Source organism: Lithobates pipiens, unplaced genomic scaffold (genome assembly GCF_037356315.1).
Source record: "Lithobates pipiens isolate NorthernLeopardFrog02 unplaced genomic scaffold, aLitPip1_a1.2 Scaffold_18, whole genome shotgun sequence".
NCBI lineage: Eukaryota > Metazoa > Chordata > Amphibia > Anura > Ranidae > Lithobates > Lithobates pipiens.
In genome coordinates, this window is record NW_027507758.1 from 392,778,682 (window position 1) to 393,932,114 (window position 1,153,433).

At 43.1% G+C, this 1,153,433-nt stretch overlaps 9 protein-coding genes and 1 pseudogene across 42 annotated transcripts; 5 read left to right on the top strand and 5 right to left on the bottom strand.

Moving 5' to 3' along the window:
- Nucleotides 1-16,205: 16,205 nt before the first annotated feature.
- On the bottom strand, nucleotides 16,206-59,341 carry LOC143989396 (ras-related protein Rab-23). Its single transcript, XM_077489519.1, has 6 exons — nucleotides 59,187-59,341; nucleotides 55,285-55,370; nucleotides 29,179-29,335; nucleotides 23,771-23,853; nucleotides 22,198-22,290; nucleotides 16,206-19,084 (listed from the first exon to the last, which is right to left on the bottom strand). The coding sequence occupies exons 1-6, from the start codon at nucleotides 59,339-59,341 to the stop codon at nucleotides 18,945-18,947; spliced, it is 714 nt and encodes a 237-aa protein (XP_077345645.1). The 3' UTR covers nucleotides 16,206-18,944.
- A 29-nt stretch (nucleotides 59,342-59,370) lies between these two features.
- On the bottom strand, nucleotides 59,371-214,961 carry LOC143989385 (E3 SUMO-protein ligase ZNF451-like). Of its 5 annotated transcripts, none has more exons than XM_077489503.1 (15): nucleotides 214,797-214,961; nucleotides 212,132-212,246; nucleotides 202,923-202,997; nucleotides 201,688-201,804; nucleotides 199,691-199,802; nucleotides 197,261-197,411; nucleotides 195,578-195,704; nucleotides 182,584-182,737; nucleotides 172,628-172,775; nucleotides 168,204-169,807; nucleotides 161,313-161,456; nucleotides 151,583-151,713; nucleotides 149,392-149,578; nucleotides 147,938-147,988; nucleotides 59,371-59,390 (listed from the first exon to the last, which is right to left on the bottom strand). In XM_077489503.1, exons 2-15 carry the CDS (start codon nucleotides 212,204-212,206, stop codon nucleotides 59,386-59,388), a joined length of 3,081 nt encoding a protein of 1,026 aa, XP_077345629.1. In that variant the 5' UTR covers nucleotides 212,207-212,246; nucleotides 214,797-214,961; the 3' UTR covers nucleotides 59,371-59,385. The 5 variants fall into 5 exon arrangements, with proteins under 5 accessions (XP_077345629.1, XP_077345628.1, XP_077345631.1 ...); XM_077489502.1 differs by lacking the exon at nucleotides 59,371-59,390 and adding an exon at nucleotides 128,321-128,448; XM_077489501.1 differs by lacking the exon at nucleotides 59,371-59,390 and adding an exon at nucleotides 132,867-133,249.
- On the top strand, nucleotides 78,190-79,747 carry LOC143989391 (centrosomal protein 43-like). The gene has a single exon (XM_077489510.1). The coding sequence runs from the start codon at nucleotides 78,296-78,298 to the stop codon at nucleotides 79,514-79,516; it is 1,221 nt and encodes a 406-aa protein (XP_077345636.1). The 5' UTR covers nucleotides 78,190-78,295; the 3' UTR covers nucleotides 79,517-79,747.
- A 67,189-nt stretch (nucleotides 214,962-282,150) lies between the features above and the next one.
- On the bottom strand, nucleotides 282,151-359,691 carry LOC143989379 (E3 SUMO-protein ligase ZNF451-like). Of its 13 annotated transcripts, XM_077489481.1 has the most exons (15): nucleotides 359,562-359,664; nucleotides 346,994-347,142; nucleotides 344,357-344,471; nucleotides 334,831-334,950; nucleotides 333,605-333,841; nucleotides 332,132-332,206; nucleotides 330,896-331,012; nucleotides 328,898-329,009; nucleotides 326,470-326,620; nucleotides 323,444-323,570; nucleotides 310,323-310,476; nucleotides 307,202-307,349; nucleotides 295,955-297,558; nucleotides 283,059-283,218; nucleotides 282,151-282,975 (listed from the first exon to the last, which is right to left on the bottom strand). In XM_077489481.1, the coding sequence occupies exons 5-15, from the start codon at nucleotides 333,650-333,652 to the stop codon at nucleotides 282,267-282,269; spliced, it is 3,405 nt and encodes a 1,134-aa protein (XP_077345607.1). In that variant the 5' UTR covers nucleotides 333,653-333,841; nucleotides 334,831-334,950; nucleotides 344,357-344,471; nucleotides 346,994-347,142; nucleotides 359,562-359,664; the 3' UTR covers nucleotides 282,151-282,266. The 13 variants fall into 13 exon arrangements, 11 of the variants coding, with proteins under 11 accessions (XP_077345607.1, XP_077345610.1, XP_077345608.1 ...); XM_077489484.1 differs by lacking the exon at nucleotides 333,605-333,841; XM_077489482.1 differs by lacking the exon at nucleotides 346,994-347,142 and having other exon boundaries at nucleotides 359,562-359,582.
- A 355-nt stretch (nucleotides 359,692-360,046) lies between these two features.
- LOC143989395 (DNA primase large subunit-like) lies at nucleotides 360,047-439,382 on the top strand. 6 transcript variants are annotated; one of them, XM_077489514.1, is made up of 8 exons: nucleotides 360,047-360,141; nucleotides 363,631-363,823; nucleotides 366,805-366,908; nucleotides 381,883-381,974; nucleotides 394,996-395,116; nucleotides 412,080-412,175; nucleotides 421,030-421,158; nucleotides 437,042-439,382. In XM_077489514.1, exons 2-7 carry the CDS (start codon nucleotides 363,664-363,666, stop codon nucleotides 421,132-421,134), a joined length of 678 nt encoding a protein of 225 aa, XP_077345640.1. In that variant the 5' UTR covers nucleotides 360,047-360,141; nucleotides 363,631-363,663; the 3' UTR covers nucleotides 421,135-421,158; nucleotides 437,042-439,382. The 6 variants fall into 6 exon arrangements, with proteins under 6 accessions (XP_077345640.1, XP_077345639.1, XP_077345643.1 ...); XM_077489513.1 differs by lacking the exons at nucleotides 421,030-421,158; nucleotides 437,042-439,382 and adding exons at nucleotides 413,730-414,668; nucleotides 416,059-417,122; XM_077489517.1 differs by lacking the exons at nucleotides 421,030-421,158; nucleotides 437,042-439,382 and adding exons at nucleotides 413,774-414,668; nucleotides 416,059-417,122.
- Nucleotides 369,024-639,021, top strand: LOC143989955 (uncharacterized). Its single transcript, XM_077490209.1, has 3 exons — nucleotides 369,024-371,642; nucleotides 503,865-504,046; nucleotides 637,471-639,021. The coding sequence occupies exon 1, from the start codon at nucleotides 369,024-369,026 to the stop codon at nucleotides 370,632-370,634; it is 1,611 nt and encodes a 536-aa protein (XP_077346335.1). The 3' UTR covers nucleotides 370,635-371,642; nucleotides 503,865-504,046; nucleotides 637,471-639,021.
- On the bottom strand, nucleotides 414,946-491,292 carry LOC143989384 (E3 SUMO-protein ligase ZNF451-like). Its single transcript, XM_077489500.1, is given in 15 exon segments — nucleotides 414,946-415,770; nucleotides 415,854-416,013; nucleotides 428,731-429,417; nucleotides 429,420-430,246; nucleotides 439,881-440,028; nucleotides 442,992-443,145; nucleotides 456,381-456,507; nucleotides 458,056-458,206; nucleotides 460,484-460,595; nucleotides 462,478-462,595; nucleotides 463,715-463,789; nucleotides 465,718-465,837; nucleotides 475,320-475,434; nucleotides 477,988-478,136; nucleotides 491,147-491,292. Coding segments are annotated over 12 exon segments (3,270 nt in total). The 5' UTR covers nucleotides 465,720-465,837; nucleotides 475,320-475,434; nucleotides 477,988-478,136; nucleotides 491,147-491,292; the 3' UTR covers nucleotides 414,946-415,061.
- LOC143989382 (E3 SUMO-protein ligase ZNF451-like) lies at nucleotides 547,386-624,904 on the bottom strand. 13 transcript variants are annotated; one of them, XR_013277025.1, is made up of 14 exons: nucleotides 624,751-624,895; nucleotides 611,444-611,592; nucleotides 608,783-608,897; nucleotides 597,197-597,271; nucleotides 595,962-596,078; nucleotides 593,980-594,091; nucleotides 591,552-591,702; nucleotides 588,439-588,565; nucleotides 575,570-575,723; nucleotides 572,455-572,602; nucleotides 561,210-562,813; nucleotides 555,620-555,777; nucleotides 555,336-555,479; nucleotides 554,915-555,123 (listed from the first exon to the last, which is right to left on the bottom strand). XR_013277025.1 is itself a non-coding variant. In XM_077489489.1 (13 exons), exons 3-13 carry the CDS (start codon nucleotides 608,855-608,857, stop codon nucleotides 547,502-547,504), a joined length of 3,432 nt encoding a protein of 1,143 aa, XP_077345615.1. In that variant the 5' UTR covers nucleotides 608,858-608,897; nucleotides 611,444-611,592; nucleotides 624,751-624,896; the 3' UTR covers nucleotides 547,386-547,501. The 13 variants fall into 13 exon arrangements, 11 of the variants coding, with proteins under 11 accessions (XP_077345615.1, XP_077345617.1, XP_077345621.1 ...); XM_077489489.1 differs by lacking the exons at nucleotides 554,915-555,123; nucleotides 555,336-555,479; nucleotides 555,620-555,777 and adding exons at nucleotides 547,386-548,210; nucleotides 548,294-548,453 and having other exon boundaries at nucleotides 624,751-624,896; XM_077489491.1 differs by lacking the exons at nucleotides 554,915-555,123; nucleotides 555,336-555,479; nucleotides 555,620-555,777 and adding exons at nucleotides 547,386-548,210; nucleotides 548,294-548,453 and having other exon boundaries at nucleotides 611,444-611,583; nucleotides 624,751-624,839.
- PRIM2 (DNA primase subunit 2) lies at nucleotides 625,171-889,628 on the top strand. Its single transcript, XM_077489506.1, has 14 exons — nucleotides 625,171-625,330; nucleotides 628,829-629,021; nucleotides 632,188-632,291; nucleotides 648,050-648,141; nucleotides 654,171-654,291; nucleotides 671,326-671,421; nucleotides 683,790-683,927; nucleotides 753,937-754,004; nucleotides 769,641-769,713; nucleotides 783,134-783,319; nucleotides 836,844-836,970; nucleotides 857,316-857,398; nucleotides 869,522-869,590; nucleotides 889,012-889,628. The coding sequence occupies exons 2-14, from the start codon at nucleotides 628,862-628,864 to the stop codon at nucleotides 889,228-889,230; spliced, it is 1,536 nt and encodes a 511-aa protein (XP_077345632.1). The 5' UTR covers nucleotides 625,171-625,330; nucleotides 628,829-628,861; the 3' UTR covers nucleotides 889,231-889,628.
- Nucleotides 706,766-706,884, top strand: LOC143990827 (5S ribosomal RNA; annotated as a pseudogene).
- Nucleotides 889,629-1,153,433: the final 263,805 nt, after the last annotated feature.

Sequence of the window (1,153,433 nt, forward strand, 5' to 3'; positions counted from 1 at the left end):
GGTCACTAAGGACAACATGATCCACAGCTACCTCCTCCCAGCCACGTACAAGTCCACGGGTTTCTTGGGACTGTAAATCATCCCTACAAGACTGCTGCTGCTGCTGATGCTGAGTGCCAGCCTCCACCTCCATGCTGACACAATCATCCTCCTCCTCCTCCTCATCCTCTTCCTGTGTGATGGGTGGCACAGCAGGAACACTGTCTGGATAAAGGGGGCCTTGAGAGGCAAGGAAGTCCTCCTCTTCCTGCCTCTGTTCTGCCTCAAGTGCCCTGTCCATTATTCCACGCAGCGTATGCTCCAAGAGGTGGACAAGAGGTACAGTGTCACTGATGCATGCACTGTCACTGCTCACCATCCTTGTGGCCTCCTCAAACGGTGACAGGACAGTGCATGCATCCCTGATCATGCCCCACTGGCGTGGTGAGAAAAAACCAAGCTCCCCTGACCCTGTCCTGGTGCCGCACAGGTACTCATTGATGGCCCTCTGCTGCGTGTGCAGCCGCTGCAGCATGGCCAACATTGAGTTCCACCTGGTGGGCATGTCACATATAAGGCGGTTCTTGGGCAGGTTCAACTCCTTTTGGAGCTCAGCCAGCCGAGCACAGGCATTAAATTATCGGCGGAAATGCACACAGACTTTCCTGGCCTGCTTTAGGACATCCTGTAAGCCCGGGTGCCTGCCCAAGAACCGCTGCACCACCAGGTTAAAGACGTGAGCTACACAGCGCACATGGGTCAGTTGTCCCTGTTGGAGGGCGGAGAGGAGGTTGGTGCCATTGTCGCAAACCACCATTCCTGGCTTAAGCTGGCGTGGCGTCAACCACCTCTCGGTCTGCCCCTGCAGAGCTGACAAAACATCCGCCCCAGTGTGGCTCCTGTCCCCCAAACAAACCAGCGCAAGCACGGCATGGCATCGTTTTGCCTGCGTACTTGCGCAGCCCCTGGAACGCCTACGGAGCACCGCTGGTTCTGAGGACAGAGCACTGGAAGAGGCCATGGAGGAAGAAGAAGAGGAGGGGGTGGAGGAGAGAGGTGTGTCACAACCAATAGTAGCATTTTGGAGTCGTGGTGGCGGAACAACCTCCAACACTACTGCACCTTGTCCTGCATCCTTCCCAGCTGCCAGAAGAGTGACCCAATGGGCCGTGAAAGACAGGTAACGTTCCTGTCCATGCCTGCTGGACCATGAGTCAGCGGTAATATGCACCTTACCACTGACCGCCATGTCCAGCGAGGCAAGGACATTGCCTTCCACATGCCGGTAGAGAGCCGGAATCGCCTTCCGTGAGAAAAAGTGGCGTTTGGGGACCTGCCACTGAGGAACCGCACATTGTACAAACTCACGGAAGGGGGCCGAGTCTACCAACTGAAAAGGCAGCAGTTGAAGTGCTAGCAATTTAGCCAAGCTAGCATTCAACCGCTGGGCATGTGGATGGCTGGGAGTGAACTTCTTTCGCCGGTCCAGCAGCTGGGGCAGAGACATTTGCCTGCTATAATCGGACGTGGGTGTACTGCTAGCAGAGTGCCCGGAAGCACTTGGCTGTGACACACCTAATTCTACACCTTCATTCCTCTCAGAGCAGGTTTCAGAGAGGACTGAAGGTCTAGTGGGGTTGGAGATCCCAGCTGATGAGGAGCAAGGAGAGGTCCGCTTTGTTCTTTGGTGTGGGTCTTTGAGGTACGCTTGCCAACGAGCTGCATGGCAGGTCAACATATGTCTGGTCAAGCATGTGGTGCCCAAGCGGCTGATGTTTTGGCCACGCGAGATACGCTTGAGACATATGTTGCAAATAGCAGCGGTTGCGATCTGATGCACTCGTCTCAAAAAAGGCCCACACCAAAGAACTTTTAGAATAACGTGCAGAGGCAGCGCCCTGCACAGGCGGAGCTCTGCGGTGTGATTCAGTCGGTGTGCTGCCCCTAAGCTGGCCCCCGGAGGGCATCCTGCCTCATTGGACATGTGCCTCCTCCTCCTCCTCCTCCTCTCTCCTACCAGGCTCCCACGTGGAGTCAGTGCCCTCATCATCCCCTCCCTCTTCATCGCTGGAGCAAACCTGGCAGTATGCTGCAGCTTGTGGAACATGACTGCCAGATTGCTGTCCTTCTTGAGCATCCCCTCTCTCTGCATTCACGCTACTGCCTTCCTCTAGCTGAGTATCATCATCAGAGCCTACAAAACACTGGGCATCCTCCTGGAGCATGTACCCAACACTGTGCTCAAAGAGTTCAGGAGACTCCTCAGGAGGACGTGGTGGGTCTAGGGAAGGAGTCACTGATGATGACATTGAGAGGAGGGAAGACGATGCGTTGGCAGCTGCTTTGCTAGTACCCTGAGACTGGGTGAGAGAGGATGAGGAGGATGAAGAGGGCTTGGTCATCCACTTTACCAAGTCGTTGGCATGTTGCGGCCCAACATGTCCAGCTGACGAAAAGAAGGACAAGCGTGTCCCATGGCCACGTGCTGATGATGACGATGCACCGCGTCCACGACCAGCACTGTTGTCTCTAGACACAGAGCCTGCTTGCCCTCTTTTATCAGCTCGCGCCTGTCTGCCTCTCCTTGCTGGCCTTCCAGACATGGTAATGGCCTGTAGGGAGTTGGGAAAAACAGCAATTGGGTAGTGTATATTGTGCTGGAGGCACACACAACTTCCACTAACTCCTGCAGATGGCAGATGGCTCAAATAGAGAAGAGCTATGTAGGTGGATATAGCGGTGTATACTGGGTTCAGAGCATGCAGACAGCACGCACAAGCTCCTACCGCTGACTGCAAGCTCTATTTAAAACGAGCAAGATAGTTTGCTATATAGGTGGATATAGCGGTGTATACTGGGTTCAGAGCACGCAGACAGCACGCACAAGCTCCTACCGCTGACTGCAAGCTCTATTTAAAACGAGCAAGATAGTTTGCTATATAGGTGGATATAGCGGTGTATACTGGGTTCAGAGCACGCAGACAGCACGCACAAGCTCCTAACACTGACTGCAAGCTCTATTATAAAAGATAGATATATCGCTAGCTATATAGGTGAATATAGCGGTGTATACTGAGGTCAGGGCACGCAGACAACAACCACTACAGAAGAGCAAGAACGAAAAATCGGCCGATAACGATCGGTGTATACTGTGTTGAAGGTACACAGAACACCCACTAACTGCTTCAGATGCCAACACACTACACAAGGCCGCCGCGCTGGCGGCCTTATATAGTGTGGGGCGTGTACTACACAGCCTGAGCTATGATTGGCCACAGGCATCCTGCCTGTGGCCAATCATGGCTCTCCTCGCTGCCGGCGCTGTGATTGGCCAAGCATGCGGGGTCACAGTGAATGCTTGGCCAATCATGAGTCAGCAATGCACTGCGCCATTGCAGTGCATTGTGGGCCGTGAGCGCCACACGAATTTGGCGCGAACGGCCCATAACGTTCGGAATTCGCCGAACGGGCGAACAGCCGATGTTCGAGTCGAACATATGTTCGACTCGAACACGAAGCTCATCCCTAGTTGTGAGTAGTCCTGGGAGTTGAACCTGTGCTGCTGAGAATAAGTGGTCATTGGAGGTGGTGCTGTAGGGCTGGATGGAGGGGGTGCCGCTGATTGATAATCCACCCAAGCTGTTTTGACCACAGGGTTATCCAGTTTGCGGGCATCTGTGTATTCGTCTGCCAGACGAGCCGCTTCAGGCAAGGTTAAAGATTTTCGGTCCCAGACCCACTTTCTGGCTTCTGGGGACAGCTTGTCAAAGAAGTGCTCCCGCAGGAACAACTGCAGCACCTCTTCCACGGATACTGCTTGCCATCCAGCGACCCAGTGGGATGCCATGCGGTTTAGGCGGCATGCCCACTCGGTATATGAGTCTCCAGTCTGCTTGCTCTTCTCTCGGAACTGCCTCCGATATGCCTCCGGTGTGACGGCATACCTGCCCAAAAGTGCTTCTTTTACCAGCCCATAGCTCATAATCTCCTCGTCTGGGATGGACCTGAAAGCTTCACTGGCCTGGCCGGACAATTTCTCAGATGAAATGGTGACCCATTCCTCTGTGGGTACCCAGTGTAGGGCACATTGCTGTTCAAAATCGGCAAGGTACCCATCAATCTCCCCTTCTGTTTTGGTGAAATTTTTAAAAATGCAGATTTGCACCCAATTTTGCTTTCTCCAGTTCAAGTGAATCAACCTCATTGTTTATAACACTTGTTGCACATGATTAATATACAACCGATGGGATATATCCAATGCTTTGTCATATGTGAGAGCTGAAGATACGATAGGTCATCTGTTGATAAGAGATGTGATTTTGAACCAGGTGCTTCTGGTAAGTGCATAACCCATAGGGATTTGCACAGGAGGTGTAGTGGTGGACTACTGAGATTCTGAATGATCTGCTAGCAACATTTGCTACATTTTATATATATTTTTCTGCTTGCATTCGTTTTGCTGACTACGAATTATTATTGAAACATTGATGGACTTTTTTTTGTTTCTGGCATATGTAACGGACTTTTTTGGTTTCTTGAATTTGTATTGCAACCAAATATATGAATAGACATATGCCTATTTGAGGAATATGTATGCAGAGTGATCCATAGAGGAACGAATTAAGTTTAAATAACATACAGTATTTATGCTTTCTGTTTGAAAGTAACTATATATATATATATATATATATATATATATATATATATATATATATATATTTATTTATTTATTTTTTATATATTATAAGGTTTTTTACTGCGTGTAGGTTGATGTTTACATATACTTAGTTTTGTGTTACATTTCAAATTCATACTTATAGTTTTGTGTTTAAGTTTTTTTTAATAAAAGCACTGCTAGTGCCTTTGTTATGTTCACCGTTGGTGACTTCCTTTGGCACCAGATTTGAGAATTTTTAGTAATATAGCAGCAGCTATTACCGTGAGCGCTGAGGGAGTGGGATTTTAGTTTTCTAATATCTTGCTCATATTTCTAGTCCATTATACCTGAAAATTAGTCCCCTTCATCCTGACGCACCCTCTAGCGTTTGGGTGAAGGCTCCCAGACCAATTACCCCCGAAAAGGAGTCCCATCACCCTGAAGCAGCCTCTAGCCCACTGGTGAAGGCTCCCAGACCATTACTACCGAAAAGAAGTCCCTTCACCCTGACGCAGCCTCTAGCTCATGGGTGGTGGGTCCCAGACTATTACCACCGAAAAGGAGTCCCTTCATCAGGACGCAGTCTCTAGCTCATGGGTGGAGGCTCCCAGACCATTACCACAGAAAATTAGTCATTCACCCTGACACAGCCTCTAGCTTTCGGGTGAAGGCTCCCAGACCATTACCCCTGAAAAAGAGTCCCTTCATCCTGACGCAGCCTCTAGCTCGTGGGTGGATGCTCCCAGACCATTACCACTGAAAAGGAGTCCATTTTCCCTGACAGAGCCTCTAGCTTGTGGGTGGAGACTCCCAGACCATTAACACCGAAAAGGAGTCCTTTCACCCTGATGCAGCCTCTAGTTTTCGGGTGAAGGCTCCCAGACCATTACCACTGAAAAGGAGTCCCTTCACTCTGATACAGCCTCTAGCTCACGGGTGGAGACTCCCACACCATTACCACCAAAAAGGAGTCCCTTCATCCTGACACAGCCTCTAGCTTGTGGGTGGAGGCTCCCAGACCATTACCACTGAAAAGGAGTCCCTTTTCCCTGACGCAGCCTCTAGGTTGTGGATGGAGGCTTCCAGACCATTACCACTGAAAAGGAGTCCCTTCACCCTGATGCAGCCTCTAGCTCACGGGTGGAGGCTCTCAGACCATTACCACCAAAAAGGAGTCCCTTCATCCTGACTAGGGATGAGCTTCGTGTTCGAGTCGAACGTACGTTCGACTCGAACATTGGCTGTTCGTCCGCTCGGCAAAATCCGAACTCTTGGTCCGTTCGCGTCAAAATTCGTGTGGCACGCACGGCCCACAATGCACTGCGATGACGCAGTGCATTGCTGGCTCATGATTGGCTAAGCATGCACTGTGACCCCGCATGCTTGGCCAATCGCAGCGCCAGCAGCGAGGAGAGCCATGATTGGCCACAGGCAGGATGCCTGTGGCCAATCATAGCTCAGGCTGTGTAGTGCACGCCCCACACTATATAAGGCCGCCTTTGAGGCGGCCTCGTGTAGTGTGTTGGCATCTGAAGCAGTGGGTGTTCTGTGTACCTTCAACACAGTTACACACCGATCGTTTTTGGCTGATTTCCTATCTTGCTCTTGTGTAGTGGTTATTGTCTGTGCCCTGACCGCAGTATACACCACTATATTCACCTCACCTATATAGCTAGTGATCTATCTTTAATAATAGAGCTTGCAGTCAGTAGCGTTAGGAGATAGTGCGTGCTGTTTGCGTGCTCTGTACCCAGTACATACCGCTATAATCCACCTACATAGCTGTTCTCTATTTGAGCCCAATTGCCATCTGCAGGAGTTATTGGAAGTTGTGTGTGCCTCGGGCACAGCACAGTATACATCTGTACATACCCCTTTATCTCTGGTGTTCTCTGGTTATTGTCTGCGTGCCCTGACCGCAGTATACACCGTGATATTCACCTCACCTATATAGCTAGTGATCCATCTTTAATAATAGAGCTTGCAGTCAGTAGTGTTAGGAGATAGTGCGTGCTGTTTGCATGCTCTGTACCCAGTACATACCGCTATAATCCACCTACATAGCTGTTCTCTATTTGAGCCCAATTGCCATCTGCAGGAGTTATTGGAAGTTGTGTGTGCCTCCGGCACAGCACAGTATACATCTGTATATACCCCTTTATCTCTGCTGTTCTATAAAAAAGGCATCTGCAGGAGTTTTTTGGTTCTGGGTGATGCCAGCAGCCCAATTTTTCTGCCCCTGTTTAACAGGGGCGTTTAATTACAATTTTTGATGCAATGCTTTGCAGCAGGGCTAATTCCTGCAATAAAACTAGAGTATATGGCAGAGGTTGCAGTGTGGTGGCACCAGCAGCAGTGCCTAAGGCCAAATTTTTCTGCCCCTGTTTAACAGGGACATGTAATTACAATTCTTGATATAATATTTCACAGGAGGGCCCCTTCCTGTGCCCACCCAGAGTAACGGTGAGGACTTATAGTGTTGTGGCACCAGCACCACAACCACCAAAGGTCAATTTTTCTACCACTGTTCAACAATGGCATGTAATTACAATTCTTGATATAATCGTTCACAGCAGGGCGCTCCAGCGCCCACCAAGAGTCACTTTGAGGGCTTACAATGTTGTGGCAAAACCAACACCTTGTTCCGCCATTTCTGCAGAGCATATAGGGCAGGCCCCTACTTTCAAACATCCAACTTACAAACATCAGACAGCAGCAAGTGAGATGAAAAAAGATGGACGACAAAACAAATTATACAGGGGTAATAACCCTTCCCTATGTTTTCCAAAAAGCTTAAAAATAGTTTTTTTGACTGGAGCTACACTTTAAAAATGTACCAGTTGAAAATTACAAACAGATTCAACTTAACACAACAAACCTACACAGTCCCTGTCTTGTTTGCACCGCCTGTATACTGCTGTTCCCCTTAATATGCGTACAAGACCCAAATAGGCTGGTAATGGGCAGGGAGGGCTACCCATGCCATTTTTCTCAATGATTTTCAACCATATTGCAGGAACCAGATATAACATTAAAACCGCAAGCAGTTTTAAATGGTGTTATTTCCGTTAAATGTCATTTTGTGCAGGGACTGTTCTAAACACGGGAAACGCGTGGCACTTCACAGGCATACTACAGACACCCCCCAGGCACCATATTTAAAGGAATATTTCACTTTTTTTTTTCACTTTAATCCTCATTAAAATCAGTGCTCCCGCCAAAACGGCCGTTTTTAAAACTTTTTTTTGCATTGACCCATGTCCCCTGAGGCAGGAGTTAGGTCCCCAAACCCTTTTTAGGACAGTATCTTGCATATTAGCCGTTAAAATTAGCACTTTCCATTTCGAACGTTCGAGTCCCATAGACTTCAATGGGGTTCTAACGTTCGTAACGAACGCGGGGTCCGTTCGAAAGTTCTGGTGCGAACCGAACCGGGGGGTGTTCGGCTCATCCCTAATCCTGACGCAGCCTCTAGCTCATGGGTGGAGGGTCCCACACCATTACCCACGAAAAGGAGTCCCTTCATCCTGACGTAGCCTCCAGCTTGTGGGTGGTGGCTCCCAGACTATTACCACCAAAAAGGAGTCCCTTTTCCCTGACGCAGCCTCTAGCTTTCGGGTGGAGGCTCTGAGCCCATTTCCACGGAAAAGGAGTCCCTTCTTTCCAATGCAGCCTCAAGCTCGTGGGTGGAGGCTCCCAGACCATTGCCAGCGAAAAGGAGTCTCTTCACTCTGACGCAGCCTCCAGCTCACTGGTGGAGGCTCCCAGACCATTACCACTGAAAAGGAGTCCCTTTTCCCTGACGCAGCCTCTAGGTTGTGGATGGAGGCTTCCAGACCATTACCACAGAAAAGGAGTCCCTTCACCCTGATGCAGCCTCTAGCTCACGGGTGGAGGCTCTCAGACCATTACCACCAAAAAGGAGTCCCTTCATCCTGACGCAGCCTCTAGCTCATGGGTGGAGGGTCCCACACCATTACCCACGAAAAGGAGTCCCTTCATCCTGATGTAGCCTCCAGCTTGTGGGTGGTGGCTCCCAGACTATTACCACCAAAAAGGAGTCCCTTTTCCCTGACGCAGCCTCTAGCTTTCGGGTGGAGGCTCCGAGCCCATTTCCACGGAAAAGGAGTCCCTTCTTTCCAATGCAGCCTCAAGCTCGTGGGTGGAGGCTCCCAGACCATTGCCAGCGAAAAGGAGTCCCTTCACTCTGACGCAGCCTCCAGCTCACTGGTGGAGGCACCCAGACCATTACCACCAAAAAGGAGTCCCTTCAACCTGATGTAGCCTCTAGCTTTCGGGTGGAGGCTCTCAGACCATTACCACCGAAAGAAGTCAGTCCCTTCACCCTAGAACAAAAATATTACAGCGCACACATGCAAAACTAACATTTACCTCCAGCAAGGCTTTTTAAAAACACCTAGACATTTTTAAAAAGCATTATCAAAAAAATATGGGGATTTGGTCACACCATATTGCTATATGGTGCTTAAGCCCACTTACTGTGACAAATTTCCCATGATTAGTCGGTCCTACACTATCAATAGATTGGGAGATCCTGCTTCTCTGAACCATGGGAGCTATACTCCTCTATATGGGAGAACATGAGGTCTCCACCATGACACAGGTGGTCACTAATGAGAGGTACTTACTGAGGGAGTGGGGTGCTCCACCCAAAAGGATTTGGTCAGAATCCATACAATAGACAAGATATTTGGGGGGCACACCCTAAAAAAATGCATAAAGATGGTGCTGCCATAAGACCATACAACAGAACAAAAATATTACAGCGCACACATGCAAAACTAACATTTATCTCCAGCAAGGCTTTTTAAAAACACCTAGACATTTTCAAAAAAACATTATCAAAAAAATATGGGGATTTGGTCACACCATATTGCTATATGTTGCTTAAGCTCACTTACTGCAACAAAGTACCTCATGATTAGTGGGTCCTACACTATCCATAGATTGGGAGATCCTGCTTCTCTGAACCATGGGAGCTATACTCCTCTACAGGGCCGCCATCAGGGGGGTACAGCCATCACAAGTGTAAGGGGCCCGAGGAGCCTGAAGGGCCCGCCCAGGCCAGAAGAAGGCAGGACGGGAGCTGTGCTGTTCATTACACAAACGATCTCCCTGTTTCTGCTGTTCTTGTGCCACTGACACTGAGCTCCGACATTAGGCTCTTTACTGCCACCTCTGGCTACTATGTGTATGTTCACTGTTCGTGTGCTCTGTTCTGTGCTTCTCAGCTTTATGAAAACGACCTGGGACTAGGTAGGAAGACCTTATTTACCAGTAGAGGCTTTGAAGGAAAGGGAGGGGGGCTGCTGATATACAGAGAGGGGCCAGAGCCTTTTGTGTGTACAGATATGTGTATGTAGTGGTGTATTTTGATATTGTGCTGCCCCAGGCAAGACTAAAATCAGACGCCTCTCCATCTCAAATTGTCCCACCCCTGCCTTCTGAAATGGCTATTTGGGCTCCCTGGTGGTTGTGCGGGGTCTCTGGTGGTTGTGTGGGGTTCTGGGTGGTCGTGCGGGGTCCCTGGTGGTCGTGTAGGGTCCCTGGTGGCTGTGCGGGGTCCTGGGTGGTTGTGTAGGGTCTCTGGTGGTTGTGTGGCATCCCTGGTGGCTGTGCGGGGTTCCTGGTGGTTGTGCAGGGTCCCTGTGGTTGTGCGGGGTCCCTGGTGGTTGTGTGGGATCGCTGGTGGTTGTGCAGGGTCCCGGGTCCATGGTGGATGTGTGAGGTCCCAGTGGTTGTGCGGGGTCTCTGGTGGTTGTTCGGGGGTCCCGGGTGGTTGTGTGGGGTCCCTGTGCAGGGTCCCTGGTGGTTGTGCAGGGTCCCGGGTCCCTGGTGGTTGTGCGGGCTCCTTGTGCAGAGTTCTGGTGATTGTGCGGGGTCCCTGGTGGTTGTACGAGATCCCGGGTGGTTGTGCAGGGTCCCTGGTGGGTGTGTGATGTCCCTTGTTGGGCCTAGGCAAAAACACAGCACCGTGTGTATGTGAGAGGCTGATATATATAGAGTGTGTGTGTGTGTGTTATACACAGGTTGGGGGGGGGGGCTGAGTGTGTACAGGTGAGGTGGCCAGTGTGCGGATTCGGTAGGATGGCTCATGGTCAGGCTGGGGGGGGGGCCCAAGCCTAAAGCTGTGTAATGCCGCGTACACACGATCAAACAATCGGGTGGAAAAGTCTGGCAAACTCAAGTCCGTCGGACAATCCACCCGCGTGTAGCCTCCGGCATACTTTTTTGACCCGAAAGTACGGCGGACTTAGAAAGTAGTTTTGCACTCCAATCTTCCCGCCGGACTTGCATTTCGGCGGACAATCCGGCCGTGTGTGTGCCAGTCGTACTTTTGAAATGAATGGACTTTTCCCGCCCGGAGAAAAGTCCGCTCATTTCGAGCGGGTCTCCAGGTAGGCGGGGCCCGCGAAGGAGACGTCGCTGGACTCACTACCTGGTATGGACTTAAAGGGGAACCCCAACGCCGAAAAAGATCGGCGTGGGGGTCCCCCCCAGGTCCACATCAGACCCTTGTCCGAGCATGCTACCCGGCCGGCCAGGAAAGGGGGGGGATGAGCGTGCGCCCCCCCCTCCTGAGCCGTACCAGGCCGCGTGCCCTCAACAGGGGGGGTGCCTTGGGGAAGGGGGGGCCGCGCAGGAGGTGCGCTCACTTGTCCCCGCCCTTTCCTGAGTTTTCGGGCTGCATGCTCATATAATTTTAGTAGTAGGAATCTGACCACTTCCTGTGTGTTGATTCATATCAATGCCTGCCCCTGCTCTGTCCTCTTGCTGCTATGTAGGCAGACAGCAGCAGCCTGCATGCCTACTTGTTAGAAGATGCTAGGATTTCAGGCAAGATTAGTGACTAGTTATCTGTGTTTTTATAACAAACGATAGAAGTTGGAGCACTTGTAAACAAATCAGAAGCCGGATTGTAATCTGTGCAGTGGAGAAGATGTCACTTCCCTGCTCGGCTGTGTGGTTTCTGCTATCTGTTTTGAGGCTATACAGTGAGACTATAAAATAAATAACAGGAAAATGCTACATAGCATCATTTGAATGACAGCTTTGAGGATGCCGAATGTGCTATTCAAGTTAGAAGCAGTATTAGGCCTCTTCAATATCATGATATGAATTACAGGGAAATGTATTTCACATAATATGTTAATTTGACATGTAGATGAATGGGGAGATTGCTGCCAACATTAATAATATATTTTTTGCATGAGATTTGCATCCGAGAGCCTGAACTTATTTCTGAAAAAAACCTACCTTGTGCACCGTCCATTGTGGGCCTCTTTTAGCTGCTCACATACTGTCCTGAAGCAGGTACATTTTTTCATCCTTGTATCTGAGGTGCCGCAGTCGCACAATTGTTACTGTAGGAAAACACAGACCTTGTGCCTGAATTTGAGCCTATTCTAAAGGTATTGTCCTTCAGCCAGCATTTCCACAAATGCAGCCAAGATGCTATGCTCTTGTAAAACAAAGCGACAAAAGAGAGAAGCACCACTATATCTGTGTAGTCGTTTTATTAAGTCACAAAACAAAAAAACAAATGCACTCCCATGTAACGAATAGATCAATGGCATATAAAGTTTTGTCCAGCAAGTTGAAATGCTCAGAATTTGCTGGTGAATCAAACCTGGACAGATTCCCTCATCATTCGTTGGAATGTCGCCCAGTGTGTTCACTTGTGGCCAACCTTTAATCGGTTCCCGACCGGCTCATGTAAATATATGGCGGCAGAATGGCACAGCTGGGCAAAGTAACATAACCCGTACGTTACTTTGAATTACCCGTCGCGCACGTGCCTGGCAAGAGCTCCGTGACCGTGGTCACGCGGACTCGATCACCTCGAGGATACCTGCGATCGTGTCACAGAGCTTAAGAACGGGGAGATGCCGATGTAAACAGCATCTCTCCGTTCTGCCGAGTGACGGCACACTGATCGTCTGTTCCCAGTCATCAGGAGCAGCGATCAGTGTGGTGTCACACATAGCCACGCCCCCATACAGATAGAAACACGCCTGCTCCTAGTGGTTAACCCCTTCACTGCCAGTGACATGTAATTTTATAGCATCGATCAAAGTATTAATGCCAATGGTGCCAAAATGTGTCAAAATTGTCCGATGTGTCCACCAAAATGTCACAGTCATGATAAAAAAATCGCTGATCGCCACCATTACTAGTAAAAAAAAAAAAAAAAATGTATTAATAAAAATGCCATAAATCTATCCCCTATTTTGTAGACGCTATAACTTTTGCGCAAACCAATTAAACACTTATTGCAATTTTTTTTTTTACCAAAAATATGTAGAAGAATACGTATCAGCCTAAGCTGAGGGAAAAAAAATAATTTTATATATATTTTTGGGGGATATTTATTATAGGAAAAAGTTAAAAAATAATGCGTTTTTTTCAAAATTTACAATAATTTTTTTGTTTATAGCGCAAAAAAATGAAAAACTGCAGAGGTGATCAAATACCACCAAAAGAAAGCTCTATTTGTGGGAAAAAAAAAAAAAAAAAAAAAAAAAAAAAGATACCAATTTTGTTTGGGAGCCACGGCGCATGACCACGCAATTGTCAGTTAAAGTGACGCAGTGCAGAATCGCAAAATATTATCTGGTCAGGAAGGGGGTAAATCCTTCCAGGGCTGAAGTGGTTAATGTAGTTTTCCATACACCTAAAAAAAAATCCACTTGGACTTTTTTTTTTTTTAAGATGATGAATAATTAAAGTGTATGTAAACCTCACCTTTTAAAAGAACTCAATCAGTTTAAAATAAAAATGAAAGGAAACCAAGTATGTATAGATATAGGGAAAAAAAAAAATAATTAAAAATTAAAATCAAACATTCCCCCTGCCCCCTCTTTTTTTATGAGTGATCACATTCCCTCTGCATAAGAGCTAAGGGAGGAGAAACAGCAGCACACTGAACTTCCCAGTGAATGGCTGTTCTAGGGGGAAAGGGGTCATTGTAGAGCACACGGAGTTTCCAGCACAGCTAGTGAACTGACCGCAGTGCGTTCTCCTGTTTATTGCGGTCAGTTTTGTTTAATAGGATAGCAGAAGGACTGAAATGAATATCAGGGATTTCAAGCAAAAGGAAGCAATACAAAAGAGAACTTTTTCATGCAAGTACATGGTACAGCAAGTGCATTTCAGGAATATAAAATGTTGGGTTTGTATACTCTTAGTATACTGTATGTATTCATGAAAGACATTTTCCTTGCAAAGAGTTTTTACCACTACACATTTTCCTATCATTGCACATTTATGCATTTGCTTATCTCTTTAGTTTGCAAAAAAATATTCTTTATATTATTTGATACTCTATTAATAATAACAATAAAGAATATTCTCCAATGTACTTGTTCACTAAGCAATCATACTATTGGAAAGAAAATTTGGTGTTTTTTTTAGATCCATCAAGTAAGTTTCTAATAGTACTGCCTTGTATGTATTTTTGTTTTATTAAAAAATGGTCACTGTAGGTATGGTGTCTATTTGCGTCTTGAAATTAAAACTGTTGCCACAGATAAGTGCATTTTGTATATTCACGGAAGGTGCAGTCTGTAGCTGATCTCTACCCTCTGGATCAGTGTTTCTCAACTCCAGTCCTCAAGGCGCCCCAACAAGTCATGTTTTCAGGATCTCCCTCAGATGAAATGGCTGTGGTAATTACGAAGGCAGGGAAACTGATCAAATCAGCTGTGCAAAATAATGGTAGGCCTGAAAACTTGACCAGTTGGGGCGCCTTGAGGACTGGAGTTGAGAAACACTGCTCTGGATAGTTATTCCACTCTTTTACAATTGATTTAATTCAATTGTATTCCCTCTCTATACCAACATATCATCATCATCATCATCATCATCATCATCAATATAACTTAGAGGCTGGCAGCAGAAACATAGTAGGAGCAGAGACTCCCAGAAGTGTCAGGTTTAAATTTATTTTCCATAACTTCTAAAAAGTAAAAGAGCAACAAATTAAAAATATCATACAAATTTTGATTTATCTTAATTTTTAATTAATAAAAAGGGTATTTCACACACTGCATGGGCATACATAGAATTACAATACCATGTGTGAGACTTTCACTTTTAGGACCAATTATAAAATACCAGACATTGTATATAGTGTCAAAAATCAACGTGTATCAAAACCAATGTACTGCAATGGTCGCCTCTATAGGAGTGGTCAGGGAATATAGCTTAGTATATTGTCAACTATAGCTATCCCAGTTGCTATAAGCCAAGCAAGCCTAGCCTACTGGTACATGGCTGCCCCCAGGAATGTCATACTCACTGACCAGGAAGTACAGGAGAAAAGAAAGAACCAAAGAGTCCCAGTGTCTAGGACAGCGTTTCTCAACTCCAGTCCTCAAGGCGCCCCAACAGGTCACGTTTTCAGGCTCTCTGTTATTTTGTGCAAGTGATTTGATCAGTAACACCGCTTAGTAATTACCACATCTGAGGGAAATCCTGAACACATGACATGTAGGGGCGCCTTGAGGGCTGGAGTTGAGAAACACTGGTCTAAGAATGCAGTTGTACCCAGGGGAAGACTGGGACCGGTGTCTCACAGGAACATAGTCATTCAGACGTGCAGATGGGTCAGTTCAGGCCACAGGCAGAGACACGGTCAGCAAACAGGCAAAGGATTGGTCCAGGCAACAGGCAGAAATGTGGTCAGTAAACAGAGCAGGGTCAATACAGGCAGAAGCAACATTGCACTGGTTTGGCGGTGATAAGGAACATTGTTGCTGGCTGCACTGGTTTGGTGACACTGGGGACTAGTGTGGCAGCGATCAGGAACATTATTGCTGACTTACACTGGTCAGGTGACAATGGGACTGTGTGGTGACAATCAGGGACATTGCTGTCTCTGATCATCGCCACACTTGGACTTGCGTGGGGATGATCATAGACACTATAACTTGTGTGGCAGTGATTAGGGAGAATATTTCTAGTGTGGTGGTGATCAAGAACAATATGACTGGTGTGGTAGTAATTAGGGACACTAACTGGTTAGCAGTGACTAGGGAAGAATACGATGGCTGTAAAAGTATTAGTAGAAGTATAATTTCTGACAGTTTATGGCTGCATTCCTGATGCCATTGAAAACTGTGATAGTCGAGATTGGTTAAAAGCTTTCACATGGTACAGGGAGGCAGTGCTTGGCTGTATGAATGGCAGCCATGTTATCTCTCTGATTGGTAACAGTGATCACATGGTACTCGGATCGGTGAGCCACAGTGTCCGATGGAAACAACAGTCACAGGATTGTGTCGATACACGCACAAGGCGCAGATCTGAGAGGATGTACAGCTGTTTATATGTAGTGGTCAGGCGTAAATCTCTAGTGACCATTATGTAATGCCTTGACGAAAAATGCCCCAACTGAAATCCATTTATTAAAAACGTCAACTGTCTGTATGTGGTTAAACTGCATTTTTTACCCAAATCTAGCTGGTAGTAGTTGGAGCTCTTAATTACCATGGAGTGCCATTTAAAGATTACGTGTTAAACCTTGACAAAGCTACAGACAAAGATGTCAGTTTTTCAAAGTGGTTTATTTATACAAGATAATAAATATTCCATTGTTAATATACAGATACTCAAACTTGGATTCTGCTTTAAACCATCCTAACAAGTAATTTTACCATGAAATCCTTTAAAAGTTTAACTAAAAGGCAAATTTTTTTTATCCCCCCCCCCGCCCTATTTTAAGCAGAATAAGGGAGGGTTATAACCCCCGTCAGTTTTTTGCCATCTGTGTCTCACTGGGGAAATTTCCCTTCATTTTCTGTCCCATAGCCAAAACAGGAAATCTCTCCAAAGCCAAGGTATCCCGGTATGTCACCAGAAATAGCGTCCCTATTGGAAGATTGCCCTGATGTCAACTCGAAAAATTTTCAATGATAACGGTAAACAAGACAAATAGAGAGGGTGAATCTCCCCAAGGCCGGATTCACACCTATGCATTTTTAGTGCTTTTTGCATTTTGCAGATTTGTACTACAAAATGTGTTCCAAAGGAAACCATGGTAAATGGACTGTAGTGCAAATCTGCAAAATGCAAAAAGCATTAAAAATGCATAGGTAGGAATCCAGCCTAACAGGGGCACAGACAGCAATACAAATGGACAGGTGTTCTAATCCCTCTCCACTCTATCAAAAAAAAAAAAAAAAGGGGAGGATATTAAGTTACACTTTAAACCCCACAACGGACTGTAGTGTGAATAATAATGATTAATGGTCACAACAGCTCTCACACCGATTCTGTACAAGCAGAACATTTCGTGCATATTAAAAAAACTCTGCCCTGCAGATTCCAGACTGATGTGTGGGCTGGTTTGGAAATTTAGTAAGTAAAGTGCACCTGAGCTGAGGTTTGTCTTTGCGTTATCCATTCTGAAGCTTAAGCTGATCCACTGGCAAACGCTGCCAAATATAGTTAACCATGCATCGGTATGGATGTAGTGTAAACAATGAGCATTTGGGAGTGTATTTTCAGAACTAACAGACTTCATATGTGTCTTGAAACATATTATCCAGTAGGTTCTGGTGGGCACTCTATATTTCAGCATGACGGGATATTTACAAAGTTATAGCGTCTGGTCCTGCACTGGTTTTTACTTGTAACTGGCACTGTAAAGATCTGACTTCTACAAGTGGATGGGATTAACAAGCCTATAAAAATAATTTAACAGGAAGGTCTTGGTGGCGCCCCATTTATAAAAAAATATCATCCAATATAATGTGTTATTAAACCAAATCCAGTCTGTTTAATTAGATCTATACATCTTTAGCATAAGTAGCCACCCTCCAATCACTAAAATTTACCATACATTATCACAAAGAGGCTACGATATTCGACATTCCAAACATCTTTTAAAGCAAAATAGAAAGGTGATGATCTGGCCAAAGTATTCCAACTTTAGCATAAACCTCATAATATTTATATGTAACACAAGACAGATCTATAAAGAGGTGATCAGCTGACAATGACCGAGGGTGTGCTAGTTACAACCCAATTCAGAATTCAAACCAGGCTATGCTTTAAACTAATACATTTTTTTAGCATACAAATACTAAAACAAAGCCATGAAAAAAAACTTTAACAGTAAAATAATCAGGCCACTCAAGAGACTACACAAGGCTTCTGTGTGTTTTTTTTTTTTTTTTTTTTTTTATATACAAAACATCTTTAAGACACGGACAGGAAGGAATGTCTGATATGAGGAGTCATCCAAAAATAAACATTGCAGATTTAGATTGTTGTAAATAGTAACCCACAGACATGATATATCCCCTTATGGACTCCAGATAGTTAATCTGAGTTAATAGAGTAATATGCGAGTTACTCGATCAAACCACCAATTGCAGCCATTACTTGGGGAAATACTGATGGATTTTACTTTACATTATGAACAATGTAAGAGAAGGATTGACACTGCACGATGAAAGGTAACCCACTGATTAGGAACACAACAATGTCAGCTTTAGGATAGACAAATCCTTTAAAAGTGTATCCACAGATACAAGTCTTTCATTCAAATTTGTGTAATATTGATAATAGCCACAGAGGAAATAAACAGTGGTTGCTTGGGAGAATTTCTTATACCAGTCTGCAGTATAGGCCAACAGCCTCATACCATTCTGTTATTGCAGTGTGGATAGAATATATTTAATGAACAGTCATTTAAAAAAAACAAAAAAAAACAAACCCAAAACTTATATTAGCAGCACAATGGCAAGGAGTTTGGCACTATGCACATCAGTACATTAATTAAGGTCCCAAAACATTTATATCCGCACATCCTTTTAGAATTGAATTAAAATATGAAAAATATTGGTATCAGATTTAATAAAAATGGCAATTAACATCCTTGATGGGATGATAGACTGTAGGAAATATCTTGCGTGTTAGATTAATATTGCACAGGTACAAGTAGTGTTTACCATGTTATTCCAAGGCATTTGCAACTAGGTCTATAATCTTATTAAATAACAAATTTAGTTTAAATACTAGTTAGTACCAGTTTATGGGTTTGTTCAAGATCACAAAAAATAAAAAATAAATTGGGCAGCAAATTTTTTTCTGTTGAGAAACCTTTTAACAGTTTATAATTGTGATGTCATTGTCAAACACTAGGTGGCATAAGAGTCCACATAACAATTCTTCTGAGGCTTCCCTCTCTGACTTTCCGGATGTGGCTGTATTCCTGTGTTTAATTAATTGCACTGTAGTCCCCGCGTTGCAGTTCACCTGTTATTTGTACAGAACAGTTCTAGAGCAGGCTACAACTGCTGAAAGGACTTTTGTTCTTCTTGGTCCTCTGCTTGTTTGGCCGTAGACTAATTACATTCCCTCCATTCATAGCATCAGCCTTCGGGCCAGAGTGGCTGCCACCCGCTGTATTAAATACCCCTAAAAGATGAAGAGGATACTTGAACGGCACTGGAAAATTTGATTATTGTAAAAAGAACACATGTAAAACAATGCTGTAAATAATGATAAAAAACTATTCATTGCAACTACCTACAAAGTGCTTAAACAGTAAAAAAAAAAAAAAAAAAAAAAAAAAAGTTACATCAATAGGTGTTGTGTCCACACTTTGCCTTTCACTGCCTGGGGCGTTTTCATTACATAGTAGGCAAGGTTGAATAAAGACAAGAGTCCATCCAGTTCAACCTGTGTAGGTGTACGTGTGTCAGTGTCTATAGTTATTTCCCACATCCCTGTATGTTGTGTTATTTAAGATGCACATCCAAGAGTCCTTTAAAAATGTTCATACTCCCCGCTGACACTACCGATTGTGGAAGAACGTTCCACAGTCTTATTGTCCTGACAGTGGAAATAAACCCTGCACAGTTTAAGGCTAAACCGCTTCGCCTCCAATCTCATTGTGTGGCCTCATCTCCTCTTACACTCCCTGAGACTGAATATATTTTTTCCTACGCTGGGATCACCATCAAGGTATTTGTAGATAGCCATCATGTCCCCTCTTAAATGTCTCTTCTCCAGCAAGAGTACGTTTAGTGCTTGCAGTCGTTCCTCGTAATGGAGGTTGTCCAGTCTCCTTATTAGTTTTGTGGCCCTTCTTTGGACTCTCTCCAGTTCCGGCACTTCCCTTCTAAGGACTGGTGACCAGAACTGGATTGCATATTCCAGATGTGGTCTAACCAGAGTTTTTTGCAGGTTACAATGCAAATTTTAGGCTTGATTATTTAAAACCCCTAAATAAATGTTTTCTAAATGCAGAGACCCTGGAGCCTAAAAATGTTGGTAGTTGCAATTTGTTATGTCACAAGATATTAGCACAACTGTCAATCAAACCCACATGTTCAGTAAAATACACTAAAGTTAGTTTTAGGGCACACAAGCACAATATAATTTTTTTGCTAAAATATAAAAAGATGAGGTTGAGGTTGAAATGCGAGGGTACCTAAAATTGTACCAAGGTGACACTTTAGAAGCCTTAACATCTCAACAACTATCGATGATGGCTGTAGAATTTTTGCTCTCACTTCAGCATGTGTGGCGATACCCAACATGTGGCCTAATTGTCATTTTCGGTGTCCATATGCAAGCCGCTGCGATTACGGTACCTGTGGAAGCTGTCAGCCATCCACTGCTTAGAATAGGGTTGCCATCTGCAGCTAATCACCAGGAACCCCCACCAAGTCATTTACAGGGGTAAAATGCCAAGGCCTTTGTCACATATGCTGTGGTAAAAAACAAACAAACACAGGCCTGCTGGAGGCTGCAGGGTTGCCTCCTGAATACCTGATAGAGGCTGCTTAGCAGCACTTTGGCAGGTGGTCTGTGGTGGATTGCTTTTTACAGCACAGGCTAGTGTGAACACAGCCTCCATGTGTACAATGTTCCTGGAAGAACTAATGCCTTTTTAGGCTTGATTCACACCTATGCATTTTTTGTGCTTTTGCAGATTTGCACTACAGAACGTGTTCCATAGGAAACCATGTTAAATGGACTCTAGTGAAAGTCTGCAAAATGCAAAAAGCACTAAAACTGCATAGGTATGAATCCAGCCTTAAAGTCAAAGGGTGAACACAACAAATATTCATTAAGGTTTTTATCGGTTTATGCACTTTGTAGGTCATCTCTATGTTAACAATCAGCTGATTTATATCAACATCTTTAGGGCTGGTTCACAGCAGCGTGCACCACCACACAGCAACTGGTATGCGATGTGAAAGCAGCAGTGGTGAGGTCAGTTTTTTGTTTTTTTATATATAAACTTTAAATGGCACAGTAACATTTCACTCAGTTCCACTGGCTGCAGTGCAATGTAATTTTGTGGATGGTGTTGCACCAACACACTGCATGTCATATTTGTTTCCGTGCACACCACTACAGCCTGCCATGATCAGGAACAAAGCTTTCTGCTTTGTCTATGCATCGGTACTGTATTGGCTAAGGCTGCCCTGTGCAGCCCAACACATCTGGTGTGAACCAGTCCTGAATAAGAGGTCAGGAAGTACAGTTCGTTGACGGAGGCGGAGGACGAGTATAGCATATAAATTGCATTCACTTGTGACCCTGATCCACAGATGTGCTGCTTCAATGTTCCAATTCTGTGCTCCCTCTGTCTGCTGTATAATCTACATACAAAATAGTACAAAAATCAGTGTCTACAGGGACTTGGCTACAAAGATGAACACTGTGGGATTGACGAGATAGGGCGAGTGTATTTAACACTTCACAGTCATCTTTTAACTGATTTCTGTAATCTGTAAATTAATGTTTTTCAGCATAGGTTCCCCTACTAAGAGAAGAGTAATTCATAATCTACTTCAGAACTAGGAGCATGCAGCTGTGTTCACTTCTAGTTCTGAGACTGGCTGTCGCCAACAGCCCTGATGTCACACTAACAATTGGGTAACATACTTATTGGTTCCCAATTTTGGAATCTGCATGACAGGCAATCACAGGCTTGTTTACAAGCAAACCTTGCTCACCCAGCACTGTGCTTCGCACAAAGAGGCATGCGGCTGGTCATGAAAGGGTCAATCATCAATTCACATTTTAATGTACAAATTAAAAGGGGTCGTTTGAAGAAAGGTTTTTTTACTTTACCACATTCTGTGCAGTAAGATAAAAAACCTTCTGCATGCAAGTTTCCCCCACAGTCTCCCAACCCTACCCTCCATAATTACCAGGGCAAAATCTCCATCCAGCAATGTGTAGCTGAGGCTGTCCCGGGTTTCTCGCTTCTCATTGGGTCAGATACAGCAGCAGAAGCCATTGTCTCCCGCGGTTGTCAATCAGAACCAGTGACAAGGGAGCAGGAGCAGAACTGACCCCCCGGTTTGTGTGCCTTATGGACAAAGGGTTCAAAAGCAAGCACCCACATATGCCCCCAGGAGAATTGGGGCTGCTCTGTGCAAAGCCACTAGACAGAGCATAAAAAAAAAAAAAAGGGGAAGAAGAGGACTGTGAAATACACATTAAGCTGAACAACCACAACCATTGATCCGAGTTTGCGCCTTATAAAATACCTTAATGGTGGTTCTTACCTATTTTGTTACCACCTGTGTGTACAACTTCTGTGTCTTCTGCTGTCTGTTGCTTTAGCCTTTGCAAATACTTGTCAGCCAAATATTTAAAAACTGAAAAAGAACATGTGGATTTTTAGATGCACAGCATATATAATCACATTCTACTTACAATCAGTATAATCTGCGAATGCGCTTTTTGTGAACAAGTTGGAGGAAAGCACACCTAAACTCGTTTTGCCTAAGGCAGCAATACCTCCACCCAGAAGACCTAATTGAGCTAAACAGAGATCTGCCAATCAGTGTGTTGAGACAGAAAGGTTGGAAGTGAACAGAAAAGGAGCATACCACACTACAGTTTGTAGTCCTGGGATCCCATTTCCTGCACACAAGCTTCAGAGATGCACATTTTCAATGTGTATCCCATTCTGGAAAGTGTCGCTTGCCAGCATGCCAAGGAAAGCTCATTGACAGATTTTAACCTAGCTTGTAGGGTGTTGATAAAGAAACTAAAACAACTAAAAGTCAGAGGTGGGACAACTTGGTTTATTCCTTAGGTTTCTTCTACTGGTCAAGATGGGTACTGTTGCTGTAGCATCCGAGATAATCTAGAAACAATCCAAAGAGACATGGTGCCTTGAAGGCCATGTAGAACAAAAGCTTCTGATACAAGAAATCCGCAGTGCAGCAACATAACCAAAAGGTTTTGCTGAGCACCACAATAAGCAAACCACAATAAGTAAACCATACATTTTCAGATGTAAGAGTAAAAGCCTCAGACCTAAATGGAGCCGAACAATTCTTCTTTTAGAGAGGGCATAGAGTGCACCTCTATTAACTACTTGAGCGCCGGAAGGTTTTACCCCACTCCAGACCAGGCCATTTTTTGTGATACGCCACTGCGTTGCTTTAACTGACAATTGCACAGTTGTGCGATGCTGTACCTAAATAAAATGTATGTCCTAATGACACAAGTCAGAGGTGGTCAGCTAAACCAGACGATAAAGAGCTCCCTTCACACAAGAGCTAAAAAAAAAGGTGAAGATCCCACTGCTCAGATGTAGTACAAAACCAAAAGGCAATGCTGACTCTGAGGACACTAGACAAAAATTGCAGCATGATGAATGTGGGCAGGATTATGTTGTACTGACCAATGCTTTTTTTTGCCAGTGTCCTTTTCTCCTGAAGGTGGCAGTATAAACTGAGAGTCCAAGTCCACAGTTCCTGTGTCCACCCAATAGACTATAAAGAAAAATGTACTTATGGCATTTATATACTGCAATCAGAATAAGGAGGAGAACATATTTGGTAACTTGTAAAAGTTGTACTTATGGTTTGAAAATGGGTATTTAATATATTCCCTCTACCTTTTTGATTATAATTCAAACACATTATGCCAAGAAAAAGCCTTCTATGTTCTAAAACAATAGATGTGAAAATAGTTTAGGTGGGTAAATCAATTGCAGGATTTATAGATTTATAACATATAGAGAAACTGCAGAGCTGGTCTAGGTATTTAGGCTTAAATAACAACATCAGGCCATTTTCTTACACACTGGGTGATATAAACGATAGTGTGCATGACATCACTCACCTTCAGTAACATTTAGATCTTCCTTAACAGATGTCCTGTAAAATCGCAGTTTTAACCTCTTGGCAAGAGCTTCTGCCTCTTCGCTAAAATAAATGAACAAAAACAATACAAGGTTAAAAAAAAGGGGGGGGGGGGGGAAGAAGTAGATGAAAACGTTTTCCCCATACCATCACCCCCTCATTTTCTCTTCCAATAAACTTAAAATTCTAAAATTACATGGTCACAGCAATGGCATTTATTTTACGGGATATAGGATCACTACTACGTCTTTATTTCTTCTTTTCTTCATAGGTCTATTTTCTTGGACAAAGTTCCAATACATTTTAAAAGAATTACGACCAAAGCTCTTTTGGCCATGCTTCTCCTGTGGCTCACAGCACTGCACCCATTTCTGCGCTACTGTGATCCAGATTCAACCAACAGCATGCTAAAGTCTGCCGATGTCACAGAGCCAGTCCAGGCTCTGCAGGGATCCCGACAAGAATACCCACCCACAGCCCAGCACTCCAGTTAACACTGGAGGGGAAGAGCATAGAGCAGTGACTGACAGTCACACTAGAGAACTGAATGACCAGTGAACTTTAATCCTCAGTGTAGAGCTGGCAGGGTGACAGCTGCAGTTTAGATAGGTGCTGTAGCCAGCTAGGTACGTATAAATGTTTGTTTTCTTTACATCGTCTCCTCTTCCCGCTCTCTAGATCAGGCATTTCCAAAGTCCGATCCGCAGGCCAATTGTGGCCCACGTTCCAGTTTAATACACCTCACCCTGGCAATTTGGGAGATATCTATCTATAATCTATAATATATATATATATATATATATATATATATATATATATATATATATATATATACATATACACACATATACATATACATATACACACACACACACACACACACACACACACACACACACACACACAGTTAGGGCCATAAATATTTGGACAATGACACAAGTTTTGTTATTTTAGCTGTTTACAAAAACATGTTCAGAAATACAATTATATATATAATATGGGCTGAAAGTGCACACTCCCAGCTGCAATATGAGAGTTTCCACATCCAAATCGGAGAAAGGGTTTAGGAATCATAGCTCTGTAATGCATAGCCTCCTCTTTTTCAAGGGACCAAAAGTAATTGGACAATGGACTCTAAGGGCTGCAATTAACTCTGAAGGCGTCTCCCTCATTAACCTGTAATCAATGAAGTAGTTAAAAGGTCTGGGGTTGATTCCAGGTGTGTGGTTTTGCATTTGGAAGCTGTTGCTGTGACCAGACAACATGCGGTCAAAGGAACTCTCAATTGAGGTGAAGCAGAACATCCTGAGGCTGAAAAAAAAAGAAAAAATCCATCAGAGAGATAGCAGACATGCTTGGAGTAGCAAAATCAACAGTCGGGTACATTCTGAGAAAAAAGGAATTGACTGGTGAGCTTGGGAACTCAAAAAGGGCTGGGCATCCACGGAAGACAACAGTGGTGGATGATCGCCGCATACTTTCTTTGGTGAAGAAGAACCCGTTCACAACATCAACTGAAGTCCAGAACACTCTCAGGGAAGTAGGTGTATCTGTCTCTAAGTCAACAGTAAAGAGAAGACTCCATGAAAGTAAATACAAAGGGTTCACATGTAGATGCAAACCATTCATCAATTCCAAAAATAGACAGGCCAGAGTTAAATTTGCCCAAAAACACCTCAAGAAGCCAGCTCAGTTCTGGAAAAGTATTCTATGGACAGATGAGACAAAGATCAACCTGTACCAGAATGATGGGAAGAAAAAAGTTTGGAGAAGAAAGGGAACGGCACATGATCCAAGGCACACCACATCCTCTGTAAAACATGGTGGAGGCAACGTGATGGCATGGGCATGCATGGCTTTCAATGGCACTGGGTCACTTGTGTTTATTGATGACATAACAGCAGACAAGAGTAGCCGGATGAATTCTGAAGTGTACCGGGATATACTTTCAGCCCAGATTCAGCCAAATGGTGCAAAGTTGATCGGACGGCGCTTCATAGTACAGATGGACAATGACCCCAAGCATACAGCCAAAGCTACCCAGGAGTTCATGAGTGCAAAAAAGTGGAACATTCTGCAATGGCCAAGTCAATCACCAGATCTTAACCCAATTGAGCATGCATTTCACTTGCTCAAATCCAGACTTAAGACGGAAAGACCTGAAGGCTGCGGCTGGAAAGGCCTGGCAAAGCATTAAGAAGGAGGAAACCCAGCGTTTGGTGATGTCCATGGGTTCCAGACTTAAGGCAGTGATTGCCTCCAAAGGATTTGCAACAAAATATTGAATAAATAAATATTTTGTTTGGGTTATGTTTATTTGTCCAATTACTTTTGAGCTCCTAAAATGTGGATTGTTTGTAAAGAAATGTGTACAATTCCTACATTTTCTATCAGGTATTTTTGTTCAACCCTTCAAATTAAACGTTACAATCTGCACTTGAATTCTGTTGTAGAGGTTTCATTTCAAATCCAATGGCATGCAGAGCCCAACTTGCGAAAATTGTGTCACTGTCCAAATATTTATGGCCCTAACTGTATTATATATATATTATATATATATTATATATATATATATATATATATATATATATATATATACACACACACACACACACACACACACACACACACACATTCATATTCTTTTGTGGCCCCCCAGAGCCACAAAATATGTATACCATATTTATATGCACTGCCTCGGAGGGGGCGGGACGAGTGCCATCAGATTACATACAGGAGAATCTCCCATTTACTCAGCGGCATCTGTAATAGTAAGTCCCGTCTCCTGGGCTGCCATTCGACGACTGTACTGTCCATCATAGGAGGCGGGACTTTGTATTAAAGAGGACACGGAGTAAACAGGAGATTCTCTTGTATGTAATCTGTCGGCACTCGCCGCATTCATGGCCAATGGTGAGGCCGCATTCATGGCCAATAGTGAGGCCACAGATGGGCACGACACTTATTTTGCTTCACAATTCTTTAATAAAAATGTACGTTTTTTTTCCCTGAAACTTCCATCTTAAAAAGTGAAGGTGCGCGTTATAAGCCGTCAAATACAGTATATACAAATATTATGATCAAGCTCATCTCTTTACCACACACAGCCACAAAGGCAGGAGTATTCTTGTTGGGCAGTGTATTAGTGCTCAGACAAACACACTTAGACCGAATTTCAATGGTTCAAAGAATGTCAGGCAAAATGGTCAGCCCTCCCGCACGTTCCACTTCATCAAATCTGGCCCCGTTTGAAAAAAGGTTGGACACCCCTGCTCTGGATCCTTACCAAATAGCTCATTAGGTCTCCAATTCTTCTATTTCTTAAGGAACAACAAAAACAAATAAGACAGCAAAAATGGTATGCAAGTGCCAAGTACTGAAACCGTCTGTTGCTGAATCCATAATTAATTTTCTCAATTGTACTTACTCATGTAAGTTTCTATACCACGCTTGCCACTTACACAACACTGAGCTTGTTCATATACATAAGGCCTCTTTCACACTAACGTCCCGTTCAGGCCCGCCTGTCAGTTTTTCAGGCGGACCTGAACGGGTGCTCCATAGAGGTCTATGGAGCGTCGGATGTCAGCGGTGACATGTCCGCTGACATCCGACCCGCTCCGATCCGAAAAAGTGTGACGGAGCTATTTTTCCATCCGTCTGCGGATCGGATGACGACGGGCACTGCGGTCCGTCGTCATCCGATCTCCCATAGGGGAGAGCGGCGCTGTGACAGGTCCGTCCCTGCGCAGTGTGCAGAGACAAACCTGTCATCTCCCTGCTCAGCGGGGATCGGCGGAGTGATCCCCGCTGAGCAAACGGACATCCACGGGGCGGATCAGAACTGATCCGCCCCGTGTGAAAGGACCCTAAGTCTTTCATCACTTGAAAGAGTTTTATATACGTTTATATTTGAGAACATCTTATTAATAAAATATTTAAAAATGGAAATGATCTTACTGTAATACTAGTAAATGTGGCTTCCCTAAACCACTCTGAGCAATCAGATTCAAACGTCAGTCTCCAATGGCCATTTTCCTGCATATTTGAATTACACTGGTTATGTTTTTTTTGTTAAATCTATTTTAGAATTCATGTAGATTTCCTCCTACTAGTGGCTATACATGATGTGATGATTAACGGATAACCACAGATTTGGTCATCTCAAGGACTTTTTGCTGAAAAACAGGATTGATCCTCCCTTTTCTATTAAAATCAGGGTTTTGCCTACCAATTATTTCCTGCAGTTGATTTCTAGAAGTTGCATTTCTTTCATCAAAAATAAAAATAAAAAAAAATAAAAAAAATAAAGTTTCAGCTTGTTATTTAGATTCTCTGCCCAGTGCTCAAACATCAAAGAGGATTGGGGGGTGGGCGGCATACTAGACTGAACCAAAGTGTATCTCTGTTCAGTTTAGGCTGGAACAGATTCATAAACACTTTAAACACATATCCTTATAAATAGAACTCTCTGAAGTTAAAAGTATACTAGGTTATAAAAAGCCTGCAAAATAATTCTGCTTCACAAGTTGTCACTTTGTATTTTTTTCAGGTAATTACGCCAGCAAAGCTGAAAACATGCAAAGCGGCCCATCAAAGTTGAGAATTTAAAACATATAAAGTTTGGCTGTCTTTGCAAAAAAAAAAAAAATAGTCAGTCTCATTACCATTTTGATAGACCTTTATCAAATCCTATCCCCAGTTGTACATGGTTAAATCCACTACCATTGTAATCCTTTAGCACAGTGGTTCCCAGCTTCCTGTCTGCTAAAAGCTATTCTTGTCACACCGTATTTGGTGTAGGAAAACAAACCGGCTAACAATACCAGTCTGCAGCCACTAGATGGTGCTTGGCCATACTACTACACTTTAAACTCCATGCACACTGTATGTTGGCCCGGATGCACTGGCCTCTGGCATTGATGTGTGGGTGGAAGACACAGGTGTTTCATCAAGGCCCACTGCTGGAAACATGTGACACTCAGAGTAATGATGAGCTCGGGTGTGTTCCAATTGTACCCGCCAAGAAGCCATCACTAAACACCACCAATCATAGGCAGCATGTGTATGTGCAGCTGCGGCCCAGGAAATGCCTATGACAGGCAGTGTGCAGTGATGGCTTCCTGGCGGGTACGACCTGAACCTGTACCCCTTTGGTACACAAAGGCACAGCCTGCTTTCCACTTTTTATACACACAAAGCAAGACTCCTACTGCCTGGACACCTTAGAAAGGTGAGCAAGGAGAATAGGCAGTCACTGCAGTACTTCCAATTTAACTGGAAACCCCTTTAAGATAATAATAATAATAATAATAATAATAATAATAATAATAATAATAATAGCTCTAGATCAATGCAATGACAAATATCAAGGGAATGCAGACTTACTTCTTAATAACGGTGTCATCAAGCAGGTCAATTTTATTCTGAACAAGAACTGTTGGAATGTCCCCAACTTCAGCCATTACTTTCTCCCTCCAGCTGGGTACCGCTTCAAAAGATTCCCTGTCTGTTGTGGAAAATACCAATACACAAGATTGGGCACCTAGAATAAAAGGAAAGTAATCATAATCCAAAATAAAAGGTTGTGTTGGGGCCAGTTTAAGGCACAGCAGATATTGCGCTACTACATTCTCTGTTAGGGCCCATTCACACATAGAACAGTTGACAGCAATCAACAGCTGTATGCTGTCTGCCAGCTGTCCGTTTCGGCTGCAGTGAGCTGGTTGTAAGAGGCAGCGTGGTGCGTGACAGCTCCCTTTGAAAATAAACTTTATTTGAAGTGCACAAAATTTACACTTTATTCATGGCACAATACAGAAGCATGGTGCATTGCGCTGCTGTACAGTGACATGCAATCCTGTCCTGTGCACTGTGTTAAAATGCCACATGTCTACATTTATTGCAGATCACTGCAGTGTAGATCTGGAGATGCATTTCATTGTGAACAGGACACTGAAAAATAGGATTTTTATAAACAGCTTACCTGTAAAATCCTTTTCTTGGAGTACATCATGGGACACAGAGCCTTAAAGCGGAAGTCCCGTGAGAATAAAAAAAAAAGTCAGCAGCTACAAAAATACTGCAGCTGCTGACTTTTAAAATAAAGACACTTACCTGTCCAGGGCGCCCGCGATGTCGGCACCCGAGGCCAGACCTTCCCTCGGATGCTCTTTGGTTAGGGAATCAGGAAATTAAGCCTTGCGGCATTCACTTCCCGGTTCCCTACTGCACATGCGCGAGTTGCGCAGAGCAATCAGAATGGTCCCTGCTGTATCTGGGACCCGTGTGTGTCCCAGCAGACAGTGCGGTGGGACGAGAAGAGGCGTAGACTCCCACAGAAGTGTATTCCCAGAAGTGGGTGCAAATACCTGTCTTAGGCAGGTATCTGCACCCCTCTCCCCCCTGAAAGGTGCCAAATGTGACACCGGAGGTGGGGAGGGTTCTGAAAAGCAGAGGCTCAATTTTTGTGTGAACCTTCGCTTTAAGTAATTACTTTAAGTAATTACAGGTGATGGACACTGGTATATCCTATCCTGCAAATTTTCTACTCCCGGAATGAAGATAATGGCCCTAGAGACGGTACCCACTGTATTTATCTCCCTATCCTAGAAATTTACCCTATCATTAATATTACACAGGGTCCATTATACCCCCTAAAAAGTTACACTCACGGGAAAGCAACTCACCTTCCTGCCAGAGATGCTCCAGTACCGACAGCTCTTAATTCATATCCTTTGGTGTTGCCTGAAGATTTCAGATACTGGACTAGTATTTATGCTCCATCTCATTATCCAGACCCTAAAGCTGGATACACACTATACAACTTTTGTTGTTAGATTTTCTTTAGATTTACCTTCAACTATGTAGTGCAAGGGCCTGCCCGATTGCATACAAATTGAAAGTGTTTAGGTTTGACCTCATATTATATGGTTTTGGTAAATCTAAAGGAAAAAATAAAAAATAAAATTGTATAGAGTTTATCCAGCTTTAGAGATTTTGAGCATTCTTCCCGAGGATCTTACACCACCAATGTCTAGGTTAAAAAGGTTATCTGCTGCACCAATAGTGGTCTACAAGCATTGTCCAACCTGAGCCACCTAAAAAATTGCCCATCTGTCCATGGCTTGCAGATGGTGCCTGGCCCCTAAAGGATGATCCTCTGCTTCCTTACCATTCTCTTACCTTCCTTCCCGACTCCCCTATATCCCACTCCACTCTTGCTTGTAACTTTACCAATTCTTCCTTTTAGGGATATACACACCTTTTTGACCCTTCTGAGACAATGATGTGCTGGTGTTGTGCTTAGGCCTGAGTTGTCTCCTCAAAGTTAGCTCTAATTTCTCTGCTATTCTTTCATCATGTTTTGTATGGTTATGCAACAAGTTTAGATTATTTTTCCTACCAAGGCAATGTTAAACACTTGACACCAGGCAATTCTAGCTCGCTGTACAGTGCAAATTAACCAGAAATGCTGCCAAAGTTGAGCATCTACAAATCTTTCCTGCCCTCTGTGAAGTGCACAGTTTCTGATAAAACAAAGTTAATTACCTGTGGATGGGTCTACAGACTTTCTTTAAGCATCATACCAATAATGGGAGTCTGGATCCACCCACTTTCCTGTCATCTTGCATGATTGAGGTCAACTCTCTGGAGACATCACACAACTTACAGAGCTCCCTTCTCCTTCCACCCTGTTGCAGGCAGAACAATCTAAGCACACTTTCACTGGCAGTGCTTATATTGTACTATCCTGGTAAAATTATAATACAAATAATAGGATTTTTTGTACTCACCGTAAAATCCTTTTCTTTGTAATTCACTGACCGACACAGTTCCTCTCTTAGCCACTGGGTTGTTATGCCCACCACTAGAATACTAGGCATTACTTGTTATGCAACACTCAGAACTTTCCAGTTCCGCCCAGTTGGTGGTCCCTTGGGTAACAACCCTCCAGCCTGCCATGCAGTCATCAGTACGTCAACAAGCAGTATAACGTAAAAGAGAAAAAGGAGAGGCGGGTGCTGTGTCGGTGCATTACAGAGGCCCAAGACGTTCCGATTGCCCTTGTGGAGTGGGCCGTGACCGGAAAAGGGGGCACCTGTCCCTTCAAGGCGTAGGCTTGCACTACAATCTGTCTGATCTCCTGGAAATGGTGGCCGACGAGACCGCTTTGCCTTTCTTTGGACCAGCCATTGAAACCGCGAGTCTGACTTCCGAAAGGAAGCCGTGGCAGACAAATAGACTTTTAGAGCCCAAACCACGTCCAGACCGTGAAGGGCCACTTCCTTATGGTGTTTTGGCTTAGGACACAGATGGTAACACAATGTCCTCATTGATATGAAAAGCCGAGACCACTTTCGGCAGAAAAGACGGTTGCGGACGCAACACCACCTTATCCTTGTGGATAACCAGATAAGGCAACTTGCATTACAAAGCCGCCAGTTCCGAAACCCTCCTAGCCGATGTGATGGCCACTAGAAAGACCACTTTCTGGGAAAGAGTCAACAGGGGAATCTCCCTGATATTTTCAAACAGCGTTTTTTGAAGCGCCGATAACACCAGGTTCAGATCCCACTGGGGTAGAGGTGGACGCACCAGAGGAACTACATGTCGCACCCCCTAAACAAAAGTACTCAATAATGAGTGAGATGCTAGGGGGGGGGGGGGGGGGGGGGGTCGCTGAAAAAAAAGAAAAAAAAAAAAAAGGAAGGAGAAGGAGAAGGAGAAGGAGAAGGAGAAGGAGAAGGAGAAGAAGGAGAATAGCCAAGGCTGATATTTGCCCTTTAAATGGTGCTTAATGCCAATTTCTGGTCTACCCCTTGCTGAAGAAACAGCAGGATCCTGGATATAGCAAAGGATGGCATCCATGCTCCTTTCTCCTAAAACATGGAGATGTAAGCCTTCCAGGTACGATGATATATCTTCCTAGAAGAAGATTTCCGTGCCTTCAGCATAGTTGGAATCACCGAGTCTGACAGACCCAGGTTCCTCAACACCTGGCTCTCAATAGCCATGCCGTTAAAGCCAGCGATGGTAAAGCAGGATGTAAAAAAATAAATAATAAATCGGACCTTGAGACAAACTCCTCTCGTAACGGCAGTCGCCAGGGGGCCTGCGTACCAAGGTCGCTGAGGCCAATCTGGGGCGACCAGAATCACTGGGATCCCCTCGACTTCCACTCTGCGGAGCAGACGTGGTAACAGTTTCAGTGGAGGAAAGGCGTAGATCAGCTGGTACTGATCCCACGGAGCCACCAGCGCATCCGATGCGTCTGCCCAAGGATCTCTGGTCCTGGACACGAATCTCCGCACCTTCCGGTTGAGACAGGAGGCCAGAAGATCCACGTCTAGTGTGACCCACCGCAGGCACAGTAGCCGGAAAACCTCCAGATGCAACGACCATTCTCCTGGGTCCAGCGCCTGGCGACTCAGATAGTCCGCCTGCCAGTTCTCCACTCCAGAGATGTAAATGGCCGTCAGGGCCGGTACGTGCCACCTTGCCCACCGAAGTATGCGAGCGACCTCCCGTGCAGCGGCTGAGCTTCTTGTTCCTCCTTGAGGATTGACGTATGCCACAGCCATGGCGTTATCCGACTGCATCCTGATCGGACGCCCCTGTAGTCTCATCGACCATTTGGAGAGGCATAGCCTGATCGCTCTCAGCTCAAGCAGATTGATCGGCAACTCGGAATCTTCCGCCGACCAGAGGTCCTGAGCCGACTGAACCCCCATCACTCCACCCCAGCCAGATAAGCTGGCATCCGTTGTGATCACTGTCCATTTCAGAGGTAGGAACGACTTCCCGGACTGAATCACCGGGGACCTCTGCCAGCAGTTCAAGGAATCTGACTGGCTCACCTGGATCTGTCGATCCAGGGACAACTGAGATTTGTCCCACTTTGTCAAAATCTCCTTCTGCAGGACTCTGGTGTGGAACTGGGAATATGGTGATGCCTCGAAGGAGGCTACCATGAGTCCCAGGACTTGCATGCAGAAGCGGAGCGACAACCACTAGCAGTTTTACCACAGATCTGAGAGTCTGCAGCTTGTCTGAAGGGAGAAAAACTCTAGCTTCCCCGGAGTCCAGCAGCAAGCCTAGGTACTCCAACCACTGGGTCGGTACAAATCACCGACTTCTTAAGGTTCAACAGCCACCCAAATTCTTGCAGGGTCTGCATGGTGATCGCCACATCCTCCTCTAATTCTGAGGCGGAAGATGCCCTCAGGAGGAGATAGTCTAGGTATTCTACAATCGCAATCCCACTTTGCCACAGCAATGCCAAAATCGGAGCCAATACCTTGGTAAAGACTCAGGGGGCTGATGCTAGACCAAAAGGAAGATCCACAAAATGGTAGCGGGCTTCCCCAACTGCAAACTACAGAAACTTCTGATGCCGGAGGCATATGGGTATGTGCAGGTATGCATTCTGGATGTCCAAGGATGCCCCTTGATGGAGTGCAGCGACTACTGAGCAAACTGATTCCATTGTGAACCTCTGCACTTTCACAAAGCGATTGAGGGCTTTTAGGTCCAAGATTGTAGTTCCCAAGAAGGAAGGGGTACGTCCAAACAGATTCGAGTATAATCCCTGGAAACGTTCCGATTCCGGTACAACTAACCTGCGACTCAGCAGATCCCTTACTGCCACAAGAGGGCCTCCAGGCGAGCCGGGGATACGGGTATGCTGGAGGGGAAGAATCTGTTTGCCGGCCAAGAGAGAAACTATCTTGTAGCCTGAGGAAATAAGATCGCAGACCCATTGGTTGGATAGTCGAGAGGACAACTGGGCTGCAAACTCCCGAAGGCAAACCTTCATGCGGTAGCACTTTTGTTTGCAGGCTTGTTAGGCCTGCGGTTCTAGGGACGTTTCTGTCCTTCCGTGGTCGTCCTGTCGGGCTGGGGACGTTTGGACGAAGCTCCGTGCGGATGAAAAAGCCGCTTGAGAGCGGAAAATGAGGGCCCTTGCCTACGGCGTGGCTCCTTAGCCTTCCTGGCCTGTTGGAGTAGGGTAAATCTTACCACCGGTGGCATTTTTACTGTCAACATCCAACGAGGCTCTGAAAAGCCGGTCGCCAAGGAAGGGAAGATCCGTCAGGGATTTCTTAGATGCCTGGTCAGCAGACCAGCATTTTAAACAAATCAGGCGCCTCAGCACCACAGCTGACACTGAAGCCCTGGATAACAGAGGAAAGGTATCCAGGGCTACGTCACAAACATACTTAAGGCCTTCACTAGTTGGCCCACTAGTTCCAAGCTGACAGGAGAAGCCTGTTGCTCTCCCAATTCGCGGTGCAACGGTTTTGCCCACTCAATTAGTGTCTGCGACACAAGTGCGGATGCCAGTACTGGTCGCACGGTGGACCCCACCACCGTAAACAAACGCTTTTTTGCACCTTTTTGCCCACACACCGCCTCCATCCTGGCAACGAACTAATTGAGGACAGCCCGGCAGGGTGTCCAGGGGCACTGCGCAGTAAGCAGGCAACCCAGTTGCAATTGCCTGGATTTTGGGGAAGAAACACTAGTTTCTGAAGCCATGCTGACCCTATCCAAGAGAGAAAGCTGCGCTAAAACGTATAAAATACCAAAATCATAATATGACATAATGTATCCTATTTTTTGCAAAAAATTTCAAAGATTGCAAAAATCAATAAAAAATTAATTTTAAAAATATAAACAGTCCAAGAAAGAGGGGAGAAAAACAGGATGATGAATCTCAGTCCATTTCAGTGACTTCATAAAACACCCTTCAAGTATGTAGCAGGTGCACCCAGAGAAAAGAGGTTTATCCACCACCAGATTCAGTGAGGCTTACCAGCTGCCAAGATCTCTTTTTTAAGGAGCTCATACGAGCTTGCAAATAGGACAATCACTACTGGTCCCTTTAATAGGCTCTGCTGGTGTCTCCAACTCCTGTACCCCCTTCTCAGAGAGTCTCCCGTTCCACCACTTCTAGATTATAAGCTCCAACGAGAGAGGTCCTCTAATCCCTCCTGTGTTGAATTGTATTGTAATTGTATTTTCTTCCCCGATGCGGAAACTGTTGGCGCTATATAAATCCTGTTCCCAAGCTGCCAATCACAGCCCACTGTTCTGTCTCCAAGACCGTCCGACCTGTCAGCACATGGTAATGGCTGCCCTTCTTCCTGCCACAACACCAATAGACTAGGAGCAAAAACCCTGTCTACCACCTGAAGGGGACTTAGGACAGTGACAGCCCCACCCTCCTTACTGCTGCTGGCTGAGGGGCTCTTTCCCGCAGGACTCGCCACCCTGAGGGGGTTCTGCGCTATCCAGCAGGTAGTGCCTGTAGTCTCTGTTGGGTCCCAGGGGCAGAAGAAACCATGCTGTGTCGGTGGAAGCAACTGTTAATGTCGCTGAAACCACTCTGAAGTGTGCTCAGGCTCCAAGAAAATGGCCACCCAGCATAAGGACATAAAAAAAAAAAAAAAAAACACACACAGGAGCATGTGCTGCCGCTAGAGAACACTAAAAAACATGTTCAGGCTTCAAGAAAATGCCCGCCAGCGTCCTGTATAGGGACAATCACAAGGAAAATGGCCGGCGAAGCCCAGGAGAGCATGCTTTCCCTTGCCCACACCTACGATGGCTGCCGAATGCAAGAGCTATGAGGGACAGGGAGAAACAATGGCTGCGAGTACAGCGCTGCACGGGACATCAGTATAGCCTCACAGACACCTTCCAGGGACATGAAAAACAGGACCCAGGACTCAGCCAGCCAGCACCGCCACACCCCCCCCAGATGAGAGCCCCTGCACAGACGCGCGCGCGCACACACACACACACACACCACTCAGCAGAATTCCCCAGGGAGGGGGGGGGGGAGGGGAAAGGGGACAAGGAGAGAAGAGAGGGATGTGAGGGACCCCCGAATCGACCTCCCAGGGAATGCCCAGCTGCTCAGCCCCACCGAGGTAGGGAGAGCTGTACTTACCAGTCCTGCAGAGCTGGGAGACATTCCATTGCAGACCCACTCACTGCTCAGTAGAGGGTGGCTGCTGGTCCAGCACACTGACGCAGACATCAGTAGCCCGATCATATGTGTGCCCTGGAGCATAAAAGCTCACTGACCCCCTCTGGAGCTGAGGTTTCATCGTGGCCGGCCTAGCGCGGAGCTGCGACCTGCACATGCTTGATGGCCCGGACTGGGGAAGACTACAAGGATAACGGTATCCAGCCTGTCACACAGCCGGCTGTTGATAGCAGATCACAGGATCTCTCATGTTGTGCAAAAAAGCAAGCTTCTTCAGAAAAACAAAACAAAAAAAACAAAACAAACAAACACACAGACCAATGGGCCTGTCAGGGTTTCTAGGTCCTTCTCCTTCACTGTGCAAAATAAAACTGATGACTGCATGGCAGGCTGGAGGGTGGTTACCCAAGGGACCGCCCCCTGGGCAGAACTGGAAAGTTCTGAGTGTTACATAACAAGTAATGTGAAATAAAAAGGTTATGGCGCTAAACCCTATTAGTGATGAGGTGAGTTAACTTATCAAATCCTAGTGTTTAATTTTTTATATAAAAAGAGAAAGAAAAAGAAAAAAGCTGTTGGTGATACCGTGAAAAAAATATCCTAAAGCAATTTTATCCAAAACAAATTGTGTGTGATTAATGTGGAGTCAGCATTCATGTTCCATTATAATAAAAACAAAAGATGAGTATTAAATTATCATATGCGTATCAGCCTACTAAAAACATGTAAACCTTCATTAAATGTGCAAATTAGTGGAAATAATGTTAATATTCAACAGTATGTTAGTGTAAAACAGATTGTGCAAACATGTGCAAAAAAATGTGCAAAAAAGCAACTAAAGGTCAGAACAACCAAGGATCAGAAATAATTTAACCATAAAATCGCATGAAGTCGCTAAATGTGCGAATAGACAATATTTTCAACCAATAATCGCATGAAGACGCATCTGTGTCCAATATAAGTCCAAAATTAATATTTGGCTTGATAGTGCTGCCTCTTCAGACTATTGTTGTAATTGTTACAAAAAGTCAATGGGGGGTATTTGATTTACTCGTGCAAATAGTGCGGGCTTTCAATTAGAGAACTTCATCCCCGGTGCGCCACTCTGTGCTATAGTATGTGAATGCTCTCACCAGAGTTAATGCCCCTGTGGGGCTGGATGGACCTTCACAATGTAAGCCACTGTGTCGCTCTCTGGCTGCTGCTGGTGCACTGGGTGAAGCTTCGTTGTTCCGTCCGTATGGTATCCAACGTTAATTATATAAGGGAAGACATATCCATAGTGTAATACGTTCTTAACCAAATCGTTCGTTTATTAATATTAAAATCTACTCACATTTTACATTAAAAGCATGTGCATATAGGAAAAACTCCGCCGTTCGTCTCAAACGAGTGCACACAACGTGGCCACGCCCTACGCGTTTCGTCACTACGACGTCCTCTGGAGCGGCCATATTGGTGCACCTTATTGCTTAAATAGGGTGCAGTGCTCCACTACGCCTGCGCTAAAATAACAGCGCCATTTTGGGTGTGGGATGCCCTTACTCTGCTGGGGATGAATGCCATTACTCCCCCTAGTGCCCTTAGGGAAGACTGATATACTTAGCCTTGGAGCACTGCAGCCTACCCATAAACCATACTCAGTTTAGATGACATTCTTTAGTTTTTCCCATTTAACCGGACTTTTATAATTAAGAGAATAAAAATAAAAATAAAAATGACACTAAAAATACAGTAAATAAATGTATGTATAGGAATACATACATAAAATTCACGTATATAAAATTCATACATATATAAAAATTCTTACATAAAAATTCATGCATAAGAAAGGGGGGTATACATTAATACTGAAAAAACGCATACATTTGTAAAGATTATAAAAATTATAAAAATTATTTAAGGGGTTTTTTAATATTATTTAATTATTTAAGGGGTTTTTTAATATTATTTAATTATTTAAGGGGTTTTTTAATATTATTTAATTATTTAAGGGGTTTTTTATGTTTAAAAAAGTTTTTTATGCATACTAATATGTGAATGTAAATGGAGAAATTATTCCAAAGGAAAGTTTTCCAAGAGGAAAGTTTTTTTGGGAAGGAATTAAATAAAATAAAATTCTTAAGAAATAGATATATATGGAGGTACTAAGAAGGTCTGTTTAACATCGTCCTATAGGTGATTGTAATATTTGTGACTGTATGTTTAATTCCTACAGGGGAACTTTTAGATAATTTAGATCAGTCTTGTTGTAATTCCGACACATCTAATGTATTTTGAATGAATAACATTCGACCTGAACCCGAAGGTGTGGGCCATGAGATGTTAATATTGGGGTAGATAGGTTACTTATATATGTGGTTAGGTCTTATCGGGATCCTGTAATGTTATGTATGTGTATGGGTAACATTCGACTACGGAATGTTCGTCCAGCATTATCTAATGCTGAGGCAAACAGTTGACTGTTAAAAGTTAGTTAAGAAGCAATTGACTATTAAAAGTTAGTTAAGAAGCAATTGAGGTCTAATTCTATGTTCATTCCCCTTGGCTGGAGGGTATCTAAATTAAAAATCCATTTCGTTTCGTTCCTGGATATTTTGATCGTTTTGTCTTCCCCTCTCCAGTGGCCTCTTATTTTGTCTATTCCGTAGAAAATCATTTGTCCAGGGTCCCGATTGTGGAAATCCCTAAAGTGTTTGGAAACACTGTGTTTCTGGAAGCCTTTTTTGATATTTGCAATATGTTCCCTTATCCTGACTTTTAACTCCCTGGTGGTCCTTCCCACATATTGCTTATGGCAAGGACATTCAATGACGTAAGTGACGTGGGAGCTGTTACAAGTAATCAATTCTTTGATTTTATATTCTTTTCCATTAGAGGTGGAATTAAAAGTAGTTTTCTTTTTTTCTGTCTTTTTACTATTTCTGCATGGGAGGCAATTTCCGCACTTATAGAATCCTTTTAGGGTTTCGGAAATTTTTATTTGTTTTGGTGGGTCCACCACATTTTTTACTAGTTTGTTTCGGAGTGTTGGAGCCCTCCTGTAGATGAACCGTGGTTTGTTCGGCAACATGGCCTGGAGTGAGCTGTCTGCTTGTAAAATCGGCCAGTGTTTTTTGATGATACGCTCTACATCTTTATGTTGTCTGTTATACCCTGTAAGGAACGCGATGTCATGGAGGTTTTGTTTTGGTTTTGCTTTCTTGCCTTCAATAAATTTTTTCCTATCCATATGTTTTACTTCATTTTTTAATTTACGGAGATTTTCTTCTTTATATCCTTTCTTCCTAAACCTTTCGATGACTATATCCGCCTGCTTATCAAAGTCGTCAATTTTGCTACAGTTCCTGTATAGCCGTAGAAGCTGGCCTTTGGGTATGTTCCCTAGCCACCTAGAATGGTGGCAGCTATTTGTGGGGATGTACCCATTGCGATCCGTGGTCTTGAAGAAGGTGCGGGTGCCAAGATTTCCTTCGTGTTTGTAAATTTGGAGGTCCAGATAATCTACAGTCTGGGTGTTAAACTTTCCTGTGAATTTGATGTGATATATATTGTCATTGATTTCTCCAAAAAAGTCTTGCAGTTGTTCTACCGTGCCTCCCCATACCAATACAATATCGTCTATATATCGACGGTAAAATTTCAAATTTTGCCTATGCACTCCATAAATTTGTTCTTCCTCCCATCGGTTCAAAAACAAGTTTGCCACACTTGGAGCGTACTTTGCCCCCATTGCCACGCCTTTCGTCTGTGTATAGAAAGTTCCATTGTACCAGAAATAGTTCGAAGTCATTGCCATCCTTAGGCCTTCAATGATGTATCTTATTTGTTCCTGTTTTAAATCCGATAGTCGTTGTAATGCCCACTCGACACTACTGATGCCATCCTCTTGTTTTATATTTGTATATAGCGATTCCACGTCTATCGTCACCAATATGTCACTTTCACTAATGGGGATTCCATTCAAGTCCTCTAGTAGTTGCTTACTGTCCCTTAAGTATGACCTTCCTTTTGTTACCAGGGGCTGTAGGAAACCATCCACATATGCCCCCAACCTGGAAAACAAAGAATCGATTCCACTTATTATGGGTCTCCCAGGTGGGTGAGTTTGATTTTTGTGGATCTTAGGGACGTAATAAACAACTGGGGTCTTTGCCGCCTTTGGAAATAGGTATTTCACCTCTTTTTTATTCAAAATGCCTTGGTCTTTGCCTTTTTTGATATATTTCTTAAGTTTAGTTTCATATTCTGATTTCGGGTTTTTCTTCAGCTTCTTGTATGTGTCAGGTATATTCAACAAGTTCTCCATTTCTTTCTCATAGTCTTGTTTATCCAAAATGACAAGGCCGCCTCCCTTGTCTGCGGGTCTGATGATAATCCCCTTTCTCTTTTCAATTGATTTAATGGTGTCCCATATTCCTTTTCCTTTGGTTTTTCTCACCTCTATATTCCTTAGGTCATGTTCGACCATCTTTTTGAAGACCTTAATGTTTTCATCCTGCTGGACTTTGGGATTGAAGGTTGAGTTGTTTCTTAATTGCGAGTGCTGGTAAAATGTGTTAGTATCTTCCTTCGTATGTGGATTCTTGGTTGCAAAGAATTTTTTGATGTTAAGTTTTCTCACAAATCTTTGGAGGTCTATATATGTTTCAAATTTATCTAGTCCCTTATCTGGGGCAAACTTTAAGCCCATGTCCAGCACCCTGAGTTCTTCCTCCGTAAAAACCGCCTTACTTAAATTATAAATGCCCTCCCCTATTGTTCCCTTCTTCTTTTTCTGGAGGCCTCCTCTCTTTCCTCGTATGCGTTTTCTGCTCTTCTGTCTTGTATCCAGTGTGTTTCTTCCCCTCTTTGATTCCGATGATGGCCGTTTCCCCCATAGTTCCTCCTCGTATTGTCTTCTCTGGTCCATCTCGGGTTCCATCCACCATTTCTTCTGGGGGGCCCGTACTGTTGATTCCTTATTGGATATCGAAATGGTCTCCAATCTCTCTGGGGACCATGTCTCGTATCTCTCGGGCCTGGTGGTCTGTGTTCCTGTCCCCTGGGAAAAAAATCTCTTTCAAACCTCCGGTTTCTAAATGGGGTGTATTGGGGGTATTCCCTTAGAGGAGAGTATCTGTTGTGATGTCTCGGAATGTTTGGTGTATAGGGAGTATGATTCCCCCTATATCTGTCTTGCTCATATTCCCCTACTGTCCTCCCTTCGGGTCTCCTATACCCTGGTGTGTGTGGAATGTCATTTCTTACTGTTCCATCTTGTGTGTGTGTGGGTTGGTTCCACTCCTGTTCTGTGTCTTGGGTTGGGTTTTCCCTGGATTCTTCCATTATGGATAGTTCATTGTCTTCCTCGTTATAGTTGCCCTCTATTTGCCATTTGTAAACCTGCTGGTTTTTGTAATCCAGCACATCCCTCTTGAATTTCTTTTGCTTCTTTTGTTGTATTTCCTTATCATACTTTTTTATGTGTTCTTGTAAAATCTTTTCCCTATCTATATATTCTGCTGTTTCTTTAAATGGTATGAGTTGATCCCTGAGTTGTGATATCTCTGTTTCTATGTTTTTCAATTTATGTTGGCGTCTGATCACTATTTTCTGTAGGAGTGCTCTTTCACTCGGATTGAAAAACTGATACCACTCTTCCATAAGGTGCCTATCGCTTATTGCATCATTTGGGGAGACATCCCATCTTAATCTCCTGGGTGTAATTTGTTCCGCTATATACTTTTCAAGAATGGCCACATCCCACCATACCCTCAATTGCTTCTCAAGGCTATGTTTCAGGTGTTTGAATAAACTATCCAAGTCCTGCTTTCTCCAATTTTTATTTTCAATTTATTTCACATATTTCTATCACTTAGGAGATTTGATTTTTCCATAGCGCGACTTTATTTATTTATTCATCTATATATAAGGGACCTATCGGACCCTAATTCAAAGTTGCAGCAATGGATATTTTTAAATATGTTAATAGCAGAATGGTAAACCTTGTGGAGGTATTTAATCAAGAACATGTGGTCATTAAGCAGGACTTGGATAGTTTATTCAAACACCTGAAACATAGCCTTGAGAAGCAATTGAGGGTATGGTGGGATGTGGCCATTCTTGAAAAGTATATAGCGGAACAAATTACACCCAGGAGATTAAGATGGGATGTCTCCCCAAATGATGCAATAAGCGATAGGCACCTTATGGAAGAGTGGTATCAGTTTTTCAATCAGAGTGAAAGAGCACTCCTACAGAAAATAGTGATCAGACGCCAACATAAATTGAAAAACATAGAAACAGAGATATCACAACTCAGGGATCAACTCATACCATTTAAAGAAACAGCAGAATATATAGATAGGGAAAAGATTTTACAAGAACACATAAAAAAGTATGATAAGGAAATACAACAAAAGAAGCAAAAGAAATTCAAGAGGGATGTGCTGGATTACAAAAACCAGCAGGTTTACAAATGGCAAATAGAGGGCAACTATAACGAGGAAGACAATGAACTATCCATAATGGAAGAATCCAGGGAAAACCCAACCCAAGACACAGAACAGGAGTGGAACCAACCCACACACACACACAAGATGGAACAGTAAGAAATGACATTCCACACACACCAGGGTATAGGAGACCCGAAGGGAGGACAGTAGGGGAATATGAGCAAGACAGATATAGGGGGAATCATACTCCCTATACACCAAACATTCCGAGACATCACAACAGATACTCTCCTCTAAGGGAATACCCCCAATACACCCCATTTAGAAACCGGAGGTTTGAAAGAGATTTTTTTCCCAGGGGACAGGAACACAGACCACCAGGCCCGAGAGATACGAGACATGGTCCCCAGAGAGATTGGAGACCATTTCGATATCCAATAAGGAATCAACAGTACGGGCCCCCCAGAAGAAATGGTGGATGGAACCCGAGATGGACCAGAGAAGACAATACGAGGAGGAACTATGGGGGAAACGGCCATCATCGGAATCAAAGAGGGGAAGAAACACACTGGATACAAGACAGAAGAGCAGAAAACGCATACGAGGAAAGAGAGGAGGCCTCCAGAAAAAGAAGAAGGGAACAATAGGGGAGGGCATTTATAATTTAAGTAAGGCGGTTTTTACGGAGGAAGAACTCAGGGTGCTGGACATGGGCTTAAAGTTTGCCCCAGATAAGGGACTAGATAAATTTGAAACATATATAGACCTCCAAAGATTTGTGAGAAAACTTAACATCAAAAAATTCTTTGCAACCAAGAATCCACATACGAAGGAAGATACTAACACATTTTACCAGCACTCGCAATTAAGAAACAACTCAACCTTCAATCCCAAAGTCCAGCAGGATGAAAACATTAAGGTCTTCAAAAAGATGGTCGAACATGACCTAAGGAATATAGAGGTGAGAAAAACCAAAGGAAAAGGAATATGGGACACCATTAAATCAATTGAAAAGAGAAAGGGGATTATCATCAGACCCGCAGACAAGGGAGGCGGCCTTGTCATTTTGGATAAACAAGACTATGAGAAAGAAATGGAGAACTTGTTGAATATACCTGACACATACAAGAAGCTGAAGAAAAACCCGAAATCAGAATATGAAACTAAACTTAAGAAATATATCAAAAAAGGCAAAGACCAAGGCATTTTGAATAAAAAAGAGGTGAAATACCTATTTCCAAAGGCGGCAAAGACCCCAGTTATTTATTACGTCCCTAAGATCCACAAAAATCAAACTCACTCACCTGGGAGACCCATAATAAGTGGAATCGATTCTTTGTTTTCCAGGTTGGGGGCATATGTGGATGGTTTCCTACAGCCCCTGGTAACAAAAGGAAGGTCATACTTAAGGGACAGTAAGCAACTACTAGAGGACTTGAATGGAATCCCCATTAGTGAAAGTGACATATTGGTGACGATAGACGTGGAATCGCTATATACAAATATAAAACAAGAGGATGGCATCAGTAGTGTCGAGTGGGCATTACAACGACTATCGGATTTAAAACAGGAACAAATAAGATACATCATTGAAGGCCTAAGGATGGCAATGACTTCGAACTATTTCTGGTACAATGGAACTTTCTATACACAGACGAAAGGCGTGGCAATGGGGGCAAAGTACGCTCCAAGTGTGGCAAACTTGTTTTTGAACCGATGGGAGGAAGAACAAATTTATGGAGTGCATAGGCAAAATTTGAAATGTTACCGTCGATATATAGACGATATTGTATTGGTATGGGGAGGCACGGTAGAACAACTGCAAGACTTTTTTGGAGAAATCAATGACAATATATATCACATCAAATTCACAGGAAAGTTTAACACCCAGACTGTAGATTATCTGGACCTCCAAATTTACAAACACGAAGGAAATCTTGGCACCCGCACCTTCTTCAAGACCACGGATCGCAATGGGTACATCCCCACAAATAGCTGCCACCATTCTAGGTGGCTAGGGAACATACCCAAAGGCCAGCTTCTACGGCTATACAGGAACTGTAGCAAAATTGACGACTTTGATAAGCAGGCGGATATAGTCATCGAAAGGTTTAGGAAGAAAGGATATAAAGAAGAAAATCTCCGTAAATTAAAAAATGAAGTAAAACATATGGATAGGAAAAAATTAATTGAAGGCAAGAAAGCAAAACCAAAACAAAACCTCCATGACATCGCGTTCCTTACAGGGTATAACAGACAACATAAAGATGTAGAGCGTATCATCAAAAAACACTGGCCGATTTTACAAGCAGACAGCTCACTCCAGGCCATGTTGCCGAACAAACCACGGTTCATCTACAGGAGGGCTCCAACACTCCGAAACAAACTAGTAAAAAATGTGGTGGACCCACCAAAACAAATAAAAATTTCCGAAACCCTAAAAGGATTCTATAAGTGCGGAAATTGCCTCCCATGCAGAAATAGTAAAAAGACAGAAAAAAAGAAAACTACTTTTAATTCCACCTCTAATGGAAAAGAATATAAAATCAAAGAATTGATTACTTGTAACAGCTCCCACGTCACTTACGTCATTGAATGTCCTTGCCATAAGCAATATGTGGGAAGGACCACCAGGGAGTTAAAAGTCAGGATAAGGGAACATATTGCAAATATCAAAAAAGGCTTCCAGAAACACAGTGTTTCCAAACACTTTAGGGATTTCCACAATCGGGACCCTGGACAAATGATTTTCTACGGAATAGACAAAATAAGAGGCCACTGGAGAGGGGAAGACAAAACGATCAAAATATCCAGGAACGAAACGAAATGGATTTTTAATTTAGATACCCTCCAGCCAAGGGGAATGAACATAGAATTAGACCTCAATTGCTTCTTAACTAACTTTTAATAGTCAATTGCTTCTTAACTAACTTTTAACAGTCAACTGTTTGCCTCAGCATTAGATAATGCTGGACGAACATTCCGTAGTCGAATGTTACCCATACACATACATAACATTACAGGATCCCGATAAGACCTAACCACATATATAAGTAACCTATCTACCCCAATATTAACATCTCATGGCCCACACCTTCGGGTTCAGGTCGAATGTTATTCATTCAAAATACATTAGATGTGTCGGAATTACAACAAGACTGATCTAAATTATCTAAAAGTTCCCCTGTAGGAATTAAACATACAGTCACAAATATTACAATCACCTATAGGACGATGTTAAACAGACCTTCTTAGTACCTCCATATATATCTATTTCTTAAGAATTTTATTTTATTTAATTCCTTCCCAAAAAAACTTTCCTCTTGGAAAACTTTCCTTTGGAATAATTTCTCCATTTACATTCACATATTAGTATGCATAAAAAACTTTTTTAAACATAAAAAACCCCTTAAATAATTAAATAATATTAAAAAACCCCTTAAATAATTTTTATAATTTTTATAATCTTTACAAATTTATGCGTTTTTTCAGTATTAATGTATACCCCCCTTTCTTATGCATGAATTTTTATGTAAGAATTTTTATATATGTATGAATTTTATATACGTGAATTTTATGTATGTATTCCTATACATACATTTATTTACTGTATTTTTAGTGTCATTTTTATTTTTATTTTTATTCTCTTAATTATAAAAGTCCGGTTAAATGGGAAAAACTAAAGAATGTCATCTAAACTGAGTATGGTTTATGGGTAGGCTGCAGTGCTCCAAGGCTAAGTATATCAGTCTTCCCTAAGGGCACTAGGGGGAGTAATGGCATTCATCCCCAGCAGAGTAAGGGCATCCCACACCCAAAATGGCGCTGTTATTTTAGCGCAGGCGTAGTGGAGCACTGCACCCTATTTAAGCTATAAGGTGCACCAATATGGCCGCTCCAGAGGACGTCGTAGTGACGAAACGCGTAGGGCGTGGCCACGTTGTGTGCACTCGTTTGAGACGAACGGCGGAGTTTTTCCTATATGCACATGCTTTTAATGTAAAATGTGAGTAGATTTTAATATTAATAAACGAACGATTTGGTTAAGAACGTATTACACTATGGATATGTCTTCCCTTATATAATTAACGTTGGATACCATACGGACGGAACAACGAAGCTTCACCCAGTGCACCAGCAGCAGCCAGAGAGCGACACAGTGGCTTACATTGTGAAGGTCCATCCAGCCCCACAGGGGCATTAACTCTGGTGAGAGCATTCACATACTATAGCACAGAGTGGCGCACCGGGGATGAAGTTCTCTAATTGAAAGCTCGCACTATTTGCACGAGTAAATCAAATACCCCCCATTGACTTTTTGTAACAATTACAACAATAGTCTGAAGAGGCAGCACTATCAAGCCAAATATTAATTTTGGACTTATATTGGACACAGATGCGTCTTCATGCGATTATTGGTTGAAAATATTGTCTATTCGCACATTTAGCGACTTCATGCGATTTTATGGTTAAATTATTTCTGATCCTTGGTTGTTCTGACCTTTAGTTGCTTTTTTGCACATTTTTTTGCACATGTTTGCACAATCTGTTTTACACTAACATACTGTTGAATATTAACATTATTTCCACTAATTTGCACATTTAATGAAGGTTTACATGTTTTTAGTAGGCTGATACGCATATGATAATTTAATACTCATCTTTTGTTTTTATTATAATGGAACATGAATGCTGACTCCACATTAATCACACACAATTTGTTTTGGATAAAATTGCTTTAGGATATTTTTTTCACGGTATCACCAACAGCTTTTTTCTTTTTCTTTCTCTTTTTATATAAAAAATTAAACACTAGGATTTGATAAGTTAACTCACCTCATCACTAATAGGGTTTAGCGCCATAACCTTTTTATTTCACATTTTTATTTCCCTCTCCTCCCCAATAAGGAAGTGAGGGCTTCAGGCACAGGCAGCTCTAACCCAGTATATTTCCTTTCCTTTCTCCAATTTTTATTTCCAATTTATTTCACATATTTCTATCACTTAGGAGATTTGATTTTTCCATAGCGCGACTTTATTTATTTATTCATACATAACAAGTAATGCCTAGTATTCTCCTAGTGGTGGGCATAACAACCCAATGGCTAAGAGAGGAGCTGTGTCGGTCAGTGAATATAAGAGAAATATATTTTTTAAGTAAAATCCAGCACTGGCTTTTGTCAGCATTGCCTACGTGGTGGGGATAGGAATGACATCAGTTGTGGGGATAGAGATGACATTAGTAACAGTGGTGGTGGTGGGGATAGGAATGACATAAGTGGTGAGTATAGGGATGACATCAGTGGCAGTGGAGAGGAAGGGAGTGACATCAGTGGTGATGGGGATAGAGCTGACATCAGTAACAGTGGTGGTGATAGGAATGACATCAGTGGTGAGGATAGGGATGACATCAGTGGCAGTGGTGAGGATATTAATGACATCAGTAACAGTGGTGGGGATAGGAATGATATACCACTGCTACTGATGCGATCCCTTTCACTGATGTCATCCCTATCAACATTGTCAAGATGGATATGGCTGCTAATTGTAAGGTTTTTGGCTACTATCGACTATTTGTTTGTAAAATCTCCTGTAACAGGTATGGCCATAAATAAATATGGAATAAAAAAAAAAAAAAATGCCAATACGCATATTCTTCCTTGCCCATAAACTCGTAGCCTAAAAGCGGTTGTCCCTCGTCCTCCTGCATTTTCTCAATGGCAAAGCACTGTTATTGCCATCTTGGTGAAAGATTGCTGTAACAGCACAGGCTGGACAAAATGCTGAGCATCATCTCAGGGATTGTTTTGATTTTGCCATAACACTGGCATGTTGTTTCTGGAGAGATCCAGTAAGCTGCCGTTACCATCTTAATGCTCTTGTTTTTAAACAATTTATTTTAAAAACACTCCGCTGGTTTTGGAGGCTTGAAGCAAGCCAAGCACATTTGTGAAGCAGACTGTTGTGCGTTATACATGGGTACACAGTAGTATGGCGGAGCCACTGCTTTATAAATGGGCCTCCTAATTTGCTAAACCACTGTATTTAATAAACAAATGCCTTTTTAAAAAAATGCTTGCTTTCACTTTTTTTTCATCCTTTGTTGCACCTCACTGCTGTGCATCTCCTGTAGCCATTTCCCATCTACATTAATGCACTCCAGTGATGGCTGCATGATATTTCTCAGGGTGGGCTTCCTAATGGTGATGCCAGTGTGACATCGAAGTAGCATAGTAAAGAGACAGGGCATAGCAACCTATAGCCAGATATTCCTGCACATAGAGGCAATGGGTGGGTATAACTAGAACTAAAGATGCAGTTTAAAAATATATTATTAAAAAAAAAAAAAAATGACCTGAAATTACATTCTTAAAATCCTGTTCTCCATTCTGTTAAAATCCCCCCTTCCCCTATGACTGCTTACTACAGGCTTTTAAATAGAGATAATCAGCCTGAAAGCAAAATTTCTGCTCCGTTTCTGCTTTGGAAAACCAATAAAGCTCAGCAAGACCTGTATCATAGGAAGACGTACATTTTTTTTTTTTTTTTAAACCAATAAGTACAACATTGCCTCAAAAGGATTGTAGTTAATTTTTCATGCATGAACTCTGAATAAAGTGGCATTAGCTGCATTCATTTTTATCTTTTAGGCTCAATTTCTAGTAACATCACACTATTCAAATCATTCAAAGCACCTGTGTGTGCAGTGGCGTAACTAGAACCTTCAGGGCCCCGATGCAAGCAACCATGAAGGGCCCCCCTGAACCCCAGCCGAGTCCGGCGGTGGAACTCCAGGGCGTGGTCACAGGTATGACCTTTGTGAGTCCTGTAGTTCCACCACTGGTATCAGTTGTTTTTTTTATTATTTTTTTTACATTTTTAGGTGCCCCATTGGGGGACTGTCCCTAGGCAGGATGGGGTCCCCGTCCCCAGAAGAGATGAGGTCCTTTTCTCCAGGGCAGATGAAGTTACTGCTCCCAGGTGAGAAGGGGTCCCTGTCCCCAGGGGAGGTGGGGGTCCCTGTCCCCACGTGAGAATGGGTCCCTGTCCCCAGGGGGAGATGGAGGGGGTATGTAATGGTGTGTGGGGGATGGGGTCCTCTCACTCACCATGACCAAGCTGTAGGCCGCGCACTCATCCATGTTGGCCTGGGCTCCATCCAGTGTGCTGGACGGGTGATCGGCATATCTCGCAGAAAGACCTTTCATCATCTGTGTATGACGGGGGAGGAGGGGGGCTGGCAGACAAGCCTGCAGTGTCCTCCGGGGAGCCGTCCCTCATAGGGCTGCACTGCATCTGTGTGCTTAAAGTTTGTTTACCCAGGAGAAGCATGCATCGCAGTGTGGGCCAGACTCTGGCTGGGGAGAACATACATCGGACTGAGCGGCAATGCATGGAGCAGGAGAAGGGTACTCTGAGGAGCCGGCCGAGGACACAGGTCATGCGGGAATGCACAACTAAAGAGCAGCCAGTGTGACAGTCGAGCATGGAGCTCTGCTAGTCACCCTCCACCTCCAGCCACCTGTGTGCATGGTGCACTGGTACCCCTAGCTGCCTATGCTGCTGCCGGCCATATGTAGAGGGGGCTGCATGGGCCCCCTGCATCACAGGGCCCAGTTGCGGTCGCGACTGCTGCACCCCCTATAGTTACGCCCCTGGGTGTGCGCCTTCTGGTAATTGGAGCGTGCTCCAGCTCTAGGTGGGAGCCGAGCGACGCTGCCTCCAAATAATTTACACAAAAGAGTGCTGGTTGTTTTGGTGCCATGCTGACCACATGCAAATGTGAAATATTTTAGCTATGTTTTATGGCTTGTTTACCAAAAAACACCCTATGCTATAAGAGCTTTTTTGTTGGTCTTTTTGTATCCACTGGTGATATGGTGAAGAGAAAGAGAAACAGGTGGAAAACGAAATACAGATCTGGCATACCTGGGGCAAATGGAGTGGTCTTCATACCAATATAAAGCGCACATTGACCTTAGTTTTTTGAAGGGATACTTATGATCTGGTCAATGAGCATTTTTTTCCCAGCACATTAGGTGTGTGGTCTTATATTGGTGGAGAAGCAGAACACCACACAATTTGGCAAATATTAAGGACTTGCATTGCACCATAACCATTATTTATGTTAATAAAAAATAAAAGAAAGAAGATTTTTCACGTAGTGTCTATTGCAATTGTTAGCATGTAAAGCACAATTTTTCATTTGAATTACAACATAAAAAAAAAGGAAACTGGGTGATGAGGAGTTGATAAAAAATGCACCAGGACAGGCTCCTTCACAGTGCACACCAGCTGCTGCAGTATAAATTCGGCAGCTGGTGTGAAAAAGACTAAAATATTCTAGCATTAAAGTGTCACTAAGCCCCAAAACAAAGCATCAGTGCTTAATCTCACAACCAATGGTACCTGCGTAATGCCCAGAACAATTACTGTGTTCTGTGCATCCCCAGGCAGGCAGTCCTATTCATGTCTTTTGGAACACAGTGGCTGCATGATCACAGCCGCTGCTCGCAATCTGATATCTGTGTGATGCAAGGCTCATAGATTGGAAGCAGCAGCTGTGTCAGTGCAGCTGCTTCGTCCCAATAGACATAAATGGGACTCCTGCACGGGGAAGCACAGAACACCTGTGCATTCTGTGTCTAATAGTACAGCTTGTCACGGTGCTCCTGATCCCCACACCAGTGACAATGTCACCAGGCCAGAGAAGCCAGGAAATGCTCTCCTGATCACCACCAAATTAGTGCAGTGCTGCCTCTGGGCGGTTTATTGACCACAATTTGCCTGAAGTTTGGACTGATCCTTTGCCTGTTTATTGATCAGGTCGCTGTCTGTCGCCTGAACTGACCCCATCTGGACGTCCTGCTATGTTCTTACGAGACCCCAGTCCCAGCTATCCCCTGCGGACCACCACAGGAACATTTATATTTCCTTTCTTTAGCTTCCTGTACTTCATGGAGACTGAACATGGCATTCCTGAGGGCAGCCATGTACCAGTAGGCTAGGCTGATTTGTTGAATAGGAATGGAGCCTGCTATAGGTGACAATACACTAAGCCATCTTCCCTGACCACTTGTACAAAGACAACCATTACAGCACATGGTTTTATTTGCAGTGTTTGCATTTTTATACACAAAATGCAATGTCCAGTACATAATCAAAAGTCCAAACACTGGACATGCGGTAACCACATACTCAGGAGGAGGAGCAGAACATGTTTTGATGTGAAACTCAAAGTATGCGTGTGTGAGAAATATCTTATAAAACTGACAACTTTGTGTAAAAATAAATAAATAATTACACATTTTCAATTTCTTTCTGCATTTTCCAAAAGCTTGTGGCAAAAATATGAAGTTTTCAAAAGACTCACAGTGATTCTTAAACACCTTGGTGTGTTTTACTCTCCAAAATGTGGTCATTTTGTGGGTGTTTCCACTGCCCTAGTGCTTCAGGGCCTCTAAAAATGCATGCGACAGGCAGAAAATTGGATGTGTAGTTAATGCCTCTGAAAAGTCTGCTCCTTGGATTTTGGGCCATTCCATGTGATAAAAAAAAAAAATTCACACATATCCCCATACTCGAGGCAAGTAGCAGAATGTGTTTGGAATATAAATGTAAGTATACCTATGTTTTTTATAATAAATATAAATATAAATATATATATATTTTTTTTTAATTACTAAATGCCTTGGACTGTCTACTTTCCAAAAAGTGGTAATTTAGGGGGATATTTGCACCGTCCTACGATCAACTTGTGAACAACTAGCCTGCTGGATTTTGCATGCGATTATCGCTAGTGTCTGGTATAGCCAGTGGTAATGATCACTGTCTTCTCCCAGTGAGGATGGATTTTCCTGCAGGGAAAATACAATGGCTCAGTGGGAGAGATTCCAATGTCAACACTGCAGGAAAGCTATGTGCCTCGTGTATGGCCTGCCCAATTTTCCTTCAAAGCGTAATAGTGTTGAAAACTGGCATGGCCAGGAAAAGGGTGAAAAAGTCCAGTCTTGAAGTGGTTAAATTACATAGCTAAATGGAAACTAGGTATGGTTTTTCCTCATGCATGAACAACTGTTCAAGAAACTATTATGCTTAATTATTTATCAAAAATAAATAAAAAGCTGTCTGTTTGTCAGAGCTCAGAGGATTAGGTGAATTAGGCGGACTAAAAATGCACGTTCACTAGAGACTTGTTATTTTGCTGTCCTTATTACCTGCAGAAGAAAACCTTTTCCTGTGCAGACAAAACTATACCATAAAGGTCTATATGCAATGCTAAATTGTAAACTTTCATAAACCGCATCATTAAAAAGGAGTTCTAAGGCTTAGTTGGGTTTGTTCTCCTAGGTAAACTATTACTCACGTTGTTTCCACTCGTCTTCCACAATGATTCATGTTTAGTAAGAATTATAATTTCCCTACAGAAAAAAGGGATAGGGTCTCTTGTGATCTGGTTGTATCATTAGGAGTTACTTTGCCTCTGCAATGTCCTCTTAACAAACATGTACCCTTAAAGCCTGCCATGTAGGATCCCAGAAGAATTGGGTTCCAGGCTTGTTCCATTTCACTTGTTCTCCATATTAGTTAATAAAAAAAGAACTACTCCTTTGTCATGATGTTCTGCATAAACAAAAGAACAAACCATATTTAGGGAATGTATGTGAATAAAAGTACAAAGTCTGCCATATTTGAGTTTTTATAGAAAAAAGGAGCTGGTTTATCTAGGGAGTCATGGGCCAAAAATGAGCAGACAGAACAGGAATTCAGACTTCAGTGGCTGTATACTCTAACTCCATCTTTTCCTAAAATAGTAAAATACACCCAGCACTGTTAGGATTCCACCACTCCATCAATTAATGCATCGCTGTCAGGAGAAACCAAAAGGCTTTAATTCAGACTTGTTAATAAAATTAAAAGGGCATGTTTCCAATTGCTTTGCCCATTTAATAAATAGCTCTACTCAACCCTTTACTAAACCCGGTTTAGCAATACAGACAAATCGGTAAACATTTTACAGTATATGAACAATGAACAGGTCATGAAAGGAAGGCAGACAACAAATAAGGTTCCAGCCAGGTCCTCTCCTGTAGTACACCGCTGGGAGTGCTGGCAAGGACAGAGCTCATCTCAGCTTCAATGATGCAGACAAAAAAGATCCTATGCGCCACACATCACTGCAAGACCCTGTGGATAGGTGAAAGGAAAGCTTCAGCCCGCGCTCTAGTCAAGCCACACCTCTAACACATTTCATTCTGCCCCAGATCTTAATCATGATTGGCTTAAGCCCAGGCAGAGGCTGTCACTTCACGTATCCACCAGGGTCTTATAGTGCTGTGCAACACATATGACCTTTTTTGCCTATGGAAAGAAGGAAGCCAGGCAGTTCAAAATAAAAATAAAAAAATGGTGCATGTTTTATGCTAAAAACAGTACTGTATACATTTCGGTTCCATGCACACTAGGCAGAAGATAAAATGCCAGCACTGCTGGCAGAAATAAAAACAGGATAAAAAAAAAAAAGCTCCTATGGAGCATATTGTACATGCGTTTGCATTAATAATTATTTTTCCCCAAAACACTAGAAAAAAAAAAAAAAAAAGGGGGGGGGGGGGTTCTTGAAAAACGCTAGATGCCCCTAAACAGTAGGTTTATGGGCAGGAAGCATTTTTTCTGCCCGAAAGCTCCTCTTAAAAAAAGCACTTGTATGTTTTTTTCAGCCTGGAAATGCTCCTCTACAAATATGCCTGTAAATGCCCAAATGTGCATAGTAACATAGGCCAACATAAACATTGCTTCTACAGGCTGAACAAAAAAAATAAAACTCCAAAACGCTTGTATAAGTGGTAGCTTTTTTTTTTTTTTTTGAAGTGTGCATGAGGCCTTTGAAGGTGAGGATTTGCACAAATCATGCTAGCATGGCCACCATTTGCTCTTGACTAGAGGATATCATAAAAACAGTCCAGCACGAAACAATAAAACCAGGACAAAAAGTTCTGTTTTACATCGTGTAATGGATTTGACTTGATGATGTATACAAGATACAGAGTTTGTTCTTACCTCGGTAGTATGCTTTAGTAATTGCATCAAATTCTTCTTGTCCAGCTGTGTCCCACAGCATAAGCCGAACATCTTCCTCATTTATCCTACAGGATGGGAAATAAATAATAATAAAAAAAAAAAAAAAAAAAAAAAAAAAAACACGCGTTAAACGATTAAAACAAAAAAAATAATTCTCAGTTTCCAAATTTTGTCTTCTCACTATTTTTGTTTAAATATTTCCTGGGTCATTATGATTGATTAAAAACTTTAGTTTACTTGTACAGGCAGTTCCCTAGTTACAAACATCTGACCTACAAACGACTTCTACTTACAAATGGAAGGAGACAACAGGAAGTGAGAGGAAATTTACCCCTAGGAAGGGAAAGTCACTCCTTTAAGAGTTATTGTGGGAAAAAGGTGTCTCCACTGATGCTTTATCACCATGGCTTGCTTCCATAACAACCCAAAATGTTCAAAAAAACTATTGTCATTGGGACAGAAAGTAAGGTGAAATCTTCTGAACAGGGGCACAGACAGCAAAACAAACATTACAGGGGTGATAACCCTTCCCTTCTAAAATGGCTGGAGTTACAATGAAATAAAAACAAACACAGGTTGACTTGCGCTGATACACGCACCGACGTGCGCTGATGCACGTGCAGTGCATTTTGCAGGATTTCCTGTGATTTTCACATCCTGTGGGTCACAAAACAAAAACAGAGCAAAATTTTCTTTAACTGCATTGACCTGCATTTTACATATGTTGACTGTGTTGCGTTAAAATGCAACATGTACGCATGTACAGAAAGCAGGTCAATGCAGCATTGTAGCGTAAACAGGACAAAAACAAAAAACTAAACAAAACACTGCACTAGTTATTTTAGCAGTTATTGGTGACACCGATAGGCATGTTACAAAATGCCGCTTTTCATTTATATAGCACTGAAATATCCTGCTCCATCACATAGTACACAGATCATTCACTCCAGTTTCTGCTCTGGAATATCCTACAGTCAAACATCCCCACCAAGTCATGTTGACAAAAATAATGGCGTACGGTGTCAAAAGGAAAGTTAGCAAACTGTACATTTTTGGGTTGTAAGAGGAAACCGAAGCTATGGAATCCAGACACTGGGGCAATATACACCTCCATGCAGAAAAGGTCCCTGGGTGGAACACTTGACTGCTATAGCGCCAATCACTACAAAGGTTTTGTATTTGTTATCTACAGAATCAACATTCCAACTTAAAATGGATTGCTATGAAACATGCTAGGTTTAGGAAACAAACTAGTTATTCTGACACACAACAAAATGTGCAGTCAAAAGGAAAACGAGCAAACATTACATTTTTGGGAGGAAACCTGAGCTAGAAATTATAGACACAGAGGCAATATACACCACCATGCAAATTGTGGTGGTGGTACAAAATGTCTAAACCGCTGGCAACAAAACATTAGTACACACCAAATTAGCCATTTTCTCTCCCCTGTGTTATATGACTCTTTTGTGTTACAAGGTCTCAGGTGTGAATGGGGAGCAGTTGTGTTAAATTTGGCGTCATCACTCTCACTCTCTCATACTGGTTACTGGAAGTTCAACATGGCACCTCATGGAAAATAATTCTCTGGAGGATCTGAAAAAAAAGAATTGTTGCTCTACATAAAGATGGCCTAGGCCAGTGATGGCAAACCTTGGCACCCCAGATGTTTTGGAACTACATTTCCCATGATGCTCAACTACACTGCAGAGTGCATGAGCATCATGGGAAATGTAGTTCCAAAACATCTGGGGTGCCAAGGTTCACCATCACTGGCCTAGGCTATAAGAAGATTGCAAAGACCCTGAAACTGAGCAGCAGCATGGTGGCCAAGACCATACAGAGGTTTAACAGGACAGGTTCCACTCAGAACAGGCCTTGCCATGGTCCACCAAAGAAGTTGAGTGCACGTGCTCAGCGTCATATCCAGGGGTTGTCTTTGGGAAATAGACACATGAGTGCTGCCAGCATTGCTGCAGAGGTTGAAGGGTGGGGCGTCAGCCGGTCAGTTTTTAGACCATACACTGCATCAAACTGGCCTGCATGGCTGTCATTCCAGAAGGAAGCCTTTTCTAAAGATGATGCACAAGAAAACCCGTAAACAGTTTGCTGAAGACAAGCAGACTAAGGACATGGATTACTGGAACCATGTCCTGTGGTCTGATGAGACCAAGATAAACCTATTTGGTTCAGATGGTTTCAAACGTGTGTGGTGGCAACCAGGTGAGGAGTACAAAGGCAAGTGTGTCTTGCCTACAGTCAAGCATGGTGGTGGGAGTGTTATGGTCTGGGGCTGCATAAGTGCTGGCAGTACTGGGGAGCTACAGTTCACTGAGGGAACCATGAATGCCAACATGTACTGTGATATACTGAAACAGAGCATGATCCCCTCCCTTTGGAGACAGGGCCACAGGGCAGTATTCCAACATAACAACCCCAAACACACCTCCAAGACAACCACTGCCTTGCTACAGAAGCCGAGGGTAAAAGGTGGACTGGCCAAGCATGTCTCCAGACCTAAACCCTTTGAGCATCTGTGGGGCATCCTCATACGGAAGGTGGAGGAGCGCAAGGTCTCCAACATCCACCAGCTCTGTGATGTCATCATGGAGGAGTGGAAGAGGACTCCAGTGGCAACCTGTGCCACTCTGGTGAACTCCATGCCCAAGAGGGTTAAGGCAGTGCTGGAAAATAATGGTGGCCACACAAAATATTGACACTTTGATACCAATTTGGACATTTTCACCTAGGGGTGTACTCCCTTTTTGTTGCCAGTGGTTTAGACATGAATGGCTGTGTGTTGAGTTATTTTGATGGAACAGCAAATTTGCACTGTTATACAAGCTGTAAACTCACTAGCAAAGTGTAATTTCTTCAGTGTTGTCACATGAAAAGATAGAATAAAATATTTACAAAAATGCAAGGGGTGCACTCCCTTTTGTGAGATAATGTACACACACACACACACACACACGGCAGTGCCCTGTCACTGTGAAAAGAGGCAGTTTGAGTCTAGCTGATAGCTTTACAGTCTTGGCTAGCAGGGTTGTGGACAGTGTTTGCGTCACCTAGGTTTCCTCATCTATATGGGGTTAGTGGGTTTGTGCCTGCAAACAAACTTTTTGACTGCTCAGAAAGTTCTTCTGTGGTTCCTGCAGCCCAAAAAGCTTTATAGAGCTTTGGGTGGGATAAAGCTTCCAATCCTAAGTACATGTTTACATGATAATAAGTTCCCGAATTATTGTGCAGCTGTGCACAAGTCCTTTTGTGTAAGGCTTGAGGCACCTCCCCAGGAGACAAACCGCTGCAGGAGAAACCTGTATGAACAGACACTAGGAGAGTGTGTCCACTCTAGCCTCAAGAGGAGCAGATCAGGCTGTTACCTAGGAGAATGTTATTATCTGTTCAAAGACAGACTTAAGAGCCTGAAGCAGACCAAACAAAGCCAGCAGTGTGTGTGTGTGTGTGTGTGTGTGTGTGTGTGTGTGTGTGTGTGTGTGTGTGTTATAGATACGCCACATTGGTTATGTTATCATCTAAAAATGCTAGCTGCATGGTCATGCTGATCCAATAACTTGCATACTTTGAGTGACCTGAATCAATACATTGATTAGTAGTTGCGGTTGTAGATTTAAAGAGAAACTGCCAGGAGAAAAAAAAAAAAACGAAAGCCATACCCGATTTGAACTTTTGTGGCAACAAACTTTAACGGCTATGGAGATTAACCAAAAGTTAAAGAGTTCTAAATTGGCATATTTAACTTAAAGGCAATAAATCAATGCCCTACAGCAACACCCCACCATCCTCTACAATCCTTTAGAATATTTATATGTGCAATAGAAATAGACAGACCAACTATAGATTTGATAAAGTTTACTTACTGAATTTGCCTTTCCAGAAAATCTACGCCAATGGTCTTTTTGTAATCCTTTGTAAATATGCCTTTGCAGTATCTTTGTATCATGCTTGATTTTCCAACAGCACCATTCCCTACTACCACCACTTTAATGGCCACTTCCATATCTTCTTCTAACATCGTGCTTGCCTTGTGTGATCACAGCCGTTTACCGTCTTAAATTTTCAACCTGTAAAATTTATAAAGGATATGTTAAAAGCCACAATCTATAGAAGAAAACGTGTGCCCAGACTACGGACATTCAACTACCGTATTTACATAGTCAAACAAGAAAGAAAATGGTGTCAAAACAAACTATTACAGACTGCAATAGCTGCTTGTAATGTAAATGTTATTCCTTCTCGAAGATCCTCCAAAATTGCAACAAAGACTTTGAAGTTGGGTTTCAGTCAGTTTCCAACATCTCAGAAACATGTGCTGCGCTTTAACCACTTGCCACCCAGGCCAATCCTGACATTTCTCTCCTACATGTAAAAATAATCTTTTTTTGCTAGAAAATTACATAGAACCCCCAAACATTATGTCTTTTTTAGCAAAGACCCTAGAGAATACAGTGGCGTTTGTTGCAACTTTTTATCACACTGTATTTGTGCAGCAATTTTCTCAAACGCGTTTTTTTGGGAAAAAGAGTTTTGTGCTAAAAACAAAAAAAATAAAATAAAAAAAACAGTAAAGTTATCCCAATGTTTTTGCATAATAATAATGTTTTTATTGTTAATTATACTTTTTTTTTTTTTTTTTTTTAAAAAAGCATCAAACTAAAAAAAAAAAAGTGTCATTCAGATATCCCCGTCCAAAGTCAATGACATCAAATGACGGTGGGCAGGCAGGAAGGAGTTAAAGAGCGAGCATCCCTACAAGATCTGCTCTCATAGGGGGTCAATTAACTAACATTTGCCGAATGCGATAACGCAGTCACATAGCTCATTTGCATAAAATTATTGCATGCAGTAAATTAAGTCCAATTCACTTTCATGGATTGCTCAGAATATGTAAATACTTTAGTTTGCATGATCTTGGCACAGGTTAATTTTAAAGAATCTGTGCACTTTCATACATCTGTATGTATGCATGCATTTGTGGGAGGGAGAGGGTGGGATCTATTGGGTCAGGGGATCATAAAGCAAAAGTGCATTTTGTATGAAATTACACGTCTCTTTTCAGATAAGTTAATCGGTCCAGCCAGTCAAGCCAAAACTATTATTTTACTGTTTGGCACATATTGCACAGTTAAACCCTCCAAAGATTTAGTATATCCTTAGGGGATTCCACTGAGGAGCCCTCTGCTTTTAATTTTCCAGGTCCATACACCTGCTGTGGCTGCTAAAAGGGTGTCCTGGACCACTCTTCAGGGAGGCCTGGCTTTCCCTAACCTCCAGTTGTACTATTGGGCGGTTGTACTTGTTACGGTGCGTTGGGGTTTCAACCAGCCTAGTCACAACCCAGCGGTCCAGTTGGAGGCTGCCCTTCTTGGTTCCTATGCTGTGATGACTAATTTAGTTTATCGTGGTCCTATACGTACAAATGATTAGAGTTTGGGTGCAAGCTAGGGGTAATTATGGGAAAGACGCTACCTACTCGCCTCACGTACCTCTCTGGGGTAACCCACAACTAGGACACCTAGGTCAGATTCCAGATCCCCAATTATGGGTGGCTAAGAAGGTTGTGGCTCTGAAGCATGTTGACTTAGATGGGAGAATTTCTTCCTTTGCTGAATTATGGAAGAGGTTTTCCTTGCCTCAGTCTTTTCGTTATTATCAATTGAGACTTCAAGCCCAACTTCAGTAGCCAACTAATCAGGAAACTGACAGTATAGAGCAGGCATGTCCAACGTCCGGCCTGCGGTCCGGTTTTGAATGGGCTGCCTGGCTACCTAAACCAGCCTCTCTCAACCAGTGTGCCGCATGTGAGAAGCTCTGTCAGCTACAAAAGCGAAAGCAAAGTGCAGGGGAGTGTGCTGTGCTCTCCGCTTCCCTCTACAGTGCAGTACCCGGATGAGGAAGCTGGAAAGGTACAGTACTGTGCTAAAAGCTAGATTCCTTTTAAAAGGGCTTTATTAATGCGTCTGTGCATGTGTCTGTGCGTATGCATGCATGTGTCTATGTGTGCATATGTCTGTATGTATGCATGCGTATGTATGCGTGTGTGTCTGTATGTGTATGCATGTGTGTGGGCGCATGGGTCTGTATGTATGTATGTATGTATCTTTTAATCCGGACTCCCCCCATTCCTGTACCATCAGAACTGCATTTGTAGGGCTTGTGTGTGATAGCAGCCAGGAGTGCTGCTCCTCTGAAAAGCAATCCATGCACAGATCGCTTTTCTGAGGCATTTGAAAGGTGGTAAAGAGGCATTATGTTGCCTCCTCACCACCCGTTTTAACCCCGTAAATGCAGCATCACTATACCGCAACTGTGCAATCCACACAGTTGCGGGGTAGTTGAAATGCAGGCCCATTCACCCTGGGTATACCTCCAGCTGCAGCCACAGCATGTGTACATCCTCAGCTGCTCCATCTGCAGCTAAAGGGGAAGAAGTTAGGGGTGGTAAAAACAGCTTAACCATGTGGTTTTACTGCCCCCTCCAACCTGACATGTGAGCAAGCCCTTGGTTCACATCTGTGTGGCTGCATGTAGGGCAGCCCATTCATTTCAATGGGCTTCCCTACCCACAAAAATGCAGGGAAAGAAGTCCAAGCTTTTTTTTATTGCACTGCACCAAAAGCACCCTACGTTTTCCAATGTGTGGGGTACCATTAAGAATTAACGCTACCCCTAAAGAGCAGAGCATTCGCCTGTGTGTCAGGAACAAGTGCAACAAAGGCAAGAGAATTCTTGTTGGGCAGTGTATTAGTGCTCGAAAAAACACAGACCAAATTTTAATGGTTCAAAGAATGTCAGGCAAAATGGTTGGCCCTCAGGCATGTTCATTTCATCAAATATGGCCCTCTTTGAAAAAAGTTTTGGACACCCCTGGTATAAAGCGACTGTTGACATCCAGACTTCTTGATAAACCTCTGTGACAAGAATCACTTTGGGCAGAGGGGGCTTGTGTTGAAAGACTGAAGGGGCCCTTTCACTTGGGACATTAATTTTTCTGAACAATATCCCTCAAGAAATATATGAAGATAAAATCACATTTCACCTTTTTGACTGCTGGAATATTGTATGAGCTTAGTCTCAGACAGTTGTATACTTTTTACCAGATCATTAGAGGTGTGGCTGTATCCACTTGTTCTATTGTTTCTGTTTGTCTACCCATTATGGGATATATATGTGCTTCTAGCATGTAGACTGAGGGCAGGGTGGACTGGGGATTGCTCCAACAGCCCTCCCTGCCGATAAGATGGTCTACTAATGAGAAGTTTGAATGTACCTGTGTGTCTCTTGTTACTGAATGTAGTTTACCCCACCCTGTGTCATTATGCAAAGAAGGGGGGGGTCCCCTGAGCGTAATGACAGCGGATGGTCAGCAAGTGGTTAAGCAAGCTGATCCAGGCAGAAATGAGATCGGACAAGAGCTACTGAGCCCTCCACTGGTATGTAGCCCAAGTGTGCACATGGACAGTGGATAAGAGTCCGATGGAAGGCTTGACTGGAGGCTGATCATGGACCATTGGGGGGCAATCTGGAATGGTGTTTGGAAGAAATCATGGATTACTGAGACTGAATGTCTTGGAAGTACCCTGGGCACAAGAAGATTTGGAGTTTCTGGCCGTTCAGGAATCGGTGCTGGAGATTGCTTACAAACAGCTGCTAGACTATGCTGAGCAGCAGGGCGGGGCTCTCTTTGGCTGGGACTATCCAGAAGGATGAGCTCAGGCGTGTTCACAAACAGTACGTGCAGAGCCCGCCAGAAATTCAGCACTTCGGAGCGCTAATAACAGGCAGTGAGACATTGTCCCGATGCGTGGCTGCAGAGATCAGGAAATGTCTCACCGCCTGTGATTACCGCTATGCAATGCCGACTTCCTGGTGGGCTCTGCACGTGTTGTTTGCGAACATGCCAGAGCTCATCCTTATCCAGAAGTACCAGCCGACAGTCCTGAAGGGTCGGTAATGGGGCAGAGTAACAGTGTGCTTTACTCACCTCGAGCTATGGGTGGCATCTGAACTAATTTTTTTTGTCTTCAAAAAAAGGCCTATAAACCCACAGTAAACGAACCTGTGTACATGTACTCAAAAGATAACATTGAATGAGTTCAGGCAAAAAAAGTGTCCAACTGCCTCTGAACGTCTGTTTAGCAGCAGCAGTCTACATGGGGCCTAAACAAACCTTCACTCCCATCCAGTGATTTAGTCAACAAAAACACTATTTTTGACTAAAGCAATTCAAATGACTAAAATGGCATATTAGGCAAAGCACTATGGACTAGTCATGTGGGCATGAATTACGTATGCATTCGCTTCTGTGCACAAGCACGCGGGACAGGGGGCGCTAAACATTTTTTTGACTTTACACTTTCTCAAAAAAAATAAAAGTTTTCGATCACTTTTATTCCTATTACAAGGAATATAAACATCCCTTGTAAAAGGAATAGTGCATGACTGGTCCTCTTCATGGACATCATAACTTCGCACCCAGGCCTCCAAGGGTCATAGAGATGACTGGGGACCATCTGGTCACCAGAAATCTCTATGCTTAACTTCCAGCAGTGACCGATTCATTCTCTGGCTCGCCAATTGCTATGATTGTTCTTAAGGTGCAGAGAATCGCTGGCCAAAAAAAAGAGGATATCTGAAGAATGGCAGGCATCATTCAAATACTCCCACTCAAAAGTCAATGAGGCCATAAGACATCCTTGAGCTGGAAGTGGTTAAGGTGTTTCCGATGACAGGAGGAAGGACAGGGTTTCTGACCATGTGAACACTGTGATTGGCTGTCACAGCCATAACATGATTGGAAATCTCCAGATCGCAAATAGAGATCGGAAGCTTTCCGTTAGCCGCCCGTAATGGTGTCGGGAGTGCACAGGGCACGCACACTTGGCACAGCTCTGTGTACATTCAGGTACGCATATATGTGCCCTGTTGGCATTTAGGCCCACCCACCGAGAGGCTGCATATATGCACACTACCGGCGCAGAGTGGTTAAAGCTGAATTCCAGGTAGATATAAAAAGACAAATAAATGCAGCAATGCAAGTATCTGAATCTTACGATCCACTAAACAGTGGAGCCCAGACTGGGAGAGGAAGTAGCAGCACAAGGAACCAGTTAGTTGCTGCAGTGTTCATGCGCCAACATGAAACATGCTTATAGAAAAGTGCAGAGTGACAGAGGGCAGAGCTCACCAGTGTCTTATTTCTCCTTTTACTGTTCGGTCACAGGCTGGAGCAGGGACAAGAGCTTTAAACGTTTACTTTATTTCAACATGACTGCGCAACCAGTGCACAAAGCAAGGTCCATAGAGACATGGATGAAGGAACTTGAGTGGCCTGTACGGAGTTCTGACCTCAATCCGATAGAACACCTCTGGGGTGAATTAGAGTGGAGGCTGCAAGCCAGACCTTCTTGTCTGCATCAGTGCCTGACCTCACAAATGCGCTTCTGGAAGAATGGTCAAACATTCCCATAGATATACTCCTAAATCTTGTGGACAGCCTTCCCAGAAGAGTTGAAGTTGTTATAGATGCAAAGGGTGGGACAACTCAATATTCAACCCTATGGACTCAGACTGGGATGCCATAAAAGTTCATGTGTGTCTAAAGACAGGTGTCCCAATAGTTTTGGTAATATAGTGGATATGTTGTATTTAGACACACACAACTATTTTTTATGTGCCATAGTCACACTGCAATGCTGGTGTGAGGTGTGGTACGGTAAAATGCAGCATGTATGCATTTTTCTGTAGAGCACTGGCTGGCATGCATGCCACCACACAGCAGAATGTACTGTGCTGCTGTGCAGTGACAATTCAAATAGAGGCAGTGCTAAACTGAGCATTACATTGCTCCTTGCACAGTACAGCACAGTTATAGACACTGCATGTGGGCTAATGTAAATGTAGCCCATGTGCGATTTTATGCCGGTGCGAATTGCTGTTGTGAGCGGCTAGGTATGGCCACCAAGCTTCTTCACTATAATTATTTGTGGTAATTGCTGGCTGTGCAGACAGCAAACAGTTGTGGTTGCCGGTGACCTGTCATTATAGTGAACAGGGCTGGTGGCCAGACCCAACTGCTAGCAGCAGTAGGAATCCAAAAGATTACTGCTGCATTTCACACCGGCTTAAAATGACAGTGTAAAATGTAGTTTTAAAAGGCTCATTTAACATGAACAGGTTGTCACAGTTGAAATACCTACAGTGTGTTAAAGTGTTACTAAACCCAAAACAGTAAAATCAGCCTGTATATGAAGTAATACATGCTAGTTATACACTGTGGAACCTAAAGAGTTAATACTCTGCATTGTGTAAAAAAAAAAAAAGCTGTTTGATCGTGTCTTCTCTGAGCATCCCTTCTCCTACAGTCCCTGAACCATCTCCTGAAAAAACAGAGCCTTGCGCGCAAACTGCACATGCTCAGTTTTAGTGTTTACTGCTAGAGTGTTTTTGTTTTTTTATTTGGAGAGTTCATGTGATCAGCACAGGGCCAATTAGCACTGTCCAGAGGGTCAGGGGTCCTGCAGACTCATAGGTCAATAAGAGGAGAATGAAAACTCCTACAAGCTTTAACAAGACACTGATAAAAGTCATAAGACTGCTATATAGTGCTTTGAAAAAAAAAAAAAAAAAAAAAAAAAAACTATCTAGCAGTTTATATTTACCAAAATAATTGCATAGTGAACACATGCTCCTGGGTTTAGTAACACTGTTTTACCTGTTAAAGGACCTATCTTTTAGATCAGAAAAGACGCACTGCACAGTCAGGTTTTAAACTCTAGTAGTGCAGTATACTCAAGAACACATTTCCAACCTGCTGAGTGAATATGAAGGAGCAGTGGGGTTGATTCAAAATCTGATGCATCTCTGCTTAGAAACCAGCTTACAGGTTTTTTTTTTTGTTGGTCAAAGCTTAATTGAACAAGCTGAAGGTAAAAACGGATTGGCTACCATGCACAGCTGCTTTTCTGTGTCCTCTCATCATTCTCCCATGTCAGCACATGTCCTCCAACAGAGCCTAGATAACTCCTAATGCTACCCTTTCCAATTTGAGTAGTGCTGTACAGGGGATTACAGGAGGCACACAATAAAACAGTGGATCCAACTGATTTAGCTTACAGTAGCTGTGTCCAACTGATACGCAAACGATAGTGGTTATAACATGCTATCCTGAGAGTTAAAGGGGTGTAATTACAAAATTCATGGAGAAAGACCCACCACAGACTAAACACATTTTCCAGGGAGAGTATTTAGACACAGCACATTCTTGCTGCATGACCCAAGGAAGGAAATAATAAAATACATAGTTCTAGCCCTCCAGACACTTCAACTCTAGAATAAGCTTAAAGTGGAGTTCCAGGCTTTTTATGTTTATTAAAAGTCAGCAGCTACAAAAAGTGTAGTTGCTGACTTTTAATAAACAGACACCTGTTCCACGGTCCAGTGATGCAGCTGAACGGAGCGTCGCTCCTCTCCATTACCACTCTGGGCACCCGGCCGTGACAGCTTTCGGCTTCACGGCCAGGCATGCACGACGCATCTGCGGGTCACACTGCACTCCTGAAGTGGACAGGCGATCTCCTGGGACCCGTCACGTGTCCCAGGAGATTGCTTAGAGGCAATCCGTCTAAGGCAAAAGGAGGAGTCGCCTGGGCAGAAGGAGAAAGTAGGAAAGGAAGTCCCCCCCCCCCCCCCCCCAAAATAAATAAATGTTACATGCCAAATGTGGCATGTAAGGGGACGAGGAGTGCTTAAAGCGGAAGTTCCATTTTTGGGTGGAACTCGCTTTAAGGCCCGTTTCACTCTTGTGCGAATTTGGACATAAGACTCGTATGACAAGTCCTTGTACTACTTTGGTCCGACTTTGATATGAGTTAAGGTCCAGAGACCTCAAGTTTAAACAGACATTCCCTGAAATCGCATCAAAATCACGCAACTTTCAAGTTACAGCAGTGTGAAAGGGGCCTTAAAGAAACCTGGGCTAAAACTCATGGAGTATCATTACTGATTTTTGGTTGTCTTCCTTCCTTGCTCCAAGTCAGTGACTCAGACGGCAATGTACTGATCTCTAGTAAAAGGAAAGGGTAACAATGGCAACTTAAATATTTCTCCCAGTGCAGGTTTTATCTAAAGAACAGCTGACTTTATCATCAAATGTACAATTCCTGCCTAAGAGAATGTTTCACAAGATGTTTGCTACTGCATTTATTAGTCAGACAAACCTCCTATGTGTACCCATCTTATATAGGACGCCACGGACAAAACACACACACACACACACACGACTGTCAGAAAACAGTCTTGACAACCAGAAGCGGAGGAAGACTGCATCTTATTATCCACTTTGCGCCCACGATATAGCCGTAAAGTGTCGGGAGGGTTTATATAGATGTCCTCCTGTTCTGGCGTGCAGTTGGCACACTCTGATCGCGAGTCTTTGGGACTCAGGTGATCACCGATAGAGGTAAAGGGCCAATAACAGCTGATCACAGAAGTAGACAGAAGCCGGTTATCAGCTTTTTTTTCCCCCCCGGCATGCAGTCAGCGTAAAGAAATGAAGAAAGCCGTTAACCAGCTTCTGTTAGAGGGCCATTGGCCCCTGATGGCTTTTACTTCCTGCGATGTCACTGCTGTCCCCTCTTCCACAAAGCGTTCATCTTCCTTCTGGTTATCATGACTCCGGCGCTGTGATTGGCCAGAGCCACGATGACATCACATTGTGTGAGCTGTTGCTAATGGCATGATCACTGTTAGCAACGGCACATGTGCCATAGACAGCGGTGCCTGTCTTTTGCAAATATCTCCTAAACCGTGTAGGTTTAGGAGATATTTCTTGCACCTACCAGGTAAGCCTTAATCTAGGCTTACCTGTAGGTCAAAGTGGTCTGTAAGGGTTTACAACCACTTTAATGCCCATCAGTACTGCTAATCAGTGCCACCTATCAGTTCCCAACAGTGCCGCCTCAGTGAAGGAGAAAATGTACCCGTTTCCACAATTTTATTATGAAAAATGTGTTTTTTTCCAAAATGTTTTTTTTTGTTTGTTTAGCAAAAAAAAAAAAAAAAAAAAAACCCAGTAGCGATAAAATACCACCAAAAGAAAGCTCTGAGATAAAAAAAATAAAATAAACATATGGGTACAGTGTTGCAGGAAGTGATGTATTGCATTCTTTAGTTTCTGAGCATGCATGGTCTTGGTTACACCATTTTTTTTCTTACAAATACTATTACATGAAAATTGTTTGTTCTGTTATCTTGCATGACAAATTTTGTACTTGTCCCTTTGAATACTTTTGCATGAACTGTCGTGATTGGCTCTTGAAAGCTGTGTGCTAACGAATAGATTATCGGAAAACCCCTACAAAAGGTGTTTTTTTCCGTCCGATATTATGATCGCATGTACTAGGCATAACAGAACAGCTTGCACAGTATAATTTACAAATTACTATGGGGTGAATTTACATGATCCGCATTCATGCGTAAAAAGAAGTGCAACCCACTGGCAATTGTTGACCTCCTCAACATACCTGAAAAGGCAAACATTTGCCTTTTCAATCATTTAACAAAAATATAAATGGATATAATGAGGTACTGTGGAAAAAAGTACATACACCCTTGGCCCCAGAAGCTGCTGCTCAAACATTGGTTGGAAAAGGCAATATAAAGCCATAAAATAAAACGAGGAGGCCAATTCAAATGTGTTCTGGATAAGAACTTAACAGTACATTTATGGATGATTCTTGGGATGCTTCACATTCATCAGCAAAATATTTTTGTTGGAAACATATGTTTAGGGCGTTAGCACATAAGACTTCAGGATTTCCAATCTGCTAAAGTAAAGCCGAAATCCAAGTGTGTGCCTTGGAAGAACATGGAACGCAGATCTTCTATGACACATAACGGAACATTTCCCTGCCATTATCTACTTACACAAACTAGAAACACGCAGAAAAGGGAAATATACTCACTGTGCTATGTAGTCAGGAGCAGTAAAGAGGTTGTACAAAAAGCACATCAATGTTCTCCAGGTTACTGTAACATTTGTAAGCAGATATGTATGTGTATAGCTCCAGGGGACGCTAGGTGGAGAAGACAAGGAGGTTGTCATGGAGAGGGCAGTTTATTTACTTTAGGGCTGAACAGGAACTGCGACAGCCAACTGGTCACAGCTTTCTCTTGGTATTCATCAACACAGGTGTGAACATAGTGGGCAAACACATGCCCTGGAGTAATACCAGTCTTCAACCCAGTTCATCAAGTATTATCTAGTCACATTTTTGCTGGGGAGACAATCTGGCCGATTTACTAATTAAATTAAGCCTTTCCACTTGCAATACAATTTTAGTTAGATTAGTGAATTAGCAAAATCATTTCTGACGTGTGTCTTCCAATCATGAGCAAGCAAAATTCAATGTTTAAAAATATTTCAATTTGCACGACTGGATATCGTTTTTAAATTAAACTGCAAAGTGAAGATTTTTTTTTTTTAAATCAGCCACAATCAGAGAAATGCTTAAAGCCCAAGTGCCGGTTTATACTAGTGCGATGCGAGAACCCTGCGAATCAACTACAGGTTCCCAAATCTTTCCCGACACGCACGCCAGTTCACACTGCCATATGCGAACTGCTGGGGAGTGTCATTATATACCTTAACGACACCCCCATTCCAGCTCGCATATTGCACTGCGAACTGACAGTTTGGACATGAATAGGATCGCATGCGTGAACACACATGCAATCCGATTCTGGTCCAAGCGGAAAAAAGGGTCCTGTGCGCGTTTGGACCAAATGCGGTGTGATATCATTATCAGCCATACTATCTGTATGGCTGACATCACACTGCACAGACAGCGCATGTAATTCGCAGCGCCACTGCTGTTCACATTACATGCGATGTCTGGCATCGCACAAGTGTGAAATGGCACTAAATGTACTTTATTTAAAAAACACAAATGGCGTTAATTCCCATTAGTGTGATTTGTTTCTTGTGCTTCTTTTAGTCAAGTAGAAATCATCCATCCTCCAATGCCCCACTCCCTGAATTTTCCAGTGCAGTGAGAGTTAATAGAACGGAGGTGATGACACAGGTTGTCATCAAGCATGCCCGACTATGCCCGCCCTTTCCTCCATTCATAGAAGCCGTACTACAATTTCTATGAATGGATGGGGTGGAGATATCAATCCTCTGAAACGGGATCTCTGAATGGAGGACAAGCAGTCATAGAAGCTGTAGTGTGGCTTCTATGAATGGAGGAGTTGGGCAGAAAAGGTAGGCACAGTCGGCCACTTTTGATGACAGCTCCTCAATTTTATTAATCCCTTCTGCACAGAAGATTTCTACTAGAAGACAGGAGCACAAGGGACACATGAAACTGGGGACCGGCTCACAGTATGTGCAGTCATCTCTTTTTCCTCATGGAGGAATGCAGGCAACACATAGACTTAGAAAACAATAGTTTTCCATGTGTCATGTTCACACAAGAGCGCTGTATTTATCTGCATTCCAGAGATGTGCATAGGAACACACATAAATACGCATGAAGGCCACGCACTCTCGTCCGCAATAATTAGGTCATAGGAAATCTGCCTTTTAAGAAAAGAAGTATGCAGAAAAAACATGTATAAAAATGCATGGAAGTGCGCAAAAAAAAAAAATGCACACAAATGTGCTGGAATATAATTTACTGCAGGTGCCATTTTATGCGTGTTGTCCTGTAAATGGGCCCTGAGCCTAGGTCAACACCGATGCAGTGCAGAATTTGCAGCAGTTCCTGTGCGCTTCCCTCACTGCATCACAATCGTACGCCATTCATGCAAAATGCTGCAGGTGTCAATGATCAGTTAACTGCACCCCAAAAATGGTTTGCAAAATGCTGTGTGAATACCCATTCTGGACCAGCAAAAAATAAAAATAAAAGTGCATGCACCTTTGTTGTGCAGGATCAAGCAGGTTCCTTATTGCAGAAGAGACAGGATATGTCTGCAATAAAACAAAATGACCCACCTGATCACAATCTTCTATGGAATGTATATTGAGCGGCACAGCTTTATGTACATGCTCAGCACTGGTATGAATGAACCCATGTGCACATAAGCATTAGTGAAGTCATTCCCCAGTCAGCCAAAGACCAAGCAACTGGAAGACGCTGGGGAGAAGACATCAGAGCCGGTGATGGAACCTTGTTGCTGCCGCATCATTTGAGTGGAGGTATCTGTGGTGTTTAGTGCTACGTTAAACTTAAGCCCCATACACACTATCAGTATATCTGCTGAGTTTTTCCTTCAGATTTACCAAAACCACATATGAGGACAAACCTTAGGAGTTTCAATGTGTATGCAATCAGGCAGGCCCTTCTACTATATGGTTTTGGTAAATCTGAAGGAAAAACTCAGCAGATAATCTGATAGTGTGTATGGGGCTTTAGTTAGTGAAACTAAGCCCTCCAATCCTTTACAGCCAAGGAAGCTAGCCTTTTAAATTCTGATCTGTAGTTGCCATGGTGCTGCACATGCGATCAGTTATGATATCAGCCACTGATGGCTTGACAGCTCAGCTGAGAGCACAAGCAACTGTGGCATTTGTCATTCATGGCATGCCTTGAACGTGACCGTTTTGGGAAACTTAAATCAATGGGTTTAGTTCTGCTTTAAGTCTGACACTTTGGTTTCAGAGCTTATTCACAAGAAGTGTGGCGAGACTGTGCTGGGCAGCTATTTTCCAGCACAGTCCCACTGCAAGACAAGGCAAAAAGTGCCTCGTCCAAGAAAAAGTGGCTTCCCTGGAATCTGTTCATATATTCAGAGGAAGGAAGATCTCTTTTAGATGACCTCCCACAACTGCCTTAATAATTCCACCCTGCCTAACGAGTTTGCACCTTTACTGTCCTCTCCAATCCATACCCCCCTGTCTCTATCATTTGGGTGGCAGGCCATACTTATTTTTTTACAGAGCAGAGCAGTGCGAGCCAATCCATGGCCTCACACCATGCAGCGGCCAAAGCACTTAAAAATCACTATGATATTTCAATAAGGTTTATAAAAAAAAAAATTTTTTTAAGTAAACAGTGAGACCATGATCAGTGCATCAGTGCTAGTTATACTTTAAAAGAGGTCTGGATTTAAATTAAACAAACATTTATAATCACCTAGGTGCATGGAGAATCAGTCAGATGCTGCATCTGTCCCCTGCTGTCTCTGCAGTGAGAACAACACAGCTGATCATACAGTTCCCCCTCTGCTCTGAGAAGAGGGCTGTGACTGTCAGTCAGTGGCTCTCTGTTCTCCCCCCCCCCCCCCCCCCCCAGCACTCACTGAAGCGCTGGGCTGGCTCAGGATCTCAGCACTGTGAGGTTGAGCAAGGTGCTGGTCCAGGCTTCTGGGTGGATCCTGACAATATAGCTGGGATCTTTCCTGAGCCTAGACTGGATGAGCGACGTCAGCCGACAGTGGACTTTAGCCCTATGTCAGCTGAAAAAAGGTCACAGAAGTGCAGAAAGAACACACTCCAGTAATCCATAGGAGAAGTACACAAAAGACAGGTGTAATGTAGGCCTCATTCACTCAGGGTGATTACAGCCACGCACTGTGTAGGGTCATGTTTTACCAGCACAGGTATGAACAGGTGTTTTGCGGGCATCCCTGTGCCAGCAGTCCCATTGTTGTCTGTGTGGGTGCTCGGCAACACTCCCAGGGTGATATCAGGGTCACGCACCTACATGGATGTTATTAGGACTGCTGTGTCCCAATAGACACAAATGGGGATACCGGTGCAGGGGATGCAAGGAAAACCTGTGCACCCCCATAAGACCCCACCCAGCACGGGGCACGGATGTAATCTCTCCATAAGACCCCACCCAGCACAGGGCAGGGATGTAATCTCTCCATAAGACCCCACCCAGCACAGGGCACGGATGTAATCTCTCCATAAGACCCCACCCAGCACAGGGCACGGATGTAATCTCTCCATAAGACCCCACCCAGCACAGGGCACGGATGTAATCTCTCCATAAGACCCCACCCAGCACAGGGCACGGATGTAATCTATCCACCCTGCACAGGGGACGGATGTAATCTCTCCACCCTGCACAGGGCACGGATGTAATCTCTCCATAAGACCCCACCCAGCACAGGGCACGGATGTAATCTCTCCATAAGACCCCACCCAGCACAGGGCACAGATGTAATCTCTCCATAAGACCCCACCCAGCACAGGGCACGGATGTAATCTCTCCATAAGACCCCACCCAGCACAGGGCACGGATGTAATCTCTCCATAAGACCCCACCCAGCACAGGGCACGGATGTAATCTATCCACCCTGCACAGGGGACGGATGTAATCTCTCCACCCTGCACAGGGCACGGATGTAATCTCTCCATAAGACCCCACCCAGCACAGGGCACGGATGTAATCTCTCCATAAGACCCCACCCAGCACAGGGCACAGATGTAATCTCTCCATAAGACCCCACCCAGCACAGGGCACGGATGTAATCTCTCCATAAGACCCCACCCAGCACAGGGCACGGATGTAATCTCTCCATAAGACCCCACCCAGCACAGGGCACGGATGTAATCTATCCACCCTGCACAGGGGACGGATGTAATCTCTCCACCCTGCACAGGGCACGGATGTAATCTCTCCATAAGACCCCACCCAGCACAGGGCACGGATGTAATCTCTCCATAAGACCCCACCCAGCACAGGGCACGGATGTAATCTCTCCATAAGACCCCACCCAGCACAGGGCACGGATGTAATCTATCCACCCTGCACAGGGGACGGATGTAATCTCTCCACCCTGCACAGGGCACGGATGTAATCTCTCCATAAGACCCCATCCTGCACAGGGCAGGGATGTAATCTCTCCATAAGACACCATCCTGCACAGGGCACAGATGCAATCTCCCCACCCTGCACAGGGCACAGATGCAATCTCCCCACCCTGCACAGGGCACAGATGCAATCTCCCCACCCTGCACAGGGCACGGATGTAATCTCTCCAAAAGGCCCCACCCAGCACAGGGCACGGATGTAATCTCTCCATAAAACCCCACCCTGCACAGGGCACGGATGTAATCTCTCCATAAGACCCCACCCTGCACAGGGCACGGATGTAATCTCTCCACCCTGCACAGGGCATGGATGTAATGTCTTCATAAGACCCCCTCCTGCACAGGGCACAGATGTAATCTCTCCACCCTGCACAGGGCACGGATGTAATCTCTCCATAAGACCCCACCCTGCACAGGGCACGGATGTAATCTCTCCACCCTGCACACAGGGCACGGATGTAATCTCTCCATAAGACCCCACCCTGCACAGGGCACGGATGTAATCGCTCCATAAGACCCCACCCTGCACAGGGCACGGATGTAATCTCTCCATAAGACCCCACCCAGCACAGGGCACGGATGTAATCTCTCCACCCTGCACAGGGCATGGATGTAATCTCTTCATAAAACACCACCCAGCACAGATGTAATCTTTCCATAAAACCCCACCCAACACAGGGCACGGATGAGGTCTCTCCACCCTGCACAGGGCAGGGATGTAATCTCTCCATAAGACACCATCCTGCACAGGGCACAGATGCAATCTCCCCACCCTGCACAGGGCACAGATGCAATATCCCCACCCTGCACAGGGCACAGATGCAATCTCCCCACCCTGCACAGGGCACAGATGCAATCTCCCCACCCTGCACAGGGCACGGATGTAATCTCTCCAAAAGGCCCCACCCAGCACAGGGCACGGATGTAATCTCTCCATAAAACCCCACCCTGCACAGGGCACGGATGTAATCTCTCCATAAGACCCCACCCTGCACAGGGCACGGATGTAATCTCTCCACCCTGCACAGGGCACGGATGTAATCTCTTCATAAGACCCCCTCCTGCACAGGGCACAGATGTAATCTCTCCACCCTGCACAGGGCACGGATGTAATCTCTCCATAAGACCCCACCCTGCACAGGGCACGGATGTAATCTCTCCACCCTGCACACAGGGCACGGATGTAATCTCTCCATAAGACCCCACCCTGCACAGGGCACGGATGTAATCTCTCCATAAGACCCCACCCTGCACAGGGCACGGATGTAATCTCTCCATAAGACCCCACCCAGCACAGGGCACGGATGTAATCTCTCCACCCTGCACAGGGCATGGATGTAATCTCTTCATAAAACACCACCCAGCACAGATGTAATCTTTCCATAAAACCCCACCCAACACAGGGCACGGATGTAGTCTCTCCACCCTGCACAGGGCACGGATGTAATCTCTCCATAAGACCCCATCCTGCACAGGGCAGGGATGTAATCTCTCCATAAGACACCATCCTGCACAGGGCACAGATGCAATCTCTCCATAAGACACCATCCTGCACAGGGCACAGATGCAATCTCTCCATAAGACACCATCCTGCACAGGGCACAGATGCAATCTCTCCATAAGACACCATCCTGCACAGGGCACAGATGCAATCTCCCCACCCTGCACAGGGCACAGATGCAATCTCCCCACCCTGCACAGGGCACAGATGCAATCTCCCCACCCTGCACAGGGCACGGATGTAATCTCTCCAAAAGGCCCCACCCAGCACAGGGCACGGATGTAATCTCTCCATAAAACCCCACCCTGCACAGGGCACGGATGTAATCTCTCCATAAGACCCCACCCTGCACAGGGCACGGATGTAATCTCTCCACCCTGCACAGGGCACGGATGTAATCTCTTCATAAGACCCCCTCCTGCACAGGGCACAGATGTAATCTCTCCACCCTGCACAGGGCACGGATGTAATCTCTCCATAAGACCCCACCCTGCACAGGGCACGGATGTAATCTCTCCACCCTGCACACAGGGCACGGATGTAATCTCTTCATAAAACACCACCCAGCACAGATGTAATCTTTCCATAAAACCCCACCCAACACAGGGCACGGATGTAGTCTCTCCACCCTGCACAGGGCACGGATGTAATCTCTCCATAAGACCCCATCCTGCGCAGGGCAGGGATGTAATCTCTCCATAAGACACCATCCTGCACAGGGCACAGATACAATCTCCCCACCCTGCACAGGGCACAGATGCAATCTCCCCACCCTGCACAGGGCACAGATGTAATCTCTCCAAAAGGCCCCACCCAGCACAGGGCACGGATGTAATCTCTCCATAAAACCCCACCCTGCACAGGGCACGGATGTAATCTCTCCATAAGACCCCACCCTGCACAGGGCACGGATGTAATCTCTCCATAAGACCCCACCCTGCACAGGGCACGGATGTAATCTCTCCACCCTGCACAGGGCACGGATGTAATCTCTCCATAAGACCCCATCCTGCACAGGGCAGGGATGTAATCTCTCCATAAGACACCATCCTGCACAGGGCACAGATGCAATCTCCCCACCCTGCACAGGGCACAGATGCAATCTCCCCACCCTGCACAGGGCACAGATGCAATCTCCCCACCCTGCACAGGGCACGGATGTAATCTCTCCAAAAGGCCCCACCCAGCACAGAGCACGGATGTAATCTCTCCATAAAACCCCACCCTGCACAGGGCACGGATGTAATCTCTCCATAAAACCCCACCCTGCACAGGGCACGGATGTAATCTCTCCATAAAACCCCACCCTGCACAGGGCACGGATGTAATCTCTCCATAAGACCCCACCCTGCACAGGGCACGGATGTAATCTCTCCACCCTGCACAGGGCACGGATGTAATCTCTTCATAAAACCCCCTCCTGCACAGGGCACGGATGTAATCTCTCCACCCTGCACACAGGGCACGGATGTAATCTCTCCATAAGACCCCACCCTGCACAGGGCATGGATGTAATCTCTCCATAAGACCCCACCCTGCACAGGGCACGGATGTAATCTCTCCATAAGACCCCACCCTGCACAGGGCACGGATGTAATCTCTCCATAAGACCCCACCCTGCACAGGGCACGGATGTAATCTCTCCATAAGACCCCACCCTGCACAGGGCACGGATGTAATCTCTCCACCCTGCACAGGGCACGGATGTAATCTCTCCATAAGACCCCACCCTGCACAGGGCACGGATGTAATCTCTCCACCCTGCACAGGGCACGGATGTAATCTCTTCATAAAACCCCCTCCTGCACAGGGCACGGATGTAATCTCTCCACCCTGCACACAGGGCACGGATGTAATCTCTCCATAAGACCCCACCCTGCACAGGGCACGGATGTAATCTCTCCATAAGACCCCACCCAGCACAGGGCACGGATGTAATCTCTCCACCCTGCACGGGGCATGGATGTAATCTCTTCATAAAACACCACCCAGCACAGATGTAATCTTTCCATAAAACCCCACCCAACACAGGGCACGGATGTAGTCTCTCCACCCTGCACAGGGCATGGATGTAAACTCTCCATCTGAAATCGGCCTTGGTGCCAGTAGCTCCTGGTGCTGCATACTGCTAGCCATATATATTAATGGGTGAAGGGGGCTGTTCACTGATATGCTACAGATTGCCCCCACAGAGAGACTGGCCAACCATAGAATGACCCCACAGGCTCAATGCCCAGCCTGCCAGCCACTGGGAAACTGTCTCTACACTGGGCAGCCATAGAGATTGCCCCTATGCCCCCACACATAGACTGACCAGGAGGCACACGAGAAGAGAGGCTGATAGCACAGCACTAGTTACTACCTTGTACGAATTGAAGAAGCGAAGTCAGGTGTGGGCGGTGCCTGGTGAGCGCTGGGTAAGCCGACAGTACAGCAGTGTGTTTATCCCGGAAGACAACTCCCGCGACACCCGGCGTATCGGGCGTGGCTTTCCATCTACATGCCCGATGTGCGCCGTGACGTCAGCACGCAAGCGTGCACCAGGACACACCCCCGGCAGTTTAGCATTCGGCCGTCTCCCAGACGACGGGCGGGCAAACTTCTTCCTGTCACAGACTTGTGTTATTAACCGCCCGAGAATGTCTGCGGCCGACGAGGACACCGAGCTGAGGGATCTGCTGATCCACACGCTGGAGAACAATGGCGTGCTGAACAAGATCAAAGCGGAGCTGCGAGCCTCGGTGTTCATGGCTCTGGAGGAGCAGGAGCGGGCGGACAACAAGCCGGCCCTGGTCAATGAGAGGCTCCGGCAGTTCCTGAACAGCAGAGAGGGCCGCCTGGTAGCCGGCCTAGTCACTGACTTCCTGCAGCACTTCCACCTGGACTTCACCCTGGCCGTGCTCCAGCCTGAAGCCAACCTGCCCAGCACACCTAACGATCGGGCTGAGGTGGCAGGAGAGCTGGGCCTGCCCGAGGCCGAGAAGGGAGGCCCGTTACTTCTAGAGCTGATCAGGAGCTTCCAGGGTAGGCAGAACGGGCTGCCCGAGCAGGAACTGCCCCCCGGACACCTGGCAGAGGTACAGGCCAAGTTTGAGCTGTATGATCGGGACAAGAACGGGGAGATGAGCAGAGAGAAGCTGAGGGAGTTATTCGGGGAGCTCTTCCCTCACTCCAACAGGGACATGCTGGACAGGTACATCAGCGATGAGTATAAAGATCGCATAGAGCTGCACCACTTTCTAGCCATGTACAGGCGCCTATTCAACCGCTGTAGGCCTGTGGAGGTTTCTGAGATCCCATACCCCTCCTCCACCAAACTGCACCCCCATATTAGGACAGACAACTCTCCCTTCATGGACAACCACCTTCTGAAGCCACAACCCACAGCAGATGAGCGCCAGCTACAAGAAAGCGAGGGCCTCAAACTGGATGAAGATGACCTGGAGGGAGATTCCTTCTATGATGACCCCCTTCCTAAACCAGAGAAGACCTATGGCTGGAAAGAGGAGACCAGCAAGCCTCACCAGAGTCTTTCAGCCCTCCTTAATTCGCAGTCTCACAAATCTGAGCCCAGCTCCCGTTCAGAAGCACCCAATACTCCACACAAGGACCTCAGATCGGCTTCTGAGAAAATGGCTTCCCTTGAATTGGGAGCGGGGAATGAGGATGAGTACGCCGATGACTTTAACAGCACTAGTCAACGCTCCGATAAAAGTGAGCTCAGCATTGGTGAGGATCTAGAAGAAGAATTGTCTGTTGATGACCTCACTGGCAGTGACCATAAACTAGAGGACTTCACCTTAGACAATTCTATATCTCATATAAGTGATGTTGCCGATTACCTGGAAGAGGTTTCATGACAAATGTACCATTTTCTGCATTTATCTCAAACTTTTTTTTTTTTTTTTTTAGTGCTGAATAAACCACCATCAGACTGAACATTTAGGAATATGAACAATAATCTGTACATCTGCTATATAGTTTTAAGGTGAATTCAATAGACGTTTTCATAAAGCGCTATGTGAAAGACTAAATGGTTATAAAAATGAATATGAAAACTAAAAATAAATAAAAGGGAAACCTTAACGGTATGGGACTCTCCAATTCTTCATCCGTGTCACCATAAACTGACTGTTTTTTTGCTTATTTTTGTTTATATTATATTTAAAGCTGGCCATACATGGTTCTGTTTTTCTGCTGAAAGGGGAAAAAACAACAGATTCCCCCATCCACACATTCAGCGGCTGTGTCACTGTATTCTGACAGCAGAGAGTCTCCCCCCCACCGTCAGAATACACATATCTGTGCTGATTGAACAAAAAATTTCCAGCAATCCCATTCGTTTAGCCCCATACATACTATCAGATTTTGTGCTGATTTTTGTCTTCAGATTTACCAAAACCATGTAGTATAAGGGCCTGCCCGATTGCTTACATATTGAAAGTCCTAAGGTTTGACCTCATATTATATGGTTTTGGTAAATCTGAAGGAAAAAATCAGCAGAAAATCTGATAGTGTGTATGGGGCTTAAGAAGTTGATTTACTAAAACAGGAGAGTGCAAACTCTGTTGAAGCTGTGCACAATAGCCAATCAGCTTCTAACTTCTGCTTGTTCAGTTAAGCTTTGACAATAAAACCTGGAAGCTGATTGGTTTCTATGCACAGCTGCTTCTGATTTTGCACTCTCCAGTTTTAGTAAATCAAATTTTTATGAACTAGAATGGCCATACGTGGATAGAAATTTGCTGAACCATCCAAATTTTAATCCACGTATGGCCAGCTTTAATATTATACTGTACACCTCATCTACATCAGTCACCAGCAGTTATTAAATAAATTGTCCAGTATCGGCCAAGTCGTTCATATATGTTTGAAGGGTGTAGGTATGCTGGTGATTACAGTGAGGCAAAAAGTATTTGATCCCTTGCTGATTTTGTACCTTTGCCCACTGACAAAGAAATTATCAGTCTATAATTTTAATGGTAGTTTTATTTTAACTGTGAGAGACGGAATAACAAAATCCTGAAACGCATTTCAAAAAAGTTATAAATTGATTTGAATTTTTATGAGTGAAATAAGTATTTGACCCCTTCACAAAACATAACTTGGTACTTGGTGAATCAACCCTTGTTGGCAATCACAGAGGTCAGATGTTTCTTGTAGTTAGTTACCAGGTTTGTACACATCTCAGGAGGAATTTTTGTCCCACTCCTCTTTGCAGATCCTCTCCAAATCATTAAGGTTTAGAGACTGAAGTTTGGTAATTCGAACCTTCAGCTCCCTCCACATATTTTCTATGGGATTAAGGTCTGGAGACTGGCTAGGCCACGCCAGGACCTTAATGTGCTTCTTCTTAAGCCACTCCTTTGTTACCTTGGCTGTGTGTTTTGGGTCATTGTCATGCTGGAATACCCATCCACAACACATTTTCAATGCCCTGGCTGACAGAAGGAGGTTTTCACCCAAGATTTGATGGAACATGGCCCCATGAATCGTCCTTTTGTTGCAGTGAAGTTGTCCTGTCCCCTTAGCAGAAAAACACACCCAAAGCATAATGTTTCCACCTCCATGTTTGATAGTGCCGGTGGTGTTCTAGCGGTCACAGGCAGCATTCCTCTTCCTCCAAACACAGTTGATGCCAAAGTTCAATTTTAGTCTCATCTGGCCACAACACTTTCACTCAGTTCTCCTCTGAACCATTCAGATGTTCATTAGCAAACTTTAGACAGGCCTGTACACATGCTTTCTTGAGCAGGGGGACCTTGGGGGCTCTGCAGGATTTCAGTCCTTCACGGCATAGTGTGTTACCAATTGTTTTCTTGGTGACTATGGTCTCAGCTGCCTTGAGATCATTGACAAGATTCTCCCATGTAGTTCTGGGCCGACTCCACAAGGTGAGATATTCCATGGAGCCCCAGACCGAGGGAGATTGAGTTATTTTGTGTTTCTTACATTTGTAAATAATTTGCCCAATTGTCACCCACTCACCAAGCTGCTTAGGGATGATCTTGTAGCCCATTTCAGCCTTGTGTACATCTATAATCTTGTCCCTGACATCCTTGGACAGCTCTTTGGTCTCGGAATCTGATTGCATCTGTGGACAAGTGTCTTTTAGACAGGTAACAAGCTGAGATGAGGAGCACTCTCTTTAAGAGCGTGATCCTAATCTCAGCTTGTTATCTGTATAGAAGACACCTGGAAGCCAGAACTCTTGCTAATAAATAGGGGATCAAATAGTTATTTCACTCGTTAAAATGCAAATCAATTTATAACTTTTTTTAAATGCTTTTTCTGGATATTTTTGTTCTGTCTCTCACTGTTAAAATAAACATACCATTAAAATTATAGACTGATCTTTTTTTTTGTCAGTGAGCAAACGTACAAAATCAGCAGGAGATCAGATACTTTTTTTTCCCTCACTGCATATTCACAACAGTTGAGTTGCAGGTTTAGGAAAGCAGCCCTATACAAACTGCTTAAAGCTGAATTCCAGACATGGATATTTTTGCATAGTTACAATGGTCCTGCTTGGACCAGTGTAAAGCCTTGTACACACGGTACGATTGTTGGCAGGGGATTGTCTGTTGACTGACTGTTGTCCTAAAATCTTACGGTTTGTACGCTCCTTTTGACAATTGTTGACATCAGATTTTCGTATGGTCAGTACACTAATCCGTCACACAAAAGTCGAAAGTACAAACACGCATGCTTGGAATCAATGCTCACCAAACACAAAATTAGCAGAAGGGGCTCAAGAGCTGAAATTCCTTGCAGTATGTCACTACGTTTGTGTTTGTGGTATGACAATTGTGTAACACTAGTCTGCAAGACAAGATTCCTGGCACACGCCCTTTTGAAAAAAATCAGATGCTCAGTTGGCTAACAATCACCGTGTGTACGAGGCTTAAGGATGCATGAGTCATACTTGGCCAAATTTCTTTGGAAGCTGGAAATACACACTATTAGATTTTCGTCTTCAGATTTACCAAAACCATGTAGTGCAGGGGCCTGCCTGATTGCATACAAATTGAAACTCTTAAAGCGGAGGTCCACCCTAAAGTGGACCTTCCGCTCATTGGAATCCTCCCCCCCCTCCGGCGCCACAGTTGGCACCTTTCAGGGGGTAGGGGGGTGCAGGTACCTGTACAGTACAGGTATCTGCACCCACTTCCGGCATAGCTATCTGCGGAAAGGGGCGTAGATTCTGCAGAATCTACGCCCCTTTCCGAAAGTCCCCCGCTGCCTGCTGGGAAACACACAGATCCCAGAGGCAGCGGGACCATCCTTATTGCGCAGCGCGACTCGCGCATGCGCAGTAGGGAACCGGGAAATGAAGCCGAAAGGCTCCACTTCCTGATTCCCATACCCAAGATGGTGGTGGCAGCACCCGAGAGACGATCGAGAGATCGGCTTCGGGTGCCGACATCGCGGGCGCGCTGGGCGGGTAAGTGTCCTTATTTTAAAAGTCAGCAGCTGCAGTATTTGTAGCTGCTGGCTTTTTAAAAAAAAAACGGCTGAACTCCCAGCGGACTCCCGCTTTAAGGTTTGATTTTATGTTGTATGGTTTTGGTAAATCTGAAGACAAAAATCTTCAGAAAATCGAATAGTGTGTACTGGGTTGTAGTCAACGCTTCTACAATTATTGCCACTAGTTTCCAGATCCTGTGCGGAGCAGCTGCCTTATGCCGCGTACACACGGTCGAACTGTTTGACGTACTTAGTCAGTTGAAACACATTTCAGCGGACAATCCGCTCGTGTGAGGGCTTTAGCGGACTTTTTCAGCGTGCAGTCTGGAGTACTAAGAATTTCGGATTTTCCAAAAATCTGTCCGTCGTACTTTGGTTTCAGCGGACAATACGGTCGTCAGTATGCTAGTTCGACGGACTAAGAATGGCGCATGCCCAGAAAGGATTTACACAGCGGAAGGGTGCTTTGCTGTGTCTTGGACTTCCTATTTCTAGTCCCGTCGTACGTGCTGTACACGTCATCGCGCAAGCTTTCGACAGACTGTTTGTGCATCCGTGTGTGGTCAAGTCCGTTCAGTGGAAAGTACGACGGATTGTCCGTCGGGTTGTATGACGGACTAAGTACGTCAAACAGTTCGACCGTGTGTACGCGGCATTAGTGAACACAGAAGGTCGCTTGCTCAGCATGGGTGTCATTCATAGAACATTGCATTTTCTCATTGAATGCAAAGCATTCCTTGATTGGGCAGGGCAGTGTTGTTGCATTAATAGTGGCTGCACTCATGACTGGAACTTGTCCAGGGTTGATAATGCCACCTCTGTGCTTCACTTATAACATCTGTACTATAGGTTCCCACAATGCAAAGCATTCCACTGTTGAAGGAGGCAGCACTTTTATTCATCCATCCTTCAATCATGGAACATTATGCATTGTGGGAACCTATAGTAGGGGTGCATTGAATGGAACATGGGGGCAGCATAGTCAGCACTTTTGACAAGTGAAAACCAGCCAGTAAAATCCTCAAAGGTCTTTTCCACATGCATTGTTATATATGTATATCTTTTAAGGTCTTGTATTAAGCATCGGTGTGGGAGTCGCTAGTATATGACTACTAACCCTTCTGTGCATATAAAAAAAAATGTATATTGACAACACAAAGTTAATCAAACCTGCGTAAAAGATCTATATAAAATTTTTGACTAATTCAGAGGAGGAAAACAACAATAAAGAGTTAAAATTCTTAACCAAGAAATAAATGAAAACAGTACCAAATGAGCCCCTCATATAGCGTAACATGCTTCATAAATTCCAAGTCTCGCGGCTGGCTTCACACCTATGCGAATTAGATGCGCTTTTCTCTGCATCCAATTCGCATAGCAGGAGAATGTGACTGGCTCCCTATGGAGCCGGTTTATATACCTCCTTGCGGCTGTGAAGCGCACTGCACAGAAATGCTGTGCGTCTTTGGCTCAGTTTCAGGGCAGAATTCAGGCATAGATTCGTCCCTGAAACGGGGAACAGGGATGCACAGCGCTCCTGTGCGATCCGCGGCTGGGTCCAGTGTGAACCCGCCCTCAAACAAAGCTATGATCCACAGAGTTTGTGGTTATGAAGTGCATGATAATCCAAATCCCCTTCCCATGGAAGTGATAAAGTGGTAGTACAGTCACTCAAATCACTTTTGCTTTAACCAGTTGCCGACCGCCGCACGACGATGTACGTCGACAGAATGGCACGGGCAGGCATATGGGCGTACCTGTACGTCCCTGCCTTCCCGCGGGTGGGGGGCCCGATCGGGGCCCCCCCCCCCGGTGCCAGCGGCGGTCGTATACCGCGCAGGAGCGACCCGGGATGAGGGGGCGGCCATTCATTCATGGCCACCCCCTCGCGTTCGCTCCTGACGAATGGAAGTGCAGCATGACATCACTGTAATGTAAACACAGGCAGAGGAAGTGATGTAATCTCTCCTCCGTGTCGGTATTTTTCGTTCCGGCACCGAGGAGAGAGGATCGGTGAGTTGCACCAACACTACACTACACTGCACTACACAGTAGAACATGCCAGGCACACTCTCACCCCCCGATCACCCCCCCAATCACCCCTGCACCCCCAGTCACAGTGACACCAATTGCATTTTTTTTTTTATTATTGCATTGGTGTCATTTGTGACTGTAATAACTGTTAGGGCAGTTAGGGTTAGCCCCCTTTAGTTCTAGGGTACCCCCCTAACCCCCCCAATAAAGGTTTAACCCCGTGATCACCCCCCGTCGCCAGTGTCACTAAGGCTGGGTTCACATTGCAGCGGTTTATGAGAACGGATGTGATTCGCACCGCACTGCAGTGCAAATCACATCCGATCTCTGTGCGATGCGAGTTCAGCCATACAGATAGTATGGCTGAATTCGCATCGCACCCGCCGCAAACTCGCACGGGACCCTTTTTTTGGTCCGCAGCAGAATCGGATCGCATGGGTGTTCACACCATGCGATCCGATTCCTGTCCGAGTTTGCAGATCGCACTGCGATATGCGAACTGATCTGGGGGTGTCATTAACATTTCACTGACACTCCCAGCAGTTCGCATAGGGCAGTGTGAACTGCCGCCGGGAGGCATGCGATGCGGGAACCCGCCGCGGATTTGTGGCGTTCCCGCATCGCTCCAGTGTGAACCCAGCCTAATAAGCGATCGTTTTTCTGATCGCTGTATTAGTGTCACAGGTGACGCTAGTTAGGCAGGTAGGTATTTAGGTTCGCCGCAGCTTTTTATAGCGCCAGGGACCCCCATATACTACCGCATAAAGCCCTCTGATTGCCCCCTAGTTAACCCTTTCACCAGTGATCACCATATAACTGTTACAGGTGACGCTGGTTGGTTAGTTATTTTTTTATAGTTTCAGGGCACCCGCCATTTATTACCTAATAAAGGTTTAACCCCCTGATCACCCGGCGGGTGATATAAGTTTGAGGGTCAGATAAGGTCTGCGTCGCCCCAGGCAGCGTCAGGTTAGTGCCAGTACCGCTAACACCCACGCGCAAAGCATACACCTCCCTTAGTAATATAGTATCTGATCAGATCTATATTAGCGTCGCCAGCAGTTTAGGTTTCCCAAAACGCATTGTTAGCGGGATCAGCCCAGATACCTGCTAGCACCTGCGTTTAGCCCCTCCGCCAAGCCCAGCCCAGCCCACCCAAGTGCAGTATCGATCGATCACTGTCACTTACAAAACACAACACACATAACTGCAGCGTTCGCAGAGTCAGGCCTGATCCCTGCGATCGCTAACAGTTTTTTTTGTAGCGTTTTGATACAGTCGCTGACAGCCTAGGTGCTTTTTTACCTGTGAGTCTCACTAGTGTACCCCTAAATTTAGGGATGTCTACTTTCCAAAATGGGGTCATTTGTGGGGGTTTTGTGCCATCTTGGCATTTTATGGCCTTCAAAACTGCGATAGGTAGTGAGGAGTGAAATCAAAAATTTACACCCTTAGAAATCCTGAAGGCAGTGCTTGGTTTTCGGGGCCCCGTACGCAGCTAGGCTCCCAAAAAATCCCACACATGTGGTATCCCCGTACTCAGGAGAAGCAGCAGAATTTATTTTGGGGTGTCATTTCACATATGCCAATGGCATGTGTGAGCAATATATCATTTAGTGACAACTTTGTGAAAAAAAATAAAAAATAAAATAAAAGTTTGTAATTTTCCCGCAACTTGTGGCAAAATATAAAATATTCCATGGACTCAACATGCCTCTCAGTAAATAGCTTGGGGTGTCTACTTTCTAAAATGGGGTCATTTGGGGGGGGGGGGTTGTGCCATCTTGGCATTTTATGGCCTTCAAAACTGTAATAGGAAGTGAGGAGTGAAATCAAAAATTTACACCCTTAGAAATCCTAAAAGGCGGTGCTTGGTTTTCGGGGCCCCGTACGCGGCTAGGCTCCCAAAAAGTCCCACACGTGGTATCCCCGTACTCAGGAGAAGCAGCAGAATTTATTTTGGGGTGTCATTTCACATATGCCCATGGCATGTGTGAGCAATATATCATTTAGTGACAACTTTGTGAAAAAAAAAAAAAAAAGTTTGTAATATTCCCGCAACTTGTGGCAAAATATAAAATATTTCATGGACTCAACATGCCTCTCAGCAAACAGCTTGGGGTGTCTACTTTCTAAAATGGGGTCATTTGGGGGGGGTTTTGTGCCATCTTAGCATTTTATGGCCTTCAAAACTGTAAGGCCGCGTACACACGCGCGGACTGTTCGCCCAACTTTGTCCGTCCAACAGTTTCGGCAAACAGTCCGCTCAAACTTAGCATGGACGGACATGGCCACACACGACGGACGAACAGTTTGCTGAAACCGTGCGCGATGACGTGAACGGCACGCACGATGGGACGAAAAATACGACGTCCTATACACTGCATTATAGCTTTCGGCGTGAAAATCCTTTCTGAGCATGCGCGCAACTTTGTTTGACGAACAAGCCTACACACGAGCGGACTGTTCGCTGAAACAAGGTTTCAGCGGACAGTTTTACGGAATTTCCGAAAAACCTTGTCCATCCAACTGTCCGCTGAAACTGTCCGCTGAAAGCCCACACACGAGCGGACTGTCCGCCCAAACACTGTTCAGCGGACAAAGTTGGGCGAACAGTCCGCGCGTGTGTACGCGGCCTTATAGGTGGTGAGGAGTGAAATCAAAAATTTACGCCCTTAGAAAGCCTGAAGGCGGTTCTTGGCTTTCGGGGCCCCCGTACACTGCTAGGCTCCTAAAAAATCCCACACATGTGGTATCCCCGTACTCAGGAGAAGCAGCAAAATTTATTTTGGGGTGTCATTTCACATATCCCCTTAGCATGTGTGAGCAATATATCATTTAGTGACAACTTTGTGAAAAAAATTAATAAAAGTTTGTAATTTTCCCGCAACTTGTGGCAAAATATAAAATATTCTATGGACTCAACATGCCTCTCAGCAAATAGCTTGGGGTGTCTACTTTCTAAAATGGGGTCATTTGTGGGGGTTTTGTGCCATCTTGGCATTTTATGGCCTTCAAAACTGTAATAGGTAGTGAGGAGTGAAATCAAAAATTTACGCCCTTAGAAAGCCTGAAGGCGGTGCTTGGTTTTCGGGGCCCCGTACGCGGCTAGGCTCCCAAAAAGTCCCACATATGTGGTATCCCCGTACTCAGGAGAAGCAGCAGAATTTATTTTGGGGTGTCATTTCACATATGCCCATAGCATGTGTGAGCAATATATCATTTAGTGACAACTTTGTGAAAAAAAATAAAATAAATAAATAAAAGTTTGTAATTTTCCCGCAACTTGTGGCAAAATATAAAATATTCCATGGACTCAACATGCCTCTCAGCAAATAGCTTGGGGTGTCTACTTTCTAAAATGGGGTCATTTGTGGGTGTTTTGTGCCATCTTGGCATTTTATGGCCTTCAAAACTGTGATAGGTAGTGAGGAGTGAAATTACAAATGTATGCCCTTAGAAATCCTGAAGGCGGTGCTTGGTTTTCGGGGCCCCGTACGCGGCTAGGCTTCCAAAAAGTCGACCACATATGGTATCCCCGTACTCAGGAGAAGCAGCAGAATGTATTTTGGGGTACAATTCCACATATAACCATGGCATGTGTGAGCAATATATCATTTAGTGACAACTTTGTGTAAAAAAAATAATAAAATTTTTTTTTGTCATTATTCAATCGCTTGAGGCAAAAAAATAAAATATTCAATGGGCTCAACATGCCTCTTATCAATTTCCTTAGGGTGTCTACTTTCCAAAATGGGGTCATTTGGGGGGGGGTTTGTACTGTCGTGCCATTTTAGCACCTCAAGAAATGAGATAGGCAGTCATAAACTAAAAGCTGCGTAAATTCCAGAAAACGTACCTTAGTTTGTAGATGTGACAACTTTTGCGCAAACCAATAAATATACAGTTATTGACTTTTTTTTTACCAAAGACATGTGGCTGAATACATTTTGGCCTAAATGTATGACTAAAATTGAGTTTATTGGATTTTTCTAATAACAAAAAGTAGAAAATATCATTTTTTTTCAAATTTTGCGGTCTTTTATGTTTATATCGCAAAAAATAAAAATCGCAGAGTCAGTCAAATACCTTTAAAAGAAAGCTCTATTTGTGGGAAAAAAAGGACGCAAATTTTGTTTGGGTACAATATTGCATGACTGCGCAATTACCAGTTAAAGCAGCGCAGTGCCAAATTGTAAAAAGACCTCTGGTCATTGACCAGCAAAATGGTCCGGTCTGAAAGTGGTTAAAGGGTATCCGCTGCTGTAAACTTTTAAAACCAAGATGATGCCTGCAGGGGCAGACATCATCTTGGTAAAACCGCTAAAATTCCTCAGTGTCATTTAACATCTACGTGGGAGAAGATTATATGACTATGTCCAATGAGTTTATAAAAAAAAAAGAAAATAGATCAAGATTGTATGATGAGGAAAGGGAAAAAATCCAAAAGGGATGTGATGGATAATAAAGAAAACCAGGTCTTCAACTTGCAAAGTTAAACGGTAAACAGAAATGAATCCTCCCACAACACCACTCCTGAGAAGGATAATATTTTAATGGATGAGAGGAATGATGAACAAAAAAAAAAAAAAAAAACAATATAGAAAAAAAAAAACAGCACACAATGATTTTAAGGGAAATGTGGCAATTATATGTGCTATTAAATGTGACAGTAAAAGAAAATCCCACATTTTCTCTCACTTCCTGTTTTGGCTATGGGACAGGAAGTAAAGGTAAATCTCCCATATGGAACACAGATGGCAAAAAAACTGACAGGGGTTGGAGCATGGTTTGGACATGGCTGAGTAAGGACGCACTCTTTTGAGCTCCCACATCCTCTCAGGCTTTTTAACGCTGATACACAACTCTGCTTACCGGCATGCTCTCAGCGAAGAAGAGGAAGGCAAAGGAAACCCCATAGACCTCGCTGGCATCCAGATCGAAGACAGAGATACATTGTTTCTTCCTGGGGCCTCAACTGCCTAGTCCGAATGCCAGTATGGCAGAGCTGCATAATCTACGTTCTGCATCCCCATCACTTAACGTTTAACCTTACCTAACAAAACTGTGGAACTTGCCACTCTTTTCGGGTGGACTGATCCCCTGCTGTTATATGGATGACTTTTATATGAACTACTTCGGTGGAGGGCATAACCTTTATTAGAGACTTTGCCCAAATGCTCTGCTAGGCTTGCTACCACATGTCGGTATATTCCCCCTCAAATGCTGAAAGAATGAATAGTAGTATCTATGTCAGGTGACGGGGCACCCCATTTGAGTCTCTCTCTCTCTTCTGTTAGAATCCTTGAGATTTACATTCTAATGTAAATATTGAAGCTGTCTCTGCTTTTGCTACCCACCGCTCATGTGGGGGTTATTTACTAAAGGCAAATCCACTTTGCACTACAAGTGTACTTGCTGTAGATATGAGGGGCACATGCAAGCAAAATAAAAACCATGATTTGATGATAGAAATCAGCAGTTTTCCCTCATTTCGATCTTTCCCTCAGATCTACAGTGACTGCACTTCCTAACTGCAAAGTATATTCCCATGGGCAATAAATTTAAAAGGATAAAAATAAAACCTATGTGGCTCATGGCTAAAGTTAATTTGTAAAAAGGAAATCAAGGATGCAAAAATTCAAAACGAATGGCAGATTGCAAAAGATAGTAGGACAAACCCCCAAAAATTCTTCAAATATATTAATAGTAAAAAGGTCAGGTCTGAGCATGTAGGCCCTTTACAAAATAATCTAGAGTGGGTGACTGGGGACAAAGAGAAGGCTAATTTATCAAATACTTTCTTCAGCTCTGTGTATACAAAGGAGCATGGGGGAGCTCATGTCCATAATAGGGATGGTATTGACACAGCCCCAAATTATCCACAATGGCTCAAAAATTATGTGGTCCAGAATTATTTAGACAGAATAAAGGTGGATAAAGCACCTGGCATCCACCCATGGATCCTACAACCCCTTTCACACTGGGACGGTTTTGCGGTGCTTTTGGGCTAAAAATAACGCCTGTAATGTCAATGAAAAATGCTTCCCCTGCAGCCCTAGTGTGAGAGCCCGAGTGCTTTCACACTGGGGTGGTACGCTTGCCGTAAATTAGAAAAAGACCTGCAAGCAGCATCTTTCGGGCGGTGCGGGATCGGTGTATACACCAGTACTCCGCTACTACACAGCCCCTGCTATTGAAATTAATGGGCACTGCTGCCAAAGCTCCTGCAAAGCGCTTAGGCAGTGGTGATTTGAACCCTTTATTTGGCCACTAGCATGGGTTAAAAGCACCCCGCTGATCGAAAAGCGCCACTAAAATTAGTGGCGTTTTACAGCTAATGCCCCCTGAAAGTAGCATTAACCAGTTCCCGACCAGCGCACGCCGATGTACTTCGGCAGAATGGCACGGGCAGGCATATTGGCGTACAGGTACATCCAATCTTCAATGCCGCCCTGCCATCTGGGGGCGCGCTCGCGTGCTGGTCGGGACCCCGTGAGTCCGCTTGTGGGTCCCGCGGACTCGATCGCCGCAGGCATACCCGCGATCGTCTCACGGAGCGGCTGAATGGAGAAATGCCGTTGTAAACAGCATTTCTCCATTCTGCCTAGCAACTAGTGACACTGATCTCTGCTCCATGTGATTGGAGCAGAGATCAGTGTTCACTAAATTAAAGCCCAGCCCCCAACAGTTAGTAACACACCCCTAGGAACACTTAACCCCTACACTGCCACCCACTGGTTAACCCCTTCACTGTCAGTGCCATTTACACAGGAATCACTGCATTTATATAGCAGTGATTGCTGTGTAAATGACAATGGTCCCAAAAATGTGTCAAAAATGTCCAATGTGTTCGCCATAATGTCGCAGTCACAATAAAAAAATCGCTGATCGCCACCATTACTAGTAAGAAAAAAAATTATTAATAAAAATGCCATAAAACTATCCCCGATTTTGTAAACGCTATAACTTTTGCGCAAACCAATCAATAATCGCGTATTGCGATTTTTTTTACCAAAAATATGTAGAAGAATATGTATCGGCCTAAACTGAGGGGAAAAAATATTTTTTTATATTTTTGGGGGATATTTATTATAACAAAAAGTAAAAAATAATGCATTTTTTTCAAAATTGTCGCTCTATTTTTGTTTATAGCGCAAAAAATAAAAACCGCAGGGGTGATCAAATACCACCAAAAGAAAACTCTATTTGTGGGAAAAAAAGGACGTCAATTTTGTTTGGGAGCCACGTCGCACGACCGCATAATTGTCAGTTAAAGCAACGCAGTGTCGAATCACAAAAAGTGGTCTGGTCTTTAACCAGCAAAATGGTCCGGTCTGCAAGTGGTTAAAAAATTTAGCTATGTAATTTCAAAGCCATGGTTTCTAATTTTTAGGGACTCAATAATGACTGGAATGGTACCCACTGGATTGGCATAGGTCCAATGAGGTGCCAATATTTAAAAATGGATCAAAGCCTATATCAAGTAACTATAGACCTGTTAGTTTAACTTTTATAGTCTGGAAGATACTAGAGAGTTTATTAAAACACCACATAGACAAGTTCTTACTGGAAAAAAAAAACAGACAGCATGGATTCATGAAAGACAGATGTTGTCAAACAAACTTAATTTATTTTTATGAAGAGTTAAGTAAAACCTTGTTCAGAGGGGTGGCTGTGGACGTGGTATACTTGAATTTTGCAAAAGCGCATGACAGAGTTCCCCACACACGATTAATAAGGTAAAGCTTATAGGCTTGGAAAGATTCGTTTGTAAATGGATAGAAATCTAATTGGGCAACTAATGTGGTTTAATGTTGATCAATGTAAAGTTATGCACTTGGGGGCTAAGAATATCATACATACGAGGGGAAGTACAACTGGGGGAATCTATAGTGGAGAAGGATCTGGGAGTTTTGCTAGATCAGAAGCTCAAGAAAAGCATGCAATACCAAACTGTGGTTTTCAAAGTGAGCAAAGTCCTTTCTTGTATTGAGAGGTATGGACTCCAGGGAGCTAGATATCATCTTGCCCCTGTACAAATCATTAGTAAGACTTCATCTGGAATATGCAGTTCAGTTTTGGGCACCAGTTCTCAAAAAGGATATCGGGGAACAGGAGAAAGTGCAGAGAAGGTCAACCAAACTGATAAGAGGCATGGAGGAACTCAGCTATGAGGAAAGGTTAGAGGAGCTGAATGTATTATCTTTTGAGAAGAGGAGATTAGGGGGATATGATCAACATGTACAAATACATAAGTGGTCCACATAGTAAACTTGGTGTTAAGTTATGCACTTTAAGGTCACCACAAAGGACAAGGGGGCACTCTTTACGTCTAGAGGAAAAAAAAGATTTAATCTCCAAATTCCGGAAAGGTTTCTTCACAGTAAGTGCTGTGAATATGTGGAATAGACTCCCTTCAGAGGTGGTTCTGGCCAGCTCAGTAGATTGCTTTAAAAAAGGCCTAGATTTTTTCCTGTACATAATATAATATAATATAACTGGGTACTGACATTTATAGGTAAAGTTGATCCCGGGAAAATCCAATTGCCTCTTAGGGGACCAGGAAGGAATCATTTCCCCTGTGTAGCAAATTGGAGCATGCTTTGCTAGGGTTTTTCCCCTTCCTTTGGATTAACTGTGGGTATGGGATTGTGTATATAGGATTGCATTTTTCATTTATTAATTACTGGATGGACTTGTGTCTTTTTTCAACCTGACCAACTATGTAACATAGCGTTCATTCAAGAGACTCACTTTCGAGATGTCAAGCTTCCCCTTCTGAAGAATAGGTTCTATCCCTTTGTTTATCACATGACCAATAAGGTGGCCAAGTCCAAGTGGGTGTCTATTCTGATCTCTAAAAATGTTCTATGGACATGCCAAGGTGTCCTTGCGGTTACTGTTGGGTACTCATTAACAGAGGCTCTGTATTCTAATTACTCCTCCTGGAAACTGAATGAAAGCCTCCTAAGGGACGCTATGGTTCTGGTGGATGTGGTGAGATTGGATCTTACTTTCAAATGAATGAGACCCCAAATTGTGGCCTGGGAGTGGTATGGGAAGCTCACAAGATGGTCATTAGGGGGGTTTTGATTAAACATGGTGCTCGGATTAAGAAAGAATGGGAGGAGTGTCTGTCGGATCTGCTGGCAGATATACATATTATGGAGTCTCGCCACAAATATGATCCATTCTCTACTTTGGAGAGAGATTTGTTACATCTCCATAAACAGATTATGGACCTCTTACGATTCAGGGCTAAGACCGCACTTCAATCCTGTCTCTGGGTTTTTTATTAATCGGATCAAAAATTTGAAAGATTTTTAGCTAGATTACTGCATGACCAATGGCCGGCGAACTGTCCCCCATATTACCTGTTCGGGTAGACTGATAGCTACCCTTCCTAAGCATATCATCCAGGAATTCAGGGAATTTTATTCCACCCTATATGGCTTTCATAATTGAAGGAGTATCTGATAACCTCCAGGATGCTTAGACTTCCCTTACCGATCAGACAGGAATTGGAAGCCCCTATTTCTCTTGAAGAATTACAGCTTGCAGTAAGCTCCATCAAATCAGTCAAACCATTTTATCCTGCAATACTATAATCTTTTGCTTCTTTATCTGGGCCCTCATATGGTCATGTTTAATTCCCTGGGCTACATGACCTCCTTTTGCTAGAAAACTTTAAAAGCCCATATATCACAAGGAAGGTAAAGCCCCTTCAGCGTGTGGCAGTTATAGGCCATTCTCACTCTTAAATATTGATTTGAAGCCGTACACTAAGTTTGTGTTTCTGCAGCTTCAACACCTGTCATATTTAATCCACCTGGATCAGGTGGGGTTTATTTCAACCCGTGAAGCTTGGGACAACACTATTAAGATACTTAACCTGATTCTGGTTGCTTAATCAGACCAATACCCCTTGTGTGTTTCTGAGGACAGATGCAGAGAAGGCCTTAACTGGGTTAAATGGAGGTTTATGTCAGAAGTCCTTTGGCACATTGGTTTGGGGGACAGTATGCTTCACTATATTTCCAGTGTTTACACAGTGCCTACAGCTTTGGTCAAGGTCAGTAGCATTCGGACCTTTTGGCGCTATTTTGAAGCCAAAGGGTAGCCACACCAAATATTGATTTGGTTTAGATTTTTTTCTGTTCTCTCACTTTGCATTTTGTAAATTGATAAACAATTAAAATATATTTTTGAAAGCATTCTTACTTTACAGCATTACTTCATATCTACATAAAACTTTTGCACTGTAATAAATATATCATTTGTACATTTTACAGTATGGTGTATTAATAAACGTATTATTATTAGAAGTATTATTTTGATTTTTGATATATTAGGGATATGATGATTTATATATTATAAATCAGATTCTTAGCCCTTGCAAAGTTGCGCCGAAGAGCTTTGTGAGGTCACAACACCTCTGTTTCTGAGCACTGAGCAGAGCAGTGACAGGTTTCAGGGTGTGTTTTATCTCTGTTGATTTTATTTTTCTTGCAAGTCTTCTGTTTAGCCATATTTTAATAAATGTGTGCTATAGTGTGCAATTTTATGTTACTTTTGACTGATTGATCAGCAGCTATCCAGGATAAAGATGTTTAACTCCTTAAGGGTAAAAAAAAAAAAAAAAAGTGCCATTTGGACTTCAACAATATTGGGTCCTTTGAACAAGGTGAGAGCACAACTGATAGCCTTCTAATGGGGAACCTTTTCATAGTGGAGCACACTAATGAAAATGAGATCAGCTTTTAGTGGGGTGGCACACAAGATTTGTTTGGATGGAAGACATTACATACAGTATCTCACAAAAGTGAGTACATCCCTCACATTTTTGTGAACATTTTATACCTTTTCATGTGACAACACTGAAAAAACAACACTTTGCTACAATGTAAATTAGTGAATGTACAGCTCGTATAACAGCGTAAATTTGCTGTCCCCTCAAAATAACTCAACACAGCCATTAACCACTTGAGATCCGCGCTATAGTCAAATGACGGCTACAGCGCGGATCTCAATTTCCGGGACTACGTCTATTGACGTCGTCCCCTTTAAGAGCTCCCCGCGCGCTCCCGGGAGCGCGCATCGGGAAAATCTGTTTTGGCCATGTCCCCTGGACACAGCCAATCACAGATCGCTGTAAACGGCCAATCACAGCGGCTGTTTACAGCGCGATCGCCGCCTCCAATGGGTGATGATCTCAAATGTAAACAAATGAGATCATCACCCATTGCCGAATCTGTCTCCTCACACAGCGATAGCGTGTGAGGAGAGAGATACTGTGAGTGAACAAAAAAAATGTTTTTTCTGCCATCTGTGCCCATATTTACCCTGCCAGTGCCCAGATCTACCCTGCCAGTGCCCAGATCTACCCCACCTGTGCACCGCCAGTGCCCATCTGTGCACCGCCAGTGCCCGCCAGTGCCAATCGGTGCCCATCTGTACCAATCGGTGCCCATCTGTGCAGTCTCAGCAGTGCCCATCTGTGCCGCCTCAGCAGTGCCCATCTGCTGCCTCATCAGTGCACATCTGCAATAAATCTGCACATCTGTGCAATAAATCAGTGCACATCTGTGCCGACCCATCAGTGCCCATCTGTGCCGACTCAGCAGTGCCCATCTGTGCTGACTCAGCAGTGCCCATCTGCCGCCTCAGCAGTGCCCATCTGCCGCCTCAGCAGTGCACATCCGTGCAATAAATCTGCACATCTGTGCAATAAATCAGTGCACATCTGTGCCGACCCATCAGTGCCCATTTGTGCCACCTCAAAAGCACCCATCTGTGCCACCTCAAAAGCGCCCATCTGTATAATCAGTGCACATCTGTGCCGACTCATCAGTGCACATCTGTGCCGACTCATCAGTGCCCATCTGTGCCACCTCTGTGCTGCTTCAACAGTACACATCTGTGCCACCTCATCAGTGCCCATCAGTGCTACCATGGCTAAACGAGTCTTTTCCGCTGAGGAGGCGTACCAAATTATTTACACGGCCGACGAGAGCAACGGGGAGCTCTCCTCTTCAGATTCTTTTTCAGATTCGGATTCTGAAGCCGACATAAATTATGAGCCAGTCCTCAGTAGCGAAACACTGACTGAATCCGAGGAGGAAGATATCCGGCCCATCAAACGAAGGCGTTCTAGTGAGGCAGTGCCATCCACCAGCACCGAAGTGCCGTCCACCAGCACCACAGTGCCCCGGCAAGAAAGGCCAAGTACCAGTGGGGTGTCATCTCAGCCCTAAAGGGATAGGAGTCATGCCGGCCTTCCCTATGCCCTTCAGAACCCCTTGTGGCTTCCTCCTAATTCAGGAGAGGCCAATGTTCCCCCTTTCACTACCCAGCCAGGAGTCCAGGTGGACACGGAGAATTTTACCCCAATAGATATGTTGTCGTCAATTGTGGCCCAGTGCAACCTGTATGCACAACAATTTATTTTGCAAAATCCGACCTCTTATTATGCCCGTCCCTATGAATGGAGAGACCTAACAGTGGAGGAGTTCAAGGTTTTTTTAGGCCTCACATTTAATATGGGACTCAACAAAAAAAATCAATTGCGTACCTACTGGTCAACCCACCCCCTCCACCACTCACCGCTCTTCTCCGCGGTAATGCTCAGAACCAGGTATCAGATCATCCTGAGGTTCTTACATTTCAGCGACAATTCCCAGTGCCTTCCACTAAATGATCCAAATTATGACCGGCTTTACAAAATTCGACCAATACTTAATTATTTTTCAGAAACATTCCCCAAATTGTTTACCCCGGACCAACACATATGTGTGGATGAGTCCCTTATTAAATTTAGCGGCAGGCTTAGAATGAAGCAATTTATGGCCAGCAAAAGGGCCTGCTATGGGGTGAAGGTCTACAAATTATGCGACCGAGCCACAGGGTACACATATTCATTCATGGTGTACGAAGGGAAGGACACCCAGCTGCAGCCCCCTAATTGTCCGGACTACTTGGGATCCAGCGGAAAAATAGTTTGGGACCTCATATCCCCCCTATTGGATAAAGGCTACCACCTGTATGTAGATAACTTCTACACATCTCTGCCCCTGTTCCACAACCTTCACCGGAAGAAGACGCCAGCATGTGGCACCGTAAAAAGGAATCGGAAGGGCTTTCCTCAAAGTCTTGTGAATAAGAAGCTGCGTAAAGGAGAAACCGCAAGTCTGAGAAACAAGGAGGTTCTGGCAGTGAAGTGGAGGGACAGAAGGGATGTGTATATGTTGTCTTCTATCCACAATGATACCTTCGTGGAAATCCCCAGAAGGAATGGCCCCGTAAAGAAACCCAAATGCATTTCCGAATACAATTTGTTCATGGGGGGAGTCGACTTCAACGACCAAATGATGGAACCATATCTTGTCACAAGACGGACATACCATTGGTACAAAAAAGTAGCAATTAATTTTTTCAATTGGCCATTTACAATTCCTGTCATTTACCGCAACTCCACCCAAAACCCCAAACGTTTCTTTGGCTACCAGGAGGAAGTTTTCACTGCCCTTATTTTCCCAAACGGCCCACCAGAAAATATCCGATCAGACGTTGTTAGTCGACTCTCCGAGCGCCACTTTCCCGATAAAACCCCCCCCAAACCAACAGGCCAAAGACGTCAAAAAAGATGTAAGGTGTGTACCAGAGCAGGAGTCAGAAGAGACACATCTTATTATTGTGCACAATGTCCTTCCCAACCAGGCCTCTGCATAGGCGACTGTTTTCGGCGTTACCATACTTCAATAAATTTTTAGTGAAGTATGGTAAACCTAATCCTCAGTTCCTGCCTTCATACACCTTCACACCCCTTATGCCACTGCCTGCTCTGTAACTGACCCTGGCTTGTTATTTGACCACTCTTATGCCTGCCAATTCTGTACATACCGCTGCCTGATCTGGAACTGACCCTGGACTGTTATTTGACCATGCTTCCGCCTAACGATTCTGTACATACCTCTGCCCGATCTGGAACTGACCCTGGACTGTTATTCGACCATGCTTCTGTCTAACGATTCTGTACATATCTCTGCCTGATCTGGAACTGACCTTGGACTGTTTGACCACGATATTTGCCTGCCTCTTGGACTGATCTTGTATTCTGCAACTGGACTAGTGGGATTCAACACGGGGTCTCACATATGTGAGGGGCTCCAGTATAGTTTTTCTGGAAGAAGAAAACAATTTTCTTTGTTTTCTTATTCCTAGATTAAGGTCTGGAGACTCGGAGGATTCAAAGATATTTGGGAGGGAGAAGCCTCTACCCCTATCCCCATTCTGTCCTGAACGAGGCTCTACTTCTGTCTGCTGCCTGTAGGACTTACTGCCATCATGCCGCACTGACCACACCACAAGGACCTGCCTACTACCAGGACCAATATTTTTGGCACTGCTGACATCTCTGCACTGACCCTGGACTGTAATATGGACAGTATCCCTGCCTGCTGCCTGAAAAACGGTGTTCGCTGTTGCTGACCAAGTCCCTGCCTGCTGCCTGGACCAGTGATATCCTCCTGTGGACAACTGCGCTTCTAAAACCACAGGTAATCTTTTCTTTACCCTTTGCTCAGCATAATGTATTTGGGGGTGTAATTCTTGGTATGTGCAGGCTATATGTCCCTGGAACGCCGACTGTGTTTCTTGCATGTTGCGCCTCTGTATGTGGCCAGGCTGTGTAAACGTCTCACACATGTGGTATTGCCATACTCAGGAGTAGTAAAATGTATTTTGGGGTGTTATTTTTGCTATGTAAATGCTATGCGTTGGAAATATCTTATAAACGGACAACTTTGTGTAAAAAAAAAAAAAAATGTGTTTTCATTTTTTTCCACATTTTCCTAAAACTTCTGGAAAAAAATGAACCATTGAAAAGACTCATTATGCCTCATAGATTATACGTTGGGGTGTTAGCTTTCCAAAATGGGGTCATTTTCTGGACGTTTCCATTGCCCTGGTGTTCCAGGGCCTTCAAAACTGTAATAGGTGGTTGAGAAATGAAATGTGTAATTTATGCTCCTAGAATGCCTGAAGGTGCTACTTCAAAATTAGGCCTCTGTATGTGGTCAGGCTGTGTAAAAGTCTCACACATGTGGTATCGTTATACTCAGGAGGAGTAGGAGTATGTATTTTGGGGTGTTATTTGTGGTATGCACATTCCGTGTGGGAGAAATAAGCTATTACAATGAAAATTTTGTGAAAAAAAACAAAAAAAAAATCGTAATTTTGCTAAGAATTGTGGGAAAAAATGACAACTTAAAATAACTCACCATGCCTCTTACTAAATACATTGGAATGTCTACTTTCCAAAAAGGGGTCATTTGGGGGGCATTTGTACTTTCCTGGCTTGTTAGGGTCTCAAGAATGGAGATAGGCCTTAGTACATCAGATGTGATCTTTTTTTGCAAATATTTATGATTTGCACCATAGCTTGTAGACTCTATAAATTTCACACAGATCATATAATATGCAAAAATTTGGGTTATTTTTACCAAAGATGTGTAGTAGTATAAATTGTGGACAAAATTTATGAAGAAAAATTGCTAATTTGCTAAATTTTGTCACAGAAACGAAGAAAAATTCATTTTTTTTTCAAAATTTTCGGTCTTTTTTCATTTATAGCGCAGAAAATAAAAAACCGAGAAGTGATCAAATACCACCAAAAGAAAGCTCTATTGGTATGAAGAAAAGGACAAAAAAAATCATTTGGTTACAGTGTTGTATGACAGCTGAAAGCTGAAAATTGGTCTGGGACTGAGGGGGGTTTAAGTGCCCAGTAAGCAAGTGGTTAATGTCTAAACTGCTGACAACAAAAGTGAAAATGTGCAAATTGGGCCCGAAGTGTCAATATTTTGTGGGGCCTCCATTATTTTCCAGCATTGCCTTAACCCTCTTCGGTAGGGATGAGCTTCCAGTTCGAGTCGAACTCGTGTTTGACTCGAACATTGCCTGTTCGGCGGACATTGAACAATTTGGGGTGTTCGTGGCAAATTCGAAAAGCCGCAGAACACCCTGTACAAGTCTATGGGAGAAATCTAAAGTGCTAATTTTAAAGGCTAATATGCAAGTTACTGTCCTAAAAAGTATTTGGGGACCTGTATCCTGCCCCAGGGGACATGGATCAATGCAAAATTTTTTTTTTACAAACGGCAGTTTTTTCGGGAGCAGTGATTTTAATAATGATTAAAGTGAAACAATAAAAGTGTAATCTTCCTTTAAATTTCGTACCTGAGGTGTGTGTATAGTATGCTTGTGAAGGGGCGCATGTTTCCTATGCTTAGAACGGTCCCTGCACAAAGTGTAATTTCTGCAGGAAAAAAAGTCATTTAAAAATCACTCGCGGCTATAATGAATTGTCGGCTCCCGTAATACAGAGAACACTCATTGAAAGTCATTGATAAATAAAAATAATAAAAAAAAGCGTGGGGTTCCCCCAAATTCAATTACCAGGCCCTTCAGGTCTGGTATGGATATTAAGGGGAACCCCGCGTCAAATTAAAAAAAAAAATTATATAGGGTTCCCCCTAAATATCCATACCAGACCCTTCAGGTTTCCGTTACATCAGAGGGGGGCGGGATCACCCATACATCATTGGGGAAGTCAGGCTTCCTCACTAGCATCAGAGGGGGGCGGGGTCAGGTGACGTGTGGCCCCACCCTCCTCATATAAGAAATGTCAGGCTGCCGGGATCCCACAGTGTCTCTGCCAGTGGAGACAGAGGAAGGATGGATGGACTGCCCTTGTCAAAGGGGGCTTCCAGATTCTGATAAGCCCCCCACCCGTAGACCCCCACAACCACAGGCCAGGGTTGTGGGGATGAGGCCCTTGTCCTCATCAACATGGGGACATGGTGCTTTGGGGGTTACCCCAAAGCATCCTCCCAATGTTGAGGGCATGTGGCCTGGTACAGTTCAGGAGGGGGGGGCACTCTCTCGTCCCCCCCTCTTTTCCTGCGGCCTGCCAGGTTGCATGCTCGGATAAAGGGTCTGGTATGGATATTTAGGGGGAACCCCACGTCATTTTTTTTTAATTTGACGAGGGGTTCCCCTTAATATCCATACCAGATCTGGTAATTGAATTTGGGGGAACCCCACACTTTTTTTTATTTTTTTATCAATTACTTTCAATGAGCGTGTGTGAGCGGGGTGTTCGTCTCATCCTTACTCTTGGGCATGGAGTTCACCAGAGATTCACAGCTTTCCACTGGAGTCCTCTTCCACTCCTCCATGAGGACATCAGGGAGCTGGTGGATGTTGGAGACCTTGCACTTCTCCATCCTCCTTTTGAGGATGCCCCACATATGCTCAATATAGTATAGATCTGGAGACATGCTTGGCCAGTCCATCACCTTTACCCTCAGCTTCTTTAGCAAGGAAGGGGTCGTATTGGTGTGTTTGGGGTCGTTATCTTGGAATACTGCCTTGTGGCTCAGTCTATGAAGGGAGGGGATCATGCTCTGCTTCAGTATATCACAGTACATGTTGGCATTCATGGTTCCCTCAATGAACTGTAATTCCTTCAGTGCCGGCAGCACTCATACAGCCGCAGACCAGGACACTCCCACCACCATGCTTGACTGTAGGCAAGACACACTTGTCTTTATACTCCTCAACTGGTTGCCACTACACGCTTGACTCCATCTGAACCAAATAAGTTTATCTTGGTCTCATCAGACACAGGACATGGTTCCAGTAATCCATGTCCTTAGTCTGCTTATCTTCAAACTGTTTGCGGGCTTTCCTGTGGATCATCTTTAGAAGAGGCTTCCTTCTGGGATGACAGCCATGCAGACCAATTTGAGGCAGTGTACGGTGTTTGGTCTGAGCACTGACCCACCACCCCTGCAGTAATACTGGCAGCACTCATACATTTCACAAAGACAACCTTTGGATATGACACGAGTACGTGCACTCAACTTCTTTGGTTGACCATGGCAAGGCCTGTTCTGAGTGGAACCTGTCCCGTTAAACCGCTGCATGGTCTTGGCCACCGCGCTGCAGCTCAGTTTCATGGTCTTGGCAATCTTCTTATAGTCTAGGCCAGTGATGGCGAACCTTGGCACCCCAGATGTTTTGGAACTACATTTTCCATGATGCTCAGCTACACTGCAGAGTGCAGGAGCATCATGGGAAATGTAGTTTCAAAACATCTGGGGTGCCAAGGTTCACCATCACTGGTCTAGGCCATCTCTATGTAATTCTTTTTTTTCAGATCCTCAGAGAGTTATTTGCCATGAGGTGCCATGTTGAACTTCCAGTGATCAGTATGAGAGAGGGAGCGATAACACCAAATTTAACACACCATCTCCCCATTCACACCTGAGACCTTGTAACACTAACGAGCAACATGACCCCGGGGAGAGCAATTGGCTAATTGGGCACAATTTGGACATTTTTCACATAGAGGTGTACTCACTTTTGTTGCCAGAGGTTTAGACATTAATGGTTGCGTATTGAGTTATTTTGAGGGGAAAGCACATTTACGCTGTTATACAAGCTGTACACTCATTACCTTACATTGTAGCAAAGCGTAATTTCTTCTGTGTTGTCACATGAAAAGAAATAAAATATTTACAAAAATGTGAGGGGTGTACTCACTTTTGTGAGATACTGTATGAATGATGATGCACAACTAAAGAGAGTTGACTTATATGGAATTTGGACACTTATCACCATAGGAGTGCACAGCCTACTGCATTAGGGTATACACCCCAAAGCTCAAACACACATGCGTGCATGTACATATTACACACACAAACATGGACTGTCAGTAGAGCAGTGGACAATGTCAGTAGTGTTTTTTCTTATGGATTATTTTTTACATTTTTTTTTATTTTTAATTATTTTGTAAAAAAATTTTTAGGAGCCCCGCTCGGGAGCTTTAGTGAAATATCCACAGGGGAATCTGCGCTGTAAGATGATTAAGGTGTGCCCAGGCACACCCCCTTGTACACCTATACTGAGCATGGATTACGGTTTTGAAATGATGTATGCTATATGCATGTTATTGATAAATATAATGTGAGTAGTATGCTATAGAGCAGTGGTCTCCAACCTTTTTTGGCACTGGGGACCGGCTGCGTGGAAGAAAATAGTAAACGATTTTTCCCAAGCATGGCTGGTGTTAGCACTTCAATCATCACGGCACCATGCTTGATATGGTGTCAGGGCGATTTAAGCGCATTATATCTATTATTACATTGCAGTGATAAATTAAATAGTTCAACTCACCATAATGCAGAATCAGTGGGAGCTCTGAACACGTCACTTGCCACGCCACAAGATATGGATTGTCACTTGCCCCGGCACCTGTCTGTCACTAGATGTGGATTGCCACTTGCCATGCCACCTGCCTGTTCCCATATGCCAGTGATGGCAAACCTTGGCACCCCAGATGTTTTGGAACTACATTTCCCATGATGCTCAGCTACACTGCAGAGTGCATGAGCATCATGGGAAATGTAGTTCCAAAACATCTGGGGTGCCAAGGTTCACCATCACTGCCATATGCAGAATGTCACTTGCCACGCTGCCTGCCACCAGTGCATTGGTGGCAGCACTGGTCCATTTAGCACAGGCCTCTGTGCAGTGGTGGGTTCCGAATAAGGCAGGAGAGCGGTGATGTGGGGCAGGCAGTGAGAGAGGTCATCTCTCTGCCCCCTGCCTCACCTCTGACACTGAGGCTAACAAGACACCGGCTGCGAGGGCGGAAGAGTGGTGATGCCGGGGGGGGGGAGGGGGAGGAAAGAGATGAGGTCATCTCTACTTGGCAGCTTGCTTCATCCATCCACCCATCCATTGCTCTCTTATGCTGGCGACCAGCACCTGCAGCCTGGCTGAAGAAAGGCCACAGCCTAGGTGTTGATGACCCCTGCTAAAGAGCACCTCACTAATTTATAATTTTTATTCACATGGGCGTTTTGCTACGCAGAACAGTATGGCAGAGGGCAAAAGCTGTAGTTTGATCCTGGAAGGCAGTATCCTTCCGAATGTTCATTGCCTTAGTCAAGTTAGCTACAGTCTGGCAAACAGCAGTGTCAGCAATAGCCAGCTGCAGAGCTGGGCCTGAGCAGTTATAGAAAGCCTTTAAAAGCAATTACAATTTCTGGCAGCAGAGTCTTTATATGAAGGAACATTTTCTATAGGCCCAGTAGGATGTTTAAGAGGGCAGGATCTACCATCAGAACAGACTACTTTTCAGTGAATAGCGATCAAGCTTGTCATTGATTCTCAGAGTGGAGAAAATCTGTTCAGAGCTAACTCATCATAAACCGATCATTCTATTTGTTCATGAATAGGAGAGGTCTTTTTTTTTTTTTTTTTTAGATTTATCAGGTCCCTTAGTACCCAAGGTGGCATAACAACATCAAGAGTAGAGTGCAAAAAATGTCAAGGGTTTTGCACACAGGAGAAGCAAGCATAACTACATTAGCAAGCATACTGTGTGAAGCCATAACATAAGGTATACAAGAGGCTGGAGTGTGCGAGAAGCCTTCAATTACCTCCTTTAACAGTGCCTCTGGATCCTCTTAAAGGATCACTAAAGAGACTATATATTACATACATATATATATATATATATATATATATATATATATATATATATATATATATATATATATATATATATATATATATATATGTATTTTAAATAAACAAACATGTTATACTTACCTCCACTGTGCAGCTCGTTTTGCACAGTGGCCCCGAACCTGGTCTTCTGGGGTCCCTTGGCAGCTATCTCGGCTCCCCCCCCGCAATGACTCAACACCTTCATGTGAGCTCCCTCGCATGGTGAGAAGTGCTTGCGGGCACGCTCCCATGATACAGCTGGCGACCATAGCCGCTCACTGTATAACTCGGCCCCGCCCCCAACTGAAAGGCACCAACCTCCTCTCCGCCCTCCGACAGCAGCGCGAGCCAATGACTGTGCTGCTTTCAATCCATCCACTGTAACCAATCAACGGCCAGGCTGATCGGCGAAGAGGATGTCAGGGGCGAGCGTGGGACTTGCGAGGGGTCAGGTAAGTAAAACGCGGAGGCTGGTATTGGCGGATGCTTTTTCATCTTAATGCATAGAATGCATCAAGGTGAAAAACCACGTACCTTTACAACTCCTTTAATATCCTTCAGTTTCTGCATCCTATAGAGCAGTGATGGCGAATCTTGGCACCCCAGATGTTATGGAAATACATTTCACAGTGTAGTTGAGCATCATGGAAAATGTTGTTACAAAACATCTGGGGTGCCAAGGTTCACCAACAGAGGAAGCATTTTACTTTCCGACCTCAGCAGAGACAGTGGTGGTGGAGAAGAAGCTTGTTGCTAGTTGTCCAATAATGTCTAACATGGTTACAGAAAAATCTGCCCCAGGCAGAGCGAGCTAGAATCGGATGCAGAGACCATTATTAACACCTTCACACCCGGTCAACAGCAAAATTGACAGCCGAGTGGTGGTTCAGTTATCCTGACTGGGCGTCATATGAGGTCCTGTCAGGATGCACCAAGCTTGGGGACATGCAGCAGCACGATCAGTCACCAGCAGCGTCCACGGGACATGGCCACTGTGCAATCCGAGTACTGACTCGGTGCCAGTACCATGTGAACATCGTGATGCATCACTGCAGGTGAAATGACAGTTGTAAACAATAGATGGCTTTCTTTCATCGCATCCATTGAATACAGCTGTGTTGCTAGCTTTGATTGCTCAGTGTGATCACATGGTACAGACAGGGCCAATCACAGTCCATCTGTACCAAATGATTAACTCTGGCCAATCACAGCTAATCAAAAACAAAAAAGACTGAATTAATCAATCAGTTTCATTCAGTAAAATGCTTGGTTATAGCAATGTAATACATTTCTATATGCAAACACAATGTGTAAAAAAAAAAAATGTAAAATCCTGAACACGTCACCAGAGTAGTAAAATGTTACTATAGTAACATTATGTTTCTCTGGTCACAGTGTTTTAAAACAAAAATGTACTATCACCAGTCAGTGTCCCCACTTACCGCCACACCCATTATATATTGCTGCACTGCACTGGTAAGAATATATATATATATATATATATATATACACATACACAGTCAGGTCCATAAATATTGGGACATTGACACAATTCTAATTTGCTCTATACACCACCACGATGGATTTGAACTGAAACAAACAAGGTGTGCCTTAACTGCAGATGTTCGGCTTTAATTTGAGGGTAGTTACATCCAAATCAGATGAACAGTGTAGGAATTACAACAGTTTGTACATGTGCCTCCCACTTTTTAGGGACCAAAAGTAATGGAAAGATTAACAATCATCCATCAAACTTTCACTTTTTAATACTTGGTTGCAAATCCTTTGCAGTCAATTACAGCCTGAAGTCTGGAGCGCATAGACATCACCAGACGCTGGGTTTCATCCCTGGCGATGCTCTGCCAGGCCTCTACTGCAACTGTCTTCAGTTCCTGCTTGTTCTTGGGGCATTTTCCCTTCAGTTTTGTCTTCAGCAAGTGAAATGCATGCTCAAATTGGATTCAGGTCAGGAGATTGACTTGGCCATTGCATAACATTCCACTTTACCATCAAAAACTCTTTGGTTGCTTTCGCAGTATGCTTTGGGTCATTGTCCATCTGCACTGTGAAGCGTCGTCAAATGAGTTCTGAAGCATTTTGCTGAATACAAGCAGATAATATTGCCCAAAACACTTCAGAATTCATCCTGCTGCTTTTGTCAGTCACATCATCAATAAACACAAGAGAACCAGTTCCATTGGCAGCCATACATACCCACGCCATGACATTACCACCACCATGCTTCACTGATGAGGTGGTATGCTTTGGATCATGAGCAGTTGCTTTGCTTCTCCATACTCTTTCCATCACTCTGGTACAAGTTGATCTTGGTCTCATCTGCCCATAGGATGTTGTTCCAGAAACGTGAAGGCTTTTTTTTTTTAGATGTTTGGCAAACTCTGGCCTTCCTGTTTTTGAGGCTCACTAATGGTTTACATCTTGTGGTGAACCTTCTGTATTCACTCTGGTCACGTCTTCTCTTGATAGTTGACTTTGACACACATACACCTACCTCCTGGAGAGTGTTCTTGATCTGGCCAACTGTTGTGAAGGGTGTTTTCTTCACCAGGGAAAGAATTCTTCGGTCATCCACCACAGTTGTTTTCCGTGGTCTTCTGGGTCTTTTGGTGTTGCTGAGCTCACCAGTGTGTTCTTTCTTTTTAAGGATGTTCCAAATAGTTGAACCACATCTTATGTTTTTGCTATCTTGCTGATGGGTTTGTTTTGTTTTTTCAGCCCAATGATGGCTTGCTGCACTGATAGTGACAGCTCTTTGGATCTCATATTGAGAGTTGACAGCAATAGATTCCAAATGTAAATAGCACACTTGAAATTAACTCTGGACATTTTATCTGCTCCTTGTAGATGGGATGAGGGAATAACACACACCTGGCCATGGAACAGCTGAGCAGCCAATTGTCCCATTACTTTTGGTTCCTTAAAAAGCGAGAGGCACATATACAAACTGTAGTAATTCCTACACCGGTCACCTGATTTGGATGTAAATACCCTCAAATTTAAGCTGAAAGTCTGCAGTTAAAGCACATCGTGCTTGTTTCATTTCAAATCAATTGTGGTGGTGTATATAGCCAAAAAGATTAGAATTGTGTCAATATCACAATATTTATGGACCTGACTATACATACATATAAATATCTATAAAACCTTGAACGGTCTAATTTCCACAAAGGGTCATATGGGGGGGGGGGGGGGGGGGTATTTGTACTGTCCTGGGGTTTGAGGCCTCAGGAAATTAGATAGGCCATCAGTACATCGGGACTGATCAATTTTCAGATATCTCCTATAGGTCATGGACGCAAACCTTCCTTCACACTAAATAACCTAAACTGCTTTGGGTTAGAAAAGAAATAGCAGCCGACTACACTTTGACCTACAATTATCAAGAAAGATTGTTTCTATTATAAAATTTTGAAAATGAAGTAAAGAAAAACAAGTTTTTTAAAAAAAACAAATAAACTCAGTCTTATCGTTTATTTAGCAAAAGGCTAAAAACCCAGTGGTGATTAAATACTGACAAAATAAAGCTCTATTTATGTGAACAAGATGAATCAAAATTTTGTTTTGGGTATAGTGCTGCATGATCACACAATTGTCATTCAAAGTGGGACAGTGCTGAAAGCTGATAATTGGCCTGGGTAGGAAGGGGGTAAAAGTGCCCTGTATTGAAGCTGTTAAAGTAGGGACCTTCTCTGGTGCAAGCGAAAGGTTGTCACAGAGATTAAGCATTTTGCAGGCCCTCAGTAGAGAGAATATTTGCACTTTTGCTATGGTTGCCACGTGTATTTCCGTGTGGGGTACTCGGAGTAGGGTGACGAAATGGGCCAAGCAACCCAGGCATCGACAATCATAGCAAAAGGAGTACCTTATAAAAGGACTAGGCGAAAGTGGTGGTAAGTGTGTAACTTGCAATGTGATGCAACACCTAGTCAAGCACCTGGGACTGAATGGTGGAATTGTTTTACCAGCAAGTTTGATAAGTTTAACACTGCATAAGTAAATTTTCATACACAATTCTTTGTTTCCTAAAGGTTTTAAACGTAGGGCAAATGCTATTCAGGGATCCCATTATAAATAAGGCTACAGCATTGGTCCAGTAGTCAGGGTCCAGACTTTGCCCATCATGTTGGGGATACCCCTGGAGGGGACTTTAGGGTCTGGGTTTCATAGATATGGAACATGGCTCTGGACCTGTATAGCACTTGAAAGCGAACACCACATGTTGGACTAAATGCCAAGGTTAGTACACAAGCAGGATCTAGCATGAAGCAACGTTACTAGTTGACCCCACAGCCCAGGGTGTGGGTACAGCTCCCAAGGTTTTTCAGAGGTGGCATCAATCCAGATGCACTGTTAGGACATTGAGTGCAAAGCAACAGAAGGGGGAGTCTTCCTGAGTCTTGACCTTTCTGCCACCCTCTACAGGGCAGCATCTTGCAGCGAGAGTGCAGGTAAAGAACTGCAGTTTTCAAAGGCTGTGTAGGTGTACACTAGTTTTAATCCTGACGCCTAATCCTGTACAATCAAAAAAACTGCTTTTTTGAAGCTTGTTCATAAAAGTGGCAAGGACTGATGCTCCTCTGAAAAGCAATCCATTCCGTTTAACCTCCAAATGCAGCATCACTATGCACCGCACGCAGTTTCAGGCTGGTTGCAGCGCAGCCCCTATTCACCTTGGGCTATACTTCCTTTCCTAGCCACAGCATGCGTGCGACCCTGGCTGTTGCCTCTGCAGCTACAGGGGGGGGAAGTAAAAATTCAGTTTAACTACAGGTTTTAACTACCCCCCAAACACTTCTGTGAACAAGCCCTTGGTTCACATCTGTGCAGCTGTGTGCTGCATGTAGGGCATACCATTCATTGCAATGGGCCTGGTGTACCCGTAGAAACAGAGAAAAAAGTTCCTGGATCCCTTTTTTTAACATTGCGCCACACCTACACTACATTTGCCAATGCTGGCATTTGGGATTGTTGCTTCGCTAAATGCAGGTCTATTTCCCAGGGTGACAACATGGCTGTGCTGATTTCTGCAGTACATTGCAATAGGAAGACTTGGATTTTGAATACCAGGACCGCTTGGCTGGTGAAAATCAAACAGGGTTTGACCCAAAGCGCAGTGGGACCTGCAGGTCAAAACATTGTGGTGGAAGCAAGTCCATGTGGAGACACTTGGAAAACACTGATTAAAGTTTGGCATGCGTCTAACTGTCCATAGGATCACAAGCACTGTTTCCATTGTTGTTTGATCACAAACAGCACGGTCACTGTGGGACTCTGTGGACTCTGATGTATTTCATTAATATATTCGTCTTGGTCAGGCAATTTTTTTTGGGAGATTCGCATTTAATATTATGGATTATGATTTACGATTTATACACAGTTTGAGTAATATGCAAGCATGGTATTGATCAAGGACACATTTTATCAATATTTGGTTTTACGGTATGGTTTATTTATATAAATACTTGCAAAATATTAAGCTAGTTAAGCATAAAAGATTTTTACGCAAGGGACAAGAGGTCCATTACCAAAGGACACTAGCAAAATACTGAAATCTCAGGAAGTTTGGTAGGGTTAGAGGGGTACATTCAGGGGATGTTTGTAGCAAATCTTTCCAGTGTCTGCTCACCCCAAGGTACCAACCTATACTCAGGGTTTGTGTCCTGTACTGTACGATTAAGACAATGGGATTCCTCTTGTCACACAATGCTGCATGACAAATCGCATAGGTGTGAATGCAGACTAACAGAAAAGGAAGAACAAGTGTCAATTTAAGGATCAGCAAGTGACAAATTTCTAGTGACAGCCACCAGTTTGACACATACAAATGTTATAGAATATTTATTAAGAAACCCAAATACAAGCAAGCATATTACGGTACCTACTTTGTCGCTCAACAGACAAAATTTACATACAGAAATAAACATACAAATATACAATAATGAAAAATGACAAGTCTTAAAAAAAAAAAAGTGAAAGCATTTCAGATGCATGGCAATTGACACCGGGGTTTGGTTTACTAAAACTTGGGCATGCAAAATTTGGTGAAGTTCTGCATAGAAACCAATCAGCTGAAGTTGATTGGCTACCATGCACAGCTGCATCAAATTTTGAGCTCTATAGTGTTAGTAAATCAACCCCAACGTTTTTTAATAATTGTCACCTACTTGCTTGCAGCTTGTCTTAAAAGAAACTTATTGAGAGAAGAATTTTGTCAGTCCTTGATAATTTCCTTCTAAAATGCTGGTTGCTGTGCTACTTCTGTAATTTAAACACAGTCTAAGCCAGAAAAGTAAGAGTTCCAGACAGGAACTTGTTCCAGGTCAGTAACAAAGGGCATCAAAGCATTACGAAAAGAGGAGAGAACAAGAAGTTGGGCCTTTAAATGAGGCAATGAATGGGTGAATTCATCTGCCTCCATCCCTTATGTGTATAAACTGGAAAGAGGGAGGGAGGAGGGACTTTATATGAAGCATTATATTACCATTCAACCCCAGCCGTATGCTACACCATTGCAATCATGTGATTCTAAAATTCAATAACGTAACTTGATCATCAATTTTTACCTCCATTAATATATAATATTATTATCCCTATTATAAATTGGAACTTTTAAATTATTATAAATAAATCTATAACTATCGTGAATTATGTACAATAAACTATTAAGGTGATGATATCGTCTACCACGTTATCTTTAACCACTTTCAGACCGGACCATTTTGCTGGTAAATGACCAGAGGTCTTTTTACACTTTGGCACTGCGCTGCTTTAACTGGTAATTGCGCGGTCATGCAATGTTGTACCCAAACAAAATTTGCGTCCTTTTCTTCCCACAAATAGAGCTTTCTTTTGATGGTATTTGATTGCCTCTGCGATTTTTATTTTTTGCGATATAAACGTAAAAAGACCGCAAATTTTGAAAAAAAATGATATTTTCTACTTTTTGTTATTAGAAAAATCCAATAAACTCAATTTTAGTCATACATTTAGGCCAAAATGTATTCAGCCACATGTCTTTGGTAAAAAAAAAGTCAATAATTGTATATTTATTGGTTTGCGCAAAAGTTGTCACATCTACAAACTAAGGTACGTTTTCTGGAATTTACGCAGCTTTTAGTTTACGACTGCCTATCTCATTTCTTGAGGTGCTAAAATGGCAGGGCAGTACAAAACCCCCCAAATGACCCCATTTTGGAAAGTAGACCCCCTAAGGAAATTGATAAGAGGCATGTTGAGCCCATTGAATATTTTATTTTTTTGCCTCAAGCGATTGAATAATGACAAAAAAAGAAATTTTTTTTTTTTTTTTACACAAAGTTGTCACTAAATGATATATTGCTCACACATGCTATGGGCGTATGTGAAATGACACCCCAAAATAAATTCTGCTGCTTCTCCTGAGTATGGGGATACCACATATGTGGGACTTTTTGGGAGCCTAGCCGCGTACGGGGCCCCGAAAACCAAGCACCGCCTTCAGGCTTTCTAAGGGCGTTACAGTTTTGAAGGCCATAAAATGCCAAGATGGCACAAACCCCCCCCAAATGACCCCATTTTGGAAAGTAGACACCCCTAAATTTAGGGGTACACTAGTGAGACTAGGTAATAAATGGCGGGTGCCCTGAAACTATAAAAAAAATAACTAACCAACCAGCGTCACCTGTAACAGTTATATGGTGATCACTGGTGAAAGGGTTAACTAGGGGGCAATTAGGGGGCTTTATGCGGTAGTATATGGGGGTCCCTGGCGCTATAAAAAGCTGCAGCGAACCTAAATACCTACCTGCCTAACTAGCGTCACCTGTGACACTAATACAGCGATCAGAAAAATGATCGCTTATTAGGCTGGGTTCACACTGGAGCGATGCGGGAACGCCACGAATGCGCGGCGGGTTCCCGCATCGCATGCCTCCCGGCGGCAGTTCACACTGCCCTATGCGAACTGCTGGGAGTGTCAGTGAAATGTTACTGACACCCCCAGATCAGTTCGCATATCGCAGTGCGATCTGCAAACTCGGATCGCATGGTGTGAACACCCATGCGATCCGATTCTGCTGCGGGCCAAAAAAAGGGTCCCGTGCGAATTTGCGGCGGGTGCGGCGAATGGCTGAACTCGAATCGCACAGAGATCGGATGTGATTTGCACTGCAGTGCGGTGCGAATCACATCCGTTCTCATAAACCGCTGCAATGTGAACCCAGCCTTAGTGACACTGGCGACGGGGGGTGATCACGGGGTTAAACCTTTATTGGGGGGGTTAGGGGGGTACCTTAGAACTAAAGGGGGCTAACCCTAACTGCCCTAACAGTTATTAGTCACAAATGACACCCGCCGGGTGATCAGGGGGTTAAACCTTTATTAGGTAATAAATGGCGGGTGCCCTGAAACTATAAAAAAATAACTAACCAACCAGCGTCACCTGTAACAGTTATATGGTGATCACTGGTGAAAGGGTTAACTAGGGGGCAATCAGGGGGCTTTATGCGGTAGTATATGGGGGTCCCTGGCGCTATAAAAAGCTGCGGCGAACCTAAATACCTACCTGCCTAACTAGCGTCACCTGTGACACTAATACGGCGATCAGAAAAATGATCGCTTATTAGGCTGGGTTCACACTGGAGCGATGCGGAAACGCCGCGAATCCGCGGCGGGTTCCCGCATCGCATGCCTCCCGGCGGCAGTTCACACTGCCCTATGCGAACTGCTGGGAGTGTCAGTGAAATGTTACTGACACCCCCGGATCAGTTCGCATATCGCAGTGCGATCTGCAAACTCGGATCGCATGGTGTGAACACCCATGCGATCCGATTCTGCTGCGGGCCAAAAAAAGGGTCCCGTGCGAATTTGCGGCGGGTGCGGCGGATGGCTGAACTCGAATCGCACAGAGATCGGATGTGATTTGCACTGCAGTGCGAATCACATTCGTTCTCATAAACCGCTGCAATGTGAACCCAGCCTTAGTGACACTGGCGACGGGGGGTGATCACGGGGTTAAACCTTTATTGGGGGGGTTAGGGGGGTACATTAGAACTAAAGGGGGCTAACTCTAACTGCCCTAACAGTTATTACAGTCACAAATGACACCAATGCAAAAAAAAAAAAAAAAAAAAAAAAAAAATGACATTGGTGTCACTGTGACTGGGGGGCAGGGGTAATTGGGGGGGTGATCGGGGGGTAAAGGGGGGGTGTGAGTGTGCCTGGCATGTTCTACTGTGTGTGTAGAGTGTTGGTGCAACTTACTGATCCGCTCTCCTCCGTGTCGGAACGAAAAATACCGACACGGAGGAGAGAATACATCACTTCCTCTCCTGTGTTTACATTACAGGAGAGGAAGTGATGTCACCGGGGATTTCTATTCGTCGGGAGCGATCGCGAGGGGGTGGCCATGAATGAATGGCCGTCCCCTCGTCCGGGATCGCTCCCGTACGAATACCGACCGCCGCAGGCACCGGGCGGGGGCCCGATCGGGCCCCCGACCCGCGGGAGGCAAGGGACGTACATGTATGTCCTTATGCCTGCCCGTGCCATTGTACCGACGTACATCGGCGTGCGGCGGTCGGCAACTGGTTAATCATATAATGCATATTCCTGTGGAATTACCACCATGTGATTGCATACCTCAATACCTAGCCACGCTCCATATAAAGTCCCACCCAGCCCCCCCCCCCCCCCTCTTTTCTAGTTTGTACACTGCATCAGCATGACAGCCAAGTACCTTGCATTTTCAGAAACAGATGCCAACAGTAGCACACTACATTTTAAGAGCATGATCCATTTTTAAAAAAAAAAGCCTGCACCAAGAACAAAGCAAAAATACTAAAATTCCGGACTCTCCCAAAAAAAGGTCTATACAAGCACAGCTTTTCTAAAAGTACGTATTTGTACAAGGATAGGGCTTTGCCGATCGGGGCGGAGCGCCATGACGTAGGAGCGGCCGCACGCCGGATCTCCTGAGAGCCTCGCTCCGTCTCCCTCTCCTCGTGCTCTCGATGCTGGGCTGCGTTCAACGCCATTGGCCCACGGAGAGCTCCAGCAGTGCCGCGCTGTTTTAAACTAGGCTCCGGCGGCCCCCGAGATCCTCCCTAGTCAGCTTGCAGGCGCAGTTGAGTCGAACGCTGGGACGAACGCTGATAGCCAGCCGGTTGTTTGGGGCAGTGAATCGGTGGAAGGTCTGACAGATGCCTACCCTGCAGCGAGGGAGACCCCCTAATCAGAAGACAGAGGAGTCTGGAACCTGGTGCTAGAAAAGGTGCTGTGGATCCGTGGTGCTGCGTATGTGCCTGGTGGCGTTCTGCGGCTGATCTATGATGGTGGAATTGCGGTAAGACAAGCGCTCAGACGGGGGTAGGGGCAACCCAAAGCTGGAAGTGGCTAAGGATAGTATACAGGACTGTATACCAGATAAGAAGGTGCATATCTCTCGGTCATAGTTTGGGCTTACCAGTGTCTACCCCCCCCCCCCCCCCCCATTGGGAATAAGAAGGTGGTTCCTGGATAGTTTTGGATGTGCCTGAAATTGCACCCTGAAGGACAGTATCTCTCCCGTATACCCCAACCCGGCTGTAGCCAGGCTATAGGTGGAAGCAGAGAGGAGAAGGGAAAGAGATAAGAAGAGGAAAAGTAACAATTTGGCTGCCGCTGGAACCTGTTCTATCTGCTAATCCCTCCCAGCTTCTTTTTTTTTTCCTGTGGTTTTCAAATATAAAATCCAAGTTGATAGTGTATTTTTATGGTCAAAGGAGGAAGGCTTTGCGGCTGTGAACAATAGGTATCGGAAGCTCCTTGATTTTTGGATTTCTGACGCAAGCGATACCTTGGCAGGAAAAACTTTCTAAAAAAAACTTCTCCCTGGTTGCTTGAATGTTTCGTATGCTACCATTTAATAGTCAAAGGACTGGACATACCTGATTTAAAAAAATTTTTTTTTATTTTTATTTTTTTTTGGTGCCTTTTTTTTTTTTGGTGTCGGAGTGGGATAATTCATCTTCAACATAAAATGAACTCAGTGTCATAGCTGTAATAATATCAATAATTAATAGTCCTGCGCTGTTTATGCTTTTGCACTATAGGTGAACTGTTTGTGATATACGTTATTGTTTGGTTAGTTGATTTACCTGTGGTGCGGAGAGCAGCTGAATTGGGCACCACTCTGCTTTTTTTTTTTTTTTTTTTTTTTCTTCTCCTTAACTGGGCCTTACTGTGAGTGGTTTTAGACCCCTTGAGATCTCTAAGGGTTCGGGTGGGAGGTATATTAGATTGGGGGGGAAGGAGCAAAGAGAAACCCCTAGTGATTGATAGATAAGGAGAGGGGGGTTTTGGTCTCACCAAAATGAGGGGTAAGGCAGGTAAAGTAAATAAGACGATTACCCCGGCTACAAGTCCGGTTGGAATCCAAAAATATCTGGCTGCAAATTCCAGTATTAGAGAGGATGAAGGGTCGGGTAGCCCCAGAACAGAAAAACTAACTCGTGTGGGCCCTAGTAGGCAGAAGGGGGAAGAAGGCAGGGGGGTAAAAAATCCCGCCACAAAGTCAAGTGAGCCTAAAAAAAAAAGCGTAGTAAGCCCGCAGAAAGAAGGAGTAGCTCAGAATAATCCTCGGGGGGAGGTAGAGATGGGTAATAGAGAGGCAGAAGAAGTGGTTTTAGACAGCCATAAAGAGACCCCCCAGTCCCCACAAATCGGGGAGATGCTTTCTGAGATGTTCTCAAGAATGGAGATCTCCTTAAGGGCGGATATAGCAACAATAAGAAGTGATATAGGTTTGGTCTTGGGAAGAGTGGAGGAGATAGAAAATAGAGTGGAAACTCAAGAGTGTAAGATGGAAGGAATATTAGAGCAGATAACAACCCTCCGGAGTTCAAACAGAATAATTAGATATAAGTTGGAGGACCTAGAAAATAGAAGTAGAAGGAAGAATATACGGATAAAAGGTCTCCCTGAGACACATAGTGGGTCCGCCCTTGAGGAGATAGCCCAACAGATTTTTAATCCTCTACTAGATAAAGAAAACTCAGCCCCATTGAAAATTGATAGAATACATAGAATAACCCGACCCCGGGGGATTAGAACAGAAGCACCTCGAGACGTCATAGTGAGATTTCATAATTTTGCAGATAAAATGCAAGTCATGAATAGAGGGAGAACACAGTCTGGGGTGGTCTATGAGGGGACGGAACTGCAGATTTACCCTGATTTAGCGGGTGAGACACTGGGTAGAAGGAGATGCCTAAAACCACTCACTGAATTATTGAGAGCGGCGGACATCCCATATCAATGGGGATTTCCTGCATGCCTCATAGGGAAAAAAGAGGGACGATCTGCGGTTCTACGCTTCCCTGAAGACCTCCCAGAATTTTGCGAGCAGCTAAACATACACCCCGTCCCGAAGATAGAATGGGGAGTTGAGGATGTATTGGGGGGTGAGGGGAATAGTACCCAGGGGAGGAAATGGCAGAGTCAACCAAATAGACGGAGCCGAAAATAGATTATGGGATTTAAGGTGAATTAATCGGCCATGCGGAGAGCGGGGGAGTGTGGGGGAGGGGAGGAGGGAAGGTGTGTGGGGGCTTCGGGCGGATAAGGGTCTGAGCCCCAGGGATACTATGGGGGTGAGGCGAACACAAAGATCGGCCCACCATTGCCATAGGCTTAACGGGAAGGGGGATGTCCTACCCAGTCTTACGAGACGTTCCGTTATAGGACAGGGGGGGAGGGGGAGGGAGGGAGGGAGAGGGCGGGGAAGGGTTTTTGGTTGTTTTCTGGGACTCTCACTCGGTCCCCCCAAGGGGTTAGCGGGGATGGGCACCACTGGATCCACTGGACGCTCAAAAAGGAAAGGTAAACGTGGGGGAAAGGAAGGGAAAAAAAAAAAGGAAAAAAAAAAAAGAAAAGAGAGGGGGGAACTACCCCGGGGTAGAGAGGTATGGTAGCTCTTAATGTTATCACCTATAATGTTAGGGGGTTAAATTCCAAAAGGAAAAGATATAGGATAAATGATGAACTGCAATATATGGATGCAAATGTAGTATGCCTGCAAGAGACGCATATAACATGTACTTCTGGGGTTAGACTGAATTCGATTAGTTTTCCGTTGTGGTTTTATGGGGATTCCCCATCCCCCTTTTCGAGAGGGGTTGCGATAGGCTTTAGTAGAACGATGAAATTTGTTCTAGATGAGCGCCTAGTGGATCCGGAGGGTCGATACCTGTGTTTAAAGGGCACACTGTTTAATCTTAAATGTACATTGCTTGTATCTATGCCCCAAATAAGAATACGGGAAGATTTCTGAAGAAAGTACTGAATAAAATAGAAGATTTTAAAGAAGGGAAACTAATCCTGGCAGGGGATTTCAATTGGAGTATGAACCCTAAAATGGACACTACAGGGGTGGGCCCCAGGATTTCTGAACATAAACAGAGAACGCTTTTAAGGGCGCTGACTGCATATCAGTTATATGATACCTGGAGAACACTGCATTCAAGGGACAGGGATTACACATATTTCTCCTCGGTCCACGGTTCCTTTTCCCGAATAGACTATATTTTTTTGGAACACTCATTTCTAAGGGCGCTCAGGAAGGCGGAAATAAAGATAAGAACAGTGTCAGATCATGCACCTGTGCTGATCCAGCTTGAGATCGGGGGGGACCGTGGACCGATGGGGAATTGGAGACTGAATGAATCTCTAATACAGGATAAAGAGACAGTAGAAAGGATTGAGTATGAGATTGTACAATTTTTTAGTTTGAATGATATCCCGGGAACCTCTAGCCCTGTATTATGGGAAGCGCATAAGGCAGTTGTTAGAGGGGCATTAATAGGGATTGGCGCAGGGAAAAAGAGAGAGAGGGAGAGGAAGAAAACCCTACTGTACGAAGAAATTCAGAGACTGGAACAGATGGGGCGACCAGGGGGGATTCGGGATTCCCAAGATTTAATAACAAAAAGACGAGAGTTAGATGATTGCTTGGAGCAGGATAGGAGAATGGCCTACCATACTTTGGGAAGAGAAAGGTACCAATGGGGGAATAAATCAGGTAAATGGTTGGCTAGGAGGGTGAAGGAAAATAAAAATAAAACTTTCATTCCAAAAGTAAGGAATGCCGAGGGGGACCTACAAAATATGCCAGATGACATTGTGAATACATTTTTTACATATTATCGGGGTCTGTACAATATCGAGCAACAGGATAAGGCAAAGGATCGAGCTAGGGTGGAGATAAAGGATTATTTAAATCAGATAAATATCCCCAGAGCCAAGCAGTTAGAAATGGAAGCACTAGAAGCCCCAATAACAAGGGCGGAGGTTGAGTGGGCGATTAAAAATACAGCTAAGGGAGGCTGCCCGGGGCCCGATGGTTTCCCGATCTCCTACTATAAGCAATTCCAAAAACAGCTAGTCCCAAAATTATGCGACTATTTTAATGCAGTAGGGAGGGGCGAAAAATTTCGCGAAGAAACACTCTTGACACATGTGGTCCTGATCTTGAAAGAGGGAAAGGATCCAACGGCAGTAGAAAGCTATAGGCCAATTTCCTTACTAAATTCAGATATTAAATTGTTTGCAAAAATCATCGCTGAAAGATTAAGACCGCATGTGCCAGAGTGGATACGGCAGGATCAGGTTGGATTTATTGAAGGGAGAGAAGGTCGGGATAACACACTAAAGACCATTATGCTATCCCAAGAAGCTGTTAGAAGGGGGACCCCCACGGTACTCATGTCAATTGATGCTGAAAAGGCATTTGACAGGGTGGGGTGGGGGTTCCTGTTTGAAGTCCTAGAAAGGTATGGACTGAAGGAGCGGATGAGAGGCTGGATAGAAGCCCTATATACCCACCCCAGAGCTAAAATAAGAGTAAATGGGACCCTGTCCTGTCCCCTTGAGTTGTTCAACGGGACAAGACAGGGCTGCCCGTTGTCCCCAATATTATTTATATTATCGCTTGAACCCCTGCTGTTGAACATTAGGTTGAACCGAAACATTCAAGGGATATGGGCTGCTGAGAGGGAGTTCAAGGTGGCAGCATTTGCGGACGACCTCTTGCTTTATATCACCAACCCCGGGTCTTCCATACCAGCAATAATGGAAGAATTATCAAATTATGGGAAGGTCTCTAATTTTAAGGTTAACATATCTAAATCTGAAATCTTGAATTTAAATTTGCCCATAACTGAGCAGAGTATCCTTCAATCCAAACTCCCCTTTAGATGGTGCGGGAGGGAATTGGCATATTTGGGAATAAGATTGACTTCGGAGATGAGTAATCTCTTTGAGGCCAACTATATTCCCATACTAAATAAAATTAAACAACATCTGGAAAGGTGTCAACATAAAGCCCTATCATGGACAGGGAGAATAAACGTAGTCAAAATGTTCATTTTGCCAATTTTCACCTATACATGCCAAATGATCCCAATAGTTTTACCACAGGTTTATCTAAATAAATTAAAAATCTTGATTAATAGATTTATATGGAAAAAAAAAACGGCGAGGGTGGCACGGAATTCCCTGATAAGAAGTAAAGAGAGGGGTGGCCTGGCAATGCCGGATCTCCAAAAATATTATGAGGCTATAGCAATTTCACGAATACCAGATTGGATACATAATAAAAAGGGAAAGGATTGGGTTGAATTAGAAATTAAGTTAAGTAGCAGGGAATTAGGGGAAATAGTATGGATCCCTGCAAAGCACAGAGAATTAGGTCTTAGCACAAACACACTCACAAAAAATTTATTTCAGATATGGGACATACCGTATATACTCGAGTATAGGCCGACCCGAATATAAGCCGAGGCCCCCAATTTACCCCCAAAAAAACTGGCAAACTTATTGACTCGTGTATAAGCCGAGGGTAAGACATGCCTGTCCATCCCTGTGTGTGTGTCCGTCCATCCCTGTGTGTCCGTCCATCCCTGTGTGTCCGTCCATCCCTGTGTGTCCGTCCATCCATCCCTGTGTGTGTGTGTGTCCATCCATCCATCCATCCCTGTGTGTGTGTGTATCCATCCATCCCTGTGTGTGTGTGTCTCCATCCATCCATCCATCCATCCCTGTGTGTGTGTGTCTCCATCCATCCATCCCTGTGTGTGTGTGTCTCCATCCATCCATCCCTGTGTGTGTGTGTATCCATCCGTGTGTGTGTGTGTGTGTGTGTGTGTGTGTGTGTGTGTGTGTGTGTGTGTGTGTGTGTGTGTGTGTGTGTGTGTGTGTGTGTGTGTGTGTGTCCAGCCTACCTGTGTCCTGAGCCTTTGTCCCGAGCCTCCGTCCCGTGCCGAGCCTCCTTGCCTCCGTGCCTCGCCGCCGTGCCTTGCCTTGCCTCCGTCCCGTGCCGTGCCGTGCCTTGCCTTGCCTCCGTCCCGTGCCCTCTTCGTTCGTCGGCGCCTCGGCGGCCATTGTAAAATTCAAAAGCTGCGCCGCCGCCTTCGCCTGTGATAGGCGGAACACTGAATTTCCCAGCAGCCTGTGTTCCGCCTATCACGTACATCGTATCATCCTCGTCCGTAGTACGAGGATGATACGAAGTCCGTGATAGGCGGAACACAGGCTGCTGGGAAATTCAGTGTTCCGCCTATCACAGGCGAAGGCGGAGCCGGAGGCGCGGCTTTTGAACTATAGAATGGCCGCTGTCTGTCTGCTCGACACGCTGATCGAGCGGGCAGACAGCGATGACTCGAGTATAAGCCGAGGGGGGCACTTTCAGCCTCAAAAAAGAGGCTGAAAATCTCGGCTTATACTCGAGTATATACGGTAATAAATAAGCGACATAACTGGGATTACAACTCACCATTAATGCCACTATTAGACACGTAATTTTTTATCCCAGGTCAAGATGAATATTTATATTATAGTAGGTGGGGTAAGAAAGACAATATTAAACTACAGGAGGTGATGGAAGGTAATAGGATGTGCACATATGAGGAAATTATAGGGAAATGGGGTCACAAACCATTAGATAAATGGAGATATTACCAATTATATTATTTTATTCACTCTTTATCACAGCCATTACGGGGTAAGGAACAACTCAGACCATTGGAGAAGCTACTAGTGAACCGTCACTGCCTAGAAAAAAGGATTTCAAAACTTTATAAAATCCTCATAGAAAGAGTAGAGCAAAACTATCCCCCCTATCTAGAAAAATGGGAAAGTGAAATCGGGTCTTTAAGGGATGACTATCATAGAAATAGGATAATAAGACAAACCTATTCAGTGGCCGTAGATGCACAGACTCGAGAGATGTCATATAAACTTTTAACAAGATGGTACATAACCCCACAACAAGGAAATAAAATATGCAGCGCGACCCCTCGGTCATGCTGGAGAGGTTGCTTGGGGGTGGGGTCATTTGCTCATATATGGTGGTTGTGTCCTAAGATACAGACATTTTGGGATAAAGTAATTGAATTTATTTTTGAAATAACAGGGGAAAGGATTAGAAGAGATCCGTGGGCTTGCTTATTTCATGATATAGATAAAGGAGAGAGAGAGTATGGGTACTCCTTGATTCCCTGCTTATTGAATGCTGCCAAATCATTGATACCGCTAAGATGGAAAAGATCTGACCCTCCCTCGATGAGGGAATGGGCAGAAAGACTTGAAAGGATCCGAATTATTGAAGAGTCAATGTATAAACTGGATAATATGGAGGAAAGGTATCAGAATAAATGGCGTCTCTGGGTGTTATTTGTTAAAACTGAAAATTATTTGAAGATGGTGGAGTGCTAGTTGAAAGGATCCCCACGGAGGAGGATCGAGTGAGAGAGGGGTGGGTGGGGGGGGGGGGGGGGGGGGAGGGTGGCTAAAGGGAGATAATTTTTATAAGAAATGATGTTGTATGTAGGATCATGTGAAATGGTCTACATAGGAATTATAGCTGTTTGTAACCTTATGAAAATCTCAAAAATAAAGAAATAATAAAAAAAGGATAGGGCTTTGCCCTATCAACAGCACTGGGTCAAGTGGTAAACACTGCATTTTTTTGGCAGGGGAGAATATACATATGCCAAAGTGAATTTTCTTTTCACCAGGCTGCAGTAGCAGACTGTGGTAGCAAGTAGAACTTCCTAATGTCAGACAAACTTATTGTGCATGTTTATCATTACCTTGATTAAGTTATGCTCAGTGCAGGGTTGATTTCAGCTATACAGGAACTATCCCAGTGAGTTGCACACTTGGTTTGCATGGTCACCGACATGCAAGACAAGTCTGCCCAAAGGATCTTACTAAACAAGTATGTATACATAGATATACTATAGAGAATGGAAGTGCAGAAGCATCCAGCAGTACCACCACCTATTTAACCACTTTCAGACCGGACCATTTTGCTGGTAAATGACCAGAGGTCTTTTTACACTTTGGCACTGCGCTGCTTTAACTGGTAATTGCGCGGTCATGCAATGTTGTACCCAAACAAAATTTGCGTCCTTTTCTTCCCACAAATAGAGCTTTCTTTTGATGGTATTTGATTGCCTCTGCGATTTTTATTTTTTGCGATATAAACGTAAAAAGACCGCAAATTTTGAAAAAAAATGATATTTTCTACTTTTTGTTATTAGAAAAATCCAATAAACTCAATTTTAGTCATACATTTAGGCCAAAATGTATTCAGCCACATGTCTTTGGTAAAAAAAAAGTCAATAATTGTATATTTATTGGTTTGCGCAAAAGTTGTCACATCTACAAACTAAGGTACGTTTTCTGGAATTTACACAGCTTTTAGTTTACGACTGCCTATCTCATTTCTTGAGGTGCTAAAATGGCAGGGCAGTACAAAACCCCCCCAAATGACCCCATTTTGGAAAGTAGACCCCCTAAGGAAATTGATAAGAGGCATGTTGAGCCCATTGAATATTTTATTTTTTTGCCTCAAGCGATTGAATAATGACAAAAAAAAATATTTTTTTTTTTTTTTTTTACACAAAGTTGTCACTAAATGATATATTGCTCACACATGCTATGGGCATATGTGAAATGACACCCCAAAATAAATTCTGCTGCTTCTCCTGAGTACGGGGATACCACATATGTGGGACTTTTTGGGAGCCTAGCCGCGTACGGGGCCCCGAAAACCAAGCACCGCCTTCAGGCTTTCTAAGGGCGTAAATTTTTGAGTTCACTTCTCACTACCTATTACAGTTTTGAAGGCCATAAAATGCCAAGATGGCACAAAACCCCCACAAATGACCCCATTTTAGAAAGTAGACACCCCAAGCTATTTGCTGAGAGGCATGTTGAGTCCATGGAATATTTTATATTTTGCCACAAGTTGCGGGAAAATTACAAACTTTTTTTTTCTTTTCACAAAAGTTGTCACTAAATGATATATTGCTCATGCATGCCATGGGCATATGTGAAATGACACCCCAAAATAAATTCTGCTGCTTCTCCTGAGTACGGGGATACCACATGTGTGGGACTTTTTGGGAGCCTAGCCGCGTACGGGGCCCCGAAAACCAAGCACCGCCTTCAGGCTTTCTAAGGGCGTTACAGTTTTGAAGGCCATAAAATGCCAAGATGGCACAAACCCCCCCCCAAATGACCCCATTTTGGAAAGTAGACACCCCTAAATTTAGGGGTACACTAGTGAGACTAGGTAATAAATGGCGGGTGCCCTGAAACTATAAAAAAATAACTAACCAACCAGCGTCACCTGTAACAGTTATATGGTGATCACTGGTGAAAGGGTTAACTAGGGGGCAATCAGGGGGCTTTATGCGGTAGTATATGGGGGTCCCTGGCGCTATAAAAAGCTGCGGCGAACCTAAATACCTACCTGCCTAACTAGCGTCACCTGTGACACTAATACAGCGATCAGAAAAACGATCGCTTATTAGGCTGGGTTCACACTGGAGCGATGCGGGAACGTCACGAATGCGCGGCGGGTTCCCGCATCGCATGCCTCCCGGCGGCAGTTCACACTGCCCTATGCGAACTGCTGGGAGTGTCAGTGAAATGTTAATGACACCCCCAGATCAGTTCGCATATCGCAGTGCGATCTGAAAACTTGGATCGCATGGTGTGAACACCCATGCGATCCGATTCTGCTGCAGACCAAAAAAAGGGTCCCGTGCGAGTTTGCGGCGGGTGCGGCGGGTGCGACACGAATTCAGCCATACTATCTGTATAGCTGAACTCGAATCGCACAGAGATCGGATGTGATTTGCACTGCAGTGCGGTGCGAATCACATCCGTTCTCATAAACCGCTGCAATGTGAACCCAGCCTTAGTGACACTGGCGACGGGGGGTGATCACGGGGTTAAACCTTTATTGGTGGGGTTAGGGGGGTACCTTAGAACTAAAGGGGGCTAACCCTAACTGCCCTAACAGTTATTAGTCACAAATGACACCCGCCGGGTGATCAGGGGGTTAAACCTTTATTAGGTAATAAATGGCGGGTGCCCTGAAACTATAAAAAAATAACTAACCAACCAGCGTCACCTGTAACAGTTATATGGTGATCACTGGTGAAAGGGTTAACTAGGGGGCAATCAGGGGGCTTTATGCGGTAGTATATGGGGGTCCCTGGCGCTATAAAAAGCTGCGGCGAACCTAAATACCTACCTGCCTAACTAGCGTCACCTGTGACACTAATACGGCGATCAGAAAAATGATCGCTTATTAGGCTGGGTTCACACTGGAGCGATGCGGAAACGCCGCGAATCCGCGGCGGGTTCCCGCATCGCATGCCTCCCGGCGGCAGTTCACACTGCCCTATGCGGACTGCTGGGAGTGTCAGTGAAATGTTACTGACACCCCCAGATCAGTTCGCATATCGCAGTGCGATCTGCAAACTCGGATCGCATGGTGTGAACACCCATGCGATCCGATTCTGCTGCGGGCCAAAAAAAGGGTCCCGTGCGAATTTGCGGCGGGTGCGGCGAATGGCTGAACTCGAATCGCACAGAGATCGGATGTGATTTGCACTGCAGTGCGGTGCGAATCACATTCGTTCTCATAAACCGCTGCAATGTGAACCCAGCCTTAGTGACACTGGCGACGGGGGGTGATCACGGGGTTAAACCTTTATTGGGGGGGTTAGGGGGGTACATTAGAACTAAAGGGGGCTAACCCTAACTGCCCTAACAGTTATTACAGTCACAAATGACACCAATGCAAAAAAAAAAAAAAAAAAAAATTACATTGGTGTCACTGTGACTGGGGGGCAGGGGTAATTGGGGGGGTGTGAGTGTGCCTGGCATGTTCTACTGTGTGTGTAGAGTGTTGGTGCAACTCACCGATCCGCTCTCCGTGTCGGAACGAAAAATACCGACACGGAGGAGAGAATACATCACTTCCTCTCCTGTGTTTACATTACAGGAGAGGAAGTGATGTCACGGGGGATTCCTATTCGTCGGGAGCGATCGCGAGGGGGTGGCCATGAATGAATGGCCGCCCCCTCGTCCCGGATCGCTCCCGGACGAAAACCGACTGCCGTAGGCACCGGGCGGGGGCCCGATCGGGCCCCCGACCCGCGGGAGGCAAGGGACGTACATGTACGCCAATATGCCTGCCCGTGCCATGCTGTCGACGTACATCGTCGTGCAGCAGTCGGCAACTGGTTAATATATCAGCAATACCAATGGGGCAAGGTTTGCTCAGATGATTGTTTTCCCCATCAGTCAGCTGATTTGGCTAGATTAGGAAATGGTTATGTCCAAGCTTAAAGTGGAATTCTGCAATATCACTAATGTTAAAACTGCTCCCACTTCTTTCTTTTACTAACCTGTATATAAGAAATGTATACACTTCATTTTCTGGCTGCTGCTCTCCAGTCATGTGAGTGGCTTCCCTCAGCTATCAGTGAGGCGGGCAGTGCTAACAACAGATGGGCAATAGTAAGCCTATGGCTATGTAGTTCTGGCTCACTCAGTAATTCCAGCCATTGCTGGAGCGCTCTTCACTCTCCCCTGTAGCCGGTGAGGCTGACACAGGAGAGATCATGTGACCGGACCAGAGTATATGCATTCTTCTACAGGTTAATTAGTATAGGTGGGAGCAGTTTTAAGATTAGAGATATTCTGTAATTCTACTTTAAATTAATTCAGTGAAGACAGCTGAAAACACTTTTTTGAAAGTCCTGGCACCAAGTCGCAACATAGAACTTTTCCTGCATAGCTGTTAAGATAAAGCAATTTAAAGCCTTGCACATGGTTTTTCCTTCTCCAAATCTGACAGCTGTATAGCCAACAATTATCAGTTACCAAGTGATCCGAGTGATACCATTTTTTTTTATCTTTCTTAACTATTACTCTTGGTTCTGAAAAGAACCTACTCAGATACTGGCTAATAAGTTGTTACTGTTAGGAGAGATCTCAGAGAATCTGATACACGGTATATTACAGAATGACCAATGTATACCTGAAATTGGATATCAAATTGCCATTCACAAATCCCCCTTCATGGCAATATCCTAAGTTTGCAATCCCACGTTTAATGCAAGATACAGAGTTGGAAATGCCAAGAACGACACCCATTTAAGTCAGGACATGAACATCACTTAAGTATTAAATGGGCTTAGGTTAACAAAAAAGCATGAGTCTAATTTAAGGCATTGAGCTCTTAGCAGCACTGAAAACAAACATTCCTTTTATTTTTATAAGAAACCAGGACCAGTGTTAAAGATCCATTCCAAAAAGAATTACATATCCAGTAGGCTTCTTCTCATTGCTTCCTTAATAGCAGCATCTGTAGGAAAGGAATTATACATATTAAAATCAGCCTGTTCAATTACAGACTTTATGCTCAAGAAAACAATTCTTCATAGTAGATTTTAATCACAAAAAAGTGTCATGATAAAAACCCATTTACACATGTGTTTTTCCATAGGCTTTCTAGGAAGAGGTGTCTTTCTGACTATCTTGACAAGGCATACAAGCAGCCTTTATACAGTGTTTAACATATGGTACACCCTTGTTCTTAAAGCGGTAGTAAACCTGCACTTTTTTTTTTTAAAGCTTGCAAGGCAAAGGCATACTGAACTAGTATGCAGTGCATACTAGCTCATTATGAAATACTCACCTTAGAATGAGGCGCTGGTATCTCACCTGATCCACACCGAGGGAGCTGACATGTTGCCTCGGCGTGTCTTCCGGGTATCGTGGTTCCGTCGCTGTGAGTGGCCGAACCGACGATACGTCACTCCAGCTCATGTGCGAGGGAATCTTTTTCCCGGCAAGGTCTGGCAGTCCTCAACAGTGCATACTACTGTACTGTTGTTCAAAAAGACTATACTACCGCTTTAATTAAAAAAAAAAAGAAAAAAAAAGTTTTTTCATAAAATGCAAGCATACAGTGAGGTAAAAAAGTATTTGATCCCCTGCTGATTTTGTAGGTTTGCCCACTGACAAATGATCAGCCTATAATTTTAATGGTAGGTTTATTTTAGCAGTGAGAGACAGAAAAAAAAAAACAACAAAAATGCCCCCAGAGAAAAACGCATTTCTAAAGTTATAAATTGATCGGCAATGAGTGAAATAAGTAACCCCTTCGCAAAAACACGACTTGGTACTACTTTGTGGCAAAACCCTTGTTGGCAATCACAGAGGTCAGACGTTTCTTGTAGCTGGCCACCAGGTTTGCACACATCTCAGGAGGGATTTTTTTCCCACTGCTCTTTTCAGATCCTCTCCAAGTCATTAAGGTTTCGAGGCTGACATTTGGTAACCAACTTTCAGCTCCCTCCACATATTTTCTATGGGATTAATGTCTGGATATCAGTAGGCCACTCCAGGACCTTAATGCGTTTTTTCTTGAGCCACTCCTTTGTTGCCTTGACTGTGTGTTTTGGGTCATTGTCTGCTGGAAGACCCATCCATGACCCATTTTCAACGTCCGGTCTGTGGGAAAGAGGTTCTCACCCAAGATTTTACAGTACATGGGCCCCGTACATCGTCTCTTTGATGTAGAGAAGTTGTCCTGTCCCCTTAGAAGAAAAACACCCCCAAAAGCAAGTTTTATAGCAACCTCTATTATGGATGGTGTTCTTGGGGTCATAGGCAGCATTTCTCCTCCTCCAAACACGGCAAGTTGATTTGATACCAAAGAGCTCAATTTTGGTCTCATCTGACCAGAACACTTTTCCCCCAGTTCTCCTCTGGATCATTCAGATGTTCATTAGCAAACTTCAGACGGTGTTATAAATGGGCTCTCTTGAGCAGGGGGATCTTGCAGCCACTGCACAATCTCAGTCCTTCAGAGCATAGTGTGTTACCAATTGTTTTCTTGGTGACTATAGTACCAGCTGCCTTGAGATAATTGACAAGATTCTCCTGTGTAGTTCTGGGCCGATTCCTCACCATTCTCATGATCATTGAAACTCTATGAGGAGAGATCTTGCATGGAGGGAGATTGACAGTTATATTGGTGTTCTTCCATTTGCGAATAATTGCACCAACTGTTGTCACCCTCTCACCAAGGTGCTTGGTGATGGTCTTGTAGCCCATTCCAGTCTTGTGTAGGTCTACAATCTTATCTTCGACATCCTTGGACAGCTTTTGGTCTTGGCCATGGTAAAGAGATTGGAATCTGATTGATTGCTTCTGTGGACAGGTGTCTTTTATACAGGTAACATGCTGCGATTAGAAGCCCTCTCTTTAAGAGAGAGATATTAATCTCAGCTCATTACCTGTATAGAAGACACCCGGGAGCCAGAAATCTTGCTGATTGATAGGGGATCAAATACTTATTTCACTTATTAAAATGCAAATCAATTTATAACTTTTTTGAAATGCGTTTGTTATTCTGTCTCACACTGTTAAAATAAAACTACCATTAAAATTATAGACTGATCGTTTTTCAGTGGGTAAACATACAAAATCAGCAGGGGATCAATACTTTTTTCCCCTCGCTGTATGAGCCATGCAATTAATGCAAAAATATTTTTCTTGCTCTTTTGTTACAGAGGTTTGGTACAGTGCACTAAAATACCAAATATTAATGGGCTCCAAGTATGTAAACATGACATGCAAAAAAAAAAAAGAAATAGAAAAAAAAAACACCATTAAAGGGAACCCTTTCTTTGAATACTAAAAAATAGGTTGTTGAGGTGTGAGGATTGGAGTTGCCTCAAAGGTTTAATAAGTACATATTACATGTAGGTAATAAGCCCAGACAAGTACTATAAAGCGATTGTCAGGGGTCGACTGAAAAATGGAGAGAAAAGGTTCTCTTCTGCAGAAAACAAAATCATTTTGTTTTATATGCAAAACTAAGCTACCCCAATTATGAACTCTTGGCTTGAAATAGCTTTTTTTTTTTTTTTTTTTTTTAGAACATGCAATTCTGGAACAACTGGGTTATACTGCCACCTATTGGAATAATTGACACTGAAAAGCAAAAAACTGGAGGCTATCCCAGGGTATAACTCCTACCATGAAAAGCAGGCTTCAGTTTCTTTACAAAGGAGTACCAAGTGCAGAGGCCATAAACACAGATGGCTGGGACCTAGATTGTACAACAGATTGTGAGGGGAAAAAGGATTTCATGGGGAGTACAAAAATCATATTTTCTGGGAAGGAATTGATCGCGTAGGCTTACAAGATTGTCCTTTCCACTGGTACTCTTATCACCAGTGATGTCCATGACTAGCTTGTACAATATGCTGGCCATCTGGTCTAAGCGATCTATCAGCTGTTGGTCCAGTCTTACTTAAAGGGACATAGACCAGTCAAGGAAGGGTTCTTTAGGCTGGGTTCACATACGAGCATGCAGTGGCATTGTTTCAGGTCCGATTTCAGCCCGAATTTCTGCCTAATTTCGGACCCCAAAATGGACCAAAAGACGCACAGGGCTCCTTGTGCAAATCACGCCTGAGCTGCTGCAGGGATATGTGAACCAGTCAGCCTAAGCCTAAAAGAGTGTACCTTCCAATGGAATGGTAGTCACTCTATTCAAACAAGAAAAGGCAGGGTTGAAACACATCTTACCATATTCCTCATTAAGAAGATATAATAATGCAGCGGGGTGGAGGAATACATTTGCTGACCTACAGGGTCTATAGAACGAAGACCAGAGGCAGAGCTGGCGGTAGCAGCAGCCTAGTTATTTAACTTCAGAGTAGTGCTCACTACATCAGAGAGTAGCCAAGCTCTCTTTGTTTGGGGGCATGGCTCAGATGGAAAAGACTAAACAGAGGATCACCAACAGTCTTACAGCAGCTACAGTAGTTGACAAACCAGCCTTCTATACCACTAGAGAAGATATGGTAGTATGTTTTAGGCCCCTGCAATTAGAGTCAGTTATCTGTTGAGTAGTCTTGAAGCTGAAACCCAACATCGTAAGAGAAAAAAAACATTTAAAGAAGATGGTAAATCCACCTTAGAGACTTAAATCAGAGAGGATTCCTGATCTGGTGCTCAGCCCACATGCACACAGCCTACTCACGTTAAAGTGATGGAGACTGGGTCAAGCTACATTAAATCCACACCTATGAACTTGGAAACCACACCAAAGTGACAAAAACAGTTTAGGCTGGGAAGCACACTAAGCAGGTGCCAACACTCAGAAGGTACTTCCAGGCTCATCCTGCAGGAACTAAGCTTGGTAGGGCATGTTGCAATGGATCCAACAAGCATGCTCACATCCAGCAAGGCTGTTCTAAATCCATCAGCAGCTGTAAACTGAAGAATTCACAAATTTTGCAAAGACTAATGCTGGCCATACACTATATGAAAAATTGGCCGAACCCATTTTTGAAAAACGAACATTCCGCCATAAGTGCAAATGATAGTGCCATCATGTAATGACCGATAAATCGTTCAGTGGACATAAATGAAACCATTTTTTTTTTTTTTTTTTTACATATACCTAGTGCAGACAGTTCGGACAGGAAACACATTAACCTTTCAATTTATCGTTCAGCAGAAAATTTTCAAACTTGTCCTTCGTTTTTTTCAGCTCAAAAATGTCCCCAATGATTGTGTGCCTATTAACTGCCCAAAAACTAACAAACTGTCTAAGTGACCGAATTGTGGCCAATTTTTTGTATAGTGTATGGCCAGCATAAGCCAACCCATAGACGAGTCAATTTAATTCAACGAGCAGGTTGAAAAAAAAAAAAAAAAAAAAAAACAAGTAACTTAATAAGCCAATCCACACACAATGTATATAGGGTAATCTTTCTAGCTGAGCTATTTTTATTCTAACAGAGAGACTTCCCTTCAGTCAGAATACACTGATCAATGTTGCAGGCTACGGCCTGCAGTGTTAATCGGGCGGGGAAAATACGTCAGGGCATTTGTGCAGAAGTTGATCGGTAGTCCAAAGTGCTCATACAAGGATAAAGATTCAGCTGGTCCCTGTTAAACTTGGCAAGCTTTGATCCATGTATGGGTGGCTTTAGTGATGAAATCAGGAGAGCTGGATAGAGGTCTATTCTCCTAGGACTGGAAGGGGTTATACCCTGGAGGAGCCTACAGGTTTCATTTGGCAGTATCCGATCTTCCCCTAGGGAGCAATTTAACCCAGTTGTTTCCAGGATCCTGCGATCCTAATTGGAGGAGACAGAAACATTATGAGTCTTGGTAAATAGCAACAACTATGTATTAAAGCCTACAAAAAGTGGATTACAGAACAATAGGAATAGCTTAATAATTGCTCATGAAACTCACCAGAACAAAAAAGACCCAGATTAAAAACAGGATTTTTAAAAACAGTTTACATGTAAAATCCTTTTTTCTTTAAAGTACAAGTAGTAATTACTATGTGGGTTATAGGCCACCTTCAGGTGATGGACACTGGAACACCCTAAGACAAGAAGTGCGCTCCCTATACAACCCCTCCCACTACTGGGAGTACCTCAGTTTTGTAGCCAAGCAATATACGTGTATACCAAAGAAAGGAGGGACCTCTGTGTCCCCTGATGTACTTCAAAGAAAAGGATTTTACAGGTAAGCCGTTTTTAAAAATCCTGTTTTCATACATCAGGGGACACAGAGCCATAGTAGTTACTATGTGAGAAGTCCCATAGCAATGGCAACTGAAGGGAGGGAGACAACAAAAGTTAGGGCATTAAGAGGCTAGAGGACTTTTACTGCAGGCTGCAGTACACTACACCCAAAGGCAATATCCTCATGACCTTTTTACATCAATTTGATAGAATCTGGTAAATGTACGAACTGAATACCAAGTTGCGGCATTGTAGATCTGAGCCATGGAGGCCACGTGATGCACCGCCCAACCAACAGCCCTGGTGGAGTGCGCTTTAACATGAAAAGGAAGAATTTTCTTCTTTAGACCATAAGCTTGAACAATCACTTGAAGAATCCATTTGGAAATAGTAGATTTTGATACTGCCTGTCCTATTTTAGGACCTTCTGGCAGTACAAACAAAACATGTTTTGTGAATCTCAGCGGTCTTCTTTAACCACTTGGGTACCGCGCTATTGCCGAATGACGGCATTAGCGCGGACCTAGATTTCCAGGACTACGTCTATTGACGTCGTCCTGGTTACGAGCGGCCTGCGCGCCCCGCGCTCTGTGATCGGCGAGAACGTGAGACTCGCCTGATCACCGATCCGTGTAAGGGGTCGATCCCGACCCCTTATCACGTGATCAGCTGTCAGCCAATGACAGCTGATCATGTGATAGAACGGAGCCGGTAATCGGCTATTATTCCTCCTCGCGCTGACAGCGCGAGGAGAAAAAAAAAAAGCCGATCACCGGCGGCCGTGATCGGGACATCAGTCCCGATCACGGCCAGCAATGAAAGGCACCACATGCCACCTGCCAGTGCCCACCTGCCTCCCGCAGTGCCATCCTGAAAAATAACAAAGTAAAAGTAAGTGCCCCCCGTCTGTGCCCATAATGCCCACAGTGCCACCCCACAGTGCCACCCCACAGTGCCACCCAATCTGCCTCAAAGGTGCTGCACCCCAGTGCCGCCCATCAGTGCCCAGCAGTGCCGCCCATCAGTGCCCAGCAGTGCCGCCCATCAGTGCCCAGCAGTGCCACCTATCAGAGCCACCTATCAGTGCCACCTATCAGTGCCCATCAGTCCCATCTATCTGTGGTACCTATCAGTGCCCATCCGTGCCACCCATCCGTGCCACCCATCCGTGCCATCTTATCTGTGCCCATCAGTGCCGCCTTATCTGTGCCCATCGGTGCCGCCTTATCTGTGCCTATTAGTGCCGCCTTAACTATGCCTATCAGTGCCCACAAGTGCAGCCTATCAGTGCCCACCAATGCAGCCTATCAGTGCCCACCAATGCAGCCCATCAGTGCCCACCAATGCAGCCCATCAGTGCCCACCAATGCAGCCCATCAGTGCCCACCAATGCAGCCCATCAGTGCCCACCAATGCAGCCTATCAGTGCCCACCAATGCAGCCTATCAGTGCCGCCTTATCAGCGCACTTCAATGAAGGAGAAAAATGACCCGTTTGCAAAATTTTATAACAAACTATTAAAACATGATTTTTTATTTTTTTTTGCATCTTTTTTTGTTTGTTTAGCAAAAAATAAAACTCCGAGCTGTAACTAAATACCACCAAAAGAAAGCTCTATTTGTGGGAAAAAAATGATAGAAATTTCATTTGGGTACAGTGTTGTATGCCCGCGCAATTGTCATTCAAAGTGCATCAGCGCTGAAAGCTGAAAATTGGTCTGGGACTGAGGGGGGTTTAAGTGCCCAGTAAGCAAGTGGTTAAATAGACCTTGACCGCTCTCACTACATCAAGGGAATGTAGTGGCTTCTCTTCCTTAGATCGTGGCTCTGAGAAGAAAGAAGGCAGAACAATATCCTGGTTTAAATGAAAACCCGTCACTACCTTTGGTAGGAATTGAGGATGAGGCCGTAATACCACCTTATCCTTATGCATAATCAAATATGGCTCTTTACAAGACAGAGCTGCCAATTCCGATATCCTTCTGGCAGAGGATATGGCAACCAAAAAGATAATTTTTCTCGTAAAAAGAACCAAGGAAATTCCCCGTATTGGCTCAAAAGGCTGTTTCTGTAAAGCCGACAAGACTAAATTCAAATCCCAAGGATTCAGGGTTGCCCTGACGGGAGGTTTAATCCGTGTTACCCCCTGAATAAAGCTACGTATCAGAGAGTGAGAAGCCGTTGAAAGAATACCGATAAGGCCGAGACCTGGCCCTTGATAGTACTCAAGGCTAGCTTAATTTCCAACCCCATTTGCAGGAATTCAAGGATCCTACCCATGACATACTTCCTGGGGTGCCAACCCTGGATCCACACAAGGAGACATATACCTTCCAGACTCTATAGTATGTGACTCTGGAGGCCGGCTTACTAGCATTAACCAAAGTAGACACTACTGAAGGAGATAACCCACCATCCTTTAGAATGTGGGTTTCGATAGCCAAACCGTTAAATTTAGAGTTTGTAAGGTAGGATGGAATACCGGACCTTGTGCGAGAAGGTCTGGCCACAGCGGCAAGGGTCCAAAGGTCCCCTACTGCCATCTTTATGATCTCGGCAAGCCAAGATCTTCTGGGCCACCAGAATCGCCTCTTTCCGTTCCTGCTTGATCCTGCAGAGAAGGCGCGGAAGCAGCAGAACCGGAGGAAACGTACAGATCAGTGAAAACTGATCCCATGGAAAGACCAAGGTGTCTGTTCTGCACGCTAGCGGATCCCACATCCTTGACACAAAGATGTCGACCATGTTGTTGAATCTGGACACGAACAGATCCACGTCCGGAACACCCCATCTTTGACATATCGACAGAAAGATGTTGGGGTGAAGGGACCGTTCTCCCGGGAAAACAACTGTTGGCGACTCAAGTAGTTCGCCTGCCAATTTTCTATGCCTGGAATGAAAATCGCTGATCGACAAGGAATGTTTCTTTCTGCCCAAGCTAGAACATTATTCACCTCTTTTTGGGCTGCACGAATTCTCGTAGCCCCTTGGTGATTGATGTAGGCCACAGCCTGTGGTGGATATATATATATAATTAGAGCTGAAACGATTAATCGACATCATCGATAATAATCGATAATGAAAATCGTTGTCAACGATTTTCATTATCGATTAGTCGGTCCGCACCGTGCGATCTGCGGAGCGGTCCGTGGCTGCGGCCTTAGGAATGGCCGCGGCTTCGGCATAGCTCCGGAGCTGGAGGCCATCTTGGCACACCCGGCGGTGGTGTTGTATTGTAACCCCGTCACTTCCGGAGCGGCTCCGTTGTAGTGTCATATTTTGCTGCCTATCGCAGAATGCTACGGAAGTGACGTTGCCGCCAGAAATTGCGTACTGCGCATAGCGTTCCAAACACTCGCGCCGTGCGTTCCAACATAGTTTCGGCAATACTGTTCAGCGAAACCATCACATACTGTTACGGAAGTGACGTTACAGACAACACAAACACTGGGCCGTGCGTTACAACACTAATACTTCCCTTGTTACATAGTATCATTATTTCCCAACCATGCTGAGCTACGTGCCGTGTTAGGTTCTGCATTGCTGGGACTTGTAGTGCCTATCCTGAGCTACATGCTTCAATGTTCAGTGTCCTCATCCTTATCCCTGTGCTTCAATGTTCAGTGTCATCCTTATCCCTGTGCTTCAATGTTCAATGTCCTCATCCTTATCCCCGGGCTTCAATGTTCAGTGTCCTCATCCTTATCCCCGGGCTTCAATGTTCAGTGTCCTCATCCTTATCCCCGGGCTTCAATGTTCAGTGTCCTCATCCCTATCCCCAGGCTTCAATGTTCAGTGTCCTCATCCTTATCCCCCTGCTTCAATGTTTAGTGTCCTCATCCCTATCCCCGAGCTTCAATGTTCAGTGTCCTCCTTATCCCTGTGCTTCAATGTTCAGTGTCCTCATCCCTATCCCCGGGCTTCAATGTTCAGTGTCCTCATCCCTATCCCCAGGCTCCAATGTTCAGTGTCCTCATCCCTATCCCCAGGCTTCAATGTTCAGTGTCCTCATCGAAGCAGGGGGATAAGGATGAGGACACTGAACATTGAAGCCCGGGGATAGGGATGAGGACACTGAACATTGAAGCAGGGGGATAAGGATGAGGACACTGCACATTGAAGCCCGGGGATAGGGATGAGGACACTGAACATTGAAGCACAGGGATAAGGATACTGAACATTGAAGCACAGGGATAAGGATGAGGACACTGAACATTGAAGCAGGTAGCTCAGGATAGGCACTACAAGTCCCAGCAATGCAGAACCTAACACGGCACGTAGCTCAGCATGGTTGGGAAATAATGATACTAGGTAACAAGGGAAGTATTAGTGTTGTAACGCACGGCCCAGTGTTTGTGTTGTCTGTAACGTCACTTCCGTAACATTATGTGATGGTTTCGCTGAACCGTATTGCCGAAACTATGTTGGAACGCACGGCGCGAGTGTTTGGAACGCTATGCGCATGCGCAGTACGCAATTTCTGGCGGCAACGTCACTTCCGTAGCATTCTGCGATAGGCAGCAAAATATGACACTATACCGTCACTGAAACAGCTGACGGCGGCCCTTTACCGCGCATGCGCCACTTCAATGCTATTAACAGCGCATGCGCAGGATATTTCTTTAGCGGCAGAGAAAAAGTATGGACTGAAGCGGGCGGAGTTGGACAGATAATAACAGAAAACAGGGGGTTTGCGCTATGGATAAGCTGCAAAAGAACAGTGGATATAAGAGGGCTGCCACTACCCCAGGCTCGCAACAAAAAGTTGGAACAGTATACCAATGTTATAAATACAGGTAGTAAAAGCGCTCTACTCTGATGTTTTATAACCCCAGGAAATGTAAAATGTACAAAAATTAAAATGAAATTAGTGGGTGTGTTTTTGTAAAATCTGTGCAAAGTGCAATGTACAAATCTTGTTAGAGGACTAATATTTGCATGATTGTATCTGCACAATTTAACCACTACAATACAGGGCACTTTCACCCCCTTCCTTCCCAGCCCAATTTTCAGCTTTCATCGCTCTAGCGCTTTCAATGACAATTGCGCGGTCGTGCTACACTGTACCCAAATGAAATGGTTATCATTTTGTTCGCATAAATAGAGCTTTATTTTGGTGTTATTTATTCACGACTCCGTTTTTTAATTTTTGCGATATAAGCGCAAAAAAAGCGGAAATTTGGAAAAAAAACAATATTTTCTTTTTTCTATTTGAAAAGAAATCCAATAAAATCAAATTTTGTCATAAACTTAAGCCAAAATGTATTCTGCTACATGTTTTTGGTAAAAAAAATTCCGTTAAGTGTATAATAATTGGTTTGTGTGATCAGGGACATATGTACGCAAATGATCATGTACATATGTGTGCAGATAATCATTGGGACATGTGATTTTAGTGGGACATATGTGGGGGACATGTTTTTATTATTGGAGACATGTATGTTTTGGGGACATGTGTGGGGACTGTGTTTGTACTGTGTGGTGTGTTGTGTGTTGACACTAGACTGATGATCAGTGAGTAAAAAGCTGTAAAAAACAGCTCATACTCACTGATCATCAGCCGGCTGCAGCATTCTGCTCTCCTCTCCTCAGCGATGACTTCCGTGTGAGGAGAGAAGAGCCGATTGCCTAGCAACCGGCTGTTTGTTTACATCACATGACGTCATGTGATCAGGAGGGCCAATCAGAGCCCTCCTGCCGATCTGAGATGTGCCGTGTCCGGGTGACACGAGCACATCGGGATCGCGCCGCTGCGCGCGCGCGATCCCGCTACTTCTGAAGGACGTTCCTGAACGGCCTATCAGGAGTAGACGGCTCCCACCCGGCCGTATATATGCATTGGCCGGGTGGGAAGTGGTTAAATTCAATTGTGACAAGTGTTCTTTCATATATATATTTTTAATAGTATTGGCTTTTTTATTTAGTCATTGTGCACTCAGATATATATTCATCACGTGGTATAATTTATAGATCAACATTTGATAATTGATTCATTTTTACATTGTGCGTTTATTTTTCATATAGTGCGTTTTTTTAAAAAATATGATTTTAACCAATTAATCGAAAAAATAATCGGCCGATTAATCGATTATGGAAATAATCGTTAGTTGCAGCCCTAATATATATATATATATATATATATATATATATATATATATATATATATATATATATATATATATATTTATTTATATTTATATATTTTACACAGTCAGGTCCATAAATATTGGGACATCAACACAATTCTAATCTTTTTTTGGCTCTATACACCACCACAATTTGAGGGTATTTACATCCAAATCAGGTGAACGGTGTAGGAATTTACAACAGTTTGTATATGTGCCTCCCACTTTTTAAGGGACCAAAAGTAATGGGACAGATTAACAATCATCCATCAAACTTTCACTTTTTAATACTTGGTTGCAAATCCTTTGCAATCCACTACAGCCTGAAGTCTGGAATGCATAGACATCACCAGACGCTGGGTTTCATTCCTGGTGATGCTCTGCCAGGCCTCTTCTGCAACTGTCTTCAGTTCCTGCTTGTTCTTGGGACATTTTCCCTTGAGTTTTGTGTTCAGCAAGTGAAATGCATGCTCAATCGGATTCAGGTCAGGTGATTGACTTGGCCATTGCATAACATTCCACTTCTTTCCCTTAAAAAACTCTTTGGTTGTGCGTATACTTGTATTGACGTATGAATATGTTATTACAGGACTTTATATATTTTGTGATATCATGAGCCCAGCTTACATTTTAAAAATACTTTTTTCCTGGTTCTCAAAAGCTGTTGAATGTTTTAGGCAGGTGATAATTAAGTTACTTTTTTGCTGTCATATCAGACTTGTCACCACTTGGTTAGGGTTAAGGGTCTTCTGACATGCTAATGTCAGAACTGGTAGGGTTGGGGATCAAAGGAGGTTGCTTAACAAATATAGACAGAAAGGCCCCGGAAGTTTTTAGACCTGGGCATGGTAGGCAAAGAGGCTTTAGGTGCAACCAATCAGAATTTGAGGCAACTATGAACCAATGAACATTTAGGAGGCCTCAGGAGATAGCCAATGCTTATGTGAGCAACTCTGGACCAATGAGAAGGTCCCAGGGGGTGGAAACCTGGAGTGGGGGGGGGGGGTATAAAGCAGTCGAGAGGAGCTGCCCTGTGCTCTCTCTCTACCTCATGGTCTCGACCCAATATGGCCACACATAAGAATGTCTGTGTAATGTGTTCTCATATTCGAGTTTACCTTTTCTGTAAATTTTTCTATCATAGGATTTTGCCTTAATATATTATTACTCTTTTGCTAGCATGTGTATGACCATTATAGCAATATTTTGTATCATTGGCAACATCTGTGTTTTTAAGATTGTATAATTTACCTTGTAGTTGCTAATCTTGGATTAAGACAAGTTTCTTTTCTGTACAATAGTAAATTTAAATAAATTAGACTGTTACCCTTTTCACACAGGTATCATTCGTTCTTCCTTTCACAGGGTGAGTCATATAGATAAAAGGTTTTTATGACACTTATGTTATGTATCATTAAGCATATAATTGAGGTAGGTAAAATTAGCCTTGTCAAGCCGTGGCATTGTCGGACTGAATCTTTACAGGACAATTCCGTAGTCTGAGTGCCCAGGCCTCTAGGACCAGACGTACTGCCAGTATTTCTAGAATATTGATGGGCAAGGTCCTTCCTGACTTGGACCACTTTCCCTGGACAGATGCTTCTTCCAGGACTGCTCCCCAGCCTAGAAGGCTGGCAACCGTTGTTACCACTTTCCAGGGTACTGGTAGAAAGGATTTCCTCTGTTGGAGGTTGCTGGATATCAACCACCAATTGATGTTATGACGCACATCGGGGGATAAGCACATTGGAAAGTCCAAAGCCTGGACTTGCTTATTCCAGGCCGAAAGAATGGGGTTTTGTTGCAGTTTTGAATGAAACTGCGCATAAGGAATGGCCTTGGCACAGCCGAATGTAAGGATTTCTTTGTTTTGACAAGTCGAATCAGTTCCTTTATGAAGCCGACTCTTGCCTGGGGTAATACATTCTTTTGAACGGTATCTATGATCAGCCCCAAGTACTGTAATCTCTTTGACTGTTTTAAAGGAGGATTTCTGTAGGTTGAAAATCCAGCCTAGGAATTCCAGGCAGTTTACGGCTGAGATTAAACTGTGGTTTAGACCGGTGACTGATTGATCTACTAAAAGCAGATCGTCTAGATAGGCTAGGATAGTTATACCCTGAGCCCTTAACTTAACCAACTTTTTATCTGCTGGATCCTTCAACATTTGCGCATTGTCTACAGGACAAGTGAGGTTTTAATTTACAGAGGAGATTGCAGCAGAATCGATTGCTGGAACCCCCCCATTTCTTATAGAATTCTTCCTCCATGGGATAAAGTATAGAAAACTTTTTTGGAGGAAAAAAATGCTTATATGGGTGTTCTCATTTAGAATACATCAGCTTTGTTAACCATGAATGGATAGGGAAGGCATCCCCAGATTGGGGAGGCTTTAGTGATCCCAAACCAGAGGTGGGCTCATCAATAGACTGCGCCTACAGGCAGCAAAGAAGTTGAGTGAACCAACTTAGTAAGGGAGCGTACCAACAGTCTTTCTTGTGAGACTGCACCCTCCATATTAGATTCCTCGGAAGAGGAGATATCAGCGTCTTCCTGATCTTTTGGAAGAACTTCCTGATCCCATGCCCCTTGCTCCTCAGTATGAGGGTCCTGAGCACTAGATGGGGATCTGCTATGCTTGGATCCACTATGGAAAGCGACCATAGCATCAATATTCTGTTCCAAACTTAAAATGGTAGAAGAAAAAAAACCTCCTGAGTGATATATATAAAGGGCTTAAGTGTCCAGCGCTGCTGCAACACCAGTCCCCCCTACGGCTCACTCTGACCAGCTGCATAACTCTCAGAGGAGGATGACATTTTCTTGGATATGGATTTAGGTTGTCGCAAAACAATCGATACTTTAGAACCCTTTGAGGTAATCCTTGTCCCCCTTCCACTCATAGCCTGATGCACAAAGCAGAGGCACTATCAGAAGGAATGCATACACTGCTAGGGCTATAGTCCTGCAAAATTACTGCTATTAATGCCCAACCTGAAGCAGTAACAATGTGTCAAAAAGGAAATTAATGCCTGTGTCACCAAACCCGATAATGCCACCTCTTTGCTCTTGTGTCCCTCCACAGCCTGCAGCAGCACACAGTCTGCTTTTAAAAACTCGCCCCCACGTGCACCTGACATCGGAGTCCGCTGACGCAGTTAGCCCTGCCCCCCTGCGTTTCCACCCCCTATTTAAAAAAGGAAGGGAAAACTACAGGTCCTCTCCGACCCAGAGAGAGCATGTCACCCGGGGGGGGGGGTTTGGTCTATTTTACCCCGGGGTGGGGGAGAATTCCAGTATAGGGGGGCAACAGGCGGAGAGACAAACCCCACCTTAGACTTACCAGAGGCTTTGCTGCTCGGCCGGAGGAAGCGTTCGGCTCCTGACACAGCGCTGTTTCCAACATGAGGCGGTGAGTGCTCAATACAGCCCCCAGTGGTGACACATAGGCATGACAACATTATTATTTTTAAAGGAGACATTCATGAGAAAATTCAAACGATTTCTTAGAAAACTCCACTTATCTTTCCCGCCGCAGGGTTTTCTGTGGTAAACCAACAGACCCTTCACGGTGGGTTCCGTTAAAACTTCAGGAGCAGGGGATTCTAGAGGAAACCCACAATCCTTGACCTGCAACAGCACCCTGCCAGTAAAAACTTTATGGCCTCACTGCCAAAAAGTACTGGATCCCAGGGGTCTACCATTCACAAGCAAAACCAAATTTTTTAGGATACGAGACCCGGGGACCATTCAATTTGGCCCAAAATAAGACAATTTGAATAAATCCGGTCAGCATGGCTAGCCCCATCAATGATTGCTCCAGTGGAGCTCAGCATAGCACATCTTTACTCGTGACCAACACCTTAGACACTGGCGGAAAAAGAATATGTTCCTGAATGATGAGGCCTTGTCAATATATACAGACCACCTTTTAGTGTGGTTTAGATATATTGACAACGTCTTCACCATCTGGGACGGTTCTTTGGAGTTACTCAATGTTTGGTATGAATGAATCGCAACAAATTCAATCTTGCCTTTACAATGTCTTCTGATGTGAATACCGTCTCATTCCTCGATGTGTCAGTTTCGAGAGAGGAGGATGGTACACTAGCAGCAGTCTGTACCACAATGCCACTGCAGGCAATAATATCTTAAATGCCTCCAGCTTCCACCCAGAGAGCCTTATCAGGTCTATACCATACAGTACAGGATTTAAGGATAAGCTGCAACTGTACAAATGATGATATCTTCAAAATAGAGGCAGATAAGTTGCGTGACAGGCTCCTGCTGAGGGGATATTCAAAAACATAATTGAAAAAGGCTTTGCAATGGGCTACTACTCAAAATAGACATGATCTTATTTATTCCCAGAGACATCCTAATTTAGATAACCCTTTAAGAATTATAACAAAATACTGAAATCAACATGCAGAAATTCGGAAAATTGTTACCAAGTACTGGCATAATCTTACCATGGATCCCAGCCTTAGTCGCTTGGTCATGGAAGTTCCCCTCTTCACCTTCAGGAAGGCAACATCCATTGCCTCCAGATTGGTGAATGAGTGAATATAGGGATCAGAATGGGTTGGACCATTGCAAATATAAGGGTACCTTCATGTGTGGCTCTTGCACGTTTATGGACACTAGTAGGAACTCTATTGCTTGGCAATTTTGAAATTGCAAAACCATTGGGGTCATTTATCTTCTCAGATGTGACTGCGGCTGCTTTTACATAGGGAAGACCAAGCTCCCATTATGGAAAAGAGCGTATCGACATATCCATAGTATGCAGGTCTGCAATCCCGATTTAACTCTGGGGAGACATACCACCTTAGTTCATCGTGGAGTCTTTCCCTAGATAAAATTCTTGATCTTGGACCGTATCCATCCCAGTCCAAGGTGAGGGGACTGGAACAAATGTCTCCTCCAGCTTGAACTGCGATAGATATACACCCTGAAAGCTACTCGCCCCCCTGGTCTAAACAATGCAGTCTGTTTTAGGCCCTTTTTAGAGGGCTTTAACTCAGGAGGGATGGAGAAATGATTATTATATATTTTTTCCCCTATTTCCAGAGTTTCACATTTTTTGTATGGTATCTGATTTTGTTTTTTACTAGTTATATTTGTTTATACACTGGTAGTTAGTATGTATTGTTTTGTTCCCCAGGCTCTAACATATGTGTTGCCATCTCTAGCTCAATTTTGTGGGGCTCTTGGCTGGGGTCATTTACACATCCCCTCCTTTATATTTATGCATCACTTTTTACATTTAAATTGGCCGTTAGGTTGGGCTTTTTTCTTTTCCAACTTCGGTCCGCTTTGAATTTTCGGATTGGCATCAATCTTAATTTGGGTAACACTTTTTTCAGGTTCATTTCAACACCAGTTTTATGAGCACCTGGCGCAGCCAGAGGACCCCCTCGGGGGCCCCCAATCTGGTATGTGGGTTACGCCTTACCTTTGCGGACTATCCCTTTACCTGGTATCCATGATGACCCTGTAATCATGAGATCACTGGCCGCGCCTTAGGAACACCAGTGCGTCGTGCACTTCTGTGGCGCCTTTGCATGACGTCGGCGCACGTGTGCCCATGGACGTATCGTAATTGCCATGTGTTCCACGCGTCGCGTGTGCGAGCGCCACTCACTGATGTCCCGGGGGCCCGTTCACGGAGATCTGTGGGGAATTCAATATTACCCAGCTGATCAGCCTAATTGCTTATCAGTGGGGTCTGGATTTTATATTTAAGTCATTGATCCACTCCAAGCTAGGTAGGGCCACGGGAAGGATGTTCCTTTAGGTGTTGGTGGAGCAGACAACTGAAACCTGTAGCTACTTGGGTAAATTTACTTTTGGTCTACATTATTGATATGACTACTTAGGTTTTCTTTGATTTCCGGACATACAGGTTTGGCTTTTTGGTTAAATATCCTGTTGGGGTGTTTTTTTCTTGTCTTTTGACAGCACCCTTTCCAGACAGCAGTCTCTCAGTGTCTGGACCCACTAAGCTCGTGGCTGTTTTTCCCCATTGCACCATCAGCCTGTGAGTGTGATCATTTTGGGATGTAGGTAGGTTTTACTAATAGTATGAAGTTTGGAAAAACATCTTTTGGAGGATTAATTTATACCCTTCCCCCAAATCTTTTATTTATATATTTTTTTATATATACAAAGAAAATTTACAAAATGTTTGTTTATGGATAACTACCCTACCCCTACCTTTGTCTTATTTCCTTCTAGATTCTCCAATCTTTTGGGCCCCAGTGCACATAGTAGCCCACTGGCTGGCTGGAATTGCAAGGCTCCAGTTGGACTGGTGGATGCGTATTGAGGGATTTTCATTCCCCCCCCCCCCCCCATTTTTTGCCCTCTTTTGAGGTTACTTTCTTCACATTAGACAACTCATCAGTACTTGGTGGATGGGATCTGTGGATGACTATGCCTTGATGCTCCCTTTCTTATTTTAAACATTTTCTGATGCTTAGATGTACCTCTAAGTAAGTGTGATGCAAGTACAGCCTTGTATGCTCTATGTAAATGATCATGCAATATTACATGCTAGAATTGTTGGCTGACTACTATGTATTTAAATTTTATAGACAGTCCACTCCCTGTGAATAACCCTAGATGAAGGAGAATACAATTCATCTCCGAAACGTCGTTGGGTCCAGGAAACCATTTTACTTCTGTCTGCATATTTCTATGCATCATTTTATGTGTTATATGTATTTATGTATTTTTCTATTTGTATAATATTTTTTCTTCTATATATATTACTTCTTTTATACATTTGATGTGGTAGTGCCTTTAAAGTCCCACTTTTAGGGGGTTTTGTAGTTCTACTGGAGAAAAAACTGAGGTACTCCCAGTAGTGGGAGGTGTTTTATAGGGAGTGCGCTTCTTGTCTTAGGGCATGTCAGTGTCCATCACCTGAAGGTGGCCTATAACCCACATAGTAACTACTATGGCTCTGTGCCCTCTGATGTATGAAAATACATTAGGGTTGTCCCGATACTACTTTTTTTAAAGACCGAGTACAAGTACCGATACTTTTAAGTATTCGCCAACACTGATCATTTTTTTTTTAATGTCATGCAGACTAACGATGGGTTGCACTGACTGATGGTCAGCTTACATAGGGGAGGGCAGAAACTGGCAGGATTAGTCAGGTATTTTAGGTGTTACAGGGGGCCAAATGACACAGGACAAGCACTGTGTCAAATAACATGCTTTAAAAGGAGCAGGATACATTTTTTGGGGGGGGGGGGGGGGGGGGTTAAACGCTTTAAAAAAAAAAAAAAAACAGGTGGTGAGGATATTAAACGCATTTAAAATAATTAATCCAAATAGTAGACCTTTTGAGATGCCTCTTGATTAGGACCAAGTTGGTCGGTGGTTAGAGATTATCACCACCCACATTTATTAGGTAACCTAAATCAATACTCTTTATCAGCAAGGCCTCATACACACTGGACAAATTTACAGCTGCTGTTTTTGGCTTCAGCTGTTTTTTTTCGTCAGCTAGTAAACTCCCCAAACATTTTATCCTATGTGTCCATGCACACATAGGCTTTTATCAGCATTTTTTGGTAGGGGCAATTTCTGCCTGAAAAAAAACAAAAAAACAAAAAAACAAAAAAAAAAAACAGCCAGTGGGTTTGAAGGAGGAGTTTTGCAGCTTTAAAAATGCTCTAACTCTGAAAAAGTGTCTATTCTGCGTTTATGAGCGTTCTTGAGCCATAAGCTTTTGTGAGAGTATAGTTTTGATAAAAAAAACTGCTACTGCAAAAACGTTGCAAAACTCATTCTACAACTACAGCTTTCTACAGCGAACTATACTGGCAATTTTATAATGTCCAGTGTGCATGAGGCCTTAGACATAAGTAGTTGTGCTCTATAGCGGATTTAAAATGCTTACTGTACTCAAGGATGGAAAACAAGGAGTTTGCTAAAAAATTATTTAAAGTCCAAACCGCTAACATCATGAGGGCTATTTTGGAAAGAGGAAGCAGAAAGATCATTCTAAAATAAAAAACGCAGGCTAATTGACAAAAAGAACAAAACGGTTACAAAGAGCACATCAGGCAGACAAACTACCAAACAGGCAGGGTTTAGAAAAAAAAAAATAAAAAAAAAAAAATATTGCTTGCAAAATTAGGACAAACCTTCATCCTCCTGTCCCATGGAGTTTATGTCCATGTCTTCATCATGTGCATCTGTAGAAAATATTCAGCTCAGTTAGCAAAAAAATGGCAATATTACAGTATTAACCCCTTAGTGACTCAGGGTAAAAAAAATGCTAATGCTTGAACACAATTTTGCAACTCTGACACGAGTTAGTAAAATTGTACATACCACCACAACTACTGGGTGTAACCAGGTGGATTATACCTTGCATTTTTAAGGACAAATTGGGCTTTCTTTTGGTGGTAAATGGTAATGCATTTAAAAAAAAAAATTTAATTGAGCTGCATATTTCTTGCTATTACTATAACTTACCATCAAAAAGCAACAACCCAAAATTAATTCTCCTGCTCCTGTCAATTCAACTATAACACGTGTGAATGTTACTTGTTGTCTGTACCTGTAATATGGACCAGAAATGATAGTGTGCATTTTGCTTTTTTTTTTATCCTACCCAAAATAAATTGACACCAAAACTACTTTAAATAAATGCTGCCCCGACCTTTGACCCCAACACTAACCCTGACACTGACACTGACCTTGATCTAGCCATTTTCTTTTTAAAAACACAGTTGTTTGTTTACACCTTTCTCCCATTCAAAGGAGAAAGAAAACACGTGGATGTGCTGCACATTGACTGATTGACTGATTACTGTAACAGTCAGAGAAAATCACAGTGATCAGGTGACTGGGAACTGGGAGTCCCAGGTCCCGATCTGTCCGAGATCCTGAGCTCTCTTTGAGAATCCGGTCTCTGTGCTGGAAGCGCACTGTGCGGCAAACTCCCAGCATAACAAAGACAAGTATGCATATATGCGGCATCACAAATAAAAGACCTACTTCCTTGAGGCCGCATTTATACGGTGTACCATCGGCGGAGGTTTAAATAAAAATAAAGAAAAGTTTAAGAGCGTATATGCAATGTTGGCGACGCTTTGCTTTTCTATGGTCAAGGACACTCAAGTCCCTTTCACACAGTGCGGAATCTGATTTTCTCAGCAGGGGATCTGTCGGCTGAACCCCCGCAAAGCAGAGCATCGAAATACATGTCTGTATCCGCTCAGTTTCTGCAGAGTGGACACGGACAAAGTTCTACGGGCAGCTGGGTATAAAGTTGTCCGTTTATACCCGGCTGCCCTCCGATCCGAATAGGAGGATTGAAATTTATCCCCTTACATTTTTCTTTTTTTTGGAGGACCAGATCAGAGGCTGCCAGTCCATAGAATTACATGAACCATCCGATCAAAAAATAAAAAATAAAATATGACAGGCAGACCCAAATCAGATGGCGTGTGCGAAAGGGGCCTTAGTTGCCCTGAATTAAATGTGTGCTTTTCCTATGCAGACAATATGTGTATCAAATTTTGACAATAGGTGTAAAAACACATAAAATTTCAGTTTAGACTGTGAGCTATATGATGTGATAGAAATATACCTTGTGTGGTTTCTGATATGCTGTTAAGTAAAGCACACATCACATCTCCTCCTACATGGTGAGGGTTTAGGATATGAGCTGAACGTTGAGTTTTCTTGAACTGGTTCTCCAATTCTATGAAACCTTTATCACCAGACAGGACAGAAAAAGGAATTTGCTTGGGAAGCCGCTCATCTAAACGACCAGCCTAAAAAAAAAAAAAAATCATTAATAAAACTTTTTAAAAAGCATGTCCTTTTAGGATGCCTCTACAGGGATACTTTATCAATTTAAAATTGCTGTATTTGTCCCAGTTGATAAAATTCCCCTTTACGTCCAGATGATGCCCAGAACGCTGCTGTCAGCTAAGCTTTTCTTCCCCCCTCTTTTGCAGAACATTTTCCATTTTTCTTTTTGGGGAATCCCACAGGGGTTGGTTACAAGGTGAAACAGGACATTCAGATAAAAGCAATGCCTTGGGTTTCATTGGGATAGGAACTCTCCCCTATGTTGACACAAACAGCAATTAAAACATTACAGAGAATCTAAATTCAGCTTTGACTTTAAGAAGAATCGGAAAAAGGCAAGGCAATGCTGAAAGGTTGATGTAACGTAAAAGGAAGAAAAGACCTGTATGTAATATATACAGTGCATTCATAAAGTATTAAGAACCCCTTCACTTGTTTTCAGTTTTGTTATGTTGCAGCCTAATACTACAGTTGTTTAAGTTCCTTTTTTCTCATTAATCTTCACCAAGTACCCCATAACAAAGTAAAAACAGAATTTTAGAGAAGTCTGTGAATTTATTAAAACAAAACTAAAATATCACATTGCCATAAGTATTCTGACCCTTTACAGCAACACTTGAAATTTAGCTCAAGTGCCTCCCCTTCCTCTATCGTTGCCGAGATGTTTCTATGCCTTGATTGGAGTCCAACTGTGGTAAATTAAATTGATTGGACAGAATTTGTAAAGGCACACTCCTCTCTATAAAAGGCCTCACAGCTGACAATGCATTTTGTACCAGAGCAAACACCATGAGGTAAAAAGGAACTGCCTGCAGGGCTCTGGGGAAGGCTACAAAACATTTCTGCTGCATTGAAGGTTCCCAAGTGCACAGTGACCGCTATAGTTCTCAAATGGAAGAAGTTTGGCACAACCAGGACTTTTCCAAGAGCTAGTCACCCAACCAAACTGAGCAATCAAGGGAGAAGGGCCTTAGAATGAGGTGACCAAGAATCCGATGGTCACTCTAACCGAGCTCCAGAGATCCTGTGTGGAGATGGGACAAAGTACCAGAACAGCCTTTACCACAGCCCTCTACCGATCTGGAAAGCCAGATCGGAGTTGCAAAAAGGCACCTGAAGACTCAGACTGTGAGGAACAAAATTTTCTGGTCTGATAAAACCAAGATTGAACTGTCTGGCCTCAATTCTAAATGTTGTCTGAAGGAAACCAAGCACCGCTCAACCCCTGTCCAAAATCATCCCAACGGTGAAGCATGGTGATAGCAGAATCATGCAGTGGGGGGTATTTTTCAGCAGAAGGGACTGGGAGACTGGTCAGGTTTGAAGAAAATCTAAAACGGTTACACAGTTCTCAGGACCTCAGATTGTGCCGAAGGTTGACCTTTCAACATGACAACGATCGTATGCACACAACCAAGACAATACAGGAGTAGCTTAGGGACAACTCTGTGAATGTCCTAGAGGGGCCCAGCCAGAGCCCTGACTTGAACGCTCTTGAACATCTTTGGAGAGACCTGAAAATGGCTGTCCACCAATGGTTCCCATTCAATCTGACTGAGCTTGAGAGGATTTCCAAAGAAGAATGTCAGAAAATCCACCAATCCAGATGTGCAAAGCTTGTTGCGTCATACCCAAAAAGACTTGAGGTTGTAATTGCTGTCAAAGGTGCTTCAACAAAAGGACTGAGTAAAGTGTCTGAATACTTAAGTACATGTGATAGTTCAGTTTTTTTCTTTTTAATTTACAGTAATTTTTAAAATTTTGTTTTAACTTTGTCATAATGATAAAAAAATAATTTAAACAGTTTTAGTATCAGGCTGCAACAAAACATTTATATATATTTTTTAAATTGAAGGGGGTCTGAATACTTTATGAATGGTACTGAGGCAGATTTTGCTTAGAGAAAAATTAAACTGCAGTGTCAGCCAGCATATAAAACAGGTAAATAATGATATGAAACATACATGAATACATATGGCAAAGTCGGCAGCATCTTTACGATCAGAGCAGCGAGGGTGAAGGAAAAAACAGCCAGTATTGGAGAGATGCTTGAAAAATTTGCAGTCCTTTGGAGGTTTCCATGCGCCCTTCCCTCCTACAAATGCAAGTAGAATATTGATATACACTGATATGGTCTAGAATACACAGCTATTAAATGAAAATAAATAAATCCTAGAAGCCATTATAAAGGCAACTTTTGGTATGCAGACTCTTCTTACCAGATTGTCACCACAATACTTGGTTAATCTGCCTAATAAAATGAAACGAACCACACCACAGAATCATTGTTCTATAAATTATGATCTTCACGGTAACAAAATTCTCTTCCATGTCTTTTGGATACAGATTCTGAAAGTAAGCGATTTTTCATTAATGATCAGCTGATGCACTAAAAGGGCTCCAATGAGGAAAGTGGTATGGTCTGCATCCATTTAGAAGCATATCCAAAAAAATGAAACTTTTGTTGCAGAGGATGCCTAAAATCTGAATTGCATCTTAGTGCAGACTTCAAGGAAAATCAGTAAGCCAATCAGAAAATTATATTTCTAGGGGCGTTCCATACAGCGACTATGTACAAAAACAACTCTAGGTTAACATATTGCATTTAAATTCACAGAAAATTACAGCGCTGCAGATTGAAAAGGAAAGGTACATTTTTAGTAAAATTCCAACATGGTTTGTGTCGCAATTGTATATACTATATATTTTTTATCTACTATATTGTACCCACAAAAGCGGAGTAACTGTTTTAGTGCACTAAAATGCAAATGTCATCATAAAGCTATTTTAGTAAAAGAAGAACTAACATATTCTTAAAGAAAATTATGCATAAGCAAAAGCTTAGACAATTATTCACATGATCTGATACAAAGATCAGTGTGAAGATTCTGTTCAGCAGAGATCTTGTAACCATAGGTTTGAGCTTTTGGTCACGTCAGCACAGGAGACAGCCTGGAGCAACATTTACTGTACTTAATTGTGTTCTCACAAATAGAGCTTTTTTTGGTGGTATTTTATCACCTCTGGGGTTTTTATTTTTTGCTAAACAAATAAAAAAATAAAAAATAAAAAAAAAGACCGAAAATGTTGGGAACATTTTTTTTTTTGGAAATAGGATTTTTTGTACTCACCGTAAAATACTTTTCTCTGTAATTCACTGACCGACACAGCCCCTCTCATAACCATTGGGTTGTTCTGCCCTATTACTAGGAGATACTAGGCATTAGTTGTAATACAACACTCAGAACTCTTAGTTCCACCCAGGGGGCGGTCCCTTGGGCAACAACACTCCACCCTGCCATGCAGTCATCAGTACGTCAACAAGCAGTATAACAAAGAGAAAAATGAGGGGCCGATGCTGTGTCGGTCAGTGAATTACAGAAAAAAGGATTTTTACAGCGAGTACAAAAAATCCTATTTTCTCTGACATTCACCGACCGTCACAGCTCCTCTCATGACCTTTGGAACGTCCCCAAGCAGTGCCAAACGAGGGGTGGGAAAACAGCATAAAAACTTCATCCACCAAGGCAAGTGCGAACTAGTGAAACTTTACCCACAAAAAACGACAGTGCGTGGAGGAATACACCATAAAACCAGGGTACCCTCAACAGGAGTGACTACCAACAACCGCATTCAAAATCTGCAGAATGTAATGCAACAGCGCATTGTTGCCTTATGAGTTTATGTGAAATCTTCATTAATATCTGTAAAATATTGTAATTAGAAATAGATCTCATTTGGCTTGCATCTATGAAAGCCAGGTAAAATGCCTTCCCCCAGGTGCTTGTTAAGAGCAGACAATGCGGGGCCGAGACTTGTATATACCAACCATGGAGAACAAATTCCATTGTTCTACACCTACTCACTTCAAAGGACCCCATGCTGGGGTATGCAATGAAGAGAGCCCAACCATAATCAATGCTTAAGTTCCTGGGGAAATCCAATTAAATCTTCTGTTTAAGAATAGTCACAAGGATTTGCATGAAAGGGGGCTGACTTTTGTAGTAAGCCCTCCAATCATGATCAAGTTAAGGCAGCCTATGGGGCATCAGCATGAAGGCAAATACTCAGAGCAAAGGGGAGGAAACAGGTCTCTTTTTGGGAAGCCAGCCATCAGAGTGGAACGTTGGTAATGATGCGGGTAATTATGGGAAAGATGCGCCCTCTTACTTGTAACTAAATATGCTTGTAGATCACTGTCTTAGAGAATATACTTTGTATTCCTGCATGTAAATATTGTATTTCAACCTAGTATTTTCTTCCTTGATCTAAGACCATAGATGGAGATTTGTGTGTTAGCTAGACTTTCAACTACTTTTAATAAATGTTATTATATTTAAAGCTTTTCCTCCTCGTCTTTAGAATTCTCATTTAACCCATATCATATCTTGTGATTAATAAATCAGAAGTATAGATTTTAAAGGTTAACAGCATTAACTTAACTGTACTGCGTTTTTTTTTTTTTTACAAAAACACAGGAAAAAAAACGGAAATATATTGCATATTCAATTGCAACTATATGGCTGCCTGCAAAACTTTGCGGCCAAAACAGGCATCAGCCGATGCACTGACGTCTACCTTGTAGAACTTGGTAAACGTGTGGACAGACGACCAGGTCACCGCTTTACACACCTGAGCAGCAGAGGCTTGGTGTCGGAAGGCCCAAGACGTTCCAATTGCCCTAGTGGAGTGGGCCGTGACCGGAAAGAGGGGCACCTGCCCCTTCAAGACGTAGGCTTGTACTACAATCTGTCTGATCCACCCGGAAATGGTGGCCGACGAGACCGCCATGCCTTTCTTGGGACCAGCCACCGAAACGAACAGCGAGTCTGACTTCCGACAGGGAGAAGTGGCAGACAAACACACCTTCAGAGCCCGAACCACGTCCAGAGCGTGAAGGGCCACCTCCTTAGGACACAGAGATGGTAATACAACGTCCTCATTAATATGAAAAGCTGAGACCACTTTCGGTAGAAAAGATGGTTGCGCACACAACACCACCTTATCCTTGTGGATAACCAGATAGGGAGACTTGCAGGACAAGGCCGCCAGTTCCGAAACCCTCCTGGCCGATGTGATGGGCACTAGAAAGACCACTTTCTGGGAAAGAGTTAGCGGGGCAATCTCCCTGATATTTTCAAACTGCGTTTTTTGCAGCGCCAATAACACCAGGTTCAAATCCCATGGGGGTAATGGTGGACGCACCTGAGGGACTACATGTCGTACCCCCTGAACAAAGGTACTCACTAATGAGCGAGAAGCCAGAGGTCGCTTAAAAAAAAAAAAGACAGCCAAGGCTGAAGTTTGCCCCTTAATGGTGCTTAACGCCAATTTCTGGTCTACTCCTTGCTGAAGAAACAGCAGGATCCTGGATATGCAAAAGGAGCGCTGATGCCATCCTTTCTCCTCACACATGGAGATGTACGTCTTCAAGGTACGATGGTATATCTTCCGAGAAGATTTTCGTGCTCTCAACATAGTTGGGATCACCGAGTCCGACAGACCGCGGTTCCTCAACACCTGGCTCTCAATAGCCATGCCGTTAAAGCCAGCGATGGTAAAGCAGGATGGAGAATCGGACCTTGAGACAGGTTGTCCTCTCGCAATGGCAGTTGTCAGGGAGCGTCTGCCACCAGACGTACTAGGTCTGCGTACCAACGACGCTGAAGCCAATCTGGGGCAACCAGTATTACTGGGATCCCCTCGGCTTCCACTCTGCGAAGCAGACGTGGTAAGTTTCAGTGGAGGAAAGGCATAGATTAGCTGGTACTGATCCCACGGAGCCACCAGTGTGTCTGACACGTCTACGGGTCTCTTGTCCTGGACACGAATCTTGGCACCTTTCGATTGAGACGGAAGGCAAGAAGATCCACGTCAGGTGTGCCCCACCTCAGGCAGAGTAACCTGAATATCTCCGGATGCAACGTCCATTCTCCTGGGTCCAGCATCTGGCGACCGCCTGCCAGTTCTTCACTCCCAGGATGTAAATGGCCGACAGGGCCGGTACGTGTCACTCTGCCCACCAAAGTATGTGAGCGAACTCCCGTGCAGCGGCTGAACTTCTTGTTCCCCCTTGGTGATTGATGTATGCCACAGCTGTGGCGTAGTCCGATTGGATACTGATCGGACTACCCTGAATCCTCATCGACCATGTGGAGAACCACAGCCTGATCGCTCTCAATTTGAGCAGATCGGCAACTAGGATTCTTCCGCTGACCAGAGGCCCTGAGCCGACTGAACCTCCATTACTTCACCCCAGCCGGATAGGCTGGCGTCTGTTGTGATGTGTGTGTGTATATATATATATATATATATATATATATATATATATATATATATATATATATATATATATATATATATATATATATATATATCTCTTTAGGGGATTGCACCTCCCACTCACTATTTATACTACCCCCTTCTCAATAGAGTATGCTTAATAATACTTATATTCACTAAATAATCACTTTCCCCCCATATTATCCAAAATATATACACAAGACATTAATTTATAATTGCAAAAAATATAGCGTCCTTATCGTGCGATATTTTAATTCGATTGCTCCAACTGTGCCGTCTTAATCACCGATCATCTTATAATCAAAAGTCCACTTGTGTCAACTAAAATAACCAAAACTGTGCCACTGTCACCAAGCAGAATGGCCACTCACCAGATGTCCCCAATCAGTAAGCCTTCGGTTCATTCAACAGATAACCAATCCACAACGCATTCCTCCTGTTAGCAATTCCTCAACGTCCATATATTCATACAAAATTAAATGGGACCAATATAGTGTAAAACCGTTTTAACTTTAATGGAAAAAAAAATCAATAAAAAACGTATTGCACTCAAATTTCAATGTGTCTATTGGCCGACACCAAGCCTTTCCAGCAATGAGAAAACCATTCTAAAATCGGGCAAGCTACTGATGTTCCACAGGTGGTGTTAGTCTCCCTCCACTGGGCCGACCTGTTCCTGGCTTGTATTCAAGGACCGTATGTCTCCTACGCGTTTCGCATTTGAGCGTCGTCAGGAAGCTTCCTCTATTGAGAAGGGGGTAGTATAAAATAGTGAGTGGGAGGCGCAATCCCCTAAAGAGAGATATATATATATATATATATATATATATATATATATATATATATATATATATATATATATATATATATATATATATAGATATAGATATAGATATAGATATAGATATATACATACATACACATCATTCACTTACCCTGGTTTTTCTGGGGGGGGGGGGGGGGGGACTAGGATTGCAGCGGACCCTCAAGCACAGCAAGGGGGAGGTTGAGCACCGGTACAACTTGGTATTTTTGGCGTCCGTTGTGATCACTGTCCAATTCAGAGGTAGGAACGATTTCCCGGACTGAATCACAGGGGACCTCAGCCACCAGATCAGTGAGTCTCTGACTGACTGACTCACCTGGATCTGTCGATCCAGGGACAACAGATTTGTCCTATTTCGTCAAAATCTCCTTCTGCGGGACTCTGGTGTGGAACTGGGCATATGGTACTGCCTCGAAGGAGGCTACCATGAGTCCCAGGACTCGCATGCAAAAGCGGAGCGACGACCACTTGCGGTTCAAAAGCAGTTTTACCGCGGATCTAAGAGTCTGCCTTTTGTCTGAAGGGAGAAAAACTCTTGCTTCCATGGAGTCCAGCAGCAAGCCTAGCTAGGTACTCTAGACGCTGGGTCAGTACAATCACCGACTTCTTTAGGTTCAACAGCCACCCAAATTCTTGCAGGGTCTGCATGGCGATCGCCACGTCCTCCTCTAATTCTGAGACAGAAGATGCCCTCAGGAGGAGATCGTCTAGGTATCCCATGATCGCGATCCCACGTTGCCCGCCAAAACTGGAGCCAATACCTTGGTAAAAGACTCGGGGGGCTGATGCCAGACCAAAAGGAAGAGCCACAAACTGGTAGTGGGCTTCCCCAACTGCAAATCGCAGAAACTTTTGATGCCGAAGGTGCAAGTACGCATCCTGGATGTCTAAGGATGCCGGGGATTCCCCTTGAGGGAGTGCAGCGACTTCTGAGCAAACTGATTTTATTCTGAACCTCTGCACTTTCACAAAATGATAGAGGGCTTTTAGGTCCAAGATTGGACGTACCCCTTCCTTCTTGTGAACTAAAAACAGATTTGAGCAGAATCCCTGGAAACATTATGATTCCAGAACCGGTACAACCACCCTGCGACTCAGCGGGGTCCCTTACTGCCCCCAAGAGGGTCTCCTGGCAGGCAGGAGATATGGGTATGCTAGAGGGGAAGAATCTGTTTGGCGGCCAAAAGAGAAAATATCTTGTAGCCTATGGAAATCAGATCGCAGACCCATTGGTCGAATAGCCGAGAGGACCACCGGCCTGCAAACTCCCTAAGGCGACCCCCCCACCCGAGACATGGGTGGGGGCAAACCTTCATGCGGTAGCACTTTTATTCGTAGGCTTGCAGTTCCAGGGATGTTTTTGTCCGTCCGTGGTCATCCTGTAGGGCTGGGGACATTTTGTCGAAGCTCCGGGCGGACGAAAAAGACGTTCGTGAGCGGAAAGAGAGGGCCCTTGCCTGCGGTGTGGCTCCTTAGCCTTCCTGGCCAGTGGGAGTAGGGTACTCTTACCACCAGTGGCATTTTTAATAATGTCATCTAACGAGGCTCCAAAGAGCCGGTCGCCAAGGAAAGGAAGACCCGTCAGGGCTTTCTTGGATGTCTGATCAGCAGACCAGCATTTTAGCCAAATCAGGCACCACAGCAGACACTGAAGCCCTGGATAACAGAGGGAGAATATCCAGGGCCGAATCACAGATGTACTTAAGGCCTTGCACTAGTTGGTCTGCTAGTTCCACACAGACAGGAGAAGCCTGTTGCTCTCCCAATTCGTGGTGCAAAATTTTTAGCCTCTCAGTGTCTGGGACACAAGTGCGGATGCCAGTACTGGTCCCACGGCTGACCCCACAACCGTAAACAAGGAATGAGCCACTGCCTCGGTCTTCCTGTCCGTGGGATCCTTGAATGCAGGAGTCCCCTCTACCTGGATCGTGGTTACTTTATTTAACCTGGATACTGGGGGATCCACAACCCGACCATTTTTTTGAGAAGGCTCTCCTCAAAAGGGTAACGCACCGCCATGTATTTGGGGACCAAAAAGGTCGGTTGCGAGTGACCCCATTCCTTGTAAATGAACTTGTCAAAATAAGTCAGATACGGGAACACCTTAGGTAAACGTGCTGGCTTTCGGGACCCAAAAGGGACCGCTACATCAGCAGAGGGATCTGCTGGCTCCTGAATCTTCAGGGCATCATGCACAGCTGTGATAAGTGCTCCAACAATCGCTTTGTCGAGCACGGACCCGGACGGGGACTCATCCTCACTGTCCGAACGGTCCTGGTCAGCGTCACCTGACAAGACAGAGCAGGGGTCACCAGCCTCAGCAGGACCCAAGTCCACGTAAGAGCTCTCCCCAAAGGAGGGGGGCAAGGAACAAATTGAGGACCGCCATCAGGGTGTCCAAGGGCACTGCGCAGTCTGCAGGTGACCCGGTTGCAATTGCCTGGATTTCAGGGGAAGAAACACCAGTTTCTGAAGCCATGCTGACCCTACCCTGTCTGCCACCCGAAAGGGAATTAGGACAGTGACAGTCCCACCCTCCTAACTGTCACTGGCTGAGGGGCTCTTTCGCGCCGGACTCACCACCCTGAGGAGTTTTGCGCTATCCAACAAGTAGTGCCTGTAGTCCCTGTTGGCTCCCAGGTGCAGAGGAACAATGCTGTGTCACTGGCAGCAGCTGAATATGGTGCCAAAACCGCTCTGAAGTGTGCTCAGGCTTCAATAAAATGGCCGCCCAGCGTCCAGCACAAGGATATAAAACACAGGGAAAATAAAGCACATGCTACCGCTAGAGAACACTAAAAAACATGTTCAGGCTTCAAGAAAATGGCCGCCGGTGCCCTGAATAGGAGATCGCCAGGAAAATGGCTGCTGAAGCCCAGGAGAGCATGATGCCTTGCCTACACCTAAATTGGCCGCCGAAGCAGCTCCCATGAGGTACAGGGAGAAAACGATGGCAGAGAACACATCGCTGTACAGGACATCAGCAAAACCTCAGAGGCACCTTCCGGGGCATGAAGAACAGAACCCAGCTAGCCAGTGCAGCCCCCCCCCCCCCCCCCCAAGGTGAGAGCCCCCTTTCTTGGGACCAGCCCTGCATAGACACACACTGCTCAGCAGCCACATGCAGCATCCCCCTAGAGTGGGGGGAGGGAAGGATAGGGACGGGGAGAGAAGAGGGAGGTGAGGGACCCACAAATTGACCTCCCAGGGAATGCCCAGCCCCCACTGAGGCAGGGAGAGCTGTACTTACTAGTCCTGAAGAGCTGGGAGACATGCCATCACAGACCCACTCACTGATCAGTACAGGGTGGCTGCTGGCTCGGCATACTGTGACGCAGACATCAGTAGCCCGGTCATATGTATGCCCCGGAGCATAAAAGCTCACCAACCACCTCTGGAGCTGAGGTTTCGCCGTAGCCGGCGTGCCTGTACACGCTTGATGGCCGGACTGGGGAGACTACAAGGATAAGAGTATCCAGCCTGTCACCCAGCCGGCTGTTGATAGTAGATCACAGGATCAATCATCTTGCGCAAAAAGTCACGCTTCTGCATAAAAAAAAAAAAAAGAAGCACAGACCGTGGCTAGTGAAAAGTAGAAAATGTCCTGTTGTCAGTGGGAGGAATAGTGCCCTATTCATGGTTGTCAGTTGGAGGAACAGCGTCCCATCGTTGTTGTCAGTAGGAGGAATAGAGTAGGAGGAACTAAGGGTGCACTGAATGGAAATTTTGGAAAATGAAACAGAAAATGAAGAGAACTAAGGGTGCACCGAATGGAAATTTTGGAAAATGAAACAGAAAATGAAGTATGCACTAGGCCGAAAACCAGAAAGGACAGTTTTAAAAAAATATATTTATATTGGTGCAGACATATAAGAGATCAATGCAGCCTCGCCAGTGCCCTGTCACATGCAGCGATCTCTGTGAATCATGGAGCTGGATTTGAATTGCCCAGGCTGCAGTAACAATTCCCCGCCTCCTGTAATCACGTCATGCTGATTCAATGTCCCACCATTGCATCAGTATGCCATCTATCACAAGAGGCAGGACACTCTTACTATGGCCGGCCAATTCAGCTCCATGACACACGGAGATCGCGGCAAGGGGAGGAGTGAGTGGAGGATTGGGCGTGCCAGAATGACACTCCTGCAATGAGCGGCACTCGGGGGTGGACCACGCCTCTTTCGGTATCGGCTGTTTTTTTTTTCCATTTGGCTGAATGAAAAACAAGACAGTTTTCAAGCCAATAATTTCTGGCAGCCAGAATTTTGGTGCACCTCTAGCAGGAACTATGCCCCACTGTTGTTGACAGTGAGGGGGGTAATGTCCCAAGGGCTGGATAAAAACAAGAAACATCCGAATCTGGCCCATGGGCCGTAGTTTGGAGACCATTGACCTAGGTGAAGCAATTTCGCTTGAGTGGATCATGTTTTGTAGGGACCTTCTGATATGTAATGCAGACATAAGTGTACTCAATCCGTTCCAAATACAAAAGATGAGGATGTGTGATGCTGTGTCTATATTCTTAAATAAAAAAAAATAAAAAAAAATGAAAAAGTAAAGCTCACCTTGAAATCCCCACACAAATGTTCCCTGGTTTAGGTATCCTGGCAGATGAGAAAAAAACTGGGCCCAGTTGTCCAAGTCAATAAAAACAATGTGGGTCATTGTTCTCAGGAAATCCAAATCTGGTAATTCACAATCCTGCAGTTCTAGAGCGAAAGAAAGAAAGAAATATTTTTTATATTTGTCATTGCGTTGATTTCTCACTGAAAAAAAAAGAAGGTATGTGACAAAAATAAGTAAAAAGTAAAATTATTCTCTGCACAAACCTATTAACAAGTAAGCAAGACCTATGTTCACTTGTAGCTTCACACAAAATTATTAATAAGATGATAAAATTTGTTCATTATCATGCATACATTGTAAAAATGTGAACCATAGTCCAAATCCTTAATATTGCATAAACATATGAATAACACATGTCCACAAAAATTAATCTCTTCACATGTGTTTTTCTCCAAAAACGTATGCAATCAGTGCATCTTCTATATGCCTTCACCAGCATTAATACCACAGGTGAGTCCCAGCACCATTGCCTCTCTAAAGGCAACTGTCACCTTAACATGCGGGTCTATTATCAAGCAATAGGTCACTCACCATGGGCTCTTCCACACAAAAGAAGGAAACCAACAGTGTTTAGCACATATGAAACGAACAAACATGGCTGAAGCCCATGTGAAACAGGCCTCTACAGATAATATATATGGTCTAGCAGGATCCTAAATTCTACATTCAATACATGTGTCCAGGCATACAGATGCAGCCCTCGTTCACATGGAGCACAGCTTTGAAATTGTGTGCGTTCAAACGATCTCAAAGCCGCATTTCAGTCAGAATTTGGGGGAGACTTGAAAGACATCTGTGCGGGTTCATGCACAGATGTCTATTGAAATCGCCCCCGAAGTTGTCAAAAAGTAGTGCAGGAACAACTTTTGGAAATCTGTGCGGCATCTGACCGACTGAGACACTCCTATTGGCAGCAATAGGATCAGATTTGACCTGTCAAATTTCACCAATGTGAACGGAAGCTGTGACACAGTTTATGTACATACATCAATATTTTTTTACCTACTAAAGGATTTGTATTTTTGTAAGCCAACCAGCTGATTTACATAATCCTGCTGCATTGTTCAGCCATGCAGGTGGAACACCAGAACGCGGTGCTAGAAATCAATGCTCTGTGCGCGTTTCCGGCACATTGTTCAAAATGCACTGCAGTTGCGATCTGAAGTGTAAGTCAATGTTAACGACACCCCAAATGCAGCACGTTTGCCTGCACTGGGTACAGAGGTGCCATGCAATCCGGTTGCATTGCATGCGCTACTTTCAGTGCCGTCTTGTGCGATGCAGCGGGTCACTTGCCACCGTCGCCGCTCGTCACTATCCAGCCACTAGATGCAGCTCCTCTCTGTAGCACGGGTTATTGGCTACAGAGAGAAGCTGCATCTAGTGGCTGGATAATGGTGAGCGGCAACGGTGGCAAGTGACCCGCTGTATCTGGTGGCAGGCGACGGTGACAAGTTACCTGCTGCATTTGGTGGCAGCCGACCGTGGCAACTGACACACTCAGGGCTCCTACTAATTCTGCATTGTGTTTGGAGACTTTCCCATTAGGACAAGAGACCTTGGGGACCAGCACAGTGACCCTCTGGAAGTTTGAGAAGGCTCCTGAGCCACTGACTGAACGGCCTTTGATGCACTACTAGACCCATCTGGGGTCTTTTTGTGAGGTAAGGGGCTGGCACCACTGGGGGAGGATTGTATCAAGCTATGTGTGTTTTTTTATACATTCCAAAGTGAACTGCTGAATTTGCCTTTTGCTGGACTCCTATACCTGTTCTTTTCCCCCTTACCCTCATCTATCTTTATAGGAAGAGAGTGATATTGTTGCAGGACTATTTGGAGACAGAACCCTGCTTTCTATCAATTTTATCTATATGATCCTCGTATTTGGATGATATGCCAATTTTTGCACAAGGCACTGCACTTTATTTATAGTGCATTTTTAGAGTATTAGTTCACTATTTCACTGCTGCTTTATTGGACTATTCATAATATACATATTTTTGGATTGCTCATATTCTTTGGATTATACTTTACCAATATTGCACTTTATTCCAATTGGATTTTTTTTTTTTTATATATTTATTGAATCTTAATTTATATCACAGGTTGTGGGAATATCATTAATACTTCTTTGAACATCACTGTTTATGGATACGTATATACTCTGTTGATATTTGGTCAGATATTTATCGTTTACTATATTGGTTTAACTAGCGCTACTTCACTTTATATATACACAGTTTTTATGGGTGTTGGTAACACTTTTAGAAGTTTAGCTTCTTCTTATTTCCACTTTACCCATTTATATTTATTTGTAATTACATCATAGTCAGCACAGATTGCTTTGTTAGTGCATTAGTACACACATTTTGAAAATTAGCACATTCAAAATGTGCATAAATCGCACTGCACCGCATGCAAATCGCACAGGAGTGCTCAGCAAATTCTCATCGGATTCCTAGTGTGAACCACTCAGTGAGCCAAGAAGGGCAGGGTAGCAGAGTGCAGGTGTTTATTGCACCCGGGATTGAAGTGCTTGAGCTTCACACACCAGCATCCAGCAGGCTCATCCTGTCTTTGTAAACAACATGAATTTGTCTCCATTTGCACTAATGCACTTGTGCGGATTCCCTCTTAATATGCACACACACAGTAGAGCTGCACGATTCTGGCTAAAATGAGAATCACAATTTTTTTGCTTTGAATAAAGATCATGATTCGTGAGGCGTAACATCTTTCACATTATACAAAAAAATTGGGCCAACTTTACTGTTTATTCTCTAGGGTCTCTGCTTAAAAAAAAAAAAAAAAAAAAAAATTATAAATCTATATACATACATATACACACACATATACACATATATATACACACACACACACACACACACACACACACACACACAGTGCCTTGCGAAAGTATTCGGCCCCTTGAACTTTTCAACCTTTTGCCACATTTCAGGCTTCAAACCTAAAGATATAAAATTTTAAATTTTTTGTGAAGAATCACCAACAAGTGGGACACAATTGTGAAGTGGAACGAAATCTATTGGATATTTTAACCCTTTCCCGCCGAGCGTACGCAGATATGCGTACTCGGCTTCCGGGGGTTATACCGGGATGATGCCCGCACCTGCAGGCATCATCCCGGTACCGTTTTTTGCAGCAGGCGATTGGCTATCCAGGCATAACCGATGCGGCTAAAAGCCGCTCGGCTGTTATGCCGGAGGAGCGGGAGGGGACGTCCCCCCCTCCCGCCGCCTCTCGCCGCTGTTACCGGTGCTCCCGCTCGATCGGGAGCACCGATCAGAGATTCGACGCCTCCGGCTGTTGCGGAGGAACTGGAACGAAGCCGTAATCGGCTTCGTTCCAGTCTCATCGTAAACACGGAAGCGACGTCATGACGTCACTTCCCGTTTACTCGGCTGCCAATGGCGCCGGTTTTAAAAAAATATCCGGTATTCAGAATCGCAGTTTTCCCAAAAAGTTGCGTTTAAAACACCACTGCGCAAATACCGTGTGACATAAAATATTGCAACAATCGCCGTTTTATTCTCTAGAGTCTCTGCTAAAAAAATATATATAATGTTTGGGGGTTCCAAGTAATTTTCTAGCAAAAAATATGGATTTTAACTTTTAAACACCAAATTACAAAAATAGGCTTAGTCATGAAAGGGTTAAACTTTTTTAGCAAATAAAAAACTGAAAAGTGGTGCGTATAAAATTATTCTGCCCCTTTACTTTCAGTGCAGCAAACTCACTCCAGAACTTCAGCGAGGATCTCTGAATGAGCCAATGTTGTCCTAAATGACTGATGATGATAAATAGAATCCACCTGTGTGTAATCAAGTCTCTGTATAAATGCACCTGCTCTGTGATAGTCTCAGGGTTCTGTTGAAAGCGCAGAGAGCATCATGAAGACCAAGGAACACACCAGGCAGGTCCGTAATACTGTTGTGGAGAAGTTTAAAGCCGGATTTGGATACTAAAATATTTCCCAAGCTTTAAACATCCCAAGGAGCACTATGCAAGCGATCATTTTGAAAGGGGAGTATAAGACCACTGCAAATCTACCAAGACCTGGCCGTCCCTCTAAACTTTCAGCTCAGACAAGGAGAAGACTGATCAGAGATGCAGCCAAGAGGACCATGATCACTCTGGATGAACTGCAGAGAACTACAGCTGAGGTGGGAGAGTCTGTCCATAGGACAACAATCAGTCGTACACTGCACAAATCTGGCCTTTATGGAAGAGTGGCAAGAAGAAAGCCATTTCTCAAAGATATCCATAAAAAGTCTTGTCTAAAGTTTGCCACAAGCCACCTGAGAGACACACCAAACATGTGGAAGAAGGTGCTCTGGTCAGATGAAACCAAAATCCAACTTTTTGCCCACAATGCAAAACGATATGTTTGGCGTAAAAGCAACACAGCTCATCACCCTCAACACACCATCCCCACTGTCAAACATGGTGGTGGCAGCATCATGGTTTGGGCCTGCATTTCTTCAGCAGGGACAGGGAAGATGGTTAAAATTGAGGGGGAAGATGGATGCAGCCAAATACAGGACCATTCTGGATGAAAACCTGTTGGAGTCTGCAAAAGACCTGAAACTGGGACGGAGATTTATCTTCCAACAAGACAATGATCCCAAACATACAGCAAAATCTACAAAGGAATGATTCACAAATAAACGTATTCAGGTGTTAGAATGGCCAAGTCAAAGTCCAGACCTGAATCCAATCGAGAATCTGTGGAAAGAGCTGAAAACTGCTGTTCACAAATGCTCTCCATCCAACCTCACTGAGCTCGAGCTGTTTTGCAAGGAAGAATGGGCAAGAATTTCAGTCTCTCGATGTGCAAAACTGATAGAGACATACCCCAAGCAACTTGCAGCTGTAATCGCAGCAAAAGGTGGCTCTACAAAGTATTAACGCAAGGGGGCCAAATAATTTTGCACGCCCCAGTTTTCATTTTTTTATTAGTTAAAAAAGTTTCAAAAATCCAATAGATTTCGTTCCACTTCACAATTGTGTCCCACTTATTGGCGATTCTTCACAAAGAATATAAATTTTATATCATTATGTATGAAGCCTGAAATGTGGCAAAAGGTTGAAAAGTTCAAGGGGGCCGAATACTTTCGCAAGGCACTGTGTGTGTGTGTGTGTGTGTGTATACACACACACACACACACACACACACACGTTTGGGGGTTCCAAGTAACTTTCTAGCAAAAAATACTGATTTTAACTTTGTAAGAAACAAGTGTCAGAAAAAGGTTTAGTCTTTAAAAGGGTTGTATGGTTTTTTTTTAAACAAAACATGTTATACTTACCTTCACTGTGCAGTTCGTTTTGCACAGAGTGGCCCTGATGCACCTGTTTTGGGGTCCCTCAGCGGCTGTCTCGGCTCCTCCCCGGAATGGCAACCTCCCTCTGGGAAGCTCTATCTCAAGGGGGTTAGCTTGCGGGCGTGCTCCCTGTCATACACGCTGCGTCCATAGACACAGCGTGTATTTCCCGGCTGACCATCCAACCCAAGGTCTCCAGAGTCCCTAGCACGATGTCTCTGTCTCGCCATTTTGTGGAAGTCCGTCGCCCGGAAAGGACGTCTGGCGCTCACGGCGGACTTCCGGTCGTGCGCAGTGATGCTGGAACGCACGCCCTGCATCCAGCCATCACTACGAGAGAGAGAGAGAGAGAGAGAGAGAGAGAGAGAGAGAGAGAGACACCATGCTAGGGACTCTGGAGACCTTGGGTTGGATGGTCAGCCGGGAAAAGTCTTCACTGACGCCATCTCAGTAGGCCTGCTGTCCTGGAAGATGACTGGAGAAAAATAAAAAACATATGTTTTAAAAAGGTGACCTTTCTTCTGGGTGGAATCAGGAATATTGTGGACTATTTTATTTCTCAAGCTCCGGGCTCCTCTGTAAAATAAAATAAGGATTCTTAGGCAATATTTTGCCCAAAGTCTGGTCTCGACATAAAATGGGCCAGTGTCAATTTTCTTTAGATGCTTAGAATGAAGTTTGAATCCTGTAATGAATGCTGTATCAAATGGTTTATTTACCTTCTTTTTATTTTATAACAATGATTGTCTGTTCTTATTTCCTACAACTGACCTGGCACTCTCTAGCCTTTTTTTTGGGTACCTTTTTCTATAAACCTATTAATCAAGACGTTAGACTGTGTTATTTAGTCCTCAAAGTCACAATTGTGGCGTATCCTCAAACTGGCTTTTGGGTATAGTATTTTTCTATTCATGGTGGTGGCAGCTAGGTATAGGTATATTGAGCCCCTATACCCATGATGGTGAACCTTGGCACCCCAGATGTTTTGGAACTACATTTCCCATGATGCTCAACTACACTGCAGAGTGCATGAGCATCATGAGAAATGTAGTTCCAAAACATCTGGGGTGCCAAGGTTCACCATCACTGCCCTATACCAACACCCTTAATCTGTTTGTAAAACTAATATTTATGCCAGACAGAAAAAAAAAAAAAAAAAAAAAAAAACACAACACACTACTACTACTCATGGCCATTAATGGCTCTAGAATGAACTTTCTCTGGGGCAATTTCAAATCGGACACCAGGAAAACTACAAAAGCCTTCTGCGTGACACTGTCAGATTCTAGACTCTTCCAATTAAATGAACTTTTTCTACTTACATCTGTCAAGAAGTAGCCCTATTTTTGTTAAACCCCCCCCCAAGTCACTGAAAGTAAGGAACAGCAAGCAAATGAGCAAACATGTCTTTTAAATACATGTTTGATAAATATTCGTCTTTACAATTGAATCACATTTTTTAAAGTATAAACCAAAGCGTAATACCTGTGTCACGGTTTTGTATCTCCATAACTTTAGTTTCTGGTTGGATTTTTTCAGGGCGATTTTTGTCCTTTGTCTCAGCCTTGTAATGCAATTCTTTTGTCTGCTTCAGTCTTGCTGGCGGTTTACTAACAGAAGTACCACTAGCTGTAAATTTAAACACCTCACCTATGGATTCATCAGCTTTGAAATTATAATTCTTACTGGGCTCTTTCAAGAAACAGTGTTTCATATGGTAGTGAGTTTGAGCACCTTCTGTGTCTGAAAAAGATTTCGAACAAATGCTGCACTTAATAACAACATTTCTGTCACTGGACTGCCCCTCGTTCTTACAAACATGTGTATTGATGCCTTCAAAGGTTTGGTCAGTTGCTGGACATAAACAGCAGCTATACCAGAGGTTTCCTTTCCCAAACAGTCTATCCAAGCAGAGTTTGCCATCTGCCTTCTTTGTTGCTTTGAGAGAATATTTTTCCAGACAGCCGCAAGTCAGACGCTTTTCAGACTCAATACATGTGGTCAGTGTATCATCTGGAACTTTAACATTTGATTGCCCCCGATTTGGTATATAACTATAGTCCAAAGCGTGAAAACTCTCATAGTGGCCAAGGAAGGCAGCTTCTTCATCAAAGTAAAGATCTTTACAAAGCCCACAAAAATATTTCACTTTTATGTCCCCATCATGCTGAAGCTGACAATGCCTAAGTAAAGTCTCCATTTTAAGAAACTTCTTCTTGCAGGTGTCACAGCAATATTTATGAAAGTGGTGAATGCTTAAGGATTGGCAGTGTTGTAGAACAGTTTCTTCATTATCAAAAGTCTCCTCACAAATATGGCACTGCCACAAACCCTCAGACTGCTGTGGTGATGGGGATGCGTTACTTGCTGGACTCTCAGATCTCATATCAATCTCTAAGGAAGTTGGTTGCTCTTCTGGGACCTCCTGTTCATAGTAAAAGGAATGACCACCATGGCAATCTATAATATGCATCAACACATTTTCAGTTCTTGCCAGCTCAACCTTACACATCTGGCACCAAAAAAGAAAACTGTCCAAGCGCCCACCACCGTGAAATCGGCACATGTGAAGGCGAATAATGGCAGTGTCATCAGCGAGCTTGCCACAAACCATGCACTTGTGAGAGATCCTATTGGCTGTCATAATGTGTTTTTTAGCATCTTTCTCAGCTGAAAACTGTTGAGAACATTCACAGAACCAAGCAGTCACCATAATATTGGCCTCTTTTTTTAAACCACCATCAGTTTCATTTTGCTGTACATGCTTTGACAAAACGTTGCTGTCATCAGTATTGTTTACGTTTCTTTTAAGCATGATGTGTTCCAATCTAGCATTGGAAGCCAACAGGCAGAAGTCAGAAGGTGTTCTTATTCCTTCATTTAGGTAGCAAAATGCTAGAATGGACTCCTCTATAGAAATAATCCCCTTGACATCGTGACTTGTTCTTGCGATGTGTTTTTCAATGCGTGCTTTATCACTTAGACCTTGTTTACAAGTCAGGCAGAAAGCTTTTAGCTGGAAAACAGATGCAACATCAGCTATGCTTTTTTCTGAAACTGAAGCAGGACCAGCTTTTCGACATTGCGTTCTAAATAAAGAAACAAAGGCAATTTAGCAAAAAAAACAAAAACACACAACTAATGAGCTATGGACAAAAGTAAAATGAAAACCAAACACCAGTAAAAACTTCCTAGGGATAGAAGAGAATTACAACATATTTCAGGTTTTCATTGCTATCCCCCCTATTGCCCCCTAGGGAGCCTCCCCTATGACTCCTACCCCACTCAGTAGAGTCTGGAAACAGAGGCGTGGTGCTTAAAGGCCCAGGATACTTCCATAGATTTGGTCGAGTGGACATGCACCAGTGAAGCCAAGTGCTTCTTGCAACATCGCGATGAAAGGACAAATGGGGAATCCATTTGTCTAATGGAGTTCAAAGCTTTCATGTGCATTCTAATGGCTCTGACTACATTCAGGCAATGTAGACAACAAAACCACCTTTTGAAAGAAAAGATGAAATGGGTACAATACAAACTTGTCCTTGTGAAGTTCTTTATAGGAAAGGCCTGCCAATTCAAAGACATGTCTAACAGACAGGATAGCTACCAAAATGGCTATCTGCTCGTAGGAATCTCCAAAGGAATATCCCCAATTGGTTCAAAAGGTGGTCTCTGCAGGGCATTGAGAACAAAATTAAGGTCCCTGGGAAGCAGCAGGTGTGCTGCAGGGGGGCCTAACGTCAGAAACACCTTGGATAAAGATTTTCAACAAGGAAGCACGAGGCCAAAAGGCAATTATGTGCACTTTTTTTATACATTCCTCACTGGAGGATGGCTGCCAGCGCTTTTGCTGCAATTCATTTGGCCAGCACAGTCAAATTCAGATCCAATTGCACAACTTTAATAAGCAGTAACACTGAAAATGGAGGGGTATCTGGCTCCATATACACTTCTGTGACTTCAGTTGGGCTTTGAGGTCAGCGTTTGTTAGAACCCAAGATTTAATGCTAGAACTACGCTCAAGTAATTTAAGAAAATCTTTGGGGCAATAAACACTTCCAAACAGAATTAATGCTCATTATCGATTGTTGGAAAACTTTGACAATATGTAAAGAGCAAAGCAAGTGCTGAAATGGGCATGCAGCATGCAAGTCACACTCAGAACGACAGCAGGTCCTAAAGCTTCAGCGAACACGAGACAATGAATATCCTTGCGGACCGTTGAGATCCGCCTGTCAGTTTTGAGGTGGATTTGAACAGGAGCTCCATGTACCTCTATGGAGTGTCGGATGTCAGCGGAGACATGTCCGCTGACATCCGATCAGCCCTGATCCGATCATCTCTGCTAAAACCAGACGGATGTCAATAATGTTTTGGTATATACTGCGCTGTGATAATAAACTTTAGCAAACCGCCAACACCGCTTCTAGACAAGAAAACATAAATGGAAAATAGGAAAAATATATGTGTAGCGCTGTGACAAAGACAGAATTTTTTTTTAGAAATTATATGCGTCACCATATAAATCTTAAGGCGAGAAAAAACGCATTCCCTAATAGTGAAAAACCTTAAACCGCATTTGAGCAGTTTAACAAACCTTTGAAATGCAAATACAGGTTAAAAATTAATAAAAACTATAAATAGTAATCATACGTGGACAATTATCCAAAAGAAATGTAGGTGCCAAGTAAGTCCCAAATTATAAAGTCCAATAATATTTTTAGAAGAATCAACTTTCCAAGAAACAGCTTCCAAAGGAAATGGTGTACTCTTCACGCATGCATGCATCACCACCACCACCGTGAAACTGGGGGAGGCGTACATAAAACCATAAAAGCAAAGGGCCAACATAGTGTAATATTGTCATAAAAGATTTTTTTAATGAATAGGCATAAAAAACAAAACAAAAAAAAAATACTCAAATTTAGAAGAAATCAAAAACGGCATGTACACGAATGGAAACCAGCGATGTCTGCAGAGGAGCCCACCCAACTTGTTTTGACTAAAGTCATCATCTGGGGTCCCTATGGTTTTATGTACGAGACCATTACCTCATCTCACATTGGATATTAACGAACATCTCGCCTGTATGACGTGGTGGTGCAAGCTGAGTCCGTGGAGTATCTACACCTATCGGGCAAATTCCATATATAAAGCCTATATGACTTGGGGGGCATACGCCTGACTAAGTCAAAGTCTTCTGGTAAGCCTCCCCCAGTTTCACGTTGTGGTGGTGATGCATGCATGCATGAAGAGTACACAATTTCCTTTGGAAGCTGTTTCTTGGAAAGTTGAGTCTTCTAAAAACATTATTGGACACCTACACTTCTTTTGGATAATTGTCCACGTTTGATTATTAGTTATTGTTTTTACTCATTTTTCACCTGTATTTGCATTTCAAAGGTTTGTTTAACTGCTCAAATGCAGTTTAAGGTTTTTCACTATTAGGGAATGCGTTTTTTCTCGCCTTAAGATTTATATGGCGACGCATATAATTTCTAAAAAAAAATTCTGTCTTTGTCATAGCGCTACACATATATTTTTCCTAAAACCAGACGGATGCAAATCCTATTTTTCATCCGTCTGGTGGATTGGATGAAAAACGTACCACTGGTCCGTTTTCATCCGATCACCCATAGGGAAGAGAGGGGCTCGGACAGGTCCGTCCCTGCACAGAGTGCAGAGGCGGACTTGTCATCCGCCGGCTCAGCGGGGATCAATGAAGCGATCCCCGCTGAGCTATTTACAGGCTGAATGAGGACAGCCCCGTGTGAAAGGGGCCTTACAGGGACTATTACTGCAAAAATATTTGTTCAGTCAGACAGTGATGTTTCTGGAACCAGAAAACCAAGCCTTTCGAGTGGAGTGATATCCATCCATGTTACCGATTTACTCACAGCTACACCCACCTGAAGTGTGCAGTTACTTCCATATGAGAACGTAGCTCGCAGCGACAATATGTGCAAACAACTTGAAATGGAATGTCCTTACAAAGTGCAATCAAGACTCTCTTTGCATAAGATGGAATAGGTAGTGGACGTGGAACTCCATTTTCACCTACAATAAGAGAAATTGTTTATTGAAACAGAATCGGATGCACCGATATGAAATTAGCCAAAAAATGAAGATTTTACAGAATGGTTATCACATGGTTTAATAAAATTAAAGGATAAGCTCCCTTTGAGAACATGTTACATGTTTAACCACTTCAGCCCCGGAAGATTTGGCTGCTGAATGACCAAGCCATTTTTTGCAATTCGGTACTGCGTTGCTTTAACTGACAATTGCGCGGCCGTGCGACGCTGCACTAAAACAAAATTTATCCCTTCTGCCTGAGACACAGAGGCGGTGCGGTGTATGTTACTGGTCTGAATAGTGATTGGACACATGATGATACACTGCGTGAGGCAGATGATACCAGAAGAGAGGATTACTGTGGAAAGCCAGAGCGGGGCGAGGGGGAGGGCGGATGGCGCCGCTGCTAGACATGGCACTGACATTCATAGTAGTTGCAGCAAGGCAGCCAGGAATAAAATAACCAGCGGCCGGGCACCCTAGGCGGTTGCCTAGTCCGCCTAGTGGTAGCGCCGGCCCTGATTTGTTATGTGCAGCATGAGTTTGATACAATTATCAGAGGTGTGCGTTATCCTACACATATGCTTGCTGCAGCTTAATCGTCACACTTTTTATATAGTCATTTGTGAAGGATTTTCTACTTATTAACAGAAAAGTACCTGCTGATATCCTTCGTTCTTTGACATTTTCTGTGCAATTAAATTAAATTGCAAAATAATCTTACCAGTTTTCCCAGCTATCTTCTTTGAATTACAAATCCTCCCTCCCTATGTAATGCAGATATGGAGGTTGTGTTTTAGTTCAAATCAGGAGAGCAGCCTAAGGTGCTGCACTATGGATACAGTATATTAAGTGAGTGTTCTAGGACAAGAAGTGCGCTGATAGCAGGATCATAAGGTGAAACTAAAAGGATCTGAAATAAAAATATGAATGCAGCAACCACATCCAAGGACACTGGTAAGCTGCAATATAACACTTTTTGTACTCGCCACAATATTGTTTTCTCCAAGTTTGAGACCAAGCCTTTGATCAATAGATCAAAACAAAACCAGCGGAAATAAAAGGGCAGTGTCCATTGGTGTCTTAACTACCAGCTAGTAGCAAGCAGTACAAGAATAAACCATAACATAGCAACGGGCCCAGCACAATAGAGGCGCAGGAGAAATGTCTTTCAATGAACTTTGAGAAAATAATTTTACGCCAAGTAGAAATATTTTACTTTATCATTCACTGTTGAAACACTGGAGTTGATTTACTAAAGCTGGGAGGGTGCAAAATCTGGATATCATGCACAGCTGCACCAGACTTTAACTTAAGCTTGTTCAATTAAGCTTTGACAAAAAAAAACAAAAAAAAAAAAAATTATATATATATATAACTTGGAAGCGGGTTGGTTTCTATGCAGAGCTGCACAAGATTTTGCACTCCATATTTTTAGTAAATGACTCCCAGTCTTTGATCAATGGAATAACTAAAACCAGTTAATCACACTGCTTTCTGAAAAAGCTTGGCAGCCAAAGCTGGCATCCACTCATTTAGCCATATCTACCTTTAAAAGCGGAGTTTCAACCAAAAGTGGGTACCTGTTTTTTCCGGCCCCTCCCTCCCTGCAATCTTCTGGGAATGTCACAGGCCCCAGAAGAACCCCTGGCTATTCAGGACATGCAGCGCAACTCAGGCATGCGCAGTGCGCACTTGGCTGTGAAGCCGCAAGCTGTCACAGCTGGGTGCCCACAGTAATGATGCCGGCGCCACCGCGAGGTAGGGTAGAGAACCGAGGCTTTGGGCGGCTACATTGCTGGACCATGGAGCAGGTGAGTATTTATTAAAGTCAGCAGCTACACTTTTTGTAGCTGCTGACTTTTTAAACACAGAAAATGCTATAACTCTACTTTAAAGTGTTGAAAACCCCTGGAGAAGTGGTCAGGCTTGTCGCCCACCAATCATTACATGTTGGCTAATGTTTGCCATAAAGCAAAGCAATGTGACCGCGCTATGTAAATTACTCTATCCGTTGCCTTTGGTGATGCGACGTGTCACTGTGCGCCCCCGGGGGCACACATGAGTGGGCTATTCTGACGGTCATATGACATCCAGTCAGAGCAATAAAGCCCCTGCTCGGCCGTCATTCTGCTATAGGCAGGAAGGTGTTAAACATTTACATACTTACCTGCGTGCAGTGGTGCCAGCACCATCTTGTGGTCAATCATCCCAAGCACTCTAAAAAATTAGTTTTGCACAGAGTAGCCCTGAGCCTCCTTCTTGGGTCCAACACCTGCGGTCCTGGCCCCTATCCCCTGCCGAGTGCCCCAGGAGGATAGACTGCACAAAGGTAAAAACCTTCAGCCTTTAGTACCACTTTAAGGTGTAGGAAGATTGCTGAGTCTTTGCCTTAAAATTTGCCCTCCTATGTTGGGCCATTTGTTTGTGGCGAGGTCTTTATGTCTTCCCAATGTACAAGATTTTTTGCAATCCTTGCTACTTCACAAGCTATGGTAATTGGATTAAGGTGTACCTGGCTGGCCAGAGAGACTTGCATCATGGGTGGAGGGAGGGGGCGGTGCAGCGTCATGACGTAGGGGGCGTGGCCTCGGAACTCGATCCTCCGTACCCTTCGTACTCTCCCCGCTCTCCCTCGCAATCCGGATGTCTCCCGCTGTATGGAGCTCGGCGCCGTGAGAGGAAGCCATGACCTACGAATCTGCCGGCTAAACTGAAACACCGCTGAGGCACAGCTGAAGCACAGCATTAGCGGAAGAGGCGAGCGGACGAGACAGACGATACAAGCGTCGGAAATGTGAGAAACAACAGCCCCGCCGCTCTTCGCCTGCAACACAGACGGTCCCTGGCAGTTGGAGGAAACTGCATCCCTGAGTTCCCTCGCTTCCCGTATCAGTGCCCTGGCAGAGGCAATGGAAGAGTAAAGGTTGGTGGCAGACCGCTGAGACAGTGCAGAGACACTGACAGACCTTGAGGACTGAGCCAGGGAGGTGGTAAGCTGACAGCCTGTGAGGGCTCAACACAGTCGCACCCTGAAACCGCTGATGCTATCTGTGAAGGGAGTGTGGTAACTGGGAAAGGGGGATGGTCATTTGGCTCTGGTGAGCGATGCAGGGATTGAGGGTTTGAGGGCCCAACAGCAACCCCCCCAATAGGTATTCTGGAAAAGAGCTACCTGTCCTTGGCACGGGTATTTACTGAAGGACTATTGAAATGCCGAGGGACTACCGCATTGTTGAAATCCCAGTATCCCTGAAGATTCACTATTCCCCTGCTATTGCATATGCCCGCCGGTAGATTAAGGTGGGAGAATTTCTTAAAGCACTCACAGTGAATATTGCGCTACGAAAGCTCTTTGATGAAACAATAGAGGCTTGAAGGGGAACAACTGTGTGAAACACCGCATGATATTGCTATTGTGAACTTGTGCAACGGATGGTCTGGTAACATCAGAGTCTATGATATAGACCCCTGAAAACAAACTCTCTTAGGGGTCGTTGTAAAAATTTTTTTTTTTTTTTTTTTTCCTTCCTTGAGAAGTGGACTTTATTTTTTTTTTCCTCAAACAGGTGGTCCGAAGAAGCCTATCCATGTAATATACTTGGACTTATGCTGATAATATTGTGGCTAAATGGTGTTTTTTTTCCTGTTTCTAGTTGCGCTTTCCCTGAGCTTCTCTCTCCCTTAAGTGAAGAAAGGTGGAGACAGACGGGAGATAGTTGAGTAAATTAGTGAGGTGTGGTGACTACTAGAACCCCCCTACATCTCAGTGCCTTTTGTTTTTTCTTTTTTTTTTTTTTTTTTTTTTTGCTTTTTGTTCCTCCCCCTCTGTATTATGAAGGGGAAATCGAGTAAAGCAAAACCGCCCACCCCAGTCTCAAGCCCCGTAGGGATCCAAAGGTATATGGCGGCTAACTCCACCATAAGAGAAGAGGAGAGTGGGAGCCCCAGGGTGGAGAAAGCTACGCGGGCGGGATCCAGCAGACAGAGAGGGGGGGAAAGTAGACCAGAGAGGAATATCCCCGTAAAATTATCCGAGAACCAGAAAAATGATAGGCCTACACAGGGGGAAGGGGAAAGACAGGAGGAAACGCAGGTGGGCCAGAGGCAAGTTATGGAGGAAGAAGGGGTACTCCCGGGGGGTAATGGGCGATCACCACCCTTAGAGCATACCTTACATCTAAAAGAGATGCTTGGGGAGATGTTTGAAAAAATGGAAACTTCCCTTAAGATAGAAATTGCCACAATAAGGGTGGATATTGGGCAGGTTTTGGGTAGAGTAGAGGAAATAGAGAATAGAGTAGAGATCCAGGAGCAGAGAATGGAAGTAATGAGAGAGCAGGTCACAACACTACGGAAAGGGAATAGGGCCTTACTGCATAAATTAGAAGACCAGGAAAATCGCAGCAGGAGAAAGAATCTACGGATAAAAGGTCTCCCTGAGTCCCATAATAGCCTTACACTTAAAGAAGTGGCCCATCAAATATTCAACCCACTTCTGGATAGAGAAATCTCAGAACCTTTAAGGATAGATAGAATACACAGAATAACACGATCTTCAGGGAGGAGGTCTGAACATCCACGAGATGTAATAGTGAGGTTCCATTATGATGAGGAAAAAACTCAGGTGATGGAAAAGATTAGAACTATCCCAGGGCTGTCATTTGGGGGCGCAGAGTTGCAGATCTATTCAGACTTGGCGGTTGAGACCCTAAGAAGAAGAAGGCGACTTAAACCGCTCACAGAGATGTTGGTAGCAGCAAATATCCCTTATCAATGGGGATTCCCATCATGTTTAATTGGGAAGAAAGAGGGGCGTTCCGCGGTACTCCGTTTCCCGGAAGATTTACAAGATTTCTGTGAGCGGTTGGGTATAAATTCTCCCCCGCAATTAGAATGGGAAAACGAGGAGGACGTAGGACTGACAGGGAAACCCCTTAAAAATAGGAGAACTCAGGAGTCTTGGACTAGGTAGAGATGAAGAGGGACTAGGGGCGGAGAGGGGGACGGGGGGGGGGGGGGAGGGGGGAGGCGAGCGAGGTGAGGCCTCCTATGATCGAGGGCCTACATGAACCCCAGGGGAACTATGGAGGAGGGCCAACCAGATGGGGGGACGGCCCATAACCATAGAAATAACGGGAAAAGGGGAGTCTTACCCAATCTCTCGAGATGTTCCGTTAAAAGACAGGGGGGGGAGGGAGGGCTTGGTAAGGGGGGGAGAGGGTGGGAATGGCTTTTGGTAGGGTCTTTCTGTTTTTTGGTTTTTCTTTTTTGTCTTTTCCTTTTATGTATTGGGGATCTCACTCGACCCTTCCTTAAAATCAGTGAAAGCATACTTAACTGGGTTCACTGGACGCGTCAGAAAATGAGGTTATCAACACTTGTAAATAAAACATGGAAGATTTGAATGTGGTTACATACAACGTAAGGGGACTAAACACAAAAAGGAAAAGATATAGGATTAATGATGAACTAAGGCAGATGGGAGCAAATGTGGTGTGCCTTCAGGAGACACACATAACACATACTTCAGGCATTAAGATTAACACAGTGGACTTCCCGGTGTGGATATATGGGGATTCTCCCTCTTCGTATTCTAGAGGAGTGGCGATAGGCTTCAGTAAAGGAACGAGATTTGAGCTAGAAAAGCGTCTAGTGGACCCAGAGGGGAGATATTTGTGCGTAAAAGGGACGTTATCAAACATGAAATGTACAATCTTGAATGTTTATGCTCCAAATAAGAATGCTGATAAATTTATGTGTAAAGTGTTAAAAAAGATAGAAGATTTCAAGGAAGGGAATTTGATCTTAGCAGGTGATTTTAATTGGAATATGGACGCAAAGGGGGAGAAGACCAGGGAGGGAGGGCATGGGCCATCGAATGATAAACAAAGGAAGTTGGTAAAAGCTTTAGCGGCCTTTCAATTGCAGGATGCTTGGAGGGCATTACACCCAAAAGAGGTGGACTATACCTGTTTCTCCTCGGTACACGGCTCTTTCTCTAGAATTGATTACATTTTTCTAGAATTCCAGCTACTATCAGCTTTGAGGAAGGCTGAAATAAAATCAATAACGGCTTCTGATCATGCGCCAGTAATGATCCGACTAGAGATGAGGGGGGTGCGTGTACCGGGGACAAGTTGGAGGCTCAATGAATTATTACTACAAGATAAGGACACAATAGATAAGATCGAACAGGAAATGGAACAATTTTTTAGGTTAAATGACACCCCAGATATCCCCATCTCAACTTTGTGGGAGTCACATAAAGTGGTAATGAGAGGTATATTAATTGGGATTGGGGCTGGAAAGAAGAGAGTGAGGGTGAAAAGGAAGCAATTATTATATGAAGAAATTCAGAGACAGGAACAGAATAGAAGAATAGGGGGAAGTTCGGAGAGTCAGGAGTTGAAAAGTATGAAGAGTGAGCTAGAAGAATGCCTGGAGCAAGAGAGGAGAGCTGCTTACCACATGCTAGACAAGGAGAGATATCTCTGGGGAAATAAATCAGGAAAATGGTTGGCCAGGAAGGTGAAGGAAAAAGAAAAATAGAACATTTATCCCAAAGGTAAAAGATAAGAAGGGAGAGGTACAAACTAGTCCGGAAAAGATAGTAGACACCTTTCATGCGTATTATAGTGATCTCTACAATATTGAACAGAGGAGGGAGGGTGTGAATGGAGAGGAAATGGGTGATTATTTGAGGGAGCTGGACATACACAAAATATCGCAAGAGGAAATGACCTCGTTAGAATCCCCAATAGTGATCGAGGAAGTGGAAAGAGCAATTAAAAATACAGCAGCGGGAGGATGTCCGGGTCCGGACGGATTCCCGATTTTATATTACAAGAAATTTCAAAAACAACTTGCGCCAAAGTTATGCGAGTACTTTAATGCGGTGGGGGAGGGGGGGGACAAGTTTAGAGAAGAAACAATGCTGGCACATATAGCATTAATTCTGAAGGAGTCAAAAGACCCTATGGCAGTGGAAAGCTACAGACCAATATCTCTCCTGAACTCGGACATAAAGCTCTTTGCTAAAATCATCGCGGAACGATTAAGACCCTATGTACCGGATTGGATCCAGAAAGATCAAGTGGGCTTTGTACAGGGAAGAGAGGGGAGAGATAATGTCCTGAAAACCATTATGCTGATGCATGAGGCAATCAGACAGGGAGTCCCCACTGTGCTCGTGTCGATTGATGCTGAAAAAGCATTCGACAGGGTCAGTTGGGGCTTCCTGTTTGAGGCATTAAGATACTTTGGAATAGGTGAAAGGATGAGAAGATGGATAGAAGCTCTATATGACCATCCCAAAGCTAGAATAAGAATTAATGGTTCCTTGTCCCCTCCCCTTGAGTTATTCAATGGGACACGTCAGGGATGTCCCCTCTCACCGCTCCTTTTTATAATGGTTCTAGAACCTCTTCTGGCAGCCATTAGGAAAAATCAAGACATCCAAGGAATAAAAGTACTGGGCAAGGAGTACAAGACGGCAGGCTTCGCCGACGACCTCCTGCTTTATACGTCTAACCCAAGGATTTCTATCCCGGGAGCTATGAAAGAACTTATGAAATATGGGAAATTCTCAAATTTCAAAGTGAACATGTCAAAATCCGAGATACTAAATTTAAATTTATCAATAGCTGAACAGAGGGCGTTGCAGGAGAAGCTGCCGTTTAGATGGTGCTCGAAAGAGATAGGATACCTTGGAATTAAACTGACGGTAAAAATGGGGGCTTTGTTCGAGGCCAATTATATCCCTCTCCTTAATAAAATTAAGCAACAACTGAGTAGGATTCAATATAGAGCCCTTTCGTGGATAGGAAGAATAAACGTTATAAAGATGTTTATCTTACCGATATTTACATACACCTGCCAAATGATACCGGTTCTATTATCCCCTATGTACTTAAGTAAACTTAAAACTATGATCAGAAGATTTATATGGAGGGGGAAGGCAGCGAGGGTAGCAGCTCACATCCTGTCCAGACATAAAGAGAGAGGGGGGTTGGCCCTACCCGATTTCAGAAAGTACTATGAGGCTATTATGCTATCCCGTATTACGGACTGGATATATAATAGGGAAGGCAAGGACTGGGCAGAACTAGAAGTTAATTTAAGCACAAAGAAAATAGGAGAATTAATATGGATCCCAGCAAAAACTAGAGAGTTAGCAGTAAACACAAGTACACTGACGAAAAATGCACTACGGGTTTGGGACACAGTAAATAAGAGAAATGGTTGGACATATAATTCACCACTAATTCCACTGTTTGATAATTCTTTTTTTAGACCAGGGCAGGAGGAGTACATATATTTTAGTAGGTGGGCAATGAAAGATAGCATTAGATTGCACGAAGTTATGGTAGGCGATAGATTATGCACGTATGAAGAAATTATTGGGAAATGGGGACATAAGCCACTAGATAAATGGAGATTTTCACAACTATTCCATTTTGCCCAGTCCTTGCCAAGCCCACTGAGGGGAAAGGAAAAGTTGAGACCCCTAGAAAAATTATTAACAAACCGGCATAGTTTGGAAAAAAGGATAGCAAAAATATACAAAATTTTGATAGATGAGAAGGGAAATAAATATCCTGAGTACTTGGGGAAATGGGAAAGGGAATTAGGCCCTTTAAGTAATGATGAACAAAGAAATAAAATATTGAAACGTACATACTCGGTAGCAATAGACTCACAAACAAGGGAGATGTCCTACAAACTCCTGTCTAGGTGGTATATAACCCCACAACAAGGTAACAAGATAAGTAAGGATAACCCCTCTAGGTGCTGGAGAGGATGCTTGTCGGTAGGGTCTTTTGCTCACTTATGGTGGGAGTGCCCCAAAATACAAGGATATTGGGTGAAAGTATTAGAAGCAAGTTTAAACATAACAGGTGAAAGGATTAGGAGGGATCCATGGGTGTGTCTATTCCATGGATCAGAAGATAGAGAGGAGGCGTATGAATGGTCCCTGATCCCTTGCTTGTTGAACGCCGCTAAAGCTTTGATTCCACGGAAGTGGAAAAGTCTGGACCCCCCCACAATGAAGGAATGGGTTGAGAGACTGGAAAACATAAGAAATATTGAAGCTACGATTTCTAAGTCAGAAAGTACAGAGGAGAGGTACCTAAATAAGTGGAAGCATTGGATACAGTTTAAAAAATCTGACAATTACTTGAAGCTACTTGAATGTTAAGGAACCGTAATAATGGAAGGATCGAGTGAGAGGGGGAGGGTGGGGAGGGAGGGGAGGGAATAAAGGAGACTCAATATTGGAGACAATGTTGAGAAATATTGTTTAAATTGTCTGAGAAATTTGAAAAATAAAGATTTATAAAAAAAAAAAAAAAAGGTGTACCTGGCTGGATATAAATGCCTGGGGAATTTTCCTGACACTCATTGCAAATTAGGTAGCGACTATAGATGAACTATGAAATGTCTTCACCATAACAGAACAAGTCCAGTTTAATAGGACTAACAACTACTTGCTATATCATGACCTGGATAATTAGCCTTTACAGACAAAGGTATAGAAGTTTATGGTTCATGAAGTACTGACAATTTTAGATATGCATTTGCTCCCCCTCTTTTTTTAAATGACAGCCTGTCCTTAGATTTTATTTGTTAAGCACAATATGATCAGTGCCACTCAATCCCTACTATTCAGGTCTAAATAAATACAGCCGGTACAACAAAACTGTAAACCACATACTGAAAAAGTGGCAAATAAAACAAAAAACTAAAAGATACTGTTCCAAATAAACATGATAGTCAACATACATACCACTAAGTGCGATGCTTCGTGCAAAGTGACTGCTTGCTGACATGTGCTTCAGACATTCAGCTCTTTGGTTAAAAAGTAGAAAACAGCTAGGACAAGCAAAACACTGGATAACTAATGGAGGAAGAGCTTGTTGATGACCATCAGCCAACTTTACCTAAGAGAAAAAAAACAAAAATGTAAATACGGATAAGGGCTCATTTACAGCTGTGTGAAGTTGGGACCCCATGTTTGTAAAACCTGAATAAAAATATACCATTCGTTTGTGCTGCATTTGTGCTGATTTGTGCCGCAAAAATTAGCGTTTGTGCCGGTTCAGTTTCTGAGATATTAAACATTCAATTTAATGCAAGCCCCGCCCACTTTGCACCCCACGTTGCTGAATTTGAAAAACAAACGCGACATTCGTTTGTGCCGCGTTTGTGCTGGTTTGTGCTGCAAAATAAAACGTTTGTGCCGCTTTGGTTGCGGAGATATTGTGTGTTATATGTTGTGAAACCACACGGACTTTACACCTTGTTACTACATCTTACATACAGAACTTACAGAACCTATACTCAGCTTGGGTTTCCTTAATGTAAAGCTCCTCCCACTGTGCCGAGCACTGCACTTCATACTGTACCCTGGAAAAGGCAGCATTGGAGCTCGAACAACTTTTTGCTTGATGGTTTCATTCTAGCTCAGGGAATCCAGGGTAAATACATTTTTAACATCTTTAATTTTACTTATTATTAATAATTATGCAATGTATTCAATTGCAGTGAAAATAATACATTTGGAATAGGTGATCGTGTATTTGCTGTGTGTATACAAACTATTTTTTTTGCAATACTAGCACATCAACCTAATATAGTGGTCAGGTGGCAACACTAGTTGTGTTAATAACTGATGTCCCTATGTACATGTACTGTATACATCCTTTGTTCAGGGGTAGCCAGAATGTAAAATCATTGTAGTAACATACAGAAATGCTTTAAACTAGGGATGAGCCGAACACCCCCCAGTTCGGTTCGCATCAGAACTTTCGAAAGGACCGCAAATTTGTACGAACGTTAGAACCCCATTGAAGTCTATGGGACTCAAACGTTTGAAATAAAAAGTGCTAATTTTAATGGCTAATATGCAAGATAATGTCCTAAAAAGGGTTTGGGGACCTGGCTCCTGCCCCAGGGGACATGGGTCAATGCCTAAAATGTTTTTTAAAAAGGCCGTTTTGGCGGGAGCACCGATTTTAATGACGATTAAAGTGAAAAAAAAAGTGAAATATTCCTTTAAATATCGTGCCTGGGGGGGTGTCTGTAGTATGCCTGTGAAGTGCCACGTGTTTCCCGTGTTTAGAACAGTCCCTGCACAAAATGACATTAAACTGAAATAACATCATTTAAAACTGCTTGCGGTTTTAATGCAATATCTGGTTCCGGCAATATGGATGAAAATCATTGAGAAAAATGGCATGGGTAGCCCTCCCTGCCCATTACCAGCCCCTTTGGATCTTGTACGGATATTAAGGGGAACCACGTACCCATATTAAAAATAGGAAAGACGTGGGGACACCAGGCCCTATATACTCAGAACAGCAGTATACAGGTGATGCAAACAAGACAGGGACTGTGTAGGTTTGTTGTGTTAAGTAGAATCGGTTTGTAATTTTCAACTGGTACATTTTTAAAGTGTAGCTCCATTCAAAAAATCTATTTTTAAGCTTTTTGGAAAATATAGGGAAGGGTTATCACCCCTGTATAATTTGTTTTGCTGTCCGTCTTTTTTCATCTCACTTCCTGTTGTCTCCTTCCGTTTGTAAGTAGGAGATGTTTGTAAGTTGGATGTTTGAAAGTAGGGGCCTGCCCTATATGCTCTGCAGAAATGGCGGAAAAGGTGTTGGTGTTGTCACAACATTGTAAGCCCTCAAAGTGACTCTTGGTGGGCGCTGGAGCGCCCTGCTGTGAATGATTATATCAAGAATTGTAATTACATGCCATTGTTGAACAGTGGTAGAAAAATTGACCTTTGGTGGTTGTGGTGCTGGTGCCACAACACTAAGTCCTCACAGTTACTCTGGGTGGGCAAAGGAACAGGCCCTCCTGTGAACTATTATATCAAGAATTGTAATTACATGCCCCTGTTAAACATGGGCTGAAAAATTGGGCCTTAGGCACTGGTGCCACGACACTGCAACCTCTCCCATATACTCTAGTTGTGGTGCAGGAATGAGCCCTGCTGCAAAGCATTGCATCAAAAATTGTAATTAAACGCCCCTGTTAAACAGGGGCTGAAAAATTGGGCTGGTGGCATGACCCAGAACCAAAAATGTTCTTCCAACATATCAGTGGAGGAGGAAGTGGATAGACAATCAACATAACAGGACAGTCACTCAGCATTAGCATAGGTAGTCTTGAAGGGATGTGATATTTCAAAAAAAAATTATTCGGTTACATCAGCTTCAGGTGCTTGGTAGCTGTGGGTGATCCAAGTCTGATTCATCTTGATGAAGGTCAGTCGATCAACTGAGTCGGTGGACAGGCGCACCCTGTGATCGGTAACAAAGCCACCAGCAGCACTGAAGGTGCGTTCCGAAAGAACGCTGGATGCAGGACAGGCCAGTAGCTCAATTGCATACTGTGTAAGCTCTGGCCAGTGATCCATCCTCAAGACCCAGTAAGCTAGAGGATTTTCGGTGGGAAAGGTGTCCAAGTCTGACCTTGCCCCTAGGTATTCCTGCACCATGTAAATCAGACGCTGGCGATGGGTGCTGGAACCGATCATACCTTGGGGCTGCGGACTAAAAAATTGTCTGAACGCATCGGTCAGGCGGCCACCTTCTCCACCGCTCCTTCTGACCGATGCCTCAGCAACACGTTGTCCAGGACCAGGAGTTTGTAACCTCCCAGTCTCTGGGAACGCGTTGCACAGACCTTTCTGCAAGGCCTCCCGGAGATGTCTCATCCTCTGCTCCCTCTGCGACGGCAAGATAAGGTCGGCAACCTTACCCTTGTACCTTGGATCAAGGAAAGGGCCAGCCAGTAATGGTCCCTCTCCTTGATCCGAAGAATACGAGGATCCTTCCGCAGGCTTTTCAGGATCAGGGAGGCCATGCAGCGTCGGTTAGCTGAGGCATTCGGTCCGGAGTCCTCTGGGTCACTAAGGACAACATGATCCGCAGCTACCTCCTCCCAGCCACGTACAAGTCCACGGGTTTCTTGGGACTGTAAATCATCCCTACAAGACTGCTGCTGCTGCTGATGCTGAGTGCCAGCCTCCACCTCCATGCTGACATAATCATCCTCCTCCTCCTCCTCCTCTTCCTGTGTGATGGGTGGCACAGCAGGAACACTGTCTGGATAAAGGGGGCCTTGAGAGGCAAGGAAGTCCTCCTCTTCCTGCCTCTGTTCTGCCTCAAGTGCCCTGTCCATTATTCCACGCAGCGTATGCTCCAAGAGGTGGACAAGAGGTACAGTGTCACTGATGCATGCACTGTCACTGCTCACCATCCTTGTGGCCTCCTCAAATGGTGACAGGACAGTGCATGCATCCCTGATCATGCCCCACTGGCGTGGTGAGAAAAAACCGAGCTCCCCTGACCCTGTCCTGGTGCCATAGTCGCACAGGTACTCATTGATGGCCCTCTGCTGCGTGTGCAGCCGCTGCAGCATGGCCAACGTTGAGTTCCACCTGGTGGGCATGTCACATATAAGTCGGTTCTTGGGCAGGTTCAACTCCTTTTGGAGCTCAGCCAGCCGAGCACAGGCATTAAATGATCGGCGGAAATGCACACAGACTTTCCTGGCCTGCTTCAGGACATCCTGTAAGCCGGGGTACCTGCCCAAGAACCGCTGCACCACCAGGTTAAGGACGTGAGCCACACAGGGCACATGGGTCAGTTGTCCCTGTCGGAGGGCGGAGAGGAGGTTGGTGCCATTGTCGCAAACCACCATTCCTGGCTTAAGCTGGCGTGGCGTCAACCACCTCTCGGCCTGCCCCTGCAGAGCTGACAAAACATCTGCCCCAGTGTGGCTCCTGTCCCCCAAACAAACCAGCGCAAGCACGGCATGGCAACGTATTGCCTGTGTACTTGCGTAGCCCCTGGAATGCCTACGGAGCACCGCTAGTTCTGAGGACAGAGCACTGGAAGAGGCCACGGAGGAAGAAGAGGAGGGGGTGGAGGAGAGAGGTGTGTCACAACCAGTAGTAGCATTTTGGAGGCGTGGTGGCGGAACAACCACCAACACTACTGCACCTTGTCCTGCATCCTTCCTAGCTGCCAGAAGAGTGACCCAATGGGCCGTGAAAGACAGGTAACGTCCCTGTCCATGCCTGCTGGACCATGAGTCAGCGGTAATATGCACCTTACCGCTGACCGCCCTGTCCAGCGAGGCAAGGACATTGCCTTCCACATGCCGGTAGAGAGCCGGAATCGCCTTCCGTGATAAAAAGTGGCGTTTGGGGACCTGCCACTGAGGGACCGCACATTGTACAAACTCACGGAAGGGGGCAGAGTCTACCAACTGAAAAGGCAGCAGTTGAAGTGCTAGCAATTTAGCCAAGCTAGCATTCAACCGCTGGGCATGTGGATGGCTGGGAGTGAACTTCTTTCGACGGTCCAGCAGCTGAGGCAGGGACATTTGCCTGCTATAATCGGACGTGGGTGTACTGCTAGCAGAGTGCCCGGAAGCACTTGGCTGTGACACACCTAATTCTACACCTTTATTCCTCTCAGAGCAGGTTTCAGAGAGGACTGAAGGTCTAGTGGGGTTGGAGATCCCAGCTGATGAGGAGCAAGGAGAGGTCCGCTTTGTTCTTTGGTGTGGGTCTTTGAGGTACGCTTGCCAATGAGCTGCATGGCAGGTCAACATATGTCTGGTCAAGCATGTGGAGCCCAAGCGGCTGATGTTTTGGCCACGCGAGATACGCTTGAGACATATGTTGCAAATAGCAGCAGTGCGATCTGATGCACTCGTCTCAAAAAAGGCCCACGCTAAAGAACTTTTAGAATAACGCGCAGAGGCAGCGCCCTGCACAGGCGGAGCTCTGCGGTGTGATTCAGTCGGTGTGCTGCCCCTAAGCTGGCCCCCGGAGGGCATCCTGCCTCGTTGGACATTTGCCTCCTCCTCCTCCCAGGCACCCATGTGGAGTCAGTGCCCTCATCATCCCCTCCCTCTTCATCGCTGGAGAAAACCTGGCAGTATGCTGCAGCTTGTGGAACATGACTGCCAGATTGCTGTCCTTCTTGAGCATCCCCTCTCTCTGCGCTCACGCTACTGCCTTCCTCTAGCTGAGTATCATCATCAGAGCCTACAAAACACTGGGCATACTCCTGGAGCATGTACCCAACACTGTGCTCAAAGAGTTCAGGAGACTCCTCAGGAGGACGTGGTGGGTCTAGGGAAGGAGTCACTGATGATGACATTGAGAGGCGGGAAGACAATGGGTTGGCAGCTGCTTTGCTAGTACCCTGAGCCTGGGTGAGAGAGGATGAGGAGGCTGAAGAGGGCTTGGTCATCCACTCTACCAAGGCTTCGGCATGTTGCGGCTCAACATGTCCAGCTGCCGAAAAGAAGGACAAGCGTGTCCCATGGCCACGTGCTGATGAGGACGATGCACCGCGTCCACGACCAGCACTGTTGTCTCTAGACACAGAGCCTGCTTGCCCTCTTTTATCGGCTCGTGTCTGTCTGCCTCTCCTTGTTGGCCTTCCAGACATGGTAATGGCCTGAAGGGAGATGGGTAAACCAGCAATTGGGTAGTGTATATTGTGCTGGAGGCACACACAACTTTCACTAACTCCTGCAGATGGCTCAATTAGAGAAGAGCTATGTAGGTGGATATAACGGTGTATACTGCATTCAGAGCACGCAGACAGCACGCACATCTCCTACAACTGACTGCAAGCTTTATTTAAAAAGAGCAAGATAGCTAGCTATATAGGTGGATATAACCGTGTATACTGCGGTCAGGGCACGCAGACAGCACGCACATCTCCTACAACTGACTGCAAGCTCTATTAAAAAAAAGAGAAATATAGCTAGCTATATAGGTGGATATAATGGTGTATACTGCGGTCAGGGCACGCAGACAACAACCACTACAGAAGAGCAAGAACGCAAAATCGGCCGATAATAAACGGTGTATACTGTGTTGAAGGTACACAGAACACCCACTAACTCCTACAGACGCCAATACACTACACAAGGCCGCCGCGCTGGCAGCCTTATATAGTGTGGGGCGTGTACTACACAGCCTGAGCTATGATTGGCCATAGGCATCCTGCCTGTGGCCAATCATGGCTCTCCTTGCTGTCAGCGCTGTGATTGGCCAAGCATGCGGGATCACAGTGCATGCTTGGCCAATCATGAGCCAGCAATGCACTGCGGTGGCGCAGTGCATTGTGGGCCGTGAGCGCCACGCGAATTTGGCGCGAACAGCCCATAACATTCGGTATTCGCTGAACGGACGAACAGCCAATGTTCGACTCGAACACGAAGCTCATCCCTAGTGAACAGTGTAGTGAACAGTGTAGTGCAGTGGACAGTGTAGTGCAGTGGACAGTATAGTGCAGTGGACAGTATAGTGCAGTGGACAGTATAGTGCAGTGGACAGTATAGTGCAGTGGACAGTATAGTGCAGTGGACAGTATAGTGCAGTGGACAGTATAGTGCAGTGGACAGTATAGTGCAGTGGACAGTATAGTGCAGTGGACAGTATAGTGCAGTGGACAGTATAGTGCAGTGGACAGTATAGTGCAGTGGACAGTATAGTACAGTGGACAGTATAGTACAGTGGACAGTATAGTACAGTGGTCAGTATAGTACAGTGGACAGTATAGTACAGTGGACAGTATAGTACAGTGGACAGTATAGTACAGTGGACAGTATAGTACAGTGGACAGTATAGTACAGTGGTCAGTGTAGTGTGTAATGGTCAGTAAAGGAATTAATCAAGTAGGTTAGTGTAGTGGTCAGTATAGGAATCAGGTAGGTCACTGCTATTGTATTTGAAGGGACTTGGGGAGTGCTAAAAGTCCACAGGTTAGGGGGTGCAAATTACTTGCCTTGACCCGGGTGCTGACAACCCATGCTACTCCACTGCCGCCCAGTAGATGGCTCACTGCGGGTCGATCAACCAGGGACAGTGGGGAGACAGACGACCAGCTGAGATCCGGAAACTGGGTAGGTAGCAGGTGGATAGCAGCACGTAACAGACCGATAAGCAGCTACCATGGTGGGGGCACAAATCAGCTTGAACACGGAAATTCAGGCTCACTTAGCATATTCGCTCGGGGGGAATGCCTAGGAGCTCACAGCATCACGCTGCTGCTTGGCGCCATGTAGTAACTCCGCCCCTTCGTCATCTGCACTTCTTTCTGATGAATATGTGCAGCTGGAAATATCCCCTACTTTGAGACATATGAAGGGTGGTACAGAGCATTCACTTGGAGGAACAAATAAAATATCTGCACTGTATCTCCCACCTGCAAGCTTAGTTCTTCATTTTTTTTTGCTTGAAAGTTGTAGATGGCCACTCCGAACCTCTCTCTCCTGCTGGAGTGCTGTTTTTCTTGGTTAACGTCTGGTTTAAACTTATGTTAAAAGAGAACTATGGCCCAACCTTTTTTGGCCTTAGTTCTCTTTTTGTTCACAAGGTGACATATAGTATGTTCTCCTGTGACAAAAAATTAAAAAAAACTCATGTGCATGTGGCGGGCCATTGCCCACTATATCCTGCCAGTGCAGATCAATGCTGCAGCCGGTACAGATCCTTACAATACTGTCGAGATCCACCCTGCCGCCTGATTGACAACTGCTCTGGCTCACTAGAGCCAGAGCCATCTGTGCCCGCCCCCTCCCTGTCTGTTCTTCCATTCAGCACTAGAGAATCGGAAAGGGGGGGGATCCCTGTGGGAGTGGCAAAACTATGCATATGAAGTAAAACATGTATAATATCCACCAAATCTGCACAAACCATTAACAAATAAATCTAGTTGTATGTATGATTTAATAACGAGGTGCTAAGTTGTTGTGGTTTGGAAATATATACTGCTCAATATCTCTGCAACTATACCAGCAAAAACCCGGCAGTAGCAAATGGTGTGTTTGTTTTTAAGATTCAGCAACGTGGGGTGGAAAGTGGACGGGGTTTCAGCAACTATAAACGCACAATATCTCAGCAACCAAAGCAGCACAAACGTTTATTTTTGCAGCACAAACCAGGACAAACGTGGTACAAAAGAATGGCGCATTTGTTTTTCAAATTCGGTAATGTGGGGTGAAAAGTGGGCGGGGTTTCAGCAACTATAACGCACAATATCTCCGCAACCAAAGCGGCACAAACGTTTATTTTTGCAGCACAAACGAATGGCGCGTTTGTTTTTCAAATTCGGTAACGTGGGATGCAAAGTGGGCAGGGTTTCAGCAACTATAACGCACAATATCTCCGCAACCAAAGCGGCACAAACATTTTTGTGGCACAAACCAGCACAAACGCGGCACAAACGAATGGCACATTTGTTTTTCAAATTCGGTAATGTGGGGTGCAAAGTGGGCGGGGTTTCAGCAACTATAACGCACAATATCTCCGCAACCAAAGCGGCACAAACGTTTATTTTTGCGGCACAAACGAATGGCACGTCTGTTTTTCAAATTCAGCAACGTGGGGTGCAAAGTGGGCGGGGCTTGCATTAAATTGAATGTTTAATATCTCAGAAACCGAACCGGCACAAACGCTAATTTTTGCGGCACAAATCAGCACAAACGCGGCACAAACGAATGGTATATTTTTATTCAGGTTTTACAAACATGGGGTGCCAACTTCACACAGCTCTCATTTACACTTGCTTTGACTTTAACACACATCAAAGTGCCTACTACTTCAACATGCTTTTTTGATATTTTTTCATGCTTCTGTGGGGTTTTTTTTAGTTTTATTTTTTTAAGCTTGGCATATGCCCTGTGTGCGTGTTGAGTTTCTATGTGTTTTAAAGCAGCTCAGTAGAACCTGGGCTCAGTAGTACTCCCAACTCATTAGCCATGTTTAGCAGATCTCTGGCTCAGTAGTAATCCCCAGCTCTGCGGATTCCCTAGTCTACTGTATTCCAACAACTCTAAGAGGTACAAGATGGGGCCCACATGCAAACTGATTGAGAAATACATTAAGTACAAGGTTACTTGAATTGTATTCTAGGATTTGCTCGTCTTCAGTTACGAGGACTTGCAATAATTTAGGACTTTAAAAAAAAAAAAAAAAAAACAAACATTACAAAAATAAAATAAAAAAATCACAGTAAATATATAATCACACTCACTCTCATTTGGACAGGTGAAGTCTCTCATTGGGTATGCACAGTGCACATCCAGCCAAATTGCTAGCCAATCCCTGGCTGTACTGTACTGGATTAAAAAAAAATAAAAAATCCCAGTGGTGATCAAATACTACCAGAAGAAAGGTCCATTGGTGTGAAAAAAACTGTACAGTAAAATCTTGGATTGCGAGCATAGTTTGTTCTGAACACATGCTTGTAATCCAAAGCACTCATATAGCAAAGCAAATGTCACCATAAGAAATAATGGAAAATCAGATGATTAGTTTTACAAACATTTATTTATAAATCCTTCAGATTTATAGTCCATATAAAAAGATTATAGCCATGTAATAGGTCGTGTAACCATAAAATGTCCATCCACAAATTTCGGCCTCCAAAAGGGGATTAGAAGCAAAATCCAGCAGGAGCTACAGGATACAAAAGAGAAAAGAGGAACCTCTAATAGTAGCAATATGGTTACATTTAATGAAGGTACAACATTAAATGACGGCTTTACCCTGGGGATGCATACTTAGAAATGCCTGTTTTAATCATCAATCATGTGAGATGCCAAATATACCTTCATGAAATGTAACCATATTGCTACACTTAGAGAAGCCTCTCCTCTTTTATACTCAGTTGCGACATGACGCTAATTGACATCGCTTGTTTATAAAGTCAAATTTATTTATTTATTTTTTATAAAAGAAGAAGGTTAGTCTTGCAAAACACTCTAAAGCCCCGTACACACTATCAGATTGTCTGCTGAGTTTTTCCTTCAGATTTACCAAAACCATATAATATGAGGTCAAACCTTAAATGGAAGTAAACCCTTCCAAACAACTTTGACCTACAGGTAAGCCTAGATTAAGGCTTACCTGTAGGTCCAAGTAATATCTCCTAAACCTATATGGTTTAGGAGATATTTGCCCGAAAATGGGCACCGCTGTCTACGGCGCATGCGCCGTAGACAGCGGCGCGCATGCGCACTAAATGCGGCAAGTCCAAGAATGGATTTGCCAAATTTGTCGACTGCCGTGCGCATGCGCGGGAGTGACGTCATCGCGGCCTCGCCGTATGACAGCGGCGGAGCTGCGAGGCGCGACTCCCGTGCGCATGCGCGGGAGTGACGTCATCGCGGCTTCGCCGCTGTCATTGGTCGGAGCTGCGAGACGCCACCAGCAAGATGGACGCGGCGGACTACAGGGATCAGCGGCGACTTCGCTGGCTCCTGTGTCAGGTAAGTGACACATAATGAGCTACTATGCGATGCATAGTAGTCCATTATGCTTTACCTTTGCAGGGAAAAAAAGAGGAAGTAAACCCATCAGGGTTTACTTCCTCTTTAGGAGTTTCAATGTGTATGCAATCAGGCAGGCCCTTCTACTACATGGTTTTGGTAAATCTGAAGTAAAAACTCAGCAGACAATCTGATAGTGTGTACGGGGCTTTAAACCAAACTATTCTCAATCTAAGGTTTTACTGTATAAATGTAATTTATGTACAGTGTTGCATGATTGCACAATTGGTCTTTATTTTATATAGTTTGAGTTACATGTCGTAAGCCCGTTTTTTCCCCCATTTTTTTGTTTTTGTTTCAGGCCTTCCATATCTACATGTGACATTTGCTAGTTTCTCCTGCTTTGGTCCCACAGCTCTGCTGATCCTCCGCCACTCAATCCTAGCTCTACAGTCCCTGCTTGCCTCTTGCTATAGCGGTCCCACCTTTTGAAAAATTAGAAAACCAAAAAGCACACACCCAGGGAATTTGCCAAGCTTAAAGCATCACAGTAGCATCAAAAACACATCAAAAGAGCATGTTGAAGCAATAGGAGCTTTAATGTGTGTTAAATTTGAAGCAAGTGTAAATGAGCCCATACTGAGTTGGGATACTACTGAGCTGGGATTCTACTGAGCCTCTTTAAAACAAAAACAGAAAATCAAAAACACAAAAAAGCATTGTGGACGCATCATAAACACATAAAAAAAAAAAATGTTGAAGCTTTAGGTCTTGTTCACACTTGCTCAAAATACCAAAGCGTAGCAAACACGCCTATAGCCTTAATGCAAGTAGTTTGTTGATCTTGTGTTACGTTAAACTCACGTTAAAAGGAAAGGTAAAAAATTGCTCCCCAAACTCCCTATGCACATTTGACATGCATTAAGGACACCCCAGATGCCCTGGTTTTCTCTTGGCTGTTGCAAACAAGATCTAACATGCTGCAAATGCATTGCAAACCCGCTGAAAACACATGTCAGTGCGTTTATGGTACGTTACAATAGACTTGAATGGAAGGAGTCGAGATGCTTCAACTCCTTCCAAACGCCACATTAAGTTTCATTCATTAAGCGCAGCAATGTGGCGCAACGCAAACGATTTGTTTGCTGTCCATATTATAAATTGAAAACTGCTTTACTAGGCGTTTGAGGAGAGCACACCCCAAACTCCTGATTTAATGCCAGTGTAAACAGGGTCCAAATGAGCCCTAAATGAGAGGGAGTAACTGGCACTTACACAGGTCTGACTCAAGTGACAACAGTGCCAATAAATATACAGTAGATACACACAGTACGTGCCAACTAACCTTGTATTTAACAAAAAAAAAAAAAATGTGAAGATAACTATATACACCAATTTGAGCTTAGTGAAATATAGGCTCTGCTTGTTAGACAAGGGATAACGTTCTCTAAAGAGAAAAAACTGCAAGTAAAAATAAATAAATGTATATTAAATGGCAACTTGCAGCAATCTTTCTTCCATAAATGCTTAAATAACATGCCTAAAATACATTAAATTAACATATTCCTATAAGAGTGTTGTTGAAATAAATGGTTTGGTGACGGGGTCTCTCATTCATCTTAAAAATGTTGCTCAGCATAAGTATATACTTTGGGTCCCTAGACCCTACTGTGAGAGCAATGGTTTCAGGAAGAAAAAGACCCTAGGAACTGCAGCACCCTACCTCAGACTTGTTAAAGTGATACTTTTTTTTTTTTTTGTTAAAATAACAAACATGTTACACTTACCTGCCCTGTGTAATGGTTTTGCACAGAACAGCCCAGATCTTCTTGGGTCCCACTTCGGGACACTCATGGACCCTCCCTCCTGTTGAGTGGCCCCACAGCAAGCAGCTTGCTATGGGGGCACCCAAGTTGCAACTCCCTGTGTCCATTCAGACACTGAGCCACAACCCTGCCCTGCCCCCTCTTTCTCCTCATTGGCACACCGACTTTGATTGCCAGCAACAGGAGTAAATGGCGCTTCGCTGCTGTCTCAGCCAATGAGGAGGGAGAGTCCTAGACAGCCGAGTCTCTGGAGCGTCATCGCTGGATTGAGATGGGGCTCAGGTAAGTATTAGGGGGGGCTGCTGCATACAGAAGGCTTTTTATCCTAATGCATAGAATACATTAAGATAAAAAACCTTCAGCCTTTACAACCACTTTAATCAGATTTTTGCAAATCCCAATAGCTCAGGGGTATGGGACGCAAGATCCATCCAAAGTCACTTTAAAGCCCAACTAAAGCATACTAAAAGCATCCACAATTCACTTATACCCCCACCCCCCATTCTGCATTGCCAAAATACAGGATATATGCTGCAGGGTCACAGGCTCCCTGTAAAAGAAAATAAATACTTGGTGGAATTAACGTAAAAGGAGATAAAGTGCACCTTTACCACTGTGTAATCTCTCTTTTTTTCTTACCTTTGTAGCCAAATGAACGGTGTATTCTTTGGTGGTTAAAAATTGTTCCTGACAAACAAGGCAAACATATGAGCTATCACAAACTCCACGAAGAGAAATCGTTGGATCACAAGGGGAGTGATCAAACCTAAAAAAGGTACATAAAAACTATAAAACCAGTAACGGGCAACAGAAATGAGTATCAAAAAATACAAATTCATCTACTTAGGACAAAGACATTTGCCTCCTGAAGTTATTTTTTTTTTCCAAACCACATCATGACTGAGCAGGTGATATACAGGCGCCATGACCTATCCGCAGTTGGAAAACATCCCCTTTTGCAGTCTTTAAACAATCAATATAACTGCAAAGGAAGTGATAGCTCCAGATTTTTACTGGTTTAAAGAACAGAGGAGACCATTCATTTGCAGTGAGTTAACAGAATATTTAGACCTGTTACAACACTGCTGTGGGAGGTATATACACTATATACTTACAGACTCAAACATCTGCACTTATCTATGACAGTCAGAGAATACAGTATATCATTATATAAAATGTGAGCCAACAGTGATCGTGTAAAAATTCCAAACGTTCGTTACCATGTTACATAAGACGACTGCAGATACAAGAACTAAAAGCTAGTACTGCAAGAGATCGGGCTCACTGACCTATTGGATGTACTGGGCTTGAGTAATGACACAGACCAAATGATAAACAAAGCTGTCAAACTACGTTAGACATGAAGAAAAGTGAAGCCTGTCTATGGTATGCCCTGGATGTGATTTTGATTAAAATAACAATCATATACTAGGGTTGCACCGATACTAGTATTGGTATCGATACAGAGTATTTGCCCAAGTACTTGTACTCGGGCAAATGCTTCTGATGCTTCCCCCGATACCTTGCATTCCCGTAAGTCAGTGGATGGGGGGAGGGGCGGGAGAAGGCGGAGCGTGGGTCCTGGCAGTGCAGAGGAAGGTAAGCCTGTGGGCAGGGGTGTGGGCTATGACCACCTTGGTACACCCTGAACTCGGCCTCAGTAGCCTGCAATCACAAGGTGGCAGCGGACATCTTGTTACACCCAGTGCATACAGTTCACTAACTATATGGGCTGGGTGTAACAAGATGTCCGCTGCTGCATTCTGACTAGGCTTACTGAGGCCAAGTGCAGGGTGTATCAAGATGGGCTCTTGTATACTCACCGTCAGTCATCACATATTGTAAATTTTATCATGCCTACCAAACAGTTCCACCTATCATTGCCCATAAGTGCCACCTATCAGTGCTGCAAATCAGTGCCACCTACCAGCGCCCATAAGTGCCACCTATCGGTGCTCATCAGCGCTGCTGCATATTAGGGCCTCCTCATCAGTGCCACTGCCACCCCATCAATGCCCTTCATTGCTGCCTCATCCGTGCCACCTAATCCTATCAGTGCTGGATATTAGTGCCTCCTCATCAGTGACCCATTAGTGCAGCCTCATTAGCACACATCAGTGAAGGAGAAAAAAGTACTTATTTACAAAATTTTCTGACAGAAAAAAGTATCAGTAATCAGTGATAAAAAAAAATAAAAAAAAATAAAAAAAAATTAAAAAAAGCGTATCGGTACTTGTACTCGGTCTTTAAAAAGTGTTATCGGTGCAACCCTATCATATACAATAGATATTTTGGCCCAAAAAAATTATTGATTAAACCTACCTTTTTAGATGACCAAACAGCAGTTGCCGATTGTCAAATTTTCTGTTACAATGCATCACAGGACAAGTGATTGGTTCTGTGTTTAAGGGGCCGAATTCCTTTGGCTGGGAGAAAGTTCTGCGGCTAGAGCTCACGTTACCTGGCTTGAGACCTGGAAAAAGAACACTTATCACACAGATCAGTGAAGGAATAAGTGAAAATTGTGGACGCACATAATATTGCTCCTCCAACTCCCAATGATCCTGAAGAGGGAATCCAACCAAAGGAGATTTAAAAGGTTTTGTGGATGAGGGAGTAGTGGAAGGACTAAGACCTACATTAGGTTTAAATTCTTCTGTCCTGTTGGGGAAGATTCATTCTCCCATTTTGTCATTGGGAGAGAATGCGAAGGTAAATCCAACATTTGGAAGTGGCTACTAGAACATGAGGAGGAAGAAAATACCCGATCTCAAAAGATGGAATTATCCCTGGGAACAGCCATAATACTCATTTACTGCTCTGTTGCCAGGACACGAGGCAAGGGGAAATCTCCCCAAAAGGGAACAGTCTACATTTGGTGACAAACAACTGCACCGTTGTCAAATTGGGAGCAGCGGCTGCGTTCATGCAGCTGCTGTGTCCCAATAGACATCAATGAGCTGCCTGCACGAGGATGCATAGAGCACCTGTGCATCCCCAAGTGGGCAAAAACAGCCCTTGTACAGATGTAGAATTATGTATGCTCATGTGAATGAGGCCTTACCCTAAAGGAGGGCTGTCACAGACAAATCATTCTGGACTTTCGGTTTAGGAAATCATCTAATTTTGACATCAAAGGCTTAGTGCAGCAACATTGATTTAACAATCACTGCACATTTAATAATTTTTGCAACGAAACCTGCAGTGCATATTGCACGAGCAATCAGTGCATCTTGGATGCAATCATGTGCAGGTTCTAACAATGACCCCCCTGCCTCAGGTCCATTGGGAGGTACAGACATGCTACAAAGTGCAGCTTAAACCTCAGACATGAAATATGAACAAAGCATATCATTCTATAGTATGTGCTTATAGCCTATAGTGTGTCTCAATTAAGAGCACCAAGTATCATTTCTGTCTGCTGCTTTGTTACATTGCTATCAGCATGAATCACTTCTGGCAGGTTTTCCTGACACCAAGAGAAAAAAAAAAAAAGTGACAGAGGAGAGATCTCCAGCAGATTGACAGCTTCATCTCTGTTCCTGTGTGAAGGAGGGTCCTTTCCTTCCAATCAGCTCTGAGTATAACTCAAGCTTTCTGCCTGTTTTCTGAACTCAGACAAGCTTTATAATTCAACACTTTAAAAACAGATGTAGGTAAGAAAAGACTGAAGATAGACAGATACAACATATGTATCATCTCTGTGCATCACCTGAGGCCAGTCACTTCACTGGGTATATATAAGGGTTTACAAGCACTTTAACTACACAGTGTGGGGAGAAAGATGGCCCCAACAAAGTGAAGTCCCACAGCTAGATTATGCCAAGTTCAACAGATCCCCAAATTCTGCATAAAGATGCACCCTGCAATTTAGACAAGGAGGGTTTGGGTATGATGTATGGGACGATGTTTCATGTTACACCCTATAAGTTGGTGTAACATGAAACATGGTCTAACACAAACCTTTATTTTGGCGATCTCGTTGACGCATATTTTATCTTTTAGGTATTGCAGTCTATTCTGACCTATTCTAAAATTGCATTTCAGGACAGAAACAACTTTAATTTGGTAGCAAATCTGGATAAATATATTTCTTTGGTTTTATTTGAGAATAGTAACTTTTTTATTGCATTTTGTGTAATTTTTCTCAGTTTTTTTTCCCCCTTTTTTGTGCCTCCTCTTCATAGAGAGGCGATCCTCCGCTGTATGAAAAGGAGGCACAGAGCTGTAACAGAAGTGCTGTGCCATCACATCCCTTCCAATGTAAACACCTACACATCACCCCTATGGAAAGGCAAGTAGAATGATGGGAAGTCAGGGAGCCGATTGTTTCATCTTCTGGATTAGCACCAGACCTCAGTGGTTCCAGTGCTAGTGCCGAAGGGGACCACAGCAGACACTGACATTGGCGCAATAAACACCACTGGTAGATAAAAGGGCTAAGAGAAATCTAGGTTAAAGTGGAAGTAAACCCTAATGGGCAGGGGGGTGGTTGAGGACACTGTTGTGAATTAAGGAGGTGTGTTAAAGGGGATTCAGTAAACTACTGTGAAGGGGGTGGAGGTTATGGAAGTGGACCTGCAAACACTACTCTGAAGGAAAAAGGAGAGTGAGTGAAAAGACATTGCTGCAAGAATGAGATTGTTATATAAACACATCCATCAGACTTCTAGGTTTCTGACAATAGTGTTCATTCACAGATCGATATATATTTAATTGGATATAGCTTAACTAAATGTAATAATTACTCACCCGGCATTTTCAGCCACTGGTTTACACAAATTTTTGCAGCACTTGCACCAGGGCGATCCTTGTTAAGTGCCAACTCTTGCAACCCATGTGCACGCTGGGAGTTTAACTTGGCCTGCATAATCATGAAAAAAAATAAAAATATATAATAACACATACATACATATATATATATATATATATATATACACACATATATACAAATAAAAGTTGGAGTCATTGCAGTTTAAATCCACTAGGCCCTTGGTGAGTACTCTAAGCAGAGGATAGTCCAAAAGACAGCACCACTAACCTGTCTTGTGGGAGTAATGGCACAACTACTCCCTTCAACAAGAGATGGTTGAGGACATTCTGCAAATTTGACGGTCCTTGAGAAAATTGTTGAGGGGAATAGAGCTTCGACCTCCGGGTCACAGTCTGGGTTTTCTGTGACCCAGGGAGAAGCAAGCTGTAAAAGATGTCCCTCCGCTCTTAAGGCCCCTTTCACACATGCGGACCGTATGTCCAAATTTCATCCATTCGTTTGCGGATGAAATACGGACATACATGCATTCCTATGGGATAGCGGGTGTCCGTCTCCGAAATTGTCCGATTCTGCAGTCGGAGGAAAATCCGGAGGAGCAAGCAGATCATTACAGATCCGTCCCGTGTGAAAGGGGCCTAAGAGTGAGGCTGCTCCTGCCTTTTGGAAGGAGGCTTTTGGGAAGACTTGGTGGGTTGCCAGCCCAAGTCTTATGCCGAAAGGAATACTTAGGTGTGGAAGTTGAAGCCTGTGCAGAGTAATTAGGCATTCTGCGTTTTGAAGAAATAGAGGCTCCTAGGGGGGGGGGGTTTGGGATTTTCCACTGTGGAAGTAAAAACATATTCTCCTGTGACATCTTTATATATTTGTCAAGTGCCTCCCCATAAAGATGATCCCCTTCAAGCGTGTGTGTGTCACCACTCTTACTGTGGCCAATAAGGAGGGAGGGGGCTGGTGGGGCTGAGCAGCGATCTGTGTGTCTTATGAAGGAAGGCAAAGGTGCACTGTTCAGTAAGGGCGGCTGACAGCCTGTCAAACAATGAGAGGCCGACAGCTGCTGTGGCTGGATGGTGCACCTGGCGGTACTTTAGTAGTGGGGGGGTAAAGAGATTTATGAAGGCTAGGTTCACTCTTCTGCATGTGGCTGCAGGAATCACAGGGATTCCCATACTCGCAACAACCGGCAAGGAAAACACACTGATCTGTGGAAATGCACAGGGCTGCCATGCATTCTGTATGGCAACCCCCCCTTCTAAAATCGGTGTGTGTGCCTGAACCGCAGGGAAATTACATGGTCAAAAAGACCATGTGGTTTTCTTGCGGCTGCATTTTTTCTTAAAAAGGTGCATGCACTTTTATTTTATTTTTTGGGGAGAAACACAGGCACAACAGCCCATTCATTTGAATGGGCTGCAGTGCCTGCGCAAACATGGCATGCAAAAACGCATAGGCGTGAACATAGTGTAAAACTAGAGCGTGCAAAATATGGTATATAGAAAACCAATCAGCTTCTAAGCTTTATTGTCAAAGCTTAATGGAACAAGCAGAAGTTAGAAGCTAGTTGACTACCATGCACAACTGCACCAGATTCTGAGTGCTCCAGTTTTAGTAAAATCTCCCCCTATGTCCCCAGGGATGAACTTCTAAAATGCGGATTGCTTGCATTATGAGCATTTGTCCCTAAGCACATGTTGCCCCAAACATAAATACTACTAGGTTCACTGTCCAGCTGCACCCAGCTACAGCAGCTGTCAGCCTCTGAGTTTGACAGGCTGCCGGCAGAGGCTTGATAGTGCACACCTGCCCACAGCTAAACGCCTAGTGTGAATGATCGTGTGGGCTTTTATAGCAATTGAACTGTATTTAGAGGATCACTTTCCATCCTGGAAATACGCTTAACTTCATTTGCATTTTATCTGTTTCAATTTAGACATGCCTAATTACATTTTTTTGGCTTGCTTCTATTTCTCGAACTCACCTGAAATTCTTTGCTTTTTTCTGCTTGCTTCCGTTTTTGCACCTCAACATGGCGTGCTAGACGATCAAGGGTTGCAGTCACTCTTTCCATCGGATGGTCAACATGACGATCTTCTCTCTAAAAAAGTAAAAAAATTAAATAAAAATAAATCCCCCAAAGTAAGAAAACAAGAAAAAATCATTTCAAAATTTAAATGGTTTATTTTATTACAAAAGAGAAAAAATAAATAAAAAAACAGAGAAAATACAGCTCACTGTTAGAGCTGCACGATTCTGGCTAAAATGAGAATCACAATTTTTTTTTTTGCTCAGAATAAAGATCACAATTATCTCACGATTTTCGAAGCGCAACATCATCTTTCACATTACACAAAAAATTGGGCTAACTTTACTGTTTATTATTATTATTTCTTTAAATTCATTAAAGTGTCTTCTCCCCCCCCCCCCCCAAAAAAAATTGCGTTTGAATGACTGCTGCGCTAATACAGTACGACATAAAATATTGCAACAACCACTATGTTATTCTCTAGAGTCTCTGCTAAAAAATATATTTGGGGGTTTCAAGTAATTTTGTAGCAAAAAATGATTTTAACTTGCAAGCAACAAATGTCAGAAAAAAGATTTAACCTTTAAAGTGGTTAAAATTGCCCTCTGCTACAGATGAAGATCATTCCTTTGTTGTGTACGGAATGATACAATGTTTCTCCTTATCAATGTTGAGATAAAACATGGCAGGCTGCCTGGATTTTTATATATTTTTTTATTTATTTTTTGTCAGCTGTCAGAAGTGAGCAGAGTACTCTGAACATGTTACATAGAATTGGGGCAATTATTTTTTTTTTTGAGTTCGGGAAGGGAGTAGAATCGCTATTTTGATTCTTTGCGATTAATCGTGCAGCTGTACTCACTGTAACACTAAGTTACCAATTACCCACACAACATTTCAAAATATCAATTCAAGCGATTAAAATTAGATTAAAGCCAGTACTAGGGGATAAAAACATTGTATTAGCTGCTTTTTTCTCAAAAAAGACTTTTACACAGCACTTTACAAATGTGCACTGCACTGTGCTTGCATCAGGATTTTGAAGTAAGAAGAGCACTATTGATAACAAGGGAAAAAAGGTGGTCCGAGAAGCATTTTCTCTGGAGTAGTATCTGCCCCTGGGATCAATTTGCTTTATAACAAGTAGCCCAGTAAGCATATTGATATAGACTTTATTAAAACAAACTTACATGCAGGGACAAAGTCTGTGACTCATCATCACTAACCAGGTCAATACATTCCAGGACAGGTCTTGAAGGCCCTTCCTGCGTAGCAAAATAAGGATCACTGTTAGATAAGCTTAGACAAAGAAAGAATACTTAAAAAAAAAAAAAAAAAATAGAACATGGGTGATGTTTGCATATTATAGAGCTGCATAGTGTTTTTTTCTGCACTAGCACAAAAGTGTGCTAGTTGCTAAATGGGCATTAGAGTTCGTAGAGCATTGCTGATCATCAGGACAGAATGTATTGTGCATGTTGTTGGGATCAGAGGGGAGACTTGTGGAGCATGGCGAGCTAGCTGGACAGTGACATGCTTAGACTGGGGTGGGGGCCGAAAGTGCCCAGCTAAGGGGGAGGATTTACAGTAGTCCTTACAGTGCTGAGGGTAACCACGATCAGGGGAGATGCAGAGAAGCTGGCAGCATTGTGCTTTGTATTAGGAGCCATGTGAAAAATTTACAACCAAGTGGTGCTCTCAGTAGCTGAAGTAGAAGTTGGTGACACAGCAGTATCTGCCAGTAAATCAACTCCTCGTACCAATACTTCATTATAGCACAAGCACACAATACCACTGCCAAAATGCGATGGCATTTTAGCACTGAGGCGCTCCTTTAATACATGTGCAGTCAGGGATTAAAAGCAAAGTTCACCTTTTAGAGCACATTATACCCATAATTCAGGTGTAAAGCGTAACATGCTCCAGACCTGCCACCCCCCCCCAGCCCCATGAGAGAAGGCAGAGGATCTTCTCACCACGCCCGCTGTTGAATTTTGAAACGCACTCTGCCCACATGGCCTCATCTTTTATTCAAAGCAATCTGTGAGTGAGAGAACTTTGTGGCTGGTGGCTTGTAGTTAGTCCTCCATGAACTGCAAGGTTGCTGATGAGCACTCGCGTTGATTATTTACAGCTTATAAACAGTCAGCCCCTTTCGGGAGGTAAGGGCTGAAAGCTGCAGGGCATGTTTGCAAAAGCCTGAGATTGCATCCCTGAAATATAATAAATGCACAATAATTTCCCTACAAAAATATGTGCAGTTATTTTTTTCCCCAAACGGTGAACTTATGCTTTAAATAAACACTTACAATACAACAGAGAGGGGGGAGAAAAGCGACAAGTCTCTTTAAAGAATAATGGGATTTTAATTGAGACAAGGTCTATTGATAGGGTAGGCACATAAGACACCAATTTTTTTAAAAAAAGATATACATTTATTAATAGTATCAAAAACATATAAAAATTAAATATTAATAGCGTATTTGATGGACCATGAGACAATACATGACAATCGTAATCTGATGCGTTGATGAGCAGAACCAACATGTTTCGCATGATTGCTTCGTCAAGGTTTTGCATATACCACAGGTTTCATCTATATTACATAGAATAAACATATTAGTATAATAAAAATACATTGGTTGATATATCATCAAGAAAATGATTAAACTTCATTGTGGTCACATTATGTTAATACCTAATCAGTTGTTTAACAACATTTTTTTTTAGCTTTATAAATAAAACATTTCTTTTAAACATTTTTTAGTTTTTCCCACCCTTCGTTTGGCACTGCTTGGGGGCGTCCCATTTTGTTAGAGAGGAGCTGTGTCGGTCGGTGAATATAAGAGAGAAATAGGATTTTTTTGTACTCACTGTAAAATCCTTTTCTCTGTAAAACACCGAACGACACAGCTCCTCTCTGTAACAAAATGGGTTGTCAGCCATATCACTGGAGATTACTAGGCAAAGTTGTAACACAACACTTCAGAACTTTCAGTTTCACCCAGGGGGCGGTCCCTAGGCTACAACCCCCACAGCCTGCTCTAGCAGACTCAGTACGTCAACAAGCAGTATAGGGTAAAGAGAAAAAGGAGGGGTGGGTGCTGTGTCGGTCGGTGAATTACAGAGAAAAGTATTTTACAGTGAGTACAAAAAAAATCCTATTTTTATCTTATATTCACCAACCGACATCGCTCCTCTCTAACAAAACGGGACGTCCCCAAGCAGTGCCAAACGAGGGGTGGGAAAAATGGCGTAAAAACTTCATCCACCATGGCAAGTGGGAACTAGTGAAACTAAACCCACAAAAAAACAGCAGTGTGGGGAAAAACACAACGATATAACCGGGTATCCTCAACAGGAGCGATCCCCAAGACCGCAACATTGCGGAAGTAACGCAACAGTGCATAAACACAACAGTACTGCGTTTTTAAACCAGGAAAAACGAAGCTTGCATATTCAATTGCAACTACACGGCCGACTGCAAAACTTTGCGGCCAAAACAGGCATCAGCCGATGCACTGACATCTACCTTGTAGAACTTGGTAAAACGTATGGACAGACTACCAGGTCGCCGCCTGAGCGACCAACGATTGGTGTCGGAAGGCCCAAGACATTCCGATTGCCCTTGTACAGTGGGCCGTGACCGGAAAGGGGGGCACCTGCCCCTTCAAGGCGTAGGCTTGTACTACAATCTGTCTGATCCACCTGGAAATGGTGGCCGACGAGACCGCTAAAACCCTTCTTTGGACCAGCCACTGAAACAAACAGTGAGTCTGACTTCCGAAAGGGAGCCGTGGAAGACAAATACACCTTCAGAGCCCTAACCATGTCGAGAGCGTGAAGGGCCACCTCTTTGGGGTGCTTCGGCTTAGAACAATGGTAATACAATGTCCTCATTGATATAAAAATCTGAGACCACCTTCGGTAGAAAAGATGGTTGAGGACACAACACCACCTTATCCCTGTGGATGACCAGATAGGGCGACTTGCAAGATGAGGCCACCAATTCCGAAACCCTCCTGGCCGAGGTAATGGTTACTAGAAAGACCACTTTCTGGGAAAGAGTCAACAGGGGAATCTCCCTGATATTTTCAAACAGAGGTTTTTGAAGCGCCGACAACACCAGGTTCAAATCCCATGGGGGTAACGGTGGGACTACATGTCGTACCCCCTGAACGAAGGTACCCACTAAAGGAGTGTGATGCCAGGGGTCATTGAAAAGAAGACAGCCAGGGCTGAGATCTGCCCCTTGATGGTGCTCAATGACAATCTCTGGTCTACTCCTCACTGAAAAAAAACAGCAGGATCCTTGCTATGGAAAAGCATGCCAACCATTCTCCTCACACATGGAGATATAAGCCTTCCAGGTACGACTTCCAGCATCTGTCGACTCAGATAGTCCGCCTGCCAGTTTTCCACTCCTGGGATGTAAATGGCCAAAAGGGCCAGAACGTGTCGCTCTGCCCACCGAAGTATGCGAGCAACCTTCCGAGCAGCGGCTGAGCTTCTTGTTGCCCTCTGGGGATTTATGTATGCCACCGCCGTGGCGTTGTCCGACTGAATCTTGACTGGACGCCCTCGAAGACTCACCGACCACGGGTGGAGACACAGCCTGATCGCTCTCAATTTGAGCAGATTTAATCGGCAACTCGGATTCTACCGTCGACCAGAGGCCCTGAGTTAACTGAACCCCCATCACTCCACCCCAGCCGAATAAACTGGCGTCCGTAGTGACCACCGTCCACTTCAGAGGAAGGAACGGTTTTCCGGACTGAATCACCGGGGACCTCAACCACCAGAGAGTCCCTGACTGGTTGGCTCACCTGGATCTGTTGATACAGGGACAACTGAGACTTGTCCCATTTTAACAAGATCTCCTTCTGCAGTACTCTGGTGTGGAACTGGGCGTAAGGTACTGCCTCGAAGGAGGCTACCATGAGTCCCAATACTCGCATGCAAAACCGGAGGGACGACCACTTGCGGTTCATCAGCAGTTTCACCGCGGACCTGAGAGTCTGCAATTTGTCCGAAGGGAGAAAACCTCTCGCTTCCCTGGAGTCCAACAGTAAACCTAGGTACTCCAGACGCTGGGTCGGGACAATCACTGACTTCTTTAGGTTCAACAGCCACCCAAATTCTTGCAGGGTCTGCATGGTGATCGCCATATCCTCTTCTAATTCTGAGGCGGAAGATGCTCTCAGGAGGCGATCGTCCAGGTAGCCCACGATCACGATCCCACGTTGTCTCAGCAACGCCAATACTGGAGCCAATACCTTGGTAAAAACTCGGGGGGCTGATGCCAGACCAAAAGGAAGAGCCACAAATTGGTAATGGGCTTCCCCGACTGCAAAACGCAGAAACTTTTGATGCCAAAGGCATATGGGTATGTGCAGGTACGCATCCTGGATTTCCAAGGACGCCAGGGAGTACCCTTGATGGAGTGCAGCGACTACTGAGTGAACTGATTCCAACCTGAACCTCTGCACTTTTACAAAGCGATTGAGGGCTTTCAAGTCCAATATTGGACATACCCCTTCCTTCTTAGGAACCACAAACGGATTTGAGTAGAATACCTGGAAGCGTTCCGGCTCTGGAACAGGTACAATCACCCCTCGATTCAGAAAGTCCGTTACAGCCCCCAACAGGGCCTCCCGGCGAACCGGGGATACAGGTATGCTGGAGGGGAAGAATCCGTTTGGCGGCCAAGAGAGGAACTCTATCTTGTAGCCTGTGGAAATTCAATCACAGACTTATTGGTCGGATAACCGGGAGGACCACCGGGTTGCAAACTCCCGAAGGCGACACCCCACCCGAGACATGGGTGGGGACAAACCTTCATGCAGTAGCACTTTTGTTCGCAGGCTTGCGGTTCCAGGGACGTTTTTGACCGTCCGTGGGCGTCCTGTCGGGCTGGGGATGTTTTGTGGAAGCACCAGGCGGACGAAAAAGCCGCTTGTGAGCAGAAAAAGAGGGCCCTTGCCTGCGGCGTGGCTCCTAAGCTTTCCTGGCCTGTGAGAGTAGGGTACTCTTACCACCAGTGGCATTTTTAATAATGTCATCTAACGAGGCTCCAAAGAGCCGGTCACCAAGAAAAGGAAGATCCGTCAGGGCTTTCTTGGATGCCTGATCAGCAGACCAGCATTTTAGCCAAATCAGGTGCCTCAGCACCACAGCTGACACTGAAGCCCTGGATAACAGAGGGAGAGTATCCAGTGCTGCGTCACAGACGTACTCACGGGCGTGCACTAGTTGGTCTGCTAGTTCCACGCAGACAGGGGAGGCCCGCTGCTCTCCCAATTTGTAGTGCAAAAAAGTTTTGCCCACTCAGTTAGTGTCTGCGACACCAGTGCGGATGCCAGTACCGGTTGCACGGCTGACCCCACAAACGTAAACAAGGAACGAGCCGCCGCCTCGGCCTTCCTGTCTGTGGGATCCTTGAATGGATAGGACCCAGACGGGGACTCATCCTCACTGTCTGAACGGTCCTGGTCAACGTCATCTAAGAAGACAGAGCAGGGGTCACCGGCCTCAGCAGGAGCTAAGTCTGCATCAGAGCTCTCCCCAGAGGACGGGAGGAGCTGCTTTTTAGCACCTTTCTTCCCACGTACCGCCACTATCTTGGCAACAAATGAATTGAGGACTGCCGGAAGAGTGTCCATATGGACCACGCAGTCCTCAGGTGACCCGGTTGCAATTGCCTGGATTTCGGGGGAAGAAACACCAGTTTCTGAAGCCATGCTGACCCTACCCTGTCTGCCACCCGAAGGGGACTTAGGACAGTGACAGTCCCACCCTCCTTGCTGCCGCTGACTGAGGGGCTCTAACCCGCTGGACTCACCACCCCGAGCAGTTCCGCACTGAATTACAGCAGTGCCCGTCGATCCCCAGCGCTCCCAGATACAGAGATAGCAAAACTGTGTTGTGGCCGGCCGGTCGCACGATCGGTGAGCGATCTGACACACGTGTTCAGAATCACAGGATAAAACTCCCAGCGCTCTGTGATGACCAAACAAGCTGAGGGCACAGGGGCTGCTGCTAGAGCACAAAAAACGCAGTCCGGCTAAAAGAAAATGTCCGCCAGTGTACTAATACAGAATCACTAGGAAAATGGCTGCTTGAAGCCAGAAGCATGTCTGACCCTTGCCCACATTTAAAATGGCCGCCGATCAGCGCCATGAGAGGCATAGAGAAAGTAAGGAATGCCCAGCTGCTCCACCCTGCCGAGACAGGGAGAGCTGTACTTACCAGTCCTGAAGAGCTGGAGGACATTCCATGGTAGTCAACTCCTGATCAGTACAGGGAAGACTACTGGCCCGGCATACTGTGACGCAGACATCAGTAGCCCTGTCATACGTATGCCCCGGAGCATAAAGCTCACCGACCACATCTGGAGCTGAGGTATGTCGTGGCCTGCCGAGCCGTAGCTGCGACCTGCACGCGCTCGATGGCTGGACTGGGGAGACTACAAGGATAAGTGAACCGGCCTGTCACCCAGCTGGCTGTTGATAGAAGATCACAGGATCATTCATCTTGCGCAAAAAGCCAAGTTTCTGCATCAAAAAAAAACACGGACCTATGGGCCCACAGGGTTCCTAGGTGCATCTCCTTCACTAGGCAAAATAAAACTGAGTCTGCTAGGGCAGGCTGTGGGGGTTGTAGCCTAGGGACCAACCCCTGGGCGGAACTAAAAGTTCTGAAGTGTGTTACAACTTGGCCTAGTAATCTCCAGTGATAGGGCTGACAACCCATTTTGTTGTTACAGAGAGAAGCTGTGTCGGTCGGTGAATATAAGAGAAAATTAATATAATAAAATATATTATATAATATAATAAAATATATTATATAATATAATATAATAAAATATATTATATAATATAATATAATAAAATATATTATATAATATAATAAAATATATTATATAATATAATATAATAAAATATAATAAAATATATTATATAATATAATATAATAAAATATAATAAAATATATTATATAATATAATATAATAAAATATAATAAAATATATTATATAATATAATATAATAAAATATATTATATAATATAATATAATAAAATATATATATATATATATATATATATATATATATATATATATATATATATATTTTTTTTTTTTTTATTAATACAAAATATAAAGAAATAAAAATAAAAATATTGTAGATATACCTATAGCACTGGTGCTTAATACACCTCAAAGTCTAAGTTTAATATGATATTGAAGCTTAAAAAATAGGCAACTAATTTACCCTGCTATTGCTGTATCTGATAATGTAAAGCGATAATGTCTTTGTATTAAATAGGCAGAGTTAGTCTACTTAGATAGAATATGAGCCAATAGAAAATAAAACAAGACAAATAATAACATAGTACTATATACTATAAAGCAGACCAATAATCTAATGGTAGATAGCCATTTATATAGCCAATGCAAAAGCATAGGGCATAATAGCAATAACATGGCTGCTTATTAGTTACATTCCTAAATTAGACAACAACTAACCCATAGAGGCTCTCACCTGAGAACAGAACATGCAGATTAATCAGAATAGTAAGATGATGGAATAGCAGTTATTCCATCATTTTACTATTCTGATTAATCTGCATGTTCTGTTCTCAGGTAAGAGCCTCTATGGGTTAGTTGTTATCCAATTTAGGAATGTAACGAATAAGCAGCCATGTTATTGCTATTATGCCCTATGCTTTTGCATTGGCTATATAAATAGCCATCTACCATTAGATTATTGGTCTGCTTTATAAATAGTACTATGTTATTATTTGTGTTATTTTATTTTCTATTGGCCTATATTCTAAGTAGACTAACTCTGCCCATTTAATATAAAGACATTACAGATAAAGCAATAGCAGGGTAAATTAGTTGCCTATTTTTTAAGCTTAAAGCGGGATTCCACCCTAAAGTGGAACCTCCGCTGATCGGATCCCTCCCCCCCTCCGGTGTCACAATTGACACCTTTCCAGGGGGGAGGGGGGTGGAGATACCTGTCAAAGACAGGTATTTTCACCCACTTCCGGGCATAGACTCCCGTGGGAGTCTACGCCATTTCCTGCCCTGCTGCGCTGTCTGCTGGGACACACACGGGTCCCAGTGACAGCGCGGAGATTTCCTATTGCGCGGCCCGGCTCGCGCATGCGCAGTAGGGAACCGGGAAGTGAAGCCGATTCGCTTCACTTCCTGATTCCCTCACTTAGAATGGTGGCGACAGCAGCCGAGAGCCGAGCGATCGATCGGCCTCAGCATTGCTGGAACCCGGGACAGGTGAGTGTCCATTTATTAAAAGTCAGCAGCTGTAATATTTATAGCTGCTGGCTTTTAATATTTTTTTTGTTGGTGGAATCCCTCTTTAAATCACCATTGATATCAATATCATGTTAAACTTAGACTTTGAGGTGTATTAAGCACCAGTGCTAGAAGTATATCTACAATATATTTTTATTTATATTTCTTTATATTAAAAAAATAAATAATTATATATATATTTCATCTATCTCATTTATTATTTTTAGTCCACTCATTTGGACCACTAAAATAAAAACAAAATATATCCAGATATAAAAAATGTTTTTATACATATATACATATACACTAAAAAAAAAAAAAAATTAGTTATGAACACTACTATAGTATAATCTATTTTTTTTTTTAGATTACTGTTGCAGTTTCCATTTTGTCGGACAGGCATGATCCAAACTCCCCTCTTGCAGCCCAACTGGGATCTGACCCCCTAGTGGGAACTGGGTGTGGTTATCGGCGTCACCTGTGATGTGGTGGCGCAATCAGACGCATATGGTTATTATTTATTTTAAGGACCAGGTAGGCACAATATGTATAAAAGAACCGATTATGTTAATAACTAATGTGACCACAATGAAGTTTAATCATTTTCTTAATGATGCATCAACCAATGTATTTTATTATACTAATGATATGTTTATTCTATGTAATATAGATGAAATAGGTGGTATATGCAAAACCTTAACCAAGCAATCATGTGAAACATGTTGGTTTTGCTTGTCAACGCATCAGATTACGATTGTCAAGTATTGTCTCATGGTCCATCAAATACTCTTCATGTATTTTTATATGTTTTTGATATGATTAATAAATTTATATATTTTTAAAAAAATTGGTGTCTTAATGTGCCTACCCTATCAATAGACCTTGTCTCAATTAAAGTCCCATTATTCTTTAAAGAGACTTGTCACTTTTCTCCCCCCTCTTTTTTTTTTTAGCATTACCAGGGATCTGAGACAGTGTCTATTCTGGAAATGTTCAATCAATATTTATAGTACAATACAACAGAGTAGAAAAACCATACAAGTATCCATCAGTCAGCACATATCTAAATGATATACTTACACCTACAAATTCCACCTCCTCTTCACTGAAATGGTCTCTCTCTATCATCTTTTCTTTTTCATTAGAGTCCATCATAAAGTACGTACTAAGCTGTTAAAGTAGTCAAAGTAACACCCTAGGGATGGAAAGACAAATGAAAATCATTAGCATATCTTCACAAATGTACACAACCAATCATAGCTCAAAAACAGTCTTCCCACTATTTATTTTAACCACTCAAGGACCGCCGCATGGCAATGTACCGACGTCGGTGCAATGGCACCGACAGGCACAAGCACATGTACATGTACGTGCTCGCCTTTCAGCGGGTGGGGGTCACGATCGGACCCCCTCCCGCTGGATGCGGCGGTCCGTTTCGCTGCAGGAGCAATCCGGGATGAGGGGATGGCCGTTGGTTTCTGGCCATCCCCTCTCGATCGCTCCTGGCCAATGAGAAGCTTCCCCCGCTGTGTATAGTAAACACAGGCAGGGAGGAAGTGATGTCATTCTCCTCAGGCGGTCTTTTTGACCGGACTGCGAGGAGAACAGTGAAAGTAAGTGTGCACCAACACTACACTGACATGTAGGCACACAAAACGCCCCCCCCCCCCCTCCCAGTCACAGTGTCACTGATTGCAGTGATCATTTATTTTCTGATCACTGCATTTAGTGTCAGTTATGACAGTAAAAACTGTCAGGGCAGTTAGTGTTAGGTCCAGGGTAGCCCCCTACCCCCCAATAAAGGTTTAACCCCGATTGCCCCTAGAGTTAACCCTTTCACCCCCTTTTTCCAGTGTCACTAAGCGATCGTTTTTCTGATCGCTGCATTAGTGTCGCTAGGTAGCTAGTTATTTTTTCAGGTTCACCGCCAGGTTTTTATAGCGCTAGGTACCCCAATATATTACCCAATAATGGTTTTAACCCCCTGATTGCCCCTAGTTAACCCTTTTACCAGTGATCACCGTATAAGTGTCACTGGTGACGCTGGTTAGTCAGTTAGTTATTTAGGTTCCCCGTCAGGTTTTTATATAGCGTCGGGGACCCCCATATACTACCTAATAAAAATTTGAACCCAGATTGCCCCTAGTTAACCCTTTCACCAGTGATCACCGTATAAGTGTTACGGGTGACTCTGGTTAGTTAGTTTGCTTTTTATAGCATCAGGGCACCCACCATTTATTACCCAATAAAGGTTTAACCCCCTGATCACCCGGCGGGTGATATCAATTAGGTTTTAGGGTCAGGGTCTGCGTCGCCCCAGGCAGCGCTAGGTTAGTGCCAGTACCGCTAACACCCATGCGCAAAGCATACACCTCCCGTAGTGGTATAGGATCTGAACAGATCAATATCTGATCAGATCTATACTAGTGTCCCCAGCAGTTTATGGTTCCAAAAAAAACGCATTGTTAGCAGGATCAGCCCAGATACCTGCTAGCACCTGCGTTTTGCCCCTCCGCCCAGCCCACCCAAGTGCAGTATCGATCGATCACTGTCACTTACAAAACACTAAACACATAACTGCAGCGATCGCAGAGTCAGGCCTGATCCCTGCGATCGCTAACAGTTTTTTTGGTAGCGTTTAATATTTAAACCCGGAAGGCAGTGCTTGGTTTTCCGGGTCCTGTACGTGGCTAGGCTCCCAAAAAGTCCCCCATATGTGGTATCACCATACTCGGGAGAAGCAGCAGAATTTATTTTGGGGTGTAATTTCACTAATGCCCATAGCATGTGTGAGCAATATATCATTTAGTGACAACTTTGAGCAAAAAAAAAAATAAAATTGTAATATTCCTGCAACTTGTGGCAAAATATAAAATATTTCATGGACTCAACATGCCTCTCAGTAAATAGCTTGGGGTGTCTACTTTCCAAAATGGGGTCATTTGGGGGGGGTTTTGTGCTATTTTGGCATTTTATGGCCTTTGAAACTGTGATAGGTAGTGAGGAGTGAAATCAAAAATTTGCACCCTTAGAAATCCTGAAGGCAGTGATTATTTTTCGGGGTGCCGTACGCGGCTAAACTCCCAAAAAGTCCCACATATGTGGTATCCTCGTACTCAGGAGAAGCAGCAGAATATATTTTGGGGTGCAATTCCACATATAACTATGGCATGTGTGAGAAATATATAATTTAGTGACAACTTTTTGTAAACTTTTTTTTTTTTTGTGTCATTATTCAATCACTTGGGACAAAAAAAAAAAAATATTCAATGGGCTCAACATGCCCCTCAGCAATTTCCTTGGGGTGTCTACTTTCCAAAATGGGGTCATTTGGGGGGGGGGGGGGGGTTGTACTGCCCTGCCATTTTAGCACCTCAAGAAATGATAGGCAGTCATAAATTGAAAGCGGTTTAAATTCCAGAAAATGTACTCTAGTTTGTAGACGCTATAACTTTTGCGCAAACCAATAAATATACGCTTATTCATATTTTTTTTTTTTACTAAAGACATGTGGCTGAATAAATTTTGCCCTAAATGTATGACTAAAATTGAGTTTATTCAATTTTTCTTATAACAAAAAGTAGAAAATATATATTTTTTTCCAAACTTTTCGTCTTTTTCCATTTATATCGTAAAAAATAAAAATCGTAGAGGCAATCAAATACCATCAAAAGAAAGCTCTATTTGTGGGAAGAAAAGGACACAAATTTTGTTTGGGTACAACATTGCATGGCCACGCAATTACCAGTTAAAGCAGTGCAGTGCGAAATTGTAAAAATACTTCTGGTCCTTAGGCTGATAATTGGTCCGGGGCTGAAGTGGTTAAAAAGAAATCCAGGTACCATATGGCATTTTACAGCTGATGGTTCTCCCGCAAGTGAATACCTAGAGGGGCTAAAGATGTTAGAAAATGAAAAAAACTAAACCCAAGAACTAAAAAATTATATATTGTTGCTTACCAATCCTTAGATGTTAACAAGTACAAAGCGCAAAACACTGGCTCTAAGTTAACGCAAAAAGGTTCATATTAATCCATATTACATAAGGCGAAAGGATAGGGTCCATAAACTCAGGGCTGCCACCAGGTAGAGATAGAAGCCAATTCCAGCCAAAACTGAGAATACCAGTGTAAAAGTTTAAAACTACTTTAAAGCGGAGGTCCACCCTAAAGTGGACCTTCCGCTCATCGGAACCCTCCCCCCTCCGGTGCCACAATCAGCACCTTTCAGGGGGGAGGGGGGTGCAGTTACCTGGATAATCCAGGTGCAGTTACCTGGATAATCCAGGTAACTGCACCCACTTCCGGGATAGCTCTCTGTGGAAAGGGGCGTAACTTACGCCCCTTTCAGCAAGTGCCCGCCCCTTCCCGCAAGTGCCCCGCTGCCTGCTGGGAAACACACAGATCCCAGAGGCAGCGGGGAGCGTCCTTATTGCGCAGCGCGATTCGCGCATGCGCAGTAGGGAACCGGGAAATGAAGCCGAAAGGCTCCATTTCCTGATTCCCATACCCAAGATGGCGGCGGCAGGACCCGACAGACGACCTAGAGATCGGCTTCGGGTGCCGACATCGCGGGCACGCTGGACAGGTAATTGTCACTATTTTAAAAGTCAGCAGCTGCAGTATTTGTAGCTGCTGGCTTTTAAAAAAAAAAAAAAAAAAAAAAAAAAAAAAACGCGGAGTCCCGGTGGACTCCCGCTTTAACTACTTCAGCCCCGGACCATTTGGCTGACCAGAGCACTTTTTGCGATTTGGCACTGCATCGCTTTAACCGACAATGGTGTGGTCATGCGACGTGGCTCCCAAACAAAATTTACGTCCTCTTTTTCCCTACAAATAGAGCTTTCCTTTGGTGGTATTTGAATACCTCTGCGGTTTTTATTTTTTGCGCTATAAAACAATGAGCGACAATTTCAAAAAATAAAAAAAAGCATTTTTTTTTTACTTTTTGCTATAATAAATATCTCCCAAAAAATACCTACAACTAAATTTTTTTTCCCTCAGTTTTGGCCAATACTCATTCTTCTACATATTGGTAAAGAAGAAGAAAAAAAAAAACTGATTGGTTTGCACAAAAGTTATAGCGTCTACAAAATAGGGGATAGTTTATTGGCATTTTTATTAATAATTTTTTTTTTTAATTAGTAATGAAGTCTATCAGCGATTTTTTATCGTGACTGCAACATTATGGCGGACAGATCGGACACTTTTGGGACCACTCACATTTATACAGCTATTAGTTAGAGCTGCACAATTAATCGTTAAAAAAACGCAAGAAAATTACTTGGAACCCCCAAACACACACACACACAGGGGTTGACAAATTTGCTTGGAATCTAGGAGCCAGCTAAAAAAGTTAGGAGCCAGGTCCGTGACGGCGATCTGGACCTGTCCCTGGCCTGACATGGAGACGAGTGAGGGGAAGATAGCCCCCAGCCCCCCACATATGAGATCACCTCTCATTGGACACACCGCTCGAGTGCTAAATGGCCGCTGTGATTGGTAATTTAGCATGATCTGTGATTGGCTGTATCCAAGGGACACGGCCAACACAGAACTTCCCCGATGCTCGCCCATGGCGGCGTGCAGAGGGGAAGTAAACAGGAGGATGTCTAGGGACGCCCTCCCGGCAATTGGTGTCCGCGCTGTAGACATCTTTCGTCTATAGCGCGGGCACGAAGTGGTTAACAAAAGAATGTGACTATTATTTCCGACATATTCCCGCTCATTTACTGCCATTTCCCTGCTAAGGGTTCGATCAGGTCCGCCTGAAAAACTGACAGGTGAACCTGATCAGACAGCCCTTGTGAAAGGGGTCAAGCAGGGAGGATTACAAATAATATTTTTTTTTTCCTTAATTAAAATAATTTTTTTTTTTACTTTTTACAAAAAAAAAAAAAAAAAAAAAAATGTTTTATATATATATATAAATTTAATTAAATTAATTAATAATAATAATAATAATAATAATAATAATAATAATAATAATAATAATAATAATAATAATAATAATAATAATAATAATAATAATAATAATAATAATAATAATAATAATATATATATATATATATATATATATATATAATGAGAAGCCATTTACCAGCCACCACACAAAAAACAGGCAGGGGAGCTTCACTCCATTAGGAATTAGCATTATTGGAATAGGGTGTAATTTCTACATCCACCACAAGATGGCGCCAGACTACCGAAAGATTTTAGAAGGCCGCAAAGCCGCGGCCTCAATTACTGGCCGGCGCGGCCCGATGGAATTGCGCGGCGGAGTTCGGGGTCCAAATGGAGACAGGATACCCCAGCAGCGTTGCCCCAGTCGCCAGGACACGAAATCTAGGCGCAAATGCGACCTGGCGACCGGGGTTTGTCGAGCCCTGCACACACATATACACACACACACACACACATACAGGGCTCGACAAAACCCGGGCGCCAGGTCGCATTTGTGACTAGAATTAGCGACCTGGCGCCTGGGGCAGCACAGCTGGGGGTATCCAGTCTCCGCGGACCCCACCGGCGTGATCGCGTCGGGCCGTTCCGCCGACGGCCGGTAATTGAGGCCGTGGCTTTGAGGCCTTCTGCGGTCCTATGATTCCTTCAGGAATCTGGCGCCCTCTTGTGGTGGCCGTTGGTATGACAACCAGTAATGCTAATGGAGCTTCCCCTGCGTTTTTTTTATTACCTGCCTATCTCCTTCCCTTTATTTAGAACCCCCTAAACATTATATATATTTTTTATTCTAACACCCTAGAGAATAAAATGGCGGTTGTTGCAATACTGTCTGTCGCACCGTATTTGCGCAGCGGACTTACAAGCGCATTTTTTTGGGAAAAATAATTTATTTAATAAAAAAATAAGACAACAGTAAAGTTAGCCCAATTTTTTTTTATATTGTGAAAGATAATGTTACGCCGAGTAAATTGATACCCAATACGTCACGCTTCAAAATTGCACCCGCTCATGGAATGGCGACAAACTTTTACCCTTTAAAATCTCCATAGGCGACGTTTAAAAAAATTCTACAGGTTGCATGTTTTGAATTACAGAGGAGGTCTAGGGCTAGAATTATTGCTCTCGCTCTACCGATCAAGGCAATACCTCCTATATGTGGTTTGAACACCGCTTTCATATGCGGACGGGACAGGGCACGTTTAAAAATGTTTTTTCTTATTTTAACTTTTTATTTTTTTCACTGTTTTTTTATTTAAAAAAAAATTAGTGTCACTTTTATTCTTATTACAAGGAATGTAAAAATCCCTTCTAATAGAAAAAGCATGACAGGTCATCTTAAATATGAGATCCGGGTCAGAGAGACCTCACATCTCATATTTACACTAAAATGCAATTTAAAAAAAAAAATTGTCATTTGAAAAAAATAAATAAAATATCCCTCTAAGAGCTATGGGCAATGACTTGGAGATGGGGGGGGGGGGGGGCAGCAACGCTATCTTCCCCTCACTCGTCTCCTTGTCAGGCCAGGGACAGGTCCGGATCGCCGTTACCGACCTAGCTCCTAACTTTTTTAGCTGGCTCCTAGATTCCAAGCAAATTTGTCAAGCCCTAATATATATATATTTATTTTTATAATTTTAGCAGAGACCCTAGGGAATAAAATGGCAGTTGCTGCAATATTTAGTGTCACACTGTATTTGCCCAGCAGTCTTTCAAATGCAATTTTTGGGGAAAAAAATACACTTCAATAAATAAAAAAGAAACCGTATAGTTAGCACAATTTTTTTTGTTTTAATGTGAAAGATGATGTTACGCCGTGAGAATCGTGATCTATCTTCTAAGCAAAAAAATTGTGATTCTCATTTTAGCCAGAATCGTGCAGCTTTACTATTAGTGTGATTAAAAATGCACTGATTACTGTGTAAATGTGACTGGTAGTCAAGGGGTTAACCAGGAGGGGGCGCTGCAGGCGTTAAGTGTGTCCTAGGGAGTGATTCTAACTGTGGGGGGGGGCTATGTGTGACACAACACTGATCACAGCTCCCAATCACAGAGAGCTGTGATCAGTGTCACTAGGCAGAATAGGGAAATGTTTGTTTCCCCGTTCTTCCTCTCCGTGACACGATAGTGGGTATCCCCACGGGACCCACGCACCTGCTATCCGGACCTCAAAAGATCACGTACAATAATGTGAATTTGTACAGCGGAGCCAACCTGCCACAGCAATACTGCGACCGCTGGTCTGCAAGCGGTTAAATAGTGACAGACAATTGGCAACTCGCATGAGTAAAGAGAACAGGCACATCTGTCGCTCAGAAACGCGTCGCACCTTAGTAATGTCATTGCCCCACACCGCTCTGCCTCATGCAAACCAAGCTTCGTTTTTTATACCGCACGGGCGAAATCACCATCAAAGGTTTCCAGCCCGGACATCACGCTTAGCAGCGCCATGAGCGAGGGCACCCGACTGTTCACTGCTTTACCTTTCTGGGATAATACCACACATAGATGTGCCTGCCACACTCCATCCCTAGACCAGTGGAGAATTAGAGGTACCATGACTGTCACCTATCTTGCTACTGGATGCCTTACATACAGATGTGACTGTTATTGTCTTCACTCATGCGAGTTGCCAATTGTCTGTCACTATTAAAGTGATTTTAAACTTTTACACTTAGGAGGCACCTCTCTTCCCTTGTATTCTCAATCCTTAGATGTGGTTCTGCACTTGTTTTCTTTCTTCAGGTCAAGAACATTTTCAGAAAGTGCTAAAATGCAAATAACACAAAAAACCTGTTGATCTTGCCAGAAATGCAGTATCCACATCACTTTTCTTTGAGCTAAAATGGGTGCATATAAAACAGGGCTCGACAAACCCCAGGCGCCAGGTCACCAATGCAACCAGAAATCGCAAACTGGCGCCTAAGCTGCCACCAGCCCACTCACTATTGATGCCCCAGACATGCAGCAGCAGTAACACTGACTGCCGTCCTCCTCCCTCCTCCACACTCAGCGGCGCTCAGGATCTGTCAGATTTCAGCTGGATGTTGGGGTGGGCGGGACCCAGCAGCTATCAAACACCAGCCAATGGATCTGGGCGGGCCGCTACGTGTATGTGGCCTGCCCCTTTTCTTAAGCAGCCCAATCGTTGGCTGGTGTTTGATAGCTGCTGAGTCCCGCCCACCCCGACATGAAGCTCAAATCTGACATATCCGCCTCTCTGTTACTTGTCAGTTTCACACCCTGGCTGGGTCCCGCCCATTCTGACATTAAGCTCAATTCTGACAGCTCCTCTGTTACATTTCAGTAACAGAATGCTCCGTGTGAAACCTGCCAGTGCCATCTGCCAGTGCCACCTGTTAGTGCCAACCAGTGCCACCGCCAATCAATACCACCTGCAACCACCAACCAGTGCCACCTGCCACCGCCATCTGTCACCGCCAATCAGTGCCACCGCCAACCAGTGCCACCTGCCACCACCAGTGCCACCGCCAATCAATACCACCTGCAACCAACCAGTGTCACCTGCCACCACCAACCAGTGCCACCGCCAATGACAATCAGTGCCACCTACCAGTGCCCAGTGTCACCGCCAGTGCCACCTGCCACCGCCAATCAGTGCAACCTGCCACCACCTACCAGTGCTATCTGCCACCGCCAACCCGTGCCACCGCCAACCCGAGCCACCGCCAACCACTAACCAGTGCCACCTGCCACCACCCAGTGCCACCGCCAATCAGTGCCACCTGCCAGTGCCATCGTCAGTCAGTGCCACCTGCCACCACCAACCAGTGCCACCTGCCACCACCCAGTGCCACCACCACTGCCAATCAGTGCCACCTGCCAATCAGTGCCACCTAGTGCCACCGGCCAGTGCCAACTAGTGCCACCGCCAAGCAGTGCCATCTGCCAGTGACAACTAGTGCCACCGCCAACCAGGGCCACCTGCCATCACCAACCAGGGCCACCTGCCACTTCCAAACTAGTGCCACCTGCCAATCAGTGCCACGTGTCACCTGCCAGTTCCAAACCAGTGTCACCTGCCAGTGCCACGTGCCTGCCAGTGGAAACCAGTGCCAGCCAGTTCCATCTGTTGCCAGCCTTACTTTCTGGTCAGCCCATAACCCTGATGTAACAGCGTTTCAATGGAGTTATTAACTGGGTGCTCCATTGTGAGTTAGGGATAGGGGGTGAAAATGAGTGGCCTTACCCCGGGAGCTGACAATCCCTATCACTAAAAAAAAAAAAAAAAAAAAAAAAACCCTGGCTCCTAACTTTTTTAACTGGCTCCTAAATTCAAAGCAAATTTGTCAACCCCTGATATAAAATGTTATGCCATCTCTAAACTACTCATCACAGCATCCCCCATGTAATGGAGAACAAAATGCAGAACTATCTGAAGACCAGCCATGGAACGCTCGCTCGCTCCCTCCCTCCACAGTGGAGAAGTGAGCATAGCACCATCTAGGAACAAGATATGTGCTTTTGTAGGATTACCTGGTGAATATAAAAAGGAAAAGAGCCAGCAAAAAGGTTTAAAAAAAAAAAATGGACACATATACTTCTTTTGTTCATACTTCTCTTTAGGGTCAAGAGAGTACATTAAGGATCTTCTGCGACCAAGAGTCAGATGATAGTGGGCTACTGAGCAGCGCCAAGTTCAGGAAGGATCTAAACAATATTGCCAGGATACACCCACCTGTCTGACAGCTGACTCCATCTTTCACCACACAACTGAGAGATAGAGTCTGCTGCTCCAGTGAGCAAATGAGGAGCCAAGCAGTGTGTAGTTATTGACTTTCACTGCTCTCAGCTGTGGGCAGACCAAAAGCTGACTGATTAGCATGAGTGGCATCATTTATATATGGCCTATAGACAGCAAGTGTTTTTAAATTGAAGTAGGATTCCACTAAACATCCACTTTTTGGAGTCCCAGTATTAATCACTTGCTTACTGGGTCCTTGAACCCCCTTCCTGCCCAGTTCAATTTTCAGCTTTCATCGCTGTCACTCTTTGAATGGTCATACAACACTGTACCCAAACTACATTTTTATCATTTTTTTTCACACAACTAGAGCTATCTTTTTGTGGTATTTAATCACTGCCGGTTTTTGATTAAAAAAAAAAAAAAAAGGAAAAGAGATCGAAAATGTTTGGGAAAGCTTTACACTACGGTGAGGTGCTAGTCACATAATATAAAAAATACTTTCACTCGGCTGCCTGAAAAGGGCACCAGGAGTCGGAGGCAGAGAGACAGAACAGCTTCACCAGCACAAGTATGTCCCCTTAACACAAGGCAAAAGGCTTCTTCCACCTCTGCATGCACATTATGGACCAAGAAATACAGGGAGAAGGGGCCCCTCAATTCCTAGGCTCCATGCCTGGGAGAACCCAAACCCCAGAACCCTCCAGAACATTGCTCTGGTTTAGGGAGGCCCCTACCACATAGGCCTGACAGCAAAACAAAAAAAGGCTTGAAGTGATCCTGTCTGGTGGAAGTAAACACATACTGACAAATCCTGGGCTGGTGCCTTTTTGTATGATCCTGGATCTTGTGTTTCCTGTGCTAGGTAGGAGGAGCCTCTCTTGTAAGTAACAGTGTTTTCAAGATTCACACAAATTTATATTTCAAAGCAATTTTTTTTAGCAGGCTGTGTCATGCCCCTCCAGCCTGTGTCTATGTCAGGGTTTATAAAACTTTTTATCTTGGAGGAACCCTTGGCAAAAAGTATGAGATCTCAGGGAACCCCTGAAATGATTTTAATATCTACAGACCATGGAACATTGGCGTTATCAGCAAGCTGTTGATATAATTATTCTTAGAAATAGAAATAAATACTACAAGAAATCTTTAAAGCAGAGCTCCATCCTAAAGTGGAGCTTCCGCTCATTGGAACCCTCCCCCCCCCTCCGGTGCCACAATTGGCACCTTTCAGGGGGGAGGGGGGGTGCAGGTACCTATACAGTACAGGTATCTGCACCCACCTCCGGCATAGATATGTGCAGAATATACGCCCCTTTCCGCAGGACCCCCGCTGTGTGCTGGGAAACACACGGATCCCAGAGACAGCGGGGACCATCCTTATTGTGCAGCGCGACTCGCGCATGCGCAGTATGGAACCGGGAAATGAAGCCGCAAGGCTCCACTTCCTGATTCCCATACCCAAGATGGCGGCGGCAGCACCTGAGAGACGATCGAGAGATCGGCTTCGGGTGCAGACATCGCGGGCGTGCTGGGCGGGTGAGTGTCCTTATTTTAAAAGTCAGCAGCTGCAGTATTTGTAGCTGCTGGCTTTAAAAAAAAAAAAAACGGTGGAACTCCCGCTTTAAGCAGGACAGGGCACAGTGGGTCCAGGATCAGTATACCAGAATGTTGGGGTCAGGAGGGCACAGCATGGGGGGGGGGGGGGGAGTAATCAGTGCTCATCACACTGCAAGGTCTCTCCCTTCCCTGCTAGTTCCTGGGTGTGGTGCTGGAGACAGGCAAAGAGGTGAGTATTAGATAATAAGCACAATGCTAAAAACATAAAAAGTTTGATTTGCTTATAAAAGCCCAAGACGTTCCTAACGGCACCTCAGATTTAAATACTGTTTTGGTTAAAATTATATATTTTTTATTAGAACAAGTAGATTGTAATGAGGGAAAAGTAGATTGGGACCCCAATTTGGTCCCCTGGACGAGTAGTTTTTTAAAAATAATTCACACATCTGAAAAGAGGTACCGTAACTATTTCAAGCAAACATATTCAACTAAAAAACATGGTAATACAGCGGTGTCTAATTACCTCTTAAAAATAGATGCGTAGTGAAAAATAATTTAATTAAAAATTCAATTGATAAACACTTCCTGAGTTCCTGCTGTAACTTAATGCGAGAAGCACATAAACATTTATAAGGAAAAAAAACTACATAATAAATGAGAATGGTGAATACTTAATTCATATATTTGATTAATTTCAGTATACATCCAAATACACTAAATTAAAGTGATGATCCTAATGAGCAAATAAATATGAACTTAAATATTATATAATCAATGTCCAGCAGGATCTTAGAATGTATCAAACAAGTGCTAAAAATAGTAAACAGTCCACAGCATAGGTGAAAAGAGGATTCCTCAGCCCTCAGTAGTGATACCACACACACGACACCCACGAAGATGTGAGAGGGTACAACAGGAAAGGATCCTCCACCAATAAAAATACTACCGCTTACCACCTGGCTAGATCTCATTTAACCCACATCGCTCCCGACACGCACGGCAGTTCACACTGCCATATGCGAACTGCTGGGGAGTGTCATTATATGTTAACGACACCCCCATTTCAGCTTGCGTATCGCACTGCGAACTGACAGTTCGGACATGAATCGGATCACATGCGATCCGATACTGGTCCGAACAGAAAAAAGGGTCCTGTGCATGTTTGGACCGAATGCGGTGCGATATCAGCCATGCTATCTGTATGGCTGACATTGCACCCGCACAGACATCGCATGTAATGTGAACAGCAGTGCGCTGCGAATTACATGCAATGTCTGGCATCGCACTAGTGTGAACCGGCACTAAATGCAGGACGTTTAACCACTTAAAGTCTAAATCTTCATCTGACACTTCTTCCTTAAGTTAAAATCAATATTTTTTTGCTAGAAAATTACTTGGAATCCCATTTTTTTTTTTATACACATAGATTATATATATATATATATATATCTATCTATCTATCTATCTCAGAGACCCTAGGGAATAAAATGGCAATTGCCGCAATATTTTATGTCACACTGTATTTGCCCAAAGAAGTCTTTCAAATGCAATTTTTTGGGAAAAAATACATGTCAAGAAATAAAAAAAATAAACAGTAAAGTTAGCACAATAATTTTTTGTTTTAATGTGAAATATGATACGCCGCGAGAATCGTGATCTATCTTCTAATGCCGACCATACACGGTTCGAATTTCAAAAGAATTTTCTTTCGAAAATCATATCTAAGAATTTTCATATGCATTTCGAACCATTAGTGGGCTGCAGCAACAGCCGATTTTCGTGCGAAATTAAAATTTGAGGAATCGGACATGTTGGAAATTTTTAGAAAATGACCAGTTACACTTACCGGTAACGTCTTTTCTAGGAAATCTTCCAGGACGGCACACCTGAGAGATGACTGGTCCACCTGACAGGAAACACAATCAACAACGAATTTAAAAGTCCCCACCCCTCCCTCAGACCCTCAGTTATGGTAAAGAAAATCCCACACCAGTGTCAGAGGGAACATTCTGTGAAGAATTAATATATCACACCAATAAAACAAGGGTAGGGAGTAGGCCTGCCGTCCTGGAAGATTTCCTAGAAAAGACGTTACCGGTAAGTGTAACTGGTCATTTTCTCCAGTCATCTTCCAGGACGGCACACCTGAGAGGATAAGCAAGAAGTTCAGGCCTACCTTTAGGGCGGGACAACCGCTTGTAGGACCTTCCTGCCAAATGCCAAATCCTGAGGGGACAACAGCTCCACTCTGTAGTGCCTCAGAAATGTTCTATGGCTCGTCCATGTTGCTGCTCTGCAGATCTGGTCAATTGAGGCGCCTGCCCTCTCTGCCCAGGAGGTCGCTAGGGATCTAGCTGAATGCGCCTTAAGGCGGGTTGGTACTGGTTTACCTGCCTGTCTATAAGCGATGGATATGGTCTGTCTAACCCATCTAGCTATCGTAGACTTAGATGCTTGAAGACCCTTTTTCTTCCCTGAAAAAGTGACCAATAAATGACTGGATCTACTAAAGTCTTTCACCCTTTCTAAATAGACTAGGAGACAATGCCTGACATCTAAGAAATGAAATCTTTCCTCTTCCTTATTCTTAGGATTCTGGCAAAAGGACGGGAGAATAATCTCCTGTGTTCTGTGAAATAATGAAGCTACCTTTGGCAAATAAAGAGGATCCTGAGTGAGGATTACCCTATCCTCTAGGATGCGCAAAAACGGCTCTTTAATCGACAGAGCCTGTATATCACTCACCCTCCTGGCCGTAGTGATAGCCAGGAGGAAGGCCAACTTAAATGATAAAAGCTTAACCGAAATTTGAGCCACCGGCTCAAAAGGCCCCCTTGTTAGGGCATCCAATATACCAGGGACAGATCCCATGGAGGGCAACTGACCGACCTAACTGGAACTACCCTTTCCCTGGCCGACAAAAATCTTTTTATTAGCGGCTCCTGTCCTAGCTTCCTATCAAAAAACACGGACAGGGCTGCCACCTGGACCTTTAGGGTGCTAACTGCCAAACCCTGGTCCACCCCCTCCTGAAGAAAGTCTAGGATGGTGGGTATCATCTGGAGAGCCCCCTCCTTAGACTGTAGCCAGTGGGAGAAGACTTTCCAGACCTTTGCATAAATCTTTCTGGTGACGCCTTTCCTACTGAGGAGAAGAGCATCTATCACTTTTTCCGAACAGCCCCTGTCTCGGAGTATTTCCCTTTCAATAGCCATGCTGTCAGAGAGAGACGACCCGGGTCGGGGTGAAAGACTGGACCCTGACTGAGTAGGTCTCGTTGCACCGGTAGACGCAGCGGGGGAGCTATTGCGAGACTCTGAATGGTGGGAAACCAAACTCTCTTGGGCCACCAGGGTGCTATCAGTATCAGGACTGACCTTGAGTAGGTTAATTTTTGTAGGACTCTGGGAAGGAGCACCAATGGGGGAAAGGCATAAGCCAGTCTGAAATCCCACACTTGTACAAGAGCGTCTATCCCTTCTGCTTCTTGATCCTTGTAAAGGGAGAAAAACCTGAGAACCTTCGCATTCTCCCGGGAAGCGAACAAATCTATTTCTGGCTTGCCAAAATGTTTGCACACCAGGAAGAAGATTTCTTTGCTCAATCCCCATTCCCCTTGAAGGATGGGCTGTCTGCTTAGAAAATCTGCTTGCAGATTGAGTGAGCCCTTTATATGAATCGCTGACAGTGAAAGGACCCTCTTTTCTGCCTTCACAAGGATCTGTTGCGCTAACCGTCTTAGTTTGTCCGACCTTGTCCCTCCTTGGTGGTTTAGGTATGCCACCGTGACCAGGTTGTCCGAGAGGACCTGAACCTCCCTGTCCTGCAGTTCCTCTCGGAAATAGTCTAGGGCTCTGCCTACTGCCAGAAGCTCCCTGAAATTGGAAGACTCCCTGGCTTGGCTGTGGTTCCAGGACCCCTGGGTATATCGGTCTCCCAGATGAGCCCCCCAACCCCAGGCGCTGGCGTCCGTGGTTAAGACCAAAGGGTTTACCTGAGACCAGGGGCGACCATTCAACAAATTCTGTGGGTCGAGCCACCACCGCAGAGAACGAGATACCTCCTCTGTGATGGGTACTCTGTTCTCTAATGTTTCTCTTTTTCCTCCCCATGAGGCAAGTAGAAAAGACTGAAGCTCCCGAGAATGGAGTTGTGCCCAGGTTACTGCCGGAATGCAGGCCGTCATGAGGCCCAGCAATCTCATTATATATCTCAGAGAGGCTTCTCCTCTTTCGAGAAGGGTGACAACCGCATTCTGGACCTTCGTTACCTTTTCTGTTGGTAAGAATACCTTCTGTGCCTGCGAGTCTAACAGGTAGCCTAGGTATAGCTTGGACTGAGATGGAGTCAGTGAGGACTTCTCCTGACTGACCATCCAGCCCAAGGTCTCCAGAGTTTCCAACACGATGTCTCTGTCTATTACTGCTTGCCTCTGATCCACACTGTAGATCAGCAAGTCGTCCAGGTAGGGTATTAACCCTATCCCCTGCAGGTGTAGGTATGCCACTACTTCGGCTAACACCTTTGTGAATATCCTTGGACTTGCCGCCAGCCCAAAGGGAAGAGCCCTGAACTGCCAGTGTTGTATCCTCTGCTGTATGCAAACTGCGAAGCGTAGGTACTTCTGGTGTTCGGGAGCAATGGGTACGTGTAGATAAGCGTCTTTTAGGTCCAGGGTGACCATAAAGACTCCTCTCTGCAGATGCTTTCTTACTGAGTAAATACTCTCCATCCTGAACTTCTTGTGAAGCAGGTAACGGTTGAGTCTTCTCAAATTTATTATCAACCGAAATTTTCCTGAGGGTTTTGGAACCACAAATACGTGTGAGTAAAAACCCTGGGTAAGCTGATTGGTTGGTACTGGAGTAATAACCCTTTGCTCTGCTAGCTCCTTTAGATTTTTCAGTAACCCTTCTGCCTTGGTTGGGTCCCTGGGAGGAAAAGTAACCAGAAATTCCTGTGGGGGATGGGTCTGAAATTCCAGTCTGTACCCCACTTCTAAAAGGTTTAGAATGTATGGACTCTGCGTAATCCTTTCCCACTGTGGAAGGAAATCGCTGAGTCTTGCGCCTACCTTTACGGTGGCGTCATTTGCCTTCTTTCTGAGAGGCTCCGGAGCTGGAGAAAAGAATTGCACTTTTTTCTTTTCCTTTCCCCAAGTTCCATTTCCTCCTTGGTTCAGTTTTCCCCTTATGATGGGTCTTTGAATAGGTGCCTCGAAAAAATTTCTTACCCCTTTCTTTCTTGGGCCTTACAGGAAATTTCTTGCCCTTCTCCGTAGATCGGGACAAAACCTGATCTAGGCCTGAACCAAACAGCAAGGAACCCTCAAAGGGGATGCCGCATAGGCGAGACTTGGAAGTAAAATCCCCATCCCAGGTCTTGACCCATAGAGCTCTCCTGGAAGAGTTCAAAAGTGCTGCTGCTTTAGCTGTGGTCCTAACAGTTTCTACAGCTGCATCTGCCACATATGCTACTGCTCGACTGATTACTTCCAGCGAGTCTACAATCTCTTTAGCCTCCCTACTGCGGGAAACATGATCCATTAATTTGCCCAGCCAGGTGTCAGCATTTCTGGCTACACAGGCGGAAGCTAGGGCAGGCGCCATTGCTGCCGCATTCGCCTCCCAGGCTCTTTTGAGTAAAGTTTCCGACTTTCTATCCATCTGATCCTGGATATTTCCGGAATCTTCAAAGGATAAATCGGACCTCTTAGATACTTGCGCTAAGGCTGCATCCAAGCGAGGAGCTTTAAAAAATTTTTCCTCCTCCTCATCTTTAAAGGGACACCTCCTTTTCCAAGCTTTCAGTTTGAGAAGCTTGCGTTCAGGTTCCTTCCATTCTCTAAGGATTATCTCCTTCAGAGACTGGTGGATGGGAAAGGTTCTGGTCTGTAACCTTCCTAAACCTCTATATACTCTATCTTGAGCTGAGACTTGAGCAGAGGGAACCTGAATATCTTCTGAGGCGTAAATGGCTTTTAATAAACCCTCCATGTCCTCACTCGGGAACAAAAATCCCCCAAGCTTAGCCTCCCCCTGGCTATCTTGGTCTGAATCTTCCTCTCCAGAACTACAATCTGGTACTTGGCCTTCCTCCACTTCAGATAATAGGGAGACTTGGCCCTGGGAACTTTCCGCATAAGATGTGGAAAGGTTTTCCTGTAACTGAGGAGTCTCTCTCTCTGACGGTACTTCCTGCAAACCCTTCACAAGGGTGGACTGAAAAGTTTGAAGGGTAGCCAACATTTCTGCTTGTAAGGCCCTACATTCCTTCACGACCTGAGCGGTCTCCCTACCTGCGAGCTTGATGATACATCGATCGCAGAAAGGTTTGGAGTGGTCTTGTGCTAACTTAGCGTTACAGTAACCACAACGCCTGGACTTTGAAGTAACCTTCCCCTTAGACCTAGCAGCTGACCCCTGGGCAGAGCTTTCGGTCCCTGGGAATAGTCAAAAAATAGACAATTTAGCTACACAAGTCCTAAAAGGGAAACAGGAGCTCTACCCCGAGAACCCTGCCCCTAAATAAAGTTGGATCACTCACCCCCAGTGGCGACCTCAACGACTGTCTGCTCAGACGGACCTTCCTCTTCCATGGCGATTTGCTGCCCTGCAGGATCGCTGGATCAGGTCTCGAGCATCCCCTTGTTGTCTTTTCCAAGTGCCAGGAAAGCGTCTTGCAGGACGAGGAGACTGGGTGTATTACAGCACACCCGTTCTGTTTGAAAAAACGCGCCGATCGGCGCCATTTTTAAGGAGGTCCGTCGCCCGGAAATGACGCACGGCCTCTTCCGGTCCTGCGCACTGAGGCTGGAACGCACATCGGTGCGTCCAGCCATCTCAACTTCCGGAACTCGATACCCGGAAGTGACGCCCTTGGACTTCCGGACATGCGCTGTGACGTTGGAACGCACGCCATCTGCGTCCGCATAAGGAAAGGCATCACCTCACCACTCCACCAACGAATGTGCAGGTAGGCCAATACAACAGGGGAATAGCCTACTGGGACAACTCCCCTGTCCCACGAGGCTCATACAAGGCTCCCTAAGGAGACCTTGAGTGAGGAATACCCCCCCAAGATTTCTCCTGGGGGTATACAAGGGAGCACCACAGACCCTGTCTGTTTAAGTCCCTAAAAAGAAAAAAGAACCTCACGAGAAAAAACACGGGGTCCCAGACCCCAAGGAAAAAACTTTTAGAAAGAAACTTGGTTTCGCTGTCATCCTGTGGGAAACACAATCAAGAACTGAGGGTCTGAGGGAGGGGTGGGGACTTTTAAATTCGTTGTTGATTGTGTTTCCTGTCAGGTGGACCAGTCATCTCTCAGGTGTGCCGTCCTGGAAGATGACTGGAGAAAAACTAACGATTTTCTAATCAATGATGGGAGAATCGTGCGAGAAACGTAATAAGAAAAGAAAATGTACGGAGATAAAAGATTTTTGATTTTGAAAAGAAAATTCGTTCGAAATTCGACCGTGTATGGCCTGCATAAGTAAAAAAATTGTGATTCTCATTTTAGCCAGAATCGTGCAGCTCCAACGCACTTAGAATGACAATTGCGCGGTCATACAACACTGTACCCAAATGCAATTTTTTGCATTTTTCCCTACAAATAGAGCTTCTTTTGGTGGTATTTAATCACAGCTGAGTTTTTTTTTTTTGTTTAGCAAAAAATAAAAAGTGAAATTTTGAAAAAAAAAAAGAAATCATGTTTAATAGTTTGTTATAAAATTTTGCGAACGGGTAATTTTTCTACTTCATTGATATGTGCTGATAAGGCGGCACTGATAGGCTACACTGATGGGCACCAATAGGCACAGATGGGGACAGATAGGTACCACTGATAGACGGCACTGACAGGTGGCGCTGGTGGGCACCGACAGGCGGCACTTGTAGAGGGCACATAACAGTGATCGGGACTAATGTCCCTCTCACTGCAGCCGGTGATCTATTTTTTTGTTTTTTTTTAGTCCTTAGTCTGAACACATGAGGAGAAAAGTCCAGAGAAACTTTTCACCTTAATCCATATACAAATCCTTCTTCATTGAGACGGTAGGTACTCTAGTACTCCTCAGCTCCCACCACTTACACATCGTCAAGGTGGTGGAGACTCTGGTAAATACAAACCAGAAAGTGTCTCTCATGTGGTTTTTACAATAGAAGAAATTGAAACTGTAGAATATGAAGACCCTGTGACAAACTACTTAAGGTGTAATGAGTACATACCAGTTGCGCTATGGATGGCTGTGGTGAAAGGTTGGAAAGTTTGGCAACATCTTGTTACCTTGAACATTTGGAAACATCTTGCTGGCTTACTAAGTGGAGCATTGGGAAACATCTTGCTACCTTGACACAGAGACCCTGGCGGGGGGATAAGCCACAGGCATGTTGGATTTCCAACAAGAGATCTAGCCAGGTGGTAAGCGGTAGTATTTTTATTTTGGGGGATCCTTTCCTGTTGTACCCTGTCACATCTTCGTGGGTGTCGTGTGTGGTGTCACTACTGAGGAATCATCTTTTCACCTATGCTGTGAACTTTTTACTATTTTTAGCACTTGTTTGATACATTCTAAGATCCTGCTCGACATTGATTATATAATATATAATATTTACTTAAGTTCATATTTATTTGCTCATTAGGATCATCGCTTTAAGTATATTTTGGTTGATTTCAGTACACATCCAATTTATGAATGAAGTATTCACCATTCATACACATATTCAACTGTAGGCCATAACAGAATGGCACAAGTAAACGATAGGATTCTTGTTCCAAAGTCTGCATAGCCTTACTTAACCACTTGCCATCTTTTTAATAGTTGTTCAATTTTTGCAGGTGGTATAGATGTCCATTTATCTTGGCAAAATGCCTCCAGGTCATGCAAAGTTTTTGATCAATATTTAACGCCTTTAACGATGTATATTTACCATAAGGCGGTCAGCAAGTGGTTGCAAGTCCAAGTTTCATTTTAATGCATTTCGTACATTAAGGTGAAAAACCTTCTGAGCAGCAGTACCACCCCTCCCTTTTCTTACTCGAGCCAGATCCAATCCAAATGCTGTGCCACAGGGCAGAGTCCCGCTTTCTGTGTCAATAGATGCAGCAATGAGACTCTATGGTGAGCACATATGGGTGCCCCATGGAAAGTGGTTTTCCTGATCCCAGGGGCCCTGGGCTCAGCTGTCCTCATCCTAGGGGCCCCACTCAGATGTCCTCGTCCCTGAGGTTCCCTAAACAGCAACTGTGATAAGGGGCTCAGAACAGTAAGGGCTTGTTTACAGTTGCAGTTTGGGGGCAGTAAAACCTCATATTGAGCCGTTTTTACTCACCCCCAACAACACCCCCTTTAACTGCAGTGACCAGGGGTGTACACATGTTGCAGCCACAGCAGGAATTATAAACCGTCACGCTTGGTAGGTAAACATCCTCAGCTGCTTCAGCTGCAGCTAAAGTGCGTAGGGACCAACGTATGTGGGCACAGTGCAATAAGCAGGTGATGTTTTGTGTGGACAGGGACACAGGAAAGCCCCATGGATTGTCAGTCCGCCTATCTTCATTTCCCGGGTATCTCTCCCACATAGGGACTTTGCACTATAACCGCTTCATTAACACTTACAACCGTTCCTAGCAATATACGCTTATACTTGCCTCTCCGGACAGACAACGGTTCCCGCTCCTGCCATGTGACCAGGCAGGCTGACAGCTGGGAAAGGTAGTCCTCCTATCCTTAGTGCGCGCAATGATGACGTCAGATGCCTCCAGCCTATGTATGGGGGGCTTTGACTAATTCTCTACTAACCTCTCCTCTACTGTGTATATGGGACGCCGACTACCGGCATTGTTTGGCGCAAAGAATAAGCAAAGGCACGTCGCTGCTTTAGTTGCTTTTTGGCGTTTTGTAAAAGTAAAATTAAATTAAAGCGAGAGTATGTCGCCGCTTTTTTTTTTACCACCAAGGTAATGGCGATGTATTTTTGCCTAGGCGCCCTATCAGGTGGCTCTATTAGGAACGGCGGTCGCCTATTGGATGTGTCCTGGCGTATCATGTCATGTGAAGATCACGTGTCTATCGATGTGCTCTGTAATCAGCCATTTCATCTTGTGTTTGCCTTGACTCATAGGAACTAAATCCATTTGTTTGTTATTGCGATTGCTTTGGGCTGGCTGTCTTCTCCATTTTCCCGCGTTCAATCTGACGGCGCGAGAGTGCAGAAGAGAAGAGAATAAGGTGTGTGATGTTGTCCTGGTTACTGCGCTCAGTTAGGGAGCTTCTCTGATGATACATCGCCTCATGCCTCAGCACAAGGCTGCCTTGTTCATCTAAAGCTCACTATATGCATTATAATCTGACTGAACAATCTACCTATAGGCATATAACACAACATGCTCTCTGACTGGATAGAAAATGAATTGTACAATCAGGTTGTCATGTGTATGGTGGCCATGTGCACTTTCATATTGTTATCTCTTTGATGTTTGGTTGGTTTACACCAGAATGTGGTGCAGGAAAGGGTGTTCTGTGTGCTGATCTCAAAGCTCTCTGCCTTTGCGGAGAGTGTTAACTTATTCTTGCCAACGCGCCAGCTGTAGACTGTAAATGCATTGAGTTGAGGCCACACAATCACGTGGGTCTGTAGTACCATGCCATTTGCTGCAACTTGTTCTTTTAAAGTAGGGCATCTGTTACTGTTTGTGTGGTCTGGTGCAATTTGCAGCCCTTTCAAATGAATGGCGTGCAGAATCGCACTGTACAGGAACGTGGAGCGCTTTCCTGCGCTATTCAGATGGGAAGCGGTCCTCCATCAAAACAATGGAGTCTGCAAACGTTTCAATACCGTAACTTCCATTCTGCTGGAGATAGACTCAATTGAGATACGAGCGATCGGGAGGAAAGTTATCGATTGTTTTGCATGGAGATGCTTTGTTCACGAATACCATTTTATATTTCAATGATGAGGTTTCAGTGGTTATAAAAAAAGAATTGCCACCCCCCCTTTAAAATAATCACATTTTATTGCGTTGCTGTCTGAGATGAAGACGGGCATCGTTTTTTGTTTTACTCAACTTTATAACATCCAAGTGAAATGTATAACGCCAACACGTCAGAAAAAAAAATTCAATTCAAAAACAAAATCACTGATTTGGAAAAAGGATCACACCACATTTATCAGTATTTTGTTGAACCACCTTTTCCAATATTTGCCCACTCTTTTTTGCAGAACTGCTCACGTTCCGTTAAATGTGATGGTGACCATTTGTGAACTGCAGTGTTCAAGTCATTCCACAGATTTTCAATGGGGTTTAAGTCTGGGCTCTGACTAGGCCACCTAAGGACATCCACCTTTTTTCTTCTGCAACCACTGTGACTGGCATCACTGCTGGGTACAGTTGAGACTGCACTGATGATCAGTGCCCTGGTTATATTTACAGGTCTCCCCTGTGAGGAGATGCCGCTGATCAGCTCTCTTTTCCTCACACTCTGTCAGTGTGAGGCGAGGAGAGCTAGTTACTGGCACTTCCTTGTTTACCTGTGAGCAGCTGTGATTGGACACAGCTGATCACATGGGTAAAGAGCAGCATGATTGTCTCTTTACCAAGATCAGGGTCAAGCCATGTACCAGGGACACAGCTGGGCGCGGTAAGAGGGGGGCGAGGTCATCCCAGAATGAGAGAGAATCCTGCCCATCATATGTCTATACAGTGAGCAGAGGTAGGTAAAACAATGTTAATGTTCATGGTTATTTAAAGTGTTACTAAACCCACAACCGTAAAATATGTCTGTTTGCAGTAAATCATTCTTGTTATACTCACTGTGGAGCCTAATAGGTTAATCCTGTGCATTGCCTAAAAAGGCTGTTTGATCCTGTCTTCTCGGATCCTCCCCTTCTTCCACTGTCCCCAGTCCATCCACTGATTAGTACAGAGCCTTGGGGGCACATGCTCAGTTTGGTGTGTATTGCTAGAGATTTTATTTTTTTCCTTGGGAGGGTGCATGTGATCAGCACAGGGCCAATCAGCACCTCAGAGAGGATCAGGGGTTCTGTAACCTCATAGGAAAGTCAGAGGAGAATGAAAACTCCTACAAGCTTTAACCAGATACTGACAGAAGTTATAAGACTTCTTTATACTGCTGAAAAGAAAAGGTATTTAGCAGTTTTATTATGTTATTTCCATCCATGTTCTGTGTACCGTGGGTTTACTAACACGTTTTAACTACTTCCATACCAGGTCTATTCCGACACTCCTCCTCCCTTTTTTTTTTTCTAGAACCCCCAAACATGTGAAATATGATGTTACGCCGAGTAAATAGATACCCAATATGTTACGCTTTAAATTTTTGCACACTTGTGGAATGGCGCCAAATTTGGTACTTAAAAATCTCCACAGGCGACACTTTAATTTTTTTTTTTTTTTTTACAGGTTACCAGTTTAGAGTTAGAGGAGGTCTACTACTAGAATTGTTGCTCTTGCTCTAATGCACGTGGTGATACCTCACATGTGTGGTTTGAATGGTATTTACATATGCGGGTATGAATTACGTGTGCATTCGCTTCTGTGTGCGAGCACACAGGGAAGGATGGGGGTGCTTTTTATATTTTTATTTTTACTAATTTATTTAACTTTTTATTATTTTTACACTTTCTCTTTTAATTTAATTTTTTTTTATCACTTTTATTTCTATTACAAGGAATGTAAACACCCCTTCTAATAGGAATGATGCGTGACAAGTCCTCTTTATGGGGAGATGTGGGGTCTATAATACCCCACATCTCGTCTTCAGGCTGGAAAGCATCAGATCAAAAAAAAAAAAATGAACGATTTGATGCTTTTCAGCTGCATCTCAGCTTTGTTTACATCTGCGGTCTCCAATGGTCATAGAGATGACTGGTGACCATATGGTCACCGGAAGTCTCTATGATCTTCATCCGGTGGTGGCGGATTCTTTTTCTCGGTCTGCAGGCATCATTCAGATATCACCACCGAAAGTCAAAGGCGTCATATATGACGTCCTTTGGGCTGGAGGTGGTTAAGCGTGTTTAACCACTTCCCGACCGCCTTCCATACATATACTGCGGCAAGGTGGCCACAGGAGGAGCCAATCAGTGGGCCCGGCGAACGCGATGTCCACCAGCCACCCACAATCGTTTCCCGCAGAGACAGAATGGCGGTCTGCCGATGTAAACAAGCAGACCTCTGTGCTGTCTGGCATTGACAATCTTGCTAAAAATTGCTGATCACCGCCATTACAAGTAAAAAATAAAAATGCCATAAAAATATCCACTATTTTGTAGACGCAATGACTTTTGCGCAAACAATCAATATACGCTTATTGGGTTTTTTTTTTTTTTTTTTTTTACCAAAAATATGTAACTGAATACATATTGGCCTAAACTGATGAAGAATTTTTTTTTTTTTTTTGTTTAAAAAAAAAAAAAAAAAAAAATTGGCTATGTATTATAGTAGAAAGTAAAAAATATTATTATTTTTAAAATTGTCTGTCATTTTTTATTTTTTGTGCTATAAACAAAAAAAAAATTGTATTTGCGTACATGCGTCACATGACTGCGCAATTGTCAGTTAAAGTAATGCTGTGCCATATTGCATTGCCACTGGTCATTATGGGGGTAAAACCTTCTGGAGCTGAAGTGGTTTAGAAAATTTGCAGTAAATGCTGGTTGAATTATTTAACTGAATTTGCCTTTCTTTTTAATGGCAGGTTGTGTATTCCATCTTCCCTCTCTTTTTGGCAATGCAGTTCTCTAAGAATCGGACTTTGAAGATAAATCCCAGATTAACTGGAGAAAGGAAGAGTGAGCATTACCCATTCAGTCTACAGTTTTATCAGGTTCCACCTACTGAAAATATTTCCCTTTCAGAGTTTGAAACCTTTGCTGTTGAAAGACTTAAACGTGAGTAGTGTTTTTTTTTTTCCAGAATACGTTTTAATTAATATTTTAGTGTAGTACATTTAGCACCACAATAGAACTGCAGTATTTGATGTTAACACTATTGAGGTTCATGGTTGGCTTACATGTATCGCATAATTTATTATATAATCAGAGAGGGCTCACATTGATAAACTAACAGTTTTTTGATTCTGACATAATTATCAGGTTAATGTGCGTTAGCTGTTGAACTGGCTCTAAATTATGTTAGAAAGCCTCTGCTTATGGAGTTGTAGCACTAACCCCTGAAGGAGCTGCTGGTTTTATTGGGCTTACCGTTACCCTCTTGTCTGCTTCTCCGTCTAGGGATTTCCGTAGTAGATGGCCCAAAGAAATGTGGAAACTTACACTGAATATTCTTTTGGGTTATTTATTTAAAAACAGAGTCTCTCAATGGAGGGTAGAGGGTTAGGAGTAAGTTCAGGTACTTTAGAATGCAAAAATGGAAAGTCTCCTATAGGAAAATCCAGAGAATAGCAACCGTTTCACAACTGGATTTTACAACCCCTGAATAACCTCCTCTCACTAGGCCTAGCAGCCGGTAGGGTGCTCGGTAAAGTCTCTGCCACAGACTTGTGATGTACACCTAAACGCAGGATATTTGACAAAGTCTCTGCCACAGACTTGAGCGTTACTGAGGGACTTAGACAAATTTAAAGAGCTATCATACAGTACCAGTATCTCTCAGCCGATCCGGCGATACCATATGAGTGTAGATCCAGGTTGTGTCCTTCGAATAAGTCTCCAGGCTCCTTCAGAGAAGCCAGCCTTGCGCACGGCCTTCTCCTGAAGAGTCCTCCCCTGGGGTTCTTCAGTTGCTGGGCCTCTCCCTTCAGATGAGACGACACCGAACCACCTTTGGATCAATAGGCCCTGAAATCCATTCAGGCCTATCCCTGCAGTTGCGTTGCCTCGGGCTAGCAGCTCAGAGACTCAAAATGCATGGTTCTGCACCCCAGGCCAGCAGGGCCATGGGGCTGTGTCAGGAGGAACAGAACAGGCAGAAAATAATCTCCAGAACCCCGAAGCATTTTTTTTTCTGGCATACCCATTCTACAGAAGTCAGATATTTGGGCGGCTTCTGTCGGACAGGCTGCTGTACACATGGACCAAATGTAGACCTATATTTTGCCCATGTCTACCAGGCTTAAATTTGAGGCTTTTATTTTTGTTGCCATCGGGGGACATTGTATTGATTTTAAAAGGTTTCAGAGCTCAATGTTAGAGATTCTTAACCTTGTGTATAATTGTAGGAATACTTTCCCCAATCATGTTTCAGGACAGCAACATGAGATTATTGTAAATGCTTTACCTTCTACAGGAAACAAGCAGGAAGATTAAAAACCTCCCCCACCTCTCTTGTGACTAATGTGAGTTTAGTTTGTGTTTCTTTCTGTCCAATAGAGCACAAAAACTTTTTTTTTTTTGTTTTTTTCACCATCTGTGTCCCATTTAGAAGATTTTCCTTCACTTCCTGTCCCATAGCCGAACAGAAAGTTATATGAAATCCTTGTAAATTAAGGGAATTCATTGGAGACCTCAGGTAACCAGAACTAGTGTCCACATTGGAAGATTTCCCCTATATTACTTTTTTGGAGACTTCCCAAAATGTGGGATTTTCTTTACGTTCACTTTCACTGATAGTTGGTAAACAAGAGAAATATAGAGGGTGAATCTCCCTAATGGGGTCAATAGAAACCAAATGGGTATTCTAATCCCTCTCCACTCTATCCAAAACTAAAAAAAAAGTTTTGCTTTTAGTTATAAAAATTGTGACACTAATGGAACTTGACCTTGTTCCTTGGGCAAACTCCTGGGGAACCCAGCCTTGGCCTCTTGCTTTTGCTGACCTTACATCTGCCAAAATCACTTCCAGGAAAAAGCCGGCAGTCGGCTTGCAAAGAAACAACGCTGCCAGCGGCTATGTGTACAACCACTGCTGCCACCAATGTTTCAAAGAAGTCATTTTGTGAGCATTCAAAAGTAGGTAAATCAATTTCATTGCTTGGATGTATGTGTTTTTTTTTTTTTTTGGACTTGACGAAAAACATCAGATAGTCATCTTCTGGTGCTTTTTAGTGGCTCCTTTAACAGTCTTTGGGCACCAAAATGTTCAGTGGCTAGATGGATAAGCAATGCCATTAGCTTTGTTTATAAAGAAAAGTAAAGTCATCGCCCATTACAGCACCCTCCATCCATTCCTTTGCAACACCATGTGCAGAAAGCACAGGAGCATTAGTGGAACAAGTTAGGGCTGCTAACATGGTCTAATTAATGAATGAAAGTGTTGACTTGCCCTGATGTATGATTTTTAATTATCCTCACATGTTGCTGTCATGGGAGATGATTGCAGAAAATCTTTGTTAGTCTTACTGGCAAACTGTATTTCTAAAAATCTTGCAGGGCCGTGTTCTTACTGGTGGAGGTACTCTTTAAATTCAAATTGAGGGATGAGTGAGGTGGGAGTTCCTGCCTGTGGTTCCTGTAGAGCAGGGGTCTCAAACTGGTGGCCCTCCAGCTGTTGCTAAACTACAAGTCCCATGAGGCATTGCAAGGCTGACAGTTACAAGCACGACTCCCACAGGCAGAGGCATGATGGGACTTGTAGTTTTGCAACAGCTGGAGGGCCGCCAGTTTGAGACCCCTGCTGTAGAGGATGGGACCAATCATCTCTCATGTGGCTATCCTGGAAAATGATTGCATACATACAAAATATTCCTATAATATTGAAATCATGTCAATAACCGTGCAGAAAGCTTTATGCTGTATACTGTAGGCAACTTGGCTGTGGACAGAGCCACTTCATGGATTACACAGGTATGCGATTATACTTGGTGTTAATTCAGAGACGTTCTTCACGCTGTAATGAGAAAAGTGTTTAACTTGGTTTACCGGCAGGGGAAGAAAGTTCAATCACCCATAACAGAAAAGTATGTCGCCACCTCATAAAGGTTAAGGATTAAATTTTTCAATTTTTTTTATCCCAAATGTTTTCTAATATAAAATAGGGTCACTTTAAAAACAGAATTTATGAGCTTACAAATAAAAATTAAGTACTACTTGAATGGTATCAAATTATTAATAATAATAACAATAATAATAATTTTTTATTTTATTTCTAGTTCTGAAATCCATAGAAAATCTCGGTGTTAGTTATGTGAAAGTTTCGGCAGATTACACCACCAAGCTGGAAAATGAACTTAGAAAACTTAAGTTTCCATACCGAGTGAGTATAGATGTGTGAAACATCTCAATTAACGATGTTTATTATAAATTTTAATTTTACACTAATTCCAAAAGGTGTTGTTTTTTTTTTTTGGGTTTTTTTTTTCCATGCAGGTGCATATGTGATTTTAGGCTCAGTTCACACTGGTGCAATACTGGAAACCCTGCGATTCCTGTGCAGGTTTCCACATTGCACCTGAATTGCACCAGAATTGCACACCGTTTCACATTGACAGCTGCGAACCGCTGCGGGTATCTATATAAAGTTAAAATGGTACAGGAATCGGATTGCATGGGTGTGAACTATATGGCTGAATTTGCATCAAACAGACATAGCATGTGATCTGCACAGCAATGCGGTACGAATCGCATGTCTGTGCTCGCACCAGTGTGAACCCAGCCTTAAACTTCTTGCTTGTTTATACCTTTTCCGTGTGTATATCCTAAATTGTAAAAAGGATTTCCCAAGGCGTCTTTCAGGACAGCACCTGAGAGATAGTGACTCCTCCCTCCTCGTTAGGAAACACCTTCTTCCTCCAAACTTTAAAGGGAGACACCTCCCTACCACACCTCAGTTCTTGTGTTTCCTCCGGCCCGGGAGGGAGTCAAGGTCTCTTGGGTGTTCCTGAGGGACAAGGCTTCCTTCCCGTTTTTCCTCCTTTAGGGACCTGCTGTCCTCCCGACCTACCCAGGCCTCGGCAGCGGTAGCAAGCGGGCTCCTCTTCCCCTCTTAGTGCTCGGAGAAAGCCGAAGATTCAGTGGCCCGCACGTTCGTAGGAGCGGCGGCGCGTGTGCCATGTTCTTTCGGCGGTCATGCCGGAAACGACAAAGCGGGTCACTGGGTCGGCGAAAACGTTAGTTTCCGGCGTGGACGCAGGGGGGAGGACAGGAGCTGGTGCCTATTTCCGCTTCCGGTCCGGTGCAGATGCATTATGGGAGTCTGGAGGCGGCGTGTGAAGCCACAAGTGGAATTCTGCACACCTGCTATGGAAGAATCAGCGTCTGCAGCAGTGGGGATAGGCACAGGCACCAGCAAAGTCCAGGTAGGAGGCAGCGGTTAAAGTCTGCCTTTTTCTCCTATTTCCTGGCTTTTGGTCTCTCTCTCTTTTTTTTTTTTTCTTTCCCCCCTGGTGGCAAGGGGCCTGTCTGGGCACTAGAGGCTGACTGGTTTCTTCTTAGTGCACCTGTGTGGTGATCCTTATCAAAGCTGAGACTGGGTCTCACTAAGGGTCCCCTGGTTTTTTTCCCTTTTTTTTCTTTTTCTTCATAGGCTAAAAGCTCTGACCCAAAAAAGAGATGTCCTTCTTGCAGGGCCAAATTGGGAGAAAATTGGAAGAAAACCTTATGCAGTGCCTGCATTACTTCTTTAGTTACAGAGGAATCAGCCTCTGTATGTGAGGGTCTGGTTGCTTCTGTAAAGAAGGAGCTATACGCCACGATTCAGAATTTTTGTGACTCACTAGTAAACCCGGCTGTTAGTCAGCCTTCCACTTCAGAGTCTTCCCAGGGGTCGTTCTCTATCCCAGTGTTGGAATCTCTGCCTGAAGACCCTTCAGATAGGGAAAAGCAGTCCACTGCTCTTTCCGTTAAAGATTCGGAAGAGGAGTTGGAGGAGACTGAGGTGGTCCCCTCTAAATTCATTTATGAGCAATTTAAAGCCAGCAATGGCCACAACATGTGTAGCCAGGAATTTGGAATACTGGCTCAACCACCTAAAGTCACATATAGCTGCAGATTCCCCCAAACAGGAAATCTTAGATTCTTTTCCTACCCTGACTGTGGCAGTTGCTTATATTGCAGACGCCTCAGCTGAGGCAATTAAAATGTCAGCCAGGTCAGCAGCTTTAACTAATGCTGCAAGAAGAGCCTTATGGCTTAAAACCTGGCCCGGTGATTCGGCATCAAAGAACAAGCTGTGTGGGATACCCTTTTCGTGTGACCTTCTCTTCGGCCCTGACCTCGATAATATTCTCGACAGGACAGCTGATAAAAAAAAAAGATCCTTCCCGGTCAAAAAGAAAAAACAGGTGCCAAAACGTCTTTTTCGACCTCAAAAAAAACTCAGGATGAAGACGGCAAGTTGCAGGGGAGAAGGAAAAATTGGTCCGCCCCGAAGCTGAAAGTTAGAGGCGGAATTCTCTTTCGTCCTCCTACACAGGCCGAAAAATCTCAATGACTCGTCTCTGCGGGTGGGAGGAACACTACAAGAATTTCTTCCGCAGTGGTCAGGGATAACTTCAAGTCAGTTTATTCAGTTTATTCTGACCACTCTCTCGCAGGGTTACACACTCGAGTTTGCCAAGAACCCCCCAAGAAGGTTCTTGATTACAAACGCCCCACGGGACTCGTTAAGGGTCCTGGCCATGAAGTCCTCTCTCGAGGAACTGATGCAGCAGGGTGTAGTAGTCCAAGTACCACTACAAGAACAGCAGGAGGGGTTTTATTCGCATGTCTTCCTAGTAAAAAAGCCGACAGGAAAATTTCGGTTGATTCTCAACCTAAAGCCTTTAAACGAGTCCATCAGGTACAGAAGGTTCAAGATGGACTCGATTTTCTCAGTCAGGAATCTTCTGACGCCAGGTTGTTTTATAGCGTCAGTGGATTTAAAGGATGCATACCCGATCTCGCCCCAGTCTCAGAGGTTCCTCAGGCTGGCGGGGAGGTTGGGGGGTGTGGTTCATCATCTCCAGTTCAGAGCCTTACCCTTTGGTCTGTCATCATCTCCCCAAATTTTTACCAAAGTGATGGCAGAAGCTTTAGCTCCGCTGCGTCTTCAGGGAATCGCAGTTATTCCTTATTTAGATGATCTGCTGTTTTTCGCCCCATCCAGCGAAGAATTGCAGATCAATCTAGGCAAAGCTCGCAGCCATTTGGAGGCTCTGGGGTGGATTTTGAACCTCCAAAAGTCTTCCCTAAACCCATCCCAGGAGATTCGGTTTTTAGGGTATCTAATCAATTCGGTGGATCAAAAGATCTTCCTTCCCTTAGACAAAAAGGACAGGATTTACGGTGCAGTGTCTTTACTGCAGACCAGTCAAAATCTGACGGTGAGACAGGTTATGTCAGCTTTGGGGGTTCTTACCTCAACAATGCCGGCATTCCAGTGGGCAAGGCTGCATTTCAGATGTCTGCAGGCTTTTCTTCTAAGATCTTGGGATCACACAGTGGCATCCCTAGAGGCAGAGGTAAGAGTGCCAACCCAGGTGAAAAGGTCTCTATGGTGGTGGAAGAGACAGGATGTCCTATCAGAGGGGTTGGTCTGGGTTTTTCCAGTCGAGAAAAGACTAACAACTGACGCCAGTTCCTGGGGGTGGGGAGCCCACCTAGGAACGTGTTTCACTCAGGGATCCTGGGCCAAAGAGGAGGCTCTAAGGTCCTCAAACTGGAGGGAGCTCAAGGCGATTGCCTTAGCTCTGGAGTCATTTGTTCAGGATCTTCAGTCCCAGCATGTTCAGGTCCTAACAGACAATGCCACGGCGGTGGCTTATTTAAACAGGCAGGGGGGTACAAGAAGAAGCAGGTCGCTCCAAGTACTGGCCATGGAGATCCTTCGGTGGGCGGAAAGGCATTTGTTGTCACTATCAGCAGTCCACCTAAAAGGGGATCTAAACAGGTTTGCGGACTTCCTAAGCAGAAACCCTATTCGGGAATGGTCTCTAAACCCAGAGGTCTTCTCAATGATTGCCGGGAAATGGGGGCTACCAGAGGTGGACCTGTTCGCCTCAAAGGAGAACGCCCGGGTCCCCCAGTTCTTTCCCCTGGACAGTCGCGATGGGTCGCTGGGCACAGATGCGCTAGCATATCCATGGGAATTCCGTCTTTGCCACGCTTTCCCCCCATTTCAGTTAATTACGTTAATTTTAAGAAGAATTCAGAAGGAAAAGGTGCCAGTTATACTAATCACGCCCTTTTGGCCAAAGAGGGCCTGTTTTTCGACCATTCTAGGATTGACAATCAAGCCTTGTTGGCATCTGCCCCTCAGGCACGATCTGTTGTTTTCAGGGCCCAGTAAATCATCCAGGAGTGGCCAGCTTGGCTCTCACAGCCTGGTTTCTGAAAAGCAGCTCCTTAGGAGCAAGGGTTTTTCCAGCCGTTTGATCTCAACCCTTTTGGCAAGTAGGAAAAGGGTTACAAGGGTCATTTACGCTAAGGTTTGGAAGCTTTATAATACGTGGTGTTTTTCATCCGCCCAGGTTCCAGGGAGCCTTGTCTCCATCTTGGAGTTTTTACAAGATGGAGCAGACAAGGGACTAGCAGTTAGTACCCTGAAGGTGCAGGTAGCGGCACTAACAGTGTTCTTAGAAAGATCTGTAGCCTCAGATCCGCTGGTTATCAGATTCTTTAGAGCTCTCTAGAGGTCTAGACCAGAGCCTCTTAAGGTTTTTCCTAGATGGGATTTTTCGGTAGTCCTGCAGTCTCTAACAAGGGGTTCCTTTGAGCCCCTGGAGGAGGCGCCCCTTAGGTTTCTCACATTAAAGACCGTTTTTCTGATTGCCATTGTGTCTGCATGCAGAATCAGTGAGCTAAATGCTCTGTCAATTAAAGAACCGTATCTGTCCATTTTTCCTGACAGTTATTCTTAGAACAGATGCAAAATTCTTACCGAAGGTAGCTTCAGTACAGAACCGTATTCAAGACATAGTACTTCCAACCTTTTGCGTTAACCCAAAAGGAGAGAAGGAGACCCTTTTCCACATGTTGGACGTCAGGAGGACTCTGTGTTACTTGGAAAGGACAGAGCCTTTCAGACATTCAGATTCACTGTTTGTACTTTTTTCAGGAAATAAAAAGGGTTTCCAGGCTTCTAAAGTTACTTTAGCTAGATGGCTGAAATGATCTATCTCAGAGGCATATTCCCAAACAGGGTTATCACCTCCGGCAGGAATTTGTGCGCACTCAACCAGGGCTCTGGCGTCTACATGGGCAGAGAGAGCTGGTGCCACCCCTGAGCAGATCTGCAAGGTGGCGACATGGTCGAGTTTTTTCATTTTTCAATTGTGAAACATTATAGGCTGGACCTCACATCTGCCAGCGATCAAGCGTTTGGCAGAAAGGTCCTGCAAGCTGTTGTCCCGCCCTAAGGGGTAAGTCTCTGTTATCCTCTCAGGTGCTGTCCTGAAAGACACCTTGGGAAAGGCCAAGTTAGACCTACCGGTAACTTGTTTTCCAGAAGTCTTTCAGGACAGCAACATCCCGCCCTATTGTATTTTATTATGCTACGCTGTGACTAACGTATATGTTTGTGTTCCAGCCGGGCCGGAGGCTCTCTTCTACAACTGAGGTGTGGTAGGGAGGTGCCTCCCTTTAAAGTTTGGAGGAAGAAGGTGTTTCCTAACGAGGAGGGAGGAGTCACTATCTCTCAGGTGCTGTCCTGAAAGACTTCTGGAAAACAAGTTACCGGGAAGTCTAACTTGGTCTTTCAATCAGTGCAAAACAAACCCTAAATCACATAAGCAGCTGGACACTCAAGGTCAATATATAAATTCCTAGGTAAAATTCTTAAATGGTCTGTGCAGCGCTAAAAACGACTAAAATATAATAAAATTCATAGAAGTCCAATGGGAACCATACAAACGAGTCCAAGTTCATGAGTAACGAGGTGGAGCTGTTTGCTTGGAATGAGAGAGACCTCAGCACGCTGGAAGGAAAGCTCCATTGCTGGATTGTGGCCTGCTGGGCTGGTGATGTGGAGTGGCAGGATTTAATTTTATTGGATCCCCATAGAGGCAACGATCGTCTAATATACCTGTTTGAGAAGTCTTGTTTGACCGGTGTTAAATCAGAGGTCCACAGTTTGAGTTGAGCGGCCCTCATTGTCTAAGGTGGAGGCACTGATACAGATGCACACAGAATTTATTTCTGAGCACCCTAGTCACTACTGTGGAGAAATCATCTTTCTGTCTAGTGATGCGCTGTGTTTTTTCTTTTATCTCTAAAGCCCCATACACACTATCAGATTTTCTGCTTATTTTTTTTTCCTTCAGATTTACCAAAACCATGTAGTGCAAGGGCCTGCCTGATTGCATACAAATTGAAATTCCTAAGGTTTGACCTCATTATTATATGGTTTTGATAAATCCGAAGGAAAACATCAGCAGAAAATCTGATAGTGTGTTTATAAGGCTTTAGATTGACTACAGATTTTATATATGAACTTGGACTCCTTTGTATGGTTCCCATTAGACCTATATGAATTTATAATATATTTTAGTAGTTTTTAGCTCTGAACTGACCATTTAACATGTGTATATCATACTTGGTTTGAAAGTACTTTTATTTTCTATTAAAGTTTTTCAGCTCTATGGATATTGTGCTTTTCTCTTTCAACAAACTTTTGCTTGTGTAAATGCAGTATGCTTAGGATTTTCCTATGCCGCATACACACGATTGGATTTTCCGTTGGGAAATGTTGGATGTGAGCTTGTTGGCGGTAAGTCCGACCGTGTGTATGCTCCATTGAACATTTGTTGTCAGACTTTTCGCCAACAGATGTTGGCTAGCATATTCTTAAATTTTCCGCCAACAAATGTGTGTTGTCGGACTTTCCGATCGTGTGTACAAAAGTCCAAAGTACAAACACCCATGCTCGGAAGCGGTCGGTGTGGAGAATTAACATTCGTGATGTGGCAAATTATGAAATCTCCAAATTCAGCGCACATTCTCCTACTTTTAATGGTATAATAATGAAGCTGCTTTGTTGGTGATACTGATGGAGTTATTGAAAACACATTTTCAAAGGTTTTTTATTTTATTTATTTTTTTTTTTTTTTCTAGTGATATCAAGAATAATATTATGTTTTTTATTTGTGCAAGTTACCACAACATCGTTATCCCATAGCTTTTAAGATCAAAGATACAACTATGTTGGTGTTCCTTGTTAATTTTACATTGTATTTTTTAAAATGTAACTGCCTGCTCCCAAACTGTCATTTGACGTAAAACACATAGCCAAGTATCATTCTACATATTTTTTTTTTTTATTGGGCATTAAAAAAAAATAAAAAAATAATTAGACATGCTATCTGCCAATAGAACAAAAACCGAAAAGTGCATTCTATGCATCCAAAAATATAGAAAATTTATCAAATCATTATTCAACCAAAAAAATGTCAAAGCAATAACTCCAAGGACAATAATAAATAACACGTTCTCTCCTCGGATTCCGCAATGTGAAAAGCATGAAGTGAAATGCGAGAAATGAAAAACGCGAAAAGAAAAGGGTGAATCAAGATTCACCAAACTTCTGCTAACACGAAATTAGCAGAAGGAGCCCAAAGGGTGGTGCTAAGGAGCTGAAAAACTACATAGTACGTCACTATGTTTGTAATTGTTGGGCAACATTTGTGTGACTGTGTGTATGCAAGACAAGTTTGAGCCAACATCCTTTTGACAAAATTCCACGGTTTTGTTGTCCAAGTCCGATCTTGTGTACGAGGCATTAGAGTTCCCGTCAATAGCTTCAGAAATTACAGGTAAAAGCACAGACAAATCAAGTTTTTAATATTTTTTTATTTTTATTTTTTTAAATTCCGAAACCAAGAAATTTTGCGAGCTACCCAAAATCTGTAAATGTGTAACGCCTCCTATTACCTCCCAGGACAGCAAGATGGGGAAGCTAACAGAAGTCAGTAATTATAAATGGGCACCCTTATTCACCCAGTCTTTTGTGACCATTGACTTCAATGTGATGCTTGGAGTCTATGGATGATAGTGTCCATGGTCTACAAGAAAATGACTGCCGTCAATGTGTTTATTAGCCGACACGCAAACCGTGACGTCCAATCACAATCCCCCTGAGAAAGATAGGATTTATCCCTGTATCAACACATGTTTGGGAGGGGACAGGAGGGAGAAGGAGACAGATGATTTGTCTCAGAACGGAGAGACGCACTATTTCCGCTTTTTGGTGTTTTGTTTGGCTTTCTATAGAGTGGTGCACTGAAGCACCCAGCAAATGTGAGTACCCTGTCAGAGGGGTTATGGTTTATTAATAAAATTATTTTATAAAACTGTATTGCACTATCAAGTACCTTTTTATGTTTTGCACGAGTGTGGAAGCAGCAGAACTGAGCAGCCAGGACTCCATCACAGACACTGAACCCAGGGATGGTTCAGCGGGATTTGACTGAACTTAATTGTGAGGTCACACGCTCTAAGGTGAGTGTACACACATAAGGGGAACACTTGAGTGAACGCAAGAACACGCTGTGAATTTTTTTGGAATGGACTTCAATATTTAACGATGTTACTGTTTATATGAAATTGTAACATTTTATTGTGTGTGCACTTGGCACTTTTGATTACTGGATCACTTTCAATATTTTTTTGCATGTACTGGGATCACTATATTTGATACAAGAAGTTTTTGATTTGATTTTGTATGAATTTTTTGGCATTTGCACGAAAACACTTTATGTATTTATTTTACCAGCATGGAGGCACTTTATACATTTCAATGCATATGTGGATTATAAGGGTTTTGATGCTGTGATCACATGCTCGATGGTAAAAAGACTTTGTTTGCACGTCAACACATTTTTTATTTAGTGTCATTGCATCAAGGCACTTAAGCCCCATACACACTATCAGATTTTCTGCTGATTTTTTTTTTGTCTTCAGATTTACCAAAACTATGTAGTGCAAGGGCCTGCCTGATTGCATACTCATATTATATGGTTTTGGTAAATATGAAGGAAAAAAAATCATCAGAAAATCTGATAGTGTGCATGGGGCTTTAGCTAACCTCAAGATAGTGCAGCATTTCCACTATAAATATTAGAGGTGTTTTTTTTTTTTTTTTTTAATGCTTAACCTCTAGCGATCCGCGCTATAGCCGATTGACGGCTACAGCATGGACCAGCATTGCCGGGACCACGTCCATTGACGTCGTCCTGTGCACGAGCGGCCTGCGCGACCCCTGAAGGGCGCTCTGTGGTCAGCGAGTCTATGAGACTCGCTGGATCACAGATCGGAGTAATGGGTTGATCCCGACCGCTTACCACGTGATCAGCTGTCAGTCAATGACAACTAATCATGTGATGTCAACACAGCCAGTAATCGGCTATTTTTTCTCCTCGCGCCTGACAGCGGAAGGAGAAAAAAAAATCCGATCATCAGCGGCAGTGAGAGGGACATCAGTCCCGATCACTGCGATGTGCCCCAGCTCCTCAGTGCCTACATTTGCCGCCTACCTGTGCCCACCACCACCATCTAACAGTGCCACCCATCAGTACCAACTTATCTGTGCCTATTAGTGCCCATCAGTGCAGCCTATCAGTGCCCCCTCACCAGCACATATCAATGAAGCAGATAAATTACCTGTTTGCTAAATGTTATAACAAACTATTAAACATGGTTGATTTTTTTTTTTTTTTTTTTCAGAATTTTCAATTTTTTTTGTTTAGCAAAAAATAAAAACCCTAGCTGTGATTAAATACCAACAAAAGAAAGCTCCATTTGTGGGAAAAAAATGATAAAAATGTCATTTTTGGTTACAGTGTTGTATGACCGCTCAATTGTCATTCAAAGTGCGTCAGTGCTGAAAGCTGAAAATTGGTCTGGGCAGGAGGGGGGGGGGGGGGGGGGGGGTTTAAGTGCCCAGTAAACAAGTGGTTAAAGAGGAGCTCCAGGCTCTGTCAGAAAAAATATTTAAATTCAGCAGCTACAAATACTGTAGCTGCTGACTTTTTTAATATTAGGAAACTTACCTGTCCACGAATCCAGCAGTCTTATCCCGAGCCGATTTTTCAGTTGACTCTTGGGTGCTGCCGCCGCCATTTTGGGATGGCTGCGCTTTGTGAATGGCCTGGCGACGTGGGAAGGAGAAGGGGGGCCAAACTTCCGGATGACTATACTGCAGCGACGTCACCCGGAAGTGGGAGAGGATACCTGTCAAAACCAGGTACCTGCTCCCCCCCCCCCCCCCGAAAGGTGGCAAATGTGGCAGTGGAAGGGGGCGTTAAGGGGGCAAATAAGTGGATCTTCCCCTTTTGGCTGGAGCTCCAATTTAATCGCAGTGACAAGCGACTTGTCATGCAACTTTTAACTCTCAAGTCTCAACTGTTGGAATTTGCAAACTTTGTCTCAAGCACATCAAGCATGGCAAAAACACCAGGCATTCAGGTACCACATGTTTAACAAGGCATTTAACCTCCCACCACTCAGCCCCTGGCAAAAGCACCTGAAAGCCACACAAAAGGGCTGCCAATCTATTCCCCCTCCTTACTCGCCTCCTTCTACCCCCACTATACCTCATGACCTCTCAGCAGCCTCCACTGACAGGGATGGTGGTATAGCACAGCGTGTCCCAGGTCCTTTACAGCCAGCTTCCAGCAGCACACCACCAGCTGTAGACTATAGCTGGCAAATTTCTCTGCCCCATCTGCTGCAGCGGGAAAAAAAAATCACTGCCACCCACATGCCCAACATCTAAATGCAAGCTTGTCAAAACTGCTGGCTCTACAACTTCTGCCTTTCCATCTGGTGGATTCTGTTCCCAATCCTCTGCTGGATTGTTCTATGAACCACATGTACCCCCTAAGCGTTCAAGAGGCTATTCAATGTGTTAGGCTAAAAGGTGCCATGCAGTGCTTCAGCTGGTGTGTCTAGGGGATAGGAACCACATCGGAGCAGAGAATCTTGCAGCTCTGCAGGGGCAGGCCCAGAGGTGGTTCACACCATGCCAGCTGGAGCCAGGAATGGTGATGTGTGATTATGGCACAAACCTCCTGTCTGCCCTTAGACAGGGAAAGTTGACACATGTGCCATGCCTCAATTCGGTGGTGCAGCGTTTCCTAAACGGGTACCCAGGGTTGTAAGAGCTGCAAAAGCAGGCCAGAAGAGTCTGTAGCCATTTCAAGCGGTCATACACAGCCAGTGCTTGGCTGAAATTCAGCAGGAATTCCACCTGCCCATATACTGCCTGATTTGTGACCTGCCCACCAGGTGGAACTAGACTTTGGCAATGCTGCAGCGACTGCACATGCAGCAGAGATCTGTCAACAAGTACCTGTGTGAGTATAGCCCAACGACAGGCTTAGGCCGGCTCTGATTTTATTTATTTTTTCCCCAAATTCTGTGTGGCATAATGGACAGGGCACTCGAGGCAGAGCAGCGGGAGGAAGAGGAGGACTTCCTTTCCTCTCAAGACCGACTTTATGCAGACACCATTGTTCCTGTGCCACAGAGCACACAAGAGAGGGAGGAGGTTTCTGTCAGTTTTGGAGGCATTGAAGCAGAGGAAGACATACGTCAAACATTAAGAGATGGTTTTCCATCCGCAGAACCCTTGGGAGTAGTACGTGGCTGGGAGGAGGCAGTTCTAGATACTAAAATCCTCAGTGACCCCCGAGGAGTCTGCTTCTCATGCCTTTGCAAATTTACAGTGCATGGGTTCCCTCATGATTCAAAGTCTGCGAAAGGACCCAATAATACGTGCCTTAAAGGGGAAGGATCACTATTGGTTGGCAACCCTTCTTGACCACCGTTACAAGGGGAAAGTCTCAGAACTCTTCAGGATACGGGTGGCACAGTGATGTAGTGGTTAGCACTTTCGCCTAGCAGTAATAAGGGTCGCTGGTTCGAATCCCAACCACAACACTACCTGCCTGGAGTTTGCATGTTCTCCCTGTGCCTGCGTGGGTTTCCTCCAACAAACCAAAGACATGCAGGTAGGTTAATTGGCTTCTGCCCAAAATTTGGCCCTAATATATGAATGTGGACCTTGGATTGTGGGCTCCTTGAGGGTAGGGACCAATGTGAGTGTGTAATGTACAGGGATAGGGACAATTGTAGACACTCAGGTTGAACTGGATGGACTGGTGTCTTTATTTAACCTTACTAACTATGAAACCTTAAAGAGGAGTATATCTAATTCCTTTCCCCAATTCTGGTAGGATACAGTGTGGTGGAAAACTTTGTTTTACGGCTTCTGTTGGTCAAGGGAGGAGCAGTAGAGAAGGCGGCCGCCTAAGTGATGCATTTCGCAATTTTTTTTTTTTAGTCCTCGATGCCCAGGGCGGTCAGTTTCCACATCACATTGGCAGCGCCTGCATCACACGGTGGACGATTATCTAGGGGTGAAAACAGAGATGGAAAGCTTTCCAGTCGATGATCCACTGGCTTACTGGGTCGTGAGAATAGACCACTGGCCAGAACTTCCAATTGAGCTGTTATGCTGTTAAGCTGCCCTGCATCCAGCATGCTTGCCGAATGGGCATTCAGTGCTACTGGAGGTTTTGATACTGGTAATAGAACGCGTCTGTCCACAGACTCGGTGGACTGTCTGACATTTATCAAAATTAATCAGTCCTGGATTACCAGCAGCCATGAAGCCCCAGATGCCAATGTTGCTGATTACGTTTTTTTTTTTTTTTTTTTTTGGGATGTGGAATCTTTGCAGGACTTCTAGGCTGCCTAGCGTTGTGAGTGTTGATTTTCATCTGTAAGAATTTTTTTGGTGTAGGTTTCATGGGCACAATTAACACCCAGAGAGACCAATTTTTCTGCAAGGTGTACCAAGATGGGCGTCGCAGCATATACTATATTATAAATGACACAAATTATGAGAGGAAAGGAAGGATTTTGCAATTCTATATGCCATATAGCATTACAAAATCCTTCCTTTCCTCCATGTCATTTATTATGCCAGGTCAGCAATTGCCAATCAGTGCTGCATTTTCAGTGCCCATAAGTGTCCCCTATCTGTGCCACCTATCAGTGCTGTTCATAATTTATAAAGAAGATATCATTCATCTGTATTGTGCTTTGAAAACTGTCACATGATGTTAAAAAAAATAAAATAAAAAAAAAGTATCGGTAATTGGTATCGGCAAGTACTTGAGACCCTTATCGGTACTTTAAAAAAGTGGTATCAGGACAACCCTACATTGTATGCCCAATAACTTGCATATAAGCCTTCAAATTTGGGCACCTTTTTATTTTTCACGTTTGGGGCCCATAGACGTCAATGGGGTTTGTTATTATATTCCGAACTTTCGCAATGTTCGACAGTTCTGCTGCGAACCGAACAGGGGGTCGGTCGGCCCATCCCTACTGCTGTTCATTGATACTTTGTTTTTTGTTTTTTTCAAGTGACTATTTAGGTACTTTGTGTCTTAAAAAAAATATATATATATATTATTTTTATTTTTTTCCCCACATGGAGCTGCTCTGCATTTCAGTAGGAGATGAGTGAGCAGATCCCCTGCTTAATCAGAGCCGAGTTGTTGTTATACATGATTTATATAGCGCCAACAGTTTGATGCATGTCTATTATTTTTTTTTTTACATCCATGATTGTTCAGTTTGTGCCCAGCAGACAGGTGCTGACCCATGATAGCTCTATGGGTGGTCGGCTATAAGATGGACTTGAATCTGTTTACATCAGGACACCTCTGATCCATCATGCTTAGGTTCTGAAAGATGGAAAAGTGCACAGTTTTTTCTAATTTTGTTTTGATATTTGTTGCACTATGTCCCTACATTAAAACCATAACCTCTTGCTCGGTTCATTTTGCAGATCAAAGCAATTTTGTAACATAATAGTAACTAAGTATTAATGTTGTAGCTCTGTGTACTACTCAAAGCAGCACAAGCTACAGCTGCAGAGAGCACACAGTATAAAAGCAGTGAGCATTGTGTGGTATGTCAAAAACACAGCAGCATTGTATTTTCAGTGCAGGCTATTTAATTTCTGAGAATTACAATCAGGTGGGAATGAAGGGGTGTGTGCAGTCTGTTGACAACATATTTTCCTGTACAGGTTTTTGGTAGAAATTTTTGGTCAGGTTTGATATTCTAAAGTGTGACAGCATCATTTGTCATGACTGTAGTTATATGGTGCTGACTTGACAATGTATTTTCTTTGAATAGGTCAGATGCATTTTTGTTTTTTTCAGGCTATAGATGGTGTGACAGTACAGTTCCCTGTCCTAGTAATTGTCGCACAGGGTTCTCAAATAGGCAGGTTGAGGGGGGCTCCAGGGGTATTTAATGTGGAGGAATCTGTTTTATCAGTTTCCTCCAAAGTTTGTAAAATCCACTTGGGGACCTGGAGCCCGGAGATTCCATAGCCTTATTGGTGGGATGGAATCTCCAATCCTGGGACTGGGTTTTTGGAACAGCCAGGAGTCTGGCTGGTTGACTGAGCAGGTGGGTCCTGGGTTTATAGCAGAGTCAGGTTTAGGGTTTTGGGCTCCACCCAGAGAGACAGGAGGTCTCCAGGAGTCCAAAGAGTGCAGGTGTGCACTAGAGAGCCAGAGACACAAGTCTGAGGATTTAGAGCAGTGAGGGGCTGCCTTCTAGATGGACACTGTGTCTGAGACAAATGAGAGCCTGAAGTGGAAGGCCTGAGCAGCAAGGAAGCTGAAAAGAGGTACAGTACTTGTGCGGGAACCCTGTTATAATGCCAAGAGGGCTGAATTGTAAAGCCTAGGTGGCAGTGCTGATGAAGAGAGCCAGGTGGCTTGACATTTTTCATGTATTGTTTTTTTGGCAGAAGAACCCCTGTGTGGGCAAGCAAGTGCATGTATGAACTTTATGTTGTTCCTTTTTAATAAAAGTGGGCTACCATGCCCTTAAACGAAAGTTCCTGTTCGCTGTGAACTTACTGAAAAGACATCTGCCACTGAGTTAAACATCCCCCAGTGTAACAATGGCTAAATGAAAACAAGAACATCTTCTGTTTTATTAATATGATGGACTTAGTTGAATGATTTCCAGGAGGCTGTTTATTTTATGAGCATAGTTTGGAGACGGCTCCTATGCCATTTCAATGAAACATTTACTGACTCCTGGCCTCCTGAAACTGTTAGTTGCCTGACTTATGCTGACCCCTTTTGACCCTCCTTTTTTCTATTTTTTTTTATCCCCTGGAATAAGTATTTATATCAGTAAGTTCCTAACTCCATTCGTGTGTGTGTGTGTGTGTGTGTTATTTTATTTTTTTTTCTTTCTTAATGACTTAACATTGAAGTAAGAGAATTGGCAGACAAAATTCCACCGCTGCACTTAGTGCTTGCTCGAGAACAAGTATAAAATAAATATCTAGGTGTCTTGTGTTGGCAGAGTCCTTCTGTAATGTCTAATGATGCATACACACACAATCAGAATTTCCGACAACAAAACCGTGCATTTTTGTTCGAAGGATGTTGGCTCAAACTTGTCTTGCATACACACAGTCACACAAATGTTGGGAATTTTTAATGACTGTGAGAACGCGGTGACTTGCAACACGTACGACGAGCCAAGAAAAAGGAAGTTCAATAGCCAGTGCGGCTCCTTCTGCTTGATTCAAAGCATGCGTGAACTTTTGTGCGGCAGACTTGTGTACGCACAATTTGACTTTCCGACAACAAGTTTTGTTGGTGGAAAATTTGAGATTTGCTATCAAACATTTGTTAGTGGAAATTCCGACAGCAAATGTTCGATGGAGCATACACGCGGTTGGACTTTCCGACAACACGCTCACAACAAACGTTTCCCGTTGGAAAATCTGACCGTGTGTACGTGGCATAAAGGTTGACACCTAGAGTTCAGCTATCTATGGTGTCAGAAGCAAACAAGTTTGAGTCTTAATTGATTTGTTACATTTATATATATATATTATTTTTTATTCAGTCTCCACAGAACGATATCAACGATGAAGCCTATGACCAACGGAGAAAAGATCATATATCACATTTTATTCTTCGCCTTGCATATTGCCAGTCGTAAGTAGTTGTACCTATATTTAAAAGTAAAAATCTAAGCCATACTCCAAAGCTTAGCCTTTTTTCTCTTTAATTTGACAAAAAAAGACTGCATACCTTGATGTCTCCATCCAAAACCATCATTTACTACCTATTGATCATTCACTGGTGGAACACGCGTGTACCCTTTTCTTGTTCTTATTGGCTAACCTACTTCCTTTACCCTTTGGCTCTCCTCTCTCCCATCAAAAATGTCAGCCGTGCTCTGTTTTAATCTTGCTTGGTAATAACACTGTCATCATCTTGCCTAACCCAACTACAGCATTTGAAGCTCAAGATACAATATTATACAAATCATCATTATCCATTATAGCTATACCCAATTGTGGCGACAAATGGGTGACCTTTTACCAACTTTGGAAACCTGATTTATCAGCTTTTCCATGGTGATTGCCCCATTAAAATAGGGTATACTTCCCTTTAAACTTAACTACTAAAGTGCCAGTCCAGCACAGCCTTTCATCCAAACTGTGCTAAATAGACAGTGTCCACCCATGTAGCCAAGATCCAAACTACATTAGTGTCAGTTCATGGCTTCCTTTTAACTAGAGCAGCTTCTTATGCCGCGTACACACGTAGCTGACTATCCGGCGGACTTAGTCTGGCGGACTTCCCGCCGGACTGTCTGTCCGACTTTCCGAATGGGCTACTTGCCCACACACGGCACTTTTCAGCAGACTAATACGGCGTACTATCCGCCGTACTTATGAAATGAACGGACTCGCCCACACACGCGGAGGAAAGTCCACTCATTATCGAGCGCGTCTCCAGGTAGGCGGGGCCCGCGAAGGAGACATCACTGGCCCCGCCACCTGGTATGGACTTAAAGGGGAACCCCAATGCCGAAAAAAATCAGTGTGGGGTTCCCCCCAGGTCCACATCAGACCCTTGTCCGAGCACGCTACCTGGCCGGCCAGGAAAGGGGGGGACGAGCGAGCGCCCCCCCCCCCTGAGCCCTACCAGGCCGCGTGCCCTCAACATGGGGGGCGCCTTGGGGAAGGGGAGGCCGCGCGCCCCCCCACCCCAAAGCACCTTGTCCCCATGTTGATGAGGACAAGAGCCTCTTCCCGACAACCCTGGCCGTGGGTTGTCGGGGTCTGCGAGCGGGGGGCTTATCGGAATCCGGGAGCCCCCTTTAATAAGGGGGCCCCGGATACCGGCCCCCCACCCTATGTGAATGAGTATGGGGTACAATGTACCCCTACCCATTCACCTGTGAAAAAAAGTACAAAAAAAAACACAACAAAGGGTAAAAAATAGTTTATTGCACAGCTCCGGGGGTCTTCCGTCTTCGGGGGTCTTCTCACCGGACTCCTCCACTATCTTCTGCTAGCTCTTTTACTAGCAGAGGAGCCCGGCTTTCTTCCTCGCCACCGGCCTCTTCTTCCGACTTCGGGGGTCTTGTCCCCCTCTTCGGTTCTTCTGCCGGGCCACCGCACCTTCTTACAGCTCTTTTACAGGCGGTGGCCCAGTCTCCAGAGCTCCTCCGCTAGTAAAAGAGCTAGAAGAAGATCGGTCACATAGGGTGGGGGGCCGGTATCCGGGGGCTCCCGGATTCCGATAAGCGGCGTCTCCTTCGCCGGCCCCGCCTACCTGGAGACCTGCTCAAAATGAGCGGACTTTTCTCTGGGCGGGAAAAGTTCATTTCAAAAGTACGGCAGACTGCCATACGCACGGCCGGATTGTCCGCCGAAATGCAAGTCCGGCGGGAATATTGGAGTGCAAAACTACTTTCTAAGTCCGCCGTACTTTCGGGTAAAAAAAGTCTGCCCGAGGCTACACACGGGGGGATTGTCCTGCGGACTTGAGTTTGCCGGACTTTTCCACCCGATTGTTTGATCGTGTGTACGCGGCATTAGTGTTTTTTTTTAAATGCGTCTTCAAGAACACTTGTGAGAGGACAGTGAAGGTGCCTTTGCTGTCCTATGCTTCTGAATATTCCAGTAGTGTGGATGTCATGCTGATCCTGGCTTCAGTTCACTGGGTCATTGAGGCTGATTTTACTAAAGGCAGTGAGAATGTTCACTTAATAATGTAAAGCTATGTTTATTTCTTTTATCCAGTCATGTGCAAAGCATATGATTGGGTATTCAACGTGAAAGCAGCTACTTTTTTATTGAGCGAAGATTCTAAGCAATTTTAGTAAATCAGCACCACTGAGTCAGAATAAGCATTCAGAAAAGGATTTCTGTTTTCCAATTAACTTTATCGAAATTTACACTTTTTTTGGGAAAGTTACTAAAAGGAGAAGGTACCCTGTATTTAGGATGAACATATCTCTCATGAAATATGGTCATTTTATTTGCCTTTGGTACAAATCTCTTTATTTGAAGTTAATGTAGGGAATACGTTAAGATGTTTAACCACTTCCCACCCGGCCGATGCATATATACGGCCGGGTGGGAGCCGTCTACTCCTGATAGGACGTTCAGGAACGTCATTCAGGAGTAGCGGGATCGCGCGCACCCGCGCAGCGGCGCGATCCCGATATGCTCGTGTCACCCGGACACGGCACATCTCAGATCGGCAGGAGGGCTCTGTGATTGGCCCTCCTGATCACATGACGGCCGTGTCCAATCACGGCCGTCATGTGATGTAAACAAACAGCCGGTTGCTAGGCAATCGGCTCTCCTCTCCTCACACGGAAGTCACCGCTGAGGAGAGGAGAGCAGAACGCTGCAGCCGGCTGATGATCAGTGAGTATGGGCTGCTTTTTACAGCTTTTTACTCACTGATCATCAGTGTAGTGTAAACACACAACACACCACACAGTACAAACACAGTCCCCACATATGTCCCCAAAACACACATGTCCCCAAAACATACATGTCCCCAAATAATAAAAACACATGTCCCTAATAATAAAAACATGTCCCCCACATATGTCCCACTAAAATCACATGTCCCAATGATTATCTGCACACATATGTACGTGATCACCTGCACACATATGTACATGATCATTTGCGTACATATGTCCGTGATCACACAAACCAATTATTATACACTTAACGGAATTTTTTTTACCAAAAACATGTAGCAGAATACATTTTGGCTTAAATTTATGACAAAATTTGATTTTATTGGATTTCTTTTCAAATAGAAAAAAGAAAATATTGTTTTTTTTCCAAATTTCCGCTATTTTTGCGCTTATATCGCAAAAAAAAAAAAAAAACGGAGTCGTGAATAAATAACACCAAAATAAAGCTCTATTTGTGCGAACAAAATGATAACAATTTCATTTGGGTACAGTGTAGCATGACCGCGCAATTGTCACTGAAAGCGCTAGAGCGCTGAAAGCTGAAAATTGGGCTGGGAAGGAAGGGGGTGAAAGTGCCCTATATTGATGTGGTTAATTATGCAAGTTTATGTATTAAGACTGTGTGATTACCCACAGCATTATTGTAGCATTGACACTTTTCCCAGTGCAGACAGCAGTCCCTAACCCAAGGTAGCTTACAGTTTTTCTATTTGAGTCCTAGATGGCCACACTGTAGGATCAGTTCAGCTAGTTATTTTACATCATGGGGGGAGGAAATCATCCAAATGAAGCGCATTCCACCACAGGGAGAACATAAGACTCCATACAGCTAATGTCATGGAATCCAGAACTGGATCACTATTGGAGATAATTACTAACCACTTATATGTTTTACTTTACACTGAGGCTATGAAGATTAGTTGCTGTGGATTACAACTCGACACACAACATCATTACAGTTTTAGTTGGTAAAAAAGGGAAACCTGAAATGTCTGGATACTTGGTGATAAATAGTATGTACGTGAAACTTTTTTTTTTCCCAAAACAAACATAAATCCCTGTATATTTTCTGTTAGAAACTTTCAGCAGTGAGATTAATGCACACTGAAAGTTAATATTATGTGTGGATAATGAACATTAAAGGAGAAGTACAGCCAAAGCTAGTTTGGCTGGATTTCTTCCTTGGTTTACAGTTTGTTTTGCACTCCTGTTGCCCGTTTTCAGCAGAGAGTGGGCTGAAGTGCAGGCTGGGCGTCATCACGACCAGAGTCGGGATCCACCAGATCCCTGGACCAACACCTGGCTAAGCCTTTCAGCGAGCCACTGAGAGCCTAAGCCAACTGCCCCTGTCCCCTCCACAGCTCAGTGCTCCATTGAGCAAGGAGGAGCAGAGAGCCATGACTGTCAGCAGCTCTCTGCTCGGGGAGCTGTGAGAACCAAGCGATTGGCGGTGTTCGATCGCTCGGGTCTCAGTGTTGGAGGCACCAGGGGACAGATGCAGCATCAGATCAATACTGCATCCACCTAGGTAAATATGATTCAAAAATAAAAAATACCCCATACTTCTCTTTTAACCACTTGAGATCCGCGCTATAGCCAAATGACGGCTACAGCGTGGATCTCCTTTTCCGGGACTACGTCTATTGACGTAGTCCCGTGTACGAGCGGCCTGCGCGCCCCCCGCTCTGTGATCGGCGAGTCCATGAGACTCGCCTGATCACCGATCCATGCAAGGGGTCGATCCCGACCCCTTATCACGTGATCAGCTGTCAGCCAATGACAGCTGATCAGGTGACATAACGGAGCCGGTAATCGGCTAGTATTCAGCTTTCAGCGCGAGGAGAAAAAAAAAAGCCGATCACCGGCGGCCGTGATCGGGACATTAGTCCCGATCACGGCCAGCAATGCAAGCGCCCACCTGCCCCCTGCCAGTGCCCACCTGCCCCCTGCAGTGCCACCCTAATAAAAAGTAAGTGCCCACAGTGCCACCCAGCAGTGCCACCCACAGTGCCCACAATCTGCCTCAAAGGTGCTGCACCCCAGTGCCGCCCATCAGTGCCCAGCAGTGCCGCCTATCAGTGCCACCTATCAGTGCCCATCAGTCCCATCTATCAGTGGTACCTATCAGTGCCCATCCATGCCACCCATCCGTGCCCATCTTTGCCCATCAGTGCCGCCTTAACTATGCCTATCAGTGCCCACCAGTGCAGCCTATCAGTGCCCACCAATGCAGCCCATCCGTGCCGCCTAATCAGTGCACTTCAATGAAGGAGAAAAATGACCCGTTTGCAAAATTTTATAACAAACTATTAAAACATGATTTTTTTTTTTTTTTTTTTTGCATCTTTTTTTGTTTGTTTAGCAAAAAATAAAACTCTGAGCTGTAACTAAATACCACCAAAAGAAAGCTCGATTTGTGGGAAAAAAATGATAAAAATTTCATTTGGGTACAGTGTTGTATGCCCGCGCAATTGTCATTCAAAGTGCATCAGCGCTGAAAATTGGTCTGGGACTGAGGGGGGTTTAAGTGCCCAGTAAGCAAGTGGTTAAAGCACCCTGAAATGTAACTGTTAACATTTTCTGCTATTTTCCTACATAGAATTTACAAAAAAAAATTTTTTATGAAGAGAGAAGAGAAAAAGATCGGTTTATTAAACAGTTGCTCTGCCAGTTTCAGTCACCAGATGGCACATGTGTGGCTTAAGATGGCACATGTGTGGCAGTCTGCAATATTCACAGTACATTGTATGTTTAGAAATATGTTTTTGTCATCTCTCCTTCATTGATGGGTAAAAAAAGCAAGTAGAAAGCTTAGTGTGTGTGTTCTTTATGTGCAGTACTTTAGCAGACTTATGGTGCTGCCATTCATTCTTAATGGCAGCCCATGCATTGGCGAAAGTGTTGTGCCAAACCGCAGGGTGCTCAGTGCAGAAACCTAACATTTTAACAGGTGTGTAGACTTTTTATATCCACTGTACTTTATATAGTACTTTGTTCTTGTAACATCATATGCAATTTACAGAAAATAAGAGCCTGTCTTTTTTTAAGCATGTTTTCTTTGCTTTGTACTTGTAAAATAATTTAATTTCTGTCATATACTAGTCAAATTACAGAATAAGATCGGTCCTAGTACTGGTGCAAGAGCTGAAGAACTTTAAACTATAAATTATGCAGTTAATAGAACTGACGTTGCTTTGGATCATTTTCTCTTTCAGTGAAGACCTAAGACGATGGTTTATTCAGCAGGAAATGGACCTGTTTAAGTTCCGCTTCAATCAGTTACCAAAGGATAAAGTCCAAGAATTTCTGAAGTATAGTGGTCTGGAATATCTTGCTGTAAGTACATTCTTTGTGTCAGAGCATTGTTGAGGAATTGTGCCTGTAGCTGATCACTATATCCAAACATACATGTAGGTCCACTTCTTCTCTGTTGCTGATATTTATAACAATAATTAAAGTCCACTTGAGCTCAAAAAGTGGAGATTTGCTATATTGTAGGTAACCTCTATGAATGTTAATTCTGCCTCGGCATTACTCTGGAAAATATAACCTTTTGCTCGCCATGTCTCCTGGAAAATAACAGTATAAATTCTGTGCCTAGGTACCCCTGTTCCGGTGTGTGTGTGTGTGTGTGTGTGTGTGTGTGTGTGTGTGTGTGTGTGTATATATAATTTTTTTTTTTTTTTTTTTTTTTTAAAGTATGAGATATCTAAGTCACTGTGCCTCTGACTGCTAGTCTCATGAGAGCTGGTCATGTCACTTTTGCCTTGGGTCTCTCTCATGGGTGTCATTTTTGCCCAGTCTTTCTTATTGAATAAGACCTTACCTGTGGCAAGTAAGGCCTGCAGTTCTTTAGATGTTCTGGGTTCTTTTAGGACATCCTGAATGAGTCGTCATCATGCTCTTAGAGTAATTTTGGTAGGCCGGCCACTCCTGGGAAGGATCACCACTGTTCCACTTTTTCTCCAGTTGTGGATAACTCTCACCGTGGTTTGCTGGAGTCCCAAAGTCTTAAAAATTACTTTGTAACCCTTTACAGACTGATACATGTCAGTTACTTTGTTTCTCATCTGTTATTACATTTATTTAGATTGCGGCATGATGTGTTGCTTTTTTAGATCTTTTAGCGCGCTTTACTTGGTCAGACAGCTTCTATTTAAGACCCCTTTCACACTGAGGCTGTTTTCTGGCGCTTTAGCGCTAGAAATAGCCTCCTATTCATTGCAGTGTGTCTTTTCACACTGGGGCGTGCTTGTGATTTTGGAGCACAGTAATTAGCGCTTTGAAAGCGCTGCAAAATGGGAGTTTCTACCTGGTTTTTAAAGTAAAAACTGCCCTGCTAGCGGCTGAAAAGCGGTGCAAAAACGAGCTGCGCTTTAGCGCTAACGGTTGGGCGCTGCAGTGTGAAAAGGGTCTTAGTGATTTCTTGATTTAACAAGTCTGGCAGTAATCAGACTTGGGTGTGGAAAGTGAAATTTAACTCTGCTTTCCAAAAAATGAATCACAGTTCATTCATGATTTAGCAAGGAGGGGGGGGGGGGGAGCAATTACTTTTTCACATAGTGCCAGGCAATTTAGGACAGCTTTTATTTTTTCCCTTAATGAATGAAATCATCATTTTAAAAACTGTATTTTGGATTTACTCAGGTTATCTTTATTATGCATTTTACTATTTGTTTGATGTGAATCATTTTAAGTGTGACAGATATGCAAGAAAAATCACGAAGCGGGCAAATACTTTTTTCCAGCACTGTATCTCGTATGAAGAAGCTCCTGATCCTCTGCCAACATGGTCATCTCTACAGTGGAGACAACAAGGCATGCCGAGTCAGTAATGGGGGGGGGAATCGGCTCTAGGAAGGTCACAGGCAACACTGGTGATTTTGCCCCTTTTGCCTTCCGCTTGCTTATTTTTTTTGGGTGCAGCTTCCACAGTCCAGGTGGTCTTTGACATAAGTGACAAAAATATGTTTCTTTCGAATTATTGTTCTTTACAAAATTACCAATAAGATTCTTCTTTGGCAAAGGTTGATTGCAAGCTTAATGACAATCGGGTGTTATGAAAGGAAAACTCTTTGAACACTGTAAAAATCAATACCCTGAACTGTGCAGCAAGCTTTGACATCGGCAGGAACCTCCAGACAGTTTTTTATTGAGCTTTAGCTAAAGCTCAGATTTAGATCTTACTCTATGAAATTCAAATCGATACTGTACTATTCTTGGTGCTGTGGATTATTCCTATGTAGTGTACTTTTCTTCACCTTTTAAAAGAAATCTGCGAGCTGCTCCCACCTAAATAAATAATTGAACTCTAATAGCTATATTGAATGCTTCAACCTTATAGAATAGGGAGTATTTTTAATCTTTTACTGAAATACATTTTAGGTGCTCATCTGTAAAGGACATTTTGATTGTGTTTTGTGCTGGAACTGTAGTGCAGCACATTTGATCTCTGTACTTTTTGAGATTTACTCATGACACTATGGGGTTGATTTACTAAACTTGAAAAGTGCAAAGTCTGGTGTAGCTGTACATGGTATTCAATCAGCTCCTAACTTTTGCTTGTTCAAATAAGCTTTGACAAAATTTTGGAAGCGGATTGGTTTCTATGCAGAGTTGCACCAGATTTTGCACTCAGTTTTAGTAAATCAACCCCTGTGGCTTTCATATGGTGACAGTGTACTTTAATTTTAGGAAAAGGTTTTTTCATATTACCTTAAAGCAATGTTGACAATAAAGCCTCATACACACGATAGGACTTTGTACAAACTTTCCCTTGGATTTTTGTACAAAGAGCGTCAGTCCTGAACTTGTATTGCATACACACAGCAGGACTTTTTCAGCCAACTTTCACCAAATCATGTGGTTTTTCTGCTCTTTACCGCCACCTTTGGTCAACTTCTGTATTGTTGTCTGATCTTTTGCATTGGTTCTGAGCATGCCTGTTTGTACTTTGTACAAAGTCCTATGGTTTTCTGTACACACGATCAGACTTTTCTCCATCGGACTTTTGTTGCCAGAAAGTTTGTCCGTTCACACAGCCGATGGAGCGTACACACGGTCGGATGTTGCTCCAAAACAGCTAATTTGCATGTTTGTTGTCAAAAAGTCTGATCATGTGTATGGGCCTTTTAGACATTTTTAGACTGCTGTTGAAGTAAACCTATTCAAGACTTTGGAAATTTAAAGCGGTTCTTCACCCTAAAGGGGAAGTTCCTCTAATCTGATCCCTCCCCCCCCCTCCGGTGCCACAATCGGCACCTTTCAGGGGGAAGGGGGGTGCAGTTACCTGGATAATCCAGGTATCTGCACCCACTTCTGGGCAGACGCCCCCCACCCCCCCCCCCGTTGTGTTCTATGAAACACACAGTTCCCAGGACACAGCGGGGGACCAGAAGAGATGCGCAGCGGGGAACCGGGCAGTGAAGCCGCGATGTTTCACTTCCTGATTCCCTGACAGAGGATGGCGGCGGGGGCAGCAGCGAGACGTGCGATCGCTCGTCATCTGCCGCCGACATCGGTGGACCCTGGGACAGGTAAGTGTGATTTTATTAAAAGTCAGCAGCTGCAATATTAGTAGCTGCTGGCTTTTAATATTTTTTTTTTAGGTGCAGAACCACTTTAAACCGAGCATATGATGGGGAAAAATTTATTTCTCAGAGGTTAACTTCTGTGATGCGTGAACATAATCATTAGCGTTAGAAATATAGGCAGCTGAATGTCTTTGCGTTTTTAAACTTTTTTTTTTCTTTTGGGGGAAAAAAAAAAGTTGCTTGGCTACACCTTTTTAACCTTTTAATTATGCAATTGAATGTTTTGAGATGCAGCTTTTCGTCCCAAGCTTATCTAAAGCCAGTCACACAAATTGCCAAATGACTGTAATTTCTACTTTTACCAACCAACTAGGTGGTGTGAGGCTTCCCTAAACCATCTATTCAGTTTATATTTGGTTATGTAGACCCTTGCACTAAATAGTTATTGGTAAATCCAAAGAATATGGAACAAAACAAATGTGCTACCAACTGAGCCTTCCTATCCTTTTTGGAGCCCAAGTTGGCATTTATATCTGGAGCCACAATAGTGCTGCACGTATAACACAAGCCATTTTAAGGCTTGAAAGATTGCCTAAGAGCCAACATAAGCACAATGACAACTATCAAGAGGAATGTCTTGAATGTAACTGTTTTGGGAAACCTTTAAATCATTGGGTTTAGTTCCCCTTTGATCTTGTATAGGAAATCTATTTCCTAGATGATGTAGAGATGCCTTCTGTCTAATGAAGCCTCTGGCTATAATAATTTACCTCTATTGGAGATAATTTACCTCTAATGAAACCTGGTGTCAAGTGGACACCAGAAAAAAAAACTAAATTTCATTCTGGTTTTCATATTAAAGATTCATTTAGACTTCAGAACAAGAACATTTTATTAGAGGCTGTAAAGTTCAGACTGTTAGTAAATGCAGTGTGATCTGCTCAAGTAATATTGACAGGCTTATGATGTTAAACATTTGGAGGGGGTTTATTTGGAAGAAGTCTGTCCTTTTTTAGAGAAATCATGATCTCCTAAATAATTATTCCTACAGAATTAGAAGCGATTATCTGGAGATGGCTATAGAGAACATTTTGGAAACTTCCAGTATGTGGGTGAGAGCTTGGGTGTTGACTCTGATCATCTTCTTCTTATTCTGTTTTGCTTTAGGGATTAGCATAGGGTGAAACTCTACCTCATATAATAGAGAGGAGCTTTGAGGGTGCAGCTTGTAGTTTACCTTGGTTTTAAAATAATGAAGGGTTTTTCATGCAGTAATTGTTGGCTGTGTTTTTCCATTCTTATTTACCCAAAGAAGATTCTCATTGGTTAGCGAGGTCACACGGGCAGCAAGCAATTTCTGCTATACTGCCTCCAGTACTGTTTTATTTATTTATTTTTTTCAGTCCAAGAGTCCACAGTTAGATCATATATGACAAGTATGTACATTTCCAAACAAAGTAAAAACCATGCCTTTTTCTCAGTTGTATAGTAACCATCACCAAATATCATGCATCTATGACCATGTTCCACATCACCCCCTGCCAATATTCTATGGCAGATCACCTCGCCCACCTCAGACCAATGATAGTTCAAATTGAGTAGTACCTTTTCCAGCATGGTTTAATGTTTGATTGTGGCTGCACTGTTATACCTGCTGGAGACGGCTTCAGTAGATATGGATTACATAAAGCACATGCATCGAGGACTAGAGGGTGAACTAAGTCTTTAAAGATTCAGCTTTCAGAATGCCATAGTTCCTGTTTTTGGGTTTTATGCAATTAACCAGTTGCCGACCGCCGCACGACGATGTACGTCGACAGCATGGCACGGGCAGGCATATTGGCGTACATGTACGTCCCTTGCCTCCCGCGGGTCGGGGGCCCGATCGGGCCCCCGCCCGGTGCCTGCGGCGGTCGGTTTTCGTCCGGGAGCGATCCGGGACGAGGGGGCGGCCATTCATTCATGGCCACCCCCTCGCGATCGCTCCCGACGAATAGGAATCCCCCGTGACATCACTTCCTCTCCTGTAATGTAAACACAGGAGAGGAAGTGATGTATTCTCTCCTCCGTGTCGGTATTTTTCGTTCCGACACGGAGGAGAGCGGATCGGTGAGTTGCACCAACACTCTACACACACAGTAGAACATGCCAGGCACACTCACACCCCCCCTTTACCCCCCGATCACCCCCCCAATTACCCCTGCCCCCCAGTCACAGTGACACCAATGTCATTTTTTTTTTTTTTTTTTGCATTGGTGTCATTTGTGACTGTAATAACTGTTAGGGCAGTTAGAGTTAGCCCCCTTTAGTTCTAATGTACCCCCCTAACCCCCCCAATAAAGGTTTAACCCCGTGATCACCCTCCGTCGCCAGTGTCACTAAGGCTGGGTTCACATTGCAGCGGTTTATGAGAACGAATGTGATTCGCACCGCACTGCAGTGCAAATCACATCCGATCTCTGTGCGATTCGAGTTCAGCCATTCGCCGCACCCGCCACACCCGCCGCAAATTCGCACGGGACCCTTTTTTTGGCCCGCAGCAGAATCTGATCGCATGGGTGTTCACACCATGCGATCCGAGTTTGCAGATCGCACTGCGATATGCGAACTGATCTGGGGGTGTCAGTAACATTTCACTGACACTCCCAGCAGTTCGCATAGGGCAGTGTGAACTGCCGCCGGGAGGCATGCGATGCGGGAACCCGCCGCAGATTTGCGGCGTTTCCGCATCGCTCCAGTGTGAACCCAGCCTAATAAGCGATCATTTTTCTGATCGCCGTATTAGTGTCACAGGTGACGCTAGTTAGGCAGGTAGGTATTTAGGTTCGCCGCAGCTTTTTATAGCGCCAGGGACCCCCATATACTACCGCATAAAGCCCCCTGATTGCCCCCTAGTTAACCCTTTCACCAGTGATCACCATATAACTGTTACAGGTGACGCTGGTTGGTTAGTTATTTTTTATAGTTTCAGGGCACCCGCCATTTATTACCTAATAAAGGTTTAACCCCCTGATCACCCGGCGGGTGTCATTTGTGACTAATAACTGTTAGGGCAGTTAGGGTTAGCCCCCTTTAGTTCTAAGGTACCCCCCTAACCCCCCCAATAAAGGTTTAACCCCGTGATCACCCCCCGTCGCCAGTGTCACTAAGGCTGGGTTCACATTCCAGCGGTTTATGAGAACAGATGTGATTCGCACCGCACTGCAGTGCAAATCACATCCGATCTCTGTGCGATTCGAGTTCAGCCATTCGCCGCACCCGCCACACCCGCCGCAAATTCGCACGGGACCCTTTTTTTGGCCCGCAGCAGAATCGGATCGCATGGGTGTTCACACCATGCGATCCGAGTTTGCAGATCGCACTGCGATATGCGAACTGATCTGGGGGTGTCAGTAACATTTCACTGACACTCCCAGCAGTTCGCATAGGGCAGTGTGAACTGCCGCCTGGAGGCATGCGATGCGGGAACCCGCCGCGCATTCGTGGCGTTCCCGCATCGCTCCAGTGTGAACCCAGCCTAATAAGCGATCGTTTTTCTGATCGCTGTATTAGTGTCACAGGTGACGCTAGTTAGGCAGGTAGGTATTTAGGTTCGCTGCAGCTTTTTATAGCGCCAGGGACCCCCATATACTACCGCATAAAGCCCCCTGATTGCCCCCTAGTTAACCCTTTCACCAGTGATCACCATATAACTGTTACAGGTGACGCTGGTTGGTTAGTTATTTTTTTATAGTTTCAGGGCACCTGCCATTTATTACCTAGTCTCACTAGTGTACCCCTAAATTTAGGGGTGTCTACTTTCCAAAATGGGGTCATTTGGGGGGGGTTTGTGCCATCTTGGCATTTTATGGCCTTCAAAACTGTAACGCCCTTAGAAAGCCTGAAGGCGGTGCTTGGTTTTCGGGGCCCCGTACGCGGCTAGGCTCCCAAAAAGTCCCACATATGTGGTATCCCCGTACTCAGGAGAAGCAGCAGAATTTATTTTGGGGTGTCATTTCACATATGCCCATGGCATGCATGAGCAATATATCATTTAGTGACAACTTTGTGAAAAAAAAAAAAAAAAAAGTTTGTAATTTTCCCGCAACTTGTGGCAAAATATAAAATATTCCATGAACTCAACATGCCTCTCAGCAAATAGCTTGGGGTGTCTACTTTCTAAAATGGGGTCATTTGTGGGGGTTTTGTGCCATCTTGGCATTTTATGGCCTTCAAAACTGTAATAGGTAGTGAGAAGTGAACTCAAAAATTTACGCCCTTAGAAAGCCTGAAGGCGGTGCTTGGTTTTCGGGGCCCCGTACGCGGCTAGGCTCCCAAAAAGTCCCACATATGTGGTATCCCCGTACTCAGGAGAAGCAGCAGAATTTATTTTGGGGTGTCATTTCACATACGCCCATAGCATGTGTGAGCAATATATCATTTAGTGACAACTTTGTGTAAAAAAAAAAAAAAAAATTTTTTTTTTGTCATTTATTCAATCGCTTGAGGCAAAAAAATAAAATATTCAATGGGCTCAACATGCCTCTTATCAATTTCCTTAGGGGGTCTACTTTCCAAAATGGGGTCATTTGGGGGGGTTTTGTACTGCCCTGCCATTTTAGCACCTCAAGAAATGAGATAGGCAGTCGTAAACTAAAAGCTGCGTAAATTCCAGAAAACGTACCTTAGTTTGTAGATGTGACAACTTTTGCGCAAACCAATAAATATACAATTATTGACTTTTTTTTTACCAAAGACATGTGGCTGAATACATTTTGGCCTAAATGTATGACTAAAATTGAGTTTATTGGATTTTTCTAATAACAAAAAGTAGAAAATATCATTTTTTTTCAAAATTTGCGGTCTTTTTACGTTTATATCGCAAAAAATAAAAATCGCAGAGGCAATCAAATACCATCAAAAGAAAGCTCTATTTGTGGGAAGAAAAGGACGCAAATTTTGTTTGGGTACAACATTGCATGACCGCGCAATTACCAGTTAAAGCAGCGCAGTGCCAAAGTGTAAAAAGACCTCTGGTCATTTACCAGCAAAATGGTCCGGTCTGAAAGTGGTTAAAGTGTATATATATGTGTGTGTATGTATGTATATATGTGTGTGTATATCTATCTATCTATCTATCTTCTTATTCTTATTATTCCTCAGTAGCGACAAAGGATATCTGTTCATTTTGTATGCACGTCTTTGCAAACCCAGGTGCTGAACATAGTTTGGAAGGAATGCAGCCGCTCCTCCCACTACAGGCTGGCTGCTAAAAAATGCAGAAGTGTAATGGATATAAGACCAGTCGCCCAGCACAAGCAAAAAGATCAACAGTGACTGGTCTTTATTACAGGATACCCCTAGATTTTCACGCTGGATTACTGCACAGATCTAGAAAAAATACACAAAGCATAAAAAGTAACAAAGGAACCGCACACTTAAATCATAAATGACATAGCCTCATAGTGAATAAATGCATCTTTATTTAAATTATAAAAAAAATACATAATTGTTAAGTAAATGTTTTTTGGTTATTGATATACGCAGGTTTGGAACCTATTTGGTTCCTATATCTTTCTTTTAATGCACAAAACGTGCCATGAATGCTCATACCTCTTGTGTTTAGACAATGGGGCTTATTTACTAAAGGCAAATCTACTTTGCACTACAAGTGCACTTGGGAGTGCAGCCGCTGTAGATCTGGAGGGGGACATGCAAGGAAAATAAACAGCATTTTTGCTTGTGCATGACTGGATGATAAAATCAGCAGAGCTTCCCCTTTATTTCAGATCTTCCCCTCCGATCTACAGCGACTGCACTTTCAAGTGCACTTGTAGTGCAGAGTGTATTTGCCTTTAGTACATCAACCCCAATATTTGCTCATCCTGGAGTTCAGCTTTGTTAGCCAATAAATGGTATCGCTTAAAATTTTAACTTTCTGCAAGAATTGATGACTCACACGGCTGCTGACTAATGAGGGTAAAGTACTACAGAATGTAAATTGCCACCCTCCCTGACTAAACTAGGTCTTCTGTACCACAAAACTTTGCATTTAGAGCATTTCTGGAGAGAAAGTAAAGTTTTTATAACCAGTGTCCACACCTTTTACATTTTTGTGATTGATGTTGATCAACCGCGAAAATAAGTAGCGGCTGAAATAGAAAACCAAGAATTCCAAAATAACTTTTCCAATAAAAAAAAAAAATGGGCATGGCTTTTAAATGTACACTCGGTGAGATATAGTATTTATGGGTTTTTACGTTTAATGGACATCACAATGGAAATCCAGGATAATCCTGAGATCTGTATGAGCCACATTGTACCACTTCATTGGGTTGGCATCGCTATAAGGATAGTCAGATGCTCTTCTGTACCGGGCAATAGGACAGTTAAAATATCTTTGTTTTGTTGCAGACAGGAAGGTGCCTTGCTTGGTTCTGGTTTTGCTGGAATTAATACCATAATATATCAGGAGCAATGTCTGGAGCCCCAATAGAAGTGGCACAAAGGGGGGAAAAAAATTAGGCAGAAACAGAAACCACCATCTACAGTATAAAACCCCATTCACATCCTGGCGTACTATAATTCTGCCCACGATTTTGGAATATGGAAACATCTGGCACTAATGCACAATGTGTGTTTTGGCTCCCATAATTGTTAATGGCACAACAAACGTCCAAAAGAAATAGAAATGGACGCTTCACAGGATAACTCGTGCAAAACACTCAAAACTTGCTTTCCAAAAACAATCTAAATTTGACTTCAAAAATAGGTGCAGGAGTTACTTAAGTGAGTTTTTGGAGCAGAGAGTAGCCTGTTGAAGTGAAAGGTGCTGCTGCAAAATGTTCTGAAACCATGACGCTCTGCTAGATGTGAACGGGGCCTAAAATTTTCCGGTGTCTCAAAATCGGTGTAATTTCTCTCCTACTGCTGAATTTCTCTTATAATATGGGTGAAAGCTGGTTAAATCCTTGTTGAAAAAATTGGGTAGAGGCATTTAGAACATGAAGGCTGAATTCACACTGCAATGCAGAGCAGCTGGAGAGAGTCGCTGCTCTAGCTGCAGTAGGGGCGGAGTGGGGCACGATTCAGCGCATCACATCTCCCCCCCCCCCTTTTCTTTTTTTTTTTCTTTGAACGTACACTTCATTCACGGCAATGTAGGGCAGCGCCTTACATTACAGTACGATTCAGCATGGTGCACTGCGATAAAATGTCTGTCACCACAAATCGTGTAAATTAGCCCTTTCTGTTTATAGTATTATAATTGCTGTCTATTGCCGAACAAAAGTCCAAGACAAAGAAGCAGGCAGCAGCAAATGTATTTCTAGCATTTATGTAGATTTGGCAAGTTATACAGCGCTTTTACATATTGTAACTGCCCTCAAGGCGCTTACAATCGAAGGTCTCTGTGTTAGATGCATACACACACTGGCACCAGTTTAGACTGGAACAAATTGAATTACCAGCATGTCACCACCAAAGAGAAAGCCGTTCCAGGTGAGCACATTAACCATCCATCTACAGCATAGCCAGGGTTTACGTGAAGGTGCTAGCACAGATCACATACAGATAGACAATTAAAAGAAATCCAGAATTCGCTGCAACACTTGACCTTTATTGATCCTTCATGCAAATGACATCGCAGACCATGTGGGATACAATAAAAGTTGGCACGTTTTGCAATGATGAGTAGACGCTAGCCACCACCGCATCAACTTTTACTGTACCCCACATGGTCTGTGATGTCTTTTGTATAAAGGATCGATAAAGGTGAAGTGTTGAGGTGAATTCTGGATTTTCTTTGATTGTGTACTTGCCAGCATGTCTTTCGAGTACCTGGAGAACCAGGAGAAAATGCAAACTCCCTGTAGACAGTGTTCTGGCCAGGATTCTAACCCGTAAGCCACTATGCTGCTCAAAGACGGCCTTTCCCCTCCATTTTCTCAGGAAGCGTTACAGATTGCAGTGGTGTAGTGATAGCTAGCCTAACACTGCTAAACCCCTTCTTCCCTTTTTTTTATTTTTTAAACTTCAATTGGTATTTATGTATTACAGTGTTCACCCTCTTGGAATTTGATATAACATGAGGAGGACCATGTTAGGAGTTGAATCTGGGAGTATGTGGAGCAAGGCACAGGGGGAACTGTGTAATCTTCAGATGGTTTAGTTCATCTGAGAGTCTGGTGTTTGTTGCTGGAGTTCATGTCCTTCACCACTCCGAGATAAAATACTAGATTGATGCATTACTTACAATTTTAAAATGAAGACACAAGGAAACTAAGATGGCTTTTTTGTTAGTAGTCAGTAGGGGGGGATATTGCTCTACTCAGCCATATTATGGAAATGCACACAGTACCTAATAGCTAAACCTTTTCTTGTCGCTTTTTTCACCTAAAAATCCTAGAAGGGCATTTTTTATTTTTTATAATCATTGCATTTACCATGGGAAGTAATAAGTGTGTTGTGCTATGCAGTTATCTCCATAACTTCTGTTACTTGGTCACAAACAGGCAGTATTTGCAGGGCTGTGCTGTGTGCAGTTTAAAGTATGAAACAAATTTCTCAAATATTTGAAATGCGATCCTGCGTGTCTTTTCTCTGACTTGACTCATTTGGACTCGTGAATTAGTATTCCCCATTTCTACTCCCATTGCCTTTTGCTTTGGTTGTGTTGGCTAGGATACAACACAGCACATATGAGTGAAGTGCATTTTTCCCTATTTGACTGATTTTCGTACATTTTTAAAAAACTGTGTACCCACTTAAGCCCCTGTATAGTTAACCCCCTTAATGACAGACCATTTTTTGTGATATGGCTTTCTTTTAGCGGTATTTGATCACCTCTGCGTTTTATTTTTGCGCTATAAACAAAAAAAGCAACAATTTTGAAAAAAATACTTTTTGCTACAATAAATATCCCTCCAAAAAAACAACAAATTTCTTCCTCAGGCCGAAATGTGTTTTACATATTTTTGGTTAAAAAAAAAATCTTAGTGTATATTTATCGGTTTGCGCAAAAGCTATAGTGTCTACAAAATAGGGGATATATTTAAGGCATTTTTGGAATTAATTTATTTTTTTCCTAGTAATTGTGGCGATCTGCTTTTTTTTTTTTTTTTTTTTTTTTTTAATAAATCGGGGCAGCAACATTGCAGCAGACAAATCAGATACTGTTGACACTTTTTTTGGGACCCTTGACATCTATATAGTGATAAAAAAAACACTGAATACTGTATAAATGTCACCGGCAGGGAAGGAGTTAACGCTAGGGGTTGATCAAGGGGTTAAATGTGTTGCCTAGAGAGCGTTTCTAACTGGGGAGGCCATGGGACTGCCTGGGGGAGTAGATCGATCATTGTTCCTAAGCCTTAGACCAGTGATGGTGAACCTTGGCACCCTAGATGTTTTGGAACTACATTTGCCATGATGTTCAGCTACACTGCAGAGTGCATGAGCATCATGGGAAATGTAGTTACAAAACATCTGGGGTGTCAAGGTTCACCATCCCTGCATTAGAACATGGAAGAAACACCTGGTACCAAGGGTGCAGTGGTGGTCCCCTTTATCTTTTGGTTCCTAGATAGTAAATGGGCATGGTAACACTGTTTATTTTAAGCATGGAAATAAATTTAGCATGTTACAAAAAAAATATCCATATGTATGTTAGAAAAAGGAACGCTCACTATGTACAAAAAATAGCTTACTGTAAAACTTATGTCACATTGCCCCAATATGTTTCATTACCAGCAGTCTGAACGCTTTGCTTCTCATCAGTATTTTTGAAAATAATATGAAAAGAAGAACTTTCAGATGTTGTGGTTAGTCAGGCAATGATGCACCCACATTGAAGATGCTCTATTATTTGGTTATTTAGGTTATAAAAAGACAAACTGTATCTCCATCAGGTTCAACTTAAAATAAACGGCCTTATTTATTTTTTAACATGATCATGGCAGTCTGATACATACCTGGATTAGCACTGTATTTTGTTATTATAAGTGTGTGTGTTTGTTTTTTAGAATATACAGTGCCTTGCAAAAGTATTCACCCCCCCCTCCCCCCTCCCCCCCTTGCCATTTTTTGTGTTTTGTTGCCTCACAGAAATTAACATGGATTGTTTGAGGATTTGCATCATTTAATTTGCAGAACATGCCCACAACTTTGAAGATTTTTTTCATTTTTTTTTTTTTATTGTGAAGCAAATAACAAATAGGACAAAATAACAGAAAAAGTCAATGTGCATAACTATTCACCCCCTAAAGTGAATACTTTGTAGAGCCACCTTTTGCGTCTATCACAGCTCCAAGTCACGTTGGATAAGTCTCTATGAGCTTGCCACATCTTACCACTGGGATTTTTGCCCATTTCCCCTTACAAAAAAACTCCTTCAAGTTGAATGTATTGCATTTGTGAACAGCCATCTTTAAGTTTGACCACAGATTTTCTATTGGATTTAGGTCTGGGCTTTGACTAAGCCATTCCAGCACATTTACATGTTTCCCCTTAAACCACTCAAGTGTTGCTTTAGCATTTTGTTTAAGGTGAACCTCCGTACTAGCCTCACATCACACACAGGACCTGGTACAGGTTTTACTCAAGAATATCCCTGTATTTAGCACTATCTATCTTTCCCTCAACTCTGACCAGTTTCCCAGTCCCGACTGCTGAAAAACATCCCCACAGCATGATGCTGCCACCACCATGTTTCACCCAAAAAACACGATGATGTTTTTTGGGTGACGGGATGTGTTGGGTTTGCACCAGACATAGCGTTTTTTCAGATGGCCAAAAAGTTACATTTTTGTCTGACTAGAGCACCTTTCTCCATACGTTTTGGGAGTCTCCCACATGCCTTTACGCAAACTAAAAACATGCCATTTTGTTTTTTGCTGAAAGTAATGGCTTTCTTCTGGCTACTCTGCCAAAAAGCCCAACTCTATGGAGCGTGCGGCTTATTGTCATCCTATGTACAGATACTGCTGTGGAACTCTGCCTCTCTGATTAATGCCCTCCTTGCCCGGTCCGTGAGTTTTGGTGTGCGGCCGTCTCTTGGTAGGTTTTCTGTTGTGCCATGTTCTTTCCATTTAGTTATGATAGATTTGATGGTGCTCCTAAGGATCATCAAAGATTTGTTTTTGTTTTTTATAACCTAACCCTGTCTTGTACTTCTCAACGATATTGTCCCTTACTTGATTGGAGAGATCCTTGGTCGTCATGGCAGTGTTTGGTTAGTGGTGCCTCTTGCTTAGGTGTTGCAGCCTCTGGGGCCTTTAACAAAAGTTGTGTATATGCAATGACATATCATGTGACACTTAGCTTGCACGCAGGTGGACATAATTTCACGAACTATGCCACTTCTGGAGGTAATTGGTTGCACCAGAGCTTGAGCAGGGTGAATACATGCGCACATACCAATTATCAGTTTTTTATTTCTAAAAAAATAGTTTTATGTATATATTTTTCTAACTTCCCCAATTTAGACCATTGTGTTCTGATCCATCACATATAATTCAGATTAAAAAAACATTGAACTAAAGGCTGTAATGTAACAAAATGGGTAAAATGCCAAGGGGGATGCCTACTTTTGCAAGGCACTGTAGTTTTGCATGAAGTGGTTAAAAAAATGAGACTGAACCGATGAAACAATCCGTCCGCATGTGTGAAAGGAGCCTCGGGCCAAGTTCACACTTAATCATTTTGTAGCTCGAAGCTCAAAAACGCTCAAGCAAAATACCTTTCATTTCCAAGGACCCTGGTCACATCTGAGCATTCTGTTGCTTGTAGAAAAATGCCTGATGCTCCAAAAAGTACATGAGCTTTCAGGCAGAACTGAGCATTTTTGTCCCCATAGACTTCAATGGGAACTCCCGAAAATGCTTGATTTGAGTTTTATTCAGTTTTTTAGCCTATATTAACTGTTCTCCACCCTCTTGTGAATTCCATTGGCTAAAACAGCAGCTTTCTGAGACTTGTAAGCTTTCTATCCAAGTTCCTGGGCAGCAGAGAGAATGTTTTTGTGGGTGCTTTAACCACTTGCCTACTGGGCACTTAAACACCCCTCCTGACCAGACCAATTTTCAGATTTCGGTGTTCTCACACTTTGACAATTACCCAGTCATGCAACACTGTACACAAATTCATTTTTTGTCTTTTTTTTCCCCTTGGTGGTATTTGATCACCTCCTGGATTTTTTATTTTTTGTGCTATAAATGAAAAAATAACAAATTGTGAAAAAAAACAAATATTTTTCTTTGTTTCTGTGATAAAATTTTTCAAATTATTATTTTTTCTTCATAAATTTTGGCCACAATTTATACTGCTACATATCTTTGGTAAAAATAACCCAAGTTAGTGGATATTATTTGGTCTTTGTGAATGTTAGTCTACAAGCTGTGGTGCGAATCACACAAAATTGATCACATCCGATGTACTGGTGGCCGATCTCATTTCTTGTTACCCGAACAAGCCAGGAAAGTACAAATACCCCCCAAATTACCCCTTTTTTGAAAGTAGACATTCCAAGGTATTTAGTAAGAGGAATGGTGAGCTTTTTGATGTTGTCATTTTTTTCCCACAATTCTTTGCAAAATGAAGATATTTTTATTTTCATTTTTTTCCACAAAATTGTCATTGTAATAGGTTATTTATCTCACGTGGCATGTGTATACCACAAATTATGCCCCAAAATAAATTCTGCTGCTCTTCCTGAGTATTACGATACCGCATGTGTGCTACTTTTCCCAGCCTGGCCACATAGAGAGGCCCAACATGCAGGGAGCGCCATCATGTGTTCTAGGAACATAAATTACACATCTAACTTGACTACCTATTACACTTTTGAAGGCCCTGGAGCAGCAGGACAATGACTCGTGACACCGACATGTCACTGATGACAGATGCCACTAATACATGACACTGATGACACGTGACACTGACAGATGCCACCAATATGTGGCACTGATGACACGTGACACTGATGACAGATGGCACTGTTACCTGGCATTGATGACACGTGACACTGATAACAGATGGCACGTGGCACTGATACGTGTTACTGATACGTGGCACTGATGACAGATGGCACTAATATGTGGCACTGACACGTGACACTGATATGGCACTGATGACAGATGGCACTATCTGGCACTGATGACAGATGGCAGTGGGGGCAGATGGCAGTGGGGACAGGTGGCAGTGGGGACAGATAGGCACTTTATTTTCATTTTTAATTTTTTTTTTTTACATTAATCTCTGCAGCGGTTCATCTCTCCCTCCTCACACACTGTCTGTGTGAGAAGGGAAAGCCGGCGATGAGAGATGATCTCATATGTTTATATATGAGATCATCTCTCATTGGGCACGCCGATCGCGGTGTAAACGGCCGCTGTGATTGGCCACTTACAGCGATCTGTGACTGGCTGTGTCCGGGGGGGCACGGCCAGCACAGAACTTCCCCTATGCGTGCCCAAGGCGGTGCGCAGAGGGGGAAGTTAAAGGGAGGACCAGGGATGCCCTCCCGGCAGATAGCGTCCGCGCTGTATCCATCTTTTGGCTATAGCGTGGGTGCAAAGTGGTTAAAGGTTCTCATGAGTCTTTGAATAAAATTATTTTTCTTTATTTGCATAGAATATTGGACAATTAATTCACAATGAACATAATTTATTAGTTTATATTTCTTCAGGGAACTTTACATTAATCCAATGTGAATTGTTCTAGTTAATTTGTGTGGTGTAAGCAAATTATATTTTCTCTATTTCAGGTACAGTAGATCAATTCCCTATGTATTACAGTATACTATTTTTATTTATATTGTAGATTAGCGAGGAAGAGAAGAAGCAGCATCATGATGATCTGATAAATTCCACTTACGGTTTAAGCTCAACTAAACTAGAAGACCTTGAGTTTTACAAGGTAGGTAATTTTGTGCGATCATAGTTAATAAAATGCAGGAAAAGTAAATCTATACCAAATAACACATTTTAATTTCTTTACATCTGGCTATTGTAACTAAATGGCTGAATGGCACCCTTCCTATAACAAATAGACCCATACCTGTACGTCTTTTGACGACTTCCGTGTTCTTTGTCCCCACACAAAAAGCTGTTGGTTCCACAGTCATTAGACAAAAGGACAGCCAACTGGAGTGGTTCTCGGGCATGTGATTGCTCTTATGACCAATCACTGTGATCACCAATGTAAACTATGTAGGACTGTTTACATTGTTGAGCCCTCCCCTTCCTCTCAGAACAGCTGCAATAGACTATAAGGTACATTTTAAAGAGCTACTGACTACCAATATCATAGGATTGTTTGAGGGGATTTAAAGTGCTAGTTAATAACAGTGGGGTTAGGTGATTTAAAATACCACTTACCATCAATTATTGCAGGACTATTTGAGAGCTTAAAATGTCACTGTTCAACAATGTTATGGGAATGTTTTGGGTTCATCCATGACATAGAGGCATTGCACACAATGCAATTATTCTTACAGGATTTTGAAATGTATAGAAAACTCTCACCTGAAAGTCAGTTTTCTGAAAACCTTGGCTTTTTTTTTTTCCAATCCACTGAATTAAGAATTAATAAACAATTTCAAATTGAAATCGCCCATTAACAACCAGTAATATTTGTACCCTGATTCTGACATATCTAAAGGAGAATTGTGCCTTTTAAACTTACTTTTCTTTAAGAAATAAATAAAAATACTACCACATGTCTCCGTCTATTGGAGCGTTGCGTACTGAGGGGGGGAGGTTGGTAAACACCCAAACTCAGGTTATGGAGGGAAGAAGTAGTAAAAAGGCTGCTCTAAAGTTATGGAAGTATATTGAGGTGGTGGAAGCTGTTCACTGGGGGGGGGGTGGGGGGGCTGGGGAAGGGTCTCTCTCTTTAGGGCCCACCCCGGGATCCCAGGACCCGGGGAGGAGCACACGGGGCGCCGGGTTGGGGTCTCCACCTCAAGGGAAGAGGTGCAGACACCAGGATGGGGATATATCCAGGTTGGACGCAAGAGGCCCGGAGATGGGCCATGGGGGGGTGAGGGTGGGGGGTTGGGAGGGGAGGGTGGGGGGGTGGGAGAGGAGGGGGGGGAGGGAGAGGAGGGGGGGGAGGGAGAGGAGGGGGGGGAGGGAGAGAGGAGAATAACCTATAGCTCAAGATTTCGAGTAAAGGGCATTATTTGGGTGCCAACATGACAATGGTAAACTGTGTGTCGTATAATGTGAGAGGTCTAAATGTAGCTAACAAACGGTTTAAGATACTAAGAGAATTGGAGCAACTTAATGCAGAGATTGTGTTCTTAGGGCCGGTTCACACAGGGGGCGACACGAGGCGACACTACTTGGGAAGCCAAGTCGGATACGACTTGTATCCGACTTAACAGCGCGACTTGGGGCGACTTACAAGTCGCCTCCAGGACAGGGAACTGTACAAGTGAGCTTTCACCCCTTGTGACATCATTCCTGTTCCTGTCTTCTTCCTTGTTCCTGTTTTTGACAGTTGTTCTGTGTCCAAAATGCTCTCTGTGCGTTACCTTATGTCAGCTGTCCTAACAGCTGGTTTGGCAGTACTGATGGAAGAGGAAGAAGAAGAAATGAAGCGGAGGAGGAGGATGGGAAGAAGACGTCGCTACTGGATCCATCCAATCATTGCCAATCGACATAACAGAGGGCAGTTCTGGGCTATGTATGAGAACTTGCGTAGGTTTGATGACAAGTTTTTCAAGTATACACGGATGTCGATCACAAGGCAAGTACATATGCTGTATGTCATTGTCCACTTTCCACGTCACTTGCCACAAGTTGTGGATTGTCGACCTGCCACGTCCCTTGCCACATGTGCCATGTCACTTGGCACAAGACGTGCCACGAGACCTGCCACGGGAAGTGGCACGGCTGCCACGGGACGTGCCACGGGTGTCACATGACTTGGCACAGATGGGACATGACAAACCAGAAGTAGTGTGTTTGCTAGCAGTAATTGTTCACAAATATGTGGCCTTAAAGTCATGTTGTAAAAGCATTTTTCAGGAGTAAAATAGAGTCGTTTTCCCCTTCGACATTACCTGTCACAGGTGTCACACATTCCACACTTTGTGTATTGTCTACTTAACACATGACTTGCTACGTCACCTCACCCTAGCTAAATCCCTTCAATCGGATGATTTATATTTGGCATATTGTTGATGCGATAATGTGTGTGTGTGTGTGTGTGTGTGTGTGTGTGTGTAGATACCAGTGGCTTATATTTATTATTTTCTAACATAGATGATTAACAAAATTTTTTTGGTTTGTTGCAGTTTTGATGAATTGCTTGGTCTGGTTGACATCCATCTTGAGCGACAGAACACAACATACAGGAAGAGTATCTCATCCATTGAAAGACTAATTATTACATTAAGGTAAACTGTCTTTCTGGTGCGCAATACACTTTGCATCCTCACAGCTCAGCGCTACAATTAGCGTGGAGGAGCAGAGCAGGATAGCTGCTGAGTGTCAGCAGCTCTCACATCTTGGAGGGGATAGAAGAGACCCATTGATGATGTTTGATTATTATTTTTTGTGTGAAGGAGCAGCAGATGAAGCTTTGCTCCAATGCTGCAGCCACCTAGGTAATTATTTTTGACATAAAAAAACATAGCATGTAATTAAATGTAATATACTCAAACATACCACACATTAGCAAAACATAAACTTTTTTTAATATTAACATAATTTTTGAAAAAAGCATCAACAAACATTAAGTAACTTTTAAAGAAATAACATCAGCACATATTGTAAGAAAAATCAAGACATCAATTAGAAAAACTATAAATTCTGGTACGATGGGAAAAAATTGTCACCTTCAGTCGAAGGAATGGGGGAAGGTGTGGGTTGGACGCTTTCACGGGTGGCCATTGCAGGGGTAGGTAATGGATAGGGCATGGGGGCATTTGTGCTTTGGGTGTTGTTGCCATACTCGTCACAATATGGCCTATAACGAGGGGAATAGTAGGGGTGGGTTCTGGGTGGCGGGGGATTATAATAGTTAGGGAAGGGTACTGATGGGGGTGGTGGTGGGGCAAACACTGGAGAGGGGGCAGTGGTGGCAGATCTATAATGTTTTTCTTAACAAAAGCCTGGCGCTCCTGCGGGATTTTTTTGAGCATTGCTGCCACCATAATCCCAAATCCGCTTTCCGCACTCTCCATGTCACTTAACTTGGTATTCATCTTCTCCATTAGTGACGCAAAACGTTCCAAGTTGTTTTGCAATCGAATTGGTCTTCCCGATCTTCCATGGAGAGCGGGACGGTCTGGTTCCTGTCTGCCTTCGGGTTCCTCTACCTCAGCCATGCTGAGATTAGCCGGCTGGGAATCCTCATTTGTTTCCATAGAGTTTTGGCCAAGACTCTGTATTAATGATGGAGAAGGTGCCCCTTCCTCTCCGCTGGGAGCATTGCCCGCCGCAGCACATTGGGCCGATGTACCTGGCTGTTCCGGGTGCGGCATACTGGATTGTGTTCTGCATGAAAGATAGAATACAATTATTATAACCTTATCCAACTGTATAGTATCACTGTCCTAATATGAAAGATATTATCTTACGCTCTAAGATCCATGAACGGCCTCAGGAACTCCATCTCCTCGGCATGGATATAGGGTGCTACTCTTTTCCCCCCGGAACCACTTCGTTGGTTCAATATTTTTTTTAAATAGCGATTGTAGCAATCGCGGAGCCCCTTCCACCTCGTTTGTAAGATGGTCACTGCAAAACATAAACAGGAACATAATCAATTCTTTTGTTTTTCAGATACCTTGCAACAGGTCATTCAATTGTAAGTCTACATTATGAGTTCATGGCTGGCAAGTCGACTATCAGCTATATCATCCGAGACACCTGCAAAGTTTTATGGGACGTGCTTAACACCATGGTGATGAAGAGGCCGACACCTGAAACATGGCGTGATATAGCAAATACATTTTGGAGTAGGTGCAATTTTCCCAATTGCATTGGAGCTATCGATGGGAAGCATATACGTGTACAAAAGCCTGTGGGTAGCGGGAGTATGTACTTTAACTATAAAAAATATTGCTCCTTTGTACTGCTCGCCGTTACAGATTCCAACTACTGTTTCACATATGTAGACATTGGATCCTATGGAGGTAGCTGTGATGCAAGGATTTTTGGAAATTCATCCTTTGGTGAAAGACTACGGGAGAATCTACTTGGTATTCCTGAAAATTGCCCCCTTCCTGGCACAGCTGAACCTGCGCTACCCTATGTGTTTGTTGCGGATGAGGCCTTTGCATTGGGTGAACACATGATGAGGCCTTACTCTAGAAGGAACCTGTCCACTCCTAAAAGGATTTTCAACTACCGGTTAACAAGGGCAAGAAGGGTGGTTGAGTGTAGTTTTGGAATTCTAGCCAATAAATGGCGCTTTCTACATACTACAATAAGCTTAAACATTGAAAATGCTATAACTGCTGTAAAAGCAGCATGCGTGCTGCACAATTTTGTCAGAGTCAGGGACGGATATTGTTTTGAGGATTCTCTACTACACGAAATGGAAAGTGCACACATCAGTGCTACAAGGGGATCCACTGATGGTGCCACAGTGCGCGATCAATTTAGATCCTATTTCAATTCACCGGATGGTGAATTGCCGTGGCAGATGGACGCCATTTCCTAATCAAATTCATAAATATTTTTACACAACTGTTTTGATTTCATATCAAGTATCTTTTTGGGAATTTTTGAGTACGGTTGTTAACATGTGCTGATATGGATTATTGTTTTTTTAATTAAAGTTGTCTGCTATGTTTTTTGTTATTTGTTATTATATGTTCAATAAATTTAATATGTTAAAATTAGGTTGAAATTACTTTTGATGTGGTTATATTGTTCAATCATTATTGTAATAAAATTATCATAGTGCTACACATCAGTGACAGACTTCCCAATGTTGCTCCGTAATCTTGCCCTAGAGTTAATAGGCACCATTAGGAACCCCAAGTGCCATGTGACCTGTAATGAGCGCCATGTAAAATGTTACATGTGGCACGTCCCGTGTCACCCGTGGCACGTCCCGTGGCAGGTCCCGTGGCACCCGTGGCACGTCCCGTGGCAGGTCCAGTGTCACCCGTGGCACGTCCCGTGGCACCCGTGGAAGGTCCCGTGGCAGGTCATGTGGCACATCAAGTTGGTATTGAAACAATGCTTTTTTGAAGCAAAAACGTGGGGAATACAGTTCAGACACTATTAGAACAGTCAATTCATCTAATGTTCATGTAATTGGAGCTTTTGTTGCTCTGGTGTGATATTTTTGATGGCAGGGGGATCTAGGGGGAGGAACCAAGGACTGTTGTGAAAGGGGGCATTTATGCACCGATTCCCTGTGCAAAAGAAGACCTACAAGACCTAAATTGAACTACAACAATCATGCATAGTGAAGGAGAAAAGACATATAAACGTACTTTTTGCAGAGCGGTCGGCCTGTGACAAGACATCCCAGTCTTCGAAAGAGAGTCTGCAGATCTCCAGCCAGGCACTCTCTCTTTTTTGTATTAACTGGTATGCTTTGTCTGTCTTGGCATACAGACACCTTCTCTCCCTAACAAAGCGTATGAGGGACTCATTGTCCACTGGTTCTCTCCTGTTCATAGCAGACATTTTGCAGGACTGAGCTCTTGGTCTGTGTGAGTTGAAGATAAGGAGGAAAACGAAACTAATGTGTATGGAAAGGAGGGGCTGCCTGCAGTGGGGGCTGGGTGACTTCCTGTCAAGTAGCCTGCAAGTAGCCTACAGATGAACAGGAGAGGCGACTTACATTGACATGAATGGGTACAAGTCGCCTAGAAGTCGTTTCCAAGTAGTACAGGAACCTTTTTTAAAAGTCGGAGCTACTGCAGTAGCGTATATTAAGACAGCTCCATTGACTATCGTGGTTTTTAATGCAGCGCGACCTGGAGGCGACTTGAGGCGACCTAGACCGACCTGAAGTCGGATCGCAGTCGCCCGCAGTGTGAACCGGCCCTTACAGGAAACGCACTTAAGCCATGAAAGTAAAATTAGACTGTATTCCCCAAGATACCCGACCTGGTTCTATGGAGACTCAGTCTCAAGTAGAACAAGGGGGGTAGCAGTGGGGATAGGCCGGGATATCCAATTTATAGTAGAGGGCAGGATGGGAGACCCGGAAGGGAGGTTCCTGTTTCTAAAAGGAAAACTATGGGGAATAAAATATACCTTGGCAAATATATATAGCCCGAATAAGAATCCAATAACTTATCTGAGAAAGATACTGGGAAAACTTTGGGAATTTAAGGAGGGGAGGGTGATTGTGGCAGGAGACCTGAATTTTCCGATAAATCCGAGACTGGATAGTTCGTCCCATGCACGGGAGACGGCGAACATGCAGCGAAATGTAATTAAACAATGGATGACCGAATTGCAGCTGATAGATGTGTGGAGAATACAACATCCGAAGAAACGAGATTATTCGTTCTACTCCCCCGTGCATGGGACGTACACCAGGATAGATTATTGGCTGGTGGAACATCAGCTATTGGAGGAAGTGGTTGATACGGACATCGGAACTAGGACTCTGTCGGATCACGCACCTGTAACCATGAGAATTAAAATCCCAGAGGTAAAGAAACCCCCGTTTACCTGGAAACTAAATAAAGATCTATTAGACGTAGAAGGAGAGGAAACAATAAGAAAGGAGCTGCAATTTTTTTTTGCCTCAAATGGGAAGGACGAGATGGCGGAGAACATACTATGGGAGGCCCATAAGGCTTACATAAGAGGAATATATATCTCACTTGGGGCAAAAAGAAAGGAATAAAAAGGTAAAGGAATTAAGAGAAGAAATTAGGAGATTAGAATTAAAACACAAAATAGAGAAACAAAATGGAAAGGGACAGATACAGGGGCTACAACGGAATCTAGCTATAAAAAAACTAGAGCTGGAGGAAACAATAGAGCAAGAAGTAAGGAGAGAATATCATAAAATAACGAAAGAGCGATATTTCTTGGGAAACAAGAATGGCAAGAGTTTAGCTAGGATATTGAGGAAAAAGAAAGCAAAAAATTATATTGAGAAAATAATAGATAAAAATAACGAGATCAAATATAAGACTGAAGATATAGCGGAGGTATTTAGAGAATACTATGAGCAATTATATTGGGTGAGAAAAAAGGAGACAGAGCAGCAAGAGAACATTAGAAAGAGGAAAATCAAAGAATATATAATAAACGCTAAGGTCCCTACACTACCACAGGAAATAGTACAGGAATTGGATTCTCCTATAACAACATCCGAAGTAAACCAAGCAATAAAAGAAACAACAGGAGGGAAAAGCCCGGGCCCGGACGGTTATATAATAGAATATTATAAAAAATTTGGGGAAATTTTGTCACCAAGGTTATGTGCATATTTTAACGGCCTAGATATAAAATATGGACTGGGTAAGGAAGCCTCTCTAGCAATTATCTCCATTGAATATTGAAAGAAGGGAGGGAAGGTATGATATGTTCAAACTATAGACCAATCTCATTGTTAAATACCGACATAAAATTATTCGCAAAAATACTAGCTACTAGAATGAAAAAAATAGTTCCGAACTTGGTCCACCCAGACCAAGTGGGGTTCGTGGGGGGCCGAGAGGGAAGGGATAATGGAGTGAGGACACTATTGCTTCTCCAGAAAGCCCAAGAGAGCAAAACCCCCAGTCTTCTCTTGTCAATAGATGCAGAAAAAGCATTTGACCGAGTAGACTGGGGATTTATGCTGGGCACGTTGAAAGAAATGGGATTTGGTATCCGAATCCTGAGTTGGATAAAGACACTCTATGAGTGCCCAATGGCAGTGGTAAGGGTAAACGGCAACTTGTCTGACCCCTTTAGAATGTACAATGGGACTAGACAGGGTTGCCCACTGTCACCGATACTGTCCGTGTTGACTTTGGAACCACTGCTGGAGACAGTGAGGAAAAATCCCGACATAGGAGGAATCGAGCTGGGGGAAGAGGTTCATAAAGTAGCCGCATTTGCGGACGATGTCCTATTTTATGTGACAAAACCTAGAATCTCCATGCCAAATTTGGTAAAGAGTATCGAGCAGTATGGAGATCTATCAAATTTTAAAATAAATTTAAAAAAAACAGAGGTTTTAAGTGTCAGCACGAGCAGTGGGGAAGAACAGGATATCAAGGGCAAATTTCCCTTCCTATGGAAAAAGGATTTGTATTTTTGTAAGCCAACCAGCTGATTTACATAATCCTGCTGCATTGTTCAGCCATGCAGGTGGAACACCAGAACGCGGTGCTAGAAATCAATGCTCTGTGCGCGTTTCCGGCACATTGTTCAAAATGCACTGCAGTTGCGATCTGAAGTGTAAGTCAATGTTAACGACACCCCAAATGCATGCACGTTTGCCTGCACTGGGTACAGAGGTGCCATGCAATCCGGTTGCATTGCATGCGCTACTTTCAGTGCTGTCTTGTGCGATGCAGCGGGTCACTTGCCACCGTCGCCGCTCGTCACTATCCAGCCACTAGATGCAGCTCCTCTCTGTAGCACGGGTTATTGGCTACAGAGAGAAGCTGCATCTAGTGGCTGGATAATGGTGAGCGGCAACGGTGGCAAGTGACCCGCTGTATCTGGTGGCAGGCGACGGTGACAAGTTACCTGCTGCATTTGGTGGCAGGCGACCGTGGCAACTGACACACTCAGGGCTCCTACTAATTCTGCATTGTGTTTGGAGACATTCCCATTAGGACAAGAGACCTTGGGGACCAGCACAGTGACCCTCTGGAAGTTTGAGAAGGCTCCTGAGCCACTGACTGAACGGCCTTTGATGCACTACTAGACCCATCTGGGGTCTTTTTGTGAGGTAAGGGGCTGGCACCACTGGGGGAGGATTGTATCAAGCTATGTGTGTTTTTTTTATACATTCCAAAGTGAACTGCTGAATTTGCCTTTTGCTGGACTCCTATACCTGTTCTTTTCCCCCTTACCCTCATCTATCTTTATAGGAAGAGAGTGATATTGTTGCAGGACTATTTGGAGACAGAACCCTGCTTTCTATCAATTTTATCTATATGATCCTCGTATTTGGATGATATGCCAATTTTTGCACAAGGCACTGCACTTTATTTATAGTGCATTTTTAGAGTATTAGTTCACTATTTCACTGCTGCTTTATTGGACTATTCATAATAGACATATTTTTGGATTGCTCATATTCTTTGGATTATACTTTACCAATATTGCACTTTATTCCAATTGGATTTTTTTTTTTTATATATTTATTGAATCTTAATTTATATCACAGGTTGTGGGAATATCATTAATACTTCTTTGAACATCACTGTTTATGGATACGTATATACTCTGTTGATATTTGGTCAGATATTTATCGTTTACTATATTGGTTTAACTAGCGCTACTTCACTTTATATATACACAGTTTTTATGGGTGTTGGTAACACTTTTAGAAGTTTAGCTTCTTCTTATTTCCACTTTACCCATTTATATTTATTTGTAATTACATCATAGTCAGCACAGATTGCTTTGTTAGTGCATTAGTACACACATTTTGAAAATTAGCACATTCAAAATGTGCATAAATCGCACTGCACCGCATGCGAATCGCACAGGAGTGCTCAGCAAATTCTCATCGGATTCCTAGTGTGAACCACTCAGTGAGCCAAGAAGGGCAGGGTAGCAGAGTGCAGGTGTTTATTGCACCCGGGATTGAAGTGCTTGAGCTTCACACACCAGCATCCAGCAGGCTCATCCTGTCTTTGTAAACGACATGAATTTGTCTCCATTTGCACTAATGCACTTGTGCGGATTCCCTCTTAATACGCACACACACAGTAGAGCTGCACGATTCTGGCTAAAATGAGAATCACAATTTTTTTGCTTTGAATAAAGATCATGATTCGTGAGGCGTAACATCTTTCACATTATACAAAAAAATTGGGCCAACTTTACTGTTTATTCTCTAGGGTCTCTGCTTAAAAAAAAAAAAAAAAAAAAATTATAAATCTATATACATACATATATAAGAAAAGAGACAAAGGGGGAGGTAACTAACCTCAACGGGACTTTTACCGGTATCATATATTAACCAAAGAAAGAAAAAATCAAGTAGCAATCACTCAAAAAGAATTCTTGGAAAAGAGAAAAAAAGTAGTTATTTCATAAAGAAACTATTTTTTATTTTACAAAAAATATCAAATTTTTGTTAAAACAACACAATAAATACATGATAATATCCATACAATACATTCGGATCAGAAGAGATCAATAATGAATTGGGTCACAGTAGTGAGGTGCTCGACATGTTTCACTCATAAGGCGAGTTTCTTCGGGAGCTTTAGGTATTTTTTGATAAGTGTAAAACTGCATGGATAAAAATACATACACAGAATGATGATTACATGGTTCATGTGTCATTATTTACAGTAGATTAGTAGAGAAAACAAACAAACTGTTCAATCTGATTGCTACAATAAATATAACTATATAGATTGTATATAACAATATAAAGGGAGGGGGGGCAAAAACAATAGGGTTGTTCAATAATCAAGGAGACTGAGGGATCATCCACTCACCTAGTGTGTATTCACACATCTCATAGAGATCACGTATTGTAGTAGAGTATGAAGATCCTCAATAAAAATAGAAAACTAGGGAAAGGGACACCCAGTCTGTAGAAGCCTGTAAGGAGGTGCTTCAAATAACGGTTTATATGTGTGCTATAGAGGGAAAGGAGAAAGATTTCCAATATGAATTAGGAAATCTAGCATATGCGCTGCATAAAGTCGCTCAGATTTTGCAACTTCAGGAGCTGCATAGGTTAAAGTTGGATTTCAGTATTCAACTCAAAATTAATTACCTGATCAGATCCGCACTAGAGAGCCTGAAACCGTATCAAGGAATCAGGAACTGCCACAGATAAACCAATAATATCCAGGATAACCAAAGGAAGATATCCTCCTATCCAATTGCATACCGGGTAGGAAAGTGCTTAAAATTCACATAGGGCTAACGAATCTGGTGTGCATGCAGAAGAAACAGACCAGCAGACAATGCCATGAATTAGTTAAAATGTATTACTGAATATAAGTTCAGTGTCAAAAATAATGATTAAACCATAAGTATCAGAAAGACTCCAACAGCATACCTGATAACACAAACGAACTTGCAATTGTCCAGACCTCCACTGAGTGAGATAAAGGCAGACAGCTGCTGCCTTATGAAGCCCTCCTCCCAAATTGGCGGCGTCTGGGAACGCCCCCAATGGGCGGGCGAAGATAGTTTCTACACTGAGTCTCGGAAGAAACCGAGGGGTGTGCCGCGCATGCGCGACATGACGTAAACCGTCGTCACTCGCGCACGGCGGCCATTTTGGAAAGTCCAAATCGCCACCCACAGTGCTGGCAAAATGGAACCTTCCCAAAATACACCTACCTGCATTCTGTGTAAGGACGAAAACACAGAATAAGCTAAATACACTGGGGGAATCTAGGAAAAACTGTGCTTAGATTAGAATGGAAGGGCAGTAAGGAGAAAGACCGGTAATAAGAGTGTTACATCACTAGGCTCTGATGCTGACATCAGTGGAGAGGAACAGTGCCAGCGTTCAGCCCATCTGCTCATTAATATATCACAGTGAAGGATAATGATCCACCTCCAATGAGGAGCAAGTGCAGCTGCTTCTGTATGGAGGGGAGATTGTCCTATACTATAAGGCGTTGTGGTGGCCAACAAAGTGCAGGAAAAAAGGGGACTTATATACATACAGCCACGTTCCAATGGATCAGATCGGTGCGAGTACTGTACTAAGGCCCAGGGCGCCCGTACAAGCTTCAGTCCTAAGGTGTCTCGTCCCAATGCTTCTAAAGTTATAATTTAGAGGTATTCTTCAAAGGTAGAATATATACCTAGACGAATTGAAACTAGACTGGAATAACAGAGAGTTTTTATCATTCTAAAATAACAGGATTATAACAAGGTGAGTATATATAGATAACGCAGTCTCCTGACTAATCGACCATTAAGTCATATAAATCAATACATAAGTGCGTGAATACGCATCTATTCAATAGCAAAAGAAAAAAAAGGGAAAAAGAAATACTGAAAAAGAAAAAGGATATAAAGAATGTAATATAGATCTCAGAGAAAAGGTTTGTAGCTCAGTGAGTCATTCAAACCAGGGGCACAGGTGGCCCCTAAAGTGTAAATCCATCGAGCCTCTTTTTGTAAAAGTATACGATCAAAACCACCACCCCTCTCGCCTGGGGGATACGATTCCAGTGCAAAGAAATACATACAAGTCTCGTCAAATGCATGGAAGAGACCCATGTGCCTGCTGATGGGTGTCTCCATTTTTTTGGCACGAACAAGGGATACATGGTCCCTAATTCGGCAAAAAAACGGGCGTTTGGTCTTACCTACGTAATAAGCCCCATACATATACACACACACACACACACACACACACACACACACACAGTGCCTTGCGAAAGTATTCGGCCCCCTTGAACTTTTCAACCTTTTGCCACATTTCAGGCTTCAAACCTAAAGATATAAAATTTTAAATTTTTTGTGAAGAATCACCAACAAGTGGGACACAATTGTGAAGTGGAACGAAATCTATTGGATATTTTAACCCTTTCCCGCCGAGCGTACGCAGATATGCGTACTCGGCTTCCGGGGGTTATACCGGGATGATGCCCGCACCTGCAGGCATCATCCCGGTACCGTTTTTTGCAGCAGGCGATTGGCTATCCAGGCATAACAACCGATGCGGCTAAAAGCCGCTCGGCTGTTATGCCGGAGGAGCGGGAGGGGACGTCCCCCCCTCCCGCCGCCTCTCGCCGCTGTTACCGGTGCTCCCGCTCGATCGGGAGCACCGATCAGAGATTCGACGCCTCCGGCTGTTGTTGAGGAACTGGAACGAAGCCGTAATCGGCTTCGTTCCAGTCTCATCGTAAACACGGAAGCGACGTCATGACGTCACTTCCCGTTTACTCGGCTGCCAATGGCGCCGGTTTTAAAAAAATATCCGGTATTCAGAATCGCCGTTTTCCCAAAAAGTTGCGTTTAAAACACCACTGCGCAAATACCGTGTGACATAAAATATTGCAACAATCGCCGTTTTATTCTCTAGAGTCTCTGCTAAAAAAATATATATAATGTTTGGGGGTTCCAAGTAATTTTCTAGCAAAAAATATGGATTTTAACTTGTAAACACCAAATTCCAAAAATAGGCTTAGTCATGAAAGGGTTAAACTTTTTTAGCAAATAAAAAACTGAAAAGTGGTGCGTATAAAATTATTCGGCCCCTTTACTTTCAGTGCAGCAAACTCACTCCAGAACTTCAGCGAGGATCTCTGAATGAGCCAATGCTGTCCTAAATGACTGATGATGATAAATAGAATCCACCTGTGTGTAATCAAGTCTCTGTATAAATGCACCTGCTCTGTGATAGTCTCAGGGTTCTGTTGAAAGCGCAGAGAGCATCATGAAGACCAAGGAACACACCAGGCAGGTCCGTAATACTGTTGTGGAGAAGTTTAAAGCCGGATTTGGATACTAAAATATTTCCCAAGCTTTAAACATCCCAAGGAGCACTATGCAAGCGATCATTTTGAAAGGGGAGTATAAGACCACTGCAAATCTACCAAGACCTGGCCGTCCCTCTAAACTTTCAGCTCAGACAAGGAGAAGACTGATCAGAGATGCAGCCAAGAGGACCATGATCACTCTGGATGAACTGCAGAGAACTACAGCTGAGGTGGGAGAGTCTGTCCATAGGACAACAATCAGTCGTACACTGCACAAATCTGGCCTTTATGGAAGAGTGGCAAGAAGAAAGCCATTTCTCAAAGATATCCATAAAAAGTCTTGTCTAAAGTTTGCCACAAGCCACCTGAGAGACACACCAAACATGTGGAAGAAGGTGCTCTGGTCAGATGAAACCAAAATCCAACTTTTTGCCCACAATGCAAAACGATATGTTTGGCGTAAAAGCAACACAGCTCATCACCCTCAACACACCATCCCCACTGTCAAACATGGTGGTGGCAGCATCATGGTTTGGGCCTGCATTTCTTCAGCAGGGACAGGGAAGATGGTTAAAATTGAGGGGGAAGATGGATGCAGCCAAATACAGGACCATTCTGGATGAAAACCTGTTGGAGTCTGCAAAAGACCTGAAACTGGGACGGAGATTTATCTTCCAACAAGACAATGATCCCAAACATACAGCAAAATCTACAAAGGAATGATTCACAAATAAACGTATTCAGGTGTTAGAATGGCCAAGTCAAAGTCCAGACCTGAATCCAATCGAGAATCTGTGGAAAGAGCTGAAAACTGCTGTTCACAAACGCTCTCCATCCAACCTCACTGAGCTCGAGCTGTTTTGCAAGGAAGAATGGGCAAGAATTTCAGTCTCTCGATGTGCAAAACTGATAGAGACATACCCCAAGCAACTTGCAGCTGTAATCGCAGCAAAAGGTGGCTCTACAAAGTATTAACGCAAGGGGGCCAAATAATTTTGCACGCCCCAGTTTTCATTTTTTTATTAGTTAAAAAAGTTTCAAAAATCCAATAGATTTCGTTCCACTTCACAATTGTGTCCCACTTGTTGGCGATTCTTCACAAAAAATATAAATTTTATATCATTATGTATGAAGCCTGAAATGTGGCAAAAGGTTGAAAAGTTCAAGGGGGCCGAATACTTTCGCAAGGCACTGTGTGTGTGTGTGTGTGTACACACACACACACACACACACACACACACACACACACACACACACACACACACACACACACACACACACACACACACATTTGGGGGTTCCAAGTAACTTTCTAGCAAAAAATACTGATTTTAACTTTGTAAGAAACAAGTGTCAGAAAAAGGTTTAGTCTTTAAAAGGGTTGTATGTTTTTTTTTTTTGAACAAAACATGTTATACTTACCTTCACTGTGCAGTTCGTTTTGCACAGAGTGGCCCTGATGCACCTGTTTTGGGGTCCCTCAGCGGCTGTCTCGGCTCCTCCCCGGAATGGCAACCTCCCTCTGGGAAGCTCTATCTCAAGGGGGTTAGCTTGCGGGCGTGCTCCCTGTCATACACGCTGCGTCCATAGACACAGCGTGTATTTCCCGGCTGACCATCCAACCCAAGGTCTCCAGAGTCCCTAGCACGATGTCTCTGTCTCGCCATTTTGTGGAAGTCCGTCGCCCGGAAAGGACGTCTGGCGCTCACGGCGGACTTCCGGTCGTGCGCAGTGATGCTGGAACGCACGCCCTGCGTCCAGCCATCACTACGAGAGAGAGAGAGAGAGAGAGAGAGAGAGAGAGAGAGAGAGACACCATGCTAGGGACTCTGGAGACTTTGGGTTGGATGGTCAGCCGGGAAAAGTCTTCACTGACGCCATCTCAGTAGGCCTGCTGTCCTGGAAGATGACTGGAGAAAAATAAAAAAAACATATGTTTTAAAAAGGTGACCTTTCTTCTGGGTGGAATCAGGAATATTGTGGACCATTTTATTTCTCAAGCTCCGGGCTCCTCTGTAAAATAAAATAAGGATTCTTAGGCAATATTTTGCCCAAAGTCTGGTCTCGACATAAAATGGGCCAGTGTCAATTTTCTTTAGATGCTTAGAATGAAGTTTGAATCCTGTAATGAATGCTGTATCAAATGGTTTATTTACCTTCTTTTTATTTTATAACAATGATTGTCTATTCTTATTTCCTACAACTGACCTGGCACTCTCTAGCCTTTTTTTGGGTACCCTTTTTCTATAAACCTATTAATCAAGACGTTAGACTGTGTTATTTAGTCCTCAAAGTCACAATTGTGGCGTATCCTCAAACTGGCTTTTGGGTATAGTATTTTTCTATTCATGGTGGTGGCAGCTAGGTATAGGTATATTGAGCCCCTATACCCATGATGGTGAACCTTGGCACCCCAGATGTTTTGGAACTACATTTCCCATGATGCTCAACTACACTGCAGAGTGCATGAGCATCATGAGAAATGTAGTTCCAAAACATCTGGGGTGCCAAGGTTCACCATCACTGCCCTATACCAACACCCTTAATCTGTTTGTAAAACTAATATTTATGCCAGACAGAAAAAAAAAAAAAAAAAAACACAACACACTACTACTACTCATGGCCATTAATGGCTCTAGAATGAACTTTCTCTGGGCCAATTTCAAATCGGACACCAGGAAAACTACAAAAGCCTTCTGCGTGACACTGTCAGATTCTAGACTCTTCCAATTAAATGAACTTTTTCTACTTACATCTGTCAAGAAGTAGCCCTATTTTTGTTAACCCCCCCCCAAGTCACTGAAAGTAAGGAACAGCAAGCAAATTAGCAAACATGTCTTTTAAATACATGTTTGATAAATATTCGTCTTTACAATTGAATCACATTTTTTAAAGTATAAACCAAAGCGTAATACCTGTGTCACGGTTTTGTATCTCCATAACTTTAGTTTTTGGTTGGATTTTTTCAGGGCGATTTTTGTCCTTTGTCTCAGCCTTGTAATGCAATTCTTTTCTCCGCTTCAGTCTTGCTGGCGGTTTACTAACAGAAGTACCACTAGCTGTAAATTTAAACACCTCACCTATGGATTCATCAGCTTTGAAATTATAATTCTTACTGGGCTCTTTCAAGAAACAGTGTTTCATATGGTAGTGAGTTTGAGCACCTTCTGTGTCTGAAAAAGATTTCGAACAAATGCTGCACTTAATAACAACATTTCTGTCACTGGACTGCCCCTCGTTCTTACAAACATGTGTATTGATGCCTTCAAAGGTTTGGTCAGTTGCTGGACATAAACAGCAGCTATACCAGAGGTTTCCTTTCCCAAACAGTCTATCCAAGCAGAGTTTGCCATCTGCCTTCTTTGTTGCTTTGAGAGAATATTTTTCCAGACAGCCGCAAGTCAGACGCTTTTCAGACTCAATACATGTGGTCAGTGTATCATCTGGAACTTTAACATTTGATTGCCCCCGATTTGGTATATAACTATAGTCCAAAGCGTGAAAACTCTCATAGTGGCCAAGGAAGGCAGCTTCTTCATCAAAGTAAAGATCTTTACAAAGCCCACAAAAATATTTCACTTTTATGTCCCCATCATGCTGAAGCTGACAATGCCTAAGTAAAGTCTCCATTTTAAGAAACTTCTTCTTGCAGGTGTCACAGCAATATTTATGAAAGTGGTGAATGCTTAAGGATTGGCAGTGTTGTAGAACAGTTTCTTCATTATCAAAAGTCTCCTCACAAATATGGCACTGCCACAAACCCTCAGACTGCTGTGGTGATGGGGATGCGTTACTTGCTGGACTCTCAGATCTCATATCAATCTCTAAGGAAGTTGGTTGCTCTTCTGGGACCTCCTGTTCATAGTAAAAGGAATGACCACCATGGCAATCTATAATATGCATCAACACATTTTCAGTTCTTGCCAGCTCAACCTTACACATCTGGCACCAAAAAAGAAAACTGTCCAAGCGCCCACCACCGTGAAATCGGCACATGTGAAGGCGAATAATGGCAGTGTCATCAGCGAGCTTGCCACAAACCATGCACTTGTGAGAGATCCTATTGGCTGTCATAATGTGTTTTTTAGCATCTTTCTCAGCTGAAAACTGTTGAGAACATTCACAGAACCAAGCAGTCACCATAATATTGGCCTCTTTTTTTAAACCACCATCAGTTTCATTTTGCTGTACATGCTTTGACAAAACGTTGCTGTCATCAGTATTGTTTACGTTTCTTTTAAGCATGATGTGTTCCAATCTAGCATTGGAAGCCAACAGGCAGAAGTCAGAAGGTGTTCTTATTCCTTCATTTAGGTAGCAAAATGCTAGAATGGACTCCTCTATAGAAATAATCCCCTTGACATCGTGACTTGTTCTTGCGATGTGTTTTTCAATGCGTGCTTTATCACTTAGACCTTGTTTACAAGTCAGGCAGAAAGCTTTTAGCTGGAAAACAGATGCAACATCAGCTATGCTTTTTTCTGAAACTGAAGCAGGACCAGCTTTTCGACATTGCGTTCTAAATAAAGAAACAAAGGCAATTTAGCAAAAAAAACAAAAACACACAACTAATGAGCTATGGACAAAAGTAAAATGAAAACCAAACACCAGTAAAAACTTCCTAGGGATAGAAGAGAATTACAACATATTTCAGGTTTTCATTGCTATCCCCCCTATTGCCCCCTAGGGAGCCTCCCCTATGACTCCTACCCCACTCAGTAGAGTCTGGAAACAGAGGCGTGGTGCTTAAAGGCCCAGGATACTTCCATAGATTTGGTCGAGTGGACATGCACCAGTGAAGCCAAGTGCTTCTTGCAACATCGCAATGAAAGGACAAATGGGGAATCCATTTGTCTAATGGAGTTCAAAGCTTTCATGTGCATTCTAATGGCTCTGACTACATTCAGGCAATGTAGACAACAAAACCACCTTTTGAAAGAAAAGATGAAATGGGTACAATACAAACTTGTCCTTGTGAAGTTCTTTATAGGAAAGGCCTGCCAATTCAAAGACATGTCTAACAGACAGGATAGCTACCAAAATGGCTATCTGCTCGTAGGAATCTCCAAAGGAATATCCCCAATTGGTTCAAAAGGTGGTCTCTGCAGGGCATTGAGAACAAAATTAAGGTCCCTGGGAAGCAGCAGGTGTGCTGCAGGGGGGCCTAACGTCAGAAACACCTTGGATAAAGATTTTCAACAAGGAAGCACGAGGCCAAAAGGCAATTATGTGCACTTTTTTTATACATTCCTCACTGGAGGATGGCTGCCAGCGCTTTTGCTGCAATTCATTTGGCCAGCACAGTCAAATTCAGATCCAATTGCACAACTTTAATAAGCAGTAACACTGAAAATGGAGGGGTATCTGGCTCCATATACACTTCTGTGACTTCAGTTGGGCTTTGAGGTCAGCGTTTGTTAGAACCCAAGATTTAATGCTAGAACTACGCTCAAGTAATTTAAGAAAATCTTTGGGGCAATAAACACTTCCAAACAGAATTAATGCTCATTATCGATTGTTGGAAAACTTTGACAATATGTAAAGAGCAAAGCAAGTGCTGAAATGGGCATGCAGCATGCAAGTCACACTCAGAACGACAGCAGGTCCTAAAGCTTCAGCGAACACGAGACAATGAATATCCTTGCGGACCGTTGAGATCCGCCTGTCAGTTTTGAGGTGGATTTGAACAGGAGCTCCATGTACCTCTATGGAGTGTCGGATGTCAGCGGAGACATGTCCGCTGACATCCGATCAGCCCTGATCCGATCATCTCTGCTAAAACCAGACGGATGTCAATAATGTTTTGGTATATACTGCGCTGTGATAATAAACTTTAGCAAACCGCCAACACCGCTTCTAGACAAGAAAACATAAATGGAAAATAGGAAAAATATATGTGTAGCGCTGTGACAAAGACAGAATTTTTTTTTAGAAATTATATGCGTCACCATATAAATCTTAAGGCGAGAAAAAAACGCATTCCCTAATAGTGAAAAACCTTAAACCGCATTTGAGCAGTTTAACAAACCTTTGAAATGCAAATACAGGTTAAAAATTAATAAAAACTATAAATAGTAATCATACGTGGACAATTATCCAAAAGAAATGTAGGTGCCAAGTAAGTCCCAAAATATAAAGTCCAATAATATTTTTAGAAGAATCAACTTTCCAAGAAACAGCTTCCAAAGGAAATGGTGTACTCTTCACGCATGCATGCATCACCACCACCACCGTGAAACTGGGGGAGGCGTACATAAAACCATAAAAGCAAAGGGCCAACATAGTGTAATATTGTCATAAAAGATTTTTTTAATGAATAGGCATAAAAAACAAAACAAAAAAAAATACTCAAATTTAGAAGAAATCAAAAACGGCATGTACACGAATGGAAACCAGCGATGTCTGCAGAGGAGCCCACCCAACTTGTTTTGACTAAAGTCATCATCTGGGGTCCCTATGGTTTTATGTACGAGACCATTACCTCATCTCACATTGGATATTAACGAACATCTCGCCTGTATGACGTGGTGGTGCAAGCTGAGTCCGTGGAGTATCTACACCTATCGGGCAAATTCCATATATAAAGCCTATATGACTTGGGGGGCATACGCCTGACTAAGTCAAAGTCTTCTGGTAAGCCTCCCCCAGTTTCACGTTGTGGTGGTGATGCATGCATGCATGAAGAGTACACAATTTCCTTTGGAAGCTGTTTCTTGGAAAGTTGAGTCTTCTAAAAACATTATTGGACACCTACACTTCTTTTGGATAATTGTCCACGTTTGATTATTAGTTATTGTTTTTACTAATTTTTCACCTGTATTTGCATTTCAAAGGTTTGTTTAACTGCTCAAATGCAGTTTAAGGTTTTTCACTATTAGGGAATGCGTTTTTTCTCGCCTTAAGATTTATATGGCGACGCATATAATTTCTAAAAAAAAATTCTGTCTTTGTCATTATAAGGGAATACTTATTAAGGTTACCAAAAGATATACTAGGTTAAAGGTCTAAGATAATATGCTTAGGCGTGCATTTCACTAAGTTCAGAATTAAGATGCAAGATGTTGACATATTAGGAAGCATCTGTCTGCGGTAAGAGGTACAAAGCTAAGAAAGGACTGGTTACGCAAGAATATGGTCAGTCAGCAGATGTTGAAATGACGAAATAACTATCAGAACACTGTATTTCACCTTTGACTTAGATAATGTCATGAGTTTAAGAAAAATGTCGATGTATGTATGAATTACCTGATTGGCTAAACCACAGGGCTGTCCTTTAGCTCAAACTAAATAAAACTGCTGTGTGTGCTTCAATATGCACATTCATTATTCACGTACAATCGTGTGTATGTGTAATGTGTGTCCACCGGTGAAAGGGACCTCCGCTCTTCCATCCTAGCCTAGGCTACCAGGGGTTACTTACAGAAGACGAGCAACCTAACAGTTTTGGTACCAGGAGTGGGGTTCGTCTTGCGACAGGTAGGTCACTTTACTCTTTTTACCTGATTGGTGAATGGTGTAAACACTTACTCTGTCCGGGCGGCCGCTACGAACTTAGTTTAAATTTAAAAGAAGTAACTGTGCCTTCGCGGCGGACTAGGCTGGTCCCTCGGAAGGTTAAAAGGGCTCGCAAGGAATTTATAGGTTTAGGGGAGTCCGACTAGGTTGGTCTGACTTAAAACTATTGGTAATAGTATTTTTAACACGGGAAGTAGTAGATTACGCCCGTGACAAAGGGATTGGTGGAGTGGACGCCCATTTGAAATTTTTTTTTTAAAACGTGCACTATAAATTGATAAATGTATTGCTATACGGTTATTTCATGTCTTAAAGTATATTAAGAATATGTCTGTTTCTCTCTAGGTACGTGTGTAAGTATATAGAGTATAAGTTTTAATATAGAGTATAAGGAAAATAATTGTTGTTGTTTAAATGAGTGCAGAGTATGAGGAGCCCTCTTGTAGTGACATAGCATCCGCCTGCCCCCATTGCACGTTAGGTCTACTCTTCCTAAGAATAGATGACAAGTGGATTTTACTGACCACCAGACCAGGGGGGTTCTCTTGCAGACTTGGTGTAAGAGGGGTATATCCCGCCACCAGGAAAGATTTACCCTTCATCGTATATTAAGGGTAAATCTTCATAGTTTTATATAAGTCCATCTGCCCCAAAAAAGATCAGGGATCCTACTCCCAGACCAGAGACCGGATTGTTGGACAAACCGGGTGTTATCACCTGTGTCCTGCCACTAGACACACACTGCCCAGACTACTAGATGGGGAATTCTGCAGCAACCCAAGCCATGGCCACCCCATCACCCTATGAATTTGTTAGTAATATGATCCCTGGCCCCCAGGTAGAACCATTTTGGACACAAGTCCGAGAAAGGTGTCAGCAATTGGGGATACATGACCCAGGGCCATATGGTCCTTGTACTGAGGAAGACTGGCAAGAAGTCAGTAAAATTTGTCAGGTACATAAGCATTCTTATCCTCCCTGCAAAGGGGCTGACCCACAATACATGAAGGATTGTTTCTGTGCATGGAACAAATGCCTTGGAAAATATAGGCAATTGTGGACAGCAAGGACATTGGAAATCCCAGTGCCCTTATAGGACTGGACAGATTAGAGCAAGAGGCAGAGGCAGGGGATTTAACCCCCAGACCCGCCCACAGTATCCCCGTTATCTGCCATACCAGAACCCTCGTCAACCACTACCCCAATATCCTACACAGCCACAAATAATGAACCGAGGGAAACTCTGTTGGTATTAATGGGACACCTGTCACCCATCCCATCACTCCACCACTGACTGTAGCCACTCCAGAAGGACAGAAATTATGTACCCAAACTTTTGCCGTCTTGTCCTCATGCCCTGTGCCCCTTATGGGACGGGACCTCTTGGCACAACTGTGTATTACCATTAAGTTTAATAAAGAAGGTTCCCTTACCGCTAGTTCACCATTATGTGACTTACATGGCCCTAAGCGACATGCACACAGAGGGTTCCCAAAAAGACATGCACACAGGAGTTTCTTTCTAATGATACCTTCCTCCCTTGACCATCACACAATTTGGGCAGAAAACAAAGGTAGTGTGGGCTTTATTAATTGCACACCATATGCACCCCAAATGCGGTCAGATGCAGGGATACAATATCAAAAACAGTATCCCCTACCCCCAGAGAAAGTCAAAGGCATCTCCCCTCAAATTAATGATTACATATCAAAAGGTATCCTGAAACCAATCATCAGTCCCTGGAACACGCCCATTTACCCCGTAAAAAAAGGCCAGTGGGGAGTGGAGACTTATACATACAAGACCTAAGGGCAGTAAACAAACAAGTGATTCCCCTCCCACCCCTAGTCTCAGACATCACTTTTATTTTCTCATGCATACCGGCAGACTCTCTATGCTACACAGTAATTGATTTAGCGAATGCTTTCTTTAGCATTCCCATTGCAGAGGAAGCCCAACCTATGTTTGCTTTCTCCTGGGCCGGGGGCCAACTAACCTGGCAAGGGTATGTAGACAGTCCAGCCGCCTTCTCTATGGTACTCAACGAGACTGTCAAGTCTTGGACATCTGAGCGAGGGTCGGTACTGATAACAGTATGTGGACGACTTGCTCCTGTGCAGTCGAACTGCTGAAGATTGTGCGGTCGATTCAACATCACTGTTGGGACACCTAGCCCGAGCTGGACACCTCGCCTCCAGGAAGAAGGTGCAATGGTGCCAGTCCCAGGTTGAATACTTAGGTTGTATCCTTAGAGAAGGAACAAGGCTGGTGTCACCTAAACGTGCCGCAGCCCTACAAGCTCTCAGTCCGCCAAAAGACAAGGCCGCCCTACTCTCATTTTTGGGTGCAATTGTATATTGCCGCCAATGGATCCCTGACTGTTCTCATTATGATAGTATCCTAAGAGAGGCTACTGGCTCGACAGCCCCTAAATTAATAGATTGGACTGAAGACAGACTACAAGCTTTTCAAGCTCTATTAAACAGTCTGTCAAATGCTCCCGCCCTGGGATTGGTAGACTATGGTAAAGCTTTTCAGCTGTACTGTGTAGTTTCAGGAAGCTCTTTTGCCGCCGTGCTAACACAACAACATGGATCAGGGTATCGCCCTGTCTCATATCTATCAAAAAAAAAACTCCCCATCCAAGTACAGGGAATGCCATTCTGTCTCCAAAATCTTGCTGCTTGTGCAATGGCTGTACAAGATGCAAACAAATTAGTGCTAGGTCACCCATTGACTCTCTATACCACTCATTCAGTCACGCATCTTATTCAGAACATGAATACCCAACATATGACCTCGCAAAGACTTAGTGGTTATGAGATAACACTGATGAACACTGATAACCTCACACTCAAATATGTGCCTGCCAGCAACCCCGCTGTGCGCCTTTTGCATTCCATGTTGCATTTACCACATGACCCAGACATTATACATGACTGTTCGGAAAAGGTTGCTGCTATTACCAGTCCCAGACCGGATCTCACTGACACCCCTATCTCAGGTGCAGAGGATGTTTTCGTTGACGGTAGCTGCTCACGTCCCTCTGACTCCACCTTTTTAACCGGTTATGCAGTTGTTCAACTACCAGACATCGTACTGGAGGCAAAATCATTACCTCCTTCTTCAGCCCAGGTAGCAGAGTTAGAAGCCCTCACTAGGGCCTGCATTCTATTCACCGGTAAAGAGGTGAACGTCTACACAGACAGTAGATATGCTTTTGGAGTGGTGCATGATTTTGGTGTGATATGGGCCAATAGAGGTTTTAAAACAGCAGACAACAAAATAATTGCCAACTCCACACAGATTAGTGCTCTCCTCCAAGCCATTCTTCTTCCAAAAAAGGTAGCCATAATTAAAGTAAAGGCACACTCCTCTGACAGCAGTCGTGTTTCAAAAGGGAATGCTCTTGCTGACAGAGAAGCTAAAAGAGCTGCTGCCTTTTCCCCTAACCCACCTGCCCCCACAACAATGTTTTTCAAGGAACACTTCGCAGCACCTAACTTTAAAACTGTCATAGCACAGATGCAATCAATGGCCACAGAAGATGATGTCCATTTTTGGACACAGGAAGGATTGACCAAAGACCCTGAAGGTCTTTGGTCAAAAGAGGGGAAGATCCACATGCAAGAACAAAACTATCACCCTTTGAGGTCCTCATGGGAATCCCCGCAAACATAGAATTACCCCCATTAGACCAAGACACTGATATTGACATTTATTCTCAACTGGAAATGTACGTGAAAAACCTGGTAAGTATGCTTCATGAAATGAACGAACAAGTTTCTGTCACCTTTTTCCCTCTTCCCACAGAACCAACGCATCCCTTCATCCCTGGGGATAAAGTGCTGATCAAACAATTAGCACAAAGAAAGAGTATCGGACCGGCTTTCTCAGGACCATGGAAGGTGGAAAAGGTATCCAGGACCGCAGTGTTAACAGACCTAGGAAACACCTGGATCCACGCCAGCCGTCTTAAAAAGTGTCCCCAGCTTCCCTCGACTCCAGAGCCCCTGGCAGTGACAGAGAGCAGCAACTCCCAAGAACAAGATCTACAAGAAGTTCAGAGAGGCATAGAACAAATTTCCCTGGAAGATCCCACACCCCCTCAAAAGCACAAAACAGAGCCAACAACTGCCGGGATGAGAAACGAAGAAGAAGAACAGAACTCTTAGATAACAAATAATCAGAACTTTAAAAAAACAAAGATGCTTTCTCCATCAGTGTCAGGGAAGGCTGTATGCCTTTGGGGTAGTCTGGTACTATTTGTATTCCTGCCCACATGGTTTATAGCCAACTGTATATATCATCCAGAAGACTTAGGTCTATTAAAAGGGATATGTGGACCACCTAAGATGAATAATACCCCCGGCCAAAGACATAGTAGAAGTATTGTACCCGTTAATGAGTCACCTAAGGGACTGACTAGCAAGATGTTACTACTAAAATTCAAATATAGCTATGCTCAAAAATCTGGTTTTGAGAAATGCTGGATTTGCAGCAAGCTACATCCCAGTACAGCTAGAATCCCTCTCATGGCAGTCCCCTTGAATTTTACCCCCCTCCTTAATGGAACACCCCCTATCGTCCTAACGAATGTTACTAGGACCCTTCCAAATAAAACCCTCACTTTCCAAATTATAGGTAGAAGCCACTTCCCAGACTGGTGTTTCCGACTGGGAAACACCACAAATGGAGCCGAGGTTTGCAAACAAGCAAAACTTAACATTTCAATGACATCGTTTAACAGTCCTTCTTTCTTCCATACTTCAGATCCCACCCTAAATGCCACCTTTTTAGACTTTCTTAGCTCCAGTACCAAGACTACAATACACCAATTAATGTCAATTCTGGTGCTCTCTGGCCTTTCTGATACTCTTAGGAACGCGTTCCATAAACGACCCCTAGCTCTAGGAAATACCATATATATATGCTGCGGCAAACTCTGTCACCCCTGGATCCCAACCAAACCCCAGGGGTGGTGTTACCTTGCAGCCCTGGTTCCTATCATGGGGGTATTAGGGGATAACAAGGGAAGTCACCTCCTTGAAGCCAGCATGCATCCTAGATATCCCCTTAGACACCGTAATAAACGAGAATTGTTTTTAGAAAAAGATATGGCCTGGGCATGGTTCCCTTCCTGGACAGGGTGGGGAATTGACCTAATGAAAAGATTAAATAATTACACTGGCATAATTGATGAGATTCTGGAGGAAAATTCTGATGACATAACCAAACTAAATCTAGAAACTAGGGCAATTAGGAAGCAACTAGAACTACATGAGTTGGCTATAGAAAGTATGAGTGCAGCCCTTACTGGCCTCTGTGAGACTACTGAGGATTATGAGTGCTGTACCTGGATTCATAATACCAGCATCGAAGTCCCAGACTACTATGACGTTATTGCCCAACACAGGGAAGAGGTAAATAAACTACAGAAAGAGGCAAGGAACATAGGAAAAAACTGGGATCCCTTCTCGAGCAGTTTTAGTTTTGGGGGATTAATATCTTGGCTCCGAAATGCTGCCATGACAATTGTCACTGTGATTCTCTTCATTCTATTTTTATATGCCTGTTATAAGATAATCAAATGTTTATGTAAAAAGGGAAACACGGTCGCTCCGAAGGATCTGAAACTCACTTCCATTGTTAAGGATCCAACGGTATGGTATAGAAACCAAGAGCACAAGGGTTCGGAGTATGAAGCCTGTGCTATTAAATTAGAAAAGGAATGATCATTATGTAAATCACAGAATGATCAAAGGAAGGATTATAAGGGAATACTTATTAAGGTTACCAAAAGATATACTAGGTTAAAGGTCTAAGATAATATGCTTAGGCGTGCATTTCACTAAGTTCAGAATTAAGATGCAAGATGTTGACATATTAGGAAGCATCTGTCTGCGGTAAGAGGTACAAAGCTAAGAAAGGACTGGTTACGCAAGAATATGGTCAGTCAGCAGATGTTGAAATGACGAAATAACTATCAGAAGACTGTATTTCACCTTTGACTTAGATAATGTCATGAGTTTAAGAAAAATGTCGATGTATGTATGAATTACCTGATTGGCTAAACCACAGGGCTGTCCTTTAGCTCAAACTAAATAAAACTGCTGTGTGTGCTTCAATATGCACATTCATTATTCACGTACAATCGTGTGTATGTGTAATGTGTGTCCACCGGTGAAAGGGACCTCCGCTCTTCCATCCTAGCCTAGGCTACCAGGGGTTACTTACAGAAGACGAGCAACCTAACAGTCATAGCGCTACACATATATTTTTCCTAAAACCAGACGGATGCAAATCCTATTTTTCATCCGTCTGGTGGATTGGATGAAAAACGTACCACTGGTCCGTTTTCATCCGATCACCCATAGGGAAGAGAGGGGCTCGGACAGGTCCGTCCCTGCACAGAGTGCAGAGGCAGACTTGTCATCCGCCGGCTCAGCGGGGATCAATGAAGCGATCCCCGCTGAGCTATTTACAGGCTGAATGAGGACAGCCCCGTGTGAAAGGGGCCTTACAGGGACTATTACTGCAAAAATATTTGTTCAGTCAGACAGTGATGTTTCTGGAACCAGAAAACCAAGCCTTTCGAGTGGAGTGATATCCATCCATGTTACCGATTTACTCACAGCTACACCCACCTGAAGTGTGCAGTTACTTCCATATGAGAACGTAGCTCGCAGCGACAATATGTGCAAACAACTTGAAATGGAATGTCCTTACAAAGTGCAATCAAGACTCTCTTTGCATAAGATGGAATAGGTAGTGGACGTGGAACTCCATTTTCACCTACAATAAGAGAAATTGTTTATTGAAACAGAATCGGATGCACCGATATGAAATTAGCCAAAAAATGAAGATTTTACAGAATGGTTATCACATGGTTTAATAAAATTAAAGGATAAGCTCCCTTTGAGAACATGTTACATGTTTAACCACTTCAGCCCCGGAAGATTTGGCTGCTGAATGACCAAGCCATTTTTTGCAATTCGGTACTGCGTTGCTTTAACTGACAATTGCGCGGCCGTGCGACGCTGCACTAAAACAAAATTTATCCCTTCTGCCTGAGACACAGAGGCGGTGCGGTGTATGTTACTGGTCTGAATAGTGATTGGACACATGATGATACACTGCGTGAGGCAGATGATACCAGAAGAGAGGAGGATTACTGTGGAAAGCCAGAGCGGGGCGAGGGGGAGGGCGGATGGCGCCGCTGCTAGACATGGCACTGACATTCATAGTAGTTGCAGCAAGGCAGCCAGGAATAAAATAACCAGCGGCCGGGCGCCCTAGGCGGTTGCCTAGTCCGCCTAGTGGTAGCGCCGGCCCTGATTTGTTATGTGCAGCATGAGTTTGATACAATTATCCGAGGTGTGCGTTATCCTACACATATGCTTGCTGCAGCTTAATCGTCACACTTTTTATATAGTCATTTGTGAAGGATTTTCTACTTATTAACAGAAAAGTACCTGCTGATATCCTTCGTTCTTTGACATTTTCTGTGCAATTAAATTAAATTGCAAAATAATCTTACCAGTTTTCCCAGCTATCTTCTTTGAATTACAAATCCTCCCTCCCTATGTAATGCAGATATGGAGGTTGTGTTTTAGTTCAAATCAGGAGAGCAGCCTAAGGTGCTGCACTATGGATACAGTATATTAAGTGAGTGTTCTAGGACAAGAAGTGCGCTGATAGCAGGATCATAAGGTGAAACTAAAAGGATCTGAAATAAAAATATGAATGCAGCAACCACATCCAAGGACACTGGTAAGCTGCAATATAACACTTTTTGTACTCGCCACAATATTGTTTTCTCCAAGTTTGAGACCAAGCCTTTGATCAATAGATCAAAACAAAACCAGCGGAAATAAAAGGGCAGTGTCCATTGGTGTCTTAACTACCAGCTAGTAGCAAGCAGTACAAGAATAAACCATAACATAGCAACGGGCCCAGCACAATAGAGGCGCAGGAGAAATGTCTTTCAATTAACTTTGAGAAAATAATTTTACGCCAAGTAGAAATATTTTACTTTATCATTCACTGTTGAAACACTGGAGTTGATTTACTAAAGCTGGGAGGGTGCAAAATCTGGATATCATGCACAGCTGCACCAGACTTTAACTTAAGCTTGTTCAATTAAGCTTTGACAAAAAAAAAAACAAAAAAAAAAAAATTATATATATATATATATATAACTTGGAAGCGGGTTGGTTTCTATGCAGAGCTGCACAAGATTTTGCACTCTATATTTTTAGTAAATGACTCCCAGTCTTTGATCAATGGAATAACTAAAACCAGTTAATCACACTGCTTTCTGAAAAAGCTTGGCAGCCAAAGCTGGCATCCACTCATTTAGCCATATCTACCTTTAAAAGCGGAGTTTCACCCAAAAGTGGGTACCTGTTTTTTCCGGCCCCTCCCTCCCTGCAATCTTCTGGGAATGTCACAGGCCCCAGAAGAACCCCTGGCTATTCAGGACATGCAGCGCAACTCAGGCATGCGCAGTGCGCACTTGGCTGTGAAGCCGCAAGCTGTCACAGCTGGGTGCCCACAGTAATGATGCCGGCGCCACCGCGAGGTAGGGTAGAGAACCGAGGCTTTGGGCGGCTACATTGCTGGACCATGGAGCAGGTGAGTATTTATTAAAGTCAGCAGCTACACTTTTTGTAGCTGCTGACTTTTTAAACACAGAAAATGCTATAACTCTACTTTAAAGTGTTGAAAACCCCTGGAGAAGTGGTCAGGCTTGTCGCCCACCAATCATTACATGTTGGCTAATGTTTGCCATAAAGCAAAGCAATGTGACCGCGCTATGTAAATTACTCTATCCGTTGCCTTTGGTGATGCGACGTGTCACTGTGCGCCCCCGGGGGCACACATGAGTGGGCTATTCTGACGGTCATATGACATCCAGTCAGAGCAATAAAGCCCCTGCTCGGCCGTCATTCTGCTATAGGCAGGAAGGTGTTAAACATTTACATACTTACCTGCGTGCAGTGGTGCCAGCACCATCTTGTGGTCAATCATCCCAAGCACTCTAAAAAATTAGTTTTGCACAGAGTAGCCCTGAGCCTCCTTCTTGGGTCCAACACCTGCGGTCCTGGCCCCTATCCCCTGCCGAGTGCCCCAGGAGGATAGACTGCACAAAGGTAAAAACCTTCAGCCTTTAGTACCACTTTAAGGTGTAGGAAGATTGCTGAGTCTTTGCCTTAAAATTTGCCCTCCTATGTTGGGCCATTTGTTTGTGGCGAGGTCTTTATGTCTTCCCAATGTACAAGATTTTTTGCAATCCTTGCTACTTCACAAGCTATGGTAATTGGATTAAGGTGTACCTGGCTGGATATAAATGCCTGGGGAATTTTCCTGACACTCATTGCAAATTAGGTAGCGACTATAGATGAACTATGAAATGTCTTCACCATAACAGAACAAGTCCAGTTTAATAGGACTAACAACTACTTGCTATATCATGACCTGGATAATTAGCCTTTACAGACAAAAAGGTATAGAAGTTTATGGTTCATGAAGTACTGACAATTTTAGATATGCATTTGCTCCCCCTCTTTTTTTAAATGACAGCCTGTCCTTAGATTTTATTTGTTAAGCACAATATGATCAGTGCCACTCAATCCCTACTATTCAGGTCTAAATAAATACAGCCGGTACAACAAAAAACTGTAAACCACATACTGAAAAAGTGGCAAATAAAACAAAAAACTAAAAGATACTGTTCCAAATAAACATGATAGTCAACATACATACCACTAAGTGCGATGCTTCGTGCAAAGTGACTGCTTGCTGACATGTGCTTCAGACATTCAGCTCTTTGGTTAAAAAGTAGAAAACAGCTAGGACAAGCAAAACACTGGATAACTAATGGAGGAAGAGCTTGTTGATGACCATCAGCCAACTTTACCTAAGAGAAAAAAAACAAAAATGTAAATACGGATAAGGGCTCATTTACAGCTGTGTGAAGTTGGGACCCCATGTTTGTAAAACCTGAATAAAAATATACCATTCGTTTGTGCTGCATTTGTGCTGATTTGTGCCGCAAAAATTAGCGTTTGTGCCGGTTCAGTTTCTGAGATATTAAACATTCAATTTAATGCAAGCCCCGCCCACTTTGCACCCCACGTTGCTGAATTTGAAAAACAAACGCGACATTCATTTGTGCCGCGTTTGTGTTGTGGAGATATTGTGTGTTATATGTTGTGAAACCCCGCCCACTTTGCACCCCACGTTACGGAATTTGAAAAACAAATGCGCCATTCGTTTGTGCTGGTTTGTGCTGCAAAATAAAACGTTTGTGCCGCTTTGGTTGCGGAGATATTGTGTGTTATATGTTGTGAAACCACACGGACTTTACACCTTGTTACTACATCTTACATACAGAACTTACAGAACCTATACTCAGCTTGGGTTTCCTTAATGTAAAGCTCCTCCCACTGTGCCGAGCACTGCACTTCATACTGTACCCTGGAAAAGGCAGCATTGGAGCTCGAACAACTTTTTGCTTGATGGTTTCATTCTAGCTCAGGGAATCCAGGGTAAATACATTTTTAACATCTTTAATTTTACTTATTATTAATAATTATGCAATGTATTCAATTGCAGTGAAAATAATACATTTGGAATAGGTGATCGTGTATTTGCTGTGTGTATACAAACTATTTTTTTTGCAATACTAGCACATCAACCTAATATAGTGGTCAGGTGGCAACACTAGTTGTGTTAATAACTGATGTCCCTATGTACATGTACTGTATACATCCTTTGTTCAGGGGTAGCCAGAATGTAAAATCATTGTAGTAACATACAGAAATGCTTTAAACTAGGGATGAGCCGAACACCCCCCAGTTCGGTTCGCATCAGAACTTTCGAAAGGACCGCAAATTTGTACGAACGTTAGAACCCCATTGAAGTCTATGGGACTCAAACGTTTGAAATAAAAAGTGCTAATTTTAATGGCTAATATGCAAGATAATGTCCTAAAAAGGGTTTGGGGACCTGGCTCCTGCCCCAGGGGACATGGGTCAATGCCTAAAATGTTTTTTAAAAAGGCCGTTTTGGCGGGAGCACCGATTTTAATGACGATTAAAGTGAAAAAAAAAGTGAAATATTCCTTTAAATATCGTGCCTGGGGGGGTGTCTGTAGTATGCCTGTGAAGTGCCACGTGTTTCCCGTGTTTAGAACAGTCCCTGCACAAAATGACATTAAACTGAAATAACATCATTTAAAACTGCTTGCGGTTTTAATGCAATATCTGGTTCCGGCAATATGGATGAAAATCATTGAGAAAAATGGCATGGGTAGCCCTCCCTGCCCATTACCAGCCCCTTTGGATCTTGTACGGATATTAAGGGGAACCACGTACCCATATTAAAAATAGGAAAGACGTGGGGACACCAGGCCCTATATACTCAGAACAGCAGTATACAGGTGATGCAAACAAGACAGGGACTGTGTAGGTTTGTTGTGTTAAGTAGAATCGGTTTGTAATTTTCAACTGGTACATTTTTAAAGTGTAGCTCCATTCAAAAAATCTATTTTTAAGCTTTTTGGAAAATATAGGGAAGGGTTATCACCCCTGTATAATTTGTTTTGCTGTCCGTCTTTTTTCATCTCACTTCCTGTTGTCTCCTTCCGTTTGTAAGTAGGAGATGTTTGTAAGTTGGATGTTTGAAAGTAGGGGCCTGCCCTATATGCTCTGCAGAAATGGCGGAAAAGGTGTTGGTGTTGTCACAACATTGTAAGCCCTCAAAGTGACTCTTGGTGGGCGCTGGAGCGCCCTGCTGTGAATGATTATATCAAGAATTGTAATTACATGCCATTGTTGAACAGTGGTAGAAAAATTGACCTTTGGTGGTTGTGGTGCTGGTGCCACAACACTAAGTCCTCACAGTTACTCTGGGTGGGCAAAGGAACAGGCCCTCCTGTGAACTATTATATCAAGAATTGTAATTACATGCCCCTGTTAAACATGGGCTGAAAAATTGGGCCTTAGGCACTGGTGCCACGACACTGCAACCTCTCCCATATACTCTAGTTGTGGTGCAGGAATGAGCCCTGCTGCAAAGCATTGCATCAAAAATTGTAATTAAACGCCCCTGTTAAACAGGGGCTGAAAAATTGGGCTGGTGGCATGACCCAGAACCAAAAATGTTCTTCCAACATATCAGTGGAGGAGGAAGTGGATAGACAATCAACATAACAGGACAGTCACTCAGCATTAGCATAGGTAGTCTTGAAGGGATGTGATATTTCAAAAAAAAATTATTCGGTTACATCAGCTTCAGGTGCTTGGTAGCTGTGGGTGATCCAAGTCTGATTCATCTTGATGAAGGTCAGTCGATCAACTGAGTCGGTGGACAGGCGCACCCTGTGATCGGTAACAAAGCCACCAGCAGCACTGAAGGTGCGTTCCGAAAGAACGCTGGATGCAGGACAGGCCAGTAGCTCAATTGCATACTGTGTAAGCTCTGGCCAGTGATCCATCCTCAAGACCCAGTAAGCTAGAGGATTTTCGGTGGGAAAGGTGTCCAAGTCTGACCTTGCCCCTAGGTATTCCTGCACCATGTAAATCAGACGCTGGCGATGGGTGCTGGAACCGATCATACCTTGGGGCTGCGGACTAAAAAATTGTCTGAACGCATCGGTCAGGCGGCCACCTTCTCCACCGCTCCTTCTGACCGATGCCTCAGCAACACGTTGTCCAGGACCAGGAGTTTGTAACCTCCCAGTCTCTGGGAACGCGTTGCACAGACCTTTCTGCAAGGCCTCCCGGAGATGTCTCATCCTCTGCTCCCTCTGCGACGGCAAGATAAGGTCGGCAACCTTACCCTTGTACCTTGGATCAAGGAAAGGGCCAGCCAGTAATGGTCCCTCTCCTTGATCCGAAGAATACGAGGATCCTTCCGCAGGCTTTTCAGGATCAGGGAGGCCATGCAGCGTCGGTTAGCTGAGGCATTCGGTCCGGAGTCCTCTGGGTCACTAAGGACAACATGATCCGCAGCTACCTCCTCCCAGCCACGTACAAGTCCACGGGTTTCTTGGGACTGTAAATCATCCCTACAAGACTGCTGCTGCTGCTGATGCTGAGTGCCAGCCTCCACCTCCATGCTGACATAATCATCCTCCTCCTCCTCCTCCTCTTCCTGTGTGATGGGTGGCACAGCAGGAACACTGTCTGGATAAAGGGGGCCTTGAGAGGCAAGGAAGTCCTCCTCTTCCTGCCTCTGTTCTGCCTCAAGTGCCCTGTCCATTATTCCACGCAGCGTATGCTCCAAGAGGTGGACAAGAGGTACAGTGTCACTGATGCATGCACTGTCACTGCTCACCATCCTTGTGGCCTCCTCAAATGGTGACAGGACAGTGCATGCATCCCTGATCATGCCCCACTGGCGTGGTGAGAAAAAACCGAGCTCCCCTGACCCTGTCCTGGTGCCATAGTCGCACAGGTACTCATTGATGGCCCTCTGCTGCGTGTGCAGCCGCTGCAGCATGGCCAACGTTGAGTTCCACCTGGTGGGCATGTCACATATAAGTCGGTTCTTGGGCAGGTTCAACTCCTTTTGGAGCTCAGCCAGCCGAGCACAGGCATTAAATGATCGGCGGAAATGCACACAGACTTTCCTGGCCTGCTTCAGGACATCCTGTAAGCCGGGGTACCTGCCCAAGAACCGCTGCACCACCAGGTTAAGGACGTGAGCCACACAGGGCACATGGGTCAGTTGTCCCTGTCGGAGGGCGGAGAGGAGGTTGGTGCCATTGTCGCAAACCACCATTCCTGGCTTAAGCTGGCGTGGCGTCAACCACCTCTCGGCCTGCCCCTGCAGAGCTGACAAAACATCTGCCCCAGTGTGGCTCCTGTCCCCCAAACAAACCAGCGCAAGCACGGCATGGCAACGTATTGCCTGCGTACTTGCGTAGCCCCTGGAACGCCTACGGAGCACCGCTAGTTCTGAGGACAGAGCACTGGAAGAGGCCACGGAGGAAGAAGAGGAGGGGGTGGAGGAGAGAGGTGTGTCACAACCAGTAGTAGCATTTTGGAGGCGTGGTGGCGGAACAACCACCAACACTACTGCACCTTGTCCTGCATCCTTCCTAGCTGCCAGAAGAGTGACCCAATGGGCCGTGAAAGACAGGTAACGTCCCTGTCCATGCCTGCTGGACCATGAGTCAGCGGTAATATGCACCTTACCGCTGACCGTCCTGTCCAGCGAGGCAAGGACATTGCCTTCCACATGCTGGTAGAGAGCCGGAATCGCCTTCCGTGATAAAAAGTGGCGTTTGGGGACCTGCCACTGAAGGACCGCACATTGTACAAACTCACGGAAGGGGGCAGAGTCTACCAACTGAAAAGGCAGCAGTTGAAGTGCTAGCAATTTAGCCAAGCTAGCATTCAACCGCTGGGCATGTGGATGGCTGGGAGTGAACTTCTTTCGACGGTCCAGCAGCTGAGGCAGGGACATTTGCCTGCTATAATCGGACGTGGGTGTACTGCTAGCAGAGTGCCCGGAAGCACTTGGCTGTGACACACCTAATTCTACACCTTTATTCCTCTCAGAGCAGGTTTCAGAGAGGACTGAAGGTCTAGTGGGGTTGGAGATCCCAGCTGATGAGGAGCAAGGAGAGGTCCGCTTTGTTCTTTGGTGTGGGTCTTTGAGGTACGCTTGCCAATGAGCTGCATGGCAGGTCAACATATGTCTGGTCAAGCATGTGGAGCCCAAGCGGCTGATGTTTTGGCCACGCGATACTTGAGACATATGTTGCAAATAGCAGCAGTGCGATCTGATGCACTCGTCTCAAAAAAGGCCCACGCTAAAGAACTTTTAGAATAACGCGCAGAGGCAGCGCCCTGCACAGGCGGAGCTCTGCGGTGTGATTCAGTCGGTGTGCTGCCCCTAAGCTGGCCCCCGGAGGGCATCCTGCCTCGTTGGACATTTGCCTCCTCCTCCTCCCTCCTACCAGGCACCCATGTGGAGTCAGTGCCCTCATCATCCCCTCCCTCTTCATCGCTGGAGAAAACCTGGCAGTATGCTGCAGCTTGTGGAACATGACTGCCAGATTGCTGTCCTTCTTGAGCATCCCCTCTCTCTGCGCTCACGCTACTGCCTTCCTCTAGCTGAGTATCATCATCAGAGCCTACAAAACACTGGGCATACTCCTGGAGCATGTACCCAACACTGTGCTCAAAGAGTTCAGGAGACTCCTCAGGAGGACGTGGTGGGTCTAGGGAAGGAGTCACTGATGATGACATTGAGAGGCGGGAAGACGATGGGTTGGCAGCTGCTTTGCTAGTACCCTGAGCCTGGGTGAGAGAGGATGAGGAGGCTGAAGAGGGCTTGGTCATCCACTCTACCAAGGCTTCGGCATGTTGCGGCTCAACATGTCCAGCTGCCGAAAAGAAGGACAAGCGTGTCCCATGGCCACGTGCTGATGAGGACGATGCACCGCGTCCACGACCAGCACTGTTGTCTCTAGACACAGAGCCTGCTTGCCCTCTTTTATCGGCTCGTGTCTGTCTGCCTCTCCTTGTTGGCCTTCCAGACATGGTAATGGCCTGAAGGGAGATGGGAAAACCAGCAATTGGGTAGTGTATATTGTGCTGGAGGCACACACAACTTCCACTAACTCCTGCAGATGGCTCAATTAGAGAAGAGCTATGTAGGTGGATATAACGGTGTATACTGCATTCAGAGCACGCAGACAGCACGCACAATCTCCTACAACTGACTGCAAGCTTTATTTAAAAAGAGCAAGATAGCTAGCTATATAGGTGGATATAACCGTGTATACTGCGGTCAGGGCAAGCAGACAGCACGCACATCTCCTACAACTGACTGCAAGCTCTATTAAAAAAAGAGAAATATAGCTAGCTATATAGGTGGATATAATGGTGTATACTGCGGTCAGGGCACGCAGACAACAACCACTACAGAAGAGCAAGAACGCAAAATCGGCCGATAATAAACGGTGTATACTGTGTTGAAGGTACACAGAAAACCCACTAACTCCTACAGACGCCAATACACTACACAAGGCCGCCGCGCTGGCAGCCTTATATAGTGTGGGGCGTGTACTACACAGCCTGAGCTATGATTGGCCATAGGCATCCTGCCTGTGGCCAATCATGGCTCTCCTTGCTGTCAGCGCTGTGATTGGCCAAGCATGCGGGATCACAGTGCATGCTTGGCCAATCATGAGCCGGCAATGCACTGCGGTGGCGCAGTGCATTGTGGGCCGTGAGCGCCACGCGAATTTGGCGCGAACAGCCCATAACATTCGGTATTCGCTGAACGGACGAACAGCCAATGTTCGACTCGAACACGAAGCTCATCCCTAGTGAACAGTGTAGTGAACAGTATAGTGCAGTGATCAGTGTAGTGCAGTGGACAGTATAGTGCAGTGGACAGTATAGTGCAGTGGACAGTATAGTGCAGTGGACAGTATAGTGCAGTGGACAGTATAGTGCAGTGGACAGTATAGTGCAGTGGACAGTATAGTGCAGTGGACAGTATAGTGCAGTGGACAGTATAGTGCAGTGGACAGTATAGTGCAGTGGACAGTATAGTGCAGTGGACAGTATAGTGCAGTGGACAGTATAGTGCAGTGGACAGTATAGTGCAGTGGACAGTATAGTGCAGTGGACAGTATAGTGCAGTGGACAGTATAGTGCAGTGGACAGTATAGTGCAGTGGACAGTATAGTGCAGTGGACAGTATAGTGCAGTGGACAGTATAGTGCAGTGCAGTGGACAGTATAGTGCAGTGCAGTGGACAGTATAGTGCAGTGCAGTGGACAGTATAGTGCAGTGGACAGTATAGTGCAGTGGACAGTATAGTGCAGTGGACAGTATAGTGCAGTGGTCAGTATAGTGCAGTGGTCAGTATAGTGCAGTGGTCAGTATAGTGCAGTGGTCAGTATAGTGCAGTGGTCAGTATAGTGCAGTGGTCAGTATAGTGCAGTGGTCAGTATAGTGCAGTGGTCAGTATAGTGCAGTGGTCAGTATAGTGCAGTGGTCAGTATAGTGCAGTGGTCAGTATAGTGCAGTGGTCAGTATAGTGCAGTGGTCAGTATAGTGCAGTGGACAGTATAGTGCAGTGGACAGTATAGTGCAGTGGACAGTATAGTGCAGTGGACAGTATAGTGCAGTGGTCAGTATAGTGCAGTGGTCAGTATAGTGCAGTGGACAGTATAGTACAGTGGACAGTATAGTACAGTGGACAGTATAGTACAGTGGACAGTATAGTACAGTGGACAGTATAGTACAGTGGACAGTATAGTACAGTGGACAGTATAGTATAGTGGTCAGTGTAGTGTGTAATGGTCAGTAAAGGAATTAATCAAGTAGGTTAGTGTAGTGGTCAGTATAGGAATCAGGTAGGTCACTGCTATTGTATTTGAAGGGACTTGGGGAGTGCTAAAAGTCCACAGGTTAGGGGGTGCAAATTACTTGCCTTGACCCGGGTGCTGACAACCCATGCTACTCCACTGCCGCCCAGTAGATGGCTCACTGCGGGTCGATCAACCAGGGACAGTGGGGAGACAGACGACCAGCTGAGATCCGGAAACTGGGTAGGTAGCAGGTGGATAGCAGCACGTAACAGACCGATAAGCAGCTACCATGGTGGGGGCACAAATCAGCTTGAACACGGAAATTCAGGCTCACTTAGCATATTCACTCGGGGGGAATGCCTAGGAGCTCACTGCATCACGCTGCTGCTTGGCGCCATGTAGTAACTCCGCCCCTTCGTCATCTGCACTTCTTTCTGATGAATATGTGCAGCTGGAAATATCCCCTACTTTGAGACATATGAAGGGTGGTACAGAGCATTCACTTGGAGGAACAAATAAAATATCTGCACTGTATCTCCCACCTGCAAGCTTAGTTCTTCATTTTTTTTTGCTTGAAAGTTGTAGATGGCCACTCCGAACCTCTCTCTCCTGCTGGAGTGCTGTTTTTCTTGGTTAACGTCTGGTTTAAACTTATGTTAAAAGAGAACTATGGCCCAACCTTTTTTGGCCTTAGTTCTCTTTTTGTTCACAAGGTGACATATAGTATGTTCTCCTGTGACAAAAAATTAAAAAAAACTCATGTGCATGTGGCGGGCCATTGCCCACTATATCCTGCCAGTGCAGATCAATGCTGCAGCCGGTACAGATCCTTACAATACTGTCGAGATCCACCCTGCCGCCTGATTGACAACTGCTCTGGCTCACTAGAGCCAGAGCAATCTGTGCCCGCCCCCTCCCTGTCTGTTCTTCCATTCAGCACTAGAGAATCGGAAAGGGGGGGATCCCTGTGGGAGTGGCAAAACTATGCATATGAAGTAAAACATGTATAATATCCACCAAATCTGCACAAACCATTAACAAATAAATCTAGTTGTATGTATGATTTAATAACGAGGTGCTAAGTTGTTGTGGTTTGGAAATATATACTGCTCAATATCTCTGCAACTATACCAGCAAAAACCCGGCAGTAGCAAATGGTGTGTTTGTTTTTAAGATTCAGCAACGTGGGGTGGAAAGTGGACGGGGTTTCAGCAACTATAACGCACAATATCTCAGCAACCAAAGCAGCACAAACGTTTATTTTTGCAGCACAAACCAGGACAAACGTGGTACAAAAGAATGGCGCATTTGTTTTTCAAATTCGGTAATGTGGGGTGAAAAGTGGGCGGGGGTTCAGCAACTATAACGCACAATATCTCCGCAACCAAAGCGGCACAAACGTTTATTTTTGCAGCACAAACGAATGGCGCGTTTGTTTTTCAAATTCGGTAACGTGGGATGCAAAGTGGGCAGGGTTTCAGCAACTATAACGCACAATATCTCCGCAACCAAAGCGACACAAACATTTTTGTGGCACAAACCAGCACAAACGCGGCACAAACGAATGGCACATTTGTTTTTCAAATTCGGTAATGTGGGGTGCAAAGTGGGCGGGGTTTCAGCAACTATAACGCACAATATCTCCGCAACCAAAGCGGCACAAACGTTTATTTTTGCGGCACAAACGAATGGCACGTCTGTTTTTCAAATTCAGCAACGTGGGGTGCAAAGTGGGCGGGGCTTGCATTAAATTGAATGTTTAATATCTCAGAAACCGAACCGGCACAAACGCTAATTTTTGCGGCACAAAGCAGCACAAACGCGGCACAAACGAATGGTATATTTTTATTCAGGTTTTACAAACATGGGGTGCCAACTTCACACAGCTCTCATTTACACTTGCTTTGACTTTAACACACATCAAAGTGCCTACTACTTCAACATGCTTTTTTGATATTTTTTCATGCTTCTGTGGGGTTTTTTTTAGTTTTATTTTTTTAAGCTTGGCATATGCCCTGTGTGCGTGTTGAGTTTCTATGTGTTTTAAAGCAGCTCAGTAGAACCTGGGCTCAGTAGTACTCCCAACTCATTAGCCATGTTTAGCAGATCTCTGGCTCAGTAGTAATCCCCAGCTCTGCGGATTCCCTAGTCTACTGTATTCCAACAACTCTAAGAGGTACAAGATGGGGCCCACATGCAAACTGATTGAGAAATACATTAAGTACAAGGTTACTTGAATTGTATTCTAGGATTTGCTCGTCTTCAGTTACGAGGACTTGCAATAATTTAGGACTTTAAAAAAAAAAAAAAAAAAACAAACATTACAAAAATAAAATAAAAAAATCACAGTAAATATATAATCACACTCACTCTCATTTGGACAGGTGAAGTCTCTCATTGGGTATGCACAGTGCACATCCAGCCAAATTGCTAGCCAATCCCTGGCTGTACTGTACTGGATTAAAAAAAAAAAAAAAATCCCAGTGGTGATCAAATACTACCAGAAGAAAGGTCCATTGGTGTGAAAAAAACTGTACAGTAAAATCTTGGATTGTGAGCATAGTTTGTTCTGAACACATGCTTGTAATCCAAAGCACTCATATAGCAAAGCAAATGTCACCATAAGAAATAATGGAAAATCAGATGATTAGTTTTACAAACATTTATTTATAAATCCTTCAGATTTATAGTCCATATAAAAAAGATTATAGCCATGTAATAGGTCGTGTAACCATAAAATGTCCATCCACAAATTTCGGCCTCCAAAAAGGGATTAGAAGCAAAATCCAGCAGGAGCTACAGGATACAAAAGAGAAAAGAGGAACCTCTAATAGTAGCAATATGGTTACATTTAATGAAGGTACAACATTAAATGACGGCTTTACCCTGGGGATGCATACTTAGAAATGCCTGTTTTAATCATCAATCATGTGAGATGCCAAATATACCTTCATGAAATGTAACCATATTGCTACACTTAGAGAAGCCTCTGCTCTTTTATACTCAGTTGCGACATGACGCTAATTGACATCGCTTGTTTATAAAGTCAAATTTATTTATTTATTTTTTTATAAAAGAAGAAGGTTAGTCTTGCAAAACACTCTAAAGCCCCGTACACACTATCAGATTGTCTGCTGAGTTTTTCCTTCAGATTTACCAAAACCATATAATATGAGGTCAAACCTTAGGAGTTTCAATGTGTATGCAATCAGGCAGGCCCTTCTACTACATGGTTTTGGTAAATCTGAAGTAAAAACTCAGCAGACAATCTGATAGTGTGTACGGGGCTTTAAACCAAACTATTCTCAATCTAAGGTTTTACTGTATAAATGTAATTTATGTACAGTGTTGCATGATCGCACAATTGGTCTTTATTTTATATAGTTTGAGTTACATGTCGTAAGCCCGTTTTTTCCCCCATTTTTTTGTTTTTGTTTCAGGCCTTCCATATCTACATGTGACATTTGCTAGTTTCTCCTGCTTTGGTCCCACAGCTCTGCTGATCCTCCGCCACTCAATCCTAGCTCTACAGTCCCTGCTTGCCTCTTGCTATAGCGGTCCCACCTTTTGAAAAATTAGAAAACCAAAAAGCACACACCCAGGGAATTTGCCAAGCTTAAAGCATCACAGTAGCATCAAAAACACATCAAAAGAGCATGTTGAAGCAATAGGAGCTTTAATGTGTGTTAAATTTGAAGCAAGTGTAAATGAGCCCATACTGAGTTGGGATACTACTGAGCTGGGATTCTACTGAGCCTCTTTAAAACAAAAACAGAAAATCAAAAAACACAAAAAAGCATTGTGGAAGCATCATAAACACATAAAAAAAAAAAAATGTTGAAGCTTTAGGTCTTGTTCACACTTGCTCAAAATACCAAAGCGTAGCAAACACGCCTATAGCCTTAATGCAAGTAGTTTGTTGATCTTGTGTTACGTTAAACTCACGTTAAAAGGAAAGGTAAAAAATTGCTCCCCAAACTCCCTATGCACATTTGACATGCATTAAGGACACCCCAGATGCCCTGGTTTTCTCTTGGCTGTTGCAAACAAGATCTAACATGCTGCAAATGCATTGCAAACCCGCTGAAAACACATGCCAGTGCGTTTATGGTACGTTACAATAGACTTGAATGGAAGGAGTCGAGATGCTTCAACTCCTTCCAAACGCCACATTAAGTTTCATTCATTAAGCGCAGCAATGTGGCGCAACGCAAACGATTTGTTTGCTGTCCATATTATAAATTGAAAACTGCTTTACTAGGCGTTTGAGGAGAGCACACCCCAAACTCCTGATTTAATGCCAGTGTAAACAGGGTCCAAATGAGCCCTAAATGAGAGGGAGTAACTGGCACTTACACAGGTCTGACTCAAGTGACAACAGTGCCAATAAATATACAGTAGATACACACAGTACGTGCCAACTAACCTTGTATTTAACAAAAGAAAAAAATTTGAAGATAACTATATACACCAATTTGAGCTTAGTGAAATATAGGCTCTGCTTGTTAGACAAGGGATAACGTTCTCTAAAGAGAAAAAACTGCAAGTAAAAATAAATAAATGTATATTAAATGGCAACTTGCAAGCAATCTTTCTTCCATAAATGCTTAAATAACATGCCTAAAATACATTAAATTAACATATTCCTATAAGAGTGTTGTTGAAATAAATGGTTTGGTGACGGGGTCTCTCATTCATCTTAAAAATGTTGCTCAGCATAAGTATATACTTTGGGTCCCTAGACCCTACTGTGAGAGCAATGGTTTCAGGAAGAAAAAGACCCTAGGAACTGCAGCACCCTACCTCAGACTTGTTAAAGTGATACTTTTTTTTTTTTTTGTTAAAATAACAAACATGTTACACTTACCTGCCCTGTGTAATGGTTTTGCACAGAACAGCCCAGATCTTCTTGGGTCCCACTTCGGGACACTCATGGACCCTCCCTCCTGTTGAGTGGCCCCACAGCAAGCAGCTTGCTATGGGGGCACCCAAGTTGCAACTCCCTGTGTCCATTCAGACACTGAGCCACAACCCTGCCCTGCCCCCTCTTTCTCCTCATTGGCACACCGACTTTGATTGCCAGCAACAGGAGTAAATGGCGCTTCGCTGCTGTCTCAGCCAATGAGGAGGGAGAGTCCTAGACAGCCGAGTCTCTGGAGCGTCATCGCTGGATTGAGATGGGGCTCAGGTAAGTATTAGGGGGGGCTGCTGCATACAGAAGGCTTTTTATCCTAATGCATAGAATACATTAAGATAAAAAACCTTCAGCCTTTACAACCACTTTAATCAGATTTTTGCAAATCCCAATAGCTCAGGGGTATGGGACGCAAGATCCATCCAAAGTCACTTTAAAGCCCAACTAAAGCATACTAAAAGCATCCACAATTCACTTATACCCCCACCCCCCATTCTGCATTGCCAAAATACAGGATATATGCTGCAGGGTCACAGGCTCCCTGTAAAAGAAAATAAATACTTGGTGGAATTAACGTAAAAGGAGATAAAGTGCACCTTTACCACTGTGTAATCTCTCTTTTTTTCTTACCTTTGTAGCCAAATGAACGGTGTATTCTTTGGCGGTTAAAAATTGTTCCTGACAAACAAGGCAAACATATGAGCTATCACAAACTCCACGAAGAGAAATCGTTGGATCACAAGGGGAGTGATCAAACCTAAAAAAGGTACCGTATATACTCGAGTATAGGCCGACCCGAGTATAAGCCGAGGCCCCCAATTTACCCCCAAAAAACTGGGAAACCTATTGACTCGTGTATAAGCCGAGGGTGAGATGTGTCCGTCCATCCCTCTGCGTGTCCGTCCATCCCTCTGCGTGTCCGTCCATCCCTCTGCGTGTCCGTCCATCCCTCTGCGTGTCCGTCCATCCCTCTGCGTGTCCGTCCATCCCTCTGCGTGTCCGTCCATCCCTCTGCGTGTCCGTCCATCCCTCTGCGTGTCCGTCCATCCCTCTGCGTGTCCGTCCATCCCTCTGCGTGTCCGTCCATCCCTCTGCGTGTCCGTCCATCCCTCTGCGTGTCCGTCCATCCCTCTGCGTGTCCGTCCATCCCTCTGCGTGTCCGTCCATCCCTCTGCGTGTCCGTCCATCCCTCTGTGTCCGTCCATCCCTCTGTGTCCGTCCATCCCTCTGTGTCCGTCCATCCCTCTGTGTCCGTCCATCCCTCTGTGTCCGTCCATCCCTGTGTGTGTGTCCATCCATCCATCCCTGTGTGTGTGTCCATCCATCCCTGTGTGTGTGTCCATCCATCCATCCCTGTGTGTGTGTCCATCCATCCATCCCTGTGTGTGTGTGCGTCCATCCATCCATCCATCCATCCCTGTGTGTGTGTGTGTGTGTGTGCGTCCATCCATCCATCCATCCCTGTGTGTGTGTGTGTGTGTCCATCCATCCATCCCTGTGTGTGTGTGTGTGTGTCCATCCATCCATCCCTGTGTGTGTGTGTGTGTGTGTCCATCCGTGTGTGTGTGTGTGTGTGTGTGTGTGTGTGTGTGTGTGTGTGTGTGTGTGTGTGTGTGTGTGTGTGTGTGTGTGTGTGTGTGTGTGTGTGTGTGTGTGTGTGTGTGTGTGTGTGTGTGTGTGTCCAGCCTACCCGTGTCCCGAGCCTCCGTGTCGTCCCGTCCCGAGCCTCCGTGTCGTCCCATGCCAGGATCGCCGCTCTTCGTCGGCGCCCTGGCGGCCATTCCCCTGTTCAAAAGCCGCGCCTCCGCCTCCGCCTGTGATAGGCGGAACACTCAATTTCCCAGCAGTCAGTGTTCCGCCTATCACGGACATCGGCTCATCCGAGGATGAGCCGATGTCCGTGATAGGCGGAACACTGACTGCTGGGAAATTGAGTGTTCCGCCTATCACAGGCGGAGGCGGAGGCGCGGCTTTTGAAAGGTAGAATGGCCGCTGTCTGTCTGCTCGACACGCTGTTCGGGCAGTCAGACAGCGGTGACTCGAGTATAAGCCGAGGGGGGCACTTTCAGCCTCAAAAAAGAGGCTGAAAATCTCGGCTTATACTCGAGTATATACGGTACATAAAAACTATAAAACCAGTAACGGGCAACAGAAATGAGTATCAAAAAAGACAAATTCATCTACTTAGGACAAAGACATTTGCCTCCTGAAGTTATTTTTTTTTTCCAAACCACATCATGACTGAGCAGGTGATATACAGGCGCCATGACCTATCCGCAGTTGGAAAACATCCCCTTTTGCAGTCTTTAAACAATCAATATAACTGCAAAGGAAGTGATAGCTCCAGATTTTTACTGGTTTAAAGAACAGAGGAGACCATTCATTTGCAGTGAGTTAACAGAATATTTAGACCTGTTACAACACTGCTGTGGGAGGTATATACACTATATACTTACAGACTCAAACATCTGCACTTATCTATGACAGTCAGAGAATACAGTATATCATTATATAAAATGTGAGCCAACAGTGATCGTGTAAAAATTCCAAACGTTCGTTACCATGTTACATAAGACGACTGCAGATACAAGAACTAAAAGCTAGTACTGCAAGAGATCGGGCTCACTGACCTATTGGATGTACTGGGCTTGAGTAATGACACAGACCAAATGATAAACAAAGCTGTCAAACTACGTTAGACATGAAGAAAAGTGAAGCCTGTCTATGGTATGCCCTGGATGTGATTTTGATTAAAATAACAATCATATACTAGGGTTGCACCGATACTAGTATTGGTATCGATACAGAGTATTTGCCCAAGTACTTGTACTCGGGCAAATGCTTCTGATGCTTCCCCCGATACCTTGCATTCCCGTAAGTCAGTGGATGGGGGGAGGGGCGGGAGAAGGCGGAGCGTGGGTCCTGGCAGTGCAGAGGAAGGTAAGCCTGTGGGCAGGGGTGTGGGCTATGACCACCTTGGTACACCCTGAACTCGGCCTCAGTAGCCTGCAATCACAAGGTGGCAGCGGACATCTTGTTACACCCAGTGCATACAGTTCACTAACTATATGGGCTGGGTGTAACAAGATGTCCGCTGCTGCATTCTGACTAGGCTTACTGAGGCCAAGTGCAGGGTGTATCAAGATGGGCTCTTGTATACTCACCGTCAGTCATCACATATTGTAAATTTTATCATGCCTACCAAACAGTTCCACCTATCATTGCCCATAAGTGCCACCTATCAGTGCTGCAAATCAGTGCCACCTACCAGCGCCCATAAGTGCCACCTATCGGTGCTCATCAGCGCTGCTGCATATTAGGGCCTCCTCATCAGTGCCACTGCCACCCCATCAATGCCCTTCATTGCTGCCTCATCCGTGCCACCTAATCCTATCAGTGCTGGATATTAGTGCCTCCTCATCAGTGACCCATTAGTGCAGCCTCATTAGCACACATCAGTGAAGGAGAAAAAAGTACTTATTTACAAAATTTTCTGACAGAAAAAAGTATCAGTAATCAGTGATAAAAAAAAAAAAAAAATAAAAAAAAAAAAAAGCGTATCGGTACTTGTACTCGGTCTTTAAAAAGTGTTATCGGTGCAACCCTATCATATACAATAGATATTTTGGCCCAAAAAAATTATTGATTAAACCTACCTTTTTAGATGACCAAACAGCAGTTGCCGATTGTCAAATTTTCTGTTACAATGCATCACAGGACAAGTGATTGGTTCTGTGTTTAAGGGGCCGAATTCCTTTGGCTGGGAGAAAGTTCTGCGGCTAGAGCTCACGTTACCTGGCTTGAGACCTGGAAAAAGAACACTTATCACACAGATCAGTGAAGGAATAAGTGAAAATTGTGGACGCACATAATATTGCTCCTCCAACTCCCAATGATCCTGAAGAGGGAATCCAACCAAAGGAGATTTAAAAGGTTTTGTGGATGAGGGAGTAGTGGAAGGACTAAGACCTACATTAGGTTTAAATTCTTCTGTCCTGTTGGGGAAGATTCATTCTCCCATTTTGTCATTGGGAGAGAATGCGAAGGTAAATCCAACATTTGGAAGTGGCTACTAGAACATGAGGAGGAAGAAAATACCCGATCTCAAAAGATGGAATTATCCCTGGGAACAGCCATAATACTCATTTACTGCTCTGTTGCCAGGACACGAGGCAAGGGGAAATCTCCCCAAAAGGGAACAGTCTACATTTGGTGACAAACAACTGCACCGTTGTCAAATTGGGAGCAGCGGCTGCGTTCATGCAGCTGCTGTGTCCCAATAGACATCAATGAGCTGCCTGCACGAGGATGCATAGAACACCTGTGCATCCCCAAGTGGGCAAAAACAGCCCTTGTACAGATGTAGAATTATGTATGCTCATGTGAATGAGGCCTTACCCTAAAGGAGGGCTGTCACAGACAAATCATTCTGGACTTTCGGTTTAGGAAATCATCTAATTTTCACATCAAAGGCTTAGTGCAGCAACATTGATTTAACAATCACTGCACATTTAATAATTTTTGCAACGAAACCTGCAGTGCATATTGCACGAGCAATCAGTGCATCTTGGATGCAATCATGTGCAGGTTCTAACAATGACCCTCCTGCCTCAGGTCCATTGGGAGGTACAGACATGCTACAAAGTGCAGCTTAAACCTCAGACATGAAATATGAACAAAGCATATCATTCTATAGTATGTGCTTATAGCCTATAGTGTGTCTCAATTAAGAGCACCAAGTATCATTTCTGTCTGCTGCTTTGTTACATTGCTATCAGCATGAATCACTTCTGGCAGGTTTTCCTGACACCAAGAGAAAAAAAAAAAGTGACAGAGGAGAGATCTCCAGCAGATTGACAGCTTCATCTCTGTTCCTGTGTGAAGGAGGGTCCTTTCCTTCCAATCAGCTCTGAGTATAACTCAAGCTTTCTGCCTGTTTTCTGAACTCAGACAAGCTTTATAATTCAACACTTTAAAAACAGATGTAGGTAAGAAAAGACTGAAGATAGACAGATACAACATATGTATCATCTCTGTGCATCACCTGAGGCCAGTCACTTCACTGGGTATATATAAGGGTTTACAAGCACTTTAACTACACAGTGTGGGGAGAAAGATGGCCCCAACAAAGTGAAGTCCCACAGCTAGATTATGCCAAGTTCAACAGATCCCCAAATTCTGCATAAAGATGCACCCTGCAATTTAGACAAGGAGGGTTTGGGTATGATGTATGGAACGATGTTTCATGTTACACCCTATAAGTTGGTGTAACATGAAACATGGTCTAACACAAACCTTTATTTTGGCGATCTCGTTGACGCATATTTTATCTTTTAGGTATTGCAGTCTATTCTGACCTATTCTAAAATTGTATTTCAGGACAGAAACAACTTTAATTTGGTAGCAAATCTGGATAAATATATTTCTTTGGTTTTATTTGAGAATAGTAACTTTTTTATTGCATTTTGTGTAATTTTTCTCAGTTTTTTTTCCCCCTTTTTTGTGCCTCCTCTTCATAGAGAGGCGATCCTCCGCTGTATGAAAAGGAGGCACAGAGCTGTAACAGAAGTGCTGTGCCATCACATCCCTTCCAATGTAAACACCTACACATCACCCCTATGGAAAGGCAAGTAGAATGATGGGAAGTCAGGGAGCCGATTGTTTCATCTTCTGGATTAGCACCAGACCTCAGTGGTTCCAGTGCTAGTGCCGAAGGGGACCACAGCAGACACTGACATTGGCGCAATAAACACCACTGGTAGATAAAAGGGCTAAGAGAAATCTAGGTTAAAGTGGAAGTAAACCCTAATGGGCAGGGGGGTGGTTGAGGACACTGTTGTGAATTAAGGAGGTGTGTTAAAGGGGATTCAGTAAACTACTGTGAAGGGGGTGGAGGTTATGGAAGTGGACCTGCAAACAATACTCTGAAGGAAAAAGGAGAGTGAGTGAAAAGACATTGCTGCAAGAATGAGATTGTTATATAAACACATCCATCAGACTTCTAGGTTTCTGACAATAGTGTTCATTCACAGATCGATATATATTTAATTGGATATAGCTTAACTAAATGTAATAATTACTCACCCGGCATTTTCAGCCACTGGTTTACACAAATTTTTGCAGCACTTGCACCAGGGCGATCCTTGTTAAGTGCCAACTCTTGCAACCCATGTGCACGCTGGGAGTTTAACTTGGCCTGCATAATCATGAAAAAAAATAAAAATATATAATAACACATACATACATATATATATATATATATATATATACACACATATATACAAATAAAAGTTGGAGTCATTGCAGTTTAAATCCACTAGGCCCTTGGTGAGTACTCTAAGCAGAGGATAGTCCAAAAGACAGCACCACTAACCTGTCTTGTGGGAGTAATGGCACAACTACTCCCTTCAACAAGAGATGGTTGAGGACATTCTGCAAATTTGACGGTCCTTGAGAAAATTGTTGAGGGGAATAGAGCTTCGACCTCCGGGTCACAGTCTGGGTTTTCTGTGACCCAGGGAGAAGCAAGCTGTAAAAGATGTCCCTCCGCTCTTAAGGCCCCTTTCACACATGCGGACCGTATGTCCAAATTTCATCCATTCGTTTGCGGATGAAATACGGACATACATGCATTCCTATGGGATAGCGGGTGTCCGTCTCCGAAATTGTCCGATTCTGCAGTCGGAGGAAAATCCGGAGGAGCAAGCAGATCATTACAGATCCGTCCCGTGTGAAAGGGGCCTAAGAGTGAGGCTGCTCCTGCCTTTTGGAAGGAGGCTTTTGGGAAGACTTGGTGGGTTGCCAGCCCAAGTCTTATGCCGAAAGGAATACTTAGGTGTGGAAGTTGAAGCCTGTGCAGAGTAATTAGGCATTCTGCGTTTTGAAGAAATAGAGGCTCCTAGGGGGGGGGGGGTTTGGGATTTTCCACTGTGGAAGTAAAAACATATTCTCCTGTGACATCTTTATATATTTGTCAAGTGCCTCCCCATAAAGATGATCCCCTTCAAGCGTGTGTGTGTCACCACTCTTACTGTGGCCAATAAGGAGGGAGGGGGCTGGTGGGGCTGAGCAGCGATCTGTGTGTCTTATGAAGGAAGGCAAAGGTGCACTGTTCAGTAAGGGCGGCTGACAGCCTGTCAAACAATGAGAGGCCGACAGCTGCTGTGGCTGGATGGTGCACCTGGCGGTACTTTAGTAGTGGGGGGGTAAAGAGATTTATGAAGGCTAGGTTCACTCTTCTGCATGTGGCTGCAGGAATCACAGGGATTCCCATACTCGCAACAACCGGCAAGGAAAACACACTGATCTGTGGAAATGCACAGGGCTGCCATGCATTCTGTATGGCAACCCCCCCTTCTAAAATCGGTGTGTGTGCCTGAACCGCAGGGAAATTACATGGTCAAAAAGACCATGTGGTTTTCTTGCGGCTGCATTTTTTCTTAAAAAGGTGCATGCACTTTTATTTTATTTTTTGGGGAGAAACACAGGCACAACAGCCCATTCATTTGAATGGGCTGCAGTGCCTGCGCAAACATGGCATGCAAAAACGCATAGGCGTGAACATAGTGTAAAACTAGAGCGTGCAAAATATGGTATATAGAAAACCAATCAGCTTCTAAGCTTTATTGTCAAAGCTTAATGGAACAAGCAGAAGTTAGAAGCTAGTTGACTACCATGCACAACTGCACCAGATTCTGAGTGCTCCAGTTTTAGTAAAATCTCCCCCTATGTCCCCAGGGATGAACTTCTAAAATGCGGATTGCTTGCATTATGAGCATTTGTCCCTAAGCACATGTTGCCCCAAACATAAATACTACTAGGTTCACTGTCCAGCTGCACCCAGCTACAGCAGCTGTCAGCCTCTGAGTTTGACAGGCTGCCGGCAGAGGCTTGATAGTGCACACCTGCCCACAGCTAAACGCCTAGTGTGAATGATCGTGTGGGCTTTTATAGCAATTGAACTGTATTTAGAGGATCACTTTCCATCCTGGAAATACGCTTAACTTCATTTGCATTTTATCTGTTTCAATTTAGACATGCCTAATTACATTTTTTTGGCTTGCTTCTATTTCTCGAACTCACCTGAAATTCTTTGCTTTTTTCTGCTTGCTTCCGTTTTTGCACCTCAACATGGCGTGCTAGACGATCAAGGGTTGCAGTCACTCTTTCCATCGGATGGTCAACATGACGATCTTCTCTCTAAAAAAGTAAAAAAATTAAATAAAAATAAATCCCCCAAAGTAAGAAAACAAGAAAAAATCATTTCAAAATTTAAATGGTTTATTTCATTACAAAAGAGAAAAAATAAATAAAAAAACAGAGAAAATACAGCTCACTGTTAGAGCTGCACGATTCTGGCTAAAATGAGAATCACAATTTTTTTTTTTGCTCAGAATAAAGATCACAATTATCTCACGATTTTCGAAGCGCAACATCATCTTTCACATTACACAAAAAATTGGGCTAACTTTACTGTTTATTATTATTATTTCTTTAAATTCATTAAAGTGTCTTCTCCCCCCCCCCCCCAAAAAAAATTGCGTTTGAATGACTGCTGCGCTAATACAGTACGACATAAAATATTGCAACAACCACTATGTTATTCTCTAGAGTCTCTGCTAAAAAATATATTTGGGGGTTTCAAGTAATTTTGTAGCAAAAAATGATTTTAACTTGCAAGCAACAAATGTCAGAAAAAAGATTTAACCTTTAAAGTGGTTAAAATTGCCCTCTGCTACAGATGAAGATCATTCCTTTGTTGTGTACGGAATGATACAATGTTTCTCCTTATCAATGTTGAGATAAAACATGGCAGGCTGCCTGGATTTTTATATATTTTTTTATTTATTTTTTGTCAGCTGTCAGAAGTGAGCAGAGTACTCTGAACATGTTACATAGAATTGGGGCAATTATTTTTTTTTTTTTGAGTTCGGGAAGGGAGTAGAATCGCTATTTTGATTCTTTGCGATTAATCGTGCAGCTGTACTCACTGTAACACTAAGTTACCAATTACCCACACAACATTTCAAAATATCAATTCAAGCGATTAAAATTAGATTAAAGCCAGTACTAGGGGATAAAAACATTGTATTAGCTGCTTTTTTCTCAAAAAAGACTTTTACACAGCACTTTACAAATGTGCACTGCACTGTGCTTGCATCAGGATTTTGAAGTAAGAAGAGCACTATTGATAACAAGGGAAAAAAGGTGGTCCGAGAAGCATTTTCTCTGGAGTAGTATCTGCCCCTGGGATCAATTTGCTTTATAACAAGTAGCCCAGTAAGCATATTGATATAGACTTTATTAAAACAAACTTACATGCAGGGACAAAGTCTGTGACTCATCATCACTAACCAGGTCAATACATTCCAGGACAGGTCTTGAAGGCCCTTCCTGCGTAGCAAAATAAGGATCACTGTTAGATAAGCTTAGACAAAGAAAGAATACTTAAAAAAAAAAAAATAGAACATGGGTGATGTTTGCATATTATAGAGCTGCATAGTGTTTTTTTCTGCACTAGCACAAAAGTGTGCTAGTTGCTAAATGGGCATTAGAGTTCGTAGAGCATTGCTGATCATCAGGACAGAATGTATTGTGCATGTTGTTGGGATCAGAGGGGAGACTTGTGGAGCATGGCGAGCTAGCTGGACAGTGACATGCTTAGACTGGGGTGGGGGCCGAAAGTGCCCAGCTAAGGGGGAGGATTTACAGTAGTCCTTACAGTGCTGAGGGTAACCACGATCAGGGGAGATGCAGAGAAGCTGGCAGCATTGTGCTTTGTATTAGGAGCCATGTGAAAAATTTACAACCAAGTGGTGCTCTCAGTAGCTGAAGTAGAAGTTGGTGACACAGCAGTATCTGCCAGTAAATCAACTCCTCGTACCAATACTTCATTATAGCACAAGCACACTGTTGGAATCAGACAGGAATTATTATTATACATCTACACCGCTGTTTGTACAGCCGAACTCAGCCATGTTGATGTTTGCATGACACATGTTTAGAATGTGTAGAGGAATGTGGCAGAATCTGCATATCAAAGGAGTTACCTTCAGCCCAAATGGTGCACACAAACTTCAAAGAGATTGATGACAAAGACGGCCCAGGGCACATCAGATGGGACTGGCCACAAAGCCAAATATGGCAGAACAGTCAGTAATATTAGGAGGGCTGTCATGTGAACACTGATTGGTCCAAACCAAATGGGACTGGCAGTAGGGTGTGGTATGGCTGAAGTATGTTTGACAAAAAGGGTTGTGACCTGAGCTCTGCCCCTCTGTATTCCATCGGGAGACCCAGTCATGAGGTGTGGCTGCGAAGGTCGGATAAGTATGGCTTGGATTGCACTGTGATTGTATGCTATGTATATTATTGTAACTTTTATTGATACTTGATGCACATTTTCCTTATTTCCTTGGGAAATAAATGAGATTTAATTGACCTTAAACGTGTATTGATTTCATAGCCAAGGGTGATAGCATTGTGATAGTAACAATAACATGTGCTTGGCTTATTGATTGATAGCTAAACTATAGGGACTAAACAAAGGAATACATAACTGATAATAATAAGAATAGAGGGTATTGATCAGTTACTTCACACACAATACCACTGCCAAAATGCGATGGCATTTTAGCACTGAGGCGCTCCTTTAATACATGTGCAGTCAGGGATTAAAAGCCAAGTTCACCTTTCAGAGCACATTATACCCATAATTCAGGTGTAAAGCGTAACATGCTCCAGACCTGCCACCCCCCCAGCCCCATGAGAGAAGGCAGAGGATCTTCTCACCACGCCCGCTGTTGAATTTTGAAACGCACTCTGCCCACATGGCCTCATCTTTTATTCAAAGCAATCTGTGAGTGAGAGAACTTTGTGGCTGGTGGCTTGTAGTTAGTCCTCCATGAACTGCAAGGTTGCTGATGAGCACTCGTGTTGATTATTTACAGCTTATAAACAGTCAGCCCCTTTCGGGAGGTAAGGGCTGAAAGCTGCAGGGCATGTTTGCAAAAGCCTGAGATTGCATCCCTGAAATATAATAAATGCACAATAATTTCCCTACAAAAATATATATAGTTACATAGTTACATAGTTAGTCAGGTTGAAAAAAGACACAAGTCCATCCAGTTCAACCTTAAAAACAAATAAATAAAATAAAAAATAATCGTACAATCCAGATACCCAATTTTATGCCCACAATTGATCCAGAGGAAGGCGGAAAAAAAACCCAGCAGAGCATGCTCCAATTTACTACAGCAGGGGAAAAAAATTCCTTCCTGATCCCCCAATAGGCGATCGGATTTTCCCTGGATCAACTTTACCTATGTTAGTACCTAGTTATATTATGTACCATCAGGAAAGTATCCAAGCCTTTCTTAAAGCAATCTACTGAACTGGCCAGAACCACCTCTGGTGGGAGTCTATTCCACATTTTCACTGCTCTAACTGTGAAGAAACCTTTCCGTACTTGAAGCTGAAATCTCTTTTCCTCTAGACGTAAAGAGAGTGCCCCCGTGTCCTCTGGGTTGACCGTACAGAGAACAACTCAACACCAAGTTCACTATATGGACCCCTAATATATTTGAACATGTTAATCATATCCCCCCTTAATCTCCTCTTCTCAAGAGTGAATAGATTTAGTTCCTCTAATCTCTCCTCATAGCTGAGTTCCTCCATGCCTCTTATCAGTTTGGTTGCCCTTCTCTGCACTTTCTCCAGTTCCCCGATATCCTTTTTGAGAACTGGTGCCCAAAACTGAACGGCATATTCCAGGTGAGGTCTTACTAATGATTTGAACAGGGGCAAAATTATATCTCTTTCTCTGGAGTCCATACCTCTCTTAATACAAGAAAGGACTTTGCTCGCTTTGCAAACAGCAGCTTGGCATTGCATGTTGTTATTGAGCTTATGGTCTACCAAAACCCCCAGATCCTTCTCCACTATGGATTCCCCCAGTTGTACTCCCCCTAGCATGTATGATGCATGCATATTCTTAGGCCCCAAGTGCATAACTTTACATTTATCAACATTAAACCTCATCTGCCACATAGTCGCCCAATTAGACAGTGTATTGAGGTCGGCTTGTAAATTGGAGACATCCTGTAAAGACGTTATTCCACTGCATATCTTGGTGTCATCTGCAAAGACAGAAATATTACTTTTGATGCCAGACCCAATATCATTTATAAAGATGTTAAAAAGTAAGGGTCCCAACACTGAACCTTGGGGTACACCACTGATAACCTTAGACCATTCAGAGTAAGAGTCATTAACCACGACTCTTTGAATTCTGTCTTCTAGCCAATTTTCTATCCATTTACAAACTGATATTTCCAAACCTGTAGACTTTACCTTACACATGAGCCGTGTGTACGGAACTGTATCGAATGCTTTTGCAAAATCCAAGTATACCACGTCCACCGCCACCCCTCTGTCCAAGGTTTTACTTACCTCCTCATAAAAAGAAATCAGATTTGTCTGACAACTTCTGTCTTTCATGAATCCATGCTGTCTGTTGCTTAAAGTGTTTTTGTTCAGCAAGAACTCGTCGATGTGGTCTTTTATTAAATGCTCCAGTATCTTCCCAGCTATAGAAGTTAAGCTAACAGGTCTATAGTTACTTGGTAAAGACTTTGATCCCTTTTTAAATATAGGCACCACGTTCGCCCTGCGCCAATCCAGTGGGACTATTCCCGTCATTAATGAGTCCCTAAAAATTAGATACAATGGCTCTGAAATTACAGAGCTCAATTCTTTTAGGATCCGTGGGTGGATGCCATCAGGTCCAGGTGCTTTATCCACCTTTATTCTGTCTAAGTATTTCTGGACCATATCCCTTTTGAGCCATTGTGGATCATTTGGGGCTGTGTCACTACCACCCCCATTATGGACATGAGCTCCCCCATGCTCTTTTGTGTACACAGAGCTGAAGAAAGTGTTTAATAAATTAGCCTTCTCTTTGTCCCCAGTCACCCACTCTAGATTGTTTTGTAAAGGGCCTACATGCTCAGACTTGACCTTTTTACTATTAATATATTTGAAGAATTTTTTGGGGTTTGTCCTACTGTCTTTTGCAATCTGTCGTTCGTTTTGAATTTTTGCATCCTTGATTTCCTTTTTACATATACTGTTAATTTCTTTGTAACATTTAAATGACACTAGTGATCCTTCATTTTTATATTTTTTAAAAGCTCTTCTTACAGTTTATAGCTTTTTTAACTTTGGCCGTGAGCCACATAGGTTTTGTTTTTAGCCTTTTAAACTTATTGCCCATGGGAATATACTTTGCAGTGAGGTCCCCAACAGTCTTTTTGAAGAATTCCCATTTCTGTTCTGTGCCCATTGAAGCGAATATTCTCTCCCAGTCTAAGTCCTGGAGAGTAGCCCTCATCCTTGGAAAATTAGCTCTCTTGAAGTTAAGTGTTTTTATCTTACCCGTATGTATTTCTTGTTTAGCGCTAACATCAAAGGAAATCATGTTATGATCACTGCTACCTAGGTGTTCCTTTATCTGGACATTAGTAATAAGCTCTGCATGGTTTGAGATTACCAGGTCCAACAGAGCTTCATTCCTAGTTGGGGCCTCAATAAACTGGACCATAAAATTGTCCTGTAATGTGTGCAGTTATTTTTTTCCCCAAACGGTGAACTTATGCTTTAAATAAACACTTACAATACAACAGAGAGGGGGGAGAAAAGCGACAAGTCTCTTTAAAGAATAATGGGATTTTAATTGAGACAAGGTCTATTGATAGGGTAGGCACATAAGACACCAATTTTTTTAAAAAAAGATATACATTTATTAATAGTATCAAAAACATATAAAAATTAAATATTCATAGCGTATTTGATGGACCATGAGACAATACATGACAATCGTAATCTGATGCGTTGATGAGCAGAACCAACATGTTTCGCATGATTGCTTCGTCAAGGTTTTGCATATACCACAGGTTTCATCTATATTACATAGAATAAACATATTAGTATAATAAAAATACATTGGTTGATATATCATCAAGAAAATGATTAAACTTCATTGTGGTCACATTATGTTAATACCTAATCAGTTGTTTAACAACATTTTTTTTTAGCTTTATAAATAAAACATTTCTTTTAAACATTTTTTAGTTTTTCCCACCCTTCGTTTGGCACTGCTTGGGGGCGTCCCATTTTGTTAGAGAGGAGCTGTGTCGGTCGGTGAATATAAGAGAGAAATAGGATTTTTTTGTACTCACTGTAAAATCCTTTTCTCTGTAAAACACCGAACGACACAGCTCCTCTCTGTAACAAAATGGGTTGTCAGCCATATCACTGGAGATTACTAGGCAAAGTTGTAACACAACACTTCAGAACTTTCAGTTTCACCCAGGGGGCGGTCCCTAGGCTACAACCCCCACAGCCTGCTCTAGCAGACTCAGTACGTCAACAAGCAGTATAGGGTAAAGAGAAAAAGGAGGGGTGGGTGCTGTGTCGGTCGGTGAATTACAGAGAAAAGTATTTTACAGTGAGTACAAAAAAAAATCCTATTTTTATCTTATATTCACCAACCGACATCGCTCCTCTCTAACAAAACGGGACGTCCCCAAGCAGTGCCAAACGAGGGGTGGGAAAAATGGCGTAAAAACTTCATCCACCATGGCAAGTGGGAACTAGTGAAACTAAACCCACAAAAAAACAGCAGTGTGGGGAAAAACACAACGATATAACCGGGTATCCTCAACAGGAGCCATCCCCAAGACCGCAACATTGCGGAAGTAACGCAACAGTGCATAAACACAACAGTACTGCGTTTTTAAACCAGGAAAAACGAAGCTTGCATATTCAATTGCAACTACACGGCCGACTGCAAAACTTGGCGGCCAAAACAGGCATCAGCCGATGCACTGACATCTACCTTGTAGAACTTGGTAAAACGTATGGACAGACTACCAGGTCGCCGCCTGAGCGACCGACGATTGGTGTCGGAAGGCCCAAGACATTCCGATTGCCCTTGTACAGTGGGCCGTGACCGGAAAGGGGGGCACCTGCCCCTTCAAGGCGTAGGCTTGTACTACAATCTGTCTGATCCACCTGGAAATGGTGACCGACGAGACCGCTAAAACCCTTCTTTGGACCAGCCACTGAAACAAACAGTGAGTCTGACTTCCGAAAGGGAGCCGTGGAAGACAAATACACCTTCAGAGCCCTAACCATGTCGAGAGCGTGAAGGGCCACCTCTTTGGGGTGCTTCGGCTTAGAACAATGGTAATACAATGTCCTCATTGATATGAAAATCTGAGACCACCTTCGGTAGAAAAGATGGTTGAGGACAACACCACCTTATCCCTGTGGATGACCAGATAGGGCGACTTGCAAGATGAGGCCACCAATTCCGAAACCCTCCTGGCCGAGGTAATGGCCACTAGAAAGACCACTTTCTGGGAAAGAGTCAACAGGGGAATCTCCCTGATATTTTCAAACAGAGGTTTTTGAAGCGCCGACAACACCAGGTTCAAATCCCATGGGGGTAACGGTGGGACTACATGTCGTACCCCCTGAACAAAGGTACCCACTAAAGGAGTGTGATGCCAGGGGTCATTGAAAAGAAGACAGCCAGGGCTGAGATCTGCCCCTTGATGGTGCTCAATGACAATCTCTGGTCTACTCCTCACTGAAAAAAAAACAGCAGGATCCTTGCTATGGAAAAGGATGCCAACCATTCTCCTCACACATGGAGATATAAGCCTTCCAGGTACGACTTCCAGCATCTGTCGACTCAGATAGTCCGCCTGCCAGTTTTCCACTCCCGGGATGTAAATGGCCAAAAGGGCCAGAACGTGTCGCTTTGCCCACCGAAGTATGCGAGCAACCTTCCGAGCAGCGGCTGAGCTTCTTGTTGCCCTCTGGTGATTTATGTATGCCACCGCCGTGGCGTTGTCCGACTGAATCTTGACTGGACGCCCTCGAAGACTCACCGACCACGGGTGGAGACACAGCCTGATCGCTCTCAATTTGAGCAGATTTAATCGGCAACTCGGATTCTACCGTCGACCAGAGGCCCTGAGTTAACTGAACCCCCATCACTCCACCCCAGCCGAATAAACTGGCGTCCGTAGTGACCACCGTCCACTTCAGAGGAAGGAACGGTTTTCCGGACTGAATCACCGGGGACCTCAACCACCAGAGAGTCCCTGACTGGTTGGCTCACCTGGATCTGTTGATACAGGGACAACTGAGACTTGTCCCATTTTAACAAGATCTCCTTCTGCAGTACTCTGGTGTGGAACTGGGCGTAAGGTACTGCCTCGAAGGAGGCTACCATGAGTCCCAATACTCGCATGCAAAACCGGAGGGACGACCACTTGCGGTTCATCAGCAGTTTCACCGCGGACCTGAGAGTCTGCAATTTGTCTGAAGGGAGAAAACCTCTCGCTTCCCTGGAGTCCAACAGTAAACCTAGGTACTCCAGACGCTGGGTCGGGACAATCACTGACTTCTTTAGGTTCAACAGCCACCCAAATTCTTGCAGGGTCTGCATGGTGATCGCCATATCCTCTTCTAATTCTGAGGCGGAAGATGCTCTCAGGAGGCGATCGTCCAGGTAGCCCACGATCACGATCCCACGTTGTCTCAGCAACGCCAATACTGGAGCCAATACCTTGGTAAAAACTCGGGGGGCTGATGCCAGACCAAAAGGAAGAGCCACAAATTGGTAATGGGCTTCCCCGACTGCAAAACGCAGAAACTTTTGATGCCAAAGGCATATGGGTATGTGCAGGTACGCATCCTGGATTTCCAAGGACGCTAGGGAGTACCCTTGATGGAGTGCAGCGACTACTGAGTGAACTGATTCCAACCTGAACCTCTGCACTTTTACAAAGCGATTGAGGGCTTTCAAGTCCAATATTGGACATACCCCTTCCTTCTTAGGAACCACAAACGGATTTGAGTAGAATACCTGGAAGCGTTCCGGCTCTGGAACAGGTACAATCACCCCTCGATTCAGAAAGTCCGTTACAGCCCCCAACAGGGCCTCCCGGCGAACCGGGGATACAGGTATGCTGGAGGGGAAGAATCCGTTTGGCGGCCAAGAGAGGAACTCTATCTTGTAGCCTGTGGAAATTCAATCACAGACTTATTGGTCGGATAACCGGGAGGACCACCGGGTTGCAAACTCCCGAAGGCGACACCCCACCCGAGACATGGGTGGGGACAAACCTTCATGCGGTAGCACTTTTGTTCGCAGGCTTGCGGTTCCAGGGACGTTTTTGACCGTCCGTGGGCGTCCTGTCGGGCTGGGGATGTTTTGTGGAAGCACCGGGCGGACGAAAAAGCCGCTTGTGAGCAGAAAAAGAGGGCCCTTGCCTGCGGCGTGGCTCCTAAGCTTTCCTGGCCTGTGAGAGTAGGGTACTCTTACCACCAGTGGCATTTTTAATAATGTCATCTAACGAGGCTCCAAAGAGCCGGTCACCAAGAAAAGGAAGATCCGTCAGGGCTTTCTTGGATGCCTGATCAGCAGACCAGCATTTTAGCCAAATCAGGTGCCTCAGCACCACAGCTGACACTGAAGCCCTGGATAACAGAGGGAGAGTATCCAGTGCTGCGTCAGACGTACTCACGGGCGTGCACTAGTTGGTCTGCTAGTTCCACGCAGACAGGGGAGGCCCGCTGCTCTCCCAATTTGTAGTGCAAAAAAGTTTTGCCCACTCAGTTAGTGTCTGCGACACCAGTGCGGATGCCAGTACCGGTCGCACGGCTGACCCCACAAACGTAAACAAGGAACGAGCCACCGCCTCGGCCTTCCTGTCTGTGGGATCCTTGAATGGATAGGACCCAGACGGGGACTCATCCTCACTGTCTGAACGGTCCTGGTCAACGTCATCTAAGAAGACAGAGCAGGGGTCACCGGCCTCAGCAGGAGCTAAGTCTGCATCAGAGCTCTCCCCAGAGGACGGGAGGAGCTGCTTTTTAGCACCTTTCTTCCCACGTACCGCCACTATCTTGGCAACAAATGAATTGAGGACTGCCGGAAGGGTGTCCATATGGACCACGCAGTCCTCAGGTGACCCGGTTGCAATTGCCTGGATTTCGGGGGAAGAAACACCAGTTTCTGAAGCCATGCTGACCCTACCCTGTCTGCCACCCGAAGGGGACTTAGGACAGTGACAGTCCCACCCTCCTTGCTGCCGCTGACTGAGGGGCTCTAACCCGCTGGACTCACCACCCCGAGCAGTTCCGCACTGAATTACAGCAGTGCCCGTCGATCCCCAGCGCTCCCAGATACAGAGATAGCAAAACTGTGTTGTGGCCGGCCGGTCGCACGATCGGTGAGCGATCTGACACACGTGTTCAGAATCACAGGATAAAACTCCCAGCGCTCTGTGATGACCAAACAAGCTGGGGCTGCTGCTAGAGCACAAAAAACGCAGTCCGGCTAAAAGAAAATGTCCGCCAGTGTACTAATACAGAATCACTAGGAAAATGGCTGCTTGAAGCCAGAAGCATGTCTGATCCTTGCCCACATTTAAAATGGCCGCCGATCAGCGCCATGAGAGGCATAGAGAAAGCAAGGAATGCCCAGCTGCTCCACCCTGCCGAGACAGGGAGAGCTGTACTTACCAGTCCTGAAGAGCTGGAGGACATTCCATGGTAGTCAACTCCTGATCAGTACAGGGAAGACTACTGGCCCGGCATACTGTGACGCAGACATCAGTAGCCCTGTCATACGTATGCCCCGGAGCATAAAGCTCACCGACCACATCTGGAGCTGAGGTATGTCGTGGCCTGCCGAGCCGTAGCTGCGACCTGCACGCGCTCGATGGCTGGACTGGGGAGACTACAAGGATAAGTGAACCGGCCTGTCACCCAGCTGGCTGTTGATAGAAGATCACAGGATCATTCATCTTGCGCAAAAAGCCAAGTTTCTGCATCAAAAAAAAACACGGACCTATGGGCCCACAGGGTTCCTAGGGTGCATCTCCTTCACTAGGCAAAATAAAACTGAGTCTGCTAGGGCAGGCTGTGGGGGTTGTAGCCTAGGGACCAACCCCTGGGCGGAACTAAAAGTTCTGAAGTGTGTTACAACTTGGCCTAGTAATCTCCAGTGATAGGGCTGACAACCCATTTTGTTGTTACAGAGAGAAGCTGTGTCGGTCGGTGAATATAAGAGAAAATTAATATAATAAAATATATTATATAATATAATAAAATATATTATATAATATAATAAAATATATAATATAATATATATATATATATATATATATATATATATATATATATATATATATATATATATTATTTTTTATTAATACAAAATATAAAGAAATAAAAATAAAAATATTGTAGATATACCTATAGCACTGGTGCTTAATACACCTCAAAGTCTAAGTTTAATATGATATTGAAGCTTAAAAAATAGGCAACTAATTTACCCTGCTATTGCTGTATCTGATAATGTAAAGCGATAATGTCTTTGTATTAAATAGGCAGAGTTAGTCTACTTAGATAGAATATGAGCCAATAGAAAATAAAACAAGACAAATAATAACATAGTACTATATACTATAAAGCAGACCAATAATCTAATGGTAGATAGCCATTTATATAGCCAATGCAAAAGCATAGGGCATAATAGCAATAACATGGCTGCTTATTAGTTACATTCCTAAATTAGACAACAACTAACCCATAGAGGCTCTCACCTGAGAACAGAACATGCAGATTAATCAGAATAGTAAGATGATGGAATAGCAGTTATTCCATCATTTTACTATTCTGATTAATCTGCATGTTCTGTTCTCAGGTAAGAGCCTCTATGGGTTAGTTGTTATCCAATTTAGGAATGTAACTAATAAGCAGCCATGTTATTGCTATTATGCCCTATGCTTTTGCATTGGCTATATAAATAGCCATCTACCATTAGATTATTGGTCTGCTTTATAAATAGTACTATGTTATTATTTGTGTTATTTTATTTTCTATTGGCCTATATTCTAAGTAGACTAACTCTGCCCATTTAATATAAAGACATTACAGATAAAGCAATAGCAGGGTAAATTAGTTGCCTATTTTTTAAGCTTAAAGCGGGATTCCACCCTAAAGTGGAACCTCCGCTGATCGGATCCCTCCCCCCCTCCGGTGTCACAATTGACACCTTTCCAGGGGGGAGGGGGGTGGAGATACCTGTCAAAGACAGGTATTTTCACCCACTTCCGGGCATAGACTCCCGTGGGAGTCTACGCCATTTCCTGCCCTGCCGCGCTGTCTGCTGGGACACACACGGGTCCCAGTGACAGCGCGGAGATTTCCTATTGCGCGGCCCGGCTCGCGCATGCGCAGTAGGGAACCGGGAAGTGAAGCCGATTCGCTTCACTTCCTGATTCCCTCACTTAGAATGGTGGCGACAGCAGCCGAGAGCCGAGCGATCGATCGGCCTCAGCATTGCTGGAACCCGGGACAGGTGAGTGTCCATTTATTAAAAGTCAGCAGCTGTAATATTTATAGCTGCTGGCTTTTAATATTTTTTTTGTTGGTGGAATCCCTCTTTAAATCACTATTGATATCAATATCATGTTAAACTTAGACTTTGAGGTGTATTAAGCACCAGTGCTAGAAGTATATCTACAATATATTTTTATTTATATTTCTTTATATTAAAAAAATAAATAATTATATATATATTTCATCTATCTCATTTATTATTTTTAGTCCACTCATTTGGACCACTAAAATAAAAACAAAATATATCCAGATATAAAAAATGTTTTTATACATATATACATATACACTAAAAAAAAAAAAAATTAGTTATGAACACTACTATAGTATAATCTATTATTTTTTTTAGATTACTGTTGCAGTTTCCATTTTGTCGGACAGGCATGATCCAAACTCCCCTCTTGCAGCCCAACTGGGATCTGACCCCCTAGTGGGAACTGGGTGTGGTTATCGGCGTCACCTGTGATGTGGTGGCGCAATCAGACGCATATGGTTATTATTTATTTTAAGGACCAGGTAGGCACAATATGTATAAAAGAACCGATTATGTTAATAACTAATGTGACCACAATGAAGTTTAATCATTTTCTTAATGATGCATCAACCAATGTATTTTATTATACTAATGATATGTTTATTCTATGTAATATAGATGAAATAGGTGGTATATGCAAAACCTTAACCAAGCAATCATGTGAAACATGTTGGTTTTGCTTGTCAACGCATCAGATTACGATTGTCAAGTATTGTCTCATGGTCCATCAAATACTCTTCATGTATTTTTATATGTTTTTGATATGATTAATAAATTTATATATTTTTTAAAAAATTGGTGTCTTAATGTGCCTACCCTATCAATAGACCTTGTCTCAATTAAAGTCCCATTATTCTTTAAAGAGACTTGTCACTTTTCTCCCCCCTCTTTTTTTTTTTAGCATTACCAGGGATCTGAGACAGTGTCTATTCTGGAAATGTTCAATCAATATTTATAGTACAATACAACAGAGTAGAAAAACCATACAAGTATCCATCAGTCAGCACATATCTAAATGATATACTTACACCTACAAATTCCACCTCCTCTTCACTGAAATGGTCTCTCTCTATCATCTTTTCTTTTTCATTAGAGTCCATCATAAAGGACGTACTAAGCTGTTAAAGTAGTCAAAGTAACACCCTAGGGATGGAAAGACAAATGAAAATCATTAGCATATCTTCACAAATGTACACAACCAATCATAGCTCAAAAACAGTCTTCCCACTATTTATTTTAACCACTCAAGGACCGCCGCATGGCAATGTACGTCGGTGCAATGGCACCGACAGGCACAAGCACATGTACATGTACGTGCTCGCCTTTCAGCGGGTGGGGGTCACGATCGGACCCCCTCCCGCTGGATGCGGCGGTCCGTTTCACTGAAGGAGCGATCCGGGATGAGGGGATGGCCGTTGGTTTCTGGCCATCCCCTCTCGATCGCTCCTGGCCAATGAGAAGCTTCCCCCGCTGTGTATAGTAAACACAGGCAGGGAGGAAGTGATGTCATTCTCCTCAGGCGGTCTTTTTGACCGGACTGCGAGGAGAACAGTGAAAGTAAGTGTGCACCAACACTACACTGACATGTAGGCACACAAAACGCCCCCCCCCCCCCCCTCCCAGTCACAGTGTCACTGATTGCAGTGATCATTTATTTTCTGATCACTGCATTTAGTGTCAGTTATGACAGTAAAAACTGTCAGGGCAGTTAGTGTTAGGTCCAGGGTAGCCCCCTACCCCCCAATAAAGGTTTAACCCCGATTGCCCCTAGAGTTAACCCTTTCACCCCCTTTTTCCAGTGTCACTAAGCGATCGTTTTTCTGATCGCTGCATTAGTGTCGCTAGGTAGCTAGTTATTTTTTCTGGTTCACCGCCAGGTTTTTATAGCGCTAGGTACCCCAATATATTACCCAATAATGGTTTTAACCCCCTGATTGCCCCTAGTTAACCCTTTTACCAGTGATCACCGTATAAGTGTCACTGGTGACGCTGGTTAGTCAGTTAGTTATTTAGGTTCCCCGTCAGGTTTTTATATAGCGTCGGGGACCCCCATATACTACCCAATAAAAATTTGAACCCAGATTGCCCCTAGTTAACCCTTTCACCAGTGATCACCGTATAAGTGTTACGGGTGACTCTGGTTAGTTAGTTTGCTTTTTATAGCATCAGGGCACCCACCATTTATTACCCAATAAAGGTTTAACCCCCTGATCACCCGGCGGGTGATATCAATTAGGTTTTAGGGTCAGGGTCTGAGTCGCCCCAGGCAGCGCTAGGTTAGTGCCAGTACCGCTAACACCCATGCGCAAAGCATACACCTCCCGTAGTGGTATAGGATCTGAACAGATCAATATCTGATCTGATCAGATCTATACTAGTGTCCCCAGCAGTTTATGGTTCCAAAAAAACGCATTGTTAGCAGGATCAGCCCAGATACCTGCTAGCACCTGCGTTTTGCCCCTCCGCCCAGCCCACCCAAGTGCAGTATCGATCGATCACTGTCACTTACAAAACACTAAACACATAACTGCAGCGATCGCAGAGTCAGGCCTGATCCCTGCGATCGCTAACAGTTATATTTAAACCCGGAAGGCAGTGCTTGGTTTTCCGGGTCCTGTACGCGGCTAGGCTCCCAAAAAGTCCCCCATATGTGGTATCACCATACTCGGGAGAAGCAGCAGAATTTATTTTGGGGTGTAATTTCACTAATGCCCATAGCATGTGTGAGCAATATATCATTTAGTGACAACTTTGAGCAAAAAAAAAAAAAAATTGTAATATTCCTGCAACTTGTGGCAAAATATAAAATATTTCATGGACTCAACATGCCTCTCAGTAAATAGCTTGGGGTGTCTACTTTCCAAAATGGGGTCATTTGGGGGGGGGGTTTGAAACTGTGATAGGTAGTGAGGAGTGAAATCAAAAATTTGCACCCTTAGAAATCCTGAAGGCAGTGATTATTTTTCGGGGTGCCGTACGCGGCTAAACTCCCAAAAAGTCCCACATATGTGGTATCCTCGTACTGAGGAGAAGCAGCAGAATATATTTTGGGGTGCAATTCCACATATAACTATGGCATGTGTGAGAAATATATAATTTAGTGACAACTTTTTGTAAACTTTTTTTTTTTTTTGTGTCATTATTCAATCACTTGGGACAAAAAAAAAAAAATATTCAATGGGCTCAACATGCCCCTCAGCAATTTCCTTGGGGTGTCTACTTTCCAAAATGGGGTCATTTGGGGGGGGGGGGGGGGGGGGGGGGGTTGTACTGCCCTGCCATTTTAGCACCTCAAGAAATGATAGGCAGTCATAAATTGAAAGCGGTTTAAATTCCAGAAAATGTACTCTAGTTTGTAGACGCTATAACTTTTGCGCAAACCAATAAATATACGCTTATTCATATTTTTTTTTTTTACTAAAAAGACATGTGGCTGAATAAATTTTGCCCTAAATTTATGACTAAAATTGAGTTTATTCAATTTTTCTTATAACAAAAAGTAGAAAATATATATTTTTTTCCAAACTTTTCGGTCTTTTTCCATTTATATCGTAAAAAATAAAAATCGTAGAGGCAATCAAATACCATCAAAAGAAAGCTCTATTTGTGGGAAGAAAAGGACACAAATTTTGTTTGGGTACAACATTGCATGGCCACGCAATTACCAGTTAAAGCAGTGCAGTGCGAAATTGTAAAAATACTTCTGGTCCTTAGGCTGATAATTGGTCCGGGGCTGAAGTGGTTAAAAAGAAATCCAGGTACCATATGGCATTTTACAGCTGATGGTTCTCCCGCAAGTGAATACCTAGAGGGGCTAAAGATGTTAGAAAATGAAAAAAACTAAACCCAAGAACTAAAAAATTATATATTGTTGCTTACCAATCCTTAGATGTTAACAAGTACAAAGCGCAAAACACTGGCTCTAAGTTAACGCAAAAAGGTTCATATTAATCCATATTACATAAGGCGAAAGGATAGGGTCCATAAACTCAGGGCTGCCACCAGGTAGAGATAGAAGCCAATTCCAGCCAAAACTGAGAATACAAAGTGTAAAAGTTTAAAACTACTTTAAAGCGGAGGTCCACCCTAAAGTGGACCTTCCGCTCATCGGAACCCTCCCCCCCTCCGGTGCCACAATCAGCACCTTTCAGGGGGGAGGGGGGTGCAGTTACCTGGATAATCCAGGTAACTGCACCCACTTCCGGGATAGCTCTCTGTGGAAAGGGGCGTAACTTACGCCCCTTTCAGCAAGTGCCCCGCTGCCTGCTGGGAAACACACAGATCCCAGAGGCAGCGGGGAGCGTCCTTATTGCGCAGCGCGATTCGCGCATGCGCAGTAGGGAACCGGAAAATGAAGCCGAAAGGCTCCATTTCCTGATTCCCATACCCAAGATGGCGGCGGCAGGACCCGACAGACGACCAAGAGATCGGCTTCGGGTGCCGACATCGCGGGCACGCTGGACAGGTAAGTGTCACTATTTTAAAAGTCAGCAGCTGCAGTATTTGTAGCTGCTGGCTTTAAAAAAAAAAAAAAAAAAAAAAACGCGGAGTCCCGGTGGACTCCCGCTTTAACTACTTCAGCCCCCGGACCATTTGGCTGACCAGAGCACTTTTTGCGATTCGGCACTGCATCGCTTTAACCGACAATGGTGTGGTCATGCGACGTGGCTCCCAAACAAAATTTACGTCCTCTTTTTCCCTACAAATAGAGCTTTCCTTTGGTGGTATTTGAATACCTCTGCGGTTTTTATTTTTTGCGCTATAAAACAATGAGCGACAATTTAAAAAAATAAAAAAAAGCATTTTTTTTTTACTTTTTGCTATAATAAATATCTCCCAAAAAATACCTACAACAAAAATTTTTTTCCCTCAGTTTTGGCCAATACTCATTCTTCTACATATTGGTAAAGAAGAAGAAAAAAAAAAACTGATTGGTTTGCACAAAAGTTATAGCGTCTACAAAATAGGGGATAGTTTATTGGCATTTTTATTAATAATTTTTTTTTAAATTAGTAATGAAGTCTATCAGCGATTTTTTATCGTGACTGCAACATTATGGCGGACAGATCGGACACTTTTGGGACCACTCACATTTATACAGCTATTAGTTAGAGCTGCACAATTAATCGTTAAAAAAACGCAAGAAAATTACTTGGAACCCCCAAACACACACACACACAGGGGTTGACAAATTTGCTTGGAATCTAGGAGCCAGCTAAAAAAGTTAGGAGCCAGGTCCGTGACGGCGATCTGGACCTGTCCCTGGCCTGACATGGAGACGAGTGAGGGGAAGATAGCCCCCAGCCCCCCACATATGAGATCACCTCTCATTGGACACACCGCTCGAGTGCTAAATGGCCGCTGTGATTGGTAATTTAGCATGATCTGTGATTGGCTGTATCCAAGGGACACGGCCAACACAGAACTTCCCCGATGCTCGCCCATGGCGGCGTGCAGAGGGGAAGTAAACAGGAGGATGTCTAGGGACGCCCTCCCGGCAATTGGTGTCCGCGCTGTAGACATCTTTCGTCTATAGCGCAGGCACGAAGTGGTTAACAAAAGAATGTGACTATTATTTCTGACATATTCCCGCTCATTTACTGCCATTTCCCTGCTAAGGGTTCGATCAGGTCCGCCTGAAAAACTGACAGGTGAACCTGATCAGACAGCCCTTGTGAAAGGGGTCAAGCAGGGAGGATTACAAATAATATTTTTTTTTTCCTTAATTAAAATAATTATTTTTTTACTTTTTACAAAAAAAAAAAAAAAAAAAAAAAAAATTATATATATATATATATATATATATATATATATATATATATATATATATATATATATATATTTAAATTAATAAATAAATTAATAAATGTAATAATTATATATATATATATATATATATATATATATATATATATATATATATATATATATATATATATATAAATAATGAGAAGCCATTTACCAGCCACCACACAAAAAACAGGCAGGGGAGCTTCACTCCATTAGGAATTAGCATTATTGGAATAGGGTGTAATTTCTACATCCACCACAAGATGGCGCCAGACTACCAAAAGATTTTAGAAGGCCGCAAAGCCGCGGCCTCAATTACTAGCCGGCGCGGCCCGATGGAATTGCGCGGCGGAGTTCGGGGTCCAAATGGAGACAGGATACCCCAGCAGCGTTGCCCCAGTCGCCAGGACACGAAATCTAGGCGCAAATGCGACCTGGCGACCGGGGTTTGTCGAGCCCTGCACACACATACACACACACATATACACACACACACACACATACAGGGCTCGACAAAACCCGGGCGCCAAGTCGCATTTGTGACTAGAATTAGCGACCTGGCGCCTGGGGCAGCACAGCTGGGGGTATCCAGTCTCCGTGGACCCCACCGGCGTGATCGCGTCGGGCCGTTCCGCCGACGGCCGGTAATTGAGGCCGCGGCTTTGAGGCCTTCTGCGGTCCTATGATTCCTTCAGGAATCTGGCGCCCTCTTGTGGTGGCCGTTGGTATGACAACCAGTAATGCTAATGGAGCTTCCCCTGCGTTTTTTTATTACCTGCCTATCTCCTTCCCTTTATTTAGAACCCCCTAAACATTATATATATTTTTTATTCTAACACCCTAGAGAATAAAATGGCGGTTGTTGCAATACTGTCTGTCGCACCGTATTTGCGCAGCGGACTTACAAGCGCATTTTTTGGGAAAAATAATTTATTTAATAAAAAAATAAGACAACAGTAAAGTTAGCCCAATTTTTTTTTATATTGTGAAAGATAATGTTACGCCGAGTAAATTGATACCCAATACGTCACGCTTCAAAATTGCACCCGCTCATGGAATGGCGACAAACTTTTACCCTTTAAAATCTCCATAGGCGACGTTTAAAAAAATTCTACAGGTTGCATGTTTTGAATTACAGAGGAGGTCTAGGGCTAGAATTATTGCTCTCGCTCTACCGATCAAGGCAATACCTCCTATATGTGGTTTGAACACCGCTTTCATATGCGGACGGGACAGGGCGCGTTTAAAAATGTTTTTTCTTATTTTAACTTTTTTATTTTTATTTTTTTCACTGTTCTTTTATTAAAAAAAAAAAATTAGTGTCACTTTTATTCTTATTACAAGGAATGTAAAAATCCCTTCTAATAGAAAAAGCATGACAGGTCATCTTAAATATGAGATCCGGGTCAGAGAGACCTCACATCTCATATTTACACTAAAATGCAATTTAAAAAAAAAATTGTCATTTGAAAAAAATAAATAAAATATCCCTCTAAGAGCTATGGGCAATGACTTGGAGATGGGGGGGGGGGGGGCAGCAACGCTATCTTCCCCTCACTCGTCTCCTTGTCAGGCCAGGGACAGGTCCGGATCGCCGTTACCGACCTGGCTCCTAACTTTTTTAGCTGGCTCCTAGATTCCAAGCAAATGTGTCAAGCCCTAATATATATATATTTATTTTTATAATTTTAGCAGAGACCCTAGGGAATAAAATGGCAGTTGCTGCAATATTTAGTGTCACACTGTATTTGCCCAGCAGTCTTTCAAATGCAATTTTTGGGGAAAAAAATACACTTCAATAAATAAAAAAGAAACCGTATAGTTAGCACAATTTTTTTTGTTTTAATGTGAAAGATGATGTTACGCCGTGAGAATCGTGATCTATCTTCTAAGCAAAAAAATTGTGATTCTCATTTTAGCCAGAATCGTGCAGCTTTACTATTAGTGTGATTAAAAATGCACTGATTACTGTGTAAATGTGACTGGTAGTCAAGGGGTTAACCAGGAGGGGGCGCTGCAGGCGTTAAGTGTGTCCTAGGGAGTGATTCTAACTGTGGGGGGGGGGCTATGTGTGACACAACACTGATCACCGCTCCCAATCACAGAGAGCTGTGATCAGTGTCACTAGGCAGAATAGGGAAATGTTTGTTTCCCCGTTCTTCCTCTCCGTGACACGATAGTGGGTATCCCCACGGGACCCACGCACCTGCTATCCGGACCTCAAAAGATCACGTACAATAATGTGAATTTGTACAGCGGAGCCAACCTGCCACAGCAATACTGCGACGGCTGGTCTGCAAGCGGTTAAATAGTGACAGACAATTGGCAACTCACATGAGTAAAGAGAACAGGCACATCTGTCGCTCAGAAACGCGTCGCACCTTAGTAATGTCATTGCCCCACACCGCTCTGCCTCATGCAAACCAAGCTTCGTTTTTTATACCGCACGGGCGAAATCACCATCAAAGGTTTCCAGCCCGGACATCACGCTTAGCAGCGCCATGAGCGAGGGCACCCGACTGTTCACTGCTTTACCTTTCTGGGATAATACCACACATAGATGTGCCTGCCACACTCCATCCCTAGACCAGTGGAGAATTAGAGGTACCATGACTGTCACCTATCTTGCTACTGGATGCCTTACATACAGATGTGACTGTTATTGTCTTCACTCATGCGAGTTGCCAATTGTCTGTCACTATTAAAGTGATTTTAAACTTTTACACTTAGGAGGCACCTCTCTTCCCTTGTATTCTCAATCCTTAGATGTGGTTCTGCACTTGTTTTCTTTCTTCAGGTCAAGAACATTTTCAGAAAGTGCTAAAATGCAAATAACACAAAAAACCTGTTGATCTTGCCAGAAATGCAGTATCCACATCACTTTTCTTTGAGCTAAAATGGGTGCATATAAAACAGGGCTCGACAAACCCCAGGCGCCAGGTCACCAATGCAACCAGAAATCGCAAACTGGCGCCTAAGCTGCCACCAGCCCACTCACTATTGATGCCCCAGACATGCAGCAGCATTAACACTGACTGCCGTCCTCCTCCCTCCTCCACACTCAGCGGCGCTCAGGATCTGTCAGATTTCAGCTGGATGTTGGGGTGGGCGGGACCCGGCCAGGGTGGGCGGGACCCAGCAGCTATCAAACACCAGCCAATGGATCTGGGCGGGCCGCTACGTGTATGTGGCCTGCCCCTTTTCTTAAGCAGCCCAATCGTTGGCTGGTGTTTGATAGCTGCTGAGTCCCGCCCACCCCGACATCAAGCTCAAATCTGACATATCCGCCTCTCTGTTACTTGTCAGTTTCACACCCTGGCTGGGTCCCGCCCATTCTGACATTAAGCTCAATTCTGACAGCTCCTCTGTTACATTTCAGTAACAGAATGCTCCGTGTGAAACCTGCCAGTGCCATCTGCCAGTGCCACCTGTTAGTGCCAACCAGTGCCACCGCCAATCAATACCACCTGCAACCACCAACCAGTGCCACCTGCCACCGCCATCTGTCACCGCCAATCAGTGCCACCGCCAACCAGTGCCACCTGCCACCACCAGTGCCACCGCCAATCAATACCACCTGCAACCAACCAGTGTCACCTGCCACCACCAACCAGTGCCACCGCCAATGACAATCAGTGCCACCTGCCAGTGCCCAGTGTCACCGCCAGTGCCACCTGCCACCGCCAATCAGTGCAACCTGCCACCACCTACCAGTGCTATCTGCCACCGCCAACCCGTGCCACCGCCAACCCGAGCCACCGCCAACCACTAACCAGTGCCACCTGCCACCACCCAGTGCCACCGCCAATCAGTGCCACCTGCCAGTGCCATCTGCCACCACCCAGTGCCACCACCACTGCCAATCAGTGCCACCTGCCAATCAGTGCCACCTAGTGCCACCGGCCAGTGCCAACTAGTGCCACCGCCAAGCAGTGCCATCTGCCAGTGACAACTAGTGCCACCACCAACCAGGGCCACCTGCCATCACCAACCAGGGCCACCTGCCACTTCCAAACTAGTGCCACCTGCCAATCAGTGCCACGTGTCACCTGCCAGTTCCAAACCAGTGTCACCTGCCAGTGCCACGTGCCTGCCAGTGGAAACCAGTGCCAGCCAGTTCCATCTGTTGCCAGCCTTACTTTCTGGTCAGCCCATAACCCTGATGTAACAGCGTTTCAATGGAGTTATTAACTGGGTGCTCCATTGTGAGTTAGGGATAGGGGGTGAAAATGAGTGGCCTTACCCTGGGAGCTGACAATCCCTACCACTAAAAAAAAAAAAAAAAACCCTGGCTCCTAACTTTTTTAACTGGCTCCTAAATTCAAAGCAAATTTGTCAACCCCTGATATAAAATGTTATGCCATCTCTAAACTACTCATCACAGCATCCCCCATGTAATGGAGAACAAAATGCAGAACTATCTGAAGACCAGCCATGGAACGCTCGCTCGCTCCCTCCCTCCACAGTGGAGAAGTGAGCATAGCACCATCTAGGAACAAGATATGTGCTTTTGTAGGATTACCTGGTGAATATAAAAAGGAAAAGAGCCAGCAAAAGGTTTAAAAAATAAAAAATAAAAAATGGACACATATACTTCTTTTGTTCATACTTCTCTTTAGGGTCAAGAGAGTACATTAAGGATCTTCTGCGACCAAGAGTCAGATGATAGTGGGCTACTGAGCAGCGCCAAGTTCAGGAAGGATCTAAACAATATTGCCAGGATACACCCACCTGTCTGACAGCTGACTCCATCTTTCACCACACAACTGAGAGATAGAGTCTGCTGCTCCAGTGAGCAAATGAGGAGCCAAGCAGTGTGTAGTTATTGACTTTCACTGCTCTCAGCTGTGGGCAGACCAAAAGCTGACTGATTAGCATGAGTGGCATCATTTATATATGGCCTATAGACAGCAAGTGTTTTTAAATTGAAGTAGGATTCCACTAAACATCCACTTTTTGGAGTCCCAGTATTAATCACTTGCTTACTGGGTCCTTGAACCCCCTTCCTGCCCAGTTCAATTTTCAGCTTTCATCGCTGTCACTCTTTGAATGGTCATACAACACTGTACCCAAACTACATTTTTATCATTTTTTTTCACACAACTAGAGCTATCTTTTTGTGGTATTTAATCACTGCCGGTTTTTGATTAAAAAAAAAAAAAAAAGGAAAAGAGATCGAAAATGTTTGGGAAAGCTTTACACTACGGTGAGGTGCTAGTCACATAATATAAAAAATACTTTCACTCGGCTGCCTGAAAAGGGCACCAGGAGTCGGAGGCAGAGAGACAGAACAGCTTCACCAGCACAAGTATGTCCCCTTAACACAAGGCAAAAGGCTTCTTCCACCTCTGCATGCACATTATGGACCAAGAAATACAGGGAGAAGGGGCCCCTCAATTCCTAGGCTCCATGCCTGGGAGAACCCAAACCCCAGAACCCTCCAGAACATTGCTCTGGTTTAGGGAGGCCCCTACCACATAGGCCTGACAGCAAAACAAAAAAAGGCTTGAAGTGATCCTGTCTGGTGGAAGTAAACACATACTGACAAATCCTGGGCTGGTGCCTTTTTGTATGATCCTGGATCTTGTGTTTCCTGTGCTAGGTAGGAGGAGCCTCTCTTGTAAGTAACAGTGTTTTCAAGATTCACACAAATTTATATTTCAAAGCAATTTTTTTTAGCAGGCTGTGTCATGCCCCTCCAGCCTGTGTCTATGTCAGGGTTTATAAAACTTTTTATCTTGGAGGAACCCTTGGCAAAAAGTATGAGATCTCAGGGAACCCCTGAAATGATTTTAATATCTACAGACCATGGAACATTGGCGTTATCAGCAAGCTGTTGATATAATTATTCTTAGAAATAGAAATAAATACTACAAGAAATCTTTAAAGCGGAGCTCCATCCTAAAGTGGAGCTTCCGCTCATTGGAACCCTCCCCCCCCCTCCGGCGCCACAATTGGCACCTTTCAGGGGGGAGGGGGGGTGCAGGTACCTATACAGTACAGGTATCTGCACCCACTTCCGGCATAGATATGTGCAGAATATACGCCCCTTTCCACAGGACCCCCGCTGTGTGCTGGGAAACACACGGATCCCAGAGACAGCGGGGACCATCCTTATTGTGCAGCGCGACTCGCGCATGCGCAGTATGGAACCGGGAAATGAAGCCGCAAGGCTCCACTTCCTGATTCCCATACCCAAGATGGCGGCAGCAGCACCTGAGAGACGATCGAGAGATCGGCTTCGGGTGCAGACATCGCGGGCGTGCTGGGCGGGTGAGTGTCCTTATTTTAAAAGTCAGCAGCTGCAGTATTTGTAGCTGCTGGCTTTAAAAAAAAAAAAAAACGGTGGAACTCCCGCTTTAAGCAGGACAGGGCACAGTGGGTCCAGGATCAGTATACCAGAATGTTGGGGTCAGGAGGGCACAGCATGGGGGGGGGGGGGGGGGGTAATCAGTGCTCATCACACTGCAAGGTCTCTCCCTTCCCTGCTAGTTCCTGGGTGTGGTGCTGGAGACAGGCAAAGAGGTGAGTATTAGATAATAAGCACAATGCTAAAAACATAAAAAGTTTGATTTGCTTATAAAAGCCCAAGACATTCCTAACGGCACCTCAGATTTAAATACTGTTTTGGTTAAAATTATATATTTTTTATTAGAACAAGTAGATTGTAATGAGGGAAAAGTAGATTGGGACCCCAATTTGGTCCCTTGGACGAGTAGTTTTTTAAAAATAATTCACACATCTGAAAAGAGGTACCGTAACTATTTCAAGCAAACATATTCAACTAAAAAACATGGTAATACAGCGGTGTCTAATTACCTCTTAAAAATAGATGCGTAGTGAAAAATAATTTAATTAAAAATTCAATTGATAAACACTTCCTGAGTTCCTGCTGTAACTTAATGCGAGAAGCACATAAACATTTATAAGGAAAAAAAACTACATAATAAATGAGAATGGTGAATACTTAATTCATATATTTGATTAATTTCAGTATACATCCAAATACACTAAATTAAAGTGATGATCCTAATGAGCAAATAAATATGAACTTAAATAAATATTATATAATCAATGTCCAGCAGGATCTTAGAATGTATCAAACAAGTGCTAAAAATAGTAAACAGTCCACAGCATAGGTGAAAAGAGGATTCCTCAGCCCTCAGTAGTGACACCACACACACGACACCCACGAAGATGTGAGAGGGTACAACAGGAAAGGATCCTCCACCAATAAAAATACTACCGCTTACCACCTGGCTAGATCTCATTTAACCCACATCGCTCCCGACACGCACGGCAGTTCACACTGCCATATGCGAACTGCTGGGGAGTGTCATTATATGTTAACGACACCCCCATTTCAGCTTGCGTATCGCACTGCGAACTGACAGTTCGGACATGAATCGGATCACATGCGATCCGATACTGGTCCGAACAGAAAAAAGGGTCCTGTGCATGTTTGGACCGAATGCGGTGCGATATCAGCCATGCTATCTGTATGGCTGACATTGCACCCGCACAGACATCGCATGTAATGTGAACAGCAGTGCGCTGCGAATTACATGCAATGTCTGGCATCGCACTAGTGTGAACCGGCACTAAATGCAGGACGTTTAACCACTTAAAGTCTAAATCTTCATCTGACACTTCTTCCTTAAGTTAAAATCAATATTTTTTTGCTAGAAAATTACTTGGAATCCCATTTTTTTTTATACACATAGATAGATAGATATATATATATATATATATATATATATATATATATATATATATATATATCTATATCTCAGAGACCCTAGGGAATAAAATGGCAATTGCCGCAATATTTTAGGTCACACTGTATTTGCCCAAAGAAGTCTTTCAAATGCAATTTTTTGGGAAAAAATACATGTCAAGAAATAAAAAAAATAAACAGTAAAGTTAGCACAATAATTTTTTGTTTTAATGTCAAATATGATACGCCGCGAGAATCGTGATCTATCTTCTAATGCCGACCATACACGGTTCGAATTTCAAAAGAATTTTCTTTCGAAAATCATATCTAAGAATTTTCATATGCATTTCGAACCATTAGTGGGCTGCAGCAACAGCCGATTTTCGTGCGGAATTAAAATTTGAGGAATCGGACATGTTGGAAATTTTTAGAAAAACTAACGATTTTCTAATCAATGATGGGAGAATCGTGCGAGAAACGTAATAAGAAAAGAAAATGTACGGAGATAAAAGATTTTTGATTTTGAAAAGAAAATTCGTTCGAAATTCGACCGTGTATGGCCTGCATAAGTAAAAAAATTGTGATTCTCATTTTAGCCAGAATCGTGCAGCTCCAACGCACTTAGAATGACAATTGCGCGGTCATACAACACTGTACCCAAATGCAATTTTTTGCATTTTTCCCTACAAATAGAGCTTCTTTTGGTGGTATTTAATCACAGCTGAGTTTTTTTTTTTTGTTTAGCAAAAAATAAAAAGTGAAATTTTGAAAAAAAAAAAGAAATCATGTTTAATAGTTTGTTATAAAATTTTGCGAACGGGTAATTTTTCTACTTCATTGATATGTGCTGATAAGGCGGCACTGATAGGCTACACTGATGGGCACCAATAGGCACAGATGGGGACAGATAGGTACCACTGATAGACGGCACTGACAGGTGGCGCTGGTGGGCACCGACAGGCGGCACTTGTAGAGGGCACATAACAGTGATCGGGACTAATGTCCCTCTCACTGCAGCCGGTGATCTATTTTTTTGTTTTTTTTTAGTCCTTAGTCTGAACACATGAGGAGAAAAGTCCAGAGAAACTTTTCACCTTAATCCATATACAAATCCTTCTTCATTGAGACGGTAGGTACTCTAGTACTCCTCAGCTCCCACCACTTACACATCGTCAAGGTGGTGGAGACTCTGGTAAATACAAACCAGAAAGTGTCTCTCATGTGGTTTTTACAATAGAAGAAATTGAAACTGTAGAATATGAAGACCCTGTGACAAACTACTTAAGGTGTAATGAGTACATACCAGTTGCGCTATGGATGGCTGTGGTGAAAGGTTGGAAAGTTTGGCAACATCTTGTTACCTTGAACATTTGGAAACATCTTGCTGGCTTACTAAGTGGAGCATTGGGAAACATCTTGCTACCTTGACACAGAGACCCTGGCGGGGAGATAAGCCACAGGCATGTTGGATTTCCAACAAGAGATCTAGCCAGGTGGTAAGCGGTAGTATTTTTATTTTGGGGGATCCTTTCCTGTTGTACCCTGTCACATCTTCGTGGGTGTCGTGTGTGGTGTCACTACTGAGGAATCATCTTTTCACCTATGCTGTGAACTTTTTACTATTTTTAGCACTTGTTTGATACATTCTAAGATCCTGCTCGACATTGATTATATAATATATAATATTTACTTAAGTTCATATTTATTTGCTCATTAGGATCATCGCTTTAAGTATATTTTGGTTGATTTCAGTACACATCCAATTTATGAATGAAGTATTCACCATTCATACACATATTCAACTGTAGGCCATAACAGAATGGCACAAGTAAACGATAGGATTCTTGTTCCAAAGTCTGCATAGCCTTACTTAACCACTTGCCATCTTTTTAATAGTTGTTCAATTTTTGCAGGTGGTATAGATGTCCATTTATCTTGGCAAAATGCCTCCAGGTCATGCAAAGTTTTTGATCAATATTTAACGCCTTTAACGATGTATATTTACCATAAGGCGGTCAGCAAGTGGTTGCAAGTCCAAGTTTCATTTTAATGCATTTCGTACATTAAGGTGAAAAACCTTCTGAGCAGCAGTACCACCCCTCCCTTTTCTTACTCGAGCCAGATCCAATCCAAATGCTGTGCCACAGGGCAGAGTCCCGCTTTCTGTGTCAATAGATGCAGCAATGAGACTCTATGGTGAGCACATATGGGTGCCCCATGGAAAGTGGTTTTCCTGATCCCAGGGGCCCTGGGCTCAGCTGTCCTCATCCTAGGGGCCCCACTCAGATGTCCTCGTCCCTGAGGTTCCCTAAACAGCAACTGTGATAAGGGGCTCAGAACAGTAAGGGCTTGTTTACAGTTGCAGTTTGGGGGCAGTAAAACCTCATATTGAGCCGTTTTTACTCACCCCCAACAACACCCCCTTTAACTGCAGTGACCAGGGGTGTACACATGTTGCAGCCACAGCAGGAATTATAAACCGTCACGCTTGGTAGGTAAACATCCTCAGCTGCTTCAGCTGCAGCTAAAGTGCGTAGGGACCAACGTATGTGGGCACAGTGCAATAAGCAGGTGATGTTTTGTGTGGACAGGGACACAGGAAAGCCCCATGGATTGTCAGTCCGCCTATCTTCATTTCCCGGGTATCTCTCCCACATAGGGACTTTGCACTATAACCGCTTCATTAACACTTACAACCGTTCCTAGCAATATACGCTTATACTTGCCTCTCCGGACAGACAACGGTTCCCGCTCCTGCCATGTGACCAGGCAGGCTGACAGCTGGGAAAGGTAGTCCTCCTATCCTTAGTGCGCGCAATGATGACGTCAGATGCCTCCAGCCTATGTATGGGGGGCTTTGACTAATTCTCTACTAACCTCTCCTCTACTGTGTATATGGGACGCCGACTACCGGCATTGTTTGGCGCAAAGAATAAGCAAAGGCACGTCGCTGCTTTAGTTGCTTTTTGGCGTTTTGTAAAAGTAAAATTAAATTAAAGCGAGAGTATGTCGCCGCTTTTTTTTTTACCACCAAGGTAATGGCGATGTATTTTTGCCTAGGCGCCCTATCAGGTGGCTCTATTAGGAACGGCGGTCGCCTATTGGATGTGTCCTGGCGTATCATGTCATGTGAAGATCACGTGTCTATCGATGTGCTCTGTAATCAGCCATTTCATCTTGTGTTTGCCTTGACTCATAGGAACTAAATCCATTTGTTTGTTATTGCGATTGCTTTGGGCTGGCTGTCTTCTCCATTTTCCCGCGTTCAATCTGACGGCGCGAGAGTGCAGAAGAGAAGAGAATAAGGTGTGTGATGTTGTCCTGGTTACTGCGCTCAGTTAGGGAGCTTCTCTGATGATACATCGCCTCATGCCTCAGCACAAGGCTGCCTTGTTCATCTAAAGCTCACTATATGCATTATAATCTGACTGAACAATCTACCTATAGGCATATAACACAACATGCTCTCTGACTGGATAGAAAATGAATTGTACAATCAGGTTGTCATGTGTATGGTGGCCATGTGCACTTTCATATTGTTATCTCTTTGATGTTTGGTTGGTTTACACCAGAATGTGGTGCAGGAAAGGGTGTTCTGTGTGCTGATCTCAAAGCTCTCTGCCTTTGCGGAGAGTGTTAACTTATTCTTGCCAACGCGCCAGCTGTAGACTGTAAATGCATTGAGTTGAGGCCACACAATCACGTGGGTCTGTAGTACCATGCCATTTGCTGCAACTTGTTCTTTTAAAGTAGGGCATCTGTTACTGTTTGTGTGGTCTGGTGCAATTTGCAGCCCTTTCAAATGAATGGCGTGCAGAATCGCACTGTACAGGAACGTGGAGCGCTTTCCTGCGCTATTCAGATGGGAAGCGGTCCTCCATCAAAACAATGGAGTCTGCAAACGTTTCAATACCGTAACTTCCATTCTGCTGGAGATAGACTCAATTGAGATACGAGCGATCGGGAGGAAAGTTATCGATTGTTTTGCATGGAGATGCTTTGTTCACGAATACCATTTTATATTTCAATGATGAGGTTTCAGTGGTTATAAAAAAAGAATTGCCACCCCCCCTTTAAAATAATCACATTTTATTGCGTTGCTGTCTGAGATGAAGACGGGCATCGTTTTTTGTTTTACTCAACTTTATAACATCCAAGTGAAATGTATAACGCCAACACGTCAGAAAAAAAAATTCAATTCAAAAACAAAATCACTGATTTGGAAAAAGGATCACACCACATTTATCAGTATTTTGTTGAACCACCTTTTCCAATATTTGCCCACTCTTTTTTGCAGAACTGCTCACGTTCCGTTAAATGTGATGGTGACCATTTGTGAACTGCAGTGTTCAAGTCATTCCACAGATTTTCAATGGGGTTTAAGTCTGGGCTCTGACTAGGCCACCTAAGGACATCCACCTTTTTTCTTCTGCAACCACTGTGACTGGCATCACTGCTGGGTACAGTTGAGACTGCACTGATGATCAGTGCCCTGGTTATATTTACAGGTCTCCCCTGTGAGGAGATGCCGCTGATCAGCTCTCTTTTCCTCACACTCTGTCAGTGTGAGGCGAGGAGAGCTAGTTACTGGCACTTCCTTGTTTACCTGTGAGCAGCTGTGATTGGACACAGCTGATCACATGGGTAAAGAGCAGCATGATTGTCTCTTTACCAAGATCAGGGTCAAGCCATGTACCAGGGACACAGCTGGGCGCGGTAAGAGGGGGGCGAGGTCATCCCAGAATGAGAGAGAATCCTGCCCATCATATGTCTATACAGTGAGCAGAGGTAGGTAAAACAATGTTAATGTTCATGGTTATTTAAAGTGTTACTAAACCCACAACCGTAAAATATGTCTGTTTGCAGTAAATCATTCTTGTTATACTCACTGTGGAGCCTAATAGGTTAATCCTGTGCATTGCCTAAAAAGGCTGTTTGATCCTGTCTTCTCGGATCCTCCCCTTCTTCCACTGTCCCCAGTCCATCCACTGATTAGTACAGAGCCTTGGGGGCACATGCTCAGTTTGGTGTGTATTGCTAGAGATTTTATTTTTTTCCTTGGGAGGGTGCATGTGATCAGCACAGGGCCAATCAGCACCTCAGAGAGGATCAGGGGTTCTGTAACCTCATAGGAAAGTCAGAGGAGAATGAAAACTCCTACAAGCTTTAACCAGATACTGACAGAAGTTATAAGACTTCTTTATACTGCTGAAAAGAAAAGGTATTTAGCAGTTTTATTATGTTATTTCCATCCATGTTCTGTGTACCGTGGGTTTACTAACACGTTTTAACTACTTCCATACCAGGTCTATTCCGACACTCCTCCTCCCTTTTTTTTTTTCTAGAACCCCCAAACATGTGAAATATGATGTTACGCCGAGTAAATAGATACCCAATATGTTACGCTTTAAATTTTTGCACACTTGTGGAATGGCGCCAAATTTGGTACTTAAAAATCTCCACAGGCGACACTTTAATTTTTTTTTTTTTTTTTACAGGTTACCAGTTTAGAGTTAGAGGAGGTCTACTACTAGAATTGTTGCTCTTGCTCTAATGCACGTGGTGATACCTCACATGTGTGGTTTGAATGGTATTTACATATGCGGGTATGAATTACGTGTGCATTCGCTTCTGTGTGCGAGCACACAGGGAAGGATGGGGGTGCTTTTTATATTTTTATTTTTACTAATTTATTTAACTTTTTATTATTTTTACACTTTCTCTTTTAATTAAATTTTTTTTTATCACTTTTATTTCTATTACAAGGAATGTAAACACCCCTTCTAATAGGAATGATGCGTGACAAGTCCTCTTTATGGGGAGATGTGGGGTCTATAATACCCCACATCTCGTCTTCAGGCTGGAAAGCATCAGATCAAAAAAAAAAAAATGAACGATTTGATGCTTTTCAGCTGCATCTCAGCTTTGTTTACATCTGCGGTCTCCAATGGTCATAGAGATGACTGGTGACCATATGGTCACCGGAAGTCTCTATGATCTTCATCCGGTGGTGGCGGATTCTTTTTCTCGGTCTGCAGGCATCATTCAGATATCACCACCGAAAGTCAAAGGCGTCATATATGACGTCCTTTGGGCTGGAGGTGGTTAAGCGTGTTTAACCACTTCCCGACCGCCTTCCATACATATACTGCGGCAAGGTGGCCACAGGAGGAGCCAATCAGTGGGCCCGGCGAACGCGATATCCACCAGCCACCCACAATCGTTTCCCGCAGAGACAGAATGGCGGTCTGCCGATGTAAACAAGCAGACCTCTGTGCTGTCTGGCATTGACAATCTTGCTAAAAATTGCTGATCACCGCCATTACAAGTAAAAAATAAAAATGCCATAAAAATATCCACTATTTTGTAGACGCAATGACTTTTGCGCAAACAATCAATATACGCTTATTGGGTTTTTTTTTTTTTTTTTTTTTACCAAAAATATGTAACTGAATACATATTGGCCTAAACTGATGAAGAATTTTTTTTTTTTTTTTGTTTAAAAAAAAAAAAAAAAAAAAATTGGCTATGTATTATAGTAGAAAGTAAAAAATATTATTATTTTTAAAATTGTCTGTCATTTTTTATTTTTTGTGCTATAAACAAAAAAAAAATTGTATTTGCGTACATGCGTCACATGACTGCGCAATTGTCAGTTAAAGTAATGCTGTGCCATATTGCATTGCCACTGGTCATTATGGGGGTAAAACCTTCTGGAGCTGAAGTGGTTTAGAAAATTTGCAGTAAATGCTGGTTGAATTATTTAACTGAATTTGCCTTTCTTTTTAATGGCAGGTTGTGTATTCCATCTTCCCTCTCTTTTTGGCAATGCAGTTCTCTAAGAATCGGACTTTGAAGATAAATCCCAGATTAACTGGAGAAAGGAAGAGTGAGCATTACCCATTCAGTCTACAGTTTTATCAGGTTCCACCTACTGAAAATATTTCCCTTTCAGAGTTTGAAACCTTTGCTGTTGAAAGACTTAAACGTGAGTAGTGTTTTTTTTTTTTTCCAGAATACGTTTTAATTAATATTTTAGTGTAGTACATTTAGCACCACAATAGAACTGCAGTATTTGATGTTAACACTATTGAGGTTCATGGTTGGCTTACATGTATCGCATAATTTATTATATAATCAGAGAGGGCTCACATTGATAAACTAACAGTTTTTTGATTCTGACATAATTATCAGGTTAATGTGCATTAGCTGTTGAACTGGCTCTAAATTATGTTAGAAAGCCTCTGCTTATGGAGTTGTAGCACTAACCCCTGAAGGAGCTGCTGGTTTTATTGGGCTTACCGTTACCCTCTTGTCTGCTTCTCCGTCTAGGGATTCCCATAGTAGATGGCCCAAAGAAATGTGGAAACTTACACTGAATATTCTTTTGGGTTATTTATTTGAAACAGAGTCTCTCAATGGAGGGTAGAGGGTTAGGAGTAAGTTCAGGTACTTTAGAATGCAAAAATGGAAAGTCTCTTATAGGAAAATCCAGAGAATAGCAACCGTTTCACAACTGGATTTTACAACCCCTGAATAACCTCCTCTCACTAGGCCTAGCAGCCGGTAGGGTGCTCGGTAAAGTCTCTGCCACAGACTTGTGATGTACACCTAAACGCAGGATATTTGACAAAGTCTCTGCCACAGACTTGAGCGTTACTGAGGGACTTAGACAAATTTAAAGAGCTATCATACAGTACCAGTATCTCTCAGCCGATCCGGCGATACCATATGAGTGTAGATCCAGGTTGTGTCCTTCGAATAAGTCTCCAGGCTCCTTCAGAGAAGCCAGCCTTGCGCACGGCCTTCTCCTGAAGAGTCCTCCCCTGGGGTTCTTCAGTTGCTGGGCCTCTCCCTTCAGATGAGACGACACCGAACCACCTTTGGATCAATAGGCCCTGAAATCCATTCAGGCCTATCCCTGCAGTTGCGTTGCCTCGGGCTAGCAGCTCAGAGACTCAAAATGCATGGTTCTGCACCCCAGGCCAGCAGGGCCATGGGGCTGTGTCAGGAGGAACAGAACAGGCAGAAAATAATCTCCAGAACCCCGAAGCATTTTTTTTTCTGGCATACCCATTCTACAGAAGTCAGATATTTGGGCGGCTTCTGTCGGACAGGCTGCTGTACACATGGACCAAATGTAGACCTATATTTTGCCCATGTCTACCAGGCTTAAATTTGAGGCTTTTATTTTTGTTGCCATCGGGGGACATTGTATTGATTTTAAAAGGTTTCAGAGCTCAATGTTAGAGATTCTTAACCTTGTGTATAATTGTAGGAATACTTTCCCCAATCATGTTTCAGGACAGCAACATGAGATTATTGTAAATGCTTTACCTTCTACAGGAAACAAGCAGGAAGATTAAAAACCTCCCCCACCTCTCTTGTGACTAATGTGAGTTTAGTTTGTGTTTCTCTCTGTCCAATAGAGCACAAAAACTTTTTTTTTTTTGTTTTTGTTTTTTTCACCATCTGTGTCCCATTTAGAAGATTTTCCTTCACTTCCTGTCCCATAGCCGAACAGAAAGTTATATGAAATCCTTGTAAATTAAGGGAATTCATTGGAGACCTCAGGTAACCAGAACTAGTGTCCACATTGGAAGATTTCCCCTATATTACTTTTTTGGAGACTTCCCAAAATGTGGGATTTTCTTTACGTTCACTTTCACTGATAGTTGGTAAACAAGAGAAATATAGAGGGTGAATCTCCCTAATGGGGTCAATAGAAACCAAATGGGTATTCTAATCCCTCTCCACTCTATCCAAAACTAAAAAAAAAAGTTTTGCTTTTAGTTATAAAAATTGTGACACTAATGGAACTTGACCCTGTTCCTTGGGCAAACTCCTGGGGAACCCAGCCTTGGCCTCTTGCTTTTGCTGACCTTACATCTGCCAAAATCACTTCCAGGAAAAAGCCGGCAGTCGGCTTGCAAAGAAACAACGCTGCCAGCGGCTATGTGTACAACCACTGCTGCCACCAATGTTTCAAAGAAGTCATTTTGTGAGCATTCAAAAGTAGGTAAATCAATTTCATTGCTTGGATGTATGTGTTTTTTTTTTTTTTGGACTTGACGAAAAACATCAGATAGTCATCTTCTGGTGCTTTTTAGTGGCTCCTTTAACAGTCTTTGGGCACCAAAATGTTCAGTGGCTAGATGGATAAGCAATGCCATTAGCGTAAAGTCATCGCCCATTACAGCACCCTCCATCCATTCCTTTGCAACACCATGTGCAGAAAGCACAGGAGCATTAGTGGAACAAGTTAGGGCTGCTAACATGGTCTAATTAATGAATGAAAGTGTTGACTTGCCCTGATGTATGATTTTTAATTATCCTCACATGTTGCTGTCATGGGAGATGATTGCAGAAAATCTTTGTTAGTCTTACTGGCAAACTGTATTTCTAAAAATCTTGCAGGGCCGTGTTCTTACTGGTGGAGGTACTCTTTAAATTCAAATTGAGGGATGAGTGAGGTGGGAGTTCCTGCCTGTGGTTCCTGTAGGATGGGACCAATCGTCTCTCATGTGGCTATCCTGGAAAATGATTGCATACATACAAAATATTCCTATAATATTGAAATCATGTCAATAACCGTGCAGAAAGCTTTATGCTGTATACTGTAGGCAACTTGGCTGTGGACAGAGCCACTTCATGGATTACACAGGTATGCGATTATACTTGGTGTTAATTCAGAGACGTTCTTCACGCTGTAATGAGAAAAGTGTTTAACTTGGTTTACCGGCAGGGGAAGAAAGTTCAATCACCCATAACAGAAAAGTATGTCGCCACCTCATAAAGGTTAAGGATTAAATTTTTCCATTTTTTTTATCCCAAATGTTTTCTAATATAAAATAGGGTCACTTTAAAAACAGAATTTATGAGCTTACAAATAAAAATTAAGTACTACTTGAATGGTATCAAATTATTAATAATAATAACAATAATAATAATTTTTTATTTTATTTCTAGTTCTGAAATCCATAGAAAATCTCGGTGTTAGTTATGTGAAAGTTTCGGCAGATTACACCACCAAGCTGGAAAATGAACTTAGAAAACTTAAGTTTCCATACCGAGTGAGTATAGATGTGTGAAACATCTCAATTAACGATGTTTATTATAAATTATAATTTTACACTAATTCCAAAAGGTGTTGTTTTTTTTTTGTTGTTTTTTTTCTCCATGCAGGTGCATATGTGATTTTAGGCTCAGTTCACACTGGTGCAATACTGGAAACCCTGCGATTCCTGTGCAGGTTTCCACATTGCACCTGAATTGCACCAGAATTGCACACTGTTTCACATTGACAGCTGCGAACCGCTGCGGGTATCTATATAAAGTTAAAATGGTACAGGAATCGGATTGAATGGGTGTGAACTATATGGCTGAATTTGCATCAAACAGACATAGCATGTGATCTGCACAGCAATGCGGTACGAATCGCATGTCTGTGCTCGCACCAGTGTGAACCCAGCCTTAAACTTCTTGCTTGTTTATACCTTTTCCGTGTGTATATCCTAAATTGTAAAAAGGATTTCCCAAGGCGTCTTTCAGGACAGCACCTGAGAGATAGTGACTCCTCCCTCCTCGTTAGGAAACACCTTCTTCCTCCAAACTTTAAAGGGAGACACCTCCCTACCACACCTCAGTTCTTGTGTTTCCTCCGGCCCGGGAGGGAGTCAAGGTCTCTTGGGTGTTCCGGAGGGACAAGGCTTCCTTCCCGTTTTTCCTCCTTTAGGGACCTGCTGTCCTCCCGACCTACCCAGGCCTCGGCAGCGGTAGCAAGCGGGCTCCTCTTCCCCTCTTAGTGCTCGGAGAAAGCCGAAGATTCAGTGGCCCGCACGTTCGTAGGAGCGGCGGCGCGTGTGCCATGTTCTTTCGGCGGTCATGCCGGAAACGACAAAGCGGGTCACTGGGTCGGCGAAAACGTTAGTTTCCGGCGTGGACGCAGGGGGGAGGACAGGAGCTGGTGCCTATTTCCGCTTCCGGTCCGGTGCAGATGCATTATGGGAGTCTGGAGGCGGCATGTGAAGCCACAAGTGGAATTCTGCACACCTGCTATGGAAGAATCAGCGTCTGCAGCAGTGGGGATAGGCACAGGCACCAGCAAAGTCCAGGTAGGAGGCAGCGGTTAAAGTCTGCCTTTTTCTCCTATTTCCTGGCTTTTGGTCTCTCTCTCTTTTTTTTTTTTTTTTCTTTCCCCCCTGGTGGCAAGGGGCCTGTCTGGGCACTAGAGGCTGACTGGTTTCTTCTTAGTGCACCTGTGTGGTGATCCTTATCAAAGCTGAGACTGGGTCTCACTAAGGGTCCCCTGGTTTTTTTCCCTTTTTTTTCTTTTTCTTCATAGGCTAAAAGCTCTGACCCAAAAAAGAGATGTCCTTCTTGCAGGGCCAAATTGGGAGAAAATTGGAAGAAAACCTTATGCAGTGCCTGCATTACTTCTTTAGTTAAAGAGGAATCAGCCTCTGTATGTGAGGGTCTGGTTGCTTCTGTAAAGAAGGAGCTATACGCCACGATTCAGAATTTTTGTGACTCACTAGTAAACCCGGCTGTTAGTCAGCCTTCCACTTCAGAGTCTTCCCAGGGGTCGTTCTCTATCCCAGTGTTGGAATCTCTGCCTGAAGACCCTTCAGATAGGGAAAAGCAGTCCACTGCTCTTTCCGTTAAAGATTCGGAAGAGGAGTTGGAGGAGACTGAGGTGGTCCCCTCTAAATTCATTTATGAGCAATTTAAAGCCAGCAATGGCCACAACATGTGTAGCCAGGAATTTGGAATACTGGCTCAACCACCTAAAGTCACATATAGCTGCAGATTCCCCCAAACAGGAAATCTTAGATTCTTTTCCTACCCTGACTGTGGCAGTTGCTTATATTGCAGACGCCTCAGCTGAGGCAATTAAAATGTCAGCCAGGTCAGCAGCTTTAACTAATGCTGCAAGAAGAGCCTTATGGCTTAAAACCTGGCCCGGTGATTCGGCATCAAAGAACAAGCTGTGTGGGATACCCTTTTCGTGTGACCTTCTCTTCGGAGGAACACTACAAGAATTTCTTCCGCAGTGGTCAGGGATAACTTCAAGTCAGTTTATTCAGTTTATTCTGACCACTCTCTCGCAGGGTTACACACTCGAGTTTGCCAAGAACCCCCCAAGAAGGTTCTTGATTACATCATCTCCCCAAATTTTTACCAAAGTGATGGCAGAAGCTTTAGCTCCGCTGCGTCTTCAGGGAATCGCAGTTATTCCTTATTTAGATGATCTGCTGTTTTTCGCCCCATCCAGCGAAGAATTGCAGATCAATCTAGGCAAAGCTCGCAGCCATTTGGAGGCTCTGGGGTGGATTTTGAACCTCCAAAAGTCTTCCCTAAACCCATCCCAGGAGATTCGGTTTTTAGGGTATCTAATCAATTCGGTGGATCAAAAGATCTTCCTTCCCTTAAACAAAAAGGACAGGATTTACGGTGCAGTGTCTTTACTGCAGACCAGTCAAAATCTGACGGTGAGACAGGTTATGTCAGCTTTGGGGGTTCTTACCTCAACAATGCCGGCATTCCAGTGGGCAAGGCTGCATTTCAGATGTCTGCAGGCTTTTCTTCTAAGATCTTGGGATCACACAGTGGCATCCCTAGAGGCAGAGGTAAGAGTGCCAACCCAGGTGAAAAGGTCTCTATGGTGGTGGAAGAGACAGGATGTCCTATCAGAGGGGTTAGTCTGGGTTTTTCCAGTCGAGAAAAGACTAACAACTGACGCCAGTTCCTGGGGGTGGGGAGCCCACCTAGGAACGTGTTTCACTCAGGGATCCTGGGCCAAAGAGGAGGCTCTAAGGTCCTCAAACTGGAGGGAGCTCAAGGCGATTGCCTTAGCTCTGGAGTCATTTGTTCAGGATCTTCAGTCCCAGCATGTTCAGGTCCTAACAGACAATGCCACGGCGGTGGCTTATTTAAACAGGCAGGGGGGTACAAGAAGAAGCAGGTCGCTCCAAGTACTGGCCATGGAGATCCTTCGGTGGGCGGAAAGGCATTTGTTGTCACTATCAGCAGTCCACCTAAAAGGGGATCTAAACAGGTTAGCGGACTTCCTAAGCAGAAACCCTATTCGGGAATGGTCTCTAAACCCAGAGGTCTTCTCAATGATTGCCGGGAAATGGGGGCTACCAGAGGTGGACCTGTTCGCCTCAAAGGAGAACGCCCGGGTCCCCCAGTTCTTTCCCCTGGACAGTCGCGATGGGTCGCTGGGCACAGATGCGCTAGCATATCCATGGGAATTCCGTCTTTGCCACGCTTTCCCCCCATTTCAGTTAATTACGTTAATTTTAAGAAGAATTCAGAAGGAAAAGGTGCCAGTTATACTAATCACGCCCTTTTGGCCAAAGAGGGCCTGTTTTTCGACCATTCTAGGATTGACAATCAAGCCTTGTTGGCATCTGCCCCTCAGGCACGATCTGTTGTTTTCAGGGCCCAGTAAATCATCCAGGAGTGGCCAGCTTGGCTCTCACAGCCTGGTTTCTGAAAAGCAGCTCCTTAGGAGCAAGGGTTTTTCCAGCCGTTTGATCTCAACCCTTTTGGCAAGTAGGAAAAGGGTTACAAGGGTCATTTACTCTAAGGTTTGGAAGCTTTATAATAAGTGGTGTTTTTCATCCGCCCAGGTTCCAGGGAGCCTTGTCTCCATCTTGGAGTTTTTACAAGATGGAGCAGACAAGGGACTAGCAGTTAGTACCCTGAAGGTGCAGGTAGCGGCACTAACAGTGTTCTTAGAAAGATCTGTGGCCTCAGATCCGCTGGTTATCAGATTCTTTAGAGCTCTCTAGAGGTCTAGACCAGCGCCTCTTAAGGTTTTTCCTAGATGGGATTTTTCGGTAGTCCTGCAGTCTCTAACAAGGGGTTCCTTTGAGCCCCTGGAGGAGGCGCCCCTTAGGTTTCTCACATTAAAGACCGTTTTTCGGATTGCCATTGTGTCTGCATGCAGAATCAGTGAGCTAAATGCTCTGTCAATTAAAGAACCGTATCTGTCCATTTTTCCTGACAGTTATTCTTAGAACAGATGCAAAATTCTTACCGAAGGTAGCTTCAGTACAGAACCGTATTCAAGACATAGTACTTCCAACCTTTTGCGTTAACCCAAAAGGAGAGAAGGAGACCCTTTTCCACATGTTGGACGTCAGGAGGACTCTGTGTTACTTGGAAAGGACAGAGCCTTTCAGACATTCAGATTCACTGTTTGTACTTTTTTCAGGAAATAAAAAGGGTTTCCAGGCTTCTAAAGTTACTTTAGCTAGATGGCTGAAATGATCTATCTCAGAGGCATATTCCCAAACAGGGTTATCACCTCCGGCAGGAATTTGTGCGCACTCAACCAGGGCTCTGGCGTCTACATGGGCAGAGAGAGCTGGTGCCACCCCTGAGCAGATCTGCAAGGTGGCGACATGGTCGAGTTTTTTCATTTTTCAATTGTGAAACATTATAGGCTGGACCTCACATCTGCCAGCGATCAAGCGTTTGGCAGAAAGGTCCTGCAAGCTGTTGTCCCGCCCTAAGGGGTAAGTCTCTGTTATCCTCTCAGGTGCTGTCCTGAAAGACACCTTGGGAAAGGCCAAGTTAGACCTACCGGTAACTTGTTTTCCAGAAGTCTTTCAGGACAGCAACATCCCACCCTATTGTATTTTATTATGCTACGCTGTGACTAACGTATATGTTTGTGTTCCAGCCGGGCCGGAGGCTCTCTTCTACAACTGAGGTGTGGTAGGGAGGTGCCTCCCTTTAAAGTTTGGAGGAAGAAGGTGTTTCCTAACGAGGAGGGAGGAGTCACTATCTCTCAGGTGCTGTCCTGAAAGACTTCTGGAAAACAAGTTACCGGGAAGTCTAACTTGGTCTTTCAATCAGTGCAAAACAAACCCTAAATCACATAAGCAGCTGGACACTCAAGGTCAATATATAAATTCCTAGGTAAAATTCTTAAATGGTCTGTGCAGCGCTAAAAGCGACTAAAATATAATAAAATTCATAGAAGTCCAATGGGAACCATACAAACGAGTCCAAGTTCATGAGTAACGAGGTCGAGCTGTTTGCCGGTGTTAAATCAGAGGTCCACAGTTTGAGTTGAGCGGCCCTCATTGTCTAAGGTGGAGGCACTGATACAGATGCACACAGAATTTATTTCTGAGCACCCTAGTCACTACTGTGGAGAAACCATCTTCTTTCTGTCTAGTGATGCGCTGTGTTTTTTCCTTTATCTCTAAAGCCCCATACACACTATCAGATTTTCTGCTTATTTTTTTTTCCTTCAGATTTACCAAAACCATGTAGTGCAAGGGCCTGCCTGATTGCATACAAATTGAAATTCCTAAGGTTTGACCTCATTATTATATGGTTTTGATAAATCCGAAGGAAAACATCAGCAGAAAATCTGATAGTGTGTGTATAAGGCTTTAGATTGACTACAGATTTTATATATGAACTTGGACTCCTTTGTATGGTTCCCATTAGACCTATATGAATTTATAATATATTTTAGTAGTTTTTAGCTCTGAACTGACCATTTAACATGTGTATATCATACTTGGTTTGAAAGTACTTTTATTTTCTATTAAAGTTTTAGCTCTATGGATATTGTGCTTTTCTCTTTCAACAAACTTTTGCTTGTGTAAATGCAGTATGCTTAGGATTTTCCTATGCCGCATACACACGATTGGATTTTCCGTTGGGAAATGTTGGATGTGAGCTTGTTGGCGGTAAGTCCGACCGTGTGTATGCTCCATTGAACATTTGTTGTCAGACTTTTTGCCAACAGATGTTGGCTAGCATATTCTTAAATTTTCCGCCAACAAATGTGTGTTGTCGGACTTTCCGATCGTGTGTACAAAAGTCCAAAGTACAAACACCCATGCTCGGAAGCGGTCGGTGTGGAGAATTAACATTCGTGATGTGGCAAATTATGAAATCTCCAAATTCAGCGCACATTCTCCTACTTTTAATGGTATAATAATGAAGCTGCTTTGTTGGTGATACTGATGGAGTTATTGAAAACACATTTTCAAAGGTTTTTTTTTTTATTTTTTTTTTCTAGTGATATCAAGAATAATATTATGTTTTTTATTTGTGCAAGTTACCACAACATCGTTATCCCATAGCTTTTAAGATCAAAGATACAACTATGTTGGTGTTCCTTGTTAATTTTACATTGTATTTTTTAAAATGTAACTGCCTGCTCCCAAACTGTCATTTGACGTAAAACACATAGCCAAGTATCATTCTACATTTTTTTTTTTTTTATTGGGCATTAAAAAAAAAAAAAAAAAAATTAGACATGCTATCTGCCAATAGAACAAAAACCGAAAAGTGCATTCTATGCATCCAAAAATATAGAAAATTTATCAAATCATTATTCAACCAAAAAAATGTCAAAGCAATAACTCCAAGGACAATAATAAATAACACGTTCTCTCCTCGGATTCCGCAATGTGAAAAGCATGAAGTGAAATGCGAGAAATGAAAAACGCAAAAAGAAAAGGGTGAATCAAGATTCACCAAACTTCTGCTAACACGAAATTAGCAGAAGGAGCCCAAAGGGTGGTGCTAAGGAGCTGAAAAACGACATAGTACGTCACTATGTTTGTAATTGTTGGGCAACATTTGTGTGACCGTGTGTATGCAAGACAAGTTTGAGCCAACATCCTTTTGACAAAATTCCACGGTTTTGTTGTCCAAGTCCGATCGTGTGTACGAGGCATTAGAGTTCCCGTCAATAGCTTCAGAAATTACAGGTAAAAGCACAGACAAATCAAGTTTTTAATATTTTTTTATTTTTATTTTTTTAAATTCCGAAACCAAGAAATTTTGCGAGCTACCCAAAATCTGTAAATGTGTAACGCCTCCTATTACCTCCCATCAGGACAGCAAGATGGGGAAGCTAACAGAAGTCAGTAATTATAAATGGGCACCCTTATTCACCCAGTCTTTTGTGACCATTGACTTCAATGTGATGCTTGGAGTCTATGGATGATAGTGTCCATGGTCTACAAGAAAATGACTGCCGTCAATGTGTTTATTAGCCGACACGCAAACCGTGACGTCCAATCACAATCCCCCTGAGAAAGATAGGATTTATCCCTGTATCAACACATGTTTGGGAGGGGACAGGAGGGAGAAGGAGACAGATGATTTGTCTCAGAACGGAGAGACGCACTATTTCCGCTTTTTGGTGTTTTGTTTGGCTTTCTATAGAGTGGTGCACTGAAGCACCCAGCAAATGTGAGTACCCTGTCAGAGGGGTTATGGTTTATTAATAAAATTATTTTATAAAACTGTATTGCACTATCAAGTACCTTTTTATGTTTTGCACGAGTGTGGAAGCAGCAGAACTGAGCAGCCAGGACTCCATCACCGACACTGAACCCAGGGATGGTTCAGCGGGATTTGACTGAACTTAATTGTGAGGTCACACGCTCTAAGGTGAGTGTACACACATAAGGGGAACACTTGAGTGAACGCAAGAACACGCTGTGAATTTTTTTGGAATGGACTTCAATATTTAACGATGTTACTGTTTATATGAAATTGTAACATTTTATTGTGTGTGCACTTGGCACTTTTGATTACTGGATCACTTTCAATATTTTTTTGCATGTACTGGGATCACTATATTTGATACAAGAAGTTTTTGATTTGATTTTGTATGAATTTTTTGGCATTTGCACGAAAACACTTTATGTATTTATTTTACCAGCATGGAGGCACTTTATACATTTCAATGCATATGTGGATTATAAGGGTTTTGATGCTGTGATCACATGCTCGATGGTAAAAAGACTTTGTTTGCACGTCAACACATTTTTTATTTAGTGTCATTGCATCAAGGCACTTAAGCCCCATACACACTATCAGATTTTCTGCTGATTTTTTTTTGTCTTCAGATTTACCAAAACTATGTAGTGCAAGGGCCTGCCTGATTGCATACTCATATTATATGGTTTTGGTAAATATGAAGGAAAAAAAATCATCAGAAAATATGATAGTGTGCATGGGGCTTTAGCTAACCTCAAGATAGTGCAGCATTTCCACTATAAATATTAGAGGTGTTTTTTTTTTTTTTTTTTAATGCTTAACCTCTAGCGATCCGCGCTATAGCCGATTGACGGCTACAGCATGGACCAGCATTGCCGGGACCACGTCCATTGACGTCGTCCTGTGCACGAGCGGCCTGCGCGACCCCTGAAGGGCGCTCTGTGGTCAGCGAGTCTATGAGACTCGCTGGATCACAGATCGGAGTAATGGGTCGATCCCGACCGCTTACCACGTGATCAGCTGTCAGTCAATGACAACTAATCATGTGATGTCAACACAGCCAGTAATCGGCTATTTTTTCTCCTCGCGCCTGACAGCGGAAGGAGAAAAAAAAGCCGATCATCAGCGGCAGTGAGAGGGACATCAGTCCCGATCACTGCGATGTGCCCCAGCTCCTCAGTGCCTACATTTGCCGCCTACCTGTGCCCACCACCACCATCTAACAGTGCCACCCATCAGTGCCACCTTATCTGTGCTCATCAGTACCAACTTATCTGTGCCTATTAGTGCCCATCAGTGCAGCCTATCAGTGCCCCCTCACCAGCACATATCAATGAAGCAGATAAATTACCTGTTTGCTAAATGTTATAACAAACTATTAAACATGGTTGATTTTTTTTTTTTTTTTTTCAGAATTTTCAATTTTTTTTGTTTAGCAAAAAATAAAAACCCTAGCTGTGATTAAATACCAACAAAAGAAAGCTCCATTTGTGGGAAAAAAATGATAAAAATGTCATTTTTGGTTACAGTGTTGTATGACCGCTCAATTGTCATTCAAAGTGCGTCAGTGCTGAAAGCTGAAAATTGGTCTGGGCAGGAGGGGGGGGGGGGGGGTTTAAGTGCCCAGTAAACAAGTGGTTAAAGAGGAGCTCCAGGCTCTGTCAGAAAAAATATTTAAATTCAGCAGCTACAAATACTGTAGCTGCTGACTTTTTAATATTAGGAAACTTACCTGTCCACGAATCCAGCAGTCTTATCCCGAGCCGATTTTTCAGTTGACTCTTGGGTGCTGCCGCCGCCATTTTGGGATGGCTGCGCTTTGTGAATGGCCTGGCGACGTGGGAAGGAGAAGGGGGGCCAAACTTCCGGATGACTATACTGCAGCGACGTCACCCGGAAGTGGGAGAGGATACCTGTCAAAACCAGGTACCTGCTCCCCCCCCCCCCCCCCCCCCCCGAAAGGTGGCAAATGTGGCAGTGGAAGGGGGCGTTAAGGGGGCAAATAAGTGGATCTTCCCCTTTTGGCTGGAGCTCCAATTTAATCGCAGTGACAAGCGACTTGTCATGCAACTTTTAACTCTCAAGTCTCAACTGTTGGAATTTGCAAACTTTGTCTCAAGCACATCAAGCATGGCAAAAACACCAGGCATTCAGGTACCACATGTTTAACAAGGCATTTAACCTCCCACCACTCAGCCCCTGGCAAAAGCACCTGAAAGCCACACAAAAGGGCTGCCAATCTATTCCCCCTCCTTACTCGCCTCCTTCTACCCCCACTATACCTCATGACCTCTCAGCAGCCTCCACTGACAGGGATGGTGGTATAGCACAGCGTGTCCCAGGTCCTTTACAGCCAGCTTCCAGCAGCACACCACCAGCTGTAGACTATAGCTGGCAAATTTCTCTGCCCCATCTGCTGCAGCGGGAAAAAAAAATCACTGCCACCCACATGCCCAACATCTAAATGCAAGCTTGTCAAAACTGCTGGCTCTACAACTTCTGCCTTTCCATCTGGTGGATTCTGTTCCCAATCCTCTGCTGGATTGTTCTATGAACCACATGTACCCCCTAAGCGTTCAAGAGGCTATTCAATGTGTTAGGCTAAAAGGTGCCATGCAGTGCTTCAGCTGGTGTGTCTAGGGGATAGGAACCACATCGGAGCAGAGAATCTTGCAGCTCTGCAGGGGCAGGCCCAGAGGTGGTTCACACCATGCCAGCTGGAGCCAGGAATGGTGATGTGTGATTATGGCACAAACCTCCTGTCTGCCCTTAGACAGGGAAAGTTGACACATGTGCCATGCCTCAATTCGGTGGTGCAGCGTTTCCTAAATGGGTACCCAGGGTTGTAAGAGCTGCTAAAGCAGGCCAGAAGAGTCTGTAGCCATTTCAAGCGGTCATACACAGCCAGTGCTTGGCTGAAATTCAGCAGGAATTCCACCTGCCCATATACTGCCTGATTTGTGACCTGCCCACCAGGTGGAACTAGACTTTGGCAATGCTGCAGCGACTGCACATGCAGCAGAGATCTGTCAACAAGTACCTGTGTGAGTATAGCCCAACGACAGGCTTAGGCCGGCTCTGATTTTATTTATTTTTTCCCCAAATTCTGTGTGGCATAATGGACAGGGCACTCGAGGCAGAGCAGCGGGAGGAAGAGGAGGACTTCCTTTCCTCTCAAGACCCACTTTATGCAGACACCATTGTTCCTGTGCCACAGAGCACACAAGAGAGGGAGGAGGTTTCTGTCAGTTTTGGAGGCATTGAAGCAGAGGAAGACATACGTCAAACATTAAGAGATGGTTTTCCATCCGCAGAACCCTTGGGAGTAGTACGTGGCTGGGAGGAGGCAGTTCTAGATACTAAAATCCTCAGTGACCCCCGAGGAGTCTGCTTCTCATGCCTTTGCAAATTTACAGTGCATGGGTTCCCTCATGCTTCAAAGTCTGCGAAAGGACCCAATAATACGTGCCTTAAAGGGGAAGGATCACTATTGGTTGGCAACCCTTCTTGACCACCGTTACAAGGGGAAAGTCTCAGAACTCTTCAGGATACGGGTGGCACAGTGATGTAGTGGTTAGCACTTTCGCCTAGCAGTAATAAGGGTCGCTGGTTCGAATCCCAACCACAACACTACCTGCCTGGAGTTTGCATGTTCTCCCTGTGCCTGCGTGGGTTTCCTCCAACAAACCAAAGACATGCAGGTAGGTTAATTGGCTTCTGCCCAAAATTTGGCCCTAATATATGAATGTGGACCTTGGATTGTGGGCTCCTTGAGGGTAGGGACCAATGTGAGTGTGTAATGTACAGGGATAGGGACAATTGTAGACACTCAGGTTGAACTGGATGGACTGGTGTCTTTATTCAACCTTACTAACTATGAAACCTTAAAGAGGAGTATATCTAATTCCTTTCCCCAATTCTGTTAGGATACAGTGTGGTGGAAAACTTTGTTTTACGGCTTCTGTTGGTCAAGGGAGGAGCAGTAGAGAAGGCGGCCGCCTAAGTGATGCATTTCGCAATTTTTTTTTTTTAGTCCTCGATGCCCAGGGCGGTCAGTTTCCACATCACATTGGCAGCGCCTGCATCACACGGTGGACGATTATCTAGGGGTGAAAACAGAGATGGAAAGCTTTCCAGTCGATGATCCACTGGCTTACTGGGTCGTGAGAATAGACCACTGGCCAGAACTTCCAATTGAGCTGTTATGCTGTTAAGCTGCCCTGCATCCAGCATGCTTGCCGAATGGGCATTCAGTGCTACTGGAGGTTTTGATACTGGTAATAGAACGCGTCTGTCCACAGACTCGGTGGACTGTCTGACATTTATCAAAATGAATCAGTCCTGGATTACCAGCAGCCATGAAGCCCCAGATGCCAATGTTGCTGATTACGTTTTTTTTTTTTTTTTTTTTTTTTTTGGGATGTGGAATCTTTGCAGGACTTCTAGGCTGCCTAGCGTTGTGAGTGTTGATTTTCATCTGTAAGAATTTTTTTGGTGTAGGTTTCATGGGCACAATTAACACCCAGAGAGACCAATTTTTCTGCACCTGTTTGACATTTGTACACCCTGCACTCGGCCGCAGTAAGCCAGCAGCGGACATCTTGTTACACCCATCTATAACAAGATGTCCGATGCTGCTTACTGCGGCCCAGTGCAAGGTGTACCAAGATGGGCGTCGCAGCATATACTATATTATAAATGACACAAATTATGAGAGGAAAGGAAGGATTTTGCAATTCTATATGCCATATAGCATTACAAAATCCTTCCTTTCCTCCATGTCATTTATTATGCCAGGTCAGCAATTGCCAATCAGTGCTGCATTTTCAGTGCCCATAAGTGTCCCCTATCTGTGCCACCTATCAGTGCCCATCAGTGCTGTTCATAATTTATAAAGAAGATATCATTCATCTGTATTGTGCTTTGAAAACTGTCACATGATGTTAAAAAAAATAAAATAAAAAAAAAGTATCGGTAATTGGTATCGGCAAGTACTTGAGACCCTTATCGGTACTTTAAAAAAGTGGTATCAGGACAACCCTACATTGTATGCCCAATAACTTGCATATAAGCCTTCAAATTTGGGCACCTTTTTATTTTTCACGTTTGGGGCCCATAGACGTCAATGGGGTTTGTTATTAGATTCCGAACTTTCGCAATGTTCGACAGTTCTGCTGCGAACCGAACAGGGGGTCGGTCGGCCCATCCCTACTGCTGTTCATTGATACTTTGTTTTTTGTTTTTTTCAAGTGACTATTTAGGTACTTTGTGTCTTAAAAAAAATATATATATATATTATTTTTATTTTTTTCCCCACATGGAGCTGCTCTGCATTTCAGTAGGAGATGAGTGAGCAGATCCCCTGCTTAATCAGAGCCGAGTTGTTGTTATACATGATTTATATAGCGCCAACAGTTTGATGCATGTCTATTATTTTTTTTTTACATCCATGATTGTTCAGTTTGTGCCCAGCAGACAGGTGCTGACCCATGATAGCTCTATGGGTGGTCGGCTATAAGATGGACTTGAATCTGTTTACATCAGGACACCTCTGATCCATCATGCTTAGGTTCTGAAAGATGGAAAAGTGCACAGTTTTTTCTAATTTTGTTTTGATATTTGTTGCACTATGTCCCTACATTAAAACCATAACCTCTTGCTCGGTTCATTTTGCAGATCAAAGCAATTTTGTAACATAATAGTAACTAAGTATTAATGTTGTAGCTCTGTGTACTACTCAAAGCAGCACAAGCTACAGCTGCAGAGAGCACACAGTATAAAAGCAGTGAGCATTGTGTGGTATGTCAAAAACACAGCAGCATTGTATTTTCAGTGCAGGCTATTTAATTTCTGAGAATTACAATCAGGTGGGAATGAAGGGGTGTGTGCAGTCTGTTGACAACATATTTTCCTGTACAGGTTTTTGGTAGAAATTTTTGGTCAGGTTTGATATTCTAAAGTGTGACAGCATCATTTGTCATGACTGTAGTTATATGGTGCTGACTTGACAATGTATTTTCTTTGAATAGGTCAGATGCATTTTTGTTTTTTTCAGGCTATAGATGGTGTGACAGTACAGTTCCCTGTCCTAGTAATTGTCGCACAGGGTTCTCAAATAGGCAGGTTGAGGGGGGCTCCAGGGGTATTTAATGTGGAGGAATCTGTTTTATCAGTTTCCTCCAAAGTTTGTAAAATCCACTTGGGGACCTGGAGCCCGGAGATTCCATAGCGTTATTGGTGGGATGGAATCTCCAATCCTGGGACTGGGTTTTTGGAACAGCCAGGAGTCTGGCTGGTTGACTGAGCAGGTGGGTCCTGGGTTTATAGCAGAGTCAGGTTTAGGGTTTTGGGCTCCACCCAGAGAGACAGGAGGTCTCCAGGAGTCCAAAGAGTGCAGGTGTGCACTAGAGAGCCAGAGACACAAGTCTGAGGATTTAGAGCAGTGAGGGGCTGCCTTCTAGATGGACACTGTGTCTGAGACAAATGAGAGCCTGAAGTGGAAGGCCTGAGCAGCAAGGAAGCTGAAAAGAGGTACAGTACTTGTGCGGGAACCCTGTTATAATGCCAAGAGGGCTGAATTGTAAAGCCTAGGTGGCAGTGCTGATGAAGAGAGCCAGGTGGCTTGACATTTTTCATGTATTGTTTTTTTGGCAGAAGAACCCCTGTGTGGGCAAGCAAGTGCATGTATGAACTTTATGTTGTTCCTTTTTAATAAAAGTGGGCTACCATGCCCTTAAACGAAAGTTCCTGTTCGCTGTGAACTTACTGAAAAGACATCTGCCACTGAGTTAAACATCCCCCAGTGTAACAATGGCTAAATGAAAACAAGAACATCTTCTGTTTTATTAATATGATGGACTTACTTGAATGATTTCCAGGAGGCTGTTTATTTTATGAGCATAGTTTGGAGACGGCTCCTATGCCATTTCAATGAAACATTTACTGACTCCTGGCCTCCTGAAACTGTTAGTTGCCTGACTTATGCTGACCCCTTTTGACCCTCCTTTTTTCTATTTTTTTTTTATCCCCTGGAATAAGTATTTATATCAGTAAGTTCCTAACTCCATTCGTGTGTGTGTGTGTGTGTGTGTTATTTTATTTTTTTTTCTTTCTTAATGACTTAACATTGAAGTAAGAGAATTGGCAGACAAAATTCCACCGCTGCACTTAGTGCTTGCTCGAGAACAAGTATAAAATAAATATCTAGGTGTCTTGTGTTGGCAGAGTCCTTCTGTAATGTCTAATGATGCATACACACACAATCAGAATTTCCGACAACAAAACCGTGCATTTTTGTTCGAAGGATGTTGGCTCAAACTTGTCTTGCATACACACAGTCACACAAATGTTGGGAATTTTTAATGACTGTGAGAACGCGGTGACTTGCAACACGTACGACGAGCCAAGAAAAAGGAAGTTCAATAGCCAGTGCGGCTCCTTCTGCTTGATTCAAAGCATGCGTGAACTTTTGTGCGGCAGACTTGTGTACGCACAATTTGACTTTCCGACAACAAGTTTTGTTGGTGGAAAATTTGAGATTTGCTATCAAACATTTGTTAGTGGAAATTCCGACAGCAAATGTTCGATGGAGCATACACGCGGTTGGACTTTCCGACAACACGCTCACAACAAACGTTTCCCGTTGGAAAATCTGACCGTGTGTACGTGGCATAAAGGTTGACACCTAGAGTTCAGCTATCTATGGTGTCAGAAGCAAACAAGTTTGAGTCTTAATTGATTTGTTACATTTATATATATATATTATTTTTTATTCAGTCTCCACAGAACGATATCAACGATGAAGCCTATGACCAACGGAGAAAAGATCATATATCACATTTTATTCTTCGCCTTGCATATTGCCAGTCGTAAGTAGTTGTACCTATATTTAAAAGTAAAAATCTAAGCCATACTCCAAAGCTTAGCCTTTTTTTTTAATTATTAATCTTTATTAAATTTTCACATTTATACAGACCACATTTTAAAATAACATTACCAGGGTTCAAATACCTCTTTCTTCCCTTCAGAGATCTGAGTTTTAGAGTTCTAGGAAGGGAAGGGGGACATGAAGATACGTCCATACATCACATATAATTAGCAAAAAAAAAGCACATTATCTAAACAGTACCATATCCCCCCTTCTCCTACCATCACTATTTTTGCAATTCCTACGTTTTTCCTATTGTTATAACCCCACCCCTCCCTCCCATCCTTTCTATCAACCCCGCCCCCCCCTCCCCTCCCCTCTTATATATATATTGGTGCTTTTATCCTACAGTATAGCATAATTGTGTTATAATGATTCCCGAACCTTTAATGTACCCTACCCTACTCCTTCCCATTACCCATCCCCCCTCCCCCTCCCCTCTTCCCTTTCCTATCATGGTTTAAACTGGGGTATGCATCACTTCTGTCCACTCTCGCCAGTTCCTATTAAACTCCTTTAAGTTATTTCGTTTTGCATATACTGCCCTCTCCTTACATAGATAGTCATTTACCGCCCTTGTCCAATCCTCTACTGTAGGGGGTAGCTTTGATTGCCATCTCCTAGCTATCATCCTTCTAGCTTGAAATAAACATCTTAGGATTGCCGTTGTTGTTCCCTTCCTTTCTACTTCCTCCTCTCTGTAACCTAAAATGCACACTATGGGATTTAACTCTATTACCGTCCCAAAGACCCTACTTATTATCTTTACCACTCCTTCCCAGTATCTAAATAATTTGGGACATTTCCAAAGCATGTGCATTAAATTCCCTGACCCCCCACACCTGGGGCAAAAGTCATCTGTTCTCTTACCAAATTTAAATAATTTCTGGGGAGTATAGTATGCTCTATTAATTACCATTAAATGGGAAATCCTCTGAGGAGGAGAGACCGAGACCTTTGGGCATGCCGCTAGGATATTTTTCCACTGTACTCGTGTTATATTACCTAGGTCTTGCTCCCATTTCCCTTTCTCAACCCTCCCTTTCCTCTCACTATTAATCTGTTCACCCAGCTGGGCATAGAATTTAGATATTAATCCTTTAGTGGGTCCTGCTTGTGCTACTGGGTATAGCAAGGGCATTTCCTCCCATGTTAATAACAGGTTTCCAAACTGGGTCCTTAAAGCATGCCTCACTTGTATATAGGCATAGAATGAATTTTGTGATATCTTAAATTCTCTTTGCAGCTGGTCGAAGGATTTAATACCCCTGCCGCCATATAAATGGCTTAGCCTTACAATGCCACATTTTTCCCAATCTGCAATTTTTCCAACCCGCCATATTTCCTGTAGCTTCTTATTGTTCCATAGAGGCGTATACTTTGTTATTTCACTATATCCCATTTTTTTTTTAACTGTACCCCATAGCTTTAACATCATTTTTACTGTAGGGCATCTACACTGGAATGAGTCCGCTTCCAGGGTCTCAATCAGGGTACTATGTGGGGAGCCTGTTAATACTAATCTCCCATTTGGGGTTCCTCCGTTCTTCTCATCGATCCCCCCTAGCTGTTGTAATTGGGACGCCCAAAAATAGCACTCCGGGTAAGGGACCGCGAATCCTCCTTCCTCTCCCGGTAGCTGAAGCATCCGCAATCTCAATCTAGCCTGTCCTCCCCTCCATATTAGCTCCCTAAACAGCATCTCGATTTTATCAAACCAGCTTTTGTTAATCCATATTGGGGCATTGTGTAATATGTATAAAAGTTGGGGCATCCATATCATTTTTATCAGATTGCATCTGCCAGCGACCGAGAGAGGCATTCGTTTCCATATAGCAATTTTTTGTTTAAACTTAGCCAATAATGGGACTAAGTTATGACTTATATATTGCTTAGGATCCCTTGACAAGGTTACTCCCAGATATTTCAACTTATCCACTATTGGCATTTGGGGGGTTCCCAGGGCCGTTTGCTGACCAATTGGGTCCAAAGGGAGACATTCCGATTTTTCCCAATTTATCTCCAGCCCAGTGAAGCCTCCAAACCCTTGCACCAGTCCCATTGCCCTTGGTAGTGAGTATCTCATATCCCCTAAGAACAATAGGATATCGTCTGCATAAAGTGAGATTTTTTCCTCTCCAGTTTTTCTTACAAAACCGACAATATCCCGGTTTGCTCTAATTGCACATGCCAGGGGCTCTATGGCCAATGCAAAGAGCAGGGGTGATAATGGGCACCCCTGCCTCGTCCCTCTCCCCAACTCTATTTTCCCGGATAACTCATTATTAATTTTTAGTCTCGCACTAGGTTTGTCATATAGCATCCTAATCCATCCTATAAAGGAAGGACCCAGGCCAAATTTCTCCAAAACTTTCCATATATATCCCCATTCTACGCTATCAAATGCTTTCCTTACATCCAATGCCACCACTGCACCCGGAGTATCGTTATCCATTGGGACCTGCAAATTCAAAAAGGCTCTTCTAATATTTATACTCGTTGACCTGTTGGCTATAAACCCTGTTTGGTCCATATGGACCAATCTTGCTATGACTCGATTAAGCCTAGTCGCTAATACCTTGGCCAGTATCTTTGTATCGGTACACAGGAGAGAGATTGGCCTATACGCTGCAACATCTAAGGCGTCCTTCCCTTCTTTGTACAACAGGGTTATAACCGCCTCCATCATTGATGGAGGCAATTTACCCTCCCCATATGCTCCTCTTAACATCTCCAGGAGTTCAGGAATCAGTATCTCGCCAAAGTTTTTATAGACTTCAATCGGTAGTCCATCCGGCCCAGGCGATTTCTGATTTGGCATACTCGCAACTGCTTCCTGAAGTTCTTTCAAGGTTATTGGGGCTTCCAGTTCCTCTCTTTCTTCTTGTTTCAAACATGGTACCTCTAATTGACCTAAAAATGCTTCCATTTGCTCATCCATCCCCACTTTTTGTGCAGTATATAGGTTTTTATAATATCCTTCAAATGCTTGGCAAATACTCCCCGTTTCTGTTATAACCTTTCCCTCAGATATCCTAATCGCCGAGATTGAGGAAGGACCCGAGTTATTCTTCACCAGTTGTGCCAACATTTTTCCCACGCTTTCCCCTTCCGCGAAGGAGGCTTGGCGTTGGAACATATGCTGAATCTCTGCTTTCTTTAGGGTTAATAACCTAAGTTCTTCTTGTTTATCTAACCAGATTTTTTCTTTGCCCTGCGTGGGGTCACTAATAAAATCTCTTTCAGCCTCTAACACTTCTCTCCCTATTTGTACCTCCTGTTCCCTAGATTTTCTGTTTATTTTTGCTATTGATTGGATCATAAGGCCCCTTAGGAAAGCTTTCAGAGTATCCCACAGGATCCCCGATGTTACTGTACCCCGGTTATTTTTTAGAAATTCTTTTAATTCCCACTGTATTCTCTCAGGGCGTTCTTCTGTCTCTTTTTTTATCAGTTCTAACCAGAGCGGGTTCACTTTCCACAACCTCTGTACCTTACGTTCTCTCATTTTTAATACTGCTGTCACTGGGGAATGATCTGAAATCCCCCTGGGCTGATATTCAACCTTTTCCACCATTTGTAAGGCCAGGTCATTCCCCAGTATCATATCAATCCTGGATAACGTAGTATGTGTGGACGAGTAGCAACTATACTGCCGAACTCCCGGGTTCCCAGTTCTCCATAAATCCCGTAATCCTACTTCTTCCAGGTACTGTCCCAACCTCCCCTGCCAAGCTGGTTCCGCCAGTGTTTTTTCTGGGAATCTATCAATTTTAATATCCAATACCGTGTTGAAATCCCCTACTATTATTATAGGGACACCATCTATCCCCACTAAAAATTCCTGTAATTTAAAAAGCACTTCCATTTTAAATGGTGGAGGGATGTAGATGTTTGCCAGCATACATTCTCTATTTTCAATTAGGCACTGTAAGAAAATGTATCTGCCTTTTTCATCCAGGCTAACCCGTTTGCATACAAAATTCACCCCCGTTTTTACCAAGACACTCACCCCTCTGCTATATGTCGAATAAACAGAGTGATATTGAAATTGATATTTTCTGCTCTGCAGCCGGTATATTGTATCTCTATTTAAATGGGTCTCCTGTATGCAGAGCAACTCTACTCCACATCCCTCCAACAAGGATAGCACAGCTTTTTGTTTCAGCCGCTTCCCCAGACCCCTCACATTCCAGGAGCCTATCTTAATTTTACCATCCTGCATAGCCATAAACAAATAAAGAGGAGAAAAAGAAAAAAAAAGAAAAACCTAAGGTAGTAAAGAAAGAGAGCGAAATAACCAGTCTACTGATGACACTATTAAGAACCATTTGTCTCCCAGTACCCACCAACTCCCCTCTAACTTCTTTTATTACCTTATACCACACTCCCCTTATATTACTCCCTTGTATGATAACAAATTTATTAGGCGTCACCATTAACTCGTATGTTATGTGTCTTTGAATATACATTATACTATATGATTGTTTATTACCATTTTCCCTCTTGTGACCAATAAATTTTCCTTGTTTTTTACCACCCCAAGTTTTACCACCCCACAGTTTGTGTCCTTTTTTGCTTTGAATTATTTCCTGTACTCCATTTATTAGTGCATACTTATATTTTTTTTCCCCCTTCGACCTCCCCCCTATTTTCCCTACTACACCCACCCCCTCTCCCCCCTTTCTACCTCCCTCCCGCCCCTCCCCCACCTTCCTAGGTGTTACCCTAGGGGCTATTAGTGACCTTATACCACTCTCTTCACAACCTATTTACCACCCTCACCTAGTGCGCTCGCCGTGTATTACCTCCCTCCCACCCCCCTCCCATACAGACACAGACAGCACACACCCAGCAAAAAAAAAAAAAAAAAGAAACCCCAAAGACACACATACTTCATCCCCCCCTCTCCTTCCATCTTCCCATCCCACTCAGTACTAGAAACCCCAGCAACTACAACTTTTCTTTATTTTCTTCTATCCATTTTTCCACTTCTATCGGGGAACAAAAAACCTGAGTATGCCCTAGTGCATTAATCCGTAACTTTGCAGGATAAAGCAGAGCATACGGCACCCTGAGCTTCTGTAACCTGCGTTTCACCTGGAGGAACTCTACCCTTTTTCTCTGAAGTTCTGGGGAAAAATCAGAATATAATGAAATTCTAACACCCTTATACAATACATTCCCCATTTCCCTTGCCTTCCGTAATAATACCACTTTATCTTTATAGTTCAGTAATTTCATTAATAATGGCCTAGGACGGCCCCCCTCCAATGGTGCTCTAAAGGGTACCCTATGCGCCCTCTCTATTGAGAACGCTGTTGAAAAAACATCCCTCCCAAACAGTTCAACCAGAAGATGCTCCATAAATTCAGCAGGGTTTACACCCTCACTTTTTTCCGGAAGTCCCACTACTCGCACATTGTCCCTCCTGAGCCTATTTTCCATTTCGTCCATTCTTGTTCTATATCCGCCGAACTGCTCCTTCAGGCTTTCTATTTCTTTAATTAGGAATGTTGTATCGTCTTCCAATCTGCTAGTCCTTAACTCAAGTTCTGTCGTCCTTTCCACCACTTTCTGTAGGTCTTGCCTTACCAGCATTAGATCTTCCTTCACTCCCTTCATTTGATTACAGAGTTCTTTCAGTGAGATGTTACATGCGTTTACGGCCAATAACACGTCCTTAATTGTTGGCTCTTTTTCTAACGGAGGAGAGTCACCCGTTGTGATCTCCATATTCTGTTCCCCTGCACCCGCTTTTTTATTAACTGAGCATTTGGCCACTGCTCCGGCCTGCGTATTAATGTTAATATTCGATTGACCCATGCTTTTCCTTTCAGATATTTCTCCATGCTGCCCCTTTGTCTGCCCTTTTTTTGGAGGGGTCTGCGATGACTGTGCAGGGTTATGAGCATATTGTTCTAATTTAGCTGCTGTGGTAGACTGTTGCGAGCTTTTTTCCCCTCTTTCCTTTGCAGAGCGCAAGTGCTGCATCTTAATTTCCTTTTCTCGCCCCCTTCCACAGAACAGTCCTGGATATATCGTATTTTAATATATTTTTAACTTTTTAACCCAGCCGCCCCTCGCTCAGTTGATCGCTTAGTGCAATATTAGCCGTATCTTATAACCAGTTCTCCAGTATTCACTTCATGTATCACCAAAACTTCCTGTTTTAATGCTTCACAGCAGACATTTATTTACACGCACTTAGTTCAGATACCGTTCAGCCAATTGATTTTTAGAGCAGCCACCATCCCTCAGTTAATCAATTAATGCGATACTGATCTTATCTTATAGTCAGTCAGTCCACAAGCACTCCATTCACATATCACAGACTTCCTGGTTCGCTGCTTACAGACGTTCGTTTTTACAGCAGGTACTTCTTTGCTTATACTGCCTGGGTTATCATTCGTTCGTCTTAGAGCACAAAACGAAGCAATGAGTTCCAGGGAACAAGAGCTATAGGTCCTTCTCACCCCCGGCCGGCGCCCTCTTGTTTACTTGTTACCAGTTCTCAGGCATCGCTATGTCCATAACTTGCTCTGCCAGACCTCCACCTGCTATGCCCCTCACATCTCCGACTTCTTCCCCCCCCCCCGCAATCCTGCCGCTTACCTCCTTCCTCCTATCGCGGCTTACTGGAGAGCGGGAGGGCCTCTTGGTGTCCACAGTGTGCGGCGTCTCTTCGGCAGGGTTCAAAAGCGTTCGGCTTGGTCGGGGGTACTCGTGCTTCTTTGGCCGTGCTCGCTGGGGTTCAAGACCCGGAAGTAAGCGTGGATCTCCGAGGGCTCGGCACGATCGTACAGTAATGCGCTATCACTCCTCCTCCCGTCCAGCTTCAATGTACAGCTCCAGCCCACCGCACGCTACGTCCGACCGTGGCACTAAGCGCTCCACGCTCTCATCGAGGGGGTCTGGGAGAGAGTCACACACGGCGTCTCACATCTCTCACTCACTCCATCTTGCACATCCAGTCACGCCCCCTCCTTTTTTCTCTTTAATTTGACAAAAAAAGACTGCATACCTTGATGTCTCCATCCAAAACCATCATTTACTACCTATTGTTCATTCACTGGTGGAACACGCGTGTACCCTTTTCTTGTTCTTATTGGCTAACCTACTTCCTTTACCCTTTGGCTCTCCTCTCTCCCATCAAAAATGTCAGCCGTGCTCTGTTTTAATCTTGCTTGGTAATAACACTGTCATCATCTTGCCTAACCCAACTACAGCATTTGAAGCTCAAGATACAATATTATACAAATCATCATTATCCATTATAGCTATACCCAATTGTGGCGACAAATGGGTGACCTTTTACCAACTTTGGAAACCTGATTTATCAGCTTTTCCATGGTGATTGCCCCATTAAAATAGGGTATACTTCCCTTTAAACTTAACTACTAAAGTGCCAGTCCAGCACAGCCTTTCATCCAAACTGTGCTAAATAGACAGTGTCCACCCATGTAGCCAAGATCCAAACTACATTAGTGTCAGTTCATGGCTTCCTTTTAACTAGAGCAGCTTCTTATGCCGCGTACACACGTAGCTGACTATCCGGCGGACTTAGTCTGGCGGACTTCCCGCCGGACTGTCTGTCCGACTTTCCGAATGGGCTACTTGCCCACACACGGCACTTTTCAGCAGACTAATACGGCGTACTATCCGCCGTACTTATGAAATGAACGGACTCGCCCACACACGCGGAGGAAAGTCCGCTCATTATCGAGCGCGTCTCCAGGTAGGCGGGGCCCGCGAAGGAGACGTCACTGGCCCCGCCACCTGGTATGGACTTAAAGGGGAACCCCAATGCCGAAAAAAATCAGTGTGGGGTTCCCCCCAGGTCCACATCAGACCCTTGTCCGAGCACGCTACCTGGCCGGCCAGGAAAGGGGGGGACGAGCGAGCGCCCCCCCCCCCCCCCCCTGAGCCCTACCAGGCCGCGTGCCCTCAACATGGGGGGGCGCCTTGGGGAAGGGGAGGCCGCGCGCCCCCCCACCCCAAAGCACCTTGTCCCCATGTTGATGAGGACAAGAGCCTCTTCCCGACAACCCTGGCCGTTGGTTGTCGGGGTCTGCGAGCGGGGGGCTTATCGGAATCCGGGAGCCCCCTTTAATAAGGGGGCCCCCGGATACCGGCCCCCCACCCTATGTGAATGAGTATGGGGTACAATGTACCCCTACCCATTCACCTGTGAAAAAAAGTACAAAAAAAAACACAACAAAGGGTAAAAAATAGTTTATTGCACAGCTCCGGGGGTCTTCCGTCTTCGGGGGTCTTCTCACCGGACTCCTCCACTATCTTCTGCTAGCTCTTTTACTAGCAGAGGAGCCCGGCTTTCTTCCTCGCCACCGGCCTCTTCTTCCGACTTCGGGGGTCTTGTCCCCCTCTTCGGTTCTTCTGCCGGGCCGCCGCACCTTCTTACAGCTCTTTTACAGGCGGTGGCCCAGTCTTCAGAGCTCCTCCGCTAGTAAAAGAGCTAGAAGAAGATCGGTCACATAGGGTGGGGGGCCGGTATCCGGGGGCTCCCGGATTCCGATAAGCGGCGTCTCCTTCGCCAGCCCCGCCTACCTGGAGACCTGCTCAAAATGAGCGGACTTTTCTCTGGGCGGGAAAAGTTCATTTCAAAAGTACGGCAGACTGCCATACGCACGGCCGGATTGTCCGCCGAAATGCAAGTCCGGCGGGAATATTGGAGTGCAAAACTACTTTCTAAGTCCGCCGTACTTTCGGGTAAAAAAAGTCTGCCCGAGGCTACACACGGGGGGATTGTCCTGCGGACTTGAGTTTGCCGGACTTTTCCACCCGATTGTTTGATCGTGTGTACGCGGCATTAGTGTTTTTTTTTTTAAATGCGTCTTCAAGAACACTTGTGAGAGGACAGTGAAGGTGCCTTTGCTGTCCTATGCTTCTGAATATTCCAGTAGTGTGGATGTCATGCTGATCCTGGCTTCAGTTCACTGGGTCATTGAGGCTGATTTTACTAAAGGCAGTGAGAATGTTCACTTAATAATGTAAAGCTATGTTTATTTCTTTTATCCAGTCATGTGCAAAGCATATGATTGGGTATTCAACGTGAAAGCAGCTACTTTTTTATTGAGCGAAGATTCTAAGCAATTTTAGTAAATCAGCACCACTGAGTCAGAATAAGCATTCAGAAAAGGATTTCTGTTTTCCAATTAACTTTATCGAAATTTACACTTTTTTGGGGAAAGTTACTAAAAGGAGAAGGTACCCTGTATTTAGGATGAACATATCTCTCATGAAATATGGTCATTTTATTTGCCTTTGGTACAAATCTCTTTATTTGAAGTTAATGTAGGGAATACGTTAAGATGTTTAACCACTTCCCACCCGGCCGATGCATATATACGGCCGGGTGGGAGCCGTCTACTCCTGATAGGACGTTCAGGAACGTCATTCAGGAGTAGCGGGATCGCGCGCACCCGCGCAGCGGCGCGATCCCGATATGCTCGTGTCACCCGGACACGGCACATCTCAGATCGGCAGGAGGGCTCTGTGATTGGCCCTCCTGATCACATGACGGCCGTGTCCAATCACGGCCGTCATGTGATGTAAACAAACAGCCGGTTGCTAGGCAATCGGCTCTCCTCTCCTCACACGGAAGTCACCGCTGAGGAGAGGAGAGCAGAACGCTGCAGCCGGCTGATGATCAGTGAGTATGGGCTGCTTTTTACAGCTTTTTACTCACTGATCATCAGTGTAGTGTAAACACACAACACACCACACAGTACAAACACAGTCCCCACATATGTCCCCAAAACACACATGTCCCCAAAACATACATGTCCCCAAATAATAAAAACACATGTCCCTAATAATAAAAACATGTCCCCCACATATGTCCCACTAAAATCACATGTCCCAATGATTATCTGCACACATATGTACGTGATCACCTGCACACATATGTACATGATCATTTGCGTACATATGTCCGTGATCACACAAACCAATTATTATACACTTAACGGAATTTTTTTTACCAAAAACATGTAGCAGAATACATTTTGGCTTAAATTTATGACAAAATTTGATTTTATTGGATTTCTTTTCAAATAGAAAAAAGAAAATATTGTTTTTTTTCCAAATTTCCGCTATTTTTGCGCTTATATCGCAAAAAAAAAAAAAAAAACGGAGTCGTGAATAAATAACACCAAAATAAAGCTCTATTTGTGCGAACAAAATGATAACAATTTCATTTGGGTACAGTGTAGCATGACCGCGCAATTGTCACTGAAAGCGCTAGAGCGCTGAAAGCTGAAAATTGGGCTGGGAAGGAAGGGGGTGAAAGTGCCCTGTATTGTAGTGGTTAATTATGCAAGTTTATGTATTAAGACTGTGTGGTTACCCACAGCATTATTGTAGCATTGACACTTTTCCCAGTGCAGACAGCAGTCCCTAACCCAAGGTAGCTTACAGTTTTTCTATTTGAGTCCTAGATGGCCACACTGTAGGATCAGTTCAGCTAGTTATTTTACATCATGGGGGGAGGAAATCATCCAAATGAAGCGCATTCCACCACAGGGAGAACATAAGACTCCATACAGCTAATGTCATGGAATCCAGAACTGGATCACTATTGGAGATAATTACTAACCACTTATATGTTTTACTTTACACTGAGGCTATGAAGATTAGTTGCTGTGGATTACAACTCGACACACAACATCATTACAGTTTTAGTTGGTAAAAAAGGGAAACCTGAAATGTCTGGATACTTGGTGATAAATAGTATGTACGTGAAACTTTTTTTTTTCCCAAAACAAACATAAATCCCTGTATATTTTCTGTTAGAAACTTTCAGCAGTGAGATTAATGCACACTGAAAGTTAATATTATGTGTGGATAATGAACATTAAAGGAGAAGTACAGCCAAAGCTAGTTTGGCTGGATTTCTTCCTTGGTTTACAGTTTGTTTTGCACTCCTGTTGCCCGTTTTCAGCAGAGAGTGGGCTGAAGTGCAGGCTGGGCGTCATCACGACCAGAGTCGGGATCCACCAGATCCCTGGACCAACACCTGGCTAAGCCTTTCAGCGAGCCACTGAGAGCCTAAGCCAACTGCCCCTGTCCCCTCCACAGCTCAGTGCTCCATTGAGCAAGGAGGAGCAGAGAGCCATGACTGTCAGCAGCTCTCTGCTCGGGGAGCTGTGAGAACCAAGCGATTGGCGGTGTTCGATCACTCGGGTCTCAGTGTTGGAGGCACCAGGGGACAGATGCAGCATCAGATCAATACTGCATCCACCTAGGTAAATATGATTCAAAAATAAAAAATACCCCATACTTCTCTTTTAACCACTTGAGATCCGCGCTATAGCCAAATGACGGCTACAGCGTGGATCTCCTTTTCCGGGACTACGTCTATTGACGTAGTCCCGTGTACGAGCGGCCTGCGCGCCCCCCGCTCTGTGATCGGCGAGTCCATGAGACTCGCCTGATCACCGATCCATGCAAGGGGTCGATCCCGACCCCTTATCACGTGATCAGCTGTCAGCCAATGACAGCTGATCAGGTGACATAACGGAGCCGGTAATCGGCTAGTATTCCTCCTCGCGCTGAAAGCGCGAGGAGAAAAAAAAAAGCCGATCACCGGCGGCCGTGATCGGGACATTAGTCCCCATCACGGCCAGCAATGCAAGCGCCCACCTGCCCCCTGCCAGTGCCCACCTGCCCCCTGCAGTGCCACCCTAATAAAAAGTAAGTGCCCACAGTGCCACCCAGCAGTGCCACCCATAGTGCCCACAATCTGCCTCAAAGGTGCTGCACCCCAGTGCCGCCCATCAGTGCCCAGCAGTGCCGCCTATCAGAGCCACCTATCAGTGCCACCTATCAGTGCCCATCAGTCCCATCTATCAGTGGTACCTATCAGTGCCCATCCGTGCCACCCATCCGTGCCCATCTTTGCCCATCAGTGCCGCCTTAACTATGCCTATCAGTGCCCACCAGTGCAGCCTATCAGTGCCCACCAATGCAGCCCATCAGTGCCGCCTAATCAGCGCACTTCAATGAAGGAGAAAAATGACCCGTTTGCAAAATTTTATAACAAACTATTAAAACATGATTTTTTTTTTTTTTGCATCTTTTTTTGTTTGTTTAGCAAAAAATAAAACTCTGAGCTGTAACTAAATACCACCAAAAGAAAGCTCGATTTGTGGGAAAAAAATGATAAAAATTTCATTTGGGTACAGTGTTGTATGCCCGCGCAATTGTCATTCAAAGTGCATCAGCGCTGAAAATTGGTCTGGGACTGAGGGGGGTTTAAGTGCCCAGTAAGCAAGTGGTTAAAGCACCCTGAAATGTAACTGTTAACATTTTCTGCTATTTTCCTACATAGAATTTACAAAAAAAAAATTTTTATGAAGAGAGAAGAGAAAAAGATCGGTTTATTAAACAGTTGCTCTGCCAGTTTCAGTCACCAGATGGCACATGTGTGGCTTAAGACCGCAGTGCAGTCTGCAATATTCACAGTACATTGTATGTTTAGAAATATGTTTTTGTCATCTCTCCTTCATTGATGGGTAAAAAAAGCAAGTTGAAAGCTTAGTGTGTGTGTTCTTTATGTGCAGTACTTTAGCAGACTTATGGTGCTGCCATTCATTCTTAATGGCAGCCCATGCATTGGCGAAAGTGTTGTGCCAAACCGCAGGGTGCTCAGTGCAGAAACCTAACATTTTAACAGGTGTGTAGACTTTTTATATCCACTGTACTTTATACAGTACTTTGTTCTTGTAACATCATATGCAATTTACAGAAAATAAGAGCCTGTCTTTTTTTAAGCATGTTTTCTTTGCTTTGTACTTGTGAAATAATTTAATTTCTGTCATATACTAGTCAAATTACAGAATAAGATCGGTCCTAGTACTGGTGCAAGAGCTGAAGAACTTTAAACTATAAATTATGCAGTTAATAGAACTGATGTTGCTTTGGATCATTTTCTCTTTCAGTGAAGACCTAAGACGATGGTTTATTCAGCAGGAAATGGACCTGTTTAAGTTCCGCTTCAATCAGTTACCAAAGGATAAAGTCCAAGAATTTCTGAAGTATAGTGGTCTGGAATATCTTGCTGTAAGTACATTCTTTGTGTCAGAGCATTGTTGAGGAATTGTGCCTGTAGCTGATCACTATATCCAAACATACATGTAGGTCCACTTCTTCTCTGTTGCTGATATTTATAACAATAATTAAAGTCCACTTGAGCTCAAAAAGTGGAGATTTGCTATATTGTAGGTAACCTCTATGAATGTTAATTCTGCCTCGGCATTACTCTGGAAAATATAACCTTTTGCTCGCCATGTCTCCTGGAAAATAACAGTATAAATTCTGTGCCTAGGTACCCCTGTTCCGGTGTGTATGTGTGTGTGTGTGTGTGTGTGTGTGTGTGTGTGTGTGTGTGTGTGTATGTATTTTTTTTTTTTTTTTTAAAGTATGAGATATCTAAGTCACTGTGCCTCTGACTGCTAGTCTCATGAGAGCTGGTCATGTCACTTTTGCCTTGGGTCTCTCTCATGGGTGTCATTTTTGCCCAGTCTTTCTTATTGAATAAGACCTTACCTGTGGCAAGTAAGGCCTGCAGTTCTTTAGATGTTCTGGGTTCTTTTAGGACATCCTGAATGAGTCGTCATCATGCTCTTAGAGTAATTTTGGTAGGCCGGCCACTCCTGGGAAGGATCACCACTGTTCCACTTTTTCTCCAGTTGTGGATAACTCTCACCGTGGTTTGCTGGAGTCCCAAAGTCTTAAAAATTACTTTGTAACCCTTTACAGACTGATACATGTCAGTTACTTTGTTTCTCATCTGTTATTACATTTATTTAGATTGCGGCATGATGTGTTGCTTTTTTAGATCTTTTAGCGCGCTTTACTTGGTCAGACAGCTTCTATTTAAGACCCCTTTCACACTGAGGCTGTTTTCTGGCGCTTTAGCGCTAGAAATAGCCTCCTATTCATTGCAGTGTGTCTTTTCACACTGGGGCGTGCTTGTGATTTTGGAGCACAGTAATTAGCGCTTTGAAAGCGCTGCAAAATGGGAGTTTCTACCTGGTTTTTAAAGTAAAAACTGCCCTGCTAGCGGCTGAAAAGCGGTGCAAAAACGAGCTGCGCTTTAGCGCTAACGGTTGGGCGCTGCAGTGTGAAAAGGGTCTTAGTGATTTCTTGATTTAACAAGTCTGGCAGTAATCAGACTTGGGTGTGGAAAGTGAAATTTAACTCTGCTTTCCAAAAAATGAATCACAGTTCATTCATGATTTAGCAAGGAGGGGGGGGGGAGCAATTACTTTTTCACATAGTGCCAGGCAATTTAGGACAGCTTTTATTTTTTCCCTTAATGAATGAAATCATCATTTTAAAAACTGTATTTTGGATTTACTCAGGTTATCTTTATTATGCATTTTACTATTTGTTTGATGTGAATCATTTTAAGTGTGACAGATATGCAAGAAAAATCACGAAGCGGGCAAATACTTTTTTCCAGCACTGTATCTCGTATGAAGAAGCTCCTGATCCTCTGCCAACATGGTCATCTCTACAGTGGAGACAACAAGGCATGCCGAGTCAGTAATGGGGGGGGGGGAATCGGCTCTAGGAAGGTCACAGGCAACACTGGTGATTTTGCCCCTTTTGCCTTCCGCTTGCTTATTTTTTTTGGGTGCAGCTTCCACAGTCCAGGTGGTCTTTGACATAAGTGACAAAAATATGTTTCTTTCGAATTATTGTTCTTTACAAAATTACCAATAAGATTCTTCTTTGGCAAAGGTTGATTGCAAGCTTAATGACAATCGGGTGTTATGAAAGGAAAACTCTTTGAACACTGTAAAAATCAATACCCTGAACTGTGCAGCAAGCTTTGACATCGGCAGGAACCTCCAGACAGTTTTTTATTGAGCTTTAGCTAAAGCTCAGATTTAGATCTTACTCTATGAAATTCAAATCGATACTGTACTATTCTTGGTGCTGTGGATTATTCCTATGTAGTGTACTTTTCTTCACCTTTTAAAAGAAATCTGCGAGCTGCTCCCACCTAAATAAATAATTGAACTCTAATAGCTATATTGAATGCTTCAACCTTATAGAATAGGGAGTATTTTTAATCTTTTACTGAAATACATTTTAGGTGCTCATCTGTTAAGGACATTTTGATTGTGTTTTGTGCTGGAACTGTAGTGCAGCACATTTGATCTCTGTACTTTTTGAGATTTACTCATGACACTATGGGGTTGATTTACTAAACTTGAAAAGTGCAAAGTCTGGTGTAGCTGTACATGGTATTCAATCAGCTCCTAACTTTTGCTTGTTCAAATAAGCTTTGACAAAATTTTGGAAGCGGATTGGTTTCTATGCAGAGTTGCACCAGATTTTGCACTCAGTTTTAGTAAATCAACCCCTGTGGCTTTCATATGGTGACAGTGTACTTTAATTTTAGGAAAAGGTTTTTTCATATTACCTTAAAGCAATGTTGACAATAAAGCCTCATACACACGATAGGACTTTGTACAAACTTTCCCTTGGATTTTTGTACAAAGAGCGTCAGTCCTGAACTTGTATTGCATACACACAGCAGGACTTTTTCAGCCAACTTTCACCAAATCATGTGGTTTTTCTGCTCTTTACCGCCACCTTTGGTCAACTTCTGTATTGTTGTCTGATCTTTTGCATTGGTTCTGAGCATGCCTGTTTGTACTTTGTACAAAGTCCTATGGTTTTCTGTACACACGATCAGACTTTGCTCCATCGGACTTTTGTTGCCAGAAAGTTTGTCCGTTCACACAGCCGATGGAGCGTACACACGGTCGGATGTTGCTCCAAAACAGCTAATTTGCATGTTTGTTGTCAAAAAGTCTGATCATGTGTATGGGCCTTTTAGACATTTTTAGACTGCTGTTGAAGTAAACCTATTCAAGACTTTGGAAATTTAAAGCGGTTCTTCACCCTAAAGGGGAAGTTCCTCTAATCTGATCCCTCCCCCCCCTCCGGTGCCACAATCGGCACCTTTCAGGGGGAAGGGGGGTGCAGTTACCTGGATAATCCAGGTATCTGCACCCACTTCTGGGCAGACCCCCGCAGACGCCCCCCCCGTTGTGTTCTATGAAACACACAGTTCCCAGGACACAGCGGGGGACCAGAAGAGACGCGCAGCGGGGAACCGGGCAGTGAAGCCGCGATGTTTCACTTCCTGATTCCCTGACAGAGGATGGCGGCGGGGGCAGCAGCGAGACGTGCGATCGCTCGTCATCTGCCGCCGACATCGGTGGACCCTGGGACAGGTAAGTGTGATTTTATTAAAAGTCAGCAGCTGCAATATTAGTAGCTGCTGGCTTTTAATATTTTTTTTTTAGGTGCAGAACCACTTTAAACCGAGCATATGATGGGGAAAAATTTATTTCTCAGAGGTTAACTTCTGTGATGCGTGAACATAATCATTAGCGTTAGAAATATAGGCAGCTGAATGTCTTTGCGTTTTTAAACTTTTTTTTTCTTTTGGGGGAAAAAAAAAAGTTGCTTGGCTACACCTTTTTAACCTTTTAATTATGCAATTGAATGTTTTGAGATGCAGCTTTTCGTCCCAAGCTTATCTAAAGCCAGTCACACAAATTGCCAAATGACTGTAATTTCTACTTTTACCAACCAACTAGGTGGTGTGAGGCTTCCCTAAACCATCTATTCAGTTTATATTTGGTTATGTAGACCCTTGCACTAAATAGTTATTGGTAAATCCAAAGAATATGGAACAAAACAAATGTGCTACCAACTGAGCCTTCCTATCCTTTTTGGAGCCCAAGTTGGCATTTATATCTGGAGCCACAATAGTGCTGCACGTATAACACAAGCCATTTTAAGGCTTGAAAGATTGCCTAAGAGCCAACATAAGCACAATGACAACTATCAAGAGGAATGTCTTGAATGTAACTGTTTTGGGAAACCTTTAAATCATTGGGTTTAGTTCCCCTTTGATCTTGTATAGGAAATCTATTTCCTAGATGATGTAGAGATGCCTTCTGTCTAATGAAGCCTCTGGCTATAATAATTTACCTCTATTGGAGATAATTTACCTCTAATGAAACCTGGTGTCAAGTGGACACCAGAAAAAAAAACTAAATTTCATTCTGGTTTTCATATTAAAGATTCATTTAGACTTCAGAACAAGAAAATTTTATTAGAGGCTGTAAAGTTCAGACTGTTAGTAAATGCAGTGTGATCTGCTCAAGTAATATTGACAGGCTTATGATGTTAAACATTTGGAGGGGGTTTATTTGGAAGAAGTCTGTCCTTTTTTAGAGAAATCATGATCTCCTAAATAATTATTCCTACAGAATTAGAAGCGATTATCTGGAGATGGCTATAGAGAACATTTTGGAAACTTCCAGTATGTGGGTGAGAGCTTGGGTGTTGACTCTGATCATCTTCTTCTTATTCTGTTTTGCTTTAGGGATTAGCATAGGGTGAAACTCTACCTCATATAATAGAGAGGAGCTTTGAGGGTGCAGCTTGTAGTTTACCTTGGTTTTAAAATAATGAAGGGTTTTTCATGCAGTAATTGTTGGCTGTGTTTTTCCATTCTTATTTACCCAAAGAAGATTCTCATTGGTTAGCGAGGTCACACGGGCAGCAAGCAATTTCTGCTATACTGCCTCCAGTACTGTTTTATTTATTTTTTTTTTTCAGTCCAAGAGTCCACAGTTAGATCATATATGACAAGTATGTACATTTCCAAACAAAGTAAAAACCATGCCTTTTTCTCAGTTGTATAGTAACCATCACCAAATATCATGCATCTATGACCATGTTCCACATCACCCCCTGCCAATATTCTATGGCAGATCACCTCGCCCACCTCAGACCAATGATAGTTCAAATTGAGTAGTACCTTTTCCAGCATGGTTTAATGTTTGATTGTGGCTGCACTGTTATACCTGCTGGAGACGGCTTCAGTAGATATGGATTACATAAAGCACATGCATCGAGGACTAGAGGGTGAACTAAGTCTTTAAAGATTCAGCTTTCAGAATGCCATAGTTCCTGTTTTTGGGTTTTATGCAATTAACCAGTTGCCGACCGCCGCACGACGATGTACGTCGACAGCATGGCACGGGCAGGCATATTGGCGTACATGTACGTCCCTAGCCTCCCGCGGGTCGGGGGCCCGATCGGGCCCCCGCCCGGTGCCTGCGGCGGTCGGTTTTCGTCCGGGAGCGATCCGGGACGAGGGGGCGGCCATTCATTCATGGCCACCCCCTCGCGATCGCTCCCGACGAATAGGAATCCCCCGTGACATCACTTCCTCTCCTGTAATGTAAACACAGGAGAGGAAGTGATGTATTCTCTCCTCCGTGTCGGTATTTTTCGTTCCGACACGGAGGAGAGCGGATCGGTGAGTTGCACCAACACTCTACACACACAGTAGAACATGCCAGGCACACTCACACCCCCCCTTTACCCCCCGATCACCCCCCCAATTACCCCTGCCCCCCAGTCACAGTGACACCAATGTCATTTTTTTTTTTTTTTTTTTTGCATTGGTGTCATTTGTGACTGTAATAACTTTTAGGGCAGTTAGAGTTAGCCCCCTTTAGTTCTAATGTACCCCCCTAACCCCCCCAATAAAGGTTTAACCCCGTGATCACCCCCCGTCGCCAGTGTCACTAAGGCTGGGTTCACATTGCAGCGGTTTATGAGAACGAATGTGATTCACACCGCACTGCAGTGCAAATCACATCCGATCTCTGTGCGATTCGAGTTCAGCCATTCGCCGCACCCGCCACACCCGCCGCAAATTCGCACGGGACCCTTTTTTTGGCCCGCAGCAGAATCTGATCGCATGGGTGTTCACACCATGCGATCCGAGTTTGCAGATCGCACTGCGATATGCGAACTGATCTGGGGGTGTCAGTAACATTTCACTGACACTCCCAGCAGTTCGCATAGGGCAGTGTGAACTGCCGCCGGGAGGCATGCGATGCGGGAACCCGCCGCAGATTTGCGGCGTTTCCGCATCGCTCCAGTGTGAACCCAGCCTAATAAGCGATCATTTTTCTGATCGCCGTATTAGTGTCACAGGTGACGCTAGTTAGGCAGGTAGGTATTTAGGTTCGCCGCAGCTTTTTATAGCGCCAGGGACCCCCATATACTACCGCATAAAGCCCCCTGATTGCCCCCTAGTTAACCCTTTCACCAGTGATCACCATATAACTGTTACAGGTGACGCTGGTTGGTTAGTTATTTTTTATAGTTTCAGGGCACCCGCCATTTATTACCTAATAAAGGTTTAACCCCCTGATCACCCGGCGGGTGTCATTTGTGACTAATAACTGTTAGGGCAGTTAGGGTTAGCCCCCTTTAGTTCTAAGGTACCCCCCTAACCCCCCCAATAAAGGTTTAACCCCGTGATCACCCCCCGTCGCCAGTGTCACTAAGGCTGGGTTCACATTCCAGCGGTTTATGAGAACGGATGTGATTCGCACCGCACTGCAGTGCAAATCACATCCGATCTCTGTGCGATTCAAATTCAGCCATTCGCCGCACCCGCCACACCCGCCGCAAATTCGCACGGGACCCTTTTTTTGGCCCGCAGCAGAATCGGATCGCATGGGTGTTCACACCATGCGATCCGAGTTTGCAGATCGCACTGCGATATGCGAACTGATCTGGGGGTGTCAGTAACATTTCACTGACACTCCCAGCAGTTCGCATAGGGCAGTGTGAACTGCCGCCTGGAGGCATGCGATGCGGGAACCCGCCGCGCATTCGTGGCGTTCCCGCATCGCTCCAGTGTGAACCCAGCCTAATAAGCGATCGTTTTTCTGATCGCTGTATTAGTGTCACAGGTGACGCTAGTTAGGCAGGTAGGTATTTAGGTTCGCTGCAGCTTTTTATAGCGCCAGGGACCCCCATATACTACCGCATAAAGCCCCCTGATTGCCCCCTAGTTAACCCTTTCACCAGTGATCACCATATAACTGTTACAGGTGACGCTGGTTGGTTAGTTATTTTTTTATAGTTTCAGGGCACCTGCCATTTATTACCTAGTCTCACTAGTGTACCCCTAAATTTAGGGGTGTCTACTTTCCAAAATGGGGTCATTTGGGGGGGGGTTTGTGCCATCTTGGCATTTTATGGCCTTCAAAACTGTAACGCCCTTAGAAAGCCTGAAGGCGGTGCTTGGTTTTCGGGGCCCCGTACGCGGCTAGGCTCCCAAAAAGTCCCACATATGTGGTATCCCCGTACTCAGGAGAAGCAGCAGAATTTATTTTGGGGTGTCATTTCACATATGCCCATGGCATGCATGAGCAATATATCATTTAGTGACAACTTTGTGAAAAAAAAAAAAAAAAAGTTTGTAATTTTCCCGCAACTTGTGGCAAAATATAAAATATTCCATGAACTCAACATGCCTCTCAGCAAATAGCTTGGGGTGTCTACTTTCTAAAATGGGGTCATTTGTGGGGGTTTTGTGCCATCTTGGCATTTTATGGCCTTCAAAACTGTAATAGGTAGTGAGAAGTGAACTCAAAAATTTACGCCCTTAGAAAGCCTGAAGGCGGTGCTTGGTTTTCGGGGCCCCGTACGCGGCTAGGCTCCCAAAAAGTCCCACATATGTGGTATCCCCATACTCAGGAGAAGCAGCAGAATTTATTTTGGGGTGTCATTTCACATACGCCCATAGCATGTGTGAGCAATATATCATTTAGTGACAACTTTGTGTAAAAAAAAATAAATTTTTTTTTTTTTGTCATTTATTCAATCGCTTGAGGCAAAAAAATAAAATATTCAATGGGCTCAACATGCCTCTTATCAATTTCCTTAGGGGGTCTACTTTCCAAAATGAGGTCATTTGGGGGGGTTTTGTACTGCCCTGCCATTTTAGCACCTCAAGAAATGAGATAGGCAGTCGTAAACTAAAAGCTGCGTAAATTCCAGAAAACGTACCTTAGTTTGTAGATGTGACAACTTTTGCGCAAACCAATAAATATACAATTATTGACTTTTTTTTTACCAAAGACATGTGGCTGAATACATTTTGGCCTAAATGTATGACTAAAATTGAGTTTATTGGATTTTTCTAATAACAAAAAGTAGAAAATATCATTTTTTTTCAAAATTTGCGGTCTTTTTACGTTTATATCGCAAAAAATAAAAATCGCAGAGGCAATCAAATACCATCAAAAGAAAGCTCTATTTGTGGGAAGAAAAGGACGCAAATTTTGTTTGGGTACAACATTGCATGACCGCGCAATTACCAGTTAAAGCAGCGCAGTGCCAAAGTGTAAAAAGACCTCTGGTCATTTACCAGCAAAATGGTCCGGTCTGAAAGTGGTTAAAGTGTATATATATGTGTGTGTATGTATGTATATATGTGTGTGTATATCTATCTATCTATCTATCTTCTTATTCTTATTATTCCTCAGTAGCGACAAAGGATATCTGTTCATTTTGTATGCACGTCTTTGCAAACCCAGGTGCTGAACATAGTTTGGAAGGAATGCAGCCGCTCCTCCCACTACAGGCTGGCTGCTAAAAAATGCAGAAGTGTAATGGATATAAGACCAGTCGCCCAGCACAAGCAAAAAGATCAACAGTGACTGGTCTTTATTACAGGATACCCCTAGATTTTCACGCTGGATTACTGCACAGATCTAGAAAAAATACACAAAGCATAAAAAGTAACAAAGGAACCGCACACTTAAATCATAAATGACATAGCCTCATAGTGAATAAATGCATCTTTATTTAAATTATAAAAAAAATACATAATTGTTAAGTAAATGTTTTTTGGTTATTGATATACGCAGGTTTGGAACCTATTTGGTTCCTATATCTTTCTTTTAATGCACAAAACGTGCCATGAATGCTCATACCTCTTGTGTTTAGACAATGGGGCTTATTTACTAAAGGCAAATCTACTTTGCACTACAAGTGCACTTGGGAGTGCAGCCGCTGTAGATCTGGAGGGGGACATGCAAGGAAAATAAACAGCATTTTTGCTTGTGCATGACTGGATGATAAAATCAGCAGAGCTTCCCCTTTATTTCAGATCTTCCCCTCCGATCTACAGCGACTGCACTTTCAAGTGCACTTGTAGTGCAGAGTGTATTTGCCTTTAGTACATCAACCCCAATATTTGCTCATCCTGGAGTTCAGCTTTGTTAGCCAATAAATGGTATCACTTAAAATTTTAACTTTCTGCAAGAATTGATGACTCACACGGCTGCTGACTAATGAGGGTAAAGTACTACAGAATGTAAATTGCCACCCTCCCTGACTAAACTAGGTCTTCTGTACCACAAAACTTTGCATTTAGAGCAGTTAATTTCTGGAGAGAAAGTAAAGTTTTTATAACCAGTGTCCACACCTTTTACATTTTTGTGATTGATGTTGATCAACCGCGAAAATAAGTAGCGGCTGAAATAGAAAACCAAGAATTCCAAAATAACTTTTCCAATAAAAAAAAAAAATGGGCATGGCTTTTAAATGTACACTCGGTGAGATATAGTATTTATGGGTTTTTACGTTTAATGGACATCACAATGGAAATCCAGGATAATCCTGAGATCTGTATGAGCCACATTGTACCACTTCATTGGGTTGGCATCGCTATAAGGATAGTCAGATGCTCTTCTGTACCGGGCAATAGGACAGTTAAAATATCTTTGTTTTGGTGCAGACAGGAAGGTGCCTTGCTTGGTTCTGGTTTTGTTGGAATTAATACCATAATATATCAGGAGCAATGTCTGGAGCCCCAATAGAAGTGGCACAAAGGGGGGAAAAAAATTAGGCAGAAACAGAAACCACCATCTACAGTATAAAACCCCATTCACATCCTGGCGTACTATAATTCTGCCCACGATTTTGGAATATGGAAACATCTGGCACTAATGCACAATGTGTGTTTTGGCTCCCATAATTGTTAATGGCACAACAAACGTCCAAAAGAAATAGAAATGGACGCTTCACAGGATAACTCGTGCAAAACACTCAAAACTTGCTTTCCAAAAACAATCTAAATTTGACTTCAAAAATAGGTGCAGGAGTTACTTTAGTGAGTTTTTGGAGCAGAGAGTAGCCTGTTGAAGTGAAAGGTGCTGCTGCAAAATGTTCTGAAACCATGACGCTCTGCTAGATGTGAACGGGGCCTAAAATTTTCCTGTGTCTCAAAATCGGTGTAATTTCTCTCCTACTGCTGAATTTCTCTTATAATATGGGTGAAAGCTGGTTAAATCCTTGTTGAAAAAATTGGGTAGAGGCATTTAGAACATGAAGGCTGAATTCACACTGCAATGCAGAGCAGCTGGAGAGAGTCGCTGCTCTAGCTGCAGTAGGGGCGGAGTGGGGCACGATTCAGCGCATCACATCTCCCCCCCCCCCCTTTTCTTTTTTTTTTTCTTTGAACGTACACTTCATTCACGGCAATGTAGGGCAGCGCCTTACATTACAGTACGATTCAGCATGGTGCACTGCGATAAAATGTCTGTCACCACAAATCGTGTAAATTAGCCCTTTCTGTTTATAGTATTATAATTGCTGTCTATTGCCGAACAAAAGTCCAAGACAAAGAAGCAGGCAGCAGCAAATGTATTTCTAGCATTTATGTAGATTTGGCAAGTTATACAGCGCTTTTACATATTGTAACTGCCCTCAAGGCGCTTACAATCGAAGGTCTCTGTTAGATGCATACACACACTGGCACCAGTTTAGACTGGAACAAATTGAATTACCAGCATGTCACCACCAAAGAGAAAGCCGCTCCAGGTGAGCACATTAACCATCCATCTACAGCATAGCCAGGGTTTACGTGAAGGTGCTAGCACAGATCACATACAGATAGACAATTAAAAGAAATCCAGAATTCGCTGCAACACTTGACCTTTATTGATCCTTCATGCAAATGACATCGCAGACCATGTGGGATACAATAAAAGTTGGCACGTTTTGCAATGATGAGTAGACGCTAGCCACCACCGCATCAACTTTTACTGTACCCCACATGGTCTGTGATGTCTTTTGTATGAAGGATCAATAAAGGTGAAGTGTTGAGGTGAATTCTGGATTTTCTTTGATTGTATACTTGCCAGCATGTCTTTCGAGTACCTGGAGAACCGGGAGAAAATGCAAACTCCCTGTAGACAGTGTTCTGGCCAGGATTCTAACCCGTAAGCCACTATGCTGCTTAAAGACGGCCTTTCCCCTCCATTTTCTCAGGAAGCGTTACAGATTGCAGTGGTGTAGTGATAGCTAGCCTAACACTGCTAAACCCCTTCTTCCCTTTTTTTTATTTTTATTTTTTAAACTTCAATTGGTATTTATGTATTACAGTGTTCACCCTCTTGGAATTGTATATAACATGAGGAGGACCATGTTGGGAGTTTAATCTGGGAGTATGTGGAGCAAGGCACAGGGGGAACTGTGTAATCTTCAGATGGTTTAGTTCATCTGAGAGTCTGGTGTTTGTTGCTGGAGTTCATGTCCTTCACCACTCCGAGATAAAATACTAGATGGATGCATTACTTACAATTTTAAAATGAAGACACAAGGAAACTAAGATGGCTTTTTTGTTAGTAGTCAGTAGGGGGGGATATTGCTCTACTCAGCCATATTATGGAAATGCACACAGTACCTAATAGCTAAACCTTTTCTTGTCGCTTTTTTCACCTAAAAATCCTAGAAGGGCATTTTTTATTTTTTATAATCATTGCATTTACCATGGGAAGTAATAAGTGTGTTGTGCTATGCAGTTATCTCCATAACTTCTGTTACTTGGTCACAAACAGGCAGTATTTGCGGGGCTGTGCTGTGTGCAGTTTAAAGTATGAAACAAATTTCTCAAATATTTGAAATGCGATCCTGCGTGTCTTTTCTCTGACTTGACTCATTTGGACTCGTGAATTAGTATTCCCCATTTCTACTCCCATTGCCTTTGCTTTGGTTGTGTTGGCTAGGATACAACACAGCACATATGAGTGAAGTGCATTTTTCCCTATTTGACTGATTTTCGTACATTTTTAAAAAACTGTGTACCCACTTAAGCCCCTGTATAGTTAACCCCCTTAATGACAGACCATTTTTTGTGATATGGCTTTCTTTTAGCGGTATTTGATCACCTCTGCGTTTTATTTTTGCGCTATAAACAAAAAAAGCAACAATTTTGAAAAAAATACTTTTTGCTACAATAAATATCCCTCCAAAAAAACAACAAATTTCTTCCTCAGGCCGAAATGTGTTTTACATATTTTTGGTTAAAAAAAAAATCTTAGTGTATATTTATCGGTTTGCGCAAAAGCTATAGTGTCTACAAAATAGGGGATATATTTGAGGCATTTTTGGAATTAATTTATTTTTTTCCTAGTAATTGTGGCGATCTGCTTTTTTTTTTTTTTTTTTTTTGTTTTTTTTAATAAATCGGGGCAGCAACATTGCAGCAGACAAATCAGATACTGTTGACACTTTTTTTGGGACCCTTGACATCTATATAGTGATAAAAAAAACACTGAATACTGTATAAATGTCACTGGCAGGGAAGGAGTTAACGCTAGGGGTTGATCAAGGGGTTAAATGTGTTGCCTAGAGAGCGTTTCTAACTGGGGAGGCCATGGGACTGCCTGGGGGAGTAGATCGATCATTGTTCCTAAGCCTTAGACCAGTGATGGTGAACCTTGGCACCCTAGATGTTTTGGAACTACATTTGCCATGATGTTCAGCTACACTGCAGAGTGCATGAGCATCATGGGAAATGTAGTTACAAAACATCTGGGGTGTCAAGGTTCACCATCCCTGCATTAGAACATGGAAGAAACACCTGGTACCAAGGGTGCAGTGGTGGTCCCCTTTATCTTTTGGTTCCTAGATAGTAAATGGGCATGGTAACACTGTTTATTTTAAGCATGGAAATAAATTTAGCATGTTACAAAAAAAATATCCATATGTATGTTAGAAAAAGGAACGCTCACTATGTACAAAAAATAGCTTACTGTAAAACTTATGTCACATTGCCCCAATATGTTTCATTACCAGCAGTCTGAACGCTTTGCTTTTCATCAGTATTTTTGAAAATAATATGAAAAGAAGAACTTTCAGATGTTGTGGTTAGTCAGGCAATGATGCACCCACATTGAAGATGCTCTATTATTTGGTTATTTAGGTTATAAAAAGACAAACTGTATCTCCATCAGGTTCAACTTAAAATAAACGGCCTTATTTATTTTTTAACATGATCATGGCAGTCTGATACATACCTGGATTAGCACTGTATTTTGTTATTATAAGTGTGTGTGTTTGTTTTTTAGAATATACAGTGCCTTGCAAAAGTATTCACCCCCCCCCTCCCCCCCTTGCCATTTTTTGTGTTTTGTTGCCTCACAGAAATTAACATGGATTGTTTGAGGATTTGCATCATTTAATTTGCAGAACATGCCCACAACTTTGAAGATTTTTTTCATTTTTTTTTTTTTTATTGTGAAGCAAATAACAAATAGGACAAAATAACAGAAAAAGTCAATGTGCATAACTATTCACCCCCTAAAGTGAATACTTTGTAGAGCCACCTTTTGCGTCTATCACAGCTCCAAGTCACGTTGGATAAGTCTCTATGAGCTTGCCACATCTTACCACTGGGATTTTTGCCCATTTCCCCTTACAAAAAAACTCCTTCAAGTTGAATGTATGGCATTTGTGAACAGCCATCTTTAAGTTTGACCACAGATTTTCTATTGGATTTAGGTCTGGGCTTTGACTAAGCCATTCCAGCACATTTACATGTTTCCCCTTAAACCACTCAAGTGTTGCTTTAGCATTTTGTTTAAGGTGAACCTCCGTACTAGCCTCACATCACACACAGGACCTGGTACAGGTTTTACTCAAGAATATCCCTGTATTTAGCACTATCTATCTTTCCCTCAACTCTGACCAGTTTCCCAGTCCCGACTGCTGAAAAACATCCCCACAGCATGATGCTGCCACCACCATGTTTCACCCAAAAAACACGATGATGTTTTTTGGGTGACGGGATGTGTTGGGTTTGCACCAGACATAGCGTTTTTTCAGATGGCCAAAAAGTTACATTTTTGTCTGACTAGAGCACCTTTCTCCATACGTTTTGGGAGTCTCCCACATGCCTTTACGCAAACTAAAAACATGCCATTTTGTTTTTTGCTGAAAGTAATGGCTTTCTTCTGGCTACTCTGCCAAAAAGCCCAACTCTATGGAGCGTGCGGCTTATTGTCATCCTATGTACAGATACTGCTGTGGAACTCTGCCTCTCTGATTAATGCCCTCCTTGCCCGGTCCGTGAGTTTTGGTGTGCGGCCGTCTCTTGGTAGGTTTTCTGTTGTGCCATGTTCTTTCCATTTAGTTATGATAGATTTGATGGTGCTCCTAAGGATCATCAAAGATTTGTTTTTGTTTTTTATAACCTAACCCTGTCTTGTACTTCTCAACGATATTGTCCCTTACTTGATTGGAGAGATCCTTGGTCGTCATGGCAGTGTTTGGTTAGTGGTGCCTCTTGCTTAGGTGTTGCAGCCTCTGGGGCCTTTAACAAAAGTTGTGTATATGCAATGACATATCATGTGACACTTAGCTTGCACGCAGGTGGACATAATTTCACGAACTATGCCACTTCTGGAGGTAATTGGTTGCACCAGAGCTTGAGCAGGGTGAATACATGCGCACATACCAATTATCAGTTTTTTATTTCTAAAAAAATAGTTTTATGTATATATTTTTCTAACTTCCCCAATTTAGACCATTGTGTTCTGATCCATCACATATAATTCAGATTAAAAAAACATTGAACTAAAGGCTGTAATGTAACAAAATGGGTAAAATGCCAAGGGGGATGCCTACTTTTGCAAGGCACTGTAGTTTTGCATGAAGTGGTTAAAGAAATGAGACTGAACCGATGAAACAATCCGTCCGCATGTGTGAAAGGAGCCTCGGGCCAAGTTCACACTTAATCATTTTGTAGCTCGAAGCTCAAAAACGCTCAAGCAAAATACCTTTCATTTCCAAGGACCCTGGTCACATCTGAGCATTCTGTTGCTTGTAGAAAAATGCCTGATGCTCCAAAAAGTACATGAGCTTTCAGGCAGAACTGAGCATTTTTGTCCCCATAGACTTCAATGGGAACTCCCGAAAATGCTTGATTTGAGTTTTATTCAGTTTTTTAGCCTATATTAACTGTTCTCCACCCTCTTGTGAATTCCATTGGCTAAAACAGCAGCTTTCTGAGACTTGTAAGCATTCTATCCAAGTTCCTGGGCAGCAGAGAGAATGTTTTTGTGGGTGCTTTAACCACTTGCCTACTGGGCACTTAAACACCCCTTCTGACCAGACCAATTTTCAGCTTTCGGTGTTCTCACACTTTGACAATTACCCAGTCATGCAACACTGTACACAAATTCATTTTTTGTCTTTTTTTTTCCCTTGGTGGTATTTGATCACCTCCTGGATTTTTTATTTTTTGTGCTATAAATGAAAAAATAACAAATTTTGAAAAAAAACAAATATTTTTCTTTGTTTCTGTGATAAAATTTTTCAAATTATTATTTTTTCTTCATAAATTTTGGCCACAATTTATACTGCTACATATCTTTGGTAAAAATAACCCAAGTTAGTGGATATTATTTGGTCTTTGTGAATGTTAGTCTACAAGCTGTGGTGCGAATCACACAAAATTGATCACATCCGATGTACTGGTGGCCGATCTCATTTCTTGTTACCCGAACAAGCCAGGAAAGTACAAATACCCCCCAAATTACCCCTTTTTTGAAAGTAGACATTCCAACGTATTTAGTAAGAGGAATGGTGAGCTTTTTGATGTTGTCATTTTTTTCCCACAATTCTTTGCAAAATGAAGATATTTTTATTTTCATTTTTTTCCACAAAATTGTCATTGTAATAGGTTATTTATCTCACGTGGCATGTGTATACCACAAATTATGCCCCAAAATAAATTCTGCTGCTCTTCCTGAGTATTACGATACCGCATGTGTGCTACTTTTCCCAGCCTGGCCACATAGAGAGGCCCAACATGTAGGGAGCGCCATCATGTGTTCTAGGAACATAAATTACACATCTAACTTGACTACCTATTACACTTTTGAAGGCCCTGGAGCAGCAGGACAATGACTCGTGACACCGACATGTCACTGATGACAGATGCCACTAATACATGACACGTGACACTGACAGATGCCACCAATATGTGGCACTGATGACACGTGACACTGATGACAGATGGCACTGTTACCTGGCATTGATGGCACGTGACACTGATACGTGTTACTGATACGTGGCACTGATGACAGATGGCACTAATATGTGGCACTGACACGTGACACTGATATGGCACTGATGACAGATGGCACTATCTGGCACTGATGACAGATGGCAGTGGGGGCAGATGGCAGTGGGGACAGGTGGCAGTGGGGACAGATAGGCACTTTATTTTCATTTTTAATTTTTTTTTTTACATTAATCTCTGCAGCGGTTCATCTCTCCCTCCTCACACACTGTCTGTGTGAGAAGGGAAAGCCGGCGATGAGAGATGATCTCATATGTTTATATATGAGATCATCTCTCATTGGGCACGCCGATCGCGGTGTAAACGGCCGCTGTGATTGGCCACTTACAGCGATCTGTGACTGGCTGTGTCCGGGGGGGCACGGCCAGCACAGAACTTCCCCTATGCGTGCCCAAGGCGGTGCGCAGAGGGGGAAGTTAAAGGGAGGACCAGGGATGCCCTCCCGGCAGATAGCGTCCGCGCTGTATCCATCTTTTGGCTATAGCGTGGGTGCAAAGTGGTTAAAGGTTCTCATGAGTCTTTGAATAAAATTATTTTTCTTTATTTGCATAGAATATTGGACAATTAATTCACAATGAACATAATTTATTAGTTTATATTTCTTCAGGGAACTTTACATTAATCCAATGTGAATTGTTCTAGTTAATTTGTGTGGTGTAAGCAAATTATATTTTCTCTATTTCAGGTACAGTAGATCAATTCCCTATGTATTACAGTATACTATTTTTATTTATATTGTAGATTAGCGAGGAAGAGAAGAAGCAGCATCATGATGATCTGATAAATTCCACTTACGGTTTAAGCTCAACTAAACTAGAAGACCTTGAGTTTTACAAGGTAGGTAATTTTGTGCGATCATAGTTAATAAAATGCAGGAAAAGTAAATCTATACCAAATAACACATTTTAATTTCTTTACATCTGGCTATTGTAACTAAATGGCTGAATGGCACCCTTCCTATAACAAATAGACCCATACCTGTACGTCTTTTGACGACTTCCGTGTTCTTTGTCCCCACACAAAAAGCTGTTGGTTCCACAGTCATTAGACAAAAGGACAGCCAACTGGAGTGGTTCTCGGGCATGTGATTGCTCTTATGACCAATCACTGTGATCACCAATGTAAACTATGTAGGACTGTTTACATTGTTGAGCCCTCCCCTTCCTCTCAGAACAGCTGCAATAGACTATAAGGTACATTTTAAAGAGCTACTGACTACCAATATCATAGGATTGTTTGAGGGGATTTAAAGTGCTAGTTAATAACAGTGGGGTTAGGTGATTTAAAATACCACTTACCATCAATTATTGCAGGACTATTTGAGAGCTTAAAATGTCACTGTTCAACAATGTTATGGGAATGTTTTGGGTTCATCCATGACATAGAGGCATTGCACACAATGCAATTATTCTTACAGGATTTTGAAATGTATAGAAAACTCTCACCTGAAAGTCAGTTTTCTGAAAACCTTGGCTTTTTTTTTTCCAATCCACTGAATTAAGAATTAATAAACTATTTCAAATTGAAATCGCCCATTAACAACCAGTAATATTTGTACCCTGATTCTGACATATCTAAAGGAGAATTGTGCCTTTTAAACTTACTTTTCTTTAAGAAATAAATAAAAATACTACCACATGTCTCCGTCTATTGGAGCGTTGCGCACTGAGGGGGGGAGGTTGGTAAACACCCAAACTCAGGTTATGGAGGGAAGAAGTAGTAAAAAGGCTGCTCTAAAGTTATGGAAGTATATTGAGGTGGTGGAAGCTGTTCACTGGGGGGGGGGGGGTGGGGGGGCTGGGGAAGGGTCTCTCTCTTTAGGGCCCACCCCGGGATCCCAGGACCCGGGGAGGAGCACACGGGGCGCCGGGTTGGGGTCTCCACCTCAAGGGAAGAGGTGCAGACACCAGGATGGGGATATATCCAGGTTGGACGCAAGAGGCCCGGAGATGGGCCATGGGGGGGTGAGGGTGGGGGGTTGGGAGGGGAGGGTGGGGGGGTGGGAGAGGAGGGGGGGGGAGGGAGAGAGGAGAATAACCTATAGCTCAAGATTTCGAGTAAAGGGCATTATTTGGGTGCCAACATGACAATGGTAAACTGTGTGTCGTATAATGTGAGAGGTCTAAATGTAGCTAACAAACGGTTTAAGATACTAAGAGAATTGGAGCAACTTAATGCAGAGATTGTGTTCTTAGGGCCGGTTCACACAGGGGGCGACACGAGGCGACACTACTTGGGAAGCCAAGTCGGATACGACTTGTATCCGACTTAACAGCGCGACTTGGGGCGACTTACAAGTCGCCTCCAGGACAGGGAACTGTACAAGTGAGCTTTCACCCCTTGTGACATCATTCCTGTTCCTGTCTTCTTCCTTGTTCCTGTTTTTGACAGTTGTTCTGTGTCCAAAATGCTCTCTGTGCGTTACCTTATGTCAGCTGTCCTAACAGCTGGTTTGGCAGTACTGATGGAAGAGGAAGAAGAAGAAATGAAGCGGAGGAGGAGGATGGGAAGAAGACGTCGCTACTGGATCCATCCAATCATTGCCAATCGACATAACAGAGGGCAGTTCTGGGCTATGTATGAGAACTTGCGTAGGTTTGATGACAAGTTTTTCAAGTATACACGGATGTCGATCACAAGGCAAGTACATATGCTGTATGTCATTGTCCACTTTCCACGTCACTTGCCACAAGTTGTGGATTGTCGACCTGCCACGTCCCTTGCCACATGTGCCATGTCACTTGGCACAAGACGTGTCACGAGACCTGCCACGGGTGCCACGGGAAGTGGCACGGCTGCCACGGGACCTGCCACGGGTGCCACGGGACGTGCCACGGGTGACACGGGACGTGCCACATGACTTGGCACAGATGGGACATGACAAACCAGAAGTAGTGTGTTTGCTAGCAGTAATTGTTCACAAATATGTGGCCTTAAAGTCATGTTGTAAAAGCATTTTTCAGGAGTAAAATAGAGTCGTTTTCCCCTTCGACATTACCTGTCACAGGTGTCACACATTCCACACTTTGTGTATTGTCTACTTAACACATGACTTGCTACGTCACCTCACCCTAGCTAAATCCCTTCAATCGGATGATTTATATTTGGCATATTGTTGATGCGATAATGTGTGTGTGTGTGTGTGTGTGTGTGTGTGTAGATACCAGTGGCTTATATTTATTATTTTCTAACATAGATGATTAACAAAATTTTTTTGGTTTGTTGCAGTTTTGATGAATTGCTTGGTCTGGTTGACATCCATCTTGAGCGACAGAACACAACATACAGGAAGAGTATCTCATCCATTGAAAGACTAATTATTACATTAAGGTAAACTGTCTTTCTGGTGCGCAATACACTTTGCATCCTCACAGCTCAGCGCTACAATTAGCGTGGAGGAGCAGAGCAGGATAGCTGCTGAGTGTCAGCAGCTCTCACATCTTGGAGGGGATAGAAGAGACCCATTGATGATGTTTGATTATTATTTTTTGTGTGAAGGAGCAGCAGATGAAGCTTTGCTCCAATGCTGCAGCCACCTAGGTAATTATTTTTGACATAAAAAAACATAGCATGTAATTAAATGTAATATACTCAAACATACCACACATTAGCAAAACATAAACTTTTTTTAATATTAACATAATTTTTGAAAAAAGCATCAACAAACATTAAGTAACTTTTAAAGAAATAACATCAGCACATATTGTAAGAAAAATCAAGACATCAATTAGAAAAACTATAAATTCTGGTACGATGGGAAAAAATTGTCACCTTCAGTCGAAGGAATGGGGGAAGGTGTGGGTTGGACGCTTTCACGGGTGGCCATTGCAGGGGTAGGTAATGGATAGGGCATGGGGGCATTTGTGCTTTGGGTGTTGTTGCCATACTCTTCACAATATGGCCTATAACGAGGGGAATAGTAGGGGTGGGTTCTGGGTGGCGGGGGATTATAATAGTTAGGGAAGGGTACTGATGGGGGTGGTGGTGGGGCAAACACTGGAGAGGGGGCAGTGGTGGCAGATCTATAATGTTTTTCTTAACAAAAGCCTGGCGCTCCTGCGGGATTTTTTTGAGCATTGCTGCCACCATAATCCCAAATCCGCTTTCCGCACTCTCCATGTCACTTAACTTGGTATTCATCTTCTCCATTAGTGACGCAAAACGTTCCAAGTTGTTTTGCAATCGAATTGGTCTTCCCGATCTTCCATGGAGAGCGGGACGGTCTGGTTCCTGTCTGCCTTCGGGTTCCTCTACCTCAGCCATGCTGAGATTAGCCGGCTGGGAATCCTCATTTGTTTCCATAGAGTTTTGGCCAAGACTCTGTATTAATGATGGAGAAGGTGCCCCTTCCTCTCCGCTGGGAGCATTGCCCGCCGCAGCACATTGGGCCGATGTACCTGGCTGTTCCGGGTGCGGCATACTGGATTGTGTTCTGCATGAAAGATAGAATACAATTATTATAACCTTATCCAACTGTATAGTATCACTGTCCTAATATGAAAGATATTATCTTACGCTCTAAGATCCATGAACGGCCTCAGGAACTCCATCTCCTCGGCATGGATATAGGGTGCTACTCTTTTCCCCCCGGAACCACTTCGTTGGTTCAATATTTTTTTTAAATAGCGATTGTAGCAATCGCGGAGCCCCTTCCACCTCGTTTGTAAGATGGTCACTGCAAAACATAAACAGGAACATAATCAATTCTTTTGTTTTTCAGATACCTTGCAACAGGTCATTCAATTGTAAGTCTACATTATGAGTTCATGGCTGGCAAGTCGACTATCAGCTATATCATCCGAGACACCTGCAAAGTTTTATGGGACGTGCTTAACACCATGGTGATGAAGAGGCCGACACCTGAAACATGGCGTGATATAGCAAATACATTTTGGAGTAGGTGCAATTTTCCCAATTGCATTGGAGCTATCGATGGGAAGCATATACGTGTACAAAAGCCTGTGGGTAGCGGGAGTATGTACTTTAACTATAAAAAAATATTGCTCCTTTGTACTGCTCGCCGTTACAGATTCCAACTACTGTTTCACATATGTAGACATTGGATCCTATGGAGGTAGCTGTGATGCAAGGATTTTTGGAAATTCATCCTTTGGTGAAAGACTACGGGAGAATCTACTTGGTATTCCTGAAAATTGCCCCCTTCCTGGCACAGCTGAACCTGCGCTACCCTATGTGTTTGTTGCGGATGAGGCCTTTGCATTGGGTGAACACATGATGAGGCCTTACTCTAGAAGGAACCTGTCCACTCCTAAAAGGATTTTCAACTACCGGTTAACAAGGGCAAGAAGGGTGGTTGAGTGTAGTTTTGGAATTCTAGCCAATAAATGGCGCTTTCTACATACTACAATAAGCTTAAACATTGAAAATGCTATAACTGCTGTAAAAGCAGCATGCGTGCTGCACAATTTTGTCAGAGTCAGGGACGGATATTGTTTTGAGGATTCTCTACTACACGAAATGGAAAGTGCACACATCAGTGCTACAAGGGGATCCACTGATGGTGCCACAGTGCGCGATCAATTTAGATCCTATTTCAATTCACCGGATGGTGAATTGCCGTGGCAGATGGACGCCATTTCCTAATCAAATTCATAAATATTTTTACACAACTGTTTTGATTTCATATCAAGTATCTTTTTGGGAATTTTTGAGTACGGTTGTTAACATGTGCTGATATGGATTATTGTTTTTTAATTAAAGTTGTCTGCTATGTTTTTTGTTATTTGTTATTATATGTTCAATAAATTTAATATGTTAAAATTAGGTTGAAATTACTTTTGATGTGGTTATATTGTTCAATCATTATTGTAATAAAATTATCATAGTGCTACACATCAGTGACAGACTTCCCAATGTTGCTCCGTAATCTTGCCCTAGAGTTAATAGGCACCATTAGGAACCCCAAGTGCCATGTGACCTGTAATGAGCGCCATGTAAAATGTTACATGTGGCACGGCACGTCCCGTGGCAGGTCCCGTGTCACCCGTGGGAGGTCCCGTGGCACGTCCCGTGGCAGGTCCAGTGTCACCCGTGGCACGTCCCGTCCCGTGGCACTTCCCGTGGCACCCGTGGAAGGTCCCGTGGCAGGTCATGTGGCACATCAAGTTGGTATTGAAACAATGCTTTTTTGAAGCAAAAACGTGGGGAATACAGTTCAGACACTATTAGAACAGTCAATTCATCTAATGTTCATGTAATTGGAGCTTTTGTTGCTCTGGTGTGATATTTTTGATGGCAGGGGGATCTAGGGGGAGGAACCAAGGACTGTTGTGAAAGGGGGCATTTATGCACCGATTCCCTGTGCAAAAGAAGACCTACAAGACCTAAATTGAACTACAACAATCATGCATAGTGAAGGAGAAAAGACATATAAACGTACTTTTTGCAGAGCGGTCGGCCTGTGACAAGACATCCCAGTCTTCGAAAGAGAGTCTGCAGATCTCCAGCCAGGCACTCTCTCTTTTTTGTATTAACTGGTATGCTTTGTCTGTCTTGGCATACAGACACCTTCTCTCCCTAACAAAGCGTATGAGGGACTCATTGTCCACTGGTTCTCTCCTGTTCATAGCAGACATTTTGCAGGACTGAGCTCTTGGTCTGTGTGAGTTGAAGATAAGGAGGAAAACGAAACTAATGTGTATGGAAAGGAGGGGCTGCCTGCAGTGGGGGCTGGGTGACTTCCTGTCAAGTAGCCTGCAAGTAGCCTACAGATGAACAGGAGAGGCGACTTACATTGACATGAATGGGTACAAGTCGCCTAGAAGTCGTTTCCAAGTAGTACAGGAACCTTTTTTAAAAGTCGGAGCTACTGCAGTAGCGTATATTAAGACAGCTCCATTGACTATCATTGTTTTTAATGCAGCGCGACCTGGAGGCGACTTGAGGCGACCTAGACCGACCTGAAGTCGGATCGCAGTCGCCCGCAGTGTGAACCGGCCCTTACAGGAAACGCACTTAACCCATGAAAGTAAAATTAGACTGTATTCCCCAAGATACCCGACCTGGTTCTATGGAGACTCAGTCTCAAGTAGAACAAGGGGGGTAGCAGTGGGGATAGGCCGGGATATCCAATTTATAGTAGAGGGCAGGATGGGAGACCCGGAAGGGAGGTTCCTGTTTCTAAAAGGAAAACTATGGGGAATAAAATATACCTTGGCAAATATATATAGCCCGAATAAGAATCCAATAACTTATCTGAGAAAGATACTGGGAAAACTTTGGGAATTTAAGGAGGGGAGGGTGATTGTGGCAGGAGACCTGAATTTTCCGATAAATCCGAGACTGGATAGTTCGTCCCATGCACGGGAGACGGCGAACATGCAGCGAAATGTAATTAAACAATGGATGACCGAATTGCAGCTGATAGATGTGTGGAGAATACAACATCCGAAGAAACGAGATTATTCGTTCTACTCCCCCGTGCATGGGACGTACACCAGGATAGATTATTGGCTGGTGGAACATCAGCTATTGGAGGAAGTGGTTGATACGGACATCGGAACTAGGACTCTGTCGGATCACGCACCTGTAACCATGAGAATTAAAATCCCAGAGGTAAAGAAACCCCCGTTTACCTGGAAACTAAATAAAGATCTATTAGACGTAGAAGGAGAGGAAACAATAAGAAAGGAGCTGCAATTTTTTTTTGCCTCAAATGGGAAGGACGAGATGGCGGAGAACATACTATGGGAGGCCCATAAGGCTTACATAAGAGGAATATATATCTCACTTGGGGCAAAAAGAAAGGAATAAAAAGGTAAAGGAATTAAGAGAAGAAATTAGGAGATTAGAATTAAAACACAAAATAGAGAAACAAAATGGAAAGGGACAGATACAGGGGCTACAACGGAATCTAGCTATAAAAAAACTAGAGCTGGAGGAAACAATAGAGCAAGAAGTAAGGAGAGAATATCATAAAATAACGAAAGAGCGATATTTCTTGGGAAACAAGAATGGCAAGAGTTTAGCTAGGATATTGAGGAAAAAGAAAGCAAAAAATTATATTGAGAAAATAATAGATAAAAATAACGAGATCAAATATAAGACTGAAGATATAGCGGAGGTATTTAGAGAATACTATGAGCAATTATATTGGGTGAGAAAAAAGGAGACAGAGCAGCAAGAGAACATTAGAAAGAGGAAAATCAAAGAATATATAATAAACGCTAAGGTCCCTACACTACCACAGGAAATAGTACAGGAATTGGATTCTCCTATAACAACATCCGAAGTAAACCAAGCAATAAAAGAAACAACATGAGGGAAAAGCCCGGGCCCGGACGGTTATATAATAGAATATTATAAAAAATTTGGGGAAATTTTGTCACCAAGGTTATGTGCATATTTTAACGGCCTAGATATAAAATATGGACTGGGTAAGGAAGCCTCTCTAGCAATTATCTCCACAATATTGAAAGAAGGGAGGGAAGGTATGATATGTTCAAACTATAGACCAATCTCATTGTTAAATACCGACATAAAATTATTCGCAAAAATACTAGCTACTAGAATGAAAAAAATAGTTCCGAACTTGGTCCACCCAGACCAAGTGGGGTTCGTGGGGGGCCGAGAGGGAAGGGATAATGCAGTGAGGACACTATTGCTTCTCCAGAAAGCCCAAGAGAGCAAAACCCCCAGTCTTCTCTTGTCAATAGATGCAGAAAAAGCATTTGACCGAGTAGACTGGGGATTTATGCTGGGCACGTTGAAAGAAATGGGATTTGGTATCCGAATCCTGAGTTGGATAAAGACACTCTATGAGTGCCCAATGGCAGTGGTAAGGGTAAACGGCAACTTGTCTGACCCCTTTAGAATGTACAATGGGACTAGACAGGGTTGCCCACTGTCACCCATACTGTTCGTGTTGACTTTGGAACCACTGCTGGAGACAGTGAGGAAAAATCCCGACATAGGAGGAATCGAGCTGGGGGAAGAGGTTCATAAAGTAGCCGCATTTGCGGACGATGTCCTATTTTATGTGACAAAACCTAGAATCTCCATGCCAAATTTGGTAAAGAGTATCGAGCAGTATGGAGATCTATCAAATTTTAAAATAAATTTAAAAAAAACAGAGGTTTTAAGTGTCAGCACGAGCAGTGGGGAAGAACAGGATATCAAGGGCAAATTTCCCTTCCTATGGAAAAAGGATTTGTATTTTTGTAAGCCAACCAGCTGATTTACATAATCCTGCTGCATTGTTCAGCCATGCAGGTGGAACACCAGAACGCGGTGCTAGAAATCAATGCTCTGTGCGCGTTTCCGGCACATTGTTCAAAATGCACTGCAGTTGCGATCTGAAGTGTAAGTCAATGTTAACGACACCCCAAATGCATGCACGTTTGCCTGCACTGGGTACAGAGGTGCCATGCAATCCGGTTGCATTGCATGCGCTACTTTCAGTGCTGTCTTGTGCGATGCAGCGGGTCACTTGCCACCGTCGCCGCTCGTCACTATCCAGCCACTAGATGCAGCTCCTCTCTGTAGCACGGGTTATTGGCTACAGAGAGAAGCTGCATCTAGTGGCTGGATAATGGTGAGCGGCAACGGTGGCAAGTGACCCGCTGTATCTGGTGGCAGGCGACGGTGACAAGTTACCTGCTGCATTTGGTGGCAGGCGACCGTGGCAACTGACACACTCAGGGCTCCTACTAATTCTGCATTGTGTTTGGAGACATTCCCATTAGGACAAGAGACCTTGGGGACCAGCACAGTGACCCTCTGGAAGTTTGAGAAGGCTCCTGAGCCACTGACTGAACGGCCTTTGATGCACTACTAGACCCATCTGGGGTCTTTTTGTGAGGTAAGGGGCTGGCACCACTGGGGGAGGATTGTATCAAGCTATGTGTGTTTTTTTTATACATTCCAAAGTGAACTGCTGAATTTGCCTTTTGCTGGACTCCTATACCTGTTCTTTTCCCCCTTACCCTCATCTATCTTTATAGGAAGAGAGTGATATTGTTGCAGGACTATTTGGAGACAGAACCCTGCTTTCTATCAATTTTATCTATATGATCCTCGTATTTGGATGATATGCCAATTTTTGCACAAGGCACTGCACTTTATTTATAGTGCATTTTTAGAGTATTAGTTCACTATTTCACTGCTGCTTTATTGGACTATTCATAATAGACATATTTTTGGATTGCTCATATTCTTTGGATTATACTTTACCAATATTGCACTTTATTCCAATTGGATTTTTTTTTTTTATATATTTATTGAATCTTAATTTATATCACAGGTTGTGGGAATATCATTAATACTTCTTTGAACATCACTGTTTATGGATACGTATATACTCTGTTGATATTTGGTCAGATATTTATCGTTTACTATATTGGTTTAACTAGCGCTACTTCACTTTATATATACACAGTTTTTATGGGTGTTGGTAACACTTTTAGAAGTTTAGCTTCTTCTTATTTCCACTTTACCCATTTATATTTATTTGTAATTACATCATAGTCAGCACAGATTGCTTTGTTAGTGCATTAGTACACACATTTTGAAAATTAGCACATTCAAAATGTGCATAAATCGCACTGCACCGCATGCGAATCGCACAGGAGTGCTCAGCAAATTCTCATCGGATTCCTAGTGTGAACCACTCAGTGAGCCAAGAAGGGCAGGGTAGCAGAGTGCAGGTGTTTATTGCACCCGGGATTGAAGTGCTTGAGCTTCACACACCAGCATCCAGCAGGCTCATCCTGTCTTTGTAAACAACATGAATTTGTCTCCATTTGCACTAATGCACTTGTGCGGATTCCCTCTTAATACGCACACACACAGTAGAGCTGCACGATTCTGGCTAAAATGAGAATCACAATTTTTTTGCTTTGAATAAAGATCATGATTCGTGAGGCGTAACATCTTTCACATTATACAAAAAAATTGGGCCAACTTTACTGTTTATTCTCTAGGGTCTCTGCTTAAAAAAAAAAAAAAAAAAAAAAAAATTATAAATCTATATACATACATATATAAGAAAAGAGACAAAGGGGGAGGTAACTAACCTCAACGGGACTTTTACCGGTATCATATATTAACCAAAGAAAGAAAAAATCAAGTAGCAATCACTCAAAAAGAATTCTTGGAAAAGAGAAAAAAAGTAGTTATTTCATAAAGAAACAATTTTTTATTTTACAAAAAATATCAAATTTTTGTTAAAACAACACAATAAATACATGATAATATCCATACAATACATTCGGATCAGAAGAGATCAATAATGAATTGGGTCACAGTAGTGAGGTGCTCGACATGTTTCACTCATAAGGCGAGTTTCTTCGGGAGCTTTAGGTATTTTTTGATAAGTGTAAAACTGCATGGATAAAAATACATACACAGAATGATGATTACATGGTTCATGTGTCATTATTTACAGTAGATTAGTAGAGAAAACAAACAAACTGTTCAATCTGATTGCTACAATAAATATAACTATATAGATTGTATATAACAATATAAAGGGAGGGGGGGGGCAAAAACAATAGGGTTGTTCAATAATCAAGGAGACTGAGGGATCATCCACTCACCTAGTGTGTATTCACACATCTCATAGAGATCACGTATTGTAGTAGAGTATGAAGATCCTCAATAAAAATAGAAAACTAGGGAAAGGGACACCCAGTCTGTAGAAGCCTGTAAGGAGGTGCTTCAAATAACGGTTTATATGTGTGCTATAGAGGGAAAGGAGAAAGATTTCCAATATGAATTAGGAAATCTAGCATATGCGCTGCATAAAGTCGCTCAGATTTTGCAACTTCAGGAGCTGCATAGGTTAAAGTTGGATTTCAGTATTCAACTCAAAATTAATTACCTGATCAGATCCGCACTAGAGAGCCTGAAACCATATCAAGGAATCAGGAACTGCCACAGATAAACCAATAATATCCAGGATAACCAAAGGAAGATATCCTCCTATCCAATTGCATACCGGGTAGGAAAGTGCTTAAAATTCACATAGGGCTAACGAATCTGGTGTGCATGCAGAAGAAACAGACCAGCAGACAATGCCATGAATTAGTTAAAATGTATTACTGAATATAAGTTCAGTGTCAAAAATAATGATTAAACCATAAGTATCAGAAAGACTCCAACAGCATACCTGATAACACAAACGAACTTGCAATTGTCCAGACCTCCACTGAGTGAGATAAAGGCAGACAGCTGCTGCCTTATGAAGCCCTCCTCCCAAATTGGCGGCGTCTGGGAACGCCCCCAATGGGCGGGCGAAGATAGTTTCTACACTGAGTCTCGGAAGAAACCGAGGGGTGTGCCGCGCATGCGCGACGTGACGTAAACCGTCGTCACTCGCGCACGGCGGCCATTTTGGAAAGTCCAAATCGCCACCCACAGTGCTGGCAAAATGGAACCTTCCCAAAATACACCTACCTGCATTCTGTGTAAGGACGAAAACACAGAATAAGCCAAATACACTGGGGGAATCTAGGAAAAACTGTGCTTAGATTAGAATGGAAGGGCAGTAAGGAGAAAGACCGGTAATAAGAGTGTTACATCACTAGGCTCTGATGCTGACATCAGTGGAGAGGAACAGTGCCAGCGTTCAGCCCATCTGCTCATTAATATATCACAGTGAAGGATAATGATCCACCTCCAATGAGGAGCAAGTGCAGCTGCTTCTGTATGGAGGGGAGATTGTCCTATACTATAAGGCGTTGTGGTGGCCAACAAAGTGCAGGAAAAAAGGGGACTTATATACATACAGCCACGTTCCAATGGATCAGATCGGTGCGAGTACTGTACTAAGGCCCAGGGCGCCCGTACAAGCTTCAGTCCTAAGGTGTCTCGTCCCAATGCTTCTAAAGTTATAATTTAGAGGTATTCTTCAAAGGTAGAATATATACCTAGACGAATTGAAACTAGACTGGAATAACAGAGAGTTTTTATCATTCTAAAATAACAGGATTATAACAAGGTGAGTATATATAGATAACGCAGTCTCCTGACTAATCGACCATTAAGTCATATAAATCAATACATAAGTGCGTGAATACGCATCTATTCAATAGCAAAAGAAAAAAAAGGAAAAAAGAAATACTGAAAAAGAAAAAGGATATAAAGAATGTAATATAGATCTCAGAGAAAAGGTTTGTAGCTCAGTGAGTCATTCAAACCAGGGGCACAGGTGGCCCCTAAAGTGTAAATCCATCGAGCCTCTTTTTGTAAAAGTATACGATCAAAACCACCACCCCTCTCGCCTGGGGGATACGATTCCAGTGCAAAGAAATACATACAAGTCTCGTCAAATGCATGGAAGAGACCCATGTGCCTGCTGATGGGTGTCTCCATTTTTTTGGCACGAACAAGGGATACATGGTCCCTAATTCGGCAAAAAAACGGGCGTTTGGTCTTACCTACGTAATAAGCCCCATACATATACACACACATATACACACACACACACACACACAGTGCCTTGCGAAAGTATTCGGCCCCCTTGAACTTTTCAACCTTTTGCCACATTTCAGGCTTCAAACCTAAAGATATAAAATTTTAAATTTTTTGTGAAGAATCACCAACAAGTGGGACACAATTGTGAAGTGGAACGAAATCTATTGGATATTTTAACCCTTTCCCGCCGAGCGTACGCAGATATGCGTACTCGGCTTCCGGGGGTTATACCGGGATGATGCCCGCACCTGCAGGCATCATCCCGGTACCGTTTTTGCAGCAGGCGATTGGCTATCCAGGCATAACAACCGATGCGGCTAAAAGCCGCTCGGCTGTTATGCCGGAGGAGCGGGAGGGGACGTCCCCCCCTCCCGCCGCCTCTCGCCGCTGTTACCGGTGCTCCCGCTCGATCGGGAGCACCGATCAGAGATTCGACGCCTCCGGCTGTTGCGGAGGAACTGGAACGAAGCCGTAATCGGCTTCGTTCCAGTCTCATCGTAAACACGGAAGCGACGTCATGACGTCACTTCCCGTTTACTCGGCTGCCAATGGCGCCGGTTTTAAAAAAATATCCGGTATTCAGAATCGCCGTTTTCCCAAAAAGTTGCGTTTAAAACACCACTGCGCAAATACCGTGTGACATAAAATATTGCAACAATCGCCGTTTTATTCTCTAGAGTCTCTGCTAAAAAAATATATATAATGTTTGGGGGTTCCAAGTAATTTTCTAGCAAAAAATATGGATTTTAACTTGTAAACACCAAATTCCAAAAATAGGCTTAGTCATGAAAGGGTTAAACTTTTTTAGCAAATAAAAAACTGAAAAGTGGTGCGTATAAAATTATTCGGCCCCTTTACTTTCAGTGCAGCAAACTCACTCCAGAACTTCAGCGAGGATCTCTGAATGAGCCAATGTTGTCCTAAATGACTGATGATGATAAATAGAATCCACCTGTGTGTAATCAAGTCTCTGTATAAATGCACCTGCTCTGTGATAGTCTCAGGGTTCTGTTGAAAGCGCAGAGAGCATCATGAAGACCAAGGAATACACCAGGCAGGTCCGTAATACTGTTGTGGAGAAGTTTAAAGCCGGATTTGGATACTAAAATATTTCCCAAGCTTTAAACATCCCAAGGAGCACTATGCAAGCGATCATTTTGAAAGGGGAGTATAAGACCACTGCAAATCTACCAAGACCTGGCCGTCCCTCTAAACTTTCAGCTCAGACAAGGAGAAGACTGATCAGAGATGCAGCCAAGAGGACCATGATCACTCTGGATGAACTGCAGAGAACTACAGCTGAGGTGGGAGAGTCTGTCCATAGGACAACAATCAGTCGTACACTGCACAAATCTGGCCTTTATGGAAGAGTGGCAAGTAGAAAGCCATTTCTCAAAGATATCCATAAAAAGTCTCGTCTAAAGTTTGCCACAAGCCACCTGAGAGACACACCAAACATGTGGAAGAAGGTGCTCTGGTCAGATGAAACCAAAATCCAACTTTTTGCCCACAATGCAAAACGATATGTTTGGCGTAAAAGCAACACAGCTCATCACCCTCAACACACCATCCCCACTGTCAAACATGGTGGTGGCAGCATCATGGTTTGGGCCTGCATTTCTTCAGCAGGGACAGGGAAGATGGTTAAAATTGAGGGGGAAGATGGATGCAGCCAAATACAGGACCATTCTGGATGAAAACCTGTTGGAGTCTGCAAAAGACCTGAAACTGGGACGGAGATTTATCTTCCAACAAGACAATGATCCCAAACATACAGCAAAATCTACAAAGGAATGATTCACAAATAAACGTATTCAGGTGTTAGAATGGCCAAGTCAAAGTCCAGACCTGAATCCAATCGAGAATCTGTGGAAAGAGCTGAAAACTGCTGTTCACAAACGCTCTCCATCCAACCTCACTGAGCTCGAGCTGTTTTGCAAGGAAGAATGGGCAAGAATTTCAGTCTCTCGATGTGCAAAACTGATAGAGACATACCCCAAGCAACTTGCAGCTGTAATCGCAGCAAAAGGTGGCTCTACAAAGTATTAACGCAAGGGGGCCAAATAATTTTGCACGCCCCAGTTTTCATTTTTTTATTAGTTAAAAAAGTTTCAAAAATCCAATAGATTTCGTTCCACTTCACAATTGTGTCCCACTTGTTGGCGATTCTTCACAAAAAATATAAATTTTATATCATTATGTATGAAGCCTGAAATGTGGCAAAAGGTTGAAAAGTTCAAGGGGGCCGAATACTTTCGCAAGGCACTGTGTGTGTGTGTGTGTGTGTGTACACACACACACACACACACACATTTGGGGGTTCCAAGTAACTTTCTAGCAAAAAATACTGATTTTAACTTTGTAAGAAACAAGTGTCAGAAAAAGGTTTAGTCTTTAAAAGGGTTGTATGGGTTTTTTTTTAAACAAAACATGTTATACTTACCTTCACTGTGCAGTTCGTTTTGCACAGAGTGGCCCTGATGCACCTGTTTTGGGGTCCCTCAGCGGCTGTCTCGGCTCCTCCCCGGAATGGCAACCTCCCTCTGGGAAGCTCTATCTCAAGGGGGTTAGCTTGCGGGCGTGCTCCCTGTCATACACGCTGCGTCCATAGACACAGCGTGTATTTCCCGGCTGACCATCCAACCCAAGGTCTCCAGAGTCCCTAGCACGATGTCTCTGTCTCGCCATTTTGTGGAAGTCCGTCGCCCGGAAAGGACGTCTGGCGCTCACGGCGGACTTCCGGTCGTGCGCAGTGATGCTGGAACGCACGCCCTGCGTCCAGCCATCACTACGAGAGAGAGAGAGAGAGAGAGAGAGAGAGAGAGAGAGAGAGAGAGAGAGAGAGAGAGACACCATGCTAGGGACTCTGGAGACCTTAGGTTGGATGGTCAGCCGGGAAAAGTCTTCACTGACGCCATCTCAGTAGGCCTGCTGTCCTGGAAGATGACTGGAGAAAAATAAAAAAAACATATGTTTTAAAAAGGTGACCTTTCTTCTGGGTGGAATCAGGAATATTGTGGACCATTTTATTTCTCAAGCTCCGGGCTCCTCTGTAAAATAAAATAAGGATTCTTAGGCAATATTTTGCCCAAAGTCTGGTCTCGACATAAAATGGGCCAGTGTCAATTTTCTTTAGATGCTTAGAATGAAGTTTGAATCCTGTAATGAATGCTGTATCAAATGGTTTATTTACCTTCTTTTTATTTTATAACAATGATTGTCTGTTCTTATTTCCTACAACTGACCTGGCACTCTCTAGCCTTTTTTTGGGTACCCTTTTTCTATAAACCTATTAATCAAGACGTTAGACTGTGTTATTTAGTCCTCAAAGTCACAATTGTGGCGTATCCTCAAACTGGCTTTTGGGTATAGTATTTTTCTATTCATGGTGGTGGCAGCTAGGTATAGGTATATTGAGCCCCTATACCCATGATGGTGAACCTTGGCACCCCAGATGTTTTGGAACTACATTTCCCATGATGCTCAACTACACTGCAGAGTGCATGAGCATCATGAGAAATGTAGTTCCAAAACATCTGGGGTGCCAAGGTTCACCATCACTGCCCTATACCAACACCCTTAATCTGTTTGTAAAACTAATATTTATGCCAGACAGAAAAAAAAAAAAAAAAAAACACAACACACTACTACTACTCATGGCCATTAATGGCTCTAGAATGAACTTTCTCTGGGCCAATTTCAAATCGGACACCAGGAAAACTACAAAAGCCTTCTGCGTGACACTGTCAGATTCTAGACTCTTCCAATTAAATGAACTTTTTCTACTTACATCTGTCAAGAAGTAGCCCTATTTTTGTTAACCCCCCCCCCCCCCCAAGTCACTGAAAGTAAGGAACAGCAAGCAAATTAGCAAACATGTCTTTTAAATACATGTTTGATAAATATTCGTCTTTACAATTGAATCACATTTTTTAAAGTATAAACCAAAGCGTAATACCTGTGTCACGGTTTTGTATCTCCATAACTTTAGTTTTTGGTTGGATTTTTTCAGGGCGATTTTTGTCCTTTGTCTCAGCCTTGTAATGCAATTCTTTTCTCCGCTTCAGTCTTGCTGGCGGTTTACTAACAGAAGTACCACTAGCTGTAAATTTAAACACCTCACCTATGGATTCATCAGCTTTGAAATTATAATTCTTACTGGGCTCTTTCAAGAAACAGTGTTTCATATGGTAGTGAGTTTGAGCACCTTCTGTGTCTGAAAAAGATTTCGAACAAATGCTGCACTTAATAACAACATTTCTGTCACTGGACTGCCCCTCGTTCTTACAAACATGTGTATTGATGCCTTCAAAGGTTTGGTCAGTTGCTGGACATAAACAGCAGCTATACCAGAGGTTTCCTTTCCCAAACAGTCTATCCAAGCAGAGTTTGCCATCTGCCTTCTTTGTTGCTTTGAGAGAATATTTTTCCAGACAGCCGCAAGTCAGACGCTTTTCAGACTCAATACATGTGGTCAGTGTATCATCTGGAACTTTAACATTTGATTGCCCCCGATTTGGTATATAACTATAGTCCAAAGCGTGAAAACTCTCATAGTGGCCAAGGAAGGCAGCTTCTTCATCAAAGTAAAGATCTTTACAAAGCCCACAAAAATATTTCACTTTTATGTCCCCATCATGCTGAAGGATTGGCAGTGTTGTAGAACAGTTTCTTCATTATCAAAAGTCTCCTCACAAATATGGCACTGCCACAAACCCTCAGACTGCTGTGGTGATGGGGATGCGTTACTTGCTGGACTCTCAGATCTCATATCAATCTCTAAGGAAGTTGGTTGCTCTTCTGGGACCTCCTGTTCATAGTAAAAGGAATGACCACCATGGCAATCTATAATATGCATCAACACATTTTCAGTTCTTGCCAGCTCAACCTTACACATCTGGCACCAAAAAAGAAAACTGTCCAAGCGCCCACCACCGTGAAATCGGCACATGTGAAGGCGAATAATGGCAGTGTCATCAGCGAGCTTGCCACAAACCATGCACTTGTGAGAGATCCTATTGGCTGTCATAATGTGTTTTTTAGCATCTTTCTCAGCTGAAAACTGTTGAGAACATTCACAGAACCAAGCAGTCACCATAATATTGGCCTCTTTTTTTAAACCACCATCAGTTTCATTTTGCTGTACATGCTTTGACAAAACGTTGCTGTCATCAGTATTGTTTACGTTTCTTTTAAGCATGATGTGTTCCAATCTAGCATTGGAAGCCAACAGGCAGAAGTCAGAAGGTGTTCTTATTCCTTCATTTAGGTAGCAAAATGCTAGAATGGACTCCTCTATAGAAATAATCCCCTTGACATCGTGACTTGTTCTTGCGATGTGTTTTTCAATGCGTGCTTTATCACTTAGACCTTGTTTACAAGTCAGGCAGAAAGCTTTTAGCTGGAAAACAGATGCAACATCAGCTATGCTTTTTTCTGAAACTGAAGCAGGACCAGCTTTTCGACATTGCGTTCTAAATAAAGAAACAAAGGCAATTTAGCAAAAAAAACAAAAACACACAACTAATGAGCTATGGACAAAAGTAAAATGAAAACCAAACACCAGTAAAAACTTCCTAGGGATAGAAGAGAATTACAACATATTTCAGGTTTTCATTGCTATCCCCCCTATTGCCCCCTAGGGAGCCTCCCCTATGACTCCTACCCCACTCAGTAGAGTCTGGAAACAGAGGCGTGGTGCTTAAAGGCCCAGGATACTTCCATAGATTTGGTCGAGTGGACATGCACCAGTGAAGCCAAGTGCTTCTTGCAACATCGCGATGAAAGGACAAATGGGGAATCCATTTGTCTAATGGAGTTCAAAGCTTTCATGTGCATTCTAATGGCTCTGACTACATTCAGGCAATGTAGACAACAAAACCACCTTTTGAAAGAAAAGATGAAATGGGTACAATACAAACTTGTCCTTGTGAAGTTCTTTATAGGAAAGGCCTGCCAATTCAAAGACATGTCTAACAGACAGGATAGCTACCAAAATGGCTATCTGCTCGTAGGAATCTCCAAAGGAATATCCCCAATTGGTTCAAAAGGTGGTCTCTGCAGGGCATTGAGAACAAAATTAAGGTCCCTGGGAAGCAGCAGGTGTGCTGCAGGGGGGCCTAACGTCAGAAACACCTTGGATAAAGATTTTCAACAAGGAAGCACGAGGCCAAAAGGCAATTATGTGCACTTTTTTTTATACATTCCTCACTGGAGGATGGCTGCCAGCGCTTTTGCTGCAATTCATTTGGCCAGCACAGTCAAATTCAGATCCAATTGCACAACTTTAATAAGCAGTAACACTGAAAATGGCTCCATATACACTTCTGTGACTTCAGTTGGGCTTTGAGGTCAGCGTTTGTTAGAACCCAAGATTTAATGCTAGAACTACGCTCAAGTAATTTAAGAAAATCTTTGGGGCAATAAACACTTCCAAACAGAATTAATGCTCATTATCGATTGTTGGAAAACTTTGACAATATGTAAAGAGCAAAGCAAGTGCTGAAATGGGCATGCAGCATGCAAGTCACACTCAGAACGACAGCAGGTCCTAAAGCTTCAGCGAACACGAGACAATGAATATCCTTGCGGACCGTTGAGATCCGCCTGTCAGTTTTGAGGTGGATTTGAACAGGAGCTCCATGTACCTCTATGGAGTGTCGGATGTCAGCGGAGACATGTCCGCTGACATCCGATCAGCCCTGATCCGATCATCTCTGCTAAAACCAGACGGATGTCAATAATGTTTTGGTATATACTGCGCTGTGATAATAAACTTTAGCAAACCGCCAACACCGCTTCTAGACAAGAAAACATAAATGGAAAATAGGAAAAATATATGTGTAGCGCTGTGACAAAGACAGAATTTTTTTTTAGAAATTATATGCGTCACCATATAAATCTTAAGGCGAGAAAAAAACGCATTCCCTAATAGTGAAAAACCTTAAACCGCATTTGAGCAGTTTAACAAACCTTTGAAATGCAAATACAGGTTAAAAATTAATAAAAACTATAAATAGTAATCATACGTGGACAATTATCCAAAAGAAATGTAGGTGCCAAGTAAGTCCCAAAATATAAAGTCCAATAATATTTTTAGAAGAATCAACTTTCCAAGAAACAGCTTCCAAAGGAAATGGTGTACTCTTCACGCATGCATGCATCACCACCACCACCGTGAAACTGGGGGAGGCGTACATAAAACCATAAAAGCAAAGGGCCAACATAGTGTAATATTGTCATAAAAGATTTTTTTAATGAATAGGCATAAAAAACAAAACAAAAAAAAATACTCAAATTTAGAAGAAATCAAAAACGGCATGTACACGAATGGAAACCAGCGATGTCTGCAGAGGAGCCCACCCAACTTGTTTTGACTAAAGTCATCATCTGGGGTCCCTATGGTTTTATGTACGAGACCATTACCTCATCTCACATTGGATATTAACGAACATCTCGCCTGTATGACGTGGTGGTGCAAGCTGAGTCCGTGGAGTATCTACACCTATCGGGCAAATTCCATATATAAAGCCTATATGACTTGGGGGGCATACGCCTGACTAAGTCAAAGTCTTCTGGTAAGCCTCCCCCAGTTTCACGTTGTGGTGGTGATGCATGCATGCATGAAGAGTACACAATTTCCTTTGGAAGCTGTTTCTTGGAAAGTTGAGTCTTCTAAAAACATTATTGGACACCTACACTTCTTTTGGATAATTGTCCACGTTTGATTATTAGTTATTGTTTTTACTCATTTTTCACCTGTATTTGCATTTCAAAGGTTTGTTTAACTGCTCAAATGCAGTTTAAGGTTTTTCACTATTAGGGAATGCGTTTTTTCTCGCCTTAAGATTTATATGGCGACGCATATAATTTCTAAAAAAAAATTCTGTCTTTGTCATTATAAGGGAATACTTATTAAGGTTACCAAAAGATATACTAGGTTAAAGGTCTAAGATAATATGCTTAGGCGTGCATTTCACTAAGTTCAGAATTAAGATGCAAGATGTTGACATATTAGGAAGCATCTGTCTGCGGTAAGAGGTACAAAGCTAAGAAAGGACTGGTTACGCAAGAATATGGTCAGTCAGCAGATGTTGAAATGACGAAATAACTATCAGAAGACTGTATTTCACCTTTGACTTAGATAATGTCATGAGTTTAAGAAAAATGTCGATGTATGTATGAATTACCTGATTGGCTAAACCACAGGGCTGTCCTTTAGCTCAAACTAAATAAAACTGCTGTGTGTGCTTCAATATGCACATTCATTATTCACGTACAATCGTGTGTATGTGTAATGTGTGTCCACCGGTGAAAGGGACCTCCGCTCTTCCATCCTAGCCTAGGCTACCAGGGGTTACTTACAGAAGACGAGCAACCTAACAGTTTTGGTACCAGGAGTGGGGTTCGTCTTGCGACAGGTAGGTCACTTTACTCTTTTTACCTGATTGGTGAATGGTGTAAACACTTACTCTGTCCGGGCGGCCGCTACGAACTTAGTTTAAATTTAAAAGAAGTAACTGTGCCTTCGCGGCGGACTAGGCTGGTCCCTCGGAAGGTTAAAAGGGCTCGCAAGGAATTTATAGGTTTAGGGGAGTCCGACTAGGTTGGTCTGACTTAAAACTATTGGTAATAGTATTTTTAACACGGGAAGTAGTAGATTACGCCCGTGACAAAGGGATTGGTGGAGTGGACGCCCATTTGAAATTTTTTTTTTAAAAAGTGCACTATAAATTGATAAATGTATTGCAATACGGTTATTTCATGTCTTAAAGTATATTAAGAATATGTCTGTTTCTCTCTAGGTACGTGTGTAAGTATATAGAGTATAAGTTTTAATATAGAGTATAAGGAAAATAATTGTTGTTGTTTAAATGAGTGCAGAGTATGAGGAGCCCTCTTGTAGTGACATAGCATCCGCCTGCCCCCATTGCACGTTAGGTCTACTCTTCCTAAGAATAGATGACAAGTGGATTTTACTGACCACCAGACCAGGGGGGTTCTCTTGCAGACTTGGTGTAAGAGGGGTATATCCCGCCACCAGGAAAGATTTACCCTTCATCGTATATTAAGGGTAAATCTTCATAGTTTTATATAAGTCCATCTGCCCCAAAAAAGATCAGGGATCCTACTCCCAGACCAGAGACCGGATTGTTGGACAAACCGGGTGTTATCACCTGTGTCCTGCCACTAGACACACACTGCCCAGACTACTAGATGGGGAATTCTGCAGCAACCCAAGCCATGGCCACCCCATCACCCTATGAATTTGTTAGTAATATGATCCCTGGCCCCCAGGTAGAACCATTTTGGACACAAGTCCGAGAAAGGTGTCAGCAATTGGGGATACATGACCCAGGGCCATATGGTCCTTGTACTGAGGAAGACTGGCAAGAAGTCAGTAAAATTTGTCAGGTACATAAGCATTCTTATCCTCCCTGCAAAGGGGCTGACCCACAATACATGAAGGATTGTTTCTGTGCATGGAACAAATGCCTTGGAAAATATAGGCAATTGTGGACAGCAAGGACATTGGAAATCCCAGTGCCCTTATAGGACTGGACAGATTAGAGCAAGAGGCAGAGGCAGGGGATTTAACCCCCAGACCCGCCCACAGTATCCCCGTTATCTGCCATACCAGAACCCTCGTCAACCACTACCCCAATATCCTACACAGCCACAAATAATGCACCGAGGGAAACTCTGTTGGTATTAATGGGACACCTGTCACCCATCCCATCACTCCACCACTGACTGTAGCCACTCCAGAAGGACAGAAATTATGTACCCAAACTTTTGCCGTCTTGTCCTCATGCCCTGTGCCCCTTATGGGACGGGACCTCTTGGCACAACTGTGTATTACCATTAAGTTTAATAAAGAAGGTTCCCTTACCGCTAGTTCACCATTATGTGACTTACATGGCCCTAAGCGACATGCACACAGAGGGTTCCCAAAAAGACATGCACACAGGAGTTTCTTTCTAATGATACCTTCCTCCCTTGACCATCACACAATTTGGGCAGAAAACAAAGGTAGTGTGGGCTTTATTAATTGCACACCATATGCACCCCAAATGCGGTCAGATGCAGGGATACAATATCAAAAACAGTATCCCCTACCCCCAGAGAAAGTCAAAGGCATCTCCCCTCAAATTAATGATTACATATCAAAAGGTATCCTGAAACCAATCATCAGTCCCTGGAACACGCCCATTTACCCCGTAAAAAAAGGCCAGTGGGGAGTGGAGACTTATACATACAAGACCTAAGGGCAGTAAACAAACAAGTGATTCCCCTCCCACCCCTAGTCTCAGACATCACTTTTATTTTCTCATGCATACCGGCAGACTCTCTATGCTACACAGTAATTGATTTAGCGAATGCTTTCTTTAGCATTCCCATTGCAGAGGAAGCCCAACCTATGTTTGCTTTCTCCTGGGCCGGGGGCCAACTAACCTGGCAAGGGTATGTAGACAGTCCAGCCGCCTTCTCTATGGTACTCAACGAGACTGTCAAGTCTTGGACATCTGAGCGAGGGTCGGTACTGATACAGTATGTGGACGACTTGCTCCTGTGCAGTCGAACTGCTGAAGATTGTGCGGTCGATTCAACATCACTGTTGGGACACCTAGCCCGAGCTGGACACCTCGCCTCCAGGAAGAAGGTGCAATGGTGCCAGTCCCAGGTTGAATACTTAGGTTGTATCCTTAGAGAAGGAACAAGGCTGGTGTCACCTAAACGTGCCGCAGCCCTACAAGCTCTCAGTCCGCCAAAAGACAAGGCCGCCCTACTCTCATTTTTGGGTGCAATTGTATATTGCCGCCAATGGATCCCTGACTGTTCTCATTATGATAGTATCCTAAGAGAGGCTACTGGCTCGACAGCCCCTAAATTAATAGATTGGACTGAAGACAGACTACAAGCTTTTCAAGCTCTATTAAACAGTCTGTCAAATGCTCCCGCCCTGGGATTGGTAGACTATGGTAAAGCTTTTCAGCTGTACTGTGTAGTTTCAGGAAGCTCTTTTGCCGCCGTGCTAACACAACAACATGGATCAGGGTATCGCCCTGTCTCATATCTATCAAAAAAAAAACTCCCCATCCAAGTACAGGGAATGCCATTCTGTCTCCAAAATCTTGCTGCCTGTGCAATGGCTGTACAAGATGCAAACAAATTAGTGCTAGGTCACCCATTGACTCTATACCACTCATTCAGTCACGCATCTTATTCAGAACATGAATACCCAACATATGACCTCGCAAAGACTTAGTGGTTATGAGATAACACTGATGAACACTGATAACCTCACACTCAAATATGTGCCTGCCAGCAACCCCGCTGTGCGCCTTTTGCATTCCATGTTGCATTTACCACATGACCCAGACATTATACATGACTGTTCGGAAAAGGTTGCTGCTATTACCAGTCCCAGACCGGATCTCACTGACACCCCTATCTCAGGTGCAGAGGATGTTTTCGTTGACGGTAGCTGCTCACGTCCCTCTGACTCCACCTTTTTAACCGGTTATGCAGTTGTTCAACTACCAGACATCGTACTGGAGGCAAAATCATTACCTCCTTCTTCAGCCCAGGTAGCAGAGTTAGAAGCCCTCACTAGGGCCTGCATTCTATTCACCGGTAAAGAGGTGAACGTCTACACAGACAGTAGATATGCTTTTGGAGTGGTGCATGATTTTGGTGTGATATGGGCCAATAGAGGTTTTAAAACAGCAGACAACAAAATAATTGCCAACTCCACACAGATTAGTGCTCTCCTCCAAGCCATTCTTCTTCCAAAAAAGGTAGCCATAATTAAAGTAAAGGCACACTCCTCTGACAGCAGTCGTGTTTCAAAAGGGAATGCTCTTGCTGACAGAGAAGCTAAAAGAGCTGCTGCCTTTTCCCCTAACCCACCTGCCCCCACAACAATGTTTTTCAAGGAACACTTCGCAGCACCTAACTTTAAAACTGTCATAGCACAGATGCAATCAATGGCCACAGAAGATGATGTCCATTTTTGGACACAGGAAGGATTGACCAAAGACCCTGAAGGTCTTTGGTCAAAAGAGGGGAAGATCCACATGCAAGAACAAAACTATCACCCTTTGAGGTCCTCATGGGAATCCCCGCAAACATAGAATTACCCCCATTAGACCAAGACACTGATATTGACATTTATTCTCAACAGGAAATGTACGTGAAAAACCTGGTAAGTATGCTTCATGAAATGAACGAACAAGTTTCTGTCACCTTTTTCCCTCTTCCCACAGAACCAACGCATCCCTTCATCCCTGGGGATAAAGTGCTGATCAAACAATTAGCACAAAGAAAGAGTATCGGACCGGCTTTCTCAGGACCATGGAAGGTGGAAAAGGTATCCAGGACCGCAGTGTTAACAGACCTAAGAAACACCTGGATCCACGCCAGCCGTCTTAAAAAGTGTCCCCAGCTTCCCTCGACTCCAGAGCCCCTGGCAGTGACAGAGAGCAGCAACTCCCAAGAACAAGATCTACAAGAAGTTCAGAGAGGCATAGAACAAATTTCCCTGGAAGATCCCACACCCCCTCAAAAGGACAAAACAGAGCAAACAACTGCCGGGATGAGAAACGAAGAAGAAGAACAGAACTCTTAGATAACAAATAATCAGAACTTTAAAAAAACAAAGATGCTTTCTCCATCAGTGTCAGGGAAGGCTGTATGCCTTTGGGGTAGTCTGGTACTATTTGTATTCCTGCCCACATGGTTTATAGCCAACTGTATATATCATCCAGAAGACTTAGGTCTATTAAAAGGGATATGTGGACCACCTAAGATGAATAATACCCCCGGCCAAAGACATAGTAGAAGTATTGTACCCGTTAATGAGTCACCTAAGGGACTGACTAGCAAGATGTTACTACTAAAATTCAAATATAGCTATGCTCAAAAATCTGGTTTTGAGAAATGCTGGATTTGCAGCAAGCTACATCCCAGTACAGCTAGAATCCCTCTCATGGCAGTCCCCTTGAATTTTACCCCCCTCCTTAATGGAACACCCCCTATCGTCCTAACGAATGTTACTAGGACCCTTCCAAATAAAACCCTCACTTTCCAAATTATAGGTAGAAGCCACTTCCCAGACTGGTGTTTCCGACTGGGAAACACCACAAATGGAGCCGAGGTTTGCAAACAAGCAAAACTTAACATTTCAATGACATCGTTTAACAGTCCTTCTTTCTTCCATACTTCAGATCCCACCCTAAATGCCACCTTTTTAGACTTTCTTAGCTCCAGTACCAAGACTACAATACACCAATTAATGTCAATTCTGGTGCTCTCTGGCCTTTCTGATACTCTTAGGAACGCGTTCCATAAACGACCCCTAGCTCTAGGAAATACCATATATATATGCTGCGGCAAACTCTGTCACCCCTGGATCCCAACCAAACCCCAGGGGTGGTGTTACCTTGCAGCCCTGGTTCCTATCATGGGGGTATTAGGGGATAACAAGGGAAGTCACCTCCTTGAAGCCAGCATGCATCCTAGATATCCCCTTAGACACCGTAATAAACGAGAATTGTTTTTAGAAAAAGATATGGCCTGGGCATGGTTCCCTTCCTGGACAGGGTGGGGAATTGACCTAATGAAAAGATTAAATAATTACACTGGCATAATTAATGAGATTCTGGAGGAAAATTCTGATGACATAACCAAACTAAATCTAGAAACTAGGGCAATTAGGAAGCAACTAGAACTACATGAGTTGGCTATAGAAAGTATGAGTGCAGCCCTTACTGGCCTCTGTGAGACTACTGAGGATTATGAGTGCTGTACCTGGATTCATAATACCAGCATCGAAGTCCCAGACTACTATGACGTTATTGCCCAACACAGGGAAGAGGTAAATAAACTACAGAAAGAGGCAAGGAACATAGGAAAAAACTGGGATCCCTTCTCGAGCAGTTTTAGTTTTGGGGGATTAATATCTTGGCTCCGAAATGCTGCCATGACAATTGTCACTGTGATTCTCTTCATTCTATTTTTATATGCCTGTTAGAAGATAATCAAATGTTTATGTAAAAAGGGAAACACGGTCGCTCCGAAGGATCTGAAACTCACTTCCATTGTTAAGGATCCAACGGTATGGTATAGAAACCAAGAGCACAAGGGTTCGGAGTATGAAGCCTGTGCTATTAAATTAGAAAAGGAATGATCATTATGTAAATCACAGAATGATCAAAGGAAGGATTATAAGGGAATACTTATTAAGGTTACCAAAAGATATACTAGGTTAAAGGTCTAAGATAATATGCTTAGGCGTGCATTTCACTAAGTTCAGAATTAAGATGCAAGATGTTGACATATTAGGAAGCATCTGTCTGCGGTAAGAGGTACAAAGCTAAGAAAGGACTGGTTACGCAAGAATATGGTCAGTCAGCAGATGTTGAAATGACGAAATAACTATCAGAAGACTGTATTTCACCTTTGACTTAGATAATGTCATGAGTTTAAGAAAAATGTCGATGTATGTATGAATTACCTGATTGGCTAAACCACAGGGCTGTCCTTTAGCTCAAACTAAATAAAACTGCTGTGTGTGCTTCAATATGCACATTCATTATTCACGTACAATCGTGTGTATGTGTAATGTGTGTCCACCGGTGAAAGGGACCTCCGCTCTTCCATCCTAGCCTAGGCTAGGCTACCAGGGGTTACTTACAGAAGACGAGCAACCTAACAGTCATAGCGCTACACATATATTTTTCCTAAAACCAGACGGATGCAAATCCTATTTTTCATCCGTCTGGTGGATTGGATGAAAAACGTACCACTGGTCCGTTTTCATCCGATCACCCATAGGGAAGAGAGGGGCTCGGACAGGTCCGTCCCTGCACAGAGTGCAGAGGCGGACTTGTCATCCGCCGGCTCAGCGGGGATCAATGAAGCGATCCCCGCTGAGCTATTTACAGGCTGAATGAGGACAGCCCCGTGTGAAAGGGGCCTTACAGGGACTATTACTGCAAAAATATTTGTTCAGTCAGACAGTGATGTTTCTGGAACCAGAAAACCAAGCCTTTCGAGTGGAGTGATATCCATCCATGTTACCGATTTACTCACAGCTACACCCACCTGAAGTGTGCAGTTACTTCCATATGAGAACGTAGCTCGCAGCGACAATATGTGCAAACAACTTGAAATGGAATGTCCTTACAAAGTGCAATCAAGACTCTCTTTGCATAAGATGGAATAGGTAGTGGACGTGGAACTCCATTTTCACCTACAATAAGAGAAATTGTTTATTGAAACAGAATCGGATGCACCGATATGAAATTAGCCAAAAAATGAAGATTTTACAGAATGGTTATCACATGGTTTAATAAAATTAAAGGATAAGCTCCCTTTGAGAACATGTTACATGTTTAACCACTTCAGCCCCGGAAGATTTGGCTGCTGAATGACCAAGCCATTTTTTGCAATTCGGTACTGCGTTGCTTTAACTGACAATTGCGCGGCCGTGCGACGCTGCACTAAAACAAAATGTATCCCTTCTGCCTGAGACACAGAGGCGGTGCGGTGTATGTTACTGGTCTGAATAGTGATTGGACACATGATGATACACTGCGTGAGGCAGATGATACCAGAAGAGAGGAGGATTACTGTGGAAAGCCAGAGCGGGGCGAGGGGGAGGGCGGATGGCGCCGCTGCTAGACATGGCACTGACATTCATAGTAGTTGCAGCAAGGCAGCCAGGAATAAAATAACCAGCGGCCGGGCGCCCTAGGCGGTTGCCTAGTCCGCCTAGTGGTAGCGCCGGCCCTGATTTGTTATGTGCAGCATGAGTTTGATACAATTATCCGAGGTGTGCGTTATCCTACACATATGCTTGCTGCAGCTTAATCGTCACACTTTTTATATAGTCATTTGTGAAGGATTTTCTACTTATTAACAGAAAAGTACCTGCTGATATCCTTCGTTTTTTGACATTTTCTGTGCAATTAAATTAAATTGCAAAATAATCTTACCAGTTTTCCCAGCTATCTTCTTTGAATTACAAATCCTCCCTCCCTATGTAATGCAGATATGGAGGTTGTGTTTTAGTTCAAATCAGGAGAGCAGCCTAAGGTGCTGCACTATGGATACAGTATATTAAGTGAGTGTTCTAGGACAAGAAGTGCGCTGATAGCAGGATCATAAGGTGAAACTAAAAGGATCTGAAATAAAAATATGAATGCAGCAACCACATCCAAGGACACTGGTAAGCTGCAATATAACACTTTTTGTACTCGCCACAATATTGTTTTCTCCAAGTTTGAGACCAAGCCTTTGATCAATAGATCAAAACAAAACCAGCGGAAATAAAAGGGCAGTGTCCAATGGTGTCTTAACTACCAGCTAGTAGCAAGCAGTACAAGAATAAACCATAACATAGCAACGGGCCCAGCACAATAGAGGCGCAGGAGAAATGTCTTTCAATGAACTTTGAGAAAATAATTTTACGCCAAGTAGAAATATTTTACTTTATCATTCACTGTTGAAACACTGGAGTTGATTTACTAAAGCTGGGAGGGTGCAAAATCTGGATATCATGCACAGCTGCACCAGACTTTAACTTAAGCTTGTTCAATTAAGCTTTGACAAAAAAAAACAAAAAAAAAAAAATTATATATATATATAACTTGGAAGCGGGTTGGTTTCTATGCAGAGCTGCACAAGATTTTGCACTCTATATTTTTAGTAAATGACTCCCAGTCTTTGATCAATGGAATAACTAAAACCAGTTAATCACACTGCTTTCTGAAAAAGCTTGGCAGCCAAAGCTGGCATCCACTCATTTAGCCATATCTACCTTTAAAAGCGGAGTTTCACCCAAAAGTGGGTACCTGTTTTTTCCGGCCCCTCCCTCCCTGCAATCTTCTGGGAATGTCACAGGCCCCAGAAGAACCCCTGGCTATTCAGGACATGCAGCGCAACTCAGGCATGCGCAGTGTGCACTTGGCTGTGAAGCCGCAAGCTGTCACAGCTGGGTGCCCACAGTAATGATGCCGGCGCCACGGCGAGGTAGGGTAGAGAACCGAGGCTTTGGGCGGCTACATTGCTGGACCATGGAGCAGGTGAGTATTTATTAAAGTCAGCAGCTACACTTTTTGTAGCTGCTGACTTTTTAAACACAGAAAATGCTATAACTCTACTTTAAAGTGTTGAAAACCCCTGGAGAAGTGGTCAGGCTTGTCGCCCACCAATCATTACATGTTGGCTAATGTTTGCCATAAAGCAAAGCAATGTGACCGCGCTATGTAAATTACTCTATCCGTTGCCTTTGGTGATGCGACGTGTCACTGTGCGCCCCCGGGGGCACACATGAGTGGGCTATTCTGACGGTCATATGACATCCAGTCAGAGCAATAAAGCCCCTGCTCGGCCGTCATTCTGCTATAGGCAGGAAGGTGTTAAACATTTACATACTTACCTGCGTGCAGTGGTGCCAGCACCATCTTGTGGTCAATCATCCCAAGCACTCTAAAAAATTAGTTTTGCACAGAGTAGCCCTGAGCCTCCTTCTTGGGTCCAACACCTGCGGTCCTGGCCCCTATCCCCTGCCGAGTGCCCCAGGAGGATAGACTGCACAAAGGTAAAAACCTTCAGCCTTTAGTACCACTTTAAGGTGTAGGAAGATTGCTGAGTCTTTGCCTTAAAATTTGCCCTCCTATGTTGGGCCATTTGTTTGTGGCGAGGTCTTTATGTCTTCCCAATGTACAAGATTTTTTGCAATCCTTGCTACTTCACAAGCTATGGTAATTGGATTAAGGTGTACCTGGCTGGATATAAATGCCTGGGGAATTTTCCTGACACTCATTGCAAATTAGGTAGCGACTATAGATGAACTATGAAATGTCTTCACCATAACAGAACAAGTCCAGTTTAATAGGACTAACAACTACTTGCTATATCATGACCTGGATAATTAGCCTTTACAGACAAAAAGGTATAGAAGTTTATGGTTCATGAAGTACTGACAATTTTAGATATGCATTTGCTCCCCCTCTTTTTTTAAATGACAGCCTGTCCTTAGATTTTATTTGTTAAGCACAATATGATCAGTGCCACTCAATCCCTACTATTCAGGTCTAAATAAATACAGCCGTTACAACAAAACTGTAAACCACATACTGAAAAAGTGGCAAATAAAACAAAAAACTAAAAGATACTGTTCCAAATAAACATGATAGTCAACATACATACCACTAAGTGCGATGCTTCGTGCAAAGTGACTGCTTGCTGACATGTGCTTCAGACATTCAGCTCTTTGGTTAAAAAGTAGAAAACAGCTAGGACAAGCAAAACACGGGATAACTAATGGAGGAAGAGCTTGTTGATGACCATCAGCCAACTTTACCTAAGAGAAAAAAAACAAAAATGTAAATACGGATAAGGGCTCATTTACAGCTGTGTGAAGTTGGGACCCCATGTTTGTAAAACCTGAATAAAAATATACCATTCGTTTGTGCTGCATTTGTGCTGATTTGTGCCGCAAAAATTAGCGTTTGTGCCGGTTCAGTTTCTGAGATATTAAACATTCAATTTAATGCAAGCCCCGCCCACTTTGCACCCCACGTTGCTGAATTTGAAAAACAAACGCGACATTCATTTGTGCCGCGTTTGTGTTGTGGAGATATTGTGTGTTATATGTTGTGAAACCCCGCCCACTTTGCACCCCACGTTACGGAATTTGAAAAACAAATGCGCCATTCGTTTGTGCCGCGTTTGTGCTGGTTTGTGCTGCAAAATAAAACGTTTGTGCCGCTTTGGTTGCGGAGATATTGTGTGTTATATGTTGTGAAACCACACGGACTTTACACCTTGTTACTACATCTTACATACAGAACTTACAGAACCTATACTCAGCTTGGGTTTCCTTAATGTAAAGCTCCTCCCACTGTGCCGAGCACTGCACTTCATACTGTACCCTGGAAAAGGCAGCATTGGAGCTCGAACAACTTTTTGCTTGATGGTTTCATTCTAGCTCAGGGAATCCAGGGTAAATACATTTTTAACATCTTTAATTTTACTTATTATTAATAATTATGCAATGTATTCAATTGCAGTGAAAATAATACATTTGGAATAGGTGATTGTGTATTTGCTGTGTGTATACAAACTATTTTTTTTGCAATACTAGCACATCAACCTAATATAGTGGTCAGGTGGCAACACTAGTTGTGTTAATAACTGATGTCCCTATGTACATGTACTGTATACATCCTTTGTTCAGGGGTAGCCAGAATGTAAAATCATTGTAGTAACATACAGAAATGCTTTAAACTAGGGATGAGCCGAACACCCCCCAGTTCGGTTCGCATCAGAACTTTCGAAAGGACCGCAAATTTGTACGAACGTTAGAACCCCATTGAAGTCTATGGGACTCAAACGTTTGAAATAAAAAGTGCTAATTTTAATGGCTAATATGCAAGATAATGTCCTAAAAAGGGTTTGGGGACCTGGCTCCTGCCCCAGGGGACATGGGTCAATGCCTAAAATGTTTTTTAAAAAGGCCGTTTTGGCGGGAGCACCGATTTTAATGACGATTAAAGTGAAAAAAAAAGTGAAATATTCCTTTAAATATCGTGCCTGGGGGGGTGTCTGTAGTATGCCTGTGAAGTGCCACGTGTTTCCCATGTTTAGAACAGTCCCTGCACAAAATGACATTAAACTGAAATAACATCATTTAAAACTGCTTGCGGTTTTAATGCAATATCTGGTTCCGGCAATATGGATGAAAATCATTGAGAAAAATGGCATGGGTAGCCCTCCCTGCCCATTACCAGCCCCTTTGGATCTTGTACGGATATTAAGGGGAACCACGTACCCATATTAAAAATAGGAAAGACGTGGGGACACCAGGCCCTATATACTCAGAACAGCAGTATACAGGTGATGCAAACAAGACAGGGACTGTGTAGGTTTGTTGTGTTAAGTAGAATCGGTTTGTAATTTTCAACTGGTACATTTTTAAAGTGTAGCTCCATTCAAAAAATCTATTTTTAAGCTTTTTGGAAAATATAGGGAATGGTTATCACCCCTGTATAATTTGTTTTGCTGTCCGTCTTTTTTCATCTCACTTCCTGTTGTCTCCTTCCGTTTGTAAGTAGGAGATGTTTGTAAGTTGGATGTTTGAAAGTAGGGGCCTGCCCTATATGCTCTGCAGAAATGGCGGAAAAGGTGTTGGTGTTGTCACAACATTGTAAGCCCTCAAAGTGACTCTTGGTGGGCGCTGGAGCGCCCTGCTGTGAATGATTATATCAAGAATTGTAATTACATGCCATTGTTGAACAGTGGTAGAAAAATTGACCTTTGGTGGTTGTGGTGCTGGTGCCACAACACTAAGTCCTCACAGTTACTCTGGGTGGGCAAAGGAACAGGCCCTCCTGTGAACTATTATATCAAGAATTGTAATTACATGCCCCTGTTAAACATGGGCTGAAAAATTGGGCCTTAGGCACTGGTGCCACGACACTGCAACCTCTCCCATATACTCTAGTTGTGGTGCAGGAATGAGCCCTGCTGCAAAGCATTGCATCAAAAATTGTAATTAAACGCCCCTGTTAAACAGGGGCTGAAAAATTGGGCTGGTGGCATGACCCAGAACCAAAAATGTTCTTCCAACATATCAGTGGAGGAGGAAGTGGATAGACAATCAACATAACAGGACAGTCACTCAGCATTAGCATAGGTAGTCTTGAAGGGATGTGATATTTCAAAAAAAAATTATTCGGTTACATCAGCTTCAGGTGCTTGGTAGCTGTGGGTGATCCAAGTCTGATTCATCTTGATGAAGGTCAGTCGATCAACTGAGTCGGTGGACAGGCGCACCCTGTGATCGGTAACAAAGCCACCAGCAGCACTGAAGGTGCGTTCCGAAAGAACGCTGGATGCAGGACAGGCCAGTAGCTCAATTGCATACTGTGTAAGCTCTGGCCAGTGATCCATCCTCAAGACCCAGTAAGCTAGAGGATTTTCGGTGGGAAAGGTGTCCAAGTCTGACCTTGCCCCTAGGTATTCCTGCACCATGTAAATCAGACGCTGGCGATGGGTGCTGGAACCGATCATACCTTGGGGCTGCGGACTAAAAAATTGTCTGAACGCATCGGTCAGGCGGCCACCTTCTCCACCGCTCCTTCTGACCGATGCCTCAGCAACACGTTGTCCAGGACCAGGAGTTTGTAACCTCCCAGTCTCTGGGAACGCGTTGCACAGACCTTTCTGCAAGGCCTCCCGGAGATGTCTCATCCTCTGCTCCCTCTGCGACGGCAAGATAAGGTTGGCAACCTTACCCTTGTACCTTGGATCAAGGAAAGGGCCAGCCAGTAATGGTCCCTCTCCTTGATCCGAAGAATACGAGGATCCTTCCGCAGGCTTTGCAGGATCAGGGAGGCCATGCAGCGTCGGTTAGCTGAGGCATTCGGTCCGGAGTCCTCTGGGTCACTAAGGACAACATGATCCGCAGCTACCTCCTCCCAGCCACGTACAAGTCCACGGGTTTCTTGGGACTGTAAATCATCCCTACAAGACTGCTGCTGCTGCTGATGCTGAGTGCCAGCCTCCACCTCCATGCTGACATAATCATCCTCCTCCTCCTCTTCCTGTGTGATGGGTGGCACAGCAGGAACACTGTCTGGATAAAGGGGGCCTTGAGAGGCAAGGAAGTCCTCCTCTTCCTGCCTCTGTTCTGCCTCAAGTGCCCTGTCCATTATTCCACTCAGCGTATGCTCCAAGAGGTGGACAAGAGGTACAGTGTCACTGATGCATGCACTGTCACTGCTCACCATCCTTGTGGCCTCCTCAAATGGTGACAGGACAGTGCATGCATCCCTGATCATGCCCCACTGGCGTGGTGAGAAAAAACCGAGCTCCCCTGACCCTGTCCTGGTGCCATAGTCGCACAGGTACTCATTGATGGCCCTCTGCTGCGTGTGCAGCCGCTGCAGCATGGCCAACGTTGAGTTCCACCTGGTGGGCATGTCACATATAAGTCGGTTCTTGGGCAGGTTCAACTGCTTTTGGAGCTGAGCCAGCCGAGCACAGGCATTAAATGATCGGCGGAAATGCACACAGACTTTCCTGGCCTGCTTCAGGACATCCTGTAAGCCGGGGTACCTGCCCAAGAACCGCTGCACCACCAGGTTAAGGACGTGAGCCACACAGGGCACATGGGTCAGTTGTCCCTGTCGGAGGGCGGAGAGGAGGTTGGTGCCATTGTCGCAAACCACCATTCCTGGCTTAAGCTGGCGTGGCGTCAACCACCTCTCGGCCTGCCCCTGCAGAGCTGACAAAACATCTGCCCCAGTGTGGCTCCTGTCCCCCAAACAAACCAGCACAAGCACGGCATGGCAACGTATTGCCTGCGTACTTGCGTAGCCACTGGAACGCCTACGGAGCACCGCTAGTTCTGAGGACAGAGCACTGGAAGAGGCCACGGAGGAAGAAGAGGAGGGGGTGGAGGAGAGAGGTGTGTCACAACCAGTAGTAGCATTTTGGAGGCGTGGTGGCGGAACAACCACCAACACTACTGCACCTTGTCCTGCATCCTTCCTAGCTGCCAGAAGAGTGACCCAATGGGCCGTGAAAGACAGGTAACGTCCCTGTCCATGCCTGCTGGACCATGAGTCAGCGGTAATATGCACCTTACCGCTGACCGCCCTGTCCAGCGAGGCAAGGACATTGCCTTCCACATGCTGGTAGAGAGCCGGAATCGCCTTCCGTGATAAAAAGTGGCGTTTGGGGACCTGCCACTGAGGGACCGCACATTGTACAAACTCACGGAAGGGGGCAGAGTCTACCAACTGAAAAGGCAGCAGTTGAAGTGCTAGCAATTTAGCCAAGCTAGCATTCAACCGCTGGGCATGTGGATGGCTGGGAGTGAACTTCTTTCGACGGTCCAGCAGCTGAGGCAGGGACATTTGCCTGCTATAATCGGACGTGGGTGTACTGCTAGCAGAGTGCCCGGAAGCACTTGGCTGTGACACACCTAATTCTACACCTTTATTCCTCTCAGAGCAGGTTTCAGAGAGGACTGAAGGTCTAGTGGGGTTGGAGATCCCAGCTGATGAGGAGCAAGGAGAGGTCCGCTTTGTTCTTTGGTGTGGGTCTTTGAGGTACGCTTGCCAATGAGCTGCATGGCAGGGTCAACATATGTCTGGTCAAGCATGTGGAGCCCAAGCGGCTGATGTTTTGGCCACGCGAGATACGCTTGAGACATATGTTGCAAATAGCAGCAGTGCGATCTGATGCACTCGTCTCAAAAAAGGCCCACGCTAAAGAACTTTTAGAATAACGCGCAGAGGCAGCGCCCTGCACAGGCGGAGCTCTGCGGTGTGATTCAGTCGGTGTGCTGCCCCTAAGCTGGCCCCCGGAGGGCATCCTGCCTCGTTGGACATTTGCCTCCTCCTCCTCCCTCCTACCAGGCACCCATGTGGAGTCAGTGCCCTCATCATCCCCTCCCTCTTCATCGCTGGAGAAAACCTGGCAGTATGCTGCAGCTTGTGGAACATGACTGCCAGATTGCTGTCCTTCTTGAGCATCCCCTCTCTCTGCGCTCACGCTACTGCCTTCCTCTAGCTGAGTATCATCATCAGAGCCTACAAAACACTGGGCATACTCCTGGAGCATGTACCCAACACTGTGCTCAAAGAGTTCAGGAGACTCCTCAGGAGGACGTGGTGGGTCTAGGGAAGGAGTCACTGATGATGACATTGAGAGGCGGGAAGACGATGGGTTGGCAGCTGCTTTGCTAGTACCCTGAGCCTGGGTGAGAGAGGATGAGGAGGCTGAAGAGGGCTTGGTCATCCACTCTACCAAGGCTTCGGCATGTTGCGGCTCAACATGTCCAGCTGCCGAAAAGAAGGACAAGCGTGTCCCATGGCCACGTGCTGATGAGGACGATGCACCGCGTCCACGACCAGCACTGTTGTCTCTAGACACAGAGCCTGCTTGCCCTCTTTTATCGGCTCGTGTCTGTCTGCCTCTCCTTGTTGGCCTTCCAGACATGGTAATGGCCTGAAGGGAGATGGGAAAACCAGCAATTGGGTAGTGTATATTGTGCTGGAGGCACACACAACTTCCACTAACTCCTGCAGATGGCTCAATTAGAGAAGAGCTATGTAGGTGGATATAACGGTGTATACTGCATTCAGAGCACGCAGACAGCACGCACAATCTCCTACAACTAACTGCAAGCTTTATTTAAAAAGAGCAAGATAGCTAGCTATATAGGTGGATATAACCGTGTATACTGCGGTCAGGGCAAGCAGACAGCACGCACATCTCCTACAACTGACTGCAAGCTCTATTAAAAAAAGAGAAATATAGCTAGCTATATAGGTGGATATAATGGTGTATACTGCGGTCAGGGCACGCAGACAACAACCACTACAGAAGAGCAAGAACGCAAAATCGGCCGATAATAAACGGTGTATACTGTGTTGAAGGTACACAGAAAACCCACTAACTCCTACAGACGCCAATACACTACACAAGGCCGCCGCGCTGGCAGCCTTATATAGTGTGGGGCGTGTACTACACAGCCTGAGCTATGATTGGCCATAGGCATCCTGCCTGTGGCCAATCATGGCTCTCCTTGCTGTCAGCGCTGTGATTGGCCAAGCATGCGGGATCACAGTGCATGCTTGGCCAATCATGAGCCGGCAATGCACTGCGGTGGCGCAGTGCATTGTGGGCCGTGAGCGCCACGCGAATTTGGCGCGAACAGCCCATAACATTCGGTATTCGCTGAACGGACGAACAGCCAATGTTCGACTCGAACACGAAGCTCATCCCTAGTGAACAGTGTAGTGAACAGTATAGTGCAGTGGACAGTGTAGTGCAGTGGACAGTGTAGTGCAGTGGACAGTGTAGTGCAGTGGACAGTGTAGTGCAGTGGACAGTGTAGTGCAGTGGACAGTGTAGTGCAGTGGACAGTGTAGTGCAGTGGACAGTATAGTGCAGTGGACAGTATAGTGCAGTGGACAGTATAGTGCAGTGGACAGTATAGTGCAGTGGACAGTATAGTGCAGTGGACAGTATAGTGCAGTGGACAGTATAGTGCAGTGGACAGTATAGTGCAGTGCACAGTATAGTGCAGTGCACAGTATAGTGCAGTGCACAGTATAGTGCAGTGCACAGTATAGTGCAGTGCACAGTATAGTGCAGTGGACAGTATAGTGCAGTGGACAGTATAGTGCAGTGGACAGTATAGTGCAGTGCAGTGGACAGTATAGTGCAGTGCAGTGGTCAGTATAGTGCAGTGGTCAGTATAGTGCAGTGGTCAGTATAGTGCAGTGGTCAGTATAGTGCAGTGGTCAGTATAGTGCAGTGGTCAGTATAGTACAGTGGTCAGTATAGTACAGTGGTCAGTATAGTACAGTGGTCAGTATAGTACAGTGGTCAGTATAGTACAGTGGACAGTATAGTACAGTGGACAGTATAGTACAGTGGACAGTATAGTACAGTGGACAGTATAGTATAGTGGTCAGTGTAGTGTGTAATGGTCAGTAAAGGAATTAATCAAGTAGGTTAGTGTAGTGGTCAGTATAGGAATCAGGTAGGTCACTGCTATTGTATTTGAAGGGACTTGGGGAGTGCTAAAAGTCCACAGGTTAGGGGGTGCAAATTACTTGCCTTGACCCGGGTGCTGACAACCCATGCTACTCCACTGCCGCCCAGTAGATGGCTCACTGCGGGTCGATCAACCAGGGACAGTGGGGAGACAGACGACCAGCTGAGATCCGGAAACTGGGTAGGTAGCAGGTGGATAGCAGCACGTAACAGACCGATAAGCAGCTACCATGGTGGGGGCACAAATCAGCTTGAACACGGAAATTCAGGCTCACTTAGCATATTCGCTCGGGGGGAATGCCTAGGAGCTCACAGCATCACGCTGCTGCTTGGCGCCATGTAGTAACTCCGCCCCTTCGTCATCTGCACTTCTTTCTGATGAATATGTGCAGCTGGAAATATCCCCTACTTTGAGACATATGAAGGGTGGTACAGAGCATTCACTTGGAGGAACAAATAAAATATCTGCACTGTATCTCCCACCTGCAAGCTTAGTTCTTCATTTTTTTTTTGCTTGAAAGTTGTAGATGGCCACTCCGAACCTCTCTCTCCTGCTGGAGTGCTGTTTTTCTTGGTTAACGTCTGGTTTAAACTTATGTTAAAAGAGAACTATGGCCCAACCTTTTTTGGCCTTAGTTCTCTTTTTGTTCACAAGGTGACATATAGTATGTTCTCCTGTGACAAAAAAAAAAAAAAAAAACTCATGTGCATGTGGCGGGCCATTGCCCACTATATCCTGCCAGTGCAGATCAATGCTGCAGCCGGTACAGATCCTTACAATACTGTCGAGATCCACCCTGCCGCCTGATTGACAACTGCTCTGGCTCACTAGAGCCAGAGCCATCTGTGCCCGCCCCCTCCCTGTCTGTTCTTCCATTCAGCACTAGAGAATCGGAAAGGGGGGGGATCCCTGTGGGAGTGGCAAAACTATGCATATGAAGTAAAACATGTATAATATCCACCAAATCTGCACAAACCATTAACAAATAAATCTAGTTGTATGTATGATTTAATAACGAGGTGCTAAGTTGTTGTGGTTTGGAAATATATACTGCTCAATATCTCTGCAACTATACCAGCAAAAACCCGGCAGTAGCAAATGGTGTGTTTGTTTTTAAGATTCAGCAACGTGGGGTGGAAAGTGGACGGGGTTTCAGCAACTATAACGCACAATATCTCAGCAACCAAAGCAGCACAAACGTTTATTTTTGCAGCACAAACCAGGACAAACGTGGTACAAAAGAATGGCGCATTTGTTTTTCAAATTCGGTAATGTGGGGTGAAAAGTGGGCGGGGTTTCAGCAACTATAACGCACAATATCTCCGCAACCAAAGCGGCACAAACGTTTATTTTTGCAGCACAAACGAATGGCGCGTTTGTTTTTCAAATTCGGTAACGTGGGATGCAAAGTGGGCAGGGTTTCAGCAACTATAACGCACAATATCTCCGCAACCAAAGCGGCACAAACATTTTTGTGGCACAAACCAGCACAAACGCGGCACAAACGAATGACACATTTGTTTTTCAAATTCGGTAATGTGGGGTGCAAAGTGGGCGGGGTTTCAGCAACTATAACGCACAATATCTCCGCAACCAAAGCGGCACAAACGTTTATTTTTGCGGCACAAACGAATGGCACGTCTGTTTTTCAAATTCAGCAACGTGGGGTGCAAAGTGGGCGGGGCTTGCATTAAATTGAATGTTTAATATCTCAGAAACCGAACCGGCACAAACGCTAATTTTTGCGGCACAAATCAGCACAAACGCGGCACAAACGAATGGTATATTTTTATTCAGGTTTTACAAACATGGGGTGCCAACTTCACACAGCTCTCATTTACACTTGCTTTGACTTTAACACACATCAAAGTGCCTACTACTTCAACATGCTTTTTTGATATTTTTTCATGCTTCTGTGGGGTTTTTTTTAGTTTTATTTTTTTAAGCTTGGCATATGCCCTGTGTGCGTGTTGAGTTTCTATGTGTTTTAAAGCAGCTCAGTAGAACCTGGGCTCAGTAGTACTCCCAACTCATTAGCCATGTTTAGCAGATCTCTGGCTCAGTAGTAATCCCCAGCTCTGCGGATTCCCTAGTCTACTGTATTCCAACAACTCTAAGAGGTACAAGATGGGGCCCACATGCAAACTGATTGAGAAATACATTAAGTACAAGGTTACTTGAATTGTATTCTAGGATTTGCTCGTCTTCAGTTACGAGGACTTGCAATAATTTAGGACTTTAAAAAAAACAAAAAAAAAAACAAACATTACAAAAATAAAATAAAAAAATCACAGTAAATATATAATCACACTCACTCTCATTTGGACAGGTGAAGTCTCTCATTGGGTATGCACAGTGCACATCCAGCCAAATTGCTAGCCAATCCCTGGCTGTACTGTACTGGATTAAAAAAAAAAAAAAAAATCCCAGTGGTGATCAAATACTACCAGAAGAAAGGTCCATTGGTGTGAAAAAAACTGTACAGTAAAATCTTGGATTGTGAGCATAGTTTGTTCTGAACACATGCTTGTAATCCAAAGCACTCATATAGCAAAGCAAATGTCACCATAAGAAATAATGGAAAATCAGATGATTAGTTTTACAAACATTTATTTATAAATCCTTAAGATTTATAGTCCATATAAAAAGATTATAGCCATGTAATAGGTCGTGTAACCATAAAATGTCCATCCACAAATTTCGGCCTCCAAAAGGGGATTAGAAGCAAAATCCAGCAGGAGCTACAGGATACAAAAGAGAAAAGAGGAACCTCTAATAGTAGCAATATGGTTACATTTAATGAAGGTACAACATTAAATGACGGCTTTACCCTGGGGATGCATACTTAGAAATGCCTGTTTTAATCATCAATCATGTGAGATGCCAAATATACCTTCATGAAATGTAACCATATTGCTACACTTAGAGAAGCCTCTCCTCTTTTATACTCAGTTGCGACATGACGCTAATTGACATCGCTTGTTTATAAAGTCAAATTTATTTATTTATTTTTTATAAAAGAAGAAGGTTAGTCTTGCAAAACACTCTAAAGCCCCGTACACACTATCAGATTGTCTGCTGAGTTTTTCCTTCAGATTTACCAAAACCATATAATATGAGGTCAAACCTTAAATGGAAGTAAACCCTTCCAAACAACTTTGACCTACAGGTAAGCCTAGATTAAGGCTTACCTGTAGGTCCAAGTAATATCTCCTAAACCTATATGGTTTAGGAGATATTTGCCCGAAAATGGGCACCGCTGTCTACGGCGCATGCGCCGTAGACAGCGGCGCGCATGCGCACTAAATGCGGCAAGTCCAAGAATGGATTTGCCAAATTTGTCGACTCCCGTGCGCATGCGCGGGAGTGACGTCATCGCGGCCTCGCCGTATGACAGCGGCGGAGCTGCGAGGCGCGACTCCCGTGCGCATGCGCGGGAGTGACGTCATCGCGGCTTCGCCGCTGTCATTGGTCGGAGCTGCGAGACGCCACCAGCAAGATGGACGCGGCGGACTACAGGGATCAGCGGCGACTTCGCTGGCTCCTGTGTCAGGTAAGTGACACATAATGAGCTACTATGCGATGCATAGTAGTCCATTATGCTTTACCTTTGCAGGGAAAAAAAGAGGAAGTAAACCCATCAGGGTTTACTTCTTCTTTAGGAGTTTCAATGTGTATGCAATCAGGCAGGCCCTTCTACTACATGGTTTTGGTAAATCTGAAGTAAAAACTCAGCAGACAATCTGATAGTGTGTACGGGGCTTTAAACCAAACTATTCTCAATCTAAGGTTTTACTGTATAAATGTAATTTATGTACAGTGTTGCATGATTGCACAATTGGTCTTTATTTTATATAGTTTGAGTTACATGTCGTAAGCCCGTTTTTTCCCCCATTTTTTTGTTTTTGTTTCAGGCCTTCCATATCTACATGTGACATTTGCTAGTTTCTCCTGCTTTGGTCCCACAGCTCTGCTGATCCTCCGCCACTCAATCCTAGCTCTACAGTCCCTGCTTGCCTCTTGCTATAGCGGTCCCACCTTTTGAAAAATTAGAAAACCAAAAAGCACACACCCAGGGAATTTGCCAAGCTTAAAGCATCACAGTAGCATCAAAAACACATCAAAAGAGCATGTTGAAGCAATAGGAGCTTTAATGTGTGTTAAATTTGAAGCAAGTGTAAATGAGCCCATACTGAGTTGGGATACTACTGAGCTGGGATTCTACTGAGCCTCTTTAAAACAGAAACAGAAAATCAAAAACACAAAAAAGCATTGTGGACGCATCATAAACACATAAAAAAAAAAAAATGTTGAAGCTTTAGGTCTTGTTCACACTTGCTCAAAATACCAAAGCGTAGCAAACACGCCTATAGCCTTAATGCAAGTAGTTTGTTGATCTTGTGTTACGTTAAACTCACGTTAAAAGGAAAGGTAAAAAATTGCTCCCCAAACTCCCTATGCACATTTGACATGCATTAAGGACACCCCAGATGCCCTGGTTTTCTCTTGGCTGTTGCAAACAAGATCTAACATGCTGCAAATGCATTGCAAACCCGCTGAAAACACATGCCAGTGCGTTTATGGTACGTTACAATAGACTTGAATGGAAGGAGTCGAGATGCTTCAACTCCTTCCAAACGCCACATTAAGTTTCATTCATTAAGCGCAGCAATGTGGCGCAACGCAAACGATTTGTTTGCTGTCCATATTATAAATTGAAAACTGCTTTACTAGGCGTTTGAGGAGAGCACACCCCAAACTCCTGATTTAATGCCAGTGTAAACAGGGTCCAAATGAGCCCTAAATGAGAGGGAGTAACTGGCACTTACACAGGTCTGACTCAAGTGACAACAGTGCCAATAAATATACAGTAGATACACACAGTACGTGCCAACTAACCTTGTATTTAACAAAAAAAAAAAAAAATGTGAAGATAACTATATACACCAATTTGAGCTTAGTGAAATATAGGCTCTGCTTGTTAGACAAGGGATAACGTTCTCTAAAGAGAAAAAACTGCAAGTAAAAATAAATAAATGTATATTAAATGGCAACTTGCAGCAATCTTTCTTCCATAAATGCTTAAATAACATGCCTAAAATACATTAAATTAACATATTCCTATAAGAGTGTTGTTGAAATAAATGGTTTGGTGACGGGGTCTCTCATTCATCTTAAAAATGTTGCTCAGCATAAGTATATACTTTGGGTCCCTAGACCCTACTGTGAGAGCAATGGTTTCAGGAAGAAAAAGACCCTAGGAACTGCAGCACCCTACCTCAGACTTGTTAAAGTGATACTTTTTTTTTTTTTTGTTAAAATAACAAACATGTTACACTTACCTGCCCTGTGTAATGGTTTTGCACAGAACAGCCCAGATCTTCTTGGGTCCCACTTCGGGACACTCATGGACCCTCCCTCCTGTTGAGTGGCCCCACAGCAAGCAGCTTGCTATGGGGGCACCCAAGTTGCAACTCCCTGTGTCCATTCAGACACTGAGCCACAACCCTGCCCTGCCCCCTCTTTCTCCTCATTGGCACACCGACTTTGATTGCCAGCAACAGGAGTAAATGGCGCTTCGCTGCTGTCTCAGCCAATGAGGAGGGAGAGTCCTAGACAGCCGAGTCTCTGGAGCGTCATCGCTGGATTGAGATGGGGCTCAGGTAAGTATTAGGGGGGGCTGCTGCATACAGAAGGCTTTTTATCCTAATGCATAGAATACATTAAGATAAAAAACCTTCAGCCTTTACAACCACTTTAATCAGATTTTTGCAAATCCCAATAGCTCAGGGGTATGGGACGCAAGATCCATCCAAAGTCACTTTAAAGCCCAACTAAAGCATACTAAAAGCATCCACAATTCACTTATACCCCCACCCCCCATTCTGCATTGCCAAAATACAGGATATATGCTGCAGGGTCACAGGCTCCCTGTAAAAGAAAATAAATACTTGGTGGAATTAACGTAAAAGGAGATAAAGTGCACCTTTACCACTGTGTAATCTCTCTTTTTTTCTTACCTTTGTAGCCAAATGAACGGTGTATTCTTTGGCGGTTAAAAATTGTTCCTGACAAACAAGGCAAACATATGAGCTATCACAAACTCCACGAAGAGAAATCGTTGGATCACAAGGGGAGTGATCAAACCTAAAAAAGGTACATAAAAACTATAAAACCAGTAACGGGCAACAGAAATGAGTATCAAAAAAGACAAATTCATCTACTTAGGACAAAGACATTTGCCTCCTGAAGTTATTTTTTTTTTCCAAACCACATCATGACTGAGCAGGTGATATGCAGGCGCCATGACCTATCCGCAGTTGGAAAACATCCCCTTTTGCAGTCTTTAAACAATCAATATAACTGCAAAGGAAGTGATAGCTCCAGATTTTTACTGGTTTAAAGAACAGAGGAGACCATTCATTTGCAGTGAGTTAACAGAATATTTAGACCTGTTACAACACTGCTGTGGGAGGTATATACACTATATACTTACAGACTCAAACATCTGCACTTATCTATGACAGTCAGAGAATACAGTATATCATTATATAAAATGTGAGCCAACAGTGATCGTGTAAAAATTCCAAACGTTCGTTACCATGTTACATAAGACGACTGCAGATACAAGAACTAAAAGCTAGTACTGCAAGAGATCGGGCTCACTGACCTATTGGATGTACTGGGCTTGAGTAATGACACAGACCAAATGATAAACAAAGCTGTCAAACTACGTTAGACATGAAGAAAAGTGAAGCCTGTCTATGGTATGCCCTGGATGTGATTTTGATTAAAATAACAATCATATACTAGGGTTGCACCGATACTAGTATTGGTATCGATACAGAGTATTTGCCCAAGTACTTGTACTCGGGCAAATGCTTCTGATGCTTCCCCCGATACCTTGCATTCCCGTAAGTCAGTGGATGGGGGGAGGGGCGGGAGAAGGCGGAGCGTGGGTCCTGGCAGTGCAGAGGAAGGTAAGCCTGTGGGCAGGGGTGTGGGCTATGACCACCTTGGTACACCCTGAACTCGGCCTCAGTAGCCTGCAATCACAAGGTGGCAGCGGACATCTTGTTACACCCAGTGCATACAGTTCACTAACTATATGGGCTGGGTGTAACAAGATGTCCGCTGCTGCATTCTGACTAGGCTTACTGAGGCCAAGTGCAGGGTGTATCAAGATGGGCTCTTGTATACTCACCGTCAGTCATCACATATTGTAAATTTTATCATGCCTAACAAACAGTTCCACCTATCATTGCCCATAAGTGCCACCTATCAGTGCTGCAAATCAGTGCCACCTACCAGCGCCCATAAGTGCCACCTATCGGTGCTCATCAGCGCTGCTGCATATTAGGGCCTCCTCATCAGTGCCACTGCCACCCCATCAATGCCCTTCATTGCTGCCTCATCCGTGCCACCTAATCCTATCAGTGCTGGATATTAGTGCCTCCTCATCAGTGACCCATTAGTGCAGCCTCATTAGCACACATCAGTGAAGGAGAAAAAAGTACTTATTTACAAAATTTTCTGACAGAAAAAAGTATCAGTAATCAGTGATAAAAAATAAAAAAAATAAAAAAAAAAAAAAGCGTATCGGTACTTGTACTCGGTCTTTAAAAAGTGTTATCGGTGCAACCCTATCATATACAATAGATATTTTGGCCCAAAAAAATTATTGATTAAACCTACCTTTTTAGATGACCAAACAGCAGTTGCCGATTGTCAAATTTTCTGTTACAATGCATCACAGGACAAGTGATTGGTTCTGTGTTTAAGGGGCCGAATTCCTTTGGCTGGGAGAAAGTTCTGCGGCTAGAGCTCACGTTACCTGGCTTGAGACCTGGAAAAAGAACACTTATCACACAGATCAGTGAAGGAATAAGTGAAAATTGTGGACGCACATAATATTGCTCCTCCAACTCCCAATGATCCTGAAGAGGGAATCCAACCAAAGGAGATTTAAAAGGTTTTGTGGATGAGGGAGTAGTGGAAGGACTAAGACCTACATTAGGTTTAAATTCTTCTGTCCTGTTGGGGAAGATTCATTCTCCCATTTTGTCATTGGGAGAGAATGCGAAGGTAAATCCAACATTTGGAAGTGGCTACTAGAACATGAGGAGGAAGAAAATACCCGATCTCAAAAGATGGAATTATCCCTGGGAACAGCCATAATACTCATTTACTGCTCTGTTGCCAGGACACGAGGCAAGGGGAAATCTCCCCAAAAGGGAACAGTCTACATTTGGTGACAAACAACTGCACCGTTGTCAAATTGGGAGCAGCGGCTGCGTTCATGCAGCTGCTGTGTCCCAATAGACATCAATGAGCTGCCTGCACGAGGATGCATAGAACACCTGTGCATCCCCAAGTGGGCAAAAACAGCCCTTGTACAGATGTAGAATTATGTATGCTCATGTGAATGAGGCCTTACCCTAAAGGAGGGCTGTCACAGACAAATCATTCTGGACTTTCGGTTTAGGAAATCATCTAATTTTCACATCAAAGGCTTAGTGCAGCAACATTGATTTAACAATCACTGCACATTTAATAATTTTTGCAACGAAACCTGCAGTGCATATTGCACGAGCAATCAGTGCATCTTGGATGCAATCATGTGCAGGTTCTAACAATGACCCTCCTGCCTCAGGTCCATTGGGAGGTACAGACATGCTACAAAGTGCAGCTTAAACCTCAGACATGAAATATGAACAAAGCATATCATTCTATAGTATGTGCTTATAGCCTATAGTGTGTCTCAATTAAGAGCACCAAGTATCATTTCTGTCTGCTGCTTTGTTACATTGCTATCAGCATGAATCACTTCTGGCAGGTTTTCCTGACACCAAGAGAAAAAAAAAAAGTGACAGAGGAGAGATCTCCAGCAGATTGACAGCTTCATCTCTGTTCCTGTGTGAAGGAGGGTCCTTTCCTTCCAATCAGCTCTGAGTATAACTCAAGCTTTCTGCCTGTTTTCTGAACTCAGACAAGCTTTATAATTCAACACTTTAAAAACAGATGTAGGTAAGAAAAGACTGAAGATAGACAGATACAACATATGTATCATCTCTGTGCATCACCTGAGGCCAGTCACTTCACTGGGTATATATAAGGGTTTACAAGCACTTTAACTACACAGTGTGGGGAGAAAGATGGCCCCAACAAAGTGAAGTCCCACAGCTAGATTATGCCAAGTTCAACAGATCCCCAAATTCTGCATAAAGATGCACCCTGCAATTTAGACAAGGAGGGTTTGGGTATGATGTATGGGACGATGTTTCATGTTACACCCTATAAGTTGGTGTAACATGAAACATGGTCTAACACAAACCTTTATTTTGGCGATCTCGTTGACGCATATTTTATCTTTTAGGTATTGCAGTCTATTCTGACCTATTCTAAAATTGTATTTCAGGACAGAAACAACTTTAATTTGGTAGCAAATCTGGATAAATATATTTCTTTGGTTTTATTTGAGAATAGTAACTTTTTTATTGCATTTTGTGTAATTTTTCTCAGTTTTTTTTCCCCCTTTTTTGTGCCTCCTCTTCATAGAGAGGCGATCCTCCGCTGTATGAAAAGGAGGCACAGAGCTGTAACAGAAGTGCTGTGCCATCACATCCCTTCCAATGTAAACACCTACACATCACCCCTATGGAAAGGCAAGTAGAATGATGGGAAGTCAGGGAGCCGATTGTTTCATCTTCTGGATTAGCACCAGACCTCAGTGGTTCCAGTGCTAGTGCCGAAGGGGACCACAGCAGACACTGACATTGGCGCAATAAACACCACTGGTAGATAAAAGGGCTAAGAGAAATCTAGGTTAAAGTGGAAGTAAACCCTAATGGGCAGGGGGGTGGTTGAGGACACTGTTGTGAATTAAGGAGGTGTGTTAAAGGGGATTCAGTAAACTACTGTGAAGGGGGTGGAGGTTATGGAAGTGGACCTGCAAACAATACTCTGAAGGAAAAAGGAGAGTGAGTGAAAAGACATTGCTGCAAGAATGAGATTGTTATATAAACACATCCATCAGACTTCTAGGTTTCTGACAATAGTGTTCATTCACAGATCGATATATATTTAATTGGATATAGCTTAACTAAATGTAATAATTACTCACCCGGCATTTTCAGCCACTGGTTTACACAAATTTTTGCAGCACTTGCACCAGGGCGATCCTTGTTAAGTGCCAACTCTTGCAACCCATGTGCACGCTGGGAGTTTAACTTGGCCTGCATAATCATGAAAAAAAATAAAAATATATAATAACACATACATACATATATATATATATATATATATACACATATATACAAATAAAAGTTGGAGTCATTGCAGTTTAAATCCACTAAGCCCTTGGTGAGTACTCTAAGCAGAGGATAGTCCAAAAGACAGCACCACTAACCTGTCTTGTGGGAGTAATGGCACAACTACTCCCTTCAACAAGAGATGGTTGAGGACATTCTGCAAATTTGACGGTCCTTGAGAAAATTGTTGAGGGGAATAGAGCTTCGACCTCCGGGTCACAGTCTGGGTTTTCTGTGACCCAGGGAGAAGCAAGCTGTAAAAGATGTCCCTCCGCTCTTAAGGCCCCTTTCACACATGCGGACCGTATGTCCAAATTTCATCCATTCGTTTGCGGATGAAATACGGACATACATGCATTCCTATGGGATAGCGGGTGTCCGTCTCCGAAATTGTCCGATTCTGCAGTCGGAGGAAAATCCGGAGGAGCAAGCAGATCATTACAGATCCGTCCCGTGTGAAAGGGGCCTAAGAGTGAGGCTGCTCCTGCCTTTTGGAAGGAGGCTTTTGGGAAGACTTGGTGGGTTGCCAGCCCAAGTCTTATGCCGAAAGGAATACTTAGGTGTGGAAGTTGAAGCCTGTGCAGAGTAATTAGGCATTCTGCGTTTTGAAGAAATAGAGGCTCCTAGGGGGGGGTTTGGGATCTTCCACTGTGGAAGTAAAAACATATTCTCCTGTGACATCTTTATATATTTGTCAAGTGCCTCCCCATAAAGATGATCCCCTTCAAGCGTGTGTGTGTCACCACTCTTACTGTGGCCAATAAGGAGGGAGGGGGCTGGTGGGGCTGAGCAGCGATCTGTGTGTCTTATGAAGGAAGGCAAAGGTGCACTGTTCAGTAAGGGCGGCTGACAGCCTGTCAAACAATGAGAGGCCGACAGCTGCTGTGGCTGGATGGTGCACCTGGCGGTACTTTAGTAGTGGGGGGGGGGGTAAAGAGATTTATGAAGGCTAGGTTCACTCTTCTGCATGTGGCTGCAGGAATCACAGGGATTCCCATACTCGCAACAACCGGCAAGGAAAACACACTGATCTGTGGAAATGCACAGGGCTGCCATGCATTCTGTATGGCAACCCCCCCTTCTAAAATCGGTGTGTGTGCCTGAACCGCAGGGAAATTACATGGTCAAAAAGACCATGTGGTTTTCTTGCGGCTGCATTTTTTCTTAAAAAGGTGCATGCACTTTTATTTTATTTTTTGGGGAGAAACACAGGCACAACAGCCCATTCATTTGAATGGGCTGCAGTGCCTGCGCAAACATGGCATGCAAAAACGCATAGGCGTGAACATAGTGTAAAACTAGAGCGTGCAAAATATGGTATATAGAAAACCAATCAGCTTCTAAGCTTTATTGTCAAAGCTTAATGGAACAAGCAGAAGTTAGAAGCTAGTTGACTACCATGCACAACTGCACCAGATTCTGAGTGCTCCAGTTTTAGTAAAATCTCCCCCTATGTCCCCAGGGATGAACTTCTAAAATGCGGATTGCTTGCATTATGAGCATTTGTCCCTAAGCACATGTTGCCCCAAACATAAATACTACTAGGTTCACTGTCGAGCTGCACCCAGCTACAGCAGCTGTCAGCCTCTGAGTTTGACAGGCTGCCGGCAGAGGCTTGATAGTGCACACCTGCCCACAGCTAAACGCCTAGTGTGAATGATCGTGTGGGCTTTTATAGCAATTGAACTGTATTTAGAGGATCACTTTCCATCCTGGAAATACGCTTAACTTCATTTGCATTTTATCTGTTTCAATTTAGACATGCCTAATTACATTTTTTTGGCTTGCTTCTATTTCTCTAACTCACCTGAAATTCTTTGCTTTTTTCTGCTTGCTTCTGTTTTTGCACCTCAACATGGCGTGCTAGACGATCAAGGGTTGCAGTCACTCTTTCCATCGGATGGTCAACATGGACGATCTTCTCTCTAAAAAAGTAAAAAAATAAAATAAAAATAAATCCCCCAAAGTAAGAAAACAAGAAAAAATCATTTCAAAATTTAAATGGTTTATTTTATTACAAAAGAGAAAAAATAAATAAAAAAACAGAGAAAATACAGCTCACTGTTAGAGCTGCACGATTCTGGCTAAAATGAGAATCACAATTTTTTTTTTGCTCAGAATAAAGATCACAATTATCTCACGATTTTCGAAGCGCAACATCATCTTTCACATTACACAAAAAATTGGGCTAACTTTACTGTTTATTATTATTATTTCTTTAAATTCATTAAAGTGTCTTCTCCCCCCCCCCCCCCAAAAAAAATTGCGTTTGAATGACTGCTGCGCTAATACAGTACGACATAAAATATTGCAACAACCACTATGTTATTCTCTAGAGTCTCTGCTAAAAAATATATTTGGGGGTTTCAAGTAATTTTGTAGCAAAAAATGATTTTAACTTGCAAGCAACAAATGTCAGAAAAAAGATTTAACCTTTAAAGTGGTTAAAATTGCCCTCTGCTACAGATGAAGATCATTCCTTTGTTGTGTACGGAATGATACAATGTTTCTCCTTATCAATGTTGAGATAAAACATGGCAGGCTGCCTGGATTTTTATATATTTTTTTATTTATTTTTTGTCAGCTGTCAGAAGTGAGCAGAGTACTCTGAACATGTTACATAGAATTGGGGCAATTATTTTTTTTTTTTTGAGTTCGGGAAGGGAGTAGAATCGCTATTTTGATTCTTTGCGATTAATCGTGCAGCTGTACTCACTGTAACACTAAGTTACCAATTACCCACACAACATTTCAAAATATCAATTCAAGCGATTAAAATTAGATTAAAGCCAGTACTAGGGGATAAAAACATTGTATTAGCTGCTTTTTTCTCAAAAAAGACTTTTACACAGCACTTTACAAATGTGCACTGCACTGTGCTTGCATCAGGATTTTGAAGTAAGAAGAGCACTATTGATAACAAGGGAAAAAAGGTGGTCCGAGAAGCATTTTCTCTGGAGTAGTATCTGCCCCTGGGATCAATTTGCTTTATAACAAGTAGCCCAGTAAGCATATTGATATAGACTTTATTAAAACAAACTTACATGCAGGGACAAAGTCTGTGACTCATAATCACTAACCAGGTCAATACATTCCAGGACAGGTCTTGAAGGCCCTTCCTGCGTAGCAAAATAAGGATCACTGTTAGATAAGCTTAGACAAAGAAAGAATACTTAAAAAAAAAAAAATAGAACATGGGTGATGTTTGCATATTATAGAGCTGCATAGTGTTTTTTTCTGCACTAGCACAAAAGTGTGCTAGTTGCTAAATGGGCATTAGAGTTCGTAGAGCATTGCTGATCATCAGGACAGAATGTATTGTGCATGTTGTTGGGATCAGAGGGGAGACTTGTGGAGCATGGCGAGCTAGCTGGACAGTGACATGCTTAGACTGGGGTGGGGGCCGAAAGTGCCCAGCTAAGGGGGAGGATTTACAGTAGTCCTTACAGTGCTGAGGGTAACCACGATCAGGGGAGATGCAGAGAAGCTGGCAGCATTGTGCTTTGTATTAGGAGCCATGTGAAAAATTTACAACCAAGTGGTGCTCTCAGTAGCTGAAGTAGAAGTTGGTGACACAGCAGTATCTGCCAGTAAATCAACTCCTCGTACCAATACTTCATTATAGCACAAGCACACAATACCACTGCCAAAATGCGATGGCATTTTAGCACTGAGGCGCTCCTTTAATACATGTGCAGTCAGGGATTAAAAGCCAAGTTCACCTTTCAGAGCACATTATACCCATAATTCAGGTGTAAAGCGTAACATGCTCCAGACCTGCCACCCCCCCAGCCCCATGAGAGAAGGCAGAGGATCTTCTCACCACGCCCGCTGTTGAATTTTGAAACGCACTCTGCCCACATGGCCTCATCTTTTATTCAAAGCAATCTGTGAGTGAGAGAACTTTGTGGCTGGTGGCTTGTAGTTAGTCCTCCATGAACTGCAAGGTTGCTGATGAGCACTCGCGTTGATTATTTACAGCTTATAAACAGTCAGCCCCTTTCGGGAGGTAAGGGCTGAAAGCTGCAGGGCATGTTTGCAAAAGCCTGAGATTGCATCCCTGAAATATAATAAATGCACAATAATTTCCCTACAAAAATATATATAGTTACATAGTTACATAGTTAGTCAGGTTGAAAAAAGACACAAGTCCATCCAGTTCAACCTTAAAAACAAATAAATAAAATAAAAAATAATCGTACAATCCAGATACCCAATTTTATGCCCACAATTGATCCAGAGGAAGGCGAAAAAAAAACCCAGCAGAGCATGCTCCAATTTACTACAGCAGGGGAAAAAAATTCCTTCCTGATCCCCCAATAGGCGATCGGATTTTCCCTGGATCAACTTTACCTATGTTAGTACCTAGTTATATTATGTACCATCAGGAAAGTATCCAAGCCTTTCTTAAAGCAATCTACTGAACTGGCCAGAACCACCTCTGGTGGGAGTCTATTCCACATTTTCACTGCTCTAACTGTGAAGAAACCTTTCCGTACTTGAAGCTGAAATCTCTTTTCCTCTAGACGTAAAGAGTGCCCCCGTGTCCTCTGGGTTGACCGTACAGAGAACAACTCAACACCAAGTTCACTATATGGACCCCTAATATATTTGAACATGTTAATCATATCCCCCCTTAATCTCCTCTTCTCAAGAGTGAATAGATTTAGTTCCTCTAATCTCTCCTCATAGCTGAGTTCCTCCATGCCTCTTATCAGTTTGGTTGCCCTTCTCTGCACTTTCTCCAGTTCCCCGATATCCTTTTTGAGAACTGGTGCCCAAAACTGAACGGCATATTCCAGGTGAGGTCTTACTAATGATTTGAACAGGGGCAAAATTATATCTCTTTCTCTGGAGTCCATACCTCTCTTAATACAAGAAAGGACTTTGCTCGCTTTGCAAACAGCAGCTTGGCATTGCATGTTGTTATTGAGCTTATGGTCTACCAAAACCCCCAGATCCTTCTCCACTATGGATTCCCCCAGTTGTACTCCCCCTAGCATGTATGATGCATGCATATTCTTAGGCCCCAAGTGCATAACTTTACATTTATCAACATTAAACCTCATCTGCCACATAGTCGCCCAATTAGACAGTGTATTGAGGTCGGCTTGTAAATTGGAGACATCCTGTAAAGACGTTATTCCACTGCATATCTTGGTGTCATCTGCAAAGACAGAAATATTACTTTTGATGCCAGACCCAATATCATTTATAAAGATGTTAAAAAGTAAGGGTCCCAACACTGAACCTTGGGGTACACCACTGATAACCTTAGACCATTCAGAGTAAGAGTCATTAACCACGACTCTTTGAATTCTGTCTTCTAGCCAATTTTCTATCCATTTACAAACTGATATTTCCAAACCTGTAGACTTTACCTTACACATGAGCCGTGTGTACGGAACTGTATCGAATGCTTTTGCAAAATCCAAGTATACCACGTCCACCGCCACCCCTCTGTCCAAGGTTTTACTTACCTCCTCATAAAAAGAAATCAGATTTGTCTGACAACTTCTGTCTTTCATGAATCCATGCTGTCTGTTGCTTAAAGTGTTTTTGTTCAGCAAGAACTCGTCGATGTGGTCTTTTATTAAACGCTCCAGTATCTTCCCAGCTATAGAAGTTAAGCTAACAGGTCTATAGTTACTTGGTAAAGACTTTGATCCCTTTTTAAATATAGGCACCACGTTCGCCCTGCGCCAATCCAGTGGGACTATTCCCGTCATTAATGAGTCCCTAAAAATTAGATACAATGGCTCTGAAATTACAGAGCTCAATTCTTTTAGGATCCGTGGGTGGATGCCATCAGGTCCAGGTGCTTTATCCACCTTTATTCTGTCTAAGTATTTCTGGACCATATCCCTTTTGAGCCATTGTGGATCATTTGGGGCTGTGTCACTACCACCCCCATTATGGACATGAGCTCCCCCATGCTCTTTTGTGTACACAGAGCTGAAGAAAGTGTTTAATAAATTATCCTTCTCTTTGTCCCCAGTCACCCACTCTAGATTGTTTTGTAAAGGGCCTACATGCTCAGACTTGACCTTTTTACTATTAATATATTTGAAGAATTTTTTGGGGTTTGTCCTACTGTCTTTTGCAATCTGTCGTTCGTTTTGAATTTTTGCATCCTTGATTTCCTTTTTACATATACTGTTAATTTCTTTGTAACATTTAAATGACACTAGTGATCCTTCATTTTTATATTTTTTAAAAGCTCTTCTTACAGTTTATAGCTTTTTTAACTTTGGCCGTGAGCCACATAGGTTTTGTTTTTAGCCTTTTAAACTTATTGCCCATGGGAATATACTTTGCAGTGAGGTCCCCAACAGTCTTTTTGAAGAATTCCCATTTCTGTTCTGTGCCCATTGAAGCGAATATTCTCTCCCAGTCTAAGTCCTGGAGAGTAGCCCTCATCCTTGGAAAATTAGCTCTCTTGAAGTTAAGTGTTTTTATCTTACCCGTATGTATTTCTTGTTTAGCGCTAACATCAAAGGAAATCATGTTATGATCACTGCTACCTAGGTGTTCCTTTATCTGGACATTAGTAATAAGCTCTGCACGGTTTGAGATTACCAGGTCCAACAGAGCTTCATTCCTAGTTGGGGCCTCAATAAACTGGATCATAAAATTGTCCTGTAATGTGTGCAGTTATTTTTTTCCCCAAACGGTGAACTTATGCTTTAAATAAACACTTACAATACAACAGAGAGGGGGGAGAAAAGCGACAAGTCTCTTTAAAGAATAATGGGATTTTAATTGAGACAAGGTCTATTGATAGGGTAGGCACATAAGACACCAATTTTTTAAAAAAAAGATATACATTTATTAATAGTATCAAAAACATATAAAAATTAAATATTCATAGCGTATTTGATGGACCATGAGACAATACATGACAATCGTAATCTGATGCGTTGATGAGCAGAACCAACATGTTTCGCATGATTGCTTCGTCAAGGTTTTGCATATACCACAGGTTTCATCTATATTACATGGAATAAACATATTAGTATAATAAAAATACATTGGTTGATATATCATCAAGAAAATGATTAAACTTCATTGTGGTCACATTATGTTAATACCTAATCAGTTGTTTAACAACATTTTTTTTTAGCTTTATAAATAAAACATTTCTTTTAAACATTTTTTAGTTTTTCCCACCCTTCGTTTGGCACTGCTTGGGGGCGTCCCATTTTGTTAGAGAGGAGCTGTGTCGGTCGGTGAATATAAGAGAGAAATAGGATTTTTTTGTACTCACTGTAAAATCCTTTTCTCTGTAAAACACCGAACGACACAGCTCCTCTCTGTAACAAAATGGGTTGTCAGCCATATCACTGGAGATTACTAGGCAAAGTTGTAACACAACACTTCAGAACTTTCAGTTTCACCCAGGGGGCGGTCCCTAGGCTACAACCCCCACAGCCTGCTCTAGCAGACTCAGTACGTCAACAAGCAGTATAGGGTAAAGAGAAAAAGGAGGGGTGGGTGCTGTGTCGGTCGGTGAATTACAGAGAAAAGTATTTTACAGCGAGTACAAAAAAAATCCTATTTTTATCTTATATTCACCAACCGACATCGCTCCTCTCTAACAAAACGGGACGTCCCCAAGCAGTGCCAAACGAGGGGTGGGAAAAATGGCGTAAAAACTTCATCCACCATGGCAAGTGGGAACTAGTGAAACTAAACCCACAAAAAAACAGCAGTGTGGGGAAAAACACAACGATATAACCGGGTATCCTCAACAGGAGCCATCCCCAAGACCGCAACATTGCGGAAGTAACGCAACAGTGCATAAACACAACAGTACTGCGTTTTTAAACCAGGAAAAACGAAGCTTGCATATTCAATTGCAACTACACGGCCGACTGCAAAACTTTGCGGCCAAAACAGGCATCAGCCGATGCACTGACATCTACCTTGTAGAACTTGGTAAAACGTATGGACAGACTACCAGGTCGCCGCCTGAGCGACCGACGATTGGTGTCGGAAGGCCCAAGACATTCCGATTGCCCTTGTACAGTGGGCCGTGACCGGAAAGGGGGGCACCTGCCCCTTCAAGGCGTAGGCTTGTACTACAATCTGTCTGATCCACCTGGAAATGGTGACCGACGAGACCGCTAAAACCCTTCTTTGGACCAGCCACTGAAACAAACAGTGAGTCTGACTTCCGAAAGGGAGCCGTGGAAGACAAATACACCTTCAGAGCCCTAACCATGTCGAGAGCGTGAAGGGCCACCTCTTTGGGGTGCTTCGGCTTAGAACAATGGTAATACAATGTCCTCATTGATATGAAAATCTGAGACCACCTTCGGTAGAAAAGATGGTTGAGGACAACACCACCTTATCCCTGTGGATGACCAGATAGGGCGACTTGCAAGATGAGGCCACCAATTCCGAAACCCTCCTGGCCGAGGTAATGGCCACTAGAAAGACCACTTTCTGGGAAAGAGTCAACAGGGGAATCTCCCTGATATTTTCAAACAGAGGTTTTTGAAGCGCCGACAACACCAGGTTCAAATCCCATGGGGGTAACGGTGGGACTACATGTCGTACCCCCTGAACAAAGGTACCCACTAAAGGAGTGTGATGCCAGGGGTCATTGAAAAGAAGACAGCCAGGGCTGAGATCTGCCCCTTGATGGTGCTCAATGACAATCTCTGGTCTACTCCTCACTGAAAAAAAAACAGCAGGATCCTTGCTATGGAAAAGGATGCCAACCATTCTCCTCACACATGGAGATATAAGCCTTCCAGGTATGACTTCCAGCATCTGTCGACTCAGATAGTCCGCCTGCCAGTTTTCCACTCCCGGGATGTAAATGGCCAAAAGGGCCAGAACGTGTCGCTTTGCCCACCGAAGTATGCGAGCAACCTTCCGAGCAGCGGCTGAGCTTCTTGTTGCCCTCTGGTGATTTATGTATGCCACCGCCGTGGCGTTGTCCGACTGAATCTTGACTGGACGCCCTCGAAGACTCACCGACCACGGGTGGAGACACAGCCTGATCGCTCTCAATTTGAGCAGATTTAATCGGCAACTCGGATTCTACCGTCGACCAGAGGCCCTGAGTTAACTGAACCCCCATCACTCCACCCCAGCCGAATAAACTGGCGTCCGTAGTGACCACCGTCCACTTCAGAGGAAGGAACGGTTTTCCGGACTGAATCACCGGGGACCTCAACCACCAGAGAGTCCCTGACTGGTTGGCTCACCTGGATCTGTTGATACAGGGACAACTGAGACTTGTCCCATTTTAACAAGATCTCCTTCTGCAGTACTCTGGTGTGGAACTGGGCGTAAGGTACTGCCTCGAAGGAGGCTACCATGAGTCCCAATACTCGCATGCAAAACCGGAGGGACGACCACTTGCGGTTCATCAGCAGTTTCACCGCGGACCTGAGAGTCTGCAATTTGTCTGAAGGGAGAAAACCTCTCGCTTCCCTGGAGTCCAACAGTAAACCTAGGTACTCCAGACGCTGGGTCGGGACAATCACTGACTTCTTTAGGTTCAACAGCCACCCAAATTCTTGCAGGGTCTGCATGGTGATCGCCATATCCTCTTCTAATTCTGAGGCGGAAGATGCTCTCAGGAGGCGATCGTCCAGGTAGCCCACGATCACGATCCCACGTTGTCTCAGCAACGCCAATACTGGAGCCAATACCTTGGTAAAAACTCGGGGGGCTGATGCCAGACCAAAAGGAAGAGCCACAAATTGGTAATGGGCTTCCCCGACTGCAAAACGCAGAAACTTTTGATGCCAAAGGCATATGGGTATGTGCAGGTACGCATCCTGGATTTCCAAGGACGCCAGGGAGTACCCTTGATGGAGTGCAGCGACTACTGAGTGAACTGATTCCAACCTGAACCTCTGCACTTTTACAAAGCGATTGAGGGCTTTCAAGTCCAATATTGGACATACCCCTTCCTTCTTAGGAACCACAAACGGATTTGAGTAGAATACCTGGAAGCGTTCCGGCTCTGGAACAGGTACAATCACCCCTCGATTCAGAAAGTCCGTTACAGCCCCCAACAGGGCCTCCCGGCGAACCGGGGATACAGGTATGCTGGAGGGGAAGAATCCGTTTGGCGGCCAAGAGAGGAACTCTATCTTGTAGCCTGTGGAAATTCAATCACAGACTTATTGGTCGGATAACCGGGAGGACCACCGGGTTGCAAACTCCCGAAGGCGACACCCCACCCGAGACATGGGTGGGGACAAACCTTCATGCGGTAGCACTTTTGTTCGCAGGCTTGCGGTTCCAGGGACGTTTTTGACCGTCCGTGGGCGTCCTGTCGGGCTGGGGATGTTTTGTGGAAGCACCGGGCGGACGAAAAAGCCGCTTGTGAGCAGAAAAAGAGGGCCCTTGCCTGCGGCGTGGCTCCTAAGCTTTCCTGGCCTGTGAGAGTAGGGTACTCTTACCACCAGTGGCATTTTTAATAATGTCATCTAACGAGGCTCCAAAGAGCCGGTCACCAAGAAAAGGAAGATCCGTCAGGGCTTTCTTGGATGCCTGATCAGCAGACCAGCATTTTAGCCAAATCAGGTGCCTCAGCACCACAGCTGACACTGAAGCCCTGGATAACAGAGGGAGAGTATCCAGTGCTGCGTCACAGACGTACTCACGGGCGTGCACTAGTTGGTCTGCTAGTTCCACGCAGACAGGGGAGGCCCGCTGCTCTCCCAATTTGTAGTGCAAAAAAGTTTTGCCCACTCAGTTAGTGTCTGCGACACCAGTGCGGATGCCAGTACCGGTCGCACGGCTGACCCCACAAACGTAAACAAGGAACGAGCCACCGCCTCGGCCTTCCTGTCTGTGGGATCCTTGAATGGATAGGACCCAGACGGGGACTCATCCTCACTGTCTGAACGGTCCTGGTCAACGTCATCTAAGAAGACAGAGCAGGGGTCACCGGCCTCAGCAGGAGCTAAGTCTGCATCAGAGCTCTCCCCAGAGGACGGGAGGAGCTGCTTTTTAGCACCTTTCTTCCCACGTACCGCCACTATCTTGGCAACAAATGAATTGAGGACTGCCGGAAGGGTGTCCATATGGACCACGCAGTCCTCAGGTGATCCGGTTGCAATTGCCGGGATTTCGGGGGAAGAAACACCAGTTTCTGAAGCCATGCTGACCCTACCCTGTCTGCCACCCGAAGGGGACTTAGGACAGTGACAGTCCCACCCTCCTTGCTGCCGCTGACTGAGGGGCTCTAACCCGCTGGACTCACCACCCCGAGCAGTTCCGCACTGAATTACAGCAGTGCCCGTCGATCCCCAGCGCTCCCAGATACAGAGATAGCAAAACTGTGTTGTGGCCGGCCGGTCGCACGATCGGTGAGCGATCTGACACACGTGTTCAGAATCACAGGATAAAACTCCCAGCGCTCTGTGATGACCAAACAAGCTGAGGGCACAGGGGCTGCTGCTAGAGCACAAAAAACGCAGTCCGGCTAAAAGAAAATGTCCGCCAGTGTACTAATACAGAATCACTAGGAAAATGGCTGCTTGAAGCCAGAAGCATGTCTGACCCTTGCCCACATTTAAAATGGCCGCCGATCAGCGCCATGAGAGGCATAGAGAAAGCAAGGAATGCCCAGCTGCTCCACCCTGCCGAGACAGGGAGAGCTGTACTTACCAGTCCTGAAGAGCTGGAGGACATTCCATGGTAGTCAACTCCTGATCAGTACAGGGAAGACTACTGGCCCGGCATACTGTGACGCAGACATCAGTAGCCCTGTCATACGTATGCCCCGGAGCATAAAGCTCACCGACCACATCTGGAGCTGAGGTATGTCGTGGCCTGCCGAGCCGTAGCTGCGACCTGCACGCGCTCGATGGCTGGACTGGGGAGACTACAAGGATAAGTGAACCGGCCTGTCACCCAGCTGGCTGTTGATAGAAGATCACAGGATCATTCATCTTGCGCAAAAAGCCAAGTTTCTGCATCAAAAAAAAACACGGACCTATGGGCCCACAGGGTTCCTAGGTGCATCTCCTTCACTAGGCAAAATAAAACTGAGTCTGCTAGGGCAGGCTGTGGGGGTTGTAGCCTAGGGACCAACCCCTGGGCGGAACTAAAAGTTCTGAAGTGTGTTACAACTTGGCCTAGTAATCTCCAGTGATAGGGCTGACAACCCATTTTGTTGTTACAGAGAGAAGCTGTGTCGGTCGGTGAATATAAGAGAAAATTAATATAATAAAATATATTATATAATATAATATAATAAAATATATTATATAATATAATATAATATAATATATATATATATTATATAATATAATATAATATATATATTATATAATATAATATAATATAATATATATATATATATATATATATATATATATATATATATATATATATATATATATATATTTTTTTTTTTATTAATACAAAATATAAAGAAATAAAAATAAAAATATTGTAGATATACCTATAGCACTGGTGCTTAATACACCTCAAAGTCTAAGTTTAATATGATATTGAAGCTTAAAAAATAGGCAACTAATTTACCCTGCTATTGCTGTATCTGATAATGTAAAGCGATAATGTCTTTGTATTAAATAGGCAGAGTTAGTCTACTTAGATAGAATATGAGCCAATAGAAAATAAAACAAGACAAATAATAACATAGTACTATATACTATAAAGCAGACCAATAATCTAATGGTAGATAGCCATTTATATAGCCAATGCAAAAGCATAGGGCATAATAGCAATAACATGGCTGCTTATTAGTTACATTCCTAAATTAGACAACAACTAACCCATAGAGGCTCTCACCTGAGAACAGAACATGCAGATTAATCAGAATAGTAAGATGATGGAATAGCAGTTATTCCATCATTTTACTATTCTGATTAATCTGCATGTTCTGTTCTCAGGTAAGAGCCTCTATGGGTTAGTTGTTATCCAATTTAGGAATGTAACTAATAAGCAGCCATGTTATTGCTATTATGCCCTATGCTTTTGCATTGGCTATATAAATAGCCATCTACCATTAGATTATTGGTCTGCTTTATAAATAGTACTATGTTATTATTTGTGTTATTTTATTTTCTATTGGCCTATATTCTAAGTAGACTAACTCTGCCCATTTAATATAAAGACATTACAGATAAAGCAATAGCAGGGTAAATTAGTTGCCTATTTTTTAAGCTTAAAGCGGGATTCCACCCTAAAGTGGAACCTCCGCTGATCGGATCCCTCCCCCCCTCCGGTGTCACAATTGACACCTTTCCAGGGGGGAGGGGGGTGGAGATACCTGTCAAAGACAGGTATTTTCACCCACTTCCGGGCATAGACTCCCGTGGGAGTCTACGCCATTTCCTGCCCTGCCGCGCTGTCTGCTGGGACACACACGGGTCCCAGTGACAGCGCGGAGATTTCCTATTGCGCGGCCCGGCTCGCGCATGCGCAGTAGGGAACCGGGAAGTGAAGCCGATTCGCTTCACTTCCTGATTCCCTCACTTAGAATGGTGGCGACAGCAGCCGAGAGCCGAGCGATCGATCGGCCTCAGCATTGCTGGAACCCGGGACAGGTGAGTGTCCATTTATTAAAAGTCAGCAGCTGTAATATTTATAGCTGCTGGCTTTTAATATTTTTTTTGTTGGTGGAATCCCTCTTTAAATCACCATTGATATCAATATCATGTTAAACTTAGACTTTGAGGTGTATTAAGCACCAGTGCTAGAAGTATATCTACAATATATTTTTATTTATATTTCTTTATATTAAAAAAATAAATAATTATATATATATTTCATCTATCTCATTTATTATTTTTAGTCCACTCATTTGGACCACTAAAATAAAAACAAAATATATCCAGATATAAAAAATGTTTTTATACATATATACATATACACTAAAAAAAAAAAAAAAATTAGTTATGAACACTACTATAGTATAATCTATTATTTTTTTTAGATTACTGTTGCAGTTTCCATTTTGTCGGACAGGCATGATCCAAACTCCCCTCTTGCAGCCCAACTGGGATCTGACCCCCTAGTGGGAACTGGGTGTGGTTATCGGCGTCACCTGTGATGTGGTGGCGCAATCAGACGCATATGGTTATTATTTATTTTAAGGACCAGGTAGGCACAATATGTATAAAAGAACCGATTATGTTAATAACTAATGTGACCACAATGAAGTTTAATCATTTTCTTAATGATGCATCAACCAATGTATTTTATTATACTAATGATATGTTTATTCTATGTAATATAGATGAAATAGGTGGTATATGCAAAACCTTAACCAAGCAATCATGTGAAACATGTTGGTTTTGCTTGTCAACGCATCAGATTACGATTGTCAAGTATTGTCTCATGGTCCATCAAATACTCTTCATGTATTTTTATATGTTTTTGATATGATTAATAAATTTATATATTTTTAAAAAAATTGGTGTCTTAATGTGCCTACCCTATCAATAGACCTTGTCTCAATTAAAGTCCCATTATTCTTTAAAGAGACTTGTCACTTTTCTCCCCCCTCTTTTTTTTTTTAGCATTACCAGGGATCTGAGACAGTGTCTATTCTGGAAATGTTCAATCAATATTTATAGTACAATACAACAGAGTAGAAAAACCATACAAGTATCCATCAGTCAGCACATATCTAAATGATATACTTACACCTACAAATTCCACCTCCTCTTCACTGAAATGGTCTCTCTCTATCATCTTTTCTTTTTCATTAGAGTCCATCATAAAGTACGTACTAAGCTGTTAAAGTAGTCAAAGTAACACCCTAGGGATGGAAAGACAAATGAAAATCATTAGCATATCTTCACAAATGTACACAACCAATCATAGCTCAAAAACAGTCTTCCCACTATTTATTTTAACCACTCAAGGACCGCCGCATGGCAATGTACCGACGTCGGTGCAATGGCACCGACAGGCACAAGCACATGTACATGTACGTGCTCGCCTTTCAGCGGGTGGGGGTCACGATCGGACCCCCTCCCGCTGGATGCGGCGGTCCGTTTCGCTGCAGGAGCAATCCGGGATGAGGGGATGGCCGTTGGTTTCTGGCCATCCCCTCTCGATCGCTCCTGGCCAATGAGAAGCTTCCCCCGCTGTGTATAGTAAACACAGGCAGGGAGGAAGTGATGTCATTCTCCTCAGGCGGTCTTTTTGACCGGACTGCGAGGAGAACAGTGAAAGTAAGTGTGCACCAACACTACACTGACATGTAGGCACACAAAACGCCCCCCCCCCCCCCCTCCCAGTCACAGTGTCACTGATTGCAGTGATCATTTATTTTCTGATCACTGCATTTAGTGTCAGTTATGACAGTAAAAACTGTCAGGGCAGTTAGTGTTAGGTCCAGGGTAGCCCCCTACCCCCCAATAAAGGTTTAACCCCGATTGCCCCTAGAGTTAACCCTTTCACCCCCTTTTTCCAGTGTCACTAAGCGATCGTTTTTCTGATCGCTGCATTAGTGTCGCTAGGTAGCTAGTTATTTTTTCAGGTTCACCGCCAGGTTTTTATAGCGCTAGGTACCCCAATATATTACCCAATAATGGTTTTAACCCCCTGATTGCCCCTAGTTAACCCTTTTACCAGTGATCACCGTATAAGTGTCACTGGTGACGCTGGTTAGTCAGTTAGTTATTTAGGTTCCCCGTCAGGTTTTTATATAGCGTCGGGGACCCCCATATACTACCTAATAAAAATTTGAACCCAGATTGCCCCTAGTTAACCCTTTCACCAGTGATCACCGTATAAGTGTTACGGGTGACTCTGGTTAGTTAGTTTGCTTTTTATAGCATCAGGGCACCCACCATTTATTACCCAATAAAGGTTTAACCCCCTGATCACCCGGCGGGTGATATCAATTAGGTTTTAGGGTCAGGGTCTGCGTCGCCCCAGGCAGCGCTAGGTTAGTGCCAGTACCGCTAACACCCATGCGCAAAGCATACACCTCCCGTAGTGGTATAGGAACTGAACAGATCAATATCTGATCAGATCTATACTAGTGTCCCCAGCAGTTTATGGTTCCAAAAAAAACGCATTGTTAGCAGGATCAGCCCAGATACCTGCTAGCACCTGCGTTTTGCCCCTCCGCCCAGCCCACCCAAGTGCAGTATCGATCGATCACTGTCACTTACAAAACACTAAACACATAACTGCAGCGATCGCAGAGTCAGGCCTGATCCCTGCGATCGCTAACAGTTTTTTTGGTAGCGTTTTATATTTAAACCCGGAAGGCAGTGCTTGGTTTTCCGGGTCCTGTACGTGGCTAGGCTCCCAAAAAGTCCCCCATATGTGGTATCACCATACTCGGGAGAAGCAGCAGAATTTATTTTGGGGTGTAATTTCACTAATGCCCATAGCATGTGTGAGCAATATATCATTTAGTGACAACTTTGAGCAAAAAAAAAAAAAAAAATTGTAATATTCCTGCAACTTGTGGCAAAATATAAAATATTTCATGGACTCAACATGCCTCTCAGTAAATAGCTTGGGGTGTCTACTTTCCAAAATGGGGTCATTTGGGGGGGGTTTTGTGCTATTTTGGCATTTTATGGCCTTTGAAACTGTGATAGGTAGTGAGGAGTGAAATCAAAAATTTGCACCCTTAGAAATCCTGAAGGCAGTGATTATTTTTCGGGGTGCCGTACGCGGCTAAACTCCCAAAAAGTCCCACATATGTGGTATCCTCGTACTCAGGAGAAGCAGCAGAATATATTTTGGGGTGCAATTCCACATATAACTATGGCATGTGTGAGAAATATATAATTTAGTGACAACTTTTTGTAAACTTTTTTTTTTTTTGTGTCATTATTCAATCACTTGGGACAAAAAAAAAAAAAAATATTCAATGGGCTCAACATGCCCCTCAGCAATTTCCTTGGGGTGTCTACTTTCCAAAATGGGGTCATTTGGGGGGGGGGGGGGTTGTACTGCCCTGCCATTTTAGCACCTCAAGAAATGATAGGCAGTCATAAATTGAAAGCGGTTTAAATTCCAGAAAATGTACTCTAGTTTGTAGACGCTATAACTTTTGCGCAAACCAATAAATATACGCTTATTCATATTTTTTTTTTTTACTAAAGACATGTGGCTGAATAAATTTTGCCCTAAATGTATGACTAAAATTGAGTTTATTCAATTTTTCTTATAACAAAAAGTAGAAAATATATTTTTTTTTCCAAACTTTTCGTCTTTTTCCATTTATATCGTAAAAAATAAAAATCGTAGAGGCAATCAAATACCATCAAAAGAAAGCTCTATTTGTGGGAAGAAAAGGACACAAATTTTGTTTGGGTACAACATTGCATGGCCACGCAATTACCAGTTAAAGCAGTGCAGTGCGAAATTGTAAAAATACTTCTGGTCCTTAGGCTGATAATTGGTCCGGGGCTGAAGTGGTTAAAAAGAAATCCAGGTACCATATGGCATTTTACAGCTGATGGTTCTCCCGCAAGTGAATACCTAGAGGGGCTAAAGATGTTAGAAAATGAAAAAAACTAAACCCAAGAACTAAAAAATTATATATTGTTGCTTACCAATCCTTAGATGTTAACAAGTACAAAGCGCAAAACACTGGCTCTAAGTTAACGCAAAAAGGTTCATATTAATCCATATTACATAAGGCGAAAGGATAGGGTCCATAAACTCAGGGCTGCCACCAGGTAGAGATAGAAGCCAATTCCAGCCAAAACTGAGAATACAAGTGTAAAAGTTTAAAACTACTTTAAAGCGGAGGTCCACCCTAAAGTGGACCTTCCGCTCATCGGAACCCTCCCCCCTCCGGTGCCACAATCAGCACCTTTCAGGGGGGAGGGGGGTGCAGTTACCTGGATAATCCAGGTGCAGTTACCTGGATAATCCAGGTAACTGCACCCACTTCCGGGATAGCTCTCTGTGGAAAGGGGCGTAACTTACGCCCCTTTCAGCAAGTGCCCGCCCCTTCCCGCAAGTGCCCCGCTGCCTGCTGGGAAACACACAGATCCCAGAGGCAGCGGGGAGCGTCCTTATTGCGCAGCGCGATTCGCGCATGCGCAGTAGGGAACCGGGAAATGAAGCCGAAAGACTCCATTTCCTGATTCCCATACCCAAGATGGCGGCGGCAGGACCCGACAGACGACCTAGAGATCGGCTTCGGGTGCCGACATCGCGGGCACGCTGGACAGGTAATTGTCACTATTTTAAAAGTCAGCAGCTGCAGTATTTGTAGCTGCTGGCTTTTTAAAAAAAAAAAAAAAAAAAAAAAAAAAAAAAAAAAAAAAAAACGCGGAGTCCCGGTGGACTCCCGCTTTAACTACTTCAGCCCCGGACCATTTGGCTGACCAGAGCACTTTTTGCGATTTGGCACTGCATCGCTTTAACCGACAATGGTGTGGTCATGCGACGTGGCTCCCAAACAAAATTTACGTCCTCTTTTTCCCTACAAATAGAGCTTTCCTTTGGTGGTATTTGAATACCTCTGCGGTTTTTATTTTTTGCGCTATAAAACAATGAGCGACAATTTAAAAAAATAAAAAAAAGCATTTTTTTTTTACTTTTTGCTATAATAAAATATCTCCCAAAAAATACCTACAACTAAATTTTTTTTCCCTCAGTTTTGGCCAATACTCATTCTTCTACATATTGGTAAAGAAGAAGAAAAAAAAAACTGATTGGTTTGCACAAAAGTTATAGCGTCTACAAAATAGGGGATAGTTTATTGGCATTTTTATTAATAATTTTTTTTTAAATTAGTAATGAAGTCTATCAGCGATTTTTTATCGTGACTGCAACATTATGGCGGACAGATCGGACACTTTTGGGACCACTCACATTTATACAGCTATTAGTTAGAGCTGCACAATTAATCGTTAAAAAAACGCAAGAAAATTACTTGGAACCCCCAAACACACACACACACAGGGGTTGACAAATTTGCTTGGAATCTAGGAGCCAGCTAAAAAAGTTAGGAGCCAGGTCCGTGACGGCGATCTGGACCTGTCCCTGGCCTGACATGGAGACGAGTGAGGGGAAGATAGCCCCCAGCCCCCCACATATGAGATCACCTCTCATTGGACACACCGCTCGAGTGCTAAATGGCCGCTGTGATTGGTAATTTAGCATGATCTGTGATTGGCTGTATCCAAGGGACACGGCCAACACAGAACTTCCCCGATGCTCGCCCATGGCGGCGTGCAGAGGGGAAGTAAACAGGAGGATGTCTAGGGACGCCCTCCCGGCAATTGGTGTCCGCGCTGTAGACATCTTTCGTCTATAGCGCGGGCACGAAGTGGTTAACAAAAGAATGTGACTATTATTTCCGACATATTCCCACTCATTTACTGCCATTTCCCTGCTAAGGGTTCGATCAGGTCCGCCTGAAAAACTGACAGGTGAACCTGATCAGACAGCCCTTGTGAAAGGGGTCAAGCAGGGAGGATTACAAATAATATTTTTTTTTTCCTTAATTAAAATAATTTTTTTTTTTACTTTTTACAAAAAAAAAAAAAAAATTATATATATATATATATATATTAATAAATAAATTAATAAATTTAATAATATATATATATATATATATATATATATATATATAATGAGAAGCCATTTACCAGCCACCACACAAAAAACAGGCAGGGGAGCTTCACTCCATTAGGAATTAGCATTATTGGAATAGGGTGTAATTTCTACATCCACCACAAGATGGCGCCAGACTACCGAAAGATTTTAGAAGGCCGCAAAGCCGTGGCCTCAATTACTGGCCGGCGCGGCCCGATGAAATTGCGCGGCGGAGTTCGGGGTCCAAATGGAGACAGGATACCCCAGCAGCGTTGCCCCAGTCGCCAGGACACGAAATCTAGGCGCAAATGCGACCTGGCGACCGGGGTTTGTCGAGCCCTGCACACACATACACACACACATACACACACACACACACACACACACACATACAGGGCTCGACAAAACCCGGGCGCCAGGTCGCATTTGTGACTAGAATTAGCGACCTGGCGCAGCACAGCTGGGGGTATCCAGTCTCCGTGGACCCCACCGGCGTGATCGCGTCGGGCCGTTCCGCCGACGGCCGGTAATTGAGGCCGCGGCTTTGAGGCCTTCTGCGGTCCTATGATTCCTTCAGGAATCTGGCGCCCTCTTGTGGTGGCCGTTGGTATGACAACCAGTAATGCTAATGGAGCTTCCCCTGCGTTTTTTTATTACCTGCCTATCTCCTTCCCTTTATTTAGAACCCCCTAAACATTATATATATTTTTTATTCTAACACCCTAGAGAATAAAATGGCGGTTGTTGCAATACTGTCTGTCGCACCGTATTTGCGCAGCGGACTTACAAGCGCATTTTTTTGGGAAAAATAATTTATTTAATAAAAAAATAAGACAACAGTAAAGTTAGCCCAATTTTTTTTTATATTGTGAAAGATAATGTTACGCCGAGTAAATTGATACCCAATACGTCACGCTTCAAAATTGCACCCGCTCATGGAATGGCGACAAACTTTTACCCTTTAAAATCTCCATAGGCGACGTTTAAAAAAATTCTACAGGTTGCATGTTTTGAATTACAGAGGAGGTCTAGGGCTAGAATTATTGCTCTCGCTCTACCGATCAAGGCAATACCTCCTATATGTGGTTTGAACACCGCTTTCATATGCGGACGGGACAGGGCGCGTTTAAAAATGTTTTTTCTTATTTTAAAGCGGTAGTAAACCCGCATTTTTTTTTTTTTTTTTTTTTAAACCTGCAAAGCAAAAGGCATAATGAGCTAGTATGCACCGCATACTAGCTCATTATGAAATACTTACCTTAGAACGAGGCCCCGACATCTCGCCCGATCCACGCCGAGGAAGCCGACATGCTCCCTCGGCGTCTCTTCCGGGTATCGCGGCTCCGGCGCTTTGAGTGGCCGGAGCCGCGATATCGTCACTCCCGCGCATGCGCGCGGGAGATTTAAATCCGGCCGGACGAGCGCTGCCGGATTTTCGCGGAGAGAACCCCCTTGTGCGCATGCGCCGCTGCAGTCAGCGGCGCATACCGAGGGGAATATCTCCTAAACCGTACAGGTTTAGGAGATATTTTTTTTACCTACAGGTAAGCCTTATTATAGGCTTTCCTGTAGGTAAAAGTTAAAAAAGTGGGTTTACTTCCACTTTAACTTTTTTATTTTTATTTTTTTCACTGTTCTTTTATTAAAAAAAAAATTAGTGTCACTTTTATTCTTATTACAAGGAATGTAAAAATCCCTTCTAATAGAAAAAGCATGACAGGTCATCTTAAATATGAGATCCGGGTCAGAGAGACCTCACATCTCATATTTACACTAAAATGCAATTTAAAAAAAAAATTGTCATTTGAAAAAAATAAATAAAATATCCCTCTAAGAGCTATGGGCAATGACTTGGAGATGGGGGGGGGGGGGGCAGCAACGCTATCTTCCCCTCACTCGTCTCCTTGTCAGGCCAGGGACAGGTCCGGATCGCCGTTACCGACCTAGCTCCTAACTTTTTTAGCTGGCTCCTAGATTCCAAGCAAATTTGTCAAGCCCTAATATATATATATTTATTTTTATAATTTTAGCAGAGACCCTAGGGAATAAAATGGCAGTTGCTGCAATATTTAGTGTCACACTGTATTTGCCCAGCAGTCTTTCAAATGCAATTTTTGGGGAAAAAAATACACTTCAATAAATAAAAAAGAAACCGTATAGTTAGCACAATTTTTTTTGTTTTAATGTGAAAGATGATGTTACGCCGTGAGAATCGTGATCTATCTTCTAAGCAAAAAAATTGTGATTCTCATTTTAGCCAGAATCGTGCAGCTTTACTATTAGTGTGATTAAAAATGCACTGATTACTGTGTAAATGTGACTGGTAGTCAAGGGGTTAACCAGGAGGGGGCGCTGCAGGCGTTAAGTGTGTCCTAGGGAGTGATTCTAACTGTGGGGGGGGGGGCTATGTGTGACACAACACTGATCACCGCTCCCAATCACAGAGAGCTGTGATCAGTGTCACTAGGCAGAACAGGGAAATGTTTGTTTCCCCGTTCTTCCTCTCCGTGACACGATAGTGGGTATCCCCACGGGACCCACGCACCTGCTATCCGGACCTCAAAAGATCACGTACAATAATGTGAATTTGTACAGCAGAGCCAACCTGCCACAGCAATACTGCGACGGCTGGTCTGCAAGCGATTAAATAGTGACAGACAATTGGCAACTCGCATGAGTAAAGAGAACAGGCACATCTGTCGCTCAGAAACGCGTCGCACCTTAGTAATGTCATTGCCCCACACCGCTCTGCCTCATGCAAACCAAGCTTCGTTTTTTATACCGCACGGGCGAAATCACCATCAAAGGTTTCCAGCCCGGACATCACGCTTAGCAGCGCCATGAGCGAGGGCACCCGACTGTTCACTGCTTTACCTTTCTGGGATAATACCACACATAGATGTGCCTGCCACACTCCATCCCTAGACCAGTGGAGAATTAGAGGTACCATGACTGTCACCTATCTTGCTACTGGATGCCTTACATACAGATGTGACTGTTATTGTCTTCACTCATGCGAGTTGCCAATTGTCTGTCACTATTAAAGTGATTTTAAACTTTTACACTTAGGAGGCACCTCTCTTCCCTTGTATTCTCAATCCTTAGATGTGGTTCTGCACTTGTTTTCTTTCTTCAGGTCAAGAACATTTTCAGAAAGTGCTAAAATGCAAATAACACAAAAAACCTGTTGATCTTGCCAGAAATGCAGTATCCACATCACTTTTCTTTGAGCTAAAATGGGTGCATATAAAACAGGGCTCGACAAACCCCAGGCGCCAGGTCACCAATGCAACCAGAAATCGCAAACTGGCGCCTAAGCTGCCACCAGCCCACTCACTATTGATGCCCCAGACATGCAGCAGCAGTAACACTGACTGCCGTCCTCCTCCCTCCTCCACACTCAGCGGCGCTCAGGATCTGTCAGATTTCAGCTGGATGTTGGGGTGGGCGGGACCCGGCCAGGGTGGGCGGGACCCAGCAGCTATCAAACACCAGCCAATGGATCTGGGCGGGCCGCTACGTGTATGTGGCCTGCCCCTTTTCTTAAGCAGCCCAATCGTTGGCTGGTGTTTGATAGCTGCCGAGTCCCGCCCACCCCGACATCAAGCTCAAATCTGACATATCCGCCTCTCTGTTACTTGTCAGTTTCACACCCTGGCTGGGTCCCGCCCATTCTGACATTAAGCTCAATTCTGACAGCTCCTCTGTTACATTTCAGTAACAGAATGCTCCGTGTGAAACCTGCCAGTGCCATCTGCCAGTGCCACCTGTTAGTGCCAACCAGTGCCACCGCCAATCAATACCACCTGCAACCACCAACCAGTGCCACCTGCCACCGCCATCTGTCACCGCCAATCAGTGCCACCGCCAACCAGTGCCACCTGCCACCACCAGTGCCACCGCCAATCAATACCACCTGCAACCAACCAGTGTCACCTGCCACCACCAACCAGTGCCACCGCCAATGACAATCAGTGCCACCTGCCAGTGCCCAGTGTCACCGCCAGTGCCACCTGCCACCGCCAATCAGTGCAACCTGCCACCACCTACCAGTGCAACCTGCCACCACCTACCAGTGCAACCTGCCACCACCTACCAGTGCAACCTGCCACCACCTACCAGTGCAACCTGCCACCACCTACCAGTGCTATCTGCCACCGCCAACCCGTGCCACCGCCAACCCGTGCCACCGCCAACCCGTGCCACCGCCAACCACTAACCAGTGCCACCTGCCACCACCCAGTGCCACCGCCAATCAGTGCCACCTGCCAGTGCCATCGTCAGTCAGTGCCACCTGCCACCACCAACCAGTGCCACCTGCCACCACCAACCAGTGCCACCACCACTGCCAATCAGTGCCACCTGCCAATCAGTGCCACCTAGTGCCACCGGCCAGTGCCAACTAGTGCCACCGCCAAGCAGTGCCATCTGCCAGTGACAACTAGTGCCACCGCCAACCAGGGCAACCTGCCATCACCAACCAGGGCCACCTGCCACTTCCAAACTAGTGCCACCTGCCAATCAGTGCCACGTGTCACCTGCCAGTTCCAAACCAGTGTCACCTGCCAGTGCCACGTGCCTGCCAGTGGAAACCAGTGCCAGCCAGTTCCATCTGTTGCCAGCCTTACTTTCTGGTCAGCCCATAACCCTGATGTAACAGCGTTTCAATGGAGTTATCAATGGAGTTATTAACTGGGTGCTCCATTGTGAGTTAGGGATAGGGGGTGAAAATGAGTGGCCTTACCCCGGGAGCTGACAATCCCTACCACTAAAAAAAAAAAAAAAAAAAAAAAAAAAAACCTGGCTCCTAACTTTTTTAACTGGCTCCTAAATTCAAAGCAAATTTGTCAACCCCTGATATAAAATGTTATGCCATCTCTAAACTACTCATCACAGCATCCCCCATGTAATGGAGAACAAAATGCAGAACTATCTGAAGACCAGCCATGGAACGCTCGCTCGCTCCCTCCCTCCACAGTGGAGAAGTGAGCATAGCACCATCTAGGAACAAGATATGTGCTTTTGTAGGATTACCTGGTGAATATAAAAAGGAAAAGAGCCAGCAAAAAGGTTTAAAAAAAAAAAAAAAAAAAATGGACACATATACTTCTTTTGTTCATACTTCTCTTTAGGGTCAAGAGAGTACATTAAGGATCTTCTGCGACCAAGAGTCAGATGATAGTGGGCTACTGAGCAGCGCCAAGTTCAGGAAGGATCTAAACAATATTGCCAGGATACACCCACCTGTCTGACAGCTGACTCCATCTTTCACCACACAACTGAGAGATAGAGTCTGCTGCTCCAGTGAGCAAATGAGGAGCCAAGCAGTGTGTAGTTATTGACTTTCACTGCTCTCAGCTGTGGGCAGACCAAAAGCTGACTGATTTGCATGAGTGGCATCATTTATATATGGCCTATAGACAGCAAGTGTTTTTAAATTGAAGTAGGATTCCACTAAACATCCACTTTTTGGAGTCCCAGTATTAATCACTTGCTTACTGGGTCCTTGAACCCCCTTCCTGCCCAGTTCAATTTTCAGCTTTCATCGCTGTCACTCTTTGAATGGTCATACAACACTGTACCCAAACTACATTTTTATCATTTTTTTTCACACAACTAGAGCTATCTTTTTGTGGTATTTAATCACTGCCGGTTTTTGATTAAAAAAAAAAAAAAAAGGAAAAGAGATCGAAAATGTTTGGGAAAGCTTTACACTACGGTGAGGTGCTAGTCACATAATATAAAAAATACTTTCACTCGGCTGCCTGAAAAGGGCACCAGGAGTCGGAGGCAGAGAGACAGAACAGCTTCACCAGCACAAGTATGTCCCCTTAACACAAGGCAAAAGGCTTCTTCCACCTCTGCATGCACATTATGGACCAAGAAATACAGGGAGAAGGGGCCCCTCAATTCCTAGGCTCCATGCCTGGGAGAACCCAAACCCCAGAACCCTCCAGAACATTGCTCTGGTTTAGGGAGGCCCCTACCACATAGGCCTGACAGCAAAACAAAAAAAGGCTTGAAGTGATCCTGTCTGGTGGAAGTAAACACATACTGACAAATCCTGGGCTGGTGCCTTTTTGTATGATCCTGGATCTTGTGTTTCCTGTGCTAGGTAGGAGGAGCCTCTCTTGTAAGTAACAGTGTTTTCAAGATTCACACAAATTTATATTTCAAAGCAATTTTTTTTAGCAGGCTGTGTCATGCCCCTCCAGCCTGTGTCTATGTCAGGGTTTATAAAACTTTTTATCTTGGAGGAACCCTTGGCAAAAAGTATGAGATCTCAGGGAACCCCTGAAATTGTTTTTAATATCTACAGACCATGGAACATTGGCGTTATCAGCAAGCTGTTGATATAATTATTCTTAGAAATAGAAATAAATACTACAAGAAATCTTTAAAGCGGAGCTCCATCCTAAAGTGGAGCTTCCGCTCATTGGAACCCTCCCCCCCCCTCCGGCGCCACAATTGGCACCTTTCAGGGGGGAGGGGGGGTGCAGGTACCTATACAGTACAGGTATCTGCACCCACTTCCGGCATAGATATGTGCAGAATATACGCCCCTTTCCACAGGACCCCCGCTGTGTGCTGGGAAACACACGGATCCCAGAGACAGCGGGGACCATCCTTATTGTGCAGCGCGACTCGCGCATGCGCAGTATGGAACCGGGAAATGAAGCCGCAAGGCTCCACTTCCTGATTCCCATACCCAAGATGGCGGCGGCAGCACCTGAGAGACGATCGAGAGATCGGCTTCGGGTGCAGACATCGCGGGCGTGCTGGGCGGGTGAGTGTCCTTATTTTAAAAGTCAGCAGCTGCAGTATTTGTAGCTGCTGGCTTTAAAAAAAAAAAAAAAACGGTGGAACTCCCGCTTTAAGCAGGACAGGGCACAGTGGGTCCAGGATCAGTAGGGCACAGCATGGGGGGGGGGGGGGAGTAATCAGTGCTCATCACACTGCAAGGTCTCTCCCTTCCCTGCTAGTTCCTGGGTGTGGTGCTGGAGACAGGCAAAGAGGTGAGTATTAGATAATAAGCACAATGCTAAAAACATAAAAAGTTTGATTTGCTTATAAAAGCCCAAGACGTTCCTAACGGCACCTCAGATTTAAATACTGTTTTGGTTAAAATTATATATTTTTTATTAGAACAAGTAGATTGTAATGAGGGAAAAGTAGATTGGGACCCCAATTTGGTCCCTTGGACGAGTAGTTTTTTAAAAATAATTCACACATCTGAAAAGAGGTACCGTAACTATTTCAAGCAAACATATTCAACTAAAAAACATGGTAATACAGCGGTGTCTAATTACCTCTTAAAAATAGATGCGTAGTGAAAAATAATTTAATTAAAAATTCAATTGATAAACACTTCCTGAGTTCCTGCTGTAACTTAATGCGAGAAGCACATAAACATTTATAAGGAAAAAAAACTACATAATAAATGAGAACGGTGAATACTTAATTCATATATTTGATTAATTTCAGTATACATCCAAATACACTAAATTAAAGTGATGATCCTAATGAGCAAATAAATATGAACTTAAATAAATATTATATAATCAATGTCCAGCAGGATCTTAGAATGTATCAAACAAGTGCTAAAAATAGTAAACAGTCCACAGCATAGGTGAAAAGAGGATTCCTCAGCCCTCAGTAGTGACACCACACACACGACACCCACGAAGATGTGAGAGGGTACAACAGGAAAGGATCCTCCACCAATAAAAATACTACCGCTTACCACCTGGCTAGATCTCATTTAACCCACATCGCTCCCGACACGCACGGCAGTTCACACTGCCATATGCGAACTGCTGGGGAGTGTCATTATATGTTAACGACACCCCCATTTCAGCTTGCGTATCGCACTGCGAACTGACAGTTCGGACATGAATCGGATCACATGCGATCCGATACTGGTCCGAACAGAAAAAAGGGTCCTGTGCATGTTTGGACCGAATGCGGTGCGATATCAGCCATGCTATCTGTATGGCTGACATTGCACCCGCACAGACATCGCATGTAATGTGAACAGCAGTGCGCTGCGAATTACATGCAATGTCTGGCATCGCACTAGTGTGAACCGGCACTAAATGCAGGACGTTTAACCACTTAAAGTCTAAATCTTCATCTGACACTTCTTCCTTAAGTTAAAATCAATATTTTTTTGCTAGAAAATTACTTGGAATCCCATTTTTTTTATATACACATAGATAGATAGATAGAGATATATATATATATATATATATATATATATATATATATATATATATATATATATATATCTATCTCAGAGACCCTAGGGAATAAAATGGCAATTGCCGCAATATTTTATGTCACACTGTATTTGCCCAAAGAAGTCTTTCAAATGCAATTTTTTGGGAAAAAATACACGTCAAGAAATAAAAAAAATAAACAGTAAAGTTAGCACAATAATTTTTTGTTTTAATGTGAAATATGATACGCCGCGAGAATCGTGATCTATCTTCTAATGCCGACCATACACGGTTCGAATTTCAAAAGAATTTTCTTTCGAAAATCATATCTAAGAATTTTCATATGCATTTCGAACCATTAGTGGGCTGCAGCAACAGCCGATTTTCGTGCGAAATTAAAATTTGAGGAATCGGACATGTTGGAAATTTTTAGAAAAACTAACGATTTTCTAATCAATGATGGGAGAATCGTGCGAGAAACGTAATAAGAAAAGAAAATGTACGGAGATAAAAGATTTTTGATTTTGAAAAGAAAATTCGTTCGAAATTCGACCGTGTATGGCCTGCATAAGTAAAAAAATTGTGATTCTCATTTTAGCCAGAATCGTGCAGCTCCAACGCACTTAGAATGACAATTGCGCGGTCATACAACACTGTACCCAAATGCAATTTTTTGCATTTTTCCCTACAAATAGAGCTTCTTTTGGTGGTATTTAATCACAGCTGAGTTTTTTTTTTTGTTTAGCAAAAAGTAAAAAGTGAAATTTTGAAAAAAAAAAAGAAATCATGTTTAATAGTTTGTTATAAAATTTTGCGAACGGGTAATTTTTCTACTTCATTGATATGTGCTGATAAGGCGGCACTGATAGGCTACACTGATGGGCACCAATAGGCACAGATGGGGACAGATAGGTACCACTGATAGACGGCACTGACAGGTGGCGCTGGTGGGCACCGACAGGCGGCACTTGTAGAGGGCACATAACAGTGATCGGGACTAATGTCCCTCTCACTGCAGCCGGTGATCTATTTTTTTGTTTTTTTTTAGTCCTTAGTCTGAACACATGAGGAGAAAAGTCCAGAGAAACTTTTCACCTTAATCCATATACAAATCCTTCTTCATTGAGACGGTAGGTACTCTAGTACTCCTCAGCTCCCACCACTTACACATCGTCAAGGTGGTGGAGACTCTGGTAAATACAAACCAGAAAGTGTCTCTCATGTGGTTTTTACAATAGAAGAAATTAAAACTGTAGAATATGAAGACCCTGTGACAAACTACTTAAGGTGTAATGAGTACATACCAGTTGCGCTATGGATGGCTGTGGTGAAAGGTTGGAAAGTTTGGCAACATCTTGTTACCTTGAACAGTTGGAAACATCTTGCTGGCTTACTAAGTGGAGCATTGGGAAACATCTTGCTACCTTGACACAGAGACCCTGGCGGGGGGATAAGCCACAGGCATGTTGGATTTCCAACAAGAGATCTAGCCAGGTGGTAAGCGGTAGTATTTTTATTTTGGGGGATCCTTTCCTGTTGTACCCTGTCACATCTTCGTGGGTGTCGTGTGTGGTGTCACTACTGAGGAATCATCTTTTCACCTATGCTGTGAACTTTTTACTATTTTTAGCACTTGTTTGATACATTCTAAGATCCTGCTCGACATTGATTATATAATATATAATATTTACTTAAGTTCATATTTATTTGCTCATTAGGATCATCGCTTTAAGTATATTTTGGTTGATTTCAGTACACATCCAATTTATGAATGAAGTATTCACCATTCATACACATATTCAACTGTAGGCCATAACAGAATGGCACAAGTAAACGATAGGATTCTTGTTCCAAAGTCTGCATAGCCTTACTTAACCACTTGCCATCTTTTTAATAGTTGTTCAATTTTTGCAGGTGGTATAGATGTCCATTTATCTTGGCAAAATGCCTCCAGGTCATGCAAAGTTTTTGATCAATATTTAACGCCTTTAACGATGTATATTTACCATAAGGCGGTCAGCAAGTGGTTGCAAGTCCAAGTTTCATTTTAATGCATTTCGTACATTAAGGTGAAAAACCTTCTGAGCAGCAGTACCACCCCTCCCTTTTCTTACTCGAGCCAGATCCAATCCAAATGCTGTGCCACAGGGCAGAGTCCCGCTTTCTGTGTCAATAGATGCAGCAATGAGACTCTATGGTGAGCACATATGGGTGCCCCATGGAAAGTGGTTTTCCTGATCCCAGGGGCCCTGGGCTCAGCTGTCCTCATCCTAGGGGCCCCACTCAGATGTCCTCGTCCCTGAGGTTCCCTAAACAGCAACTGTGATAAGGGGCTCAGAACAGTAAGGGCTTGTTTACAGTTGCAGTTTGGGGGCAGTAAAACCTCATATTGAGCCGTTTTTACTCACCCCCAACAACACCCCCTTTAACTGCAGTGACCAGGGGTGTACACATGTTGCAGCCACAGCAGGAATTATAAACCGTCACGCTTGGTAGGTAAACATCCTCAGCTGCTTCAGCTGCAGCTAAAGTGCGTAGGGACGAACGTATGTGGGCACAGTGCAATAAGCAGGTGATGTTTTGTGTGGACAGGGACACAGGAAAGCCCCATGGATTGTCAGTCCGCCTATCTTCATTTCCCGGGTATCTCTCCCACATAGGGACTTTGCACTATAACCGCTTCATTAACACTTACAACCGTTCCTAGCAATATACGCTTATACTTGCCTCTCCGGACAGACAACGGTTCCCGCTCCTGCCATGTGACCAGGCAGGCTGACAGCTGGGAAAGGTAGTCCTCCTATCCTTAGTGCGCGCAATGATGACGTCAGATCCCTCCAGCCTATGTATGGGGGGCTTTGACTAATTCTCTACTAACCTCTCCTCTACTGTGTATATGGGACGCCGACTACCGGCATTGTTTGGCGCAAAGAATAAGCAAAGGCACGTCGCTGCTTTAGTTGCTTTTTGGCGTTTTGTAAAAGTAAAATTAAATTAAAGCGAGAGTATGTCGCCGCTTTTTTTTTTACCACCAAGGTAATGGCGATGTATTTTTGCCTAGGCGGCCTATCAGGTGGCTCTATTAGGAACGGCGGTCGCCTATTGGATGTGTCCTGGCGTATCATGTCATGTGAAGATCACGTGTCTATCGATGTGCTCTGTAATCAGCCATTTCATCTTGTGTTTGCCTTGACTCATAGGAGCTAAATCCATTTGTTTGTTATTGCGATTGCTTTGGGCTGGCTGTCTTCTCCATTTTCCCGCGTTCAATCTGACGGCGCGAGAGTGCAGAAGAGAAGAGAATAAGGTGTGTGATGTTGTCCTGGTTACTGCGCTCAGTTAGGGAGCTTCTCTGATGATACATCGCCTCATGCCTCAGCACAAGGCTGCCTTGTTCATCTAAAGCTCACTATATGCATTATAATCTGACTGAACAATCTACCTATAGGCATATAACACAACATGCTCTCTGACTGGATAGAAAATGAATTGTACAATCAGGTTGTCATGTGTATGGTGGCCATGTGCGCTTTCATATTGTTATCTCTTTGATGTTTGGTTGGTTTACACCAGAATGTGGTGCAGGAAAGGGTGTTCTGTGTGATGATCTCAAAGCTCTCTGCCTTTGCGGAGAGTGTTAACTTATTCTTGCCAACGCGCCAGCTGTAGACTGTAAATGCATTGAGTTGAGGCCACACAATCACGTGGGTCTGTAGTACCATGCCATTTGCTGCAACTTGTTCTTTTAAAGTAGGGCATCTGTTACTGTTTGTGTGGTCTGGTGCAATTTGCAGCCCTTTCAAATGAATGGCGTGCAGAATCGCACTGTACAGGAACGTGGAGCGCTTTCCTGCGCTATTCAGATGGGAAGCGGTCCTCCATCAAAACAATGGAGTCTGCAAACGTTTCAATACCGTAACTTCCATTCTGCTGGAGATAGACTCAATTGAGATACGAGCGATCGGGAGGAAAGTTATCGATTGTTTTGCATGGAGATACTTTGTTCACGAATACCATTTTATATTTCAATGATGAGGTTTCAGTGGTTATAAAAAAAGAATTGCCACCCCCCCTTTAAAATAATCACATTTTATTGCGTTGCTGTCTGAGATGAAGACGGGCATCGTTTTTTGTTTTACTCAACTTTATAACATCCAAGTGAAATGTATAACGCCAACACGTCAGAAAAAAAAATTCAATTCAAAAACAAAATCACTGATTTGGAAAAAGGATCACACCACATTTATCAGTATTTTGTTGAACCACCTTTTCCAATATTTGCCCACTCTTTTTTGCAGAACTGCTCACGTTCCGTTAAATGTGATGGTGACCATTTGTGAACTGCAGTGTTCAAGTCATTCCACAGATTTTCAATGGGGTTTAAGTCTGGGCTCTGACTAGGCCACCTAAGGACATCCACCTTTTTTCTTCTGCAACCACTGTGACTGGCATCACTGCTGGGTACAGTTGAGACTGCACTGATGATCAGTGCCCTGGTTATATTTACAGGTCTCCCCTGTGAGGAGATGCCGCTGATCAGCTCTCTTTTCCTCACACTCTGTCAGTGTGAGGCGAGGAGAGCTAGTTACTGGCACTTCCTTGTTTACCTGTGAGCAGCTGTGATTGGACACAGCTGATCACATGGGTAAAGAGCAGCATGATTGTCTCTTTACCAAGATCAGGGTCAAGCCATGTACCAGGGACACAGCTGGGCGCGGTAAGAGGGGGGCGAGGTCATCCCAGAATGAGAGAGAATCCTGCCCATCATATGTCTATACAGTGAGCAGAGGTAGGTAAAACAATGTTAATGTTCATGGTTATTTAAAGTGTTACTAAACCCACAACCGTAAAATATGTCTGTTTGCAGTAAATCATTCTTGTTATACTCACTGTGGAGCCTAATAGGTTAATCCTGTGCATTGCCTAAAAAGGCTGTTTGATCCTGTCTTCTCGGATCCTCCCCTTCTTCCACTGTCCCCAGTCCATCCACTGATTAGTACAGAGCCTTGGGGGCACATGCTCAGTTTGGTGTGTATTGCTAGAGATTTTATTTTTTTCCTTGGGAGGGTGCATGTGATCAGCACAGGGCCAATCAGCACCTCAGAGAGGATCAGGGGTTCTGTAACCTCATAGGAAAGTCAGAGGAGAATGAAAACTCCTACAAGCTTTAACCAGATACTGACAGAAGTTATAAGACTTCTTTATACTGCTGAAAAGAAAAGGTATTTAGCAGTTTTATTATGTTATTTCCATCCATGTTCTGTGTACCGTGGGTTTACTAACACGTTTTAACTACTTCCATACCAGGTCTATTCCGACACTCCTCCTCCCTTTTTTTTTTTCTAGAACCCCCAAACATGTGAAATATGATGTTACGCCGAGTAAATAGATACCCAATATGTTACGCTTTAAATTTTTGCACACTTGTGGAATGGCGCCAAATTTGGTACTTAAAAATCTCCACAGGCGACACTTTAATTTTTTTATTTTTTTTTACAGGTTACCAGTTTAGAGTTAGAGGAGGTCTACTACTAGAATTGTTGCTCTTGCTCTAATGCACGTGGTGATACCTCACATGTGTGGTTTGAATGGTATTTACATATGCGGGTATGAATTACGTGTGCATTCGCTTCTGTGTGCGAGCACACAGGGAAGGATGGGGGTGCTTTTTATATTTTTATTTTTACTAATTTATTTAACTTTTTATTATTTTTACACTTTCTCTTTTAATTTAATTTTTTTTTATCACTTTTATTTCTATTACAAGGAATGTAAACACCCCTTCTAATAGGAATGATGCGTGACAAGTCCTCTTTATGGGGAGATGTGGGGTCTATAATACCCCACATCTCGTCTTCAGGCTGGAAAGCATCAGATCAAAAAAAAAAAAATGAACGATTTGATGCTTTTCAGCTGCATCTCAGCTTTGTTTACATCTGCGGTCTCCAATGGTCATAGAGATGACTGGTGACCATATGGTCACCGGAAGTCTCTATGATCTTCATCCGGTGGTGGCGGATTCTTTTTCTCGGTCTGCAGGCATCATTCAGATATCACCACCGAAAGTCAAAGACGTCATATATGACGTCCTTTGGGCTGGAGGTGGTTAAGCGTGTTTAACCACTTCCCGACCGCCTTCCATACATATACTGCGGCAAGGTGGCCACAGGAGGAGCCAATCAGTGGGCCCGGCGAACGCGATGTCCACCAGCCACCCACAATCGTTTCCCGCAGAGACAGAATGGCGGTCTGCCGATGTAAACAAGCAGACCTCTGTGCTGTCTGGCATTGACAATCTTGCTAAAAATTGCTGATCACCGCCATTACAAGTAAAAAATAAAAATGCCATAAAAATATCCACTATTTTGTAGACGCAATGACTTTTGCGCAAACAATCAATATACGCTTATTGGGTTTTTTTTTATTTATTTTTTATTTTTTTTACCAAAAATATGTAACTGAATACATATTGGCCTAAACTGATGAAGAATTTTTTTTTTTTTGTTTTAAAAAAAAAAAAAAAAAAAAAAAATTGGCTATGTATTATAGTAGAAAGTAAAAAATATTATTATTTTTAAAATTGTCTGTCATTTTTTATTTTTTGTGCTATAAACAAAAAAAAAATTGTATTTGCGTACATGCGTCACATGACTGCGCAATTGTCAGTTAAAGTAATGCTGTGCCATATTGCATTGCCACTGGTCATTATGGGGGTAAAACCTTCTGGAGCTGAAGTGGTTTAGAAAATTTGCAGTAAATGCTGGTTGAATTATTTAACTGAATTTGCCTTTCTTTTTAATGGCAGGTTGTGTATTCCATCTTCCCTCTCTTTTTGGCAATGCAGTTCTCTAAGAATCGGACTTTGAAGATAAATCCCAGATTAACTGGAGAAAGGAAGAGTGAGCATTACCCATTCAGTCTACAGTTTTATCAGGTTCCACCTACTGAAAATATTTCCCTTTCAGAGTTTGAAACCTTTGCTGTTGAAAGACTTAAACGTGAGTAGTGTTTTTTTTTTTTCCAGAATACGTTTTAATTAATATTTTAGTGTAGTACATTTAGCACCACAATAGAACTGCAGTATTTGATGTTAACACTATTGAGGTTCATGGTTGGCTTACATGTATCGCATAATTTATTATATAATCAGAGAGGGCTCACATTGATAAACTAACAGTTTTTTGATTCTGACATAATTATCAGGTTAATGTGCATTAGCTGTTTAACTGGCTCTAAATTATGTTAGAAAGCCTCTGCTTATGGAGTTGTAGCACTAACCCCTGAAGGAGCTGCTGGTTTTATTGGGCTTACCGTTACCCTCTTGTCTGCTTCTCCGTCTAGGGATTCCCGTAGTAGATGGCCCAAAGAAATGTGGAAACTTACACTGAATATTCTTTTGGGTTATTTATTTAAAAACAGAGTCTCTCAATGGAGGGTAGAGGGTTAGGAGTAAGTTCAGGTACTTTAGAATGCAAAAATGGAAAGTCTCCTATAGGAAAATCCAGAGAATAGCAACCGTTTCACAACTGGATTTTACAACCCCTGAATAACCTCCTCTCACTAGGCCTAGCAGCCGGTAGGGTGCTCGGTAAAGTCTCTGCCACAGACTTGTGATGTACACCTAAACGCAGGATATTTGACAAAGTCTCTGCCACAGACTTGAGCGTTACTGAGGGACTTAGACAAATTTAAAGAGCTATCATACAGTACCAGTATCTCTCAGCCGATCCGGCGATACCATATGAGTGTAGATCCAGGTTGTGTCCTTCGAATAAGTCTCCAGGCTCCTTCAGAGAAGCCAGCCTTGCGCACGGCCTTCTCCTGAAGAGTCCTCCCCTGGGGTTCTTCAGTTGCTGGGCCTCTCCCTTCAGATGAGACGACACCGAACCACCTTTGGATCAATAGGCCCTGAAATCCATTCAGGCCTATCCCTGCAGTTGCGTTGCCTCGGGCTAGCAGCTCAGAGACTCAAAATGCATGGTTCTGCACCCCAGGCCAGCAGGGCCATGGGGCTGTGTCAGGAGGAACAGAACAGGCAGAAAATAATCTCCAGAACCCCGAAGCATTTTTTTTTCTGGCATACCCATTCTACAGAAGTCAGATATTTGGGCGGCTTCTGTCGGACAGGCTGCTGTACACATGGACCAAATGTAGACCTATATTTTGCCCATGTCTACCAGGCTTAAATTTGAGGCTTTTATTTTTGTTGCCATCGGGGGACATTGTATTGATTTTAAAAGGTTTCAGAGCTCAATGTTAGAGATTCTTAACCTTGTGTATAATTGTAGGAATACTTTCCCCAATCATGTTTCAGGACAGCAACATGAGATTATTGTAAATGCTTTACCTTCTACAGGAAACAAGCAGGAAGATTAAAAACCTCCCCCACCTCTCTTGTGACTAATGTGAGTTTAGTTTGTGTTTCTCTCTGTCCAATAGAGCACAAAAACTTTTTTTTTTTGTTTTTGTTTTTTTCACCATCTGTGTCCCATTTAGAAGATTTTCCTTCACTTCCTGTCCCATAGCCGAACAGAAAGTTATATGAAATCCTTGTAAATTAAGGGAATTCATTGGAGACCTCAGGTAACCAGAACTAGTGTCCACATTGGAAGATTTCCCCTATATTACTTTTTTGGAGACTTCCCAAAATGTGGGATTTTCTTTACGTTCACTTTCACTGATAGTTGGTAAACAAGAGAAATATAGAGGGTGAATCTCCCTAATGGGGTCAATAGAAACCAAATGGGTATTCTAATCCCTCTCCACTCTATCCAAAACTAAAAAAAAAAGTTTTGCTTTTAGTTATAAAAATTGTGACACTAATGGAACTTGACCTTGTTCCTTGGGCAAACTCCTGGGGAACCCAGCCTTGGCCTCTTGCTTTTGCTGACCTTACATCTGCCAAAATCACTTCCAGGAAAAAGCCGGCAGTCGGCTTGCAAAGAAACAACGCTGCCAGCGGCTATGTGTACAACCACTGCTGCCACCAATGTTTCAAAGAAGTCATTTTGTGAGCATTCAAAAGTAGGTAAATCAATTTCATTGCTTGGATGTATGTGTTTTTTTTTTTTTTTTGGACTTGACGAAAAACATCAGATAGTCATCTTCTGGTGCTTTTTAGTGGCTCCTTTAACAGTCTTTGGGCACCAAAATGTTCAGTGGCTAGATGGATAAGCAATGCCATTAGCTTTGTTTATAAAGAAAAGTAAAGTCATCGCCCATTACAGCACCCTCCATCCATTCCTTTGCAACACCATGTGCAGAAAGCACAGGAGCATTAGTGGAACAAGTTAGGGCTGCTAACATGGTCTAATTAATGAATGAAAGTGTTGACTTGCCCTGATGTATGATTTTTAATTATCCTCACATGTTGCTGTCATGGGAGATGATTGCAGAAAATCTTTGTTAGTCTTACTGGCAAACTGTATTTCTAAAAATCTTGCAGGGCCGTGTTCTTACTGGTGGAGGTACTCTTTAAATTCAAATTGAGGGATGAGTGAGGTGGGAGTTCCTGCCTGTGGTTCCTGTAGAGCAGGGGTCTCAAACTGGTGGCCCTCCAGCTGTTGCTAAACTACAAGTCCCATGAGGCATTGCAAGGCTGACAGTTACAAGCACGACTCCCACAGGCAGAGGCATGATGGGACTTGTAGTTTTGCAACAGCTGGAGGGCCGCCAGTTTGAGACCCCTGCTGTAGAGGATGGGACCAATCATCTCTCATGTGGCTATCCTGGAAAATGATTGCATACATACAAAATATTCCTATAATATTGAAATCATGTCAATAACCGTGCAGAAAGCTTTATGCTGTATACTGTAGGCAACTTGGCTGTGGACAGAGCCACTTCATGGATTACACAGGTATGCGATTATACTTGGTGTTAATTCAGAGACGTTCTTCACGCTGTAATGAGAAAAGTGTTTAACTTGGTTTACCGGCAGGGGAAGAAAGTTCAATCACCCATAACAGAAAAGTATGTCGCCACCTCATAAAGGTTAAGGATTAAATTTTTCAATTTTTTTTATCCCAAATGTTTTCTAATATAAAATAGGGTCACTTTAAAAACAGAATTTATGAGCTTACAAATAAAAATTAAGTACTACTTGAATGGTATCAAATTATTAATAATAATAACAATAATAATAATTTTTTATTTTATTTCTAGTTCTGAAATCCATAGAAAATCTCGGTGTTAGTTATGTGAAAGTTTCGGCAGATTACACCACCAAGCTGGAAAATGAACTTAGAAAACTTAAGTTTCCATACCGAGTGAGTATAGATGTGTGAAACATCTCAATTAACGATGTTTATTATAAATTTTAATTTTACACTAATTCCAAAAGGTGTTGTTTTTTTTTTTTTGTTTTTTTTTTCCATGCAGGTGCATATGTGATTTTAGGCTCAGTTCACACTGGTGCAATACTGGAAACCCTGCGATTCCTGTGCAGGTTTCCACATTGCACCTGAATTGCACCAGAATTGCACACCGTTTCACATTGACAGCTGCGAACCGCTGCGGGTATCTATATAAAGTTAAAATGGTACAGGAATCGGATTGCATGGGTGTGAACTATATGGCTGAATTTGCATCAAACAGACATAGCATGTGATCTGCACAGCAATGCGGTACGAATCGCATGTCTGTGCTCGCACCAATGTGAACCCAGCCTTAAACTTCTTGCTTGTTTATACCTTTTCCGTGTGTATATCCTAAATTGTAAAAAGGATTTCCCAAGGCGTCTTTCAGGACAGCACCTGAGAGATAGTGACTCCTCCCTCCTCGTTAGGAAACACCTTCTTCCTCCAAACTTTAAAGGGAGACACCTCCCTACCACACCTCAGTTCTTGTGTTTCCTCCGGCCCGGGAGGGAGTCAAGGTCTCTTGGGTGTTCCTGAGGGACAAGGCTTCCTTCCCGTTTTTCCTCCTTTAGGGACCTGCTGTCCTCCCGACCTACCCAGGCCTCGGCAGCGGTAGCAAGCGGGCTCCTCTTCCCCTCTTAGTGCTCGGAGAAAGCCGAAGATTCAGTGGCCCGCACGTTCGTAGGAGCGGCGGCGCGTGTGCCATGTTCTTTCGGCGGTCATGCCGGAAACGACAAAGCGGGTCACTGGGTCGGCGAAAACGTTAGTTTCCGGCGTGGACGCAGGGGGGAGGACAGGAGCTGGTGCCTATTTCCGCTTCCGGTCCGGTGCAGATGCATTATGGGAGTCTGGAGGCGGCGTGTGAAGCCACAAGTGGAATTCTGCACACCTGCTATGGAAGAATCAGCGTCTGCAGCAGTGGGGATAGGCACAGGCACCAGCAAAGTCCAGGTAGGAGGCAGCGGTTAAAGTCTGCCTTTTTCTCCTATTTCCTGGCTTTTGGTCTCTCTCTCTTTTTTTTTTTTTCTTTCCCCCCTGGTGGCAAGGGGCCTGTCTGGGCACTAGAGGCTGACTGGTTTCTTCTTAGTGCACCTGTGTGGTGATCCTTATCAAAGCTGAGACTGGGTCTCACTAAGGGTCCCCTGGTTTTTTTCCCTTTTTTTTTCTTTTTCTTCATAGGCTAAAAGCTCTGACCCAAAAAAGAGATGTCCTTCTTGCAGGGCCAAATTGGGAGAAAATTGGAAGAAAACCTTATGCAGTGCCTGCATTACTTCTTTAGTTAAAGAGGAATCAGCCTCTGTATGTGAGGGTCTGGTTGCTTCTGTAAAGAAGGAGCTATACGCCACGATTCAGAATTTTTGTGACTCACTAGTAAACCCGGCTGTTAGTCAGCCTTCCACTTCAGAGTCTTCCCAGGGGTCGTTCTCTATCCCAGTGTTGGAATCTCTGCCTGAAGACCCTTCAGATAGGGAAAAGCAGTCCACTGCTCTTTCCGTTAAAGATTCGGAAGAGGAGTTGGAGGAGACTGAGGTGGTCCCCTCTAAATTCATTTATGAGCAATTTAAAGCCAGCAATGGCCACAACATGTGTAGCCAGGAATTTGGAATACTGGCTCAACCACCTAAAGTCACATATAGCTGCAGATTCCCCCAAACAGGAAATCTTAGATTCTTTTCCTACCCTGACTGTGGCAGTTGCTTATATTGCAGACGCCTCAGCTGAGGCAATTAAAATGTCAGCCAGGTCAGCAGCTTTAACTAATGCTGCAAGAAGAGCCTTATGGCTTAAAACCTGGCCCGGTGATTCGGCATCAAAGAACAAGCTGTGTGGGATACCCTTTTCGTGTGACCTTCTCTTCGGCCCTGACCTCGATAATATTCTCGACAGGACAGCTGATAAAAAAAAAAGATCCTTCCCGGTCAAAAAGAAAAAACAGGTGCCAAAACGTCTTTTTCGACCTCAAAAAAAACTCAGGATGAAGACGGCAAGTTGCAGGGGAGAAGGAAAAATTGGTCCGCCCCGAAGCTGAAAGTTAGAGGCGGAATTCTCTTTCGTCCTCCTACACAGGCCGAAAAATCTCAATGACTCGTCTCTGCGGGTGGGAGGAACACTACAAGAATTTCTTCCGCAGTGGTCAGGGATAACTTCAAGTCAGTTTATTCAGTTTATTCTGACCACTCTCTCGCAGGGTTACACACTCGAGTTTGCCAAGAACCCCCCAAGAAGGTTCTTGATTACAAACGCCCCACGGGACTCGTTAAGGGCCCTGGCCATGAAGTCCTCTCTCGAGGAACTGATGCAGCAGGGTGTAGTAGTCCAAGTACCACTACAAGAACAGCAGGAGGGGTTTTATTCGCATGTCTTCCTAGTAAAAAAGCCGACAGGAAAATTTCGGTTGATTCTCAACCTAAAGCCTTTAAACGAGTCCATCAGGTACAGAAGGTTCAAGATGGACTCGATTTTCTCAGTCAGGAATCTTCTGACGCCAGGTTGTTTTATAGCGTCAGTGGATTTAAAGGATGCATACCCGATCTCGCCCCAGTCTCAGAGGTTCCTCAGGCTGGCGGGGAGGTTGGGGGGTGTGGTTCATCATCTCCAGTTCAGAGCCTTACCCTTTGGTCTGTCATCATCTCCCCAAATTTTTACCAAAGTGATGGCAGAAGCTTTAGCTCCGCTGCGTCTTCAGGGAATCGCAGTTATTCCTTATTTCGATGATCTGCTGTTTTTCGCCCCATCCAGCGAAGAATTGCAGATCAATCTAGGCAAAGCTCGCAGCCATTTGGAGGCTCTGGGGTGGATTTTGAACCTCCAAAAGTCTTCCCTAAACCCATCCCAGGAGATTCGGTTTTTAGGGTATCTAATCAATTCGGTGGATCAAAAGATCTTCCTTCCCTTAGACAAAAAGGACAGGATTTACGGTGCAGTGTCTTTACTGCAGACCAGTCAAAATCTGACGGTGAGACAGGTTATGTCAGCTTTGGGGGTTCTTACCTCAACAATGCCGGCATTCCAGTGGGCAAGGCTGCATTTCAGATGTCTGCAGGCTTTTCTTCTAAGATCTTGGGATCACACAGTGGCATCCCTAGAGGCAGAGGTAAGAGTGCCAACCCAGGTGAAAAGGTCTCTATGGTGGTGGAAGAGACAGGATGTCCTATCAGAGGGGTTAGTCTGGGTTTTTCCAGTCGAGAAAAGACTAACTGACGCCAGTTCCTGGGGGTGGGGAGCCCACCTAGGAACGTGTTTCACTCAGGGATCCTGGGCCAAAGAGGAGGCTCTAAGGTCCTCAAACTGGAGGGAGCTCAAGGCGATTGCCTTAGCTCTGGAGTCATTTGTTCAGGATCTTCAGTCCCAGCATGTTCAGGTCCTAACAGACAATGCCACGGCGGTGGCTTATTTAAACAGGCAGGGGGGTACAAGAAGAAGCAGGTCGCTCCAAGTACTGGCCATGGAGATCCTTCGGTGGGCGGAAAGGCATTTGTTGTCACTATCAGCAGTCCACCTAAAAGGGGATCTAAACAGGTTTGCGGACTTCCTAAGCAGAAACCCTATTCGGGAATGGTCTCTAAACCCAGAGGTCTTCTCAATGATTGCCGGGAAATGGGGGCTACCAGAGGTGGACCTGTTCGCCTCAAAGGAGAACGCCCGGGTCCCCCAGTTCTTTCCCCTGGACAGTCGCGATGGGTCGCTGGGCACAGATGCGCTAGCATATCCATGGGAATTCCGTCTTTGCCACGCTTTCCCCCCATTTCAGTTAATTACGTTAATTTTAAGAAGAATTCAGAAGGAAAAGGTGCCAGTTATACTAATCACGCCCTTTTGGCCAAAGAGGGCCTGTTTTTCGACCATTCTAGGATTGACAATCAAGCCTTGTTGACATCTGCCCCTCAGGCACGATCTGTTGTTTTCAGGGCCCAGTAAATCATCCAGGAGTGGCCAGCTTGGCTCTCACAGCCTGGTTTCTGAAAAGCAGCTCCTTAGGAGCAAGGGTTTTTCCAGCCGTTTGATCTCAACCCTTTTGGCAAGTAGGAAAAGGGTTACAAGGGTCATTTACGCTAAGGTTTGGAAGCTTTATAATACGTGGTGTTTTTCATCCGCCCAGGTTCCAGGGAGCCTTGTCTCCATCTTGGAGTTTTTACAAGATGGAGCAGACAAGGGACTAGCAGTTAGTACCCTGAAGGTGCAGGTAGCGGCACTAACAGTGTTCTTAGAAAGATCTGTAGCCTCAGATCCGCTGGTTATCAGATTCTTTAGAGCTCTCTAGAGGTCTAGACCAGAGCCTCTTAAGGTTTTTCCTAGATGGGATTTTTCGGTAGTCCTGCAGTCTCTAACAAGGGGTTCCTTTGAGCCCCTGGAGGAGGCGCCCCTTAGGTTTCTCACATTAAAGACCGTTTTTCTGATTGCCATTGTGTCTGCATGCAGAATCAGTGAGCTAAATGCTCTGTCAATTAAAGAACCGTATCTGTCCATTTTTCCTGACAGTTATTCTTAGAACAGATGCAAAATTCTTACCGAAGGTAGCTTCAGTACAGAACCGTATTCAAGACATAGTACTTCCAACCTTTTGCGTTAACCCAAAAGGAGAGAAGGAGACCCTTTTCCACATGTTGGACGTCAGGAGGACTCTGTGTTACTTGGAAAGGACAGAGCCTTTCAGACATTCAGATTCACTGTTTGTACTTTTTTCAGGAAATAAAAAGGGTTTCCAGGCTTCTAAAGTTACTTTAGCTAGATGGCTGAAATGATCTATCTCAGAGGCATATTCCCAAACAGGGTTATCACCTCCGGCAGGAATTTGTGCGCACTCAACCAGGGCTCTGGCGTCTACATGGGCAGAGAGAGCTGGTGCCACCCCTGAGCAGATCTGCAAGGTGGCGACATGGTCGAGTTTTTTCATTTTTCAATTGTGAAACATTATAGGCTGGACCTCACATCTGCCAGCGATCAAGCGTTTGGCAGAAAGGTCCTGCAAGCTGTTGTCCCGCCCTAAGGGGTAAGTCTCTGTTATCCTCTCAGGTGCTGTCCTGAAAGACACCTTGGGAAAGGCCAAGTTAGACCTACCGGTAACTTGTTTTCCAGAAGTCTTTCAGGACAGCAACATCCCGCCCTATTGTATTTTATTATGCTACGCTGTGACTAACGTATATGTTTGTGTTCCAGCCGGGCCGGAGGCTCTCTTCTACAACTGAGGTGTGGTAGGGAGGTGCCTCCCTTTAAAGTTTGGAGGAAGAAGGTGTTTCCTAACGAGGAGGGAGGAGTCACTATCTCTCAGGTGCTGTCCTGAAAGACTTCTGGAAAACAAGTTACCGGGAAGTCTAACTTGGTCTTTCAATCAGTGCAAAACAAACCCTAAATCACATAAGCAGCTGGACACTCAAGGTCAATATATAAATTCCTAGGTAAAATTCTTAAATGGTCTGTGCAGCGCTAAAAACGACTAAAATATAATAAAATTCATAGAAGTCCAATGGGAACCATACAAACGAGTCCAAGTTCATGAGTAACGAGGTGGAGCTGTTTGCTTGGAATGAGAGAGACCTCAGCACGCTGGAAGGAAAGCTCCATTGCTGGATTGTGGCCTGCTGGGCTGGTGATGTGGAGTGGCAGGATTTAATTTTATTGGATCCCCATAGAGGCAACGATCGTCTAATATACCTGTTTGAGAAGTCTTGTTTGACCGGTGTTAAATCAGAGGTCCACAGTTTGAGGTGAGCGGCCCTCATTGTCTAAGGTGGAGGCACTGATACAGATGCACACAGAATTTATTTCTGAGCACCCTAGTCACTACTGTGGAGAAATCATCTTTCTGTCTAGTGATGCGCTGTGTTTTTTCTTTTATCTCTAAAGCCCCATACACACTATCAGATTTTCTGCTTATTTTTTTTTCCTTCAGATTTACCAAAACCATGTAGTGCAAGGGCCTGCCTGATTGCATACAAATTGAAATTCCTAAGGTTTGACCTCATTATTATATGGTTTTGATAAATCCGAAGGAAAACATCAGCAGAAAATCTGATAGTGTGTGTATAAGGCTTTAGATTGACTACAGATTTTATATATGAACTTGGACTCCTTTGTATGGTTCCCATTAGACCTATATGAATTTATAATATATTTTAGTAGTTTTTAGCTCTGAACTGACCATTTAACATGTGTATATCATACTTGGTTTGAAAGTACTTTTATTTTCTATTAAAGTTTTTCAGCTCTATGGATATTGTGCTTTTCTCTTTCAACAAACTTTTGCTTGTGTAAATGCAGTATGCTTAGGATTTTCCTATGCCGCATACACACGATTGGATTTTCCGTTGGGAAATGTTGGATGTGAGCTTGTTGGCGGTAAGTCCGACCGTGTGTATGCTCCATTGAACATTTGTTGTCAGACTTTTCGCCAACAGATGTTGGCTAGCATATTCTTAAATTTTCCGCCAACAAATGTGTGTTGTCGGACTTTCCGATCGTGTGTACAAAAGTCCAAAGTACAAACACCCATGCTCGGAAGCGGTCGGTGTGGAGAATTAACATTCGTGATGTGGCAAATTATGAAATCTCCAAATTCAGCGCACATTCTCCTACTTTTAATGGTATAATAATGAAGCTGCTTTGTTGGTGATACTGATGGAGTTATTGAAAACACATTTTCAAAGGTTTTTTATTTTATTTTTTTATTTTTTTTTTCTAGTGATATCAAGAATAATATTATGTTTTTTATTTGTGCAAGTTACCACAACATCGTTATCCCATAGCTTTTAAGATCAAAGATACAACTATGTTGGTGTTCCTTGTTAATTTTACATTGTATTTTTTAAAATGTAACTGCCTGCTCCCAAACTGTCATTTGACGTAAAACACATAGCCAAGTATCATTCTACATATTTTTTTTTTTTATTGGGCATTAAAAAAAAATAATTAGACATGCTATCTGCCAATAGAACAAAAACCGAAAAGTGCATTCTATGCATCCAAAAATATAGAAAATTTATCAAATCATTATTCAACCAAAAAAATGTCAAAGCAATAACTCCAAGGACAATAATAAATAACACGTTCTCTCCTCGGATTCCGCAATGTGAAAAGCATGAAGTGAAATGCGAGAAATGAAAAACGCGAAAAGAAAAGGGTGAATCAAGATTCACCAAACTTCTGCTAACACGAAATTAGCAGAAGGAGCCCAAAGGGTGGTGCTAAGGAGCTGAAAAACTACATAGTACGTCACTATGTTTGTAATTGTTGGGCAACATTTGTGTGACTGTGTGTATGCAAGACAAGTTTGAGCCAACATCCTTTTGACAAAATTCCACGGTTTTGTTGTCCAAGTCCGATCTTGTGTACGAGGCATTAGAGTTCCCGTCAATAGCTTCAGAAATTACAGGTAAAAGCACAGACAAATCAAGTTTTTAATATTTTTTTATTTTTATTTTTTTAAATTCCGAAACCAAGAAATTTTGCGAGCTACCCAAAATCTGTAAATGTGTAACGCCTCCTATTACCTCCCAGGACAGCAAGATGGGGAAGCTAACAGAAGTCAGTAATTATAAATGGGCACCCTTATTCACCCAGTCTTTTGTGACCATTGACTTCAATGTGATGCTTGGAGTCTATGGATGATAGTGTCCATGGTCTACAAGAAAATGACTGCCGTCAATGTGTTTATTAGCCGACACGCAAACCGTGAGGTCCAATCACAATCCCCCTGAGAAAGATAGGATTTATCCCTGTATCAACACATGTTTGGGAGGGGACAGGAGGGAGAAGGAGACAGATGATTTGTCTCAGAACGGAGAGACGCACTATTTCCGCTTTTTGGTGTTTTGTTTGGCTTTCTATAGAGTGGTGCACTGAAGCACCCAGCAAATGTGAGTACCCTGTCAGAGGGGTTATGGTTTATTAATAAAATTATTTTATAAAACTGTATTGCACTATCAAGTACCTTTTTATGTTTTGCACGAGTGTGGAAGCAGCAGAACTGAGCAGCCAGGACTCCATCACAGACACTGAACCCAGGGATGGTTCAGCGGGATTTGACTGAACTTAATTGTGAGGTCACACGCTCTAAGGTGAGTGTACACACATAAGGGGAACACTTGAGTGAACGCAAGAACACGCTGTGAATTTTTTTGGAATGGACTTCAATATTTAACGATGTTACTGTTTATATGAAATTGTAACATTTTATTGTGTGTGCACTTGGCACTTTTGATTACTGGATCACTTTCAATATTTTTTTGCATGTACTGGGATCACTATATTTGATACAAGAAGTTTTTGATTTGATTTTGTATGAATTTTTTGGCATTTGCACGAAAACACTTTATGTATTTATTTTACCAGCATGGAGGCACTTTATACATTTCAATGCATATGTGGATTATAAGGGTTTTGATGCTGTGATCACATGCTCGATGGTAAAAAGACTTTGTTTGCACGTCAACACATTTTTTATTTAGTGTCATTGCATCAAGGCACTTAAGCCCCATACACACTATCAGATTTTCTGCTGATTTTTTTTTGTCTTCAGATTTACCAAAACTATGTAGTGCAAGGGCCTGCCTGATTGCATACTCATATTATATGGTTTTGGTAAATATGAAGGAAAAAAAATCATCAGAAAATCTGATAGTGTGCATGGGGCTTTAGCTAACCTCAAGATAGTGCAGCATTTCCACTATAAATATTAGAGGTGTTTTTTTTTTTTTTTTAATGCTTAACCTCTAGCGATCCGCGCTATAGCCGATTGACGGCTACAGCATGGACCAGCATTGCCGGGACCACGTCCATTGACGTCGTCCTGTGCACGAGCGGCCTGCGTGACCCCTGAAGGGCGCTCTGTGGTCAGCGAGTCTATGAGACTCGCTGGATCACAGATCGGAGTAATGGGTCGATCCCGACCGCTTACCACGTGATCAGCTGTCAGTCAATGACAACTAATCATGTGATGTCAACACAGCCAGTAATCGGCTATTTTTTCTCCTCGCGCCTGACAGCGGAAGGAGAAAAAAAAAGCCGATCATCAGCGGCAGTGAGAGGGACATCAGTCCCGATCACTGCGATGTGCCCCAGCTCCTCAGTGCCTACATTTGCCGCCTACCTGTGCCCACCACCACCATCTAACAGTGCCACCCATCAGTACCAACTTATCTGTGCCTATTAGTGCCCATCAGTGCAGCCTATCAGTGCCCCCTCACCAGCACATATCAATGAAGCAGATAAATTACCTGTTTGCTAAATGTTATAACAAACTATTAAACATGGTTGATTTTTTTTTTTTTTTTTTTCAGAATTTTCAATTTTTTTTGTTTAGCAAAAAATAAAAACCCTAGCTGTGATTAAATACCAACAAAAGAAAGCTCCATTTGTGGGAAAAAAATGATAAAAATGTCATTTTTGGTTACAGTGTTGTATGACCGCTCAATTGTCATTCAAAGTGCGTCAGTGCTGAAAGCTGAAAATTGGTCTGGGCAGGAGGGGGGGGGGGGGGGGTTTAAGTGCCCAGTAAACAAGTGGTTAAAGAGGAGCTCCAGGCTCTGTCAGAAAAAATATTTAAATTCAGCAGCTACAAATACTGTAGCTGCTGACTTTTTTAATATTAGGAAACTTACCTGTCCACGAATCCAGCAGTCTTATCCCGAGCCGATTTTTCAGTTGACTCTTGGGTGCTGCCGCCGCCATTTTGGGATGGCTGCGCTTTGTGAATGGCCTGGCGACGTGGGAAGGAGAAGGGGGGCCAAACTTCCGGATGACTATACTGCAGCGACGTCACCCGGAAGTGGGAGAGGATACCTGTCAAAACCAGGTACCTGCTCCCCCCCCCCCCCGAAAGGTGGCAAATGTGGCAGTGGAAGGGGGCGTTAAGGGGGCAAATAAGTGGATCTTCCCCTTTTGGCTGGAGCTCCAATTTAATCGCAGTGACAAGCGACTTGTCATGCAACTTTTAACTCTCAAGTCTCAACTGTTGGAATTTGCAAACTTTGTCTCAAGCACATCAAGCATGGCAAAAACACCAGGCATTCAGGTACCACATGTTTAACAAGGCATTTAACCTCCCACCACTCAGCCCCTGGCAAAAGCACCTGAAAGCCACACAAAAGGGCTGCCAATCTATTCCCCCTCCTTACTCGCCTCCTTCTACCCCCACTATACCTCATGACCTCTCAGCAGCCTCCACTGACAGGGATGGTGGTATAGCACAGCGTGTCCCAGGTCCTTTACAGCCAGCTTCCAGCAGCACACCACCAGCTGTAGACTATAGCTGGCAAATTTCTCTGCCCCATCTGCTGCAGCGGGAAAAAAAAATCACTGCCACCCACATGCCCAACATCTAAATGCAAGCTTGTCAAAACTGCTGGCTCTACAACTTCTGCCTTTCCATCTGGTGGATTCTGTTCCCAATCCTCTGCTGGATTGTTCTATGAACCACATGTACCCCCTAAGCGTTCAAGAGGCTATTCAATGTGTTAGGCTAAAAGGTGCCATGCAGTGCTTCAGCTGGTGTGTCTAGGGGATAGGAACCACATCGGAGCAGAGAATCTTGCAGCTCTGCAGGGGCAGGCCCAGAGGTGGTTCACACCATGCCAGCTGGAGCCAGGAATGGTGATGTGTGATTATGGCACAAACCTCCTGTCTGCCCTTAGACAGGGAAAGTTGACACATGTGCCATGCCTCAATTCGGTGGTGCAGCGTTTCCTAAATGGGTACCCAGGGTTGTAAGAGCTGCAAAAGCAGGCCAGAAGAGTCTGTAGCCATTTCAAGCGGTCATACACAGCCAGTGCTTGGCTGAAATTCAGCAGGAATTCCACCTGCCCATATACTGCCTGATTTGTGACCTGCCCACCAGGTGGAACTAGACTTTGGCAATGCTGCAGCGACTGCACATGCAGCAGAGATCTGTCAACAAGTACCTGTGTGAGTATAGCCCAACGACAGGCTTAGGCCGGCTCTGATTTTATTTATTTTTTCCCCAAATTCTGTGTGGCATAATGGACAGGGCACTCGAGGCAGAGCAGCGGGAGGAAGAGGAGGACTTCCTTTCCTCTCAAGACCGACTTTATGCAGACACCATTGTTCCTGTGCCACAGAGCACACAAGAGAGGGAGGAGGTTTCTGTCAGTTTTGGAGGCATTGAAGCAGAGGAAGACATACGTCAAACATTAAGAGATGGTTTTCCATCCGCAGAACCCTTAAGAGTAGTACGTGGCTGGGAGGAGGCAGTTCTAGATACTAAAATCCTCAGTGACCCCCGAGGAGTCTGCTTCTCATGCCTTTGCAAATTTACAGTGCATGGGTTCCCTCATGATTCAAAGTCTGCGAAAGGACCCAATAATACGTGCCTTAAAGGGGAAGGATCACTATTGGTTGGCAACCCTTCTTGACCACCGTTACAAGGGGAAAGTCTCAGAACTCTTCAGGATACGGGTGGCACAGTGATGTAGTGGTTAGCACTTTCGCCTAGCAGTAATAAGGGTCGCTGGTTCGAATCCCAACCACAACACTACCTGCCTGGAGTTTGCATGTTCTCCCTGTGCCTGCGTGGGTTTCCTCCAACAAACCAAAGACATGCAGGTAGGTTAATTGGCTTCTGCCCAAAATTTGGCCCTAATATATGAATGTGGACCTTGGATTGTGGGCTCCTTGAGGGTAGGGACCAATGTGTGTGTGTAATGTACAGGGATAGGGACAATTGTAGACACTCAGGTTGAACTGGATGGACTGGTGTCTTTATTTAACCTTACTAACTATGAAACCTTAAAGAGGAGTATATCTAATTCCTTTCCCCAATTCTGGTAGGATACAGTGTGGTGGAAAACTTTGTTTTACGGCTTCTGTTGGTCAAGGGAGGAGCAGTAGAGAAGGCGGCCGCCTAAGTGATGCATTTCGCAATTTTTTTTTTTTAGTCCTCGATGCCCAGGGCGGTCAGTTTCCACATCACATTGGCAGCGCCTGCATCACACGGTGGACGATTATCTAGGGGTGAAAACAGAGATGGAAAGCTTTCCAGTCGATGATCCACTGGCTTACTGGGTCGTGAGAATAGACCACTGGCCAGAACTTCCAATTGAGCTGTTATGCTGTTAAGCTGCCCTGCATCCAGCATGCTTGCCGAATGGGCATTCAGTGCTACTGGAGGTTTTGATACTGGTAATAGAACGCGTCTGTCCACAGACTCGGTGGACTGTCTGACATTTATCAAAATTAATCAGTCCTGGATTACCAGCAGCCATGAAGCCCCAGATGCCAATGTTGCTGATTACGTTTTTTTTTTTTTTTTTTTTTGGGATGTGGAATCTTTGCAGGACTTCTAGGCTGCCTAGCGTTGTGAGTGTTGATTTTCATCTGTAAGAATTTTTTTGGTGTAGGTTTCATGGGCACAATTAACACCCAGAGAGACCAATTTTTCTGCAAGGTGTACCAAGATGGGCGTCGCAGCATATACTATATTATAAATGACACAAATTATGAGAGGAAAGGAAGGATTTTGCAATTCTATATGCCATATAGCATTACAAAATCCTTCCTTTCCTCCATGTCATTTATTATGCCAGGTCAGCAATTGCCAATCAGTGCTGCATTTTCAGTGCCCATAAGTGTCCCCTATCTGTGCCACCTATCAGTGCCCATCAGTGCTGTTCATAATTTATAAAGAAGATATCATTCATCTGTATTGTGCTTTGAAAACTGTCACATGATGTTAAAAAAATAAAAATAAAAAAAAAGTATCGGTAATTGGTATCGGCAAGTACTTGAGACCCTTATCGGTACTTTAAAAAAGTGGTATCAGGACAACCCTACATTGTATGCCCAATAACTTGCATATAAGCCTTCAAATTTGGGCACCTTTTTATTTTTCACATTTGGGGCCCATAGACGTCAATGGGGTTTGTTATTAGATTCCGAACTTTCGCAATGTTCGACAGTTCTGCTGCGAACCGAACAGGGGGTCGGTCGGCCCATCCCTACTGCTGTTCATTGATACTTTGTTTTTTGTTTTTTTCAAGTGACTATTTAGGTACTTTGTGTCTTAAAAAAAAAATATATATATATTATTTTTATTTTTTTCCCCACATGGAGCTGCTCTGCATTTCAGTAGGAGATGAGTGAGCAGATCCCCTGCTTAATCAGAGCCGAGTTGTTGTTATACATGATTTATATAGCGCCAACAGTTTGATGCATGTCTATTATTTTTTTTTTACATCCATGATTGTTCAGTTTGTGCCCAGCAGACAGGTGCTGACCCATGATAGCTCTATGGGTGGTCGGCTATAAGATGGACTTGAATCTGTTTACATCAGGACACCTCTGATCCATCATGCTTAGGTTCTGAAAGATGGAAAAGTGCACAGTTTTTTCTAATTTTGTTTTGATATTTGTTGCACTATGTCCCTACATTAAAACCATAACCTCTTGCTCGGTTCATTTTGCAGATCAAAGCAATTTTGTAACATAATAGTAACTAAGTATTAATGTTGTAGCTCTGTGTACTACTCAAAGCAGCACAAGCTACAGCTGCAGAGAGCACACAGTATAAAAGCAGTGAGCATTGTGTGGTATGTCAAAAACACAGCAGCATTGTATTTTCAGTGCAGGCTATTTAATTTCTGAGAATTAAAATCAGGTGGGAATGAAGGGGTGTGTGCAGTCTGTTGACAACATATTTTCCTGTACAGGTTTTTGGTAGAAATTTTTGGTCAGGTTTGATATTCTAAAGTGTGACAGCATCATTTGTCATGACTGTAGTTATATGGTGCTGACTTGACAATGTATTTTCTTTGAATAGGTCAGATGCATTTTTGTTTTTTTCAGGCTATAGATGGTGTGACAGTACAGTTCCCTGTCCTAGTAATTGTCGCACAGGGTTCTCAAATAGGCAGGTTGAGGGGGGCTCCAGGGGTATTTAATGTGGAGGAATCTGTTTTATCAGTTTCCTCCAAAGTTTGTAAAATCCACTTGGGGACCTGGAGCCCGGAGATTCCATAGCCTTATTGGTGGGATGGAATCTCCAATCCTGGGACTGGGTTTTTGGAACAGCCAGGAGTCTGGCTGGTTGACTGAGCAGGTGGGTCCTGGGTTTATAGCAGAGTCAGGTTTAGGGTTTTGGGCTCCACCCAGAGAGACAGGAGGTCTCCAGGAGTCCAAAGAGTGCAGGTGTGCACTAGAGAGCCAGAGACACAAGTCTGAGGATTTAGAGCAGTGAGGGGCTGCCTTCTAGATGGACACTGTGTCTGAGACAAATGAGAGCCTGAAGTGGAAGGCCTGAGCAGCAAGGAAGCTGAAAAGAGGTACAGTACTTGTGCGGGAACCCTGTTATAATGCCAAGAGGGCTGAATTGTAAAGCCTAGGTGGCAGTGCTGATGAAGAGAGCCAGGTGGCTTGACATTTTTCATGTATTGTTTTTTTGGCAGAAGAACCCCTGTGTGGGCAAGCAAGTGCATGTATGAACTTTATGTTGTTCCTTTTTAATAAAAGTGGGCTACCATGCCCTTAAACGAAAGTTCCTGTTCGCTGTGAACTTACTGAAAAGACATCTGCCACTGAGTTAAACATCCCCCAGTGTAACAATGGCTAAATGAAAACAAGAACATCTTCTGTTTTATTAATATGATGGACTTAGTTGAATGATTTCCAGGAGGCTGTTTATTTTATGAGCATAGTTTGGAGACGGCTCCTATGCCATTTCAATGAAACATTTACTGACTCCTGGCCTCCTGAAACTGTTAGTTGCCTGACTTATGCTGACCCCTTTTGACCCTCCTTTTTTCTATTTTTTTTTTATCCCCTGGAATAAGTATTTATATCAGTAAGTTCCTAACTCCATTCGTGTGTGTGTGTGTGTGTTATTTTTTTTTTTTTTCTTTCTTAATGACTTAACATTGAAGTAAGAGAATTGGCAGACAAAATTCCACCGCTGCACTTAGTGCTTGCTCGAGAACAAGTATAAAATAAATATCTAGGTGTCTTGTGTTGGCAGAGTCCTTCTGTAATGTCTAATGATGCATACACACACAATCAGAATTTCCGACAACAAAACCGTGCATTTTTGTTCGAAGGATGTTGGCTCAAACTTGTCTTGCATACACACAGTCACACAAATGTTGGGAATTTTTAATGACTGTGAGAACGCGGTGACTTGCAACACGTACGACGAGCCAAGAAAAAGGAAGTTCAATAGCCAGTGCGGCTCCTTCTGCTTGATTCAAAGCATGCGTGAACTTTTGTGCGGCAGACTTGTGTACGCACAATTTGACTTTCCGACAACAAGTTTTGTTGGTGGAAAATTTGAGATTTGCTATCAAACATTTGTTAGTGGAAATTCCGACAGCAAATGTTCGATGGAGCATACACGCGGTTGGACTTTCCGACAACACGCTCACAACAAACGTTTCCCGTTGGAAAATCTGACCGTGTGTACGTGGCATAAAGGTTGACACCTAGAGTTCAGCTATCTATGGTGTCAGAAGCAAACAAGTTTGAGTCTTAATTGATTTGTTACATTTATATATATATATTATTTTTTATTCAGTCTCCACAGAACGATATCAACGATGAAGCCTATGACCAACGGAGAAAAGATCATATATCACATTTTATTCTTCGCCTTGCATATTGCCAGTCGTAAGTAGTTGTACCTATATTTAAAAGTAAAAATCTAAGCCATACTCCAAAGCTTAGCCTTTTTTCTCTTTTTTTTTTTTTTTTAATTATTAATCTTTATTAAATTTTCACATTTATACAGACCACATTTTAAAATAACATTACCAGGGTTCAAATACCTCTTTCTTCCCTTCAGAGATCTGAGTTTTAGAGTTCTAGGAAGGGAAGGGGGACATGAAGATACGTCCATACATCACATATAATTAGCAAAAAAAAAGCACATTATCTAAACAGTACCATATCCCCCCTTCTCCTACCATCACTATTTTTGCAATTCCTACGTTTTTCCTATTGTTATAACCCCACCCCTCCCTCCCATCCTTTCTATCAACCCCGCCCCCCCTCCCCTCCCCTCTTATATATATATTGGTGCTTTTATCCTACAGTATAGCATAATTGTGTTATAATGATTCCCGAACCTTTAATGTACCCTACCCTACTCCTTCCCATTACCCATCCCCCCTCCCCCTCCCCTCTTCCCTTTCCTATCATGGTTTAAACTGGGGTATGCATCACTTCTGTCCACTCTCGCCAGTTCCTATTAAACTCCTTTAAGTTATTTCGTTTTGCATATACTGCCCTCTCCTTACATAGATAGTCATTTACCGCCCTTGTCCAATCCTCTACTGTAGGGGGTAGCTTTGATTGCCATCTCCTAGCTATCATCCTTCTAGCTTGAAATAAACATCTTAGGATTGCCGTTGTTGTTCCCTTCCTTTCTACTTCCTCCTCTCTGTAACCTAAAATGCACACTATGGGATTTAACTCTATTACCGTCCCAAAGACCCTACTTATTATCTTTACCACTCCTTCCCAGTATCTAAATAATTTGGGACATTTCCAAAGCATGTGCATTAAATTCCCTGACCCCCCACACCTGGGGCAAAAGTCATCTGTTCTCTTACCAAATTTAAATAATTTCTGGGGAGTATAGTATGCTCTATTAATTACCATTAAATGGGAAATCCTCTGAGGAGGAGAGACCGAGACCTTTGGGCATGCCGCTAGGATATTTTTCCACTGTACTCGTGTTATATTACCTAGGTCTTGCTCCCATTTCCCTTTCTCAACCCTCCCTTTCCTCTCACTATTAATCTGTTCACCCAGCTGGGCATAGAATTTAGATATTAATCCTTTAGTGGGTCCTGCTTGTGCTACTGGGTATAGCAAGGGCATTTCCTCCCATGTTAATAACAGGTTTCCAAACTGGGTCCTTAAAGCATGCCTCACTTGTATATAGGCATAGAATGAATTTTGTGATATCTTAAATTCTCTTTGCAGCTGGTCGAAGGATTTAATACCCCTGCCGCCATATAAATGGCTTAGCCTTACAATGCCACATTTTTCCCAATCTGCAATTTTTCCAACCCGCCATATTTCCTGTAGCTTCTTATTGTTCCATAGAGGCGTATACTTTGTTATTTCACTATATCCCATTTTTTTTTTAACTGTACCCCATAGCTTTAACATCATTTTTACTGTAGGGCATCTACACTGGAATGAGTCCGCTTCCAGGGTCTCAATCAGGGTACTATGTGGGGAGCCTGTTAATACTAATCTCCCATTTGGGGTTCCTCCGTTCTTCTCATCGATCCCCCCTAGCTGTTGTAATTGGGACGCCCAAAAATAGCACTCCGGGTAAGGGACCGCGAATCCTCCTTCCTCTCCCGGTAGCTGAAGCATCCGCAATCTCAATCTAGCCTGTCCTCCCCTCCATATTAGCTCCCTAAACAGCATCTCGATTTTATCAAACCAGCTTTTGTTAATCCATATTGGGGCATTGTGTAATATGTATAAAAGTTGGGGCATCCATATCATTTTTATCAGATTGCATCTGCCAGCGACCGAGAGAGGCATTCGTTTCCATATAGCAATTTTTTGTTTAAACTTAGCCAATAATGGGACTAAGTTATGACTTATATATTGCTTAGGATCCCTTGACAAGGTTACTCCCAGATATTTCAACTTATCCACTATTGGCATTTGGGGGGTTCCCAGGGCCGTTTGCTGACCAATTGGGTCCAAAGGGAGACATTCCGATTTTTCCCAATTTATCTCCAGCCCAGTGAAGCCTCCAAACCCTTGCACCAGTCCCATTGCCCTTGGTAGTGAGTATCTCATATCCCCTAAGAACAATAGGATATCGTCTGCATAAAGTGAGATTTTTTCCTCTCCAGTTTTTCTTACAAAACCGACAATATCCCGGTTTGCTCTAATTGCACATGCCAGGGGCTCTATGGCCAATGCAAAGAGCAGGGGTGATAATGGGCACCCCTGCCTCGTCCCTCTCCCCAACTCTATTTTCCTGGATAACTCATTATTAATTTTTAGTCTCGCACTAGGTTTGTCATATAGCATCCTAATCCATCCTATAAAGGAAGGACCCAGGCCAAATTTCTCCAAAACTTTCCATATATATCCCCATTCTACGCTATCAAATGCTTTCCTTACATCCAATGCCACCACTGCACCCGGAGTATCGTTATCCATTGGGACCTGCAAATTCAAAAAGGCTCTTCTAATATTTATACTCGTTGACCTGTTGGCTATAAACCCTGTTTGGTCCATATGGACCAATCTTGCTATGACTCGATTAAGCCTAGTCGCTAATACCTTGGCCAGTATCTTTGTATCGGTACACAGGAGAGAGATTGGCCTATACGCTGCAACATCTAAGGCGTCCTTCCCTTCTTTGTACAACAGGGTTATAACCGCCTCCATCATTGATGGAGGCAATTTACCCTCCCCATATGCTCCTCTTAACATCTCCAGGAGTTCAGGAATCAGTATCTCGCCAAAGTTTTTATAGACTTCAATCGGTAGTCCATCCGGCCCAGGCGATTTCTGATTTGGCATACTCGCAACTGCTTCCTGAAGTTCTTTCAAGGTTATTGGGGCTTCCAGTTCCTCTCTTTCTTCTTGTTTCAAACATGGTACCTCTAATTGACCTAAAAATGCTTCCATTTGCTCATCCATCCCCACTTTTTGTGCAGTATATAGGTTTTTATAATATCCTTCAAATGCTTGGCAAATACTCCCCGTTTCTGTTATAACCTTTCCCTCAGATATCCTAATCGCCGAGATTGAGGAAGGACCCGAGTTATTCTTCACCAGTTGTGCCAACATTTTTCCCACGCTTTCCCCTTCCGCGAAGGAGGCTTGGCGTTGGAACATATGCTGAATCTCTGCTTTCTTTAGGGTTAATAACCTAAGTTCTTCTTGTTTATCTAACCAGATTTTTTCTTTGCCCTGCGTGGGGTCACTAATAAAATCTCTTTCAGCCTCTAACACTTCTCTCCCTATTTGTACCTCCTGTTCCCTAGATTTTCTGTTTATTTTTGCTATTGATTGGATCATAAGGCCCCTTAGGAAAGCTTTCAGAGTATCCCACAGGATCCCCGATGTTACTGTACCCCGGTTATTTTTTAGAAATTCTTTTAATTCCCACTGTATTCTCTCAGGGCGTTCTTCTGTCTCTTTTTTTATCAGTTCTAACCAGAGCGGGTTCACTTTCCACAACCTCTGTACCTTACGTTCTCTCATTTTTAATACTGCTGTCACTGGGGAATGATCTGAAATCCCCCTGGGCTGATATTCAACCTTTTCCACCATTTGTAAGGCCAGGTCATTCCCCAGTATCATATCAATCCTGGATAACGTAGTATGTGTGGACGAGTAGCAACTATACTGCCGAACTCCCGGGTTCCCAGTTCTCCATAAATCCCGTAATCCTACTTCTTCCAGGTACTGTCCCAACCTCCCCTGCCAAGCTGGTTCCGCCAGTGTTTTTTCTGGGAATCTATCAATTTTAATATCCAATACCGTGTTGAAATCCCCTACTATTATTATAGGGACACCATCTATCCCCACTAAAAATTCCTGTAATTTAAAAAGCACTTCCATTTTAAATGGTGGAGGGATGTAGATGTTTGCCAGCATACATTCTCTATTTTCAATTAGGCACTGTAAGAAAATGTATCTGCCTTTTTCATCCAGGCTAACCCGTTTGCATACAAAATTCACCCCCGTTTTTACCAAGACACTCACCCCTCTGCTATATGTCGAATAAACAGAGTGATATTGAAATTGATATTTTCTGCTCTGCAGCCGGTATATTGTATCTCTATTTAAATGGGTCTCCTGTATGCAGAGCAACTCTACTCCACATCCCTCCAACAAGGATAGCACAGCTTTTTGTTTCAGCCGCTTCCCCAGACCCCTCACATTCCAGGAGCCTATCTTAATTTTACCATCCTGCATAGCCATAAACAAATAAAGAGGAGAAAAAGAAAAAAAAAGAAAAACCTAAGGTAGTAAAGAAAGAGAGCGAAATAACCAGTCTACTGATGACACTATTAAGAACCATTTGTCTCCCAGTACCCACCAACTCCCCTCTAACTTCTTTTATTACCTTATACCACACTCCCCTTATATTACTCCCTTGTATGATAACAAATTTATTAGGCGTCACCATTAACTCGTATGTTATGTGTCTTTGAATATACATTATACTATATGATTGTTTATTACCATTTTCCCTCTTGTGACCAATAAATTTTCCTTGTTTTTTACCACCCCAAGTTTTACCACCCCACAGTTTGTGTCCTTTTTTGCTTTGAATTATTTCCTGTACTCCATTTATTAGTGCATACTTATATTTTTTTTCCCCCTTCGACCTCCCCCCTATTTTCCCTACTACACCCACCCCCTCTCCCCCCTTTCTACCTCCCTCCCGCCCCTCCCCCACCTTCCTAGGTGTTACCCTAGGGGCTATTAGTGACCTTATACCACTCTCTTCACAACCTATTTACCACCCTCACCTAGTGCGCTCGCCGTGTATTACCTCCCTCCCACCCCCCTCCCATACAGACACAGACAGCACACAGACAGCACACACCCAGCAAAAAAAAAAAAAAAAAGAAACCCCAAAGACACACATACTTCATCCCCCCCTCTCCTTCCATCTTCCCATCCCACTCAGTACTAGAAACCCCAGCAACTACAACTTTTCTTTATTTTCTTCTATCCATTTTTCCACTTCTATCGGGGAACAAAAAACCTGAGTATGCCCTAGTGCATTAATCCGTAACTTTGCAGGATAAAGCAGAGCATACGGCACCCTGAGCTTCTGTAACCTGCGTTTCACCTGGAGGAACTCTACCCTTTTTCTCTGAAGTTCTGGGGAAAAATCAGAATATAATGAAATTCTAACACCCTTATACAATACATTCCCCATTTCCCTTGCCTTCCGTAATAATACCACTTTATCTTTATAGTTCAGTAATTTCATTAATAATGGCCTAGGACGGCCCCCCTCCAATGGTGCTCTAAAGGGTACCCTATGCGCCCTCTCTATTGAGAACGCTGTTGAAAAAACATCCCTCCCAAACAGTTCAACCAGAAGATGCTCCATAAATTCAGCAGGGTTTACACCCTCACTTTTTTCCGGAAGTCCCACTACTCGCACATTGTCCCTCCTGAGCCTATTTTCCATTTCGTCCATTCTTGTTCTATATCCGCCGAACTGCTCCTTCAGGCTTTCTATTTCTTTAATTAGGAATGTTGTATCGTCTTCCAATCTGCTAGTCCTTAACTCAAGTTCTGTCGTCCTTTCCACCACTTTCTGTAGGTCTTGCCTTACCAGCATTAGATCTTCCTTCACTCCCTTCATTTGATTACAGAGTTCTTTCAGTGAGATGTTACATGCGTTTACGGCCAATAACACGTCCTTAATTGTTGGCTCTTTTTCTAACGGAGGAGAGTCACCCGTTGTGATCTCCATATTCTGTTCCCCTGCACCCGCTTTTTTATTAACTGAGCATTTGGCCACTGCTCCGGCCTGCGTATTAATGTTAATATTCGATTGACCCATGCTTTTCCTTTCAGATATTTCTCCATGCTGCCCCTTTGTCTGCCCTTTTTTTGGAGGGGTCTGCGATGACTGTGCAGGGTTATGAGCATATTGTTCTAATTTAGCTGCTGTGGTAGACTGTTGCGAGCTTTTTTCCCCTCTTTCCTTTGCAGAGCGCAAGTGCTGCATCTTAATTTCCTTTTCTCGCCCCCTTCCACAGAACAGTCCTGGATATATCGTATTTTAATATATTTTTAACTTTTTAACCCAGCCGCCCCTCGCTCAGTTGATCGCTTAGTGCAATATTAGCCGTATCTTATAACCAGTTCTCCAGTATTCACTTCATGTATCACCAAAACTTCCTGTTTTAATGCTTCACAGCAGACATTTATTTACACGCACTTAGTTCAGATACCGTTCAGCCAATTGATTTTTAGAGCAGCCACCATCCCTCAGTTAATCAATTAATGCGATACTGATCTTATCTTATAGTCAGTCAGTCCACAAGCACTCCATTCACATATCACAGACTTCCTGGTTCGCTGCTTACAGACGTTCGTTTTTACAGCAGGTACTTCTTTGCTTATACTGCCTGGGTTATCATTCGTTCGTCTTAGAGCACAAAACGAAGCAATGAGTTCCAGGGAACAAGAGCTATAGGTCCTTCTCACCCCCGGCCGGCGCCCTCTTGTTTACTTGTTACCAGTTCTCAGGCATCGCTATGTCCATAACTTGCTCTGCCAGACCTCCACCTGCTATGCCCCTCACATCTCCGACTTCTTCCCCCCCCCCCGCAATCCTGCCGCTTACCTCCTTCCTCCTATCGCGGCTTACTGGAGAGCGGGAGGGCCTCTTGGTGTCCACAGTGTGCGGCGTCTCTTCGGCAGGGTTCAAAAGCGTTCGGCTTGGTCGGGGGTACTCGTGCTTCTTTGGCCGTGCTCGCTGGGGTTCAAGACCCGGAAGTAAGCGTGGATCTCCGAGGGCTCGGCACGATCGTACAGTAATGCGCTATCACTCCTCCTCCCGTCCAGCTTCAATGTACAGCTCCAGCCCACCGCACGCTACGTCCGACCGTGGCACTAAGCGCTCCACGCTCTCATCGAGGGGGTCTGGGAGAGAGTCACACACGGCGTCTCACATCTCTCACTCACTCCATCTTGCACATCCAGTCACGCCCCCTCCTTTTTTCTCTTTAATTTGACAAAAAAAGACTGCATACCTTGATGTCTCCATCCAAAACCATCATTTACTACCTATTGTTCATTCACTGGTGGAACACGCGTGTACCCTTTTCTTGTTCTTATTGGCTAACCTACTTCCTTTACCCTTTGGCTCTCCTCTCTCCCATCAAAAATGTCAGCCGTGCTCTGTTTTAATCTTGCTTGGTAATAACACTGTCATCATCTTGCCTAACCCAACTACAGCATTTGAAGCTCAAGATACAATATTATACAAATCATCATTATCCATTATAGCTATACCCAATTGTGGCGACAAATGGGTGACCTTTTACCAACTTTGGAAACCTGATTTATCAGCTTTTCCATGGTGATTGCCCCATTAAAATAGGGTATACTTCCCTTTAAACTTAACTACTAAAGTGCCAGTCCAGCACAGCCTTTCATCCAAACTGTGCTAAATAGACAGTGTCCACCCATGTAGCCAAGATCCAAACTACATTAGTGTCAGTTCATGGCTTCCTTTTAACTAGAGCAGCTTCTTATGCCGCGTACACACGTAGCTGACTATCCGGCGGACTTAGTCTGGCGGACTTCCCGCCGGACTGTCTGTCCGACTTTCCGAATGGGCTACTTGCCCACACACGGCACTTTTCAGCAGACTAATACGGCGTACTATCCGCCGTACTTATGAAATGAACGGACTCGCCCACACACGCGGAGGAAAGTCCGCTCATTATCGAGCGCGTCTCCAGGTAGGCGGGGCCCGCGAAGGAGACGTCACTGGCCCCGCCACCTGGTATGGACTTAAAGGGGAACCCCAATGCCGAAAAAAATCAGTGTGGGGTTCCCCCCAGGTCCACATCAGACCCTTGTCCGAGCACGCTACCTGGCCGGCCAGGAAAGGGGGGGACGAGCGAGCGCCCCCCCCCCCCCCCCTGAGCCCTACCAGGCCGCGTGCCCTCAACATGGGGGGGCGCCTTGGGGAAGGGGAGGCCGCGCGCCCCCCCACCCCAAAGCACCTTGTCCCCATGTTGATGAGGACAAGAGCCTCTTCCCGACAACCCTGGCCGTTGGTTGTCGGGGTCTGCGAGCGGGGGGCTTATCGGAATCCGGGAGCCCCCTTTAATAAGGGGGCCCCCGGATACCGGCCCCCCACCCTATGTGAATGAGTATGGGGTACAATGTACCCCTACCCATTCACCTGTGAAAAAAAGTACAAAAAAAAACACAACAAAGGGTAAAAAATAGTTTATTGCACAGCTCCGGGGGTCTTCCGTCTTCGGGGGTCTTCTCACCGGACTCCTCCACTATCTTCTGCTAGCTCTTTTACTAGCAGAGGAGCCCGGCTTTCTTCCTCGCCACCGGCCTCTTCTTCCGACTTCGGGGGTCTTGTCCCCCTCTTCGGTTCTTCTGCCGGGCCGCCGCACCTTCTTACAGCTCTTTTACAGGCGGTGGCCCAGTCTTCAGAGCTCCTCCGCTAGTAAAAGAGCTAGAAGAAGATCGGTCACATAGGGTGGGGGGCCGGTATCCGGGGGCTCCCGGATTCCGATAAGCGGCGTCTCCTTCGCCAGCCCCGCCTACCTGGAGACCTGCTCAAAATGAGCGGACTTTTCTCTGGGCGGGAAAAGTTCATTTCAAAAGTACGGCAGACTGCCATACGCACGGCCGGATTGTCCGCCGAAATGCAAGTCCGGCGGGAATATTGGAGTGCAAAACTACTTTCTAAGTCCGCCGTACTTTCGGGTAAAAAAAGTCTGCCCGAGGCTACACACGGGGGGATTGTCCTGCGGACTTGAGTTTGCCGGACTTTTCCACCCGATTGTTTGATCGTGTGTACGCGGCATTAGTGTTTTTTTTTTTAAATGCGTCTTCAAGAACACTTGTGAGAGGACAGTGAAGGTGCCTTTGCTGTCCTATGCTTCTGAATATTCCAGTAGTGTGGATGTCATGCTGATCCTGGCTTCAGTTCACTGGGTCATTGAGGCTGATTTTACTAAAGGCAGTGAGAATGTTCACTTAATAATGTAAAGCTATGTTTATTTCTTTTATCCAGTCATGTGCAAAGCATATGATTGGGTATTCAACGTGAAAGCAGCTACTTTTTTATTGAGCGAAGATTCTAAGCAATTTTAGTAAATCAGCACCACTGAGTCAGAATAAGCATTCAGAAAAGGATTTCTGTTTTCCAATTAACTTTATCGAAATTTACACTTTTTTGGGGAAAGTTACTAAAAGGAGAAGGTACCCTGTATTTAGGATGAACATATCTCTCATGAAATATGGTCATTTTATTTGCCTTTGGTACAAATCTCTTTATTTGAAGTTAATGTAGGGAATACGTTAAGATGTTTAACCACTTCCCACCCGGCCGATGCATATATACGGCCGGGTGGGAGCCGTCTACTCCTGATAGGACGTTCAGGAACGTCATTCAGGAGTAGCGGGATCGCGCGCACCCGCGCAGCGGCGCGATCCCGATATGCTCGTGTCACCCGGACACGGCACATCTCAGATCAGCAGGAGGGCTCTGTGATTGGCCCTCCTGATCACATGACGGCCGTGTCCAATCACGGCCGTCATGTGATGTAAACAAACAGCCGGTTGCTAGGCAATCGGCTCTCCTCTCCTCACACGGAAGTCACCGCTGAGGAGAGGAGAGCAGAACGCTGCAGCCGGCTGATGATCAGTGAGTATGGGCTGCTTTTTACAGCTTTTTACTCACTGATCATCAGTGTAGTGTAAACACACAACACACCACACAGTACAAACACAGTCCCCACATATGTCCCCAAAACACACATGTCCCCAAAACATACATGTCCCCAAATAATAAAAACACATGTCCCTAATAATAAAAACATGTCCCCCACATATGTCCCACTAAAATCACATGTCCCAATGATTATCTGCACACATATGTACGTGATCACCTGCACACATATGTACATGATCATTTGCGTACATATGTCCGTGATCACACAAACCAATTATTATACACTTAACGGAATTTTTTTTACCAAAAACATGTAGCAGAATACATTTTGGCTTAAATTTATGACAAAATTTGATTTTATTGGATTTCTTTTCAAATAGAAAAAAGAAAATATTGTTTTTTTTCCAAATTTCCGCTATTTTTGCGCTTATATCGCAAAAAAAAAAAAACGGAGTCGTGAATAAATAACACCAAAATAAAGCTCTATTTGTGCGAACAAAATGATAACAATTTCATTTGGGTACAGTGTAGCATGACCGCGCAATTGTCACTGAAAGCGCTAGAGCGCTGAAAGCTGAAAATTGGGCTGGGAAGGAAGGGGGTGAAAGTGCCCTGTATTGTAGTGGTTAATTATGCAAGTTTATGTATTAAGACTGTGTGGTTACCCACAGCATTATTGTAGCATTGACACTTTTCCCAGTGCAGACAGCAGTCCCTAACCCAAGGTAGCTTACAGTTTTTCTATTTGAGTCCTAGATGGCCACACTGTAGGATCAGTTCAGCTAGTTATTTTACATCATGGGGGGAGGAAATCATCCAAATGAAGCGCATTCCACCACAGGGAGAACATAAGACTCCATACAGCTAATGTCATGGAATCCAGAACTGGATCACTATTGGAGATAATTACTAACCACTTATATGTTTTACTTTACACTGAGGTTATGAAGATTAGTTGCTGTGGATTACAACTCGACACACAACATCATTACAGTTTTAGTTGGTAAAAAAGGGAAACCTGAAATGTCTGGATACTTGGTGATAAATAGTATGTACGTGAAACTTTTTTTTTTCCCAAAACAAACATAAATCCCTGTATATTTTCTGTTAGAAACTTTCAGCAGTGAGATTAATGCACACTGAAAGTTAATATTATGTGTGGATAATGAACATTAAAGGAGAAGTACAGCCAAAGCTAGTTTGGCTGGATTTCTTCCTTGGTTTACAGTTTGTTTTGCACTCCTGTTGCCCGTTTTCAGCAGAGAGTGGGCTGAAGTGCAGGCTGGGCGTCATCACGACCAGAGTCGGGATCCACCAGATCCCTGGACCAACACCTGGCTAAGCCTTTCAGCGAGCCACTGAGAGCCTAAGCCAACTGCCCCTGTCCCCTCCACAGCTCAGTGCTCCATTGAGCAAGGAGGAGCAGAGAGCCATGACTGTCAGCAGCTCTCTGCTCGGGGAGCTGTGAGAACCAAGCGATTGGCGGTGTTCGATCGCTCGGGTCTCAGTGTTGGAGGCACCAGGGGACAGATGCAGCATCAGATCAATACTGCATCCACCTAGGTAAATATGATTCAAAAATAAAAAATACCCCATACTTCTCTTTTAACCACTTGAGATCCGCGCTATAGCCAAATGACGGCTACAGCGTGGATCTCCTTTTCCGGGACTACGTCTATTGACGTAGTCCCGTGTACGAGCGGCCTGCGCGCCCCCCGCTCTGTGATCGGCGAGTCCATGAGACTCGCCTGATCACCGATCCATGCAAGGGGTCGATCCCGACCCCTTATCACGTGATCAGCTGTCAGCCAATGACAGCTGATCAGGTGACATAACGGAGCCGGTAATCGGCTAGTATTCCTCCTCGCGCTGAAAGCGCGAGGAGAAAAAAAAAAGCCGATCACCGGCGGCCGTGATCGGGACATTAGTCCCCATCACGGCCAGCAATGCAAGCGCCCACCTGCCCCCTGCCAGTGCCCACCTGCCCCCTGCAGTGCCACCCTAATAAAAAGTAAGTGCCCACAGTGCCACCCAGCAGTGCCACCCATAGTGCCCACAATCTGCCTCAAAGGTGCTGCACCCCAGTGCCGCCCATCAGTGCCCAGCAGTGCCGCCTATCAGAGCCACCTATCAGTGCCACCTATCAGTGCCCATCAGTCCCATCTATCAGTGGTACCTATCAGTGCCCATCCGTGCCACCCATCCGTGCCCATCTTTGCCCATCAGTGCCGCCTTAACTATGCCTATCAGTGCCCACCAGTGCAGCCTATCAGTGCCCACCAATGCAGCCCATCAGTGCCGCCTAATCAGCGCACTTCAATGAAGGAGAAAAATGACCCGTTTGCAAAATTTTATAACAAACTATTAAAACATGATTATTTTTTTTTTTGCATCTTTTTTTGTTTGTTTAGCAAAAAATAAAACTCTGAGCTGTAACTAAATACCACCAAAAGAAAGCTCGATTTGTGGGAAAAAAATGATAAAAATTTCATTTGGGTACAGTGTTGTATGCCCGCGCAATTGTCATTCAAAGTGCATCAGCGCTGAAAATTGGTCTGGGACTGAGGGGGGTTTAAGTGCCCAGTAAGCAAGTGGTTAAAGCACCCTGAAATGTAACTGTTAACATTTTCTGCTATTTTCCTACATAGAATTTACAAAAAAAAAATTTTTATGAAGAGAGAAGAGAAAAAGATCGGTTTATTAAACAGTTGCTCTGCCAGTTTCAGTCACCAGATGGCACATGTGTGGCTTAAGACCGCAGTGCAGTCTGCAATATTCACAGTACATTGTATGTTTAGAAATATGTTTTTGTCATCTCTCCTTCATTGATGGGTAAAAAAAGCAAGTTGAAAGCTTAGTGTGTGTGTTCTTTATGTGCAGTACTTTAGCAGACTTATGGTGCTGCCATTCATTCTTAATGGCAGCCCATGCATTGGCGAAAGTGTTGTGCCAAACCGCAGGGTGCTCAGTGCAGAAACCTAACATTTTAACAGGTGTGTAGACTTTTTATATCCACTGTACTTTATACAGTACTTTGTTCTTGTAACATCATATGCAATTTACAGAAAATAAGAGCCTGTCTTTTTTTAAGCATGTTTTCTTTGCTTTGTACTTGTGAAATAATTTAATTTCTGTCATATACTAGTCAAATTACAGAATAAGATCGGTCCTAGTACTGGTGCAAGAGCTGAAGAACTTTAAACTATAAATTATGCAGTTAATAGAACTGATGTTGCTTTGGATCATTTTCTCTTTCAGTGAAGACCTAAGACGATGGTTTATTCAGCAGGAAATGGACCTGTTTAAGTTCCGCTTCAATCAGTTACCAAAGGATAAAGTCCAAGAATTTCTGAAGTATAGTGGTCTGGAATATCTTGCTGTAAGTACATTCTTTGTGTCAGAGCATTGTTGAGGAATTGTGCCTGTAGCTGATCACTATATCCAAACATACATGTAGGTCCACTTCTTCTCTGTTGCTGATATTTATAACAATAATTAAAGTCCACTTGAGCTCAAAAAGTGGAGATTTGCTATATTGTAGGTAACCTCTATGAATGTTAATTCTGCCTCGGCATTACTCTGGAAAATATAACCTTTTGCTCGCCATGTCTCCTGGAAAATAACAGTATAAATTCTGTGCCTAGGTACCCCTGTTCCGGTGTGTATGTGTGTGTGTGTGTGTGTGTGTGTGTGTGTGTGTGTGTGTGTGTGTGTGTATGTATTTTTTTTTTTTTTTTTTAAAGTATGAGATATCTAAGTCACTGTGCCTCTGACTGCTAGTCTCATGAGAGCTGGTCATGTCACTTTTGCCTTGGGTCTCTCTCATGGGTGTCATTTTTGCCCAGTCTTTCTTATTGAATAAGACCTTACCTGTGGCAAGTAAGGCCTGCAGTTCTTTAGATGTTCTGGGTTCTTTTAGGACATCCTGAATGAGTCGTCATCATGCTCTTAGAGTAATTTTGGTAGGCCGGCCACTCCTGGGAAGGATCACCACTGTTCCACTTTTTCTCCAGTTGTGGATAACTCTCACCGTGGTTTGCTGGAGTCCCAAAGTCTTAAAAATTACTTTGTAACCCTTTACAGACTGATACATGTCAGTTACTTTGTTTCTCATCTGTTATTACATTTATTTAGATTGCGGCATGATGTGTTGCTTTTTTAGATCTTTTAGCGCGCTTTACTTGGTCAGACAGCTTCTATTTAAGACCCCTTTCACACTGAGGCTGTTTTCTGGCGCTTTAGCGCTAGAAATAGCCTCCTATTCATTGCAGTGTGTCTTTTCACACTGGGGCGTGCTTGTGATTTTGGAGCACAGTAATTAGCGCTTTGAAAGCGCTGCAAAATGGGAGTTTCTACCTGGTTTTTAAAGTAAAAACTGCCCTGCTAGCGGCTGAAAAGCGGTGCAAAAACGAGCTGCGCTTTAGCGCTAACGGTTGGGCGCTGCAGTGTGAAAAGGGTCTTAGTGATTTCTTGATTTAACAAGTCTGGCAGTAATCAGACTTGGGTGTGGAAAGTGAAATTTAACTCTGCTTTCCAAAAAATGAATCACAGTTCATTCATGATTTAGCAAGGAGGGGGGGGGGAGCAATTACTTTTTCACATAGTGCCAGGCAATTTAGGACAGCTTTTATTTTTTCCCTTAATGAATGAAATCATCATTTTAAAAACTGTATTTTGGATTTACTCAGGTTATCTTTATTATGCATTTTACTATTTGTTTGATGTGAATCATTTTAAGTGTGACAGATATGCAAGAAAAATCACGAAGCGGGCAAATACTTTTTTCCAGCACTGTATCTCGTATGAAGAAGCTCCTGATCCTCTGCCAACATGGTCATCTCTACAGTGGAGACAACAAGGCATGCCGAGTCAGTAATGGGGGGGGGGGAATCGGCTCTAGGAAGGTCACAGGCAACACTGGTGATTTTGCCCCTTTTGCCTTCCGCTTGCTTATTTTTTTTGGGTGCAGCTTCCACAGTCCAGGTGGTCTTTGACATAAGTGACAAAAATATGTTTCTTTCGAATTATTGTTCTTTACAAAATTACCAATAAGATTCTTCTTTGGCAAAGGTTGATTGCAAGCTTAATGACAATCGGGTGTTATGAAAGGAAAACTCTTTGAACACTGTAAAAATCAATACCCTGAACTGTGCAGCAAGCTTTGACATCGGCAGGAACCTCCAGACAGTTTTTTATTGAGCTTTAGCTAAAGCTCAGATTTAGATCTTACTCTATGAAATTCAAATCGATACTGTACTATTCTTGGTGCTGTGGATTATTCCTATGTAGTGTACTTTTCTTCACCTTTTAAAAGAAATCTGCGAGCTGCTCCCACCTAAATAAATAATTGAACTCTAATAGCTATATTGAATGCTTCAACCTTATAGAATAGGGAGTATTTTTAATCTTTTACTGAAATACATTTTAGGTGCTCATCTGTTAAGGACATTTTGATTGTGTTTTGTGCTGGAACTGTAGTGCAGCACATTTGATCTCTGTACTTTTTGAGATTTACTCATGACACTATGGGGTTGATTTACTAAACTTGAAAAGTGCAAAGTCTGGTGTAGCTGTACATGGTATTCAATCAGCTCCTAACTTTTGCTTGTTCAAATAAGCTTTGACAAAATTTTGGAAGCGGATTGGTTTCTATGCAGAGTTGCACCAGATTTTGCACTCAGTTTTAGTAAATCAACCCCTGTGGCTTTCATATGGTGACAGTGTACTTTAATTTTAGGAAAAGGTTTTTTCATATTACCTTAAAGCAATGTTGACAATAAAGCCTCATACACACGATAGGACTTTGTACAAACTTTCCCTTGGATTTTTGTACAAAGAGCGTCAGTCCTGAACTTGTATTGCATACACACAGCAGGACTTTTTCAGCCAACTTTCACCAAATCATGTGGTTTTTCTGCTCTTTACCGCCACCTTTGGTCAACTTCTGTATTGTTGTCTGATCTTTTGCATTGGTTCTGAGCATGCCTGTTTGTACTTTGTACAAAGTCCTATGGTTTTCTGTACACACGATCAGACTTTGCTCCATCGGACTTTTGTTGCCAGAAAGTTTGTCCGTTCACACAGCCGATGGAGCGTACACACGGTCGGATGTTGCTCCAAAACAGCTAATTTGCATGTTTGTTGTCAAAAAGTCTGATCATGTGTATGGGCCTTTTAGACATTTTTAGACTGCTGTTGAAGTAAACCTATTCAAGACTTTGGAAATTTAAAGCGGTTCTTCACCCTAAAGGGGAAGTTCCTCTAATCTGATCCCTCCCCCCCCTCCGGTGCCACAATCGGCACCTTTCAGGGGGAAGGGGGGTGCAGTTACCTGGATAATCCAGGTATCTGCACCCACTTCTGGGCAGACCCCCGCAGACGCCCCCCACCCCCCCCCCCCCCCCCCCGTTGTGTTCTATGAAACACACAGTTCCCAGGACACAGCGGGGGACCAGAAGAGATGCGCAGCGGGGAACCGGGCAGTGAAGCCGCGATGTTTCACTTCCTGATTCCCTGACAGAGGATGGCGGCGGGGGGCAGCAGCGAGACGTGCGATCGCTCGTCATCTGCCGCCGACATCGGTGGACCCTGGGACAGGTAAGTGTGATTTTATTAAAAGTCAGCAGCTGCAATATTAGTAGCTGCTGGCTTTTAATATTTTTTTTTTAGGTGCAGAACCACTTTAAAGCGAGCATATGATGGGGAAAAATTTATTTCTCAGAGGTTAACTTCTGTGATGCGTGAACATAATCATTAGCGTTAGAAATATAGGCAGCTGAATGTCTTTGCGTTTTTAAACTTTTTTTTTTCTTTTGGGGGAAAAAAAAAGTTGCTTGGCTACACCTTTTTAACCTTTTAATTATGCAATTGAATGTTTTGAGATGCAGCTTTTCGTCCCAAGCTTATCTAAAGCCAGTCACACAAATTGCCAAATGACTGTAATTTCTACTTTTACCAACCAACTAGGTGGTGTGAGGCTTCCCTAAACCATCTATTCAGTTTATATTTGGTTATGTAGACCCTTGCACTAAATAGTTATTGGTAAATCCAAAGAATATGGAACAAAACAAATGTGCTACCAACTGAGCCTTCCTATCCTTTTTGGAGCCCAAGTTGGCATTTATATCTGGAGCCACAATAGTGCTGCACGTATAACACAAGCCATTTTAAGGCTTGAAAGATTGCCTAAGAGCCAACATAAGCACAATGACAACTATCAAGAGGAATGTCTTGAATGTAACTGTTTTGGGAAACCTTTAAATCATTGGGTTTAGTTCCCCTTTGATCTTGTATAGGAAATCTATTTCCTAGATGATGTAGAGATGCCTTCTGTCTAATGAAGCCTCTGGCTATAATAATTTACCTCTATTGGAGATAATTTACCTCTAATGAAACCTGGTGTCAAGTGGACACCAGAAAAAAAAACTAAATTTCATTCTGGTTTTCATATTAAAGATTCATTTAGACTTCAGAACAAGAAAATTTTATTAGAGGCTGTAAAGTTCAGACTGTTAGTAAATGCAGTGTGATCTGCTCAAGTAATATTGACAGGCTTATGATGTTAAACATTTGGAGGGGGTTTATTTGGAAGAAGTCTGTCCTTTTTTAGAGAAATCATGATCTCCTAAATAATTATTCCTACAGAATTAGAAGCGATTATCTGGAGATGGCTATAGAGAACATTTTGGAAACTTCCAGTATGTGGGTGAGAGCTTGGGTGTTGACTCTGATCATCTTCTTCTTATTCTGTTTTGCTTTAGGGATTAGCATAGGGTGAAACTCTACCTCATATAATAGAGAGGAGCTTTGAGGGTGCAGCTTGTAGTTTACCTTGGTTTTAAAATAATGAAGGGTTTTTCATGCAGTAATTGTTGGCTGTGTTTTTCCATTCTTATTTACCCAAAGAAGATTCTCATTGGTTAGCGAGGTCACACGGGCAGCAAGCAATTTCTGCTATACTGCCTCCAGTACTGTTTTATTTATTTATTTTTTTCAGTCCAAGAGTCCACAGTTAGATCATATATGACAAGTATGTACATTTCCAAACAAAGTAAAAACCATGCCTTTTTCTCAGTTGTATAGTAACCATCACCAAATATCATGCATCTATGACCATGTTCCACATCACCCCCTGCCAATATTCTATGGCAGATCACCTCGCCCACCTCAGACCAATGATAGTTCAAATTGAGTAGTACCTTTTCCAGCATGGTTTAATGTTTGATTGTGGCTGCACTGTTATACCTGCTGGAGACGGCTTCAGTAGATATGGATTACATAAAGCACATGCATCGAGGACTAGAGGGTGAACTAAGTCTTTAAAGATTCAGCTTTCAGAATGCCATAGTTCCTGTTTTTGGGTTTTATGCAATTAACCAGTTGCCGACCGCCGCACGACGATGTACGTCGACAGCATGGCACGGGCAGGCATATTGGCGTACATGTACGTCCCTTGCCTCCCGCGGGTCGGGGGCCCGATCGGGCCCCCGCCCGGTGCCTGCGGCGGTCGGTTTTCGTCCGGGAGCGATCCGGGACGAGGGGGCGGCCATTCATTCATGGCCACCCCCTCGCGATCGCTCCCGACGAATAGGAATCCCCCGTGACATCACTTCCTCTCCTGTAATGTAAACACAGGAGAGGAAGTGATGTATTCTCTCCTCCGTGTCGGTATTTTTCGTTCCGACACGGAGGAGAGCGGATCGGTGAGTTGCACCAACACTCTACACACACAGTAGAACATGCCAGGCACACTCACACCCCCCCTTTACCCCCCGATCACCCCCCCAATTACCCCTGCCCCCCAGTCACAGTGACACCAATGTCATTTTTTTTTTTTTTTTTTTTGCATTGGTGTCATTTGTGACTGTAATAACTTTTAGGGCAGTTAGAGTTAGCCCCCTTTAGTTCTAATGTACCCCCCTAACCCCCCCAATAAAGGTTTAACCCCGTGATCACCCCCCGTCGCCAGTGTCACTAAGGCTGGGTTCACATTGCAGCGGTTTATGAGAACGAATGTGATTCGCACCGCACTGCAGTGCAAATCACATCCGATCTCTGTGCGATTCGAGTTCAGCCATTCGCCGCACCCGCCACACCCGCCGCAAATTCGCACGGGACCCTTTTTTTGGCCCGCAGCAGAATCTGATCGCATGGGTGTTCACACCATGCGATCCGAGTTTGCAGATCGCACTGCGATATGCGAACTGATCTGGGGGTGTCAGTAACATTTCACTGACACTCCCAGCAGTTCGCATAGGGCAGTGTGAACTGCCGCCGGGAGGCATGCGATGCGGGAACCCGCCGCAGATTTGCGGCGTTTCCGCATCGCTCCAGTGTGAACCCAGCCTAATAAGCGATCATTTTTCTGATCGCCGTATTAGTGTCACAGGTGACGCTAGTTAGGCAGGTAGGTATTTAGGTTCGCCGCAGCTTTTTATAGCGCCAGGGACCCCCATATACTACCGCATAAAGCCCCCTGATTGCCCCCTAGTTAACCCTTTCACCAGTGATCACCATATAACTGTTACAGGTGACGCTGGTTGGTTAGTTATTTTTTATAGTTTCAGGGCACCCGCCATTTATTACCTAATAAAGGTTTAACCCCCTGATCACCCGGCGGGTGTCATTTGTGACTAATAACTGTTAGGGCAGTTAGGGTTAGCCCCCTTTAGTTCTAAGGTACCCCCCTAACCCCCCCAATAAAGGTTTAACCCCGTGATCACCCCCCGTCGCCAGTGTCACTAAGGCTGGGTTCACATTCCAGCGGTTTATGAGAACGGATGTGATTCGCACCGCACTGCAGTGCAAATCACATCCGATCTCTGTGCGATTCGAGTTCAGCCATTCGCCGCACCCGCCACACCCGCCGCAAATTCGCACGGGACCCTTTTTTTGGCCCGCAGCAGAATCGGATCGCATGGGTGTTCACACCATGCGATCCGAGTTTGCAGATCGCACTGCGATATGCGAACTGATCTGGGGGTGTCAGTAACATTTCACTGACACTCCCAGCAGTTCGCATAGGGCAGTGTGAACTGCCGCCTGGAGGCATGCGATGCGGGAACCCGCCGCGCATTCGTGGCGTTCCCGCATCGCTCCAGTGTGAACCCAGCCTAATAAGCGATCGTTTTTCTGATCGCTGTATTAGTGTCACAGGTGACGCTAGTTAGGCAGGTAGGTATTTAGGTTCGCTGCAGCTTTTTATAGCGCCAGGGACCCCCATATACTACCGCATAAAGCCCCCTGATTGCCCCCTAGTTAACCCTTTCACCAGTGATCACCATATAACTGTTACAGGTGACGCTGGTTGGTTAGTTATTTTTTTATAGTTTCAGGGCACCTGCCATTTATTACCTAGTCTCACTAGTGTACCCCTAAATTTAGGGGTGTCTACTTTCCAAAATGGGGTCATTTGGGGGGGGGTTTGTGCCATCTTGGCATTTTATGGCCTTCAAAACTGTAACGCCCTTAGAAAGCCTGAAGGCGGTGCTTGGTTTTCGGGGCCCCGTACGCGGCTAGGCTCCCAAAAAGTCCCACATATGTGGTATCCCCGTACTCAGGAGAAGCAGCAGAATTTATTTTGGGGTGTCATTTCACATATGCCCATGGCATGCATGAGCAATATATCATTTAGTGACAACTTTGTGAAAAAAAAAAAAAAAAAGTTTGTAATTTTCCCGCAACTTGTGGCAAAATATAAAATATTCCATGAACTCAACATGCCTCTCAGCAAATAGCTTGGGGTGTCTACTTTCTAAAATGGGGTCATTTGTGGGGGTTTTGTGCCATCTTGGCATTTTATGGCCTTCAAAACTGTAATAGGTAGTGAGAAGTGAACTCAAAAATTTACGCCCTTAGAAAGCCTGAAGGCGGTGCTTGGTTTTCGGGGCCCCGTACGCGGCTAGGCTCCCAAAAAGTCCCACATATGTGGTATCCCCATACTCAGGAGAAGCAGCAGAATTTATTTTGGGGTGTCATTTCACATACGCCCATAGCATGTGTGAGCAATATATCATTTAGTGACAACTTTGTGTAAAAAAAAATAAATTTTTTTTTTTTTGTCATTTATTCAATCGCTTGAGGCAAAAAAATAAAATATTCAATGGGCTCAACATGCCTCTTATCAATTTCCTTAGGGGGTCTACTTTCCAAAATGAGGTCATTTGGGGGGGTTTTGTACTGCCCTGCCATTTTAGCACCTCAAGAAATGAGATAGGCAGTCGTAAACTAAAAGCTGCGTAAATTCCAGAAAACGTACCTTAGTTTGTAGATGTGACAACTTTTGCGCAAACCAATAAATATACAATTATTGACTTTTTTTTTACCAAAGACATGTGGCTGAATACATTTTGGCCTAAATGTATGACTAAAATTGAGTTTATTGGATTTTTCTAATAACAAAAAGTAGAAAATATCATTTTTTTTCAAAATTTGCGGTCTTTTTACGTTTATATCGCAAAAAATAAAAATCGCAGAGGCAATCAAATACCATCAAAAGAAAGCTCTATTTGTGGGAAGAAAAGGACGCAAATTTTGTTTGGGTACAACATTGCATGACCGCGCAATTACCAGTTAAAGCAGCGCAGTGCCAAAGTGTAAAAAGACCTCTGGTCATTTACCAGCAAAATGGTCCGGTCTGAAAGTGGTTAAAGTGTATATATATATGTGTGTGTATGTATGTATATATGTGTGTGTATATCTATCTATCTATCTATCTTCTTATTCTTATTATTCCTCAGTAGCGACAAAGGATATCTGTTCATTTTGTATGCACGTCTTTGCAAACCCAGGTGCTGAACATAGTTTGGAAGGAATGCAGCCGCTCCTCCCACTACAGGCTGGCTGCTAAAAAATGCAGAAGTGTAATGGATATAAGACCAGTCGCCCAGCACAAGCAAAAAGATCAACAGTGACTGGCCTTTATTACAGGATACCCCTAGATTTTCACGCTGGATTACTGCACAGATCTAGAAAAAATACACAAAGCATAAAAAGTAACAAAGGAACCGCACACTTAAATCATAAATGACATAGCCTCATAGTGAATAAATGCATCTTTATTTATTATAAAAAAAATACATAATTGTTAAGTAAATGTTTTTTGGTTATTGATATACGCAGGTTTGGAACCTATTTGGTTCCTATATCTTTCTTTTAATGCACAAAACGTGCCATGAATGCTCATACCTCTTGTGTTTAGACAATGGGGCTTATTTACTAAAGGCAAATCTACTTTGCACTACAAGTGCACTTGGGAGTGCAGCCGCTGTAGATCTGGAGGGGGACATGCAAGGAAAATAAACAGCATTTTTGCTTGTGCATGACTGGATGATAAAATCAGCAGAGCTTCCCCTTTATTTCAGATCTTCCCCTCCGATCTACAGCGACTGCACTTTCAAGTGCACTTGTAGTGCAGAGTGTATTTGCCTTTAGTACATCAACCCCAATATTGCTCATCCTGGAGTTCAGCTTTGTTAGCCAATAAATGGTATCACTTAAAATTTTAACTTTTTGCAAGAATTGATGACTCACACGGCTGCTGACTAATGAGGGTAAAGTACTACAGAATGTAAATTGCCACCCTCCCTGACTAAACTAGGTCTTCTGTACCACAAAACTTTGCATTTAGAGCATTTCTGGAGAGAAAGTAAAGTTTTTATAACCAGTGTCCACACCTTTTACATTTTTGTGATTGATGTTGATCAACCGCGAAAATAAGTAGCGGCTGAAATAGAAAACCAAGAATTCCAAAATAACTTTTCCAATAAAAAAAAAAAATGGGCATGGCTTTTAAATGTACACTCGGTGAGATATAGTATTTATGGGTTTTTACGTTTAATGGACATCACAATGGAAATCCAGGATAATCCTGAGATCTGTATGAGCCACATTGTACCACTTCATTGGGTTGGCATCGCTATAAGGATAGTCAGATGCTCTTCTGTACCGGGCAATAGGACAGTTAAAATATCTTTGTTTTGTTGCAGACAGGAAGGTGCCTTGCTTGGTTCTGGTTTTGTTGGAATTAATACCATAATATATCAGGAGCAATGTCTGGAGCCCCAATAGAAGTGGCACAAAGGGGGGAAAAAAATTAGGCAGAAACAGAAACCACCATCTACAGTATAAAACCCCATTCACATCCTGGCGTACTATAATTCTGCCCACGATTTTGGAATATGGAAACATCTGGCACTAATGCACAATGTGTGTTTTGGCTCCCATAATTGTTAATGGCACAACAAACGTCCAAAAGAAATAGAAATGGACGCTTCACAGGATAACTCGTGCAAAACACTCAAAACTTGCTTTCCAAAAACAATCTAAATTTGACTTCAAAAATAGGTGCAGGAGTTACTTTAGTGAGTTTTTGGAGCAGAGAGTAGCCTGTTGAAGTGAAAGGTGCTGCTGCAAAATGTTCTGAAACCATGACGCTCTGCTAGATGTGAACGGGGCCTAAAATTTTCCTGTGTCTCAAAATCGGTGTAATTTCTCTCCTACTGCTGAATTTCTCTTATAATATGGGTGAAAGCTGGTTAAATCCTTGTTGAAAAAATTGGGTAGAGGCATTTAGAACATGAAGGCTGAATTCACACTGCAATGCAGAGCAGCTGGAGAGAGTCGCTGCTCTAGCTGCAGTAGGGGCGGTGTGGGGCACGATTCAGCGCATCACATCTCCCCCCCCCCCCCTTTTCTTTTTTTTTTTCTTTGAACGTACACTTCATTCACGGCAATGTAGGGCAGCGCCTTACATTACAGTACGATTCAGCATGGTGCACTGCGATAAAATGTCTGTCACCACAAATCGTGTAAATTAGCCCTTTCTGTTTATAGTATTATAATTGCTGTCTATTGCCGAACAAAAGTCCAAGACAAAGAAGCAGGCAGCAGCAAATTTATTTCTAGCATTTATGTAGATTTGGCAAGTTATACAGCGCTTTTACATATTGTAACTGCCCTCAAGGCGCTTACAATCGAAGGTCTCTGTTAGATGCATACACACACTGGCACCAGTTTAGACTGGAACAAATTGAATTACCAGCATGTCACCACCAAAGAGAAAGCCGCTCCAGGTGACCACATTAACCATCCATCTACAGCATAGCCAGGGTTTACGTGAAGGTGCTAGCACAGATCACATACAGATAGACAATTAAAAGAAATCCAGAATTCGCTGCAACACTTGACCTTTATTGATCCTTCATGCAAATGACATCGCAGACCATGTGGGATACAATAAAAGTTGGCACGTTTTGCAATGATGAGTAGACGCTAGCCACCACCGCATCAACTTTTACTGTACCCCACGTGGTCTGTGATGTCTTTTGTATAAAGGATCGATAAAGGTGAAGTGTTGAGGTGAATTCTGGATTTTCTTTGATTGTATACTTGCCAGCATGTCTTTCGAGTACCTGGAGAACCGGGAGAAAATGCAAACTCCCTGTAGACAGTGTTCTGGCCAGGATTCTAACCCGTAAGCCACTATGCTGCTCAAAGACGGCCTTTCCCCTCCATTTTCTCAGGAAGCGTTACAGATTGCAGTGGTGTAGTGATAGCTAGCCTAACACTGCTAAACCCCTTCTTCCCTTTTTTTTATTTTTATTTTTTAAACTTCAATTGGTATTTATGTATTACAGTGTTCACCCTCTTGGAATTTGATATAACATGAGGAGGACCATGTTGGGAGTTTAATCTGGGAGTATGTGGAGCAAGGCACAGGGGGAACTGTGTAATCTTCAGATGGTTTAGTTCATCTGAGAGTCTGGTGTTTGTTGCTGGAGTTCATGTCCTTCACCACTCCGAGATAAAATACTAGATTGATGCATTACTTACAATTTTAAAATGAAGACACAAGGAAACTAAGATGGCTTTTTTGTTAGTAGTCAGTAGGGGGGGATATTGCTCTACTCAGCCATATTATGGAAATGCACACAGTAACTAATAGCTAAACCTTTTCTTGTCGCTTTTTTCACCTAAAAATCCTAGAAGGGCATTTTTATTTTTTATAATCATTGCATTTACCATGGGAAGTAATAAGTGTGTTGTGCTATGCAGTTATCTCCATAACTTCTGTTACTTGGTCACAAACAGGCAGTATTTGCAGGGCTGTGCTGTGTGCAGTTTAAAGTATGAAACAAATTTCTCAAATATTTGAAATGCGATCCTGCGTGTCTTTTCTCTGACTTGACTCATTTGGACTCGTGAATTAGTATTCCCCATTTCTACTCCCATTGCCTTTGCTTTGGTTGTGTTGGCTAGGATACAACACAGCACATATGAGTGAAGTGCATTTTTCCCTATTTGACTGATTTTCGTACATTTTTAAAAAACTGTGTACCCACTTAAGCCCCTGTATAGTTAACCCCCTTAATGACAGACCATTTTTTGTGATATGGCTTTCTTTTAGCGGTATTTGATCACCTCTGCGTTTTATTTTTGCGCTATAAACAAAAAAAGCAACAATTTTGAAAAAAATACTTTTTGCTACAATAAATATCCCTCCAAAAAAACAACAAATTTCTTCCTCAGGCCGAAATGTGTTTTACATATTTTTGGTTAAAAAAAAAATCTTAGTGTATATTTATCGGTTTGCGCAAAAGCTATAGTGTCTACAAAATAGGGGATATATTTAAGGCATTTTTGGAATTAATTTATTTTTTTCCTAGTAATTGTGGCGATCTTGCTTTTTTTATTTTTTTTTATTTTTTTTTTTTTTTTATAAATCGGGGCAGCAACATTGCAGCAGACAAATCAGATACTGTTGACACTTTTTTTGGGACCCTTGACATCTATATAGTGATAAAAAAAACACTGAATACTGTATAAATGTCACCGGCAGGGAAGGAGTTAATGCTAGGGGTTGATCAAGGGGTTAAATGTGTTGCCTAGAGAGCGTTTCTAACTGGGGGGGCCATGGGACTGCCTGGGGGAGTAGATCGATCATTGTTCCTAAGCCTTAGACCAGTGATGGTGAACCTTGGCACCCTAGATGTTTTGGAACTACATTTGCCATGATGTTCAGCTACACTGCAGAGTGCATGAGCATCATGGGAAATGTAGTTACAAAATATCTGGGGTGTCAAGGTTCACCATCCCTGCATTAGAACATGGAAGAAACACCTGGTACCAAGGGTGCAGTGGTGGTCCCCTTTATCTTTTGGTTCCTAGATAGTAAATGGGCATGGTAACACTGTTTATTTTAAGCATGGAAATAAATTTAGCATGTTACAAAAAAAATATCCATATGTATGTTAGAGAAAGGAACGCTCACTATGTACAAAAAATAGCTTACTATAAAACTTATGTCACATTGCCCCAATATGTTTCATTACCAGCAGTCTGAACGCTTTGCTTCTCATCAGTATTTTTGAAAATAATATGAAAAGAAGAACTTTCAGATGTTGTGGTTAGTCAGGCAATGATGCACCCACATTGAAGATGCTCTATTATTTGGTTATTTAGGTTATAAAAAGACAAACTGTATCTCCATCAGGTTCAACTTAAAATAAACGGCCTTATTTATTTTTTAACATGATCATGGCAGTCTGATACATACCTGGATTAGCACTGTCTTTTGTTATTATAAGTGTGTGTGTTTGTTTTTTAGAATATACAGTGCCTTGCAAAAGTATTCACCCCCCCCCTTGCCATTTTTTGTGTTTTGTTGCCTCACAGAAATTAACATGGATTGTTTGAGGATTTGCATCATTTAATTTGCAGAACATGCCCACAACTTTGAAGATTTTTTTCATTTTTTTTTTTTTTATTGTGAAGCAAATAACAAATAGGACAAAATAACAGAAAAAGTCAATGTGCATAACTATTCACCCCCTAAAGTGAATACTTTGTAGAGCCACCTTTTGCGTCTATCACAGCTCCAAGTCACGTTGGATAAGTCTCTATGAGCTTGCCACATCTTACCACTGGGATTTTTGCCCATTTCCCCTTACAAAAAAACTCCTTCAAGTTGAATGTATTGCATTTGTGAACAGCCATCTTTAAGTTTGACCACAGATTTTCTATTGGATTTAGGTCTGGGCTTTGACTAAGCCATTCCAGCACATTTACATGTTTCCCCTTAAACCACTCAAGTGTTGCTTTAGCATTTTGTTTAAGGTGAACCTCCGTACTAGCCTCACATCACACACAGGACCTGGTACAGGTTTTACTCAAGAATATCCCTGTATTTAGCACTATCTATCTTTCCCTCAACTCTGACCAGTTTCCCAGTCCCGACTGCTGAAAAACATCCCCACAGCATGATGCTGCCACCACCATGTTTCACCCAAAAAACACGATGATGTTTTTTGGGTGACGGGATGTGTTGGGTTTGCACCAGACATAGCGTTTTTTCAGATGGCCAAAAAGTTACATTTTTGTCTGACTAGAGCACCTTTCTCCATACGTTTTGGGAGTCTCCCACATGCCTTTACGCAAACTAAAAACATGCCATTTTGTTTTTTGCTGAAAGTAATGGCTTTCTTCTGGCTACTCTGCCAAAAAGCCCAACTCTATGGAGCGTGCGGCTTATTGTCATCCTATGTACAGATACTGCTGTGGAACTCTGCCTCTCTGATTAATGCCCTCCTTGCCCGGTCCGTGAGTTTTGGTGTGCGGCCGTCTCTTGGTAGGTTTTCTGTTGTGCCATGTTCTTTCCATTTAGTTATGATAGATTTGATGGTGCTCCTAAGGATCATCAAAGATTTGTTTTTGTTTTTTATAACCTAACCCTGTCTTGTACTTCTCAACGATATTGTCCCTTACTTGATTGGAGAGATCCTTGGTCGTCATGGCAGTGTTTGGTTAGTGGTGCCTCTTGCTTAGGTGTTGCAGCCTCTGGGGCCTTTAACAAAAGTTGTGTATATGCAATGACATATCATGTGACACTTAGCTTGCACGCAGGTGGACATAATTTCACGAACTATGCCACTTCTGGAGGTAATTGGTTGCACCAGAGCTTGAGCAGGGTGAATACATGCGCACATACCAATTATCAGTTTTTTATTTCTAAAAAAATAGTTTTATGTATATATTTTTCTAACTTCCCCAATTTAGACCATTGTGTTCTGATCCATCACATATAATTCAGATTAAAAAAACATTGAACTAAAGGCTGTAATGTAACAAAATGGGTAAAATGCCAAGGGGGATGCCTACTTTTGCAAGGCACTGTAGTTTTGCATGAAGTGGTTAAAGAAATGAGACTGAACCGATGAAACAATCCATCCGCATGTGTGAAAGGAGCCTCGGGCCAAGTTCACACTTAATCATTTTGTAGCTCGAAGCTCAAAAACGCTCAAGCAAAATACCTTTCATTTCCAAGGACCCTGGTCACATCTGAGCATTCTGTTGCTTGTAGAAAAATGCCTGATGCTCCAAAAAGTACATGAGCTTTCAGGCAGAACTGAGCATTTTTGTCCCCATAGACTTCAATGGGAACTCCCGAAAATGCTTGATTTGAGTTTTATTCAGTTTTTTAGCCTATATTAACTGTTCTCCACCCTCTTGTGAATTCCATTGGCTAAAACAGCAGCTTTCTGAGACTTGTAAGCTTTCTATCCAAGTTCCTGGGCAGCAGAGAGAATGTTTTTGTGGGTGCTTTAACCACTTGCCTACTGGGCACTTAAACACCCCTTCTGACCAGACCAATTTTCAGCTTTCGGTGTTCTCACACTTTGACAATTACCCAGTCATGCAACACTGTACACAAATTCATTTTTTGTCTTTTTTTTTCCCTTGGTGGTATTTGATCACCTCCTGGATTTTTTATTTTTTGTGCTATAAATGAAAAAATAACAAATTTTGAAAAAAAACAAATATTTTTCTTTGTTTCTGTGATAAAATTTTTCAAATTATTATTTTTTCTTCATAAATTTTGGCCACAATTTATACTGCTACATATCTTTGGTAAAAATAACCCAAGTTAGTGGATATTATTTGGTCTTTGTGAATGTTAGTCTACAAGCTGTGGTGCGAATCACACAAAATTGATCACATCCGATGTACTGGTGGCCGATCTCATTTCTTGTTACCCGAACAAGCCAGGAAAGTACAAATACCCCCCAAATTACCCCTTTTTTGAAAGTAGACATTCCAAGGTATTTAGTAAGAGGAATGGTGAGCTTTTTGATGTTGTCATTTTTTTCCCACAATTCTTTGCAAAATGAAGATATTTTTATTTTCATTTTTTTCCACAAAATTGTCATTGTAATAGGTTATTTATCTCACGTGGCATGTGTATACCACAAATTATGCCCCAAAATAAATTCTGCTGCTCTTCCTGAGTATTACGATACCGCATGTGTGCTACTTTTCCCAGCCTGGCCACATAGAGAGGCCCAACATGCAGGGAGCGCCATCATGTGTTCTAGGAACATAAATTACACATCTAACTTGACTACCTATTACACTTTTGAAGGCCCTGGAGCAGCAGGACAATGACTCGTGACACCGACATGTCACTGATGACAGATGCCACTAATACATGACACTGATGACACGTGACACTGACAGATGCCACCAATATGTGGCACTGATGACACGTGACACTGATGACAGATGGCACTGTTACCTGGCATTGATGGCACGTGGCACTGATACGTGTTACTGATACGTGGCACTGATACGTGGCACTGATGACAGATGGCACTAATATGTGGCACTGACACGTGACACTGATATGGCACTGATGACAGATGGCACTATCTGGCACTGATGACAGATGGCAGTGGGGGCAGATGGCAGTGGGGACAGGTGGCAGTGGGGACAGATAGGCACTTTATTTTCATTTTTAATTTTTTTTTTTACATTAATCTCTGCAGCGGTTCATCTCTCCCTCCTCACACACTGTCTGTGTGAGAAGGGAAAGCCGGCGATGAGAGATGATCTCATATGTTTATATATGAGATCATCTCTCATTGGGCACGCCGATCGCGGTGTAAACGGCCGCTGTGATTGGCCACTTACAGCGATCTGTGACTGGCTGTGTCCGGGGGGGCACGGCCAGCACAGAACTTCCCCTATGCGTGCCCAAGGCGGTGCGCAGAGGGGGAAGTTAAAGGGAGGACCAGGGATGCCCTCCCGGCAGATAGCGTCCGCGCTGTATCCATCTTTTGGCTATAGCGTGGGTGCAAAGTGGTTAAAGGTTCTCATGAGTCTTTGAATAAAATTATTTTTCTTTATTTGCATAGAATATTGGACAATTAATTCACAATGAACATAATTTATTAGTTTATATTTCTTCAGGGAACTTTACATTAATCCAATGTGAATTGTTCTAGTTAATTTGTGTGGTGTAAGCAAATTATATTTTCTCTATTTCAGGTACAGTAGATCAATTCCCTATGTATTACAGTATACTATTTTTATTTATATTGTAGATTAGCGAGGAAGAGAAGAAGCAGCATCATGATGATCTGATAAATTCCACTTACGGTTTAAGCTCAACTAAACTAGAAGACCTTGAGTTTTACAAGGTAGGTAATTTTGTGCGATCATAGTTAATAAAATGCAGGAAAAGTAAATCTATACCAAATAACACATTTTAATTTCTTTACATCTGGCTATTGTAACTAAATGGCTGAATGGCACCCTTCCTATAACAAATAGACCCATACCTGTACGTCTTTTGACGACTTCCGTGTTCTTTGTCCCCACACAAAAAGCTGTTGGTTCCACAGTCATTAGACAAAAGGACAGCCAACTGGAGTGGTTCTCGGGCATGTGATTGCTCTTATGACCAATCACTGTGATCACCAATGTAAACTATGTAGGACTGTTTACATTGTTGAGCCCTCCCCTTCCTCTCAGAACAGCTGCAATAGACTATAAGGTACATTTTAAAGAGCTACTGACTACCAATATCATAGGATTGTTTGAGGGGATTTAAAGTGCTAGTTAATAACAGTGGGGTTAGGTGATTTAAAAATACCACTTACCATCAATTATTGCAGGACTATTTGAGAGCTTAAAATGTCACTGTTCAACAATGTTATGGGAATGTTTTGGGTTCATCCATGACATAGAGGCATTGCACACAATGCAATTATTCTTACAGGATTTTGAAATGTATAGAAAACTCTCACCTGAAAGTCAGTTTTCTGAAAACCTTGGCTTTTTTTTTTCCAATCCACTGAATTAAGAATTAATAAACAATTTCAAATTGAAATCGCCCATTAACAACCAGTAATATTTGTACCCTGATTCTGACATATCTAAAGGAGAATTGTGCCTTTTAAACTTACTTTTCTTTAAGAAATAAATAAAAATACTACCACATGTCTCCGTCTATTGGAGCGTTGCGCACTGAGGGGGGGAGGTTGGTAAACACCCAAACTCAGGTTATGGAGGGAAGAAGTAGTAAAAAGGCTGCTCTAAAGTTATGGAAGTATATTGAGGTGGTGGAAGCTGTTCACTGGGGGGGCTGGGGAAGGGTCTCTCTCTTTAGGGCCCACCCCGGGATCCCAGGACCCGGGGAGGAGCACACGGGGCGCCGGGTTGGGGTCTCCACCTCAAGGGAAGAGGTGCAGACACCAGGATGGGGATATATCCAGGTTGGACGCAAGAGGCCCGGAGATGGGCCATGGGGGGGTGAGGGTGGGGGGTTGGGAGGGGAGGGTGGGGGGGTGGGAGAGGAGGGGGGGGGAGGGAGAGAGGAGAATAACCTATAGCTCAAGATTTCGAGTAAAGGGCATTATTTGGGTGCCAACATGACAATGGTAAACTGTGTGTCGTATAATGTGAGAGGTCTAAATGTAGCTAACAAACGGTTTAAGATACTAAGAGAATTGGAGCAACTTAATGCAGAGATTGTGTTCTTAGGGCCGGTTCACACAGGGGGCGACACGAGGCGACACTACTTGGGAAGCCAAGTCGGATACGACTTGTATCCGACTTAACAGCGCGACTTGGGGCGACTTACAAGTCGCCTCCAGGACAGGGAACTGTACAAGTGAGCTTTCACCCCTTGTGACATCATTCCTGTTCCTGTCTTCTTCCTTGTTCCTGTTTTTGACAGTTGTTCTGTGTCCAAAATGCTCTCTGTGCGTTACCTTATGTCAGCTGTCCTAACAGCTGGTTTGGCAGTACTGATGGAAGAGGAAGAAGAAGAAATGAAGCGGAGGAGGAGGATGGGAAGAAGACGTCGCTACTGGATCCATCCAATCATTGCCAATCGACATAACAGAGGGCAGTTCTGGGCTATGTATGAGAACTTGCGTAGGTTTGATGACAAGTTTTTCAAGTATACACGGATGTCGATCACAAGGCAAGTACATATGCTGTATGTCATTGTCCACTTTCCACGTCACTTGCCACAAGTTGTGGATTGTCGACCTGCCACGTCCCTTGCCACATGTGCCATGTCACTTGGCACAAGACGTGCCACGAGACCTGCCACGGGTGCCACGGGAAGTGGCACGGCTGCCACGGGACCTGCCACGTGTGCCACGGGACGTGCCACGGGTGTCACATGACTTGGCACAGATGGGACATGACAAACCAGAAGTAGTGTGTTTGCTAGCAGTAATTGTTCACAAATATGTGGCCTTAAAGTCATGTTGTAAAAGCATTTTTCAGGAGTAAAATAGAGTCGTTTTTCCCTTCGACATTACCTGTCACAGGTGTCACACATTCCACACTTTGTGTATTGTCTACTTAACACATGACTTGCTACGTCACCTCACCCTAGCTAAATCCCTTCAATCGGATGATTTATATTTGGCATATTGTTGATGCGATAATGTGTGTGTGTGTGTGTGTGTGTGTGTGTGTGTAGATACCAGTGGCTTATATTTATTATTTTCTAACATAGATGATTAACAAAATTTTTTTGGTTTGTTGCAGTTTTGATGAATTGCTTGGTCTGGTTGACATCCATCTTGAGCGACAGAACACAACATACAGGAAGAGTATCTCATCCATTGAAAGACTAATTATTACATTAAGGTAAACTGTCTTTCTGGTGCGCAATACACTTTGCATCCTCACAGCTCAGCGCTACAATTAGCGTGGAGGAGCAGAGCAGGATAGCTGCTGAGTGTCAGCAGCTCTCACATCTTGGAGGGGATAGAAGAGACCCATTGATGATGTTTGATTATTATTTTTTGTGTGAAGGAGCAGCAGATGAAGCTTTGCTCCAATGCTGCAGCCACCTAGGTAATTATTTTTGACATAAAAAAACATAGCATGTAATTAAATGTAATATACTCAAACATACCACACATTAGCAAAACATAAACTTTTTTTAATATTAACATAATTTTTGAAAAAAGCATCAACAAACATTAAGTAACTTTTAAAGAAATAACATCAGCACATATTGTAAGAAAAATCAAGACATCAATTAGAAAAACTATAAATTCTGGTACGATGGGAAAAAATTGTCACCTTCAGTCGAAGGAATGGGGGAAGGTGTGGGTTGGACGCTTTCACGGGTGGCCATTGCAGGGGTAGGTAATGGATAGGGCATGGGGGCATTTGTGCTTTGGGTGTTGTTGCCATACTCGTCACAATATGGCCTATAACGAGGGGAATAGTAGGGGTGGGTTCTGGGTGGCGGGGGATTATAATAGTTAGGGAAGGGTACTGATGGGGGTGGTGGTGGGGCAAACACTGGAGAGGGGGCAGTGGTGGCAGATCTATAATGTTTTTCTTAACAAAAGCCTGGCGCTCCTGCGGGATTTTTTTGAGCATTGCTGCCACCATAATCCCAAATCCGCTTTCCGCACTCTCCATGTCACTTAACTTGGTATTCATCTTCTCCATTAGTGACGCAAAACGTTCCAAGTTGTTTTGCAATCGAATTGGTCTTCCCGATCTTCCATGGAGAGCGGGACGGTCTGGTTCCTGTCTGCCTTCGGGTTCCTCTACCTCAGCCATGCTGAGATTAGCCGGCTGGGAATCCTCATTTGTTTCCATAGAGTTTTGGCCAAGACTCTGTATTAATGATGGAGAAGGTGCCCCTTCCTCTCCGCTGGGAGCATTGCCCGCCGCAGCACATTGGGCCGATGTACCTGGCTGTTCCGGGTGCGGCATACTGGATTGTGTTCTGCATGAAAGATAGAATACAATTATTATAACCTTATCCAACTGTATAGTATCACTGTCCTAATATGAAAGATATTATCTTACGCTCTAAGATCCATGAACGGCCTCAGGAACTCCATCTCCTCGGCATGGATATAGGGTGCTACTCTTTTCCCCCCGGAACCACTTCGTTGGTTCAATATTTTTTTTAAATAGCGATTGTAGCAATCGCGGAGCCCCTTCCACCTCGTTTGTAAGATGGTCACTGCAAAACATAAACAGGAACATAATCAATTCTTTTGTTTTTCAGATACCTTGCAACAGGTCATTCAATTGTAAGTCTACATTATGAGTTCATGGCTGGCAAGTCGACTATCAGCTATATCATCCGAGACACCTGCAAAGTTTTATGGGACGTGCTTAACACCATGGTGATGAAGAGGCCGACACCTGAAACATGGCGTGATATAGCAAATACATTTTGGAGTAGGTGCAATTTTCCCAATTGCATTGGAGCTATCGATGGGAAGCATATACGTGTACAAAAGCCTGTGGGTAGCGGGAGTATGTACTTTAACTATAAAAAATATTGCTCCTTTGTACTGCTCGCCGTTACAGATTCCAACTACTGTTTCACATATGTAGACATTGGATCCTATGGAGGTAGCTGTGATGCAAGGATTTTTGGAAATTCATCCTTTGGTGAAAGACTACGGGAGAATCTACTTGGTATTCCTGAAAATTGCCCCCTTCCTGGCACAGCTGAACCTGCGCTACCCTATGTGTTTGTTGCGGATGAGGCCTTTGCATTGGGTGAACACATGATGAGGCCTTACTCTAGAAGGAACCTGTCCACTCCTAAAAGGATTTTCAACTACCGGTTAACAAGGGCAAGAAGGGTGGTTGAGTGTAGTTTTGGAATTCTAGCCAATAAATGGCGCTTTCTACATACTACAATAAGCTTAAACATTGAAAATGCTATAACTGCTGTAAAAGCAGCATGCGTGCTGCACAATTTTGTCAGAGTCAGGGACGGATATTGTTTTGAGGATTCTCTACTACACGAAATGGAAAGTGCACACATCAGTGCTACAAGGGGATCCACTGATGGTGCCACAGTGCGCGATCAATTTAGATCCTATTTCAATTCACCGGATGGTGAATTGCCGTGGCAGATGGACGCCATTTCCTAATCAAATTCATAAATATTTTTACACAACTGTTTTGATTTCATATCAAGTATCTTTTTGGGAATTTTTGAGTACGGTTGTTAACATGTGCTGATATGGATTATTGTTTTTTTAATTAAAGTTGTCTGCTATGTTTTTTGTTATTTGTTATTATATGTTCAATAAATTTAATATGTTAAAATTAGGTTGAAATTACTTTTGATGTGGTTATATTGTTCAATCATTATTGTAATAAAATTATCATAGTGCTACACATCAGTGACAGACTTCCCAATGTTGCTCCGTAATCTTGCCCTAGAGTTAATAGGCACCATTAGGAACCCCAAGTGCCATGTGACCTGTAATGAGCGCCATGTAAAATGTTACATGTGGCACGTCCCGTGTCACCCGTGGCACGTCCCGTGGCAGGTCCCGTGGCACCCGTGGCAGGTCCAGTGGCACGTCCCGTGGCAGGTCCAGTGTCACCCGTGGCACGTCCCGTGGCACCCGTGGAAGGTCCCGTGGCAGGTCATGTGGCACATCAAGTTGGTATTGAAACAATGCTTTTTTGAAGCAAAAACGTGGGGAATACAGTTCAGACACTATTAGAACAGTCAATTCATCTAATGTTCATGTAATTGGAGCTTTTGTTGCTCTGGTGTGATATTTTTGATGGCAGGGGGATCTAGGGGGAGGAACCAAGGACTGTTGTGAAAGGGGGCATTTATGCACCGATTCCCTGTGCAAAAGAAGACCTACAAGACCTAAATTGAACTACAACAATCATGCATAGTGAAGGAGAAAAGACATATAAACGTACTTTTTGCAGAGCGGTCGGCCTGTGACAAGACATCCCAGTCTTCGAAAGAGAGTCTGCAGATCTCCAGCCAGGTACTCTCTCTTTTTTGTATTAACTGGTATGCTTTGTCTGTCTTGGCATACAGACACCTTCTCTCCCTAACAAAGCGTATGAGGGACTCATTGTCCACTGGTTCTCTCCTGTTCATAGCAGACATTTTGCAGGACTGAGCTCTTGGTCTGTGTGAGTTGAAGATAAGGAGGAAAACGAAACTAATGTGTATGGAAAGGAGGGGCTGCCTGCAGTGGGGGCTGGGTGACTTCCTGTCAAGTAGCCTGCAAGTAGCCTACAGATGAACAGGAGAGGCGACTTACATTGACATGAATGGGTACAAGTCGCCTAGAAGTCGTTTCCAAGTAGTACAGGAACCTTTTTTAAAAGTCGGAGCTACTGCAGTAGCGTATATTAAGACAGCTCCATTGACTATCGTGGTTTTTAATGCAGCGCGACCTGGAGGCGACTTGAGGCGACCTAGACCGACCTGAAGTCGGATCGCAGTCGCCCGCAGTGTGAACCGGCCCTTACAGGAAACGCACTTAAGCCATGAAAGTAAAATTAGACTGTATTCCCCAAGATACCCGACCTGGTTCTATGGAGACTCAGTCTCAAGTAGAACAAGGGGGGTAGCAGTGGGGATAGGCCGGGATATCCAATTTATAGTAGAGGGCAGGATGGGAGACCCGGAAGGGAGGTTCCTGTTTCTAAAAGGAAAACTATGGGGAATAAAATATACCTTGGCAAATATATATAGCCCGAATAAGAATCCAATAACTTATCTGAGAAAGATACTGGGAAAACTTTGGGAATTTAAGGAGGGGAGGGTGATTGTGGCAGGAGACCTGAATTTTCCGATAAATCCGAGACTGGATAGTTCGTCCCATGCACGGGAGACGGCGAACATGCAGCGAAATGTAATTAAACAATGGATGACCGAATTGCAGCTGATAGATGTGTGGAGAATACAACATCCGAAGAAACGAGATTATTCGTTCTACTCCCCCGTGCATGGGACGTACACCAGGATAGATTATTGGCTGGTGGAACATCAGCTATTGGAGGAAGTGGTTGATACGGACATCGGAACTAGGACTCTGTCGGATCACGCACCTGTAACCATGAGAATTAAAATCCCAGAGGTAAAGAAACCCCCGTTTACCTGGAAACTAAATAAAGATCTATTAGACGTAGAAGGAGAGGAAACAATAAGAAAGGAGCTGCAATTTTTTTTTGCCTCAAATGGGAAGGACGAGATGGCGGAGAACATACTATGGGAGGCCCATAAGGCTTACATAAGAGGAATATATATCTCACTTGGGGCAAAAAGAAAGGAATAAAAAGGTAAAGGAATTAAGAGAAGAAATTAGGAGATTAGAATTAAAACACAAAATAGAGAAACAAAATGGAAAGGGACAGATACAGGGGCTACAACGGAATCTAGCTATAAAAAAACTAGAGCTGGAGGAAACAATAGAGCAAGAAGTAAGGAGAGAATATCATAAAATAACGAAAGAGCGATATTTCTTGGGAAACAAGAATGGCAAGAGTTTAGCTAGGATATTGAGGAAAAAGAAAGCAAAAAATTATATTGAGAAAATAATAGATAAAAATAACGAGATCAAATATAAGACTGAAGATATAGCGGAGGTATTTAGAGAATACTATGAGCAATTATATTGGGTGAGAAAAAAGGAGACAGAGCAGCAAGAGAACATTAGAAAGAGGAAAATCAAAGAATATATAATAAACACTAAGGTCCCTACACTACCACAGGAAATAGTACAGGAATTGGATTCTCCTATAACAACATCCGAAGTAAACCAAGCAATAAAAGAAACAACAGGAGGGAAAAGCCCGGGCCCGGACGGTTATATAATAGAATATTATAAAAAATTTGGGGAAATTTTGTCACCAAGGTTATGTGCATATTTTAACGGCCTAGATATAAAATATGGACTGGGTAAGGAAGCCTCTCTAGCAATTATCTCCACAATATTGAAAGAAGGGAGGGAAGGTATGATATGTTCAAACTATAGACCAATCTCATTGTTAAATACCGACATAAAATTATTCGCAAAAATACTAGCTACTAGAATGAAAAAAATAGTTCCGAACTTGGTCCACCCAGACCAAGTGGGGTTCGTGGGGGGCCGAGAGGGAAGGGATAATGGAGTGAGGACACTATTGCTTCTCCAGAAAGCCCAAGAGAGCAAAACCCCCAGTCTTCTCTTGTCAATAGATGCAGAAAAAGCATTTGACCGAGTAGACTGGGGATTTATGCTGGGCACGTTGAAAGAAATGGGATTTGGTATCCGAATCCTGAGTTGGATAAAGACACTCTATGAGTGCCCAATGGCAGTGGTAAGGGTAAACGGCAACTTGTCTGACCCCTTTAGAATGTACAATGGGACTAGACAGGGTTGCCCACTGTCACCCATACTGTTCGTGTTGACTTTGGAACCACTGCTGGAGACAGTGAGGAAAAATCCCGACATAGGAGGAATCGAGCTGGGGGAAGAGGTTCATAAAGTAGCCGCATTTGCGGACGATGTCCTATTTTATGTGACAAAACCTAGAATCTCCATGCCAAATTTGGTAAAGAGTATCGAGCAGTATGGAGATCTATCAAATTTTAAAATAAATTTAAAAAAAACAGAGGTTTTAAGTGTCAGCACGAGCAGTGGGGAAGAACAGGATATCGAGGGCAAATTTCCCTTCCTATGGAAAAAGGATTTGTATTTTTGTAAGCCAACCAGCTGATTTACATAATCCTGCTGCATTGTTCAGCCATGCAGGTGGAACACCAGAACGCGGTGCTAGAAATCAATGCTCTGTGCGCGTTTCCGGCACATTGTTCAAAATGCACTGCAGTTGCGATCTGAAGTGTAAGTCAATGTTAACGACACCCCAAATGCATGCACGTTTGCCTGCACTGGGTACAGAGGTGCCATGCAATCCGGTTGCATTGCATGCGCTACTTTCAGTGCTGTCTTGTGCGATGCAGCGGGTCACTTGCCACCGTCGCCGCTCGTCACTATCCAGCCACTAGATGCAGCTCCTCTCTGTAGCACGGGTTATTGGCTACAGAGAGAAGCTGCATCTAGTGGCTGGATAATGGTGAGCGGCAACGGTGGCAAGTGACCCGCTGTATCTGGTGGCAGGCGACGGTGACAAGTTACCTGCTGCATTTGGTGGCAGGCGACCGTGGCAACTGACACACTCAGGGCTCCTACTAATTCTGCATTGTGTTTGGAGACATTCCCATTAGGACAAGAGACCTTGGGGACCAGCACAGTGACCCTCTGGAAGTTTGAGAAGGCTCCTGAGCCACTGACTGAACGGCCTTTGATGCACTACTAGACCCATCTGGGGTCTTTTTGTGAGGTAAGGGGCTGGCACCACTGGGGGAGGATTGTATCAAGCTATGTGTGTTTTTTTTATACATTCCAAAGTGAACTGCTGAATTTGCCTTTTGCTGGACTCCTATACCTGTTCTTTTCCCCCTTACCCTCATCTATCTTTATAGGAAGAGAGTGATATTGTTGCAGGACTATTTGGAGACAGAACCCTGCTTTCTATCAATTTTATCTATATGATCCTCGTATTTGGATGATATGCCAATTTTTGCACAAGGCACTGCACTTTATTTATAGTGCATTTTTAGAGTATTAGTTCACTATTTCACTGCTGCTTTATTGGACTATTCATAATAGACATATTTTTGGATTGCTCATATTCTTTGGATTATACTTTACCAATATTGCACTTTATTCCAATTGGATTTTTTTTTTTTTTTATATATTTATTGAATCTTAATTTATATCACAGGTTGTGGGAATATCATTAATACTTCTTTGAACATCACTGTTTATGGATACGTATATACTCTGTTGATATTTGGTCAGATATTTATCGTTTACTATATTGGTTTAACTAGCGCTACTTCACTTTATATATACACAGTTTTTATGGGTGTTGGTAACACTTTTAGAAGTTTAGCTTCTTCTTATTTCCACTTTACCCATTTATATTTATTTGTAATTACATCATAGTCAGCACAGATTGCTTTGTTAGTGCATTAGTACACACATTTTGAAAATTAGCACATTCAAAATGTGCATAAATCGCACTGCACCGCATGCGAATCGCACAGGAGTGCTCAGCAAATTCTCATCGGATTCCTAGTGTGAACCACTCAGTGAGCCAAGAAGGGCAGGGTAGCAGAGTGCAGGTGTTTATTGCACCCGGGATTGAAGTGCTTGAGCTTCACACACCAGCATCCAGCAGGCTCATCCTGTCTTTGTAAACAACATGAATTTGTCTCCATTTGCACTAATGCACTTGTGCGGATTCCCTCTTAATACGCACACACACAGTAGAGCTGCACGATTCTGGCTAAAATGAGAATCACAATTTTTTTGCTTTGAATAAAGATCATGATTCGTGAGGCGTAACATCTTTCACATTATACAAAAAAATTGGGCCAACTTTACTGTTTATTCTCTAGGGTCTCTGCTTAAAAAAAAAAAAAAAAAAAAAAAAATTATAAATCTATATACATACATATATATAAGAAAAGAGACAAAGGGGGAGGTAACTAACCTCAACGGGACTTTTACCGGTATCATATATTAACCAAAGAAAGAAAAAATCAAGTAGCAATCACTCAAAAAGAATTCTTGGAAAAGAGAAAAAAAGTAGTTATTTCATAAAGAAACAATTTTTTATTTTACAAAAAATATCAAATTTTTGTTAAAACAACACAATAAATACATGATAATATCCATACAATACATTCGGATCAGAAGAGATCAATAATGAATTGGGTCACAGTAGTGAGGTGCTCGACATGTTTCACTCATAAGGCGAGTTTCTTCGGGAGCTTTAGGTATTTTTTGATAAGTGTAAAACTGCATGGATAAAAATACATACACAGAATGATGATTACATGGTTCATGTGTCATTATTTACAGTAGATTAGTAGAGAAAACAAACAAACTGTTCAATCTGATTGCTACAATAAATATAACTATATAGATTGTATATAACAATATAAAGGGAGGGGGGGCAAAAACAATAGGGTTGTTCAATAATCAAGGAGACTGAGGGATCATCCACTCACCTAGTGTGTATTCACACATCTCATAGAGATCACGTATTGTAGTAGAGTATGAAGATCCTCAATAAAAATAGAAAACTAGGGAAAGGGACACCCAGTCTGTAGAAGCCTGTAAGGAGGTGCTTCAAATAACGGTTTATATGTGTGCTATAGAGGGAAAGGAGAAAGATTTCCAATATGAATTAGGAAATCTAGCATATGCGCTGCATAAAGTCGCTCAGATTTTGCAACTTCAGGAGCTGCATAGGTTAAAGTTGGATTTCAGTATTCAACTCAAAATTAATTACCTGATCAGATCCGCACTAGAGAGCCTGAAACCGTATCAAGGAATCAGGAACTGCCACAGATAAACCAATAATATCCAGGATAACCAAAGGAAGATATCCTCCTATCCAATTGCATACCGGGTAGGAAAGTGCTTAAAATTCACATAGGGCTAACGAATCTGGTGTGCATGCAGAAGAAACAGACCAGCAGACAATGCCATGAATTAGTTAAAATGTATTACTGAATATAAGTTCAGTGTCAAAAATAATGATTAAACCATAAGTATCAGAAAGACTCCAACAGCATACCTGATAACACAAACGAACTTGCAATTGTCCAGACCTCCACTGAGTGAGATAAAGGCAGACAGCTGCTGCCTTATGAAGCCCTCCTCCCAAATTGGCGGCGTCTGGGAACGCCCCCAATGGGCGGGCGAAGATAGTTTCTACACTGAGTCTCGGAAGAAACCGAGGGGTGTGCCGCGCATGCGCGACGTGACGTAAACCGTCGTCACTCGCGCACGGCGGCCATTTTGGAAAGTCCAAATCGCCACCCACAGTGCTGGCAAAATGGAACCTTCCCAAAATACACCTACCTGCATTCTGTGTAAGGACGAAAACACAGAATAAGCCAAATACACTGGGGGAATCTAGGAAAAACTGTGCTTAGATTAGAATGGAAGGGCAGTAAGGAGAAAGACCGGTAATAAGAGTGTTACATCACTAGGCTCTGATGCTGACATCAGTGGAGAGGAACAGTGCCAGCGTTCAGCCCATCTGCTCATTAATATATCACAGTGAAGGATAATGATCCACCTCCAATGAGGAGCAAGTGCAGCTGCTTCTGTATGGAGGGGAGATTGTCCTATACTATAAGGCGTTGTGGTGGCCAACAAAGTGCAGGAAAAAAGGGGACTTATATACATACAGCCACGTTCCAATGGATCAGATCGGTGCGAGTACTGTACTAAGGCCCAGGGCGCCCGTACAAGCTTCAGTCCTAAGGTGTCTCGTCCCAATGCTTCTAAAGTTATAATTTAGAGGTATTCTTCAAAGGTAGAATATATACCTAGACGAATTGAAACTAGACTGGAATAACAGAGAGTTTTTATCATTCTAAAATAACAGGATTATAACAAGGTGAGTATATATAGATAACGCAGTCTCCTGACTAATCGACCATTAAGTCATATAAATCAATACATAAGTGCGTGAATACGCATCTATTCAATAGCAAAAGAAAAAAAAGGAAAAAAGAAATACTGAAAAAGAAAAAGGATATAAAGAATGTAATATAGATCTCAGAGAAAAGGTTTGTAGCTCAGTGAGTCATTCAAACCAGGGGCACAGGTGGCCCCTAAAGTGTAAATCCATCGAGCCTCTTTTTGTAAAAGTATACGATCAAAACCACCACCCCTCTCGCCTGGGGGATACGATTCCAGTGCAAAGAAATACATACAAGTCTCGTCAAATGCATGGAAGAGACCCATGTGCCTGCTGATGGGTGTCTCCATTTTTTTGGCACGAACAAGGGATACATGGTCCCTAATTCGGCAAAAAAACGGGCGTTTGGTCTTACCTACGTAATAAGCCCCATACATATACACACACATATACACACACACACACACACACACAGTGCCTTGCGAAAGTATTCGGCCCCCTTGAACTTTTCAACCTTTTGCCACATTTCAGGCTTCAAACCTAAAGATATAAAATTTTAAATTTTTTGTGAAGAATCACCAACAAGTGGGACACAATTGTGAAGTGGAACGAAATCTATTGGATATTTTAACCCTTTCCCGCCGAGCGTACGCAGATATGCGTACTCGGCTTCCGGGGTTATACCGGGATGATGCCCGCACCTGCAGGCATCATCCCGGTACCGTTTTTTGCAGCAGGCGATTGGCTATCCAGGCATAACAACCGATGCGGCTAAAAGCCGCTCGGCTGTTATGCCGGAGGAGCGGGAGGGGACGTCCCCCCCTCCCGCCGCCTCTCGCCGCTGTTACCGGTGCTCCCGCTCGATCGGGAGCACCGATCAGAGATTCGACGCCTCCGGCTGTTGCGGAGGAACTGGAACGAAGCCGTAATCGGCTTCGTTCCAGTCTCATCGTAAACACGGAAGCGACGTCATGACGTCACTTCCCGTTTACTCGGCTGCCAATGGCGCCGGTTTTAAAAAAATATCCGGTATTCAGAATCGCCGTTTTCCCAAAAAGTTGCGTTTAAAACACCACTGCGCAAATACCGTGTGACATAAAATATTGCAACAATCGCCGTTTTATTCTCTAGAGTCTCTGCTAAAAAAATATATATAATGTTTGGGGGTTCCAAGTAATTTTCTAGCAAAAAATATGGATTTTAACTTGTAAACACCAAATTCCAAAAATAGGCTTAGTCATGAAAGGGTTAAACTTTTTTAGCAAATAAAAAACTGAAAAGTGGTGCGTATAAAATTATTCGGCCCCTTTACTTTCAGTGCAGCAAACTCACTCCAGAACTTCAGCGAGGATCTCTGAATGAGCCAATGTTGTCCTAAATGACTGATGATGATAAATAGAATCCACCTGTGTGTAATCAAGTCTCTGTATAAATGCACCTGCTCTGTGATAGTCTCAGGGTTCTGTTGAAAGCGCAGAGAGCATCATGAAGACCAAGGAACACACCAGGCAGGTCCGTAATACTGTTGTGGAGAAGTTTAAAGCCGGATTTGGATACTAAAATATTTCCCAAGCTTTAAACATCCCAAGGAGCACTATGCAAGCGATCATTTTGAAAGGGGAGTATAAGACCACTGCAAATCTACCAAGACCTGGCCGTCCCTCTAAACTTTCAGCTCAGACAAGGAGAAGACTGATCAGAGATGCAGCCAAGAGGACCATGATCACTCTGGATGAACTGCAGAGAACTACAGCTGAGGTGGGAGAGTCTGTCCATAGGACAACAATCAGTCGTACACTGCACAAATCTGGCCTTTATGGAAGAGTGGCAAGAAGAAAGCCATTTCTCAAAGATATCCATAAAAAGTCTCGTCTAAAGTTTGCCACAAGCGACCTGAGAGACACACCAAACATGTGGAAGAAGGTGCTCTGGTCAGATGAAACCAAAATCCAACTTTTTGCCCACAATGCAAAACGATATGTTTGGCGTAAAAGCAACACAGCTCATCACCCTCAACACACCATCCCCACTGTCAAACATGGTGGTGGCAGCATCATGGTTTGGGCCTGCATTTCTTCAGCAGGGACAGGGAAGATGGTTAAAATTGAGGGGGAAGATGGATGCAGCCAAATACAGGACCATTCTGGATGAAAACCTGTTGGAGTCTGCAAAAGACCTGAAACTGGGACGGAGATTTATCTTCCAACAAGACAATGATCCCAAACATACAGCAAAATCTACAAAGGAATGATTCACAAATAAACGTATTCAGGTGTTAGAATGGCCAAGTCAAAGTCCAGACCTGAATCCAATCGAGAATCTGTGGAAAGAGCTGAAAACTGCTGTTCACAAACGCTCTCCATCCAACCTCACTGAGCTCGAGCTGTTTTGCAAGGAAGAATGGGCAAGAATTTCAGTCTCTCGATGTGCAAAACTGATAGAGACATACCCCAAGCAACTTGCAGCTGTAATCGCAGCAAAAGGTGGCTCTACAAAGTATTAACGCAAGGGGGCCAAATAATTTTGCACGCCCCAGTTTTCATTTTTTTATTAGTTAAAAAAGTTTCAAAAATCCAATAGATTTCGTTCCACTTCACAATTGTGTCCCACTTATTGGCGATTCTTCACAAAGAATATAAATTTTATATCATTATGTATGAAGCCTGAAATGTGGCAAAAGGTTGAAAAGTTCAAGGGGGCCGAATACTTTCGCAAGGCACTGTGTGTGTGTGTGTGTGTGTGTGTGTGTGTGTGTGTGTGTGTGTGTGTACACACACACACACACACACACATTTGGGGGTTCCAAGTAACTTTCTAGCAAAAAATACTGATTTTAACTTTGTAAGAAACAAGTGTCAGAAAAAGGTTTAGTCTTTAAAAGGGTTGTATGGGTTTTTTTTTAAACAAAACATGTTATACTTACCTTCACTGTGCAGTTCGTTTTGCACAGAGTGGCCCTGATGCACCTGTTTTGGGGTCCCTCAGCGGCTGTCTCGGCTCCTCCCCGGAATGGCAACCTCCCTCTGGGAAGCTCTATCTCAAGGGGGTTAGCTTGCGGGCGTGCTCCCTGTCATACACGCTGCGTCCATAGACACAGCGTGTATTTCCCGGCTGACCATCCAACCCAAGGTCTCCAGAGTCCCTAGCACGATGTCTCTGTCTCGCCATTTTGTGGAAGTCCGTCGCCCGGAAAGGACGTCTGGCGCTCACGGCGGACTTCCGGTCGTGCGCAGTGATGCTGGAACGCACGCCCTGCGTCCAGCCATCACTACGAGAGAGAGAGAGAGAGAGAGAGAGAGAGAGAGAGAGAGAGAGAGAGAGAGAGAGAGAGAGAGAGAGACACCATGCTAGGGACTCTGGAGACCTTGGGTTGGATGGTCAGCCGGGAAAAGTCTTCACTGACGCCATCTCAGTAGGCCTGCTGTCCTGGAAGATGACTGGAGAAAAATAAAAAAAACATATGTTTTAAAAAGGTGACCTTTCTTCTGGGTGGAATCAGGAATATTGTGGACCATTTTATTTCTCAAGCTCCGGGCTCCTCTGTAAAATAAAATAAGGATTCTTAGGCAATATTTTGCCCAAAGTCTGGTCTCGACATAAAATGGGCCAGTGTCAATTTTCTTTAGATGCTTAGAATGAAGTTTGAATCCTGTAATGAATGCTGTATCAAATGGTTTATTTACCTTCTTTTTATTTTATAACAATGATTGTCTATTCTTATTTCCTACAACTGACCTGGCACTCTCTAGCCTTTTTTTGGGTACCCTTTTTCTATAAACCTATTAATCAAGACGTTAGACTGTGTTATTTAGTCCTCAAAGTCACAATTGTGGCGTATCCTCAAACTGGCTTTTGGGTATAGTATTTTTCTATTCATGGTGGTGGCAGCTAGGTATAGGTATATTGAGCCCCTATACCCATGATGGTGAACCTTGGCACCCCAGATGTTTTGGAACTACATTTCCCATGATGCTCAACTACACTGCAGAGTGCATGAGCATCATGAGAAATGTAGTTCCAAAACATCTGGGGTGCCAAGGTTCACCATCACTGCCCTATACCAACACCCTTAATCTGTTTGTAAAACTAATATTTATGCCAGACAGAAAAAAAAAAAAAAAAAAACACAACACACTACTACTACTCATGGCCATTAATGGCTCTAGAATGAACTTTCTCTGGGCCAATTTCAAATCGGACACCAGGAAAACTACAAAAGCCTTCTGCGTGACACTGTCAGATTCTAGACTCTTCCAATTAAATGAACTTTTTCTACTTACATCTGTCAAGAAGTAGCCCTATTTTTGTTAACCCCCCCCCCCCCCAAGTCACTGAAAGTAAGGAACAGCAAGCAAATTAGCAAACATGTCTTTTAAATACATGTTTGATAAATATTCGTCTTTACAATTGAATCACATTTTTTAAAGTATAAACCAAAGCGTAATACCTGTGTCACGGTTTTGTATCTCCATAACTTTAGTTTTTGGTTGGATTTTTTCAGGGCGATTTTTGTCCTTTGTCTCAGCCTTGTAATGCAATTCTTTTCTCCGCTTCAGTCTTGCTGGCGGTTTACTAACAGAAGTACCACTAGCTGTAAATTTAAACACCTCACCTATGGATTCATCAGCTTTGAAATTATAATTCTTACTGGGCTCTTTCAAGAAACAGTGTTTCATATGGTAGTGAGTTTGAGCACCTTCTGTGTCTGAAAAAGATTTCGAACAAATGCTGCACTTAATAACAACATTTCTGTCACTGGACTGCCCCTCGTTCTTACAAACATGTGTATTGATGCCTTCAAAGGTTTGGTCAGTTGCTGGACATAAACAGCAGCTATACCAGAGGTTTCCTTTCCCAAACAGTCTATCCAAGCAGAGTTTGCCATCTGCCTTCTTTGTTGCTTTGAGAGAATATTTTTCCAGACAGCCGCAAGTCAGACGCTTTTCAGACTCAATACATGTGGTCAGTGTATCATCTGGAACTTTAACATTTGATTGCCCCCGATTTGGTATATAACTATAGTCCAAAGCGTGAAAACTCTCATAGTGGCCAAGGAAGGCAGCTTCTTCATCAAAGTAAAGATCTTTACAAAGCCCACAAAAATATTTCACTTTTATGTCCCCATCATGCTGAAGCTGACAATGCCTAAGTAAAGTCTCCATTTTAAGAAACTTCTTCTTGCAGGTGTCACAGCAATATTTATGAAAGTGGTGAATGCTTAAGGATTGGCAGTGTTGTAGAACAGTTTCTTCATTATCAAAAGTCTCCTCACAAATATGGCACTGCCACAAACCCTCAGACTGCTGTGGTGATGGGGATGCGTTACTTGCTGGACTCTCAGATCTCATATCAATCTCTAAGGAAGTTGGTTGCTCTTCTGGGACCTCCTGTTCATAGTAAAAGGAATGACCACCATGGCAATCTATAATATGCATCAACACATTTTCAGTTCTTGCCAGCTCAACCTTACACATCTGGCACCAAAAAAGAAAACTGTCCAAGCGCCCACCACCGTGAAATCGGCACATGTGAAGGCGAATAATGGCAGTGTCATCAGCGAGCTTGCCACAAACCATGCACTTGTGAGAGATCCTATTGGCTGTCATAATGTGTTTTTTAGCATCTTTCTCAGCTGAAAACTGTTGAGAACATTCACAGAACCAAGCAGTCACCATAATATTGGCCTCTTTTTTTAAACCACCATCAGTTTCATTTTGCTGTACATGCTTTGACAAAACGTTGCTGTCATCAGTATTGTTTAAGTTTCTTTTAAGCATGATGTGTTCCAATCTAGCATTGGAAGCCAACAGGCAGAAGTCAGAAGGTGTTCTTATTCCTTCATTTAGGTAGCAAAATGCTAGAATGGACTCCTCTATAGAAATAATCCCCTTGACATCGTGACTTGTTCTTGCGATGTGTTTTTCAATGCGTGCTTTATCACTTAGACCTTGTTTACAAGTCAGGCAGAAAGCTTTTAGCTGGAAAACAGATGCAACATCAGCTATGCTTTTTTCTGAAACTGAAGCAGGACCAGCTTTTCGACATTGCGTTCTAAATAAAGAAACAAAGGCAATTTAGCAAAAAAAACAAAAACACACAACTAATGAGCTATGGACAAAAGTAAAATGAAAACCAAACACCAGTAAAAACTTCCTAGGGATAGAAGAGAATTACAACATATTTCAGGTTTTCATTGCTATCCCCCCTATTGCCCCCTAGGGAGCCTCCCCTATGACTCCTACCCCACTCAGTAGAGTCTGGAAACAGAGGCGTGGTGCTTAAAGGCCCAGGATACTTCCATAGATTTGGTCGAGTGGACATGCACCAGTGAAGCCAAGTGCTTCTTGCAACATCGCGATGAAAGGACAAATGGGGAATCCATTTGTCTAATGGAGTTCAAAGCTTTCATGTGCATTCTAATGGCTCTGACTACATTCAGGCAATGTAGACAACAAAACCACCTTTTGAAAGAAAAGATGAAATGGGTACAATACAAACTTGTCCTTGTGAAGTTCTTTATAGGAAAGGCCTGCCAATTCAAAGACATGTCTAACAGACAGGATAGCTACCAAAATGGCTATCTGCTCGTAGGAATCTCCAAAGGAATATCCCCAATTGGTTCAAAAGGTGGTCTCTGCAGGGCATTGAGAACAAAATTAAGGTCCCTGGGAAGCAGCAGGTGTGCTGCAGGGGGGCCTAACGTCAGAAACACCTTGGATAAAGATTTTCAACAAGGAAGCACGAGGCCAAAAGGCAATTATGTGCACTTTTTTATACATTCCTCACTGGAGGATGGCTGCCAGCGCTTTTGCTGCAATTCATTTGGCCAGCACAGTCAAATTCAGATCCAATTGCACAACTTTAATAAGCAGTAACACTGAAAATGGAGGGGTATCTGGCTCCATATACACTTCTGTGACTTCAGTTGGGCTTTGAGGTCAGCGTTTGTTAGAACCCAAGATTTAATGCTAGAACTACGCTCAAGTAATTTAAGAAAATCTTTGGGGCAATAAACACTTCCAAACAGAATTAATGCTCATTATCGATTGTTGGAAAACTTTGACAATATGTAAAGAGCAAAGCAAGTGCTGAAATGGGCATGCAGCATGCAAGTCACACTCAGAACGACAGCAGGTCCTAAAGCTTCAGCGAACACGAGACAATGAATATCCTTGCGGACCGTTGAGATCCGCCTGTCAGTTTTGAGGTGGATTTGAACAGGAGCTCCATGTACCTCTATGGAGTGTCGGATGTCAGCGGAGACATGTCCGCTGACATCCGATCAGCCCTGATCCGATCATCTCTGCTAAAACCAGACGGATGTCAATAATGTTTTGGTATATACTGCGCTGTGATAATAAACTTTAGCAAACCGCCAACACCGCTTCTAGACAAGAAAACATAAATGGAAAATAGGAAAAATATATGTGTAGCGCTGTGACAAAGACAGAATTTTTTTTTAGAAATTATATGCGTCACCATATAAATCTTAAGGCGAGAAAAAAACGCATTCCCTAATAGTGAAAAACCTTAAACCGCATTTGAGCAGTTTAACAAACCTTTGAAATGCAAATACAGGTTAAAAATTAATAAAAACTATAAATAGTAATCATACGTGGACAATTATCCAAAAGAAATGTAGGTGCCAAGTAAGTCCCAAAATATAAAGTCCAATAATATTTTTAGAAGAATCAACTTTCCAAGAAACAGCTTCCAAAGGAAATGGTGTACTCTTCACGCATGCATGCATCACCACCACCACCGTGAAACTGGGGGAGGCGTACATAAAACCATAAAAGCAAAGGGCCAACATAGTGTAATATTGTCATAAAAGATTTTTTTAATGAATAGGCATAAAAAACAAAACAAAAAAAAATACTCAAATTTAGAAGAAATCAAAAACGGCATGTACACGAATGGAAACCAGCGATGTCTGCAGAGGAGCCCACCCAACTTGTTTTGACTAAAGTCATCATCTGGGGTCCCTATGGTTTTATGTACGAGACCATTACCTCATCTCACATTGGATATTAACGAACATCTCGCCTGTATGACGTGGTGGTGCAAGCTGAGTCCGTGGAGTATCTACACCTATCGGGCAAATTCCATATATAAAGCCTATATGACTTGGGGGGCATACGCCTGACTAAGTCAAAGTCTTCTGGTAAGCCTCCCCCAGTTTCACGTTGTGGTGGTGATGCATGCATGCATGAAGAGTACACAATTTCCTTTGGAAGCTGTTTCTTGGAAAGTTGAGTCTTCTAAAAACATTATTGGACACCTACACTTCTTTTGGATAATTGTCCACGTTTGATTATTAGTTATTGTTTTTACTCATTTTTCACCTGTATTTGCATTTCAAAGGTTTGTTTAACTGCTCAAATGCAGTTTAAGGTTTTTCACTATTAGGGAATGTGTTTTTTCTCGCCTTAAGATTTATATGGCGACGCATATAATTTCTAAAAAAAAATTCTGTCTTTGTCATTATAAGGGAATACTTATTAAGGTTACCAAAAGATATACTAGGTTAAAGGTCTAAGATAATATGCTTAGGCGTGCATTTCACTAAGTTCAGAATTAAGATGCAAGATGTTGACATATTAGGAAGCATCTGTCTGCGGTAAGAGGTACAAAGCTAAGAAAGGACTGGTTACGCAAGAATATGGTCAGTCAGCAGATGTTGAAATGACGAAATAACTATCAGAAGACTGTATTTCACCTTTGACTTAGATAATGTCATGAGTTTAAGAAAAATGTCGATGTATGTATGAATTACCTGATTGGCTAAACCACAGGGCTGTCCTTTAGCTCAAACTAAATAAAACTGCTGTGTGTGCTTCAATATGCACATTCATTATTCACGTACAATCGTGTGTATGTGTAATGTGTGTCCACCGGTGAAAGGGACCTCCGCTCTTCCATCCTAGCCTAGGCTACCAGGGGTTACTTACAGAAGACGAGCAACCTAACAGTTTTGGTACCAGGAGTGGGGTTCGTCTTGCGACAGGTAGGTCACTTTACTCTTTTTACCTGATTGGTGAATGGTGTAAACACTTACTCTGTCCGGGCGGCCGCTACGAACTTAGTTTAAATTTAAAAGAAGTAACTGTGCCTTCGCGGCGGACTAGGCTGGTCCCTCGGAAGGTTAAAAGGGCTCGCAAGGAATTTATAGGTTTAGGGGAGTCCGACTAGGTTGGTCTGACTTAAAACTATTGGTAATAGTATTTTTAACACGGGAAGTAGTAGATTACGCCCGTGACAAAGGGATTGGTGGAGTGGACGCCCATTTGAATTTTTTTTTTTTAAAAGTGCACTATAAATTGATAAATGTATTGCAATACGGTTATTTCATGTCTTAAAGTATATTAAGAATATGTCTGTTTCTCTCTAGGTACGTGTGTAAGTATATAGAGTATAAGTTTTAATATAGAGTATAAGGAAAATAATTGTTGTTGTTTAAATGAGTGCAGAGTATGAGGAGCCCTCTTGTAGTGACATAGCATCCGCCTGCCCCCATTGCACGTTAGGTCTACTCTTCCTAAGAATAGATGACAAGTGGATTTTACTGACCACCAGACCAGGGGGGTTCTCTTGCAGACTTGGTGTAAGAGGGGTATATCCCGCCACCAGGAAAGATTTACCCTTCATCGTATATTAAGGGTAAATCTTCATAGTTTTATATAAGTCCATCTGCCCCAAAAAAGATCAGGGATCCTACTCCCAGACCAGAGACCGGATTGTTGGACAAACCGGGTGTTATCACCTGTGTCCTGCCACTAGACACACACTGCCCAGACTACTAGATGGGGAATTCTGCAGCAACCCAAGCCATGGCCACCCCATCACCCTATGAATTTGTTAGTAATATGATCCCTGGCCCCCAGGTAGAACCATTTTGGACACAAGTCCGAGAAAGGTGTCAGCAATTGGGGATACATGACCCAGGGCCATATGGTCCTTGTACTGAGGAAGACTGGCAAGAAGTCAGTAAAATTTGTCAGGTACATAAGCATTCTTATCCTCCCTGCAAAGGGGCTGACCCACAATACATGAAGGATTGTTTCTGTGCATGGAACAAATGCCTTGGAAAATATAGGCAATTGTGGACAGCAAGGACATTGGAAATCCCAGTGCCCTTATAGGACTGGACAGATTAGAGCAAGAGGCAGAGGCAGGGGATTTAACCCCCAGACCCGCCCACAGTATCCCCGTTATCTGCCATACCAGAACCCTCGTCAACCACTACCCCAATATCCTACACAGCCACAAATAATGCACCGAGGGAAACTCTGTTGGTATTAATGGGACACCTGTCACCCATCCCATCACTCCACCACTGACTGTAGCCACTCCAGAAGGACAGAAATTATGTACCCAAACTTTTGCCGTCTTGTCCTCATGCCCTGTGCCCCTTATGGGACGGGACCTCTTGGCACAACTGTGTATTACCATTAAGTTTAATAAAGAAGGTTCCCTTACCGCTAGTTCACCATTATGTGACTTACATGGCCCTAAGCGACATGCACACAGAGGGTTCCCAAAAAGACATGCACACAGGAGTTTCTTTCTAATGATACCTTCCTCCCTTGACCATCACACAATTTGGGCAGAAAACAAAGGTAGTGTGGGCTTTATTAATTGCACACCATATGCACCCCAAATGCGGTCAGATGCAGGGATACAATATCAAAAACAGTATCCCCTACCCCCAGAGAAAGTCAAAGGCATCTCCCCTCAAATTAATGATTACATATCAAAAGGTATCCTGAAACCAATCATCAGTCCCTGGAACACGCCCATTTACCCCGTAAAAAAAGGCCAGTGGGGAGTGGAGACTTATACATACAAGACCTAAGGGCAGTAAACAAACAAGTGATTCCCCTCCCACCCCTAGTCTCAGACATCACTTTTATTTTCTCATGCATACCGGCAGACTCTCTATGCTACACAGTAATTGATTTAGCGAATGCTTTCTTTAGCATTCCCATTGCAGAGGAAGCCCAACCTATGTTTGCTTTCTCCTGGGCCGGGGGCCAACTAACCTGGCAAGGGTATGTAGACAGTCCAGCCGCCTTCTCTATGGTACTCAACGAGACTGTCAAGTCTTGGACATCTGAGCGAGGGTCGGTACTGATACAGTATGTGGACGACTTGCTCCTGTGCAGTCGAACTGCTGAAGATTGTGCGGTCGATTCAACATCACTGTTGGGACACCTAGCCCGAGCTGGACACCTCGCCTCCAGGAAGAAGGTGCAATGGTGCCAGTCCCAGGTTGAATACTTAGGTTGTATCCTTAGAGAAGGAACAAGGCTGGTGTCACCTAAACGTGCCGCAGCCCTACAAGCTCTCAGTCCGCCAAAAGACAAGGCCGCCCTACTCTCATTTTTGGGTGCAATTGTATATTGCCGCCAATGGATCCCTGACTGTTCTCATTATGATAGTATCCTAAGAGAGGCTACTGGCTCGACAGCCCCTAAATTAATAGATTGGACTGAAGACAGACTACAAGCTTTTCAAGCTCTATTAAACAGTCTGTCAAATGCTCCCGCCCTGGGATTGGTAGACTATGGTAAAGCTTTTCAGCTGTACTGTGTAGTTTCAGGAAGCTCTTTTGCCGCCGTGCTAACACAACAACATGGATCAGGGTATCGCCCTGTCTCATATCTATCAAAAAAAAAACTCCCCATCCAAGTACAGGGAATGCCATTCTGTCTCCAAAATCTTGCTGCCTGTGCAATGGCTGTACAAGATGCAAACAAATTAGTGCTAGGTCACCCATTGACTCTCTATACCACTCATTCAGTCACGCATCTTATTCAGAACATGAATACCCAACATATGACCTCGCAAAGACTTAGTGGTTATGAGATAACACTGATGAACACTGATAACCTCACACTCAAATATGTGCCTGCCAGCAACCCCGCTGTGCGCCTTTTGCATTCCATGTTGCATTTACCACATGACCCAGACATTATACATGACTGTTCGGAAAAGGTTGCTGCTATTACCAGTCCCAGACCGGATCTCACTGACACCCCTATCTCAGGTGCAGAGGATGTTTTCGTTGACGGTAGCTGCTCACGTCCCTCTGACTCCACCTTTTTAACCGGTTATGCAGTTGTTCAACTACCAGACATCGTACTGGAGGCAAAATCATTACCTCCTTCTTCAGCCCAGGTAGCAGAGTTAGAAGCCCTCACTAGGGCCTGCATTCTATTCACCGGTAAAGAGGTGAACGTCTACACAGACAGTAGATATGCTTTTGGAGTGGTGCATGATTTTGGTGTGATATGGGCCAATAGAGGTTTTAAAACAGCAGACAACAAAATAATTGCCAACTCCACACAGATTAGTGCTCTCCTCCAAGCCATTCTTCTTCCAAAAAAGGTAGCCATAATTAAAGTAAAGGCACACTCCTCTGACAGCAGTCGTGTTTCAAAAGGGAATGCTCTTGCTGACAGAGAAGCTAAAAGAGCTGCTGCCTTTTCCCCTAACCCACCTGCCCCCACAACAATGTTTTTCAAGGAACACTTCGCAGCACCTAACTTTAAAACTGTCATAGCACAGATGCAATCAATGGCCACAGAAGATGATGTCCATTTTTGGACACAGGAAGGATTGACCAAAGACCCTGAAGGTCTTTGGTCAAAAGAGGGGAAGATCCACATGCAAGAACAAAACTATCACCCTTTGAGGTCCTCATGGGAATCCCCGCAAACATAGAATTACCCCCATTAGACCAAGACACTGATATTGACATTTATTCTCAACAGGAAATGTACGTGAAAAACCTGGTAAGTATGCTTCATGAAATGAACGAACAAGTTTCTGTCACCTTTTTCCCTCTTCCCACAGAACCAACGCATCCCTTCATCCCTGGGGATAAAGTGCTGATCAAACAATTAGCACAAAGAAAGAGTATCGGACCGGCTTTCTCAGGACCATGGAAGGTGGAAAAGGTATCCAGGACCGCAGTGTTAACAGACCTAGGAAACACCTGGATCCACGCCAGCCGTCTTAAAAAGTGTCCCCAGCTTCCCTCGACTCCAGAGCCCCTGGCAGTGACAGAGAGCAGCAACTCCCAAGAACAAGATCTACAAGAAGTTCAGAGAGGCATAGAACAAATTTCCCTGGAAGATCCCACACCCCCTCAAAAGGACAAAACAGAGCCAACAACTGCCGGGATGAGAAACGAAGAAGAAGAACAGAACTCTTAGATAACAAATAATCAGAACTTTAAAAAAACAAAGATGCTTTCTCCATCAGTGTCAGGGAAGGCTGTATGTCTTTGGGGTAGTCTGGTACTATTTGTATTCCTGCCCACATGGTTTATAGCCAACTGTATATATCATCCAGAAGACTTAGGTCTATTAAAAGGGATATGTGGACCACCTAAGATGAATAATACCCCCGGCCAAAGACATAGTAGAAGTATTGTACCCGTTAATGAGTCACCTAAGGGACTGACTAGCAAGATGTTACTACTAAAATTCAAATATAGCTATGCTCAAAAATCTGGTTTTGAGAAATGCTGGATTTGCAGCAAGCTACATCCCAGTACAGCTAGAATCCCTCTCATGGCAGTCCCCTTGAATTTTACCCCCCTCCTTAATGGAACACCCCCTATCGTCCTAACGAATGTTACTAGGACCCTTCCAAATAAAACCCTCACTTTCCAAATTATAGGTAGAAGCCACTTCCCAGACTGGTGTTTCCGACTGGGAAACACCACAAATGGAGCCGAGGTTTGCAAACAAACAAAACTTAACATTTCAATGACATCGTTTAACAGTCCTTCTTTCTTCCATACTTCAGATCCCACCCTAAATGCCACCTTTTTAGACTTTCTTAGCTCCAGTACCAAGACTACAATACACCAATTAATGTCAATTCTGGTGCTCTCTGGCCTTTCTGATACTCTTAGGAACGCGTTCCATAAACGACCCCTAGCTCTAGGAAATACCATATATATATGCTGCGGCAAACTCTGTCACCCCTGGATCCCAACCAAACCCCAGGGGTGGTGTTACCTTGCAGCCCTGGTTCCTATCATGGGGGTATTAGGGGATAACAAGGGAAGTCACCTCCTTGAAGCCAGCATGCATCCTAGATATCCCCTTAGACACCGTAATAAACGAGAATTGTTTTTAGAAAAAGATATGGCCTGGGCATGGTTCCCTTCCTGGACAGGGTGGGGAATTGACCTAATGAAAAGATTAAATAATTACACTGGCATAATTGATGAGATTCTGGAGGAAAATTCTGATGACATAACCAAACTAAATCTAGAAACTAGGGCAATTAGGAAGCAACTAGAACTACATGAGTTGGCTATAGAAAGTATGAGTGCAGCCCTTACTGGCCTCTGTGAGACTACTGAGGATTATGAGTGCTGTACCTGGATTCATAATACCAGCATCGAAGTCCCAGACTACTATGACGTTATTGCCCAACACAGGGAAGAGGTAAATAAACTACAGAAAGAGGCAAGGAACATAGGAAAAAACTGGGATCCCTTCTCGAGCAGTTTTAGTTTTGGGGGATTAATATCTTGGCTCCGAAATGCTGCCATGACAATTGTCACTGTGATTCTCTTCATTCTATTTTTATATGCCTGTTATAAGATAATCAAATGTTTATGTAAAAAGGGAAACACGGTCGCTCCGAAGGATCTGAAACTCACTTCCATTGTTAAGGATCCAACGGTATGGTATAGAAACCAAGAGCACAAGGGTTCGGAGTATGAAGCCTGTGCTATTAAATTAGAAAAGGAATGATCATTATGTAAATCACAGAATGATCAAAGGAAGGATTATAAGGGAATACTTATTAAGGTTAACAAAAGATATACTAGGTTAAAGGTCTAAGATAATATGCTTAGGCGTGCATTTCACTAAGTTCAGAATTAAGATGCAAGATGTTGACATATTAGGAAGCATCTGTCTGCGGTAAGAGGTACAAAGCTAAGAAAGGACTGGTTACGCAAGAATATGGTCAGTCAGCAGATGTTGAAATGACGAAATAACTATCAGAAGACTGTATTTCACCTTTGACTTAGATAATGTCATGAGTTTAAGAAAAATGTCGATGTATGTATGAATTACCTGATTGGCTAAACCACAGGGCTGTCCTTTAGCTCAAACTAAATAAAACTGCTGTGTGTGCTTCAATATGCACATTCATTTTTCACGTACAATCGTGTGTATGTGTAATGTGTGTCCACCGGTGAAAGGGACCTCCGCTCTTCCATCCTAGCCTAGGCTACCAGGGGTTACTTACAGAAGACGAGCAACCTAACAGTCATAGCGCTACACATATATTTTTCCTAAAACCAGACGGATGCAAATCCTATTTTTCATCCGTCTGGTGGATTGGATGAAAAACGTACCACTGGTCCGTTTTCATCCGATCACCCATAGGGAAGAGAGGGGCTCGGACAGGTCCGTCCCTGCACAGAGTGCAGAGGCGGACTTGTCATCCGCCGGCTCAGCGGGGATCAATGAAGCGATCCCCGCTGAGCTATTTACAGGCTGAATGAGGACAGCCCCGTGTGAAAGGGGCCTTACAGGGACTATTACTGCAAAAATATTTGTTCAGTCAGACAGTGATGTTTCTGGAACCAGAAAACCAAGCCTTTCGAGTGGAGTGATATCCATCCATGTTACCGATTTACTCACAGCTACACCCACCTGAAGTGTGCAGTTACTTCCATATGAGAACGTAGCTCGCAGCGACAATATGTGCAAACAACTTGAAATGGAATGTCCTTACAAAGTGCAATCAAGACTCTCTTTGCATAAGATGGAATAGGTAGTGGACGTGGAACTCCATTTTCACCTACAATAAGAGAAATTGTTTATTGAAACAGAATCGGATGCACCGATATGAAATTAGCCAAAAAATGAAGATTTTACAGAATGGTTATCACATGGTTTAATAAAATTAAAGGATAAGCTCCCTTTGAGAACATGTTACATGTTTAACCACTTCAGCCCCGGAAGATTTGGCTGCTGAATGACCAAGCCATTTTTTGCAATTCGGTACTGCGTTGCTTTAACTGACAATTGCGCGGCCGTGCGACGCTGCACTAAAACAAAATGTATCCCTTCTGCCTGAGACACAGAGGCGGTGCGGTGTATGTTACTGGTCTGAATAGTGATTGGACACATGATGATACACTGCGTGAGGCAGATGATACCAGAAGAGAGGAGGATTACTGTGGAAAGCCAGAGCGGGGCGAGGGGGAGGGCGGATGGCGCCGCTGCTAGACATGGCACTGACATTCATAGTAGTTGCAGCAAGGCAGCCAGGAATAAAATAACCAGCGGCCGGGCGCCCTAGGCGGTTGCCTAGTCCGCCTAGTGGTAGCGCCGGCCCTGATTTGTTATGTGCAGCATGAGTTTGATACAATTATCCGAGGTGTGCGTTATCCTACACATATGCTTGCTGCAGCTTAATCGTCACACTTTTTATATAGTCATTTGTGAAGGATTTTCTACTTATTAACAGAAAAGTACCTGCTGATATCCTTCGTTCTTTGACATTTTCTGTGCAATTAAATTAAATTGCAAAATAATCTTACCAGTTTTCCCAGCTATCTTCTTTGAATTACAAATCCTCCCTCCCTATGTAATGCAGATATGGAGGTTGTGTTTTAGTTCAAATCAGGAGAGCAGCCTAAGGTGCTGCACTATGGATACAGTATATTAAGTGAGTGTTCTAGGACAAGAAGTGCGCTGATAGCAGGATCATAAGGTGAAACTAAAAGGATCTGAAATAAAAATATGAATGCAGCAACCACATCCAAGGACACTGGTAAGCTGCAATATAACACTTTTTGTACTCGCCACAATATTGTTTTCTCCAAGTTTGAGACCAAGCCTTTGATCAATAGATCAAAACAAAACCAGCGGAAATAAAAGGGCAGTGTCCATTGGTGTCTTAACTACCAGCTAGTAGCAAGCAGTACAAGAATAAACCATAACATAGCAACGGGCCCAGCACAATAGAGGCGCAGGAGAAATGTCTTTCAATGAACTTTGAGAAAATAATTTTACGCCAAGTAGAAATATTTTACTTTATCATTCACTGTTGAAACACTGGAGTTGATTTACTAAAGCTGGGAGGGTGCAAAATCTGGATATCATGCACAGCTGCACCAGACTTTAACTTAAGCTTGTTCAATTAAGCTTTGACAAAAAAAAACAAAAAAAAAAAAATTATATATATATATATATAACTTGGAAGCGGGTTGGTTTCTATGCAGAGCTGCACAAGATTTTGCACTCTATATTTTTAGTAAATGACTCCCAGTCTTTGATCAATGGAATAACTAAAACCAGTTAATCACACTGCTTTCTGAAAAAGCTTGGCAGCCAAAGCTGGCATCCACTCATTTAGCCATATCTACCTTTAAAAGCGGAGTTTCACCCAAAAGTGGGTACCTGTTTTTTCCGGCCCCTCCCTCCCTGCAATCTTCTGGGAATGTCACAGGCCCCAGAAGAACCCCTGGCTATTCAGGACATGCAGCGCAACTCAGGCATGCGCAGTGTGCACTTGGCTGTGAAGCCGCAAGCTGTCACAGCTGGGTGCCCACAGTAATGATGCCGGCGCCACGGCGAGGTAGGGTAGAGAACCGAGGCTTTGGGCGGCTACATTGCTGGACCATGGAGCAGGTGAGTATTTATTAAAGTCAGCAGCTACACTTTTTGTAGCTGCTGACTTTTTAAACACAGAAAATGCTATAACTCTACTTTAAAGTGTTGAAAACCCCTGGAGAAGTGGTCAGGCTTGTCGCCCACCAATCATTACATGTTGGCTAATGTTTGCCATAAAGCAAAGCAATGTGACCGCGCTATGTAAATTACTCTATCCGTTGCCTTTGGTGATGCGACGTGTCACTGTGCGCCCCCGGGGGCACACATGAGTGGGCTATTCTGACGGTCATATGACATCCAGTCAGAGCAATAAAGCCCCTGCTCGGCCGTCATTCTGCTATAGGCAGGAAGGTGTTAAACATTTACATACTTACCTGCGTGCAGTGGTGCCAGCACCATCTTGTGGTCAATCATCCCAAGCACTCTAAAAAATTAGTTTTGCACAGAGTAGCCCTGAGCCTCCTTCTTGGGTCCAACACCTGCGGTCCTGGCCCCTATCCCCTGCCGAGTGCCCCAGGAGGATAGACTGCACAAAGGTAAAAACCTTCAGCCTTTAGTACCACTTTAAGGTGTAGGAAGATTGCTGAGTCTTTGCCTTAAAATTTGCCCTCCTATGTTGGGCCATTTGTTTGTGGCGAGGTCTTTATGTCTTCCCAATGTACAAGATTTTTTGCAATCCTTGCTACTTCACAAGCTATGGTAATTGGATTAAGGTGTACCTGGCTGGATATAAATGCCTGGGGAATTTTCCTGACACTCATTGCAAATTAGGTAGCGACTATAGATGAACTATGAAATGTCTTCACCATAACAGAACAAGTCCAGTTTAATAGGACTAACAACTACTTGCTATATCATGACCTGGATAATTAGCCTTTACAGACAAAAAGGTATAGAAGTTTATGGTTCATGAAGTACTGACAATTTTAGATATGCATTTGCTCCCCCTCTTTTTTTAAATGACAGCCTGTCCTTAGATTTTATTTGTTAAGCACAATATGATCAGTGCCACTCAATCCCTACTATTCAGGTCTAAATAAATACAGCCGGTACAACAAAACTGTAAACCACATACTGAAAAAGTGGCAAATAAAACAAAAAACTAAAAGATACTGTTCCAAATAAACATGATAGTCAACATACATACCACTAAGTGCGATGCTTCGTGCAAAGTGACTGCTTGCTGACATGTGCTTCAGACATTCAGCTCTTTGGTTAAAAAGTAGAAAACAGCTAGGACAAGCAAAACACTGGATAACTAATGGAGGAAGAGCTTGTTGATGACCATCAGCCAACTTTACCTAAGAGAAAAAAAACAAAAATGTAAATACGGATAAGGGCTCATTTACAGCTGTGTGAAGTTGGGACCCCATGTTTGTAAAACCTGAATAAAAATATACCATTCGTTTGTGCTGCATTTGTGCCGCAAAAATTAGCGTTTGTGCCGGTTCAGTTTCTGAGATATTAAACATTCAATTTAATGCAAGCCCCGCCCACTTTGCACCCCACGTTGCTGAATTTGAAAAACAAACGCGACATTCATTTGTGCCGCGTTTGTGTTGTGGAGATATTGTGTGTTATATGTTGTGAAACCCCGCCCACTTTGCACCCCACGTTACGGAATTTGAAAAACAAATGCGCCATTCGTTTGTGCCGCGTTTGTGCTGGTTTGTGCTGCAAAATAAAACGTTTGTGCCGCTTTGGTTGCGGAGATATTGTGTGTTATATGTTGTGAAACCACACTGACTTTACACCTTGTTACTACATCTTACATACAGAACCTATACTCAGCTTGGGTTTCCTTAATGTAAAGCTCCTCCCACTGTGCCGAGCACTGCACTTCATACTGTACCCTGGAAAAGGCAGCATTGGAGCTCGAACAACTTTTTGCTTGATGGTTTCATTCTAGCTCAGGGAATCCAGGGTAAATACATTTTTAACATCTTTAATTTTACTTATTATTAATAATTATGCAATGTATTCAATTGCAGTGAAAATAATACATTTGGAATAGGTGATTGTGTATTTGCTGTGTGTATACAAACTATTTTTTTTGCAATACTAGCACATCAACCTAATATAGTGGTCAGGTGGCAACACTAGTTGTGTTAATAACTGATGTCCCTATGTACATGTACTGTATACATCCTTTGTTCAGGGGTAGCCAGAATGTAAAATCATTGTAGTAACATACAGAAATGCTTTAAACTAGGGATGAGCCGAACACCCCCCAGTTCGGTTCGCATCAGAACTTTCGAAAGGACCGCAAATTTGTACGAACGTTAGAACCCCATTGAAGTCTATGGGACTCAAACGTTTGAAATAAAAAGTGCTAATTTTAATGGCTAATATGCAAGATAATGTCCTAAAAAGGGTTTGGGGACCTGGCTCCTGCCCCAGGGGACATGGGTCAATGCCTAAAATGTTTTTTAAAAAGGCCGTTTTGGCGGGAGCACCGATTTTAATGACGATTAAAGTGAAAAAAAAAGTGAAATATTCCTTTAAATATCGTGCCTGGGGGGGTGTCTGTAGTATGCCTGTGAAGTGCCACGTGTTTCCCGTGTTTAGAACAGTCCCTGCACAAAATGACATTAAACTGAAATAACATCATTTAAAACTGCTTGCGGTTTTAATGCAATATCTGGTTCCGGCAATATGGATGAAAATCATTGAGAAAAATGGCATGGGTAGCCCTCCCTGCCCATTACCAGCCCCTTTGGATCTTGTACGGATATTAAGGGGAACCACGTACCCATATTAAAAATAGGAAAGACGTGGGGACACCAGGCCCTATATACTCAGAACAGCAGTATACAGGTGATGCAAACAAGACAGGGACTGTGTAGGTTTGTTGTGTTAAGTAGAATCGGTTTGTAATTTTCAACTGGTACATTTTTAAAGTGTAGCTCCATTCAAAAAATCTATTTTTAAGCTTTTTGGAAAATATAGGGAAGGGTTATCACCCCTGTATAATTTGTTTTGCTGTCCGTCTTTTTTCATCTCACTTCCTGTTGTCTCCTTCCGTTTGTAAGTAGGAGATGTTTGTAAGTGGGATGTTTGAAAGTAGGGGCCTGCCCTATATGCTCTGCAGAAATGGCGGAAAAGGTGTTGGTGTTGTCACAACATTGTAAGCCCTCAAAGTGACTCTTGGTGGGCGCTGGAGCGCCCTGCTGTGAATGATTATATCAAGAATTGTAATTACATGCCATTGTTGAACAGTGGTAGAAAAATTGACCTTTGGTGGTTGTGGTGCTGGTGCCACAACACTAAGTCCTCACAGTTACTCTGGGTGGGCAAAGGAACAGGCCCTCCTGTGAACTATTATATCAAGAATTGTAATTACATGCCCCTGTTAAACATGGGCTGAAAAATTGGGCCTTAGGCACTGGTGCCACGACACTGCAACCTCTCCCATATACTCTAGTTGTGGTGCAGGAATGAGCCCTGCTGCAAAGCATTGCATCAAAAATTGTAATTAAACGCCCCTGTTAAACAGGGGCTGAAAAATTGGGCTGGTGGCATGACCCAGAACCAAAAATGTTCTTCCAACATATCAGTGGAGGAGGAAGTGGATAGACAATCAACATAACAGGACAGTCACTCAGCATTAGCATAGGTAGTCTTGAAGGGATGTGATATTTCAAAAAAAAATTATTCGGTTACATCAGCTTCAGGTGCTTGGTAGCTGTGGGTGATCCAAGTCTGATTCATCTTGATGAAGGTCAGTCGATCAACTGAGTCGGTGGACAGGCGCACCCTGTGATCGGTAACAAAGCCACCAGCAGCACTGAAGGTGCGTTCCGAAAGAACGCTGGATGCAGGACAGGCCAGTAGCTCAATTGCATACTGTGTAAGCTCTGGCCAGTGATCCATCCTCAAGACCCAGTAAGCTAGAGGATTTTCGGTGGGAAAGGTGTCCAAGTCTGACCTTGCCCCTAGGTATTCCTGCACCATGTAAATCAGACGCTGGCGATGGGTGCTGGAACCGATCATACCTTGGGGCTGCGGACTAAAAAATTGTCTGAACGCATCGGTCAGGCGGCCACCTTCTCCACCGCTCCTTCTGACCGATGCCTCAGCAACACGTTGTCCAGGACCAGGAGTTTGTAACCTCCCAGTCTCTGGGAACGCGTTGCACAGACCTTTCTGCAAGGCCTCCCGGAGATGTCTCATCCTCTGCTCCCTCTGCGACGGCAAGATAAGGTCGGCAACCTTACCCTTGTACCTTGGATCAAGGAAAGGGCCAGCCAGTAATGGTCCCTCTCCTTGATCCGAAGAATACGAGGATCCTTCCGCAGGCTTTGCAGGATCAGGGAGGCCATGCAGCGTCGGTTAGCTGAGGCATTCGGTCCGGAGTCCTCTGGGTCACTAAGGACAACATGATCCGCAGCTACCTCCTCCCAGCCACGTACAAGTCCACGGGTTTCTTGGGACTGTAAATCATCCCTACAAGACTGCTGCTGCTGCTGATGCTGAGTGCCAGCCTCCACCTCCATGCTGACATAATCATCCTCCTCCTCCTCCTCCTCCTCTTCCTGTGTGATGGGTGGCACAGCAGGAACACTGTCTGGATAAAGGGGGCCTTGAGAGGCAAGGAAGTCCTCCTCTTCCTGCCTCTGTTCTGCCTCAAGTGCCCTGTCCATTATTCCACTCAGCGTATGCTCCAAGAGGTGCACAAGAGGTACAGTGTCACTGATGCATGCACTGTCACTGCTCACCATCCTTGTGGCCTCCTCAAATGGTGACAGGACAGTGCATGCATCCCTGATCATGCCCCACTGGCGTGGTGAGAAAAAACCGAGCTCCCCTGACCCTGTCCTGGTGCCATAGTCGCACAGGTACTCATTGGTGGCCCTCTGCTGCGTGTGCAGCCGCTGCAGCATGGCCAACGTTGAGTTCCACCTGGTGGGCATGTCACATATAAGTCGGTTCTTGGGCAGGTTCAACTCCTTTTGGAGCTCAGCCAGCCGAGCACAGGCATTAAATGATCGGCGGAAATGCACACAGACTTTACTGGCCTGCTTCAGGACATCCTGTAAGCCGGGGTACCTGCCCAAGAACCGCTGCACCACCAGGTTAAGGACGTGAGCCACACAGGGCACATGGGTCAGTTGTCCCTGTCGGAGGGCGGAGAGGAGGTTGGTGCCATTGTCGCAAACCACCATTCCTGGCTTAAGCTGGCGTGGCGTCAACCACCTCTCGGCCTGCCCCTGCAGAGCTGACAAAACATCTGCCCCAGTGTGGCTCCTGTCCCCCAAACAAACCAGCACAAGCACGGCATGGCAACGTATTGCCTGCGTACTTGCGTAGCCCCTGGAACGCCTACGGAGCACCGCTAGTTCTGAGGACAGAGCACTGGAAGAGGCCACGGAGGAAGAAGAGGAGGGGGTGGAGGAGAGAGGTGTGTCACAACCAGTAGTAGCATTTTGGAGGCGTGGTGGCGGAACAACCACCAACACTACTGCACCTTGTCCTGCATCCTTCCTAGCTGCCAGAAGAGTGACCCAATGGGCCGTGAAAGACAGGTAACGTCCCTGTCCATGCCTGCTGGACCATGAGTCAGCGGTAATATGCACCTTACCGCTGACCGCCCTGTCCAGCGAGGCAAGGACATTGCCTTCCACATGCTGGTAGAGAGCCGGAATCGCCTTCCGTGATAAAAAGTGGCGTTTGGGGACCTGCCACTGAGGGACCGCACATTGTACAAACTCACGGAAGGGGGCAGAGTCTACCAACTGAAAAGGCAGCAGTTGAAGTGCTAGCAATTTAGCCAAGCTAGCATTCAACCGCTGGGCATGTGGATGGCTGGGAGTGAACTTCTTTCGACGGTCCAGCAGCTGAGGCAGGGACATTTGCCTGCTATAATCGGACGTGGGTGTACTGCTAGCAGAGTGCCCGGAAGCACTTGGCTGTGACACACCTAATTCTACACCTTTATTCCTCTCAGAGCAGGTTTCAGAGAGGACTGAAGGTCTAGTGGGGTTGGAGATCCCAGCTGATGAGGAGCAAGGAGAGGTCCGCTTTGTTCTTTGGTGTGGGTCTTTGAGGTACGCTTGCCAATGAGCTGCATGGCAGGTCAACATATGTCTGGTCAAGCATGTGGAGCCCAAGCGGCTGATGTTTTGGCCACGCGAGATACGCTTGAGACATATGTTGCAAATAGCAGCAGTGCGATCTGATGCACTCGTCTCAAAAAAGGCCCACGCTAAAGAACTTTTAGAATAACGCGCAGAGGCAGCGCCCTGCACAGGCGGAGCTCTGCGGTGTGATTCAGTCGGTGTGCTGCCCCTAAGCTGGCCCCCGGAGGGCATCCTGCCTCGTTGGACATTTGCCTCCTCCTCCTCCCTCCTACCAGGCACCCATGTGGAGTCAGTGCCCTCATCATCCCCTCCCTCTTCATCGCTGGAGAAAACCTGGCAGTATGCTGCAGCTTGTGGAACATGACTGCCAGATTGCTGTCCTTCTTGAGCATCCCCTCTCTCTGCGCTCACGCTACTGCCTTCCTCTAGCTGAGTATCATCATCAGAGCCTACAAAACACTGGGCATACTCCTGGAGCATGTACCCAACACTGTGCTCAAAGAGTTCAGGAGACTCCTCAGGAGGACGTGGTGGGTCTAGGGAAGGAGTCACTGATGATGACATTGAGAGGCGGGAAGACGATGGGTTGGCAGCTGCTTTGCTAGTACCCTGAGCCTGGGTGAGAGAGGATGAGGAGGCTGAAGAGGGCTTGGTCATCCACTCTACCAAGGCTTCGGCATGTTGCGGCTCAACATGTCCAGCTGCCGAAAAGAAGGACAAGCGTGTCCCATGGCCACGTGCTGATGAGGACGATGCACCGCGTCCACGACCAGCACTGTTGTCTCTAGACACAGAGCCTGCTTGCCCTCTTTTATCGGCTCGTGTCTGTCTGCCTCTCCTTGTTGGCCTTCCAGACATGGTAATGGCCTGAAGGGAGATGGGAAAACCAGCAATTGGGTAGTGTATATTGTGCTGGAGGCACACACAACTTCCACTAACTCCTGCAGATGGCTCAATTAGAGAAGAGCTATGTAGGTGGATATAACGGTGTATACTGCATTCAGAGCACGCAGACAGCACGCACAATCTCCTACAACTGACTGCAAGCTTTATTTAAAAAGAGCAAGATAGCTAGCTATATAGGTGGATATAACCGTGTATACTGCGGTCAGGGCAAGCAGACAGCACGCACATCTCCTACAACTGACTGCAAGCTCTATTAAAAAAAGAGAAATATAGCTAGCTATATAGGTGGATATAATGGTGTATACTGCGGTCAGGGCACGCAGACAACAACCACTACAGAAGAGCAAGAACGCAAAATCGGCCGATAATAAACGGTGTATACTGTGTTGAAGGTACACAGAAAACCCACTAACTCCTACAGACGCCAATACACTACACAAGGCCGCCGCGCTGGCAGCCTTATATAGTGTGGGGCGTGTACTACACAGCCTGAGCTATGATTGGCCATAGGCATCCTGCCTGTGGCCAATCATGGCTCTCCTTGCTGTCAGCGCTGTGATTGGCCAAGCATGCGGGATCACAGTGCATGCTTGGCCAATCATGAGCCGGCAATGCACTGCGGTGGCGCAGTGCATTGTGGGCCGTGAGCGCCACGCGAATTTGGCGCGAACAGCCCATAACATTCGGTATTCGCTGAACGGACGAACAGCCAATGTTCGACTCGAACACGAAGCTCATCCCTAGTGAACAGTGTAGTGAACAGTATAGTGTAGTGATCAGTGTAGTGCAGTGGACAGTGTAGTGCAGTGGACAGTATAGTGCAGTGGACAGTATAGTGCAGTGGACAGTATAGTGCAGTGGACAGTATAGTGCAGTGGACAGTATAGTGCAGTGGACAGTATAGTGCAGTGGACAGTATAGTGCAGTGGACAGTATAGTGCAGTGGACAGTATAGTGCAGTGGACAGTATAGTGCAGTGGACAGTATAGTGCAGTGGACAGTATAGTGCAGTGGACAGTATAGTGCAGTGGACAGTATAGTGCAGTGGACAGTATAGTGCAGTGGACAGTATAGTGCAGTGGACAGTATAGTGCAGTGGACAGTATAGTGCAGTGGACAGTATAGTGCAGTGGACAGTATAGTGCAGTGGACAGTATAGTGCAGTGCAGTGGACAGTATAGTGCAGTGGACAGTATAGTGCAGTGCAGTGGACAGTATAGTGCAGTGCAGTGGACAGTATAGTGCAGTGCAGTGGACAGTATAGTGCAGTGGACAGTATAGTGCAGTGGTCAGTATAGTGCAGTGGTCAGTATAGTGCAGTGGTCAGTATAGTGCAGTGGACAGTATAGTACAGTGGACAGTATAGTACAGTGGACAGTATAGTACAGTGGACAGTATAGTACAGTGGACAGTATAGTACAGTGGACAGTATAGTACAGTGGACAGTATAGTATAGTGGACAGTATAGTATAGTGGTCAGTGTAGTGTGTAATGGTCAGTAAAGGAATTAATCAAGTAGGTTAGTTTAGTGGTCAGTATAGGAATCAGGTAGGTCACTGCTATTGTATTTGAAGGGACTTGGGGAGTGCTAAAAGTCCACAGGTTAGGGGGTGCAAATTACTTGCCTTGACCCGGGTGCTGACAACCCATGCTACTCCACTGCCGCCCAGTAGATGGCTCACTGCGGGTCGATCAACCAGGGACAGTGGGGAGACAGACGACCAGCTGAGATCCGGAAACTGGGTAGGTAGCAGGTGGATAGCAGCACGTAACAGACCGATAAGCAGCTACCATGGTGGGGGCACAAATCAGCTTGAACACGGAAATTCAGGCTCACTTAGCATATTCGCTCGGGGGGAATGCCTAGGAGCTCACTGCATCACGCTGCTGCTTGGCGCCATGTAGTAACTCCGCCCCTTCGTCATCTGCACTTCTTTCTGATGAATATGTGCAGCTGGAAATATCCCCTACTTTGAGACATATGAAGGGTGGTACAGAGCATTCACTTGGAGGAACAAATAAAATATCTGCACTGTATCTCCCACCTGCAAGCTTAGTTCTTCATTTTTTTTGCTTGAAAGTTGTAGATGGCCACTCCGAACCTCTCTCTCCTGCTGGAGTGCTGTTTTTCTTGGTTAACGTCTGGTTTAAACTTATGTTAAAAGAGAACTATGGCCCAACCTTTTTTGGCCTTAGTTCTCTTTTTGTTCACAAGGTGACATATAGTATGTTCTCCTGTGACAAAAAAAAAAAAAAAAAACTCATGTGCATGTGGCGGGCCATTGCCCACTATATCCTGCCAGTGCAGATCAATGCTGCAGCCGGTACAGATCCTTACAATACTGTCGAGATCCACCCTGCCGCCTGATTGACAACTGCTCTGGCTCACTAGAGCCAGAGCCATCTGTGCCCGCCCCCTCCCTGTCTGTTCTTCCATTCAGCACTAGAGAATCGGAAAGGGGGGGGATCCCTGTGGGAGTGTTAAAACTATGCATATGAAGTAAAACATGTATAATATCCACCAAATCTGCACAAACCATTAACAAATAAATCTAGTTGTATGTATGATTTAATAACGAGGTGCTAAGTTGTTGTGGTTTGGAAATATATACTGCTCAATATCTCTGCAACTATACCAGCAAAAACCCGGCAGTAGCAAATGGTGTGTTTGTTTTTAAGATTCAGCAACGTGGGGTGGAAAGTGGACGGGGTTTCAGCAACTATAACGCACAATATCTCAGCAACCAAAGCAGCACAAACGTTTATTTTTGCAGCACAAACCAGGACAAACGTGGTACAAAAGAATGGCGCATTTGTTTTTCAAATTCGGTAATGTGGGGTGAAAAGTGGGCGGGGGTTCAGCAACTATAACGCACAATATCTCCGCAACCAAAGCGGCACAAACGTTTATTTTTGCAGCACAAACGAATGGCGCGTTTGTTTTTCAAATTCGGTAACGTGGGATGCAAAGTGGGCAGGGTTTCAGCAACTATAACGCACAATATCTCCGCAACCAAAGCGACACAAACATTTTTGTGGCACAAACCAGCACAAACGCGGCACAAACGAATGGCACATTTGTTTTTCAAATTCGGTAATGTGGGGTGCAAAGTGGGCGGGGTTTCAGCAACTATAACGCACAATATCTCCGCAACAAAAGCGGCACAAACGTTTATTTTTGCGGCACAAACGAATGGCACGTCTGTTTTTCAAATTCAGCAACGTGGGGTGCAAAGTGGGCGGGGCTTGCATTAAATTGAATGTTTAATATCTCAGAAACCGAACCGGCACAAACGCTAATTTTTGCGGCACAAATCAGCACAAACGCGGCACAAACGAATGGTATATTTTTATTCAGGTTTTACAAACATGGGGTGCCAACTTCACACAGCTCTCATTTACACTTGCTTTGACTTTAACACACATCAAAGTGCCTACTACTTCAACATGCTTTTTTGATATTTTTTCATGCTTCTGTGGGGTTTTTTTTAGTTTTATTTTTTTAAGCTTGGCATATGCCCTGTGTGCGTGTTGAGTTTCTATGTGTTTTAAAGCAGCTCAGTAGAACCTGGGCTCAGTAGTACTCCCAACTCATTAGCCATGTTTAGCAGATCTCTGGCTCAGTAGTAATCCCCAGCTCTGCGGATTCCCTAGTCTACTGTATTCCAACAACTCTAAGAGGTACAAGATGGGGCCCACATGCAAACTGATTGAGAAATACATTAAGTACAAGGTTACTTGAATTGTATTCTAGGATTTGCTCGTCTTCAGTTACGAGGACTTGCAATAATTTAGGACTTTAAAAAAAAAAAAAAAAAAACAAACATTACAAAAATAAAATAAAAAAATCACAGTAAATATATAATCACACTCACTCTCATTTGGACAGGTGAAGTCTCTCATTGGGTATGCACAGTGCACATCCAGCCAAATTGCTAGCCAATCCCTGGCTGTACTGTACTGGATTAAAAAAAAAAAAAAAAATCCCAGTGGTGATCAAATACTACCAGAAGAAAGGTCCATTGGTGTGAAAAAAACTGTACAGTAAAATCTTGGATTGTGAGCATAGTTTGTTCTGAACACATGCTTGTAATCCAAAGCACTCATATAGCAAAGCAAATGTCACCATAAGAAATAATGGAAAATCAGATGATTAGTTTTACAAACATTTATTTATAAATCCTTAAGATTTATAGTCCATATAAAAAGATTATAGCCATGTAATAGGTCGTGTAACCATAAAATGTCCATCCACAAATTTCGGCCTCCAAAAGGGGATTAGAAGCAAAATCCAGCAGGAGCTACAGGATACAAAAGAGAAAAGAGGAACCTCTAATAGTAGCAATATGGTTACATTTAATGAAGGTACAACATTAAATGACGGCTTTACCCTGGGGAAGCATACTTAGAAATGCCTGTTTTAATCATCAATCATGTGAGATGCCAAATATACCTTCATGAAATGTAACCATATTGCTACACTTAGAGAAGCCTCTCCTCTTTTATACTCAGTTGCGACATGACGCTAATTGACATCGCTTGTTTATAAAGTCAAATTTATTTATTTATTTTTTTATAAAAGAAGAAGGTTAGTCTTGCAAAACACTCTAAAGCCCCGTACACACTATCAGATTGTCTGCTGAGTTTTTCCTTCAGATTTACCAAAACCATATAATATGAGGTCAAACCTTAGGAGTTTCAATGTGTATGCAATCAGGCAGGCCCTTCTACTACATGGTTTTGGTAAATCTGAAGTAAAAACTCAGCAGACAATCTGATAGTGTGTACGGGGCTTTAAACCAAACTATTCTCAATCTAAGGTTTTACTGTATAAATGTAATTTATGTACAGTGTTGCATGATCGCACAATTGGTCTTTATTTTATATAGTTTGAGTTACATGTCGTAAGCCCGTTTTTTCCCCCATTTTTTTGTTTTTGTTTCAGGCCTTCCATATCTACATGTGACATTTGCTAGTTTCTCCTGCTTTGGTCCCACAGCTCTGCTGATCCTCCGCCACTCAATCCTAGCTCTACAGTCCCTGCTTGCCTCTTGCTATAGCGGTCCCACCTTTTGAAAAATTAGAAAACCAAAAAGCACACACCCAGGGAATTTGCCAAGCTTAAAGCATCACAGTAGCATCAAAAACACACATCAAAAGAGCATGTTGAAGCAATAGGAGCTTTAATGTGTGTTAAATTTGAAGCAAGTGTAAATGAGCCCATACTGAGTTGGGATACTACTGAGCTGGGATTCTACTGAGCCTCTTTAAAACAAAAACAGAAAATCAAAAACACAAAAAAGCATTGTGGAAGCATCATAAACACATAAAAAAAAAAAAATGTTGAAGCTTTAGGTCTTGTTCACACTTGCTCAAAATACCAAAGCGTAGCAAACACGCCTATAGCCTTAATGCAAGTAGTTTGTTGATCTTGTGTTACGTTAAACTCACGTTAAAAGGAAAGGTAAAAAATTGCTCCCCAAACTCCCTATGCACATTTGACATGCATTAAGGACACCCCAGATGCCCTGGTTTTCTCTTGGCTGTTGCAAACAAGATCTAACATGCTGCAAATGCATTGCAAACCCGCTGAAAACACATGCCAGTGCGTTTATGGTACGTTACAATAGACTTGAATGGAAGGAGTCGAGATGCTTCAACTCCTTCCAAACGCCACATTAAGTTTCATTCATTAAGCGCAGCAATGTGGCGCAACGCAAACGATTTGTTTGCTGTCCATATTATAAATTGAAAACTGCTTTACTAGGCGTTTGAGGAGAGCACACCCCAAACTCCTGATTTAATGCCAGTGTAAACAGGGTCCAAATGAGCCCTAAATGAGAGGGAGTAACTGGCACTTACACAGGTCTGACTCAAGTGACAACAGTGCCAATAAATATACAGTAGATACACACAGTACGTGCCAACTAACCTTGTATTTAACAAAAAAAAAAAAATGTGAAGATAACTATATACACCAATTTGAGCTTAGTGAAATATAGGCTCTGCTTGTTAGACAAGGGATAACGTTCTCTAAAGAGAAAAAACTGCAAGTAAAAATAAATAAATGTATATTAAATGGCAACTTGCAAGCAATCTTTCTTCCATAAATGCTTAAATAACATGCCTAAAATACATTAAATTAACATATTCCTATAAGAGTGTTGTTGAAATAAATGGTTTGGTGACGGGGTCTCTCATTCATCTTAAAAATGTTGCTCAGCATAAGTATATACTTTGGGTCCCTAGACCCTACTGTGAGAGCAATGGTTTCAGGAAGAAAAAGACCCTAGGAACTGCAGCACCCTACCTCAGACTTGTTAAAGTGATACTTTTTTTTTTTTTTGTTAAAATAACAAACATGTTACACTTACCTGCCCTGTGTAATGGTTTTGCACAGAACAGCCCAGATCTTCTTGGGTCCCACTTCGGGACACTCATGGACCCTCCCTCCTGTTGAGCAGCTTGCTATGGGGGCACCCAAGTTGCAACTCCCTGTGTCCATTCAGACACTGAGCCACAACCCTGCCCTGCCCCCTCTTTCTCCTCATTGGCACACCGACTTTGATTGCCAGCAACAGGAGTAAATGGCGCTTCGCTGCTGTCTCAGCCAATGAGGAGGGAGAGTCCTAGACAGCCGAGTCTCTGGAGCGTCATCGCTGGATTGAGATGGGTAAGTATTAGGGGGGGCTGCTGCATACAGAAGGCTTTTTATCCTAATGCATAGAATACATTAAGATAAAAAACCTTCAGCCTTTACAACCACTTTAATCAGATTTTTGCAAATCCCAATAGCTCAGGGGTATGGGACGCAAGATCCATCCAAAGTCACTTTAAAGCCCAACTAAAGCATACTAAAAGCATCCACAATTCACTTATACCCCCACCCCCCATTCTGCATTGCCAAAATACAGGATATATGCTGCAGGGTCACAGGCTCCCTGTAAAAGAAAATAAATACTTGGTGGAATTAACGTAAAAGGAGATAAAGTGCACCTTTACCACTGTGTAATCTCTCTTTTTTTCTTACCTTTGTAGCCAAATGAACGGTGTATTCTTTGGCGGTTAAAAATTGTTCCTGACAAACAAGGCAAACATATGAGCTATCACAAACTCCACGAAGAGAAATCGTTGGATCACAAGGGGAGTGATCAAACCTAAAAAAGGTACCGTATATACTCGAGTATAGGCCGACCCGAGTATAAGCCGAGGCCCCCAATTTACCCCCAAAAAACTGGGAAACCTATTGACTCGTGTATAAGCCGAGGGTGAGATATGCCTGTCCGTCCATCCCTCTGTGTGTCCGTCCATCCCTCTGTGTGTCCGTCCATCCCTCTGTGTGTCCGTCCATCCCTCTGTGTGTCCGTCCATCCCTCTGTGTGTCCGTCCATCCCTCTGTGTGTCCGTCCATCCCTCTGTGTGTCCGTCCATCCCTCTGTGTGTCCGTCCATCCCTCTGTGTGTCCGTCCATCCCTCTGTGTGTCCGTCCATCCCTCTGTGTGTCCGTCCATCCCTCTGTGTGTCCGTCCATCCCTCTGTGTGTCCGTCCATCCCTCTGTGTGTCCGTCCATCCCTCTGTGTGTCCGTCCATCCCTCTGTGTGTCCGTCCATCCCTCTGTGTGTCCGTCCATCCCTCTGTGTGTCCGTCCATCCCTCTGTGTGTCCGTCCATCCCTCTGTGTCCGTCCATCCCTCTGTGTCCGTCCATCCCTCTGTGTCCGTCCATCCCTCTGTGTCCGTCCATCCCTCTGTGTCCGTCCATCCCTGTGTATGTGTCCATCCCTGTGTATGTGTCCATCCATCCATCCCTGTGTATGTGTCCATCCATCCATCCCTGTGTGTGTGTCCATCCATCCATCCCTGTGTGTGTGTCCATCCATCCATCCCTGTGTGTGTCCATCCATCCATCCCTGTGTGTGTGTGCGTCCATCCATCCATCCATCCATCCCTGTGTGTGTGTGTGTCCATCCCTGTGTGTGTGTGTGTGTGTGTGTGTGTGTCCATCCCTGTGTGTGTGTGTGTGTGTGTGTGTGTCCATCCATCCATCCATCCCTGTGTGTGTGTGTGTGTATCCATCCGTGTGTGTGTGTGTGTGTGTGTCCGTGTGTGTGTGTGTGTGTGTGTGTGTGTGTGTGTGTGTGTGTGTGTGTGTGTGTGTGTGTGTGTGTGTGTGTGTGTGTGTGTGTGTGTGTGTGTGTGTCCGTGCAGCCTTGTGTGTCCAGCCTACCTGTGTCCCGAGCCTCCGTGTCGTCCCGTCCCGAGCCTCCGTGTCGTCCCGTGCCTCCGTGTCGTCCCATGCCAGGATCGCCGCTCTTCGTCGGCGCCCTGGCGGCCATTCCCCTGTTCAAAAGCCGCGCCTCCGCCTTCGCCTGTGATAGGCGGAACACTCAATTTCCCAGCAGTCAGTGTTCCGCCTATCACGGACATCGGCTCATCCGAGGCGGAGGCGGAGGCGCGGCTTTTGAAAGGTAGAATGGCCGCTGTCTGTCTGCTCGACACGCTGTTCGGGCAGTCAGACAGCGGTGACTCGAGTATAAGCCGAGGGGGGCACTTTCAGCCTCAAAAAAGAGGCTGAAAATCTCGGCTTATACTCGAGTATATACGGTACATAAAAACTATAAAACCAGTAACGGGCAACAGAAATGAGTATCAAAAAAGACAAATTCATCTACTTAGGACAAAGACATTTGCCTCCTGAAGTTATTTTTTTTTTCCAAACCACATCATGACTGAGCAGGTGATATACAGGCGCCATGACCTATCCGCAGTTGGAAAACATCCCCTTTTGCAGTCTTTAAACAATCAATATAACTGCAAAGGAAGTGATAGCTCCAGATTTTTACTGGTTTAAAGAACAGAGGAGACCATTCATTTGCAGTGAGTTAACAGAATATTTAGACCTGTTACAACACTGCTGTGGGAGGTATATACACTATATACTTACAGACTCAAACATCTGCACTTATCTATGACAGTCAGAGAATACAGTATATCATTATATAAAATGTGAGCCAACAGTGATCGTGTAAAAATTCCAAACGTTCGTTACCATGTTACATAAGACGACTGCAGATACAAGAACTAAAAGCTAGTACTGCAAGAGATCGGGCTCACTGACCTATTGGATGTACTGGGCTTGAGTAATGACACAGACCAAATGATAAACAAAGCTGTCAAACTACGTTAGACATGAAGAAAAGTGAAGCCTGTCTATGGTATGCCCTGGATGTGATTTTGATTAAAATAACAATCATATACTAGGGTTGCACCGATACTAGTATTGGTATCGATACAGAGTATTTGCCCAAGTACTTGTACTCGGGCAAATGCTTCTGATGCTTCCCCCGATACCTTGCATTCCCGTAAGTCAGTGGATGGGGGGAGGGGCGGGAGAAGGCGGAGCGTGGGTCCTGGCAGTGCAGAGGAAGGTAAGCCTGTGGGCAGGGGTGTGGGCTATGACCACCTTGGTACACCCTGAACTCGGCCTCAGTAGCCTGCAATCACAAGGTGGCAGCGGACATCTTGTTACACCCAGTGCATACAGTTCACTAACTATATGGGCTGGGTGTAACAAGATGTCCGCTGCTGCATTCTGACTAGGCTTACTGAGGCCAAGTGCAGGGTGTATCAAGATGGGCTCTTGTATACTCACCGTCAGTCATCACATATTGTAAATTTTATCATGCCTACCAAACAGTTCCACCTATCATTGCCCATAAGTGCCACCTATCAGTGCTGCAAATCAGTGCCACCTACCAGCGCCCATAAGTGCCACCTATCGGTGCTCATCAGCGCTGCTGCATATTAGGGCCTCCTCATCAGTGCCACTGCCACCCCATCAATGCCCTTCATTGCTGCCTCATCCGTGCCACCTAATCCTATCAGTGCTGGATATTAGTGCCTCCTCATCAGTGACCCATTAGTGCAGCCTCATTAGCACACATCAGTGAAGGAGAAAAAAGTACTTATTTACAAAATTTTCTGACAGAAAAAAGTATCAGTAATCAGTGATAAAAAAAAAAAAAAAATAAAAAAAAAAAAAAGCGTATCGGTACTTGTACTCGGTCTTTAAAAAGTGTTATCGGTGCAACCCTATCATATACAATAGATATTTTGGCCCAAAAAAATTATTGATTAAACCTACCTTTTTAGATGACCAAACAGCAGTTGCCGATTGTCAAATTTTCTGTTACAATGCATCACAGGACAAGTGATTGGTTCTGTGTTTAAGGGGCCGAATTCCTTTGGCTGGGAGAAAGTTCTGCGGCTAGAGCTCACGTTACCTGGCTTGAGACCTGGAAAAAGAACACTTATCACACAGATCAGTGAAGGAATAAGTGAAAATTGTGGACGCACATAATATTGCTCCTCCAACTCCCAATGATCCTGAAGAGGGAATCCAACCAAAGGAGATTTAAAAGGTTTTGTGGATGAGGGAGTAGTGGAAGGACTAAGACCTACATTAGGTTTAAATTCTTCTGTCCTGTTGGGGAAGATTCATTCTCCCATTTTGTCATTGGGAGAGAATGCGAAGGTAAATCCAACATTTGGAAGTGGCTACTAGAACATGAGGAGGAAGAAAATACCCGATCTCAAAAGATGGAATTATCCCTGGGAACAGCCATAATACTCATTTACTGCTCTGTTGCCAGGACACGAGGCAAGGGGAAATCTCCCCAAAAGGGAACAGTCTACATTTGGTGACAAACAACTGCACCGTTGTCAAATTGGGAGCAGCGGCTGCGTTCATGCAGCTGCTGTGTCCCAATAGACATCAATGAGCTGCCTGCACGAGGATGCATAGAACACCTGTGCATCCCCAAGTGGGCAAAAACAGCCCTTGTACAGATGTAGAATTATGTATGCTCATGTGAATGAGGCCTTACCCTAAAGGAGGGCTGTCACAGACAAATCATTCTGGACTTTCGGTTTAGGAAATCATCTAATTTTCACATCAAAGGCTTAGTGCAGCAACATTGATTTAACAATCACTGCACATTTAATAATTTTTGCAACGAAACCTGCAGTGCATATTGCACGAGCAATCAGTGCATCTTGGATGCAATCATGTGCAGGTTCTAACAATGACCCTCCTGCCTCAGGTCCATTGGGAGGTACAGACATGCTACAAAGTGCAGCTTAAACCTCAGACATGAAATATGAACAAAGCATATCATTCTATAGTATGTGCTTATAGCCTATAGTGTGTCTCAATTAAGAGCACCAAGTATCATTTCTGTCTGCTGCTTTGTTACATTGCTATCAGCATGAATCACTTCTGGCAGGTTTTCCTGACACCAAGAGAAAAAAAAAAAGTGACAGAGGAGAGATCTCCAGCAGATTGACAGCTTCATCTCTGTTCCTGTGTGAAGGAGGGTCCTTTCCTTCCAATCAGCTCTGAGTATAACTCAAGCTTTCTGCCTGTTTTCTGAACTCAGACAAGCTTTATAATTCAACACTTTAAAAACAGATGTAGGTAAGAAAAGACTGAAGATAGACAGATACAACATATGTATCATCTCTGTGCATCACCTGAGGCCAGTCACTTCACTGGGTATATATAAGGGTTTACAAGCACTTTAACTACACAGTGTGGGGAGAAAGATGGCCCCAACAAAGTGAAGTCCCACAGCTAGATTATGCCAAGTTCAACAGATCCCCAAATTCTGCATAAAGATGCACCCTGCAATTTAGACAAGGAGGGTTTGGGTATGATGTATGGAACGATGTTTCATGTTACACCCTATAAGTTGGTGTAACATGAAACATGGTCTAACACAAACCTTTATTTTGGCGATCTCGTTGACGCATATTTTATCTTTTAGGTATTGCAGTCTATTCTGACCTATTCTAAAATTGTATTTCAGGACAGAAACAACTTTAATTTGGTAGCAAATCTGGATAAATATATTTCTTTGGTTTTATTTGAGAATAGTAACTTTTTTATTGCATTTTGTGTAATTTTTCTCAGTTTTTTTTCCCCCTTTTTTGTGCCTCCTCTTCATAGAGAGGCGATCCTCCGCTGTATGAAAAGGAGGCACAGAGCTGTAACAGAAGTGCTGTGCCATCACATCCCTTCCAATGTAAACACCTACACATCACCCCTATGGAAAGGCAAGTAGAATGATGGGAAGTCAGGGAGCCGATTGTTTCATCTTCTGGATTAGCACCAGACCTCAGTGGTTCCAGTGCTAGTGCCGAAGGGGACCACAGCAGACACTGACATTGGCGCAATAAACACCACTGGTAGATAAAAGGGCTAAGAGAAATCTAGGTTAAAGTGGAAGTAAACCCTAATGGGCAGGGGGGTGGTTGAGGACACTGTTGTGAATTAAGGAGGTGTGTTAAAGGGGATTCAGTAAACTACTGTGAAGGGGGTGGAGGTTATGGAAGTGGACCTGCAAACACTACTCTGAAGGAAAAAGGAGAGTGAGTGAAAAGACATTGCTGCAAGAATGAGATTGTTATATAAACACATCCATCAGACTTCTAGGTTTCTGACAATAGTGTTCATTCACAGATCGATATATATTTAATTGGATATAGCTTAACTAAATGTAATAATTACTCACCCGGCATTTTCAGCCACTGGTTTACACAAATTTTTGCAGCACTTGCACCAGGGCGATCCTTGTTAAGTGCCAACTCTTGCAACCCATGTGCACGCTGGGAGTTTAACTTGGCCTGCATAATCATGAAAAAAAATAAAAATATATAATAACACATACACATATATATATATATACACACATATATACAAATAAAAGTTGGAGTCATTGCAGTTTAAATCCACTAGGCCCTTGGTGAGTACTCTAAGCAGAGGATAGTCCAAAAGACAGCACAACTAACCTGTCTTGTGGGAGTAATGGCACAACTACTCCCTTCAACAAGAGATGGTTGAGGACATTCTGCAAATTTGACGGTCCTTGAGAAAATTGTTGAGGGGAATAGAGCTTCGACCTCCGGGTCACAGTCTGGGTTTTCTGTGACCCAGGGAGAAGCAAGCTGTAAAAGATGTCCCCCCGCTCTTAAGGCCCCTTTCACACATGCGGACCGTATGTCCAAATTTCATCCATTCGTTTGCGGATGAAATACGGACATACATGCATTCCTATGGGATAGCGGGTGTCCGTCTCCGAAATTGTCCGATTCTGCAGTCGGAGGAAAATCCGGAGGAGCAAGCAGATCATTACAGATCCGTCCCGTGTGAAAGGGGCCTAAGAGTGAGGCTGCTCCTGCCTTTTGGAAGGAGGCTTTTGGGAAGACTTGGTGGGTTGCCAGCCCAAGTCTTATGCCGAAAGGAATACTTAGGTGTGGAAGTTGAAGCCTGTGCAGAGTAATTAGGCATTCTGCGTTTTGAAGAAATAGAGGCTCCTAGGGGGGGGTTTGGGATCTTCCACTGTGGAAGTAAAAACATATTCTCCTGTGACATCTTTATATATTTGTCAAGTGCCTCCCCATAAAGATGATCCCCTTCAAGCGTGTGTGTGTCACCACTCTTACTGTGGCCAATAAGGAGGGAGGGGGCTGGTGGGGCTGAGCAGCGATCTGTGTGTCTTATGAAGGAAGGCAAAGGTGCACTGTTCAGTAAGGGCGGCTGACAGCCTGTCAAACAATGAGAGGCCGACAGCTGCTGTGGCTGGATGGTGCACCTGGCGGTACTTTAGTAGTGGGGGGGTAAAGAGATTTATGAAGGCTAGGTTCACTCTTCTGCATGTGGCTGCAGGAATCACAGGGATTCCCATACTCGCAACAACCGGCAAGGAAAACACACTGATCTGTGGAAATGCACAGGGCTGCCATGCATTCTGTATGGCAACCCCCCCTTCTAAAATCGGTGTGTGTGCCTGAACCGCAGGGAAATTACATGGTCAAAAAGACCATGTGGTTTTCTTGCGGCTGCATTTTTTCTTAAAAAGGTGCATGCACTTTTATTTTATTTTTTGGGGAGAAACACAGGCACAACAGCCCATTCATTTGAATGGGCTGCAGTGCCTGCGCAAACATGGCATGCAAAAACGCATAGGCGTGAACATAGTGTAAAACTAGAGCGTGCAAAATATGGTATATAGAAAACCAATCAGCTTCTAAGCTTTATTGTCAAAGCTTAATGGAACAAGCAGAAGTTAGAAGCTAGTTGACTACCATGCACAACTGCACCAGATTCTGAGTGCTCCAGTTTTAGTAAAATCTCCCCCTATGTCCCCAGGGATGAACTTCTAAAATGCGGATTGCTTGCATTATGAGCATTTGTCCCTAAGCACATGTTGCCCCAAACATAAATACTACTAGGTTCACTGTCCAGCTGCACCCAGCTACAGCAGCTGTCAGCCTCTGAGTTTGACAGGCTGCCGGCAGAGGCTTGATAGTGCACACCTGCCCACAGCTAAACGCCTAGTGTGAATGATCGTGTGGGCTTTTATAGCAATTGAACTGTATTTAGAGGATCACTTTCCATCCTGGAAATACGCTTAACTTCATTTGCATTTTATCTGTTTCAATTTAGACATGCCTAATTACATTTTTTTGGCTTGCTTCTATTTCTCTAACTCACCTGAAATTCTTTGCTTTTTTCTGCTTGCTTCCGTTTTTGCACCTCAACATGGCGTGCTAGACGATCGAGGGTTGCAGTCACTCTTTCCATCGGATGGTCAACATGACGATCTTCTCTCTAAAAAAGTAAAAAAATAAAATAAAAATAAATCCCCCAAAGTAAGAAAACAAGAAAAAATCATTTCAAAATTTAAATGGTTTATTTTATTACAAAAGAGAAAAAATAAATAAAAAAACAGAGAAAATACAGCTCACTGTTAGAGCTGCACGATTCTGGCTAAAATGAGAATCACAATTTTTTTTTTTGCTCAGAATAAAGATCACAATTATCTCACGATTTTCGAAGCGCAACATCATCTTTCACATTACACAAAAAATTGGGCTAACTTTACTGTTTATTATTATTATTTCTTTAAATTCATTAAAGTGTCTTCTCCCCCCCCCCCCAAAAAAAATTGCGTTTGAATGACTGCTGCGCTAATACAGTACGACATAAAATATTGCAACAACCACTATGTTATTCTCTAGAGTCTCTGCTAAAAAATATATTTGGGGGTTTCAAGTAATTTTGTAGCAAAAAATGATTTTAACTTGCAAGCAACAAATGTCAGAAAAAAGATTTAACCTTTCAAGTGGTTAAAATTGCCCTCTGCTACAGATGAAGATCATTCCTTTGTTGTGTACGGAATGATACAATGTTTCTCCTTATCAATGTTGAGATAAAACATGGCAGGCTGCCTGGATTTTTATATATTTTTTTATTTATTTTTTGTCAGCTGTCAGAAGTGAGCAGAGTACTCTGAACATGTTACATAGAATTGGGGCAATTATTTTTTTTTTTTTGAGTTCGGGAAGGGAGTAGAATCGCTATTTTGATTCTTTGCGATTAATCGTGCAGCTGTACTCACTGTAACACTAAGTTACCAATTACCCACACAACATTTCAAAATATCAATTCAAGCGATTAAAATTAGATTAAAGCCAGTACTAGGGGATAAAAACATTGTATTAGCTGCTTTTTTCTCAAAAAAGACTTTTACACAGCACTTTACAAATGTGCACTGCACTGTGCTTGCATCAGGATTTTGAAGTAAGAAGAGCACTATTGATAACAAGGGAAAAAAGGTGGTCCGAGAAGCATTTTCTCTGGAGTAGTATCTGCCCCTGGGATCAATTTGCTTTATAACAAGTAGCCCAGTAAGCATATTGATATAGACTTTATTAAAACAAACTTACATGCAGGGACAAAGTCTGTGACTCATCATCACTAACCAGGTCAATACATTCCAGGACAGGTCTTGAAGGCCCTTCCTGCGTAGCAAAATAAGGATCACTGTTAGATAAGCTTAGACAAAGAAAGAATACTTAAAAAAAAAAAAAATAGAACATGGGTGATGTTTGCATATTATAGAGCTGCATAGTGTTTTTTTTCTGCACTAGGACAAAAGTGTGCTAGTTGCTAAATGGGCATTAGAGTTCGTAGAGCATTGCTGATCATCAGGACAGAATGTATTGTGCATGTTGTTGGGATCAGAGGGGAGACTTGTGGAGCATGGCGAGCTAGCTGGACAGTGACATGCTTAGACTGGGGTGGGGGCCGAAAGTGCCCAGCTAAGGGGGAGGATTTACAGTAGTCCTTACAGTGCTGAGGGTAACCACGATCAGGGGAGATGCAGAGAAGCTGGCAGCATTGTGCTTTGTATTAGGAGCCATGTGAAAAATTTACAACCAAGTGGTGCTCTCAGTAGCTGAAGTAGAAGTTGGTGACACAGCAGTATCTGCCAGTAAATCAACTCCTCGTACCAATACTTCATTATAGCACAAGCACACAATACCACTGCCAAAATGCGATGGCATTTTAGCACTGAGGCGCTCCTTTAATACATGTGCAGTCAGGGATTAAAAGCCAAGTTCACCTTTTAGAGCACATTATACCCATAATTCAGGTGTAAAGCGTAACATGCTCCAGACCTGCCACCCCCCCCCAGCCCCATGAGAGAAGGCAGAGGATCTTCTCACCACGCCCGCTGTTGAATTTTGAAACGCACTCTGCCCACATGGCCTCATCTTTTATTCAAAGCAATCTGTGAGTGAGAGAACTTTGTGGCTGGTGGCTTGTAGTTAGTCCTCCATGAACTGCAAGGTTGCTGATGAGCACTCGCGTTGATTATTTACAGCTTATAAACAGTCAGCCCCTTTCGGGAGGTAAGGGCTGAAAGCTGCAGGGCATGTTTGCAAAAGCCTGAGATTGCATCCCTGAAATATAATAAATGCACAATAATTTCCCTACAAAAATATATATAGTTACATAGTTACATAGTTAGTCAGGTTGAAAAAAGACACAAGTCCATCCAGTTCAACCTTAAAAACAAATAAATAAAATAAAAAATAATCGTACAATCCAGATACCCAATTTTATGCCCACAATTGATCCAGAGGAAGGCGAAAAAAAAACCCAGCAGAGCATGCTCCAATTTACTACAGCAGGGGAAAAAAATTCCTTCCTGATCCCCCAATAGGCGATCGGATTTTCCCTGGATCAACTTTACCTATGTTAGTACCTAGTTATATTATGTACCATCAGGAAAGTATCCAAGCCTTTCTTAAAGCAATCTACTGAACTGGCCAGAACCACCTCTGGTGGGAGTCTATTCCACATTTTCACTGCTCTAACTGTGAAGAAACCTTTCCGTACTTGAAGCTGAAATCTCTTTTCCTCTAGACGTAAAGAGTGCCCCCGTGTCCTCTGGGTTGACCGTACAGAGAACAACTCAACACCAAGTTCACTATATGGACCCCTAATATATTTGAACATGTTAATCATATCCCCCCTTAATCTCCTCTTCTCAAGAGTGAATAGATTTAGTTCCTCTAATCTCTCCTCATAGCTGAGTTCCTCCATGCCTCTTATCAGTTTGGTTGCCCTTCTCTGCACTTTCTCCAGTTCCCCGATATCCTTTTTGAGAACTGGTGCCCAAAACTGAACGGCATATTCCAGGTGAGGTCTTACTAATGATTTGAACAGGGGCAAAATTATATCTCTTTCTCTGGAATCCATACCTCTCTTAATACAAGAAAGGACTTTGCTCGCTTTGCAAACAGCAGCTTGGCATTGCATGTTGTTATTGAGCTTATGGTCTACCAAAACCCCCAGATCCTTCTCCACTATGGATTCCCCCAGTTGTACTCCCCCTAGCATGTATGATGCATGCATATTCTTAGGCCCCAAGTGCATAACTTTACATTTATCAACATTAAACCTCATCTGCCACATAGTCGCCCAATTAGACAGTGTATTGAGGTCGGCTTGTAAATTGGAGACATCCTGTAAAGACGTTATTCCACTGCATATCTTGGTGTCATCTGCAAAGACAGAAATATTACTTTTGATGCCAGACCCAATATCATTTATAAAGATGTTAAAAAGTAAGGGTCCCAACACTGAACCTTGGGGTACACCACTGATAACCTTAGACCATTCAGAGTAAGAGTCATTAACCACGACTCTTTGAATTCTGTCTTCTAGCCAATTTTCTATCCATTTACAAACTGATATTTCCAAACCTGTAGACTTTACCTTACACATGAGCCGTGTGTACGGAACTGTATCGAATGCTTTTGCAAAATCCAAGTATACCACGTCCACCGCCACCCCTCTGTCCAAGGTTTTACTTACCTCCTCATAAAAAGAAATCAGATTTGTCTGACAACTTCTGTCTTTCATGAATCCATGCTGTCTGTTGCTTAAAGTGTTTTTGTTCAGCAAGAACTCGTCGATGTGGTCTTTTATTAAACGCTCCAGTATCTTCCCAGCTATAGAAGTTAAGCTAACAGGTCTATAGTTACTTGGTAAAGACTTTGATCCCTTTTTAAATATAGGCACCACGTTCGCCCTGCGCCAATCCAGTGGGACTATTCCCGTCATTAATGAGTCCCTAAAAATTAGATACAATGGCTCTGAAATTACAGAGCTCAATTCTTTTAGGATCCGTGGGTGGATGCCATCAGGTCCAGGTGCTTTATCCACCTTTATTCTGTCTAAGTATTTCTGGACCATATCCCTTTTGAGCCATTGTGGATCATTTGGGGCTGTGTCACTACCACCCCCATTATGGACATGAGCTCCCCCATGCTCTTTTGTGTACACAGAGCTGAAGAAAGTGTTTAATAAATTAGCCTTCTCTTTGTCCCCAGTCACCCACTCTAGATTGTTTTGTAAAGGGCCTACATGCTCAGACTTGACCTTTTTACTATTAATATATTTGAAGAATTTTTTGGGGTTTGTCCTACTGTCTTTTGCAATCTGTCGTTCGTTTTGAATTTTTGCATCCTTGATTTCCTTTTTTCATATACTGTTAATTTCTTTGTAACATTTAAATGACACTAGTGATCCTTCATTTTTATATTTTTTAAAAGCTCTTCTTACAGTTTATAGCTTTTTTAACTTTGGCCGTGAGCCACATAGGTTTTGTTTTTAGCCTTTTAAACTTATTGCCCATGGGAATATACTTTGCAGTGAGGTCCCCAACAGTCTTTTTGAAGAATTCCCATTTCTGTTCTGTGCCCATTGAAGCGAATATTCTCTCCCAGTCTAAGTCCTGGAGAGTAGCCCTCATCCTTGGAAAATTAGCTCTCTTGAAGTTAAGTGTTTTTATCTTACCCGTATGTATTTCTTGTTTAGCGCTAACATCAAAGGAAATCATGTTATGATCACTGCTACCTAGGTGTTCCTTTATCTGGACATTAGTAATAAGCTCTGCATGGTTTGAGATTACCAGGTCCAACAGAGCTTCATTCCTAGTTGGGGCCTCAATAAACTGGACCATAAAATTGTCCTGTAATGTGTGCAGTTATTTTTTTCCCCAAACGGTGAACTTATGCTTTAAATAAACACTTACAATACAACAGAGAGGGGGGAGAAAAGCGACAAGTCTCTTTAAAGAATAATGGGATTTTAATTGAGACAAGGTCTATTGATAGGGTAGGCACATAAGACACCAATTTTTTTTAAAAAAGATATACATTTATTAATAGTATCAAAAACATATAAAAATTAAATATTCATAGCGTATTTGATGGACCATGAGACAATACATGACAATCGTAATCTGATGCGTTGATGAGCAGAACCAACATGTTTCGCATGATTGCTTCGTCAAGGTTTTGCATATACCACAGGTTTCATCTATATTACATAGAATAAACATATTAGTATAATAAAAATACATTGGTTGATATATCATCAAGAAAATGATTAAACTTCATTGTGGTCACATTATGTTAATACCTAATCAGTTGTTTAACAACATTTTTTTTTAGCTTTATAAATAAAACATTTCTTTTAAACATTTTTTAGTTTTTCCCACCCTTCGTTTGGCACTGCTTGGGGGCGTCCCATTTTGTTAGAGAGGAGCTGTGTCGGTCGGTGAATATAAGAGAGAAATAGGATTTTTTTGTACTCACTGTAAAATCCTTTTCTCTGTAAAACACCGAACGACACAGCTCCTCTCTGTAACAAAATGGGTTGTCAGCCATATCACTGGAGATTACTAGGCAAAGTTGTAACACAACACTTCAGAACTTTCAGTTTCACCCAGGGGGCGGTCCCTAGGCTACAACCCCCACAGCCTGCTCTAGCAGACTCAGTACGTCAACAAGCAGTATAGGGTAAAGAGAAAAAGGAGGGGTGGGTGCTGTGTCGGTCGGTGAATTACAGAGAAAAGTATTTTACAGTGAGTACAAAAAAAATCCTATTTTTATCTTATATTCACCAACCGACATCGCTCCTCTCTAACAAAACGGGACGTCCCCAAGCAGTGCCAAACGAGGGGTGGGAAAAATGGCGTAAAAACTTCATCCACCATGGCAAGTGGGAACTAGTGAAACTAAACCCACAAAAAAACAGCAGTGTGGGGAAAAACACAACGATATAACCGGGTATCCTCAACAGGAGCCATCCCCAAGACCGCAACATTGCGGAAGTAACGCAACAGTGCATAAACACAACAGTACTGCGTTTTTAAACCAGGAAAAACGAAGCTTGCATATTCAATTGCAACTACACGGCCGACTGCAAAACTTTGCGGCCAAAACAGGCATCAGCCGATGCACTGACATCTACCTTGTAGAACTTGGTAAAACGTATGGACAGACTACCAGGTCGCCGCCTGAGCGACCGACGATTGGTGTCGGAAGGCCCAAGACATTCCGATTGCCCTTGTACAGTGGGCCGTGACCGGAAAGGGGGGCACCTGCCCCTTCAAGGCGTAGGCTTGTACTACAATCTGTCTGATCCACCTGGAAATGGTGACCGACGAGACCGCTAAAACCCTTCTTTGGACCAGCCACTGAAACAAACAGTGAGTCTGACTTCCGAAAGGGAGCCGTGGAAGACAAATACACCTTCAGAGCCCTAACCATGTCGAGAGCGTGAAGGGCCACCTCTTTGGGGTGCTTCGGCTTAGAACAATGGTAATACAATGTCCTCATTGATATGAAAATCTGAGACCACCTTCGGTAGAAAAGATGGTTGAGGACAACACCACCTTATCCCTGTGGATGACCAGATAGGGCGACTTGCAAGATGAGGCCACCAATTCCAAAACCCTCCTGGCCGAGGTAATGGCCACTAGAAAGACCACTTTCTGGGAAAGAGTCAACAGGGGAATCTCCCTGATATTTTCAAACAGAGGTTTTTGAAGCGCCGACAACACCAGGTTCAAATCCCATGGGGGTAACGGTGGGACTACATGTCGTACCCCCTGAACAAAGGTACCCACTAAAGGAGTGTGATGCCAGGGGTCATTGAAAAGAAGACAGCCAGGGCTGAGATCTGCCCCTTGATGGTGCTCAATGACAATCTCTGGTCTACTCCTCACTGAAAAAAAAACAGCAGGATCCTTGCTATGGAAAAGGATGCCAACCATTCTCCTCACACATGGAGATATAAGCCTTCCAGGTACGACTTCCAGCATCTGTCGACTCAGATAGTCCGCCTGCCAGTTTTCCACTCCCGGGATGTAAATGGCCAAAAGGGCCAGAACGTGTCGCTTTGCCCACCGAAGTATGCGAGCAACCTTCCGAGCAGCGGCTGAGCTTCTTGTTGCCCTCTGGTGATTTATGTATGCCACCGCCGTGGCGTTGTCCGACTGAATCTTGACTGGACGCCCTCGAAGACTCACCGACCACGGGTGGAGACACAGCCTGATCGCTCTCAATTTGAGCAGATTTAATCGGCAACTCGGATTCTACCGTCGACCAGAGGCCCTGAGTTAACTGAACCCCCATCACTCCACCCCAGCCGAATAAACTGGCGTCCGTAGTGACCACCGTCCACTTCAGAGGAAGGAACGGTTTTCCGGACTGAATCACCGGGGACCTCAACCACCAGAGAGTCCCTGACTGGTTGGCTCACCTGGATCTGTTGATACAGGGACAACTGAGACTTGTCCCATTTTAACAAGATCTCCTTCTGCAGTACTCTGGTGTGGAACTGGGCGTAAGGTACTGCCTCGAAGGAGGCTAACATGAGTCCCAATACTCGCATGCAAAACCGGAGGGACGACCACTTGCGGTTCATCAGCAGTTTCACCGCGGACCTGAGAGTCTGCAATTTGTCTGAAGGGAGAAAACCTCTCGCTTCCCTGGAGTCCAACAGTAAACCTAGGTACTCCAGACGCTGGGTCGGGAAAATCACTGACTTCTTTAGGTTCAACAGCCACCCAAATTCTTGCAGGGTCTGCATGGTGATCGCCATATCCTCTTCTAATTCTGAGGCGGAAGATGCTCTCAGGAGGCGATCGTCCAGGTAGCCCACGATCACGATCCCACGTTGTCTCAGCAACGCCAATACTGGAGCCAATACCTTGGTAAAAACTCGGGGGGCTGATGCCAGACCAAAAGGAAGAGCCACAAATTGGTAATGGGCTTCCCCGACTGCAAAACGCAGAAACTTTTGATGCCAAAGGCATATGGGTATGTGCAGGTACGCATCCTGGATTTCCAAGGACGCCAGGGAGTACCCTTGATGGAGTGCAGCGACTACTGAGTGAACTGATTCCAACCTGAACCTCTGCACTTTTACAAAGCGATTGAGGGCTTTCAAGTCCAATATTGGACATACCCCTTCCTTCTTAGGAACCACAAACGGATTTGAGTAGAATACCTGGAAGCGTTCCGGCTCTGGAACAGGTACAATCACCCCTCGATTCAGAAAGTCCGTTACAGCCCCCAACAGGGCCTCCCGGCAAACCGGGGATACAGGTATGCTGGAGGGGAAGAATCCGTTTGGCGGCCAAGAGAGGAACTCTATCTTGTAGCCTGTGGAAATTCAATCACAGACTTATTGGTCGGATAACCGGGAGGACCACCGGGTTGCAAACTCCCGAAGGCGACACCCCACCCGAGACATGGGTGGGGACAAACCTTCATGCGGTAGCACTTTTGTTCGCAGGCTTGCGGTTCCAGGGACGTTTTTGACCGTCCGTGGGCGTCCTGTCGGGCTGGGGATGTTTTGTGGAAGCACCGGGCGGACGAAAAAGCCGCTTGTGAGCAGAAAAAGAGGGCCCTTGCCTGCGGCGTGGCTCCTAAGCTTTCCTGGCCTGTGAGAGTAGGGTACTCTTACCACCAGTGGCATTTTTAATAATGTCATCTAACGAGGCTCCAAAGAGCCGGTCACCAAGAAAAGGAAGATCCGTCAGGGCTTTCTTGGATGCCTGATCAGCAGACCAGCATTTTAGCCAAATCAGGTGCCTCAGCACCACAGCTGACACTGAAGCCCTGGATAACAGAGGGAGAGTATCCAGTGCTGCGTCACAGACGTACTCACGGGCGTGCACTAGTTGGTCTGCTAGTTCCACGCAGACAGGGGAGGCCCGCTGCTCTCCCAATTTGTAGTGCAAAAAAGTTTTGCCCACTCAGTTAGTGTCTGCGACACCAGTGCGGATGCCAGTACCGGTCGCACGGCTGACCCCACAAACGTAAACAAGGAACGAGCCACCGCCTCGGCCTTCCTGTCTGTGGGATCCTTGAATGGATAGGACCCAGACGGGGACTCATCCTCACTGTCTGAACGGTCCTGGTCAACGTCATCTAAGAAGACAGAGCAGGGGTCACCGGCCTCAGCAGGAGCTAAGTCTGCATCAGAGCTCTCCCCAGAGGACGGGAGGAGCTGCTTTTTAGCACCTTTCTTCCCACGTACCGCCACTATCTTGGCAACAAATGAATTGAGGACTGCCGGAAGGGTGTCCATATGGACCACGCAGTCCTCAGGTGACCCGGTTGCAATTGCCTGGATTTCGGGGGAAGAAACACCAGTTTCTGAAGCCATGCTGACCCTACCCTGTCTGCCACCCGAAGGGGACTTAGGACAGTGACAGTCCCACCCTCCTTGCTGCCGCTGACTGAGGGGCTCTAACCCGCTGGACTCACCACCCCGAGCAGTTCCGCACTGAATTACAGCAGTGCCCGTCGATCCCCAGCGCTCCCAGATACAGAGATAGCAAAACTGTGTTGTGGCCGGCCGGTCGCACGATCGGTGAGCGATCTGACACACGTGTTCAGAATCACAGGATAAAACTCCCAGCGCTCTGTGATGACCAAACAAGCTGAGGGCACAGGGGCTGCTGCTAGAGCACAAAAAACGCAGTCCGGCTAAAAGAAAATGTCCGCCAGTGTACTAATACAGAATCACTAGGAAAATGGCTGCTTGAAGCCAGAAGCATGTCTGACCCTTGCCCACATTTAAAATGGCCGCCGATCAGCGCCATGAGAGGCATAGAGAAAGCAAGGAATGCCCAGCTGCTCCACCCTGCCGAGACAGGGAGAGCTGTACTTACCAGTCCTGAAGAGCTGGAGGACATTCCATGGTAGTCAACTCCTGATCAGTACAGGGAAGACTACTGGCCCGGCATACTGTGACGCAGACATCAGTAGCCCTGTCATACGTATGCCCCGGAGCATAAAGCTCACCGACCACATCTGGAGCTGAGGTATGTCGTGGCCTGCCGAGCCGTAGCTGCGACCTGCACGCGCTCGATGGCTGGACTGGGGAGACTACAAGGATAAGTGAACCGGCCTGTCACCCAGCTGGCTGTTGATAGAAGATCACAGGATCATTCATCTTGCGCAAAAAGCCAAGTTTCTGCATCAAAAAAAAAACACGGACCTATGGGCCCACAGGGTTCCTAGGTGCATCTCCTTCACTAGGCAAAATAAAACTGAGTCTGCTAGGGCAGGCTGTGGGGGTTGTAGCCTAGGGACCAACCCCTGGGCGGAACTAAAAGTTCTGAAGTGTGTTACAACTTGGCCTAGTAATCTCCAGTGATAGGGCTGACAACCCATTTTGTTGTTACAGAGAGAAGCTGTGTCGGTCGGTGAATATAAGAGAAAATTAATATAATAAAATATATTATATAATATAATATAATAAAATATATTATATAATATAATATAATAAAATATATTATATAATAAATATATATATATATATATATATATATATATATATATATATATATATATATATATATATATATATATATATTTTTTTTTTTTTTTTTTTTTTTATTAATACAAAATATAAAGAAATAAAAATAAAAATATTGTAGATATACCTATAGCACTGGTGCTTAATACACCTCAAAGTCTAAGTTTAATATGATATTGAAGCTTAAAAAATAGGCAACTAATTTACCCTGCTATTGCTGTATCTGATAATGTAAAGCGATAATGTCTTTGTATTAAATAGGCAGAGTTAGTCTACTTAGATAGAATATGAGCCAATAGAAAATAAAACAAGACAAATAATAACATAGTACTATATACTATAAAGCAGACCAATAATCTAATGGTAGATAGCCATTTATATAGCCAATGCAAAAGCATAGGGCATAATAGCAATAACATGGCTGCTTATTAGTTACATTCCTAAATTAGACAACAACTAACCCATAGAGGCTCTCACCTGAGAACAGAACATGCAGATTAATCAGAATAGTAAGATGATGGAATAGCAGTTATTCCATCATTTTACTATTCTGATTAATCTGCATGTTCTGTTCTCAGGTAAGAGCCTCTATGGGTTAGTTGTTATCCAATTTAGGAATGTAACTAATAAGCAGCCATGTTATTGCTATTATGCCCTATGCTTTTGCATTGGCTATATAAATAGCCATCTACCATTAGATTATTGGTCTGCTTTATAAATAGTACTATGTTATTATTTGTGTTATTTTATTTTCTATTGGCCTATATTCTAAGTAGACTAACTCTGCCCATTTAATATAAAGACATTACAGATAAAGCAATAGCAGGGTAAATTAGTTGCCTATTTTTTAAGCTTAAAGCGGGATTCCACCCTAAAGTGGAACCTCCGCTGATCGGATCCCTCCCCCCCTCCGGTGTCACAATTGACACCTTTCCAGGGGGGAGGGGGGTGGAGATACCTGTCAAAGACAGGTATTTTCACCCACTTCCGGGCATAGACTCCCGTGGGAGTCTACGCCATTTCCTGCCCTGCCGCGCTGTCTGCTGGGACACACACGGGTCCCAGTGACAGCGCGGAGATTTCCTATTGCGCGGCCCGGCTCGCGCATGCGCAGTAGGGAACCGGGAAGTGAAGCCGATTCGCTTCACTTCCTGATTCCCTCACTTAGAATGGTGGCGACAGCAGCCGAGAGCCGAGCGATCGATCGGCCTCAGCATTGCTGGAACCCGGGACAGGTGAGTGTCCATTTATTAAAAGTCAGCAGCTGTAATATTTATAGCTGCTGGCTTTTAATATTTTTTTTGTTGGTGGAATCCCTCTTTAAATCACCATTGATATCAATATCATGTTAAACTTAGACTTTGAGGTGTATTAAGCACCAGTGCTAGAAGTATATCTACAATATATTTTTATTTATATTTCTTTATATTAAAAAAATAAATAATTATATATATATTTCATCTATCTCATTTATTATTTTTAGTCCACTCATTTGGACCACTAAAATAAAAACAAAATATATCCAGATATAAAAAATGTTTTTATACATATATACATATACACTAAAAAAAAAAAAAAATTAGTTATGAACACTACTATAGTATAATCTATTATTTTTTTTAGATTACTGTTGCAGTTTCCATTTTGTCGGACAGGCATGATCCAAACTCCCCTCTTGCAGCCCAACTGGGATCTGACCCCCTAGTGGGAACTGGGTGTGGTTATCGGCGTCACCTGTGATGTGGTGGCGCAATCAGACGCATATGGTTATTATTTATTTTAAGGACCAGGTAGGCACAATATGTATAAAATAACCGATTATGTTAATAACTAATGTGACCACAATGAAGTTTAATCATTTTCTTAATGATGCATCAACCAATGTATTTTATTATACTAATGATATGTTTATTCTATGTAATATAGATGAAATAGGTGGTATATGCAAAACCTTAACCAAGCAATCATGTGAAACATGTTGGTTTTGCTTGTCAACGCATCAGATTACGATTGTCAAGTATTGTCTCATGGTCCATCAAATACTCTTCATGTATTTTTATATGTTTTTGATATGATTAATAAATTTATATATTTTTAAAAAAATTGGTGTCTTAATGTGCCTACCCTATCAATAGACCTTGTCTCAATTAAAGTCCCATTATTCTTTAAAGAGACTTGTCACTTTTCTCCCCCCTCTTTTTTTTTTTAGCATTACCAGGGATCTGAGACAGTGTCTATTCTGGAAATGTTCAATCAATATTTATAGTACAATACAACAGAGTAGAAAAACCATACAAGTATCCATCAGTCAGCACATATCTAAATGATATACTTACACCTACAAATTCCACCTCCTCTTCACTGAAATGGTCTCTCTCTATCATCTTTTCTTTTTCATTAGAGTCCATCATAAAGTACGTACTAAGCTGTTAAAGTAGTCAAAGTAACACCCTAGGGATGGAAAGACAAATGAAAATCATTAGCATATCTTCACAAATGTACACAACCAATCATAGCTCAAAAACAGTCTTCCCACTATTTATTTTAACCACTCAAGGACCGCCGCATGGCAATGTACCGACGTCGGTGCAATGGCACCGACAGGCACAAGCACATGTACATGTACGTGCTCGCCTTTCAGCGGGTGGGGGTCACGATCGGACCCCCTCCCGCTGGATGCGGCGGTCCGTTTCGCTGCAGGAGCAATCCGGGATGAGGGGATGGCCGTTGGTTTCTGGCCATCCCCTCTCGATCGCTCCTGGCCAATGAGAAGCTTCCCCCGCTGTGTATAGTAAACACAGGCAGGGAGGAAGTGATGTCATTCTCCTCAGGCGGTCTTTTTGACCGGACTGCGAGGAGAACAGTGAAAGTAAGTGTGCACCAACACTACACTGACATGTAGGCACACAAAACGCCCCCCCCCCTCCCAGTCACAGTGTCACTGATTGCAGTGATCATTTATTTTCTGATCACTGCATTTAGTGTCAGTTATGACAGTAAAAACTGTCAGGGCAGTTAGTGTTAGGTCCAGGGTAGCCCCCTACCCCCCAATAAAGGTTTAACCCCGATTGCCCCTAGAGTTAACCCTTTCACCCCCTTTTTCCAGTGTCACTAAGCGATCGTTTTTCTGATCGCTGCATTAGTGTCGCTAGGTAGCTAGTTATTTTTTCAGGTTCACCGCCAGGTTTTTATAGCGCTAGGTACCCCAATATATTACCCAATAATGGTTTTAACCCCCTGATTGCCCCTAGTTAACCCTTTTACCAGTGATCACCGTATAAGTGTCACTGGTGACGCTGGTTAGTCAGTTAGTTATTTAGGTTCCCCGTCAGGTTTTTATATAGCGTCGGGGACCCCCATATACTACCTAATAAAAATTTGAACCCAGATTGCCCCTAGTTAACCCTTTCACCAGTGATCACCGTATAAGTGTTACGGGTGACTCTGGTTAGTTAGTTTGCTTTTTATAGCATCAGGGCACCCACCATTTATTACCCAATAAAGGTTTAACCCCCTGATCACCCGGCGGGTGATATCAATTAGGTTTTAGGGTCAGGGTCTGCGTCGCCCCAGGCAGCGCTAGGTTAGTGCCAGTACCGCTAACACCCATGCGCAAAGCATACACCTCCCGTAGTGGTATAGGATCTGAACAGATCAATATCTGATCAGATCTATACTAGTGTCCCCAGCAGTTTATGGTTCCAAAAAAAACGCATTGTTAGCAGGATCAGCCCAGATACCTGCTAGCACCTGCGTTTTGCCCCTCCGCCCAGCCCACCCAAGTGCAGTATCGATCGATCACTGTCACTTACAAAACACTAAACACATAACTGCAGCGATCGCAGAGTCAGGCCTGATCCCTGCGATCGCTAACAGTTTTTTTGGTAGCGTTTTATATTTAAACCCGAAAGGCAGTGCTTGGTTTTCCGGGTCCTGTACGTGGCTAGGCTCCCAAAAAGTCCCCCATATGTGGTATCACCATACTCGGGAGAAGCAGCAGAATTTATTTTGGGGTGTAATTTCACTAATGCCCATAGCATGTGTGAGCAATATATCATTTAGTGACAACTTTGAGCAAAAAAATAAATAAAATTGTAATATTCCTGCAACTTGTGGCAAAATATAAAATATTTCATGGACTCAACATGCCTCTCAGTAAATAGCTTGGGGTGTCTACTTTCCAAAATGGGGTCATTTGGGGGGGGTTTTGTGCTATTTTGGCATTTTATGGCCTTTGAAACTGTGATAGGTAGTGAGGAGTGAAATCAAAAATTTGCACCCTTAGAAATCCTGAAGGCAGTGATTATTTTTCGGGGTGCCGTACGCGGCTAAACTCCCAAAAAGTCCCACATATGTGGTATCCTCGTACTCAGGAGAAGCAGCAGAATATATTTTGGGGTGCAATTCCACATATAACTATGGCATGTGTGAGAAATATATAATTTAGTGACAACTTTTTGTAAACTTTTTTTTTTTTTGTGTCATTATTCAATCACTTGGGACAAAAAAAAAAAAATATTCAATGGGCTCAACATGCCCCTCAGCAATTTCCTTGGGGTGTCTACTTTCCAAAATGGGGTCATTTGGGGGGGGGGGGGGGTTGTACTGCCCTGCCATTTTAGCACCTCAAGAAATGATAGGCAGTCATAAATTGAAAGCTGTTTAAATTCCAGAAAATGTACTCTAGTTTGTAGACGCTATAACTTTTGCGCAAACCAATAAATATACGCTTATTCATATTTTTTTTTTTTACTAAAGACATGTGGCTGAATAAATTTTGCCCTAAATGTATGACTAAAATTGAGTTTATTCAATTTTTCTTATAACAAAAAGTAGAAAATATATTATTTTTTCCAAACTTTTCGTCTTTTTCCATTTATATCGTAAAAAATAAAAATCGTAGAGGCAATCAAATACCATCAAAAGAAAGCTCTATTTGTGGGAAGAAAAGGACACAAATTTTGTTTGGGTACAACATTGCATGGCCACGCAATTACCAGTTAAAGCAGTGCAGTGCGAAATTGTAAAAATACTTCTGGTCCTTAGGCTGATAATTGGTCCGGGGCTGAAGTGGTTAAAAAGAAATCCAGGTACCATATGGCATTTTACAGCTGATGGTTCTCCCGCAAGTGAATACCTAGAGGGGCTAAAGATGTTAGAAAATGAAAAAAACTAAACCCAAGAACTAAAAAATTATATATTGTTGCTTACCAATCCTTAGATGTTAACAAGTACAAAGCGCAAAACACTGGCTCTAAGTTAACGCAAAAAGGTTCATATTAATCCATATTACATAAGGCGAAAGGATAGGGTCCATAAACTCAGGGCTGCCACCAGGTAGAGATAGAAGCCAATTCCAGCCAAAACTGAGAATACCAGTGTAAAAGTTTAAAACTACTTTAAAGCGGAGGTCCACCCTAAAGTGGACCTTCCGCTCATCGGAACCCTCCCCCCTCCGGTGCCACAATCAGCACCTTTCAGGGGGGAGGGGGGTGCAGTTACCTGGATAATCCAGGTGCAGTTACCTGGATAATCCAGGTAACTGCACCCACTTCCGGGATAGCTCTCTGTGGAAAGGGGCGTAACTTACGCCCCTTTCAGCAAGTGCCCGCCCCTTCCCGCAAGTGCCCCGCTGCCTGCTGGGAAACACACAGATCCCAGAGGCAGCGGGGAGCGTCCTTATTGCGCAGCGCGATTCGCGCATGCTTAGTAGGGAACCGGGAAATGAAGCCGAAAGGCTCCATTTCCTGATTCCCATACCCAAGATGGCGGCGGCAGGACCCGACAGACGACCTAGAGATCGGCTTCGGGTGCCGACATCGCGGGCACGCTGGACAGGTAAGTGTCACTATTTTAAAAGTCAGCAGCTGCAGTATTTGTAGCTGCTGGCTTTAAAAAAAAAAAAAAAAAAAAAAAAACGCGGAGTCCCGGTGGACTCCCGCTTTAACTACTTCAGCCCCGGACCATTTGGCTGACCAGAGCACTTTTTGCGATTTGGCACTGCATCGCTTTAACCGACAATGGTGTGGTCATGCGACGTGGCTCCCAAACAAAATTTACGTCCTCTTTTTCCCTACAAATAGAGCTTTCCTTTGGTGGTATTTGAATACCTCTGCGGTTTTTATTTTTTGCGCTATAAAACAATGAGCGACAATTTAAAAAAATTAAAAAAAGCATTTTTTTTTTACTTTTTGCTATAATAAATATCTCCCAAAAAATACCTACAACTAAATTTTTTTTCCCTCAGTTTTGGCCAATACTCATTCTTCTACATATTGGTAAAGAAGAAGAAAAAAAAAAACTGATTGGTTTGCACAAAAGTTATAGCGTCTACAAAATAGGGGATAGTTTATTGGCATTTTTATTAATAATTTTTTTTTTAAATTAGTAATGAAGTCTATCAGCGATTTTTTATCGTGACTGCAACATTATGGCGGACAGATCGGACACTTTTGGGACCACTCACATTTATACAGCTATTAGTTAGAGCTGCACAATTAATCGTTAAAAAAACGCAAGAAAATTACTTGGAACCCCCAAACACACACACACACAGGGGTTGACAAATTTGCTTGGAATCTAGGAGCCAGCTAAAAAAGTTAGGAGCCAGGTCCGTGACGGCGATCTGGACCTGTCCCTGGCCTGACATGGAGACGAGTGAGGGGAAGATAGCCCCCAGCCCCCCACATATGAGATCACCTCTCATTGGACACACCGCTCGAGTGCTAAATGGCCGCTGTGATTGGTAATTTAGCATGATCTGTGATTGGCTGTATCCAAGGGACACGGCCAACACAGAACTTCCCCGATGCTCGCCCATGGCGGCGTGCAGAGGGGAAGTAAACAGGAGGATGTCTAGGGACGCCCTCCCGGCAATTGGTGTCCGCGCTGTAGACATCTTTCGTCTATAGCGCGGGCACGAAGTGGTTAACAAAAGAATGTGACTATTATTTCCGACATATTCCCACTCATTTACTGCCATTTCCCTGCTAAGGGTTCGATCAGGTCCGCCTGAAAAACTGACAGGTGAACCTGATCAGACAGCCCTTGTGAAAGGGGTCAAGCAGGGAGGATTACAAATAATATTTTTTTTTTCCTTAATTAAAATAATTTTTTTTTTTACTTTAAAAAAAAAAAAAAAAAAAAAAAAATATATATATATATATATATATATATATATATATATATATATATATATATATATATATATATATATATATATATTAATAAATAAATTAATAAATTTAATAATATTTATATATATATATATATATATATATATATATATATATATATATATATATATATATATATATATATATAATGAGAAGCCATTTACCAGCCACCACACAAAAAACAGGCAGGGGAGCTTCACTCCATTAGGAATTAGCATTATTGGAATAGGGTGTAATTTCTACATCCACCACAAGATGGCGCCAGACTACCGAAAGATTTTAGAAGGCCGCAAAGCCGTGGCCTCAATTACTGGCCGGCGCGGCCCGATGGAATTGCGCGGCGGAGTTCGGGGTCCAAATGGAGACAGGATACCCCAGCAGCGTTGCCCCAGTCGCCAGGACACGAAATCTAGGCGCAAATGCGACCTGGCGACCGGGGTTTGTCGAGCCCTGCACACACATACACACACATACACACACACATATACACACACACACACACACACACACACATACAGGGCTCGACAAAACCCGGGCGCCAGGTCGCATTTGTGACTAGAATTAGCGACCTGGCGCAGCACAGCTGGGGGTATCCAGTCTCCGTGGACCCCACCGGCGTGATCGCGTCGGGCCGTTCCGCCGACGGCCGGTAATTGAGGCCGCGGCTTTGAGGCCTTCTGCGGTCCTATGATTCCTTCAGGAATCTGGCGCCCTCTTGTGGTGGCCGTTGGTATGACAACCAGTAATGCTAATGGAGCTTCCCCTGCGTTTTTTTATTACCTGCCTATCTCCTTCCCTTTATTTAGAACCCCCTAAACATTATATATATTTTTTATTCTAACACCCTAGAGAATAAAATGGCGGTTGTTGCAATACTGTCTGTCGTACCGTATTTGCGCAGCGGACTTACAAGCGCATTTTTTTGGGAAAAATAATTTATTTAATAAAAAAATAAGACAACAGTAAAGTTAGCCCAATTTTTTTTTATATTGTGAAAGATAATGTTACGCCGAGTAAATTGATACCCAATACGTCACGCTTCAAAATTGCACCCGCTCATGGAATGGCGACAAACTTTTACCCTTTAAAATCTCCATAGGCGACGTTTAAAAAAATTCTACAGGTTGCATGTTTTGAATTACAGAGGAGGTCTAGGGCTAGAATTATTGCTCTCGCTCTACCGATCAAGGCAATACCTCCTATATGTGGTTTGAACACCGCTTTCATATGCGGACGGGACAGGGCGCGTTTAAAAATGTTTTTTCTTATTTTAAAGCGGTAGTAAACCCGCATTTTTTTTTTTTTTTTTTTTAAACCTGCAAAGCAAAAGGCATAATGAGCTAGTATGCACCGCATACTAGCTCATTATGAAATACTTACCTTAGAACGAGGCCCCGACATCTCGCCCGATCCACGCCGAGGAAGCCGACATGCTCCCTCGGCGTCTCTTCCGGGTATCGCGGCTCCGGCGCTGTGAGTGGCCGGAGCCGCGATATCGTCACTCCCGCGCATGCGCGCGGGAGATTTAAATCCGGCCGGACGAGCGCTGCCGGATTTTCGCGGAGAGAACCCCCTTGTGCGCATGCGCCGCTGCAGTCAGCGGCGCATACCGAGGGGAATATCTCCTAAACCGTACAGGTTTAGGAGATATTTTTTTTACCTACAGGTAAGCCTTATTATAGGCTTTCCTGTAGGTAAAAGTTAAAAAAGTGGGTTTACTTCCACTTTAACTTTTTTATTTTTATTTTTTTCACTGTTCTTTTATTAAAAAAAAAATTAGTGTCACTTTTATTCTTATTACAAGGAATGTAAAAATCCCTTCTAATAGAAAAAGCATGACAGGTCATCTTAAATATGAGATCCGGGTCAGAGAGACCTCACATCTCATATTTACACTAAAATGCAATTTAAAAAAAAAATTGTCATTTGAAAAAAATAAATAAAATATCCCTCTAAGAGCTATGGGCAATGACTTGGAGATGGGGGGGCAGCAACGCTATCTTCCCCTCACTCGTCTCCTTGTCAGGCCAGGGACAGGTCCGGATCGCCGTTACCGACCTAGCTCCTAACTTTTTTAGCTGGCTCCTAGATTCCAAGCAAGTTTGTCAAGCCCTAATATATATATATTTATTTTTATAATTTTAGCAGAGACCCTAGGGAATAAAATGGCAGTTGCTGCAATATTTAGTGTCACACTGTATTTGCCCAGCAGTCTTTCAAATGCAATTTTTGGGGAAAAAAATACACTTCAATAAATAAAAAAGAAACCGTATAGTTAGCACAATTTTTTTTGTTTTAATGTGAAAGATGATGTTACGCCGTGAGAATCGTGATCTATCTTCTAAGCAAAAAAATTGTGATTCTCATTTTAGCCAGAATCGTGCAGCTTTACTATTAGTGTGATTAAAAATGCACTGATTACTGTGTAAATGTGACTGGTAGTCAAGGGGTTAACCAGGAGGGGGCGCTGCAGGCGTTAAGTGTGTCCTAGGGAGTGATTCTAACTGTGGGGGGGGGGCTATGTGTGACACAACACTGATCACCGCTCCCAATCACAGAGAGCTGTGATCAGTGTCACTAGGCAGAACAGGGAAATGTTTGTTTCCCCGTTCTTCCTCTCCGTGACACGATAGTGGGTATCCCCACGGGACCCACGCACCTGCTATCCGGACCTCAAAAGATCACGTACAATAATGTGAATTTGTACAGCAGAGCCAACCTGCCACAGCAATACTGTGACGGCTGGTCTGCAAGCGATTAAATAGTGACAGACAATTGGCAACTCGCATGAGTAAAGAGAACAGGCACATCTGTCGCTCAGAAACGCGTCGCACCTTAGTAATGTCATTGCCCCACACCGCTCTGCCTCATGCAAACCAAGCTTCGTTTTTTATACCGCACGGGCGAAATCACCATCAAAGGTTTCCAGCCCGGACATCACGCTTAGCAGCGCCATGAGCGAGGGCACCCGACTGTTCACTGCTTTACCTTTCTGGGATAATACCACACATAGATGTGCCTGCCACACTCCATCCCTAGACCAGTGGAGAATTAGAGGTACCATGACTGTCACCTATCTTGCTACTGGATGCCTTACATACAGATGTGACTGTTATTGTCTTCACTCATGCGAGTTGCCAATTGTCTGTCACTATTAAAGTGATTTTAAACTTTTACACTTAGGAGGCACCTCTCTTCCCTTGTATTCTCAATCCTTAGATGTGGTTCTGCACTTGTTTTCTTTCTTCAGGACAAGAACATTTTCAGAAAGTGCTAAAATGCAAATAACACAAAAAACCTGTTGATCTTGCCAGAAATGCAGTATCCACATCACTTTTCTTTGAGCTAAAATGGGTGCATATAAAACAGGGCTCGACAAACCCCAGGCGCCAGGTCACCAATGCAACCAGAAATCGCAAACTGGCGCCTAAGCTGCCACCAGCCCACTCACTATTGATGCCCCAGACATGCAGCAGCAGTAACACTGACTGCCGTCCTCCTCCCTCCTCCACACTCAGCGGCGCTCAGGATCTGTCAGATTTCAGCTGGATGTTGGGGTGGGCGGGACCCGGCCAGGGTGGGCGGGACCCAGCAGCTATCAAACACCAGCCAATGGATCTGGGCGGGCCGCTACGTGTATGTGGCCTGCCCCTTTTCTTAAGCAGCCCAATCGTTGGCTGGTGTTTGATAGCTGCCGAGTCCCGCCCACCCCGACATCAAGCTCAAATCTGACATATCCGCCTCTCTGTTACTTGTCAGTTTCACACCCTGGCTGGGTCCCGCCCATTCTGACATTAAGCTCAATTCTGACAGCTCCTCTGTTACATTTCAGTAACAGAATGCTCCGTGTGAAACCTGCCAGTGCCATCTGCCAGTGCCACCTGTTAGTGCCAACCAGTGCCACCGCCAATCAATACCACCTGCAACCACCAACCAGTGCCACCTGCCACCGCCATCTGTCACCGCCAATCAGTGCCACCACCAACCAGTGCCACCTGCCACCACCAGTGCCACCGCCAATCAATACCACCTGCAACCAACCAGTGTCACCTGCCACCACCAACCAGTGCCACCGCCAATGACAATCAGTGCCACCTGCCAGTGCCCAGTGTCACCGCCAGTGCCACCTGCCACCGCCAATCAGTGCAACCTGCCACCACCTACCAGTGCAACCTGCCACCACCTACCAGTGCAACCTGCCACCACCTACCAGTGCAACCTGCCACCACCTACCAGTGCAACCTGCCACCACCTACCAGTGCAACCTGCCACCACCTACCAGTGCAACCTGCCACCACCTACCAGTGCAACCTGCCACCACCTACCAGTGCAACCTGCCACCACCTACCAGTGCTATCTGCCACCGCCAACCCGTGCCACCGCCAACCCGTGCCACCGCCAACCCGTGCCACCGCCAACCCGTGCCACCGCCAACCACTAACCAGTGCCACCTGCCACCACCCAGTGCCACCGCCAATCAGTGCCACCTGCCAGTGCCATCGTCAGTCAGTGCCACCTGCCACCACCAACCAGTGCCACCTGCCACCACCAACCAGTGCCACCACCACTGCCAATCAGTGCCACCTGCCAATCAGTGCCACCTAGTGCCACCGGCCAGTGCCAACTAGTGCCACCGCCAAGCAGTGCCATCTGCCAGTGACAACTAGTGCCACCGCCAACCAGGGCAACCTGCCATCACCAACCAGGGCCACCTGCCACTTCCAAACTAGTGCCACCTGCCAATCAGTGCCACGTGTCACCTGCCAGTTCCAAACCAGTGTCACCTGCCAGTGCCACGTGCCTGCCAGTGGAAACCAGTGCCAGCCAGTTCCATCTGTTGCCAGCCTTACTTTCTGGTCAGCCCATAACCCTGATGTAACAGCGTTTCAATGGAGTTATCAATGGAGTTATTAACTGGGTGCTCCATTGTGAGTTAGGGATAGGGGGTGAAAATGAGTGGCCTTACCCCGGGAGCTGACAATCCCTATCACTAAAAAAAAAAAAAAACCCTGGCTCCTAACTTTTTTAACTGGCTCCTAAATTCAAAGCAAATTTGTCAACCCCTGATATAAAATGTTATGCCATCTCTAAACTACTCATCACAGCATCCCCCATGTAATGGAGAACAAAATGCAGAACTATCTGAAGACCAGCCATGGAACGCTCGCTCGCTCCCTCCCTCCACAGTGGAGAAGTGAGCATAGCACCATCTAGGAACAAGATATGTGCTTTTGTAGGATTACCTGGTGAATATAAAAAGGAAAAGAGCCAGCAAAAAGGTTTAAAAAAAAAAAAAAATGGACACATATACTTCTTTTGTTCATACTTCTCTTTAGGGTCAAGAGAGTACATTAAGGATCTTCTGCGACCAAGAGTCAGATGATAGTGGGCTACTGAGCAGCGCCAAGTTCAGGAAGGATCTAAACAATATTGCCAGTATACACCCACCTGTCTGACAGCTGACTCCATCTTTCACCACACAACTGAGAGATAGAGTCTGCTGCTCCAGTGAGCAAATGAGGAGCCAAGCAGTGTGTAGTTATTGACTTTCACTGCTCTCAGCTGTGGGCAGACCAAAAGCTGACTGATTTGCATGAGTGGCATCATTTATATATGGCCTATAGACAGCAAGTGTTTTTAAATTGAAGTAGGATTCCACTAAACATCCACTTTTTGGAGTCCCAGTATTAATCACTTGCTTACTGGGTCCTTGAACCCCCTTCCTGCCCAGTTCAATTTTCAGCTTTCATCGCTGTCACTCTTTGAATGGTCATACAACACTGTACCCAAACTACATTTTTATCATTTTTTTTCACACAACTAGAGCTATCTTTTTGTGGTATTTAATCACTGCCGGTTTTTGATTAAAAAAAAAAAAAAAAGGAAAAGAGATCGAAAATGTTTGGGAAAGCTTTACACTACGGTGAGGTGCTAGTCACATAATATAAAAAATACTTTCACTCGGCTGCCTGAAAAGGGCACCAGGAGTCGGAGGCAGAGAGACAGAACAGCTTCACCAGCACAAGTATGTCCCCTTAACACAAGGCAAAAGGCTTCTTCCACCTCTGCATGCACATTATGGACCAAGAAATACAGGGAGAAGGGGCCCCTCAATTCCTAGGCTCCATGCCTGGGAGAACCCAAACCCCAGAACCCTCCAGAACATTGCTCTGGTTTAGGGAGGCCCCTACCACATAGGCCTGACAGCAAAACAAAAAAAGGCTTGAAGTGATCCTGTCTGGTGGAAGTAAACACATACTGACAAATCCTGGGCTGGTGCCTTTTTGTATGATCCTGGATCTTGTGTTTCCTGTGCTAGGTAGGAGGAGCCTCTCTTGTAAGTAACAGTGTTTTCAAGATTCACACAAATTTATATTTCAAAGCAATTTTTTTTAGCAGGCTGTGTCATGCCCCTCCAGCCTGTGTCTATGGCAGGGTTTATAAAACTTTTTATCTTGGAGGAACCCTTGGCAAAAAGTATGAGATCTCAGGGAACCCCTGAAATGATTTTAATATCTACAGACCATGGAACATTGGCGTTATCAGCAAGCTGTTGATATAATTATTCTTAGAAATAGAAATAAATACTACAAGAAATCTTTAAAGCGGAGCTCCATCCTAAAGTGGAGCTTCCGCTCATTGGAACCCTCCCCCCCCCTCCGGTGCCACAATTGGCACCTTTCAGGGGGGAGGGGGGGTGCAGGTACCTATACAGTACAGGTATCTGCACCCACTTCCGGCATAGATATGTGCAGAATATACGCCCCTTTCCGCAGGACCCCCGCTGTGTGCTGGGAAACACACGGATCCCAGAGACAGCGGGGACCATCCTTATTGTGCAGCGCGACTCGCGCATGCGCAGTATGGAACCGGGAAATGAAGCCGCAAGGCTCCACTTCCTGATTCCCATACCCAAGATGGCGGCGGCAGCACCTGAGAGACGATCGAGAGATCGGCTTCGGGTGCAGACATCGCGGGCGTGCTGGGCGGGTGAGTGTCCTTATTTTAAAAGTCAGCAGCTGCAGTATTTGTAGCTGCTGGCTTTAAAAAAAAAAAAACGGTGGAACTCCCGCTTTAAGCAGGACAGGGCACAGTGGGTCCAGGATCAGTATACCAGAATGTTGGGGTCAGGAGGGCACAGCATGGGGGGGGGGGGGGGGGGGGGAGTAATCAGTGCTCATCACACTGCAAGGTCTCTCCCTTCCCTGCTAGTTCCTGGGTGTGGTGCTGGAGACAGGCAAAGAGGTGAGTATTAGATAATAAGCACAATGCTAAAAACATAAAAAGTTTGATTTGCTTATAAAAGCCCAAGACGTTCCTAACGGCACCTCAGATTTAAATACTGTTTTGGTTAAAATTATATATTTTTTATTAGAACAAGTAGATTGTAATGAGGGAAAAGTAGATTGGGACCCCAATTTGGTCCCTTGGACGAGTAGTTTTTTAAAAATAATTCACACATCTGAAAAGAGGTACCGTAACTATTTCAAGCAAACATATTCAACTAAAAAACATGGTAATACAGCGGTGTCTAATTACCTCTTAAAAATAGATGCGTAGTGAAAAATAATTTAATTAAAAATTCAATTGATAAACACTTCCTGAGTTCCTGCTGTAACTTAATGCGAGAAGCACATAAACATTTATAAGGAAAAAAAACTACATAATAAATGAGAACGGTGAATACTTAATTCATATATTTGATTAATTTCAGTATACATCCAAATACACTAAATTAAAGTGATGATCCTAATGAGCAAATAAATATGAACTTAAATATTATATAATCAATGTCCAGCAGGATCTTAGAATGTATCAAACAAGTGCTAAAAATAGTAAACAGTCCACAGCATAGGTGAAAAGAGGATTCCTCAGCCCTCAGTAGTGATACCACACACACGACACCCACGAAGATGTGAGAGGGTACAACAGGAAAGGATCCTCCACCAATAAAAATACTACCGCTTACCACCTGGCTAGATCTCATTTAACCCACATCGCTCCCGACACGCACGGCAGTTCACACTGCCATATGCGAACTGCTGGGGAGTGTCATTATATGTTAACGACACCCCCATTTCAGCTTGCGTATCGCACTGCGAACTGACAGTTCGGACATGAATCGGATCACATGCGATCCGATACTGGTCCGAACAGAAAAAAGGGTCCTGTGCATGTTTGGACCGAATGCGGTGCGATATCAGCCATGCTATCTGTATGGCTGACATTGCACCCGCACAGACATCGCATGTAATGTGAACAGCAGTGCGCTGCGAATTACATGCAATGTCTGGCATCGCACTAGTGTGAACCGGCACTAAATGCAGGACGTTTAACCACTTAAAGTCTAAATCTTCATCTGACACTTCTTCCTTAAGTTAAAATCAATATTTTTTTGCTAGAAAATTACTTGGAATCCCATTTTTTTTATATACACATAGATAGATAGATAGATATATATATATATATATATCTCTCAGAGACCCTAGGGAATAAAATGGCAATTGCCGCAATATTTTATGTCACACTGTATTTGCCCAAAGAAGTCTTTCAAATGCAATTTTTTGGGAAAAAATACACGTCAAGAAATAAAAAAAATAAACAGTAAAGTTAGCACAATAATTTTTTGTTTTAATGTGAAATATGATACGCCGCGAGAATCGTGATCTATCTTCTAATGCCGACCATACACGGTTCGAATTTCAAAAGAATTTTCTTTCGAAAATCATATCTAAGAATTTTCATATGCATTTCGAACCATTAGTGGGCTGCAGCAACAGCCGATTTTCGTGCGAAATTAAAATTTGAGGAATCGGACATGTTGGAAATTTTTAGAAAAACTAACGATTTTCTAATCAATGATGGGAGAATCGTGCGAGAAACGTAATAAGAAAAGAAAATGTACGGAGATAAAAGATTTTTGATTTTGAAAAGAAAATTCGTTCGAAATTCGACCGTGTATGGCCTGCATAAGTAAAAAAATTGTGATTCTCATTTTAGCCAGAATCGTGCAGCTCCAACGCACTTAGAATGACAATTGCGCGGTCATACAACACTGTACCCAAATGCAATTTTTTGCATTTTTCCCTACAAATAGAGCTTCTTTTGGTGGTATTTAATCACAGCTGAGTTTTTTTTTTTGTTTAGCAAAAAGTAAAAAGTGAAATTTTGAAAAAAAAAAAGAAATCATGTTTAATAGTTTGTTATAAAATTTTGCGAACGGGTAATTTTTCTACTTCATTGATATGTGCTGATAAGGCGGCACTGATAGGCTACACTGATGGGCACCAATAGGCACAGATGGGGACAGATAGGTACCACTGATAGACGGCACTGACAGGTGGCGCTGGTGGGCACCGACAGGCGGCACTTGTAGAGGGCACATAACAGTGATCGGGACTAATGTCCATCTCACTGCAGCCGGTGATCTATTTTTTTGTTTTTTTTTAGTCCTTAGTCTGAACACATGAGGAGAAAAGTCCAGAGAAACTTTTCACCTTAATCCATATACAAATCCTTCTTCATTGAGACGGTAGGTACTCTAGTACTCCTCAGCTCCCACCACTTACACATCGTCAAGGTGGTGGAGACTCTGGTAAATACAAACCAGAAAGTGTCTCTCATGTGGTTTTTACAATAGAAGAAATTAAAACTGTAGAATATGAAGACCCTGTGACAAACTACTTAAGGTGTAATGAGTACATACCAGTTGCGCTATGGATGGCTGTGGTGAAAGGTTGGAAAGTTTGGCAACATCTTGTTACCTTGAACAGTTGGAAACATCTTGCTGGCTTACTAAGTGGAGCATTGGGAAACATCTTGCTACCTTGACACAGAGACCCTGGCGGGGGGATAAGCCACAGGCATGTTGGATTTCCAACAAGAGATCTAGCCAGGTGGTAAGCGGTAGTATTTTTATTTTGGGGGATCCTTTCCTGTTGTACCCTGTCACATCTTCGTGGGTGTCGTGTGTGGTGTCACTACTGAGGAATCATCTTTTCACCTATGCTGTGAACTTTTTACTGTTTTTAGCACTTGTTTGATACATTCTAAGATCCTGCTCGACATTGATTATATAATATATAATATTTACTTAAGTTCATATTTATTTGCTCATTAGGATCATCGCTTTAAGTATATTTTGGTTGATTTCAGTACACATCCAATTTATGAATGAAGTATTCACCATTCATACACATATTCAACTGTAGGCCATAACAGAATGGCACAAGTAAACGATAGGATTCTTGTTCCAAAGTCTGCATAGCCTTACTTAACCACTTGCCATCTTTTTAATAGTTGTTCAATTTTTGCAGGTGGTATAGATGTCCATTTATCTTGGCAAAATGCCTCCAGGTCATGCAAAGTTTTTGATCAATATTTAACGCCTTTAACGATGTATATTTACCATAAGGCGGTCAGCAAGTGGTTGCAAGTCCAAGTTTCATTTTAATGCATTTCGTACATTAAGGTGAAAAACCTTCTGAGCAGCAGTACCACCCCTCCCTTTTCTTACTCGAGCCAGATCCAATCCAAATGCTGTGCCACAGGGCAGAGTCCCGCTTTCTGTGTCAATAGATGCAGCAATGAGACTCTATGGTGAGCACATATGGGTGCCCCATGGAAAGTGGTTTTCCTGATCCCAGGGGCCCTGGGCTCAGCTGTCCTCATCCTAGGGGCCCCACTCAGATGTCCTCGTCCCTGAGGTTCCCTAAACAGCAACTGTGATAAGGGGCTCAGAACAGTAAGGGCTTGTTTACAGTTGCAGTTTGGGGGCAGTAAAACCTCATATTGAGCCGTTTTTACTCACCCCCAACAACACCCCCTTTAACTGCAGTGACCAGGGGTGTACACATGTTGCAGCCACAGCAGGAATTATAAACCGTCACGCTTGGTAGGTAAACATCCTCAGCTGCTTCAGCTGCAGCTAAAGTGCGTAGGGACGAACGTATGTGGGCACAGTGCAATAAGCAGGTGATGTTTTGTGTGGACAGGGACACAGGAAAGCCCCATGGATTGTCAGTCCGCCTATCTTCATTTCCCGGGTATCTCTCCCACATAGGGACTTTGCACTATAACCGCTTCATTAACACTTACAACCGTTCCTAGCAATATACGCTTATACTTGCCTCTCCGGACAGACAACGGTTCCCGCTCCTGCCATGTGACCAGGCAGGCTGACAGCTGGGAAAGGTAGTCCTCCTATCCTTAGTGCGCGCAATGATGACGTCAGATCCCTCCAGCCTATGTATGGGGGGCTTTGACTAATTCTCTACTAACCTCTCCTCTACTGTGTATATGGGACGCCGACTACCGGCATTGTTTGGCGCAAAGAATAAGCAAAGGCACGTCGCTGCTTTAGTTGCTTTTTGGCGTTTTGTAAAAGTAAAATTAAATTAAAGCGAGAGTATGTCGCCGCTTTTTTTTTTACCACCAAGGTAATGGCGATGTATTTTTGCCTAGGCGGCCTATCAGGTGGCTCTATTAGGAACGGCGGTCGCCTATTGGATGTGTCCTGGCGTATCATGTCATGTGAAGATCACGTGTCTATCGATGTGCTCTGTAATCAGCCATTTCATCTTGTGTTTGCCTTGACTCATAGGAGCTAAATCCATTTGTTTGTTATTGCGATTGCTTTGGGCTGGCTGTCTTCTCCATTTTCCCGCGTTCAATCTGACGGCGCGAGAGTGCAGAAGAGAAGAGAATAAGGTGTGTGATGTTGTCCTGGTTACTGCGCTCAGTTAGGGAGCTTCTCTGATGATACATCGCCTCATGCCTCAGCACAAGGCTGCCTTGTTCATCTAAAGCTCACTATATGCATTATAATCTGACTGAACAATCTACCTATAGGCATATAACACAACATGCTCTCTGACTGGATAGAAAATGAATTGTACAATCAGGTTGTCATGTGTATGGTGGCCATGTGCGCTTTCATATTGTTATCTCTTTGATGTTTGGTTGGTTTACACCAGAATGTGGTGCAGGAAAGGGTGTTCTGTGTGCTGATCTCAAAGCTCTCTGCCTTTGCGGAGAGTGTTAACTTATTCTTGCCAACGCGCCAGCTGTAGACTGTAAATGCATTGAGTTGAGGCCACACAATCACGTGGGTCTGTAGTACCATGCCATTTGCTGCAACTTGTTCTTTTAAAGTAGGGCATCTGTTACTGTTTGTGTGGTCTGGTGCAATTTGCAGCCCTTTCAAATGAATGGCGTGCAGAATCGCACTGTACAGGAACGTGGAGCGCTTTCCTGCGCTATTCAGATGGGAAGCGGTCCTCCATCAAAACAATGGAGTCTGCAAACGTTTCAATACCGTAACTTCCATTCTGCTGGAGATAGACTCAATTGAGATACGAGCGATCGGGAGGAAAGTTATCGATTGTTTTGCATGGAGATACTTTGTTCACGAATACCATTTTATATTTCAATGATGAGGTTTCAGTGGTTATAAAAAAAGAATTGCCACCCCCCCTTTAAAATAATCACATTTTATTGCGTTGCTGTCTGAGATGAAGACGGGCATCGTTTTTTGTTTTACTCAACTTTATAACATCCAAGTGAAATGTATAACGCCAACACGTCAGAAAAAAAAATTCAATTCAAAAACAAAATCACTGATTTGGAAAAAGGATCACACCACATTTATCAGTATTTTGTTGAACCACCTTTTCCAATATTTGCCCACTCTTTTTTGCAGAACTGCTCACGTTCCGTTAAATGTGATGGTGACCATTTGTGAACTGCAGTGTTCAAGTCATTCCACAGATTTTCAATGGGGTTTAAGTCTGGGCTCTGACTAGGCCACCTAAGGACATCCACCTTTTTTCTTCTGCAACCACTGTGACTGGCATCACTGCTGGGTACAGTTGAGACTGCACTGATGATCAGTGCCCTGGTTATATTTACAGGTCTCCCCTGTGAGGAGATGCCGCTGATCAGCTCTCTTTTCCTCACACTCTGTCAGTGTGAGGCGAGGAGAGCTAGTTACTGGCACTTCCTTGTTTACCTGTGAGCAGCTGTGATTGGACACAGCTGATCACATGGGTAAAGAGCAGCATGATTGTCTCTTTACCAAGATCAGGGTCAAGCCATGTACCAGGGACACAGCTGGGCGCGGTAAGAGGGGGGCGAGGTCATCCCAGAATGAGAGAGAATCCTGCCCATCATATGTCTATACAGTGAGCAGAGGTAGGTAAAACAATGTTAATGTTCATGGTTATTTAAAGTGTTACTAAACCCACAACCGTAAAATATGTCTGTTTGCAGTAAATCATTCTTGTTATACTCACTGTGGAGCCTAATAGGTTAATCCTGTGCATTGCCTAAAAAGGCTGTTTGATCCTGTCTTCTCGGATCCTCCCCTTCTTCCACTGTCCCCAGTCCATCCACTGATTAGTACAGAGCCTTGGGGGCACATGCTCAGTTTGGTGTGTATTGCTAGAGATTTTATTTTTTTCCTTGGGAGGGTGCATGTGATCAGCACAGGGCCAATCAGCACCTCAGAGAGGATCAGGGGTTCTGTAACCTCATAGGAAAGTCAGAGGAGAATGAAAACTCCTACAAGCTTTAACCAGATACTGACAGAAGTTATAAGACTTCTTTATACTGCTGAAAAGAAAAGGTATTTAGCAGTTTTATTATGTTATTTCCATCCATGTTCTGTGTACCGTGGGTTTACTAACACGTTTTAACTACTTCCATACCAGGTCTATTCCGACACTCCTCCTCCCTTTTTTTTTTTCTAGAACCCCCAAACATGTGAAATATGATGTTACGCCGAGTAAATAGATACCCAATATGTTACGCTTTAAATTTTTGCACACTTGTGGAATGGCGCCAAATTTGGTACTTAAAAATCTCCACAGGCGACACTTTAATTTTTTTATTTTTTTTTACAGGTTACCAGTTTAGAGTTAGAGGAGGTCTACTACTAGAATTGTTGCTCTTGCTCTAATGCACGTGGTGATACCTCACATGTGTGGTTTGAATGGTATTTACATATGCGGGTATGAATTACGTGTGCATTCGCTTCTGTGTGCGAGCACACAGGGAAGGATGGGGGTGCTTTTTATATTTTTATTTTTACTAATTTATTTAACTTTTTATTATTTTTACACTTTCTCTTTTAATTTAATTTTTTTTTATCACTTTTATTTCTATTACAAGGAATGTAAACACCCCTTCTAATAGGAATGATGCGTGACAAGTCCTCTTTATGGGGAGATGTGGGGTCTATAATACCCCACATCTCGTCTTCAGGCTGGAAAGCATCAGATCAAAAAAAAAAAAATGAACGATTTGATGCTTTTCAGCTGCATCTCAGCTTTGTTTACATCTGCGGTCTCCAATGGTCATAGAGATGACTGGTGACCATATGGTCACCGGAAGTCTCTATGATCTTCATCCGGTGGTGGCGGATTCTTTTTCTCGGTCTGCAGGCATCATTCAGATATCACCACCGAAAGTCAAAGACGTCATATATGACGTCCTTTGGGCTGGAGGTGGTTAAGCGTGTTTAACCACTTCCCGACCGCCTTCCATACATATACTGCGGCAAGGTGGCCACAGGAGGAGCCAATCAGTGGGCCCGGCGAACGCGATGTCCACCAGCCACCCACAATCGTTTCCCGCAGAGACAGAATGGCGGTCTGCCGATGTAAACAAGCAGACCTCTGTGCTGTCTGGCATTGACAATCTTGCTAAAAATTGCTGATCACCGCCATTACAAGTAAAAAATAAAAATGCCATAAAAATATCCACTATTTTGTAGACGCAATGACTTTTGCGCAAACAATCAATATACGCTTATTGGGTTTTTTTTTATTTATTTTTTATTTTTTTTACCAAAAATATGTAACTGAATACATATTGGCCTAAACTGATGAAGAATTTTTTTTTTTTTGTTTTAAAAAAAAAAAAAAAAAAAAAAAATTGGCTATGTATTATAGTAGAAAGTAAAAAATATTATTATTTTTAAAATTGTCTGTCATTTTTTATTTTTTGTGCTATAAACAAAAAAAAAATTGTATTTGCGTACATGCGTCACATGACTGCGCAATTGTCAGTTAAAGTAATGCTGTGCCATATTGCATTGCCACTGGTCATTATGGGGGTAAAACCTTCTGGAGCTGAAGTGGTTTAGAAAATTTGCAGTAAATGCTGGTTGAATTATTTAACTGAATTTGCCTTTCTTTTTAATGGCAGGTTGTGTATTCCATCTTCCCTCTCTTTTTGGCAATGCAGTTCTCTAAGAATCGGACTTTGAAGATAAATCCCAGATTAACTGGAGAAAGGAAGAGTGAGCATTACCCATTCAGTCTACAGTTTTATCAGGTTCCACCTACTGAAAATATTTCCCTTTCAGAGTTTGAAACCTTTGCTGTTGAAAGACTTAAACGTGAGTAGTGTTTTTTTTTTTTCCAGAATACGTTTTAATTAATATTTTAGTGTAGTACATTTAGCACCACAATAGAACTGCAGTATTTGATGTTAACACTATTGAGGTTCATGGTTGGCTTACATGTATCGCATAATTTATTATATAATCAGAGAGGGCTCACATTGATAAACTAACAGTTTTTTGATTCTGACATAATTATCAGGTTAATGTGCATTAGCTGTTTAACTGGCTCTAAATTATGTTAGAAAGCCTCTGCTTATGGAGTTGTAGCACTAACCCCTGAAGGAGCTGCTGGTTTTATTGGGCTTACCGTTACCCTCTTGTCTGCTTCTCCGTCTAGGGATTCCCGTAGTAGATGGCCCAAAGAAATGTGGAAACTTACACTGAATATTCTTTTGGGTTATTTATTTAAAAACAGAGTCTCTCAATGGAGGGTAGAGGGTTAGGAGTAAGTTCAGGTACTTTAGAATGCAAAAATGGAAAGTCTCCTATAGGAAAATCCAGAGAATAGCAACCGTTTCACAACTGGATTTTACAACCCCTGAATAACCTCCTCTCACTAGGCCTAGCAGCCGGTAGGGTGCTCGGTAAAGTCTCTGCCACAGACTTGTGATGTACACCTAAACGCAGGATATTTGACAAAGTCTCTGCCACAGACTTGAGCGTTACTGAGGGACTTAGACAAATTTAAAGAGCTATCATACAGTACCAGTATCTCTCAGCCGATCCGGCGATACCATATGAGTGTAGATCCAGGTTGTGTCCTTCGAATAAGTCTCCAGGCTCCTTCAGAGAAGCCAGCCTTGCGCACGGCCTTCTCCTGAAGAGTCCTCCCCTGGGGTTCTTCAGTTGCTGGGCCTCTCCCTTCAGATGAGACGACACCGAACCACCTTTGGATCAATAGGCCCTGAAATCCATTCAGGCCTATCCCTGCAGTTGCGTTGCCTCGGGCTAGCAGCTCAGAGACTCAAAATGCATGGTTCTGCACCCCAGGCCAGCAGGGCCATGGGGCTGTGTCAGGAGGAACAGAACAGGCAGAAAATAATCTCCAGAACCCCGAAGCATTTTTTTTTCTGGCATACCCATTCTACAGAAGTCAGATATTTGGGCGGCTTCTGTCGGACAGGCTGCTGTACACATGGACCAAATGTAGACCTATATTTTGCCCATGTCTACCAGGCTTAAATTTGAGGCTTTTATTTTTGTTGCCATCGGGGGACATTGTATTGATTTTAAAAGGTTTCAGAGCTCAATGTTAGAGATTCTTAACCTTGTGTATAATTGTAGGAATACTTTCCCCAATCATGTTTCAGGACAGCAACATGAGATTATTGTAAATGCTTTACCTTCTACAGGAAACAAGCAGGAAGATTAAAAACCTCCCCCACCTCTCTTGTGACTAATGTGAGTTTAGTTTGTGTTTCTCTCTGTCCAATAGAGCACAAAAACTTTTTTTTTTTGTTTTTGTTTTTTTCACCATCTGTGTCCCATTTAGAAGATTTTCCTTCACTTCCTGTCCCATAGCCGAACAGAAAGTTATATGAAATCCTTGTAAATTAAGGGAATTCATTGGAGACCTCAGGTAACCAGAACTAGTGTCCACATTGGAAGATTTCCCCTATATTACTTTTTTGGAGACTTCCCAAAATGTGGGATTTTCTTTACGTTCACTTTCACTGATAGTTGGTAAACAAGAGAAATATAGAGGGTGAATCTCCCTAATGGGGTCAATAGAAACCAAATGGGTATTCTAATCCCTCTCCACTCTATCCAAAACTAAAAAAAAAAGTTTTGCTTTTAGTTATAAAAATTGTGACACTAATGGAACTTGACCTTGTTCCTTGGGCAAACTCCTGGGGAACCCAGCCTTGGCCTCTTGCTTTTGCTGACCTTACATCTGCCAAAATCACTTCCAGGAAAAAGCCGGCAGTCGGCTTGCAAAGAAACAACGCTGCCAGCGGCTATGTGTACAACCACTGCTGCCACCAATGTTTCAAAGAAGTCATTTTGTGAGCATTCAAAAGTAGGTAAATCAATTTCATTGCTTGGATGTATGTGTTTTTTTTTTTTTTTTGGACTTGACGAAAAACATCAGATAGTCATCTTCTGGTGCTTTTTAGTGGCTCCTTTAACAGTCTTTGGGCACCAAAATGTTCAGTGGCTAGATGGATAAGCAATGCCATTAGCTTTGTTTATAAAGAAAAGTAAAGTCATCGCCCATTACAGCACCCTCCATCCATTCCTTTGCAACACCATGTGCAGAAAGCACAGGAGCATTAGTGGAACAAGTTAGGGCTGCTAACATGGTCTAATTAATGAATGAAAGTGTTGACTTGCCCTGATGTATGATTTTTAATTATCCTCACATGTTGCTGTCATGGGAGATGATTGCAGAAAATCTTTGTTAGTCTTACTGGCAAACTGTATTTCTAAAAATCTTGCAGGGCCGTGTTCTTACTGGTGGAGGTACTCTTTAAATTCAAATTGAGGGATGAGTGAGGTGGGAGTTCCTGCCTGTGGTTCCTGTAGAGCAGGGGTCTCAAACTGGTGGCCCTCCAGCTGTTGCTAAACTACAAGTCCCATGAGGCATTGCAAGGCTGACAGTTACAAGCACGACTCCCACAGGCAGAGGCATGATGGGACTTGTAGTTTTGCAACAGCTGGAGGGCCGCCAGTTTGAGACCCCTGCTGTAGAGGATGGGACCAATCATCTCTCATGTGGCTATCCTGGAAAATGATTGCATACATACAAAATATTCCTATAATATTGAAATCATGTCAATAACCGTGCAGAAAGCTTTATGCTGTATACTGTAGGCAACTTGGCTGTGGACAGAGCCACTTCATGGATTACACAGGTATGCGATTATACTTGGTGTTAATTCAGAGACGTTCTTCACGCTGTAATGAGAAAAGTGTTTAACTTGGTTTACCGGCAGGGGAAGAAAGTTCAATCACCCATAACAGAAAAGTATGTCGCCACCTCATAAAGGTTAAGGATTAAATTTTTCAATTTTTTTTATCCCAAATGTTTTCTAATATAAAATAGGGTCACTTTAAAAACAGAATTTATGAGCTTACAAATAAAAATTAAGTACTACTTGAATGGTATCAAATTATTAATAATAATAACAATAATAATAATTTTTTATTTTATTTCTAGTTCTGAAATCCATAGAAAATCTCGGTGTTAGTTATGTGAAAGTTTCGGCAGATTACACCACCAAGCTGGAAAATGAACTTAGAAAACTTAAGTTTCCATACCGAGTGAGTATAGATGTGTGAAACATCTCAATTAACGATGTTTATTATAAATTTTAATTTTACACTAATTCCAAAAGGTGTTGTTTTTTTTTTTTTGTTTTTTTTTTCCATGCAGGTGCATATGTGATTTTAGGCTCAGTTCACACTGGTGCAATACTGGAAACCCTGCGATTCCTGTGCAGGTTTCCACATTGCACCTGAATTGCACCAGAATTGCACACCGTTTCACATTGACAGCTGCGAACCGCTGCGGGTATCTATATAAAGTTAAAATGGTACAGGAATCGGATTGCATGGGTGTGAACTATATGGCTGAATTTGCATCAAACAGACATAGCATGTGATCTGCACAGCAATGCGGTACGAATCGCATGTCTGTGCTCGCACCAATGTGAACCCAGCCTTAAACTTCTTGCTTGTTTATACCTTTTCCGTGTGTATATCCTAAATTGTAAAAAGGATTTCCCAAGGCGTCTTTCAGGACAGCACCTGAGAGATAGTGACTCCTCCCTCCTCGTTAGGAAACACCTTCTTCCTCCAAACTTTAAAGGGAGACACCTCCCTACCACACCTCAGTTCTTGTGTTTCCTCCGGCCCGGGAGGGAGTCAAGGTCTCTTGGGTGTTCCTGAGGGACAAGGCTTCCTTCCCGTTTTTCCTCCTTTAGGGACCTGCTGTCCTCCCGACCTACCCAGGCCTCGGCAGCGGTAGCAAGCGGGCTCCTCTTCCCCTCTTAGTGCTCGGAGAAAGCCGAAGATTCAGTGGCCCGCACGTTCGTAGGAGCGGCGGCGCGTGTGCCATGTTCTTTCGGCGGTCATGCCGGAAACGACAAAGCGGGTCACTGGGTCGGCGAAAACGTTAGTTTCCGGCGTGGACGCAGGGGGGAGGACAGGAGCTGGTGCCTATTTCCGCTTCCGGTCCGGTGCAGATGCATTATGGGAGTCTGGAGGCGGCGTGTGAAGCCACAAGTGGAATTCTGCACACCTGCTATGGAAGAATCAGCGTCTGCAGCAGTGGGGATAGGCACAGGCACCAGCAAAGTCCAGGTAGGAGGCAGCGGTTAAAGTCTGCCTTTTTCTCCTATTTCCTGGCTTTTGGTCTCTCTCTCTTTTTTTTTTTTTCTTTCCCCCCTGGTGGCAAGGGGCCTGTCTGGGCACTAGAGGCTGACTGGTTTCTTCTTAGTGCACCTGTGTGGTGATCCTTATCAAAGCTGAGACTGGGTCTCACTAAGGGTCCCCTGGTTTTTTTCCCTTTTTTTTCTTTTTCTTCATAGGCTAAAAGCTCTGACCCAAAAAAGAGATGTCCTTCTTGCAGGGCCAAATTGGGAGAAAATTGGAAGAAAACCTTATGCAGTGCCTGCATTACTTCTTTAGTTAAAGAGGAATCAGCCTCTGTATGTGAGGGTCTGGTTGCTTCTGTAAAGAAGGAGCTATACGCCACGATTCAGAATTTTTGTGACTCACTAGTAAACCCGGCTGTTAGTCAGCCTTCCACTTCAGAGTCTTCCCAGGGGTCGTTCTCTATCCCAGTGTTGGAATCTCTGCCTGAAGACCCTTCAGATAGGGAAAAGCAGTCCACTGCTCTTTCCGTTAAAGATTCGGAAGAGGAGTTGGAGGAGACTGAGGTGGTCCCCTCTAAATTCATTTATGAGCAATTTAAAGCCAGCAATGGCCACAACATGTGTAGCCAGGAATTTGGAATACTGGCTCAACCACCTAAAGTCACATATAGCTGCAGATTCCCCCAAACAGGAAATCTTAGATTCTTTTCCTACCCTGACTGTGGCAGTTGCTTATATTGCAGACGCCTCAGCTGAGGCAATTAAAATGTCAGCCAGGTCAGCAGCTTTAACTAATGCTGCAAGAAGAGCCTTATGGCTTAAAACCTGGCCCGGTGATTCGGCATCAAAGAACAAGCTGTGTGGGATACCCTTTTCGTGTGACCTTCTCTTCGGCCCTGACCTCGATAATATTCTCGACAGGACAGCTGATAAAAAAAAAAGATCCTTCCCGGTCAAAAAGAAAAAACAGGTGCCAAAACGTCTTTTTCGACCTCAAAAAAAACTCAGGATGAAGACGGCAAGTTGCAGGGGAGAAGGAAAAATTGGTCCGCCCCGAAGCTGAAAGTTAGAGGCGGAATTCTCTTTCGTCCTCCTACACAGGCCGAAAAATCTCAATGACTCGTCTCTGCGGGTGGGAGGAACACTACAAGAATTTCTTCCGCAGTGGTCAGGGATAACTTCAAGTCAGTTTATTCAGTTTATTCTGACCACTCTCTCGCAGGGTTACACACTCGAGTTTGCCAAGAACCCCCCAAGAAGGTTCTTGATTACAAACGCCCCACGGGACTCGTTAAGGGCCCTGGCCATGAAGTCCTCTCTCGAGGAACTGATGCAGCAGGGTGTAGTAGTCCAAGTACCACTACAAGAACAGCAGGAGGGGTTTTATTCGCATGTCTTCCTAGTAAAAAAGCCGACAGGAAAATTTCGGTTGATTCTCAACCTAAAGCCTTTAAACGAGTCCATCAGGTACAGAAGGTTCAAGATGGACTCGATTTTCTCAGTCAGGAATCTTCTGACGCCAGGTTGTTTTATAGCGTCAGTGGATTTAAAGGATGCATACCCGATCTCGCCCCAGTCTCAGAGGTTCCTCAGGCTGGCGGGGAGGTTGGGGGGTGTGGTTCATCATCTCCAGTTCAGAGCCTTACCCTTTGGTCTGTCATCATCTCCCCAAATTTTTACCAAAGTGATGGCAGAAGCTTTAGCTCCGCTGCGTCTTCAGGGAATCGCAGTTATTCCTTATTTAGATGATCTGCTGTTTTTCGCCCCATCCAGCGAAGAATTGCAGATCAATCTAGGCAAAGCTCGCAGCCATTTGGAGGCTCTGGGGTGGATTTTGAACCTCCAAAAGTCTTCCCTAAACCCATCCCAGGAGATTCGGTTTTTAGGGTATCTAATCAATTCGGTGGATCAAAAGATCTTCCTTCCCTTAGACAAAAAGGACAGGATTTACGGTGCAGTGTCTTTACTGCAGACCAGTCAAAATCTGACGGTGAGACAGGTTATGTCAGCTTTGGGGGTTCTTACCTCAACAATGCCGGCATTCCAGTGGGCAAGGCTGCATTTCAGATGTCTGCAGGCTTTTCTTCTAAGATCTTGGGATCACACAGTGGCATCCCTAGAGGCAGAGGTAAGAGTGCCAACCCAGGTGAAAAGGTCTCTATGGTGGTGGAAGAGACAGGATGTCCTATCAGAGGGGTTAGTCTGGGTTTTTCCAGTCGAGAAAAGACTAACAACTGACGCCAGTTCCTGGGGGTGGGGAGCCCACCTAGGAACGTGTTTCACTCAGGGATCCTGGGCCAAAGAGGAGGCTCTAAGGTCCTCAAACTGGAGGGAGCTCAAGGCGATTGCCTTAGCTCTGGAGTCATTTGTTCAGGATCTTCAGTCCCAGCATGTTCAGGTCCTAACAGACAATGCCACGGCGGTGGCTTATTTAAACAGGCAGGGGGGTACAAGAAGAAGCAGGTCGCTCCAAGTACTGGCCATGGAGATCCTTCGGTGGGCGGAAAGGCATTTGTTGTCACTATCAGCAGTCCACCTAAAAGGGGATCTAAACAGGTTAGCGGACTTCCTAAGCAGAAACCCTATTCGGGAATGGTCTCTAAACCCAGAGGTCTTCTCAATGATTGCCGGGAAATGGGGGCTACCAGAGGTGGACCTGTTCGCCTCAAAGGAGAACGCCCGGGTCCCCCAGTTCTTTCCCCTGGACAGTCGCGATGGGTCGCTGGGCACAGATGCGCTAGCATATCCATGGGAATTCCGTCTTTGCCACGCTTTCCCCCCATTTCAGTTAATTACGTTAATTTTAAGAAGAATTCAGAAGGAAAAGGTGCCAGTTATACTAATCACGCCCTTTTGGCCAAAGAGGGCCTGTTTTTCGACCATTCTAGGATTGACAATCAAGCCTTGTTGGCATCTGCCCCTCAGGCACGATCTGTTGTTTTCAGGGCCCAGTAAATCATCCAGGAGTGGCCAGCTTGGCTCTCACAGCCTGGTTTCTGAAAAGCAGCTCCTTAGGAGCAAGGGTTTTTCCAGCCGTTTGATCTCAACCCTTTTGGCAAGTAGGAAAAGGGTTACAAGGGTCATTTACGCTAAGGTTTGGAAGCTTTATAATACGTGGTGTTTTTCATCCGCCCAGGTTCCAGGGAGCCTTGTCTCCATCTTGGAGTTTTTACAAGATGGAGCAGACAAGGGACTAGCAGTTAGTACCCTGAAGGTGCAGGTAGCGGCACTAACAGTGTTCTTAGAAAGATCTGTGGCCTCAGATCCGCTGGTTATCAGATTCTTTAGAGCTCTCTAGAGGTCTAGACCAGAGCCTCTTAAGGTTTTTCCTAGATGGGATTTTTCGGTAGTCCTGCAGTCTCTAACAAGGGGTTCCTTTGAGCCCCTGGAGGAGGCGCCCCTTAGGTTTCTCACATTAAAGACCGTTTTTCTGATTGCCATTGTGTCTGCATGCAGAATCAGTGAGCTAAATGCTCTGTCAATTAAAGAACCGTATCTGTCCATTTTTCCTGACAGTTATTCTTAGAACAGATGCAAAATTCTTACCGAAGGTAGCTTCAGTACAGAACCGTATTCAAGACATAGTACTTCCAACCTTTTGCGTTAACCCAAAAGGAGAGAAGGAGACCCTTTTCCACATGTTGGACGTCAGGAGGACTCTGTGTTACTTGGAAAGGACAGAGCCTTTCAGACATTCAGATTCACTGTTTGTACTTTTTTCAGGAAATAAAAAGGGTTTCCAGGCTTCTAAAGTTACTTTAGCTAGATGGCTGAAATGATCTATCTCAGAGGCATATTCCCAAACAGGGTTATCACCTCCGGCAGGAATTTGTGCGCACTCAACCAGGGCTCTGGCGTCTACATGGGCAGAGAGAGCTGGTGCCACCCCTGAGCAGATCTGCAAGGTGGCGACATGGTCGAGTTTTTTCATTTTTCAATTGTGAAACATTATAGGCTGGACCTCACATCTGCCAGCGATCAAGCGTTTGGCAGAAAGGTCCTGCAAGCTGTTGTCCCGCCCTAAGGGGTAAGTCTCTGTTATCCTCTCAGGTGCTGTCCTGAAAGACACCTTGGGAAAGGCCAAGTTAGACCTACCGGTAACTTGTTTTCCAGAAGTCTTTCAGGACAGCAACATCCCGCCCTATTGTATTTTATTATGCTACGCTGTGACTAACGTATATGTTTGTGTTCCAGCCGGGCCGGAGGCTCTCTTCTACAACTGAGGTGTGGTAGGGAGGTGCCTCCCTTTAAAGTTTGGAGGAAGAAGGTGTTTCCTAACGAGGAGGGAGGAGTCACTATCTCTCAGGTGCTGTCCTGAAAGACTTCTGGAAAACAAGTTACCGGGAAGTCTAACTTGGTCTTTCAATCAGTGCAAAACAAACCCTAAATCACATAAGCAGCTGGACACTCAAGGTCAATATATAAATTCCTAGGTAAAATTCTTAAATGGTCTGTGCAGCGCTAAAAACGACTAAAATATAATAAAATTCATAGAAGTCCAATGGGAACCATACAAACGAGTCCAAGTTCATGAGTAACGAGGTGGAGCTGTTTGCTTGGAATGAGAGAGACCTCAGCACGCTGGAAGGAAAGCTCCATTGCTGGATTGTGGCCTGCTGGGCTGGTGATGTGGAGTGGCAGGATTTAATTTTATTGGATCCCCATAGAGGCAACGATCGTCTAATATACCTGTTTGAGAAGTCTTGTTTGACCGGTGTTAAATCAGAGGTCCACAGTTTGAGGTGAGCGGCCCTCATTGTCTAAGGTGGAGGCACTGATACAGATGCACACAGAATTTATTTCTGAGCACCCTAGTCACTACTGTGGAGAAATCATCTTCTTTCTGTCTAGTGATGCGCTGTGTTTTTTCTTTTATCTCTAAAGCCCCATACACACTATCAGATTTTCTGCTTATTTTTTTTTCCTTCAGATTTACCAAAACCATGTAGTGCAAGGGCCTGCCTGATTGCATACAAATTGAAATTCCTAAGGTTTGACCTCATTATTATATGGTTTTGATAAATCCGAAGGAAAACATCAGCAGAAAATCTGATAGTGTGTGTATAAGGCTTTAGATTGACTACAGATTTTATATATGAACTTGGACTCCTTTGTATGGTTCCCATTAGACCTATATGAATTTATAATATATTTTAGTAGTTTTTAGCTCTGAACTGACCATTTAACATGTGTATATCATACTTGGTTTGAAAGTACTTTTATTTTCTATTAAAGTTTTTCAGCTCTATGGATATTGTGCTTTTCTCTTTCAACAAACTTTTGCTTGTGTAAATGCAGTATGCTTAGGATTTTCCTATGCCGCATACACACGATTGGATTTTCCGTTGGGAAATGTTGGATGTGAGCTTGTTGGCGGTAAGTCCGACCGTGTGTATGCTCCATTGAACATTTGTTGTCAGACTTTTCGCCAACAGATGTTGGCTAGCATATTCTTAAATTTTCCGCCAACAAATGTGTGTTGTCGGACTTTCCGATCGTGTGTACAAAAGTCCAAAGTACAAACACCCATGCTCGGAAGCGGTCGGTGTGGAGAATTAACATTCGTGATGTGGCAAATTATGAAATCTCCAAATTCAGCGCACATTCTCCTACTTTTAATGGTATAATAATGAAGCTGCTTTGTTGGTGATACTGATGGAGTTATTGAAAACACATTTTCAAAGGTTTTTTATTTTATTTTTTTATTTTTTTTTTCTAGTGATATCAAGAATAATATTATGTTTTTTATTTGTGCAAGTTACCACAACATCGTTATCCCATAGCTTTTAAGATCAAAGATACAACTATGTTGGTGTTCCTTGTTAATTTTACATTGTATTTTTTAAAATGTAACTGCCTGCTCCCAAACTGTCATTTGACGTAAAACACATAGCCAAGTATCATTCTACATATTTTTTTTTTTTATTGGGCATTAAAAAAAAATAATTAGACATGCTATCTGCCAATAGAACAAAAACCGAAAAGTGCATTCTATGCATCCAAAAATATAGAAAATTTATCAAATCATTATTCAACCAAAAAAATGTCAAAGCAATAACTCCAAGGACAATAATAAATAACACGTTCTCTCCTCGGATTCCGCAATGTGAAAAGCATGAAGTGAAATGCGAGAAATGAAAAACGCGAAAAGAAAAGGGTGAATCAAGATTCACCAAACTTCTGCTAACACGAAATTAGCAGAAGGAGCCCAAAGGGTGGTGCTAAGGAGCTGAAAAACTACATAGTACGTCACTATGTTTGTAATTGTTGGGCAACATTTGTGTGACTGTGTGTATGCAAGACAAGTTTGAGCCAACATCCTTTTGACAAAATTCCACGGTTTTGTTGTCCAAGTCCGATCTTGTGTACGAGGCATTAGAGTTCCCGTCAATAGCTTCAGAAATTACAGGTAAAAGCACAGACAAATCAAGTTTTTAATATTTTTTTATTTTTATTTTTTTAAATTCCGAAACCAAGAAATTTTGCGAGCTACCCAAAATCTGTAAATGTGTAACGCCTCCTATTACCTCCCAGGACAGCAAGATGGGGAAGCTAACAGAAGTCAGTAATTATAAATGGGCACCCTTATTCACCCAGTCTTTTGTGACCATTGACTTCAATGTGATGCTTGGAGTCTATGGATGATAGTGTCCATGGTCTACAAGAAAATGACTGCCGTCAATGTGTTTATTAGCCGACACGCAAACCGTGAGGTCCAATCACAATCCCCCTGAGAAAGATAGGATTTATCCCTGTATCAACACATGTTTGGGAGGGGACAGGAGGGAGAAGGAGACAGATGATTTGTCTCAGAACGGAGAGACGCACTATTTCCGCTTTTTGGTGTTTTGTTTGGCTTTCTATAGAGTGGTGCACTGAAGCACCCAGCAAATGTGAGTACCCTGTCAGAGGGGTTATGGTTTATTAATAAAATTATTTTATAAAACTGTATTGCACTATCAAGTACCTTTTTATGTTTTGCACGAGTGTGGAAGCAGCAGAACTGAGCAGCCAGGACTCCATCACAGACACTGAACCCAGGGATGGTTCAGCGGGATTTGACTGAACTTAATTGTGAGGTCACACGCTCTAAGGTGAGTGTACACACATAAGGGGAACACTTGAGTGAACGCAAGAACACGCTGTGAATTTTTTTGGAATGGACTTCAATATTTAACGATGTTACTGTTTATATGAAATTGTAACATTTTATTGTGTGTGCACTTGGCACTTTTGATTACTGGATCACTTTCAATATTTTTTTGCATGTACTGGGATCACTATATTTGATACAAGAAGTTTTTGATTTGATTTTGTATGAATTTTTTGGCATTTGCACGAAAACACTTTATGTATTTATTTTACCAGCATGGAGGCACTTTATACATTTCAATGCATATGTGGATTATAAGGGTTTTGATGCTGTGATCACATGCTCGATGGTAAAAAGACTTTGTTTGCACGTCAACACATTTTTTATTTAGTGTCATTGCATCAAGGCACTTAAGCCCCATACACACTATCAGATTTTCTGCTGATTTTTTTTTGTCTTCAGATTTACCAAAACTATGTAGTGCAAGGGCCTGCCTGATTGCATACTCATATTATATGGTTTTGGTAAATATGAAGGAAAAAAAATCATCAGAAAATCTGATAGTGTGCATGGGGCTTTAGCTAACCTCAAGATAGTGCAGCATTTCCACTATAAATATTAGAGGTGTTTTTTTTTTTTCTTAATGCTTAACCTCTAGCGATCCGCGCTATAGCCGATTGACGGCTACAGCATGGACCAGCATTGCCGGGACCACGTCCATTGACGTCGTCCTGTGCACGAGCGGCCTGCGCGACCCCTGAAGGGCGCTCTGTGGTCAGCGAGTCTATGAGACTCGCTGGATCACAGATCGGAGTAATGGGTCGATCCCGACCGCTTACCACGTGATCAGCTGTCAGTCAATGACAACTAATCATGTGATGTCAACACAGCCAGTAATCGGCTATTTTTTCTCCTCGCGCCTGACAGCGGAAGGAGAAAAAAAAAGCCGATCATCAGCGGCAGTGAGAGGGACATCAGTCCCGATCACTGCGATGTGCCCCAGCTCCTCAGTGCCTACATTTGCCGCCTACCTGTGCCCACCACCACCATCTAACAGTGCCACCCATCAGTACCAACTTATCTGTGCCTATTAGTGCCCATCAGTGCAGCCTATCAGTGCCCCCTCACCAGCACATATCAATGAAGCAGATAAATTACCTGTTTGCTAAATGTTATAACAAACTATTAAACATGGTTGATTTTTTTTTTTTTTTTTTTCAGAATTTTCAATTTTTTTTGTTTAGCAAAAAATAAAAACCCTAGCTGTGATTAAATACCAACAAAAGAAAGCTCCATTTGTGGGAAAAAAATGATAAAAATGTCATTTTTGGTTACAGTGTTGTATGACCGCTCAATTGTCATTCAAAGTGCGTCAGTGCTGAAAGCTGAAAATTGGTCTGGGCAGGAGGGGGGGGGGGGGGGGGGGTTTAAGTGCCCAGTAAACAAGTGGTTAAAGAGGAGCTCCAGGCTCTGTCAGAAAAAATATTTAAATTCAGCAGCTACAAATACTGTAGCTGCTGACTTTTTTAATATTAGGAAACTTACCTGTCCACGAATCCAGCAGTCTTATCCCGAGCCGATTTTTCAGTTGACTCTTGGGTGCTGCCGCCGCCATTTTGGGATGGCTGCGCTTTGTGAATGGCCTGGCGACGTGGGAAGGAGAAGGGGGGCCAAACTTCCGGATGACTATACTGCAGCGACGTCACCCGGAAGTGGGAGAGGATACCTGTCAAAACCAGGTACCTGCTCCCCCCCCCCCCCCGAAAGGTGGCAAATGTGGCAGTGGAAGGGGGCGTTAAGGGGGCAAATAAGTGGATCTTCCCCTTTTGGCTGGAGCTCCAATTTAATCGCAGTGACAAGCGACTTGTCATGCAACTTTTAACTCTCAAGTCTCAACTGTTGGAATTTGCAAACTTTGTCTCAAGCACATCAAGCATGGCAAAAACACCAGGCATTCAGGTACCACATGTTTAACAAGGCATTTAACCTCCCACCACTCAGCCCCTGGCAAAAGCACCTGAAAGCCACACAAAAGGGCTGCCAATCTATTCCCCCTCCTTACTCGCCTCCTTCTACCCCCACTATACCTCATGACCTCTCAGCAGCCTCCACTGACAGGGATGGTGGTATAGCACAGCGTGTCCCAGGTCCTTTACAGCCAGCTTCCAGCAGCACACCACCAGCTGTAGACTATAGCTGGCAAATTTCTCTGCCCCATCTGCTGCAGCGGGAAAAAAAAATCACTGCCACCCACATGCCCAACATCTAAATGCAAGCTTGTCAAAACTGCTGACTCTACAACTTCTGCCTTTCCATCTGGTGGATTCTGTTCCCAATCCTCTGCTGGATTGTTCTATGAACCACATGTACCCCCTAAGCGTTCAAGAGGCTATTCAATGTGTTAGGCTAAAAGGTGCCATGCAGTGCTTCAGCTGGTGTGTCTAGGGGATAGGAACCACATCGGAGCAGAGAATCTTGCAGCTCTGCAGGGGCAGGCCCAGAGGTGGTTCACACCATGCCAGCTGGAGCCAGGAATGGTGATGTGTGATTATGGCACAAACCTCCTGTCTGCCCTTAGACAGGTAAAGTTGACACATGTGCCATGCCTCAATTCGGTGGTGCAGCGTTTCCTAAATGGGTACCCAGGGTTGTAAGAGCTGCTAAAGCAGGCCAGAAGAGTCTGTAGCCATTTCAAGCGGTCATACACAGCCAGTGCTTGGCTGAAATTCAGCAGGAATTCCACCTGCCCATATACTGCCTGATTTGTGACCTGCCCACCAGGTGGAACTAGACTTTGGCAATGCTGCAGCGACTGCACATGCAGCAGAGATCTGTCAACAAGTACCTGTGTGAGTATAGCCCAACGACAGGCTTAGGCCGGCTCTGATTTTATTTATTTTTTCCCCAAATTCTGTGTGGCATGATGGACAGGGCACTCGAGGCAGAGCAGCGGGAGGAAGAGGAGGACTTCCTTTCCTCTCAAGACCCACTTTATGCAGACACCATTGTTCCTGTGCCACAGAGCACACAAGAGAGGGAGGAGGTTTCTGTCAGTTTTGGAGGCATTGAAGCAGAGGAAGACATACGTCAAACATTAAGAGATGGTTTTCCATCCGCAGAACCCTTGGGAGTAGTACGTGGCTGGGAGGAGGCAGTTCTAGATACTAAAATCCTCAGTGACCCCCGAGGAGTCTGCTTCTCATGCCTTTGCAAATTTACAGTGCATGGGTTCCCTCATGCTTCAAAGTCTGCGAAAGGACCCAATAATACGTGCCTTAAAGGGGAAGGATCACTATTGGTTGGCAACCCTTCTTGACCACCGTTACAAGGGGAAAGTCTCAGAACTCTTCAGGATACGGGTGGCACAGTGATGTAGTGGTTAGCACTTTCGCCTAGCAGTAATAAGGGTCGCTGGTTCGAATCCCAACCACAACACTACCTGCCTGGAGTTTGCATGTTCTCCCTGTGCCTGCGTGGGTTTCCTCCAACAAACCAAAGACATGCAGGTAGGTTAATTGGCTTCTGCCCAAAATTTGGCCCTAATATATGAATGTGGACCTTGGATTGTGGGCTCCTTGAGGGTAGGGACCAATGTGAGTGTGTAATGTACAGGGATAGGGACAATTGTAGACACTCAGGTTGAACTGGATGGACTGGTGTCTTTATTCAACCTTACTAACTATGAAACCTTAAAGAGGAGTATATCTAATTCCTTTCCCCAATTCTGGTAGGATACAGTGTGGTGGAAAACTTTGTTTTACGGCTTCTGTTGGTCAAGGGAGGAGCAGTAGAGAAGGCGGCCGCCTAAGTGATGCATTTCGCAATTTTTTTTTTTTAGTCCTCGATGCCCAGGGCGGTCAGTTTCCACATCACATTGGCAGCGCCTGCATCACACGGTGGACGATTATCTAGGGGTGAAAACAGAGATGGAAAGCTTTCCAGTCGATGATCCACTGGCTTACTGGGTCGTGAGAATAGACCACTGGCCAGAACTTCCAATTGAGCTGTTATGCTGTTAAGCTGCCCTGCATCCAGCATGCTTGCCGAATGGGCATTCAGTGCTACTGGAGGTTTTGATACTGGTAATAGAACACGTCTGTCCACAGACTCGGTGGACTGTCTGACATTTTTCAAAATTAATCAGTCCTGGATTACCAGCAGCCATGAAGACCCAGATGCCAATGTTGCTGATTACGTTTTTTTTTTTTTTGTTTTTTTTTGGGATGTGGAATCTTTGCAGGACTTCTAGGCTGCCTAGCGTTGTGAGTGTTGATTTTCATCTGTAAGAATTTTTTTGGTGTAGGTTTCATGGGCACAATTAACACCCAGAGAGACCAATTTTTCTGCACCTGTTTGACATTTGTACACCCTGCACTCGGCCGCAGTAAGCCAGCAGCGGACATCTTGTTACACCCATCTATAACAAGATGTCCGATGCTGCTTACTGCGGCCCAGTGCAAGGTGTACCAAGATGGGCGTCGCAGCATATACTATATTATAAATGACACAAATTATGAGAGGAAAGGAAGGATTTTGCAATTCTATATGCCATATAGCATTACAAAATCCTTCCTTTCCTCCATGTCATTTATTATGCCAGGTCAGCAATTGCCAATCAGTGCTGCATTTTCAGTGCCCATAAGTGTCCCCTATCTGTGCCACCTATCAGTGCCCATCAGTGCTGTTCATAATTTATAAAGAAGATATCATTCATCTGTATTGTGCTTTGAAAACTGTCGCATGATGTTAAAAAAAATAAAATAAAAAAAAGTATCGGTAATTGGTATCGGCAAGTACTTGAGACCCTTATCGGTACTTTAAAAAAGTGGTATCAGGACAACCCTACATTGTATGCCCAATAACTTGCATATAAGCCTTCAAATTTGGGCACCTTTTTATTTTTCACGTTTGGGGCCCATAGACGTCAATGGGGTTTGTTATTAGATTCCGAACTTTCGCAATGTTCGACAGTTCTGCTGCGAACCGAACAGGGGGTCGGTCGGCCCATCCCTACTGCTGTTCATTGATACTTTGTTTTTTGTTTTTTTCAAGTGACTATTTAGGTACTTTGTGTCTTAAAAAAAATATATATATATATTATTTTTATTTTTTTCCCCACATGGAGCTGCTCTGCATTTCAGTAGGAGATGAGTGAGCAGATCCCCTGCTTAATCAGAGCCGAGTTGTTGTTATACATGATTTATATAGCGCCAACAGTTTGATGCATGTCTATTATATTTTTTTTACATCCATGATTGTTCAGTTTGTGCCCAGCAGACAGGTGCTGACCCATGATAGCTCTATGGGTGGTCGGCTATAAGATGGACTTGAATCTGTTTACATCAGGACACCTCTGATCCATCATGCTTAGGTTCTGAAAGATGGAAAAGTGCACAGTTTTTTCTAATTTTGTTTTGATATTTGTTGCACTATGTCCCTACATTAAAACCATAACCTCTTGCTCGGTTCATTTTGCAGATCAAAGCAATTTTGTAACATAATAGTAACTAAGTATTAATGTTGTAGCTCTGTGTACTACTCAAAGCAGCACAAGCTACAGCTGCAGAGAGCACACAGTATAAAAGCAGTGAGCATTGTGTGGTATGTCAAAAACACAGCAGCATTGTATTTTCAGTGCAGGCTATTTAATTTCTGAGAATTAAAATCAGGTGGGAATGAAGGGGTGTGTGCAGTCTGTTGACAACATATTTTCCTGTACAGGTTTTTGGTAGAAATTTTTGGTCAGGTTTGATATTCTAAAGTGTGACAGCATCATTTGTCATGACTGTAGTTATATGGTGCTGACTTTGTTTTTACAACCTTTGATATTATGTGTTATCAATGTATTTTCTTTGAATAGGTCAGATGCATTTTTGTTTTTTTCAGGCTATAGATGGTGTGACAGTACAGTTCCCTGTCCTAGTAATTGTCGCACAGGGTTCTCAAATAGGCAGGTTGAGGGGGGCTCCAGGGGTATTTAATGTGGAGGAATCTGTTTTATCAGTTTCCTCCAAAGTTTGTAAAATCCACTTGGGGACCTGGAGCCCGGAGATTCCATAGCCTTATTGGTGGGATGGAATCTCCAATCCTGGGACTGGGTTTTTGGAACAGCCAGGAGTCTGGCTGGTTGACTGAGCAGGTGGGTCCTGGGTTTATAGCAGAGTCAGGTTTAGGGTTTTGGGCTCCACCCAGAGAGACAGGAGGTCTCCAGGAGTCCAAAGAGTGCAGGTGTGCACTAGAGAGCCAGAGACACAAGTCTGAGGATTTAGAGCAGTGAGGGGCTGCCTTCTAGATGGACACTGTGTCTGAGACAAATGAGAGCCTGAAGTGGAAGGCCTGAGCAGCAAGGAAGCTGAAAAGAGGTACAGTACTTGTGCGGGAACCCTGTTATAATGCCAAGAGGGCTGAATTGTAAAGCCTAGGTGGCAGTGCTGATGAAGAGAGCCAGGTGGCTTGACATTTTTCATGTATTGTTTTTTTGGCAGAAGAACCCCTGTGTGGGCAAGCAAGTGCATGTATGAACTTTATGTTGTTCCTTTTTAATAAAAGTGGGCTACCATGCCCTTAAACGAAAGTTCCTGTTCGCTGTGAACTTACTGAAAAGACATCTGCCACTGAGTTAAACATCCCCCAGTGTAACAATGGCTAAATGAAAACAAGAACATCTTCTGTTTTATTAATATGATGGACTTAGTTGAATGATTTCCAGGAGGCTGTTTATTTTATGAGCATAGTTTGGAGACGGCTCCTATGCCATTTCAATGAAACATTTACTGACTCCTGGCCTCCTGAAACTGTTAGTTGCCTGACTTATGCTGACCCCTTTTGACCCTCCTTTTTTCTATTTTTTTTTATCCCCTGGAATAAGTATTTATATCAGTAATTTCCTAACTCCATTCGTGTGTGTGTGTGTGTGTGTGTGTTATTTTATTTTTTTTTCTTTCTTAATGACTTAACATTGAAGTAAGAGAATTGGCAGACAAAATTCCACCGCTGCACTTAGTGCTTGCTCGAGAACAAGTATAAAATAAATATCTAGGTGTCTTGTGTTGGCAGAGTCCTTCTGTAATGTCTAATGATGCATACACACACAATCAGAATTTCCGACAACAAAACCGTGCATTTTTGTTCGAAGGATGTTGGCTCAAACTTGTCTTGCATACACACAGTCACACAAATGTTGGGAATTTTTAATGACTGTGAGAACGCGGTGACTTGCAACACGTACGACGAGCCAAGAAAAAGGAAGTTCAATAGCCAGTGCGGCTCCTTCTGCTTGATTCAAAGCATGCGTGAACTTTTGTGCGGCAGACTTGTGTACGCACAATTTGACTTTCCGACAACAAGTTTTGTTGGTGGAAAATTTGAGATTTGCTATCAAACATTTGTTAGTGGAAATTCCGACAGCAAATGTTCGATGGAGCATACACGCGGTTGGACTTTCCGACAACACGCTCACAACAAACGTTTCCCGTTGGAAAATCTGACCGTGTGTACGTGGCATAAAGGTTGACACCTAGAGTTCAGCTATCTATGGTGTCAGAAGCAAACAAGTTTGAGTCTTAATTGATTTGTTACATTTATATATATATATATTATTTTTTATTCAGTCTCCACAGAACGATATCAACGATGAAGCCTATGACCAACGGAGAAAAGATCATATATCACATTTTATTCTTCGCCTTGCATATTGCCAGTCGTAAGTAGTTGTACCTATATTTAAAAGTAAAAATCTAAGCCATACTCCAAAGCTTAGCCTTTTTTCTCTTTAATTTGACAAAAAAAGACTGCATACCTTGATGTCTCCATCCAAAACCATCATTTACTACCTATTGTTCATTCACTGGTGGAACACGCGTGTACCCTTTTCTTGTTCTTATTGGCTAACCTACTTCCTTTACCCTTTGGCTCTCCTCTCTCCCATCAAAAATGTCAGCCGTGCTCTGTTTTAATCTTGCTTGGTAATAACACTGTCATCATCTTGCCTAACCCAACTACAGCATTTGAAGCTCAAGATACAATATTATACAAATCATCATTATCCATTATAGCTATACCCAATTGTGGCGACAAATGGGTGACCTTTTACCAACTTTGGAAACCTGATTTATCAGCTTTTCCATGGTGATTGCCCCATTAAAATAGGGTATACTTCCCTTTAAACTTAACTACTAAAGTGCCAGTCCAGCACAGCCTTTCATCCAAACTGTGCTAAATAGACAGTGTCCACCCATGTAGCCAAGATCCAAACTACATTAGTGTCAGTTCATGGCTTCCTTTTAACTAGAGCAGCTTCTTATGCCGCGTACACACGTAGCTGACTATCCGGTGGACTTAGTCTGGCGGACTTCCCGCCGGACTGTCTGTCCGACTTTCCGAATGGGCTACTTGCCCACACACGGCACTTTTCAGCAGACTAATACGGCGTACTATCCGCCGTACTTATGAAATGAACGGACTCGCCCACACACGCGGAGGAAAGTCCGCTCATTATCGAGCGCGTCTCCAGGTAGGCGGGGCCCGCGAAGGAGACGTCACTGGCCCCGCCACCTGGTATGGACTTAAAGGGGAACCCCAATGCCGAAAAAAATCAGTGTGGGGTTCCCCCCAGGTTCACATCAGACCCTTGTCCGAGCACGCTACCTGGCCGGCCAGGAAAGGGGGGGACGAGCGAGCGCCCCCCCCCCCCCCCTGAGCCCTACCAGGCCGCGTGCCCTCAACATGGGGGGCGCCTTGGGGAAGGGGAGGCCGCGCGCCCCCCCACCCCAAAGCACCTTGTCCCCATGTTGATGAGGACAAGAGCCTCTTCCCGACAACCCTGGCCGTGGGTTGTCGGGGTCTGCGAGCGGGGGGCTTATCGGAATCCGGGAGCCCCCTTTAATAAGGGGGCCCCGGATACCGGCCCCCCACCCTATGTGAATGAGTATGGGGTACAATGTACCCCTACCCATTCACCTGTGAAAAAAAGTACAAAAAAAAACACAACAAAGGGTAAAAAATAGTTTATTGCACAGCTCCGGGGGTCTTCCGTCTTCGGGGGTCTTCTCACCGGACTCCTCCACTATCTTCTGCTAGCTCTTTTACTAGCAGAGGAGCCCGGCTTTCTTCCTCGCCACCGGCCTCTTCTTCCGACTTCGGGGGTCTTGTCCCCCTCTTCGGTTCTTCTGCCAGGCCACCGCACCTTCTTACAGCTCTTTTACAGGCGGTGGCCCAGTCTTCAGAGCTCCTCCGCTAGTAAAAGAGCTAGAAGAAGATCGGTCACATAGGGTGGGGGGCCGGTATCCGGGGGCTCCCGGATTCCGATAAGCGGCGTCTCCTTCGCGGGCCCCGCCTACCTGGAGACCTGCTCAAAATGAGCGGACTTTTCTCTGGGTGGGAAAAGTTCATTTCAAAAGTACGGCAGACTGCCATACGCACGGCCGGATTGTCCGCCGAAATGCAAGTCCGGCGGGAATATTGGAGTGCAAAACTACTTTCTAAGTCCGCCGTACTTTCGGGTAAAAAAAGTCTGCCCGAGGCTACACACGGGGGGATTGTCCTGCGGACTTGAGTTTGCCGGACTTTTCCACCCGATTGTTTGATCGTGTGTACGCGGCATTAGTGTTTTTTTTTAAATGCGTCTTCAAGAACACTTGTGAGAGGACAGTGAAGGTGCCTTTGCTGTCCTATGCTTCTGAATATTCCAGTAGTGTGGATGTCATGCTGATCCTGGCTTCAGTTCACTGGGTCATTGAGGCTGATTTTACTAAAGGCAGTGAGAATGTTCACTTAATAATGTAAAGCTATGTTTATTTCTTTTATCCAGTCATGTGCAAAGCATATGATTGGGTATTCAACGTGAAAGCAGCTACTTTTTTATTGAGCGAAGATTCTAAGCAATTTTAGTAAATCGGCACCACTGAGTCAGAATAAGCATTCAGAAAAGGATTTCTGTTTTCCAATTAACTTTATCGAAATTTACACTTTTTTTGGGAAAGTTACTAAAAGGAGAAGGTACCCTGTATTTAGGATGAACATATCTCTCATGAAATATGGTCATTTTATTTGCCTTTGGTACAAATCTCTTTATTTGAAGTTAATGTAGGGAATACGTTAAGATGTTTAACCACTTCCCACCCGGCCGATGCATATATACGGCCGGGTGGGAGCCGTCTACTCCTGATAGGACGTTCAGGAACGTCATTCAGGAGTAGCGGGATCGCGCGCACCCGCGCAGCGGCGCGATCCCGATATGCTCGTGTCACCCGGACACGGCACATCTCAGATCGGCAGGAGGGCTCTGTGATTGGCCCTCCTGATCACATGACGGCCGTGTCCAATCACGGCCGTCATGTGATGTAAACAAACAGCCGGTTGCTAGGCAATCGGCTCTCCTCTCCTCACACGGAAGTCACCGCTGAGGAGAGGAGAGCAGAACGCTGCAGCCGGCTGATGATCAGTGAGTATGGGCTGCTTTTTACAGCTTTTTACTCACTGATCATCAGTGTAGTGTAAACACACAACACACCACACAGTACAAACACAGTCCCCACATATGTCCCCAAAACACACATGTCCCCAAAACATACATGTCCCCAAATAATAAAAACACATGTCCCTAATAATAAAAACATGTCCCCCACATATGTCCCACTAAAATCACATGTCCCAATGATTATCTGCACACATATGTACGTGATCACCTGCACACATATGTACATGATCATTTGCGTACATATGTCCGTGATCACACAAACCAATTATTATACACTTAACGGAATTTTTTTTACCAAAAACATGTAGCAGAATACATTTTGGCTTAAATTTATGACAAAATTTGATTTTATTGGATTTCTTTTCAAATAGAAAAAAGAAAATATTGTTTTTTTTCCAAATTTCCGCTATTTTTGCGCTTATATCGCAAAAAAAAAAAAACGGAGTCGTGAATAAATAACACCAAAATAAAGCTCTATTTGTGCGAACAAAATGATAACAATTTCATTTGGGTACAGTGTAGCATGACCGCGCAATTGTCACTGAAAGCGCTAGAGCGCTGAAAGCTGAAAATTGGGCTGGGAAGGAAGGGGGTGAAAGTGCCCTGTATTGTAGTGGTTAATTATGCAAGTTTATGTATTAAGACTGTGTGGTTACCCACAGCATTATTGTAGCATTGACACTTTTCCCAGTGCAGACAGCAGTCCCTAACCCAAGGTAGCTTACAGTTTTTCTATTTGAGTCCTAGATGGCCACACTGTAGGATCAGTTCAGCTAGTTATTTTACATCATGGGGGGAGGAAATCATCCAAATGAAGCGCATTCCACCACAGGGAGAACATAAGACTCCATACAGCTAATGTCATGGAATCCAGAACTGGATCACTATTGGAGATAATTACTAACCACTTATATGTTTTACTTTACACTGAGGTTATGAAGATTAGTTGCTGTGGATTACAACTCGACACACAACATCATTACAGTTTTAGTTGGTAAAAAAGGGAAACCTGAAATGTCTGGATACTTGGTGATAAATAGTATGTACGTGAAACTTTTTTTTTTCCCAAAACAAACATAAATCCCTGTATATTTTCTGTTAGAAACTTTCAGCAGTGAGATTAATGCACACTGAAAGTTAATATTATGTGTGGATAATGAACATTAAAGGAGAAGTACAGCCAAAGCTAGTTTGGCTGGATTTCTTCCTTGGTTTACAGTTTGTTTTGCACTCCTGTTGCCCGTTTTCAGCAGAGAGTGGGCTGAAGTGCAGGCTGGGCGTCATCACGACCAGAGTCGGGATCCACCAGATCCCTGGACCAACACCTGGCTAAGCCTTTCAGCGAGCCACTGAGAGCCTAAGCCAACTGCCCCTGTCCCCTCCACAGCTCAGTGCTCCATTGAGCAAGGAGGAGCAGAGAGCCATGACTGTCAGCAGCTCTCTGCTCGGGGAGCTGTGAGAACCAAGCGATTGGCGGTGTTCGATCGCTCGGGTCTCAGTGTTGGAGGCACCAGGGGACAGATGCAGCATCAGATCAATACTGCATCCACCTAGGTAAATATGATTCAAAAATAAAAAATACCCCATACTTCTCTTTTAACCACTTGAGATCCGCGCTATAGCCAAATGACGGCTACAGCGTGGATCTCCTTTTCCGGGACTACGTCTATTGACGTAGTCCCGTGTACGAGCGGCCTGCGCGCCCCCCGCTCTGTGATCGGCGAGTCCATGAGACTCGCCTGATCACCGATCCATGCAAGGGGTCGATCCCGACCCCTTATCACGTGATCAGCTGTCAGCCAATGACAGCTGATCAGGTGACATAACGGAGCCGGTAATCGGCTAGTATTCAGCTTTCAGCGCGAGGAGAAAAAAAAAAGCCGATCACCGGCGGCCGTGATCGGGACATTAGTCCCGATCACGGCCAGCAATGCAAGCGCCCACCTGCCCCCTGCCAGTGCCCACCTGCCCCCTGCAGTGCCACCCTAATAAAAAGTAAGTGCCCACAGTGCCACCCAGCAGTGCCACCCACAGTGCCCACAATCTGCCTCAAAGGTGCTGCACCCCAGTGCCGCCCATCAGTGCCCAGCAGTGCCGCCTATCAGAGCCACCTATCAGTGCCACCTATCAGTGCCCATCAGTCCCATTTATCAGTGGTACCTATCAGTGCCCATCCGTGCCACCCATCCGTGCCCATCTTTGCCCATCAGTGCCGCCTTAACTATGCCTATCAGTGCCCACCAGTGCAGCCTATCAGTGCCCACCAATGCAGCCCATCAGTGCCGCCTAATCAGTGCACTTCAATGAAGGAGAAAAATGACCCGTTTGCAAAATTTTATAACAAACTATTAAAACATGATTTTTTTTTTATTTTTTTTGCATCTTTTTTTGTTTGTTTAGCAAAAAATAAAACTCTGAGCTGTAACTAAATACCACCAAAAGAAAGCTCGATTTGTGGGAAAAAAATGATAAAAATTTCATTTGGGTACAGTGTTGTATGCCCGCGCAATTGTCATTCAAAGTGCATCAGCGCTGAAAGCTGAAAATTGGTCTGGGACTGAGGGGGGTTTAAGTGCCCAGTAAGCAAGTGGTTAAAGCACCCTGAAATGTAACTGTTAACATTTTCTGCTATTTTCCTACATAGAATTTACAAAAAAAAATTTTTTATGAAGAGAGAAGAGAAAAAGATCGGTTTATTAAACAGTTGCTCTGCCAGTTTCAGTCACCAGATGGCACATGTGTGGCTTAAGACCGCAGTGCAGTCTGCAATATTCACAGTACATTGTATGTTTAGAAATATGTTTTTGTCATCTCTCCTTCATTGATGGGTAAAAAAAGCAAGTAGAAAGCTTAGTGTGTGTGTTCTTTATGTGCAGTACTTTAGCAGACTTATGGTGCTGCCATTCATTCTTAATGGCAGCCCATGCATTGGCGAAAGTGTTGTGCCAAACCGCAGGGTGCTCAGTGCAGAAACCTAACATTTTAACAGGTGTGTAGACTTTTTATATCCACTGTACTTTATACAGTACTTTGTTCTTGTAACATCATATGCAATTTACAGAAAATAAGAGCCTGTCTTTTTTTAAGCATGTTTTCTTTGCTTTGTACTTGTAAAATAATTTAATTTCTGTCATATACTAGTCAAATTACAGAATAAGATCGGTCCTAGTACTGGTGCAAGAGCTGAAGAACTTTAAACTATAAATTATGCAGTTAATAGAACTGATGTTGCTTTGGATCATTTTCTCTTTCAGTGAAGACCTAAGACGATGGTTTATTCAGCAGGAAATGGACCTGTTTAAGTTCCGCTTCAATCAGTTACCAAAGGATAAAGTCCAAGAATTTCTGAAGTATAGTGGTCTGGAATATCTTGCTGTAAGTACATTCTTTGTGTCAGAGCATTGTTGAGGAATTGTGCCTGTAGCTGATCACTATATCCAAACATACATGTAGGTCCACTTCTTCTCTGTTGCTGATATTTATAACAATAATTAAAGTCCACTTGAGCTCAAAAAGTGGAGATTTGCTATATTGTAGGTAACCTCTATGAATGTTAATTCTGCCTCGGCATTACTCTGGAAAATCTAACCTTTTGCTCGCCATGTCTCCTGGAAAATAACAGTATAAATTCTGTGCCTAGGTACCCCTGTTCCGGTGTGTGTGTGTGTGTGTGTGTGTGTGTGTGTGTGTGTGTGTGTGTGTGTGTGTGTGTGTGTATATATAATTTTTTTTTTTTTTTTTTTTTTTTAAAGTATGAGATATCTAAGTCACTGTGCCTCTGACTGCTAGTCTCATGAGAGCTGGTCATGTCACTTTTGCCTTGGGTCTCTCTCATGGGTGTCATTTTTGCCCAGTCTTTCTTATTGAATAAGACCTTACCTGTGGCAAGTAAGGCCTGCAGTTCTTTAGATGTTCTGGGTTCTTTTAGGACATCCTGAATGAGTCGTCATCATGCTCTTAGAGTAATTTTGGTAGGCCGGCCACTCCTGGGAAGGATCACCACTGTTCCACTTTTTCTCCAGTTGTGGATAACTCTCACCGTGGTTTGCTGGAGTCCCAAAGTCTTAAAAATTACTTTGTAACCCTTTACAGACTGATACATGTCAGTTACTTTGTTTCTCATCTGTTATTACATTTATTTAGATTGCGGCATGATGTGTTGCTTTTTTAGATCTTTTAGCGCGCTTTACTTGGTCAGACAGCTTCTATTTAAGACCCCTTTCACACTGAGGCTGTTTTCTGGCGCTTTAGCGCTAGAAATAGCCTCCTATTCATTGCAGTGTGTCTTTTCACACTGGGGCGTGCTTGTGATTTTGGAGCACAGTAATTAGCGCTTTGAAAGCGCTGCAAAATGGGAGTTTCTACCTGGTTTTTAAAGTAAAAACTGCCCTGCTAGCGGCTGAAAAGCGGTGCAAAAACGAGCTGCGCTTTAGCGCTAACGGTTGGGCGCTGCAGTGTGAAAAGGGTCTTAGTGATTTCTTGATTTAACAAGTCTGGCAGTAATCAGACTTGGGTGTGGAAAGTGAAATTTAACTCTGCTTTCCAAAAAATGAATCACAGTTCATTCATGATTTAGCAAGGAGGGGGGGGGGAGCAATTACTTTTTCACATAGTGCCAGGCAATTTAGGACAGCTTTTATTTTTTCCCTTAATGAATGAAATCATCATTTTAAAAACTGTATTTTGGATTTACTCAGGTTATCTTTATTATGCATTTTACTATTTGTTTGATGTGAATCATTTTAAGTGTGACAGATATGCAAGAAAAATCACGAAGCGGGCAAATACTTTTTTCCAGCACTGTATCTCGTATGAAGAAGCTCCTGATCCTCTGCCAACATGGTCATCTCTACAGTGGAGACAACAAGGCATGCCGAGTCAGTAATGGGGGGGGGGGAATCGGCTCTAGGAAGGTCACAGGCAACACTGGTGATTTTGCCCCTTTTGCCTTCCGCTTGCTTATTTTTTTTGGGTGCAGCTTCCACAGTCCAGGTGGTCTTTGACATAAGTGACAAAAATATGTTTCTTTCGAATTATTGTTCTTTACAAAATTACCAATAAGATTCTTCTTTGGCAAAGGTTGATTGCAAGCTTAATGACAATCGGGTGTTATGAAAGGAAAACTCTTTGAACACTGTAAAAATCAATACCCTGAACTGTGCAGCAAGCTTTGACATCGGCAGGAACCTCCAGACAGTTTTTTATTGAGCTTTAGCTAAAGCTCAGATTTAGATCTTACTCTATGAAATTCAAATCGATACTGTACTATTCTTGGTGCTGTGGATTATTCCTATGTAGTGTACTTTTCTTCACCTTTTAAAAGAAATCTGCGAGCTGCTCCCACCTAAATAAATAATTGAACTCTAATAGCTATATTGAATGCTTCAACCTTATAGAATAGGGAGTATTTTTAATCTTTTACTGAAATACATTTTAGGTGCTCATCTGTTAAGGACATTTTGATTGTGTTTTGTGCTGGAACTGTAGTGCAGCACATTTGATCTCTGTACTTTTTGAGATTTACTCATGACACTATGGGGTTGATTTACTAAACTTGAAAAGTGCAAAGTCTGGTGTAGCTGTACATGGTATTCAATCAGCTCCTAACTTTTGCTTGTTCAAATAAGCTTTGACAAAATTTTGGAAGCGGATTGGTTTCTATGCAGAGTTGCACCAGATTTTGCACTCAGTTTTAGTAAATCAACCCCTGTGGCTTTCATATGGTGACAGTGTACTTTAATTTTAGGAAAAGGTTTTTTCATATTACCTTAAAGCAATGTTGACAATAAAGCCTCATACACACGATAGGACTTTGTACAAACTTTCCCTTGGATTTTTGTACAAAGAGCGTCAGTCCTGAACTTGTATTGCATACACACAGCAGGACTTTTTCAGCCAACTTTCACCAAATCATGTGGTTTTTCTGCTCTTTACCGCCACCTTTGGTCAACTTCTGTATTGTTGTCTGATCTTTTGCATTGGTTCTGAGCATGCCTGTTTGTACTTTGTACAAAGTCCTATGGTTTTCTGTACACACGATCAGACTTTGCTCCATCGGACTTTTGTTGCCAGAAAGTTTGTCCGTTCACACAGCCGATGGAGCGTACACACGGTCGGATGTTGCTCCAAAACAGCTAATTTGCATGTTTGTTGTCAAAAAGTCTGATCATGTGTATGGGCCTTTTAGACATTTTTAGACTGCTGTTGAAGTAAACCTATTCAAGACTTTGGAAATTTAAAGCGGTTCTTCACCCTAAAGGGGAAGTTCCTCTAATCTGATCCCTCCCCCCCCTCCGGTGCCACAATCGGCACCTTTCAGGGGGAAGGGGGGTGCAGTTACCTGGATAATCCAGGTATCTGCACCCACTTCTGGGCAGACCCCCGTAGACGCCCCCCACCCCCCCCCCCCCCCCCCCCGTTGTGTTCTATGAAACACACAGTTCCCAGGACACAGCGGGGGACCAGAAGAGATGCGCAGCGGGGAACCGGGCAGTGAAGCCGCGATGTTTCACTTCCTGATTCCCTGACAGAGGATGGCGGCGGGGGGCAGCAGCGAGACGTGCGATCGCTCGTCATCTGCCGCCGACATCGGTGGACCCTGGGACAGGTAAGTGTGATTTTATTAAAAGTCAGCAGCTGCAATATTAGTAGCTGCTGGCTTTTAATATTTTTTTTTTAGGTGCAGAACCACTTTAAAGCGAGCATATGATGGGGAAAAATTTATTTCTCAGAGGTTAACTTCTGTGATGCGTGAACATAATCATTAGCGTTAGAAATATAGGCAGCTGAATGTCTTTGCGTTTTTAAACTTTTTTTTTTCTTTTGGGGGAAAAAAAAAGTTGCTTGGCTACACCTTTTTAACCTTTTAATTATGCAATTGAATGTTTTGAGATGCAGCTTTTCGTCCCAAGCTTATCTAAAGCCAGTCACACAAATTGCCAAATGACTGTAATTTCTACTTTTACCAACCAACTAGGTGGTGTGAGGCTTCCCTAAACCATCTATTCAGTTTATATTTGGTTATGTAGACCCTTGCACTAAATAGTTATTGGTAAATCCAAAGAATATGGAACAAAACAAATGTGCTACCAACTGAGCCTTCCTATCCTTTTTGGAGCCCAAGTTGGCATTTATATCTGGAGCCACAATAGTGCTGCACGTATAACACAAGCCATTTTAAGGCTTGAAAGATTGCCTAAGAGCCAACATAAGCACAATGACAACTATCAAGAGGAATGTCTTGAATGTAACTGTTTTGGGAAACCTTTAAATCATTGGGTTTAGTTCCCCTTTGATCTTGTATAGGAAATCTATTTCCTAGATGATGTAGAGATGCCTTCTGTCTAATGAAGCCTCTGGCTATAATAATTTACCTCTATTGGAGATAATTTACCTCTAATGAAACCTGGTGTCAAGTGGACACCAGAAAAAAAAACTAAATTTCATTCTGGTTTTCATATTAAAGATTCATTTAGACTTCAGAACAAGAAAATTTTATTAGAGGCTGTAAAGTTCAGACTGTTAGTAAATGCAGTGTGATCTGCTCAAGTAATATTGACAGGCTTATGATGTTAAACATTTGGAGGGGGTTTATTTGGAAGAAGTCTGTCCTTTTTTAGAGAAATCATGATCTCCTAAATAATTATTCCTACAGAATTAGAAGCGATTATCTGGAGATGGCTATAGAGAACATTTTGGAAACTTCCAGTATGTGGGTGAGAGCTTGGGTGTTGACTCTGATCATCTTCTTCTTATTCTGTTTTGCTTTAGGGATTAGCATAGGGTGAAACTCTACCTCATATAATAGAGAGGAGCTTTGAGGGTGCAGCTTGTAGTTTACCTTGGTTTTAAAATAATGAAGGGTTTTTCATGCAGTAATTGTTGGCTGTGTTTTTCCATTCTTATTTACCCAAAGAAGATTCTCATTGGTTAGCGAGGTCACACGGGCAGCAAGCAATTTCTGCTATACTGCCTCCAGTACTGTTTTATTTATTTATTTTTTTCAGTCCAAGAGTCCACAGTTAGATCATATATGACAAGTATGTACATTTCCAAACAAAGTAAAAACCATGCCTTTTTCTCAGTTGTATAGTAACCATCACCAAATATCATGCATCTATGACCATGTTCCACATCACCCCCTGCCAATATTCTATGGCAGATCACCTCGCCCACCTCAGACCAATGATAGTTCAAATTGAGTAGTACCTTTTCCAGCATGGTTTAATGTTTGATTGTGGCTGCACTGTTATACCTGCTGGAGACGGCTTCAGTAGATATGGATTACATAAAGCACATGCATCGAGGACTAGAGGGTGAACTAAGTCTTTAAAGATTCAGCTTTCAGAATGCCATAGTTCCTGTTTTTGGGTTTTATGCAATTAACCAGTTGCCGACCGCCGCACGACGATGTACGTCGACAGCATGGCACGGGCAGGCATATTGGCGTACATGTACGTCCCTTGCCTCCCGCGGGTCGGGGGCCCGATCGGGTCCCCGCCCGGTGCCTGCGGCGGTCGGTTTTCGTCCGGGAGCGATCCGGGACGAGGGGGCGGCCATTCATTCATGGCCACCCCCTCGCGATCGCTCCCGACGAATAGGAATCCCCCGTGACATCACTTCCTCTCCTGTAATGTAAACACAGGAGAGGAAGTGATGTATTCTCTCCTCCGTGTCGGTATTTTTCGTTCCGACACGGAGGAGAGCGGATCGGTGAGTTGCACCAACACTCTACACACACAGTAGAACATGCCAGGCACACTCACACCCCCCCTTTACCCCCCGATCACCCCCCCAATTACCCCTGCCCCCCAGTCACAGTGACACCAATGTCATTTTTTTTTTTTTTTTTTTTGCATTGGTGTCATTTGTGACTGTAATAACTTTTAGGGCAGTTAGAGTTAGCCCCCTTTAGTTCTAATGTACCCCCCTAACCCCCCCAATAAAGGTTTAACCCCGTGATCACCCCCCGTCGCCAGTGTCACTAAGGCTGGGTTCACATTGCAGCGGTTTATGAGAACGAATGTGATTCGCACCGCACTGCAGTGCAAATCACATCCGATCTCTGTGCGATTCGAGTTCAGCCATTCGCCGCACCCGCCACACCCGCCGCAAATTCGCACGGGACCCTTTTTTTGGCCCGCAGCAGAATCTGATCGCATGGGTGTTCACACCATGCGATCCGAGTTTGCAGATCGCACTGCGATATGCGAACTGATCTGGGGGTGTCAGTAACATTTCACTGACACTCCCAGCAGTTCGCATAGGGCAGTGTGAACTGCCGCCGGGAGGCATGCGATGCGGGAACCCGCCGCAGATTTGCGGCGTTTCCGCATCGCTCCAGTGTGAACCCAGCCTAATAAGCGATCATTTTTCTGATCGCCGTATTAGTGTCACAGGTGACGCTAGTTAGGCAGGTAGGTATTTAGTTTCGCCGCAGCTTTTTATAGCGCCAGGGACCCCCATATACTACCGCATAAAGCCCCCTGATTGCCCCCTAGTTAACCCTTTCACCAGTGATCACCATATAACTGTTACAGGTGACGCTGGTTGGTTAGTTATTTTTTATAGTTTCAGGGCACCCGCCATTTATTACCTAATAAAGGTTTAACCCCCTGATCACCCGGCGGGTGTCATTTGTGACTAATAACTGTTAGGGCAGTTAGGGTTAGCCCCCTTTAGTTCTAAGGTACCCCCCTAACCCCCCCAATAAAGGTTTAACCCCGTGATCACCCCCCGTCGCCAGTGTCACTAAGGCTGGGTTCACATTCCAGCGGTTTATGAGAACGGATGTGATTCGCACCGCACTGCAGTGCAAATCACATCCGATCTCTGTGCGATTCGAGTTCAGCCATTCGCCGCACCCGCCACACCCGCCGCAAATTCGCACGGGACCCTTTTTTTTGGCCCGCAGCAGAATCGGATCGCATGGGTGTTCACACCATGCGATCCGAGTTTGCAGATCGCACTGCGATATGCGAACTGATCTGGGGGTGTCAGTAACATTTCACTGACACTCCCAGCAGTTCGCATAGGGCAGTGTGAACTGCCGCCTGGAGGCATGCGATGCGGGAACCCGCCGCGCATTCGTGGCGTTCCCGCATCGCTCCAGTGTGAACCCAGCCTAATAAGCGATCGTTTTTCTGATCGCTGTATTAGTGTCACAGGTGACGCTAGTTAGGCAGGTAGGTATTTAGGTTCGCTGCAGCTTTTTATAGCGCCAGGGACCCCCATATACTACCGCATAAAGCCCCCTGATTGCCCCCTAGTTAACCCTTTCACCAGTGATCACCATATAACTGTTACAGGTGACGCTGGTTGGTTAGTTATTTTTTTATAGTTTCAGGGCACCTGCCATTTATTACCTAGTCTCACTAGTGTACCCCTAAATTTAGGGGTGTCTACTTTCCAAAATGGGGTCATTTGGGGGGGGGGTTTGTGCCATCTTGGCATTTTATGGCCTTCAAAACTGTAACGCCCTTAGAAAGCCTGAAGGCGGTGCTTGGTTTTCGGGGCCCCGTACGCGGCTAGGCTCCCAAAAAGTCCCACATATGTGGTATCCCCGTACTCAGGAGAAGCAGCAGAATTTATTTTGGGGTGTCATTTCACATATGCCCATGGCATGCATGAGCAATATATCATTTAGTGACAACTTTGTGAAAAAAAAAAAAAAAAAGTTTGTAATTTTCCCGCAACTTGTGGCAAAATATAAAATATTCCATGAACTCAACATGCCTCTCAGCAAATAGCTTGGGGTGTCTACTTTCTAAAATGGGGTCATTTGTGGGGGTTTTGTGCCATCTTGGCATTTTATGGCCTTCAAAACTGTAATAGGTAGTGAGAAGTGAACTCAAAAATTTACGCCCTTAGAAAGCCTGAAGGCGGTGCTTGGTTTTCGGGGCCCCGTACGCGGCTAGGCTCCCAAAAAGTCCCACATATGTGGTATCCCCATACTCAGGAGAAGCAGCAGAATTTATTTTGGGGTGTCATTTCACATACGCCCATAGCATGTGTGAGCAATATATCATTTAGTGACAACTTTGTGTAAAAAAAAATAAATTTTTTTTTTTTTGTCATTTATTCAATCGCTTGAGGCAAAAAAATAAAATATTCAATGGGCTCAACATGCCTCTTATCAATTTCCTTAGGGGGTCTACTTTCCAAAATGAGGTCATTTGGGGGGGTTTTGTACTGCCCTGCCATTTTAGCACCTCAAGAAATGAGATAGGCAGTCGTAAACTAAAAGCTGCGTAAATTCCAGAAAACGTACCTTAGTTTGTAGATGTGACAACTTTTGCGCAAACCAATAAATATACAATTATTGACTTTTTTTTTACCAAAGACATGTGGCTGAATACATTTTGGCCTAAATGTATGACTAAAATTGAGTTTATTGGATTTTTCTAATAACAAAAAGTAGAAAATATCATTTTTTTTCAAAATTTGCGGTCTTTTTACGTTTATATCGCAAAAAATAAAAATCGCAGAGGCAATCAAATACCATCAAAAGAAAGCTCTATTTGTGGGAAGAAAAGGACGCAAATTTTGTTTGGGTACAACATTGCATGACCGCGCAATTACCAGTTAAAGCAGCGCAGTGCCAAAGTGTAAAAAGACCTCTGGTCATTTACCAGCAAAATGGTCCGGTCTGAAAGTGGTTAAAGTGTATATATATATGTGTGTGTATGTATGTATATATGTGTGTGTATATCTATCTATCTATCTATCTTCTTATTCTTATTATTCCTCAGTAGCGACAAAGGATATCTGTTCATTTTGTATGCACGTCTTTGCAAACCCAGGTGCTGAACATAGTTTGGAAGGAATGCAGCCGCTCCTCCCACTACAGGCTGGCTGCTAAAAAATGCAGAAGTGTAATGGATATAAGACCAGTCGCCCAGCACAAGCAAAAAGATCAACAGTGACTGGTCTTTATTACAGGATACCCCTAGATTTTCACGCTGGATTACTGCACAGATCTAGAAAAAATACACAAAGCATAAAAAGTAACAAAGGAACCGCACACTTAAATCATAAATGACATAGCCTCATAGTGAATAAATGCATCTTTATTTAAATTATAAAAAAAATACATAATTGTTAAGTAAATGTTTTTTGGTTATTGATATACGCAGGTTTGGAACCTATTTGGTTCCTATATCTTTCTTTTAATGCACAAAACGTGCCATGAATGCTCATACCTCTTGTGTTTAGACAATGGGGCTTATTTACTAAAGGCAAATCTACTTTGCACTACAAGTGCACTTGGGAGTGCAGCCGCTGTAGATCTGGAGGGGGACATGCAAGGAAAATAAACAGCATTTTTGCTTGTGCATGACTGGATGATAAAATCAGCAGAGCTTCCCCTTTATTTCAGATCTTCCCCTCCGATCTACAGCGACTGCACTTTCAAGTGCACTTGTAGTGCAGAGTGTATTTGCCTTTAGTACATCAACCCCAATATTGCTCATCCTGGAGTTCAGCTTTGTTAGCCAATAAATGGTATCACTTAAAATTTTAACTTTCTGCAAGAATTGATGACTCACACGGCTGCTGACTAATGAGGGTAAAGTACTACAGAATGTAAATTGCCACCCTCCCTGACTAAACTAGGTCTTCTGTACCACAAAACTTTGCATTTAGAGCATTTCTGGAGAGAAAGTAAAGTTTTTATAACCAGTGTCCACACCTTTTACATTTTTGTGATTGATGTTGATCAACCGCGAAAATAAGTAGCGGCTGAAATAGAAAACCAAGAATTCCAAAATAACTTTTCCAATAAAAAAAAAAAATGGGCATGGCTTTTAAATGTACACTCGGTGAGATATAGTATTTATGGGTTTTTACGTTTAATGGACATCACAATGGAAATCCAGGATAATCCTGAGATCTGTATGAGCCACATTGTACCACTTCATTGGGTTGGCATCGCTATAAGGATAGTCAGATGCTCTTCTGTACCGGGCAATAGGACAGTTAAAATATCTTTGTTTTGTTGCAGACAGGAAGGTGCCTTGCTTGGTTCTGGTTTTGTTGGAATTAATACCATAATATATCAGGAGCAATGTCTGGAGCCCCAATAGAAGTGGCACAAAGGGGGGAAAAAAATTAGGCAGAAACAGAAACCACCATCTACAGTATAAAACCCCATTCACATCCTGGCGTACTATAATTCTGCCCACGATTTTGGAATATGGAAACATCTGGCACTAATGCACAATGTGTGTTTTGGCTCCCATAATTGTTAATGGCACAACAAACGTCCAAAAGAAATAGAAATGGACGCTTCACAGGATAACTCGTGCAAAACACTCAAAACTTGCTTTCCAAAAACAATCTAAATTTGACTTCAAAAATAGGTGCAGGAGTTACTTTAGTGAGTTTTTGGAGCAGAGAGTAGCCTGTTGAAGTGAAAGGTGCTGCTGCAAAATGTTCTGAAACCATGACGCTCTGCTAGATGTGAACGGGGCCTAAAATTTTCCTGTGTCTCAAAATCGGTGTAATTTCTCTCCTACTGCTGAATTTCTCTTATAATATGGGTGAAAGCTGGTTAAATCCTTGTTGAAAAAATTGGGTAGAGGCATTTAGAACATGAAGGCTGAATTCACACTGCAATGCAGAGCAGCTGGAGAGAGTCGCTGCTCTAGCTGCAGTAGGGGCGGAGTGGGGCACGATTCAGCGCATCACATCTCCCCCCCCCCCCCCTTTTCTTTTTTTTTTTCTTTGAACGTACACTTCATTCACGGCAATGTAGGGCAGCGCCTTACATTACAGTACGATTCAGCATGGTGCACTGCGATAAAATGTCTGTCACCACAAATCGTGTAAATTAGCCCTTTCTGTTTATAGTATTATAATTGCTGTCTATTGCCGAACAAAAGTCCAAGACAAAGAAGCAGGCAGCAGCAAATGTATTTCTAGCATTTATGTAGATTTGGCAAGTTATACAGCGCTTTTACATATTGTAACTGCCCTCAAGGCGCTTACAATCGAAGGTCTCTGTTAGATGCATACACACACTGGCACCAGTTTAGACTGGAACAAATTGAATTACCAGCATGTCACCACCAAAGAGAAAGCCGCTCCAGGTGACCACATTAACCATCCATCTACAGCATAGCCAGGGTTTACGTGAAGGTGCTAGCACAGATCACATACAGATAGACAATTAAAAGAAATCCAGAATTCGCTGCAACACTTGACCTTTATTGATCCTTCATGCAAATGACATCGCAGACCATGTGGGATACAATAAAAGTTGGCACGTTTTGCAATGATGAGTAGACGCTAGCCACCACCGCATCAACTTTTACTGTACCCCACGTGGTCTGTGATGTCTTTTGTATGAAGGATCGATAAAGGTGAAGTGTTGAGGTGAATTCTGTATTTTCTTTGATTGTGTACTTGCCAGCATGTCTTTCGAGTACCTGGAGAACCGGGAGAAAATGCAAACTCCCTGTAGACAGTGTTCTGGCCAGGATTCTAACCCGTAAGCCACTATGCTGCTCAAAGACGGCCTTTCCCCTCCATTTTCTCAGGAAGCGTTACAGATTGCAGTGGTGTAGTGATAGCTAGCCTAACACTGCTAAACCCCTTCTTCCCTTTTTTTTATTTTTATTTTTTAAACTTCAATTGGTATTTATGTATTACAGTGTTCACCCTCTTGGAATTTGATATAACATGAGGAGGACCATGTTGGGAGTTTAATCTGGGAGTATGTGGAGCAAGGCACAGGGGGAACTGTGTAATCTTCAGATGGTTTAGTTCATCTGAGAGTCTGGTGTTTGTTGCTGGAGTTCATGTCCTTCACCACTCCGAGATAAAATACTAGATTGATGCATTACTTACAATTTTAAAATGAAGACACAAGGAAACTAAGATGGCTTTTTTGTTAGTAGTCAGTAGGGGGGGATATTGCTCTACTCAGCCATATTATGGAAATGCACACAGTAACTAATAGCTAAACCTTTTCTTGTCGCTTTTTTCACCTAAAAATCCTAGAAGGGCATTTTTATTTTTTATAATCATTGCATTTACCATGGGAAGTAATAAGTGTGTTGTGCTATGCAGTTATCTCCATAACTTCTGTTACTTGGTCACAAACAGGCAGTATTTGCAGGGCTGTGCTGTGTGCAGTTTAAAGTATGAAACAAATTTCTCAAATATTTGAAATGCGATCCTGCGTGTCTTTTCTCTGACTTGACTCATTTGGACTCGTGAATTAGTATTCCCCATTTCTACTCCCATTGCCTTTGCTTTGGTTGTGTTGGCTAGGATACAACACAGCACATATGAGTGAAGTGCATTTTTCCCTATTTGACTGATTTTCGTACATTTTTAAAAAACTGTGTACCCACTTAAGCCCCTGTATAGTTAACCCCCTTAATGACAGACCATTTTTTGTGATATGGCTTTCTTTTAGCGGTATTTGATCACCTCTGCGTTTTATTTTTGCGCTATAAACAAAAAAAGCAACAATTTTGAAAAAAATACTTTTTGCTACAATAAATATCCCTCCAAAAAAACAACAAATTTCTTCCTCAGGCCGAAATGTGTTTTACATATTTTTGGTTAAAAAAAAAATCTTAGTGTATATTTATCGGTTTGCGCAAAAGCTATAGTGTCTACAAAATAGGGGATATATTTAAGGCATTTTTGGAATTAATTTATTTTTTTCCTAGTAATTGTGGCGATCTTGCTTTTTTTTTTTTTTTTTATTTTTTTTTTTTTTTTATAAATCGGGGCAGCAACATTGCAGCAGACAAATCAGATACTGTTGACACTTTTTTTGGGACCCTTGACATCTATATAGTGATAAAAAAAACACTGAATACTGTATAAATGTCACCGGCAGGGAAGGAGTTAATGCTAGGGGTTGATCAAGGGGTTAAATGTGTTGCCTAGAGAGCGTTTCTAACTGGGGGGGCCATGGGACTGCCTGGGGGAGTAGATCGATCATTGTTCCTAAGCCTTAGACCAGTGATGGTGAACCTTGGCACCCTAGATGTTTTGGAACTACATTTGCCATGATGTTCAGCTACACTGCAGAGTGCATGAGCATCATGGGAAATGTAGTTACAAAATATCTGGGGTGTCAAGGTTCACCATCCCTGCATTAGAACATGGAAGAAACACCTGGTACCAAGGGTGCAGTGGTGGTCCCCTTTATCTTTTGGTTCCTAGATAGTAAATGGGCATGGTAACACTGTTTATTTTAAGCATGGAAATAAATTTAGCATGTTACAAAAAAAATATCCATATGTATGTTAGAGAAAGGAACGCTCACTATGTACAAAAAATAGCTTACTATAAAACTTATGTCACATTGCCCCAATATGTTTCATTACCAGCAGTCTGAACGCTTTGCTTCTCATCAGTATTTTTGAAAATAATATGAAAAGAAGAACTTTCAGATGTTGTGGTTAGTCAGGCAATGATGCACCCACATTGAAGATGCTCTATTATTTGGTTATTTAGGTTATAAAAAGACAAACTGTATCTCCATCAGGTTCAACTTAAAATAAACGGCCTTATTTATTTTTTAACATGATCATGGCAGTCTGATACATACCTGGATTAGCACTGTCTTTTGTTATTATAAGTGTGTGTGTTTGTTTTTTAGAATATACAGTGCCTTGCAAAAGTATTCACCCCCCCCCTTGCCATTTTTTGTGTTTTGTTGCCTCACAGAAATTAACATGGATTGTTTGAGGATTTGCATCATTTAATTTGCAGAACATGCCCACAACTTTGAAGATTTTTTTCATTTTTTTTTTTTTTATTGTGAAGCAAATAACAAATAGGACAAAATAACAGAAAAAGTCAATGTGCATAACTATTCACCCCCTAAAGTGAATACTTTGTAGAGCCACCTTTTGCGTCTATCACAGCTCCAAGTCACGTTGGATAAGTCTCTATGAGCTTGCCACATCTTACCACTGGGATTTTTGCCCATTTCCCCTTACAAAAAAACTCCTTCAAGTTGAATGTATTGCATTTGTGAACAGCCATCTTTAAGTTTGACCACAGATTTTCTATTGGATTTAGGTCTGGGCTTTGACTAAGCCATTCCAGCACATTTACATGTTTCCCCTTAAACCACTCAAGTGTTGCTTTAGCATTTTGTTTAAGGTGAACCTCCGTACTAGCCTCACATCACACACAGGACCTGGTACAGGTTTTACTCAAGAATATCCCTGTATTTAGCACTATCTATCTTTCCCTCAACTCTGACCAGTTTCCCAGTCCCGACTGCTGAAAAACATCCCCACAGCATGATGCTGCCACCACCATGTTTCACCCAAAAAACACGATGATGTTTTTTGGGTGACGGGATGTGTTGGGTTTGCACCAGACATAGCGTTTTTTCAGATGGCCAAAAAGTTACATTTTTGTCTGACTAGAGCACCTTTCTCCATACGTTTTGGGAGTCTCCCACATGCCTTTACGCAAACTAAAAACATGCCATTTTGTTTTTTGCTGAAAGTAATGGCTTTCTTCTGGCTACTCTGCCAAAAAGCCCAACTCTATGGAGCGTGCGGCTTATTGTCATCCTATGTACAGATACTGCTGTGGAACTCTGCCTCTCTGATTAATGCCCTCCTTGCCCGGTCCGTGAGTTTTGGTGTGCGGCCGTCTCTTGGTAGGTTTTCTGTTGTGCCATGTTCTTTCCATTTAGTTATGATAGATTTGATGGTGCTCCTAAGGATCATCAAAGATTTGTTTTTGTTTTTTATAACCTAACCCTGTCTTGTACTTCTCAACGATATTGTCCCTTACTTGATTGGAGAGATCCTTGGTCGTCATGGCAGTGTTTGGTTAGTGGTGCCTCTTGCTTAGGTGTTGCAGCCTCTGGGGCCTTTAACAAAAGTTGTGTATATGCAATGACATATCATGTGACACTTAGCTTGCACGCAGGTGGACATAATTTCACGAACTATGCCACTTCTGGAGGTAATTGGTTGCACCAGAGCTTGAGCAGGGTGAATACATGCGCACATACCAATTATCAGTTTTTTATTTCTAAAAAAATAGTTTTATGTATATATTTTTCTAACTTCCCCAATTTAGACCATTGTGTTCTGATCCATCACATATAATTCAGATTAAAAAAACATTGAACTAAAGGCTGTAATGTAACAAAATGGGTAAAATGCCAAGGGGGATGCCTACTTTTGCAAGGCACTGTAGTTTTGCGTGAAGTGGTTAAAGAAATGAGACTGAACCGATGAAACAATCCGTCCGCATGTGTGAAAGGAGCCTCGGGCCAAGTTCACACTTAATCATTTTGTAGCTCGAAGCTCAAAAACGCTCAAGCAAAATACCTTTCATTTCCAAGGACCCTGGTCACATCTGAGCATTCTGTTGCTTGTAGAAAAATGCCTGATGCTCCAAAAAGTACATGAGCTTTCAGGCAGAACTGAGCATTTTTGTCCCCATAGACTTCAATGGGAACTCCCGAAAATGCTTGATTTGAGTTTTATTCAGTTTTTTAGCCTATATTACCGTAACTGTTCTCCACCCTCTTGTGAATTCCATTGGCTAAAACAGCAGCTTTCTGAGACTTGTAAGCTTTCTATCCAAGTTCCTGGGCAGCAGAGAGAATGTTTTTGTGGGTGCTTTAACCACTTGCCTACTGGGCACTTAAACACCCCTTCTGACCAGACCAATTTTCAGCTTTCGGTGTTCTCACACTTTGACAATTACCCAGTCATGCAACACTGTACACAAATTCATTTTTTGTCTTTTTTTTTCCCTTGGTGGTATTTGATCACCTCCTGGATTTTTTATTTTTTGTGCTATAAATGAAAAAATAACAAATTTTGAAAAAAAACAAATATTTTTCTTTGTTTCTGTGATAAAATTTTTCAAATTTATTATTTTTTCTTCATAAATTTTGGCCACAATTTATACTGCTACATATCTTTGGTAAAAATAACCCAAGTTAGTGGATATTATTTGGTCTTTGTGAATGTTAGTCTACAAGCTGTGGTGCGAATCACACAAAATTGATCACATCCGATGTACTGGTGGCCGATCTCATTTCTTGTTACCCGAACAAGCCAGGAAAGTACAAATACCCCCCAAATTACCCCTTTTTTGAAAGTAGACATTCCAAGGTATTTAGTAAGAGGAATGGTGAGCTTTTTGATGTTGTCATTTTTTTCCCACAATTCTTTGCAAAATGAAGATATTTTTATTTTCATTTTTTTCCACAAAATTGTCATTGTAATAGGTTATTTATCTCACGTGGCATGTGTATACCACAAATGATGCCCCAAAATAAATTCTGCTGCTCTTCCTGAGTATTACGATACCGCATGTGTGCTACTTTTCCCAGCCTGGCCACATAGAGAGGCCCAACATGCAGGGAGCGCCATCATGTGTTCTAGGAACATAAATTACACATCTAACTTGACTACCTATTACACTTTTGAAGGCACTGGAGCAGCAGGACAATGACTCGTGACACCGACATGTCACTGATGACAGATGCCACTAATACATGACACTGATGACACGTGACACTGACAGATGCCACCAATATGTGGCACTGATGACACGTGACACTGATGACAGATGGCACTGTTACCTGGCATTGATGACACGTGACACTGATAACAGATGGCACGTGGCACTGATACGTGGCACTGATACGTGGCACTGATGACAGATGGCACTAATATGTGGCACTGACACGTGACACTGATATGGCACTGATGACAGATGGCACTATCTGGCACTGATGACAGATGGCAGTGGGGGCAGATGGCAGTGGGGACAGGTGGCAGTGGGGACAGATAGGCACTTTATTTTCATTTTTAATTTTTTTTTTTACATTAATCTCTGCAGCGGTTCATCTCTCCCTCCTCACACACTGTCTGTGTGAGAAGGGAAAGCCGGCGATGAGAGATGATCTCATATGTTTATATATGAGATCATCTCTCATTGGGCACGCCGATCGCGGTGTAAACGGCCGCTGTGATTGGCCACTTACAGCGATCTGTGACTGGCTGTGTCCGGGGGGGCACGGCCAGCACAGAACTTCCCCTATGCGTGCCCAAGGCGGTGCGCAGAGGGGGAAGTTAAAGGGAGGACCAGGGATGCCCTCCCGGCAGATAGCGTCCGCGCTGTATCCATCTTTTGGCTATAGCGTGGGTGCAAAGTGGTTAAAGGTTCTCATGAGTCTTTGAATAAAATTATTTTTCTTTATTTGCATAGAATATTGGACAATTAATTCACAATGAACATAATTTATTAGTTTATATTTCTTCAGGGAACTTTACATTAATCCAATGTGAATTGTTCTAGTTAATTTGTGTGGTGTAAGCAAATTATATTTTCTCTATTTCAGGTACAGTAGATCAATTCCCTATGTATTACAGTATACTATTTTTATTTATATTGTAGATTAGCGAGGAAGAGAAGAAGCAGCATCATGATGATCTGATAAATTCCACTTACGGTTTAAGCTCAACTAAACTAGAAGACCTTGAGTTTTACAAGGTAGGTAATTTTGTGCGATCATAGTTAATAAAATGCAGGAAAAGTAAATCTATACCAAATAACACATTTTAATTTCTTTACATCTGGCTATTGTAACTAAATGGCTGAATGGCACCCTTCCTATAACAAATAGACCCATACCTGTACGTCTTTTGACGACTTCCGTGTTCTTTGTCCCCACACAAAAAGCTGTTGGTTCCACAGTCATTAGACAAAAGGACAGCCAACTGGAGTGGTTCTCGGGCATGTGATTGCTCTTATGACCAATCACTGTGATCACCAATGTAAACTATGTAGGACTGTTTACATTGTTGAGCCCTCCCCTTCCTCTCAGAACAGCTGCAATAGACTATAAGGTACATTTTAAAGAGCTACTGACTACCAATATCATAGGATTGTTTGAGGGGATTTAAAGTGCTAGTTAATAACAGTGGGGTTAGGTGATTTAAAATACCACTTACCATCAATTATTGCAGGACTATTTGAGAGCTTAAAATGTCACTGTTCAACAATGTTATGGGAATGTTTTGGGTTCATCCATGACATAGAGGCATTGCACACAATGCAATTATTCTTACAGGATTTTGAAATGTATAGAAAACTCTCACCTGAAAGTCAGTTTTCTGAAAACCTTGGCTTTTTTTTTTCCAATCCACTGAATTAAGAATTAATAAACAATTTCAAATTGAAATCGCCCATTAACAACCAGTAATATTTGTACCCTGATTCTGACATATCTAAAGGAGAATTGTGCCTTTTAAACTTACTTTTCTTTAAGAAATAAATCAAAATACTACCACATGTCTCCGTCTATTGGAGCGTTGCGCACTGAGGGGGGGAGGTTGGTAAACACCCAAACTCAGGTTATGGTAGAACTGGTGAGGTTTTACTCTGACTTTGTACAAATCCAGGGCGACTTATTCGACCACTTACTTAAGGGACTACCTGCAGGGAATTGAGCTGCCTAAACTCTCGGATTCTCACGGAACACTCCTGGACTCTCCAATTAGTCTGGAGGAACTGCAAGGGGCTCTTAGCCTCTTTCCGAACTCAAAGGCCCCAGGGGATGAAGTCTTCAAACAATATGGGGAGGCAATTCTGCCTCGCCTGTTAAGGGTTCTTAACTATGCAAGGGAATGCCAGAGCCTGCCTGACTCCATGACCAGGGCTAATATTGTTCTCCTTCTAAAACCAGGTAAAGACCCCTTAGACCCGGGCTCATACAGACCGATATCACTCTTACAGAGTAATATCAAAATCCTGGCCAAGGTTTTGGCCTTGAGACTTAATGGGGTTATCTCCTCCATTATACACTCGGACCAGGCAGGTTTCATGCCCCAAAAGTCCGCAGCCATTAATCTCCGTAGACTTTACCTAAACCTTCAAACACAGGGGGAAAATGTGGGCGACAGGGCCTTGTTCTCTCTGGACACCCACAAGGTGTTTGATAGCATGGAGTGGGAATACTTATGGGCTGTCATGGGTAAGTTTGGCTTCGGCGAAGGGTTCCTGTCATGGATGAAGCTATTATACTGTTCACCTCGGGCACCATCAGAGAGGCAGGACACATTTCTGCCCCATTCACCCTGCATAGGGGCACTCGGCAAGGGTGTCCACTGTCGCTCCTCCTTTTTTGCCATTGCCATCGAACCCATGGCATCCTTGATTAGAGCAAATCAGAGGGTGCGGGGCTTCCAGTATGGGAGGTTTCAGGAAAAAAATCATGCTATACGCAGACGATAGCATGCTACTCCTGGGAGACACATCTGATTCCCTGCGGGAGGCTATGGAAACAATAGGAAAGTTTGGAGTTTATTCAGGACTGACCATAAATTGGACCAAATCCTCTCTGCTGTTGCTGGATGCCAATCTGGACAGTGGAGGTCGGATAATACATGACGTGCCGGTGTCCACGGGTATGAAGTACTTGGGTATACAGGTCACGTCAGAACCACTTGACTATATTTCCCTTAACCTAACCCCACTATTAAATAGAATTCGAAACAAAACCAAAATTTGGTCTTATCTTAAGATGTCTCTGGTCGGAAGAGTCAACCTGATAAAGATGATCTTTATGCCCCAACTTCTATATATTCTGCACAATACCCCTATGGTAATTCCTCTGAAGTTTTTTCGCATTCTCAACTCAATTTTTAGAGATTTAATTTGGTTAGATAAACCCCCAAGGATAAAACTAGAACAACTACAAAAGTCCAAGGAGGCAGGGGCCTCGCCCTCCCTAATCCTTGGGCCTACTACCTGGCAGCGCAGGCACAGCATATAGCCAGGGCTATGCCAGAGGGAACGGGGGAGAGGAGGGGACCATACGCTTGGAACCAATTAGGGCCCTGATGTGCTTGGCTTCCGGCCATGGCAATGTACCTTCGGGTATGAAGGCCTTGGCTTACGCAAAATCAAACAAACGATTGCCCACTTACGCTCTTATGCAGAAAATCTGAAATAAACTTCGACAACTGCAGGGGGTGGAGGGCTTCACTGAGTACAGCCCAATATGGGAGAATAGGCACTATGATGAGCTACTATTGCTGGATTGTGGCGCTCGGTGTATGGGGTTATGCATTTGGGACAAATTTTTACAGCAGGGAGGCTGACTCCCTTCCCTGATTTTGAGGGAGAGATTTCACCTCCCACAGTCCATGCTCTTCTACTACCTACAACTGCAACATGAAGTGAAGGCGCAGGCTGGGGGGACCCCGTGGACTCTTTCACTGACCCCGATCTATGGCTAACGTATCACAGTTCCAGGGCTTTATCTCTAGAACTCACTCTATGGTCCTTACTGCCTGCCTCGGAGGCTTTCCGCAGATGGCACTAAATAAATGGAAGAGGGATTTTGGTACATTTGAGGATGAGCAATGGGAGGAGGCACTACAGGCAGTACAATATTGTTCGGTAAATGTGGCCCAGCGGCTATCTCAATTATATATTGTGCTCAGAGTACACTACACACCTGCAAGACTGTTTAGGATGGGGGTGCGACAGCACTCAGGCTGCCCCAGGTGCGCGAGAGATCACGGGGATTTGATCCACCTGCTGTGGAGATGCCCCAAACTGCACCTATTCAGGACAGGGGTACTGGACACTATTAACAGTGTTTCAGACTACCATACCCTCAGACTCGAAACCGTGTCTACTCGGGAGCCTAGACGACGTTTCCATGGGGAACAATAGTAGACAGGCCGTGGCCAGGGCCCTGTTCCCAGCACGAAACATGATTCTTCGGCATTGGAAAGCGACCGAGCCTCCGGCACTGGGGGAGTGGATTGCCCAAATGGGGGACACCATTAGGATGGAAAAGTATATTTTTCAACATAGAGGGCGACCGGAAAAGTTTGAGAAACTCTGGGAACTCTGTTTGGATACTCCCGGCCTTTCTCCGATCGATCTGGTCATGGACAGACTGCTGAGATAAAAGCAGGGGAAGTGAGATTTGTGTTGGGGGGGGGGGGGGGCACTAACTGTTAGACACCCACTGTAGGCAATTTTGTATGGGTGAATCGAGGCACAGCCAGGATACACGGTGTCAATATCTCACCAAGGTGGTTGGGACGATATGGCATGAGAAGTTGTGAAATAAATGCTTGAATATTCCTTTTGAAGAGATGAATACGTTTATGTGCTGTGACAAGAATCTATGCTTGAGATGTAAGCTGCAAGTTGTACTTAATATGGTTTTTGTTATTTAATAAACTTTCTCTGATTTAAAAAAAAATATACTACCACATAAATATGTTAGTGGTCAAACCAAGACAAATATTATCAAATGTCTATTCTACCCACTTGTTTTTAAGATTATTAAAGGGGTTGTAAACCCTGTACAACCACTTTTATCTACAGGTAAGCAAATATTAAGGCTTACCTGTAGGTGCTTGAAATATCTCCTAAACCTCCATGGTTTAGGAGATGGTTACTAAAAAGCCAAGCGCCGATGACTACTGCGCATGCACCAATGTCGTCGGCGCATGCGCTCTTTAGAAAGGGCACATCGTGCTTTTTCCAATAGGGGTCATGCCGGGACTGGCGGCTCCCGCGCACATGCGTGGGAGTGATGTCATGGGTCTCCAGCCAGTCACAGAACTGGAGTTTGCGGCCCGGAAGGAAGAAGGGCGAAGCTGGATGCTCCCTGCTAGTGGGGACAACAGAGACATCGTGGGCTTCGGTTTCAGGTAAGTGACACATAATGGGCTACTATGCGATGCATAGTAGCTCATTATGCTTTATCTTTGCAGGGAAATAAAGAGGAAATGAAACCCACCGGGTTTTACTTCCTCTTTTAAAAGTCAGCAGCTACAAAAAGTGTAGCTGCTGACTGAAAATAAACAGACACTCCCCTGTCCCATGGTCCAGCGATACGGCCACCCAAAGCCTCGCTCCTCTCCCTCTCTGTAACATCAGCATTGCAAGTGTGAGTACTGTGCATGCACGAGTTGCGCTGCACATTTTCAGTGGCTAGGCAATCTTCTTGGACATGTGAAGTGTCCCAGAACATTGCAGGAAGGGAGGGGGAGAGGAGGCATTGCCTAGGCAGCGAGTGCAAGTGGTAGCTGGGTACCTGTCAAAACTAGGTACCCGCTCCCCAACCCCAAAAGAATTGCATGCCAAATGTGGCATGTGAGAGGGCGAGGAGTGCTTAAAGCACAGGTTCCACTTTTGGGTGGAACTTCACTTTATTCTACCTATTTCTGTATACAAGTTCACAGCTCTTCGTGTGCTACACAAGTTAATACTTTTATTTACTGTCTTTGCATAAGCTCATACATGTCTAAGACTCAAGCGACAACTTCTTTACTTATCGAAATTCCATGGAGGCTAAGCGTTTCTAGACATATCTGGATACTATTTTTCTCAAATTACTAGATCGGTGCAAACACCACTCCACAAGCAATGGATATCCATTGTTCATCCCCCCCCTGCTTTCTCTTGGGGGATTTACCATGCTGCGCAACCCAGAACTTTAACTGCTTCCGAACCAGCCGCAGTTTTACTGCGGCAGGTTGGATCCCCTGCCTGCGCAAAACCACTTTACTGTACGTGATCTTGCGGGGTCCGGATAGCAGGTGCTTGCCCGCTGCACAACAGGGGTGCTGATGCTCGTGGCAGACGGTCACTATGACTGCTGGCCACAAGCGATCATGACCATGAGAGACAAAATAGGGACAAGTGTGTGTGTGTGTGTGTGTGTGTGTGTAAACACACACTTCCCTGTTCTGACAGGAGTGACAGATCGTGTGTTCCTATTAGCTAGGAACCACAATCTGTCACTTCCTGTAGTTGGTCCCTCCCCTTGAGTTAGAATCACCTCCCAGGGAACATGGTTAACCCCTTCACCGCCCCCTAGTGTTAACCCCTTCACTGCCAGTGACATTTTTACAGTAATCGATGCATTTTTAATCCCACTGATCGCTGTATTCATGCCAATGGTTCCAAAAATGTGTCAAAATTGTCCGATGTGTCAGCCATTACTAGTAAAATAATAAAAATAATAATAAAAATGCTATAAATCTATCCCCTATTTTGTAGGCGCTATAACTTTTATTTTTTATTTTTACCAAAAGTATGTAGAAGAATACATATCGGCCTAAACTGAAGAAAAAAAAAATGTTTTTTATATATTTTTGGGGGATATTTATTATAGTAAAAAGTAAAAAATAATGCTTTGATACGGCTTGTCTGATTGAGCCGTCAGGGGAAACTGTTGCATAAAACACTTCAGTCCCTGTATATATCATACAAAAGTCTTCTACCATTTGTAAATTGGAAAGAATATTCATGCTATGTCTCTCCATAGTGTGACTAAACAGATTCCCATCTAGTCCTCAGGACCCTCTTGAGGTACAGGAGGCTGGGGATCAGGTATCTTCCCAAATATTTGGACGATACTTATTTATCCTCTTCTGAGGATCCTAATATGGAAGGAGTAGCATCACAAGACAGGTTGCTTGTGTATTTCCTTACTTAACCTTTTTTTGCTGCCCGCAGCACAGGCTCTTGAGGAACCTACCTCTAATTGGGTTCATTAGAATCTCCCCCATCTGGGGATGTTTTTTCCTGTTTATGCATGGCTAAAAAAGCTTATGTATTCTGAATGGGAACATCCGGATAAACAATATTATTCTCCCAAAAAATTCTCCACACTTTATCTATGAAAGAGGATTTCTATGAAGAAAATGGGGGCGGCGGGGGGGGGTCCAGAAAATGCTGCAGTCTCCTCAGTATCACATGTCCAGTGGATAATACACTGATGTTAAAGGATCCAACAGATAAAAAGTTGGAACTTCCTTTTAAAGACAATATGTCTTTTGCAAGTTCAGTAGCTCAGCCGGTTCTTGCTGCAATTGGTGTATCTCAGTCCATTAAGGAACAGTTTGTGGAGATACCCGAAATTCTCCCTGATCAGCAGGCCAGGCAATGGGCTGATGTATCTGATGCACTGTGTCTCACAGTAGATGCTATGAAATACTCATTTAAGCCTTATGGCTTATGCTTGGACTAGTGCATTCTCGCAGAGCTCTGTGGCTGAAAAATTGATCAGCCAAAGCACCATGTAAAAAGCTCTTAGCCAGTTTTTTTTCCCCTTCATGGCGTACGGCTATTTAGAGACAATCTGGGTAAGTACATCCAAAAGAACCTCTAATAGGGAAAGCTCTCTCTTACCAGTAAAGAAGAGTTTCAAACATTTCTCCTTTAATCGTGCTGCCTCTCCTATGCTAGGGGCATCTGCCTCTAGGCAGTCTGGGCGGCTTCGACCATCAGGTTCAAGAGAAAGTCTTCAAGGGCAGCACCAGGGTCAGAAGAGATCTTGGGGCAGAAAGCCCACAAAGCAGAATGCTAAAGGCTTCTCATGAAGGGGCACCCCAACTTGTTTCTGTTGAGGGGAAAGGTCCTGCGATTCTCAAAGATCTGGCAGTAACATTGTCAAGACAGATGGATTTCTGCAGTTTTTTTTCTCTAGATTGCGATTCCGAGAGTTTATGTCTCCTCTTTTTTTTTTCCATTAGAAAATGTTCCCAAGGATCCAGAGAAAAAGAAGTCTCTCTTTCTGGCCTCTAGATCAGCTATTATCCCAGTCGGTGATATCAGAGGTTCCCTTAGTGGAACAGGGCACAGGGTTTGGCTCAAACCTTTTACGGTTCCAGAACCAAACAGAGAGGTAAGAACCATTCTAGATCTCGAAGATCTGAATCGGCACTTAAACATCCGATCCTTTCGCACAATCCGATCGGTTGTGTCCATCCTGCAAGGAGGGGAGTTTTTTTGGCTTTAAGCGATATCAAGAATGCATATCTCCATGTGTCAAATTTTTCCCGCTCGCCAGAAATTTCTGCGTTTTTAAAATATAAAGTTATCATTTCAGTTGTGGCCCTGCCATTCGGTTTAGCCACAGCACCACGCATGTTCTGAAAGATTCTGGCACCTCCTTTAGCCAAATTAAGTGCTCAAGGCATAACGGTCCTAGCCTATTTAGAAGATCTACTTTTAATAGATCATTCAGTCTCAGGTCTAAAACCAGAGTCTGATCACAGCCGTAACTACCTGAAATCTCTGGGTTTGTATAGGCAATCTAGGAAGATTCTCCTTAAAACCATTAAGGAGATTACAGTACTTGGGGCTGGTTATAGATGCTATATAGAAGAGGCTATTCTTACCCCAGACAAGAATCCGTTCCATTGTAGGACTAATTCAACTTATCAAAACAAAGGAAAATTCCTTACATTCGGCTGTGCAGGAGATTGTTTGGGGAAATGGTGATCTCCTTTGAGGCCGTCCCTTAAACTCAGTTTTTACTCAAAAAGCTGCTTCAAAACACCATCCTGTTGGTCTGGAATAAAAAGATTCAGGCCTTGTTTGTTTGTTTCGAATACGCTTGGCTCCCGACATAATCAGTCTAAATTGGTGGTTTTATCCAGCAAAAGGGGAAATCTTTTTATTTTGGAAGGTGTTAAACGGATGCCAGCCTTCTAGGTTGGGGAGCAGCCCTGGAAGAAGATTCTGTCCAGGGGAGATGGGCCAGGTTAGAGGACCTTGCCTATGAACTTTTTGGAAGATTTGGGCAGTACGTCTGGCCCTAGAATCTGGGACGGTCAGGCTACAGGACTATCCTGTCAGGATTCAGTCTGACAAGGCCACGGCGGTGGCTTACATCAATCACCAGGGGAGCACGAGAGGTCGTGCAGCCCAAAAAGAGGTGAATAATTCTCTAGCTTGGGCAGAACACAACATTCCTTGCCTATCGGCAATTTTTTATTTCAGGAATAGAGAATTGAATGTAGACTACTTGAGTAGTCAACAATTATTTCCAGGAGAATGATCTCTTCACCCCCGACATCTTCCTAGCAATATGTCAGAGATGTAATCCAGACACGGACCTATTCGTGTCCAGATTCAACAACAAAGCCGACAACTTTGTGTCGAACAAGGGAACTGCTAGCATTCTGCGCAGGATTAAGCCGGAATAAAAGGATGGTGATTTTGGTGGCCCCAGTGGGTCTCAGAAGATCTTGATTTACCGAGATCATAAAGATGGCAGTAGGAGTCCTTCGGACTCTGCCATTATAGCCAGACCTTCTCACACAAGGTCCGATGAAAAATTTAACAGGTTTGACTGTTGAATCCCACTTTATAAAGGATCATGGGTGATCTCCTTCAGTAGTGTCTACTTTGATACCAGGAAGCAGGCTTCCAGAATCATTTACTATAGGGTCTGGAAGGCATATGTTTCTTGGTGTGGATCCGGGGGATGGCACCCCAGGAAGTATGTCATAGGTAGGATCCCTGATTCCTGCAAATGGGATTTAAAATAAAGATGGCCTTGACTTCTATCAAGGGCCAGATCCCGGCCTTGTCAGTGTTTTCAATTGCCTCTTGCTTCCCAGTCTTGGTGCGTAGCTTATTCAGGGGCTAACACAGATTATTCCCCCTATCAAAGCACTTCTAAATCCTTGGAATTTAAGTTTGTTTTTTTCGGCTTTGCTGAATCAGCCGTTTGAACCTTTTAAGAGAAATATCCTTGCTTATTTTGTCAAGAAAGATAATCTTTCTGATTGCCATTTCTTCTGCTAGAAGATTATCGGAACTAGTGGCTCTGTCTTTGTAAAGAGCCATATTTGATCATGCATAAGGATGAGGTGTTTTTTTTTATTTTTTTTGTCCTCATCCTGAATACCTACCAAAAGTGTTAACAGGGGTTTTTCTTTTTTTTTTTTTTTTTCATTTAAACCAAGATATTATTCTTGCTTCTTTCTCCCCAGAGCCTCAATCTAGGGAAGAGAAAGCACTACATTCTCTTGATGTAGTAAAAGGGATCAGAGTCTATTTAAAGGCAACCGCTCAGGTTCGCAAAACATGTTTTGTTTGTACTGTCAGAAGGTCCAAAATGTGGACAGGCAGTGTCAGAATCTACTATTTTCCAATTGGATTTGTCAAGTGATTGTTCAAGCTTCGACTTAAGAAGTAAATTCTTCTTATGCTAGAGCACACTCATCCAGGGCGATTAATGCCTATTGGGTGGTGCATCATCAGGCCTCTATGGCTCAGATCTGTAATGCCATGACTTGGTCTTCGGTTCATACGTTTATCAGATTTTATCAAATCGATATTAAAGGTCATGAGGATATTGCCTTTGGGCGCAGTATGCTGCAGTATAAGTCCTCTGGCCTCCTATTTATTTATTTTTTGTTGGTTGTGTCTCCCTCCCTTCAGTTGCCATTGCTATGGGACATCCCACATAGTAACTACTATGGCTCTTTGTCCCCTGATGTAAGAAAAGAAAACAGGATTTTTAAAACGGCTTGCCTGTAAAATAATTTTCTTTGATGTACATCAGGGGATACAGAGGTCCCTCCCTTCTTGGTATACACTTGTATTGCTTGGCTACAAAACTGATGACTCCCAGTAGTGGGAGGGGTTATATAGGGAGTACACGTCTTGCCTTAGGGGCGTGCCAGTGTCCATCACTTATCAGTGGTCCATATAACCCACATAGTAACTACTATGGCTCTGTGTGCCCTGATGTACATCAAAGAAAAGGATTTTACAGGTAAGCCATTTTAAAAATCCTGTTATTCATTCCTTGATTATTTCCTGCCTTGACTACTGCAACTCTCTCCTTAATGACCTACCCTTACACAGGCTTTCCCCTCTTCAGTCTATAAGGAATGCTGCTACTAGACTAATACGCCTCACTAATCAATCTGTGACTGCTGCCCCTCTGTACCAATCCCTTCACTGGCTTCCTCTACCCCACCGAATATAATATATAAAATGGTAATCACAACATACAAGGCCATCCACAACATTGCCCCTAGCTACATCACCAACTTCATCTACAGATATCACCCAAATCGTCCCCTCCACTCCTCCCAGAAGCTCCTGCTCTCTAGCTCCCTTGTTACCTCCTCTCGTGCTCGACTTCAGGACTTCTCCAGAGCCTCTCCCGTCCTCTGGAATTCCCTGCCCTGGTATATCCGATCAGCCTCTAACCTGTCCACCTTTAGGAGATCCTTGAAAACTCACCTATTCAGGGAAGCCTATCCCACACCCACCTAACAACCCCATCAAATCATTCCCTGCATCTGTTACCTTTTGTACCACCACCCCCTCCCTTTAGAATGTAAGAGCTACGAGCTGGGCCCTCCTTGTCCCTTCTATATTGTACTGTAATTGAGCTGTCCCTCCTCTACATTGTAAAGTACTGCATAAACTGTTGGCGCTAAAAAATCGTGAATAATAATTTATCTTCTCCACTTAGGATGCTGGCCCTTCATAGGGGACTCAATAAATCCATGAACTCCCTATTGTGCTTCTACCTTACCTAAGGCATTGCTACTTGGGGATCGTTCACACCAAATGCGGTGGGGTTACGTCTTGTTTCCTTTGGTTTTCAGTTCACGTCACAGCATTGCTGTGGTGCGGTGAGGGAAAAATACTGCATGCACTTCTTTTGTACATCACAGTGGGTTTACGACATGCCATCCCACCACATTTGACCTGCTACTGCTCTGACTACCTTGAAAAACTCTGTGTAGACACTGGCCACCTCAAACATTCTCTATCCATTTTAAGTACCAAATTTTCTTCCCGACGATTACAGGACACATTGAGGGGATTTTTTAGGAAGTCTGGAGCAGTGAGAATCTGGAGCGGTTGTGCACGTTTCTGTAATTCATTTTCAAAAGCTTAACTGAACAAGCCTTTTTTATTTTTTTTTATTTTTTATAAGTGAGAGACTGACCTGAGCACCTAACTTTTCAATGCTTTGTACTATTGCTGACAGCTGAAGTTAAAACAAAACAGTTGCGGTAGGTATCGGTAATTGGTTTTGGAGGGTACTAAAAAAAAAAAATATCGGTATTTGTACTCATTGTAAAAAAACAAAAAAATAAAACAAAAAAAAATAAAAAAATAATCGGTGCATCCCTAGTTCCAGGTTACAGGCTATGCTTTTGTTGTACCCATGCAAGAAAGCATGTACAGTACAAATAAAATATCTCAATGTGTTTAAATAACAACATTATTAGAGCCAGAGTTCCAGGTTCTGATATGTGGCTTTGTTTTATTGGACTGTCTGAGGGAACAATTTTGCACGAAAGATCTGTGATTTGACCTTTCATTCTCTCATAATTTTTAGCCTATGTTTAGTTAAAAAAAATAAAAATAAGGGTCATTACTTGCTATTAGTATGATGTGTCCCTTGTGCTGCTGTTTGCAGGTTTAGTTGAAATCTTCCTCACCCGATCCCCCACTCCTAATGTCGTAATCTTTCGGTGCAGCGGGGGTAAACCGAGCTTAGAGCTGTGATGGGCACTCTTCAAGAGTCCCTGGGACTATGTCTGCCCTTTCCAGCCACCTCCTCCATTGTACAATCGCTTCTATTGGCGAAACACAATCTATAGGGGCAGGGAGCTATGGCCTAAATTAAGACCTATTTTCACACCAAAAGGTACCAATGGCTGTAAATGTGGTTGTACGATAGTGTGGCATGTGGCTGAGGTTTTCCTGAAGAAAACCCGATGAAGTGATAACTAATAATGTTCAAATACTGCACAGTCTCTATTGTGAATAATCATCTAATTGCACGTTACTGCTTTTAAACATTCTTACTATGTGTATTTCATATTAATAGGTAAGTGAAAGCGAGGATGGTTTGATACTTTGCACTATATGAATTATATTCATGGTATTGGCATAATCAGGTTCTTGCCCTTCCAATAGGGCTGCACTTTGATCTTGTCTTCCATCTCCTCTCTCACATGCTGCATGCATTTCAAATCCTAGGATCTGGTTAAAAAAAAGTGCTCTCTAGAAACTTTCTAAAAAAATGTACTTTTTGTTTTGCTGTTGTTTTCAAGGTTCGTTTCCAGGATGCTCTTGATTTAGTACGGCCAAGAAAAGTCTTCCTCTTACATGGATTTGCATATATTCCACATACAGAAATTGTAACCCTCATCCTTAATGACTTCAGAACAAGATTATCTAAAGCTCTGGCTGTAAGTTAAATTACTTCTTTCTACTCTTTTTATTTATTTATCATTTTTTTTTAATTAAAACTGCATTAAACCCCAAAAATATAATCTATTGCAGCTTACCAATCATTTGATGTAGTGGCTGTGTTTGGTTTCTTTTTTTAGGCTTTTCCCCCTGGTGATATGCCCAATAACACATCTCCTGTATGATGCAGGCACCTTTCTGGATGAAGGACAACATGGGGCAGATTTGGACAGCAAGATTGTTAGTTTGCAGGAAGAGGAGTGTTAGAAGTACTAGCAGATTTAAATACACTGACAAATTGAAGCTGAACTCTAGCTAATACTTTGTTGGTGTAACTAATTGTAGTTTGTTTTCCTTTTTGGAGAAAAAGTTTTACATAAAAGCTGGACATTTTGAGCACCCCTGACACTTCAGCCCCAGAAGGTTTTACCCCCTTCCTGACCAGAGCACTTTTTACAATTTGGCATTGCGCTGCTTTAACTGGTAATTGCGTGGTCATGCAATGCTGTACCCAAAAATTTACGTCCGTCTCCCCCCCCCCCCCCAAATAGAGCTTTCTTTTGGTGCTATTTGATCACCTCTGTGGTTTGTAGTTTTTTGCGCTATAAACAAAGAGCGACTTTTTTTTTTTTTGAAAAAATAAATATATATATATATATATATATATATATATAATATACACAATTTTATTTTTATTTATTTTTTTACTTTTAGCTATAATAAACATCTCAATCATTTAAAAAAAACTATTTTCTTCATCATTTTAGGCCAATATATATTCTTCTACATGTTTTTGGTAAGCGTATATTGATTGATTTGTGCAAAAGTTATAGCATCTACAAACTATGGGAAAGATTTTATGCCTTTTTTGTTACATTTTTTACTAGTAATAGCGGTGATTGGCGATTTTTTGCGGTACTGTGACATTGTGATGGATAGACAAGATATTTGGGGGGCACACCCTAAAAGATGCACTAAAGCTGGTGCAGCCATAAGACCATACAACAAAATAAAATACTGTATATACTTGAGTATAAGCCGAGTTTTTCAGCCCATTTTTTAGGCTGAAATACCCCTCCCTCGGCTTATACTTGAGCCATACAGCAGCCGTACATTTCTCCTGTCTCCTGCTGTGTTATGCAGTCTGTTCGGCCGTCCATTGTAACAAAGCCCCGTCTCCTCCTCCTCCTCGTCCATGATAGAGGAACACTGATACAATGCTGGGACGAGGAGGAGGCAGGGCTTTGTTACAATGGACGGCCGAACAGACTGCATGACACAGAGGGAGACATCTGCTTTTTTAGTAATCAAAGGTATGGCTGCAACTGGGCACAGTGAGACTGCAAATAAGCATTGTTTACCAAGTAGCTGCTGCATTTTCCCACCCTAGGCTTATACTCAAGTCAGTACGTTTTCCCAGTTTTTTGTGGTAAAATTGCCTCGGCTTATATTCGGGTTGGCCTATACTCAAGTATATATGATATTACAGCGCACACATGCAAAAAGCAATTTTATAGCAAGGCTATTTAACCACTTTCAGACCGGACCATTTTGCTGGTAAATGACCAGAGGTCTTTTTACAATTTGGCACTGCGCTGCTTTAACTGGTAATTGCGCGGTCATGCAATGTTGTACCCAAACAAAATTTGCGTCCTTTTCTTCCCAGAAATAGAGCTTTCTTTTGATGGTATTTGATTGCCTCTGCGATTTTTATTTTTTGCGATATAAACGTAAAAAGACCGCAAATTTTGAAAAAAAATGATATTTTCTACTTTTTGTTATTAGAAAAATCCAATAAACTCAATTTTAGTCATACATTTAGGCCAAAATGTATTCAGCCACATGTCTTTGGTAAAAAAAAAGTCAATAATTGTATATTTATTGGTTTGCGCAAAAGTTGTCACATTACAAACTAAGGTACGTTTTCTGGAATTTACGCAGCTTTTAGTTTACGACTGCCTATCTCATTTCTTGAGGTGCTAAAATGGCAGGGCAGTACAAAACCCCCCCAAATGACCCCATTTTGGAAAGTAGACCCCCTAAGGAAATTGATAAGTGGCATGTTGAGCCCATTGAATATTTTATTTTTTTGCCTCAAGCGATTGAATAATGACAAAAAAAAAAATGTTTTTTTTTTTTACACAAAGTTGTCACTAAATGATATATTGCTCACGCATGCCATGGGCATATGTGAAATGACACCCCAAAATAAATTCTGCTGCTTCTCCTGAGTACGGGGATACCACATATGTGGGACTTTTTGGGAGCCTAGCCGCGTACGGGGCCCCGAAAACCAAGCACCGCCTTCAGGCTTTCTAAGGGCGTAAATTTTTGATTTCACTTCTCACTACCTATTACAGTTTTGAAGGCCATAAAATGCCAAGATGGCACAAAACCCCCACAAATGACCCCATTTTAGAAAGTAGACTCCCCAAGCTATTTGCTGAGAGGCATTTTGAGTCCATGGAGTATTTTATATTTTGCCACAAGTTGCGGGAAAATTACAAACTTTAATTTTTTTTTATTTTTTTTTCACAAAGTTGTCACTAAATGATATATTGCTCACACATGCTATGGGCATATGTGAAATGACACCCCAAAATAAATTCTGCTGCTTCTCCTGAGTACGGGGATACCACATATGTGGGACTTTTTGGGAGCCTAGCCGCGTACGGGGCCCCCGAAAACCAAGAACCGCCTTCATGTTTTCTAAGGGCGTAAATATTTGACTTCACTCCTCACTACCTATTACAGTTTTGAAGGCCATAAAATGCCAAGATGGCACAAAACCTCCACAAATGACCCCATTTTAGAAAGTAGACACCCCAAGCTATGTGCTGATAGGCATGTTGAGTCCATGGAATATTTTATATTTTGCCACAAGTTGCGGGAAAATTACAAACTTTTTTTTTTCACTAAGTTGTCACTAAATGATATATTGCTCACGCATGCCATGGGCATATGTGAAATGACACCCCAAAATAAATTCTGCTGCTTCTCCTGAGTACGGGGATACCACATATGTGGGACTTTTTGGGAGCCTAGCCGCGTACGGGGCCCCGAAAACCAAGCACCGCCTTCAGGCTTTCTAAGGGCGTTACAGTTTTGAAGGCCATAAAATGCCAAGATGGCACAAACCCCCCCAAATGACCCCATTTTGGAAATTAGACACCCCTAAATTTAGGGGTACACTAGTGAGACTAGGTAATAAATGGCGGGTGCCCTGAAACTATAAAAAAATAACTAACCAACCAGCGTCACCTGTAACAGTTATATGGTGATCACTGGTGAAAGGGTTAACTAGGGGGCAATCAGGGGGCTTTATGCGGTAGTATATGGGGGTCCCTGGCGCTATAAAAAGCTGCGGCGAACCTAAATACCTACCTGCCTAACTAGCGTCACCTGTGACACTAATACAGCGATCAGAAAAACGATCGCTTATTAGGCTGGGTTCACACTGGAGTGATGCGGGAACGCCACGAATCCGCGGCGGGTTCCCGCATCGCATGCCTCCCGGCGGCAGTTCACACTGCCCTATGCGAACTGCTGGGAGTGTCAGTGAAATGTTAATGACACCCCCAGATCAGTTCGCATATCGCAGTGCGATCTGCAAACTCGGATCGCATGGTGTGAACACCCATGCGATCCGATTCTGCTGCGGACCAAAAAAAGGGTCCCGTGCGAATTTGCGGCGGGTGTGGCGGGTGCGGCGAATGGCTGAACTCGAATCGCACAGAGATCGGATGTGATTTGCACTGCAGTGCGGTGCGAATCACATTCGTTCTCATAAACCGCTGCAATGTGAACCCAGCCTTAGTGACACTGGCGACGGGGGGTGATCACGGGGTTAAACCTTTATTGGGGGGGTTAGGGGGGTACATTAGAACTAAAGGGGGCTAACCCTAACTGCCCCAATAGTTATTACAGTCACAAATGACACCAATGCAAGAAAAAAAAAAATGACATTGGTGCCACTGTGACTGGGGGGCAGGGGTAATTGGGGGGGTGATCGGGGGGGTGTGAGTGTGCCTGGCATGTTCTACTGTGTAGTGTCGTGTTGGTGCAACTCACCGATCCTCTCTCCTCGGTGTCGGAACGAAAAATACCGACACGGAGGAGAGATTACATCACTTCCTCTCCTGTGTTTACATTACAGGAGAGAAGGTGATGTCACGGAGCATTTTCATTCGTCGGGAGCGATCGCGAGGGGGTGGCCATGAATGAATGGCCGTCCCCTCGTCCGGGATCGCTCCCGAACGAATACCGACCGCCGCGGGCACCGGGCGGGGGCCCGATCGGGCCCCCGACCCGCGGGAAGGCAGGGACGTACATGTACGCCAATATGCCTGCCCGTGCCATTCTGTCGGCGTACATCGTTGTGCGGCGGTCGGGAAGTGGTTAAAACACCTAAACATTTTCAAAAAACATTATCAAAAAATATGACAATTTGGTTACACCATATTGCTATATGGTGCTTAAGCCCATTTACTGCGACAAAGTACCCCATGGTTGGTTAGTGGGCCCTACGCTATCCATAGAATGGGAGATCCTGCTTCTCTGAACCATGGGAGCTATACTCCTCTCTATGGGAGAACTAAAGGAATCTACCTATGACACAGGTGGACATTAATGAGAGGTTTTTGAAAATGTTTAGGTGTTTTAAATAGTCTTGCAGGAGGGACGTAAATGCGTTTTAGTTATTTTTTTGCATGTTTGCGCTGTTATTATTTGATATATTGCAACAGACAGATCGGACACTTTTGGGACCGTTGACATTTATACAGCGATCAGTGCTATAAATATGCACTGATTACTAAGTAAATGTCACTGGTAGGGAAGGGGTTAACACCTGGGGGCAATCAAGGGATTAAATGTCTGTTCTTAACTGTATGGGTATAGGACTGACTAGAGGAGGACACGGATCGTTGTTCCTACTTACTAGGAACAAACAATATATCTCCTCTCCTCTGACAGGACAGGGATTTGTGTGTTTTATACACACAAATCCCCATGCTGGTTCTTGTGCATGGGATCGTTCATGGCCCGTGCCCTCTGGCGGCTCTTAAAGGGAACCCTGTGTGTGTATATGTGTATGTATATTTGTGTGTGTGTGTGTGTGTGTGTGTGTATATGTGTATATATATATATATATATATATATATATATATATATATATATATATATATATAAAAAATATATTACAATAAAAAATATGAACCGGTTAAGACTGGCAGGGGTGCTCAGAATGTCCAGCTTTTATTTATGTAAACCTTTTTTCTCCAAAAAGAAAACCACTATAATCGTGAAGTAACTGATCAATTCAATCTATTATTATTATTATCATCAGTTATGTATTCCTTTGTCTAGTCCCTATAGTTTAGCTATCAATCTATAACGCCAAGCACATGTTATTGTTAATATCACAATACTACCACCCTTGGCTATGAAATCAATACACGGTCTAAGATCAATCAAATCTCATTTATTTCCCAAGGAAATAACAAAGCGTGCATAAGGTATCAATAGAAGTTACAATAATACATAGCATACAATCAAAGTACAATATAAGCCATACTTATCAGACCTTCGCAGCTAAGCCTCATGATGGAAGTGAGAGAGAGACCTCATGGTTGTAACCCTTTTTGTTAAACATACCTCAGCCATACCACACCCCATAGCCCATCCTACTTTTCCCGTAGACCAATCAGCGTCTCTGGGGCGTTTCCTCCCCCAGGCTAATTACCTCGGACAGTCCTGCCATACTTGGCCTCTGGGGGGCAGTGTCTGCCCATGAATTGCAACTGCTCCGACTGGATTCCCATCTTGTGGCTCGATCTCGGACGCCCCTCCCGCTCACCAGCTGTCTTTTGTTCTTGCAGACAAGCCGGCACAATATTGTCTTTGAAGTTCAGTACATTCCAGGTGGGCTGAATAGAACTCATTCTGCTATCCAGATTCTGCCACATTCCTCTACACATTCTAAACATGTGTGTCATGCAAACATCAATATGGCTGAGTTCAGTTGTACCAACAGATGTGTAGAACTTTAGATATATAACGTTACTTCTTGTTCACCTCCAACAAATCGGTTGCACCAACAAAGTATTAGCTAGAGTTCAGCTTCAGTTTGTCAGTGTATTTATATCTGCTAGTACTTCTAACACTCATCTTCCCCAGACTAACAATGCTGCTGTCCAAATCTGCCCCATGTTCTCATTTGTCCAGAAAGGTGTCTGCATCATACAGGAGGTGTGTTATTGGCCAGATCACCGTCAGACGATCTGTCTCATCCATGTAACCGCCAGAGAGCTTTTCTGTTAAAATACAAACTTACTGGCTGGATCACAAGATGAAAATAGGAGATAGAACCTAAAAAAGGAAACAAATGCAGCCATCACATCTAAGAAATGGTAAACTACAATATGTTTGCTTTTGGGTTTAATACTGCATTAAACATTTTAAAGGTAACAGACACTGTTTGTTAGTTTGTATTATAATTTTATAGCTTAACAAATGAGGAAACAGCTGTTCACTTATTAACGCAAATGTAATAGACTAGCAATTTCAGGTTCCATTTCAGTTTCTACATATGTAAAGCCCCACACTATTTGAGAAGTATACACAATAATTATTATTGTTATGGTAGTTGTTGTTTTTAGAGGGAAGAAGTCATTTTGCACCAGATGCACCTATTCTGTCTCTGATAATGAAACATTATTTGTGTTAGGAAAGAAAAGCTCCAAAACAGTAAGACCTCTAGTCTTTTGTGTTTGAATTTGAGAAGGCTATGTACTGTATACATGATATTTACTTTTGCAGCCTTGATGTAAATATCCTTTTCTGTATTACAACAAGTAATCATTTATGCTCCTTGACTTTTACTGGGAAAACGTTATGTAGCCCTGGTTTTAAATGAATCTCCGCCATGATAGATGCTTTTGTTGAATTTATTGTTACGAGTCACAAGCTTTATTGTAAAATAGCAAATGTGTGTATGCATTGTCAACTCTGCTTTCTGTAATCCCCTGCACGGCAGAATTTTAACCAAGAACGCTGTTAGCCAGTTAAGCTCCATTGCACTGACCAATACCTAATAATGCAGGGAGTTTGTTGATGGGATGAGGAAACAGATGGATTGACTCAGTTTCCCCTTATTCCTTAGTGCTAGTTTACACTTGCTTCAACACAAGGCTTTAGATGGGCTTTGTTTAAAGCTCTCTGAACGCCAGTCAAAGCCCATGTGACTAAGTAAAATGGTTATCTTACTGTCCTGTTTACACCTTGCTTTGGCTTTGCTTCAAAAATGACATCCCATGTTGCTTTAGTAGTGCTTCAAAGCCTCCATAGAAGTCTACGGCAAAGCTCGCTTGAAGCACCTGCAGCTTTTGAGAGGCATTAATTCAGCTTTAGCTTTGCTTTGTTTTGGAGAGATTGCAGGTATGAAATATCCACACACACACACACACACACACACACACACACACACACACACACACACACACACACACACACACACACACACACACACGTCATCTGCCAAGCTTCAACAAAGCTTCAAAAGAGCCTCATCAGAGCCCCACCGAAGCTTTATTGAAACACAACCGAAGTATCAAAAACGCATCATAAAAGCATGTTGAAGCAGTAGGCACCTTAATGTGTGTTGAAGCCGAAGCAAGTGTAAATGAGCCCTTATTGCCTAAGCAATAGACTTGGGGTTTTTGAGCAAGTTGTGTGCTTCTCTGCGGCAGAAGCCAATGACCATACTATGCTGTTTGGCATAGGTGGTTGATTAGAAAGGTATGTAGTAAAAATAAAAGGAGAATTTTCTTTTGTAGTACCCAAGGATTACAGCCACATATTTGTATAGAATGTATGTATGTATGTATGTATGTATGTATGGGGTCAAATCACAGAGCAAGACGTGTGCCGAAATATTTAAGGATATTAATTTTCATGCATTTATAGTCCTATGTCACATTGTGATGGGAATAAGGACACCTACAGAATCATATTGTGTGTTTTTTTTTTATTGAAGATATATACTAGAGTTGTCCCGATACCACTTTAAGACCAAGTACAAGTACTGATGCTTTTTTTTTTCCCCAAGTACTCACCGATTACTGATAGTTTTTTTTTTTTTTTTAAATGTTGTGTGACCGTTTTCAAAGCACAATACAGATTAGGTGGCACTGGCAGATGACGGGCACTGGCAGATGGCACTGACAGGTGGCTGGCACTGGCAGATGGCACTGACAGATGGCTGGCACTGGTAGATGGCACCGATGGGTGGCTGGCACTGTCATGCCATGAGGAAAGGCTGCCTGCGACGCCCATCTTGGTACTCCTTGCACTCGACCGCATTAAAAGCAGCAGCGGCCATCTTGTTTAGACCCAGCCTGAACTATATGGACTAGGTGTAATAAGAGGTCCGCTGCTGGCTTGCTGCAGCCAAGTGCAGGGTGTACCAAGATGGGCGTCAGGATGTCCAACCACTGATGTCGACACAGAGCGTCACTTCCGTTGTTCCTAGCTGCTGATTTCCGTTTTCGCCAGTTCGCTTTATTCATCTCTCCCAGGTATCGGATCTGGCATCGGGAACATTTGAGCGAGTACAAGTACTCGCGCAAATGCTCTGTATCGGTACCGATACTAGTATCGGTATTGGGACAACCCTAGTATATACTATACATAACGGCAGCACAGCACCACTTGACTTTATCAATATAATTTAAAAGCTTCTTTACATTTTCTTAAATTTTATAGCCGAGGCCAAAAGTTTTGAAAATGGCACAAATGTAATTTTTTACAAAGTCTGCTGCTTCATTGTTATTAGATTTTTTTGTCAGATGCTTTTTGCTGGACTGGCTGGGGTGCCCTGAAGCCTTCGTCAAAAATGTAGTGGAAATGTTAATGTTTTTTTATGGGGTTAAGTTCATTTTCATGTTAAAGAGGGCCATGAAAATGATCTGATCTGTTCACTCTTCATAACATTCTCAAGTATATGCAAATTTCCATCATAAAAACAAGGCAGCATACGTCATATGTAGTCTGCCAGTGCCCAGCAGCCTCTCCCGTGCCCGTCATATGCAGCCTCTCCCGTGCCCGTCATATGCAGCCTCTCCCGTGCCCGTCATATGCAGCCTCTCCCGTGCCCGTCATATGCAGCCTCTCCCGTGCCCGTCATATGCAGCCTCTCCCGTGCCCGTCATATGCAGCCTCTCCCGTGCCCGTCATATGCAGCCTCTCCCGTGCCCGTCATATGCAGCCTCTCCCGTGCCCGTCATATGCAGCCTCTCCCGTGCCCGTCATATGCAGCCTCTCCCGTGCCCGTCATATGCAGCCTCTCCCGTGCCCGTCATATGCAGCCTCTCCCGTGCCCGTCATATGCAGCCTCTCCCGTGCCCGTCATATGCAGCCTCTCCCGTGCCCGTCATATGCAGCCTCCCCTGTGCTCAGATCAGATTGACGATCTCTGTTTGTCACGGAGCAGATTTGAATTGACTAGGCACACCAGGATGACACTCCCACGATGGGCACCACCTGGGGTGGACCCCGCCCCCTAAACCCCGCCCCCTTTCGGTATTGGCTGTTGATTTTTTTTTTCTTTTTTTCTTTTTTCGGCTGAATGAAAAAAACACAGTTTTCAGATGATTTTCAGAGGCCAAAATTTCGGTGCACATCTAATAGAAAAATTATATGTAGTGATGGCCAGATGATTATTATTTAGTTATTATAATAATTTTCCGTAGCAGTCGGTTCTTCCAGAGACATGGATTTATTGAAACTTAAAGGGACAGTGTAAAAATGAAATAAATAAGAATTTTTTTTTTTAAGTGCCCCGTACTCATGCACAGAAGCAAACGCATATGTAAGTGGCGCCCGCATATGTAAACGGTGTTCAAACCACATGTGATTTATCGCTGCAATTGTTAAAGCGAGAGCAATAATTCTAGCAAAATACCTCTTCTGTACCTTTAAACATCACCTATGGAGATTTTTAAGTGTAAAGTTTGTTGCCATTTCACGAGCAGGCGCAATTTTAAGCATGACGTGTTGGGTATCAATTTACTCAGCAATAACTATCTTTCACAATAGTAAAAAAGTTGGGCCAACTTTACTGTTGTGATTTTTTTTTTTTTTTTTTTTTATAAAGTGTATTTTTCCCAAAACATTGTGTTTATAAGAACGCTGTGCAAATACAGCGTGACATAAAGGGGGTTATTTTCGAAAGGCAAATCCGCTTTGCACTGAAAGTGCGCTTGGAAGTGCAGTCGCTCTAAATCTAAGGGGTAGATCTGAAATGAGTTGAAGCTCTGCTGATTTTATCATCCAATCATGTACAAGCCAAAATGCTGTTTTTTATTTTCCTTGCATGTCCCCCTCGGATCTACAGCGACTTTACTTTCAAGTGCACTTTCAGTGCAAAGTGGATTTTCCTTAGGTAAATAATTCCCAAAGTATTGCAATGACCGCCATTTTATTCTCTAGGGTGTCTGAAAAAATGTTTTTTTGCTAATTTTCTAGAACCCCCCCCCCCCCCTAAAAAAAAAAAATCAGTTTTTAACTTGTAAACAACACATCTAAAAAAGAGTCTCGGTCCGTAAGTGGTTAATTTAGGGGTGGAAATTTTTTTGGGTAAAAAAACTTGTTACTGGGTGATGACTTGGAAAATATCTAATATTAAATTGTGATTGTAAGGGTGGGATTGATGACAATTACGCCATCTCTGTGATTTCTGACTAAGCGCACATGCTAGTTCACATCCATCTATGGTTTAATGTGTTCAGGGGTTTGGGGTGTGATTAATTATCCGCACAGCATCAGGTTTCTAAAAATAACAATGTCAAAGTTTTCTCCACACTGTAGGACTGAAGAAAATGAAGGAAATAAAAAATCATACCTCTGGTAGAGATTGAGTTTAGATGCACGTTATATCTCCCACACGTTGTGGATTAACTCAAAAAGATTAGTTTTAAAATCCGTTGTGAGAGGTTTTGCAGACATTTTATACAGGAGGGAAAAATCCATACTGTGTAGGGACAGACCAAGTGTTTAGCAGCATGTGCAGTTAATTCTCTTGCTAATCTCCAGGATATGGAATTTAGTAAAATAGAAAGAAAGGTACTCCATTGAAACTTGTTTAAATGCACAATATATTATTTCTGATCTTCAATCTAATCCTCCTCTGATATTCATATAAGCATATCATCATGTAATGTGCTAGTCTGAATAAAGTGCAGCATTAATCCTATTGTATAGTGTGGTTATTAATAATTGGAACATGAATTTTGTACACCCTTGCCAGGTCTATTATTCATGATAAAGAATTTCAGTCTAGGTAGACAATAAAAATGTGTGTATTTGTTTCATGCTCATGAGCAAATTGAGCACTAAGAAAATGCTTCCTGCCCGGCCTGTAGTAGATTGGTGGCCGGTAAGTGGTTCTGTTATCCTCACTGGGCCTCATATGACATCTAACAGGATAACATGCCCACAGGGGCATGCAGCGTGGCGATGTCAGTGTGTCAGTTTGACACGCTGCATCTCCGCTCATAGTAAGGAGTCTCCGACAGAGGCTTCCTACCACGTGATCAGCTGTGACCAATCACAGCTGATCATCGCATGAAGCAGGAAGTACCATTAAATGGAAATCCTCAGTTCGTGCTGACAGGAAGAGCTGATCGGCGGGGGGGCGGGGGGGGGGGGGGTGGTGGTCTGTGCTTATAATCGGCACAGCCCCCTTCAGATGTGCCAATCAGTGTCCAACAGCTGGCAGCAGTGCCCCCATAATAAAGTCTCTCAGTACCTTCCACAGTGCCCAGCAGTAACGCCTGTCAGTACCTCATCATTAGTGTCCATCAGTGCCCCCCATAAGTGCTGCATATCGGTGCCTATCAATTCTACATATCAATGCCACCTCATCAGTGCCCATCAGCAAAGGCGAAAATAAAATTTTATAACAAACTAAGAAAAAAATGTTTTTTTCCCCAGAATTATGGGGTTTTTTTTAAGTTTATTTAGCAAAAAAATAAAAATGCCAGAGGTGATCAAATACCACCTAAAGAAATCCCTATTTGTTGGAAGAAAATGATAAAAATCTATTTTTGTTAGTTTTGTATGACCGCGCAATTGTCGTTCAAAGTGCGACAGAGCTGAAAGCTGAAAATTGTCCTTGGCAGGAAAGGGGGGTGGAGAGTTGGGGGTGCCCGGCATTGAAGTGGTTAACACATTTATTCAATTAATTTGCCTAAGGCTAGTTTATGGAGCACCAGCAATATACTTCTGTCACCCAGCACATGTGTAATTTGGATGCATTAATCAGTTTGAGATACAAAATAAGCAGTTTGTAGTCATTGCAATTCCTTTAAATGAGAGGCAAAGGTTAACGTGTTCTAACTGTTATTAAACACCAGATGTTTATGGCCTTCTAAAAGGATGTTAGATGGCTGCTTTTTAAAAGTTGCAATCAGAGCACTTCTGACATCCATGCAGTTGAATGGTTCCTTTTTCACAGCTTAGTTTCTAACACCTTGTAATTTCTTTCTAGAAAATAAAGGGCACTCAATGAGGTTGATCAGCAAAAGTAGATGAGAATCTTCACTCTTTAGCTGTGTTGACTTTGAATTCCCAGTCATGGGCAGATGACCTAAACTGACATTCGCTTTTCACATGATTCGATCATTGAAACAAACCTTTTTTTTATTATTATTATTCAGGATGTATATAGCGCCAACAGTTTGCATAGTGCTTTCCATTATAAAAGGAGACCGTACAGTTACAATAAAAATACAAGATGGTTAAGAGGGCCCTGCTCATAAGAGCTTGCATTTATTAGGGTACAGCAAGTGGAACAAAAGATAAAACAAAAGAAGAATTAAAGTTCACTCATATTCTAACTGAAAGGGTGAACCCAAGAGAAAAGAAACTTAAAGGAAAATGGTTAGAGATTGTACCAGAAATTAGAGGAACAGTGGGAAGGAGTCCCAATCTCATATTTGCCTACTGTTGTCTCGGCTAGAGACAAATTGATGCAACTCTGTTATCTACACCAAACGTACTATACCTCTCTAAGGTTATATAAAACGGGAAGGAACGATGACCCCACATGGGATAAGTGTCTGATAGCGGAAGGTTCATTTATACATATGGTATGGGAATGTGATAGAATAAGACGGTTATGGTCACAGGTAACCCGATTTATTGCTGACACGTTCGATATACCAAATATATGTAGCCCACTTCTAGGATTGTTAGGAGTTAGAGGATGAGGTTATGAGTAATAATAAGAGAACACTTTTAAAGTGGTTGTAAACCCTTACAACACACTTTGACCTACAGGTAATCCTAGATTAAGGCTTACCTGTAGGTCCATGAAATATCTCCTAAACCTATACGGTTTAGGAGATATTTACCTTAAGACAGCCACCGCTGTCTATGGCGTGCAGGCTCACCTAGCGCAGCACTGTCAACGGCGAATATGCCGCGCGTGGCAGCTCCCGTGCGCATGCGTGGGAGTGACGTCATTGCGGCTTCGCTGAATGACAGCGGCGAGACCCACCGAGAAGATGGATGCGCCGGACTACAGGGGACAGCGGGGACATCGCTGGCTCCTGTGTCAGGTAAGTGACACATAATGGACTACTATGCAATGCAAATGGGCGTACATGTACGTCCCTTTAAATTTGCCGCCCTGCCATTGGGAGCGCGCCGCCGGCGGCGTGCTCCCGCGCTGGTCGGAACCCCCGTGAGTCCGGTCGCGGGACCCGCGGACTCGATCGCCGCGGGCATCTCCGCGGGCATCTCCGCGATCGTCTCACGGAGCGGCCAAATGAAGAAATGCCGTTGTAAACAGCATGTCTTCATTCTGCCTAGCAACTAGTGATGCTGATCTCTGCTCCATGTGATTGGAGCAGAGATCAGTGTTCACTAAATGAAAGCCCAACCCCCCCACAGTTAGTAACACACCCCTAGGAACACTTAACCCCTACACTGCCACCCACTGGTTAACCCCTTCACTGCCAGTGTCATTTACACAGGAATCACTGCATTTATATAGCAGTGATTACTGTATAAATGACAATGGTCCCAAAAATGTGTCAAAAATGTCCGATGGGTCCCCCACAATGTCGCAGTCACAATAAAAATCGCTGATCGCCGCCATTACTAGTAAAAAAAATAATAAAAAATGATTAATAAAAATGCTATAAAACTATCCCTATTTTGTAAGCGCTATAACTTTTGCGCAAACCAATCAATAATCGCTTATTGCGATTTTTTTTTTTTACCAAAAATATGTAGAAGAATACGTATCGGCCTAAACTGAGGGAAAAAAATGTTTTTTTATATATTTTTGGGGGATATTTATTATAACAAAAAGTAAAAAATAATGCGTTTTTTTCAAAATTGTCGCTCTATTTTTGTTTATAGCGCAAAAAATAAAAACCGCAGGGGTGATCAAATACCACCAAAAGAAAGCTCTATTTGTGGGAAAAAAAGGACGTCAATTTTGTTTGGGAGCCACGTCGCACGACCGCGTAATTGTCAGTTAAAGCAACGCAGTGCCGAATCGCAAAAAGTGGTCTGGTCTTTGACCAGCAAATTGGTCCGGTCTGAAAGTGGTTAAACGATTGGAAAAAGTTGGTTAATGCGAACGTGACCATGTATGAAATGACATGAAAAAATTCAATAAAGTCTGGGAGAAATGGGTTAACTCTGAAAGCACTATACATTCAGATGGATAACTGTACAAGATCAAGCTGTAGTTGAAATGACAATTGGATGATCCAATGTAGGGATGAACCGCAGCACACAGCACAAATGTTTACGAGGGATCTTTCCCTCGGGTTTTACTTGTATTGGTTTTTTTGTCCCTTTCTGGAGTACACTGAAAGCAATCTATAACTTAGTTGCAGAAACCAGTTTTTATTTTCAATATTCAGTGTACTTCTATTTTGTACAACCTAGGTTGGTTAAAAATAAGAGTAGCCGAATGCATTAACAACAAGACATTGGAATGAATAATAATCTTTGTTACCCACACAAATAGTATGGCATAAAAATAGCATATTTCACACTGTACCTTACTGTGATTTTATTGTGGAAATAACATGTATGAATATTTGGCAAATAAAAAAAAAAGTTCACTCATATTACTGAGTGAAGATTCTTAAATCCTTTATTAACCCCTTTTGTGCTTAAGGGTAAAAAAAAAAAATACATCTTAATGCCTAAGCCTAAATTTGCAACTTTGACTTTTTTTTCACAAAATAGTAAATCCTTTTTTTTTTTTTTTTTATGTAACTGTATATTTCTTGCTACTACCATAACCAAAAGAACAACCCAAAATACATTTTCCTGCTCCTGACGATCGCAGTGATACCACTTTTTTTTTTTTTTTTTTTATAATCCTACCTAAAATGTTCTGACACTGGTACTAATTTAAGAAAGAAAAAAAAAACAGATTTTGACCCTGACCTTGACCCAAATGCTAACCCTGGCACTGACCTAGATCAAACCTTTATCTAGGTATTTTTTTAAACTTTTTTTCTTCTTTTTTTTTTATCTTTTTTTTTTTTTTCCACACTTTATTTTTTTCTGTCTCTGCAAGGACAGAGAAGAATACATTGTATATCTCTTGTCCATTCACATAGTCAAAAAAGAAAACGGGGGTGGGCCAATCAGTGGCCATCACAGCTATCAGGTAACCTAGAATCAGATGATCGTTTGAACGGGGCCCGGGGCTTTCAGTGAGATCCTGGTCTCTGTGCTGTCAGCACTCCCAACACAAGAGGAAATATGCAGGCACACGGAAAAAAAAGCCCAGTTCAGTGGGGACGCACACTTGTGTTACGTCAGGGCCAAGGGTTAAACTAGTCTCCATGTCTTAGTCATGCTGTAGATCTTGGGTTAAGGAGTTTCTCGTAATATGCTTGCCATATTATTGCCCAACATACTTTTTTTAATTACAGGTGTTTTCCTAACTCTTTTGAAAGTGTTTAATTTTTAAAGGGCAACTCTGTGTGTGTGTTTTATTTTTTTATTTTTTATTATTGCTGTCTGTCTCTGTTTAGGAGATTTCCTCTATGTTCTGGTGACACAATTTTTACCAACAGAAAATGATGGCAGATCTTTAAAATGGAACTAAAGTCATACAAACAAAAAAATTACCAGTAGGTAGACTGTGGTTTTTTTTTATCAGAAGAGATATCAAGAGTCTTTGTGTAAAAAAAAAAAAAAAAAAAAGTCCCCTGCTCCTAGTATTTTTTATTTTTTTTGTTCTGCACTGTCTAGTGCGTATCGCAGCTGCTGTGCACATTTTGTCGGGCGCTTACCCCCACCAACTTAGGTTTATATTCAGTTTAAAATGAAAACGAACCACAGTAAAAAGTGGTTCCAACCTTCACCAAACTGACCGGCTCTCATTTGAGCTGGTTCACACATCTCTGGGAAGGCTGCAGAGCAGATTGCATAGGGGGTCGCACAGTGTCCGTCTGGCTCAGTTTCAGGTCCGAATTCAGGCAAAAATTCGGCCCTGATTCATCCCTGAAATAGAGGACCAGACTCCTGCTGTGAGCCACATCCGAATGAATTGTGAACCCTGCCTAAAAGCTGGGTTCACACTTAATATACAGGCTGGGAGGAAATCTTTCCAAAAGACCTCAATACGAGTCTGACAAAAGGGTCTAACCCATTCACCACTTTATAGAAAACAAATTTTTACCCGAAGTTTTTTTGTTTTTTATTTCTTTCTGTTTTTATTTCTTTTGTTTGAGGTTAAAAATATATGTATCCTATAGTTCAACATGGAGAGGCCTTTTTTTTTTTTTTTTTTTTTTCCTCCCCCTTAACCGTGATGGGTGATGGGCCAACCATTTACCCTTTCTCTATAAACAAAAAATCATCAGAAAAACTGTGCCTGTAATAGGAGATTGTAAATGCTTCATTCTCCTTATGCCTATGCCACTGAACTCCTCTACAGCATATCATTTACATTTATTAAATTGACATAATGTCTGTAATTGCAGTGGCTTCTCTGAATACTCCAGTCAGGTCGCCCTGTCAAATTGTTCATCAGGTTATTTGTTGAAATCTTTTTTTATTTGTTTTTTTTATAAAGCTATTGTAGAAAATCATAGGTACAAAGATGCTGGATAAACTACAAATAATGAAAAGAACTTTGGACTTGTGAAACGTATGCCTTCGTAGTATTCAGACTGATCAACCAGTGCATCTATAAATGAAGAATGATTAAGTATTTGCATGCTTTGATGATTTTGAGAAGTCACTTGACTCAGTTTAGATCCATGATGCAGAAAGACCTACATAAAAAGCATTTGCTGCTGGAATTCATGCATTGCAAAAGTCAGTAGAAGACACATTCTTCCATCAGGTCCATAACAGAGACAAATCTATTTTGTAAGGTCAGCCAAGTTTAAATCCCCCCCCACCCCCCCCCCCCCCAATTCCACCCACCCAGGTATTTCCCTCTTTATGGAAGTACATTCAATTCTTTTTGCTGCAGCATTCTCTGGTGATAACCCCTGATGTGAAAGGGCTAACCTTGAATTATTAACCTCGTTTTTGGTACTCTTTATCTCCAGGGCTAGCTCTGCCAAGTACTGAGATAAGTTTTTGCTTTATTCATTGAGTTTTTTTTTAGCATTTACGATCGCCAATAGCATGTCTTAGAACAGAAGTACAGCAAGAAAAGGGCCGTTAAAGTTCACAAAAAGTGTGCACATCAAAAAATATATAATATTGCAGCAGCTTTTAAGTGTGATTAATTTTAAAGAAATAAATACAAATAGTAGTGTTGCACTCCTAGAGCTCATCTCCCCCCTGCCCCGCCACTCTCTCCTTGCCTTGAGTGAGCAATGCTTTTCCCCACCAACTTCTTCTTGAGCTTGGCTATTGCCCACATATATGTCAATCTGTGTCTCTACCTCAGTAGCTGGGACTGTAGTGATCAGAAGCCATTGTAGCAATGTCTGCTGCCTCTGTCATTGCTACAACATCTTCTAATTTCTACAATCCCAGCCACAGAGCGAGGGAGACGCAGGTTGAGATAGTCAGTATGGTACATATGATTCTGATTCCACAGTAAAGAGGATAAGCATGTTTGGGAAAATATATCCACCTGCAATGACCAGCAAATAACATGGGTTTATCAGGCAAAGGCTATTTTGGCCCATCTCGGAGGGCCTATAAGAAAAGATGAGTGCATACCCATTGGGATCCTTGGTGGTGGTCTGCATATCCCTACTTTGGGTGGATTTCAGAGTGTTTTTATTTTTGACAAGTACTTTTTGACAACTGATAATGGACAATCACTAATTATCTGGTTTGCACAGACTGATTTCTATAAATTTGCTTTGCATTTTGAATGATTATACCACCGCATACTTTTGTAAGTGCTTATTTTCATGTCCTTGCATCAACAAATTTGTAGTGGACTTTCTTGTTAGTAATGAACAGTTATTACATTTTAGCTTGCACAGGATTTTTGTGTCATTCAATTTAAATAGGTTATCACATACACATGTGAACACACAACATTGAGTGCAACACACAAATTTTATTTAATTAAGAAACAGGCTTTGACTACCAACAAGGAGAGGAGAAAACTTGTCTTATGGTTGTCAACCCAAGAACTGGAACCCAGTCCTAAGTTATAGTCAAGCATCAGTAATATATTTGCACTAATGGCATTTTCTGAGTTTTGCTGGGTACCAAATTCAATAGAAAGCCTTGCACAAGGCACTGCCTTTACCTTTTCGATAAGCTTCATTGACTTTTTTAAATTCTTAACATGTTTGACTTCACCAGAAGGTAGTGTGCCTGGTCTGTCAGTGTTCAGTCTTGCTAAGTTCTCAGTGTATGTGAACTGTTCTCTCCAAGCAACCGTGGAGAGAGAAAAAGACATTAAGTCTAACCCTCTACCATCTTCTCTTAACAATGAAAAGGTATTTCTATAGTACTCATATAGCAACAAAATGTGAAGAATTCAGTTTGCTTTTCATCTTAGTCTTGTGAGTTTTTGTTTTCTGCTATAAGGGCCAGTTCACACCACATGCAGTCCAGTGTGGGGTTTTTTTCTGCATCAAAAACGCATGGATTCTAGGTTTTATGGTTTTCAGTAGCGTAGTTCACACCAGTGCAGTCAGTTCCCGTTTTAAAATAAAAAAGCGCATGCAGAAAAGTGCACTCCCTATATAACCCCTCCCACTACTGGGAGTACCTCAATTTTTATGCTAGTGTCTAGGTGTTGGTCACGGAGTAAAGAGCAATCCTTGCTGGGGCTAGCTATGCAGACGGATCCATTCATGGTGTCTTTCTGGCTGAATTGATCGGTACCCGGGCCTTGTATCCAAAGAAACAAGGTTTTTGCCTGTGAATGCTTCTCTTTTGAGAGCTGGACTCTGGAATCCAGTACTTTTTGGTATTAAGGGCATAAAGTGTACTGCCAGCAATAGGAGGGGCACAATGCAAGGTCGGGCCAAGGCTTGGTGCAGAGTTGGTCGTCTTCAACGCGGGAATGTATTAAAAAAATAAAAATAAAAACTCCATTTGTGCTGGCTGAAAATTGTCACAGAGACAAGAGAACAAAGGGAGCATGAAAGAGGTTTTGTTGACACAGGCATTTCTTGCTTAACACTTTTACTATATGCATGAGGCTGAGCATTAATAGCAGCGGCAGCGGCTGCACTATTGCTCAAGCAGTGGATGTGATTTCTTCTGGTAGTACCTCTGCTTTGTGCATTGGGCTAAGGTCAGAAGGGGGGTTAAAACGCCCCCAAAATAGAGCTAAAAGGGTTCCCCTCAAGCTCTGGAAAGCCTACTCATCTGTACAAATGGCATCCTCCTCTGCGAGTGAGGTCCATTAAATGTTTGCAACCGTTTTCAACACTGCAGCCTTTTTCCCTTCTTTTTTCCCTCAGCCATGATGGGTTTAAAAAAAAAAAAAAAGTTTAGCCACTTTAATCGCACAGGTTCTCTTCCATTGCCCAGGACCCTCAAACTGAGGAACTAGGGGTAGGAGAAGATGAATCCCCTCAGGGAACCGTAGTGAGGCTGATGACTCCTCTTCTGAGGTGCCAAATGTGGGAGAATCAGCTGGTTTCAATCTTAAGATTGATGATGGAGCAATTTCTTGTATGGTCCACACCACATTTATGCTCCCTTAACTGAGTGTTTGGGTTCACTAAAGCTTCCTAAAACTGTGCATGCCCTTTCCTGTCCATTTATTGTTGGAAAAGTTTTTTTTGTATCTGAGAGGATCTCCCAGATAAAATTTTTTTGTTTTTTTTTACACTTTATCCTATGGTGGTGGAAATTCTCCAAGTAGAGTATACCAGCAATTAAACACTTTTTTTCTATGGCAGATTGAGCAGCCTGCGTTGACAGTAATTGCTTAACCACTTAAGCAATTGTCAGCCTAAGGACCAGAGGTATTTTTACAATTTCGCACTGCACTGCTTTAACTGGTAATTGCGCAGTCATGCAATGTTGTACCCAAACGAAATTCGCGTCCTTTTCTTCCCACAAATAGAGCTTTCTTTTGATGGTATTTGATTGCCTCTGCGATTTTTATTTTTTGCGATATAAATGGAAAAAGACTGAAAATTAAAAAAAAAAGATATTTTCTACTTTTTGTTATAAGAAAAATTTTATAAACTCAATTTTAGTCATACATTTAGGCCAAAATGTATTCAGCCACATGTCTTTAGTAAAAAAAATGTCAATAAGCGTATATTTATTGGTTTGCGCAAAGGTTATAGTGTCTACAAACTAGAGTACATTTTCTGAAATTTACACAGCTTTTAATTTATGACTGCCTATCTCATTTCATTGAATAATGACAAAAAAAAAAGTTTACAAAAAGTTGTCTCTAAATATTGCTCACACATGCCATAGTTATATGTGGAATTGCACCCCAAAATATATTCTGCTGCTTCTCCTGAGTACGGGGATACCACATGTGTTGGACTTTTTGGGAGCCTAGCCGCGTACGGCACCCCGAAAACCAATCCCTGCCTTAAGGATTTCTAAGGGTGCAAATTTTTGATTTCACTCCTCACTACCTATCACAGTTTCGAAGGCTATAAAAATGCCACAAAATAACACAAAACCCCCCCATATGACCCCATTTTGGAAAGTAGACACCCCAAGCTATTTACTGAGAGGCATGTTGAGTCCATGGAATATTTTATATTTTGCCACAAGTTGCGGGAATATTACAAACTTTTTTTTTTTTTTTTTTGCACAAAGTTGTTACTAAATGATATCTTGCTCACACATGCTATGGGCATATGTAAAATTACACCCCAAAATATATTCTGCTGCTTCTCCTAAGTACGGGGATACCACATGTGTGGGACTTTTTGGGAGCTTAGCCGCGTACGGGACCCCAAAAACCAAGCACCACCTTCAGGATTTAAATATAAAACGCTACCAAAAAAAACTGTTAGCGATCGCAGGGATCAGGTCTGACTCTGCAAACGCTGCAGTTATGTGTTTGGTGTTTTGTAAGTGACAGTGATCGATCGATACTGCACTTGGGTGTGTTGGGTGGAGGGGCAAAACGCAGGTGCTAGCGGGTATCTGGGCTGATCCCACTAACAATGTGTTTTTTTTGGAACTCTAAACTGCTGGGGACGCTAGTATAGATCTGATCAGATCAGATATTGATCTGTTCAGATACTATACCACTACGGGAGGTGTATGCTTTACGCGTGGGTGTTAGCGGTACTGGCACTAACCTAGTGCTGCCTGGGGCGACGCAGACCCTATCTGACCCTAAAACCTAATTGATATCACCTGCTGGGGGATCAGGGGGTTAAACCTTTATTGGGTAATAAATGGTGGGTGCTCTGATGCTATAAAAAGCAAACTAACTAACCAGAGTCACCTGTAACACTTATACGTGATCACTGGTGAAAGGATTAACTCTAGGGGCAATCAGGGGGTTAAAATCTTTATTAGATAGTATATGGGGGTACCTAACACTATATAAAAAGCCTGGCAGTGAACCTAAAAAATAACTAGTTACCTAGCGGCACCAGTGACACTAATGCAGCGATCAGAAAAACGATCGCTTAGTGACACTGGCAAAAGGGGGTGAAAGGGTTAACTCTAGGGACAATCAGGGGGTTAAACCTTTATGGGGGGTAGGGGGCTACCCTGGACCTAACACTAACTGCCCTGACACTTTTTACAGTCACAACTGACACTAAATGCAGTGATCAGTAAATGATCACTGCAATCAGTGACACTGTGACTGGGAAGGGATCGAGGTGGTGACAGTGTGCCTATGTGTACCTACATGTCAGTGTAGTGTTGGTGCACTTACTATGTCTTCTCTCCTCGCAGTCCGGTCAAAAAGACCGCCCCGAGGAGAGTGACATCACTTCCTCCTGCCTGTGTTTACACTACACAGGCAGGGGAAGCTTCTCATTCGCCAGGAGCGATCGAGAGGGCATGGCCAGAAACCAACGGCCATCGCCTCATTCCGGATCGCTCCTGAAGCGAAACAGACCGCCGCAGCCAGCGGGAGGGGGTCCGATCGGACGCCCCACCCGCTGGAAGGCAGGCATGTACGGGTACATGATTGTGCCCGTCCGTGCCATTCTGCCGACATATTTTTACATGCGGCGGTCCTAAAGTGGTTAATCATTGTGAGGCCAGTTTAACAGGTGTTCAAGTATCCTGCTCAGCAGGCCCAGAATCTGGCAGCTTTATGTTTGCAATAATTTCTTTGTGGGTTTCTATGGTAGAACCTCCACAAGGTCCCCATGCAGGTGCTTGCTTATAAATTAGCCAACCGCACGACTGCTGAGCTGCCTACGGCCACATCACCCTGAAAGCATCCGATCTCATCTGATCTCAGAAGCTAAGCAGGGTCAGGCCTGGTTAGTACCTGTATGGGAGACCGCCTGGGAATACCAGCTGCTATACACGGTTCCGTGCACCATTGTTGCTAACATAAACAGCTAAACACATGAGTGTGGAAATGTACGTCAGCGGAGGATAAACTACCTTTCACCATGCAGAAGCTCCTGGCTAGTCTTACTTTCGCGGTGAAACAGCTATTTGAGAATGTTTGTATAATTCATCCAAAGAAATTCTAGTGGGAAAAGTACTCCCTTTTGCCATTTAAGTAAAGGAGTAAATATATTTTCATTTTTAAACTCCTTCTTTTGTGCCAGGGGCATCAGCCTCCAGGCAGCCACGATGGCTTCCGCAATCAGGTTCAAAAGGTAATCGTCCAATTTAACCCCAGGGACAAAAGAGATCTAGGGGGAGGAAACTTAAAAGATGCTGAAGCCTCCTTATGAGGAGGCGCCCCGCTCGCTTAATAGGGGAAATTCTTCTGCAGTTCTCAAGGATCTGACAGGAAGACGAATAAGGGTCTTCCTCAATAGCTCCAAGGTACAAGCCCGGGTTCCAAGTCTCCCGTCTCCTCATTTTTTTTTTTTTCTCTATCCGATCAGTAGTCTCCTTCCTACAAGGGGGAGAACTTCTGGCGTTGATCGACATCAAGGATGCTTATCTCCATCTTTCTATGATTCGAGATGGAACATCTTTATTTCCAGTTTGTAGCTCTAACTATTCGGGCTAGCTACTGCACCTCAAGTGTTTATAAAGATCCTGGCTCCTCCTTTAGCCACATTAATTGCTCAAAGTATAACGATACTAGCCTACTTAGACGATCTACTCTTGATAGATCAATCGGTAGCCCGTTTAAACCAAAGTCTGGTCATCCCAGTCAGCTACCTGGAATACTTTAGGTTGGATCCTCAACCTAGAAAAATCCTCCTTAAAACCATCAAGGAGATTGCAGTACTTAGGGCTGATCATAGATATAGTCAAAAAAAGGTTATTTTTGCCCCAGGAAAGAATCGGTTCTGATTCAGTTGATCAAAACAAAGAAGAATCCTATTAATTTTTGCATGAGTTTATTGGGAAAAATTGCTTCCTTCGAGGCGATTCCCAATTTCGCAGTTTCATTCAAGACTGCTGCAAAACAGTATCCTGTCAACTTGGAACAAGAAGGTCCAAACTCTAGATTTTCTGATGCGTTTATCCACCAAAGTGCGTCAGAGCCTCAATTGGTTAATATCCAAAAAGTGCTCGTTCACACCAGACGCAGTTCTGTGTGCTTTTTTTTTTCTGCACTAAAAATGCATGCACAGTGTTTTCCATGTATTCTAATGGCTCTAGTTCACCCCATGCAGTCAGTTTCCGCTGCAGAAACTGACCGAAAACTGACTGCATGTTGTGAACTAGAGCCATTGGAATACATGGAAAACACTGCATGCATTTTGTGCAGAAAAAAAGTGCACGGCACTGAATGGACCTGCGTCTGGTGTGAACTAGCCCTAAAAAGAAAAATCCTTTCTACTGGTTACTTGGAAAGTTGTAACAACAGATGCCAGCCTTTTGGGCTGGGGAGCAGTCCTGGAAGAAGCCTCTGTCCAAGGGAAGTGGTCCAAATTAGAGCTGACCTTGCCCATCAATATTCTAGAGATTTGGGCAGTACGCCTGGCCCTAAAGGCGTGGACGCTCAGACTACGGAATTATCCTGTCAGGATCCAATCTGACAATGCCACGGGTCTGGCAGAGGATGTAGATCAAAACGGCAGCTTTTTTTTTTTTTTTTTTTTTTTTATTGTCCGCTTCCATCAGATGGATTGCACTTTTTTTTGAAACGTTGAGAATAAAAACAAAAGATTTTTACCATTGTATAACAGTGTAAATTTGCTATCCCGTCAAAATAACTCAACACACAGTCATTAATGTCTAAACCCGTGGCAACAAAAATTAGTACATCCACTATGTGAAAATGTCCAAATTAGGCCCGATTAGCCATTTTCCCTCCCTGGTGTCATGTGGCTTGTTAGTGTTACAGGATTGCAGGTGTGAATGGGTAACATACTGGTCACTGGAAGTTCAACGTGGCACTTCATGGCAAAGAACTCTCTGAGAATCTGAAAAAAAGGAATTGTTGCTCTACATAAAGATGGCCTAGTCTATAAGAAGATTGCCAAGACCCTGAAACTGAGCTGCAACACAGTGGCCAAGACCATACAGTGATTTAACAGGACAGGTTGTACTCTAAACAGGCCTCGCCATGGTTGACCAAAGAAGTTGAGAACACGTGCTCAGCATCATATCCAGAGGTTGTGATTGGGAAATATATATGTATGAGTGCTGCCAGCATTTCTGCAGAGGTTGAAGGGGTTGGGGTGGTCAGCCTGTCAGTGCTAAGACCATATGTCGCACACTGCATCAAATTGGCCTGCATAGCTGTCGTTCCAGAAGAGACCGAGATGAGTGTATTTGATTCAAATGGTGTCAAGCATGTGTGTGGCAGCAACCAGATGAAGAGTACAAAGACAAGTGTGTCTTGCCTACAGTCAACCATGGTGGTGGGAGTGTCATGGTCTGGGGCTGCATCAGTGCTGCTGACACTAGGGAGCTACAGTTCATTGAGGGAACCATTAATGCCAACATGTACTGTGACATACTGAAGCAGAGCATGATTTCCCCCCCCCCCCCCTTCAGAGACTGGGCAGCAGGACAGTATTCCAACATAACTACCCCAAACACACCCCCAAGACGACCATTGACTTGTCTCCAGACCTAACCACTATTGTGCATCTGTGGGGCATCCTCAAACGGAAGTGGAAGATGATTCCAGTGCCAGCCTGTGAAGCGCTGGTAAACTGCATGCTCAAGAGGGTTAAGGCAGTGCTGGAAAATAATGGTGACCACACAAAATATTTACACTTGGCCCAGTTGGGACATTTTCACTTAGGGGGGTGTATTCACTTTTGTTGCTAGCGGTTTAGACAGTAACCGCTTCCTGACTGCTGCAAACCGATGTACGTCAGCAGAATGGAACGATGTGCAAAAGGGCGTATCCATAAATCTTTTCTTAGTCCCGGGTTTGCGGGTGGCGCACGCGCCTCCGAAGCGTGCCCGTGGGTCCCACGGACTCTGTCTCTTGGTGGCCAGAGATTGCGAAAAGCAGAGGCAGAACGGGAATGCAAGGCATTTCCCTGTTCTGCCTACTAACAGGGAGCAGTGATATGTCATGTCCTAGGTAGCCCACCCCCCACAGTTAGAACACGCTAGAGCTGCACGATTAATTATCAAGAATCATTATCACTAATCTTTCCTCATTGCAATCTTGATAACTTTTTTCACGATTCTTGGAAAGCAAAGAATTCTCCCTGCTCTTCTGAAGCCACAGCTATCAAAAGAAAGGAAGAAAAAAAATCTAGGCAGTCTGCCAAGAAGCACAACATTCTTTATCAGTTGAACTAAGTCTAAACATTGTAACAATTTGTCAATGGAATATACTTTCTGTGTAAGTGAGGAAAGTTTAACTACTTAAACACTAAACCTTTTTCTGACATTTGTTGGTTTCAAGTTAAATTTTTTATTTTTTTGCTAGAAAATGACTTAGAACCCCCAATAATTATATCTATCTATCTATCTATCTATCTATCTATCTATCTATCTATCTATCTATCTATCTATCTATCTATCTATCTATCTATCTATCTATATATATATTTATATAAACATTTTTTTTTTTAGTAGAGACCCTAGAGAATAAAATGATGGTTGTTGCAATATTTTATGTCACACTGTATTTGCGCAGCAGTCTTTCAAATGCAATTTGTTTGGAAAAAATTACATTAATAGATTAAAAAAAACTAGCCAGTAAAGTTAGCCCAATTTTTTTGTATAATGTGACTCTCATTTTGGCCAGAATCGTGCAGCTCTAGAACTGAACTGAACACACATTTAACCCCTTGATCTCCCTCTAGTGTTTAACCCCTTCCCTGCCTGTGACATTTACACAGTAATCGGTGGCTTTTTTTTAGCTCTGTATAAATGTCAATTGTCCCCAAAGTGTCAAGTGTCCGATCTGTCTGCTGCAATGACGCGGTTCTGATAAAAATCGCAGATCACCGCAATTACTAATAAAAATAAAAATGCCATAAATCTATCCTCTAATTTTGCAGATGCTATAACTTTTGCGCAAACCAATCAATATACACTTTTCACGATTTCTTTTTTTTTTTACCAAAAATATGTATGTTTAAACTGAGAAAGAAATTAAGGTTTTTTTTTTTGGTTTTTTTAAATATATATATATATATATATATATATATATATATATATATATAATGTATTTCGGGGCAATTTATTATAGCAAAAAGTAAAAAATGTAGCTTTTTTTTAAATTGTTGATTTTTTTTTTGTTTATAGCGCAATAAAAACTGCCGAGGTGGCCAAATACCACCAAAAGAAAGCTCTATTTGAGTGAAATTTTTTTTGGGGTATAATGTCACATGATCACACAATTGTTAGTTAACCACTTAAGGACCGCCGTATTGCCATTGTACGTCAGCACAATGGCACAGGCAGGCACAATCACGTACATCTACGTGATTGCCTTCCAGCGGGTGGGGGGTCCGATCGGACCCCCTCCCGCTGTTTACGGCGGTCCGATTCGGTCCAGGAGCGCTCCGTGATGAGGGGATGGCCGTTGGTTTTCGGCCACCCCCTCTGGATCGCTCCTGGCCAATGAGAAGCTTCCTCCCCTGTGTATTGTTTACACAGGAAGGAGGAAGTGATGTCATTCTCCTCGGGGCGGTCTTTTTGACCGGACTACGAGGAGAAGAGTAAAAGTAAGTGTGCACCAACACTACACTGACATGTAGGTACACACAGGCACACAAACCCCCCCCGATCCCCCCCCCCCGATCGCCCCCCGATCCCCCCCCCGCCCCCCCTCCCCCCCCAGTCACAGTGTCACTGATTGCATTGATCATTTCTTTACTGATCAATGCATTCAGTGTCAGTTGTGACAGTAAAAACTGTCAGGACAGTTAGTGTTAGGTCCAGGGTAGCCCCCTATCACCCCCCAATAAAGATTTAACCCCCTGATTGCCCCTAGAGTTAACCCTTTCACCCCCTTTTGCCAGTGTCACTAAGCGATCATTTTTCTGATCGCTGCATGTGTCGCTAGGTAGCTATTTATTTTTTTAGGTTCACCGCCAGGTTTTTATATCGCTAGGTACCCCGATATACTACCCAATAATGGTTTTAACCCCCAGATTGCCGCTAGTTAACCCTTTCACCCCCTTTTGCCAGTGTCACTAAGCGATCGTTTTTCTGATCGCTGCATTAGTGTCGCTACAGTCGCTAGGTAGCTAGTTATTTTTTTAGGTTCACCGCCAGGTTTTTATAGCGCTAGGTACCCCGATATACTACCCAATAATGGTTTTAACCCCCTGATTGCCGCTAGTTAACCCTTTCACCCCCTTTTGCCAGTGTCACTAAGCGATCGTTTTTCTGATCGCTGCATTAGTGTCGCTACAGTCGCTAGGTAGCTAGTTATTTTTTTAGGTTCACCGCCAGGTTTTTATAGCGCTAGGTACCCCGATATACTACCCAATAATGGTTTTAACCCCCTGATTTCCGCTAGTTAACCCTTTCACCCCCTTTTGCCAGTGTCACTAAGCGATAATTTTTCTGAACGCTGCATCAGTGTCGCTAGTGTCGCTAGGTAGCTAGTTATTTTTTTAGGTTCACCGCCAGGTTTTTCTAGCGCTAGGTACCCCGATATACTACCCAATAATGGTTTTAACCCCCTGATTGCTGCTAGTTAACCCTTTCACCCCCTTTCACCAGCGATCACAGTATAAGTGTCACTGGTGACGCTGGTTAGCCAGTTAGTTATTTAGGTTCCCCGTCAGGTTTTTATATAGCGCCAGGGACCCCCATATACTACCTAATAAAAATTTGAACCCCCTGATTGCCCCTAGTTAACCCTTTCACCACTGATCACCGTATAAGTGTTACGGGTGACTCTGGTTAGTTTGTTTTTTATAGCATTTTATATTCAAATCCGGAAGGCAGTGCTTGGTTTTCGGGGTCCCGTACGCGGCTAGGCTCCCAAAAAGTCCCCCACATGTGGTATCCCCGTACTCGGGAGAAGCAGCAGAATTTATTTTGGGGTGTAATTTGACTTCTGCCCATAGCATGTGTGAGCAATATATCATTTAGTGACAACTTTGTGCAAAAAAAAAAAAAAGTTTGTAATATTCCCGCAACTTTTGGCAAAATATAAAATATTCCATGGACTCAACATGCCTCTCAGTAAATAGCTTGGGGTGTCTACTTTCCAAAATGGGGTCATTTGGGGGTGTTTTGTGCTATTTTGGCATTTTATGGCCTTCGAAACTGTGATAGGTAGTGAGGAGTTAAATCAAAAATTTGCACCCTTAGAAATCCTGAAGGTGGTGATTGGTTTTCGGGGTGCCGTGCGCGACTAGACTCCCAAAAAGTCCCACACATGTGGTATCCCTGTACTCGGGAGAAGCAGCAGAATGTATTTTGGGGTGTCATTTCACATATGCCCATAGCATGTGTGAGCAATATATCATTTAGTGACAACTTGGTGCAAAAAAAAAAAAGTTTGTAATATTCCCGCAACTTGTGGCAAAATATAAAATATTCCATGGACTCAACATGCCTCTCAGTAAATAGCTTGGGGTGTCTACTTTCCAAAATGGGGTCATTTTGGGGGGTTTTGTGCTATTTTGGCATTTTATGGCCTTCGAAACTGTGATAGGTAGTGAGGAGTTAAATCAAAAATTTGCACCCTTAGAAATCCTGAAGGTGGTGATTGGTTTTCGGGGTGCCGTGCGCGACTAGACTCCCAAAAAGTCCCACACACGTGGTATCCCCATACTCGGGAGAAGTAGCGGAATATATTTTGGGGTGCAATTCCACATATAACCATGGCATGTGTGAGCAATATATCATTTAGTTTTTTTTTTTTTTTTGTCATTATTCAATCCCTTAGGACAAAAAAAATAAATATTCAATGGGCTCAACATACCCATCAGCAATTTCCTTGGGGTGTCTACTTTCCAAAATGGGGTCATTTGGGGGGGATTTGTACTGCCCTGCCATTTTAGCACCTCAAGAAATGAGATCGGCAGTCATAAATTAAAAGCTGTGTAAATTCCAGAAAATGTACTCTAGTTTGTAGACGCTATAACTTTTGCGCAAACCAAAAAATATACGCTTATTGACATTTTTTTTACTAAAGACATGTGGCTGAATAAATTTTGCCCTCAATGTATGACTAAAATTTAGTTTATTCGATTTTTCTTATAACAAAAAGAAGAAAATATCTTTTTTTTTCAAAATTTTCGCTCTTTTTCCATTTATATCGCAAAAATTAAAAATCGCAGAGGCAATCAAATACCATCAAAAGAAAGCTCTATTTGTGGGAAGAAAAGGACGCAAATTTCGTTTGGGTGCAATATTGCATGACCGCGCAATTACCAGTTAAAGCAGCGCAGTGCGAAATTGCAAAAAGACCTCTGGTCCTTAAGGTGTTTATTGGTCCGGAGCTGAAGTGGTTAAAGCGGCGCAGTGCCGAATCACAAAACATGCTCGGTTCAGGAAGGGGGTAAAATCTTCTGGGGCTGAAGGGGTTAATGGCTGTTGCGTTATTTTGAGGAGACGGCATATTTACACTGTTATACAAGCTGTACACTGACTACTTTACATTGTAGCAAAGTGTCATTTCTTCAGTCTTGTCGCATGAAAAGATATAATAAAATATTTACAAAAATGTGAGGGGTGTACTCACTTTTGTGAGATACTGTATATTATTTGAGATGCTTATTTCAATGTTTATTTTGTAGAACATCATCCTCTATCCTACTTAAAAGCTTCCCTGAAGAAGATACATAATATCACACTATTTGAAACGCATTGGATGCTCCTGTAGTTTTCTTGGTTGTCTGAGGTTATGCTCCCATTTCCGAATTACTGTTGTCTAACGTTTTGTATTTCATTTTTCCTGGAGCAGATTATCTGTGAAGCCATTCTTAAAGTCCCACAAAATTGGAAGATTTTCCCCAGCAAGTAAGTTATGCATAGTGAAATGGAATGACACAGGGATAAAGTATTGAACACGTTAAGAAAGAACGGTGCAAAAAGGCATGGGAAGCCAAGACACCAGCTGAAATCTATCAGTAATTAGAAAACAATCCTGCCCCTTGTCGATGCAAATTAATATCTGCTGGTTTAGTCTCAACTGATGGCTTATAAAAATATGTCTCATTACCAAGGTGTCACAAGAAACTTATTGCTGCCAAACATACTGATGGCATTGGTTACAGAAGGATATTTAAACTTCTGAATGTTCCAGTGAGCACTGTCGAGGCCATAATCTGAAAATGGAAAGAATCTAATTTTACTATAAGGCACAAATTTGTCTACTTTGAGGAGTACAAAACTCTGAAGTAAATCCTCTCATCAGAGGATTGTTCTCGTGCGTCTCCCGCACCTGTAAGATTGATGATACAACTGGATCCCTTTCCCCCAAAACCAACACCAAGCCCCCCCCCCCCCCACCCCCATGTTACTTTCTCTTTTCCCTTCCTTTACCTCTTTCTTTTCTCCTCTATTTTGTCTCCTTAGTGTGATGCTCTGGGTCTTTTTTTTCGCCTCTGTTTTTTATACACTATTGGTGTATACAGTGTAACGTAAAAATGTAATGTGGGATACAGAGGTTCCCCATTACCTGGTATTTCCAGTCACCATTCATACTCGGATCTACATCCTTTACATGCAAGGGCTTATTGCTTTGTTGACCATCTATGTACAGGTTTCTTTTTCAACATACCTATACCGAGTTGTCTGTATTAACTATGTAACCTTAAAATAAAGTATTGAAAATAAAAACAAGATTTCTGCCTGTATGCACACTCACCACACAAGCCTCCATTACTGAAGAAAAAGCATGTTGAAGCTCATTTAAAGTTTGCTCCCCAACAGACAAGCCTGTAAAATTCCAGCAGAATATAGTCTGGTCATTTTAGACCAAAATTGAACTTTTTTTTTGCCATACTACACACCATGTTTGGAGGTCAAATACTTTATCCCTATGTCATTCCATTTTATTACACATAACTTCATTTCTGAACTTATTTGTTTTGTTTTCTTTGTATGTATGGCTTGCATGGGCTGTTACTAATATATGGTGAAAATGTCAGTTCAGTAGCACCTTTAGAAATATATTTACCTACAAAAATGTTGACGTGTTCAATACCTTTTACCCGCTGTGTGTGTGTGTGTGTGTGTGTGTGTGTGTGTATATATATATATATATATATATATATATATATATATATATATATATATATATATATATATATATATAATTTTGATGTGTGAACATTTTATACAACAGAAAATATATCTATATCACTTCAGGACACACCAAACACTGTAAAATAAGTATGCAACATGTTTTACAGGTTGCCTATGGTTTCATTATAATTTTTATTTATATTGATGTATTTCATGAAAATATCCCTGCATTTTTTAAGCCAAATATTATCAAAGTTTATGGTTTCCAGGTTAAGATTTGCCTGTTTATAACATTTATCGCAAATAGCATGTTTAGTAAAGTTTTTACCTGTTTTACCCAATGTGTTTTAGCATTTTTGTGTGTTTTTTATAGAGCAAAGTACCAGATGTTATAGTTTCTAATGGAATGGGTTTTATTGATGGGTTCTAACAGAAGTTACATTTAGTACGTGTTTTATAGTCTTTGTACAGCTGCCATTACAGACATAGATAGTATATTTATGATGCCTTCCACTGCTGCAGGGAACAGTGGTAGTACACTTCAAAATTCCTTTTTTTTTTTCTTTTTTTAACAATCTTTTTTATAAATGCTTTCAATACTTAAATGGCTACTGCTTCAGAATGCCATGTTACATTGCATGTGACAAATGGCCTGCGTAAAGTATATGTAATTCTCCTTCATTATGTGGCATTTGACTGCATTGGGAGTTCTTGACAAATGGAATGGAGTAGAGGCTGTGAATACTTCTGTCAATCATTTGACTTTTTCCAGGTTGGGTCAGTCACTATACAGGATCAGACACAATAACAGGTTGAGGTACCTTCAGAGGACCCAGGTTAATCAGTGCAGGCAGCTCCAAATTTAAACACGTGTAGACCGTCAGTAAGGACTGGGATACTATACTTTTTTGGAGTAATCCTTATCCCCAAATAAGGATTAGATACAATTTTCCATCCTTGGTTGATTGTGCAGAAGCAACTGCAGCAGCAGGGAATTCAGAGACTTTGTAGGCGAGAGTGTAGAAACGTGCTTCAAGTCCCTTTGTTTTTAGTCCACTATTATGGCTGCATTTCGCCATGACATTATATCTGAGGATTCTTGGTATTGAGGAAGGAGGGAATAATGCCTAAAGGGGAGAAAACTCAGGCAGGGCACAGTGATCTGGGCTGTTGGCATAGGGTCCAGATACACTGCAATCTCCCCCCCAACACTGTTGAAGGATCGCATACTGGCAAGGCTACCCTTGTGCATGTAATTCTCCAAACTAAGCATGTAAGTGAGGGATTTCCACAAGGAATACTCACTGCAGAAGCAGGAATTGTTATCGTCCGTGACTTAGGCTATCGTACCCAAGATGACACGACACTGGTTTCTCTTTGTTGGGCAAAATTCTAAATTTAATGAGTGTTCATGTAATATTGTGAACAGGTCCCCTTTTTTAGGAGGGTGCTTCTTCAAAATAACTACTTTAAATGCAGGGAAAAGCATTGTTGCAGTAATATTAACCACACCAAAATATGAATATTCTATGATTGTCAACAGAAGATAGTTTTGGAGAAGAATAGTCAACATTTTTACTGTTCACAGACTTTTATTTAAATTATTTAACCACTTGCCACCCAGGCCAATTCTGACATTTCTCTCCTACATGTAAAAATCAGATTTTTATTTTTTTTTGCTAGCAAAGACCCTAGAGAATACAATGGCGGTTGTTCCAACTTTGTATCTCACACGGTATTGGCGCAGCAATTTTCCGAACACTTTTTTTTGAGAAACAAACACTTTTGTGTTTATTCAAAAAAAACAAAACAGTAAAGTTAGCCCAATGTTGTTACATATTGTGAAAGAGGAACTTATGCTGAGTAAATAGATACCGAACATGTCACTCTTCAAAATTGCACACGCTCGTGCAATGGCGCCAAAGTTCGTTACTTAAAAATCCCCATAGGCGACGCTTGAATTTTTTTTTACTGGTTACATGTTTTGAGGAGGTCTAGGGACAAAATGATTGCTCTCGCTCCAACGTTCGCATCGATACCTCACATGTATGATTTGAACAGCGTTTTCATATGTGGGCAGGACTTGCGTTTGCGTTAGCTTCTGTGTGCAAGCTCATTGGGACAGGGGCGCTTTAAAAAAAAAATTATTGTTAATTATACTTTCTCTTTTTATTTTGGCACTTTTTTGGAAAAAATAATAATAATTTGATCACTTTTATTCCTATTACAAGGAATGTAATCATCCCTTGTAATAGGAATATGACATGACAGGTCCTTTTTATAGTGAGATATAGGATCAATAAGACCCCGCATCTCACCACTAGGCTGGGAAGCCTAAAATAAAAAAATAAAAATAAACCCATCACCACTTTCTAGCCGAAGCGGCGCTGGTTTTTTGAATGCAGAGGTCGGGCGTGATGTCATAACATCGTGCCTGGCCCCCGATGATCATAGATACTCTCTCAAGTGGCGGAACAGCCGCTATGTTCATTCTTATGCTGTAGGGAATCACCGGCTGAAGCTGGCAATATCTCAATGTTGCCTATAGCTACAGGCATCATTCAGATATACCCGATCATGCGGGCCTGAGGAGGTTAATCACTTTCCTTCTCTAGCAAAGTTCTCATTTTTCATGCAAAAGTTAAAATCTGCATATCTTAAAGCGGAGTTCTGCCTAAAGAAGAAAAATTAAGTCAGCAGCTACAAATACTGCAGCTTCTGACTTTTAAAGTAAGGATACTTACCTTTCCAGGGCGCCCGCAATGTCCTCAACCGAAGCCAACCCATCCCTCAGCTCCGGGTGGAGGCACTGGCATTGTTAGTAAGGGAATCGGGAAGTGAAGCCTTGCGGCTTCACAGCCTGGTTCCCTACTGCGCATGCGTGAGTCGCGTTGCACTTTCTGAATGGTTCCAGCTGTGTGTCTCCCAGAAGACAGCGAGTGGGATGGAGGAGGGGCCGGACATGGCGTAGATCGCCACGGATACTGCGGTGATCTTTTGACTAAAGTGGGAACAAATATCTGCATTAGACAGGTATCTCTTCCTCCCCGAAAGGTGTCAAATGTAAGACCGGAGATGGGGAGGAATCCAGACAGCAGAAGTTCAATTTTTGGGTGGAACTCTGATTTAGCCACAAGGTACAGGACACTGACATATTCATAGACCCTTAGTTTTAGGATGCTACCTTCAGGTGCTTGGACACTAGCAAAAGTCTTTTTGGGCTCGTCCTCTAGACCTACTCCTATAACCCTACCATCTCCCTAAGTACTCCTGAGTTTTTTGATGGCTTCCTTTTTTTCCCTAATGGAGAAGTTTTGCTTAACTCGTTTTCTTTTTTCTGTTTGTATTTTTACTGCCTTGTTCTGTAGCAATAGAAGAAGTTCATAGGGATTGATGCAACTTTACTAATATCTTGGGAACCATATCTAAACCCCACTCTGTGGGGATGGCCTGTAAAGTTGTTTTGGTCACTGGATCCTGCTTGGGTGTTCACCTTGACATTTGGTCCTTTCCTATAGTCTCTAGACCAGGGATATGCAATTAGCGGACCTCCAGCTGTTGCAAAACTACAAGTCCCATCATGCCTCTACCTCTGGGTGTCATGCTTGTGGCTGTCAGAGTCTTGCTTTGCCTCATGGGACTTGTAGTTCTGCAACAGCTGGAGGTCCACTAATTGCATATCCCTGCTCTAGACCCTAAAGACCCCTCCAGGGGTATGCCCACCATGATGGGCTAAGCGTGGACCTATATAAGGACCAGCAACATGGACAGGTAAGAGAGGTTCATTGTATTATGTAACTGATACAGCATGTGTCAATATTGCCATTACTTGCTGTATGCTTATTGAAGTGTCTGGTGGAATTTTTTTACCACATTAATCAGAACTTTCACCTGGATGAATAGTTGTTCTATCACACCACAGGTTATACTGTTAGCACAACTTCTGCCTAGAGGTACTAAGATCCTCCCTTCCTTTTTACTGTGAGAACTTCACTGCAAGATGGCCGAGACCTGAGTTGCTGTCTATCCTTCCACAGATACTTACCTTAGGTATTGCACCTTTCTTTGTGAATACCCCCTAGGGGAGCCCCTTCACTGATGGCAATGGTGGAAACCATGGGCAAGGGAACTATGAGAAAAACTGAAGCCCACACTCCCTCTGCCAAAGGTTGCAGAACACAAACTGCCCAGTGATGAGGTTTTCTTGAACCATAGCAGGACTAATCTTTGTCCAGTTCTAGCCCTAATTTAGGCACTTGACAAGTGGCCTATCTGACCAAAGTAGATTTTTTTCAACTCTAACTTTCTTGACCTTTGAGGAAGTAAACCCTGATGTTTTGCTTCCTCTTTGTTCCCTGCAAAGTAAAAGCATAATGGACTATTATGCATTGCATATTAGCCCATTATGTGCCCCTTGCCTGTGGAAGAAGCCTGCGACCTCACCGTTGTCCCCGCTTTTTGGCTGCATCCATCCTCAACCCCTTTTCCTTCCGGGTCCCATGGACTCCGGCTCTGTTACTGGCCAGAGTTGCATGACGTCACTCCCATGCATGCGCAAGGGACCTGACGTCACAGCACGCTCCCTATAGAAACGGCACAGTCGTGCCCTTTCTGAAGTGTGCATGCGCTGCCAGTGCAAGCGTATATGGCAAATATCTCCTAAACTGTACAGGTTTAGGAGAGATTTCCAATATATTTCCAGTACTCACAGGTAAGCCTTTATTATAGGCTTACATGTAGGGGACAGCGGTTGTACAGGGTTTACAACCACTTTAATACACCCATCACTGTCTATGGCTCAAAAGTGCTAGGCTTCTTCTCCATCCCCACTTTCTCTGCTTGAGTTGAACGTGGATCTACCAACTCTATAAGTGGTAGAAACAGAAGATTTCTCATCCCCAGGTTCCGACACACCTAGTAAATGTGAGAAATAAAAAGGGCTGTCCAAAACACAAAAATTAATGCGTTTCGAGGGACATTCCCTCATCATTAGAGCTCCCAAGCTTGGTGGATTTCCAATCCAGCCTTGGAAATGGTTAAGTTGTTCCTTCCATACTTATGCTGGGAACAACAGGGGCGAGGGTCAAGCTGAGGAGGAGTGTTCCAATTTCTCATAGTTCACAGAAATTTGTCCATGAGGAAAGTAAATCTTCCCACCAAAACCATTGAACTGCCGCGTGTGGGGCAATGTCCAATTTGTTGTGCAATTATTGTGCAATTATTGTTCAATTGTGCGTGTCCTAAGCGTGCTCTAGCCAATGGGGTGCTATAATAAAAAAAAAAATGTGTTAACTTTATTCTATTCTATTTTACATTGCAACCCCTTATATTTCACATTTAATTTTCGTGCTATCACAAGGGGGCTAATTAGCCCTTCAACCAGTGGTCCATCCATGAGAAAATGTTTTGAGAAAACTACCCAAGGGTTCTACCGCAAATCAACGTTGTGGCGGATGTACAGTATATTGCCCAATGTTTTGAGTGTTTTGTGTGATGGGGTGGGCAGAGAACTGATGGAGCATTGTGTGTATAAGACAGCAGTGTGAGCCAGGGGGAGGGGGACAGAGAGCTGGAGCATTGTGTGTATAAGACAGCAGTGTGATCCAGGGGGAGGGGGGGGACAGGGCTGGAGCATTTTGTGTATAAGGCTTGTCAATTTATGTTTGTGATCCACAAATATGTGTTTAGTTGTCCGTGAGGTTGGCAACCAATGCCTTTATAGATAGATAGATAGATTAGCAAGGTTGAATAAAGACACCAGTTCAACCTGAGTGAGTGTCTACAATTGTCCCTATCTCTGTACATTGCACACTCGCATTGGTCCCTACCCTCAAGGAGCCCACAATCCAAGGTCCCCATTCATATACTAGGGTCAGTTTTGCACAGAAGCCAATTAAGCTACCTGCATGTCTTTGGATTGTGGGAGGAAACTGGAGTACCCGGAGGAAACCCACGCAGGCACAGGGAGAACATGCAAACTCCAGGCAGGTAGTGTAGTTGGGATTCGAACCAGCGACCCTTCTTACTGCTAGGTGAGAGTGCTAACCACTACACCACTGTGCCGCCACAGTATATATACAACGGCACTAAGCAGATACCCAGATGTGTCTCGGGTTTGTTAGAACCCTAATTTCTCCCCTGTCTTGTGCTCCAGCTGACCAAGTACAGGAGTATATATTGAAACCATTAGACTAGCCATAACAACAAGACAACTAGCATATTCAGAAGAAGTAGTCGGCAATGATATCCTATATAGTACAATATAGTAGCCATTGTACAGCTGCTCTTTTTCTTGGCCTACTTTCTCATCCAGTCCACAGGGGTGTGTGGCTGCAAGACACCCTCTAAATAAGTGGAGGTGCAAAGTACCGTATTTATCGGTGTATAACACGCACTTTTTTCCCCCTAAAATTGGGGGGAAATTGGGTGTGCGTGTTATACGTTGATCCCCCTCCTTTCCTAACCTTCTGTGCCACTCTCGGCGGCTTTCAGGTATTTCCAGCCGTTCTTGGATATTTTCGGCTGCATTCGGCAGTTCTCGGCAGCTTTCGGAAAGCCGAAAGCCGCCGAGTGTGGCCGAAAATAGGCGAGAAGGGCCGAAAATAGCCTAGAACACCCAAAAGCCGCAGAGAACAAGCGCCGGTGAGATACACAGGACATCGGCTCTGTATCTTGGCGGCGCAATTTTTAAAATGACACTGACAAGGCTGCAAATGACTGACAAGGCTACAATGCAAGGCTGCAAATGACACTGATAAGGCTGCATTGATGGGTGTTTAAATGTAAGTTTTTTTCTTTTCCTTAAACTTCCCTCCTAAAAGTTTTTTCTTTTAAATTCCCTCCTAAACTTGGGGTGTGTGTTGTACGCCGGCGCGCGTTGTATGCCGATAAATACGGTATATGTTCCTAGACCCTACCTCCTCATGACAGCATGAGTGTAATGCATTAATCAAAACCAGAAGTTGTATGATGATGATGATTAAGCACAGATCAAGTACTATGGGGATAGAAGAACAGAGGATGCTTAGGCATTGCACATGCAAGGAAATGCTCCGGTGCTTAAAATCGGTAATTATATGCTAGAAAGCATTACCTTGTTGGATTAAGTCGAGATAAAAATCAAACATGCCACTCTGTACCATTTTTTGTTTATTCTTTTTAAGCTGGCTTAAAATTTGAATTTGGTGTGTATGATCTATGTTTGAATATAAATTATTTTGGAGATTTGAAAGTGATGATCAATTTTTGAGAATATGCTCTATTTCTAATTTTCAATTTTTGTAACAATGTAATGGTAGCATTTTAAGTCTATATTTTTGTTTTTCTAAATACTGCACATTTTTTACAGTACGGATCCACTCCTCTTGACACTTGGCTGCACTTAAACACAACAGATTTCATCCACATTACCCACTAGTGCTGAGAAAACATCAGCAGATTCTTGTTGCTAGGAGACAGCAAAAAAGTGAAATAGCTTTTTTTGTACTTGTAAATTCAGTTCTTTGACAGTTCTACTTTTATAGAGCAAAATATATTCAGTCACTACAAAGAAAAATGCATCACCTGCTCAGATTCTAATTTTAGAGAGAAAACTTGGTGGGTTATGACTACAGAGAAAGCTTATTAAGTGATTTAAATGCATCGGCATCTAGTCAACCCAAAGTTATGTAATGATCTAAATAAAGGATAACAAATAGCTGGTTTATTTGGATATGTTATCATCCGTGATGCCTCTTTTGTTTGGGGCAAACTTCTTTATTCAGCTCTTGGTAGGAGCATCACTGTTATGATAATATGGCATTCACTAGAAAATTAAAGCAAATAATTGATTTCTTACTTGGGGAAGCCCTACTTTATTTTTTAATTACGTTGGAAGAAAACTCACAGGATTATACATGGGTTATGTGCTGCCAGATATCTATTTTGAAGAGGATGGAATTGTGTCCAGACCAAGGGCTTTCTCTCACCTGATGTGTGTTTTGCAGTTTCCCAGTACAGGCAAAGCATAAGGACAGAAGACTGTTTTTAGTAGAGCCCATTTTCAAAATTACATTGGAATAATTTGGTGGGAAAAAAAGTAATTTTTAGTTAAACACAACACAGTGCTTCTACAATTCATGTTCGTTCATTGTACTGTGTAAGTGTCCTAAAGGTTTAGCATTTAACCGCTTAAGGACTGCACCACGTACATTTACTGTGGCAGGGCAGCCATTAAAGGCAAAAATCACGTACCTGTACATGAATTCTTTCAAGGGCTCTGGGTTGGCAGGTACGCGGGCCACCAGAGCCCCGCTCCCACTGTGATTGGACACAGTCAATGCCAATCAGCGGGTCTGCTGGACCAGATGTCCACCTGAACCCGGCAATCAGTTGGAAAGAGATGGTACGGCGGTCTGCCTATGTAAACAATGCAGATCGCTGTTCTGCTAGTAGGGAAGATGGAGATCCTGTGTTTCTGGTAAGCAGAAACGCAGATCTCTGCATTCCTACAGTGCAACCATCCCCCACACAGTTAGAAAGCACTCCTAGGAAGCACATTTAACTTTTTGATCGCCCCTGATATTAACCCCTTCCCTGTCAGTACAGTGACAGTGCATTTTCTTTGTCGTACATCACAGGACACAGACCAGGTTATTATAAGAACTACTTGGGTTATACACCACCTATAGGTGAATGGACACTGGTAGATCAATCAGAACAACCAAACAGGAAGTCCTCCCCTATGTAACCCCTCCTACACAGGAAGCACTTCAGTTTTTTTTGCCAGTGTCTGTAAGGTGGTGGTCACTGATGTGATACATGTGCTGTTAGAGCAGCATACTTGGAGGTCTGGACAGTTCTATTTTAATAAAAAAAAAAAAATGTCACGCTTTATAATTGCACGCACTCGTGGAATGATGATAAACTACGGTACCTAAAAATCTCCATAGGAGATCGCGGCGATACCTCACATGTGTGATTTGAACACCGTTTACATATGCGGGCGCAACGTCCGTATGCGGTTTCTTTGCTGTGCGAGCTCTTGGCGACAGGGGCACTTTAAAAAAAAAATTCGTATTTATTTTATTTTAAAATTAACCACTTCCCGACCAGCGCACGGCAATGTACGTCGACAGAATGGCACGGGCAGGCATATTGGCGTACAGGTACGTCCAATATTCAATGCCGCGCTGGTCGGGACCCCCGTGAGTCCGGTCGCGGGAACCGCGGACTCGATCGCCGCGGGCATCCCCGCGATCGTCTCACGGAGCGGCCGAATGGAGGAAATGCTGAGTAAACAGCATTTCTCCATTCTGCCTAGCAACTAGTGACGCTGATCTCTGCTCCATGTGATTGGAGCAGAGATCAGTGTTCACTAAATGAAAGCCCAACCCCCCCACAGTTAGTAACACACCCCTAGGAACACTTAACCCCTACACTGCCACCCACTGGTTAACCCCTTCACTGCCAGTGTCATTTACACAGGAATCACTGCATTTATATAGCAGTGATTACTGTATAAATGACAATGGTCCCAAAAATGTGTCAAAAATGTCCGATGGGTCCCCCACAATGTCGCAGTCACAATAAAAATCGCTGATCGCCGCCATTACTAGTAAAAAAAAAATAATAAAAAATTATTAATAAAAATGCTATAAAACTATCCCTATTTTGTAAGCGCTATAACTTTTGTGCAAACCAATCAATAATCGCTTATTGCGATTTTTTTTTACCAAAAATATGTAGAAGAATACGTATCGGCCTAAACTGAGGGAAAAAAATGTTTTTTTTATATATTTTTGGGGGATATTTATTATAACAAAAAGTAAAAAATAATGCGTTTTTTTCAAAATTGTCGCTCTATTTTTGTTTATAGCGCAAAAAATAAAAACCGCAGGGGTGATCAAATACCACCAAAAGAAAGCTCTATTTGTGGGAAAAAAAGGACGTCAATTTTGTTTGGGAGCCACGTCACACGACCGCGCAATTGTCAGTTAAAGCAACGCAGTGCCAAATCGCAAAAAGTGGTCTGGTCTTTGACCAGCAAATTGGTCCGGTCTGAAAGTGGTTAATAAATGTAAAAAAAAAAAATATTCTGAATATTGTATTTTTTTTTTTTTAAACCGGCGCCATTGGCAGCCAAGTAAACGGGAAGTGACGTCATGTCGCTTCCGTGTTTACGATTAGGAGACTGGAGTGAAGCCGCTTACGGCTTCATTCCAATCTGTCCCTAGCCACCGGAGGCATTGGATGTTCTATCGGGGGGGTCTTGATTGAGCGGGAGCCCCGGTAAGAGCGGCGGGTGGGGGAGGCGTCCTCTCCCACTCCTCCGGCATAACAGCCGAGCGGCTGACTGTTATGGCTGGGAAGCCGATCGCCGGCTCTGAAAAACGTTATCGGGATGATGCCTGCAGGTGCGGGCATCATCCTGGTATTCCCCCCGAAAGCCGAGTACGCACGTCTCCGTACGCTCGGCGGGAAGGGTATAACTTCTAATCATTTAAAAAGGCAGTAATCGTGCATGGAAAGGTATAGTTGATAAGTTTGTAGCAAACCGGAGACTGCGGATATCACAGTCCTTTCCAGGGGCTGAGGGTATGGTGCGGAGTATCGTCCAGCACCCTTAGGAATCCCAACTGGGAGCAAAATGCGCAATGAGGGCAAGACAATGCATTCAGTCATTAATCAGTTATTCTAACAAATGAAATTTAAGTAACAAAACATCTCCGCATAGAAGTGAGAGGGACATTTTCAGGGTCTTTGGGCTAAAGCAGTTATATACAAAGGTGTTGTGTGTCAAATACACAAATAGAGCGTTTTTGTTTTTTTTCGTTTGATTTATAAACAAAAAAGGACTGACAATTTTGAAAAAAATATATATATATTTTTTTATGATTTTTTGCTATAATACATATCCAATAAAAAAAAAAAGTTTTTTTCAATGTATTCATCAGTTTAGGCCAATATGTATTCTTCTATAAATTTTTGGTAAAAAAAATTACAATAAGCATATATTGATTGGTTTGCACCAAAGCTATAGCATCTATAAAATAGGGGATAGATTTATGGCATTTTTATTACTGGCGGTGATCAGCAATTTTTAGCAGGACTGCGAGATTACAGCGGACAGATTGGACACTTTTGACAACTTTTTTTGGGGAGCAATGACATTATTATAGTTATTAGAGCTAAAAAATGCACTGATTACAGTATAAATGACTGGCAGGGAAGGGGTTAAGCGTGTCCTAGGGTGATGCTTTCTAACAGGGGGGAGTGGACTGACGGAGTACAGAGATCACTGTTCCTGATCACTCGGAACAGGCCATCTCTCTGTGCTTCCCTGTCAGAACAGGGATCTGCTTTATTTACATAGGCAGAACCCAGTTCTGCCTCCCTGAGGAGCAATCGTGGGTGGCTGGCGGAGATCGCGTCCGCCGGACCCGTGCATCAGCTCCCCTGCTGTGCATCAGGTGCCTGCAGTATCTCGTGCACGAAACAACGTGGATTTGGATTTCAACCGATTCCGGTCTGTGCTATAGCTGAATGATGGCTGCAGCATGGACCTTATTTGCCAGGAGGCCATCACTAAACATCCTGTTGTGCCCCTTACCACTTGATCAGCTGTCGGCCAATGACAGCTGATCATGTGATGTAAACAAAAGATCAGTGATTGTCTTTTTCTCTGCTCGCGCGGACAGCGTGAGCAGAAAAAAAGCCAATCGCCAGCTTTTGTCAGGACAGCAGTCCTGAAGAGGGTGAGACAATACCCAAGTATCTGTGCCACCTGCTAGTGCATACCAGTGCCACCTATCAGTGCCCACCCATGCCACTTATCAATGCCCATCAGTAACTCCTCATCAGTGAAGCCTATCAGTGCTGCCTATCAGCATCTCCTAGCAGTGCCCATCAGTGCCACCCACCAATGCCCTTCAGTGCCACCTGAGTTAACTTAAACTGTTTTCTAACTAATGAATGAATAGGGTCCCCTGATGGTTCTCATTATATTTATCTCAATAGGTAAATAGGGCTGTACCACTCAAGTATGTGGCCAGACCATGTTTATCAACTGGTTTGGTATTTTAATCAGTTTAAAATTAGATTTTTTTTTTTATATTAAAGTCTATTACATTATGAATTGTTTAATTATTGTGCTAATATACAATTAATTGTTTATTAATTATGTTGAGACGATGTGAGATTTGAATACTCTGCATGGGTAACCAATGCATAGATAATCATTAGAAAGCTGCATGAATACTTTTCGCGAGTGTGGAGGGCGGAGACTTGTAGCTCCACCAATCGCAGTCACTTCCTAGCCATGTAGGGCCAGCATACCCAGTGACCGATACGCTTCCTGATGGCGTAAATCCTACAAAACGTACGTTGAGGCGCTTCCAGTCACGTCACTTCTGGATCCCAGCTTACAGTTTCTCTCCTAGCACAAGTGGAACGCACGCCAGCTTGGACGTGAGCCCAGCGGTGAGCAGCTCTCATATTGAAATTCATGCAGGCTATCCTCAGTGCCAGGCTAAGGCACCCACTAATGTAAGCAGGCACCCCACCTTTTGTTTGTATTATTTTAAAATAAAAATACAGTATTGCGTTTATGGATTGGCCTTTTGTTTCCTAATGAGATATTTTGGAGGAGAGGAGGACACAGCACAGGGTATCTAATAATAGGACTTCCCTACAGCACATCAGACCATCTTTTTAATTAAAGAGGTCATATCCATCTGGTGAGCAGTTTTCATATCTGAGCACTTTTGGTGTCGTTTTTATGTTAACTGTGAAGGAATTCTTCTCTGCCATCAAGAAGTCACTATCAATTTACATTATGGACTTTATCACTTTTTTAATGTTTTTATTATTATCTCACATTGGTATATTGATTGATGCACTTTATATAGGAATTGATTTATATATGTCCTATAGCACTTTTTGGGCAGGTAGTAGTAATCTCATTTGCACTTTTTTTGCACATGTCACTTTATTCCATGTTATATGGTCTTTAAGATGAGGCACATATTATTAGTTACACAGCGCCCCCTATAACCCATCTTCAAAGGAGAAAAATTACCTGTTTGCAAAATTTTATAACAAATGTTTTTATTTTTCCAAATCTTTGGTCTTTTTTCTTTTTCTATTTAGCAAAAAATAAAACAGCAGTGAATAAATACCACCAAAAGAAAGCTCTTTGTGGGGAAAAAAATTGTAAAAATTTAACTTTGGTACAGTTTTACATGACTGTGCAGTTGTCATTCAAAGAGCTGAAAGCTGAAAATTGATCTTGGCCGGAAGGTGGTTTAAGTGCCCAGTAAGCAAGTGGTTAAAGGGGAACTCCATGCTAAAAAAATACAAATAATTGGTGTGGTCCCCCCATCCATACCAGGCCCTTATCCAAGCATGAAGCCTGGCAGGTCAGCAAAGAGGAGGGGATGAGCAAATAGAAAAATAGTGTCACTCGATGTAAGTTCATCGGCAATCAAGATTCCCACCATACCCCAAAAATAGAAAAAAAATGCTCCGCCTCCTCGGGGACCTCCCACTGTGTGCTCGCTCTGTGCTTTGACAACCAGCTTACACTGTGCCATGATTGAGCAAAGCTTTGCCCAGCCAGGGCACAGAATGCACTGCAGTGCATTGCAGGATGTTCATCGGGGTAGCAACCTGCAAATGCGGGTGTCCGGCCCGAACTCAAGCTTGGGCCGAACTGTTCACCCATCCCTGTCTGTTTTATAATTTAGTCTACTGGGCTTGCATACAGTTTTTTTATTTTTCTTACCTTCAGAATATTTTACACTTGTGTATAACTATCTATTTTCCTTACTATCTTATACTTCCTTCTTATCACTTACAAGTCCTAAGGCTGCATTCACACCTGAGCATTCAAAGTCGTGTGGTTTTACTGTGATTTTACCGCATTTTTTCCTCGCTTTTGTTCATGTCACCAATGTAAAAGGCAGGAAAACCCCTGTAATCTGCCCTAAAGGAGCTCATGATGATTTTTGAGCTTAGGGCGTTTTTCAGGCATTATGCTTCAGGTAACAACACTCAGATGTGAACAGGTGCCATTGAAATGAATGTGATTTAGCTTGTTGGGTTTTTTGTCAGACGTTTTACGAGCGTTTTATGATCGGAAACCGCTCAGGTGTGAATGCAGCCTAAGTGGTAGACAATATATAGGAAAAAAAAGGGTTAACAGATCCAAAGTATTGTGGGGAAGGAAAAAAAAGCAAGTGCTTTGACCTTGGTATGGTGTTATTGAAATTTTAGAGGTGATGCTTAATGTTGTGCTGAGTTAAGTGTTGATATGTCGATAAGGAGATACAATGCTCTGTGTCCAGTGTTTTTGTTTTTATTCATGTCACACCACTGCAGTGACAGCTGTTTGGGATGTGTCACATTGAATTCACTGAACTCTCACAATCTGTCATTTAAATTTAAAATGTAAAAAGGTTTGCTCCTGTAACTTCTTTTTTCATAGCAATGGAGAGTCTTTATTACCTTTTTATAATAACGGGCTATCACCTTGCCTTTAAAGTTACCATACAATTATCTTTGCTGCCTTAGCATGCCAGGAAAGTTATCATGGTCACCAGATTTGTAAAAATAATGCGTTAATGTTCAGTTATTTGCAGTGTGTATGTAAATGGATGCATGCAGAGTTTAATTTTTCTGACAGTAGAAGTCCAATAAAATGGAGCCAAAAGTACTGTAAAGAAAAAAAAATATTGCTTCCTTGCATTATCACCAGTACAAGTCAGACAAATATGATGTTTAGTCCTCGCTGAAATTTTTAGTTTCAAACAGCAGCCTCATCATTATGATCATTGTATAGTATAGGATTAGTTTTAATATTGGCGTGTTTTTGTAAAAGTTTTTATCTTTTTCTTTTTTTTAATAACAAACGTGTCATGTTTGCTCTGTGGAGGTGCCGGTCCCCTTTGGCACCCACAAGCCACAGAAAAAAAGTGTTCCCTTATTCCTCCTCTTTTGACAAGTTTGTCCATAAAGAATGGAAGCATCCAAAACACCCCGTTGTGATCCCAAAGTGATTCGCTGTGCATTATCCCTTTTGAGGAGAGTCTGTTCAAAAATAGACAACTCCCACTTGTGGTGGATTCCCCGGTTTCTCAGTTGAACAAAACCCACTATGATTCCGGTTGAGGACGTTCCGGCCTATAAAGCCTATAAAGACCCGGCTAACAGGAAGACTGAGTCTCTGAGCCACACTGTTCTCTATTGTGGGTTTGGCACTTCGGCCGGTTTTAGCTATTGCTCTGGTGTTGCAAACGCTGAGAGAATGGGCGAAGCTGTTGGGCCGCGACCTGGAAGGTGATCAGTTTACTCCTGCCTTTATGGAATTAGCGGACCAACTGGTCCAGGGGCTTTAATTTGTCTGCGATGCCTCTTTCTAAGCTATCTGTTTCAGCAGTAGGGCTTTGACGGGTATTGTGGCTGAAGTGTTGGACTGCGGACCAGGCCTCTAAAAAGGCCATAGCTGATCTGTCTTTTCAAGGCAATCGTTTGTTTGGGGCTCTGGAGGATATCATTAAGAGTGTCACGGGGGGAAGAGTACTTTTTCTTCCACAGTCAAAGAGGAAGGAGCCAAGTTGCGAGCGTGGCCCTTCCTTCTCTGCATCGAAAGTTTTTCCGTCCCTCATGGTCCACTGACAAAGGCTCTGTCTTTCAAGCCCCCCTCCGGAGGTCCCAAGCGGCCCTTGTCAGACAGAGAGCGGGAATGGTTTTGCGTAGAGCAGCCCGATCCTCCCCTTTTGGGGTCTCCTGTTAGCACTCCTGTCCCCTCCCCCACTGAGTGCCACCAGAGCAAGCTTTTTGCTCTGGAGGCACTCGTGCATGCTCGCACCCAAGCCACCTCTGTATGTCTGAGACACACAGAGCACAGCCTGGTCCCGCCTCCGATCCCTTCTCACTGGCTGTGATTGACAGCAGCAGGAGCCAATGGCTCCTGCTGCTGTGTCTCAGCCAATGAAGAGGCAGAGTCCTGGGGGAGCTTCGGCTTTCATGCACATCACTGGATCGGGCTCAGGTGAGTATATGAAGGTAAATAAACCTTTAGCACCACTTTAAGCTCCTTTTTACCTGGTGTGTTGAGTTGAGCTAAAATGCCATACTCTCCCACTCAACAAATCCAGTACTATCCTGCTGTCATCCGCCAAAAGCCTCTACTTGCTGGGTCAGGCAGTGCCATCTTCCTTGTAATGTCATCAAGAGACCCACTGTCGCTCCTGGATCCTAGCAGCCCGCCTACTGATGTCACAATGCTATGCATGTGTAATGGGGGGTTCTAAACTATCAGCAAAAAGGAGTACTCACCAAGGCCAAGATGCAGAGAGCAGTCGGAGTTGCGACTCAGTGCACACCACCCCTGAAGATGGTACAGAGTGTGGTTTGCACCAAGAGGCACAAGCTACCAGTAGGACACCTGACTTACATGAGGGTCAAGGAGATAGCTGTGCAGGGCAGGTAGGTAGCGACCCAGGACAGGTCCAGGAAGTCAACAGCAACAAGTCCGTAAAGAGTTAAGGGAAAGTCAAATGGCAGGCGGGGGTCAAATACAGGCAAGGAGTGCAGGAACAAGCAAGAGTCTGAAGCGCTGGAGACAAAAGGGTAATCCAGGGGCAGGCTGAGGGTCGATCACAAGAGACAATCAGAGTACAGGCCGAGGGTCAAACACCAGTAAGAGCAGGAAGTCCATGAAACAAGCCAGAGGTCGGGTCCAGGAGAGAGTCAAGAGTCAGCGTGGTCTTGAAACAATCCAGGTCACAAAAGGTAGACTGTACACAGGAACAGGAAGCAAGGATCACAGGAGAGCTGAAAACGAGCCAGCAACTTGTGTGAGTGCTAGAGCTCCTTTTATAGGCCGGTCAGAGGGTTCACATTATGCTTGTGCCGCTCAGCGTAGCCGCACGGCGCAACTGGCGGAACTGATCCAGATTACTTCCCTGATATAAACAGTTCATGAAGCCTCCAGGGGTCCTTGACATAAGTATTTTAGAGGCTTCAGGCAGGAAGATGTCATTTACTGTAAAAAAGTAAATGGAGTTCTGCTTTAACTTCACAGCATAATGTTGAAAACCGTGTTATTGTGTATTCATCCATTTTCAGAATGATCCCCAAGTTTCTGCAATAGATTTTTTGCTTGTCTTCAATATTTTGAATGGATCTTGTTACATGACAGAAGTTTTCCACTACCATGAGTGGTGTCTGACAGCTGCTGCGGATGCACATTGCTTTGTCATATTAGTTCGTGCACTCGACAATTATTGCAAAACTTATAAAATAAGTTATTCTAAAGCAGTTTAACACATCCTTACAATATGCAATTTATTTGCACAATCTGGTGAAGACTGGAGCAGATGCTGAATAACAAAATAGAAAGGTTATAAGGAGCATCACAGCTTGATGCTTGGCAATATTGTATAAAGTGTGTAGCTCTTGGATCTTGTGTCATTATCAACATTACATCTGCCCATGTATGGACAGCATTATTCCTCTTGAGTTTATTTAACCATGAATGCCCAGCTAAGCATTGAACACTGATGCCATGAATAAATCATAGTGTATTAGATCTAAAACATTCAAAGCGTTTCTCTTTTTTTCATGGATATGATATGAGAGAACTATACCTATCAGAACAGCTTGAAGTGAACAAGCCCTGTGATTGATGTTCACAACAAAGCAGGGAAAGTGCTGGACACAGAGCAGTTTAATGTAGCGATAATAGCTCAGTATGCATAGATGAAATGAATCTTTTAAGCGAGATGTGTGAATTAAAGGTGGAAACCTATTGCAAAGTCTCTGAAGAAGTCACATTGACAGACGGCATTCTGCAGCCTTTGCTTTCAGATGTTGGTGTCTGGAAACATGATTAATGAGGGCCCTGTCACTTGAAATTCATTTCAGGTATTATCTCCTCAGTGTTAAACCAAAGTAATTCATTGTAACATAGATGGATGATTTTTATAATAACATGCATACACAAGGTTAGCAAGGTAATAACTTTGGCAGGGTAATATAAAACATGATTAACACAACTTTGTCCTCTGACTATTATACATTTGGTTGAACTTGATTAGAAGTCCAAAAGCTGGCAATTTTATTGCAGCAGAAATTTAATTAGCATACCCCTGCTTTCCCGCACACTTTATCATGTGAGTTGTTGAAATAAATTATATATTGGGATATGATTCACTGAATATTAATTGAAATGTGGCTTTCTTTCCTCATTTTGGATTAAGGTGCAATATATGCTCAAGATTAGTCGGGATATATCCACATTTATACATTTCTGTGATTAGTTCGTATAACTTTGTTGCACCGCGACCAGGACTAAATAGTTTTTGCTAAGCAAATAAAATGTTTTCAGTTATACTGAACCTATGGTCAGGCTATGGACATTTTAAGTATTTTTTACATTTAAAGGATGAGTTCACTTTTAAAAGTAAAATAAATGCACATTTTTGCAGGTAAAAATCTGCGTTTATTATTTTTTGTTGCAGGAGCCTGCAAAGCATTGCACCAGCAATCAGCAGATGCCATACAGGTCTCTTACAAACCAGTCAGTGTATTTGCTTGCTTGTACCTTGCATGAGGAAGCCGATACAGTCCAACAAAATGAATCTATGAACTACCAAAGCGCTCATAGCACTGTGGTAGTTCATTGAAAACTGCAAGCTGACAGCCGCAAAGGATGTCAGGACTTGTAGCTCCTTCATACACATGCGCCGTGGACAGTGGTGCCAGTCTTTTGTAAATATCTCCTAAAACGTGTAGGTTTAGGAGAGATTTCTGGCACCTGCAGGTAAGCCTTCATCTAGGCTCACCTGTAGGTCAGAGTGGTCTGTAAGGGTTTACAACCAGTTTAAAGGATTCAATACAGCAAGTTTCTCATTTGGCTCTCTCGTTTGTACATATGCGCAGACTCTTATGGCTTAAGAACTGGTCAGCCGAGCTTCCTGGTTAAGTTATTGGCAGGTTTCCCTTTTTCATGGTGAAATAACTGTTAAAATAAATATCCGAGGGTGGTTACGGATTCCCTCTATTTATTCCATATATGAATTTGTCTATTCCTATAGTTACCTAGTTTATTAAAACTCTGATGTTACTGTTGATAGCACAATAATATAAGGTTAGTTATAGAAACAAACACACTGCTTAATAAAACAACGTCTTATTTATCTCCCAAGAAAATAGGAAAATGCTAACATGAAAATACTATAGAGCATATATCTTGGGATGAGCTGAACACCAACCGGTTTGGTTCGCATCCAGAACATGCTAACAGGCAAAAATCATCATGGGATTCCCCCACAGGGAACCCCAAATCAAAAAAAAAAAAAAAAAAAATGCGTGGAGGTCCCCCCAAATTCCATATCAGGCCCTTCAGGTCTGGTTTTGATATTAAGTGGAACCACGCAGCAAAATTTAAATGGCGTGGGGGTTTCCCCAATAAATTTAACCAGACCCTTATCCGAGTACGCAACCTGGCAGGCCTCAGGAAAAGGGGGGGGACGAGAGCGCCCCCCTCTTAACCGTACCAGGCCACATGCCCTCAACATTGGGAGGGTTCTTTGGGGGTAGCCCCCCAAGGCACCTTGTTCCAATGTTTATGGGGAGAAGGGCCTCATCCCCACAACCCTTGCGGGGTGGTTGTGGGGGTCTGCGGGTGGGGGGCTTATCGGAATCTGGAAGCCCTCTTTAATAAGGGGACCCCCAGATCCCGCCCCCATGTGAATTGGTAGTGTAGTATAGTCTTTAATAGCTTAAAACTACTTACACAAGATTTGTAAGTACAGCAGGATTTAGAAAGAAAGGCAGAGGCCGGTCCGTCACTATTGAGTGAATCAAAAAGCGTGGCGTGCGTCTCAGCTGCTACAATGGAACTGAACAGTTCCTGTATCGTGTGTCAAGCCTCCCTTTCAGTGCATTAACCTGATGACGCGTGCGCAAGCGTGAAATGCATTGAAAGTGAGGCTTGAGATTTATGATTGGATTTAGACCTGGACTAATTTTTGGAAGCAGTTGGATAAAACTGTGTGTGGCTTGAAGGAACCTAGCCAGTGGAGGAAGGAATCCTTTGATTTCTAAGCCTTGGTGTCCCTTTGTGGCCAAAGATAACTGGTGAGCACATTCATTAGTCACTTCGGTTGAAGCACTTTTTTTCAAGATTTGAAGCATATTGCACTTTAGGAGGCACGGTGTTGGAGTTTACATAATAAGACCCGATTTAATACACTATGTATTTTAGTATTTTGTCTTGTTTTTGGACTTTTGACACGTACACGTTTGAATTGATGACAATATTTAATATGCACTATATTCATTGATGGATTTATTCATTTTGTATTACAATGCGTAAAGTGACCCACAATTTTTCTTTTTTATGATATGATGTCAGATATGGTGTGCTGACTCGGCAATCCCTCATTCACAGCCAATTGCAGCGTGTGTGCCATACGGTATGCTTTTAATTTCACTGTCCTCCATTGCCATGTTCCAAACATTATCTCAGACAATCAAATGCACTTTAGACTTCTCACTGTGCTAAGTGTCAAGCATGGTTTTTAAACTGTTAGATATTGCTGCTGCTGCGGTATGTGATCCAACAAACTCGTGTGCGCTAAATAGGATGTTTTGCAATTGAAATTTGGAATCTATCCACTGCGCTGTCAGGCTAAGCATGCTCGTTGGACTGACATCTGACTGCAAATGTCGGTAGTAAAATTTATTGCTATGATGTCGGTAGTCATTAGCTCATAAACGTGTTTTCTAACGCTGCAAAACAATTCAGGTTGACGGGTATCTGCAAAGTAGCGTTTGCTTGGTATTGCGTAATGCAACTCAATATGTTGCATGAGCCTACAGAATCAAATGTCCTCTACAACAGAGAATGGCTGGTCATCTAATGCAATAAATTCCATAATTTTTTCTGTAATGCCACAAGCTTTGGGACTATCACTTGTACATTTTTTAACCCTTTCAAAGACTGCGGCCACAGATGGTGTTGAACCTGTCTCTGAGGCACTTTTTGGAAACTGTACTGATTTCCTGTATTCTGTATGCTGAACTGGATGACGTGTTTTCAGGTGGTGTATCAAACCAGTTGTTGAAAAATACCACGGTACTGTACCCCCTCTTGAAATTTCTGCTGAGCACAGACTGCAGATTTAAAGTTTCTTAAGGACACAAAATTTGCAAATATTTCCACACTGCAGACATGGTCCACCTTTGCTGGTAGTGTAGAAGAATAGCATAGAATGATCTATAGTGGGAGTGAAATCTGAGGGGGGAAAAAAGGACTAAAATCAATCTAAAAAATGAAACTCCAGGCAGCTATAATTTAAAAATGAAAAAAAAAAAAAAACACCCAATTTGATTGCACATTCCTAAGAACTAATGTATTTGTGAGATATATAGGTACTATAAAGTATATTGCTTGCTGCATAATGCAACTGCATACTGTCTGTCATGTTTAAAAAATGAATGCGTTTGTCAGTGTAGTATTAGTATAACATAGCAGGATTACGAACAACTGAATGCTATGTTATACTAATACTAGACTGACAAGCGCATTCATTTTTTAAACATGACAGACAGTATGCAGTTGCACTATGCAGCAATATACTACCTACCAGTACCTACTGATTGCATGTTATTTGCGTGAGATATAATATATTCAATCAAATCCATATATATATATATATATATATATATAGTTTTTATATATATATATATATATATATATATATATATAAAAACTAACAGGCCAGTAGGATTACGAACAACTGAATATCTTGACAGCGCTATATAAGTAGTAAAAAATTAGTACCTAAATAAAATATACCTGGCCTGTTAGTTTAGTAGAATATATATATATATATATATATATATATATATATATATATATATATATTTATATTGGATTTGATTGCATATTATTTGTGTGAGATATAATATATTCAATCAGTAGGTAGTATATTGCTGCATAGTGCAACTGCATACTGTCAGTTATGTTTAAAAAAATAATAATTCATGCACTTGTCAGTTTAGTATTAGTATATAATATATTATAGAACATACAAAAAAATGAATGCTATCTTAAATTAATTGATGTTTGACAGCTATATATAAGTAGTAAAGTAGTACCTAAATAAAATATAATGAATTATTACGTCGCCTGTTAGTTTAGTAGTAGAAAAACTAGTAGAAGTAGAACAACTAACTCTAATAGTACTAGAAGTACATCATCACATCCATAGCTGAATACCTCTATAGCAAAGTTTGTATTACATATTATGTAGTTAGTACTAGATGGATTGTTTGTCACTGTCGGTAGTTAGAGAATGCTCACTGGCGAATAGTAGTAAGAGTAGCCATCCATGAGGGACAGTGCCCACTTTCCAATGCAGCCTCACGAGTCACAACTTCATCTCAACCACGAGGAACGTCTGTGGGGAAAGTGATCCCAACTCCAGCCACTGTGAACACCACACTACAGCGTACAGTGTCTTAACCACGATGGACCTCGCAGGCACCCGCATGTGCATGAGCATGTGCAATTTTCAGCACCATTATCTGCAAGATTTTCCTTTCGGCAAAGTGCCAAAAACACAATTTTCGGCCGATTATTTCAGTGTATCTATACTTATCGCAAGCCTGTCCCCTAAACATGGTCTCATCAGCTGGGCTTAAGATGGTAACAGAGAGCTCTCTGTCTCGGTCAGTCATTTTTAAACTGCAATCATACACCGTCCAGACCCAACCCCTTTACCGGCCCATCTAGACTTTTGTTGAATCACAGTATTTACGGGGCAGTCCCCCTCAATATATTATTTTACTGTCCGTCCTGCTGTATTGGCCTCTAGGAGCAGCGTTGTCCATGTATCATGTCTATGTGCCCTGAATCAATCATCAGTGCCTGTTGATTCTTTGATCTTTTGTAACCCAACATCATTAATCATCCTGGCCGCCATGGCTCTTTGAAGCTTGCTTGCATATTATCACACCAGTCGATCAGGAGCCAAGTTTTTGTTTAGAGACCTGGCTTCTTTCAGATGAATATTCTGATATGCTACAAAGCTTTGCTGTGCAACTTGTTACATTCCAGACAGCCACCCAGAATGCAGAGGCTTGGCATAGCCATAGTTAATATTTCAAACACCTCTTGTATTAAGAAATATAACATGGTGCCTTCCAACAAATCCCGCCTTGCGCCTAAAGGGCACATATCACTTCAGACACGGCTCCTATGGAACAGTCCACACCGATCTTAACGTGTTGTGCTTCATAACATGTGCCGCTTTGCCACTGAGTGACACACCACCATCATTATTCAGTGACCGCTTTCATGTCACCATTCTGTGTCTTCTTCTTTCTGGTATCTTCACGATGGGGTGCACTACAGGCAAGGGCTGTCTATTCACTCACCATTTACCAGGACACACTCAGAGCAACATATTAACCAGCTTTCAGATACAGGGTCTCCTGGAGGGTCTTACTCACCCAGGTTACTAACCTAAAATACACATGGCACACTATACCATAACATAAACCAATACATTACCATAATATATACACATATATGTGACCCATCAAATTACGCATCAATTAATAATTCTGTTGAATTGGCTCTTTTTTTCTTTTTTATCCCAAACACTATCTAAAACTAAAAAATCTCCTCTTTTGTTTTTGTTTTATCAGCAATCAGACAATTGATACTAAGATATTGGAAATCTCTCTTTGTTTCTGACAATCTCAGTGTGGATTGATACTCTTAATAGTATTATGCATATGGAAAAACTAGTAGCTGAAAATGATACATTATAGAAGTTTAGCGAGGTGTGGCAGACCTGGATAACGTAAAAATTCATCAACATTTTTTTGTTAATATTTAAACTCATTGTTGTAGGATCACATTTACTTTATTTTTGCCTGAAACAACTTTAAAGGTTGAAGAAAGATTCTATGATTTTGTTAATGTGAGACAATATTACCCTTTCTTGGTTTTTTATTTATTAATTTTTTTGTTTTTCTGTGGTTTTGTTGCTCAGAATATATAGAGAAGGGGGTTTTCTTTTCTAAAGAAATATATTTAGCAGTTATAACTTCAATGAATATCAAATGTGTATTCTGACTGTATTTTGTGTATATAAATGTGTTTTGTTTGTATAAAGTTTAAGAAAATGAATAAAAATATGTTGGAACAAATTACACATCCCGCTCCCAACCTTCTATAACCCTTTACTGTAAACACAAGTCGGGATTAGGCAGGCTTGCTCACAATAGCCTTTACTACCGTGATTTTGGCACGTCAGCGGTGTTTCAGGGCTCTGAATTGACAGCAAAGCCTCTAACTTGTAGGAAGAGACCTTACCATCAATTTGTCCCTCAACTTGCATAGATAAATGGGAGACCCTTTATAAATGTCCAGTCCAATAACACAAAACAACTTGAAACAATGACAAACCCACAAAATGTAATCCCTGTGTCTGGATTTCAGAGACCATGCCTAGGGTATACCATGCACCTCTACCTATTGTTAGGTTCAAGGAACTCTCAAGTTCCATGACTAACATTGCATCGATATCCTTTAGGACAAAGAAACAAACTAGTCTATGTCCCAAATAATACCCAGATGCTTCCTTCCCAGCATTGATCTCTCCATCCAGAACCCAGAGTGAAATATCTTTCCAACATTTCTCGTTCACCACCGTGTATTGACCTGGCACACAAAGGACATCATGGTCATGCCTCCGACAGAAGAAAATTATCAACCCGCCTCCATCTTCCATCCACTCTGATCACATGTATACAGTTTAGCCTCAAATGCAACAAAGTGGAATCCCCAGTTAGTAAGTCCATTGATACCACAGAATATACAGATGGTCTGCACTCCTGTATATGGGATCAATCAGGAACCATAACACCTTTTATAATCCAAACTAGCACAGGACATCCAGGCATTTGACCACCACTTTGGATTAGTGTAAGCGACATGTTCTGGAAAAGTCTTACTGAGCTGTGATGCCAACTCATTAGGCCACTTCCCCTCATACAGAGACTGTACAATCGGCTTGAAGCTGGTTGATACCTCTGCCTGACCCTGCATGCACGCCGTAGCCCATGACAGGTTTCTGTCACTCTCTACCAACCTCTCAACATGGTGGATAAAATCCTGAGCCACTTTAACCTGGGTATTTATGTCACTTTGTTGAATGTTATCAAGAATGTCATCTCTCTCTGCGTAACAAATCCCTGCTTACTATCTGAAGCTATGGCTGAGAGTTTGTTCCTCTGGAGACCGATGTGCACTTCATAAATAACACCCATCCCAGCTCATATTCCCCCTATATAGTGCTGAATACATCCCTCCTCTTTCAGGTATTACTCAGAAATGAGCGTCCTGCATGAACCTCATTCTGTATCCGCACATCTCTGGGAGTAAGCCCCTGGTACAATGACTGCACCTGATTCAGTGTATACTCAGCACATGTAGTGTAAGGTTTTTATCAACCACTGTAAGGTGTTAAAGCGGCACGTGTTGAAGGCATACTGTGCCCTGGTAGCCAGCATTTGGTTCCCTTTACCTAACGGAGCATGCTTCTGTGTATAGTCACTGGCATTACCTGTGCAAGGTTCCAACTTCTCAGGTGAGACATCAACCAGGCGTATCTCCTTGTCTAGCTCGGGTGTCCCAAATATCCAGTACCCGAGAACCTCTCTGTAGGACTGCTAAGATTGAGACACCAGGAAGATCAAGGACCAAGGAAATTTTCACGCCTTTGATGGGTCACCTGGCACCCTCTAGTCTGGCCAACAGACACCTTATGCATAAGTGCCAGCCTCCTGGGTACCTGCATCATATTAATTCAGTTATGCCAATGCATGTCACACATTAAAAAACCTTTCCTTCTTTCAATTCCTGCCTCTATAAAAAAAAAAGAATATTTGAAATTTTTTGTTCTGAAGGTTTGGACAGGTTATATTCCTTCCCCAACCTCCAACCCATTGTACTTGTATTCACAGTACGTTTGCATTCCTAAATGACAGGAGAAACTCTGGCAAAATGTTTCACCAGTCTTGTTGCTGGGCAAAGTCCTTCCGATGCAGCATTAGCACTAAATTGTCCATAAGAAAAAGAAACCTTATAGTGCACGTATTAATCAATTTGAATCTTTTAGTTTGTCCCTTCTCTCCTGAATGTTTATCAGAACAAATTTGCGGTGTGGTATGGCACAGACAAACTGCCAACCAGATGAACATCTTTCATCTCTGTTCCAGAAACCTCTCCAATCTTGCTCCACCAGGACTCTGAAAGTGAAAAACAAGAGCGGAATGAAATATATACCTGCTTGCTATGTTTACTTAAAGTTCTGTCCTTGAAACCCAGGAACCTAGTATTCCTGGCTTCTGAAACGCTGAACAAATTATCAAAACAACCATGATTTCTTTAGTATTAATGCACGCTAAAATTAATTCCCATGGTATGAGCAAAAATTTTTACAAAAATGAACATGCATGTTGCTTCTCAAAATTCTAATTTTAATTGCTTAAAAAATGCATTTATCTATACCTTAAGACCTCTGCACTAACTCCCCTTTCAGGTGGACAAAGCCTAAACATTTTGTAACTTTTTCGACCTGAATGAAAAAAAAAAAAAAGGGAGAAAAAAATTACAACTCCGGTGGCTAGAATGGCTTCCTACCAACTCTTGTCTTAAAATGTATTCAGCTGCTAATTGAGAACATATACAATGAAAATCTATTCAGCTGCTAATTGAGGGCATAACCAATGACTGTCCTTTCAGGCGGACTGAATCTAACAATTTTTCCACCAGAACAAAACAAAACAAAACTTTTTTTTTTAAAAAGAAAAATAAGAGAAGGGAAAAAAAACATAATTATCTTAACAGAAAAAAAACAATCCAAAGGCTTATCCTTGAAAATACTAAAAATATATTGAGGTCCTCTATAATATTCCAAACATGAAGGGCAGGTCTCTGAAACTCACATCTAAACCTTATTCATAGCAAAGAAACAATAACCAGAAAATTATTACCATCTATGCAGCTCACTAAGGGCTGCTAACATTGTTTCCCCCAGTGCTATATTTGAATGACCATGCGGCTACCTCCATGTTAAGTTTATGCAACTGTTCTACAGTTATGCCTTTCCTGTCTTAATTGACTTTTTTCAGTTTGTAGTCTCAGCATTTGGGTCTTAAAAGGTTAACGGGTTTGATTACTATGGCCTCTATGCCTTGGATTGCTTTGGATTGCTACCCCATCTTGCAGAATAAACTTCATAACACCTTGGTGTAGTTTTCGGGTAATGCGACTTTCTTTGCATATCATTATTAACCATCAAACAATACCTAGCTATGTGACTCCCCCCTTTTTACAAACAAAGCACTTGAGAGCTGGTCTCCATTCATAGGCCCTTCTGTGAGCATATGGCAATGAAGACTCGCATTGCTGCATAATATTACTATGATTTGAATGAACACATTTTTACACTTTCATTGTCTGAGGAGTCGCTGGCTCATGGACTCATCAGAAGTCTCCACTGTTTCAACTCCTGAATCGATTTCAAGCGCAGTTACTGCACTTTTATTTAAATATTCCTCATTCAGATCTCCAACATTGATTGCCACCATAGCAGCAACACTTGCATTTGGCTTTTGTACATGTTGTTCCAAAGCCTCTATCTTTGCTGAGCACTGAGCATGTGCGGAGGATAACTGCATGGCAGACTGGGCTTCATATAATTCCTTCCTAAGCAGTATTATAATACACTCATTCTCAGCCTCTCTCTGATTCATAGAGGCAATGGAACTTTCTCTTTGTTTACATGTTTCCTCTAATTCATTCATTTTCTGTTCCAATACACAAGTCACTAATTGTTCAATGGGATCACCAGCATTTGCATCTGCCTTTGCAACCATTTCTAATATATTCTTAGTTACACTTTGTACCTGCTCCAATAATTGCTTTCTCTCAGGACGCCATTGCCCTTCTCTTTCGCTATAGCAATGTCTGATCATGACAACACAGTGACTGCCACCCAAGTTGGCTTTTCTTTGTTGTTTTGTTATGTGTAGGTCTAACTAGCAGCACCCCCCCCCCCCCTTTCCCTATGAGAGAGGTAAGTACATTTAATACAGAGTGCTGGATCAGGATGTTTCTTTGTGGAGGCTAAATCAAGATAGCTGTAAATGTCTTTTTTTTTTCTTCTTCTTTTTTTTTTCTTCTTTTTTTTTTTTAAACTGTCAGAGTAGCATCCCTTCGTGCAGAACCTGCACACATTTTACCAAGATAGATAAATCCTATAGTGTTGGATTGTCAAGGACACTGGCTTTAGCATTCAATCATTCGCACTTGGAACGTCGAAGTTCCTCCGAGATGAGAAGGTGAGGTATCTGCACAATAACAGTGCAAAGTGCCTGACATGTTACTTCATTGATTTCTAGGAAAATATGACAAAATACATTTGCAGACTGTAGAGTTTTTAGGTTAACCGTTCATGTCAGGATAGGCTTAATAAAATGGGAACTATCTGTGCAAAAAATACACACTGAAGTGAAACTGAAACTGTTGGTCAACTTTTTGTCAAACGTTTTTTAGACTGTTTACAGGTTTATAAACGGTTTTAATTTTGTTTTGTAACGTTCCTGGTCAGTAGGATTCCATGAACATGGCTTAAGTAGAAATTGTATTTAATAACTGCATAAAGAGTTTATATTTTTACTAAATTATGGTTCTAAATATGGTAAGGATAGTGAAACTAATGATACTTGACAAAATGAGTTCCTTTTACAGCAGTCTTAATAAGTAAAATTAATTTTCCTTGACAGTACATGGTATTTAGGAAAGTGTTTTTCTGTAAATCATCTGAGCTGCCTCTCAACCATGAAAAGGCCTAATGAATTTGACTTTCCCCTTGCAATCATGCTTGGTGCACAGGAGAGAACTTGTTTGGTATAGTACATGTGGATTTGCTATACATCTGGCTCTGAGACTAAGTACCAATATCTTGTGGGCCTCTTGTTATCCTTTTATAAGTCCTGTTAGTGTACAGTGTATTATCTAGGTAAATATCTTCTTATGTAACAACACTAAGGAAATGACACTTTGCTACAGTGTAAACTAGTTAGTGTACAACTTTAACCACTTGCCGACCGCCGCACGACGATGTACGTCGACAGAATGGCACGGGCAGGCATAAGGGCTTACATGTACGTCCTTGCCTGCCCGCCCGGTGCCTGCGGCGGTCGGTATTCGTTCGGGAGCGATCCCGGACGAGGGGACGGCCATTCATTCATGGCCACCCCCTCGCGATCGCTCCCGACGAATGAAAATGTCCCGTGACATCACTTCCTCTCCTGTAATGTAAACACAGGAGAGGAAGTGATGTATTCTCTCCTCCGTGTCGGTATTTTTCGTTCCGGCACAGAGGAGAGAGGTTCGGTGAGTTGCACCAACACACCACACATAGAGTAGAACATGCCAGGCACACTCACACCCCCCCTTTACCCCCCGATCACCCCCCAATTACCCCTGCCCCCCCAGTCACAGTGACACCAATTGCTTTTTTTTTTTTTTTTTTTTTTTTTTGCATTGGTGTCATTTGTGACTGTAATAACTGTTAGGGTTAGCCCCCTTTAGTTCTAAGGTACCCCCCTAACCCCCCCAATAAAGGTTTAACCCCGTGATCACCCCCCGTCGCCAGTGTCACTAAGGCTGGGTTCACATTGCAGCGGTTTATGAGAACGAATGTGATTCGCACCGCACTGCAGTGCAAATCACATCCGATCTCTGTGCGATTCGAGTTCAGCCATACAGATAGTATGGCTGAATTCGTGTCGCACCCGCCGCAAACTCGCACGGGACCCTTTTTTTGGTCCGCAGCAGAATCGGATCGCATAGGTGTTCACACCATGCGATCCGAGTTTGCAGATCGCACTGCGATATGCGAACTGATCTGGGGGTGTCATTAACATTTCACTGACACTCCCAGCAGTTCGCATAGGGCAGTGTGAACTGCCGCCGGGAGGCATGTGATGCGGGAACCCGCCGCGGATTCGTGGCGTTCCCGCATCGCTCCAGTGTGAACCCAGCCTAATAAGCGATCGTTTTTCTGATCACTGTATTAGTGTCACAGGTGACGCTAGTTAGGCAGGTAGGTATTTAGGTTCACCGCAGCTTTTTATAGCGCCAGGGACCCCCATATACTACCGCATAAAGCCCCCCTGATTGCCCCCTAGTTAACCCTTTCACCAGTGATCACCATATAACTGTTACAGGTGACGCTGGTTGGTTAGTTATTTTTTTTATAGTTTCAGGGCACCCGCCATTTATTACCTAGTCTCACTAGTGTACCCCTAAATTTAGGTGTGTCTACTTTCCAAAATGGGGTCATTTGGGGGGGGGGGGTTTGTGCCATCTTGGCATTTTATGGCCTTCAAAACTGTAACGCCCTTAGAAAGCCTGAAGGCGGTGCTTGGTTTTCGGGGCCCCGTACGCAGCTAGGCTCCCAAAAAGTCCCACATATGTGGTATCCCCGTACTCAGGAGAAGCAGCAGAATTTATTTTGGGGTGTCATTTCACATATGCCCATGGCATGCGTGAGCAATATATCATTTAGTGACAACTTTGTGAAAAAAAAAAAAAAAAAGTTTGTAATTTTCCCGCAACTTGTGGCAAAATATAAAATATTCCATGGACTCAATATGCCTCTCAGCAAATAGCTTGGGGTGTCTACTTTCTAAAATGGGGTCATTTGTGGGGGTTTTGTGCCATCTTGGCATTTTATGGCCTTCAAAACTGTAATAGGTAGTGAGGAGTGAAGTCAAATATTTACGCCCTTAGAAAACCTGAAGGCGGTTCTTGGTTTTCGGGGCCCCGTACGCGGCTAGGCTCCCAAAAAGTCCCACATATGTATCCCCGTACTCAGGAAGCAGCAGAATTTATTTTGGGGTGTCATTTCACATATGCCCATAGCATGTGTGAGCAATATATCTTTTAGTGACAACTTTGTGTAAAAAAAAAAAAAAAAATTTTTTTTTGTCATTATTCAATCGCTTGAGGCAAAAAAATAAAATATTCAATGGGCTCAACATGCCACTTATCAATTTCCTTAGGGGGTCTACTTTCCAAAATGGGGTCATTTGGGGGGGTTTTGTACCATTTTAGCACCTCAAGAAATGAGATAGGCAGTCGTAAACTAAAAGCTGCGTAAATTCCAGAAAACGTACCTTAGTTTGTAGATGTGACAACTTTTGCGCAAACCAATAAATATACAATTATTGACTTTTTTTTTACCAAAGACATGTGGCTGAATACATTTTGGCCTAAATGTATGACTAAAATTGAGTTTATTGGATTTTTCTAATAACAAAAAGTAGAAAATATCATTTTTTTTCAAAATTTGCGGTCTTTTTACGTTTATATCGCAAAAAATAAAAATCGCAGAGGCAATCAAATACCATCAAAAGAAAGCTCTATTTGTGGGAAGAAAAGGACGCAAATTTTGTTTGGGTACAACATTGCATGACCGCGCAATTACCAGTTAAAGCAGCGCAGTGCCAAATTGTAAAAAGACCTCTGGTCATTTACCAGCAAAATGGTCCGGTCTGAAGGTGGTTAACAGTGTAAATTTCCTGTCCCCTCAAAATAACTCAACACACAGCCATTAATGTCTAAGCCGCTGCCAACAAAATTGAGTACACTCCTAAGTGAAAATGTCCAAATTGGGCCCAATTAGATATTTTCCTTCCGCAGTGTCATGTGACTCATTAGGGTTACAAGAGGGTCTGAAAAAAATGTTCCTCTACATAAAGATGGCCTAGGTTATAAGAGGATTGTTAAGACCCGGAAACTGAGCTGCAGTACTGTGGCCAAGACCATACTGCAGTTTAACTGGACAGGTTCCACTCAGAACAGGCCTCGCCATGGTCGACCAAAGAAGTTGAGTGCACATGCATGTGCTGCCAGCATTTCTGCAGAGGTTGAAGGGGGGGGGGGGGTCAGCCTTTTAGTGCTAAGGCCATATGCCGCACACTGCATCAAATTTGGTCTGCATGGTTGTCGCCCCAGAAGGAAGCCTCTTCTAAAGATGATGCACAAGAAAGCCTGCAAGCAGTTTGCTGAAGACAACCAGACTAAGGACATGGATTACTGGAACCATGTCTTGTGGTCTATTGAGACCAAGAATAAACTTATTTGGTTCAGATGGTGTCGAGCATATGTGGCGCAACCAGGTGAGGAGTACGAAGACAAGTGTGTCTTGCCTACAGTCAAGCATGGTGGTGGGAGTGTCATGGTCTGGGGCTGCATGAGTGCTGCCAGCACTGGGGAGCTACAGTTCCCTGAGGGAACCGTGAATGCCAGTATGTACCTTGACATACTGAAGCAGAGCATGATCCCCCTCCCTTCGGAGATGGGGCCACAGGTCAGTATTCCAACATACCGACTCTAAACACGCCTCCAAAACAACCACTGCCTTGCAAAAGAAGCTGAGGGTAAAGGTAGTGGACTGCCCAAGCATGTCTCCAGACCTAAACCCCATTGAGAATCTGTGGGGCATCCTCAAATTGAAGGTGAAGGAGTGCAAGATCTTGAACATCCACCAGCTCTGTGATGTCGTCATGGAGGAGTGGAAAAGGACTCCAGTGGCAACCTGTGAAGCTCTGGTGAACTACATGCCCAAGAGGGTCAAGATAGTGCTGGAAAATAATGGTGGCCACACAAAATTTTGAAACTTTGGGCCCAATTTGGACATTTTTACTTAGGGGTGTACCTACTTTTGTTGCCAGCAGTTTAGACATTAATGGCTGTGTTGTGAGTTATTTTGAGGCGACAGCAAATTTGCACACTCACTACTTTACATTGTAGTAAAGTGTAATTTCTTCAGTGTTGTCACATGAAAAAAATATAATAAAATATTTACAAAAATGTGAGGGTTGTACTCACTTTTGTGAGATACTGTGTGTATGTATGTGTATATTTGTGTGTGTATATACAGTATATAATTGCCTGCACATTTGCTTGTGCAGCTGGCTTGTCCACAGATTTATTTTTTATTTTTTTGTTTTATTACATATATAGTGTTATTTATCCGACATATTTGATTATCCATTGCATGGTGCATTTATTTGTTTTGTGTTGCCAGCACTGCTTATTTTATCTATAATATGAGACTTCAGACAGGTAATCAACTTGCAGCTCCATGCTGGGGAAAATCGAGGCTGCTGATGTCACATGACCTGAAATTTGGGGCTGCCATTTGCAATAATTTTTCTTATTAAAGTGTTGCAATTAGGGGGAAAGCACTGCGCTATAGTTAGATATATGTAAAGTAAAGGCCTCAACAGCCAAAACAGCAGCCAACACCAAAAACAAACAAAGTTCAGCAAATAAAATAATAAAAATAGTGTAGCGCTTCAATGGTAATAGATGTAGTCAACATAAATTATAAGGATAATCATATAACAGAGATCATATAAATGATATAGATGCCTAGAGAAAAAAAGTCCAAAATTGGGCACACATTCCACAATGTAGCTGGCACGGGGGTGACCGAACCGTCACAGAAGAGGAAGGAATCACACTAGGCGGATGTATTCATGTGAATCTGCTTGACTGTAAACATCAGGGAAAGTAGATAAATACTTCTTACCAACTCTGTTGGACTCACACAGTCGTATGACAGTTGAGTCTGAAAGGCTTGAGGTCACAATCTGGGACCAAGGAGTATAAGGAGGGAGGTCTGTTGAGCTGATGGAGGAACTCCAAACGGCTGTATGCCCGATAATGTATTTCTCAGATGGAACGTCAAGGTTGTTTGTAGTCCAGCTCAGACGCGGCCCGTTGCACTGGTACTCCAATCTCCCCCGAATGGGGAGGAGGATATTTGGGGGTTTAGACCAAAGAAACGGAAAAAAAGAAAAAGAAAAAAGGGCTCCACATGGTGCGGGTCAAACGGTATAAAAATGGTAATTTATTATAGTCAAAAGGTTATTAATGACTTTGTGATCACAAAATAGAGTAAAATGAAATTAAAAGCAATGTAGGGTGCCAACAGCTAGCCCAACGCGTTTCGACACATATGTCTTCGACAGGGGCATGTCCCCTGTCGAAGACATATGTGTCGAAACGCGTTGGGCTAGCTGTTGGCACCCTACATTGCTTTTAATTTCATTTTACTCTATTTTGTGATCACAAAGTCATTAATAACCTTTTGACTTTAATAAATTACCATTTTTATACCGTTTGACCCGCACCATGTGGAGCCCTTTTTTCTTTTTCTTTTTTTCCGTTTCTTTGGTCTAAACCCCCAAATATCCTCCTCCCCATTCGGGGGAGATTGGAGTACCAGTGCAACGGGCCGCGTCTGAGCTGGACTACAAACAACCTTGACGTTCCATCTGAGAAATACATTATCGGGCATACAGCCGTTTGGAATTCCTCCATCAGCTCAACAGACCTCCCTCCTTATACTCCTTGGTCCCAGATTGTGACCTCAAGCCTTTCAGACTCAACTGTCATAGGACTGTGTGAGTCCAACAGAGTTGGTAAGAAGTATTTATCTACTTTCCCTGATGTTTACAGTCAAGCAGATTCACATGAATACATCCGCCTAGTGTGATTCCTTCCTCTTCTGTGACGGTTCGGTCACCCCCGTGCCAGCTACATTGTGGAATGTGTGCCCAATTTTGGACTTTTTTTCTCTAGGCATCTATATCATTTATATGATCTCTGTTATATGATTATCCTTATAATTTATGTTGACTACATCTATTACCATTGAAGAGCTACACTATTTTTATTATTTTATTAAAGTGTTGAAATTAACAGCTTGGAGTGGGCAGGGCAGGCTTTTTACCTGTTATATTTTTATTTTGCCTATTCCAGAGCTTTATAACACTCTGTATGTGTTTAGAGTATCATTGTCATTTAGGGTCTGCTTAAATACATTGATACAAAAGTAACGATGATGGTAGATACTTTATTGCTTTTCAATTTGACTTCTCCATTTTTGAATACTGAATTGAACATGCTAGGTTAGGCATATTTTTGTGTTCTTATTTTTATGGTTTTCAGAATGTAAGGGTGAATAAGGGTGCCAAAAAGACCCTACATGGGTTTTTGGAGCAAACTGCTTTACTGTAAAGCAGGGTTTCTCAACCAGGGTTGCATAGAACTCTAGGGCTCCTCCAGAGGTTGCTAGGGGTTCCTTGAGCAATGAGAAGTTTCTGCCTCAGATAAATTCCCACTGACATCCTTGACAGCTATCTGTAAGGGGGTAATTCTTCCCATTGTCCACAAGTGTAAGGAGCATTCTTCCCACTAGCCATCACACTTGTATTGGATCAGAACCAAGGTCTGGTATTTATATATCTGCCCCTGATCACTTTATTGAATATAAAGCATGCACGCTTCAAGCAACTCACGCTGTCAGAGTCAAATTTCTTTCTCTTTTAATATTTCCTCTTTCCATGACTTGTATACCTTTTTTGTTAAGATTAAGATACGTCAGATAAGGCTGGTGCATGCAAACCACAAAATATCCACAAAATATATATAAATTGTGATTAAAAAAATAAGCTTTAGCTGGGTCATCTATATGAGGAAGTAGCTATGTTCTTGCAATAAAATTGAGAAAGGGGCCTTCGCGCTACTATTCAACAAAATAAAGCTAATAAACAGAGTGAGTATACCTCTTCAAAGAATCAGTGTATAAAATAGTAAATATAGGAAAATATATATATGATCAAAACAAAAGTGCACGTGCAAATATAAGGTGCAAGAAATGCCGCTGAACCTGATAGCATACACAAACTATCTAACAAAAAATGAAAGTGAACAGAGTCCTGCGCAAATCAATCAAAAGTCCTTGATAAAGTGCTAAGTGCTAGTGGAATATATAAAAAAAAAAGCTACAAATATATATGAAAAAAATATTTAGCAAAATCCAAAAGTCCATAAAGTGGATGTCAACGTGTAATTCACAGGCACCGTTGGTGAAAATGCAGATGAAAGCAGTGTAATAAATCCCAGAATTAAAGGCTCTCAGAACTCTCACCTCCAAGTATAAAAAACAGGCACATCAAACCAGGCTGAATATCTCCACTCCTTGTCTCCAGCCACCAGGGGGGTCCTCCACTGCAGCCAACTAGGAAGCGATAATCTCCACACCGGGCCACAAGGGGGCCATATAATACATGTAGACTATACTGTAGTTGCGGGGAAAGTATTCACAGAGATGTGCGGCTCAAAAAAATAATAAACATGGAGAGAGAGGGAAGGCTATGATAGTGTAGTAATTAATTAAAATATAACGGTTTAATTGAAGAAATTAATAAAATCGGACTCTCACATTTAAACATAGAAGACACAGCACATGGTGGCGGGAGACAAGGAGTGGAGATGGTCAGCCTGGTTTGATGTGCCTGTTTTTTATACTTGGAGGTGAGAGTTCTGAGAGCCTTTAATTCTGGGATTTATTACACTGCTTTCATCTGCATTTTCACCAACGGTGCCTGTGAATTACAAGTTGACATCCACTTTATGGACTTTTGGATTTTGCTAAATATTTTTTTCATATATATTTGTAGCTTTTTATTTATATTCCACTAGCACTTAGCACTTTATCAAGGACTTTTGATTGATTTGCGCAGGACTCTTTGTTCACTTTTATGTTCTTGCAATGTTCTTGCTTCTGAAACTGTGTTAACTTTTGAGTGTATTTTCGGAAGAGGTGCGATTCTTCTGTTAACTGTTCTTCTATTTACTCTTGCAGTTCAGTTCCACAGCAAGGGAAGGACAAGTTTTGCAAATATCTGCTGAATATATTTTAAGGTTGATAAGCAGGAGCTGATATATATGTCAGGCTATAAAGCATATACTAAAATATATTGGAATAGACATTTCATCATGACATTCCCACATCCATTACACACTAATGCGTCATTAGTTATAGATAATCATTTTTATCAGGAGTTCCTTGAGACTAGAAGGTTATATCAAGGGTTCCTCTGTGTTGAAAAGGTTGTGAAATACTGCTGTAAAGGTTCTAAATACCATTTTAATGTTGATTCCATCAGGTAGTAATGTTTCGGTTATAGGTAGAGTCAGCACTTGACTACAGAATTGACTTCATATTCCAGCAATATATACTGCTGTGAATGCCTGTTATGTCCACACATGAGCTTTGGGTTCTCTTGTCTACATTTTTGTCTGTTTAGTTTCTTCTAATCTCCATAACCCTAATAGACCAAAAAAGCTAGAGCACTTGGTGGTGTGCTGCATTGAAGTAAGCATTGGTGAGGGAGAGCGTGATCCCTCATAATGTCCATAGTAGACCTGCAGATGAGGGAACTCAAACACTGGCTCGCAAATTGAGCCTCCTCTAGAGAAGGAAATTGTCGTCCTTTTCTAGAACTGAAATATCTGTTTTGAGTGGACTGACTCTTTTTATTACAGTGTTTACTGAAATGTAGAATACAGGAAACGTCAATGTCAATTAGTCCAAACCAAATGGAAGGACCCTGATACAACCTAGCATAAGTACCTGAATCCACTCAGATTTCAGCTGTGACACCACAAAATTACAAATTCATCTACAGATGGGTGCTTACATGTGCATTTCAACTGTGTATTGGTTTGCCTGAAATTTTAAATAGATTGTGTAATATAATACATGCATATCATTTTATAACTTCCCATTTAATATATAGTCCTTTCATTGTTAATGCTTTCCACATGTACAAATTTTTAATGGCCATCGTTTCATAGTGTTGCTCTTATTCTTTTAGTTGTCAGCTCGATCGCTTCCAGTAGTGCAATCAGATGAAAGACTGCAACCTCTACTTAATCACCTCAGGTATGTTCTCCGTGGCATTGTGGGTGAAATCTTTATTGTGTGCTGTATGTAACATGCTCTTCCCCCTTCCTTAAGTTTTGGTTGGTTCTGGAAGCATGCTGTGTTTTTTTTTTTACTTTTTGTCTCTTTAGTGAGCAACTGGTTGGATTCTTGTGTCCACTGTCCCAACAGTTATGTGGGTTGCATTTTGAGAAATTTTTTATTTTCCTTTTACTTTTAGCTTTGATCTTTGTTTGGTGAATAACTTCAGTGTATTTCAAGTGAACCTCATCAAATCATGACTTAGTTTTTTGCCCCAACATTTCATATTCCTGATATGTGGCTGCTGTACCATGTACTTTTATAAGAAAGTATTCTGGTCTCTGTATTGATTCCATTATTTGAAATCCCTAATGTTCATGCTAGTCTTTTTGCTTTCCTATTAAAAACTGACCCCACTAAGCAGGAGAGCACAACATGGTCAGTTCTCTAGCTATGCTGGGATCTCTGTGTGCTCTCCTGCTGTTTTAAAAATCCTGTTTTCTTTGGGGTTTTTTTTTTTGACGTATACCTAGTGCAAACAGTTAGGACGAGACACATTAACCTTTCACTTTATCGTTCATTCAGCAGAAAGTTTCCAAACTTGTCCTTCATTTTTTTGGCTCAAAAACATCCCAACGATTACTGATTTTGTGCCCATAACGGGACGAAAACCAAACAAACTGGCCAAATGAGCGCTGGCTGATTTTTCCATATAGTGTATGGCCAGCTTTAGTCAAACGTATTGTTCAAACAATGTAAGACAAGTCAGCTGTGTATGGTATACTAGTTTCAGTAGAAATTCTGAAGCTGCAATTTTGCACAGATCCACTTTTTTATTCATTGCACAATGTCTCTGGAACAGTTCTTCCTATTCCCATTCTATTAATGTAATACAATAGAAAATTGAGGATTCCAAAGCTTTGTCATGCTTGAGGTGATTGTAGCCATATTAGTGCAAATAAAGAAGAAAGTATCACGGACAGTACTCTGGTGTTTTTCAAGGCTCTGTCACATACACAGTTCTATGCTGCTTCTAAAAAGGAATTGTATTCTGAAAGCATATTTTTCACAGATTTTGGTTTGTCACATGAAATTGTGCTAATCAATCTCCTTTAGACAGTTGAGCTATGGATTTTAATTACAGGGTATAGGTACAATTTCACAGTAAATGCCATTTTTTTTTTTTTTTTAGGTGAAATTTTTTTTTTAATCTGCCGAGTTTGCCTTTCAGATTCATAGAGTTCTAATAGAGTTCTGATCTGATTACATCTGTTATTTACAGCCACAAAGAGCCAAACCTGTATTCAAGTTCTTTGGATGAAAGTGGTGGAGCATAGTGCAAGGAGAGGGTGGGATTTGAACTTGATTTGGGCAAATGTTGAATCCACATGTACTGCCTTAGCTTGGGGTCCAAATCGCTGTTCACACATGTGTTACTGTGTTTGAATGGCGTTTCAGCATACCTCCACCATACACTTGTGCTAAAATACACCAAAACCCACAGCAGCATGCATTGCACTACGCTGCAAAAAATTATAACCACCACTATTTTTTGCCCCATTTGAATGGGCTGCCTCTAACTTAACGCACAAGAACTGTGGAGTGCAATGTGGTAGTGTTTATAGGCCCTAACACAGGGACTTGCAAGCATAAGTAACCTGCATTTCATGATTGCTATTGCTTTAAAACTGTGTTGGGCCAAATCTGGTTTACTTCTTTGAAGGAATTAATGTAGTTCTGTGGGTAACGGCATATAAATGTAAAAAACGTGTAAAATACAAAACGTGTATATAGCTGTTAAAGTGGATGGAAATGGTGGGCAAATTGTTTTCTATTCAGTAGACTTCACTTGATATGATTATGGGTACCCTTAGCTACGATATATCCATAGAGAATGCTTTGTTGCTCAATCTGTATGTGTGTAAGTAATTTAATGAGACACTTTTTTCAATCATTTATCTGCTTGTTTTTTATCTGACTTGTCTGGTTTGAGTTTGTCAAGATTAGCTGTGGGAAAATGTTAGCACAGCATGGAGTGATTAATTTGACACTCCTGGCTGCTTGTTTTTGTTAATACTGGCTTAACTTAATTAGATCTATACTGAATGCCTTGTTTTTCTTTTTGTTTTATGTGTTATATATTTTCACATGTATTTATACATGCTGTATAACAGGGCAGAGGAGAAATATAAAAGCTCCTACCTATGCAGCCATTAGTAGACCTACCCTTTTAAGTTGAACCTGTTGGGGCTAAGTTATATAAGCTCCCATAGCCAATTTGTTTTAAAGGTGAATGCTTTTGAGACTTTCATCCTGATTCCATCTTCACAAATTAGTGAGTCACTGACCTGCAACAAGCATGCAGGATAGGTTTTCAGCTTCATTGGCAGACTGCTACTAGTTCCAGATGGGGGGCTCTGTAGGTAGCAAAGTAATCCTGAAAATCTCTTGTTTATCTTTAAAGTGAACGTATAGTGGTTTGGTACATCCTTTTTTATATAAAAAAAATAATAAATATATAATACAGATAATGGTATTACACTCAAATATAAATATGTCACAGTTCTTAAAAAGGTGAGATCTGAGCGCAAAGGGAAAATATTAAAACACCTTTTAATCAATCAATAATAAAAATGATTTGTTCTTAAAAAAAATGACGCACAAACATAAATAACTGGCAGACATAAAAAAAAACATATCTTCCCCGATTTGAAAAAACCTGGGACCCCGGAACACCTACCTGATGGGGACAGCCTAGTCTGATCTGAGGCTAACCTCTTAATGCCCCAGGAGAGGCTTGCTGTCTTTTTCCTTTCTTCTTTCTTTTCTTCCCCCCTTTTCCCTTTTTCCAGCTTATTAAACCTTTTGGTAGTTTGAGGCGCGATGTAGGACTGCTGGTTGGCTGCCATTGTTCCCACTCCCTGTTTGTGAGCTGTTTATTTAATCACAGTCCAGCTGCAACCCATGGCCTAAAACTCCAGAGCTGTTCTGCAGATGGCGCGGGATGCAAACGATCGTGCAGAGGATCTGGAAAATCGTCTGCGACTAAACAATGTTCGTATAGTGGGACTGCCAGCAGGGAGGCTCCCCTAGATCTATCCTGGCAAGGATACTTCACTACCGGGATAGAGAGGCGGCAGTGTTGCGCCAGGCAAGAGAGCGAGAAAATATCCAATGGAACCAGGGTGTCCTTCTACCCAGACTTTTTGGTAGAGTTCCAGAGACGCAGAGCCAAATTTACCGATGTCAAACACCGGCTGAGGCTCCTGCAACTACCCTACGCCATGCTATACCCGCCAAAACTCCAGATAGCAGTGAGAGGCCAAGCCCAATTCTTTGAGTCCACTAAACAGGCCGCAACGTGGCTAGACCGCAATGAACAAACACTGCAAAGAAGAGCACAAGAGGATGAGGACTGACACTTGCACCGTGAGTTGACCGGCGGACATGTACAACATGGGGGAAGGTACTTTGATTATCTTGTTCAGAGGAGACCCCCTGCATATTTGTTAAGAAGACACTCCCTGGCTGGGGGACAAAATATTGCACAATACAATACAATGAAAGTGAAATGGATGACACATCACCAATTCAAAGGTTGTTGTTAGACAGTGAATGGCGTCAGAAGGTCACCAACGAAGTTACAGCTGCCCTGTTGGTAGCTACCAAAGTTCATAGACCAGTTTGGTCTGCAGTTCCAACTTAAGGTTTCTTCCCTGGCAGTTGTTGGCCAAAAAAGGTACACTACAAAAGACATGGACTCTGAGCCTGCTCGAACACTGACAATTGTACAAAGACCAACCATATGGAGTTTAAAAGGTACCCACCTACAGCACCGTACATATATCTGCACCCACAACCATCCTGTCAAATGACTCTTATTAATGGCATGAATGGCTAAAGTCCCCATAGTGTCCTGGAATGTCAGAGGCCTGCACTCCCCCTTAAAACGTACTATGATCTTTATGTGCCTGAAGAAATTCCTCCATGGGGTAATATGTCTACAGGAGACTCACTTGACAGTAGAGACAGAATGCTTTTTGCAATACTCCTGGGTGGGGAAAGCCTATCACTCTACACATACCTCCTTTTCCAGGGGGGTAAGTGTATTGATTCATGGGGCCCTGGACTACTAGGAATTTGAAAGTGTCATAGACACGGATGGGAGATTTGTCTTTTATCCATGGCAGGTTTCATACATTGACGTGTGTTAGCATGCATATATATTCCTCCGCCATTCACGGCAGCGTTATTACGGCTCCTCCTAGCATTCCTGGATGGTAGACCGGATGTGCTGTTACTCGTGATTGGAGATTTAAATTGCTGTCTGGGCCAGGTGGCGGATAGACGCCCTAGACCCTCTGCCCTTTCCATGACTACTCCCCTGGCGAGGTTGCTGCAAGAGGTGGGCTGGGTGGATATCTGGCGGCACCGCAATCCAGATGCAAAGAAATTCACATGTTTTTCCAAATCATATGGTTGTCTGTCTAGAATTGACCTGGGGATTGGGAACCTGAGCATGCTCCCATTTCTAGCGGACATGATACATAGACTCCGTAGCGTTTCAGATCACTCTCCCTTAGTGATCCAACTCCTGGTGGCTCCCCTTTCCACATTGCCTAAGGCCCCTTGGAAGTTTAATGCCTTTTGGCTAAAGTTTTTCCGCTCACACGAGGGGATAGTGGGGTGCATGCGCGAGTTCTTTGACACCCAGAACCAAGATGTTTCAAGGATATTACAATGGGATGCCTTTAAGGCGTACTTATGGGGGACTATTGATTGGTGAAATGAAAAAGGTAAAACATGAATCATCGGCCCTAATGAAGGAGGTGGAAACACGGGTTCAAACAATGGAACAAGCATACATTGACATCCGTTCCGATTCGGCCAAGGAGGCACGGCAGGCAGCACAGGATGCCTATCAGCATCTGCTCTCCTCCTCGGCCGAGAAGAAGAGTTTCTTTACAAAACAGGCATTCTTTGAGGAGGGTGAGAAAACCGGGCGTCTCTTGGCACGGATTGTGAACTCCCACCAACAATTTGCCTGCAATAGGAGCTATCAGGTCTCAAGCAGGAAACATAGTGAGCCAGCTCGAATTGATCGTGCAGGAGTTAACTGTATTTTACGAGACCCTATATAACCCTGGCACACACCCAAGAGGACTTGGATTTATACCTGAGACAAATTGCTTTCCCTGATCTGTCAGAGTCAACGTGCCCTACTGGAAGCCCTGCTCACAGTAGAGGAGCTACAGGTGGCAGTTGGGACCTCCCCCAACTGTAAGACCCCAGGGGAAGATGGGTTACCAATAGAAGTGTATAAACATTACTCTGAGGAACTACTACCACAACTACTTAAAGTTTTCAATGAAGCTAGAGAGAGAGAGCCCCCCCCCTCCATGTCCAACGCAAATCTAGTCCTACTACTCAAACGGGGAAAGGACCCAGTAGACCCAGGGGCATACCGACCAATCTCGTTGCTCCAAAGTGATGTTAAAATACTAGCAAAAGCACTGGCAATTAGAATGAATGGGGTGATAACATCTATTGTGCATGATGACCAGGCTGGCTTCATGCCCAATAAATCTACAGCAGTCAATTTGAGGAGACTGTTCCTCAATATCCAGTCATGGACAGACAACATGGGCAGTAGAGCGCTGCTGTCATTGGATGCCACAAAGGCGTTCGACATCATAGACTGGAATTACCTTTGGTCAGTTCTGCTGAGATTTCTCCTGGGTTAAACTCCTATATAGCCAACCACAGACGGCCATTAGGAGCTTCGGCTCACTGTCTCGGAGCTTCGTGTTGAACAGGGGAACGAGACAGGGCTTTTCCCTGTCCCCCCTCTTTCTGCTAGCAATTGAGCCACTGGCTATTGATATCAGGGTAAACCAGCGCATAACAGGCTTCCGCTATTGTGATCTGCAAGGAAAGGTCATGCTCTATGCGGATGACATGCTGCTTCTGCTGGGGGACACAGATAATTCCCTCAAGGAAGCCATGTCGGCCATATCCAGATTTGGAAGATTTTCAGGCCTACTTATTAATTGGTCAAAATTTGCTTTACTCCTGCTGGATGGGGACGATACACAGATAATTAATTCTGCCTGTCCTATACCCATAGCCACATCCTTTAAATACCTGGGGATTCAAATTACAGCCAAGGGATTAAATGTTGCTACCTTGTTACTGAGGTTTAGAGATCAGGTTAAAACTTGAAAATCACTCTTCCTAACAGTTGCGGGTAGGGTGAACTTAATTAAGATGATCCTTATTCCGCAACTATTGTACTTTCCCATGGTTATCCCACTGAAGACGTTTTGCGCTGTAAACACCATCTTCCACAGCCTTATATGGAAAGATCAAGAAACCCTAGGATCAAAATGGAACACTTGCAAAGGCCTAAAGACAGTGGGTACTTGGCATTGCCGAACCCCTGGCTGTACTACCTGGTGGCGCAGTTGCAGCACCTCATTGGTATGTTTCCATCAGCAGGGGGGACGGAGACTAGGCCACAAAGCTCTTCACAAAAACTACTACTACACACTGTACATAGGGGACCTGTTCCCATGGCGTTGGAGGCCTTGGCCTTTGCCAAACCTCACAAAAAATATTCAACGCTTAATTGAATCCAGAAAGTATGGAATAAGTCTAAATATATTCAAAATGCAGAAGGATACACAGAGTACAGTCCCATATGGTGGAATGACACATACACTGAACTGGCCAAGCTACAGGCGGGTGCTAGATGCCAGAGGTATGGGGTTACACACCTTAAAAACATATTCCGCAATGGGATGCTGCACCCCTTTGAGGATTTGAAGGAAACCTATGATCTTCCATCATCACTGTATTTTCAATACATACAACTTAGCCATACTGTGGCAGCACAGAGCCGCTCTTCAGAGTGGCAATTGTCTCCGACCCATGTGTTCAGCCTCCTGTAGGATCTAAAGGATTTGTGTCTCAGTGCTATGCCATTCAGTTGCAATCCGTGATGAGGCCGCATCCTCTGAAGGCAAGGGAAAGGTGGGAAGCAGATGCTTGACAATTAGATGGGAAACAGTGGGAGGAAATATTCCAGGCAGTAGTTCATTAAATGTAGCTCAAAGGCTGACACAGCTGTATATCCTGCTAAGAATGTACTACACCCACCATAGGCTTCATTTGATGAACCCAAAACTGGACCCCACATGTACTAGATGTAAAAAAGAACACGGGAGTCTTATACAAATGTTATGGCACAAATGTAGTGACCACGGTCAACTCAGTATTTAAAGTTTCCCTCCCACAGGATCTGAGAGCATGCCTCTTGGGTGCTCTGGAGGAATACGAGTGGGAAGAACATTGCAGAGAGTCGTGCATAGAGCCTTATTTCAGGCAAGGAAATTAATTAAGTTACATTGGAGATCTGAGACCCCCCCGACCACAAAGGAGTGGATTGAAAATATTGGAATGATGCTACCTATGGAAAAATTAATATACCAGCATAGAGGCAGCACGCACAAGTTTGAGAAACTGGGCAATGTGGCTAGATGTTCCGGGACTAGCTCCGGTGGACCTGATAGCAGATAGACTACTGGGAATACATGTCGCGTGAGGATTGAGACAGGCAAGATAATAAAGGGGATAAAGTGATGTTAAGGTAGACCCATGAGGACATTTTTTATGATTGAACAAACTGCACTGTATTCCATAATGCAATAAAGATTTTATGTATACTGCAAATTAACACTCAATGCAAGGAGATTTATGATTGTAATGTACCTATGCAAACTAAATAAAATTTTGATGGATATAAAAAAAAACACAGACAAATGTTATAAATTGAGTTGCAGTCAGAACGCAGCAGCTCACAGCAAGAGTCCGGTGCGTCTCTGTTTACTGTTTCAGGTCCAATTTCAGCCTGAATTTTTGGCTGAAATCGGACCTGAAATGGGCCAAAAGACGCACAGGGCTTCTGTGCAATTTGCACTGGAGCTGCTGCAGAGATGTGTGAACCAATCGGTCACACTCTCCTGCTATGCGAATGGGAGGCAAAGAAACCCGCATCCCATTCGTAATCGTGTGAACCTAACCTAACATAACTATTTGATCCCTTACCAACCAGCAATAATTATGGCTCCCACAGACTGGCTACAGTCTGTGTTCATGTGATACACAAATTAGTCAATTTAAGAAGGTGCTCCCTTTTTTCTTTTTTTATATCACTTTTTTTATTAAGACAAATTCCAACATACAACATAGAAGTACGCATTTCACAATATATCTATATAAATCTTTTCATTAACATACACCACAGTAACCCCACCCCGAGAAAACACACCAAAAGAGAAAAAGAAAAAGCCCACCCACTTACCTACCCATAACCAAAACTCAATTTTTGCAAAACATTATTCAAAGTATAGCTAAGAAGGGGGGCTTTACAGTGCTCTATTACATGTGTCAAACAACCAGCAATACAATAAATGTAATTTTTTAAAAGGTGTATAATTTCGTATTTTCGTGTCCTATTATGTTTAGTGTTTTAATTCAATATAATCTTGCTCTACTATTTCATTTTTATAACTCTCCATTTTTCATTTCAATCTACCCTTCTTTATCTGATTCCATTGTGTGTTGCCTGTCCCGAGCCTAATTTACTATTGTGATTTATCCTCTTCCTTTAATGACATCAATCATCTCTCCCCTGTGCCTCCCAAAGGATGAAAAAAGAAACTACACAAAAAAAACTCTTCCCAATTTCTCCCCACCGGATGCAACCCACAGACTTATCTGATCCATAACACTGCATTGCCCCCAAAAGGGTTTAATCCACCCATGTATCTTTAAATTTATTCTGTTGGTCTTTAACCATATGTATCTATCCCTCTGCTTCCATTGTTTTTTTCTACCTCCCTTTTCCAATCCATTTTAGTGGGACATCCAGACTGTTTCCAAAATCTAGTTATCAATATTTTGGCTGCATTTAGCAAATGGGGAGTAACGCTTCTCTTATAAAATCTAGCAGTTGATGGCATCCCATGAAAAAGAAAATATAATGGAGAGAATTCTATAGGTCTAAGAGTCATTTTCTTAATCCAAGAGGCTATCTCATCCCAGAAAACTTTTGTCTTTGGGCAATGGCACCATAAATTCAGAAATGAGCGCCTTTTGGTTATATCCTCTCCAGCAATTAACATCTGCTGATGGATATAGCTGAGCCAATCGAGCCGGAGTACGATACCATCTTGTCAGGAACTTGTAAGACATCTCCTGTATATGGGAACTTATTGAAGTATGTAGTGTTGCTCCCATCAGCCTTTTAATTTTCTCTGATGTAAAATTATTGCCCTCTTTCCCATTCTCAAATGAAATGGGGAGTTGTCATTTTTTGGGTGCTTAGAACCAGCCTATACATTCGAGACAACATATGACCCAGCTCTGATAAGCTAACAAACCGTTCCTCAAAAGTAGTAAGTGGATTTGCTGGCCTGATCTGGTGTTTCCGCTTATTGAACAAGTCTGTCAGTTGACGGTATTTACATACAGCCATTGGTACTTCCCCCAGTATTCAAACCAAATTTACCAATGGAAGCAATTTACCCCGTGGGGCCACACCAGCGCAATTACCCTTCCATTTCCCAGCCATCTAAACTCCCTTTCTCTTCCCCCGGGGAAAACCAGGGAAATCCTTCCAATGATTTTATAGGGGATATTGGGGGGGGGGGGGGGGTGAATGTTCTGTTCATTCTATACCAAATGTATAGTCATGTATCTTCATCAATGGTGATGCATATTGCGACAACCACCTATAAGAAACCGGAATCCAGGGGGGCTCTGGCCAAGTTCCTACCTGCTAATGTTTTCTTCAAGGGCATCCAAATTTTACTAGCAGAGTCATGGCACCAGTTCATTATACGAACCTGGGCCATGGCTTTTAATAAAACGCTATATCCAAAAGTCCCACCAAACCCTTCTGTTTTTTTGGCCTCCTCAAAATCTCGTGTGCCAGCCTGGAATGTTTATCTCCCCACACAAAGATCATAAAAACGTTGTATTTGTTTAAAGAATATCTGAGTGTTATGGGTACGGTATGTGAGCCGTAAATAAGCCTGGGAATTAGACTAATTTTAAGCGTGTGTACCCTGCCAAACCATGTCAAAGTTTGACTTCTCTACTTTTGCAAGTCTTGTATTATGGATACCATCAAGGGTCCATAGTTTAGATCATATAGGCACTTTATACCTGAAGAGATCTAGACCCCTAAATAGAATATAGAATCAAGGCGCCAAACAAAAGGAAAAGATTGTTGCAAGGTGGTCCTCATCCTCAAAAGCACAAAGTGCATCAACACTGATTTCTCAATATTTATTTTAAAATTTAGAATAAGGCCAAACCTGTCTATTTCCATCAAAGACTTGAGAGGAGAGGTACAACAGTAGATCATCTTCGTAAGCTGAGATCGTATGTTCCGTTGATTCAATACAAATTCCCTCGATCTTTCTATTTCCCCTAATCGTGTGCAGAAAGGTCTACAGCACCATAGCAAATAACAATGGGGACAGTTGGCACCCCTGCCTAGTCCCATTCCATATCTCAATAATCTGATAGTCTAACACTAACTTTAATCCTTGCTGTAGGATCTGCATACAGTGCCATCACCCATCCCATCAGCCGCTCTCTTAGACCCATCTCCCTCAAAACTCCGACCATAAACTCTCACCCTATCGAATGCTTTTTCAGCATCCATTGAAATGACTACACTCTGGGTCTGGTCTGCTCCATTATTCATCCAGTGCAATACATGCAGGGCCCGAATAGTATTATCTTTAGCCTCTTGGCCCTTCATAAACCTTATTTGATCTGGGTAAATCAATTTACCTATATGTTCTTGTAACCTTAGGGCCAGAATTTTAGCCAGGAGCTTAATGTCAGAGTTAAGGAGGGAGATGGGTCTGTAGCTGGCAAAGCACTGAGGGTCTTTCCCTACTTTCAGGAGAACTGCCATAAGGCAACAGTGCCTCTGGAGGCAATGTGTTAGAGACCAAGATAGTTAAGGTATCTGCAAAGAGGATCCAACAGGATTGAGGAAAACCTTTTACAATACATATTTGTAAAACCATCACGTCCCGGGCATTTACCTAATGGCAAAGCCGCAATCGCTCCGCACAGCTCTTCCGTGGAGATTGCGTTTTCCATATCCTCCAAGGCTGAAGATGGAATGGCCTGTAGCCCTGGGGCCTCAAGATATTGCCGAATTCTTTCCAAACGGCCACTCTTCTCCACAGGAACTGAGTCTGTTATTTAGAGACGCATACAAGCGCTGAAACTCAGCCGCTATTGCTTGGGAGTCCACAATCTGCTTATCGTCTTTATTGTGTGAACATTGTGCGAATCCTGTTGTTTGTTTAATTGTCTAGCTAATAGTCTCCCACCCTTATTCCTCTGTTCATAGAATCGGTGGGCAAAGTATCTGTTTATTTTGAACTTTAAGATCAAGAAGCTGTTTTAAGTCTGCCCACCGTTTTTCCAGTCTCTGCATGTCCCCAGGTTTTAAATGGGTCTTATGTTTAATTTCAAGTTTTTGTATTTCCTCTAAGAGCATGACCATTTCCTTCTGTCTCTTTTTTTAATATGAAAATTTATTTAAATTAACTCTTCTCTGATGACCGCCTTGTGAGCTTCCCATACCACTTGGTTAGACACCTCCTCTGATATATTGGTCTCAAAGTATAGTGCTAGTGTGCGGGACAAGGATTCCACATTCTTTTTATCATCCAAAATAGATTCATTCAATCGCCATGTTCTTTCCAGGCTCCCAATCGATGCCGGACATCGTTAAACCTATTGGAGCATGGTCTGACGTGGTGATTGCCTCAATAGTTGATGAATTTACATAATTCAGATAATACTGATCGATCAACATGTCAATCCTTGAATATACATTGTGTATTTTGGAGTAATAACTAATCCCTGTCCCGCTCATGCAACACCCTCCAACTGTCCACCAAATGCAGAGAGCGAAGGCACTGTTTAACATATCTTAATGCCTTATGAGACACACAGGTTTTCCCCGAAGAGGTGTCTAGACAAGGGTCCAAGGTAATGTAAATTCCCTCCCATAACCAATAAACCTTCCCGAAACTTCCCCAGGATATCCAAAGTTTTAGATAGAAATTTAACGGTATGGCTATTTGGGGCATATATAGTAGTTATTGGGGTATAACACTGGCCCTGAATTCTTTCATTTGACAAAAAGAAAGCAGCCCTCAGGATCTACTCGTATTTCTGTGAGTACTAGGGGACATTGTGTATAGCTATTGTAACTCCTCTAGCCCTAGCAATGGGTGAAGGTGCATGAAACCATTGATTATATGGAAAAAGAGGCATACGAGGGGTCGACCCTGCCGCAAAGTGTCTCTCTTGCAAAAAAAAACTATCTCTGCCGTCATGTGACGCAGTTCATGACTTAGCAATCGAATCAAAGCCCTCTCACATTATATGATACAATCTTCACTCTAGGGCTGAAACAACTAATCGATTAATCGACAACTAATCAATTATGGAATTAATCGATTACTATTTTCATAATCGATTAATCGGCCAGTAACATAATGGGGTTAAAAATAACTAAAATGAGCCCTTTATAGTACAAAAATATAATCAATACTGTACATATTACTTTCACTGTTCTACAGTAAAAAAAATGAACCCCTTCCAGTAGTGATTATCTGCTTTTTTGACTATAAAGGGCTAATTTTACTCTTTTTAACCCAATTATGTTACTAAACATCTTAGGCCTCGTCTGTTTGTTGGTGCTTTTTGTAGAAACACACTACAGTTCATTTACATGGTTTCCTATGGGACACGTTCATATCTGTGCTTTTTTCAGCTGCTGCATATTTGGAAAGGGTCAGGGACTTTTAACGCAAAACTATGCTTTTTTGGTTCAATATACTTCAATGGAGAAGCTGCAGAAAAGAATGTAATGCGTTTTTGCAGCAATTTGTGTTTTTTAATCTGCCCAAAAAAAAAAAAATGCAAAGAACGCAAATTGCAGTAAAATCACGTGTGCAAAAATCAAAATGCACAGCAAAAAGCACTGCAGAAACAGATCAAAAGCAAAAACTGCATAGGCGTGTACCGAGCCTTATGCTGGCCTCACAGATCAATTTTCAGGTGAGAATATTCAGATGAAAAATCTTTGTACATTCGCTGAATGAAAGAATTCTATTATTTCCAATTTTTCCCCTCACTGTGGTTGAAAATGACCATCAATTTGGCCCACTTTTTTTTTTACTGTTATTAACCGAGTAATCGAAACAATAATTGGCCAACTAATCGATTATGAAAATAATCGTTAGTTGCAGCCCTACTTCACTCTATCTGCCATGCTCTCATTACTCCCACGAGGCTCTTATTGTATTGCTGTGCCTGATCGGTGTCTACGCCCAGCCTTCTGAACTCTCTCGCCTTGGATGCATCTGATGAGAAGGAGGGAGGAGGAGGGAAAAAATGCACACACAAAACCATCTAAAAACAATAACCTATTACGCCACTGTCTGTGGCACATCCCCCTAAAGGGAGGGTGAATTCGGGCAGAGGTGCACCACCTGTGCCCAGAGTCCCACACCACCCCTTCCGCCATTTGGTCGAAAACAAAGTCCCTTGTTTCAGGACCGACCTATTGGGAGAAAGATGGATAAAACCATGAACAGAATACCTCGTGAAACCCAGGCTTTCGTTTATGTTCTTATATCATTTTTTTTTTCTTTTCAGTATTTCAGCATATTGCATCAAATATTCCCACCAAAGGGGAGAAAACAAAAAAAAAAGTTTTTAGTTGGGAGAAGAGAGAGGAGATGAAAAAAAAAGAGCAGGGTGATAACAAAAAAAAAGGGGGGAGGATAGTGGGGACTATGAGAGGACAGAGGGAAAAACTGTAAAAATTTTATCAAAGCCAATCAAAAGGTTGTACTAAGGTGCTCTCACTCACATAAAAAAAGGTTTATATATGCAGAGATAATCTCAGAAATCACATGATACTTGTAATAGTTGTAATATTAGTGACAGCGCCATCTAGTGAACAAAAATCACAAGACACTGTTCAATTACAAAAAGATATACAGTATATCATACTTGGATTAGCCAAAATAAAGATGTTAAAACTTTATATAAATTAAAAAGGGGAGCCCTGATTGTATCAACCCCAGACATTACAATATATAGTGTACATAATAAACATTTTTTGTTTTTTCTTCTTCCCTATTCATACTTGCCCCTGTCCCCCACCACCTCTTCACTGAGAACCGAGCCACCGAACACTGCCGATGGCTTGGTACTCTCACCTCCCTGTCTCTGCCTCTCATCGGCTCGGTGAGAGCCTGAGATTGGCTTCAGTCCAGGCAGCTGGCGAATTCAGACTTCCTGAATCGGGATGACGTACTGCCTTGCCTGATTGCAGTGATGTCAGCGGACTTCAGACCTATAGGAGAAGCCCAGCCTAAAATGCTCAGGCTGAACTTCTCCTTTTAAGCTAAATTTTATTTTAAAAAGTGTAAAAAAAAAACGCTAAAATCAATACAAACACTCAACTATTATTAATGCAATAAGATTACACTCCACATTTAAACTAATGTTCATATATCCAACATGTCTCGACAGGAGATGTTTTTTATTTACAATTGTATCCACGATAATGCGGGGTGAATTCATTTATCCCCACAACCTTGAATGAGGTTGAATCCTTGTTGTGGTGTGAAGAATATTGCCCTTCAACCCTTTTCTTATGTCAGTAATATGCTCACTGATCCTAACATGAAGGGCCCAAGTTGTGCTACCTACCTATTATAGGCCGCACCGGCATTGGAGAAGGTATACAACCAGACAGGTAGAGCAATAAAAAAAAATCCTTAATGTCGTAAGTCCTCAGATGTAAAAACTGTTTTTACCTACACTCTTATCTTTCTAAAAAAATATATATTTTTAGTGACACCATTTATACATCAATTTCATCTCCCAACTGTTGGTATTCAAACAAAACATAAATGTGTGCAAGGACTCAACACCCTCTTTCCATAGGAGGAAAGCATCTATGTACCTACTCCAGCGCAATAACCGTAGAGGGCACCCTCCACCTACCAGGCCATAAATAATTTGCCAGGCAGAGGGCACATTTTGCCTCCATTGCAACACTGTTTGTTTTGCTTTGTTTTTTTAATTCTGAATTTTTGACTGGACCACACAGTTATGCTTCATTGAAAAGGCAAGCTAATTTAAAACAAACTTTTTCTGTTTAGAGGACCACCCAAACCGATATACAGTAATGTTCAGCCACCTCCAAACATTTGTCATGGGTAATATGAAAACATCAGGAGACAGCACCCCTCATATCGTTGGTTATTCAATTCATTAATAATCTGTGTGATATCTTTAGGATAAGTAGGAATCCTACATACTAAAGGCTTTAGAAAATAATCGACATATTCCCTATTCTCAATGTCACAGAATCAGTTCTGCTGCTTGGTGGGTGCTCCAAGTTCTTGTGAATTTTAGGCAGACAATTTGATTGGAAGTCACTGGGATGAAATATTTTTTTCATAAAATGCTTTTTCTTTTTCTTTTGATTAGCCATTCTTACATTGGTCAAGATTTCAGTTCACAAAGAAACACTGGGAAAATTTCACTTGAACAAATTGATGCGGTAAGTTTGGTTCTTTCTCTTTTTATGGACCTTATTACTAAACTTACATATTCAAAAGCTATTGTAAGGGATCTTCCCGGGGTAGGGTGTGTTTGGACACAGTTCACAGCAGACTTGGAATATATGAAGCAGATCTTGGCGTTTATTCGTGGTACAAACAGTCCAGCAAACAAAACATACAGCAACACCGTGCTTTCTAAGTACAACAAAATAAACAAAAGACCTAGCCCGGCTGGGCGCTTACTAACAGGTTCTTCTCACCTATCTGACATTTATAAAGACAGCGTCTTTTCGTCTGGATATCGCAGGGTGGGTTTTAGCTCCAGCAGTGTCTGTGCTTGCAGCTTCCTTCAACATACAGGCTGTTCATTCCCTGGCTGGGAGCAATCACCTGCAGGCCTTGCAGAGCCTTTACCTTCCCAGGCTAATTAGGATCAAAGCTCACCTGATCCCAAACCCAGAACTGGATCGGGGGATGTGGAATGACAGGTCCCTCTACCAAACCTACCTGCCATTCCATATAAACCCAGGCCCGGCAAAATTACTTAACCACTCAACAGCATATCGCTGCTGAGAAACTGATCCATCCTGGATTTACCATCTCACACTATGTCGCAACCTAGGTGAGATGTACACCCCCTCGATCACTTCTCCAGTGACATGTCTACATATCCCCCCCCTCTTTTTCAGACCGGAGGGCTGAGCCTTTTGTCCCCACAGACAACTTACCCTCGACAATGCATCAGCATTTGCCTGTAATTTCCCTGGCCTGTGTTCCACAGTGAAATTAAAGTTTTGTAGGGACAGAAACCATCTAGTCACTCTTGCATTTCTCTCCTTGTTTAACTTCATCCATGTTAGGGGGGCATGGTCTGTCACCAACTTGAATTTCCTGCCTAGCAAGTAATACTTTAAAGCTTCTAGAGCCCACTTTACTGCCAAACATTCTCGCTCCACAATGGCATAATTTTTCTCGGCCGGGGTTAGTTTCCTACTCAAGTACGTCACTGGATGCTCCTCACCATTCACTACTTGTGAGAGTACTGCACCTAAGCCTGTGTTAGAGGCATCTGTCTGGACCAGAAATTCTCGCCTGAAATCGGGGGTGATTAACACAGGTGGTTGGCACAAGGCAGACTTAAGGCTTTGGAAAGCCTTCTCGGCCTCTGGGGTCCACGTGACCATTGCTGTCTTTCCGCCCTTTGTCAAGTCAGTTAGTGGAGCAGCAACTGAGGCAAAGTTCGGCACAAATCTACGGTAATACCCCGTAATACCCAGGAAAGCTCTAACCTGTTTCCTTGTCAGGGGTCTAGGCCAATTCTGTATTGCCTCAATCTTATTTAGCTGTGGCTTAATCAACCCTCTCCCAATAATGTAGCCCAGATATTTGGCCTCTTCTAGGGCTAGAGCACACTTCTCGGCATTTATGGTCAACCCCGCATCACTTATGGCATCCAACACGGCCTGTACCTTACAGAGGTGACTTTCCCAATCAGGGCTAAAAATGACCACATCATCGAGGTAGGCAGCTGAGTAATCACGATGTGGTCGCAGAATTAAGTCCATCAACCTCTGGAAGGTTGCAGGCGCTCCATGTAACCCGAATGGCATCACTACATACTGGAATAGTCCATCAGGGGTAGAGAATGCCGTTTTCTCTTTAGCCTCAGCAGACAGTGGAATCTGCCAGTAGCCCTTTGTGAGATCGAGGGTGGTTATGTACCTGGCGTTACCCAACTTCTCAATTAACTCATCTACCCTGGGCATAGGATACGCATCGAACTTGGAGATCTCATTCAACTTTCTGAAATCGTTACAGAACCTCCAAGTTCCATTGGGCTTTGGGATTAGCACAATTGGGCTGGACCATTCACTCTGGGACACCTCAATTACCCCCAGAGCAAGCATACGTTTTACCTCGGCAGATACGGCTTCCCTACGTGCCTCCGGTATCCTATAGGGCTTAAGGTTTACTCTGCTTCTAGGCTCAGTTTCAATGTGATGATGGATGAGGTGTGTACGCCCTGGGAGGTCAGAGAACTTGTTTTTGTTTTTCTGTAGAAATTCCTGAGCCTCCTGTTTCTGTGACACTGATAGAGTATCACCTACCTTGACTGGAGGGATTGGTTGTGACAAATTATTAACAGTATTTGTCGCCACCAAGGATTCCCTGTCTTTCCAGGGCTTGATCAAGTTTATGTGATAAACTTGGAAAGGCTTCCTTCTACCTGGTTGGTGCACCTTGTAGTTCACCTCACTGATCTTTTCAACAATTTCATAGGGACCTTGCCACTTCGCCAAGAATTTACTCTCAACAGTGGGGACTAGTATAAGGACCCTATCGCCTGGGTTGAATGTCCTGATTCTTGCGGACCGGTTGTAAATCCTACTTTGGGCCTCTTGAGCCCTCTGGAGGTGTTCCCTTACGAGGGGCATTACAGTGGCTATACGGTCCTGCATTTGTGCTACATGTTCAATAACACTCTTGTATGGGGTGGACTCATTCTCCCATGTCTCTTTTGCGATGTCCAGTAGACCCCTAGGGTGACGACCATAGACCAACTCGAATGGTGAGAACCCGGTGGACGCTTGGGGCACTTCCCTAATAGCAAACATGAGGTAGGGTAATAAATGATCCCAGTCACGACCATCTTTTTCCACCACTTTCTTCAACATATGTTTCAAAGTTTTATTAAATCTCTCCACCAATCCGTCCGTCTGGGGGTGGTATACAGAGGTACGGATGTGTGAGATTTTAAATAGTTTGCATAACTCCTTCATTACTTTCGACATAAATGGCGTACCTTGGTCAGTTAGGATTTCTTTGGGGATCCCAGTCCTAGAGAACATATAAAACAACTCACGTGCAATTGTTTTAGATGCAGTGTTTCTTAAGGGTACAGCCTCAGGATAGCGGGTCGCATAATCCAGGACTACCAAAATATACTGGTGTCCTCTAGCTGACTTTACAATGGGACCCACTAAATCCATGGCAATACGCTCAAAAGGCACCTCTATAATAGGGAGCGAAACCAAAGGACTGCGAAAATGAGACACTGGGGCATTAACCTGACATGTGGGGCACGACTCACAGTATTTTTTAATGTCATCATATATGGCCGGCCAAAAAAATCTCTGGAGAACCCTCTCTCTCGTTTTGTCAGTCCCCAAGTGTCCCCCAAGAACATGGTTATGAGCCATGTCAAGCACCTGACGCCGGTACGGCTTAGGTACCAGAAGCTGTTCCACAATCTCATCCTTAATCTTATTGACTCTATAGAAAAGATCATTAGTCACCGAAAAATGTGGAAATCTTTTTTCAGCATCTGGTTCCTGAGGTACCCCATTCATAACAGTAACCTGCTCTCTCGCATTTTTGAGAGTGGGGTCCTGTAATTGTGCAGCCCCAAAATTATCCCTAGACACCTCTAAGTCTAGTATATTTTGCTCAGTGGGAGGATCCTCCTCCCCAACCAGGACCTGCAAAGGAAAACAATCATTTTCATCCTGCATACTTTTATCATTCACAGCGGACAAGGCAACCTCCTTAGAGGTATCCTCACTCCTTTTGGGGATTTCTCTTTTTTCCCAGAGAGCCCAGAATAACGGAAAATCGCGGCCCAATATTACATCATGCATGAGGTTTTTAACCACACCCACTTCATATTGTACGGTGCCTTGTTTAGTCCCGACTTTAGCCCGCACTATAGGGTACACTTTTGTATCACCATGTATGCACACAACACTCATATGCTTGTTAGGCTCTAAGTCCCCAGCCACCAGGCTAGCATGCACCAAGGTTACGAGGCTTCCTGAGTCCATTAACGCTTTAACAGGAAAGTCATTGATTGTGATGTTGCAGATTTGCGGTTCAGTCTCTAGTCCAGGAACTGCAGCACAAGATGGTTCCGCAAATAGCGACTGGCGCCGGCTAGCGTCACATTCCATGGGTTCAGAGGTAAGAGGGCAATGGGCAGACACGTGTCCCGCCTCATGGCATCTCCAACACTGGATAGGGGCTGGTCTCCTTGGCAAGGAGTCCTTTTTAGAGCCCCTTAGCCACCCGGGACCATCACCAGTCTTTTGTCCCTGAGACACCACTTGAGCCCTTATCCCTCCATCAGCAGCCCTCCACACTCCCCCAATAGATGGAAGTCTCTTACCAGCTGACGGCACAGGTCTGGCGCTCCGGGGAGGTGAAGATGCTGCAGGAACATCACGGAGGTAGTCCTCAGTCGCCTGGAACCTCTCCACAAGGTTGACAAGTTCGTTTGCATCCTTAGGATCACCTTGTCCCACCCAGCGTTGCAGGTCAGTAGGAAGTGCTCGGAGGTAGCGATCCATCACGATCTTCTCTAGGATTTGTGCAGGAGTAGAAGTGTCTGGCTCCAACCACTTTCTTGCCAAATGGATTAGGTCATACATCTGGGACCTCGCTGATTGGTCCAGACTGTAGCTCCAGTTGCGTACCCTCCGGGCACGGACCGCAGTAGTAACTCCTAGTCGGGCAAGTATCTCTGCTTTTAGCCGAGTATAGTCCTTGACCTCTTGCTCACTGAGGTCATAGTAGGCCTTTTGAGGTTCACCTGTTAAATAGGGCGCAATTACCTCTGCCCATTCAGCGGCTGGTAACTTCTCTCGCTCAGCCACGCGCTCAAATATTGTTAGAAAGGCCTCAACATCGTCCTCAGCAGTCATCTTTTGCAGCGCTTTCTGCACAGTCCTTCTCCCAAAAAAATTTTCTGCAGCGGCTCCCTCCACTGTGGGTGGATTAGCAACCACAGGCGCCTCTCGATTTGCTATCAGGTGCTCGAGAAGTTGTTGTTGTGCAGCCATCATCTGCTGTTGTGCAGCCATGGACTGTTCATGTCGTCTATTGGCCTCTGTCTGCGCCTGCTGTTGTGCAGCCATCATCTGCTGTTGTTCAGCCATGGACTGTTCATGTCGTTTATTGGCCTCTGTCTGAGCCTGCTGTTGTTGCAAACTCACTTGCATAAACTGCTTCAGCATCTCCTCCATGTTGCTGGACTGTTCTTGGAGTTTAGATGCAGCTTTCACCCAGGACATAAGCAGCTGTAGCCAAGTCTGTCCACACCGTTGCCCCTAGCAACCGTCTGTTGCCCGCATTCTCCACCAATTGTAAGGGATCTTCCCGGGGTAGGGTGTGTTTGGACACAGTTCACAGCAGACTTGGAATATATGAAGCAGATCTTGGCGTTTATTCGTGGTACAAACAGTCCAGCAAACAAAACATACAGCAACACCGTGCTTTCTAAGTACAACAAAATAAACAAAAGACCTAGCCCGGCTGGGCGCTTACTAACAGGTTCTTCTCACCTATCTGACATTTATAAAGACAGCGTCTTTTCGTCTGGATATCGCAGGGTGGGTTTTAGCTCCAGCAGTGTCTGTGCTTGCAGCTTCCTTCAACATACAGGCTGTTCATTCCCTGGCTGGGAGCAATCACCTGCAGGCCTTGCAGAGCCTTTACCTTCCCAGGCTAATTAGGATCAAAGCTCACCTGATCCCAAACCCAGAACTGGATCGGGGGATGTGGAATGACAGGTCCCTCTACCAAACCTACCTGCCATTCCATATAAACCCAGGCCCGGCAAAATTACTTAACCACTCAACAGCATATCGCTGCTGAGAAACTGATCCATCCTGGATTTACCATCTCACACTATGTCGCAACCTAGGTGAGATGTACACCCCCTCGATCACTTCTCCAGTGACATGTCTACACTATAAACAGCGATGTTGTAGTAAACAGTGATGTTCTGTTATTTTTGTTTAACCACTTCAATACAGGGCACTTTCACTTCCTTTCTGCCCAGGCCAATTGTAAGCTTTCAATGCTGTCACAATTTGAATGACAATTGCGCGGTCATGCGAAATTGTACTATTTAATCACCACTGGGTTTTTTATTTTTTGCTAAAAAAAAATTTTTATTTTTTTGCCAAAACATTTTTCTTTGTTTCTGTTATAAAATTTAGCAAATTAATCTTTCGTCCTAAATTTAGGCCAAAATGTATTCTGCTACATTTATTTGGTGAAATTAACCCAAATAAGGGTATATTATTTAGTCTGTAGGAAAGTTGTGTTGTCCACAAACTATGGTTCACCACCCCCCAAGGACACTATTCCTCCCCCCCAGAAATACTTGTTATAGGGCACTGGTTGTCATCATCATTAAAGTACACCAAGTAATTGTAATAGCCGCTACCTTATATTGCAGGTGCAGCTCGGTGTTCACGGCTGCTTCTCACCTCTATTCCCTTGAGGCAGCAGCGGGCGGGGCTGAGAATATCAGGGAAGGGCCTGACGTCAGCGAGGAGGAGAGAGGCGGGCACGCCTGATCTCTTGAGTGCCGCTGTATTCTCATGTGAATACAGCAGCGCCGCCGGCTTGTAAACGGGATTCTAACACTGAGACTAATGCAGGACTGGCAGGGAGGAAGGTGCGTGCCGTTTGACCAACTAATCGGCAATGAAAATTGTTGACAATGGTTTTCATTATCGGTTTATTATGGATTAATCATTTCAGACCTACTCAAAAACACATCTGAGGGCGTACGCTTGTGAGCCCAAAACAGAAATCTTCAAACATCTGATCGTGTAATTTCTTGAATAATTGATTAATATTTAATAGTTAAGTGCAGCAATCTGTTGGACTTTTTCTATATTTGGTGACTAGAGGGCATTGCACTGGATACAGACAAGGTGCTGCTTTCCTCAACTATATTAAAGAGATTATATATAGAGATAGAGATATATATATATTATATATATATATGAGAGAGAGAGATGGATATATATATATATATATATATATATATATATATATATATATATATATATATATATATATATATATATTATCCTGATTGTCATTTCTTGAAAACCCAAAATACCACAACAGTACAAGGTATTTAGTAAGAGGCATGGTGTGTTCTTTGAAGTTGTTTCCTTAATTTCTTGTACGTACTGTCACCAGTGCAGTACAGTGTCGTCATATAACTGGCGAATGGCGGTGAGCAGGGACACGAACTGGTGACAGTATGCAAAGTATTTTATTTTATTTTTTTCCATTTTTTATTCTTTCATGTGTGTTTTGTTGTGATTAGCTGTGATTGGCCCTGTCTGTGCCATGTGATCACTCTGACCAATCACAGAGATCAGCACAATAGTGCACAATGAATGGAATGAATTGAGGCCATTCGTTGTTTACAATTGTCATGTGATTTGTCACAGCGATCACATGGTACCAGGTGGGAAGCAGTTAAAACACATAGAAATACCACTGTGCATTCAGATGGCATAATTTCCAGTCTAGGTCACACGGGCTCCTCCCTACCAGTTATGTCACAGGGCACGTGACTTCATCAGGGTCCTCTGGGCACAGACGAAAATGGACCCATAATGAGAGTGATGAAACAGGAATAATTTGTGCTTGCTCACAAACAAAGTTCCCAACAAGTTGAAATTCTCTATGCAATGAGTGCACGTAGGTCAGCGGGTGCCAATTGGTCAGCGAGTACCTGTGCATTGTCTTGTTGAGTATTAGTGTCAGGACTGCTGTGCAAAATGTAAGCACATTGAAGCCCAGGTTCTTAATCTGGGGAAGCAACTGTGATTTCCCTCTCTACTAAAGGAGAGCCAAAAAATGTACACAGCAGGGGCCAGCACAGAAACGGGTGGCGACAAAGAGGTGCAGGCACTAGGAAAGAGTAGATGGGTGACAGTCAGGAAGGGTAGAGGGGAAAGTGCCAGGTAGGCCGATCCAGGGCTGAAGCATCCCAATAAGTATGCTGCATTGCATGACATTGGTGAAACCAGTCAGGGACCAGTACTGCTGGAGCTAAGGGTCTCTCATTGCTGCCGGGGAAAGCGAAGGGAAAGGAAAGACAAATTCTTGTGGTGGCGGACTCCATTTTTAGAAGGACAGAGAGGGCAATCTGTAGCAAAGACCCAAAGCATTGCACTATATGTTGTCTACCAGGTACTCGGGTTCGGCACATCACGGATCTGGTGGACAGATTACTGGGAGGGTCTGGGGAAGACCCACCTGTCATGGTGCACGTTGGCACCAATGACAAAGTCAGAGGTAGATGGAGTGTCCTAAAGAACTATTTTAGGGACTTGGAGCTAAATTGAGGAAAAGGACCTCCAAGGTAGTACTCTCAGGAATGCTACCGTTATATCAAGCCACACCAGAAAGGCAGAGGGAGATTTTGGAAGTAAACGAGTGGCTGAAGAGCTGGTGTAGTAAGGAGGGGTTTGGATTCCTGGAGGACTGGGTCTACTTCTCAGTCGATCACCAGTACTATAGACGGGACAGCCTGCACCTAAATGAGGAGGGTGCTGATCAGCTGGGAGTAAAGATGGGCAAAAATTTTGAGGGGTTTTTAAACTAGACGATGGAGGGGGTCAGAGGTAGAGATAGTCAGTGCGGAACATATTCCATAGGGTAGTATTGGGGGCATTAGCGGTAGGTTGACTGAAGCACATGAACCCAAGGTAAGTATAGTAACAAGTCCTAGTTGCAGTCTCGAAACACCCAATAACCGTAAACTACACGGCATGGTCACCAATGTCAGGAGCCTGGTGGACAAGACTGGTGAACTAGAGATACTGTTGTATGAGAAGGATTTGGATTTTGTGGGAATTTCAGAGACCTGGTTCAACAGCTCTCAAGATTGGCTGGCAACCATTCAAGGTTATACCCTTTATCGCAAGGATAGAGAGGGTAAACGGGGAGGGGTATGCCTATATATCAAGAATATTGTACACATGAATATGCGAGGTGAAATCACTAAGGGAGCTAGGGAGGAGGTGGTTTCCTTATGGATAGAGCTCCAAAGGGATAAAGCTAAGGGGAAAATTGTACTGGCAGTATGCTATAGGCCCCCTAACCTGGGGGAGGAGGGGGAAATGGATCTGCTATCACAAGTTGGATTAGCAGCAAGGATGTGAAGTGTTATCTTAATGGGGAATTTTAATTATCCAGACAGACTGAGCGGAGGAAACCAAGCATTCGTCTAATGCTGTGTACACACGGTTGGACCTTCCGGCAGAAAAAGTGCAACGGAATCATTTCATCTGATATTCTGATCGTGTGTAGGCTTCAGTGGACTTTTTTTTTTAAATTCTTATGGACCTAGAAATAGAATATGTTTTAAATCTTTCCAACGGAATCAATTCCTATCGGGAAAACCATATGCTGTTCCGACGGACCAAAAAACAACGCAAGGGCAGCTATTAGCTACTGGCTATTTAACTTCCCTTTTTTAGTGCCGTTGTAAGTGTTGTACATCACCGCATTCTAAACGATCAGACTTTGGTGTAATAGTATGTAGGCAAGTCCGTTTCAGTGGAACTCCGTTCAGAAACACTGTCAGTTTATTCTGAGGGAAAAAACGTTTGTGTGTACGTGGCATCAGGCTCGCCAGCTCCTAAATGTCTTGCAGAACAATTTCATGGTTCAAATGGTAGATGCACCGACTAGAAATAAAGTGTTAATGGATCTACTAATTACCAACAATACAGACCTGATCACGGATGTGGAAATACGGGGCAATTTAGGAAACGGTGATCACAGATCAATTGGCTTCAGTATAAATCGCACAAATGGGAAACATAACAGGAATACAAAGACAGTGAATTTCAAAAGAGCCAGCTTCCCTAAATTACGAACCTTGTTAGAAGGCATGAATTGGGATACAATTTTAGGAACAAAGAACACGGTGGAGAGATGGGTTTACTTTAAGAGCATATTAAAAAAGGGCATTAGCCAATGTATCCCATTGGGTAATACATTTAAAAGAGCAAACAAAAGTCCTGGATGGCTTAACGCCAATGTAAAAATGTATATAAAAGCAAACGAGAAGTCCTTCAAGAAATACAAGGTTGAGGGATCATCATCAGCATTCAGACTTTATAAAGAATGCAACAAGAAATGTAATGTGCATTTAGGGCAGCTAAGATAGAACACGAAAGACACATAGCGGAGGAGAGCAAAAAAAAATCCCAAGAAATTCTTTAAGTATGTAAACAGTAAAAAAGGCTGGACGGACCATATTGGCCTCATAAAGAATAAGGAAGGACATCTGGTTACAAAGGATGAGGAAATGGCGAAGGTATTAAATGTATTCTTCTTTAGGGAACTCGGTCAAGTAATTTCCGGACCATTGTTCCTAATTTTTACTGACAATCTACTGACTGGAATGGTACCAGGTGATGATTGGAGAAAAGCCAATGTATATCAGTAGTATGCAAGCTCCTGGAGGGGATGATAAGGGACTATATACAAGATTTTAGTAACGAGAAAGGTATCATTAGCAGTGATCAGCATGGATTCATGAAGAATTGTTGTTGCCAAACCAATCTATTAACCTTCTATGAGGAAATGAGTTGCCATTTAGATAAAGGAAGGCCCGTAGATGTGGTGTATCTGGATTTTGCAAAAGGATTTGACACCGTTCCCCATAAACTTTTACTGTTCAAAATAAGGTCTGTTGGCATGGACCATAGTGAGTGCATGGATTGAAAACTGGCTACAAGGGCAAGTTCAGAGGGTGGTGATAAATGGGGAGCACTCGGAATGGTCAGAGGTGGGTAGTGGGGTCTGCCAGGGTTCTGTGCTGGGGCCAATCCTATTTATTTTGTTCATATACGACCTGGAGGATGGGGTAAACTGTTCAATCTCTGTATTTGTGGAGAATACTAAGCTAAGCAAATTAATGGGGTGGGCAACTACATGGCAAATGAGGTTTAATGTAGAAAAATTTAAAATAATGCATTTGGTTGGCAAAAATATGAATGCAATCTATTCACTGGGGGAGAACCTCTGGGCTAATCTAGGATGGAAAAGGACCTGGCGGTCCTAGTAGATGATAGACTCAGCAATGGCATGCAATGCCAAGTTGCTGCTAACAAAGCAGACAGAATATTGCCATGCATTAAAAAAGGGGATTAACTCCAGAGATAAAACGTTAATTCTCCCGCATTACAAGACTCTGGTCCGGCCGCACCTAGAGTATGCTGTCCAGTTCTGGGCACCAGTTCCAGGACTGGGAAGGATGTACTGGAAATGCAGTGAGTACAAAGAAGGGCAACTAAGCTAATAAAGGGTCTGGAGGATATTAGTTATGAGGAAAGATTGTGAGCACTGAACTTATTCTCTCTGGAGAAGAGACGCTTGAGAGGGGATATGATTTCAGTTTATAAATACCGTAATGGTGACCCCACATAGGGATGAAACTTTTACGCAGAAGGGAGTTTAACAAGACACGTGGACACTCATTAAAATTAGAAGAAAAGAGGTTTAACCTTAAACTATGTAAAGGGTTCTTTACTGTAAGAGCGGCAGGGATGTGGAATTCCCTTCCACAGGTGGTGGTCTCAGCAGGGAGCATCGATAGTTTGAAACAACTATTAGATAAGCACCCGAACGACCACAACATACAGGGATATACAATGTAATACGGACATATAATCACACACATAGGTTGGACTTGATGTCTTTTTTCAACCTCACCTACTATGCAACTATGTAATGAGAAAAGCTTCTAGTGGTCAAATGTGCTCATTATTGATCATGTGCTTTATCATTGCAAATGCTGCTATCAGCAGTATGGACATCAGTAGAGTGAACAAACATGTTTTGGAATGCCTTTCCAAAAAGGATTTCTTTACGCATGTTTATTTATGATTTTTTTTTCTTATTTTAATCACCTTTTTTCTCATGGTTTCCCAAAAGAAAATGTATTGGTATTACTGTGTATTTGTATTATTAGGTTTACTTTAAGTTGTGTCATATGTCGCTTGTTTTTATTAATAAAGCATAGAATACAGCGTTCATATGCGTACCTGTCACGAAGCACTGAAAATTGTATCCTGGAACATCTTGAGTGTAAAAAAAAAAAAGCAGTGTCGTAGATCGTTGTCTTGAAAATCCTTTGCAAGTTTAGGATGTAAGTATGTAAGTTTGGAAAGGTTAGAAGAGTGCTGAAACATGAAGCCATGCTGTCTGGTATCCAGTTCCTACAAAATAACACCTAACATCCTTATTTACTACACTTTTTTTGTGTTTTCTACCAGTGCAAACACCTGGCTCCTTTGTACGCATCACACCTGAATTGTACTTTTCCAGCCATGCACCAAAGCCAGCTACACGTTTGGTATATTCTGAGCCATTTTTGTAGTTGTGTGGTTCAAGAAAAAATAGGAATGTAAAGATGTATGCAGTTTTGTTACATGAATCTCTGTAAATGCAAAGATTGTTTCTGTATTTATTAGGTTTATTATAAGTCCATTCATATCAGCTGCATTGCATTGCACTATGCTGCACTGAAAAAAAGTACTGCACCCCCTTTTTTTTTTTCTTTTTATCACATACCCACTGCATCGCAATGGTGTGAACTGAGCCAATTGTAAACAAGGCACATTGCCTTATCTTGTGTTGGGCTTGCAATGGGCAAGACTGCTCAGTGCAGACCATTGCATGTTGTGTGAACACACGCTTTAACACTAACCATTGCCATGGGAATTTGTAATCCATTTATGTTATATCACAGAGTACAGGCTTTACAAAGAAACTGACGCTGCACAATTAAATCTACAAGCTACACAGAGGCATATATTAAATCAACCTAATGACATTCGCACAAATCATAAGGTAGTTTCCAAAACAAATAATGTAGGCTGACATGATTGACACTGCACTATTTCTTTTTAAATGGAAAATATACAAACTCTGCTTAGTGTTACTAAACCCACCACAGTAAAATCCGTTTGTGTATGCAGTAAAGCATGCTTGTTATACAAATTGTGAAATATAAGGGGTTAATCCTCTGCATTGTGTAAATAGGCCGTTTGATCCCGTCTTCTCTGATCCTCCCTCCTTCCACTGTCTCCTAATAATTTCCCGATAACACAAAGCCCATGGAGTTGGGCTGCACATGCTCGGTTTGGTGTCTATTGCCACAGAGGTTTTTGTTTTTTTTTGCCTTGGGAGGTTGCATGTGATCATCACCAGGTCAATCGGCACTGTCCAGACAGGGGGCCAGGATTCATGCAGTCTCATAGGTCAGTCAAAAACTCCTTCTGCAATCTTTCACCAGTGCTTGGCTGGACAGTGATAGAAGTCAAAAGACTGCTATAACTGCTGCAGAGAAAAGGAATTTAGCAGTTTATATTTACTCATATAATCGCATTTCCATGTTCTGTGTACTGTGGGAGACCATATATTGTGAATGCAGGATCCTGGGATTAGTAACACTTTTTAACAGCTTTTCAGACTCATGTCTCATTTTAATTTGATAACAACCCTTATGAGAAGGTTAATGGTCTGCAATGACCCTGTCAAAGATGTTTGTATTTTCTTTTAATAATGATATGTTGATTTTTATCTCTTTAGCTTTCTGCAAAGTCATTTCCTCTCTGTATGCGTCAACTTCACAAGTCTTTGAGAGAGCACCATCACCTTCGTCATGGAGGCCGCATGCAGTATGGCCTTTTCCTCAAGGGTATTGGTTTAACACTGGAGCAGGCCCTCCAGTTCTGGAAACTGGAATTTACAAAGGGAAAAGTTGACTCTGAAAAGGTATGCATTTATTTAATTAAAAATAAAATATGCAGTACTGTTTTGAATAAACTACATGTGATTATATTAAATGAAATTGATGTCCAAAAGCGCTCCACTCAGTACATATAACACAGAGTGAGTCAGAAATTAAGTGGAACACTTTTGGACACTAATTTCATTTTAGTATGAACACTTATTTACTAGAAATAGCACTACATATTGTTTTTAGTTTGGTTTAAACTGTGTATTACTTGTTCCGCAAGCTGATTTTTCTGGGTATTTGAAGTACACATGCATTTATCTACCAAACATTTTCTGCTTGTTTTTAAACATAAGATGTTAAATTTCTCATTAGTAGTGAAAAGTTGGTTTCAGGTCCTGTAATTTTTACACTATCGGGTACTTTTATGCCAAAGAGATATATACAGTAATGGAGTACATAATAATCTGCTGCTTTTCTTTTGCCAAGAGCACCTCTTTTGAATGCAGGGCTGCATTATAATGTGGACATCTATATTAGTGGTTAAAGTACCGTATTTATCGGCGTATAACATGCACATTCATTTTAAGAGGGAAGTTTCGGGAAAAAAATTAAATTTTAAATAAGGAACTTCACCATTGCCATCAATACAACCTGATCACTGCCCATCTGCAGCCTCACCATTGCCGTCAATGAAGCAGCCTCACCATTGCCGTCAATGAAGCAGCCTCACCATTGCCGTCAATGCAGCAGCCTCACCATTGCCGTCCATGCAGCAGCCTCACGCTTGCCGTCCGTGCAGCAGCCTCGCCATTGCCGTCCGTGCAGCAGCCTCGCCATTGCCGTCCGTGCAGCAGCCTCGCCATTGCCGTCCATGCAGCAGCCTCGCCATTGCCGTCCATGCAGCAGCCTCGCCATTGCCGTCCATGCAGCAGCCTCGCCATTGCCGTCCATGCAGCAGCCTCACCATTGCCGTCCATGCAGCAGCCTCACCATTGCTGTCCATGCAGCAGCCTCACCATTGCCGTCCATGCAGCAGCCTCACCATTGCCGTCCATGCAGCAGCCTCACCATTGCCGTCCATGCAGCAGCCTCACCATTGCCGTCCATGCAGCAGCCTCACCATTGCCATCAGTGCAGCCTGATCGATGCCCATCTGCAGCCTAGAGGGGACAGGGAGGGGGGTGGGACGAGCGCCGACAGATTACATACAGTGAGAATCGTCTATGATGGACAGAAGAGTGGTCCAGTGGTGGCCCAGCAGAAGGGACTTCCTATTACAGAAGCCGCCAAGTAAACAGGAGATTATAACTGTGTTATACGCCAATAAATACAGTATATGTGAACCCCCACTTTGTAAAGCAACCCAATTAGCTTGAAATAAGAATGCAAGCCACAACCTGTCGCGTGTATGTATATATGTATATACGTATATGTGTGTGTGTATATATATATATGTGTGTGTGTGTGTGTATGTATGTATGTATGTGTGTGTATATATATATATATATATATATATATATATATATATATATTATTCTCTATCTTTCACAAAAGTGAGTACACCCCTCATGTTTTTGTAAATATTTTATTATATCTTTTAATGTGTCAACACTGAAGAAATGACACCTTGCTAGAAAGTAAAGTATAGTGTACAGCTTGTTGGATAACAGTGCAAATTTGCTGTCCCCTCAAAATGACTCCACACACAGCCATTAATGTCTAAACCGCTGGAAACAAAAGTGAGTACCCCCCTAAGTGCAAATGTCCAATTAGCCATTTTCCCTCCCTGGTGTCACGTGACTCATTAGCGTTGCAGGGTCTCAGGTGTGAATGGGGAGCAGGTGCGTTAAATTTGGTGTTATCACTCTCTCATACTGGTCACCGCAAGTTCAATATGGCACCTTGTGGCAAAGAACTCTCTGAAGATCTGAAAAAAAGAATTGTTGCTCTACATAAAGATGACCTAGGTTATAAGAAGATTGCCAAGACCCTGAAACTGAGCTGCAATACGGCCAATACCATACAGCGGTTTAACAGGATAGGTTCCAGTCTGAACAGGCCTCGCCATGGTTGACCAAAGATGTTGAGTGCACGCGCACAGCATCATATGCAGAGGTTGTCTTTGGGAAATAGATGTATGAGTTCTGCCAGCTTTGCTGCAGAGGTTGGAGGGGTGGGGGTCAGCCTGTCAGTGCTCAGACTATACACTGCATCAAATTGGTTTGCATGACTATCGTCCCAGAAGGAAGCCTATTATAAAGATGATGCATAAAGTAAGCCTGCAAACAGTTTTCTGTAGACAAGCAGTCTAAGAACATGGATTACTTGGAACCATGTCCTGGTCTGATGAGATCAAGATAAATTTGGTTCAGATGGTGTCAAGTGTGTGTGGCGGCAGCCAGATGAGAAGTACAAAGACAAATGTGTCTTGCCTACAGTCAAGCATGGTGGTGGAAATGTCCTGGTCTGGGGCTGTATGATTGCTTCTGGCACTGGGGAAGCTACAGTTCATTGAGGGAGCCATGAATGCCAACATGTATTATGACATACCGAAGCAGAGCATGATCCCCTCCCTTCGGAGACTGGGCCACAGGACAGTATTCCAACATAACGACCCCAAACACACCACATCAAAGAAGCTAAGGGTAAAGCTGATGGACTGGCCAAGCATGTCTCCAGACCTAAACCCTATTGAGCATCTGTGGGGCATCCTCAAACGGAAGGTGGGGGAGTGCAAGGTCTTTAACCTCTTCCCGCCAAGCGCACACAGATGTGCGTACTCGGCTTCAGGGGGGTATACCGGGATGATGCCCGCACCTGCAGGTCCCCCCCTCCCACCGCTGTTACCGGTGCTCCCGCTCGATCGGGAGCACCGATTCAAGCTCCGATGCCTCTGGGTGCTGGGGAGGAACTGGAACGAAGCCGTAATCGGCTTCATTCCAGTATCCTAATAGTAAACACGGAAGCGACACCATGACGTCACTTCCCATTTACTCGGCTGGCAATGGCGCCAGTTTTAAAAAAAATATACGGTATTCAGAATTGCCGTTTTCGGCGATCTGAATACATTGAAGTGTAAAGGAGGGATCGGGGGTCCTTTCATTTTAAAATAAAAAAAAACATTTTTTTAAAGCGCCCGCCGTCCCCGCGAGCTCACGAAGCAAAGAAAACGCATACGGAAGTCGCGCCTGCATATGTAAACGGTGTTCAAATCACACGTGAGGTATTGCTGCGATCGTCAGAGCGAGAGCAATAATTCTAGCACTAGAACTCCTCTGTAACGCTAACCTGGTAACCGTAAAAAAAAATTAAAATGTCGCCTATTGAGATTTTTAGGTACCGTACTTTGTCGTCATTCCACGAGTGCGTGCGATTTATAAAGTGTGATATGTTTGGTATCTATTTAATTGGCGTAACATTATCTTTCACATTATGCAAAAAAATTGGGCTAATTTTACTGTTTGTTTTTTTTTTAAATTCATGAAAGTGTCCCTTTTCCCAAAAAGTTGCGTTTAAAACAACGCTGCGCAAATACAGTGTGACATAAAATATTGCAACAATCGCCGTTTTATTCTCTAGAGTCTCTGCTAAAAAAAAATATATATATATATATATATATATATAATGTTTGGGGGTTCCAATTAATTTTCTAGCAAAAAATATGGATTTTAGCTAGTAAACACCAAATTCCAAAAATAGGCTTAGTCATGAAAGGGTTAACATCCACCAACTCCGGTATGTCGTCATGGAAAAGTGGAAGATGACTCCAGTGCCAACCTGTGAAGCTCTGGTGAACTCCATGACCAAGAGGGTTAAAGCAGCGCTGGAAAATAATGTTGGCCACAAAAAATATTGATACGTTGGGCCCATTTTGGACATTTTCACTTAGAATGTACTCACTTTTGTTGTCAGTGGTTTAGACATTAATGGCTGTGTGTTGAGTTATTTTGAGGGGACAGCAAATTTGCACTGTTCTGCAACCTGTACACTCACTACTTTACATTGTAGCAAAGTGTAATTTCTTCATTGTTGTCACATGAAAAGATATAATATATTTACAAAAATGTGAGGGGTGTACTCACTTTTGTGAGATACTGTACATATACTTGTCTCCAATGTCCCCAATCACGTTTCTGGTTTGAACACCTTTCCTCAGGGGTAATGAAAAGGAGATATGTATTCATTCAGTAATTCTAATGATAAAAAACACAACATTGTAAAAAGCACCCCAGGAAAAACAATGGAAAACCACAATTCATATTGGTAGTGGAACGTTCACATACCACTTGAAGTAGCATACAGTCATGCACATAGTAAAAAGCATGAATGAGACCGAACTGCCTTCACTCAGGGAGGGACGGCAACAAGGGAGCGCCAATACCACCAGGCAAATAACCGCCTCCACGGAGGTCCCCAAAGAAATGCAGTTGTTATACATCAAGAGTATAAGTGTTCTTTAGTTCTTTATTTTGCTTATAAGGCATGTTAAAATGGATAATTGTATTCCAAAGAGACAGTCAAAAAGATCAACGACATGATACCTGTATCTTCTCAGAGATATATGTATATAATATATTACAGTATTATAGAGAAGTAAGGTGGTCTTATAGCATCTGCAGATCCTCCTCGGAGTAAATATTACCTTGCGTGAAATAATAACAAACGACAAATGTTTCCCATCCTAGGAAAACTGCCCAAAATTGAACTGTCATAAGTTTAAATAAATGAGGGAGAAATGGCAGGCAAAATAGAAGAGAACATTTTGAGGTACCGGAGTGTTCCAAGGCAAGTCGTTCATATGTTGTCCCTCCAGGGTGCTGCACGCGGGTGAGGCACCACTATACTTGTGCTTCATACGGCTAAGGAACCTACTGTTCCAGGAGAGCAAGGTGCCACCCCACAGATGCAGTGGGGCAACGCCAATGTGTTCTAATGATGCAGAATCACACAACTGGACACATAGTGGGACACACACCCATGGTGACTGGGAGAGGCCCGACCAGAACGGTACCATCTAAATAAAGGGGCCCTATGCCTTTAAACAGCACAGGAAAACACCCCCCCCCCCCCCCCCGTGCACTGGGTAGAAGACAGGTGTCCCCGCAGCAAAGATACCATCCAACTCCCCGTCCCATCCGAGCTTAGAGGCAGCGGGATCTTTGTCACTGTCATTAGCGGAGAAGGGAAAAATTAGGAACTTTTAAAATTGGAGCACAAACCAAAAAGCACAAAGAGATGAAGTGAACCTAAATTTGGATGTTAAAAAGCAATATTAAACAATTTAAGCATACCAAAGTGCTAACTAGATCAGACAAGGAGAATCATTAGATGGATTTAACAGAATTGTAGTGTCGGACATTAGCATTGCTGGAAAATCAAACATAATCAGAGGAAAAAAGGGGAAAAGAGAGACAGTCTGTAATTGAGGAAATGTGTGTTCATTTTGTTATCCCATGGTTGCTGGAGATGAGTCAAAACAATAGCCAAAGATCTAAGATAACATAATTTTGATATAAGTATGCAAAAAAGATTTTATAAACAATATATTTAAGATATTGGCATATTTTGCACATTTTTCCCAGCCTCCTGATGAAAATCCCTTTAAAAAGGGACGATAACTCATTGTAATTTAGACCAGGAAGAGAGGTGACCTTAAGACACATTATCCAGCGCGCTTTGTGCTGGAGTCATGTTTTGTTCCAGTCACCCCCCCCCCCCCATTGTTTGGGTTTGTCCAATCCAAAATTAAGAATTCAATAGGAAGAAATTTGCCATTGTGTACGTCCCTGACATGCCTGCCCAGACGGAGATCTGGGTTGCATCTCTTTATGCTTAACCTCCCTGGCGGTACGATTATTTCGGATTTTAGGTGCTAAAAGCGGTACAATTATTTTGCATGGAAATTTGGCGTTTTATATTGTAGTCCTGTAATTCTTAGGAATAACTCCAGCAGACATCCGTGTATGATAAAGTTTGAAAAATGAAATCATAAATTATAATATAATAAATAACTATAAATAATTGTACCAAATAATAATATAACAATAATACAAATTATTCAATAATGCAATCAAATCAAAAACACTGAAATTTGCTCAGTTGCAGAATTGTCACAGTCATTACTTTTCAATATTTGATGACGGATCTCCCCACAAATCGCTATCGCTCAATTCTGCGAGTGATTCCAATTTATTATCGCTGTTTTCTAGCTGGTCTAAAATCATTTTTGATGTAAAGTGACAGTTTGGTTGCTATGGACAATCTCCAGTTTCCAGGCAGAAAGAACAGTTTTTATTATATAAAACTGCATGCAGGACACTGGACAGACCACTAGGGACAAAGGGGATGTGAAATATTTACATACAGCAATGTAATCTGTAAGATTACATTATACTGTATGTATACTGTGTGTTTCATTTTTAGAATTTGGTGCCGATCTCCGTCCCCGTGCGTCCTAACGCTCGCAGGGCACGGAGATTGGCGATGTGATAGATCGAGCGAAACACGGCTCGCTCGTACAGCGGGGAGACAACGCTGGATCCGAGGGAGAAGGTAAGTAAGCGTCCTCCTGGATCCAGCGATGCGGTCCCGAGTCTGGCTCGGGGTTACCGCTAATGGTACAAAAATTCCACCCCGAGCCAGACTCGGGAAGACCGTCAGGGGGGTTAATATGTGTCTATAAGCTCTTTGATGGCACTCAAGCGTAGTCTTGCCCACATGGAAACAGCCACAGGAGCATAGAAGAAAATAGACCACTCTGGCTGTTCTGCATTTGGCATAGTGGGCAGGTCTGCACATCTTTCTATTAAGAAGATTGATATTGGACTCTGTGTTCATATACTGGCAATACCCACACCCCCCACATCTAAATGTTCCCATGCATTTACACGGGTCTTTTCACCCCTGGACTCACTATGAACATGATAATCATTTAGGGATTTAGTCCTTCAATATGTAATCAATGGACTTTCAGGAATAAAGGGGTTTAGAGATGGGTCGATGCAAAGTAAATGCCAGTACTTGAATATGATTTGTTTAATTCTTTTGTGTTTAGTATATCTAGTGATAATTCACAATGTGTCTGACTGTAGCTCATTGGGTTTTGAGGTGTCCTTTTCATCAAAAAAGCTAACTTTGTCTAGAATGTTTTATTGTGTTTTTGTAGGCTTTTTTAAGCATGTCCCCTGTCTCCCAAGGTGTTTTTTGCTTCCCTTTGAAAAGTCGTGTCACCTGAGCAATTCTGGCGAATGTACAGATATTGGCTGAAAGGAATTGATCTAATTAGCGGTTGCAGGTGTGCACTGCTGGCATGTAATATGTTAGCCGCCATAGCCTTACGCTAATGTGTACATTTAAGTGTGCTTTAGCAATGGCAACATCCAAGAACGTTATTATTTTCGAGCTCCAAGACATGGTGAACCTTGGATTAAACTTATTTGTTCATTGCCCTGACACACTCGTTGAGCAATTCAACCAATCCATTGCAGACAATAAAAATGTTGTCTATATAACCATACCTTACCATAATGTTATCAGTGAGAGATGTCAGTTTGCCGCCTGCCAAAAAGGATCGCTCCCACTCCCCCAGGTACATATTGGCATAGGATGGGGCACAGCAAGTCCCCATCGCTACACCCTGTACCTGGAGGACGTGGGAGCCGTCAAAGCAAAACACATTTTGTTTTAAAATATTCTCCAAAGAAAGAAGCACAGCCTAGTTTAGGCCCTGATTGTCTCTGTGGGACTGCAATAAAACATGTCTGATAGCCGAGATGCCCTACTGGTGGGGGATGGAGCTATAGAGCGCTTCTATATCCATCATCTCTTGGTAGGTACAGACCTTCTATGCTTTGTAAGAGGTGCACTGTGTCTTTAATGTAGAAAGATTATCTTATTTGTTCATCAATAAATTTACTTACATTTTCTGTTATGCGTCCTCGTCCAGAGACAAACGGTCTCCCTGGACGATTTTTTTCATCTTTGTGAATTTTCGGCAAACTATAAAAGGTAGGTATTTTGGGATGGCTTATGCATATGAATTCTTAGGTTTGCTGATCACATTATTCAGGGTGGCACTATCCACTAATAGATAGAATTCTTGATTATACCTATCAATGGAGGCTCTAGAAATTGATCTATACCACATCATCGTTGTAATTGAGAATTTTCATGCACATAGATTTATACTGAATGTTGGACATAATTACAATATTCCCTCCTTTGTCTGCTGGTTTGAGAGTAAGTTTATGTTGATCTATTAGGGCTTTAAAAGCATGTTTCTCTAAGGCAGATCCAGTTATTAAATTAAATGATTTGGGAGATGTTGTCTCTTGATGAATTAATAGAAGATTCTCAAAACAAAATGAAAGACACACGCACCTTCCATATTGTTTTCGTTTATGTAGTATCTATTGGATTACCCCATCTGAGGAGGGCAGCATCTGCCTAGTCCCGGAATACCGATGTCCTTACTGCTTTTTACCACAGAAGATCTCTTACGATGGAAGTGACTGCTTGCCTTTGTTTAGGTTCTGATTGTTCCATATAAGTTACAAAACCTACACATTTTACTTTTACATTAATAAAATAAGTCTGCATTTTATAAAGTGGGGAAGTTCTAATTCTCAGATATCCTGTATGATGAACTAATAATCAGATTGTGCACTCTATTAAGGTTTTTGTTGTTTTCTGTCATTTAAACTAAACTTGGTAGATAGGTGTATAATCACATTTATGGCCAGCATTATTGGTTGCTCAGCGTATATCATGTACCTAGGTTGAAATAACTTACAATAAACGTATATATATTAACCACTTTTTGCGATTCGGCACTGCGTCGCTTTAACTGACAATTGTGCGGTCGTGCGACGTGGCTCCCAAACAAAATTGACGTCCTCTTTTTCTCACAAATAGAGCTTTCTTTTGGTGGTATTTGATCACCCCTGCGGTTTTTATTTTTTGCGGTATAAAAAAAATAGAGCGACAATTTTGAAAAAAAACGTATTATTTTTTACTTTTTGTTATAATAAATATCCCCCAAAAATATATAAACATTTTTTTCCCTCAGTTTAGGCCGATACGTATTCTTCTACATAGTTTTGGTAAAAAAAATCACAATAATCGATTATTGATTGGTTTGCGGAAAAGTTATAGGGTTTACAAAATAGGGGATACTTTTATGACATTTTTATTAATAATTTTTTTCTTACACTAGTAATGGCGGCAATTTTTTTTTATTGTGACTGCGACATTAGGGCGGACACATCGGACATTTTTGACACATTTTTGGGACCATTGTCATTTATACAGCAATCACTGCTATATAAATGCAGTGATTCCTGTGTAAATGACACTGGCAATGAAGGGGTTAACTAGTGGGTGACAGTGTATTGGTTAAGTGTTCCTAGGGGTGTGTTACTAACTGTGGGGGGCTGGGCTTTCATTTAGTGAACACTGAACTCTGCTCCAATCACATGGAGCAGGGATCAGCATCACTAGTTGCTAGGCAGAATGGGGAAATGCTGTTTACAACAGCATTTCTCCGTTCAGCCGCCCCGTGAGACGATCGCGGGTATGCCCGCGGCGATCGAGTCCGCGGGACCCGCGACCGGGCTCGCGGGGGTCCCATTTCTCGCGATGGCAGGGCGGCAATAAAGATTGGACATACCTGTGTGCCAATATGCCTGCCCGTGCCATTCTGCTGACGTACATCGGCGTGCGCTGGTCAGGAACCGGTTAAAGTAATATGTATGAAGTCAGCTCTACATTATTGGTTAAGAGCTGTGACAGAACCCACTGTCACTGTGTGTTTTGGAAGTGGCTGTGGGCCCGCCTCCTACCCACAGACTATGGCCTAGCAGAGAACGTGAGATTTGGAGGGCTATTTGCCATCTCCCACCACCTGGGGAAGATGCCACCTCAGACATTTGTGTCCACGGTTCATCGGAACTGGGTGAACGCAGTATCTGTGGCTGGGCTCCTGGAGTAGTTTCTGGCAACCTAAACCTGTTGGCCCAGCTGGGCTAAATATATACTTTTATTCCACAATGTACTTTTAGCTGATAAAGGCATATACAAGATGGCGTTCTTCCCAAAGCGTGGGGCTACAAGACTTTGGGACAAAATGGCATTAAGATAATGTAATTGTACATCCCTTATTCCCCATCCCCACCCCCCTCTTGTTGCTGTGTTAATTGTGTTGGGTCAGGGCACATAGAAAAAGGTCTGGAGACCCCTCTCAGCAGGGGATGTGTAAGGAGGGGCTGCCTGCTAATCATAATCTCTTCATGTGTTTCAACTGTAGTTGTTTGAATATACAAGTGTTGAGTTTCCATTGGCTCTTCCTTGACTTCTACCCGCTCTATGACAAGGCTAAGATGAGTGTCCCTAACTGTGTTTAAAGGTGCATGTTTGGTTTTTAATTAACTGTTTTTGCTCTGGATGTTTAACCTTCAACACCTGGCTTGTCTTGTGATTGAGGAGTTAAGGGCTGGTTATGGCGAGTCTGCAGGCTGCGGGTGCGTTTGGAGGACAGGAGACACAGGTCTGGCGGAGATGCTCATAAAAGCCATTTCTCATTTTAGCTAATTGTTTTTTTTTAATACTATCTTATCAATGTTTTATAGATAAGATACTATATGGTACAGTTGTGTTATTTCTGCATAATATTATACACAGTGGGAATAGAAAAGAATTGCCCCCCTTTAAAATAATCACATTTTGTTGCTTTGCAGCTTGATATGAATATGTTCTATCCATCTGTAGTTACTAAATTATAACATCCAAGTGAAAGATATAGCACCAACATGTCAGAAAAATCAAAAACAGATTCCCTTAGTAGGAAAAAGGATCACCCCCTTATGTCAGTATTTCATTGGACCACATTTTGCTTTAATTACAGCCTTTAGTCTGTTGGTATATCTAGACTTTGCAATATTTGCCCACCCTTTGCAGAACTGCTCAAGTTCAGTTTAAATTGGATGGTGACCATTTGTGGACTGCAGTCTTCAAGTCATTTGACAGATTTTCAAAGGGGTTTAAGTCTGGGCTCTGGCTAGGTCATGCAAGAACATTCATTGTTTGTTCTTCAACCAGTGTGGTAATTTTTGCTGTGTGCTTTGGATCGTTGCCTTGTTGTCAATGGGAAGAAGGTTTCCCTTCCAACTTTCTGTCAGAGGGCAGCACATTTTCCTCAAGAATTTGGCAGTATTTTGCCCCATACATTTTTCTTCTATCCTGACAAATGCTCCAGTTCCGTTGCTGAGAAACACCATCATGATGGGATATTACTACCTCAATGCTTTACGGTAGGGTTGGTGAGCTGTATTGGATTTCCACCAGACATATTGTTTAGTGTTGAGGCCAAATATTTCAATTTTAGTCTCTAGTCTGAAAATAACACCTTGTTCAACGTGGCCTCAGAATCTTCAAGGTGCATTTAAGGGGGGGTTAATGTAACCCCACCGCTGATGGAGAGGGCCAGGGGAGGATCAAACAAGGATGATATGCAGGCAACTGACATCCTCCTTATCAACTGATGATGCCATTGGTCGGTAAGACTCCGGCAGCTAGAAGGTTTTAATTGTGCACAATTAAAACCTGTGACTTAGTGTAACTAAAAGGCAGCCTTCATCCACACAGAGGTTTATATACAATCTTTAGGCAAGACACCCCTAAAGAAAGCTCAAATCGCCCTGCTTGAAAAAGGCTGCTCAATAGAACACACTTGCCAGAATGTTTTGACTTACTTTTAAGGAAGTCAAAATATGCTTGTATGTAAGGGATTCTGCTCCGCATCGTGTGGATTACTTTTATTCGGAACTCCACTATATCCACGAAAAGAAAAACAGGGCATCCCCACAGTGTAAAATAAGACTTAAAGTGGTTGTAAACCCTTACAAACCACTTTGACCTACAGGTAAGCCTAGATTAAGGCTTACCTGTAGGTTCAAGAAATATCTCCAAAACCTACACAGTTTAGGTGATATTTGCTGAAAGACAGGCACCGCTGTCTACGGCGCATGCGCAATAGACAGTGGTGGCAGGCGCACTGAGCGTGCCGCTGTCAACGGCGATATGCGGCTCCCATGCGAATGCGTGGGAGTGACGTCATCGCGGCTTTGTCGAATGACAGCGGCGGAGCAGCGAGACCCACCGAAAAGATGGATGCTCCGGACTACAGGGGACAGCGGTGACTTTGCTGGCTCCTGTGTCAGGTAAGTAACACATAATGGACTACTATGCGATGCATAGTAGTCCAGTATGCTTTACCTTTGCAGGGAATCAAAGAGGAAGTAAACCCCATCAGGGTTTACTTCCTCTTTAAGATTTTATTTAACCACTTCAGCCCTGGAAAATTTGGCTGCTCTATGACCAAGCCCTTTTTTGAAATACAGCACTGTCGCTTTAAATGACAATTGCACAATTGATTTTATTTAACCACTTCAGCCCTGGAAAATTTGGCTGCTCAATGACCAAGCCCTTTTTTGAAATACAGCACTGTGTCGCTTTAAATGACAATTACATAAACAAAATTGACGTCCTCTTCCCCCCACAAACAGAGCTTTCTTTTGGTGGTATTTGAACATCTCTGCGGTTTTTATTTTTTGCGCTGATTACTTTGTAAATGACACTAGCAGGGAAGGGGTTAACACTAGGGGGTGGTCAAGGGGTTAACTGTTCCCTAGTGTGTGTTCTAACTGTGGGGGGGATAGGAGTTACTGGAGGAAATGACAGATCATTGTTCCTAGCTAGTAGGAACTCGGATCTGTCTCCCCTCTCCTTGCAAAACAGGGATTTGTGTGTTTACACACACACACGTACATCCCTGTTCTGGCTCTCATGCCAACCTGCCGCAGTATAATGACTGCAGCTAGTCGGCAAGCGGTTAAAATTGTCAAATACCCTCAGAGGTAAAAACAGTAGTGCATATATCACTAAACAGCCGGTCCCAGGATTCAGATGGGCTGCTTCCAGGTTTCAGGAAGTGTGATAACACCACAAGCGTTGGCTCTGCCCTGCGCATTTCCTCACTTAAGGAACAATGTTCAGTCATCATGCATTATACATTGGAAACAAACAGGAGGAAACTGCAAATTAGACCAGAACCACCACAGATCCAAGCCTCAATTTCAGGCTAAAATATTACAGCGCACACATGCAAAAAAGACATTTACCTCCAGCAAGGCTTATTTAAAACGCCTAGACATTTTCAAAAAACATTATCAAAAAATATGGGGATTTGGTCACACCATATTGCTATATGGTGCATAAGCCCATTTACTGCAACAAAGTAGCCCATGATTAGTGGGTTCTACACTGTCCATAGACTGGGAGATCCTGCTTCTCTGAACCATGGGAGCCATATACTCCTCTATATGGGAGAACTTGAGGTCTCCACCCATGACACAGGTGGACACTGAGAGGTACTTTATGAGTGAGTGGGGTGCTCCTCACCCAAAAGGATTTGGTCATAATCCCTACAATAGACAAACAAGATATTTAGGGTGCACACCCTAAAAGATGCATTAAAGCTGGTGCAGCCATAAGACTATACAACAGAACAAAATATTACAGCGCACACATGCAAAAAATACATTTACCTCCAGCAATATGGTGTGACCAAATCCCTATATTTTCTGATAATGCTTTTTGAAAATGTCTAGATGTTTTAAATAAGCCTTGCTGGAGGTAAATGTAAATACCATCCCAACGTGCTCCATACTTATCCAATTTCTACTATGAAACTTGGGTAGAACGTGTTGCATCTATCAATTTTTTTTTTCAATTTTTGAGAAGTGTTAGATTGGACATGTGTATGCTTCTCATATATATATATATATATATATATATATAAATATTTCTAAGGTTAAGATCCCAGGGCAATGTGTAGTATAAACTACCTCTCTATGTGGATTGTTGTACTAATCTTTTAAATGATTTGGATGCCTCCGTTATTTATTTTTTATTTTTACACATCTCCTCAAAAATACCTTAGGACATTTAGTATTAATTTTCAGAATTTGATATGATGTTATAAGCCTGCTAGAATTGAATATGAATTTTTATACTATTCCATAGATCGAGGAGGCTTGTCGACACCAAATCCCTGGGTGGATTTTTTTTATTTTTGTTTACTTTCATATTGGACTTTTTATTCACATGTGGTGATTATATTGTAAACTTATTTAACCACTTAAGCCCCGGACCGTTTGGCTGGTCAAAGAGCAGACCACTTTTTGCAATTCGGCACTACGTCGTTTTAACTGACAATTGCACGGATGTTCGACGTGGTTCCCAAACAAAATTGACATCCTTTTTTCTCCACAAATAGAGCTTTCTTCTGGCGGTATTTGATCACCTCTGCGGTTTTTATTTTTTGCACTATAAACAATAAAAGAGTGACAATTTTGAAAAAACTCAGTTTAGGCTGATGCATATTCTACATATTTTTGGTAAAAAAAAATCACAATAAGCGTTTGGTTTGTGCAAAAGTTATAGCGTTTACAAAATAGGGGATATTTTTATGGCATTTTTATTAATATATATATTTTTTTACAAGTAATGACGGCAATCAGGGATTTCTATCGTAACTGTGACATTATGGCGGACACATCGGACATTTTTGACACATTTTTGGGACCATTGTCAGTTATACAGCAATCAGTGCTATACAAATGCACTGATTCCTGTGTAAATGACACTGGCAGTGAAGGGGTTAACCACTAGGTGGCAGTGTAGGGATTAAGTGTGTCCTGGGGCGTGTTTCTAACTGGGGGGGCGTGGCTTTGTGTGACATGTCACTGATCTCTGCTCCTGATGACAGGGAGCAGAGATCAGTGACCCTGTCACTAGGCAGAACAGGGAGATGCTTGTTTACATTAGCACCTCCTCGTGAGACGTTCGCGGGTATCCCCGTGTCTATAGCGTTTGCGGGACCTGCGATCCGACTCACGGAAGTCCCGGCCGGCACACACGCGATGGTACGGTGGCAAATTTAAAGGGCAGTACAGGTACGCCCATTTGCCTGTCCGTGCCATTCTGCCGATCGGGAAGTGGTTAAGTGCTGCACTATAGTATGTTATTGTTATATGATGATGTTGTATATTGTATGTCAATGCATCTTACCCTTACAGGCTTTGGCTGAAGGTTAAACTTTTTTTCAGTTTGACAGAACTTTCATGGTGCTATCCATGGGTGTTTAAAAAATGATCTAGTATATATTCTGTGTTTATGATGGTAAGCCTTAAAAACATGTGTCAACTTATATCTGTCAATTTTCCGTGAAACCTGCTGGCTTGAAGTAAAAATATGTGAATATTTTTTTTCTTCATTCTTTTTCTATTTGTTCATAAAATAAAAAAATGTAATATATATTTTTTTTAGGCTTGCCCATAAAAAATGAATTTAAATGAATTACAGTTGAATAGTCTGCCTAGTACGAAGGCAGCTACAGTAGGATAGTGCTATTTGTTTTTCTTTACTGACTGTATATCTCTGTACATTACAAGTATTGTATAGAGTCTAGGAATATGGAATTGCAACAATAACAAGCTCTTAGAGTTTATCCCCGAAGACAATTCCTGTGCATGAAATGAAAGATGCATATAGGTAATCAAGCATTTGCCATGTCGGCAATTGCACAGGGCTTAGTGGAAGGAGAAGGGTCATACTTTCTTTGGATCTCTGACTGTAGCTGCTTGGCAAAATAAAGACCAGTTTCTAAAATCTGTATTTTGTCAGTTGTGTTAAAACACAACAGCTATGACTTTCAAGCACAGTATTGAGTTTGTAGCTGCATAATCTTTTCCTAGCTCAGATTGCCATCTTAGACTGGCCAGGAAAGAAATATGCACATTTCTGATTGTGTGTGACATTGCAATATTGTGCAAATAGCAGTTTTCTGTAATTTAATGTCTATTAAGCAATAGTCCAGAAAGACAGTAATATAAAATCAATTTCATGAAACAGATGGAGAATTATTGGTTCTTTGTAGGGAATGCTAATAAACTGTTGATATGTTCAGTTAGCAGGATGTGAAAAGCAAAGTACTGTGAATTTCTCCTTTGCCGCTTTATTGCATACTTGGGCACTCTAAAAAAAAAAAACTGAGCTATTAACCACTTGCCTACTGGGCACTTAAACACCCTTTCTGCCCAGACCAATTTTCAGCTTTCGGTGCTCTCACACTTTGAATGACAATTACTCAGTCATGCAACACTGTACCCAAATTAATTTTTCGTCCTTTTTTTCCCCACAAATAGAGCTTTCTTTTGGTGGTATTTGATCACCTCTGGGGTTTTTATTTTTTGCGCTATAAATGAAATAAGACCGAAAATTTTGAAAAAAACGCATATTTCTTTGTTTCTGTGCCAAAATTATGCAAATTATAAATTTTCCGTCATTAATTTTGGCCACTATTTATACTGCTACATATCTTTGGTAAAAACCCAAATTAGTGGATATTATTTGGTCTTTGTGAAAGTTAGAGAGTCTACAAGCTGTGGTGCAAATCGCACAAAATTGATCACATCTGATGTACTGGTGGACTATCTCACTTCTTGCGACCAGAACAAGTCAGGAAAGTACAAATACCCCCCAAATGACCCCTTTTTGGAAAGTAGACATTCCAAGGTATTTAGTAAGAGGCATAGCGAGCTTTTTGATGTTGTCATTTTTTCCCACAATTCTTTGCAAAATTAAGATTTTTTTATTTTTTTTATTTTTTTCCACAAAATTGTCATTGTAATAGGTTATTTCTCTCACGCGGCATGTGTATACCACAAATGACACCCCCAAAAAAATTCTGCTACTCCTGAGTATTACAATACCACATGTGTGTGACTTTTTCACAGCCTGGCCACATAGAGAGGCCCAACATGCAGGGAGCGCCGTCACATGTTCTAGGAGCATAAATTACACATCTAACTTGTTGACTACCTATTACACTTTTGAAGGCCCTGGAGCATCAGGACAATGACACGTGGCACTGATGACAGATGGCACGTCTACGTGGCACTGATGACAGATGGCACGTCTACGTGGCACTGATACGTGGCAAAAATACATGGCACTAATACGTGGCACCGATGACGTGTGACACTGATGACAGATGGCACTGATAAGTGGCATTGATGACACGTGACACTGACAACAGATGGCACGTGACACTGACAGGTGGCACTGATGACAAATGGCACTAATATGTGGCACTGATGACAGATGGCACTATGTGGCACTGATGACAGACGGCACTTATACGTGGCACTGATGACAGATGGCACTGGGGACAAATTGCTGCTGCAGCCCTTCATCTCTCCCTTCTCACACGCTATCTGTGTGAGGAGTGAGAGCGGCGCTGAGAGATGATCTCATATGTTTACATATGAGATCATCTGACATTGGAAACGGCGATCGCGCTGTAAACGACCACTGTGATTGGCCGTTTACAGCGATCTGTGACTGGCTGTGTCCGAGGGACACGGCCAGCACAGAACTTTCCCGATGTGCGCTCGGAGGAGCATGCATTGTGGAAGTAAACAGGAGGCCGTTCAGGAGCTATAGGACGGGTGCGAAGCGGTTAAAGTAAAATTAAAGAGACAGCTAAATAAGTTCACATACTTGTGTATTTAACCTTTTTTTTTTTTAAACCTGTGAATGGACCAGCAATAAATTGTAACAAAACACTTTTTCAGTAAGATGGGTAATGGGCAATAACGTGAAATTTCCCTTCACTGTAAAAATTCTCAAGTCTCTGATATGGATAGGCTTCTCAAATATCCAGCTCTAAGAAAACAGGAATTTTGACCAAACACTAGCTTAATAGTTATTAAAGGCAAGCACAAAAATGCAGAACTGAACAGTTGAGAGGTATGGACTTTTCTTAAAAAAAAAAAAATATATATATATATATTATAATATAATATAAAAATCCAACATTTTCCTAGAGACTAAATTATACTATGTGGCGATGTTGTAGATCCCCAGATAGATTCATCTAATACAAAACGTAGGAAGTCCACAGCTCTATCCTCACTGCTTTCCTTTGAAGATCCAATGTTTAATGCCATAATGTCAGAGTTGAGTGTAAGGGCTCCAGGGAGGGTGATATATCTGTGATGTAACGCAAGACTTCTAAGTACTAACTTGACGCTCTTCTCCTTGCCTTCCCCCCTATGACTGCTTCCCCTTTACTCCTCGCCCTTCCCTGCTCTTCTTTTAATTATGTGTATAAAAGGCTACAGTACTGCTTAGGTTGGTTTTGCACCAGATAGTGTATATCCCCCCCTTATACCCCTCCTTAAACGTTGATGTCAAATGATAATAATTATTACCTTTCATGTTATTGTACATTGCTTAATTTCTTCTATCAACAAAGAAATTTAGAAACAAAAAAAAATAGTAGTGAGCACTATTCCAATTCATATTGCATTTTAAACCTATGATTTGCATTAATCCATCCATCCATCACCTGAGCTGCTGATGATTGCCAGAGTGCCAGAGGAGATAAAAAGACCTTGTATAGGTTGACCAAGCAGAGGGTGTATAAGATCTGATTGATCATATAGGAGTGTGTTTTGACCTTTGATGTGCGGCTCAATATATTGAGGTTAGAGTATGCCCAAAGGGGCCACTGCAGTAGAGGTGTTTCTACCTGCACGTTTTTTCTGCACTTGCCTGAATAATTTTATTTTTTTTCGTCACCCGGATTATTTTCACAGAATTTTTTCACATTTTTTTTTATATAATAGTTGTTTTTTTTTTTTCATTTGTTTGAATTGTTAAGCAATATGTAAATTTTCAGTGGATTGAGTTATTGCACAACATATGATTTGTATTGATTTTTTTGGTAGTAGCACAGCATATTTGTTTTATGTATAAAGTGTGTTTACCACATATAAAAAAAAATATTTTATATATATATATATGTGTGTGTGTGTGTGTGTGTGTGTGTGTATATGTATATATATATATATAATATATAATATAATAATATAATATTTTTTTTTTTTGTTTACTCCGGTGGATGCAGCATTGATCCGATGCTGCATCTGTCCTCTGCTGGCTGTGCAGTGAGAACTGATCGATAAAACACGGCTCAGTTCTCCCCCTCCACTTTGAGCAGAGAGCCGAGGCTGCCAGTCACCAGCTATTTGCTCTGTCCCTTCAGTGTTCACTAAAGCCCGGGGATTTTTAGGGGGCGCGCAGGGCTTGCTCAGGCTCTCTGCGAATCGCTGAGAAGCTTAGCCAGGTGCTGGTCCAGGCTTCTGGGTGGATCCTGACCACATGGTCAGATTCTTATTGGAGCCTCGACTGGCTCAGTGACGTCACCCGACAGCAGATTCTAGCCCGCTGTCGGCTGAAAACGGGTCACAGGAGTGCAGAACAAACTGCACTACTGTGATCCATAGGAGAAGTTTAGCCAAAAAAGCTTTGACTATACCTCTCCTTTAATTCTTTTACCTGATAAAGTATTTAATAGTCTGTTCAGCCAGTGTCATGATTCACACACTTTCATCACGCTGCACAGCTAGGCAGGTGGCACCAATATTTCTTGTGTCGTTGACTTGCTCTCTGGAGTGTGAATCAAATTGTCAACTGCATTTAGCTGTTTGTCAAGAGTACCATTGCAAGAATTGGTGGTGGTTTGATATATAATACATGACATTAAAGCAGATGTTGCATCCAGTGTAGTCATTTGCTGTACATTTAAAAGAAGAACAAAAAAGCCTCTCAAAAGCACAACAAAGCAACATGCAGTAACACACTTTGATTTAAAGTCCTCAATTTGCACAAAAATGCAGGAAATAAATTTCAAAATTATTTCTCAGTTGTACCCTACCCCATCCTTTTTCAGATATTCCCGGAACACCTCAGACCGATGCTGGCGATGTCAGGGGGAGTGTGGGACGTTGCTACACATCTTCTGGTCCTACTACAAACTTATTTTTTCAGGTTTCCAAAATACTTGCTAAAACTTAGACAAAATCTATACTTTGCCACCTTTTGAACATTTCTAAATCTTGCATCTCCCTCACCTGGAATCAGACATGGCCTCCGTCAGTTGGGCTGTGGCTCTGGAAGGTGAAGCTGAACCAGATTGGAAGGTCTGGTTTTGACAGCTTGGCAGAGACAAGAGACCATCTAGTTCAACCACAATGTTTGTCTATTCAGAGGAAGGAATGGCTCTCATTGATGCAGGTCCTAATAGCTGATAGAGTTAACAAATTCTATCCTCTGCAACTGACTGGCTCTTCATTTTACCCCTTCCCCCTTTTTTTTCTCTTCCCCTCTCCTTTCTTGCACCTGCTTTTTCTTTTCCAACTCTACTTTTCATCCTATTCCTGTCTTTTACTTATATGTAAAATTTGTCAGTTTTCTGCTACATAAGGGCTTCCTCCAGGGGTCTTGACAATTTGGGATCCCTAACCGAGGCCTCTCCATGACATGTTTAATCATTGCCTTCTGGGGTCTTCCCCCTCAGCTCCTTTTTTGGGACAGGGTAACATTTGTTATATTTCTGTAACTTGAAGGACTGCATTGGTCTATTCCTTGTTTCTTGTAGTACTAGTCAGTTGTATTGATAATTAGTTGCTAATAGTTCCTTTGAGCATTCTATTTGATATAGGTATGTCTACTTGGAAATGGCCTTCTTTTCTTAACCACTTAAGGACTGGAAAAATTTGCCCTCTTAATGACCAGGCCATTTTTTTGCGATGTGGTACTGTGCCGATTTAACTGACAATTGCATGGTACTGCAACACTGTACCTAAACAAAATGTATGGCCTTTTTTCCCCCCACAAATAGCTTTCTTTTGGTGGTATTTTTTTTTATACACTATAAACAAAAAAATACCGACAATTTTGGGGACTTTTTTTTTTACTTTTTGCTATAATAAATGTTCAAAAATGTAAAAAAACTAATTTCTTCTTCAGTTTATGTCGATATGTATTCTTCTACATATTTTTGGTAAAAAAATTGCAAAATGTGTATATTGATTGGTTTGCGCAAAAGTTATAGCGTCTATAAAATTATATACATTTATGGCATTTTTATAAATTTTTTATTTTTTTTACACTAGTAATGACGGTTATCAGTGACATTGCGGTCGACAGATCAGACACATGACACTCTTTGGGACCATTGACATTTATACTTTGAACAGAGCTAAAATGAGCCACTGATTACAGTATAAAGGTCACTGGCAGGGAAGAGGTTAACACTAGGCTGCGATCAAGGGGTTAAGTGTTCCCTAGGGAGTTGTTTCTAACTGGCAGTGACTGGGGGAAGAGACAGATCGCTGTTCCTAATCACTAGGAAATCAAGGTGTGTAGAAAATTCTGGATAGCCGCACTCCAAATGAAATTTCTTGTGCCTTTATTAGAACATCAGTATCACACTGTACATGTCACAGCAAAGTAATACAGAACCAAAAACAGCTGACACGTTTCACACTAAACGTAGTGCTTACTCATAGCTGATAGTCTGTTCAGCCATGAGTAAGCACTGAGTAAGCACTACGTTTAGTGTGAAACACATCAGCTGTTTTTGGTTCTGTATTAGTTTACAGTGTGATACTGATGTTCAAATATAGTATACACTGCTCCCAAAATGTCCTGCCAATTGAAATAAATGGGCAACACTGCCGAAGCAACTGTAGCGCTGCAACAGGGGCGCTTTTAACCCTTTGTTCGGCTGCCAGCGGGGTGCTTTTAACCAAAAAGCGCTGCTAAAACTAGCAACGCTTTACTGCTAACACACCCCTACCCCAATGTGAAAGTAGCTTAACTGGCACTCCAAGCAGGGTTTCAGATGCATGTACTGCAAACACACCAAAAAGCCAGGTAAAGAAATGTACCATGCTCCACCTAAAAAGTTCTGGAGCTGCTTTGGAGTTTTTATCACATGCATTAAGTGAATTGGCTGCCCTATGTGTGATGAGCGGAAAAGCTACAAAACTCTCCCCAAAAAACATGTACAAAGATGTGAAAGGAGCCTGACAGCTGATATATATATATATATATATATATATATATATTATACACACACACACATGAGATTGTAGAGATTGTACAATCTTTGTAGAATTTCTTTTAGATTTACCAAACCTATGGAATAGGAGGACACACCATCTATCCAATCAGGCAAGCCCTTGCACTATATCCGGTGTGTTCAACCTCCGGCCTGGGCCCATCTGGACGGACGCCGGGGAGGCAGTGCAAACATAGCAGCTGTGACAGCTTACATTGACGAACCAGGCAAATGCACGTGTGGAAGCGTGCCTGGTGCGCAAACTTATTTGATGAGAGCAGGGTGTGTGTGCGCTAATAAGGTCAACTGATAAACTGCTTCCTGTGTCTTACTGCTTTCTCCATCCTAAATCTACATACCAGAAAGCTTTCTATGAACTCAGCAAGGGCTAAGGTAAGACCTTGTTCTAAAAATCAAGGAAAGCTTTTATCTTTCTGTAACCGTGGTACATTATTGGTATATTTATACATACAGTATGGGCGCTGCATTTTAGAGAGAAAAAAAAAGGTTAACTTCTCAATTCATCAGCAACATTAAGTCTGTGTACAGTATATGAGAGTGACTTTGTAGAAAAAGTAAGATTTAACTAATATAGCATTGTTTTTAAAATGGCATGTGTGGCATAATATTTTGTCAAGAAACTACACAGGCATCATTTGAAACAATAAAGAGATGGCTTCCTAGCAACAAATTTCAGTATGTATTATATACTTTGCCGTTGATTTGCTAAAGGAACAAACTGCTTACTGTGCATAGTGAATGTTCAGTGAGCTTAGTTAATAAGTTGAAGCTTTTTTTTTATTTGGATTATTACCGTATATACTCGAGTATAGGCCGACCCGAATATAAGCCGAGGCCCCCAATTTACCCCCAAAAAACTGGAAAAAATTATTGACTCGTGTATAAGCCGAGGGTGAGACATGCCTGTCCATCCCTGTGTGTCCGTCCATCCCTGTGGGTCCATCCATCCCTGTGTGTGTCCATGCATCCGTGTGTGTGTGTGTGTCCATGCATCCGTGTGTGTGTCCATGCATCCGTGTGTGTGTGTGTGTGTGTCCATGCATCCGTGTGTGTGTGTGTGTGTGTGTGTGTTTGTGTGTGTGTCCATGCATCCGTGTGTGTGTGTGTCCATCCATCCCTGTGTGTGTGTGTGTGTGTGTGTGTGTGTGTGTGTGTGTGTGCATGCATCCGTGTGTGTGTGTGTGTGTGTGTCCGTGCAGCCTACCTGTGTCCAGCCTGCCTGTGTCCGTCCAGCCTGCCTGTGTCCGTCCAGCCTGCCTGTGTCCGTCCAGCCTGCCTGTGTCCGTCCAGCCTGCGTCCCGTCCAGCCTGCGTCCCGTCCAGCCTGCGTCCCGTCCAGCCTGCGTCCCGTCCCGGCCCGTCCCGAGCCGAGCCTCCGTCCTTCAGCTCTTCGTCGGCGGCCATTCTAGGATTCAAAAGCCGCGCCTCCGTCGGTGATAGGCGGAACACTCAATTTCCCACTGACTGCTGGGAAATTGAGTGTTCCGCCTATCGGATGTCCGTGATAGGCGGAACACTCAATTTCCCAGCAGTCAGTGGTCCGCCTATCATGGACGTCCGCTCATCCTCATACTACGGACGAGGATGAGAGGATGTCCGTGATAGGCGGAACACAGACTGCTGGGAAATTCAGTGTTCCGCCTATCACCGACGGAGGCGCGGCCTTTGAATCCTAGAATGGCCGCTGTCTGTCTGCTCGACACGCTGATCGGGCAGACAGACAGCGATGACTCGAGTATAAGCCGAGGGGGGCACTTTCAGCCTCAAAAAAGAGGCTGAAAATCTCGGCTTATACTCGAGTATATACGGTAGTCACGTGCAAGAACATTTTGGAGTTATTGACATGGAACACATATCCACCTAAATATTTAAGTAAGAAAATCTTTACTTTGAACAGTTGCAATCGACCCATTTGTCAAATTACAAGGTTTAAAAGTGCATCTATGATACACAAAAAAGGCCTTTTTACAGAGAATGTTTTCTGTCATCAAAAAGGTATCTTTGAGCCCATCCTTTTCTCATTCTTAATAGCCACAAGGATATCATTCTCTCTTAATTTGAAACATTCTACTTCTAGAGATCCTTAAAATTTTGATCAAATACAAAAGTACATATTAAAATGCATAGATAGGCCTCGCTTTCTGTAGTTCCGGAAGAATTGGATCTTCTATTTTGTACTGCTTGCCACTGTACATTCTTCTAATAAGATTAGAATAGTTTATCGAGCTTGTGAGAAGTGCAGAGATTCTTTTAGTAATTTTGTTCTGCAGTATAAAAGTTGTTTACGCTCAGAATTGTTTTTCAATGGAAAATCAATAGCCGTTTTTGTCGGCTATATTGGAAGTTCATATTTCCATTAGTGTGATATTGATCATAGATGTTTGTGTAATTTTTTTTACGTATTTGCTTTATATAGTTTTTGTTTCCCTGTTGGCCTTATATGTGTTTACATAGATAATGTGTTCTTTCTCCTTATGTTATTGTCAAATGAAATAGAAATCCTTGATGTCTGTGATATATTAAGTAATAGTAGGTTTACTTTTTTTTTAGAAATTTTTATGCTCTATTCCATGAATAGTAAAGCAGATGGCATTTTAAAAGCCCATTCAGGTGCTCCTCCTTGTGTTCAGTCTGTTTGGGTTGGCAGTGCTTTATTTTTGCCAAATTCAGCTCTAAAGGACCTCCAGCCTTTCTCTGGAACCTAAGCCCTCATTCACACTTGCGTACTACAGCATACACCTATGTGGAAGGCCATATATGCCCACACCGGGATGCACAGGTCCATGCAGTCCCATTCATGTCAATTGGGACGCACCTGCACGCTGTTTCCAATTTAATATCTGTGCACAGCCCTGAATGCAGACCGTGTGCGTTTGTGGCCGTTAATCCCCAGGGCCAGCAAATTGGGAGCCGTGGCTGTGTCGGTGTAGCAGCTGCATCCCCTTTGATATGAATGGGACTGCCTGCACATGGATGCACGGAACACTGGTGCATTCCCATGCAGGCAAACACAGCCCCAGCACAGGCGTTTGTTGTAGCATGCCCATGTGAATGAGGCCTAGCAATCCATCAGCTGGATGTACTATATAAGGCTAATAAAACTTCTATTTGCATAGAAAAACTTAGGTTTCATACACTGGGGAAGGGTCTGAACACTTGTCAGCTTTATACTACCTTTGTTGTCTTTTTTTGTTTCAGTCAAACTCTCCTCTACATTTCTCCTGTAGCTTTGTCTCTTCCATTGCAGCTAATCCAGTGTGGTTGGCCTAACTTTTGGAGTTCCTCACCTGGACTCCACTGGAACCATTTGTTTTGGGAATAGTCTGAAAGTGACCTCAGGCATTGGGTTCCTTGGGGCACTTCTCAGATTCCATTCTGGTAAAATTTAACTGCAGAGCACTTTTCTGGTCTAGAGCTGATAACCTTGCCTCAGAGCTTGCCCTGTCTGACACCAGGAGCTACATAGGTTGCTTGCCATAGGGGTTAATCCTGTGGTACTGAGCATTGATGACATCCTCTGGGTGGAATGTCATACGCCACACACTTTCCTGCCATACAGTTTTGAGGAAGAATCTATCCACTGCAGTTTCTGCCTGCAAGAGCTATGTAGAACCTCACTGTTCGATCAGTTCCTGTTGTGTGCTCAGTGACTAGTCACCTTCCAGCATCCAACCCTCATCTGTTATCTGCTGTCCCCCGGCTCCATGAGAACCTACAGCCTTGCCTCTAACCTTAAGCCCATTCACTGCCTTAATGCTATGCAGTTACAATGTCTGATTTCAGATACTGGAGAGGGGACAATCCCACTGTACTAGGTGCTCCAACTTACTAGATTCTGAGCCATTGACCGCTAAAACTCGCTCCAGTCGTTGACTTAAACTTACCCCTGAGGGAGCAGTCTACTGCCATAACTCTCAAATTAAGAGACCATTTTGTCTCTTATTGTTACAGTGCACATCATTTTAAAACCATCAGATCAGCTTGTTTCTTTATGGCTGTTTTCCAACCTTGGGTCATTTAAAACTTAAAATGCAGCATGCTTCTTTGCTTCTGCTTTTACAACTATTTCTGTGTGGAGATTGGAAACATCTTTATGGCTTATTTGCTTCTCCCAAGCCCTTATTATCATATCTATGTGGTGAGAATTTTGTACTGAACGGTCCATTTCAAATGTGGATCCAGCTGTACCATGTCTTAATGAGACGCTTAGTATGCTGATCATGTCTGCTTGGTCAAAATCCCTTAAGAGGTCTAATCATGGCTTCAGTTTGTGAGCATTTTCTGTAAGTTTCTTGCCTTATTTCTCGCTTGGGTCTCATGAAAGTACACATACAAAGCCACTTGTTCCATATAGATTTTAAGGAACAAGGTCTCTTACAGACCAGCTCTTAACAATGAAGGATACTACTTGTGGAAAAGCACCCATCTTCCTCAGTGGAAAAGAAAACTTAAGGAACAGACGGTAAAGTTCTCCCTCTCTGATAGTTTTGCACTTCCTTAGGCCGGGTTCACATATTGTATATTGTTTGTGTGCCCTAAAATTAACTTAATGTATATGTTACTAACATTTTGCATTTTTGTGTGATATAAAGAATTGAAACTATCATTTTATTCTACAGTGTTTCTGCCTTCATAAAATATATGTATAGGTATTTTAACTAATCTTCGAAACTAAAATCATTTTTTTAAATGTGGGCAAAACACCTCTGTCATTGAAAGGGTTATGTTGAATGAACAGTTGGCATGGTTTCTGTTCGACAATGTGTTTTTAATCATCACTGAAACCAACTCATCCTTTGGTGTATCTAGGCTGAGACGTGTTCAGGACTAGACCTAAAGTGTTCCTTCCACAGGAGAAACTTTCTTCTCAAATTTGAACTCTGCTGTCCAGTAGTCCTTCAACTCTCTTCTATTGTACGAGAGTCCTAGGCCTGATGGCTGTTCCTTCAAAGGCAATTCCCTTTGTCCAGTTTCACTCCAGAGCTCTGTTATGCAATATTCTGTTGTTGTGGGACAGGCGATTCACTCTTTTGGACAGACTAAATAGTTTATTGCCAAAGACCAGGTTGTCCTGGTCTTGGTGGCTCAGGATTTGGGTTCTGGAGTTGGGTAAGTCCTTTCTATCCATTTTTTTTTTGAGGATCTATACAACAGATGCCAGCTTGTTGGACTGGGGAGGAGACCCAAGCACCTTGTCGGCGGAGGATATTTGATGGTTGAAGGAGTTTTTTTTTTTAGGAATAACGTCCTGGACTCCAGGCTACTTTGCTGTCTCTGCATTATTGGACTGTACTTCTGAAGTATCATCCAGTGGACAATGTTATGGTGGGGGCATCCGTCAGGGAGGAATCAAAAGTCTCACTGTGGTAAGACCGGCAGATTGGATTCAGGTCTGGTCCTGGGTTCCAGTCTTACCTTGTGTGCATCCACCGCAAAGACAATTGGCATATTTCCTAAGAAATTAGTGCCTGGACTTGTTCCTACATCCAGAGGTGTTCCGTGACCTGTGTAGTAGATGGGGGATGCTGGATGTGGACAGGACTGGGCTGGTTTTTCTCCAGGTACAGGGATTTAGTTTAACAGTGGATTCTCTTGTGGTTCTGTGGAATTAGTACATTCTGATCTAGAACCTCACTGTTCTGGACTGGCCCAAGTGTGGTATGGTGATCTGGTAAGTGCCCTGTGGGTACTGCCAGATTATCACAATGTTCTGTTCCAAGGACCAATTAACTATCCTGCTTTATGGCTGCTGGCTCTAACAGCATGGCTGTTCAAGCCCAAGCTTGAAGGACAGGACATCTTTGAGTCTGTGATTCCCTACAATGTTCAAGGCTTGAAAGTTTAGGCAGGTCTATCTTTGGAGATGAAAGGCATACTTCAATTGTAGTGAATCTTAATAGTTCCACCCTATGAGTTTCTCCATGGGGAATATCCTCTCCTTTCCTGCTGCTAGGTCTGCACTAATAATAGTAACCAGTGTGAGATCCAAGGAGATTTTACAACAGTAAAAATGAATCGGCACATCTGACTCCTGACCAACAGCAATTTAACTACTTTACAACTGGGAACTTAACTTTGGTAAAAAAAATAACCCAAATCAGTGTATATTAATAGGTCTTTGTTAAAGTTAGAGTCCACAAGCTATGGTGCCAATCGCTGAAAATTGATCTCACCTGATGTACTGATGGCCTATCTCATTTCTTGAGATCTTAACAAGGCAGGAAAGTACAAATACCCCCCAAATGACCCCTTTTTAGAAAGTAGACATTCCAAGGTATTTAGTAAGAGGCATGGTGAGTTTTTTGAAGTTTTAATTCTTTCCCACAATTCTTTGCAAAATCAAGATTTGTTTTTCCAAAAAATTGTTATATTAGGTTATTTCTCAAACACAGCATATGCATACCACAAATTACACCCCAAAACACATTCTCCTGCTCCTACTCAGTATGGTGATACCACATGTGTGAGACTTTTACACAGCCTGGCCACATACAGAGGCCCAACATGCAGGGAGCACCGTCAGGCATTCTTGGAGCATAAATCATACATATAATTTCTTGACTACCTCTTACACTTTTGAAGGCCCTGAAGCACCAGGACAACGAAAACCCCCAAAAATGACCTCATTTTGGAAAGAAAACAACCCAACATATAATCTGAGGCATAAGGAGTCTTTTTGAACGTGTAATTTTCTTTTCTACAAGTTTTTTCTAAATGTGTAAACAAAATGAAACAGCGTTTTTTTTTTGTTTTGTTTTTAACACAGTTGTCCATTAATACAATATTTCTAACACAGCATGTACATACCAAAAATTACACACCAAAATAGATTCTCCCACTCCTCCCAAGTACGGTGATACCACATGTGGGAGACTTTTCCACAGCCTGGCCACATACAGAGGCCCAACATGCAGAGAGCACCGTCGGGTGTTCTAGGGGCATACATTTCAAATATAATTTGACTACCTATTACACTTTTGTGAGGCACTCTAGTGGCATGGGTTTTGGGTGAGCATGGATGAATAGCTGAGTATTGCTGATTATGGATGGATGAGTATGGATGGATAGGTATTGCTGAGTATAGGTGGATGAATGAGCATGGATGAGTATTGCTGATTAGGGATGGATGGCTGAGCATGGATGAGTATTGCTGGATTAAGGATGAATGGCTGAGCATGGATGAGTATTGCTGATTAGAGATGGGTGGATGGGTGAGGCTGCAGTGGGCTAAGATCAGCGTTGAGGGCACTACACATCCAGCCCACAGTGCTGCTGCACCCAATCTCTCCCCTCTCCACTCTGTAGCGCTCGGTACAGAGAGGGAAGAGAGGAACCGGACATGACGCCGGTTTGTTTACAAGTGATCATGCATGCCCCAGCAGGAGGGTGATTCTGCTAGGATGTCAATGTATGCCCTCCCAGAGTTATTGAGCTGCGCTATAGCCATCATTCAGCTATGGCGCTGTTAAGTGGTTAAACAAGGCTGATTAGGGAAAGAAATTCAAGGATTAACAGAGATTCATTAACGTGACCAGAGGAGAATGCCCTGATATGCCAATTTTCTGGCAGTAGAGAAAACACATAAGAAAAAAAAAAAAAAACACTTATTAAGTGGAACTTTGGTCAGAAAATTAAATCCTGATTGATCTCTTCAGGCTGGCCCGTCTTGCAGGTATAGCTGTGTAAAACATTAAAAAGTAGTGCCTTTACTGTTTAAAATCAAGTAATGCATAGTCTCACCCTGCACTGCACATGCTCCCTATTCTTGTGAGAGTGAGAAAGCACGAAGATTTTTTTTTTATTTATTATTTTTTATTCTTTTTGCAAATATCTTTGTGCTTTTAATAATAATAAAAATTCCAACTCTTATTATATTTTTTTACCACTATTATTAATTTTTATCCATATATTCATAAATAAAAGTTTTTTTCACAATGACCAAGTTCCCTACATAGGCACACGCACAATAATATGCAGCAAGCCTGCAGCACATAGCTTACTAACACCGGGCCCTGGCCGTAACAACTCCGCCCCACAGAGGGTGGCACCCTAACCCGATCGACCAATCAGAACTGCCTTCTCCCTATTTGAGCACTTCCAATATGGTGGTCGAGATGCCTGATGAAGGAGCACGCATGCTCCGAACGCGTGCAACGTAACGAACGTCATCACAGCGCGACCCCGCACGACCAACGAACGGATCTCGCTGTTGCTGTTACACCGGGCCGTGAGACGCTGGGAACCACCGGCACCACCGGACGAAAGAAACAGCTGAAAGAGAAACCGCTTCTCCTCGGGAGCCCTGCGATGTCCCCCAGAAACCTTTCCTCACACGTAAAACGTGATGTGCCTGAAACATTCTGGTAGAGAGTGAGTGTATTACTTTACAAATAAATACCTGTGATCTAAAAATACTGCACTTAGGTTGGCGCTGTTTTTCTTCTGTTTGTATACTTTGCTATGTGTTTTACTTAAAATGACCGTTTGGGAGTACGCAGTTCATTTTAAAAAATACAATGTAAAATTGACAAGGGACACCAACATAGTTGTATCTTTGATCTTAAAGTAAACCTTTACAAACCACTTTGACCTACAGGTAAGCCTAGATTAAGGCTTACCTGTAGGTCCAAGAAATATCTCCTAAACACGATTTAGGAGATATTTGCCAAAAGACAGGCACCGCTGTCTACGGCGCATACGCCGTAGACAGCGGCGTGCAGACGCACTGAGCGCGCCGCTGTTAGCGGCGATGTGTCGCGAGTGGCGGCTCCCGTGCGCATGCGCGGGAGAGACATCATCGCAGCTCCGATGAATGACAGCGCTGGAGCAACGAGACCCACCAAGAAGATGGAGGCTCCGTACACAAGGGGACAGCGGTGACATCGCTGGCTCCTGTGTCAGGTAAGTGACACATAATGGACTACTATGCGATGTATAGTAGTCCATTATCTTTTACGTTTTCAGGGAATCAAAAAAGAAGTAAACCCATTAGGGTTTACTTCCTCTTTAAAAACTACGGGATAATGGTGTTGTGCTAACTTTCACAAATAATAATAAAAAAAGCATAATATTATTCTTGATATCACTAGAAAAAAAAAGCCTTTGAAAACGAATTTGCAATAACTCCATCAGTATCGCCAACAAAGCCGTTTCATTATTACCCCATTAAAGAAGAAGAGAATTGTGCGCCGCATTTGGAGATTTCATAATTTGCCACGTCACGAATGTTAAGCCCCCCCACGGTATTCCAGAGTCTGGCTCAGGGTGGAAGTTCAGAACCAAAAGCAGTAACCCCGAGCCAGATTCGGGATCGCATTGCAGGATCCAGAAAGAGTGTGCTTACCTTATCCCCTGGATCCATCGATGTCCGGGGACGGAGGAAGACGCCAAATTCTTCAAAAAGTGAAACACACACATTACATACAACATAATGTAATCTTACAGATTACATTGCGTTTTGCAATTATTTTGTCCCTAGTGTTCTGCCCAGTGGCCTGCATGTAGTTTTATATTATAAAAACTGTTCTTTCTGCCTGGAAATTGGAGATTGTCCATAGCAACTAAAACTGTCCCTTTACATAAAAAGTGGTTTTAGACCAGCTAGAAAACAGCGATAATAAATTAGAATCACTCGCAGAATTGAGGGATAGCGATTTGTGGGGAAATTCGTCATCAAATACTGAAAAGTAATGACGATGACAATTCTGCAACTGAGCAAATTTCAGTGCTTTTGATGACATTATTGAATAATTTGTATTATTATATATTATTATTGGTATAATTATTTATATTTTAATTCATGATTTTGTTTTTCTAATTTTATTATACCCGGGATATCTACTAGACTCTGGTTTGGACAGATTTAAGTGAGTTATTCCTAAGAATTACAGGCCTACAATATAAAACGCCAAATTTTCATGCAAAATAATTGTACTGCTTTAAATATCAAAAATCTGAAATAATCATACCGCCAGGGAGGTTAATTCTCCATTACAAATGCTAGTTTACAAGACCGACTGCTTCTGCTTCCGAGCATGTCTGTTTGTACTTTGGACTTTTGTCCTAGGGAACTTCTGTACACACAATCGGAAAATCCAACAACACACATTTGTTGGCGGAAAATTTGAAAATGTGCTAGCCAACGTTTGTTGACGGAAAGTCTGACAACAATTGTCCAATGGAGCATACACACGGTCGAATTTTCCGCCAATAGCCTGACATCCAACATTTCCCATCGGAAAGTCTGATCATGTGTATGGGACTTATCTGTTGCTGAAGGAGGAAGAAAGCAACAGGAATAACAGACTGTGCTGAGGGAACACAGGTTAGGGAGGAAGAAGGGACAGGACAGACTCTGCTGTTAGAAAGACACAAAAGACAAAACTAGTGTCTTATCTTAGCCTCCTGATATTCTTTCCTTCTCTGCACAAAGTTTTAAACTCTTTATGAAACTTTTCTGAGCAATAGTTCCCCCTGGGGTTCGTTTAACACTGGTTGAGAGCTTCTACTTTGGGTTTCATGTTTATACACCTAAAATAATTTAAAGTATTCATTCAATTGCAGAGTAAATTTCACTCAATGTAATGTAAACCCCCAAATGAGTACATTTTGTTAAATAAAGCTCTGTGTGTCAGAACAATTGACAGGGATATGATGTTGCGCAAAAAAATAAAAAAATCTGAAGACGGATCAGTAGGTGGTATTTGAAAGAAAGCTGCAGTTTTGAAAAGAGAAATTACTTAAATTCCATTAAAGTGGTTGTAAACAACTTAGACAACTCTATAGTAATGACACTTTGCTACAATGTTAAGTAGTGAGTGTACAGCTTGTATAACCATGTAAAGTTGCTGTACTCTCATAATAACTCAACACACAGCCACTAATGTCTAAACTGCTGAAAACAAAAGTGAGTACACCCCTAAGTGAAAATGTCCAAATTGGGCCCAAAGTGTCAATATTTTGTGTGGCCACCATTTTTTTCCAGCACTGCCTTAACCCTCTTGGGCATGGAGTTCACCAGAGCTTTGCAGGTTGCTACTGTATCGCCTTTACCCTCAGGTTCTTTAGCAAGGCAGTGGTTGTCTTGGAGGTGTGTTTTGGATCGGTATCATGTTTGAATACTGCCCTGCGGCCCAATCTCCAAAGGGAGGGGGATCATGTTCTGCTTCAGTATGTCACAATACATGTTGGCATTCATGGTTCCCTCAATGAACTGCAACTTCCCAGTGCCGGCAGCACTCATGCAGCCCCAGACCATGACACTCCCACCACCATATGACAAATTTCTATCAGCGCAAATGATAACCTAAATCACTAAATAGTGACATATGTGGTAGGCGATATACCAAAAAAAAAAAAAGCTCACAACAAAAAAAAAAAAATTGTAAAAATACCCCCCCATCTGGCTGCTGCACACACAGAAAATGTGTTCACTTCACATATAAAATATACATAACGAAACAGTGTTGCGCTTCCTAAATAACTCCCAATAAATCATTAAATAAGAACATGATTAACTTGCAATATAGCAAGATACTGAGTGCACAATCAAATATTCATATTCCCTAACTGGGAATAGTGAACAATAAACAGTAAAGATAAAGTCCACACACTCAAAATAGAATAAAATAAGAGTCCGAATACACAAAAATAATCCTCAGTCTTCTGCACAAAACACAGCACCAGTGCATTAACGTTGGAAATGCAAGTCCTCTCCTCCACCTCAATATCCTAGCCGCTCACCTCACGTTCTGACCCCTGTTTCACCAGAAGGTCAGAAAAAGCAGGTTCCCTCTCTGGAATACAAACGGATCAGCTGGTCATGGAACGCCTATTCCTTCCGTGCTGCCTCCGGCTGATTGGATGGATACCAGCCAGCACAAATTCCCTCAATGGGGTCCGTGCACATGAGAATAGAAAAGGCAAAATCTAGTGCTCTCTATATATCAAAACGTTTTTTCTCATTAAAACGTTACTCACAAACGCAGCAGTGCTGGCTCAGGATGCATAGAAACAACAAGATGCTAGTGGGATGACTTGCACATTATTGTGTATTTTTCACTGTTCCCAGTTAGGGAATATGAATATTTGATTGTGCACCAAGTATCTTGCTATATAGAAAGTTAATTGCATATTTTTATTTAATGATTTATTGGGAGTTATTTAGGAAGCGCAACACTGTTTTGTTATGTATACTCCCACAACCATGCTTGACTGTAGGCAAGACACTTTGTACTCCTCACCTGATTGCTGCCACATACGCTTGACACCATCTAAACCAAATATGTTTATCTTGGTCTCAGACCACAGAACATGGTTCCAAGTAATCCATGTCTTTAGTCTGCTTGTCTTCAGCAAACTGTTTGCGGGCATTCTTGTGCATCATCTTTAGAAGATGTCTCCTGGGATGACAGCCATGCAGACCAATTTGATGCAGTGTGCGGCGTATGGTCTGAGCACTGATAGGCTGATCCCTCCCGACCACCTCTTCAAGCTCTGCAGCATGCTGGCAGCACGCATACATCTGTTTCCCAAAGACAACATCTGGATATGATGCTGAGCACGTGCACTCAACTTCTTTGATTGACCATGGCGAGGCCTGTTCCAAGTGGAACCTGCCCTGTTAAATCCCTGTATGGTCTTGGCCACCCTGCTGCAGCTCAGTTTCAGGGCCATCTCTTTATAGCCTAGGCCATCTATATGTAGAGCAACAATTCTTTTTTTCAGATCCTTCAGAGTTCTTTGCCATGAGGTGCTATGTTGAACTTCCAGTGACCAGTATGAGAGAGTGAGAGCGATAACACTACATTTAACACACCTACTCCCCATTCATACCTAAAACCTTGTAACACCAGTGAGTCACATGATACCGGGGAGGGAAAATGGCTGATTGGACCCAATTTTCACTTAGGGGTGTACTCAGTTTTCTTACTAGCGGTTTAGACATTAATGGCTGTGTTGAGTTATTTTAAGGTGACAGAAAATTTACACTGTTATACAAGCTGTACACTCACTATTTACATTGTAACAAAGTGTAATTTCTTCAGTGCTGTCACAAGAAAAGGTATAATAACACATTTACAAAAATGTGAAGGGTGTGCTCATTTTTGTGAAATACTTTTCCATGCTTAATTACCCCAGAGGTTCTACCCCTAGTGAGTAGATTGCGTTCATGTTTTTGCCACCTAAATGCATTCTTTTAAATTTTTCTACTTTAAACCCCATTTGCCATGTAGTTGCCTGCCCCATTCATTCGTTCAGATCTTTTTGAAAGGTTTCAACATCCTACAGAGAAGCTATTATCCTGCTTAGCTTGGTATCATCCGCAAATACTGAGATTGAGCTTTTTATCCCATCCTCCTGGTGACCTTTTTATGTTAAGTTTTTCAAGTCTGTTTCTGATTTTATCCTCTGTTAACCATGGGGGTGCTTCCTGTGACGTGTCATGAGGATAAACATTGCAGTTTTGGTTACTGAAGTCCCCCGTTACCCTTGTGAAGAAGAATACATTGAAAACCTTCGCCATCTCAGCATCCTTTGTAACCAGAATCCCTTAATCATTCTTTATGGGGCCAATATGATCTGTCCCTCCCTCTTTTACTATTTATGTACTTAAAGAATTTTTTGGGATTTTTCTTACTCTTCTTTGCTATGTGCCTTTCGTGTTCTATCTTAGCCACCCTGATTACACCCTTACATTTCTTATTGCATTTTTTGTACAGTTGAACTGCTGATGAAGATCCCTCAGCCTTGTATTTTTTTTTATTTTTTTTGACCTTCTCCTTTGCTTTTATATGAATTATTACATTGGCGTTAAGCCACCCAGGGCTTTTATTAGCTCTTTTAATTGTACTGCCCTTTGGGAAACACTGGCTAATACCCTTAATTAAAATATGCTCCTAAAGCACACCCATATTTGTTCCATGTTGTTTGTTCCTAGGATTTTATCCCATTTAGTAGCTTATAGCAAGTATCGTAGTTTAGGGAAGCTGTCATCCCTCACATTCACCTGTATATCATTTTTGATATACAGGTATATCCCTCCCCCTTTTTTAACCTCCCTGTCCTTGCGATATAGGAAATACCCTTGAATGATTACCAGCCAATTATGAGAGCTATTGAACCAGGTCTCTGAAATTCCCACAAAATCGAATTCCTCCTCATACAGTAGCATCTCTAGTTCTCCCATCTTGTCCGCCAGACTCCTGGCAATCGTGAACATGCCTCGTATGCTTTCTTATGTCAGGTTGAAGGTTTACAACCACTTTGAGCTTTAGATTTTGGTATGTTATAAGAATGTTTATGCAAGGCTTATCCCCTCCTTTCTGCTCAAAGTACTTACTTTTACCAAGTTATCAGTCTCATGGCAGCTGCAAATTATTTTGATTGTTGAATTTCCTTTTCCATTTTTCATTTTATATAAAAAATATGATTTTTACTTCCCTTCTGTGTTAGTATAAATATTTGCCAATGTTTCTGCAGTTTACTTTTTAAAACAGATTTGTTCAGATTCAGTCTCTGAATGTCTGTTGTACTCATGATTTCATATGCATGGACATATCTTGGCAGTGATGTACACGTGTCACTAGCTGAAGATATTTCGATTTTCACTTTATCTTCTCATGAACTAACAAAGAGCTCATTGGTAACATCTATGCTTTTACATGCTATTGAGTACTTTGCTATTAACCTTCACAACCCATTTCTAAATGAAATAATGAAATTCTAAGCAAGCATTACTAGACCCTAGTCACATTTTTGTTTACCGTTTCTTCTGAAATTAAGGTACATGTAAACCCTAATAATCAACTTATTATTTTCTGCTCCCCTTTGATCCTTTTAAAATATGCAATTAAAAATATTTTGTATATGTTTGAGAAGTGCAAAAAGTGCTTGTTGATTCTGCCAGAAATTTTGTGGTGTCTCAAACAATATTATCCCTGTCTAGTTCAATTCTCCAAGCTACAGGTCACCTCCCCCTATGTTATGTTCTGTAGTCCTAATACACTTTATTTCTTAGGGTGACAATGCTGCTTCTCTATAGATAACGGTACTGTAAGAAATGTCACCCTAAGATAGAATGTGTGTTACAGCAGGATCAGCAAGTAATAAAGCCTGAAAAAAGTAAATGGATGTATCTAAGAAATGGTAAGCTGCAATATGCTATATTTGTGTTTTCCAAATTCCTCTGTACCTGATTATAATTTTGAAGTGCACACTTTAGTCTACTTTAGTTAAATGCCACATGTGCCCACTTGGGCTTCTGTGTCCCCCTTTCCTATAATACCTTGGACTCCTGTGTCCCTTAATACCTTGGAGTCCATTCAAATCTATTCAATCTGATTTGTTGCAGGAATACACCATACACACATAATTTCTTTGATGTGTTGTGTGTGTGTGTGTGTGTGTGTGTGTATATATATATATATTTTTTTTTTCATTATTTTGAGGTATGCAACAGATAACAATGAAGGATACAACCTATGAAGTGATTGTTCCAAGAACATACAAATTAGTCTTATATGATGGCAAATGAGAGATATAGTAATGCATATACAAAAGAAGACTGCAGACATAGGCTTGCATTTGCTAATATTGGTAAACTGGTAAGAATGAAGGATGAAATTGACCCATTGCAGTAAGATGGCCACCAGTTGCTGCTGATGTCAGTAGGGCGTAATAGAAATGATGACAACGAGGGGTGGGAGTTGAAGGGACGGTTGGGAGGATGAGCTGAAAGTAGAGAGGTATACTTCTGAGGGAGCAGGAGAATGCGGAGAACGAGCCTTGTAGTTCACAAATACTAGGGGTATTCAGAGAAATTAAAAAGGTCCCAAAAAAACTATCTGGTCTTATGTTCCTCTATTTTGTCTTGGAGGACTGAGATCAGATTTTCCATTTGTTCAAAATCATTCACTCTGGTGAACCACTGTGCAACAGTTGGGGGAAACTGTTGTTTCCACATGCTTGGGTATGCATGCCCGTGCTGCGTTCAGTAGGTGCTTAAGCAGGGATTTATGGTGGTACTTCCAAGAAAGAGGTGTAGGGTTGAGCAGAACCGCTGCGGTGTGGTCTTGCAGGGAAATGTCTGTAAATTTATGAATAGGTCGTAGGACTTGCTGCCAGAAAGGGCATATCTCTGGGCAGTCCCAGAAGCTGTCTAGAAAAGTGCCTTCATGTGAACCACATCTCCAGCAGCGATCGCTGTGCCGTGGAAACAGTTTAGCTGGGCCGGCATTGTCTTGTACTATGGAGTCATTATTTTGTATGTGGTTTTTTGATACTTACTGCACAAAGATGATTTGTGTGCATAAGATGCTATTTATTTTCAGTTAAACCCCAACCCAACAAGACAACTCATTGTCAACACATAGGAATTGCAGTGTACCACAAAACATGGTAATGCACTAGTGTGTAATATGATGTACTGTGTAAGAAAAAAAAATGGTGCTTGTTTGACTGGTCTGTTTTGGTATGCTAGCAGCAAATTCATTTGACTCAAATGAGATACAACATGTGGCAGTGGACAGGCGTGGCAAGTCCCTTACAGATGGTATAATGTGTATCTGACAGCTGAGAATGCTTTTTTAGCATTCATTCCATAGATCTCTGTTCCCTGTGTATGCGTTTTAGTGGTGTTTTGTTTAAATAAATAAAAAAACAGCACAATTCAAGCAGCATATGGCTCTGATGACTGTCTGAACTCAATAGCCTGGTGGGCGAGGATTTATCAAGGAATCTGTTACATTTCTTTTGTTTGGTCTGTAGGCTGAACAAAAGAAATATACATGTATGGACAGTTTAAATTGAATCAATCCCAATATTGTATTCATCCTCATGCTTTACAACAGCATCAGTTCTCCTAGGTACACTTGCACGCAGCTTTTTGAGGAACTTGGCAGGTAGCTTGTTCCAAGTATTTAGTTGAATCAACCATAGTTATTATTTGTGCTTAGGCAGTCTCTGTTCTATCTTTTCATGAAATCCCTGATAGACACCGTGATGTTGGGATCAGTGCTCTTCCAGGACTTCATATTCTTCTTTTTGTTGAAGATATTTATGATGTATATTATTCTGTTTGTGGTCATTGTATTGCTGAATAATGAATTTGGGACTGATCAGTCGTCTCCTGCATTTTATTGCATGATAGATGGATATTTGACTGTACTTTTCAGCATTGAGGAGACCACTAAATCTCTGCGCCTCATTTGTATGAGAGTACTGATCAGTGCTGCCATGAAGAGGTCTGTTTATGCACCTGGAAAATTGCAGAAATGCATCCTCAAACCTGCAAGGTACATCCACCATGCTTCGCTGTTACCCGTAGGCATTCATTCCAAGTTTTTGGAGAACAAACTGACCATTTCAAATTTGAACTCATCAGTCCATCAGAGCTCCTGTTGCCACTTTTCTGCCCATCAGTTCTTGTTTTCATGGAAAGGTGAGTCACTTGATACTCTTTCCATGACAAAGGTGAACATCACCTCTGACCAGACTTCTACAGACTGTAGATGGATGTCCCGTTGGTTTATGTGTGAGCTGATGTTGCTGCTGAACATTTTTCAATTGTGAAGGCAAGTCAGCATCTGTTTCCTTGGCTGACCAATGCGTTTTGTTTTTTCCCTGCCTGTTTCTTTGTGTTTTTACAGCAGAGCTTGAATAGCACAACTGGAAAACACCTGTCTGTCTGGAATGTTTGCTTTTGAGAGACCTTTTTGACTCAGAAAGACTACCTAGTGTTTTGTTGCTGTGGTCAGTATTGCCATTGTGTCAGATTTTTTATTTTTATTTTTTATACTGAACTGTCCTCGATGACCTGCATGCAGTTTTATTTGTCCTACACTACTAATTGTGTATGCTTTATTGATAGTTTTTTAAACTTGCTAACTCTTTTATCACCTGTTTGGTATAATTATGTATGCTTGCAAAATATTTAGGGCTTCACACAGGAATGTAGTCTGTTTTCCTATGCAATTCCTGTGTGTTACCTTGCAGTGCGGTTTGATTGGGCTGCAGATCGTACTGGAATGAACAAAAAGTAGTGCATGCATTACTCTTGAAAGACATGCCGCACCAAATCACCTAGTACTGCAGTACAATGAAATCTGGTGCCTGTATTTGCACTTGTAGCAGATCGCAAAGGCTGTGCAATTTGAATGTGGTACAGAAAACGCAGACGGAATGCTCCTATCCTGCTCTGTGTTTTGGTGGAAACTGGTCATTCAAGCGGGAGTCCACCGCTTTTTTTTTTTTTTTTTTTTTTAAAGCCAGCAGCTACAAATACTGCAGCTGCTGACTTTTAAAATAGTGACACTTACCTGTCCAGCGCGCCCGCGATGTCGGCACCCGAAGCCGATCTGTAGATCGTATGTCGGGTGCTGCCTCCGCCATCTTGGGTATGGGAATCAGGAAATGGAGCCTTTCGGCTTCATTTCCCGGTTCCCTACTGCGCATGCGCGGATCGCGCTGCGCAATAAGGACGGTCCCCGCTGCCTCTGGGATCTGTGTGTTTCCCAGCAGGCAGCGGGGCACTTGTGGAAAGGGGCGGGCACTTGCGGAAAGGAGCGTAATATACACCCCTTTCCGCAGAGAGCTATCCCGGAAGTGGGTGCAGAATACCTGTACTGTACAGGTATCTGCACCCCCCTGAAAGGTGTCAATTGTGGCGCCGGAGGGGGGGAGGGTTCCGATGAGCGGAGGTCCACTTTAGGGTGGACCTCCGCTTTCAGCCTCAATTCATTCAAGCTTACTGATCAGTGATCCCTTGTAGAGATCTGTGTTTTATGTATTTGGGAGATTCAGATAGTTCAAATCAATAACGGGTGGATGACTGCACAGATCCTCACTGATCGCCACATGCATCCCTGGGTGTAGATCTGTTCAGGACCGATGCATGACTCTGAATGCAGACAGGCTTTATGTACTTTTTGGGTTGTTAATTACTAAACAAAACTATACATTAGCTAAGTCAGTTAGCACTTCCGCCTAGCAGCCCTAATGTGGTCTGTTCAATTCCCAACCCTAGCACTACCCACATGGAGTTTGCATGTTCTCCGTATGCCTGTGTGAGTTTCATCTGGGTACTCCGGTTTGCTCCCACACTCAAAAGGCGTGCTGGTAGGTATATTGACTTCTGTCTAAACCAGCCTTAGTATGTGTATGTATGAATGTGAGTTAGGAACCTTAGATTGTAAGCTCCTTGAGGACTGGAACTGATGTGAATTGCAATATATATGTGGAAAGGGCTGCATAAATTGTTGGCGCTACATAAATACCCATAATAAATATACTTTTTTTTTTTTTTTAATACTATCCTGGCTTTATATACATTTTTACATGTGATTAAATCTTGCATCATTGTGACTTTTAGGTTTTATTCTCAGCTCTGTAGATTTTTTTCTTTTTAACCACTTGCTTACTGGGCACTTAAACCCCCCTCCTGCCCAGACCAATTTTCAGCTTTCAGCGCTGATGCACTTTGAGTGACAATTGCGCGGTCATACAACACTGTACCCAAATTAAATTTTTATCATTTTTTTCCCACAAATAGAGCTTTCTTTTGGTGGTATTTAATTACAGCTGGGGGTTTTTGTTTTTTGCTAAACAAACAAAAAAAGATGCAAAATAAAATAAAAAATCATGTTTAATAGTTTGTTATAAAATTTTGCAAACAGGTCATTATTCTCCTTCATTGAAGTGTGCTGATGAGGTGGCACTGGTGGACACTGATAGGCTGCACTGGTGGACACTGATAGGCTGCACTGGTGGACACTGATAGGCTGCACTGGTGGACACTGATAGGCTGCACTGGTGGACACTGATAGGCTGCACTGGTGGACACTGATAGGCTGCACTGGTGGACACTGATAGGCTGCACTGGTGGACACTGATAGGCTGCACTGGTGGACACTGATAGGCTGCACTGGTGGACACTGATAGGCTGCACTGGTGGACACTGATAGGCTGCACTGGTGGACACTGATAGGCTGCACTGGTGGACACTGATAGGCTGCACTGGTGGACACTGATAGGCTGCACTGGTGGACACTGATAGGCTGCACTGGTGGACACTGATAGGCTGCACTGGTGGACACTGATGGGCATAGTTAAGGCGGCACTAATAGGCACAGATAAGGTGGCACCGATAGGCACAGATAAGGCAGTACTGATGGGCAAAGATGGGCACAGATAAGATGGCACGGATGGGAGGCACTAAGGGGCACTGATAGGTACCACTTATAGATGGCACTGCTGGGCGGCACTGATGGGCACTGGTAGATGACACTGATGGGCACGGATATGTGGCACTAGGGCGCAGCACCGTTGTTGAGGCAGATTGTGGGCACTGGTGTGTGGCACTGTGGGCACTGATGGGTGGCACTGATGGGTGGCGCTTTTTTATTACTGAGGTGGCACTGGCAGGGGGCAGGTGGGCACTGGTAAGCTGGCCGTGATCGGGACTGATGTCCCAATGACGGCCGCCGGTGATCGGCTCTTTTTTTTTTTCCCCCTCGCGCTGTCAGCTGGAGGAACAAAAATAGCCGATTACCGGCTCCGTTGTATCACATGATCAGCTGTCATTGGCTGACAGCTGATCACGTGGTAAGGGGTCGGGATCGACCCCTTGCTTCGATCAGTGATCAGGCGAGTCTCATAGACTTGCTGATCACAGAGCGCGCCGTGTGCGCCCCTCAGGGGGCGCGCAGGCCGCTCGTGCCCGGGACAACGTCAATAGACGTAGTCTCTGCAAAGGAGGTCCGCGCTGTAGCTATGCATTATAGCTATGCTGTAGTTATGCATTATATGCAGGAAGGTAAAAAACTGTGTGCTTCTCCTCCCACAGCCCCCCCCCCCCCCCCCACCCTACCCCCCACAAAAATAGTCACCCCATCTTGATCCAGTGATGTGCACGAGAGCCTCGGCTGTCCCAGTATCTCTCGCGTGCTCTCTCTCATTAGCTCAGACACAGCAGTTGGAACCATTGGCTTCCACTTGTCACTCACAGGCAGTGGGCCAATAGGGAGTGAGCAGGGTGCGGGACAGCTGATGCTCTGAGTCTTATGTATACATAGAGTGGGACTCGGGAGCAAACAAACACCAGTGAACCCCATAACAAGCGGCTTGCTATTGGGGTCACTGGTCAAGGGGGAGGAACCAGGAGAGCTGGCGGGGAACCCGACAATAAGAGGATCGGGGCTGCTTTGTGCCAAACTATTGCTCAGAGCAGGTATGACATGTGTGTTTAAATAAAATAAAACAAACCTTTTAATACAATTTTAAGAGGTATATTTGCATAGTGCTTTTCTAGACCAGCATCTGGGTATTCTAAACCGAATCCGGATTCACCACAGACTTGTATTTCTATTTTTGGAACAAAAGCTGATCCTGTTATAGCCTAGTAAATACCTAGTTCATTTTACTCCATAAAAAGGAAGCTGTGTACAGCTACGCCATTAGCTGTATAAAGTGCACCTCTTATTGGTTTCATATTTTCATACATTGATACTTTTGGTTACGTTTACTGATATCCTATTGCTTTATAGTTATAGGCTATGATTTAGGGATGAATGCCCCATTAATAAAGATTCATAAATAAATTGTATAAGATCATGAATACTCCCAATTTTTGTGCATTATGATTTTTTTGATCTGATAAAGATCTGTTTCAAGTTGATTTTTTTCTATTTTTTTCTCTTTAATTTTGTTTGCCTAATTTATTGTGTGACCTTGTAAACGAAGGTTCCCATTTGATATAAAACTGGATAAAGTATTACTAATGAGAATATCTCCAGGACATAGTTATGTAGATTTAAGAGTGATGTAGTTTTAATTATTCTGCACAGCAAATGTGAATGCCGATTAAACTTAATTATGCCTTGCTGTATTTCCCACTGAAATGTTTCCTTTCTTGAAACCCTAAATAATTCTGTTCTTGGGTATCCCAAGGTTAGGAATCATATGTAAATGTTGACACTTGAAATTAATTTCCCTATCTCCGTATTATTGATTTTTATTTTTATTTTTATTTGGGATTTAAGTCATTTTCTGCAGCATATTTTATATGGAGATTAGAAGCAAAATAATAAAGTTTAGTAAAAGGCAGTATTTTACTGCAGTGGAGATGACTTTTATTGTTTTAAACCTATTACAGGCTGTTGTTTTGGTTAAAGGAAAACTGTACTGAAATGAATATGGAGTCTGCCATCTGTCACTAAAGAACTTTGTGAATTACTGAACAGGGGTATACATGTAGCAAATTAATTCAGAACTCCTTTTCTGCATATTCATTTAGGGCAAGTATCTCTTGGATTTGCATGGTAGCCAGGAAACTTTATCTTATAAATGGAAGGTTTCAGTAGCAGCCCTTAAAGGAGAAGTCCAGCCTAAGCTCGTTTAGCTGGGCTTCTCCTATGGGTCACAGGAGTGAAAATCGTTTTGCATTTTTGTGACCCAGTTTCAACATAGAGCGGACTGAAGTCCGCTCTCTGCTGACGTCACAGGAATCAGTCCAGACACCGGGTCTGGATCCGCCAGTTGCCTGGACTGATGCCCTACTCAGCGAGCCACTGAGAGCCTGAGACGGACACTCCCCACCCTTCCACAGCTCAGCCCTCCAGTGAGCATGGAGGAGCAGAGCGGAGAGCTGCTGATTGACAGTCAGCAGCTCTCTGCTCGGGGGAACAGAGAGTACCGAGCCATCTGTGATGTTCATTCGCTCGCTCCCAGTGCAGAGGCGCTGGGTGACAGATGCAGCATCGTACCAATGCTGCATCCACCTAGGTAAGTATGTTGGGGGGGGAAAACCCCAAACCCATACTTTTTCTTTTAATAGCAGCTGATGAATTTTAATTCTTTTGGAATATGGGACGCTGGGCGGCCATTTGAGCCTGAGCACATTGCAGAGCGGTTCCAGCGCCATTAGCAGCTTCCACTGACACAGAGCGGATCCCACTGCACCGGGGAGCCAACAGAGACCACAGGCACTACTTGATGGATAGCGCAGAACCCTTCAGGGTGGTGAGTCCTGCGGGAAAGAGCCCCTCAGCCAGAAGCAGTAAGGAGGGTGGGACTGTCACTGTCCTAAGTCTCCTTCAGGTGGCAGACAGGGTAGGGTCAGCATGGCTTCAGAAACTGGTGTTTTTTACCCCAAAGTCCAGGCAATTGCAATCGGTTCACGTGCGGAATGCGCAGTGCCTTTGGATGCTTTGTCGGCAGTCCTCAATTACTTTGTTGCCAAAGGTGCTAAAAAGCGGCCCCTGCCCCCCCCCCCCATCCTCTGGGGAGAGCTCTGATGCAGACTCGGGCCCTGCTGAGGCTGGTGACCCCTGCTCTGTCGTTTCAGATGATGCTGACCAGGACAATGAGGATGAGTCCCTGTCCGGGTCCGTGCGCGACAAAGCGCTTGTTGAAGCACTTATCACAGCTGTGCGTGATACTCTGAAGATTCTGGAGCCAGCAGATCCCTCTGCTGATGTAGCGGTCCCTTTTGGGTCCCATAAGCCAGACATTCACCTAAGGTCTTCCCGTATCTGACTTATTTTGACAAGTTTATTTACAAGGAATGGGGTCGACCGCAAAAGACCTTTCGGTCCCCAAATACATGGCGGTGTGTTGCCCCTTTGAGGAGAGCCTTCTCAAAAAGTGGTCGGCTCCTCCAGTCGTGGACCCCCCCAGTATCCAGGTTAAACAAAGTAACCACGATCCCGGTAGAGGGGACTCCTGCATTTAAGGATCCCACGAACAGGAAGGCCGAGGCAGTGGCTCTTTCCTTGTTTACAGTTGTGGGGGTCAACTATGCGACCAGTACTGGCATCTGCACTTGTGTCGCAGACACTGAGTGGGCAAAACTGTTGTACAGTGAATTGGGAGAACAGCAGGCTTCTCCTGTCTGCGTGGGACTAGCAGACCAACTAGCGCATGGCCTTAAGTACATTTTGTGACGCGGCCCTGGATACCCTGCCCCTGTTATCCTTGGCTTCAGTGTCAGCAGTGGTGCTGAGCTGCCTGATTTTGTTGATATGCTGGTCTGCTGACCAGGCATCCAAAAAAGCCCTGGCGGATCTTCCCTTCCTTGGCAACCGGCTCTTTGGAGCCTCTTTGGATGACATTATTAAAAATGCCACAGGTGGTAAGAGTACACTACTCCCACAGGCCAGGAAGGCTAAGGAGCCACGCCGTAGGTAAGGGCCCTCTTTTTCCGTTCACAAACAGCTTTTTCGCCTGCTGAAGCTTTGGCTAAACGTCCCTAGCCCGATAGGACGACAACGGAAGGGCAGAAACATCCCTGGAACCGCAAGCCTAACAAGCCTGCGAACAAAAGTGCTACCGCATGAAAGTTTGCCCCCACCCATGACTCGGGTGTGGGGTTGACTTCCGAAGTTTGCAGCCCGGTGGTCCTCTCGACTGTCCGACCAATGGGTCTGCAATCTGATTTCCTACGGCTACAAGATAGATTTCCTCTCTTGCCCACAAAACAGATTCCTCCTCTCCAGCATACCCATTCTCCCAGCTTGCCGGGAGGCCTTCTTGGGGGCAGTAGGGGACCTGCTGAATCGCGGGGTGATTCTACCTGTTCCGGAATTGGAACGTTTCCAGGGGTTCTACTCAAACCTGTTTGTAGTTCCCAAGAAGGAAAAGGGTACGTCCAATGTTGGATCTAAAAGCCCTCAATCACTTTGTCAAAGTTCAGAATGGAATCAGTTCGCTCAGTAGTCGCTGCACTCCATCAAGGGGATTCCCTGGCATCCTTAGACATCCAGGATGCGTACCTGTACATACCCATATGCCTCCGGCATCAAAAGTTTCTGCAATTTCAGTTGGGGAAGCCCACTACAAGTTTGTGTCTCTCCCTTTTGGTTTATCAGCCCCCAAGTCTTTACCAAGGTATTGACTCCTGTGTTGGCGTTGCTACGGGTTACCTAGACAATCTCCTGAGAGCTTCTTCCGCCTCAGAGTTGGAAGAGGATGTGGCAATCACTCTGCAGACCCTGCAAGAATTTGGGGGGCTGTTGAACCTAAAAAAAAAGTCGGTGATAGTACCGACGCAGCGTTTGGAGTACCTAGGCTTGCTGCTGGACTCCAGGGAAGTGAGTGTTTCTCCCTTCAAACAAGCTGCAGACTCTCAGAGCCTCTCAAGCTGCTGATGAACCGCAAGTGGTTGTCGCTGCGCTTCTGCATGTGAGTCCTGAGACCTCGTGGTGGCCTCCTTCGAGGCAGTACCATATGCCCAGTTCCACACCAGAGTCCTACAGAAGGAGATATTGACAAAGTGGGACAGATCTCCATTGTCCCTGGATCGACAAATCCAGGTGAGCCAGTTAGTCAGGGGTTCCCTGATCTGGTGGCTGAGGTCCCCGGTGCCTCAGTCCGGGAATTAGTTCCTACCTCTGAAATGGACGGTGATCGCAACAAATGCCAGCCTATTTGGCTAGGGTGGAGTGATGGGAGTTCAGTCGACTCAGGGCCTCTGATCGACGGAGGAATCCAGGTCGCCGATCAATCTGCTCAAACTGAGAGCGATCAGGCTATGCCTCTCCACATGGTCAGTGAGACTGCAAGGACGTCCGATCGGGATCCAATCAGGACTCGGCCGCCGCACAGGAGGTCACTAACATACTTCGGTGGGCAGAGCGACATGTACCGGCCCTGTCGGACATTTACATCCCAGGTATGGAGAACTGGCAAGCGGACTATCTAAGTCGTTGGATGCTGGACCCAGAAGAATGGCTGTAGCATCCGGAGGTGTTCAGGCTACTGTGCCTGTGGTGGGGCACACCAGACGTGGATCTTCTGGCCTCCCGTCTCAATCGGAAGGTGCCGAGATTCGTGTCCAGGACAAGAGATCCGTGGGCAGATGCGTCAGACGCGCTGGTGGCTCCGTGGGATCAGTACCAGATGATCTACGCCTTTCCTCCACTGAAACTGTTACCACGTCTGCTTCGCAGAGTGGAAGCCGAGGGGATCCCCGTAATACTGGTTGCCCCAGATTGGCTTCAGTGTCCTTGGTACACAGACCTAGTGCGCCTGGTGGCAGACACTCCCTGGCACCTGCCGTTGCGAGAGGACCTTCTGTCTCAAGGTCCAATTCTCCGTTCTGCTTTACCATCGCTGGCTTTAACGGCATGGCTATTGAGAGCCAGGTGTTGAGGAACTGGGTTCTGTCGGACTCGTGATCCCAATTATGTTGAGAGCACGGAAATCTTCTTCTCGGAAGATATATCATCGTACCTGGAAGGCCTAAATCTCCATGTGTGAGGAGAAAGGATGGCATCCGCGCGCCTTTTCTATATCCAGGATCCTGCTGTTTCTTCAGCAAGGGGTGGACCAGAAATTGGCGTTAAGCACCATTTAAAGGACAAATATCAGCTTTGGCTGTCCTTTTTCAGCGACCCCGGCATCTCAATCTATAGTGGGTACTTTTGCTCGAGGGGTGCGACATGTAGTCCGTCCGGTGCGTCCACCGTTACCCCGTGGGATCTGAACCTGGTGTTATCGGCGCTTCAGAAACGGGCATTTGAAAATATCAGAGTTTCCCCGTTGACTCTTTACCAGAAAGTGGTCTTTCTAGCGGCCATCACATCTGCCAGGAGGGTTTTGGAACTGGCGGCCTTGTCCTGCAAGTGGCCCTATCTAGTTATCCACAAGGATAAGGTGATGTTGCGTCTGCAACAGTCTTTTCTGCCGAAGGTAGTCTCTGCATTTCACATCAATAAGGACATTGTGTTACCATCTCTGTGTCCTAAGCCGACACATCCTAAGGAGGTGGTCCTTCATGCTCTGGACGTGGTTCGGGCTCCGAAGGTGTATTTGTCTGCCACGGTTCCCTTCCGGAAGTCAGACTCACTGTTTTTCTGTGGCTGGTCCAAAGAAAGGCATGGCGGTCTCGTCGGCCACCATTTCCAGGGGGATCAGACAGATTGTAGTACAAGCCTATGCCTTGAAGGGACAGGTGCCCCCCTTTCCGGTCACGGGCCACTCCACAAGGGCAATTGGAACGTCTTGGGCCTTCCAATATCAAGTGTATGTCGCTCAAGTGTGTAAGCAGCGACCTGGTAGTCTGTCCACACGTTTACAAAGTTCTACAAGGTAGATGTCAGTGCATCGGGTGATGCCTGTTTTGGCCGCAAAGTTATGCAGGCGGCTGTATAGTTGCAATTGCATATGCAATCTTTTCCTCTTCCCTGTTTTTTTTTTTTTTTGGGTAAAAACGCAGTACCTTTTAAGTTAATGCACTGTTGCATTCGTTAAGGGTAGTGCTTCTCCGTTGAGCAGCTCCGTTGAGAAGCACCCTGTTTTTTTGTGGGTAAAGTTTGTACTAGCTCCCACATGCCATGGTGGATAAGTGTTTTATGCTGTTTTCCCACCCCTCGTTTTGGCACTGCTTGGGGACGTCCCAATGGTCTAAAGAGAGAAGCTGTGTCAGTCAGGGCATAGAAGAGAAAATAGGATTTTTTGTACTCAACGTAAAATCCTTTTCTCTGTAATTCACCGACTGACACAGCACCCGCCCCTCATATTTTTCTTTACTTTATACTGCTTGTTGACGTACTGAGGCTGCAGTAGCATGCTGAGGGGTTGTTACCTAAGGGACCGCCCCTTGGGCGGAACTAGAAAGTTCTAGTTTTATTACCACATGTTAACATGTAACGCCTAGTCTTCTCCTGAAGGTGGCATAACAACCCAATGGTCTAAAGAGAGAAGCTGTGTCAGTCTGTGAATTAGAGAGAAAAGTATTTTACGGTGAGTACAAAAAAATCCTATTTTTTACAGAAAGCTTGTCTGTTCCTAGTGATCGGCATCAGCGAACTCTGTACTCCCAGTCAGTCCACTCTCCCCCCCCCCCCCCCCCCATCTAGAAAGCACCTCCCAGTGCATATTTTTAGCATTGCAATAATGTCACTGGTCCAAAGTATCAAGTGTCCAATCTGTCCTCTGTAATGTCAAAGTCCCGCTAAAAATCACAGATCACTGCCATTACTAGTAAAAAAAAAAAAAAAAGAAAATATTTAAAAATGCCATAAATCTATCACCTGTTTTGTAGACGTTTTATAACTTTTGCGCAAACCACTCAATATAAGCTTAGTGCGTTTTTTTTTTTTTTTTACCAAAAATATATTGAATACATATTGGCTTAACTAATGAATAAATTAGGTTTTTTTATTGGATGTCTATTATAGCAAAAAGTAAAAAGTATATATTTTTCAAAATTGTTGCTTTTTTTTTGTTTATGGTGCAAAAAATAAAAACTGCAGAGGTGATCAAATACCACCAAAAGAAAGCTCTATTTGTGGGGGGGATTTTACTTGGGTACAGCGTTGCACGCCCACGCGATTGTCAGTTAAAGTAACACAGTGCCGTATCGCAAAAAATGGCCTGGTCATTAACCACTTGGGATCCGCGCTATTGCAAAATGACGGCAATAGCGCGGACCCACATTTTCGGGACTACGTCTATTGACGTAGTCCCGGTTACGAGCGGCCTGCGCGCCCCCTGAGGGGCGCGCGCGGCGCGCTCTGTGATCGGCGAGTCCGTGAGACTCGCCTGATCACCGATCCGTGTAAGGGGTCGATCCCGACCCCTTATCACGTGATCAGCTGTCAGCCAATGACAGCTGATCATGTGATAAAACGGAGCCGGTAATCGGCTAGTATTCCTCCTCGCGCTGACAGCGCGAGGAGAAAAAAAAAAGCCGATCGCCGGCGGCCGTGTTCGGGACATCAGTCCCGATCACGGCCAGCAATTTAAATGGACACCTGCCCCCTGCCAGTGCCCACCTGCCACCCGCAGTGCCATCCTGAAATAAAGTAAGTGCCCCCCTGTCAGTGCCACCCAGCAGTGCCCATAGTGCCCACAGTGCCACCCAGCAGTGCCCACAGTGCCACCCACAGTGCCACCCAGCAGTGCCACCCACAGTGCCACCCAAAATCTGCCTCAGGTGCTGCACCCCAGTGCCGCCCATCAGTGCCCAGCAGTGCCGCCCATCAGTGCCCAGCAGTGCCGCCCATCAGTGCCCAGCAGTGCCACCTATCAGAGCCACCTATCAGTGCCACCTATCAGTGCCCATCAGTCCCATCTATCTGTGGTACCTATCAGTGCCCATCCGTGCCACCCATCCGTGCCACTTATCCGTGCCACCCATCCGTGCCATCTTATCTGTGCCCATCTGTGCCCATCAGTGCCGCCTTATCTGTGCCCATCGGTGCCGCCTTATCTGTGCCTATTAGTGCCGCCTTAACTATGCCTATCAGTGCCCACCAGTGCAGCCTATCAGTGCCCACCAATGCAGCCCATCAGTGCCCACCAATGCAGCCCATCAGTGCCCACCAATGCAGCCTATCAGTGCCGCCTAATCAGCGCACTTCAATGAAGGAGAAAAATGACCCGTTTGCAAAATTTTATAACAAACTATTAAAACATGATTTTTTTTTTTTTTTTTTTGCATCTTTTTTTGTTTGTTTAGCAAAAAATAAAACTCCGAGCTGTAACTAAATACCACCAAAAGAAAGCTCTATTTGTGGGAAAAAAATGATAAAAAATTCATTTGGGTACAGTGTTGTATGACCGCGTAATTGTCACTCAAAGTGCATCAGCGCTGAAAGCTGAAAATTGGTCTGGGACTGAGGGGGGTTTAAGTGCCCAGTAAGCAAGTGGTTAAGGGGATGAATCCCCTTCCGAGGCTTAAGTGGTTAATCATTGCAGCTACTCCAGATAATGCCTAAAGTCTTGTCCTCCACTATTTAAAATGGAACATATACATTGTAATAATTTTGTTGTGTTGACCAAATTAATTTGCAGTATCTTGTGCTGTTTTTTTTGTCTTGCCTATTATATCTAAAACGAAAAACCATTGCGTTTTTAAAAAAAAAACACACACAAAAATGACATGATTGTTTAGCTCCCTAAATCCAAAAATATGCTTTGCTGAAGCAAGCAGACTCATAAAGTTTTTGAAAAAAAGTTTTTTTTTTTTTAAATTGTTACATTTTTAAAACTTTCCTGTTTAATAGCATGTATATTTTCTTTACAGCTCTGCCAAAGTGCCCATTTAAATAGCTTCACAGTGGCATGAAAGGTGTTATATGATGGAACACATGATAGTAGAAGATTGACTGCTCTCTCCACCAGCATCTTGTAACAGGCGAGAGTTTATTCTCCTGCTGTTTATTCAATGCCTTTGCTGGCTGTAAATTATATATTCATAAGCATGGTAGTATCCCATCTGTTTCTGCCGAGTACGGCTGTTCTGCTCTGGGGATAATTATTTGTACAGCACATCTCATTAGATTACTGAATAATTTTGGTTCATGGCAGGCACAAGCAAGATCTGCAGTAAAGGTTGACTGCTCAAAGGCAAAGCTAGACATTTTATGGGTGACAACTTCACTTCCAAGATCACAAGTCGACCAGCCACTCACTTAATATGGAGATTAATTTTCTTTATACCAGCAATACTGAAAAGTTGCTTTCCCTGCCCTGCTTAGCATGTAAATACAAAGACTTATGGTAATCTAAAGTATAATATATTGAGCATTTGACCAGGAATATAAATGCTTTTGTGTTGGCTTTTAAGGAGTAGTCTGTTGCACGCCTATAATTTAAAATGGCATTAAGGCATTATCAATTTCACGTCTTGCTAAGATGATAGCTGTAACAGGATAAACCTAGTATGTCATCGCCATTCAGTAATGAAGTGAATTGCTGTGGCAGACTGTGAAAAAATAGCTAAACTGTTTTTGTTTTTAAATGTCTAGAAATGGTGACAAGGGAAAAATGTTATTTCTTAGCAGCTGTCCTAGGCTTGGTTTGTGCTCGGCAGTGTAAACACTTGGAAATGAATTCCCATCCATTTAGGAATAAATAATGCAGTGTGAAAGTTTTTGATCAGTATCCATCAATTTGCAGATGGTGCTCATGGCTTGAAAGCACTTTACATATCACAGCACTTTCTGTTTAATTTCCTGTCTGGTTAACCCAGTATTTACATCAACTTTTCGTAACGCTATGTAGGATTGTGTCCTGGAAGCAATAATATTTGCCGATCAGCAGGTGGTAGACACACATACGCTAATTCTGTTTGGAATGCGCTGATAGGCAAAGCTCCCCTTCCACCACTTTTATCGAATGTTTGAGTAAAGGACAAGTGTCATCCTTTTGTCTCAAAAAAAAAAAAAGACTAAATTCAGAATTGCAATTTTTCAGGCCTTAATTGGTTGCATTGGACACAGGCAGAATTCCTGCTTTCATGTCGCACATCAGTGAGAGCAGCTTTCTTTTTTGGAGGGACGGTGGTGGGAAGAGGGATTCATTGTTAAGTTCATCGATGCAAAAGACCAGATACCAATATGTAACTTATAAGTGTTTTTTTTTTTAAGGATGTTTCTAGTGTATCCTTTTACAGAACAGAGGGCGTTCATGTTACAGTGGTATAGACCTAAATGTTCAAAAAAATAGCTTTATACCCATTTTCAAATTTATTGTGCAAATCGTAAAAAAAAACTCTTCTGTTTTCAGTTTGACAAAGGGTATGCTTACAGCATTCGTCACAACTATGGTAAGGAAGGAAAGAGAACAGACTACACACCATACAGTTGCATGAAGATCATTGTGTCAAATCCACCAAGTCAAGGAGATTATCATGGTAAGTTTTTATTTGGATGCAATATTTATTTTCAAATGCCCTATGTTAAAGTGGAACTAAACCACTCTCTGAACTATTTTTGAATCCTTATGCTGCTAGCATTATTAAATAAATAGGGACCCATATTACTCTGTATTTACTTGTTTTATCCACTTGCCTACAGTGCACTTTCACCCTCTTCCTGTCCAGACCAATTTTTCAGCTTTTCCCGCGCTCTCACACTTTGAATGATAATTACTCAGTCATGCAACACTGTACCCAAATTAAGTTTGCGTTCTTTTTTTCACACAAAAGGAGATTTCTTTTGGTGGTATTTAATCACTAGTGGGTTTTTTATTTATTGTGCTATAAATATAAAAACGACTGAAAAATTGGTGAAAAAAAGATTTTTCTTTGGTTGGAAATTAGTAATATTTCTTCATTAATTTTTGCCAAAATGTATACGGCTACATATCTTTGGTAAAAAATAACCCTAATGAGTGGACGTTATGTGAAAGTTAGAGTCTACAAGCTATGGTGCAAATTATTGAAAATTGATCACACCTGATTACACCTGATTACTTACACCTGATGTACTGAAAAATCTCATTTCGTGAGACACTAACAAGCCAGGAAAGTACGAATACCCACAAAATGACCCCACAAAATGAAGTAGCACCTTCAGGCGTTCTACAAGCATAAATTACACATCTCATGTCTCAACCACCTATTGCACTTTTGAAGGTCCTGGAGCACCAGGACAATGGAAACTCCCACAAAATGACCTAATTTTGGAAAGCAGACACCCCAACATATAATCGCTGAGGCATAATGAGTCTTTTGAACGGTTCATTTTTTTCCAGAAGTTTTTGGAAAATGTAGAAAAAAAAATGAAAACACATTTTTTTTTCCCCACAAAAGTATACATTTTTAGGATATTTCCAACACATAGCATGTATATAGCAAAGATGACACCCCAAAATACATTCTGCTACTCTTCCTGAGTATGTCGATACCACATGTGTGAGACTTTTACACAGCCTGACCACATACAGAGGCCCACCATTGAAGTAGCACCTTCAGGCATTCTACAAGCATAAATTACACTTCTAATTTCCTGACAACCTATTATTTTTGAAGGCCCTTATATTTCTAACACATAGCATTTACATACCAAAAATTACACTCCAAAATTCTATTAAGGAAAGTGTAAAAACAGCTGACGGCAGCCCTTTACCATGCATGCGCCACTTCAATGCTATTAACAGCGCATGCGCAGGATATTTCTTTAGTGGTGGAGAAAAATTATGGACTCAATCGGGCGGAGACTTGCGGGCGGGCGGAGCTGGACAGATGGTTAGAACATCAGCAGCAGCCCCGCCTACCCCACTAACATGCCCCCGAATCGCGAATGAGCAGGATATTTGTTTACTGGTCGAGAAAAATTATGGACGCAAGCTGCTATTAACAGCGCATGCGCGGGATATTTGTTTAGCTGTCGAGAAAAATTATGGAGATAGAGCGGAGCTTTGAGAGGGGGGCGGGGCCCGTGCATAGCACTGACTACATGTACAGTACTTTCTGGGCACAGTGAGGCGTATTTATTGGCAGAACAATGTACTGTACATGTAGTCAGTGCTATGCACAGGGCTCCACTCTATCTCTCCCTCCCAGCAAGTCTACGCCCGCTTGAGTCCATAATTTTTCTCGACTGCTAAACAAATATCCCGTGCATGCACTGTTAATAGCAGCTTGCGTCCATAATTTCTCGACAGTAAACAAATATTCCGCGCATGCGTGATTCGGGGGCATATTATTGGGGTGGGCAGGGCTGTGGCTGATGTTCTAACCATCTGTCCAGCTCCGCCCGCTTGAATCCATAATTTTTCTCCGCCGCTAAAGAAATATCCTGCGCATTTGCTGTTAATAGCATTGAAGTGGCGCATGCGCGGTAAAGGGCCGCCATCAGCTGTTTCAGTGACGGAGCCGCACCGGAAGTGACGCGGGTTACAATTTACAACACCGCCGCCGGGTATGCCAAGATGGCCGCCAGCTCCGGAGCTAGGCCAAAGCCGCGGCCTTACCTAAGGCCGCGGCTACGGACCGCTCCGCGGATCACATGGTGCGGACCAACTAATCGATAATGAAAATCATTGTCAACGATTTTCATTATCGATTATTATCGATAATGTCGATTAATCGTTTCAGCCCTAATCGTCACCACAGCCAAAGAATTTGTCCATTGAAATTGTCCAGGCAGAGACAGCCAACACAGCCATAATATTGGTCCTGGTACATCGTTGCCTGCACTCATTGTACTGCTCCCCAGCCTTTCATAAACATACTGCCTCTTGCAACAGCTAATTATTTCCTTAGTCCAGGTAGCAGGCAGAGGTGTGATCAGTTTATGCTGCAAGCAGGGAGATAGTGGCAGTAAGTCAGCAGCAGGCTGAAGGCTACAATCAGGTAAGACCTGTGCACGGGGTAGATGCTTCGACCCACCCAAATCTCTATGAAGCCTCTGGACTCCAGACCCTAATCTGGAAATTACGAAACCCGGAGACAACAAAAAAAATTGTTTTCTCCATCCGAAAAAACATTTCTGCAGCCCCTCACGTGATACCCCTGTGTACTACAGTGGCAGGGCAACAGATCAGTCCAAGCGGTAGGCAAAAGCATAGTCCATATAACAGGCCAGGGTCAGTTCACGTAAAAGCAGTCCAAGCGGTAGGCAGAAGCGTAGTTGATAAAACAGGCCAGGGTCAGTTCACATGGAAGCAGTGGCATGGTTATTTGAGGAAGCATGGGAAATTGTCAGCACAGATGATGAAAATATGGAAATGGTTAAGAATATGGGCTAGTATTTTAGGGTTGTGTGATATAGTCTGAAGCATTTACCAATGTAAAGGCCAGGTTCAGAGGGACACTGGGGATAATGGTAGCTGGTACCTCTTCTAAATCCATTTTTCGGCCTGCTTTTAGATGGTGGAATGTGGTCCAGGAAGTGACATCCATGAAGTCGGCTAACTGCATCAGAGCGAAGTTCTCGGGGGGGGGGGGGGGGGGGGTCTTTGATGGTAGATGAGGGATGTGACTACTACTTTTAGGAAGTGGGCAGGGCTTTCTGTGGATTTGTTGTGAATAATGTAGGCATTATAAATGGCCAAATTAATTGACGTGCTACTCTCTTGTACCAGAAAGAAGACTTCCTTATTGCTAAATAGGGCTGAAGTATTTGAATTGGTCATTGAAATACACCCCCCATATCCTCCCCATGTACGGATTGTAATCTTGTACACATGTTGGCTTTACAATGGGACCTCGTCTTCTCTGAACTTCAACTGTGGTGTCATCATGGATGGTGGACAATCTTGTACACATTCCTGGTATCCTTCCACCTCAAGGCCAGCACTTCATGCATTTCAAAGTTGTTGTTTCTCCCCTGCGCAATTTCTTATTCACGATCGCTTGTGGGAAGCCATTCCTATTCTTTCTGGAGGTTCCACAGCCCAGGATTTCTGTGAGGAATTTTGAAAAGGGGCAGGCTGTTGTAGAAGTTATCCAGTTATATGTGGTAACCTTTCTTCAGCAAAGGGGTATACCAGGTACCATACAATTTTACTAGTTGTGCCCATGTAGGCTGGGCACTCAGGGGACTGGAGCAGGGAATCTCTTCCTTCGTATATATGCGGAACACATACAGATATCCCGTGACTCTCTCGCAAAGCTTATAAAATTTCACTCCGTATTTGGCCCTTTTGCTAGGAATGTATTGTTTTATTCTTAGCCGGCCTGAAAATGGTACCAGGGACTCCGCTACACATATATGCTTATCGGGGACATAGAGTTCTGTAGATCATTTGGAAAAGAAATTGAATGGGCAAATTTTATATAATTTGTTGTAATTTGGATGATTGCGGGGAGGGCACTCAGTGTTGTCACTTAAATGAAGAAAGCGCATTATCTCGTTTCGGGACCTGGACATTTGGGAAGAATAAATGGGCAAGTGGTGAATGGGGTTGGTGAACCAATAGGCATGTCCTTTATTTTTTGTAAGCTCCATGTTTATGGTGAGGCCCATAAACAATTTAAACTCCTCCAGAGTCAAATCCTTCCACTCAAATGGGTGGGAGTATGATGATTGGGGGTTGTTGGCAATATGCTACTGGGTATATAAATTGGTCTGGTCCACGATGAGTTGCAGCAAAGGGTCAGTCAAAAATAAATCAAAACAATCAATTGCAGAAAATTTTTGAGTATTGGCCTGCACACCTGGCTGTGCAGTGAAAGGGGGAATTTTTGCTGATCCTGAGTCGGAAGGCAGCCATGTTCAATTAGCAAGACCATCTGGGAGATATGTGGCAGCCCTGGCTCTTGGGGGACGTGACACTCCAGTGCTGATAGTTGGGTGATTTTAATTTCCTGTGCTGGCATTTGAGCATGATGATGCGGCAGTGCTGCTACTGGGCCTGGGCATTTCTTGTGGCCTTTCGCTGGCAGCAGAGCTGGTACCGGACCTGGAAATTTGATCCTGGGGTATATTGCTGGTGGCTGCCTGGTTTCCAGAGCACCGTGCTCTTTTAGGAGGGATCCATTCTTCCTCTGATTTATTTGCAGATCCACTACTATCGATCGGTTCAAATGTTGAATATGATTCAGAATTGGAATTTGAGTCTGATGAGAGCTCCCCACTTCTCTCATCAGCCGTGGAGAGGATCTAGAATGTATCCTCACTTGTATAGAATCTTTTGGACATTTTTTCTGATGGGCTGTGCGACGGGTGACAAATGGCGGTCACTGGTGGTTGACGGGTGACAGTCACTGATGGCAGTCTCTGATGGTGACTGATAGGTGACAGATGAGGGTCACAGATGGCAATGTGATGCGACCCTACACAATCTATCTGTGACAGCGGCAAAGCCTCCATCTCTAATATATGTACAACATTTGGCGAGAGAGGGAAATGGGACTTTTAAATGAGGCATGTCACTGAATGAATACTTTAATTACATTTATTTATAAAATACAAATCACATCATGAAATGTGTCAGTCTGGGATACAGGACACAGTAAACTATGATACACTTGTTTACATACACTTCTTTAAATATACAGGTATTATACAGTATAGAAGAGAGGGTCACGGATGGTTCATTGATGGTGGTCTCTGATGACAGGCACTGGCGATGTTCACTAATGGGTGACAGGTGCACCACTGATGGCAGGCTCTGACGGTGACAGGTGCACTTTATGGGCACTGATGGGTGCACTTTGTGGGCACTGATGGGTGACGGTGCACTTTGTGGGCACTGATGGGTGACGGGTGCACTTTGTGGGCACTGATGTGGTGACTGTTGAGTGACAGCTGTAATGGGGGGGAGGGGTGATGTGACTTTTTTTTTTTTCTTAATACTTGTGTTGGTGCAGTACAATACATAGATCGGTAACTCACTGCACCTGGCTCTTCTCTCCTCACACTGGAAACTGTGTGTGAGGACAGAAGAGCCGGTAACAGCTAGTAACTGTTTTACCTTATAAAAAGGTCATCTATTCCAATCGTGGGTGCCCAGAGAAGTTCCGTAAAATATGGGACAGGTGGATGGGGAGCTCTCATAGCTGCTCGAGCTAAGGTACACTTTACATACTGGGGACGAGCCCGGCTCCCCCTTTAGGTGATGCCTGGACCCCGGACTCTCGGGGAACATGTTCTTGACTGTACTCTCGTATGTTAACACTATGTACGGCAGATGGTGCATTTAGATTTCGCATGTCAGACATAAGATGTATATTTTGTTTTTCTCATATACTGGTTGGTGCTTCTTGCACTGGTTTTTGTGCATATGTACTATATAATACTATTCTTGTTTATATGCTCAATAAACTTCAACTTGGTTAAAAAAAAATGTATACTCGTCTAGGTGGATGCAGCGTCAATCCCTTGCTCACCTGTACACTAAGAACTGAGCAATCAAACTGCTAAACTCTCATTTCTTCCATCTGCTTTGAGCAGAGAGCAGTGACTGTCAGTCACCAGCTCTCTGCTTTGCCCCTCCAGTGCTCACTAGAGCTTTGAGCTGTGCAGGGGCAGGAGTGGCTGACTAAGTCTCCCAGTGGCTTGCTGCTAGGCTGTCAACTTTCTGGTCCAGGCTGCTGGGTGGATCCTGACTGTGAAGTCGGGATTGATCCAGCACCTGGACCGGCTGAAAAAGGGTCACAGGAGTGCAGAACGAACTGCACTCCTGTGATCCATAGAATTATGGACAAAAAGGTTTTGATCACACTTCTACTTTAATACTTGCAGCAACCAAACAAAAGTTAAAAATAAAAATAAATTGTACATTTCCTTATATGGAAGACCTTAAATTACCCTCCAAAAAGACATGGAATTATCAGAAAGTATTACATTTAAGATACAGCTAATGGTGTTTTAGGGTTGTTATTTTTCAACACTACATTATGTTAAAGGACTGCCCGGGCAGAAGAATCTCATCTAGCAACTCCACTAGTTTTAGAAGGGCACCTATTACACTTCAGAAATAGTTTTGAGTTTCCAAACCCCTTTGTTTCTTTACTTGGTGCACTTCATTTTTCTCTCTTCGTGATACATCCATGGCAACTCTGGACTAAAAGCGTCCTAAGGCTCCTTTCACACTAGCTGACTCCAACGTTTCATGATTTTCAGACTTTGAAGCGACTTTGATAAGACTTTTACACTCTCTGGCATTGAAGTCATGTCAAATTTGGATCAAAGACGGACAGCAAACCTTTATGAATATGCAGCGACTTCAGTAGTGTCAAATGTCTCTCATAGAGATGCATGGCATTTCACATGTCCTACGACTTTGAGTCTCACAAGTTAGATACTAAGTCGCACAAGTGTGAAAGGAGCCTTCGTTCTAAGTCCTCAAAATAATCTAACCACAATCCTAAATTTAAGTATTGGGAATTGTACCGTCGTACCGGATTCAGCACCACTGCCTACAGTATCATGGTTTGGACCCTGTACCCAACGTTTATATGTTAAATATAGATTTTATACAGACATACCAAAAATAAATTTTCACTTGGAACAATTGCGCAACTTCCGCCCGGAAGAATTTCCACCCTTAATGTCCAATGGCAATTTTTTGTGATACGGCACTTTGTGTTGCTTTAACTGACAATTGCGCGGTTGTGTGACTATGTACCCAAACAAAATTGATATCCTTTTTTTCCCATAAATAGAGCTTTCTTTTGGTGGTATTTGATCACCTCTGCGACTTTTATTTCATGAGCAAAAAAAATAATCTTTTTCATACAGCATGGGTCACAGAGTTAGGCTAATATTCATTACCAACTAGGTTATACTTCATCTCGTGGTGAATGGACGCTGATAGACCCAAAGGTCTTTAGACAGGAAGTTATGCCCTGTGTAACCCCTCCCTTACAGTTTTTTTCACCAGTATCTGCAAGGTGGGTACATTTGTTTGAGCTCTCTGAGCTCCAGGTCTCTAGTCCCACAAACGGTTCTTAATTGAATCAAGGGATTGACCGATAGGATCCATTTGACACAAGCTTAAGCTTAGATAAATGGTACCCGAGCCTCGCAAAGAAGACTTAAGATCCTGCAAGGTTTTGCCTGTAATGCGACCTCTGGGTGCTGGACCCTGCGAAGTGGAATCCTGGACACCACAACGCAAAGGCATTCCTGCAGGGTGCTTTACAGGTCCAAGGGAGTGGACCCTAAACATGAAAAGGGTACCCAGTCCTTGAAGATCCTCAGTGACAGGAACCTGCCATGATGGGGGAAGATTGGGCTGCCCTGCGCCTGGATGGGTAAAGTGAAACGCCTTTACTTATTGTGCGGTGTCCCAATGATTGTAACATTCGGTCAAGCTAGCTAGAGACTGGATACCTGTGTGCAGTGGCCATACTGGGGAGTTTTTTGTTTTTTTTCTTGTCTGGCTGTTTTTTACCTGTATGATGGAACACAACAGTGCGCCATTCCGCCTTGGCTCGCTGCTGTTCTTGACATTTTGGTCCAGAGCCGTACATGCACCATAGCCTTTTTCTGGGTGCGCAGAGATTTGTGTCATACGCGAATACAGCCACACCCATTCGTTGGGACCACACACTGCGCGCGCACACATGCGCAGAATGTTCCGGCGCACCATCAGCTTATTTAAGCTGTGTATGTCAAGCATGTGGTGCTTCCAGAAGGCAGCTGTAGGACACAGAGCAGGCTCTGAACCATGCATTTGCAGCGGTTCTTTTCTTCTTAAAGCGGAGTTCCGCCCTAAAGTGGAACTTCCGCTCATCGGATTCCTCTTCCCCCTCCGGTGCCACAATTGGCACCTTTCATGGGGAGGGGGTGCAGATACCTGTATAATCCAAGTATCTTCACCTACTTCCAGAAGATGCCTGCCCCTTGTAGCTTGTAAAGGTCTTCAAAAAAGAAGCGCGGGACTAACACTACAGGGAAGGGCACACCTATGTCGTCGGTAGTTCCCAATGAACCTAGTCATATCCCTAGTGTTGTATCCCCTGAAGGACCAGAGGCTTCCGGGCAATCTGAGCCGCTGCACTTATCTGGTATTGTGCCTCCAGTCCATGCTGCTGCTTCACCCTTTCTCACCAAGGAAGAACTTTCCTTGGCCCTAGCTAGGTTAGATCACAAAATTGCTGCCATGATTGCCTCCATCCAGCAGGGTGGCAAGAAGCATGACAGATCCCCCTCCCCTGAGCCTCCTAGTTTGGAGCAGGAATGGTTTGAGGATGGGGAAGAGCTAAAAGCTCAGGATTCTGTGGAGAGACTGGCGGATGAGTCTGCTTCTGAGAAATCTGGACAAGAAGATATCCAGTTGATGTCTGCCTCGGTCGCAGAGACTTTGTACCCAGACTCTCACCGAGATGGTTCGTTCTGACTTTAAGCTGCGTCTTACAAAGGTTACTGAGCCCCACTGGTCCTCTTTAGGGTCCCTGAGGCCTCTTCAAGCCATACAGGCTTTCCTCTTACACCCTCTGTTGGAACAGGCGGTGTATGCTGACAGGATTTTTGTTCCTCCCTTTTATATCCCATGGATGAAAAGTTTAAGAAGTGGAGCGTGCCAGCCATATATGCAGCAGTCTCTTCCTTAAATAAGAACTTACCTTGTCCAGTAGATAATGCACAGGGCTTGAAAGACCCTGTTGACAAGAAATTGGAGTCATTATTAAAAGCTTCCTTTTCTTTGGCCAGTTCAGCTATTCAGCCAGATGTTGCAGCAATTGGTATCTGCCAGTCTGTAAAGGATCAGGTCAGATGGCCTGACAGGCCTAACCGAGGGGGTGATCTGGCTGAAAATTTGACCGATATTCCTTGAGCGCTGTGTTTTGCTGTTGATGCCTCAAAGGATTCAATACACCAGGTTTCTCGTTTTGGCTCTGTTGTCTGTACATGCGCAGACTTTTGTGGCTTCAAAACTGGTTTAGCCGAGCTTCCTTGCAAAAAGTTTATTGGTAGGTTTCCCCTTTCATGGGGAACGTTTAGTTGGTGATCATTTGGACAAATGTATCCAAAAGATTTCCGGAGGGTAAAGTTTTCTACTCAGCACCAAGGCAGTTCTGCCGCCAACAGGGGCAGAAGAACCAGGGGCAAGGCCAGGACCAGAAAAAGCCCTGGGTCAAAAACTCTAAACCCAGCATCAAGCCCTCCTTTTGAGGGGACGCCCCCACTCTATCAGGTAGGGGGAAGGCTACTGCACTTTGTGGACATTTGGAGAATAGTTTAGGGTGGGTGGGTCCCCTCAACTATATCCCGCTGTTACAAGCTGGAGTTGAAGCGGGTTCCCCCTCAGAGGTTTCTAAGCGTTCACTCGGATTAGAGTCTCACTGATACTGGTATCAGTGCCGATACCAAGTATTTGTACAAGTATCGGTACTCGTGCAAATGCACAGATACTTTCAGGCTCCGTTCTTTGAGCCGTCAGTGGGTCCCCCCAGTGTTAAAGAGGACCGATTATTGGAGGTTTACAAAAAAAAGCACCCGGCAATGTTTATTAGCAACATTACTCAGCCCTGAAACACTAAAATAAAAAGAAACATTTTTTCTTTTTGTATATTTCTGTTTCTTTTTTTTTTTTGCTTTGTTAGTGAATATTTTTACACATATGAAAATATATTTACCCATTTCACATTGAAAAAGCGGCAAATTAAAAGAAAATTTATTTCATTTGTAAATAGCTTTTCAATGCTTTTTACCATTGCTGACGTTAAAACAAAACAGTTGCAGTAGGCATCGGTAATTGGTATCGACGAGTACTAGAAAAAAAGTATTGGTACTTGTACTCATTGTAAAAAAAAAAATGGTGTCGGTGCATCCCTGCCTCGGATCTTACAAAAAGAGGCTTATTGTTTCAGGCACTACATCATTTAGTGCATCAAGGAGTGATTAAAGAGGTTCCTGTATCCGAAAGAGGCACAGGGTTTTACTGGAACCTGTTTACAGTTCTAAAACCAAACAGGGACACAAGGCCCATTTTGGATCTAAGATCCCTGAACCGGTATCTACTAATTCAGTCCTTTCGGATGGAGTCTGTTCGCTCAGTGGTAGCCTTGCTCCAGATGGGAGACTTTCTAGCCTCCGTTTATAAAAGATGCGTATTTACACGTACCTATCTTTCAGCTTCATCAGAGGTTCCTGCGATTTGCAGTAGAGGAACGTCCTTTTCAGTTTGTGGCTCTACCCTTCGGGCTTGTCACGGCTCCCCGGTTGTTCCCAAAGGTTCTAGCACCAGTACTGGGTCTTTTAAGGGCCAAAGGGGATCTTGGTGCACGGATATAAGGACAACCACATGCTCAGAGATCACTCACCACAGGCTCTAGAACAGAGCATACCATGCAAAGTGCGGTATTTGGAAAGCTTAGGCTGAATCATAAATACCAAAAAGTCAGCCTTGAGACCAGCTCAAAGTCTAAAGTATTTAGGTCTGATCCTAGCTACAGTTCAAGCAAGGGTATTTTTGCCACTCGTAAGGATCTGTGCCCTGAAGGATCAAGTGCATCAGATAAGGGGCACCAGACAACCCTCCATTCGACTCTGTATGAGCCTTCTAAGGAAGATTGTTTCCCCCTTCGAGGTAGTGCCCTATGCCCAGTTCCATTCCAGGCCTTTACAACAAGACATCTTGTTGGCTTGGACCAGAAGAGGAAAAGACCTGGGTTATCCAATGTGCTTATCTCCTCAGGCATGCTTAAGCCTAAACTGGTGGTTGCAGGATCAGAACCTGCGAAAGCGAAAATCCAAGTAACTTGGAGAGTACTGACTACAGATGCTAGTCTTTCAGGCTGGGGAGCGATCCTAGAGGGGCTCACAGCTCAGGGGTAATGGTCAAGGACAGAACAGATCCTGCCCATCAACGTCCTGGGGTTACGGGCAGTACGTCTGGCCCTGCGGTCCTGCAGTGGCCTATATAAACCACCAAGGCGGTACCAGGAGTCATTCAGCTCTGAAGGAGATGAACCACCTACTAGCCTGGGCAGGGGAACATGTGCCAATTCTATCAACAGTCCATATCCTAGGGAGTAAATCTTTGGAAGGCAGATTATCTCAGCCTCCACCAGATCTGCCTGGGTGAATGGTCCCTACACCCAGAGATGTTTCAGGAACATTGCTGTTCAGTGTTGGGGGTGGCCAGAGGTCGACCTACTGGTATCCAGGTTCACCAACAAGCTACATCAGGTTGTTTCCCGAACAAGAGATCCTCTGGCAATCTGATGCTCTAATAGTTTCATTGAGCCAGTACTCCCTGGTTTATACTTTCCCTCCGATCCCTCTCCTTCCACATTTGTTGTGCAGGATTCGGAGAGAAGGGGTTCCAGTCATTCTGGTGGCACCAGACTAGCCCAGAAGGCCCTGGTTCCCAGAGATTGTGAAACTGACAGTAGATGGGCCATGGACGCTTCCACGTCGCCCCATCTACTGTCTCAAGGTCCTATATTCCACCCCTATTTACAGTATCTAAATTTGACGGCATGGCTATTGAAGCCAGGGTGTTAAAGGACCGTGGCATCTCGGGCCCAGTGGTGTCTACCCTAGTGAATACTAGAAAAGCGGTCACTAGGAATATCTATCATAAGGTCTGGAAGAATTATATTGCTTAGTGTGAAGCCAAAAAATGGCATTCTCTGAATTATGTGATTAGGAGAATTCTCTTTTCTACAGTCAGCTGTGGAAATCAGATTGGCTTTGAGTACAATCAGAGGTCAGGTTTCGGCCCAGTCAATATTCGTCCAAAGGCCTTTAGCCTCCCATTCGATGGTCCGAACCTTTATGCAGGGGGCAACTCGTTTACTTCCCCTCCATTAGGTCACCTATGTGTCCTTGGGATTTGAACTTGGTGCTGTCTGTGTTCACAGAAACAACCATTTGAACCTATCAAGGAAATTCCATTAGACTTGCTGTCATGCAAACTAGCCTTCCTGATGGCTGTCACCTCGGCTAGAAGTGTCGGAGTTGGCGCCCCTTTCATGCAGGGAACCATACTTGATCCTTCACCACGACAAGGTCGTGTTACGACCTGTTCTATCCTTTTTGCCAAAAGTGGCGTCGGTCTTTCATTTAAATCGGGACATTATTTTGCCTTCTTTGTCTCAGCCTCGTTTGGCGGAAGAGAGATGAATGCATTCCTTGGACGTTGTCCGACCAATCAAGGTTTATTTGTCTTGATCTGCGGAGATCCGAGGATCAGACTCTTTTTTTGTTTTACTAAAATGAGCCAAGAAGGGGCAGGCAGCTTTCATTGCCAATTGGCCGTTCAGGCCTATGGTTTGAAACGTAAGGCTCCTCCCTTTAGGGTGAGAGCTCATTCTACCAGGGGTGTAGGAACCTCGTGAGCTTTTTCGCCATCGGGTATCTGTGGCTCAGGTTTGTAAGGCTGCTACCTGGTCTTCAGTGCATACGTTCACAAAATGTTATCAAATAGATGTTCGAGCAGCCGAGGACTTGGCTTTCAGCCTCAGTGTATTGCTGGCTGCCATATAAGGTCTGATGGCTATTGTTTGGCAGGGTGTCTCCCTCACCTCAAGGCTTTTGCTCTGATGTCCCAGTAGGTAATGAATATTAGCCTAACTCTGTGTCCCATGATGTATGAAAAAGAAAAAAGGATTTTTTGTCATACTTACCTATAAAAGCCTTTTCTTTGAGTACATCATGGGACACAGAGATCCTTCCCTTCTTTTTTGAGGATTCAGCCCTTGCTACAAAACTGAAGTACTTCCTTTATGGGATGGGTTATATAGGGGATAGCTTCCTATCTAAAGACCTTTGGTCTATCAGTGTCCATTCACCTGGAGATGAAGTATAATCCAGTAGGTAATGAATATTTGCCTAATTCCCATGATGTACTCAGAGAAAGCAGCAGGCAGACCTCTGATAAGTTTGGGGGGGGTTCTTCCACCAGACACCCCTCATCTGGACATGGCTATCCCCTCTGCCTGGAAAGGGGAAAGAGAGGGGGCGTAATACAATAGAGGGGGCAGGGCTTAGTGCGGCGTTGGCGTCCGGCACGGGAGTGTGTTTAAAAAGCTCCACATTTTATGCTACCCTTAATTGAGTGTTCACTTCTTGTTTTGGTTTGCTAAAGCCTTCACAAAGCTGTGCATGACTTTCCTGTCCATTAATTGTTGGGAAAGTTTATGTATTCTGAGTGGGATCACCCAGATAAGCATTTTTTCCCTCCTATAAAGTTTTTCACACTTTATCCTATGGGGGAAAAAAATGTATTAAAGGTAGAAGATACCAGCAATTGACATTGCTATATCTTCTGATTAAAAGTTTGACTTGTGCGGCAGGCAATGCTCAAGTGCTTAGTGATCCAACGGATAAAGAGTTGGAATTCCTATAAAGATAAAAACACATATATTGTTTTCCTGACAGGTTGAGTGTTTCGGGACCATTTTCATGTATATAGCAATCGGTGCTATACAAATGCTTACTGTGTAATGACACTGGCAGTGAAGGGGTTAACCACCAGGTGGCAGTGTAGGGGTTAAGTGTGTCCTGGGGCGTGTTTATAACTGTGATGCGGAGGCGTGGCTGTGTGTGACATGTCACTGATCTCTGCTCTGATCACAGGGAGCAGAGATCAGTGACACTGTCACTAGGCAGAATGGGGAGATGCTTGTTTACATTAGCATCTCCCCGTTCTTCCTCCCCGTGAGGCGATCGTGGGTATCCCCACAGCGTTCGAGTCCGCTGGACCCGTGACCCAACTCACGGAGCTTGGCGCGCGCCCGCCGGTGCCTCTTAAAAGGCCACATGCAGGTGCGTGATTCTGCCTATACGCAAGCGGTTAAGCAGGTGCTCAAGGTTATCCCTGTTCAGCAGGCCCAGGATCTGGCAAGCTCCTAGTAGCTTTATGTTGGCAATAGACGCTATGAGAGATTCTATATTCTGGCCTCATGCCTTTCCCTGGACTGGTACATACCATATACACTCGAGTATAAGCCGAGATTTTCAGCCCTTTTTTTTAGGCTGAAAGTGCCCCCCTCGGCTTATACTCGAGTCACCGCCGTCTGCCTACCTGATCAGGCATGTCATGTAGACAGACGGTGGCCAGCGTGTCATAAAAACATACAGCGGCCATTCCAGTATTTAAAAGCCGCGCCTCCTCATCTGATAGGCAGAACACTCAATTTCCCAGCAGTCAGTTTTCAGCCTATCACGGACATCCCCTCATCCTCATACCTCAGACGAGGATGAGCGGATGTCCGTGATAGGCTGAAAACTGACTGCAGGGAAATTGAGTGTTCTGCCTATCACAGACGAAGAGGAGGCGCGGCTTTTGAATACTGGAATGGCCGCCGTATGTTTTTATGACACGCTGATCGGTGGCTGCAGATGGGCACACGGAGGCATGCACAGGACACAAAGGATGAAGATTAGCACAGGTAGGCTGAAATGGACACAGGGAGCTATACACAGGACACAGTGAGGGAGGCATACACAGGACACAGTGAGGTAGGCAGATCTGCACAGGACACAGGGAGGTATACACAGGACACAGTGAGGTAGGCAGATCTGCACAGGACACAGGGCGGCATGCAATAGACAGTGAGACATGCAGCTGCAGATGGGCATTGTTGACCCTCTTTGCCACTTACAGTAGCTGCTGCATTTCCCACCCCCGGCTTATACTCGAGTCAATAAGTTTTACCAGTTTTTTGTGGTAAATTAGGGGCCTCGGCTTATATTCGGATCGACCTATACTCGAGTATATACGGTATGTATAAAATACTATGGCTGAAAATTTGGTCAGCTGAAGCGTCATTAAAAAAAAATAAAAAATAAAAACTCCTGGCTGGTTTTCCTTTTTGCGGTGAATGGCTGTTTGGGATATCTTGGTGAATTCATCCAAAGAATTTCTAGTGGAAAGGTACCCCTTTGCCATTTAAGAAAATAAGTAAATGTATTTCCTTTAAAACAAGCTTCTCTAGTGCCAGGGGATCAGCCTCCAGGCAGTCACGACGGATTCCACCGTCAAGTTCCTGAGGTAATCCTCAGGGTCAAGCCCAGGGACAAAAGAAACCTACAAACGATACTAAAGCCTCCTTATGAGGGGGCTCCACCACTTGCTCTGGGGGGAGACTCCTGCAGTTCTCAAGGGTCTGGATTCGGGATCTCTAGAATCAAATCTGGTTCCTGTGTATATGCTCTTTTTCACATGGAGTCAATCTAATCAGTTGTCTCCATCCAACAAGGAGGAGAACTTTTGACGTCCGTCGACGTCAAGGGTGCATACCTCCTCGGGCATATTTCTCCGCTCACCAGTAATATCTACTTCAAGGTAGAAAATCTTAATTTTTTTCGGCGGCCCTTGAGGTGGTCCCGGTTGGGCTCTATACTCTATAGAATGAAGGAAGCCAATGATGGAGACCCCTCAGAATGGGCTTGGAGGGGGACCACCTCGGGGACCGCCTTGGCAAATAGGTGATCACTGGGGAGACGGCTCATTGATGTGAGAATGCAGTGGCCTTAGTATTTTTAGGGCCAACGCTGCTGTAATATATTAGGTTTCACCCGGTCCCCCATGATGTACTAACTGTTAATTTTGATGTATTGGAAAACTGGGTGATTTGTGTTTTCTGCAATTTGTCTCTGTATTACCTGCAATCCGTAAATAAAGGAAAAAAAAAAAACTTAATTTTCAGTTTGTAGCTCTGCTTCTCGGTTTAGCTACTTCACCTTGAGTGTTTACAGAGGTTCTGTCCCCTCCTCTATCCAGATTAAGGGCCCAAGGTATAACGATTATAGCTTACCTAGACAATCGGCTCTTGATAGACCAGTCGGTAGCCCGCTTAGACCAAAGTATGGTCACCACATTCAACTACCTGGAATACCTAGGTTGGATTCTCAACCTAGAGAAATCTTCCTTAAATCCATTAAGGATTTTATGGGTCTGTTCATAGCTACACCCAGAAAAGGGTATTCTTGCCCCAGGCAAAGATCAGCTCCATAAAGGAACTGATTAAGGTGATCAAAGCAAGATGAATTTGTCTATTCAGCTTGCATGAGGAAAAGATGGTAGCTTCATTCGAGGCCATTCCTTATGCTCAGTTTCATTTGAGACTGCTGAAAAACAGTATCTTATCGGCTTGGAACCAGAGGGTTCAAGCTCTAGATTTTCGAATGTGTCTGACTCCAAAGGTGAGCCAGAGCCTCAGTTTATAGTTAATAGCCATAAATCTGCAAATGGCAAAATCCTTCCTTCAGTTACCTGGGAAGTGTTAACAACATATGCCAACCTTTTTTAGGTTGGGGAGCAGTCCTGGAAGAGGTAACTGTCCAAGAAATCAGATATGACCTTGCCCATTAACATTCTACAGATTCGGGCAGAGCGCTTGGGCCTGGACGTTTAATTTACGGAGCTATCCTGTCAGGATCCAATCTGACAATGCCACAGCAGTGGCCTATATCAATCACCAAGGGGGCACAAGAAGTTGTGCGGCCCAGAGATAAGGTAAATCGTATCCTATCTTTGGCAGAAAACAATGTACCTTGCCTATCGGCAGTTTTTCATTCTAGGGATAGAAATTTGACAGGCGGTCTATTTTGAATCGCCAGCAGTTGTTCCCAGGAGAATGGTTCCTGGACCCTGATATCTTTCTGACAATAGGTCAAAGATGGGGGATCCCAGATGTAGATCTGTTTGCGTCCAGGTTCAACAGAGAGATTGACATCTTTATGTTGAGAACAAAGGATCCGCTACCATGTGGAACAGGTGCCTTGTTGTTCCCATGGTATCCGTTTTACTGATTTATGCATTCCCTACTTTTCTGCATGCGTCCATGACTTCGCAGGATCAAGCAGGAAGAGAAGTTGGTGATTCTTGTGGCCCCAGCGTGGCCCAGAAGATCTTGGTATGCAGAGATCATAAGGATGGCGGTAGGGGTCCCACGGACCTTACCACCACGTCCAGACCTTCTCCCACAAAGGTCCTGTATTCCATCTTACCTTAAAAACACTACATTTAACGGTTTGGCTATTGAGGCCCACACTCTGAAGAAACGTGAGCTGTCATGTTCAGTGGTATCTACCTGGGTAAATGCAAGTAAGCCGGCCTCCATAATTTATATATTTTGGAGTCTGAGAAGCATATGTCTCCTGGTGTGAATCCAGGGGTTGGCACCCCAGGAAAGGGGTCATAGGTAGAATCCTTGACTTTCTGCAGATGGGGTGAGATATAAAGCTGGCATTGAGTACTTTCTAAGGACAGATCTCTGCCTTATCGGTATTATTTCAATGACCACTTGCTTCGCATTCTTTGCTTCGTAACTTTATTCAGGGGGTAACATGGCTTAATCTCCTGTTGGGTCACCCCTGAACCCTTGGGACTTGAATTTAGTTTTGTCGGTATTACAAAAACAGCCTTTTTTTGAGCCGATACGACATGTTCCCTTGGTCCTTTTTCACAAAGAAACTATTTTTTTTCTGGTAACCATATCTGCTGCATGAAGGGTATCAGAATTGGCTGCTTTTTTGTAAAGATCATATTATTATTGTTCACAAGGATAAGGTAGTATTGTGTCCTCATCCTAACTTTTTGCCCTCGTTTTTTCCAGAACCCTGTTCTATGGAAGAAAAATCACTGCATTCTCTTGATGTGGTGAGAGCAGTCAAAGTCTACTTAAAGGCGACTGATCAGATTCAGAAAACTGATGTTTTGTTCGTATTGCCTGAAGGTCCTAAAAGAGGACAGGCAGTATCGAAATCTACTATTTCTAAATAGGCAAGTAATCATTGAAGCTTATGGTAGAGTCCACCCTCTCAAAACGCACTCTTCTAGTGCTGTTAGTGCTCTGCGGGCAGTGCATCACTAAGCCTCCATGACTCAAATTTGCAAGGCCACAACTTGGTCTTCAATCCACACATTTACCAGATTCTATCAGGTGGATGTAAAAAGGTATGAGGATATCGCCTTTAGGCTTATTGTGCTGCAGGCAGCAGTATAAATCCTCTAGTCTCATGTTGCCCTAATTCTGTTGTGTGTCTCTCTCCCCTCAGTTGGCATTGCTATGGGACATCCCACCTAGTGTTTACTATGGCTCTGTATCCCGTGATGTACGATTAAAGAAAATACGATTTTTATAATGGCTTACCTGTAAAATCCTTTTCTTTTGAAGTACATCACGGGACACAGGGGTCCCGCCCCTCTTTCTAGTATACACCGGTATTGCTTTGCTACAAACTGAGGTACTCCTGGTATGGAAGGGGTTATATAGGGAGGCAACTTCCTGTTTAGGGTGTGCCAGTGTCCAGATCCTGAAGGTGGCCTATAACCCACATAGTGATTACTATGGCTCTGTGTCCCGTGATGCACTTCAAAAGAAAAGGATTTTACAGGTAAATCCTATTTCTCCCCCCCCCCCCCCCTCAAATAGAGCTTTATTTTGGTGGTATTTGATCACCTCTGCATTTATTTATTTTTTGTGCTATAAAAAGAGTGACAATTAAAAAAAAAAAACAATATCTTACTTTTTGCTATAATAAATATCCCAATTTAAAAAAAAGTTTAGGCCGATACGTATTCTACATATTTTTGCAAAAAAAATTGCGTCTACAAAATAGGGGATAGATTTATGGCATTTTTATTATTTTCTACTAGTAATGGCGGTGATCATGGATTTTTTTTTATTTTTTCTCGGGACTGCAACATTATGGCGGACACATCACTCTTGCCACATTTTTTGGAACCAGTGACAATTATACAGCGATCATTGCTATAAAGATGCACTCATTACTGTATAAATATCACTGGTAGGGAGGGGGTTAGCACTAGGGGGCAATCCAGGGGTTAACCATGTTCCCTAGGTGTGTTCTAGCTGGGGGGGGAGGATACCGACTAGGAGAGAGAGAGAAATCGGTGTTCATACTTAGTATGAACACACAATCTGTCTCCTCTCCCCTGAGAGAACCAGGATCTGTGTGTTTACACACACAGTTCATGGTTCACGCTCTGCTGCGATTGCAGGTGCCCTCCGGGCACTCGTAGCGGCCCTGGCGACGAGTCGCGGACGTGCATGCTTGCCTCCCGAGGTTGCTCTTCACCCCCCCCCCCCGCCAGTGGTCAACAGGTGAAGCGACGTAAGGTAACGTAGTTTTGCTCAGTGGAGAAAAGTGGCTTTCATGAAAGATGCCTGGGCCCTGGTCACCTTATAAAAATGCTAGTTGCCTGGCTTTATCTGACTTGAGCATTTTTAAGTCACAAAGAACAGATATGGTGTAATTGAATGTCAATCAATACCTGCTACTGGTCAACAAGCCCTAAGCTTCACTGGCATCCATTCTCAAAAGGAGAGTTTAATATTGTCACTTATTCTTTTATGAGGGAGACCCTTTATGTTGGCACAGTCTTCAGAAAATAGTTGTAATTTCTTTGAATTATTTGCTTAGAGTTGAAGTATATACAGAATTAGAGTAGACACACATCCCAGTTTGGTGTTGTGTAAATGGTAATGAAGATAAAATGCTCAGTCCAGAAGTACCAACATTATCTGTTTTTTTTTGGGGGGGGGGTCTGTGTTTACTAAATAGAACACTACTGGTCGCATGCCTTTGTTTTTAATTAAGTAATTTCCTTCACAGAAAGCGAATGTTGTCTTGTTTCTTCTATAATGCTCCCTGGGCATGTTTAATCTGCAATGCTCTAATAACCATAGAATACTTATTTGGGGGGGGGGGGGGGGGGGTACAATACCAACGGTCCCCAGTATGAAGAATTAACTTTCCCTTTATCTTCATTAGACTTGTATGTAATTCGATGTAATTTAGTCAGTTTAGTAAGCATCAGTGTTTATTTTTCTCTTCATTTGTTAAATAAACCATTTTTTTCCCTTTTACTTTCTCAAAGGTTGTCCTTTTAGGCACAGTGACCCTGAGTTGCTGAAACAGAAGTTGCAGTCTTTCAAAGTTGCTTCCACAGGGATAAATCAAGTAAGTACACATTTTTATTTATTACACAAAACATTGCACACTCTGTTTAAAAAAAACAGGTTACTATTTTTACGATGTATCCTATTTAGTGCACAGTGATAAGGGTATATTTACCTCAGTACAGCTCTTGCTGATTTTCCTTCTCATGTTTAGGATAGATGTAGATATTGTATGGGTTAATCATTTCACTTTTACATGAAAGCCCATCAGTGAATGTAAAAATTGATGCCAGGATTCTGGTATAACCACTTCCACCTAAAGACATACAGGTACGTTCTAAGGGCTAGAAGTGGATAGTAAAAAAAAATCTAAACCCACTACAGTTTCCCCTTCAAGTGGTGGAAAGATGGTGAAGGTTTTGAATTTATTCTTCTCCTCGGGCCTCAGGGAAACGGGGAGATTCAGTAACCAAGACTGCAATGTTTATCTTCATCACACAGCACAAGAAGCACCTTCATGGCTAACAGAGGATATCATTAGAAATAGACTTGAAAAACGTATCATTAATAAGTCAAGGAGGCCAAATTACCTGATTGCCAGACCATTGTTCCTAATTTTTACAAACAGTCTATTGACTGGAATGGTATCAGCTAATTGGAGAAAAGCCAATTTAGCACCAATACTTAAAAAAGGGCCAAGATACAGTATCTCACAAGAGTGAGTACACCCCTTACATTTTTGTAAATATTTCATGTGACAAAACTAAAGAAATGACAAGTAGTGAGTGTACAGCTTGTATAACAGTGTAAATGTGCTGTTCCCTCAAAATAACTCAACACGCAGCCATTAATGTCTAAACCACTGGCAAAAAAAGGGAGTACACCCCTAAGTGAAAATGTCCAAATTAGTCACAAAGTGTCAATATTTTGTGTGGCCACCATTGTTTTCCAGCACTGCCTTAACCCTCTTGGGCATGGAGTTCACCAGAGCTACACAGGTTGCCACTGGAGTCCACTTCCACTCCTCCACATCACGGAGTTGGTGGTTAGAGACCTTGTACTCCTCCGCCTTCCATTTTGAGGCTGCCCCACAGATGCTCAATAGGCTTTAGCAAGGCAGTGGTTGTCTTGGAGGTGAGTCTGGGTTTATGTCCTCAGTCTGCTTGTCTTCAGCAAAATGTTTACCAAATTTTCACATTTTCACTTAGGGGTGTACTCTCTTTTGTTGCCAGCGGTTTAGACAATAATGGCTGTGTTGAGTTATTTTGAGGGGACAGCAAATTTACACGGTTAAACAGGCTGACCCCCCCCCCCCCCCACCCCTTCAACCTCTTCAGCAATGCTGGCACCACTCATGCGTCTATTTCCCAAAGACATCTTCTGGATATGACGCTGAGCACGTGCACTAAACTTCTTTGGTCGACCACGGCGAGGCCTTTTCTGAGTGGAATCTGTCCTGTTAAACCGCTGTATGGTCTTGTCCACTGTGCTGCAGCTCAGTTTCAGGGCCTTGGCAATCTTCTTATAGCCTAGGCCAGTGATGGCGAACCTTGGCACTCCAGATGTTTTGGAACTACATTTCCCATGATGCTCAACTACATTGCAGTGTGCTTGAGCATCATGGGAAGTGTAGTTCCAAAACATCTGGGGTGCCAAGGTTCACCATCACTGGCCTAGGCCATCTTTATGTGCGCAACAATTCTTTTTTTTCAGATCCTCTTTACCGTGAGGTGCCATGTTAAACTTTCAGTGACCAGTATGAGAGAGTGAGTGATAACACAAAATTTAACACACCTGCTTCCCATTCGAAACTAAGACCCTGTAACACCAATGAGTCACAGGAGGGACGATGGCTAATTGGGCCCAATTTGGACATTTTCACTTTTTTCGTTGCCAGCGGTTTAGACATTAATGGCTGTGTGTTGAGCTATTTTGAGGTGACAGCAAATTTACACTGTTATACAAGCTGTACACTCACTACTTTATGTTGTAGCAAAGTGTAATTTCTTCAGTGTTGTCACATGACAAGCTATAATAAAATATTTACAAAAATCTGAGAGATGTACTCACTTTTGTGAGATACTATAGACCAGTTAGCCTAACATCAATAGTTTGCAAGCTCTTGGAGGGGATAAGGGGCTATATATAAGATTTTAGTAATACAAACTGTATTAGCAGTAATCAGCATGGATTCATGAAGAATCATTCTTGCCAAACCAACCTATTAACCATCTATGAGGAGGTGAGCTGCCATCTAAATAAAGGAAGACCTGTAGATGTGGTGTATCTGGATTTCACAAAGGAGTTCTATACAGTTGCCCATAAACGCTTACTGTACAAACAAAGGTCTGTCAGCATGGACCAAAGGGTGAGTACATAGATTGAAAGCTGGCTACGGGTGCGAGTCCAGAGGGTGGGGCTATATGGGGAGTACTCTGAATTGTCCAGTGTAGAAAGCGAGGTCCTCCAGGGTTCTGTCCTGGGAGTCATCTTATTTAATTTATTCAGAAATTATCTGTAGGATGGAATAAACCACTCAATCTAAGTATTTGCAGAAGATGCTAAGCTAAGCACGGCAATAACATCTACGCAGGAGGTGGAAACCTTGCAAGAAGATCTAAACAAATTAATGGGGTGGGCAACTACATGGCAAATGAGGTTTAAACGGTTCCCGACTGGCTCCTGTATAAATATGTTGGCAGAATGGCGCGGCTGGGCAAAGTAATATGTCACGGAGCTCAAGAATGGGGAGGTGCCGATGTAAACAACATCTCCCCGTTTTGCCTGGTGACAGCACACTGATCGCCTGCTCCCTGTCATCGGGAGAAGCGCTCAGTGTGATGTCACACACAGCCACGCCCCCATGCAGTTAGAAACACCCCTTAGGAACACTTAACCCCTACACTGCCACCTAGTGGTTAACCCCTTCAATGTCAGTGACATTTTTACAGTAATCAATGCAATTTTATAACATCGATCACTGAATTAATACCAATGGTCCCAAAAATGTGTCAAAATTGTCCTTTGTGTCCGCCAAAATGTCGCAGTCATGATAAAAATCGCCGATTGCCGCCATTACTAGGAAAATGAAATTAATACAAATGCCATAAAATGATCCCCTATTTTGTAGACGCTATAACTTTTGCGCAAACCAATCAATAAACGCTTATTGCGATTTATTTATTTTTTTAACAAAAATATGTAGAAGAATACATATCGGCCTAAACTGAGGGAAAAACATGTTGTGTTTTTTTTATATACATTTTAGGGGGATATTTATTATAGCAAAAAGTAAAAAATAATGCTTTTTTTTTTTTCAAAATTGCCCCTCTTTTTTTGTTTATAGCGTAAAAAATAAAATCTGCAGAGGTGATCAAATGCCACCAAAACACAGCTCTATTTGTGGGAAAAAAAGGACGCCAATTTTGTTTGGGAGCCATGTCGCAGGACCGCGCAATTGTCAGTTAAATTGACGCAGTGCCGAATAGCAAAAAAACTCTATGGTCAAGAAGGGGGTAAATCCTTCCGGGGCTGAAGTAGTTAAAATGTTGAAAAATTTAAAATAATGCATTTGGGTGACAAAAACTGTAATGCAATCTACTCACTGGGGGAGAACCACTGGGAGAATCTAGGATGGAAAAGGACCTGGAGGTCTTAGTAGGTTACTCAATGCTAGGCTGCTACAAGCAAAGCCAACAGTATATTGGCATTGGCATTAAAAAAGGAATTCATTCCAGAGATAAAATGATGCTTCTCCCACTCTACAAGACTCTAGTCTGGCCGCACCTGGAGTATGCTATCCAGTTTTGGGCATCGGTACTCAGAAGGGATGTGCTGAAACTAGAGAGGGTCCAGAAAAGGGCAACAAAGCTAATATAGGGACTGGAGGATCCCAGCTATGGGGAAAGACTGCAAGCACTGAACTTATTCTCTCTGGAGAAGACGCTTGAGAGGGAATATGACTTCAATGTACAAATACTGTACTGGTGACCCCACAATAGGGATAAAACTATTCATCGCAAGGGAATTTAAAAAGACACGCGGCCATTCACTAAAATTAGAAGAGTAGTGGTTTAACCTTAATCTGCGTAAAGGGTTCTTTACTGTTATGCCCCGTACACACGATCAGATCTTCCGACAACAAATGTTGGATGTGAGCTTGTTGGCGGAAAGTCTGACCTTATGTATGCTCCATCGAACATTTGTTTTTGGACTTTCCACCAACAAATGTTGGCTCGCAGGTTCTCAAATTATCCCGCCAACAAATTTTTGTAGTCGGACATTCTGATCGTGTGTACACAAGTCCGTCGCACAAAAGTCCATGCATGCTCAGAATCAAGTACGAGCTGGAAGCGCTCGGTCTTGTAAAACTAGCGATCGTAATGGAGATATCACATTGGCTCCTCATAAGTCTTGTACGGCTCTACGTTTGTAATTGTTGGCCAACATTTGTGTGACCGTTTGTATGCAAGACAAGTTGGAGCCAAAAACCTTTGAACAAAAATCCATGGTTTTGTTGTCCAAAAGTCCGATCATGTGTATGGGGCATTAGAGAGGTAAGGATGCAGAATTCTCTTCCACAAGCAGTGGTTTCAGAGGGGAACATCGATAATTGCAAAAAAATAATAGGCACATTAACACCCACAACATACAGGGATATACAATGTAATAAAAACGTAAAAGCATACACACAGATTGGACTTGTCTTTTTTTTCAATCTCACCACCTATGTAAGTGGTAATAAACCCCCAAACCCACAAATGTAATGTATTGCAGCTTACCAGCGAAATGTAGTGGCTGCATTCCTTTTCTTCCCTGATCCCCCCCCCCCCCCCCCCCCCGTTTCCTCTAGTGATCTGGCCAGTAACACCCCTCCAGGCATCATTCTATAGGAATGCCTTTATTAAATCAACCACATTGTATTTACAGATAACTAGGTCTAACACCTCAGCCCATTAGGGACTTGGGTAGCCAAGTATCAGCATATTTCTGCAGTAGAGATTACACATTTGCGATTTGCTGCAGCCAAGAAGTCTCTATATGTGAACCACATATAAATGCTTGACGTGCAGACAGCCTCAGTGATTTTCAGCCTGTCTTTGTTTTTATATAGCCTTTCTGGCCGTGGTTGAATTCAAGCACCTGTGATCCTACACCGATTCTTGACTATGCACAGCCATGTGAATGAGGCCTTTTTTTTTTTCTGCAAAAAAATTTGTATTTATTACTACTTTTTTTTTTTTTTTTTTTTTTTTTTTTTTTTAGGAAAGGTAAATTTAGCCTTTAATAGGCATATACTATTTTAATAGTTCCCCAAACCTTTTTTTTTCTGCTTAAAAAGCTACTGTTGTGCTTTAAACTCTAATATAATGAAAATCTTTGAAAGACCAGAGCATTATTGTAGGGGTTGATACTTTTAGAGCCAATTTTCGTCTTCCTTTTTTTTTTTTCTTCTTTAGGCTCAGTATCTTCTAAATGCATGCAAGCACTTTGTTGATATTACCATAATTTAGTAATTTGTGTGTGCTGCAGTTGTGAATTTCATACCAGTAGAGGGTAAGGAAAAGCTCTGCCTAAGGATTCATGTTTTTTGCAGTCATTGGGGAGGAATTTATCTTCTGGCTTATGATGAAAGAATAGCATCATGTGAAAGAGGCACCAACTTTACATCTGATTAAAGTCTGGTGCAGTGTGCCTTAGGGAAGACCATCTGGGATTGGCATGTCTCCCCTTCAATGATCTGATATCAGCCTGGCAGCCACTAACATGATTAATAGCATTCATCTCTAGCACATTATGAGCAAATTAAACTGCAAATTTGGTTTATGTGTTTTAGAAGATAGGCACATTTTTGTTTGAAAAAGATTGTGAACCCTTTGAAGTTTTCAGAATTTCTGTATGATTCTCTCCTAAACTTTTGTGTGATTCTCTTTATTCAAGTAATATTGAGGAAATGCATATTTTATAAACACATGCAGCATTGTCTGCTGTAACATTTTCTGATGCAACCTAAAATTCATTGGTTTTTCAGTAACTGCTAGCCTTCCTAGATTTTAGGTAGCAAAGAAGCCCCAGAGTTTTCTTCTTATGCCCTGTACACACGGTCGGACATTCCGACTACAAAATCTGATTTTTTAAGACTGATTTTAGCCCAAGCTTGCTATACAAGAGTTGTCAATGGGTCCTTAGATACCTCATCAGATTTTAGAGTTGTGAGTCTTTTTTTTTTTTTTTTTTTTTTTTTTGTGAATGATCCTTCAAAGGAAGATTTTGTGCAGTGGTGAAATTATTTTAAATTAACAGCCTTTTTGGCTAACTAAAACCCACATCTTCACCCTTCTGTTCAGATGAGTTTGTTCCCCAATGATCATCCAGTAATGGTCCATTCTTCATTCCCTTGTTTATTGATATTTGCAGACCCAATTTAGCAAGTTTGTAAAATGCATGTCAGACAATTTGACCCAATGCCTTACATACAGGGGTCTTTTAAACATAGAGGGAGATTCAGATAATCAGATTGAGGTTCATCAACTATAAATACTTGTCTTAATAAAGCTATGTTAAATTTGACATTTTTGCCTGTTTAACCACTTAAATACAGGGCACTCTCACCTCCTTTCTGCCTGGGCCAATTTTCATCTTTCAGTGCTGTCGCATTTTGAATGACAATTGCGTGGTCATGCAACTGTACCCAAACAACATTTTTATCATTTTTTTTCCCCCACAAATAGAGCTTTTTTTTTTGGTTGTTTTTGATCACCACTGGGGTTTCTATTTTTATTTTTTGCGCTACAAATAAAGACCGAAAATTTTGAAAAAAAAAGATTTTTCTTTGTTTCTGTTACAAAGCTTTGTGAATAAGTACATTTTATCTTTCACTGATAGGTGGCAGTGATATGCAGCACCGATGGGCACGGATGGGCAGAACTGGTAGATGGCACTGATGGGCTGCACTGGTAGATGGCACTGATGGGCTGCACTGGTAGATGGCAGTGATGGGCTGCACTGGTAGATGGCACTGATGGGCTGCACTGGTAGATGGCACTGATGGGCTGCACTGGTAGATGGCACTGATGGGCTGCACTGGTAGATGGCACTGATGGGCTGCACTGGTAGATGGCACTGATGGGCTGCACTGGTAGATGGCACTGATCAGAAGGCATTGGTAGATGGCACTGATCAGAAGGCATTGGTAGACATCACTGATGGGCACAGAGTCCCATCCCTATTAGGCTGAGATTGGAATCCCTGGTGGTCTCCAGTGGGCATCCTCGATGGGTCTGCACTGATGATCAATGTGCTCATTATCAGCGCTCAGCGCAGATCCCCCTTGCAGGAGAGCAGCCGGTAGGCTTAGAGGAAGAGCATCTCAAGAGAAGGATGGGGCTTTCATTGCTGAACTTCTTTTTGCTAATGCTAGCTTGCTATCGGTTAGGCTGACTCACTGAATTCAGTAATTTGAGAGTAATTGGCCCAGAGCTACCATGCAGCTCAAAAAGGTACACATCTGCACTGAGGTATTGAACCAGAGGTTCGTTAGGACAGAGGCAACCAGCATTTCCTGCAATGGCAGCCTGCATACTTCTCTCATATTAGGTATTCTTAAAAGTAAATTCCATGGGGCATCTTCCTGCACTGTCATGTCAACCCTCCAGTGTTTGTTAAATATCTCCTTGATTTGCCTGTGTTCAATAGAATAGGTGGTAAATGGGACCTCCAATAAACATTTTTTCTTTATTACATATATTCATATATGCCTCACATTTTTAGGGTGACACTTGGCTCAACATGTCCACGTGTATTCACCATTTCCTGTTCATTTCAATACGAGGTGTGGTAGACCTGACTGAGGTTCGGCGTGCACTCTGTCACTGCATTGATGAGATTTCTCTTTAGCCACAATGAGGCTTTGACGTCACATTTGCAGCCATGTGGCTGGATGTCGCTCCGCTTGTGTGTTATCAGAGTGAGGTGTGCAACTCACACCGATGGTAGCGATTCCTGTCTTCTCGCCATGTGCGGAGCCATGCCGCTCTGATTGGTCCTTTCTGTTTGTACATGTTCTCTATAAATATGGGCCAATGTGGGGGACCTATTCTATGCCCCAGTTGAAGGCCATTGGGACGAAACGCGTTGGATTCGCTTTACAGCTTTTAGCTTGTGGTCACAATTTTATATTTACATTTATGGATCGATGTTGGTACTTTAAATAAAACCCATCAATTTTGATCTATGCCGTATGGTGGCATCTTTTTCTTTCCATATTCCTTTGGATGAGAATGTCTGGCTTTTGATGTTTACATTCGGATTGACCACCATTCGAGTTCCAGCTTCTCTCCATCTATTGGAGTTCCATGTTCTGGCTTTCTCAGCAAGATTGATTCACTGTCGCTGACATGCGAGTCCACTTCACTTGGTAAGAGAAATGTACCCCTTATCTTTGGTCGCATCATCCCTGGTGTTATGTGTGCTGTCATGGCTGTTCCATCCTACCTTTTGAATACTAATTCCATCATAAGGGGGGACTATTCCCATGTTCTATTTTATTTTGAACTTACTTCGGGATATAACGATTCATCATAAGTTCAGACTTCTGGCACTCTTAATTACAATTTTTTATATTTTCCTTTTTTTTTTTTTTTTTTTTTTCTCATTTGAATAGCATTTTATCATTCGTCATGCATGTTACTCACTATTGTATGGTGTATCACATTATTATATGGTTCATCACTGTATGACATTTTTCACTTTATATGGTTTATCACTTTAGCACTACATTTTGTTATACATCCTCTTTAAAATGTTGTCAATGTTTTGGTTAGCTGCTTTTTTCACTATTTGAGTTAGTGCAGTAATTTCACATATTATTGTAGCAGAGAGACGGCCTAACGTCTAATGTTGCAAATTTCTGGGGATGATTGGTATCCTGTTTGCATTTCTGATAGTAAGAAAACTACTGCATGATTCAACTCATCCCTGTTTATTTTCAGAAGTAAAATTTTCTTTTAACAAGAAGGTTCTTTTGGTAGTGAAGAGTGATAAATTACAATAGCAGTAAAATGAAAGCACATTGATTCATATACTGATCTCTTTTGCTTATACTGTTTTGCCCTTGGATTTTCCTGACCTCGGTGTGTTGTCTCAAAATATAACTGCTGCATATTCAGAATTTTCATTTATAAGATACATTTTGTTTAAAATATAACCTTTCTTAACCTGTTTGTGCAAAGATATAGAGGAAGTAGAGTTTATAGAATAGCTACTACATAAAAACTGTTGCACAAAGAGCACAGAAACTGTAAAAGCTGTGCCCAGAAAAAGTAGAGGGCAAATAACTCATCACCAGTATTGTCTGTAGGCTCACTGCAGCTGATCTTTTTTCTATTACTGACATACAGTTGTGCTCAAAAGTTTACAGAAATTGTGAAATTTTGGTATTAATATTGAAATTATGATTGATCATGCCAAACAGACTGCCTTTTATTTAAGGATAGCAATCACATGAAACGATTTATTATCACATAGTTTTTTGGATACTTTTTAAATCCGAATAACAAATCGCCCAAATGGCCCTGATCAAAAGTTTACATACCCTGGAACGTTTGGCCTTGGTACAGACACAGAAGGTGGCACACACAGGTTAATATGGCAATTAAAGGTTAATTTCCCACATTTGTGGCTTTTTAAATCACAATTGGTGTCTGTATAGATGGGCAATGAGTTTGTTAGCTCTCGCATGGATGCGCTAAACAGGCTAGACACTGAGCCATGAAGAGGTAGAAAAGAACAGTCAAAAGACCTGCAGAAAAAAGGTAACTAAACGTTACAACGATGGAAAATTATATGAAAAGAGAACCAAAGCATTGAGTATGTCAGTCAGTACTGTTTAATCATTTAATAAGAAATGGGAAATTTGGGGATCTCTTGATACCAAGCCAAGGTCAGGTAGATCAAGAAAGATCTAACATTCCAAGGCCAAATTTCCAGGGTATGTTAACTTTTGATCAGGGCCATTTGGATGATTTCTGTTAGTTCTTTGGATCCTTTTTAAATCGTAATGATGATCAAAATGGACCTGGGGGGCACTTGCCTTGGAGGTGGAGCCTGGAACACTGGCAGGGGACCCGAGAAGAGGAGGTAAGTGTAACAGGTTTTATATTTTATTAAAGACAACCCCTTATAATCACTTTAACAGGATAAAGAACTTCTGCTGCCCTGGGCTTAGATACCAGAGGTGACTTTAACATGCTAACCTTCTTTACTTTTCAAAATCAATGACCACTGAGACTTCTACAAAAGTTGTACAAAAAGCCTAGCTGAACAAAGAAAACCAAAACAAACAAAAAAATGTATGAATTAGTTGCCAAGTTTATGTAGAGGCAACAAAGGAATATTACTACATTTGTTGAACTACATCATGAATATTCGTGACAGCGCACGAAAATAACCTGTTTTGATGTAACTGGAAAAAAAGCAGTTACTGTCTATCTTCTTGTGTAATCCTTTCAGCAAATGCAATTTATATCTTCAACCTTCAGTAACAGTAAGGCAGTATCTAATAATGTGGACCGCAAGGATTTGAGGATGACTCAATTGCTATGTCTGACATGGAAAATCCTGACTCTAGAAAGGAGGGGTAAAATGTCACCTTTCTTCAATTGTGTACTCTTGTAGAGGTTATCTCTTCATAGCAGCAATTTCCTGTGTTTGATAAGCTGGCAAAGGACTTTTTTATATTGTTGTAGGGGACTTAGCAAGGGATGTTGTCTATATGCTATAAAGGTCAACCATCATTGCATTTGCTTGATAAGAATTGGAGAGCATTCAACTCTGAAGAGATTACATAAAATAAAATTAAGGAGCAAATTGTATTTTTAAAGGGTTGTCATCTTAACATGTTAAGAAAGGAACTTTGGTCTTTGAACAGCAGTGCTCACGTAGCTAACAAGTCAGATTGCAGTGCAATATTTGCTCATAGTCAGTAAGTCAGACATTGTGATATCTGCGCATGCAAGAATTTTTTCTGCAAGCAAAAAAGCCAGTGATTAGACTCTGATGAAATGGAGAATGGGAGGCTTAGGACACAAACCGGAGGTCAGGTAGGTCCCCGGAATTCTGATAATACATCATTCTTGATAAATAAACAGGCAGATGACAAAAGAGAATTTTTGGTATATCTCCGGGGAAAGTAAAAGTCCTTCCTTGCAGTGGGGGGCTGCCCTTGTACCTTAGAAGTTAAATGCTTGCTTAGGTCTAGGGGACCTGGAAAGCAGTTTTACTTACCTAATCCCCTACCCTATCTGCATCCGGCACTCACTAATTCTCCAGAGGTGTGCTTTGCCTCTGCATCCTTATGTCCAATGCAGGGCTTTCGACCTACGACCACTGAAGTGTAGTGGAAAAGAGGTTGTGGGGACAGGTCTAGAAGCATGGAGGAAGCCCTCAGCAAAACTGTTTTTCTCTTTTGTTCATTAATGGACTCCACCTCTTCCTATTCTTGACCATAGGGTATACTGCCCCCACAGGAGTAAGACACTAGGCAGAAAAAAAAGAAGCTGAGCACTACCTATGGGTAATCCCAGGTGATAGTAAACCTGCTCCCTGCTAGAAAGGTCAGACTCCTCCCTTCCCCATCACTTGCACATTGTTCCTGATTTCCCACCCCTCGCTGAGACACTGCTTTGGGACGTCCCTAAGGTTAAAAATAGGGAAGAGACTGTGTTTGTCAATGAATGAAAGAGAAAATGGGATTTTTTTGTTACTCACTGTAAAATCCCTTTCTCTGAGTTCATTGACGGATACGCCTCACCCACCCCTTTTTCTTTTCTGACTAGTGTCCTACTCCTGTGGGGACAATATAACCTATGCTCAAGAATAGAAAAAGGCTGTGTCCGTCAATAAATGATAGAGAGAGGGTTTCGGCGGTGAGTAATAGAAAATCCAGTTTTCCTGGTTCACTAGACCTAAATAGACTTTTAACTACTAAAAGCGCATGGAAACCATGAAAGGGAGGTTTACCTTCCCTGTCAAGTTAAGCTTTAACCCTCCTGACTAAAAATTGTGATTAGTATATGTGAACTAAATGAGTAGAATAACATTAACTCCAAAGCATATTTCAGTTTCAATTACTGTCAGATTCAAAGATTTACATTTTTAACAGTTTTTTTTTTTTTTTTTGCTTTAGATATTGGACCTTGTTAAAGGTATGCATTACCAGCTGGCATGCCAGAAATATTTTGAGCTGACGCACAATGTAAGTATACATTTTATTTTTACTTTTTTTTTTTTTTTCTGGAGTAAGATTGGTAAAGGTTTGTTGGCCAGTAATTACTACTTTGTTTTAATAGCTGCCTTTTGTGGTTCCACACCATGGTACACTTGAGTTAAGTGGTTTCACATTTTGAAACCCTCTGGCAAACAGGAATCCTTGATGAAAACAATTTGTTGTATAGAGAGCTCTATAGCTTAAGTGCAAACTTACACCTACAACTAGCCTTTTGAGCAAGCGACAGTGGTGAAACAGGACCAGGAAGGTTAATTTTGAGTGGAGACATCAATGTATGCAGTCTTTTTTGGACAATTATTAACCACTTCCGGACTGCTGGATGCTGTTATACATCCTTACTTTGAAGTATGATATCGTTGTTATGGCAGCAGCTAGCTGCCATAGCCCCAGTATCCTCCTGTTCGTCGGCGGTCCGGTTTCCGATAATAGAGGTCTCTGCGGCGGATTCACCACAAGGTCACTTTTATCGGCGGCGGGAGACAGGTGCTCCTCCGCCACGTACTGGAGCCATCAGCAGCTGTGGAGGTGATCGGATCTTCGCCCTTGCTGGGCATGGAGGCAAATGAGGGGAATATGGACTCCAGCCGTCTCCATAACGTCACTTCCGCCTATAGCTCTTAAAGGGTCTTTTTTTTTTCTTTATTTGCATTTAAGTGTAAATATGATATCTGAGGTCTTTTTGACCTCAGCTCTCATATTTAAGAGGTCCTGTCATGCTTTTTTTCTATTACAAGGGATGTTTACATTCCTTGTAATATGAATAAAAGTGACACAATTTTATTATTTTTTTTTAAAAGGTAAAATAAATTATTTTATCTTGTGTGTTGTGTTTTTTTTTTGTACTTTATTTGACAGGTGAATGGGTAGGGGTACATTGTACCCCATACTCATTCACATAGGGTGGGGGGCCGGTATCTGGGGGCCCCCTTATTAAAGGGGGCTCCCGGATTCCGATAAGCCCCCCACCCGCAGACCCCGACAACTAACGGCCAGGGTTGTCGGGAAGAGGCCCTTGTCCTCATCAACATGGGGACAAGGTGCTTTGGGGTGGGGGGGGCCGCGCGGCACCCCCCATGTTGAGGGCACGCGGCCTGGTACGGCTCAGGAGGGGGGAAGCGTTCGCTCGCCCCTCCTTTCCTGGCCGGCCGGGTAGCGTGCTCAGACAAGGGTCTGTTGTGGACTTTGGGGGGACCCCCATGCCGATTTTTTTTCGGCGTTGGGGTTCCCCTTTAAGACCATACCAGATGGCGGGGCCAGCGGCGTCTCCTTCGCGGGCCCCGCCTACCTGGAGACGCGCTTGAAATGAGCGGACTTTCCTCCGCGTGTGTGGGCGAGTCCGTTCATTTCAAAAGTAGGGCGGATAGTACGGCGGACTTAGTACGCCGTATTAGTCCGCTCAAAAAGTGCCGTGTGTTGGCAAGTAGCCCGTTCGGAAAGTCCGACGGACAGTCTGGCGGGAAGTCCGCCAGACTAAGTACGTCGGACAAACGGCTACATGTGTACGCGGCTTTAGAAACAAAAAGTATGTTTGGGGGTCCTAAGTAATTTTCTAGCAAAAAAACTGCTTTTAACTTGTAAACGGCACATCTCAAAAAGAAGTTTAGTCCTTAAGTAGTTAAACACATTAGGATGACTAAAGTTTTGCTTTAGTCAGCTACTTATATTTGGTAAAAACACATAATGTTCTATGAATCAACGACATAGGTGACCCTGTATGAAATATTTTTTATTAATTTAAACTTTTAAATGTTATTTTTTTTTTAAATTAAACTGTATTTAAAGAACCAAAGGGTATATCGCATTACTCTAAACTTACAAACATGAAAATAGAAGTTGACAACTTTTTCTCTGTCTGTAATTTTTTATACTTTTTTGGGCATGAAAAAGTCATTGTCTTCACTGGCTTTCAAACAACATTTCTGTTTTTTGGCGATTCCAATTCCATTCATCATTGAATTGATCTCAGTGACTCAAACTCCTGAAGCCATTAGAACAGCACAGAAACTAGAATTATCAGAAGGTATAATCTGCAGTGACCTACATACTTCTTTAGTATAGGTTTCCTTTAACAGGAAACAAAAGAAGTGTAACTAACCTAACATTAAATAGCATTGCTGTAAGGGCTCTGTGTTCAAAAAAAGTAAATTTCAATCTATTCAATATTTAATAAACATAAAAATATTAGGCTAAAAATATATTATTTTTAAAATTTTGTAACTGTTATGTACATCAGGGCAGCTATATTGGCTTGTTACATATGCAGTCTCTCTGCTCCCTTCCTTGTAGGACTGTACAAGGGTTATGCTTATATGCAATACACTCCCTGTAGAGGTAGTGGTAGAGAAAATTCTCTCTCAGCAGTTGTAAAGAGTAAAAGTCTCATAAAAGTTAAAAGGGGTATGGGTTTATGTAAAAAATAAACATCCATACTCAACCCTATTCTGCAGAATCATTGTGATTCTACAACTGTCCCACGTCAGCTTTAAGACCAAACACTGAATGATCCCATGACCGCTGATTGCTCAACTCTTGGTCTGTTCATCCAGTGCTCACTAGTGTATGGGGCTGCGGAGGGGGTGAGCACAGCAGGCCCTGGCTCCCAGCTGCAGGCTTGGGTGGATCTCTACAATGTTGTAGGGATGTTTTCAGAACCTGGAGCTACTCTGCTCCACCAGTTGATAACAGTCACAGGATTACAAAGGTTAGTGCACTCCTATGACCCACAGGAGAGTTAGGCCGCGTACACACGGGCGGACTGTTCGCCCAACTTTGTCCGCTGAACAGTGTTTGGGCGGACAGTCCGCTCGTGTGTGGGCTTTCAGCGGACAGTTTCAGCGCACAGTTTGACGAACAAGGTTTTTCGGAATTTCCGAAAAACTGTCCGCTGAAACCTTGTTTCAGCGAACAGTCCGCTCGTGTGTAGGCTTGTTCGTCAAACTAAGTTCCGCGCATGCTCAGAAAGGATTTACACGCCGAAAGTTATAATGCAGTGTATAGGACGTCGTATTTTTCGTCCCGTCGTACCTGCCGTTCACGTCATCGCGCACGGTTTCAGCAAACTGTTCGTCCGTCGTGTGTGGCCATGTCCGTCCATGCTAATTTTGAGCGGACTGTTTGCCGAAACTGTTTGACGGACAAAGTTGGGCGAACAGTCCCCGCGTGTGTACGCGGCCTTACAGTAACTTGGAACATGTTCATTGAATATCAACTTTACCTTTACTTTTAAAGTCTATCTTAATCCAAGATCAAAAATGTAAAATATTGCAGGTTACCAGTAGTCAGATGTTGTTTAACCGCTTGCCGCCCGCCGGCCATCATATTACGGCCAGGCAGCGCTGCTCTCGTTCTGGGTAGGCGTCATATGACGTCCGTCCATTTAAACAGGGAATGTGCGCAATCGTGTGCACGCATTCCTTTTTCTTTAGTGGTCGGCATGTCACGGAGACACCGCTCGTCACCGAGGGGGGGTGGACATCCATTGGGCATGGCTGCTTACCATGTGACTTCATCACGGTCGATCACAGAAGGTTCCGCCCCACTTTGCACGGCGCATGCACACGATCACGTTGTGGCAGCTTGTTCCCGAGTACACTGCTTGTCACCGACACTGGTAAACTGCCATTGGCCGGCGGCTGTTTACCACATGATAGGCAGTGAAAGGATCACAGCCAATCATTAAATGTAAACATAGAGCTGTAATGAGATATTACCGGGTTCTCCTTACACACCAATCGTGTGTGAGAAGGAGATTCCGTTAACATCTCGTTACCGCTTCCAGTGTACACCAATCACACTGATTGCCCCCCCCCCAATAAAGAGGACCTGTCACCACCTATCAAAGTACCTGTCACAGTTCATCTGAGTACCTGCCACGGTTCATCTAAGTACCCGAGTACCTGTCTCGGTTCATCTGAGTACCTGTCACCGCCCTTTAGAGTACCCGAATACCAGTCACCAGCCCATCAGAGTACCCAAGTACCTATCTGTAGCCCATTAGAATACCCCAGTACCTGTCACCAGGCCATCAGAGTACCCGAGTACCTGTCACCAGGCCATCAGAGTACTCGAATACCTATTTGCAGCCCATGCCTCATAGAATATACATTGGGGTGTTTGCTTTCCAAAATGGGGTCATTTTGTGGGTAATTCCATTGTCCTGGTGCTCAAGGACCTTCAAAAGCGTGATAGGTAGGAATGAAATGAGAGGTGTAATTTATGCTCCTAGAACGCCTGAAGGTACTACTTCAATGTTGGGCCTCTGTATGTGGCCAGCCTGTGTAAAAGTCTCACACGTGTTATCGCCATACTCGGGAAGAGTAGAATAATGTATTTTGGGCTGTCATTTTTGCTATATACATGCTATGTGTTAGAAATATCTTATAAATTGACAACTTTGTATAAAAATAAAAATAAAATGCTGTTTCATTTTTTTTTTCCACATTTTCCAAAAATTTCTGGAAAAAAATGAACCTTTCAAAAGACTTATTATGCCTCATAGATTATACTTTGGAGTGTTTGCTGTCCAAAATGGGGTCATTTTGTATGCAATTCCATTGTCCTGGTGCGCCAGGGCCTTCATAAATAGGTGGTTGAGAAATGAGAAATGCCTGAAAGTGCTATTTCAGTGTTCCTCTGTATGTGGCTAGGCTGTGTGAAAGTCTCACACTTGGTATCGCCATACTCGGAAAGAGTATCAGAATGTATTTTGGGGTGTAATTTGTTGTATGCATATGCTGTGTGTGAGAAATAACCTGATAATATGATATTTTGGTAAAAAAATAATTTTGTAAAGAATTGTGGGAAAAAATTACAATTTAAAAAAACTCACAATGCTACTTACTTAATACCTTGGAATGTCTAGTTTTTAAAAGGAGGGTAATTTGGGGTGGGTGGGGGGCATTTGTACTTCCCTGACTTGTTAGTGTCTCAGGAAATTAGATACACCTGATGTACTGAAGGCCTGATGAGATGTGATGCATTTTCAGTGATTGGTATCATAGATATTAGCCTCTATAACTTTCACAAAGACCAAGTAATATACACTAATTTGGGTTATTTTTACCAAAGATATGTAGCAGTATAAATTTTAGCCAAAATTTATGAAGAAAAAAAAACTGGATTCTATTATTTTTGTGTCCTTTGGTCTGCTAAATATACTGTTGAAAAAAATGTTGTATAGTTTTTAAAAGTGCAAAAAATATCTGTTAATTCTGCCAAAATCTTGTTAACAGATAACCTTCTGTTCCCATCAGGTACACTGTTCACACGTATTTTTAAAGGACTACATGTGTCCTGTTATGTAAACAGGGTAGGTAAAGGTAGCTGCGACCCTGTCTTATGGTGATAATGCTGCTTCCCCATAGCTACAAAACTGTTGTAAGTACTGGAAAAAGGCCTGACAAAAAAGAAATAATATATATATATATATATATATATATATATATATATATATATATATATATATATATATATATATATATATATATATATATACCACCTCAATACAGTGCACTTGCACCCCCTTCCTGCCCATACCAATTTTCAGCTTTCAGTGCTCTCACACTGAATGACAATTACTCAGTTACGCAAAACTGTACCCATATGAAATGTGGGGTCTTTTTTTTTCACACAAATAGAGCTTTCTTTTTATGGTATTTAATCACTAGTGGGGTTTTTTTTGTGCTATAAATAAAAAAAAGGCTGTAAATTTTGTAAAAAAAATGCCTTTTTCTTTATTTCTGTCATAAAATTTTGCTAATTGGTAATTTTCCTTCATAAATTTTGGCTAACATTTATACTGCTACATATCTTTGGTAAAAATAACCCAAATTAGTGTATATTACTTGATCTTTGTGAAAGTTATAGTCTACAAACTATGATACCAATCACTGAAAATTGATCACATCTGATCAGGCCTTCAGTACATCAGGTGTATCTAATTTCTTGAGTCACTAACAAGTCAGGGAAGTACAAATGCCCCCCAAATTACCCCCTTTTAAAAAGTAGACATTCCAAGGTATTAAGTAAGTAGCATTGTGAGTTTTTTTAAATTGTAATTTTCAACAGTATATTTAGCAGACCAAAGGACACACAAATAATAGAATCCAGTTTTTAAGGTTAATATACTTAACTCTTAAAGCAGTATTAAACCCAAAACCAAGAATGTAATATATTGCAGTTTACCAATCATTTGATGTGGTTGCTATATCCGTTTTCTTTTTCTTTAGGGTAGTGGTCTCCAAACTGTGGCCCGGGGGCCATATGCAACCCTTTGCCTGCCTTTGTCCAGCCCCTGGGTCACTATTTCATTCACTGATACCAACAATGGGACATAACTCTTCCTCACTGACACCAACAGTGGGGCAGAATTCCTCCCAGTGACACTAACAGCGGGACACAGTTCCTCCAAATGACACCAAGTACTGGGCTGAATGACACCAACAATGGGGCATTGTTTATTTCCACTGATGTCGGGACCTTTTCTACTCCCAATCGCCACAGTATGCCCCCCCTAAAGTCCAAAGGACAGTAAACTGGCCCTTTGTTTGGAAAGTTTGGAGATCACTGCTTTAGGGTTTTTTATTTTCCCTCTGTTTCCCCTGGTGATTTTGCCAGTAACACATCTCCTCTGTTAGAGTGCCCCCACTCTGGATGAATGAGCACAGGCAGCACATTTGGACAACAGCATTAGCAGTCTATGGAGAGGGGATTGTTGGATATACTAGCAGAATTAAATTTACTAACAAACTGAAACCATACTCCAGCCAACACTTTTTATAAGTAGCTACAGCAAACATTTTTTTTCCTTTTTGAGATAAAGGTTTTAAATAACAGCTGATTGTTGTGAGAGCACCTGCCACTGTTAAATGGTTTGTCTCATCCCTGTAACTACAAGAGAGCTTGAAAAATAACACACTGGGCAGATCACCAGATAAAATAGAAGAAAGAAAACCTAAAAAAATGAGAATTGCTATGGTGCAATATAATGAAATAAATGCTTGCTTTTGGCTTTAATACTGCTTTAAGTCTTTGGAACTGGTTTGCCACAATAAATACTTCCTTATCAAATAACATAAATGAAAAAGAAAAAAAACAATTACCATGAATTTTAAATTGGTGCCCTCTAAATGTGAAACCACATCACACAGTTCTTAACACCGGTAACCACAAAGCATCATGGATTGTAATTTTTGTAACCTGAACGGTTTCACTATCACGTGTGTTCTCCAAACCACTTACTTAAACCCCAAAGAAAGTCCTAAATGTTGCATTAGAGCATTAATTGCTGTAAAACCACACTTGATGAGCCTGAAATTTGAGATTTGCTGTTTAAAAAGGTCACAATGCATAAATGTAAAGAAACTCAAGAAAAAGGATAGATAGTCTGTAACAAGCATTATAATCGCTGAGACATATTGAGCCTTTTATCTGATAATGACAATCTAAGAGGCACTGAGCTATTATTAATGCATTTTTTTGGTTACTTAATTTTTTTATCTCCACTCACAAAAATAAATCTTGACATATATTGAAATGGTTACACATATGCACATGGTTATATTTGCCCTCAAATTTTCCACTCGCACACTGCAAGTGGAAAATGGCTGTTGGCAAGCGTGGGGCTGCCTCAGAGTGGGAGGACGAGCACCGCCGGTATGGTCTCCCAGCCAGGGGAAGAGAGAGGAGAGGAAGATGCGAGCTGTCCGGATCAGCAGAGAGTGGGATTGCCCACTGTAATAGCTTTCATTAGAACTTCCTGTGTTCCCGGGGCTCATCATCTTTTGGCCTGGTGCCTTTCATAGACAGAATGCCAGTCCAATGCAGGACGTGTGACGTCATCAAAGGCATCGGCCAAGAGGTGGGGCTATGTGACGATGAGCCCCAGGAAGATGGGAAATTCAAATGAAACCTATTACAGCGGACAATCCCGCTATCTGCTGATCTTGACGGTTTGCCTCTTCCTCTGCACAGGTGAGGCTGCACTGGGCACAGGTGAGGCTGCACTGATAAAGTTGTTAATATTTATTTTTGTAACCTAATTCTGCATAAAACATTTAAGTGTAATTTCATGAGATCATTTATGAGGATGGGATTAGGTGGCAGGGCATGGTAGAGGTTGGGTGGGGCAACTGGTGTCGAGTAACCCTTAAGGCCTGGCTAGTAGCTCAGGACTTTAAAATTTGAGCCCTGGTTATTTGATGCCTTTCCATAAAGTGATTCTTGGACTGCAATCATGTGAAGAAAGTGCTAACGCGGTTAGGGTTATTTTGGGGATAATGTATTCATTTTATTTTTTGCAAAGGTTAGGACAGTGCTGGATGGAAGATCCGGCATGACTGACAATATATGCATCAAACAACTTCACTTATCCATTAAGGCCCTTTTGAATGTGTGTGAATATATTTTAGTAATTGTAAAGACTGTGCGCATGGGCATTGCTTACTCTACGATTTTGTGGCAACTATAGAAGAGTCTGTACACCCCATGCAAAGTGTTGTGCATTTTTTGAAGCCCAAATGCAGCAGCCAAATGTCAAATGTCTATTCATAGTGTAAACCGAGTAGATGTTGCAATTTTACTTTTCTGAAGGTATAACTTGCATCTCTATATGCACTCAGTAAGGCTCAGGAGCGCGTCCGCACGAGTGTCCCCTCAGCATATGAAAGAGGAGTAGCAGATATTGCTGTTGGGGAACACCAGAAGAGGAGGTAAGGGACCGCTGTGTGCATTACCATTGCAAAAAGCAGGTAAGTATAACATGTTTTTTGCTGGTTGTAAATGCTTTTACAACCACTTTAACCACTTTCTGCCTGCCATATAACAAAATGACGGCCAGAAAGTGGTTGTGTTATCCTGACTGGACATCATATGAGATTCAGCAGGATAAGCCAGTGGTGTAGCGATCAGTGGTGTGTCAGTCGCCGCTTATGAGTGCCCATCTAGTACTACCTATCCGTGCCCATAAGTGCTGCACATCGGTGCCACCTATCAGTGCTGCATATAAGTACCTCATCATCGGTGCCCTTCAGTGCAGCCTCATCATTGCTCATCAGTGAAGGAGAAAACTTACTTGGTTACAAAGTTTTGTAACAGAAACAAAGAAACATTTTTTTTATTTTATTTGGAGCGCAAAAAATAGAAAACCCTTGTGGTGATCAAATTATAACAAAAGGAAGCTCTATTTGTCAGGGGAAAAATTACAAAAATGTTGTTTGGGTACAGTGTTGCATGACTGCGCAATTGTCATTCAAAATGCGACAGCGCTGAAAGTGGAAAATTGGACCGGGCAGGAAGGGTGTGAAAGTACCCTGTATTGAAGTGGTTAATTAGAATTCAAGCTTACTTGTGTTATACACAGCACACATCTGCTAAAGTCCTTATACCCACAAAATATGCTTTGAATACTGCACAAGTGTCTCACAGACACCTGAAAAGGCATCCTTTTCGTCATACAGAATAAAGACCAAGAGCTAAGAATTATATGGCTGATGGTCAGCAAGTCTCGTGCACAAACACTTGAAGTACCACCACTGCACCTCTAGAAAATAAAACAAACTGCCCTGCTGCCACTTTAACCACTTAACAACCACCCTATAGCCGAATGACGGCTACAGGGCGGTTTCTTAACTCTGGGAGGCCGTCATATGACGTCCTCCCAGAATTCCGCTCTCGCGTGCCCCCTGGGGCGCGCACTCCAGAGCATCACGGTAAACGGCCGCTCATAGCGGCCGTTTACCACGTGATCGCTCCGTCAAATGACAGAGTGATCACTTGTAAACAAACCGGCGTCATGTTATGACGCCGGTTCCTCCCTCCCCCTCTCTGTACCGATCGGAACAGCGGAGGGGGAAGAGATCGGTGTAAACAGCGATGTGGGCTGCATCTGCAGTGCCCACATCGCTGCTCACCGAAAATTAACCCCTCAATTCCCTGCCAATACTCTGCAATACCCTGCCATTACACTGCATTATTCTGCATTACTCTGCATTACTCTGCATTACTCTGCATTACCCTGCAATACTCTGCAATACCCTGCAATGCTCTGCAACACTCTGCAATACCCTGCAACGTTTTGCAACACCTGCCAATACCCTGCAACACTCTGCAATGCTCTGCAACACCCGCCAATATCCTGCAACACTGCAATGCTCTGCAACACTCTGCAATGCTCTGCAACACCCACCAATACCCTGCAACACTCTGCAATGCTCTGCAACACCCGCCAATACCCTGCAACACTCTGCAATGCTCTGCAACACCCGCCAATATCCTGCAATGCTCTGCAACGCCATACTCTGAGATACCCAGCCATATCCAGCCATAGTCGGTGATACCCTGCAATACCCAGCCATAGACACCCCCCCCCCCCCCCCCCCCGCCGCCCTCCAGTGCTTCTACCGACTCGCCAATACGATCGAATCCAGAATCTTTTTTTTTTTTTTTTTTTTCAGGCTTCCCAGCTTAGAGGTGAGATGCGGGGTCTTATTGACCCCATATCTCACTGTAAAGAGGACCTGTCATGCCATATTCCTATTACAAGGGATGTTTACATTCCTTGTAATAGGAATAAAAGTGATCAAAAAATTTATTTTTGGGGAAAAAAATGTCTAACTAAAATAAAGAAAGTAAAATTAACAATAATTTTTTTTTTTTTTAAAGTGCCCCTGTCCCCATGTGCTCACATGCAGAAGCGAACGCATACTTAAGTCCCACCCACATATGAAAACGGTGTTCAAACCACACATGTGAGGTATTGCTGCGAACGTTAGAGCGAGAGCAATAATTCTAGACCTCCTCTGTAACTCAAAACATATAACCAGTAAAAAAAAATCGTCGCCTATGGAGATTTTTAAGTAGAGACGTTTGGCGCCATTCCACGAGCCTGTGCAACTTTGAAGAGTGACATGTTAGGTATCTATTTACTCGGTGTAACTTCATCTTTCACATTATGCAAAAATTGGGCTAACTTTACTGTGTTTTTTTTTTTAAGCACAAAAAAAAGCATTCGAAAAATTGCTGCACAAATACCGTGCGAGATAAAAAGTTGCAACGACCACCATTGTATTCTCCAGGGTCTTTGCTAAAAAAAACATATATAATGTTTTGGGATTCTATGTAATTTTCTAGCAAATAAATGATGATTTTTACATGTAGGAGAGAAATGTCAGAATTGTCCTGGGTGCGCCAGAACGCCTGATGGCGCTCCCTGCATGTTGGGCCTCTGTATGTGGCCACACTGTGTAAAAGTCTCACACATGTGGTATCGCCGTACTCGGGAGTAATAGCAAAATGTGTTTTAGGGTGTAATTTGTGGTATGCATATGCTGTGTGAGAAATAAACAGATAATATGACAATTTTGTGAAAAAAAAAAAAAGTAAAAAAAATCTTGATTTTGCAAAGAATTGTGGGAAAAAATGACAACTTCAAAAAACTCATCATGCCTCTTACTAAATACCTTGGAATGTCTTCTTTCCAAAAAGGGGTCATTTGGGGGGTATTTGTACTTTTCTGGCATGTTAGGGTCTCAAGAATTGAAATAGGCCATCAGTACTTCAGGTGTGATCAATTTTCAGATATTGGCACCATAGCTTGTGGACTCTATAACTTTCACAAAGACCAAATAATATCCACCAATTTGTACTTATTTTTCCCAAAGATATGTAGTAGTATAAATTTTGGCCAAAATTTATGAAGAAAAAATTACTAATCTGCTAAATTTTATAACAGAAACAAAGAAAAATTAATTTTTTTTACAGAATTTTCTGTATTTTTTCTTTTATAGCACAAAAAATAAAAAACCGAACGGTGATTAAATACCACCAAAAGAAAGCTCCATTTGTGTGAAAAAAAGGACAAAAATTTCATATAGGTCCAGTGTTGCATGACTGAGTAATTGTCATTCAAAATGTGAGAGCACCGAAAGCTGAAAATTGGTCTGGTTATTAAGGGTGTTTACGTGCCCAGTGGTCAAGTGGTTAACGATGTAAAATGTGAACCGTATTTTTAACCCCTATCTAGACTTGATAGTGAAAAATAAGTGGCGCTAGATTACACACACGTGTATTAAACTACAATAGTGTAAAAATCGTGAACCTAAAAATAACTTCATAAACAATACAGTTTAACCACCTCAGTACAGTGCAGTTACACCCCCTTCCTGACCAGACCAATTTTCAGCTTTCAGCGCTCTCACAGTTTGAATGACAATTACTCAGTCATCCAACACTGTATCCATATGAAACTTGCGTCCTTTTTTCCACACAAATATAGATTTCTTTTAGTGGTATTTAATCACTAGTGGGTTTTTTATTTTTTGTGCTATAAATAAAATAAAACGTAAATTTTGTGAAAAAAATGCCTTTTTCTTCGTTTGTCATCAATTTTTGCTAATTAGTAATTTTTCTTCATAAATTTTGGCCAAAATTTATACTGCTACATATCTTTGGTAAAAAATAACCCACATTAGTGTATATTATTTGGTCTTTGTGAAAGTTATAAAGTCTGCAAACTATGGTGCCAATCACTGAAAATTGATCACTTCTGATCAGGCCTTCAGTACATCAGGTGTATCTCATTTCTTGAGACACTAACAAGTCAGGAAAGTACAAATACCCCCCAAATGACCCCTTTTTACAAAGTAGACATCCCAAGGTATTTAGTAAGTAGCATGGTGAGTTTTTTTTAAGTTGTCATTTTTTCCCACAATTCTTTGCAAAATGAAGATTTTTTTTTTTTTTTACTAAATTGTCATATTATCAGGTTATTTCTCACACACAGCATATGCATACAACAAATTACACCCCAAAATACATTCTGCTACTCTTCCCGAGTACGGCGATACCACACGTGTGAGACTTTTACACAGCCTGGCCACATACCGAGCACTAACATTGATGTAGTACCTTCAGATGTTCTACGAGCAAAAATGACGCATCTCATTTCTCAACCACCTATTACACTTTTGAAGGCCCTGGAGTACCAGGACAATGGAATTTCCCAAAAAATGACCCCATTTTGGAAAGCAAACACCCCAACGTATAATCTGTGAGGCATAATGAGTCTTTTGAACGGTTCATTTTTTTCCAGAAGTTTTTGGAATATGTGGAAAAAAATTAAAACGCATTTTTTTTTTACACAAAATTGTCAATTTATAAGATATTTCTAACACATAGCATGTATATAGCAAAAATGACACCCCAAAATACATTCTGCTACTCCTCCCGAGTATGGCGATACCACATGTGTAGGACTTTTACACAGCCTGGCCACATAGAGAGGCCGAACATTGAAGTAGTACGTTCAGGCGTTCTAGGAGCATAAATAACACATCTCATTTCATTCCTACCCATCACATTTTTGAAGGTCCTGGAGCACCAGGACAGTGAAATTACCCACAAAATGACCCCATATTGGAAAGCAAACACCCCAACGTATATTCTATGAGACATGGGCTGCAAATAGGTACTCGGGTACTCTGATGGGCTGGAGATAGGTACTCGGGTACTCTGATGGCCTGGTGACAGGTACTCGGGTACTCTGATGGCCTGGTGACAGGTACTCGGGTACTCTGATGACCTGGTGACAGGTACTCGGGTACTCTGATGGCCTGGTGACAGGTACTCGGGTACTCTGATGGCCTGGTGACAGGTACTCGGGTACTCTGATGGCCTGGTGACAGGTACTCGGGTACTCTGATGGCCTGGTGACAGGTACTCGGGTACTCTGATGGCCTGGTGACAAGTACTCAGGTACTCTGATGGCCTGGTGACAAGTACTCAGGTACTCTGATGGCCTGGTGACAAGTACTCAGGTACTCTGATGGCCTGGTGACAAGTACTCAGGTACTCTGATGGCCTGGTGACAAGTACTCAGGTACTCTGATGGCCTGGTGACAGGTACTCTGATGGTTTGGTGACTGGTATTTGGGTACTCTGAAGGGCGGTGACAGGTACTCATATGGACTGTGACAGGTACTCGGGTACTCAGATGAACTGCGACAGGTACTCGGGTACTCAGATGGACTGTGACAGGTACTCGGGTACTCAGATGGACTGGAACAGGTACTCGGGTACTCAGATGTGCTGTGACAGGTACTCGGGTACCCTGATGGACTGTGACAGGTACTCGGTACTCTAATGGGCTGTGACAGGTACTCGGTACTCTAATGGGCTGTGACAGGTACTCGGTACTCTAATGGACTGTGACAGGTACTCGGTACTCTAATGGACTGTGACAGGTACTCGGGTACCCTGCTGGGCCGTGACAGGTACTCGGGTACCCTGATGGGCCGTGACAGGTACTCGGGTACCCTGATGGGCCGTGACAGGTACTCGGGTACCCTGATGGGCCGTGAGAGGTACTCGGGTACCCTGATGGGCCGTGAGAGGTACTCGGGTACCCTGATGGGCCGTGAGAGGTACTCGGGTACCCTGATGGGCCGTGAGAGGTACTCGGGTACCCTGATGGGCCGTGAGAGGTACTCGGGTACCCTGATGGGCCGTGAGAGGTACTCGGGTACCCTGATGGGCCGTGACAGGTACTCGGGTACCCTGATGGGCCGTGACAGGTACTCGGGTACCCTGATGGGCCGTGACAGGTACTCGGGTACTCTGATGTGCCGTGACAGGTACTCGGGTACTCTGATGTGCCGTGACAGGTACTCGGGTACTCTGATGTGCCGTGACAGGTACTCGGGTACTCTGATGGGCTGGGACAGGTACTCGGGTACTCTGATGGGCTGGGACAGGTACTCTGATGGGCTGGGACGGATACTCTGATGGGCTGGGACAGGTACTCAAATACTCTGATGGACTGTGACAGGTACTCTGAAGGACTGTGATTGACAGGTACTATGAGGGGTGGTGACAGGTCCTCTTTATTGGGGGGGGGGCAGGCAGGCAATCAGTGTGATTGGTGTACACTGTATGCGGTAATGAGATGTTACCGCAATCTCCTCCTCACACACGATCGGTGTGTGAGGAGGAGAACCCGGTAACATCCCGTTACCGCGGTTTGTTTACATTTTAGTGATCGGCTGTGAAAGGATCACAGCCGATCACGTGGGTAAACAGCCGGCCAATGGCTGTTTACCAGCGTCGGTGACGAGCAGTGTTCCCGGGGAACACGCCGCCACCGACGTGCACGCGCAGCGCGATCGCGCGCATGCGCCGTGCACGTTCGGGGTGTGACCATCTGTGATCGGCCGTGACTTCATCACGGCTGATCACGTGGTAAACAGCCATAACGAATGGCTGTTCACCCCCTTCGGTGGCGAGCGGTGTCTCTGTGACACGACGCCACCGAAGAAACAGGGATGCGCGCGCACGATCGCGCGCATTCCCTGTTTAAACGGGAGGCCGTCATATGACGGCCTCCCGCCACAATAGGTGCGCCGCCTGGCCGTCAATTGACAGCCGGCGGTCGGCATCTAGTTAAAGTATTGCTGTAAAGAAAATAAAAATAATCAGTGCAACAATGTAATGATTATAATTATCAGTGTAACAATATCACCCTGTGACAAGTGAAAGTAAACTAAATTCAACATAAAAGTCCATAAGCATAATTGGGTTCATCCAGAAAAGAACTGATTCAGTGTAAACTTTTCTGATCTTCCACCACACCAATAAGTGCCAGTGATTCCGCTCCCTTTGGATGACACACTCACCAGATATTTATGCCTTACACTCTCGTGCTTGGCATATCTGCTTTAAGCCACACAAACAGGGTCAATTGATCTCCGTTATCCCACCCCAAGCATGTGAACAGCATCTCTCCACGTGAAAATAAAAGGTGCTTCACATAGTGTAATATTGTAGAACCAGTTTAATAAAACACTAAGTGAAAAACTTCAACCATTACACTCACATCACATCACTTCAAAGCCAGCAGGTAAAATCACAGCAGAAAGCTCTTGGTTAAAATGTCCGTAGTGGTATATAGTGTGGTCACGGCAGACCCGAGGTGTACAGCTTAGAAATCGCACTCACTAGCTCCTCTTAGCTTGAACCATCACTCCCTGATCTCTCGGGTGATAGTGATCTGTTTTACTGGTACTGATTTTACCACATTACACTATTTGGAGCACCTTTTATTTTCATGTGGAGAGATCCTGTACACTTGCTTGTGGCCGGATAACGGAGACCAATTGACCCTGTCTGTGTGGCTCAAAGCATATATGCCGAGCATGAGAGTCTAAGGCATAAATATCTGGTGAGTGTGTCATCCAAAGGCAGCAGAATCACTGGCACTTATTGGTGTGGTGGAAGTTCAGAAAAGTTTACACTGAATCAGTTCTTTTCTGGATGAACCCGATTATGCTTATGGACTTTTAAGTTGAATTTAGTTTACTTTCACTTATCACAGGGTGATATTGCTACACTGATTATAGTCATTACATTGTTACACTGATTATTTTTATTTTATTTACAGCGATACTTTAAACTGTATTGTTTATGACGTTATTTTCATTTATTTTTAGGTTCACGTTTTTTACACTATTGTAGTTTAATACATGTGTGTGCCACTTATTTTTCACTATCAAGTTTAGATAGGGGTTAAAAATATGGTTCACAAGAGCTAAGACTGTCTTAGCCTACCTTAACCACTTACCCACTGGCCACTTAAACCCCCTTCCTAACCAGACCAATTTTCAGTTTTCAGTGCTCCCACATTTTGAATGACAATTACTCAGTCATGCAACACTGTACTCATATGAAATGTTTGTCCTTTTTTCACACACAGATCTTTCTCTTGGCGGTATTTGATCACCTCTGGGTTTTTTGTTTATTTTTTGTGCTATAAATGAACAAATACTGAATATTTTGTAAAAAAAAAAAAAATGCATTTTCTTCTTTTCTATTATAAAATTTAGCAAATTAGTAATTTTTCTTCATAAATGTTGTCCAAAATGTATACTGCTACATATCTGGTAAAAATAACCCAAATCAGTGTACATTTATTTTGTCTTTGTGAAAGTTAGTCTACAAGCTATGGTGCCAATTATTAAAAATTGATCATACCTGATGTAATGAAGGCCTCATTTTGTGAGACACTAACAAGCCAGGAAAGTACAAATACCACCCAAATGACCCCTTTTTGAAAGTAGACATTCCAAGGTATTTAGTAAGAGGCATGTTAGTTTTTTGAAGTTGGCATTTTTTCCCAAAATTCTTACAAAATTAAGATTCCCCCCCCCCCCCCCCCACACAAAATTGTCATTATAACAGGTTATTTCTCTCACATGGCATGTGCATTCCAAAAATGACACCCCAAAATACATTCTGCTACTCCTCCTGAGTTTGGCAATTCCACATGTGTGAGACTTTTACACAGCCTGGCTACATACAGAGGCCCAACATTGAAGTCACACCTTTAGGTATTCTAGGATCATAAATTACACATTTAATCTCTCAACCACCTATTACACTTTTGCCATTTTTCCATTGTCCCTGAAGCACCAGGACAATTGAAACGTCCACAAAATTACCCCATTTTGGAAGATAAACACCCTAACATATAATCTATGAGGCATAATGAGTCTTTTGAACAGTTCATTTTTTTCAGAAGTTTTTGGAAATATAAGATATTTCCAACACAGCATGTACAAAGCAAAAAGTACGCACCAAAATACATTCTGCTGCTCCTCCTGAGTATGGCGATACCACATGTGCAAACCTCATCCACCAATCCTCTGCATCCCCTGTACACCTTGTCCGCCGCTCACCTCTGCACCCCATGGGTACCTTTTCCACTGCTCACCTCTGCACTGGCTGCATATCTGATCCACGGTTCGTGTCTGCACCATTTACAAACCTTGTCTAGCATTCACCCCCAATCCCTCCGCATCAGCTGCATAACTCATCCACTGCTCACCTCTGCATAACTCGTCCACTGCACTTCCTGTAGATCTTGTTCACTGCTCACCTCTTCACCCCTTGCAAACCTCTTCTGCTGCTCACCTCTACACCCTCTGCAAGCCTCATCCACTGCTCACCTCTACACCCCCTGCAAACCTCATCCACCAATAATGCAGCTGCAGAACTCCTCTACTGCACGTCTTGTTCACTGTTCACCTCTATACCCCCTGCAATTCTTGTTCACTGCTCACCTCCACACCCACTGCAAGCCTCATCCACTGCTCACCTCTACACGCTCTGCAAGCCTCATCCACTGCTCACCTCTACACCCCCTGAAAACCTCGTCCACCAATCATTTCAACTGCACCAGCTGAATAACTCGTCCTCAGCTCACATCGGCACTCTCCACATACCTCATCCACTTTGCTCACTGCACAACTTGTCCACTGCTGACCTCTTCACCCCTGCAAATCTTGTCCACCAAACATCTCTGCATCTCCTGCACACCATTTCCAAAATTCACCTCCCCACCCCCTGCATACCTTGTTCACTGTTCTCCTCTGCACCAGCTTCATACTTCATATACCACTTACCCCTGCACCAGCTAAAATGCCCTGTTCAGAACACACCATTGTACCCTTTCCGCTTCCCTGCTCACATTTTCCAAGGGACTCCTCTGCTCCGCCCCCCCCCCCCCCCCGGTCACCCTTGCCCTCCTCCACTGTTTCCATCTTGGCTTCCTTCAGCCCACCCTGACCAGTGGGGGAGGAGCAGAGGAGTCCCTTGTAAAATGTGATCAGGGAAGCGGAAAGGGTACAGTGGTGTGTTCTGGACATAACCCAAAATTTGAAGAGTAAGGCAGGTCATACACGATGCAAACCATGTATGGGCAGGCTGAATGTACCAAGTTGATTGAAAGATTGATTTGGGTACACGCAACATGCTGGATTTTACCTATGATTATCACTAGCGGCTGCTATAGCCACTAGCAATAATCATGGTCTTCTCCCGACAGGAGGGATTCCCACATCAACACAGTCTGTGTGGTTGCAGGAAAGAAATGTTTTCAGTGTATGGCCAGCCTAAGTTTATCTTTTGTAACATTGTTTAGTGGAAGCACCATATCCTATGCAAAATCTAGGACATGGGAACCTTTGGGCATGGCACCAATATTTAAAGCGTGCCCTTATCTAAGGAACAACCTTACTCTCCCTATGACAGTGCATGCGCAACAGCACTCTCCCTTCCTCTGTGGTAGTGGCTGCTGATCTTAGCTGGAGGAGCATGAGCACTCAACTCATGCAGAACTTATTTTATGACCCACCAGGAATATCATTTAAATTAAACACCTTTTTGCTCCACCAATACCTTTTTTATTAAACAGAGGACTCTTTTTATTGCATAGGGAATTCTAATACAATGACAATCTTGCTCTTTAAGAAACATATTGCTTCAGTAGTTTTACTGGAGTCTTGTTCTCTCAAATCTAGTAGTGTTATAGCCATTAACGATTTTCTTATTTTTCCTAACAGGTTGATGATTGTGGCTTTTCACTGAACCATCCTAATCAATACTTCATAGAAAGTCAGAAACTCCTAACTGGTGGTCAGGAGATCAAGAAAGAGCAAGCATCTGTGGATAGTTCTCAAGCAAACTCTCAAAGTCAGATAGCTTCCAGTTCGTCCAGTGCACTCATGAGCACACAGTCGGATGAGGTGGAAGATCTAGAACAGTTTTTTAATGAATGTTAAGCTACTAATGTATGAATACTAAGCTACTATTGTAATTTGTTTAAGGTTATGTGTTTGCTAGAGCATAGAAAATAAGCCCCACAGTGAACATAATTCCACTGTGCGGCTTATTTTATGTTAGTTAAAACAGCAAAATTGAGTCTCCAACAACCAATCAGTTCCGAACTGAAAAAAAAAACACCATTGCTTGTCCAATGTATTCCACATAGCCCTTGTCTCGTCAGGTACAATTATGAGTGTTTTCACTGTAGTATTTACAAAGAAGGAGGGAGGACAAATAAAAATACTAGTGTGAGCAAACTGTTCATAATTTTTGTATTTACTGGTGTTTGTTTTGTTTTTAATACAGTAATACAAATTGCTGTAAAACATTCAAATAAAAGTTATGACATGAATAATGAGTATTGATTTAGTATTTCTTCTAGTGTTGTATGTTATTACATTGTTTTCTTTATAATTATTTGTGAAACTTAATGGCAGGCAATCCACTACAAGAACTCAAAAGCAGGGTTTGTCTGCTTAAAGAAATTAAAGTTTGTCTGAGTAAAATAGCAAAAAAAGAAAACTCAGGACATCTCTATAAGAAGGCCCCTTTCACACTTGTGCGACTTGAGACCGCAAAGTCGCATATAAAGTCGTACCCTGTGATTTCCAATGAGTACAGTTCATATCTGTGTGACTTCAAAGTAGTCCCAGCACTACTTTGGTCTGACTTTGATGCGACTTGAGGTCCACAGACCTCAAGATTACACAGGCTTTGCTTCAAGTCGTGTCAGTCGCACAACCTTCAGGTCGTACAAGTGTGAAAGGACCCTAATACAAAAAAAAAGCCAGTTGATCTTGATAAATACAGTATGCTCCTGATTGGACCAATAACTTTGCCTCTGCTGTATTGAAACTGAAGCAGTGTTGTCAGCCATGTCTTTGGTTCTGCCAGTAGATTCACTTACTTTAACAGGCTAGACTGTCTAATAAAAGTAGCAGTTGAAGGAGTAGGGAGAGGCCAGATCACACTGGCAGAAGTGCATGCATCGGTAAGATTTTTTTCATGTAATTTATACCTTTTTTTTTTCTCCATAAAATTATGAGTTTTGCCATTTTTTATGTCACGTTATTTGCGCATCGGTTTTTCAAACGCAATGTTTTTGGAAAAAAATGCACTTTAATGAATTTTATTGCATACAAACACAATATAATGCCCATTAAATAGTTACCCATCATGTCACGCTTTAAAATTGCGTATGCCCATGGAATGGTGCCAAACTACGATATTTAAAATTCTCCATAAGCATGCTTTGAAAGTTTTAACAGATTACCAGTTTAGAGTTATGTTGGAGGTCTGGTACTATAATTATTGCTCTTGCTCTGTTGTTCACTACAATGCCTCACGTGTGGTGCAATCACTGTTCACATATGTGCGTGGGACTTGCATAGGTGTTCGCATTTGCGCACGGTGCAGGTCGCTTTAATTTTTATATTTTTATGTATTTTATCTTCAACTTTTTTTTTTTTGCTCTGTCACTTTAATTTCATTTTTTGGGAACTTTATTCCTATCAGAAGGGATGAACAACATACAGCATGGGCTGTGACAGGTCCTCTTTATGGAGAGATCTGTGTTCTATTAGACCCAAAATCTCTCCTCTGGCCAGGTAAACAGGGGCAGAACCTGGTGATGTCCTACGGTTGGCAAGTGGTTAACAATGCTGCTGTTCCCCCTCATTCATCTAGAGTGGGGGCACTCTAATACAAGAGGTGTGTTATTGGCCAGAGGAGAAAAAAGCTTAAAAAATAAAACTAATGTAGCCACCACATCTAATAATTTGTAAGCTGTAATATGTTAAATGTTTCGTTTTGGGTTTAGTACTGCTGGAAAGTTAATTTAGTGCTACATATCCAGCTTGAACTACCCTGTCCCACAGAGGAGAACTAGGTAGGGGTTATAAAACTGCTTAAGATGTCAGAGAAGCAGAAACGGAGCATATATGACATATATTTCCTGCAGTGTTAGCAAGTATTTTTTGTACTTCTTTTGTACAACACCAATTCTAAATAAGTTGGGGCTCTGTGTAAAAACTGCATATAACAATTGAATGTAATGATTTGCGAATCTCAGAAGCCCGTATTTTATTCACAATAGAAAGTGGAAAACATCAAATATTTAAGAGGAAAAAATTAGGGCATTTTGAAATTGATAGCAGCAACACATCTCAAAAAAGTTGGGATGGGGCCATGTTTACCAGCACTGGGAATAACAAATATCTGGGAACTGAAGAGACCAATGCTGGAGTTTCAGGAGAGGAACATTTTGAAATTGTGTTTTTAGACGCATCTTTTTGTGAATCTCTGCCCATCTTTACATCTGAAACACTCTGAATCTCTCAGATAGCCTTTTTATATCCAATCATGTTACTGACCTTTTGCCATTTAACCTAATTCATTGAAAAACTGCTTCCAGCTCTTTATTGTTAGTACCACTTACTTTGCCAGCTTTTTGTTGCCCTGTCAACTTTTTTGAGGCGTATTGGTGCCATCCATTTCAAATATACCAATTTTTTTTCTTCTTAAAATGGTAAATATTTTTAGTTTAATCATTTGATATGTTTTGTATTGTGAATTTACAGTTTCTCCTGTGTAAATAGAGATCTACCTCCGACTTCTTGCCGGCCAACCAAAACACAATGTGCAGTATCCAAAGCACAGTTTAGTCACTTGTCATCTAATGAGTTGAACCATCTCACAGCAAGGGTCCTCAAATTCTTTTTTTTAACTATCAGATGAGTATCTTAAAGCGGAGGTCCACCCTAAAATGGACCTCCGCTCATCGGAATCCCCCCCCCTCCGGCGCCACAATCGGCACCTTTCAGGGGGGAGGGGGGTGCAGTTACCTGGATAATCCAGGTAACTGCACCCACTTCCGGGCTAGCTCTCTGCGTAACGAGCGTAGGTTACGCCCCCGTTCCGCAAGCGCCCGCCCCCTTCAGCAAGTGCCCCGCTGCCTGCTGGGAAACACGCAGCTCCCAGAGGCAGCGGGGACCGTCCGGATTGCGCCGCGCGGCTCGCGCATGCGCAGTAGGGAACCGGGAAATGAAGCCAAAAGGCTCCATTTCCTGATTCCCATACCCAAGATGGCGGCGGGACCCGGCAGCCGAGCGAGCGATCGGCTTCGGGTGCCGACATCGCGGGCGCGCTGGACAGGTAAGTGTCACTATTTAAAAGTCAGCAGCTGCAGTATTTGTAGCTGCTGGCTTTAAAAAAAAAAAAAAAAAACGCGGAGTCCCGGTGGACTCCCGCTTTAAATGTTCTGGAGCACTTACCCATCATCTTGCATTGGATTTCATTATGTAATGTATAAAGGCCTTTGTGCTGACACCTAGTGGCATCCAGTGTAACTTCAACTTTTAATGTAATGCTTGTAAACTGATACAATACAGTTTTAGTTTAATCTACCTGCATGTTTGGGTTAGTTTGTTTCCTTGCTAGACCCCCTCTCTTCTTTTTGTTCCCTCAGTTCATTTACAGCCTTAATAGTGGGCACAAGGTGTAAAAGATCATTATCCATTTACACCTTGATTTGACTGGTTAACATCCTTGTACTGCATTCTCACAAGTAAAAGGACTTTGGATTAAACCATTGTGTATTATTGGAGAGTTGAGCTGCCCGTGGAGAGCGCTTTAACAGGTTATCATCTTTGCCTGATGGAGCGAGGTTCAACACAGATGTTTGTGCATTGACATAACATTCAAAATTCAGCATAAATATGAATGTACAACAAAATTAATGTTAAAATACTGTGCTTTTATTACTATATATGCTGCCTAAAATGTTATAAAAGCAATCGCAATAAATTGAGCAGGTCTCTGCTTCAATATGAAATATTTTAAATGCAGCACATCTATATTATTTTCTGTGCAGATGCGTGTTTATAGTGTCTGTGTGCTAGAGCAACGTCAGTAGTGAATCAGTTGCTGGTGACAACTTTATTTTTATGCAGATCAGAGGAAATACGTACCTGGCTCCACATTTCCCTCCCCTACGCTGTGTCACTAACTAAAACAATGAAGTATGTCACTCGTCATTAATCCAGTAACATAGTGACACATTGAGCCAGGTATGTATTTACTGCACAATGATTGTTGGATCATTAAAGTGAAATAAGCCGTAGCTTGTCTTAGCCATTATGATTGTAGCTTTTCAGTGAATTATCTTTCATTGTTTGACTGACACCAGTGCAAGAAGGAGTGTTAGTGGAATTCCTACTGACCGTACTGCTGCCTGACTCACACCAGTACCAGCACAAAAGTGGACTTTCATCTTGAGACCCCTTAAGTCCCAATGCATAAGGGGCATTTTTCAGCCCACTTATAACCAACCTCCTTAAAATGGATCTTTAGTACTTTAGAAATTAGCAATTTAGAAATTGACACATTGCTTTCTGCTGACCCCCTTTGAATGTATGGCTATATAATTTTTTTTTTATATATATAATAAGTACTTATGTTTGAAATCCAGTAGTTAATGCTCTCATCCTGTTCTCCAGCCTCAGTTGTCTTCTGTTCTTGGCACTTTGCTGTGAATCAGAGCAGTGAGTCAGATGCTAGAGACTGATCTGCTGAACACGCTAACTAAAATTTATTTTAATACTTGGTAAAAAAACCTTTGTTGGTAATGACCACTTCAAGACACAAGCTCCTTTATGGAGAAACTAGTCACATGCATTGCTCGGGTGTGATTTTGGCCCATTCTTGCACAAATTTTGGTCTCATCTGACCAGACTATATTTTCCCAGTATTTCACAGGCTTGTCTAAATGTTGTGCAGCAAACTCTAAACGAGCTTCAACGTGGTTTTTCTTCAGCAATGGTGTCTTGCGTGGTGAGCATGCATACTGTCACAGATCAGCTGCGGAGCTGATCTGTGTCTTACCTTTACTGCTGTAGATTGGCTGGCACATATTGTTCCACTAGCTTGTATTCAGCTCTGGCTGCATTCTGCAGCTATGGGTGTCGCGGCTTCACCTGTTGCTTAATATATCATTCCTTCCTGCTACTTCCTGTCCAGCCTCCCATGTGCTTCTCTATTTAAATTCCTCTCAGAGCAGTTTCTGGTTGCTTGAGCAATGCTCGTCTCTGAGCTCCCTTTGTGTAACCTGTTTGAACCTGACCTCTTGTGAATTGATCTCTTGTGTACCGACTCGGATAGTCCTCTTGATTACGTTGTCTGCTGCCTGCCCTGACCTTGGCTTGCTATCCGGCTCTCCTTTGCTTCATCCATCCTTGTCTGACAGTGTCTTCTGGTACTCCCCTAGCGAGCAGGGTGAACCCGGGGGTCATGACCTGGGGTCAGCATGCAACTAAGCCCAAACCCTCGTGAGGGAGTCCCTGGCAGAATACCGGCTGGCCCTTAGACTCCACACCCTGGGGTATCCCGTGTCACCTGCTCGCCTTGTGGGCTCACTGTAGTAGTACCATGACACATACAGGCCATGGCGGTTGACTGCATTGCTTATTGTTTTCTTTGAAACAACTGATCCTGCTAATTCCAGGTCTTTCTGAAGCTCTCTACAAGTGGTCCTTCTGTCAAATCTTCCGAGGAGCACCTGGTTGTGGCTGGTTTATTTAGAAATTATGTTCTGTTCACTTTCGGGTTATGATCCCAACAGTGCTCACTGGAACATTCAGAAGTTTAGAAATCCTTCTGTAATCAATGGCATTAGCATGTTTTGCAACAATAAGGTTGCAAAGGTCTTGAGAGAGCTCTTTGCTTTTACCCATCATGAGATGTTTCTTGTGTGACACCTTGGTAATGAAACACCTTTTTATAGACCATCAGTTGAACCAGCTGATCTTAATTCCCTCTGAAAGGGGTAGCATTGGTTTCTAGTTACTGATAGATTTCAGGAGGTGTCTTGGTTTTCCATGCCGTTTTGCATCTCCCTTTCTTCATGTGTTCGATACTTTTTCACTTTTGTCATTGCATTTTATTACACAGAACTTAATTTATGAACTTATTTGTTTTGGTTTCTTTGTATGGATTGCATGGGTTGTAACCGACGTGGGGAAAATTTTCCTGTCAATAGTACCTTTAGAGATATATTTATCCAGAAAAATTAGGATGTATTCAATACCTATTATACACGCTGCATGTGGCTGCAGAGGAGGGAGGGAGAAAACAAAATGCATTTTGTGTCTCTTTAGATGGTTAGTTTGAGCCAAACTGTCTCACACAAACTATTTCCTATACTAGGTAATGTGGCTGCTGTATTAGTGTTGTGTTTTAGGAGCAGTATGGGGACTTCTGATTGGCTGAGGTGTGTAGATGATGTCACAATCGCCATCTCTGCAAATCAGAGGAAGCTTTATATTCATTCATAAATTTGCAAGGTTACCTGTGAATGACTGCGCAGCCAAACTGAATTTGTTCAAGGAATGTGACAGGAAGTCCCTGTACCGCTGCCAAAACTCAGCACTGTATACTCTATGTAGCTGACAACAGCTGCATTTCTCCGTAAAAGAAATAGTTCCTTTGGGCGAGCTTGGCCAAAAAAACTATTTGAAGTAATGGCAGAGCTGGAGTTCAGCTTTAAGCCTCGTGTAATCTCCTGCAGAGTTGATGCCTGGGTGGCAGAGAAAAGATTAGTGCTATCAACCTGTTAGGGCTCTATTGCTTTGCATCCAACACAGTGAGTATGATTGTGGAAGAGGAGAACACAAGGGTGACTAAATCAGTGTGCTGCTTCCATATTGTCCAGTCAGCCTATTGGGGTGGGTCCAAGAACTATTTTTTAGCTGTATTCACTTGGGCAATTAGCACACCCAGTGCATTCCAATGGCAAGGATCTTTGTACTCCTGCTGCTGGAATGGGAAGTGTGTGCAAAGTGGCCACTCAACCCATATAATGAAACAACAGGCGGGCAGTGACTGCAGCTCATCGTAACAGTTTGCACAGACAGCAAGTATAACTCGCCACAAGATCTTTGCACGCACCTTCCATTCCAACTGCAGGAATTTGCATGGTGTGGTAATCATCCTTGTGATTGTAGCTTCAGCCAGGATGAAGGGCAGAATAGTTAGAATGCTATATGTGCACTCATTGATGAAAGTTTGTCAGTCTTAAAATCGTTTTTTTCCATAAAATAATTTCTCCTTTTTCTATTCTGTCTGACACCCCTCCCCAGTACAGGAAGTGAGGGGAGATCTCCCCCATGGGTACATAGCAACAACAATTCTGACAGAGGTTCTAAACTCTCTTTGCAGTACTATCAATTTTTTTTGTTTCCTCAAAATGGGGAGATTCCAATTACATTGTAAAGCCTCACATATACCAAGTGAAGTGAACAGCCTCAGATGATACAAAGAGATGAAATAATCCTTCAACATGGGTAATACTTGTTTATCTGGAGTCTTCTCTTTTCAACACCCCTTCAAAAGGTTAGGTCATGTTAAAAATCTTTCTTCACCTGTCAGTAGCGCAGAGGAGGGGGCAGGGAGGCTGCAGTTAGTGTGTGAGAGCTGATTGGAAGAAAAGGAACACACACCCCTCCACACAGCAGAACTATGTTGTGAAAAGACAAGCTGTGCTGAGCTCCCTCTCTGACACAAATTTATCTGTGACTCTTGCTGACAACAGGAACAAAGCACCAGAGTAATGGCATTTAAGCCGGGTACACGCTATTCTTTTTTTATTTTACACACTATTCATTTTTTTCATTCAACCCCCATTTGCCTAGTTTCTATCGAAAAGACCAACATACACATGGGCCAAATGTTGGTGTTTTTTTTTTTTTACCAGCTGTTGTCTCCCGACATTTGTCTCATGTATACTCAGCTTTAGAGCTTTGGGTAGAGATAAAAAAAAAACTGATATACGGTATGTGCTTTGCTCAAATTCCATGACTGAGGTTTACAAGCACTTTCTCAAATCGCCTTTCAGGACAACCCCGGAGAGAGTGTAGCTCCACCTTGTCATTAGGAAACACATGCCCACTTTAAAAACACCTCCTCTTCCTCCATGGCTTCAGTTATTGTGTTTCCTCCACGGAGGAAGCATGTGCCTGAACCCAGGGGAGAGCTACACTCTCTGTAGGGGAGTAAGGCTTACCTCACGTCCCGGTTGTTTGTTTCTTTTGACCCCCAGCAGCATCTCCAGTGGGGGAGGACTCCTGGAGCTCCTGGTCTCGCCATCTCACAGGAGTAAGGACCCTCGGGGTGCCGGCGTCGGGTGCCCGGTGTCCGCTGGATTAGCGCAGGGGGGGCTCTGTCGCTGGCGGAGGTCGCTGCAGGTCAGCGGCGTGGCTCCGTTTTCGGCGTCGGGTCCCGGGCGGCGACAGCGTCGTTTACGGTGACGCGCGGGCGCTCTGAGGGGGCGCGGCCCCGTGGTTCAAGCGCCTGGAACGCAGGGATCATGGGGCGGGTCAGGTGACTGCGTGCTTCCGCTTCCCGCCGGCCCTGATGACGCGGCGGCCGGGAAAATTTAAAAAAATGACGGAGCTGTTTGTGTATAGCTGCCTTACGATGGAGGAGTGTAAGCCAGCTATGGCGGAGACAGGCACCCCTAGCACCGGTCCAGCCCAGGTATGTAAGGTGCACTGGCACCCTCTACTTCACTGTTGGGCTATGTCTTTGTCTGTTCCCCCCTCTTGGGGGCCTGTCACTGCAGGTCAGAGGTGACTTCGCTCTGACCCTTTGCAGCCTAGTTCTGGGGTCTCACTAGTGGTCTGTTTGGTGGTGGGTCTCTGCACTAGCTTGGTGTTAAGCGACTGGTTGTTGAGAGCTTTTAGTGAGTTAAGCCTGCATGTCGTTTCAGGAAAAATCACTAGGAAAAGCTAGACCAGGTCAGAGAAAATGTCCTCCTTGCAAGACCCCCCTCAGAGATTCATGGCAGAAGGCAATGTGCAGAAATTGTATCAGAGAATTGGTGGAAGAGGAAACATCCCAGCAATATAAGGATTTGTTTTCTTCGGTTAAAGAGCTGACAAACTCCTTGAGTTCAGTCAGGTCCATCCTGATACAAAACCCTCCCGCACAGACCGAGCCTCAGAACTTGCCGCCCAGCCCCAGGGCGTCGTCGTCCAGACAGGTGGAGACCGAGGATTCTGGAGACGAAGGGGGTAGTACTCTCATCTCCTTCAGGGATTCTGAGGAGGAAGAGGAAGAAGATAGCAGGGGCTCTAAATACAAGCTATCACTAGAGGAAGTAGATGACATTCTTAAAGCAATCTACACTACTCTAGAAATTCAAGAAGAAAAAGTATAGCTGTCAATTCATGACAAAATGTACCAGGGGTTGGACGAAACAAAACGGAGAGTTTTTCCAGTCCACAGGGTCCTCTCAGATTCGGTGAGAAAGGAGTGGAAGGACCCAGAAAAAGCCCCTTTCTTCTCTAAAGCTCTCAAGAGAAGGTTTCCCTTCGAAGATAAAGACTCAGAGGTTTGGAACAAAAAACCCAGAGTCGATGCAGCTTTCTCGCAGGTATCCAGACGAACGGATCTAGCCTTTGAGGATATGGGGATCCTTAAAGACCCAGTGGACAAAAAAGCTGACTCCATCCTTAAAAAGGCTTGGGATGCTGCGTCAGTCAGTCTAAAGCCCCGTACACACGAGAGGACTTATGTCCGACAGACTTCCAAAGGAGTTCCGCCGGAGTTCCGCTGGAGTTCCGCCGGAGTTCTGACAGACTTTTCGGCCGAACGGACTTGGCCACACACGATCACACTAAACTCCGACGGATTCGAACGTGATGACGTACGACCCGACTCGAATAAGGAAGTTCATAGCCAGTAGCCAATAGCTGCCCTAGCGTCGGTTTTAGACCGTCGGAGTAGCATACACACGAGCGGATTTTTCGAAGGGGACCGGGTCCGGCGGAGTTCAGTCGGGAAAATTTGAAGCATGCTTCATTTCTAAAGTCCGTCAGACTTTTGCGAAGCTAAAGTCCGTTGCAGCCCACACACGATCGGATAGTCTGACGGACTCGGTCTGACGGACTTTGGATGTTGAAAAGTCCGCTCGTGTGTACGGGGCTTTAAGCCAGCTATGGCAGCTACGGTAGTGGCCAGGAACCTGGAATGTTGGGTAGAGAAGCTGAAGAGCCATATTGAAGCGGGGACACCCCGCAAGGATCTCTTAGAGTCCTTTCCACTGATCCTGAATGCAGTCAAATATATGGCGGATGCATCAGCAGAATCAGTTAAACTGGCCGCCAGGTCTTCGGCTCTTGTAAATTCAGCCAGGAGAGCAGTTTGGCTGAAAACATGGTCTGGGGACACGGCTTCTAAGATCAAACTGTGTGGTCTGCCCTTCTCGGGTGACTTGCTCTTTGGATCCGATTTAGAGTCGGTGCTGGATAGGACAGCCGATAAAAAGAAGGCTTTTCCAGCTAAGAAAAAGCAGGTTGCCAAAAAGAATTTTCGTGCTTTTCAGCAGTCCCATAAAAAAGACCAGGATCGCAAGAGCAGATGGGGTTCGCAGAAGGGCAAAGGCAGGGGTGGAGTCCTCTTTAGATCTCCCCCAGAGCAGTCCCCCAAGAGCAAGTGACAATCTCTCCCCAGTGGGGGGGAGACTGTCAGCTTTTCGCGAACAATGGGACAGGCTGTCTCCAAATCTGTTCGTGAAGAGCATTGTCGATCAGGGGTACAGGTTGGAATTTTCAGAACCACCCCCGAGCAGGTTTTATGTGACATTGCCAAGGGATCAGGAGAAGGCCTCTGCAATGAAGCTTTTATTACAGGAGCTGATACAGCAAGGGGTTCTGATTCAAGTCCCAGTAAACCAACAGGGCAGGGGTTTTTACTCACATATTTTCCTGGTGAAAAAACCCTCAGGGAAGTACCGTTTAATCCTGAATCTGAAAGTTCTGAACAGGTTCATTCGGTACAAACATTTCAGGATGGATACAATTTTTTCCATCACAAAGTTGTTGACCCCAGAATGCTTCATGGCATCCCTGGATCTAAGGGATGCCTACCTTCATATACCCATTCATCAGGCATCACAGCAGTTCCTGCGCCTGGCATTGAAGGTGGGGAGTTCGGTATGGCACCTCCAATTCAGGGCTCTGCCATTTGGACTCTCGTCCTCTCCCAGGGTCTTTACAAAGATTATGGCAGAGGCTTTGGAGCCCCTGAAGTTGAAGGGGATTCCAGTCGTCCCTTATCTGGATGACCTTTTGTTTTTTGCGGACTCCAAGGAGCAGGTCCTAGTCAATCTCCAGAGGGCCCAGTCTCACCTCGAAGGCCTGGGGTGGCTTCTAAATCTAGAGAAGTCGAACCTGACCCCTTCACAGGAAATGAAATTTCTGGGGTATACGTTAAACTCGATTATCCAGAAAGTTTTCCTGCCGCTGGAAAAACAGGAAAAGTTGCAGCTAGCTGTACAGCGGATACGGAGCAACCAGGCAGTCTCAGGACGGCTATGGCAGTTCTGGGCCTGCTTACGGCAGCAATCCCGGCTGTTCAGTGGGCCAGGTTCCATTCCAGACCCCTTCAGAGGGAGGTTCTGTCAAGCTGGTCCTATCAGGATCCTTTGGAAAAGCAGTTAAAAATTTTGTCACGGACGAAAAGGGCTCTTTGGTGGTGGAGAGACCAGGCAAACCTCTCAAGGGGCCTGGTGTGGACCTTTCCTGTGGACAAGCGTCTTACCACAGACGCAAGTGCCTGGGGCTGGGGGGGCCCACCTGGATGGTCAGACATCTCAGGGGGTCTGGTCCAAGCAGGAAGCTCAAAGATCATCCAACTGGAGGGAGTTGAAGGCGATCTTTCTGGGTTTGGTGGCCTTTCAGCAGAATTTGAGAGGTCACCATGTCCAGGTGTTGTCAGACAACACAACAGCGGTTACCTACATTATGAAGCAAGGGGGAACCAGGAGCAGGAGCTTGATGGAGTTGGCCAATCTGTTGTTAGCCTGGGCAGAGCAGAAAACAGCCTCACTATCGGCAGTGCATCTGAAGGGCTCTCAGAATTTGTTTGCGGACCTCCTAAGCAGGCGCAAATTGCTAGAGGCAGAATGGAGCCTGAATCAGGAAGTGTTCCTGATGATCTCCGAGGCTTGGGGGGTTCCACAGGTAGACCTTTTTGCCAGCCAGCAGAACTCAAAGGTGGACAGATTCTTTTCTCTTCACCGAGGAGATGCAGCAATAGGGTTGGATGCATTTGCTCACCCCTGGCACTACCAGCTGTGCTACGCCTTTCCCCCCTTTCCTCTAATTCCACTAGTGCTGAGGAAATTCAGGGAAGAAGGGACAGACTTAATACTAGTCACTCCTTTTTGGCCAAAAAGGCCTTGGTTCGCGGGTCTTCGAAACCTAGCCTCGAAGCCCCCATGGAGGTTACCACTCAGAAAAGATTTGTTATCCCAGGGGACAGTAAATCATCCAGAGGTGGAACTTCTACAGCTAACCGCCTGGTTTCTGAGGAGGACCTATTAAAAGCCAAAGGTCTCTCAGATAAAGTAGTAAAGACCCTGCTGTCTAGCAGGAAGGCAGTTACACAGGCAATTTACATGAAAGTCTGGAAAAAGTTCAACTCCTGGTGTAGTTCTAGAGAGCTCAAGGTCAAGAGCACGGTGTCCGTCTTGGAGTTTCTCCATGAAGGAATGGAGAAGGGTCTCGCAGCCAGTACCCTGAAGACTCAGGTGGCTGCCTTATCCGTTTTCTTTGAAAAGACTTTATCTAAAGAAACTTTAATTTCTAGATTTTTTAGGGCTCTTGCTCGAAGTAGACCAGTAGCCCTTAAAGACTTTCCCAGTTTGGATTTGTCTACAGTTTTACAGGGTCTCTTGGGAGCACCGTTTGAACCCTTACAAGAAGCTTCTTTACAGAAGGTGGTTTTAAAAACAATCTTTTTGGTGGCCATCACCTCGGCCAGGAGAGTCAGCGAGCTCCAAGCTCTAGCTATTACAGAACCCTTCCTTAGAGTTTATCAGGACAGGGTGGTACTGAGGACGGATCCAGCATTCCTACCGAAAGTATCCTCAGCTTTTCATCGATCGCAGGAAATAGTGCTACCTACATCCTCTGCAACCCCAGCGAATGCAGGAGAGGAAGTTTTTCACACATTGGATGTGAGAAGGTGTCTATTGCAGTTTCTGAATATGACTAAAAATTTTAGAAAATCAAACGCCCTTTTTGTGATATTTTCTGGATCACGCAAGGGGGAGAAAGCTTCTAAGAGTACGCTGGGTAGGTGGCTTAAGCAGGCTATAACAGAAGCCTATAAAGCAAAAGGAGAAATGCCTCCCTCAGGTATTGCTGCCCACTCTACTAGATCCACGGCAGTTTCCTGGGCTGAAAGGGCCGGTGCAACGCCTGAACAAATCTGCAAGGCTGCCACTTGGTCCAGTTATTCAACATTTCTCCGGCACTACCGGTTACTACTGTCTGCGGCAGATCAGGCCTTCGGCAGGAAGGTACTGCAGGCAGTAGTCCCACCCTAGGGTAAGTTTCTCGGTTATCCTCTCCGGGGTTGTCCTGAAAGGCGATTTGAGAAAGACTAAGTTAGACTTACCGGTGACGGTATTTCTAAGAGCCTTTCAGGACAACCGTTACTTCCCTCCCTAGGTTATGCTTAGTAAATGTATTAAGTTCTACCATGGTGTTGTGCTTTCTGTGCTTTGTTTTCCAGTGTCGGAAGGCCACAATAACTAAAGCCATGGAGGAAGAGGAGGTGTTTTTAAAGTGGGCATGTGTTTCCTAATGACAAGGTGGAGCTACACTCTCTCCGGGGTTGTCCTGAAAGGCTCTTAGAAATACCGTCACCGGTAAGTCTAACTTAGTCTTTTTTCCACTTAAAATCGGGGGGAAATCATGGGTGCGTGTTATACGCCGGTTCCCGCTGATCCCCCGCTGATTGTGAGGAAAGGAGCGAGCAGAACCAAGATAAACAAAGCCCGAAGTACACTCAGCTTTACTCGGTTCCTCTCGCAGTCACGCCCACCTCCACTGATTGCAAGAGGAGCGAGCACCACTGACATACAGAAAGCCGAGTGTACGTCGGCTAGACTCAGCTCCTCTTGCAGTCCCGCCCCTGATTGTGAGCAGAGCTGAGTCTAGCCGAAGTACACTCTGCTTTCTGTATGTCAGCGGCGCTCGCTCCTCTCCTCTCGCAATCGGTGGAGATGGGTGGGACTGTGAGCAGAGCCGAGTCTAGCCAAAGTACACTCGGCTTTGTGTATCTCAGCTCCGCTCAGTCAGCGGAGATCGGCGCTAAATTTAAATCAGGGCAATGCTGCAAAGAGACTGGCAATGCTACAAAGGCACTGGGCCAGGCTGCAGATGGACACTGATAAGGCTGCATTGATGGGCATTTAAATGTAAGTTTTTTTCCTTAAACTCCCCTCCTAAACTTGGGGTGCGTGTTATACCGGCGCGTATTATATGTCATTAAATACGGTATTTCATATACACTATATTGTCAAACTTTAGAGATGTTACGGATTTGAAGTCTACAAGCTTTTGACAACTATTGGATTTGGGGCTGAAAGGACAGTTTGGAGTCTAGGATTACAACTAGAACCCTTGCATATAGGGAGGGATTGATGGTTGCATTATTGATTTTGATGTAAAAGTCATGGAGGGGGGCACGAGCAAGGTAATATCAGCTCAGTTTTAGAGAGATTTAGTTTAAGGAAATGGTGCAACATCCATGCTGATATGTCCGTTCGTAATGGGAATGGAGACTAAAGGAGTGAACAGAGTAGAAAGATAGATTTGTGTGTCATCGGCGTAGAGATGGTATTGGAAGCCATGGGAGATTATCAAGTGACCAAGGGAGGAGGTGTAGATAGAGAAGAGAAGTGGTATAAGAACAGAGCCTTGGGGACCCCTACAGAAATAAGAAGTGGAGAGGAAGGAGACAGAGTTGTAAGTATTACCAAAGGAGCACTGTGAGGGGTAGGAGAAGAACCAGGGTAGAACAGAATCTTAGAGACCAAGGGAGTGAAGTTTATTGGAAGGCCACAGATAGGTCTAGTACGGTAGTAAGAGTATGGAATAATGGCCATTGGTTTTAGCAGTAGTAAACTAGTAGTAGTAAAAATCGTTAGTGAGTTTTAGTGTTTCGAGTGCTGCACGTGAAAGTCAGACTGTAAGGGGTCAAGAAGATTGTTTGCAGTGAGTTAGGAGCTAAGATGGTTGTAGACTAAGTGTTCCAAAGGTTTAGAGGTGAATGGGAGCAATAAGATTGGTCTTAAGTTCAGGTTGGTGGGGTCCAGTGAGGGCTTTTTAAGTATGGGAATGATCTGTGCATGCTTTAGAGGGGAGGGCAGGGCGCCAGTAGAGAGGGAGAGATTGAAGATATGAAGGAGCATAGGATAGAATAAGAGGGTGACTGTAGTAGTAGTTAGGGAACAGGATCCAAGGGACAATTGGTTAGGTGGGCATCTGAGAAAAGTTTTGTAACCTCTTCATTAGTAGCCAGTTCAAAAGAGGAAAGTGTTGACTGTTCTGTTAGACAAGGTATGGTAAATGGGGAGAGATAACTACAGTGGAGCTGTCCTCGCATATTACACCAATCAGTCTATAGGCTGACATTTTTTAGCAAGTCTGTATCCTATATGACAGAATTTTGTAGCTTCAAAACATTTTATTTAATTTACCTTTTCAATTTGTTGAACTATCAATTTATCCAAACAGGCAGCACTCATCAGAAAGGAAGAATGCCGAGGTAACTTTTCAGGAAGTTCTTACAACATTAAAATCTCCATGAGTAGATTAGTGCTACAGAACTTGGAACAGATTTTAATAAACGGAGATCAGAATTTTTGGATGGATGTTTGTTTTGCTCAGATAAATCTTTCCAAAATTAAAACGTTTTAAGTGACAGTGCCGTTCAGCACCACATTAAGCCAAGACGGTATTTTGTGACTTACTTGCAGCACTGCAATACCTGCTTCCTTCTCTTTTACAAATAGATGACGCATTTACGGTACCTGTAAAAGTCATTCTTTAATCGTCAATCCCTAAAGTGACACTAAACAATATCTTTATTTCCCAAAATTAATCCATATACATCCACTACATAACGGTCCTGTAATCTATTTTTTTCAGGATATATTTTATTACTGGGTTTTTCTGTCGCCTTGTAGCGCCTTCTGTGACCTACAAATCTTTGTTTCCCCCTTATACCCATTTGTTTGGAATAATCAGTACATGTTAGTTGTAGTCATCTGCACTGCTCTATGCACACTACTAACTCCATAGTTCATCTCCGGAGCAAACAAGAGAGGGTTTGTCCTTTACACAGTGGGACTATGGAGAACGAATGATGCCATCTTCTAACAGGTAGTCAGATCACAGTAGCTTAAAAGGAATTTGGAGAAGGCTAAGAGCAATAGGTTTTTTTTTAAGTTGAAGAACTACTTTATTATATTTTTTTTTTTCTTTTTAAACCAAAGTTTAGTGTCACTTTAATAATATGGGTAAAAAGTACTTTATGGATCTGTAACATGATGATAAATCTCTTCATAAGTTTTATTTTTAGTCACAAGAGAAAGAAGCAGTATGTGTTGTTCTTTTTTGTCAATAACTTTGTTTTTGGCTTCTTGTATTTTCAATATTTTACATACTACACAAAAACTAAGCCTTTTTTTAGCATAAAAAAAAAAAAAGTACACGTGACATGAAATGTATTGAAGAGATAAAAACTCAAAAAATTGTTATTGCCAACACATTTTGTTGAATGGCCATCAAGGGAATAAAATCTATAATGCAATTTCAAATGTGTTTAAAGCTGAGAAAGGAAAACATTTGGGAAGCATACTTCTGCAGCTGACAAATTGCTGACTTCATTTTTGAGTCTGGGTAATGAATTATATCAGTCTTGGGTTTTATAGAAGTGTGTCAAACTTTTTTTTGACAGGTCGAGCTTCAAAACTGAAGTGTATATTTGTATTAAAATACTCCTATAATTATGAACTGTTTGATTAACAGGTAATATTAAAGTACTACCAAGTCATTTTAGCGGGGCTATATGAATCAAGATGAACAAACAATGAAACATGCATCTAGATGTACTGCAGTTTGAAAGGTGTATATTTATTTTATATAGATAAGTAAAAATTTGCTTTGAAAGATCAAGGATCAGGCTGGAAAAGATTTTTAAACATTTTGTATGAATATCTATTCTCAGATGAGAATTATTGACATTTGACTCAATTATGACTTTCAGTAAGCCGTACCATTTTGCTGTTACAGCTGGCAGATGTAGTTAGCTGTTCATGTACAGTTATCTAGCTGTTTCTGTTATAGCCTACACCACTCAGATATCAAAAGAAATATTCTAATTGTTGGGTTGGAATTAAGTTCCCAATGTTATGTCGAAGATTGTGCAAAAATCTCAATATCTATATGATAAACTGAGATTTAAACACACAAATTTGAAAAGAAAAACAAAACCCTTGCCCACTGTAACTGTTGGCCACTTGTGATTGTGATAACAGCTATTTGTTTTTTATAATTGTTATTTTAACGAGGAGCCATACAAAGGATAACTTACAGAGATTATGACTATATGCCCATAAAGTTACAGATATGTAGGTACTACATACCTATTGATATATAGCCTACACATCTCCTCTGTATACATTCAGTTGTATCCATCACCTTGGTTTTCGGTATGATGAAATCTGACATTAACCTCTCATTAGGATAACAAAAACCTGCTATATCAAGTGTCCAAAGAATTTTAATAACCACTGCATGAAACATTTTGAAAATTATGAGTTGCAGAAGTGAGGAGGAAAGTGGGACCACAAAAGGAAAGAAAGTAAAAGGTAGGGAAGGTCAAGGCAAAATGGGACAGGTCTCTCTCCCATCCCATCTCTTCTAATGAGGGTTTGGGTAGTCCTGCCAATGGATCATTGTGCATAAGGGCTTCATATTCTGGGGTAGCGAAAAACTCATTCCAGTAATACCAAGTCTTCCACAATATGTAATGACAACCTATGGGGTTCTCCATTTGTTCAATTCATTTTTTTTACCTATCTACATGGTTTTGGAGGGGGCATGTACCAATGCAAACAATATTAAAAATGACTATTAATAAAATAGAAAAAAGATGTTACCCATAATGCCCAGCTGGTTTGTTTACATATGGCACCCAGTAATCAGCCTGTTATTTAGCAGCAGTTGTGCAACAGGGAAACACCATCGATTGGCGGGTCATCCTGATGGCGTGGCAACATTATCTGTTGTTGGGCAATCATCACTGACACTGGATCTACATCACTGGATGATGTGATTGACGCTGGATTTTACATCATTGGACGTTATTTACATATTTTAATAAAAGTATTTTTTACAGTGTGGTTATCTTTGTTTCTGTATTTGTAAAAATTGTATTCATACATCCTGTACTCATTCCTCTGGTTGGAATTTTCTCATATTATATGGTTTTGGTAAATCTGAAGACAAAAATATGCAGAAAATCTAATAGTGTGTCTGGGGTCTGAGAAACACCTCCCTAAGGAACATCTAACCCCTAGACCACACCCTAGTGTTAACCCCTTCCCTGCAAGTGACATTTATACAGTAATCAGTGGCTATTTTTAGCACTGATCACTGTATAAATGTCACTGATACCAAAAAAGTGTCCGATCTGCTAAAAATCGCTGATCACCGCCATTACTAGTAAAAAAAAAAGGCCATAAATCTATCCGTTATTTTGTAGACGCTATAACTTTTGTGCAAACCAATCAATATACACTTATTGCGATTTTTTTTTTTAACCAAAAATATGTAGAAGAATACATATTGGCCTGCCTAAATTGATGAAGACATTTTTTTGGGATATTTATTATAGCAAAAAGTAAAAAATATATATATTTTTTTCAAAATTGTCTATTTTTGTTTATAGTGCAAAAAAAGAAAGAAAAAAAGACGCAGAGGTGATCAAAGACCACCAAAAGAAAGCTCTATTTGTGGGGAAAAGGGACATTGATTTTGTTTGGGTACAGCATCACACGACCACCACATAATTGTCCGTTAAAGCGACGCAGTGCCCTATTGCAAAAAATGGCCTGGTCAATAAGGGGGCAAATCCTTTCCGGTCCTTAACTAGTTAAGGAAGCAGATCCAGGTTATAAGCGCTAATTTTTTTCCGGCTTACAAGTGTTTTATTTTTGAGAATATATATTTGTTTTTTTGAGCAATAAAGATTTTTAAAGAGAGTACTAAATGTGAAATTATTGCATCGAGGCTCTTTCACCATGCAAGATTAAGATGAGAAGGATTCCCTTGTCATTATTGAAAGCTGCATTGTCGTGATACTAGAGTTCAGATATTTGGTTCCATTAAACTGCTTATAATTTGGAGGTTACAATTAAAGTGAGCAGACTCACAAGCACAACTGTGATGTTGGAGGAGGTTCACACCATGTCAATGATAAGAAGCAGTGGTATTCAAGTACACTACTGTATTGAGATTTAAAGCGGGAGTCCACCGGGACTCCGCGTTTTTTTTTTTTTTTTTTAAAAGCCAGCAGCTACAAATACTGCAGCTGCTGACTTTTAAAATAGTGACACTTACCTGTCCAGCGCGCCCGCGATGTCGGCACCCGAAGCCGATCTCTAGATCGTCTTGTCGGGTGCTGCCGCCGCCATCTTGGGTATGGGAATCAGGAAATGGAGCCTTTCGGCTTCATTTCCCGGTTCCCTACTGCGCATGCGCGAATCGCGCTGCGCAATAAGGATGGTCCCCGCTGCCTCTGGGATCTGTGTGTTTCCCAGCAGGCAGCGGGGCACTTGCGGAAGGGGGCGGGCACTTGCGGAAAGGGGCGTAATCTACGCCCCTTTCCGCAGAGAGCTATCCCAGAAGTGGGTGCAGAATACCTGTACTGTACAGGTATCTGCACCCCCCTCCCCCCTGAAAGGTGCCAATTGTGGCGCCGGAGGGGGGGAGGGTTCCGATGAGCGGAGGTCCACTTTAGGGTGGACCTCCGCTTTAACTTTTTTTCACTATAATCACTTTTTCACATGGATTTTGGAGGAAATTCTATGAAGATTGATTTATTCTATCGTATTCAATTTATGGACATTTGTTTATCACAGTATTTATATTATACACATTAAGGTTTAGCGCTGCACAGTTTGATATATTGTATTTGTTTCATTTATATGTTGATCTGTGAGTGAGGCACAGTAGAGTGCTGGCTGCCTTTGCGCATTTATTTAAAATTTTTTATTAAGCAGACCCATTTCTGCTTATATTTCCGTTTATATTTGCATTTATAAATGGCATGGTAGACAACTGGTTCATCTAAACTAACTACTGCTGTGAGCTTGGTAAAGGTTTTAATAGCCTATGAAGGGCTTTTTGATAAAAAATTGATTAGGTGGCTCTAGAGCAACCCGATCACTTTTATTGGGCTCTCAAAGGGCCTCCCAATGGCGGCACCCGCAGTTGTTTCAGGGCTCTCCTGTTCCTTCGGAACAGTGGGAAACTGCATCTCTGGTGAAAGCAAGAGGTACTTGGGGAACATCAGTTCCCTAGTCCCTCTGGCGAATAATGACCAGGAAGAGATGTGTATTATGTCACTTCTGGGGTCACAGCTGTCATTCCTCAGCTAGGGTAGCCAAGGATCCAGCTAATCAAGCACAATCTGTGATTGCAATAAGAAAAGTACATAAGAAAAATAATTACTTAAAATATATAAAAGCCATTAAAAATATTTTTTAAAGCATCCCGTCACCCCTGCACACACCCCATATAGAAAATGCAGCTTGGGGCGAGTTTATGCACACATCAATTGAGCTACACAATTGAACTGAATGCAAGGTACCTATGCAAACATTGGAGTGGGAGCAACAATTCTAGGACCATAGTTTATGGTTAACTCTAAATTGATTACCTGTAAAAGCTTTTAAAGCAGGCATGTCCAAAGTCCGGCCCGCGGGCCAATCGCGGCCCGGTTTTGAACGGCCCTCCTGGTAATCTAAACATATATAATCTTTTGTGGCCCCCGACGCTCTCCCAGCGCCGCGGCCACAAAAGATATATAGTCTGGCTGCATTGGAGATAGGAGGCTGTACGAGCACCTTGCACACAGGAGTATTTCCTGTTTACACGGCAGCCTCTGTAATAGGAAGTCCCATCTCCGCCATTGGACCACTGTTCTGTCCATCAAAGGAGGCGGGACTTTCTCTTAAAGAGGCCACTGTGTAAACAGGAGATTCTCCTGTTCTTTGGCGCTCGTCCAGCCCCTTCCATGTCCCCTCCAAGGCTGCACTGATGGCAATGGTAAGTACATTCCTGGCTAATGGTGGCTGCATTCCTGGCTAATAGTGAGTGAAATTCTGGCTAATTTTGGCTGCATTTCTGGCTAATAGTGAGTGAAATCCTGGCTAATGGTGGCTGCATTCCTGGCTAATGGTGGCTGCATTCCTGGCTAATGGTGGCTGCATTCCTGGCTAATGGTGGCTGCCTTCCTGGCTAATGTTGGCTGCCTTCCTGGCTAATGTTGGCTGCATTCCTGGCTAATAGTGAGTGAAATCCTGGCTAATGGTGGCTGCATTCCTGGCTAATGGTGGCTGCATTCCTGGCTAATGGTGGCTGCATTCCTGGCTAATGGTGGCTGCATTCCTGGCTAATGGTGGCTGCATTCCTGGCTAATGGTGGGTGCATTCCTGGCTAATGGTGGGTGCATTCCTGGCAATGGTGGGTGCATTCCTGGCAATAGTGAGTGAAATCCTGGCAATGGTGGGTGCATTTCTGGCAATGGTGGGGGCTGCATTCCCAGCAATGGTGGGCGCGCAGATGGGCACTGACCCTTATTTTGCTTCACAGTTTTTTATTTAAAATTTTAATTTTTTTTCCTAAAACGTCCCTCTTATTCGCCAATAAATACGGCATACCCAAATAACACGCCCAAGCTCATCTCTTCAACACACACAGCCACAAAGGCAAGAGAATTCTTGTTGGGCCCTGTATTAGTGTTCGAACGAACACACTTAGACTGAATTTTAGTGTTGAAAATATTTTTATTGAAACATTTCAAGTAAAAACAATAAACAGTAACCATCATGAGGCAAATGTAGACAGGAACATTAACAGGAGTACATTCACGGGAGGCCGGCTAACGACTATTGGCCATAGCCGGTCCCTGACGGGAAGCTTGGAGAGTAGAGAGGACGGCCTGCACACCGATCCATGAGGCCACAGTAGTGAGAAATACTCATGGGTTACTACATGAGGCAATATTTAAACAATAGCATAGAAAAGATAGAAAGAAAGAGAGAAGAGAGAGGAGCAAAGTAAAAAGGAGCAAGACGGTATAGGGGAAAGCTAAATAGCAAGAGGGGAGGAGAGAAAAGTGGGAGGGAGGGGGGAAGGGGGAAGGAATATGGGCAGGGGAGGGGGTAGGGTAAGGGAGAGCCCACAGTGTCCTCCTGCGTTCAAGATTTGGTTCATTAAAGTGTCAGCGGAAGAGAAGCGGAGCCAGATCGACCATTGAGAAAGAAATTTGGCGTAAGTGTCATTGTCCAGTGCCAACATCTCCTCCATTCTCATAGTGTCATTCATAATCGACACCCACCGTGACAATGGGGGAGTGGTCGCCGTCTTCCAATAAGCAGGTATCAGCTGTCTAGCAGAGGACATAAAGAAACGGAGCAATCTTTGTCTCTGTGATTTAATAGACCCGGGCAGTATAGAGAGTAATGCAATTTTTGGAGAGATAGGAACCGGAATATCAGCTAAGAGATTATAACATTCAAAAACCTGTGTCCAAAAGGGGCGGATCCTCTCACAGTCCCACCAGACATGCATGTAAGTTCCGACTGAAGCTTCACAGTGCCAGCAGGTGGCTGGTGTAGTCGGGAAAATCCTGTGTAAAATAGCAGGGTCCCTGTACCACCTTGATAATAGTTTGTAGTTCTTTTCTTGGGAGTAGCAGGAGATTGTTGACTTATGTGTGAAATGAAAAGAGGTATGCCATTCCGGCACAGAGATGTCTTCACCCAAATCCGCAGACCACAGCCTGGTGTAATGTGGGAGTTGATCATGTGCTAAAGTCTGCAGTAGGTTATATAAGGAGGATAGTAAGTTTTTGGGAGTTTCTGGGAGCAAGCACAGTTCCTCGAAGTCGGTAAACTTGCGATGTATTTGAGAGGAGGAGTGTAGGCGTTTGGCAAATGTGGATATATGTAGGGCTGTGAGCCAATCTCCGGAATCTGTCACAGAGACCGGGGTCCCCTGAGAGGGATGCACAAATGTACGGGCTTGTGGCCAATCTGCACGCTTAAAGGGTCCTAGGGAGGCTGCCCCTGTACTTTGTGGTAAAGCAGGATGGTCAAAGAGGGACGTTAGGGGGCCCGGATCCGAGGAGAGAGTGGTGTTTAGCCCCGTCCTGTACCACATCGTCAGGGAGGCCAGAGTCAGTGGGGACAAGGATGTCATACGAGAGTAGTCCTGTTTATAACCCCATGGAAGAGCTCGGAGATCTACAGAAGAAAGGTCCTGTTCAACAGACAACGAGGCCTTGCGGGAAGGGCGAGAGAACCATTCTATGATGCGAGTCAGGTGAGCGGCCTTATGATAAGTCTCAAAGTCAGGGAGGCCTGTTCCTCCCATAGTCTTCGGGATCGTTAGCAGTTCAAATTTAACCCTGGGGAGGCCCCTGTTCCACATGAATTTGATTGCCAGCGAGCGTAGGGAGATAAAAAATGATTTGGGGACGTGGATGGGGATTGTTTGAGATAAATACAGGAACTTGGGTAGAGTGTCCATCTTTAGGGTATTAATCCGTCCGAACCAGGGTAAGGGAGATCCCCCCCACTCCTCGAGGTCCTTCCGTATACGGTTAAGCAGGGGGATATAATTCAGGGAAAACAGATCAGCTAGGTTGGAAGGTATAACGACCCCTAGGTAAGAGATCCCCTTGGCCTGCCATTTAAATGAGAAGTTGGATTTCAGAAGGGACATCGTGGAGGGGGTAAGGGATATGTTAAGGGCTTCTGTCTTAGAGATGTTGAGCTTAAAGTTACTATAGATACCAAAACGTTGAAATTCACTGAGTAGGGCTGGTAAGGAGATGTGAGGATTCTGAATATACACAAGGAGGTCATCAGCATACAGGGAAAGTTTGTGATGGGCAGATGGAGTTTGAATACCAAGAATGGAGGGGTTTTGTCGTATGGCACATGCCAAATGCTCAATGATGATGACAAAGAGGAGGGGAGACAGGGGGCAGCCCTGTCGAGTACCGTTTGCAATGTCAAAGGGAGCCGATGTGGTACCATTGACCAGGATCGCAGCTGAGGGGCGAGAGTAAAGGGACATAACTTTAGAGATGAAGGGAGCTCCAAGGCCAAGTTGTGCTAGAGACAGCTGTAGAAACCTCCAACTGACCCTATCGAAGGCCTTTTCAGCGTCGAAGGATAAGAGGCAGGCTCTCAGACCTTTACGTTGGATCAGGGAAATGAGATGTATCGTCTTGGTGGTGTTGTCCCTTGCCTCCCTGCCAGGGACAAACCCCACCTGATCATTATGAATAATTTTAGGTAATAGGGGGGACAGACGGGTGGCTAGGACTTTTGCAAATAGCTTAATATCTATGTTGAGCAGGGAGATGGGCCGATAGCTGCTGCATTGGGATGGGTCCTTGCCTGGTTTAGGGATAATAGAGATTTTAGCAGATAAAGATTCCTTGGACAGGAGGCTAGAACTGTCCACCGAGTTAAAGGCTTTCGACAGAAGGGGAGCAAGCTGGGGGGCAAAAGTTTTGTAAAACCGGGGTGTAAAGCCGTCAGGGCCCGGACATTTTCCCACTTGAAGGACTTTAATAGCCTGTAGAAAGTCAAAGGTAGTCAGGGGCTCGTCCAAGGTCGCTGCGTCCACAGCGTCCACAGTAGGTAGAGCGGTCTCCAGAATATAAGCCTGCGTGGGGTCAGAAGACGGAGGGGACCTAACTGGGGGGGTTGCATGCGGAAGGTTATAGAGCTGTGAGTAGTATTGCCTGAAGGACGCAGATATCCCAGAGGTGTTAAACGTTTTCGTATGGTCTGATCTAACGATGAATGGAATAGAATGTCGTGGGGGTCTAGGATGAATAATCCTAGCCAGGTGCTTACCACACTTGTTTGCTAGTGAGTAGAAGTGGTTCTGCGCTTTATCCCTGGCGATCAGGGAGTGCGCGTCTAGGAGCTGGAGTAGGTCCCTGCGGGCATTGGAAAGCTGAACAAAAACAGCAGGGTCCAAATCCTTTTTGTGGAGGGGTTCGAGGTCCGCAATGATAGTAAGGAGTCTGCGTATGTCATGAGCTCGGGCCTTTTTAAGGCGAGAACCGTGTTGTAAAAGGGGACCCCGGAGCACACATTTGAGAGTGTCCCACTGGTTTATAGGGGAGGTAGTGTCAGCGGAATGGTCACCTATAAAGTCTTTAATGGCCTTAGAGACATCCGCCATACACACGGCGTCCCGCAGCAGATTGTCGTTAAGTCTCCAGCTCGCTCCCCGGCGGCTAGCAGGGGGGCGGACCAGAGTCAGCTAGACGGGGGCATGGTCAGACCATAGAAGATTACCGATCGAGGTTTGGAGAGGTGTGTCAAGTAGAGATTGTGATATGAGAAGGTGGTCCAGTCTACTGTAGGAGTTGTGTGCGACGGAGAAGTAGCTGTAATCCCTTTCCGTGGGATGCTGGATTCACCAGGCATCCACCAGATGGGATGAATGTAAAAGTGATTTAATGCGTGTCAAGGTGGAACAGAAGACTTACCCGAGGATGTGTCTGCGGATGGGGAGAGGGCAACGTTGAGATCACCGCCAATAATAAAAGTTGACCCTCCAAAGGAGGATAGTCTGGTGAGGACCGAGGAGAGGAACCGAGCCTGGCCCACGTTCGGCATGTAGATGTTAGCCACTGTGAAAAGAAAATCATTTAGTTTCAGTTTCAGAAAAATATAGCGACCTGAGTCATCTATGAGAGAGTCTAGAACCTCCGGGTTAAAAGATTTATGAAAGGCAACAGATACCCCCTTAGATTTGGCCTGGGGATTAACACTGTGGAACCATTGCGAGTAATATCTATTGCGTAGGGCTGGGACAGCTCCCACGCGAAAGTGCGTTTCCTGAAGCAGCAGAATTTTCGCACGCTTCTTGTGAAAATGGTATAGTGTCTGGCTCCGCTTCTCAGGCGTGTTGAAACCCCTACAATTAAAGGAAGCAAAGGTTATGGAACCGTCACTAGCCATGGGGTGGTCGTAGGGAGGAGCTGAAAATCAATATAATCAATATAATAAGTGGCACCATGGGCAAACCCTGGGGGGTGTGGGAGCGGGAATAGAGGTCGGGCAAGGGGGGCAAGGGAAGGGGCAGAGGGTGGGAGGGTACAAGCAGAGGGAAGACGGAGGGAGGAAGAAAGGTAAGAAGAGAGAGAAAAAACAGCATAACAACCTCGCATAGGGAGCAGTAAGAAATATAGAGTTACCCGTTCCCGATAAAATAAACAGAGGTATATATAATACAATAGCTGTAAACATCAATCGTGGGGAACAGGCCCAGGAGGTCTGGTATAGAACAGTAGTGAGTAGAACAAAAACAAAAAAGGCCACTAGGTGGCTCCAAAAAGGAAGCAGCATACAGGAAAAAAGCCTGTCAAAAAGGCACAAATCGGTGCGCTCCACAGCGGTCATAGGAACACCGTGGGGCGCACAGCAAAAATAAACGAAAGAGAAAAAAAAAAACCAAACAGATAAGGAACCCGCAAAAAAAAGGGGGGGGGGGCGAGGAGCAGAATCACCAAGCCGGGCAGCTCCCCGCACCCCGGCCCCACGGGTAGACCAGAGTCTGTTGCGACCTGAAAAGTAAACCAAATAACATATCAACATAAATTATTCTAGCGGTCATCAATAAATGCATTTGTAAACCGGCATGAAATAGAAACATCTAGAGGAGACATAGCAACAACTGGTAGGTATAGCAAGGGCACCCCAGGGGGGGGGGGGGGGCTGCCGCAGATAGCGGGGTGCGGGAACAAGTCCTGAGGTCAATCCAAGAACCATCTAATAAGGCATAACTGAGCACCCCAACTATAAGGCAAAGGGAGGGGACGCACAGCAACAGAGGGTGCAAGAAACATACAAAAAACCTGTAAACAAAAGGGTTAATCAACAGTAAAGCTATTCAACCCTTTCGGGTCCAGGCACATCCCGGGGGAGGGCCCCAGAAGTGAAAAAAGAGAGAACAGGTCCAGGTGGGCCCGCAGGCATGGATCTTGAGGCAACGGAGATCGAGGGGTGCGCCTGCGACCTTGTTTCTGCCACTGCAGAGTGTAGGGTAGACCAGGTGTGGTCGGAGCAAACGGCCAATCAGGCAGCGCTACTTGAGGCAGTCCAAGTGTACTGAGGAATGTAGGCAGGTCCCCCAATGTACGGAATATGGCGGTTTTACCCGCGTGGTGCACTCGAAGATGGAACGGAAAGCGCCACTGGTATTTAATTTGTCTTGCTTGCAGGAGCTGCGTGAGGGGCCTCAGGGATTTCCTCATTGCCAGAGTTTGGCGGGAGAGATCAGGAAGGAGCATAATAGGCGTGTCGTTGAATAGAATCGAATGTTGTGTGCTGGCGGCCCTCATAATGTCCTCCTTTACTTTGTAAAAATGGACACGGCAAAGAGTGTCACGGACAAAGGAGGGGTCAGGGGTGTGAGGACCTGATGTACGGTGCACCCGGTCCAGTTCGATCGGGTCATCTTTGGGTAGTTGGAGTATCTGGTTAAAGATGGCCGTAACCGCAGCAGGGAGATTCTTGGGGTCAACCGACTCAGGTATCCCCCGTATGCGTATGTTGTTGCGGCGACTGCGGTTTTCGAGGTCATCCTGCTGATATGAGAGTTGCTGGAGCAGGACAGTGTGGGCATTGAGGATCTGGTCGTGTGACTGTACAGTGTCCCGCAGGCCATCAACCGTGTTGTCCACATCATCAAAGCGTACCCCCACATCTTTTCTCAAGTTCGAAATCTCCTTCCGATATGTTTCCTCAATCCTATGCACACAGCGTTCAAAGTCATCTTTAGTGGGAAGGGACCTCAGGTAGCCGTGCAGGGATCTGATTTGCGATTCCATGTCCCACCCATCCCCGGATCCCAATGAGGCATTCGAGCGGCTTCTGGTAAGCCTGGGGGAGAGGGCAACGTCCTCGGGGTGTGAGAGTAAGTTGTGGGAACGCACTTGAGATTGCAGGGTCGGTTCAGAGCGCGCTGGGGACGGAGGAGCCGGTGGCTCTTTAGGTGCTGGGCGGTGCTGTGAAGACAACCTTCCATGGCCGAAGTAGTCATCCAAATCCCCTCCTGGGTTACGGCTACTGCCGCCCCTGTGCGCCTTGGGCTTGTCCTTCCCCATGGAGCTGGGTCTGGTCCGGTTTACAATCTAAAAATGAATCCCGTGGGGCCGGGGGAGCCAGGAGCCGAGTGTGGCCCGACTCAACGCTCCATACGTCCGCTCAGGCCCTTACAGAAGAAAGTTCAGGTCAGTTAGTTAGGAGGGGCTTGCATACGGTGAGACGTGATTATATAGGCATAGACATGCGGCAATGTGAGGTAGCATCCACAGTAGTAATTCTGAGAGGTATACTGGCTTGCGATCTGAGAGGATGGAAAGTTCATCTAGGTAGGAGCAAAAGAAATTTGTTAATCCCCCGTTGCAGTAGAATAAATGAATATACGGTGCAAGCCAGAACAGGTCCGCAAGCAGGGGGAACAGGATGCTGCAGGGGGTACTTGAGGCAGGATGCTTGGTACAGCGAGCCAGTAAAACAAGTTGAAGGGAGCAATTCAGCCTGGATGCAGAGCCACAGGGGAATGGCATGCGAAGCAGGTCTCCTATAGGGGGGGATGTGGGGGGAGCAGCTAGGCCAACGTAGGGTGGTAGATTGCAGCCGTGGATGTGGGCCGGAGCGGCCGCGGATCGATTCCCCGGGCAGCAGCCGCAGGAAACTCCGGGGATTCCCAGGCCTCAGTAGGCCGCACTAGGCCGGAGCAGGCCGCGGGCTCCCCGGGGTCCGCGTGAGTCTGAAAACGGCTCAGATGGGTCCTGGGCGAAGGGGGAGATGATGGTGGGGGACCGATGGTAGCCCCTTACCTCTCCCTCCGGTGTAGCAGCGGTGATCTCCGGTGGTCCGGGAGGCCCAAGATGGCGGTGGCCGGCAGGGACTCGAACGGCGGGTCCGGGCGGCTTGAAGCCTCAGCGCTGGCGAATATAGGGCCCGGATCACTTGGCAGCACAGTCCGGTCCTGGCAGGGCAATCGTGGAGGCACAAACTGCGAGATATTAAGAGGATGGCGGCGGATAGCTCCGTGGATGACCGGAGCTCTGCAGTTAAGCGTCCGCCGCCATTCGCGTCAGGCCTAGACTGAATTTTAATGGTTCAAAGAATGTCAGGCAAAATGGTCGGCCCTCGTGCATGTTCACTTCATCAAATCTGGCCCTCTTTGAAAAAAAGTTTGGACACCCCTGTTTTAAAGCATTGGCTATAGAGCATTTTGGATGCTATCATTTTTTGCAATTCTATGGGCATGAGCAATTTTAAGATTAGGCATGTTTGGTATTTACATGACACAACCCTATTCGCTGTGTTTTATCAAAAAATGGTCATAACGTGTTTCTTTGCACTAAAATTCATTTTAGTATATTTTTTTCCTGAAAATATGCATTTAATAAATAACTGCATAAATATCGTGCAACATAAAACAAAATTGAATTACCACCATTTTATTCTCCAGGGTTTCTGCTTTCAGGAAATATATACTTGTTGGGGGGTTTACTTTTATTTATTTCTCCTGTCCATAGTCAGGCTTTAAAGTATATGTGAACCCTTACCTTGTAAAACAACCCATTCAGTTTAACAAAAAAAAAACATTACAAGTACCTTTTCTTTTATATGTGATCTTATCTCTGTTCTCAGCCACATGAGAAGCTTGGAGAGGTGGTGTTGGAGATCATAGGGGCATGTCATCAGGTAGCAGAGAAACAGCAGTACAGCCAGAAAACTGCTGGGATGGATGTGCTCTCATGTCTAGAATGGTCAGTTTGAAATAGAAAAGCATGGGGACCTGCACGATCACAAGGAATTTCACACAAAGGAAGAAATGCAAAGAGAACAGGATACTCTTGAATACAAGCACATGGTACAACAAACACATATCAATAATATGAAATGTTGGGGTAGCAAACACTTTAGGGCTCATTCATACCATTGCAATGTGTTGCATTAGGGCAGCACATTCATTTGAAAGGCCTGCACCAAATTGCAACAAAAGGTGCAAATAGAATTTTGGCAGCACACTGTAATGCATATTGCGTAAAAAAAATAACATTTTTCTTGTAAAAGGTATAGCTATTTCACTTTTCAGTGCATTTTATCTTTTAACTCATAACCAGCACACCTATTCATGTAACATTTTTGCTTTGAATATATCCACATCTAATTAATGTCAGGCAGCATGCTAATGAGCCATATTCTGCTTCTCAGTATTCTTTTCTGAGAAAAGCCAGTATTAAAAATGCATAGATGTGAATGTACTATTTCAATGTGTGAATTTATATCCAGTATAATAAGCTATTGTTATGAGCTCTATAGTAAACCTAGCCTTAAGATGGTGGATGAAATTGTTTAATCCCTCTTGAGGAACATGTATGTCTATTTAGACAAGAGGGGTTAAACACCCTGGGCACAAAGCACACACATAAATGTTTCAGGGCAGAAGGGGAAGGGTGGAGCTTTAAAGGATAATTTTACTACAAAAAATATAATTTGTGTTTTTTTTGCAGGTAAAAAAATGTGCATTTACAATTTTTTTGTAGTTTCCTAGAAAGTATTGTCGATCAGCAGATTACGAGTGCCATGCTGGATTCCAAAAGAAAGTCAGTGAAGGCTGTCTGCCAGGAAGAACCAATGAACTACCAGAGAGCTCAACAATGTCCTTGTGGTTCATAGAAAACTACAAGCCAACAGTCGGTAACGCTGTCTGTACTTGTAGATCTCCCATTCATAGAACTCTGTGAATGAATGACACTGCCAGGCAGGAAAAGTCCCACACGGCCGCATTTTTTTAAAAACTGTGACAGCGAGTGGGGGGAGGAGAAGATTCCCCGCTTACTGTCACAAATCGGGTTAAGGGGGGGGGGGGGGGGTGCGGGGTCAGTGCTACAGTAACATGTTACACTCTGAATATGGGTGTAACATGTTATAAAAGGTGAACTTATCCTTTAACCACTTTCAGACCGGACCATTTTGCTGGTCAATGACCAGAGGTCTTTTTACAATTTGGCACTGCGCTGCTTTAACTGGTAATTGCGCGGTCATGCAATGTTGTACCCAAACGAAATTTGCGTCCTTTTCTTCCCACAAATAGAGCTTTCTTTTAAAGGTATTTGACTGACTCTGCGATTTTTATTTTTTGCGATATAAACGTAAAAAGACCGCAAATTTTGAAAAAAAATATTTTCTACTTTTTGTTATTAGAAAAATCCAATAAACTCAATTTTAGTCATACATTTAGGCCAAAATGTATTCAGCCACATGTCTTTGGTAAAAAAAAAGTCAATAACTGTATATTTATTGGTTTGCGCAAAAGTTGTCACATCTACAAACTAAGGTACGTTTTCTGGAATTTACGCAGCTTTTAGTTTATGACTGCCTATCTCATTTCTTGAGGTGCTAAAATGGCAGGGCAGTACAAAACCCCCCCTAAATGACCCCATTTTGGAAAGTAGACACCCTAAGGAAATTGATAAGAGGCATGTTGAGCCCATTGAATATTTTATTTTTTTGCCGCAAGCGATTGAATAATGACAAAAAAAAAAATTATATATTTTTTTTACACAAAGTTGTCACTAAATGATATATTGCTCACACATGCCATGGTTATATGTGGAATTGTACCCCAAAATACATTCTGCTGCTTCTCCTGAGTACGGGGATACCACATGTGGTCGACTTTTTGGAAGCCTAGCCACGTACGGGGCCCCGAAAGCCAAGCACCGCCTTCAGGATTTCTAAGGGCATACATATGTCATTTTACTCCTCACTACCTATCACAGTTTTGAAGGCCATAAAATGCCAAGATGGCACAAAACCCCCACAAATGACCCCATTTTAGAAAGTAGACACCCCAAGCTATTTGCTGAGAGGCATGTTGAGTCCATGGAATATTTTATATTTTGCCACAAGTTGCGGGAAAATGACAAACTTTTTTTTTTTTTTTTTTCACAAAATTGTCACTAAATGATATATTGCTCACGCATGCCATGGGCATATGTGAAATGACACCCCAAAATCAATTCTGCTGCTTCTCCTGAGTACAGGGATGCCACATGTGTGGGATTTTTTGGGAGCCTAGCTGCATACGGGGCCCCGAAAGCCAAGAACCGCCTTCAGGCTTTCTAAGGGCGTAAATTTTTGATTTCACGCCTCAAAACCTATTACAGTTTTGAAGGCCATAAAATGCCAAGATGGCACAAAACCCCCACAAATGACCCCATTTTAGAAAGTAGACACCCCAAGCTATTTGCTGAGAGGCATGTTGAGTCCATGGAATATTTTATATTTTGCCACAAGTTGCGGGAAAATTACAAACTTTTTTTTTTTTTTTTTTCACAAAGTTGTCACTAAATGATATATTGCTCACGCATGCCATGGGCATATGTGAAATGACACCCCAAAATAAATTCTGCTGCTTCTCCTGAGTACGGGGATACCACATGTGTGGGATTTTTTGGGAGCCTAGCTGCGTACGGGGCCCCGAAAGCCAAGAACCGCCTTCAGGCTTTCTAAGGGCGTAAATTTTTGATTTCACGCCTCACTACCTATTACAGTTTTGAAGGCCATAAAATGCCAAGATGGCACAAAACCCCCACAAATGACCCCATTTTAGAAAGTAGACACCCCAAGCTATTTGCTGAGAGGCATGTTGAGTCCATGGAATATTTTATATTTTGCCACAAGTTGCGGGAAAATTACAAACTTTTATTATTTTTTTTTTTTTTCACAAAGTTGTCACTAAATGATATATTGCTCACACATGCCAGGGGCATATGTGAAATGACACCCCAAAATAAATTCTGCTGCTTCTCCTGAGTACGGGGATACCACATGTGTGGGACTTTTTGGGAGCCTAGTCGCGTACGGGGCCCCGAAAACCAAGAACCGCCTTCAGGATTTCTAAGGGTGTAAATGTTTGATTTCACACCTCACTACCTATCACAGTTTTGAAGGCCATAAAATGCCAAAATAGCACAAAACCCCCCAAAATGACCCCATTTTGGAAAGTAGACACCCCAAGCTATTTGCCGAGAGGCATGGTGAGTATTTTGCAGCTCTCATTTGTTTTTGAAAATGAAGAAAAAAAAAATAATGTATATTTTTTTTCTTTTTTTCAATTTTCAAAACTTTGTGACAAAAATGAAGGTCTGCAAAATACTAACCATACCTCTCGGCAAATAGCTTGGGGTGTCTCCTTTCCAAAATGGGGTCACTTGGGGGGATTTTGTGCTATCTGGGCATTCCATGGCCTCCGAAACTGTGATAGGCAGTGAGGAATGAAATCAAAAATTTACACCCTTAGAAATCCTGAAGGTGGTGCTTGGATTTTGGGGTACCGTACGCGGTTAGGCTCCCAAAAGGTCCCACACTTGTGGTATCCCCGTACTCAGGAGAAGCAACAGAATGTATTTTGGGGTGTAATTTTACATATAACCATGGCATGTTTGAGCAATATATCATTTAATGACAACTTTGTGCAAAAAAAAAAAAAAATAATGTATATATTGTAATTTTTTTTTCATGCAGCCTGTGGGCTGAACGAAAAAAAAATATTGATCGGTGGGTATGCCCACCATTAGATACCACCCTTCATCCACCCACTTTTAATGGTGGGCATACATGCACCATTTATATATGCCGAAGCATGGGGGCATCCTCCCGCAAAAGGTAGGAGCAGATCGCTCCTCCACCCCTTATGCCCCCATGCTTCGGCATATATGCTCTTTTTTAACTGTGGTGGTGAAATCACCTCCGACAGCGCTGGAGTCGTGGCTTTACGTATCGTGGGAGCAAACGCTGTTGCTGTCAAGATAAATAAATCCACGCTACAGCTGAATGGCGTACCTGAAAACAAAAAATGGTTAACAATAAAACATTGCAGAATAGAATACAGTAAAAAGGAGCAGAACAATAGAGAGAGAATAGAGAGAGAGAGAACAATAAAACAACAACTATTTTGTTTTTTTTTATTTTATATTTTTTTTGGTTTTTTTACATTTTTTTTTTTTTTAAACACTTTTTTATGTAACTTTAACACTTCTGTTGTAACGGTTCCAGCGGTTTGGGTCTCTCAAAATGCGATGGCATCTTGGGAGACCCTGTGAACGTGTGCCTAGCCTGTGCAATGCTGTACCCTACGCTAATACTCAACTAGTGAATGGTAGCGTTCAAAACATTCACCAATGCAAAGACCAGGATTGTCAGGACAGCGGGGACAATAATGACGGGTGTCACGCCTATATCCGCGCTTTCTGCAGACATGACATTTTCTTTGGGGGGCTCGTTGGGTAGGGGTACTCGGGATGACATAAGAATAATGCCTCTCATGCAGCCGGCTTACTGCATCTGGTAGGGGAAGGTGAGGTGGAGCACCGTCTGGATACAGAAGGGCTCTGACGATATCCTCCTGGAATTTAAGGAAGGATCCAGTCCGTCCTGAAGCTTTGTGTAGTACATAAGCATTCAGTATAGCCAATTGGAATAAATAAACAGACACTTTTTTGTACCAGCGTCTGGCCTTACGGGCAACTAGATACGGCGCCAACAACTGGTCATTGAGGTCCACCCCTCCCATGTTAAGGTTATATTTGTGGACACAGAGGGGTTTCTCCACAATACCAGTCGCCGTAGGAATTTGGACCGTCGTGTCTGCATGAAGGGAGGTAAGAACGAAAACATTCTTATTATCCCTCCACTTCATAGCTAGCAAATTATTACTGCGCAAGCAGGCTCTCTCCCCCAGCCTAAGACGGGACTCTACAAGCCGCTGGGGAAAGCCCCGGCGATTAGGTCGCACGGTGCCACATGCTCCAATCTGCTGATCAAACAAGTGACTAAACAGTGGCACGCTTGTGTAATAATTGTCTACGTACAAGTAGTACCCCTTTCCGAATAAGGGTGACACCATGTCCCACACTATCTTGCCAGCGCTTCCTATGTAGTCAGGGCAGTTCTCCGGCTCTACGTGACTATCTTTACCCTCATAAACCATGAAACTACGTGTATAGCCTGTGGCCCTGTCACAGAGCTTATACATCTTGACCCCGTATCTGGAACGCTTGTTGGGGACGTATTGTTTGAATGACAAGCGACCAGAAAACTTAATCAGGTACTCATCAACGCAGACAACTTGATCGGGAGTAAACAAGTCTGCAAAACGTTGGTTGAAGTGGTTTATGAGGGGCCGAATTTTGTAGAGCCGATCGTATTCAGGGTCTCCACGAGGACGACAGAGTTCATTGTCGCTGAAGTGCATAAACCGCAAAATCATCTCGTATCGTGCCCTGGACATGGAAGCAGAGAACACGCGCATATGGTGAATTGGGTCAGTGGACCAATATGACCGCAACTCACTCTTTTTGGTTATGCCCATGTTGAGGGAGAGGCCCAGAAAGATTTTAAATTCGGAAACCGTAACTGGTTTCCATTGTTTGGCAAGGGCGGACTGGGGAATAGTGGCGATGTGTTGACCAGCGTACAAATTGGTTTGGTCCACAATAGATCTAAAGAGATCTTCGGTGTTAAACAGTGAGTAAAAGTCAAGTGTCGTAAAATCAACTGTTTCCACATTAATGCCAGGTTGGCCAGTGAATGGGGGAAGTACGGGTTCTGCAGAAGATGTGGGCACCCAAATAGGATTGGTGAATTCTGCAGGAAGGGCACTATGGGTACGACGGGCCTGTCTTTGTCTTCTTCTTGGTGGCAGCGGGACACTACTTGTGCTTGCCACCTCGCCAGCTTGAACTGCACTTATGGGACTCGCCACGTCACCACGTGTTACTGCAGTGCTGGATGTAGGTCCAGGGTGTACTAGGCCGCTGGTGCTTGCCAGTTCACCAGAAGGATGAGCGGCTCTAGTACGTCTCTGCTCCATACGAGTGACCTGCGGTTTCTGCACCTGAACAACAGAATACATTCGGGATTGGGCACACCTGTTCTTAACAGCGGCCTCATCTCCGTCGTCAGAGCTATCTGTCATGGAGCCGCTGTCCTCTACAGGATCGTATTCTGAGCCTGAATCTGACAGATGAGTGACGTCCTCTTCACTATCTGTCATGCTCAGAAACGTGTAGGCCTCTTCACTAGTGTACCTTCGCTTTGCCATTTTGGGCTCTAAATTTAGGGGTACACTAGTGAGACTCACAGGTAAAAAAGCACCTAGCCTGTCAGCGACTGTTTCAAAACGCTACAAAAAAAACTGTTAGCGATCGCAGGGATCAAGCCTGACTCTGCGAACGCTGCAGTTATGTGTGTTGTGTTTTGTAAGTGACAGTGATCGATCGATACTGCATTTGGGTGGGCTGGGCTGGGCTTGGCGGAGGGGCTAAATGCAGGTGCTAGCAGGTATCTGGGCTGATCCCGCTAACAATGCGTTTTGGGAAACCTAAAATGCTGGCAACGCTAATATAGATCTGATCAGATACTATATTACTAAGGGAGGTGTATGCTTTGCGCGTGGGTGTTAGCGGTACTGGCACTAACCTGACGCTGGGGCGACGCAGACCTTATCTGACCCTCAAACTTATATCACCCGCCGGGTGATCAGGGGGTTAAACCTTTATTAGGTAATAAATGGCGGGTGCCCTGAAACAAAAAAAAAATAACTAACCAACCAGCGTCACCTGTAACAGTTATATGGTGATCACTGGTGAAAGGGTTAACTGGGGGGCAATTAGGGGGCTATGCGGTAGTATATGGGGGTCCCTGGCGCTATAAAAAGCTGCGGCGAACCTAAATACTTACCTGCCTAACTAGCGTCACCTGTGACACTAATACAGCGATCAGAAAAACGATCGCTTATTAGTGACACTGGCGACGGGGGGTGATCACGGGGTTAAACCTTTATTGGGGGTGTTAGGGGGGCACCCTAGAGCTAAAGGGGGCTAACCCTAACTGCCCTAACAGTTATTACAGTCACAAATGACACCAATGCAAAAAAAAAAAAATGCAATTGGTGTCACTGTGACTGGGGGGGCAGGGGTGATTGGGGGGTGATCGGGGGGGGGGGGTGAAAAGTGTGCCTGCCGTGTTCTACTGTAAGTGTAGTGTTGGGTGCAACTCACCGATCCTCTCTCCTCGGTGTCGGAACGAAAAAGACCAACACGAGGAGAGATTACATCACTTCCTCTCCTGTGTTTACATTACAGGAGAGGAAGTGATGTCACGCTGCCATTTCATTCGTCGGGAGCGATCGCGAGGGGGTGGCCATGAACGAATGGCCGCCCCCTCATCCCGGATCGCTCCCGAACGATTACCGACCCGATCGGGCCCCCCCACCCGCGGGAAGGCAGGGACGTACAGGTACGCCCATATGCCTGCCCGTGCCATTCTGTCGACGTACATCGTCATGCGGCGGTCGGGAAGTGGTTAAACATCATAGAAGCTGCATAGACTGCTACTGTTCCACCTCTGCAGCCCAAAAGTGGTTCCGTTTTGTTTTTTTGGTGTGTCCACAATGTTGATCATGTGTCTATAATAATACCCTTTAGCATAGTTTAGATGTTGAAGTACACATGGGCTGCTTATTAATTCATATCTTTTATATCAAAATATTTAGTCATAGTGTCACTGGAAATGTCAATAAGGGGTTACATACCATATACAAATTCAAGGGAAAAATTGTATATGTACATACCTTACAATCCCACTCCTGCCAGCCCTGGTACCTTCCTCCTCTGCCCAAAGCTCTAGACCAGCTTTTTTCAACCAGGGTGCCTTAAGGTTTCTTCGGGGGTGCCTCAGCAAAATGCAAAAAAAATGGCCATAAATGTAAATAAGCCAGCAGGTGGATCAAGCCTGCCTTCTAGTTACACAAAGCCACAGGTTTCTTTATTGTGCACCATTTCAACCTTCCAGCCAACAGCTTCCTAAAAAACTGTTTTTTCATCAGCGTTGATAAGAAGGGTGTAGATCACCTGCACAGCATCCATGTTTGACCCTTCCTTGCCCCTCTCCGTAAACTGAGGGAGAGGAGAAAATGGAATACTAGTCAGTGCCTGTGTGCAAAAGTTTATTTGCTTTGCAAGAATAAATTACCTCTAATGTCGGTGTCCTACGTGTGTCGAAGCTGCCACGTTATGTAAAACGAATAAAATATTTTTTTACATTTTAGAATGGGGTGCCTTGAGACTGTCCATCATTTTAACCGGTTCCCGACCGGCACACGCCGATGTACTTCGGCAGAAAGGCACAACTGGGCAAATGGCCGTACCCGTACGTCACTTTAAATTTGCCGCCGTGCCATCGCATGTGCGCCGCCGGTGGCGCGTGTGCAGGCCAAGACCTCCGTGAGTCGGGTTCCGGGTCCAGCAGACTCGATCGCCGCAGGGATACCTGCGATCATCTCATGTGGAGGAAGAACAGGGAGATGCTAATGTAAACAAGCATCTCCCTGTTCTGCCTAGTGACAGTGTCACTGATCTCTGCTCCATGTGATTGGGAGCAGAGATCAGTGATGTGTCACATGTAGCCACGCCCCCCACAGAAACACGCCCCAGGACACACTAAACCCTTACCCTGCCCCCTAGTGGTTAACCCTTTCACTGTCAGTGTGATTTACACAGGAATCAGTGCATTTGTATAGCACTGATTGCTGTATAAATGACAATGGTGTCAAAAATGTCCGATGTGTCCGCCATAATGTCGCAGTCACAATAAAAATCGCTGATCGCCGCTATTACTAGTAAAAAAAATGGTATAAAACTATCCCCTATTTTGTAAACGCTATAACTTTTCCGCAAACCAATCAATAAACGCTTATCGTGATTTTTTTTTTTACCAAAAATATGTAGAAGAATACATATCGGCCTAAAATGAGGGAAAAAAATGTTTTTTTTATATTTTTCCGGGATATTTATTATAGCAAAATGTAAAAAATAATGAGTTTTTTTCAAAATCTACGCTCTTTTTTTGTTTATAGCGCAAAAAATAAAAACCGCAGGGGTGATCAAATACCACCAAAAGAAAGCTCTATTTGTGGGGAAAAAAGGACGCCAATTTTGTTTGTAAGCCACGTCGCATGACCGCGCAATTGTCAGTTAAATTGACGCAAAAAGTGCTCTGGTGAGGAAGGTGGTTAAATCGATTAAAGGGTGCCTTGACTGAAAGAATGTTGAGAAACACTGCTCTAGATCACAGATGTCAAACTACGGCCTTCCAGCTGTTGCCAAACTACAAATCCCATGAGGCATTGCAAGGTTGACAGTTACATGCAAAGGCACGATGGGACTTGTAGTTCTGCAACAGCTGGAGGTCCGCAGTTTGAAACCCCTGCTCTAGACTGCGGGCTTGGTGTTATTGTGTACAATTTGTGTACCCCTGTATTGTACACTGATGAGGCTGGAGCGTGGCTGGAGCCGATTGCAGCTTACAGAGCAGGCATTGGGGGAATGGTCATAGCACAAGAGGTGGCCTGCTCGAGCGAGCATTAAGGTAAGAATTTACACCTTATTCATGCATCCCTAGATATAACAAGCATTTAACCATTTCAGTGAAAGGGCGGTGTGGGAAGGGGGAGCACAGTACATACAGGAAGCCTCCATGATGCATTTGCTAAGCTTTCAGCAAGTTTTGAGAAGCTTTGCAGAAGTCTTTAAAGCCCCCTACAGGTCTAGCTTAGGTATAATAAACACAGAATGTGATATGAGGACTGTCACATTAACCACTTGACCACTGGGCACTTAAACACCCTTAATAACCAGACCAATTTTCAGCTTTCGGTGCTCTCGCATTTTGAATGACAATTACTCAGTCATGCAACACTGGACCTATATGAAATTTTTGTCCTTTTTTTCACACAAATAGAGCTTTCTTTTGGTGGTATTTAATCACCGCTGGGTTTTTTATTTTTTGTGCTATAAAAGAAAAAATACCGAAAATTCTGTAAAAAAACAAATTTTTCTTTGTTTCTGTTAGAAAATTTAGCAGATTAGTAATTTTTTCTTCATAAATTTTGGCCAAAATTTATACTACTACATATCTTTGGTAAAAATAAGTACAAATTGGTGGATATTATTTGGTCTTTGTGAAAGTTATAGAGTCCACAAGCTATGGTGCCAATATCTGAAAATTGATCACACCTGAAGGACTGACGGCCTATTTCAATTCTTGAGACCCTAACATGCCAGAAAAGTACAAATACCCCCCAAATGACCCCTTTTTGGAAAGAAGACATTCCAAGGTATTTAGTAAGAGGCATGATGAGTTTTTTGAAGTTGTCATTTTTTCCCACAATTCTTTGCAAAATCAAGATTCTTTTTACTTTTTTTTTTTTTTTTCACAAAATTGTCATATTATCAGGTTATTTCTCACACACAGCATATGCATACCACAAATTACACCCCAAAACACATTCTGCTATTACTCCCGAGTATGGTGATACCACATGTGTGAGACTTTTACACAGCGTGGCCACATACAGAGGCCCAACATGCATGGAGCGCCATCAGGTGTTCTGGAGCACCCAGGACAATTCTGACATTTCTCTCCTACATGTAAAAATCATCATTTATTTGCTAGAAAATTACATAGAACTCCAAAACATTATATATGTTTTTTTAGCAAACACCCTGGAGAATACAATGGTGGTCTTTGCAACTTTTTATCTCGCACGGTATTTGCGCAGTAATTTTTCGAATGCTTTTTTTTGGAAAAAAAACTGTTTTGTGCTTAAAAAAAAAAAACACAGTAAAGTTAGCCCAATTTTTGCATAATGTGAAAGATGAAGTTACGCTGAGTAAATAGATACCTAATATGTCACTCTTCAAAATTGCACACGCTCGTGGAATGGCGGCAAACGTCGCTACTTAAAAATCCCCATAGGCGACGATTTACATTTTTTTTACTGGTTATATGTTTTGAGTTACAGAGGAGGTCTAGGGCTAGAATTATTTCTCTCGCTCTAACGTTCGCAGCGATACCTCACATGTGTGGTTTGAACACCGTTTTCATATGTGGGCGGGACTTACGCATGCGTTCGCTTCTGCATGCGAGCACATGGGGACAGGGGCGCTTTTAAAAAAAATTTTTTTTTATTGTTCATTGTACTTTATTTATTTTAGTTTGACATTTTTTTCCCCAAAAATATTTTTTTTTATCACTTTTATTCCTATTACAAGGAATGTAAACATCCCTTGTAATAGGAATATGGCATGACAGGTCCTCTTTACAGTGAGATGTGGGGTCAATAAGACACACATCTCACCTCTAAGCTGGGAAGCCTGAAAAAAAAAAAAGATTCTGGCTTTGATCGTATTAGCGATTCGGTAGAAGCACCGGAGGGCGGCGGGAGATGTCTATGGCTGGGTATTGCAGGGTATCACCGACTATGGCTGGGTATCTCAGAGCATGGTGTTGCAGAGTACTGCGTTGCAGAGCATTGCAGGGTATTGGCGGGTGTTGCAGAGCATTGCAGAGTGTTGCAGGGTATTGGCGGGTGTTGCAGAGCATTGCAGAGTGTTGCAGGATATCGGCGGGGGTTGCAGAGCATTGCAGAGTGTTGCAGGGTATCGGCGGGGGTTGCAGAGCATTGCAGAGTGTTGCAGGGTATCGGCGGGGGTTGCAGAGCATTGCAGAGTGTTGCAGGGTATTGGCGGGTGTTGCAGAGTGTTGCAGAGTGTTGCAGGGTATTGCAGAGCGTTGCGGAGTGTTGCAGGGCATTGCAGAGTGTTGCAGGGCATTGCGGAGTGTTGCAGGCCATTGCGGAGTGTTGCAGGGCATTGCGGAGTGTTGCAGGGCAATGCAGAGTGTTGCAGGGCAATGCAGAGTGTTGCAGGGCATTGCAGAGTATTTGCAGGGCATTGCAGAGTATTTGCAGGGCATTGCAGAGTATTTGCAGGGAATTGCAGAGTAATGCAGAGTATTTGCAGGGAATTGCAGAGTAATGCAGAGTATTTGCAGGGAATTGCAGAGTAATGCAGAGTATTTGCAGGGAATTGAGGGGTTAATTTTCGGTGAGCAGCGATGTGGGCACTGCAGATGCAGCCCACATCGCTGCTGACACCGATCTCTTCCCCCTCCGCTGTACCGATCGGTACAGAGAGGGGAGGGAGGAACCGGCGTCATAACATGACGCCGGCTTGTTTACAAGTGATCACTCCGTCATTTGACGGAGCGATCACGTGGTAAACGGCCGCGATGAGCGGCCGTTTACCGTGATTCGTGATGCGCCGGGTCCACTGGACCCAGCGGTCACGGATGCTCTCGTGTGCGCGCCCCAGGGGGCGCGCGAGAGCAGAATTCTGGGAGTCCGTTAATTAACGGCCTCTCAGAGTTAAACAACCGCCCTGAAGCCGTTAATCGGCAATGGGCGGTTGTTAAGTGGTTAAACAAGCTGCTAGAAGACTTCAATAGATTTTCACAAACTGAAGCATGTTAAAAAAACCTGTCGACAGCTTTTTCAAAGTGATAGCAATCCTATTAAGATCTGTGTTTAAGAACTACACACTAGGGTTAAAGATTATTTTAAAGTCACCAAGACGTTGTTCAGATATGCAGCCACTCTTGCTGCCCCTTTAAAATGCATGGTGGACCATCTCTCAGGGGGCAGTTGACGTGGCGGCTGAGAGGCCATATGTTATCTCCTCAGGGATTCTTTTAACCCTGAAAAGCCTGAACCACTGTGCTGCAATTGCACAAAGTTGATAAGTGGTTGCAGTGCAGCCCTCATCACATGAATGGGTCCAAATCAGTGGCGGTAATGCCTGCCAAATGCAACATTGGCTTATTTTTTGTACAGCCCTGAGAGGCTGCTCCTTCTTTACAAGTGTAGGTGACTGGTGGGCAGTAAAACCACAGATCAACCAATCATGTAAACAAGCCCTAAGAAAGCTGTTTAAAGCTGTAAAAGCTCACTGAACACTTACTTTACACATTGCTTTGTACAAACCAAAACCCATTTAGGGGCAGATTACTATAAAGCATTTGCAAAGTTTTCAGCCAATTTCAGGCTGCTTTCTTGAAGTCTTTAAGGCACCCTTCATTTCCACCTTGAAGATGTTAAATAAAGAATAATGTGATCATAATTTGAATGCTGGCTGACAACTTAACCAAGCTGCTGCCTTGCATCAGCAGGCTTTTAATAAGTTTCAAGTTTTGCTGGAACTTGCTAACAGCCTGCTAGCACCTGCATTTTGCTTTAAAACCATAGCTGTTTAAAGCTGGCAGAATGCTTTGCAATGCTCTATGAAAGCCTACAGTATAAGTTGCTCTTTTTTTTTATAGGCTGGTGCCGCAAATACAAAAATAAGGGACTTTATCACAATGCTAGAATTTACAGCAACTAATACAGTACAGTGGCTTATGAGTTCCTAAAGCAAAGGAGCAGTGTATATCATGAAGTTTTAACAATCTATAACAAGGCCCTTATCTATGGCAGTGATCTATATTCACTAACTTTGTAGGCCTGGGTATGTGGTAGTCTGGCCTGCTACCTATATCCTGAATATGTCGCCCCAGAAGTCTGCAATGTACACAAAGAGGTGCCTAATAATTGAGAAGCTCCTATTTCATTTTAGAAACTTAGCTACTTGCTCACTAAGAGAACAATGCATTTCTGCATTAAAAAAAAATAAAAAGAAGAACATGAGAAAATAAGCCAAAAAAAAAAAAAAGAATGCAAAACGAAATTATGTCCTTTCCAGCCGTGGGTGAAAATCCATGAAGCGGGGAAAAAATATCTTTCTTATTTACAACTTTCATACCATCTCTTTTTGAAGGAGACTCCATTCAATCTTCCTGCTGAGTAATCTGCTGAATAATTGATTATCTTATAGATTTCTGCTGGGTCTGCAACAATTCTTAAAGTACAAAATTCATCAGAAAATGAATGCATTCTCCTTATACACAGGAGAAAAACAGGATTTTTACTTTTAAGGTTTCTCTTTATACTAGCTGTGAGCCAGAACATTGTTCCCCAAAAATGCCAGACTTTCTGCTTTGTCCTATAGTAAGGAAACTATTTTAGATAATACAGTTCAGCCTGTCTTTCCTTTACATGCTCTCAATTAGCTGAATTTCCTGCAGAGTGGGGCTGTCATATTCTTGTCTCAAGGTACAGAATTGTAAGACAAGAACATAATTTTTCTATAACAAGGGGGTACCTGGCTTGATAGAAATGACACTTGGCTTCTGCTATTTTATATAATAGCCATGCTCTGTTTTAAGGTGGAATTGAACTTAAAAAAAAGGGAAAAAAATAGCTAATATTGCCTGTGATTTCCCTGCAGCTGTGGGCATATACACTCAAATTGTAGAAGGGTCTAGACCACACAGAACAAACTATTAGTCTATATAAATTCTATATAATATTAATCATCATTATTTGGGTATGACAGACCAAAGGGGAACTCATCTTTAGGTTTACATTCCCTTTAAAGAGGTTTTTCAAATACTGTAGCTGCTGACTTTTAAGAAAAAGGACACTTACCTGTTCAGGGATCCAGCGCTGTACTCACCTGGGCTGCTTCTTCACTGGTCTTTGGGTCTCTGGCATGTTTACTTTGGGAAGCCTGCTGTGACTCCTTGCGGCATGCCAGCTTCTCGCTGTGCACATGCGAGCTGCACCGCACTTTGTGAATGGTTCTGCAGCCTTCTGGGACATGTCCCAGATAGCTGCGGGCAAAGAGGAGGCGGCAAAGTTCCGCTCAGATCACCTAGGTCAGTGATGGTGAACCTTGGCACCCCAGATGTTTTGGAACTACATTTCCCATGATGCTCGACTACACTGGAGAGTGCATGAGCCTCATGGGAAATGTAGTTCCAAAACATCTGGGGTGCCAAGGTTCACCATCACTGACCTAGGTGATCCAAGCAGAAGTTGGAGCAGGTACCTAGCAATACTAGGTAAACACCCCCCACCACCAAAAGAAAACAAATTGTCCAAAAGTGGGAGAGGAGGTGGGGTGTGAAGTTCTGTTTTAAGTGGAGGCTGGATGTGAGGAACAGCCTCTTTAAACTAAAATGTAGAGGAAAAAAAAATCACACTAATTTTAGGAAACTAAACATGAAAAAACTACTAGGACTTTAAAAATACCACACCAAAAAGAGATAAAAACATTTTTTTTTTAAATTTTACACAACATTAGGAACAATTAAAATATTTATATGAAACATCCAGACATTGTTTCAACAATTGCAATTACAGATCATGCCAGTGTTTCTAACTATATCACAGATTGATCATCATGAAGATCTCACATGCATATCTTCATCTCCGACAAGGCCCGCTTCCTCCCGGAGAACTGGTATATATCTTATAGAAATTCACATGAAGCTTGTTCGTAGATTTGGAGGCTCGCAGCCACCACACATGGAAGAGACATCTCTGCCAATCAAAAACTAGAGGCTGTATATGTCAGGTGAAAACGAACCGATACAGTTCCCTTAGAAAGCCATGGAGGAGGAGTACAAGTGTATTGACCAAATATAACTTATATTAGTTATAATGCTACATGGTTTTGCCTCCCAAAATGTCCAGTTGTCCAGGGACAGGCTATCCCCCAACACACATTCCAGGAAATCCAAGCTGGAGCTTGGATACCGCCATCCATGCTATATGGCATGGATGAACTAATTTCCTGCTGCAGCCATTGTATATTGACAACCAGTTCTGCTGGCTGTCAAAACACCTGAACAATCGCTGCTACAGGGGATGGAAGGGGCCACCCACTGAACAAATATCGTTTGGTTCCTCAGGAATCAGCTGAAACTCACACAGAGTATGGCCAGCTTAAGAGTCTGTTCCTGTCAGAGTGCTCAGAAAACTGTACCTGAGAAAGTATAGCAGATAGATGTAATTAACATCCAATGCTCTCCTCCTGCTGTCTTTTCTAGATATATTTTCTGGAGTTCTTCTTTGCTAAATAATGCCAGTGGGTGGTTAAGTCCACCAGTATCAGCTCCATTTAGGTGTATAAGTCTATTATAAGGGGTAATATCTTAAAAAGTTTAAATGAAAGAATTTTCCTCTCATGCTAAAGTCCTTCTTACATTTAAATCAGTAATAAAGTCCAAAATCCTGTATCACTGAAGTTATGCTTTCACCTTTTCGCTGTCTAAGTGCACTGTGCAGGTTTGTACAATGATTGAGCTGAGAATTGAGAGCCACGATAGTCTTCAGCAGGGACCTGCTGAGCTAGTTGCTGTTAATGTGGATGTGTATTGTTTCTAAAGTGCTGAAGCCTGAAATAAGTGGAATCTTATGTCTTCAGTAGTACTTGGGGATTATCTAATTATATTTTCCTCCTTGATCAGTGTTTCTCTGATAGTTGTAAATGCTTCTGGGTCTCAGATGCATTGGAAACTAATGTACAGTTTGCCAACTTTAACACAAGTTGTTTGAAGGAACACTTGATATCCAAAAACTTTTTTTTGTGAGAAAATGGAATATGTGTCTATGGCTGCTGAATCAGTAATGCATAGATATCTAAGATTTAATTGCTGTCCCTGTATTTTAATGTTAAATTGACTAATCCAAAAAAAACTATAAATGTAATTCACTAAGCAATTACATATGTGTTATTATTCTATTGTGATTGTTATGTTCAGGATTCAGTGAGTTTTACCTATAGGTCAGTGGTAGGCAACATCACAACTCCAGCTGTGGTGGAACCAAATATTCCATAATGCTACTGGGAATTCATGCCTGTGGCTGTCAGTCTTGCAATGCCTCATGGGATTTGTATTTCTTCAAAAGATACAGCGCTTAGATTTCTTATCCCTGATATAGGGTCTTTAGCACAAAAACGGCCTAAAATTAGAGAAGCCTTCTTTGTTCAGAACCATAAGGTTGTATCGCCCCCTACAGAAGTAGGACACTAGGCAAAAAAAAAGACTTGGCTTTGCCCGTGGGCAGTCCTAGGCGATATACATCCCCCTTTTTGCTTTAGGCCTTCAGTTTTTTTCTGCCTCATCAGGAATAAGGACCTAGTTCCCTGCTGGGATCTACAATCAACTGCCGGGCTGGAGGACAGGCTGGACATTCGAACAAGTGGTCACTCCAGTCTGGCCAGCGAGCATGTGCAAACTGCAGATAAGGTCAGCCACAACATAGCCCCACTGGGCGGGAGCTGGCCTTGCAAGTTAAGCGTCTCATGAGGTCGCATACAAACGGGTGTCAGCTCGAGTCACAATGTCCCTCATGGCCAACAACCTCCCACTTCGGTGGCGAGGAAGTTCTGTCTGGAGCGGTGCCGCTTTGTCCTTTTATGGTGAGCAAATGTCCCCCTCTCCCCTTTGGGGTTTTTTGTGGTGGACGCAGGCCCCTACCCGGTCGGTCGTGCTGGTTCCCCTCTGTCCCTGCACCCTCTTTTCCTGGCCCTGGAGGTCCCTTGGTAACCCCCCTTTCCCCTCCCCCTCTATATGGGGTAGTTTGCCTTGGTGTGTCCTGGGGGACGGGTTGAGTACTGGTGGGCTGGGACTGCATGTCGCTGGGTGCTGTGCTTACGGGGGGGGCACTAGGTCTGGTGCCCAGATCCTCTCTCTTTCTCTCGCTCTCATCCTGGGAGGCTACAGGGTTTCATAGTAGTTTCATAGTTAGTAAGGTTGAATAAAGACACCAGTCCATCCAGTTCAACCTGAAGGAGTGTCTACAATTGTCCCTATCCCTGTATGTTTCACACTCCCATCAGTCCCCACCCTCAAGTAGCCCACAATCCAAGGTCCCCATTCATATGCTATGGCCAATTTTGGACAGACGACAATTAACCTACCTACATGTCTTTGGATTGTGGGAGGAAACTGGAGTACCTGGAGGAAACCCACGCAGGCACAGGGAGAACATGAAAACTCCAGGCAGGTGGTGTCGTGGTTGGGATGCGAACCAGTGACCCTTCTTACTGCTAGGTGAGAGTGCTAACCACTACACCACTGTGCCGCCAATACAGGGTTCTCCCCTGTATCTGCGGTAGCCTCGGGTAAAGCATTTGGTGGCCATTTTGCCAAAGCCGGCGTCCTTTTCCCCAGTGCCTGATGACTTCCTATGGCTGGCGGACATTTTTGTGTAGCTTGGCGGCCATGATATGGTGGATATTGGCTCAGGCAATGCGGGCCATTACTGTGTAGCCCAGGAAGGCATTTTTAGCAGGTGTAACCCCTCCTTTTAACCCGGCGCTGACTCCTGTCTTCTCCTTCCTCGGATTCCACGTGTGTGCGGATCTACACCTGAGGCAGCTAGTGCTATGCTGGTCGGGTGGTGAGTCCAGGGCATGCCTCTCTGCTGCAGGCTGTGGGATGTCCTGGTGAACCGGTACCACTACCGGTGTGGGTGGGTGTCCCATTGCAGTGGTTTGGCGCTTCGGCCAGTCCTGGCTATTGTCCTGGTGTCCCAAACGCTGACAGAGTGGGCAAAGCTGTTGCGCCTTGACCTGGAGGGTTACCAGTTTCCTCCTGCCTTCACTGAATTAGCAGACCAACTGGTCCAGATGCTGCAATTTGTCTCTTTGGTTCTGAATACAGAAGGCTGTGTCTGTCAATCAGAGAAACAGATTTTATGGTAAGTCAAAAATCCTATTATATCACCTTGTTTACAACTGTTTTGGGCTTATTAGTTTTGTTAGTTATCATCAGCACAAATTATGGGAATAAAGGCTTCCATGGGGTTTGGTTTTGAAACCTCCACTAAAATGACTGTACCATAAAGCATTTTTTTTTTCACCATAGGCGTTGTAACAGTTTTAAACTTCTTCTCTGGTTGCTGCACTGTATAGCACACCTGAAATGAGAGAGCAATGCAGAGATGAGGGGGAATAGGGGTGTCTAAATATCCTCCCAGAGTGTCAGCGGCACTACAGCTAGCATTGAAATTGGATACACACCTGAAGTGCTCAAGCAACTGCTTCTGCTTCCTGTCAGAACTCAGTCAATGGCATCTCAGAAACAGAGGTTATTTTTAGTTCCTACTCAGCTTTGGTCACATGACACAACCAAAGGAGGACTTCTCCTCAGTGACCTCACTCTAAAAAAGGGAGGAGAGTTGTACTAGCGGGGTGATCTCTACTGGAGGAGAGCTTTACTGGTGGGGGAAGGGGGATCTGTAGAGGGGGATCTGTACTGATAGAGTGATGTCTGCACTGGTGGGGATGGAGATCTGAACTGGGGGGGAAGATTTGTTATGTGGGTATGATGTGTACTGGTGGGGAGCTGTACTGGGGTGTCTGTACTAAGGGGGTAGGATCTTCACTGGTGAAAGGAAAGGAGATCTGTATTGGGGGAATTGGGGCATAGGGAGAATTGTTTTGTCTGCCTACTGACCTGTGCATTGAACAAGGGTTTGTATAGACAGGAATTTTATTCTCAACCACCTCTAAGCCCACCGGGGCACCCCAATCAGGGTGCATCGCAGGGATACACACATCCATACAGGGAGCCGAGAGGGAGGGGCAAGCAAAAAATGTTGAAAAACATTTATAATTTTCCTTCCACCTCACAATTATGTGTCACTTTGTGTTGGGCTATCACATAAAAACCCAATAAAATACATTTACGTTTTTGGTTGCAACATGACAAAATGTGGAAAATTTCAAGGGGTAGGAATACTTTTTCAAGGCAATGTATGATCACAAGGTCATTACAAATAACAAGGGGTGTACACGTTATATCTGGTGGAAAAAAGATTTAAATTCTACATACAGAAAGGCATCTTCACAGTAAGAAAATGTGCAATAAACTCCCACAGAAATTAGTTCTGGCCAGCTCAGTAGATTGTTTTAAAAAAAAGAGTCTGATGCAATATTTATTATAAGTAATAACACCAGAGATTGTCAAACCAGGGAATATCGGAATCATTCCCTCCGCTGGAGCAAATTGGACCATGGTTTTTTGCTTTCCTCTGAATCAAGGGTAATATATATGTAACGGATGACATTTTGGACAAAATGACATACGCATGTAAATTTAGTTTTTGCTTCAGAACAGTAGGGGTTCTGAGGGTTAATTACGTAGGTTGGCATTGACATCAGTCTGGCCGGGCTGTGTTGGAAGTTCTGCTTGGTCATGTGAGCAGTGAGGTGCACATGACAGGCCAGAACAAGGTCTGGTAGGACGTTTTGAGTATCAACCTTCTCGGAACCAATCAGTGGAAGCGCCGTGCCCCGCTGGGGAGTCTGGGAAGGGGTACTTAAGATGTGTGGGTCACGTGTTGAGAGGAGTTCATGAGGCCCGTGTGGTCTGTTCTTGTTCCAGGACCGGGCTAGCCCCGTGAGGGGTCCCGGTCACAGGGTGTTAAACATCCCGCAACATGTTCCTGTTAGAGGCCCCTAATAGACCTGCCTGGTCTGCGCTAGGGATCCGTCTATTCCCGAGTCTTGAAACCTGCTGGTCCGAGGCGCAGTAACCGAGGGAGGATTAAAAGGTGTCCGGGTGTGCTCTCGGCTTGGAAAGGCACCACAGCTCGTGGAAGTGACCGGGGGAGGACTCTTCGAAGGACGGCCGACAAGTGGCATCCTGGGAAGGGCCTGGTTACTGAGTTGGGAAGGACATTAACGAATTCATGTTTTTCCAGTACCATTGAGGAGACAAAGAATGTTCCAGGTACTGAGGAAAAAAGGTCCCTGTTCACCCTTAGTTACAACTTGTACACGTTCTTATGATTGTTTCAAGTATTCAAGTCGACGTGCTGACTGCCATGATCTCTGGCTAGAGATCGGTTCAGCCTTGAGGTACCCAGCTGCGAGTGGCTACTCTCTGGGTGGAAATAGAGACTTTGCTAGACCTGCAGTTCAAGGTGCCTGAGTTCTTCACCCGTGCCTTCTGTTCCCACGAGAGACTGTGTTATTGGATGTTATTACTGCAAAATAAAACCTTTCAAAAGGACTTTATTTGTGTCCGCTTTCAAGTTGAGGGGTATCAACCCTGGGAACCCCTAGACGTGGAAGAGCAGGCGAAGAGGAGGTAACTGGTAAGCCCAATAAGTCAAGGCCGCCCTGCAAGGGATGTGGCTGCTACATATGGGGGCTCGTCCTGGATTTACTGTTACCTTGCAGGGCTTTAGAACAGAGGGTGAAGAATGTTTTTGAACTGCGCCACAAAGATCAGCACCATTTTGGAGAGACTTTCACTGAGGTGCGTAAGCATAGGAGGAGCCTGTATCAAAAGCCCGTGAAAATACACAGTAGCCAGCGCCCAGTGGGAGGAGTCTAAGCTGATCTTTTTCCCGCACAAGGCACCGCATCAGTGTGTGTTGCAAAAGGAAGGAGTGAGTTTATTTTTTCGGATTTGTATAAAAAAAAATTCCTCGGAATGTACCGTGTACCGGGAGTGAAACTTGTTCCAGGACCCAGTATGTCTATGGGAAGGGGTCCCGTAGGAACGCAGCCACTCGGTTCGGTGTTTACGGACATGGGAATTCACTTGCTGCCGCAGGGGCGGTTCATACTCTACACTACTGGAGACATCGATGGCCTGGGTATGCTGTGTGGGAAGTGCGACGGCCTGGTCACCACCCCTCTGCCATTCTCTAGATGCAGAAAGTGTGGGGTGTACGTTTTCAAGGTGGAGCAGCTGATTGGGTCACTGAGGGCCTACCGCATGGACTGGGCAATGGGTATGATAACCGATGAACCGGCTGTTTTCGCTACTTTGGTGAGGCCTTCCACAAAGGTGTCACCTGTCGTTGTTGATGTTCCTGAGAGAGATGCTGCTATGTCTATTATGGAAACTGCGGAGGAAACCACTCTCTAACAGATGGACACTGTTTCTACCACCCTTTCGGAAGTCACCATGCCTCCACTAGAGAAGGCAAAGGGTACAAAGTCCTCAAGGAAGCCACGCAAAATTCCACCACCGAGTCCAGCTGGATCCAATCAGTGGAAGAAGGTTGCTTCGGAAATAAGTCTGACCATGAGTACATCCTTGTCTAATTATTTACCGGCAGAGGAATACAGAGATTCAGAGTTAGAGACACTGTCGGATCTGGAAGATGGGGACTTTTTGGGGTATTGTCGGAGGAGCTTTTGTGGGCAGGGGGAGATGCACATGTTTTGGACTGGCTGGATTTGACCTCTGGAAAAGGAGTGTTGAACGTAGCAGGTCCTGTCACGGTGAGTGTGACTCTCCCCAAACCCGTGAAACTGTCCACACTAAAAAGGGGCCCTGCCGTGCTGGTGCAGCAGTCCCCAAACTCCTGAATACCACCTGGAGAGGTATGAAGATGATATTTGGAACTACCTCAAGATACCAAAGCTGCTCCGGAAAAAGGCCTTTTCACCAGAGCTTTATGACAGATTTCAAGAATGCTTGTTACATTGGAGCTACGGACGGCACATCTACAGTGACAAAGTTATAATATGCAGACCGGATAAAGAGAGTGCCATTTATTTTGTTACTACTGTTGATGCTCAAGGGAAAGATCTAACTCTACCGACCCAAGGTTCTATTGGTGAGCTGTTCCTGGAGTCAAGTCTTTGAGAAGTTTTGCAGGAAGAAGAGACTGGTACTTGTCAAATCTACTGACAGACACATGTCTGGTATTTACTTGATTCATGATTTCCTGTACTGCATGTGGCACATACAGGATCAGAGCAGAATCTAGTACAAGCTCAGTTACTTTGTCTAGCAGCAAAATGCAGGCTGCTATGGCTCGCATACAACTGGGGGAGCCTTTGATGACAGTGTCTAATGAGGCTGATACATACATCACAGGCCTCTGTTTGTCTCCATGTAGCTGGGTGAGTACACCTGCAGCAAATCCATTGACTTCATGACAGAACAACGAGAAAGTCTTAGTATAGGCAGGAAGTCCAATAGCGGGAGCTTCAGACAAAACTTTAATAAGCTCCTTCATCTGCAATTCATTGTCCCATGTGAGTTTGAAAGGGTTTCTAGTGGTAGCCTCATATAAAGGAGCCATAAGTTCTGATGCATATGGAATCCAGTCCTTACAATATCCCACTAACCCCAGGAAGGCACCTAGTTACCATACATTTCTTGTCTTTTCAAATTTTTGTTAGGGGTTAGGTAGGGTTAGGTGACAGATTCCATGTGAAATGTAGTGACCCAGGAAGATCACTTTCTCGTGGCAGTATTGTAGCTTATCTTTATTAACTTTGTTGTTACTGTTATAGAGAAACATGAGAAGGCTTACTGTTTCTCTGCTACAAATGTCCTTTGTATCAGAACAAATAAGCAAATCGTCTATGTACTGAAGCAAAACTGTGTTTAGGTGTGAGGGGCATCATTGATCCAATACTTGCTTTAACGCAGTATTATATTCAGAGGGGCTACTCACACAGCCTTGGGGCAGTCTTGTCCATGCTAACTTTTGGGCATCATTGGTAAAAGAAAAAATGTGCCAGCAATCTGGGTGCAGGGGCACCCAAAAGAAAGCATTTGCAAGATCAATCACTGTAAAGCAGGTGCTGGAGGCAGGTATTTCACTTAGTAATGTGCGGGGATTGGGCACGATCGGGGTATCTGCCTCAATTATATTGTTAATGGCTCTCAAATCATGCATCATGTGGTATGTCACCTGCCCACCCTTCTTGTCTGGCTTCTTTGCAGTTGGGAACAGGGGTGTATTGACTTTGGACTTAATTGGTACAACACCCCTTGCTGCTTTTAATTGAGTGATTTGATCCTTTATCACCTTAGTCTGAGCAATACTCAGTGGGTACTGTTTAATCTGTGGGAGATGGGCTCCTGTTTTAATTTTTATCATGACTGGGGTGCAATCCAGCAGACCTACATCATATTTGCTGGCGGCCCATAATTCAGCAGGAATCACTTTTAATTCTGGTGGATATGGCGGAGTGGAGTCTTCGATTAAAAATACTCCACAGGCAGTATTTAAAACTTCTCCTGACAGACTACTGACCACTTGGACTCCTGTAGGAGTGTAGTCTATGTTTACTAAAATTTGGTTCAAAATGTCAGCTCCCAAAAGATTAGTAGGAACTGTGTCTGAAATTAACACTTTAGTGACAATTTCTGTTTGCTGTCCTAGCCTTAGTTTAAGTGGCTTGGACTCAACCAAATCAGTAGCAGTCCCGATTAGGCCAACACCAGAGATAACATTTGTATATAATAATTCTGGAGGTAAGTCCTCTATATTAAAAACACTTCGGCTTGCACCAGTATCTATTAAACATGTTAATTCTGTTTCTCCTCCAGGATAGGGGAGTTCTTGTAAAAATACTTTTACTTTGGCCTCGGGACCATTGTCTCCCCTATTTAACATGATTGATACTGGCATGCCATTTTCCTATGCCTGATCCACTGCTTTTGGCAGAGAACTCGGATCAGCATGAGGTGCCTCTAAGCTCTTTTCCAGTCTACGGTCAGGAAGATGGTAGAATTTTGTGTCCTTCCCCATCACAATTGTAGCATATAATTAGTCCTTGATTGCCATGATTTCTGAAAATGCCTTTGCCTCTTCCTCTTCCTCTCTGCTTCCCCATGTGCATAACCTTTGGTTTGCTGTCTTTTTGGTTAATCCTGTTTTCTATGGATAACAGGATAGGCAGGACGTCTCAAATAGACATATTGCCTGCCTCAGGCCTTGCTGTGAACAACTTTTCTTTCAACTGGGGTATTAAACCATCAAGAAACCTTTGTTTCACCAGTTTTGTAGATGGACTTGCAGTTTCTCCCGCCTTCTCTTCCTCTATTTTAATGCCTGCTTCCTCAGCCATATCACTTAACCTCCTCCAATAAGCCCCTGATGCCTCCTCTTTCCCTTGCTTAGCATTCATAAATTCAGCATGTCTGGTTTGTCCATATATTTGGGGCAATTTTTTCTTCAATTTCTCACAAACCTCCTGTCCACTAACCATCTTACCTAGATTTTTGATGTCTACACCACATTCCACCATATATAGCCAGACATGTTGCTTCCCACTGCTTTAATAAGAAGCTGATGAATGTCAGTAGCAGAAGCCTCATATGCTTCCTGTGCAGCGCTAAGTTTGTTTGCAAACCCAATTGGATTCTTTCTAGGATCTCCCAATCCCTCTAATATGGATCTCATATCTTGGGGACTAAAAGGAACGTGCCATTTAATTTGAGACTTACTATCAACAGCATTATCTTCAAGTCCCCAAAATATTAGATCCATATTAGAGGGATTCTAAAGGGAGTCTAAAACTGAGGTATGGGCGACACTGCCGCTCTGTGTGTGGGGCCGCATTAATATCATTAAAATTATATAACTACCTAAAGTATTGTATATGCTTTGGCACACACCCGTATACTTACCCTGGAAACTCTTTAAATCGATGGAGGCCATACTCAGGACATTCGTTTGGGGTACCAACAGAAATAAAATGGCCTGGAGAGTTCTTAAGAACCCTACTGATCTGGGTGGCACAGCCCTCCCTGACTTGAATCTCTATTACCTCGCATCCCAACTATCTCAGCTATACCACATAGACACAACTGACAGACGCAGATTCCTCATGCTCCTCTGTCCACAGTGGGCGCAACTAACCACGGATCCACTTACTGCAATTGCAGTGGGTCATAGTGGGTACAACTCCAAGCGAAGCCTTGGATCTCTCATGCACCAATATAGGCACGTATGGGACATTGGCACTAATGTTAACGACCCCTAAATTCAACGAATATACCCCGTTATGGCACTATAAATGACTCTCAGAGTTTCTCTCGATCCCTGACACAGAGATATGAATCGACCATGGTGTATTTTACCTGCACCACATAAATTTCCGATGGCACACTTAAAAACTCTGAGGACCTCCAAAATGAGTTTCAGCTGCCCAATTCCATGCACTTTAGATTCTTCCAAGTGTGCCATGCAGCTTAAACTCAGTTTTCCAACCTTTACCACAGGCTACCCCCAATGTCATCATAGCAGTAGTCAAGGGTGTGGATCCACGTAGACTGATTTTTATATCATGCTCCTAACCCCATCATCTACCACGCTTGCTTACAGCCTTTAATCAAGATGGGAAAGAGAGGTGGGTCCGCTGGAGGATGAGGAGTGGAGTAAAGCACTTGACTCATGCAAGACTGTATGCCCCAAAACTTTCTGACAGGTTGACCCAGTTGTATATTGTGCACCGAGCATATCTTACCCCCTAAGAGTCGCCCACTTTAAGCAACAGTCTTATACCTTGTGTACAATGTGTAACCAGGCGATGGGCACATTTTTCCATTTAATTTGGGTGTGTCCGGTCCTCCAGGGTCTATGGAAGCAGATTGTGGACTTCCTCCATGACGATATGGGATCCCCTCTGACCCTGGACCCTAAACAATGCCTACTATGGATATTCACCAATTCTGAGATAGACAAATTCACTAAAACATTCTTGTATGAAACATTATTCTCTGCTAAAAAAGTTATAGCCAGACAATGGATGAGACCTATCCCCCCCAGCTTCAACAATTGGAAAATAGATATAAATAACACACTTCCCTACAAGAATTTCATATACATTAACAGAGGTTGCCCAGATAAGTATAATAAAATCTGGAATAGGTGGCTTACATCCGCACACAGATGCACTGGTGGTTCGTAGAGTAATAACCCCAGCATGGAATCTCATGAATAGATTAGACATAAGTCTTCCCACCCATTTGATAGTCGCCGAGTCCATTTTTCAATCTGTATTCTTCTTGAAAAATTCTTGAAATGTTGTGTTCACATGTATATAAGCCACAGCTCTTTGTTATATGCATTTCTCCAGTATTGCCTTATAACTTGCAGAAATATGTTCAAAATGTAAATTGTTCAATAAAAACTAAAAAAAAAAGAAAAGAAAAAAAGTAGTGAGTGTACAGCTTGTAGAACAGTGTAAATTTGCTGTCCCCTCAAAATAACTGAACACACAGCCATTAATGTCTAAACCGCTGGCAACAAAAGTGAGTACACCCAAGTGAAAATGTCCAAATTGGGCCCAATTAGCCATTTTCCTTCCCTGATGTCATGCGACTCGTTAGTGTTATAAGGTCTCAGGTGTGAATAGGGAGCAGGTGTGTCAAATTTGGTTGTATCACTCTCATTCTCTCATACTGGTCACTGGAAGTTCAACATGGCACCTCATTGCAAATAACTCTCTGAGGATCTGAAAAAAAGAATTGTTGCTCTACATTAAGATGGCCTAGGCTATAAGAGGATTGTCAAGACCCTGAAACTGAGCTGCAGCACGGTGGCCAAGACCATACAGAGGTTTAACAGGACAGGTTCCACTTAGAACAGGCCTCGCCATGGTTGACCAAAGAAGTTGAGTGCACTTGCTCAGCATCATATCCAGAGATTGTCTTTGGGAAATCGACGTATGAGTGCTGCCAGCATTGCTGCAGAGGTTGAAGGGGTGGGGGATCAGCCTGTCAGTGTTCAGACCATATGTCACACACTGCATCAAATTGGTCTGCATGGCTGTAGTCCCAAAAGGAAGCCTCTTCTAAAGATGATGCACAAGAAAGCACAGTCTGGGGCTGCATAAGTGCTGCCAGCACTGGGGAGCTACAGTTCATTGAGGTAACCATGAATGACAACATCTACTGTGACACACTGAAGCAGAGCATGATCCCTTCCCTTCGGAGACTGGGCCGCAGGGCAGTATTCCAGCATGATAACAACCCCAAACGCACCTCCAAGTCAACCACTGCCTTGGTAAAGAATCTTAGGAGAAAGGTGATGGACTGACCATGCATGTCTCCATACTTAAACCCTATTGCACATTTGTATGGCATCCTCAAATGGAAGGTGGACGAGCGCAAAGTTTCTAACATCCACCAGCTCTGTGATGTCTTCATGGAGGAGGGGAAGAGGACTTCAGTGGCAACCTGTGAAGCTCTGGTGAACTCCAAGAGGGTTAAGGCAGTGCTGGGAAATAATGGTGGCCACACAAAATATTGACACTTTGGGGCCCAATATGGACATTTTCACTTAGGGGTGCACTCGCTTTTGTTGCCAGCAGTTTAGACATTAATGGCTGTGTGTTGAGTTATTTTGGGGGAACAGCAAATTTACACTGTTATACAAACTGTATACACATTACTTTACACTGTAGCAAAGTGTAATTTTTTCAGTGTTGTCACATGAAAGCCCCATACACACTATCAAATTTTCTGCTGATTTTTTTCCTTCAGATTTACCAAAACCATGCAGTGCAAGGGCCTTCCTGATTGCATACAAATTGAAACTCCTAATGTTTGACCTCATATTATATGGTTTTGGTAAATCTGAAGGAAATATCAGCAGAAAATCTGATAGTGTGTATGGGGCTGAAAAGATATAATAAAATATTTACAAAACTGTGAGGAGTGTACTCACTTTTGGGAGACACTGTATGTGTATATATATATATATATATATATATATATATATATATATATATATATATATATATATATATATATATATATATAAGATATCCTATTTATTCATTCTTTTTTTTTTCTATTGGCTGAAAAAGAGGGACTTCTTTCTGTTTCAGTTTTTTCAAAATTAACTACGTATGAAACTATAAAGCAATCAATGCACATTCAATAAAACATGCACATACTACATAAATTATTTATAATACCACAAAACATACTAAAAAACATATTTTACCAAATCCCATAATATAATACACGATGAAACAATACTTAAAGCAATATGATCACTATGATCATTTGTTTAGATAAAGGAAAAAGTCCATTTGTGTGTGTTTGTGTGTGTTTATGTCACTAACATTTTCCATATCCAGTTACATCGTGTTTGCTAAGAAACGTATGTAAAAGTTTGTTGAATTTATCTACACTCCCTGAGGACACCACCAATTGTGGAAGGGAGTTTGACAGCCTTACTGCTCTAACAGTAAAGAACCCCTTGCCCAGTTTAGGATCAAACCACTTTTCATTTAACTTCATTGTGTGACTTATGCCGCGTATACACGATCAGACTATCCGACAGAAGAACGGGCCACCGCTAGTAAAAGAGCTGGAAGAAGAAAGCGGAGGCCCGGCAAGAAGAACCCAAGAGGGGGACAAGACCCCCGAAGAGGGGGACAAGACCCCCGAAGTCGGAAGAAGACCCCCAGGCGGTGACAAAGAAGAAAGCCGGGCTCCTCCGCTAGTAAAAGAGCTAACAGAAGATAGGGGAGGAGTCCGGAGAGAAGACCCCCAAGACGGAAGAAGACCCCCGGAGATGTGCATTAAATTATTTTAAACCCTTGTGTGGTGTTTTTTTTTTACATTTTTTTCATCAGGTGAATGGGTAGGGGTACATTGTACCCCTTACTCATTCACATAGGATGGGGGGCCAGTATCTGGGGGCCCCCTTATTAAAGGGGGCTCCCGGATTCCAATAAGCCCCCCCACCCACAGACCCCGACAACCAATGGCCAGGATTGTCGGAAGAAGCCCTTGTCCTCATCAACATGGGGACAAGGTGCTTTGGGGTGGGGGGGCGCAGGGTCCCCCCTTCCCCAAAGCACCCCCATGTTCAGGGCACATGACCTGGTACGGCTCAGGAGGGGGGGCACTCGCTCGTCCCCATCCCCTTTCCTGACCGGCTGGGTTGCGTGCTCGGATAAGGGTCTTTGGACCTTTGGGGGGACCCCATGCCGTTTTTTCTGGGTAGGGCTTCCCTTTTAAGTCCATACCAGGTGACGGGGCCAGCAATGTGTCAATCTCACCGCTGAAAGATGACGACATTGACTTCCTTTGCTAGTCCCGGCTACCTTGAGCCGCATTCAAAATGAACGGACTTTTCTCTGTGTGCGGGAAAGTCCATTAATTTCAAAAGTCACACAGATGGCCGGATTGTCAATTTGACAATTTTTGAGTCAAAACTACTTTCTAAGTCCGCCGGAGTGTGTACGTGGCATTAGTGTCTTCTCTGAATACCTTAGGATTCTTCCAAAGTCACCATTTTGAAATTTGTATTTTAATGCAAGATAATAGTCTTCTAGCCTTGCTTCCTAAAGCTTGATACTGTATTGTATTCTATTGCTGAATCTTTAATTTACTAGGATCCCCAGATCCTTTTCCATGCTCAATTCCCCCAAAAGTTTTCCCCCTAACCTAACTTGCATGCATATTTTTAGGTCTCAATGCATTACGTTACATTTTTCTACCTTAAACCTCATCTGACATATCTGCCCACCACGATATTGTAACTAGGTCTTACTGTGCAGTTGCTATATCCTTTTGTAACATTATTGTGCTGCTTACCTTTATATTGTCAGCAAACACTGATATTGAACTATTTATTCAAACCAATGTAGCATCTATGAAAGAGTTTAACAAAATTGGTCCCAGGACAGAATCCTGGGGCACACCGCTCACAGCTGTCGATCATTTAGAAGTATTCCATTAATAACTACCCTCTGGACGCACTTCTGCAATAAGTATTTTCTCCAAGTACATACAAATACAGCAACGCCAAAATAACTTAATTTGTAAATTAATGATCTATTTATATTAAGAACCCCTACTGTAGTGTACTTTTGTGGAATGTTAGCCCTATTCTTGGAGAAGATCCCCCATTACACTGCTTAGTGATAGAGATTTGATCAGTGAAGATTTGCCTTAATAAGAAGAGACTTTGCAGTCCTTGTCAGACTTCCACACTGGCATAGTTGCCATCACAGAGAACTCTCAGTTTTCCTAAGGCTCTGTGTCATGTGATGATCACATGATAAAAGGAAGGTTTAAGAGGACTGTACCAGACTCCATGCTGATCTTCAGGTCTGACAAGTATGGGGTTGTAGAGAATAACCAGCTATGTATGGTGTCTCTTGAAAATGAGCAACATGACCCATGGCTGTAAAGGGATCACCACTTTAGAGGAAACATCCCTGCATGAAGGCAGTCGGCCATGGAAGCCTGTAAACCACAGACCCTAACTATATTCTGCCACTGGTACTAAGTACTAAGGAGTGTCCCGACTCTAAAAATGTAGAACTAGACATAGAAGTCCCTGGATTTTGTGAGTTTAATTCTACAAAAACGCTCAGTGTAAATTTTATATTTTCTGGTCCAAGCTCACCGTTCCAGAACATAAATTCTATAAATTTTATAAAAGGTCAGAAAACCACTTTATTTTCACTTTACAGTGAAGTTTCATGTTCATCTAAAATCAACGTTTCCATATTTCTTCCACTGCCCATAAAATAAGCATATTATATACCGTGCAGAGGTAATATGCAGCCATATATGGAGCGCATTCACAATGTCTGTTTTTATGCAGATTTTTGGATCATTTTTCTTTCTTCTTTTCAATTTCTTTGGCCTCTTTGAATGAAATTGACTTTTTGTGATCAGATGCTTTGCTATTCTACAAAAAGATTGCATACTGTACCTTAAACACAGTAAATAACTATTCAAATGATGCAGACACAGAATGATGCTAGTAGATGTAAATTTTATATTTTTTCTATAATAATATGAAAATAAAGATCAAAATTATTTTCAAAATAGTAAAGCTCACAAGCCACATTCATAACAGCACTATAGTAATTGGCTTACTTGCACCTAGCTATAAATTGCAGTTGCCGTTACCATAATGGTTATTCTGAGACTATCTTGACATGATTGGTGAAAGGCTATAATGAAGAAATGTGTTCTGATCTCAACTCTCAATCTTTTTGCCAATTTGTTAAGAATTCTTGATCGGCTGGTAATGTGATGTTAACAGTTTAGCCCCCCCCCCCCCCCTTCCTGCCCTGGCTGTACTGAATTGTATACCTGAGGTCTGATGAGACTTCAGAGGCAGTACAAAATGGTAATTAGGTGGTAATTTCTCCATATTCAGTCTGAGACCACATTTCAGCACTACACAGAGTCATTTCAATTAAACATCAAGCTTGCAACTTATACATCATCAGTCCCTAGCCATGCTGAGAGCCTCAGCTACCATTATTTACAGTGTTTTTGTTCATATGACTCCTCCTCCTTATCCTTCTTAGCATATCAAAAGTATATTGAAGTCAAATTTTTTTGACTGACAGCTCTGTTTTGTTACAAGTTAACTAGCTTATTATCTTTTATATTGATTTCTTGTACTGGTACTGAAGCAGAAAAATTTATTTAGGACCATTTTAATGTTCTGTTAGTCATCAAGGGTCAGGGTTGAAACAGAAGGGAAAACACAAGTGAGTGAGATCAAGTTATAAGTTCAGAGATCGTGCCCTCATTTTCCCTGTGTGTGTGGTTTAGGTACCCTGAACGCTGTATAGCACCCACAAACGTGGTGCTGATGGCAGACAACTGCAATAATAGGTTTCCCTGTGAAAATTATCTGTGCAATACCTAAAACACAATGAGGGTTGATTTACTAAGCTTGAAGAGAACAAAATTGAGTGTAGTGCGGCATAGAAATCAATCAACTTCCAGGATATTTGTCAAAGCTTCATTGAACAAGCTGCAGATAGCAGCTGATTGGCTACCATGCACAGTTGCACCAGATTTTGCACTCTCCAGTTTTAATAAATCAACCCCACTGTCCCAGTGTAGACTTCTCCATTATTTGTAAAATCAATGTTTGATTGAACACTGTGTTTTAAGGCTTTTGCGCATTGTGTGGGGCTTTCTAGTTTGCTACATTTTAGACCACATAAAATAAATGCAGAATTTTCCATGCATTTGCAAATGTATGCAAACTAAGACATTTTTTTATTAACCACTTACCGACCGGCTCCTGTACATATACGTCAGCACTTTGAAGAGGGATATCTCGGTAATGGCAGCAGCTGCTGCCACAACCGAGATATCCATCTTTTCAGGAGCCAGCCCGCTTTACGATAATGATGTTCTCTGCGAGATCACCATTATCGGCGGCGGGAAAGGTGCCACCCCCCTCCCGCCACTCTCTCGCGCCCTCCACCGCTTACTGAAGCTGTCGGTAGTGGCGGAGGCGATCGGGTCCTTTTCTGTGCTGGGTATGGAGACGAGTGAGGTAAGATGGCCCCCACTCGTCTCTATACCATAGGAGGGCGGAAGCAACCTCAAAACTTCAATTCCGCCCATACCTCTTAAAGGAACATTTTTCTGTTGTCATTTTTTCAAATAACATGAGATCAAATATGAGATCTGATGACTTTTTGACACCAGATCTCATATTTAAGAGGACCTGCCATGCTTTTTTCTATTACAAGGGATGTTTACATTCCGTGTAATAGGAATAAAAGTGACCCAATTTTTTTTTTCAACAGTGAAAAAATAAATAAAATAAAGCAAAATAAATACGATTTTTTTTTTTAAAGTGCCCCGTCCCCAAGAGCTTGCGCGCAGAAGTGAACGCATACATGAGTAGCGCCCGCATATGAAAACGGTGATCAAACCATACATGTAAGGTATCGCCGCGATCGGTAGAGCAAGAGCAATAATTCTAGCCCTCTGTAACGCAAAACATGCAACCTGTAGAATTTTATAAATGTCGCCTATGGAGATTTTTGAGGGTAAAGTTGATTTTTTTCAAAAAAAAGTGCGCTTGTAAGATCGCTGCGCAAATATGGTGTGAAAATAAGTATTCCAATGACCGCCATTTTATTCTCTAGGGTGTTAGAAAAAAAATATATAATGTTTGGGGGTTCTAAGTAATTTTCATTTCCTTTTCTCTTTTGTTTTCTTTGACTATACCACCAGGCCTCTTCCTGTTTTGTATTTCATCATTGGTTGATTTAGTTGAATAAAAAAATCGCTCTGTTTATCATTTGTACCTGTTTGATATGCATTACCTGAAATCTGCTAATAAAAACGATTGAAAATTAAATAAAGTTATGATGTCATTGGAGTAAACAAAAAGAAGTGTGCACCAGTAGTAAAACATCAGTACAAGTGTATTGTGTACGTGTGTGTGTATCTATGAGATTCAAAACACCTAAAAGTAGGTCAAATAGGCTATTTAAACTCATGCCCGTTGAGTGCTTGTTATGAAGGCCAGTGAGGACTTGTTTTAAGGCTTATTTACTGCTTGTTAAGAATATGTAGATAGCTGAAAGTCCATAGCCTGGTCACAGTTCCATTTTAAGTCCTCAACCCTTTCAGTTCTTTCTCCGGAGCATCTTGTTCACCAAACCACAATGTAATTTACAGTGTCCATTCTCAGCCACCATTACCAAATTGGAATAAATGCCACCATCCACTTTTAGTATGGCCAGCACACAGCTTTTGTGGAATTCCTCCACGCACAGAGCCCAAACAACTGATTTTTGTTTTGAATAGTTTGCCAATGCTGACTGCCTACATTGCTCCAGCATTATGAACTCCTTTTTCTTGGCATATCACCGATGGACTAGAAACTGCACTTGACAAGTTGCTTCTAGACTTGAGCACTGCCGAAAAATGTGTTCGTTTTTGTTTCGTTCTTTTTTTTGTTTTTTGGGTCATTTGTTATGATCACAATTCGTAAATTGGAAAATTTGAAAATAAGAAAGAAAATCCAAAATCCATTTGAAAGAATAACTAACTAATAATAACTAACTTATAATGGTAAACTTCAGCTACTTATATTCCCACATAGGGCAATTCTATACTCTCCACTTTCTTACCATCTTTGCATCCATTTGTAAAAGATTAAATTTTGCTGTAAACAGGTAAAGTCACTAACTTAAAAGCAAAACTATAATCCAGAAAGCATTTTTCACATTAAAAGTTTTCTTTTTAAATTATACTCCAAGATGTAGTCTTCACTAGTAAAGGAAACCAACAAAGCAACTAGACGTGCAATTAGTTTAGTTTGGAATTCATTTTTAAACAAATTTTGACAAATCTGTAAATTCGGAAATTCAAATATCTGAAAACCCTAAATTTCGAAAATCTGAAATAATAACTAACTAATACTAACTTAACTATTACTAACTATTAAATGATAGATATTGAAATTTCCTTTCAAATTTGGCTGTTAGTGAACGTAACGAATAGGAATTTATCCAAAGGTATGAATTATCCAAAATAATGAATGCCACATCCAAACGAATGGATAGGGACAAATTAATGATAAATAATAATAATAATAAAACGTTTTTATTACTCTTTATTTCAGATAATTCAGAACTTCGGATAAATTCGTATGCATTACGTGCAAAATTTGAAAGGAAATTCCAACACCTATAATTTAATAGTTAGTAATAGTTAAGTTATTATTAGTTAGTTATTATTTCAGATTTTCACATTTTCAGGTTCTCGAATTTTCGGATTTGCAGATTTGTCAAAATTTGTTAAAAAATGAATTCGGAATGAAACGAATTGCACATGTCTAGTTGCTTTGTTGGTTTCCTTTACTATTGAAGACTACACCTTGGAGTATAATTTAAAAAGCAAACTTTTAACATGAAAATGCTTTCTGGATTACAGTTTTGCTTTAAATTAGTGACTTTACCTGTTTATAGCAAAATTTATCTTTTAAAAATAGATGCAAATATGGTAAGAAAGCAGAGAGTATAGAATTGTCCTATGTGGGAATAAAAGTAGCTGAAGTTTACCATTTTATTGGAATGGTCCCAAGTTACACATGTCAGCTTAAAAAAAACGCCAAGTTAACATTAATGAGATTATTCCATTTCCCTGGAGTAGGTCTATTTTAGTTTCAGAATAATGCTTTTCCTTGCATAATAGAAAAGCATTCTCAAAAATATTCCAGAGTATTCATTAATATGTAAATATCCCAATATTTTCGAGAGAATAATCTTTGAGTAGCACATGCTAGAATATGGAAATAAAATGTGTTAATTAGTTACTATTGTTACTATTGTTAGTGAAACAAATTTTATTTGTGTACAGCTTCACATTTAATCATGAACAACAGGTCCTACACAGTCTCTAAAATTTTGGTCTGTACTAATTTTACCCATTTTAAAGAAACACAATGTGAGATTGCTATGGAAAGGTTTGAGCCGGATCAATCCAGCTTATGTTATTCGTCTTTGCTTATTTTGAGGACTATATTAGCAGCTTGTGAATTTGCTTGCTTCCTGACTTTCAAATAAACTACATGTATGAAAATTGCTCTCTGAGAGCTGACGAAAATGAAGTCATTAAGACGACTAGCAAAACAAATGCTGCACTCAGCAGTTCTGCTTCAGTAAAATTCACACTACATCAAGTAACTTATGCAAAAGACCATCTCTGAATTAGCATTTCATTTCTATTTTGTAGCATCTAACTGTTTATGATAAACTCTACATCTAGTGTAATATTATGATGCCCAGTTCCATCTGATAATCCCTGTACTCAACACCAAGATCAACAGGGACATTGAGTCTGATTCACGAAAAAGAATTTGAGAATTTTCACACAGTAAATTGTGTGAATATTCACCTTTATTGTCAAATCATCAGCAGATGACATAGGAAAAAAAGCATGTTCTTTTCACATGAACATTTAGTAAATCAGCCTGATTATTTTGAAATTTTTAACATTCCATTTACTGGCCTGGCTTCAGCCCCATATATATATATATATATATATATATATATATACATACACTATATAAACAACAATATTTGGACATCTGCCTTAACACGCGCACAAAGTTTAATGGTATCCAAGTCTTAGTCCGTAGGGTTCAATATTGAGTTGGCCCACCCTTTGTAGCTATAACAGCGTCAACTCTTCTGGGAAGGCTGTCTACAAAATTTAGGAGTGTGTCTATGGGAATGTTTGACCATTCTTCCAGAAGTGCATTTGTGAGGTCAGGCACTGATGTGGACGAGAAGGCCTAGCTCACAATCTCCGCTCTAATTCATCCCATAGGTGTTCCATCGGTTTGAGGTCAGGACTCAGAAGTCAGGTTTCTCCACCCCAAACTCACTCATCCATGTCTTTATGGCCCTTGGTGTGCAGTCATGTTGGAACAGGAAGGGGCCATGACATTTTCCAAACTGTCTTGGTACGCTGACACCTTAGGAGTTCCCTTCAATGGAACTATAAAGGGCCAAGCCCAACCCCTTCAAAACAACCCCACACCTTATTTCCCCTCCACCAAATGATTTGGACCAATGATCAAAGCAAGGTCCATAAAGACATGGATGAGCTTGTTTGGGGTGGAGGAACTTGACTGACATAGCCCTGACCCCAACCCAATAGAACACGTTTGGGATGAATTTGAGAGGAGACTGCGAGCCAGGCCTTCACATCCACATTAGTGCCTCATCTCACAAATGCTCCTGGAAAAATGGTCAAACATTCCCATAGACACACTCCTAAAGTTTGTGGACAGCCTTCCCAGAAGAGTCAAAGCTGTTATAGCTGCAAAGGGTGGGCCAACTCACTACTGAACCTTACTGACTAAGACTGACCATACACCTATAGATTATCTGCAGATTTTCTATTGTCAGATGGCAAAAGTGGAATGGATTCCTCCATCTACGCTGAACTGTGTGGATGGAAGAATCTCCCACTGGCCCAAGCTTCCATATCTTGCTAGTCAGCCCCGCTGGCTCCCACAATACCTGAACATTCTGATTGGGTGCAGGCATTGTTTAGGTTGAGAGCCAGCGGGGCGGACTAGCTAGATACTGAAGCTTGGCCCAGTGGGAGATTCCTCCATCCACACAGTTTAGCATACATGGAGAAATCTGTTGCACTTTTTCCATCTAACCATAGAAAATATGCATATAATCTATAAGTGTATGGCCAGCTTCAGACTGTTCATGTGCTTGTAAAGGCAGATATCCCAATACTTTTGGTAATATAGTCTGTGTGTGTGTGTGTGTATATATATATATATATATATATATATATTTTTTTTTATATTCGAAAATAATATACAAATAATCAGGTAATTTCAAACAAAATGCACAGCTTGCAATAGGTAGCATAAAGTAGAATGGAAGCACATAGAATAGAGTACTGAAAAGTACTTTCAAATGAATTCTACATTGTTGCTCATCGCAGTCTTTTTACATACACAGGTCATTGAAAAACATTCTCTGTAGCTTACGTTCTTTACGTTCAACCAATTATTTCTCCATACTCTAAAATAAGAGAATGAGCTTAGCACACTAGAGTGTCAATCAATGGCTTCTGCAAAGAAAGTGATGGTGTCAGGTTCCATTAATAAGTTGGGTAGTTTTTACAGGACTGCATTCTTAGGTTCCATTGGTAGAGATATGACATTTGTTATATTGTATGTCAGTTTACTGCACCTACCATGATGCCTTGGTGGCAATGGGTTGGGTCTTTGCAACACCACAACACTGGCACTATAATCTAAGATAGGTGTGTTTACAAATAGAAAAATTTAAAAATTTCTGTTAGCAGTAGCAGGGACATAACTAAACATCATAGAGCTTCATTGAAAAAAAATTAAATGGGCTCCCAGCAGAACAAAAAAACCCTATTGCACAAGACCTTAACTTGCTGAAGAGGAAATGGCAATGATAATGACTCAGGCCGCGTACACACGCGCGGACTGTTCGCCCAACTTTGTCCGCTGAACAGTGTTTGGGCGGACAGTCCGCTCGTGTGTGGGCTTTCAGCGGACAGTTTCAGCGGACAGTTTGACGGACAAGGTTTTTCGGAAATTCCGTAAAACTGTCCGCTGAAACCTTGTTTCAGCGAACAGTCCGCTCGTGTGTAGGCTTGTTCGTCAAACAAAGTTGCGCGCATGCTCAGAAAGGATTTTCACGCCGAAAGTTATAATGCAGTGTATAGGACGTCGTATTTTTCGTCCCGTCGTACGTGCCGTTCACATCATCGCGCACGGTTTCAGCAAACTGTTCGTTCGTCGTGTGTGGCCATGTCCGTCCATGCTAAGTTTGAGCGGACTGTTTGCCGAAACTGTTGGACGGACAAAGTTGGGCGATCAGTCCGCGCGTGTGTACGCGGCCTTAGATACAATTCTGTATAACCCACAGTGTGCAGAATGAATCAGCATAGAATATAAAACTAAAAGCATAGTGTATTGTAGAGTACAACATGGTATATGAAATGAGATAGTGAGGAATAGGGAATGTACAGCATGGCATATTTAGTGAAGAGGTGTGACATACGAATTCTACATCATGTCATATGTTATGAGGGGGTGTGGAATAAGGAGTGTACAGTATGGCATACATAAAAAGGAAGTGTGTAATTGGGAATTTACAGCATGGCATACATAATGAAAAGCAGTGGAATAGGCAACACACAAACATGGCATACTCAGCTGTTTCGTGTGAGTGTGTGTCCTCAGTAACAACTAGTGTGAAACAAGCAACTCTTTACTAGACTGGTGGCTTTGTATGTAAGCAACATTAGCAGGATATGTTTTAGTTTTTAGCTCATATGGTACTTTGTACTTTTTTTTTTTATCATGTATTTGAATCACCAATAAATACTGCACTATGAGTATTTTCTTTGTTGGTGGTTCGTTTTATGTCAGTATCATACAGATTTCTGGATGGATTTATGAGACACATATTTGAAGTGCGAAACAACACAGTTTATACTGGCGTTTGAAGGAATGGAGTTGTACATCCTGGAAGGATGTTCTATTTATAGACAGCAATATGGTTTGGTGTGTGAGCATTTCTACTATATGGTAAAGGCACGGCAATGTGGACAGTTTTTATGGTGAAGGTTCAGATAAAGCTCTTCTTGAATCCAGTGGCAGCTGGTGTTCAAATTTTTGGGGAAATACAGTCACTGTGCCCATCATATGCAGTCCCTGAGCCCATCATATGCAGCCCCTGTGCCCATCATATGCAGCCACTGTGCCCATCATATGCAGCCACTGTGCCCATCAAATGCAGCCACTGTGCCAATCATATGCAGCTACTGTGCCCATCTAATACAGCCACTTTGCGCAAGTAAATTGTATTTTTATGTTTAGTATTGAGCGCGGCATTTCTTCTTATTTTTTTCTCTATGGGTGTAATGTATATATATATATATATATATATATATATATATATATATATATGCCTATTTTATGCAGTTTTTTTGATGATTGAGCGCTGACTTTTTTCCTTGTCAAATGTTTTTATTAATTGCATGTTAAATGACATGAGTAATAACAGTATATAGTATAGAATATTAACAACATTAGAAAGCTGATTAATATATAAACTGTGAATATAAAGATATGTAATAATTATACAAACATTTGATTATTCAAATAAGTCTGGGGAAAGCGCTGACTATTTTATGTTAATTTTGATCAAGAGCACATGTTCAGTACACAGACTTAAAGTGATATCTGACCCCCTGACAATGCAGCTAAAGTGTCCGACTCAGACAAAGGAAATATTGCTCTTTGTAAAATAAACTTGCACATTTAGGATGACTAGAGATTGACAATTCATATTCTTGCATCAGCCCAGTTCTGACCGGTTCTATTTAAAGTGTTACTAAACCCACAACAGTACAATCAGTCTGTATATACAGTAAAGCATGCTGGTTATACTCACTGTGGGACCTAAGAAGTTAATCCTGTGCATTGTGTAAAAAGGCAGTTATATCCTATTGTTTCTGATCCTCCCCTTCTTCCACAGTCCCGATCCATCTCATGATAGAACAGAGTATTGGGGGCATTCTGCATATGCTCAATTTGTTCCATCATATTTTTATAAATTTTCTTATACTTTATACAAACAACAAAACTCGTTAAATACACAAAATACAGTAAGCATACATATTTGATATTCATTGAAGTTATACTAAAGATATTTCTTTAGAAAAGAAAACCCCCTTCTCTATATATTCTGAGCAACCACATAGAGGAAAAAATAAAAATAAAAGGGAAAAAGGAAAGAATAATATTGTCTCACATTAACAAGATCATAGAATATTTATTCAACCTTTAAAGTTGTTTCAGGCAAAAATAGAGTAAATATGTTTCTACAGCAATAAGTTTAGATATTAACCAAAAAATGTTGGTGAATTTATAAATGTTATCCGGGTGTCAGGTCACCTTGAGGCCAGGTGACAGGTGCACACCGTAGGGTTGGGGATGCACCGCAAGGCTGTGGACCCTACGGCTGACGGCTGCAGACGGGGGACAGATCCCACTGAGGTAAGAGCGTAAGATTCCCCGGGGCGCGGAGTCTAAGAGCCAGCTGGTGTTCACCAGAGCTTCGAGTGGTGAAGATGGTCTTGGCTGCAACTGGCTCCAGGTCGCGACCCCCAGGGTCCCCCAGCTCACACCCACAGTAGGTAACAGGAGGATAGGGATGGTGAGGGACAAAGCCAAGGTCGGGGCCACAAGCAGAACAGAATAGTCGGGTACACGCCAATAGGTCAGGGTCACAGGCAAGCAGGGATGGTCAGAACACGCCATGGTCGGTAACGGAAATCAGAAGCAGAGCACACGACAGGAAACAGGAAGCTAATACACAAAGGTTGATCAGCAGGATAGGCTAGCAGTGCAAAGGTTAATATAGTGTAGTCTGATAGGGGCTAGGGTGGAGCCATTCCAGAGGAAGGAAATAAAAGCAGTCAGGTGAAGCTCGGCTGGTCTCTAGAAATGAACACATGCAGACAGGTAAGGAGAACAACTCTAATGCATAACCATGACAGTACCCCCCCTCTTACGAGGCCTCCCCCTCCCCCGCCTGGGACCAGGTTTAGAGGGGAACTTCAAATGAAACTTCCTCAACAGACGAGGTGCAAAGACCTCGGAAGCCGAAATCCACGACCTCTCCTCAGGACCAAAACCTTTCCAGTGCACGAGGTACTGGAGAATGCCTCTACAGAGTCGGGAATCCAAAATTTGGCTAACCTCGTACTCCTGATCATCCTCAGAGACCGGTGCTATGGTAGGGGAAGGACGAGAGAACTTATTGAGGACTAACGGCTTTAGAAGGGCAACATGGAAGGAGTTAGAGATTTTGAGAGCTTTTGGGAATCTGGAGCTTGAAACAAACCGGATTCAGTTTAGAAATTATGGTGTATGGACCAATGAATCTTGGGGCAAATTTGAGGGAAGGAACCCGGAGTTTGATGTTCCTGGTGGAGAGCCAGACTTTGTCTCCTGGCTGAAAAGAGGGTGGCTTACGCCTGCGACGGTCAGCAAAACTCTTGAATTTGTTGGCAGCTTTCTGGAGAGAATCATGAACGTCAGCCCACATGGAATTGAATGATTCCTGAACAGTAGCCAAAGCTGGAATGTCAGAAGAACAAATCATAGGAAGGGGAAGCTGAGGATGTCTTCCATAAACAGTGAGGAAGGGTGTTTTCTGAGAACTGACGTTAACATGATTATTGTGGGAGAACTCAGCCCACGGTAATAGTGATGCCCAATCATCATGATGGGCAGAGACCAAGGTACAGAGAAAGACCTCTAACTCCTGATTAACTCTCTCAGTCTGGCCATTGGATTGGGGATGATAAGAAGAGGTAAAATCCAAGGAAATGTCGAGGGATTTGCAAAAGGCTCCCCAAAAACGAGAAGTAAATTGCACACCCCTGTCCGAGACGACATGCGAAGGAACACCATGAAGGCGGAAAATCTCTCGTACAAAAATGGGAACCAAGGCAGGGGCAGAAGGGAGACCAGGAAGAGGAACAAAATGAGCCATCTTGGAGAACCGATCGATTACTACCCAAATGGCCGTATTATTCTCCGATAGTGGAAGATCAGTGATAAAATCCATGGCGATATGAGACCAGGGCTCCTTAGGAATGGGCAAGGGCATGAGAAGACCAGCAGGGGCTTGAGTGGAAGATTTAGACTGAGCACAGACGTGACAAGCCTTAACATAGTCTTTAACATCCGAGCGGAGATTAGGCCACCAGTAGGGACGACTGATAAGCAGGAAGGATCGGAGGAACCCAGCATGACCTGCCATCTTGGAATCATGTCCCCAACGAAGGATCTTGGTTCTTAGCTCCGTGGGAACAAAGGTCTTACCAGGAGGAATCTTTGATTCCAGGGTGGTAGAATGGGCAACAATGCAAGAGGTAGGAATGATCGGCTCAGGATCAGGGTTGGACTCCTCGTCCAAGGTGTCAAATGACCTAGAGAGCGCATCAGCTCGACCGTTGCAGGAACCAGGTTTGTACGTAATCGTGAATTTAAAAGGAGAAAAGAAGAGACTCCACCTGGCCTGTCTGGGGTTCAGACGTTTAGCATTCTGTAGGTACTGTAGATTCTTATGATCAGTAAAGATCGTTATGGAGTGAGGGGAACCTTCCAAGAGATGACGCCACTCCGCCAACGCCAATTTAATTGCGAGAAGTTCCCGATCACCAATGGCATAATTTCTCTCTGCCTGAGAATTTTTTTTGGAGAAGAACGCACATGGTTGACGTTTCTTCTCAAAGTCCTGAAGAAGCACAGCTCCCACCCCCATCGAAGAAGCGTCTACTTCAATAAAAAATGGGTCTTCAGGATTTGGTATCCTCAAGAGGGGTCCAGAGACAAAGGCCTGTTTCAGATCGTGAAACGCAGAGACAGCCTCGGAAGACCAGTCTTTGGCATTAGCACCCTTCTTGGTCAAAGCGATAATAGGCGCAGCAATGGAAGAGTAATTCCTTATGAACTGCCTATAATAATTTGTGAAGCCAAGGAAGCACTGTGTGGCCTTGAGGCTAGCAGGAAGGGGCCAGTTGGTAATGGCAGAGACCTTTCCGGGATCCATGCGAAGACCCTCACTAGAAACAAAACATCCCAGAAACAGGACCTCGGAACATTCAAAGGAACATTTCTCCATCTTGGCATAGAGATTGTTCTCTCTAAGGCGCTGAAGTACGGTGCCTACATGGTTTCTGTGAGCAGGCAGATTTTGGGAAAAGATGAGAATGTCATCCAGATAGATGACAACAAACTGGTACAGTAGATCCCTGAATATTTCGTTGACAAAGTTCTGGAACACAGCTGGAGCATTACACAAACCAAAAGGCATAACCAAGTACTCGTAATGCCCGTCCCTAGTGTTAAATGCGGTCTTCCATTCGCCACCTTCTCGTATTCGAATGAGATTGTATGCACCTCTGAGATCCAATTTAGTGAAAATGGAAGCCCCCTTCAACCTGTCAAATAGCTCAGATATTAGAGGTAAGGGGTAACGGTTTTTAATAGTCACAGCGTTTAAACCTCTACAGTCAATGCAGGGCCTGAGGGTGCCATCCTTTTTGGCAACGAAAAAGAACCCTGCTCCTGCAGGCGATGAGGATTTCCGGATGAAACCTCTCTCCAAATTCTCAGCGACATACTCAGACATGGCTTGGGTCTCTGGAACAGTCAAAAGATCTGTGAGGAGGAAGTACCTCAGCAGACTTCTTACAGAACACATCCCGGAAATCGCTATAAGCCGCAGGAAGATCGGACGAGACAGATGTGGTAGCAATGGGAAGTTTCCTCTTGGGGGTCACCTTGGAAAGACAAGACGAGAAACACGAAGGACCCCAGGCCAGGATCTGCCCAGATACCCAGTCCACATGTGGCGAGTGGAGCTGCAGCCAAGGAAGACCCAATACAATGGGGGTAGAGGCCTTGGGTAGGATGAGGAAGGAGATCCACTCCTGGTGGAGTATCCCTACCGACATCCTAATAGGTAGCGCCTGGAAACGGATAGGACCCCCTGGGAGCACAGTGCCATCAATTGCCGAGACTACTAGTGGAGTAGCGAGGGGAGAAAGGGTAAGCTTCATAGAAGAGGCAGTTCTCCAGTCCATAAAATTGCCGGCAGCCCCGGAGTCCAGATATGCTAGGACTGATTGGGGAGAAGTGCCTACATGGAGGAACACCGGAAGAAGGAGACGAGAAGGTGATGTTTCTGGGTTCAATACTCCACCTTCCAAATGTATTAGACCCGAGCGTTTCCCGGACGGAGCGAGCAGGAGTCACGAAAATGACCCTTTCCCCCACAATAAAGACACAAGCCCAGAGTTCTGCGTCTAGCACGTTCTTCGGGGGTTAGTCTGGTCCGGCCCAGCTGCATGGGCTCCTCAGCAGACAGAGGATGCTCCACAGGGTGACGGGGAAAAAGCTCAGGCTGACTAGAACCTGGGGGGTGCTGGCGTCTTTTTTCTAAGGACCTCTCCTGGAAGCGAATGTCAATTTGATTACATAAGGAAATGACTTTGTCTAGACCGGCGAGGATAGCTCTTCCTGCTAATTCGTCCTTCACTCGGTCTGAGAGGCCATGTAAAAAGGTTGCAACCAGGGCCTCATTGTTCCAGCTCAATTCCGCTGTAAGGATACGGAACTGAAGTGCATATTGGCCCACTGAACCAGATTCTTGGCGAAGGCGTAAAAGGGCACTAGCCGCAGAAGAAACCCGAGCTGGCTCCTCAAAGATGTTACGAAAGAGCTTCAAGAAGTCGGACAGGCTGGAAACCACTGGATCATTTTTCTCCCACAGGGGGGCAGCCCAGGCTAAAGCTTCACCGGAGAGGAGGGAAATGATATAGGCTACCTTTGCACGATCGGATAGAAAGTTTTGAGGCTGGAGCTCAAAATGAATGGTGCATTGGCTGAGGAAGCCCCTGCAGGCCTTGGAGTCCCCAGAGAAACGGGACGGAGCAGGCAGTACTAATGAATGCGTGGATGCGACTGGTGCGATAGGTGCAGTCGCAGACTGTACTTGAGGCTGTGGGTTCGGGGTTCCCAAGGAAGCCTGTAGCTGCTCGAAGCGAGAAGCCAGATCCTGGAGGAATCGCATCACCTGAGTCTGATTAGATTCCTGGGTCTCGAGTCTCCGCACTATGCCCTGCAATGGATCGACTGCAGGGAGCGGCACGTCAGCCGGGTCCATGGCTGATCAAACTGTCAGGTCACCTTGAGGCCAGGTGACAGGTGCACACCGTAGGGTTGGGGATGCACCGCAAGGCTGTGGACCCTACGGCTGACGGCTGCAGACGGGGGACAGATCCCACTGGTGTAAGAGCGTAAGATTCCCCGGGGCGCGGAGTCTAAGAGCCAGCTGGTGTTCACCAGAGCTTCGAGTGGTGAAGATGGTCTTGGCTGCAACTGGCTCCAGGTCGCGACCCCCAGGGTCCCCCAGCTCACACCCACAGTAGGTAACAGGAGGATAGGGATGGTGAGGGACAAAGCCAAGGTCGGGGCCACAAGCAGAACAGAATAGTCGGGTACACGCCAATAGGTCAGGGTCACAGGCAAGCAGGGATGGTCAGAACACGCCAAGGTCGGTAACGGAAATCAGAAGCAGAGCACACGACAGGAAACAGGAAGCTAATACACAAAGGTTGATCAGCAGGATAGGCTAGCAGTGCAAAGGTTAATATAGTGTAGTCTGATAGGGGCTAGGGTGGAGCCATTCCAGAGGAAGGAAATAAAAGCAGTCAGGTGAAGCTCGGCTGGTCTCTAGAAATGAACACATGCAGACAGGTAAGGAGAACAACTCTAATGCATAACCATGACACCGGGTCTGCCACACCTCTCTAAACTTCTGTAGTGTATCATTATTTTCAGCTACGAGTTTTTCCATATGCATAATACTATTAAGAGTCTCAATCCACTCTGAAATTGTCGGAACAATGGGAGATTTCCAATATCTTGGTATCAATTGTCTGAGTGCTGATAAAAAAAAACAAAGAAGAGATTTTTGGGTTTTAAGTAGTGTTTGGTATGAAAAAGAAAAAAAGAGCAAATTCAACAGAATTATTGATTGATTCATCCACAGTATTGTATAATTTAATGACTTGGTCCCATAATTTATAAATAGAAGGACAAGCCCACCATAAATGGGATAAGTTACCTATAGCGACATTACAGTGCCAGCATCGATCTGATTGTGATGGAAAAATGTGATTTAGATTAACTGGAGTGCGATACCATCTAGATAGCAATTTATAATTACGCTCTTGGGTGTCACAAGCTAGAAAATTTATGAGCATTACTAAACCTTTTATCCCAGTCTTCCTCTTTTATTAAATGGTTTAATTTCAGCTCTCATTTGGTCGTATATGATGGTAAACCGGGTTAATTAAAAATAGATAATAACGTGTATATCTTAGATATAGTATGTGTTGGTGGTTCTAAAGATACACACAGCTGCTCAAAATCTGTAAGCGATCTATGGATAGAGTGTTTTGGAGTCAAGGACAAGTAAAAACTACGCAATTGTAAATTAACAAACCAGATACGTTTCCTCTGATCATGTAAAGTTTGAAAATTTACAAATGACATAAATGCATCTTCCATAAACATATGTCTAATCTCTGGCCAAAAAAAATTGTCCCAGCCTAGAATACCATTGGAATAAATAACAATAGGAAGAGAAGGATTATCTAATAGAGGAGTAAGTGGAGCTGGAATTGAAGATAAAGGAAATAACTTTAAATAGTAATGCCAACACTCCAAAACCGTATAAGTGAGCAAAGGCCAAGATGAACGTGATCCTATATCCTTAAAACAAAGCCAGAGAGCAGCTTTAGGATTCAATGGAGAAGAACCTACTTCCAATTGGACCCATTGTTTGTCATCATAATGATGTAACCAATCCAGAACCCGGGCAAATATTGCCGCTTTATATTAGCACTCAAAATTTGGCAAGCCTGCTCCTGCACGATCTTTGGATCGACAGAGTGTTTTCCAGTTTATTTGTGGCTTATTATTTTTCCAAATAAATAGCATAATAATTTGTTCAATTTCTTAAAAAATATTTTAGGTAGTTTTATGGGTAGGATATAGATACTTTGGAAGAATATCCATCTTAATGGAGTAAATACGGCCAAACCATGATAAGGAAAGCTTCGACCATAGTAACAATTCAACTTGCGTTCGAAGTAGAAGTGGAAAAAAATTCAGTTCATACACAAGAGTAAGATCTGTTGGAATTTTAACTCCTAGATATTCCACAGCTACTTCCTGCAAGTGAAAAGGAAATAGTGCTACCAGAGAAGAAACCCCATCTCTGGGTAGTGAAATATTCATTAAGTCAGATTTTGTTAGATTTATTAAAAAATTGCTTAAGTATGCAAATAGGTTGATTTCTTTTAAAACAGAAGGGATACTAATCCTTGGTGATGTTATATAAAGTAAATCATCATTAATGGTAATACCGTGTATAGAGGGATTATTATATATAGCCACTGCTACATGTTCTATTGTGATCACATAAAGCAATGGAGATAACGGACATCCCTGACGGGTACCATTATTAATCTCAAATATATTAGAAAAGATACCATTTGTTCAAACTTGCGCAGATGGAGCTGTATATAATGCCATCATTTTATTTATTAAATTATCCCCTAGACCAATCTATGCTCAAATTGATGTGTATTTTTTTTTTCTTGGGTGGGTGCTGATCGGCATAGGACCACTGTTGTGGTTCTACAGCCTCATAGGACAGTAAGAGGAAAATGAAAACTCCTCCTACAAGCTTTAACCAAACACTGATAGAAGTCACAAGATGTTCTGTGTACTGTGGGAGACCAGATATAGTGAATGCAGGGTCCTGGGTTTAGTAACACTTTAAGGATAGGGGGCTGAAAGATGCAATGTTGTAAAACTACTTTCATAACTGCTTATTTACAGTACCGATACAGCTAAAATGTCTAGTTATATGTAAATACATTTTACTTTAGGAAGACAATGCTGTTCTCTTGAATGGGAGGTATCGTTGAATTTGGAGTTTGATTGGGACTTGAAATTAATTGGAACAAGACAGTGTTATTCCCAGTAGAGCTTTTAGGCACAGCACTTACAGGGTGAACAATGCATCTAAAATGTTTTGCTTTGTTAGAATATTTGTGAATAGTTTGTGCCAAAAAAACACTGACTAACCCATTAAAAGATTACATTTAAAAAAAACAGCTATTGCTGCAATATTCACCTTCAGTTTGGAGATTTTGCCCAAAGGACTTTATGTCTCCCACTTGATGTCCTCATTCTGATGGCCAGCATCATTCAAGTTGACAGGGAAAGGAGAAGCAGCACAGTGATGAGCTTATCTCTCTTTCTCCACCTATTAACATGCTTCTTGTCAGCACATAAAATGATTGGCTCCTTGTGTTGCTTCTTCCTCTCACTCTCCAGCCCTGTTGTACATGAACTGCATGAGACTGATATCAGGTCAAATTCAGGTACTTACTCTGCTTAATTAATGTGTGCCTTTTATATCTACCTAGAGTTTAGCTGTAAAGGTCCTAATGGCCCACATACATTTTATAATGTGACTGCAAAGCTCTAACTCTGTCTCCTTTTGGTGTGGCTTGTGGGCATGAACACTCTCTCCTGCTGACATCATCTAGGGCTCTGGCAGCAAGTATATCACGGTTTTATATAATTGAGCCCTGTTGAGGGCCCTGCTCGTTTACACAGATAAGCTGGTCACATAGTCTCTTAGGAAAACATTTTTAAAAAGGTATTTATATTATGTTTTATAAAATATATGTAGGGCAATGGGGTGCAATGAGGAGGCAGCATTTTAATAATGCATCTTCCCAATGTTAGGGCTAAAATAAAATCCTGAAGGAAGTTTCCAATTTCCGCTATCCCACAGTCCAGCTTAATAAAAATTATCTGTATTTTAATTACTAAACTTGTGTGCTTTATATAATTTCCCAATCCTAAAATTACCAGTCTATTTACAGACCTAATAGAAAAAATGACTGCGCTAAGTGAGCAATACAAATAAAGAAAAAAGAACAGCAGCAGCTCAATATGGGATACACATATGAACAAATAAAAATAGAAATGGAGCTGTGCAAAATTAAAAATATGTTAACCACAAATTGATACAACACACAAATGGGGCGAATAATGTGCATATATGTTGAAATTGCCCCCAACAACACAAAATATTATAGATTAGTCCATAATCATAACCACACATGTGAAATCTTGATACGACTTGCGACAACACCATGAACTCGTGCTCCTCCACCACATAAATTGGGTGCTTACCAGAGGCAAGCTACAATTGGCTTTCGGTTGTTAACCCCGCCAGGGCCTTGTTCCAAAGAAATGGCGATGACGGCTCTCAAGTGCTTGATGTAATGAAGCAGGAACACACAGCAAACAGCCAAGAGGACTTGATCATTCAGTGGTCTCAATTGAGGACCAGAAGGTAAACCAAAATAAAGAGGAACTCACCATAGTGTAAATTGTAATAATAAAATTTATTATGATTAAAGATTGCACTTACATGTCGTAGAGGTAAACTTGCAAAAATTCTAAAAGCTTTCTGGCAAGCGAACACCCATCCACTAGGTTGCACAGCACGATGACGTCAGCACGACACTCCTCCCTACGTGCGTTTTGTCACACTCTGACGTCATTCTGGGGCATGGGTAATGCTATATATTAAAAAAACATGACGGTGCACAAGTCACACAAGTCACCCCCCACACCTGTGTTCCCTTACTGTGCTAGTGAAATATGTTAAAACAAAATACGACTCTAACTATAGCCACCACTTAATAAAAACAGATGTGAAACCAGTATTCCTCCTCTAGACAAAAATATTGGAATAGTTGCGCTAAACAAATCAGTGCATATGAACACCACTACCTATAAACATAAAGTGCAATGTGCATAAATAAATACTGTCACTAAATGACAATGAATACATGCATATACAATATTAAAGTGAATCAATCAATCAATAGCATAACAAAAACACACCCAGTGAATCGAGTGACAATGTTTCAATCACTTGTTTAAAAAGGGTTCAAAAATAGTTAATATCAATTAAACAAAAGTCTGATGAATGGTAAAACACCAGAAAAAACTAAATGGGATCTCTTAATATATATAAAACTCACTCACCTAAAAATATCACATCACTATTATTAAATGTAATTATTGTATTTTTTGATAATTGCATTTTATAATAGTGATGTGATATTTTTAGGTGAGTGATTTTTATATATATTAAGAGATCCCATTTTGATCTAATAAGCTATTAAAGTATTTATTAGCTCCTTCTTACATATTTTTAGATGACTATATTTATATTTTTACATTATATGTATTTTATACATTTTAGTAACATTGTTTGGATATAAATGAGGAACTTTGAGAGCAAGCGCTAGGTATCACTGATGATAACCACAATACTATATAATAGCATAATAGCACTATATAATAAACAGACAGAACCACGCTTCGATCTGAGACCTGAGTAGCGGAACCGAAAAACGCCATATTGGAAACTGGAAAGAGCTAACCCCTGCCATTATTGAAATGTATCTGTGTTAAAAAATAAGTTAACAATTTAGAAAGAATTTAGAAATTAATATTAAAACAAAAAAGTGTGGCGCTTAGGTGGCAACAAACCACATGAACCAGTAAGGCACTAATTCAAGCAAAGAAAATTACATACACTTCAAAAAAAGAAAATATGTGTAAATTCCGTTGTATATCAAGAGATCTTATTCCCAGGTAGAAGAGTGCATGAACCTCATGCACACAAAAGATTAAAGTAAATAAAATGAATTTAACATATACAGTCCATCAAGTGAACGTCTAACAGTCCTTGAAATGTGTAATATCAATCACAATTCCAAACTTGAGGTGACATAAAAAAAGGTGAAATTCATCCTCTGATGTGTAGAATAATACCACCACCACCGTGATAAAGAAGGGGAGAGGAGGCTTACCAAATGACGTGGACTCAGAGGAAGGCTTACGCCTCTCGAGTCATATGGGCCTGTAGGTTAGCAAACCAGATAATCATACATCTAGTGTGTAATCTCCCGCAAGACTTCAGGTCATGAAATCATCCGTAGAGATCTGACTATAGTGCTCGTCCCACAAAAATAAGGGGCTCAGGTATCAAAGACCATGGAAGTAGAAAACTAGCATAGTGTGATACCGTTTTAACATCCAATTTATTAAAAAATAATAATAAAATTACACTCACATTTGGTTCAATCGTAATAACATAGTCAGAAAGTAGCGATGTCTGTAAGGGGGTCCCCCCAAACAGCATCGCTTATAAGTACAAAATGACCCCAAAATAACCAATGACCCCGGAAGCACTTGGCACTTCCGGTCACATGTTCCAGAAGTGTATATATTAAAAACTCCTCCATATATATTTATTATCCTTACATATAGCATCATCCCCATCAGAGATGTCCGGCAAATATCCAAAATGTAAATGAGACTGTGAATATTTGGATATGAAAGATTTTCCACATCTTGGGCATAAATTAGCATCCGTCCTGTGTCATAACCAAGCCTCATTCTAATCACAAGAAATTAATATAAATCCCAAGGAAGAGAACAAGGGGAGAACAATAATGAAAAAAATTGGTTATAAGCAAGCATGACCAAATATCCCAAAAAAAAATTCCCGAAGGATAAATGCCCATTCATATAGAGAAACACGGCCTAATAAGTTAGGACAGCCATCAGGTGCCACCAAAAGCAGCATTCTGCTACTCCAGCCAACCCTATCATGGTATTACATTAAACATTCTGAGCTCACAAAAAAGAGACAGGGCATTGAGCACTATTCTCCCAATTGTGAACACAGACTAAGGGAGCTAAGGGGACAGGAAGCAATACCCACAATACTCACATCTCCGCCCCCAGTGGTGAAAAATAGTTAAGTCAACTAGTATGGCAAGACCTAGATGTAATGCGATATATCTCAAAAGGATAGATATACAAATATGAAAGGGTAAATATACACAAAATTTATATATATATATAAAAAAGTGTATATATAAAAAATTACATATATAAAAAAACGACATACATAAAAAACAGATACAAACAAGAAAAAAAGAAAGAAAAATATAGAAGGATATCCCACTCAGAAGTTGGCCTGAAAATGTTACCCATGCCCCTCACAGAAGGTGTTGCCACTAAGGTCTCACATCAAGTTCACATAGTCAGGGATAAGACACTACATACAACTAACATCTATAAATTATCGATAAATGCATTCACATCTACATCAACATTTAATCCAAATGGGACATAGCTTTTAATTTTATGTATCCATGACATTTCAAGCCCCTAACCAGAGAGCTTCCTCTCCAATATTTGTCTATACCTAAAAATAAAATGTTTGAAGGATCTTTATTGTGGGCCACTACAATAGTGTTTGGAGACCGAATGTTTAGAAAAGCCATTAATTATATTGGTAATATGCTAATTTAACCTCACGAAAGGGGTCGTTTGGTCCTGCCCATGTACTGGAGCCCATAAGGACATTGGAGCAGGTAGACGACACCCTCAGTTGAACATGTGATGAAAGGTCTAATTTCATATTCCATCGATGTACTGGATGAAGTGAACTTTTGAATTCTTCTCTGTGTGCATCTATTTAGGGAGCACACACGGCACCTCCTACACTGGTAAAAACAGCGAGGTTCTGAAAAAAGCCATTTTTGATGGATGGGGGTTAAGAATGCTAGGTGTCACGCTGTCCTTAAGAGAATCAACAGGAATCTATGAGTCTCTGTCGGTAGCTTTACTGTGATTTTAAGGTCTAAAAAATGTATCTGAGACTGGCTAACTTCATAATTTAGTTGGATACCCCTAGTGTTGTTATTTAGGTATTCCATGAATGAATCAAGGTCAAGTCGGCTACCATCCCAAAGGAGGAGGACTTTGTCTATATATCTTGCCCATAGTACCAATTGCGGTCTCTGTTGAGCATAGACGTTGTCCTCCTCCCATAGGGCCATAAAAAGGTTAGCCAAACTAGGGGCATATTTGGCCCCCATGGTGACCACTCTATCTTGGTGAAAGAACTGACCTTCGAACCAAAAATAGAGCTATGAGGCCACGAACCTTAACAGTTCTAAAGTGAAAGAGATTTGTTCATCATACAGACCAGAGTCCCGCCTCAAAAAATACTCAACAGCAAAAAGTCCCAAGTCATGTGGTATAACCGTTTAAAGAGAAATAACATCGGCTGCCACCAGCCACCTTCCTTCTCTAGGGGTATAACCTGGCAAAAGGTTAATTACATGACATGAGTCTTTAATATGGGAGGGCATCTTTAGTACCAATGGCTGTAAATAAAACTCAATATACCTGCCCACCTGGGACATAATGGAAACTATACCACTTACTATAGAGTGCCCCAGTGGGCAGGTAGGATGTTGTTTAGAATACCTAGACTAAATCCTCTTTCTACGATGTTGTCTAAATCTTTTCGATAGTTAGCTTTAGAGTCTGAAAGGGGTGTAAGTGTCACGATCCCCTAAAATCCTGTACATCGTGGCCATATAGTCTTTCCTATCAAGGATTACAATCCCCCCCCCCCCTTTTCCGCTGGTCTAATAGCCAGCTCCTTGTTATCATACAAGGAGTCTAGGCCAGCAACCATATCGTTATTAGGCCTAACTTTTTTACTAGGCATCTTATCCAGGTCCTTGAGTATCACATCCCTAAATACTTTAAGAGAGAGTGCAAGAGCACCGGAGGGATTGAATAAGGTAGCATTTGAAAGGCCTGCATGCCAAAATTCAGTTGAAGCCAGCCTATTCTACCTAATAGGGTAAGAGATCATATAGCATTTTATATTTAACCTACGTATAAACTTGTGCACATCCATGTAGGTATGGAATCCTACATCCATGTAGGGAACACATTTAATCCCTTGATCTTCCCTAGTGTTAACCCCTTCCCTGCCAGTGACATTTATACAGTAATTTGTGGCTATTTGTAACACTGATCACTGTATAAATGTCAATGGTTTCAAAAAAGATTATAAAGTTACAATAGTGCAACATATTTTAAAGTGGTATAATGCAAATAGTCTTTTTCTGTGTGCCAAAAAGGGGTATAGTTCTCCACGTCCCAATATTGTGCTGATCCATCTCTTGGGGGTAGTGTAAAATTCAAGAATCCCTGAATGGATTGGACCCTTTCATGCCTGTAGGTCTTTTTAGGGGACCTGACCCAGTACCATGGACTCTGGTTGCTTCCAGTGTCTCCTCTGGCATAGAAATCCTCTGGCTATGACTCCGGGGCTCCAGGAGTAGACAACACACAACCTGTGGTGAAAAAAAGACAGAGCGCTCCTCATAGAATAAAAATCCTTGGGTTTATTGGTAAAAAACAAACTAGAAAACAGCTTTCATAATAATAGGACCAACGCCACTATTACAATCATCAGCCCATTTAGTCAGTGGAGATGTGGTGGTGGTTCTGCATTCAGTGTACATTCCACTTTCCTGGCCGGAAGTGATGTTAAAAAGAGAGCCAGCTTAATGCGTTTCGTCATAGGGGTGCAACGTGTCAAAAGCTGATAACTCTCTTGCATTCCAGTCCTTTATTTGGCTCCTCATGACCAATATGCTCCTCCTCAGAGCACAATGAAATTACATCCCTCTGGGTGGTAGTGTGAACTCTGGTATATAATTCCAGCCCATGTCTATGGTGCGGCTGCTGATGGCCTTACTAGTGATATCTTGTGTCCATTTTTAATGTGTTAATACATTTACCTTCATAAATACAAGTGACCCATGTGTGAGATAAACACTTAAAATAAAATAAAAATTAGAAATAATATTAGTATAAAACAATAAATAAAATTAAAATTTAAAATAATAACAAAAATAAAAGTAAATTAAATAATATTGTAAGCTACATAAAGAAAAATAAAGGGAAACATAAAATAAAATAAATAAATAAAATTAAAATAAAGATAGAAATAAAAATAAAATAAAACTAAGATATATATGGAAAAATAAAATAAAATAAATTAATGAAAATTAAAACAAAATTGTGAAAATTAAAATAGAAATAAATATGGGAATAAAGATAAAAATATTTGCTAAGATTAAATTAAATAATTATGTGTGAAATTTAATTGTGCTAAATTTTAAAATTATGTGATGGTGAGAAAGTATTTAGATAGTGTATCCCTATACCTACCTATCCTATGTGAGAGTGACCTCCATGGTGCTCTGCTCCTCGCATTACAGCAATTTATCTGAATACAATTTAAATTAGTTAAAAATTCTAGTTTTTGTATCCAGAGGTTTTCGTTCTGAGATACCGCTCGTGTCATGTTGTTGCCCCTCCAGTGGTCTTCTATTTTATCTATCCCACATATTTTGACCAAACTAGGATCTCTATTGTAATGTATTCTATAATGCTGTGACACACTAGGATATCTGTATCCTTTTTGATATTATTGAGGTGTTCTCATATTCTTATACTTAGTTGTCTAGTTGTCCTGCCCACACTGAGCTATGAATAAGCAATTGCTATAGTGTGAAACGCGTCAGTTTGTCACTTCTTGCTATGTTGTCACTTGCTGCGTACCTGCGATTTTTTGAATAAAGGCACCAATTTTGTTTTGGAGTGCGGCCCTCCAGAGTTTTCTCATTACCTACATTGTCTGTATGCTATGGCTCGCACCCGGATCTCTTCACCTGGAAAAGTTATCTCTGTGTTCTCTGGATCTGCCTAGAGAGGTGGTATATCCCTCTATGGAATAATGGTACTGTGGTAACTTGCCCCCCCAAAAAAAACAAGCATAATAATATTATTCTTGATATCACTAGAATAAAAAGCCTTTGAAAATACGTTTGGCAGAACTCAATCAGCATCACCAGCAAAGCAGCTTCATTATTATCCCATTAAAGAAGAAGAGAATTGTGCGCTGCATTTCGGGATTTCATAATTTGCTGCGTCATGAATCTTAATTCTTCATTATGAACGCTAGTTTACAAGACCGACTGCTGCTTGCTCATCCTTGCGTCTGAGCGTCCGACAACAGACATTTGTCCACCGAAAATGTATAAACCTGCCATACATTTGTCCATGGAAAGTTGGCCAACAATTGTCTGATGGAGTGTACAAATGGTCAGATTTTCCACCAACAGCCTTTCATCACACAATTCCCATCGGAAAATCCAATCATGTGTACAAGGCTTAAGAGTGAGATTTACCTCATCAGTTGGAAGAGCTGTAAACTAGCAATGTAGATCTAGTCTCTGTATCTATTCAGCTCATTGCTTACCAGGGATATTATTCCAATGTTGCACCAGAAAGGATACCAATGACAGAGTCCTACTAAGAGAGTTGGCTGCAAGTGTTTATGGTTGGTTATGAGCACTGCTTGCTTATAGCCGATGAGTTTGCAGGCTGAGATGAGAGGCCATGCAATAGGTAAAAACAGACTATTAAAACAATGACACACATCAAGCTGATCTCATTTAGATGTATACTTAAACACATTTTTTCAGGCTATATTTCCCTAAAAATAAATTAAAGTAAAAAAAAAAAACAGAGTGCAGTATATAACTTACAATAAAAGGTTGCATGGCTCAGGGTGATCACAACGTATAAACAGTCTTGACTAGATGTGCTGATCAATTTATTCCTAGCTATTGCTAGGAAACAGCATTAGTGTGATAGAGTAAGTTTGCCAAAAATCATAAATCAGCTCTCATTGTTTTAGTCAGCAAAGTTGATACTAAAGAAAAGCACTGAAATGAAATCACGACTTTAATTCAGTTTAGTATCTCAAAGCAATTTGTCCCTGTAGCTGTCTTCTGTGTCTAGAACTGACAACCTCTTTGATTAAAACAAGTTAAAGTTAAATCTCTCTATTTTTACTGTGACTATGTGATCTTGTAGGTGACTAAAAATCCAGTTAGAAATAAAACAAAAATCAAGAAAATGCAAGAGATTATATTTAACAAAAAGAGTCATTTCTGTTAGCATTGCTGCTTGCAAAAAGGTAGGCAATGCATTCTGGGACATGTGGTTTTTGAAGAGTTCATTTAACAGGCTTAAATGTAATCATGGGTGGAGGAGAGAACACAGGGACTCTTAATTGTTATCTTGATGCTACAATGGGTTTTCAATTACTTTAATGCTATCCAATATAGCAGACCAGAAAAAGAATATTCAGTATCATCAAGTAGTAACTAAATATAAAACGTTGTGCACTTATCATGCATAATTAAAAAAAGAAAAAAAAGTCATATCTACAACAACGAACCAATAAGGGTAAAGATCACTATGACAGAACTAGTGCTAAAATATAATTCTTTGGGTCCAGAAACAAAAGATAACGGAGTGTGGTCTGCATTAAAGTATATCTAAAGGCATTTGTTTTTAGTTTCAAATAGAGTAGAGAGGGATTAGAATATCTGTGAGAGTTTTATTGCTGTTTTTGCCCATGTTTGCAAGATTCATCCTCGCTATTTGTCATGTTTATCAATTTCAAAGGAAAGTGAAAGAAATCCCAAATTTTTGTTCCCAGAACAGTATTAGGGGAGAAATCTTCCAAAGGGACACTAGTTCTTGTGACCCTAGTGACAACAAGGTATTACCTCATTTTGAATGGATATCCTGTCACTTCCTGTTTTGGCTATGGCACAGGGAGTGAAGGGAAATCTTTCCTATGAGACACGTGGCACAAAAATGACAGGGCTAACCCTTCATTGCTTTATTCAAATATGAACAAATAAATAAAAATGTGCCATTAGCTCTACTTTAAGTATACAGTACATACATGAGCTCCATTAGGGGTCAGCTTGTAAATTGTTTAGTATAAATACACCTTAACATATAATTTCCCAATATGTTAAACAGGTTTTTTTGCTGCACTCTGGAATATATCTACCTTCAGACTTATGTTAGTTTAAATAAAAAGATTTGAATCCCTGCAGAATTCAGGTTGGCATTACTTAAGTTTAAAAAAAAATACTTTCACAGACCCATAATGTTATGTTATTGAAAATATGTGAGTAGGTCTTAAGCATGCAGTGTATGGAGCCAAATGAAGGATTTTTCTGAAATAGAAGCATTTGACAAGTGGGAAGGATTCCTATTTCAAGAACAGAAAGGCAGCTAAAAAGGTTTGATAGCTAGGATTTCTGTTAAAGAGGATGTTACTAAAACACCTGGTACGAAAATTGCAATTTTACTCTTAGAATTATGTATGAAATCCAGTCAAACAGCTATATGCTGTATATATATATCAATTATATGTTATTTATACTGTATATATTATAAAATATATCATCTATGATAGGTTTTTTGGTTTGCACATACACTAAGGTTGGTACCCCCTTAAAAGCATATTTTGAGGTTAATGCTATTAAATATATATATTATATTATTATTTATTTTATATTATTATATTATATATTATATATATATTAGAGCATTTTTAATTACAAAAGCATTTGTAATTTTTACATTCAGCGCTAACATTTGCACAGCTTACAATCCTGCCTGACAGGGGAGGGGACTGGATCTTTCAGTTTCCTTTATGAGTCCCCACCTCACCCCCACCCTGTTTCTGGACAGTGAAAGGGAAAGCATCAGCCTAATTAATTCATCTAATTGTAAGGCCGGCTATAGATTGTTTAAATCTCGGCCGGTTAAGCAGGAAGTGGTGAAGATTTCAACCATGTGTGGACAAGCTTATTGTACCAAGTTGACCAATTGATCAACTTGGGTACAACCAGTCTGCTGGAGTCACTTGCTATTGTCGCTAGCAGCTACTATAGCCACTAGCAATAATCACTCTCTTCTGACGGGGACAGTTTCCCCTGTCGTTCCTCCAATGGGAGCAGACAATTGCCTGCCAGGAGGGATTTCCTTGGCAGCACTGTCTGTGTTAATGAGGAAATCATGCAAATCGGGATGCAGGAAAGAAATTTGCACCATCTATGGCCAGCCTAACTCTGCTTTTTCCTCATATAATTACGCTACTCTCATTGCAGCACAACTGATGGGCTCTTTGTGCTGCTTCTCCCTCCTTCTCAGCTCAACTGTACAGTGGTTATTTTCTGGTACCTACACTTCTTTCATTTAAAATAATACATTTAATTTGGTATTGATGATTACAGAGCTGCAGTTATATGGACATTTTATATTTGGCTGGGGTTCATCTTTACTTGCAGAGATTGTATTAGCTTTTTTACTGATAAAATCAACAAAAAAGTTGTTTGACCAGCAGAAAATGTACAAAGTTTTTCTTGTAGCTGTAAAACAAAAACAAATATTATCCAAATGACTATGTCTTGGTGCTATGCCTAAAACTATATTTAGAATCTGTATCAGTTGTTGATATTTTTAATTGATTCATGACAAATGTCCCCATACATGTGTAATAATATCTCTAACTGTGGTGTAGTGAGCAAGCTGTCGTTGTGTGTTTAACCACCTCAGTACAGTGCAGTTACACCCCCTTCCTGACCAGACCAATTTTCAGCTTTCAGCGCTCTCACACTTTGAATGACAATTACTCAGTCATCCAACACAGTATCCATATGAAACTTGCGTCCTTTTTTCCACACAAATAGAGCTTTCTTTTAGTGGTATTTAATCACTAGTGGGTTTTTTATTTTTTGTGCTATAAATAAAATAAAACGTAAATTTTGTGAAAAAAATGCCTTTTTCTTCGTTTCTGTCATAAATTTTTGCTAATTAGTAATTTTTCTTCATAAATTTTGGCCAAAATTTATACTGCTACATATCTTTGGTAAAAATAACCCACATTAGTATATATTATTTGGTCTTTGTGAAAGTTATAGAGTCTACAATCTATGGTGCCAATCACTGAAAATTCATCACTTCTGATCAGGCCTTCAGTACATCAGGTGTATCTCATTTCTTGAGACTCTAACTAGTCAGGAAAGTACAAATACCCCCCAAATGACCCCTTTTTACAAAGTAGACATCCCAAGGTATTAAGTAAGTAGCATGGTGAGTTTTTTTAAGTTGTCATTTTTTCCCACAATTCTTTGCAAAATTAAGATTTTTTATTTTTTTTTATTTTTTTTTACTAAATTGTCATATTATCAGGTTATTTCTCACACACAGCATATGTATACAACAAATTACCCCCCAAAATACATTCTGCTACTCTTCCCGAGTACGGCGATACCACATGTGTGAGACTTTTACACAGCCTGGCCACATACAGAGCACCAACATCGATGTAGTACCTTCAGACGTTCTACGAGCAAAAATGACGCATCTCATTTCTCAACCACCTATTACACTTTTGAAGGCCCTGGAGTACCAGGACAATGGAATTTCCCATAAAATCACCCCATTTTGGAAAGCTAACACCCCAACGTATAATCTGTGAGGCATAATGAGTCTTTTGAATGGTTAATTTTTTTCCAGAAGTTTTTGGAATATGTGGAAAAAAATTAAAATGCATTTTTTTTTACACAAAATTGTCAATTTATAAGATATTTCTAACACATAGCATGTATATAGCAAAAATTACACCCCAAAATACATTCTGCTACTCCTCCCGAGTATGGCGATACCACGTGTGTGAGACTTTTACACAGCCTGGCCACATAGATGGGCCAAACATTGAAGTAGTACGTTCAGGCGTTCTAGGAGCATAAATGACACATCTTATTTCATTCCTACCCATCACACTTTTGAAGGTCCTGGACCACCAGGACAGTGAAATTACCCACAAAATGACCCCATTTTGGAAAGTAAACACCCCAACGTATATTCTATGAGACATGGGCTGCAAATAGGTACTCGGGTACTCTGATGGGCTGGAGATAGGTACTCGGGTACTCAGGTGGACTGTGACAGGTACTCGGGTATTTAGATGGACTGGAACAGGTACTCGGGTACTCTGATTGCCTGGTGACAGGTACTCGGGTACTCTGATGGCCTGGTGACAGGTACTCGAGTACTCTGATGGCCTGGTGATAGGTACTCGGGTACTCTGATGGCCTGGTGACAGGTACTCGGGTACTCTGATGGCCTGGTGACAGGTACTCGGGTACTCTGATGGCCTGGTGACAGGTACTCGGGTACTCTGATGGCCTGGTGACAGGTACTCGGGTACTCTGATGGCCTGGTGACAGGTACTCGGGTACTCTGATGGCCTGGTGACAGGTACTCGGGTACTCTGATGGCCTGGTGACAGGTACTCTGATGGTTTGGTGACTGGTATTTGGGTACTCTGAAGGGCGGTGACAGGTACTCAGATGAACTGTGACAGGTACTCGGGTACTCAGATGGGCTGTGACAGGTACTCGGTACTCTAATGGACTGTGACAGGTACTCGGTACTCTAATGGACTGTGACAGGTACTCGGGTACCCTGATGGGCCGTGACAGGTACTCGGGTATCCTGATGGGCCGTGACAGGTACTCGGGTACCCTGATGGGCCGTGACAGGTACTCGGGTACTCTGATGTGCCGTGACAAGTACTCGGGTACTCTGATGTGCCGTGACAGGTACTCGGGTACTCTGATGTGCCGTGACAGGTACTCGGGTACTCTGATGTGCCGTGACAGGTACTCGGGTACTCTGATGGGCCGGGACAGGTACTCGGGTACTCAGATGAACTGTGACAGGTACTCAGGTACTCAGATGGGCTGGGACAGGTACTCGGGTACTCAGATGGGCTGGGACAGGTACTCGGGTACTCAGATGGGTTGGGACAGGTACTCGGGTACTCTGATGGACTGGGACAGGTACTCGGGTACTCTGATGGGCTGGGACAGGTACTCGGGTACTCTGATGGGCTGGGACAGGTACTCGGGTACTCTGATGGGCTGGGACAGGTACTCGGGTACTCTGATGGGCTGGGACAGGTACTCGGGTACTCTGATGGGCTGGGACAGGTACTCGGGTACTCTGATGGGCTGGGACAGGTACTCGGGTACTCTGATGGGCTGGGACAGGTACTCGGGTACTCTGATGGGCTGGGACAGGTACTCGGGTACTCTGATGGGCTGGGACAGGTACTCAAATACTCTGATGGACTGTGACAGGTACTCTGATGGACTGTGATTGACAGGTACTATGAGGGGTGGTGACAGGTCCTCTTTATTGGGGGGGGGGCAATCAGTATGTTTGGTGTACACTGTATGCGGTAACGAGATGTTACCGCAATCTCCTCCTCACACACGATCGGTGTGTGAGGAGGAGAACCCGGTAACATCCCGTTACCGCGGTTTGTTTACATTTTAGTGATCGGCTGTGAAAGGATCACAGCCGATCACGTGGGTAAACAGCCAGCCAATGGCTGTTTACCAGTGTCGGTGACGAGCAGTGTTCCCGGGGAACACGCCGCCACCGACGTGCACGCGCAGCGTGCTCGCGATCGCGCGCATGCGCCGTGCACGTAGGGGGTGTGACCATCTGTGATCGGCCGTGACTTCATCACGGCCGATCACGTGGTAAACAGCCATAACGAATGGCTGTTCACCCCCTTCGGTGGCGAGCGGTGTCTCCGTGACACGCCGCCACCGAAGAAACAGGGATGCGCGCGCACGATCGCGCGCATCCCTGTTTAAACGGGAGGCCGTCATATGACGGCCTCCCGCCACAATAGCTGCGCCGCCTGGCCGTCATTTGACGGCCGGCGGTCAGCAACTAGTTAAAGATGGCTGCCACATATTCAATTGACCATGTGGTTTAAGGGGAAGTGCAACCATGTGTTGCTGACATCACTCACAAAATGACCTGTGAGTGGTCAAGAGGAATGATTACATACTGTGGGTGGTCTCTGGTATACAGGACTATAAATAGAGCCCCGAGCATGGGGGAGGGAGGTGTTTGTTTTTGGAGCTATGGAAAGAAAGCATGCAGACAAATTTCCTGATTGCCTGTTCCAGAAATCCAGTGTAAGCTGTTCACATTCAACTGCCAGAGCTAAGTATTATTTGTCCTTTCTTTGGGATATTGGGAATAGGAGTGTTTAAGTCATGTTATTTTGGTTAAGGTTTATGGTAATTCTTTATATGTAAGAAACTTTATGTATCTTGATGTTCAGTAAAGTTTTGTTTTATGCTTATACATCAAAATTGCTCTTGGCGTATTTGTTCATTTTAAATAGTCACTAAGTATTTGCGTGACTCTCCAGTATACCTTCATTTTTAGTATATTATGCTGCAACAATTAAGAGCTAATCTGCTCAAGAGTATGCAGTCTTTTGCTTTTATAATTTGTGTTGTTTCTAACTGTTATTGGGTTAATATTAATAATCTAATAACAGCCTTATATTGTCCACATTCATTACAGAATCAAAGCAGTAAATTCATATAATAAATTAATAGAATAAATGTGGCTTGGAGGCTTTTATGGTACTAACTTATTTAAATATTTAGCAATGAATTTATTTCAGGAAATCTAATTTCTAGACTATTTTGGTGTATTTGTTGTGTAGTTGCTCATGCCGTCTGCTTGCTATAACAGTAAAGTAGTTACTGTTCGTGATCAGACAAGCAGAAGTCGCCTGTCAGATCTTCTGTCAGTTATGTAATGGATCATTCAGTTATTTCCAGCAAAGAGATAGAAAAATAATGGCTTTTCTGAGGCTCCTGTGCTTCATTACTCGGAAAGGCTTATTTACAGCACGCATCACTCTGTTTTGAATAACGCTATCACCATACAGGTGCATCAATTGAGTGAGGTTGTCAGTGCTTTTCTTTTGATCAGTTACTGGGTTACATGCAACACAAACATCACTTGCTGTATTAAACCTAAATTACATCTCATCAAAGATGTCTGCACTAAGTGGAATTCCATCTTACACATGACACATCTTTGTGAAATGGAAAACAGGCACAAAGTAATGGACCCTTACATCAAAGACTGAAAAGAAGGGGCTTACAAATCTTGTCTACAGAAAAACATTGTTTATATGGCCGTTTGTTAATAGTTCTACTAAGACATCATACTCCAGCAAAACAGGCTTTTTTTTTTTTAACTTAAAAGGCATTAGCAACGCTTGTAAGTAAAATTCTTAAAAAAATGTCTTATTAAACTTTTTTCCATTAGCTACAATGAGTTTTTAGATGTTTACAGTATACAATCAAAGTCCAAAATTGCATTCAAAGTGAAAAATAGTGTCATCATTTAAATACTTGGGAATAATTATAAACTCTAGAATAGAAAACTATTTAATGGATAACTTGTCACCTATTCTTAACAAATTTCAACTTAAGAGCATGGCGTGGACCAAATTGCCATTATCGGTGGTAGGCCGTGCAAATCTCATAAAAATGATCTGGACCCCTCAATTGTTATATATACTCCATAATTCACCGATATGGATAACTTTAAAATGGTTCAAAAAAACAGAATCAATATTTCGTAGGCTATTGTGGAAAGGAAAAACCCTGAGAATTAAGTTATCAATTCTCCAGAGGGCAAGGGATTGGGGTGGATTAGCGGTACCACAGCCAAGACTCTACTTCATAGCCTCCCAGCTTCAGCATTTTGCAGGCTGGGGGGAAAGTAATTGGGAAGACCCCATACAGGTTTTACTGTTAAATAACAGTTTTCGATATAATCTTGTGGCTCAGTTGGAATACGGAGCCATGGGTAACACCGGTAGGGGTCTAACAACGACACTTATGAATAGAGTCTGGAAGGAAATGAGGAGTATAATGAAATTTGAAGGAGTCTCAAAATACTCCCCGCTTTGGGGGAATAAGCAATACAAAGAATTATATAAATTGGAGGGATTCGAAAGCTGGCACTCTAAGGGGCTTCAATATATAGAACAGATGTTTACACATAACGTTCTGCGCTCCTTTCAGGACCTGCAAGAATCCTTTCAACTGCCTTCTAGTCACTTCTATAAATATTTACAATTACGGCATGCGATTCAAACTCAGTTTAGAAGGGAAAAGATAGTGATAAAACCTACCCCACTTATAACATCATTAGCAAGGGGGGAGGAAAAAAAGGGCTTGATCTCTTCTTTATATGGTCAATTGATGAGACTATATCAGGATAAAGTTGTCAGCCCGGGTAGAACAGGCTGGGAGAGAGACATAGGGGACATCTCAGATGAAAACTGGCAAATTATTTTGAGAAGGGTACCCCTAGTATCATTATCACCGGCTCATTGCCTGACGCAACTATTTATAATATATAGGGTATATAGAACACCAGTTAAATTATTTAAGTGGGGCAGACGCGATTCTCCAGAGTGTCCTAGATGTCAAAAGTCTCCAGCGGATTTAATACACATGATGTGGAATTGTCCAAAAGTGGCTAGATATTGGCGAGAGGTGGTTAATACAATCAATGCTACATGTAATACGCATATCGACAGGACCCCTATGACATGTCTACTGGGATATTTGGACGAGGAAGGGTTCTTTCCCAGGGAGGTGATGATATTAGTTACCAGACTATTGTTTATTGCACGTAAGTTAATTGCTCTAAGGTGGATATCTTCGAATGCACCTTTACTTGAGGACTGGCGTCTTCAGGTAAATGAAAACATCTTGAAAGAACAACAAATTGGTTGCAATAGGGGAGAATCCAATAACTGGATTAAAATATGGAAACGATGGATATCGGATCCACGGGTAGCTCCACCCTCATTGGTAATGGGGGAGTCTGTATTGAGTGGTTAGTATCGTTTCTCTTTTTCTGTTTGAGTGGGACAGTAAAAGCAGTATTCAAAGGAAGATGTGGGTATAAACATTCTCCTCCTTTGTCAGCTTGTGATATATAACTCACTATGGAAACTACGCTATGGATTTTTCGCCCGGAGAGTGCGTGTGTTTTTTATATTTTTTTATTTATTTATTTTTTTTGTTTTTTTTGTGTTTATGTCTGTGTGTATGTTTGTAAATACTTGTGTCTAAAGGATGGTTAGGTAGTATATATGATAGTGGCAAGTAAGAATAAGAGAAAATATAAAAAGTTGTTTTGCACGGATCAATTGAAATAAATAGGAAAACGAGAATATGATGTATTAGCGGTATAAGGAAACAAAACAGTAAAATATATACTGATATTGTAACTTGGTCTGTTATAACTTGTAATATGTCAAATAAAGAAATAAACAATAAAAAAAAAAAGTGAAACTGTCTGGTGTGTTGCTTAGGCTTCAGTTTGAGCAGATGCCAGGCTTGTTTTCTGTCTCTAATGGTGCAATGACCCTCATTGCCAACCTTTTATTATTTATGATGACCAAGAAGCCCAAGGAAGACTTAGGTACCACTCACAAACCCTGTTAAGATGGCACCAGAACACATGATGGCACAAAAGCAGTGCAAGAGAATGCTCAGGAAAGCATTTTTTAAGAGCATGCTTGCCAAGAATCCTTGACCCAGGACCCCTCTCTAAAAGTGCATTCCTAAATGTGAGTACTATGCCTGCTTCTAATGATATCAAGCTAAGTTGATGGAAGCGGCTAAGGACAAGACTCAAAGATTCAAGACTCAAAAAAACCCTTTAAAGCTGTGCTATGACTGGATTGCAAGAGGTCAAAAGTTCAGCATTGTGAAAATATATGTTTTTCTGTTCTTTTAAGGTCCGGTTCACACAGCGGGCGATGCGAGGCGACACGACTCGCCTCGCCTCGCTCCCGCAAGTCGCCCCCGTTCTGTACAATGGAACCGTTCTGAGAGGAGCGACTCGAGTCGCTCCGACTCAGAAAAAAGGTTCCTGTACTACTTCTGGGCGACTTCGGTGGCGACTTGCATTGACTTCTATACAGAAGTCATCTGCAAGTCGCCGCTGAGGTCGCCGCAGGTCGCGGCGAGTCAAGTCGGAGACGCCTCGCCGCGCCTGCAGTGTGAACCGGCCCTTACCGATTTTGATTTTGCTTGCAAAAACATGCAATTCACAAAAGCTAAAATTGTTGTTGTACACTTAATTTACTGTGTGATTTGGAAGTGTTAAGCCAGTTTTATTTTACCATTACATGCTTTATTTTATCATTTATTGTGGTAGAATAAAATTTGGGGTTTTGTTTTAACAAATTTAAAGTTTTTTTGGTAGCTGATGCTCTGTAGATGACTATTTTACTTTTACTTTCATCACATGTACAAGGATTTTGAAAATAGGAAATATCTTTGATGTCATCATACCAATTTAGGTTTAGGAAAGAAGGAATCCTTTACACAATAACAACATCAGTTTTTCAGAATAGTACGAATATCTGAAATATTAGGTTGCATTAGATTCAAAAACCGTGTAGGGCAAGCAGTCTACCTGAGCACCCAAAATCAGTTTTGATATTAAATTAGCAGCGTGGAACAAGAAGCTTGCCCTACAACTTCATTGATAGGTGTCAGAGACATTGAATTTTGTATCAGCAGAAATTTGTTGATCTTTAACAGTGAAAAATCATCCAAATTATTGAAGCTTTCTTCTTCTGCACCATGCAATAGCATTACATTTATGTGGACATGAGGAAAAAAAGGTTCCATTTCTATTCACCTCACTTCATTACTGTGAAACAAGTATCAGATAATGCCTGGAATCTTTCATAATGCAACCCTGAAGACGTGATAGTCTAATAATAAAAGGTAATTTTCTGTTTGTGAATGATAAAATGATTTTGAACATGTTTATTATACTTCTACTTCAAAAGTTGATCCAGTTTTCTGATATACCGGTATATGTATTTTGATTTATAATTGGTCATATGTCACATGGGTTTTATTTAGAGGGACTGTACTAATGCTTTATGGTGGAACGCATATTGATTTGCAACATACATTTTACAGTGTGGAGCGCAGCCCCATTTATTTGACATAGTTTGTACACCTACAATTGAGAGTGTGTTTGGTGTGTGAGATTCACTTTTCATTTTTATTTTTAGATTTGGAGGTATTGACATAGCAGCTCATGAGCACTTCTTTTGTATAAATGTAAGTACTGTTTATACTTTGTTGGTATTTATTGAACTCATGAGTGCTCATCTCCAGAATAAGTTACTTGATGCAGTGTATGTGTAGTCCTAAGAGACTCCAACCAGTGATGCACAATATAAAACTCTGTTGATGTGTTCGTTGTAAAGTGGAATGTAATCCGAACATCAAGCGAGCCATGTATGCATCTTAAAGTGTATAGAATGCGGAAGTTTAGCATTCTTTCCATCACTTCTTGTTCCATGGCCATGAAGAAAGTACAGGGAATCTCAGAAAAGTGAAACACAGACAGTAATAAAAGCCTATAAAAACAAAAAATTCTAATAGGCTTATGGAAATGACTCACCCTATAATCACATTATATAAAACATATTTTATAATTTGGCTATTATTATTTATAAAGGTAACAATGTTTGTATATAAATTAATAATTTATTATAATATACTGTAGTTATTTTTTATTTTTTTTTGTATCACCCAAAGAAAGCAGTGGGGGTTATTTACTAAAGGAAAATCCACTTTGCACTACAAGTGCAAACTACAAGTGCAAAGTGCTCTTGGAAGTGCAGTCACTGTAGATCCAGGGGGGCATGCAAAGAAAATAAAAAACAGCATTTTAACTTGCACATGATTGGATAATAAAATCAGCAGAGCTTCCCCTCGTTTCAGATCTACCCCTCAGATTTGCAGTGACTGCACTTCCAGTGCAACTTCAAGTGCATTCACTTTGGATTTGTAGTTTGCACTTGTAGTGCAAAGTGGATTTGCCTTTGGTAAATAACCCCCAGTGTCTCCTTTTTATATATCATTTATCATTTTCTAGCAAATATTCAATGCTTGCTCTATTTTACATAACAGCATTTATTGTATCCTCATTTTATATCCCAGAATTAGGGAAAAACAGATTGATGCCTGGAATCTCAATGCTTATGCAAATGAATAGGATTGCAGTCCCGTATACAGATACAGTGGTGTGAAAAAGTGTTTGCCCCCTTCCTCATTTCCTGTTCCTTTGCATGTTTGTCACACTTAAGTGTTTCGGAACATCAAACCAATTTAAACAATAGTCAAGGACAACACAAGTAAACACAAAATGCAATTTGTAGATGAAGGTGTTTATTATTAAAGGTGAAAAAAAATCCAAACCATCATGGCCCTGTGTGAAAAAGTGATTGCCCCCTAAACCTAATAACTGGTTGGGCCACCCTTAGCAGCAACAACTGCAACCAAGCGTTTGCGATAACGTGCAATGAGGCTTTTACAGGGTCCTGGAGGAATTTTGGCCCACTCATCTTTGCAGAATTGTCCTAATTCAGTTACATTAGAGGGTTTTCGAGCATGAACGGCCTTTTTAAGGTCATACCACAACATCTCAATAGGATTCAGGTCAGGACTTTGGCTAGGCCACTCCAAAGTCTTCATTTTGTTTTTCTTCAGCCATTCGGTGGTGGACTTGCTGGTGTGTTTAGGATCATTGTCCTGCTGCAGAACCCAAGTTCGTTTCAGCTTGAGTACACGAACAGATGGTCGGACATTCTCCTTCAGGATCTCTTGGTAGACAGCAGAATTCATAGTTCCTTTTATCACGGCAAGTCTTCCAGGTCCTGAAGCAGCAAAACAGCCCCAGACCATCACACTACCACCACCATATTTTACTGTTGGTATAATGTTCTTTTTATGAAATGCAGTGTTCCTTCTACGCCAGATATACTTGGACACACACCTTCCAAAGAGTTCCACTTTTGTCTCATCGGTCCACAGAATGTTGTCCCAAAAGTCTTGGGGATCATCAAGATGTGTTGTGGAGAAATTGAGACGAGCTTTGATGTTCTTTTTGCTCAGCAGTGGTTTTCTCCTTGGAACTCTGCCATACAGGCCATTTTTGCCCAGTCTTTTCCTGATGGTGGAGGCATGAACGCTGACCTTAACTGAGGCAAGTGAGGCCTGCAGTTCCTTGGACGTTGTTGTGGGGTCTTTTGTGACCTCTTGGATGAGTCGTCGCTGCGCTCTTGGGGTAATTTTGGGCGGCCGGCCACTCCTGGGAAGGTTCACCACTGTTCCATGTCTTCGCCATTTGTGGATAATGGCTCTCACTGTGGTTCGCTGGATTCCCAAAGCTTTGAAAATGGCTTTATAACCCTTTCCAGACTGATAGATCTCAATTACTTTCTTTCTCAATTGTTCCTGAATTTCTTTGGGTCTCGGCATGATGTGTAGCTTTTAAGGATCTTCTGGTGGACCTTACTGTGTCAAGCAGCTCCTATTTAAGTGATGCCTTGATTGTGAACAGGTGTGGCAATAATCAGGCCTGGGTGTGGCTATAGAAATTGAACTCAGGTGTGGACAACCACAGTTATAGTATGTTTTAACAAGGGAGGCAATCACTTTTTCACACAGGGCCATGATGGTTTGGATTTTTTTTCACCTTTAATAATAAACACCTTCATTTACAAATTGCATTTTGTGTTTACTTGTGTTGTCCTTGACTATTGTTTAAATTGGTTTGATGTTCCGAAACACTTAAGTGTGACAAACATGCAAAGGAACAGGAAATGAGGAAGGGGGCAAACACTTTTTCACACCACTGTAGCTATCCCCAAAAAGCAAGATCTATGGTACCTGGGACCTGCGGTTCCTTAATGTGAAACAATCATCCATCTTTCAAGGTCATAGCCTCATAATTTTTTAGTGGAGATACCCCCCAAAATTGCACACATGTTCTCCTTCTTGCTGAAGATCCCACTGATGTAGTAATTGTATCCAAATAAATATGCAATCTACACAATTGTACATGCAAAAAATTCCACATTAACTATAATTTGCAGTATACTGCCATTCACATTATTGGTAGCAAACAAACGCCACAAAGTTCAATTGCAATTGACCATTTGCACAAGTTATCAAAATTAGAGCACATTTATCCATGGTCATGTGCAATGTTCCCTGGTTGCAGTTCACAGCATATTTTCATGTATATCCTTGATGGAAAGTCAGTGATGCAAGATAGAATTGGGATAAATACTTCACATTTATTACCAAGAATCAGGCACATGTGAATATCATGTATATCAGAATTGTTATAGTTCACAATATATTTCCCTGTATATCCTTGATGACAGAACAGCGCTTCAATATTTAATTGGGATACATAATTTGCAAAGATTCCCAAGGTTCAGGCACATAAGGTATCCATAATAGTGATGGTTGAAAAAAATAAAAAATAAATGTCTGAAAATTATTGTCCAAATAAATTTGTGTATATACAGTAAGTCTTCCTAATCCTGGTGAGATGATTAGGCGTGAGTGTGTATCTTTCACCACCAACACCTGCCAAACATCCTACTCACCAGAACATCATGACACCCATTATAGGTAGTAAAAAGAGCAGAGGGATCAGACCAACAAAGGAAATTCTCCCAATCTTGAATCGTGCCGTCAAGCGTCCAAACATGATTGGGATAATGAAAGGAAGAAATGGATTCCCACAGTGATGTTCGTCATGATTTATTTAAAAAAGTTTAATTTATTGCAGAGTATTAGCGAGTATTGGCACAGTATTGGTGAGTATTGGCAGAGTATTTATCGAGTATTACTCGAGTATTGCACAGTATTGCACATTATAGCACAGTATTGTAGAGTATTGCTTAATATTGCAGAGTATCACATAGTTTTGCATAGTACTGCCAGAATATGGGCACTGAGCAGCACTGTGGGCTGGATCTGTAGTGCCCACAGCGCTGGAAACTATCTCTCCCCTCTCCCTCTCTCTTCTCACACTGTACCGGTACAGAGAGCGGAGGGAGGAACAGGTGTCATCACATGACGCCGGTTTGTTTACAAGTGATTGCTCCGTCATTTGACAGAATGATTACGTGGTAAACGGCCGCTGTTTACCATGATCCGTTATGCGCTGGGTCCCCCGGACCCGGTGGTCAGGGATGTTCCCATGTGCATGCCCCAGGGGGCGAGTGGGAGCACGATTCTGTGAGGACGCTCCACGGACGTCCACCCAGAATAAGCCTACTGCTCTGTAGCCATCTTTCAGCTATGGCCCAGTCGGCATGTGGTTAAAAAGTCAATGTATCCATTGCAGCACACAGTACAGACATGCATAGGAAAACACCGTATGGGCTCCAGCTGTGTTGCAGGGGGCTGAAGTGATGTATCACGCTCAAGGCACCCTATGCATTTCGTCAGCACGCTCTGATGTCTTGGCTAATGTTTTTTTGGAACATGCACTTTAATTGTGCACTTGCACTTTATTGTAATATATATGATTTAGTGTATTGTTAATTATTATTCTGACAACTATTTTGATACATATCACAGAGAGCGCAGTTCAAATTAATTTATTCATTATTTTTTTATATCACATATGGTTTTTTACTTAAAACAAGCTGTTCTCATTACCAGTATTTGTTCACATCTAATAACCATTTGAGCAGCTTTGGAGCTAGACCCCTCTTCTTCCCACATGTAGTCACCTATCCATATATATTATCAGTTCCTTATAGAGTACCAGCTCAAATTGGTCACATGGAAAGCATACATTCCTAATAGTAATTAGTATAGTGTTATAAATTGCACTAATAAAAGTGTAAATTGTAAGCAACCTATAAACTGTACAAAAAAAATAAAAATCAATTTTCTGTAGATTTTGAACAATCATAAATGATCCTGTATAGTTAATAATTTGTATCAGATGTAACAAAAGGAACCACTTAAACAGAATATTTGTGTTCAGTGCTCACATTAGTGAAGATCCTGATCCTGGGTATGCAAAAGCAGTTTATAGCCATAACATATTGAAGGCAAAGATTCCTAGTAATCACCATAGGATACAGATGAAAGAAAACCCCCCCACAGAGGACAGATTGTGCAGAGCCAAGCATGCTACCCCACATCACTGATGCGTTTCAGTGTAATATCATTATCATATTTCCTGTTCAGTGTTAAAAACCTGACAGAGGTCCTATTTTTCATCTTTCATGCTCTTTATGCTCTTTATGCTTTTTATGTGTTACTATTGCAGAGTTTCCACGTACTTCCTGGCCTGACGATCACAGAAGAAGTGAGAAGAAATTTTCCAGGGAATCTAGTAGCAATACAAACCTAGCACAGTTTCTAACCCTTCCTGCAACTTTTTTTGTTTGTTTGCCATTCCACTGTAAATAATCTGGAACCTGAAACATGTGTGTGCTTGTTTTTTTATTATTTTTTTATCCTGCAGTCTGATTTTATTATAGTGCTTGAGTGGGTTTCAGGTGGTTATTAGAATTGTGGAGGAATGATGTACAGAAGTGCTTGATATGTCACATCAATATTGGAACCTCTGGAGCGCTCTCTTTGAAAAGGTTACCAATGAATGCAAGTAGAGGTATCTGTAGAGTATGCTGCCTGATACTGTCATTTCTTTACATGTGACTTTTATGAGATATCCCTAGAGCTGATATTTCCAGCATTTTTGAAACACAGAAAATATATTTCTGAATGTGTCTTTAAATATAAGACAAGTATTTGGCGCAAATCAAAGATATTAGGTTCCCACTTGAAAAAAAGGAGTCTATAAGGTTACATATGGTGAGTGCAGGGAATGCACTACTTTGTCCAGACCAAAAAAAGGAGGGAATAAATGTTCTTTAGTTCATGGAGAGGGGGAGGGGAAAAGGGATGGGGAGGGGGGGGGATGGATCCGCATGCAGGGCTGCCACCTTAAAAGAGCTGAAACTTGAGCTCCTGGATTGCTGTAGATAAAGGAGAAAAAGGAGAGAAAGGGGCGCCTCTGGGTGCAGATTTTTTTAAAAGGTTTTATTTTTCAGTGTAAAAAACATAAAATTTTGCACTCACATTTAGTAGGCAAAAAGTAAGCATTAAACACCAGGGGTCATCTGCTATATCTGATTTTTGGGACGTCAGCCAGTGGTCCGGTCCACATCTGTCATCTCATCGCGTTGTTCCTGTTCCTCTCACATGCTGTCCACTGCAGGTGTTTTGTATGAAGCAGCCGGCTTGTGATGGACACGAGATGTGCGGTCTTCAAAACGAGACTTGGGAGGCAGAGACGACCAGGGCGCGGGGCTGTGACGTCAGCGGGTATGCGACGCGTTTCTTGAGCGTGCGGGTCGAGATTGTCGGACGACCGCGCTCTTTCATCAGGCAGAATCAGACTGATCAGTCTGACCGCACATCTCGTGTCCACCACAAGCCGGCTGCTTCATACAAAACACCTGCAGTGGACAGCATGTGAGAGGAACAGGAACAACGCGATGAGATGACAGATGTGGACCGGACCACTGGCTGACGTCCCAAAAATCAGATATACCAGATGACCCCTGGTGTTTAATGCTTACTTTTTGCCTACTAAATGTGAGTGCAAAATTTTATGTTTTTTACACTGAAAAATAAAACCTTTAAAAAAAATCTGCACCCAGAGGCGCCCCTTTCTCTCCTTTTTCTCCTTTGTCTTTAAATATAACCATGCCTTTGGCAACCTAGGGCTCTGTTTGTAAAGGCAAAAAAAATCAAAGCATATTCACCTACTGTATATACTTTCCTAGCCCTATTTATCTAAAAAGCTGATTGGTGAATGTTGCAGAGGTTAAATACTAAAAAGGCATAAGGGGAATGTTTTAACAAAAGTCTATGACCAAGTCTGTCTTTAACTCCATGTGGAAACCCTGGTCCACCTGGACCGACAAATTACATTGCCCTCTTAAATAAGTTTTTGCCTTACCTTGCTTATCTTACAATGTAGACCGGTTTACGGTATATGTGGTGATCGAACTGCTAGTGCACCAACTGTTATGTATTCTTTCTTTGGTTTTATGTTCTTATTTTATATGTTCACTATGTAAAGAAAAATCTATGACCAAAATGGATTTAGGGCAGGGGCGTTGATAGGTGTGAAAAAGACCAGGGGCTTCAGCCCGAAGTCCACATGGGGGGGGGGATTGACTGCTTGGTGGGTGGGGGAGGTTAGGCTCACTTGCTGGTTGCTGCCTGGCTCACCAGTACCCATCCATGCTGACCACTAAACTGACCTACCAGACCCCTACACTGACCCCCGTGACACCTACATTGATCCCCCTGAAAAATAAATTGATCCCTCTGACACATACATTGATCCCCCTGACACATGCATTGACCCCCCTGACACCTGAATTGACCCCCCTGACACATACACTGACCCCCCTGACACATACATTGATCCCCCTGACAACTAAACTGACCCCCCCTGAAACCTACATTGATCCCCCTGACACATACATTGATCACCCTGACACATACATTGATTCCCCCTGACACATACACTGACCCCCCTGACACATACACTGACCACCTTGACACATACACTGACCCCCCGACACCTACACTGACCCCCCTGACACATACACTGACCCCCTGACACACACATTGACCCCCCTGTGATGGGTGACCTCTTGACACTCCTGCAGCTCAGCCTTACCTGTGTAGTGTAGCCCATTCCGACCACTCCACAGCAGGCTGCATGCACCAGGGGGAGAGAGCCAGGGTGGGAGAGCCGCTCCGCTGCCCGTCCATTTACACAGAGTGAGCGGGGAAATCCCAGTGTCATTCCCGCCTCCTCCTGGACCCAGCGGCGCCTATTATTTATGTCACATGTCCCGCGGTCTTGGCATTGGATCAGTGGGATGTCCATTATAGGAGCCTGGCCCCAGAGGCGGAACTTTTTGTATGTCACTCGGCCGTGCTGGGCACTGGGAGATCGTTCCCTTTGAAAATGGCTCGGGGCTAATAATGAATTTAGGACTACCGAGACCCGGGGCTTTATGGGGACATACTCGGGGTTCCAGCCCCCCTCCCGATGCCACTGATTTAGGGTAAAAAACTGTTCAGTAATTACATTCACAGTGGACTGTGTATGGACAAATCTTGTAAGTTGCTGTTTTATAAATGCTGCAAATGTCAGTAAAGAAGTAGTAATCCAGATGCTGGCTGGCTGGAACAGGTGAATGTGTCAAATAATATGGACATAGAATGTACTTTATAAATCAGACAAATGATTCAATTATGCATACATGGTGAAGCTGACATTTGACTTGGTTTAAATAGATCCCAATTTTAATTTATTTTATAAAATGTACTGAAACTCTCAAATAGTATGGTTGGTTTCTGTTGAATACGATTAATTTTCTACATGCCTTTTTCATTTTCATAGATACTGCTTTAACTTTTCTCTGTAGAATATAAAGAAAAATGCCTTAGGAATAGCTCAAAAGGTATATTTAGTATTTACTGTATTTAAAAAGGTCTTATTAAATAATATGTAAATTAAGCCTTCTGGCACTTAGATGGTGTGTATGACAATGAATCCTCTTTCCTTTTGTTAACGTTCACAGACAACAAGATGTTACTGAAGCTGTGATTCATAGCTAACCAATAGTTGACTTTCAAAATCAATAATCCAGCCACGTACCAATAAAGATCCAGTACAGGGTCATCACGTCAGTAGCAGTCATTAAGCTGAACTACAGGCAGTTATAGACAACACTATTTGTTACAGTTTTATTCATTAAAAAGTAAAAGGCATTTTTAATTGCAGCCGAAGCAAGTGTCTGAATCTATCTTGTCATCAGCCTATTGTAATTCCGTGTACAGTAAAACTCAGATTAGGAGTAGGAGAGAATGCTAGGAGCCAATCAAATTCTGCAGCATACACATGTGCTTACAAAGAGCATACCGACAAAAGTAGAGAACAGAGATAAGACCTAATCAGCTTGTAAATTAATTTTTATTTATAGGAACAAGCTCAGGGCAGGCATGTATCTGTGTTATAAGAAAAGTACTCATCCTGGCTGTGCTGTCTGGTAAGGCTGTGTATAGCTCAGCACTGACTACACAAAATTACAAAGACACTTGCAAGTAAATCAACTTATATATTATGACTTAGCTGTATATTCTACTGATTATCTGGAGTTCAGTTTTAATGATGATATCTTTTCTATTGTAGGCTGCTCTTATTCAAAATGCAGCATATAAAGCTTATCCATGATGCAGCATATGAAGCTAATCTCTTTTTTCTTAGAGGGGATATATCAGGGAGAAGGGACTGCTGTACACATAGGTCATAGACCACAAATATACAGTGTTTGAATATGAAGATCTTAGGTTGTTTTCCATGAATTTAACAGTGGACCAATGACTATGTGAGAATGTGATTTTTTTTTAACTATATTAATTTCATAAAGAGTTGCCTGTGTAGTATCTTTTATTAATCATTGCCATATAGAAATTAGATTCTCCCAACATTTGCAATAGATCATTTTTTTCACAGTCCAATAGTAATAGCAAACTATTTCCTTTTGTCTCTGACACTCTTTTGTCTACCTTTGCTTAATGTGCCAATCTTCCTATTTAGGTATCAATAAACAGACCTGTCTGCTGGTGACAGCTTTTTGGCAATACATATGCCTTAATCCTCTGACCTTTTTTTTTTTTTTGCTGGTCCAGCATATTGTATCACCTTTTCATGGTCTGAATGACTGTTCTTTGGCACCAGTGATATAGTTTAAACTGTCTTTAACTTGGATAAATGGGATATAAAAATCTGAAATTTTGAAAAAGTATGTATAAAAAGTCAGGGTGTGGACTCAAAATGATTATAATATTCTCAAGAAGAATAAATTAGACAATGCACAAGATATCAAATATGCTTTACATACTAAAATATGCCCGTTTCATACATCAACATTAACATAAGACTATTTTGACAAAATCTTATTGCCTCAGACTAAAGTAATGTTTACAACCCATTATAAATAAGACATGACATTTACATTTTTTTTTATATAACAATTGACAACAGCCTAATCAAAATGACAGACAAAACACATATTCTCTATGAGATTAATGGTGTCATTTTTGGGGGTGGTGCTTTAACGTTTTAAGACAATGATACAGGCCTATTAAAAGTTTAGGACACCCAGTCAAATACCATGTTTTCTGGATTTTCTCAAAAACAACCTCTACAGGGTACATTTTTGAATGTTGTGCTCTGCTACTATACATTTGTTGAACTATGCAGACTGGATTAATAAAATAGAAATTGTTTTATATGAAAAATGTTTGGGCACTCTTTAGTTGGTTAGTTAATGTGGTGCAATCCCTTTGATAGATATTGCTGTCTATCCTAATTTGCTTTGAAATGTTTCCCCCCCTTCTCCTTGGCCAAAAAATCTTGTTCAGAAAGATTTTTAGACTGTCTTGCTAGTTTGAGATCTACCCACAAAGCAGTAAATGTACAAACTCTTAATATTATATTTATTGAATTTATATGCAATTCAGGGTATACATTTATTTCCACAAGAACCAAGATGCTGAATGTTTGAGGCACCAAAACACAGTCAACAATTTTATTGCATAATAGTAAGAGGTAAAATCAAATTGTTTTTCTATATAAAATTATAACACATGGAATATCAACTTACATATCGTCCCTGACAAGCATGTGTTAGTATCATATGCTAATGCTATACTCCATTTCCCCACTGACCAATTATGTTATTACAGTAGACTACAAAAAAGATCTCTGCATTGCTGTTATATAAATAGATTTAAGCTTTTAAGAATTGAGAGGCTTTCCTTACAGCCCTGGACCAAACACCCTGGAAATGGTGTGGAGCCAAATCCACACGTGATCTGATCACTTCTGGTAAGTAACTTGGCAAAGAGGTGCTCTTTTAAACTGTTATGGAAACCAGGTATAGAAGCTACAGAATAGCAAGCTAAAACAACTGCTGACAGAGGTACCAGAAATCATGAGAGGCTGGAGACAAAGTCAAAGGCGCCAGTGGTTGACAACCTGGAAGACGTGGTTAAAAGATAAGTCTGAGTCAACAATGGGTAGTTGGTGGGATCTTGGTCAAGAAGCAAGTAGTCAACAGGAGTAATGGTCAAGCAGCATGCCAAGGGCAACATGTAGACAGGTGATCCAAGGTCAGATTTAAGCCAAGTCACAAGAAGACATCAGAGCAGAGAAGAATCCAGAAACAAGCCAGATCAACAATGGGAAATAATGCATAATAACAGATTCAGGACACAGAGAAAAGCTGAATATCATCCAGCAACCTCCTGTTTCACCACTCATCTTTAAATATGCCATACGACACCAAGTCTGGAGTAAGGAGTACGTGTCCATGAGCCTGCACACACGGATATTCATGCAATGTGCCTGTGCGCCTTGAGCAAATGAGCATGCCTAACTTACCTGCTAGCAAAAACGCAAAAAAACCTTTTCTGTGTATTGGAACGTGTATCTTCTTCTCAAGCCATCCTCACAGAAATTTTATTTAACGGCTGGCAATTTACCGGTAAATGGTATTTTTTCTTTGTAAATGTGTGCCACTTCACTTCACTTCTGGTGACGGCTCAACATTTGGAATTGATTGTCTCTTTCAGTCCTGTGGACAGTGGTCATCAGAATAAATAGAAAGGACTAAACCCCCTTGTGCCTCCCACAGGCAGCAGTAAAAATGTTAAGAGTGGTAAAGATCTATTTAATACTGAAAGAAAGTTTTGTTATGTGTACATAAACGTTGCATGAAGTATATAGAATTCTGTGCACTAAAATGATAACTTTATTGAGATGAATATATTTGATAAACTTTTCAAAACTGCCATTATATTGATAGTAACACATGTATCTCTCTCTATATCTACTGGATTTCAGGATTTACCTGGTGTGTCCAGAGAAGCAGAACATCTGTGACCCCCAAATCATGGACAGGTGGTTTTATTACATTCTTTGTGTTTTCTTTATCTCTCGATTGGACACAATGACAGCTATTCTCCCAATAGACAGATCTTCCTTACTTCACATCAGACTGTAGACTTTTATAGAATCATTCACAAGATGAAATGACTGACCTCTAGTGTGTGCCAGCTCTTGGCAAAAGAAACTGTCTGATTAAAAATCAAAAGAAAAACAAAATATTAATTATCAAGTGTTACAATGGCATTGTGGTTTTCCCGTAAACTTGAAAAGAATACATTTAAAAAATGTCCCTCGTTTATTTACATGTTCCAATAAATCTCAAATTCACGCAGCTATTCTCCAGAGACGTCTGCATTATAATATTACAATTAGAGATGTGGTTCATGTTTGATGCTTCCATGGATTTAAGAGTTTGAGGTATTTTAAAACCACAATGCACTGCATGGCTATTGAATTATTGTTAACAGGCTTAGAGGAACCAGTAAAGGGGTGTATGTTTGAACCAGCCTATAGATTTTTTTTTCATACTCTATTACTAGGAGCTTTTTGTGTTTCATTTTATTTTTTAACCACTTCAGCCCCGGAAGAATTTACCCCCTTTCTTACTTTTTGCGATTTGGCACTTTAACTGACAATTGCGCGGTCGTGTAACATTGCACCCAAACAAAATTGACACCCTTTTTTCCCCCACAAATAGAGCTTTCTTTTGGTGGTATCCCCCCAAAATATATAAACAAACTATTTTTTTCCTTAGTTTAGGCCAATATGTATTCTTCTACATATTTTTGGTAAAAAAAATTACAATAAGTGTATATTGATGGTTTGCGCAAAAATAGGGGATAGATTTATAGCATTTTTTTTTTTTTTTACTAGTAATGGCGTCGATCTGCGATTTTTATCATGACTGCGACATTATGGCGGACACATCTGTCAATTTTGACACATTTTTGGAACCACTGGCATTAATACAGCGATCAGTGCGATAAAAAATGCATTGATCACTGTAAAAATGTCACTGGCAGTGAAGGTGTTAACACTAGGGGGCAGTGAAGGGGTTACCTGTGTTCCCTGGGAGGGGACTAACCAGAGGAAGTGAAGGATTGTGGTTCCTAGCTAATAGGAACACACGATCTGTCACTTCTGTCAGAACATAACAGGGAAGTATGTGTTTACACACACTTGTCCATGTTCTGTGTCTCCTGGTCATGATCGCTCATGGCCGGCCATCATCGCGACCATTGGCCACGAGCATCTGCACCCCCGCTGTGCAGCGGGCTCGTGCCTGCTATCTGGACCCCGCGAGCCAACATACAGTTACGTGGTTTCATACAGGGGAGCAAACCTGCCGCAGTAAAACTGCAGCGGCTGGTCTGGAAGCGGTTAAAATATAGGTTTTTACTTGAGGAATGGAATTTGGGAGTTTTCATTTTTTACCTTCATGCTAATATATTGTATTGTTTAAGTTTGGGATACTCAATGTGAAACATTCACTTGTTACTGATCAGCTGTTCTTGACGCTGCCTTTCATTCACGGTATGCTGTTGGATCATTAAAAAAAAAAAAAAAAAAAAAAGCTAAGTGGTGCAAGAACGGTGTACATGTAAACTGCATGACATTATATAACTCACATTCAGCTCATGCCCTATCCCCATGGATTCCTGGTGGTATAATTCAGCTGTCTTTCAATGAACTGACACCAGCTTTGCTGGCAATGGCTGGATTTATTGTATATTTCCACATGAATGACAGGTGAGGAGATATCTTATACCAATGCTGGAACCAGGTACATACCTTATTCAACTGTTAGAGCAGTACACATGCAGTACTTGTGTTCCTTCACTCTTCTATAATGAACTGAGAAGGAACGAGATTTAGTCATAAGGACATTTTCTAACAAGTCAAGCACCTTTGACTGCCAGAGTAAAGGAGAAAGGGGTGGCACAGACTGCTTGAAATCAGTTCAACTTCCAGTTTCAGCATGATGTTATGTGCATGGACTTTGCATATTCTCCCTGTATTTTAAGTACTTTTTTCATATATATTTTTTATTGATGGTTGTTATATTAGGCTTTTGTTATACCATTTACTGTATGACGGAGTTATTTTTTAATAGTTCTTTGAACCTGCAGGTGGATTTTTTTAGACATCTATAATTAATGATGGATTCTATTTTATAATAAATTGTTGTCTTGTGTATTATTTCAGTTATATGTATAATGGTGCAATGGCATGTACCAACCATGTAGAATCCGATAAGATTAATTCCAAAAATGAACCCATTACATATTATCACCTACTATCTAATGTTTCTTTATTTTCATTTATATGCATATATAGATCTATATTTGATGGGACTAGTATATTACAAGATTCAGTTGTGTAAGGACAGATGTGAAACGTAAAGCATTCTCTGTAAATTGTCATGTTATATGTTGAAATTACGAGTAAATACAGTGAACATAAGAAACACATTTTCAAATGGAGCTGGCTGCATATTGTACAAAATTACTTTGCACAGCAGGCAAGTGTACGTTGAAGGATACTGGAGTATAAATGAGCAGTCAGTATACAGATATTGTATATATATATATATATATATATATATATATATATATATATATATATAGCATATATTTAGACATCTTTAGACAACAGCCTTTGTTTAATTCTGCACCTTGTAACTTCTATAGTCTAGCCCTAGGAAATGCAGTATACAATTGTAACTAATACACAATATCTGAAAATTATTTTAATAAAGCTAAAACCAATGCAAATCTTTATTAAATTACAATCATTTTTCATTATACAGAAGTTCTTAAAAAAATACCCTTTTGTAGTGTGCATATGGAGAACAATTACAAATACACAAAAGAGGGCAGTAAAGTGCCTTGAGAAATATAGATCATACACCCTTCCTAATTTGTTCAGAAAGCAACACTAAGAATTTCAGAACATAGTTAAGAAAGTGCCTTCTGCATTGTTATGCATTGTCTTTTAGTATTGACACTTCTAAAACTTAATTTCACTTTCCCATTGCAGTTGCACTGTGATAAAGAAAATTAAAAAGTAGAGAAGAGCAATTTCTATTCAGCCTAAGGTCACTTGGTTTCAGATGGGAAATTTAATGAAAATATTGTGGAGATACTTAAATGTAATGATGAGCAACCTCTTGCTTGATTATAATTTTGCAAGGATGTTTTTTCATCATTATAGAAGCACAACACAAATAAAGAATGATGTTTGGACTCAAATATACTTTACTGGCAGTAGAGATTGTAAAAATGTTGGAAATTAGGAAGAAAAATAATCAACATAAAAGTAATTTATAATGTAATTGGGCTAGAATTTCTTATTTAGATTAAAATACAACTGCTTATTTTTTAGTCATTGTATAGGATGTTTCTGTCCCTCTCTTTATTACATCAGCATGGTTTATGAGATGGTGATTTTGATAACTTTGTATTTTCAGCAGTAAATGTCCTTCAGTCATCAGTGAAGGAAAAAGAATGTTGATTATGTACGTTTTTTTTTTTTTTTTTTACAAAGGGTGTTTGTCCTTTGCACATCCTCGGAGTGTATTTGTTGACCTGCATAAAGAAAATGCAGGTTTATGGTAGAGATTTGTGTGAACATAAAAACTCTAAAACAACCATACATTTGGATCAATGAATATGCAAAATAGTGATGTGTGACCATTTAAATACATTTCTTGATTATTTTTCTTTTTTTGTGTTCTTTTAGTGAAAAATGTGTCCCACAGCCACAGGATAAATAATAATTAGTGATGGCCAAGCTCTTCCCAATGCGTTTCATCCTAATGGACTTTGTCAATGGCAAAAAAACTTGACAACGTCTATTAGGACTAAACACATTGCAAGGGGAAAGAGTTATACAAAACATGGTATTAATGTTGCTTGTGCTGCTTTAAATTGTTCTATTTTCCACTAGTAACAAGCGAGTTGCTATCGTTTTGATTTTTATGATTTATTAAATTTGGTGATTTTACAATATTTGTGTCAGGGCTGGCTTAACCCTTCCTTCTCTGGGATGGCTGCTCAGCTGTCAGCTAATTGCCAGCTCTCATCTCTCTCCACAGTTACCCAGCTGTCCCTGATCCTGCTCGTCTGACCTGCCTACTTAAAGCTGTCCAGCTCACTTCATCTCTGCCTTCACCTTGGTCACATCACAAGAAACCATATCCTACGGTTCTGTTTAAAGACTGGCTTGCTGACATCCCTTCTGGCTCCTTATCCTGCTTGCTGTTGCTCCACTTGGATCCCTGACTTCTGGCATGGCTGATTACCCAATCTGGTTATTGAACTCTGGACTGGCTGACTACACGATCTGGTTACTGGACTCTGGCTATGCTTTGACTACGCTTACTCTATTTACCTTTTTATTTTTATTTAATAAACAAGTGTGAGTTAATTGTACTTCTATCTCAGTCTGATTCATTGTTTCTGACAATTTGCAATTTGTTTCATTTCATACTTCTAATCAGTGATCAACCTGAACCCACATATGTGAGCCTGGTAGGAAACTATCAACTTGCAAGCAACAATCTTCAGTTGGGGCATTCCCTGCCCCACACATATACATGCCCCTTGTATACAGGTGTGCTTGCTTACTAGGGTTCAGATCCTAGCCCGAACATGCCTACCACTGATATAAGAATGGTGGAGAGCTACATATGAGTAGTAGATCTAGCTGAATGACAAATTTCTAATTGCATACAGATAATTGATTAATGTTGGAGAGCTTCTCATCTGGAGGATTTGCAGCCTCAAAGATATATACACTAAATGATTTGCTTGTCCACATTAAAAAGGCAAATAAAATGGTTAGTGCATCTGCAATTTTGGGAGGGAGTTGCAAGCACGAAGAGTGGAATTAAAGCTGAACTTCACCCTAAAAGTTCCCCTTTATACCCTCATCCCCCCTTCTCTTCAATTTTTGGCACACCTTGGGGGGGGGGGGGAGTGGGTACCTGATTTTGACAGGTACCCACTCCCACTTTGATTGTATCACTGCTGTGATCCACCAGAAGTTCTCCTCTGTCCCGTCTGCAACCTTCTGGGACATGTCACAGGTCCTAGAAGGCTGTAGGACCATTCACAAAGTACAGAATGGCTCATGCAAGCTCAGTGGGCAGCCATCTATTTAGCTGCAAGTAATAACAGCCAGCTGCCTACTGCAAATATGCTGAATCTGGGGACCTGAAGACCAGTGGAATAGCTGTTTGGGTGAGCACGGCACTGGACTCCTGAACAGGGGAGTGACAAGTCAGAAGAACTGCTTTAATGAAAGAGGACGCCAAGATTTGTTTGGTTTCATATTGGTTGTTTACACTTTTTCATGTATGCATCACGTTGAGTGGAATTAATGAAAGAAGAAACAAAGATCACATGTTTATTTTTCATGTTTGTCTATATGTGTATTATATAAATTTATTTGACAATAGTAGTAGGCACGGGTTATTTGATTGTTTTATTTATGCTAAGTGCTACAGTGTTTAACCACTTGCCGACCGCCGCACGACGATATACGTCGGCAGAATGGCACGGGCAGGCATAAGGGCGTATATGTAAGTCCCTGCCCCCCCCGGTGCCTGCGGCGGTCGGCATTCGTTCGGGAGCGATCCCGGACGAGGGGACGGCCATTCATTCATGGCCACCCCCTCGCGATCGCTCCCGACGAATGAAAATCCTCCGTGACATCACTTCCTCTCCTGTAATGTAAACACAGGAGAGGAAGTGATGTATTCTCTCCTCCGTGTCGGTATTTTTCATTCCGGCACCGAGGAGAGAGCATCGGTGAGTTGCACCAACACACCACACATACAGTAGAACATGCCAGGCACACTCACACCCCCCCTTTACCCCCCGATTACCCCCCCAATTACCCCTGCCCCCCCAGTCACAGTGACACCAATTGCATTTTTTTTTTTTTTTTTGCATTGGTGTCATTTGTGACTGTAATAACTGTTAGGGCAGTTAGGGTTAGCCCCCTTTAGTTCTAATGTACCCCCCTAACCCCCCCCAATAAAGGTTTAACCCCGTGATCACCCCCGTCGCCAGTGTCACTAAGGCTGGGTTCACATTGCAGCGGTTTATGAGAACGGATGTGATTCGCACCGCACTGCAGTGCAAATCACATCCGATCTCTGTGCGATTCGAGTTCAGCCATACAGATAGTATGGCTGAATTCGCATCACACCCGCCGCACCCACCGCAAATTCGCACGGGACCCTTTTTTTGGTCCGCAGCAGAATCGGATCGCATGGGTGTTCACACCATGCGATCCGAGTTTGCAGATTGCACTGCGATATGCGAACTGATCTGGGGGTGTCATTAACATTTCACTGACACTCCCAGCAGTTCGCATAGGGCAGTGTGAACTGCCGCCGGGAGGCATGCGATGCGGGAACCTGCCGCGGATTCGTGGCGTTCCCGCATCGCTCCAGTGTGAACCCAGCCTAATAAGCGGTCATTTTTCTGATCGCTGTATTAGTGTCACAGGTGACGCTAGTTAGGCAGGTAGGTATTTAGGTTCGCCGCAACTTTTTATAGCGCCAGGGACCCCCATATACTACTACCCCTGATTGCCCCCTAGTTAACCCTTTCACCAGTGATCACCATATAACTGTTACAGGTGACGCTGGTTGGTTAGTTATTTTTTTATAGTTTCAGGGCACCCGCCATTTATTACCTAATAAAGGTTTAACCCCTTGATCACCCGGCGGGTGTCATTTGTGACTGTAATAACTGTTAGGGCAGTTAGGGTTAGCCACCTTTAGTTCTAAGGTACCCCCCTAACCCCCCCCAATAAAGGTTTAACCCCGTGATCACCCCCCGTCGCCAGTGTCACTAAGGCTGGGTTCACATTGCAGCGGTTTGAGAACGGATGTGATTCGCACCGCACTGCAGTGCAAATCACATCCGATCTCTGTGCGATTCGAGTTCAGCCATACAGATAGTATGGCTGAATTCGCCGCACCCGCCGCAAACTCGCACGGGACCCTTTTTTTGGTCCGCAGCAGAATCGGATCGCATGGGTGTTCACACCATGCGATCCGAGTTTGCAGATCGCACTGCGATATGCGAACTGATCTGGGGGTGTCATTAACATTTCACTGACACTCCCAGCAGTTCGCATAGGGCAGTGTGAACTGCCGCCGGGAGGCATGCGATGCGGGAACCCGCCGCGGATTGGTGGCGTTCCTGCATCGCTCCAGTGTGAACCCAGCCTAATAAGCGATCATTTTTCTGATCGCTGTATTAGTGTCACAGGTGACGCTAGTTAGGCAGGTAGGTATTTAGGTTCGCCGCAGCTTTTTATAGCGCCAGGGACCCCCATATACTACCGCATAAAGCCCCCTGATTGCCCCCTAGTTAACCCTTTCACCAGTGATCACCATATAACGGTTACAGGTGACGCTGGTTGGTTAGTTATTTTTTTATAGTTTCAGGGCACCCGCCATTTATTACCTAGTCCCACTAGTGTACCCCTAAATTTAGGGGTGTCTACTTTCCAAAATGGGGTCATTTGGGGGGGGGGGGTTTGTGCCATCTTGGCATTTTATGGCCTTCAAAACTGTAACGCCCTTAGAAAGCCTGAAGGCGGTGCTTGGTTTTCGGGGCCCCGTATGCGGCTAGGCTCCCAAAAAGTCCCACATATGTGATATCCCCGTACTCAGGAGAAGCAGCAGAATTTATTTTGGGGTGTCATTTCACATATGCCCATGGCATGCGTGAGCAATATATCATTTAGTGACAACTTTGTGAAAAAAATAAATAAATAAAAAAGTTTGTAATTTTCCCGCAACTTGGGGCAAAATATAAAATATTCCATGGACTCAACATGCCTCTCAGCAAATAGCTTGGGGTGTCTACTTTCTAAAATGGGGTCATTTGTGGGGGTTTTGTGCCATCTTGGCATTTTATGGCCTTCAAAACTGTAATAGATAGTGAGGAGTGAAGTCAAATATTTACGCCCTTAGAAAACCTGAAGGCGGTTCTTGGCTTTCGGGGCCCCGTACGCGGCTAGGCTCCCAAAAAATCCCACACATGTGGTATCCCCGTACTCAGGAGAAGCAGCAGAATTTATTTTGGGGTGTCATTTCACATATGCCCATGGCATGTGTGAGCAATATATCATTTAGTGACAACTTTGTGAAAAAAAAAAAAAAAAAATTAAAGTTTGTAATTTTCCCGCAACTTGTGGCAAAATATAAAATATTCCATGGACTCAACATGCCTCTCAGCAAATAGCTTGGGGTGTCTACTTTCTAAAATGGGGTCATTTGTGGGGGTTTTGTGCCATCTTGGCATTTTATGGCCTTCAAAACTGTAATAGGTAGTGAGGAGTGAAGTCAAATATTTACGCCCTTAGAAAACCTGAAGGCGGTTCTTGGCTTTCGGGGCCCCGTACGCGGCTAGGCTCCCAAAAAATCCCACACATGTGGTATCCCCGTACTCAGGAGAAGCAGCAGAATTTATTTTGGGGTGTCATTTCACATATGCCTATGGCATGTGTGAGCAATATATCATTTAGTGACAACTTTGTGAAAAAAAAATAAAAAAAAATTAAAGTTTGTAATATTCCCGCAACTTGTGGCAAAATATAAAATATTCCATGGACTCAACATGCCTCTCAGCAAATAGCTTGGGGTGTCTACTTTCTAAAATGGGGTCATTTGTGGGGGTTTTGTGCCATCTTGGCATTTTATGGCCTTCAAAACTGTAATAGGTAGTGAGGAGTGAAGTCAAATATTTACGCCCTTAGAAAACCTGAAGGCGGTTCTTGGCTTTCGGGGCCCCGTACGCGGCTAGGCTCCCAAAAAATCCCACACGTGTGGTATCCCCGTACTCAGGAGAAGCAGCAGAATTTATTTTGGGGTGTCATTTCACATATGCCCATAGCATGTGTGAGCAATATATCATTTAGTGACAACTTTGTGTAAAAAAAAAAAATATATATATTTTTTGTCATTATTCAATCGCTTGACGCAAAAAAAAAAAATATTCAATGGGCTCAACATGCCACTTATCAATTTCCTTAGGGGGTCTACTTTCCAAAATGGGGTCATTTGGGGGGGTTTTGTACTGCCCTGCCATTTTAGCACCTCAAGAAATGAGATAGGCAGTCGTAAACTAAAAGCTGCGTAAATTCCAGAAAACGTACCTTAGTTTGTAGATGTGACAACTTTTGCGCAAACCAATAAATATACAGTTATTGACTTTTTTTTTACCAAAGACATGTGGCTGAATACATTTTGGCCTAAATGTATGACTAAAATTGAGTTTATTGGATTTTTCTAATAACAAAAAGTAGAAAATATCATTTTTTTTCAAAATTTGCGGTCTTTTTCCATTTATATCGCAAAAAATAAAAATCGCAGAGGCAATCAAATACCATCAAAAGAAAGCTCTATTTGTGGGAAGAAAAGGACGCAAATTTTGTTTGGGTACAACATTGCATGACCGCGCAATTACCAGTTAAAGCAGCGCAGTGCCAAATTGTAAAAAGACCTCTGGTCATTTACCAGCAAAATGGTCCGGTCTGGTTAAAATAATCTTTGTAACAAGTTTTTTTTTACTTGGGTAAATCATATGTAGTAGCTGGACTTAAGGGTTTTTGTTAAAAATAATTTGCAGGTCACTTCCCCAGATACTGGCAGATGTAGCAGTAAGATCCAATCCCCACAAGTCACAGGTAAAAACACCTAGATGACCAGTGAGGATACAAAGGACCTGGCAGGAACACTGAAGAGAGATGCTCAGATGTGCCCAGATGTGAGAACTCAGGGAAACAGAGTTTGGTAAACGGAGCAGTGCCAGTGACCAGAAGTGACAGAGTTTTCACAGAACAGTGCAAACAGCCAAGATCATATGGATAATATGTGCTTCTTTTTTAACAAATAAAGTGAAACATTTATTGTAAAGTGCCAGTTTACAAGGACACCTCCAATATTCACATGCATTAAACAAATAAATATAGAACAGATGTAACAACAAAATAATTTACCTATATGCTATACTAATAAAAAAACCTGCAATGCGTGATAATGGTTCACTTGCAGGGACTTTCTAAAACTATGTCTCTATGCAGTGTCTTTCTGAGGTCTGGGGCCCCTCCTGCACTATGTTTCTATGCAGGCTCCAATATGTGGTCCCTACCCTGCCCCAAGGTGTCTGCACACATGTGTTGGTCTGTGAAGAAGAGTGAGGCTGGGAGTGCTGAGCGTTCCACCTGGAGCTCCTCTCCTCAGGCTTCTTGTATTGATTGTGCAAAGTGGGGCCCAGGCCCCCTGGACCGCTCACTTCTCAGTGTCAATCAAATGCAGCCTGCTCAGTGCCCATGAATTCAGCCTGGTCAGTGTCCATAATTGCAGCCTTGTCAGTGCCTATCCAATGCAGCCTGATCAGTGCCCATCATTGCAGCCTTGCCAGTGCCCATCAAATGCAGCCTTGCCAGTGCCCATCAAATGCAGCCTGATCAGTGCCCATCAAATGCAGCCTTGCCAGTGCCAATCAAATGCAGCCTTGCCAGTGCCCATAAAATGCAGCCTTAACAGTGCCCAGCAGTGCAGTCTTACCAGTGCCCAGCAATACGGCCTTATCAATGCCCAGCAAATGCAGCCTGATCAGTACCCAGCAATGCAGCCCTACCAGTGCCCAGCAATGCAGCCCTACCAGTGCCCAGCAATGCAGCCCTACCAGTGCCCAACAATACAGCCTGATTAGTGCCCAGCAATGTAGCCTCACTAGTGCCCAGGAATGCAGCCTCACCAGTGCCCAGCAATGCAGCCTTACCAATGCCCAGCAATGCAGCCTTACCAATGCCCAGCAATGCAATGTTACCAGTGCCCAGCAATGCAGCCTGATCAGTGCCCAGCAATGCAGCCTTACCAGTGCCCAGCAATGCAGCCTTCCCACTGCCTAGCAAGACAGCCTGGTCAGTGCCCAGCAATACAGCCTGGTCAGTGCCCAGCAATGCAGCCTGATCTGTACCCAGCAATGCAGGCTTACCAGTGCCCAGCAATGCAGCCTTACCAGTGCCCAGCAATGCAGCCTGATCAGTGCCCAGCAATGCAGCCTGATCAGTGTCTGAATGGATCTTGAAATTTGGATATCCCAGTGCGCCTGTCCTCCCCTCCCTCACTCCTCCTCCAGAGGCAGCTGTAAAAAGGTACCGCCTCCTATTATGCATGTCACACTGATTCAATTTGCATTCGGCATTGGATCAGTGTTTCGCCTATCACTGGATCTAGGAGATTGGACTTACAGCTGCCACTGGAGGTGGAAGACTGAGGGAGGGGAGGATGGGCGCACCGGGATTACATACCCCACATTGTGTGGCACCTGGAGGCTGACCATCCTCCATTGGCATGGACTTCCTCCCCTCCCCTTCTCGCACACCAACACTGCCTGCCACAGCTCGCAGATCAGCAGGATCCAGCTGCTAACAGCTGCTTCCTGTTGTCGAAAAAGTACAGGAACGCCATTCCCATGCATTCCTGCAGGACTCAAGCCCTGATTTTAAGCCACCTGACCACAGTTTAGAGGTAAGGAACTGCATGATTGGTAATTATAAGCTATGGTGATGTACAATTGCAAAAGTTCACTAATATTTTGCCTTGAACTGCAAACAATTTGCGTTGTGGTCATACTCAACCTGAACCCAAATCTTATCCATAGCTCTTAGGCATAGTCCCTCAGCCTTATATACTCTCAGCATCCAACAATTTACTAATCTCATATAATTTTCAAATTTGTCTCCCTTGTGGATCCATAGTCGCAATACTATGGAATCCTCTGAATTTGACATTCTCACTTCACCATAATTGTTTCTCTACAGACATTCAAATCACCAATAAAAGCTACCTCTGCATCCTACTTCTCTATCACTGACCATATCAAAGTGCTTCCAGCACAATGGCTTTAGTTTTGCATAGATGATGATGTAATTAAGAGAATGTATGATGCCATTGTAAACTAATGATGACATTAACTGTATTAATAACCCCTGCTCATCTCATGTTTATATAGGGGCTGCCTGGGGTCAACTGTTATTTCTGGAACCTTTGACATTATGAAAGTACCGTATATACTCGAGTATAGGCCGACCCGAATATAAGCCGAGGCCCCCAATTTACCCCCAAAAAAACTGGCAAACTTATTGACTCGTGTATAAGCCGAGGGTAAGACATGCCTGTCCATCCCTGTGTGTGTGTCCGTCCATCCCTGTGTGTCCGTCCATCCCTGTGTGTCCGTCCATCCCTGTGTGTCCGTCCATCCATCCCTGTGTGTGTGTGTCTCCATCCATCCATCCATCCCTGTGTGTGTGTGTGTGTGTGTGTGTGTGTGTGTGTGTGTGTGTGTGTGTGTGTGTGTGTGTGTCCAGCCTACCTGTGTCCTGAGCCTTTGTCCCGAGCCTCCGTCCCGTGCCGAGCCTCCTTGCCTCCGTGCCTCGCCGCCGTGCCTCGCCGCCATGCCTTGCCTCCGGTCCCGTCCCGTCCCGTCCCGTGCCGTGCCGTCCTGTGCCTTGCCTCCGTCCCGTGCCCTCTTCGTTCGTCGGCGGCCATTGTAAAATTCAAAAGCTGCGCCGCCGCCTTCGCCTGTGATAGGCGGAACACTGAATTTCCCAGCAGCCTGTGTTCCGCCTATCACAGACGTCGTATCATCCTCGTCCGTAGTACGAGGATGATACGAAGTCCGTGATAGGCGGAACACAGGCTGCTGGGAAATTCAGTGTTCCGCCTATCACAGGCGAAGGGGGAGCCGGAGGCGCGGCTTTTGAATCAGAATGGCCGCTGTCTGTCTGCTCGACACGCTGATCGAGCGGGCAGACAGCGATGACTCGAGTATAAGCCGAGGGGGGCACTTTCAGCCTCAAAAAAGAGGCTGAAAATCTCGGCTTATACTCGAGTATATACGGTACCATTTTTATTTAATTTGTATTATTAGTCCTTTCTTCACTGTAGTATTGATATACAATGCAAAAATTCTCAAACAGCAGGGAATATTAACACTTAGATGGTACAGAACACTAAGAAGCTTCATTAGAGTGTAATTTATTTGCTGAAAACAACCCTGGAAAAATTGGAGCATGTACATGTTCAGTATTCAATCACTAGTACTAGGCCCTATTTGGAAACGTATCCCTATCAGCCATTTTAGGCAAATACCTGTTCTGGTTAACGAGAAAGAAAAGCCTTGAACTGCTCCATGAAATTATAATACTTGCAGTTCACCTGTACAGCATTGCTTAAAAAAGTTTGTCTCCCTAAACTTTATAACAAAAATAGAAGAATGTGACATACATATTGCATTTCATAGTGAGCCTGCACTTTGTTCCTTTAGCTATTGTGCTTCTCTTGTATTCCTATGGGCAAAAGAATCATTTTGCACTTGTTAAAGAATTGGCAAGCTCGGGTCTTGCATTTGAATGACTCCTGGTGCATCAGTTCTACATTTTGAAAGTCATTTTTTGCAGATAAAAAGAGGCATCAGTTGGGAAAAATTATCATCACATCATTTCAGGGTCAGAAAGACTTTTCTGTGCCACGTATGATATATGAGCTGGTTGAATTATCTGATCTAGAATAAGAAAACATCACCATTTACAACAGAATTCTCAATGTCTTGTGCACCTTTAGGGGATTTTTCTTTAAAGCTTAAAACATGTAATCTTTGTCCTTCACTGAAATATATCACCCATCTATTTGAAAGGAAAGGAAAAAAAATAGAATTCCCTAAACCTTTTATTAATACCTTTATGCTGCAAATCCCCAAAGAAAAATTTTGAGTACAAGTCAGGGACAAATTAGGAAACTCAAGAAATACAGAAAGTCCAACTGGTTAGAAATTGGTACATGCACTTTTCTGGCTAATGAGACTGACTTTTGCAGAGAGCAGCCAACTGCTCAAAAGGGCACAGAGAACTGAGATAACTAACATTGAAGGTTGACTTGCTCAAAAGATTTATTTCTTGCACCTTGCTTCACAGGGCACAGAAAGGCGCCAGTTAGGGCACGGCCAACATCTTTTCCATTGTAAATCCCTGGCAGCTTAGGTTACCTTTATTTTATCAGTGCTTTTTACAGGTCATTAACTATTTTACAGCCTGTGGTCTGTAACAAGTCTTTATCTCTGAAGGCCGCACAACATTTTACTTTGTTATTGTGGGCCATTTTTATTTTTTGTTTAAAAATAAATTTACCTTTGGTATCATATTTGCAAGACCCTTTTTATCTATGAGAGACACTATGAGTAAACAAAGCAGGTAAAGTCAAATACATATTTTGCATTTTTAAAATGTTATATTCTTCTAATTTTATAAAGTGAATATAGCCATGAGGGCTACCTATGATACTTTAGCATAATCGCAAACAAAAAGGAAAGGTCACCATTTAATTCTGTTATGTAATCATTTAAACTTCTTTAAGCATATTAAAAGGGAACCTGCATATGCACTCACATCTTTATCTATAGTAGCTTCCTTTTATTCCCTACATATCAGGGCTCATGTTCTATTGCACTGAACACTGTCCAGCTAGAAGTTTGAAGTGTGTCTTGGTGACAAAGCTATTCCTAGATATTAGCTGTGAAGTTGCAATGTTCAAATGTACCTTTGCTTACTCTAAGCTTAGCTTCATTCATCCCTCTATTCCTATTGGCTGGATACCCAATAGACAAAAAAATTCCAGCCAATTGGGAAAGGAGGGATCACTGTAGCCAGAAAGACCATGAAAAGTCTGACTTGCCTTTAAAACTTGATTCCCAGTTTGATTTTGACAACTGCTTTTTAGGGGTTTGCTAAACAGCTGTGACATGAGAGATTGAGCAATAAAGCGCTTACAACCATCTCTGTGCTCAAGAATGGCATGAGTCACTTTAATGTTCAGTGAACATGCACACAAACCCAGAACCTGGTTGCTATGGCCATTTTTACAAAGTATGTGTTATCTTCTAATTAACTTTTTTTTTTTTAAATTAATCTGCACAGTAATCTTCTATAGGAATATGCCAACTGCCACAATGTAGAGCCGGCCATAGACATAGTGAATTTATTTTCTGCAAGCCAAGATCCGCTTGATTTTGATGTGGGACTCCCTCGTGCTGAGCCATTGTCGAGAAGACAGTGATTATTGCTAGGGGCTATACCAAAGACCAATCAACTTGGGTACATTCAATCTGCCCATACATGATTCGAGCAGGAACCGGCCAAGATTTGAAACTAATGGCCGTCAGAAATTTTAGCACAATGCAAACAATGCAAACAAATGTGGCCAAATTATGCCATTGTTTCACTATGTGCATCATGAATGATTGTGATCTAGGAGTATGGACAGTGGGAAGGAAGAATTTGTCTGTAGAATCTACAAATCCCAGTTGTCCATGTCTGTGATACACAGATAAGCAAACAGAGGGGCAGGTAAGGGTACTTTTTCTGAAAGTGCATTTACCCTTTAGGCTGGGTTCACATATGTGCGAATTAGATGGGGTTTTCACTGCATCCAAGTTGCATGACTTGCGAGTGTGACCAACTCTCAATGAAGCTGGTTCACACGTGTGCAGGGTGGCCGCGGTGCAAATTCTAAAAAGGTCCTTTGTACCTGTTTTTGGGTACAATTCCGATTCAAATTCAGGAAAAATTCAGACCTGAATCACACATGAACTGATGAACAGGAACACAACGGACCCCAGGCTGGAAAACGCGGCCACACATATGTGAACCTGGTTAAAATGTTTAGTGGGTGGATAGCATTGAATGTTAGGATTAGGTAGCGTGTCAAATTTAAGTGTTAATTTGGTAATTTGATTAATGAAGTATGGTTAAGTGTTAGATTTAGGTTAAGGTGTATGTAAAGCCAATTTTTTTTTGTTGTGTTGGATAGAGGGAATAGTTATGATCCCTGTCAGGCTGTTTTGCTTTCTGTGTCAGGAAGATTGATATATCTATGCGGGAAGACTCCCTGAAGTCATAAAAGGCCCGGGCTGGGTATAGAGCCACAAGCCTTATTGACCTCTTGTGGTGAGAGGTTCATGTGAGCTGGTAATTGAGTCTTTCAGCCTCTGGTAGTCTAATTGATGCACAGATTCATATTTCAAGGTGGTGGATGGCATTGATACTCACCAGGAATAATTATCACATCACTTGTGGATATTTATTTTTCAGTAATAAGCACAACTCTGAAAAGTTATATGTTTTGCTTTCAGTGTCCCATAGGGGAACGTCCTTTCACTTTCTGTCCCACATACACAGCAGTACGTATGAGGAGGTATTTTAAAGTGAGGGGATAACTCCTAAAACAGTGGTCACCAGAACAGATTTTGAACATTGGATTATTTCACATTACCGCTTTCTGTGACAACTGTAAACATGTGTTCTTCTTATCAGTTTGTATCCTGCAGACAATGATCACTAGGTCAAATACAAAGTGTAAATGTCACTAATGGGGACAGGGAGCCGGAGAAAAAAAAAACAGACAGGAATTCAAATCTTCCCCTCTAAAATAAAAAAAAGGGCCATTGCCATAAGAGTTCACCAAGCTTGCTCGCCATTTGTCTTGTTTTTGTTTAAAGCTCCACCTGTCAGTTTACCATTGTTTAGAATTTTATAATATGTAGTTTCCAATAGTAACCACTAGAATGTGTCTATTTCCAAACATCTGGAGCACCTTGTCATCCACATCACTATTGTTATATTTATTTTAAATTGAGGGGAATTTACTAAGACTGGAGCAGACAGAATCTACAACAACTGTAAATGGCAACCAACCAGCTTCTTGTTTTCATTTTTAAAGCCTAAATTAAATTAATTGGGTACTATGCACAGCAACAGATTCTGTCTGCTCCAGTTTTATTAAATTCCTCCCAATTATGTTATTAGCTATGTAATGAATGAACAGTTTAGATTTGTTTTACATTCTCTACATTTCTATTATGCTGTAAAATATGATGATAATTGCACTTCAATTGGGCAACAAGGAGAAGCTTCAAAAACCACAAAGGCAGTTCAAAGAGTTTTCTCATTAATTTAAAAGAAAACATAAACAGGGAGAGCAAAGTGCACACTTCTTATTGTCAGACGAGAAGCCTCTAGAGACTTCAATCTGCTTAGCAGCCATTTTGTTTATGTCAGTGAAATTTCAACCACACATAAGAAAAACAAATAGTGCTAACTGTGGTAAAAATTCTGTTAAAACATGCTTATTTTGCATTCATAAGACTTACTGACCTCCAAACCCACAATTACCTATAGCTAAACCCATGTCTATGCTTCAAGGTAAACCATGAATTTGAAATGTCTCCAGCTACAGCAAGCTGATGATAATCATTGGAGATCACAATGAAGCATGCTAAACACGCTACATTCATGGAGCTTCTAAACAAAGAATGTAATACTTAAACATATGGGATTAATTGTGCATTTTCACTTGCAAGATCATTTATGAGGAGGGAACAGCATTTCCATACATACAGCTCATGTTCCTTCCAGTAATCCAAATGAGGGAGAATACAGCCGGCCCATGCTCAGTCCTTTCCAGGCCTGAAATGGCAGCTAATATACAGTAAGAATAGCTCAGCTGCAATAAACTTTGGTAGAGTATAATATAGTTTATTGTCCTTCAAGGCATAAAAGCTTTTTAAGCCCATCTTTAACCTAAATTTTTTGTTGGCTTATAAGAATAATTCAGGTATCAACTGTTGGTCCAGTTTGGACTAATGTAACTGTACATATACCATATCTGTGGCATCCTTCTAGAAGTTGGAAATCATTGTAGTAGATACAGCTATTCCAGTGATCTCCACTATCTTTGCTGTCTCGTAACGAGTGGCTTCCCTGTTGCAAGATGAACACAGGAGGTTGACCACTGGACAACGGTACCATAAATGCAAAGCATTCATTGATTGGATGAGGTGGAAAGCATGACATCATCGCCCCACCTCTATATTAGAAACATAGAAAGCAACACAAATATTTATAATAGGGAATGTTTACAAGGTTTTCAAGGGTTAATATGGTTTAGGTTGCTTTGTGTGTTGCTGTAGCTACTTCTGACTTCCTCTGTTTTCACCAAGACTTAATATGGGGCATCAACGGATGCCTCATAGTAAACCCGTTGTAGACAATCTCTCCTCCTCACTGAAGCTGGCCGCTGGGGAGGTCACTGGACCAATATCAGAATATGTAAATATAGACAATTTCCTTTCAAAAGGTAGATAGAATAAGGGTTAGAATGAGGATGGGAACAGGTTTAGACTTTGTTAGAAATAGGCTGAACTTCCACTTGAAGTATGCAGCTGCAGGTTTTGCTTAAAAAATAAATATGCCTTTTGTGTATGCTGACTTCTAGTCAGTAACTTGCAGTAGCACTTCACTGCATGTGAACTAGTAAAATCATAGGTTGTGCAGTGCTGAGTATTTTGAGCGATGAAGATCTCCAGACAAAAAAAAATGTAGGGATATATTATGCTGAAAGTACACGTATCATCTATTCTCATATCTATGCTTAAAGTATATGTATAACCAAGATATAACCAAGACCAAGACTAGTTTTGGGCAGAGTAGGAAAAGTTTATAACCTCTGTCTGGCTTTTCTTAATGTTTGTGTCCCCGCAGTAGAGATTAACCTTCACTATTGGTCCTGGTAACCATTGACAGTGGGAAACAGTGATGGGAAATACACATTTTTATTGCTGTCACTGGAACAGGTGATGAGGGGAAATCTTCCAATGATGACATGTAACAACTGCAATGGCGACTGGGGCTGTATATTTGGGGGGGGGGGGGGGGGGGGCGGCAAACAAGATATCCCACTGCCAACCGGCCCCAGTGGTCAGTCAGTTAGCCTTTATTGTACTTACACCGCCAACCCCCCAGTCTGTTGGTCAGTCAGTCGGCCACACACTTACCCCATCTAGGTCCCAGGCAGCTTCGGCTCCTTCCTGCATCACCTCCTCCTCTGTGTCTCGGGCTTCATGGCGGCTTCCTCCTCCGTGGCTTCCCTCCTCCTTCCCTCGGCGCACACACTTTCTAAATCAGGAAGACAATAGCGAATATTAATTCGCTATTTTCACACAACTGGGTGGGCTCAGGGTGCAGTGCTCTGCACCCCAAGCCCACCCTTTTTTAAGGCCAGTAAGAGCCTCTGGCTCTAATCACGTGCTTCTAAAAAAAAACAAAAAAACATTGGAATCCATACGTCCAGCAACCTGCATGTAGATTAGGGGCTGGGTGCATGAATTAGGGGGTCAGCGCCTCTGCGCCCCTAAAGGACAGTCCACCACTGAACAACTGTCTAAGAGGAAAATTTCACTTTTGAGACATTTCCTTTCAATTCCTATTAATTGCTCAGGACAGAACGTATCAGAAAGGAAAAAGAAAAAAAGAAAAAAAGAAGAGAACTGCGCAATCCCCAATATTTCTATTAGGATTTAAACCAATCTACCTTAAACAGGTGTATCTTGTGATCTATAACTCTAACACACCAAACTTATGACTAAATAAACCATAAAACATTACTTATAATTGCATACAGTGAATGTATATGTTCCCTCATAGGCTATGAACCAAAAAGGAAAAAACATGTGCAATTCAAAGAAAAAAAGGCATATTAAGTAAACTCAAACGGTTCTAAAACTATATGTGATAACATAAAGTCCATAAACAGTCCAACTGGAGAGACACCCTGTGTGGAAGGGATCTATTCAATCGTAAAGCTTTTCAATCAGCGTGAAGAAAAACCAGGTGCACCTCCACCAGACAAGTAATAATAGCCCCTTACCAGATGTCCCGGTAGGGAGCGCTTAATCACAAAATGGGTCTGCAGATGGATCAAACTTGAGCCCTCCAAATGGAACACTATCGTAAGGCAGGTTAGGAGATACAACAGTCATAAACCGTCCAGCATGGGAAGACGCTGTTTGAAGCGGGACTCAGATGTATGGCATTGTAGAATCAGGGAGGGTTCACCATAGGGAGGAAAAAAAAGCGCTCCAAAAAGTGTAAAATCATTTATTAAAACGAATATAAAAAACAAGAGATGCACTTACAAACATGAAAGAACATCGGGCATATCATCAAACTGGGCAAGCGTCGGCTGATCGCGAACACCAATCGATATCCCTTCTAGTACCGGTTCACATGAGGCAAGTAAGCGTGTCACGCCACCCAACGCGTTTCATGAAAAATTCACGTCGTCTGGGGTATGGGTGACACGCCATATTGCCTCCATTAAATAGTGAATGTTGGAACAAGCCACCTCCTCCGCTGATTGAGAGCCTCTTTCACTTCCGGGGTCAAAGGGCCAAGCCTCACTCCCATATCCAATAGAATGCGAGGTCAAAGGGCCAAGACAGCGGAAGTGATGCTCCCATGTCCAATGACGTGCAAGATCAGGGGGCCAGGGCGGCGGAAGTGATCCATGCAATCACCCGCCCCTCTCTGTTTACGTCTGAAAAAGGCGCTCCTTACGACGGCGTGACAACACGCCGTACGTAACGAGCGGATGACGTCACGTCATGGATCACGAGCGGATGACAACACGACGTGCGTAGCGAGCGGATGGGCGGCGCACACCACCCACTACAAGGAAGTGTGTGCGCTCCATCTGATACCATATCTCGCTTTCAATGTAATGGGCGTAACGAGCGGATGACACCGCGCCGTACGTAGCAGACGGATGAACGGCGCACATCACCCCTTACATGGAAGTGTGTGCGCTCCATCTGGTGCCACGTCTCACTTTCAATAAAGCGTGGTAATAACTACGGGCCTCCATAGCAAATAAATCTTCCTACTTACCCCAAAGGAGGAAGACATATATAGGAGGAAGATGTATATACCTCAAACAAAACTAAATTAAGACAGGGGAGGAGGGGACTGGTCCAACCACAAAATTAAAAATTATTAACTGACAATTAATAGTCAAAATAGATAAAACATGCAAGGCACTTTATAATGCATATCTAACTCATTATGTGGTTAAACACTCCGTAATGATAAAATAGCGGTATTGAATCAGCTACAAAGTTCACCCACAACAAACGGTGGAAGGGACATACACAACTGTATTATATGGAACTCAATGTATTGTGAGATATAAAATATTTCTCTCTTAGAATAGAAAAATGGGAGCTTACAAGAACAACCATCAGACGCTAAAATAAGGTAGGGAAATCCACAGATATCTAAATCCCACGATGTCTGATGGAAAAGTCATATCTGTTTAGCGTCTATATCTAGAACACTGACATAAACAACACGCTAAGCATTATTAATAAATGCATTAACGTCTGTATCTGTATTCATACCGTAAGGGGTGTAAGTTTTTAGTCTATGGATCCAAGACATATCCAACCGTGAGATCTCTCTGACTAGAGCTCCCCCCCTCCAGTGGGGTTTGTACTTATCAATCCCCATGTACAAGGTGTTGGACGGATCCCTTCCATGTTTCTCGTCATAGTGTCTAGAAAGGGGATGTTTGTCAAAACCCCGTTTAATGTTGGCGATATGCTCATTCAATCTGACCTTGAGGGCTCTCTTAGTTCTCCCCACGTACTGAACCCCACAAGGACATTGAATGAGATAAACCACTGCTTCTGACGAGCATGTAATGAACGGCTCCACTGTGTACTTTCTCTGGGTACTGGTGGAGACGAACTCAAGGATTTTGGAATTTTTGTTCTTATTATAGGAACACACCTGACAATTCCTACATCTATAGTACCCTTTAAGGTTCTGAAAGAAGCATCTGTCTTTAACAGGGGGGTTCTGTACGCTAGGGGCAATCATATTACCTAATGAAGAGACTCCTTTAAAGATCACTCTGGGGACTTCCGGTAGGATAGTTCCAAGAGTTTGGTCACTGGTCAAAATATGCCAGTGTCTGCGGATAAGCTGCTTAACCTTCTGATGTTGCATCGAGAAGGTAGTGACGAAGGGTAATAAGGACTGATTCGCATCAACCTCACGCTCCCTGTCCGCCAGCAAAGCAGATCTGTCTCTCTCCCGTGCTTTTGTATAAGCCTCGGTCAACAAGTCCGCTGCGTAGCCCTTCTCCGCAAACCGCTGGGATAGTAACTTAGCTTGCTCATCAAACTTGTTGGTATCAGAACAATTTCTCCTGATACGTAGGTACTGTCCCAAAGGGACCGACCTTAACCAGGAGTCCAAGTGACAGCTGCCCATAGGAATATAGGAATTCCTATCTGTAGACTTAAAGAAGGTGGAGGTGACAAAACTCTCACTGTTAACCTTGATGTTTAAATCTAGAAAGTTGACACCTTCCTGGCTGGCTTCATAGCTAAATTTGATGCCTCTCGTGTTGTTGTTTAGCCCTTCCATAAAGGCGTGGAGTTCGTGTTCGTCACCATCCCAAAGGAGGAGGACGTCATCAATGTAACGTGCCCACAGCACTATCTCCGGTCGTCTGGGAGGATCGATGACATCCTCCTCCCATTTGGCCATAAATAAGTTAGCCAAACTGGGGGCATATTTGGCCCCCATGGCAACCCCTTTATCTTGACGATAAAACTGGTTATCGAACCAGAAGTAATTGTGCTTGGCTGCAAAATCTAAAAGGGCCAAAATAAAATCAATCTGGATCTGTGTTAAACCAGAGTCTCGCTCCAAATAAACCCTGGCGGCTTCAAGTCCCAGTTCATGGGGAATAATGGTGTAGAGAGATGTGACATCGGCTGTCACGAGCCATAAGCCTGGGGTTGGTTTGAAGGTGTTTAACATGTTCAGGATTTGCTTAGTATCCCTCACGTATGATGGGATTTTCTTCACAAGCGGCTGAAGAAAAAAGTCTATATACCTGCCCACCCTGGACGTCACTGAATCTATGCCACTGACAATAGGTCGACCAGGGGGGCGTGTAGTACTCTTATGTAGCTTCGGGAGATAATAGATAACTGGGGTTCTGGGGGCCATAGGTACAAGGAAAGATTTTTCCTTGTCCGTAAGGATCCCTCTACGGAAACCCTTATCTACAATCCCTGTTAATTCCTTTTTGTATTTCGTCACTGGATCCCTGCTAAGCAGGGAGTAAGTCTCCCTGTCATCAGTAATGCGATGCAACTCTTTGAGATAGTCACACCTGTCCAGGATAGCAATGCCACCCCCTTTATCTGCAGGTCTGATGACAAGGGACTTATTGTTGCAGAGGGAATCCAAACCCTTCTGCAGGTCACCCCGAAGTTTACATTTTTTTATTTTCATCCCATCCAAATCCTTAAGTACTAGATCCCTAAAGACTTTGATACTAGGGGCCAGTGTCCCTGGGGGATTGAAATGGGATGCATTGGCAAGGCCGGAATGTTGAAAGACCGGACTCGACCTATTATTCTCCTGAATGGGGTTACCCAACATATACCGCTTGATATTTAATCTGCGTACAAATTTGTGTATGTCCATGTAGGTCTGAAATTTGCTCAGACATCTTGGTGGAGCAAATTTCAGACCCTTATCCAAAAGCCGTTTTTCGGAGTCAGAAAGTGCCTGGGTGCTAATAGAAATATTGGGGATTGCGCAGTTCTCTTCTTTTTTTCTTTGTCTCTATATGTATATTACACTTTGGGTATATATTAGAACTGCTGCATCACACATTTTCGTTAAGTACACACTGTAGCGCAGATTTCCTCTCCTTTTTTTCTTTGTCCTTTTCCAAATAATAATCTTGCGGCTTCAGTAGATAGGTTCAGTCCTACACTATGGACATCTTTGAATTTAGAAATAAGAGGGTGATAGACACGGCTGGGGTATTTGATTCTACACCCATATCTGCTGGTTCAGATATTAAAGGTGTATTCACCAGACTAAAAAATCTCACTACCTCTGAATTACATGCCCAGTGGGACATTGCTTTCTTTGAGACATATCTCAGAGAGGGCATGGTCCCCAGGAGTCTCAGGTGGGAGCTGAGCCCACACAGGGATGAGTCCGACATGGAAGGGTGGCAAAAGTTTTTTAATGATTCTGGGCTTTGTCTTTTACGTTTTCTAGCTCAAAAAAAGAGCGAGAAATTAGCCCGCCTTGATGAAGAAATCAAACTAATCAAGGAATCACTAGTCCCTCTGAGCACCACTGAAGAGTATAAGGAGTGTTCTAAGAACCTCCTCAAAACTCTTGAGAAAGAGGAGAAAGAGCAAAAGCTCAAAAAGAAAAAGAAATTCATCAGGGACAAGGAAGACTACCAATCTGGGGTTATCTTTCTATGGCAGAAGAAATTAGCCATGGAAAGGGAACAGATGGATACTCTTCCTCCCAATGCTCCTAACAATACTCAGAGGGGTCCTCCTGAGGCAGTCCCAAGGGACAACATAGTACATTATCCCACAGAATGGGTACAGGGTGTTAGAGTCACACCGAGTAATCAGGCCCATCTGGGCACTGGTCCATGGCAGACACGAGGTAATACCTCTTTGTCTCTGGCATCTCCAAGACCCCAGTGGGCTTCCCCAGGGAGGGGACCCGTAAATGGGAGATACAATAATAAGAACAAGAAAAAGAACAATAAGGGCCCTTATCAGGGTGGCCATCAGAGACCTTCCCTAACTCAAGGACCTGGCAGTTACCCAGTATGGGACTCTATTCAAGGGTTTGACCAAGAGAGGTCAGTCTACTCCAATAGGAGAAATCAACCTTGGGAGGCTTCAACTCAAAACCGTTTCTTCCCGCTGGCAGACTTTGAAGCCCCATACATGGGGAGCCAGAGAGAGGATAATCTCCAGCAAGCACCATACCCGATTAGATCACGGGGGGTAGATCAAAGTGCTGTGTTTAGGCCCTCCCAACCCAGTCATGACTCCATCAATAACCACGGGTGGGATTTTCCCAGGGACCACAGAGGCCTAAAAAGGCCTATAGAACCAAGAGGGGAGTCAGAGGGGGGAGGCGGATACAAGCAGCTAAAACGAAAAAGGCACTAGGGGAGGGTATTTTTAACCTTAGCACCCAGGCACTTTCTGACTCCGAAAAACGGCTTTTGGATAAGGGTCTGAAATGTGCTCCACCAAGATGTCTGAGCAAATTTCAGACCTACATGGACACAAATTTGTACGCAGATTAAATATCAAGCGGTATATGTTGGGTAACCCCATTCAGGAGAATAATAGGTCGAGTCCGGTCTTTCAACATTCCGGCCTTGCCAATGCATCCCTTTTCAATCCCCCAGGGACACTGGCCCCTAGTATCAAAGTCTTTAGGGATCTAGTACTTAAGGATTTGGATGGGATGAAAATAAAAAAATGTAAACTTCGGGGTGACCTGCAGAAGGGTTTGGATTCCCTCTGCAACAATAAGTCCCTTGTCATCAGACCTGCAGATAAAGGGGGTGGCATTGCTATCCTGGACAGGTGTGACTATCTCAAAGAGTTGCATCGCATTACTGATGACAGGGAGACTTACTCCCTGCTTAGCAGGGATCCAGTGACGAAATACAAAAAGGAATTAACAGGGATTGTAGATAAGGGTTTCCGTAGAGGGATCCTTACGGACAAGGAAAAATCTTTCCTTGTACCTATGGCCCCCAGAACCCCAGTTATCTATTATCTCCCGAAGCTACATAAGAGTACTACCTGCCCCCCTGGTCGACCTATTGTCAGTGGCATAGATTCAGTGACGTCCAGGGTGGGCAGGTATATAGACTTTTTTCTTCAGCCGCTTGTGAAGAAAATCCCATCATACGTGAGGGATACTAAGCAAATCCTGAACATGTTAAACACCTTCAAACCAACCCCAGGCTTATGGCTCGTGACAGCCGATGTCACATCTCTCTACACCATTATTCCCCATGAACTGGGACTTGAAGCCGCCAGGGTTTATTTGGAGCGAGACTCTGGTTTAACACAGATCCAGATTGATTTTATTTTGGCCCTTTTAGATTTTGCAGCCAAGCACAATTACTTCTGGTTCGATAACCAGTTTTATCGTCAAGATAAAGGGGTTGCCATGGGGGCCAAATATGCCCCCAGTTTGGCTAACTTATTTATGGCCAAATGGGAGGAGGATGTCATCGATCCTCCCAGACGACCGGAGATAGTGCTGTGGGCACGTTACATTGATGACGTCCTCCTCCTTTGGGATGGTGACGAACACGAACTCCACGCCTTTATGGAAGGGCTAAACAACAACACGAGAGGCATCAAATTTAGCTATGAAGCCAGCCAGGAAGGTGTCAACTTTCTAGATTTAAACATCAAGGTTAACAGTGAGAGTTTTGTCACCTCCACCTTCTTTAAGTCTACAGATAGGAATTCCTATATTCCTATGGGCAGCTGTCACTTGGACTCCTGGTTAAGGTCGGTCCCTTTGGGACAGTACCTACGTATCAGGAGAAATTGTTCTGATACCAACAAGTTTGATGAGCAAGCTAAGTTACTATCCCAGCGGTTTGCGGAGAAGGGCTACGCAGCGGACTTGTTGACCGAGGCTTATACAAAGGCACGGGAGAGAGACAGATCTGCTTTGCTGGCGGACAGGGAGCGTGAGGTTGATGCGAATCAGTCCTTATTACCCTTCGTCACTACCTTCTCGATGCAACATCAGAAGGTTAAACAGCTTATCCGCAGACACTGGCATATTTTGACCAGTGACCAAACTCTTGGAACTATCCTACCGGAAGTCCCCAGAGTGATCTTTAAAGGAGTCTCTTCATTAGGTAATATGATTGCCCCTAGCGTACAGAACCCCCCTGTTAAAGACAGATGCTTCTTTCAGAACCTTAAAGGGTACTATAGATGTAGGAATTGTCAGGTGTGTTCCTATAATAAGAACAAAAATTCCAAAATCCTTGAGTTCGTCTCCACCAGTACCCAGAGAAAGTACACAGTGGAGCCGTTCATTACATGCTCGTCAGAAGCAGTGGTTTATCTCATTCAATGTCCTTGTGGGCTTCAGTACGTGGGGAGAACTAAGAGAGCCCTCAAGGTCAGATTGAATGAGCATATCGCCAACATTAAACGGGGTTTTGACAAACATCCCCTTTCTAGACACTATGACGAGAAACATGGAAGGGATCCGTCCAACACCTTGTACATGGGGATTGATAAGTACAAACCCCACTGGAGGGGGGGAGCTCTAGTCAGAGAGATCTCACGGTTGGAGATGTCTTGGATCCATAGACTAAAAACTTACACCCCTTACGGTATGAATACAGATACAGACGTTAATGCATTTATTAATAATGCTTAGCGTGTTGTTTATGTCAGTGTTCTAGATATAGACGCTAAACAGATATGACTTTTCCATCAGACATCGTGGGATTTAGATATCTGTGGATTTCCCTACCTTATTTTAGCGTCTGATGGTTGTTCTTGTAAGCTCCCATTTTTCTATTCTAAGAGAGAAATATTTTATATCTCACAATACATTGAGTTCCATATAATACAGTTGTGTATGTCCCTTCCACCGTTTGTTGTGGGTGAACTTTGTAGCTGATTCAATACCGCTATTTTATCATTACGGAGTGTTTAACCACATAATGAGTTAGATATGCATTATAAAGTGCCTTGCATGTTTTATCTATTTTGACTATTAATTGTCAGTTAATAATTTTTAATTTTGTGGTTGGACCAGTCCCCTCCTCCCCTGTCTTAATTTAGTTTTGTTTGAGGTATATACATCTTCCTCCTATATATGTCTTCCTCCTTTGGGGTAAGTAGGAAGATTTATTTGCTATGGAGGCCCGTAGTTATTACCACGCTTTATTGAAAGTGAGACGTGGCACCAGATGGAGCGCACACACTTCCATGTAAGGGGTGATGTGCGCCGTTCATCCGTCTGCTACGTACGGCGCGGTGTCATCCGCTCGTTACGCCCATTACATTGAAAGCGAGATATGGTATCAGATGGAGCGCACACACTTCCTTGTAGTGGGTGGTGTGCGCCGCCCATCCGCTCGCTACGCACGTCGTGTTGTCATCCGCTCGTGATCCATGACGTGACGTCATCCGCTCGTTACGTACGGCGTGTTGTCACGCCGTCGTAAGGAGCGCCTTTTTCAGACGTAAACAGAGAGGGGCGGGTGATTGCATGGATCACTTCCGCCGCCCTGGCCCCCTGATCTTGCACGTCATTGGACATGGGAGCATCACTTCCGCTGTCTTGGCCCTTTGACCTCGCATTCTATTGGATATGGGAGTGAGGCTTGGCCCTTTGACCCCGGAAGTGAAAGAGGCTCTTAATCAGCGGAGGAGGTGGCTTGTTCCAACATTCACTATTTAATGGAGGCAATATGGCGTGTCACCCATACCCCAGACGACGTGAATTTTTCACGAAACGCGTTGGGTGGCGTGACACGCTTACTTGCCTCATGTGAACCGGTACTAGAAGGGATATCGATTGGTGTTCGCGATCAGCCGACGCTTGCCCAGTTTGATGATATGCCCGATGTTCTTTCATGTTTGTAAGTGCATCTCTTCGTTTTAATAAATGATTTTACACTATTTGGAGCGCTTTTTTTTCCTCCCTATGGTGAACCCTCCCTGATTCTACAATGCCATACATCTGAGTCCCGCTTCAAACAGCGTCTTCCCATGCTGGACGGTTTATGACTGTTGTATCTCCTAACCTGCCTTACGATAGTGTTCCATTTGGAGGGCTCAAGTTTGATCCATCTGCAGACCCATTTTGTGATTAAGCGCTCCCTACCGGGACATCTGGTAAGGGGCTATTATTACTTGTCTGGTGGAGGTGCACCTGGTTTTTCTTCACGCTGATTGAAAAGCTTTACGATTGAATAGATCCCTTCCACACAGGGTGTCTCTCCAGTTGGACTGTTTATGGACTTTATGTTATCACATATAGTTTTAGAACCGTTTGAGTTTACTTAATATGCCTTTTTTTCTTTGAATTGCACATGTTTTTTCCTTTTTGGTTCATAGCCTATGAGGGAACATATACATTCACTGTATGCAATTATAAGTAATGTTTTATGGTTTATTTAGTCATAAGTTTGGTGTGTTAGAGTTATAGATCACAAGATACACCTGTTTAAGGTAGATTGGTTTAAATCCTAATAGAAATATTGGGGATTGCGCAGTTCTCTTCTTTTTTTCTTTGTCTCTATATGTATATTACACTTTGGGTATATATTAGAACTGCTGCATCACACATTTTCGTTAAGTACACACTGTAGCGCAGATTTCCTCTCCTTTTTTTCTTTGTATCAGAAAGGAAGATCTCCCCCATAGGACATATCAGCAAATAAAATGAAAGAGGTTTTAATTCTTTCATTAACTACATTCAAAACAACAAAAACTAAAAAAATGGCTATAGATACACTTTTAAAGCTCTCAGATTCTCAGGTTCTATAAAAGCATGCTTTCAAAGCATACACTTTAATTTAGTGCAAAATACATTTTGTTTTAAACCTGCAAAAAAGAATGAAATTAGGATTTTTTTTTTTACAAACCAGCCTATGCCCACTTTAAATGTACTCATTAATTTAGCTCCCTATGAAAAAGACATAAAAACACCACGCAATTATAAATAATCTCACAGCAAGTATCAGTGCAGTAACGGATAATACAGTACATGCTTTAAAAGGTGCTTCAGGCACAGCTTAAAATATCTAATGAATTAGTTCTTAAGTATTCAACATGACTATAAATTCTCAAGACAATTTCCTATTTGCATTAAGATTATGTGAAAATTATGAAGAACCATAATACAGAACTAAAAGGCAGTGGCTTTATAGTCTGGCATTAGCCACAATATCCTATAAGTTTATTTCAAACTTAACTTCATTACTTGACAAAGTATGTAAAGCTGTTGATGGCAATGCATTTACTGCATTTACAGTTTTTTTACATTAATATTGCTAATTTTCATCTCTTGTCTTCATATAAATTATTGTTTGTATAATTTTTATGTCTGTCTGCTGTGTGGACAAAGTGGACAGGCTTTTGGTTTCATCTATGAAAACTGGTTGCCTGAATTCTGGGCCTCATCTATCTATCCATTCCAAGGAGTAATTTAAATTAAATTTAAATTAAAGTGAATGATTAATCTTACGTGGATATTTGGTGAATGTAAGTTTCACTGCTACTAGGAACACAGACAGAACATTTCACCCCCTGCTACTACTGATAGAAAATTTAATTTATGCACAAAATTAGCTAAAACCACACTCAACACCCAGAGAAAACCTACCAGATAATAAAAAAAATGAGATGATCAATGGCAATGTTTGCTGCAGTAGAAAAAAATTGTAACCAATATAAATTTAGGAGATACTCATACATATATAATGAATAACAATACGCCACCACAAACTACAAAACACATCAAGCCTGATGTATGCAAAATTTGATAAAGGTTGTAGCATCCTCCTGTAATATTTTAGTCCAGATCTGAATTTAATTCAAGAAAGCTATGGGCCAATACCATCATCCCCACACTTTTCATACTCCAGGACCCTTATTTAACTTTATTATTAACTTTATATTATTAACTTTATTATTAACTTTTATATTATTAACTTTATAACTTTATTTTAGTTCACAAAAAAAAAATTATCATTATATAAACTACTGGCGCAGCTGTGCACAGAATCTGGTGTCGAAATAAGCTTTGATATAATAAAACCCAGAAGCTCATTGGTTACTATGCACAGCTGCACCAAATTCTGTGTGCACCAGCTTTAGTAAATCTCCCTCATAGAGTACAGTCATGTAAAAATATTAAGCATACCCCAAGGAAATTATTGACTTTTCAACATATTTGAAGATGCACACATCAGATTTTCGTTTAACCACTTGAGACCCGCGCTATAGCCGAATGACGGCTACAGCGCGGATCTCCTTTGCCGGGACTACGTCTATTGACGTAGTCCCGTGCAGGAGCGGCCTGCGCGCCCCCTGAGGGGCGCGCGCGGCACGCTCTGTGATCGGCGAGTCTATGAGACTCGCCTGATCACCGATCAGAGCAAGGGGTCGATCCCGACCCCTTATCACGTGATTAGCTGTCAGCCAATGACAGCTGATCATGTGATATAATGGAGCCGGTAATCGGCTATTATTCCTCCTCGCGCTGTCAGCGCGAGGAGAAAAAAAAAAGGGCCGATCACCAGCGGCCATGATCGGGACATCAGTCCCGATCACGGCCAGCCCTGCCAGTGCCCACCTGCCCCGTGCAGGTGCCCACCTGCCCCCTCATCACTAAAGATGATTAAAAAATAAGTGCCCCCGTCAGTGCCACCCAGCAGTGCCCATAGTGCCACCCAGCAGTGCTCACAGTGCCATCCAGCAGAGCCCACAGTGCCACCCAGCAGTGCCACCCAGCAGTGCTCACAGTGCCACCCACCAGTGCCCACAATCTGCCTCAACAAAGGTGCTGCACCCCAGTGCCACATATCCGTGCCCATCAGTGTCATCTACCAGTGCCCATCAGTGCCCAGCAGTGCCGCCCATCAGTGCCCAGCAGTGCCACCTATCAGAGCCACCTATCAGTGCCACCTATCAGTGCCCATCAGTCCCATCTATCAGTGGTACCTATCAGTGCCCCTTAGTGCCACCCATCCGTGCCACCCATCTGTGCCACCCATCCGTGCCCATCTTTGCCCATCAGTGCCACCTTATCTGTGCCCATCGGTGCCGCCTTATCTATGCTTATTAGTGCCACCTTAACTATGCCTATCAGTGCCCACCAGTGCAGCCTATCAGTGCCCACCAATGCAGCCTATCAGTGCCCACCAATGCAGCCTATCAGTGCCCACCAGTGCAGCCTATCAGTGCCGCCTCATCAGCGCACTTCAATGAAGGAGAAAAAAACTATTAAACATGGTTTTTTTTTGCATCTTTTTTTTGTTTGTTTAGCAAAAAATAAAACTCCCAGTTGTAATTAAATACCACCAAAAGAAAGCTCTATTTGTGGGAAACAAATTATAAAAATTTCATTTGGGTACAGTGTTGTATGCCCGCGCAATTGTCATTCAAAGTGCATCAGCGCTGAAAGCTGAAAATTGGTCTGGGACTGAGGGGGGTTTAAGTGCCCAGTAAGCAAGTGGTTAAACAGTGCCTACAGATAAAAGTGTTCTACTTAAAACAAAGACATATAACATAGAAATGGCACATTCGTTTTCATATTCCAAAGTAAAGAAAATGCAGACTTGTCACATGGAATAAGTAACTACACCCCTACATTTACCACCACATTAAATTCATGCAATTAGAATCGTGTTCCAAATTAGTTGGCAATAATTAGATCCTTCTTCTATTTAACTGTAAGAAAAATTATCTACAGGCGCTTTTAAGTGACTGATAATTTGCCTAAGATTGGCCAGCCCAGCAAATTCAGCCCAAGTCATTTCATGCTAACTGAAGTCTCCAACATACCCAAATTTCATCATGCGATGTGGAGGTAACCCAATTTAACCTGCAAGGGACATATACCATCTAAAAAGCTTAGCTGTTCAAAATAGAACACTAGATCAGTACTACAGTTTTACATTGAACATTTAGGGAAAGATCGTTTTTTTTTTTTTTTTTTTTTTTTATTTGCTGTTGATGGATGAATCAAAAGGTGTACTTTCAAGACCTCCTGCTCTCTAGCTTCCTTGTAACCTCCTCCCATGCTAACCTCCAGGACTTTTCCAATGCCTCTCCAATCCTATGGAATGCTTTACCCCAATCTGTCCTCTTATCTCCTACTCTATTAGCTTTTAGACAATCCCTGAAAACCCTTCTCTTCAGAGAAGCCTACTCTACCCACACCTAACAACTGTATTTTAATTTTCTCCATCAGCTCATCCCCCACAGTTATTACCTTTTGTTTCCACTTGACCCTCCCTTCTAGATTGTAAGCAGGGCCCTCTGATCCCTCCTGTATTGATTTGTATTGTAAGTGTACAGTCTGCCCTCATGTTGTAAAGCGCTGCACAAACTGTTGGCGCTATATAAATCCTGTATTATAATAATAATAATACTTTCCTTTTCTTACCTGGGTTTTTGTATGCATGTATGGATGGGTTGATACACAATTGACTACCATCATAATGAAATGAAAAGTGGAATCCCTGTTCCCAGCATCTTTTCATCCCTTTTTGATTAGCGGCATCACTCTATAATGCGTATAAAGCGCCAGTGTCTCTGGCGCCTGACGCACTTCTGGATTATGTACTTCTGGTTCCCTGATGCACTCCAAAGATACAGAGGTTCCAGGTTTTATTATCAAAGCTTAATTGGACAAGTTGAAGCTAGAAGCTGATTGGCTATTGTGAACAGCTGCACCAGATTCTGTGTGTGTTCCAGCCACTCGTGTCAGGTTGATGGAGCCCAGGACAGCATAGGGGAAACTTTGGATTGATGGTGCACTTCTCCAAAAGGTGACTTAGAAGCACATACACTAAGTTACTGGCAGTGTATACACAGTAAATAGTAATGTTATGTTCTCATTTCATGTGAATACCATCTGGGTAAGGTGGCTAAGAGTCAGAATAATGTGTATATCAATGCTCATATTTGATAAGCTGGTGTGTCTTTATTTTGTTTGGATCATGTGGTTGTTAACATTTCTTATTTGTTGCACTAACTCCACCCATCTGAAGCGATAGAATGGGTGGAGAGTGACTACATTTTAGTTGATATAAAAGGGAGAGATGTTTAATCCTGATATTCTGGCTATAAGGAATGGGGCGCTAAGCCTTACGAGGGATTGATTGGGTTGTATGATGCCGTCCCTGTGTCTGAATGCATACTATGTGACCCAATGCCTGTTTCTTCAGCACACTTAGAACATTTAACATATAACATTAGAACAGTACTACAGTTCTCCATTGATCCTTTAGGCAAAGACAGGTCTTCTAGAACAATTTGCTGTTGGTGGATGAATAGAAAGGTGTACTTTCCTTTTTTTCCATGCGTGTGTGTATGCATTTTTTTTTTTTTATATAGCAAAAATCCACTTTGCACTGCAAGTGCACTTGGAAGTGCAGTTGCTGTAAATCTAAGCCCTTGTATACACAGTCGGACATTCCGATGGAAAATGTCAGATCGGACCGTGTTGTTGGATAATCCGACCACATCGGACTGTTTCCGTCTGAATATCTGACCGACCAAGTTTTAGAGCTGGGCTATAAAATTTTCCGACAACATGATCCGATCGGACTTTGTCCGATCATTTGTAGAGAATTCCGATCGGACAAAGTGCCACGCATGCTCAGGTCAAATTCCTAGACCAAAGCTATTGGCTATTAGCCTGAACATAGTCCCATCGTAACAAAATAACGTCATCACGTTCTGAACGATCGGATTTTCAGACAACTTTGTCCGACCGTGTGTATGCAACACCAGTTTCGGACAAAATCCGTCGGACAAAATCTGACGGATTTTGTTGTCGGAATGTCCGACCGTGTGTACAAGGGCTAAGGCAGGGGTAGGGAACCTCGGCTCTCCAGCTGTTTTGAAACTACAAGTCCCATGAGACATTGCAAGACCCTAACAATCACATGCATGACTCCTAGAGGCAGAGGCATGATGGGATTTGTAGTTTCAAAACAGCTGGAGAGCCAAGGTTCCCTACCCCTGGGCTAGGGGGTAGATCTGAAATGAGTGGAAGCTCTGCTGATTTTATCATCCAATCATGTGCAAGCTTAAATGCTGTTTTTTTTTTCCTTTCATGTCCCCCTCGGATCTACAGTGATTTTACTTCCAAGTGCACTTTCAGTGCAAAGTGGATTTCCCTTTAGTAAATACCCCCCTAAGTGTAATTTCTGCCTGCTGATTTGTTCCTCTGCTATCTGCATGAGTCACTTCTGACAAGCACAGGTGTGTGCAGCCTACTGCATTAGACTGGCCATTCACCATACAATTTTCTTATTCAATCTCCTTTAGATTTGCTTTCAACTTTGTTTCAAATTTCTCTTTATTTTATATTATAAAACATACATTCAACATTTTCCATTCAGATTTCACCTCATTATAAAACATTTCCCATACACTACAGAGGAAAAAAACAAAAACAAAAAAAAAAACATCTTATCAATACTACCCCATTCAATCCCCCTACCCTTCTCTTACATGAATTCCCACATTTTTCCCGAGGTACTCAATTCCTCCCATTTTTTCCAATAGCTTGAAATCTGTTTCTCTACATATCCCTCTTGTCTAATTTGTTTCTCCACGAAGCACACTTCGCTCATCTCATAATTCCACTCTATTATTGTTGGAGCTTCTTCCTTTTTCCATTTCCGTGCTATTTCGGTTTTAGCTACTGTAGTCATTTGGTACAAAAATTCCATCTCTTTTTGTTTTAATTTTTCAGATGTATGGGAGAATAATACTGTCTTTATATCAAGATTTATTCTTATACCTGTCATCTTCTGATATAATTCTATTATCTTACCCCAAAATATTTTTATCTTCCAACAACTGTACCAAATATGCTCTAAAGTACCCTTTTCAACTGCTTTCAACTTTGTAGTGCCAGGGCCTGCCTGATTGCATACAAATTGAAGGTCTTTAGGTTTGACCTCATATTAAATGATTTTGGTAAATCTAAAGGAAAATTGTACAAAAAAAAATGGTATAATGTATGGCCAGCCTTAGGGTGTGCATCTTAATGCTCAAACACATATGCGCATGTGCACATGTGCACATGTTTATATATACTGACAGTGTCAGTCAAGCAGTGGACTGTGTCAGTATAGAAGTAGATGGTGTCATAAGGGCAGAGATGGGTGTCAGTAGGATAGTTACAATATTATTTGAATTATTCTTTTAATTTTTTTTTAGGAGAAATAAGAAAAAAATTAGATGTTTTTATTTTATTTGGTGAAATATCAGTGGTCTAAACATGCACTACACGGGGGTGATTAGGCACACCTGGAGCAACCTGTGCGCACACCTATGCTTACAGGTTTTCTTGACACGAAAAGGTAAAAAGGTGAGAGTGGAGGGATCTCCACCTGATTGACAGCCTCAGGTCTGTTTCTATGTGCTGTGTGAAGAGAAAGTGTATCTCTCCCCTCCAAACAGCTCTCTTCACTGAGCTCTGCAGAGCTCTCTTTAGCTCATTAGCTCTCTATCCCTTTCTTCTGGCAGCTTAGATAAGCTTTATAAAATCTGGACTTTTAACAGAGAAGACAGCAGATAAACAGGTACAACTTGTGTAGGAGGATTTGTTTCATCTCTGTGTATCACCTGAGGCTAGTCACTTCATTGTTTATATGTAAGGGTTTGCAACCACTTTAACCACTTCAGTAGAGGGCACTTATACACCTTCCTGCCCAGACCAATTTTCAGCTTTCATCGGTGTCGCATTTTGAATGACAATTGCGCGGTCATGCTACACTGTACCCAAACTACATTTTTATCATTGTGTTCCTACAAATAGAGCTTTCTTTTGGTGGTATTTGATCACCTCAGCTGTTTTTATTTTTTGCTAAACGAATAAAAAATGTTTTGAAAAAAAAACTTTTTTGTTTCTGTTACAAAACTTTGTAAATAAGTACGTTTTCTCCTTCACTGATGAGCACTGATGGAGCTGTACTGATGAGCCCTGATAAGGCGGCACCGAGGGGCACAGATGAGGTGGCAGGGATGGGCACTGATGATGGGCACTAATATGCGGCACTGATGGGGCACTGATAGGTGGCACGGATATGCAGCACTGATGGGTACACATAGGTGGCACTGAAAGGCAGCACTGATGGGCACTGATAGGTGGCACGGATGGGCACTGATAGGTGGCAAGGATGGGAACTGATAGGTGGCACGGATGGGAACTGATAGGTAGCACGGATATACATTAATGGATGGTACTGATAGTTGCCAATCAGTGTCAAACAATAATGCCTGCCAATCAGTGATGTCCTTTGTGGGCCCCAATTGGCATCTATTGTGGGCATTTATTGGCATCCCTGGTGGCCATGGATGGCATACCTGGTGGTGACTAGTGGTGGCATCCCTGGTGGTGTCTCTCGTTGTCCAGTGTGGGCATCCTTAATTAATTGATAATTAATCAGCACAGACCCCCCCCATCAGAAGAGCAGCTGATCAACTCTCCTCTATTCGCTTCTGTCAGACACTAGTGAGATTGGAGTTGTGGTGTGTCACACTGACACATCGCAACAACGATCGCCGCGATGTGCACTCCCGGGGGTGCGCAGCAGCTTCATATCCTGGTGATGCCATGTGACGTCCGGTCAGGATGTCGCAACCACTTTGCCAACGTCATATTACTATATGGCGAGCGGCAAGTGGTTAAGCAAATAAACTTCTAAGAACTCATATGTTAGAGGGATGCATTATTATGAATCTTTACTCATGGTTATTGATAATACACCAACTTAGTCCTGCATTGCAAAAGTGCAAACGTTGGGAAACAAAATGTGACTGGAAGGGACAGGGGATTCAGGATTTTGGAAAACAATGCAAGGCTAAAGAGAAGGTAGACATCAGTCTCCTCAGATGCATCTGGAAAGCAGAAGGGAGTCTAGGATGCTTGTAACCCAGAAGTACTGGGAATCTGTTTTTTTAAATACCGTATCTCTCTTCGCAGTGTAAAAATGATTCTGCCCAGTCTGTTACATTTTTGTCTGTTAACAAGTCACCCATAGAACTGTGCAAAATTACTGTTAGATTGTAAGCGTGTACAATATATGGTATGTAGATAGACAATATTTGCTTCTTTCAGGAAATAGTTGTCCTTGCAAGCATTTCCATGCAGAGATTGTACTTTTATCTATACTTTTTCAAAAGAATACTGTTTGTGAATACTGAAACAAACATTAAGAGAGAGAAGAGACAGTTCAATTTCCCTAGATGCTGTATTTGTATAACTTGCTCTCAGCAATGATTAGAAGTGTTTTGCTGTTTCCTCTAATTGCTGCTATGGGAGGTCACAGGATTGAGCTTGCAAGTTTTCCTTGTATAAAGTTACATAGCACCTTGAAAAGTGCATTTTTGTAAGGCCTTGGGCAGGACATTGCTGTTAAATGCTAATGTATAACTGCATGGAGACCTGCCTTTCAAATGAACTGTATCTTTGGAACCCTAGGCTACTGGCTTTTGTGTCAGGCTGAAATGACTTTTTTCTCAGAATACAGAGGTTTTTGCTCAAGCTGAGCTGAGCTACAGACATACATACAAAGTTTTAAACCACACTGCTTTAAAAAAAAAAAACACAAAAAAAAACACACAAAAAAAAAACACATTTTCCTCAGTAAATGAATGTGAATGAAATACAGTATAAAAGAAAAATAGGGTGTGTCTAGATACAAAAACAAAAATGTTATGTATTGCAACCTACCAGTACCAGATGTGGCGGGTGCATTCATTTTAGTTTTAGGCTTTTTCTATTTTAACTTGGTGATTCAAAGTTTCATTTAAAATGTGGGTACTAGCCTGGAGCCCCTGGGCATAATCCTGTTTTTCAACTCAAAGGCCTGGCCTTCTATATCTTTTTTTTTTCTCTAACCGGATTCTATGATATGACATGTCACCACATCTGACCAGCTGGGGTAATGTAATTGGTAATTTTTTCCTCTGAAATTAAAGGAAAGATTTTAATTAAAGCTGAACACAAGCCTTAACTTTTTCCCACTTGTAGCAAGTCCTCTCCTCGGTTTACCCTCAATCCCTTACACACTTGCATCTCCACAATATTACCCTTTGAAGCTACCAGCCTATTTTAATCATCAACAATCCCATCTCCTCTGGATCCATACTTTCTCCCCCTTAATTACAAAGTTTTTCATTTTAACCAGTTAACCACTTAAATACAGGCCAGTTTCACCCCCTTCCTACCCAGGCCAATTTTCAGTTTTCAGCGCTGTAACATTTTGAATCACAATTACGCACTCATGCACAACTGTACCTAAATTACATTTTTATAATTTTTTTCCCCCACAAATACAGCTTTTTTTTTTGGTGTATTTGCGTTTTTTATTTCTTACGCTATAAACAGAAGAAGAGTGATAAGTTTGAAAAAAACACAATATTTTTTACTTTTTGCTATAATAAATATCCCAATTTTCTTTAAAAAAACTATTTTTTTCCTCAGTTTAGGCCAATATGTATTCAACATATTTTTGGTAAAAAATTGGTAGTGTATATTGATTGGTTTGCACAAAAGTTATAGCGTCTACAAAATAGGGGATAGATTAATGACATTTTTCTTCTTCTTTTTTTTTTTTTTTTACTAGTAATGGCGGCGATCTGCAATTTTTATCATGACTGTGACATTGTGGTGGACATATCGGACACTTTTGACACTATTTTGGGACCATTCACATTTATACAGCAATCAGTGCTATAAAATGCACTGATTACTGTATAAATGTCACAGGCAGGGAAGGGGTTAAATGTGTTACCTAGGGAGTGATTCTAACTGTAGGGGGAGGGGACTCACAAGGGGAGGAGACTGATCGGTGTTCCGCTATACTGGGGACACACCATTGGTCTCCTCTCCTGACAGGATGTGAATCTGTGTATTAAACACACAGATCCATGATTCTGCTCTGTTATCGGACAATCGCGGGTTCTTGGTGGACATTGCGTCCGCCAAGCACACGCATTGGCTCCCGAGTACCCCCTAGATGGCTGGGAAGCCGAGGATATACCACCAGTGGACGTCATTTGACAATGGTGAAGCTCCAGGTTTTACCCCTGGCGATTGTCATGAAATGCTGTATGCAAAACAAAATTTATATCATTATTTTCCCACAAATAGAGCTTTCTTTTGGTGGTATTTGAATACCACTGAGTGTTTTTTTTTTTGCACTATTAATTAAAAAAGAGCATATGTTTTGAAATAAAAAACAATATTTTTTACTTTTCTTTATAAAACATATCCAATAACATATTTTTTTAAATCCAATTTCTTTATACATTTAGGCCAAAATGTATTCTGCTACATGACTTTGTTAAAAAAAAAAAATCCCAATACATGTAAATTGATTGGTTTGTGTGAAAGTTATAGTGTCTACAACTATGAGATATATGCTGGGATTTTTATTTATTTTTTTATTTTTTTATACTAGTAATAGCGGTGATCAGAGACCTATAGAAGGGCGGTGGTCAATCTGACACTAACTGACACTTTGTGGGAGCTGACTAACTGCCACTGACATCTCCAATGGCACAAATACAGTGATCAGTGCTAATAATATACACTGACACTGTACTAATGACACTGGTTGGGAAGGGGTTAACATCTGGGGAAATCGAGGGGTTAAATGTGTGTGTAACTATTTTTACTATGTGTAAGGTGTGTTAATTACAGCACAGTTCAGCAGGGGCACTTCTCTAAACCAGGAAGAGCAAAGCAACATACGGGTATTTTGCAGTGCCTAGGAATGCTGCTCGCAGAAGTAAATGTACTGCTGGCGGTAGGCAAGAGGTTAATAATACATTTTGGCCTAAAATTATGAAGACATTTGATTTTATTGGATATGTATTATAACAAAAAGTAGAAAATATATTTTTGGGACTTTTTTAATTTATATAAGAAAATATGAAATACCCAGTGGTGATCAAATGCCAAAAGATGCCAAAGAAAGCTCTATTTAAGTGAAAAAAATTATCTAAATTAAATTTGCATATAGTGTGGCACGATTGAGCAATTAACCACTTGCCGCCCGCCTTATAGGCATTTGACGGTGGCAAAGTGGTTGCATAATCCTGATTGGACGTCATATGACGTGATCAGGATTATGAGCCGCTGCGCGCCCCCGGGGGCGCACATCGCGGCGATCGTTGTTGCGGGGTGTCAGTCTGACACCCGGCAACTACGATCTCGGTAAAGAGTCTCTGACGGAGACTCTTTACCACGTGATCAGCCGTGTCCAATCACTGCTGATCACAGTGTAAATAGGAGGAGCCGGTGATTGTCTTTTCCTCACTCGCGTCTGTCAGACGTGAGTAGAGGAGAGCCGATCAGCTGCTCCTCTGACAGGGGGGTCTGTGCTAATCGATTATCAGCACAGCCCCCCCGAGGATGCCCACACTGGACCACCAGGGACGCCACCAGACCACCAGGGATGCCCAGCAAAAGGTAATCCTCCCTAGACCACCAGGGATGCCAGTCAGTGCCACAATGGATGCCAATCAGTGCCCATAGTGGATGCCAATCAGTGCCCACAATGGGCATCACTGATTGGCATGCATTATTGTTTGGCACTGATTGGCATCCATTAGTACAGTATAACACCAATGCCGCCTATGAGTGCCCACCTGTGCCGCCTATCAGTGCCCACCTGCGCCGCCTATCAGTGCCCATCCATGCCGCCTATCAGTGCCTATCCATGCCCATCTGTGCCGCCTATCCATGCCCATCTGTGCCGCCCATCCATGCCAATCCGTGCCAGCTATCAGTGCCAATTTGTGCCACCTATCAGTGCCCATCCGTGTCGCCCATCAGTGCCACCCATCCGTGTCGCCCATCAGTGCCGCCTATCAGTGCCACATATCAGTGTCCATCAATGCCACCTCATCAGTGCCACTTCATTGGTACCACATCATTGGTGCCCATCAGTGCCGCCTTATCAGTGCCCATCAGTGTAGCCCCATCAGTGCCCATCAGTGAAGGAGAAAACGTACTTATTTACAACGTTTTGAAACTGAAACAAAAAAAACATTTTTTTTTCAAAATTTTCGGTATTTTTTTTATTTGTAGCGCAAAAAATAAAAACCGTAGAGGTGATCAAATACCACCAAAAGAAAGCTCTATTTGTGGGAAAAAAATTATAAAAATGTCATTTGGGTACAGTGTAGCATGACCGCGCAATTGTCACTCAAAGTGCGACAGCGCTGAAAGCTCAAAATTGGTCTGGGCAGGAAGGTGTTTAAGTGCCCTATATTGAAGTGGTTAAAGTAACACAGTGCTTAACCCCTTGCCGTCCGGCTCACGCCGATATACGACGGCAGAAGGGCACGTACAGGCAAATTAACATACCTGTACGTTGCCCTTTAAGACATGGAATTGTGGGCGCACGCAAGCCAGCCACGAGCTCCGTGAGTTTGATTGTGGGTCCCGTGGACTCGATCTCACAGAGAGGAAGAACGGGGAAATGCTGATGTAAACAATAATTTCCCCATTCTTCTTAGTGACAGGATCACCGCTCTCTGTTATCGTGAGCGGTGTTCAGTGTTGTGACACACATGGCCCATCCCCCCCACAGTTAGAACATATCCCTAGGACACACCTAACCCCTTCAGCGCCCCCTAGTGGTTAAACCCTTTACTGCCAGTCACATTTGCACAGTAATCAATGCATTTTTAATTGCACTGATCGCTGTATAAATGTGAATGGTCCCAAAATAGCACCAAAAGTGTCCGATCTGTCTGCCATAATGTCGCAGTCATGATAAAAATCGCTGATCGCCGCCATTAATATTAAAAAAAAATTATTAATAAAAATCCCATAAAACTATCCCCTATTTTGTAGACACTATAACCTTTGCGCAAACCAATCACTAAACGCTTATTGCTAGTTTTTTTACCAAAAATATGTAGAAGAATATGTATCGGCCTAAACTGCGGAAAAAAATGTTTATTTTAAATATTTTTGGGGGATATTTATTAAAGCAAAAAGTAAAGTATATTGCATTTTTTTCAAAATTGACACTCTTTTTGTGTTTATAGCACAAAAAAATAAACACTGCAGAGGTGATCAAATACCAGAAAAGAAAGCTCCTATTTGTGGGGAAAAAAGGATGTCAATTTTGTTTTGGAGCCACATGATACGACCGCGCAATTGTAAAAGCGGCGCAGTGCTCTGGTCTTTGGCCAGCCAAATGGTCCAGGGCTGAAGTGGTTAAAATAAAAATATGCCCTGTCATGAAGGGGGTAAAGCCTTCCAGAGGTGGTTAATATTTTATGTCATGACCACTTAGTGCCCCTGATCCTCATTCCAGCACTCGAGTGTTGGCTGTTGCTTTTCCTCCCTTTCTGTGTTCACTTGTTAGCTGATTAATCTGTTAAGTCACCTGACATAAGCAAACCGAACACTCTATCCCTTGCTTGTGATAGAGACAGACTTACCTGCATTGTTCTAGATCAAGCCTCCCATTAGTCTGCCTTGCTTGCTGTTGGATCTCCTGGGTATGACCTGGATTGGATACTGGATTATCCCCTGAACTCAGCCTGCCTTATTACCTGAACTGCCTTTGAACCACGCTATCTGTCTGCTAAACTGCAAGTACTTGTTTGCTTTGCTCAGTGCGCATCTGCCCTGGCGTGGTGGCCAGACACTATAGCATTGTGTATAGGTTCTGGGGTCAACCAAGTATCGGTAGACCTGCTTGTCTTATGGGAAAGGGGGCTGTTATAGGTGAAGCACACAGTAGTCAGCTATAGTGTCTGACTACCTGCATTGGGGTAGATGTGACATTCGTGACAAGTTAATGTCATAACCATATTTGACCAATGACATCACCTGAGATACTGGGCTGTTTTGTGAAACAGGGATCTGCAACTTACCTGTACTTCGATGTGGTGTCCTGTTGTTGTATACATCACCAAAATAATGTAATATTAAATTTACTGCAATGATAATATTGTTAATCAACAAATATATTGCAACAATTTGGTTAAGCACATAAATACATGAAAAAAAATGAATATAAGTTTGGTATTTGGAGAACTGTTTATCTGACAGTTTTACCGCAATCTTAAAAGCGGTTGTGGCTTTCATAACTTATGACCAATTCCAATAGCTGAAAAAATATTTAAAATTGGATCATACTTTACAAACAGTGCTATGTATATTGCCCAAAGATGACATAACAAATATATTTTCCTTTTCTAAAATAAAGTATATAAATATAATTATTTAGATTTAATATAGATTTATTTCTGACATAATCAGTATAATTTTATACATAAAATGCTGGAAATATGATAGTAGCGGGAGTCTGTTCTTTGAGGAACATAAACATTCTCTAGGAAAGATAGGGCGCTCAATTTTTGCTGCTTTTGGCACTTTTATACTCTTATTATCAACTCATTCATCTTCTCCAGGGTTTTGCAGGACTTGCTGTGTTGCTGCTATTGAGTCTTCAAATCAAAATAATGAGACACAAACAAGATATCCATCCCATTTGTTATCCTCTGTAATTGACATTTTATATGCTAACTTTTACTTGCAATACTTCAGTTCACGAGTTTCATGCAATTTATACTGCAAGTAGAATTATTTTGCAGTGAGGGCAAAACAAACAATGTACAGTTCATTTTTGTTTCTGTACAAAAGTTCTTCCTATTCCTATTCCTATGACTTTGACAGTATCTTTAAAAGGTGATTTTAGTATATTCAGCGTAGGTCTGGATTAGAAAAAATATATAATGACCAACTAAAATAGTGAATGTTAAGGCTGCACTGCTGTTAATGAAATCAGTGCTTGATACTGATTCAGCCGTTGAGAGACAATTTTTGCTTTATTCCACTCAATTTGCAGATATTTCCTTTCATTGCCTGTTGTGTGTATGGGACAGTAAAAAAATAAAAATAAAATAAATAATATATATATATATATATATATATATATATATATATATATATATATATATATATATATATATATATATATATATATATGCTTTTTCAGTACCTGCTGTAGATATTCAAAAGGTCTTCCATTATAATATCATTAAATCTATAGATAATAAACTCTGGAGAGAACAACATTTACAAATGTGGCATTACTCTATTAGGTGGTATAATATTTCTTTTAAAATTTTTCCCAGTTACCGTTTTAAATATCTGAAGTATAGTCTTCCCAACATGAATTTGGCTCATTCTACATGGTAAATTTCTTACATTTTTACAATTAGAGCACAACTTCATGTTCTAGGGGCCCTTGCAAAGGCTCCCCCTTCCCCTTTACCTCATCCCATACGTTGAAAAATTTTGAGTATAAATATTTTAATTCAAGGAGACCTTCAGTTGGTTATGTATGTGACAATAGTGTGCTGTTCTTCAAGCTTCTCTCACAGTGAGTGGCCTGTATGCTGCAGAGAATGGTGCTCAGTTTGTGACTAGTGCCATTTTATGTAGCATTGCATTGTAAGCACAGGCTAGGAGAAAATTAACCCCCAGGGGGTTGAATGAAAGAAAAACAACAGTTTAGGACAGAGCTGCTGTACTAACAATCTGCTAGTACAGTGATCTCCCCTACTGTGCTATTGTGTTCTGACCAGGGTGTCCCCCCAGCCAGAATACTCCAGTCAGTTCCCGCCTGCTTCGGGTGTCCAAAAAAAAAAGGTGACAGGAGCCCAGCAGCATCTCAGCAGATCAGCAGCCCGCAGCCCTCTCACAACTGTGTGCTGTTCCGTGGTAAAAACTATGCTCTTTTCAAAACTAAACTAAAAATGTTATAGAAACAACATATGTCAATCCGTGCTTCTGTAAGCCCTCAATTATATACAAATAAATTCCCATGCATATGCAGTATATAAACATGCAGGGAAATATTTTTAACCCCATAGTATTAATAAGAAAATAATCAACATACTAATAATCAGCAGTTGTATTTAAAAACCCCATGAAATGAATGATTAACCAGAATGTTCCAGTCAAATGTAGTACTATGTATCAAAGGGATATTTTTTGTGCTCCTGTGACTGTGCCAGAAACAAACATATATAAAAAAACAAAAAACTATATATGAATCCCAAAAAGATGAACATCACATAAAAACCTATATATAAAAATAATATATCATAGATAATGTCAACAGTGTCCAAAGTGAAATACACTAGAAACAAAGTAAAAAATGTCAATAACATAAAGCAAAACACTTGCAAAAAATCTTCTTGATCCACTCCTATGTGATAGTTAAATGGCAAGAGAAACACCAAGCACACATATAGACATACACTCAGCAATAAAAACGGCCAAGCTTTCTCAAGAATGGTAAACGTGCTTGAGAGATCTCAGATGTTAGATCAACTCTTCAACCAGTAATCCACCTTCAGATGTTTCTGCAAAATCCCTCTAACTATGTACTCTATGTATGAAAAGAGAGACCGTATGTAGTGTGATACTGCTTAGACCAATAACAATTTATTATTCACTATCTATTATACTCACAACATAGTACATATAAAACACAGGCATCGAGTAAAATCCACTACTGACTCAAGCACTAGTATTGTGCACTCCCATCAGTCACTCACACACAACTGAATCGGAATTCTCAAGAAAATATTACAATTTCTTAACCTCCCTGGCGGTACCATTATTTCGGATTTTAGGTGCTAAAAGCGGTACCATTATTTTGCATGAAAATTTGGCGTTTTATATTGTAGTCCTGCAATTCTTAGGAATAACTCTCTTAAATCTGTCCAAACCAGAGTCTAGCAGACATCCCGGGTATGATAAAGTTTGAAAAATTAAATCATAAATTATAATATAAGAAATAATTATAAATAATTGTACCAAATAATAATATAACAATAATAAAAATTATTCAATAATGTAATCACATCAAAAACACTGAAATTTGCTCGGTTGCAGAATTGTCACTGTCATTACTTTTCAGTATTTGATGACGAATCTCCCCACAAATCGCTATCGCTCAATTCTGCGAGTGATTCTAATTTATTATCGCTGTTTTCTAGCTGCTCTAAAATCATTTTTGATGTACAGTGACAGTTTTGGTTGCTATGGACAATCTCCAGTTTCCAGGTATAAAGAACAGCTTTTATTATATAAAACTACATGCAGGACACTGGGCAGACCACTAGGGACAACGGGGATGTGAAATGTTTACATACAGCAATGTAATCTGTAAGATTACATTATACTGTATGTTTACTGTGTGTTTCACTTTTTGAATTTGGCGCCGATCTCCGTGCCCGTGCGTCGCAACGCTCGCAGGGCACGGAGATCGCCGATGTGATAGATCGAGCGAGACACGGCTCGCTCGTACAGCGGGGAGACGACGCTGGATCCGAGGGAGAAGGTGAGTATTCCTCCTCCTGGATCCAGCGATGCAGTCCCGAGTCTGACTCGGGGATACCGCTAATGGTATAAAAAATCCACCCCGAGTCAGACTCGGGAAAACCGTCAGGGGGGTTAATCCACTTGATTGTCAGCTCTATTTGCTAAGCTCCATATTATAATGCATTCTAGAGCCCTCATTGAATTTGGAATCATCATTAAAATTGCACATAATATTTAAAATCTTTTTTTAATCACAAAAAAGTTCACAACAGATCAAATCTATTGTAAATCTTTCATGCCTCCACTTAGAATAGCCCTAAGTTAGTAAGGGGGACTTCTTCCTAGGTGTTGGATTTAATATGAACCCACGTAGTGTCTGCTGGGATCCATGCATTGGTTCCCATTCCCAATGGTGCAGTGTCCTGGAGAACAGGATGCCCTCCCCCGGTTGGAATGTAACCAGTTAAACCTCTATATGACTTTAGATTAGAGGCTCCCATCTATTTATGAGAGCTACTCTGCATGACAATACTGACTCCAATCTATCTGTGAGAATCAAAGACAAGCCTAACGGACAAAGGCGGGGCACCGGAGATCGAAACCGAAGATTTGACCCCAGTCGGAGTAGTTGCAATTCATGGACAGACACTGCCCCCCAGAGGCCAATTATGGCAGGACGGTCAGGAATATTTAGCCTGGGGGAGGAGACGCCCCAGAGACACTGATTCGTCCACAAGCAAAGGGGGGCAGGCAATGGGATGCGGTGTGGGTGAGGTGTGTTTGTCAAAAGGGAATGTTTGAAACAGAACTTTCTCTCACTCCATCATGAGGCTCAGCTATGAGGACCTGTTAAGTATATTACTTGTATTGTGTTCTGATTGCATGCTATGTAATTTTGTAACTCCTTTTAATACATGTTAGCTTTCTTATTTCCTCTGGAAATAAATGAGATTTGATTAATCTTAACCACTTCAGCCCCGGACCATTTTGCTGGTCAAAGACCAGACCACTTTTTGCAAAAAAACACAATTGACGTCCTTTTTTTCCCACAAATAGAGCTTTCTTTTGGTGGTATTTGATCACCCCTGCGGTTTTTATTTTTTGCGCTATAAACAAAATTAGAGCGACAATTTTGAAAAAAACTCATTATTTTTTACTTTTTGTTATAATAAATATCCCCCAAAAATATATAAAAATAAAATTTTTCCCTCAGTTTAGGCCGATACGTATTCTTCTACATATTTTTGGTAAAAAAAAATCACAATAAGCGATTATTGATTGGTTTGCGCAAAAGTTATAGTGTTTACAAAATAGGGGATAGTTTTATGGCATTTTTATTAATTATTTTTTTTACTAGTAATGGCGGGGATCAGTGATTTTTATTGTGACTGCGACATTATGGCGGACACATCAATCACTGCTATATAAATGCAGTGATTCCTGTGTAAATGACACTGGCAGTGAATGGGGTTAACCAGTGGGTGGCAGTGTAGGGGTTAAGTGTTCCTAGGGGTGTGTTACTAACTGTTGGGGGCTGGGCTTTGATTTAGTGAACACTGATCTCTGCTCCAATCACATGGAGCAGAGATCAGCGTCACTAGTTGCTAGGCAGAACGGGAAGATGCTGTTTACAACGGCATTTCCTGGTTCAGCCGCCCCATGAGACGATCGCGGGTATGCCCGCAGCGATCGAGTCCGCGGAACCCGCGACCGGAGTCACGGGGGTCCCGACCAGCATGCCAGTGCGCCGGCAGCGGCATGCTTGCGATGGCAGGGCGGCAAATTTAAAGGGACGTAGAGGTAAGCCCATTTGCCTGCCCGTGCCATTCTGCCGACGTACATCGGCGTGCGCTGGTCGGGAACCGGTTAAAACGTGTGTTTGGTTTCATAGCTAACTTTGCATTATTGTGATATTAACAGTAGCATGTGCTCAGGGTTTTAATAGACTAACTAATCTATAGGGACTAGACGATTAATACATAGATGATAAATAATATTTTTTATTTAATCGGTTACTTCATTTGGCACCCCAGAAGGCGTGCAGTTTTTTTTCTGCACAGAATTCACAAACCCTATGGAATTTTTGTTTTGAGTCCCTGTAAGCACAAATCCTCAAAGACACCCAGAACTGAAAATCATCTAGTGTGGACAAGATTGGCGCTGGCTTGCAAATTCTGAAACCACGCTTGGAGGATCATGAAAATTCTGTGAAATATTTCATTGGTGAAACGGACGCGTAGAACCTGGTGAGAACTGTGGCTGATATATGTATGTATGTTAATGTTGTAATGTGCTTTAGGCCTGTAAACAGATAGCACTGGCGAGTTAGGGATTGAGCATCCCTGGTTATGTGATATAACTGCAGATTGACAGGATAACCACACAACTTTGAGGAAAAAGTGGAAATCCCAACGTGAGTGTGAAATAGCTCTCTGTTCGAATAGGAGTTCAAAGTTGCCTGCAATTTAAGAGAGGAGAGCATTGATTAAGGCTCGGTTCACACAGGGGCGACTCAGATCCGACTTCAGGTCGCCCCTAGTCGCCTCAGGTCGGACAACATTTAAAAATCAATGTAAGTGAATGAGAGCCGTCTTAATGCACGCTACTGAAGTCGCTCCGACTTCAAAAGAAGTTCCTGTACTACTTCAATCCGACTTGTAGGCGACTTGTACCCATTGATTTCAATGGAGGTCGCCTCCAAGTCGGATCTCTGTCTATACGGAGGCAACTTTGACAGAATTATTAGTTCTGAAGGGGGAACTCCACAGCAAATTTTTTTAAATTTGGCGTGGGTTCCCCCTCCGAGAGCATACCAGGCCCTTAGGTCTGGTATGGATTCCAAGGGGAACCCCCTATGCCAAAAAAACAGCGTGGGGGTCCCCCCAGATCCACATCAGACTCTTATCCGAGCACGCTACCCGGCCGGCCAGGAAAGGGGATGGGGACAAGCGGGCACCCCCCTCCTGAGCCGTACCAGGCCGCGTTCCCTCAACATGGGGGTTGCCTTGGGGGAGGGGGGGATGTGCGGCCCCCCACCCCAAAGCACCTTGTCCCCATGTTGATGAAGACAAGGGCCTCTTCCCGACAACCCTGGCCGTTGGTTGTTGGGGTCTGTGGGCGGGGGGCTTATCGGAATCCTATGTGAATGAGTATGGGGTACAATGTACCTCTACCCATTCACCTGTGAAAAAAGTCAAAAAAACACAACACAAAAAACACAACACAGGGTTAAAATAGTTTATTGCACAGCTCCGGGGGTCTCCCGTCTTCGGGGGTCTTCTCGCCGGACTCCTTCGCTATCTTCTTCTAGATCTTTTGCTAGCGGAGGAGCCTGGCTTTCTTCCTCGCCGCCGGCCTCTTCTTCCGACTTCGGGGGTCTTGTCCCCCTCTTCGGTTCTTCTGCCGGGCCACCGCGCCTTCTTATAGCTCTTTTACAGGCGGTGGCCCGGTCTTCTGTCGTCGCCGCACCGCCTTCCGTTCTTCTTCTTCTCCTTCTCCTGGAGATGTTGACTCAACGTTCTCTCCGGCCGCAATGCCAGGGACGCGCTGCACGGCGACTTATATAGGGACAAGGGGCGGAGTCATCGGTTGATGTCACATGGGTTGATGTCACATGGTGACCCCGCCCCCTTACGATGTCACAGTCCCGGAGGATGCTGGGACTGTCACCATGTGACATCAACCCATGTGATATCAACCCATGTGACATCAACCGATGACCCCGCCCCTTGTCCCTATATAAGTCGCCGCGCAGCGCGTCCCTGGCATTGCGGCCGGAGAGAACGTTGAGTCAACATCTCCAGGAGAAGAAGAAGAAGAAGAAGAACGGAAGGTGGCGGCGGCGACGACAGAAGAACTGAAGAGGGGGACAAGACCCCCGAAGTCGGAAGAAGAGGCCGGCGGCGAGGAAGAAATCCGGGCTCCTCCGCTAGCAAAAGAGCTAGAAGAAGATATCGGAGGAGTCCGGCGAGAAGACCCCCGAAGACGGAAGACCCCCGGAGCTGTGCAAGAAACTATTTTAACCCTGTGTTGTGTTTTTTTTAACTTTTTTCACAGGTGAATGGATGGGGGTACATTGTACCCCATACTCATTCACATAGGGTGGGGGGCCGGTATCCGGGGGCCCCCTTATTAAAGGGGGCTCCCGGATTCCGATAAGCCCCCCGCCCACAACCAACGGCCAGGGTTGTCGGGAAGAGGCCCTTGTCCTCATCAACATGGGGACAAGGTGCTTTGGGGTGGGGGGGCCGCACCCCCCTCCCCCAAGGCACCCCCCATGTTGAGGGCACGCAGCCTGGTACGGCTCAGGAGGGGGGGCGCCCGCTTGTCCCCACCCCCTTTCCTGGCCGGCCAGGTAGCGTGCTCGGATAAGGGTCTGGTGTGGATCTGGGGGGGACCCCCACGCTCCCCCCCCCACGGGTTCCCCTTGGAATCCATACCAGACCTAAGGGCCTGGTATGCTCTCGGAGGGGGAACCCACGCCAATTTTTTTTCATAAATTTGGCATGGAGTTCCCCCTTCAGAGCTCATTCTCTGATTGGCCACGGCAAAAGTCGCCTGGCCTGGGGCGACTTAAAGTTGTGTTGTAAGTCGCCCCAGGTCGTGTCTAAGTCGTGTTCAAGTCGTCTCCAAGTTGCCTCACAAAGTCGTCCTGAAGTCGTGTCGCCCCTGTGTTTATGGAAGAAATTTGTGGTTAAACTAATTAGTATTTTTTTTTTTTTTTGGTAGTGGGACTACAGGTGAAAGCTATCTTCTAAACAGCTTTATCTGTGTCTTTGTGTGTTATTTGTATCTGTTTGTCTGTGTGTATTGTCTAAGCAACTGTTCAGTGTAGCTAATTGTAGATTAGCATGTCAATGGATATCCTTGAAGAGTTTCTAGGGAAAAATGATTGTATTCAATTCAATAGTATAGAAAAGAATACGTTAACACACCAATTCAATGATTTATTGAAACAATGCAATACTCATAATGATGCCATAAAGTATAAAAAATCTTCAAAAAAGGGCAAGAAAAAGAGAATAGCCAATTCTGTATGCATGTTGCTGAGAATGAAAGAAATTGCGGAACAGAAAGAGTTGGAGTGGTATAAAGATAGAACGGAATTAATAGAAAAGATAGAAAATGTGAGTAAAGATATTGCAGCTATAGAGGCGAATCCGGATGCGGATGTCATGAGGAATGACATTGAACAATTGTTGACTGAGAATAGTTTTTGGAACAGGGGTTGGATGAATGGAAGAAAACATGTATGTTGAGAGAACAGTGTATCGCATCTTTAGAAAAGAGAGAGGCTGGGAATGAAAATGCGATAGAAATGCTTAGTGCAGAGCTACATGAATGTAAAATTCAGCTAGCCCAAAAAGATCATACCATTGTGTCTTTGAGAGCACGGGCAATGGAGAACGTGCACAGCCATTGCTGTGCTAACAAGGATACACGTTCCATTGTGACACAGGAGCAAAGAGAAGGGATGCCGATCAAACAGCAACCAGTTTGTTTCACTGACAATACTGAAGAGCCCCCGAACCAAACTTCTTCTCTCTTCACTCCTATGCCAGAAAGGACTGGGCAAGGATTAGGAATCATAAACAAGGCCGTCTTTAGTATAGATTGGCAAAACATTTCTTAGGGCGCCCCCATGCAATTTCCCTCTCCACCTACTCTGAGACATACAATAAATAGCAGTTTTCAGTTTTCTGTATCAGATCAGGCAGCAATTGAGATTGGTTGCTAGCAGTTACAGCATATCATTACTGCTTACTGACTAGTTGCTAGAGGTTACAGCATCACCTCCTCACAGCAGGGGAGCATGATATACATAGGAATGCTGCCTTTATTTGCATACCAATGCCGCAGCTATTTACTTAGTATTGTCGCCGCTATTTACATACGAATGCCGGTTATTTACATGTAAACATAGGATCTGCAGGTGAGTCATCTACACACAACAATAGGGCAGAGCTGGGCAGCATTATTACCAGCATTGCACACTGAGATATTGGGACACAACACAGGAATAAAACTTCAAGGGACAAGGGAATTTAAACCTGGATAGTTGGCAAGTATGAGGCAGCTGTTTTGGGCCCCACAACAATGACAGGGCCCAGGGTAGCTGCCCCTTTTGCCCTGCCTTAAAGACGGCCCTGATCATAAAAAGGGAGGGTGGCACCCAATCCACAACACTCTCCATACAAGATCGCACAAATCTGTGCCAGATTTTGGGAAAATTTGACACTAGTGCTTCACCCATTAGTCTCTCGAACAGGATGGAAGCTGTTGTGGCACAGTACATTTTGAACAATAGGGAAAGAGGGAAAAGGGAAGTGGCTCATGGATAACAAGGGTGCAAAAGGCATGAAAAAGAGGGAAATAGAGAAATGGGTTCATGCTGATCAATGTAAAAGGTACTGCTGATAGGAATTGATTCTGCTCTTGTTCTTGTTTTCCAGAGTCCTGGAGGAGCAAAGATTGGCAAAGTCTCTGGAGAATGGATGGAAGGATCATAATTATCGTGTTGGCAGTCCATCTGAGCCATGTAACATCTCAAATTGATTCAGACGAATATTCAGGGGATGATGTTGAAAAGGAAAATCCTGAGGAAAACCATGCATCCACTTCAATTGTATCATCAATGTTGGACTTGTTAGGCCAAAAGGGATGCAGGGGGAGATGAAAGAAGGAGAAAGGTCAGGATTATATCAGAGAGTCCTAAGTTACCGGACACGTACCAATGGGGTCAACAGGGCAATTTGTAATACAAAGTTTCTTTTGCTTTTGGACGATTTAGTCCTAACTCAACATCTCAAAGACGTGCATATAAATAAGCCTTGCAAAATATCATATCAGAAACTCTCCAGTCTTTTGTAGATGTGACTATATAGATGAATGAAACGGGTTATTGGTTAGGGAAAGATTCCAACCTATCCAAACCTTGGGAAGCAAGGGACGTAGGATATGGGGTTTTTGGTGCAGAACTGAAAGAAGGGAAATATGTTTTTATGTGTGGCATATATTGGCATGACCAAAGTAATAGGGTGCAGAGACCCAGGAGGCTGACACTTAGGCATAGTAAGGTGTCTGTTGGCCAAACTAGGGAGCTCCAGATGACACATCAATGGGGTGAAAATTTCCTTGTGGGGGCAGTATCTTGGTCTTATCAGTCCTACAAAGAAGCTCTTGGTTACTGGACATGTGGGACACCAGAATTGGACATGGGGGAGATACGCCTGGTTGATGTCTCACCTGAGAGGTTAAAACCCTGCATAGGTAATGCCAGTGACCACACACAGGGGCATACTCCGTTAGAGAAAGGGGAACCACTACAATAGATCTAAGCTCGTCACAAACGCTGGCTACCAGGGTACAGTATGCCTTCACCACATGGCACTTCAATGTCTCGCAATGGTTGGTAAAATCCTATTACCCTATATGTACTGAATATACACTGAATCAAGTGTGGTCAGTATATCAGTGGCTTGCTCCTAGAGATGGGAGGACGCAGAATGGGGTCCAGACAGGACGCTTATTTTTGAGGAATAACCGAAAGAGGAGGGATGTATTCAGCACTATATTAGGGAGGAATAGGAGCTGGGATGGGGGTTGTTAATGGAGTAGACATCAATCTCCTGAGGAACAAACTCTCAGCCATAGCTTCAGACAGTAAGTGGGGCTTTGTTGCTCAGAGAGAGATTAATGACATTATTGATAATATTCAACAACGTCACATAAATACCCAGGTACAAGTAGCTCAAGATTTTATCCGCCATTTTAAGAGGTTGGTGGATAGTGTGGTGATACAGGGCAAAAATATGTCATGGGCTCTGGCGTGCACGCAGGGACAGGCAGAACTATCAACCAACATCAAGCTGATTGTACAATCCCTGTATGGGGAGAAGTGGCCTTATGAGCTAGCATCACAGCTCAGTAAGATTTTACCAAAACACATCTCTTACACTAATCCAAGTTGGTGGTCGAATGCCTGGACGGGATGTACTAATTTGGATTATGAGAGATTTTATGCTTCTTCATTGATCCCATATACAGAATTGCAGACTTAATCTGTGTATTCGGTGATATCAATGGGCTTACTGACTGGGGAGTCTACTTTATTGCATCTGAGGCTAACTTACCCACATGTGATCAGAGAGGATGGGAGCTGGAGGCATGTTGATATTTCCCTCTGTTGGAAGCATGACCATAACGTCCTTTGTATATCAGGTTAATACACGGTGGTGGATGAGAAATCTTGGGAGGATGCATCACTCTGTGTGCTGGATGGGGAGAACATTGCCGGGAAGGGAACACTGGTGTATTATTTGGGACATGGGAGAGTTTGCTTCTTTGTCCTAAAGGATACTAATGTAATGTTAGTCATGGAAATAGGGTGTTCGGTGAACCTGACAATAGCAAGAGGAGCATGGTGTACCCTCGGTGGTGTCTCTGAAATCCAGACACAGGAATGGAATTATGTGGTACCGCATATGGCCAATCTGTCTGTGGATATCAACCAGAACCGCCCTGTTAATCTGAGAGCCCTGAACCTTGGTATGGGAAGGAAGATACAGGAATGGTTAGCAGATTGGGATAGAGATGAGAGCCTTATGAGGATGCTGCAGCAGGAGAGAGCTAATGCTACTATAGCCATCTACCATAATCAGAATGAAATAAAGGAGGTAGTGCATCAATTAGAAAATGATGTGGGAGGGTCTTGGTGGGAGGTAATATTCAGACATTCCAGTAAGGCCAACAGCATTTTGAATTATTTGATACATCCCGTGGTGGTATTACTCATTATTGCTGCAGTTTCGTCATTGGTTCAAGTTGGTATGTGTTGTTGGACCAGACATTTATATAGGAAGGTCTCGCATCTATCTATGCAAGTGGAGGGACGAATGGACGGTAAGGTCTCTTCATATATGGTAGAGGCTTTGCTACCAGCTCAGAGCCCTGGAATAACACTGAGGTGCCAAAATTGCGGTAGGGAAGGCCATTGTGAACAAACCTGCCTAATCCCGACCCGTATTTACGGCAAAGACTTATAGGAGGTTGGGAGCGGGATACGCAATTTGAGGGGTCCTATGTATATATGTATATTATGGTAATGGGATGATTTATGTCATGGTGTAGTGTGATAAAGGTGTATTTTAGGTTAGTAACATGGGCGAAAGGCCCTCCTCGAATGTCTGAAAGCTGGGTGACATGTTGCTCTGAATGTGTGCTGGTGAATGGTGAGTGAATGGACATCCCTTGCCTGTACTGCATCCCGTCCTGAAGATACCGGAAGGGAGAAGATACCAACGATACAGAAGGGTGACATGGAAGCTGTCGCTGAAGAATGATGGTGGTGTGTCACTCAGTGGCAAAACGGCATGTGTTGGGAAGCACAATGCGGTAAGACCATTATGGACTGTTCCATAGGAGCTGTTGCTGCACATGTTGAAAACCACAACACGTTAAGACAGTTAAGGACTGTTCAATAGGTACTGATTTAGAAATGCATGTTGGGGAGAAAACAGTTATGGACTGTTCAATAGGAGCCGTGTCTGAAGAAGGGTGGTATGTGCCTTTTTAGGTGCAAAGCGGCTTTTGTTGGATTCAATATGAACTCATGTAGTGTCTTCTGGGATCCATGCATTGGTTCCCATTCCCAATGGTGCAGTGTCCTGGAGAACAGGATGCCCTTCCCGGTGGGAATGTAACCAGTTAAACCTCTATTGTGACTTTAGATTAGAGGCTCCCATCTATTTATGAGAGCTACTCTGCATGACAATGCTGACTCTGATCTATCTGTGAGAATCAAAGACAAGCCCAACGGACAAAGGCGGGGCACCGGAGATCGAAACCGAAGATTTGACCCCAGTCGGAGTAGTTGCAATTCATGGATAGACACTGCCCCCCAGAGGCCAATTATGGCAGGACGGTCAGGAATATTTAGCCTGGGGGAGGAGACTCCCCAGAGACACTGATTCGTCCACAAGCAGAGGGGGGCAGGCAATGGGATGTGGTGTGGGTGAGGTGTGTTTGTCAAAAGGGAAAGTTTGAAACAGATGAAAGAAAAAAACACTGCACTACTTAAATGAACCTAGCAGCTAACACTCAAACAAACAAAGTTGAAACACATGTGGGGAAAACAATGTAGCGCTAAAAAGTAAAATTATAGGTGAACGTGAACAACCTATATTTGAAAAATAAAATTTTAGACTCAATATATGATGAATTTAAACAACATCATACACATAATATGTTAACTAGTGCAATGTGAAAAAACTTAATAAGACAGTGCATAAATAATATGATGACAGTGGAGTTACATAACATGAGTCCTGCCTGGGCAAACTATTATCAGTTCATCAGTATATACATAGGTCTCCTTATGTAAGATAAAAATGGCCAGTCCTCTATAGAAACCAAGACAGCATGGACACTGGCAACAGCAATCTGTTTGTCTGTAGCAATCTCTGCGGCACTCTATAGATATAAGGTAGGCACTCTTACCGGAAATGTTGGACCCGCATGCCCTACGGCAGTGGGTCTAAAGAGCTTGCAGTCCCAAAAAGGGTCTGTTCCAACGTCTCATGGGAAGAGTCGCAGTATGGAATCCTCCTATGGGCGTCCTTGGTCCTGGATGGAAGTAAGTGAGGTCCCAGATGAAGGTAGGTGAGGCCAAAGAGTGCCGGCCAATGTTTTCCCGTATTCGAGGGTGATTGTATCACCGAGGCCCAGTGTATTCAAGTTTCGAAAACCAGGGCCAATGCGGATGACATATAACGGGAAAAGGAAAAAGAAAAAAAGAGGGCTCCAGATGGTGCATGTCAAAAAAAAACAAAAAAACGGTTGGTTTTATTAAAAATATACAAAATGTACAAGTATAAAAAGTGATCACAAAAAAGTAAATTGAATAAGACAAAAAGCAATATGGGGTGCAAGTAATGCATTACTGCATTGGCCCTGATTTCGAAACTTGAATACACTGGGCCTCGGTGATACAATCACCCACGAATACGGGAAAACATCGGCCGACACTCTTTGGCCTCACCTACCTTCATCTGGGACCTCACTTACTTCCATCCGGGACCAAAGACGCCCATAGGAGGATTCCATACTGCGACTCATCCCATGAGGCCCTTTTTGGTAATGATAATAGTTTGCCCAGACAGGACTCATGTTATGTGACTCCACTGTCATCATATTATTTATGCACTGCCTTTTTAAGTTTTTTCACATTGCACTAGTTAACATATTATGTGTATGATGTTGTTTAAATTCATTGTATATTGAGTCTAAAATTTTCTTTTTCAATGTTTGAAACAGAGCTTTCTCTCACTCCATCACGAGGCTTAGCTACGAGGACCTGCTAATTATATTACTTGTATTGTGTTCTGATTGTATGCTATGTAATTTTGTAAATCCTTTTAATACATGTTAGCTTTCTTATTTCCTCTGGAAATAAATGAGATTTGATTAATCTTAAACCGTGTGTTTGGTTTCATAGCTAACTTTGCATTATTGTGATATTAACAGTAGCATGCGCTCAGGGTTTTAATAGATTAACTAATCTATAGGGACTAGACGATTAATACATAGATGATAAATAATAGTTTTTATTTAATCGATTACTTCACTAGGGATACCTTGTCCCAGGACATATTACACTAATGCTTTCTCGATGTCAGAAATCCAAGCTTGAATCTAATCTCTGAACTCTGCCTGCCTCTTACCTGGACTGTCATTGAACCACTTTGCCAGTCTGCCAACCGCAAGTACCTGTTTGGTTTGCTCAGTTCACGCCTGCCCTGGCGCAGTGGCCAGGCACTATAGCATTGTGTATATGCCCTGGGGGCAACCAAGTACAGGTAGGCATGCTTGCCTTATGGGAAAAGGGGCTGCTATAGGTGAAGAACATAGAAGCCAGCTATAGTGTCCGACCACCTGCGTTAGGGGTAAGCATGAAAGCAATAAATAGCAAGCTTTCAGTAACTCCACAGAAAAAAAAAACATTCCCATCTGGGTGATCAATGTACATTGCAAGGATTTTAACAAAGAGTTTTGCAGAATTCTAAGTTTTGTTATTCTAAAGAAATAGCTGTTTGTTTGTCCATTGTGCAAAATGAATGTTCATGGGAGTGATTTCATAATCCTCAATCAGCTGCAGCACTGCATGGGGAACATTGCAGGGTCTTCATCCCTTTGGACAAAATTTCCCTTTGGGAGTATCTTACCAAAAATTAAATTTTTGTTGTAGGAAATGCCAAAAATCTGACTTCTGGGAAAATCAGTAAGCCAATCACACAAGCAGGAAATTATATTTTTGGGGGGCATTCTGTATAGCATCTGTGTATAGAACACCTACAGTTTGCCATATTGCATTGCATTTTCCAGAAAACTACAGTGCTGCAGATCGAAAAGGAAAGGTCGTTTTTAATAACATTCAATTATAATATTAGCTTGTGTCACAATTGCATATGCTATATTATTTTTTTATTGTTTTTTTTCCCTACAAAAGTGGAGTTACCCTTTAAAGTTGTATATATTTGTCCTAATTCAAAGAGGTAGACAAGGGTATGAACTTGATCTGACCCAATCTCTGGACATGTACCAAAGTTTAGCTTGTCCTTATTTTTTGTTTGTGCATTGATGGTTGTGCATTGACTGGAAAATGATATATAGCACATTATATAATTCATCATGAAATAGTTGCCTGACTGGAGTCAGCGAAATCAATCCTTCTTGCTCAAAGGATGCATTCTCCAGCAGCACACTGCAGCATGTCATGATGACAGAAAATAGCTCAACTTTGGTACCAGTGCTTACACATAAGATAACAGAGCCCTAAGTTTTACACCTTATCTAGATGAAAACCCGACTTTGTGGGGAATATCCATCAAGCTCAGCTTTCATTTGTGTCTGCTATCTTCCTTTCACTTGCTGTAAGAAAAGCAATAAAGAACCAGGAGGGAAAATAGAGGGAAGTCATTTGTCAGAGCACATATAATGACCTTCCACTCAGAGACATTGTCATAGTTTAAAAGGGACTTGCAACAAGCAAGCCTGCCTGCCATTATTTGTTTCTCGCACACGATGCAGCTATCATTCCAAGGAAAGCAGCAACATCAATATTTTGTCAACACTTAAGCTGTCATAGTTATGAGTCAGCCCAAACACATTTCTGTTTAAACTTCTGTCTTCAGCTACATATAACTTTTGATGTATGGGCATCGTCAAGTGAACAGTAGATGACACACAAGAAAGTTTTACGCTTAATGCTTGATTAAATACATGATCACTAAAAAGTAAGGTCATCTTTTTATAACTTTTACTTTTTAGTTTGGTGTACTTTGTCAAGAATATATCGGGAAAGATAATGAATGTGCAGGATTTATTAACATTGGTTTGAGCATGAAATAGAATGTACATTCTGTACTTCAAAACTCCTATCATGCATGCATAAGTCATGAGTAAGTAAGTTTCTTGAGTAAGTTTCTTTAATATCATTTAATGATCTCACCCAAATCTGAGCTAAAAATGCACTTGATATGTAGATAGAAATATTTGGTTTCACCATATTTGGCAGATTGGTTCCCAGATTATCTTTTATTGTAGCTACTCTGTTTTGCCCTATAACATATTGGGCGTTATTCGTGAAAGGTAAATCAACTTTCCACTACAAGTGCACTTGGAAGTGCAGTCGCTGTAAATCTGAGGAGTAGATCTGAAATGAGTGGAAGCTGTGCTGATTTTATCATCCAATCACGTTCAAGCTAAAATGCTGTTTTTTATTTTCCTTGCACATCCCCCTCGGATCTACAGCAACTTAACTTTCAAGTGCAAAGTGCAAAGTGCAAAGTGGATTTTCCTTTAGTAAATAACCTCCATTGTCCTTTTCCCCTATTACTGTACTTTCCATCTGTATTGAGTGTGGGTTGCTGATATTTAAATAACAAGCATTTTTTCTCAATGCTATAAACTCATGGTCAGTCTTAACCTGAACTTTTTTAATAGTAAAAAAAAGAAAAACATATTTTGAATTCTGTAAGTGAGAATTTAAGTAACCATGCAACATTACAATGGCCACATGTGGATTGAAGTTAAAGGGATTGTAAAGTGAATTTTTTTTTTTTTTAAATAACAAACATGTTATACTTACCTCCACTGTGCAGCTCATTTTGCACAGAGTGGCCCCAAACCTGCTCTTCTGGGGTCCCTCGGCGGCTGTCTCGGCTTCTTCCCGCAGGTGCTTCTCACGTTTATGCGAGCTCCCTCACATGGTGAGAAGCATCTGCAGGCACGCTTCCGTGATACAGCCGGTGGCTATAGCCGCTCGCTGTATCACACGGCACCGCCTCCCGGCGCTCTGCATCAGTGGACGTGATTGACAGCAGCGTGAGCCAATGGCTGCGCTGCTTTCCATCCATCCACTCCAGCCAATCAGCGGCCAGGCTAAACGGTGGAAAGGACGTCGGGGGACGAGCGCGGGACTTTTGAGAGGTGAGGTAAGTAAAATGGGGGGGCTGGGGGCGCAGGCACTGTCAGATGTTTTTTCACCTTAATGCATAGAATGCATTAAGGTGCAAAAACATTTACCTTTACAACCCCTTTTATCACTTTTTCTCTTTGCTGTATTTCTAAACAAAACCCCTTCACCTTTAAATTCCACTCACACTTCCACTAACTGTTACTCCTTCACCTTCATGTAGCTGCTGATATTGGATTTTACGTCAACAAACCCATGAATTTTTTCTGAAGGATGTTGGCTCAAACTTGTCTTGCATACACACGGTCACACAAATGTTGTTGGAAATTCCGAACGTCAAGAATGCAGTGACATACAACACGTACAATGGGACTATAAAAAGGAAGTTCAATAGCTAGTGCAGCCACTTCTGCTTGATTTCAAGCATGCATGGACTTTTGTGCATCGGTCTTGTGTACACACGATCGGACTTTCCTTTGTTGTTGGAAAATTTGAGAACCTGCTCTCAAACATTTGTGTGCGGAAATTCCGACAGCAAATGTTCTATGGAGCATACACACGATCGAACTTTCCAACAACAAGCTCACATCGAAAATTTCCCATCTGAAATTCCGACTGTGTGTACACGGCATTAGACTTAGCCCATTCCTAACCTTGTATCCAGTGCTCTTTTTTTCCATATCTGTTAACAACTGTAACATACATATCCATTCCTTTCTAATGTTCCTGTACTGATCCATTCTTTTCAGCCTTTTCCTAAAACCTGGACTTTCTGCAATGTGTTCTGTATAAAAAAAATACACACACTAACTTGAATCACTTTTACTTTTCTATGCCTTACCAAATCATGGCTGGCTCTCCTTGGCACTGCTGCATTCTTTTTCCTTATATAGAAACTTGCAAATCAGCCTTCACCTAGACCCAAAAATATTAAACAATGCAATTTGTATTCTTCAGCATGAGCCTTGTTACATGAATGTGGTCACACATATGCCATCCCTTTCTATATATTATTTTTCAGGTTTCTGTTTCATCCATCTGTTCACCTTCCCACTATCAACCTTTAGATCCAACATTATTTTTTTTTTGATCAGCTTTTTTCGTGTTTTCTCTAGTTTCTCTCTCTCTGCATTCCCACTGCCAATATATGTGATGTCTACTATCACTACACTTCTTCAACTCATCTTCAACTTTGGTCTTACTCACTAAATTTGTGGACAATGAGGTGACATCTCTGTCCATATCTGGCCTATGACATCGTTGCCATATTTGAACCTAGGCCAAATATGGTCAATGATGTGAGTGGAACCCCTTTCCCGGAGTTCTCTTGGGCAGTTAAAATGTTCCAGTGGTCAGAACTTCCTCAGTGCTTTTTGAACAATGAAGAGAGCTGCCTACCTCTCCCGGGTACTGGGAGTGCCAAAAAACTTAGTGTGAAAGAGTTCATGTTTTGAGGGAACTGCTGAGGGGCATGTGGGCTGCTATCATCATAGCAGGGGGGAGGCTCTTTGGTCTCCTCTCCCTTGCTATAGGGATTCTGGCCTGTATACCTTTATGTATTATGTACCAGAAAAAAACAAACTAAATAGTTTAAGCTAAAAAGTTTTATTTAATAACTACCCCATAACCCAGCAACACTTTTACTGCAGTGACCATCTGTGCGGTTGTAAAAAAGAACAGCATTTGGTCCAGCATGCTGGGGCACATTAATACACTCATAAGTGCTTGCAATGTGGGCTGTGCTCTTGACCGATCATCGCTTACATTCAGGGCTTGCAGTGTTTCATGTAAAGCATCGACCCAGGCATAAATGGAGCTGCATTAAAAGCAGGAGAAAATGCAATTCACTTTATAGCAGAACAGTCACCTGATATCTTTTAAGCTTTTTCAGTCAATAGAGCAGCTTGCGTATATATACGTTTTGTATGTGTGTAATAAGCACTTATTGCACAATTCACTGTTCCTTTTGACCAAAGCAATGGAGAAACGCACCATCTTTGAAAACAGCCATCTCCTTGCTAGCTAAGTTGACAGATAGCCATGGAGGGAAGAGGGGTGCCCTGTTCAACCTCACAGCTAGTCTTAGACAGCATATAAGAAGATGGGACAAAGTACGCCATGTAGTTTGTTTCCTGGCAAACAGTACAGATTAACCAGTTCCCATCCGCCCACAGTACATTTACAGTGATAATCACTGTAACAGCAATCAAAGTGTAAGAACAAAAAAAGCACCCCCTAAAGTAGTACAGTGTTACTATGGTGACACTGAACTATTATGATGAAAGTATGTAAAAAAATTGCAAAAAAAAAGAGACACAATGTTAAAAAAAAAGCAAAGAAATGCAAAAAATTTTAAAAGAAATAAAAAAAGTTTTTATTTCCTTTTTTTTTTAACATACTGACACCAGTCAGTATCCCTGATCACCACCACACTAGTCATATGATGATGCTGTACTGTACCGGTGACAGCATGCAAAAAACATTGTGTGTTCCTTTTTTAATTTTACAAAAAATTGTGACAAAAAACTTCAAAAAATGTAATTACTAAAAACCCCAGACTGTCTACTTTTCAAAAATTTGTCATTTAGGGGGTATTTGTACTGACCTGGCATTTTAAGGCCTCAAGAAATGACATAGGCCATCAGCACATCAGGAATTATCAATCCCTCCCCCCCAAAAAAATAAAAAATAAAAAATATATATAAAAATGTTGGTCTAAATTTATGAAGATGTTTTATTTTATTGGATATGTTTTAGAACAGAAAGAAGAAAATAGCGTTTTGTTTTTTTGTCAAAATTTATTTATTATTTATAGTATTTTTTAAATTCACATAGCAAAAAAACCCGTGGTAATCAAATACCACCAAAAGAAGGCTCTATTTTGTTTAAAAAAAAACAAAACAATTACATATTGAATTGACTCTTTAATACCTTAAACAAATCTACTTCAGATGCATTCCCCAATAATTAACTGCATAAATAAAATGTACAAATGTACATACATCAGCTTATTGCCACTATCTGAATGATACAAAGCCGTCCTTGTACCTAACTCAGAACAAGTTCAAGGACTGCCTGCAAAAGTAGTATAAATATATTTGCAGTCTAGTAAGCTTGAGTTTGCTATCTTGCATCATTTTAGTTCTTGCTTATCATCAAAATTGTTAACTGGATTCACAGTAATATTGTGTGCAGAACTATTGCTACATTAATCATTTACCTCCGTCTGAGCATAGCAATCATAGCAAATAATTGCTCCTCCATAGTTTTATGAAGAAAACCATAAACTGTGAAATTAAAGCGGGTTCTGTTATTTTACTTTGTATTTCAGGCAAATCACAAACCTACAAAGGTACCATGGTAAAATGTTTTAAATGTCTTTGAAATGACACATGAATGCTATTATGTGGGCATTACTGGAGTTATGAAAAATCGAATTTATAAAGTCGAGTCTTTGGTCAGTTTGTGATATGTTTAAATAAGTAACAACATCTGCTTTACTGCTAGAAACCCTACTTAGTATGGCATTTTGGCTGTGGAATTTAATCCAAACTAAACATAGAAACTAATAAATCCCTTTATATTTAAAAAAAAATCTGCATCAAAAAGTACATTTTAAAGCTCTCCTTAAAGTTGCATCCCTATTTTCAAAGGTGGACCAACTTGGACTAATGTAATTATGTATAGGCACTGTAGTAGGCACTGCTGTTACAATGATATCCACTATCTTCCAGGTCCCATGCTGAGAGGTATCCATGATGCTTAGTGAACACAGAAGGGCACCATTCAGAAAACAATTATCGTTTTTTTAATAAATGCAAAGTTTTCTCTGGATGAGGTGGAGACTGTGGTCTGTTTAGTATACATATTAACCACTTCAGCCCCGGAAGATTTTACCCCCTTCCTGACCAGAGCACTTTTTTACAATTTGGCACTGCGTCGATTTAACTGGTAATTGAGCGGTCATGCAATGCTGTACCCAAACAAAGCTTGTGTCCTTTTTTTTCCAACAAATAGAGCTTTCTTTTGGTGCCACTTTCTTTTTATCACCACTGCGGTTTTTATTTTTTGATTTATACACAAAAAAAAGAGCGAGAATTTTGAAAAAAAAAAACAATATTTTTTACTTTTTGCTATAATAAATATCCCCAAAAATGTTTTTAAAAAAACAAATTTCATCAGTTTAGGCCAATATATATTCTTCTACATATTTTTGGTAAAAAAAAATTGCAATACGCATATATTGTTTGGTTTGCGCGAAAGTTATAGCGTCTACAAACTATGGGAAAAATTTATGGCATTTTTATGTTTTTTTATTATTATTTTTTTATTTACTAGTAATGGTGGTGATCTGCGATCTCAAGACAGAAAGTAGGATTTGCCATGCAGTGAACATTAGAAATTTGGCAGCTGAAATTAAGCTATGAAAAATTGTGTGACATCACTACAGTGCTCGAACATTAAAATAGGCTGGCAGAGGTGAAAGGAGCGGGTAATAATCAGTGGAGGCCCGTCCATAGGGGGCGCTCGGGCCCCCCCCCATGTAGTAAAAAAAAAAAAAGTAAAAAAAATAAAATAAATAGTTAACAATTATTAATAATAATAAATCAACATGTCCCTTTAAAAAAAATTTTTTTTTTACATTCCCCTCCCTATGTGCACTGTATCCTGGCGCCAGGCGCTGGGTGCAGTGCAATATAGGAAGCGTCACGTCTATGCAATCCCAAGATTGTAGATGTGGCGCTTCATTTGGCCAAAAAAAGAGCGCTCTGTGGCGCAGCCGATCGTGCCACAGCTTCCGGCGCGATCGATTGGCCGAGCAAGTGCTTAGACTTGCACTTGAGTGAGCGGTGGGTGGGGCTTCCGACGTCACTCAAGGAAGTGACATTGGCTTCTTTATTCAGTGCCGCCGCAGGTACCCCCTCCACATCCACAGGGTTACTATGGTGGTTGGCAGCATACCGCAGCATACCCCAACCCCCCGCCACCCCCCTGCTAAACAAGATTTAAAGAAAAAGTGTTATTATCGGTGGTCGGCAGCATACACCCCCCCCCCAAAGAAGCTTTAAAAAAAAGGGTTATTAATAATAACCCTTTTTAAAAAAAAAATCTTGTCTAAGGGGGGTATGTTGCCGACCACTGATAATAACCCTTATTTTTAAAATCTTGTTTAGCGGGGGGCAGGTATGGGGGTTAATGCTGCCGACCACCGATAATAACCCTTTTTTTTTAATCTTGTTTGGGGGGTATGCTGCCAACCACCAATAATAACTTATTATCGGTGTATGGCAGCATACCCCCCCCAACAAGATTTAAAAAGGGTTATTATCAGGGGTCGGCAGCATTAACCCCCATACCTGCCCCCCCAACAAGATTTACAGGTTGTAGATATGTGTGATTTACAGAATGCAGATATGTGTGATTTACAGGTTGTAGATATGTGCGATTTACAGGTTGTAGATATGTGTGATTTACAGAATGCAGATATGTGTGATTTACAGATGGTAGATATGTGCGATTTACAGGTTGTAGATATGTGCGATTTACAGGTTGTAGATATGTGCAATTTACAGGTTGTAGATATGCGCGATTTACAGGTTGTAGATATGTGTGATTTGCATGTTGTAGATATGTGCGATTTACAGGTTGTAGATATGTGCGATTTACAGGTTGTAGATATGTGCAATTTGCATGTTGTAGATATGTGCAATTTACAGGTTGTAGATATGTGATTTACAGAATGCAGATATGTGCGATTTACATAATGCAGATATGTGCGATTTACATGTTGCAGAATGCAGATATGGGCAATTTACAGGTTTCAGAATGCAGATATGTGCGATTTACATATTGTAGATATGTGCTATTTACAGGTTGCAGATATGTGCGATTTACAGAATGCAGATATGTGCGATTTACAGAATGCGATTTACAGAATTCAGATATGTGTGATTTACAGAATGTGTTTTACAGAATGCAGATATGTGCGATTTACAGAATGCAGATGTGCGATTTACAGAATGTGATTTACAGAATGCAGATATGTGCGATTTACAGAATGCAATTTACAGAATGCAGATATGTGCGATTTAAAGAATGTGATTTACAGAATGCAGATATGTGCGATTTACAGAATGCAGATGTGCGATTTACAGAATGCAGATATGTGCGATTTACAGAATGCCATTTACAGAATGCAGATATGTGCGATTTACATGTTGCAGAATGCAGATATGGGCAACTTACAGGTTGCAGCATGCAGATATGTGCAATTTGCAGGTTGCAGAATGAAGTTATGTGCGATTTACAGAATGCAGATATGTGCAATTTACAGAATGCAGATATGTGCAATTTACAGGTTGCAGAATGCAGTTATGTGCGATTTACAGAATGCAGATATGTGTCATTTACAGGTTGCAGAATGCAGATATGTGTGATTTACAGGTTGCAGAAGGCAGATATGTGTGATTTATAGGTTGCAGAATGCAAATATGTGCGATTTACAGGTTGCAGAAAAGGTGCCTGATGTGGTTATACACAAGATAGCCATGATTCATCTGCTTTAGTAGAGCCCTGTGTATAACGTACAGCCTGGTATATGATGTGCAGAGCCCAGTGTATAATGTGCAGCCTGGTATATGATGTTGATTCGATAAGGGGTGTGGCTTGTGGAGAAAGTGGGAGAGGCCAAATATGAGGGATCGTGGTCTTGCTCCCCCCCATCCTAAAACTTCCCCAGCCGCCACTGGTAATAGTGGTACAGTAGGTATAATTTTTTGGGCCAGATGACACTTAGTCGCACCAGTGGCAGGAATTTTGTAATCATTAGTAGTACATGACTAATTCATTTTAATGAATTCTGAACTAGTTAACACTGTTGCCTCTCCATAATGAAATTTCCTGCTGTAGTCTCAGACAGTTTCTGCATCAGCTCTGGACCCAGTGTAGTCAATTATATAGTCAGCAGCTAGCTGCCATAACCCCAGTATTTCCAGGAATAACATGTGGTCCTCTTTAAGCTAAAAGTGGCCTCTGTGGCGTATTCACCACAAGATCACTCTCTTTTATCGGGGGCAGGAGAGGCCCCTCTCCCGCCACATTCCGGTCGTCTCCGCCACTTACCAGAGCCATCAGTAGTGGCGGAGACGATCGTGTCCGTTCCCCTCACAGCCTAGATGCCAAGTGAGGGGAAGATGGCCCCCATTCGACTCGATAGCATTAGAGGGCAGACGCAACGTCACAGGTCACTTCCGCCCAATGCTCTTAAAGAGGATTTCTTTTATTTTTGTAAAAAAAAAAAAAATTACATTATATATATTTTTTTAAATTGCATTTTAGCCCATGTACACACGGTCAGACATTCCGACAACCAAATCCGACACATTTTGTCTGACAGATTTTGTCCGAAACTGTTGTATACACACAGTCGGACAAAGTTGTCAGAAAATCTGATCGCACTTAACGTGATGACGTTATTTCGTTAGGACGGGACTATGTTCAGGCTAGTAGCCAATAGCTTTGATCTAGGAATTTGATCTGAGCATGCGTGGCACTTTGTCCGATCGAAAATTCTCTACACATGATCGGACAACGTCCGATCAGATCATGTTGTCGGAAAATTTTATAGCCCAGCTGGAAAAATTGGTCCGTCGGATACTCCGATGGAAACAGTCCGATGGAGCCCACACACTGTCAGATTATCCGACAACACAGTCCTATCGGACATTGTCCATCGGGATGTCCGACTGTGTGTACAAGGGCTTAGTGTAAATATGAGGTCTTTTTGATCCCAGGTCTCACATTTAAGAGGTTCTGTCATGCTGTTTTTCTATTACAAGGGATGTTTACATTCCTTGTAATAGGAATAAAAGTGACTAAATTATTATTATTTTTTTTAAAAGACAGTGTAAAAATAAAACGTAAAATAAATAATAAAAAATCAATATAGAAAAAAATTGGGCTAACTTTACAGTTGTCTTATTTGTTAATTAATAAAAGTGTATTTTTTCCAAAAAAATTGCGCTTGTAAGACTGCTAGCAAACACGGTGTGACATAAAGTATTGCAATGACCATTTTATTCTCTAGGGTATCTGAAAAATATATATATAATGTTTTGGGGTTCTAAGTAATTTTCTAGCAAAAAAAATCTGATTTTAACTTGTAAACAACAAGTCTCAAAAAGAGGTTCGGGGCTGAAGTGATTAAAGGCAACTAAAATGAAAATAATAAAATACAGGTACATATTCAAATAATAATACCTATTGAGACCCATGTGAGGAAACCAAATAGTGTTCCACTTGACTCTGTTACAATTCTTCTCAGTCATGTACACAATTTTCTCCCTTCTCCCAGAGGCCTATGTACAGTATCTCACAAAAGTGAGTACAACCCTCACATTTTTGTAAATATTTTATGATATCTTTTCATGTGACAACTATGAAGAAATTACACTTTGCTACAATGTAAAGTAGTGAGTGTACAGCTTGTATAACAGTGTAAATTTGCTGTCCGCTTAAAAAAACTCAACACATAGCCATTAATGTCTAAACTGTTGTCAACAAAAGTGAGTACACCCCTAAGTGAAAATGTCCAAATTGGGCCCAATTAGCCATTTTTCCTCTGTGTCATGTGACTCATTAGTGTTACAAGGTCTCAAGTGTGAATGGGGAGCAGGTGTGTTAAATTTGGTGTTATCACTCTCACTCTCTCATACTGGTCACTCGAAGTTCAATATGGGACCTCATGGCAAAGAACTCTCTGAGGATCTGAAAAAAAAATATGGCCTAGGCTATAAGAAGATTGCCAAGACCCTGAAACTGAGCTGCAGCACAGTGGCCAGGACCATACAGTGGTTTAACAGGACAGGTTCCACTTAAAACAGGCCTTGCCATGGTCAACCAAAGAGGTTGAGGGCATGTGCTCAACATCATATCTAGAGATTGTCTTTGGGAAATAGACGTATGAGTGCTGCCAGCATTGTTGTAGAGGTTGAAGGGACAGCCTGTCAGCGTTCAGACCATACACCGCACACTGCATCAAATTGGTCTGCATGGCTGTCGTCCCAAAAGGAAGCCTCTACTAAAGATGATGCACAAGAAAGCCCGCAAACAGTTTGCTGAAGACAAGCAGACTAAGGACATGGATTACTGGAACCACGTCCTGTGGTCTGATGAGACCAAGGTTAACTTATTTGGTTCAGATGGTGTCAAGCCTGTGTGGCGGCAACCAGGTGAAGAGTACAAAGACAAGTGTGTCTTGCCTACAGTAAAGCATGGTGGTGGGATTGTCATGGTCTGGAGCTGCATGAGTGCTGCCGGCACTGGGGAGCTACAGTTCATTGAGGGAACCATGAATGCCAACATGTACTGTGACATACTGAAGCAGACCATGATCCCCTCCCTTCGGAGACTGGGCCGCAGGGCAACATGATAACGACCCCAGAAACACCTCCAAGTCTTACAAAAGGAGCTGAGATTAAAGGTGATGAACTGGCCAAGCATGTCTCCAGATCTAAACCCTATTGAACATCTGTGGGGCATCCTCAGACAGAAGGTGGATTAGTGTAAGGTCTCCACCAGCTCCGTGATGACGTCAGGGAGTAGTGGAAGAGGACTCCAGCGGCAACCTGTGAAGTTCTGGTGAACTCCATGCTCAAGAGGGTTAAGGCAGTGCTGGAAAATAATGGTGGCCACACAAAATATTGAAACTTTGGGCCCAATTTGGAAATTTTCACTTAGAGGTGTACTCACTTTTGTTGCCAACAGTTTACACATTAATGGCTGTGTATGGAGTTATTTTGAGGGGACACCAAATTTGCACTGTTATACAAGCTATGCACTCACTACTTTACATTGTAGCAAAGTGTCATTTCTTCAGTGTTGTCACATAAAAAGATATAATAAAATATTTACAGTTTGTGCCAGAAGAGCAGGAACAACAAGTCACATCCCGTAAAGAAGAGGTCCAAAGCAAGGAAAAAGTTATTCTTTCCTACAAGATTATAGTTGCTGAAATAATATTAATAATAATAGCCAATAATATCAGCTGTGCCATAAGCTTTTACCTGAGGGCAATAATTCTATACCTAGAAAATGCTTCTTATGCCGCGTACACACGATCGGACTATCCGCTGGACTTTGCAGCTGAGGTCTGCCGGACTTTCAAGTGAACAGACTTGGCCACACACGATCGCTCCAAAAGTCTGGGGGATTCGAATGTGATGATTGAGAATAAGGAAGTTCATAGCCAGTAGCCAATAGCTGCCCTAGCGTCAGTTTTAGTCTGCCGGACTAGCACACAGGCAAACGGATTGTCTGCTAAAAGCCGAGTCCAGCGGACAATTTTGAAGCAAATCTTATTTCTAAGTCCGCCGAACTTTTGGGAAGAAAAAGTCCGCTGGAGCCCACACACGATCGAATAGTCTGATCATGTGTATGTGGCATTACTGGGGGAACTGTGACTAGTAACAATTTTGAAGTCTACCTTCAGTCCTTCCATACTGGGAACTTAACGTGACTGTAAATGATTACCTTGTAAAACATTCCTTTCAGTTTAAAATAGAAATGAAAGGCAAAAGATTTTTGTATAGATATAAAGAAACATAAATAACTTTTTTCCCTTTTTTCTCTAAGTGATCAGATTCCCTCTGATCTCAGCTGCATAAGAGCTGGGGGGAGGAGAAGCAGCAGCACACTGAGCTTGCCAGTGAATGACTGTGCAGCAGAATGGATGTCAGGACAAGTCTGATCATCGGAGGAGAGCACACAAGTTCCCAGCATAGCTAGAGAACTGACCATGATGTGTTCTCCTGCTTAGTGTGGTCAATTTTTAATAGGAAAGCAGAGGGACTGGTCGGAAAACAAAGAATTTCACATAAAGGAAGCAATACAAAGAGGACAGTATACTTTCTCATACAAGTACATCAGGCACATTTCAGGAATGTGAAGTGTTCGGGTAACAAATGCTTTAACAGTTTAATTTGCTTTACCAGCCTTCTCAATGGGGTCCCCTCTTACCCCAGGCCCCATAGCAGCAGCTTGGGCTGCTATGTCTATTGTTATGCCACTTTTGAGAGACTGTGGTAATTAGCTTAGTGCCTGCATATAGCTACAGAAAACATCACCATAATCATCCCCTGAAGTGTTTGAGAAAATATGTTGTAAAAAAATAGTTTGGTAAGGTAAACACTACCCTTTGTATGCCTGCGCTAAGGTAGAAAAAAGTGTCTATTAAATAATAACAGTGCTGGTAATAAAGGTGTGTGGACCCTTTAAATGAGACACTACCCTTGGTTGTTTTTTTTTTAATGTGAAGGCTTAAGAGTTCTTTAGAAACACACCATTGTAAAGAGTTTTTTTGTGGAAAAGTTTATAGCCATAATGATACACTGAGAGTCAGGCCCAGACTGGGACAAAAAATAGGCCTGGGCATTTTAGACTGAGCAGCCAACCTTTCCAGGGGCCGGGGGGGGGGGGGGTGGGGTTCGGTAGACATTAGCGGGGGTGGCTGGTGTTGGTCCTCCACACTGTAATGTGCAGGGACACTGTGATATAAAGGGAACTGCACTAAAACCTTTTACAGGGCAGTCCCCTTTATATTATAGTGTCCCAGTCCTATTGTGGCCATGCCAGTACTGTCTGTCTCCTATCGTGTCCATGGCCCAGTTACACTGACCTGCTCTCTGGCGGTGCGGTAGAGCGTGTCTCTCTCTCTGGTTGTGCAGGTACAGCGTGGCTCTTTCTCTGGTGGTGTGGTACAGCGTGGCTCCCTCTGGTGGCACGGGTACAGGGTGGCTCCCTCTGGTGCTGCGGGTACAGGGTGGCTCCCTCTGGTGCTGTGGGTATGGGGTGGCTCCCTCTGGTGCTGCGGGTACAGGGTAGCTCTCTCTGGTGGTGCGGGTACAGGGTGGTTCTCTCTGGTGGTGCGGTGCAGCGTGGCTCTCTCTGGGGGTGCGGTGCAGCGTGGCTTTCTCTGGGGGTGCGGTGCAGCATGGCTCTCTCTGGGGGTGCGGTGCAGCGTGGCTCTCTCTGGGGGTGCGGTGCAGCGTGGCTCTCTCTGGTGGTGCGGTGCAGCGTGACTCTCTCTGGTGGTGCGGTGCAGCGTGGCTCTCTGGTGGTGCGGTGCAACATGGCTCTCTCTGGTGGTGCGGTGCAGCGTGACTTTCTCTGGTGGTGCGGTGCAGCATGGCTCTCTGGTGGTGCGGGGCAGTGTGACTCTCTCTGGTGGTGCTGTCCAGCGTGGCTCTCTGGTGGTGCGGTGCAGCGTGGCTCTCTCTGGTGGTGCGATGTAGCGTTGCTCTCTCTGGTGGTGCGGTGCAGCGTGGCTCTCTCTGGTGGTGCGGTGCAGTGTGACTCTCTCTGGTGGTGCGGTGCAGTGTGACTCTCTCTGGTGGTGCGGTGCAGCGTGACTCTCTCTGGTGGTGCAGTGCAGTGTGGCTCTCTGGTGGTGCAGGTACAGCGTAGCTCTCTCTCTGGTTGTGCTGGGGCTATTAGTTCCCCCAGCACAGTACTCTGTTTCATTTGCCATGTATCCTGTAGTAGCTGCTACAAGCACTCCTCAGCTTGTTTCTAGGTTTTCTCTTTCACCCCAGCAGAGAGCATGCTGGGGACTGTAGTCTGCTCCCTGCTGAGACCAATGGTGCCATGTATCTCTGGGACTACATTTCCCATGATGCCCCACTAGTTTCTTCTGATTGGCCCTCTGTTTTGGCCAATGGGGAGGGAAAACGACCATACAGGTATGCCTTCTCTTCCCCTGCTGCCGACGTATGAAGGGGACGGGGAGCGAGGGGGGAATAGTGACAGCAGCAGCTTTCCCCACTGTGCGGATGCCCATGGCTGGAGGAGGAGAGCGGAACTGTCAGCGTGGCGCTGAGGCTGAGCTGTGTGTGAGAGAGACACACAGCTCAGCCCATGCAGCCGCCAGTCGCCGATCGGTCCGTTTGTGTTCGCCCCCGCTGGCCGTGGTTTGACTGTGGGTCTCCTCTCCCATCCTGCCTCCCTTTGACGTAGGAGGGGAGGGGAGATGGTCTCTGCCCGCCGGAGCCTCGTTATAAGGATCGGACGGGTGGCGTCCTTGTGGCGCCGCCTTGCCGACCGAATTTGATCTCTAGGCATGCACAGTGTGGGAATGGCCAGGCGCTAATCGCCGAACGGCTGAGCCGTCTAGGTGAAAGCTTTTCCTCCCTCCACATGTACCTGCGTGGCTCTGGTGGCGGGAAACGGATGGTGCATCTGACCAGGCATCTCTCGTTGTAGGTTCACATTCCACCTTTCCCTCTCACTAGTAGGATCACACTTACGTGGATCGACTACGGTCCTTCTCAGTTGGCATAGGTACAACATGTTCTCTTTCCTTTTTTCACTTTATCTGTCCCCCCCTTTTTTTTTTTCTTGCACCATCCATTCATCACCACTGCAACACTTGCTCACAATTCATATATTTTTATTTTCTATCTCACTTAGGTCCCCCTAGGGGTTTCTTTCAATCATTATGTTCATATCACACCCATTGCACTCACCGACTCTGTAGGTGTCCTTGGCGGTTGCAATCATCCATGCAGGCTACCGTGCTACCTGGGGGCTTCACCTTGCGGTCTTTTTTTGGTATCCTTGATGCCACCCAGATGGTGTGCTGATGCAGATGTAAGTTGGATGCACAGTATTTCTTTAAATATGGACTAACACCCATTTTTAGCTCATTTTTGTTTCATTTGTTTTCCTTTTATTATTTTTTGCTATTTTTCTTTTTTAGATCTATTCCATGGTACTTTCTCCTGATGAGTGGCTACAGTGCCGCAAAACGCGTAGAGCCTTGAATTATTACCTTCCTTTTATTGTAATCATGAAATATCCAGTTTTTACATAATCTGAATTTTTATTCATATTTAGAAATTTTTATTTTGGTCGTTTGGTTAATTTACTTACTAACTAAGGTCTCAAGACTACTCAATATATGTTTATTTATTGAACTGTGATTTAAATTGTACGAGGCATGTTGCCCCAAGTATTTTTTAGAGGCTTGTTGCCCAAAATACTTGCAAACAATGTATAATTTGTGAAATATAAATAAATTAAAATTTTCCAGTCACTTGACCAATCCATTTACTGCTGTGCGCTTCACTCAAAGTCCCATCTCTCTCCTCTCCTTATAAACTACTGACAGGGATGGAGGCTGGCATCCCCTTGATGTTGGCCTAATTTAAAGTCCCAAAATGCACTTTTCCTATATTAATAAGTAAGGGACAATGTTGTTGAGAAGTACAAGCCAGGGTTAGGTTATAAAAAAATATCCAAATCTTTGATGATCCCTAGGAGCAACATCAAATCTATCATAACCAAATGAAAAGAACATGGCACAATGGCAAACCTGCCAAGAGACGGCGGCCGAGGCAAACCAAAACTCATGGACCGGGCAAGGAGGGCATTAATCAGAGAGGCAGCACAGAGACCTAAGGTAACCCTGTTGGAGCTGCAGAGTTCCACAGCAGAGACTGGAGTATCTGTACACAGGACGACAATAAGCTGTACGCTCCATAGAGCTGGGCTTTATGGCAGAGTGGCCAGAAGAAAGCCTTTCAGCAAAAAACAATATGGCATGTTTTTAGTTTGCGAAAAGGCATGTGGGAGACTCCCAAAATGTATGGAGGAAGGTGCTCTGGTCTGATGAGAATAAAATTGAACTTTTTGACCATGAAAGAAAACGCTATATCTGGCTCAAACCCAACACATCACATCACCCAAAGAACACTATCCCCAGTCAGGGCTGCGAAACTGGTCGGAGTTGAGGGAAGGATGGATGGTGTTAAATACAGGCATATTCTTGTGCAAAACCTGTACAATTCTGTGTGTGATTTGAGGCTGGGATGGAGGTTCACCTTCCAGCAGGACAATGACCCCAAACACACTGCTAACGCAACACTTTAGTGGTTTAAGGGGAAACATGTAAAAGTGTTGGAATGGCCTAGACAAAGCCCAGACCTCAATCCAATAGAAAATCTGTGGTCAGACTTAAATATTGCTGTTCACAAGTGCAAACCATCCAACTTGTAGGAGCTGGAGCAGTTTTGTAAGGAGGAATGGGCAAAAATCCCAGTGGTAAGCTGCGGTAAGCTCATAGAGACTTATCCAATGCGACTGTGAGCTGTGATAGCCGCAAAAGGTGGCTCTACAAAGTACTGACTTTAGGGGGGTGCATAGTTATGCACATTGACTTTTTCTGTTATTTTGTCCTATTTATTGTTTGCTTCACATTAAAAAAAAAAAATCTTCAAAGTTGTGGGCATATTCTGTAAAGTAAATGATGCAAATCCTCAAACAATCATGTAAATTCCAGGTTTTGAGGCAACAAAACACTAAAAATACCAAAGGGGGTGAATACTTTTGCAAGACACTGTATCTTGAGGACATGGAAAATGAAACAATGCATAACATAATATGGCTAGACCAGGTTTTTTGTGTTTTAGAAAGCAGATATACTCACAAACATACATATCTTGCAAAGCAGATCACAAAGTATGTAAAGCAATGCACAAAACACTATCCCTTCAATAAAACATTTACGTGCCATACAATTCAGTGTATGTTCCAGATCCAACACCTATCCACCAATTAAATTGGAAAACCACTCACCAGCTAATATTGCTTCTCTTTAAAAATAGCTCAGCAAACAACATGCTCTCACTCTGACGTTCGTGGCGACTAGGGATGAGCCGAACACCCCCCTGTTCGGTTCGCACCAGAACCTGCGAACAGACCTAAACTTCGTGTGAACTTTAGAACCCTATTAAAGTCTATGGGAATCGAACGTTCACAATCTAAAGTGCTCATTTTAAAGGGTAATATGCAGGTTACTGTCCTAAAAAGTGTTTGGGGACCTGGGTCCTGCCCCAGGGGACATGGATCAATGCAAAAAAATGTTTTAAAAATGGCAGTTTTTTCAGGAGCAGTGATTTTAATAATGATTAAAGTGAAACAATAAAAGTGTAATATTCCTTTAAATTTCGTAGCTGGGGGGTATCTATAGTATGCCTGTGAAGGGGCGCATGTTTCTGGTGCTTAGAACTGTCCCTGCACAAAGTGTCATTTGTGCAGGAAAAAAAGTCTTTTAAAATCACTTGCGGCTAAATTGTTGGCTCCCCGTAATACAGAGAACACTCAATGAGTGTTCTCTGTATTAGCCGACAATTCATTGATTTAAAAAAACAAAAAAAAAAGCGTGGGGGTTCCCCTAAATTCAATTACCAGGCCCTTCAGGTCTGACTTGGATATTAAGGGGAACCCCGTGTCAAATTAAAACATTTTTTTACGTGGGGGTCCCCCTAAATATCCATACCAGACCCTTCAGGTCTGATATGGATATTAAGGGGAACCCCGCATCAAATTTTTAAAAAAATTGACGTGGGGGTCCCCCTAAAAATCCATACCAGACCCTTTATCCGAGCACACAACCTGGCAGGCCGCAGGAAAAGAGGGGGGGACGAGAGAGCGCCCTCCCCTCCTGAACCGTACCAGGCCACATACCCTCAACATTGGGAGGATGCTTTGGGGGTCCGTGACCCCTCAAAGCACCTTGTCCCATGTTGATGAGGACAAGGGCCTCATCCTCACAACCCTGGCCGGTGGTTGTGAGGGTCTGCGGGCGGGGGGCTTATCAGAATCTGGAAGCCCCCTTTAACAAGGGGACCCCCAGATCCCGCCCCCCCCTGTTTGAAATGGTAAGGGGGTACAAAAGTACCCCTACCATTTCACAAAGAAAGTGTAAAAATGGTTAAATAAGACAAACACACTTTTGAAAAATTCCTTTATTAAAAATAAAAAAAATTAAAAAAAGATTCCAGCGGTGCTAATCCACTCTTGCTATCCAGCGACGAATCTCCGGGGTCCAGCGATGGATGATCATATCCAGCGATGGGGGATCTCTCAGTCCAGCGCTGTCCATACATCCTTCTTCTGTCTCCACTGCGGAGACTGCGGAGATCCCAGCGCTGACGTTTCTTATATAAGGAGGGCGGGGCCACCCGTCACCTGACCCCGCCCCTCTGACGCTGGAGAGGGAAGCCAGGGGTTCCCCAGTGACGTGTGGGTGACCCCGCCCCCTCTGATGTAACGCATATTTATTTTTCATTTTGGATAGATATAGAAAGTGAAAGGAAATCTCTACGAAGTTAGAGGATTTCCCTTTAAAACATTGACAGTGGAATTGGTGTCCCAATTGGAGTATTTTCCCACATCTCTCTATCATGATGACAATTGTCAACGGGACCATTAGAGAGGATTAATCCCCCTACCTGGAACAAAGTCAGTATTGAAAAATGGACAATGGTTCTTATCCTTTACCATGCTATTAAAAAAAAAAAAAATATGGACTGTACACACACAATTTAAGTGACTTGCTTTGATGAAGTTGGAAACCAACACATACAATCTTAGTTACACTTAAGAGGATGTATTGGCAATGGTACGGTATCAACTTGAAAAATAGGCACTGACTCACAACAAGAACAATCATTTCCTGAAGAGCCATTCACCGCAAAACATATGTCGAAACAGAGGATCCATAATTTCCGGGTCCATATTTGATACACCAGGCTTTGCACCTTCGGAGTGAGACGTGGCACGCATGCTACTCCAAGGGATCAACTGACTTATGCCCCGTACACACGAGAGGGATTAAGTCTGACAGACTTCCGACGGAGTTCTAGCGGAGTTCCGCCGGAGTTCTGGCGGACTTTTCGACCGAACGGACTTGACCACACACCATCACACCAAACTCCGACGGAGTCGAACGTGATGACGTACGACTGGATTCGACGTAGGAAGTTCATAGACAGTAGCCAATAGCTGCCCTAGCGTCGGTTTTAGTCCGTCGGAGTAGCACACACACGAGCGAATTTTTCGAAGGGGACCGGGTCCGGCGGAGTTCCGTCGGGAAAATTTGAAGCATGCTTCATTTCTAAAGTCCGTCAGACTTTTGCGAAGCTAAAGTCCGTTGCAGCCCACACACGAGCGGATAGTCCGCCGGACTCAGTCCGTCGGAGTTTGGATGTCGAAAAGTCCGCTCGTGTGTACGGGGCATTACACACACTGTTTACACCTAGTGCCAGGCCAGGCGCTATCACATGTGAGTGTAACTGATATCATTGCTGCTGTTTACTTTATTAAAAATTACTACACTATGGACTTTAATCCGTGTCTCCTGTGGAGTCATTTTTGACATTCTAGCACCTTCCTGAGTTGCCATTGGAGTGGATTCATGGCATTAATGGAACCAGTCTGGTGTTCCAAAAGTGTCTTTTAACCATCCTGTAAAAAGGGGTCAAACAGCTCTGGTGAGTGGCCATCTTCATACTGAGCACTGGTGGAAGATCTAGTAGTTTTATCTCAGAGTATTTCATTTTGGTGTTGGGATTTATTCACTTATGTACTTTATGCTTGCTTTTTTTATCATTAATGTGCACATTTGAGTTTGATGCAGTGTTTCCGTTGTGCCAGTTTTCTTTTTTATATGAACATGTATAGCGCCTTATTCTGTATTTTATAATTTCACACAGTTTCAGTTATTCGTTCACTTTAAAGGGGACAGCTGTTTGTTTATATGTTCTCATCCCCACAAGGTGTCATTTTTTTTTTTGGTACACATTTTTAAAAACAAGAACAACAAAATAAATAAAAAAATACCATATATTTAATATATTTAAATGTCAGAATGTGTGTGCTAAAATATTCTTAAATACACAGGCAGATTTTCCTAAATGTACTATTATAGTTATTTTCACTTTATTGCTACACATAAAGTCCAATATATCTATTATAAGAGCACTTAAAAGAGGGAATAATTAAATGTGCCCAGTGCCAAAAAGTTAATTGATATATTACATCAGCATACTTCTATGTTTCATGGGAAAATTAAGTACTTAAAATGCTTAGTGACCAGTGGCTTTATTATTAAACGCTGTGCTTTAATAACAGCAATTATACTGCAGGTAGTATATTTTCCAGTGATCTAAAAGTCTTAATTTTCTTTCTACATGGAGCTGAAACATGGTTCTAAACATTAGTGCCTGTTATTATAACAGCGCAATATAAATATTACCCCAGGCTGCTCAGGCCTTCTCAGTTTACACTAACCTATAGAATAGCTGCTCTCACTCCTGTTGTATCACCAACTAAAAATGAATCTACTGTGTATAATCAAATCAAATTTTTTCTTTAAAAAAAGTAAACAAATATAAACTAATGGCCAAAAATTGCACTCAAATCTCAGTTTATATCAGTATAATGCAAACATAATTCACCATAAAGCCCACTTATTGAGTGCCATAACCAAAGATTTTTTTTTCTTGCATTAAAATCTCATATAGTGAATTTCCTGCATAGCACCATTTATATAAAATGTGATAAAGTCCTGTGCATACAGTGAATGAAAATTTCCCAAGTCCATATAACATCAACCAAAGTGAATCTTTAATCAAAATTCCTCATCCAGTGAAACGATCACAACTTTCCTTAGTGTCCACTCCACCACACTCTCCAAGAGTTGATGGCACTGCCAATGCTGACCGAGTGACGAAGTCCCCAAAGCCCCACACCTAACACTCATATCTTAAGATGCAAGAGCAGGGGAAGAGGTTCCAGGGTCACACATTTGAGAAGCTGTCCTGCCTACACTTGCAGCGCAGTCCACGATCATCCACTTTGCACAGATTTTCTTGATTTGCTGTTTACTTTGGTTTGATGCTCATGCCTAATTCCTGAGTTAAATTTTCACTCTATTTACAAAATGGGATGATGTTTTATTTTGTGAATTGGTGTGCTAGTATTCTATATACTAATTAGTGCAGTAGGCAATCCCCTCAGATACATTCATAATCTTTATTGACAACCTTTATAAACAAAAATGTCCTGTCTTATTTGAAGATTTTTGCTGATGTTAAAACTAAGCTGTCATTCATTATACAAGTCATCTTGTTTGCAGTGCTTGGGATATTGAATCCTAGCCACTGGGATTAATTTATTTTATAAGTAATGGCGGCGGTCTGCGATTTTTATCGTGACATTGTGGCGGACACAACGGACACTTTTGACACTATTTTGGACCATTGACTGTAAAAATGCACAGATTACTGTGTAAATGACACTGGCAGGGAAGGGGTTAAACACTAGGGGCAATAAAGGGGTTATCTGTGTTCCCCCACTGTGTTTGACCTGGGAGGGGGATGGGCTCACTAGAACATGACAGAGATCACTGCTCCTGTTCACTGGGAGCAGTAGATCCTTGTCATGTTGCTAGGCAGAACAGGGAAATGTTGGCATCTCCCCATTATGCCTCTTCGTGTTACGATCGTGGTCCCCCGGCAGACAACGAGTCCCACGGGTACACACACGCGGTGCGTGCGACCACTAGCCCACAATTTAAAGGGGACATACAGGTACGCCCATTTGCGCAGCTGTGCCATTGTGCTGACGTACATCGGCGTGCGTTGGTCGGCAAGCGGTTAAACCCCTTTGTGTCAACTTGTGTGCATGTTATCAGGCCAAAATCACCAGGGTATGTAAACTTTTGATCAGGGTCATTTGGGTAGATTCTGTTGTCATTATTATTTAAAAAGTGTAAACACAGGTGATTGATAATAAATTGCTTCAGCCAAACACTAATGCCGCGTACACACGGGCGGACTGTATGGCGTACTTAGTCCGTCGAAACACATTTCAGCGGACAGTCCGCTCGTGTGTGGGCTTCAGCTGACTTTTTCAGCGTGCAGTCTGGCGTACTAAGAATTTCGGATTTTTCGAAATTCTGTCCGTCGTACTTTGGTTTCAGCAGACAATCCACTCGTCAGTATGCTAGTTTAACGGACTAAGAATGGCGCATGCTCAGAAAGGATTTACACGGCGGAAGGGTGCTTTGCTGTGTCTTGGACTTCCTATTTCTAGTCCCGTCGTACGTGCTGTACACGTCATCGCGCAAGCTTTCGACGGACTGTTTGTGCATCCGTGTGTGGTCAAGTCCGTTCAGTCGAAAGTACGACGGACTGTCCGTCGGATTGTATGACGAACTAAGTACGCCATACAGTCCGCCCGTGTGTACGTGGCATAACCATGAGTGAAAGAAATGTTTTTGTGTTATCATTCATATTCTCTGAAAAATGGCCAAGAAATCATAAATTCTGCCAGGGTATGTACATTTATGAGCACAACTGTATATTGCACAAACAGTCTTCCTTGTGGCACTCTGCCCCAACAGTACGTGGACTCTCTGCCTGCGGATTCAAAGTGAAAGAGAATGCTTCCACACTTCTCCTTTAAGCAGAGTCGGTCAGTGGGAAATCTTTCCTGTGAACTCCCCACTGCCACATAGAACATAAATGTTGATGCAAACGGAGTGATCCGGGTGTGCCAAGGCACATCCGGCATACCCTGTGCACACACCTATAATTGTCACACTGCAATACTGGATATAACCATCAAGTGATAGTTCAGTAATTTGGTGCTTTTCCCCCACTTCTTGGGGCAAGTTGCACCTTAACAACAAAAAAAAAGCATACACCAGTCTAACTGTAAATTTCCAAAAAATAATTTAATCAGCTCTGTGCATCAAAGCAAACAGTTTTTTTATGCATAGCAGATCTATTTTTAGTAGAATGTTGACGTTAATGTTTTTTTATTGCCAATGTAAAATACAGCTAAAATTAAACTTTTTTAAAATATTTTTTGTCCTGTAATTTTGACATAATGAACACACTTTTAGGAAATTGCCAGCAAAATGTCAGTCTAGTTCTCTTGAGTCTAAATGGTTCAGCTACTATATGTGTACACTATGTAAATTATGATCAGTTCAGTATTTTGCATTTTAAATTTTGCTTGTTTTTTTTGGAACTTGATATATTGTAAATATGATACCCCATTCTAGTTCTGAAGTGCTGCCACCACAGCATGCCTTTTAGCTTTCTTCACAGAAGTGATTAGTCCTTCTAGACAAATGAATAATTTATGTAGCCTTTATCTTGTAGTGGGGAACGCATGCCCTGGTTGTGAGTTGTGACGCTTGAGAAATCTGGAGTTGAAAACCACAGATTTGGTTTTTGTGTAAAAACTTAATTGTGGGCAAAGTAGTTGATATCATAGCAACTGATATGGTGACTAGGAATCTGGACTAAATCCATAAACTATGGCTAACATATTTTGTCAGTTATTTTGTCAGCAAACTGCTGCATTGAACTGATAAGGCACAGAATGGGTCTCCGCATGCAGGAATCCTGCATTATGTGGTGGGGCTCTTTTCTTTCTGTGATGTAATGGCCCTAATAAAACCTAATAATATTGCTAGATCTCACTTACCCTGCTGACTTCAAGTCAATAGGAGGCCAGAGGGAGCTCACACTAATTGAGGAAACTGCTGTGCTTTTTGCAATGCCCCTAGATAATGAGTAAAGGTAATATGGGTATTAGTTCACTATATTTTATGCCGCATACACACGGTCGGAATTTCAGCCAGCAAAAGACAGATGAGAGCTTTTCATCAGAAAATGCGACCATGTGCATGCTCCATCGGAATTTAGCTGGTGAATTCCCGGCAGCAAAAATTTTAGAGCATGTTCTCAATTTTTCAGACGGAAAAACTTTCTATCAGAAATTCCGATCGTGTGTATGCAATTCCGACATGCAAAAACTCACGCATACTCAGATTCAACTATGATATGGATGCTATTGGCTAGTGAGTATTGAACTTCCTTTTTCTAGTCCCATTGTACGTGTTGTACGTTTTGACGGTTGGAATTTGGTGTGACCGTGTGCATGCAAGACAGCTTGAGCGAAATCCCATTGGAATTCCGTCAGCAAAACCATCAGAGCTTTTTCCGACCAAAATTCAGATCATGTTTACGTGCCATTAGGAGGATTGAAATATCCATTAACCACTTCAATACAGGGCACTTTCACCCCCTTCCTTCCCAGCCCAATTTTCAGCTTTCAGCGCTCTAGCGCTTTCATTGACAATTGCGCGGTCATGCTACACTGTACCCAAATGAAATTGTTATCATTTTGTTCGCACAAATAGAGCTTTATTTTGGTGTTATTTATTCACGACTCCGTTTTTTTTTTTTTTGCGATATAAGCGCAAAAAAAGCGGAAATTTGGGAAAAAAACAATATTTTCTTTTTTCTATTTGAAAAGAAATCCAATAAAATCAAATTTTGTCATAAATTTAAGCCAAAATGTATTCTGCTACATGTTTTTGGTAAAAAAAATTCCGTTAAGTGTATAATAATTGGTTTGTGTGATCACGGACATATGTACGCAAATGATCATGTACATATGTGTGCAGGTGATCACGTACATATGTGTGCAGATAATCATTGGGACATGTGATTTTAGTGGGACATATGTGGGGGACATGTTTTTATTATTAGGGACATGTGTTTTTATTATTTGGGGACATGTATGTTTTGGGGACATGTGTGTTTTGGGGACATATGTGGGGACTGTGTTTTCACTGTGTGGTGTGTTGTGTGTTTACACTACACTGATGATCAGTGAGTAAAAAGCTGTGAAAAGCAGCCCATACTCACTGATCATCAGCCGGCTGCAGCGTTCTGCTCTCCTCTTCTCAGCGGTGACTTCCGTGTGAGGAGAGGAGAGCCGATTGCCTAGCAACCGGCTGTTTGTTTACATCACATGACGGCCGTGATTGGACACGGCCGTCATGTGATCAGGAGGGCCAATCACAGAGCCCTCCTGCCGATCTGAGATGTGCCGTGTCCGGGTGACACGAGCACATCGGGATCGCGCCGCTGCGCGGGCGCGCGCGCGCGATCCCGCTGCTCCTGAAGGACGTTCCTGAACGTCCTATCAGGAGCAGGCGGCTCCCACCCGGCCGTATATATACATTGGCCGGGTGGGAAGTGGTTAAAGAATGCTGAAGCATTGACAGGCAATTTTTGCTCATTTGCTGGCACTCTCCAACTTCACAGCCTCAATCTCCATGGAAAGGCAGTATCAAATATACACTATATTGTCAAAAGTATTGGGACAAGCACATGCACTTTAATGGCATTCCAGTCTTAGTCCATAGGATTCAATATTGAGTTGGCCCACCCTTTGCAGCTATAACAACTCTTCTGGGAAGGCTGTCCACAAGGTTTTGGAGTGTATCTATGAGAATGTTTGACCATTCTTCCAGAAGCGCATATGTGAGGTCAGGCACTGATGTTGGACAAGAAGGTCTGGCTCGCAGTCTCCGCTCTAATTCATCTGAAAGGTGTCAGGTTGAGGTCAGAACTCTGTGGAGGCCAATCAAATTCCTCCACCCAAAACTCGGTCACCTATGTCTTTATGGACCTTGCTTTGTGAACCGGTCCAAATATTTTGTGAAGAGGGTTATGATGTGAGTTTTTTTTTTTCAGGGGTTGGACATGGCCCCTTAGTTTCAGTGAGTCAGTGGGAACTTAAGGCATCAGCTTACCAAGACATTTTGGACAATTTCACGCTCCTAACTTTGTGGGAACAGTTTGGGGATGGCCCCTTCCTTTTCCAACATGACTGCGCACCAGCGCACAAAGCAAACTGGTCCATAAAGACATGGATGAGCGAGTTTGGGGTGGAGGAACTTGACTGGCCTCAAACCAATAGAACACCTTTGGGATGAGTTAGAATGGAGACTGTGAGCCAGGCCTTCTAGTTCATCATTGCCTGACCTCATAAATGCGCTTCTGGAAGAATGGTCAAACATTCCCATAAACACACGCCTAAACCTTGTGGACAGAATTTCCAGAAGAGTTGAAGCTGTTATAGCGGCAAAGGGTGGGCCAACTCATAATTGAACCCTACGGGATGCCATCTTTCTCCAGCCACACCATCTATGACCAATGGATAGATTCATGCTACCACTGCTGCCACCCCCATATGTAGGTGTCCGGTCCCTTTTGGGGCACCTGATTTACAGCGGCGGGGGGGGGGGGTGTTTTTGAAGCACTCAATTAGAGCAATAGGCTCTAATAGGCTTCATATTAGGTGAATTGCGAGCGCAATGCATGGCACTCACAGTCCACCCAGGTGTGTTAGAAAAGTGAATTAATATTCACTTTCCTAACACTGAACCGCCCCTCCACCATCAGTTGTGCGGGTCTATTACCTGTCACCTGATACGATAGGCACAGCTGTTGGACGCCTATCAGGAGGAGAGGATGGGAGATGACGATGGTGGGAGACACATGGAGGACCCCGCTCGTGGTCATCACTCACTGCCCCACCAAGACAGGGTAAGTGCCGGGCAGACGGCGTGCGGGCGATGGGGATTCACAGTGGCAGCATTTGATGGCACACTGCCAGCATTTGATGGCACACTGACAGCATTTAATGGGCACACCGGCAGCATTTGATGGGCACAGTGGCAACATTTTATGGGCACAGTGGTGGCATTTGATGGGCACAGTGGCAGAGCTTGATGGGCACAGTGGCAGCATTTGAGGGCACAGTGGCAACGTTTGATGGGTACACTGGCGGCGTTTGATGGGTACACTGGCAGCATTTGATGGGCACACTGGCAGCATTTGACGGGCACACTGGCGACATTTGATGGCACAGTGACTGCAATTGATGTTTTTTTTTTCTGAATTTTTCAGTTTGCTTGTGCCCCCCTAAAGAATTTTGAGCACCAGCTGCCACTGGATTATTTGTGCGTATATATATATATATATATATATATATACAGTATATGTGTGCATATTATGTGTGTGTGTGTTTATATGTGTGTTTACATGTATGCACATTTTATGTAAAATGCTGTTCCTCTGAAAAGTGATCCATGCTCATATCGCTTTTCAGAGGCATTTGACAGCCGGTAGAGAGGCAATATGTTACCTACTGGCCACCTGTTTTAACCCCTTAAATGCATCATCACTATGCTGCAACTGCATGCAATGCACACAGTTGCAGGGTGGTTCCAGTGTAGCCCCATTCACCTAAGGGAATACTTCAAGGGTGCCCTAACTGGAAAAAGATTGTGAAACACAGACATAGAGGAACCCATCTCTCCATTTTCCTCCTGCAGCTGCTGAATGTCTGTGGGAGGGAGAGGAGGAGAAGCGGGGGGAAAATGGAGAAATCGGTTCCTTTATATGCAGCCACCCACTTTTGATCGGGCCCTGTTGTTCCGCCATCGGGCTCAGAGAAAAGAGCTTTGGTCCAGAGGTCGGGTGGCCCTCTATGGTTTCTTGCATCAGGGCCCTGAGGGTTCTAGTTATGCCACTGGCTGTAAGGCCGCGTACACACGCGCGGACTGTTCGCCCAACCTTGTCCGCTGAACAGTGTTTGGGCGGACAGTCCGCTCGTGTGTGGGGCTTCAGCGGACAGTTTCAGCGGACAGTTGGCCGAACAAGGTCTTACGGAAATTCCGAAAAACTGTTCGCTCGTGTGTAGGCTTGTTCGGCCAACTAAGTCTCGCGCATGCTCAGAAAGGATTTCCACGTCGGAAGGTTGCATTGCAGTGTATAGGACGTCGTATTTTTCATCCCGTCGTACGTGCCGTTCACGTCATCGCGCACGGTTTCAGCAAACTGTTCGTCCGTCGTGTGTGGCCATGTCCGTCCATGCTAAGTTTGAGCGGACTGTTCGCTCAAACTGTTGGACGGACAAAGTTGGGCCAACAGTCCGCGCGTGTGTACGCGGCCTAAGTCTTCTGAGTGCTGTGAGCCTGGCCACAAATCCACCCACTTCAGCATTGTGCAAGTTCACAGTTAATGATGTAGGTGTAGTAAACTCTGGTAAATAGTCTTATGACATTCCTAAAGTCACAATTTGTTATAATCACGTAAATAATACAGTATAGCATATTTCAAATGCTTAAATAAAACATTGTTATATTTTCAACACAAATAATACAGCTCTGAAAAGAATTTCAATAGCCTTAGGTAATGAATACTGTATGTTGTTGATAAAAATGAAGTCTCTGTTCATTGTATGCTCCTAATCTTTCTTGCTTTTTAATGTTTTTACAGGGTAATTTTTCAGCATCGGATGGGATGTTTAACAATCCTAACAAGAGGAATGACTTGGAGTGCAGTGGCAGTGCCGGGAGATATAAAACATCTTACCTGCTTTACAGAGATAGCATGCAAGACAGACGTTTTCAATTTCAGTTAAATGTCAGTCTATGGTATTACCATCTCACAGCAACATCCTCCCAGCTACACCAACAAGCCTTCTCTTCTGCTGTATGCAAGTGAATATGTTTCATGGACTTATTTGAACTGCAGTTAAGTACACTTGGCTTTAATGTATTCAAAAACTCCTGTAGCTATAACACTGTATTTGAAGGAACACTCCACACAATATGAAAAATTAAGCCTTGAGACACAGAGAAAGCAACATGTTTGATACTTCAGCTTTTGATCAAGACATCATTGTAATAGACAAGCTCAACCCTAATTCATCCTGTAGGTACTCAGGTGATCTGCAGCCCCCTACCAGTGATGTGGAAAAGATGTTTATCAACATGTGCACTGAATGCCCCATTGATGTCTCTCATATGAAAGGTTAGTATAAACCAGTGATTCTCAAACTGTGTGCCGTGAGAGATTTAAAAGTGAACCGTAGCATATTTTGGGGAGCCGTCAGCAAAGACTATAGCAGCGGTTAGACGGTCAGACCCACAGGGCCTGGGTGGGAGGACTTAATGGCAGTCTGCAAGTGTTGGAACACAGTGTGACAAGCAGCCCCCCACCAGAAAGTGGATCAACGGGAGGAAAGGACACAATTTGTTTTCAGAGCATGCGCGATAGTGCTGAGAGGCTGCAATGCTTCTTTCTCCTTTCTCTCAGAGCCCTGTACCCATAGGCGTCACCAGGGTGTGGCTATCGAGGCTGGAGCCCCGGATGTGGAGCCCATAGCCCTGAGTCTCACCGAGAAGAGTGGGCGGGTCGCGGTTACAGAGGTTGGCATTGGAGGTAGAGGAGAAGGAGAGAAGAGTGGGCGGGTCACGGCTGCAGCGGGCGGCATTGCAGGTGGAGGAAAGACAAGCGGGTGGACGAGCAGAGATGACATTGTCTCTCTCTCCGTCCGCCCGTCACCACTTTTCCGCCCTCACAGCTGGGCCACTTCAACGTGGAAGCCATGTGGGTTGGAAAGCAGAGAGATGACATCATCTCTTACTGCCTGCCACACATCAGCGCTCTTCCACCCTCACAGCGTGGGCCTTTTAAATTTCGGAGATGCAGCGGCGAGCAGAGAGATGACATTATCGCTCACTGCCTGCCACACATCAGCGTTCTTCCACCCTCACAGCACAGGCCTTTTAAATGTCGGCGGTGCAGCGGGGAGCAGAGTGATTACATCATCTCTCACTGCCCGCCCCGCATCTCCGCTCTCCTGCCCTCACTAAATGGGCCAGTGCTGCCAGCCTGCCACCAATACAGTGACAATGCACATTTGGTGGCACTGGCTGGCATGGCAAATGACAATCTTCAAATGGTGGCAAGTGACAATCTGGTAATGGTGGCAAGTGACGTGGCAAGTGACAATCTGCAAATGGTGGCAAGTGCATTGGCAAGTGACAATCTGCAAATGGGGTGGCAAGTGACAATCTGCAAACGATGTGGCAAGTGACAATCTGCAAATGGTGCAAGTGATGTGGAAAGTGACAATCTGCAAATGGCGGCAAGTGATGTGACAATCTGTAAATGGTGGCAAGTGACAATCTGCAAATGGCGGCAAGTGACAATCTGCAAATGGTGGCAAGTGATGTGGCAAGTGACAATCTGCAAATGGTGGCAAGTGATGTGGCAAGTGACAATCTGAAAATGGTGGCAAGTGATGTGGCAAGTGACAATCTGCAAATGGTGGCAAGTGATGTGGCAAGTGACACGCCCAGGGCTCCTACTGATTCTGTATTATGGTGAGTTGAACCAGTTCATTATATATTAAAATGTAACAATAGAAACATGCACTTTGATCACCCTGACACCATATCAACCATGGTGCCATGATTGAAACGCCAAGACCAGCCTTCCTTTGCCTGCGAAAATGTGCTTACCACCGGCGTGACCCCCCCCACCCGGTTGGTGACCTCTGCTATGGGCTCTAGCCCCAGATCTTTTACAGACCTCGTAACGCCCCGGCCTGCACCTGTGTACCAACCTCTGTACCAACTCCACCAGCACCACAGAAGCAGCTATTGTATGATGTGCCTGTATACTTCCTCCCTCATGTGAGCTGATTCTTTTAATAAATGTTGTGAGATACTACTACACTGTCTTAGAGTCCTTCACATTAAATTTAAAATTAAATATATATATGTAAAAATAAGTTCTTCACCACACAAGTTGTTAAATCTTTTCAGATGTGCCGCGACAATTTTTAGATCTTTTTAGTTCGCCACAGGACAAAAGTTTGAGAAACACTGGTATAAACAGAAGCAAGTAGTAAGACATTTCTGGCAGTCAATGATCATATTTAAACCTGTCTTGGAAGTCTGAATGTGACTGGTGATTCAGGAAGCAGGGGGACAGTGTAGCTGAGTAATGGTGTAGTAGGTCACTTAAAGTGAACATATGGTGAAAAAAATGTACTTACCTTCTGTTGCAGGCATTTCCAGATCCCTACACCCAGGTCACATGTGGACGTTCCTTTGCTTTTTGTATATTTCGGGAACCTATCTCACACACTGCTGACATCTGGTGGAGAGAATCAGGAAAAGCAGGGGAAAAAGTGGATGAAGAAAAAAATCCTTAGATTGAAAGACCTGAATTTTATCTGTGTCTGGTGAGTGTATCCCCATTGGGGGAGCTTCGGTGCTTCACGTGGTGGAATTTGGTGGAAGCTTCTGACAGAGGGCAGCAAGGACTTTCTTACTAAGCCACTTTTTTTACCTCTCCTGTTTTTCTGGGACTTTATGGGACTATATTTATTTAATTACATTTATTTGAGGGTCCACAGTGATTTGTGGACAGAAACAAGTGCTGCTGCAATATTTTAGAGACATTTTTAGTATATGATCTCTTTTTTATTGTCTATCTTAAATGATTTAAAAAAAAAATAGTAGCTACTATTTTATTTGAATATTTAATAAGCCTCAGGAGATTCATCCATAAGGCGCAGAATGGTGATACTTTAGGGCGCAGTGTATACACCATTTTCTTGCATACATAACCTAATATGGAGGGGCTTTTACAGACAAATAAAATGGCAGATGCCCCTAGGAGCAACTGCATAAAACGTCCAGGGTGCATGAGGCCTAAAAGCTTTCCAGCGACACTGAGAACAACAGTGGTACATTTCACACAGCCTTATATGGGCAACACAGTGGTGTAGTGGTTGGCACTCTCACCTAGCAGTAAGAAGAGTCGCTGGTTTGTATCCCAACCTCAACACTACCTGCCTTGAGCTTGCATGTTCTCCCTGTGCCTGCGTGGGTTTACTCCGGTTTCCTCCCACAATCCAAAGACATGCAGGTAGGTTAATTGGCTTCTGTCCAAAATTGGCCCTAGTATATGAATGGGGACCTTGGATTGTGGGCTCCTTGAGGGTAGGGACCGATGTGAGCGTGCAATGTACAGGGATAGGGACAATTGTAGACACTCACTCAGGTTGAACTGGATGGACTGGTGTCTTTATTCAACCTTACTAACTATGAAACTATATTTATTTTATTTTGTTGGAATTTTTTTTTTTCAATAGCAAATTGTTTTTGTGAATGCACATTCAAATAGAAAAGAAAATATCTGGTATGTAATTTTTTTGGTGCTGAAAACAAATTGCTGATAGCTTATTAATAACTTAAAAAAGTCCCCCTGCACCATCTGATGCCTAACCATAAGTGATCATGCACATGGACATTTTAAAAAACTGGCTGCAAAGCTAGCTCCGATGCCTGGAAAAATCGTCGTTAAAAACGCGATTTTTACCGCGTTTTCATTGGCTTTTTTGCGCGTTTTTGCGCGTTTTTTAGCGTTAGCGTTAAGTAGCGTTTTTAAAGAAACACATCTCTTGGCTATAGCACTCAGAAAACAAAGAAAATATGTTGCGCATTTATGCGCGTTTTTGCGCGTTTTCCCGCGATTCGCGTATTTTACAGCTCTAGCTCCGCGCCACGGAACACACTGGTCCTGGGTTTTTTTTACAGCTTAAAAACGCCTATGCCATTTGCAGCTCAAAAACGCCTAGGTGGGCATGAAGCCATAGACTAACATGGACAGCCGTTTTTAAGCTGCAAAAAAAGCTCAAAAAAGCGGCTGTAAAAACGTCCGTGTGCATGAGGCCTTACTATATATTTACACTCTCTTCACATGAGCACTAAAACCTAATCCCTACATTATTTCCTAACCACCCCACCACACTTAAAGCGGGATTCCACCCTAAAGTGGAACCTCCGCTGATCGGATCCCTCCCCCCCTCCGGTGTCACAATTGACACCTTTCAGGGGGGAGGGGGGTGGAGATACCTGTCAAAGACAGGTATTTTCACCCACTTCCGGGCATAGACTCCCGTGGGAGTCTACGCCATTTCCTGCCCTGCCACGCTGTCTGCTGGGACACACACGGGTCCCAGTGACAGCGCGGAGATTTCCTATTGCGCGGCGCGGCTCGCGCATGCGCAGTAGGGAACTGGGAAGTGAAGCCGATTCGCTTCACTTCCTGATTCCCTCACCTAGAATGGTGGCGACAGCAGCCGAGAGCCGAGCGATCGATCGGCCTCGGCTGCCGGCATTGCTGGAACCCGGGACAGGTGAGTGTCCATTTATTAAAAGTCAGCAGCTGTAGTATTTATAGCTGCTGGCTTTTAATATTTTTTTTTGTGGAATCCCTCTTTAATCTGGCTAGTTACATTTAAAGTATGTGATATGTACACTTAACTGTAAAACAACCCATTCCGTTTACAATAGAAAAACAAGACAAAACACACACACACACACACACACACACACACACATATATGTGTAGCGCTGGCTGCTGGCGAGCAGGTGCTATGGTTTTTGAAAAGTTAATTTGCCTGAAACCACAGTTGGGTTTCGGGACTAATTCTCCAAATTTCTGGTCTTACTACCAGTCCAGCTGTGTTGCACTGGGTTCTCCTTGACCGCAGGTGTCACTGTCCCAGCCGGCAAGAGTAGAAAAGCAGTCTAGCTGGGTGCATTGAATGCCACTATTCTCTCGGAACCAGCCCAGTGGGAGTGTTTTCCTGCTGTGCATTCTAGGGGTGGTATAAGGTACCGACGCCACGTTGGGGGAGTTTTATTTTCTGTCGGTTCAGTTCTGGTGGCCCTCCTGGCCCAGCCCCATGGCCCTCCTGGCCTGTGCTATCTTGGCATTTTATTGCCTCCGAAACTGTGATAGGTAGTGAGGCATGAAATAAAAAACTGTACGCCCTTAGACATCCTGAAGGAGGCGATTGGTTTTTGGGGTCCTGTACACGGCTAGGCTCCCAAAAAGTCTCACATGTGGTATCCCTGTACTCAGGAGAAGCAACAGAATGTATTTTGGGGTCTAATTCCACACATACCAATGGTATGTGTGAGTAATATATCATTTAGTGCAATTTTTTGTCATTTTTCAATCACTTGTGACAAAAAACTAAAAAATTCAATGGGCTCCATGCTTCTCAGCAATTTCTGTGTCTACTTTACAAAATGGGGTCATGGGGGGGGGGGGGGGTGTACTGACCTGACATTTTAAAAAATGAGATAAGCAGTCATAAACTAAAAGTTGCGTAAATTCCAGAAAATGTACCATAGTTTGTAGATGCTATAACTTTTGCCACCAAAAGAAAGCTCTATTTGTGTGGAAAAAAAGGACGCAAATTTTGTTTGGGTGCAGCATTGCATGACCGCGCAATTACCAGTTAAAGCAGAGCAGTGCCAAATTGTAAAAAGTGCTCTGGTCATTAACCACTTCAAAACAGGACATTTTCTCCACCTTCCTTCCCAGACCAATTTTCAGCTTTCAGTGCTGCAACATTTTGAATGACAATTGCGCGGTTGTGCATTGTTGTACCCAAATGAAATTTTGAAAAATAAAATCACAATAAGCGTATATTGATTGGATGAGACTCTGGAACAGACGGATCCCTACCCCAGACCAGGCAGGTCTATCAGGGGCCCCTGACAGGAACATGTCGAACACCCCGTGACCAGGACCCCTCATGGGGCTACCCCGGTCCTGGAACCAGAACAGATCACACAGGTCTCACAAACAACTCAGGAAACCCCGAACACATGACCCACACCCCTTTAAGTACCCCTTCCCAGACTCCTTAGCAGGCCCTGGCATGCCCACTGATTGGCTCAGAGAAGGCCGATACCTAAACATCCAACCAGACCTGGTTCTGGCCTGTCATGTGCACCTCACTACTCAAATGACCAGGCAGAACTTACAAACACAGCCTGGCCAGACTGGTGTTAAGGCCTACCTACACAATTAACCCTCAGAACCTAAATTTTTCCGAGGCAAGAACTAAATTTACATGCGTGTGACATTTGATCCCAAATGTCATCCGCTACACTAGGAACACACAATCAATCTCCTCTCTCCTGACAGGACGTGGATCTGTGTGTTTACACATTCCTGCTCTGGGGCGAGTAATCGTGGTTGCCCAGCAAACATCATGGCTGCCAGGCATGTGCATCGGCTCCCGATTTACTTGTAAAAGGATTGGATGAGATTCACCATGATTTTAATACTGTAAAAAAGGCATGTACCATATTTTTTTTAAAGCCAGAATTCTTAGAAATGTCTCACACTTTCCGTACTATTATTATTTTTTTTTTTTTTTTACTTTAAGCTTACTTGTATAATGGAACCTGCTGCATCTTTATTTTATGGTCAGATGTCAAAGTTGCTGACGTACTCTTATGCTTGGCTGCACTAACATCTACAATTGGCAACTGAATGTGTTCTATTAACGCAGCATTTTAAGGGAGTTTGGCACAATGAACTGGGAGCAACTTTTGCAGCAGGTTCCTTATTAGAACCCTACATGACAGGTTGCTGGAATTCCTGACATTTCATCTCTTCTTATTTTTGCCTTTTTGAGATTACATGTGACATTTCTGTCACCCTACATTTATCTTTCTCCTTCTCAAAGACTTAATTATAATTGTTTGGCTCAAAGTTACTTTACTTAGTAAATACAATGAAAATCTAGTAAAAAAAATTTGTAACAATCACAATAATTTAAAAAAAGAACTAGCAAAAAAAAAAAAAAAAGATTTATGTGTTATATTTAAATTTATACAACAAATGTGCATTAACATGCTTTGATTATGTAAAATATCAACTAAAGTGTATCTACACCCAAACTTTTTATTTTTGTTTTAAATAGAGTGGGGAAGGATAAGAACTCCTGTCAGGTTTCAGTGCACATGGGGGTTCTGTTTGAAAGATTTCTTCACTTTCTGTCTGGTAATTTTTTTTTTGTCCCTAGTACAGGGAGTGAGGAGAAACAAACAGTAGTAAAAATGTTTTTTATTTAAAGTTAAGGGGAATGCTTAAAGCTCAGTCAGTTTTTTTTTGTCTATTCCCTTGTTGCAGATTTTGCCTCAGGCCGCGTACACACGCGGGGACTGTTCGCCCAACTTTGTCCGTCAAACAGTTTCGGCAAACAGTCCGCTCAAACTTAGCATGGACGGACATGGCCACACACGACGGACGAACAGTTTGCTGAAACCGTGCGCGATGACGTGAACGGCACGTACGACGGGACGAAAAATACGACGTCCTATACACTGCATTATAACTTTCGGCGTGTAAATCCTTTCTGAGCATGCGCGGAACTTAGTTTGACGAACAAGCCTACACACGAGCGGACTGTTCGCTGAAACAAGGTTTCAGCGGACAGTTTTTCGGAAATTCCGAAAAACCTTGTTCGTCAAACTGTCCGCTGAAACTGTCCGCTGACAGCCCACACACGAGCGGACTGTCCGCCCAAACACTGTTCAGCGGACAAAGTTGGGCGAACAGTCTGCCCGTGTGTACGCGGCCTCACTTCCTGTCTGTTAAAATGTGTCTCCCAGAATAGAAAAATTAGGAGAATTCTGTCAGTTGTAGCCCAGCTGTACCATCATTCACAGCCACTGTGCCCATCAAATGCAGCCATTGTGCCCATCAAACACGGCCATTGTGCCCACCAAACGCAGCCACTGTGCCCATTAAATGCTCCCACTGTGCCATATCAAATGCTCCCACTGTGCCATCAAATGCTGCCACTGTGCCCATCTTATGCAGCCACTGTGCCCATCTTATGCAGCCACTGTGCCCATCATATGCAGCCTCACTGTGCCCATCATATGCAGCCTCACTGTGCCCCATCAAATGCAGACTTACTGTGCCCCATCAAGTGCAGCCTTGCTGTGCCCTATCATATGCACTCTCACTGTGCCCCATCAAATGAAACCTCACTGTGCCCCATCAAATGCAGCCTCACTTACCTTACAGGCAGCTCCACTTGGGCCATGCGTTCCTCGGTGCTGCTGACGTCACCTCTTAACTTTAACAACAAAGCTCCCACCCAAAGTAATACTATGGGCGAAAGCTGTTCGGTGCTTTGGATTGCGCTGCAAAACAGGTCAAAAGCCTGCAAATGAAGCGCCTCATCTGCAATCTCATGATTGCATTGAGGTGGTGCTTCCCATAGTGCATTATGTCTGGCGCCCGAACACAGTGGACTAAAAGAACATTTTTTTTTTCTATTTTTTTTCTTTTAAAGTGACCTTTTTAAAAAAAAATGTGATTGCTGGGTGGGGGCAGTGCCCCTGCACCCTCTATGGACAGACCACCACTGACAGAGCACCAGATAGCAGTAAAATTTGCCCGGGGGTTTTAAACTTTCCCTATTCTATCCAAAATAAGAAGTGTTGGGTATAGATACACATATATATCTAACTTTCAAAGTAGCAGCTGGATTGTTAGCTCCTTCTGCCATCCTCAAATCGTGACCTACTCAGGACTGAACCTGTTACCCACCAACACACCAGTAACAATGCAAAGTGTTTTATTAGAGCCAGGACAAGCTGTGCAAAGAGAAGATCAGATTGGGCAGTTACAGCAACAAGGTTAACCCGATATTAAACACAGGAACAGGGTCTATAACTCTGTTTCTCTCTAACTGCCTGTGAAAGACCTTGCCAGATCCACTGGGTAGATCAGGGCAGAACAACCTGGCTGAGAGCAATTTAACAAGACATAAGAGAGAGATCACTCTAAAAATGAACACTCTAAAAGAGAACACTAGGAGATGTAATAAACATTATAGCCTGTCTATTGTTTTTAAAGTGGCGCTCCAGGCTCCTTCAGAAAAAATAAAAGTCAGCAGCTTCAAATACTGTAGCTGCTAACTTTTAATATTAGGACACTTACCTGTCCATGAATCCAGCGGTGTCTTCCCCCGAGCCGATTTTTCAATTGGCTCTCGGATGCTGCTGCCACCATCTCCACTAAAGGAAACCAGCAGTGAAGCCTTAAGGCTTCACAGCAGGTTGCCTACTGGGCATGCGCAAAGCACCCCCCCTCCTACTAGAAAGGTGCCAAATGTGGCAGCGGAGAGGAGGAGGAGGCAAACAAGCAAAGTTTCACCTTTTAGGTGGAGCTCTGCTTTAATCCTTATCTATGCCACTAGCCAATGAAGGAACAGATATACAGACTGCCAGAGGTGGGCTCCATAAACTGTTTTTGGAGCACTCACTTTCAAAGTAGGAGTATTTGTAATCCACAAGGAAACACTTTCAATGCATCCTGGGCAGATTCTACAGGCTCCTACCTGCTGTTCAGCAACAGGCAAATTTAGCAAAAGTATCAGTGGCCAGAGGTCTCTCATGATCGATGCTGTGTTGGTGTCCTTGAGTCTGTTCTCTGGAGGCCAGGTGAAAGGTCACAAAACACTCTGGGGCTCCACTGGTCTAACCTATCCTGTGCCAGGTCATGCTGCCCTTAAAACATATTTTGTTCTCAGAGTGATGAGAGTGCAGAGTGATGCTTTAAAGTGGAATGAAACCCTCCTATCCTTTTTAGCCAAGGAGGCTGCCATCATAGCCTCTGTTTGATCTGCAACTGCAAAGGTGCTGCACATGCGATCATTTATGACTCCAGCCATTTGATGGTTTGACAGTTTAGTTCATGGGTGTTCAACCTGCGGCCCTCCAGCTGCTGCAGAACTACAAGTTCCATCATCATGCCTCTGCCTTGGGAGTCATGCTTGTAACTGTCAGCCTTGTAATGCCTCATGAAAGCACAAGCAAATATGACAGTATTCCCGGCATGCCTTGAAGGTAACTGTTCTTTTTTAAAACTGTTAAATTGATGGGTTTAGTTTCACTTTAAAGTGGGGTGCCCCCTAAAAAAAAAACATTAAAAGTCAGCAGCTACAAATACTGCAGCTGCTGACTTTTAATAATCGGACACTTACCTGTCCCAGGGTCCAGCGATGCGGGGGAACGAAGCCCCCCTCATTCCTCGCTCCACTCTCGGCGCCGGCAGTCTTACTGTGCATGCGCGAGCGGCAAGGCGCGCCGTGATTTGCCGCACAGTCATCTGGGACATATGACAGGTCACCGAGGGGAAGTGATGTCACCAGCTCGAGCAATGAAGGAGGCAGACTACGAGGGACCCCCTAGCAACAGGCATTTAGAGGTGAGTAAAACATTTTTCTTTTTTTCAATTATTTTTTTTAAACATTTTTTATGAATTTTAAGCAATTTTTTATTTTTTTTGGTGGCAACACCACTTTAAGGAATATGTCCTACTGTCTGTTTCTATTTTTAATCTATATGTTTTTATGTACCTTGTATCATATGGGCTAAAATAAAAAAAAAGCCTCATACACAGGTGAATTTCTGTCAATAAAGTTAATTTTAGTCCTCTTCTGCAAGTAATCAACTCATATGTGGACCATCTTAGAACAATTGTCATGGAAGATTATGTAGCATAAGGGAGAAGGTATCCCTGGATGTACACCCACTTTTATTGTCCCCTATGTTATTTAGATCATACATAGTTGGCAACCATGGATGCTTGTGGGGGTAGGGTGAATCTCTTGACACATGATAGCATTAGAGTTGATGTCAATTCTTTATGCAAGACTTTAAAAATGGTAGACCTTATGCTGGAACCCAAAACATTTGGGTGCAGTTATTTGATTTAAAAAAAAACCCCTATGTATATACAGGTTGCTTGTGAGAAAGGATAATGCAGAAAACAAGCTTATTGGAAGACATAGTAGATCTACAACTGCATAAAGTGAACACAGTTAGATAGTAGATTATTTTTCAGAAACTTCAATTCAAATGTGGCAAGTTTTTTAATGAACATTTGAAATATAATACATGTCAAGTCATAGCTCAGAAAAAATAAGTCACTGGAGGATTTCAAGCTGAAATCTTAGGTTGAGATGAATTCACAAGACAAAAATTACAATTGCCTTTAAAGGCACAGGAAACAGAACATTACCAAGTTAATTTGCACTTGTCAAATAGAATTGAACTATTAATACTTTGATGATGGCAGCAATTCCCAGGCTTAAAGGCTGCAAAAGATTAAAAAAACATATAGATACTAAATATAGTAACTGTTGAGGAATTTTCTGCTGAACTTGGTTTTTCCTCTTAAAAAACAGCCTTTTTATTAATCTTGCAGGTGATGGTACCATGCCATTTTAAAGGTTGTATAATTTATTCCACCAAGATGATACTTCCGATAAGAAGAAATTGATTGTGACCCTATCCTTGATTTCACTCAATAAGAAAAATGTCTCATTAAAAATTGCCAACCTACCTACGTATATATCTTACCAGTGCAATTGCAGATAATTCAGAAACTAGGAACTTGTATGCTGCCAAAGATCTGCAAGCCAGGAAATCCTGACCAACCTATCAAAACATGTATGAATACATTGACTTAACAAAAATGCTCTGTAAAAAATTTGCTAAAGCCATAAGTCAGCAATATTTCTAGTCCTACAAGGTATAACTGATGTATTGAACAAACTTTACAATATACAGTCATTACCACGTTATACACTTCTAGTGACTATAAATATAGAATCTCTACATAGCACCTTCCTTCATGAAGATGGGATTTCTGCATGTCACAAATTCCTATCATACCCCCCAACCCACAAATACAGTGCTGAGGATGTTACATGGCTCATTCTAATGCCGCGTACACATGTAGCGGACTATCCAGCGGACTTAGTCTGGCGGACTTCCCGCCGGACTGTCCGCCGGACTTTCTGAACGCGCTACTTGCCCACACACGGCACTTTTTCAGCGGACTAATATGGCATACTAAGTCCGCCGTACTATCCGGCGTACTTTTGAAATGAACGGACTCGCCAACACACGCGGAGGAAAGTCCGCTCATTTCGAGTGCGTCTCCAGGTAGGCGGGGCCCGCGAAGGAGACGTTGCTGGCCCTGCCACCTGGTATGGACTTAAAGGGGAACCCCAACGCCGAAAAAAATCGGCGTGGGGGTCCCCCCAGGTCCACATCAGACCCTTGTCCGAGCACGCTACCCGGCCGGCCAGGAAAGGGGGGGACGAGCGAGAGCCCCCCCTGAGCCGTACCAGGCTGCGTGCCCTCAACATGGGGGGTGCCTTGGGGAAGGGGGGCCACGCGGCCCCCCCGCCCCAAAGCACCTTGTCCCCATGTTGATGAGGACAAGGGCCTCTTCCCGACAACCCAGGCCATTGGTTGTCGGGATCTGCGGGCGGGGGGCTTATCGGAATACCGGCCCCCCACCCTATGTGAATGAGTATGGGGTACAATGTACCCTTACCCATTCACCTGTAAAATAAAGTAAAAAAACACAACACACAAGATAAAATAGTTTATTGCACAGCTCCGGGGGTCTTCCGTCTTCGGGGGTCTTCTCGCCAGACTCCCCCGCTATCTTCTTCTAGCTCTTTTACTAGCGGAGGAGCCCGGCTTTCTTCCTCGCCGCTGCCCTCTTCTTCCGACTTCGGGGGACTTGTCCCCCTCTTCGGTTCTTCTGCCGGGCCACCGCTCCTTCTTCTAGCTCTTTTGTCTTCAGGCTTCTGTCGCCGCTGTCGTCGCCGCCTTCTGTTCTTCTGTTCTTCTCTTCTCCTCTTCTTCTTCAGATGTTGCCTCGTCGCGTCCTCCGCTCACAATGGTTCCGACGCGACACGCGGCGACTTATATAGGGACATCACCAGATGATGTCCCCGCCCATTATGGTGTCACAGTCCCAGAGGATGCTGGGACTGTGACATCATACTGGGCGGGGGCATCATCCGGTGATGTCCCTATATAAGTCGCCGCGCGTCGGGTCCATGCCATTGTGAGCGGAGGATGCGACGAGGCAACATCTGAAGAGAAGAACAGAAGAACAGAAGGCGGGCGGACTTTTCTCCAGCGGGAAAAGTCTGTTCATTTCAAAAGTACGGCGGACTGGCATACGCACGGCCGGATTGTCCGCCGAAATGCAAGTCCGGTGGGAAGATTGGAGCGCAAAACTACTTTCTAAGTCCGCCGTACTTTTGGGTCAAAAAAGTCCGCCGGAGGCTACACACGGGGGGATTGTCCGGTGGACTTGAGTTTACCAGACTTTTCCACCCGATTGTTTGATCGTGTGTACGTGGCATAACACACAACTATTTGACTTTTGATAATGCCATTTATCTTCAGTGTATGGCTACTGCTATGCTGAGTAAAATGACACCATAATATGCAAGCTTTCTATGGCAAACCCGTTGGACACGAGCATACAACACAAAAAAAATACAATTTATTAAAAGACACCTACTTTCAAATCCATTAAAGAAAACAGGCATTCAATGCAAGTATTCCCCATGCTGACTTCACCGTTATTTCCTCCACCCAACACACGTTTTGTCATAATAGATATCATCAACAGGGCATCCCTAGAAAAAAATAGCTTTTATTGAATGACATTGCGCAACCAGAGTCTCTTCTCTTTTATACCACTATGCTGCGTACTATCTTATATGAATAACCTGCGCTGGAGATATCTGAAAACCGTTTATAAGTCTTTTTGCCTGTGGGTCTCCTTGAAAGGGAATACACTCCATACCTAGTAAGTGATAAGCTCACTGAAGAAAGATCAGACCTGGATTAGGTCTCACAATCTGGTAAGAAGCTTATTATACCCATTCTGTAGTGGAGCACTAGCTGGTGATCACCTGAAGCACTATGGAATAGAATTGTTCACTTGCTCAACGCTACTTTTTTGATCGTGATTTTTTTATATATTTTGAAATCTGCACTTTAATTTTTTTCCTTGCATGATGGCACAGATGATATCAATTTTGTTATATACTGGATGTATTTGCTATGTATATTTGATGTATTTTGTTTTAATTTAATACTATATGCACTTTGATAGTAATATCAGGATATTAGCACATTTAAAGGATAAGTTCACCTTTCTTCACTTTTTTTTTCTAAATTCCAGCTCCCCTATGCACCAATATAGCATTCATGTACTTTCTTGCAAAAATATCAAAGCTTTCCATTAAATCTACAGACACTTACTTCACTTCTCCTTATCCATGTTTCTGTCAGAAACCATGAATCAGACCGAGACAGAAGTACAGTTAAATCACACTTGTTTAATAATAAAAGTAAATAGAGGAAACATAGTCAAAACATAGCCAGAGTTCAGGAACCGGAACATAAAGTCAGACAAGCCAAAACATCAGGGAGCCAGAGATGAGCGTAGTAGAACAGCAAGCAGGATCTGGAACCAGAAGGAATTTCAGCCAAGCAAATCTTTAACAGGAACACACGAGAGTGTCTCTAGAGATGTGACCAAGGCAAAGGCAGAGATCATCTGGTCTGGACGGCTTAAGTAGGCAGGACTGATGAGCAGGATATCATCAACAGCTGAGTCACTGTGGAGAGAAAGGAGCTGGCAATTAGCCGACACTTGAGAGGCCAGCTTTGGGATGGAAGGGCTGAGCTCAGCCCTGACAGTTTGGAAATGTATCCATTGCTTCTGCCTTGACTATAGGTCACGATAGCACACACCCTGCATCATCCACCCTCCTACCCACCCATTCATAGTTGCATGTTTTGTAAATGAAATGCAATCAATCAGTGATCACCCTTCTCACTAAATACACAGTATACAATCAGATTGCATAGTGTATGGCCACCTCTAACCACTAGCTGCCCGCTCACTGTCATATGACGGCAGGACGAAGCAGCTCTTTTTCTGGGCCGCGGTCATATGACGTGATTTCCTTTGTGGACCACAAGGGGGCGTGCGCACACCGCCAGGGGGGACCCGATGGTCCCAAAAATGTGTCAAAAGGGTCCGATATGTCCACCATCGCAGTCATGATAAAAATCACAGTAAAAACAAATATATAAATCTATCTAGGCCTTTTTTGTCAGCAGGAACGTGGGGAAACGCCGTTCCGGCACCTCCCGCACTGAATGTATGTGATAGCATGGGGTGCGGAGTGTGCTGGAGGGTCTATTGATGTTGGCTGCTGGGAGATCTATTGTCACTGGTGGGGATCGGATTTTGTGTCAGGGTCTATTGTTGCTGATGGGGAATCTATTGCTGCTGGGGGGCCTTACATTGCTGGAAGAGATCTACTATTGAGGGAGAAGTCTATTTTTACTGGCTGCTGGAGGATCTATTGATGCTGGCTGCTGGGAGATCTGTTGTTGCTGCTGGGGGGGGTGGGTCTAATGTTGCTTGGGTGGATATTTTGTTATTGGGTGTGATATTTTGTTGTGGGTAGTTCACTGTTGCTGCAGGGAATCTATTGTTGTTGGGGTGGAGTCCATTGTTGCTGGGGGAGTCTATTATTGTGTGGGGATCTATTGCTGGGATTTTATTGTTGCTGGCTGCAGGGGGTCTATTTTACTGCTTTTCTTTTTATCATTAACATGTTCCATACAAATGATTTAGCACCACAAAATTATGATACTTGGTTCCATATTCTCTAAAAGGGGCGGGACTGGTAGGTGGTTAGGGGTGGAATCAAAGGACGGTGATCAGAGGTGGGTAGGGGGCAGAGGCAAGGGGTGACTTAGACGGGGGGAGTTCCTGCACCTATTGTCCGAGAAAAAAAGCCCTGAATCTATCCCCTATTTTGTAGACGCTATAACTTTTGCGCAAACCAATCAATATACGCTTATTGCTTTTTTTTTTTTACCAAAAATATGTAGAAGAATACGTATTGGCCTAAACTGAGGAAAAAAATTGTTTAAAAAAAAATGGGATATTTATTATAGCAAAAATTAAAAACGATTGTGTGATTAAGTGATAAAATACCATTTGGGTACAGAGTTGCATGACTATACAATTGTCATTCAAAATGTGACAGCGCTGAAAGCTGAAAAATGGTTTGGGCAGGAAGGGGGTGTTCGTGCCTAGTAGGCAAGTGGTTAAACAAGTACATAGGAGGGAGTGGACCAGGAGGGAGCAGAGATCAGTGTTCACTAACACACAGCCCAGCCCTCCCACAGTTAGTAACACGCCACTAGGACACACTTAACCCTTACACTGCCACCCCCGGTTAACCCCTTCACTGTCAGTGTTATTTACACAGGAATCAGTGCATTTGTATAGCACTGATGGCTGTATAAATGACAATGGTCCCAAAAATGTGTCAAAAATGTCCGATGTGTCCGCCATAATGTCGCAGTCACAATAAAAATCGCTGATCGCCGCCATTACTAGTAATAAAAAAAAATATTAATAAAAATTCCATAAAACTATCCCCTATTTTGTAAACGCTATACATTTTGTGCAAACCAATCAATAATCGCTTATTGCGATTTTTTTTTTACCAAAAATATGTAGAATACGTATTGGCCTAAACTAAACTGAGGAAAAAAATTGTTTTTTTTTATATATTTTGGGGGGATATTTATTATAGCAAAAAGTAAAAAATTATGCGTTTTTTTTCAAAATTGTCGCTCTATTTTTGTTTATAGCGCAAAAAATAAAAACCACAGGGGTGATCAAATACCACCAAAAGAAAGCTCTATTTATGGGAAAAAAAGGACGTCAATTTTGTTTGAGAGCCATGTCGCATGACCATGCAATTGTCAGTTAAAGCAACGCTGTGCCGAATCGCAAAAAGTGGTCTGGTCTTAAGCCAGAAAAATGGTCCGGTCTGAAAGTGGTTAAGGACAGTGCAATATATCTTTTTTTATTTATATGGTAGATATGGATGTTTACAATATTGTGAGTGCAGCTGTCGGTCGGTATACATTGTTCTATTTACAAACTCTTTACACCGAGTGCAGATAATATTTTTTTGGTAGCATACAACACAAGTCATAAATACTATAGCTATATTGACAATATTTTTGTTATATGGACAGTAGGCAAAGAAAATCTACAAAAAAAAATACTCAGTGCTTAATCACTTACAGACCGGAAGATGTGCCTCCTTAATGACCAGCCCATTTTTTGCGATACATCACTGCGTCGGTTTAACTGACAATTGCGCAGTCGTGAGGCGCTGTACCCAAACAAAATTGACGTCCTTTTTTTCCTACAAATAGAGCTTTCTTTTGGTGGTATTTGAACGTGTCGACCTGCTGCAGTATTATGACGGCTGCTGGTCGGCAAGCGGTTAAAGTGGAATTAAACTGTATCTGAGCACCACAAACTGAAAACACTATTTAATTTGTTTTTAATAGTCAGAGCAAACTCACCCATCCATATCTCCGTGCTTTATTTTGTTTACGAAATCCCTTTGTAATACACCCCTTAGCATTTCTAGCTGCAGTCATCTTGAGTAAGGGAAAAATGATTCATGTAGAATTTACTTCATGGAATCCAACTGCCCTGGGGTTAAGCACACAGACAGGAGGTTGGCTTAGCCAAGGGAGGGCTGGCAGCCTTTGACTGGGGGGCAAGTCCAGTCAAGTGGCCCATTGAACCACCGAATCAGCTCACCATCCATGCCTATCTGGTTTTATAATGGATATGGATGTTATGAAGCAAGACAAATATGATACAATGTGGTAACATAATTTATTATTAATAGCAACAAAGGAGGTTTAAGAAAAATAATGTATCAATGCAGCCTCATCAGTGACCATCAGTGCAGCCTGATCAGTGCCCATCAATTTAGCCTCACCAGTGCCCATCAATGCCCACGTGCCCTTCCCCTGACTTATCTCTCAAGATCAATGCAACATCTACAAGTCCGTCCCCACATGCCAGGGTGCTAGGGGTAACCTTAGACCCAGAACTGTCCTTTCACTCCCATACAATCCCTGTCCATATCATGCCGCCGTAGCCTCCACAACATTTCCAGAATACCTTTTTAACTAATGACACCACCAAGCTTCTAATTCACTTCCTGGTTATCTCTCGCCTTGACTACTGCAACTTCCTCCTCATTGGATTACCTTTACATAGACTATCCCCCCTTCAGTCCATAATGAATGCCGCTGCAAGACTCATCCACCTTACCAACCATTCAGTGTCCTTCACCCCTCTCTGCCAATCCCTCCACTGGCTTCCACTCACCCAACGAATAAAATTCAAAGTACTAACAATAATTTACAAAGCCATCCATAGCTCTACCCCCAGCTACATCACTAACCTAGTCCCAAAATACCAACTAAGCTGCTCTCTCCCATCCTTTGGAACTCCCTACCCCAATCTGTCTGACTGTCCCCTAATCTATCCATCTTTAGACGATCCCTGAAAACCCTTCTCTTTAAAGAAACCTTTACTGCTTCTAACTAACACTGTTTTACTTCCTCCATCAGCTCATCCCCCACAGCTATTACATTTTGTATCAATTGACCCTTCCCTTGTAGATTGTAAGCTCTAATGATCAGGGCCCTCTGATTCCTCTTGTACCAAATTGTAATGTAACTTTAATGTCTGCCTTTATTTTGTTAAGTGCTGCGCAAACTGTTGGTGCTTTATAAAACCTGTATAATAATAATAATAATAATAATAATGCATCCTCTCCAGTGCCCATCCAATGCAGCCTCATCAGTGCCCATTAATGCAACCTGATCAGTGCCCATCAGTGCAGCGTTACCAGTGCCTATCAATACAGCCTCATCAGTGCCCATCAATGCAGCCTACAATTCAGAGAGAGGAGAGTTGCAGAATTACACAGTGTGGGGATCTCCCACTTACCCAGTGCGGCCCCTGTGATATGAAGTTCCTCCTCCTGGACCGGCTCCTATGATAGACGTCACCAGTGTGCTGTCTATCATAGAAGCGGGTCCAAGAGATGGGACTTCATATGACAGTGGCCACCAGGTAAGTGGGAGATCCCCGCTCTGTGTAATCCCAATTGGCAACCCAATGGGCCCAGTGAAACCCCTTCCTCTGCCCTAGCTCACGGTGCATCCGCCCAGGATTGACCCTCAGTTCGGGGACTGTGGGTCCTGCCGGCCACTGACCTATGGGTCCTGCTGGCCACAGGCCATGGCCAGATAACAGCAGGACACATAGTGTAAAGGCTTTTTTTAAGGTACTGGTAGGCACTGGGGCAGGGTAAATGAGGGGGGATAGATGGTATGTGGAGTCAGCTGGCCTTGGCGATGTCAGGGTCTCTCACCACAGTGATAACAGCTGCCAGTGCCAGCTCAACAGGTCCTTGCATGGGCTCCTCCAGTTCTGGGGGGTAATGCTCCTGTCCCAGGGCCGGAGTCATGTAAAGTTGGTCCCAAGTCCCAACAGGGACAGTGTACTGGCAGCAGCTTTGTCCTTCAACTTTTTCTCTGGGATAATGCCGGGCAGTGTGCCTTTCTATCCTGTGATGGTACCCACAGCACAGTCCTCTCTCCACTCTGTTCTCGGTCAGAGCTAGTTGTGTGGAACCCAAGTCCTAACTTCCTGGCACGCTCTCTTTCTCCAAGATCTGGGAATTGTGGTTTCCTGGCTGTGCTGCTTCTCCACCCAATAGGAGCTGGAGTGTGCATGGAGTGGATTACAACTCCCAGAATGCAACAGTGTGCATCAGCTAGCCAGCGGTCGGCCCGACTTTCTCCAAGAAAAAAAAACATCAGTGAGCAGCGGGCGGCTGCCAAGCTGTTTTGCATGTAAGTTAGGCTTGCCTGGAGGGAAAATGCCACCCTGCCTCCTGGCCCAGGCTGCCCCTGGACTTACCGGAGAAAGACCTCTAGATCAAGCTTTCAAACTTATCCAGCAGTAGAATACGAATGCACACATAACAGATACAATTTTAGGTAACCTGCAAAGCAGAGAAGCAACTACGCTACAATTACTAAGGACCACCTTCTATAGCCCTAACTGGAATCAATACTGATATCATTAGGCCAATAATAACCAGTGTAAATGTTAAATATAGTATAAAAAACGACGCAAAAGCTATGCTGGTTTAAAATGCACTTCAAGGGATTAGAGGTGCACCTTTAACTGGCAATGGGGCAATTGCTTTGAGGCAGCAATGGTTTGGGGCAATCTTTAGCCCTGATTCTTCAGCTGGCTAAATGTTGGAGCTCATTAACTGTAGCACGTGTTTAAAAAAGTCATTAAGGCCTGCAGGCAGTATTATAGCTATGGGGAAGCTGATTAAGTGGCTCCTAGTGGATCAGTCTATATGTATGGTAATAGGCTGACAGACTCTCTCACCAGATCCAGTGACTCGGTTACCCCTCTGGGCGTATGTCTCGGTGGCTCTTGGTTGCCCGTGGAGAACCCAATGGCTGACACGGCAGGGACAGTGTACTGGCAGCAGCTTTGTCCTTAGCTTTCTCTTTGAAATAATGCTGGGCAGGGTGCCTTTCTATCCAGTGATGGTACCCCCAGCACAGTCCCCTCTGAACTCTGTCCCTGGTCACAGCTCTTCACGGATGGATACAGCAAGGTATATACAAGCAGCTTTGGCCTTCGGCTTCCCTTGGCAGTACAGTGGCAGACAGTAATGGTTCCCCAATGCAAATCCACTCTCTTCTCTCTCTCTCAGGTAGCACTCTCCTCCAGAATCCTTTTACCGGGCTCCTGACTCTTCTCTGTCCCCTGTAACCCTTGGCCGCATGGTTTTTCCTATTCCTCTGCTGCTGCTCTGGCAGCTGGGAAATGCAGTTTACCTCTAGTAAACACAGTGTCCAGGACCTGCTTACAAACTACACTTCCCACTGTGTTTTTTTGTTTCTGAAAGTTCAAGAAGGAAAAGGTCAGCATCTCCATATCCCCATCTTGTGGCCAAACGTAGGAATTGATGCTTAATAATAGTTAAGTATAATTAATATATTGTAGAATTATAATTAATACTTCTACAATATAGTCTATGAGTTTCTTGCATATTTCAGGGATAACATGCATGTTACAAATGCAATAAAACTGGTCATAAACCCATCACCTAGTAACTTCTATTTTTAACTGATTTCTGTGTACCAAAACCTATTTTCGGTAACCATAAGGCAATAGGCCCTCCTATCAAACAGCCTGGGAATTGGATCTAGGGGAGACAATTGAGGAGGAAGTGTGGACAAAATGGTCGACTATGGTGGACAAGGGTATACTCAACACTTCCCTGGGGGAGACAAATTACAAGGTATCATCGTGCTGGTATCTCATTCGGACAAGGCTGGCAAAAATATACCCTGCTATCTCATCCCTTTGCTTCAGGGGATGCTGGCAGGAGGATGACATGTTTCATGTCTGGTGGTCGTGTCCGAAGGTCCAAAGTTTCTGGATCAAAGTGTTCAATCTTATCAACTCAATGACAGGTCAGAACATACCTAGAGGCACCAAAACTGCATTGTTAGCCGTCCTGTCAAAAGAGATCTCCAGACATCTTAAAACTCTAATTTTCTTTTTTATTAGCGGCTAAAATACCTATAGCTAGCTCATGGAAATCAATGTCATGTTGGTGAAACACAAAATATCTTGGATCATGGTTAATGAAAAACTGACCAGTATCCATAAAGATAAACAAGCTAGGTTTGACAAGGTGTGGGACCCCTGCATTGTATACCTCCAAACTCCCTAGACATTGGGATATCATGTGGATGTGGGCTCGGACCGTGGTGACTAACTTGAAACTTTTCTCTCACTTTCTTTCCTTTTCCTTTTCCTCCTTGTTTCTTTCTGTTATTGTTTTTGTTATGTTTTTAAAAGAATTCTTAAGTAGATGCTGAAGGTAGACTATTAAGCCTCTTTAATTTCCATCGCTCTTCGGGTTTGAGGTATTGTGTTATGAGGCAGTGAAACAATTCTTGGCAATGGATGTTTCCCTCCTTTTAATGTAATTGAGATATGTGGACATATAGTTTATCTGATGACTACTCATAACTTTTCCCATTCATAAAGCTTTGCAATAGGCTCCATATACATATATGCCTCGCAGCCCTAGACATAAGATTGCTATATTGAATAGAGTCTGTATGTTAGGCCTGACTTTATTGCCATATATGCATTCTGTTTATTATATAAGGTCCTTGAGCACTTCGGAAGGTGCATCCTCTTGGTGATATTTATTTTGATATGCTATATGTTTATTTTATACATTATGTTTAAAACTCTACAATAAAAATGATTGAAAGAGAAAATTGAATAACGTAAAGCTGTGCACTTGGGGGTTAAAAATGTGCACCCTTACTATACTATTGGAGGTACAATAGGGTGAGTTACCGTATATATAGAGAAGGATCTGGAATCTGCTTGACTTGATAATAATATACAATTGTGAAATGTTGCTTCTAGAAAGAGCAAACATTTTTTTATAGCCAACTTTTTCTTAATTAACAAAAAAAAGGTATACATTAAAGAGAAAGGCAAGGGGGAGGGAGACACACACTTTTACTGCTATGCTGAGCATTATTAACCACTTCCCGACCAGCGCACGACGATGTACGTTGACAGAATGGCACGGGCAGGCATATTGGCATACATGTACGTCCAATCTTCAATGCCGCCTTGCCATCGGGAGCGCTCCGCCGGTGGCGCACTCCCGCGCTGGTCGGTACCCCCGTGAGTCTGGTCGCGGGACCCACGGACTCGATCGCCGCGGGCATACCCGCGATCGTCTCACGGGACGGCTGAATGGAGGAAATGCCGTGTAAACAGCATTTCTCCATTCTGCCTAGCAATTTGTGACGCTGATCTCTGCTCCATGTGATTGGAGCAGAGATCAGTGCTCACTAAATGAAAGCCCAACCCCCCCCACAGTTAGTAACACACCCCTAGGAACACTTAACCCCTACACTGCCACCCACTGGTTAACCCTTTCACTGCCAGTGTCATTTACACAGGAATCACTGCATTTATATAGCAGTGATTACTGTATAAATGACAATGGTCCCAAAAATGTGTCAAAAATGTCCGATGGGTCCCCCACAATGTCGCAGTCACAATAAAAATCGCTGATCGCCGCCATTACTAGTAAAAAAAAAAATAATAAAAAATTATTAATAAAAATGCTATAAAACTATCCCTATTTTGTAAACGCTATAACTTTTGCGCAAACCAATCAATAATCGCTTATTGCGATTTTTTTTACCAAAAATATGTAGAAGAATACGTATCGGCCTAAACTGAGGGAAAAAAATGTTTTTTTATATATTTTTGGAGGATATTTATTATAACAAAAAGTAAAAAATAATGTTTTTTTTTCAAAATTGTCGCTCTATTTTTGTTTATAGCGCAAAAAATAAAAACCGCAGGGGTTATCAAATACCACCAAAAGAAAGCTCTATTTGTGGGAAAAAAACTACGTCAATTTTGTTTGGGAGCCATGTCGCACGACCGCGCAATTGTCAGTTAAACCGACGCAGTGCCGAATCGCAAAAAGTGGTCTGGTCTTTGACCAGCAAAATGGTCCGTTCTGAAAGTGGTTAAGACCTCATCTTAAATATGCAGTTCTATTTTGGGGCAATCCAGTTCAGAAAAGGATGATGCAGAACTAGACAAAGTGTGAAAAAAGACAACATTTAAGAGGCATGAGGCAGCTGAGTTATGAGAAAATAGTAAGGGCCGGTTCACACTGGGGGTGATGCGAGGCGACACGACTTGCCTCGCCGCGACCTGCCGCGACCTCAGCGGCGACTTGCAAATTACTTCTGTATAGAAGTCAATGCAAGTCGCCCCGAGGTCGCCCAAAAGTAGTACAGGAACCTTTTTTCTGAGTCGGAGCGACTCGAGTCGCTCCTCTCAGAACGGTTCCATTGTACAGAACGGGGGCGACTTGTCAGATCGCGGCACGGCAAGTCGTGCCGCCTCGTGTCGCCCCCTGTGTGAACCGGCCCTTACTGATTTAAATTAATTCCCACTTCAGAAGGAGTGATTAATAAGGTATGTGGTCACTTTATATAAATACAAAAATAGCCCACATTATAAGGTTGTAATGAAATTGTCCACTTTAAGGTCATAACAGAGGTGTGCACTATATACTTCATAGCTGAATAGGGATTATACTATAACTTTGGCTGTGTTTATTAAGCTAAGGGCTGTTAATCAATGAACAGCCCTCCTGATGTGCTAGCGGGCCACTCAGCAATTAACACAAATAATAGAAATATTGCAACCCACGCCAATGGATTAGAGCACAGCAGAATTACAATAAAAAATATGGTTGCTTTAATTAAAGCTAATTCCGAGTTTCTTGTGACTTTAAATAGTTTTTTTTTACCATCTTGGTCCAAACAAACTATTTAGTTCATTAACAGACCCGACTGCTGGGAGCTTCAGCTATATGCAGTATAAAGAGCTGTGTTCCAGCAGCAGGATGAAGACTTTCTGTCCTGCTCCCAAAACAAATAGAATCGGGCTAGATTCTGCTCAGGCATTTACAGGAACCCTTGTATATAATCACTGAATACAGGGCTTCCTCGAATTGGCTCTGAAGTAGAGAGGCGGGCAGGTGACATCATAATCTACAGCTCAGCCAGTCAGAGGAAGCCTAAAGCCTCGTACACACAATGCGATTGTTGGCAGGGGATTGTCTGTTGACCAACTGTTGACCTAAAATCTGACCGTTAGTACACTACTTTTGACAATTGTTGTCCAACTTTCGGCCAACAAATGTTGGATGGCAAGCTAATACATTTTCGGCAGACAATGGTCTGTTGTTTGATTTTCGTATGGTCAGTACACAAGTCTGTCACACAAAAGCTGAAAGTATAAACACGCACGATCGGAAGCAAGGAACGAGCCAGAATTGGTCGGTCTTGTAAACTAGCTTTCGTAATGGAGAATTAACGTTCATGACGCGACAAATTCTGAAATGTGGAAATGCAGCGCACATTCTCTTCTTTTTTAATGGGATAATTATGAAGCTGCTTTACTGGTGATACTGATGGAGTTATGGTAAATGTATTTTAAAAGGCTTTTGTTTTCTAGTGATATTAAGAATATTGTTATTATGCGTGTTGTTTTTTTTTGGGGGGCAAGTTACCACAACACCATTATCCAGCATGGCATTTTCAATAGCTATCAGCATGCCCCAGACGGACCAGCTGCAGCCTCTTCAGCTGGGCCTGCCACTGCAGGGTACACATCACTTTGAGCTAGGTAGCTGGTAGCATTCCTCCTTAAAAAATCATGGAGAATACAGCAGCACAGGACCACATGCTTTATCTTGTTGAGTGCCAGGTTGATAGGAGTCAAAAACAGTCTGAAATGACTCGATAGAATGCCAAAGGTTTTTTCAACCACCTTTCTGGCACGAAAGAGCCTGTAATTGAAGATTCTCTGTTCTGGGGTGAGGTTCCTCATAGGAAACGGCTTCATCAGATGTTCCCCCAGAGCAAAGGCATCATCTGCTACGAAAACAAAATTGAAGCCCTCAACATTCTCCTCAGCAGGTGGCAAGTTTAAGGTGCCATTCTGGACCCACTTGTAGAACTCTGCATAATCACTCCTCCATTAGAGTTGCGGCCGTTCTTGCCAACATTCAGATACAGGAACTCGTAGTTGGCAGACACTACAGCTAGCATGACTATGCTGCGAAAGCCCTTATAATTAAAATAATAGGAGCCAGAGTTGGGTGGTGGTACAATCCGGACATGCTTGCCATCAATAGGACCACCACAGTTGGGAAAACCCCACTGATGATGGAACTGGGCTGCAATGTCCTGCCATTGTTCTGGGTTGGAAGGAAACTGTGGATTAAAAAAAGAAATGACTACTTCTGCCCATAACATTGCAAGCAGATTTGACTCTAAAATACTCGCCTTACATTGGCTAAGCATGTTTAATGAGTATTAAAAGACAAAAGTGGAAGGTCAGCTTATCTTATTCCTCCTCCCCTCTGGTGGCCATTATACAAATTTTAGGGGGTAATGGGAAGATGTTTTGGACAGGTAACCCTCTCCACTTCCATGAGAGCTGTTTGCATAAATAATCAGCGATACTTTGGCCTGCCCCGCCTTAGTTACACTATTGGCAGTCCAGTGGACAGGTAAGAAGTGTCATAATCGAAAAATCTGGATACACACTGTCCAAATTGCAACACATTTTGACATTATGATTTAACCAATCAATATAATAGGAGCCAAGAAATTAAGACATTTCAATTTGTAGGTAATCAGGCAGGCCCTTGCACTACATGGTTTGGGGAATTTATACAGAAATATGAACAAAAAAGAGGGATAGTGTATTTGGAGCTGTTGACTTTTTTTGGGGGAGGGAGGGTTCCAAAAAATGGCCTCTTGCACTCTGCCTGAATTTGAGGACAAGAATAACATTTGTACACATTTTAGGGGTTATTTAGAACTCCTGCTCCTCCTGTTCCTGGACTTGACTTGGGTCAAAGCAATAATTCCTAGCCCAATAATAACATGTTCTTACCTTCGATTACACAACATGGCTGGTTGACAAAAGGTTGTGAAAAGCACAATAACAATCACAAAACTTCAACTAACACAAAATTAGCAGAAGGAGCCCAAAGGGTGCCGCTTGAGAAATTAACTTCCTTATAGTCTCATAGTATGTCTAGTACGACACTACATTCGTGTTTGTTGGCAGACAATTGTGTACCATTAGTATGCTAGACAAGATCCGGGCACACGCCCTTTTGACTAAAATCAGAGGCTCAGTTGGCCAACAATCACATTGTGTGTATGAGGCTTTACATTCATTAATGAAATACAAGGCATCCCATGAATGACTGAGTGATGCTCAACCCAATTCAATTTTGTTCTGGGAGTGGGATGAAAAGTCCTCATCCATATGGAAACTATCTGAGAAATAAACCCAGCCGAGGGGACCAATACCCATCTACCAGAAATTAGGGCACAACCCCTGACCCTGTTGTTTGTTTGATTTGCTGTTTACCTTACAGCAGTAAGGTAAGGGGCCACTTTACCTAGTGTGCCGTGTACACTGGAGACACAGGAATCACAAAACACGGTTGCTGGCACCTGTCATTGAGAAGCACTGAATAAGCCACTGGTCACTTTATTTCAGCTCACATATAGACTTTTTTATTTCATCTTCCCTATTAAGGAGATCACTGAACAAATAATCACTGGTCACTGTATTTTATTTTATTTCCCTAAAGACTTTATTTACATAGCTTTCTTGTTCAAGCATGTATTGTGTGTTGCACGTTTCAATATAATATTGTGCATAATTTTATATTTTCATCACATATTTATTTAAAGGAATAATTTATTACTTAATAAGAAGGAGACACTGCTCCCGGGAGTGGGTCACTCATTTAACACTATTGTTTTTCATATAAGCACAAAGCACTTTTATTCTAATTTAGTATAGTTTAGTCATACGGTTTTAGGCAGTGCACTAATATCTACCATTATCTTTTATCACTTAATAATACTGTCACTATAAGCATAAGCACTTTAATTATATTTAGTTCAGGTAGCGCAACACCAATTGTTTGATTTTTATATATATTATCTGGGAGTTAGGGTTTATACCCCTGCCGGTGGTTTGCTGCAACCTACCCTTACAAATAGTTTAGGCCCTTGACGACAGCGTGGGGATACTCTAACTTACTATCTTGTTCTGTTGCTCCTTGCATATGCTTTTTAAACAATATGACATAGATCATTTATCAACCAAGAAGTAAAAGCAATATAAAACTAGCTGATGGATGTGATAGCGTACAAACAAATTATCTTTGGGTTAATTAGGATAATAATAAGGATAAACAATACAGGAAGAACACAGGATAATGACATTTGAAAAGAGGTAAAGTATTATTGCAATAGAAAGGAAGCAAAATGACTCTGAAAGACAAAATGTAATGGCACATCATTGAGATCAGGGGCAACTGATTAAGAAGGTCAGAAAAAACTACTCTCTCAGGCGTTGAAAATCAACATCAATAGTTCTAGTAAGAAAACCGTATCTAATGGAAAAGGCAAATGTTGCTTTAAAGTGTTACTAAACTCACAACAGTAAAATCAGTCTGTATATGCAGTAAAACATGCTTGTTATAATCACTGTGGAACCTAAGGGGTTAAACCTCCGCATTGTGTAAAAAGGCAGTTTGATCCTGCCTTCCCTGATCCTCCCCTCCGTCCACTTTTTCCCATGATACATTTCCTGATAACACAGAGTCTATGGGGTCAGGCTGCACATACTCAGTTCGGTGCACATTGCTAGAGAGGTTTTTTTCTTGGGAGGGTGCATGTGATCAGCACATGGCCAATCAATGCTGTCCAGACAGAGAGGGGTCTTGCAGTCTCATAGGACAGCCAGAAAACTCCTCCTACAAGCTTTAACCACTGTTCTGCTGGACACTGATAGAAGTCACAAGACTGATATACACTGTTGATGAGAAAAGGTATTTAGCAGTTTATATTTACAAAAATAATTGCATTCCCACATTCTGTGTGCTGTGGGAGACCAGATATAGTGAATGCTGGTTCCTGAGTTTAGTTACACTTTAAAGCTGAAATGTAGATATAAATAACACCAATGAATGCAGTTATGTTTTAAAATGCAACTAGTATAAATACCTGCATTTGACTTGATTTTGTTTCTGTACAGCCGTGCTCAGACTGGGATAAATGTTTTGCTTTTAAATGCACTAACAAGAGAAATGCTGACAGAAGTAAACATAGAAAATACCTCATTGACCTGTTGCTGTTTTTTCACTGTCCAATCACAGACTAGGGGTTAGGCTGTGTTCCTAGACTTCTGCAGAGAAATATCAGTCCACAAGGCTATCTGGGCTATTTAGAAGGTCTGTTTCAAATCCGAGGACTGGATGGACAGATTTACAAACATATTTTACAAACATACAGGTAAGAAAGCTCATATATACAGTATGTATCTCTACTTTATATTTAGTTGTTTGCATTAAAGTGGAAGTAAACCTATCATTTTCAGCCAAGGAAGCTGCCATCTTTGCCTCTGTTTAATCTTCAACTGCTATGGTGCTACACATCTGATTCATTATGACACCAGCCATTGGATGGTTTGATAGTTTGGCTGAGAGCACAGCCAATGTGCAGTTAGCATTCCCGGCATGCCTTTTTTTTTAACTGTTTAAATCGATGGGTTTACTTCCACTTTAAGTTCAGATTTAGAATTACAACACGCTAGCCTTCATGTCATTCGATTACAATAGAAGAGAAGATCATTTAAAAGAATGTGAATCTATAGTGGATTTGTACAAACTCAAGCTGTGATGTACATACCACACTGAATGAGTCAAAAAAAGTTATTTATCCAAATGGCTTATATATTATCAATAATTCAGTCTGATGTTTTAGATAAGTAGAAACTGGAAAACAGGCAGCATCTGCTTTGCAGTCTCCTTAGGAAACCTATAGTACTCTGCTATGACACAGTGCTGGTAACTCATAGTGCTCTACTAAACCACTAGTGTTACTAAGTAAAGGAGGGCAAGTATCAGTAAAATATTGGAGTTGGTAGAAGAGCTAAAATTTAATGTTTATTGATAAATTTGTTTCCTTCTTGCCCTTTGAAAATTGAATGGGGGATTATGGTAAAATAAGATAAGAAAGTTACAGAAATATGATAAAATTGTTGACTCGTCCAAGATCCTCCACATCACCAGGCAGATGCAGATCCCTAAAGGGTCAATGAGCACAGTCCAATGAGTTGCCCAGTATTTACCAGTGTGCCCTGCAGTGGATGATTGTCTATGCTATGGAATAACTCTCCTGTTGTGTTTCTTGCATACACTCACTTCAGCAACAACTGGCTGAACTAAAGTGAACTACACAATAAAGAGACAAGACTGTGACCAAAGACAGACAGGAGTTTGTTGCAGGAAGCAGCCAGGAATTGTGGTCATGGGTAAAGCTCAGTCATCAAGTGTCATAAATTGAAGATCAAAACAAAAATAATCCCAAAACAATACAATGGTATTATTTAATCAACCTGAGTCTGTGGTTAAATAATGACTAGTCGCATCCCCTGTCTAAGTTGTTCATGTCACTTTCTTAAGCATTTCATGGCCACATACTCTTTTAGGGATGAGCCGGATGTTCGAGTCAAACGTAAGTTCTACTCGAACATCAGGTGTTCGCCCGTTCGCCAAACAGTGAACAATATGCAGTGTTTGCAGCAAATCTGAAAGCTGCGAAATGCCGTTAAAGTCTATGGGACACTAACATGAAAAACCAAAAGTGCTCATTTTATTTCAGCTGATATGCAAGTTATTAATAATAAAAAAGAAAAAGGAAAAGACACCCAGACTTATCCAATCTTGTCCAGATCGATAGGGTTAAGGGGGTTTAACCCATTCAGCCACCCTGTCAAACGATCTGGTCACACCGTCAGCCGGGGGTAATTAGTGTCAAACCAGTAAACACCCACCCTGGGTTGTAATCCTCTGAACAAAAGCATATGTTAGAAAAAAAGCAGGAAAAGCTCCAAAAAGATATTCTTCAGAAAGCATATACCAGATACAACAAGATTTTAACTATCCACACCACAGATTATTTGTATAATTATATATATAAATATAGAGTACCCCCTCCAAAACAAACCCATTAAAATTAAGACAAGGTCTTAATGAGACACCGGTGTCTAACATAAATACTCATCCGCACCATCCATTCAATCCATACAAACCAATCTATTTGAAAAGTTTGAAACCATGCATGGTACTAAAAAATTTATGATATAAAAAACAATATCAAAAAATGAATTAGTCTTTATCAAAAATTAATTATTAAATTGATGTGTTAGTTGACTCCACAAAATGAAAGTAACAAAATGTTGCTGCAAATATTCTGGTAATTTCCATTTAGGATTGAGCTAACCATACAAAAAAAAAGTCTAATCCAAGTATATTAAAGAACCCCTAATAAGATTCCATAGAGGCTCGTCTTCAGTACCAGATTTTTCAGTGAAGCAATTAACAAGGAAACAAACGGCTATGGCTCTGAATGAGCAGTCCTTTGATTTATTATTACAGATATAGCTCACCGTTTGACATCTTGTTTCATACTTTGTTTCTTTTGCTTCTTTGACACTTTCTGTTTCTTGTACAGCCCCATAGCATGTAAATTGCAACATAAATACAGATTTGAAATAAATGTCCAAACAGGTCAGGGTTCTATAATCACAGAGCTTGGATAGTTGTCAGCAAATTTAGCCACATAGTAACATTGTATAAAAACGGCAGTCTTACAATGTTCTCCGGTCACCGCAGTGCACAAACATTAGTGAAGTCACAGGAAGAAGGAAATATAGCGCTGTAGGAGTAAAGATGCCGGTTTTCACATAACACAAAATGTAGTGATGTCTCTTAATGCTTACATGTTTAGCTTGTAACCAAGCTTCCTCAGAGCATGCAAGTTATTGCCATAAGAAGCATTTGGGGACCTGGATCCTGCCCCAGGGGATCAATGCAAAAAAAAGTTTTAAAAACTGTCGGTTTTTTCAGGAGCAGTGATTTTAATAGTGCTTAAAGCTATACAATAAAAATGAAACATTCCTTTAAATATTCTGCCTGGGGGGGTGTCCTTAGTATAAAAACACAAGGAACCTGCACCCCCCCCTTTATTTGTTGTCCTTAGTATGCTTGTAAAGTAGTGCATTTTTCCTGTGTTTATAACAGTACCACAGCAAAGTTACATTTCTAAAGGAAAAAAAGTAATTTAAAACTACTCACGGCTATAATGTATTGTCGGGTCCTGGCAATATAGATGAAAATCATTGAAAAAAACAGCAAGGGTTACCCCCCAGTCCATTACCAGGCCCTTTGGGTCTAGTATGTATGGATATTAAGGGGAACCCCCTGCACCCTAATAAGGCCCTTCAGATCTGGTATTGATATTAAGGGGAACCCTGTGCCAATTTTAAAAAATTGGCATAGGGGTCCCACCCCAAAATCCATACCAGGCTCTTCAGGTCTGGTATGGATTTTAAGGGGAACCCCAAGCCAAAAAAATTAAAAATGGCATGGGGCCCCCCAAAATACATACCAGACCCTTATCAGAGCATGCAACCTGGCAAGCAGCAGAAAAAGGGGAGATGAGAGAGCGCTCCCCTCCTGAAACATACCAGACCACATGCTCTCAACATGGGGAGGGTGCTTTGAGGTCCCCCTGAAGGGTCTGGTATGGATTTTGGGGGGACCCCTAGACCATTTTTTCCAAAATTTTGTCGCAGGGTTCCCCTTAATATCCATATCAGACCTGAAGGGCCTAGTATGGATTTTAGGGGGACTCCCACGCAATTTTTTTTTAAATTTGGGTGCTGGGTTACCCTTAATATCCATACCAGACTTACAGGGCCTGGTATTGGACTGGGGGGGGGGACCCATGCCATTTTTTTCAATCATTTTCATCTATATTGCCGGGACCCTACAATACATTACAGCCTCAAGTAGTTTTAAATGACTTTTTTTCCTTTGGAAATTTTTTTTGCTGTGGTACTGTTATAAATACAGGAAAAAATTTATTTTTTTAATACAGCTTACCTGTAAAATCCTTTTCTTGAGAGTATATCACGGGACAAAGAGGTTCTGTTAATTACTTAATGGGTTAGATAGTCACCATCAGGTGATTGGACACTGGCAAACCCTTATATATCCCCTCCAATATGAAGAGTGCCTCAGTTTTGTAGCAAAGCAACAAGCATCCCAATGTATATATACATAAATCCTGAAGAGGGACAGGAGCTCTGTGTGCCATGATGTACTCTCAAGAAAAGGATTTTATAAGTAAGCTGTATTAAACAATCCTATTTTCTTGTTCATACATCACGGGACACAGAGACTCTATTAATTACTTAGTGGGATGTCCAAGAGCAATGCCATCGGACGTGAGGACCTTTACTGCTGCCTGCAGCACACTGCGCCCGAAGGCGGTATCCTCATGCCCTTTCACATCCACCCGAAAGAATTTGGTGAATGTATATGTGGAAGTCCAAGTTGCATCCTTGCAGATCTGAGCTAAGGAGGCCTGGTGAAGCACTGCCCATGAAGCACTTAATAATCAAGTGCAGTCTCAAGCAATAATCAAGTGCACTCTCAAATGAAAACCATAAGCTGGAACAATAACCTGCCGAATCTACATAGAGATAGTGGATTTCTACGCTGCCTGGCCCTTTCTAGGACCTTCCGGCAGCACAAACAAAGCATCAGAGCAATCATTTTCAGATGGACCTTGACTGCTCTTACTACATCAAGAGAGTGTAGCAACCTTTTTTCTGCAGAATGCGGACCCGTACAAGGACAGTAGGACAACATTTTGGTTCAGATGAAATTCCGATACTACCTTAGGCAGCAAAAAGCTGTTAATTCTGATGCCCCTCTAGCAGAGGATATGAAAATCAGAAACTCGATCTTCTGGTCAAAAGAACAAAAGGAATATGGCGTATTGGTTCAGACAGTTGATGTGCTCAAGGCCAGTTTCATTTCTACCCCTAACTGTAGAAAGGCAAGACTTCTGCCACTGGCATACTTTTGAGGATGCCAACCCCAGGATTCATGCCAGGAAACATACGCCTTCTAGGCTCTGTGATAGACAAGCCTGGAGGCCGGCCCCCTAGCATTAACCAGAGTAGAGAGAATTGGACCTGAAAGCCCAGGATTTTTCAGCATGTTGGTATCAACAGTCAAACCATCCAATTTAGATTCCGTAAAGAAGGATGGTATACTAGTCCCTACGAGAGCAGGTCTAGGCGTAGTGGAAGAATCCACAGTCTTCCTATCACCATCCTTACGATTCCTGTATATTAAGGCCTTCTGGGCCATGCTGGAGCTACCAGAATAACCGGTTACTTCTCCGCCCCGATCCTGTTAAAAATGCAATTTTAAGCATTTCTGAAAAAAAAATTTGCCTCTCCACATGACCAAGTTTCCTTGTGTGATCAAGGACTCTTGTGAGATCAAGCACCCCTGTGCAATCCAGCATCTTTATGCAATCAAGTATCTTTATGCGTTTTAAGGCATTTCTGTGAAAACAAGCCTTTCTGTGTGAGCAAGTATCCCTGGGCAAACAAGGACTCTTGTGGGGTCAAGCACTCTTGTGCAACCCCATATCTTTAAGCAAACAGGCATTTTTGCGTTTTAGGCAATTATGCGATTTTAGGCATTCATGGGATTTTTAGGCATTTCTGCACTTAACGATCAAGCATTCTCATGCGACTATGTAAGTCCACCACAAACAGAAAAAAACGTACCTCTATGTGTATTACATGTTCTGCCACATGCATCTTGTACCTTACAATACTCAGGTAATTTATGCAAATATGTGGACTGATAAAAAGGAAGTTATCCTCCACTGACATGCGTCCCTGCACTCATGTGTTTAGCTTTTTGCGTTAGCAATAATGTGCACAGAACCGTGTATAGCACCTGGTACTAACCAGGCCCAACCCTGCTTAGCCCCTGAGATATGACAAGATTGGGCGCTTTCAGGGTGATGTGGCCGTAGGCATCTCAGCAGTTGTGCGTTTGGCTAGTTTGTAAGCAAGCAGCTGCATGAGGACCTTGTGGAGGTTCTACACCTCTTTGTAGTAATGGACGGACTTGGAAAGGTACAAAAAGCCTATGGGAATTTAACAAAAAAGCCAAGTAGGAGACAAAGGCTTCGGCCGTCTAGGCTGAGGATAAGTTATACGCAGTAAAACGCAGTAAAAGATTGCAGCTACAACTACAGAGCTTGTGAGGCCTCTGATGGTGATCTTTCATCATCGGATTGTTGATCCTCTTGATAGTCCTAAGCTGACAAAAGCAGAGGTACTAGAATAAATGCAATTACTGTTGTGCCTAGTCTCACAATATTATTATTAGCATAGTCTGCACAACCTGATGCTGAGTAGGTGTCTTAGATATGCCTGGATCCGAACCCATGAGATGCTTACTGCCCACAGCTCTGTGTCCCACTGCTTACAGGGCTCTGGCGTCCTGGGATTTTAAAAAAACAGCTGCCTCGCACCTGCATACTAATGCCCTATGCATGGTGCTAGAAAACACGCCTCTCCCTTCCCCGCCGAATCCGCCATAAAAGCGCACCCAGGATCATCATGTGGCGGCCGGAGGTGAGAGGGAGAAAGGAGACCACCTGAGGACTGTGCAGGACCCCTGGACTGCGTGGGATCCCCTTTCAGTTTATGTGGCAGAGCCTGCAGCGGAGGAGGTGAGCGGCTTCTCAGACCAGCTTCACTGAGCATGTATCCTGGATGGCATGTAAGTATACAACAGTTATGTCTCTTACTCCCTCTAGTGGCAGAAACCAGGTAAGACATGCAAACTACTCAAAACAAGATAATCCATAATGTGTATACTTTAGGATTGTCTTTACTTACGTTATACCTGCCGCAGGAACTGCTGAGAACAGACACATCCAACCTTCACCCATCATGGCGGGTAGCGTTGTGCCAACCTTCAGAGTTCTGGGTTCCTACTCACAGGATCCTCTTCCCTGGACCTGTAGAAGACTCTGCCAGAATCTTTTTGCTCAACTTAAATTTGTGCACCAAAGCGCGGGATCCCAGAGCCCAGTCCTCAAAGAGAGACATTACAGGCAAAACCTTGTTTCTTCTTTCATGGGTACCATCCATCTTAGGTGTTTTTATTGGCCCGAGGCATGGATTCGGTTTTATAGCTCCTAGGCCCCCGCAGAGACCATCAAACAGAGCTTTCTTCTTTAATGTGACCAACCATCTTAGACACTTGCGAAAAAACTGATGTACTCTCCATATGGCAGAGGTTAAATATGTGATGAACTTGCTTTGTAATTAGGGTTTGCCAGTGTCCAATCACCTGATGATGACTATCTAACCCACTAAGTAATTAATAGAGCCTATGTGTCCCATGATGTATGAACAAGAACATGCGTTACTTTACAGGCATACTAAGGAAACCCCCCAGGCACGATATTTAAAGGAATATTTCATTTTTATGGTTTAACTTAAAGCATTATTAAAATCACTACTCCTGGAAAAACTGCTGTTTTTAAAACTTTTTGTTGCATTGATACATGTCCCCTGGGCAGGACCTGGGTCCCCTGGGCAGGACCTGGGTCCCCAAACACTTTTTATGGCAATAACTTGCATATAAGCCTTTAAAATTAGCACTTTTGGGTTTTTATGTTCATGTCCTATAGACTTTAATGATGTTTGCATTTTTATACACATTTTTGCCAGTTTGCAAGTTCTGGTGCGAACCGGGGGGTGTTCGGCTCTATCACATGACGTACACCATGTACACTACATAAACCTGAGAACTGCACTTGCTGCATTTTCCAATGGGGACCCTGATAGATGGTCAGGGCCATCTTTAAATTAGGGCAAAAGGGGCGGCTGCCCTGGGCCCTGTCATTGTGGAGCCCAAAGCAGCTACCACATACTTGTCAACTATCTAGTTTAAATTCCCTCGTCCCTTGAAGTTTTAGTCCCGTGCTGTGTCCTGATATCTCAGTGGGAAGTTCTGTTACCAATGCTGCCCAACTCTGCCCTATTGTTGTGTTCAGATGACCTGATCACCTGCAGACCCTGTGTTTACATGTAAATTCTGGCAATGGTATGTAAATAACGGCAAAATTCATATGTAAATAGAGGCGGATCAGCAGCATTCAAATTGAAATAGAGGTGGTATTCATATGTATATCATGCCTCCCTGAGGTCATATCCACCATCACCTATTCCGAATTCTGCCCACTGGGGAGATAAAGGGGCATGCTTGAAAGTCCTGCCTACAACAATGGTCCCTAAGCATATTCTGCAAAGGTAAGCACATTGGTGGGGGGTAGTGTGGGGTATGCGGAGGTAGGCAGAGAAGGAATTACAGTTTGGGATGCACAGGTGAGCAAGGAGGGGATGTATGGAGGTAAGGAAGGTGGGTGCAAAGATGAGCAGAGGAGGCAGGTAGAGTTAAAGGGGTGGGGGATTGGAGTGGAGAGGATACCCCAGGTTTGGGGTGCAGAGGTTAGCATGGGTGGATAAAAATGCAGGTGATGTGTAGGGCAGCCCATTCATTTCAATGGGTTGCTCTATGCGCTACACATGTGGAAGAAAGTCCCAAACCATTTTTCAAAATCACATGGTGCCAAGGCACATGTCAGCAAATGTTTAAGGGTGTCATTAACAATTAATGGCACTGCTGTGTATCTGCTAAAGGGCAGCAAGTTTCTGTGGTGTAAGATTTTGCATGCGTTCCCGATACACACAAATGTGAATGCAGGCTAAATGTTTCAGTTACATTGGTGGTCAGTGTAAATCTTCTCATTACATTGGTGCTTGATGTAGAATCCTTTCAAATCACACTAGTGGCCAGTGTGAATGCCCCCTTTACATTGGTGGTCAGTGTAAATCCCTCCTTACGTTGGTGGTTACTGTGAATGCTTCTATTACATTAGTGGTCAATGTAAACCCCTATTACATTGGCGGCCAGTGTTGAAACTCCTCTTTATATTTGTAGTCAGTAAAAAAAAAAAATCAGCATTGCCATTGATCGAAACAAGAGCAAAACTACATGGAGGGGGGGTCAAGGAAATTTTTGCCCAGGGTCCAATCAATATTAAAGATGGCCCTGCAGACGGCTACTGTAAAAACCAATGCTGTACTTATACTGGACTTTGTAAAGTGTTGTCAGGCTGCTCAACTTTCTATACACAAATTAAGCTTTGCCCATTTCCCAATGAACCAGCTTAAATTTGTTTTGTAAGTGGTCCTGTCAGCACCCTCTTACCTGACATCCTTCAAAAAAATAGGAGCCAGGCAGAAAATTGTTGGCCAAACAATCGGTGGCCTCATCCAATGAAATGCAGAATTGCCAAAATACAATGTTGTGACTAGAGATTTGTTCATCCATGCTGCATGTACTGTGTACATATAGCAATTTACTAGATTTTTTTCTCATTCATTTAATGTGTGTGTATGGCTAACCTTAGCAACCTAATATTTTGTAAATGTTAGTTTGAATCTAAGAACTTGTTTGTATGCCAACAAGCACTGTGATTGATATATATTTCTTTGAAACTTCACTCTTAATTTCAAGCTATTGCCACCCATTTCAATAAAAAAAGACCTATTATTAAGAACTATTTAGCATTACCTGATTTCCCTTTAAGTGCTAAAGTTAGATAAGGCCTAAAACAATGCTTTACTTAATTGTCTCCTTTCATGATGAAATTGCCTATTACCTTTTCAAACAGTTAGAATGGTCTCCTATAACTCAGAAATTCAACAACCTTTTAACTTTTTCTCATTACTTTCCTTCTTTTTTATAAGACTATTAACAGAACATTTAGTGATCTTTACTATGTCATCATTAACATACCGAGCACAGCAATTTCTATTCCTCTCTACTAGTACTTTCCTTTAGCACAATCTGATTGCATGTATTTAGAAGAAATCTCACAAATTAAAACATCTGCATGATTGGGCTCTGATGAACATAGGCATTCCCTGACCCATGTTGTGCACTATGACTAACTGGCGATGATTTACTAAAAGAGTAAAGGATATTAGTGAATAGGGTTTGCATACCCAATCATGTTTAAGGGAATAAAAAAAAAAAGCTTTGCCTTATTTATCTTTTTTTCTCCTTTACTAAGTGAACCCCAGTGGTTAAATTTACTTTTCAAAGGTAACATGATTTGCAAGAGTTGGAAAATTACACTTTCTATGATTAGCTGATTGTACATATAGATAATACATTTCTTTGCTGCCTTTTTTGGCCAAATAGGATCTTCTTTTATGTAAGTCATTTGAACACACTACATCTTCCATCTCCATCCCCAGTTTCACTTTCCAATAAAAGGATAGTAAATTGAAGTACATTTTTGCAAAGTGCTAGAAATACTACTCAGAAATATGCATGTTAAACTTGGCATATGAACTATAATTACACTGAGTAAAATGAAGTAATAAAAGAAATTTGGACTGAAATCAGTCACATCAGTTAGATTCCTAGTCCTCCCTGAAGGCCCCACTAGGGTCCTCTAGACCTAATTTATAAACATCCTACCTGTATTTAAATTTAACCTGTTGATAAAAACATTACAAAACAGTTAAAATGGCCAAAAATACTCCAGTTATGAAGAAGAAGAAGGCTTTCTCTTAAATTAACATGTTTTTATACCAACTTTTTTATCGCTAGCATAAAACCTCAAGCTCTAGAAAAGATAAACAAGAAGTCCCAGATTCCTCACAGATGCACACATAGATTTCAGCAGGCGGAATGAAAGATATGTGACAGCATGGGTGGACAAATCTCCCCTGACAGTTTTTGTATCCTGTAGGGATGAGCCGTTCGCAAAAACTTTGTTCGAACACGAGAACACTGTTAAAGTCTATAGGACACGAACATGAAAAATAAAAAGTGCTAATTTTAAAGGCGTATATGCATGGTATTGTCATAAAAAGTGTTTGGGGACCCGGGTCCTGCCCCAGGAGACATGTATCAATGCAAAAAAAAGTTTTAAAAATGGCAGTTTTTTCGATAGCAGTGATTTTAATAATGCTTCAAGTGAAACAATAAAGTGTAACATTCCTTTAAATTTCATACCTGGGTAGTGTCTATAGTATGCCTGTAAAGTGGCGCATGTTTCCCGTGTTTAGAACAGTCTGACAGCAAAATTACATTTCTAAAGGAAAAAAGGTAATTTAAAACTACTCTCGGCTATAATGAATTGTCGGTCCGGCAATACACATAAAAGTTCATTGATAAAAACAGCATGGGATTTTCCCACAGGGGAACCCCGAACCAAAACAAATGTGTGGGGGTCCCCCTAAATTCCATACCAGGCCCTTCAGGTCTGGTATGGATTTTAAGGGGAACCCGATGCCAAAAAAAATGTCATGGGGTCACCTCAAAATTCATACCAGACTGAAGGGACTGGTATGGATTTTAAGGGGAACCCCGCTCCAATTTTTTTTTAAAAAATAGCGTGGGCTCCCCCCAAAAATCCATACCAGACCCTTATCCGAGCACGCAACCTGGCAGGCCACAGGAAAAGAGGGGGGACGAGAGAGCGCCTACCATTTCACAAAAAAAGTGTCAAAAAGGTTAAAAAAAGACAAGAGACAGTTTTTGACAAGTCCTTTATTAATTTCTTCTTCATTCCCCGCTTCTTCTTCCATCTTCTTTCTTCTGGTCTTCCTTATGTGTTTTTCTTCTTCCTCCATCTTCTTCTTCTCCATCTTCTTCTTCCTCCGCTTCTTCCTCCAGTCTTCTAGTCTGGAATCTTCCTCCGGCTTCTTCTATGCTTCATCTTCCGCGCGACCCGCCTCAGTGGGAGTCTTCCGCTGTGTGACGCTTCTGTTCTTCTGACACTTCTTATATAACAGAGGGCATAAACAGGGTGGCCCTGCCCCCTCAGACATCACGGGAAAGCCATAGGGAAGTCCCCGTGCGTCAGAGGAGGACTTCACGGGGAGCATGATGACAACACATCCAGGAGGTCATAAAAGAACCCAGAACAACATCTAAAGAACTGCAGGCCTCACTTGCCTCAGGTAAAATCAGTGTTCATGATTCAGCAATAAGTAAGGGACTGGGAAAAATAGCATGTGAGAGTTCCAAGGTCAAAGCCACTGTTGGCATAAAACGAATGCAACCTTTCATAACAAGAACATCATGCCAACAGTCAGACATGGTGGTGGTAGTGTGATGGTCTGGGGCTGCTTTGCAGCTTCAGGTCCTGAACGACTTACCATAATTGATGGAACCATGAATTCTGAGCTCTACCAGAAAATCCTAAGAGAGAATGTCCTGTCATCAGTTTGGGACCTCAAGCTCAAGTGCACTTGGGTTATGCAGCTGGACAATGATCCGAAACACAACAGCAGGTCCACCTCCAAATGGTTCAAACAATGCAAAATGTAGGTTTTGGATTGGCCTAGTCAAAACCCAGACTTAAATCCAATTGGGATGCTGTCTCATGATCTTACACAGGCTGTGCATGCTGGAAAACCCTCCAATGTGGCTGAATTAAAACAATTCTGTAAAGGAGAGTGGGCCAACACTTGATTGCAGTTGTTGCCGCCAAGGGTGGCACAACCAGTTATTAGTTTTAGGGGGCAATTACTTTTTCACATAAAGCCAGGCAGGTTTGGACAGCTTTTTTGCCTTAATAAATGAAACCATCATTTAAAAACTGCATTTGATATTTACTCGGGTTATCTTTGTGTAATAATAACATTTGTTTGATGATCTGAGTCATTAAGTGTGACAAATATGCAAAAAAAATTAAAAATCCGAAAGGGGAAAATACTTATTCACAGCATTGTATATCTTTAAATCAATCAATCCTGATGTACTGATGGCCTATTTAATTATTTCAGGCTCAAAAATGCCTGAACAGTACACATACCCCCCCCCAAATGAAACCTTTTTGGAGAGAAGACAGTCCAAGGTAACAGTAACTAGTGTAGCGGTGATTAGAGAAACTTTATATTTTTTCTTTTTTATTACATTTTTGTCTTTTTTGTGTTTTTTTTTTTAACATACTGTGACCAGAGAAATACAGTGTAACACTGTACTACTCTGGGGAAGTGATCAGGATTTTTTTTCTTTTACACACTATGATTGCTTTTAACAGTAATAATCGCTGTTATAAGCAAACATTTTTTTATGAATGAAGTCCATTCATTTAGTGAGTAGACATGTGCATGATGAAAAAATTTGTTTTGTTTCATTTAGATTCATTAATCTAGTTATTTAGTTTAATTAAATTTGGTAGATTCATTCAATTCGTTTTTGGAATTAGTTGTTTTGTGTCTTTTTCAAATCTTTTGAAAAGTTTGAATCAATACATTTTGAATCGGTCGAATTAAAAACATTCATTTTTTTATTTGAATGTGGCAAAGTGAACAAACAAAAGAAATATCTTCATCAAATGATTACAATGACTCTTTAAATCACCTTTGGCTTAACAAAAACAGCATTATTTCGAAATGGTACTTTAATAACACACACAGTCTTTGATTTCAGAAATATGTTTACAATTAGAATTCGACTGGAGTTGGATGTAAAATTAAATTTGAATTAAAATGAATAAGTTATTTGGCGCTGTCGCTAAATTTTTTTTATAGTGTAATTTGGGTAAATAACATAAAATGAGTCCAAATAATTGTTTGGAACGAAACAAACCACACATTTCTATCAGTGAGCACTATAGTGATTAGCTGTGATTGACCACAGCTAATTACATGGTGCAGTTGGGCTTTGATTGGTCCTGTCTGTACCATGTGATCACTTTGACCAATCACAGAGATCAACACAATAATACAAAATAAATGATATGAATGGAAGCCATACATTGTCTATAGTTGTCATGTGATCTGCTGTGATTGGTCACAATTATCACATGGTACTGGCAGTGGGCCGTTACATTGATCTGTAATCTGCTGTGTTTGGTGGACACAGTGAGTTACAGAACATGCTGCAGCATGGCCTGATCCTGGGAGGACCTCATAGGACATTCACCCAGAATGCTAGTTCTCCTGCATGGCTCTCATTTTACAATAGGCTGGGTGGGAAGCAGTTAAGAGGGACACTGCACAAAAAAAGTGTGAGGTCCTCTCCTAAATTCCCTACCAGATCCTTAAAGAGGAGGTCCAGCTTGGGTGAACAAAGAATAAAAGTCAGCAGCTACAACCTCTGTAGCTGCTGATTTAATATTAGGGCACTTACCTGTCCAGGGAGCCCTCGCTGTTGGCACCCCAGCCAATCTTCAGGTTGATTCCATGGTGCTGAGGCTGCCATTCCTGGTAAGGAAACCAGGCAGTGAAGACTTTTGGCTTCACTTCTGGTTCCCTACTGCTCATGCGTGAAGCATGCTGCACTTTTTAATTGGCCTGGCGGTGCGGGAAAGAGCAGGGAGGTCAAACTTCTGGGAGATCGGGCCATTCCTCCTGTCTGGAAGTTGGAAAGGGGACCTGTCAAAAAACCGGAGAAGGGGAGGAAGCATATAAGGGAGATTTCCACTTTTGGGTAGAACTCCGCTTTAATCTAAGCATGTAGTTTGCTGGCCAGGAAAAGGGTGGAACATCTAATGCCGCATACAAATGACCAGACTTTTCAACATCAAAAGTCTGACGGAATGATTCCGGCAGACTATTCGATCGTGTGTGGGCTGCAGCGGACTTTTGATTTGCAAAAGTCTGACAAACTTTAGAAATGGAACATGTTTCAAATTTTTCCGAAAGAACTCTGCCGGACCCAGTTCCTACCGAGAAATCCGCTCGTGTGTGTGCTAGTCCGACGGACAAAAACCGATGCGAGTGCAGCTATTGGCTACTGGCTATGAACTTCCTTATTCTAGTCCGGTCGTACGTCATCACATTCGAATCCGTCGGACTTTGGTGTGCTTGTGTGTGGCCAAGTCCGTTCATTCGGAAAGTCCATCAGAACTCTGTCAGAACTCCGTCAGAACTCCGTCGAAAGTCTGTCGGACCTAAGTCCGGTCGTGTGTATGCGGCATAACCCTTTTCTGGACCATACCATACCACATGCTGTCAACATGATGGGGTGCCTTGCCAGGGGTGATTCCCTCTGGTAGTCCCCATTGTGATGGAGATAAAGGCCCCATTGCCTGTTTGCGGGCAGGGAGCTTATGAAAATCTGGAAGTTCTCTTTAATAATAATGAGGCCCCAGATTAAAAAATCCCCCAAAATGTCCCTCATTTTAATTCCTTCATTAATCATGATGCACAATGTTACTGCCCAGATATAGCCATGTGACCATATTTTGGCAAATATGATGTAACCCAATCCATTCCCTACCCATTTACTTATGTGGCCAGGAATTGGCCATGTAAGTGAATTAACCAGATGACATCAGTGGTTGGTAAGGATGTACTTGTTGCTTCTTTAGCAACCACCGACAGCCGGAAGCTGTCACCTTCATCCACATTGAATGCCCTAAACTTATGGTGTTCAGACGAACGGGCAAATAGTCAGTTTTCTGTCTGAACTTACATTAAAGCTCAACGACCAGCTTTTAATACACTTTACATAACAAGCTGGCCCAAACAAACTATGTCCTTCATTAACATGTGAGGCTGCTGGATGTGTGGTATAAACTGTATGTAGCTGAGGCTATATACAGCATACCACACTGTGTTCCAGGTTTGAGCTGAGACTTCCACTTTCATAGTCGGAAAATAGTACATTATATCACAGCCATTCAGAGAAAGCATTGTATTCTAGCAATGAATACTGAGCTTCTTCTCATTGGCTGGGTCAGAGAGGCAGGCTGATGATATCACAACCTGTTTTAATGGATGTCATAATGAGATTTTTTTAAAATAGTGCTGTGATTGCACATTGTGTTCCTTTCTTTTACACACTTAATGTTACAAATGTTAGGAACATCATGTAGCTTACTTATTAGGCTAATCCACACCAATTGCACCTAACTTAGCTGTTAGCACCACAAATTAATCAAAATATGTACACAAACACTTGTGCCGTCAACAAAAAATGAATGTGGCTGTAAAGGTAAAAAATTTTTTTTTACCTTAATGCGTTCTCTGCATTAACCATTTTAGCCCTAGAAGGTTTTACTCCCTTCCTGACCAGAGCACTTTTTACAATTGGGCACTGCGCTGCTTTAACTGGTAATTTCACGGTCATGCAGTGCTGTACCCAAACAAAATTTGCATCCTTTTTTTCCCACAAATAAAGCTTTCTTTTGGTGGTATTTGATCACCTCTGTGGTTTTTATTTTTTGCCATATAAATAAAAAAAAATAAAAGAAAATTTTGAAAAAAAAAATATTTTTTACCTTTTGTTATACAAAAAAATACAATAAACTCAATTTATTGAGGCAAAAAAACATTCAGACACATGTCTAGGGTAAAAAAAAAAACAATAAGCGTCTAAAAACTAGGGTACATTTTCTGGAATTTAGGCAGCTTTTAGTTTATGACTGCCTATGTCAATTCTTGAGGTGCTAAAATGGCAGGGCAGCATAAACCCCCCCAAATGACCTCATTTTGAAAAGGAAAGTAGACCCCCCAAGGAATTTGCTGAGAGGGTTGTTGAGCACATTAAATATTTTATTTTTTGCCACAAGTGATTGAAAAATGACAAAAAAAAAATGTATACAAAGTTGTCACTGAAATGATATATTGCTCAAACATGTCATAGGCATGTGTGAAATTACACCCCAAAATACATTCCGCTGCTTCTTATGAGTATGGAGATTCCACATGGGACTTTTTGGCAGTCTAGCCACGTACAGGACCCCGAAAACCAAGCACCGCTTTCAGGCTTTCTAATATTCCATTGAATCAACATGCCTCTAAGCAAATAGCTTGCAGTGTCTACTTTACAAAATTGGGTCATTTGGGGTCATTTGGGGGGGGGGAGGGGTTGAGCTATCTGGGCATTTTATGGCCTCTGAAACTGTGATAGGTAGTGAGGAGTGAAATAAAAAATGTATGCCCTTAGAAAGCCCGAAGACGGTAATAGACTGCTAAAAAGTCCAACACATGATATCCCTGTACTCAGGAGAAGCAGCAGAATATATTTTGGGATGTAATTTCCCATGGCATGTTTGAGCAATATAACATTTAGTGACAACTTTGTGAAAAAAAAAAAAAAATTATTGTCATTTTCCCAAAGCTTGTGGCAAAATATAAAATATTCCATGGACTCAACATGCCTATCAGCAAATAGCTTTGGGTGTCTACTTTCCAAAAAGGGGTCAGAGGTAGAAGTGTATGCCACACATCACCCATCATCTTCTAACCACTTGAAGACAAGGGCTTCCTTGACACTTATTTTTTAGTTGAAAAAATATATTTATTTTGTTAGAAAATTACTTTGAACCCCTAAACATTATATATATTTTTTTAAAGCAAAGGCCCAGCAGATTAAATGGTGGGTGTTGAAATGTATTTTTTCACATAATATTTGCGCAGTGATTTTTTTTTATAAAAGATGAGCTTATGCCGAGTTCATAGATAGCAAACACGACATGCTTTAAAATTGCGCACAGCTGTGCAGCCGCGACAAACTACATACATTTTTAAAAGCCTTTAAAAACCTTTACAGGTTACCACTTTAGATTTACAGAGGAGATCTACTGTTAGAATTACTTCCCTCAATCTGATGTTTGTGCTGATACCTCATATGCATGGTACAATTGCTGTTTACATATCTCACGAGACCGATGCTTGCGTATGCCTTTTGCATGCGAGCTCAGGGGGACAGGGGTGTTTTTTTTTACTATTTATTTTGCCTTTTTATTTTATTTTTACACAGTTTCTTTCATTTTTTTTATCATTTATATTGTTATCACAGGGAATGTAAATATCCCCTATAATAGTAATCAGTAGTGACAGGTACTCTTTTAACCGCTTCCCGCTCCCGCCCTATAGCCGAATGACAGCTATAGAGCGGACGCTCTCGTCCGGGAGGCCGTCCCTGGACGTCCTCGTGTTTACTTTTGCAATGCGCGCCGCTGCGGGCGTGCATCAGGCACGCATCGGGGAAGTTTTGTGTTTGCCGTGTCCCCCAGAGACAGGCAAACACAGATCGCTGTAAACGGCCAATCACAGCGTCGTTTACAGCGCGATCGCAGTGTCCAATGTGAGATGATCTCATATGTAAACATATGAGATCATCTCTCAGCGCTGCTCTCCCTCCTCACACAGACAGCGTGTGAGAGGGGAGAGATGAACGGCTGCAGCGGCCGTAAGTGGAAAAAAAAAAAGTAAAAAAAATGCCATCCGCCCCAGTGCCATCCGCCCCCGTGCCATCCTCCCCCAGTGCCATCCTCCCCCAGTGCCATCCACCCCAGTACCATCCGCCCCAGTGCCATCCTCCCCAGTGCCATCCTCCCCAGTGCTACCTGCCCCCAGTGCCACCTGTTAGTGCTATCTGTCCCCAGTGCCACCTGTTAGTGCTATCTGTCGCCAGTGCCACCTGTTGTCAGTGCCATTTGTCCCCAGTGCCATCTGTCATCAGTGCCACGTATAAGTGCCATATGTCATCAGTGCCACGTGTCATCAGTGCCACATAGTGCCATCTGTCATCAGTGCCACATATTAGTGCCACCTGTCATCAGTGCCACGTATCAGTGCCATTTGTCATCAGTGCCACCTGTCACTGTCACGTGCCATCTGTTGTCAGTGTCACGTGTCATCAATGCCACTTATCAGTGCCATCTGTCATCAGTGCCACGCGTCATCGGTGCCACGTATTAGTGCCATATGTCATCAGTGCCATCTGTCATCAGTGCCACGTATTAGTGCCATCTGTCATCAGTGCCACGTATTAGTGCCACGTGTCATCAGTGCCACGTATAAGTGCCATCTGTCATCAGTGCCACGTATAAGTGCCATCTGTCATCAGTGCCACATATTAGTGCCATCTGTCATCAGTGCCACGTGTCATCAGTGCCACATATAAGTGTCATCATTGCCACGTATCAGTACCATCTGTCATCAGTGTCACGTGTCATTGTCCTGGTGCTCCAGGGCCTTCAAAAGTGTAATAGGTAGTCAACAAGTTAGATGTGTAATTTATGCTCCTAGAACACCTGATGGCGCTCCCTGCATGTTGGGACTCTCTATGTGGCCAGGCTGTGAAAAAGTTCCACACATGTGGTATTGTAATACTCAGGAGGAGTAGCAGAATTTTTTTGGGGGTGTCATCTGTGGTATACACATGCCATGTGAGAAAAATAATCTATTACAATGACAATTTTGTGGAAAAAATAAAAAAATGAAAAATCGTAATTTTGCAAAGAATTGTGGGAAAAAAATGACAACATCAAAAAGCTCACCATGCCTCTTACTAAATACCTCGGAATGTCTACTTTCCAAAAAGGGGTCATTTGGGGGGTATTTGTACTTTCCTGGCTTGTTCGAGTCACAAGAAGTGAGATAGGCCACCAGTACATCAGATGTGATCAATTTTGTATGATTCGCCCCACAGCTTGTAGACTCTCTAACTTTCACAAAGACCAAATAATATCCACTAATTTGGGTTATTTTTACCAAAGATATGTAGCAGTATAAATTGTGGCCCAAATTTATGAAGAAAAATTAATAATTTGCATAATTTTGTCACAGAAACAAAGAAATATGCACAAGATTGGTGTGATCAGAGGCTTTGCCAATTTCCCAGTGGTGCTCTTTATATCCGGCAAAACTGAAGTCATTAAATGCTCGTAGCTTCAGATTTCTTAGGCCATAGAGATGATTGGAGCCATTCTGGTTTTTGATCAGCCCTATAGTCTGCTGGTGGCACCAATGGCTGCATTCTTAGGTTCCCCGGTGGGACAGGAGAGCCTGAGGAAATCATGGAACACGACGGGGGGGGGGATGTTCCCTCCCACTGCTTGTAAAAGCAGTCTAGAGCTAGGATTCCCCCCCACCCCAAAGCACCTTGTCCCCATGTTGATGAGGACAAGGGCCTCTTCCCGACAACCCTGGCCGTTGGTTGTCGGGGTCTGCGGGCCGGGGGCTTATTGGAATCCGGAAAGTCCTCCACTAGTAAAAGAGCTAGCAGAAGATAGCGGAGGAGTCCGGCGAGAAGACCCCCGAAGATGGAACAAGACCCCCGGAGTTGTGCAATAAAATATTTTTAACCCTTGTGTGTTGTGTTTTATTTTAATTTTTTTCACAGGTGAATGGGTAGGGGTACATTGTACCCCATACTCGCTCACATAGGGTGTTGGGCCGGGATACGGGGACGCCCTTATTAAAGGGGGCTCCCGGATTCTAATAAGCCCCCTGCCCACAGACCCCGACAACCAATGGCCAGGGTTGTCGGGAAGAGGCCCTTGTCCACATCAACATGGGGGCAAGGTGCTTTGGGGTGGGGGGGCGCGCGGCCTGGTACGGCTCAGGAGGGGGGGTGCTCGCTTGTCCCCACCCTCTTTCCTGACCGGCCGGGTTGTGTGCTCAGATAAGGGTCTGATATGGACCTGGGGGGGCCCCCACGCCGTTTGTTGAGTGTAGGGCTTCCCCTTTAACTCCATACCAGGTGACGGGGCCAGCGACGCTTCCTTCGCTAGTCCCGGCTACCTGGAGCCGTGTTCAAAATGAACGGACTTTCCTCCGCGCGTGTGGGCAAGTCAGTTCATTTCAAAAGTACGGCGGATAGTCCGGAGGACTATGTCCGCCGGACCTAGTCCTCCGGAAAAGTCCCGTGTGTAAGAGCCCCGCACTTAATCAATGTTAAACAAATCAATGTTATCAAATCAATCAATCAATGTTAAATCAAAAAACAAAAAAACCCCATGCTTCTGTGATATGAAGAAAAACAAGTGTCCCGTGTAATGCACATAACTCCCTATTGGACACACTCTCATCTTATAAGATGAACATTCAAGTTATAAAAAGTCCCCAAATGGTATCTTTCTTTCAGCTGGGAATTATTTTCTCACATAAAAGTGACTGTAAAGTCTTTTTTTTTTTTTATTGTAGCGATACCCCCGAAGAAGCTTTTTAAGTTTGTTCACTACGTTACTCTGCCTCTTAACCCAAAAGAACTGTCCCAGCCTCTCTGGCACACCTTGCAAACAGTGTACTTGCAAACACAGTAAAACAGACACAAATATAGTGAACAGGAAGTTTGTTTACTAGGAGACTTTCCACAATCAAACCGTGATCTGGTAACTCAAGAGTCAAGAATGGCAAACTAAGGTCTTTAATAGTATTAATCAAACCCAAAATGCAGACTTCAAAATAGCACAGTCAAACAACTTAAATAGATCTATAGTGGCCTATGCACGCAGGCATAAAGAGGAACTGATCTGACTTATCAGTCAGGCTGTTTCCCTCAAATCCTGAAATCACAGACCCAGGCAATTAAATGTGAGGCAATAGGCCACAAAAACAATTTATCACTTTAACATTTAACATGAGAGTTCCCCTTTAAAGGACGTTACTAGACTCACAAAATTACTAAAGATACTGATGGAGTAACAGAAGGGTCCTCACAATGGAGAAATCCAGGATCTTCAGCTTACCTGGCGTCTGTAAACTTGGTGTCCTGTTGAGCAAGATAAACAAAGGAGTACTCGAAAGTATCCTGGTAGGCAAAGTGGAATGTAGTGACTGTTCAGCAGGGTGCAAGTGTTCCTAAAGTGTTCCTAAAAATGTGGGCACTAGGCAATGTTGCCTGACTACCGTTTCCTTAAAGATGGACAAACGCCCGCTCACCCATCCTGCAACCAAAGGATCAAGCTGTCAGAAACCATGAATCAGACTGAGATAGAAGTACAGTTAAATCACACTTGTTTAATAATAATAAAAAAAAGGAAAACAGAGTAAACGTAGTCAAAACATAGCCAGAGTTCAGGAACCAGAACAGATAGTCAGACAAGCCAAAACGTCAGGGAGCCAGAGATGAGCGTAGTAGAACAGCAAGCAGGATCTGGAGCCAGAAGGAATGTCGGCCAAGCAAATTTTTAACAGGAACACAGGAGATCGTCTCTAGAGATGTGACCAAGGCAAAGGCAGAGATCATCTGGACTAGACGGCTTAAGTATGCAGGATTGACGAGCAGGATATCACCAACAGGTGAGTCACTGTGGAGAGATAGGAGCTGGCAATTAGCCGACAGCTGAGCGGCCAGCTTTGAAAAGGAAGGGCTGAGCCCAGCCCTGATACAAGTGACAAGTTCCCTGAAAGGTCAAACTGGCCACCTTGTAACCGGGTCTATTCACGCCCTCAGAAACTCCAGGAGATATAGCCAGGTTCCTTCTCAGGTGGGATGTCCATCATCGTCCGACTCCTGGAACCGTGGCAGGATCAACACACCGACATCTTCGTGGGTAACAGCAGCCTCTCAGATCACTACTGTGTCTCTCTCACTGCCTCATCATGACTGACTTTCCCTCAGGAGTCCTCAGTTGCTTTTTGTGCAGGGCTTTGTAGTTTCTACCTGTATACAAGTCTATGGTGCTGTTTTATGAGGGAACTGCATGTTCCAGAATCCATTGCAGCTCTTCCTGCAGTTCAGTACAGTCCTTCTAATTGGCTGCTGTAACTGTGCCTTTAATTGGCTTTCTTCTTCCTGCCAATAGGGACACAAGAGAGGCTACTGAATGCACAGCTCTGTGAGTGTCAGCTCACATTACATTAAACTCAGTCAGTGAAACAGTAAGAAGGGGGGTGAAAAAGGCCATCATAGACATGACAGACAGCTTTTTCCCTTCTTCAGGCTAAAAAGCCCGTGTACATCGCAGCGTCCAGCTTGGCAGGGTCACGGATTATAGAGTGAGACACCTGCTACACACTTCCCCCATCAATTAACCTTTGGTCCTCCAAAGAAAGTAACAGTCCTTACCCTGGTACATGCTTTATATGTACAGGCGGAGGTAACAGGTTAGTGTACACAGGAAATCAAACAGTTTGCATTTGCATAAGAACCTGGCAAAGGAACCTCCCACCAATGAGCATAGGAAGGAAGGTTGTCCTGCCAACAGCACACCTTAAGTAGAATGGCCCAGCTAGATGTGCCAGGAGGTGAGTTAAGGTTGCCTTTCACCAAATCTGTGATGAGAAGATCAGGCTCTACAAGGGTCCCTTAAGACAATGCTTAACTCTTTGCTTTCTCTGTTAAACTGGCTTAGGCACGGTAGGCTCACTAGCCTCCTCTTTCTGTTCAACTACTTCTGCCTCCTGCAGATTGGTTTCTTCCACTTTTGCTATGGATCCTTCTTCATTTACTGTGGAAGAGGGAGACACTTCTGGCCCTCCTGGCAGTGAGGGTAAGGGATCACATCTGGGGACAGCAGGGACTAACAGCACAATCTTGATCGGATCTGGATACTTCAAGATGCCACCATCTTGCCTGGTTCTCAGTACGATAGTGATGTGGTCCAAAGGCGGGGCACCCCGCAAGACTCACTATGCACAGACCTCATCTACCTTCCGGGGATCCAAACCCTTCTTCAGTAGGATTTGATGCAGTATCTTATCCAAATGTCTCACTTAGTCAGATAACTTTTCCCCTGCATTCTGGTAAGTATGCTCAAACTGGTACATGAGGTTGGAAGCTCTTTCAGTGCACCCAAACACATCCTGCAGAATGTTCAGGTAGTCTCGAACAATGCAATATTTCTTACTGAGCTTTAGATTGCAGATAGCTTCTGAGGCAGGGCCCTTTAGACTCTTTATAATTCTCTGCTTCTTGTGAGTCTCAGGAATGTCCCATTCATCCAGGGCTTGGGTGGCCTGGTCCTGCTCCTCTTCATAGTTGTCCCCCCCCCCCCCCCCCCCCCGGTGGGCATTGGATGTCTCCCAGAGAAGTTCCTGAGTTTCTGATATCCATTTTCAGAGTACATTGTTTTTTTTTTCTACATGACGATATTTATAAAGAATTAGAAGAGTTATAACAAATATTAAATAGAACATTTACATCATTATTCTGCTTATTTTAAATTTGCAAGACACACTTCAATCTGGTCACACATTCTGACAAATCATTCTTTATGCAACTCTCAGTTCTTACAGATTGGCAGCATTACACAAATCTTCAATTGGGGGAATACTCATTACATAAAAAGAACAGTCTTGATGATTTATAAAGCTGAAAAGAAGACAGGGATTTGTGTGCTGCATTGGAAACAATCACATACAGGTCTGAAACTGATACTGAAAACATACCTATGACTAAGTGCCATGTGTAAAATAGACATTTCCTAATTTTTAATCTGTATTTTTGAAATGATTTTATGTTCTATTTGAAATGTGAAATACAGATGCAAAACGAATCATCAAAGGTTTAGCCATAGGAAAGATCAAACTATTGACTTTTCAAAGTTAATGGTTAGAATGTTTGATCAAAGGAAACATTTGTAACAGGTTTCAATGCCGAACTCCGCCTGTTTTGATCTTTATGTGATGTAGAAATTACTTTAGGAATCCAAGGGTTTTTTAGACCATTTTAGTTCAAAATGATCCTTGTATGACTATATTCAGGTAGTTGTCAAAAATGTAAAGATTCTGAAATCAGAGTAATTAAGTCAGTAAATGGGAAGCTTGGAAAAATACTTTGGAATAAAAGTTTTACTGTCTTTTTTTTTTAGAAATTAGATTATATAATTAATTTAGTTTGTGTAAGAGTCATTGAAATAATTTACAAATATTCACATTCAAAAAATCAATATAGTTTAGGAACATGTATTGCTCCTGACCCATGGTAACTGCTGGTCTCATCCCAGCATCCTTGTTTTGGCTGAGCTGCATCTCTCCCTGTCTGTCTGTCCACCTGCAGGGTGATTGATAGACACAGCCCCTGGGTGGTGTTCAAACCTGTTTTAAGCCTGCCAAGCCCTCAGTGTCATGCTTGTAGTGTTTTCAACACGCACTTCAAGGTCCCTGTTTCCCTGACTTGTTTCCGTGCCTTGACCTACATGTCCTGTTGAGCCTTGCCCTGCCAGCTAGTTTGGCTTCCCTCAGATTGGATTTTGACTACTCTCAGAACTCAGCCTGGCTTTTGACCATAGAACAGTCCCTGACTACTCTTTAAACTCTGCCTATTCTGAACCTGGACTGTCACTAGACCACTCTGTCTGTCAACCTCAAGTATCTGTTCGCTGTACTTAATTTGTGCCTGGCCCAGCATGGTATCCAGGCACTATAGCAATTTGTATATGTCCTGGGGGCAACTGAGTACCTGTAGGCCTTCTTGCCTTATGGTAAAGGGGGCTGCTCTAGGCAAAAAAAAACAGCAGCCAGCTATAGTGCCTGACCATCAACGTTAGGGGTATGTGTGATATAAATGTAAAAAAGTGTACCCACTTGCCAATGTACTGTTATTTGCTTTAGTACTAGGGTCATTGAATATTGCAGCATTATTATCCAGATAAGTTAACCACTTGCCTACTGGGCACTTAAACCCCCCTCCTGCCCAGACCAATTTTCAGCTTTCGGTGCTCTCACACTTTGAATGACAATTACTCAGTCATCTAATACTGTACCCAAATACATTTTTTGTCCTTTTTTTCATACAAATAGAGCTTTCTTTTGGTGGTATTTGATCACCTCTGGGTTTTTTTTTTTTGCACTATAAATGAAAAAAGACCAAATATTTTGAAAGAAAAAGCATTTGTCTGAGTTTCTGTGATAACATTTTGCTAATTATTATTTTTTCTTCATAAATTTTGGCCACAATTTATACTGCTACATATCTTTGGTAAAAATAACCCAAATTAGTGGATATTATTTGGTCTTTATGAAAGTTAGAGAGTCTACCAGCTGTGGTGCAAATCATAAAAAAATTATCACACCTGATGTACTGGTGGCTAGGAAAGTACAAATACCCCCCCAAATGACCCCTTTTTTGAAAGGAGACATTCAAAGGTATTTAGTAAGATGCATGGTGAGGTTTTAGATAAATGAAAGATAAAAGCTAAAAGATAAAATAAATGTAAATTTTTCCCACAATTCTTTGCAAAATTAAGATTTTTTTTCCCCACAAAATTGTCATTGTAATAGGGTATTCCTCTCACTTGGCATGTGTATACCACAAATGACGCGCCAAAATACACTCTGTTACTCCTTCCAAGTATGGCAATACCACATGTGGGGGACTTTTTCACAGCCTAGCTACATAGAGAGGCCCAACATACAAGGAGCACCATCAGGTGTTCTAGGAGCATAAATTAGACATCTAACTTGTTGACTACATATTACACTTTTGAAGGCCCTGGAGCACCAGGACAATGACATGGGACACTGATGTGGCACTGATGACAAATAGCACTGATACATAGCACTGATAACATGTGACACTGATGTGGCACTGATGGCACATGACACTGATGTGGCACTGATGACAGATGGCCCTAATAAATGGCACTGAGGGCACGTGACACTGGTGTGGCACTGATGACAGGTGGCACTAATACATGGCAGTGATGACACGTGACACTGATGTGGCACTGATGACAGATGGCACTAATACATGGCACTGATGACACGTGGCACTGATGTGGCACTGATGACACATGGCACTGATGACAGATGGCACTAATACGTGGAACTAATCACAGGTGGCAATAATATGTGGCACTGATGACACTGATGTGGCACTGATGACAGATGGCACTGATAGGTGGCACTGATGACATGTGGCACTGATAACTGATGGCATGTGGCACTGACAGGTGGCACTGATGAAAGGTGCCACTGACAGGTGGCACTGAGGACAGATGGAACTGGGGATAGATGCACTGATAGGTGGCACTAATATGTGGCACTGGGGACAGATGGTAATGATAGGTGGCACTGGGGACAGATGGCACTGACAGGTGGCACTGATAGGTACTGTGGGCACTGTATTTATTGCAGCACAGGTCACTCTCCCTCCTCACACACGGTCTCTGTGTGAGGAGGGAGAGCTGGCAATGAGAGATGATCTTTACATTTGAGATCATCTCTCATTTGACACCCCGATTGAGTGCTAAATGGCAGCTAAATGGCCACAGCTTACGCTAAAATTTGCCATTTAGCGTAATCTATGATTGGCTGTGTCCAAGGGACATTGGCAACACAGAGTAAACAGGAAGATGTCCAGGAATGCCATCCCAGGCAATTGAGCGCCACACTGTAGCTGTCTTTTGGCTATAGAGTGGGCGCCTAGTGGTTAATGATGTATTATTTCTATATTTGTAAAGAGTATATTCTAGCTGTAAAGCAGTACATGTGACATTCACCAGACATCAATACAATTTCTATGGCCTTATTGTCAAAACCACATCCCACTTTAATTCCAGGAGCAAAACATCTATTTTATAGTTTTTTGAAGATTACAATAGAAGTAATATACTGCATATAAATGAAAGATTTTAGTGTTGCGCAATATTCGAAAGAGTGGGGGGGGGGGGGGGGGAGAAAAGGGGGGGAGGGGAAGGAGTAGAGAGAGGGGTGAAGAGGAAATAAGGAATGGAGGGGGAAAGTCAAGGGGGCAAGGGGGTTACAGATGAAAGGATACTAGAAAGAAAATAGAGATATGGATAGTGACTAACTATAAACAGTGCCTTTAGACTAATAGGGTGCGTGATAGGCTAAATAAAAAAATGATAATAACAATCATAAGTAAATGCCTAAGCACATAAATATTAAAATCCAAAAACTGTGCAAAACTGCAATATAGCGTGCCAAGTGAATATATAAATAAAGTGACAATCCAAGGTATATACCAAATACCAACAATCTTATATGCACTCACATAAGCACAATACCATGTGGCATGTGGCATATGTAGTATCTCTACAATTTGTTTTAGACCTTACTGGCGAACAATTTGCTGTATATATTTGGTCTAAAAAGCTACTTGCTGTGTGTCGCTCTCAAAATGTATCCTACTCAAAGTGATTTATTGCTGACTGTACAATTTCTCTGTTTTGTGTCTCTGATATAATCCACTGTAATTGTCTTTTCTGGATAAAAAGTACTCACTCCTGAAATGCAGTCAAATGCAGTCCACCAAAATGCTTTCAGGTTGTGCTGCGTTTCTCTGTAATATTTCTGCCTCATGTCTCTGACATTATGAACAGTATTTTTTATGGACAAAAAATGCCTCTCCATCTTCAAGTGCAGCCCACAGAAAGGCTTACATGATGTGCTGCATTTCTTTCTAACATTTCTGCCTTGTGTCTCTAATATAATTCAATGCAGATGTTATTACTGGATAAAAAATACCCTATCTCTTCCTCTTCAACTGTGGCCCCATACAAAGGTTTACATGATATGCTGCATGCCTCTGTAAACTTTCTGCCTTGTCCCTCTCTTGTGACATTTTCACTGTAATTGTAATTTCTAGTTAAAAATGTTCCCTATCTCCCCCTGTTCAAATGCAAACAACTAAAAATATTTTAAAGGTGGTGTAACCTCACACCACCTGTTCCTCACTCCAGTGCTGGATCTCCCCCTCCGTGCACAGGGGCTTCTGTTTTTGCTGGCATTGCAGCCATATAGAAAGGGGGTTGCTTTTTAAAGGGCTCATGTTTGGCTTTCTCAGAGTTTGAGCAACCTACCAACATGCTAGCAGTTGGACATCTCATGGATTTGTCCAGTGGTTCCTAGCACCTCAGTTTTGTTTATATGTCCTTCAGAGTTGCCAGTGACTATCCAGCCTGTATCCAGCTCCTGTCTGCTGTGTTCCTCAGTAGTCCCAGTGTTTCCCAGTGTGATTGTCAGGGAAGAATTCCAAGAAGACCTGGCAAATATGCCAATATCCAGTATGGCCATGCTAATGCATGCATGCACATTGGCAAACAGCAACCAAGGCAAATCTTCCTGCGTGACAGTGCATCAGCGTTTGCAAAGCAAGCTAATTGCCAGCATTCATTGGCTTATATAAAGACAATAGCTCCTCTCACAAATTGTTGGACTATCATCAGCCTTGTACCCTGTGTTCCCGTGCATTATGCTTCTGCTTGGTTACCTGTTACAGACCCAGTTTACCCCTGGCTTCTCTCCTGGCTCTAACCCCAGCTCGCTCCACGGATCTGCTCCTGCCTTGTTCCTGATTGACATCCTGTGTTTGACCCTGGCTTGATCCCAGCCATGCTTCTGCCTCTGCTTCTGACTGACTTTCTGTGTTTGAGCCCCAGGCCTGGATTCTGTCCTTGCTCATGCTTTACCCATATGTCATGATCTACCAGCACCTCCAGAGAATCACCTGCTGTGACTACTTATCTACTCTTGGGTTTCCTAACATCTGGAACCGTCAGGAAGCTTCACCTTCAGGCAGCCCATGCACCTTTGGGCATAGCACGCTCTGTCACATACTTCAGGGGAACTCTGCACTTAGCTGCAAGGGAAGCCCTCTCTTCACTTCAGCCTCCAGTCAGGTATGTGATGGTATAATCCAGCCATCATGTCTGAGCCTGAAATAGGTGCTTCCCCATTAGAGACTCTGTGCCAGCAAGTTGCCACCCTTACCCAAGCGGTGAAGCACTTACAAGAAGGTTACTTTTAATTTGAAGGTTGCTTACAGAACCTTGCTGTGTCATCTGTACCTGTTAAACAGAACCTGCCTGCTGCATCCTCTGCTTCTGCTGTCCCTGCTCAAGAATGCTCTGTCTCTGCTCTCACTGTGATGGTGCCACCTGCAGAACCCAGAGTACCAGTTCCTGAATGCTTATCGTGGGACCAAGGAAAGTTCAGGGCATTCTAGAACACCTGTCTTCTATATTTTGCACTCTAGCCAAGGACTTTTTCATTGGAGACCGTGAAAGCGAGGTTTATTACCTCCCTACTATCAGATGAACCCCAGTCTTGGGCCCATCCCCTGCTGGAGCAGAAGAACCCTGTTCTCAATTTAGTTTCTAGATTCCTTGATGGCACAACTCTATGGTGATCCTCAATGCATGTAAAATGCAGAGACTGCCCTTCATACATTGCAACAAGGGTGATGCCCGGTGGAGGATTATACCGTAGACTTCCATAAATGGTCTACAGATATGGAATAGAATGAGGCCACCCTAAAATACCAGTATCGGCTCGGTCTGTCCAAAGCCCTTAAAGATGAATTGGCCAGAGTGGAGGCTTCTGCTACCCTCGATGGCCTCATCAAACTGGCCATTCACCTTGACTGTAACTGTGGGAACGCTGATCAAAAAGGACTAATACCTACAGGCTCTATTGCATGCTGCCCAGAATTCCATCCTCACCTTCACCTATGCCTGCTCCCTCACCCCTCCCGCTACTGATGGAGAACCAATGCAGATTGGACTGGTATATTCTCCCTTGACCCCAAATTAAAAGATGCGGCGGGGACAGGTCAACCTTTGCCTCTACTGTGAAGATACTGGACACTTCCTACGCAACTACCCTGTGAGACCTAGTAAGTGTCAGGGCTGGGCTCAGCCCTTCCTTCTCAGAGCTGGCCCCTCAGCTGTTGGCTAATTGCCAGCTCCTATCACTACACAGTTACTCAGCTGTTGATGATATCCTGCTTGTCAGTCCTGCCTATTTAAGCTGTTCAGCCCAGTGGTTCTCTGCCTTCGCCTTGGTCAACATCACAGAGACATTCTCCTGCGTTCCTGTTTAAAGACTTGCTTTGCTGACATCCCTTCTGGCTCCAGATCCTGCTTGCTGTTCCACTACATTGATCCCTGACTTCTGGCTTGACCATTCACTCCGGTTCTTTTTACTTTTATTCTTAAACAAGTGTAATTTAACTGTGCTTCTGTCTCGGTTTGATTTCATGGTTTCTGACAGTAAGCCCCCCCCCCCCCGTCCTGTTTACTTCCAAGTCTCTAGATCTTCTCCAGCTCACCTTGTTTTACCCATCTCATTACAGATGGGGGAAGAGGGGATCAAACTCCAAGCAGTCATTGACTCTGAGGCATGCAGTTGCTTCCTGGACATCACCTTTGCCAGAAAGCTGGAAATTCTGCTTAAAGACAAGAAACAGAGACTTGAAGTCCATCTGACTGATGGGACCATTCCCAGATCAAGACCTGTGACACAAGAGACAATCCCTATCTTAGCCCTGAAAAACTTTTGTCACCAAGAATTCCTGTTTTGACATACTATGTTCTCCTATGTTCCATATTATATTCAGGATTCTGTGGTCGCATAACCCTCAGATCGATTGGCCCTTGGGAAAGAACTCCTCATTTTAATATGAATACTGTTTGCAGCACTGTTTTGCCCCAAAATCCAGTGACTCTTCAGGTTGTTTGACAGTCCAGCCTGTAACCAGTATTAGCTAAGTAGTGCCACCAGCCTATCATGAGTACGTGGACGTATTCGACAAGTGGGAGGCTGATGCTCTACCACCTCATCAGCCATATGACTGTCCTATTGAATTACTTCTAGGTGCAGAAATCCCCTTTGGATAGATCTTTCCATTATCCAAAATTTAGCATGAAGCCTTACGACTATATATCAATGAAAGCCTTGAAAAGGGATTCATTAGTCCATCTTCTCCTGCTGGTGCTAATATTTTCTTTGTTGAAAAAAATGACCATTCACTTAGACCTTGTGTAGATTATTGTGAACTCAAGAAGATCACGATCAAGAATCGTTATCTGCTCCCTCTCATTCCTGAACTTTCCAAAGATTTAGATCTGCCTGAGTCTTCACAAAACTTGAACTATATGGCGCCTACAACCTAGTTTGCATATGCTAGGGAGACGAGTGGAAAGCAGAATTTCGGACCTGCTTCGGGCACTTTGTATACCTTGTCATGCCATTTGGGTTGTGAAATGCCCCAGCCACTTTTCAACATTTTGTGAACTATATTTTTCCAGATTTTTTGGATCACTTCGTGATAGTGTACCTAGATGATATTCTTATCTTTTCTGTCACCCTGAATCTTCATAGGATACATGTAAAGAAAGTCTTATCCAAAACAACATGGACTATATGAAAAGGCAGAAAAATGTGAATTTGAGAAACTATCAATCCAATTCTTGGGGCTAATTATATCCACAGATGGGATTTGCATGTATCCACAATACATTAATGATATGCACCCACTGATAAGAAAGGCATCCAGAGATTTGTGGGCTTTGCCAATTTTTACAGAAGTTTTGTCAAACAACTTTCCACCCTCATCTCTACCATCACATAGTTGACTCGTCAACATATCTAGTTTCAGTGGGTCCAGGAATCTCAGTTGGTATTTGATTAACTAAAGACTTTGTTTACATTCACTCCAGTATTACAACACCCATCCCGACCTTGCCCAATGTCCTCAAGGTTGATGTCTCAGAAGTCACCACAGGAACCATTCAATCACAGCATCAGGGGCCCAAAGCTCTGCTTCACCCAGTAGCCTTCTTCTCGAGGAAGATGAATCAGCCAGAGCTGAACTATTATGTGGGTGACCGAGAACTGCTGGCCATTAAATCAGCCCTGGAAGAGTGGCAATACCCACTGGAAGGTGCTGTTCATCCAATCATGATATTTACCGACCATAATAACTTAGAATATCTCAGACCTGCCAAGCGATTAAGACCACGACAAGCCCGATGGGCCCTATTATTTTCAAGATTCAATTTTCATCTTACTTATCGCCTAGAGTCCAAGAACAGGAAAGCTGATGACCTTTCTCGCATGTTTCCAGAAACTCCTGAAACGGCTACTCCCAGTACTATTCTGTCTCCACATAACTTTTTATTAATCCAACTTGATCTAGGTACTTCCATCAAGCAAGCTTCTGCTCTGTGTCTTGAAACTGAAAGCCTTGCATTGAGAAGACATGAGGGACTCTTATGGCATGATTACAAGATTTTTGTCCCTCAAGAAGTGAGATCCCAAGTTCTTAAAGCCTGTCATGATCATCTCTTTGCAGGTCACTTTGGAGTTTGAAAGATGTGAACTTATTCAAAGGTCATTCTGGTGGCTTAACCTAAGACAAGATTGTAAAGACTATGTAAATTCCTGTGTGACTTGTCTTTGCAGTAAAGGCACTAATACCAGGGCCTGGGGCTTGCTGAGACCTCTCCCATTTCCAGAAAAGCCCTGGAAGATACTATCAATGGATTTCATTGTAATCTTACCTCCATCAGATGGATTCACCACCATGTTGGTGGTAGTTGACAGGTTATCCAAAATGGCCCACCTTTTACCCATAATAACCACTCCTTTAGCCACAGCCACGGCACATCTATTCATCAAGGAAATCATGCTGCATGGGTTGCCCAGCAATATTGTCTCTAACATAGGGGTGCAATTTACTTCTAGGTTCTGGAAGTCTTTGTGCAAAGTCCTGATAATTTAAGTTTGTCTGTCCTCAGCATACCATCCACAAACTAATGGACAGACAGAAATAACCAATCAGACTCTGGAGAAATATCTGAGATGGGGGGGAGTTGGGTGCGTAGATGTTAGTGACTATGAGGTGCTTGTCAGAAATGTGAAGATAAAGGGATAAGAGGTGTCCCTCTTCATTGTGTGTGGATGACACAACTTCACAAGGGGGATTTTTGTTGACTAGGATCACCTGCTTTGCCTTTAGTAGAGGCAGAGCCATGCATTTGGTGCACCCATAATTTGCACATGCGCCAGAAGTCAGCTGAAGAGAGATTCATCTCCTGGAGGAGTGCTATGTCTGCTTTTAGTCTTTTTAAGTGGCCATATGCTTGTGCAGGGATCGAAGTCCTTTGACGTTCCTCAAAATGATTTTCAAAAAATGGGACTGGGTTAACTTAAGGTATGTTTGGTAAAGAGGGGTAAAGAGTCAGATAGGTGTATAGAGAAACAGCAGTAAATAATAGAGGGGGTAAAGACAAAAGTAGACTCACAATTTAGAGGAAGCCTTGCCTTTTTTCCACATGTAGTACTCACCAAGGACATGGTTACCAGAGAAGAGGACTTGATTAGTATGACCATTTTCATCCGTCAGGTTGTTCATTCAGTGGGGGTGATTAGGCATTTGAAAGGCACCTACTGGTGCTGGTCATACGAAGTCCTGTGTGGACGAAACACTGCGTATGGGGGAGGAGCTTTAGCACGGATGTCACCTGCTGCCATCCCTCAGTGTTTGATCTATGGATCTTGTGTTTTTTATCTGCTGGCATTTTCACTATTTGCATGTGTTAATGCTAGTTTTTTATGCCCTTTAATGACTCAATAAACGTACGGAGTACACTTAGAGTGTGTCCTTATATCCTTTTTACATATTTGGGACTGTCGTTTTACCTCACTACTATTGCCGGTTTAGAAGCCATTATTGCTGCATTCTGTTGCTGGATTGGTGATCTATCATGCTGGATTGGGAACCCTAGAGTTGCACTTGAGTGTACCTACATCCCTGAATGGATAAAGGCGCACATGACCTCCTGTAATATAGAGGTCCACCTGTTCCGGTAAGCGTATCTGACTATCTGTGGTGGAGGATCTTGTAATTAATATTAATATTGCTGGAGAATTTATTTGCTTTCCTGTCACAAGGGATCTTGCCTTTCGCTTTTTGGACATTTCAGTCACCATAAAGAAAACCATAATCACACGACTCCGGAAGGCTGTCATAGAGCATACAAAAACTATGTGGAAAAAAACAAGCTGTCTTATACAAATAGTGATAGCTGCCAGCACATCAGAAAATCTGTAGATAAGTGAACGAATAAAGTAATATAGTGCAGCGCCGATGAAAAATGAAATAAACAAGGAGATTATTTCCAAAAAATGTATACAATATATAAATGTGCACCCCAGAGGATGCCTTATTAGGATGATATGTCAGGACGGGCTCTGCTGACGCCACTGCATTACTTGGTTTTATCCATATGCTTTTAATGTCTTCTCAAATGTGAGTGACCATTTTATCATTTTTTCAATAAATGTAAAACGTTTAAAATGTTGAAAACTGAATCATGCTACGTGGCCCCATTTTTCTCCTTTTGCCATATGTCATATTGAGAGGAATCACTTATGAATTTTGGTCATTATACCTATAGTGGATACCTATTGATGTCACTACTTTAATGGATGCCTTCCAGACTGGTCTATATTGGAAGTCGTGGTTGCTGTACTTTTCCTTGGGTGTGTTACAGCAAAAGCTTGGTTGACCCATCAGGCATATGCCTAGCTGGGTCCAACCTGTCTGGTAAGCTTCTTTCCTTATGGTGGTGGATTATCTACAGACAACCATTTCACCCAGATTCACACTCACATTATTCTTTGCCATATTATATGGACTATATGCATTTTATATGCAGTAACGCTGTTGGTATGCTTACATTTTTCATTATTGTTGGGCAATCTTAATTTGTTGTGTATTTATCTGCGCATTTATATATTGTATACATTTTTTGGAAATAATCTCATTGTTTATTTCATTTTTCATCAGTGCTGCACTATATGTCATAGAGGAGACAACATAATAGTAGTTAAAACAACTATAAAATAAAACTTATGCTAATAAGGAACCTGAATAGTCATGTAAATGTTGTGTGCGTTTAGATCCTGGGAGACCATAAAAAGGAGGAAAGTTTTGAACTCTGGGGTATTGGCTAGTTTCCATTGGAGAAAGCTCCTGTGGGATGTGGAGCTACGTCTGGAGATAGGAGGCTGCTTCATCTGGGTGGGAGAATGATTTTGTCTCCCTTGCCTGGTCAGTGAGGCGTAAAATGTCTGGGTATGCCAAGGTGAATTTCACCCCTTCAGGTGGAGGCCATAGCAGATTGATTGAAAAGCTTTCAGCTTGCAGGAAACTTGCTGTGAGTAATCTGCAACTATGAGCAGCTTGTGCCCCTCCAATTGGAAGGAGTAGGCATTCCGAAAGGATTTCAAGATGGTTACCCTGTCCGAGTAGTTGAGGTATGTTACGATGATCGGGCGGGGGAGTGTTGGTCGTTAGATGGGGCTCCCACTCTGTGGACTCTTTCCACCACCTATGGAGGGCAATGCCACAGGGATACGGGTGCTGCAAAGCTGCGTTAATGAACTGGAGTTATAGGACTTCGGAAGGCCTATAATTCTGAGATTATTGCGGTGTGAGCGGTTTTCCAGGTCATATAATTTTTGCAGTCTGTATTGCTGGGTTTGGATGACATTTGTGCCTCCTCCTCTAAGTCAGCTTTGTGTTGCTCTACTACATTGAGCCTGTCATCCGGAGCTAATCAATCCCTGCTGTGACTGCCCTATCCACAGCTGAGGTGATTGTGGGAGAGAGCAGAGCTGCCACAGCCTGGGCCATTTTATTGTGCTTTTTTTGGCGGCAGCTTGGGGTGGTTGAGCAGTGATAGCTGTTTTCGATACAGGGCTTGTGAGGTAACTGACAGACATTTTGGCTGTCTGTGAGCTGAATGAGGAGGGATTGGGATAGGCAGCTTGTGCTGTGCCCGGGCCGCCTTAGATTAGATACAGCTCCATCGCGAGTAGTATGGGTAGATGTGCAGTGCACCCTAGGTGAGCCAGGAGTCGTACCTGATGGACTGTTGCTGATTTAATAGCCACCCCTGCCAGAGCCTCGGTCTCACACTCCCACTACATGCGGTCCTGTAAGCCAGAAGTGTTTTTACAGCTTTTAATAGTGAATGCAAAGGGAAGAGGATTATTCTGGAAGGAATAATTTATAGTGGATTTATATCAAGAGTGATTGATAATCCATAGGGTAAGTGTAGATACTTAAAGAGTTGTCACAGGAGGATGTATGTTTTTGTGATACATGGCACTCGATCACACAATTGAAATGAACACATTTACTAGTTTTGTTTGGACATACTACACTACATTTTATTTTCCACTTTGTTGAGTGTCATCAGCGGGTATTAGAAGGAAAAGGATTAATCTGAAGAACTGAA

What these genes read in the sequence shown, in the direction of transcription:
- PRIM2 (XM_077489506.1), top strand. Translation starts at nt 628,862, where the DNA reads ATGCAGTTCTCTAAGAATCGGACTTTGAAGATAAATCCCAGATTAACT. An exon ending in GTGGTCTGGAATATCTTGCT is followed by an intron (nt 654,292 to 671,325) that starts GTAAGTACATTC and finishes TTTATATTGTAG; the next exon opens with ATTAGCGAGGAAGAGAAGAA. An exon ending in AAGTCAAGGAGATTATCATG is followed by an intron (nt 836,971 to 857,315) that starts GTAAGTTTTTAT and finishes ACTTTCTCAAAG; the next exon opens with GTTGTCCTTTTAGGCACAGT.
- LOC143989391 (XM_077489510.1), top strand. Translation starts at nt 78,296, where the DNA reads ATGTCTGCGGCCGACGAGGACACCGAGCTGAGGGATCTGCTGATCCAC.
- LOC143989955 (XM_077490209.1), top strand. Translation starts at nt 369,024, where the DNA reads ATGGCAGAAGCTTTAGCTCCGCTGCGTCTTCAGGGAATCGCAGTTATT.
- LOC143989379 (XM_077489479.1), bottom strand. Translation starts at nt 344,431, where the DNA reads ATGATGGACTCTAATGAAAAAGAAAAGATGATAGAGAGAGACCATTTC. An exon ending in CTGTTTGGTCATCTAAAAAG is followed by an intron (nt 323,571 to 326,469) that starts GTAGGTTTAATC and finishes TACCTTTTTTAG; the next exon opens with GTTTGATCACTCCCCTTGTG. An exon ending in CCGTTCATGGATCTTAGAGC is followed by an intron (nt 282,976 to 283,058) that starts GTAAGATAATAT and finishes TCTTTCATGCAG; the next exon opens with AACACAATCCAGTATGCCGC.
- LOC143989382 (XM_077489490.1), bottom strand. Translation starts at nt 608,857, where the DNA reads ATGATGGACTCTAATGAAAAAGAAAAGATGATAGAGAGAGACCATTTC. An exon ending in CACAGACTTTGTCCCTGCAT is followed by an intron (nt 596,079 to 597,196) that starts GTAAGTTTGTTT and finishes TTACTTTTTTAG; the next exon opens with AGAGAAGATCGTCATGTTGA. An exon ending in GATACAAAACCGTGACACAG is followed by an intron (nt 548,454 to 561,209) that starts GTATTACGCTTT and finishes TATGTTTTGCAG; the next exon opens with TGACCATCTTACAAACGAGG.
- LOC143989385 (XM_077489501.1), bottom strand. Translation starts at nt 212,206, where the DNA reads ATGATGGACTCTAATGAAAAAGAAAAGATGATAGAGAGAGACCATTTC. An exon ending in CATATCAGAAACCACACAAG is followed by an intron (nt 147,989 to 149,391) that starts GTATATTTCTAT and finishes TATTTTCTACAG; the next exon opens with ATGCACATGATGAAGACATG. An exon ending in CATGGGACAGGAGGATGAAG is followed by an intron (nt 133,250 to 147,937) that starts GTTTGTCCTAAT and finishes TCCTCCAATTAG; the next exon opens with GATCGCAGGATCCTGGAAAC.
- LOC143989395 (XM_077489513.1), top strand. Translation starts at nt 363,664, where the DNA reads ATGCAGTTCTCTAAGAATCGGACTTTGAAGATAAATCCCAGATTAACT. An exon ending in TGCTGTTGAAAGACTTAAAC is followed by an intron (nt 363,824 to 366,804) that starts GTGAGTAGTGTT and finishes TTTTATTTCTAG; the next exon opens with TTCTGAAATCCATAGAAAAT. An exon ending in GTGGTCTGGAATATCTTGCT is followed by an intron (nt 395,117 to 412,079) that starts GTAAGTACATTC and finishes TTTATATTGTAG; the next exon opens with ATTAGCGAGGAAGAGAAGAA.
- LOC143989396 (XM_077489519.1), bottom strand. Translation starts at nt 59,341, where the DNA reads ATGTTAGAAGAAGATATGGAAGTGGCCATTAAAGTGGTGGTAGTAGGG. An exon ending in TACTAAAGCATACTACCGAG is followed by an intron (nt 29,336 to 55,284) that starts GTAAGAACAAAC and finishes CTTTTATTCTAG; the next exon opens with GTGCCCAATCTTGTGTATTG. An exon ending in AGATCTAAATGTTACTGAAG is followed by an intron (nt 22,291 to 23,770) that starts GTGAGTGATGTC and finishes GTTCTTTTTCAG; the next exon opens with TTTTTAAATATTTGGCTGAC.